The following is a 1,101,986-nucleotide window of genomic DNA, read 5'->3' on the forward strand; positions in this document are numbered from 1 at the left end:
CCGAATTAAGCTATCTACACAGCAGGAAGTCTGAGTTAGAGCACTCTTCCTCTGCCTTCTCTTACTCCTTGTAAAATGAGGGATACAGGAGTGAGCAAGAAGTCGTCCAGCTTGCCACTATTTCAAAATTATGGCTTGCAGTATAGACATGCTCTTTGGGTATGTCTACACTACAAAGTTAATTCGAACTAACAGATGTTAGTTCGAATTAACTTTGATAGGCGCTACACATGCAAACTGCTAGTTTGAACTTAATTCGAACTAGCGGTGCGCTTAATTCGAACTAGGTAAACCTCATTCTACGAGGACTAACGCCTAGTTCGAATTAACTAGTTCAAATTAAGGGCTGTGTAGCCTCTTAATTCGAACCAGTGGGAGGCTAGCCCTCCCCAGCTTTCCCTGTTGGCCACTCTGGGCACCACCAGGGAAACTCTTCTGCCCCCCTCCCGGCCCCGGAGCACGCAGCCAGCAGACCCTGCAACTGGCATGGCTCGAGCCAGCCACCTGCTGCCACTCAGCCCTCCCCCTCTTCCTGGGACCAGGCTGGCGGCTCCTGGGAGCATGCCCAGGTCCGCAAGAGGCGGGCGCCCTCCTAGTCTAGTGCAGACATCGTGGACTTTATCCACGACCTCCGCACTAGGCACAGGAAAGTGGCCGTCTAGGGCAGGATAGCTGCCAGCCTGGCCACCCAGAAGCAGGTTGGCATGAAAATCAAAGTGGTCCACTGAGACCCCCGATCCTGAGCCCTGAGCTTAGAATGGCCGTACTGGGTCAGACCAAAGGTCCATCTAGCCCAGTAGCCTGCCTGCCGACAGCTGCCAACACTAGATACTCTGGAGGGGATGGACCGAAGACAATGATCAAGCCATTTGTCTCGTGCCAACCATCTCCAGCCTTCCACAAACAGAGGCCAGAGACACCATTCCTACCCCCTGGCTAATAGCACTCCATGGACCCAACCTCCATGACTTTATCTCACTTCTCTTTAAACTCTGTTCTAGTTGTAGCCTTCACAGCCTCCTGCAGCAAGGAGTTCCACAGGTTGACTATTTGCTTTGTGAAGAAGAACTTTCTGTTGTTAGTTTGAAGCCTGCTACCCATTCATTTCATTTGGTGTCCTCTAGTCCTTCTATTATGGGAACTAATGAAGAACTTTTCTTTATGCACCCTGTCCACACCACTCGTGCTTTTATAGACCTCTATCATATCTCCCCTCAGTCTCCTCTTTTCTAAGCTGAGAAGTCCCAGTCTCTTTAGCCTCTCTTCATATGGGACCTGTTCCAAACCCCTGATCATTTTAGTTGCTCTCCCCTCTCCCACCCTTTCTCTTAGTCTCCCCGAGTTTTGTTCAATAAAGAGAGTTTCTATTTTTGAATACACGTGTCCTTTATTTTGAACATCAGGAAGGGGGGTTAGGAAGGGGTAAGTGGAAGGAGGTGAGGGAGGAATGGGGTACGAGCCCCCGATGGGGAGGACTGGGCTGGCTCTGCGGGCTCCTCGGGGTGGAAACTCTCCTGAAGCCCCTTGATTGACCCCCCCTCCGGATGGTAGCCTGCGGCAAGTGCAGCCGGGCTGATGGCCAAGTGCTGTGATGTGCCGAGTGTGGGCACTCAGGGCACTCCAAGTCAGGACTGCTTTGCAAGTGGGGAACCCCTGAGAACTGTCTGTCCGGGGTGGGGGTCGGGTCCCTTTAAGCACAGCCCTCGGCTAGCCTGAGGCAGCAGCTCCACACTCTAAGTCCTAATCTGATGCCCTACCGGCACTGCTTCCGGCCATCCTTAACCTCAGTTTAGGGTCCACTCAGTGTGGACATGCTAGTTCGAATTAGCAAAACGCTAATTCGGACTAGTTTTTAAGTCTAGACGCACTAATTCGAATTAGCTTAGTTCGAATTAACTAATTCGAACTAAGTTAGTTCGAATTAGTGCTGTAGTGTAGACATACCCTTTGTTATTTTGGAATAACATCAGTTATTCTGAAATAATGCTGCTGTGTAGACATAGCCTGAGTGTCCATTTTGTTCAGTGTTTTGTTCTGTTTATTAGCTGCTATGTTTGTACCCACAGACTATGGGATAGGCTTGTAATTAGTGCCTAAATTAATAAGTATTTGGATGCCTTTTTTTACCCTGGCTAGATCATGACAGTTACAGTCCACGTCAAGGAGATGAGTAAACTGAACCTCTCCTTGGGGGGCAATGTGGCTCAGAAAAACTCTCCTGAGGCACCATTTATGTCTTGCCTCCTCCTTGATCTGGGAGTATATGTCTAATACAGTGTTTCTCAATCTGTGCTCTGCGGAGCCCCAGGGCTCTGTGAGACGTCTCCAGGGGCTCCGCGAGGTCGACAAACTGGAAACATAGATACGTACAACACATACAATCAGTGGATCACTGGGGCTCCGCATACATTTTTACGCATGTAAAGGGCTCCGGAGCCCAAAAAGTCTGAGAACTGCTGGTCTAATAATTTGCTGCTGGCCTCGGGCAACAGGGAATTAGAACACTCCTTACAGCACTTCTTTGCTGCACTGGCCAGCTCATGTAGAGGCAGGCTTGGGATGTAGCTAAGGCTTCCCCTAGCCCTCTTGCACTGCTTGTCCACTGGCTTAATGGGTCATGCATATTTACTGTTGCACACCTCGACCCAAGATATCAAAGGAATCCTTAATATCCCTGCATGACTGTTCTGTTTTTTGTACAATACTTACCAAAAGGGGATCCTGGTCCATGGCCAGGACTTCTCCTAGGCACCATCTCTATCAGTCATATAAATGACAAATATCCTTTGGACTTATTTATCTTCTCATATACACCACTTCTGAGTTTGATGCAGGTTTTCCATAAGTCTAGCCCTGCATAAAGTAGCCATATTACCTACTGTTTATTATTTAAACCAGACTTCTCACTCAGTTATACCCATATAGATCTGAAGTGTTCTAAATGAATCTCTTCTACTTCCTTGCAAATGACCCATTACTATTCTTGCCCAGCTCATCTCTCTTTGCCCAGCATAGAAGTTGCAATTTGTTTCAGGGACAGGAATTTACCTGCAATCATATGGCTAAAAATAGCAGTGTATATGCAGCAGCACAGGCTTTGCTTCAGCCAGGCCTGGCGACATGAGTGTGTATCCAAGATTCCCAGCATGCCTGTGCAGACAGATGCCCTCACCACCACATCTACCCTTTTGTCTTTAGCAATGCCAGCTCGGGAAAAGCTAATGTGTGTATCTACCCAAGCTGCAATCACATCTCACATAGCACATCTCATACAGCATTGGAAACATACCTGGAGGGTGAAAGATCACATCTGATCGGAACCTACCATACGATTGGGGCGTGAATAATATTTCAGCCCGGGAAAAACAGTCAAGGGGCAGACAAGGTGACTTCAGCCACCTCTATTGGACAAGAAACAGAAAAACTAGCAAGTGGAAAACATGTTTTTATTGCAAATATTTCAAACATCCTCTGTTTTTTTTAGAGAGATGAGGCCCATTTGTTTTTGACTTACTAATTTTTTGAGGGGGTGTTTTCACAACAATTTATAAATATGGACTCTCAAAGGAAAACAGGAAAACAGTTTTGGATTCGGAATGAGACTTTTAATTCCTCATTTTTACACCACTATTCTAAAATCCAATTTTGCTTACAGACAGAAGACAAGGCAAAACATGTTTTCCTTCACTGAGAACGGAAATTACACCTATTTTTTTTCTGACAGCTTTAAAAAAAATAAAACAAACAAAAACCTTAACCCTCTTCCACTCTAGAGATTGCCTTTATGACCTACATTACATCTGTAAATAACATTTTGCAATATGCTGGCACTTCTAGTACTGACAACTATAGAAGTGCTTGTGATGACTTGTAAATGCAAAAAAAAAAAAAAAAAAAAAAAAAAATCCTGTGTTAATATTACTTAATTTTACACACAAACAGAAATTCCCAGATTCTGCTTTCATTCACACCAGTCTATAGATGGAGTAAATCCACAGGCTACATTGGAATTATCTTGGATTAAATTGACAGAATTAGACAGACCCAAAACATCACCAGTACAGAAACTAAGATGCTTCTAGTAATGTTAGCTTATTTTACTGCACATGTTGTATATATTTAGATAAACTTTTAATAGCTTGAGGAGTAATCAAAACATTAAATAGTACATATTTGTGGGTAATAGATGTGTGGGTTACTTTATTTATGTACACAGTGATATGGGGTTGATTTTCCATTGTCCTGTACTTTTTGTAGTTATTTACACTAGTGCATACTGTTCTCAAATCAGAATGGTAGTATTTTACATGCATTTTGCATTGGTGTAAGATAATAGGGTATGTCTATACTACAGCACTAATTCGAACTAACTTAATTCGAATTAGTTAATTCGAACTAAGCTAATTCGAACTAATGCATCTAGACCTAAAAACTAGTTCGAATTAGCGTTTTGCTAATTCAAACTAGCATGTCCATATTGAGTGGACCCTGAACCAAAGTTAAGGCTGGCCGGAAGCAGTGCCGGCAGGGCAACAGGTTAGGACTTAGAGCGTGGAGCTGCTGTCTCAGGCTAGCCGAGGGCTGTGCTTAAAGGGACCCAACCCCCACCTCGGACAGACAGTTCTCAGGGTTCCCTGCTTGCTTGTCTACCTCGATGAGGGACAGCAAAGCAGTCCTGTCTTGGAGTGCCCTGAGTGCCTACACTTGGCACAGCACTCGGCCATCAGCCTGGCTGCACTTGCCGCAGGCTGCCATCCGGTGGGGCTCAATCGGGGGGCTGCAGGAGAGCTTCCACCCCGAGGAGCCCGCAGAGCCACCCCAGTCCACCCCATCGGGGGCTCGTACCCCATTCCTCCCTCACCTCCTTCCACTTACCCCTCCCTAGCCCCCCTTCCTGATGTTCAAAATAAAGGACACGTGTATTCAAAAATAGAAACTCTCTTTATTGAACAAAACTCGGGGAGACTGGGAAAAGGAGGTGGGAGAGGGGAAGAGAGAAGGTGGGAGGGGGGAGGAGGAAACCTGGGAGGAGGGAGCTGGAAGGGGGAAGCCAGGGGAAGAAGGAGGAGGGGAAGTATCAAACTATGGTACTCCATATCTTCAGTACTGTGTACAGATGTGATCTCCTCACCCCAGAAAAGATGTTTTGGCCTTGGAAAGGGTTCCGAAAAGGTCAACTAAAATGATCAGGGGTTTGGAACAGGTCCCATATGAAGAGAGGCTAAAAAGACTGGGACTTTTCAGCTTAGAAAAGAGGAGACTGAGGGGGGATATGATAGAGGTCCATAAAATCATGAGTGGTGTGGAGAAGGTGCATAAAGAAAAGTTCTTCATTAGTTCCCATAATATAAGTACTAGAGGACACCAAATGAAATGAATAGGTAGCAGGCTTCAAACTAATAAAAGAAAGTTCTTCTTCACAAAGCACATAGTCAACCTGTGGAACTCTTTGCCACAAGAAGCTGTGAAGGCTAGAACTATAACAGAGTTTAAAGAGAAGTGAGATAAAGTCATGGAGGTTGGGTCCATGGAGTGGTATTAGCCAGGGGGTAGAAATGGTGTCCCTGGCCTCTGTTTGTAGAAGGCTGGAGATGGATGGCACGAGACAAATGGCTTGGTCATTGTCTTCGGTCCATCCCCTCCGGGGTACCATGTGTTGGCTGCTGTTGGCAGACAGGCTACTGGGCTAGATGGACCTTTGGTCTGACCCAGTACAGCCGTTCTTATGTTCTTATGTTCTAAGCTCAGGGCTCAGGGTCGGGGGTCTCACTGGACCATCTTGATTTTCATGCCAACCTGCTTCTGGGTGGCCAGGCTGGCAGCTATCCTGCCCTAGATGGCCACTTTCCTGTGCCTAGTGCGAAGATCATGGATGTTGGACGCCTCCCCCCAAACCTGGATGAGGTCCAGTATCTCCGCACTAGACCGCACTAGCTGCCAGCCTGGTCCCGGGAAGAGGCGGAGGGCTGGTTGGCAGTGGGTGGCTGGCTCGTGCCGTGCCAGGTGCAGGGTCTTTTGCTGGGTGCTGGCAGGCTTGCACCTGGCACGGGCACCGTAGCCAGACCGTGCCCCTTTAAGAGCTCCGGGCCTGGGAGGGGGGCAGAGTGGCCACCATGGCAAGCTGGAAAGGGCTAGCCTCCCACTAGTTCGAATTAAGTGGCTACACAGCCCTTAGTCTGAACTACTTAATTCGAACTAGGCATTAGTCCTGGTAGAATGAGGTTTACCTAGTTCGAATTAAGCGCTCCGCTAGTTCGAATTAAGTTCGAACTAGCAGTTTGCCTGTGTAGCGCTTATGAAAGTTAATTCGAACTAACAGCTGTTAGTTCGAATTAACTTTGTAGTGTAGACATACTCATAGAGATTCAGGGCCATATATGTATTTATTATATACAGTTAATGTGAAGTTTCAAACAGTCACTTGTTATGGGTTCTTTCATTTTGTGGAATTCAACTCGAGGTTGATTGTGGTTGATTTTTGGAGGTGCTGAGCATTTGACATTCTAGCTGGAGACAGTGCGTCTGTGTAAGTTCAGCAGGCTCAAAACAGGCTCCCAGAAATGGAAGCTTTTGAAAATCTGTGTTCCTGATTTTTCAGGTTTGTTCCATCACTAACTGTTCGGTTAAAATTGGATCCCGATTCTGCACACTTAGTCTCATGAAATTACCCTTGCTAATGGAATTACATGTGTGAGTGTGATGTGGCCATATATTTGCTTGAAACTTCCATGCCCACTTTTGATGAGATATTCCAGCTAATGAGCATATTATATAGCCACATATAGGCTTCGTACTGGCAAACTAGTAATAATGTATAGGTACATTGTAACAATCCAAGAAGGCAAGTTTATTAATAATATAGCAATCAGATGGCTAAATAAAAAGATATGGGCCAGCTTGAAGTCCTGTCTGATGTAGAAGATCAATGGAGATAATAACATTTAGAGCTGATAAGTTAGAGTTAATATTGCAAATGTTGTGGCAAATGCAATTCCTAGTTCCCATCATTCACACAGTCTATAAAAATTAACATGCATTTCCTCTCTTCACCACTTGAGCTGTTGGCTTTCATTCCTGCTGCCATTAATAGACAGTATGAAGATATATCTCATTCAGCTGACTCTTTATTTATTGCAATAACTACAGTGTTTAAAGGTTGTTAGTAAAATAAAGCCAGCTGGAGTTTTATATGCCAAAGGAAGGCTGTCTTCTTAGATGGTTACTGGAAGAATTTACATTTGCAAGGAAACTGGATGGTTAGGAAGCTCTTGTTTTCTTGGCTACTACTTGCTCAGCAATGAACAAAAGTTTAATCTTTGCTAACTGTTCGGTGGTCTCAGTTTTGCTCTTAGTAGCAGATGTTAATATGATAAATCCTTGTATGAGTAGCACCATTGCAAATGGAATAATTGGGCCGGGCAATATAAATGCGGGAAGAAATGCTCAGTTTGGATAAATTACCATAGCTCCGTGGAAGTCAATTTACCCCAGGTAAGGATGTGGCCCATGTCTCATTGAACATGAATAGGATTTGGAATGAGAAATTTAATTTGATGGGCAAGCAAAACATTATTTTTTTCACTCTTACACTTATGGTCCAAGAAGATAAGTCAAAGCTGATCTAAGGGCTGGTGTGCAAGTCATATGAGCAATGGCTGAAGAGATCTTCCACCAAAACTTCTTGCACAAAAGGATGGCCACACCTCAAAAGCGCATTGCAAAAACAATGTACTTTTGCACAAGAGAGCGTCCACACTGCATGGACACTCTTGTGCAAGGCAATTCTGATTGACATTCACAGAAGGGCCATCAGAGTGCCTGTGCTTTTTGTGCAAGAAACCACTGTTAAGTATCCACACACACCTTTTGAAGCAAGAACTCTTGCACAAAAAGGAGTTATTCCTCGTAGAGAGAGGTATACCTACACCGCAAAACGCCCTCTGTTTCTGCCATTTTACTGTACATTTTCTTGCGCAAAAATGTGTGTGAGGTGTGGACCCTCTACAGGGTTTTGCACAGAAACGCGTGGTTTTGTGCAAAAACCCTGTAATGTAGACATAGCGGCTGTGTCTACACTGGCATGAATTTCCGGAACTGCTTAAAACGGAATACTATTCCGTTTTCAGTTTTTCCGGAAAAGGAGCGTCTACATTGGCAGGCTGTTTTTCAGGAAAAGCCCTTTTTCCGGAAAAGCATCTGTGGCCAATGTAGACGCACTTTTCCGGAAAAGAGCCCCGATCGCCATTTTCGCGATCGGGGCTTTTTTCCGGAAAAGGCTACTGGGCTGTCTACACTGGCCCTTTTCCGGAACAGTGTTCCGGAATAAGGACTTATGCCCAAGTGGGAGCAGAATAGTTTTTCCGGAATAGCGGCTGATTTTGTACAGTAGAGAATCGTTGCTTTTCTGGAAATTCAAGGGCCAGTGTAGACAGCTCGCAGCTTATTCCGGAAAAGCGGCTGATTTTCCGGAATAAGTGGCCCAGTGTAGACACAGCCACCCTCTTTAATAGTCTTTAATAGTTCTCTGAGGTAGCTTCTTTAGTAGCTGGCCTACTGTGGTTTGAACATGGCATTTCCTACATGAACATGTTAATATTCTTTTGTTATCTTTGTACCCATTGATTTATCTTCCACTTTGGCATCTTTTTTCCCCAATGATTCCCACTCGTGCTGACTAATGCTATGCCATTAACTGATCATTGCATCAGCTTTGCAGCATATGCTGGTCTAATTCTGAAGAGAGCCACCCTCATAAACCTGGCTATTTATTGTGCTGTTGGGTAAATGCAATGAGTCCTTATAAGGTGCCTTTCTAGTGAATACATGAAGCAAGCCAAGATCGTGCTGGGGTAGTAGCAGAGGCAGCAGGTCTATTTATTTGCTATGTACCAATAAACCCACTTTGTTCTTTTTTTCTCCTTTCCTTGTCTGAATTTTGATCTGAAAGGATTTCTATAAGCATTTGTCGCAAACAAGAATTGTAGCCACTGAGAATGCACTGCCAGCAGAATTCCAGCTCAAATTTGTATAAAATCAATATATTTTATTAAAAATGCAACTGTGTTAACTGTAGATGGAGGCCCTCATGCAGTCGGAGCAGTTCAGTAGAATATTAAACCTCTAAAATAAAACCAGCTATCCAGTCCAATCGCTAGTTGCACCGTTTGTGAAACAGGATTTTCTGAAGGACCAGAAATAAGGAGGCATGATAGAGACATCTAGCGATGTGGAACTAAGGAAGCTAGATATGGCTAGATGGAACGTGAAGGATAACAGCCCACATGCTACAGGGCATAAATGATCAAATGTGCAAAGAATTGCTCCCTTACCCAATAAAGCTTTACACAACTGTGCAATTGTGGGTGGGCCTGCCAACAGGAGGGTGGGGGGGGGGGGAGGAGGAGGAGGGCAAATGCTCCAGGGCCCAGCAATACAAAAGGAGCTGGAGCTCCTGGTCACCACTGCTGCTATTGTGGCAGCAGTGGCGGCCAGAGCTCGAGGCCCTTTAAATCGCTGCCAGAGCGCCGCACGGCACGCTCCAGGCAGCACTGAGAGCTGGAGGGGCGAGCAGTGGGATGCCGAGTCCCCACCCCACCCCTTCCAGGGGTATGAAGCAGCCCCCCCCTCACACTCCTTGCCCAGGGGCCCAGCAAGACTGTCGACCCCATTGATGGTGGGTTGTAGATTTAGCTTTCCTCTGAAATGTCAGGCACTGGCCACTCTGTAGGCAGGAAATGGAACAGCATTGAGCAGTGGTCTGCAGTTGTATGGTAGCGTCTGCAGTATAGGCTAGAAGCTCAGTCTGTCCACCCCTCGATGTGAAGAGCTTCTGATAGTTCCTTATAAAGAGCCAGAATCAGGTTTTTTAACACACACACATACACAGAGCACAAAAATAATATTTAGTCTTTACCCTCAAATGCAGGGTGGAATGGTTTTGAGGGAGAGAACTTGCAGAGAGTTCTCAATAGAATATTGACATCTCCTGTCTCAAGTCTGTCCAACTATCATGAAAGGTGTCTTTAAGGTGTTACTAGACTATTTGTTGTTTTTTAAGTCTTTCCTGTTACAGACTAACTCAGCTACCCCTCTGAAGCTTATCTACTCTCTGTCTCTTTTTAATTCCTCCTCTCAATTTTTTTCTCTTTCTCACCCCCTCCCCTCTTCCCTTATTTATTCTTGGATCTGGACTTTCAACACTCCAGTCATCTAAAGAAGTGGGTTGTGCCCACGAAAACTCATGATACCATACACATGTTTTGTTAGTCTTTAAGGTGCTACTAGACTATTTGTTGTTTTTTAAGTTTTTACTGTCATGTAATTAAGTTTGCATTAGTGACAGCAAAACAGCCAATGTTATTACTTCTCAAACCATGTATCTGTAACTGGATTTCCCATAGGAGAACATGGAATTAATAGGGAATGCATAATTAACCTTTGGAACACATTGCTGCTGGGAATTATTGATGTAAATATACTAGTATCAGAGGGGTAGCCGTGTTAGTCTGAATCTGCAAAAGCAGCGAGGAGTCCTGTGGCACCTTATAGACTAACTGAAGTGTAGGAGCATAAGCTTTCGTGGGCAAAGACCCACTTCGTCAGATGTATGCAAAGCTTATGCTCCTACACTTCAGTTAGTCTATAAGGTGCCACAGGACTCCTCGCTGCTTTTGCAAATATATTAGTAAGTTTAAGGACTAAACATAGCATATGCAGTGCCTTTGGGCAAAAATAATTGAATCTTCATTCTTATGGACATAGACTTAACATGATTTGGGGGGTTCAGGAAGAAATCCTTCTAGGCAAAATGAAATGCATCATGGGGTGGTGCTGGTATATCATACCCAAAAGCATCTGACACTCAACTGTAAGGCAAATGATTCTTCATCAAATGAACTATTGCTCTATTCCATTATGGCAATTTTCCTGTTTCTTATGTAGAGTCCTTTGGGTAAATATTATCATTTAGCTATAACTGCTTGTATGCATCAGAGGGAATTATTAAATAAGAGCCCCAAGCCCCCTTTCATACATTTATTTCCTAAGAAAATGAATTTCCTATTCTCAGAATCTCCCCATGAGAACTTCCTCCACACTGATAGATGCTTCCTCTTTGAGTATATGTCTTGTCTTGGAGTGGTTTGTTTCACTAGCTAACAAAGCAGTTGAACCCCCAAATTTCCTTCTTGAGCTATTGTAAAGAGAACTAGGGCTTTCTAAATCAGAAAAGGTTGTGGGCAAGCTCCCAGCTGGAACTGTTGCATACACAACAGACTCTGGATTACTACAGTGTTTTTCTTCACTTCCTGATTCAGAACATACACTCTCTCGTTCTCTCTCCTCCCTGCGCAAATCCCAAAGTGGGTCAGGTTTGCTAATGGGCAAGTGGAACAAAGGTTTACAAATATTTTTAGAGGTTGTAGTCAGATAAAGTCTACTCCTTCACATTTGTTGAGAGAGAAACTGTTCACTGTAAACTTAATATGTAAATACAGCTGCTGTTTACCTCCTTGTTTTTCAAGAATAGGCTTCAGTACATTCAGAGACTTAGGGAATTTCCACTATTTTTCTCAACCCTTTTTTCTTCTTGGCCTTCAGACATACACATTGTGTTGTTCTGACGTAATTTCAAGCAAATATTTTGCCACCAAGAGGCAGTGCAGGGTCATGGAGGTCCTGCAGGCTTGGGCTTCAGTCTTTCAGCCCACCCCAGTAAACAATGGCTCTATAACTCATTAAACTCCCCTTTGATTACTTTTTCCTGTTTCTGATTGTTTTAGAGCAACAGGGGTGGATTCTATACTCAACAAACTTTTTTCCTGCTACTAAATTTACATGGCTTTCAAAATCGCTCTGACAATAATTCAACCAACTAGAAATTACAAGTGTAAACAAAATCCTGGGAGATTTGTAAATGTTACAGGGAACTGATACTTTGACTATATAGAATAAGTTTTGCCTCCATGACTTTTCTAAGATCTGTCCTTTTCTTTCTGCCCAGGCAGCTAGAATTCTTCTCCAAACCCTCAGCATCTTCTTTCTTGATTTCTGTAACTACTTCCTCTCCACATTTACTGACACCCATATCCAGCACTTGGCTCCATACAAAACACAGCTGATAATCATCTTCCTTGCTTGTCATTCTGGCCACACTACCCCTCACCCTGTTGAATTTCTCCACATTTCCCCATTTCATCACATCAACCTTCTGATCCTTATCTTCATGATCCTTCACAGCTCTGCTCCTCTGTTACCACATAGCCCCCTGCCTGTCTCCAGCTGTAAGTCTCATCTCTCCTTCAGCTTCTTCTACAAACAGCTCCACATGTTCATGTTCATGTTCATCCTCATCCTCATCCTCATCCTCCTTATATGGAATGCTATCCTTGAACTGACCTACAAGGTCACTCTTTTCTTCTCCTTTGTAGTCCTCCACAAGACCCGCTTCTGCCATAGGCCTATAAGAAATCAGCCAGTAAATAATGGCTTGATGGGCAGATAGGACCAACATGTTGAGGGTCTGGAGAAGAATTTTGGCTGACTCTGAAGAAAGAAAAGGACAGATCTTAGAAAAGTCATGGAGGCAGAATTTATTCTGTATAGTCAAATTATCAGTTCCCCTGTAACATTTACAAATCTCCCAGGAACTTGTTTACACCTGTAATTTCTAGTTGATTGAGTTAATCTACTGATAATAATTAACCCTTTTCTTAATTTAATTGCCTAAACACAGAATGAAAATTTCAAGAATTTAGGGGGGAGGGATAGCTCAGTGGTTTGAGTATTGGCCTGTTAAACCCAGGGTTGTGAGTTCAATCCTTGCAGAGGCCATTTGGGGCAAAAATTTGTCAGGGATGGTACTTGGTCCTGCTGTGAAGGCTAGGGGACTGAACTCAATGACCTTCCAAGGTCCCTTCCAGTTCTAGCAGATAGGCAATCTCCATTAATTTATTTTATTTAAGAAACTGATTTGCAAGGATTATCTCCTTCAAGGAAAATGTCTAAATCCTGAATCATCTATGAATAATCTAGGCTAATTTAACAAATAATCTACTCTGTTACAAGTAGGCTGTGTCTAGATTGCACCCCTTTTCCATAAAAGGGATGCAAATTAAACACAGCGCAATTGCAAATGAAGCGGGGTTTTAAATCCCCCCCGCTTCATTTGCATAAACATAGCTGCCACTTTTTTCCGGCTCGGGGCTTTGCCAGCAAAAAGCGCCAGTCTAGACGGGGATCTTTCGGAAAATAAAGCCTTTTCCGAAAGATCCCTTATTCCTGATTTTAAGAGGAATAAGGGATCTTTCGGAAAAGGCTTTATTTTCCGAAAGATCCCCGTCTAGACTGGCGCTTTTTGCCGGCAAAGCCCCGAACCGGAAAAAAGCAGCAGTTATGTTTATGCAAATGAAGCGGGGAAGATTTAAATCCCTGCTTCATTTGCAATTGCGCTGTGTCTAATTTTCATCCCTTTTACGGAAAGGGGGTGTAATCTAGACACAGCCGTATAGTATAAAAAGCAGTATTGTTTTGTGTACAAGAAACCAAAGACAGTGTAATCAATGTTCCTTCTAAATTTTTCCATCCATGTGTGGAATAAGTTTTATTAGGTACACTGAGGCATGTGTGGATGTGCATCACCAGTAGAAACACATGCTGCCGGCAACTGGTGACTATGAGCACTCTTCAGATCAGCTGGGTGGCATTTGAATCTTTCCTGGGTGGCCACCCAAACACACAGTTTATAGGGAACACTGAGTGTAATCCATACTTACCAGTACAGGTTGGACCTCCCTGGTCCAGCACCCTTGAGACCTGAGCTATCCCGAACCAGGGAATTTGCCGGACCAGGGGAGGTCAGTGCTCCCCTGTTGGCTGCTCTGCTCCCAAGCTCCTCTCTCTTGGGCTCCCTAGCCCTGGCCTGGCATGGGCTCCTTATCCTGCTGCCCGCACACTGCCCCAAGGTCTCCTGGAGCTTCCAAATAGGACAGCCTTGCCACTGCCCAGCCTGGCCACTGCCCGCCACCAGCCCCACTGCCACCGGGGTTTCCATGGCCGGGATCACCCAGCTATACTGTGCTGCTGCTAGAGCCGGCCCCGCTGCTGCTGGGAACTCCCTGTGCTTCCCCAGCCAGGGCTGCCCGCCTCTGCCAGCCTTGCTTCAGATGTGGGTTCCACAGTCAGGGCTGCCCTGCTGCCATCAGGAGTATTCTGGGGTCCCAAGCCAGGGCCGCCTGGCTGCCACCGGTCCTGCTGCTGTGTGGGGGAGGGCAGCAAGGCCTCCTGCCTCTGGGGTTCCCCAGTTGGGGGCCAGGATTCTCCAGCTGCCTGGCTCAACTGATGCCAGGGGTTCCTTGGCCTGGGGTAGGGGAGCTCCCCTGACTGCTGTGTGGTCCAGCCGCTGCTTGCCCAGCCCGGGCTCCCCAGCCCCATGTTCTCTCAGCTGGCTCCTGCTACCACCTCCGGGGCTCTTTGTTCCAGCAACATCCATGGCCCTGCCAGACCACGGATGTTGCCAGACCAGAGAGTCCTGGATCTGGGAGATTCAAACTGTACTGTAAAGATTCATTTGGTGAAATTAGTCAGTGAGCTTTAGCCCCCAAAAGCCAAAATCAGAATCAAGATCCACCAGGACATTTTACAAGTACATGAGTAGATATGCTGTGTGCCCAAAAGAGCTCTTCCTTGGAGCTTCTGCTGGTGTTTGTTAAGCACTCACAATGTACTCAGCACTATATAGCATATGAAAACCAGACAGCTCCTGCCTCTACGTCTATACTGCAGGCTTTTTGCACAAGAATAGTTGTTCTTGTGCAAAAAATTGCAAAGCGTCTACACTGCATGCGTGTTCTTGCACAAGTAAATTTACAATAAAGCATCGGAACAGAGGACTTCTTGCACAGGAGTTATTCCTCTCCCCATGAGGAATAAGCCCTCTTGCGCAAGAGCTTTTCCACAAGTAGGCAGTGTAAATAGGCAACAGGGGGTTTCTTGCACAAGAAAGCCCTATGGCTAAAATGGCTATCAGAGCTTTCTTGCGCAAGAGAGCATCCACACTGCCATGGATCCTCTTGCACAAAAGCACATCTCTTCCACAAAAGCACATGGCAGTGTGAATGCACTCTTGTGGAAGACCTCTTGCACAAGAACTCTTGCGCAAAACAGTTCTTGCGCAAGAAGCCTGCAGTGTAGAAAATAGCCACAGAGTTTACAGTCTACATAAGACAGATGCAGAGCAGATAGGAGACAAGGGGAAGCCCAGAGGCAGCATTGACTTGGATGGTTAATTAATGTCGCTGATTATTGACTCATTCTTGTGGCCATTGTAGAAGAAGGGAGTATGGAGAAGGTGGTGTGTGTTGGTGGATCATAATGTGGAATGGATTCTGTGACTTAGAGACAGTGCAGAAAAGGACAGAGAGTGGCTCTGACTCGGATCACCTTCTGCATTAAGCTAGAGAGACAAGGAAAGATTTGCAGCACCATTCCCAGGGCTATGTAATGCTACTAGTATTCCTATGATAAAATGAGGCCCATGGTACCTGCCCTAAAGGTCTGTGGTTTCAAGAGTAATTGACATTGCTACATTGGGTAATAATATCAGCCTTGCTCTTTGCAGAAGTCCCCCATAAACCTCCCATCTCATTACTGAAATACAATAGAATGATTGTGAAGATAAACTCATTTTGCTACCCTGAGGGTCTGACTGACTTACCAGGTGACCCTCAGCCAAAGAAATGGCTCATCTGATATTACAGGACATATTTGTCCTTGGTGTAACTCCAATGACTTCAGTGAAGTTACACCAGGAATTAATTTGTTCCCCTGTCCGCTCTTGCCTCCCCTTTCAGCTCAGTGCTTTTATAATTGAATAATTTTGAGTGTCACATAGTTGACCTCAGTTCATTGAATTAAACTGAATTGGTCAATTGATTGTGTAATAGATTGATTATTGTATTACAGTCAATTGCTCTGCTAACACCAAGGTGATACTGTCTGCCAGCATGTGCTAGCTCTCACTGAGTTCCATTTGCTAGGCAAGGGCCTGATCCAGGGAGGTACTGGGTGCTTGCATTGGGGCCAATGAGACTTGCAAGTGCCATTGAGTTGCAGATCACCCAAATGCTACTGTGATCATTACTGAGAAATGTATGCAGCAATAAGCCTCTATTTAGCAAAGTGATGTCTGTAGGGGCACAAAAGCTATCAAACATCTTTAAAAATTACAAAAGAAAATTAATTCCAACCTAGAATTAAAATGGCTGTGTTTTGATCATTTGTATGTGCACATTCATTTGCACGCATTGTGTAAGAAATGAGTCATTTTGTAGAACACCATGTAAAAAAAATTTAAAAAGCTCCTAAGTGAGTTGAATGTTTACAACTAAGATTCAGAACTGCCTTTTCCACTCAACACCTTGGCAAGCAGGTCTAAATATAGGAGCCGGGCAGAAGCAGAAACAATTAAATGTTCCCGTTTGCTACAGTTCTCTCCATTGCATTTTCTATTTTGATGTGACCATTCTGGGTGCAGCTCGACCTTTTAAAGATAGCAGTGCCCTTCCGAAGCATCTTGCCAGCATCTCTGCACACAAGGTGACCTTGTCAGCTGCAAAATCCAGATGTGAAGGTCTGGAATGTATTTTTCCCAGCAACAGTGTTTGGGTCTCTCACCAGCTTCCTGGCTGCTCTGTTAGAAGCATTTCATGTTTATTGGCTGACTTGAGAGCTTGCTGTTGTGGCAGCTGTTGGATATATCGCAAGGGTGATCCATTGTAAGAAGGCTCCTGTTTCACACAGTTTAGTGAGGAGAAGGAATTTGCCCTTCAAACGTACTTCTCTCTAGAGGTTCCTGCAAGCTGGTTCTTTTTGAACAAGGGGAGCTTTTATGGGAGGGGATAATGGTTGGAGAGTGTAAGCCAGATTTTGCTTTTCATAATCATGTCACAAGGCCAGACTATGAGATAAGGGACATTGTCTGTTTGTGAAGACCCATTAGTTGCTAGGATCTTTCAACTTATTAGGATCCCAGTGCTGCAAGTGGCAGAGTGTTCTCATTCCTCACTAAAAGATCCTTCTTTTTGTCTCCTAACCTTTTCTGCAGTTTCCTCTTTTCTGCAGGAGTCTTGTGGCTCTGTATCTTTCTCCTCCAACAGCATAGGGAAAGCATGTGGATGGCTTTCAGAATCACATCTAGAGACTAATTATTCAGCCACTTTTTTGCTGCTGGCTTTTCATGGAATTGTCTGTGGGGTGGGGATGGGAGATCGTAAGTTTTACCACGAGTGGCGCACTTGGTGGGTTTGATGTCCCACAGAGAAATAAAAGATTATAGCAGTTGCCAGACCATTAGTCCATCTATGTCTAGTAGGGTCAGTTTTTATTTTTCAATTTCAACTCAAATTTTCTATTAAAACTGTATTTTTTTCCAGTGGAAAACTGGGACTTCAGCTGAGTACTCTCCTCCCACTTCTGACTGAACTATTGCAATCACCCCTGATCCCCTCAATTTTTTCACATGTTGAGGAATGTAGGTTGCATTCTCATGCCTTCTTCCTACTTTTCTCTACCCTTTCTTCTTGTGCATTCTGTTCCATTGGACATTGGTTGTTTGACGTCTCTTGCTTGAATTGCTCTGATGCTGCCAGGGTAAACTGGACTTTCTGGAAGTGAAATCCTTTCTCTTTCACTGAATGGGAGTAGGTGCTGCTGGTGCAGCAGAATTAAGACCTGGCTAGCAGGTTAATACCAGCAACAGCCATTGCAGTCAGAGACGGCCCAAGCTACGGGCTGACTGGGTTACTGCCCGGGGCTCCCCGTTGTAGGGGGCGCTGCACAGGGCTACCGGACTGGGCGGGGGTAGGGCCACGCATGCGCCAGGCACCCGGGGGCAGAGCCATGCATGTGCCAGGCGCCTGGGGCCCGGATACGCCGTGCTCCCGGGGGTGGCGCTGCGCTCCTGAGCCCTGAGGCGCACAAATGGCTCAGGCCGGCCCTGACTGCAGTTCAGAAGACTTCTGAAAATGGTGAAGTTCTAACCTTTCGGGAGGAAACATGGCTGGCTCACAGCATTCACAGGGCCATTCCCAGTTCTGCCCTTGACTTGTGGGACTTGAAGCAAGTAATTTAATCTCTCTGGGCCATGGAGCCATCTATAAACCAGAGATAATACTTCTGCCAGAGAGGTGCTTAGTAAATGTTAATAAAACATTTAGAACTCCTCAGGTAGAAAGAAGTAGAAACGTAATACGTTTATTATTAGGATATAGGTTTTTCCACAGGGCTTGTGGAAGTGTATGGGTTTTAAGGCCACATATCGGGTGTGTCTAGACTACAAGGATTTTTCAAAAAAAGTAGCCTTTTTTCAAAAAATCTTTACCTGCCTCTAGACTGCTGATGCGTTCTGTCGACAGTAAATTGAAAGAATGCGGTGGTTTTGTCGATGGTGATAAACCTCGTTTTACGAGGAGTAATGCTATTTTCAACAGAGATCTGTTGAAAAAAGGTATGTGTGGATGCAGGGAAGGTTTTTCTTTTTTTTTTTTTTTTTCAAAAATAAAGGCCTCCAGGAAGAAGCCCTGGTGGACACTCCTGCCAGACCTTTCACCTCTATTGTTCCTACCTGTAGCCATCTTTTAAAGGCACAGGCACCCAGGAGTAGCACTGTGGCAGCAAGCCAACTCCAACCAGGTCCCTGACTGCTCAGCACTTGTTGGAAGGCCCACTCGGAGCCATGTCCCAGGGACAAGTCCACCGAGGCCCCCCTAACCCCTCCAGGGACACATCCCTGCACCAAGCCAAGGACACCAAATGCTGGGCACCCTCCTGGTCTGCGCCTGAGATCAAAGTCCTCTTGGAGCTCTGGTCCGAGGAGGAGTCTCTTCAGGCCCCTCAGTCCAGGAGGAGGAATGTGAACAGCTTCATAAGCCAGGGCATAAGAGAGTACTCTACGTCGGCCATGATGCATGTCGGGCAGGAGGGTCCCTCAGTGACCCCTTGTATTACCCCCCTGGGGGGGGGTCACTATTGGTCTCACCGCCCTCTTAATGTAGCCCATAGAAGGGCCGCCTGTGGAACCGGCAAAACCAATTCCTCTAACCACAATGTTCCTCTACCCTGGGCGTATCCAATACCATCCTGGCTCTCCAGGCCTCCCCACCCAGGTGCTGTCACCTGCCTCAGGGACCACAGTTCACCCCCGGTCTCCCTTAGGTGCTCCCGGTTCCAGTCTGACACCCTCCAGGTGGCTGAGTAACAGGGTAGATCAATATCTACCACAGTTCTTGGAATATCGTTTGCTTCAGTTCAGGACTCTGCCCAACAGCTGCTGAGGGTGGGGTAGGAGGACCCGGACCTGCCCTCACTTCCAGGTCCCGACCCAGGGCCCTAAGGATCTATGCGTCTGACCCTCTATGGCTAGGGGGGGGGCGGTTCCTTGCTGCAACCTGCCAGCCACGCAGGCCGGTGCCCGCCCTGGGCCTCTTCCTACCGTGCCCCTGCTCACTCTTAGGCGCTCAAGTCAAGGGACTGTCACTGTGGCTGTGTCCACTCCACCCACCGAGGGGTCATCGGCAGATCCAGGGTCTGCTGCCGATTCCTCCTCCAGCCACTGGGTCCGGTCTTCTTCCCAACTGAGTGGCACGCCGGTTTCCCTCCTCTGTGAGGGGGGAGAAGCTTCCTTGCACCCCTGCACTGCTCCCGGGTTCTGGCCTGGGAGAGCTTCCTCCTCCCTGTCAGCCACGCTGCCAGCATTTAAAATGCCCGGCGTCTGGTGCGAGCATGCGCCGCAAGGGCGTGGGGGTGGGGCTATACTGCTATGACTCCCCACCCACAGTGCCCAACCAGTGATGGGGCCTCTGCACTCCATCCCTGACTGCAAAGTTTTGCTCCGGAAAGAATGTCCCAGCCTGCAGCAAAGGTATGAGTTCCGGAAGATGCAGGCATCGTGTGCCCAGCCTGACCACCTGACACAAATGTCTGTGACTTGTCCCAGGTGGTCCAACAGGGCCTGCAGCACCATGGAAAAATAGCCCTTTCTGTTAATATACTGGGCTGCTCGATGGGGGGGGGGGGGGGGGGGGCGGGGGCGCGGATCAGGATGTGAGTCCCATCGAGTGCTCCATTGCAGTTTGGAAATCCTAGCCCTGCAAATCCAGCCACGATGGTATCCTGGTTTCCAGGTATCCTGTGAAGCAGCTCAGAATTGATGGCCATCACCACCTGCAGAAAGGGACAAATAGAAACACACATAACAGGAAATTAGAGGAGTTGCCTGAGCTGATGAGAGGTACTCCCCCATCCGTCCCCTCCCAGACCCCAAGAGCCCCCCGTTCAGGCAACCCTCCTTTCCTCCCCCCCCACCTGCACTATGGCAGGGTGAGGCCAGGATGCCTTCTACCACTCCCACCCCAACCCCCAGACTCTCTGCCCAGTCCTGACCGTCCCCCTTATCCCTCCCTCCACCCCCATGGACTGTCCCCAGAGAGTGACTTAACTCCATCAAGACGGCCTCAACAGTAGACCTCCCCATGCCAAACTGGTGTCCCACTGAGCAGTAGCTGTCGGGGGTGGCCAGCTTCCAGAGGGCAATAGCGACCTGCTTCTCCAGGGGGTCCTAGCGTTTTAGGGTAGGGACAAGCCAGGCACACAGCTCCTGGAATGTGCACTTCTGCATACAGAAGTTTTGGTGCCAAGCCTCGTTGTCCACTGCTCCCTAACAAGACGGTCTCACAAGTCTGAACTGGTTTCCAGCCTCCAAACGTGCCTCTCAAGGAATAAGTTAGGTGGCAAGGGCAGTGGGGCTGCAGCTCGAGTGAGGGGCTCAAAGCTGGGCTCTGAATCCAGCTCTGCCACAAACATGCAGCAGAATTTCCACATCACAGTGTGGAGCCATTGCCTGCCCAGGAGCAGCTCTGGCTCCATGACAAAAAAACAATTGAAAGCACAAAAACCAACCAGGAAACAAAATGCTGTGATGTCCCACAAAGCAGGGCACTCAAAGCAAGCACTGCAGAAGCGTTGCTGTCCCTCTAGGACAGCGTTTCCTAAACTATGGGCTGCAGGAAAAAAATACCGGGCCTCAGCGTGGCTGCCAGTAAGGGAGCAGAGCAGGGCGGGCTGGGAGGAGGTGGCAGCGGGGGGAAGGGAGAACCGGCCACTGGGAAGAAGGGTTGGGGGTAGTGGGGCTGTCCCGCGAAGACCAGGGCAGGCCAGCGGAAGCAGGATTGGAGGTGGCGGGGCCGTCCCACGGAGATCTGGGAGGGCGGGCGGTGGAAGCAGGATTGGACGGGGAGCGGGCGGACTGGCTGGGGGAGATCAGGAGGAGGAGGATGAGAGAACCAGCTGCCGGAAGCAGGGCTGGATGGGGGCAGCGGGGCTGGTTAGGGGGATCGTTGGGGGACAGGGGCTGACCAGGGGAGATTGGTGAAAGGCAGGGGGAACCGGCCGCTGGAGGCAGGGCTGGATGGGGGCAGCAGGGTTGGAATGGGAAGATTGGGAGGAGAAGCGGCTGGGGGGAGGGGAGAGGGACTGACCCAGGCACATGCAGACCCTGCAGACCCTGGCAGATGAGTGAGTCTGGCCGGGGATTCCTTGCCCCCACCCCCCACATACCCTCCCTTGAGTAGTTGCGAACTGCCTGGCAGGTAGACACACTCAGGCAGCGTGAGCACATCTACCAGCCAGGCAGCTAAGGACTGATACACCTAATTATAATAAAACTTTCCTAATTAGAAAATACCAGACATTTTATATATCTGGTAATTTCTCAATTTGTTTCCCAGACAAAACCCTCAGATACCGGACTGTCCGATAGAAAACCGGACACCTGGCAACCCTACCCCTCCTTACACCCTCCTTCCTAGCCAGATATCCTACCCCCAATCTGCTCCTGCTCCTGCTCCCACTTCCTGGAGTGCCCATGCGGCGCTGTGTCCCCCAAGCCCTGGCCCAGGCTGGGCGGAGGATGTAGCCAGGTGAAACACTGAAAATTTATTCATTTTTCATTCTTTTTTTATATGTATTTATATTTTGGGGCTGCATAAAACAGTACTGAAAAAAAATGGGTTCAAACTAAAGTAAAAAGTTTGGGAAACCCTGATCTAGCCAGCTTTCTATCCATCTTACAGTCCATTTATCTAATCCATATTCCCTTAACTTGCTGGCAAGAATATTGTGGATGACTGTATCAAAAGTTTTGCTAACGCTGGCACTGGGGGCTTTGGGAAGACCAGGCACAACTTATTTGAATATTCATCATTTGCTTAATGATTATGCAAATGAATGTTACCAGTCCCCCTAAAGCTCGTGAATGGATTTACTGGTCCCCGTGGCACAAAGTCTGGGAACCCCTGACTTAGGGTTTTACTTGTATGTACAACTATTGAAGTGTGCTTGCTGCTACTGTCTGACAGACATTGGAGATGAGCACAAACTGAAACTTGAATACAAATGTCTTCATGTGTTGGATGTGAGCTTTGTAGCTTGGGCCTGTTTCCAGTTTTTGTAATTTACTCTCTTCCAGAGCTACATGGTGGAAAAAAACATTGAGAGAAGGTGTCCCCATGTGAAAGAAGGTACATGTATTATGTATCAATTAGCAATACAACAGCCTGATACCATTGCCAGGGGACACTCCAGGAAACTATCATCAGCCTATTGAACGGGGATTTGCTGGAGCTGATGGCATACTGTACCCTGCGAAGAAAGCTGCTGTCTGGAACAGAAATTGAATTTTTGAGAAGAGATGCTTTCTAGAAACTAGGGAAGAGAAATAGGAAATCCTCTGCCACTGAATGCCACACACTCTGGCTGTGTCTAGACTGGCAAGTTTTTCCGCAAAATCATCTGATTTTGCAGAAAAACTTGCCAGCTGTCTACATTGGCCATTTGAATTTCCGTAAGAACACTGACGATCTCATGGAAGATCGTCAGTGTTCTTGCGGAAATACTGTGCTGCTCCCGTTCGGGCAAAAGTCCTCTTGCGCAAATCATTTGTGCAAGAGGGCCAGTGTAAACAGCACAGTACTGTTTTCCGCAAAAAAGCCCCGATTGCGAAAATGGCGATCGGGGCTTTTTTGTGGAAAACTGCATCTAGATTGGCCACGGACGCTTTTTTGCAAAAAGTGCTTTTGCAGAAAAGCATCCTGCCAATCTAGACGTACTTTTCCAAAAATGCTTTTAACGGAAAACTTTTCCGTTAAAAGCATTTTCGGAAAATCATGCCAGTATAGACATAGCCTCTATGAATAATCTAAATCCTAAAGGATGAGCCTTGTGTTGTAAAGAGCTATCATCTTCCTGTTTGTGCAAGCAGATCGAATGCAGGAGTTTCTTGCTACAAATGTAAAGTAGCAATTTCTACCCTTCTATTGAAGAAAAAATAAGTATGGGGAAATCATATCTAGTCAGAAAAATGGGGTAACATTCTGAAAAAGCTTTTGAAATTTTCCTTTCCAACTTCCAATCTCCCCCCACCCCAAACTGAAATAGATATCTTATGATGGAAAACTCTGAACCACACTGAAAGTAAATAAGATTGTATTTATAATCTATCAAATCTATCACAGAGATGGACTAAAACTCTGGGTCTGAGCACATCTGAAAGAAGGGAGTTTTGAAATCTGATAGGAGATCTGCATTTGAATTGTGCAGGGGATTCTTCTCTCTATCACCAGCTGAAACAAAACCCTGTATCCAAACACACCTGAACTAGGAGATATTCAAAATTCAGATTCCAATTTTGCACCTTAGATGTATCTCCAGTATATAGGAACACTCATACACAATTCAAGTTTGTGCAGCCTGTGGGCATCTGTGAGTTTTGAATCTTGGATGTCCAGTGTCATAAAATGTTGGCTACGTTCAGCTAGAGGGGGTCTCTCTCTTTTCTCCAGTGCAGCATCAAGTATTTGTTTCTCACTGAACCTAGCAAAATAACAACATGATATGGAATGAAAAACAAAAATATCTCAAAATAAATATATAGGATCAGATCCATAGCTAGTAGTGGCATTAACATCTGTGAAAACACATTGATTTTTCCAACAGTAGATCAGGCCATAGGCCCCATCTTAGCAAAAATTGGCCTTGCAGATTCTGACACCTTCCAGTTGAACCTTTCTTTCCATCTCTCCAGGGGGTGATGTCCCTGTGGTGTGAGCCTCTTTCTCCTCTGTAATATTCTTTGGCTTCTCCCTCCTCAGTGCCCTTTCTTTTAAGTCCCCTTCTGTCTGTCAAGACATCTTTCTTTCTGCTCAAGGTCTTTCTCCTGGATCCAGTTATTCCTTCTGCCTCCATCACTTCCTCAACCTTGCTACTTGACTGAGCTCCTTTTAGATAATGGTATCTTAGCCTGGCCACTTCCCCCTGCCTGTTATCAGTGCATACAGCAGGAAAAGGAGCAGCTCATTTCAAAAGTGTTTCCTACTGTGAGAAGACTAGAATATGGGAGGAGCTGCAAGGATTTGAAATACTTCTATAAAAAGTGCCTTGTGGAAATTGATTTTTCTCCTCTATAATTAGTTCCCATTAACCTGAAATTGCTTTCTACACTGAGCTGTTGCCAGTCAAATATTGTGCACCCTCCTGGAGGTGAAAGATCGGTGGATCTTGCGCCTCAAATTTAATTGTGGATTACTCATGCCCAATAGAACATTATAAGAGCTAATCACTACAGCTGGAAGCTATTGCTATTCCAGGCCCCTTGTTGTAAGAGACCCCTGAGGAAATGTGGAGTACATTTTTGTGGTGAGGCAACAGGAGTCCATCAAAGTTGCCTTCAAGACAGACACAATTTGGGGGACACTAAAATGAGCTGGCATCTGTCTGGAATGAGACAATTGGTGTTTGTAATCAGCAGTGCCTTGTGAAATTGAGACTGATACATCTTTGTTGCCTTTCCAATGCAACTAGCAGCTATCTAGGAGCGAGCTCTTGCTTTCAGGTGCCAGAAGAGTGTGTATGTGCGGTTGCGCAGTTGGGAATTCTTTGGCATTGCTGTCTTCCGTGATCGGAGCCATTTATTCAAACTAGCACCTGAATGGAATTTTTGCTGCATTTTCAGCCTTAAAAACTGGCTCCTTGGAGCTAATTAAATCATATCCCAGGCAAAGCAGCTGTTGTGCTGCTTATATTTACTGACCTTAGCGAGCCAACAGGGGAAGCTCATCATTACAGTTACAGGGCAAAAGGAGTTTTATGGAGAGAGCCAATGGCTTTTAAAAACAAATATAATACACACTGTATTTTATTCAGAGTAAATAGGAAGATGAAATTGACATCACAGCCCTGAATCTAAATAAGTTTTCTCTTCCTTTTTCATTTCACAGTCCCAAATTTGAATACATGCTGTCCCTCAGAATCTTTTGCATTCGTTTCCAGGTGCATACTTCTGAGAGAGTAAGGAGGGAACTGTCTATATTCAAATATATGAAGGATATATAATGTATTTAATGATTTCTGAAAGGGACTTAGCCACTATTAGTAATGAGTATAGAGTGAATGCTTTACACAGATAAGCAGATATATTGTAAAACATCTGAACTGATCCATTTCAGCAAAAGGCCAGAGATTAAGGCACTGGGAGCACATTTTCAATCATACACCCTCCCACCCCCGCCAAAAAAAAAGCCAACTAAACAAAACCTCAGCAGCTGGCCATACAACTCAGAGGATCTAAAGCAAAAAACTTATACCCAGGAGTTTAAGAAAATAGGTGATGTGGTTGTGGTGTCTCTGAAATAGCTGATTAAAATTTACACGGTGTAGCGCACAGGATCTGTACAGCCTGGAAGATATACTATCAGATTATAACAGACTATTCTAAAAGAGGTGAAAATTCAGGCCCAACAATCCTGCAGTGGCTCACCATCAGTACTTCACCTGTGCTGCTGTAGTGTAGACATGGGCTAACTGTCTTAACCTCTCAGTAGCTGAGTGTGAGGGAAGGTGTGAAAAGGTATATCTACCTGGCTTCTGTGGCTCCCTATAGGAAGGCCCAAGGTCCTATTACACCCTCCTCCCCCAGAAACAACAAGATGGAAAGAAAAGAGCAGTGAATGTGGGTCCTCGCCAGCTTTCCCAGAGAGAGAACTTCAGAGCAGTTATTTTGGAAACCACAGAGACCTAGTCCTCCAAGGGGTAAAAGGGTTAGCAACAGCCAATCTGCTAGGCCAGATAAAAGGAGCTGCCTGGCCTAGCAGGTCAGTTCCTGGGTGGGACTAGAGGACTATGTCTACACTTGCGACTTCTTGCACCAGAAATATGCAAATGAGGCTAAGCGTGGAATATCGCCGAGCCTCATTTGCATACCTAATGAGCCACCATTTTTGCAGAAGAGGTTCTTGCACGAGAAGGAGCTGTCTACACTGTCCCTTCTTGTGCAAGAAAAACCCTCTTGTGCAATGCCGTTATACTGATTACTTTTCAGGAAGAATGATATGCAAATGAGGTATGCAAATGAGGCTCGGTGATAGTCCACTCTTAGCTTCATTTGCATATTTCTGGCGCAAGAAGCCGCGATTGTAGACATAGCCGAGGAGTGAAGAGGCGTGTGCTGCTTCTGTTAAAGAAGCCCAACAATCAACCAGAGTTTATGGCTGGAATTGCAGAGAGAACCTGAGGATGCTGGCCCTCAGATGGGGCCCGAAATAAAAGGGTTCAGCAGGAGTAGACTCAAGAAAAGAGCAGGGGAGCACGGAGGCTTGGGGCTTCCCTGTGCAGTAGGGAGAGTCGGTGCGCGTGGCTGCAGCCCTGCAGGGGTGTGTGGAAATTCCAGGTGGGGCCAGTGCAGGGTCCCAAATGACTACACTGTAATTTTCTAGCTTTTCAACCCACATCAGGTGACATAGGCCAGCCAGGGGTGTCTTACTGTAGAGTAGTTATATCATTAGTGTCTGTATTGGATCTTCAGGGAACAAGCTAATTTGCTGAGTAGCTTGTTTCTTGTCTTTATTTTCAGTGAGGCCTTATTAAGGTTCTCTTTGAAAATCAAGCATGGAACTATGGAACTTGCAGAGTCTTTTTAGTCTTTTCCAGATGATAGAACACTATCTTGACTTCTAAATATTTATATTAAAGGGCATTTGTTCAATTTTTTTCCTCTTATGCAATAGGCAAATTCTATTTGTCTTATCAAATTCTAATCTCTTCACGATTCAAATATAAAGTTCATGTCTTGTCCACACCTCATCTCTAGTGGTAATGAAAGTCACCATTACTTTTTTAGTAGAGGAGGGTGCTCACTAGAAGTGCTTTCATAATTCAACAACTGTTACACAAAAACTTTGTGAATCAAAGCACCAAACTTGGTTCACTGTGAGGATGTTCTTGGTTATTCATAGCTAGGGGATAGCTGTGAAAATGTTTGTGAATCCTGAAGCATCACAGATTTGAGCACTAATTGTTTGAAATGTTGTAACATAAGGTTCATTATTCATTGTTCTCATTTAAAAGAATCAATCATCCAATCAGAGAGCTGAAACAAAACCATGTGATTTAAATACCTCCCCTACTCCTGCCAAATAGACATCAGCACTGAACCGTGCAAGCAATCATTTTGCACATAACACATAATCTGAAATGTATTAATTGAAACTGCATTTAAGGGTAATGAAGACATTTAAAAAATCCAGCTCAACTGATGAATGATTTACTAACTCGAACATGAGCCTCGATTTGTAATAGATACTACTCAAAACAATAGTTCAGTCCACTATGGAATGTTAACCCCGAAACCCTGCTCAGACATCTCTCAAGGTATGTCTACACTACAGTGCTAAGTTGAACTAACTTATTTCGAATTAGTTAATTCAAAATAAGCTAATTCGAAATAACGCATCTAGACCCCAAAACTAATTCAAATTAGTGTTTTGCTACTTCGAAATAGCGCATCCACACTGATTGGACGCTGGGTCGCATTTAAGGACAGCTGAAACCAGTTCCAGCGGGGCATCAGGTCAGTAGTTGCTTTGTGTGGCTGCTGTCTAAGGCTATCTGAGGTTCGTGCTTAAAGGGACCCCCCCCGGACAGCTGGTTCTCAGCTTTTCCGCTTGCTTGCCTACCTCACCGAGGGACAACAAAGCGTCTTCCTCTCTGCCTGCCTGTGTCGGTGGTTCCCATTGAGGACACTGCCGCAGTTGGCACCATGGAGCCAGAGCTCGCCCTGGGTATGCTGCTCCAGTTTTTGGACTTGCTGCTGCAAACCTGCCAGCAATGGCTGGAGGCTGCCTGGCACCATCTGGTGCACTTCGGCCCCCTGCCTCTCCCCCTGCCCTCCCTGGGGACCATGGAGGAGCCGCAGCAGCACCCGGATGCCAGCGTGCCCTGCCGCATCTGACGTCTGGACATCAGCAGCAACTGGTGGGACCGCATCATCCTGGAGTGCTGGGGAGACAGAAAGTGGACCCAGAACTTCAGGATGAAGAAGGACACCTTCCTGGAGCTCTGCAAGTGGCTTGCCACTGTTCTGTGGTGATGGGACACTCGCATGAGGCCCGCCATCCCCCTCCAGAAGCGTGTGGCCATCACCCTCTGGAAGCTCTCCACGCTGGACAGCTATCGATCCGTCGGGAACCAGTTCGGCATGGGGAAATCCACTGTCGGAGCAGTGCTCATGCAGGTACGGCACTCACCAGCCACTGGGCTGGAGAGGAATGGGGCTGCAAGGAGAGGATGGGCTGCCCCAGGGAAAACAGGGGGGGAGGAGGCAAAAGTGCCCCGCACAGGAGGGTTCTGTTTGTCCCGGTCGTACTACACGCCGCCCACGGGGGTTGCTTCCAGGAGTGGGGTGTGGGGCAGTGCCAGAGAATGAACGCTTCCAGCCACCCGGGCACCCCAGTGATTTGCAGTTTGCTGTGTCTCTCTGCAGGTGGTCAAGGCCATCAACCAGATGCTGCTCCACAGGGTGGTCCACCTGCACTGACCCGGATGCATCCAAGAGTTCAGTGCCCTCGGCTTCCCCAACTGCGGGGGGGCCATCGAAGGGACGCACATCCCCATCCGTGCCCCAGAACACCAGGCCTCCCAGTACATCAACTGCAAGGGGCACTTCTCCGTCCTCCTGCAGATCGTGTCTGACCACCGGGGCCAGTTCATGGACATTAATGTGGACTGGTCTGGCAAGGCACACGACGCCAGGGTGTTCCGCAACTCCTCTGTGTGCCGGAGGCTGCATGCCGGGACCTTCTTCCCTGACCACCACATCAGGGTTGGGGACATGGACATGCCCTTCTGCCTGGTGGGGGATGCGGCCTATCCCCTACAGCCCTGGCTGATGAAGCCGTACATGGGGCACCTCAACCCCTCCCGGCAGGCCTTCAATGCCAGGCTCACCAGGGCCTGTATTGTGGTCGAGGGGGCCTTTGGACGCCTAAAAGCCCAATTTAGATGCCTCCTCACCCGCCTCAACCTCGCTGAACACAATATCCCTCCCGTGGTGGCAGCATGTTGTGTGCTGCACAATTTATGTGAGCGGAAGGGGGAGGCTTTCCTGCCAGCCTGGATGGCTGAGGCTGAGCGCATGGCTGGCCAGTACACGCAGGCTCGCACCGCTGCCGTCTGAGAGGCTCAGCGGGGGGCTGTCCAGATCCGGGAAGCCCTGTGGGAGAGCTTCCAGGTGGAGGAGGACTGAACTCTCCCTGTATGCCCCACTGGAGCCTTCTTCCACCCTCCCCTCCTTCCCCTTTCCCCTTCCTAACCCCCCTTCCTAATATAAAATAAAAACACCTGTTTTGCCTAAAAAACCCTCTCTTTATTGTACATAACTGGGGTCGGGGGAGTGAGGAATGAGGGTGGGAGAGGGGAGGGGGAAACCTGGGAGGAGGGAGCTAGAAGGGGAAGGAAGGGGAGGAAGGGAAGGGAAAGCTCAGGGTTGGGGGTCCTGCTGGCTCTCCTGTCTCGCAGCACTGTGGGTGTGAGGGGAGTGGGTGTGGAGGGTGGGGCCGGAGGGACAGGGGGTGCGAAGGAAGTGGGAGGGAGAGCAGGGGTGGGAGGAGGAGCGAGAGCTGGGGCGGCCGCAGGGGCTGGAGCAGGAGGAGGCAGGAACCTGTCCACCAAGGTCTGGAGGTGGCTGCGGAGGGAACAGCCCTGCTCCTCCAGCACCTCCAAGCTCTGCTGCTGCAGCCGCAGGTCCTCCCGGACCCAGTGGTCCTGGATGAGGAGCTCGTGCTCCAGTAGCTGCAGGTGCTGCCAATGGTAGTCCTCCAGGTTGCTGGTGCGCCTGCTGGCCCGGGTGCAGGTGGCTGTTGCAGGCGGGGTGGTACGCCCTGCAGTCCCAGGTACTGTGGCTGTGGTGAAACAAGAGCAGTGGTCAGTTCTCCCTGGGAACACAGTGGGTGAAGCCCAGCCCCCCTCTGCAAGGTGAGGTCCATATGTGGGGAATGGGCCAGGGCCCCTGCATGACACCCAGCTGCTGCTCCATAGTGGGCAAGGCCCAGGCGCACAGTCCCTGGGCTCCCTCTCCCCCCACCTCTTCCCATACACATAAGGGGAGCATGATGGCACTCACATGTGGAGCCCTCCCTGGCCTCGGACGACACAGCCGATGTGCTCTGTGGGGTGCCTTGGGGGTCCTGGGTAGGCTCCTGGCTCTCGGCATCCTCCTCTGTGTCAGGGACGGGTCCCTCTGCCCTAGGGTCGATCACCACCCGGGTGGCATGGACTGCATGAGCCCCCAGGATGCGGTCCAGGGCCTTATAATGAGGGCATGCCTCCGGGTCAGCCCCTGGATGGGAGGCCTTGGAGTAGGCCTGCCGCAGGTACTTAATCTTGCAGCGGACCTGCTCCCAGATCCGCATGTGGCCTCTGGTGGCCAGGCTGGCAGCCATGCGGCTGTAGATGGCTGCATTCCTGTGCCTAGTGTGGAGATCGTGGACGTTGGAGGCCTCCCCCAAACCTCGATGAGGTCCATGATTTCCGCACTAGACCAGGTGGGTGCCTGCCTTTTGCGGCCCCAGGCAGGCTCCTGGGAGCCACCAGCCTGGTCCTGGGAAGAGGCGGAGGGTTGGGTGGCAGTGGGTGGCTGCCTCATGCTGTGCCAGGTGCAGGGTCTGCTGGCTGGGTGCTGGAAGGCTTGCAACTGGTGCAAGCACTGTAGCCAGACCATGCCCCTTTAAGGGCTCCAGGTCCGGGAGGGCAGGTAGAAGAGTTTCCCTGGTTTGGCCCAGAGTGGCCACCAGGGCAACCTGCGAAGGGCTAGCCTCCAACTAGTTCGAATTAAGTGGCTACACAGCCCTTAATTCGAACTACTTAATTCGAACTAGGTGTTACTCCTCGTAGAATGAGGTTTACCTAGTTCGAATTAAGCGCTCTGCTATTTCAAATTAAATTCAAAATAGCAGTTTGCATGTGTAGCCCCTATGAAAGTTAATTTGAACTAATGGCTGTTAGTCTGAATTAACTTTGTAGTGTAGACATACCCTCAGGTAATTACTTTCAACACTGCAAACAGTGCCCCTGCACTTTTAATTGGCTCCAACAGCCTTATGCATTTGCCATCCTGAACGATAGCATGATGACGCTCTGTTAAAAAGCTGTATTTCAGTGGTGAATGATTTGATTCCTGTGTAGTGTACAAAATTAGTTTGCAAAGCACTTTGGAGAATCTTCAGATGCAAGGCACTAAATAAATGTGTCAAATATTATTATTGCCTGTTGTGGCATATTGTACAGTGTAGCGATATGGAAAAATAGCTAGAATAATGGCTCTCAGCATTTTGGGGAGTTAATTGTAAACCTGGATGGCGTGTCATGACTCAAGCAAAATAATCTGGCTTAGTATTTCTTAATTGAAATATATAATATACACATTAAAATAATAAGTACAACACGTGTGCCCTAGTACTGAACTACCTAGTCCGTGCCACGTATAGCCGGGCTTCATTTCCATGCCCCCCCGGCTTCATTTGCAACTCCGGTTGCCTACATTACCACCCTAGTTCGAACTAGGGTGGTAGTGTAGACATACCCTCCGTGTTAACAATAGTTTAGGGTTGTATTATAGTGTCCCATTTGGTAGATGCCTTTCTTGTGTGTTTAGCAGCTCTCTGCTGGAGAGGTCTGCCTGCAGAACAAAGTCGTTCTGTAGAAACTTAGCAGGAAAAATGGAATCCTTTGGAAAGCATTAAGATTCCACATCACTGGCCTAGCTCTTACACCATTAGTTCTCTATGCTCAAGTAAGCTGTGCTAGTGATCCTCAGGGAAGCTTCCTTCCCAAAAAGGCACATAAGAGAGGTTATTATTAAAGCATATTAGCAACCCCAAAGGATCAATTATTGCATTGTGAAGGCAGTGAGGTAGAACAAGCCATCTGCATTTCCACTGGGTACAAAACTGAAGGAATTCGTATTAGTTCCATCTGCTTACACCAGGGCTGAATTTTTCCATGTTGCATAAGGAGCTGCATTGGTAACACAGACCGAGCCATATCTTAGTCTTTTCTTATCTGTATCATCAGCTCGGCATAGCTGCACTAAGTGCTGTAAGAGCTTGACAATTACTGGTAGTAGGCTTGACATTTCTTCCAGTATCCCCATTCTAAGCACTGGGAATGCTGCAAATACCATGGTAAAATGTGATGATTTGATGGCTCTCAAAGGCAAATGCTCTGCCTTCTAGTTTCCCGCTGTGGGTATTATTGATATCCAAGGACCTCATTGCTGCCCCTCCCTCAGCAGTGACATCCAATTCCTTTTAACCATTCAAGCAACAAAGCACCATCTCCCCTCCCACACACACACTTTCTGCCCTTTTTTGAGGAATGAAAGAGGAAGCCTTTGCTCTTTGTCTGAAGGTGAAAGGGTTCCCCAGGTGACCACCAGCAAGTTTCTCTGAATGGCAACTTAAATGTCACCTTGACACAAATCCAGGTGGTCCCATGATGTTGCTCCCACACAGGCACAGTGCAACTCTTGCTCCTACACGCTTCGGTAGTCCCTAGCTGTGTAGGTGGGTCTCTTTGGGGAGCTAGATTTCTGTGTGCCTGTCATTGCCTGCTTCCTGACAAGGCATATTCCACCCTGGCCTGAGCTGTCAGAGACGGATTGCCTGATAAGCAGCACTTCATAAGTTTGTCTTTACAGATAGGACTGATAGCAGGTTACTAGTATAGATATAAAGCAGCTTATTGACTTTGTGCATAGGTGGAGGGCAGAAAGGGCCATGTTTTAGCCAATGTAGTGACCAACTATTAAGTTCAGAGCCAAAACTGAGCCTCCCTGAAATCTGTCGTCTCTAAAGGTACAGCTACACAGCAACGTTATTTAAAAACAAACAAACATTATTTAAAAAGACTTGGTGTGGCAGGGTGGTCCTTACTTCCTCCTCCCCAGGGAGAAAGCAAGGTCCCATGTCCCTGGGCTATCTGAGCCCGCGGCACACCCTGCACAACCAGTAAAACACCTGTAGTTTGGAAGGGCCGAATTGCCAGAATCGGTAGATCAAAGTTACTTGCCGGCCCTGTAAGGCAGGACTGGATGGCCCAATGACCAGAGTCAGTGAATCAACATCAGTTGCTGGCCCTATAAGTCCGGGCTAGATGGCCCAATGGCCAGAGTCATTAAACCAAAATCAATCACCGGCCCTTTAAGGCAGGGCTGGATGGCCCAATGGACAGAGTCAGTAAATCAAAGTCAATCACTGGCCCTTTAAGGGATAGCTGGGTGTACTAATGTGCCACGTCACAGGGGGGCAGGGCTGCACCCCGGTAGGAGGACCCGGGCCCACCCTACTCCACCGGGTCCCTGTCCAGGGCCCTGTGAGTGGCAGAATGGTCCATCACTCCCTTTCAGGGAATCCGACCGAAACACGCCGAGGCTCTCTGGGTGTGAGAGACCGCTCCTGTACCTTTCCTGGGCCACTTCCTACCTGATCCGATGGGCCGACTTCCCATGTGGTAGCTGGGACTTCTGACTCCTCGGGTGCTGCATTTCCCTGGTGGTCTGTGGTAGTTACATCTCAACTGGCATCAGAGCCTCCGCTGCTCTGCTCTCAGGCAGCGGGCAAGTGGGCAGCTGGCAAGTGGCTGGTGGTGGCTGCTGCTGCTCAGGAGCTCCAACCTGAGGTCCTCCTCTTCTGCCAGCCAGCCCAGACTGAGCCTCTCCCCAGGCTTTTATACTGGGCGACAGTCTGAGCATGCCCAGCAGGGCCGCAGGGGCAGAGCTCCTTCAGCCAGCGTAACCTGGCTAAACCCTGTTAGTTCAGAGTGGGGCTGGTACATCCCGTCACACTTGGACTTTTCAGCTTAGAAAAGAGGAGACTAAAGGGGGATATGATAGAGGTCTATAAAATCATGACTGGTTTCGAAAAAGTGAATAAGGAAAAGTTTTTTACTTATTCCCGCAATATAAGAACTAGGGGTTACCAAATGAGATTAATAGGCAGCAGGTTTAAAACAAACAGAAGGAAGTTTTTCTTCACTCAGTACACAGTCAACCTCTGGAACTCCTTGCCAGAGGATGTGGTGAAGATTAGGACTTTAACAGTGTTCAAAAAAGAGCTAGCTAGATAGGTCAATCAATGGCTATTAGCCAGGATGGGTAGGAATGGTGTCCCTAGGTTCTGTTTGTCTGGAAATGGGTGACGGGGGAATGATTACATAAAGATGACCTATTGTGTTCCCTCCCTCTGGGGCAGACAGGATACTGGGCTAGATGGTTCGTTGGCCTGACTCAGTATGGCCATTCTTACGTTCTTATGTTCTTGTGTTCAAAATAACTAATGTTATTTTGAAATACTGTCAAGCTGGAGGGCTGCTTTCTCTGAGACCTGTAACCCTCATTGTACGAGGAATAAGGGAAGTCAGATGTAGCTCAATTTGCGTAGTTTATTTTTAGTTAAGCTCTGCTGTGTAGATGCACCCTAAGATTCCAGGGTTTGGTTCAGACCCATCCACCATAAGAGGTGTATCTACACAACAGGGCTTAACTCGAAATAAGCTACACAAATTGAACTAAATCAATTTTGTAGCTTATTTCGAAATAGCTTATTTAGAAACTGGGAGCATCTACACAGCACTTATTTCAAAATAGAGTGCTCCTCCAACTTCCCTTACTCTTCGTACAATGAGCGCTACAGGAGTCAGAGTAACAAGTCCTCGCCTGACAATATTTCAACATTATTTTGGAATAACTGCCTGCTGTGTAGATGCGGATTAAGTTATTTTTTAATAACTCTAGTTATTTTGAAATAATGTGGCTGTGTAGACGTACCTAAAACGTGCTCAGGGCAGTGACCAGAGACTATTGAGCAGAGTTTCCCACAATGGCTGAAGAGACACCATTATTCCACTTGCACCAAGAGGTCCTAGTCAGTTACAGAAAGACAAAGTCTGCCAGAGAACACAGGTGCGTTGCTAGTGCTAGGCCAGCTTTCTCTAGGGAACCTGAAAGCTTCACATGAAAAGGAGGAACAGAAAGGGAAAGCCTGATTAGATCAAGCATATAAACCAGCTGCCGCCAATGGGAAGTGGAGGGGTAGGAAGGGCAAAAGGGGCAATTGCCCTGGGGCCCAGTTTGTTTCAAAGAGACCTGGAGTTTCCGGCCATGGCTGCCACTTTGAATTAACACCAGAGCACCATACTGGGTACTCTGCATGGCTTTGAGTGCTGGGGTAGAGGAGGGGCCAGTGCTGCACTTCTTCTGGGGGCACGGAGCTGGCCCTCCCACATGCAACTTGCCCCGGGTCTGTAGTGGCTGTTGGCCCCACTGGCCCTATCACTAAGCAGTCCTGCATTAGCAAGGCCAACAAATTGAAATTCAGCTACCATATGGATTGTTTATTTAATAAACAAATTCAAAGTACTTTTGGGGGGATGCCATCCATGGTACATAGGGCCAAGAACATAGTGTGCTAGTGAATCTATCTACCAGATGCCCCCCACATGGAGCAGCCTATTACAATAATTACAGAGCGGCAACATCATTCACCAAGGTCCAAATGCCCAGGTACCTTTGTTAAGAATGGCCCCTGTACAAATGATTTAATCGGCAGCTGTGGAAGTAAAGTCCACGCCAGAGGACCCTTGTTTTAGGCTAGACCAGGCACTGAGGTGATTACCAAGGCATAGGGTAAGTTGTTCTGTCCAATAAGGCTCCAACCACTGGGGTGTATTGCCAGGCTGAAATACCACATAGCCAGAAGTGATGGGACCATGTAATAATTTCACAATGAAGCAGAGTTTGTTCAACAGCACTCTGTGTAAATCACCAGCATTGGCAAGCTGCCATACTTAGCGTATCTCCCATCTGAACCTTAGTTTACGGGCAGCTGATCATTCCTGCACTGTCTATTGCCAGCAAAGAAATCCCCCGTTATTTGTACTAAATATTCCAACACCCTCTCTTGTTGACCGCATTGACTCTAATTTTCCCTGCGTCTGTTCCCAGCCGTCTCAGCACAATCTACCTGCCGGCATGCCAGCAGTTATGTTCACACCCCAGCGCTTACTCCTCAAAACAATTTCTACAGGCCACATGCTGAGGGCCTCACCAGGCAAAATTCACCTTCAAGTCAATGGGTCAGCGTGTGAGATTTGTAATTCTCAAAAGACTTCATGTGGTTGCAGGTGCTCAGCACCAGAAAGGAGCTGTGTAGATGGCTCCTTTTTTGCGCAAAAGCCCCCTCTTGCACAAAAACGGCTGCTAATTAACTATGCAAATGAAGCACGGCGATATTCTACTCCGCACTTCATTTGCATAAGCTTTTGCAGAAGAACGCAGCAGTATAGACGTATCCTCTGATTGTGTGTATTTATAATAAAAGTGAGGGATTACTAGCATGAAGAAGACCTGGGCTGAGACAACATACTGCACTTTGTTCTGCCAGCGCACCTCAACTCAGACCTGCAGCGTAGCTGTCCCTTGCAAACCCTCCCCACACCTAGCTTTGTCAGTGTAACTCCATTCCGCCATATAGCACCTGACAGCTCTAGTCTGGGGATTGTCCTGCGTAGAGACTTCAAACTGGCTCTGAACATGTAGGCTATGTTTACACTACGAGTTTTCTCTGTAAAAAATATGCAAATGATGGACTCATTTGCATAAGTCGTGACCTCATTTGCATAGTTTCTGCCAATCCATTTTTGCGCAAAAACAAGCAGTGTGAATGTTTTCTTTTTGTGCAAAACACCCTTTTCCCACAAGATCCTTATGCCCCAAAAAAGGAGGTATACCGATCTTGGTACCGATTTGTGCAAAAACCCCAGCGCAAAAATGGAGCGGCAGAAACTATGCAAGTGAGATTGTGACTCATACAAATGAGTCCCTCATTTGCATATTTTTTGCCGTGAAAACTCGTAATGTAGCCGTAGCCGTAGTGGTTTTGTGATATGCACAAACTTAGACCAATTATTGCCATTTGAGAGCTACCCTTGGAGCACAGCTTTCTAGATAGGCAGGAATTTCTATCTCTGATTTTCAAAACTGCATGTGCAGAAAAGTCAAAGCATGCCAGCACGGTCTCCACATGTGAAAATGGCCAGTGGCTCAGCTGCATACACATAAGTAGTGAGTGCACTTTTGAGCATGCAACTGTGCTCTTATCTTTCTGAATGTCGGGGCCATGCCGTATATAAACCAGCGGGTCCACTGGTATGTTATTTTCACAGATAACAAGCTTACACATCATTATCATGCCTGCCGAGGCCATGAGTATATTAGTAAGCTATCACCGTCAGCGAGGGAAGATGAATGTATGGTCATCTCAGCAGCAGTGATGTACTTTTCCAGCTCCCATACAGTCTTTTTGAGAGTGGCAATTCTATTCCTGGAAATCCAAAGTCAAATTAATCTTTTTCACTCTAAACCCACTGATGGTGGAAACAGCCCCGCAGGTAAATGTTACCAAAAGAGAGACATTTGGGTGTCCTAACATGAATTCTAGATGTTGATAGAAGAAATGTCCTGCACAGCTAAACTAGACACTCACACAAAATACATACACACATCAGGATGGGGAGTCAGATGGAATCAGTATCTAATATAATAATGTTGGGGATACCAGCAGGGTTTTCTCAAATGAGAAAAAGTGTGACGATCATTTTAGATTCTGGTTTCATCATGCATTGACCGGGAGGCTCAGAAATGGAGCAGAGTGATTAATTGTGTCTGTGTGGGCGTGTATGTGTGTGTGCACGCGATGCTGGAGATTCAGCATGTTTGGCTCCTATGGGTGTGCTCTGGTGAGGTGAATAGTTCGGAAGTAAGGATTTGTGGTCCCTGAGTCAGATGTTCAGGTTGTGACCGGATGGAGACAGCATACAGAGGAATGCAAATAAGATGATTTATCAGGGAAATGCACCAGCAACTCACATCCTGATAAAAATCTCTTTCCTAATGGCTATACCTGCCCAAACATGAAGGGCTAAATTGTGTTTAAGCCTGCATGGATGGGAGAGGAAGTTTGGGTCTTCCCAACTTTGTGCTCCTGGGGAGGCACTAGTCACAATCTCAGCTTTTGAAGCCCTTGCAGAGGAGGCTGCAGCTATGGCTGTGCTAAGCTGTGCAGGGTAAGGAACTATACACTGCACCTTCTCAAAGTGAGTAGCAGGGCTGCTTTGGCCCATGCTTCCTCTCAGACACCCCCAAGTCAGGCCCAATGACTCTGGGAGCTTCCACTAAGGTGGATAGCATACCTTCTCTGGCACAGGGGCTATGACTTTGCAGCTACAGTTTACCCCTTAGTTGTCTCTAGAGCTCTATATTTTCTACTGTACTTTCTGTGGAGTCTCCTCTGTGTTCCAGTTGTTGGATGACCTGTACCAGGGAATGGCTCATCTGAACTGGTGATACATTTTTTTAACCATTATGGGGTTTTCTAACAGCACTGAGTAGCATCTGCTTGGATTTAAGGGTCCATCAGCATTTTCACTATAAACTCTGATTTGCAAGAATTTATAATTTAGATGTTCTAGGCTGGAACTTGGAACGTACACTAACAGTTCAGCAGCCAAGACCTGTTAAAACATTTTGTAATGGCACCCATCTGTCCCTACAAGACAAAAGGAAAGAAGGAAGGGAAGATGGCTTAGCTAGCCCTCTGCCCCAACCTACTCCTGGGAATTCCATGAGAAATTCTTGAATCTCAGGGTACGTCTAGACTACATGCCTCTGTTGCCAGAGGCATGTAGATTAGGCTACCAGACATAGTAAAATGAAGCGGCGATTTAAATAATTGCCGCTTCATTTAAATTTACATGGCTGCCGTGCTGAGCCGACAAACGGCTGTTCAGCTGTTTGTCGGCTCAGCGCGATAGTCTGGACATGCAGGTGGTGACATCAAAGGTATTTGTCGACCACCCAGGTAAACCTCACCCCAGGAGGCTTACCTGGGTGGTCGACAAATACCTTTGATGTCAACACCCGCATGTCCAGACTATCGCGCTGAGCCGACAAACAGCTGAACAGCCGTTTGTCGGCTCAGCGCGGCAGCCATGTAAATTTAAATGAAGCGGCGATTATTTAAATCGCTGCTTCATTTTACTATGTCTAGTAGCCTAATCTACATGCCTCTAACGACAGAGGCATGTAGTCTAGACGTACCCTCAGATCTGGTTGAACTGAGCTGTGGATCCACTGTTCCACATGTTAAGGAACCTTGGTTCTGAGTGGGTCATTGGTAGCAGAGCTAGAACTTGGGGCTTTCAGATCTCAGCACATGAGCTTTTACTGCTTCAAGTGTCTGTCATCCCAGGTGCTAGCAGGTTCATTGAACTCTCTGAGGCCCATCCACCACTAGAGAGAGATAGAGTGCCACACCTCAGCATGGCTTACACCAAGAGGGGTTGACAATGTTCCCTTAGCTCTCCCTATCCCTGTCATAGTCTCTCTCTTCCCAATTCCTGGATCCTCCTACTTATCCTGGAGATCACTTGAATGCTTGTGACTTGGATTGAGAACTGGTTAAAAGACAGGAAACAAAGGGTAGGAATAAATGGTAAATTTTCAGATTGGAGAGGGGTAACTAGTGGTGTACCCCAAGGGTCAGTCCTGGGACCAATCCTTTTCAACTTATTCATAAATGATCTGGAGAAAGGGGTAAGCAGTGAGGTAGTAAAGTTTGCAGATGATACAAAACTGTTTAGGATAGTCAAGACAGAAGCAGACTGTGAGGGACTCCAAGAAGATCTCACCAAACTGAGTGATTGGGCAACAAAATGGCAAATGAAATTTAATGTGGATAATTGTAAAGTAATGCACATCGGGAAAAATAACCCCAACTATACGTACAGTATGACGGGGGCTAATTTAGCTACGACAAATCAGGAAAGAGATCTTGGAGTTATTGTGGACAGTTCTCTGAAAACTTCCACACAGTGTGCAGCGGCGGTTAAAAAGGCAAATAGGATGCTAGGAATTATTAAGAAAGGGATAGAAAATAAGACCCAGAATATCTTACTGCCCCTGTATAAAACTATGGTACGCCCACATCTTGAATACTGTGTACAGATGTGGTCTCCTCACCTCAAAAAAGATATTTTGGCCTTGGAAAGGGTTCAGAAAAGGGCAACTAAAATGATTAGAGGTTTGGAACGGGTCCCATATGAGGAGAGGTTAAAGCGACTGGGACTTTTCAGTTTAGAAAAGAGGAGACTGAGGGGGGATATGATAGAGGTCTATAAAATCATGAGTGGTGTGGAGAGGGCTGATAAAGAAAAGTTATGTATTAGTTCCCATAATAGAAGAACTAGAGGACACCAAATGAAATTAATGGGTAGCAGGTTTAAAACTAATAAAAGAAAGTTCTTCTTCACACAGTGTGTAGTCAACCTGTGGAACTCCTTGCCAGAGGAGGCTGTGAAGGCTAGGACTATAATAGAGTTTGAAGAGAAGCTAGATAATTTCATGGAGGTTAGGTCCATAAAAGGCTATTAACCAGGGGATAAAATGGTGTTCTTGGCCTCTGTTTGTCAGAGGCTGGAGAGGGATGGCAGGAGACAAATCGCTTGATCATTGACTTTGGTCTACCCTCTCTGGGGCACCTGGTGCTGGCCACTGTTGGTAGACAGGATACTGGGCTAGATGGACCTTTGATCTGACCCAGTACGGCCGTTCTTATGTTCTGACTTTCTACTTGCTCCCACTCTGCCTTAGGACTGGGTGGGAAGTAAGCTAGTTTGCATTCCTGCTTGTCTACATGGGTAGAAAGGAATAGCTGAAAAAGACAATTAATTAGTCTTTGCTGTATGCTTCAGTGGCTGCTGCATCCATTGCTTTTTCTTGAGAACAAAAGGTGCTATGGAGACTTCTGTCATTGACAGTGCTCCCACCTAACTTAAATATTGCATCCATCCCTATTTCTCCATGCTGTTTTCAATACAAAGGTAATTTGGTCAGCTTCCCAGACACCATATTGCCCCTCATGGCCAGCCCTTGTGATGTTAACCGAGTTTGCCTGACTCCATAAAGATCTCTCCAGGCAACCACTGAAGGGGTGAGTCCATCTACATAATCTGCAGCCTAAGCCCTAAAGCTATACAAACCATCCAATGGCTTTGACATGGGGAAGACAAACATTTCTGGGGATTTGTGTTAGACCATCTAGGAAAGCCAAGTATCTAAGGCAATCAGAACCTAGTTCATTTATGGCAGGAGCCATCAGTCTCCCTCCAAATGAGACTTATACTGGCAACTTGCTATGGAATCTGAGGGCTATATGTAATTTCTATAAAATAGAACAGACGGCATCAGCCTTGCTCTTTTATATCTCTGTGTGCAGTGTTTTATGGTGGGACTTGTAGTATCTGGGGCCATAGCTTTTTTTTGGAGATGGGAACTACTGAAACCTACTCTATTACACAAATAAGGAGTCCCATGGCACCTTATAGTCTAATAGATTTTGTTAGGCATAAGCTTTCACAGGTAAAACCCACTTTGTCATATGTATGGAGTGGAAATGACAGAACTAGGGATATATATATATGCACTAGCATATCAAAAAGAGGGTGTTACTTATGAAGGGTAGGACCAGTGATAATGAGACCAATTCAGTCAAGATGGATGTGACTCACTCCCAGCAGTAGACGGGGAGGTGTAAATACCAAGAGAGGGAAAATTGCCTTTGTAAAGAGATAACCATTCTAAATCCTTTTTCAGTCCTAATTTTATTGTGTTAAATTTGCAAATGAATTGTAGGTCTGCGGTTTCTCTTTGTTGTCTGGTTTTGAAGGTTTTTTCTGTAAAAGGATGGCTACTTTTAAATGTGTTATTGAGTGTCCAGGGAGGTTAAAGTTTTCCTACTGATTTTTGTAGGTTATTTTTCTTGATGTCTGATTTATGTCCATTTATCCTTTGGCACAGAGACTGTCTGATTTGGCTAGTATAGATGGCCGAGGGGCATTGCTGGCACATGTAATACATATGCAAAAGTTTAAGCCTAAATCAATCTGTTAACCTATTAGGCTCCATAGGAATCCTTGTAGTTTTTGCAAAAACAGGCTAACATGGCTACCCCTCTGAAAACTGACACAAGTAAAGAGGCATTCTTCAGGGATCCTGGCTCACCTGAAGTTTGGCGCCCTCACCTAAATAAAACAGGCTTCCAACTAACCTAAGCCAACATATGCCGAACTGCTTGGATAACAATGGAAGCTTGTGTGGGAGGACCTGTAGCCACTGTGAGTTACAAGTTGGCATCTATACCAAAGGCAGCTGCAGCCTGCCTTCTGGAATGACATAGTTTGAAGGATGCCCTCTGGCTACCTTTGTTCTATAAGAATTCCTTCACTGTTCATGAGAATTCATGTGCCCTGCCCACCAACCCTATGAGGAAAGAACAAACACACATGACAATTACAGGGGGAAGAGGAGCCAAAGAGTCCAAGCAACAATAACTATGATGGGTTTTCTCATTTTGCAGATCTGAATCTATCTGCATTTGGTCTCATTCCTAACTGCTTTATGAGGCATCTCAAGCTGTGTAAACAGTAATGCAATAATGCCAGCTCACAATGCACTTATCACAGCCGATGAAAAATGGCCTACCAACCAAGCAATATGCTCCCTCTAAACGATATAATGCTTCTTGCAGACAGGAATATTAATCACCCTGGGAACTGACAGGATCTGATGGAACAGACTGTTATTAATACTATCTCCCCTGGAAGCATTTGCAATGGTAATAGCAATTTTAATAATGCCTGGACAAAATAAGCTGGGTTGGGCTGTTTCACAGCAAATGGGAATTATGAAAGCGTGAGCACGGCAATACATAAACACAATGACTAATTCATGAAGGGGCTGGACCAGATGTCCCTGCTTGACAGTTCAAACATGGCTAGGAGGAGGGAAACCTTATATTTTTTGAAGGCGGTATTTGTTTCATCAATCGTTGAAATCTCGTTAAAAGTATAATTCAGTTATCATGTTCTTGTTGCTGTCCAGAGACCGAATGTATTAGAGAGACTTTATATACAAATTCTGCCGAGGGCAATTTACTATTATTTTATTATTCTAATCTGGCCGGTTCCCATGGAGCCTCTGAAACCAAATCATATCATAGGAAGATTAATATTAACGATGCTTCTAAACTCTACTGCTCTCCCAGGAGGCCTAATAAAGGAATGATAGCAAGTGTCTTTGGTCAGCACAGAGCACTAGGAAGTGGCCTCTTATGGTGATAACATTGGTTAGCGTGATTACTCTTTTATTTATTTAGTGTCATTGCTGAGCATGGGGCTTTCACCCAACCCAAAGAGACTACAGTGTAAATCATGAATGTATGATCTAGATAATGAGGTACGCCATGGGAGGGAAAGATACATGGTCTCTTACTTAAACCAAAGATTGTGGCCAATAAAACGGGGTTCAGTTCCTGTTTCTTTCTCATAATCCCTAGGTTTTATGGTTAGTAGTTTTACATCCCTGACTATATGAACATAATCAGCAATTGGGCCTTTGACTCTCTCAGGAGAAGGGGGAAGATAAACAGGATTGTGGATAATTATACATTTTAAAAACTTTTCCTTTCTCTGCCACATGCTACTTTTGCCCAAAGAGACATCATTGCTAGAAAAATTCAGCTAGTGAAAAATGCATTAGAGGTGCAGGAAATAATTGCACATCTATGTGCTATCTGGCAGCCAATGGTAAGATCCTTATTTAACTGCCTCTGTGCCACAGCTCTAGAAGAATATTCTAAAAACCCACTTTCTCCCCTTATTTGTTAATCAGCATCACAGCCCAGATATGTCACTGTCTCCTCACATTTGCCCCACACAAAGCCAACTGCATGTTACTGTCTGAACCTAGTGCTATGATCCTTGTCAGACTCATCTAATTCTTTCTGTACCAGAAATTCTGTTGTAGGGTTTCTCCTCGTGCCTTGTTAACCAGAGTTCTATTTACAAGGAGAGCTGGCAGGAAAAAAATTGGAGTTTTTTTTTTAATTGGAAAATACCATTCAACAAAACTGAATGTTTTCTGTGAAATCATTGGGGCTACGTCTAGATTGCATCCCTTTTTCATAAAATGGATGCAAATTAGACGTATCGCAATTGCTAATGAAGCGGGGATTTAAATCTCCCCCGCTTCATTAGCATAAAAATGGCTGCCGCTTTTTTTCGGCAAAGCTCCGTGCCGAAAAAAGCAGCAGCCATTTTTATGCTAATGAAGCGGGGGAGATTTAAATCCCCGCTTCATTAGCAATTGCGATACATCTAATTTGCATCCCGTTTACGAAAAAGGGATGCAGTCTAGACGTAGCCATAGAGTTTGACAATACTTTGTTGAGAAAAGTATCAGGGAAGAAGTTTAATATTCCATTTTGACAAATTTCTGAACCAGGACATTTTTTATTTTATTTTATTTCCATTTTGAAACAACTTTTCATCTTGAAATGTATCTTATATAAAATATTTTAAAACCAAAAAAGTCAAAATAAAAAACTGTTTTGATTGACCTAAAATTAATTTATTGTATATGGAAAAATGTCAAAAATGTTTTGTTTTTTTTCCCACATGAAGATATATTTTTTTCAAAAAAACCAACATTTTTCATGTGATGCCAAAGTCTACTGGGTAAGTCATTTGGCAACTCTCCACCATTGCTCTGAGTACTACAGACCTGCTCAGTCAAAGCTGATCACCTTGTAGACAGACACCTACTCACGTGATGAGTTCTGAAATCAATATCAACAAGCTGTCTTCTCCAATAGACTAACATAGAGTGATCACATTGATCAAAAAATAAAATGGATAATGGATTGTGCTGGCTCTGTGTACTCAAAATACTTTTCAGTCGATACATTAAAGATGCAGACTAAATGTAGTAAGTTCTTGCCATTCACACAGCCATTTCAATATTTTACCACATCTTTCATCAGCCTTCATCACTATGAATAGCAAAGTGCGGGCACAAGAGGTGCTGTTCTCAGCACTCAATAGCTGAGTTTTTTTCCTTCTCTCCTTTAGTATACAAGGCTAGTATTATTAATGGATCCAAGTTAAGGTGACATTGCAAAGTGGAAGGTGAGGAATTAAAGAAAAGGCCAAGTTCAAGCTTATATGTCAAATGGCCCTTTCCCAGTCCCAGCTATTGTTACCTTCAGCACATATGGTTTCTCATCAGACATAAAGAACCATTAAGCTGAGGATCAAGGGGCGTTATCCACACAAATGATAGGAAACGCATTGTACTGTAAGTTTACTGCATCAGGTTCTTTTTTTAATGTCTGCTTTTGGGGGTTTTTGTACATTGCACCATATAATTGGGCCTTAGCAGGGTTAGAGGCAAGTACCAAGATAGGAAAAAAAAGTAGTAAGTAAAGAAAAATACTTGATCAGCAGCATGTTACATATCAGGCCAGATCTACACTAGGGGAAAAATCGAACTAAGAGGCAACTCCAGCTACATGAATAGTGTAGCAGGAGTTGACATACCTTTGTTCAAATTTCAGCAGCATCTCCAGTGCAGGAAGTCAATGGGAGAAATTCTCCCATCGACTTCCCTTACTCCTCACAACCTGCTGGAGTACTGGAGTTGACAGGGGTGTGATCAGCAGTCAATTTCACAGGTCCTTACTAGATCTGCTAAATTGAACCTGGGGAGATCGATTTCTGCAATATCAATCTCGCTGTAAATGCAATCAAAGTTTAAGGATGCCATTCAAGTATCATTACATCTTTTTCAGGTCTAAAAATACCCATATGTTCTTGAATGATATTCATCATTTCGTTTGGTACTACTTCAGTTTTGCCACTCCTGAAGCTTTCCCAAGTTTCAGTATGAAAATGGATTTTCATAGGCATTGAATGTTGAAGTTTTCTTTCAAAACCAGTATGATTTTTGTATGAGACAAGGCTTGTTTTCACTTGAAAAGGGTTGTATTTTGGACTGAAAAAATCTCAGCTTTTTGCACTTTTCCCTGAGGTCATCAATTTCATAATATTGAAAAAAACACAAAATCCCAAATGTCAAGGTTTTCAAATGCCATTGCAAATATTTTATTCAGTCCTCATCTCATGCTGCCTATTGTCCAAGACCACATTTATAAGCAACAAAGAGGAAGTTTTAGGAGGTCTCATCTATGCTGGGCTTGGTCCTGTTCTAAGTAGGGGATTTGACTAGATGACCTACTGAGGTTTCTTCCAACCTTAGTATTCTATGATTCAATGAGGGGCATCATCTCTGATAGATTCTCCCCATCTCTAAACATGAAGGAAAAAGCAGCATAAGCTATGGCAGATTCAGAGCCTGATTCTCAGCTTATAACAGCTTTACATTAGTGTCAATCTGCTGAGCTACCTTGGACTTTCCTTGACCTACGTGAACACAGAAAGAGCGAGAGAGCATCAAGTCACCTCAGGACGAGATACAGAGACAAAATTTTTTGATACCTTAAACGACTGCTTCTTGGAGCAGCTGGTACAGGAACCCACAAGGGGAAAGGCAATTCTCGATTTAGTCCTGAGTAGCGCGCAGGATCTGGTCCAAGAGGTAACTATAACAGGACCACTTGGAAATAGTGACTGTGACGGGTTTTACGGGTGCGAGCACCTCGCTCCCCCCCCCCAGCCGATCACGGCCCAGTCCGGGGCAGGGACGGGGCCCAGCGAACCCACTGTCTGGACTTGGCTCTTCGGCCTCCCCAGCCGGGGTCCTAGTAGTGGCTTCTGGTTGCGGGGGCGATCACCCCTCAGCCCCCAAGGGATTGAGGGGGCTCGGCGGCCCCTTCGTCGGCCTCTCCCCCTCCTCGGTTTGGATGGGGAGAAGAGGGTTGCTGCGGGGGGAGGGGAGTGGGGGACCCGGGCCCTCCCTCACCTCCGGGTCCCAGCCCGAGGCCCTAAGCAGAGGTCGGCGACCTGTTGTCGCCCTCCACGGCGGACGGGGCTGTGGCCCTCAACTCGTCCGCCCACGGGTGCCAAAAGGGTCTCGTCTCGGGCTCCTTCCACTCCCCGCTGACTTGCCCCGCTGGCGGAACAAGGTTGGGATCACTCACCCCGCCGGAGTCGTCGACCGTGTCCCAGGGTGAGCCGCCAGCTGCCGAGCCCGTCTCTCTGGGTTGCCCCAAGGGCTGGGGGTTTGGTGCTCCTGGACGCCAGGGCGCCTGCCGCTGCACTCTTCCCACTCTTGCCAGGACGCTCCCGGCCTTTATGGTCCCCGAGGGATGACGTCGGGGCGGTAAGCTCCGCCCCCCCTGCGCCTCTCCCTTCGCGGCTGCCCCAGCGTGCTCCCGGGTCCTCCGCTGGAGCGTCAGCCGGGGCGGCCACTTCCTGGCCGCTCGTGTTCGGCCCCGCTTCCCACTCCCGGCTCCTGCCGGCACTGTGGGGCGTCCGGACCCCAGCGCCGCCGCGCCGGTGTGTTCACCCGCCGCGGCAGCCACTTTTCCCGCTGCGGGGGGGGGGGTTCCCCCGTGGGTTCGAGTGCGGACCCCGCCGGGTCCATCACAGTGACCATAATATAATAACATTTAACATTCCTGTGGTGGGAAGAACACCTCAGCTGCCCACCACTGTGGCATTTAATTTAAAAAAGGGGAACTATGCAAAAATGAGGAGGTTAGTTAAACAGAAATTAAAAGGTACAGTGACTAAAGTAAAATCCCTGCAAGCTGCATGGACACTTTTCAAAGACACCATAGTAGAGGCCCAACTTACATGTATGCCTCAAATTAAAAAACATAGAAGAACTAAAAAAGAGCCATTGTGGCTTAACAACCATGTAAAAGAAGCAGAGAGAGATAAAAAGACATCTTTTAAAAAGTGGAAGTCAAATCCTAGTGAGGTAAATAGAAAGGAGAATAAACACTGCCAAAAAATTAGTGTAAAAATGTAAAAAGAAAAGCCAAAAAGGAGTTTTAGGAACAGCTAGCCAAAAACTCAAAAGGTAATAACAAAATGTTTTTTAAGTACACGAGAAGCAGAAAGCCTGCTAAACAACCAGTGGGGCCCCTGGATGATCGAGATACAAAAGGAGCACTTAAAGATGATAAAGTCATTGCAGAGAAACTAAATGAATTCTTTCCTTCAGTCTTCACAGCTGAGGATGTTAGGGAGATTCCCAAACCTGACCTGTCCTTTGTAGGTGACAAATCTGAGGACTTGTCACAGACTGAGGTGTCATTAGAGGAGGTTTTGATAAACTTAACAGTAACAAGTCACCGGGACCAGATGGCATTCATTCAAGATTTCTGAAAGAACTAAAATGTGAAATTGCGGAACTATTAAGTATGGTTGGTAACCTATCCTTTAAATCAGATTCTGTATCCAATGACTGGAAGATAGCTAATGTAAAGCCAATATTTAAAAAGGGTTCTAGAGACGATCCCGGCAATTACAGACCGGTAAGTCTAATGTCAGTACCGGATAAATTAGTTGAAACCATAGTAAAGAATAAAATTGTCAGACACATAGAAGAACATCATTTGATAGTCAAAAGTCAACATGGTTTCCGTAAAGGGAAATCATGTCTTACTAATCTATTAGGGTATGCCTACACTTGCAGCCTAATTCGAACTAGGGCTGCAAGTGTAGGCATTCGGAATTGCAAATCAAGCCCGGGATTTAAATATCCCGAGCTTGATTTGCATCTTCCTGGCCGGGCGCCATTTTTTGAAATTTACAAGCCCTAGTTCGAACTGCATGTTAAACCTCATTGCAGGAGGAATAACAGGTAGTTCGAACTAGTGATTTATTTTGAATGCCTGTTTCACTGCCATGAGTAGATGCGGGCAGTTACTTCGGGCTTGTAAATTTTAAAAAATGGCGCCCGACCAGGAAGATGCAAATCAAGCGCGGGATATTTAAATCCCGGGCTTGATTTGCAATTCCAAATGCCTACATTTGCAGCCCTAGTTCGAATTAGGCTGCAAGTGTAGACATACCCTTATTGTTCTTTGAAGGGGTCAACAAACATGTGGACAAGGAGGAGCCAATAGATATAGTGTACTTAGACTTCCAGAAAGCCTTTGACAAGGTCCCTCACCAAAGGCTCTTACATAAATTAAGTTGTCATGGGATATGAGGGACTGAGAAATGGTTAAAAGACAGGAAACAAAGGGTAGGAATAAATGGTAAATTTTCAGAATGGAGAGAGGTAACTAGTGGTGTTCCCCAAGGGTCAATCGTAGGACCAATCCTATTCAGCTTATTTATAAATGATCTGGAGAAAGGGGTAAACAGCGAGGTGGCAAAGTTTGCAGACGACACTAAACTGCTCAGGTAGTTAAGACCAAAGCAGAACTTCAAAAAGATCTCAGCAAACTAAGTGATTGGGCAACAAAATGGCAAATAAAATTTAATGTGGCTAAATGTAAAGTAATGCACATTGGAAAAAATAACCCCAACTATACATATAATATGATGGGGGCTAATTTAGCTACAACTAATCAGGAAAGAGATATTGGAGTCATCGTGGATAGTTTTCTGACGACGTCCACGCAGTGTGCAGCGGTAGTCAAAAAAGCAAACAGGTTGTTAGGAATCATTAAAAAAGGGATAGAGAATAAGACGGAGAATATCTTATTGCCCATATATATATATCCATGGTATGCCCAAATCTTGAATACTGCGTACAGATGTGGTCTCCTCATCTCAAAAAAGAAATAATGGCATTAGAAAAGGTTGAGAGAAGGGCAACTAAAATGATTAGGGGTTTGGAACGGGTCCCATATGAGAAGAGATGAAAGAGACTAGGACTTTTCAGCATGAAAAAGAGGAGACTATGGGGGGTGTGACGGTTTTGCTACTGTCCTGGGCCCCAAGCCCGCATTCAGGCGGTGGGTCCGGCCACTCCACCGTCTTTTACAGTACTGTATGGGCTACGCCTGTGCGTTGAAGCCACTGGTCTCTGAAGTTCCTTAGCGATGGGCCTTCTCGGCACCGGCCTCACTGTCCGGATACATTCTTGCAAAGGGGGGGGAAGGGGACCCAGGCCCTCCCTCTCCACCAGGTCCCAGCCCAGGGCCCTTAGGTGCAGGGGTCCGTTCCCACTACACGGCTGACAGGGTGACTCCCCGAAACTCATCAGCCCACGGGTGCCAATACCCCCCTGCCTTGGGCTGCTTCCTACTCCCCTCCCCATGTCTCGCTTCTGTTTCCCCAACCCTGGGTCCTACTGGGTCCGAAGCGGCTCCTCCTTCCTCTGGCTCCGGGGGTCCTCTGCCAGGTTCATGGTGGCCTGCAATGGCTCTGGGGTTTAGCAACCCTGGGTTGCCACCTCTGCTGTCCCGGTCCGCGTCCCTCCCCCTCCTCTGTGGCAGGCGACCCTTTTGAATGGACCCACTGCTGCCGGGAACATCCTGGCACACAGCATTAGGGATGGCATGGCATTCCATCCCGCAGCACTTTCTCCTCTTTTCCCTGCCCCCTCCTAAAGTGACAGTATGCTGGCGGCCTTGCTCTGGCCGCTTGTGTGCCACGTCCTGTATCGGACGGCCTCCCCTACCTTCCAGGAACCTGGCAGCGGTGGGCTCAGCCTGAATGCGGGTCACCCCGGACCCGTCACAGGTGGACGTGATAGAGGTATATAAAATCATGAGTGGTGTGGAGAAAGTGAATAAGGAAAAGTTATTTACTTGTTCCCATAATATAAGAACTGGGGGCCACCAAATGAAACTAATGGGCAGCAGGTTTAAAACAAATAAAAGGAGTTCTTCTTCACACAGCACGTAGTCAATCTGTGGAACTCCTTGCCTGAGGAGGTTGTGAAGGCTAGGACTGTAACAGGGTTTAAAAGAGAACTAGATACATTCATGAAGTATCCATTAATGGCTATTAGCCAGTATGGGTAAGGAATGGTGTCCCTAGCCTCTGTTTGTCAGAGGGTGGAAATGGATGGCAGGAGAGAGATCGCTTTTGGATTTACTCCCTCTGGGACACCTGGCATTGGCCACTGTCAGCAGACAGGGTACTGGGCTGGAAGGGCATTGGTGTGACCCAGTATGGCCATTCTTATGTTCTTAAGTCTCAGCTGTTTACTAACTTACATGGCTCTTCCCCTTCAACCTCTGTCCCCAATGGCAGGGGCTGTCCTGAAGCCCCAGGAGCCAGGCAGCAATGTAGAGGAAGGCTGCCTCCATGCCGATACCTCTTGCTCATAGCAGGTCTCCTGAGATCTGCAAGTCAGTGAGGGAAGCTGACTCCTTAAGCTCTGGGGCGAAGTGAAGGGAAGAGAAGATGACCTCTCCTTTCCTCATCCATGGAAGAATGAAAAGCAAATCCCTGGAGGAAGGAATGGGTTTGTAGATTGTAAACTGCAAGACAGTATTAATGAGATGTTACTAAAAAAATGAGCTGTGTATCTGCTGTACTTGCACACTGTGCGCTCCCTTCATCTTCCAGCCAGTCCCACGCTGGTGCTGGAGCCAGACTGTTCTCAAACATTTGTCTTCTCAAGCATCCCTCTTCTGAAATTTACATATTCCTTCTGAATAATACATGTGAATGCCTGCAATCGGAGTCAGTGGCTCCCCCACCCCACTGGTGAATGAGTAGCAGATAATTTCCTGGCCATTAGAGCCACTGAGGACTAGGGGGTGCTGGAAATATGTCAGAAATTAATCCCCAGCCCATGTTCATTGTGCTCACCTCCAAGTAAACTTGTAGAGGCCTCATAGTCCCAATGCGGAGTATCTAGATGAGATGGATGGGAACCTACCCTGCCGCCTTCACCATCTTATCAGAGCACCACAATCATTAATGCATTTATATTCACTCCACCTCTCCAAGAGGTTGGGACATTTTATTGATGGGAAAGTAAGGGGCGCAGAGCTTCTAAGTGACACATTTTCTTATGGGTCTTATAGGAAAGGCTCCTGAATACTGCTCCAATGTCTTCACCATAAGTCTGTCTTGCACCTCTCTAAAGGCTGCAAGCAAAGTCCCTACCTCTCTCACATTCTTTATCCCAGGGTAATAGAAAGTGACAAGTTTAAACAGGGATTGGAAAAGCAGCAAACTTGGCAGAAAAAGGAGAACATTTTCCTTATTGATCTGCCATAATGTATTTTTCCCCCTGCCTGTTAAGCACAATTGCCTCACAGGGAGTTTCTGTCTTCTAAATGAGAGAGGCAGTTTAATTAGTAATTCTGGCCTACCACAGCCCTTCTGCTGGCACCAGGAGGAATAAGAGGAAGTGTGTTGAACTGAAATTAATTGAAACACATAACCCATGCCCCAACCTCAGGAAGGTGCATTTGCTTAGCGTCCTGCTCCACTGGGTTCACTTATACTCTACCTGAAAGAAGCAAGAAAGAGAGAAACTCCCACAGACTGTGAACTTGCTGAGGAATTTCAAATGGTGGCCACCTTGATACACGTGTCAAGGGATGTGGCTAGGTCATGTATGCAAGAATGTATCTGCTACTTGACTTACTCCAGTTCCTACTCTGATCAAATACAGGATAATCACCTAGGCTAGTAGACACAAGACAATTATGTAACCCCCAAGGAGATTGCTTGGATTCCCGGGGCCTTGTCTGCTGGCAGCTCAGGGAGAGGCTCTGAGTTTGCCTTGGCTCCCCCTCCCTACCAGGGCCAGAGTCTGCCCAGCAACCCATGGGGAGTGAGATGCCCCTCCCAGGGGGAAGGAGAGACCATTGTTGAGGGGAGTCTGGAGCCAGCCAGGAAAAGGGGAGGGCTGGCTGTGTGGGAGCTAGGAAGCCCCAGGCCTGCATGCAGGGTTCCCCCTGAGAGCTAGCCTCTAGGGACCTGAAGGCAGGATCCCTCAGCTGGGTTTATGTCTCCACTGTTGATTCCCAGTTGTGGAGTTTGCTGGGAGGCTTCCCCAGCCAGGCTGAGTTGGCTCCAGCTCCCTGGGTGAGACAGTCACTGTATGGTCAGCTGGCTCTAGCAGCAAGTTCAGGGCTGCTGCCTGCTGTGTGGGTCTGAATGCTGGGCTGGGAGGCTGTAGTTTTGAATTTTGGTGCAGTTGTGTGGTCTGCATCTTGAGCCCTGCAGCCCTTCGCGGTGAGGGGAAATTCTGGGACCGAAGCAGCCTGGTTCCTGCTTGAAGAGGACCCCTGTGAGAAGAGAGCGGCCCTTTGCAGAGACTGAGTCATCTCTCAACCTGAGGCTCATTCATGGAGTGTGTGAGTGCACCAATTTTTAGTTAGTAAGTCAGGGAATTTGTTTGGGGATTTTATTACCTGCAGCATATTAAACTGTGGAGGGATTTGCTGCCTTCTCCCATTTGTGAGTCCTTTGGGCTGTACTGGACCTAGTCAGCTCCACTGCTAAACCACTGTAGAGAAGGATTGTGTGGTCAACAGTCATCAAGGGCCCCAACAAAGTACGCGTACCAACGGGACACTAACCTCACAGTTGCTGGGTACCGGTGACCCTAAAAATAGTGTTTTACCCTGTTCCGTTATAATTGTCTCCTGTTTAATATAATTGTGTTTATTATAGTGTATGTGTTTGTGTTATTTTCTGGGAGTCTCCAACTATCTGGCAAATACGTGGGGATTATCCTGGGCTAGAATTTTCCTCCCAAGCTGCCCTGGTGACCCTGCTAGGAAGGAGTGAGGGGGGTGGAGGCACCGCCAAGTACATCAATCAGAAAGAATAAAATTGAGTGGGTGGCGGGATCCAGAAGAACCCAGACCTATCCATCCAAATCTGAAAGGAGATTAGCTTTAAAAGAAGGTAACCAGGTGGAGAGGGGGCGCTACAATTATAAGAAAAGAAGTCACAGCTGGCCAGATTTAGTACCATCAAAGGTCACTGTGACACCTCACCATGTACCTGTTTTGCAAAATTTTGTTGATATAAAAGCACAAAGTCATAAAATCTACAGGGACCAAGTCCGTGAAGTAATGTCTTTTATTGGAACAAATTCTGTTGGTAGAAGAGAAAAAAATTGGAGTCCTTCTCCCCAGAGCTCTTCTTCAGGTCCTGAAGGTTAACATGGTTGTAGATGTGATGTTTGTAGTAGGACTGTAGCTGTGTTGGTCCCAGGACAATAGTGTGACAAGGTGGGTGAGGTCATATCTTTTATTGGATCAAGTTCTGCACGTTAAAGAGCAACCAGCAGAAGCTGATCCAGTAAAAGACATGACTTCACCCACCTTATCACTCTTTCTTGTGGGCAATACCAGCTACAACAGCTTTGCAAACATAGAAGCTACAACCATTTTAACCTCTATTGAGCAGTGGGTTTTTAATAGAAGTGAATTTGATCATACGTTTGTCATATGATGATGAGCAGTGGTACAGTCCCACAAAGGAAGATATTTTAGAGGGGGGGTGCAGTGATTACTCAGCAGTCTAAGTGTTTGCAAGACCTTTGCTTTATCCTGTGTCTGGTTCCAACTGCCTGGACATAGAATCGTAGAGTTGGAAGAGACTTCAGGACGTCATTGAGTCCAACCCCCTGCTAAAAGCAGGACCAACCCCAAGTAAATCATCCCAGCCAGGGCTTTGTCAAGCCAGGACTTAAAACCTCTAGGGATAGAGATTCCACCACCTCCCTAGGTAACCCATTCCAATGCTTCACTATCCTCCAGGTGAAATAATTTTTCTTAATATCCAATCTAGACCTCTCTCATTGCAACTTGAGACCATTGCTCCTTGTTCTGCCATCCATCACTACTGAGAACAGTCTCTCTCCATCCCCTTGGGAATCCCCTGTAAGGTAGTTGAAGGCTGCTATCAAATCCCCTCTCACTCTTCTGAAGACTAAATAAGTCCAAATCCCTCAGCCTCTCCTTGTAGGTCATGTGCCCCAGCCCCCTAATCATTTTTGTTGCCCTCTGCTGGACTTTCTGCAATGCTTCCACTTTCTGTCTGTAATGGGGCCTCCAGAATTGGACACAGTACTCCAGATATGACCTCACATAACCATGACTAGAGCTTCATATCCTTCCATCCTTTCCAAGTTTCCACGTCTAGGAAACTTGGCCCTTAAAAGCAAAATTACCCCATGCTGATGTGCACCCAATAGTGTAATACTGCAGGATCCTGCTCCCACTTGATGGGAGGGCTCCATTAACTTCAGTAGGAACTGGATTTGGACCTTGAGGAGAGAAGGCAAAAATCTTCAGGCTGCAATACGATCACTCGTATGTTGAGCAAAGCTGAACCATGCTCCAAAATTCCTTCAGATCTGCTCTTGCTTGGAGTTCAAGAGTGTTTGGATTTGGGACTCTGGTTAGGGAACATTATTGGGACAGGCTGTATAAACACTCTATGTTACTGTGGCGGGCCCCTCCTGCCTGGGTCCCCGACACCCTTGTGATACAGTCTATCCCTGGTCCTTTAAGCCAGGCCGAAGGCCCTCTGGCCTGAGTCCCCAAAACAGTTTATAGCTGGCCCCTTAAGCAGGGCTAAGGCCCCCTGGCCTGCGTCCACACAGTTTATGGCTGGCCCTTTAAGCAGGGCTAAGGCCCCCTGGCCTGAGTCCACACAGTTTACAACTGGCCCTTTAAACGGGGCTAATGCCCCCTGGCCTGAGTCCACAAAACAGTTTATACTTGCCCTTTAAGCAAGACCGAGTCCACAAAGCAGTCTATCATAGCAGGGATGCACCCCAGGTAGGGGGACCCAGGCCCACCCTACTCCACCGGGTCCCAGCCCAGGGCCCTGTGAGCGACCAGGTACCGGGTCACTCCCTTGGCGGGGCCACCCAGCCAAAACGCGCCAAGGTTCTCGGGCCAGGAGAGGCGGCTCCCGCTCCTGCCCTGGGCCACTTCCTACCTGGATCCCCGGGCTTCCTTCCCCTGGCCTTGCCCAGCTGGCTGCGATCTCCAGGCCGGCGTCCCCTCGGCAGGCAGTCTCCGGGTTGCACCAACTTGCTTCCGCCTTCCTTCCGGCCTCTCCCAGAGTCCCTGGTAACCGCCAAGGGAGAGCTCCCTTCGGCTGTCCTCCCAGACTGAGTCCTGGCCCAGGCTTTTATAGCCCTACTGCAGCCCGGGCATGCTCGGTAGGGCTGTGGGGGAGGGACCTCTGCAGCCAGGTATCCCTGGCTGAGCCCTGTAGGTTCAGTGCGGGGCTGCCTCGCCCCGTCACAGTTACACAGAAAGTCAACTGATTAGACAGATAGAAGCGAGGTAAGAATATCTTTCTCCAAATCTAATGAGTTCAGATTCAGGGCTCTGCACACTCCTCTTAAGTGCAAACCCTTCAGACGGGGATGAACATCTTTCAGACTTGATGTCACAAGTGATAGGCTGTCTTGTCCTCATCCAGTGAAACCTTCCCAGAGTCCCCTCTGCCAGTCTCGAAAGCTCTGGAACTGCATCCTTGAACTTCAGTCTGGATTCCCCACTCAGCCTTTATCATCAAATGAGGGCTCAGAGGACTAGAAAACAGGAACACCACAATCATGTTGATTGGAACAAACACAAACCCCATCTCTTAAGCACAAGGCGGAGCGTTCTCTATCTATGCATATCTCAGCACCAGCCAGGCATGGTTGACAACTTATTACACAGAGTATTAAGATATTGTTGCTTCATAAATAAGAGCGATAAGTCTAAGGAGTTGAGAGTTTCTTTACCTTGCAGTAATTTATTATCCTATTATCACTCCTTGCAAACTGTCTGCACTCAGCACTTCCTTCCTTGTAGCTCTGAAATACTGCAGTGCTTTTGCAAAGCTTAACGGTTGGCCATAAACTCGATAAACTGCTGCGTGCACTAACGTGGAATTAAAGCCTTTATATGGGTGATTTATTTTAGCCACAGATGTGACAGAGGAGGCCATAAAAATTAGCATCAGCTTGTTTTTATTTTCTTCTCATATTGTAACACTTGCAATGATTAGTTGGCATATTACATGGAGGAGGTTTATGATTTTTGACCCACAGCTAAACACAGGTGACCCAATAAAATTGATAAACTAAATAGTGACTGTGGTACTTTTTACAGCCAGCATTTAAGCCACTGTTGTTTAACTGGCCAGCTGCCTCTCTACCAAAAACTCGATATAATGAGGATAAATGTGTAGACCCATATGTCTCTGTGGAAGAGGTTAGCAAAGGGGTGGGAAGAAATAGAGGAGTAGTAGGTGGTTTGGGTTGGCAGGCTTAGAGCACGAAGTACAGCATAGGAAACCAAGGAGCAATGATGCAAGTTAGTATTCTTCAGGCTAAGATTGCAGTTCAAATCCAGTAGCTATCAGCAATGAGCAAAGGTTGCTGTTTGGGAAGGAAAGCAGGAGGGGAGAAGTCAGTATACCCCCAGAACTATTCAGTGAATGACCTGGAAGTGCCCTGTTAGTTTGGGAGGGCTGGAAGAGAGATGTTTCCTTTGGCTTTAGTGCCAATCGTTACCCATCGTGGCAAGAATTAAACAGTGTTCCAGGTCTTCAAAATATCAGAGCTCAATTTTACTCTGTTACACCAATGTAACCCTGTTAGTAGCAATGGGCTAGTGAATACACAAACTAGCTAACACAGAATTTGACTTCTTTTGTGTTCCATTGTATCTCAGGTTACTGAGAATTGTTAGTTAATATTTGAGTTGGGTTCAAACAATCTAATGTGGACCTTGATCCAGTTTTTACAGACCTTACAAGTGTGTGGCCCTATGTTCTGGTCCTTTATTATTATTAATATAGCTCAGTATTAGAGATCAAAGCTGTTTACTGGTCACAGTCAGTATGGCTGGCCACCTACCTGTAACTAACCACATTCGCCCACACACGCACTCGTTCTCATTTTACTCATGGGGTGAATTATATGAGGGCTCTTCTTCAGTCAGTCCAATGTGCTGATCCTGAACATAGGCATGGATCTGTCCTTGCTATACATAACAAACAGCAATTTTTATTTGTCATTCTGTGCAAGGGAAAAGTCGCATAGCCAACTGTCAGAGTATAAAATATAAACTTTCCCTGAACATTCTCTAATGAAGGAAATACCTTTAATAGTCAGGGCCAGTAGCAGTTTGTTCCTTGTGAGCTGACCTCAGTTTTCATCATGTAATGAGTTAGCATTGATATATTAATGTATTTATGCTTTGAAATAATGCCTGAAAGCCTTGGAAGACAACAATAATATAACTAAGCATTATAAATAATAAAAGGGCATTGTAAATAAATCTAAAAAGTTTTAATGAAATTCCCAGAAATCGGCAAGATTCAAGAGGCTACCACGTAATGCTCCCAAAGGTCAAAACGAGTATGAATTAAGAATGCAAAGCTGTGCACATGGATGCAGGCAAAGCTGAAAATTCTAGCTCCAAATCTGCATTGTGAAGTCCTGAGTTTATGGGTGTGTATCAAAGGTTTTAGCTTGACTTATTATGAAGAGGGGAACCAGCTGAAAAATTAGATTTGGAAGCAGATTTGATTCCCAAAAGTTCTCAAAATTCAGTTGTTCAGATTTGGAGGTGTTGAGTGAATGGTGACGGCTCATCTGATACTTCGGGGCAAAGACTTGTTACTTTGGTGATGCAACCTACTTTCTATGGGCTTGCACAGATGAGTGACATATTCACCTTGCAACCAACGTTCAGTGCTTCAGTTCAAATAAGCACCCAAAAATCTGGATGCCATTATGAATGAGTGTATAAAATTAAAATCGCTTTCTCACAAGCCTAACTGGTGGAGAAGTGGTCATTATGATACACAACTTTTTTCAAATGCAGGACCAAAACATTTTGCCTATTTAAAGAAATCCTGCATAAGGAAAAAAAGGACTGAAATAAAATGAAGAACCTCCAAATTCCTAAGACTTGGATTTTTCATACAGCCCAAGTGGTTCCATGGGTAGGCTATTTCTGGGTCAATGCCCAAGAATGCAGTGCTAGGGGGTGCTGTGGTGCTGGGGGTGGGGGAGAGCATTAGATACAGGTTATAGACAACCTGCTAACAGCCTGGGGCCATTAAAGATCTCCCTGAAGGTTCTGCAAAGATAGTCATGTTAATGCCACTCTCTTCGCCAAAATTTCACCTAACTGTGCCTAACTCCCTTCCCCTTGCTATTTCCATTGGATATAGTATTCTTCTTCACTTCCTGTCCTAAACTGCTGTGTAGTGTTAAACTGCTTTGGTGCTCCATCATGGGAGCCCTTGCATTTCAATGCTGGATGATCTTTCCTTACATCATTACTTTTCTTGGTTCTCAATATTTCCTCCATTATCCCCAATTATTTTTCTTAAACTAATCTCCTTCCTCAGTGCCCCTTCTTGAACAGACAATTTTTCTTAGCTCATAACAGCCAAGCTATTCCTCCTCCAATGCCAGCTTCTACAATAAGGCACATTTAATAAAGGCACTTTGTAGGAGGACTGTCTGATATGCCGTGTATCGTCAATAAATTTGAACATAACTCAGACTGTAAAGGTTGCTTAGTGTTTCTGGGAAGGCTGGTAGTGCACCAGACAGTAACATAAATCCTGCTATCATTTTGAATAGCAGGCCAAATGAATTCCTTTTGCTTTGCAAATTAGCCAAGGACGGTATATCCTGGTAATTGATATTTATTTAGTAAGCCCTTCCAGAACATCTATTGTTTAATCACTATGCAAATCTCACCCTTAGAATTGACAATTACATTTCCTACTCCTCATTTGTCCCATCTGTTTACATAAAGATCTTTTATAGTCTCATTCCTACCTACTGGTAACAGAGAGTCAGCATATGTCGCCGGTGGCAAGCCATACATTTCTGGGTTTGCTATCTAAGCCCTTTCAGTTTGCATTGGTCAAGGGATCAAAGCAACCACTGGGTATTATGATGGTGATGATGATTATTGCACTGCAGGTATGGACAGGAATTGGCAAACTTATGGAAAATGATAGGTCCTTGCCTAGAAGAATTGCTGAGGTGTCCAATCACCACTGAAGCAGTAGCCACTGCTATAGTGAACTAGCCACACTCAACCGTCCAAATAGCCACATTGTTCTAGCCAACTAGCCACACTCAACTGGCCAAATAGCCACATGAGGCTTGTGACTAGTGTATTGGACACCACAGGTTTACAGGCTTGATCCAGTGCCTGCCGAAGTCAACAGAAAGATGCTTACGGATGTCAGTGGGCATTGGCTCAGGACCAAATAATGACAGGATATGGGGAGAGGATTGTATCATTTACATCTGGACTCAGAAAGAAACTTCCACATGCTGGTCTCATCCCTTCCATGTGCAGCAGGAGTTTGTCCTAAAGGCATTGTCCCTGACTGCCATATTCTGGTTAGGACCCTCCAGCCGTCTGGGGGTATGTCTACACTACAAAGTTAATTCGAACTAATGGATGTTAGTTCGAATTAACTTTGATAGGCGCTACACTAGCGCTCCGCTAGTTCGAACTTGCACTTATGTAAATAACTGCAGAAGGTGAAAGGCAATGGAGATTCAGGCTCAATGGTCTAGGACTGATTCAGAAGAACAGCTAAGCCCCTCTCTCAGGATATGTCTACACTACAAAGTTAATTCGAACTAACGGATGTTAGTTTGAATTAACTTTGAGAGGCGCTACACAAGTGCTCCGCTAGTTTGAACTTAATTCGAACTAGCGGAGCGCTTAGTTCGAACTAGGTAAACCTCATTGTACGAGGACTAAGCCTAGTTCGAACTTACTAGTTCGAATTAAGGGGTGTGTAGCCCCTTAATTCGAACCAGTGGGAGGCTAGCCCTCTCCAGCTTTCCCTCGTGGCCAATCTGGCCAACACCAGGGAAACTCTATTGCCCCCCTCCCGGCCCCGGACCCCTTAAAGGGGCACGGGCTGGCTACGGTGCCCGTGCCACGTGCAAGCCTGCCAGCACCCAGCCAGCAGACCCTGCACCTGGCACGGCTCGAGCCAGCCACCCGATGCCCCCCAGCCCTCCCCTTCTTCCCGGGACCAGGCTGGCGGCTACCGGGAGCTTGCCCAGGACCACAAGAGGCGGGCACCCGCCTGGTCCAGTGCAGACATCGTGGACCTCATCCACGACCTCCGCACTAGGCACAGGAAAGCGGCCGTCTAGGGCAGGAGAGCTGCCAGCCTGGCCACCCAGGAGCAGGTGTGCATGAAAATCAAGGTGGTCCACTGAGACCCCCGACCCTGAGCCCTGAGCTTAGAATGGCCGTACTGGGTCAGACCAAAGGTCCATCTAGCCCAGTAGCCTGTCTGCCAACAACGGCCAACCCTAGGGACCCTGGAGGGGATGGACCAAAGACAGTGACCAAGCCATTTGTCTCGTGCCATCCATCTCCAGCCTTCCACAAACTTCGGGCAGGGACACCACTCCTACTCCCTGGGTAATACCACTCCATGGACCCAACCTCCATGAATTGATCTCACTTCTCTTTAAACTCTGTTCTAGTTGTAGCCTTCACAGCCTCCTGCAGCAAGGAGTTCCACAGGTTGACTATTTGCTTTGTGAAGAAGAACTTTCTGTTATTAGTTTGAAGCCTGCTACCCATTCCTTTCCTTTGGTGTCCTCTAGTCCTTCTATTACGGGAACTAATGAAGAACTTTTCTGTATGCACCCTCTCCACCCCACTCATGCTTTTATGGACCTCTATCATATCCCCCCTGCATCTCCTCTTTTCTAAGCTGGGAAATGCCAGTCACTTTAGCCTCTCTTCATATGGGACCTGTTCCAAACCCCTGATCATTTTAGTTGCCCTCCCCTCTCCCACTCTCTCTCTTCCCCTCTCCCACCTCCTTTTCCCAGTCTCCCCCAGTTTTGTTCAATTAAGAGAGATTCTATTTTTGAACACAATTGTCCTTTATTTTGTACATCAGGAAGGGGGGCTAGGGAGGGGTAAGTGGAAGGAGGTGAGGGAGGAATGGGGTACGAGCCCCTGATGGGGAGGACTGGGCTGGCTCTGTGGGCTTCTGGGGGTGGAACCTCTCCTGCAGCCCCCCAATTACCCCCTCTCCCCAGATGGCAGCCTGCGGCAAGTGCAGCCGGTCTGATGGCCGAGTGCTGTGATGTGCCCCATGTGGGCACTCCGGGCAATCCAAGCCAGGACTGCTTTGCAAGTGGGGCACCCCTGAGAACTGTCTGTCCGGGGTGGGGGTCGGGTCCCTTTAAGCACAGCCCTCGGCTAGCCTGAGACAGCAGCTCCACGCTCTAAGTCCTCATCTGATGCCCTGCCGGCACTGCTTCCGGCCATCCTTAACCCAGGTTCAGGGTCCACTCTGTGTGGACATGCTAGTTCAAATTAGCAAAACGCTACTTTTAACTATTTTTTTAGTCTGGATGCGTTAATTCGAACTAAGCTAATTCGAACTAACTAATTCGAACTAAGTTAGTTCGAATTAGCGCTGTAGTGTAGATATACCCTGGGACTCCACATGTCGGGAGAGGCTCGGGGTGGGCTAGTTGCAGTGGTGCAGGAACATTTTTAAAAAGTGGGGGCGTCCCTACCCATAGCGGAGGCCAGAAGCAAAGCCCCTGCACATGGGGCCAGCAGCCGGGAACCCAGCATGTGGGGCAGCAGCAGAGACTCCCAGAATGAGGAGCTCAAACAAGGACCCCAGCATGCAGGGCCAACAGCGGAGAACCTGCCACATAGGGTGGCAGTCAGGACCCCAGGCACAAGGCTCAAACCGAGACTCCAACATGCAGGGCTGGCAGCATGGCCTGAAATATGAACCTGTGGCAGCTTAGTAACTGCTATCCCAATGAAAAGTGGATTGCAAATATGATAGACTGATATATAGATGGACAGATAATATTTGAAACTGTGCCATTCTGTCTCTAAATGGGAGAGCCTCTACCGCTATGTTTCGTTCTCTGAATGCCAAGTAAACAGCATGTACCATCAGGCAGGTCTGGTCACCTTTTGGAAATTGCTCGAGTTCTTTAAGAAATAGGTAGGTGCCTCCTAAAGGTTCTGCAAAGCAACACTGGTGCCAGGACTTCCAAGTGTGTGAAGGCACCTGAGCAAAGCTTTTGTCCTTCCAGCAACTACATGGTGGTGAAAAAGGAATGTAATGAGAGTGTCTGCACAGTGCTGCTGGGGACAACTCTTCCCTTTATTTGCCTTTTACTAGCTGATAGTCAGCAAATTGCATAGAATGAGGATGTAAAGTCTACAAATTTCAGAAGGAGCAAAAGATCCAAATATTCAAGGAAAGCAAAAACTAGATACAAGTTCCCACAGAGTCCATTAAATCTAATTATTTTTATCAATGATTTGAAAGTGACAGTACTTCCAGGCCATGGATTCCTACAATTATTGCACCTCAGTTGGTCAGAACAGAAGTCTACCATACACTAACAAGGCAAGACAAAAGCTCTTTTGAGTTGTGGTATCATATTTCCCCTGGAGAAATGTGATTCTTTATTATTTCATGACAATTTCTGTTATAAGGAAAACTCTCTTTAGTATTTCTATATTAAGTGTTGTTGGCACACAGGATCATAGTCTAGGAATTACTTGTTTTAATCTCAGTCTGGTGGGCTGTTCAGATGCTGGGTCTTTGGTCAATTATAATGATAAAGGGCCATTTGCAAAATATAAATACTGATTCTGCCTTTTATTTTGAACATTCTTGAGTATAGGAGTGTTTGGGTCTGCCATTTGTGCCTTAGTGTTGGAATCACAGCTCATTGCCAGCATATGGAATACGCGTAGTATAACTATTCACTTATTAAGGGTTTGTTCCCTCTTAGGGTTATTACACCATATTCCAATTCACTTTGATCACATGTAAAATTACACTTTACAAAGAGCAACTGCCAGCACTGTATGGTTCCTACTTGCTTAGCCAGAGAGAGGGTTCTTTCTTGCTCACTTGGCAAAATAGCTTCTGTAAGGACCACTGTGTGAGTATGAGGCCAGGTCTACAGTAAGGGAGAGAGTCAACCTAAACTATGCAATTGCAGCTATGTGAACAGCATAGTTGGAGTCAATGTACCTTAGATTGGATTTCCTTGGAATCCCCACTGCGGGAAGTCGACACAAGAAACTCTCCCATCAACTTCCCTTAGTCCTCGCAACCCAATAGAGTACCACTGTTGATGGAGGCACGATCAGCTGTCAGTTTAGCAGGTCCTTACTAGACCTTCTCAATCAAACCCTGGGAGATTGATCTCCACAACCTTGATCTGCTGGTAAGTGGAGGCAAGCTCTGAGTTGATGAGCCCGGATGAGATCACAGCTTGAGCTGGTGAACTGCAGCTCCTTTTTTTTTTTTTTTAAAGAAATATAGCTTAGCAGGCAGCAACTGGGGCTGGATTCAATATCTAGGGGTTCCAACAATATAACAAAGAACTGGCTCGAGCCCCCACCTGGTAACCTGGGAAAATTACCCATCAACCTGGGGTGCCTCTGAGACACAATACTTCACCCCTCACAAGAAATGTCCAGTGAAAGGAGGGAAGTCAGTGGCTACCCAGCATTAATTAGAGAAAATTCCACAAGTGAGATTGTGGGATTCCTAATCGTAAAACTGTGAGCGGGACACCCACACCAGAGTGTATGGAGCAGTCTGCTGCCTCGTGGTCTTGAGTTTACAACCAAAAGTTCCTTTCTATAGAGTATTGTGCGGATACAAATGCCCACTCATAGATATCTGCTCTTCTCTCAAGAAACACTGAGGCCAGTGGAGAGGAATGTGGTCCTGCCACTCCCAGGAGCCAGCTCCTCCTGACAGTGCAGCTGCACCACCCCCAGCCTTGCCACTAGTGGGACCCTACAATCCCAGACAGGAGATGTGGCTGGGCACAGGGTTGGGGGTGGTACAGCCACACTTCTGGGGAGAGCTGTCAGTGAGGACCACTGCCTCCTGGGAATGGCAGGACCATGTTCATCTCCACTGACTGCAATGTCTTTTGGAAGGGCAGCCCTGCAGATCTGCAGATACCAATGTTTATCAGCAGATATATGCCCCCGTGAGTAGACATTTGTGTCTGCATGGCTCTGCTCCTCTGCTCCTTCACCATACCACACTCTCAGAGGTTGTCCTTGGCCAGTGAGGTCCCTACATTCAAAAGTGCACCTGTGTGAGTTCACCTCTCACCTGGGGAAGAAGGCACCTTGCTTTCTCCATCACCTAAACACTCGCTCTGTCTGGCCACCCCATCTGCTGCTGTTCCTCTCTTCTGGCTGCCTTGCCAGCCTCTGTTCCTCATCACCACTCCTACTGGCCAACTGCTCATCACCTCCAGCTGGCCAGTCCTAGACTGTTTGCCGCCGCCTCTTGACTTCTCCTCCTCTCTGCTGGCTGTCTTGCCAGCCACTGTTCCTTGCCATCTGGCCACCCTGGGTGTTACCCATCCTGCAAGAACAAGTTTATCCCATAGTAACATCATTCAGAGGCTTTACATTGGTAGTATATTTCTTCATAAACCTGCGATAGTAGCCACTAAATCCGAGAGTACTCTCTGAAAATTACTTGGGCGTGGTCATATTGTGAGTGGTTTTATCTGGATCAGTACTCACACCTTCTTGGGACACAATATAACCTATGTACTTCGCTGACTTTCTGCAGAACTGGCATTTATCAATGAAAAGCTCCAGTGCATGGACCTCCAACTTGTCAAGCACTTTAAAAAGTCTTTCTTCAGGCTCCTCCAAGGGCCTCCCAAATACAATCGGGTCGGCCAAATAAACTGAGACTTACAGTAAATTCATGTCTCCCACAACTCAGACAATAAAGATAACCTTGATCATAGCATTTCACTACTCCTGCATTCAGCACTGAAGTGATTTGTAACTCGATGCCAGCCAAAGTTGATCACTTGGAGCTACACGGCTCCTACCTGTGAGATACGCAAAGTAGGTATGTTCCTGTAAATATAGTTTGCTTCTGAAGTCTCTCCCCTTCCCCAACTAATGATCAGGGGAGAGTTCATGCAGATCTTGCTTAAAGCAAGAATCACAGGGTTCAAAAGAACTGCAACACTCATCTAATCTTAACTCCCTTGCTAAGATTTCAGAGCCTTTTGCAAACAAATCAAAGGATTGGAAGGAACGCAACTAACTCCCCCCTTGTGCCCAGAACAACATTGGAAATTTGGAAAATCTGTATGTCCCCAAATTACAGAGGCCCGGATAATTGCCTTCTCACAAAAACTGCCTAGCAATTTTTAAAATTAATTCCCTCTTCTTCTTCCAAAATACATCAAAGCTCCTGACTCCGGCCTAGTTCACAGTGAGGTATGTAGTATTGGCTTTCCTCCCTGTCCTGGACCAAGCAAAAGCTGACACTGTAAATATCATTTACAGTTGATATTTCATGCATCAGCAAAGCCATTTTTTCACAGCCTTGACTCTCTGTCCGGGTGGATTTATGACGTGCTTTAAGTTATGAGTGTCTGCATTTTTTTAAGTACCACATCTGAGCGATAAAAAGGCAAACACAGCTGTAATTAGTTTGTCCAAATGCACCATGTACATGGAGGGGCTAACTGTGTAAACAGCAACCTTTGGCAAACAGCCTTTAATTTATCTTTAAATATTGACTGGGCTCTTGCAAGGTTGGTGTCATCCCAGAAACAATGGCCCCATGTGCAGCATCTTGTGGACTGGGGGGCTACTTCAGAGATTGTAAGGCTGGGACAGGGCAGGTGGGAGCATGAAGGAGCGAGCCAGAGGCACCTCTGAGCTTTTAATTGAGCTCTGCTGTCGGGTTTCTTTGTAATCGTTTTGCCCTGTGCACAAGGCATTAAAAATTCAGTAGCTGCATAGTTAACTTCCTTCTGAGCTGTCCCTGGAAAAGTCATTCATTGCATAACTGCTTATCCACTGGATCTGCTGCTTGGTCGCCAGCCTTCTTGCACCTCTGCTATCACACATGTTGGTCAGAGGCTGTCTTCAAGCAGAACACACACAGCCTCCTCTGAAATTTGAATGAGCACAAACCACAGTCACGTCAAGGTGGTGGTACAGAAATAAACCTGGATTCTCCCTTGCTAGTAGTTTTCTTTCTTTATGCTTTCTTCTGCCCTTGCAGATTGGAGACACCAAGAAACCCATCTACGCTGGGTATGATGGGATGTATGCATAGAGAGAGCACTGTGTAGATACAAAAAATTAATATTTGCATCTGCAAAAATGATCTGTAGGCATCTGCAGATATAAAGTAGATATCCACACATTTGCACGGTTTGAGACACAAAATTTGTATCTGCATCCACATCCATATCTGCAAGAATGAGCTGCAGATATCTGCATCCACATTTGTGGATGCGGATACCTGCAGAATTAATAATGCATCCTCTATTTACAGAGCACCTGCTATCACTAAATTTCCCATGGTACTTCACCAGCTGTATATCATATATACATCCCCACGACATGCTGCCAGCTTTGGGTTGGAGGGCAGCCACTGAATGGCTAATCAGTGAACAGCACACTGTTGGAGTGGAGAAGAGGGAGGAAATAATATAGTGGCACAGTACATCAGCTTTTCATGCTCCAGGGACTTGCTCAGATGTTCTCTTTCTGCTGTTCCAATGTTGCCATTTTGCATGGCGATGAGATCACTTGCTTCTCTCTGCGATGCTCAAGAATCTTGCCTCAAAGCTGGAGCCCTAGGCAGAGTTCACTTTGTGCAGGGAATGTGAGCTTATTGATTCTCAGCTGTGTAGAAGACATCCTCGAAGGTCTGACTGCGTGGAAATTAAGCCTTGTTGGCTAAAGCTCAGTAAGGAACAGGACAAGAAAATTCACTCAGAGCTTCCCTAGTGGGGAAGGAAATACCATAACTCTAAATGGGCGTTACAGATTTCTACTCTTCCCATTGATGAATAGGGAGTGTTGTGTTCAGCAGCAATGAATCCTGGCTACTCACATCATATATACCGGTTCTCCCCCCCCCGTAGGTAAGGCACCGGAAGAGACATAGACAATCAACAGCCCTACCTCTGGTGACAACACTTTACCTTGTGCACATCTAAAAGGTTACTGCTGCTGAGACTTGAACCAGGATCTTCACAAACTAGGGAAAGCAACTCTACCAGATGGACAAGCCACATGTGAGCTCTGCTTGGCTGAGATAGTAGCAGCTGTACTTAGTGGCTGAGATAGTAACAGCTGTGCTGAGTATGTCTGAATTGGATGTTGCTGTGAGTCTTATACCTGTCTTTGTCCAGGAAACCAAACTCACTGATGAGTTGATTTACATTGTGAATTTCCTGCCACACAGGTGATATCTAGGGTATGTAGCTGGTTCCCAATCAGGGATAGCACAGGGCACATGCAAGAATAATAGAGTAAAATAGATGGGATTTTTGGCATCTTTCTCCCCTGAGTAGAACCCTAAGTGGAATGAAAGCTTTCCCCCACCTCCTCAAGAAGAAGGTTGTCAATAAGAATGAATAGCAAATCTAGCTTTAAGGATTATAGATTTCTATTTCCTGCATAAGACTTATGAGTCAGAGTTCTTGTGGAGCTTATCATCAGCTATGCCAGTGATACCCAAAGCAGGTTTTGTAGAAATTAAATCAGTTCTGCTTACTTCTTTTGATAGCATCTTTGTGAAGAAGTTATCCTATTCCTGGAAACCCACGCACCACTGACCAGCAAAGTGAGGGAGGGGGGGAGTGGAGGGACTAAAGGCTACATCTCCAGCAGGGGCACGCTGACATGGCTCCAGTGGAGCAACATCATCAACATCAGCTGCTGCACTTGCCCTGCTTTGTGTTTTGACTGAAATGAATGAGCAGTCAACAAAAGTAAACTGGATTCTTCATTGAGGTAAACTCACAAATGTGTTTCTCTGTAGCAGCTTGCTAGTCCCTTATCTTCTCTCATTCAGTCCATCTGCCTGCTACCCCATGACTCCTGAGTTCTAACCCATGGCCATCTCTTGTGCTTTTGGGCTGCTTTCCACAGTGGAATCTAAATTCCCTCCCTAGGCTCCACATGTGGTTCACAGAAATGCATCACATTTACTTTTGCAATTATTCAGCTACCATTAGACACAAGTCCACAACACTATGGCATGCACAGTGGCACACAATGCTAATTACATAAGAATGTGCCAAGGATGCTTTACCAGGCTTCAGGAGAGACAAGGGGAAAGTGACATGCCTACGAGTCAGCTGCAATACCACAAGGTCCCTGCGGATGTCCTGATAACTGGGACAGAAAGGTCAGCAGTAGGAGACCAGACTTAGCCACATAGGAAAGACAGAACAGGGACAAGAAGGAGACAGAGGAGAAGCAACAGGGTGAAAAGTCAGGGAATGACAACTGAACACCAAGCAATGTTCACACTTGGCACTACTCTTCCTTACAGATTTTTCTATTCTTTCAGGTCCCTCCTCATGAATACATTCCAAAGGAAGATTCAGGATGCTGCTGTTTGGTGACTGGCATAATAATGTGGTTACAACAAATACATGTGTAGAATGAGAATTTTTTGGAGGACAGCTTGTTTGTTGCAAAGTTGATCTTCCTAGGGCATGTCAAAGGTGCATCTGCTTTTGCCTGGGCTGGAGGCATCCATCTTTCAGAAAATAAATCTCAAATCAATAGTCTTCTAACCTTGGAGGATGATCCATGGATGTTGATGAATTTGGAACCATTGTCAATGCATATTATAGCTCTAATTACACCGCTCTATCAGTGCAACTAATGTGGAAATGTTTGCATAATGAAGCCTGCTTCTTGTGACTCCTCACCCAGCAATGTGAAGGTCCCACCCCAATGTGGAACTTCTTATTCATAAGCATGGCGTTAGGCCAAGGAATTCAATATGCCTGTCAAGAGCTGTGATTCTAGGCCTGTTCCCATCCTGATGGTGTTTATCCTTTCAAGGAATGTGCCTTCATGTGGACATTGTCTTTATCTCTCTCAGATGGTTTATATGTCTCTCTGAGCACAGGGCGGATCACACATTAATAACACTCTGCATGTAAGTCTGAAAATGCTAAAGCAATTTAAAATAATTGATTAAGCCTCATCACATACTTGTGAGTTTGTTGTTACATCTGTTTTGCAGATAGACAAACTGAGGCACAGAGATGCTAAACACCAAAGTTTCCCAAATGCCAATTGATCTGTGGTATCTCCATTTTTGGATGCCCAATTTAGGACTCTTTGGTGTCTCAGCAGGGGTGCCCCAAAGTACTGCCAGCTTTTGAGATTTTTGGTCCATGTGACTTACCCAGTATCATAGGGTACGTCTACACAGCAGCGTTATTTCATAAGAACTGAGGTTATTTCAAAATAACAAAATGCATATCTACATAGCAAGCCATTATTTCGAAATAATGTCGAGATGAAAGTATTCTTACTCCAATTCCTGTAAACCTCATTTCACGAGGAGTAAGGGAAATCGAAGGGACAGTATTCTTCCTTCCACTTCCTGCTGTGTAGACAGCGCCAAAGGCTAAATTAAGCCATTTTGACTACAGCTACACAATTGACATAGCTGAAGTTGTGTATCTTAATTTGACTTTTGCCCTGCAGTGTGGTTGTGCCCATAGAGTGAATCAGTTTCAGCAGCAGGGGTAGAAATCAGGAGTTTTACCAGGCAGGATTTTGTGGGGCTCCATTAAGTTGGGGCCAGATTGATAGACTTGAGTGAAAGGTGCTACAGAAATTGCCAAACTTTCTTATTTATTACAGAAAATGACAGGAAAAGTGTAAGTATACTGTATTTCTGTGGGATGCAAGTAAACTTAGCCCTTTAAAGAGGTGACTTGACAGGTATAACTTCAAGAACACATGATTGGTTCCGCTGAGTGCTCCTGAGGCAATGTGTCAAAAGTCCCTGATGATATAGTCTAATATCTACAGAATCTCCAGTTCTAATCTCTACAGAATTTTCACCACACCCTCCGCCTTTGTAACCCAACATTGGTCAGGGTCTTAGTGAACAAAATGAAAGGAGAGAATTGAGTCACGTATGAAAGTTTGGACCCTCTGGCTCAGAAATACACATATGACATCAGTTTAAAGGGAATTCCTGCCACTGTCCTGAGAATTATTATAGCATCTTAAATATTTCACTGATTTGTTGCTGTTTTATTTGGCTTCCAGCAGGAACAGGTCAGTGTTGATTTTGCCCCTGCAATGTGCTGCAGCATGTGCAAGACATCCTGAGACTTTCATTTCTGATCTGATATTTATGAGGAGATAATGCAGCGGCTTTGGGCACTGAGGAAAGATTCATCGCATTAAGAATTCACAAAGGAGATTATTGAACAAGAAAAAACGTATTACCAAAAAACCTGGCAGGAGGAGAGAATTATATCGTTTGCTACTTAACTATCCCCATCCTCACTGAAGACTTCTCCCTGCCCCCATCAAAAAATTCCCTGTGATTTTTTTATCTTGCTTTGTGGAAGCAGCTATGGACATAAGTATTTTACTCTTCTTGAAACTATTGCCTAATCCCTCTAGTACATTCGATTTGACAGCTATCGTTAACCAACTAAACTGGCTTAGCTGCAAAATTGTCCTCCACCCAGATGCACTTGACAATGATCTGCCAATATGGCCCTCCAAATAAGATCTAGGGAAAGAACTAGCCATTGTGGAATGAAAGGGTGAAGGACCAGGAGTCATTAAAATTCACAGACACCTCACAACCAATTTCATGTGGCCTTCATCATCATTACATATATACTGCAGCTGTTGGGGCTGTTTCATTTCCTACCGCCTGATCTACTGGGAGATGAAGTGATTATCAACAGATAGAGAAACATGCTGACACATTGGTTGTTTTAAATGCTCCATATGAAGTGTAGCCAGGGCTGAGCACTTTAACCCTTGCTGAGGATTGCAAGAGCTAGGAAAACATACCGGGACAACAACCATAAAAATAGCTAGTGTTCACAAGGTGCTTTTCATCCATTGATCTCAAAGCACTTTTCAAAGGAGGGAGAAACTGAGGCAAAGAGGCGAAGTGACTTGCTCCAGGTCATCCAGCAATCCAGTGGCAGAGCTGCGAATAAGTTCCTAGCACTTTTGAGCTCTAGATCTGTGCCCTACCCACTGGAGATGGAGACACCCCTTGGGTCTGGCAGAAGCAGAGAAAAGGTGTTTTTTATTTTCTCAGTGAATGGTGTATTGTTTTCCAGTGACGTGCAGTTCCATCATGCATTGTAATTAATAGAGAGGGTGAACTGAAGTGGGTCATTGTGGAAAGACAATGTGGCACCAGAAGCTAAACCTCCGTGCTGTTATCTAGTTATCAAAGGCAAAACTTTTGTTTATAACCCTGACCATTGTATGTTCCAGAGATAGCTGAAGATTGAGACACAAAGTCCCTATGCAGTTTCAAGCATAATTTTCAATATCTTGGACATCTTAATTTCTGTGTCACAAGATGGGACTAGGTTTGCATTTATCGAGCACTGGAACGTCTCAAAGTGCCTTGTGAAGGTTGCATTATTATCTGCATTTTACTGATGGAGAAATGGAGGTACAAAAAGTTGTGACCTACTTAGCTTCACACAGTGGGTATGTCTAGACTGCATCCCTCTGTCGGCAGAGGGATGCAGATTAGGCAGGTCGACATTGCAAATGAGGCAGGGATTTAAATATCCCGCACTTAATTTGCATAAAAATGGCCACTGCATTTTGCCGACTCAGCTCTTTGTCGTCAAAAAGCAGCAGTATAGAGGGGGATCTGTCGAGAAAGAAAGCCTTTTTCGACAGATCCCTTATGCCTCCTGCAAGGAGGTTTACAGGATCTGTCGAAAAAGGGTTTCTTTCTCGACAGATCCCCCTCTAGACTGCTGCTTTTTGCCAACAAAGTGCTGAGTCGGCAAAACGCGGTGGCCATTTTTATGCAAATTAGGCGTGGGCTATTTAAATCCCTGACTCATTTACAATGTCAAACTGCCTAATCTGCATCCCTCTGCCGACAGAGGGATGCAGTCTAGACATACCCAGTGAGTCAGTGGGGCTGGATCCAGATTCAGGATTTGCCTGAACAAGAAAGTCAGTGTAACAAAGCAGTTTGAAAACAGATTTAGTTAAACTGGTGTAAACCCTCTGTAGACCTCTTTTTAGATTGAAACTTGATTATTTTGATTAAGCTTAAGCCACTAAGGAGTCCATTAAGCCAAACTGATATGAGCCATTCTTAAACCAGAATAAGAGTGTCTACTCACAAACTGTTTTAATTGATTGAGTTAAAAACACACCTTTCTTTAAACTGGTGCATGTTTTATGTAGGCTGCATGACATATCTCCTGACTCCTACTCTGCCCACAAAATATGTTGCCTCGGACCCACACAGCACTTCAGAATTATGCTGCTTTCATGTCGATGTAATGTCTTGAGTTAACCTTTGTGACTGGAACTAATAAGGGGGTTATGCTTATTTCTAAAAGACATGGAATGAATATCTGATGACTTTTATTGGGATCTTAACCCTCCCCTAGGAAGGGGACACAAGCTATGATCTAATAGGTTTTATCCATCTCTAATGTCTATAACCTTAAAATACAGGTAATTTTCCAGAGTATAATGATTAGATAGGATGAGGTGTTAGCTTCAGCACCTAAGAAAATGCCATTTAGTAGTGCCTGGGAGAAGCAGTGCATAATCAAGAGCTTATGCATGAGAGAATGGAAAAGCAAGATTGTAGTTACACTTGGGACCATAAAAGACACCCTAGTTTCAGGATCTGTATATAAGAATTAGATGAAAGTGAGCAGACGGGAATGGCTCTGCCCTCAGATGTGAAGTCTCATTATGGCATAAGCATTATCATCTGCAAAGAGAAAACATTCCCATGAATTGGGTTTTAATGGATGTCTCCTGGATAAGGCATTTCCATTTCTTGTGGAGTTCTCGCAGTAAAAATGGCAACATGAATACAAATTGACAATGCAGCATGGAAACGTTTTGCTTCTGGTTTAGAGGCTCTTCATCAAGTTATCAATCAAGTTAGTTATCACCACACAGGAGTGGTGGACAGCCACAAATCAACAGGGCGTGCCTCAAATAGCTACTATCTACATGACAGGCACACGGGCGTTGAAGAGAATAGCTGCATTGGTTATGCATGTGATTGACCTGGCTATGTCCCCATATAGTGATGCAAATATCACAGTACAAATTCTTAATGGAGGACGTTGAATGCAGTGTTTCATATCTCTAAGTATTGGGCATGATATGGAAAGGGTCAGTATTTTTATAATAAAACTGCCCACTAGAGAGAGAATTGAAATTCACCAGACTTACGAACTGCAAGAATATTTTTTCTTTAAAGTGTATTACTAACAAATTCTCCTCTGTTACAACAATGCAACATTTAAAAAATCCATGGGTTTATACCAGTGGCTTGAAGGCAAGAATTTAGACCTCCATTGTTTACATTCTATGAGAGAAGAGACTCTTTTTTACTATTTCTTTGCTATTATTCATAGATTAGAAAAAGCAACACATGGAAAATCCATCACGTTTCTTGCTTCTTATTGGCAAGCTTACTACAAATGTGGGCTGGAAGATTTCCTCACAAGCCTGGCTTCTGTCTATTGCTGCCCTAGTAAATGGAGGAAGGATGGTTCAATAGTTAAGATATTCATCTAAGGCTCAGGATACCTAGGTTCAATTTCCTATACTGCTAGAGTTCTTGTATGACCTTGGCCAAGTTACTTAGTTTGTCTGGGTCTTAGTTCCCCAACTGTCAAATGGGGATAATAGCACTGCTCTATGTCAGAGGGATTTGGGGAGAATAAATAGTAATGACTGCAAAGTGCTTGGATACTAGTGTTTCTACTCAGAAGGCAGAAGAGATTGTGACTCTCTTGTGTCCGTGTACAGAGTAGAGATAAGGAGGACTTGCAGGGAACAGTGCCTGACCTATGCTTTGGGTGGCAGGGCAGTTTCAGTCTCCAGAACAGCCTGAATCTTGATGGCAAAATTGTGCAAAGCTACCTTTGTGCTTCCTCCTCCAAAGATGCAGCCCAGAAGGAGCAGATGTTCTTTAAAGAAAAAAAATCTCATTCATTTGACAGCAATATTTTTTCCCAGATTGCCTCCTGCCATAATAAATAAAAAGCAAAGAAAGTACCTAAAGAGGAGACAGACAAGAAATACAGACAATCTCAAGATTCAAGTGTCCGTACCTAGTGCTTGATGGAACTAGCCTAAAAAAGAAAATTGCCTTTTCTTAGGCTACACTAGAAACAAGTCAGGTAGTTTTAACCTCAAAGGACTTTATGCCTCATTCCCAAACTCTTCACCTAGAGCTGGACATGAGTGGGCAGCTGTTTAGGATCTGAGTATCATGGGGTATGTCTACACTACCCTCCTATTTTGAAATAGGAGGGTAATGTAGGCATACCGCAATTGCAAATGAAGCCCGATATTTGAATTTCCCAGGCTTCATTTGCATAAGCGGGGCGCCGCCATTTTTAAATCCCCGCTCGTTCGAAGCCCGTGCCGTGCGGCTACACGCGGCACGAACTAGGTAGTTCGAACTAGGCTTCCTAGTTCGAACTACCGTTACTCCTCATTCCACGAGGAAGCCTAGTTTGAACTACCTAGTTCGTGCCGCGTGTAGCCGCGCGGCATGGGGTTCGAACGAGCGGGGATTTAAAAATGGCGGCGCCCCGCTTATGCAAATGAAGCCCGGGAAATTCAAATCCTGGGCTTCATTTGCAATTGCGGTATGCCTACATTACCCTGCTAGTTCGAACTAGCGGGGTAGTGTAGACATACCCATGGTGAATTGCAGGGGACCAGAGGAACATTACAGAGTTATGTGAGAGTCCTTTGCCTGGCATAGCAAGGAGCTGTAGGCCAGAGGATGCATGAGCAGTGCTGTGCAGGGAAGCTTTGCCCATTTCCAGCCTGTACTCACTGATTCCAGTCATCTTATTGGTATCATGAACCTCTTAATGTCTTCAGATTTGCTTCAGGAATTAGAATAGAAAAGAAAACTAAACCCAGGCCACTTTCCTTGAGCTCATAGACAAAATCCTCAATGTGCTAGTTTTTGGAACACCCGGTCACTCCTGGATGAAATAGACAGTCACCCTGGGAGATCCTTAGCCACTATAATTACATTATTGTTGTAATCCATTTTCTTATTCTGAAATAGAAGGGAGACTTGGTCTAATGTCTAATAATTCATCCTTCAAACCATTTCCTCCTGTATATAATTAGTCAATTTGCTGGCCATATGACTCCTGACTATTGGCTCAAATCATTGGATCAGATTGGTCAAATCAGAAAATGGCACTTCATAAAGCAAAATGCTTTCCTGCCTCCTGAGTGCTGAGAGCCCCTGACATGCACTTAGCGTGGACTTGGTGCATCACTAGTGAGAAAATGCGCGTGTGTTTGTTATCAGTGGATGCAACGTGCAACCGTAACTCAGAACTGGCCAATCAGATGAGTCACATTCATAAATGTACAAAGTAGATGCCTGTGATATCCAGGGAAGATGCCCTAGAGCCTTCTCCTTCAAGAATCTCACCCAGGTTTCACACCAGATCCATTGTGAGTGGGTAGGGATGGGCTGTTTGCAAGAGTTTAGTCAGTTTGATAGTAATGTGCAGCTCTATTTCTGGTACTTGGCAAACCTGCAACGTCTTTCCCTAAATTAGTGTATTCACCCAAAGCTCCCAATGACTGAGGAGCAACCCTATCTGTGAACCAGGATGGTTTCCCACCGTTGTGTTATTCTCTCTTTTTAAGCAAATCCAGATATAGAGGGCTAATTAACAATGGAAAGCAGGGTGGTCTGGTTAAAGTGTAGGTCTGGGCTTCAGGACCCTGTGATACCCAGTTCTGCAGCCCTTATTCACACTTACTTAAGGGCTATGTCTACACTGCAGACTTTTTGCGCAAGAACATTTGTTCTTGCGCAAAAACTTGCAGAGCGTCTACACTGCACGCGTGTTCTTGTGCAAGTAAATTTACAATAACGCGTCAGAAAAGAGGGCTTCTTGCTCAAGAGTTATTCCTCTCCCCACGAGGAATAAGCCATCTTGCGCAAGAGCTCTTGCACAAGAAGGCAGTGTGGAAGGGCAACAGGGGTTTCTTGCACAAGAAACCCCTATGGCTAAAATGGCCATCAGAGCTTTCTGCCATGCTTTCTGCTTTTGCACAAAAGCACATGGCAGTGTGGATGTGCTCTTGCGCAAGACCTTTTACGCAAGAACTCTTGCGCAAAACAGTTCTTGCGCAAGAAGCATTCAGTGTAGACGTAGCCAAGGTGTTTAGTTCCACTGAACAATCAATAGGCTTATTCAAGTGGATAATGTGGATGTGATCAGGCCCCTGGCTCTGCCATAGATGTCCTGTGTGATCATTGGCAGGATCTCTGTCCCTCAACTTTCCTATCTGTGAAATGGAAATCTCTCTTATCCTAGAAGTAGCGGGAGTTGTAAGACTTAATTTAATTTAGTCCTGTTTGCAAAATACTGTGAGATCTGGAATGAAGGACACTCTGAAATTGGCCAGTAATATTATCTATAAACCCAGAAGAGGATGGACTTTTCATCTTGTATCTCCGTGATGGCCTTCAGTGGACACCCTGTAACATTGTAGAATGGCATCTCTACATGTAAACACAATCAAACCTAGCAGTGAACTGTGGGGAAGGTACCCAGCTTCAGCTAGAGGAAGAGGAGCCAGGAGATGATCTCAACGTTTATTCTCACATATGGAGATGAGCTGGGTTAGAGGGGCTTTGTTTCCTCTAGCAAGCATCATAACATTGCTGGGGGAAGGAGAGAAAAAATACTCCAAATGCCGATCAAAAGATCTGAGCTTGGAGATTATTTCCTGCAAAACAATCAGATAACGTGCATTTTGCTCAGATGGTTATGAATATTAACCATTGCTTTTGTCAGATATGAGGAATTCTACCCCTGCTTCACATTCCCCATATGATCGGAAGAACCACTGTGGCTCATAAACCAAAGACGTGTCACTGATTAATTTCCCCTCTTGTCGTATACACTGTATGAATTTTTGAAATGTGCAATAAGATGTCACTGGGCATGAAGTGTGGCTGAGGTCTGGAAGGATCTCATGCCCTTTGTTACAACATTTATGGGTGATGAAAAATAGAAGAGCCTTGATGTGATTATCGTTAGACAGAGAGAGCAATTAATTGTTTCATCCATTAGTGCAAACCTGACTTCAGAATTAATGTTGTTTTTGTTATGGTTTGAGATGGAATATTTGTTTGTTTTTGTAATTGTGCTATAATAAGAAAATTTGCTACAATTTATATTATGAGATTTGCATAACTGCTTCCAGCTCTTTGTTTTCATGTTAGAAAAACACCTTTCCCTTCTACATCAGAAATAGAACTATTAATCCTTCAAATCTGGGAGATGAGATAAAATTGGATTCAGATCTGTACTACCTAGGGTTTTGCAAAAATTGAAGCACCATTGAATTCTCCCTTTTCTGTTGCCCACATAACCAACAAATTAATTAGGAGGCTGTGTTTTCATTTTGCTAGAGAATGCAAGGTACATCTAGATGGCAGGTGTAGGTGTGATTGCAGCACACATTTAGGTATCAGAGGGATAGCTGTGTTAGTCTGTGACTTTAAAAATGAGTAGTCCTGTGGCATCTTAGAGACTCACAAAAATATATAACGTCATGAGCTTTCATGGGAAAAACCCACTTCATTATCATATCTGCGTTGGGTTTAATATAGCTAGGATGAGTACCAATAGCACCAAAAACACGGTAGAGTGTGGGCTTCTGTGCAGAATATATATTCCTTAGTTAGTTTTTAAATTCCCAGGCCACACAGGGATGTGTGTAGCAGAAGTGTCTTTTTGCTAGTCGCCTACATGAGCTATACTCACCTTTCTAAATGCAGTGCAATCATACCGTCCATGGTGGTGAAGGGTCCTGAGGCTGACAGCATGGGATACTGAATATTTTGGCAACTACAGTAGTCAAATGTTTTCTCCACCATCCTGCCCATGGGCCTGTCCCCTGTCCTGAAATGACACTGTCTGAGCTTGGTGAGGGTTCATCTCCACTCAGTCCCTGATTTCTCTGTTGTTCAACTGAAAGGGAGCTAGTGAGATAGGAGTTTTGTAAAGTGTACACTTGTTTACAGGAACTGGACTACAATCACTCATGTATTGTATGTATGTTGCCAAACAGCCCTCAGATGATAATGACATTTGCTCATTGCTGACGTGGCTGGATTTCAACCTAAAGGTGAAAAGCTCTGTATGCCATTACCAACCCCCTGAGCTATCCAGTCTCATGTTAATTTCTGTGCTCGGTTCAAGTTTACACTCAGCAGCATAGCCTATTTCACTGGGCAATGTTCATTTCCACCATCTATTGGTATATGCAGTTAAATGCAGTTGGCTGGATATGGGAAGACTTTGTGGGTTGAAGCGGTTGCAAACAAAGGTTAATTGTATCTGGGACCTAGACATTAATCTCCACTAGGCTATAAAAATGGGATACAATGGACACTGTTTCAATCTTTCCTGTTCCTGTTGGTATGGGGAGCACTGAGACAATACAGTGTAATGTGGGTTCTATTGATTTGTGGCCAAGAACAGTAACAAGAAACTTTGAATGAACTGTAAGTTTAATGGACTTGTTTTCATGCTGGACAAAAGACCATAACAAAATTTAAATCCTGTAGTATTTACATAAGGTATTGTGAGTTTCATGTATTGCTTACAGATGATCAATTAGGCAGACTATGAAACCTCATGAAGTTTATTACTATAGTCTATGGATATACCAGAACTAGCCAACAAGATTAGTAACATTCATTCATGTAATAAATGAAGATGGATGTGAACTAAAATCCCAATTCCAGACATCCTGGAACTTTGGGGATATTCTAAATCCAGAACCAAACCATCCAGATCCAGCAGAAATACGGTTGCTTGAAGACAGCTCTAATAAAATACATTGAGAATAATAATTACATTGTTATATTTAGACTGTGGTTGATCCTGCAAGAGCCCAGAATTAATGGTGAGCCCAGTTTTCAGAATTTGGGTGTCAACTGGAAATACAAATCATTCAGATAGATTAAGCAAATCAACACTCAGGCATGGAAAATACAAATTTAGGTACCTAACACCTGGGTGTGAGCATCAGAATGTGGGACCTGGATGCCCCAAAAGAATATATTTGAAAATATACAAGCTTTCCACATACAAGGTAGGGATCGTCCACTCCTCAGTGAAACTGTGGCCAACAGCTTTCTGTACATCATGCAGCAACCTTTATGGTTTTAAATGGGGAGAGTAGAATAACTTCTCAAACTGAAAGTACAGAGGCTGTTCAATTTTTACATAAGTGGAGGACATAAAAGGTTAACTTCTTTTGCATTCTTAGCACTGTCCTGGGGGGTAGAAAAAAACAGTAGAGAGTTCAAGCAGAAGGGGAAGCCAACAGTTTGCAGTTTGATGAGCAGCACACAGTGTCCTGTTTTTAATACTTTACGTTCCCAACACCTCAAAAGCACTAAATTCAACCCTATAAATTAAGAGAACATGTTGCAGCAGGATTCATTGCTGTGCTACTCAGTGGCAATTGTATTTAACTGTGTAACTAGAAGCAAAAATCCTGTCCTGGCACAGCCTACCAGAATCATGGTCCCTGGACATGCTTTCTAGTAATTTTTGTAAGAACTCATCTCAGATGCCAAATTCACCCCTCATGTAACCAAGAGGAGCATTTGGCCCTAGATATCCATTACTTTTCAGGCTGCTTTTAAATCAGGATAGCTTGAAAATCATTAGTGCATTGGTTCATTATATAATACAGCTAGGGTGGAAGAAAAACTTTTCTCCTTGATGCTGGCAAGAGATCTTTTCAAACCAACCCCCTGATCCAAACATCCATGAATTAAGGGAAATTTTACCATCAGATGGGAATTTGTCCCCCTCTCTCCTGAACAATAGCAAAACAGAAAAACAACCAAAATTAAACATCTCAGAATTCTGTGGATGTTCAAATTTGGGCCAGGAGACCCAAACTAGATCCACACACACACCATGTTGAATACTGAGAGAGAGAAAGAGAGAGAGAGGGCAGGCCCACTAATGGGGGGGTGGGGTGGGAAGTGTGGAATTGCCCCAGACCCCAGTAATTCAATAGGGTCCAGAGCTCCTGGCTGCAACTGCTGCTACCATGGCAGTGACCGTAGCCAGAGCCATGAACCCTTTAAATAGCCAGCAGGGTGCCAGGTAACATGGTCTGGGTGACATTAAGGGCTGGCAAGGGGGGCATGGCACAGTCTGGGCAGTTCTGAGGACTGGCTGCCTGTGGCCCAGCCTCTTCCAGGAGCTCAGAGCCAGACTCCCTTCCCTTGTCCAGCGGCTCAGCTATTCTATTGACCTTCCTCCCCATTCCCCCACCCCCCACGCACGTTTATTGTTCTATCAGCCTAAAGTTCTCTGGATCTGTTCCGTGTCCAGGCACGTAGACTCCAACCTGCAAAGTTGAAATCTCAACTACTTTTTATATCCTGCACTCTTTAGTAAAGGAATCTCTGCTCAGCTGTAAATTCTGCAAGCAATTGGCATGTGGGTCATCTGAAACTGTTATCAATGAATTCCCTCGACTGCACTGACTAAGGAAGCTCCATATAGTAGATTTCCACTTGGTACTAGGGTAAATGCCAGGAACTGTCATTCAACTTTAAATGGTGTGATCTTAATCTTTATGGACTGAGTGACAGTAAAGTATAACAGTGTATATTTCTGGTATCTTTGTTTAATGGAAAAGGGAAACTGCACGGTCCCAGTCACATGTCAGGAAAGTAGACACCGGCGAGTTATATAATCAGACAACGTGAAAATTAATTGTCATTCTTTCCCACCCTAAGCCTCCTACCCCCATTTTATCCTTATCCACATAAACTGCCATCACTTGTGTGTAAAAACCAAAAGCAACAGAAAAGCCATCATAATCCATGTCTAATAGGTATCATACCTTTCCTTAACCAAGCAAATGCAGTTATTAACCTGCCCTTTAACGATAACTGGTGTCTATTGGAGAGACTGCCCTGTAGTCATTATGGCTCTAGGGTATTAATAAAATATTATGTCTGTTATTCCAATCTCCTGGTTTTCATACACTGTAATTTTCACTTTATATTGAACTCCTCCCCAGAGCAGTAAAATTTCACATTGCTTTAAATGTTGCCATTCTCTGATCAGTGTGAAAGAAGTGAAGCCTGTAATAAAAATCAAGATATATTAGCTTTTCTCTGCTGTCCCCAAAGGCTTGAAGGAGAAGCTTATTGGAGTTACCACGTCAGATAGTCCAATGTTCGTGCAACAGTCATAAAACTTCGATTAGATACAGGGAGCTTGAAGGGGGCAGGTCTAGCTATTTTCTTCTGATGCAGCAGCAACCGCTGTCAAGACCTGCAGTAAAACCCAGATATTGGTTTCCTTCACAGAGCTTTGAGTCTGACTGTCTGTAAAATAAATAATGTAGAATTAAAGAGAATCACAATTAAAAAAGGAGGATATTAATGACCCTGTTTCTTAAATGGCAGGTTACGGAACATGAACAGTCAAACACACACAGAGAAAAAGCCTTTGGATTTTTGGGGGGGGAGCCTTTGGGTTTTTTCAGGCAGAAAAGAATGTAATCACTTATTTGTTTGGTTTATTATCTAAACAGTGGGGTCCTCATGCCTGCTTGGTCACCCTAAGATAAATTTGTGCATTGTAGTGCCCACTCCCACTCCTATGGTCATCAGAGAGAGCTTTGCCATTGATATTAATGAAGTGGAATTTGCCCTCCAATATGCACAAGCTGCTAAATAAATAATAAATAATAATAATTAATACATCATCCCAATTCAAAATTGCTCTACACAGGTGCAACACCTTTAACTTGAATGGAATTGCAGCTGCGGAGTCCAGATTGAAGTTTGACTGAAGGAGAAAAGTCTACCACGCAGCGGCTTTTCCAGGTAAGTTTCCCTGTGGGTGCTATGCTGCAAGATATTGTGCTTGACCCTCTTTGATTCCAGGTGGAGTGTGACGGGGTGAAGCAACCCCGTTACTCACAAACACCCGGGACCGCAAGCGCCGACGGAGAGTCGGTGGGGTTAGCCCCAGCTGCGTCGCCGTGCGTGGGAGGTGGGGCCATGGCGCGTCATCGGGACACGCCCAGGGAACCCGGGGAGGCCACTGACGCTGCTGGGGGGAGCACCCGGAAATGGCGAAGGACGCGCCGGCCAGGGCAGGGCGGATAAGAGCGCCCGAGCAGAGAGACACAGGGGAGGGCAGCAGGGGAGTGGAGGAGTGGAGCAGGGGCGAACGGAAGGAGGGAAGGACAAAGCGGGAGGCCCCAGGGAGAAAGGGCTAGCTGCCGTACCGACGCTGAAGGCTACGGGCAGGAGGTAAGCGCCCGACTACGGGGTGGTATCAGCCCAGGGAGGGGTCATGGTGCCCACGAGCAAGTGCGTTTAGGGGTAAACCTCCGCTTGCTACCATGGGGAGCTGTGCTCCTGGTGTTAGGGCCCTGGGCCGGCGTCTGGAGTGAGGGTGGGCCCTGATGCCCACCCCGCCCTCGACAGGGCAATAGCCGTGCGACTGCCTTCAGGTAGCGTTACAGATAATGTACCTTGTGACATGGGGCTATGGCAAAGAAGGGAACTAGTATAGGTTTGTTTGAGCCACTGCACCAGGATCTGGGATTGGATGGAACACCCCAATGCGGGGCTGAGAGTCAGGCCTATCTAGAGAGATGATCTTGCTGCAGAATGTTGCTGGGGATCAGGATTCCAATTCTATCCTCCTTCCACCATGACATTGGTGGGGATAGCTCTTTTTGAGCTCATTTGTAGCAAGTGAGAGCAACTGTGCACTCATACACCCATCCCTTTCTTTCACAGAGACGAGCAGACAGACATAGCCACTGCCATGCTGTTTGGAGTGACTCAATCACAGGGCAGAGTATCAAAAAGCAGGGCAGACACCCAAACTAGCAATGTGTTCTTTAATTAGATTTCATCAACCCAGGAACAAGTGTGAACCCCTAAAACACAATAGGCTATGTCTACACTCGCGGCTTCTTGCGCAAGAAATATTCAGATGAGGCTAAGAGTGGAATATCGCAAGAAGCCGCGAGTGTAGACATAGCCTAGCAGTCTTATCATGGAGTCACAGACAGTTCTCTTGGGCAACCCAGACTAGCTTATCACCTAGGAAAACTGGACTATGTCATAGATGGTCCCTTTCACCAATGTTCCCTATAAGCTGAGTGTTTGACTGGCCACCTGGGAGAGATTCAGATGCTGCGCAGAGCATCCACAGCAGGTAGCATGTGTTTTGATTGGTGGTGCACATCTGCACATGCCTCAGTGCATATAACAAAATTTATTCCAGACATGGATGGAAAAAGTTAGAGGGAACATTGCCTTACACCAAAGAGCACACCAATATTCAGGTTGCTCCTAGTCCCAAAGAACCAGTCACATATCCCAGGTCAATTGTACTCAGATCTCAGACGGTGTCTGTAAGCCAATTCTGTAATAAATGAACTAAAGATTTATTAACTAGGAAAAAAGACATTTTAATTTGTTACAAGATTAAAATAGGAAATATACACCCAAAAATGAATTGAGGTTTAATAAATAAAAAGGTAATAAATGCTTCTACAATAAGCACCTCTAAATATCCTGTAGGGCTCACCCATGCGAAGCAACATGGGGCTCTCCTGCTTATGTTTAGGAATCTTTGTCTCTCAGGCTATGTCTAGAGTGCAGGCTTCTTTCAGAAGATTTTTTTGGAAGAGATCTTCTGAAAAAACTTCTTTCAAAAGAGAGTGTCTGCACTGCAAAAATGCATCGAAAAAGCGATCTGCTTTTTCGAAAGAGAGTGTTGACACTAAATGGACGCTATCTCGCATGTAAGCTGTGATTGCTATGGACAGAATGGCCACCAGGGCACCTGTGCTTTGCCCTCTTTCTTCTCCTTCCAAAAGAACTCCCTCTTCCCCGCTCATACACACCTTTTTGTGAAAGAGCTCTTTCGCAAAAAGACTTCTTCCTCATAGAATGAGAATTACCAATGCTGGAAAAAACTCTCTGTTCTTTCGATTTCCTTGCGGAAGAATGCAATTGCAGTGTGGTCATTTCTCAAGTTTTGTCGGAAAAATGGCAGTTTTTCCAACAAAACTCTGTAGTGTAAACATACCCTCAGAGTCCATACAGCATAGACACACCCATTTCTCTGTCAGCAACTTTTATTCTCTTCTCACCCCAGAATCCAAACTGGTGGGTGAGTTCACCTGTGGGTTTTTCCTTCCTAGAGGGAGCTAGGAATTCAAATGAGGTCTCTGTCCTTTGATGGTGCACAAAGCCTCATTTGCTTTCAACAGGCCATCTTCTGTGCAGGACCAAACACTTTATTTCAGTTAATGCTGCTTTTTCTGTTTGATGACTTACCCCATTACAGAGGTTTACCATGCAAACACGCCACATAACTTCATGCCATGGGGGACAGCTGTTATAAATAGGATTAATACATGCAGCCTCCTAGAAGCATTCCATTAAGTCTAAACACTGACTATACACTTACAACCCTAATATCTATTTTAACCATAGTAAGACACAGGTAAGCCAGACCAGTTTGCATCTATGCACTTGTCAGTGTTCTGTGAAGCCCTTCGCCTTGCATGAGGTCTGCCAGTGTCACAGCCACCTTGACTGCCTTGGAGAATGAAAAATATTGTTTATCCACAGCTCAGACAGTGACAGTTCCCTTCTCTGAACCTCCCAACATTCCCTTGTCTCTCTGGATGGGACTGCCTTTATGGGACAGGGTATATCAACCCTGCACTGAATCTCAGGGCGTGGCCTGGGGCCAGCTGGCTGAGTGGACTCCACCCCACAGCCCTGCTGGGCATGCACCAAGTGGAGGCACACTATAAAAGCCCCTGGAGCAGCTCAGTTTGGGCTAACTGTGGAAGGGGAAGGAGGCACGGGGAAAGCTCTGAAGCCATAGGAGCAGATGCAGCCAGACCACATATTGTTGATGAGTTTCTAGCCTATTGACAGACTAGGATATTTAGAACAAGGGCTATTGCAGGGGTAGGCCAGATGTGGCCTATGGGCCAAATTCAGCCTGCCAGATGTAGCCTGAAGGCTGCCCTTCTGGTACCCTGAGCCACAGAGCAGCCCCACGCCTCTTTCAGTGGCTGGCTGTTCCCTGTGGCTCTCTGCTCTGGGCATCAGGGGTAGGGGGAGGCTTTTCACGCTGCCCCTGGAAGCTGAGAGGATATACTGGGTGAGGCGGGGTGAGAAGCATGTGAAGCCTCCCAACCCTGGGGTACAGTGATCTGGGGTTGCTGGCAGGCAGGGAGCCTCCCTTGGGGTCCCTCAGAGCTGCTGGCTGGGAGTGGTTTAGGTAAATGTTTCCTGGCCAGGGATTGCCTCTGGCACCTCACCCCCTCTTGCACCCCAGCTCCTTCCCCAGGTCACCACCCAAGCCCTCTGCCCTCCCCTAGGTTACAATGCTCTCCTAAAGCCTGCACCCCTCTTACACCCTGTCCCCAGGCACCTATACCCCCTCCCCAAACCCTGCACCCCAATCCTCTGCCCCAGATCATAATTCCCTCCTTCACTCAAACTCCCTCTCAGACTCCACACCCTTTCCTGCACCCCACTTCTCAGACCCAAGTACCCTTTTGCACCCCACTCTCCCTCCATAGAAAACTGAGGCCCTTGACCACTTACCAAAATCTTGGCATGCCCCTTCTTCTCTCTTCTCTTCCTCCCCCCTCCCCCCCCGGCCATAAATTATTGCCAACCCTGGGGCTATGGGGAGGAAATTTTACCTTGCTGACTTTGTTTCAAGGTTAGCCCCCAAACTCTATGAATCTCCATTAATGGAGAGACCTTCACGTGCCTAGTGGTCAGTGGCCCACATGGAAAACGCTACCCCTTCCCCCACGTTCTCTTGTGTACAGACTGCTCTAGGAGAGGCCTGAGTGAATGTGGTTGCACTAGACCAAGAAAGCTGGTGGCAGAGACATATAAATGCTGATAAACAGAGTCCTATAAAGGGGTCATATTAGAGATATAGGACTAGATTAATCAGAAGGCTCTGGTTGTTTTGTGCCTTTCCAGTGATGCAGAGCACCTGTAAACTCAGCTTAATTTGCCAATTAAGTTGATTTTACAGTTGCTTTATAGTATCAGAAGAGCACAAAGCAGTGGGAATTTCACAATGAATGTAGACCACAGATTATTGATAGAAAGGCTAGAATTGGACCATGCTGTGGTTTTGCGGGACACCTCACTATAATGACATGGCATTGAGATGCCATACTCCCTACTCATCTGAGCTTTGATTAAACCAGCAATCTCAATCAAAACTAGTGAGTGGGCTGTATGATAAGTGGTAGGTAATCTTCAGTCCACAGCCCACTGGGGCTTCACCTGCTGCATGTATACCCCCTGACTGCCTCCCTCACCCATGTGCACCCCCTCTCCTACACTTGGGCACTGGAGCCCTGCACTTTCTACTCTCCTCTTCTCACACCCCCCTCCCTCCAGCACTTTCAGAGCAACACAAATTGCCTGATTGGTGCTTCATCCCTGCTCTTCGCTTACCCTCCTGGAGCTTGAACAACTGTTAACAGCTGACTTGCAGCATTCCAGGGAAGGGGAGGAGCAGAGCTGGAGTGTGAATCAGTGGACTCCTGAGGTGTGTCTAAACTACATGGCTCCATCGACAGAGCCGTGAAGATTAGGCTGATCGGCAGAGGGAAATGAAGCTGTAATTTAAATCGCGCCTTCGTTTAAATTTAAATGGCTGCCGCGCTCTGCCGACCAGCTGATGATCAGCTGTTTGTCGGCAGATCGGGGCAGTCTGGACGCGTTGCGGTCGACAAGGAAGCCTTTGTCGACTAGCGCAGGTAAACCTGGTTTCACGAGGCATAGGACAAGGGCTTAAACTGCAACAAGAGAGGTTTTGGTTGGACATTAGGAAAAACTTCCTAACTGTCAGGGTGGTTAAACACTAGAATAAATGCCTAGGGAGGTTGTGGAATTGCCGTCTCTGTAGATACTTAAGAGCAGGTTAGATGGTGCTTGGTCCTGCCATGAGGGCAGGGGACTAGACTCGATGACCTCTCGAGGTCCCTTCCAGTTCTACTGTTCTATGATTCTAAGTTGCCCAGCAATGGTCTAATCCTTTACATTGCAACTGGCTATAACTGAGTTATAATTATTTTACTGACTTCTAGCTTGATGTATGTGGAGATGAGAATAAATGCAAAGCCAAAGGACAATCTAAAAGTTACAATAAAATAACCTTGAGACCTTTACCTGAGACCATCAAACAGCTTAAAAATTCAGGTCAACTGACCACCTAAAAAGTTGGATGTTTATCCTGTCTCCTGCTTTTGCAAAAGTAGGCTAAAAATCTCTGGAGATCAGACCTGAGAGAGTCACTTTTCTCCAACCAACATTGCACTTTGAATTCAGAAGAGTGATTGCATAATTGGGATTGGTTAACTAATTAAAAACTTTTTCGGGAATTGGCCCTCACACTTTTTTTTCTATTTGAAATTTGAGGTTTGAGCAACATTAGAATTGTTTTACCATTTCTAGCTGGGATTTGGAGATGGCAAGTGCGAGGGAAAGGACTTGCCCATTCAGTATTGCAGGGATGTAGTGAGATTGCTAATAACTTTCAGTGCCTATCAGCACAACAGAATTCGGCAGTGACTTCAAATCAATTTTGCTCATTTTGGAAGTCAAAGCACTATTTTTTTTGTAGTTGCTACCGTAGCCTTCTCCACCAGTGATCAGATAACCAAGCTGGGTTCTTTCTGTTTCTCATACTGTTAGTAAGTAATATTCCTCAGTCTGGTATTTAAATGGTGTTCTTGACAAGGCAGAATGGAATCTGACTTGCTCTCACAAATCTGTATTGGCTCCAGGAGAAGAGAATAAACTGCTTTTCTCCCACTAAGCAGATGTGACTTTAAGAGAACTAGGGAAGGATGTATGTAAATTGAGTAGGAAGGTGCCATTTTTACACCATCACTGTTCTGACCATAACACGCTTTAATTCTTAATATTAGTCCATGTGTTTGCAGCATGTATTGGTAAAGTTAGTAGCATTTCCTCTGCAGAATGCTTATCTTTTGTATATATTTAAATTTTCAGCACTTGAATATCAAAGTTATTGGTGCTTTGTAAATGACAGATATTGAAGTAAAAAAAAATCACTGATGGTAGTTTTTCTGCAGAGCAATAATGTCCCTCACTGGACTATCTGACAGAAATATACCTGAGCCACCATGTTCAGTTCTTGGGTTTTTGCTTCAGGACTATGACTGTCCTCTGACTTGTTGACATTCCAGCTATGGTTATAAGAAGCTGAAAGGGTGAGAAAAGATGGAGGTTTCCAGTAATTTTGCTTAAGATTGTCATTGATCCTGATACAGGCCCTAAGAAGAAAGTGGGGACTTTTTCTGCCTGCTGCATTGGTAAGCATTGTGCACATGAAAATTAGAATTCTTGGTGGGTACATTAATCTGTCTGTGAGGGACAGAACTCATTAATAACCCAGTTACCCAGACAGTGAAACCTTCCCTGCAGAAGTCTATAACTGGAGGATGCTGTGCTCCTGCCCAGATCAAGAACACCAGTCCCACCAAGCATCCATTCATTTAATGGATTTTCAGAGAAGCAACAAGAATCACCTGAGGAAGTGTCTGTCTCCTTACCCCTTGGACTCATCTGGCCTCACATAATGAGGCTCCTGTACTCAACCCCTCGCAAGGATATTCCTGCTCATCCATCTTGCTATTTAAAAGAGAAACACATTTTCACAGCTGCTACTTCTGGCTGCTACTTCTAGTCACTGAGGGGAAGAGGCTCTCTGTCTGAGGATGCCATTTTCATACATCCCCTGCACTAGCTCTGAACATGTTCATTTATGAAGTTGTAGGCACTGGGGTAATTTTATAGGAGTTTCCTCTGAGCTGGACTGGGAAGCAAGAGACACCCTGTTTATAGCAGACTTCTGCTTTCTGTGACAGCTACAGGTAAGCCTGAGCTCCTTGGATTCCCCCAAAAACTGGGGTGTTTAGATCCTCAACTTCAGTTCAGACCCATCTTTTTGGTGACCATTTAGCTCCCACTAGGAGGGTGTCTTTGTCCCCCTCTGGTGGCTGGACCACAGAAGAGTTTGAGTCTCATGCACCTTGTAGCAACTAAACCTGTCGGTCCAAGTTTGGGCTGGCCAGAACAAAATGGGGTGAGGATCAGCTCGGGCATCAGACAAGCATCTCAGTTGATCTCCTATTACATCCGTGCCTTCAAAGCGTCACCAGGCTTAGTTAGTGGAACACTGTTTTGTCAAACAAAGATAGCTCTATACAGTGACCGTTCTCCGCTATAGCAGTAGCGGACTGTTCAGTTGATTAATTTTTTTAAATTGTGGCGTACTTAGGCTGCTGAGTCTGAAAACTCCTTAAATATGTCAGTATAGATTCCTGAGGACACCTGTCATATATTAGCCTAAAGACCCCCTCTCAAATAATTTAGGTTCCTTTGGGTTGCCTGCACCCCTCTAAGAGCAGATAGTGTTGGATCTGTACATTGATACACTTACAACAGTATATAGATGCGGTTAAATGATCCTTTCACCTTTAGGTCTCCACTTTAAATCTATGCCAGGAAACCAGTCACTGAGTCATAACTCGTGCCTTGGCCATTACATGGTAATGTCACATGGGCTCCAAGCCCTGTTCCGAGTGTGGAGAGGCATCCTGAAGAATAACTGGACCTGGAGAAACCAAACTACTTTCTAACCCACTAAGCTGATACTTCTAGGGGGATGCTGAGACACATGAATGCATCAGAGTAGGGGAGGCTTTCCTGCCTCTCTCTGCTGCCCCTGTTCTGTGGATGAGTAAAAGACATCACTGTCAACCTGGCACTAATTATATAAATTAAATAGAAAAAATATGAAGATAAGTTGAAAAATGCAGCAGTAAAGTTAAATGCACACAAAAACAACCCAAAAGCCTCAGGAACTAGTTGTTTGTTCATTGTGAGATTAATATACTGTATTCCTTTGTTCTAACACAACGACAATAGCACTTTTATCAGAATACCCAAGGAAACAGTTACCACTGATCTACTAAACAATTTTGTATAAAGGCAAACAAGCACTCTTATAGCGTGTGCTTTGTTGGGAGAGCAAATGAAACTAATGTTTCCTTAATAGAGAAAAATAGGTAATATTTTAATATAATGAACTAATCATTATTCGTTCCTATAGTATATTCATTATGCCTTATGAAGTCCTGTCATTATAATCTAGGTGCCAGGAATCCTGCTATTGGATTTCCACTGTAATTCAGGATTAATTAGTGTCACCATTATTTTGAAGTGTTACATTTGGAGTCACTTGTCTATGTGCTTTTTGCCTTTTTTTTTTAAAGGGACACTGGATTTTTAAAATTCTTGCAGTTGGCTACATAAGTAAAATCATTTTTATATGACTTAAACTGACAATTTACTTTGTGCTGTTTATGCCTGTTTGCTTCGTATACTTCTCTCGGTGCAGCAAGGAAAAGCAGTGAAGACAGCAGGGGCGCTGGAACAGTTTTTATAGTGAGGGTGCTAAGAGCCATTGAATCTAATTATTAACCCTGTATATAATGGAAACCACTGTTAGCCAGGGGGTGCTGCAGCACACTTTCCATCCCCCTGCACTCCTTGTTCCAGCACTTGTCAGCTTCACTTTAGTATATTGTCACTGTCACGTACAGGTTCTCAGTGTGGAAAAAAGTTATGCTCCTGCTCTGTGCACAACAAAGTGGTTATTAAAATCAGTTATTGGTGTGTTTAAATATTAACAAACAGCTCACTGGAGTTAGGGTTAAGTGGTTATTTATTGGGAATTATTAGAGGGACGTGGTATGGCTGTGATTGGAGGTCTTACTGCCTTCCATTCAGAATTCTTAGTTTGTTTGACATGAAAAAATAGAATTCTATGTCACCAATTTTGTCCTCTGGTTGATTTTTTTTTCCCCACCAATAAACTGTCAGGAAATGATGTAGGTGCTCTTCCAAGAAAGCAGCTACAGTAGACTGCTCTGTGCTTGTATTGCGCCTGGCTCAAGGGGGGGGGAGGGGTCCCAGTCCATAACTAGCACACACCTAGGAATTACCATATTACAAATAACAATAATTAAATAATGTGCTTAACTCTAGCCCTATTCAAAAGACATTTAAGCCCAATGATTTCAATGGGGCAGAAACACACTTTTCAAGTTAAGCAAGTGCCTAGTTAAGCAGGTGTCAGTTGACGACCCTGGAGACTGAAGTCCTGCAGTCATAACCTAAGCAGCAGCAATAAAAAACATCCCCACAGCACCTCAGCACTGTCTCCCTCAACCCCCAGACTTGGAGGGACAACTTATTGGGGTGAAATGATAATTGAGTCTGTGTCTGATTGAGCTTTGGCCTCTCTACTCAGGCACACTTGGTGTCAGGTGCAGTGGTGGCCTTTAGGATAACATCACAATCTATAAATTCTAACAGTTTCCTCCAGAGTGGCTAAGAGCCATGTGACTGTGATGAATGAATCTTCTTTAACTGTCCACTATTAATTGGGGTTTTTTTAGCTTTATCATGGCCAGTAAATCTATTGGGGGTTTAGCCTGTTATTTCTTCTACACATCTCCCCCATGCCACCACCTTCTCCATCCTGCCTTATTGCATCCAGTAAATCTGCCTGAGGTTTTTTTAAATTCATTACATGGTTTTACATACACAGATGAGATTTCCTTGTGCACCAAACCTCTTCTATTGGATTAGTGACCTGAACCTCTCTGGGAACATCCAGTAATTGGGTGTTATTGCCCTTGAACCACCACTTTCTTTGCTTTTTCATACATGTATGAATAAATAGCTTTGGTCAGTCATCTGCAAGGTACTACTTTACACTGCACAGCAAGAATCAGGCAATTCTAGTGCCACGGTATGGGAAGCCATAATTCTTAATAGAGCATGTTCACCGGGGTCCCTTTAGCAGCAGTGCTCTAGCTGTGCTGTATCTTTCACTGTAGGAACTCCATTAGTCTGACCGTGGTTTTTTCACTTCTTCAAATTATTATTCATGGCCTCCCAAAGTTGCTGTTATAATGCAGTGGTGGCAGCTTTAGTCACAGCTGTGACTGGGAACTCCATATTGCAATGGGGTGTCTGTATGGCATGGGGAGATGGCCTATAGCATCATGCACAGCTATGGGCAAAAGGAATGCAAACCTGGATTCATTTGGGCATCTATATGGTGGACTAGAAGAGCTGTTCCTACCCAGGAAGGAATACGGAAAAGAGTGCAATTCACTGTCTGAGTTGGTCAGATTTTTTTCTTCAGTCTTTATAATCTTCCACTTTCTATTTAAAAGTGATTGGAAAGCCAGTTCTTTATTGCCTTTTAATCAGGAGAGTGGGTGGACAGCAGGGGTTGGCAATTAGTGGCCCACTGGCCAGATGTGCCATGGCAGGGTTAGCATCTGGTAGCCCTGTCAAGTGCTTCATTTACCTGCACATCCACAGGTAGAGCTGCTTGTCGCTCCTGTTGGCCACGTTTCACTGTTCATGATCAATGAGAGCTGTAGGAAGCAGTATCCTGGCCCACGCTGCTTCCCACAGCTCCCAGTGACAGGGAATAGTGAATTGCAGCCAATGGGAGCTGTGAGTGGCCATACTTGCAAATGTGCAAGTAATTGAAGTGTCTTGTGGCCTGATGGGGGCTAATCCTAGGAAACAGGGTGTGGCCCATAGGCCATTTATTGCCCACCCCTGGTGTAGCACATAGCTCTTGTTTCTCTGCCTTTCAGCTGAGGATATTGAAAGGCTTCAAAGGCATTAAGTGGTAAATCTTGCAACATCCTGTGAAATGGGTTCTTACGATCCTGTTCTATAGATTGGGAAGCTGAAGGTGGTTAAGTGACTTGCCCAAGTTCACATGGTGTGAATGCAGGGCTATGGTTTTTTAGTGCATTATTTAAACCTGCAATTACATAGCTAATTATGTCTCTGTATAACTCTAAAAATCTGGGCTGAACTCTCTTGGTCTCTGGCGGTGTGCTTTAATTAGCAGACCTCACTCCTGCAAATATCCACAATACTTGGAGAACATATCTGTTGTCTGTGATTGTGGCAGATCATCTGTGCATTAGTGCCAGGGCTTCAGGCCTCAGCTGCGCACTGACAAACTCATTACTGGAAAATGGGCTATTTCACTGTTTGTAAGTATCTAAGATGGGCATTGAATTTATAAAAATGTGTTTGGACTTTATGAAATGCTTGTAAGTTGCTGCATGAACTAATCTCACTCACCTATAATATCATTGACATGTTTTGTCTTTAAGCCTCTAAAAATGTTAGCTCTGAAACTGTCAACCCAGTCAGAAGTGATTGCCTTGTAACCATCAAGAAGGCCTATCAAAACTAGCTGGGCCATTGTGGGACATCACAAAACAAAGACTTTGTTAATTGCCTCTTCTCTGTAACGAAGAGGGTGGTGCAATAGGGCAAGGGTGGTCAACCCACTCACGAAGAAAAAAATTGCCGCTCCTGACAGAACTGAGATGGAACCCAGAACCGCTCAGGTCATGGCTGGGCTGCTGCGAGCTGCATGCGTGCTCATGGCCCGCTCCGTGCCACTCACAATCCCCAGCGCACTGCTTCTTATTCTGCATGTGCAGGCCAGGTCACACACAGCATCCCAGCCTGCGCGTGCTAGCAGCTGGCTGCTGAGCACAGGCAACAGCAATGGCTCCAGGTGCGGCGGCGGCAGTGCCAGCGGTGGCTCCGGGACCTGAGCATAAGATTAGTGGGGGAGAGGGATTGGGTTAGAGCAGGGAGGGGAGGTGCCTGGCTCTGTGGAAGGGGAGGGGGATTGGGATAGAGGGGGAGGGGGTGTGTGTGTGCCTGGCTCTGGGGAAGGGGAGAAGGATTGGGCTAAAGCGGAGAAGAGGGACCTGGGGGAGAGGAGGGGAAGAACAGCCAGCGTGCTTCCTGAGACCCGGGATCCCCAGGTACTGGCCCCAGCTGTCTGTCCCCTCCTCCTGGCCAGATGCCCCCCACGAGCACTCTGCCCTACCACCCTGTCCCCTGCCCCACCAGCACAGCTGGGAGCACATTAGTGAGGGTTGGGGGATTTTTGGAGCTCTTGTTTTTTGACATCTCACTTGTGTGGCCCTGACTGACTTTTCTGTGGGGCAGTGACCCTTGACTCAAAACAGGTTCCCTGCCCCTCTCATAAAGACAACGCTGAAACATTTTGTGTTTGACATATTTTATTTAAAAATGAAGCCTGGCCGACAAGCCCCAAATTGGGGCCAAGCCCCCCCTTTGGCTGCAGCATCATAACACTCCTGCACCACCACCCCCAACCCCAAACCTGAGCCTATCGTACACTGGAACCTCCTGTCCTGAGCCTCTCTCATTCCCAAACTCCTGCACCCCCACATCCCCAGTCTTCTGCCACAATATTCCTGCACCATCCACACACTGCAAATCTATGTCCTGAGCCCATCATACTCCCAGCCTCCCTGCCCTGAGCCCCTCATACATCCCAGTCCCAACTCCTGCATCTTAACAGCCACAAGTCTGCGGCTTGCTCAGCACCCCAACCCTCCACCTGACCCCAACACTCTCCATCCTGGAGCCCCCTCCCTGAGTCAGCATCCTCTTCTCTACTTCCTCCTGCACTCAAATTCCCTCCCAGAGCTTGCATCTCTTACCTCTTCCCAGTGCTTTTTTTGTGAGTCACAATAGCAGTGGAGATAGTGTGAAGAGCTGGGGCAAAATTGTTGAGCCCTGCCCCCATCCCAAAAAAAGGGCAGGGCCGCGAAGACCTGGGGAAAAGTTAACCCCTCCCCCCCCCCGAAAAAAGCTGTGCCCTGGGACTGATGTACAACACCTATTTTTCCCCCAGAATGGTGCTGCATTTTTTTTTTCTGTTCAACAGCTTTGCCCCAGCTCTTCACGCTGTCTCCACTGCTATTGTGGCTCTTCATCTGGAACAGGTTGGCCACCCCTGCAGTAGGGTTTGTCACATTATCTTGAATGCTGGGCAAAGGAAATAAAGCCATTTCAAAAGAAAAAAAAAATCATCTCTACTGTTTGGATTGTCACAAGGCCCAAGCTGCAAAACCGAATCAGAGATTCTCCAGGGTCAACCTGTCTTAGCACTAAAAGCCATTCAAGGCTGATAGATTACTAGATCTGTCACCTTCTAAAACCCTAGGCTGTAAATCATTTGTGTATAAATGTTTGCTTGCTTTAACTTTGTAAGAACCCACTCATTTATTTTTCCTAATTAATAAATCTTCAGTTACTATAGAGAACTTTCTGGGTGTCTGGCTGATGAGTCTTGCCCACATGCTCAGGGTTTAGCTGATCGCCATATTTGGGGTCAGGAAGGAATTTTCCTCCAGGGTAGATTGGCAGAGGCCCTGGAGGTTTTTCGCCTTCCTCTGTAGCATGGGGTACAGATCACAGCTGGAGGATTCTCTGCATCTTGGGGTCTTCGAAGTATTTGAAGGCTTCAATATCTGAGATATAGGTGAGAGGATTATTCTAGGAAGGGTGGGTGAGATTCTGTGGCCTGCACTGTGCAGGGGGTCAGACTAGATGATCATAATGGTCCCTTCTGACCTTTGAGTCTATGAGTTAGTTTATTATAGGATTGGCTATAAGCGTCATCTTTGGTGAGAGATCTAAGGTACAAATTGACTCAGAGTATGTGACTGGTCCCTTGAGTCAGGGAGCAACCTGAATCTTTTAGATCATCAGTATATCACAACCAATTCTAAAAAGTCCAGCTTGCTTTGGGGGCAAGGTAGACCAACATGTCCAAAAGGACCGGCTGTGATAAAACTGAGATGGTGCATCAAGAGTTCACATTTGTTGTTGGGCTGGTGGAAATCTAATTATAGAACATACAACCAGTGTGGGAGTCTCTGCCCTGCTTCTTAACAGCCTGCCCTGAGATTTGCACTTACGGGTGAGTGCATGCCACTCACTAAATAAATACATTTTTATGCTATTGTTCTAAACCGAGGCTTAAATTTGTTACACACCAAAGATTTTCAGGAGAAAAAAAATCCGGGCTGTCTATAGAACATATGGCCGGGAGATATTCCACATGGGTTTGAGCTGCTGAGATAAGTTAGTTTCCCAGCTGGCATTGGGTTCCTTTACCAGAGCGCATCGTTGAGTTGCACTGATTGCAAACATCTCTGGTAGGGAGATGCAGTGCAGCATGTCTTCTTCATGGCTCACAACATCCCTTTCTCAGGGCAGCAGACGGAAAGCTCTGTTTCAGTCATTGGGATTCAGAAATTACTACAGAACTGTACAACAAAATCCACTTAAAATCACCAGGGTGAGATGACTCTATGGAAATTGCATGGCTTCAGCTTAAAGGCTAAGCCAGGAGGTGTGGGTGAGGGGGCTTCATTTTTACTTCTGGATTCACAGCCTCAGCCCCAGCTGTGGCTCCGTTGTCTGCTTCTAGCTGGAGCGTGAAGCCTGGAGATAACAATCCAGACAGCTGTTGGTCCTACTGAAGCTGGGTGTATATTGAGGAATTACCCACATACACTGTACACCAGAGCAGGACTCTGGATAAACAGGAACCAGAGGTTGCCACAAACTGAGAGGAATGAGAGGATCTGTCTCTCTATAGAGCCAGTGGCCAAAACCTCCTATTCCACCCCATGAGCTTGCAGAGGGGTTGTGCTGTATTGGGGGAATTTCATTCCATCTGTCTGTCTAGTTCCTTGCCTGAAGTCTGATTCCCTGGGCTTTGAGGGGAAGGCATTAATTTCAATCTCTGTGAGTGTAGTTCCTTGATAAAAAATTGGGCTATTGTTTCTAAAGGGCTTGGGGTGCTGGAGTTTCTTCTCATACCAGTTTTACCTCTGTATAACACTACTGAGTTAAAGTGGTTTTACATCACTGCAAGTGAGACATGAATCAGGCCTAATATCTTCCTGCCCAAAAATTAAATCTTCAGGCAGAGTTTAGTAGCAGCAATCCAATATTTTATGTTGTCCAAGAGCATGGTAGAGCAGAATTTTTCTTTTGTTTATTGTGATTGCATTATCTAGATACCATGGTGAGTGACTCAAAAATATCATCGGTGCATAGATGCTAAAGAAAAGATAATTATTTCCTTTTGATCTTAACTATTCATCTGGATTCCTTTCTGTCCTGTCCTGCCCCCAAAGGATTTATACAGGCATCAGTTGTATAAAATCACGCAGCATCTCTTAGATAATGTAGGCAAGAAACAGACAGCTACGGCAATAAAATGTTTTAATAATGGCAATTTTCCGGACCATATTAATTTATCACATGCTCCAGAGGGCACTTTGTTACAAAGCTATTGCATCTCACATTTGCCTGCTTTCTTGAAAGGTGAAGAACAAAAAAGCTCAGAGTGGCAGAAAAATATTATTACTGTTCTCACAATCTTGGTAACTTGCTGTCTTATTGAATGGATACTCAGTGGCTGCGTCTAGACTGGCAAGTTTTTCCGCAAAAGCACGTGCTTTTGCGGAAAAACTTGTCAGCTGTCTACACTGGCTGCTTGAATTTCCGCAAGAACACTGACGATCTCATGTAAGACTGTCAGTGTTCTTGCGGAAATACTATGCTGCTCCCGTTTGGGCAAAAGCCCTCTTGCGCAAATGCTTTTGCGCAAGAGGGCCAGTGTAGATAACGTGTTATTGTTTTGCGCAAAAAAGTCCTGATCGCGAAAATGGCGACTGGGGCTTTCTTGCGCAAAACCGCGTCTAGATTGGCACGGATGCTTTTCAGCAAAAAGTGCTTTTGAGGAAAAGCGTCTGTATCAATCTAGACGCTCTTTTCCACAAATGCTTTTAACGGAAAATTTTTCCATTAAAAGCATTTGCAGAAAATCATGCCAGTCTAGATGTAGCCAGTAGGAATAACTCCAGTCCATTCTAAAAACAAGGAAAGGGCTCAAACTTCTACTCCCTGAAAGGGCCCAGGAGCTGAGATAGCTGAAGAGGGGACCTGAGCCTCTTGCTCCCAGCTGCTTCTCCCCAGCACCAGCTTGTCCAGTTCAGCAATGTAGGTCCCCTTCCAGTACCTTTTCCCTCCCAAGGGTGTTCAATTGGTTCCCAGAATCCTTACTTACCTATGCCTAAAGCCATCTGAGGTGTCTTCTCCTCAGCAGTGCTTCACCTGGGCACTCATGTCCAGTTTTCAGAAACTATAGTCAGTTACAGGTATAATCTTTCCCACTGGTACCCACTACCATCTATAGGAGACCCACATAGCATTTGTTCAAACCATTATGCCTCATTCACTCCTTAAAAGCAATGCTGGCTCATTTGGTACATCAACAGAACAGAATCAAATGCTGTTCCACTCAAGTCTGCCTCCTGGCCTTGGCTCTGGTGGGAGGAAAAAAAAAAAAAAAAAAAAAGAAAGCTCAGCTCACTCTATACTGTTAGGTCACATTTACATATCTGACTTCTGGAAACTATTCATTGACCCTTGGAAAATCCTGAGCGATCTGTAGGGTTGGAGTAACAATTCAAAGGGCAAATTTCACATAACAATTGTTCTGAATCATAAAACTACAACACAGTATCAGGGGAGACTAAAACACTTAGCACATATAAAACGAAAGATCACTCACCACAGCATGTCTGTTTATGGTCAGTACCTCCTCCATCTGGGAATGCACTGAAACAGAAGGGCCAGTACTTCTCAAGGTTCCATTTGGCAACCTTATGAGTAGGGGTGGGGGAAAAAATCCAGATGTCTGCACTATTATTGTCATCTATTGCTGAGGTCAAAATTAAGAGACAGAGGAAAGTGACAGAGGAAATGTTCACATTTGCTTTATCTGCTTTTCCAAATGTAAATGTTTTTACAAGCAAACCTGTCACCTTGTGGGGGTGAGCGATGGTACAAAAGGAGCCATCAAGGTGTATCCTGAATGGGAAAGGCAGGCGAGACCCTCTTCTAGAGACTGAGGAACAGAAGAGGGGCCAAGAGACACTGTTTGGGATGGAGTGAGGACATAACTTTTGCTGCTTATCTGAAATACCAAAGCTGTTGAAACTCAACTCTCTTCTCCTGTGAACCAGAGACTCAGCATTGCCATGTAATTTGAGCAAATGGCTTGGAATCACGCTTCAAATCTTGCTGTGTTTTGATAGGTGTGTCTATAGCATGTAATGTCCCGGCACTGAATCAGGCTTGAGCAACCCCCCCCCCTGCTTCTGTCCACACACATCAGTTTGACTCAGGTGTTCAAATGCCCAGGACCAATGTTCTAGGACCCTGCTGGGGAGTGGATATTCGCTTGAGTCCTGCTGTAACTCAGGTCCAAGCCTTATTATTTTGCAATGTGGATGCAGATCAAGCTGCTGATCCACACCAGAAGGTTTGCGGGGTGCAGTATGGCCATATTCACATGTCTGACACCTTAGTCCAGCAATTGAGCCCAGGTTTACTGTGCAGTGTGGACATACCCTGAGCGATTTTTATGCAGAGCATTTTAATCTCTGCTTATTTAATTTTCTCTCTGGAAAATGGGGATAATTTCTAAATTGCTTTGAGATCCTTGGATGTGAGGTGCTATATTGGCATAACACATTATTATATACAACATAAGTAACAACAATGGTAATGCAGCCCCAACGTCCTAGCTGCATAGCATACTATGCTGATAGAACATTATCCTTAAAAGGTCAGCCCTCGTATGATCCATGATTGCAATGTGCGCTCTTCACATGAGCTCTCTTAGCAAACACACTTCTCATGGCCAAGGCTTTTTATTTGCACCCTTTGTTCTATTTTTAAAGACCCATGTTTTGTTCCAGACGTAGCTTTATTTCTAGAAAAGAACAAAAAAAATTAACAAAGGAATAAAGGTCACAGCACATTTCAGACAATGGCTTAGTACATCTCACTCTCATGTCCATCTGCACTGTCAATCCACACAGGATACATCTAGCAGCTGGATAATAATTAGGAATTATGGCTTGGAGGGCAACTTGTAAGTCTGATGGATAGTTTGTGGCACTGATTGGCTTCCCTGCTGACACTAACAAAACATGACAGGGAAATAATCCAATAAAGTCAAGAACAAAAATCAACACAAAAAGCAGCCAGTAGGAGAGACTCATCAGCCTTGCACTCCCCTTCATTTGCTGAAACACAGAGGTGTCTCCCAGACATTCTAGATTGGGTCCCCACCCTGTGAGGAGCTATGTATTCTTAACGCCCCGTGGCAGTTTGGTACCTTTCAGGGGGTACTCAGCACTGGTAAGGATGGGGCTCTTTCTGGGAAGCACATAACCCTCTCACTGTCCCCACCACCAACATTGGCACTTTAGAAATGTATTCACACCCAGGTCTAGTCATTTGCTTTTTTTTTTTTTCAGTGACCTTTAAGTGAACAAATTAAAGGCACATGGTGAAAACAGAAATTACAGTGTTGTGGGGTATAAATCAGGGAAAATTCTTGACCTATAAGTGCAATAGGAAAAGCCTTATCTGTGACAGCAATAACAGAAAGATGAAATAATTTTTTAAATATTATTTTCGTCCTGTATCCCTCCCCCCTTACACTTTATATAATGTGCACAGTCAAACTAAGTGCATCAATTTCATTTCCCAATCATAATCCGTTTCACTTTCTGGTTTTCCAGCAGCCCTAACACAATTCTCAGACTCTTCTGAGTTGCAAATGATCCGAGGGGATGTTTAAACAGAAATGTTATATTAGATTTTGGCATGCGACATTAGATAGTACTTAGTTTTTCAGAGATAGCCAAATTGCTAGATACTAAACCAGTTTGTATAAAACACTTTTTTTAAAATTGTATCCAAAATTTAAATTGTGGTCATGTCCCTTTAAATGTGATGACGTGTTCTTAATAGCCTACAGAAAAAAAACGATCACATTAAAAAATGATGAAACAAAACTATTGTTATACTCTGAGGCTACATCTACATTGGCATGATCTTGTGCAAATACTCTTTAAAGCAAGAGTTCTTGCGTTAAAGTATTTGCGCAAGAGAGCGTCTACACTGGCATGTGCCGTTGCGCAAGAGATGTGCTTTTGCCCAAGAGCATCCATGCCAGTGTAGATGCTCTCTTGTGCAAGAAAGCTCCGATGGCCATGTTAGCCATTGGGCTTTCTTGTGCAAGAAATTCATGTTGCCTGTCTACACTGGCCTCTTGTGCAAGAACAGTTGCGTAAGAGGGCTTATTCCTGAGCAGCAGCATCATAGTTCTTGTGCAAGAAGCACTGATTTCACATATTAGAATGTCAGTGTTCTTGCACAAGAACTCCCTGCCAGTGTAGACAGGCAGCATGTTTTTGCGCAAAAGCAGTCACTTTGGCGCAAGATCGCGCCAATGTACATGTAGCCTGAGTGAGCAATGTTGCCCTCTAGTGTCTACCAAAGAGAGCAGATCAAAGTTCTATTACTACTACAGGCAGTCCCCGAGTTACGTGGATCCGACTTATGTCGGATCCGCAGTTACAAACGGGGCCGTCTCCCTGGTCTCCAGCAGACCAGGGAGAGGAAGCAAAGCGGCGGAGCACGCAGTCAGCGGACAGCCCAGACCCCTCTGGGCTGTCCGCTGCCCGCGTGCTCCGCCGCTTTGCTCTGCTATGCTCCCCGTCCCCCTGGTCTGCAAAGCAGAGCAAAGCTGCGGAGCATGAGGGCAGCAGGACAGCCACGGCGTGTCTGGGCTGTCCCGCTGCCCCCGTGCTCCGCGGCTTTGCTCCGGACGCCTGTGGTACAGCAGATGGGGCGCTGCCGGTTGGTCCTGTAGCGCCGCTGTGGGCGCTACTGGACCAACCCGGCAGCACCCCAGCTGCTCTGCCCCAGGCGTCCTGATTCAGCCACTGCTGGTCAGTTTCAGCAGCGGCTGAATCAGGATGCCTGGGGCAGAGCAGCTTGGGTGCTGCTGGGTTGGTGCAGTAGCGCCGAGGAGCGGCGGCGCTACTGGACCAACCCAGCAGCACCCCAGCTGCTCTGCCCCAGGTGTCCCCAAGTCAGCCGCTGCTGAAACTGACCAGTGGCTGACTACAGAAAGCCCCTGCCCCGGGCTTCCTGGAATCAGCCGCTGATCAGTTTCAGCAGCGGCTGAATTTGGATGCCAGTTCCGACTTACATACAGATTCAACTTAAGAACAAACCTACAGTCCCTATCTTGTACGTAACCCGGGGACTGCCTGTACTAGCTAAATGAGATCTCAAGTGGTAGAGGGCTGTGGTTTTGGCATTTAGGCCAATGTTCTGGCATCAGTCCCCAACATGAGTGGGTGAGCATTTTATACAGTAATTGTATCTTTTGTCTGAAGCACATGTATTCATTGCATGATGATTTTCAATATTTGCTATTCAGTGAGGTTAGTTAATCAGGCTGACTCAAAGTAACAATATCTGACAATTTCTGAAATTTAAATCCCTTAGCTTTTGAAAGTCTTAACCCCTTTTATTTTTCTTATTATTTGAGTGATCATGTCCATTTTGTTTCACCCATTCCTGCTTTTAAAATAGATGCACCTCCCACTGCTTGAAGATACCTTCTTAATCCTTTCACTCCTAGACAAATGGGCAATACTAGGAGACTGTGAAAGGACACTTTAATACAAGAGAGAAATTCAGATCTGTTTAATTCGTGGTGATCTACTAGGCAATTCAAATCCAATAAGACAAGCATTCATGCGATAGCAAAAATGATGGACTCCCATAAAAGAAATCATCTCAACAGGATGACGGTATTTTTTTTATATGTATACAAAGCTAATCGTTGAAGTGCCACACCAGATTGTGTGCCTAAATGAAAGCACCAAGATTTTTCTATTACCCATTATCTGGACAGATGTTCATAACAAATCATATACATAGTAGCCCAATGTCTCTGACTCTGTAATGCTGAAATGCTGGCTGTTCCCCTCTGGGCGGTGCTGTTGCCTGAGTCATATCCTTCACCTCCTGCCGTGGTGCTCAGCTGATTTCTGTGCTGCTCAGCTGGGCCGCCACAGGGGAGCAAGTGGCACAAGTGGCCGTTTGGGCGCTGCGGTCCCCATGAAGCACAGGGGTGCTGCATGGGGACCATGGAGCCCAAACGTCCGTTTGCACCGCTTGCTCCCACACGACGGCCTAGCTGAGTGGCGCAGAAATCAGCCGAGCGTCACGGTGGGAGGCAAAGGGGGGCAGGGTGGTGATGTACATGGCTGGGGGCGGGGCCTGGATGAGCGTGCATCCCCAACGGAGACAGAGAGGATGGCGGAGGAGAGTGGAGGAGACCGAGAGGAGAATGGAGGAGAGCGGAGAGAGAGTGAGAAGCAGGAGGGGGAGAAGAGAAAGAGGGAGGCAGAGGAAAGCTGAGAGGGAGGGGAGGCAGTAGGAGGAGGAGAAAAAGGGTGAGACGGAACGAGAGACAGGAGGCTCAGGAGAGAAGATCGAGATAGAAAGGGAATAGGATGTGGAGGAGAGACCTGAAAATCCCATCTTATGATGGGCTAATTGGCTAGTGTATGAATAAAAACCAAACAACAAATAGTGCTCAAGAAATATTGGCATGTGCAGACATTTCAGTGGTTTGCTAGCTGTGACCGACTCTGAGCTTGCTGCTTCAAGGCTGCTGTGTCCCTTGAAGCCCATGAGTTTGTCAAAATGTGCTGGAGAAAAACCTGTCTGTAGGTTTTGATGAGGAAAGAAGTCTGCCTTAAATGCCACTACAGTTTTGTTGTAGGATATTAGAGAGACAAGGTGGGTGATATAATATCTTTCATTGGACCAGTTTCTATTGGTGAGAGAGACAAGCTTTCATGCTACACAGAGCTCTTTTTCAGCTCTGTGTAAGCTTAAAAGTTTGTCTCCCTCACCAACAGAAGCTGGTCCAATGAAAGATATGACATCGTCCACCTTGCCTCTCTAAGTATCTTACAACATTAAGTCCCCATACATATTTAAACATCAAGGCAGTACATCAGTGCAGTTTTGTTTTTGTTTTTAACTGTAGATAAACACTCCCCTGGGTGCTTTTCCCTGATGTCCTTCTTTTATCTGCAGACATTGGAGCAGATTCACTCCTGCAGCTTTAAATTCTGTCCACAATGCTCCATAGCAGAAGCCCACTGGTTGGAGCTGCCTGGAGATACATTGAAGTGTCTCTGCTAGGGTTGCCAGATGGTTTAACCAAGCATACCGAACACTCCCCCTCCCGCTTAGTGTGTTATAGAGTTGCCAGGTGTCTGTTATTTTCGCCTCCTGGCAGGGAAAAAAACCCAGAAAATACCAGACATCTCAGGTCTGACATTTTCTGAATTTTTTTACCGGACAGGAGGCAAAAATACTGGACTGTCCGGGTCAATACTGGACTGTCCGGGTCAATACTGAACACCTGGCAACCCGACTCTCTGCCAATATCCTGTAAGCAGGATCTAAAAGAATGGATCCCTTACAGCTATCTGGAAGTGGGGAGAAACCCTGGTTATGTCCATGTAAATATGGTTTGCTCCTGCTTTGCTTAAATGTGTTAGATATTCAGCAGATAAAGTGGTATTTTGCTCATTGTAATCAACTTAATTTGTGACCTGATACCAGCTATGTTTGTATCAAGTGCAGCTAAAATATGGTTACCAATGTTTGCAATTTTGTTGGAATACAGAAAAGTAGGACTGAGCTAAATTGTTCCAAATAAACGAGCACAGTTACCTGAAAGAACCTTTCTAATGTGGGGCTTGACTTTTAGCAGTCAGAGAAGGGGGATGGAAGGTTGTTCTGGTCAGGAGGGTAGATATCAACCTAGTCCAGGAAGGGGCGTCTCTATTCCCCCCTGTTGTTCGAAGAACAGAGCTATATAGGCATCATTAGGTGCCTCTTTCTTATGTTGTTGGTGTTGGAGTTTTTTCTTCTGCCCAGCTTGCTAAGAGTTGAAATCACTGGGAGCTAAAATCACTTGAGACTGATAGGCAGAAATCACAGCCAGAAAGTGGATGGCAGCCGCTGGTGACTGAGAGCCAGAAGGGCAGCAATGGATGTGATGACTGGTCAGCAGAACAGCCATGGCACAATGAGAGGCCAGCAGGGTGATGACAAAGAGGTGAGATTAATGGCCAGCAGGATGGCAGAAAGGAGCAGGAGGATTGCAAGTGATAGCAGAGTGAGTAAGACACCTCTTTACCTCCCCCCAAGCAGGATGGGAGGTGAACTCTGCGGATGCACCTCTGAACTCTGGATCTGCCCTGACCAAGGACAGTGACTGTCAGCAGGGCACAGAGAAGGGTTGGGCATGTAAAGGGGACGTTCTGGGTATGTCTACACATCACAGTTGTTTCGAGATACCAGCGGTATCCCAAAATAGCTACTTTGTGTCTTCACAGGCCACCTGTTATTTCAAAATATTTTTCGAAATAACGGGAGCACTATTTTAGCATCGCGGTAACCCTCATTCCAAGAGGGTTAAGGGATGTCTTCAAATAGCACTTCATTTTGAAATTTGGTGCTGTGTAGACAGCACCAAATTTCGAAATAGCCTATAAGAACTGGAGAGGAAAAGGACATTGCCCAACCTACTTGGGTGGTTAGTGGGTGGAGGCTCAAACCGGTTCTGTTTTGAATGGATGGAGAGGAACTCCTAGATATTGAGCCCAGGCCTGGCAGCTCCTGGCTTCACCTGGCAGAAGGGTTTGCAGTATTTCCTGACCTGTATCTTACTCAGTTCTTTTTCAGTTGGGAGCACCTCTGTCAAAATCTCTCAGTCCGGACCTGATTTATTCCTATTTCTTTTGGCGATCCCACAGCTCTGCCAAGTGCACCTCAGTCTTTTTCAGCACCACTTGTTTATCCCAATCCTGGGCCTCTCCAGTCATGTAGAATTTAGTGTACGATCAAGCTGGTTGCCAGAGCATTATCTTAACAGGCTGTTATCCTCTCCTTTTTGCTTCTTGCACCTTTACTGTAAGCCTCCAGAAACTCAGATACTCGAACTTACCACAGAGATTTCTCCATCTTCCTGGCTCACCTGGGCTTGTTCAATTTCAGCTCATTCTCCTACCTCCATTGCAAAGACATTCTAGAATGTCTTTGGACACTGGCTAAAGCAGACACTCAATTATTTGGTTTCTTTATTGTTCTTTTGGGATTCTCCAGGAGTTATGCTGTCATCAGGACCATTGTATATGGGGTAAACTTTTTTTAATTGAAGAAAACAGGACTAAGCAAACAAAGACGCACTTGCTGACTGCAATTTTATATTCAGATTTGAAAAGTAAATATTTCTGGTTATTAGCAATCAAAATATAACAGATTGGAAAAAATGGCAGAGTAAGTTTAAATAGTTTTGGCCATGTCTCTGTCGGTGTGAAATTGATCCGTGAGGTGTCTATTTACTGGTCTCACTGTTCTTTCTGTTCCCTTTTGCTTGTGCTATCTGAGATTTTTGGTTTTTCTTCTGCTTCTGTTCTTGCATTGAACGGATGCACTTAATGGCTGTCAAAGTCCTTAGTCTAATAAGGAAAATAGAGAGAGGAAAAGGAAGAGGGTAAGGTGTATTGTAACTTGAGGGCAGGTTACCACAAGTACCTGTAAATCAGATCCTAAATATTTCACATGGGAAAAATAAAGGTGTCTTAGAAAAGCACAGTTCAGCCATGTATAAAGATAATATACATATTTTAAAAGACCCCTTAGAAATGGGCTAACCCATTTAAATGCCCAAGACAGTCATAATTATGTCTTATTTCACTTGACCCAACACATCTAAGACTAATATATACACCCAATGGAGCACCGATTAGAAGATAGGAGGGTAATAGATTAGTCTTAACTGGAAGGATTGGTGCAAAGTATACACAAACCAAAGCAGAAACATAAGGTTGAATTTAGCTCTCCATTATACCAGAGAATTGCCTATTAAATCAACTAGTCCTATTTGAGGAGGATTACATTAGCATGAATTAAGGATATGCACATTTGGGCCCACAGCAGCTACAGGAGGAGTTACATTTTGGTACATGCTGCTATTCATATTGTAATCCAAACTTGTAGGGCAGTGTAGACATGCCCTTTTAGCAGAATTCAGCCTCTGAAACCTCATTTTAGGCTTTGATAGGCTTGTGGGCTAAAATTCTGGCCTGATGTATATACATGAGCAGATTCCAGTTGTGTCCAATTAGAGATTCACTGGCAAATGTCAGTGGAATTTAGCCCACAGAAATTTAGAGTTGGGTAAGGTCCATTGTATGACCATGTTCACCTATTCACCCAGAGCTGTTCTCTGGTACACACAGTCAATTGCTTTGCCTAGGCTAGTTCTAAATTACTCAAGGGATAGAGTTTCTATCCCAGGCAGATTATCCTACAATCTGAGACCTCACTGGGAGGACTTTTTTTTTACTAATAATCACCCTACATGCTATCTTTTTCACTTTCATCCCATTGTTCCTCATTAAATCCCATGGGCCACTGTAAAGAATTTCTTATCCTTCTTCAGGACCTTAATGGTGTTTGACTGAAAAGGTTCTACATATTTAGGGTGCCTACAATTTAGACAAAACCCCTCTAAATCTAAGATAAGCCATCTTGCATTTTCCAGATGAGGTGGATATTTCTCCAGACACATCACTTATTAAGGGCTTCACAGGTAAAAATTCAGATTCCCTTTGCCTCCTTATTGTGAAAACACTAAGAAAACTGCATCATAATTTAAACAGAATTAATTTGCAAGTGGCTTTCCACAAGACAGTTCTATTTTTCTCCTTTCAGGAAAGCATGTTTTTTAAAATTTCCCAGGAATGACTATCCAGTCTGTTTTACGTCAGTCAGGTTTTAATATGGCCTACTGTGGCATGACAGATGTAATCAATCAGAATAAGAAATATAAGGGTCCAATATCTAAAAGATGATGTACTGGTCAGCTGAACTACAGGAGCATGGGCCCTCTCCACTTCTCTGCGGGCTTTCCTCACCCACTCATAGCTCCATAAATCTACCAGAGTGCCCCTCAGGCATGTCTTCACTAGAATTGGCATGTCTTCACTAGACCTGCTAATTTGAACCCTGGAAGATTGACAATTGCAGCTTTGATCTTCTCAAAGACTTCCTAAAGTGTGGACAGCACCAAAAGTTGAGTTAAGGTACAATTAGTGTAGCTGAAATTGCGTATCTTAATTCGACCTTATTCCATAGTGTAGATAAACCCTCAGTGTGCCGTACACCTGACCTGTTTTACCCTTTATTAACTCTGTTGATGGACCTCTCCTAAGCAGATCATATATTTATGCTGAATGCTGAGTCAATTGAGTGATGGACAGGCATGGAAATTATGTTAAGACGTCAAATAAACTTTTTTTCATTTATTTGAATTTGGGCAATCACAGTTATGGAAGCCACTGATGGTAAATTAATCTGAAACACCAAGATAACTCATCAGACCATCCAGCACTTCTGAAATATTAGGAAAACATTCATCATTCCTAACTGATCCCCACAATCATCCTGCCATCAGTACCAGCCATCATATTTCTAAAATGCCCATCGCCATAATATCTCAGCATATTGCACTAGTCTAATGCATGAGATGTCTTCTTCCACTGGCTAGTTCAGTGATTATGGAGTCTCCTAATATTTCACGACTACAAGGGTTCTCTTTCAGCTAACATGTTTGAAATCCATGCTTATGTGCTGAAGGTGCCAGATTCATTTCCAGTTCATGACAACAGCGTCTGTTGATCTATGTGGCCACGGTTCATTATGGCTCAGAGAACAACCCATGAAATCAATGAACCCACATTCAGTGTTTCCTGTAAGCTCTGTGCTTGTGTAGCTATTCAGGAGAGAGTCAGCTACCACCCAGCTGATTAGCAGCTAGGTTTGTGCACCATCATTAGAGAAAGTCACACATGCCTCAGTGCACATAAAAAAAATTATTCCATGCATAGCTGAGAAAAAAATTCTGCATATGAGTGGAAATAATTAGAGAGAGGATTGAAGCCAATTCTTGCTATGATGCAAGCCCATTGACTTCAGTGGGAACAACTGAGGGCAGAACTGGGCCCAATGACAGAATACTGCTCTGGGCTTCCAAAGCTCCATTACGTTGCCTCCCACGAGTAAAGCATCTGATCCTAGCTCAGTTCCATGGTCACTGTTCTAAAGTCAGCAACTGCTGAGACGTACCAAACGATATCATGAAATCCAAATGGAATCAGTGGGTGAAGAGGACGCAAAGGAGAGACCCCTCCCCCCCGCCCTGATCTAGTCCCTCTTCAGTCCAAACAAGGAGTGTTTAAAAGTTCAACTTCACTAACATAGCGGTACAGGCACCAAGAACAGAGGGCAAGTCTTCCTGAGGATCTCTGTGCATCACCACATTCCCTTGAGCACTTTTAAGGAAGGTTTGAATTACAGAGTTGCTCTTTCCATTAAACTTGCCACTCCTGCTATAGCAAGTTATCGCCTAAGTGGAGGAAGAGAGATGCATCTTAATCTAAAAAGACATCAATCCTTTCCGTAGCTTCTCCCTGCACCAATTTTTAAAAAATGTAGTTTTATGATCAGGATTAGAGAAGAACTAGCAGAAACCCCAGGAGGCCTGCAAAACAAATCACACCCATGGCCTTTCTCTAAAGACCAAGCCCTTTGTGTAAAAAAAAAAGTGTTCAATAGAGAGCAGCTAACAGGGACTTTACTGAATGCATCTGCAGATGCTTCAGCTGATTCCTGGTTTTGTAGTGAGCAGCCTTCCCTGGGACAGCTACTTACAGCTTTAGCTTTGAGCGAGAAGCATTTTCCCCCTTGGGCACTGAGAGAGGCTCTTCACTACTTTTCTCCACTGAATCTTCTTCATTCTTCAATTTGTCCTGGTCAGGGTCCTCTACAGGGATAGCACTGCCGAGACAAAAAGAATTGCATTTGGCACTATCTGCTACCATCCCAAGGCCTCTGTTCTGAATTGTCAGAGGAGGGCCAAAACCACACATCCAGACATGAACACTGTACATCTAGACTGCTCCCTCTTGTGCAAGAGAATATGCAAATGAGACAAAGCAGTGAATATCGGTACGCCTCATTTGTATATTTAATGAGCCGCCACTTTTGCACAAGGGGCTTTTGTGCAAAAAGGAGCCATCTACATTGCTCCTTTTTGTGCAAAACCCCACTCTTGTGCAAGAGCCGTTCTTCCTGAAAAAAAAGTGGCAGAACGGCTATTGCGCAAGAGGGGGGTTTTGTGCAAAAAGGACCCGTATAGATGGCTCCTTTTTGCGCAAAAGCCCCGTGTGCAAAAATGGCAGCTCATTAAGTATGCAAATGAGGTGTGGTGATATTCAAAGCCAGGAACCGGAATCTGGTGCCTTGACTGCAAGATCATCATCTTACATCTTGAAGAATGAGATTTTGTAACACTTATTACTTAAGCCTAAACAGCTGCTAAAATATTGGGTCCAAACTTACCCAGACCTTTTTAGGAATTTCATCAGTAGCCAAATGGATGGGGGCCACATGGTCTGGTAGACAGGGCACTGGACTGGGAGTCAGGAGAGCTGTATTTTATTCCCAGCTCTATCATTGACTAGGCTTGTGATCTCAGGTAAATCGCCTCTCTGAGGGTATGTCTACACTGCCCCCCTAGTTCGAACTAGGGGGGGTAATGTAGTCATATGGAGTTGCAAATGAAGCCCGGGATTTGAATTTCCCGGGCTTCATTTGCATAAAGCTGGCCGGCGCCATTTTTAAATGCCGGCTAGGTCGGACCCCGTGCCGCGCGGCTACACACGGCATGGACTAGCTAGTTCGGATTAGGCTTCTTAATCCAAAATAGCTGTACACATTCCACAAGGCATACAGCTAGTTCGGATAGGAAGCCTAATCTGAACTAGCTAGTCCATGCCGCGTGTAGCCGCGTGGCACGGGGTCCGACTTAGCTGGTATTTAAAAATGGCACCGGCCGGCTTTATGCAAATGAAGCCCGGGAAATTCAAATCCCGGGCTTCATTTGCAACTCCGTATGACTACATTACCCCCCCCTAGTTCAAACCAGGGGGGTAGTGTAGACATACCCTGAGTCTGGTAAGGTGTTAGGGATGGGTTCCCTCCAGAAGATCTCAATTTCTAGCTCCCTCCAGAAGGTCACAGTGACTCATGAGGGAGATACCATAGACCCATAGATAGCACCCCGTGCCTGAAGATTTGGATACTGTTTCCAGTTGCACCATTGCCTCACTTATGAGAAAAGGTGAACCCTGAACACCAGTTTCCTCACGTGAAAGGGAGACAATTCTATTTATCCATCCTTGTAAAGCACTTTCAGATTATCCTGTTAAGGAGGGCTGGCTATGAGCCCCTGTTTGTTTTTGCAGAGTGATTCATGAAAATTAAACCAGAGCCAGTAGTGTGGTGTAGATTTTAGGGGTGCTTTGCTTCAGTAATGGGAAGTTGGCACTGTTTGCAGAACAGAGGCAGGGGGGAAATCACATGTAAGAATAGAAAAGAACAAGATGAGACAAAAGTCGAGTTTGGGGCTTATTGACCGTAACAATTTCCTTTTAAAATGCATTTTTCCTAACTAGTTCTCTGTACCCTTTTTAGCTCCCAGATAAAGCAGCAGAGCTTTACAAGAAACCTAATTTCCAGAAGGCTTCTAAAGGGTGAAGTGAATAGTGAAACTTCATTACACTGAATGGGGATGATAGCTTTTGTGTAATGAAGTGATGAGCAGAGCCCATTATGAAATCCACCTGTGATCACATTCTCTTGTTAAGGGAGAATGCATACCTTGTAATAGCATCTTATCTTGTGCCATTTTTTTTCCTGGCTAAATTAATTCATAAGCCTTATTACTTGCGATCCCAGCAGGTTTCAGAGGCACTAGTGCTAAATCGTACTTGAAACAGGCCATCTGGATCAACATTATCATATTTTGTCCAAGTAAAGACTGCACTGGCCACACCTCTAAACATCTTTAAAACTCTAAAGTATCATGCATTCAATATTCGCCTCCCACAACCCTTACACCCAGTACAAGCCATCAGTGAGTTGGCTGAATATACATACCAGGCCCTATGATTGCCATTGGGCTGAGAAATGAGGATCCATCTCTTCTGCAGCTTTGCTGTGCTTTAATCGGGGGGGGGGGGGGGTTACTCAGTTTTTCAGGATAGGGTTCACAGAGGAATAATTTTTGTATCCCTACAGAAGACTTACATGCTTGGTGGGGTCTCCCTCGGCTATAAGTAGCTGTCTGCACACTGTAATGCAGGGCTACTCAACTTTGGAAGCCCTGGGGGCCACAATGATACTCACAGCACATGCTGAGGGCCCAGAGGCATAGCGAGGGTGCTATGCGCCCGGGGGCAAAGGCAAAATTTGCGCCCCACTGCTGCGCAGTGTGTCCCCGAACCTGGCACATGGCTGAGCCTGACCCTGGGGGTGGAGGGAAGCTTGTGCCGCATCTTCCCCCACCTACTCCAGTTTGGAGCCGGGCCCCCACATGCACGCACTAACCTGCGGAGATGAAGGAGAGTCAGGCTGGGGGTGGAGAGGAAGGGAGGAGGCTCCAGAAAGTGGTGGCAGGCGGAGGAGGAGCAGGCAAGCTGAGAGATGATAGGGAGGGGGGACTAAATTGGCAGCCCCTCCCAGCGTGGCACCCGGGGGCAACTGCCCCCCCCAACATCCCCTCGCTACACCACTGCGAGAGCTGCAACTTAAGTGTGGTTGTATATACATGCAAATATATATGCACATAGCTCCTTTCACACTGATAGGCATAAATACAACGATTAAGCCTTAAGCCAGGGTGCTGGACCCAAAGCTTTGCCAGTGTAAGCCAATCAGCACATCTCAGGCTCTGCCCACCAGGCTAAGCAGCCAGCACTTCCCACAATGTCCCAGTGCTCATGGCACCTCCTCCCTGTACCCATATGTTCCAGCCAGCCCATCCTCTTGTGTCTTTCAATGCTCCCCCGCCTGGGAGACACCTTGCCGTTGTGGAGCATGCTCCCCATGGAGGCCATGTTCAAAAGATCCCACCCACGGGCCACATGTTGAGCCCCGCATATACCCAAACTGAACTACGGGCTGCAAACAAATGGGCCACGGGCCACGTGTTGAGAAGCCCTGCTGTAATGCATTGAAATTAGTCAGATCTTTCATTCTCCTTCACTACAACTGGAGTTTTGCTATATCCAGGGTCACGAAGTCACAGTGACCCACCTAGCTGAGGTTTTTCTAAGGCACCTGTTATGGTTGTAGCATCTCTGTGCGCATATCAACAGATTCTATAGGAGGACGAGAGAGGGACACTAAAGTTAGAAGTGAAACTGATGAGCAATACATGTCCAGAGGGACTCTACACACTGAATAGAGGAGTGCAGAGTGACTACACATCACTGGCATCCCATAAGTGGATGCACCTCTTTGAGAGATACCCCAATCAGCCTGCTTTATGAGATCCTTGTGAGGAAGATATTAAAACTTTATTCCCATTTTGTAGCAACCTGATTGTTACTAGAGTGTGGAAAATCACAGTTTGGTGGAGGATCTCTGAATTAAGAGGGGAAATGCTTTGGGCTTTATTTTTCACTGCTTGCCTCATTTTATCTTAGATTGTTCCTGATAAAACAAAATGAGATTTCTTGCTGAAGTGCCCGTAAACAGACTTGCAGCTCAAGTCACAAATTGCTGCTGTCCAAGGGCAGCCAACCACTCACAGGTGAGACTGTGCCTTGGAGCTGCTACTCTTTCCAATCAAAAGCTAACAGCTTCAATTTCCAGTGCTCCAGCTGCCGTGGCCTGTTACAGTACTTAGATACTGATGAAGTCTTGGGCATAATGTAAGGAGATGCTTAACCATGTTAACAGGAATTGCCATGGCTAAACTGATCCCCAGGCTGGAGAAAATGTGTTCAGAGGGGCTTCAGGGTTTTGTCATCTTCCTGGGCAGCATGGGTGTAGGTGGATGTACACCCCCATCAAATAAAACCTTTAATTTCCAAGAAGCAATAGTCTGTATTGCAACTGGCAAGTTTTTTCATTATTTTTGTCAGAATAATGGACAGACTTAGATCACATTTATATAATTAACAGGTCTTTCCAGTTAACGGCACCAAATGCGTGTCACTGATCATATTGTGTGCAAGGGTGACTTTACCTGAGGAGACTTCTGGGCCTGCTACAAAGAAGAGGCCAATGGAACAGCAAGTCTGATATATATTTTACATGGCCAGCTATACCCCTGTGCTCAGAGCACTAAAGGGAGGCTGCCTATTAGGCTCAAACAAACTCATCCTAGATGACCTGTTCATTACCCAGGCTAGAGTGCGTAGGGCAATTAGTAGTCTCTTTTTTTCTGTTCCTTCTAACAATGCCCACTTTATTCCGAAGTTGGAGGCACCGTGATTGAGCGGCAAAGATGAAGGACTGGGAGACAAGAGAGCTGGACTTTGTTCAGAGATTTGCAAGGAAGACCCATGGCCACAGTGCATTGCAGGAGATGAAGTTTAGCTGAAGAACCCAGCCCAGGCAGGAGAATGGAGCCTGCAACCAAACGCTCATTCATGCCAAGGCAACATATCCAAACTGAAATAATTTAGTTTACAGCCAAAAACAAACAAACAAAAAAAACCTTTTCAATTTTGGGGCATCTGATGGGGGAAAGGGGAAAAAACCCAAAACGTTTCCAGAGAAAGATGACACTTCTTCAAAAGGTTCATTCTGTCAAAAACTAAAGTTTCCATTGAAAACCAGTTTTGACAGAATTTTTTTTTTGACCAGCTGTACTTGTACTGACTTGACACATGATTTTCCCTAAAGAATGGATGCAATGACACTTTTCCACTGTAGTAAAGTGCTCTGAGAGCCATGAATGAAAAGCATCCTATAAAGTGTTATAAAGCCAAGGAAATCCTTCATGCCAGCATAGACTCTTGCCATCTGGTACATGAGCAAGAAATTGCTCTGTGGTTGCATTCGATGGGAGAGGATTTCCTGTGGTTTTAAGCACAAAGATCAATGAGAACTCAAGTTCTCTAAAGAACTGGACTCTGTTTTCAGTGAGTTGTGCTTTTCGGGGACTATTTCCACAAAATTAATGCTTAAAGTAACATTCTCAAGATTCTCCCATATGGTTCTTCGACCGTTTCCTCCAGAACACAGAAAAATGGAAGCACCAACAAGGAAATGAAATACAAAAATGAATGTCCAAAGGGAAGAAAAACTGGGATCAAATCAACATGGGCTTATCCAAGAGCCTTTAAAAAGCAGAAGTTGTTTTGGGTTGATATGGGGAGATGTTAGTAAGTTTCACTCCCCTATGCATATGAAGGGCTATTGAAACTTCCAACAACAGTAACAAAGCTCCAAATGACCCACCTATGGACATGATTTGCAGACAGTCTCCTTTGTTCCCTCCATTACTTGCTTTAATTTGAAAGCATTTTAACTATTAGCTAAGTCCCAGTCTGTGTCACCGCACTCAATTATTCACAGCAATGGACAGAGACATTGACAGACTGCGCTGGCATTAATGCAGTTTAGGACCGGGGGCGGCTAGCTCTTTGATAATTTATTACAGCCGATTATGCAGACCAGCAGAAACTCGGGGACTTTACTTACAATAAATGTGCACTGCATAATCCATCACTACCTGAAACATTAACTGGATAACCCAGTTCCTTAGTCTCAGTGGGATTTAAGGCGCCAGTGACTGCATGAGTCACAGTCTTGTACTGTTTTCTGCATAGCCTTTCCTGGGATAAATTTCACTGTAGGGCATTCAGTGCAATAGCAAAACTATTGCAATATTATTTGTGTTCATAAAAATAATAGCAATAGCATTGAGAAGAAACAGGGAACTCAGACTCAAGAGCTGAGCAAATCTCATGACTTCTGCATATTTTGCTGCTGTCATGTTGAGCCTTTAAAATATACACTACTAAATGGGCAGTACTCTAGGAAGCTCAATTGCATCTATTTGTTTTATGCCAAAACCATTGTGTAGTCACTTTCCTCTCAGTCCCCCTCTCTGACTTATTTCAAAAAGAAAAATATGAAATGCTTGTTATGAATTCTTAGGAATCCACGTGGGTGGAGTGAGATATGGATCTGTCTTTAAATGTTTCATAAACAGTTCAGCTACCTTTGACTTTCCCTGAAAACTCAGTGCCAGAGATTTGTCTCACCGACCTTCACACTGACAGACTTTCCTTTTTTTTTGCCACTTTCTAGCATTCCTTTTCTATGTTGAATACATCCTATTACACAAGCCAATCATCTTATTTTCCTGTCCACACCCCATGCAGTTCACAATGGCATGCACAGAAGAGAACACAGAGGTGGTGCTTTTCCATTACTGACTTACTGGCTGAATGAGGCAGCCTGGTTTTGTTTTCGTCTGTTTGTTTTTTAAAAGACACCACCACCAGCCTGCATTAAATCTTTGGGAGACTCCAGCCAGTGACTGCAGCCCTTGTTCTCTTCTTGTTTAGGGCAAGCTTTCTTGCAATTATTATGTTCATTGTAAAACTAGGTGGCCTGACCTCTCCTTCTGTATAGCCTCACATCTCCAACCCACTCTCAAGTCAACTTCAGCACAACTAAACGCCTCATCGCCTCTCCTTTCTCCATCACCAGATATGCCATCCTCCCCTCACCTGTGTTTGGAAACAGACTTAGCCCTGTTCATCTGCCTCACCACTCTGGGTTGTTGCCAATCCCTGTTTGTTCTTCCACTGCAGCATCTAGCCCATCTGTGCCTTTTTCTCCAGCCTGACAGCTAAAAGACTTGCCATTTAGTGAGCCATCCTCCCTGACTCACTTGCACCTGCAGTAGCCTCTGCACCAGGCTGCTGATCAGGGTTCCACAGCTGAGGCAGGAGGGAAGAATGTTGCCTTACATACATGTATGCTTTTTCCACACTTCATGTTTCAGCAGAAGGGAAAGCAGAAGCCCTTGGGAACAAACAGCTATACCTCACTCCCATTGTTGCGAGCAAATATATTTGTGACTGTAGGAGGGGTTGGTGGAGAAGAGACACATTCCTCCTCATTTCTCCCACCCGTCTTCCCTCAACCCCCAAATTCGACATGTTCTGCAGGGAGAACAAATGCTATGCAGCCACAATGCAATGTTTCTCTGCTTCCTCCCTTATCTCAGCCTCATCCGTCAGGCCGAGTGTAAGATCACGGACAAGCCCCAGTGACGTAAAATGGCTTCCTGATTCTTACAGCTCTGCACTGAGACCTCTTGTTATCAGCATGCTACCGCCCCACTCTGATGGGATGCACGCTGAAACATGGGGCTGTCTGGGGCTCTTCAGCGTTCTGCCCCTGGGGTTCATGAAATGCTGCACAATCTGAAATCCAGCACACATCACTCGGCGGGTACTCCCTGCAACACAACACCCCCGAGCTATACCTGAGTCTTGTGCCATCACTGGCCTTCTTCACAGACCCTGGCCCCTACAGACCTCTGAATGTCATCACATTTGGTTAGCGCTTGGCTGTGATCTAAGTCTCTCCAGATGAGATTCTTCTGCCATCATTTCGATCCAGTTTATCTATTCTATGCCTTTATTTTAAGGCTACCAGGTTGTCCCTATTCTCCTGCACAGTGCACTCACCCTTACGTGTAGGCTCCCAAATCCATTCCAAATGCACTGAGGCCGGGAGCACACTCGGACTGGGGTCAAATCTATCCCAAGTTTAGGCCTTTTGATGTCAATGGAAACAGAGCGGGGAGGTATGTGGACCAGTGTGCTTTGCATTTACTCCTGCCTAACCATTACCCGCACCCCACAGCTTATATAGCAAAGTAGCGCGGACTGTCTCCCACGCTGGATGCACGGACCTCGCCTCCCCTAGGGAAGCGGTGTGTGGAATGGGCATGCTCTGAGTCAGCAGGTTTCCTCAGTGCTCTGAGAATGCATTTTATTAAACCTTTATATCCAAACACACCACGAGGAGCCCCTGAAAGTATGACTGTCCCCAGATAAACTTGCGCTGTGTACCTTGAGGCCATGCTAAGCAGTGCCACTTTGAGGTGACATGTACTACATGTAAGTGTAACATAGGCAGATCCCGATTGAGCTTAGAACATGAGTCTCTACCACCTGAGCTAAAAGCCAGTTGGCTGGCTGGTAGCTGAGGTTGTAGAACAGACTCATTATTCTCTCAGGGTATGTCTACACTACCCCGCTAGTTCGAACTAGCGGGGTAATGTAGGCATACCGCACTTGCAAATGAAGCCCGGGATTTCAATTTCCCGGGCTTCATTTGCATAAGACGGGTGCCGCCATTTTTAAATCCCGGCTAGTTCGAACCCCGTGCCGCGCAGCTACATGCGGCATGGAGTAGCTAGTTCGGATTAGAAGCCTAATCCGAACTAGCTACTCCGTGCCGCGTGTAGCCGCGCGGCACGGGGTTCGAACTAGCCGGGATTTAAAAATGGCAGCGCCCGGCTTATGCAAATGAAGCCCGGGAAATTCAAATCCCGGGCTTCATTTGCAATTGCGGTATGCCTACATTACCCTCCTAGTTCGAATTAGGAGGGTAGTGTAGACATTCCCTCAGTAAGTGGTCTCAGTGCCACAAGATGGGACAGCTCACCATACCCAGAATGTGTATTAGTTAGATAAGTAGTCTGGAAAATATCGATGGTCCTGTGTTGAAAAGGGCTGTCCGGTTTAATACTATACAGGGCTGGCCCACAACATTTTGGCACCTGAGGCAGGGAGCTCAAATGATGTTCCCCCTCACTTGGGTCAAAATTTTGAAAGGTCTTAATTCTGCCTTCTTCCTGTTCTACTCCTCTCATGGTACTGCAGAGAGAATACATATGCACCAGCAGCAGACACAATTTTCTACACTCTGGGTCCTAGTGGCGTCCCCCCACAGTCTGGCACCTGAGGCAGTTGCCTCGGTTCACCTCATGGTAAGGCCAGCCCTGATACTGTACCATACAGAACCTGCAGGATTTTCAATGTTGTAGTCACAGTAACATACAAACTACCATATCACATCAGCCTGTGCTCCATCAATATTATGTCTCCAACAAGGAGCAACATCAGGTGATTTGGAGGAAGGTGAAGGAAATCTCACAGAAAAGAGCAATGGAATAACCTGACCAAAGAGAAAGTTTCTTCCTAAAGATGATGTCCTCACTCAGGCTGTGTCTAGACTCAGGGTTTTTTTCGGAAAAAGTAGCCTTTTTCTGAAAAAACTTCACCTGCGTCTAGACTGCAGCCACGGTCTTTCGAAATTAAATCGAAAGAACGCGGCTTTTCTTTCGACAGTGGTAAACCTCATTGTACGAGGAAGAACGCCTTTTTTCGAAAGTGCTCTTTCGAAAAAAGGCGTTCTTGAATGCAAACAGGGGTTTTTCAAAAGAGAGCATCCAGACTGCCTTTCGAAAAAGCAGCTTGCTTTTTTGAAAGTTCCGCTTGCAGTCTAGACGCTCTTTTTCGAAAGAGGCTTTTTCGAAAGTATCTTTCGAAAAAGCCTCTTTCGAAAGAGGCTTGCAGTCTAGACATAGCCTCAGGCAAAAGTACATTGAAGTCAATGGGTATTTTGCTTGCAGCAAGGACTGAGTAAAGAATTTGGCCCTAAAACTTTAGTACAAATTAGAAATAGATGAGACTAAGAAAGAAGATGAGTGAGAGAGAACGAGCCTGTGCACTGACCTTCTCAGTGTCTTACAGGGAACCTGCAGTTATAGAGATTTCAGTTATCTTAGCTCTTCAAAGGCACAACAACTCCTGCAAGCAAAACCACTACTGCCCAGCAGTGAAAGGGTCAATCGCTCATGCTGTATCCATCCACTAGACGGAGACAGGGTCCAGTACACAGTGGAGTGTGTGTTTCCTGCCCAACAGCAGCAAGTTTAAAGTGAAAAAGAAAACAAGTAACACAGTTCCTGGATATTTTTGTTGCCCATTTTACAGCCACATTAAAAGTAACTTCAGCCTCCATGAACATGACAGTAGAGAACATTACATACCACAAGAACGAATAGGCGTTAGTCAGCAGAGGGGAAGGGTTACTGTAAGAGACTGCAAGTGATTTCATAGCCTTCCTATAGAATACGTGCAGCTAAGGATTTTCTCCTCTGGCCTCAAACTGCCAACACCCAGCACCAATTAACCCTTTGAATGCTAGATGTGCTCTTTTGGGGCAAAAAGCTTTAGCACAGTGCAGCAAACATGGTTGGAATCTGGGCACATACCTTTCACTGCTAGTCTACAGACCAATGCAAGCTGCATGCCCAGCATGAGATATTTCCTTAAAGCAGGGGGAAAATTTATTTGGAGGTTCCTGTTTTAAATAACAGCTAAAGCTTTTCCTCTGGGATCTGTACAAAGGTGATTCAGCATGATTGTCATCATTTTATGCATGGGGAGATCCTAGGGGATTTTATGGAGCAGAAGTCTCACCAAAATTGGGCTCCAAAATCCCATAGGTGCTTTTGAAAATATTCCTGAGGGACTTGCCCAGAGTCATACATCAAGATAGCGGCAGAGCAGGAAATAATACTGTGATCTCTGCCCTGCCAGCATAGGGTCCTATCCGTTGGGCCATGCTGCTTCCCAGTTCAAGTAGGCTGCTACCTTTTGATTATTGCATTTGTTTTGGTCATTTGCATATTTCTTTCTTTCTTTCTTTCTTTCTTTCTTTCTTTCTTTCTTTCTTTCTTTCTTTCTTTCTTTCTTTCTTTCTTTCTTTCTTTCTTTCTTGTAACTTTCATTTATTTTATTTGAATTAGAGCAGAGCTGTGGTTTTGATTTGCTTTTTGTGCATTTATTTAATTGGATTTGGAATGGGATTTTCAAAAGGATATGACTGCAGCATGTGTAGACATTCACTTTGGAAGTAAATTAAGATTAAACTGAATTAAGGCAACTTTAAGGCTGAATAAGAGCATCTGCATGAGAATATAATGGGGTTTAACTAACCCACTTCAAATTTACACTGTTGATGATTTAGCTTAACTTTCTTGGGCATCCCTCTGTGGACAAGCCCTCGGGAACACACATCTCATTTAAAATCAAATAGAAAGCTGCTGGAGTATATAGCCAGGGTCATGGGCAGGTGTGTACAGCCCATGGAGCCCTGGCTTCACTGCTATTGTGTGAGCTAGCTGGATCAACATCACCTGGATTTTTTAATAGGGTGGGAGAAGGGGAGTAGAATTTGCCTCTCAAATCAAAGGGGCACGTAGGGTATGTCTACACTACCACCCTAGTTCGAACTAGGGTGGTTAATATAGTCAATCGAAGTTGCAAATGAAGCCTGGGATTTAAATATCCCGGGCTTCATTTGCATCTTGCCAGGCGCCGCCATTTTTAAATCCCTGGTAGTTCGGACTCTGTGCCCACGGCTACACGTGGCACGGAGTAGGTAGTTCGAATTAGGCTTTCTAATTCGAACTACTGTTCCACGAGGAGTAAGAGGGCCTTATTCCAAATCAGTTTAATTCAGAATAATTCTGGAATGAAAGTCAACACGGAGTTAATCAGAAATAATTATTTTGCTTTCAGTTCACATCCTACTTTAATGTGAATTCAATTCTCTTTGTAGACATGCCCTAACTGTGGTACAATTCATCTATGTCTCTGAACTGCATGTGGGATGGATCTCAGTTAAGATGTAGCTCCCGGAGGATTAACAGAGAGGGGCATTAAAACCTGCAATTTGACTCCCCAGAAGTAACTAAATTGAACAGATCCCTGGTCGTGAGGGTAAGGAAGCCCAAATAAAGGCAAACACCTCAGTGTGGCAAGATATCCATGTCTCAATGACATGCGAGCAGAGTAAGGGGCTGTTGAAATCTCAGGCAGTCTAGATGGAGATGTTCAATTATGCTTAAAACCTCAAAGTGGTTTAAAAAATTCTCAGACTTGTAAGGCAGCCCACTGAGTTTAGTTAACTGAAATGTAATAGCATGGCTGCATCTCCTCCACATCCCTCACCACTGTCCTGCCTAGTATACGCTCAGCCAGATCTTAGTATTCAGTCAGCTCTCTGGGCATGCCCATGCAGTAGGAGTGATCAACACAACTCTTAGTTTTACCTCTGTCTGTCAAGTTAAATTAATCAAATTGCTTCTAGGAACACATGAGGGAAGAACATCCCACTTGATCCTACTTGTTTTCCTTCCATTCTTTTTTCCATTTACACTGTTTATTAACTGGAAGGGCTGACAATGACTTTATCAATGTGCCCACACTCCTTATCGCTCCCCTCGATTTCTCTGAGTTAGCCAGCTTTATGTTACAAACAGACTTCGATGTGACATGGGGCCCACTTCCTTGCATTTCCTGTTTTACCTAAATTTGAAACTCTCTGGCAGGAAGTGACCCATCTTGCAGTCGAGGCGAGCTTGGCTGATCTGCTTCAGCAGGTCCTTCTTGCTGCAGCCATATCCGTTGAAAACAGAGCCCCCGAAGAGCAGCTTCCCTCCAGCGTACATCTGTTGACAAACAGGCAGGAAGAAGAAAGAGAAAAAAATGCTTTGCTATTAAAAAAAAATAATAAAACCAAGTGTTAAAGCTTGGGCCAAATGGCTTCCCTTTCCTGTTTTGCACAGGACTCTTAGATGTTTTCACCCTCTGGTTAGGGGCTCTGAGTGCTACAAACACACACACTGCCTTCAGAGCAGTTAACACCATCAGTTCTGACTGGAATTTAACTTACTTTTTTGCGTAGAAAGCACTTTTGCCAGCATTGTTTCTATGAAACCACTGGACATTAGTGGTACCTAGATATTATGCTCTACTTTAGCACTAAGATAGGGTAGATTGGATGAAGTTGTAACACAAACATGGCCGCATGAATTTTTGAACTATTCGAGGTCCTAGAGTTGTGCAGAGTTTGGTGTTTCCCCTTCTCCTGAGTTTTACTGGGGAAAATATTGTTGGTTCTGATTAGTGGTAGGCTTATACCCAGTGAGTTTTGTTGGAGCCACCCTCAAACTTCATAGCATTGTCCCTCCCCTCCCCCGGAACAGTGGCTGTAAACACCACAGAGACTGGAGGAGAAGATGTCTGAGCTTTTAATTGATGTGTTCATGGGACTAATGTGAGACTGGTGATGTCAGTGTTTCAGTACAGGACAACTTGTTTCCATTTCCATGCCTCCCTCTACTTATAAGTGCAGGTTAGGAATATAAACTCAAAACTCAATATTGAAAATTCAAGAGGGATGCTGTTTATGTGGTGATAGCTTTCTCCTGAACCCTGTTTTCTTGAAACCTCAAGCCTAATATTACTGATCAGAGAATCAAGCAAGCTCTAAAATTGTGCAAACATTAAGGGTTTCTTACACTTTCTTTTGATTATTTGTTTCAATTGGTTTAATCGGTGCAGGTTTAATTAATCTTGTCCCCTAGAATTTAAGGCCATGTGAACCCAAATTGATACCTTCTGGAAACAGCTGTATTTTTCCTGGGTTTGGATGAAAATTGCAGCCAGCTGAAAAATAGAAGGATTTTTCTGGGCTCTCTGGGCAACATTTTTAGTACTGTGTACTCCTGCTTATGTTCGATGGTCTGATTCTGAATTAAAAGCCATGTGAATCCAGAGCTGCACGTGTCAGGTTTTTTTTTCTACTCTAGCCCAGAAATCAATCCATACCTGGGCTCAGATTTGCAACTTTCTGAAAATCTGGGCTCTTACTTCTTGGGTACAAACCTAAGCTGAATCTGAGTCTGCTGATGTTCATCATTCTCTACTATTGTTTACAGGATGCTTGCAGGGAGTCGTATGACCCTTTCTGAAGTGTCTTCATGCCAGTTCAGTGATGTAGATGTCAAAAAGGGGTGAACTGATCTTCTGGAGAATTCCCCCAGGAAAGAGGTGGCATAGGTAATCTAGAGCACCACCTGAGCATCTAACAGCACAAGGGGCTGGCTGGCAGCAGGGGGAGAGGAATGTCTCTAGAGTGTGGAGTACTTCCTTGGTTGTGGAATACAGAACAGCCTAATGGTGGCTGTTGGCAACTGCCATCAGTTAGAGCAGCCTTAGCAGCTGCTCTAACTTACACTGGGAGCCAAATCCTTGTCCTCAAATTAACTCGGCATCTCAGAGGTCCAAAGGTATCACAAAGCTTCTTGCTAGGCACAGCAAGATTCCAGGCCCTTCAACTTCCACCTAGAGCAGGATACATTCCACAGCAGCTTTTGTGAGGTTCAGGACTTTCAATGGATATATATGGGATTCATGTGAAATCTTAATATAGGCTTTACAGCCTCACAGTCTTTGTTTTCTGATGGGGGCAATGCGGGAGGAGAAACATTACACTTCAGTCCTGTGCATTTTTTTTCCATAGAGTTCTTTGTACATAACATCATAAGGGAAAGGGAAGATTTCAAGACGAGACTTAACAGAGGAGAAGTGATTCAGTGGAACATTACTGGGGGGCAGCACAAATGAAGAAGCCACCCTGCTCCAACTATAGACTGCCCTAGGGAAGAGATCTGGAATGAAGGTGGCGAAGAGGGGTGGAGAAGTGAGTGGCAAGTGGATGGGGAAGACGACACAGGGTGTGGAGATCTATGGAGTAGAGTGCATTGGTGGATATGCGATCAGAGCAGTAGGGTGGAGACTGAAGGAGCACAGTGCATAGGAAGGGGGAAGGGGCGAGGTAGGAAGATGTGAGGTCAGAACAATAGGGTGAAGACAGGGAATAGGTAGCTCTGTGCAAGGTGGGACAAAAGGAAGGGAGTGAATGGGTGGCAGGTGCATAGAGGGAATAGGACGAGAGCTCAGAATGGTGGGGCACAGATTGCAGGGAGCTATGGAAAGTGCCTGGGTGGTTGTGAGTGGTGGGTTGCTGGGGGCCAAATCCCCATTACACATACTCACTCTGTTGCTATATCTGTGTGAGGAAGAAAAGGGCTGTTTCAAAGCTGAAGCTCGTTGATGGCCTCACAAATTAATCTCCCTTCCGTTCAAAGTGTCTGGTATGGGCAACTGGCCTGAGTTCTGAGTGCCGGCAGCTCCCTCTGGTGTTAGCAGGCAGAGCTCTCTGAACTGTGAGGAGGAGTAGCAGCAGAGGCTGTGGAAAGGCAATGGAAGCCAGCACTGATCTTTTACCAAGTGGAAAGCCAGAGGGGCTGTGTGTTTAAACAACCAAAGATCTCAGGCATCTAACTACAGAAACTGGAAAAGGAGAGGGTGTGTCTGTAACAAAGGTGCAATAGAGCCACTTATTGGAAAAACTTCCAAGCTGCATTACTGTGTTTCTGTTCTGCCTATCCATACTTCACAAAATTAGGTAGATGTGGCCATGTCCATTTGAACATAGGTAATGTAACACACAAGGTCTCCTGAGATAGTTAGAGGTACATATCCTGATTTCTTCTTATGGATCTATCTTTCATGTGAAAGGGAGGAGGAAACAAGTGGGAGACCTTGCGGGGGGGAGGAGGGGTGCAGAGTTGAAATATATTCCTCATTTCAAGGAGGTCTTTCTAAATGGGAATGAGTCTCAATGCACTTAAGTATTTTGCATCTCTGGCAGCTGTATTCATCCACCCTCAAAGAAGAGGGGACTCGGAGTACAGTTGTGTTGAATGAATTAGCTTATTACCTTGAGGTTGGAGAAGCTCTGTCTAATTTAGCATATCCCACATGGCAGCCTGCAAGCTACAGATGGGTGGACATGCAGCAGCATGACTGCTAAAAGGAGCAAGCCAACACGAGTGCTTAATGTTCCCAATGTAAGATTTACATTGGTTGTCCATCAGACCATGTACAATGTTGAAGGGCCTGTTGCTTATCTTCCAAGCCATGGAAAGGAGAAGGACCATGTTATCCAAGGCACCTCCTTTTCCACTTTTAATTGCAACAATTGCATTCCATAAAAATGTTCCAGGTGACAGAATCCAGGTTCGCCATCAAAGGAGGCAATGACAGGGCCTCGTTGGAGGGCCCATAGCTAACAATGACATTTTCACCAGCTATCGGGTTAAGTCCAATTCTCTGCATCTACAGATCCTGCAGCAGAACTCAGCCTCTTTGGCAGACATTCTATTAACTGCTGTGTTGAACCATTCCCACCAGGGAATGGAGGACCAGGACTTCTGGGTTTTATTGCTCACTCACTGTGTGTACTTCTACCAGAAGGGACTCAGCAAGAAAAACAACTAACAGGGATGTGTGGGGGGGGGGGGGGGGGGGGAGAGAGGGGAGGGGAGGAGGAAATCAAGATTCCTTGACTTATTTTACAGATTCCCTTACTTGTTCCTCAGCGGGTGTAAATCAGGTTGTCTCTAGGCTACAGGTTGTTTTTTTTTTTTTAAAGTGGCCTTTTTTCGAAAAATCTTCCCCTGTGTCTAGACTGCTGCTGCATTCTTTCGAAAGTACATCAAAAGAACTCAGCAGTTTTTTGACCACGGAAAACCTCATTTTATGAGGAATAACGCCTTTTTTTAAAAGTGCTCTTTCGAAAATTAGGCATTATGTAATGCTAACTCTGCTTTTTCACAAGAGAGCATCCAAACTGCTTGGGTACTCTCTTTCAAAAAAGCGGCTCATTTTTTTGAAAGTACTGGCTGTAGTCTAGACGCTCTTTTTTGAAAGAGGCTTGTAGTTTAGACGTACTCTCAGTGTGGCTCCATTTAGGTCAAAGAAGGCAATAAAGCTACACCAATATGTACCTGCTGAGAAACTGATCCTTTCCTATTTACTCATAAGCCCCTTTCAGGGAGATAGTTAATTTCCCAGCTCACCTGCAGGCAAAACAAAGTTCAGTAAAATGACTGCAACTATTAGGCTTTTTAAAGCCCTTTCCACTTCTGTTGAGACATCACAATTTGAGGAGGGTTTGTCAGGTCTTTTGGAGTGGCCCCATACTTATTGTCCAGCCAGGGCTATAGAAATGCATTGGCTAGTCACAAACAAAATCCCAGCACGATGTGTTCAGAAAGTCTTCAGTGTAAGAATTCTTCTAAGTGCAGTAGAGGTGGGGAGCTGCTGGGAAAAAAAAATCCTCATACACCAGAGCATATGGGGGCCCAAGCTTGTAGATTTTGTGTGCTCCAGCCCCGTGATGGAGTAGCAGGGTGCTGGAGCACCAGTGCAGGCTCCCCAATGCTGTGGGGAGAGCCCTGAGCCTCAAGGACCAGATTCAGACAAGCCAGGGGGCCACAGGTTCCCCTCCCCCGAAGTACAGGATAGTCACAATCTGTTAGTCACACTGTAGAACTGATCACCGAAGTTGCACAGGCCTGTTTCTACCCCCAATAGATATTTCAAGTTGGCCACCTGAGCACTCCTTCAGTGAACCTTCAAGCAAGCACTCGGTCACACAGGTGTCCACAGGTAGCCCCCTCTCCCGCCTCTGAATGTGTCCGTGGGGCATTATCTGCTGGCTTTTGCTTTGCATAAACATTCTTGCAAACAGGAAAAGAAGTGGCTTTGCAGGAGTGTTTGTGGGAAAGGGCTGTACAGGATATGAAAGGGAACTTGACTGATTGAGATGTCACCCACTTATTTACAAAAAGCTTCAGAGCAGTGTTTGGCTGTGTGCCAACTGATATTTTGTTGCTGTGGGACTAGACTGAAGAATTTACCAAGTGCTTAGGGAACTATGAAGCTCAGTGCTAATTACACTGGGGGTACAAACGGTGTTTAATTTGTGCCAAGGATTTCCAGAGCTGAGCCCCAGCACCCTTAGCCTTGGTAGTTCATAGCCCCAGCACATCTGGGCTTGTTAAATTGCTTGAGCCTTGGCACCTAATTACTTGAGTCCTGACACTGCTCTCATTACAAATTAAGTGCCTGCCCTCCAAGAGAAAGAAGCAGCTGCCAGGCAACAGCTGCATCTCAGGACCGAACACTCTTCTGCTTCTAATAATGCAGCAGAAAGATTAAAACTGCAAACTTCACAAGAGACAATTGGGTGGCTCCCATCCCGTTAGCTACAGAGAGACTGACTCTTACTGATTGATAATGGCACTTTACCTTACCCATTGCACAGGGCAGCTTATTGACATGTGCTCTAATAGGTACTATCATGGAAGAGGAGGGGAATCAGGAAGAGCCATTTAGAGTGGAATGACCATCAACTTCATCTATTCAAATACTCCTAGATAAAGAACTCCTCCTTGGGTGAGAGAAGCATAACTTTGCTTTCTATTCTAGCTCTCTGCATTAGCTCAGCTCAGTTATTCTACTCAGCACATGATACCCACCAATGCAATTGCTGTCGAGGCATTTACACATTTTCAAACAATGGCTTCTGTCCAGGAAGAAATCACAACACACAGCTCAGCAGAGCATACCCGCTGACCTTTCCTCCTAGACACTCCTTTCCCCTCTCCTGCCACCGCCCACACAGGGCTTTCTAAATCTTCTCTAGGGACTTGGTCCATTTCATAGGGTCAGACATGGGCATGTTGTGGGTGGGATCTGTTTACCACTGGCAGCAAAGATTAAAAAAAAAATCCAGGGCAGGGACAGGGGTGTGGGAGCTAGATTTAGGGGCATGATGAGAATTGATGCAATGTATCACATGGCTGGGAGATTAAATAGACATAACAAGAGCTATTGTACATCTGCCCACTACAGCACAATTGGTATCACTGGTACTTATTCAGCAGGGCTACGTCTACACTGGCCCCTTTTCCGGAAGGGGCATGTAAATTTCACTAGTCGTCGTAGGGAAATCCGCGGGGGATTTAAATATCCCCCGCGGCATTTAAATAAAAATGTCCGCCGCTTTTTTCCGGCTTTTAAAAAAGCCGGAAAAGAGCGTCTAGACTGGCTCCGATCCTCCGGAAAAAGTGCCCTTTTCCGGAGGCTCTTATTCTTACTTTGAAGAATAGAATCCACTTTGAAGAAGTAAGAATAAGAGCCTCCGGAAAAGGGCACTTTTTCCGGAGGATCGGGGCCAGTCTAGACGCTCTTTTCCGGCTTTTTTAAAAGCCGGAAAAAAGCGGCGGACATTTTTATTTAAATGCCGCGGGGGATATTTAAATCCCCCGCGGATTTCCCTACGACGACTAGTGAAATTTACATGCCCCTTCCGGAAAAGGGGCCAGTGTAGACATAGCCCAGCTGTCATTCCAAGTGGTCAAAGCACTTTACACAATAGCAAACTAATATGATCATGTATTCATGTCCATGTTACAGATGGAGAAACTGAGGCATGGAGTGGTAAATAACCTGCCCAAAGACACACATTAAGTCAGTAGCAAAAGAAGACTCCAGGTACCCTAACTTTCATGCTGCTTTTTTGAGTTGGCTCCATTTTTCTATCTTTCTGCCTCCCGCAGCTATTGCTAGTTTTCAAAACTGTAATCTTCCCCCTTCCATGGTGCTTTAAAGTTACTCATGCCAGACAATGACTAACATCTTATTTGAAAAACTACCTTTAAACAAATTTGTTATTAAAATTTCATCCCTTCATCCAAGTCCTTTCTCTGGAAAAACTTTAGAAATAAATTCTTGGCTACACAAGTCAAAGTCCTTTCAAGCATTAAGTTCACCAAGCATTAAATGCATCTGCAATGACCTCTGTTTTGACTATAAAATCTTATTCGCCTGTACATCAAGGCTGTATGTTAACAATAAGTTTAACTGTGTTGAGGAGGTCAGGTCTGGTTACTAAAAGGAATGAATAATAACCATATAACCACTCTAATCCCTGATCTTGTCAGTCCAATGAGACACGAGAGTGTTACACCTTCCCAGTCAGAGATTTACAAGGTTGTCAAAGAGCCATTCTAGAACACAGGAAGGCATTCATTAATAGGCTCTGCTTCATGCACAGCCTTCTCTGACTTGGCACCTTTTTCAATGAACCCAGATAAAGACATCTCATGCTAAAGCGGCGAGGAGTCCTGTGGCACTTTATAGAATAACCGAAGTGTTAGAGCATAAGCTTTCATGGGCAAGGACCCACTTCATCAGATGCAGCACGTCTTTGCCCACGAAAGCTTATGTTCCAACACTTCGGTTAGTCTATAAGGTGCCACAGGACTCCTCACCGCTTTTGCAGATTCAGACTAACATGGCTACCCCTCTGATACTTGACATCTCATGCTGTGAGCCAGAACTCCCAAGAGGAGAACTGCACTTCCTTGTCATTGGCCCTTCTGAGAGGAGTGGAATTTCTAGCCATTCAGTATCACGGTATTTCTTCTGTACGAAACATGGGAAGTGGATTCTAGTCTGAGCTCTGTCACTGATTCCATGTGCAATATGGGTAAAGCCCTTAATTTCTCCTTGCCTCCATTCCCCAATCTTCAGAATTGAGCTGGTGCTTGTTTCCCAGGACAGCTTGAGTGCCTAGATTCATTGTAAATTGTGTTATCTTATTCTTTGGATAGATGGTGCCATGTAGCAACAGAGACTGAGTGAGGGCAGGGTTTTGGTTGGATATTAGAGAGGGGCTGGTAAATTATTCACATTCATCAGCTGATTAGGAATAGCCAACATACTAACACTGACTGACAGTGAATTTCTGTTGGTATAGATTCTTCAGCTCTTCTACTCCAAAAATGTGAGGGCTTAAATACTAAAAGGCAAAACCCTGAGGTCCTTATTTGGTTACAACTCTCATTGAAGCAAACAAGTGATTTGATCCACTTGGATTATCTAGACTATCTGATGAATATTTATTTATTTGGTGAGGTGGCTGTTACTATCAGGCTACATCTACACTGGCAAGTAGATTCTTATGCAAGAATTGTTTTGCAGAAGAGTTCTTGTGTAAAAAGTCTTCCACAAGAGCGCGTCTACACTGGCATGTGCTTTTGCACAAGATATGTGCTTTTGTGCAAGAGCATCTATGGCAGTGTGGACGCTCTCTTGTGCAAGAGCTCTTATTCCTCGCAGGGAGAAGAATAACTCTTCTGAAAGAAGCCCTGTTTTCCGACACTAGACTGTAAATTTACTTGCGCAAGAACGCACGTGCAGTGTAGACACCCGTCAAGTTTTTGCGCAAGAAGCCGCCAGTGTAGATGTAGCCTCAGTGTTGAGATGGCCATGTCTATTATTTGTCGGGCATTTTAGGATGCTTCAGAATTAATGGTACAATCACGAGTGCTCTTTAGGGTTACTTATTTAACTTTAAAAATGTGCTTAAATGTTAGGCTAGATGAAGGCTGTATAATCACATTACCTCACAGACAGTTTAACCCTGCGACACTGAAGTGGATGGAAGTTTTGCCTTTAAGTTCAGTAGGAGTAGAATCAGAACGAGTATTTCGCAATACAATCATTACTCAGGTGAGACAGGCAAGGGCTCCATTTTGGGATGGTACAGGGGGCAGCAGCCATGCGCTCCATGACCCAGCTTGCTTTTCATCCTGTTCCCCGGTTGCTAATGGAGTGAGGGGAAAGTGCTTGTATTCCATGCCTGCCTCTCATACTTGGCTAGTGAAAGGTGCTCACCTGCCAGGTGTGAGAGGCATGCATGGAATGCAAACACTTTTCCCTCCCTTGGCACCTGGGGAATGGGATGAAAAGCAAGCTGGGTCCCAGAGTGCCTAGCTGCTGCCCACCCTACCATCCTAAAATCAAGTCCATGAAGACAGGACCATTTGTGGTCCTTAAAAGCCCTTCAGGAACTTTTTCATGATATGAAGTTGCCAACCCCAGTTTCTGCACCAAATTCCAGCACAGGCAACATTCTGCTGCCCTGAACTGCTATGGTAGTTTCATTCAGATATATTCTTCAGTTTGTTCTAATCCTAAAAGGTTCAGTCATCTTGCTGGGCTGTGTAGACTTGCTCTGACCCATACCACCCCAAAAGTGGTTTCATTTCAGGGAGAGGTAGAGTGAGTACTGACATAGACTGTCTGTCACTGTTGGTTTGTGCTCAGACAGTCTAGGACAAAAGGTGTTGGGTGAAGCTGAATAGCTATTGGATTGGTAAATAAAGATGGTGTCTACAATCAAACAGGAATGTGACTGGTGACCAAACAAAAGTTCTTGCTGTTCTTCAGTTGTAGACTCTCTGCTGCTACACATTCATCTCCTCATTTGGCAATGCAAATAGGTAATGAAAGAAGAGAAGATGTACACTGGAGGAACGCATATAGCAAGGTGACCTTGGGTTCCTTGAAGAGGCATTTGGGATTCAGCCTTCTTCAAATGTGTGTGTGTGGGGGGGGGGGAGAATTCTTGGCTTGGCCCTTCTTTGTAAGATGGATTTGAACTGTATAATGTGAGACTTGAATCCATCCAAATGTGGAAAGTTTGGATCAGGATCCATATCAAAATATTGCAGCTTTGTCCCATTGCTGTTTAAATGAACTTCTCTCCTACCTCAAAACTACCATCCTTCCTAGGGTTAATGTGATTCATAGCCAGCAAATAGATGTTTTAATGAGTCAGTGACTCTTTCTCCTTCAGCTCATGCTGGTACTATTCAGCCTCATTTACAATGGAGCTGGCTGGCAGGCAGCACTATGTATAATGCAGTCACCCCTGAGTACCATACATCATAAAGACATAGCATGCTGACTGAGTCACTGAGCCAAAGGTTCAGGGTCCTTCCAAGCAGCAAAACTTCCAGACTTACCAGCACCATTCCCGGAGTGACAGCATGCTTCCGCACGAGGAGAGGAGGCAGGGGTGGCTTTTGTCTTATGACCCTGTCCATGTCATACCTCAGTAAGCGGTAAGGGTCATGTCTGCACTAGAAATGAACGAACACGGTCATTCTTTCTGGGTGACAGATGTGTAGACACTTTGCATAGTGCACTAAGGGAAGGGGCTAATACTACAGAGATGAGCACAGCATAAAACCCTGAATAGAATAAAAGAGGTCTTTGGGAATTCCAGTGGGGTTTCAGCTAAAAAATAAAGCCTTTACCTTTGCCCGTTTTTAAATGACAACCAGTGTCAGAATTACTGAAAGGAAGGATGGAGAACATAAGTGATTTTGTCAATACCTCCCAGTCCCACCAAGGCAAAGGTATGGTTCCTGACTGGTATTTGTGAGGGACATATCCAGTCTAGTTTTAGATGATGAAGTGATATAACACTATTTAACAGGTCTCACCAAAATATTTTATCTGTGAAGGCTTAGAGAGAAAAGAGCTGCTGCACTGCATTTGTTGAAGCAGAAGAGGTTGCCATCTGCTTTTTTTAGGGTTTTCTACTGCTGCCCATCACCATAATACCTGAACACTTTCCATATGAAATCAATAGCAACAATCAAAGTCCCTACTGGACTTCACAGAGCTTCTGGCATTTTTCCCTTTTTCAAGATTGGGGGAGGGTTTGGAGTTTTGATTTTTTGGAGGGAGCGGTGTCAGGGTTTCTGAGTCCACTGTTATAAAATTACAATATAATTACTCTGCTACCTTTGGGCCAGATGCAAGATTGTTTTGGATTGGACCCTTGAAGCACTGCCGCAAAAGAGGTGTCAGTTACGTAGCCATGGCAGAATGCAAAATGCTTTTGATTGGGTTATTTATTTCTTCTCACTGAATGTAACACTTTGCCAGATAAACTAAAGCATGCTGGGAGTTGCCAATTTGACACAGTTGTGTATATACAGTATTATAACGCCACGTGTCACCACGCCTGGAATTCAGGCCAGCATTTAATGACTCCCTTTAAATTGTAAGGCTGTGTGTAAAAATGGTTGGAAATACTGAACTCCCCCTCGGCATCACTAGTAATGGTTCCCCCAACCCCACCATACATCGGGATTGGAGCACAGGAGTGGACAGCATGAGAAAATTGGAACTGCTGCTGCTGTGTGATATAGCTGCTCCATGAGGAGTTTTTTCATCTCAGAATCATAGATCCCAAGATCAGAAGGGACCACTGTGACCATCTTGTTTGACCTCCCAGACAATGTTCCCTCTAACTTCTATCCATGTGCAGAATAAGTTTTATGTGCTCAGAGAGTGGTGCACATCCACACATACAATAGAAACACATGCTGCCAGCAGTGAAAGGCTGGAAGTGCTCTTCCAATCAGCTGGGAGGTATTTGAGTCTCTCCTGGGCAGCTACACAAGCACTCAGCTTACAGGAACACTACTGTCAGTCCAACACCATTCACTGGTGTCACTCACTCTGCATGTTATGTTTTTTGAAAAGCACTAAGCAGCCCACCTTTGCTGTGGGTCTCCTATGAACATTTCCTTTCCTGCAATCTTAATCCAAACCACAATTTACCTGAATGCAAGGGGACGGGCGGCCATGCTGTTCTTCCATGTATAGACTCTGTAACATCCACTCCAAGAAGGGAGAATAGGAAGGATTTTGGGATGACAGGACAAAGATCACCAGGATCTGATCAGACTTTCTGGGGGCTGAGATAAACTTGTCAAACTCCAAGTCGGTAACAAATGGAATTTTCACGACACATTTGCAGCCCAAACCAGAATCCTGTTTGGACAGCAGCCTCCGGAGCACAATTGGGCAGTCAGCAGTAGAGGATGCCCAGGTCCTGGGAGGGTGGGCATCCGCAGCTGAAACAGTTTTAACTCTGCAAGGTGAATGAAGTTTAGTTTAGAGACAAACGTATCAAAAGTACATAATATACAGTAGACAGTTATGCAATTTACTATAACCCAAGAAAGTAATAAATATCAGCCAATCTATTACCATGATTTAAGGCAAAAGTCTCTAGTATGTCTAAGACATGGAAATCTGACTTTTTAAAAAGTCAAGATTGGGCTTATATGTAAAACAGAGATAGTCTTTAAAAAAACAACAAAACCAACTTTCAATTGAAACTTTCACATTTTGCAGAAGATTTCAACTTCCATCTAGACCCTGATTTTGCAACTTAAAAAGCATCATATTCTTTACCATCAGAGGAGTATGGCCCTTTAAGAGGGAGAAGGTTCACTACTTTTTTCCCACTCACAGTTGATTTCACTCAGGAATGTGTGACAGAGGGGAAAAATCCTCCAACAGGTGCAGAGAAACCCTCAGAAACTAATACTAGGGCATCAGGTCAGATTGAGCTGGTTCACTAAGGTTTGATCCTATGCTCTTTGAAGTCAACAGAAAAGCTCCCCTTGACTCTACTGATAAAGGATCAGGGCCTATAACAGCATTCTTTTGATGGCCCTTCATCAGGTCTTGCAGAACAGAAATATTTATTTTACAGGAATATTCAATCTCTTGTGCTTATGGTGGTGAAAATATCCTGACAAACAAACTGTGCAACTGCTACTAAATGTTCTCTGTGCAATGTGATCGTATAACTCTCAGTAGTTCTGTGTGTGGAGGTTTATTGTGACTTGAGGGATTTCACCTTCCCAGTGAGGAAGAAATGCATGATGTATCTAGGATCTCATGAAGAAACCGCAGTAGGAATAGCAGAGCAGATTGAAAAAGAAGGCAAGATGTTGCCATTGCATTATGTCAGGGGTGGGGTACCTCAGGTCTGGGGGCCACATGTGGTCCCCTGCTTGCCTGGATGCGGCCCCTGAGGCTCAGGGCCCACCCCAGCATTGGGGAGCCCCTGCTGGAGCTCCAGCCCCCCCTGTTGCCCCACTGTGGGCTGAGGCACACAAAATCTACTAACCTGGCCCCCCAGGCTCTGGTGTGCTAGGGGGAATGTGGGGAATGTCTTTCTCCTCAGTTGGGGGCTACATCAGTGAGGGGTGTTTTGTTTGTTTTGTTTTGTGCTTGTCGCTTGTGTATGGCCCCTATCTGATTTTTTTCTGTGGGTCAGCAGCCTCCAACCCAAAAAAGGTTCCCCTCCCCCCGCATTATGTAAAGGCACAGCTCCTAAGCTAGCGTGTGTCAGCAGAGTTCCCATTGAACCTATTAGAGCTATGTTGATTAATGCTAATTAAGGAGTTGGTTCAAAGAATCCAGTTTAATCCTTCCAGCTGCCTGTTTACCTCATTTGCCACACAACCATTTCCTGTGACCCTAACATTTGTAGATAAATCTATGTATTAAGTATCTTCACATAATTTCATATGACTTTACATTGTGCTATTTTGTATTTCATATGACTTGGCATTGTGCCTCTCCATATAACCTTGTAGTAGACCCCTATTTGATATGGGAACTTTGTATTAGAACCCTATATAGAAAACTTGTAGAAAACTGGGAATATAGTTAAAGTGGAAGAAGAATGTCTTTTTTCTAGGAGTAGAATAAGATCTCCCCCCTACTCTGTAATCAATTGCCCTGTTGAATGAATGAGGTGTGAATGAGTAAGACTTGGAAGCCAAGCACCTCCAGACAGTTACAACAGTTGAAGAAGGGGTGGAAGCCAGACCCAAGGACAATAAAACTTGTCAAGTGGGCTCAATAAAGAAGAGCAGACATATTGAGGGCCTTGGGGATTAGAAGCAAGCACCTTCTTTGGAAAACACCCTCTCTGAACAGCATCGGGACAACACCCAGAGAGAAGCAGCACAACGAACCAATGAACACAGACCCAGATTTTGAATCTGAGATAGATTTGCATGAGAGGGAAGCTGCTATAAAAGTGAGATGTCTTGCAGAGGACCCCAGGTCTCGTCATGTCACATCGGAGCATCGATCCGGATCAGCAGAAGCCTGGCTCCACCCTTCCCTCATCTAACTCACCTGACCAGTGAAGTGAAGAGGAGCAACTAGTTGGTAACAACAAGATGGAGTGTGCTTGTGTGCGTGTTAGTGCATGAGTGATATATATATCATATGCAAATAAGTCTTGATTGAGCTATGTATGTTCAATAATGTGGCATGTTGCCTTATCCCTCTGAAAAAGATCCTGGGTGCTTCTTTTAAGCACAACAGATTTCAAGGATGCAGTGTCCTCTTCCCCAGCAGGGAGAGTGCACACATCTCCAACAAACCTGGGTGCTGGCTTTGGTTGAGTCACTGTATCCAAGTAACTGGAAGGTCTCCTTTGGTCCACAAGTCGGCTAGAAGGCTTAGAAGGAACCCTTCTATCAGCAGGCCTTCTAGGAGGTTTTTGAGGCCTTTTTCTTTCTGATGCTATTGGAAAACATTCTTCTTTCGCTCTTTTAGCCCAGGTCTGAGATGGTGGTGGTTTCATTTTAAATTTGACATGCTTTGCTTCTGCTAGGACTGGATATTCTATAGGAATTATACCTGCAAATAATAAATAATAATAATTGATAATAAACCCTAACACTTAAGGATGTGGTTAGGTTTACAAAAATGAGGTTTACAGGATCTTTCAAAAAAGTGCCCCATTTTGGAAAGAACCACGTCTAGACTGCAGTTTCAATTTCAAAAGAGCGCTTTTTCGAAAGAGCGCCATTACATGATTATGCAAATGAAGCATGGGATATTTAAATCCCTGTTTCATTTGCATTTTTGAAGTGCTTCATTTACATCCCTCTGCCAACAGAGGGATGTAGTATAGACGTAGCCCCCAAAGCTAAATGGGACACTGAGTAACTTGTGACTTGTGTATCTTCCCAAGTGTATGTAGGTATTTTGGAGTTACTCAGAAAATGTAAATAAAACCATCCAAGTTAGAGGTGGACTTTTAGATGTTCTAGTTCACCCCCTTGAGTTCTGTTGTTCAATAAATCTATTAATATTTCAATATTAAATTATTTCAAATATTTTAATAAAAGTAACTTTAGTTCTAGTGCTGGGTGAAATATTTTGGATGAAAAAAAATCATTCAGTGAAAAATTCAGTGTCAGTTAAATGTATTCATGAATTCAGGTCAAATTTAGATAATAGTTTTGCTTCCAAAAAAAAGAAAAGATGCTCAAAAAGTCACAACGTTTTGATACATTACATTCTGAAAATGTAACTTTTAGATTTGAAACATTTTGTTTAGAAATGTAGCAAATTTAAAAAAGGATAAAAAAAGACCCAAAACAAAGCAAAAAATTGGGGGAAAATCATTTGAGATCAAACAAAACATTTCATTTGAACCAAACCAAGATTTTTTTTAAGTTTTTGTATTTCAGAGGGAAAAACCCAAAACATTTCTATTTTGGGGCAATCTAAGATAGGACTTTTTTCTGATTTTTTTTTTTGTTCAGCCACTGAAACAGAAATTAATTATTTGCTCAGCTCTATTCAGTACCCACATTGTTTTTTCTCTTCAACTCATTCCTTTGAGTCTGCCTCTTCCAGAAAGCCTTTCTGCAATTCTCTCTCCCAGCTGCTCCAGTACTTTGACTTTGCATCATCATCTTTGCATTAATATGTGTTGCGACTAAAGTGTAAATCCCTTGGGGAGACACCAGACCTTATTTTACATATCTACAAGACTGATCACTTTGTTGGCACTCAGCAAAAAATACTTATACCTGATGCTATCAAAATGGCATTTATAAATTGTTTCACTGTTTTCTGAAATCGCTTCTTAATCTCTTCTAAGGCTCTCTTCAGTTGTTGCTCCTTCTCCTCACTGTCATTTGCTTTTGCAAATTCCTTTAAAGAGTGAATGGAGAAATCCAGATTAGAATCATGTTTCCATCCCTGCAAACTTTGAATGACACCATGACTAAGGGGAGGCTGGTACAGCTCTGTTAGAGACCGTTTGAGTTAATAACAGTCTTGCTTCCTAGTCATGATCCAAGATCCTGTGTAAGCCAGAAGATTATATATACAGGCAGTCCCCGGGTTACGTACAAGATAGGGACTGTAGGTTTGTTCTTAAGTTGAATTTGTATGTAAGTCGGAACTGGTACATATTCTAGGGGAAACTCTAGACAAACATTTCTCCAGAGCTCAGTTTTATTCTCCCACACCTCACTTCCCTCAGTCCTTTATTCTCAAGCTGAGATGTCTGCTGAGAAAAGCTGCTCCGTGTCTCCCTGGTCTGCTGGGGGGAAGCAGCTAGTGCGGGGTTGCCTCACCCCGTTTGTAAGTAGGGATCCATGTAACCCGGGGACTGCCTGTATATAAAAAAGAACCCCAGCCATAAATGACACCCCTGCAAGTCAAAGTTGAGGGAAATTGTATTGTTATAGATGCCATCTTTCGGATGAGACTGTCAAATCAGAGTTTTTCTGAATGTCCTGGACGAAGTGAAAGATCTCCCAGTACTGATATTTGAAAAATAGAAGAGGGTAACTCTGGTATTGCAGCAAAAATTCCGTGTCTACTGAAACAGATTCTCATGTCTAGTGCTACGTTTATATGGAGCTTTTTATCTTATGGCACTCCAAAGCCCTTTAGGACCTAAATATACAACAAATGCAGTGAAATTTGCTATGAAATAAGTTAGTCTTCTAACAACATTCAGTGATATCGCATAACAGGCTAGGTTAGAAAGCACAGAAGAATAACATCTCTAATTAAAACTGCAGGGGGGAGTTTAGGAAGACAAAGTTGAATACGGTTGAGTGCAAGGGCACCATTTCGGTGGGGCAGAGGGCTGCAGCCTCACGTACCTGGATGCTGCTTACTCTTCTTCCCATTTTCTTAGCGGGGAGCCAGGGGAAAGTACACAGCTTGTATGCATTCCTTTCACTCTCAGCTGGGAAGGGGAGGGGGCAGAGCAACAAGTGACACAAGTGACTTTCCCCTCGCTCTCTGATAGAGGAAAAAGAAGAAGAGCAAGCGGTATGCATGGCTGTAGGTGTCTCCCCTCCCCCCCAAAAAATGATGCCCTTGGCTGAGTGACCTGGGCTAATAAACCCGTTGATTTTACTTTTATCTGAAAGATGATGACCTCAACCTCCAAAAGAGAGACATGCAGAAATTGGAAACTAGCTCAAATTACAAAGGATGACTATAACAAGGATAACAAGGAAACATTTCACAAATACATGAAAAGCAAGAGGAAGAGCAAAGACAGGCACTGGAAAAGTTCAGAACAGGGCAACAAAAATGATTAGGGGTTTGGAATGGCTGCCCTATGAGGAAGGATTTAGACTTGGACTCTATCATATCCCTCAATCTTCTCTTTTCTAAAATGAAGAAGGCTATAAAATCATGACTGGCTTGTGCTTGCTCACATGCTCAGGGTTGAATGGTTGTCATGTGTGTGTTTGGAAAGGGATTTCTCCACAGCTCAGATTGGCAGTGACATGGGGGTTCACCTTCCCCTGCAGTGTGTGGATGCTGGTCACATGTCAGGATCCTTTGGGTACATCTCATTTAATCAATGTTCTGGGGCCTGAGGTATTGGTGCACCTGTCCCTCCCATTCTCTGCCCGTGACACTAATTTTCTAATTTTCTCAGGGCTATAACATTTTGGTCTAATTTAAGTTGTTGGGTTTAGTGTGCAGGTGGGTGGTATGTTGGTGGCTTATGATAGACAGAAGGTCAGAATAGATGACTTTTGGTCTCTTCTGGCCTTAAATTCTATGACCTACAGCATAACAGCTCCATATTAATTCAGCACTGACCTATGAAAAATGTTTCCTTCTGAATGCAAACTCTCCTTGACAATAGCGAGAATGTATTTTTAAATATTTAATAGATATTAATATGTCAGTGAAACTTGCATTTTCAAACATGGAGAGCAACACATTTTGAAATCTACCCAGAATGTCTAGCATCTACTTACATGTGATTTACATTGGCCAGATCTTGCACCTAGCACCACTACAAAATGCTTCCAAGATTTTACCCCCTCTTAATTCAGTCAGAGAATTTATTTTTTCGTCAAATAAACATTCCCTGAGAGGGAAATGCAAAAAGTAAAGATTTTAAAAGTAAATTGGATTTCAAACATTCTTTTAGCTTAAATTGTCTAAGATGTTAGAGGCAAGTATTTATTTGCCACATGCTGTTTGGTTTTGAAGTTGACAGATTTCCTCTCTTTATGACAAATAAACCTTTTTATTTTATTTGTCTTCTAAAAGTAAAAACAGTAAAAACAAAAATGCCAGCTGGGATGATGATGAATTCTAGATATAAAAGCTGGCCCAATTAACACCAAATGGTGGAGAAATATGTCATTCAGGCAGCCTACAAAGGCAGCTTTTGGGCTAATAAAGCATTTTAATTGAAAGACTGTCTTTCTATAAAAGTGCATCCACAATATAAATATTTAGGGAAGAACCTTGGAATTATTCTTGAAAGAGAGGGTTGTCTTTAAGTTAGGTTTCAATGTAGTTCCTAGGGGCTACTTTTCAAATGTCAATGGGAACCTTGGGAAGCAATTTGAAAACAGCTAGTCTTAAAACAAGGGGCTGTATTGTTTATCTATTTTCCTTAAATGTAATGTTGGCTTTTGCTGATAAGTCAAAACCTGGGGTAAAAGCATCTGCAAACCAAACAGCTCTGTGCTTAATACCTGGGGCTCAGGGAGCAATTCATTCCAGCACAGAGGCCCCCATGCAAGGTTTATTCCTGCTGACTATCTACTTATGTACCATAAATGCTCCACTGAGACGGACCTTAACACAGGATTTCAAGTACACAAGCCCCCTTGTCATGGGGTAAATGTCACCACTATAAGTTGAACCTCTCTAGTCCAGCATTCTCTGATGCAGCAACATCTGTAGCCCAGCATGATTTTAGTTAGCTGGATGTCCACTTATCATGGGTGTGGCCAGGTTTCCTGTGGTCCCATAAAATTTGTTTACAGCCACCAGTCCTGGTGCTCAGTGTTCTGTGCTGTTATTTATCTCTAATTTAGCCTTAAATGTCTTCTAAGAGCCCAGTAAGCAGTGGAAGCGTTGGTAATGCTGTTAGACAATACTGCCCTCCCATGGTTTGGCAAATTCTCTAGTTCAGCACCAGTCAGGTCCCAAGGGTGCCAGATTAGAGAGGTTCAACTGGTAGTGCATTGGAAGAGAAGCATAGCCCACAGTTTAGCTACCCAACTCAGATCAAGAAACCAGGATGGAAATTGGAAGAGCCCTTTCATATGAATTCTAGCATTTCTGTTTGCAAGTTAGTGAGACATACAGCAGATTAGTAGTGGTAGTATTTGTTTTGCAGTAATACCCACAGCTAAGTAAGTACCTTTCATGCCATCCTTTGCCTGAAGAGCTCACAGTTTAAGAATTATGACTGCAAAAAATGTCTGCGTCTATCATAACAGCACCCTGTAGTTTAGAAATAGTTCATTCCTGCCTCTCTGTGGGCCTGATCCTATGTTTTTTGCATACTGTGATGGAGCCGCCGGGCTCCGCACTTCCATGGAAAACTCCGCCCCAGGGAAGGCAGGGGTGCCACCGGCAGATCATAAAGCCGCTGACGGGCCAAAGGCGTGTGGTGAAGAAGCCATCTGCTCCCTAACCATGTGACCGGTACTGGACCGGGAGAGAGAGGGGCGGCAGCGGGACAGACGCGCAGGCACAGTCGAGCAGGGGAACTGCAACTTGGCGGTGCCCACTCCACGCTGCCGGTGTGTTGACACACGGTGCTCAGGCATAGGTGGAAGGCGACCAACGTGGTGCTGTGGTGCCATCTTTAAAAACAGCCTGCCGCAACCCAGAGGGGAAGAGAGGAAGGCTGGAAGGCAGTGGAGGAAGGAACAGGGAGGTTCCGGAGAGGGACGGTGAGGAGAGCGTATCCCTGACGGTGAGTGCACTGTGATGGGCTAGGGTGCGGAGGCATAGGCCGACAGGAGGTAACTGGAGGGGAAGGACTAGGTGGGGGTTTGAGGCCCGTGGGTCAGCGTGTTTTGAGTGGCGTCCCCGTCGACCAAAGGGAAGTTTAGGGCAAGGATTTAATCGCCCCTCCCTTAGGGCCCTGGGCTGGGACCTGGAGGTGTGGGTGGGCCCGGGTCCCCCTACCTGCCATCCTGTCAGTGTTGGGCGAGAAGTTCTGAGTGGTGGGTCTTGTAGCATGCTGTGAAATAGTAATGGCATTTAAAGGCACTAAACCCAATTCAAAGTGACTGAGAGACTAAAAGCACAGAGGGACAGTGGGGTTGGTCAAGGGCACCAGACTCTGGTGGCGATTGCGGGCGACCCACCGCCTAGGGCAAGGGCGTGTGCCCTTACACACACCCAAGGCCAGATCTTCAATTCCCTCATGCAGCCCCTCCCTCTTCGCCTCTGCACTGCTTCAGGAGCACACTGTAACCAGAAAGCCAGGTATAGTAAACCTGTGGCTGGAATGGAACTGGCACAATGACTTTATACCAGGCTGCACAGGGCTTGTCAGGGAAAGCTGTTCGGAGGGGAGAGAGCGGAGGGGTAAGCTTGTCAGAGTAAGCTGTCCCTTTACTTTGTGTCTGCAGGTAAAGCCACCTGCAGTTCCCATTATCGGGGAATAGCGAACCCTGAGAAGCAGTGTGTTGCCCACCACTCTGTACCATCCTCCTCATAATCCCTCAGTAGGAAGCAGCAAGGTCAGGGAGAGATGGTGGCCAGAGCACTGTTGTGCTCCAGCCAACCCAGGCTGCAAGAACCACCCTGGGGGGCATGGTTGTAGTTCACCACAACTCAGTGGGTATGTCTAGACTACATGACTCTGTCGACAGAGCCGTGTAGATGAGTTTACTAGACACAGGAAAATGAAGCGGCGATTTAAATAATTGCCGCTTCATTTACATCAAAATGGCCGCTGCGCTGTGCCGATCAGCTGTTTGGCAGCACAGCGGGGCAGTCTGGACGTGCCGCAGTCGACAAGGGAAGCCTTTGTCGACCGCTCCGGCATGCCTCGTGAAATGAGGAGTCATGTAGTCTAGACATACCCAGTGTGACCATGACGTATCAGATACAAGGTCAGTCACTGTATTGGGAGGCAGGGAGACAGAGGTAGCAACAAGTTAATTTTGTCCTGTCTCAGTTGTGCCAGGTGTAGCACCACTGCCGCCTGACTGTTCATGGGTGTTTGGGGTGTATAAGGAATGTAGTATCAGGCCCAGTACCGAAACATTTCTGCTTCTGGTCCACTTCAAAATCAAGACATACAAAATCATGTGCAAAACAGTCATTCAGAATATTAACTGAAGTTAAATGAGAGTAGACACACTATTAAAAACTCGACAGTTGCCCCTTCCCTGCAATAACTGTGGCACCTTCTTATTCTTAGAAGAGGAGATAGCTTTAGTAATTGTATTATGTCCCATGGTGGCATGTACCATTGAAAAGCCTGAGGGCGAGATGAACAAACATTAAGGCTACATTTACACTGCAGCGTTTTTGCACAAAATCTTGTGGAGTGTCCATACTACAAGCACATTTTTGTGCAAGAAAAAGTACTGTTGATCGTCAGAAGACAGGGCTTTTTTCACAAGAGTTATACCTCTTTCATATTCCACATAATAAAAATGTTTAATGCTGCATTTCTCAAACTGTAGGTCCCGACCCCCCCAGGGGGTCGTAAGCAACTTAAAGGGGCATCACAAGCTACTTAGAGGGGGGTTGCATCAACTTAGAGGGGGGTCGCGGTATCACAAAGTTTGAGAACCTCTGGGTTAATGGATTTGAAACTGGTTAGCAGTTAGTAGGGCACCCATCAGTCATCCTACCCGATGCAATTCATACATGACTGCTGCTTACCCGTTTGTCAGCTTTGGGAGGGTGTGTACATGGAGCTCTTGACAAAGACATATTGATGGTCTCATTCAAACAGGAAAAAGAAAGCGTAATGGAATTTTCACCAAGTACCTTCAGTTTTAGCTCTTCATTTATCTGAGGAAGATAATGGACAGGGTAAATTCTGACTTCGTTTTTACTGGCACTGTTTTCCTAACACATGCTATTCTGGGAGATTTCTACCCATTCCTTCATCTGACAGCTTCCCAGGCCTGTGAAAGACCCCTAACACATTTTGTCAGGGTTTATGTCTCCTTGGAGCAAAACTGAGGGTGCATCTAGACTACATTTCTCTTTCAAAAGAGGAATGTAAATGAAAGAAATCAAAAATGCAAATGAAATGCGAGATTTACAAATCTCACACTTCATTTGCATAATCACGTCCGATCACTTTTTCGAAAGGTTTTTTTTTAAACAATCCCTTTGAAAGAACCCTTATTGAAGAAAAATGAAGTTTACAGGGTTCTTTCAAAAAAGGGTTTGTTTTTTTGAAAGAACTGCGTCTAGACTGCCTTTTTTCTCGAAAAAACCTATTTCGAAAAAGCGATTGAATGTGATTATGCAAATGAAGTGCAAGATTTGTAAATCTGCGCTTCATTTTCATTTTCAATTTCCTTCATGTACATTCCTCTTTCAAAAAAGGAATGTAGTCTAGATGCACCCTGGGTTCTTTTGTTAATGAAAGGCAGGTGTGTAAATTCAAATAATTTGATGGAAAAATCTCACTTCAGTCTAAACTGAGACTGAGGGGGAAAGGAGGAGGTCCTGTAAAACAAAAGGAAGTATGAGCCACTCCTCAACGTTAGATTTGTCACAGCACCACAGAGTGGTGATTTCCAACATGTACAGTTGCTTCATTCAGACCAGCAGTTGAAGGTGCTCAAAACAACATTTCATAGGATTTGCTCTTCAGTCTGCGGTGTTCCAGGACATCCTCAAAGAGAAACAAATTAGCCGCATGGGATCATTAACTCTTGGCGGTTTACAACTCTTCAGTCCAGTCAATCTGTGTTAACTGAGTTAACGTGAAACAATTCAGCTGAGATTTTTCGAGCCATCTAGCTGATTTGGATGCCAAGTTTCCTTTAACAGTAATCAGCATTAGGCACCCCTATCAGGCCTTGAAAATTTCAGCCTTCAGTTATGAAGTTCTCCCCAGACTGGTGGCACCAAGGGGGCTGACAGACTTGCCAGTGTTGTGTTGGAATTGAAAGTTTTATTCTTTTTATATTGGTATTTTAGATTTAGTAATGTAGTAATGTAAGGTAACATATATATAATTATATTTAAGATTGTAGTAAGTCAAATCCTTTAGTAAAGTATATATCTCCTATATTTCCTTGTTCTAAAGTTTAGGCCTAAGTAAAGAGACAGAGTTTTGGGTATTGTGGCTGGATTAATGAGATTAGAGGAATTCTTCTAATGTTGAAGGCTGAGGCCTTAATTGCTTGATTTACAATGCCTCTCTTTGCTGTGCCAATGCAGATGTTGATGTTGTGCTGCATAACCTTGAGAGCCCTTGTAACATTGCTTATGTATGTGAAAAGGACGGTATGAATGTGTCGAGATAACTGTGCAAAAAGTTATTGCTCAGGACCAGAGGGCCAAAAAGGAGGTTGAGCGTGGGCGAAAACTAGAAGGCCTGGCATAAAAAATGCGTACCCCTACTCACAAGATGATTGGATATTGGCAGCAAAGCGAGCACCCGGGAAAGACGATTGATTACAAAATGAGCCTTGGAAAATGTTTTGGGAACACTGACATCAAAAAGATAACGTTCCGGTCACAGAGTGACACAGCGGAATACATTGATTTCAACAGAGAAAAGAATTATAAAAGCAGGGTGCTTGGCTATGGAACTTTGGGTTTGTCTTGCCAGCCGCCAATTCCAGAGGAGCATCGGATCGATCGACCGACAAAGGTCCTGCTCCCCCCTATGTTCAATCTAGCTGGCCACTAGATTGATACAGAATCTGGACTGGTAACTATGACATCGTCTGGCAGGACTGTGCATGCATGATGTTTTGTGTGTGTGTGTGATTGAAAAGCATATGCAACTGTTGTATTCTCAATAAATGCCGTGTACTGCCTTTTCCCCTATAAAAGATCTCGTGTGCTTCGTTTAAGCATAACACCACGCCCCTGGGCAAAGGAGGGGCCAGCATGGCTCTGTGCTCCCAGAAGCACCACCCAGAACACGCTGCAACCCTCTCCCCTCTAGCCAGCCATCAGAGCTGCCCACAGTGCGCTGCACAGGGCTCTGATGGTGATTTCAAGGGCCTGGGGCTTCAGCTGCAGCCGTTCCAGTGATAGTAGCAGTAGTCAGGAGTCCCAGGCCCTTTTGAATTACCAGGCCCCAGGGCAACTTCTCCCTTTGCCCCCTCCCTCAGCAGGCCTGGTTGGTACAGGGCTTCTTTTTGAACTAATAATGCTGCAGCCCTGTCTTTTTCAAGAAGCTACAGCTGGAAACTGAGATGACATGTTGCATCTTTCCAAGACCATATGAGTTCAAATTTGATAAATTAGAAATAATCTGCAGATTAAGACTGGTGCAAAAGTGGAATCAAAGCAGGCACAACAAAACTACCCACACTGCATCGAACAGAAGAACCCAGGCAGTAAGGTGTTGCTGTTGCAAAACCACATGACACAGGCAGCTATTCTGTAGTCTAGGGATGTTCATAATTATTGACTCTAATTATTCTGTTTTGAATATTAGCACTTAGCAATAACTCATTTTTGTACCTGAAATTCTAAAGACTGTAAAATTTGGGTCTTTGAAGACCAACTCCACTTATGTGTTAAATATCCATCTCTGTCCCAAACTGCTCCACCTTCAAGATCCATCATTAATGCAAGTGAACACCTGGGCAGGGCAGAAGAGAAAATACTAGTTAGACTTTGTGTTGAAAATAAAATAAAATAATCAATAGCAAACAAACAGTGACACTGGAACAATTTTTAGTGTGAGGGTGCTGAGTTATGCCCCCTCCTTAGACTGTTTCTCACCCTATGATGGTTGCCAGCTCTTCTGGATCAGACCAACTGGACACCATTCGTAGCAATGGTGTCCAGTCCATACATTCCAGGACAGTTGGCAATCCTAGTCCCTCACTCGCTCCAGGCTGGTGCCACAGCTGGGGGCAACTACTGAGCCCTAAGCCAGTGTAGGGAGGGACTCTGGGTGGCAGCTGAACCTTCAGGGCCAATGGCCTGGACCCCGGGGCTAGCAGGTGATGGAACTCTTGGCGGTGGATCTGGACATCAATAGGATCCTGGAGCCTGTTAGGCTGGCAGGTAGTTGCAAAGCCAGTGGGGCTGGGAGGATCCTGGAGGCCCAGTGGGATCCCACAGGAGCTGCTCAGAGGTCAGGACCTGGGGCTAGCGAGGTTGGCAGCAGAGCTGGCCCCTGGGAGTGGGGAAGTTGGGTGCAAATCCAGAGGGTGCTGCAGCAATGCCCTGTACCTCTAATTCCCACATCTATGATTATAAATATCTAGCACCAAAGAAAGAACTCGCAGCAAAGGTCTTTATGCTCTCTCAGAGAAACACACAATCCTTGACTTTCCTTCTTAACAGCTTTGCTCTGTTCTGCTCCCTTCCCCTTTCATACACATTGCTCAGCTCTCTGGTGACCTTCTCCACCTGAGTTATGGCATGCACTGTAACCATCAGTCACCCACTGGGATTTGACTCTTCCATGCACCATTAATAAGCACCAATACAATTCTGTGCAATGTTTAAGGGTCAGGAGACTTAATTATCTATCTTACAGGCAGACTGATGGGGATGATAATCATAAACACTAAGTAATAGGTAAGGTTAAGAATGTGTCACAGGCATTTTCAGTAAAAGGCAGGGCAGGTTGCGAGCAATAAACAAAATTGCAAGGAAGGCCATGACTTGTCCTTGACTTCTACTAAAAATACACTGTGGGGACAAACAGAGCACTGCCAGGGTGTGCAGCTGCTCCAGGTCCCTCACTGCTCCTGCAGGAGGGGCTGATCGCTGCTGCTTCAGTCCCACATGGGATGACCCAACCCCAGCCGCTGGTCCCCAGGCTGGGAACTCCTGCTCTGGCAGTCCCAGGACTGACTGCTTTCACTGTTCTGGCAACAGCTATTCAATGGCCCTGGTCCTGACCTCCAGCCAGCTGTTTGGCAGCCCAGCCCCAGGATTCAATGGGAGTGACTGAGCAGCTCTGGAAAATGGGCCTCATTGTTCCTCTTCCACATCTCCCAGCATCCATATTAGCTACACTACAGAAGGTTAAAATTCACTCACCTGGCTTTGAAGGAGTAACACACACATGCCTGGTGGTCCACTATAAAAGAGGCAAGCAGAGCTAGGCTTGGAGCATTATTAAAGAGAAGGGTGATTGTTTTTCCCATGCAGCACATGGGGAACTGGCAAGCAGCAATACTTCCTGTTGGATAACTTATACATACTGTCAAGTACTGTCAACGCTTACATATTAGAGACCTTCCTGAGATGCTCTGTCCAACTGCATCTTGCAACATTATAAGTAGCACTAGCTCCAGCTCTTGCATTTGGATCTTGCCGTGCCCAAGTCATTTTTGGCATCCCAAGGCAGCCATATTTGTTACCCTCTTCCCCAGCATCAGACTAGCCTCCTGTCCTGAAGCTGTGCTAACTACTTTCTGAATGGTATCCTTCCTGCCTTATCCATCCACTGACTTTGATCTTTATCTACTCAGGTTTAGCACCCTTTCTCCTGATACTTTATGCACAGAGGTAGGGAGGTGGGTGACAGAACATCTTTCTTCTCCCCGCCCCCCCTCCCTTCCTTCTCCTATTTATTTCGAGTTTCTTTATCCTCTAATCATAACTCCGGTCATCTGAAGAAGTTGGCTGTGCCCACGAAAGCTCATGATACCATCTACATGTTTTGTTAGTCTATAAAGTGCTACCAGACCATTTGCTTGCTGTATTTTTTTCTGTAACAGACTAACTTGGCTACCCCCTGAAGCTCCTACAGTATCTAACAGTTATTGTACCTATTTACTTAGAATAGACTCTCAGTGAATACCTCTGTTCTACATCTCTGGAACAAGCTCCATCTACATGTCCACCTGAACCAGAGTTTGACAATATTCAGGGCACAGTATGAGAGCTATGATTTTTGGTTATACATTTGATCAAACTATTGTACAGGCAGTCCCCGAGTTACGCGGATCCGACTTATGTCGGATCCGCACTTACGAACGGGGCTTTCTCGCCCCGGAGCTCATAGGCAGCGGGACCGCCCAGAGCGCAGCGGTCCCGCCACCTCGACCTCCAGGGCGAGAAAAGCTGCTCCGGGTGCCCCATGTCTGCTGGGGACCGTCTCCAGCAGACCAGGGACACCGGGAGCAAAGCCGCAGCGGCGGCGGAGTCCTGCGCCTCTGAGGCTTTGCCAGAGCAAAGCCTCAGAGGCGCAGGACCCCGCCGCCACTGCGGCTTTGCTCCCCGTGTCCCTGGTCTGCTGGGGGGGGGGCGGCGCAGCTAGTGCGCCCCCCGCCCCCCCCCAGCAGACCAGGCTTTTGTTGTGGACCCTGGGGTAGAGCAGCTGGGGTGCTGCCGGGTTGGTCCTGCAGGGACCTACCTGGCAGCCCAGCTGTTCTGTCCCAGGCTCGAGATTCAGCCGCTGTTGAAACTGATCAGTGGCTGATTCCAGGAAGCTGGGGGCAGAGCAATTCTGCCTCCAGCTTCCTGTAGTCAGCCCCTGGTCAGTTTCAGCAGCAGCGGCTGAATCTGGAGCCAGTTCCGACTTACATACAAATTCAACTTAAGAACAAACCTACAGTCCCTATCTTGTACGTAACCCGGGGACTGCCTGTAATATAAAGGAATAAGGGAATGTTTCTTAGTTACAAAAGACATTTTAACAAACTCCCTGCTAACTGACAGCTTTACGGATGAACAGCACCAATATACATTATTAATGTAAATAATAATTGTGGTTCCCATAGTTAGGAAACTGTAGTGCCCTTTCTCGTTTCTGTTTATGTGTAGAAATAGGAGCCATTGTGTTCTTACAGTTGAGGCAGATGAGAGTTTGATGAAAAACTTTGGTCAAAAGTATTTTTCAACAGAAAATTTGCCCAAATAATAATTTTTGTGGAAAGTGTCTGCTTTCCTCAAAAACTGTTGATTTTTTCCTCAGAGAACAAAATACTTGAAAATTTTTAGTCAAAAACTCTATATTTCTGGATGTTCTACAGTGTATTTGCTAAAGAATTGAGGAGTTTTAATTTTTGAAAAGAGTCAACATTTTGAAATGACAATTTTAACAAGAATGATTTTTTAAATATTAATGAAAATTGTGTATGTTTAAAAAATCATTTTCCAACCAATTCTGCTGCAGACTGTCACAAAGAGTGTAACATATAATGCCATGGTCTCTCATTGCAACTTTGCTTTTGTTCTTTCTTGCTGTTTTTCTGATGATACCATAAGTGACTCAGCCTGAAAGGTTATTGGGTGGGTCATTGTGTGTAGAAAAATCATAAGAGCAATTCCTGCATCTTGAAATAACAATCAGCTCCAAAGTTACTGCCATGCTACCAATTACTCCCATTGTATAGCACCACGGCGTAGTGGCAAACACCCAGTCATGTCAGGTAGTACTTCCAAAGTTCCTTTCCATCAGTATTGATGATGGTTGTAGGCAATTTGCTAAATTATTAGAGATTAGTCTGAATTACAGGCAGATGACTAATGATTGTCTGACTGAGTACAGGACTGGTCTCTCTTGAGCAGCCAGATCTTGAAGGGCTTAATTCACTGACATCTTCACAACCAACTCTGCAGACACTGATTCTATTAACCAAAGTGAGGAGTAAGAAACAGAATAAAAGAAGGAAAGATGTTGGCAAATGAGCCCTTTGTGTCTTATACCTGGTAAAAAAGCAGAGACTGGATAAAGTGTGGTGAATGGATTAATTTAAACTAGAGAAATTATATGAAAATTTTAAGTAGGCTCTTTAAATTCTTAATCCCCAGTGCAGTCAAAAGGTCAAATAGAACATGAGGACTTGCAAAACCACCACAAATTGAACTGCCGTGGAGCACCTTTTGAGAAAGTGAGTGGGCAGAAATTCCCTGAGAGATGGTGTGAAGGATCCAGTAGTAGTTCAGACAGCGCTTTCATCCCTCCTTGCCTCTTAACAGTCAGTGACCTCCCTCTCTCAAGGACTGGAACAGAAAGTTTAATTTATGAAAATTAAATAATGCTAGGGAAGAAACTGCATTTCTCCCCAACTATTTAAGGGTCTTTTAGAGATGGATGGAAAACTTTGGGGAAACTTACTTGGGTAGCACAAAGAATTGATCCAAAACTTGGTGTGTTCTTTGAACTTGGGGTTATCTTGGGATACAAAGTAGGGATGTTACATTTAGATTAACTGGCTAATCGAATAGTCAGTGCAATTTGCATAGACTATTAGATTAGTCAATAAGTGAGCCTCCACCTTTGAAGTGTAGCAACAATCTGCACAGGGCCAGTGGGGAACTCAAGCAGTCCCCTGCTTGGCCCCATGCTCCCCGCAGTGTTTCAGAGCAGCAGCACTGCGTGGAGCCTGAGGTCAGCTAGGAATCCCCAGCTGAATCCAAGCTGCATGAGGCATTACTGATTTGAAACGCTGTGGGGAGCCCGGTGTCAGGCTCCATGTGTTGTTTTAAAGCAGCAGCGCCACATGGAGCCCAGGGTCCCCAGCTGACCCTGGGCTCCATAAGGTGCTACCACTTTGAAATGCCGCGTGCAGACTGGGGCCAGCTGGGAGTCGAGTCCCTAGCTGACCCTGGGCTGCACGCAGTGTTTCAAAACTGCAGCACCGTGTGGAGGCCAGGGTCTGTCACCATGCTCCACGTGGTGCTGCTGCTTTGAAGCACCCTCTTTTCTTTCCCCCACCCCCTTGCTGCCTCTTTCTGATAGAGGCAGCAAGTGGGGGGGAAGCGACTAGTCGACTAGTTATTCACATTCCTAATTCAAAACAGCTTGTTTACATTTCTAAAAGTACACTTGAACCTCTTTCATCCAGCAACCCTGGGAAACCGGGTATGCCACATTAAAGAATTTTCCAGGCTAGGGAGGGTGCTGTGGAAGTAGGGTGCCCCACTACCGGGTGCATACCTGACTCTGTGCCCCCTCACCGCTCCCAGGCACCGCCTCCTGGTGTTCCCGAAAAGCCTCAGGAGAAGCATATCGTTGTGCTACCATTTCCCCAGTTCAGAGCAAGGGGGAAAAGCAGCACACAGAGCTGCTTCCTCCTCCTCCTCCTGCCAGGGTCCATACCACAGGTGTTCCCAGATCAGGGACATCTGGGCTACTTTCAGATTCATTATCCCCATATTCATCTGGCTACATCTACACTGGCCCCTTTTCCGGAAGGGGCATGTTAATTTCACCTATCGTAGTAGGGAAATCCGCGGGGGATTTAAATATCCCCCGCGGCATTTAAATAAAAATGTCCGCCGCTTTTTTCCGGCTTTTAAAAAAGCCAGAAAAGAGCGTCTACACTGGCCCCGATCCTCCGGAAAAAGCACCCTTTTTCGGAGGCTCTTATTCCTACAACTTTGAAGTAGGAATAAGAGCCTCCGAAAAAGGGTGCTTTTTCCGGAGGATCGGGGCCAGTGTAGACGCTCTTTTCCGGCTTTTTTAAAAGCCGGAAAAAAGCGGCGGACATTTTTATTTAAATGCTGCGGGGGATATTTAAATCCCCCGCGGATTTCCCTACTACGATAGGTGAAATTAACATGCCCCTTCCGGAAAAGGGGCCAGTGTAGACGAGCCCCTGGAGTATGGAGGTTCAATTGTACTGACACGCACGCTTAGATTGTAAGCTCTTTTGGGCAGAGACCATCTTTTTGTTCTGTGTTTGTACACATATAGTACAGTGGGCTCCTATGCCATGCCCTGGGCTCCTAGGCACTTCTATAGTACGTATAACAAAAACTGAAAGGCCTTTGAGCTTCCTGATCATAGTTAGGACCAGTAGCAAAAGGGACAAAATCTAACTTAATCCAGTCCATCTGTCTAAGTTAGATGTTTATATCACCCCAGTCACCACGGCATGTGAGCTCCAACAGTGGTTGCACTTTCTACTGGTTTGAAAGGCTGCCAGTTATAACAGGAAATCTCTCTCTGACCAGTACATCTTTCAAATGAATAGAATCATTTAAAGTGGGCCCCCCGATAAATGTCCAAAAGGAACATTTCTTCTGGTCTTTCCAGCCCAGGAGAATGTCCTAGAAATCATCTGTTCCCATGAGATTCACAACATAGTTTGGCAGGACAATGATATCTGGAGGCCTTAGGAGAGGTTTGGCTGAGAATTGGAGCTTCTTAGTGCTTGGTAAAGCAAACCTTTGAGTTTTCTGACATTCACCCATCCCTAACTCTTAGCAATGGTTCTTAAGGGCCAGATGTGTGATAGGGGATGGATCACTTGATGGTTACCTGGTCTGTTCATTCCCTTTGAAGTACCAAGCATTGCCCACTGTCAGACCTTTAGTCTGACCCAGTGTGGCCATTCTTATGTTCAGATGGCAAAAGCAAATGACCTTTTCCAATTCCCACTCACTTCAATCAGCGTGAGATTAGATCCTAAATGAGGGACTTCATCCAGCAGTCAGGAGAGATCAAAAGCAAATGCTATTCAACGCATTTATAGATGAAGTTTCCACTTTCGTTAGAATCCACCGGATGGCTCACTGATCTCTTGGATCAAATGCAGTAGGTGGTACTGGAAGTGGGGAATAATTTAATTTCAAATGAGGGAATAGGAAAGATTAATTTGTCATTTAAGTGTACACAGGAATCAGATCAAAGCAATCCCCGGGAATGCACTGAGCCCCATAGCACCTGGAGAACTCATCTTCTCTCTGGACTGTGTATATTACCTGGGTTGTTCTGTAGTACAAAGTTACATTATCATCAGGAATGTGTGTGCGTGTATCTGAATAAATCTAATCACTTTCCAGTCTGAATGTTCTCTTAGACCCATGAAAAAAGCACAGTTCTCCTTTCACTTCAAGGCAGGTTGGAAGGTAGTTGTCCTTAGCTTCTATTAATCTTTCCACTATATATTCTCCCCTCCTACATCCTTACCAAAAAATATCTAAACTACACACGACCACTGCTTTCCTCTAGGATATACAAAGGATTGATTTCTCCATGCGTATTCAGTAACTATCTACAATATATTATGTTCCACTTTGGGTAGAGAACTAACCCAAAAATCTGGCTCCCTCAGCAACTCTGTCTTTGTACTGAGTACTAATCATGTTGATACTTCCCTGAGGAAAGGCCACAGTACTCATGTTGCTACGATGTGATTGGGGAGGTTAGTATTGGAAGAGCCTCTGTTAACCTAGAGCATTTCCCTGTAAATCCTTCTCCCACCCTTCTCCCTTGGTTTCAACAGAAGGATACAAAATAAACGTTGTGCCATCAGGAAAGGCAAAATAGAGCTTTGGTGGTTTAAGCTTGTGTTCTGTTGGCTGTGGAACCATCTGCCCACCTTTCTTAGGAGAGACGGACAGTGACCCGAGCACAGAGGCATAGTTTCGCACTGTGAGGGGCCTTGTGTGACCTTTTGCTTTCATTGCAGCCTTCTCTTCCTCTCTAAAGTGAATAGGAATAAAAGAGTTGTCTGGTTCTGAAATATTCCGAATTCATGAGGCCAGGGCCCAGCTCCTCTGCTGGCATAAACAGATGTGGCTCTATTGATTGCATTCATTTATACCAGCTGGAGGGGCTGGCCTTCTGCCTTTAATTTAAGGTTACTATCATCAGGGGCAGCCCGTCCATATCAGCAAACTAGGCGGTCGCCTAGGACGCCACGTTAAATGGGGCGCCAAACGGTGGTGCAATATCATTGAGGGGTTTGGAGGTGGGGGCGCCAATTGCATAATTCGCCTAGGGCGCCAGTTGCTGGCAGCTAGTCTAGGGCCGCCCCTGACTATCATACAAGCCAGTCCTTTTTGACACCTTTGTTAAGAAAGGGCCCTGCCCGCTTGTCCTTTTAGAGAATCTTACTGATTTTTCGTGCTCTCTCTCTCAGTTTTAAAGTGGTGAGTGTACTATTTCTGAAAGGTATTGGATGAAAAGAAATGCATCCAAAAAACAAGTAACACACAAGAGAAGCATAAGCTACTGCCAAGCTTCTCCACTCACTAATGTGCTTCACTCCTAACATGGGGGAGGGGGGTTATCTCTAGAGGTGAGAGGGACATTCAGTCACAAGGGCTCCCCCAGTCAGTTCTTGGCCTCTCTGTTGGGATTACCACAGAGGGCATCCTTCAGTGTCAATTTTCTGTCCTGGCCTAGCCAATGGGAACCAGAGGGATAGTATGGTCACCAAATACTATCTGATGGAAACAGCAGTATAGACATAAAAAATGTATACCCCGCTAGCAATTCTCCGAACCAACCATTCCTCTTCTTTCTATAGCACTCTATTTGCTACAGTTTTGATTTCCCTTTTCACCCTCAGTGTTGTGATACTCTGTGCATCTGGAAGATAATATTCTATTCCCCTACTGAGTTTAGCCCCTTCCATTTACTAATGCTGATCATTTCCCCCTCTCCTTCACATTTCTAATGGTGTCTAAAAACAACTATTTTCTCATGGTGAAGAAAGATCAAATTGAACTTTTTCTCACAAATAGGAGTCTTCACCATACCATCTGCACTGAATTCTTCTAACTTGGGAATTACAGGTTATGTCAGCATAAATTCCTTTTGCACTTTTAATTTCAAATGCTTCCCCTCTCCTCTGACATTGTTGTGGAACCAGGTTGGATATTATATTTAATTCCATATCTATCTATAAATTTTGCTGGCACTCTAGTCTTTCAACTCAAGTCAGCGACCTGTGAGAGAGGGCCTATAGCTCCATGGTAAATACAGGTTTGCTCAGAGCATTTGTTTCTATGCCACATAAACAAACAAATCTTTTAAATTTATATTTCCTTGCAACCTGAAGTTAATCAAACTAGAGAAACCTATCAGCCAAAACCAGTTTAGAAATATGAGGCCTCATACTTCAATGTAAACCGTACACTTACTGAAAGCGATTAGGAAGAAACTCTTCCCGTGGGTAAATTATTCCATAATTGTCCATTCTGGGGTTGCCCTCCTATCAAAACTCTATTGCTGGCCACTGCTGGGGGCTACGTCTAGACTGGAGGCTTCTTTTGGAAGAAGCTTTTCCGGAAGAGATCTTCCGGAAAAACTTCTTTGAAAGAGAGCGTCTACACAGCAAAAGTGCAATGAGAAAGCAATCTGCTTTTTCGAAAGATAGTGTCCACATTTATTGGACACTATTTTGCATTTCAGCTGTGATTACTCTGGACAGAGTGGCCACCAAGGCACCTGTGCTTTTTCCTGGAAGCCCCTTCTTTCAAAAAAACACTCTCTTCCACGTCCACACACACCTTTTTCCGAAAACGCTTTTTCGGAAAAAGGCTTCTTCCTCATAGAAAGAGGTTTACTGCTGTCAGGAAAACCCCTCTGTTCTTTCGACTTTCTGTGGAAAGAACACAATAGCAGTGTGGACGTAAGTATAGTTTTTCCAGAAAAATGGCCATTTTCCCAGAAAAACTCTGCAGTGTAGACATACCTGGAAACATGCCATAGAGCAAGACTGACCATAGATCTGATCTGGCATGGATCTATGTACCTATCCCACAACTTTAGTCCTTTTCACACTCACGCCATGCCTTAGGCTTTAGTGTTGGCCATTGGAGATACTTACATAAATCGACACATTTCTCTGAGCTTCTGCCTGGCTTCTGGGCATGGGTCATGCTGATGGTCAAAATTTATCACCTCCTGTACAGGTTTGAATTTAGAGGAACCTGCAAAAGTAAATGTTGAGAAAAAGACTAATAGTAGCCAGTCTCCTAAACAGTCAGTCTCCTTGCCCTGAGAATCTGTGCAACAGAACGGGAAGCTGAGATTATATTAATCCCCTTTTCACCATGGACAAGTGATACCTATCTCAAAGCTATATTAATTTCCCCAATAAAATAAATAAATACATAAATGTAATAACAATAAAAATTAATTAGCAGTTTTTTTCTGAATAGCGATAGTCCTCTTTTCATTCTTTGCTCCATCACATCTACAAGCTATTTTAGTTAAAACCATCTGAACAATGGGAATACGTTTCATGTAAATATTCTTTCCTTTTTCATCAGAACATTTCTGAGCAGTTGTCACTGTTGTGGAATAAATCAGAAATCAGTATATACAATACACACATGGGAACACTGGAAGGGCTTCAGGGTAGGAGCTTGGAAAGGAAAAAAAGTTGAGAACCAAAATGGAACATGGTTCTAAATTCATTTGCTTTCAAAATTGATTTCAAATTGTTTAGATGGAGCGGGAGAGAGAATCCAGGAGTGAGGATGCTAGCCGGGAACTCTGAGTGCAGGGACTGGATGTAAGGATCTCTCGAAGTTCCCTCCAGTTCTATAATTCTAGGTGGAATCAGTTCCTTGCTCTGCTACAGAGCTCCTGTATGAGGTTGAACAAGTCACATAAGTCTCCTTTTGTCCTATATCTCCGTCCGTAAAATGGAGAGAATAGCACGAACGTATATCACGGGGCCCTGAGAGGTATATCTACACGGCAGTGATATTTTGGGATACTGGAGTATTATTTTGGGATACTGGAGTATCCCAAAATAGCTATCCCACGCCTTTAGAGCAAGCCCGTTATTTTGGGCTCGCTATTCCTATGTCTCTGTAAACCTCATTCTATGAGAGAAGTTTCGGAATAGTGCTTGATTTCGAAATAAGCTATTTTGAAATAGCATTGAAATAAGATAAGCAATTTGTGTGGCTCAAATTGTGTATCTTTTTTTGAGTTATAGTGCAGTGTAGACACACCCTGAGTGGATAAATTTATTTTAAAAGATTGCAAAGCACTATTAAAATACTATAGTATTGGGAGCCCTACAAGTACTTAAAATAGATAGTTCAGTCAAATCTTCACCAACACTGCCTGGCAGCTCCCTTCTTTTGCTGTTGCATTTGTCTGTGTAGTTGGCAGTGAAGCTGATATGAAAAATGCAGATGGGGGATCTCCCACCCTCATATATGGGCCTTTCTTTTGGCTGAGTGTAAAACACTTGCTATTCAAGGTGAGGGTGAGACATTCTCTAGGAATAGCGCTTACCTGGGGCCTTTGGCGGTTTGTTTTCCTTTGATGCGAGTGAGAAGGAGAGGCAGGACACAGAGACTTGGTGTATTAGTTGGATGGTGGAGGAAATAGGAATGGTCTTGAGGTGCGACACTGGGATTAAGCAGAAACCTGGGTTTAGAAGTTAAAATCAAAACGACCAACCAAGAACTTTCAAATTAAAAAAGCTCCGGAAATAAAGACAGTTGCCTTGATTGTGTTACAATTCTTGTCAGCCTGATTCATAAACCTGGGGTTGGAGGAATACAGGAAAGATTTTCATGGAGTTAAAGCACTGGTGCTGGACTCAGGAGGTCTTGGCTCAATTCCCCACTTTTCATAGCTTTTTGTATTACCTCAGGGAAGTCATTCAGTCTCTCTTTGCCTCATCTTTAAAATGGGGCTATAATTACATGTTCTTCTCCCACACCCATTGTCTGTCTTGTCTATGTAGTCTGGGAGTTTTTCAGGGTGGGGGCTGTCTCTTACTGTCTTTGTTCACATCTTAGCAAAGTAGTGTCCCATACTTGGTTGGAACCCTTAATAAAAAATGAATTTACAACAGTGAATAGTGCTAAAGAGGTGGAAAATCTATTTATTGTGGGCAGAGGAAGGCAGTAGAACTGAGGAATCTTGCCTTCTTTTTCTAGCTGTGTCATGAATTTTCTGTCAGTTAATATCTCAGTGCCTCAGTCTCTCTGTAAAATGAATACCTTCATGGAGCATTATGAGACTTCATTAGCACCCTTTTGAAATCCTTGTAAGAAAAGGCATGCTATTTAGGTGAACTATTATGCTATTTATTGTCCCATGAGAAGAATACAATTACACCAGAGCCTTCAAAAACAGGCATACCATCTTCTATCCCCACCTTTTTTTTTGGGTGCCATTAATTCTGCAGCCTCTTCCTGGTTCTTGGGACATAGCAGCTGACCTGCCTCCAAAAACTTTCTGGTGACCTCCTCGGAGCTACGTCCTGAGGAGAAAAAAAGTCACGTAGAAAAAAAAAATTAAAGGGCTCTCCCTGTTAATGCCATCGTCTATCAATAATTCAGAGTTTCTCCTAAGATGATAAGTGTGTAGAAGTGTTACTATGCTGTCTCCTCTAGAACTGATCAAGATGGGATTCAAAGTTTGACATATCAGATTAGTTTAACTGAAGTAGCACAGACAATTTTCTCTTTCCAAAGCTTACCTGCTCAGGGTCATCCTTTACGGAGTGGGAATGAGGTTTTTCCTATATCAGATTGGCAGGGATCTTGGAAAGGGAGGTTTCACCTTCCTCTGGCATGGGGACGGAGAAGGGTTGCTGGCTAGGATCATCTGGGCACATGCACCAGAATGATTCTCTGTACTGCTCTCTAGTGAGCTGTAAGACTTCAGTCTAATCCAGGTGATTGGGCTCAGTGCAAGAGTAAGTTGGAGTGGCAGCAATCTGATGTGCTGGAGGTCAGCTTAGATGATCTGTGGGTCCCTTCTGGCCTCAGACTCAAAGGCATTGAACAGACATAGAGGTAACAGGGGTGAATGAACACATAAGGTCCTCTCCATATTAGTGCCACCAACACACTTGCTACAATCATATTCAGGGCCATCCCTAAGGAGATGCAGGGTCTTGGGGAACCCACCCCCAAGTCCCAGGTATGGGGCACAGGGCAACTTCCCTGTTGTAGGCCTCACCCTCACCCTCCCTCTGCTCTACCCCTCCCTGCCCACACTCCACTTCTTCCCTAAACCCCATCCCTGCTCTGCCTGCACTCTGTTCCTGCTCTGCACCCTTGTCACCTCCCCTATTCAATACAGCTTGGGGTTTAACGGGGCCTGGCGTGTGGCAGCAACAGATGTCATCCCTCACTATGGTGGCGGGATCCAGAGTGGCCTGGCAGCCTGCTCCGCCCTGTCCTGCTGTGCCCCACTTCTCCATGCCAGCAGAAAGCAGCTTTTGGGGTGAGGCTCTCTATTTTCTGCTGATGCGGAAAAGTGGAGTATAGTGGATCCAGCCACTGTAGTGAGTGTGGGGGGTAGAGAGGACCCCTGCTGCCACCTTGTGCCTGGCCCTGTAATCCCCCAAGTTCCTCCCATCCATAAGATGGTTGAGGCAGCAACTGTGGGGGCGGGGCGGGGGGGAGCACAGGGCCTGGGGCAAAGCACAGGGCCTGGGGCAGCTCTGATCATATTTCAACATGACTGATGGAAACAAGGGGTTTCCACAAAGGATCTAGCACAGTTTCCTAAACCAGGCGTAGGCTCCATTGTGCTGACTTCTGGGTTCTATCGGTCAAAACGAACAAAAAAAGAAAAAGCTAAAGTAATCACATTATTGAGGCGTCCTTACCAGTAACAGAATCAATCATGGCCTTCATCTTCAGCTTGAGAAGTTCACTCAACAGGTGGACTGACCTTCGCTGGAACTTGAGGAGTATTTGTTGATTTTCTGCTGAAGGAGACATGTAGCAGGGCTCTGACAATGTGCCTCTTGTGATAGATTTCCTGACTGCATGGCTCTTGTAGGTTGTGCTAGAGAAAGATGATTCCATGGTGGGAACAAAGTGAACCACAGGATAGTACTCTCCAGTTACGGCTTTCCTCTGTGTCGTTACTGTTAGCTCCTCCCATGTGAACTCAAAGAGGTTCTTGACCCCTCGTGGCACATGGATGCCCAGTTTACGGCAGAATGCAAGCAGCTGGATGATTTGGGCCAGCATTTCTGGTGCTCCCACTTTAAACTTTTCATACAACTTGGCATCACTCCTTTTGGCACTCATTCCACCTGTGTAGTGATTTGACTTATGGGTATTTCATTTGAGGTAGCCTATCAGAAAACAGATGATGAAACAATATCTATCTTCCATCATTGGCCTATGCTACAGACAAGGTGACCAACACAAATATGTTCCACTGGAATAATAGTAACGAGTGTATAATGGTTAAATTTCAATAATATTAATAGTTTACATTGATATAGTATAAGGCCGTGGTCACCAACCAGTAGATCGCGATCTACCGGTAGATCTCAGGGGCTCCAAGAATAGCTCTTGAGCCCTCTCTGAACTGCGCACCTGTGCAGTGCATTTACATTAGATTTCCTCATGTAATGTAGGCGGGGCAGTAGATCTTCACCTGTTCTGAGACTTAAAAAGTGATCTTGGGTGTAAAAAGGTTGGAGAGCACTGGTATAAGGTATTAATTGATTTTGGTGGACTGCCATGTGCTTTGCTAACTAATTAAACTGATATACAAATGAACCACTTCATCCAGGACTGAATTGAAGCCACTAGTGTTGGAATATGGCAGTTGTTTAACAGCACACAGCCACACCACACAGGAATTTCAGACTGTTTTCTTGTGTCAAGCATTCTTCAGGTGTACATGAGGTTACAATTTAAGTTGAACACATTGAAACAAGGGATGGGAGAAAGTGAAAAAGGATAGCAAGGTGAAAGATAATAAAAGATATTCATAATTGCCATGTACTGTACTTCTCTCATTTTGACTTTTTAAAATTAGTGTATCCAAATGTATGGACAGCAAGCCAAATCCTGATACACTGGAGCTACTCTGGATTTGGTATCTAAAAACTAGTGTTTTACATGCTACAAGTGTCTTAGATAAATCAACTTGACTTACATTAGTATTAATGAGAACAGAATCTAGTGCAATGTCTAACTTGAAGGACAAATAGTGAATGGGATTATCCTATGAAGCTAAATCAGCAAAGGGAATTTGTGTATATATGAGATATAAAAACCATTCTTTGAATATGTCTCTCTTGTGGTATCATGTCTCAGAGGCTGTCAAACTACAATGCTTGTCATAAATATACGGGCTATTTTTACATGATTTTGACAACCCCTGTTCTGTAAAATGAGGCTACACCAGATTCTCTTAATTGAGTATATGCTTATTTATTTTACCAGTACTATGTATTTGATGCCTAATCTAACTCTGTGTGCATATTTAGATAAACTGAAAAATTGGATTTGATTTTCATACAGTTGAGTATGTAACTGTAGGTTTCAAATGCCTGCATAACCGTATTCCTAATTTACATATAGTTGCTATATCTGTATGAACAAATCATAGTAGTTGCAGGTGTAATGTTATTGAATTAGCTAATACTTGTGTGTATTCATGCTAATGAAATTTGAAATACTGGATTCACAATTGTATGCTACATTATCTCATGCACTGAGTATCATTTATTTTTAGGCCTGTTTTTCAAACCACCTTTCTGGCAGTTTTTTGGTGGTATAGGAAGTCAATTGGCTGCCACAGTTCCTGCTATACAGATATGCACCTCACAGAACCAGTTCCCCCCATTAACTATGCTTGTTGACAGAGGAGCTGACAACTGTGTGGGGCCTGGAGACTGAATTACAGATACAAATGTGGGCAAGGAGAGACAGAATAATGACAGAGGAAGAGATAAGGACTTGAGGGCCTTAGGAAGCAAGGAGGTGAGCACACCTCTTCAACGTGAACATGCCTGCCTTACCACTGTGGAGTCCAGGGCAAAGACTAGGTTACAAAAGATTAAAATGCAGCTGTTTATAAGGCCACCAATACCTTGCACTATCATGTTAATTAGAGAATTTATAAAGCTAGCTATTGCAATGCTGTGCCACCAGTTAAATCACTGTGTGCGCTAGGGATGGAGCACAAGTCTAGTCTCCTATCCAGACCACAATAGAGGTTGGACCTTGCTGGTTTGGCACCTTCTGTAACTGACTGGTCCCCCATGAGGGAATTTACTGGACCAGGGAAGCTCCTCCCCTCCTGGCCTGTGCTGCTACTGGGTTAGGGTGCCAGCCTGCCCCTGCTGCTGCCCCAGGGCTCTCTAGATGCTGGCTGCCTCGCTGCAGTTGGGGACAGAGCGCTGCAGTCTGGGGCAGACCTCTGCAGCCACCTGGTTCCATCATTGGGGCCAGAGCTGCACAGCCAAGGCTGGGGTGGAAGGCTGGGGCTGGAGCTCCACAGCTGCTGCTGGGGCCAGAACTCCCTGCCATGGCACCCCACTCCAGCACTGGACTCCTGGCTGAATTGCTGATGCCCCAGCACTCCTGCCCCTCCGCCAGGTCTCCCTGTTCCTGGGCTCTGTGGTCTAGGAACTTCCGTGACCTTGTGGGACCAGGGAGTCCCACTTCACGGAGGTACAACTTCTTCTGTCATGGAACTAAATATTTTAAACTTTCCAGAGTGGCATTGGTTACTGTGCTTTGATTCCAATACAGTTGCAGGTGCCTCAGTGTGGAAGATAATTAACCCAAATGTAATTAAGAAAATTTGCTACTTTTCCCTAAATTACAAAGTAAACTGTCATCTGGAACAAAAAACATCAGTCTGATTTTTATGAAAGTTCAGATTTCTATGGCTGGCAAGGAGCTAGATGATAATCCAGACATCAGCATTCAAATCGACTCCTGATGAATTTTTGCATTCATTTTCATTTCTGCTCTGCCTTTTTTACTATATAAGATGGGAAATCTGAACACTTTGCTTTGCTTAATGTTAGTGATTGAAACTGGAGGCAAAATAGGAACATGGAACAGATGTGAATGTATTCAAAGGAAACAATAATGAACAACTTGTTACTCAAGTTGAACCTAAAATTTAAAACATGCTGCCTGCAGTTTTGTAGAACTCCACTCAGATCCAGTTAAATCTCTACTTCTCCAAACAATGAGGATTACATTTACTGTTAACATAAGAACGGCCATACTGAGTCAGACCAACGTCCATCCAGCTCAGTATTCCATCTGCCGACATTGGCCAATACCAAATGCCCCAGAGGGAGGGAACACAACAGGTAGTCCTCACGTGATCCCTCCCCTGTCACCCACCTCCAAAGAAACAGAGGTTAGAGACACTGTTCCTACCCATTTTGGCTAATAGATGGGTTCATGGAGGTTAGGTCCATCAATGGCTATCTAGCTCTTTTTTAACCCTGTTGAAGTCCTAGTCTTCACCACGTCCTCTGGCAAGGAGTTCCACAGGATGCACTGAGTGAAGAGAAATTTCCTTTTGTTTTAAACCTGCTGCCTATTAATTTCATTTGGTGACCTCTAGTTCTTATATTGTAGGAATAAGTAAATAACTTTTCCTTATTCACTTTTTCCACACCAGTCATGATTTTATAGACCTCTATCCCATCGTCCCTTAGTCTCCTCTTTTCTAAACTGAAAAATCCAAGTCTTTTTAATCTCTCTTCATATGGGGCCCGTTCCAAACCCCTGATCATTTTTGTTGCCCTTTTCTGAACCTTTTCCAATGCCAATATATCTTTGAGATGAGGTGACCACCAGTATTCAAGATGTGGGTACACCATGGTTTTATATAGCAGCATTAAGGTATTTTCTGTCTTATTCTCTATGCCTTTCTTAACGATTCCTAACATTCCAGTTGCTTTTTCAATTGCTACGGCAGACTGAGTGAATTTTTTAAGAGAACTATCCACAATGACTCCAAGATATCTCTTGAGTAGTTGTAGTCAAATTAGTCCCCCTCATATTGTATGTATAGTTGGGATTTTTTCCAATGTGCATTACTTTACATTGATCGACATTACATTTCATTTGCCATTTTGTTGCCTAATCACTTTGTTGGGCAACATTGTGCCTATTAAGGAAGCGTTGTCTAGTTAGTACACAAAGCTCAATCCTGGGCTACGTCTACACTGGCCCCAAATTCCAGAAAAGGCATGCAAAGCAGGTAAGTCAGAATAGGGAAATCCACGGGGGATTTAAATATCCCCCGCAGATTTAAATAAACATGTCCGCCGCTTTTTTTCTGGCTTGGGGGAAAAGCCAGAAAAAAGCATCTAGACTGGCGCGATCCTCCGGAATAAAGCCCTTTTCTGGAGGATCTCTTATATAAATACAAGTGTGGCATTTAAATGATGTATGCAGGGTCCTGCTGGACTTTGATTCATTCAGATATTAATCACGGAAACTTACTCACATTACTTGGGTTATTTAAAAGTGAATTAGACAAAGCACTGAAGTCTGGAGGAAACATTCCTATGCTGGAAGATAAATGAATGAGATGTCCTACTTCTACTTTCCCCTTTGAAAAGAATGTTAAGTGTCACACACACCCAAGGCATTTTGCTACTTTCTAGCTGCCATATCTTTACATGGCTCACCTTATGCCCTTAGGCTACGATTTTCAAAGTGGCACAAGGGAGCAAGGTACCCAAATCCCACTGAAATTTAGCAAGAGTTAGGTACCTGGCATCTAAGCTCCTTTAAAAGCCCACCTTACTTCCCTAATTGCACAAGATATTTAGGATCAGATTGTGATAGATGTGCAGCTGCATAATGCTTTATGTTGTGCATGTGAGCTCACCAATGGATTTTGCTTAAGTCCGATAGCAAATTATTCAAGACATTCAAACAAGGAAACTTTTTTTTTTTTTTTTTTTTTTTGGTACTCTGGCTGCATTTTTTATCCAGTTTTGATCTGAACACAAGATTATTATAAATACTAAATACAATATTTAGCATCTAGCTAATGAACACCAGAGATATTTTTCAGTAAAGCAATGACAAAACACAGCTCCAAAATGGGAACTATCAATAAATTAGAACTTTTTGCAGTAAAGTACCTTGAATGTCTTACCTTGATCATTTAAAGACGCACCAACTCCACAGCTTTAAATGCTATTTATTTATTTTTAAAGAAAACAATACCCACTTAAAGATACTCCAAACACAAATGTTGCTATTAACCTACATTAGCTGTGGAAAAAGAACAGAACAGGCTATTTGCTCCAAGTTCTACATTCTAAAACATGAACATTTACATGTCATAATAGGTCAGAATCCTACATTATAAAACATTTGGTATAGAGCATTGCTCACTTACATTTCAAACTGCTCTGGCCTAAAATTTTACAGATTAAGAATGAACAATGGGCTTAGGTTCTGATCGATTCTGTGAGGGTGGAAGAGTTCTCCCTATTTCTTGATTGTCACATTGACAAGCAGTAAATTAGGAAAAACAGTATCCTCAGAATTATAAAGGGGTATAGTGTTAGCATGGCTTAATGGCATGAACATAGCACTGGGAACCAGGAACTCTCAAATTCTCTTCCTCCTCTGTTAGTGGTTTGAGACAGGGTATGTGACTTGCTCAAGGTCAATTTCCCTTCTCATAAAATGTAGACGATATTTATTTCCTTACCCCTTGGTGGTGTTATTAGTTAATATTTATAAAGGGCTTTGAGACTTGTAAAATAAATTCCAATTTCAGCTCTTCCTTAAATTTCCTTCAGGCAGGAAACTGCTCATTCAGCCACAACTGATGTTATCAAACTAATCAGAGAATAAAGAAAACAGACGACAACAACAATACAAAAAACATTTTACTACATTTAAGAGTAGCTCAGCAAAGACTCTAATCAAAAGCCAATAGTGTTTTTCAACAGATTCCATTACCATACAGTCTAGCTACCATTGCATTTTTAACTGGACACATTGTAAAGCTGAGCTATTTGCTAAAGGAGTTCAACCTTGCATCAGTTTCTCACGTTCGCAAGATTAAACCTCATCCCCAATGCCTGCAAATTCCATAAACTAATTACAAGGAGGCCACTCTGCCAGTTTCACATTCAGCTCTGAGTTCCTATCTGCAGGTGTCTGTGTTAAATGCAGCTGCCTAAATATAGACAGCTGCATGCTAGCCAAAAGATCCTGACCTACACATTGCTACATCAGCTTGCCAAGGCTCTCAAGATGCATATAGGTAATTCCTCAATGCTACTGGGAAGGGAATGGTACATAAATTGCCTGCACATGGATGAAAGCAATTGCAGTGAGGAGTTACAGTACTAGCAAGTAAGTACTAGGTTGCCATCTGGTGGGCATTAACTTGGACACAGAACTGGAGACAGATTCTGGAGCTGAAAAACATCCATTTTTGTTGTGCCAAGTATCACTATTAAAAAGGTTAAAGTTTGACTGTCGGTGGCTAAATTTAGAACATGTTCCTGTCATTTTATTTCAGTGTAAAGTGGCTAATTGTTTTGAGTTCTTTAAAAAGAAATCCATGATTATTTGTTTTGCGGGAGGGAGAAGTGGTAAGATGGCTCAAATAATTATCAGAGAACTATTTGCTGCTTCAAATTCATTCACATTGAAAGAAACTCAGAGGATGAAAGGAAAATGGGGATGGATGTCTCCTCTGAGCACTTAAAAATTGGTCCAGACCTGAGTTGAAACATCAGTAAGAAAGGTATAGAAGTTTGTTGTTAGTTAAGGTGAACATAGTGGGTAAATTAAACTTTACCAGCACTAAAACTATTGAACAGACATATGAAACCAAAGTTACTTAGGTGTTCCTGAACTTACTGGTAAAAAAGCTTCAGAGGGGTAGCCAAGTTAGTGCGTAACAGGAAAAACTTAAACAATGAATAGTCTGGTAGCACCTTAAAGACTAACAAAACATGTAGATGGTATCATGAACTTCAAAAGTGGGTTGTGCCCATGAAAGCTAATGATACCATCTACATGTTTTGTTAGTCTTTAAGGTGCTACTAGACTATTCATTTTTTAAGTTTTTCCTACTGGCAAAATGAGGATACAATTATTTACCAACCTTTGCAAAGCACTCCAACATCCGAGGATGAAAGGTACTATATAACAAGAGTATACTATTGACAGCTTCCATGCCCACTTCAGTGTTTGCTGCCATGCTTATCATTTTGCCACTGTCACTTAACCTTAGAAAGACTATCAATCTGGGAAATTTCATAGTTAGATATACTCTTCTGTTGTGGTTTCCTTGTATAAGCTTTCAAAATGCAAACTCCGATGATCCAAATTGCTCTCTGAAACCAGAATTTATTTGTTCTAAATATCTGATACCACCCACTATTTATTTAGCTAATTGAGGTTCAGATGTAGTAGTGTGCATCTCAATTTGGTTATACTATTATTGCAACAGCATATAAAAATAATCCCAGTATGTTGGTAAATGGGTGAAACAAAATAAAGGCATGTACACCTAGGAAGGAAAACTGCATTTTGGAAATACATCTGAGATCTTTTAAAGCTATTAAGATGGTAGTATCAAGTGTCAAGGTTTGTGCTTGAACTATGTGTTTATGATTGGTCTACCCTTCATGTGGATATTATATATTGATTTATGCAGTGCCTCTCAAGATTGGAAGTGCTTCACAGGATTACATATTATGTATACTCATTTCTGGAATGTAGCGGGCACAACACCACTAGGAGGAACCTCACACAACTACTGAGGGATAGGAAGTGAACTACCATAGCCAGGAATGTCAATAGGCAGCTTTAGGTAGGCAAATACATTTCTCATAAAAAAATAAAGGGGTTTTATTTAACACCAGACAATTTAATTAGTAAATAAACTTAACTGCCTGTTTCTCTAGAAGTATGTGATTATATTATCATTGAATTTGATTTTCAGTTTGTAAGAATATTTTCAATTTAACACTTCTTAGAAGTTAACGCTACAACAATTTTCTTCTTGGGGATGGGGGGAGTCTCACTGAAAAAAGACCCAAACAAGCTTTATCTAGTTAAAATAGTATCTCTATTCACAAATTTCAAAACAGGTCAAAATGCAAGATAATGACAAAGAATAGGATTAAAGAATAAGTGTTAAACATTACAATCAAAACTTAGCCTTTTAATACAATACAGGACTGAAGGAGTGAATGTGTGGCTGTTGTGTGACACACTTCAGGCAGCCTTACTTCACGTGACAGATTTGTTTGATAAGATATCTACTTACAGGTTCCCCAAAATCAGGGAAAAACCAATATTTACAATAGGTAAATGTTAAGAACATGATTCCATTTCAGTTATTTAATTAAAGATTCTTGCTTATGCTTCTGATAAGTTCAAGTCATTTGTTTGTAGTAAGACAACATGTCATCCAAACTTTGGTAAGCTGGTTGCTGATCCTGTGAGCTGTTGTGGGAATTCTGCATCGGTGGAAACTGATTTTTCTGTGTTGATTCTTGTCTCAGTTTCTCGTGAGACAATTGAACCTTTTCCCAATTCTGGCTTTGGTAGTTATTGGCTTTCTTTTGACAAGCATAGTAATTGGAAGGGGGTGCAAATTCTGGATCTCGCTCATCCCTAGCAGCTGCACATTTCTTTGACCATTGTCCAAAAGTAAATTCTATTAGATAAAAAAAAAAAAACACAGTAACAAAAACCAAATATTACTATACAAAGATCACTTATTTCCTTTCTATGAAGGAATTTCTCCAATGTTTAACAGAAATAGAAAACTGAATTGCTTGAAGTAATTGACAACAGAGTCTTTCAGTTTAATTTCATCTGTACTAAGCTGATACTCAAACCTCAGGAACCAAATCATGTAACATTTTTTTAAAAGGACAAATCTTTTACCTGTATCTTAAAATAATTTTAGTTATTTTAAAAAGAAAGTTGCTAACTATAAGGGGAAGCCCATGATCTAAAGAAGATCAAAGCTGAAACAACCCAAGGATGATAAAATCAACTATGTCAGAAAATGCTATGCTCCCCAATAGTCTTGGGGGAACAAATCAGCTACTTATTTCAATTACAACAGTAGGCATTTTAACGTCTTTACTATCAATCATTTCCCATTACAAATCTTTAAAAATAACTATAAAATGATGTGATATGGAAACAGTTCAAATTCATGATAAATACAATGTTTTACTTTGAAGAGGACCTGAACAGCTTTTTACCCCATGTACAATGGTGCAGCAACCATTATAAGCTCATGGGGGCAGGTGCTGTGAGTCTGTATAACATATAGCAAAAAGGAGCTCCAGTCATGAAGAAGGTTATTTTTCCACTACTCCAAAACAAATATTAAGTATGTAGCTGTAGCAAACAAGTATCTAAATGGAATCAGGAACTGCACGTTACATTGCTTTTTGGTGCTACAAATTAGTTTACAAATTGCTGACTTGTAAGTACATTTTCAAATTTTATTGGTAACTACATTTTCCCTAATGTCTAACCTAAATCTCCTTACTGCAATTTAAACCCATTAACTCTTGCATCTAGAAGTTCCAGTCCTGGCTCATGCCCCCATTGTGTTACCTGCAGTATAAACACAGACTAAAAAAAGATGACCTCTACAAGTCTGAGTGCAGGGGGCTTAAATTACATTTGTTTGTTTTTCAAGTTATAAAGTGTAAGAAAGTTTGTGTCAGTGCGCCAAAGGACCTTACAATCTAATCATAAAGATAGCACAAAGAATAATGACAAGAGACCATGCTGGGTAAGGGCAAGAAGATAGGAAGGTGGGAGATGCACAAGTAATCAATATGAGGGGAATACTCTAGACTGTACATTTATAAGATTGATACAGAGGCAGCAGCACTGAGTGGCAGGGGGCTTCTCAGGAGTAGGGCCAGAATGCACTGGATTCTGGCCCCTCCCTGGGGTACTATAGAACAGTCGAATAACAGATAAGAATTCATCAGGTTAATCGACTATACAATTAACCGATATTTAACATCCCTAGTATAAATGCTGAACCGGTAATGAGGGGTTTAAAGTGTGGAAAAGGCTGGCCCCACTCCTCCGACCCTATCAAATTTACTACTTCCTATCACACACACCTCACAAGGATCTGCCCAAATCTTTCTTGCTGTTTTCTCTCTTCTTCCCCCTTTCCTGTCTTCTTACGTGCCCCTCCTTTCACGACGATCATGGAACAGTCTCCATTTGCTGTGTGCCAACAACTTTTCTGCTTCTCTCAAATCCTTCCCTCAAAACTCCCATCTACCATAAAGCATTTTAGCAAAAGTAACCTTGCATCACTCCATTTGCCTCCATGTCATTTTTGTGAACTGGTGCAGTACTTGTTATCTACTAATGCTTTTAGAGCTTAGGCTCTTATGTGCAACAGGGATGTAAAATCCTGTTTAATCAGTTAAGTGGTTAAACATTATGGGGCAGGCAAGGGGCTGCTCCAGCCCAGCCGGACGGAGCAGCCACCCTGCCCATGATGTGATGCAGCAGGCCCAGATGGGCTGCTGGTTAACCATTCACACCCCTACTGTGCAACAGCCCCTGCCCACCCATACTAGTTGATTAATCAGCTAATTGAGTAGTGGATGGAGTTTTAGCGACTACTCGATTAGCTGATGGGGGGAAAGGGAAAATGGTGCTCACTATCCCACTGTGCCTCTCCCTTTGAAAAGGAGACCTGCTCGTGTGGGTTCCCCGCTGCATCTCTTCCCTTGAAATTTACAAGAATCATGGGTGGTTTTTGTATGTTTCAAAGGGAGAGGCATAGCAGTTTTGCTTCCATCTCCACTCATGCCATTTCCCTGCTGTGCCTCTGCCTCTCCTGTAGAGATGGTGCTGGGGGGGAACCAGCTTTTAAGCCAGCTCCCCTGAATCACCAGCTCCTGCTCCCCCTGCTTGGTGCCTCTGATACAGAGGCGGGGGGAGGAGAGAAGAGTGACAAGTTGAGTAGTGACTTGACTACCCAATAAGCCTAGGTCAATGGTCACCAACCACTAGATCAGGATCTATTGGTAGATCTTGGAGCTTCTGACAGGTGATCTTGACTGGTTTGGCCAAGAGGCTATCAAGTGCAGCACTTTAGCTGCCCCTCCCCCCACTGCTGCGCAACTCCTGTTCTTTGCCTTGGAGCTGTTCCCCTCTCCCACCTTGTATTTTATCTCCACAGAGTGAGAGTGGGGAGCACAACAGGGCTTGGCATGGAGGGAGTTTGCTGGCTTCTTCTGAGAATGGTACAGGAGCCACCTGTAGTAAGCAGGATCCAGCTAGAGCCTTCATCCTGAATCCCTGTCCCAGTCATGTACCCCTTCTTGCATCCCAAGCTCCTGCCCTAGCTCTGAGCCCCCCTAGACCCAAACTCCCTTACAGAGCCTGAACCCCCTTCTCTATCCCAACTCCTGCCCCAGGCTGAGCTCAGAGCCCTTCTCACACTAACTCCCTTAGCCCAAGAACAAAGCCTGTGCCCCAACCCTCTGGCCCTGCCTGATGAAAGGAAGGAAGGATGGGGGAGGGAAGAAAGATGCAGTGAGGGTTTGAGGTGGATCCTGGATTGCACTTAAATTTAAAAAGGGATCTCATACTTTAAAAGGTTGGAGACCACTGGCCTAGGCTTACCAGGTAGTCGACTAGTTGCTTACATCCCTAACACATACTGCACTGTGTAAAGTTACAGCAAGTATTTTTCCACATCATGATAGGTTATAAAATAAAAACAATTCACACTTCAACCTTCCTCCCTTGGCATCTTTATATGTAGGGTATGTTAACAGCAGCTGCTCATGTCATGGTCAAGGCTGTCAATCACTTTCTAGGACTCACAATAAAGTAATAGCATTCTAAATTTAAAAAGAGGAAAGTATATTTCTTAAACTTCTCTGCTTCAATATGTATCATCTATAAAAATTGCCCCATTAATAAACAGCATTTTTTACTATATCATGCTACATTTACAGTTCAATTTTCTTACCTTTGCCTTTGTCCCATTCTCTAACATAGGGCACACCAGCCTTAGTATCTTTTCTCTCCTGAATGACAACCTCTACTTTTCTACTTTCTGAAACTCTGGGAGCCAGCGGGGCTTCTGGTTCAGCAGGTAGTGGTCCAATAACTTTTTCCTCTTCTTTAAAAAAACCAAACAAGTCAATGTGTTATTAACAAGATACAGTTTTGGTTTTTTTGAAACAGTAAAGGATGAATACATGACAACAGCTACTCCATATTCACACTGATAATACCCACAGCAGCTTTTTAAATCTATGATATGTTAGTTCAGACCCCATAACCCAGACAATCAAGAAATGAATCTACATCCCTTCATTAGCTTTTCAATGTAAAAGGAGAGACTGGTGAAAATGTATTGCATAACAATACACTAGGAATAGGCTAAGTGTTCTACTCGTGATGGAAAATTAGGAAAGAGTGAAAACATTACCTGCATGTATCTCCACTTCAGTGATCTTACAAAAAAGTTTTGTTTTTATTCTGCTCTGTGAGAATACTTAACACTGATACACTACTGTTGCACTTCCAGAGCACTTTACCCTTAATTACTGGAAGGTGGAAAGTACTAATTCTATTTTACAGATGAGGAAGCAGCATAAGTAACTCACTCTACTACAGGTGAAAAAGATGAGATTAGAATTCAAAAATCCATGGCTTCAAATTGTGAAATGAGCCCACATTCCCCTTTCTATGATTTCTGACATTCACCTTTTTCAGGGTTTGTAACGTGAGAGTACTGTCCCTAACTGGAGTTTCATCCTCAGGAAAACCCTTAACTTGAAGGTGGTGACTGACCAATCAGAGTCTGAGGCTAAAGCGTGAGTTGAGTTTAAAACCAGATTCAGGCCTTAAATTACAATCAGCAATCATTTTAACGTGTGAATATATAGTATCTGATGTTCTGTACAAGATAGCACTACACAAATTTCTTGTGTTTCTTTATGCCATAATTAGCTCCAATTTTTTATCTTCACTCACCTTAAAATCACCATTAAAATATCTGCAATTCTAGCTTAGAATGACCTGTATAATTCTTCATAGCAGGTATGAACATAAAAGGCAGAGTACAATGCAAGCAACCCAAAACTTTCCCCTGATGGTAAGAACTATTTTTAGTACAGGTTGGACCTATCTGGTCCAGCACCCTCAGGATCTGAGTGGTCCCGAACCAGAGAGTTTGCCAGACTAGGGGAGATCAAATCTGTGGGCTTTGCCCCATTTGGCCGGACTCCCAGCCATTGCCTCCCCCCACCTCCACTGGGATTGCATCTGGCTGGGGCTCCCAAGTGCAGCTTCCAAGCACCCGCCCCCCAGCTACTGGCCTAATCAGGGCTCCCCTGCAGTTGATCTGGCTGCCATTCCCTCCGCAGCTGATTCAGGCAGGGGCTTCCTGGCCACCACTAACTCCGCTGCCAGCCCTCCTGCTGCTGGGTTCCTAGCGGGCCCCTTTCCCAGCTCCCAGGACTCTCTAGCCAGCAACTTCTTTGGTCCTTGCCAGATCACAGATGTTGTCAGACCAGAGTTTCCCAGATTTTGCAGATGCAAACTGTATATATGATTTTATACCTATGTGCAATTAATTTAAACTGTTATTTTTTTCAAAACCACCTAATTTAATATACTCAAAATATACAGGGCTCGACAAATGCACTAGTCCGCTCGCCCGTGGCAAGTAGATTTTATTGGCTGGCGAGTGCAGGGGCAGACTGGCCCAGTGGGCGGTTGTGACGGGCTGGCCAAAGGCCGCACTACAGGCGGCACGGCCCCATCTGATCAGTCGGCCGGGCAGAGGAGTGGAGCGCCGCCAGGAAGAGGGAAGCACAGTGATTCTCAGCGCTGGGCTGCCTCCACGCAGCTCCAGCGTAAGGAGGTGGGGCACAAGCCAGAGGGCGCAATGGCGGCAGACGCCAGGACACTGGTGTGACATGGCCCCACTGATTTTAAAGGGCTGCGGCAGCTCAGCTCTGGCTGCGTGGACCCAGAAGCTGGCTGCGGTGCAGCCAGGCCCCACCCTGCCAGCTCCAATCCTGCCATGGCCCCAACTCCCTCGCCAGTGAGAGAATGCTCCCGGCCAACCACCCAGCTCGCTGCACCTGCCCCGCGCCGCTTTGTCTTCGCACCGCCCATTCCCCACGCCACCCCTGCTCCCTGCTCTCCCTCTTCCCTGCGACTCTCTGGCTCTGTGCCGCCCTTGCACCCTGCTCCCCTCCGATCCCTGCCCCCCAACTCTGTGCTGCCCATTCCCAGCACTGCCCCTAGACCCCGATCCCTCTGCCCCTCCCATTCCCTGCGTCCCATTACCCGTGCCTCCACCACACCCCGCATCCTTCTGGCTCTGTGCCTCCCGTTCCCCGCGCCACCCCTGTACCCTCCCCCCGCAACCATCTGGCTCTGTGCTGTCCCTGCACCCTGTTTCCCCTGTGGGTCGGGAGTGCAGGGTGCTTGTCCATAGGGAGGGGCTGGACAGGCCAGGGAAAAGGCTGCTGTGACCCAGCAGCGAGTGAAAGGGGGAGTTCACCTGAAGCGCCTTTGCCTTTATGGAAAAAAACGAATGAAAATGCTATTTGTTATTTATAGGGCTAAAATGCCGGGACAAAAATGAAAATAAACAAAAAAAACCCATTGCAAAATGCAAACGTGTAAAAGACAACAAAAGGGGGGGGGGGGGTGTCAGCCAAAAATGTTTTGCTCGGGGCAGCAAAAAACCTAGAGCTGGCTCTGGGGGAGGGGAAGGGGCTGGGCTGGACTAGACTGTGGGAAGGGGAAGGGAAAAATATGGGGAAGGGGCTTGTGGGGAGGAGGTCAGGAGAAGAAGAAGAAAGGGGAAGGCACCAAGGGACAGGGGTGCAGGAGAGACAAATACCAGGGGGCCAAGTGCAGACAATGAGGTAAAGGGCAGGAGGGGAGGTGTCAGTGGGAGGGGGGGGGAACAGGATGATGCTGGGAGAGGAGAGAGTAAGGGCACTGGAAGCTAGAGGGGAGAAGGGGAGGTGCTGGGAGAAGGCAAGAAAGAAGGGACGGGCATGAGGAAGGGGGGGATGGAGCAAGTCGTGTGAGGGCACAGGGGCATGAGGGGAACGGGGGCAGACGGTGGTGAGGGGGTGGGCATCAGGGAAAAAGAGAGCAAAGGGGGCAGAGGCAGTGAGGGAAGGGGGAGGCACCAGGAGGGTGCAGGTGTCAAGGGATTCTGGGGGTGAAGCAGAAGGGCAGACACCTGCAGGGGAGGGACCAGCACCAGAGGAGAGAGGCAGGGCAGGTGTGTGGAGGGAGGTGTTAGGAGAAGGGATAAGGATCAGATCAGAGTAGGGCTACTGGAGGAGTGGGCACAGGGGGGACAGAAGGGCTGGTGGAGGGGGGCAGGTCTCAGGAAGGCTGAGGGCAGTGAGAAGGGCAGGTATCAGGACAGCAGGGAAGGGTGAGGGGTTTGGGGGCAGCAGGCACCAGGGGAGCTGATGGAGCAACGGGAGGAGATATGGCAGCAGAGGGAAAAGGTAGAGGTTTATAAGATACTTATTAATAACTTGGGTGATATTTATTAATAATTTATTAGTAATTACTGTTCTTATTCTTATTAGGAATTTATGCTATTAAAAAAACCACTTTTTGGGGGGGGGGGGGGGAGAGTCCCTTTTTTGTCTGGCGAGTAGGGTTTTCCAGAATTTGTTGAGCCCTGAAAATATATAATGTTGATATTCTAACTGAGCAGAATATTTTTTTCACAATAGTGAATATTTAAAAATAAAACTGTATTATAAACCATACCTCCATTCTCCAGTTTGTTTGCCTCTTCCTCTAGTCCATCTTCTTTTAATCTCTTTATCTTTCGTGCTCTTAGTTTAGAAAGCCTTGCTTCCAGAACTGCCTTTCGTTTTTCCTTTAAATGTTCCCGCTTGGCTCTTTGGTCTGTGGTCTTAACAGTGACAGAGGACATTCATTAGTTAATCCTGCATTTGGTTATAATCAAATGTGTATCAACTTCCATTATACCCAGAAGTGAACAGATTATCAGCTGCAATGTCTCGGGGGAGAAGGGAGAACATGCCCATTCTTTGAATCTAAACTTATACACACTACCAGGAATATTACTTACTATCATTATTTTAAGCTGTGACCATGGTACGGTAAAATTTGGTTAAGTATACCAAACCAAACAGGTCTCTGTCCTAAGTAACTTACCATGGAAAGGCACGAGGAAGAGATATAAAGATACTTATTTCACATACAAGGTGAAAAGTTCCAGAGAAAGTAGAAGAAACAGGCTTTTCATAGAAGCTACACCTAACCCCAAGTCAAAAGAAATCCATGAATGAAAAGCCATAATGAGGGACAGGGATGTTAGAACAGTTAACTAGTTAAATGATAGCACTTAGCCAGTTAATTGTTTTTACCCAGGTCCCCACCATGGCTGTGGGATCCTGCCACTGATCTGCCAGGGCTGCTCTGGCTCAGCCGGCTGCCACCATAGTTAAGATCCCTAACGGGGGAAAGGGTTTATTTTAGGATTTCAATATTTGTTTTATACATATAACTTTGTCCCTGCTCCCATAACCCTTTCCCTATACAGATGGAATAAAATCCCCCTTAATATTTTATTATACTCAGAAATTAATACAAAATGTAACAATTGAAAAATAGTTCATCAAATTTAAAGACCAAATTCCCATGGTAGGAGCCATTGTTGTGTATTTATCAAGGCTATACATGTGCAATTATTGCAACCGTGCATGCAAGGGGCTATTCTGAAATGTAAATATCTATTCATTGACATAACTACAGTAAATACATGTATAAGAGAATACTTTTTTTACATGCAGACTTCAGGTTACCTCCAATGAAAATTTATTTCTAAATATTTTGCCTTTCTGTAATCAAAAATAATGACTGGACAATTACAGGTATCCATGCTCTGCAGGTCAACATCTTTCACAGATAGTTTTGGTTTCGCTACTCTTTTCCAACATATTTACTACACAGTATTCACTGCAAAGTTCCAGAATTATATATAAAAATGGAGCCTCAAGACTGTTTCTGCACAAGCTCAGATCTACTTTTAGCAACATACCTGATCTCTCAGCATTTCCAAAGTCTCCATTTGCTTATTTCTCTGCGCTTTGTCACGAGCAAAAGCGAAGTAACCAACACCAAGTTGTCTGGCCTCTGAAAGGAACAATTTTCAATAGTTAGGTTTCATCAGATTTACAAGGTGCAGCAACCAATGATTTTTTTGTTGAGGGGAAAAATAAGATTTGGGGGGGGGGGGAGTTATTGAGAAGGAAAAAAGGGTTGGGGGAAGTTATTGAGGGGAGGAAAAAGGTTGAAAAGGTCGCCTGCCCCTTTAAGGGCAGCCATTTGGAAATCTGTTCTCCGCAGCACACCGGTGTGCAACGGAACACAGTTTAAAAAACACTGCATTAGGTCATCTCACTCATTGACCTGTCTGACAATAGCATTAGTGTTTTGTCCAGACTAGGAGATGAAGTTTTTTTTCCCCGGATTTATTTTTTCTGTCACTTATGAAGGAGTAGACTATATTTCATCTAATTAGCTGGCTATTTCTAACACAATTTAACAAGGTAATATATTTATACTGGAGTAGTTTTTCTATTTAGAGGTAAATTATACTTTCTTCCTCTAAAAAGAATCTTGAAGTGAAAGCAATAAAATGAATGAATATACACCATTTTCTCTAATGTCCTCATAGTGTATTGGTCCCAAAGGCTTCTTTAGGGCCTCTTCCTCCTCTCTTTCCCATTGCTGCCGCTGAAGTTCTCTTCTCATATCTTCAGATAAGAGAGTCTTCTCCTCAGTGACTTGTCTAGTAAAAAACAAAACCCCAACAACAAAGTGTAATGGAGCTCTCATACTGAACAAAGAAAGCATAACAATGGCTAATCCATTTTAAACTACTCATCAGAAGTGTGGATTTGATTACAAGAACACTAATGGAAGGCACTGAGATTTTACTGTCATGAGCACAGTATGAGAATTTATAGTAATTCTGGAATAGAGGCGAGAGGAAATACCACAATCTGGGGCAGCACACTAAAATAATTCAAAGAAAAGATCTTTAAGAAGTTGATACCATTTTCACAGGCACTGTGAAGTCATTAATAACTAAAAGAGAGGTGGGAGATGAACAGTGCTCAATACAATGATCACCAAAAGTAGAATACCGCCACACTTTTCCCCAATTTGAAATGGATACAAAATGCAAACAGTAGCTTTTACATTTAATGTAAAAAACAAAACAAAAACCCAACAACATTTAAATGAGCAATGGCAGCAGCTATAGGGAAACACTTATGTTTTCCCTTGGGACGCAGAAACACTTCTCTTCTCTCACAATCTAGCAATTGCATATGCTTTTGTTTTGAAGTATAAAAGTACAGGCTGCAGAATTTTCAAGGAGAAAAGTAAAAACTGACAACACAATAATATAAGTGCTCAATTATGGCACAGTTCTTTCAGCCTTAGTTTTACTGGAATAGCTGGAATTAACTATACAAATAGAATTCTAACACACACTGATTCAGAAAATCATGTATTTGATTTTATTAAAGCCTTGAAATCAGATCATCCAGGACAAAAGACAAACAAACTGGGATTCTTTAGGGTTAGGGCACATTGTATTTTAATTTCTGTAGGAAGGGCCGTAGTTTTTAAATAGGTCAAATACCTGAAATATTGTTAAATTAATGTAATGGGCCTTTGTTTGCAAGGCAAATAAGAGCCGATACTCTGTAAAGATTTTGGATTGCATTAGCAATTTCCTGTGCAATCTGAGCTTTAATAGTGTCATGATTGTGAGGGTTAGCCAGCACCCTGGGGACTAAGAGGTTAACTATATCCTTTACCTAAACCAGATGGCAAGCAGCCAATAGAAATGTAGGTAGGAATTTCAAACTGGGACAAAGGAATTTTTGGGTTTTTTCCCTCCTTTGTCTCTGGGGCAGTTTTCTCTACAGCTATTGAAGGGGACAGGATGTCTCCCTCTAAGAAAATTTTCTTCACAGTCTGTAAGTAAAATAAAGTTTAGATAAATCCATTAGGTTTTATGGTTTGGGATATGGGATCTGGTCTGTGCATTTATAAATGGGTTTTGCTCTCCTTTGTAACTAAGTTCCTAGCCCATGGTAAATTTCTCCTTCATGAGTATATTATTTTGTTACTGTTCCATCTAGTCATTATGCTTGCAACAGGAATATTGTGGTGATAATAAAAGTTCTTTCTCTTTTCTTTTTATTAACCTGGTATTGGTTAATTTGTGTGTCCTGGTTTGTACTTTAGGGATGAGATTTCCCAAGTAGTCTCTCCCTGGTTGCTTTATTAATATTTGGGTGGTGGCAACGGCATTTTATTCCCAAAATCTAGGTTGTTAAGATTTTGGAGGGAAGTTTTACACCAAAGCCTGGTAGATAAGGATTTGGGGTACTTTTGCTGGCCCCCACTTCTGCATTTATCGTGCTAGAGTGGGGAAAGAGCCATGACAAATAGTTTATAAAAAGTCTTTCTATTTAAATTTTGTATACATGGCCTCAAATCAGATACCATTAAAACATGAATATTACACACACTTTTTGGAAGACAATTTCAAGTGAAATAAAAAAAGCTAAGGACAAATGCATGTGTTCACAGAGGAAGGTTTTGACAACACCACCACTACACAAAAGGTTATGATCATCTAAACAGAGGCTTATTTTTAACATTTTGCTCAACTCCTAAACCTCTTTTTTACATCCATATAATTTTCTGCAGATGCAGAGAGCTTTTTTATTTTTTTTTCAACCAGTTCAGTACAACGACTAGTTAATTCAAAAGGTAAGACACCAACTGAAGTTAAAAAAAAAGCAGGAAAGCTTGTTTTTCCTTTTCCAATCTATAGGAAAAAAAAAACTTGATATGAGGATGAGATCTGCTAGTTCAAAAATACTGAAGGAGATAGAGACTAGAAACAATTAGCTTAATACATTAACTACAGATAATACTTTGTTTACTGAAGCAATTAGTTTTAAATATGAAACATGTTTGAAGAAGTTTACTTTTTGTTTCTTATGTATCCAAAATATTTAAGGTAATTTTAGTCAACTAATACATTTTGAAAATGCTGTTTTTGTACATTAATTCAAATTTCCATCCAAAGCACCTGACACAAATCATATGTAGAAAGTATAGTAATTAAGAAATGCATTATTCATCATTTTCTTACATTATAAAAATTAAAAATAAGTTTGGCTAGATAATTGCTTAAATAAATGTGTACAGATAGTGTATGTTCCTGGTTACCAAACAGCATCAAGATTAAAATTGGTGATTTAAAACCAATCCAGTCTGCACTGAATGTTCTCTTTTTTAATACATTGGACCAATTCTGCAGTTACAGCAATGCCAATCCAGAAAGTTTGATGACTTCAATGAAGTTAACCTGGTTATACTACTCTATCAAGTGTGCATACAAACACTTTTCCTCCTATACATGAAACATGTGAAATCCTAGGGGGAGAAAAATGCTTTCTTTAGAGAAGTCATACCTTTTCCCCTGCAGTTCGTTATCCATTTTAAGCAGATTTGGCAAATCCTTCTTCATACAACGCCTAGATCGGCCTAAGGAATCCACATAATCAACCCTGTAATGAAAATAAAAAGAATTTCACACAGTTTAAATTCTCAGATTTATAGAATTCTTAGAAAAATTGAATAACTTTCAATAGAAAATATTCACAGAGTATTAGTTGCTTCCATCCTAACAGTTAAAAGGCCTCATTTAACAATTAAAAGGCACATTTTAACAGTGTTTGACAGACTCATGACATTGATATGGTTTACTCAATACCATTGAGCCAGCTGCCTTCCTTCAAAAGAAAATTTGAAAATTGTTTACAAGTTACAATGTCAATTAGCTTCCAAGTCAAAATAAAATTGCGTAACATTTGCTTCCTATGGTGAAAATAATGATGCAGCACTGACTTCTCACACAAATATTAAATTGCTATAGTATAACATAATTATTAATCTATGGCTCATTTACTAAGAGCTTCAGTGATCATTCAACTGGTTTATCAAAGGCCTAGTACATCAAGCAGAACGTTGTTCTTTTAAGCTCCCTTTATCTAGAGTGCTTTACGTAAACTTATTTATCCTAATGAATGTTCCACTTAAAACTGGGGAGAATAAGAAACAGAAGTACTTCTTGTCCACCAACGCTACAAAGAGTTCTTAGCATTAAGCAGTCCTAGTCATACCATTTTAGAACAATCAAGACAAACAGACAAAATATCACTGACTAAGAATACAAAATAGTCCCAAATTACTGAACTTTTAGAGATTTATTCTTTCATTATGCTTTAAATAACTGTTAAGGGCACTGTTGGTATGTCTACACTGCAAGTAGACACGCACATCTGGCACATGCTAGCTGACATGGGTTTGCAAGGCTAGGACTGAGGGGTGGTTTAACTGCAGTGCAGACATTAAAGCTTGGGCAAAAGCATGCACTCCAGGAGCCTGCAAGTCAAGAGGGTCCAGCTTGAGCCCAACCTTCTGCACTACAAATAAACAGCCTCTACGCCCAAGTAAGTTGCCATGGAACACTTGTAGATCTAATCAAAGTGTAGACTTACCCCTGGAGCTTAGTACTAATGCCATTTATTTTTACCAAGTGAACAATTCAATCACTGTGACCTCTAATCCAAGAGTATACCTATGGCTGAGGAATAATTAGCAGTCTGTACTAATCCTATGACAGTGCCGAAAGCCCTCCAATGAGATTGGAGCCCCATTATGCTGGGAGCTGAGACAATGTTCCTGGGGGCTTATTAAATAATTAGAACTGTCTGTTATTTTACTGAGGTGAGGTGTAGACAAATATTGAAAAGTATATGCAAGGCGAAGACACTGGTTTACTTTTTCTGCTATTTAAACTTGATAAGGGCACAGAATAACTTGACAGTTTCTCCTTGACCTAACAGTACACCAGTACCATATGCACATAAACCTCCATACACTGTGTCCCCCTAATCTGGAAACATCCATGGTACAGAGGAGGAAGTAGCTCTGTGTGCTACTGCTTCCCCTACTCTCCAGCTGAGGGAACAACAGCATGCAGAGCTGCTTCCCAGTGGCTTTTCCCTGTTGCTCCCATAGCAGCGAGGGGTGGTGGCTGGGAGTGGTGGAGAGCACAGAGTCACGTGTGCTCCCGCATGCGGGGTGGCAGGTAAGCATCTCACCCCTGCATGCCTAGACCCCGCAGCACCCTCTCTGGCCCGGCAAAATATTTATCTGACATCTTGTTTGCAACGGCTGCTAGATTAAAGAGGCTCAAGTGTATTTCTATCTGCTCATGTTTACAACTTTCTGATTCTTCTCTATGGGCACATTCCCCGATTTGCTGTAAGAAACAATATGACATTATCTCTTCTCAAACTGACACACTGGAATCCTTTTTTACAGACTTTTTATTGCTGTTCAAAGCTGCTTACCAGGAGTAAAATCTCCATTTGCATGCCTTGTTTTCTTTATGAACAGGCAGAAAAAAAATACCTACCTAGCTTAAGTTTCATAATTATTTATAGAATCGAATCTTTGCTGAAAGATTATTGGCTACCTGGAAGTTAACTTGAGAAGATTTTTATGGGTAGCTTAAAATTCTGGAGTTTAAATTTGGTAAAGCTCTTCTTTCTCCATATGGAAGAAATTGTTCATTCAGCAGTGCCAGACACCCAAAATTACTGCGGACTTTGAACATCATGTATAGGGCCCTACCAAATTCATGGCCCATTTTGGTCAATGTCACAGTCAGAGGATTTTAAAAAAAAAATCATACATTTCATGGTTTCAGTTATTTAAATCTGAAATTTCACAGTGTTGTCATTTTAGGGATTCTGACCCAAAAAGATGTGTGTGTCTGTCTCATGTTATTGCTATCTTTACTTCTGCCACAGAGTTGGAGCCACCACTCTCCAGACACCCAGCTCAGAAGGCAGCAGCATAGAAGTGAGGGTAGCATAGCATGGTATTGCCACCCTTACTCTGCATTGCTGGTGGTGGGACACTGCTTTCAAAGTTGGGCGCCCAGCCAACAGCCGCTGTTCTCTGGCCACTCAGCTCTGAAGGCAGTGCAGAAGTGCAGGTGGCAATATCACAATCCTCAAATAATCTTGTAACCCTCCTGTAATTCTCTTTTGGGTCAGGACTCCCAATTCGAAAAACTCTGGTCTCCCTCCATGTGTAGTACAGGCAGTCCCCGGGTTACGTACAGGATACGGACTGTAGGTTTGTTCTTAAGTTGAATCTGTATGTAAGTCGGAACTGGCGTCCAGATTCAGCCGCTGCTGAAACTGATCAGCGGCTGATTCCAGGAAGCCTGGGGCAGAGCAACTCTGCCTCGGGCTTCCTGTAGTCAGCCACTGGTCAGTTTCAGTAGCGGCTGACTTGGGGACGCCTGGGGCAGAGCAGCTGGGGTGCTGCCGGGTTGGTTCAGTAGTGCCCAGAGCGGCGCTGCAGGACCAACCGACAGCGCCCCAGCTGCTCTGCCCCAGGGTCCACAAGCCTGGTCTGCTGCGGGGGGGGGAGGGGAACACTAGCTGTGCCCCCCCCCAGCAGACCAGAGACACCGGGAGCAAAGCCGCAGCGGCAGTGGGGTGCCGCGCCTCTGAGGCTTTGCTCTGGCAAAGCCTCAGAGGTGCGGGACCCCGCCACGGCTGCGGCTTCGCTCCCGGTGTCCCTGGTCTGCTGGAGACGGTCTCCAGCAGACCAGGGGCACCGGGAGCAGCTTTTCTCGCCCCGGAGGTTGAGGTGGCGGATCACTACCTGTATAGGGTAAAAGTCGGATCCGTGTAAGTCGGGGACTGCATGTATAGGGTAAAAGCACACAAAAGATCAGATTTCATGGTGGAGGGAGGGAGAGAACACATTTCATGATCTGACTCACCAGATTTCATGGCCATGAAAAACATAAGGCCCTAGTCATGTGATCAGAGGAATTAATTTCTTGAAAGGGGGCAGGATTGCTTCAATGAAGATTAACCTCATTAAGTAATGCTTTCATGAAGAACACACCAGACATGCAGTCTGCAGCAATAAGGGATCAGAAATCCCATTCCTTCAGAAGGAAAATGTATGAAATACTTTAATATACGAGTAATTCTCATTTATAGCACATTTTCTTTATCAATCCATCTCAAAACACTGAGTATTTAAAAGAGCATGTGGTGGAAGAAAATGTTAGTTGCAAATTTTTTAGAAGTTTGAGAAACTTTGAACTTCTGGGTCTCTTTCTGGAAGAGTAAAGGCTTCCCCTTTTCAATCTAAGAAGGCTAAATTTAAATTCGTTACCTTATGCACTAGATAAGAATGATTTAGCTCCCATATATCTAAGTCTCTCCCAAACACAAACTCCTCGAATTCTCAACCTCAGCTGCACTAAGCAAGTCAATGTCATTGAGACATGAGACAAAATAAGGGAAAATAATGTGTTCTGAAAGGCGTAATGGATGTATTTTAATACTATTGCATTCACCTTTTAAGAAAAAAACTGATTAACTATTTTAACATTTCATTCACTCAAGTAATCTCAGTATATAAAAAAAACCTCACTGTGAAACTAAATGTTAACTTTTTGATTTTTAAACAGATGCATAGATACCAGAGCTTAAAATCCTGTTTGTAATCCATTCCTGCTCTTGAAAAATGTAACCCTATTTTAGAAAGGAGACCAATCTATATATCTAGTCCATTTAATGGAAATCTTCCCTAGAACTAGTTCATAAAAATCAATGCCCGTGTGGTTATCTATTCCAAAGGAAAAAGTAGAATTTGAGAAATTACAATTACATGCTATTAGTTCTGACATAAGAAGAGAGATTATAATCATTTTTAGAATAAAACCAGACATTTTATAGAGATTTAAAAAACAAAAATTAATTTTGAACTATACACAAATAACTATTCTACCTGGGGTCTTTCTGCCAAGGTTAGAAGACTAATATGAAAAAATGCTTCTTAAAGGGAAAGCCTGTTATGATCACAAATGATGGCATGCTATCAGCCAGAATGATTCTTCTTCAACATGTTTTATAAACTAGACTAATCCACATGAGATTATCAAAAAATTAAAACAGATGTGTCAGAATTGTTCTGCCTATGCAGTATTACCAACCATTCTTCACTGGGGTCCTGTGGGGGTGGTATTTCTATTTCAGGTAGTGTCTTCTCTTCATCTTCCTCATGTTCTGATGCCTTTCTAGTAGCTTCACCCCCACACAGTTCTTGTACTTCTCTGCGTTTGTCTATGATCTTCTGAGTGAAATCCACAAGATACAAATCTTCAGTTTCTTCATCTAGGGCAGAAAAATCAATTCTTAGATAACAGGCATCAAAAGAACAGAACTGCGCAAAAAATCAATATGGAATAGCCACAATCAGTTTTGCAGCTGCCAACAATACCCTTGACTATAAAGGTGATTCTTTAATCTCATCTAGTGTCAAGAAAATTCAGCTATATGGGATAAATCATATTTCTGTATATAAACTTCATATATAATTGCTTTAAAAAAATACCACAGAAAAAAGTTCACAGAAACGGTGTTGATACCATCTTGAAAAAACTAGATTTATGCTGATTAATAGTTATAATACTAATTGTAACATGAAAATGAAACTAGCAGTAATAGGAAAGTATTAGAATAAATTTCTGACATTTGGAGAAACAGATATAAACTGATAGTAAAACTGCTCATTTTATTTTAGAGAGAGAATGAAATAGTTCTTTGACAAGTAAACCATGAATATGAAAAAGATGAATGGGTACAGCAGGCTACTACATTCAATAGTTCAGTTTTCATTGTGGTGTTTAATAGAGGAAAATTACTTGAGACTGATTTTAATATAAGGACTAATTTTGCATGTTGAATGCACCTAAGCAGTCATTTGAGTTCTTTTTCCAAAAGAGAGAAAAAAAGTGATGAGACTACATTTTTCAAAGAAATTTCTGAAGTGGTTCCAGGTCACCCAGAAGGGGTGGGGCCCCACGCGGAAGGGGCAGGGCCAGGAGACTTCTCATGCTCGCTCCCCCCCCCCCCCAGACTCTGACTGGCCTAGGGGTGGAGAAGAATATGAAGTCCTCACCTCCTTCTGAGAGAATCACCAGCTATTTTAAAACACCTGGCAGTTCCCTCTAGGCACTGCAACAGCAGGAGACCTTGTGCACTCTCCCCGCCTCCAGGCCAATCAGGGCCTGGAAGTGGGAGGCGGGAGTAGTGCATGCAAAGTCTCTTGCCTCCCTGCCCCCACTCTGCCAGAGGTGAGTGGCAGCTAGAGAGCCACTGGCTGTTTTAAAACAGCTGGCATTTCTCTCTGCCGCCCATCCTTGGTAGGGGGGAGGAGACATTTGAGTGCTCCCCCATCCCCAGATCTTGATTAACCTGGGGTTAGGGGAGCAGCAGGGTGGTCGCTAGCCAGATCCACCAGTTTGGTGGGCCAAATCCAGCCCACAGAGGTCCCTTTGCCTACCCCTATTTTATATGATTGATCTTACACATAGAAACTAGTGAAAGAGATAGCACTGAAGGATTAAATTGAATTTGAGTATTTCTACTATTAGTTGTCACATCACACAAAGGACCGGTTGTGTGCAAAGAGGAAAATGGAAGTATGTATATGGATTAGAGATGGTAGAAGCTGAGAGGTGAGAAGTCGGACTTTACTAGCTACTGGCATTCAACACAAGGTACGTCTACATAGCACAGTTATTTTGAAATAACAATGCGAGCGTCTACACAGCTATTCCGTTATTTCAAAATAATTTTGAAATAACGGATGGCTTATTAGTTATGAGGACTAACGCTTATTCCAAAATAGCTATTTCGGAATAGGAGTAGTGTGAACACTCCACTGCTGCTATTTCGAAATAACTCCTCTCTAGGGCCATTCAAAGTAATTACTCCCCACTGCCTCCTGGGGCTCTAAATCGAGACAGCACGTTCCCATTAGGGAAGCCTGTCTTGGACTCCAAAATAGCTTATTTCGAAATAAGCATGCTGTGTAGATGTACCTAAATTGACCAGCCAGCCATCTCCTCTCTTTCCCCTAGTTACTCTTCATATAATGAAACAGAAACATGCAGAAACAGATGAAAACTAAGGATGTCAAAATGACAAAGTAACTTTACTTTTCCAGGGTTCTACACCAACAAACCAGAATGTGTGTGTCTCACTTTATGATCAAGCCAAATGATTCCCACATTTCTTTCCTAGGACAGACTGTCCTTCAAAAAGTAATATTCTTTTCTTAGCACTCTCTTCTCTCACAGCAAAAATAACCTTTATCAATCAGTCTGTACACTGCCTCAAAAAAGCTTATTTTGTGTAAAAGCTACATTTATTGATTAACAGAAGTACTGTATTTTATAGCATAACAACTGTCATCTATGAGACCGTTAAGGTGGTCAGCTTCTAGAACAACAAAATAAAAGTAAGGTTTTTAAAATATATACTGGTTTTATGCAGGGTTTTTTTTTTGTTTTTTTTTTAACCTGGAAAGTCGCCTTTTGACATCTTCTCATACAGCTTTGCTTTCTCTTCCAGTTTCTGCCTAAAGAAAAATCAGGTTACATTTACAGTATGACTAATTCCAAGTACAGTACAAACAAGATAGTCTTTCATTATTTACACTGCAATGGAATAAATGACAAGAATGTTTTATATTTTCCCTTAGAGATGAATTACAAGAGTTTTTAACCAAGTGCTCCTCGGCGCTGCGGGACCAACCCAGCGGTACCCCAGCTGCTCTGCCCCAGGAGTCCCCGATTAAGCCGCTGCTGAAACTGACCAGTGGCTAATTCCAGGAAGCCCGGGGCAGAGCAGCCCTGGGGCTTCCTGGAGTCAGCCGCTTTTCAGTTTCAGCAGCGGCTGACTTGGGAACGCCTGGGACAGAGCAGCTGGGGTGCTGCCAGGTTGGTCCTGCAGTGCTGAGGAGCGGTGCTACGGGACCAACCCGGCAGCACCCCAGCTGCTCTGCCCCAGGCGTCCCCAAGTCAGCCGCTGCTGAAACTGACCAGTGGCTGATTCTGGTCAGCCACTGGTCAGTTTCAGCAGCGGCTGAATCAGGGATGCCTGGAGCAGAGCATATGGAGCGCTGCAGGGTTTATCCCGTAGCGCCCACCCCTCGGCACTGCAGGACCAACCTGGCAGCACCCCAGCTGCTCTGCCCCTGGCTTCCCCGATTCAGCTGCTGGTCAGTTTCAGCAGCGGCTGAATCGGGGAAGCGGGGCGCAGGGCAGCTCCAATTGTCCGGCAGCTGGAGCACTTCCGGGTTCCTGATGGTGACAGACCATCAGGAGTGCCGGAGCATTGGATGCTGGTCCAATGGAGTTTTACTGTATGAGGGTCTAAGCCTCAGAAAACACCATCTAAATCAGGGGTGAGGAACCTTTTTTGAGTTGGGGGGCTGCTGACCCCCATACAAATAGATTTTGTGTGCTCCAGCCCTATGGTGGGAGAACGGGGATGTGGGAGACTGGAGTGCCACACAGGCTCCCCAATGCTGGGGGGGGAGCCCCGAGCCTCAAGGGCTGGATCCAGGCAAGCAGGGGGGCTACAGGTTCCCCACCCCGATCTAGATGGACACAAAAAAGCAGAGAAAATACCTTAAAACTAGCAACTGAAATTGTTCATGACTATGTATTGTATTCATAAGAGACAGGGAAGTTATTGAAGAGAACCAGCAGATGTCACCTTTTCAATTAATATTCTAATTGTACAACTAACCCACTTTGGCCACTGACCTGTAATTTTCTTTAAACATGTTATAGTAGGTAAGAAACAGTTTTCTGCAAAAATTTTAAAGTGCATCCTTTCGAACACAAAAGACTGATTAAGGTGTTTGGTTCATGCTTTTTACGGAGATGAAAGTTAATGCTTTTTTAAAAAAATCCGTCAAATACTCTGTCAAATTTCAGAGGATACAATAATTTAAGTATAGAGGTCTGACACTGCAGGGCATAGAGATGTTAATAAGCAATGAACTACAGTAAAACTCCATTGGTCTGGCATCCAATGCTCCGGCAAGCCTGATGGTCCGGCACTATCAGGAACCAGGAAGTCTTCTGGCTGCCAGACAATTGGAGCTGCTCTGCACTCGGCTTCCCCAATTCACCCACTGCTGAAACTGACCAGCAGCTGAATCGGGGAAGCCGGGGTCAGAGAAGCTGGGGTGCTGCCGGGTTGGTCCCGTAGTGCTGCCCCTCGGGGCTCCGGGACCAACCCGACAGAACCCCAGCTGCTCTGCCCCAGGCGTCTCAGATTCAGCTGCTGCTGAAACTGACCAGCAGTGGCTGAATTGGGGACGCCTGGGGAAGAGCCAGACTATTGGAAGGGGGGGCTATGAGGGGTCTGAGGTGGCATCCCCCCTACCCCACCCCACACCCCTCATAGCCCCCCCTTCCGATAGTCTGGCATATTTGATAATCCGGCACCCCCTGGGTCCTAAAGGTGCCGGATTATCAGAAGTTTACTGTAGTTACATCCCAGTAAAAAATAAATAGCTTCCATTCTGCTATTTGCATGATTTCTTGTATACAATTTCTTGGAAGTGTAAAGAAATTCTACAAATTATTTGTTCTTATTTGTATTACTGTAACTTAATTACCTTGCTTTATCTAATGTTTTATCTTCTTCTATCTTCTGCTCAACATCTTTCTCAGCTCGACTTGAAACCCCCGTGTTCTGCTTATTCCAAATGCTTGGTTTCTGTGGAACAGTTTTTTTAAAAACACAGGATTTCAACCTTATTTGACCAGTAACAGAATATAAATAAATAAAGAGAAAGGCTCTGCAGATATTTATTTGCTAAAACATTCTTTGAATAATCCAGCTGCTGTCATATGGAAAGTAGCAGGTGTGTTGTAAATTTAGGATAGCACAGGAAGGAGAACCAAATGGGTTTACACAGATTTAGAGGTTTTCTTATTTACAAATTTGCAACACATTTTATTCTTTAGCCTCTGTAAATAAAGACAATGGTAGTTTACTGGATAATATTATTAAAGGAAAAAAACAAACAAAAGAGTAAGTCTTAGAAGTGAAGTAATTGTTCTTAGAAGTGAAGATTATCAGGAAGAATGATGTCAGAGACAGTGTAAGGCAGGGCTACTCAACTCTGGAAGCCCCGGGGGCCACAATGATACTCACAGCACATTCCAAGGTCTGCAACTTAAGTGTGGTTGCATAAACATACAAATATATATGCAAGTATATGTAAATAGCTTCTTTTGCACTGACGGGCATGAATACAAAGGTTAAAGCAAGACTACACAACATGCAGGTCCCATTTAAGTTAGTTCTGCTGATATTAATAAAATGGAATATTTACCCGATTTTCACCCATACGTCAGCACTTTTGATGAGCAATGACAGCCCAGGAATTTAACTACTAAAACATATATGAACAGAACACCATTATATTGACTTGCCGTTGTGGAGCATGTTCCCAGTGGAGGCCATGTTCCAAGGATCCCACCCGCAGGCCTGCGTGTTAAGCCCTGCGTATACCCAAACCATACCACGGGCCGCAAACAAATGGGCTGTGGGCCGCATGCAGCCCACGGCCGCATGTTGAGTAGTCCTAGTGTAAAGAGTACCAATACAGGTATAGTGTATAGTACTCTTAGTGTATAGGAAAAATACTTGTGTTTCTAATTAGATAAGGTTAACAAATATCAATCTGATAAAGCTTCATATACCTTAGTCATTGAACTTTACATATAGAATTAATAATGATGTCAAATGAGTAACTAGTACACAGCCTGTGATAGGACTTGATTATTAATTTCTTCAAAATTACACCTAGTTCTCATCTGTTTGCATATTTCTTCCAGATGTCTATTTTCAGAAAAATAAACACCGGTTTTAATGCAGTAGAGACTGAAGTGTGACACTGCAGTGTATCTGAAGTTATCTTCCCCAATATAAATGAAAGGGAGCTCATGGCAAGGCATTTTTCAAGAAGATTCACAGACTCTGAAAAGTGCTTTCCTACTTCAACCAATCATGGATTTGTTAAAAATCAGAGCTCATTTTTTCTTGCAGGAGACATTTAAGGAGGTTGGGGCTCACAGGCGGGAAGAGTGATGTAGATTAAGAGATTTAAATGCAGCTTTGCAATATAATTGAATGCTGAGTTTTGAATTTTGAGAGAGAGGCTCAAATGGAAATGAGTCAACAGAAATTTGTTAAATACAGCCTTTGTCTGAAACCTGGAAATGAAACGCTATGATTTAGGGATGTAAAATCTCATTTAGTTGGTTAACTGATTACACATTATTTAACGGGTTAACCGATTAAAAGGAGGGGAGACGTAGAAGGAGGGAGGGCCAGAATAGCCTCTACCTTGGAGGTTCCTGGGGCCACTACAGACAGAGGCTGCTCCAGATCCTGGAGTAGTCCCTACCTGCAGGGCACCCACCATAGACAGAGGCCGCTCTGGACAAATGGAGCAGCCACAGCCTGCAGCAGCTCCCTGAAGGGCTGGAGAAGTGCTCTGCCCATGGCAGGTGGGGAGCTGCTCCAGCCCCCACCAGTTAAACATTCACATCCCTACACTGTATTGATAATTTTTTAGAATTTCTAATGGCTTGTTCTTTGATTCTGGGAGATGCCTAAAAAAAAAAAAAAAAAAACAGAAAAATAACAAGAAATGATATTTTATTTCTACCTTGTTTGTTGTTTGGGGTTTTATAGAGACTCCAGCATCTTTCAGAAGTTTTTCCTTCTTGAATTCTTCTTGCTTTCGGAAAAGTTCAGCCTTTAAGTCTACCAACTATAGTAGCCACAATAAAAAAACAACAGAAGTCATTTTAACAAAACAATTAGGGGATTTTTAGAGTCTTAAATGAGAAATAAATAAAGAGTTTACACCTTGCAATAAAATAAACTGATTGCATTTCTGATGTAGAAAATTGGACCAATGATGTGAGGAGGAACTTTGTGATATTTTAAGCAATATGTAATCCAAAATAATGCCAGAACACAAGTTATGATTAGGTGGTTAAATACGTAAAGTAAAAGCTTCTGTTATGGACCCTTCATGACATAATGGAAAAACTGCAGGTACAAAATGGACATAATCCCATACAAAGTTTTCAGCAGCCACCTTGAGCAAAGTAACAATTTAGTTTTAATTTAAAAAGTAACCTCTAAGAAGATTTGCTGACAAACAAAACTTTTTTTTTTTCATTTAAAAGAGCTAGCTGGTAGTTTTTACAAAAAAATGTAATGTCTATCTCCTTCCCTGCTGCTTTTAGTCTCTTTTTTTTATATAAACATACATACATAACCCCAATTGGTATTAATCATCACCACACATGTTTATCACAGCACAGATTCTTAAAGGTTTTTTATCTACCTACCACCCATACACTTAAATGGGAATTAGATGTCTAAATACCTTTGAGAATATGGGCCCAACAACTACGGTGGTTAAAATGGCTATTCATTTAACCCAGGGGTTCCCAAACTTTTTGACACGGGGACCAGTAAATCCATTCACGAGCTTTTGGAGGACCGGTAACATTCATTTGCATATTTGCATATTCAATAAGAAAATGATTTGAATATTCAGATAAGTTGCTTCTGGTCCTCTCAAAGCCCCCAGTGTCAGCGTTAGCAAAGCTTTTGATCCAGTCACCCACAATATTCTTGCCAGCAAGTTAAGGGAATATGGATTGGATAAATGGACTGTAAGATGGATAGAAAGCTGGCCAGATCAGGGTTTCCCAAACTTTTTACTTTAGTTGGAACCTGGTTTCTTTCAGTACTGTCTTTTGCAGCCCTAAAATATAAACGCATATAAAAAAAGAATGAAAAATGAATAAATTTTCAGTGTTTCATCCGGCTGCATCCTCCACCCAACCTGGGCCAGGGCTTGGAGGACCCAGCACCACATGAGCACTTCAGGAGGCAGCAGCAGGAGCAGATTGGGGGTAGGGTATCTGGCTAGGAAGGAGGGTGCAAGGAAGGGTAGGGTTGCCAGGTGTCAGGTTTTGTACTGGACAGTCTGGTATTTGAAGGTTGTGTCTGGGAAAGAAATTGAGAAATTACCAGGCATATAAAGTGCCTGGTATTTTCTAATTAGGTACATTTTATTATAATTAGGTGTATTAGTCCTTAGCTGCCTGGCTGGTAGATGTACTCACACTGGCAGTTTGCAATTTCTTCAGGGAAGGTATGTGGTGGGGGAGGGGGCAAAATGGAATCCCTGGCCAGACTCACTCGTCTGCCAGGGTCTGCATGTGCCCAGGTCAGTCCTGCTCCCCCGCCTCTCTCTTCCCGATCTCCCCAGTCCAGCCCTGCTGCCCCTGTCCAGCCCTGCTTCCAGCGGCCAGTTCCCTCCGCCACCCACCAATCTCCCCCGGTCAGTCCTGCTCCCCCAATGACCTCCCCCCACCACCAGCCCTGCTGCCCCCATCCAGCCCTGCTTCCGGCAGCTGATTCTCCCATCCTGATCTCCCCCCAGCCAGCTCACCTTCCCCACGTGCAGCCCTGGTTCCGCCGCCTGCCCTCTCCAATCTCTGCTGCCCGACAGCCCCGCTGCCCCCAACCCCGCTTCCGCCGCCCGCCCGCCCACATGCCCCATATCTCTACAGGACAGCCCCACTACCCCAGTCTTGCTTTCGCCGCCCGCATCTCCGCGAGACAGCCCCGCTGCCCCCAGCCCTGCTTTCGCCGCCCGCCCTTCCGGAACTCTGCAGGACAGACCTGCCGTTCCCAGCCCGGCTTTGGCCGCCCTCCTGCCCGGATCTCCACCGGGACAGCCCCGCTGCCCCCAGCCCTGCTTTCGCCGCCCGCCCTTCCGGAACTCTGCAGGACAGACCTGCCGTTCCCAGCCCTGCTTTGGCCGCCCTCCTGCCCGGATCTCCACCGGGACAGCCCCGCTGCCCCCAGCACTGCTTTCCCGCGGCTGGTTCCTCTCCCCCTCCTCCCAGCCCGCCCCTCTCTGCTCTCCTCCCAGCAGCCATTCTGAGGCCCGGGCCGCAGCCCATAGTTTGGGAAACGCGGATTTAACCCTTTTAACTCCGGGCTCACCACCCAGCCTGCTAATCTGCTTCACCGTGACTGCCATGTCCCACTTCTGGTCCCACCACAGCCATGGGATCCCGCCTCTGATCCCACTGACAGTGACACCTCTGTAGCCAGGCTTGCCCCAATCTGGCATGGATGGCTGCACACCAGATGTCACCAGTTGGGGCCAATTAATGGGTTAACAGGTAAGCATACCGATAAGCGATCTGCTTAGTTGTTCACCCCATCAAGAACATTCACTCAACTGGTGCATTGCTTTTGCCCTCAGGAATCTGGAAGTCTTTTTTTTTTTTTTTTTTAAGAGCTCCCAACACACAAAACCAACTAATCAAAAAACCATTTAGGATCTGCTGGCTTCTTCAGCTAGTCCTACAGTAAACAGATTCTTACTGGAGATTTAATCAGGCTGTTGGTACTCCTTGCTATCAAAATGTGCCAGAAACACAACAGATTTTAGTTTCCCATCAAGATGATCTACACAGGTGTTAAGCAACCAAGCTTTTTTGAACTGTCAAAAGTGATGATGCAAAAGTTCACAACCCTATTTATTTTAATTGTTGTGTTTCAATTAAGTTGTTAGATTATTCTGAGTCATGATGATGGACCATTAATAATAAAAAATAACTGATGCTACTGAAGTCTTTAGCAAATCAATTAAAGATACTTTGATTAAAACAGAAGTACACAGAAAATAAATATCAAAATGACATGTTATTTCAGAAGCTTCAGAGGGGTAACTGAGTTAGTCTAGCAGCAGTCTTTAAAGTGCTGCTAGACTATTTGTTGTTTATTAAGTTTTTCCAGTTACAGACTATTTGTTTTTTGTTTGTTTGGTTTTTTTTTACATTTTTCTATGTTAGTTCAGGTTATGTTTAAATCCTGACATCCTTTTAGGTATGAATTAAGTCATCTACTACTTTCATAGATGAAACTTAACCTCCTCCCCTGAAGGATGTTCCATAAACCAAATCATAATGTTTGTTAGAAATGTCTCATTAAACCAAACTTAATTCCATTTAAACATACTCTTAACAGCAAGGGAATATATTATACTATGGGAAACCACTTAAATGTACCCCCTGCCCACAGAGGAAATTTCCAATGATAGAGATTATGTATCTTCATAAAACCTCTTTCTGCCTCCAAAAAACAGGAAATACTTTCACGTTAATCTCCTTCACAATAAAATACAAACTCTAATTAGAGACTAGGGATGTAAGCAACTAGTCAAGTCAACTACTCACTTCCCCTCTCCTGCTGCCTCTGTACCAGAGGCAGCAAGGTGGGGGGAACAGGAGCTGGTGCTGGGGGGAGCCATCTTAAAAGCCGGTAACATCACCATGTGTGGGGTAGGGAAGGCAGAGGCAGAGCAGAAAACGGCGCAAGTGGGGACTCAAGCAGTCCCTACTCACCCCAGGTTCCACGCTATGCCTCTGCCTTTTAAATATAATAAGAGGCGCAGGTGGCTTGGCGCAGCCAGGATAGTGAGCACTCCACCCCTTATCAACTAATCAAAATTTAACATCCCTATTATAGACTGAGAAACATTAGTAAATTCAGCACTGATATAAATGCCCAAGATAAATGTTCAGTGTGCTGTGTCTGAAGGGGAAAGTGCACAGTCACACGATACAACTGCCATGCCAACACACAGCAGCATCTCACAGAAAGTCACACTTGAGATATTTGGATAAAAAGTATTAAATCTAAAGCGCTTTTTTTTATATTAGGACTTTTTTTTAACAACAGGGTTGTGGAATTGGGTGTGAGGTAGGAGTCAGTACCCATATGTTCACTCCACAATACAGCAGACTTCCGATAATCCGGCACTTTTGGTACCCCGGTAGTGCCGGATTATCAGATATGCCGGACTATCAGGAGGCACTCCAGAGGGGCCTGTGACGGGTCTGCCAGGACCTGCACTGCCTCTGGCAGGGGCAGGAGGGCAGGGGCTCGGCGAGGAACGGTGCGGCAAGGGCCGAACCCTCCACCATTTTGCAGGGAGGCAAAGCATGTGAGCAGCGGCGGCAGAGAGGAGGGCGAGAGGTAGGCAGCTGCTTCAAGAAGTTGTTAGTCAATTACACTACCTCCAGGTGGATCAGCAAGTGACAGGCTTGCAATTTATCTTTCCTCTACTGCCTCCGGTGGGAGGGTGAGGGAGAGCAGGCGGGGGGGAGGGGAGGAACGGGTGGATCCACAGGTGACAGGCTGCTGCTGAAACTGACAAGAGATCTTCTCCCCTCCCTGTCCCTGCTGCTCTTACCAGTAGACTCTCCATAGTCCAGGATCAAAAGAGCAAGTGAATGAGCTTGCATCTGTATCAGTTGTCAGTTTCAGCAGTAGCCTGTCACCTGCGGATCCACCCGTTCCCCACCAACAACCCCTCCCACCAGAGGCAGTAGAGGAAAGATAAATTGCGAGCCTGTCACCTGTGGATCCACCCAGCCTTAGCGTAATTGACTAACAACTTCTTGAAGTAGCTGTCAGAGCACTTCCGGGTTCCAGTTGGTGCTGGACTATCGGGAGTGCCAGACCACTGGATGCCAGACAATTCGAGTTTTACTGTATTTTGTTTTCTCACAAAGGCTGAAGAAAGGCTACTCTTAGAAGCCGTTGAACCTTCTGTACACAGACCAACACAAAAATTATAAAACTTCGTGGGTATGTAACAGGGTGCAGAGACTATTTTACAACTTTTAAGGGAACCCTCACTTGTCCAGAAGAATGTCATTCCTGTTTCAAACAATAAACACACTCAATAGGAAGAGGAAAAGATTACCAGCTGGGATATACAAGGCACAGCTGTTTCCCCAAACCTACTCCACATGGGGTATAAAGTAGCTATATTCTTACCAGAACCCAATCAAGGTGGAAAGGTAAATACTAGGATTCTAACATGTGTCCTCTAAGAGTGACTACATGCACAGGAGCAAAGAATTCCCAGAGGGCTAATTAAAAATGGGTAAGTACAAGTTTTGCTTAATTTAATTTGTGGGGCATGTAAGTATGATTACCAACTACAATAAAAGAGCTCAGAGATCCAAGGCCTCTTAATTTATCTGCAACAAGCTACAAACCAACTGAATAAAACCCACTGTAGCCATGAGGAACTAAAACTGATGTGAATTGCCTGTTGTTCTTACATGAACTTGGAGTATCTTATACATTATTCTAAAATCCTTTAGTGTTGGGGTAGTACAGCAGAAAAGTGGAGCTTTTAAGAGTTGTCCTACTGGAAAACCCTTCCCCACTAATATATGCATTTTGGTAGCATCCTGTGTCGTTTTTATGATACCATGATGATGCACTAGACCAGTGTTTCTCCCTTAGGGTTACTTGTGTTGCTGATCCCTCCCCCCCCCCCCCCGACTTATCTTAACTGAAATTTGGAGAAAACTGAATTTGTTAAGTTCTACAGAGCTTTATTATTTTTGTATTTTTACACCCACAAATTTAATCGCCTGCCTGACTACAATTAAGTTGTTTAAACAAATGTGTTGCAATAGTAGAAAAAATGGTGTGCATCTGAAAACTGTAGGTAGTGGGGGTATTTATAATTTTTTTTAAATTGAGAAATTTAAATTGAGAATTTTTTTTAAGGTTGAGAAACACTGCCACTTCTGTGTCTTCCCCTAGAACAGTGGTTCCCAAACTTTTTGACATCACGCCCCTTTTTGATTTGAGAAACCCTCTCCCCCCCCCAAAAAAATAGCAGCAAAGCTTGAGCGGATGCCCGAGTGGACCGACGGACCGAGCTCCTTCTTGGGAGGGGAGTCACTTTACACCCGCTGGAATTTCTTCACGCCCCGCCCCCCAGCTTGGGAACCCATGCCCCCTAGAATTACTGCAAGTCCTGACTCCGGCCAGGTGGCGGGTTGCCCCCCCCCCCCCAGCCTGGCCAAGAAGGGATGAGCTGGTGCTGCGCGCAGTCACAGGTTCAGAACGCGGCTCTGAGGGGCTCGCACCACTGGGAGGAGCAAGGCTCGTAGCGCGAGGAGCAGCTGGAACAAACGAACCTGCTCGCCCCACGGGGGGGGCGCCGCTTGGGAGAGGAAAACGAAACGTTCCTAGATTCTGTCCGCGGTTCCTCCCGCGTGAGGGGAACGAAGCCGGGGGAGGGGGAGAGACCAATCCCGACACAGGGGTAAACTCAGGCGCGTCCACTCATCGCACCCCCGCCCGCTCCGCGTGACGAGGCCATGCAGCACTCACCGAGGAGACCGTAACCTCCAGGGGCTTCTTCCTACGGTCCATGGCGCCTCTGCGCTGAGAAAAGGGGAGCAGCTTAGGGCACCCACACCCGGCCCGTAAACAACACACAGCCCAGCCGCCCGTTCGCCGCCATCTTGCCGTCAAGTGCAGCCGAACTGCCTCATGTTTGCGACCATGCCGTAAAGCAAGACCGTGGTGCGCGTGTGGTCCCCGGCGCCATCTTGGGAAGGTCACCCTGGTAGAACGTGTGGCCTAAACTCGCAGTGTGAGGGAACAGCCTTGCCCTGGGCCTGGTCACTCTGTCCATCAGCCTCCGCACGCACTGGCAGCCCCTGGAGCTGCCTCCACCCCCGCTCCGAACGCACTGGCCGGGGCCGGCTCTGGCCGCCGAGGCCCAGCGCTAGGTTTGTAAGTGGGGCCGGGCTCTGCCCCCCCCCCCCGTGTGTGAGAAACAAGGGGGGTGAGAAATGTTCCACTGAGCCAGACTTCAGCTCTTTTAACACCCGCCAACCAATGGGCGCTGAGAGATTGGCCTGAGCGACTGGGGCAGCCTGAGTTAAGAGCCACCTGGAGGGAGCAGCCTTTGTTTTCAAGGGGGCTGGGATTGGGGTTGCAGCAGGTAGGGAGCCCAGCCTGCCTTGGGTGTGTTGCAGCCTGGAGACACTGAGGTAAACTTCTCCCAGCCAGCACCTGCATCCCAGCTTCTTCCCCATATCGTCACCCAAACCCTCTGCACCCCCTGTTCCCGGTGACAACTCCCTCCTTCCTACACCCCTCTCCCAGGTCAGAATCCTCTCCTGCACCCACACTCCCTCCCTGACCCTACACCCCAATCACCTGAACCAGGTCACAATCCCTTCCTCCACCCAAACGCCCTCTCAGACACCACACCGTCTCCTGCATCCCAGTCCCTTACTCCATATGTCCTTCTGCACCTAACCTAGACCCTGCACTCCCTCCACAGAAAAGTGCAGCCCTTAACCACTTACCAAAATCTTGGAGTGCCCCCCCTCCTCCCACCAAAAATTATTGCTCACCTCTGTTTAACACCATTGTTCTCCGCCAGGGATGTGTACCGCTGGGAGCACATCCACTCATCGAAATGTGTGCCTAGTTTTAATGGGCTACTTAAAAGCACTTGCAAAGTCAGTACCCGCTATGTTTCATACAGACAATGAATGACTTAGACTGGTCTGCATGGGCGGTTGGTGTGGCTGAGGGAGGCAGGCCCCTAGCCCTGCCTCCCACAGGGAGATCCAGCTCCAGGTGTGGGCCCCTGGAGCACTGAGGGAGGGTGGTGGCCATGCAGTTCTAGCCTCCCTGGCCAGGAGCACAGGGAAGGCGGGTGCTGAGGGCAGCAACACTCCACCTCCAAAATGCCTACGGCAGGTGTTCTGTGGGTGGAGTGTGGGCAGGGCGGTGCCTGGTGGCTTGAGAAGATGCCTGTGCTGGCCTGTATAATATACACTGACATTCAGTACAATATCTATATTCTAATTGATTTATATGGCAAAAATGAGAAAGTAAGCAATTTTTCAGTAGTGTGCTGTGATGTTTTTGTATTTTTATGTAAGCAAGTAATTTTTAAGTGAAGTGAAACTTAGGGGTAGACAAGACAAATTAGACTTCTGAAAAGGGGACAATAGTTTGGAAAGATGGAGAGCCATTGTTTTAACACAGTGTCTAAAATCTGCCTATAAAGTAATACAAAATGGGAGTACAGTAATTCCTTATTTAACACTATAGATATATTTCAGAAAATGATCTTGTTAAGTGAAAACGTGTTATGCGGGGTCAATTTTCCCATTGACAATAATGGAAAAGGTGGGGGTTGCATTTCAAGCGGTGGTGTCTATTGGGACTGGGACATAAGGTTGGGGGAGAAAGGGGACTGGGTTACAGCAGGGAGGGGAGGTGTTTGACTCTGGGGAAGGGGAGGAGAGGGGAGGGGGATTGGGTTGGGAATATGCCCCTGTGATGGGTCTGCCGGGACCCGCACTGCGTCCAGCTGGGGGGAGTCCCCGGGGAACGGCGCGGCAAGCGGCGAACCCTCCGCCACTTTGCAGGGAGGCGGGGGAAGCCCCATGCAGCTGCAGGCAACAGGTTGGCTGGGGAAATCATGTTATTTCGGGGATGGTCATGTAATTAAAAAATGTTCCCTAAAAAAATAATCGTGCTATCGCGAAAATGTCTTAAGCGGGCACGTGTTAAATGAGGAATTACTGTATCTCTATCCCTAACAGGGAGTTTGAATAGCCACAGGTCTACCTCTGCCCTTGATCTTGTTCGAACAGATAAATCAAGTTACATTTTGGTCTGTGTCTCCGTTGGAAGGAGAGAAAGTGTGTGTGAGAGAGAAAACAGAGGTCCAATTTGTTTAACCATTAAGGATGCTATAGCTTTTTGTGTAAGAGTGGGAGTTGCCCACTGGTACTTATGGATGCTCAACATCTACCAGGAATGTGGCTGTTTTTAAAGGTTGTCAATATAGTAAAATCTGAATTAGTGGAATATCATGAAAAGGCTGGAGTGGGGGTGGATGGGCAGTAGATGGAGAATAAATTTGAATAATCAAGGTTTTTAGATAATTGGAGGAATTTTCAATTGGTGATTTTGAGAGACAAAGATGCTTGATGACAAGGCATTTTGGGTAATCTAGGTTCTGCTGTATATAAAGGTAAGGGTATTGCTGCAATATTTTATGATGAATTATTTCCAAAGAGCCCAGGTGTCATGAGAGTGGGGAATATAAATATTTCCCCCCTGTTTTGAGCCTGTTATGGGTATCTGTGTGGCAAACACTAAAAAAGCAGGAGTTTCCAAGCCAAGCTCTATGGCCAGCAGCTGTAACAAAACTCGTATCTTCTGCAAATCACCATACCTGTAATGCACATTCATCCATGGATCACAGTCTCTGAGCTGTGGTGAGTACAAGCTCTAATATCTAAGAAAGGGTGTATTTAGGGTTCCAGATATAACTCATGGAAGTCAAATGGGTTCTTTCCATTAACTTAGCAGACTTTGGATCAGGCCCAGAGAATATTGACCTAAAAATGGACATGATAGGAGGAAAGGAAGAACTCTGATAGTTCTTTGTTGGCTAGATTCTTATTTCCTTTCTTGTGCTGAATAGTTCCTTCCTTCCCTCCTGTTCCCGCTGAAGAAATGGAACCATTTGTGGCAATATGTTTTTCAGTGTAAGTAAAGGAATCTGTCCCAATATTAGAAAAAGGCAAGTGTAAAACTCATTACAGAAAAAGAACAAAAAAGATACTAGAACAGGCCTGGATAAAATATGGCCCGTGGGCTGGATCCAGCCTTCCAAACCACTGGATGCAGCCTGCGGAGGCGATGGGGAGCCCCAGGCAGGCTCCATTTCTGTTTTAAAACTGGAGGGGAGGGGAGAAGTTTTAGGAGTTGCCCCACCCCGCCCTCAGCACATTCCCATTGGCCGGTTTCTGACAGAAACCGGCCAATGGGAGCTGCTTGTTCGAATAACAGGCAGCGAAGAATCATGCCCCCTCTCCTGGGCTCAGTTATTCATAAAGCACATGGCCAGGTAAGCAGGCTGGCTGGGAAACATTTTAAGCTCTGCAGGTAGGCAGGCTAGTTTGGCAGCTGACAAGTAAGTCTCCTGGCCACAGCCTCCTTCTGGCACACCAACTCTCTTGCCCCCCCCACCACTCAACATACCTAAACCCTCTATCCCCCTCTTACACCCACACTCCCTCCCAGATCTGGCACCCCAATCTCCTGCCCCAGATCACATTCCCCTCCTAACCTATGTTACTTCACAAACCCCTGCACTCCAGTCCCCTGCCCTAAGTCACAACCTCCTGCTTCAGCCCAACTCCCTCCCAGACTCCAGTCTCCCTCCTGCACCCCAGTCCCTTACCCCAAGCTCCTTTCTGCACCCAACTTCCATTTCAGACCCCGCACCTCCATTAATATCCTGGAAGAGTGTGGCCCTCGACCATTTTCCAAAATCTTGGAGTGGTCCCCCATCAAAAATTATTGCCCACCCCTGTTCTAGAATGTTGTGGCCTTATGTGTGACAGTTGTCATTAAAAATTATGTTTAGAATATAATTTTGACATCTCCAACATTGGTGTTTGGAGCTGAGAATTTGGTTCAAGCCCATATATCTATTTAAGTGTATGACAGAAATCACAAATCATCCCATTTTAGATACATTTAATGCAGTATGTCTGTGTTCTAAGAGATAAGTGAATAAATACATAGTTCTGAAAGAGCAAATACTGGGGGAATGTAAAATAATTTGAATAAAATAACTATAAACTATAAAGCTTATTAGGGGAGAAGAAAAACAGAAGATTGAAGATGGCCATAAATTTGGCCATCCTTCAGGCTGTGGGGGAGGAAATACTGGAAAGTAGTGGAGAGGGAAAGCACAATTCCCGCCCCCCCCAACCTCCTGTCTCATTTCAGTAAAATGTCACTGCTACAAATCACACCAGGATGTGCATATACATGCACCCCACCCACAGCCACTTGGGATGTTAGATAACATGTAATTGAATAGTCATGTAACTGCTAAAATTTGAGCTATAACATGACTATTCAGTAGTTCCCAGGGCAGGGCCGACAGCCAGTGCGCTCCAGTCCCACTCTCGGGTAGTCCCCTGCCACCTCACACTGCTGCTTCTCTATCAGCGGGAACTTGTCTGTGAGGGGAAACGCTTTAAAAAGAGGCAGTAGTGCAGAACAGCACCAGCCCCTATTTGTGGGGCACCCAAGCAGCTTCTGTCTGTGGCGGGCTCAAGCTTGCCACAGACACACGATGCTCGGTGGGATGAGGAGAATCCTCTGTCTATGGGGAGCTTTGATCACCCACAGACAGGGGCTGCTACCGCAGAACAGCCTCGGTCTGTGGCAAATCTTGTTCCATCGCGGACAGAGGCTGCTCCACAGCAGCAGAGCGGGAGAGGGGAGGGGGAGCTGGTGCTCAAGAGGAGCTGGCTTTTAAACTGGCTTCACCCAAGCATGGACTCTTGCCAGCCCCTTATGTCTCTATAGGAGGCAGATTTGGGGGTCGGTCCGAGGAGTCAGCACGTGTGCAGAGCCAGTTTGAAAGCTGGCTTCTCACATGTATCGGCTCCCACTTGTCCCCCTCAGCCTCTGTGCTGCTGCCTTTTTATTAGGGAGGGGCAAGCGGATCCAGTGCTTTTAAGCCAGGTCCCCACGGTCACCAGCTCCCGCCTCCCTACCCTTGCTGCCTCTGATACAGAGGAAGCGGGAGGGAGTTGCATGAAGTCAACAGGATTAACAGTCACAATGTCAAAGATTAAATCACCCGAAATGTGAACCCAGCGCATTTTCTGACTTTTTAGTAACCTATCCATTTCTGCACATCTTTTCTGGGAAAGGGAATTCTCCACTTGGGATCCCCTAATTTTTCTTGCATAGTGATGCGTGACTTACGTAGAAGTCCTCATCTGGTCTGCTTGCAGGTGCCAGTATCATATAAATGATGAAGCCTTACACAACTATTTTAGGAAAGACACTACAGAAGAACTGTTATCCAGGTGAAACTGCAGGACAAATTTAGGTATCATCATGGTGCCCTGGCACTAGGAATGTTCTTGGCCTGGGACCAGGCTTCACTGAAGTGCAAGGCTGGGTCTTGATGTTGGCCCCACCTACTCTCCCTGTATGCTTTCCCTGGCTTGCCTGACTCCCTGTGTGCTCCTCCAGCCCTGCCTGGCCAGGACTTTAGTGCTCCTGCTCTTGCAAAAAAGTGAGTAGAATCTTCTATTCTGGGAGTGGGAAAGGTGTTGGTTTGACATCTCAGTAATATTTTGTGGAACAAGTCAGTCATTTTCACTCTTTGATACTGTATAATTTATGAAATCAAGCTATGAGAACCATTAGCCAACATTCCCTTCCTCAATTAACATCAGAAAAATCAACAGGCAGTAATGAAAACTTACACAGACATGTGATTGAGCACACAATGGCTGTAGGATTGATCTACACACAAGCACTCTCTTCCAGGTGTGTGATTCATTGCTTTCAAGTGTGCAGTCAGACAGATGATTTAAAAAGCACTCTATAAATGTCAATTCAATAGCCTCATTCTTATTGTCTAAGAATTGACAAGCTTTTACACATGGTTTCATCAAGAAGTTTTGATAACTCTAACCTATTGGGGACTATCTTAGTTTAGTTTCTGGTAAACAAGCAATTTTATAAAGGGTCTTCACATGCATATGGGGGGGGGGGGAAGGAGCAGGCTAAGATAAGAATAAGTTTTTGAAGCAAAACTAGATGAACCAGATTAATTTTTTTAAATGAAGATTAATTGTTCAGATTCAATTTAGTGGTCTTCTGCTTAACATAGAATTGCTTATCAGAAATGTGAAGTCTAAATAAACTGGCTTTTATCATTTAAAACTGTTGAAAGCCATGAATCCCTTAGGAATAATTGATTCCGCATGTCTCATTAATATGCTGTTCATTTTAGCATAAAAGAGGCCTAATTATGTTTACTTCCACATAGCTGCATTAACACAGGAGCTTATTATTTTTGGTAAAGATAATGCTCATACTGATCATATTAAAGGAAATTTTAAAATTTCTCCATACAACCAAACACAACCACAATTCATTTTAAAGAAGACTTTGTGGTAATTCCATATATTAAAGAAAAATTAGAGCACAAATAGAATTCTAACTCTTATACCTCATGGTTTCATACTAGTCCTACAACATAACAGTCACTTGAATATTAGGAAATTGCCAAATTGTTACATGTTGCCAATATGCACTGCCCATTACACTCCATTTGACCTAGATGTGGACTTATGAATGTGGAACAAAACTGCACTGAACACATCTGGGGATGCATTGGGGTAGTCTTTAAAGATTGGAAGTTTTTCAGATAAGATGGATTCTTGAAACTTGATCCTGCTGCTGTGGAAGTCCTTGTGAGTTTACCACTGGGAGCAGAACTGGATATATCTGCTTGTATTTGGATATATTGTGATCCACATAGTGAAGAGAGGGAAGGAGGAGGATCAATTGGATTACAAAAATGAAGAATGAGGTTGACAGCACATCAAAGGAAGTCACTACACTTGAGTCCCCCAAACCTACACATCTCAGTGGTTCACCTGAAGTAGAATCTGGAACTCTTGATTGTAGATTTATGGTGGTGTCAAGAATGTCTCCAGTAAAAATTTAAGCTGACCCCTTCATTGGTCAAAACTGCATCTAATGATTAGAAGTTAGGAGGGATGGATGTTCATTTCATAAAAAATGTCTCTTTTTAAAGAAGAGTGTATTAAACTGAAAATGCCGCATCCAGCCCACGGAGGCCCTTTTGCACACCTCTGTACTATCTGCTTGTAGATGATTTGGCAATTGTACAAGACAAGTATATTATTGTTCACAGGTTGTTTAATGCTAAATTGAAATGGGCTGTCTTATTTCACTAGGAACTGCATTTTACATACAAGTTTTTAATGCACTTATTAAAATCACCAAAAAAAATCATTGATTTAAATCAAGTTTCCAAAAAGCTTAAGACTGACAGTGCTTAGAGTGCACTTTATTTTGGAGTAAGCCCCATTGAACTCACTGGCATTTCTGTTTTTTGAGAAGTATAAAATGGGGTTCCCTTGGAAATGCTTTTGGCATCACCATTATATTCTAAAATAAGGGGCATGTATTATGTAGTACAAAATAAGAAAATGCCAGTCAGTGGCAACTGGCAACTCTAGATTTCTCTTGCTGGAACTTTCTGTATTGTATATTTTGGTGTAGCTAAGCTAAACTTTTTTTTTCCCTAGCAATATCCAACACAGCAAACAAATTAGGAATTTGTCAAATCACACTTATAGTAAAAGACAGAGAGCGTCTTGAAGAATGATTAATTGCAAAGTGAATTATTTAAATTACTAACCAGTGGATCCATTCAGCCATATCCACTTTTTCATCCACATCATTTTCTCCCAACAAGCAGTTTTTCTTATGGCACGATTTTCCGGAAATGCTTTTAACCGAAAAGTTTTCTGTTAAAAGCATTTTCGGAACAGAGCGTCTAGATTGGCACGGACGCTTTTCCACAAATAGCACTTTTTGCGGAAAAGTGTCCGGGCCAATCTAGACACGCTTTTCTGCAAAAAAGCTCCGATCGCCATTTTTGCGATCGGGATTTTTTTGCGGAAAACAAATCTCAGCTGTCTACACTGGCCCTTTTGCACAAAAGCTTTGCGCAAAAGGGACTTTTGCCTAAATGGGAGCAGAATAGTATTTCTGCAAGAAGCACTGATTTCTTACAGTAGGAAGTCAGTGCTTTTGCGGAAATTCAAGCGGCCAGTGTAGACAGCTGGCAAGTTTTTCCGGAAAAGCAGCTGATTTTCCGGAAAAACTGGCCAGTCTAGACATAGCCATGATGTTTCAGTCTTGTAACTGGCCCTGCATCATTTTCTTGCACTGCTTACACTTGACACGTTGTTTTCCTTTTTTACCCAGGGAACACAGTTCTTTAAAATAGTCCCAGATAGGACCACTCGTATGCCCCAAAGCAATTATAGATTTTCTGGGACAAAACTGGAGGGGAATACTGAAAGCTGTGTGTGTGCTGAATAAGGTCTTCCCTTTTTCTATCCAATCCACTCACTGTTTCCTTTCTATGCTGCCTCCATCCTTTCCTATATAGTGTCTCTCTGTCTTTAAGACAGTGCCTTAACTAATTCCTCTGCTGTGCTTGGCCAAGGTCCACCACCGTATAAGCACAGAGCAAAAACAATCTTAGCCAGCCATTGTCTGTCTTTGCACATGTAACATTTTAGTTTGCTGAGAAACAGAAGTTGCCAGAACTTTCAAGAAGCAAGAACTAGTAGTTAGGCTGGACAGACTAGAGCCAATAATTTTTTTAATACTATAAGTATATATGTAGCATGTTTGTGATAAGATTTAATTGTTACTGTTGTTTTTAAATGGGAAATGTAATATTTTGATGAATTAAAGTCCAATTTAAATAAAAATAGATTTAAATCTGATTTTAAATTAAAAAAAATCTTTTTGTCCACTTGGCACTTAGTTAAGATATACTTATTATACACTGTGGTTATGCCTTGTGATTCTGTCTCTCTCTCTGTCTCAGAGTTGGTGAACTTTTATCCAGAAGAATCCTGAAGAACTTTATAAAAATAAAATACAGGACTATGTAGCACTTTAAAGAATAACAAGATGGTTTATTAGATGATCAGCTTTCGTGGGCCAGACCCACTTCCTCAGATCAAATAATGGAAGAAAATAGTCACAACCATATATACCAAAGGATACAATTTAAAAAAAATGAACACACATGAAAAGGACAAATCACATTACAGAACAGAAGGGGGATGTAGGGGGGGGGGAAGGAAGGTGAATGCCAGTGAGTTAATGATATTAACACGGCTACATCTCTATCACTATTTATAAAAATAGTATTTCTCTATCATTGCAACGCAGCTAGAAATCAACAGTTTAACAGTGTGCTTATGACCATGCTCAAATGTTTTCCTGAACTGGGCCTGAAGAAGCAGGGGGGAAAATCACAATGAGTAGCAATGCATTTTGTTTAAAAATTAGATTAAAAATATTTTACTCCATTGATGGAAACACTCTAAGCCATTACAATAAATAATACTTTATATCATGTACCTCTTTATTCTGTCACCAGTGACTTTTGTGCCACAGCTTCAGGGGCTAGCCAAGTTAGTCTGTACAGGAAAAAACAACAGATGGTGTGGTAGCACTAACAAAACATGTAGATGGTATCATGAGCTTTTGTGGACACAGATGACTCAAACTCCAGTCATCTGAAGAAGTGGGCTGTGCCCACAAAAGCTTATGATACCATCTACATGTTTTGTTAGTCTATAAAGTGCTACCCAGACCATTTGTTGGGGTTTTTTTTTTGTACCACAGGAAGTAAAGGTTTGCCTGCTGTTAACTTCTTTACACTTGCTCATCCACCCTTCTTCTCTCCAGGCATCTGTATCTTTGCTTTGGACAGGCAAAGTTGCTCCATCCCCCCAGCAGACTTGGTCTGGATGCACCCCAATCAGGTTTCCACATACATCAGATAATTTTCATGCCTTCTCAATCACTGCTGGAGCTGCCTGCACATCAGTGTCTAGTCCTATAAATGAAGCTGGATTTCCAATTCCACCTGCACATCTACAGTCCCTTTACAGACTTGCAGTTCCCTCTCCCCTCTGTGCTGGGATGCCAGGTTGGAGGGAAAGTTTCCAGTTTTGTTTACAGAGAATTCAGGATAGAAGTAAGGCCAGAGAGGAATACTATTGATTAAATGGAGATTCTAATGCTTTATAATCTTGGGGCAGCAATGAGAAAAGAGGATCCAGTGCTCTCTTTTCTATCCATGGATGATTCAGCCAACTCCAAATCTCTCTTCCAAAGCCTTTGCCTATTGAGTGTTAGAAATATAATTCTGATGGAGCTCTCATAAAAAAGAGTAGGGGTGGCAGTGGCACACAATTTCTTCCAATCAAATTTATCTTTTCAAAAGAAATACGTAGTGAAGCCCAATTACATTCTCCATTACACCAGTGTGAACCCCCAAAAAAACTTTATGAAAACTCCTGTTAGAACAGACTCCCTAAAATCAGAATCTGGCCTAAAAATGTTGCTTTACACTGCTGAAGTGTACACATCAGGAGGCAGTCAGAGGCTGATATCTAATGGCTGGAAACTTTAAGATCAGTACTGGTTGTGGCAGGCAGAGAAGCACATATTGCTTTTCATCGTGGCTGTTACTTCCCAAAGATGCTATTTTTTAACCTCAGAGTTTAAACCTTGTTAAGTTATATTTCTCCAGTGACATCCAAAGGGTGATGTTATAAGTTGTAACTATTTCACTGGCATGCCGGTGACATGATTCTGTTTATATCCCACAGTGTTTGATAGAATTATTTTTATACCACCATTTTCATGGCAGCATCCCATAAGGTGACAGAAAACTGTGTCCTAGATTGTTTCTTGGCGTCTTTCAATGGAAGACTATTGGGATTTTACTAACTCTTCTATAATGTCTTTGATTTTCTTATAGGGCATTATAGATATAAGTAGCTGAGGCGTGTTAAATATATATTGAACTTAAAATGAGTATATGGGAAAGATTGCAGATCAGCCCAAATTACCAGATTCTATTCTGGGAATCTGAACAAACTAGCCTGAGATCTTTAATTGCTGTTGAGGCTGGAAATGCCTTTTAAAATACATGAAATGCACTTTAAAATCCCTAATTAAAATAAATGTGTTTGTCTGTTGTCTTGCCAATTTAATCAACAATTGTTGACGGGCTTTGATGGCTAGAGCAATAAGACAAATATTCTGCACAATTTCTGCTTACTATGATATATGTGCTCAAGTGCTAGCAATACCCCTGTGCCATGTATATTGGTCAGACTGGACAATCTCTATGACAAAGGATTAATGGCCACAAATTAGATATTCAAAATGGTAACACACAAAAACCTGTTGCCCAACGTATTAACCTGCCTGGGCACTCATTAATGGATTTAAAAGTACAGGCCTGGGGGAGAGGGAGCCCCTTTGCCCCCCCTTTCCACTAGGCACCCATGCCCCTGATCGGCCTGGGAGTCGGTGAGCATGTGAATCCGCCTCCTTCCCTACCCCCACCCTGTGAGGAGCAAGCAGTACTTCAAAGTACATGCGCTGCTCGCAGGGTGGGAAGAGACTTCACACGCTCTCCCGCCCCCAAGTCCTGATTGGCCTGGGGACGGGGGAGTGTCTGATGTCTTCTCCTGCCCTGTGGGACGCGTGTGGCCCTTCAAAGCACTGCATGCTGTTCGCAGGGTGGGGAGGAAGCTTTGAGTGCTCCCCTGTCCCCAAGCCCTAATTGTCCTGGGGGCGGGGAAGCAGCAGGGCCTCCACAGGCAGGATCAACCCACTTGGCGAGCCGGCCCACGGAGTTCCTTTTGCCCACCTCTGGTGTAGATAATACTTAGTCTTACAATGAGTGCTGGGGACTGGACTAGATGACCTCTTGAACTCCCTTCCAGTCCTGTGATTTAAAGTGTGACATGATTCCTTGTTACATAGAATGGATTAAATGAGGGTATTTGGCCACAGGGTTTCCTCTAAGGTAGGCGCCTGTGAAGGCGTGCATCAAAAATTTCAGTTCCATGCACCTCCTCAGCAGAGCTGTGCAGCCATGCCCCAGCTGCCCCATCTCAGGAACAGCTGGGCAGCCACCACACAGCCCACATAGGAAGTGCAGACTGTGCCCAGCTGAAGGGAGCTGAGCCCTGTACCTGGCTCCGGTTCCCTGCAATGATCCTGCAGCTCCCACCTCCTTCCCCTCCGAGGAACGGAGCGGCCACTGCACTGTGGTGGATTGAAACTTCCTCTGGAGGGAAACATGCTAAGCAGGGAGGTGGGGAGTGGGTTTTGGTACTACATGGCCGGGCCAGTGCACTGTGCCCCAGAGCACCCTGAGCAGGGCAGGAGCCGCGGTTCTCTGGGCTGCCCCCAGAGGCACCACTGCTAACTGCGAGTTAAACTTTGGTGGTCGTGAGAAGGCAGCCACCCCCCACGAGGGGAGGGGAGGGGCGTGTGCAGACCTCAGTCATTGATTGGTGGTATGGGAGGTTCAGTGCAAGAAGGAAGTGGTGTTTCAAATTTCAGTGGTGGAAAGCTTGTGTTGCTGAGCTCGATTCCCAACGACCATAACGGCCACCTAGCTCGGGGGAAGGGGTGTGCTCTGCCTCTGCCAGAGGCAGGAGCCGGGGAGTCCAGGGCTTGGGGATGAGAGTGGGGATCCTGAGAGAGATCACACATGCTCCTGGTCCCCTGTCACCTTTCCCTTCTGCTCCTGTGGTGAGTGGGTAAATGAACTCACCCCACCTCCCTCTCTCTGGCCCCACTCCTGTTTTCCATCTGTTCAGGGAAGGATTCTGTAGAACAAATGCTTTTGTTTGCACTCACATGAAGACCCCTGCTCAGATATAAAATTTGACTCCGCATCTGTATCCACAAAAATGAGCTGCAGATATCTGCATCCACTGATGTGGAAACCCGCGGCTATCTGCAAATATGCAGAGCTCTAAATATATTTGTATGCACATTCATAGCTGCAAAAATGAGCCATGGATATCCGCATCCATATCTGCAGATACCCACAGAGGGAAGCTAATGCAAGGTGGATAGCCGAGGATTTGCAGAGCTCTACCCATGTGCTATCCATACAGTTGCATTTCCCAGCTGCTCTGGATGGGGATCCCATGCAGAGACTCCTCTCATATCCACCTGTCCTAAGCCACTTGTTCTGTCACAGGTGCCTAATGTGATTGTATACTGAGCCGATAAGAGTTTTTCTATGTCACCAGCACAGAGACCATTAGCAGGTGTTCCCGAGAATATCTCCGTGGAATCTCTGCTTGAAGGTAGCAGCGGAGCATGATGTATGGTGCATTTGATCTGGCTATTGGTTCTTGACTTCACTCTCTGTGTAGTGTCTGCACAGTTGAGATATAGGTATCTGAGTAAGCAGCTGACATGGATCTGTTGTTTGGTGCTTTCATAAAGGTCATGAGATTCCAACCCTTGAAGCTTTGATCAGCCTATTTTAAATTCTGACTGGTTAATTGCTCCCTGGTGATGTGGGGCCGAGTAGGGAGACTAGGTAACTTTCTAGACAAACTCAAGAGCCCTGAACAGAGGGCAGCTAATGCAAGAGTTTTAGAGGAAGTTGAGAGAAAGATTGAGAGAGGTTTTCCTTCCAGATTTGTTTCTACACGCTAGTTCAAGATGGCCAGCAATGAATAGTGATGGTAGTGGAAAAGGGTGCACAGGATGAGGGTGCAGGGACTAGGGAGCAAGGCTGTGTGGGAGTGAGACTTGGTGCCAAGAAAGGTGGTTTTCTGGGTGTGTTTGTGAATTATCCCTTGTTTTGTTTTTTTTCCCCCATAACTATATATTTGTTAGTAACTGGTGAGTGCCATGGTGACACACATCTGAACAAGTGTACATGACATCACTATTGGCGCACAAAACAAAATTCACTCCATTCTAGGGTTGCCAGGTGTCCGGTATTGACCCAGACAGTCTGGAATTTTCGGCTCCTGTCCGGTAAAAAATTCAGAAAATACTGGACACCTGGCAACCCTATGACACACTCAGCAACCAGGCCAACCCTGACCCTCCACCAGGCCCCCCAGACATCTCACCAGCCCCCCCCCAAACATCCCCCCACCTCCCTGCTTACCTGGTTCCGCAGGGCCTTGTATTGTTGCTGGAACAGAAAAATAAACTGGCTGCAGGCAAAAAAAAAGCCTCTTCTTAAAGGGGCCATTCTTTTTTTTTTTTTTTTTTTTTAATTCCCCTCCACAACCTTGGTCTCCCCCACCCTTTTTTCCTCAACAGAATTTTTCCCCAGTATTTTTTTGGGGGGGGGGGGGGGGGTTCGGTATTTTTGGTTAAAAAAGCTAGCAACCATCTAGCAACCCTACTCCACTCACAGATGGAAAATCTTAGAAAACAGATGGAAAACTGTTTGAGCATGGTATTTTCTCTGAGATAGGGTTACTTAACAGTCATCCTGCACATGCTGGCAAGAATGGCTAACTATCAACTACTATTTGGTTCAAGAACTTACTGTTAACCTGTAAACGTTTTTACATTGGAAAACATCCTAAAAGTGTAGGACTTCTCATAGTGGATCAAAGCTTTGATTGGTCTGGTTTGGGTTCATTTCTGCATCAGTGGTAAATATCTGATTGCTTGGAAGAACTTGTACCTTTTTAATTTCCCCTTCCTTTCCAACATGTGTGTACTCTGAAACTTAAAATGGCTAGGTGTATTGATTGAATTGTGATCTGCTCATTTATTGTCCCTGTGTAAAAACTTGCTCAATTAGACATTTTATAGCACATTTTTGGGGGAAGGGGAGGAATTATGCTTTGAGACAGTCATTGAAGCTGATAATCTCAATGGTAGGTGTTTAAAAAAAAGACTATCATGCCAATAAAGTAAAACTTAACTAAGAAAAGAGGTACACTTGTTGGGAATACAACTGGCCAGCTATGGGTGGTCAAAGGCACATTCCTGGTTTTCCTTTGCAGTGACATCATGAAGGTTAATCATTCCCTTTGATAATTTGTGCTGTCTCACTACAGTAGATGGCAGTACCGTCTGGTTATTAGAGCTGCACATAACAGCAGTGTTTGTGATCGCTCTCAGCAGAATTTACTCTACATAAATGAGAACCTCTCTACCTTCCTATAGGCTATCCTCTCTCAAACTGCTAAATTAGGAGAAATGGCTTTGATCTTTTATTTCTGTATTACCATAGACATAAATGCTGGAAGTATGGCAAATGAAGAGCCCAAAAATCTGAGGGACTCACTGATTCAGCAGATGGGTGATGAGCTATAGTACCTTTACTTTTAGGTTGCCACTGCCAATCCAACATGGGTCAGAAGGGGCTCAAAGTCATTTACTCTCACATGAGTGTTTGGCAGCCAATGTAACATGAGCGTGTGATCAGGAAATAAGTGCTTATATCTCCATTCCCCCCCCCCCCCCAAATTGGCAGCAATTGACACCCTTGTTACCTTCACAACTGACACTGGTGGTCTCTGCAGCAAGGCTAAGGACAGGGATACCGGGACTTTCCCAGTGGGCCGTCGTCTGAATGGCCGGCTGCTGGAGGAGGGGAGGGCACAGGGGAGAGAAGGGCTGGTGCAGGGGGGGCAGGTCCCAGGTGGGCTGAGGGCAGTGAGAAGGGGAGGAGTCAGGACAGCAGAGGAGAGTGAGCGGTTGGGGGGGGGCAGCAGGCACCAAGGGAGCTGATGGAGCAAGGGGAGGAGACATGGCAGCAGAGGGAAAACGTAGAGGCTTATAAGATATTTATTAATAACTTGGGTGCCACAGTGGCATATCCAAACAAGCCACATGAACTCAGTACTGGTTCACAACACAAAATTCATTCTGCTCATGGGAGGAAACTCTTAGAGGGAACACTTCTCTCAGCCTCTCCACCCCGCCCCTCCACCCCTGAGTTAATGTGACACACATTGGGTTAATGCAATTGCAGGATAGTTGCATGAGGGGGATTTGGTGGGGGCCAAACTCATCCCTATTGGTAGGAGGATGGTGGGAAGTCCTTAGAGGGGGGGTCACATGACACCTTTTACTTCTGGTCATGTGTCTATCTGATCCCGAGAGTGTTACCTCCAGAGGCCTGGCTAATGGGAGTCAGGGTGTGTGGCTAATGTGACCCTAATTTTGCTTCAGAAAATATGGTCACCATAATTGTAATGTCCACCTTAAAGCTTCTAAGAGTACATAGTGATTGGTTGAGTAAGTGCCGATGTGTGTGCGTATTGTAGTTGTTGCTGTCCGTACATTCCGCGAGTCTTGCGGTGTGGTGCAGTATGTGACGTCACTGTACACGGTTGTTGTTGACAATATTTATTGGTGCTTGTATATTGTTCCAGTTCCCGTTGTGGGTCTGTCGACATCCTTTGCAGCCACCACAGACATCACCGCCATTCCTGTCGACCTGGTGTTATTTACAAGAAGAATTATAGCAGTATATAAGTACAACAAAAGTAATTTAAAATATGTCAAAAAGAAAAGTGCAAGGTGGTTGGGAGAAGTTAAAAAAGAAGAAACAGGCTATCTTACAAGCCAAAGTGAAAACATGTCAGAAATTAACGGACATTTTCTAAAACTACTTCTCAATCAGATGATTCTTCCATTGTGACCAGTCAGTCTTCCCTGTCGCCGTCACTGAATATAAATGTTGCTACACACATCGTTGATACTCGTACTTCTCAGTTTGATGGAACACAAACATTCGATTCTACAACTATATCTGCACAATCTTCACATTCTGCTTTGCCGTCATCAGCATCACTGATAAATAAGAATTCAGACTCTACTCTCAAAGTCATTCCCGCCATTCCATTGACTTCACAATTTCCTGATAATTCCGTTCTCGAACTTGAACAATTGTTGAACTTGCAGTCCTTTACTGGTAACCCTCATGATTTTGTTTCTGTCGCGCTGTTGACCTCTTCCTCAGGGCTACGTCTACACTGGCCCCTTTTCCGGAAGGGGCATGTTAATTTCAGAAGCCGTAATAGGGAAATCGGCGGGGGATTTAAATATCCCCCGCGGCATTTAAATAAAAATGTCCGCCGCTTTTTCCCGGCTTTTAAAAAAGCCGGAAAAGAGCGTCTACACTGGCCCCGATCCTCCGGAAAAAAAGCCCTTTTCCGGAGGATCTTATTCCTACTTCCTTTGAAGTAGGAATAAGATCCTCCGGAAAAGGGCTTTTTTTCCGGAGGATCGGGGCCAGTGTAGACGCTCTTTTCCGGCTTTTTTAAAAGCCGGGAAAAAGCGGCGGACATTTTTATTTAAATGCCGCGGGGGATATTTAAATCCCCCGCCGATTTCCCTATTACGGCTTCTGAAATTAACATGCCCCTTCCGGAAAAGGGGCCAGTGTAGATGTAGCCAGATGAATATGGGGATAATGAATCTGAAAGTATTTATTTCTTAAGACTAAAACAAGAAAATCTAAATCATTTTCTCAAGTTTCATCCAAAACAGCCCAATTTTAATGAAAAATTAAATTACAAAAAGATTTGTTTTCAACTAGATGGTTTACGTCGTTATAGGTTGATGTATAATACTGAAATAGAACATTTATTTTGCTTTTTTTGCATTGCATTTAGCAACGATTCGGATAATTCTACATTTATCACTGGATTCTATGTCAATCACACTAAACACACTCACCAAAGAATCTTAGAACATGAAATGTCCGCACTTCATGCAAATTCTAATGAAGCATATATTTTAAAAACTAACAAAAAAGATCTGTTAAGTTTATTTACAAGAAAGAAACTTGAAAACTCACAGCACAATCATCAAATCATGCAAAGGATAATTGAAGTGATAAAACTAATTGGAAAGGGAGGGCTCAGCTACAGAGGAAGTGCAAATACATTATTCAACAAAAATGTTGATCACAGTAACTTCTTGGAGTTACTTTTACTTAGTAAATTTGATCCAATATTAAAAGTACATATTGATGAGGCAGTAGAAAAAAGCAAACAACGTCATGAGATCAATGTGAATAAAAAGAGGCGAGGAAATCTGCAGACATTGTCCAAAACAACTGCAAATGCAGTTATTGATTCCATCACACTCACCTTAAAGAAAATGCTAGGTGATTAAATTAGAGATGCAGAAATGTTCAGCATACAGATACAACGCAGGATATCAACGTTCATGATCAATGTTCGATTGTTATAAGCTATGTGACAAATACTATCCATGAACGGTTAGTGATGGCACTCAACTACTCGTCAACAACTGGAAACGCATTGTGTGATTTAGTTTGCAATGCTTAAAAAAACCCTGAATATCGATGTAAAAAAAAGTATCAGTAACTCTACTGATGGAGCAGCCAATATGAAAGCTGAATATAATGGGTTTTCTGTGGGGCTTGACTATGATGCACCTGGCCAAATGCATATGTGGTGCTATGCACATGTTTTGAACTTAATTGTAAGTGAAATAACACAGATTACGGTGGAAACTATTTCTCTCTTCAGGATTATTAACACCTGTGCAGTTTCTCAGAGAATCATACCTACGCATGAATGTGTGGTGCGAATTTAGTAAGATGTATTATATTTCAGTTCTTGGAGATACTCGCTGGTGGGTGAAAGACAGAGATTTAAGAAAAATTTTTGGCCTTTTTAATACTACAGATGTTACATTTTATTGTGATATGTTACAAACATTTTACGAAATGTCATACACCATTAAATTTAACAAAGATGCGCATCACAAAGCCAAAACTATTTTGGATTCTCTGACTTGTTTTGAAACAATAGTAACTGCACAACTATTTTTACAGATTTTTGAGCACACTTCTCCTTTATCAGAGTATTTGCAGTCGAATAACATGTTCATTATAAAAGCGTATCAGATGATTGAAAGTAAATCTGAAGAACTGTCTAAAATATTGAGAAATTTTGAACAAGTCCTTATTTGTAACATCGGCAAATGAAGAATTAGAAATCAGAAATGTGGATATCCTTGTTGAAACAGATTTTAAAGAAAAATGGACTAGAATACAGAAAAAGTTACCTTGGGAATTTGGTTCGAATGAAACACTACAAAATGCAAAAGAAATTTATCACATAAATGTGTATAATGTTACAATGGATAGAGTAGTTAGCAGTTTCAATACGAGGTATCTAAAACACCACAATCTTTACACAGAATTTTCTTATTTGGATCCAAAGAAGTTTGAAAATATTCTAAACAATCTCCCCGAAAATGCATTTGAAAAATTAAATGAGTTGTTAAAAATATTTAGCAATACTATCTCAAAAGAAATATTGAATGCAGAGATGATGGATTTCGCAAGGAAATGGAGCAAATTCAGGTCAACTCTTACCGAAGATGTCTTAAATGACACTATTGAGAATAGTGAGGATTGTGTCGAAGCTGCTCTAGAGAAATGTAAATCCTGCGAAAACTGCATAACATGTTACCATTTTTTTGGCCAAGTTTAGGCCAAGTTTAATTTGCACCCGCTGGCGTATAGGCACATCTTTCTAGTGTACAAATATGTATTAACCTTGTCTGCAACCCAGGTATCCTGTGAGAGGTCTTTTTCAAAGCTGAAGTATTTTCTGAACAAATTGAGAAATTCTTTCACAGTCACATCTTGAATCCTTCATGTTAATGTCATGCAAGAAGGACCTACTGTCCAAAATAAATAATGCGGACATTATGAACGACTTAGCGTTAAAGAGTAAATTTTTAAAAAATTCTTTGATGTGAAAAAGTGGGCAGTTCTCAACCCATTTCCCAGGCCTATTTTGATTGCCAGTCTGCCCTTGGCTAAGGACCATGGAAATTCAACTTCTCTCTCCTCCATGGGGGCAACTGTTCTAAATCAGAGTTAGGGCACCTCAGTGAGACAGTCTGTGGGAAGCTTGCACTGCTCCGGCCTGACCTATTCCTTTTCTGTCGTTGGGAGTTCTCCATCCAATCTCCAGGATTGTCACTCTAGCACTAAATTGACTTAAAGTAAAAACCCTGAAGGCATAAAAATGTGTCTGAGTAACTAGGTAGCAAAGGAAATTCCAAGTAGGATTATTAATACCCTCTTAGAAAGTGAGGAAAGAAAAGTGACCTAGGCTCTATCCCCCAGGGAGATTACAAGTGTATGATGCATGCTATCACTGGCCAAATACAGAGGAGCCGAATGAAAAAGAACTGGCATATTTCAGAGGGGATTAAAATTACAGTGGGTTAAGGTCAATGCCGGATCAATGCCAAGAAATCCCGCTATTAAACTAAAGGCCCACAAAGATTTTAAAGTACAATATTTTGTAGACCATCAGAGCAGGGTATTACTCTGTGTCAGTAGAAGGCTGGGAGGTAACCTCAGTTTGGTCACTTTGTCTAATTTTACAGGGAGCTTTACAGGTGTGAAACACATTTTTAGTTACATGTTTTATAGTGGATATAATTGCACCTACCAACAAGAGCCAAATTTAGATTGGTGTAAACAGGTGCGATGACTTTCCTGTCACCATGTCTGAATTTGAGGAATGGGGGCGAGAGAGAAGGAGACAGGAATAGTTAATGGAGAAGAAGGATGGAATGAAAAGAAAAGAGGCATGATTTGAATACACTGCTGTTTGAACTCACACTGGTTTAGCAACATCAAAAGGTATGCAGTAACTCTGCCATGAGTAAAGTGTCAACTGGCAACATTGTAAAGACTGTTGCAAATGGTGGAAAACAACTCTATCAATTGCTGTTGTCCCCTATATTCTACCATTACAAGCAAATGTTAATGGTGTTAAGCAATTGCATCAGTGACTAGTGCTTCAAGTGCTTTGCTGACTACTTGGAATAGGAAACTTTATAGACTAATATGGTCAGTCACCTCAATGTATTGAATTTCTAGAATCTACCTCTGCAGACCTGAAATCAATACACAACAGCTGCAATGGAGCAGTATACACAACAATATGGTGTTAGGGAAAAAAAGACAGTCCTCTCTGGCTTCCTTAAACACAAGTTTTTGAGTAAGCATTGACCAAGACTCAGAATCCTCTGGCTCTGCCTTGCTTTCTACTATAGTCCTACAGGCCCATAACCTTTTGCGTCAGTGGATAATTGGAAGTAAGATGTGTGAAACTTCTGCAATGCTGTACTGCAGTCGTCAGCTATCAGGGGACAAGATTGCACTGCAGTGGGAAACAGCACTGCAGAACAAATCCTGTTAGACTCTAATAGATCCCAGGGTGTATCCTAATGGAATGGTTCAGCAGAATCAAAACACCAGTGCAGACAGCTGTGTCTCTGTAAGGTCTGTAGTGTAGACATTGCATGTCTGTGGACATGTTTGAAGATACCATCAGCCCTAGCAACAAATGTTGATCAAACCTACAGACAAACTGTGTGATGAGAGGAGGTTGAGCTGACAGTGTCTTTCAGAAATAAGCAAAGGCATCTGGTAAAAAAAGAAAAATCAACCCACTCTGACTTACATTCCGTTTTGACCCTGGCTGGCAAGCTGCCTTGTTGCTTTAACAGGTCCTTATCTTGCAAGATCTTTATGGCATGAAGGACACACTGGAGTACTCATGAACTGATCTTAGCCCTTTGCAGCTCACACTGTAACTTCCATACACAACGGGGATGATGCTCTGTGTGTATGTGTACGTGTGTGAAATAACTTACCTCTTGCTGAAGGCAATTTAACTGTTTCTGTGCCCTCTTGAAACCCAGCAGGCAAATGGGTATGTTTCCATTTCTATCCTGAGGGAACAGAGGGTGGTGATTATTATAACTTGATTCAATAGCTTGGGGACCAATTGCTTGAACCCATAGTGTTTCCTGGGGTTTTTTTGTGGGTTCGTAACAGAATTTGCATTTCTACATATACTCTCAGAAATGTTAAGTGATTGTGTAGTTTGCACAGGTATCTCCCTACAGTTGAAAAGGACAGTGGCTGACTACTTTTAGGCCTAAATTATAGAATTTTTTAAAGCTTTAATAGGAATGCCTTCATTAGCCTTCTCTTTAAAATTCCAGCGATCTTTGTATGCATTCTACAGCAGTGTTTACAATCCAAGCATTGCTGCTCTGTGATTGTGCATGAGAACCTAACAATGAAATATAGACTTGATCTACACTTAAAACTTACACCAGCATAGCTCTGTTGGTCCAGAGTGTGAAAAATCCTCAGCCCCTAGCAACACAGCTACACCAGCAAAACCTCCAGCACAGATGCACCTTAGTTGACAGAAGATTCAAGGAGGTGTTGTTTTTACGCTAGCAGCAAAGCTCCCTCACTCAGGGTATATCTACATTGCATTCCTCCTTCGAGAGAGGAATGCAAATGCAGACAAACGAAATTGCAAATGAAGCGCAGATTTGAATTTCCCACACTTCATTTGCATAATGGTGGCTGGCCGCTTTTCCAAAATAACCCCATTTTTTTTTCTTGAAATACGCTATTTCGAAAAGAAACCCTTCCTTTGAAATAATCCTTAAAACTCATTTTTAAGGAGTCAGGGTAAACTGCATTTGTACTGTGAGGCTCTATTGAAACAGGGTATACAGCATAAACCTAGCCCCACTCTACAGAAATGTGAAACTGACAAGTGCGTTACTATTGTCCACCCCGAGTGAAGTGCAAAATGTAAGTAAGCGGCACCAGTAAGTAAACTTCGTATAAGTCTCACATGTGGTCAAATTAACAATTTAAGGTGATTTGATATGTACAGTGATCTTTAACCTGACACTTTTACTTTAAAGGTATGTGATTTATTCAGCAAATATGAATCACTGCTTTCAGTGAGCCAGTTGGTATTTTCAAGGCACAACCTCCCCCCCCCCCCCCCCCCGTAGGGTTTTGTAACAGTAGCCACTGAAATAACTTTATTCTGCCCATTCTGTAACATTGCTATTAACTTTTTGAAACCATGACTCTTTAATATATTCACAAGCCTTAGAAGGTTTTGAAAAAAATAGGAGGAGTTGGGAATTCCATTGTGATGCCTCTTTACTGACCTTATATATGCTAATGAAATGAAACAAGACTCTTTTTTTCTACCATCACTCATGCAATGCAAGAAATATTGTAGCCTTTTGGAAACAGTGAAGAATATAGACTATTTCTGAATGCAACAAAGCAAAATGGATGTGCATTGATACAACTAACAAACATACGATGCATGCAGACATCATGATTAATGGACAAGCTGTAGAGGCAGTAGATGAATTTAATTATCTGGATCATGTATATCCAATCAAGGAGGCTGTTCCAAAGAAAGCAGCAGAAGAAATAGAGATGACTCACTCAGCTATGGTCTCCTTTACAAAGTCGGGAGAGGGGGTGACATGTGGCATCTTGAAATGTATGAAGGTGCAATCAGTGAAAATCTTATTTTTTTTCTATAGTGATTTATGGATTTGAATCATGGGAAGTTAATTCTTCTGATAAGAAGAAAATTGAAGCTTTTGAAATGTGGCAGTGGTGAAGACTCCATGCTTCTCTCCTGGACAGAAAAATACATGAATGCTAATGTTTGAATTATTGTTGGAGAGAAGCAGACACTGACGTTGGACATCAACAGATGCAAACTTACATACTTTGGTCACATTATGTGTAGAGATGGAAATAATCTTGTGAAAGTTTATCATCAAAGGAAAGAGTCATTGTAGTAGAGAATGTCCAGTAATCTTCTGCAAATCATCCATCCATCTCCTTGCTGGTCATCAGCTGCTAAGTGCTCAAAGTCAGCAAAGGATCATGAAAGTTTCTGAAAATTCTGCTGTGATGTTACCAGTATTCAGATATACTTAAATGGACTTATTCACTTTTAACAGTGACTCATTTCCAGTGGTTGGAGCCTAGAAATAAACATTTACTTAAAACAGCAGAGTGGAGGCAGATTGCTGCATGACAAACTTCTGGGGACATCCTACTTTGCTCAGACTCAAAGCTTCCTGGAGGTCTGGGAAATATGACTCTTCCACAACTCTGCAAAGATACAGGGTGCACTTCCTCTGCAGCCCTACTCAGGGTCAATTGAGTTAGCCAATGAAGGAGGGGAACCTGATGGCTCTTAAATTCATTAAGTTCAAAGACCAGATTTTATCCAGTCAGTCCCTTATGCAAGGACCCAAGGCAGAAATGGTTGTTCTCATTCTCTTCTTTCTATACAGATCTGGATACAAAGTAAATAACATTTTGTAAACTACTACTAAATGTCTATATTATCAGCTTAGATGCTTTTGATTCTCATTACCATAGTATCCGAGCACCTTACAATCTTCAGTGCTTTTATCCTCATAACACTCTGTGAGGCTGGACACTTATCCCCATTATACAGAGCCTCTCTATACCTCAGTTCCCTAAGGGTACGTCTACATAGCAACATTATTTTGCTATAACTAGCATTATTTCAAAATAACGTAGTCCGCATCTACACAGCAGGCAGTTATTTTGAAATAATGTCGAAATAGGGCTCGTCTAGACTATGCGGAAGATTCGAAAGGATATGCAAATTCTGTGGGAATTTGCATATTTTCTTCTGATCTCACTTTCGAAAGTAGTTGGGACGCAGCTTTCTCGGCAACCCCCCCTTTTTCGAAAAGCCGCTTAAACCTAATTTTTTTGAGGAAAAGCGGCTTTCCGAAAAAGGGAGGGGTCTGCCAAAAAAGCTGTGTCCCGACTACTTTCACTTTTGAAAGCGGAGCTCCGCTTTCAAAAGTGAGATTGGAAGAAGATATGCAAATTCCATGGGAATTTGCATATCCTCTTTTGAATCTTTTGCGTAGTCTAGACATAGCCATACTGTCAAGCTGGAGGACTTCTTACTCAGATTCCTGTAACCTTCTTTGTAACAGGAGTAAGGGAAGTCAAAGGAAGAGTGCTCTATTTAGAAATAAGTGCTGTGTAGACACTCCCAATTTTGAAATAAGCTATTTTGAAATAAGCTACACAATTGATGTAGCTCAATTTGCATAGCTTATTGAGTTAAGCCCTGCTGTGTAGATGCATCCTAAGTGAGTTGTCCATAGCTATGCAGGAAGTCTGTAGAGTATAGAAAGTGAATCCAGATCTCAGACTAATGCCCTAGCCACTTGACCGGTCTTCCTTTTCTTTACAATGGTGCCCCAACCAGGACTGGGTCTCTATTACACTAGTCACTGTGCAATCAGAGTTAGGGAAGGCCCTTCCCCCAAAATCTAGTTTGTATTAGTGTGACACTGGGGCCCTGTATTTTTAGGAAAAGTGTTTTGAATGTGAATATACATAACTTGAATATACTTTATGCAAAATCAGGTAAGTAACCTATCGTTCAAGTTCTTGTAATCCCCTTAATGTGTATATTCCATTTGTGTGCATGTATCTTTCTTGTATGTGTTGTTAGAAGTATAAACTGTAAACCTGTGTTTTAATCTAGATCTTTTAGTGAAAGCCAAAAGTGGTACTTAAGGAACTTAATGGCCTGGTGCTCAAAACAATGATCTGTGAATAGGCTTTTTTTCCTGTAAGCCTGGATTGTGGTTGGTCCTACAAAGACAGGTGACCATGCCATCTGGTGCTGGAATCCATCTTGCATTTTGTACTTTTTCCACGGGGAGGAGACGAGGGGGAACAGGAGAAGAATTGATCAAACAGTTCCCTGGGGAAATTCTATTTGAAGGATGGGAAGCAAACAATGATTATCTTCAGCTGGCTTCACAGTCTGCTCCCCACCTCAAGAGAACATATGAAAGGATGTGAAAAGAAAAGAAATCTAAAGAGATCAGGAAAAAGATCAGCTGTGGCTTGAGGAATTTTACCTGAAATAAGGAGTAGGAAGAGAAATTATGATTTGTAATAGCTTATCTTAGTGTATTAGTCTCATCTGGCAAGTTTTATGTTACTCTAATTTACTTTGATCTGTGCATCACTTGCAACCCCTTTGTATACTTAAAAAAATCACTTTTGTTATCAAACCCAGTGTAAATAATTACCTGGGGAGGTATAGCTCAGTGGCTTGTGCATTGGCCTGCTATATCCAGGGTAGTGAGTTTAATCCTTGAGGGGGGTCATTTGGGGCAAATCTATTGGGGTGGTACTTGGTCCTGCTATCAGGGCAGGGGACTGGACTTAATGACCTCTCAAGGTCCTTTCCAGCTCTGAGAGAGGTTTATCTCCATATAAAAGCTGTGCATAGCTCTCTTTTATTGACGAAGGGGGCAAACTTTATGTGCCTTTTTTGTGTAAAACTTTTATACAGGGTAAGATGGAGTTACTTTGAGGTTTTATTCCACATGGGGCTCTGCTCCTGGATACTGACAAGTTCTTGTAACTGAACCCTCTGAGAGCTGAGCTGTTATCAGTGTCTGTATTACTCTGCTGGGAGTCTGTTATCCCAATTCTGTGCCTTTGCTGGGGGAGCCCAGAACTTCTAGATCATCAGAAGAGGGAGATAGGCAGAATTATAGTGCTGTGATCAGACCATCAGCTGACCGTCTCAAGGGGATCTTTGTGTTCCAACCTGTTACAACCGAAAAAGTAATGTAAATGCCATTTGTAACATACAGTATGTAAATTCACATTAAAATCTGAGGTTTTTTATAGTAACAGGGTAACTGTTTAACTGCTGAAAATCTTAGCTTTATACTGCAGAGTCCACAGCAAAGCCACCCCTGCCTGCCCAGCTCCTGCTGCAGTGAAGCCTCTACCCTGGGAGGAGAGCGGAGCCAGCTGCCAGCTCCACACCTGGGGAGATGGCTTTGCTGCTGCAGCAAAGTTTGCTCCCTGTCCCTCAGCTCTTGCCCGCCCGGCTCTGGAGGAGGTGGCTTTGCTGCCCTACTGCAGCTGGCTGAGTAACAGAGACCATAAGCTAATGCTTATCAGTTAATCGGTTAAATAGTTAATCAGTTATACTCTAACATCCACAGTGTTTACAAACAAGTTATACTTGAATTATCTGTGAATCCACGCAAATACCCATTTATAGGGCTGGCATAATTCACATGCTGTACCTTGCTATCACTTTGGCTGTGTCTACATTGGCATGATCTTGCGCAAATACTCTTTAACACAAGAGTTCTTGCGTTAAAGTATTTGCTCACGAGAGCATCTACACTGGCATGTGCCTTTGCGCAATAGATGTGCTTTTGCACAAGAGCATCTGTGCCAGTGTGGACGCTCTCTTGCGCAAGAAAGCTCCGATGGCCATTTTAGCCATCAGGCTTTCTTGCGCAAGAAATTCATGTTGCCTGTCGACACTGGTCTCTTGCTCAAGAACAGGGCTTATTCCTGAGCGGGAGCATCATAGTTCTTGCTCAAGAAGCACTGATTTCACACATTAGAACGTTAGTGTTCTTGCGCAAGAACTCCCCGCCAGTGTAGCCAGGCAGCATGTTTTTGCGCAAAAGTGGCCGCTTTAGCGCAAGATCATGCCAATGTAGACACAGTGTTTGTGTGCAGGACTCTCACTAAGAGTCAATGGGAAGTTTGCCTCAAAACAATAACAAGAGATGGCCCTACATACACGTTATTTTCCCTTGAAGTATTTATAGTACATTCTTTGACATGCAAGACACTTAGTGAAAGATTAAAAGAAGTAAACGGAATGAAAGCAATTAAGCCCAGTAGTGCAAGTGGCAGAAAGTCTGGAAATAATTATCCAAACATGTTTCCTTTCTGCAGAATTAAACAAAACAAAGATTGTTAGTTAGAAACAAAGCCAGCACAATATTAGCATCTATTGTATGGCAGCAACAGCAGCTCACTTGGCATATGTTTACACTACAGTCCCGATCCATACTCTGAGATCACTCCACCAGTGGTCAATTTAGCAAGTCTAATTAAGTCCTGCCAAATTGACCACAGATTACTCTGCAGTCAACCCCTACTCTACACTAGATGAAAAGAGTAAGGGAAGTCAATGGAAGAGTTTCTCCCATCAACTCCCTGCAGAGTAGACTGCGAAAATGGGATCTAAGGTACATTGACTCCAGCTACTTATTCACATAGCTGGAGTTGCATAGCTTAGCGGTAGCATCAATCTTCCATTTGGTGAAGGCATGGCCAAGGAATGCAACACTGACTTATTTTGAGAGACCATTTGGGCAGAATGCCACTCAGACATATACAATCAGTATATGCATTTCCATTGGTCTGGAAAAAAATCCCTCTTTAGCTAGTTAGTGGTGGTTGCTAGCGAAAGAATAGGGCCTTCAAACTCCAGTCTGGGGCACTGATTCAGTATTGACTCAGGAGGGAAGATGGTGGCCTACTGAGCCACTAATATATTTGCTCAGAGTGATAGTGTGTTAGTCTGTATCTGCAAAAACGAGTCCTGTGGCACCTTAAAGACTAACACATTTATTTGGGCATAAGCTTTTATGGCAAAGTGGTTTTACCCACAAAACCTTATGTCCAAATAAATCTGTTTGTCTTTAAGGTGCCAAAGGAATCCTTGTTGTATTAACATTTTTTCTGCATTCTCGCTTTTCCTCTGCGGTTTCCTATTCAAGCACTGGATCCATTGATTTCAGGGGAGCAGTGTTAGGCTCACATTAGATTGTTTTGCAAATCCCAGCCTAGTAACATTGGTACTTAATCGTAATGACTGTGGCACATGCAATTGTCAAATTCATGTAAGCAGGGTCTGACTGAATGCTTCCCGGACAGCTAGCTGGGAGGGGGAAGAGTGTTGGAAGTGTTTATGTAAATATAGTTTGTTCCTGCTTTGTATCCAACACCAACCAAAGTTGATCTCTTTGACACCACTGCATCTGTTGAATATGTAAGCAAATCACCTTTGTAGTGAATTCAGGGGTAGTGAAATATGGTTACAATTATAACGTTTGTAATTATTGTATGAACACAGAAAAGCAGAACTGTACTTAACCATATGAGGGAGGCCACCCTCCGTGGAAAGAGCCCTGTTAAGCTAGAGCCTTGAATGTTAGAAACTCAGAGCTCTGTGAAAGTAAGAGGGGTGGATACAAGTACCTCAGTGAGAAGGCTGCACACCCTCCCTAGACTGTTTCCACCTATTTTCCCTCATGCCCTTTGAAGAATACAGCTAAGTAAGCTTCACTGCAAGCCTCTTCGTTATTTTAATTGTTTAGCTGTGGTAGAACTGTGTTCTGCCCTGCCTGCCCACAGCTGGAAATCACAGGTAGCTGAAATTGCATGAGCTAAATGAATGGCTGGTGAGGTGCATCAAGCAGCTAGCAAGGCATCTGATGGAAAGGCATGGTGAGAGCCCTGAGTAAGCAGGCAGCAGAGATATGTGATGAGTGGTCAGGAGGCTGGTGGTGGAGAGGCATGAAGTGAGCTGTGAGTAGGTGGTTGGCAGGTGCAATCAGGTGGCCAGCAGGGTGGTTAGGAGAGAGGGTCAGTCCGTGAGTGAGTGCTCAAGCAGCACAGCCAGTAAGGTGCCTCTTTACTTCCCTTCTCCACCCAGGGTGGGAGTGAAGTTTGGCTCTGCACTTATCAAGGATAGCAATGGTGAGTGGGGTGCAGTGAAGGGTTGGGCACATGAAGGTGTCTGGGCTTAAGAACCTGAGAGGAAAAATGACATTGCCCAACCTACTTAAGTGTGGGTCTTTTAGTCATGGTTTATGATTGTGAATCCCGTTTGCAGTGTTTTCCCAAATTAATGCCTCGCTACTTCCCTCCTTTTAATAAAAGTTTCTTTTCTACACTCAAACTCTGTCCTTGCAAGTGGGGAAATATTGCCTTGGAGGCACCCAGGGTGGCGGGTAAATTTCTTAAGTTACTGGGTAAGGGCTTGAGCTGGTTCTGTGTTGTAGAGATGGAAAGAAACCCCTAGGTACTGAACCCAGCCCGGGTTGCTGCTGGCTCTCCTGGAAGAAGGGTTATATTCATAAGACAATGTTTTCAACTAATACTCTGCCTATTGTACATATATGGATTTATATCCTAGGCACTCATATGCTTTAAAAGGTTGACACTTATCTTCATGTTTGCTCTTTTGGACAGCACATTTTCTGAAAACTCTCATTGACTTGAGCAAAGTTAGGCCAACATGGAGCATTTTTAAAAGTCCTTTCCTAATAATATTGCATGTCTTGTGAATATTTTTGAACAACCCATAAATGCTTAACCCTCACAACAGCCCTGTTAGATAAGTAAGTATTGAACCCCATTAACAGATGGAAAGACTAAAGTACCAAAAGATTAAAGGACTTACCATGGTCAGTTGTGGAGCCAGAATATAATACCAGAATCCAGACATCCACTTCCATATTTTAACTTATTTTTTCCTTTCATTAGTATTTATTTTGGCTTATATTGGGTCTTGCTAACCTTTTTGTTGTGTTCTCAGCTAGAAAATTTGGCTTGCATCACAAACTTTCTGTAAGTTAGCATGACATTCACTAATCAAATTAATTTCTGCAACCCCTCTCCCCCCAGGTTATAATGTACTTTTGCATCCGAACAACAGAAGGTTGTTTCCCTTTAAAAGCAAAACTATTGCATACTGTAACATTTAATGTAAAGAAGCCAAGAGATGTCAGAACTCCAGCTGGTGATGGGAAGGAGGATCATCACTACAGTACAACTCCAGTTATGTGAATTTCCTTTATCCTCAAATCCTAGTTATCTGTACAGCCCTCAGATATGGATACCCATAGATTGTGTTTTGTGGTTGAATGTGGATCCAAATTTTATACCTAAAGCATTGCAAATCTGCAGATATATGCAGTTTATTGCTGAAGATTAGATACAGAAACAGAATTTGCAGGGCTCTAATTATCTATCTGAATCCAATGTGTTGCCTTTCAGCATTATGAGTGCTAAATGCCTGGTTATGTTTCCACTTTCTCACCAGTATATTTGGATAAACAGAAATTTACTGTATTAGGATTGCAGTCTAGCGCTCCTCCAGCAACAGGCCAGACTGGCAGGCCTCTCTACCACTTGTGATTCAACATAACCACCCATCATCTGTTATCTTTGCTGCTGTGCTGCCACTAGTAGATGTGCCAGAATTTGAGAGAGAGAGAGTGCTATTGCTGCCAGTTGATGTTCATCATGAAATGTCCCTTAGAACTGGCTGCAATGAAAAAGAGAGGCAAGCTGCCCACCTTTGCCTACAGCCTTCACTAGCTGATTTTCTAGAATATATCTCCAGTTGCCAGCAACTCAATCTTTTTCCCATCTCGGGATGATGGATAGCTCCAGGAGTCAGAAGTCACTCGCAGAGGGGAGCAAGCTTTGTAGTAAATCACTGCATCACCATGATGGGAACTTGGGTTCAGTTCCTGGGCTTCACTGCTTACTTCCTAAGGCCTACATCCTGCAATCATTTACACATGTGCTTAACTTTCAGCAAATGAGTAGGCCTACTGAATTTGATAACTTTACTCACAAGAGTAATTCTAAGCATGTGCTTAAATGTTTGCAGGATCAAGGCCTACGTCTGCAGGAACTGATGATGTCACTCTTCTTTGAAACAAGAAAGACAGTCTTGTATTAACCACCACTAACTCCTCTGGACAATACAGGAGTGACATTCAAAATGAATCCTCTTCAGCCAGGGGATGGCAGCTTGCAGAGCTGCTTCTTGAAGGGGTGACATGATTAAAGTGTCTGTTTAAGGTTTCACAAGGAGATAGAGGAAGCCTTTGTTGTGTTGCTAATCAGTTTGATTGTGGGCTCTACTATTCATCTACTTATGTTGCCCCTAAAACAATTAGCCTCTACTCTATACATTATAAACATTACCCAGCTCAGAGATAGAACCCAGAAACATAGGTAAAGTCACTGTAGTGAAGTCACTACTTCAGCAGCAATCTTGGGAATCTTACTTGCAGACTTGAAACCTAGATGGTCACCTGTTCTATCCTTTCCCTCTGAAGCACCTGGCACCAGCCACTGTTGGAAGACAGGATACAGGAATAGATGAACCTTTGGTCAGACACAGAATGGCTGTGCTTACATTCTGTTTCCCTTTCTTATCCAAGGGGAAAATAAAATTGCAATTCCTTTTTCCTGCCTCCTCCCAGCTAAGCTGGATCAGACAACCTAACTTAGTGTCCTCATAGCCCTGCAGCTGTCCTAACCATCCAGCTCTCTGCAACAGTCTGGCTGATCTACAGCACACTATCCACTGAGTGAGAATTTGGTCCATAATCTAATAAGATTACACCTGACATTACACACAGTAAAATAGCTACCCCTGTGGCAGCAGAGATATGCACTGAGAACTACTGCTGCTAGTGAAAGGCCTGACAAAGAACCAAAAAGTCTGCCACTGACCACTAAAAATGTTGCTTTAAGGAAATTAAAAACATGAACATTGTGGCAAACACAATAAATGTCTTCTTTGTAACTGGCACCCTTAAAAAAAAACCAAATGAGTTTTCAATCATCTGCAGATGTAACTACTTGTGAATAGTTACAACAATTGAAAAAAATACACTTCGGTCCAAGTCATGCAATTTTATTTATGTGAATGGTTTCAAATATTTAGTAATACTCACAAGGGCAAAAAGTTACACACAGACATGTTAGCTGACAGGTTGCAGAATCAGGACTTTAGAGACAATTTCTGGATAGGTCTCCGCTGCAAAGTTAAGGTGTTATTCTATCAAAGGTAATTCTGGGCTGACTTTAAACTAGCACAGGTAACAATAAGAGAGGGTCGAGTGGAGGGCAACCAAAATGATTAGGGGGCTGAAGCACATGACCTACAAGGAGAGGCTGAGGGATTTGGGTTTATTTAATCTGCAGAAGAGAAGAGTGTGGAGGTATTTGATAGCAGACTTCAGTTTCCTGAAGGGAGATTCTAAAGTGGATGAAGAGAGGCTGTTCTCAGTGACTGGATGGCAGAACAAGGAGCAGTGATCTCAAGTTACAGTAGGTGAGGTCGAGGTTGGATATTAGGAAAATCTATTTCACTAGCAGGGTGGTGAAGTACTGGAACGGATTACTTAGGGAGGTGGTGGAATCTCCATCCCTAGAAGTTAAGTCTCAGCTTGACAAAGCCCTGGCTGCGATGATTTAGTTGGGATTGGTCCTGCTTTGGGCAGGGGGCTGGATTCAATGACCTCCTGAGGTCTCTTCAAGCCCTGGGGTTCTATAAGAGTATAGACATGGTGACACAAGCTGGCAGCCATAGTGAGCATCCAGGGTATCTAGCGAGCTCATGCTTGGATTGCTAGCCTGTGTCACTTCATCTTTGCTACTATTGTTTCCTGTGGTAACTGGTTTAAAGCTAGCATGAGTGTGCCTACCTGTGCTACAATTACACCTTTGTGGTAAAGACATACACAACAAGTGTCCCCTGTAAGCTGTGTGCTCAGGTGGCCACCCAGGAGAGATTCAAATGTCACCCAGCTGATTAGCAGAGTGACACAGCATGTATTTCCATTGGTGGTACACATCTGCATATGCCTCAGTATACATAACAAAATTTATTCCATGCAAATGAAAACACTTAGCGGGAACATTGCACATAACATGCCAGAATATAGGGAGACATTCAATTTAGTTCTATGTCCAACTTCTATCCCTCCGTTACTAATAACTTCTTAGTTTAGGAGGTGAAAGAATTTTTAGAGTCCTATTTACTGGTCAGTCTTTGTGCTCCTTGTTTACTCTTTGCATTTCATTCAGTTTGAATAATAATGAAATAACTTTTGTTTATAGACAGTTTCTCTTTTGGGTTTTGTGTTAATGTTCCAGGGAAATACTTCTGTTCAAAAACAATTAATCAGTCATGCAACTATTTCTCTTGTTCTTAGATTTCATTTCAATACATAATTGGTGTTTCTTTAAATATTATTCAACCTCAACTTAAAATCACAGATTTGTGAACGCACTATTGTTACAGATAATGTCTCAGAGAAAAACAGAAAAATACTTTCCTTGAAAAGATCTGTTTACACTATACATTTGATAACCCCATGGCAAATAGACAGCCCCCCCTGCTTTAGGTGCGTTTTCACACTGCAGCAGGGGAAAGAAAATAATGGGAAAAATAAGGAAACGTGGAGGGCAAGTCAGGAAAATGAGCAGGAGCAAACTAAGAAGCAGGTGAAATTCACAGAACTACTTTTAATTCACTTTATTCAAATAGATTAGGTGTTAGGTTGACACGGTCCATTGAAATGGTTTGATCAGAAAGAAAATAGTGTGGGACAAGGTTTAGGTCAGAGCCCTCTGGAGTTAGGCAGGGGCTGAGAGAGATGCAATGTGCTAGGACCTAATGGCACACACCTGCTAGGGGCTGTGGCGGCAGCAGCCTCATTTGTGCTGAGCTGCTCTTGCGTGTGGTTCCCCCCCCTCTCAGTTGGCGAACAAGCCATGCGAGGATACAGTAACCGAAGGCGAAACTCACGGGCCTGGCTGGCTCCCTCTCATCTCGCAAGCTGCGCCTGCTGCAGCCGGCCTGACTAGAGCCCCGGAGACGGCGCTTTCAGGCCCTCCGGCGCAGCTCCAGTTCAGACACCAATGGGACGTGGGCTTCCCACAGAGCCTAAGGCGCCTGGTCTCCTCCCCTCGCCCCCTGTGGAAGGCGGGGGGCGCCTCCCTCGAGCTAGGGGCAGAATAAAATCACGCCCAACGCCGGGGGAAAAGCTCCTCCGGCTGCTCTTACCTGCTCGGACGTGGGAAGTGACTCTCAGAGCCCGGAGCCGGACTGTGCTACCTCGGCCCCCTCCTGCCGGGCGCCGCAGCCCCGGGGCGCGCCGCCCAGCTCTCTCCCTGCAGGGCAGCCGCCGTGGCCCCGTGGCAGGGGGCAGCTAGCGCGCTCCGAGCCAAAGGCTTCGCTGAAGGGGGCGGGGAAATCGGCTCTCGCGCCGCTCCCCTGCCAGCCCCTGCCACTTAGTACGCTCTCCCCGCCCCAGGCAGGAGGGAGACTCGGCAGAGCCGCGGTCCCGTGCAATGGGCAGGGGGAGGGTCGCTTGAAGCAGCACGAGCCAGCGGCACGGCTCGCTGTTTTGTTCGCTCCCCGTGTTGGTCCAGCTCCCCCTCCCCCCCCGCCGCACCACCCCCGCGTTGTTCCTGCCCAAGCTCTGATGGAGCACACGGCACATCCATGTCTAGCCTCGTAAAGCTGGTCGCCGCACTCTCCCCACAGCGCTTCTGGAGTGGCGGTGGGGGGACGCTACAGACTTGCAGGAGGAGGAAAAAAAAGGGCCCCTCGCCTCACCAGCAAGTCGCTCCTGTGCCGGGATGCCGGGCTGGAGGAAGAATCTGACCCTGTGTCTGCAGAGGATGCAGGAGGACGGTAAGGGCTGGCTCCGGAACCCGTGCGGCGGGCAGGCAGCTATTGCACTGGGCTGGGAAACTGCCCTGGAGCTTTGCAAGGGGGTGCGCAGAGGGGTGGGTGTTTCTGTCTCCGGAGGAATGCTTGGAACCGCAGCCTCTCTTCTGAGGCCCCTGTTTAAACAGCCCGGTTACAGACAGTTGTTCTGGTAGGGATTCCTGCGCCCAGAGAATACAAATCGCTTTGAACCCTGTTTGATTCGCTGTTCGCAAAGAACAGCGGCATAAATCAAACGGCGGAGGCTGGAGGGGGTGTGTACCGAATGCAAATAAACTTTAAAGCAGCACATCTGTCCCCCATCGCCAGTCTGGGTGTAAGATTGTTGGAGGTGCAAATTTGTTATTTTTTCTAGTGTGGGAAGAAAATATGAGAAAACGGGAAACTTGGGAGTATTTTTGGCAGTAGAATAGCATGCAGCATCTCGGATGTAACTTTCCAAAGCTGCTGCTGCCAAATGACAATTGTTCTCCGTGCTTAACTTCCAACATGGATTTGAGCCTTGTGAATTTCACTGTGGTCCTGTAGGCTTTCTACAACCCATATCTTTTGTTCTGTGGTAGCATCTTGGAATTATGTATACGTGTTCTTCAGTGTGATGTTAAATTAATGTTGGAGCTATAGCTCATAAAAGTTGGAAGGAAACTCCCACAAGGTGGCAGAGCCCAAAGAATGTTTAAAATCTTGCACACTAGTTTATTTTGGTTCATAGGGAGTATGTATGGCTGAGGATAGTAGTGGTGAGGATAGTACCTGTGTCAGAAATAAGAGTATAATTCTGTCTTGATCCCATGACTGGTTTTAGTGAGTTAACCTGAGACAAGCTTTTAGGATCATAAATAAGCAGGAATTCCTTTTCTGGTTGCCTTTCAGCTTCTCCTTTCATTGCAGTCTCACAGCTTCTTTGCTACAGTTGGTTAGCAGTGAGTTGTGTTGCAATGCCCTGCAGGGCTTGATTTAAAGCATTACAGTTGCACCAAATGAGTAATCAAAGACTTTTGAACCTTGTTGGTTACCAGAGAAACAAATTTCACTGTTGTTTGTTTTATGAAGTGTCAATGTGAGTAATTATACTGATATATTTAGAGTGTCTTTTTTCTGTTGTAAGGTATCTCATTCTTGCACTCTGTTTCAAGGTAACAGCATGTTGTTTTTAATCACTTGGTTCCACTGCTTCCACTTGGACTCCAGGCTCATTCAACTGAGAACTTAAATTCTGTTGAAAATCAGATTTTATTCTATTTAAAAACATCTTTTTCAACAAATGTATAGTGTCTTCAAACTAATCCTTTAAGGCAGTCATTCTGGGGTGCAATGCTATGTAATGCTTGCCTGCATATGGGTGACTTTGCACCAGGGAAGGGTTGGAGTCTTATAATTCTTAAACAGTATTTACAGTACTAAGCTTCTGAAATATTTGCTGTATTGTTTAAACATGACTGGGTTTTTTACTTTCTATGACTTTAATAGGTATTTAATGGTCTTTCCCTCTTGTGCCTTCCGAATTGATTACCCCCTCAATTTGCACCTCCGCCCCCCCCCCTTGACATACAGCACTGCAGTAGTTTTCTTACTTTAAGTATGCTGGTATATTACATACATTCGTGTACAGTCTGTTTACCAAATTCTCTTGTAACCATGTCCTTATTTCCTTGCACTGCTCAAGATCCGTTTGCCTTTGGAAGTTACCACATAACTACTGCCTGATGAACCATCTGAAGAAAGAAAATCTTGCAGCATAGGCTGGTTTAATATTTAGAGGACAAGTCATGTGTATAGCAATGGGCACATAGAGAAAAGCTTTTCTTTTTTCTTTCTTTTCTTTTTTTTCTTTTCATTTTTCTTTTCCTTTCAGTTGGAGACTCTCTGTTTTCCCTCTGTTGGGAAACAGATATAAGCCTTGTTAATATTTTGTAGTACTAATATTTTAAGACACACTACAATGTATAATGAGCTCCAAAGAAAGTTTCACATTTTGTCTTGTATATCAGCACCCAGAAATCTCAACAGGATTTTTTCAGATGGGAGTTTGGCTTGACAAAAACCAATCATTCTATTAATATTCTTTTCCAGTTATCTTTTTTAAAACAAATTATCTCTGCCTGTTGTCTAATAATAGCTCAATTGTTTCAGTTCAGCCATCCAACAGCTAGGAGTGACAGCATTGCAGAAGAAACATACTCTTAGCATGCAGTGTGTAAATCTTGTATATAGACTGTAACTCTGAGTTTCCAAAGTAAATGTTCTGTTAGTTATCTGAAGGAGTATAATTAAGCCTATGAAAGTGAATGATATGTTTTGGGTTACTCCATGTTCCTGCAATGGGCATTACTTGCTTTTTGCAGCCATTCTACCTAACAGTGGGAGTGTCATTAATTGAGGACAGTCTTCAAAAGGTCAAGTGCACTAAGTAACATGGTTAAAATACATAACATTCATATGGCCTGTACTGAAATATGGCATGTATTCATTTGTTTTAAAGTAAAAGCCAACTAAGAGTATGTTCTTTAGACTTTTTACAGCAGAACAAGAGTATATAGTTTGGCATGTATGAGCCCATGAGACAGCACAAAACTACAATGATCATGAGAAAATTCTCATTCATTCTCCATCTCAAAAAGGAATTTGGTTTGTACAGTTGGTGATTTACTTTAATTCTGAGGAAGAATTGACATTAAAGACTTAAACAAAAGTTAAATATTTCCAGTAACAGTCCATGTTACCCCCTACCTGTCCCTCCCACCCCTGCACCACACTGTGTAAACAGCCTTGTTCAGTCTAAGTAAAGGGCCAGTTCCTGTAAGTAGGTCCTTATACACATGAATAGGTTAATCCGTACTGTTAGGGACCATATCCACAGTACACTGAAGTCCAGTGGAAAGACTCCTATTAAATTCAGTGGCTTTGGGTTAGCTTGCATATGAACTGCTCAGCTGACTGTTTGCTGGATTTGGCTTGAAGACTGGAAATTCCCTGATAAGGCAGGCAGACAAACAAATGTACCTTGCTGGCATGCTTTATAATCATGTCCTTAATTACATGCTTTGTTCTTACTTAATAATCATGTCCTTAATTACACTATCAAACAGCAAGATACAGTTCCCTTATTATAGTTTATTATGTTGGATTATTTGCAAAAGAGTACCACATAAATTATGAATTAATAAAGGTTGGAGCAATGTCGTGGGTCACTGAGTTCCTAATCAAAATTTCTCAAGAACAACAGAATGAAATATATTGTTTCATTTTACTTATCACTGGTTAGTTTTCAGGCATCTTTTCCAGTCCAGTTGGAGAGTGGCTTGTGAATGAAGCCCGTGTGAAGACATCAGGTTATGGTTCACAATGCCTGTAAGCAGGATTTAATGCCCTGATGCTGCAGTTCATAATGGGATTTTAATTTATGTACTGTAGAGCTGAGCCCTCATTGATGGTTTTCTCAGGATGTCAGCAGTGGAAAAACTAAAAACCAAATTCTGCTTTCAGGGTTGTGCATTTACATGGGTGGGTGAGAGAGTTCCCATTTATTTTAGTATATGTAAGTAAGCAAGGGCAGAGTGTGGCCATGAAGACATAGGACTAAGTCTTATCTAATGAACAAGAGAATAAGACATAAAGGGGTCGCCGTGTTAGTCTACATCTACAAAAAGAACAAGGATCCCTGTGGCACCTTAGACAAACAGATTTATTAGGGCATAAGCTTTTGTGGGTAAAATACACTTCATCAGATGAATTGGAGTCCCTCCCACCCCCAATTCATCCAATTAAGTGAGTTTATGCCCTAATGAATCTGTTTATCTAAGGTGCCACAGGACTCATTTTTTTTTAAGAGAATAAGTTTTTTTTTGTTATAGAATCATAGAACACTAGAACTGGAAAGGACCTCGAGAGGTCATCAAGTCCAGTCCCCTTCAGGACCCTCATGGCAGGACCCAGTACTGTCTAGACCATCCCTGATAGATGTTTATCTAACTTCCTCTTAAATATCTCCAGAGATGGAGATTCCACAATCTCCCTAGGCAATTTATTCCAGTGTTTAACCACCTGACAGTTAGCAAGTTTTCCCAATGTCCAGCCTAAACCTCCCTTGCTGCAATTTAAGCCCGTTGCTTCTTGTCCTATCTTCAGAGGCCATGAAGAACAATTTTTCTTCCTCCTCCTTGTGACCTACTTTTAGATACCTGAAAACCACTATCATGTCCCCTCTCACTCTTCTCCTTTCCAAGCTAAACAAGCTCCATTCTTTCAGTCTTCCTTCATAGGTCATTTTCTCTAAACCTTTAATCATTCTTGTTGCTCTTCTCTGGACCTTCTCTAATTTCTCCACATCTTTCTTGAAATGTGGTGCTCAGAATTGGACACGCATCTGACGAAGTGGGTCTTTGCCCATGAAAGCTTATGCTCCTACACTTCAGTTAGTCTATAAGGTGCCACAGGACTCCTCGTCGCTTTTGCAGATTCAGACTAACACGGCTACCCCTCTGAGAATTGAACACAATACTCCAACTGAGGCCTGATCAGAGTAGAGCAGGAGAATGACTTCTTGTGTCTTGCTTACAACACTCCTATTAATGTTGTAGCAAGTATGAGTAGTATAACATCTATATCTATCTATGTAGCCACTTTTATATCTAGACGCCATTACATCATACTTAGATGTTATTCATACACAAATGGGGGCAAGTATAGCATTTGATTATAAAGGTAGAGATCACTAATATAGGCCAAATCATTAAATCTTTACAGTGGAAAAGCTCTCACTGACTTCAGTATTTGGCCTATAATTTTGTATGTCACAAAGCCCAGCTTAGTGACCCCCCTTCCCTTGGAATAGTACATGACGATTGACTCGGGAGATTCTAAAGTGAGTTACTGGCACCTCATGTGTGAATCAAGTGGAGAAGACAGAAGAATAAATTTGTAACAAGTTAAAGCTGTTCTTGAAAAGTCAAAATATTACAGGAGTATGTCGCTGCTGTTTATTTCCTTCCACTGCATCTAACCAGTTTGTGGCTCCATGTGGTTACCTAGGAAACAGATGTAGCAGAGTACATTGTAATTTTATTGGCTGTATGGTCACTCTGATTGTCAGGGTTGTGGGCAGAGGTTTCCCATGGTATATCCGTGCATGTGTAGCCCAGGAAGACGAAATGCTGGATGATGTCTTTTTTGATTTGTAAAATGAAAGGAATAATTTGGAAATTGTGGGATAAAATTTTATTTACATAACTTGTTGTGGGATAACCCATGCTAAGTATCAACCTGTTAAATGTGACATAGTAAGTGGGAATCTGGAAGTGGTTTTCAGCTGTTTACAGTGTGTGTCATTATTTTGATTCAAGTGTTTAAATTTACATTTGAAATGAAACAGTATCTGTGTTTTGAAGGTCTCTGCTGCTGTGCTATAAACATCTAGTCCAGGTTTTGCCTTCCGTTACATCTATAAAGCATTTTTTTTCAGAGCTGTGAAACTATATGATTCCTGCTAGAACTGGGGTTCTATCTGTGTAAGCTAACATCTCAAAGTGAAGTGCCCAGTCAGTTAAGGATGGGGAATTGATGAATCTCACACTAACTTATCATAATATATACACATTTTTAGGGACTTCAAAAGAGGTAGCATTTGTGTATATAAATATGTAGTTTGTGAGAATGTAAAAGAGAATAAAATACAAGGAAAAGAACATGCATTATTTTTAATATGCTTGTTCACTTTACCCGGAATGCTTCAGTGCTCCTTTTCACATGTTTAACTTGTAATCAGTTGTACATACTATTCACCTGCTTATATTAGTGCGGGTAAAATCAGGGCCTTCCACAATAATTCACAATATGTCTGCTATTTATTAATGAGAATTAGCAAAACTATAATTGCATATAAAGAGCAGGCTGATGATGTATAGTTTTGCCATGGTGTCTTGCATTCAAGAATCTCCTTGCTTGAACCTTTTGCAATTTGTTTTAAAGTTTCATCAGCAACTTTTAGTAAAGATCTTCTGGATTGCAATAGCTACAAATAGTAAGTACAGTGCGTCTGCTAATATATTACTAGATATCAATAGCTAACTTTACAGTGCATCTAAGCTTTGCAAGAGATGAGGAGCTTCACACAGGGTGCTTAGGAATTTATGGGCCGCAGTTTGTTGGCAATACTAATTATACAGGCCACTGCTTTTAAACAAAATGTTAAAATAGAGGTTCTGACCTCCAACAATATGCAGCAGGGAATTAGAATGGCTTTAGGTCTACTGGTAGCAATGCTTATAGGAAAGTGTTCATTCATCAAACTGATAGGACAGCCAGAGCAAATCCTACTAGACCTTGATGGGTTCTTTTTCTTTCATTAAAATGTTGATGTAGATTTGGCATCACTTAAAGTAAGGGACAAACAGCTCTGACATCAATGTGCCTTGGGTAAGCGCTTCCTGGGACTGTTCCCATCTCTTCCCTCAAAATCTCTGTCATGCTCTGCCTGTTTCAGATATTATGTTTGGTCTCTGACTTTGGTTGCCATAATAGTAAACCCTTAAGGCAGGGGAAGGGAGCCCCAGGCCTGGGGGCTGGATGTGGCCATGGCTTGCCTGGATCTGGCCCCTGAGGCTCAGAGGCCCCCCGAAATCTACTAGGCTAGACACACCCCCCCCCCACCCCCAGGCTTCTCAGACGGGCACCACATCAGTGAGGGTTTTGTTTTGTTTCATTTTTTTGCTTCTCGCTTGTGTGCGGCCCCTGACTGATTTTTCTATGGGTCAGTGGCCCCCAACCAAAAAAAAATGATTCCTCACTCCTGCCTTAGGGGAAAACCCACCACACAAAATGAAATTCTCACTGAGAAGGAGAAAGACACTCCCCACGTTCTCCTCGCATTCCAGAGCCTACTGAGGCCCAGACTCCCAATGCTGGTGGGGAGCCCTGATCCTCGGGGCGGATCCAGGTAAGCCATGGTCTGCATCCAGTGCCCTGGCCTTAAGTTCCTCACTCCTGCCTTATAGAATGTAATATAGATGAAACATCAGATCCTGAAAATATATCTAAAAACCTATAGAATTTGATTAAAAACGAGATAATTTATGTCTTTTTAAACATTACTACAGAATTCTCCCACATGGCTACAATTCTGTATTCATTTGCACAGGCTATTATATAGGTCTTTCTAAAAAAAGAGGCTTTTCAGGAGCAGTGATAAAATGTTAATGCTGGCACAATACTGTGTGCATCAGTGGCATTGTACTGGCTGCAATGACTTGGCACTATCTGACTTCAGAGACCACTCTGCTTGTGCCACACTGCAGCAGTTGCAATCAGTGGAGACGCTCAATCTGGTTCACCCTTGATTTCAAAGAGTGGAATGGGGGGGGGGGCAAGGAGTACTTTACAGGAAGGTCTTTCAACTTTGGATGAATCTCTCCCAGGTCTCGGGTTCTGAAATAGCCTGGGTTAGAGGCTCAGAGCATGCTACAGGAAGGTTAAAACTCTGAAAACACCTATGAGAAGCAAGGGGCTTCTTGAGTAGGGCTGAGAATTCTGTAGGATTGGGGAATTTTTTTAGTGGGAAAGGATGAGGGGTGTGTGTGGACTAAACGTGGTTTATATAACTTGTATCAGAGTTTTCAGTAGTTTTGTTTTTTATAAGAAATTAATAACAAAAATTTGTACAGTAGTGGATACTCTGCAAATACACCCCACTTCTAGGTGGGGATACCCTGCCTTTTCCATTCCTGGGCTTGTTCTGAAATGCTGTTGCTGATCATGCTAAATTGTCACAGAGATGTGGGCAGCTTCTATGATGTGACCCAATATCCAAATGAGCCTGAGAGGAGATTCAATGCTAATATTCTCTGGCAAGCTAGTGATTTCTATACATGCTCTTGGAGGGAAGGATGTCTCATGGGACAGATTCCTGCCCCTAGTGTCATTCACTTGTAACTCAGCGTTTCAAATTCAGACCAGAGAGTTAGTGACAAAGCCACTGTGATGTGTTGAGATCCCCTTCAGGACTGTTGCCCAATGTGCTGAGAGCCCACTGTGTCTGCTTTCCTTGAAAGCCTGTGCACCCAGTAACCCTGTCTTGTTGAGCCCAACTCTCCAGCCTGCTTCAGCAGACACCTGGGGGCCAGGTTATATCCCTAAAGCTGCAGACTTACATTATAAACAGTGTAGTGTGAGACCTTTTCCCAGCACTCAGGTACATAGCACTTCTGGGAGCTGAACCTTAGATTAAATTCATCTGATGCTGGGTAAAGATCTGCACAGACTAAGCTCATGAAACTTGTTCTCTTTCTCAATGTAAAGAGAGAGATGCACAGATACCTTGTCCCTTCCGGCCCCCAGAAACAATTATTCACACTGGATTCATTAACAAAAAGTGTTTTTATTAAACATAAAAAAGATTTAAGTGGTCATAAGAGAACACACAAAATGAAGTAGGTTACTAAGCAAAATAAAGCAGAATGCAAACTAAGCTTAATACATTAGGGGAACTGGTTACATACAAGTTCTCATACTAGCTGTGGTTCCAATAGTTTCTGCACAAACTGACGTCTTTCCAGTTTGGGTCTAGTCTTTCCCCCCATTCAGTCTTAGTAGTTTCCAGCGGTCATCTTGGGTGGATCCCAGGGGAGAACTGACCAACCTGGATTTACTCACTTCTCATGCTTAAATAGGATTTGCCTAATGCCTTTGTTTCAGTTTGCTCTTCTCCCAGCTTCTCATGGAAAAGTACAGGGTTGAAGATGGATTCTGATATCAAGTGACATTAGCAAATGCCTCTGCAAGGTTCCCTTTCTCCATACTTCATGAGCTGATCCACATGTGCGTAGGAAGGGTAAGCTCTATTGTCTCTTGCTAATAGGCCACCACAGCCCTGAAATGTAACCAGTGGGAGTGACTCAAAGCAGCAAGTATGCAATTACAGATAAATGGTCCAATATTCCTAACTTGGTCTACAAAAATGATACATGCATACAAATGGGATAATTGTATTCAATAAATTGTGGTATAGATATCACTGGAAGTTGATCTAATTTGTATTGACTTCAGGTATGTAACTTAGCTTGATTTAAAGAGTTCATCTGGGTGTGGGCCCCCCACTGGCAGTGCTTAAACCATCTAAAGTTTGATGAGTCTGCTCCAGCGGTGGCTAAGAGGCCCCTGGTTTTTTAGCTCATACAGTACAAGCTCATGCAACTCCATAGTTGTGAGGTTCAGTCCTGTCCACCAGCAACAAACATCTATTGATTTTTCTGAAGTGCTAATGTAGCATCAAGCCTTGATTGTCTATGGATATGTCTATATACTATGCTTTTCTCCCAACAGAAGCTGTTCAAATAAAAGATAGTACCTCACTCACCCTAATATCCTGGGACCAACACTACTATGCTTCCTAGACCCATATACTGGGGGGAAATACAGGGCCTGAAATTAATATAGCTCTTGTCAATTTACACCAGTATATCTGAGATCAGAGTGAAACTTCAGTCAAGGCTGGACTATGATGGGAAATATGACAAAGTAAGGTCATAGAAGACCCCTGGGGGGGGTGCTTCCTGGGGTGCTGACAAGGCATCACTCATCTTACTGCTCTCTGGGACTTCTCACTGGCCTGTCCAGCTGAACCAGCTCCCTGATCTTCCCCCTGCCAAGGCACAGAGCTAAGATAACTGCCCCTTCCCCCCCCCCCCCCCCCCCCCCCCGGGAAAGCAGTACAGACACTGAAACTATTCAGGCTCAAGGAAAATGCAGTTTGGGGCCCAGTTTCTTGGGATGCTACTTCCCAAATGGTATCAGAACCCCAAATGAATTATTTAGGTAAGCCCCCTTTAACAATGAAAGGTGGATGTGCATATTGATTGCTCCCCCAAGTAGCAATTATTTACACTGGGCTTGATAGTAAATGTGATTTTACTAAGTACAAGCCGCAGGATTTAAGTGGTTATTCATGAGAACAGGCAAAACAAAGTAGACTACAGACTTAATAGAACAGAAAACGGTTAGCTAATTCTATCATTAAAACCTTGGTACAAACTTATTACAAACTCACCCTCAAACTCTTCTTGTTCCAGCTAAGCCTTCAAACCAGGGAAATTCCTTCACCCTGGGGTCTTTGGATCATCCTCTGGGTCTGTCATGCCAGCTAAAGACAAAGAAACTGCTATGCTTCCCATTGATTTATAGATTCCATTTTGGGCAGGAATTCTGTTTCCACATTCCACCCTTAGATGGGAATTTACCTGCCCAGCCTCTACTGGGTAAGGAGGTTACATGACTTCCTAGGACCAACCACTGCTAACATTTAAAGGACAAAAGGCAGTTTACCTATGATTGCCCAGACATTGAGGTTTCCCAGCATTGCAAACGCCCTTGATAGCTTTCCTTTGCACATTAAAACCATAAAGCATTCTATACTCCATATGTCTAATTTTACACACAAGAATGATGCATACACCAAAATGAGATGTACAGACCCAGCGGATTGTGACATGAAGATTGATAGGTTACATGAGGCAATTTGTCCCAAGCATCTTTGAGCTATGCATATTCATGCCCATAAGTCCATTTTGTAAAGCATGAGGGAGGGGGGTCCATCACAGGAAACATCCTAAGTGAACAGATGCCATAGGATGGTGATAGGTTCTCTTAGATGGTGATAGGTTCTCTTCTTCCTGGTGTTTAAGTCTGCTGAATAACATGCTGTGATAACACGTTTTCTATTCAGAGGGTTTGCATTTTGTCCAATTATTTTTGATGTTCCTGTGGAATTGTTCCATAGAAAGAAAGAGTAATGAAGCTTTTTGTTTCAGAATTCAAGTTTAATAATTTTTCCAGTCATCTTGCTTTGCCATAGGAATGAGCTACAGCCCCCGCCTTTTTATTTCTGGAATATGAAGTAGTTTGTATAGAACAAAAGAAATATATACAGTTTGTAAGTTTATAATTATTTCAATTCTTATCTATTTCCCCCCTTTACATTAATGTTAGATATTCTTGGCATACAATAACTACTGGCTCTGATTTTCCATCCAGAGCTGTCTTAGGCTCAAACTAAATTCCCTGATTCCAATGACAGTGTTGAAAACGTTGCCTTCCAGCAGTGAATTCATTCAGTCGAACGTGCTTTCTGCTGACATGTTGAGCATCAGGTGAGTCTGGATTGCATTTAAACAGAAAAGGTTACTTGTGCCGTTTGAGTTCAAGAGAATGTTAGTGATCAGGATGCAGTTAAATCCATGCATTATGTGGGAGATATCATTGACCCTGCCAGCTTCATTAATCCCTTCCAGTGAGCAGAGGGCAAAGATAATGCAGCTGAAAATACTCTCTGGATCTTCAAAGTAAATTCAGTTGCACAGGCTTCAAGTTGTTGCGTTGTCCTTTTATATAGTGGACTTTTTTTTGTCAAACTATTCTATTGCTATAGTGACCAAAGTATTACAGAGTTTCATTTTAGCAGTTATATTAACCTTGGTGTGTTCTTGGTTGCAGACATTAGAAGATACTCTATATGTTTATTTGGATTATAGATGCTGTCACCTTCTCTGCTAATGTGATGCTTTTAGTCATCTCAGTGACACTTCATTTAATCTGCACAAGGAAATAAGGGTCCCAGCTAATGTATGGCCATTGCTTGTGTAATGAAAAGGGGAGGAACTGCTCTTTACATGGAATAATGAATTAGAATTGTAGGGCAAGAAGGGACCTCAAGAGCTCATCTAGTCCAGTCTCTTGCACTCAAGGCGGGACTAGGCTATTATCTAGACCATCCCTTACAGGTGTTTGTCTAACCTGCTCTTAAAAATCTCCAACGATGGAGATTCCACAACCTCCTGGGAAATTTATTCCATTGCTTAACTACCCTGACAGGTAGGAAGTTTTTTCATAAAGCCCAACTGTAATATAGTGGGGATGGGGCATTGTTGAGAGGCTCAAATCAGGGCAAACTGCTTAGAGACAGAGCTACTTATGGCCCATGGCTTGGGGTCCTCCACTGTAAGGCACCAGTCACAAAGAACACTTCTGTGTGCGACACTGGATAGCAAAAAGTCATACTCCAATCCCTTTAGACATTCCAGCTTCCACTAGTAACACTCTGTATACTAGTAACACTCTGTTATGAAAAACAGTCTCAGCAAATCCAAACAAGCTGGCTCATCACAAGGGAATAGCCACATTTATGGTTCAGATTTTACCCAAAAGAGTATGCTGTGCCAGTCCTTTAGAATCTAAAATTTAAAGGTTTATTAATAAAAAGAAAGAATAGCTGGAGAGTAAACTTGTTAAAGGAATTAAATTATGTGCACCAATTGGAGCAGGCTTGTGGCAGATTATTCTATCTCTGCTATTTTAGATTAATATCTGGAATACATCCTCTGATAGAATGGATAATCAGTCAAATACTGCTATGCACTTGACTAGCAACCCTTTCAAAACAGGTTGGCCAAGTCTGTGGATGTCTCTCAGAAGCAAACATTTGAAATACAAGTACATAACCAGTACTCAAATACAAAAATGATACATGCATATGAATAGTGTAAACAGAATCAGTGAATCATCAGTTTTCGATAGACACCTCACTCAGCCCATTTTGTACAACATTTGGCGCAAACATATAACAGTGGTTGCAACAATGTTTTTTAGGTTTCTATTACAATCCAACAACACCACACCAAGCTAAAGCACCTTGTTGCAGTTTAAGCCCATTGCTTCTTGTGCTTTATGCTTCACAATGGGATGCCAAATTTCAAAGAACTTCAATACAATAAAATGAATAAAGTATAAAGTAGTGTACAGGCACTCACCAATCCAACAGTTGTACTGCACTGTAGAGTGGTTGGTTTCTTGATGCTCTTAGGTGTATAAAGGTAAGTTTTATATATAATTAGGTTATTTTATTACACTACATATCATGGGCAGTGCATGGCATACTTCCAGATGACTAAAAATACACTAAACACTAAAACGAAACTGAAAATAATGTAATCTTTCTTTGAGTCAGAAGGCATTTCAGGATCTGGCAGTGCTGTAGAGTCATCATTATCAACATCAGTTATCACTGTAGATGTAGAAAGTGTAGGAAATTGGGCTGAATCTTTAATGACAAATGACACACTCTAGAAGCTGTTTTTTTTTTTTGAATAAATCCGTGATTTCAGCTTGCTTACTTGTCTTCTGCCTCTTTTGCATAAGAGTGCAGAATATGCAGTTGCATAACATGTTGGAAAGTATACTCATCCTGCTCACTAGATTGAAGATTTGTGTTGTGAGGTATAAAAAATGGTATTTAATTGAACTTTCTGGCTAATTGAGTGCTGGATAGCACAGCTTTTATTGTAGATGGCTATATTAGTGCTAGAGATTTGCACCTTCATAGGGTTCACTGCTAGGTTTTTTTATGTTAAGACTAAAATTTGCTTTGCCTAATTTAATCTCATAAAATGAAAGTATTCATCCTTCTTGCATGCCCATCTGTGCTCCTGAGATTCACGGGGACCCCCCCAGTGTTTCTTTGTGCAGGGGATGGGTATTGACTATAGGACCCATCATCCTTGTGTCAGAGCAGTGGAGCTCTCCTCCCTTCAAGGGTCCTTTTTTTGGCTTTTACTTTAAGAAACTATTCTCCCCCACCTCCTTCCAGCAGGCCTAGTTAGCTGCCTGTCTTGAGTAGCGGCATGAGGACACATTCTCAGACCAGATGTCATGAGTTCTTGCAGCAGCAAGATGCTCTATAGCAGGGGTCTCCAACCTTTTAAAGCACAAGATCACTTTTTGAATTTAAGTGCAACCCAGGATCTACCTCAAACTCAAATAACCTTGCCCTACTTCCTTCATGCCTCTTTTCCAAGGTCTTGCCCATGCTCACTCCATCCTCCTCCTTTTCACAAGGCCAGGGGCAAAGGGTTGGGCACAGGTTCTGGTTTTGGGCTAATAGGTTTGGAATGTGAGAGGGGCTCTGAGCTAATCCTGGGGCAGGGAGTTGGGATGCAGCAGGGGGTTCAGGGTACAGGCTCTGTGAGAGACTTTGGATCCAGGGGGCTCAGGACTAGGACAGGGCCTGGGGTGCAGAAGGAGGTTCATGATTGCAGCAGGGGTTTGGAGCTGGCTCCATCTGGACATTGCTTACCTCTTGTGGCTCCTGGTTGATGGTGCAATGGTGCTGAGGCAGGCTGCCCTGGCCCTGCACCACTTTCAAAAGCGGCCAGCAAATTCCCTCCATCTCAAGCCCTGTTGTGCTCCTCCCATTCTGTGACGATAAAATATAGGGTGGGAGAGGGGCACTCTGACATCAGCACCCCCTCCTCTCCCTTCCCTGCTCTGAACTGCAAGCAGGATGCTCCCCATGGTGGGGGAAGGCAGTTCCAAAGGAAAGGACAGGAGATGCACTGCAGTGGGGGAGAGGCAGCTGAAGTACCAGCTCTTGATAGCCTTTTGGCCAACCAGTCAGGATCACCTGTCAGAGGCTCCAAGATCTACAAGTAGATCCCGATCTACTGGTTGGTGACCGCTGCTCTATAGCCTGCTAACGAACTGCTCACATGATCCTGATGTCCATAGAGAAAGAGCTTGTCAGTGTGCAGGAGAGCTCACCACTGTTGTGGAATTAATCCATGACACAGTACTATGCGCTGAAGGGCCAAGATGGTGAGTAGGAACCTGTCGTACATTAGCATGGCCCTAGCCTAGTCACTAGTGTAAGGAGGGTCTGAATCAATGATTCCATTACAGCCAGCTGGAATGGGAAAGGAATCCTGGGTGTGGTTACGTTCACTCAGTTGCTAGGTATTCAACAGTTATGTAAATACAGTTCACTCAGTTGCTTAGGTCTGCTAGATATTCAATTGTTAGAATGGTATTTTGCTTATTGTAACCAATTTGGCTGTTGTGGAGTCACAAATGAAATAAAAATATTAAGTGAATCAACATGTTCAATAGAATCGCTATGGGTAGTAATTCCATGCTCCAATAATAAGAAATTAGCAGTAGGGATATATTACCAACCACCTGACCAGGACAGCGATACTGACATTGAAATGCTAAGAGAGATTAGAGAGGCTACCAAAATAAAGAACTCTATAATAATGGGGGATTTTAATTACCCCCATATTGACTGGATACATGTCACCTCAGGAAGAGAAGCGGAGATAAAATTTCTCAATGGCTTAAATGATTGCTTCTTGGAGCAGCTGGTGCAGGAACCCACAAGGGGAGAGGCAATTCTCAATTTAGTCCTGAGTGGAGTGCAGGATCAGGTCCAGGATATAACCGATACACGACCGCTTGGGAATAGTGACCATAATATAGTAATATTCAACATTCCTGTGGTGAGAAGAACACCTCAGCAGTCCAGCACCCTGGCATTTAATTTCAAAAAGGGGAATTACACAAAAATGAGGAGGTTAGTTAAACAGAAATTAAAAGGCACACTGACTAGAGCCAAATCCCTGAAAGCTGCATGGAAACTTTTTAAAGACACCATTATAGAGGCCCAACTTAAATGTATACCCCAAATTAAAAAACATAGCAAGAGACGTAAAAAATTGTGGCTTAACCACCATGTAAAAGAAGCAGTGAGGGACAAAAAGGTATCTTTTAAGAAGTGGAAGTCCAATCCTAGTGAGATAAATAGAAAGGAATATAAACATTGTCAAATCAAGTGTAAAAATGTAATAAGAAAAGCAAAAAAAGATTTTGAGGAACAGCTAGCCAAAAACTCAAAAAGAAATAACAAAATGTTTTTTAAGTACATTAGAAGCAGGAAGCCTGCTAAAAAAACAGTGGGTCCCCTAGATGATCGAGCTATAAAAGGAGCAATCAAGCACGATAAAGCCATTGCAGAGAAACTAAATGACTTCTTTGCTTCAGTCTTCACGGCTGAGGTCATTGGGGAGATTCCCAAATCTGCACCGTCCTTTGTGGGTGATGAATCTGAAGAACTGTCCCGGATTGAAGTGTCATTAGAGGAGGTTTTGGAACAAATAGAAAAACTTAATGTTAACAAATCTCCGGGACCGGATGGCATTCATCCAAGGGTTCTAAAAGAACTCAAATGGGAAATTGCTGAGCTATTATCTGTGGTTTGTAACCTATCCTTTAAATCAGCTTCCGTACCTAATGACTGGAAGGTAGCCAACGTGACACCAATATTTAAAAAGGGCTGTAGAGGCGATCCTGGAAATTACAGACCGGTAAGTCGAACTTCAGTACCGGGCAAATTAGTCGAAACAATAGTAAAGAATAAAATTGTGAAGCATGTAGAAGAACGTAATTTGTTGGACAAAAGTCAACATGGTTTCTGTAAAGGGAAATCCTGTCTTACTAATCTGTTAGAGTTCTTCGAAGGGGTTAACAAACATGCGGACAAGGGGGATCCAGTAGATACAGTATACTTGGATTTTCAGAAAGCCTTTGACAAGGTCCCTCACCAAAAGCTCTTTTGTAAATTACATGGCCATGGAATAAGAGGGAAGGTTCTTTCATGGATTGAGAACTGGTTAAAAGACAGGAAACAAAGGGTAGGAATAAATGGTAAATTTTCAGATTGGAGAGGGGTAACTAGTGGTGTACCCCAAGGGTCAGTCCTGGGACCAATCCTTTTCAACTTATTCATAAATGATCTGGAGAAAGGGGTGAGGTAGTAAAGTTTGCAGATGATACAAAACTGTTTAGGATAGTCAAGGCAGAAGCAGAGTGTGAGGGACTCCAAGAAGATCTCACCAAACTGAGTGATTGGGCAACAAAATGGCAAATGAAATTTAATGTGGATAAATGTAAAGTAATGCACATCGGAAAAAATAACCCCAACTATACGTACAGTATGATGGGGGCTAATTTGGCTACGACAAATCAGGAAAGAGATCTTGGAGTTATCGTGGACAGTTCTCTGAAAACTTCCACGCAGTGTGCAGCGGCGGTCAAAAAGGCAAATAGGATGCTAGGAATTATTAGGAAAGGAATAGAAAATAAGACCCAGAATATCTTACTGCCCCTGTATAAAACTATGGTACGCCCACATCTTGAGTACTGTGTACAGATGTAGTCTCCTTACCTCAAAAAAGATATTTTGGCCTTGGAAAGGGTTCAGAAAAGGGCAACTAAAATGATTAGGGGTTTGGAACGGGTCCCATATGGGGAGAGGCTAAAGAGACTGGGACTTTTCAGTTTAGAAAAGAGGAGACTGAGGGGGGATATGATAGAGGTATATAAAATCATGAGTGGTGTGGAGACGGCCGATAAAGAAAAGTTATTTATTAGTTCCCTAAATAGAAGAACTAGAGGACACCAAATGAAATTAATGGGTAGCAGGTTTAAAACTAATAAAAGAAAGTTCTTCTTCACACAGCGTGTAGTCAGCCTGTGGAACTCCTTGCCAGAGGAGGCTGTGAAGGCTAGGACTATAATAGAGTTTAAAGAGAAGCTAGATAATTTCATGGAGGTTAGGTCCATAAAAGGCTATTAGCCAGGGGATAAAATAGTGTCCTTGGCCTCTGTTTGTCAGAGGCTGGAGAGGGATGGCAGGAGACAAATCGCTTGATCATTGTCTTTGGTCCACCCTCTCTGGGGCACCTGGTGCTGGCCACTGTTGGTAGACAGGATACTGGGCTGGATGGGCCTTTGGTCTAACCCAGTACGGCCGTTCTTATGTTCTTATGTACAAACCGTGTTAACCCTGAATGTAGGAGTTGTAATATATGACCACCAATGCTTCCAGATATTGGGAATGCAGAAAAGCAGACTGTGTCAGCTCAAAGAAGAGAAATTGTCAGTGGAAAGCAGGGCTACTCAACATGCGGCCCGTGGGCCACATGCGACCCACAGCCCATTTATTTGCAGCCCACGGTGCGGTTTGGGATTACTCAGGGCTCAACACGTGGCCTGCGGGTGGGAGCCAAAATAAAAAAGTAGTCAATATAATGCTTTTCTTTTTATGTGCATTTTAGCTGTTAAATTCCTGGACTGTCATTCCTCATTAAAAGTGCTGTCATATGGGTAGAAATCAGGTAAATATTGCATTTTATTAATATCAGCCAAACTGACTTAAATGGAGCCTGTGTGTTGTGTAGTCGTGCCTTAATCTTTGTATTCATGCCCATCAATGTGAAAAAAGCTATTTGAATATATTTGCATATATATTTGCATGTATATGAAACCACACTTAAGTTGCAGCCCTCAGCATGTGCTATATCATTGTGACCCCGGGGGCTTCCAAAGTTGAGTAGCCCTGATGTGAAGAATCTCAGATGAACAAGGCTTGTTCTTCCAAACTCTGTGAAGTCAACTTGCGGAGGGAGGGCAGAGCTCTGAACCAGCAGGCTACATGCCCTCCAGGCTTGAGTTGTAAGGACTGGTTCAACTTGTTTCCGTTCTCTCCCTTCCCCTGCCCCCATTCTAATGATAGAACTAAAACAGACTCCAAAAGGAGTCTCTTTATTATTTTAAAGTGTTGTTCCAGTAGATGCTGGAATCTTTTGGTTGGATTGTGCTGTGGGCTAAGAGCTGAAATCACTGCCGAATTGAAATCACTAGGTTTCGCCCAGAGCCAAATCCATCACAAGGACAGCAGCAGCGGCTGGGGGGTCAGCCACTGGGAGTAGCAAGCGTCCGGAAGGCAGCTGATGGCTGGCAGGAGCAGGAGGTAGGTGGCATTGCCACATGTTCAACGAGGAGAGATGTCATGATGATATACCTATGGGCCCTGGGTCTGCACTGATTGGACATAGCTGCGAGTGGGGTGTTTGAAATGGTGGTGGCAAAGGGAAACCGCACTATGGCTGTGTCCAGACTCAGGGGTTTTTTCGAAAAAAGTAGCCTTTTTTCAAAAAAACCTCACCTGCGTCTAGACTGCAGCCACGTTCTTTCGAAATTAAATCGAAAGAACGCGGCTTTTCTTTCGATGGCGGTAAACCTCATTTCACGAGGAAGAACTCCTTCTTTCGAAAGTTCCTCTTTCGAAAGAAGGCGTTCTTCAATGTAAATAGGGCTTCTTCGAAAGAGAGCATCCAGACTCACTGGATGCTTTCTTTCGAAAAAGCAAGCCGCTTTTTCGAAAGTTCAACGTGCAGTCTAGACGCTCTCTTTCGAAAGAGGCTCTTTCGAAAGTATCTTTTGAAAGAGCCTCGCAGTCTAGACATAGCCTAAATGAGTTGAGGGTTGGACTAAAGATCTTTAAGCAAAAGACTCTTTCCTGTGTACTCCAGAGATGGTACCTTGCTTTATGGGCTTTCTTTGTTAATGTTATGGGTTTTCATTGTTTATGTGTGTTCCTGCAGGGTGATGCTAGATTACTGTTATTAAAAGTTTCTTCTCTACACTTAGATTCTGCTTGCAAGTGGGAAAGCATTGCTGCCCAGAGGTATGATGTGAATTTCCCAGGTTATTGGGCAGGGGCTTGAGCCAGTTCTGTGTTGGATGGATGAAAAGGAACCCGTAGATATTGAACCCGGCTCTGCCTACTGCCGGTGCTACCTGGCACAAGGGTTACACTAGCTTTGCTTCGACACTTGGATTACCTGGAAGGTTAAAGAGCTCTGTCTTGCTCATTAGGCTCTGTGGTTTGGAGACAGTAATGAAAGCAACATTCTTCTCTTTCCTTTTCCTCAATTAGACCCAAACTTGTAAGTTTCTTTTTTGTTGCGTTTTTTTTTTTAAAACTCTCCATTGCATCTTGCAGTCACTCACAGCAATGCTTCCATCCTTCACTTGGCTTCTGATTTCTATTGATGGCTGGGCTCCTTGTCAGCCTACCGGATGATTTTAAATAAGGAACAGTCTTCAGATCAATAGAAAGATCCAGGCTCAGGAGAGCAAATCTCATAGCTAATGCACAGACCCAAGAAATATGAGTGAATTTCCAACAGAGCTGTTTGCACAAAGAGAAGATGAAAGACAAAAGCCGTTTTAACACTGTAATGTGGAAATCAATAGCAGTTGCTGGAAAGTGAATGGGGATTGAAGAGAAATATTTTGGCATTTCTGCCCTTTATTAAAACAGCATTTGCAGCCAGCTTTTGGCTAAGTGAATAGTTTAAACTGGTGACGAACACGGGAGTCATGCGCACCTCAGACTTCTTTTGAGTGAGTTGGAGGCTGCATTTTGTCCCTCAGTGTGAGGAAGGAGACCACTGTGCTGCTTAGTTGCCATCATTCAAATGAAACTTAAATTCAGGCTCATTGCAAATCCTGTGACATTGTTTAGATATTAATCCCGGTGGTTTGGTCCAATTCCATTGTGGGTAATTCTATTCTATCTCCCCTGTGATGTCAGTTAAATATGGTGCCCTTCTTCATTTCCCATCCTAACTTGTAAAGTGTTGCCAGGATCTGTTAAATAGCTTCTGTGTTCCACCCCAGAACTGGCTGCATTTCAGCAGTAGATAAAGTGATCATGAAGTAGTAGGGACATTGTAGTTAGTAGCTTAGTGCAGGGGATTGAGAGTCAGGTCTCATGGGTTCCATTCTGGCTCTGCCTCTGGCTGGCATGGAAGGAAGGTAACTATGAGCACGGAAGGAAGGTAGCTATGAACTAAGGGTATTAAGAGGTGGGTAATTGGCTAATCGTGTAGTCGATAAAAATTCTATTGACTACATGATTAATCGATAAGGGAAGGCGCTCAGTTCCGGCTTTCTCTGGGTCCAAGACCTACCCCTCCTGCGCCTCTGCAGTTCACATGTAGTAGGAACTGGACTGCCTGCTCACCCGGTTTTTAGTATGTTTAAAGTGCAGAGCTGCAGTGGGGATAGGTCCCGGACCTGGCACTAGCCAGGACTGAGCCAGGCTGCCTGCGTGGCCAGAGCAGCTCTCGTCCTTGAGGGGTTGGGACCCCCCGTGGACAGAGGCTGCTACTGGAGCAGCTTCTGCCTGTGCCTGCTGTAGGTACCTCCCTGGTCCGTGCTGCTGCCTCTATTAGAGGCAGCAGCACGGGGCAGGAAGAGAGGCAGGAGGCACCGTGAAGATGGTGCTGGAATGAATCAGCTTTTAAGCTGGCTTCCCCCAACACTGGCTCCTGGAAAGGCAGCAAGGGGGTGGGAAATGTGAGTAGTCAACTACTCACTTACATCCCTACTATGAACAAAAAATATACAGTTTGATTTTTTTTCTGAGTTATGTAGAACCCACATCATTCATCAATGAGAACTGTTGGCAACACTGAAAATCAGGTTACTAACCTTTTATCTGCCACAATTTTCTCACCTGTATAAAAGGGATAATGGCCCCTTTAGAAAAGTGTTCTGAACAAAGCATCTGTATAAGTACAGTGTATTATTAAGGGTATAATCTCAATGCTGCTTTTTCATTGCTGTATATCTCTGTGCACAAAACACTTGTAGCTGCATTTCACCTTAGCAGCCAGAGAGCAGTAGATGGTTTGTTACTGTTGCTGGATTAACAAATATGTTAGGACTACCCAGAGTTGCTTAGGTCCTGTAACTCAAAGAGGTTTTTATTTTTTTAAGGGAAATGCCCATACTTTATTTAAATGATTGGATTTTTCAAAAATACAGTGTTGTTTTATTAAGTTAATTTTCATTATGGATTTCTTGAAAAAGGAATTATTTTTTTTCAATTTAATGTTTTAATATTTTTAATGGAAATTCCATCAAGTGTATTTTTTCTTAATCCTCATAAACTTTTATCAAGTTTTAACAAAAAAGAACTATTGTCAGTTTGGTTTTCAATAACATTTTCTTCTAGTTTTCAAATATTATGCATTGATTTAATTGTGCCAAAACAGAACACTATTCTAGATATCTCCATTTTCTCTTTTCTGTAAGGTTTATTGAGAAGTAATCCTATTTCAGGTTCATCTTATTTTTCTGGCTCATCGTGGTTCAGTCTCTTTCAACATTTGTTCAGTTATATTAATTTTGAGGGTTGTACTTGATTTGGTGATATTGTCTCTTTTGTGTGTGGATTTACGCATATCCCATTCCAGGCACATCCCGTTTTCCTAGCACAACACAACCCTTATCTTGTTTTAAGTTATAAGAGGAAACAGACAGACAAACTCTCTAAAATATGTAGTAGATTACTAGAGAGGTTGCAGGAGAGGGAGCAGGAAAGTCCTTCTCCAGGTGTTCAGCAATTTTGATGCTATCTTTATTAAATCAATAAAATACTTTTAGAACCCATTGAATAAAAAGAGCAGAGTTTGACCCTACCACATGGCTACGTTTTGTCAATACATTCACACAGTTTTCATTGTCGTTGGTGGAAGTGATGCATGGGGCTGTGAAGGGCAGGAGTTGGCTTATAGAATTGAAGAGAACGATTAGACCAGTGTCTCTCTCTTTCTCCAACTCACTTCCCTATGTAGGATTCTGTCCAGGGTTGGCCATTGTGTATTTTTCTTTTTCAGAAGGTACTCAGAATAAAGCTTTGTCTATTGTTATACTGAGCAAACATTTTTTCTTAATGCCCTAAAAGTTGCAACCGATGCCAGCAATTTACCTTCTAGAATAAGGGTATTTTGGGCACCTGATACACATATCCCATTTCCAATGATTATGCCAAGCAATCAACTCCTGGCAAATCAAGGGCTGTTAACAACTCTTATGACCAAACCATAGCTCTCGTTGCACAACCGCCTTGGGGTTTAAGGTTGTCATCTGCATTGCTTTCTCTCAACCTGTACTAGGAGTTTCAAACATCCAATGCAAGGATGTTCCGTTTTTTCTTATTTATGTTTCTTTCCTCCCCTGCTTCTGTGTGCTGTCATGATGCTCAGTATTTGAGGAGATGTTTTTGAATGTCCATTATAATTTTGCTTTCAACACTCCCTGTCCTACTTTAAGTATATTCTCTTTCATTCTTCCAACATCACCATATTTATGAGGAGAGTTGGCAGGGAGCCAAGCCTAGACTAGAAGATAAGACTTATGCTGTGGAAATTTGGCAGTAGCTGGAACTCTCCTTGCTCCCTAGGACTCCCTAGTGAATTGTAGTTCAAAGGTTTTTCCACAGAAACGTTTCCTTGCAGCCTTCACCAGGAGCATAGCTGCTGTAGGCATACCACAGCCTCTTAAATAAAATCTGGACATGCTCTATGGACTTACATATAAATCTTCCTTGCTCTGCCACTCCAGATGCCACCCTAACAGAGAAAGCAGTTTGCAGTGGGGCAGTGAGCACTGCCCGTCTGTGTTGGGCTCTTGCCAAGGCACATTCACTGCACTGTAATAATTCAAGGCAGACAAAAGTACAGCAAATGGCATCCACTTTATGGCTTTAAATAATTAAAAGGAGAAATTCTGCGTTCAGCAAGGGAGCAATTTGTGCCTTTCATTGCCATCCATCTGGTCTCCCAAATGCTAGCTCCCATACAACACTGTTGTCCAGAGCAGCTGTGGCCTGTCATGTATGGGGACTGGGAGAAGAGGCTGGCAGAAGTAAGAAGAACAATAAAAAGGAGCATTGCCTAGTGGTTTGATTGTGAGTGAGACAGTTTGAGTTCAGTTTCCTGTTCTGCCGCTGTCACCAGGCCCACTGACGGAAGTGGCAATGAGGACTGCTGTCCCGTAACCCAGCAATTCAGAAGGGCCCAGAGCTTGTGTCAGCCACTGCCTCTAGTGCAGTGGCACCGGCCAGGGTCCATGCCCTTTAAATTGCCACTGGAGCACTGCACAGACTGCTCTGAGGACTGCAGTGAGCTGTGGTGCTGAGGGCTGGCTGCCCAAACCCCACCCTCCTGCCTTAGACCCTGCCCCTTCTGGGAGTGCGAAGCCCTTCCCCCTCACCTTGCCCAGGGGCTTGGCAAGCGTGCGAGCTCTGCAGCCTCTCGTGGAGGTGGGGTTATTAAGTCAGCATGGTGTGGGGTGACCCACGTCAGTGGGAGTAACAATGTAGCGTAGACACTTACAAGTTCCGACAGACATAAGCTGCCTTACATGGCCTAACTCTGTTGTGTAGACCAAGCCTTAAAAAAAAATACTCTGCGTCCCATTGTCAATCTGCCAAACCCTTCCCCCTCTTCCCCCCACCGGACAGGAATTTCCCTTGTTAAAGGTTTACCATGTGAGTTCTGCAGATTATCTTGTGATGAATGACTCCACAGAGCTGATCTGACAATTTATGAAGCTTGCTTTCTAGCTACCTGTCACCTTGTAAACCTGCTGCTGGCCAACTTCATTAGTGAAGGGCAAGATGTTAAAATATTAGATAGTTCTGACATACTGTGTTAGCCCAGGCTGTGTGCTGGATATAAACGAGCTCCTATCGTGAAGCATGAATTCTTTGATCTGTGGTGCGTGATGGTGTCATAGCCATGTTGGTCCAGGTCCAGGATAATAGAGAGAGAAGCGGGTGAGACATAATAGCTTTATTTTGGATCAACTTCTGTTGGTGAGAGAGACATATTGTAGAGCTTCACACAGCTCATCGTTAGGTCTGGGGAATTCCCTCACAATGTCAGAGCTAAACACAAGGTGAAACATTGCTTAGAGCAGAGGTGGGGAACCTAAGGCCCGAGGGCCACATTTGGCCCACAACTTGCTGGGATCTAGTCCCCGAGGCTCAGGGCTCCACCCCCAACATTGGAGAGCCTGCGCTGGCACTCCAGCCTACCTCCCACTGCCCCAAAATGGGGCTGGAGCACACCAAATCTACTAGCCTGGACCCTCCAAGGGGTGAGGAACCTATGGCCTGGGGGCTAGATCTGGCGCCCAGCTTGTCTGGCTCCCGAAGCTCAGGGCTTCTCTCCCCAGCATCATAAAAATGGCCATACTGGGTAAGACCAAAGGTCCACCTAGCCCAATATCCTGTCTTCTGACAGTGGCTAATGACAGATGCCCCAGAGGGAGTGAACAGAACAGAGAATCATCAAGTGATCCCTCTCCTGTCATCCATTTCCAGCCGCTGACAAACAGGCTAGGGACACCATTCCTAACTATCTTGGCTAGTAGCCATTGACGGACCTAACCTCCATGAATGTATCTAGGTTTTTTTACTCTGTTAAAGTCTTGGTCTTCACAACATCCTCTGGCAAGGAGTTCCACAGGTTGACTGTGCGCGGCATGAAGAAAAACGTTCTTTTGTTTGTTTTAAACTGGCTACCTATTAATTTCATTTGGCGACCTCTAGATCTTATATTGTGGGAACAAGTAAGTAAATTTTCCTAATTCACTTTTTCCACACCAGTCATGATTTTATAGACCTCTATCATATCCCTCCTTACTTTCCTCTTTTCTACGATGAAAAGTCCAAGTCTTATTAATCTCTCTTCATATAGAACCCATTCCAAACCCCTAATCATTTTTGTTGCCCTTTTCTGAACCTTCTCCAATGCCAATATATCTTTTTTGAGATGAGGCAACTACATCTGTATGCAGTATTCAAGATGTGGTTATACCATGGTTTCATAGGGTATGTCTACACTACCCCGCTAGTTCGAACTAGCGGGGTAATGTAGGCATACCGCAATTGCAAATGAAGCCCGGGATTTGAATTTCCTGGGCTTCATTTGCATAAGCGGGGCGCCGCCATTTTTAAATCCCCGCTCGTTCGAACCCCGTGCCGCGCGGCTACACGCGGCACGAACTAGGTAGTTCGGACTAGGCTTCCTAGTTCGACCTACCGTTACTCCTCGTGGAACCTAGTTCGAACTACCTAGTTCGTGCCACGTGTAGCCGCGCGGCACGGGGTTCGAACGAGCGGGGATTTAAAAATGGCGGCGCCCCGCTTATGCAAATGAAGCCCGGGAAATTCAAATCCCGGGCTTCATTTGTAATTGCGGTATGCCTACATTACCCCGCTAGTTTGAACTAGCGGGGTAGTGTAGACATACCCATATAGAGGCAAGAAGATATTCTCTGTCTTATTCTTTATCACTTTTTAAATGATTCCTAACATCCTGTTTGCTTTTTGACTGCCGCTATTAGTTTTCAGAGAACTACCCACAATAACTCCAAGATTTTTCTCTTGAGTACTTGTAGCTAAATTAGTCCCCATCATATTGTATGTATAGATTTTTTTTTTTTCCAATGTGCATTACTTTACATTTATCAACATTAAATTTCACTTGCCATTTTGTTGCTCAATCACTTAGTTTGGTGAGATCCTTTTGAAGCTCTTCACGGTCTGCTTTGGTCTTAACTATCTTGAGCAGTTCAGTATCATCTGCAAATTTTGCCACCTCACTGTTTACCCCTTTCTCCAGATTATTTGTAAATAGGTTGAATAGAATTATTTCCAGTACAGACCCTTGGGGGACACCACTAGTTACCTTTCTCCATTCTGAAAATTTACCATTTATTCCTACCCTTTGTTTCCAGTCTTTTAACCAGTTCTCAGTCCATTAGAGGACCTTTCCCCTCATCCCATGACAACTTACTTTACTTAAGAGCCTTTGTGAGGGACCTTCTCAAAGGCTTTCTGGAAATTGGAGTACACTATATCCACTGGATTCCCCTTGTCCACATGTTTGTTGACCCCCTCAAAAAAACCTCCAGCAGATTAGTAAGGCGCATGATTTCTCTTTACAAAAACTATATTGACTTTTCCACAATAAATTATTTTAATCTTTACCATGGTTTCAACTAATTTGCCCCATACTGATATTAGACTTACTGGTCTATAATTGCCAGGATCATCTCTAGAGCCCTTTTTAAATATTGGCCTCACATTAGCTATCTTCCGGTCATGGGATACAGAAGCAGATTTAAAGGATAGGTTACAAACCACAGTTAATAGTTCTGCAATTTTAGATTTGAGTTCTTTCAGAACTCTTGGGTGAATGCCATCTGGTTCAGGTGACATGTTACTATTAAGTTTATCAATTTGCTCCAAAACCTCCTCTAATGACACCTCAATCTGGGGCAATTCCTCAGATATGTCACTTAGTTTTTGTAAAGAGAAATCATGCCTTACTAATCTGCTAGAGTTGTTGCTTGGGTCCTCATCTCAAATAACTTTTGGGTTTTTTTTTTTTCATTTCAAGCATTGACTCATAGACTCATAGACTCATAGACTTTAAGGTCAGAAGGGACCATTATGATCATCTAGTCTGACCCCCTGCACAGTGCAGGCCACAGAATCTCGCCCACCCCTCTTAGAATAATCCTCTCACCTATGTCTCAGATATTGAAGCCTTCCAATACTTTGAAGGCCCCAACATGCAGAGAGTCCTTCAGCTGTGATCTGTGCCCAATGCTACAGAGGAAGGCGAAAAACCTCCAGGGCCTCTGCCAATCTACCCTGGAGGAAAATTCCTTCCTGACCCCAAATATGGCGATCAGCTAAACCCTGAGCATGTGGGCAAGACTCACCAGCCAGACACCCAGAAAGTTCCCTATAGCAACTCCTATCATCCCTCCATTGACCTATTTCCAACTGGAAATGAATGGTCAATTAGTTACCAAGATCATGTTATTTCATCCAACCATCCCCTTATCATAGAATCAGAACTGGAAGAGACCTCAGAAGGTCGTCAAGTCCAGCCCTCCACTCTAGGCAGGACCAATCCCATCTAAATCAACCCGGCCAGGGCTTTGTCAAGCCGAGACTTAAACACCTCTAGGGATGGAGACTCCACTACTTCCCTAGGTAACCCATTCCAATGCTTCACTACCCTCCTAGTAAAATAGTTTTTCCTAATATCCAATCTGGACCTCTCCCACCACAACTTGAGACCATTGCTCCTTGTTCTGCCATCTGTCACTACTGAGAACAGCCTCTCTCCATCCTCTTTGGAACCTCCCTTCAGGAAGTTGAAGGCTGCTATCAAGTCCCCCCTCACTCTTCGCTTCTGCAGACTAAACAGACCCAAGTCCCTCAGCCTCTCCTCGTAGGTCATATGCTCCAGACCCCTAATCATTTTGGTATTGCTCTGGGATGGGGCTGGGGATAAGGGGTCCAGTATGTAGACTGCCCCAGAGTGAGAGGTCAACCTCTGGCCTCTCTCTCTGCAACATCTTGGGGTGAGAAGTGCTTCTCCATGTCTGCTCCAGTGAGCTCAGCCTGGGGAGGAGTGCATGTCCCCCTTTTGGGGGATAGACAGACACACACAGGAAAACTCTCTCAAAGTTATAGTAGATAGCTGTCCATTTCTCTACCCCATCCTCTCCTGCGTCAATGGGGTTATAGCTGTGCTAGTCCCCATCTCTGGCCCCTTGTTGCCCCCCTGTGGTGGTTATATAGTACAAATGTCCCTGCTACCAGAGCCCTCCCTTTCTGTGTTATGAGAAGCAATCCCATTCCAGGTACATCCCATTCTCCTGGCACCAAAAAATTTTACCTTGGTTTAAGCTATTATAAGAGGAAGCTGCATACCAAATTTGGTGATCCTAGCTCTTGCAGGTTAGGAGGAGTTCTTGAACAAAAAGACAGATGCACAGGCAGACACGCTCTCTGAAATATATGCTAGGCTGAGTGAGTGCTGTGTGAAAAGCATTCACCCACAAGTGATGTGGGATTCTTGTCCTCTATCATTTTTCTGAGCAAGTTCATTTGAGTGTTGTGATTTCTCTTGATCTCTCACACATAAGGAATTAGTTCGTGGGAGCATGTGGGTAAGAATTAAGTGAGTGTAAGAGCAGAAATACTGGTGGAAGGTGGGGGGGGGGGGAAGAGGACGGAGATTTGTGGGTTTTAAAAAATGTTTTCCCTGTCTTTTTGTTAGCTGGACTTCTGGCTGTGTTGGAGATGAGCTGAGTTGTTGAGTTCAGAGGTGTGACTCAAAACATTTTTGCAGCTAAATAAGCAAAAAGGGACAGAATGATTTGTCCAAATGCAATATTACCAAATATATTTAAAAATAGTCTCTGCTCCATTGTTGTTCCCATTTTGCGGTGGTGGGAGGGGATGAGATGAGAAGCTGAGAGGCAAAGCGACTTGCACAAGGCCACAAAATAAGTTAATGGTAGAGTCTGGGAAAGAGTCAGGTGTCCTGAATCCCAGCCCTTTGCATAACTCACAGCTGTTTCCCACTGGAGCTTATGCCCACTCCTGTGTCTGAGCAAGCACTGCAGTAGAGGAACCTAACACTGACATGTGATTTCAGTGTCAGGAAGAGGGTAAAACACCTGCCTGCTGGGATAATGTTCTATCAGAGGCTCCTTGATTTGTTTTAGTAGGGGAAAGTGGGTCAAAATAAGGAGCTCTTGGAAAAAGGAATAACCCCCTCATGCTGTCATTAAAAGCTGGTATTGGGCTCTCCTGAATGAGGACTGCTGAAGGGGAATTGGAGATGCTTCTTCATGCCAGCCATTGCTCTTGATGTGCACGCTGCTTCCGCTTACTGTACCGTGGGCAGAAGCAGTCAGCTTCATGAGTCATCAGCATCAAGGAAAGAAATCCCTTTGCTGCTCTCTGGCTGGGAGGCAAAACTGAGGATACATGCTCTATATTTAGGGCTCATCGCAGCTTGGCTCTGGGACAGCTGGCTTCCCACGCTATACTTTTCTGTCCTGTCTTTGTAATGAAGACAGGTAGCCAGGGCAAAACACTGGCCCTGGGAAGGTCCCACCCATGAGCCATTTGTCTAGGAATGTTTGTTACCCAAAGGCCGTGGTTTTAATTTGACAAATCCCTCTGTGTGTCTGCCTTAAATTTATCCCCTTGCCCTTCTCCACCATGGCATTGGTGCTATGTGCCAGACTGCATTCAGAGCATGGCGAGAGCACGAAGAGTGCCCAAGAGAATGGGGAGCATAGAGGTGGAGGGATGCTGGTGTGGAAGCGCTTACCAGCAGCACGAAGCATGAGAGGAGCAGTCCTTGAAAGCTGAGCAAAAGGTTCATGTCAGAGTTTATTAATAAAAATGAGGATGAGGCAGATTCCTAATGGGCAAAGGCCCTTCAAGTGACAATGCAAATAGGACTCAGTTGTAAGGCTCCTATCCTGTGGAAGATGCTGACATCCAAGGAACGTGCAGACTGGCTTGTTGCACAGAAAACGACGTTCTTACTTCTCCTCAGAGCTGTTTTTTTTCCAAGCTAATTCAGAGAGATTTGCCCCAGCTTTCTTTTCAGGACATAGGGTGTTTAGTGTCCTGGTTTCAGATAAGTTGATGACATTGGGTCCTGTCATCTCCTTCACTTCCACTTCTGAACCATGGGAACTAGTTGGACCATGGTGATACTGGGGGGCAGGGATAGAAGTGTAGGAGTTTGATTGCTGTCTTTACACCCTTGTCCCCTTCTTCCCCCAGATACGTCCTCCTGAGGGGGCATCATGGTTAGGGAGGAATGAGGGAAAAGGGGGCAGGTGGTAGGGATGTTAACCGGTAAGCATGAGGCTCACTTATATGTTGCCAGTCAACTGGTTATCTGACCCTTGCCAGTGAACTCTGGCTGTGGCCAGCCGCACTAGGCTGGAGCAGTCCTGGCCATGGAGAAGCTCGCAGGCCAGGTGGTGGGATCCTACAGCAGCAGTTCGGCCAGCAGTGGGACCTCACAGATGTGGCAGGGCTATGAGGTGGACCAGGCAGCAGGACCTAAGTTAAAATGGTTAACTGGATAAATGCTATTCTTTAACCTGTTAACCATTTTAACAGGTTGACATTTGTCTTGTGGCTTCTTACCCCATCAAGCTAATCCTGATAATGTGGGGGAACTTTAGCAGAAGTTACTGCATGACATTCCCTGCTTTCCCCAGATAGGGTAAAAAGCCAGTACAGACGCACTAAGGATTTATAGATCTCAGGGGATCCACTGATTTGGTGTCACTAAATGCATGCTATGGCTTCAGGGTGACCAGGGAAGTGGCAGAGGACCCAGCGTGTAACACCCCAGACCAGGATACGTTATATAGTGGAAAATGAAGTGCTCTGCATACTCCACGGAAGTGCTATCTAGTGGATAGGACAGGAGTCTGTGAGGCTGAATCAATATTTGAGCAGCTTCTTGTGATATTTATTTGAAGGGAAACCACTCTGTAAATATGAAACATTATTAATAATCAGTTTGTAAAATGCTCTGGGATCTTTTTGAATAAAAGTGCTAAATAAATGTATATCCGTATGAGATAAAACTTAGTACACTTAAATAATTCAGACCAGTTCTCATGGTTTAGGATTCAACCTGTGCTTAGTTGCCGCTGTGCTCTGTTTTATCTCCCTGTTAAAATCTTAAACCATCTTGCACCTTCATCACTGTGACCTTCGCCTGTCTCTGGATTCCTGATCTTGATAACCAAGGAGTTTGCTACGGGAGAACTCTTCACAGCTTCTCCACACGTTGCACAGTGCACGTTGAGGCATGTCTTTGAGAGATCAGTCAGAGCTGGAGTCTGTGTACATGCCCATGAAGTGTAGGTATGATCAATAAAGCTTACAGTTTATTTACTTCCCTACTGAGTCTCAATGCCTTGATTGCAGGAGTTCCCCAATAAACTAGGAAAATAATGGGATTAATTGAGTTAATTAGACTGCAAGCTCTTTGAAAAGGGGACTGTGTCTTCCTGAGTGTGTTCTCTAGCAGCTAGCCCTTCTTTGCTCACAATAAAATAAGAATGCTCCTTTCTCATACATATCATCTCTTTTATTTCCATTTTTAATATAAATGCTTAGTTGCTTTACAGCCAATGTGTGTCAATTTCTAGACCGAGGCTATGGGAGCATGACGTTCCCAGGAGTTTTAAAACTGTAGGTGATGGAAATGAAATGAACATTTTTAGTATTTCAAGATCAGCTTAGCTGGCTGATCCTGCTGTATTTGAGATGCCTATGTTGTTTTCTTACTAAACAGTTATTGTACACTTAGCAAAAAGTCTGTGCTGGCCTAAGAGTTTAGTTAATAGTAATTACACTTCCACTTGCCATCCAGCAAGGTACTCTAGGAAATAATATAGTGTACTCTCAATAGATCCATTTCATGGCATCCATTTTTCAGCAAAATAAGTAAACAGCACTTCCCCAGTCTACAGTGGTAATTTATTCTGGATGTAGAATGTGAAATCTAGCAAGGAGGTATTCCTCTGGAGCATGTATTTCTTCTAATTTATGGCTTCACTTCTGTTCCAAGTGAACTGGAGACTTAAACCTCCCATTATGGGTCTTTAATTTATGTTTTCAGAATTTTACAAATGTTGTCTTTCAGTGTTTTTATGAAGCCCTGCCATGGAGGTGCTTGCATAAGGTTGTATTTTAAATGTTGGCCAGCTCACTGGGAATAAAATTGAGATTATAAATCACCAGAAATGTGCAATCTCCACATGTGGCTCATTGGCATATTAACTACATGCGCCTGTTTCAGAGAAATTAAAAGGAACGTGTAGATGAAATCTGAGCACTTGAGGCTTGGTTTGCAACTGGTGCAGGCTGTTGAATACACCGGTGCTACCAGCTTCCCAATTTTCTTCCTAATTGTAATGGTTAGTTTCATAAAAATTGACATATCACTTCTCCTGCTCAGCTTTTTCTGGATGGGAGATGTGCATAGCACCTATTGCTGTGTGTGCGGGGATTGTTTTAGAAGAGAATCCCAAATATAATGTAGGTTTTGGACCAAAGGATTGGTAATGTTCCCTTATTGAAACACTGAGATTTCCATATGGTGGTTCTGGCCTGATTGCTAGCTATGAAATCCTTTTGATTTTTCTCTCCCCTTCATGGAAATGATGGTCAGCTACAAGGAAGCACTCACTCTTTCTCAGCCTCGTGATGAATGGTAAACAGTGTCTACTGGGGCCCCCTAATTTTCTTTACCAAGGATGCCTAGTTTGATCCACTTTTCACTTCAGCTGACCCTATAAACCCTCATGCTCATTCTGGACCAAAACACCAACAGATCCTTCCTCCCAGATGCCAGCAATCCTCTCCAATTAATAAGTCCTTCTCAACTCTTTCCTCTGCCACCATGACCAAAACACTCCCTTTAGCGCTCTCTTTCAATAATGGTTTTAATTAACATTTTGTGAAAACAAAAAGGAACAAGTTTTCAAAAGGACACTTTTCCCCCTCCAAAGATGAGGGGAAGCATGTGTAGTAGTTGAGAGAACTTTTCACTGGAAAATTTTGGACCAAATCTGTTCATTAAAGTGTAGCACACACAGGCTGCCCTTCATGATAGGTATGAAATCTGAAGCATTCCAGAGCTGCCTAACTGGACTGTAACCAAACTCCATGAAGCCAAGTAAGGGCCAGGTGTCCTGAACCTGGCTTAGAGCATCATGTTATAACAAAGAATCTAGGTGTTGGCCGTGCTGACACATTTGTGTGATTCACCCTTAATGTTTGCATTTACAGGCACCAGCTGTCACTTAAAGGCTTTTTCACAACACCTACCCTGCAGGATGTGTTAGTAATCTTACCATCCACAGTGGCACACATGGCACTTGAGGTTAGACTGTGCAGTGGAGTTTGTGTAGGTACTGTGGCCTGATCATAGTGCTGTGTAACAGTCTCCTTGAATGGACACAGAATCCATGTGATCTCATAAAAGAGGGAGAGAGAAGAGGTGGGGGAGAATGGGGTTGCACTCATTGATTGACAGAACTTGCCAGCCTATGTTGTTAATTTTTTCACCAGCAGCACTCCCGAGGCAAATACTCACCACCAACTTTACATGCCACAACAAAAACACTAATCCAGGAACCTATCCATACAACAAACTCTATCCACACATCTACCCCAGCGACACCGTCACAGGACCCAGCTACATTAGTTGTACTATCAAAGCCTCATTCTTGTGCACATTATTCCATAATGTGCCAATAATGCCCCGCTGCCATGTACACTGGACAAACAGGACAGTCTCTCTGCAAAAGAATAAATGGACACAGATTAGACATTAGAACGGCAACAAACAAAAACCGGTGAGGGAGCGCTTTAACTTGCCTGGACATAGGCTCTGACTTGCAAGTTGCCATTCTCACGCAAAAAAGCTTCAAAACCAGACTGCAATAAGAAACTCCTGAGCTGGAATTCATATGCAAATTGGTACCCAGAAACAAGATTTATATAGAAACACTAAGTGGTACTCACCTTACCAGTGATGGGAAAAGTACCCAAAAAAGTTACTTGAGTAAAAGTACTGCTACTTTGGAAAAAAATGTAATTAAATAAAAGTCAAAGTATCTTTCTGGAAAATTACTTGAGTAAAAGTACAAAAATATAGCATCTTAATTGTACTCAAGTATCCAGAAGTAAAAAGTAGCCTTCTATGAAAATCTATGGTTAACCTGCAAATTATCATAGGGCACCATTATTTGGGTCTGGGGCCACTGATCTACAGAAAAATCAGTTGGAGGCCACACAAGTGAGAAGCAACTCCCCCCCAAAGAAAAACCCCAGCCCTCACTGATGTAGCCCCCAACTGAGAGAGCTCACTCGCCTAGTGCTTCAGCCCCATGGCAGGGGATGGAGGGGAGAGGAGGCAGTGAGGACCAAGCTTCGGGGCTTCTCACAGGCCAGATGAACTCATTTGGGGTCCCAGCGTTAGATTTTGTGACGATCTCCGCCCCACAAGCTCTGGGGTGAGGTCAAAATGAGGGACTCAATGTGTGGGAGGGAGTTGCCAGGGAGTGGGATAGGAGTGAGGGTGAGGATTTGGGTAGGAGGTAGGATGCTGGAGTGGAGATCTGGCTGGGAGGGAGGTGCAGGAACAGGCGGCTGGTGGGTGCTTGGAAGGGTGAGAGGATGCAGGGGCTGGATGGAGGGATGAAGGGAGTGGGGGGGGGGGGGAACAAGGGGCGCTTCCCTAACTCTGCATTCCCTGCTGCTCCCATGGGCTGAAATCTGGCCAATGGGAGCAAGGGAGGGGAACCCTCCCATGAGCTTTTCTAGCACCACATTCCCCCAGCCAGGAGGAGGGTGAGCGGCAGCACATGGCACCACACTTCTTCTCCCCAACATGCCAGTTCTGGCCCGTGAGGCTCGGAACTTCCCACCCCTGCACAGATATTGTTTTGAATGAAAAAGTGTTAATGCAGCTATTAAAGGCTTCTTCGTCGGCACGGTCGTTGTGCTTGTTGAACAGTTATTTACAAAAAATCATCACAGCATGATGCATGGATGCTTTGCACATGCAGCTGTGTTTTAGCAAATCAGAATGCTGGCTTGTGCAACTGTCAGTGGGGTGCTGAAAGTAGTGAGTAACTAAGCACTTCCGGAAATGGTGGTGGAGTAAAAAAGTACAAATTGTCTAAAAATACTACTTGAGTAAAAGTCGAAGTATCACAAAAATCCTGATTGGATCCACCTTGTTATCTCCAGACTGATTCTGGCCTGCATATTTATACCTGCCTCTGGAAATTTCCACTACGTGCATCTGACGAAGTGGGTCTTTGCCCACGAAAGCTTATGCTCCAACACTTCAGTTAGTCTATAAGGTGCCACAGGACTCCTTGCCGCTTTCACAAAAATAAATTACTTGAGTAAAGTACAAATACTGAAAAAATGTACTTGAGTGTAACAAGGTATTTCTACTTAGTTACTTTCCAGCTCTGCACATTACAAGAGGCAATTTCCCATTCAGGAACTCTCACCTTCTCATCATTGCTGGAGATAAGCTACATCCACTCTGATTTTAATTAGCGCTGATGTCACACTCCTATCTCTGTGTTCTTTTTTCTTCAGCACCTGAAGTGAGTTGTATCTCATGAAAGCTTATGCCCTAATACATTTGTTGGTCTTTAAAGTGCCACCAGACTTCTTGTTATTTTTTCACCTGTTTCCTGAATAGCCAGTGCTAGTAGGCTTCCAGTGGGGAACCAACTGCATGTCTATTTTATGAGGAAGCGGAATGTTTTTGGTTCTTTTCCTTCTCCCATCTTATAAAGGCTGTAGAGGGTGAGGGGGATAGAGATAAGAGTACAGAACCAAGTATATACATTTCAGGCTCCAATTTAGAATGACCCTTCTTGGTATTTATCTCTTTCCATGGACGTGCTCTAGCTAGAGCTCTGTGTAGATACAAAATTTTGCCCCTGAATCCACGTTAGGGATGTAAAATCCTGTTTAATTAGTTAACCAGTTCAACATTGTTTAAACAGTTAACTGATTTAAATGCAAGCAGGCAGAAGGGGGGATATTCCTTCACAGCTATGGTATGGCTGGGTGTGTTGCAGGTGAGGTCTGGAACAGCTCCCTGCCCGCAGTGGACTGCTCCAGCACCTACCGGTTAACCATAACCGGTAAGCATCACCCAGTAAGGGCAATGCTTACCAATTAACTGGTTAACCAGTTAACCATTCACATCCCTAATCTGCATCTGTATCTGTGGATGCGGATACCTGTGGATATTTGCAAATTTGCAGGGTTCTAGATACAAATTTTGTATCCACATCCGTATCCAAAAAAATGAGCCATGGTTGCGGGGACTCACAGATATAAAGCAAACACCCTCCACTTTGCAAGGCTCTACCTGTAATAAAAGCCATTGAGCAGTATGTTAATTGGCTTCAGACTAATACAAAGAAGGTTTGGGGAAAGGGAGTCTTCCCCGAGAGAGGTAAATCATGTGGGAAGTCACAGTGTCTGGAGGAAAGTGCACCCCTGGCTGAGTTCTAAGAGCTTTGGGGCTTGCTAAAAGAATGTAAGTTGGGAGGAGCACTCTGGCCCTGTGATTGGAGAGGGAAGTCTGTCTAATGTAGCCTAAGATTAGATGAGACTAAATATGTAGGGGAATGGTCCATTTTGAACTCACTTTTCTCTAATCCTTTGTTCCTAATAAACATACCTGTTCTAAGAAGGCCAATGGTCACATCTCTGTCACTGATCAAAGGCTCCCAATAGGAAGACAAGCAGGTGTCCAATTTGAACCTGCATAGTGATAAATGATTGGCATACATGGGAAGTTATAACCAGACTCCAGTCTAGGAGTAGAGGAGTTGCACCAAGACAAGTAAGGGTCATTCTAACAGCAGAGGGGGTGCGTTCAGAGAGACCAAACAAAAGGGAGAGGTTCAATCTGGACACCTCCTTATTAGTTGTCAACCAGTAAAATTGGTCAGAATTCAAAAGGAGTAGAACTTCTCAGTTCTGCGCTGAGTGGTACAGACACAAAAACTAGCATATTAAACTAGGCTGAATTTACCAAGCTTTTGGCAAGGTAATCTCAGAAGCCACGTACCTCTGAAAGTGACTAGGTCAGAGAGAAAATGAAGGAGGCTGATTTAGCAGCTCAAATTGGAATAGTATTTGGATTTACCAGTGGCATGCTGCCACTTTTTTTTTTTTTTCATACCCACACGGCCAACTGTACCATCTAAATCCCTCCTCCCGCCTCACCGCCTCCTTCCAAAAGATCAAAAGGCACTGTGGTCTCTTCTGCCCATAATTCCTCTAGTATAGTGCAGGCATCCGTTTAATTAGAAATAAAAATTGATTAGTGTGATCCCCAGTGAATCTTTTAGTGTTTTGGCAGCAGCTGCATATCATATGCATGCAGCTGTTTACTAAAAGGGGGAGCAAGTATTCTTCCCTTTAAAGATAGATCAGCACCATTCTTGGCTATTGATGTATTCAACCTTAACAGGAGGCCATTGTATTAAAAAAAAAAAAAAAAGACCCCTGCACCAAGAAGCAAAATTGGATGGCAGCCTCCCAACACTGCAGAGGTAGATGGTTGGTGCAGCTCATTTGCATAATGTGGGAGCGGAGTTAAGAGTTTCGAGTTCCCCCCCTTTATTGCCCCCTGTCTCTTGCATGATATGTATGTTATTTGACATTTATATGTGGTAGCACTGAAAGACCTTGTGTGGGTCAGGGTCTTATTGGACAGTCACATAGTAAATGATATAGTTCCCATTCCCTGCCTTAAAGTTCTTATGTGTATAGATTAATATATAAAGAGTGCTATTTTTAATTATTTATATTTATGAAAATATATATTGCACCTTCCTGGCCCAATGCCCCACTGGTCTAGGCAAGTGCAGTACCCTCACACACGGTTGGTGTCACTTGCATTGGTGTCATTTGCATTTGGCTCGTTAGAGACATGGGAAATAGGTTAATCTAAATCCATAATGGAGCAATGTGAATTCAGGAAGACTCAGGAGGTGTCCACCCTCCTCTAATGGATTTTATTCTAGGATCTCAAAATGCTATTGAGCCTTCACCCATAATATCTCCAGACAGTTGGTAAGTATTTTAATCCCCATTTTACCCATGAGAAAACTGAAGGTATGGAAGTGAAGTGACTTGCCTAGGAAAGGGTATCTAGAGACTGTATGCCAGATGCTTCCCTCTGGATGGAATGCGATAATGTATAGCATGCAATCTCCACAGTGTAGCCCATTTCATTTGCCAGCATGTGGCTAGGAATGACATAATGATTAATCACCCTCCCTATTTCACATTTTCTTCTCTCTCTTACCCTCCTCCCATTCCTCTAGGCTGAATCTGAGTTTGCCTCTTCTTCTCTAATTAAAGCTTGTTTGTGAGTCAGAGACCTAGCAGGGATTCAACCCAAATCTTTCACTTTAGAGCTGTGTAACCTAGAGGGTATGGCATGTCCCCTTTCTGTGCCCAGTCCAAAGAGGATTCAAGTACATTACAGCCCCAATTAAAAAGCTGGAGCAGCTTATGCTTTCAGCTCTGGAGCTGTCTGGTGTTGGTCAAGATGGTAGCCAATGCCATTACAGCACCATGTACAGTGATGCATTTACTTCTTCATGTGGGTGATTGAAACAAACATGACCAGTGCTGGAGATAAGTGGGTGCTTTGGTTCAGCATCCATGGCTTTAACCCACCTGCAATTGGGGGACAATGCATTTCTGTTCCCCAATGTGACCCTGGGACAGCTCTGTCTTGTTTCTGCTTAGTGGGGAAGGGTGGACAAAGAGGGCAATGGGTATCATCTCAGGAGGAAGCACTTGGGTTTTCCCCAGCAGGTGGAGTGAAACACACAATTTTGTTGGGGAAATTGATTGCCTGGTTCGACTTTTTTTTCTTACAGATTCATTACAAGGTCTGTAGATAACAATGCAAAATATGTGTGCTGCACTAAATCCCAATAACACAGTAGAGCAGACGCATGGTACCTTCCTCTTGTTAATGACATTTGATGCCCTGATCCACACAAGACCGCTCAGTGCTACTACATATAAATGTCAAATAACATACATATCAAGTGTATGATGGCGCTTTCATGTTGGCATGCCACTATAAGAGGCTAGATCACCCCTTGTTCACTGTCCATTTTCTTGATTGCTTGTCAGATGTCTGACTGGCTTAGTGCTGCTCCTGCATCCCTGAAAATACCATCATAAAATGGATTTGCCAGTAATGTCGCTGAGGTGAGCAACCACCTCCTCCCCTGGGATAGCTAGTGGAGATGTTTGATGCTTGTGTTGCAAATGTATATCACTCCTTGAGTGACACGTGATTCATTAACACAGAGCTGCCACTGGTTTCATAGCCTTAGACTTCTCTCTTTGGCCTGCCATCATGCATCTGGGTTCAGGAGCATGCTCATCAGACTTTTGACAGCTGCAGGGCCAGTTCCAAGCTTTGGTGTTGGCTCATTCTGAGGCAGGAGTGCATGGTGCTGATGACTGGATTTTAGCTTAAGCCACAGGAACAGCAAACAGTGGCCAACAGGAGCTGAGAGTGGCCGCACCTGCCGACATTCAGGTAAACAGAGCATCTGTTTGCCTGCCAGGGGCTATCCCTGACAAACTGCAAGTGGCCCACGGGCTGCTTATTACCCACCCTGGGTTAAAACAATCTCAAACTATTAGAGACCAGGGCAAGACCTTTAGGGGGGCAGATTATCCTACATCTTTCCTACTGCAGGGTAATAGCACCTTTCCCTAAAATATCTGGTGTTGGCAGATACAGAACAGTGGACAAGGCAGAGCATGGGTCTGATCCAATATGACAACTCATCTGATGCTTCAAAGGAAGTCAATTCCTTCTGGCCTGAGAAAGGACCATAGCAGATTATGTAATGTTGTGATCAGCAGCCATGGTAAAAATTCCTCTGGGATTCTATCAGGTGATTGGCTTACATCCTGAAGCATGAGATTTGATTTGCCCTAATCACCATAACTAAAACTGTTGTCAGCAATCATAAAATTATCTGTCCAAAGTTACATGATCTCTCTCGGAGGCACTTAGGGAGCTGCACAAGAGAAGTCATTTTCAGCGCATGACAATAATGAATTTTATTGGTGGTACCAATCCCAAAACAAGGCTGCCACCTGCTACGTTTTCTATTAAATACTAACACGGCATCAGACACAACACTCTTGTGGCAGTAGGGACTCTACAGGTTGACTACCCAGTGAATAAATTAATGCAGGAGCCTTCTAGATTTTGTTTCTAGCCAAGAGGCCACATGGCCTTGTGTTCTTTTCAGAAGTCAGATACTAGTAAGCTTCATATCTTTCATCCCAGTTTCTTCTTCCCATGAATTGACGTATGACACTAGATCGAACAGTTACTAGCAGTTCTGATTCTTCACATTGTCCTATCCTACTCCTGGGCTGGAGCCATTTGCAATAACATAGATAGGATTGAAAAACCAGAGTTGCTAAATGTGGCAACAAAGCAATCCTGCCCATTGCATTTTTTTCTGTCCAATACCCCTAATGATAAAGGAGATTGAGATCTCTTTTTTTTGTGTTTTGTTTTGTTTGTCTGCCTTTCTTTTTAAAGAGGAGAGATGAGATGGCTCAAGAGACTAGTAGTGGGAAACACTTCTTTCCACCTCTTGGAGCCTGAATAAACTCCCCTTAAAGTCAGTAAAAAGACTCCCATGGATCTCAATAGGAATTGGTGCTGGGCTTAGGACACCTCTTCTCCCCGGCACAAGATTAGAAGTACAGGCAGTCCCCGGGTTACGTACAAGATAGGGACTGTAGGTTTGTTCTTAAGTTGAATTTGTATGTAAGTTGGAACTGGCTCCAGATTCAGCCACTGCTAAAACTGATCAGCGGCTGACTACAGGAAGCCCTAGGCAGAGTTGCTCTGCCCCCGGCTTCCTGGAATCAGCCGCTGATCAGTTTCAACAGCGGCTGAATCTGGACTCCTGGGACAGAACAGCTGGGGCACTGCCGGGTAGGTCCCCGCAGGACCAACCCGGCAGCACCCCAGCTGCTCTACCCCAGGCGTCCCGCAACAAAAGCCTGGTCTGCTGGGGGGGGGCGCACTAGCTGTGCTCCCTTCCCCCGCAGCAGACCAGGGAGACCCGAGCAAAGCCCGGAGGCGCAGAGGTCCCGCCGCCTCTGCGGCTTTGCTCCTGTCTCCCTGCTGTGCTGTGGGAGACAGGAGCAAAGCCGCAGAGGCGGGGGATCCTGCCGCCTTTGCGGCTTTGCTCCGGGGCAAAGGAGCAAAGCCGCACGGGCAGCGGGGTCCCGCTGCCTGTGCGGCTTTGCTCGGGTCTCCCTGCTGTGCTGGGGAGTCCCCCGCAGCACACCAGGGAGACCCGGAGCAGCTTTTCTCGCCCCAGAGGACGCGGTGGCGGGACTGCTGCGCTCTGGGCGGTCCCGCCGCCCGCGAGCTCCGGGGTGAGAAAAGCCCCATTCGTAAGTGCGGATCCGACATAAGTCGGATCCGTGTAAGTCGGGGACTGTCTGTACTACAGATAGGTTTATCATCTGACAGCTGATCCCTGTTTAGTTCCAAATGGGCAGGTGATCACTTCTCCAAGCCTCCTTTGCGTTATCACAATGGCAGTGAAAAGTCAGTGGGCCTGTTCTCACTCTCCCACTCAGCTGCAGCTATTTTTCCTTCCACTTGGCAATAAATCCAATTCTGATGAGGAGAAAGTGACAGGATTGTATGAGGCAGTGGTAGTGGTGGGAATTACAATGATCTCAGTTATGTGGCTAATATTGGAGGAGGAATGTCTCAGTCACACACAGAAAATGATGAACCAGCCAGTTGCTGAGTCCTTTATAGAAAATGATTCAAGCAATATGTCCAGATTTTAGAAAATGAGAGATTATTTTTAGGCAGAAGTAAAGGAGGGTCATGGAATGTTTTAAGTCCAAAAGCCTTCGTTATAAGAGAGAATTTGGAAATTTGTTTAAAGACAAAAAAACCCAAACAGACATACCCTTTTATACAAGTACATAAATCAGAGTTAAGATTATTTACAGTATGTGATTTTAGAGAGAGAGAGAGAGAGAGAGAGAGAGAGAGAGAGCGCCCCTCTAGATAACATACACTATTCACTGATATGGCGCTCTTGTATTGCACTTTGCATCAAATCCCTGAAGAATGGTTGGGATGCTGAGACATGAAGTGACTTACTCAGGATCGTCGAGCAAGTCAATGATGGATTGGGACTAGAATCTCAATATTCTGTCTTCCATTCTGAAGCCCTATCCACTTGGCCACACGGTAAGCTCTCTAGATAGAATGGTGACCCTCTGCAAGCGAAAACTTCGCAAAGAAGGATCTGTGGGTTTTCCTACCAAGTGGTGGTTCTTCCTGCGTAGAAGAATCTCTGAGGCTCTGTGGAGAATGTCCAGCAGGAGGCAGTGTCCTGTAGGGGAAGGGGAGAATTAAGTGTAGAATCTCTCCCACTTGGTTTGTACCCATCTGACATGGGGTTTACACACCCCATGGTGCTTTGGCAACCAAAGGGTTAATGAAACAAGTGCCTGATTCCTTGGCCAGAGCTGATTGTGGGTCTCAAAGCAGCTATGAGGTTAAGAGGACTGCAAGGCAGAAAGTGGGGCAGCTGTCAGAGTGGCCAGGATATAGCAGAGACAGGATCCGTCTGGCAAAATAATGAGAAGATGCCAGACAAACCAACCCTCCAGGGCTGGAGAAGCTGGGCAAGAGATTGGCAGAGCCTACAGAGGAGGAGAGGTAGAAAGTAGCTCGGGGAACGGTAAGGCATGGTGACAAGGAGTGGCTCTGGTAGTTCAACACAAGAGACCTAAAATGAGACCCACTGGAGTAGGTGGGCTGGGTTCCCCTTCTTAGTCCAACCAGGGCTTTTGGAGATAATCCTAAACTCAAGAGACCTACACCTAATTAGCCCTTGCCAGAGCCAGAGAACTTTTGACTCCTCACTATCTTGAAGGAGATGGAAGCTATTGGAGACCCAGCCAGGATGGCTCTGGTTCTAACAAGGATTAACAAATGCAGAGTTGGGCATGGTGACATAAGGGGATGGAGCTTGATTGGTGTTACTCCCCCTCTCACCACAATGGCCACTAACTGACAAGGGCCCCATATCATAGTATCCCATAATGGCCACTCTCGACATCCTCACATTCCCCAGTGGTCAGCCTTGAAATGCCTCTTCCCTGGAGGACAAGGTGTTACTGAGGCTCATCCACGTCCATGCTTAGAAAGTTGTGGCCAACATTGCATCATCCTAGTTTTACCTTTGCTAGACATAAGCCTGTAAACCTAGTTTATAGCAATATAAAGGGGATCCATAAATCAGTTTGGTTTCTCTGTCAGAGCCAGAAAAAAATAGCCATTGACTTTGTAATATTCCAGTTTTGTGACTAAGTCACCAGGGTCAATCCCAGCCTCTTGGCATTTAAATACAAGGGAGGGAATTCATTTTCACAGGGTGAGAGTGTGAGGTTGGAGTTAAAGCCCAATGGATCAGTTCCAGGCTGACAAACCCAATAAGAGCTGAGTTGCACTGTACATAGTGTATTTATAAATCTGTACTGGCAATATCTGGCTTTTATGGCCTTTACATTGAGTGTTTTTGCTGCCTTCTGCCACAGGAGGGAGAATGTGGAAGTAACTTGTACGGATGGCAAGTATTGAGAGTGGATAATCTAGGGCTGTTAGCCCAGAACCTCTCTATGACCCCTCTTTTATCAGAGTGGACAGGCCTTTAGTGCCAGGTGGGCTCCACCCAACTTTCCAGGATTCACCTCTCGCTGTGGGCCCTCTCTTATCTGAAGGGGATGAGCCTTTATTTGTTTTAATGGTCTTTGCCCACTACCCCAGAATTGAAATTGGCCAGCATCTCTCACCAGCATGAAATTCACCTGGCATGACTAAAAATGCAATAGCCCTTATCCACCTGCAGAATGCACAGGGGTGGGGGCGCCTTAAGTTGTTCCTAGCACATAGTTATGATACAATATATTTAAAAGAGACTACTTTGACTATGTGCTGTGATGTCCATATAAATGCAGCACATATTAATAACCTACCCGAATTAAAATTTTCCTTGCTCTCCACTGTTCATGCAATATGAGATGTTTCTAATACATGTGAAGATAAATATTAAAGTCATTGCCTCCACTGGAATTGCTGCTGTCTGGAAGATATGCAGTAGCCGCTTGCAACAATTGCCCGTGGAAGGCTTGTGTCTCATTATCTGCAGGCTGTGTGTGTTTCCTCTTGTACTAAAAATTTCAGAGTACTAAAAGCTTCCAATTAGAATTACACATGCATTCAGAGCAGCAAGTTAATTTGAGGTTGATTATTTAATGCTCACAAAACTACAGCACTTTTAATCATCCCAACAAATATCAACATTTTCCCAGTCTGGTTTGCAGCTGTGTGGAGCATGTTTTCTGAAATCATGATCTCCAGCTAGCATGCCTCATACCGCTTAACATAAGAAATGTCAATAGTTTTATCTGTTCTGTTTGGCAAGTATTTTTTTAAAATCATGGATAAAACTAGTTGTATTTGAACAAAAATAAAATAAAACCCAAACCAAGGTGGTAAATGACCGAGATGATTTCTTGTTTTTGCAAATGAAATTTGAAAAAGTGGATCTTAAAAAGTCCAAATGTTCATCATCTTTTCCTCGGATGCGTTTATGCACATAGACAGTTTCACTACTAGTTTATTGAAAAATGCGATTTAAAAAAAAATGATTTAGTGGAATTGGTGCAAGATGAAGGTGTGTAGACGCTGTTTAAATCAATTTAGCCCTGGCTTATGTCACGTTAGTTTATGTTAATTACTTGCCAACTTAAGTTAAAATGATATAAACTAGAGTTAAATTGGCTTCTGAATGTCCAGGCAGGAGTTGATTCCAGTTTAATTAAATTAATCCATTTGTAGCTGAACTGATTGTAGTTAAATGCCTGACACTTGGTGAAGATAACCTCTAAAAGTTTGGAGGCAATCCCCTCCTATGTTCCTGTTGATGTGTAAAAGAGACTCTGGTACAAATTTATTGTTGCCTTCTTTGATTCTTGTCCACAAAGCAGAGCTCATTCTGTGCCTTGTAGTGGACTTGGTAGACCAGGACTGTGGTGCATTAGCACAACTTGGTGTCAGACACCTCTCTAGAGTAGTCACCCATAGGGCCAATTGTAACACATTCAGTCAATCTATCACTTTTCTGGGCATCCAAATCTATCTCACTATAACCCTGATTCCAAAAAACAACCCATTGGGGACACAGGGAAGCAAAAGCAACAGCAGGCATTAGAACTCAGTGCTTCAAAACCTAAGATCCTATGCATGTAGAATAGTGGTAGAGATGTAGCCGTGTTAGTCTGGGGTAGCTGAAGCAAAATGCAGGACAATGTAGCACTTTAAAGACTAACAAGATGGTTTATTAGATGATGAGCTTTCGTGGGGTTTTTGATCTGAGGAAGTGGGTCTGGCCCACGAAAGCTCATCATCTAATAAACCATCTTGTTAGTCTTTAAAGTGCTACATTGTCCTGCATTTTGCTTAAGATCCTATGGGTTGCTGCTACCTCCTTGTTTCGCATTGACACTAGTAGAATATAAGTATATACATTTTACCCATCCTTTCCTATCTCTGCCACTCCTCAAAGGGCTGATAATCCCAGCGAGCAACTAAGCTATAAAAAGAGCACCTCCTTACAGACTCAGCATCTCTTAAAAAATAGGGAAATATGTCATGTAGACACCATTTTGCCCCCTATATCAGATATTTTCAGTGTTTTTAATTTCTTTCTGTAGTATCCCATTCCAAGGACATTTGCTTTTAGAATAGCTCCCTTGCTTAAGAGCTCATTTGCTCCTTTCATTCTGAAATTCCCTGTTTCAAATTAATCCAAGGTCTGTGGTGACTAGGGCCAGCCTGCCTACACTACAAATGCTTTGCCAGTATAGCTATGCCAGCAAAGCCCCTAGTGTAGGCACAGCTTTGGCTGGCAGAAGGAGTTTGTCTGCCAGCATAGCTAATGTCATTTGGGGAGGTGGTTTAGTTATGCAGCCAAAAGCGCTCTTTTGTCAGCACAGTCGTGTCTACACAGGGTTTTTGCTGGTATAGTTGTGTTGGCCAGGAGTGTGCTTTCCCACTCCCTACCATTGTAGCTATGCAAACAAAACTTTGTTGTGTAGACTAAGCCATAATCCTTGCTATGAAACATTCCTGAAATGGCACAAGATGAGTCAATAACTGCACAGGGAAAACTCAGTAGAACACCACAATGGCAATCTGGAGACATGTTTCAGCCAATGTGTGTGACTTGCCCCCAAGACAGAACAATCAATTGGTCCCTGCCCCCCTTCTTTGGCTGGAACCATAAGCTCCTCTTTTCCACCTGGTCTGTCACAGGTTACCTTTTGGGGGTCCTTTCCCCCAACATACCCGGGTTATCGGCTAGCACCGTCCGGAATATCGCTTGCTCTGGTGGCGGGGTGGGGGGTCCGGGCCCACCCTCTCTCCGGACCCCGACCCAAGGCCATAACACCAAGAACTCAATGCTCCTGATGGTAGCAGGTGGGGGCTTGCCCCTAAACTCGCCTGCTCTCGGGTTTCACGGCCCGCCCTGGGTCGCCGCCAACCCCGCCAGCGGGTCTAGCCCCCGTCCCACCTCCACCTTCTCACCGAGATCCCTCGCGCTTCCTCGGTGTCTCTCTCCCTCCGTGCTGTTACTCCCCCTCCGTGCTGTCCCCCCCCCCCCGTGTCGCTTCCTCTCCTTTTGTATCCCCCGCGGCCTCTGCCGGCCCTGGCGCACTTCCGGGTCCCCGCCTCCCTCTGGCGTCACGTTGCCAACGTCATCGGGTATCTTGGTCACACCCGGATGACGATCGGCCTCTCGGCTGGCCTTCCACTCCTGCTCCCTCTGGCTAGCGTCCTCCGCCCCATTATCGGCGCCCGCGTCCCCTGGCGTGAAGGAGTGACGGGGTTGCCTCACCCCGTCACACACCTCCCCCCTTTGTATGACTTTCCCTTCGCCCCTGCCGTTTTCCCTCACGGATGCTCCCTCGGGTGGTTGTTGGTGGAGGGGTTGCTCCACCCCTCGCCCTTCTTCACCCCCGTCATTGTCTCTTATACTTGCCGACCTTTCTTGCTCTGTCTCTGGCACTCGGGATAAGCAATCTGCATTCTGATTGTCCCTTCCTGGCTTGTGCCTTATTTCAAAAGAGTAGGATTGTAGGCTTAGGTACCAGCGTAATATCCGTGCGTTGGTGTCTTTCATATTCTGGATCCACTTCAGGGGTGCGTGGTCGGTCACCAACGTGAAGTGGTTGCCTAGAAGGAAATAACGTAGAGAGTCGACAGCCCACTTAATCGCCAGTGCCTCCTTTTCTATGGTGGCATAGTGTTTTTCCTGGGGCAATAGCTTTCTGCTTAGGTAGGCCATGGGGTGTTCAACCCCTTTTTTTTCCTGCGCTAATACCGCCCCAAGCCCCACCTCTGATGCATCAGTCTGTACTACAAATGGCTTTTCAAAGTCCGGTTGTCGCAGCACCGGCTCAGTTATCAAGGCTCTGCGTAGCGTCTCAAAAGCTTGCGCTTCTCGAGGCCCCCACACCACCCGTTGCGGTTTACTGTTTCTAGTCATGTCTGTCAAGGGGGCGGCCACCGAGGCAAAATGCTCTATGAACTGTCGGTAGTAGCCCGCAAGACCCAAAAATTGCCATACCTGTCTTTTAGTATTGGGTCGTGGATAGTCTCTGATTGCCCTTACCTTATCCAGTATTGGACGTAGCTGCCCATTCCCCACTGTGTACCCCAAATACGACACTTCCCGCTTGCCGAACTGACATTTTCTAGGATTGGCGGTCAGTCCTGCTTGCCGGAGCGCCTGTAAGACCTTGTCCACATGCTGCAGGTGGTCTCCCCAAGAATTGCTGAAAATGATGATGTCGTCAATACATGCGACCGCATAGTCTTTGTGTGTGCTGAGGACCCGGTCCATTAGCCACTGAAACGTGGCCGCTGCCCCGGGGAGACCGAAGGGCATTGTGACGAACTGGTATAAGCCAAATGGGGTCGCGAATGCCGTTTTCTCCTTTGTCTCTGGGGATAACGGGATTTGTCAATAACCCTTCGTTAAATCGAGGGTGGATAAGTATCTCGCTTGCCCCAGGCACTCCAAAATCCCGTCGATCCGCGGCATTGGGTATGCATCGAACTTAGATATTGCATTGACCTTACGAAAGTCGATGCAGAACCTGACTGAACCGTCTTTTTTCGGGACCAACACAATTGGGCTATGCCACTCACTCCGGGACTCCTCTCGTACGGCGAAGAGCAGGGGAGGGAGTAGTTTATCCCATTCGCGGGGGTCATCTTGCGCCAACCTCCGCATCATGGCCTTTAACGTTTGATTGAATCTCTCCACCAGGCCGTCCGTCTGCGGGTGGTATATGGACATCCGAATTTTTCTGACCTGTAGCCACTTGCATAGTTCCTTCATCAGTCTCGACACCAAATTTGGGCCTTGATCGGTCAGGATCTCCTTTGGTAGGCCAACTCGGGAAAACATTCTCATTAGTTCATCAGCTATCACCGGGGCGGTGGTCTTACGGAGGGGCACCGCCTCGGGGTAGCGGGTGGCGTAGTCCACTACCACCAGAATGTATTGATGGCCCCTCCAGGTTCGCTCCAGGGGGCCCACGAGGTCTAATCCTACCCGTTCGAACGGCTCTTCTACCAGGGGCCTAGGCGGCCCGGGGAACCTTTGTTTTAGCTGTTAGCTGACATTACGGGCATGAGGCGCAGAAGTTCTTAATATCTTGGTATATACCTGGCCAAAAAAACCATTGGAGCACCCGCTGCTGGGTCTTTTCCCCTCCCAGGTGGCCCGCCCATGGGTTGTCATGCGCCAGTTCCATTACTTTCCATCGATAGGCGCGGGCACCACTAATTGGGCCTGTTCTCCTTGCGGCCCGTCCCCTTTATGAATCCGGTACAGCCTAGCACCTTGAACCTTAAAACGTGGGCCTTCTGGGACAATCCCACTCCCCTCTCCCTCTTCCTCTGTCCTTACCCGCGCATTCTCCCACGCGTGTTGTAGCGTGGGGTCTTCCCTCTGCATGATCATGAAGTCTCCCGTATCCGGTTCTAGTGCCGTGGGGTCCCTCCGTCGGCCCGTCTCTCTGGTCTTGCATTGGGGGGAGTGCCCACGCCCCTCCCGTTGTGCGGCCCATACGGGCCTGACGTCTCTTCCCACAGAATCGATCCCTCTCTGCAAGAGCTGGTGAAATCCGAGCCAATCTCACCCTAGCAACACGGGATAGGGTAGCCGGCTGGCGACCGCCACCCTCATAACTCCCCCTTGTTGCCCATCGTATAGGTTGGCCCCAGCAGTCAGATAGGCCCGCGCATCCCCATGAATGCACCGGATCCATGAATGCACCTGCCCCCACTGCGTCAGCCCGGACCAAAGTCTGGCCACATCCCGAATCCAGTATAGCCTCGACCCACCTCCCGTTTAAACGGATCTTCCGTGTTATCCGGGCGGGGCTTACCTCAGGCCGTGCGGCTCGTCGGGGCCCAGGTTGCCCGTACGTACAATCCATCATCGGGCAGTCTCTTTTAAAATGTCCTTCTTGTCCGCATTGGAAACACGTCTGTTTTGGAGCCGGTGGGGGTCTGGCGTCCAGTCTCCTCTCCTCGCTGCTCCGTCTCTCTTCGCTTTCCCCTTTTTCTGGGCTGCGCCACACTGGCGCTAATCTTCCTCCCATGCCCCGTGTCGGCGGGAACTTAGGCCCTGGTCCTCCATCGTTTCGAAGATCTTTCGCCTGGGGGTTAGTGCCGCCCTTCGCTAGGGTCCCCGCCCCAGGCCCAGCCTTCCCCTTTTCTTCCATATCCTCGGCGGCCATAAAATGCTCCATAAGAGTGACCGCTTCCTCTAAGGTCCCAGGGAGGTGGCGGCGTACCCATCGTTGACCCTCCAGGGGTAATATTTGGAGGTACTGCTCTAAAATTACCAGGTCTGCCACCTGAGCTGCCGTCTTGGTGGAGGGTTCCAACCAACGCAGGCCGGCTTCCTTAACCCTTTGGGCCACCGCCCTGGGCCGTTCCCCCACCCCGTACTTCGCGTTCCGGAACTTCTGTCTATAGGTCTCAGGTGAAATACCCAATTGATCCAATATTGCCTCTTTTACCTTGTAGTAACACAGGGGTTCTCGATCTGACATGCCCCGGTATGCCAACTGCGCTGGTCCCGAGAGATAAGGGGCTAGAATGGTGGCCCACTGTTCCTGGGGCCACTGGGCCACTACGGCCACGCGTTCAAATGTTATCAAGCATACTTCCGTGTCATCCTCGGGCCCCAATTTGGTTAGCCTAATCGGAAGGCGGGTACTTATCGTCCCCTCGTCCTCTCTGTCCGCGGGTCCCGGTCCGGCCCCTCTGTCCCTCAGCTCGCGGACCAGTTGTCGCTGCTGCTCCTGGAATTCCGAGGTGAGCTGCTGCAAGGCTTCTGTTTGCTGCTGCTGCTGCTGGCGCTGGCTCTCCACCAGCCATTCCATGACCTTATTTGCCTCCATCGCGCCTGTCCCTTTAAACGACAAATATGTTCGTCCCCTTGTTTCCGGCCCTTATTGCAGGACCCCGATCGTTGCCCACATTCTCCACCACGTGTCACAGATTACCCCCTTTTGGGGGTCCCCATTCCCCCAACGTACCCGGGTTATCGGCTAGCACCGGCGGAATATCGCTTGCTCTGGTGGCGGGGTGGGGGGTCCAGGCCCACCCTCTCTCCGGACCCCGACCCAGGGCCCTAACACCAGGAACTCAATGCTCCTGATGGTAGTAGGTGGGGGCTTGCCCCTAAACTCGCCTGCTCTCGGGTTTCACTGCCCGCCCTGGGTCGCCGCCAACCCCGCCAGCGGGTCTAGCCCCCGTCCCACCTCCACCTTCTCACCGAGATCCCTCGCGCTTCCTCGGTGTCTCTCTCCCTCCATGCTGTTACTCCCCCTCCGTGCTGTTCCTCCCCCCCCGTGTCGCTTCCTCTCCCTTTGTATCCCCCACGGCCTCTGCCGGCCCTGGCGCACTTCCGGGTCCCCACCTCCCCCTGGCGTCGCATTGCCGACGTCATCGGGTATCTTGGTCGCACCCGGCTGACGATCGGCCTCTCAGCTGGCCTTCCGCTCCTGCTCCCTCCGGCTAGCATCCTCCGCCCCATTATTGGCGCCCGTGTCCCCTGGCATGAAGGAGTGACGGGGTTGCCTCACCCCGTCACATGGTCAGAGAAAATTCAAGCACTCCCTCTCTCCACCAGAGGACTCCTTGGCTGGTTAGAGTCCTGTCCCCCACCTGCCCAGAGGAGCCTCTCTCCCCACACACCTGCTTGGAGGATCCAGGCCAGCTGAAGCCCCATCTCCCACCTGACTGGAGGGAGTTGTGGGCCAGCTGCAGCCACACCTCCCCTCTTTCTCAGACTCGACCCAGTGCTATTAGCTACTCAGCCACCCTGAAACCTGCATAGGACATATCAAAAGCATTTTTGAAGAGACATTTTCCCCCAGAGCAGGATGGGTCCAGGGAAGGGAGGGGAGGTACAGCTGAGGCTGACCTAGAGTTCCTTTGGCTAGGGGGGGGGGGTGTACACTCTGGGCTTCTATGTGCAGGGCAGAGAGTGGCTTGTGTCTCCAGCCAAGGGACGGGGCAAGGGTGAGTCTCACAGCTCTGGCTGCAAGGGGAGGGTGTGAGTGGAAGGAATGGAGCCAGGGGCTACCATCCCCCAATAGGGACTCCACCTTCTGGTCACGTGCAACAGGAGTGGCAATTTAAAATGACCCAGGAGGGTTTCTGGCTGCTGATACTGCAGTAGTGGCTGGAGTCCCTTGGCCCTTATAAATTGTCCAGGTTCCTGGGCGATTGCTCCCTTCCCTTGGTACACGTCACTTCACCTCTCAAGTGTCCCAGTTTTCACTGGAGTGATAAGGGTGCTTGGGACGAGGTGGTTCACAGTATTATTTAAAGGAGCAAAGATTCTGCCTTAGCATGAATGTTTCTTGCTCTGAATAACTGAGGAAGGAAGTACATCTGTCGGAGCTATACAAACCAGAATAGTCCTTAACCAGCCACTTTTGTTTTTCATGGTGTTCCATGAAGCCTCAGTGACAGTAAGGGAAAGAAGAATGCAAAGTTTGTCTGATGTAAACGTTCCCTGAATGTGCAAGAAGGGAGGATAGAAGGGAGATGCAGCCCAAGTCTGCACAAGCTTTTTGTTTTCTCTCTTTCCAGCTCAGTTCACACATTAAGAAAACATTAATAGCCTCTGATGACAGTTTCATGCTCTGTTTGCATTCTTTCTAACGAGCACCATTCGCTTTTTATGGAAACGTTTTCTCCAGGATCCAAGGTGCCATCTGCAGACGAGCTGCTAAATTACTGCTCAATAAATTAAAATGGAAACGCAGCAATTCCTGCACAGCCAGCCAAACTCGGTGGATCTGATTCTATATTCCTAGTGCACCTGAAAGCTCCCCAGGTTGGCCCCAAGGGTGATCTTCTAACAGTACAGTGTTTGGGGATGATTGGCAGCTCAGCAGGTCACAGTTTCTGCTACCCTGGCTGCACAACTCTTCCTAGTGCTCTTACTTGATAAGCGCTAATGTATGTCTCCTCCCTAAGGTTGCTGATTTTGGTTGGACGTATTCCTGGAGGTTTCCTTACATGACAAAGCTTTTAATTAAAGATTAAATTTTTAATTCCTGGAGGCTCCAGGACCAGCCTGGACGGTGGACAACCTGAGCTGGGAATCACACGCCAGCCTTACCCTGAGAGCACATACCAAGAGCAGAGTTTAGGGTTAAGAGAACTGTACAAAGCTCTTAATTGAAGAGAGCATAAAATGATACTAAAAGAAAAAGTAGGGAAAAAGATGACTGTCCAAGCAGCTATCCAGGTACCAAAGAACACAGGTCCTCCAAGACCAAGAAGTGAGGCAGCCAAAAGAGCCTTTGAGATACAACAAGAGAGGGTCTATCCACAGATCAGAGAGATGTTGAATAACAAAAGAAATAAAAGCAACGGCTTCTTTGCTTTAATGTTTCTCCAAGAGAATGAGGAACAGATGCCAGAACAGATTTTCCAGGGTACGATGAAGTTACTGTAGGAAATTAGGGTCATGCTAAAACAGCTGATCACAAAATCCAAATGTCTAAAGGTTGCAAAACCTCAACTCTCAGAATAACGTGTCAACAGAGACAACGGAACCTTCAGCAGATGTCTTTTAAAACAGTTTTGGAAAAGGACCAGTCCTGCAAAGGCTGAGTGGAGCTGATGTCTTGCAGCATAGACAAGGATAGCTGAGTGAAGGCAAGGAACTAAAAACCTGCTAGCATCACTTAGCAGTTGAGCAGAGATGGAGGGAAACACTTAGCAAAATAGGAAGAGGAGAGGACTATTGGAATCCCTGTGAAGATAGAAAACAGGAAAAGAAATACCACTGATTATGTCCTCTCCTTTGGAGGAAATTACAGGAAAACCCCCACAAAAGGACATAATTCATCTGGGCATTTGACAGAGCTGGTTGAAATACTTTTGCCAAGAAGGGCTTTTTTTTGTGGGGTGTGTTGAAAAAAATTCAAAATCATTTTGCTTATCGTGACAATAAAAATGATCTGCAACATTTCTTGTAAAACAAAAGGAAAATTTTTGATACACTAACAATATTTGGTGGAAGTTTTGAGGATTTTTTAAAGCCATTTTTCATTTCTCACTTTTAGATGTTCAATAAATTGAGAACAACTTTGATCTAATCTTTTTTGTGCAATAAAATAAGAAATCATGGCTAAGTTAACAAAGAACAGAAAATGGTCCATTTTTAACCCTGATAAATGGAAACAACTTAAAATGTTTTGTGCAAAATCATTTCCCCATATTTCAACCAGCTATTGTGTCTGGGCACTTTTGGGGCAGCCATTATCACCTAAATCTTACTCTCTCATATAGTCTATGACACGGAGGCATCTTCAGTGGAGGAAGAAAATCAAAGACAGGTGCTGCAGTTGTGAGTGGACATGACAGGGAGGTACCTATGGTATATGTACCACAAGGGCCAATGCAGAGAATTTCATAGTGTTTCTGAGCTATTGAAAATAATGGAAAGTGCTGCAAATAGGAAAGGAGCACTGTGGTCAGGGGTGCAAGGAAAGTCCATACAGAATGGCTAAGTTAAGAGCCTGTGGAGCTAGATGGACACAGGGAAACACTGCAGGGGCTCAACTACTGGCTGACTGTAGTGAATTAGAGCTGGTCCAACTATTATTCCCCATAGAAATATTTGACAAAAAAGAGTTTGTGTAAAAGTTTTCCACTGAAATGTTCATGGTTTGGACTGAAATCTCAAAAACGGAAAGATTTTGGCTGACAAACAAATATTTTCTTTCTTTTTTGGGCCCAACCCTGAAATTTGTAGCTGAAATCAGTTTTGGTGAAAAACGTTTGACCAGCCCTAGTAATGAAGCTCTCTGATTGATGGAACTACGCCTTTAAGCAGCCAAGAATGAGAGATACTGGCTTGCAAAGGAAAGGCCCAGAGAAGTGAGAGGATGAAATAGATGCTCCCTCCTCATGTTGTCAAGTATCAGAGGGGTAGCCGTGTTAGTCTGAATCTGCAAAAGCGACGAGGAGTCCTGTGGCACCTTATAGACTAACTGAAGTGTAGGAGCATAAGCTTTCGTGGGCAAAGACCCACTTCGTCAGATGCATGTCATGTTGTGTAGGAAGGGGGAGAGGCAGGGCAAGTGAGAGGAAGAAGTAAAGGAAGGGAAGTAGAAGGAAAAAACCTCCAAGGAAGTACACAAAGGCCCAAACAGATTTTAGGTTGGTGAACTGTATTTATGCTCCCTTAGATTGCTGTACTTCCCAGGCAGGTATCCTCTATTTCTGTATCTTTTGGGGAAAGGGGCGTGTTGGCAGGTTTGAGCACTGCTGTTAACACTGCTGGCCACACTGGAGTTAATTAATAATCAAATGGGGAAAACCAGTGTAAATTGACCTGGATGTGCATGCAGCTCCTTTGTGGTCAGGGCCTGTCAGACAACCAGGTCTCCAGCTTATTTGGAAAATAGATCATGGGTCACATTTTCAGATGGTGGTAATTCAGTGTTTGGGCTCCACCTCTCTTGTGGCAGAAGAGGTTGGTGGAAACTTGAGGATTTCTCTCTACCCTGCCTCACCTCTTTTTTACCCCGTCCTTGTCCCTTTTTTTACAAAGGTCAAGAGAGAACAGAGGATCTTGGGTGAGGGGCCCATAAATTCACCCTGCCATCCTAACCCCAAACCATAACCTCACCTCTATACTGCAATATTCTTCTTGCACAGAATGAGTTCATGTGCCCTAATAAATCTGCTAGTCTCTAAGGTGCCACGGGACATCTCACTGTTTTTGGAGATACAGACTAACACGGCAGGGACACAACTTCTGAGACTTTTCATGGTTAAGAGTGAGGGGAAGTTTCAAGTGTTAGAAAATTATCGTATGCTGCCAGAATTCAGGGATCAGCAAAGCAATACAAAAGAGTCTCGAATGAGTAGAAGATTGTCATTCTGCAAATTAAGTACATGCGCACGTACACACACACACAAACCCAACAACACACACACTGTCAAGTAAGGAAGCAAGCAAGCGTGCAAGAGCAATTGAGCAGCGAGGCTTTTGATGAAATGTTATTCCATTAAATCTAAAGGATTTCTACTGTGTCCTCCTCTGCCACAGAGAGCCTGTGTAGCAAACATTTTTGTATTTTGATGCTTGGTAGACTATGAAATGTACTTAGTCACAGTGCTCTGTCCTGGATCACAGAATCATTACAATCTCCCGCTAATAATATATTTTAACCCAACATCTTTATTTGCTCCAGAATATGCACATCCTCGCTCTCTCCTCCACAAATCCCGACAGCTCCTGGACACATTCTGCCTTACCCTCTCTGTATTCCCAGACCCAGAAACTTGGCTTGAGGTACGCGGCTCCCGCTACATAGAATGCGTAGCTGGAGTTGACCTATCCTAAGGTGAACTTGGCGGCGTCCCTGCAGCAGGAGACTGACCGAAGCAAATGCTCCCATCCTCTTCTCTTACTTCTCACAGAAGCAGGAGTACTAGACACCAGAAGGGGTGCCCTCTGAGTTCAATTTAGCAAGTCTTAACTAGACTCACTAAATCAAACTCTAGAAGATTGATCATGGTAGTGTTGATCTTCTGTGGAGAGAAGACATGGTCATAGATCACTGAAGGTTGTTAATTTAAGGGATTAAGGCAGGCCTGGGCAAACATGGCCTGTGGGTTGTATCCGGCCTGCCAAAGCACCAGATCCGGCCCACAGACACTGCAGGGAGCCTCAGGCAGGCTCCCCACTTGCCCCACCCCACCAGCATGCTGCTCAGAAATGCAGCTGTGGGGCGTTTTTTCTTTAAAAATGGTGAGTCTGGAGGTGAGAGGGGAAGCTTTAGGAGCTGCTCCCACCCCTAGCACAATCCCATTGGCCAGTTTCTGGCCAGAAAAGGGCCAATGGGATCTGCCTGTTTCAATAAAAGGAGCCACGAAGCACGAGGGGCTCCAGAGCACATGGCTGCTGCCTGTCTGGGGGTGGTGCAGGCAGACGTGTTCTCTCTAAGCTGTGTGGCAGCACAGCTTCACAGGTGATTTATCAGCCCCACCAGTCCAAGGCTCAGGGCTCGGTGCACCGAGCTGACTGACTGGGCGAGGCTGATTAATCACCTTTGAAATTGTGCTGCCATGCAGCTTAGAAGGAACACAGGCAGGAAGGAAGGCTGATTCAGGAAAGGGATGTTGGCTGGTAAGTCTCCTGGCCAGAGACTGTCTCTGACACCCCAGCCCCTCCCTTCTCCAATCCTATGCCCCCCCACTCCTGCCCCCTACTCCACATACCCAAATCCTCTGCCCCCATCCTGTATCCACATCCCCTCCCAGATGCAGCTCCTCTGTCCCAAATCACAGTCCCCTCCTGTCCTAGTTCACAACCCAAATCCCTGCACTCCGTCCTGTACCCCAATTCCCTGCTCTAGGTCACAATCCAACTCCCTACACCCTAGTCCAGTGACTAAGTTTGTCCAGTGCCTCCTTTACCCAAACTCCCTCCCTTACCCTAAGATCTTCTGCACCCAACCGCCATCCCAGACCCCCACACCTCCTCCATTAATATCATGGAAGAGTGCGGCCCTCAACTACTTTCCCAATTCTTGGAGTGCCCCCCCATCAAAAATGATTGCCCACCCCTGGGTTAAGGGATGATGAGCACATTAGACCCCTGTGTAGAAAGTCCTGCCCTTTCTGTGCAGCCTGGGCTAGACAGTGATACTGAAATGTGGGGGATTGAGCACATCCTATGATGATGCAGACAAATTGGGGAAACAAGAAGTCATTCTCTCCTCCCCCCGCCCCCTCCGAGTCAAGCAACCACCATGTGTCCTTTTCCAAAATGCAAGTAGAAAATGGGGCTCGGATAAGAGGTTGGCACAGTCTAACTGTCCTCCCCCCCTTTTCTTGCTTTGGCAGCTCCAGCAGTTGTGGAATTCAAGTCTGTTTGTTTCACATGCACATGGCTCCACCCTCTCCTTTAGGGTTGCCAGGTGTCTGGTATCCTACCGGACAGTCCGGTATTTGAGCCCTCTGCCTGGTAAAAAAAAATCAGACAATACCAGACACGTGCAGTGACTGGTATTCTCTGATTTTTCCAGCTGGGCGCCAGATGGGAGCCTGATGTGGGTGGCCCCGCCCCTGCCAGACTCCTGTGCAATCACAGGCTCCCAGCTGGGAGGCGGAGCTGCAATTGCTGCTGGTTGCCTTTGGTCGTGTCAGAAGCCTGACGGGGAATAGGGGGAGTGGCTGGGAGTCCGCCACTGCAAGGCTTCTGCATAATCACAGGCTCCTAATGCTGCTTGTGGCCTTGCCTCTCAGCCTGGGAGTCCCAGCTGGGAGGTGGGGTTGCAATCGCCACTTATCCCATGTTCCTTATTTTTCGGGAGACCATCTGGCAAAACACTACCTTTAAAAGAGTTTCTGTCATCTTCAATGCTGACCTGCTTTGCCACTGAATTAGTATGGCAATACCCTTCCAGATTCCCAGCCAAGAGTAGCTTCTTCCAAACAATCCTTTGCAAGTGTGACTGAGAGCACAGTGCAAGCCAGGACAAGAGTTTTAGTGGTACAGTCAGTGCCATGTGAATAGCTGGGTAGAGCAGACATGGTCAATAACGTTCACAGTCTCAGTACTTTGATGGAAGAAGCTCCCGGTCCCTAGTAATTCACGACACTGTGAAGATTCTGTGGTGGACTTGTCTGTTGCCCAAGCCAACCTGAGTTAATCTGCAGCATCTGGTACAAAGAGAGTAATCTCTGCTAAAAGAGTAGTGATAAGCTAACATCAGAACGTGCATGAGTTCTGTTTGCATCAGTGCCCCACGGTTAGTGCATGAAAGAGATGAAACTCCTTTAAAAAGGTATTTCTGGCTAGTTGGGAAAAAGGAAATCCCCGTGAATCTTGTGAGAGAGACTGCTTCTGTTAGGCTTTGTAGACTGAAGAGAATCTATGGGGTTCAGCTAAAGAATTGTTTTCTGTTATCTGAACCAAACCTCCAAACTGTTATCCATAAAGGCATGTGCTTATTATTCCAAACCATGGGGGGGCTGGGCACCCTGGCCTAATGGGCTGCAGGGTCTACATATTAATGGTGTGTGGAGTCCCGTGGCCTAGAGCAAGCGACTGTGATACTACAGTCATTTGCATTAACAGCTGTCCTCTGCCTCATACATCCTGGGAGGGCGGAAACAGAAAGACAGGAGACCTTGCGGCAGATTTCCCAATCTCAAAATTGACTTAAGAACAGCCAGCAGCAGCAGCAACAGCCATTTAACCTTCAGGACAGAAACTTAGCCAGGAAGGATGTTTCCCCCCTATTGTGGTTGATCTCCCTGTTTTTTAATTTCACTCCCCACAGAGATTGTGGAACTGATCAAATAGCATCTGCCAGTTGTTCCCGGGAATGTAATTACTTTGGAAGAACAGGTGACAGGCAGAGGAGATGAGGCAGAGGAGAGCACCAGATAAAGGTGCAGTCTTAGAGGGGCTAGTATCTTATTCCTGACTAATTTATCTATTTACCTCAATCACTGAGCGTGTCCCCTTTTTTCTATCCCAAGGCTGACAGCAAAGGATGGAGGGGAAAAATAAGTTTGTTAGGAATTTCCAGTTCAGGGCAGCTTTATGCTGTCTGGTTTCCTAAGGGTTTCTTATTATGCAAAACTGACAGGAGCTTCTATGTAAGTTTCCATCCACTACTGCATGAGCTTGGAGAGTAGAAAGTAGTATTAGGGTTGACAGGTTTGGGCTATCACACTAAAAATAGCTGTATATACATTGTTTTAAAGTTGTGATCAGACTGCAGATCTGACTCTAAAGCCCACCTCCTGTCTCTATGCTTCTAGAGCTGCAGTGTCTACAGTTACTTTCAGCATGGTAGCAGGAGCCCCACAAACCTGAGTCTGTAGACCAGAGCTGTGAAGTTTGCTGCTGCAGGCTGGGTAGACATACTCTCAAAACTGAATTCAGAAGTTATAGACAAAGAGGAGTAAGCTACATATTGGTAGGTGGGGGAGAGTCTAAGATGTAGGTATGTCTACAGTACCAACAGGATTGATCTGGTGGGGTTTGATTTATTGGATCTAGTATAGACATGATAAATTGATCACTAATCACTCTCAGCATTGGCACCAGTGTCTTGCTTGCATATCAGCAGCCTCTGAGATGTTTGCAGGGAATGTGAATGATTGAGGAGAGATGGTGGTTTGACTGTGAAAAATTCTCCCTTATTCTTTGTGGTCTTCAGAAAGTCAGTGTCTGAGAACCACTCTTTTTTTTTTAATGGCTCTATGACTCCTGTAAATCATATCAGTTAACAGCCTGAGCATGAGGACAGGTCCAGCTGCAATAATTCCATGTGTTTTTCCTAGTTTAAAAAAAAAAATCCTCTCTGCATGGGGAAACAATACTTTAATCTTATTATTCACTATTTTGCCCTTTCCTTCTCCCTCCCCCCCTTTAGTAGTAACAAAACTGTTTAATCTTACTACTGGATTAATTACCTAATCCTTAGCAGTTCAGCAAAACCAGATTGTTCACATGTGTTTCCTTCATTCATCTCCTCTCTCTACCTAGACAAAATATGTACATTCAGATTTCTTCTAATGGAGAAGCTGTGTTATTCCATGAATTAATCTCTAATATAAATCAAGTTAGAACCCACATTATGCTTTGCTATAGGTCTGTTTGCAGAATTGCTAGATCACATTCTTTGGGATGAGTTAGATTTGATATGGAGTCAGTCTCAGAGCTCAGTCATTTGGCAGAAGTCAGATCAAATGCTTTTGTGGATGGCTTCTTTTCTTTACTCCTTAGGTTCTGCCTGATTTGGAGGCCAGCATAAATCAGCGAAACAGTTCTGCACATGCGGGTGCTTGTGCATACGCAAAATTGCAAAGGTACATATGCCCACACTCGGCGCATCAAACCACTGCACATGCAGTGTAAATTGTAACATGTGAGCAGACACATGCAGATGTTAGAATTTACAAAGCAAAACTCATAGTGGCAAATGGAATGCAAATTCCATCACTGTGTGCACAGGTATTGAAAGTATGCATACATATTGTTGCTCCTTGCCACGTGCCAGTGTGTATAGGAGAATGTTCATTTCTGCATTCACCCAGGAACCTTATACTCAAAAGTCTATAAGACTCTTCCAATTTCATATAAAACATTTTTCCCCCTCAAACCAGGAAAAGAGGAGACAATCCACAGATTGGAGCAAACCCATCCATCTCTGGAGCTAGTTCACTGGGGGGAAATGGTGGCATAAATTATATCCTCCCATTTCCCAGCAGCAAAGGACTGTTCCTTTTGGGAATCACAAGCTTTTTCCTGTCATGCTCCTGGGGTAGTATAGCTGTGCACTGCCCCATTTTGAGTTACTTGGTGACATGTTATCCCGTGTTACATGAGGAGGAAGCTTATGCTATCACCATTGCAGCGAATGTGAATGATTCTGCCCTCAAGTAGTGACCGCAAAGGTCTTTTCCCCATCTAGTCCTATTGACAGTGACATTTGGAATGGTGATGTTTGTCTATGTGGCAATAAACAATCAAATAAACAAAAAACCACCCCTTGTCCTGCAGCTTATTGTTGGAAAATGTTTTCCTATTGGCAAAGAATTAAGTGTTAATTGGAAATGAGCACAGACCAAAGCTGCACACAGACTTCCCTGAGCTTTGGGAAACCATGGATTCAGGCTTAAAATTGTGCACTTCTTTGAAGTCAACAATAAGATTCCAAGTAAAGAGCCGTGCATATCGGTGCACTGTAAGCTTTAAAAAGTATTCCTGTTGGAGAGGGTTGTGCTGATGCATTGTTTTGTTTTTACCTTCTCTTGGTCATTACTTACTGAGCACTGACAATGCACGTGCCCATGTGCAGACATACAAGGTAAAGGATATGGTGCCTTTCAAGAAGTTGTATTAAGGATGTTTACAGGATCCTCTGAACTGTCATTCATGCTTAAATTCTACACTTTACATCTAAGCTTAAACAAAGACATCAATTATCTTACCCATTACAAAGATAGCTTCCCCAATTATCACCTCTAATATCATTAGCTCACAGACATTTACCTTCCCGCCCCACCCCCTTCTGTTCTGAAATTTGATTTGTCTTTTTCATATGTGTTCATTTTTTTAATTGTATCCTTTGGTATATATGGTTGTGACAATTTTCTTCCACTATTTGATCTGAGGAAGTGGGTCTGGCCCAGGAAAGCTCATCACCTAATAAATCATCTTGTTAGTCTTTAAAGTGCTACATAGTCCTGTTTTTTGTTTTAGCTACACCAGACTAACACGGCTACATTTCTATCACTATTCTGCTGCTTAGAATTCCTTCTGCTCCTGCTGCTTATTGCCCACCAGAGGGCCTCGCTCCTCCTTATTCCATCAGACTAACTCCTCTCAAATTTGAGGTCACAGTTAGAGGATATGACTTCAGTGGAGGAATAGGCAGTGAATTCCTAGGGCTTGTTATATACATATGAAATTGTTAGTTTTTGGGGTGGGGGATATGTTTGTAAGGAAAGATGGACACATTGAGGTTTGCCAATAACAATACACCACATTTTTTTTTCTCTTCATGCATAGACTTGCTCCACTTCTTGTTGGAGGATTCTGGCTAATGTAGGCTAACAGGTATTTCCTATACCAAGTCTATAATTTGTACTGCCAGAAGGGAGCATTAAAGATATTTAGACTATTTAGATTTTACAGTTCTTTCATGCTGGACGATCTTTGTTCTTTGTTTGTACAGTGCCTGGCACAGCAGGGCATTATCATGATAAAGCTTAATGGTATAATAATAATGAACAAGATATAAATCAGTGCAATTCTCAAGAACTTAATGGAGATATTATTGCTGAGAGTCTGGCATAGATCTGCTCCTGTTGATGTATTGCAAGTCTAAGCATTAGAGATCCTGGGTCTGATTCTCCAGTACTTTGCACTGGGTAGTCTTTTGTACCTTCTTTGCACAGATATAAATACTACACCTGGCATAAGATAGTGGTGAAAGCAGGTGTCTAGTTTTCATGCAGATAGTCTCTAGTAATGACACGGGAGAGAAAAGAGAAGGAAAAGTGTGATTCTAAATCATTGGAATAATTTCTAGAATGTGATGACTATAAAGACTTCTTTGGCACTTCAAGCAATGCCAGGAGCATTCAGAGTTGCTTATTAGCTTAGTTTAGTTTGGAAGAATAAAATATTTAAAGAAGCAACTGAAGCTAACCTACCAGTTTCGCTAAAGGAGGCATTTGCTGGGCAAACCTTTTACAAGATACATAGTGTAGCAAGACTACAGAAATCCTTCCGGCTTCAGCCAGATCTGACTCTAAGAAGCTTGCTCCAAATAAATAAGTGTATCCCTCACACCCCCCCCCCCCCAACATCTCCACCCCCACAAAACTACAAAACCTTTGGTGTCCAACCTTCTTGCCTGGAGTCAAAGCTAATGCCAAACCTGTTCCAGAATGATAAATGGGGAAGACAGATAAACTGCTGCTGTAATTGTTCCCTGTCTTAACTTCAGCTACACTGTATTAATTAGGGAGACAGAGGAAGCTGGAGATTTGAGTTGAAGGCTGCTGGGCATTTGTAACGGCAGCTTTATTAGGTGAATTTGAACAGCAGCAGCATCAACGTAGTAAGGGGAATAAAATGCTCAACCCAATTAGTTCTATGGGTACAATGCCAAGTCATTTTCATGGGATCTACCTGTAACAGACAAGCTTTTCCAGCTGTTCTTGCTCAGCGAACGAAGTCTGTTATTTGGGTGTTACCCTGAGAAGCACAGAAGCCACCAAACTTGTTCTTATTCTTCTAATTTAAAAGGGTGGGGCCATATTCATCTTTAGTATAATTCTACTGATGCCAACAATGTTACACAAGAGGTAAATTTGGCCCAAGCTGTTGTTAAAATATATTTTGTTCTCTAGGAATAAATCCTCGAGACCTCTTGTTCCCTGGGGGAGTGTCACTTTTTCCACTGAATACTATTTGATCAACTTAAGGTGCTAAAAACAACAGTATATTTACCCCATGTGTAGGGGTTATTGCTGTATGATATGGAAATGTTTATTGTTCAGTGTGTTGAGAGCAGTTTTCTATCTTGGAAGCATCTGCATCAAGCATGATTCAGAGAAAGGCATTTGATCTACAACTCTCAGAATACTACAGAATATCTACAACTCCCAGAATATTCTCTTTCAGAATATGATCTGAGGAAATGGGTCTGTCCCACGAAAGCTCATCACCTATTAAACCATCTTGTTAGTCTTTAAAGTGTTACATAGTCTGATCTTGCTAAAACAAAAGGAAAAACTAACATGCCTACCTCTCTACTACTATGCTGCAAGAAGACACATTCCTAAAATAAAAAGGAAAGATTGCAGCCAAAGGCTAGTAACAATCACCTGCATTACATGTAAGCTGTGCCTCAGGAAAGATTCAGGTGCCACCCAGCTGATTAGCAGAGAGTCCACAGCCAATGTTCCCTCTATCTGTTCTGTCCATGTGCGTATTTTTCCACCTATATGCACTTTTATGTGCACCGAGGCATGTTTGTATGTGCACCTCCAATAGAAACAAAAATACTAGGGTACAGCTTACAGGGAACATAGCCCACAGCTAAGTTTTTTTGTTTTTTGTTCAGAGGCTGGAGAGGGATGGCAGGAGACAAATTGCTTGATCGTTGTCTTCGGTCCACCCTTTCAGTGTCCTGGTGCTGGCCACTGTCGGCAGACAGGATACTGGGCTGGATGGACCATTGGTCTGACCCAGTACGGCTGTTCTTATGTTTTTACTGGTGGTGTGCATCTGTACATACCTCAGTACACATAAAAATTAATCCACACATAGAAGGAAAAAATTAGAGGGAACGTTTATAATCACTGTTGGCATTTCATAGTTTAATACTTCTACAGTAGCAGCTTGATCAATAATTCAAGTTGCAGGAGAAGCATAACCCTTGAAATTCACACAGTTAATCTTATGCTTGCAATTTGAAGATAATTCTGCAATCAATAGCAATACGACTTAGTCATGGAATATGAATGATTTGAGTTTGTCCTGCTGTATTTGCATTTATAGTGAAATGTGTTCCACTCTGCCATGGGGGAATTTATTAATAAATCCGAAAGAAGGCTGCATTTACAACCATAAATGGGATCAGCCTCATCACCATCAGGGTATCCTCTGTGTCTTTGGGATTGCCCCAATTCACCCCTTTAATGTCCCACTTCCCTATCCAGCATACGGTGTCCAGTTCTGGTGGCCATAGTTAGCAAGGATAATGATAAGTTGGAGAGAGTTCAGAGAAAATCCATGAGAATGATGAAAGGATTAGAAAGCATACCAGACAGTGATAGACTCGAGGAGCTCCATCTGTTTAGTTTAACCGAGAAGATTGTGGGATGACTTGGTTACAGTCCGTAAGTACCTAAATGGGGAACAGACCTTTGGTAAGGGGCTCTTCAGTCTCGCAGACAAAGTTGTATTGAGAGCCAATGGCAGGAAGCTGAAACTAGACGAATTCAGAGTAGAAACAAGGTACCATTTTTAACAGCAATGGTTGGAATTATTGGAACAGCTTGCTAAGGATTACAGCAGAGTCTCTGTCGTTGGCAATTTAAAAATTAACATGAGATGCTTTTCCTAAATGATTCACTCTAGTTCAAACCAAGTTAATTCAGGGCAGTCCTATGGCCTATGTCATACGGTGTGTGTGTGTGGGGGGGGAGGTCCATTAGATTATTATTATGGTTCCCTCTGGCCTTTTGCTCTTTTAATTTCTCAAGGGCTTCTTTGGATCTGACTGAAATCACCCCTTTTGCTGAAGCCAGTGATGAGCACTGTGACGCTAAGTCTAAACTACAGAGTTTTTGTGCAAAAACTTGCAGAGCGTTCACACCTCAAGCGTGTTTTTGTGCAAGTAAAACGAAAGAACAGAGGGGGTTTTCCGGTGTATGTATCCCTCCTCCTGTGAGTAATATCTCCTTTTTGTGCAAGAGTTCTTGCACAAAAAGTTGTGTGTGGATGGGGATCAGGGGGTTTTTGCACAAAAAGAGGCAATCGAAAAAAGCACAGGTGCCCTGGTGGCCATTCTGTAACTGGCAATCAGAGTTTCCTTTTGAGAAAGCGTCCGTGCAGTCTGGATGTTCTCTTTCACAAAATCGCATCGCTGTTTGATGCGCTTTTGCAGTGTGGACGTGCTCTTGCGCAAAAAGTTTTTACGGAAGATCTCTTCTGCAAAAGCTTTTTGAGCAAGAAGCTTGCAGTGTAGACATAGCCTGGGTGAGTATAAGGTGAGGATGCTTGCAGCTGCCACGAGGCTATTCCTCCTCTTCATCAGCTAAGTACACAGCTTGTGCAGATCTTTCAGGCCTTGTCTACACTACTGCAGGCCAATGACCTTAAGTTACTCAACTTCAGCTACATGAATAATGACTTCACAGCAGTAAGTCGACAGCTGAGGCTCTCCTGTCGACTCTGCTTACTCTTCTCATTTTGGTGAAGTACCCGAGTTGATAGGAGAGTGTACAGTAGTCGATTAATTATCGTGTCGTTACTAGACACAATAAATTGACCCATTCTGGATCGATTGCTGCCCATGAATCCAGCCTGTAGTGAAGACATGTCCTCAGACACTGCTCTTTCGCCACACTGCTGCCTCATGGAGAGAAGTATAGAGCTCTCAGTGTCAGTGTGATGATGTGATTCAGGCCTTTCAGACAGATTATTTCAGTGTGCTCCGCCTGGGTTATGCTTGGTGGCTACAGCTAGGACAGTATGGGGCAGGTTGCTTGCCTGGTGGCAAAGGGCATAGGGAATGTATTGATGCAGCTCTCGGGGCAGCAGCAGGCATGCAGTGAATTCTAGATCTGAGTGTTTCATTGGAAATAGAGCGTGTGCTTCAAGAGCTGCACCTGTCTGGCTGTTAAGGAGGTTGTATGGGATCCAACTCTCTCCTGTGTGGAAGGAGGCTCGCAGTGAAGCCAGCGTCAGTGGACATTGATTATGGCTGAACCAGGCTGTGAAGCTCTTTGGTGCTTCCACGTAATCAGGCTAACTACTGCTTCTTAGCAAAGGGCCAAAAGTTTTGTCATCCCTACTCACTTCCAGGTGTAAGACGAGCTGTTGACTTTGTTTATAAAGTCTTGGGCTGGGTGCTGGCTGTCTGAAGAGCTTCACTGCTCTCCTCAAGTATCGCACCCAGACGAAGTCAGTTGGAGCTCTCAAGCAAACAGTCCCTATATTGAAAGGTCTGTGGATTGACGGTCTTCAGAAAAGCATGGTCCATGCAGCGTCGTCAAACTAGACCTAAGTGAGGCTGCAAAGAAGCGGCCTTTAGAGCAGAGGAAGTGTCTAGGATTCAGCAAAACAGTTAAAATGATCTTTGCCATTAGCCGTTCAGTAATCAGCAAGCAAACTGCCAGGATGGAGCACAAGGTCCCTGACTGCTCATCACTAGCATGGTGACAGCCTGTGCTGGTGGGAGACCATGCAATAGTGGAGAGATTTATTAGGGATGGCAGGCTACCAGAACCTTGCTGGGTCTTGTTGCGCTGACTAATGGTCTGTGGTGCATGGCTGTTGTTAATCTTCCAGCGGATAGAACAATCGTGAGGGGTCGTTGCATCATCCTGCTTGTGGGGGATGACAAAAGCTGCCTCTTTATTTACTTGCAGCACAGACAGGGTGAGTGAATAGATTTGTGTTTCAGATCCGTTTTGCCTACTGCAAAACAGAAAGATGCAGAACTGGAGTGTGCGCTACCCAGAAACATGAAACAAGCGTTTCTTCTTCTGTGGGAGTGGGTTTCTTGAAATCAGGAAAAGGAATGGCTTCCTCCAACTAGCTTCTGCTCTCGTCGAAGTCAGAAGCAGAACACCCAATAACACTGGTACACGATCAAGCATTCAAAAAGCACTGTAGAATATGCCAAGGTTGTAGTGGGCTATCAAATGTGAATTCCTGCTGAAGTCCTAGAGATGCTGTCTGTCAACAAGGGCCCAGTGGTATGTTTGCCCTCGAAGCTATCCTTAGAACTCCATTCTTTGCCTCCACCCTCTTTGCTTAAGCAGAGGGTTTCTGTTTCTAGCACTGTCAACCTGCCACTTTTCACACGTACTAAATTCACTTAATTTCCAGTGGAATAGCACACAGGTTTATTCAGCATCACTGGAGCTGGCTGACAGTAGAAAAGCTTTTGAGAAGCTATTAAGCTTGTGTGTAGAATTTAGCATCATTCCCTTTCATTTTTTTAATTATTTTTTTTTTTATAGCCCAGATTCTGCCCTGCTGGACCACCACAAATACCTGTACCCATCACTAGTTATCTTATTTCCACTGTGGTTTGGGTTTGCAATGTTTGATTCTCTGCACTGCACTCTCCCTGCTAATACCATAGCAAGAAAGTCTTGTTTAAACCAAAAGTATCTTCGACAAACGTAGCTGTTGGTCCATATCTGTGCCAGGCTCTAAAAGAATTTTTCTGTTGTTTGTTTTCTTGTCACAACTTTGCCTCTGGTGGCACCTGCTGGTAAACGGAGGCCCTGGAGCAACAGCAATATCCCTCATTGATGCTTTCTTTTCTTGGGTTTCCAGCATTGAAATATTTGTATTCTTGCCACTGTGGACGTATGTGGTGCGTCATTCCCTCCCTCCCCCCCCCCCACATACATTCCCTTGCTAAGGCCAGCGCCTCAGTGCTGCAAACACGATTGTATTATCGCTGGCTATAGCTTGCTGCTGGGACTAGAAACTGTTATTCATATTTGAGCGTTCTTTCCTTTCTTAATACACTTTTCTTTGCAGCAGCAAATCCCATTGCCAGTGAGATAATTGTTTTCATTGCTTCACTGGGAATAGTGAGGTTAACATCTTGAGCAGAGGCTAAAACAGGCAAAAGCAAATGGCACAATAGCTTAATCCCGTGGAAATTACATTTTTAGGTTTGGAGTTAAGCTTTCTTTGTGTTCCCCCCCCCCCCTTCCATTTTTTTCAGGGCAGAATTACATTTTATTTACAGTTCAGATCTGATCTCTCCTGTTCCATAATATATGGACTCACTGAATATTGCTCTGTCCAGCCGTAGGTTAGGAGAAATCCAGTGTTTCAATTGTGTAAATTCACATAACTCACAAGCAAGCCATGAATATATGGCGTGAGTTCCAAGTTTTAATCATAAAGATTAGTTAGCGGAGACCTGTCCATCTGTCCTGCTCTCTCCCTAGTGTATGCAGGGAGCGTATGGAATGCCTATCTTAAGGTTGCCATTACAAAAAGGTCTTTTACTGTTGCTAATAACTTTCTCAAAATTTTACCCACCTGGCTGAAATTTGGTATTCCTACTCTGAGCCTGGGGCCAATTTTCTTCAGAAAATTCAACTGAAAACAGCCGAGCCACACTCAAACACTGAAGGAATAGTGGGAGGGGGGGGGGGGGGGGGGGCAAATCCCTTTTCCTGATAAGAAAAAACGTTCACTTTTGAACCATTCTGATGGCTCAGAGGAAGGACATGACCTGTGATGGGGTGTACAAACACACTCCACAGACCAAAGAGTTAAGGAACAGATTTGGGTCCGGGCACACCTGCTAAGCCTGTGCACAGTGCCGGCAGGGCTTTAAAAGGGGTAATGGAGCAGTTCAGAGGTAGGCAGTGGAAGGGAACAATGCTCTGAGGTTGGTGGGGAAAGACCTGCTCCAGGGCTCATTGCCTGGGACCTGACCTGTGCAAATCTACAAAGGAGGACCAGAAAGATGGAATGTGTAAGTCAGAGCCTGGATCAGAGTGGTTTTCTCTGGGAAGCAGAAAGAGTGGGTAGAAAGTGGTTGAGGAGGGCAGCGGTTTAGCATCCAACATGCTGGGTACAGCTGCCTGTCATGGGGCCTTGGACTGGAGCCTGGTGGAGAGGATGGGCCTGAGCTTACCTACCCACTCTGAGCGGACAAGAGCCATCAAATCTAGTGAGAGGCCAGATGGAAAAGACAGGGACTATTGAAGAGCCCAGTCCTCAGAGCCTCTGTGCTAAAAAGGGAGGACTGGGAACCCTTTAGGTAGGGGTGATGGACAGTCTTCAATGGGGAGACACTCTGTCAACCCCACCTGACCACAAAGCAGCACTGTCAGAAGTTGTGCGCCATCTGCGGGCCCTGACTTTATTGATTTGGCTTTCATCAGTCCAATCAAAATCTGATTTAACTTTGTCAGAGTTGCAAGCACAAGTGAGCAGGATTATGTCACAGCACCTGCGCTATACATGTGCGCGTGTATGAAAATGTTCACCTGGTTGATGATGTCTCAGGGTCCCACATGCATGACTGTGTGGGTAGAATTTCAGTTTCCATAGGGCGGAGACTGCAGACTATGATTCATTAAGGTACATCTAGATCTGGGTTTATGTAGCTAAAGGGTGCATTATAATGCGGATGCAGAAGGAACAGAGTTAAGGTTACTCAGGATGCCTTCACTTTGACATTTTCTGGATATTTAGCACTTCACTTTACAACCTGAAAGATGCTCTAGTGTGGCTTTCTTATATCAAATGCATATATGATATACTTAGCTACATTCTGTCTAGGTTGTGTTCCAATTTGGCAGCAGAAAATTCCTAAGAGGACCAGGCATGGTATTGAAAACCCATAGGAAGCCAATGATGTCCCAAAGATCTATGAAGTTGATCTGCAAGCATCACATAATCCTCTTGCCACACCTGCTCCTATCCACAGATCCTGCATAGCTCCTTAGCAGAAATTGCAGTTGCCCTGGTCTGGTGGAAGCACGGAGGAAGGGTGGACGAGCAAACTCCCTTTACCCCTCACTCAAGGCAAATTTTCCATCCTGAGGATTGAGAAATCTTGCTGGTTCAGGGAGACAGTTTACCCTACTCTGCACAAACATTACTGAACCTGGCCCATTGTATACAGCCAACTGGTTCCGTAAACAAGGGGAAGGCATTTTCCCTAGTGCCAACTCAGCTGGGAATGAAATCAAGTCACCAATATTTTTGGAAACTCCTCCAATCCAAACTCTCTGTTGTCTCTCTCTTTTTCCTTGTAAACGTACACACAATCATTTTAAGAGCCAGCCATCTGGGCTTGACAGCTGTCTGAGGCTTTTTCTAGGCCTATTGTTAAAGGGGAGAAAGGGAGGGAATACTGTGAATTGGAGGAAATAGTTTCTGATGGCAGTCTGCAATTTCATGGGCTAGATGAACTGCCCTTCTTTCAGTCAATTGCCATCAATTCCATTCATCACAATCTGCATTTGCCGGATGGGAAGCCTTTTTTTTTTTTTTTTTTTTTTGCTTGAAATGATGGAGTTGTCATTTTTTTCGAGGGAGCGCTGGTATGATTTTACACTTAGTACAGAGCTGTTGAAAGATTTACACTTCTCACTGTTTATACAGCAAATGTAAAGGAAGATGCAAAATGAGATTCCAAAAAGCCATAGTAACAATTCATGATTGCCACATCTTGGGTGCTCTTTAGCTACCCATATTGCGAAGGCTTGATTCCTCCGAAGTACATTGCTGTGTAAATCCCCTTCCTTGGTTAGAAAGGAATGTTGCTTTCTTTTTCTTTTTTAAATCCATGCCCTCCTTAATAACCTATTTTTAAGTTTTAGCTTGTATTTTTTATGTGTGAAAAGATTCCTGTGTCAGATCATCACAGCCAAATGGTGAAGTTAGTGAAGTTGACATTAAGGCTAAATACCAACATCAAATGTCAATGTTGTGTTTGTCTGTTTTCTAAGTTTTTTTTTTTTTTTAATCAGTGAACTTGAAATAGAGCAGCTGCCTGAAAGGGATGATATTCAAAAACAGAAGGGGGGAGGGCTGTGGCATTTAAGGAACTAATTCCAAGTTCATTTCCAAGAAAATATTCAGATGAAGGGATGTGAGGAGACTCAATTGTAGATGGATGTCAGCCCCAACTCTACCTTCTTGGACAAAAACTCTATTTTGGTCCAAACCTTCCGCATGCCTCAGCTGGCTTTCGTTAGTAGTTTTAAGTCACCTTGCTTGGAAATCTTGATTTTCAAAATTCCAGGGCTGCAAATTTAAGCATGCAGATTACCACGATGCTTCAATGTGAGCAAGGTCCAATGGGCACATTTAGGACAACTGCTAAAAGCACAGATTTTGATGTTTACGTTTAGAATCTGTGGAATTAATTGGCAAGAGGAGGAGAGACCCAGGGGGATCATTCAAGTAATTTCTCAAGCACTCCACTGATGGCGTCACTTGGAATTGGGAGCATGTCAAAAATAGCAGCTTGGATAGATATGTGTTTATACTGAAAGCCACTTTGAGTTCTTTGTTTTGTCCTCTGAAGTGGGTGGGAGGGGGAGGACACTAGAGAATAATATCACAAAACTTCTATATTGTCTTGATTTAAAGAAAAATTATGTGCACAAAGAAGGCTTATCTCAGCTGAGAGAACTGTCAGGTCTACTTGTAAACTGCAATCACTGGGCCATCAGAACTGTTTAACTTTTCTGTTCACTCCGTATGAGTCATACAGCCTTCTGACACCCCGGCTGTCCTGGCAGATGGGTGACTAAATCAACAGATCGGATTTTATCCCTTTTAAGATGGGGTTTGAAGATTACACGTTGCAGTAAAGAGTCCTGTCCCCACATTGATGAGAGACCCTCCCTCTTTCCTAGCACAATGATCTTAATGGCTTTAAAAAAAAAATCACCAAATAAACCAGTCTGTGCAGGTTGCCCCCAGTTTCCTAAGAGTTCAGTGAGTCAATGCCATTTTAATTTAGCCAGCAAGATCATGTGTCTCTTACCCTTAGAGCCACTTTGCCAATACAGTATGTCTAGACTACCTAGTTTTGTCGACAAAAGTGGACTTTTGTCGACAAAACTATACCAGCGTCTACACTACCACTGAGTTCTGTTGACATAACGTCGACAGAACTCAGCAGTTTTGTCGACGCTGGTAAACCTCATTTTACGAGGCATAACACCTTCTGTCGACAGAATTCTGTCGACAGAAGGTGTTATTGCCTGTAACATTGCGTCCAGACTATGGAGTTCTGTCGACAAAGCAGCTTGCTTTGTCGACAGAACTCAGTGTGTCTGGACGCTCTTTGTCGACGGAAGTTTTGTCGACAGTATCTGTCGACAAAACTTCCGTCAACAAAACGCGGTAGTCTAGACGTACCCTAAGAGAGAACCACAGAGAAGAACTAAATTTGGAAGGTGCTGACCCAGCTGAGTTGGATGCAGAGAACAGTCTTCCAGATTTCCACCCCACTGCAGCCAAGTAAATGGGATTCTCAGGAAAAGTGTAACTCAGGGTTCTCAACCTGGGGGTTGTGACCCCCTGGGCCAGGGTGACATGGATGCTGCCAGCAAGAACAGATACCTAGTTTGCTTCAAACATACGGGCTATGTTAAAGCAATGTGAGTACTCTTTAGTGCACCCAGCAGCCTCCATATGTGACAATTAGATCATAACATTTGCAGCTCACCCATGCAGACTGCCCATCTAGAGGGCAGAGCAGTGACAACAATCCTTTAGCCTTCTTCGTCCCTTTTGGAAATAGGATTTAAGCCAGGTCTACAAAAAGTGAATGATAAATCCACACCCTTGAGTGATGTAGTTTAGCTGAATTACTCCTGGACATGAACTGTGCTAGGTGAATGGAATTCTTCCATTGACCTGCTACAGCTTCTCGGGGAGGTGGATTAACTACAGTAATAGTTCACATTGCTATAGTGGTGCAGTTGAGCATTGCTGCTGTGCCATTGTAGTGGTTTCAGTGTCACCGTAGGCTCTTAAGATACTTACTGCTTTTGAATATGTTCCCTGCCAACTATACTGCATTAAAAACCCAGCACTTCCATTTTGCCTAGTCACAATTTTCTTTGCCATCTTTTCTGTGGACTTTCCCATGCAGTTGCCTCTTCTTTGTGTTATGCCAGATTCTCATCTCTTCTGTGCTGATCTGAATCTATAGTAATGGCACTGAAGCCAATGGATCTATGCCAGATTTACATCCGTGTACGTGGAACCACACTCTGGGCAGGTTTACACTAGAAACGTGTCGGCGCAGATGCAGCTGCACTACTGTAGCACTTCTGGTGAAGATGCTCTAAGCTGGGGTGTCAAACTCCTGGACTGGGAGCCATCTGTGGCCAAAGCACTTCCCCAGTCTGGTCCATGAAATATTTTAAAAAAGTTATTTAATCAGGTGCACGCGGTCTCAGAGTGATCACAGTTGATAGTGGTGCATGAGTTATTAGGTAGGGAAGTTCCCAGATCTGGTTAAATTATAACAATGTGGATGGAGCTTTCCAGAATGTCCCCTCCCCCCTTATCAGGAGGCTTGTTATCAAATCAGGAGAACTGGCATCACTGATATCCAGTCAGTTTCACAATATGAGTTAACATTTTCACAGTTTACACCTATGCACCGGCTGGCTCTGCCCACACATTCCCTGGGCTACAGAACATGCCGGCAGCAGCAGGAGTCCCTGAGGGGGATTTAAATCATCTGGGGGGTAACAGGGAGGGCCCATGGATGTGCACAAAGGGCGAGGGGAGAAACATGTGGAGACCACACCCCTCCTGGAGCTCTGCCAAAGGGGGTGCCCACTGGCCTGCTAGGGGGGATTTGAGAACTGGCACTGGCTGGTCCTAAGGTAAATTGAGTTTGAGGCCCCTGCTGTAAGCCAACAGAAGAGAGTTCTCCTGTCAGCTTAATAACTCCACCCCTATGAGGAGTGATTGCTATGTTGTTGGGAAAAACTCCCCCACTGACGTAGTGCTGTCTGTACAAGGGGTTAAGCTCCCTATAACTAAGTTGTTGAGAGGTGTGAATTTTCCACATCCCCAAGCATCATGGTTATGCTGAAATAAGTATGTAATGTAGACCTGACCGCTGACTCTTGTCGTCTTTTCTCTGTGGATATAAAGTATTTAATCACTCCCCCCCTTTGATCCATCCTAACAGCAAACACTCTCTTCACCTTGTTCAATTTCCCAGTTGTATGTTCTTTGCTTTACTATACCTGTGGTATTTTGAGCATATAGAAGAAATGTCATATTTCAGGGCTTCTTATTTTCTATCTGCTCTCCAAATATTATTCTTGGGTTTAAAGTGTGACCTGATGTTCCTGGACAAGACTGCTGTTTGCTCAACTCCAATTGCAGCCACCTTCTTGCTCATTCTGCATCTTGCTTGCATGGGAAATGAGCAAGATAATAGCTCTGTAATTCTTGTCTTATGTGATTTCCATTGTGTGTACAGTGGAAATGAATTTCTGCTTTGCATCAATAGTGTGGCCACTGGCCAGATTTTCCAAGGGGCCTCACTCACGCCATGCAAGGTGTCGCGAGAATCACAGGTCTGATGATGCATATCCAAGGTAGGGAAAGACAGAACCAGGTGGACAGTTTTAGCAAATAAAAGATATTTATTTATGACAGTGATGAATTTATAGTATTTATTCTAAGATTTTTAATAGATCGTGTTAATAATGAATTTACAGTATTTATTATATTTATTCTACGATTCCTAGTTAAATGTGTCAGAGATATAAGGATGGGAATGGCAAGGGGAATAGTCGCTATTCTAAAAATATCCAGCTACACTAATTAAATAACAGTGATAACTACAAACTCTATGTACTACCCAAAACAATTACAACACTAAGCTTATACAACGAAGAAAATCAAATCATACATACAACTTACACAGCACATGGAACATTTCAAAGATATCAGTTCGGTTGCGAAGGCCTTGGTTACGCCCGAGAGTCGGGGGAGGTGGCTGGTCGGTTGATCAGGCCGGCAGCGCTTTGGAGTATACGGGAAGGCACACACACAGTGGTATGTGTGTTGCGAAGACCTCCTCGAGCAAACTGTGTGATGGGTATTTATCCCCAAATCTGCACATCACTTTCCCGCACTTGCATATTACCATATATGGCCCAATGGTCACCAAGCGGGGGTCTGTGTCCCAGGAGATCGGCCGAAACTGTGCAGGTTTCATGTGACCAGGTAAGCCCCGCAGTTTTCACGCCAAGGTGACGGGTGAGAGAGTCTGAGGCTATTTTCCCCTTTTCACACCTTCCCTTCTTCTAAAGGCAATGGTATGCAGGAAGGGTGTGGCCGGTTTCTCCCAAGGAATACTGCAGCCCACTATAGCAAGAGTGGCCAGGCCACACTTTTTTACTGGGGGAGCAGTTTTTTTTCTAACCCAAGGTATTGTTGATACCCTTATGTCACCAGCACCATTTTGATCAATCCCAAAAAACACTAAAGGCAATGGGAGTCTTTCCAGGTACTGTAAGGCACTTTAAGTCAGGCTCTCAGGCCCTAATTCAATAAGATACTTAAAAACATATCTAACTTTCTGTACGAGAGGAGACCCAGACTTAGCCGCAACCCCCTAATCCTGGCAAAAGGTACTCTGGACTTGCAGACTTTATCTTTGATGTCACTATTTGTCATCCTTAATTTATAGAGCCCCTCCCCCTCAGTTGTGAATTAATCAAACAAACATTAATATTCTGTGACTGCTATGGATAATTGCTACTTTCCCCGCCTACTGTTGTTTTAAAATATGCCTTTAATGCAAAGGAGCCTGCCCCATGTTATAAACCTTAATGAGGCAATTTCGTTCCTGTTGCATGTTACATATTTAATGTTCTGTAGTCTCTTGCAAACTGCTCAGCAACAGAACTTGGGTTCATGTTTTTAGGTGACTCTTGGGAAATAGCGAGTTGTACAGAAAGATCTGACTCTGCAGTAATTGCGAGGGATGCACGGGCAAAAGAGAAACCAAATAGAAATAAAAAGGTCAGTATTTTGCATCAGCAGATGTCTTCTCATGTTCAGGTCTATTTAAACTCCATTTGTATGTAAGGTGTAAGTCAAGGCATGTGCACATCTCCCTCAAGCGTCTTCTCTTCTAGCGATCTGTCAAATCTTTCTCAGCCAGCACTTGCAGCCACTCCTGCAGGTACCAAAGAGGGCACTAGCCTCCCTGGTTATTCCCTCCCCAAGATTCTGCAATGATTCTCTTAGAAGCCAGGGAACACCAGACAGTCCAGTACTCCTCTGCCCCTACCAGCCTGTGTTTTCAATCTGTGACATCATTGGCATCTAGTTCCAGTTTCTGCACTATCCTTACTCTTTTCCCCATTTTCCTTCCCCCCACAGTTTTGATTTTCTTTTATGACTCTCCATGATGTATATTATCTTTATACAGGGCTGCTTCTTGACTGAGCACACTAATCTAGGAAATGATCTGTAATTGGGTCACCCATTCAAATGTCACATTTGCAGTTCTGTGAAGAGCCAAAGTTACTGGACCGGTAAATTTGTAAGAGTTGAATGCTGATCAAGGAAGGGATTTTGAGGGGCTTAAACACTGACCCTGATATAGGCCTAGATCAAAAGCTCATTTTTCCTCCTCTGGTAATTTTAGTAGGTGACAGGGTAAAACATGCAAAAAAACATTGGACAATACTGGAATGGGGCTGGGGAGGAAATCAGAAATCACAAGTGCTATTTGGTATCTGGAATGGAATCTATGATTTCCAGGTCAAAATTAAAGTGAGCTGCAATACTGATAAATGTTGATAAATACAAAGTAATGCATAGTGGAAAACATAATCCCAACTGTACCTATAAAATGATGGGGACTAGATTAGCTGTTACCACTTGAGAGAGATCTTGGAGTCATTGCGAATAGTTCTCTGAAAACATCCATTCAATGTGCAACAGCAGTCCAAAAAGCAAATTGAATATCGGAAATCGTTAAGAAAGGGATAAAGAATTAGAGAATATTTTATTGCCTCTGTATAAAGCATTGGTATACCCATATCTTGAATACTGCATGCAGATGTGGTCACCTCACCTCAAAAAAGATATCTTGGCATTGGAAAGAGTTCAGAAAAGGGTGACAAAATGATTCGGGGTGTTGAATGGCTTCCACATGAAGAGAGATTAATAAGACTGGGACGTTTCAGCTTGGAAAAGAGACAACTAAGGGGGGATATGATAGAGGTCTATGAAATCATGACTAGTGTGAAGAAAGGGAAGAAAGAAGAGTCATTTACTCCTTTCCATAGCACAAGAACTGGGGGTTACCAAATTAATTTATTAGGTAGCAGGTTTAAAACAAATAAAGATTTCTTTACACAATGCACAGTCAATCTGTGGAACTCCTTGCCAGAGGAAGTTGTGAAGGCCAAGGCTATCACAGGGTTAAAAAAAAGAGCTAGATAAATTCATGGAGGATAGGTCCATCAATGGTTATCTGTCAAGATGGGAGGGATGGTGTCCCAACTCTGTTTGGTTGAAGTTGGGAATGGGTGACAGGGGAGGGATCACTTGATGATTACCTGTTCTGCTGATTCTCTCTGGGGCACCTGGCATTGGTCACTGTCAACAGACAGAATACTGGGCTAGATGGATGGTGACAGGGTATTGGTTTGACCCAATATGGCAATTTTTATGCAATCTATTGCTTGATATGTCTGTCTAAGCTAATCTGTCTGACTATCATCATCACTGTCTAAATGCCAATTGCTCTAAAGCAGTGTTTCTCAACCAGTGGTACGAGTACCCTTAGGGTACTTGAGAGAAGTCTGGGGGGGGGGGGTATGTCAACACAACTGAAATTTGGGGAAAACTGAATTTTTGTGTTAAGTTTTACAGCGCTTCATATTTTTGTACTTTTTACACCCAAAAATTTCATTGCCCATCCGGCTACGATTACGTTGTTTAAACAAATGTGTTGCAATGGTAGAAAAAAAATTGTGTGTCTGAAAATTGTGGGTAGTGGGGGTACTTATAATGTATTTATTTTTTAAAAAGGGGTACTTTATAAAAAAAAAAGGTTGAGAAACACTGCTCTAAAGAAGTGGGCACTGACATTAAGTTTGGGATTTTCAAAGGCTCCCATGGGAGTTAGGCACCCAAATACCTTTGAAACTCAGTAGTAGCTGACTGCGTAAATCCCTTAGGTTTCTTTAAATATCCACCCCTAAACACACGTCAGATGTGTTATTCTGAAGATAAGTAGCAGTTTTAAATTCCTAGACAGTCATAGAGGGAGAGAGTCTAAAGACCTCACACCACCAGGAACCTTACACACTATTGATACTGGGTGCTGAAGTGCTGTCTGAATCAGCAATGAGAGGAGTTAAGTTTATTTCAGGAGTCAGTGCCCAAGTAAATATTTGCAATGAGATGTTCACCAGCCTTTAATAAAGTTAGAGCTAAATGAGCCTGTACTCCCTGAGGAGGCTTAGGAGCAAGAGATGAGAGAAAATGCTTGCATTATAATTTATAGTGAGATCTGGGCAGTGCTATGCTTTGCAGGTTAAATGGTAGATGGGACCAGCCACTTGTGAGATTACACAAGAATATGGGGATGTATTTTTCTTGTGTATGGCTGAGCAAATTTCCAAAACATCTGTGTCTGTGAGAACTTGCCACAAATAAAATCACATGAAGCTCAGAATTTATAGGAAGGGCAGAGGTAGCAGGCTGTAAACAAACACTGTTATAAATGCATCCCCATTAGAGGTTTGTACAAATACTGTATAATGATTTCAGTAATCATCCCCCTCATACGCACATCATTAATACAAATATAAAACCCATATGTAGAGCAGCCCTTTGCTGTAGTGAGTGTATATGCAATGAGAGATAAACCACAGCAATAGAAGGGAGTTATTATAAACATATAACAAATATTTAATGGAGTGTCTTTGCAAAGGAAGCATTTTGCGAGGGCGGAGGGAGTGTTGGTAGTAGCTGCATGTACCAGGATGTTGCTTGTTCTTCTTCTCCTTCTGGTCTGTGTCAAGAGCACCATTTCGGGAATGGTGGCTCTAGCCACGTGTACCAGGACATTGCTTGCTCTTCTTCCCGTTCCCCTGACTATCAGGGAGTGAGGGGAAAGTACACAGCTTGCGTGAATTACTCTTCTGCTCCCTCTCCTCACAAGCCTGGAGTGAGAGTAATGCGCATATGCTGTGTACTCTTTCCTCTGGCTCCCTGATAGTCAGAGGGATGGGTAGAAGAGCAAGCAGAGTCCCATCATCAAATGGCGCCCTTGACACAGACAGCTTCTTACTTGGCCATTTTTCTTTAATAATGGCTAAGGCTTCCATTTACTCATGGGTATTTTTAGTAAAATTCCATAGACACGTCACAGGCAATAAACAAAAATTCACCATCCAGTGACCATGGTTTATGCCATAAATATTCCTGATTATATCGGGAGGAGGGGAACACGAGGGTAGGGATGTAAAAGAATAGTCGAGTCAACTACTCGCATCTTCCCCTCCCTCTACTGTCTCTATATCAGAGCCAGTAATGGTGGGGGGAAACAGGAGCCGGTGTTGGGGGGAGCCAGCTTAAATGCTGGTTCCCCCTAGCACTGTCGCCGTGGTGCTACTTGCTCCCCCCTCTGGCAGCAGCCCCGGTCCATGGGTGGGGGGGTCTGCCAGAGCAGCCTTTGTTCATGGCCAGCCCCAGCCACTGGAAACAGAGGCTGCTCTGGCAGCAGTCCCTGTCCTCAGCGGCCTGGGCTGGCCGCGAACAGAGACTGCTCCGCAGCAGCTCCTGTCCGCAGGGGATCCCAGCTCCCTGCTGGGACCACCCCCCACGGACAGGGGTTACTGCACCTGAGCAAGCCTGGTTTAGTCCCAGCTCATGCCGGGTCCTGGAGCTACTTCGCTACGGCTCTGCAGTTTAAATGTAGGAGCTGGGTTGCATGCGTACCCGGCTCTTACTACATTTAAACTGCAGAGCCGCAGTGGGGGTAGCTCCTTCTGAGCACCTTCTCTTATCGACTAATTGTCGAGTCGATACAATTTGTATTGACTACACAATTACCCAATTACCCGCCTCTTAACATCGTTACACCAGGGAGGGAGAGAAGCTATTTAAGTTAAGTGCAGTATTGGCACAAGATCAAAAGGGTATACATTGACCAGCAATAAGTTTAGGCTTCAAATTAGATGAGGATTTTAACCATCAGAAGAATGAAATTCTAAAACAGCCTTTTGAGGGGAATAAGAGGAGCAAAAAAATCGTAACTTGTTTCAAGATTTAGCTTGATAAGTTTGTGGAGGAGGGGGGTATGAAGATAATGTGTACAATGGCATATGGCCCATCTACAACTTCTAGTGGCAAATATCTCCAATATCTTTAGAGACAGGGCAATAGAGAGGGAGCTCTGTTTGAGCCATTGGATAATTTACTCCATCTGGTGTTACTTTTGATTGACTACAGTATAAATGAGGGCAGTCATTAAGCCAAACTATCAAAGGCAAGATTCTGATCTTGGATATACATCATGGATCTTGTTTTTCCCCCCCCCATGTTAAAAAAAAAAAAAAAAAAAAAAAGAGAGAGAGAGTTAGAGGAAGGGGTAAGAATTCTACATTTCTTGCATCTTGTCACTGACACACACACATTCTCTCCCTCCCTCCTCCCCCCCCCCCAGAAGAGGACTTTGAGCATTGGAAGCTGAGGTCCCTTTGAAGATTTTGTACTTCTGTTTAGCTCTTATTTGATTGGACACATTTACATAACTTAGTATTCCTAAGGTTGCCCGTGTAGTTCATGTGTTACCGTGCTGCATTTTAGCACAATCTATTATTCCGTTTGCTTCTCTCTGTCTGCTTTCTGACCTTTTAACTCCACGTGATGGCCTGGGAATAGGTGCCTTTTGCTGGCTGTGTAATTATTAATGTGACCATATCCTTTTCTGTCTCTTGGTAGCCTCTGAAATCTGAGTGAATCCACTCAGTGTCTAATCATTGGAAGGGTCCGGCATCAAACTGAAGGACACCCTGAATGCTATTGAATCCAGAATGATTTTCTTCTTACTGTCCAATGTTCTGTTCTACTTAAATTCTTTCCACCTCTGGCTGTGGTCTCATCAAATCTACCAAGCAAGTAGTGTTGGGCTGGGTCCATACATGTAGGAAGGGCTCTTCAAAGAAAATTCAGTGTGTACCAGGAAAAATATGTGATTCAGTAGGTTGTGGTTTACTTTTTGAGTTAGTAAGGAGCCCATCTTTGCTGCTGGAACTCCTATCTTTTAGGTAATACAGAAAACGGAGGAGGTGGCCATGTGCAGAATTAACATGGCCCACATGGCACACTTCTTAGGTGTAGGGGCCATGCTAATCCTGGCATCCTTGTTAATTTTGGGATATTCCTTGTACCTAAAATTCTTCCTGCAGTTTTAGTAGGACTCAGTATTTTTCTCCACACTCTGCCCTAAATAGTTGTGAAGCTTTTTCTATGCAGTAGTCAGAGATGCTGCATTTCAATATTGGGGTGTTGGGGAAATCAATTAAGTGAATCATTTGGAAACTCCAGGGGATGAATGGTGCAAAATAAATATCATTTATTGTATTCTTCTTCCAGAAGAGGTTTACAGATTGATCCATTCACATGAATGCACCTGACTAGTCAGAGTGCTAAGGTTTTTTTAAGCATACACTTTGGCATTTTAATGGTATGCATACATCCCAGAGCCATCTGCATTTACTGTTGCAAATAAGAAAGACAGATGGCTGCCATACAGAGAAACACAGGCTATTTCAGTGAATAGTTTTCATTGCATGCTTTCATAGACACTAGACAGATAGAATGTGTGACCCATCTAAAACTGTATGCCACTCAGAATGTTACTGTTTTTCTTGGTGCTTAGATTGTTAAAGTGGTAGGGCTCCTACTTGCTGTCTATTTGCTATTAATGCACTTCATGAATTTCTTTAGTGAGAAGATTAGTATGGGGGCAGTGAGTGGTTTTTGTGAGTACGTAGAAACTCGTTGGCTCTTTGGAATGTATCCTTACTCTTATTTATTTCTCACATACCTTCCTTTCACTTGTATCTTACTGATTTCTTTTAGGGGATTTTTTTTTGAGAATTTTTACCCAATTTGGTGGATTCTGACAACTCTGGAGTAAGAATCCCAAAATGTAGACGTCTACTAGAAAGGAAAGAACCTCTTAGCATTTCTAGTCCAAACCTATCACAGGCAGCCCTATCATATAGATCCATTCATATATTTATCAAAATTAACCTGGGTTTTTGATTGCCCCACACGCTTAAGATAACTGCAAATTTAAACTCTTTTACTAAACAAGTCTGTAAAATGTAAGGACTCCTGGATACTTGACTGAAGACTTTTCCTCAGTTACTGTCTTTCATTGAAATATTGTAACAAATTTAAGAAAGGGTAAAGTTAATAAAGGAAATTCAGTCTTCCACGAACTAAGTTCATGAATTAATAAATACAGGAAAAGACCCTTTACTTATTTAGACACCTAAAAGTAGCCATGTTATACAGGGACTGATCACATATTTGTTCTTGTCCAGTGACACACCCCAAGTGCTCCAGAAGAAGGCATTTAACAGTATTTTGTTTATATGTGAGTAACACAAGGAACAAGAAGGATTGCAATCTACTTTTTTTATATGTTGTCTAGCACTAGACATAATCAAATCTACACTCCTCTGGAAAATGTCACAGAAATGTCCCTTTTTTTCCCTCAAGCTTTTTTGGTTTTAAATCAGGGGTAGGGAACCCTTTTTCTATTATGGGCCACTGACCCACAGAGAAAAAAATGAATTGCAGGCCAAGCACAAGTAAAAAGCAAGGGTCTGATCCAGCTCATGCCGTTGGCTATCCCCATCTGTGGGTCAGATGCTGTGATGCAGTTCTTGTCGTAAATCAGTCTACCAATCCCTGGTGCTGTTGTATGGCTCTTTTCTGAATCCACTCTGGTTTGTTAGTATATTTCTGAGCATCCCAGAGCTGAGTGTAGAATACCAGAAAGGATGGGAGGAAGAGGGGCTCTATAGAACTGGACCAAGAGGGGCCGTCCTTTCCCTGCTCCAGGGTGGGTGGCCCAAGGGTGTAGATATAACAGGACTCTTGGGTGGGTTATGACTGAGATGGGGCAGGAGGGATTGGGGCCACCTCCTCCCACACCTTCCAGCCAGTCTTGTGGGGGGATGATGGACACTTTAGCCAGGAACCCCCCAGTGCAAGGCTCCAGGCGCACACCCACCTCTGAGTGGAGACACTGGTCTCCTCCAATGGCAACAGCTCCTCTCCCCCCACCACACTGTCTGCATCCACAAACGACAGGCCTTTTCTTTCTGAGCATTCTTATGCTGCCACTGGCTTGCCTGCCCGTTCTCTGTCCTCCCAGTGGCAGATTAGTCACCAGGCCAAGGAGGTGTGCCCAGGAGCCCCTGCCGGTTGGAGGGCCCTGGAACAATGGGCACCCTCTCTACGTCTGGAGCTTCTGCCCGGGAACAGAGTCAGGGCGCAGAGGCGTACCCTGATCCTCCTCCCCCAGCTGGAGCACCAAGCGGGTGGCAGAGCAGGGTGAGTCCTTGTGACCCTCCATTTCCCAGTGGATGTGCCAGGCAGGCAGAGCGGGGTAAGCCCGTGACCCTGTTCTCTGTCTGGAGCACCTGGAGGGCGGGCTGGATGAAAGTAAGCAATGTGCCAGATCCAACCCACATGCCATCGGTTCCCAACCCCCATTTTAAAGGAACAACTCTCAAAAATCTAAATTCAGGCATCAAAAATCAAGCATTTTACTCAGGGTCTTACAGGTAGATGAGGCCTAACTAACCTCCAGCTCTGGAGACAAAAAGAGTGATGGTTCCTGTGAAGTCTAATTAAATGCGGTTTAGAAGGGGGAGTTGAGAACAGCGTGCCTTCTTTTAAATCCATCATGCAGCCACAATATATAAACTGGCAGGCACTGAGCGCAAGTTACTCCCAATGTACACTGTGAGATTGGAAATCAGACCATTTGGCTTCAGCGTGTCATCTGATATGCAAATACATTCTTCATCTACAATTCCTGGGAATGTACAGAGACCACAAAGTGGAAAGTTTCCCGGAAAGGTCTCTGAAGAACCATTATCTGTTCAGGTTGATTTGTCATTTTCACAGCTGTTGTTGTGTTCTAGGCCAACTGTGAAGCTCACTAAGGGGAAGGCAGAATGAATGGATCAGCTAACAACTTTTTGTTCTTTAAGGCATATGTGCTGGTGTTCAAGTTCTTTCAATGGTATTACAATGGGAGGATGGAACAAGTTAGTTTAGTTGTTTCCCAGATTCTTTTAACAAGGATTTTGTCATTTGCACCTAAATCTCTGCTTGCTGTTCTTTGGAACAGCATATTTAGTTTCTGTGTGCAATGGTCACACTCTTGGTCAACACACCGGACATTGACCCAGTGATCTCCAGAGTTAAAAGTGTGAGCTGCCACTGTTTAAATAAGAGAACTAATGCTGTAGTGCCAGGGATTGTAGCATGTTCTGTAGATATCAGCAGAGGAAGAGCTGAACACCAGTCACCAGTGGATTTCATGTGCATTTTTGCTGAGTTCGGAAATTCAGTCAACCTATGGAACTCCTTGCCCGAGGATGTTATGAAGACCAAAACTTTAATAGGTAGTGGAAATTTCCAGAGGCAGGTATAAATATGTCTATAAATATGCAGGTAAAAATGTTTCTGGCCTGCATATTTATATCTGCCTCTGGAAATTTCCACTACATGCATTTGACGAAGTGGGTCTTTGCCCACGAAAGCGAATGCTCCAATACATCTGTTAGTCTATAAGGTGCCACAGGACTCCTTGTTGCATCTACTCAGAAGACATCCTGTATTCGTACAGTTTTTTAAAGGATTCTTGGTGATGCCTTCATGTGGATCTCCCAGTGTGCTGTATTGTTCAATGGCAATCCTCTAGATTTCAGCCTCACCCAGATGCAGTTTAATAATGAGTATAGTAATGTAGACAGTGGCAGATACCTGTGCAGTACCATTAGCTAAGCCCATTTTTAAGAGTATGTTTTTCTTTGATCTGACACAAACACAATCCCATGAGCCAAAGCCGTTAGCATGTGTGTTTTCCTCTCACGCTGTGCAAGAATAATTACCTTCTATCTCAGCAGTGAAAGTGTTTCTGTTTCCTCTGATTTATGGAGGCAAAGAACTCATTTGGGAGGATGAGTCAGAAGTAATTGAACTCCAGGGGGGCTGTATTTCATTGCCCTTCTTTTCCTCCCAGTTATTATGGCTTGGGATTTTTGGTTAGCATACATTATTAACTTATAGCAAGCTTGCCCTATGCCCTGTCTAAGTCTCTTTTTAATATGGGCCTCATTCTGTAACTCCACAGCCTGACATGGACATAAGCTGTGAAGGTACTTTTAAATGTTTGTAATAATATCACATGTGTATGATAATTTTCATACTAGGATATCCCAAAACATGTGATGTGCTTTAAACAATACCGTATATATGCAAGAATTACTTCATTCGACTAAAATGCAGCCATCTTTGGGCTAAAATTCAGCCTCTCTTATTACTTGCAGAAATCCTGGGAAATAGTTTTGAATAGACAGTGAAAGAGATTGTTGTAGGCAATTGACGCATGAATGAGAATTTTAGGCATGTCAATAGGAATTTGGTCACGATGTTAGGGCTATTATTTCTAGCTTGGTATGTGTTGTCCCCAGGAGTAAAAAGGACCTTGGCCTTGTATTTCCCTGAAACACAGCACTTTCTAGCTCTTTGTTAGGCTACTGGATCAGTTCTGTCTCATTTACTGAACCATCAATACTACTTCCAGCAACAGCTAGATTTGACTTATTGCTTGGTGATTTATCATCCAACTCATAACCAGGCCTCTGTCTGCCTAGCTTGTGAGATCTGATCAGTGGCTGAATGCTCTGGTCCTGATCTAGCAGTACCCCATAGCATATGTTTATCTTTAAGAGTGTGAATAATCCCACTGAAGTCAACTACCTGATCAAGGTGGCATGGCTTGGGCTGCAACGGCCTTTCTCTAAGTCCAGGGGGATGTCTTCCACTTTCAGCTAGCTACGTGGCCCAGCTCCCACTCTGTCAGACACAACATCTAATGGCTGTGATTACTCCCTTCTGTTGCTCAGAGCAAATTTTCTCATAGCAAGAAATACATGCAGTTGCAAGTTCACATTAACATTATTACGTGCCTCTCCTCACCCTCACCTCCTTGAGGCCTACTTTGAACCATTTTGCATCTCAGGAAGCAGCAAAATAAATCGGGCCATTATCATGATTGGGCTCCTTTGCATGTCAAAGCATTTTGATGGGGTTCTGCATCTTGCCTCCATGTACCAGTGCTGCCATCAATAAGCTGACCTCTACCGCCTGCCTCCCACCCCTTCTCTCTTCCTACTTTCCCCTTCTTCTTTAACACTGCTGTTTATCAAAGTAGCTGCTTGGCAGTTCTTGATGCCTGTGATGCTAGAACAGGAATTCAGTGGTGTATTTTCTAAGCTAAAATTCCACAGTCACAAACAAGAAACTCACCTGTTCAAATTCATATTTCCGTTAACCGAGCTAAGGTTGTGTCTCTTTGCACTGGGTAACATGGGGACTGGAAGGCAGAACTGGACAGTCCTTCTTGGTTATCACCATTGGCAAAGATAATGCAAAGATAGAACTGGGTCTTGCTCCCATTGAATTCCATGAAAGTCTTCCCAGGGATCTCAGCAGAAGCAAGATCATACTCATTGTTCGGAGTATAAATATACAGCCTTGAGGAGCTGATGGTCCATCACCCTACACTATGTGTAGTCATTTACACTAGTGTCAAATAAAATACTGTCAGTCTGATTGGGTAGTTTTGACTTGTATTTTGTGCTCACTTTGCACTGGTATAAACACCGTATAAAAAGCCCTGGGGAATCAGCTTTCTGCTCACTGAGTACCGAATCTAGAGAGGGACATCTTACGGGATCATAAACTGTCAGAATGAGTGACCCATTTTGACCACTTATAAATCCCAAAAGAGGAAAGAACATCTCAGAAGGTCAGTATGTAGGTTTTCCACTGTTGTTTACAACTTAATTTCTTTCTCCCCTCTTTTCCCCTGCTGTGTGTTTCTTAAGATGATTTTGGTGGCTTTTCCCTTCAAGTGTAACAAAACAAGACAAAAGAATGCCTGCTGTCAAGAAGGCAAGCTGGTATTTCTTTGTTGTGGTAAATAGCCTACTGTTATGACTGATTATCATTGAACTGGTTTATAAGTCAACTAAATGGTGATGTACTGCAAAAAACAAAACCAGAAACCAAATGACAAGGCTTGTACAAATCTCATCACTTTGAAAAGTGTCTGTATGACCAGTTGAGAGAATACAGATAAGTGGAAGCCTTAACACTTACGGTTTTAAAATTAGGATGGACACCACAACACTACTAAATGTGCTGAAGGGAACAGCTTTCATCTTGCGGGAAATGGAGGAGGTAGTAGGATGAACTAGAAGTTTAATGGCTTACTCTTGATGGATCAGGGAAATGAGGACAAATTCTTGGTATCGTATATGCTTATAACTAGAGTTTAGTTCTAGTAATCTATTTTTCCATCTATTTGGCTACGTCTACATTGGCATCCCTTTCTGGAAAAGGGATGCTAATGTGACGAGTCGGAATTGCAAATCCGCGGGGGATTTAAATATCCCCCGCGGCATTTGCATTTACACGGCTGCCGCTCTTTTCCGGCTTGGGGATAAGCCGGAGAAACGCGCCAGTCTAGACGCGATTCTCCGGAAAATAAGCCTTTTTCCGGAGGATTTCTTATTTCTACTTTCAAGTAGGAATAAGAAATCCTCCGGAAAAGGGCTTATTTTCCGGAGAATCCCGTCAAGACTGGCGCGTTTCTCCGGCTTATCCCCAAGCCGGAAAAGAGCGGCAGCCGTGTAAATGCAAATGCCGCGGGGGATATTTAAATCCCCCGCGGATTTGCAATTCCGACTCGTCACATTAGCATCCCTTTTCCGGAAAGGGATGCCAATGTAGACATAGCCTTTCTGTTTAAGGAATATCAGCAAAAGTTTTGCAAATAATTTGTATGATCAGTTTTGAGATGATTGCAATCTCCAATTATCTCTGGGTTATGTTAATTACAGAGCTGTGTGGCTTACTTATGATTGGTCTCATACATGGTATTGTATTGTTCTGGCTCTGGCTGGATCGAGTTTCTGCTCTGAATGCTCATGGAAAGAAAACAGAACATTCTGTTTTTGTGAGGACTTGGGCAAGCTTAAACTCTATTTCCTTCAGTGCATCTGTTCATGCCATGCCACTGCAAGAATCTGGAATGCAAAAGTGGTTCAGATGTGGTTGAATCCAATTCCTTACGATTAAAACAGATCGATATGGCACATTTTCTGCTGTATCTGCTCAGCTTTTTAATCCATTTTGTACAAAGAATTTACCCTCAGAGCCACCCATCTTACATGATATACACGAATGTGTAGAGCGAATCTATATTTCAGAAGGATTATTAATATTTTGGGGCCCACTGTCTTGGAAGCTGCCCCTCTTGGGTGGAGCTAGTGCCCCTGTCATTCTCCAAGACCTGCCTCTCTTAGGACTCATCTACATGGGAAGTTGGTTGAAATAACTAGGATGAGTTCAAAGCACAGTAGCTACTTTGTGAACTGAGGGCATGGCTACACTCCGGGCATTACAGCTTCACAGCTACAGAACATCAGCTGTAATGCAGAGCAGTGGAATCCTGGAATATGGGGCAGATGCAGGCAGCACAGTGGGTCCTTACTTAAGCAAGTGGTGGACAGAACTCAATGGGCAGGCAGAGCTGGGGTGATGCCCTGGCACAGGGGGACAGGTACAAAGTACGGGCAGTGGCGGCCTGGCTGAAAACATACTTTTGAAACCATCCCATTAGCCCTCCAAAACATCAGCAATACATATGGCTGCTAAAACTTGTGTCCTGGGAGAAAATATGGTATGCGAGTTTCTTGCACCAAGGTGAAACAATGCTATCCGACATCTCTGTGACATACCTCAAGTGATTTTGTCTGACGGCTCTTAGTGCATTGTAAGCGAAATAAAATATCCGTTTCTTATTGCAGGGGCAGCAGGCTGGTCCCAAGTCAGCGTGAGCTCCAGAGGAGTATAAGGAATTAGAGGATAAGTGTAGAGAGAGGTGCCTGCTGCCTCCCAGATGGGAAAGCACTTCGCTAAGTTAGACCCAGGACCGAATGATGATGAACACCTCTGATCATGTTTTGCATCCTTGTGTGTCAAGACTTTGAGGCTTCCCAATGGGCTTGGTTCTGCAGAAAAGGACCTGGGGGTTACAGTGGATGAGAAGCTGGATATGAGTCAACAGTGTGCCCTTGTAGCCAAGAAGGCTAATGGCATATTAGGGTGCATTAAGAGGAGCATTGCCAGCAGATCCAGAGATGTCATTATTCCCCTTTATTCGGCTCTGGTGAGGCCACATCTGGAGTATTGTGTCCAGTTCTGGGCCCTCCACTACAAAAAGGATGTGGACGCATTGGAGAGGGTCCAGCGGAAGGCAACCAAAATGATTAGGGGGTTGAAGCATATGACTTAAGAGGAGAGGCTGAGGGAGTTGGGTCTGTTTAGTCTGCAGAAGCGAAGAGTGAGGGGGGATTTGATAGCAGCCTTCAACTTCCTGAAGGGAGGTTCCAAAGAGGATGGAGAAAGGCTGTTCTCAGTAGTGGCAGATGGCAGAACAAGGAGCCAATGGTCTCAAATTGTGGTGGGAGAGGTCCAGGTTGGATATTAGGAAAAAATTTCACTAGGAGGTACTGAAGCACTGGAATGGATTACCTAGGGAAGTAGTGGAGTCTCCATCCCTAGAGGTATTTAAGTCTCGGCTTAACAAAGCCCTGGCTGGGTTGATTTAGTTGGGATTGGTCCTGCCTAGAGCAGGGGGCTGGACTTGATGGCATTCTGAGGTCTCTTCCAGCTCTATGGTTCTATGATTCTATGGTGAAAAACTGCTCCCTCTTCATGCAAAGACTAGAAACAGTAGATCCTCAGATGTCCCTCTTGCTCACAAATCCCTGAAGAGCCAGTAGAACAGAATATTCCTGGCTTTTAGGGAAGGTGTGGAAGTGGTGGTACGATTACGCTAGAAGGAGGCGTTCTAGCTACCTCCTCCCTCACCTCGACCCATCAATATTTCATAGCTCTCTCCATCCCTTCTCCTCCCTCTCCCTCCCAGCATTTCTGGAGCACCATGAATTGGCTGATGAGCACCTCATCCCCACTTCTCCCCCTCCCTCCTAGAGCCTGAAGTTATGCCTTGAATCAGCCAGTTCAAGCTTTGGGAGGCAAGGGAAGGAGTAGGGACAAGGCGTGAAACATCTGATTCAGAGCACTCCAGAAGTTCTAGGAGGGAGGGAGAGGAGTAGGAAAGTGCAGAGCCCCCCAGCGTGTGAGAGGCCTGGAGCAAGGGGGATTGTGTGTGCCACAAGGAGGGAATACATGGGTAGTTGGACTCAGGCCTGCATCATGCAGTGTATATGCTGGAACCCAGGGTCCAAGAATTCCTAGTTTGGGTTTACAAATGACTATAGACGTTTAATCTATAGGTTAACAAGCCCAGGGTCTGCCAACTCGAGTTCTGCTAATCCATGGCATATGTTGCCAGATAGGCACACCCTCAGTGTCTCTGAGCCCAATCTGTTCTCCAAGCCCAAAGTCTACAATTATTAGGCCATGAGCCTAGGTCAGCTGATATGGGCCAGCCATGGGGGTTTAATTGCATTGTAGACACACCTGGCTTGGATCAACGATAAAGAGAATGCCTCCAGGAAATCAGCATATATTCAAGCTAAGCAGGAGGCACAAGTCAAATTACGGCAAATGAAAGAGGACTGGTGGAAACATAGAGCAGTTAAACTCCAAGATGCAGCTGATAGACATGACTTCAAAGCATTCTAGGATGGGCTGAAGGCAGTCTATGGGCCATGCATTGCTGGCTGTACACCAGTGTGCTCTGCTGATGGCCTCACTTTGATCCTGGATAGTGCTAAAATCCTTGACCACTGGGCTGAACATTTCTACAACGTATTGAACCAGACCTCAACTTTTGACAACAGCGTTCTTGAAGAGATTCCTCAGTGGGCTTATGATTTACAGCTGGATATACCACCAACTCTAGACAAGGTACAAAAAGCTGTTAAACAGATGAAATCTGGAAGGGCACCTGGCAGTGATGCAATTCCATCCGAAATTTATAAAACTGCTGGTGGCCAGCTGATGTACCGTCTCACCCATTTATTTAGCACCATTTGGGAGAAGGAACTAGTCCCCCAGGACTTCAAAGATGCCTTGATTGTACATATATATATGAGGAAAGCTGACCATGCGTGTTGCAATGACCTTCGGGGCAGCTCTCTGCTCTCTACAGCTGGTAAGATCCTGGCCTGTATTCTTTACAATTGGCTGTCACTACATGTGTTTAAAAATGGTATTATTCTTGAAAGCCAGCATGGATTTTGTGCTGGTTGAGGCACTGCCGATATGATATTTACAGCCAGACAGATACAAGAGAAATGTAGAGAGCAACATCAGGACCTCTATGTGATTTTCATCAATTTGATCAAAGCATTCAACACAGTCAACAGAAATGGGCTCTGGAAAATACTTGGACGAATTGGTTGTCCTGAAAAATTTATCAGCATTGTTCAGTCTCTCCATGATGGCATGCTTGGTCGTGTCCTTGACAGTGGAGACACATCTGCACCTTTTGAAATATCAAACGGTATGAAGCAAGGATGTGTCTTTGGTCCCCTCCTGTTGAACATCTAGTTTTCAATGATGCTGTGAGTTGCTTTTAAGGACTGCACGTTGGGCATACCTCTTCAGTTCCGAACAGATGGCAGTATTTTCAATCTCTGGAGACTCTAGGCTTGCACTAAAGTGGTTCCTACAACTATATGTGACCTGTTTGCCGATGACTGTGCATCACTGGCTTATTCAGTGAAGGATGCACAGGAGCTTTTTGATCACTTTGTTACTTCTGCTCACCGTTTTGGACTCACAGTGAGCCTTAAGAAGACAGAAGTTATGCCACAGCCTGTCTGGAAAGAGCCCAGCACACCAGTGATTACTGCTGCTGGTACAGTCCTTAAGGCTATTGACAAGTTCCGCTACCTGGGAAGTGTACTGTCCTCTAGCATAAACATGGATCATGATGTATTTGTTCGACTAGCCAAAGCCAGCGCTGCCACTTGAAAACTGACCAAACGCCTATGGCAGGGGTTCCCAAACTTTTTGACACGGGGACCAGTAAATCCATTCACGAGCTTTTGGAGGACTGGTAACATTCATTTGCATATTTGCATATTCAATAATAAAATGATTTGAATATTCAAATAAGTTGCTTCTGGTCCTCCCAAAGCACCCAGTGCCAGCGTTAGCAAAGCTTTTGATAGTCACCCACAATATTCTTGCCAGCAAGTTAAGGGAATATGGATTGGATAAATGGTCTGTAAGATGGATAGAAAGCTGGCCAGATCAGGGTTTCCCAAACTTCTTACTTTAGTTGGAACCCGGTTTTTTTTTTTCAGTACTTTCTTTTGCAGCCCAAAAATATAAACGCATATTCAAAAAAAGAATGAAAAATGAATAAATTTTCAGTGTTTCAGCCAGCTGCATCCTCCACGCAGCCTGGGCCAGGGCTTGGGGGACCCAGCACCACATGAGCACTTCAGGAGGCGGGAGCAGGAGCAGATTGGGGGTAGGATATCTGGCTAAGATGGAGGGTGCAAGGAAGAGTAGGGTTGCCAGGTGTCCGGTTTTGTACTGGACAGTCCGGTATTTGAAGGTTTTGTCTGGAAAAGAAATTGAGAAATTACCAGACATCTAAAATGCCTGGTATTTTCTAATTAGGTACATTTTATTATAATTAGGTGTATTAGTCCTTAGCTGCCTGGCTGGTAGATGTGCTCACGCTGTCTGAGTGTGTCTACCTGCCAGGCAGTTCGCAACTACTCCAGGGAGAGTATGTGTGGGGGGGGAGATGGCAAAATGGAATGCCTGGCCAGACTCACTCGTCTGCTAGGGCCTGCAGGGTCTGCATGTGCCCAGGTCAGTCCCGCTCCCCCACCTTTCTCTTCCCGATCTCCCCAGTCCAGCCCTGCTGCCCCTATCCAGCCCTGCTTCCAGCAGCCGGTTCCCCCCACCGCCCACCAATCTCCCCCGACGACTGCCCCCCCTACCAGCCTTGCTGCCCCCATCCAGCCCTGCTTCCGGCAGCTGATTCTCCTGTCCTCCTCCTCCTGATCTCCCCCGGCCAGCTCCCCCTCCCCTCGTGCAGCCCTGGTTCTGCCGCCTGCCCTCTCTGATCTCCACCGCCAGACAGCCCCGCTACCCCCAACCCTGCTTCCGCCACCCGCTCACATGCCCAGATCTCCATGGGACAGCCCCACTGCCCCCAGCCCTGCTTTCGCTGCCTGCCTGCCCGGATCTCTGTGGGACAACCCTGCCACTCCCGGCCCTGCTTTTGCCGCCTGCCTGGATCTCTGCGGGAGAGCCGCGCCGCTCCCAGCCCTGCTTTGGCCTCCCGCCCGCCTGCCCGGATCTCTGCAGGAGAGCTGCGCTGCCCCCAGCACTGCTTCCCGGTGGCCGGTTCCTCCCCCACTCCTCCCAGCCCGCCCTGCTCTGCTTCCCTCCCAGTAGCCATGCTGAGGCCCGGTATTTTTTTCCGACGGCCTGGTACCGGGCCACGGCCCATAGTTTTGGAAACGCTGGTCTATGGAATGACCATGGTATTAAACTCCATACCAAGATAGTGGTTTATCAGGCAGTTGTCCTGAATGTCCTGCGGTATGGCTCAGAGTCATCGACAATATATCGTCACCATGTTTTGAAGCTCGATCAGTTCCATACGTGTTGTCCGAGGAAGATTGCCCATGTGACCTGGTGGGACAAAATTCCTAATATGGAGGTTCTTAATCTGTGTGGTGTCATGGGAATGGAAGCAATGCTTATGAACAAACATTTTCGCTGGATTGGTCATGTTATGAGGATGGATGATACACGGATACCAAAGATGGTCTTCTATGGCCAGCTTCCTCATGGAAAGTGCTCTCTCGGTAGTCAATACAAAGACATCTTAAAGGCCAATATGAAGTCATGGAAACTCTAGTTCAGGACGGATTGTCCTGGCGACAAACCATTGTACAGGCTCTTAATTGCTTTGAGAGTCAACGTATCCAGGCATCGCAGGAAAAGCGGAGGATCCGAAAAGAACATACAGCACCTGCAGTTGGTGGCTTTTTATGTGGCATCTGTAATCAGCTCTGCCGATCAAGGATTGGTTTAGTTGCTGCAGCACCTCCAGGTTTTATACCCAGCTACCCTGCTCCGGTGGCCAATCCTCACTGCTGATCAGATGCCTCCTTTGGGTAGCCCCCATGAGGTCCTGCAGGTCCCCCCAGCTCCACTGGCTTCACCACCAGCCTCACAGGCATTGCTAGACCTCAGGGTCCCTTTGTCTGCTGGCCCCGCTCCCATGGGCTCTGCAGCTTGCCAGTGCTGCCGGCCATGGGGTCCAGACCACCAGCCCTGAAGGCTCTGCTGCCACTGGCCATGAATGAAGGCTTTGCCGTGAATGACGTCTGGTTGGGCCAGTCTGGGGGAGTTGGCACCTGTCGGAGGGCACGAAACAACACCTCCACCCTAAAAATTCTTTCAGCACCACTGCTCCTGATTTCTAGTTCCTTGTTTCTAACCACTAGATCACACTGCCCCCCTCAAAGTAATAATACAAATGGAGAAATAGGTTCAAATTTAATTTCTATATTTCTGGAAACAATGAGGGGTTTTTTCTTCATTGAGTGAATTACGTGTAGCATGAAAGGGCAGGGCAATCTCCTAGAGTCAGTAGGTAGCACTGTTTTACAGCTGTCAAACCAGAGTGCCTTCTATTGGAAACTAAGCTCCTGCTTCATTTAGGAGAAAAAGATCAGGTGTTTAAAGAACTGGATGACAAATCAGGACTCTTGGCTTTTTTCCTGACTCTGCAACTGACTCGCTATTGAGCAAGTCAGGTTTAACTTTGTTGTGCCTCTTTCCCATGCTGTGAAATGGGGCTATACTTCCCTTTGTTAATATTGGTGAGATGCTCAGGTACTCCAGTGAAGCGTGCCTCAGTAATGCCTATGAGTAAGCCAAGTGGGAACCTTTGGAAACTGAAAGCAGCTCAGTACAATCACCTCAGAGGTTTTTTTCCCCCTGCTGTAGAAAAGCTTTTCTAGGCTCCTCAAAATCAAAACTGCTCTGCTGCTAACATACGCAGGGAATACATCAAACAGCTCATAAAATAGTGTGATTTTTTTTTTTAGCAGCTTACACAGCAGAGGTGGGGGTGGGGAACTCTTTAATTTGATTTTTAAAACCATTTGTTGGTAAGGATCCAAAATATGCATTCAAACATGCCTGCTGATGACATTTGGAAATCAGTCCAACTTCTTTAGATTTTTGCCCAGAGGGTTCATTGCTGTGTGTTTTGATTAGGTATGCTAAGCAAACACAAAATCCTTTTGCATTGGGCAAAGGTTTGATTCAATTCCTCTGCACGCATGATGAGTTTCTATCTTTCCTCTCCCCCTCCCCCTGCCTTCTTTTTTTATTATTGTCCAAACAAAATGAATTTAAATGGGCAAATCAGCAGACATTAAACCCAGAAGGCTCAGCATGTTTTTCTTCCTAGGAAGGATTTGATGATAATGATTGTGCTTTTATTGTCCTGGATTACAGTCAGCATGAGCCGTCAAGCCAAGTGGATAGAATTGCTGTAGCCATGGGATGAAAAACACAAAGTTTTTACAGGGACAAGGAATGCCACAACTGTTCTTCAGAGCTGTCCCATCACTTGGCTTGAACTGTTAAAAAGACAGTCATAATGCTTCCCGCTCTGATCAAAGAATTTGAGGATCAGCACTTCCTGTCATCTACAAGAATTCTGGTATTTATGGACAAAAAGTTAAAAGGGAGACCGCAATCAGGGCTTTCTTCTTCTTCATCCCCAGAGCGCTGTAGTGGGGCTATTCAAAGATGTCAGTTCTGGTAATGATGTTTTGCAGCTATTTTGAACCACTAAGCCTGGTTCTCACATGTCCCAGTGATGTGACCTGGCAAATCCCAAGGATTAGATATTTCTGGTTCTGTCTAATAGATCAGTGGTTCCCACTTTTTATATACCACAGACCAGCAAACCTATTCACAAATCTTTGGTGGCCCAGGAACATTTTATTTGCATATTCATCATTTTATTTGCATATTCATTATGAACATGGAAACATGCAAATAAAATGTTACTGGGTATGCCCTGGTCCTCTGAACTCCCTAGTGCCAGCCCTAACCCCTAGAGCCCCTCACCTCTCCACTACCCCCCAGAGCCAGCCACTGATCCCAGAGGCCCCTGCATCCAATCCCCCCAGTGCTAACCTCCTGCCCTCAGAACCTCCCAGTGCCAGCCCCCATCCCAAATGCCTGTCAGCCCGATCCCTTAGAGCCCCCCACCAATCCCCCCCAAGTATCAGCCTCCTGTTTCAAGAGCCCTAATGCACCCAACCTCCCCAGAGCCCCCCAGTACCTGCCTTCAGTCCCCAGAGTCCCCCCCAGTGCCAGCCCTGCCACTATAGCCCCCCCAGAGCCTCCCAGTGCCCTCCAGTGTCAGCCCCTACCCCTTAGCCTTGTGCTGCTTCCCAGCTGCCAGCTGAGCACTGCTGCCCAGGTTGCAGTTGCTCTAAGGCTGCCATGCCAGATTCTGCGCAGCCCTTCTGCCGTGCAGCAAACTGCTCTTCTGTGTCTGGGACTGATTGGCTGAGAGGAGGGGCAGGACACTCTTCTCCCAATAGTTGTGGTGGGAGGAGAGATGCTGGGGGTGTACCCAGGGGTGGCCCGTGAGCATAGGCAGACACGGCAGTCGCCTAGGGCACCGCCAGCCGGGGCGCCCGATGATGACGTCATGGGGTGCCCAGGTGCCTGATGATTATTTCATGGCCATTGATGGCCATGCAGGCAGGGGCGCCGATTGTGCCTTCTGCCTGGGGCGCCAGCTGCCGCAGCTGGCCTCTGACCACTCCTGGGTGTACCCCATCCTGGTCTCCAAAGCCACCGCAGCCCAGGCAGCCAGCGGTTCATGGCCCAGCACCAGTCTGCAGACCAGCAGTTGGGAACAGCTGTAATAGATTCTCAGTGTGAATTGGTGCAGTTCCCTTGACAGCAGAGTAGCTATGATGACTTATACCAGCTGAGATCCTGGCCCTATGGATTCATGCCGATGAAAAGTTCTAGACAGACAGCCCTAGAGATAGTATTCCCCGTAAGCTTTGTGCTTGTGTGGCCACTCAGGAGAGATTCCAGTGCCACCCAGCAGATTAGCAGAGTGCCCACAGCTAGGATTGTGTTTCTCCTGGTGGTGCACGTTCACACATACCTTGGTGCACATAACATTTATTCCACACATGAATAGAAAACATTAGAGGGGACATTGCTGGAGACTGAAATCCCTTGTTTAACCCCAGAATGACTGCAGCATAGTAAGCTAGGTACATACAACCCCACAGTGTATCTGTCGTTACCTGGAGGAAATACCTGGTGGAGTTGAAATGGGGGCTTCATTTCCCTGGGCCATCCGAACATCAACTTCTCCATTGATACCGCCAATAAAGCAGCAATTATTGCCAAGTTTAGTGATACATGCACCTTTCCATTACAGATCCTTTCTGTATAAAATCTGCAACCCATGGCCTTTCCTGGCCATCCACACATCTAAAACTCATTTAGGCTGTCATCTCAATGGAGCATACATCTCTCTAGCCTTGACAAATGCAATTATACCCTGCTCATAACCATTCAGAATGCTGCTGCAGAGCATTCTGCTCGCCTCGTGCTCCCCTCTTCGCGTCCCTCCACTGACACCCCGTTCTCCAACATAGCAAACGTAAGCTGCTGCTTTTCAACTTGAAGACGCTGCACAGCTTATCCCCAGCCTAGCAATCAGCTTTTATTCCCTGTCAACATGTTGATGCCGGCCTCCATTGCTCACTTGTTAAATTTTCAAATACTCACCTTCCTGCTTTCTCCCATGTTGGCCCCCATCCATAGAAGGCGCTCCCCCCTAAATGACAGCAAAGCTATCTCATTATCCTCTTCAGATGCCTCCTTGAAACTCTACTTTGTTGTGATGCTCACAGTAAACTCAAGCACAAGCAATTGGTGTGGTGAAACCACTGATTAGTTTGCTGACCAATATTTTCTCAGTGTTTTCTTGTACTCTACTGTCTTGTCTTATACTGAAATTGTAAGGTCTTTGGGGCTGGAACATTTTTTGTTTCCTGTTTCTACAGGACCTAGCATAATGGAGCCCTGATTCAGGACTAAGTTTCCTATGTTGTTCTAGAAATACCAATAGGAACTAGGTGAAAGCCCGTGCTGTTGACAAGTGTAAAAGAGCTCTCCACCATGTTTGTAGCTGTTGTGCCACTTCACACAGACATGGTAGGCTTCTGAATAATGCACAGAGTCAGTGGAATCTTGTTATGTAGACAATAATAACCAAACGAATTTTACCAAGACTCTGAACATCCCTCACTTGGTAACAAGTTTGCTTGTGAATGATCTGTGTTGGAGCTGAGTTAGCCACCTAGCTCTGTATCAGTGCTCTGAGCTTCACTTTTATTGTGAACTTGTGGGGTTGTTACATTAAAAATTGTGAGGTTCTCAGACCTCTATGGTGATGGAGGCCATATAAGTATCTAAATAGATAGATGAGTCCTATCATCTCTCCCACATGAGGATTATTATGGCCTTCCCAGTGAGTACTGTGCATCGTGATACATTTCATTATTAAAAAATGTTTTAAGGGGAAATTCAATACTACACTTAAAACATTTTTCATCATAACACCCACACGCCACCCTGAAAAAGGCCTTCAAAAATGCAGTTCATCTGCCTGTGCCTAAAACAGATTATCTGCCAATGTACTGGTTTGACAGGAAATCTAAGGAGGAGAAAGAGAAAGGAAAGATAAAGAACAGAAGAACATCTGCACGGCTGTGGTCAAAATGCTGATGGATCTCAAAAAATACTGCCTGTGATCTTATCTGGTAATGAACCAGAGGATTATATTGTGTATTTTCTGCATCAAGGACATTTGACAAAACATAGTACCCTGACGCCTCTTTGGTGCCAATGAAAATGGGAAAAGAATCGGCTGTGTCTGATGAGCCAGTGGCAAGCAGCTCTATCAACAGCTTTTGAAATTCCACATATAAACTGTAATGGAGGCTTTCTGAGACTGAAGAATCTGAATTGTCTTCATACTGATTTCTCATCCAATCTTTTAGTGTCAGCATGAATAACAGGGCAGCTTTGTCAAGACCTTGATTGTTCTGGAGTTGATGGTATTTTAAATGTTTAAATAATCCTAATAGGTCCTTTAGATAGAGAAGAGAATGCCTCCCTCCCCATTTCTAAAAGAATACTACTTATCTTTCTTTCCCTGAGGCAGCAACATCTCAGATTAGAATATTAGTAAAAGGAGGAGGCAGACAACTGCCCAGGGCTGTCCTTCGAATGTATGGGGCCATACACTGTATTATAAAACTGGTGCCCCTATGCCACACAGCAGCCCAGGAGTGAGAGAGATGATGAATTTTTAGAGATGATTTTATAATCTTCAGCAGCACGCTAATGAAATGTTTTAAAATCAGATTTTAAACTTAGGTTCTGTCAAGTAACACAGTAAATTCAGAAACTGATAGGCTATACCTGGGGTTGGCAAATGAATTCATTACCACTTGAATGGCTCTTTCGCAGGTTCAATGATCTGCTAATAGGTCTGGCAGACTTTTTCACTTATAAGTTAACTAGACTCTCTCTGGAGGAAAGCAGAGCCACAGAACAGGGATAGGAAGAAGTGGGCAAGTGGACATTAACACACAAGTGGTGCCCCAGATTTTCAGGTGCCCTATGCAGCTGTGTATTCTGTATATGGATAAGGATGGGCCTGCATCTGCCAGCTCTACAAGTGACTCTGGGTAATCTAGGCTTGAATGAAAGACCTGTGGAATGAAAGACCTGTGGCATGGCCACAGTCGGCCCAGGTTCACTGATTGAGGCTTGCAAGGCTTGAGCTGTGGGGCCAAAAATTGCCATGTAGACATGGAACCCAGGCTCAGGGCTTTCCTCCTACACTAGAATTTAACAGCCCCACAGCCTGAGCCCCACGAGCCTGAATCATCTGACCCAGGGCAGTCACAGGTGTTGAATAGCTGTGTAGACATTCCCTCTGGGGCCAGGTTGCCAGTGTGAGGCAGGCTACTGCTTCATTGTTTTTCCTAGCCCTGCTAGGGGAGAGGGTGGTCAATAGGCCAGGTAGTGTCACAGGTCCTTCAGTGGGCCTGCAAGATGGGCTGTTATGGGCACCCCCCAGTGGTGGGTGTCTAAAGAGAATATGACCACTGCCAGGGCTCTTCTTTGTATGAGAGGGATGGGGGTGCTTACCTGGCTTCGCACTCCGCTGCTGCTCCTAAGCATGGTATCACAGGCACCACCTCCTGCTGCTCCCATTGACTGCAATTTGGCCAATTGGAGCAGCAAGTCTGTGTGTAGGTCTTTGGGGCAGAAAACAACCATCTCGTGTCCCCCCTCAAGCAGTGCTTTAGTTTGGCCTGTGCCACAAATGCGGGCTGCTTTGAGACAGACTTTAGGATGCATTTTCAGAATAGACACGACGCTCTACATAGTATCTCTACAGAATTCTATGGCTATATTGATGACGAGGTGACCGTGGCTTTTATTAAATGGTACTCATGACATTCTTTGGTGAACCAGAACACATGTAGCAAGATCAGGATGCACGTCTATCCCCTTGCTAGTTGGGACTGAGGGGTTTATGGGCCCTTGGACTGTCAAATTTTCAAGATTATTTTTCTTGCCTATAAACGAATGACTGGTGGCACAGGAGGCATTGTGGGTGATTCTCTGAATGCTTTGGAGAATCACCCACAAGCCCAGGCCACTGTTGACATAGCAAAAAAAATGGTTACTCACCTTCTTGTCGTTGTTCTTTGAGATGTGGTGTTCACATCCATTCCAATCAGGTGCCACATCCAATCAGATGGAAGGGCGGCTTCCATCAGGAACTGCTATTGACAGAAACCTCTTTCCTTCTTTGTGCAAAGCTAAAAAGCCTTGCAAATTTTGCAACGCTCTGATTTATGGGTGCTGCAAAATTCGCTCTGCCACCTCAAGCCCCAGTTATGGTGGGGGGCACTTTGGCATGGGCTTACAGTAAGCTGAGGGCTTGCAGCATGCCCTGCAGCCCAGGCAAGTGACAGGACAGAAAAATCTGTCACCATCTAAAGTAACAACTAAAATAATATAACATTTAAACTAGAACTGAGAACTATCATAGGCTAAGGGAGTACTTGCAAGCAATCGAACTCTGTTCCAACACTGCCACTGATGGTAAGAAGGAACTGAAGGAGGAGTTGAGTCATCAGAGTCATATATTAAGCACCAAGGCACTACTCTAGGGGGCTCCCCACTTGACCTGACAGGAGCTGCTAAGGGAATGTTCCCAACCTTTATGCACATAGTGCATGCACACCTGATTGGAATTGACGTGAACAAGCACTCGATGAATAAGAGCTAGTTTCCCATAAAAATATTAAGAGGTGGGTAATTCACTAACTGTGTCATCGAGAACATTTTTATTAACTACACAATTAGTAGATAAGGGAAGGCTTGCTCAGTCCTGGCTTACGCTGGGGCCAGGAGCTACTCCTGCTGCGGCTCTGCTGTTTAAATATAGTAGACTATGTTTAGTCAAGTACAACACACATAATTTTTATGTGCTGTTGATAGTAAAAAAAAAAAAAAAAAAAAAAATCGGAGCTTGGATATTTAGATTAGCAAGCACACATACAGGTAATTCGCATGTCCCATTGTTGTGACTACATGCATGTTCGTGATGATTGCACACATATTATGCACTTGCAGTTTTGCACCTGGAAATCCGTGTCACAGCTTGCCCTCTTTGGATCGTTATTCAAGCAGCAATACTGAGACACTGCTCCCAAAACATTGTCCCAGTTTGATTTGTGTGCAGGGTAGAGCTGGTGTGATCTGGAGAAGAAGTGTTTTGTTTAAACTCTCTATCTTTTAAGTGCTAAAATATTTAATTAATTGTTGGGTTTTTTGGGGCAACTTTTTTTGTTAAATTAGCCACCCGAGGGAGTTCTGGGAATGTAACAGCTAAAAGTCTGTTTTGTCTCTTGGGCTATGTCTAGACTGCAGGCTTCTTTCGAAAGATGCTCTTTTGAAAGCATCTTTCGAAAGAGCATCTTTCGAAAGATCACATCTAGACTGCACGCGGATCTTTCGAAAGAAAAATCCGCTTTTTCGAAAGAGAGCACCCAGCGAGTCTGGATGCTCTCTTTCGAAGACGGCCTCTTTACATTGAAGAACGCCTTCCTTCGAAAGAGGAACTTTCGAAGGAAGGCGTTCTTCCTCGTGAAACGAGGTTTACCGCCATCGAAAGAAAAGCCGCGTTCTTTCGAAATAATTTCGAAAGAACGCGGCTTGAGTCTGGACGCAGGGGAAGTTTTTTCGGGAAAAGGCTACTTTTCCCGAAAAAACCCCTGAGTCTGGACACGGCCTTGATGTATATAAAAAAGTGTTTTCCCGTGGGATGACAGAGTGACATCATCACATTACTCTGCATCCCACAAGAACAAGCCTTACCCACCCTCATCCTGGCCCTTCTCAGGGCCCATGTGGAGGGCTGAGGTTGTCTATGGCCCCAGTCCTCCCCTCCCCTTTACAGTGGCTAGGAAGAAACCAGGCCCGGCATGGCTTGGACGTGACCTCTCCCGGGGGAGGGGGGGCAGAGGGAAAACTGGGCTCAGCACAGCTCAAGCTCAGCCCCTGCTGGTGGGCAGAGGGAAAAGCTGGGCCAGGTGTGGCTTGGGCCCAGCCCTCTCTGGCAGCCACGTGGAGAGCCAGTGCACAGTCTGCCCTAGCCCATGGGGTTAGGGTTAGGCCCTGCTGGGGTGTGGGGAGGTAGAGAAGAGCCCCAGGCTGGTGCAGCAGGGGGTGGGAGTTAGGGTTGCCAGGTGTCTGGTTTTCACTCCAGTATTTGCAGGCTCCATCCGGTAAAAAAAACCAGCAAATACCAGACATGTGAAATGTCCTGTATTTCCTGTTTCCCTGGGATGGAAGCCTGGCAGGGACAATTTTCCCCTGCTGCATCTGGCGAGGGCGGGGGAGTGAGGATATGGCAGAGTCTAGCGAAGGGGAGACAGTTACTGGGCGCCACACCTGGGGGGTGCCTGGCTGGGGTGGGAGCAGAGTGCAGGGTGCTCTGGCCCACGTGATCAGAAGAGACCGGGAGCTGGCCACATGATGCCTCCCTCTCTCTACAATGCGAGCCCAGGCAGCCGGGCTGGGCAGCAAGGAGCAGCCACTTTAAAAGTCAGATTGTTCCTCTGTGCCTGGCTCTGTGGGGGGAGGGGGAGATTTGATTGGAGCGGGGGCTCCTGATGCTGGGGATGCCTGCCTCAGGGGGATGGGGAGTGCACCTGGATGGGAGACACTGCGGGGGGCTTGGGTCTGAGGCCGAGGTAAGTGCATTGGGATGGGACGACGGGGGGGGGGGGGGGGTAGGTACATTGGTAGTTAGTGTGTGGTCCCAAACTGGAGGCAGTGGTGCAACTTTTGCTTAACAACTTTGCCCCCCTCCCCTTTTATTTGCTTAACAACTTTGGTCTCCCCCCCTTTTTTTTCTCAACAGAATTTTTTCCCAGTGCTTTTTGGGGAGTGGGGGTTGGTTCGGCACTTTTTGTTGAACCATCTGGCAACCCTAGGTGGGAGAGAGAAGGGGCCCAGTATGGTGGGGTGGGGGTGAGGAAGGGAGAAGGGGCCCTGGCTGGCAGAGGGGGACGGAGAAGGGACCCTGGCTGGTGGCAGGGAGGGAGGGAGAAGGTCTTGGGCTGGCATGGAGGAGAGAAGGAGAGAAGGGGCGGGCTGGCTGGCAGTGGGGGGGAGGAGGGAGAAGAGGAGGCCTGAGTTGGCGCAGCGAGGGAGGGAAGAGGGACCTGGGAGGGCTGATGGTGGGGGGACGGAAAAGAGGATCTGGGCTGATATGGCAGGGATGGGGAAAAAAGCCTGGGCTGGCGTGGCAGGGGGTGTGGGGAGGAGGGAAAAAGTAGGGGGGCCTGGGCTGGCGCGGCAGGGGAGAAGAAAGGATAAGGGGGTCCTGGGCTGGTGTAGCGGGGGGCATGGAGAGGAGGGAGAAAGGGGCACTTGCTGGCATGGCGGCAGGGCGAGGAGGGAGAAGGGGCCCTTGCCAGCTAGGGGTAGGGAAGAGGAAGGAGGGAGAAGGGGCCTGGGCTGGTGCAGTTGGAGCCCAGCCCTCCCCAGTGGCTGGAGATAGGGGGAGGGGGAATCAGGGTTGCCTACCCCCCACAAGAGAGGGGCTGGTGAGTGTAGCGAGCAGGGGGCACAGCAAAACTCAGTGTAGCCTTGTTGAGGAGGCTGACTTCGGTATAGGCGGCTATGGTTTCAGTCCTGCTGGGGTTAAGTATTCATTACATACTCTGCTTCTTAAATTTGCTCTTCACTCTATGGATGAGTGAACTCTCATTCCTTGATTAATTGCTCCGTGCCCTCAAGTGTTTGTCTGTATCTACTGCAATTCCCAGTTAAAATGCCTTTTTTGTTTTGAGTTGAGTGCTGATTCTGCAGTTGGTGTAAATCAGCATAGCTGCATATGACCTTAGTGGAGCTATAACCATTTACACCTATTGAGGATCTGGCCCAAGGCTTCTAAATTGTTCCCCTCGCACTGAACAGAGCTCTGAATGGGAACTAGCATTACAGAACCTAAGTGCACCAAAGTTTGAAAGCTATTATTTGAGAGGTGGATATGAATTCTAATTTGGGTACCAAGCTACGCAACCTAAACCTTTCCATGTTTTTTGAGAGCAGTTTTTCATTTCTGTAGATACAATTCAATGCACTTTCTGTTCTGCTCATTGAGGGCCTCACATCTTTTTGCCACTAAACACTGTTTTCTGAGGTATATTGTGATCTTTACAAAGCAGGCAACTGGTGTCTGTAAAGTGTCCTGCTCTACTGATGCACTGCCCTGCATTGATACAATGTACACTAGGGATTTTAAATATCGGTTAATTGAATAGTTGATTAACCTCATGAATTCTTATTTAATCAATTGTTCTGTAGTCCCGGGTGTAGGGTCGGCAGCCAGTGTGCTCCAGCCCCACTCCCGTGGAGCCCCCTGCCACTTTACAGAGGCAGCAGTTTGGGGTGCCAGGTGGGTGCTAGTCTGCAAGGGGAGCCAGTTTAGAAACCAGCTCCCTTCATGAATGAGCTGCCTGTCACCCCGTGCTGCTGCCTCTGATACACAGACAGCAGCGTGGGGTGGCAGCAGCCCCTGTCTGCGGGTGGGTCAAAGCTCCGGGACCCAGTGCAAGCCAGAACTGAGCTGGGCTGCCTGCCTGCCTGGCTCCTAATACACTTGAATGCAGAACCAAAGCAAGGGTAGATCCCAGACCCAGGCAAGCCAGGACTGAGCCAGGCTACTGACCAGCCTGCTAAAAAATGTACTGGCAAGTGCGGGAGGGATGCACATAGTCTATCGCATTAACTGATAAGCTTTTGCTTATCAGTTCATCGACTATACTATTACATCCCTAATGCACAATATTCTTAATGTAATTGAATTTGGCAAAAAATTACAGTCACTAATGATTTTAGGCCAACATTTTGAAAATAGGCACGTATACTTATGTAGTTACATTCATTCATTAATTATGTAGATGCCAGATTTATGCTTGCAAAGTCCTGTTTGAACCCATTTCTTTATTAATGTAGGATTTTTCCTTACAATACATTTCCTAATGTTCCACCCAATTTAATTTTAAACCTAAAAAAATAAAGAGATTTTACCACTTCCTTTTAGTGTCCCCTCCACAGACTACTAGAGCTCATTGTTTGGAACAGTGCATAAGTAGAGCATGGCATTTTACAGACACCAGTTGCCTACCTTAAAAAGATGACAGCAGGGGCGGCCCGTGAGGCTAGGCAAACTAGGCAGTTGCCTAGGGCGCCGCCGGCCCGGGCGCCCGATGATGACGTCACGGGGTGCCAGGGCGCCCCATGATTGTCATGGCCATTGATGGCCGTGCAGGCAGGGACGCCGATCACACCTTCTGCCTGGAGCGCCAGCTGCCGCAACCGGCCTCGGGTGCTCCTGGATTACAGTATTTTCCTGATATTCAGCTTGTTTGCTCCCCTTTCTTAATTCCTTGTCATAACCCAGGGAGGGCAATAATTTTTGGTGGGGGGGGGCACTCCAAGATTTTGGAAAGTGGTCAAGGTCCACACTTCTGTGGAGGATGTGCAGGGTCTAGGAGTGTAGTGTCAGGGAGGGGTGCAGGAGAGGATTCTGGCTTGGGAAAGAGACACTAGGAGGAGGTGCAAAGTCTGGGAGGGAGCTGTGACCTGAGAGAAGGGGAAAACGGGGTGCAGACTACAGAGAGTGTGGGTGGTGACTTGGGGCAAGGGATAGGGGTGCAGAGTCTAGGAGGGCGTTTGGCTGCAGGAGAGGATTCTGGCCTGGGGAGAGGGGTTTAGGAGAGGCTACAAGGTCCGGGAGGGAGTTGTGCCCCGACCAGGAGGGTGCAGAAGGTTTGGATGGTGACCTGGGGAGGGAGTTGGGGTGCAGGAGGGAAAGGGGTGCCAGAGGCAGGTTCTGGCTGGGAGGTGCAGCACTACGCCTGCAGCACTTCAAAGGCAGGCTGGGCTCCCTGCCTGCTGCAGCTCCAAACCACTTAACTGCAAGCTGCAAACCCTACCTGGCGCTCAGCTCTAGGAGGGGAAAGACTGCTTCCATCCTCCAGGCCAATCTCTCAGCTCTTATTGGCTGGTTGTTTCCAGCCAGTAGGAGCTGAGAGATTGGCTGGGGTCAGTTCCTATTGGCTTGTTGTTTCTGGCCATTAGGAGCTAAGGATTGGGCTGGAGGCAGGGAGATCGCAGGAAGCTTCCCCCCTGGCTGCAGAACAGAGAGATGCATGGACTGAGCTTTAAAGTGCGCAGCTGTGAGCCTGAGAGTCCGGGCAGGGTGGTGCATCGGCTGGATCTGGTGGTTTGCCGGGCCAGCCCCCAGGCTGTATTTTGCCCAGCCTTGCCATAACTCCTAGTTCTACATCCCCATTTATTGCCCTAAATAATCCTCACTTCCTTAGCATTTTGTTCTTCAAATTTGTACAGATAGTCAATATGTTTCTTCAAGTCTTCTCTATTTCCCCACTTGGTTGTTTTAAGCCAAACTATTCATATTTAGCTCTTGTAATCTTGTGCTTTTAGTTACAGATAAGAAATATGCCAGCAAGCCATTGTTAGAAAATCCACCACATTTCCCTGTACGCCTATTTGCTCAGAGGCCGCATCAGATTTTAGTAGATGCATTTGTCACATCTATATTCCTATAAAGTATTAGTGATTTTACTTGCTGCCTTTTTGTACTTCTCTCTCTGTTATCCCTGTAAGCCTCTGCCCTCTAGCAGAATGGGTAATGTGAACTGGCTCCCTGTCAAATTAGCCAGAGGTGAAATAGTTCTTTGTCTCTTTCACAAAGTCCAAATGCCCTAAGCTACAAGGCATGGGAAATCATTGGCACCTCTGTGTCTGTTTGGAACAGAAAGCAGGTTGAATCTGTCTAGTCTGGCACTCTTCGGCCATGACTGGTGCTGAACCAGAGAATTTGCCAAACCAGGGGAGGTCAGTGTTGTCTATCAGCATTACCAACACTTCCACTGCTTACTGGGCTCTTAAAAGACATTTATGGGTAAATCAGACCTAGCTAACAGCACAGAACACTGAGAACCAGGACTGGTGGCTGTAAACCAAAGGTGGCCCTCGGCTTGCCTGGATCTGGCCCCCAAGGCTCAGGGCCCCTGCTCAGCCTTGGGGAGCCTGTGCTGGTGCTTCAGTCCCCCCTGCTCCCTTCCTAGGGGCTGGAGCACACAATCTACTAGGCTGGGCCCCCTAGACTCTGGTGTGCAAGAGGAATGCGGGGGGAGTGTCTTTTTTCTTCTCAGTTGGGAGCCACAGTGAGGGTATTTTTTTTCCACTTCTCACTTGTGTGTGGCCCCAAACTGATTTTTCTGTGAGTCAGTGGTTCCTGACCAAAAAAAGGTTCCCCACCCCTGCTGTAAACAAACTTTATGGGACTGTGGGAAATTTGGCCACACCCATGATAAGTGGTCATCCGCATAACTAAAATCATGGCAGACCACGGATGCTGTCAGATCAGAGAGTGCTGGATTAGAGACGTTCAAACTGTATAAGCCTTCTTTACTTGTAGGACACACATCATAGAGAATTAGTGGAGTGGTTCTCAGCCAGGGATACATGAACCCCAGGAGTATGCAGAGGTCTTCCAAGTGATTACATCAATTTATCCAGGTATTTGTCTAGCTTTACAACAGGCTATATATAGAAGGCAATAGGAAAGTCACTGTAAATTAAAATTTCACACAATTACTTCTTTGTAGTGTTCTATGTACTATACACTGAAAAGAAAGTACAATATTTATATTCTAATTGATTTATTTTATAATTAAAATGAGAATGCAAGCAATCTTTCAGTAATAGCAAGGTGTGATATTTTTTGTATTTTTATGTCGGATTTTGTAAAGTAAGGAGATTTTCAATAAGGTGAAACTTGGAGTATGCAAGACAAATCAGATTCCTGGAAACAGTGCAGTAGTCTGGAAAAGTTGAGAGCCACTCACTCAGTAAATATCAAGTATAAAGTAAATGCCACATTCCTACAGCAGATTCAATCATTAGGTTTTGAGCACTATACAAATAATAAATAATGAGTTATCTACACTCCTACTTTGAAAAGAGAATTAGACACACATTTATCTTTTCATTATCTGCTACCTGAGTTTTTGGTTTGGTCTGATATTTAAGAGGCAGTTGCTTGATAATGGTTTATTTAATTAAACTCCTGACATTTACCCTGTATATAAAGTTGGTAAAACTGTAGGTCCATATAAAATGTACTGTAGGAAATATCCCTGCTTGGTTGAGGTGATCTGATAGGCCTTTCCCATCCCTAGCTTATGTGGTCTAGGTTTGGATGCAAGAGCACTTATGTACTAATGTGACAGGTGCCTAACAATCAGCACAGGGAAAGAGAAAGAAACGATAGATTATATGAATATGATCTGAGCCACATCCTGAAATATTTTGCATGATTAAAAAAATGAAAATCCTAGGCTGTGTCCAGACTCCATGCCTCCGTCGACGGAGGCATGTAGATTAGCCAGCTCGGAAGAGGGAAATGAAGCCGCGATTAAAATAATCGCGGCTTCATTTAAATTTAAATGGCTGCCCCGATCTGCCGATCAGCTGTTTGTCGGCAGATCGGGAGAGTCTGGACGCGATGCCCCGACAAAGAAGCCTTTCTTCATCGACACAGGTAAACCTGGTTTCACGAGGCTTACCTGTGTCGATGAAGAAAGGCTTCTTTGTCGGGGCATCGCGTCCAGACTCTCCCGATCTGCCGACAAACAGCTGATCGGCAGATCGGGGCAGCCATTTAAATTTAAATGAAGCCGCGATTATTTTAATCGCGGCTTCATTTCCCTCTTCCGAGCTGGCTAATCTACATGCCTCCGTCGACGGAGGCATGGAGTCTGGACACAGCCCTAGAGCCTGATTCTTCTCTCTTCTTTACACTGGTGTAACACTTTTGACTTTAGTGGCATTACATCAGCGTTAAGCTTGTGTTAATGATTGGAAAACTCAGCTTTTTTCCTTCAATGGAGTTACTCCTATTTACATTAGTGTGGTAAAAGGCATGGCACTAGACATGCCAGTTTAAATTGAGTATTCACTGTTGGTGTCTGCAGTTTCACAAATGTAACTAAGAGAATAATTTGTTTCATGGTCTACCAAAAAAAATATTCCAACATACAACACACAGCCCTTATATTTAGCAAGCTAGTATGATGCCATGACATATCGCAATTAGAAGTGGACCCAAGCTGCAAAATTTGAAACAAAGTGATGTGCCCCAGGGACTAGTAGTCTTTGGATTCAGGGTTGTGGTGCTGATCCCATCTCTGGTTATACATGGTGATGCAATGGTTATTACTTGCCACATGAAGGACAAGCATTAAACAGTGAGGGAAGGGGAGAGGTGCCACATGACTGTTTCAGCTATGGATAGGGAAACCTCCCTGAAAAACCAGACAGGCACCATATGTAGGATACCTGGGCCGTGCTGTAGGAGATAACACATGCTAATGTGCTGACTATGGCCGCAGTGTATTTCATTACCACCTACATTCTGAGAGCTCTCTTCTTCTTGCCTGTTCAGGCCCACTGCAGCAGGGCTTATGAGGGGGCCTGTGGAGAGCAGCCGGTTGTCCTACACAGTGCCTACACAGAGTGATTCTGACCCGTAAAGGTTTTTGCAGGTGTGATCTAGAAGATAGAGGATCCAGCTGGGACTCAGGAGACATGGGTTCTAGTCCTTGCTCTACTTCTGGCTTGGTGTTTGACTTAGAGCAAATTACTTCACGTCTCTGTGCCTCAGTTTACCCATCTGTAAAATGAGGTAATAATACCGACTTTCCTATGTGAAGCACTTTGAGATCTGCTGATGGAAAGCACTGTATAAGAGTTAAGAATATGTACTATTGCAATCCTGATAGGGATGTTAAAAATTCAAATTAGGGCCTGCCTCCCTGTCAGCTGCAGCTGCATAGTCTCCTTCTCTCCCTGCCACTGAAGTTCACTGGCAAGGGCTGCCTAACCGGTAAGCATACCAGTAAGCCTCATGCTTACCTGTATGCTTATCAGTTAATTTATTTAACATCCCTAAATCCTGTATGGCAGTGTGGTGGCCTCAGATTGTTACACAGAGACCCGCTGATATGTAGGATAAAATCCCACAAGCAACATTAGACAAAATCAGGTCCGGTAATTCTCCAACATTCTTTCACACACATATTGGATCAAATACAATGGTGCACACATGAAAGAGAAATATATTTGTAGGAAGCTGCCTGGAGTCGTCCCTCAGAAACCTTACTGTGCATCTTCCTGGTGGAAAAGAAAATATTGAACCAGCAGAAAAGGAGAGTACATTGTAATAATTAACTGCAGCATGAAGTGACGGACATCCTTAGCAGCGAGGAAATTAAACGGAAAGCAGTATTGAGCTTCATGGTGGATGAAATTATAAGGAGCTATTTCTGTAGGCTGGAAATTAATTATTGAATTTTTTGTGCAAAACCAACCTGCATGACAGAGGCATGTAACCTATGTCTGGCTCTGCCAAAATGACTTTTCAGATATGACTCTTTGTTTCCTCTAATGTAAAGAAGTTGTGGGTAATATTCCACTACTAATGGCTGGTCTATAAGCCAACTTTCACTGATTTAACTAAATCAGCTTTCCAAAATGGATGTTATTACTGTGGTACAGGTCTATGTGTGGACGCTTTTATTATAGAATAAGAGTTGACTTAACTGAGACCAGTGTAGCTAACGACGTTAGTCATTCCCGTTCTGAAGAACAGTGATAGAAATGTAGCCGGGTTAGTCTGGTGTAGCTGAGAGTGCCTTCAAACAGGGTTGCAGTGAAATAACTAATGGTATTTTAATTCACAACTTTGGGTGTTGTGGTGTGAGTTTATGCATACAATTTGTAACATTCTGAAGAATACAGATTCAGAGGTGTGTTAAGATGACCACTAGATGTCAAGGTTGCTTCACTGACACACACTTGGCAATGCCTTTTTCTGGCAGCTAAGAATAGCAGACACCATTAGCCAACATTCCTCACATACTAGTTTCTGTGATGTGATATAGTTATTCTCTGTGCTCAGGATAGGAAATAAATGTGGTAATCCTGGGATGTCTACAGGCAGTCCCTGAGTTACGCGGATCCGACTTATGTCGGATCCGCAGTTACGAACGGGGATTTTCTCGCCCCGGAGGACTGGAGCGGCGGGATGCCTGGTCCCGCCGCCCGCCTTCTCCAGGGCGAGAAAAGCTGCTCCCCATCTCCTTGGTCTGCTGGGGGAGCCAGCAGACCAGGGAGACGGGGAGCAAAGCGGCGGAGGACCCGGGCCGGACCCGCGGCACTGATCTGGAAGCGCCGCGGGTCTGGCCCGGTGTCCTCCGCGGCTTTGCTCAGTGTCACCCTGGTCTGCTGGGGGGGGGACGCAGCTAGTGCCCCTCCCCCCAGCAGACTAGGGAGCAAAGCCCGGGGCCTGTAGTAGAGCAGGTGGGGCGCTGCCGGTTGGTCCCGCAGCACTGCTCCTTGGCGCTACTGGACCAACCCGGCAGCACCCCAGCTGCTCTGTCCCAGGAGTCCTGATTCAGCCGCTGCTGATCAGTTTCAGCAGCGGCTGAATCAGGACACCTGGGGCAGAGCAGCTGGGGTGCTGCTGGGTTGGTCCAGTAGCGCCGAGGAGCGGCTGCACTACTGGACCAACCCAGCAGCACCCGAGCTGCTCTGCCCCAGGCGTCCCCAAGTTAGCCGCTGCTGAAACTGACCAGCGGCTGACTACAGGAAGCCCAAGGCAGAGTTGCTCTGCCCTGGGCTTCCTGGAATCAGCTGCTGATCAGTTTCAGCAGCAGCTGACTTGGGGACGCCTGGGGTTCTTAAGTTGAATCTGTATGTTAGTCGGAACTGGCGTCCAGATTCAGCTGCTGTTGAAACTGATCAGTTTCAGCAGCGGCTGAATCTGGATGCCAGTTCCGACTTACATACAGATTCAACTTAAGAACAAACCTTCAGTCCCTATCTTGTACGTAACCCGGGGACTGCCTGTATTGGCAAAATTGTTGCTTTGTAATGGGTCATTATGCAACTGCCAAAAACAGAAGTTCAGAAAAGTGAGATTTGGATTACTACCCTAGCGGCTGCTATAGTAACAAGACTTATTATTACTTATTTGAATTACAGTAGCACCTCACAGCAGTCAAGGATGAGGGCTCAGTTATGCTAGAAGCTGTACAAGCAGAACTAAAAAGACAGTTCCTACCCCAAAGCGTTTAAATAACTTAATTTGTTGTTTATTTTGCAGAACCGTGACAGTAGCTATCTTAAGCCACAAAGAGCAGCTACAGAATTTAATTTACATTGATTTTTATTTGAAATGAAGGCAAAACAAAATAAAATTAAAGTGTCCGTGGCAAGAGAGCCTAAATATGTCTCTTCCTTAACATGCCACATCATTCCTGTCTCTCAAAATGGCAACTGAGTAGCAGATCTCTAGAAACGTAAAGGGTCAGTACTAGAATTGCTTGAAACATTTTAATTAGAATTTCATTCACAGTATAAATTGATTTTCAAAGAGAATAAAATACTGAGTAAATCTATTTTCATTCACAATTTTTAAATTTTTGATTAACTGAATCAAAACAAAATAAATGTTTGCCCTTGATTCATTTAGCCACAACAAAAAATCTTTTAAAATGTCAAACAAAAAGATGTAACTTTGCTTGATTTTTTTCATAGAAAATACTTACCATTTTTGACCTGCTCATGTTAGAACACGCACACAAAATCCTAAACATTTGCCTATCTACATCTGCATATGCTATAAAGCTGAGATGGTAAAAATGGGGTTGGAAAATGAGAGGTTTTCCACAGAAAATTGGATGAATAGGAACAAAAATCTTGGAGAGGAAAGGTGGTGCAACATGGGTGTCTTTGGCTGTAGAGCATCGTGGAAGAAGAAATCTGGCCAGATAGCCTAGCCCACAGAGAGGAATAGGAAGGAACAAGAGACACCCAAACTACTACTTACAGCAGGCTCTGCAAGAGCATATTCAAATCAAAATAATTCAGTTTTCAACCAAAAAACTTTGATTTTTGTGTGTTCAATTTTTGAACAACCACCAACCATGGAAAGCAGACTGTTAAACATTTCATGTGGATGAAATTCCTATTTGCTCTCAGAAACAGTTTTGGTGGAAATATTTTGACCAGCTGTACTACAAAAGAAACTTACTAATATCACGATGAATGGTGTCAGGTGAAGAAATGTTGTCAGTGGATCTAGGCCTCATGAAGGAAGATTCTATGTATGAATCTGGTGCAATTGTTAACGGATCTCAGTTTGGAGCCTCAGTTTACCAGTGTTCCCTCTAATTTTTCTCACTCCAGAGTGGAATGAATTTTTTTGTTGTCATATAGGTGCACATAACAACATTCATGTGACAGGAGTGAGACCAACGGTTTCTGAGTGTGATAGCGAGCTTAGGGTTGCCAGATACCTTCACAAAAAATCCCAAACATGGTGGGGGATAAAATTGGTTGAGGAGAGGAGGAGGAGAAAAAAAAAAGGTAGCTGTGCTTTTAAATTCCTGTGCTCACCGCTACTCCCGCTCCTGCCAGACATGGCAGGGGAAAAATGTCCCTGCCAGCCTTCCGTCCGAGAAAAAAGGGAAAATACTTGATATTTTACATGTCCTGTATTTTCTGGTTTCTTTTTTACCAGACATAAGACGCAATTACCGGACTGTCCGGGTGAAAACCAGACACCTGGCAACCCTAAGCGAGCTCAGGGCTGGGGCAGAGGGTTGGGGTTCAAAGGGTCTGGCTGGGGGTGCAGGCACTGGGGTGGGGCTGGAGATGAGGGCTTTGAGGTACAGAAGGGTGCTCAGGGCTAGTGTGGTTCAAGGATTTTGGGGTCAGGCTTATCTGGGTGTCTCCTTGCTGCGGATGGTGAAGAGGGCTGCTGTTACACTGCCCAACAGTTCTCTTGCCAGCTGCGGCAGCGCAGTGCTGGGGCGCATGGGGAGCAGCTCTGCTTGCCAGCTGCAGCAGCTTCAGTGCTTGTGGGGAGAGAGATGTTCCCCACTGCGGCCTTGAGGTCTTGTGCCGGGCTTAATGAGTAGCTTTATGGCCATGCAACTTAGGGGGAACTTAACTGCTAATTCCAGTCCAATTCACTTCCCCTGCCTGTACTGAAGCCACTCTTCCTGGAGCTGTGTAACAATATCCTTTGCTGCAATCTCCTGGGCAGAGAAGTGGAATTAGATAATTTTATGTCTTAGTCTGAGGCCATCAAACTTATTTTCATGTAAGCTACTTAGTATTTGAACCAAGGCCTCCAAAGTTACCCTAACCCCTGCCCCATGTCTCCTGTGCAGCACGCCTATGAAACCCAGTGCTCTCTTCAAATAGGAGAAGAGGCACCTAAAATAGGATCCACATAGGGTTGCCAGGTGTCCAATTTTGAACCGGACAGTCCAGTAGTTGAGCCTTCTGTTCATGAAATAAATTGAGAAAATATAAATGTCCGGTGTTTTCTAAATAAGATGTAAAGTAGATTGTGATGTAATGTCAAGTGTGTCTGGTATTTTTATTGAAACCATCTGGTAACCCTAGATCCACATATCTGACCGTAGGACTTCTAAAGGTCAGACACGAAAGATGGCCCATGTATTTAACCTTGTACAGTAAAACTCCAGTTGTCTGGCATCCAGTGGTCCGGCACTCCTGCTAGTCCGGCACCACCTGGAACCTGGAAGTGCTCCAGGCAGCCAGACAATTGGAGCTGCTCTGCCCCGGGCTTCGCCGAGTCAGCCTCTGGTCAGTTTCAGCAGCGGCTGACTTGGGGATGCTTGGGGCAGAGCAGCTGGGATGCTGCCGGGTTGGTCCTGCAGCACTGCCCCCCCAATCCCCTCACCCCACCCCAGATCCCTCTTAGCTCCCCCTTCCGATAGTCCGTCATATCTGATAATCTGGTACCCCCGGGGTCCTAAAGTTGCCATATTATCGGAAGTTTACTGTACTGGGTATTCTCATGCGATTAACACAGCTTGAAAGAATTGTTCCTGGAAACAGTGTCCAGATCATCAACTAAACTCAAAGCCAGTCACTCTGCACAAAGAGCAGTGCTTTAACACAGACTGCTTTTATGGTAAAGAAATCTAGTGTCATAGAAGCTATTATGGACAAATAATGGCAGTTTCCAGCATCTTTCAGGAGCTTGATCAATCAAAGGGCTCTGCATTTCCAACTGCTTGAATGTAATATGTGAGGGTGGCAAATAACTCTGCAAGTGATAAAGATCCACAGAGATGGATTCCAAATCAACCATAATTTACATACATAAGGGTCCAATTTACGTATTTCTGGGGAGGAGAAAATTGGAGTAATAAAATTTAGGAACATCTTAATAGAATTTGTGGAATCCTTTGAGGCATATGCTCTTCATCTACTAATCCACTCTGTCCTGCCCTATGTACAATTATTTCTACCCTGGTCTGCAGTAGGTTAACAGGCTTGCTGAGTATACTAACAAATCCCCCTGGGTTTGCTGCTATTGTTTGCTTTAGAATACTCCACTAGTCAACTATCCCACTCTACCAAAGCTGCAATACTGCTGGAGACTTCCAAAAGGGGAGGTCTAGCAGAGCTGACCAGATTCCATTACGTCAATTTCTTTACAGACTATTGTTTTGTTTAAAGCAGGGGTGGGGAAACTCCACCATGCTGGCTGGACACAGGTCATCAGAGTTAGCCACTGGCAGCAATGTTCCCTCTAGTCTTTTCCATCCATGTGTGGATTTTTTTCATCCATATGCAGAATACACTTTGTTGAATATACTGGGGCATGTATGAATGTGCACCACCAGGAGAAACACAAACCCAGCTGTGGGCACTCTGCTAATCTGTTGTGTGGCATTTGAATCTCTTGGCAGCCTCACAAGCACACACAGCTACAGGGAACACTGGCTGTCTGGCTGGCTGCCAAACGCTCTGTTTACCTGCAGGGATGGAGCCCTGTAGCTCCAAGTAGCAGAGTTTTTGCCATTCCCGGCCAGTAGGAACAGCGAGAAGTAGCGTGGGCTGGGCCGCCACTTCCATGAATCTGACGAAAACTTATGCCCAAGGAAATCTGTTAGGCTATGTCTACACTGCACATTGTTGCACAAGAAGATATGCAAATGAGGTGTGGCGATGAATATCGCTGTGCCTCATTTGCATACCTAATAAGCTGACATTTTTGAGGAAGGGGCTTTTGCACAAGAAGGAACTGTCTACACTGCCCCTTCTTGTGCAAAAACCCCCTCTTGCACAAGAGCTGTTCTTCCTCAAAATAAGCAGCAGGACGGCTCCTGTGCAAGAGGGGTTTTTTGCGCAAGAAGGAGCAGTGTAGACAGTTCCTTCTTGCGCTAAAGCCCCTTCTGCAAAAATGGAGGCTCATTAGGTATGTAAATGAGGTGTGGCGATATTCATCACTTCACCTCATTTGCATATCTTCTTGCGCAACGATGCACAGTGTATACGTGACCTAACTGTAGACAGAGTGCTGGAGGAAATGGATAGTAGGTTAAAAAAGGGGGTGAAATGTTTGTTCCTTTCCCCCTTTATAATATAGAACATACCTGAAGAGGGTTTTATTTTCTTAATTTTTTCTTTCTTGTTTTATTTGATCTTTAGGACATAATTCATATTTCTACCCGATCTCCTCTGATATTATCTGAGAACTCATTAGAGAGCTCAAACCAGTGTATTGTGAGCTTTATCAAGACTATTTAAAGAGAAAGTGTGTATGTGTGTTTGTGCACTGAATTTTTTTAAAAAAAGAACGTATTGTTAGTAGAACATTTGGGTTAAAAGTTTGTTAATTTAAAAAAGAGGAAAAAGTGGAAACTCAGTTCTGTTCTCTGCTACACCAGTGTTAGACTTGTGTAAATCCATGGTTTTAAAATGAGTTTCCCTTGATTTACACCAGAGTAACTGAGAGCAGTCAGTCCCAGAGTTGTTTTTTAAAGCAATCCACATTTATATCACTTCACTTCCCTGTAATCTGTGATGTGATAAGAAGCTGACTGGCCTAAACAGTGCTCCATAGTGTTTCCAGGACATTCAAAATCTACATTTCTCTTGTTGAAAATAAATTGAAAAAATAGTCAGGGCTGCATCATGAAGAAACAAACAGGGCACACATCCCCCTCTCCCTCTTTTTTTAACTGTTAAAAGTGACCACTCTGGATATGACTGTGGCGATTCTTACATATGCCTTAATCTACATGGTGTATGGATGTAATTTTCAAGCAGTATTTTGGTCATATGGAACCCCACTGAGTGTGCAGTTCAATACTCCTAAGTGTGTGTGCTGGATTTTTGATTTTGGTTTTGTGTTGAGAGAAGCTGCACAAACATATACAGATCAGTAAAAATGTTCAGTACAAATAGGTATATCCCTGTGCATTTCTTTGCCTTTTGTGGTTCACACTGATCCTTTGCTGCTGTCTCATCACTGCAGTTGTCTCTACAGGTTGAATCTCCTAAATCCAGGACTCTCTGGTCCGGCAACATCCGTGCTCTAGCAGGATCATAGATGTTGCTGGACCAGAGAGCCCTGGTGCCCAGGAGTGTGAGCTGGTTGGGAGTCCAGCAGCAGGGAGCCCCACCTTCAGGACTAGTGAGCTCTGTCCCGGGGACCCCTGACCCGGCGTGGTGCAGCAAGGCATCTGCAGAGCCCCATCCATGGGAAGCCCCTACCAGATGCGGCAACAGCGGGCATTCATGAATCCCGACCCAGCGGGGCAGCCATGGAGCCCCATCCCTGGAAAGCCCCAGCCAGGTGGGACAGAAGTCCCAGCCAGATGGGACAGAAGTGGCAGCTGGGGAACTCCATACCTAGAGAGCTCCAGCCAGCTGGTAGAAGAGGGCCAGAGCCAAACCTAAGCCCTGCATCAGCAGGGACTGGAGAGGAGCCAAGCCAGAGGGAGGGGCAGTATCCTGGGAGGCCAGTGGGAAGGGGACATCCCCTGATCCGACAAATTTCCTCATTCGGGACTGGTCAGGTCTCGAGGGTGCCGGACCAGGGAGGTCCAACCTGTCCTTTTTTTTCCCTGTTTGTTGGCTATCATGGTTCTTAGTTCCTGGGTGTTTTATGCTGATTGTCTCCCCTGTTTTGATCTTTTTTATTATTATTATTATTTGTTATTTTATTCTTGCTCCTTAAATCAAGACTGTTGAGACTCATCAGTAAGGAAATCCATGGCTCCATTGTCCACGGATACCATCTGTGCTGCCTAGGCAGGGGTGCTGAAAGCCAATGAATCAAGTTGTAAATCTTGTATATAATGGAATCCACTTTAAGCCCAAGTGTACGGCCGCACCCAGATACCCCTAGTTCTAGCACCTATGGTTAAAAACTGGAATAAATTGCCTAGGAGGATTGTAGAATCTCCATCAGTGGAGATATTTAAGAGCAGGTTAGACAGACACTTGTTAGGGATGATCTAGACAGTGCTTGATCCTGCCATGAGGGCAGGGGACTGGACTTGATGACCTCTTGAGGTCCCTTCCATTCCTATGATTCTATGTACATAGGTACCATATAGCAACTTCCGAGGTCCTCTCCCAGCATACTGTTGGCTCAGAATAAAGCCAGGGATGGATTTTATGGTGATCAGTGAGGTCTTTAGCTGGTCCACAATCCTGGCAGGAATATGGTGACTTTGATCACTCCAAAAATCAGAGAATGTTTGGAACTAGCGTGTTGGTTCAGCTCATTGTGAAGAAGGGACATTTACAAAATTTGGATCCAAGTTCAGATTTCAAACAGCTTCAGAGTGTGAGGCACAGGGTCTCAGGTTTCAATTCAGGCCATCTCAAGAACTAATCTACATGGGTGCCCTGTAATTCAATCAAACTGAACTTCTGTTGTATGTATATATTTGATTTTTGAGAAAGATCCAGAGCTTTTGGCCAAAGTTCTGCACAAACAGGACAAAGAATGGTACGAGAAGGCAACACTGAGGTGACCTACAGATCAGGGCTCGAATACCATAATGTATTGTTTGTGTCTCTGTCACGTTACTGGATTTTAGGGGAAACAGCCAGATCACTGCTGCACCCATGGGGGGGGGGGAGGTATTTGCCCCAAAGTGTATACAAAGGGGGCCATGTGAGGTGTCGCATGAAAGCTGATGTTCTAGTGATTCTATATATGCTATTCATGTACTTGTATAATATCTGTATGTGGAGTTATAAGCACGTACTCTGTATGGGTGCTGGAAAATTCTCTGTCTGTGGCTGAGCAAAGGGGCAAGGAAAGCTCAGCCTATAGCTATGCTAATTAGCAAGGAGACAATAGATCTCTAAGTGCCAGAGACACACCTGAAGGAATGCCTGGATATCTGCAAGCCAGCCAGAATAATGGTTGCTGACTTGGGACACAAGGATAGGTCGATGGACTGTGTGACCTTCTATGGCCAGGAGGATACCAGGATGGATATAAAATGACATGTGGCAGACTCCATTTTGTTCTTCAGTTTTGCTCCTGATCCCAGATGCAGCCTTGCAGGGACCAATGAGTCGGAAAGAACCGTGGACCCATCCTGACATAGGATGTACACCAGAGACTTTTAAGACAGCAGTTTATAACATCTCTGCTAAGAGCCTGCATCGAGAACTGGGTGATTTGATGCATATAATGTATTATCCTTTAACAACCTCACTCTCATGCTTTTCTTTCTTTTAGTAATAAATCTTTAGATTTTAGATTCTAAAGGACTGGCTCAGCGTGATCTTGTGGGTAAGATCCAGAGTGTAATTTGACCTGGGAACTGTGGCTGGTTTCTTGGGACCGGAAGAACCCGTTCAGGGTAGGTGGGATTGGGTTCTATAACCCCTCACCTGTGTGCAGGCCTGGGACTGATTGGGGCACAGGAAGAGCTGTGGTGTCAGAGGGTTTTTGCTCGTGAGGCTTCTGGCTGTCCAGGTAGGCAGCTGAAGTGCTCTGTACGACTGGTTTGTGACCTTTTTGGGAAGGTCTCCAGTCAGGGGTTGTAAAGATCCCCAAATTTGAGCGATTCGCCCTAAGTGGATGCCTCAGCCGTGCCCAGACCCGGCCCGGTCTGTCACAGTCTATAATAAATATGCATGTTATGCGTGTGGAAGAGAGAAGTAACCACCAATAAATAACTGGTCTTTTGCACACGTAGGACAAGAGATTGCTGTTGCCTCCAGACTTTTGATTGCAGGCAGACCCTGTCGTACACACAGCAATTCACATTCTGAGTTCGTTCTTGTCACCCTGCAACTCAAAAAGCCATCTCCTGCTTTTTAAAAAACATTTGGGTGTGTAATTTATCTTATCTTCTTTCAAAACCCCTGGTTGGATTCAGTTCTTTTTTTTTTTCTGTTGAACAAGGAAAAGGTGACTGAGAACAAATTTCTTTGAGGGGGCAATTTAACTTAAAGAGAGGAACAAACAAGAATTCAGAGGTGCCAACACATGTGCTGGAGGGAGTGTGAAAAAGTAATGAGAAGTGGATTTATGTTGCTCTATAAAAGATTTAAATCTGTGTTTAAACTGTGCAGATCCAATTGAATTAACATCAGCAGCACTTGAGTTATCGACACCCTCCCTGGCCCTGCGTCCCTCAGAGGAAGATACAAACTCCTTGGTATACGAATATTATTAGCACAGCACCCCACCTCTGCCCCTCTGGCATAATCACACACTTCAAACTGGACTCTTTCCTATGAAAATGTGAAGATGATTGGCCTGTTAGTGGAGCATCTCCACTGATATACAGAAGATGGTTCTGGAGGTAATTGCCTTCTCCTCCTTGCCCTGCAAAGGAGCTGGATTGCAGGATGAGCACTGGGCTTGAGATCAATGATTTACTCTGTGAGTGGGAGACTTGCTTTGATTCCTGTAGTTATTATGGTATTGGTGATTGAGGTGTTTTTTTTTTTTTTTTTTTTGAAGCAATTACCTGTAATGCCTTTTTAAGGGTTTCTCCCTGCAGAGAGGATTCACATCTTTTCAGAGTAGTTTTATTTGCCTCCCCTCTCTCTCTTCATTCTTTTCATTTTAAACGACAGTAATTTCTGGTATTGAACAGCAGTGGTGTTCTTGCGGTAGTGATTGTGGATGGTGATGATAGGGCTGTCGATAGAGGCAAGTAGGATGAGAGGCTGCGAGGAAGCTGAGTTTGGCTACGTAGCTGGAGCTTGTCTAAAAGCAGATAAGAATTGTGGAGTCCTCTTGGTTCTCCTTTCCCCTCTGGTCTGTGGTTCTCCGAGTCGGTTGATGCATGACTGCTTTCCTAATGTTTGGGTAAGGGGACTTTGGAAAGGGTGGTGTCTGGCTTCTGACAGGCAGGACAGCTGGGGAGGCACAGAGCACACAGAGGGACTTCACTCTGAGCTGCCTCTCCCCCACCTTGGCAGGGAACACCTTGTTCTCAGTATGAGGATCCTCATCCTACTGCTACTCCTTGAGCTCTCCCTTAGTATAGGAACCAGCAAGAGGGAGAGTAGGAGGGTCCAATTATGACATCAAGCTCAGGATGGAGAGCAAGAGGCATGAATATGGGATGGCACTAGAGATGGCAAGAGGCATGGATATGAGATGGTACGGCCAGCCTCTAGTGAAAGGATGTGGCTACAGGTTTATATACTTACCGCTCCACGGGAAATGGGAGGAGTGGAAACTTAACTGTTTTAGTCACATTCCAGCTTGGGCAAACGACATACCGCTAAGCTAAATTTCCCATGCAGTTTTAACTGGAGGAAGGAGCTCCTTTCCTGCCCTAATCAAGGGATGTGAGGAGTTAACCAATTAACTTGTAAGCACGTCCTTACCAAGTGATGCTTATTGGTTTGGGTTAACCAGTGCGGGTTGGAGCAGCTCCCTGCCCGCTTGGCTATGGCCAGGGGGCTGCTCCAGCCCCACGGGGCCCACTGTGGTCAGGGGCACTCCAGCGTGGCTGCAGTAAACAGTCTGGCCTCCTACCTCCCCTTTAATCAATTAACACTGTTTAACCAGGTAACCAATTAAATGGGATTTTACATCCCTACCCTAAATTGTGGGTTAGGATTGCTCTGGGCAGATGAACACTCACTACATCCTGCCCCAGAGCTATGGTTAGGCAAATACCAAAATAATTGTTAGTGGGGAGGAGAAAGTGCTGTCTGTTACAGCCAAAAAACTGTATTGAAAGAAATGGAAGGTTGAAAGGTCCATAAATAAAATGTTAAGAATTTCCAGAATTAAGTTTGCTCTTGGCTCTAGCAGGTACAACTTTGAGGCACTGGATGATCAGACAGTCTCCTTACTCTGAAGTCCAGTGCCCTCATCAGCAAAGAGGAGCATGCTCAGAGCAGATGGAATAGAATTTAGCTGCCAAACTCTAATTTTCTATTAAGTATGTGTGAATGGAAACTTTGCAAGGTTTCTACTTTGACCCAATTGGGATAGACTTTCACAGGAGCAGCAGAAGACTCATCCCTGACACCAAGGTGACACTAAACTCCTGCCAAATGTTAAGCCCTTGATCCAAAGCTTGGTGTGAGTTTCTCAATGAAATGCTTATAAGAATTTGTTTGAATGTTTGAAACAACATATTTTCCTTTGCCTTATTCTGAGACTCAATAGAACCACTTAAACCAAAACTTTTTTTAAAAAAGTCAGCCTGACGCAGATACCTGGCATGCAAAATTTCAGCATGATCAGCTAAAATTTGGCAAAGTGATAAGCAATATAAAGTAAGGTCTTATAAAGGAAAGTGCTGAGAAATCTTAACTACAGGTGATAACATTGCCTATAACATTCAGTGAATTGAGATCCTTCAGGAAGTATGACTGTAGGGAACGGTTCACGCTGAGAGTAGCTCTCACAAATGACGAGTTTTAGTGGCAGAGAGTGAGCTTTTGATACGTGTTCCATGTTGATAGTGTGTAGTTAAAGCTCAGTGCTTGCTGACTCATGAGGCCAGATCTTAGCTGGTGCAAATTAGTTTAGTTATTTTGACTTCAGGGGAGCTCTTAATACAGTGATGGGCAACCTAGGCTAGTGAGTGGGCCACGTGAGTGTCCCTCTTTCCTCTCAGTGGGCCACAAGATTGTCACAACCCAGATGGCCTCCCGGGAGAAGGTAGTTTTGCTAACTCATCCCTAGAATTTGTGCGGTATGCCAAGTGAACCATAGCAGCACTTTGATTGGATGCAGAGGGTATGCACGGCTCTCATAATCAATGCTATGTACCGTCAGCAGGCACCTCACTTCACCTGCCTTTACTTTATGTGTGTGTCACTTTAGTAACACCAATAGGAGAAAAACAATGCAGATTGAAACCAGAATCCTGGAACTCTGTGTATGGGCAACAGTGAAATAAATGTCTTGTGGGCCACATATAGAACCACGTTGGGCCGCAGGTTACCTATCACTGTCTTAATGACACCCACTGATGATTGAGCCATGCTCAGAGAGTTAGTGGGAAATGCCAAGTTTTCCTGAACTAAGAAGATGTTGATGGTTTTGAAAGTCAGTTTCCAGTTTGCTCCATACTTAGCTTTGTTCCTTGCCCGCAAATTGCAGCTATTTGCCACTGCTGTGTCTGTATCTTGTCCATTTAGGCTGTGATGACTAATTACCAATGCTGAAAGCCCCACACACTCAGAGTCATGACCCAGGTGTTAAAAAATTATGGCTTTTGAGCTAGCACAACTCATGTGGTCATGTTTCCAAGATCTTCTCTGCAATGACGGAAATTGGGCACTTACTTGTATAAAATGAAAGTTGAAATTCTCTTGCAGTCACATGATTGCAGGGTCTGGGGCTTTAAGACAAAACTAAACATCGTCAGTCTCGAAACCTGAATTGGTAACACTGAATTGCTAAATCCAGAAAACTGAAATTATTGTGATCAGGATTTTCTGGAACCTCAGAATAAGTTTGGTTCAAGTTTTGGGAAAAGGTTGCGGTCAGCTTCTGCTTTATTAATTGCTATTAAATTAACATGAATTGATTGCTGTATTAGCCTAGAATTTAAAGCCTATTTGAGATCCTTAATTAAAAGCTTTATGATGGTTTCCTTTGTGAAGCCTACTTTAATTAACCAAATAAAACCTTTCTATGTTTCTTTCCCGTTAGCCCAGCACGGGTGGGATTGCCAGCTCTAAGCTGTGACAGCCAGGCACATCCCATTGAGGTTTTTATCTGCTCTCCAGTCCAGTGACATTCATAAGCCATAATAAAGTGAACAATAGTGTATCCTCTTAAAAAGGAGGCATGCAGGGCATTAATGTCCCAGTAGCAGAGAGTAGTCACTGCTATATCACTGGCTACATAAAGGGTTTTTAGCAGCAGGTAGGTTCTTTGCTGTAATGATGATTGCTGTATTGTTGGCCTCTTAGGACCATTCAGGAAGGCCATGTCTTCACTCTGTGGAAGATCAACGCTGCTGTGATCAGTCTTCTAAAGTTCAATTTAGCAGCTCTAGTAAAGACAATTAAACCAAATTCAGAGGGCGTCCCTGTCTGTGGCCAGTATTCCTGCTGCTTCAAGAAGTAAGAGAAGCCAACAGGAGCATTTGCTCCCATTGGCCTCCCACTGTGGGGATGGTGGGGAAACACTAATCAAGTACATCGACTTCAGGTACGTAATTAGCATAGCTGGAGTTGCATATCTTGATTTGACCTTCTCTTTTAGTGTAGTCCTCAGTTGAGTGTAATGAGTTTTGGTCATAATTGCATAGCACAAGTAGAGGTGTGCTGGTTAATCACTGAAAAATGCATCCTCTGATTTATATTACTAGTAATCTCTCTCATACACATGCACACAAATTAGGAACAAGTAGTTCTGTGGCACCTTACAAAAACAGATGAGCTTGAGTGGAGGAAAAAAAAGGGGACTCACAGAATTATAACAGAAAAAGAAGGGGTGGAGGAAGTACCTGTCAATTGTTGTGCTGGTGCTAATGAGGCTAACTGAGTGGGCTGGAAATGTCTCATACTTAGCTTTTCATGTCAATGAAGTGTTAAATATAAGGGACACTGGTTTTATAATGGGCCATCCAGTTCATGTCTTTGTTCAAGCTAAGGGAAAACGTGTCAGATTTGCATATGAAGGTCAATTCTACACTCTCTTGTAGTTGGCTTGTGAAATTCCTTTGTAGAGTTTTAAATCCATTAGTGAATGCCCAGGAAGGTTAAAATGTTCCCCTACAGGTTTCTCTGTGTTACTGTTTCTAATATCTGATTTGTGTCCATTTATCCTTTATTATGGACACTAGAATTGACAGGTACTTCCCCCTTCCCTTCTTCTTCTGTTATAATTCTGAGTGTCTCCCCCCCCCCCCCCCCCCATTTTTTTATTCACTCAAGCTCATCCGAAGAAGAGAGTTTTCCCCAGGAAAGCTCATGATACTATATATTTTTGTTAGTCTCTAAAGGCTGTGTTTAGCACTTTTGTCGGTCAATTGTAGGGGGAGAAAAAGAAACCAATTATTAGGGGTGGTTTAATTATGCGGACAGGAGAGCTCTCTCCTGTTGCCATCGAGTAGCTACACAAGAGATCTTACAGTGGCGCAACTTTGGTGCTGCAAAGTCTGTAGTGTAGATGTAGTGGTGCTACAGGACTACTTGTTTTTAAAGTTATAGACTAACTACCCCTCTGAGACACAAATTGGGATTTGATTTAGTGAGGAGGATCTACCTAGAGCTGGGTGATGTTTCTGAGACAAAATATGTTTTCAACAAAAAATGTAGATTTGGTTTGACCAAAAGTTTTGTGAATATAAATTGAAATTGCCAAACTGTTTCTGTAAAAGAAATCTGAAATATAAAACCATTTAATTTTGACCTTTTCATAATGAAAGGTTTATTAATTTAAGATGACATTTCATTTAGAATTGCACTTCAATTTTTTTAAAGAGCTCAAGAGACCTCAAAAGTGGAATCAATACATTTTGTTTGACCTGGAAAAAAACATTATCAGCTTTTTCAGTTTGGCCAGAAAACAGAAAAACTAGGTATTTGCCCAACTCTAGTTATAGCATGACAGGATGTTGTGTCACTGTGATCGATCATGACATAAAATTCAGGGTGCTATGGGTCCTGTGTTTTGCCCTATGGAACAAACCTGAAAGATGATTATCCTACCATCTCTGTGCTGTCGGCAAAGTTGTGTTCATTGCCCCTCTGTCACCCCTGTGTCCAGATGCTGGAAGAGAGGCGTAAGCACCAGATGAATGATATTACCAGTGTGGAAACATCACTCACTGCCATAGGGCATGGGGATGGCTTAATGTAGGCAGATAGATGCAGACAACAAGTAATTTATTTCTCCCCATTGTCTAATAAATATTCATGTTAGTATAAATAATATATCACATGCAACCTGATACCTAAATAAATAATGAGCAAGGTGCAGCATGATCAAGCACATGAGTTGCTTTGCTGCTTTTTGCTGCTTTGAATAGCAACGGAGTTAACCAGCTCATTATTCAGGCATTAATGGAGGTTGCTCCTAAACACTGTGTGATGGGAAGCCATCCCATCACTATTCAGTGCTTACAATGAAGGTAAGAACAGCCACGCTGGAGCAGACCAACAGTCCATCTTGCCCAGTGTCTCGCCTTCCACCAATCACTATTCCACTGGAGTGATGAAAAAGCTGAGTGCATTCTTTACAGTGCTGAGTACTCTTAATCCCCATTGACAGGGATGTAGAGTGCTCCACACATGGCAGAAGGTGGCCTATAGTTGTGCAGTGCCATGTTTTAGGGAGATATGTAAGAGAGGACTTCTTCCTAGCTCCAGGCTATGATCAGCTTTTCCTCTAGAGCAAGAGGATCAATAGGATTTGCCATTTTTTTTAGTCCAACTCCTATCACTGCAAGTTTTACAATTATTCATATGTCTGGTCTAATTTTTTAAGCATTGTACTAATTCGTTTGCGCCAATAAAATCCGGTGGCAGAGAGTGCCATATGTTAATTATAGATATATGAAAGTTTGATTCAGTACCGGTGTCTGATATTCATGCAGCTAGATGTGATGAAAAGTTCCTTGGTCCCTAGGAACACTGAAGAGAAATTGTCAGTGGGTTCTAAAAGTTTAAATATGAATACTGTACCTTTTTACTAATCATATTTGTGATATAGTCATGGCTGCTTAAGAGTGAAAGCTGGAGTGGAATGAACTACATTAAATACTATTCCCCCGTGGGAAGCTGTAATTCTTGAAAGTACCATGGGCAGCATGTTGTGCCTGTTTGGTATGTCTTAGAGAACATTTTCTGCCGATGACTATGCTTTAGGAAATTGGCATAACATTTCCCCAGGAAATACAAAGTGACCGTCTATTAGAGATGTATAGAGGATTTGTCAGGCTTGTGAGAAATGTACTAGAAAGAGAAATTAGTTGGGGGCGGGGGAGGAGGGAGAGGGAGGAAGCCTTGAAAAAAGGAAGACACAAGCTTTTCCAAGGTGGATACTTTTGAGTTCTATTTAGGCTTGGAGTTTTGGAGCTATTTGTGTGGAATTACATGAGCTCATAATTTAATATAGCAATAGGCTGGCTGGGTTGGTCTGAAACACTCACATTCTCTTGGCAAGTGTTCATCCTGCTAGGATAAGATTAAGAGGGTTCTGCTGGATCACTGGGGAGGTGAATGGCTTACCCTACCAGGGACTAAGACAGGACAGAGTGCCTAGAAAGAGGGGACTGAAATTATTAGCTGAGCAGTCCTGAGGATTAAGATCAATTCAGCCTGTGGAGGTGGTGTGAGCTGCTTTTTATGATAGGGTAATCTTGTCCTCTTTGTTCATTGAACCAAACCTTGGGAAGCTGTTGAATTTGGACTCTACATCGTGTGACGATTGGGTCTGTAGAATAGGCTGGGTCAGATGCATGAGCTAAACATCAAATTACGATTTCTAAACCCTAATTCTAAACCTGGCTTTCTATAAGGGAGGGAAGATGGAGACAGTGGGGGCAGTGAGGGAGTGCATAAGAGATGGGTGGTGGTAGAGCATAAGAATCAGGACAGACCAATGATGAAATCTTTAGTAGAGTCTAGGCTGTGCAATTATGCATCAAGGCCCCTGCAGGGCAGGATATGCTGAGACTAGGGAGGTTTTTGTGAGCTTTGGCTTGGATTGTATATTAAGATTTGTGCTTCTAAAGTTACAATGTGCTTAGAGCAAGCTATCATCAGTGCCATAAAAGGGAGTCAGCGGACAAAGGAGAAAAAGTACCATCATGTTTCAAGTGTTGTAGCTAAGTTGGTCCCAGCATACTCAAGAGAAAAGGTGTGTGAGGTAATATATTTTGTTGGACCAGCTTCTGCTGGTAAGAGAGACAAGCTTTTGTGCTTACACAGAACTCTTCCTGGTCTGAACAAGAGCTCTGTGCAACTTCAAAATGGTGTTTCTTTCACCAATTGAAGTAAGTTCAATGAAATATATTGCCTCCCCCACCTTGTCTTTCTAAAAGTTCTCTGAGGGCGTCTCTATACTGTAGAACTTAGCTCAATTTGTATAGTTTAGTTTGAGATATGTCAATTGCGTATATTCTTTCGAAATAGCTTATTTAGAAATAGAGAGCATCTACACAGCACTTATTTCAGAATAGAACGCTCTTCCTGTGACTACCCTTATTCCTTAATCCAATAAGGATTACAGGAGTTGGAGTAAGAAGTCCTTCTGCTTGACAGTATTTTGACAGTTTTTCGAAATACCTGCCTGAGGTGTAGGCCTGAAGTAAGTTGTTTTGGAATAGTGCTAGTTATTTCAAAATTGTGTTGCAGTATAGACGTGTGGGCTACGTCTAGACTACATCCCTTTTTCGGAAAAGGGATGTAAATTAGACGTATCGCAATTGCTAATGAAGCGGGGATTTAAGTCTTCTGTGCTTCATTAGCATAAAAATGGCTGCCGCTTTTTTTCAGCACGGAGCTTTGCCTGAGAAAAGCGCCAGTCTTGATGCTGATCTTTTGGAAAATAAAGCCTTTTCTGAAAGATCCCTTATCCCTCTTGAAATAAGTGATCTTTTGGAAAAGGCTTTATTTTCCGAAAGATCAGTGTCTAGACAGGCGCTTTTCTCTGGCAAAGCTCCGTGCTGAAAAAAAGTGGCAGCCATTTTTATGCTAATGAAGCATGGGAGATTTAAATCCCCGCTTCATTAGCAATTGCGATACGTCTAATTTACATCCCTTTTCCGAAAAAGGGATGTCGTCTAGACGTAGCCATCCTGAGTGAGGCCTGCCCAGTGGGAGAACTTGATCCTAATCTTGGCGCTTTACTCCTTGAATGGCGTGGTGGGTAGAGGTAGCACATTCAGTTTCATTAAAGGATCCCCTTACTCAGTGAAAAAATTATTAGTGCATTGATGAGTGCATCCGTGGCAGTAAACAGGGCCGACTTATCCATTAGGCAGAGTAGGCACAGTGCCTAGGGCCCACGATACTTTTAGGGGCCCACGAAAATGTTCTAATTTCTTTTAAAATCAGAAGAAAAAAAATGAACTTTTAGGGCTGAAGAAAATGTTTTAATTTTTTTCTCACATCAGAAAAAAATGAAACTTTTAGGGCCCACAAAAATCTATTAAATTTTGCTTAAAACAGAAAAAAAATAAAATGTTGAAGTATTTCAAGTTATATCAAAAATAATGTTTAATATATTTTTTTTTAATGGAGGAGAGGGCCCACGAAGGCAAAAGTGCCTAGGGCTCATGAAAGTCATAATGCGGCCCTGGCAGTAAGGATTGTAGCTCTGGCTTGTGATGATGATGGAACACAAGGGTTAAAAATCTGGGTATGGGAAAATTCTAGCGCCACCTGGAATGTGGCAGAATCCCCTACCCAACTCCCGCATCCCTGGGAGAGAATAGAGAGTGATGAGCAATGGAAAGAGCTATTATATCTAAATTGAACCTTGTCTGTGATTGCCTGTAGTGTGGTTTATACCTGTGGGGTTTTTCTCTCCTGTCTTAAAGAGTTTCATTAAAGTCTAATTGATGCTTGTTTTCTTCATTCATAGCATCCAGGTGTTGTGCCGGGTTTTAAATCAATAGTGCGAAAAGACCATTTAAAGCGATAGCTCGCATTCTCATAGAAATGTTTTGGATGTTTTCACGTACTGCTATCTTTACCTGTCTGGAGAGAAACAACACTGCCAAAGAAGGTCTTGAACTTAACCAAGGTCTTGGCTTGTTCTTAACAGCTGTCATCTCTGCCAACAAAGGAATTGAAATGTGCTAGCACAGCACAACATTCCTATTCGTTGGGGGAGCTGGGGCATCTAGCTATAATAAGCACATGCACTTCAGCATCAGCAGAATGAATGGTGGGCTTGGGAACTTCTAGGATAGGGCTGGGCATAATATGGCTCATAGACTGTATCCAGCCCACCGAGCCACTGGATCTGGCCCCGGTACCCAGCAGGAGCCTCTGTCAGGCTCCCTGTCTGCCCTGCCCCTGCACACCGCTCAGAAAAGCTGGCTGCAGGGCCCTGTTTTTCTGAGAGCAGCTGCAAGTCTGGGGGGAGGGGAGGAGAGGCTTTGTGCACTGCTCCTGCCTCCAGCACAATTTTGCAACTCCCCTTGGCCAGTTTCTGGCCAATGGGAGCTGCCTGTTTGAAGAATAGGCAGTGTGTGAAGTATCCCTCCCTCCCTCTGTCTTGCAGCTGTTCACAGATGCACATGGCCTCACAGCTGGCTGCTCTGAGTGTCCTGCCAGGGCATGGATGGTAGGGAACCTGCTGGCCAGGAGTCCCTCAGGTAAGCATCATCCTGGCAAGAGTCTGCCTCTGGCACCCCAGTCCCTTCCTCCCCCCAACCCTCTCTCCCCTCACTTTTACCCCACTACTCCACATAATCCAAACCCTCCTGAACCCATACCCTGTCCCAGACCTTGCACCCCAGTCACCTGCTCCAGTCACAACCCGCTCCTGTCCTACATCACAACCCAAACCCTGCATCCCTTCCTGAACCCCAGTCCCCTGCCCCAGGTCACGACCCTCTCCTTCACCCAAACTCCCTCCCAGACCCCACACTCTCTCCTGCACAACAGTCTCCTACTCCAAGATTCCTTCTGCAACCAGTCTCCACCCCAGACCTCATATCTCCTCCTCACTCTTAATATCATGGAAGAGTTCAGCCCTTGACCAAATTCTTGTAATGACTTCCCCCTCCCCCATCAAAAAGTATTGTCCACCTCTCTTCTAGGACAAGCCGTTTGCTGAGATCGGGGGACCAGACAGAGGAGTAACATGAAATGTTAATAGGACCCTGAAATCATTACACTGCTTTATTGGGAGCCAGTGTGGAGAATATAAAATTGTGAATAGATGTCCTGTGGGTGTAAATGAGAAGAGCTGAGATTTGGATTCATGGTAGTCTCAGTATCTCCTAAATATAATTTTTAGTGAGAAGGGATAATCATAGAACACTAGAACTGGAAGGGACCATGAGAGGTCATCGAGTCCAATCCCCATCCCTCACAGCAGGACCCAGCACTGTCTAGATCATCCCTGATAAATGTCTATCTAACCTGCTCTTAAATATCTCCAGAGATGGGGATTCCACAACCTCCCTAGGCAATTTATTCCAGTGTTTAACCACCCTGGCCGTTAGGAAGTTTTTCCTAATGTCCAACCTAAACCTCCCTTGCTGCAATTTAAGCCCATTGCTTCTTGTCTTATCCTCAGAGGCCAAGGAGAACAATTTTTCTCCCTCTTTCTTGTAACATACTTTTAGATACTTGAAAACCTCTATCATGTCCCCTCTTGTTCTTCTCTTTTCTAAACTAAACAAGCCCGATTCTTTCAGTCTTCCCTCATAGCTCATGTTTTCTAGGCCTTTAAACATGTTTGTTGCTCTTCTCTGGACCTTCTCCAATTTCTCCACATCTTTCTTGAAATGTGGTGTCCAGAAGTGGACACAGTACTCCAATTGAGGCATAATCAGTGTACCCATGCTGGTGAAATGTCTGAGCCATGCTCCTGAAATCAGCTAGGCTCCTTGTGCAGTATCGAGAGCATAGCAAGTTCTATGCTTCTCATCAAGATGGTTTATCTAGAATGCAGCAACTGCAAAGTTATTGAGCTCTCAGTACCTTGCCAGTGTGGCCACCTTGGGAGTTACAGCACTGGGAGCTGATTTACTGTGCAGTAATTTAACATTGCAAACTTGGCCTGAGACTTTCAATGTGCTCAGTGTCATTAGAGAGGAATGAGCTCTTAGACTTGTATATCTTTTCCCTTTCAACCTTGACAGTGAGATGATAGAACAGTAATTAGTCTGGAAGCCTGGTGAGCCATCATGTCTAGCTACTATAGGACCAGGTCCAAAGTCCTTTAAAGATTCTCATTGGTTGCATGAGCCTTTGACCTATATTTCCCAGCTAGAGAAGTGCTGGAGTTGTTGCACTGGGATCTGCTCAGCAGTGTATGGAATTAGCATCAGTTGTAGAATGTTATGCCCCAAGTCAAAGTACTGGGTGATGGATAAGTTTTCCCTCTCGCTTGAAGCTCTATTAGCATCATAAAGGTTGTATAGCAGTTGTATAGAAAAACCAAAGGAACCCCAATAGCTGTGGTAGGGTTATGAAAATACTGCTATTTGTGCACAGTCTCCCCAGTCTGCTTGAAAGTGACTATATAAAACTCAAGGACAGATTTTTGGATCAGCCATATAGAGTAAATAAGGCAACAGCAGAGACAAACAATCAAGCAAATACAGTGCTAAAAAATAAAAGGAAAAGTTTAAAAAAATGGACAAGGTAAGGAAATGGTTTCTACACTTATTTAATTGACATTAAGATGGTTAAAAGCAGCATTGTTCTTCTGCATAATAAAGATTCAAAGCTATATTAAATAAAAAATGGTCAGTAGTAAACTTCTGAAAGAACAGCCATAATGTTTTGTTCAGAGTTACAAACATTTTAGAGTTATGAGCAGCCTCCATTCCTGCAGTACTTGTAACTGTGAGGTTTCACTGTATATATTTGTCTCTATCTGAAGATAGATAGATACAAGATCCGTCCCAGTGGAAATCAGATCAGCAAAGTATGAGTCAGTATCCCAGGTTCTGCTGATGGCAAATCTAGAGGAGAACAGCTGGAATGGGCTTGCTAAGTACCAGCAGGACCAAATAGTCAATCTGGGACCATAAACTAAATGGTTATTTTCCTATTTAAAATTAAGACTTTCATTTATTTGAGCCAAAATAGGCATTTTGCTTAGTGCCTGGGGAAGGTAATGATGAGGTTTAATATATGTGTGTGCGTGATTGAATGAGAGAGAAGGCACCAGGGAAGCTGAAGGAAGATTGCAGTGCCTCTGACACATGAAGTGAAGGATTACACCCCCCGTGTGTTTGATGTAGGAGGGCAAGGATTATAGCTTGTGTGTGACATTGCATGAGAGAGCTTAAAGTCATCCTAGGCAGTCAAGAATTAGAGAGTGGAGCTGAAAAAAAAGAGGATTTTCCAATAGGAGGGGTTTGATATAGGCAACCAGAGTGAGTTCATGTGTGTAAAACATAGGCAGGGTAGGGTGACAGCTGGTTGAATTTAGAAAGTACAGACAGTCGGTGAGTTTGAGGCAGGAGTACAGCAAATCAAGTGAATGTAGAAGAGGGAACAAATACTAGAATTAGGTGATACAGGCTGTCAAAGTTTAGTTGCATTGGGTAAAAGAGAAATTACAAGGTGCTGAATTGGAGAGAAGATATTAGAGAAGGAGAACTATGTATTGTACCTCCCTCAGGAGCAGTGACCACAGACCTTTAGTATCAAATGGACCTATCAGCTAACGAGAATGTTGCCTGCTAGTTAGAGCAGAGGATGGCAAGTCAAGCATCCTCTCCGATATTAGAGTGTCTTCATCATCAACCACCATGGGCTCAGCACCCATTGGTGTCCAATGCCTCTCTCACTATTTCCTTCCATTTTTCCCTGTCCAGTGCAGAGTGGCTTAGTTTCTGTAGACGAGCTCCACACCAATCTACTATATCATCTACCCATTCTCTGTGGGGTCTACCTCTCCTATCATGCTGAATACCAGAGTCTTAACTTTTCGCTCGTCGTTCATTCTGCAGATATGCCCCAATAGCTGTAACTTCCGTTCTATAACTTTCTGCAGTAGGTTCTTTCGTCAGTATCTTCCTACATAATTCCTTACTGGTGACCTTCTGCGTCCATCCTAGTCTCAGGATCTTTCTATAACAACTCCTCTAGAACACCAATATCCTTCTCTTCGAAGGCATTTCTCTTGTGATATGCAGTATCTCATGGTTATTTGCATCACAGGGGTTTTACAACTTTCTGTGGCACATGCAGCACTGGCCCTCGTTGGAAATAGGATACTAGATTAGGTGGACCACTAATACAGGGCACACTGTGCTATGTCAGCTCCTATGTTATTGTGATGTAAAACTGTGTGCTCCCGGCATTAAATACACAAACACATTTCCTAACCTAATGCGACTTCCAAAGGCCGAACTGCATGCTATTTCAGGAAACATGCCTTGAGCAACACTTTCATTAATCTACAGCTGTTCGAGTAAATTATTAAGGGTAGAAAGTGACAGATTTCTCCCTCCTTTAAAGCCAACATAATTGCAAGTGAATATTTCTCATGGGTTTTGAGAGTCTGCTCTCAGAACAGGAAATATGTAACAGTCACTCCAAGTGCAATGTTATGCTCAGATTTTAAACATGAGTAAATGAAGCAGACACAGTACATGCAATGCAACATGATAGTATCTCCAGCACACAATAAATATTCATCGCAAAAATCTCATGGCTAGTCTAGTTTTACCGATCTATGCTGTAGAGTCCTCTCTATGCATCAGACCCACAACTGTTTGCTTCCATCATATGGTACACCAACAAACTTCTCAAACTTCACAGCAGGCCCTCTGCTCTATGGGGTTTCCTTCATAATCCACCTTGTTTCTTCCTTTCTGAGTGTGGCAGAGAACCATCACTCTTTGGGGAAAGAACTGTTAGTACAGAGCCTAGCATAAAAGGGATCCAAGCTGGTAGGCACAATCAAAATATAAATGATTTATTATAAGGTAGGAAAAAGCAAGATCATCCATCTTGTGTTTGAAACTCAAGCTGATAAGTAGTGCCTCAAAACCATAAGCTTTGCGGGAGACTGGATCTTCTAGATTGTCAGTATGGATGCAGTGAAGCCCAAGAACCTGTTCTTAAAAATGTAATCCCCTAACATCTGAGCTCAAGGTGAATCTCTATTAGCTGTTGTGATAACAGGGTTTTAATGTCTGTGGCTCTCATGCCAATAAAGGGTAACATGACCACATATATGAGTAGGTCTGACATTCCAGCTTACTAGAGGGCAGTCATGACACGTGCTTTGGACAATACATTGCAGGCATCATAGCAACTACAACCAGAGCCTCTCAAAACAATTTCTTACAACATCCCTCTTGAGTTGAGTAACATTATTGCCATTTTATGGCTCAGGAAACTGAGGAACAGAGCAGTGACTTGCCCAAGGTGGCACAGAAAGCTAGAAGAAAAATTTCGACTTTCCCATCTTTCCCACCACACACCAGATGAAAAGGGAGGACCCTATTCTTTCTCACAGTAGCATCTCTTTCGTAATGTGGGTTGCAGCCTCTGAAGATTTATAAGCCTAAAAGAAGCTTCAGTCTGGCAGGCCGTGCATTGTGGGGAGTGAAAAATCTTCCAGGGGTCAGTCCCAAGATATCTACCCAGGCACTTTATATAGCTCTGTTGATACTGCAAGAGAGCCTAGAGGCCCTTGATCAGGTCTATGTTATGCTAGGAACTGTATAAGAACATAAGAATGGCCGTACTGGGTCAGACCAAAGGTCCATCCAGCCCAGTATCCTGTCTGACAACAGTGGCCAATGCCAGGTGCCCCAAAGGGAGTGAATCCAACAGGTAATGATCAAGCGATCTCTCTCCTGCCATCCATCTCCACCCTCTGACAAACAGAGGCTAGGGACACCATTCCTTACCCATACTGGCTAATAGCCATTTATGGACTTAACCTCCATGAATTTATCTAGTTCTCTTTTAAACCCTGTTATAGTCCTAGCCTTCACAACCTCCTCAGGCAAGGAGTTCCACAGATTGACTATGCACTGTTGAAGAAGAACTTCCTTTTATTTGTATTAAAGCTGCTGCCCATTAGTTTCATTTGGTGGCCCCTAGTTCTTATATTATGGGAACATTTTTCCTTATTCACTTTCTCCATACCACTCATGATTTTATAGACCTCTATCATATCCTCCCTTAGTCTTCTCTTTCCAAGCTGAAAAGTCCCAGTCTCTTTAATCTCTCCTCATATGGGACCCGTTCTAAATCCCTAATCATTTTAGTTGCCCTTCTCTCAACCTTTTCTAATGCTAGTATATCTTTTTTTGAGATGAAGAGACCACATCTGTATGCAATATTCCAGATGTGGGCGTACTATGGATTTATATAAGGGCAATAAAATCTTCTCCGTCTTATTCTCTATCCCTTTTTTAATGATTCCTAACATCCTGTTCGCTTTTTTGACTGCCGCTGCACACTGCGTGGACATCTTCAGAGAACTATCCACAATGACTCCAAGATCGCTTTCCTGATTAGTTGTAGCTAAATTAGCCCCCATCATACTATATGTATAGTTGGGGTTATTTTTTCCAATGTGCATTACTTTACATTTAGCCACATTAAATTTCATTTGCCATTTTGTTGCCCAGTCACTTAGTTTGGGGAGATCTTTTTGAAGTTCTTCACAGTCTGCTTTGGTCTTCTAAACTACCTTGATCAGTTTAGTATCGTCAACAAACTTTGCCACCTCACTGTTCACCCCTTTCTCCAGATCATTTATGAATATGTTGAATGGATTGGTCTTAGAACTGACCCTTGGGGAACATTACTTGTTACCCCTCTCCATTCTGAAAATTTACTATTTATTCCTACCCTTTGTTTCCTGTCTCTTAACCATTTCTCAATCCATGAAAGGATCTTCCCTCTTATCTCATGACAACTTAATTTACGTAAGAGCGTTTGGTGAGGGACCTTGTCAAAGGCTTTCAGGAAATCTGAGTACACTATATCTACTGGATCCCCCTTGTCCACATGTTTGTTGACTCCTTCAAAGAACTCTAATAGATTAATAAGACATGATTTCCCTTTACAGAAACCATGTTGACTTTTGCCCAACAAATTATGTTCTTCTATGTGTCTGACAATTTTATTCTTTACTATGGTTTCAACTAATTTATCCGGTACTGACATTAGACTTGCCGGTCTGTAATTACCAGGATCTCCTTTAGAGCCCTTTTTAAATATTGGTGTTACATTAGCTATCTTCCAGTCATTGGGTACTGAAGCTGATTTAAAGGATAGGTTACAAACCATAGTTAATAGTTCTGCAATTTCACATTTGAGTTCTTTCAGAACTCTTGGGTGAATGCTATCTGGTCCCAGTGACTTGTTTCTGTTAAGTTTATCAATTAATTCCAAAACCTCCTCTAATGATACTTCAATCTTTGACAAGTCCTCAGATTTGCCACCTACAAAGGACAGGTCAGATTTGGGAATCTCCCTAACATCCTCAGCCGTGAAGACCGAAGCAAATAATTCATTTAGTTTCTCTGCAATGACTTTATCGTCTTTAAGTGCTCCTTTTGTATCTTGATCGTCCAGGGGCCCCACTGATTCTTTAGCAGGCTTCCTGCTTCTCATGTACTTAAAAAACATTGTGTTGTTACCTTTTGAGTTTTTGGCTGTCTGTTCTTCAAACTCCTTTTTGGCTTTTCTTATTACATTTTTACACTTAATTTGGCAGTGTTTATGCTCCTTTCTATTTACCTCACTAGGATTTGACTTCCACTCTTTAAAAGATGTCTTTTTATCTCTCACTGCTTCTTTTACATGGTTGTTAAGCCATGATGGCTCTTTTTAAATTTTTTCTACTATGTTTTTTAAGTTGGGGTATACATTTAAGTTGGGCCTCTATTACGGTGTCTTTGAAAAGTGTCCATGCAGCTTTCAGGGATTTTACTTTAGTCACTGTACCTTTTAATTTCTGTTTAACTAACCTCCTCATTTTTGCATAGTTCCCCTTTTTTAAATTAAATGCCACAGTATTGGGCTGCTGAGGTGTTCTTCCCACCACAGGAATGTTAAATGTTATTATATTATGATCACTATTTCCAAGCAGTCCTGTTATAGTTACATCTTGGATCAGATCCTGCGCGCCATTTAGGACTAAGTCAAGAATTGCCTCTCCCCTTGTGGGTTCCTGTACCAGCTGCTCCAAGAAGCAGTCGTTTAAGGTATCAAGAAATTTTGTCTCTGCATCTCATCCTGAGGTGACATGTACCCAGTCAATATGGGGATAGTTGAAATACCCCACTATTATTGAGTTCTTTATTTTGATAGACTCTCTAATCTACCTTAGCATTTCATAGTCACTATTATTGTCCTGGTCCGTATAATCATAAAGATATGTTTTTCTATCATGAAGAGCTGTAGCCTATAAGACTAATCTTGCCCACTTGCCTGCAAACTGTTATATTAATCTATACACTTTTCACTGTCTTCATTCTATTCTAGCAGTGACACAAGAACCTACAGGGATCTTATCCTCTAAGAAGTCAGCTTTGGCAGTAGGGTAGATTAGTTAGAAGTAAGATATAGTATTATATACAGATATAATGGTTTTGAAGTATGGTAGTATAGAGTTAAATATTATATATATCAAATATAGTCTAAATGGTGGAATGTGCTGGATCAAGCACAAGCAGACATAAGTAGAAATTCTGTGTCCTGAAAATAGAATTATTGTACATGGCATCTGATACCAATCTCACAGGTGCTATGACATAATTGTCTGAGTTTAAGAGCAATACATCCCAAAAATACCCTTACTTGAAAGGGCAAACATCCTACTTTTTTGCAGAAAAGTAGGAAGGATGCACGATTTGCGTAATTTCTCTGAATGTTAGTCAAAACCTCCCTTGTTCATGAGAGCACAATATCTTAATTTAAGTCGCCAATCAAACATGAGCACCCACAAATATCTTAGGGTGCATAAATCTGTTTTTGGCTTTGAGAGTTGGATCCGAACCCTCATTGTCATTGTCATTCTTTCTTGACTTTCCTTCTAAACTTTCATTACAAGTACTGTCTGAAGACTTAGATAGTCTTCAGTTTCTTATGCTATCGCTGAGACTCCTGTTGTACCAATGGAGTAGAGTGGTCTTCTAACTCCTCAAGGTCATCAGGAGGTATTTTGTTAGATAATCACAATTGTATACTTAAGCTATATTCATGTTATCATCTGGGTTGATTGAATCAATTGATGTAGTCATTGCCTTAAGCATTTTACTGTGTATTTTTAATACCTATTGCAATAAAGTTTGTCATAAGTTTGTATCAGACACATTGTGAGCATGGCTGTTGTGGGGCCTGAAACTCCCCGATCAATGTAGAACTTATTTTGTGATTGGGGGTGGGGACAAACCTAGGGAATTTTCTAGTCAGATTTGGAGAGCCAAAAATCCAAATTATATTCCAAAACTCCTCGGTTTACAAAATTAAAAGCTTCCGAGTTCTACATCAATTGGCGAGTTTCAGAACCCACAGAGTTTACAATTGAAGAGTTCTATCTGAGCACCTCACATCACCCCCATGGGGTACATGTTAGCCTGTTTTCTGGTAGCAATCTGAGACACAGAGATTAAGCAGTTAGCTTCATGTCACATTGGAAGTCAGTGGTAAATCCTGAACTCTGGAGTGTTCCAATCTTGTCTTTTAATCACAAAGACCATCCTTCCTCTTGAAAACAAGCCAGATCTCCTGAGGGATCCAGACATCTCTGCTGCAGATGCTAGCATGTTTTAGAATATCTACCTTGACTCTGATTTTGTGTTGCTAATCTGCATACACAAACCCTTCCTCCACAGGGAGGGCTTACAATTGGGGTTGTACTTCTAACCTTGCCGGTACAGTTTGAGTCTCATGGTCCAATCCAGAGCTAGTGGTTTGTGACTAGTGGTAGCAGCATTCTTCCACCACCCAGATCTATCTAACTGAACACATTTACCCCCGGGGTCAGATGTGTACAGTGCCTGTTGCTGGCATATGTAAATGAAGGCTAGAATTCATTTCTGCATCCTATCAGCTGTATCCCATGAGATCATTTCCAACTCTGAGCACGGGTGGGGTAGCATTAATGAACGTGGGGCAGCAAGAAGCTTTGAGATTACTTTGATTGCCGTGCTCTGAGAAGGAACAGTGTCATGCTAGTCATTCTCAGAGGGGTAGGGCCAAACTTGATCTTTGTTCTGACCGGAGTTAGTGAGCTTCCTGGTGCCAACTGAGATTCAGAAGTAGGATCCCTAATCAGAAGTGGTGTAAGTGTAACCTAGAGGTGCTGAGACCACTGACAAGAGACAGTGAAGTGTGCTCTACAGCCTTAGCTGAGAGCCAGCTGGCTTTTAGCTCACACGGAAGAGGCTCATGGCTTTAGCCTCTAAGGTTCCAGGTTCTATCCCACCTGCCAACGACCCAGGTCCGTCAGCATTACATAAGGATAAGTCTAAAAATTCTCCTTGACCTGTGATGTGCATGTGTGTGCCTAGCAAAGAGGCTGACTAACCAATCCACAAGTTTTTGCTGCCAATCATTTCCACTATGTAGAACAAAGATCTGCTCCCGCTTCTCGCAGATAAGAAACCCTGCTGGTCCACCTTCAGGGTGGAAGCTTCCACGGTATTCAGGGTATGCCTTTGAATTTTGAATAATGAGAAACCAGCTAATCTATTCAAATGCTGCTGCCCTGCAGTAACAACACACTTTTCTCCCTAGAAGCTCACTTGATTGAGTCAGGGAAATCAGGCTAGACATCTGTCATGTTACTGGATTTTGAGGGGAGCAGCCAGATCACTGCTGCACCCATGGGGGGTGTTGGCCCCAAAAGTGGCACAAAGGGGGCCATGTGAGGTGTCAAATACAAGCCTACTTTCTTCTGATTCCATATATGCTATTCATGTGATTGTATAATGTCGGTATGTGAAGTTATAAGCATGTATTTTGTGTGGATACCAAATGTTTCTCTATATGTGGTTGAACTATGGGCAAAGCAGCTCAGCCTATGGACATGCTAACGAGCAAAGCTCTGGAACAATAGCCCTCTATAGGCCAAGGACACACCTCAAGAGTGGTGACTCATATCTAGGGGCTACCAGCAGGGAACACAGGGATAGGCCACGGGCCAGATGACCTGCTGTAGCCACGGGCCAGATGACCAGCTGTAGCCAAGAAGAGACCAGGAAGGAGGGATAAATAGGCCATGTGGCTGACTCCATCTTGGTACTCAGCTCAGCACTTCATCCCAGAGACAGCAGTGCAGGGATTGAAGGGATGGAAAGAACTGTGGACCCATCCTGATCTAGAATGCGCAACAAGGACTTTTAAGCCAGCAGCTGTAACACCTCTGCTAGAGCCTGCATCAAGAACTGGGAGATTCAATGCATGTAATGTTTGATTCTTTAGCAACCTTACTCTCATTTATTGTAGTAATAAACCTTTAGATGTTAGATGCTAAAGGGTTGGCTCAGCGTGATTTGTGGGTAAGAGCCAGAGGGTAAATTGACTGGGGATCTGTGACTGGTTTCTTGGAACCGGACAGAACTTGTTCGGGGTAGATGGGATTGGGTTCTAAGACTCCCCACCTGTATATGAGGCCCGAGGCCATCTGGGGCACGGATATTGCTGGGATGCCAGAGGGGTTTTGCTTGTGAGGCTTCAGGCAGGCAGCTGAAGCGCTCTGTGGGACTGGTTTGTGGCCTGTTTGGGAAGGTCTCCAGTCTGGGGCTGTAAAGAGCCCCGAATTTGAGCAATTTGCCCTGAGCGGACACCCTCAGCTGTGCCCAGACCCGGCCTGGTCTGTCGCAACATCAGTGGAAATATCTCAGACAGGAGTGTAAATAAAAGAGCCATTCATGGAGCTGCTATTGTCAAGATCCAGAATGACATGGCAGATGAAAAAGCTAGAGCTGGTCAGAAAACATCAGTTTTTGCCTATGGAACATGACAGCTAGTATGGAGTGAGGGAGTATATTTTGTCAATGTTTTTCCCACAGCAATCTCCCACTTTTTGTTGAAAAACCAAAAATCAAAAAAGCTGAAAAGAGATTTTGGCTGGATTTTTTTCAGTTTTTGGTCTGCTAAGGTTTCATTTGTTGGGGGTGAAACATGAGATTTTCTGTGGGCAGCAAACATTTTGAAAAATTCCACTTTGTTGAACCGCCTCTCCCCACCAACTATTTTCCATTCAAAAACAAAAACAATATTGATAGAAAATTTCAACCTGCACTAAAAAGACCTACCTGTGTGGGGGTATTTCCGTGCTACCTGATTGAAGCAGCTCTCAGCTGTGCAGTTCATTCCCTTGAATGAAGCAGCAGGCTTCGTTCAGCAAATGTGATTGCCTTAGTGGTTCAGGAAGGTCATCACATTCTAATGCCTGGATCCAAATATGAAATAACAATGGTCTGTTTTGGAGGAGTTTTTAACTCATGCATGCAGTAAAAAAACAAAACTGGTTCTTCCCTCTGAATAGAGACAAAGTAATACCTTCAGACTCTCTGAGGGAACTAAGGATAGACTGGTTTAGGGACACTCCATTGGGATAATCAACAGAATATACTGTAGTTCAGAATGGTGAAGGAGGGGGGGATATCTTTGTACTGTGCTATATAAAAATGGGGGAAATCTAATTAATTTCTCTAGACATCTCCATTTCATTGGGTTTTATTTGTATGAAAACTTCAGCATTTCTCATTAGCAAACTTCTTATCAATATGACGTCCAGCGATGATTAACCCCTTCGGGGATGCTCGACTCTGCAGATGTTCTGGGAGCTATTTCCTCTGTAATGAATGTAATGTTATGCTAAGAACTGTATAATATGAATATTCAGATGCAACAGACAGGGTCTTTAAAATCCCACAACTTGCAAAGGGTAGCCTATTGGGTATGCTGAGTTCCTGGGGAAAAAAAACTTCCCTTCCTGCAGGAGAAATGGAATGACTATTAGCCAAGATGGTCAGGGATATAACCCTAAATGTGGGGTGACCTTAAACCTGGCTGCCAGAAACCAGAAGGGAAGAGAGGTGTGGATGTCTCCAAAATTGCTCTGTTCTATACATTTTCTCTGAAACTCTTCTACTCGCCACTCTTGGAGACAGGACACTGAACTAGATGGCAGTAGTTAATTTGAAAGATATAGAATGGGTCTATTTGCCTGAGAGGTGCACGTTTCTGGACGTCATGTTATTGAGTACTGAATAAGTGAGATGACTGACCGACTTTAGTCTATTTGATTGGAATCACCTTCCTCACTGCATGTCTGAATGATGAAATGGTGCAGCTTTTCATAGGGCTGAAAATGTTTGTTTTTAATAATTAAAAGAATTTTCCTTAACTGCTAATACAAAAACATTACAAAGCATATATGTGACACAGTGAGGGTACGTCTAGACTACAGACTTCTGTCGACAGAAGTTTTGTCGACAGATACTGTCGACAAAACTTCTGTCAACAAAGCGCGTCCAGACTACATTGAGTTCTGTCGACAAAGCAAGCTGCTTTTGTCGACATGGTAGTCTGGACGCAAAGGACAGTTTCCATTCAATAACACCTTCTGTCGACAGAAACTCTGTCGACAGAAGGTGTTATGCCTCGTAAAATGAGGTTTACCAGCGTCGACAAAACTGCTGAGTTCTGTCAACGTTATGTCGACAGAACTCAGCGGTAGTGTGGACGCAGGTATAGTTTTGTCGACAAAAGTCCACTTTTGTCGACAAAACTCTGTAGTCTAGACACACCCTGAGTGTGGTGTGGATAAGAAACGCTGTGTGTAATGTATGTGGGAGAGCAAAGGCAGCTGAACATATTTTGTGAGAACATTTTTTTCTAACTAAAATAAAAATTTTCCATGAAAAAACAGAAGACAAAAGTTCACTGATTTTTTTTGGTACATTACTTTTTTCAGTTGTTAGTGAAAATGTTTCAGTTTTTTAAAAAAACAGAAGTGGAACATTTTTTTTAAAAGTAAAGAATTTACAAAACAATATATCAACAGTTAGCTAAATTTTGTTAATTTTTTGTTTTTTCATTGATCCCTGCTTCCCCCATCCCTCCGACTCCCTCCAAAATAGCAGGAAACTTGTGCCTTAATCTTCCTGTCTGTAAAATCTCCCTGTCTGTAAAATAAGATGCAGCCCTATCAGTGTTCCCTGTAAGGTGTGTGCTTGTGTGGCCACATAGGAGAGATTCAAATTCTGCCCAGTAGATTAGCATAGCACCCAGAGTTAGGTTTTTCGTTTCTACTCGTGGTGCACATTTGCACATGCCTGGGAGCACATATAATGCATTCCACACATGGATGGAAAAAATCTGCACATGGACGGGAAAGATTAGAGGGAACATTGATCCCTATGCCTCCGAATGCTATATCCTGAGACTTTGCAGCGATGAACACCAGAGTAAAGCCTACAAGCAAGCAACCCAACAGAAATCAGGGGACACGTTAGTTGTTTAATTCACTAGGTAATATTGTGGCAGAGTGTTGCATCTCAGGGTATGTCTAGACTAAAGGCTTTTGTCGTCAGAAGTTTTGTCAACAGATACTATCGACAAAGAACATCTAGACTACATCCAGTTCCGTCGACAAAGTAAGCCACTTTGTCAATGTGAAAGTGTAGACGCAAAGGACAGTGTAGATGCAGTAACGCCTTTTGTCAACAGAACTCTGTCGACAAAAGGCATTATTCCTCGTAGAATGAAGTTTATAGCCATCGACAAAACTGCTGAGTTCTGTCGATGTTATGTCAACAGAACTCAGTGGCAGTGTAGATGCAGGTATAGATTTGTCAACAAAAGTCCACTTTTGTCGACAAAACCCTGTAGTCTAGACACACCCTCGGTGATATTAGCTTGTCTTTTAGAGCCTGGTCTTGCCCATCATCACCCATGAAATCAAGTGAGAGCTACATGTGCCCAACGCCTTTCAAAACAAGGCCATAAATCTTTAATACCTGGTTGTCTTGAGTTAATGCTTGCTTGAGCTTCTGTTCTAACAGGAATAATTCCTGCACAAAATGATGGTAAAAAAAAAACCACCAGGGAATTTATTCAGAGCTATACACAAATCAGACTGTCTCCTTCTTTGAGGCAGCAGCAGCATAATTTCCCATCTCCAGTTTACAAAAAAAGCCCATTAGTTCTTATGTTGCTCAGCTTCTGTGGACAGCATGTAGAATGGCAGCTTTTTCTTTGAAACACCGATCCATCACCAACCCTCGGAAGAGTTCCTGCACCGTACTGCTTTGATAATTGCCATTCATTGACACTAACTCTTCTGTCTTGGGCCTCTTCTTTACAGCCCCATCTACAGTTTGGAAGCAAACCTGAAATCCTCACTCCTACATGTCAGGCACAAATATCAGAAAAATATCTGCAGTTGTCAGATCCCTGACTTGTAATCTCCCAACTTGAGCAGACTTTGAAAACATAGTAGAAAGGCTGTATCACTTATCCCTTCAAGAGTCGATTGACATTGTGCATCAATGCAATTGAAAGTTGTGGCTTTTATGACACAAATTCTGAGTTCTCTTGGACTGGCACCATTCCATCACACGAGGAGTAAGGGAAGCCAATGGGAGCTGATTACTCTTCCAGAATTGCAATGTGATGGGCATGGATTTCACAGGTCAAAAGCAATCCTGAGTGATCACTTTACATTTTCAAGACCAGAAATCCCTAGAAACTTTGGTTTTCATTGCTTGAAAACAGGCCAAAAGACTTTCTTTACATGTATCAACTGTCTGAATCTAGGGATAGGTCTATACTGCGGGACTATTTCAGGATACCAGAAGTATCCTAAAATAGCTACCCCGTGTCTTTTGAATGTGCCCACTATTTCAAGATAGGTCTTGAAATAGAGGATGCACTATTTCAGCATCCCTGCAACCTTCATTCCACGAGAGTTAAGGGATGTATCAAAATAGCACATTATTTCAAAATTTGGTGCTGTGTAGATGTGCCTAATTTTGAAATATGTTATTTCAAAATTAAATCCAGATAAGATATGCAATTTGCATAGCACAAATTGTGTATCTTATTGTGAGTTTAGGGTGCTATATGGATGCACTCTAGAAGAAGAGACAATTCCTGATATGCATGTACCTGTGTTTGAATTCTTGCTCTTGATGGAAATTGGCCAAGATTGCTCATTTGCTTTTTAACCAGAGTGGTGTCTTAACTCCAAAGATCTCTTGCCTGGCTCTCATTGGCATGGAGCAGAAAAAAATTATTCCCTAAAAAAAACATGTGCTCATTGCCTTGATTTTCAATTTCCTCATCCCTAGGCAGACAAAATGAGATAGATGTCATGTTGCTGACTGCTCAATCTGTACACACTGCTGAAAAGAGTAAAAAAATTACTTCTATGGTGTAGTTAACATGTTAAATTTAAAAGGTAGAAAAAATTAAGTAGGCCTGAAGCTAGAGCAATAAGTGTATTTTCTTTTAAGAATTGTCTGTAAAGGTTGATTTGCTTTAAGGAGTGGAATTTGTACAGCCTCTTAGTTGTATCCACTGCCATAGCCATTGCCTCCACCTCTCTGATCCAGTGCGCTCTTCTGAATTAGCACCTACCCTCCTGATCCTTCTCCCACTGAAATCAAAGGCAAGGCTCCCTTCTCTACCCTCCTGCAAGGGTCTGTTACTAATTAATCCATCCAATCCTGCACTTCAGAATGTGGGAGTTTGCACTTCTCCTTCATCTCATACTTCTCTTCCCCAGGGAATCTAATCAGGTGACACCTTCACTATTTTTAAATATAAATTCAAGGCACTACTGGCTGTAATTTGCGATTTGTGGTTTGTTTCAGTAGCTTTCTGCTGCACTAAGATTTTTGAATAACAGGGAGGGAAGCGTGGGCTAAGACAAAAGACTGGAAATAAAAGACACCTGGTTTCTGTGACCGTAGTCACTTAAACTCTGTTCCCCACTTTCTTCATCTGAAAAACAGGAACTGGAGGACTTCATTACTTGCCTTGTGAGGCTAAATTTGTTAATGTTTCCAATGTGCTTGGAGATCCATCAGCAGACGGTACTTTGGAAGCAAATGAGTAATGATAATACTAGAAAGATGCGGTTTGATGGGTGGGGGGTAGGGTGTACATCAGATTAGAACAGGGAGGAGAACAGTCTCAGAGGATACTGTGCTTACTCAAGGCCGAGAGTAGACTGGAAGGTCTACCTTTGCTTTCAGCAGAGGAGAGGGAATGAATTGATTACCATTCACTTCTCTGCAAGTGTCATGCTGAGGAACCTGCTTATTGTTTTATTTTGTTTACTACTCTTAGTTTTGCTGTGACGACTCCTTAATTCAGTTCATTCCCCCCTCATTTCTTCCCCCCTCCCTTTCTCTCTTTCTCTCTCTCTCTCTCCCCCCCCAGTTGTGCAGAGTTACTCTCATTAATATTAAACCTGTCCTTCTGCAATCTAGTATCAATATCAGTGCCTTTGATCTGCATGCTGTGTGTATGGCGGCAAAGGGAAATGTGAATTGCCCAGATAACGTGGCTTTGGCATCCTTTCATTAGAGTGTATACAATATATAAAGCTATAAAGAGATCATCAGGGCAGGTTTAATGGCCTAAAAGCTTTTGTGCTGCCACTGTAATAGTATCAAATCTGAATATATGTTTTTTTATATTTGTTCTGGCTTTGGAACACTGAAGCCATAATTGCAAGGAATACAAATAAGTTTGAGAACAATCTGATCAGAGTGAACATCAGTAATATCTTTTATGATGCATGGCCTCTTTATAAAGGACAAAAAACTTTTGGGGGCTGTAGTGGCAAAGGTGTTTAATCCATAGCTGACAATGAAATAGTGACCTGCATCTTGGTTATCTAATGACTTGGCTGTCGCAATGGGCTGTTTCTTAGATTAACCTGGAAATCCATCATGATCGCCACATATACCTGTGTTCTCGCCCCTGCACTTGCTGTGTAAAGACCTCTAGCTGAAATTCCAAATGCCAATGGATATTTAGTTAGCAAGATCATTGGATCAGACACTCTTTCCCCCTGCTGGTCTACCCTTTGGGTCTGTCAGTGAGCTAACTTAAGACATGTCAAATGTGCACAGATACTTAGATTGTAAGCTCTTTAAGGGGGGACCATCTTCTTATTCTGTTCATACAGCTCCAAGTACCATGGCGTTCTACTCTATGGGTATGTCTACACTAGCTCCCTAGTTCAAACTAGGGGGCTAGTGTAGACATACCCTATGACTGGGGCTCCTAGGCATTATGATAATACAACTAAAATATCATCATCATAGTAATATAGTGGCAGAAGCCCTATTTATGCATGCAGTAATAATAATTGCAACATGGGCATTACCGACTTGAACCTCCATACCTAATGAGGTTATGTTCAGAACAGTTCCCAGCATTTTGGCTGCATTTTCAAACTGTCTCCATCTTTGCTTTGGCAAATCTGGGTGAGACAGTCATGACAATGAGCTTTCTGGGAAGATTTCTGATACTCCTTGCTTCCAGTCCAGTTATAAGGACCATGAAAAAATCCAGTTGCTGGCTATTTTATGTGAGGGAGAGGGCCGACATCTGTCGTTAGTACCATTGTACTAAAAGCAAGAAAATGTTTATTTTGCCAGTCACCATCAAGGCATTCTTTGTGCCTGTGTGATGGGGCGGACAAAGCCCTACCTCCTCTCTGGAGGCCTTTTAGCACCCTGACCAGCAGCAGGAGCAGTGGAGCGCTCCTCCAAGCAGGATAGAGGGGCAGCCTTCACTGCAGCCAATCAGGATATGGCAGGCTGCTATATAAGGAGCTGCTAGCTCAAGCCTGTCAGTTCCTTCCTGGAGCTCAACCCAGTCAGACCTCTGGTCTGACTGGGGAAACACTGGAACCTTGGACAGCTCTGAGTGGGAGCTGGGGCTCGTAACTGATTGAATCTAGATCCTGCAGCTAAAGGCTAGCCAACGAGAACCCTGGACTAGGGGAATTCAGCAACAAGGCCCTAGCCTAGAGAACTGTTGGATGAAACAGCATCCTGGGGAAGTGGCCCAGGGACGTGACCACAATTACAGACCTTGAAACTTGGCAGGTAATTGCTACATATAGGGCCCCTGGGCCAGGACTCAGAGTGGGCAGGCCTGGGTGTCCCCCCAAATCCTCTGCAAACCACACCCAAGTGAGGGGGGCAAAAGAAGAGGCCTGAACCCCGGCCATGGACTGGATGTTGACTTGCCCACAGACAGGTGAGTAAATATTGTGAGACCCCCTTCAGCCACCAAAGAGTGCTCGCACAAAGGACTGAACCTGTTACAGCCTCTGATATGCATTGGAATCTGTAAATGGAAAGGGGGGGGGGGAGAAGTACTATTAAGCCAAAAGAAGTTAAACTGTCATGAACTTCCCAAAATGTTCTGTTTTGTTTGATCCAAGAGTGGAATAGATCTCTTGGGTCATCAGGTCCTGTTTCCTGCTACCACAGGCTACCCCGACACATAATCCCATTCATAAACCTGTCAAGTGCTATGTTAAAACTAATTAGGTGTTTGCCCTCCTTACTGGCATTGAAGACTATTTGTGAAATTCATATGAATGATCAACCGCCAATCATTCACTCAGCTCTTCATAATATACATTGAGATATGAAGGGTGAAAGTGTACAGGTGTATTAATGGGAATAACTAAAGATGAATAGTAATAGGTAGGTTGTCTTCTCCACTATGGTTTCCATGTCTCTACAGTCTGATTAGAGCTAGGCTGAAATTCAGGTCATAAATTCAGATGGGATTAAATCTGGCAGTTGTGAAATTTGGATAGGAATTTGAAAAATTGAATCTGTCTAGCTCGGGAGGGGAGAAGAGAGGGGAGGAGAGGGGAATTACAAGCGTCCCACAGGCTGAACATGGTTGACTTGGGTTAGTCCCTAGTGGGTTGCCAGACATTCTGTTTACTTGCACATCCACAGGTATGACCACTTGTGGTTCACTGTTCCTGGCCAATGGGAGCTGTGAGAAGTGGTGGCCCATCCTGCTCTGTTTTCTGCAGCTCCCATTGGCCAGGAACAGTGAACTGTGGCCAACTGGAGCTGCAAGTGGTTGTATCTGTAGATGCTCAGGTAGAAACAAGTGACAATGAAAACTTAGAGGAGCTTTATATCTGTAGTGAAATTTTTCCTTGTTTGTTTCCACCACTGACTCTTACAGCTTCCTAAGCTGGAGTTTTAGCATAATGCTGTCCAGAGAGCTCACTTTTAATAGTTTCAGGTACTATCACCAAAAATCAGCCTGCCAGGCCTCTCATCAAAGCTAGATACAAAGAATACCTATTAAGTTAGCGAGTCCTGCCCCCATCCAAGCAGAGCAAAGTTGTTTTCTGACATGATCTTAGTCTAATGCTTTGTCAAGCCTCAGCCTTTTCGGCAGCTTTTCTGCCTTCAGTCAGGAGGAATTTGGCTGCTCAAGGTGGCATTTTCATTGACCAGTCAAGAAGGTAAGATGTGTACTGCTGTCTAGGAGATATTAAGAAGTAGTCTGGTTGAGGCTTGTGCTCAGTATTGATAGGAAGCTTTCTAAAGCTTAAACCACTGAGTGATGGCTTGGCCTCTCACCTCATATATAAGACACTCTTTTAAATCTTCTTTCTTTTACATTTCCATGTGAATTTATTACTGATCTATATTCTGGCACCTTTTATATCTTATTAGCAGCTGTGATTAAACATTTCCTTCAGTGCTGGAAAGATTGCTCTCGTCTCTGGGTAGATCTCTGATCAGTAGGTCTGTCCTGAGTTTGTATGTGTTTGAGAAAATAAATACCATCAAATAGGAAGCATTTGGGTATGTTTCTTAATACAGTAGCTGGAATGTTTCCATTAATTTTATTAGCACTCTATAAATATTCACATACATTAGCTCTTGACAAACTACACTATAAATGTCAAGAATATTTTTCTAATGTTAGTGTTTATGCAGAAGTTTGCATGTTTGCATTTTATTAATATTCGATAAAGCATGTGAACTGAAGGAGCTGGATCAAGAGCCCTTGAGAGGGGCATTCTATACTTCTCTACTGAGCAGGGACCACATGGGCCATGGAAGTATAAATTCTCCCAATGCTGCCTGATAATGGTGCCTCACCTTTTATATTACCCTTTGTAATAATAATTTGCACTTATAACCCCAGATGAAAGGCTTTATGTAAGTGTTTTCAAACAGATGCCATTGTTTTCAGTGAATGAAGGCAGGTGGCATTTAAGCAATTAGCCAAAATTCAGACAGTGCAGTTCGGAATAGAATCTGGGCTCTTGACCCCCAGCACCACGTGCTAACTTCTGGTGAAGGAGGAGAACAACAATCTTGTAATTAAGGCACCCGTCTGAGACTCTGGTGATCTGATTTCCGTTCCTGTGGACAAGTCATTTAATCTCTCTTTTTCTTATCTGTGAAATAGGAGTAATGCTTTCCTCTTTTACAGGTGTGTTGTGAAGATAATCCCTTTCAAATTTGTGAGGGACTCATACTCTGGTGAGGGGCTCTAAGAACCAAACTCTACAAATACATCTGCTTCTTCCTTTTCGGATAATTGGCTAGTTAATTATCTGATTAATTCATTTGCTGATTTCTCTGCTGAGATTGCCAATATGGGGGAGCTGCTAATGCTCACATCGATTTTGGCATTTTTGATGTGGACACTCATTGTCTAATAAGTAGGGAGCACATCTCCTTCTGATACTCAAGTCAGTATAAGTTGAAGGCTAAATTATCTGCCTCTTGGACAATGTCCCCCATGCAGTATTCATTTGATGTGGTGGAAAGCCGCTTTTTGAACCATACAGGGCTACAGGTTTGTTTCTGATGGCCCCCACTGGTGTCATAGTTACTGTAGTGTGAGTCACTCTGTCCCAGGAAGTCAGCAGAAGTTTATGAGGAGCAGATTTATAGAGACTGAGTTTTGCTCTTGAGAACCTGGAAATGGCTTTGCACTATTTCAATAGATAATTAGCTTGACAGTCTGGTTGGGGTTCTGCTTATTCTTCCGTGAATACAGGAAAGATCAATGTATGACTGCATAGAGACACATTGAGGGAGTAGCTGAGTCAGCCAGTCAATCTAACAGAAAGATCTTGACTGCATCAGAATTTGCAAATGTCTGAGCATATATAGCAAAGGGGAGGCAAGACATTTAAAAGCAGTTTTTATTTTAAAGTATTTAGTTACAAATAGTTTTACCTACATACAACACAATGAAAATGAACAGTTCCATTTAACATTTAATGTTACTGACTTTCTTCTCTTCTGATGATAAAGTTTGCCTATTTCGGTTTGTATTTGAATTGGGTAAAAACTAATGACCTGAAGTTAACATTGATGAGCACTGACTTATTACTCTAGCTCACTGCAGACTCGGACCCAACCTCTTGCTGGTAGTACAGAGCCTGCCCCGTGGCAAGGTACACAAGTAAAAGATGCAGATGATATATATTTATATATTGCTTCTCTGTATGGTACATTACACATGCACATAACTGACTAGTTCTTCTGATTCATACTATTCAGAAACTTCTGTAAAAATACAGCCTTCTCCTTAATACATACATTACTATTGACTATATTTATGATGATACTATGTATTTTGTTTCACTTAAAAATGTTGGACACAAATGATTTACAAATGCCTATGTAGCTTATTTCATTGAGTTTACTTCATTGAGTTTATGGTGTAACTAATACTGATTGCAGAAAAAAGGAACTGCACTAACCAGAACATAGTAATTACTATCCATTTGTCATTCAGAGTAAACAAAGCATGAATTGAACTGTGTGAGCTTGATAGCTTGGGAGAACTTTTTTAAAATATGGATTTAATACAATTGTTCAAGATATTTAGAGTTTTTAAAAAATATTTCCCCATCTTTGATATTTCCCAAATTTTACTATACTGACATGTTGCTTGTGGATTTGTTTTCTTCCAGTGATTTGCAGTAGAACCAGTAACAGCTACTAAAGTGGGAGTTTGGTTTTCTGTTTCAAATACTGTTGATTCACCCCCACCCCCATATCTCCCAAAAATTTAGCTTTCTGTCGTACAGTTGTGTGTCAATTGCTAGGCTAGATACCAATTTCATTTACACACATGGCTATCCAGAGTTAATATAGATTTGCAGTGATACAAATGTAATCAGAATCTGTCTGTGTGTTTGTGTGAGAGAGTATATATATTGTACATTTTTGCTCTTTGTGACTCACAAAGATGTTTGTGCTACCCTCCAAGAGCTTGAAAATCTCTCCCAGAGGCTTTAGTTTATAAGGCTGCAGCAGAACTGTCTGCTTGTTTTATTCCAATAGAGTTAGTTGTTGTTTGTAATTTGTTACTGATCCACAGACTGTTTGAGGGAATCACTTAGTAAAGCTGAAGCAAAATGCAGGACAATGTAGCACTTTAAAGACTAACAAGATGGTTTATTAGATGATGAGCTTTCGTGGGCCAGACCCACTTCCTCAGATCAAATAGTGGAAGAAAATAGTCACAACCATATATACCAAAGGATACAATTAAAAAAATGAACACATATGAAAAGGACAAATCACATTTCAGAACAAGAGGGAGATGGGGGGAAGGAAGGGGGGGGGGGGAAGGAAGGTAAGTGTCTGTGAATTGATGATATTAGAGGTGGGGAGAGTGGGATGTTTGTGAGTTAATGGTATTAGAGGTGATAATTGGGGAAGCTATCTTGGTAATGGGTAAGATAGCCTGAGTGTTTGTTCATTCCTTTTTGGAGAGTGTCACTCAGGCTATCTTACCCATTACCAAGATAGCTTCCCCAATTATCACCTCTAATACCATTAACTCACAAACATCCCGCTCTCCCCACCTCTAATATCATCAATTCACGGACACCTACCTTCCTTCCTCCCCCCCCCCCCTGCATACCCCTCCTGTTCTGAAATGTGATTTGTCCTTTTCATATGTGTTCATTTTTTTTAATTGTATCCTTTGGTATATATGGTTGTGACTATTTTCTTCCACTATTTGATCTGAGGAAGTGGGTCTGGCCCACGAAAGCTCATCATCTAATAAACCATCTTGTTAGTCTTTAAAGTGCTACATTGTCCTGCATTTTGCTTCAGCTACCCCAGACTAACACGGCTACATTTCTATCACTATTCTACATCTTAGTAAAGCTGGTAACTGGCCTGCTTTGTTCTCTGCAGACCCTTTTTCCTCTCTTGCTCTTTCTTTCAGATAATGAACTGGGGCTTCTCCTTTTTTTCAGCCTGACTTTTCAGGCGATGCATGACCGTAAAATCCACGAGTGCGGGAAATCTGGGGCCTTGCAGACTGGCCTGCAGGGGAGGGTTCTGTTACCATTGCATTCTGCTCATGAAGAGAAAGGGCATTTTGAGAGGAGTTGCTGGCATGAATGAAATGGTGCTCCGATTCTCCTTGACAGGTCAGATCACATCCAGAAGGGGTTTTGAACAGGAGTCTAGCCATTCACTCATGTTCGCAGGAGCTGACAGACTTGCCAGGCCTTTGGGCAAGGTTGGGGAGAGGGGGACTGCTGCTTCACGCTGCACCCCCCACAAGCCCTTGGAGCTGCCCGGAGCATATGGCACTCCAGTGATGATTTAAAGGGCCTGGGAATCAAATTGCTGCTGCAGTAGCAGTGGCCAGGGGCCCCAGACCTTTCTGAATAGGCAGGCCCTGGGGCAATTGCCTCTATTGCCCTCCCCAGGTGGAGAGGCCTGCTCACGTTGGCTTCCTGTGTTGCAACAAATGAAGCTTTCCAAGACCCAAAATAGCCATTTGAAAAAAAGCACCATCTTACAGCTATCGGTCTGTCTGTTCTGAAGTCTGTGCCAAGTCATTTGCTAAGGACAAGAGTCTGTATTTGGTTGATGGCAAATGAGGGGTCAGGAATGTTTGGTGCTGGGATGGAAGACCTCTCAAGAAAAGGGGAAGTGGTACCTAGTGGGTGGAGCTCTGTTCTGTGCTAAGAGTGAGTTAAGGCCCTGGTATACTGCTGGGGAGCAGTGTCTTGCTGGTGATGTCTTCTTCTAGGTTAGTCTTAGACCAAGGACTTCCTGACAGTGGGTAATGATGAAAGGTCATGGGGTACTTTTCGCAGGAATAGAGCTGTTAGCTGTGGTGCCTTGGCTCGATTCAAAGCTTGTGTTTGGCCTGCCTAAAACGTCTCTTTGCCTCTGGAGGCAATATTCTTCATCACTTCCTGTCCTAAAGCAGAATTTAACACTCGTGTACATAGTTACGCACCTGCCACTTACTGCCCCAGAGGCAGCACTGGCCAAGAGCAATAACTGACAATGTTAGCCCTGGGACATTCTCAGTCTTGCCTCCCCAGGGGGGACGGGACAGTGTTAGATGATGAGTCATTCCTGTACTGGGCTCCAGGCCATCTGCAAGCCGGAACTGGTCTGGTGATGCCTAGGGCAGGTGTATATCACCCCACAGAAAGAACCGCAGTTAGCTGTGGACAGTCTGCTCAACATCGTTCCAGGGCTTGGAACTCTCTCCTGCTTGATGGTGGCAAGAGACTCTCCAAGCTTTTGCTTGCTGCAGCCTTTCTCCAACCCAGCAAATTCCAGCTCTGAACCCTGACTCTGACCATTCAGTCCAACCACCCCCCATGAAGATTTCTGACAGAAAGTAGCGAATGAATAAAACAGACTGTTGCAATGCAAAAAACGAGAAGTCCCATATTTCCTGAGAGTTCCCATATTCCCTCAGGAAACTGCCCCCTTTGAAACCATGACAGACTCCTCTGTGAGAGCTGAATTATCTCCCAAAGAAAATAGAGGAGATGAATATATTCTCATTGTGTTGCACATGGATAGCAAGTATGTGTGGGAATCGAGGGCAGGACTGGCCTGGTTTCCTTGTAAATGTGGGACATGGTGCTCCCAAGCACAGTTGCCTGATAAGATCCTAGTGATTCCAAAAGTACCATAGATCTATATCCCTTAGGGTGCATCTACACTGTACCGTTATTTCGAGATAACTAGCATTATTTTGAAATAACAATGTGAGTGTCTACACAGCCATTCTGTTATTTTGAAATAATTTTGAAATAACGGACGGCTTATTCTGAAATCTGTAAACCTCATTCTACGAGGAATAACGCTTATTCTGAAATAGCTATTTCGAAATAAGGTGTGTGTAGACACTCCACTGCTGCTATTTTGAAATAACCCCTCACCAGGGCCCTTCTCAGTTATTCCTCCCCACTGCCTCCTGGGGCTCTAAATCGAGATAGCACATCTACATTAGGGAAGCCTGCCTTGGACTAATTTTGAGGCTTCCCTGCAGTGTAGATGTGCTATTTCGAAATAGCACATTTCAGAATAACTGTTCCGGAATAGCTTATTTTGAAATAAGTGTGCAGTATAGCCATACCCTGAGATATATACTGCTATTTTTGTAGAAGTAATGCCCAAGATAGTGGCCTACAACCAAACTCAGATCCACCAAGAGGAATTGCCAAGCACCCTAAGGGACCCGACTTGAATAACCACACACAGCAGATTGTGCCATATTAGCACATAGACTTCTGCCATTGTGCATGGAGTGACAGTAGCTGTGTATGTGCAATTGGACCATGATGTTACACACCTGAAGTTATGTAACATCTGGCCCTGACTGCTTTTGCACAAGCAGATTGTGAACAGGATTGCTGTATGGAACCGCAGCCAGTTGGTCTACATAAAAGGAAGAAAAAAATCGTTCAGCATGTAGAATTTATTGTTGAATGGGCGCCACAGACCAAACGTGCATCTGGGTCTGTCTTTCCTTCCAGATGAGCTACTCTGCCAGGATTTCTCAATATACACAAAGTCAACGTTGTAGGAATGTGGCTCATACTGAAATTTGCAGCTGGATTTAGATTGTTTCATGTATTTATTTTTAAATAGCAGTTTGTTAATTATCTCAAAAGTGAATCTAAGTTTGTTCTCCTAAAAATACCAAATCTATAAATGCTTTTGTGATTGAATAATCTCAGTTCCGTGACCAGCAATCTAGAAAAGAAATAATTTTCTCTTTCCTATAGGAACCAGATAGCTTTATACAATCATTTTGCAGAGGTTTGGGGGAAAAAATCTCCTATCAGGAGTTTGGCTATGGACAGACTGACAGAGATTGAGCTATGATTCTGAGCAGGGTGCAGGAGAAAAGGGGTAGCAGTGGGAGAAGCATAATTTGAATCAAGTTACTTTATTTCATGAATTTGACTTCTTTCCACTGTAGAAAAAAATGCAAAATTCCTATATTTTTTCAGCACTCAAAGCTAGTAGCAAACTTTTTCAGCCTATAATTCTTGATCTGCACCTTGTTACTGAACTGTTCCTTGCAACTATTCAGGGTGGAATGATTTAAATCAGGATTTAAATCCCCAAAATTATTGATTTAAATCAAGTTTCCCACTGATACTTCACGTATTTCTTCAAAACAGTGGTGCAAATCTGATCACTAAAACGTGTTAATTTACAGCTCAGTGCAGCATTTTACAACATCTAAGAGGGTATACTTTGTGTAACTTTTTTAGATAAATTGATTTTTAGTAATGTAGAAAATAGTACATAATACTCATTACCTGTGTCAACTGCAGATGCTGCAGCAGTACTTTAGGAATGGTAAGAACTAATTCATACAAACACAATAGCACTTATATTTTATTAAACCAAATCTTAAATGTTACATAAATGTTTCACATTTGCAATTGAAGCAGTCTCCTGAGTTGCTGGCTGACAGCTGTCCTTAAAACTCTTTTTTCTTCAAACTTTATTAACCCTACCAGACAAGTCCTCAGAACGCTAAATGTAAGGGTCCTTTAAACTTCTACAGCTAGCTGTCATCTTTCCCACTCTCACTGTCACTTTGTCTCAGATCTGATTCCAAGTTACCAAAAAAGCTGAGGCTGGCTGTGTTTAGAGTGCACTTAATTTTGGAGTAAGCCCCATTAAAAATAAGTATAGGATGGGATTCCCTTGGAAAAGCTGAATTATGCTGAAGTGAAAAACGGAATAGACTTATGATATCACCATTTTGGTCTGTGACCATGATGTTCCAAAATAAGAGTCCTGTATTACATAATATAAAATAAGAAAATGACACTCAGTGACAAATGACAGTGTTATGGTTAAAAGAAGCACATGGGATATTTATAGAGGGAAAAGGCAATACACTGCAATTCTTGAGAATGTAATAGCATAGCAGCTAGCACACGTACCCCCTCCTCCCCCCACACTTTCCCACCATTCAGTGTTATATTTACCAGTACATGGTCCTTGTGTTGATCATGGACGGTGGGTTTTGTATTGTCATGATGTTTTCCTGACAGGTGTTTGTTAACTCCATTTGTTTCTCTTGCTCCTTATCATCTTTGTTCTGCCATGCTAAGCTGGTTTTGATCACAAATATTTTGTCCCAAATGATAAATGTTTGCCTTCTTTCAGAGACATCGATTTGCCCACTGCTTACATTTCAATGGGCATATACAGCAATCTTCAGCATCTTTATGTCTGTTCTGGGCTTCTTCCTAGAACATTTGGTCCAGTGGCCTTCACACTTACCTCTCATACATTCCTCACTCTCTCTCTCACACTAACAAGGCTGATTTCTTTGTTACAGAGAAGCAATATGCACATTTGAACAAGGACATCAAATTACAATAAAAACCCAGTCATCACCCAATTATTTCACAATTTTAAACTTACTAATTTTAAAACTTAAAACAAAATTATAAAACTCTATCCCTGCCTTAGAATCAGCTTTAAATACAAAATTCTAGCTGGTGCACCGTAACTAATGGTAAGGTAAAGAGGTCCTTTCTGCTTTCAGAAAGAGTGACTGTCAAAGTACACTGAGGCATGTTCCTTTGCATAAAGCTACATTTTAGCTATACAACAGCTCTAGATTTCTCTTACTGCAGCTTTCTGTACTGTACATTTGAGTGATAGATCCAAAACCTAGTTCACTAATTAAACAAGCCGTAAGGATTAGCTAAACTAAACTTTTTCTAGCAACATCTAACATAGCAAACAGTTTGGGAATCTACTTGTCAAATCACATGTATTTGCAAAGAGAAGAGTCTTGAAGAATGATGCATTGCCAAGCTGATCCACATTTTTCTTCAGACACATCTTCATCCACATAATTTTCTCCCAATAAGCAGTTTTCCTTATGATGTTTCATTCTTGCAGCTGGGCCCTGCATCATCTTCTTGCACTGCTTGCACTTGACATATTTTCCCTTTTTATGCAGGAAATGAATTTCTTCAAAATATTCCCAGATAATTTACACCCAGAAGCTATGACAGTTTTTCTATGGCAAAATTGTAGGGGAATATAAGAAGATGTGTATGTGCTGAGTAGTGTTGTTCCTTTTTCTTTCCAGTCTACTCCACTGTTCCTTTCTATGCTGCCTCCATCTTTTCCTATATCCTCTTTCTGTCTTTAGTCAATGTCCTAACTAACACTGCTGTGCTTGGCGCAGGTCCACTACCATCCCAAAAACACAGAACAAAAACAATCTCATTCTGCCCGTCTCTCTTTGCAAGTGTTGGGAAACAGATATTAAAGACCCAGAACTTTCAAGAAGCAAAAGCTACAGATTGCACTTCTGAAGTACCTGCATACTGTCATCCGGCAACATCTGTGGTTCGGCAGGACTATGGATGCTCCTGGACCAGAGAGCCCGGGAACCTAATGGCAGGAGGTCCAGCATCCTCGCTGGAGTCAGGGTCAGCAGGCTAGAGACCCACAGCAGTGCTAGGGCCAGGCCATAGAACCGCAGCAGCACAGGGCCAAGGAACTTTGGCCGCCTGCAGCAGTACAGGGCTAGGGGCAGGAGAACCACGGCAGTGCAAGGCCAGAGAAGCCCAGCCACCCACGGCAGTACAGGACTGGGGGCTGGAAAGCCCAGGTTGCACATGGCAATGCCAAGCCAGGGAAATCTGGCCACCCACTGCAGCACGGGGTCAGGGTCGGAGGCAGGAGAACCCTGATCTCCTATGGCAGCCTGGGGCTGTGGTGCTGGTGGCAGCAGTATGGACAGCCTGGCTGGGGAAGGTGGTAGAGGGGAGCAGCTGAGTTGGGGACGGTGGCAGGGGACCCTTCCCCTGGTCCTGCAAATACTCTTGTTCAGGACCAGTCAGGTCCCAGCAGTGCCAAACCAAGGAGGTCTAGTAGTTAGGCTAGACCGACTAGAGCCATTAATTAATTTATGATACTGTAAGTATAGGTGTAGCATGTTTGTGATAAGTTTTAAATGAAACTTATTTTTAAATGAGAAATAGTATTATTATTTAAAAAAAATAAATTCAGTGTAAACAAATAATCTGATTTGTTTTTTAAATCAGTGATTTTTTTTTCTACCCTATAGCCATTTGCAATTCATGCTGTGTTGGCTAGTTATATTAGTCACATGGCATGGGTGCAGTTCCCTGTGTGGACCATTTACATAACGACTATCCACGGCACACATTTTTAATACTCTATGTAATGTTTTGGAAATTGTAACCTGCAAATATTTGCACATTTGAGTGTCAAATTTGCTTTTCCTCAATATTTACACTTGAATACTTGAGGAAAAGATGCACAAACATATGGTATAATATGAAAGCACTGGAAGAGGCTTCCCAGTAAAGGTAGTTGAACTCTCGTCATTGCAGGTTTTTAAGCACAAACCAGTCAGGGATGGTCTGATTTCTTTTGATCCTGCTTCAACATAAGAGTGAGGACTAGATAGCTTTTTGAAGTCTTTTTCCATTCCTAGGTTTTTTAAGATTCAATGAGAGGGGTGCCAATGGACTCTCATAAAACATAGGCCACAGTGTCTGGCTGCACCTGGTTCATTACATAAGAACGGCCATAGTGGGTCAGACCAAAGGTACATCTAGCCCAATATGCTGTCTTCTGACAGTGGCCAATGCCAGATGCCCTAGAGGGAGGGAACAGACCAGGTCATCATCAAGTGATCCCTCTCCTGTCACCCATTTCCAGGCTCTGACAAACAGAGGCTAGGGACACCATCGTTGCTTAAAAAAAAAAGGTTGAGGTTTTGGAAGAGATTGAAAGAAGTGGCCTCTAGGACAGTAATTGGATGTCCCAGGCATACAGAATAGTGAGGAAGGCAAGTGAGAGAATGATGAGGAGAGAGGCTTGTGAAGACTAGGGGCTTGTCTTCACACACAGCACTAGAGAAACACCGGTGCACAGCTTTAGTGGAGATGCTCCTGCACTAACAGGGTATGTCTACACTTGCCCCCTAGTTCGGACTAGGGAGGCAAGTGAAGCATACCAAAGTTGCTAATGAAGCGTGAGATTTAAATATCTCGCACTTGATTAGCATAATCGTGGCCAGTCACCATTTTAAAATGCCAGTCGCCCGATTTAACTTGCTGCCTGTAGGCGCGATAGTCCGATTTAAAACCCTTCCCTCGAATTAACTGTTACTCCTCATTTTGTCAAATGCTGGTACAGAGGCAGCAGTGCAGGGGAGTGGGAGGGACAGGCAGGAGCTGGTATGTGCAGGCAGCTGGTTGTTAAGTTTGCCCCAATTGCTGAGTAGGTTGTCCCCCAGGGGGAGGCAAAATGAAAGAAGAACACTGTGTCCTCTTGTTTTTGATCATCATATGCGAAGATCTGGCATAGCCACAGGGAAATCTGTTGTTGGCCAGCACTCCCCTGCCTTGACATTAGGGATGTAAAGGGGTAACCTGTTACCCAGTAAGCATTGCCTTACCAGTGAGCTTACCAGGTAACTGGCTAACTGGCTGGGGGACTGCTCCAGCTCCGCTGGGCCCACTATGCTGTGCCACGGGCAGGGAGCTGCTCCAGCGGCCCCCAGCCCACTGCATGATGTGGCAGGCCAATTAACCAGTTAAACATATCAATTAACTGGTTAATATTTTAACATGATTTTACATCCCTAATCGACACTAGTTATTACTGCAACACTGGGAAAATAACAAGAATTCTCAGGAAGAGAAGATAAATAAAAACATCTGTCGAACCTGAATGACCTGTTCTGCTCTGTAGTTGTCTGACTAGCATAAAAACCCCTCTGCCTTTGTACCCAAATACACCAGTGCTTCCAGACCTGCCAAAGGGCCTGCCAAACACGTCTGGGACTTTTGCTCATGTAGGACCTGCCACAAGCCAGGGGCTGGTGTAATGCTACAGAGGCGTGTTTATTCCATTAGCAATCTGGGTGTAAAGCAAGTTGAGTCAGTGCAATATGCTGTGATATGAAGAGTGAAGCTGTACGTCACTGCTCTCAGCTTTGTCCAGAACATGACTCCAGCATGTGGTCTGGCAGTATGTGCTGAGGGCTAGGATAGGAAAGGGTGCTGCGAGGCAGGGTGAAGGTGCTTGGGGGGGGAGTGCAGAGAGATTATTGAGCACCTCCCACTCCCAGCACAACAGCTAGCTTCTTATGAGGTTCCTGCCACTGTAGTATCATAGAACCATAGAGCTGGAAGAGACCTTAGAAGGCTATCAAGTCCAGCCCCCTGTCCAAGACAGGACCAATCCCAATTAAATCAACCCAGCTAGGGCTTTGTCAAGCCGAGACTTAAACACCTCTAGAGATGGAAACTCCACTACTTCCCTAGGTAACCCATTCCAGTGCTTCACCATCCTCCTAGTGAAATAGTTTTTCCTGATATCCAACCTGGACCTCTCCCACCGCAACTTGAGACCAATGCTCCTTGTTCTGCCATCCATTACTACTGTGAACAGCCTTTCTCCAGCTTCTTTGGAACCTCCCTTAAGGAAGTTGAAGGCTGCTATCAAATCCCCTCTCACTCTTCTCTTCTGCAAACTAAATAGACCGAACTCCCTCAGCCTCTCCTCGTAGGTCATATGCTCCACCCCCCTAATCATTTTGGTCACCCTCCACTGGACCCCCTCCAATGCATCCACATCCTTCCTGTAATTGGGGGCCCAGAACTGTAGACAGTACTCCAGATGTGGCCTCACCAGAGCTGAATAAATAGGAATAATCACACCTCTGGATCTACTGGCAATGCTCCTCTTAATGCACCCTAATATGCCATTATCCTTCTTGGCTACAAGGGCACACTGTTGACTCATATCCAGCTTCTCATCCAATGTAATCCCCAGATCCTTTTCTGCAGAACTGCTACTTAGCCATTCGGTCCCCAACCTGTAACAATGCTTGGGATTCTTCCATCCCAAGTGCAAGACTCTGCACTTGTCCTTGTTGAACCTCATCAGATTTCTTGTGGCCCAATCCTCCAATTTGTCTAGGTCACTCTGGACTCTATCCCTGCCCTCCAGCATATCTACCTCTCCCCCTAGCTTAGTGTCATCTGCAAACTAGCTGAGGGTGTAATCCATCCCCTCATCCAGGTCATTAATATAGATGTTGAACAAAACCAGTCCCAGAACCGAACCTTGGGGCACCCCGCTAGAAACGGACCGCCATCCTAACATCAAGCCATTGATCACTACCCACTGGGCCTGACCTTCCAGCCAGCTTTCTATTAATGCACTTTCTGTGCACTTGAATTATTTCCATGGAACAGCTGTGAGGGAGGAAAACATTTTCACTCCCATTTTACACATTGGAGAGATATCAAATAACTGCTGTGCTTGGTGTCCCTTGCTGTGAATAGTACCAGATTCAATCAAGGGCTTCAACCAAAAAAGGGGAGAAATTTAGCAGCTTTGGTTTTCAAGAAACTTGAGTATGAATCACCATCCTCCAGCTAATTTGTGTTCATGACACTGACAAGAACCCTGCTTTGCAGCATGGTTAGAATCAGGAAAGTAGGTTGGAGTGAAACTAGCTCTGGGTATTGCCTTTGGAAATCAGAAGGGATTTTTTTTCCTGACAACCAGAGGATAACTTTATTACTCTATGGAATTGGTGACCCCACAATGGGGTCACAGGGCAACAGAATGGATAAGTGTTTAAGGAATGACCATATCATAGGATATACTTATCTGAAAGGCAGAGGATGGAGTGAATAGATTTTTGGGGACAGATTTTTTTGAGGTATTTAGGTGCCTAAAGATGCAGATAGGCACTTAGCTACTTTTTTAATCCCCCTATTTCCCATTGCTCCTTTCCACTAGCCAGTGATGGATTTTCATCCCATTGGTGTGGATAATATTTATAAGAAATGCAGGTTTTGATAAGCACCAGTGCTGTCTTGTAGTGCAAGCACTAAAGTGGGAGTTGAGAGATATGGGTTCTATTTATTCCCAAATCCAACCTTGACATTCTGTGTCTTTGGACAAGTCTCTTCACCTCTCTAGCTCCATTTCCCAATATATAAAATGGGGTTAATGAGTATTTACTCTTGTTCTGTGATGTGCCTTGAGATTCTCTGATGAACAGCGCTGTATAACCTTAGGGAACTTGTGGAGTTAATGTGAATGGTTCTGCTGGGATGGGATGGCTATATGAAAAAGTATCCATGTAGTGGGCCACCTCGGTGCAGGAATCTGTTTTGTCTCAGGTTAATCCGAAGACAATAGGATAGAGACTTACGGGAGGGGGGAAAAAAAAGAAAGTGAAAGCGAGTTCCTGTTTATGTTCCAAACGAAGTGTGCTCTGGTTCCAAAGGCAAAATAAGGTACAATTAAAGTAATAAAATCTGACACATTAACAGAGAGGTGCAAAGGTTTGTGAAGTGTGGAAGTAATTGCTTTGACTCTGGTACTGAAGGGCCGGAATAGATGAAATGCTGAATGATATTTTTCCGCCCCCATCCTTGCCTCCTCACTCCAGCACATTGCATTACACAGCACATCACCCTTCCAACCACAAACACGGCTTGAGAATTGAGGCGTGTGCTGCCTCCTGACCATTGCTGATTATTCCTGGAATAATCAGTTAGTATTGACTTCACCATGGGGTTTTTACAGAACCTTTTGTCCATCTTGCTTCCGAAGAATCCCCAGTTAGTTCCTATTTTTAACCCCTCTTCTTCCTGACTCATGTCCCTGCACCACATTTGCCATCCATCCAAACAAGCACAAAGGGCTCCCGCCTAATCTAGGGGTTAGCAGAGGGGGAAGGGAGGGTTTCCAGCCACTGAGAGGAAGGCCAACTCGAGAATTGCTTTCCCCAGGACTCCACTCATCAGCCTGCCACCAGAACCCCCAGAGGTGACCTGATTTTTTTCTTCCTACTGGTTCCTGCGCTGATCCTTAAGGTGGGTGTCAGCAGGAGAGCATGGGTCTCATAGGTAGTTGAGACCATGGCAAAGCCACTCTGACAGTCAAGGAAGCGGACAGAAAACATGGGCTGAGTGTAGGGGTGTGCGTGCATTGGAAGTTCTTAGAGGGGACCATGTGAGAAAGATGAGACAGGCTGGACACACACTCTTTGAATTAGGATCTGTATTCACACCAATACTGTCCCTACTCAGACTAGATCTGGGCTTCTGTTTCCGAGCTAGCTCTATGGGAGAGGAAAGGCCCATGATGGAGTGATGAGTGGCACTGGAGAAAACGGTACATGTTTTTAATACCTCATCGCATAGCTCTGCAGATAATGGAGAACATTTAGACAACAGCCAAATTCACTGGTCTCTAGCAGAAAGCTATAGTGCTGCCAAAACCTGCGTAAAGTTGGAAGGTTATATTTACATCTCTGTGCTATAATGAAAGCAATGGAGGAATATTCATATCCAGGTCTGCATTGTTTAATCTACAGCAACTTCTTCACTGGGTGAGGAGTACAGGGAAGCAATTAATTTTCACAGGTGTGGGCTTCTGTCTCTTTCTCTATCTGGATTCTCAGATTTCCAGCAGGAGAGCACAAAAGGTCACCTATTTCCCATTCCTCCCTCCACCCTTCCACAAGTCAGAAAGGTCTTATGAGAAACATGCGTATGGTTCAATTATACATTGCTTTGCTTGTGAACTTAAAAAGAATAGGGGAAAAGGCCATTAATCTGAATAGTAATAGTAAATCCATATCCTTGAATTTGAGGATCTCAAAGCACTTTTCCAACATTAGGTCTCACATCCTCCCACTAAGGTAGCCAAGTCTGATTAGCCTCATTTCACAGAAGGGGAAAATAAAATGAGAGATTTAGCAGAGGCCATATGGAGTCTCTTGTAGAACTAGGAATACACTTCACGTCTTCCAAAACTCAGTCCTGTGTCCTAGGCACTAGATTGTCCTTATCTTTCCCTTTCCTGCCATCCCAAATAATTAAAATGCAGCAAGGATTTAGACCTCTTCTATTTAAAAAAATGAGGTTAATTTAGGGCTAGTGAAGGAAGTTATACTGACAACTAGTGTCCTTTTGCCACAGAATAGGTATGGCGAGCATAGTAGCAATGTTTGGTTCCCTTACGTTCATTGGGGGATTGTTTCGAGATGAGAAGGTCATGCCCATTAAGTCTTCTCTGTTGAAAGTGTCTGGAAGAGCTAGGCTGCGGATTCAGTGTTCAGACCCAGAGTAGCCTTAGGCTAGGACTTATAGTTAATGGCATCAACATTTGGCAAGCTCCTCTTACAAATTCTCTGCCCTCAGCAGTGGAAATTCCATAGGATCCGCTGCTCTCATGAGAGTTCCAGCACTTTGGAGATGAAATATCCTGAGAATTGGTGTGACTCTAATCCTTAGTAGGAAAAGAGGATCATACTGGATTTGGAGCAGACCTGGAACTAAAACCACAGAGGTGGATTCAGAATAGATCTGGAGATTTTAAATCTGACCCTCCCCTGTTCATGCCCCAAACTGGGAATTGTTTAGATCCAAGGTTACTCTTATCTCGGCAAGTATGTCAGTAGGTATGGTAATGGGCTTTGCAACGTAAACCCCAGACCACTAGGAAACAGAGAGAGAAGCAGCCAAATGTATAGCATATTAGACCACACAAGCATCCTATATGGAAATGGTGGCTTTTGGCCACTACTGATCTGGGCTGGATTTTAACTGATGAATATCCAATGTAGAGATGAGCCATCAATTCACAGGGAAAAGGGGACTGGGACTTTTTTTTGAGAGGGGGGGAGAAGGGCTCTGGGTTTTGTTTTGGATTTTTTTGGGACTAATACTGTGTATATGGAAAGAGAGCTCCGCTGTTCTAATCTGTTGTTTTATTAGCCTTGCCAGCAGGATTGGGTTGCTTCTGTTCAGCAGTATTGATTGGTTTGGGTAGTAAATCCACAGCAGTAGAAAACAATTCATTGCTGACCTTTCAGATTAGCTCTGCTGTGCTCTCGGGGAGACAGGCAAGTCTGGAGAGGGAACAACCTTGGTGTGCGGTTTAGGTTCAGGAAAAAGATGATACAAATTGCACCATAATGTGATATGTAACTGACAAGTCAATGTATTCTGGGCCTCTGTGAATTGTCCTTGCTCCTCTTGTGGTTATCTTATCTCCTGCCATCTCTGTGACTCCCCATCTCTGATGTTGCCTCTTGGATGTCCAGCTTCCATATCAGACTCAATCTTTTAAACGGAATTTCTTCACTCTCCCCATTCTCTCTCCCCTGCTTCCCTTTTCTGTCTCTGCTGCGATGTTCATTATTGGTCCTGACTCTGACCCATATTTTCAGTGGCCTCTTTGGCTCTTCTCTCTTTCCTCTCCCCCATATACAGATTCTTCCTGAATGCTGTCATGTCTTCCTCCTAATATCTTTACAAGCTGTCCTTTCCTCACTGTTTCCAGAGCTGAGAACTCAGTCATCATGTAAAAGGGTATCAAACTTTTCTCACTGTTTTTGTTTGGTTGTTTTGGGTTTTTTTACAATGTGTTTTGTAGGCAATAGTGCTCTGTTTAGGACTCAGCTGTTCCTTTTGGGGGCGGCAAAGCAAATTTATATCTGAAAAGGGCTAATGCAAGGAAAAATGCAATTTGTTGGCCTTTCAGTTCTCCAAACTTGAAGTGGAATTCAAACTCCCTGTCCTGATTGCTATCAGGAAGTGTAGAGGAGACATGAGCTTGAAAAATAACTAAGAAAAGTATCTGCTACTTTTTAAAATCTTTGAGTCAGTTTGTGTTTGAGGCAAAGATTCAGGTCTTGTTATCAAACCCATTCATGGTGCAGAACCCATGAGATATAGCTGTTGAAGAGTGAGTGATGACAGTCTTGCTCATGCATCTTTAATGCCATTGCCGAACTGGTTCTGATTTCTTACACTTAATGGTCAGCAGGGAAGTGTGAAACATAAAGTTGCTTGATTTTTTTTCTGATTCCAACGTGCGCTTGCTCAGTGCTGTCTGTTCAGGAAAAATCATGTTCGGATTTCTAACCGGAGCAAGGAGGACATGAAAATCATTAGGAGGGAAATAAATAGGGAACCCTAGAGTTGTTTTTAGAGCCATGTAGCAGCAGCATCTGTGTTGGACTGGAGACCTAGGAAAGAACAGGTGCTGCTAGGGTTGCCAGGTGTCCGGTATTCACCCGGACAGTCCGGTATTTTCACTTCCTGCCCGGGTAAAAAATTTCAGAGAATACCGGACACCTGAGATGTCCGGTATTTTCTGAATTTTTCCCCGACCAGGAGACAAAAATGCCAGGCACCTGGCAACCCTACAAACACTGAGCCAGAAAACAGCCAATATGGCTATCTGCAGCACCTAGGGTTGCCAGATGGTTGAAATAAAAATACCGAACACCCCCCGACTCCCCGAGCCCTCCTTGGCCCCCAACACCCCCAGCTCCCTGACCCCAGTCCCCATGCTTACCTGGTTCCCCAAGGCTGCTGGCACAATATGGCTGCCAGCTAAAAGACCTAGGGGAACAACTTTGGTCTCCCCCCCCCCCTTTTCTCTCCTGGTGGTTTGTTTTTTTGGCGGGGGGTCGGGGGGTGTTCGGTATTTTTGTTTCAACCATCTGGCAACCCTAGGTGCTGCAGATAGCCATATTGGCTGTTTTCTGGCTTGCCCTCATTACTCTGGGTTACTCAAAACCAGTGCCTGGGGAAACAGACAGGCTTTGCAATGTGGCCTGCAAATCAGTGAAATCCAGGCCTTGGGGAAATTGCATTTCAGAGCCCCTCCCTGAAAATATCCTGTCTACTGGGCCCTCCTGGTTAGATCAGAGAGCTGTTACCTCAGGAGCCTTGGCTAATCTCTATGGGTATGTCTACACTACCACCCTAGTTCGAAGTAGGGTGGTAATGTAGGCAACCGGAGTTGCAAATGAAGCCCGGGATTTGAATTTCCCGGGCTTCATTTGCATAAAGCCGGGCGCCACCATTTTTAAATGTCCGCTAGTGCGGACTCCGGCTACACGCGGCACAGACTAGGTAGTTCGGACTAGGCTTCCTTTCACGAGGAGTAACGGTAGTTCGGACTAGGAACTGTCGCACTAGCAGACATTTAAAAAGGGCGGCGCCCGGCTTTATGCAAATGAAGCCCGGGAAATTCAAATCCCGGGCTTCATTTGCAACTCCGGTTGCCTACATTACCACCCTAGTTCGAACTAGGGTGGTAGTGTAGACATACTCTACTGCTTTATTACAGGAAGGAAAGGCAGTCTCAGAGGTCATGAGGACCCAGCTCATGTTCTGAAAGGGCTTGTACATTCAATTCCACACCTACAGTTGGAGAAACAGTGCAGATCAAGGGTGCAATATGATCCCGGTAGGAAATGCCCCTCGATGACTAGATTGCTGTGTTCCACACAGGCTGAAGACTTTGTGCAGGTGGAAGGCACTCTCCCAGATAGCGTGCACTGCAGCCGTCCAGCCTCAAGTGACAAAGGCATGGATTGCTCTGGTTAGTCCCCATGTCTAGACTAGTTCACAACTTGCTAGTCACATGATCAGGAGCACTGCTGCTCCTGAAACATCCCGATACAGACTGGATCAGGAAGACGCCTCAGACTGCAAACTGAAGGGACAGATATTGGAGACATCCCAACCTATGTCACTTCATCCAGGGCCTGGGGGGGGGGGCACTGCACATGCGTCGTGTGCCCGGGGTGGCACTGTGCATGCGTAGCGTGCCCAGGAGTGGGGCCCCCTTAAGCACGGGGCCCCATTCCGGAAAAACCGCCTAAAGCCGGCCTTGTCTTCATTATATCCTCTATTGGCTTCATATCTCTGTGCAGTAGGAGCCCCAGAATAGAACCCCGACTTTAGGGCAGAAAACAATCTCTCAGAACTAACCTCAGAGTCTTTGGCACTAGAAACCAGTTTCTCCTTAATGCTAATGTCTCTTTGCCAGGAGATACTTGTGTAGACAACACAGTCGGGTCGATACAGCATTGCTGAGATGGCACAAAACTAAAGGAATCAGTGAAGACATCTGATTTTCATCCCTCTCGAGTAGCAGATCATTGATCAATGAAACTACCACAATCTCTTTACCCGGGGCTGGTGACAGACTTCACCAGGCCCTGGGCAGTGTGTGTGTGTGGGGGGGGGGGGATAGGGCTTGGCACCGCTCCTCCCCAGAATGGGGGGGGGCTCAGAAGGAAGGGGCAGGTTTAGGGGCAGCCAGCCCTCAGTGCTGCCAGACTGTGCTGCACCTCTACCCAGCCAGCCCTCAGCCTTGCCCCAGAGCAACTGCCCCTTTTGCCACCACCCTCCATGGACAGTCCTGTCTTTACTGTTCCCTGTAAAGCCACCTGTCAGAAGTATGGCCACTAAAAATCCAAAGGGATGGTGGTTTCGTTTGAGGGGGGCCAAGATGCTGGGTTTTGGTGGTGGTTTTGTGAGTCTATGCACAAGGGATAGTGTCCCTTCCAGATCTAAACTGCCCTAAGTTTGAGCCTGATCTAAAACCTATTGAAGTCACTGGAAAGATTCCTATTTACTTTGATGGGCTGTGAATTTAGCCCTAATTTGCTAACATTCCCATTTCTTTTGTGTGGTATTTCCCACTTCTTTTCCTAATAAATATTAATCCCTTTTGTCAGTGGTTCTTAAAGTGCTTTACAAAGGAGGTCAGTACTGCTATCTCCATTTTATAAATGGTGAAACTGAGGCACATAAATGTAAAATGACTTGCCCTATGGTCACCCATCAGGCCAATGGCAGATCCATTATTTGCACTGCCTCTCAACTGATGGATGGTGTTGCTGCTACTGTAGAATAGTAGTTCTCTTTCCATCCCAGAGGTGGATGCTTTGTAGTGCTAGGCAAAGTGATCTCTCCTTGAAAGTCTTCTGGGACCCCTCTGGCTACAAGGGGCTGATTGTTATACAGTGTCAGACAATAATATTTTTGAATGATGACAATAAATATTTAAGCTTTGGTAGGTTTTCTGTTTGGATTAATTATATCCTCTTCTGTTTCAAATACAAAATACTGCAGGCAGCAGACGGTTAAGTTCATTCATCTACAAGTTGGTTTAATTTGCTAACATTATTTGGCAGCTAAAATGATAACCCACTGGAGCAGTCCTGCATGCCCCTCGCCTCCATCGATTGTCCTTTTGACCTTGTTGCTGGGAAAGGGGGAGGCTGGGTAATGCCACCTGAAATGTCAAGCATGCAGATGCTCTATTAGTTTGTACATGCAAAGGGCAGCTTGCATAGAGCACCTTCACTTAAAGGCTAGGCTGAAAGCGAAATCCACAATGAAATAACACGGAGGTTGTGGCGTTAGCCTACACACTTCAGGAAATTTAAAGTGAAGGTGGCGGCTGCAGCTGTGTCTTCTGAAGAGCAGGTTTTGTTCAGCAGATAAACATCCAAGTGCTTTTTCACTTGGTTGCTTAGAGCGGTAGTGACTTCAGGTTTCTTCTGTGTATTTATTTTTAAATACTGGGGAGTGGCATAATCTCTGTTTGAAAGAAGGTGTCTTTTCCCTTTCAGTCTATCTGCTTTTCAATCCAGATCCATCATTGACTGTGGTTGATTCTCCATGCCTGGTTCAGAGGGTGGGTCAACTGGCATTAGTGCACGAACAAGGAAATCATGTACGTTTAAAACACCCCTTGGCGACATTTCTCCACAGAGAGTTTAAGGAAGCTTTTCTTCAAACTCAACAATGTAGGGTATGGAAGGCCTCTTGCACTCACCAGCGTTCATTCCATTCCCTGCCTGATCCACAATGATTCATTGGCTATGTCTACACTATGGGCTGGGGTATAATTCCCATTTTCGTGTAAACTAGGGATGTTAAAAATCAAGCATTTGTGAAAACATGTAACTGCTGAAATTTTTTAACGATTACACGTATAAACGCAAGGGGGCAGATGGGAGCAGGTGCATGCAGGGAGCCGGTGCATGGGGGGAACCAGCTCCCCCCAAGCACCAGCTCCTGCCTGCCTCCCCACACTGCTGCCTCTGTGGCTGGCAGCAAGGGTAGGTAGAGGCGGCTCCCCAAGAGCTGGAAAACATGGGGAACAGCTTGAAAGTCAGCTTCCCATGTGTACTAGCTCCCAACAGAGGCAGCAGCGCAGGAGGGCAGGCGGCTCTGTGGATTCTTTTAAGTCGGCTCCCCCTGAACCTCTCCCTACCACGTTCCCCCACCCTGCTGCCTCTGTGGGAGGCGGGGAGGGAGGCAGTTCCAGGAACAGGCTCCCCATGGACACCAGCTCCTGCCTTCCACCCAGTTCTGGCTTTCTGTTCTATGCTGTTATTTAGCTCTACTATACCCCTAAATGTCTTCTAGGGACGCAGTAAGCAGTGGAAGTGCTGGTAATGCTGCTAGACAATATTGAGCTGTGGAGTCTGACAGATTCTCTGTTTTGGTACTAGTCAGGTCACAAAGGAACTGGACAAGAGAGGTTGAAACTGCATAGTTACTGGACTTAGGAAACTTGAAAATTACCATAAAAATAAAATACTTAAAAATAAAACAGGGAGTGGCTTTGCGGAGAAGAGTGGGGCTGACTAGTCCATTGCATTGGTAATGACACGTGGAACTTTTCCTTTCTCGGGTGCCAGCTTGACTCTAGCCCTGCTGTAATAAAGCACCTCCAAGTAATAGATCACGTGCTTTCTCATCCCCACCTGCAGCCATAATAAATCCTCTGTTGTAAATGTAACTATTGTTCTGGCAATAATCATGATGCAATGCACAGAGAAGGAAGATTTAAAGAGAAGAATAAGCAGTAGGAGAGTAGCAGATGAACTGATCTGCAGTGGAGACCCCATTTCTGTATAAACACGCATACGTAATAACAGGTAAAGCAGAAGAGGAGCAAACATGATATGCTAGCAAAATAGACCTGATACTTCAAATTTTGCATAACAAGTTGGGAAATCCCTGTGATCTTTAGAGGCAGAACACTTCAGTGGGCATAAAAACAGGTTTCTTTGCTGCAGACTCATCCTAAGATGCCAGGGTTTAGACCTCCTGTATCCACACATAGGACCCATGCATTTACTCATTGTGATAGAGCCCCAGAGAAGTTTATGCAGCAGCACCTAATTTATACAGACATTGCCTAAGGCCAGACCCATTTTTAACACCAGCCAGACTGCTCTCTTGGAACCTTTTGCTAGGATTCTTGCATGATTTTGCTGAGTGTGAGTGTGTGTTTGTATGAAATACTTTTTCTAGCCTATCTCCAATCTGCATTTGAAACTAACCACTCTTTTTGCCAGAACTTAAATGTATTATGAAATCAAATTTAATTATTCCTTGGGCCCTTCAAAAATAAATTAGAATTCAGAATATATGGAATTTTGGGGTCAAATCTGAAAAGTGATTAAATATTAGACTGTTTAGTGGAAGTTTCTTTGAACTAGCTGATCGTTTGTGCTCAGCAGAAATGAGCAAGGATTCCTAAGAGAACAGCCTATTATGTGAGATTTCTGATTTTGATTGGGACAGAGGCACAGCATCAGAACTGAAGCAGAACCTCTGCTGGAGTATTTTGGCATTGTGCTTTGATCCGTGGAAGGAAGCAGACACAGAGACCCCAGGAAAATGGCAAAGAGCAAGGGACAAAATAGTTAGATGAACATTTCTGAGCCTTCCAAAAGGTCACATTGCAGTTCAAATCTAGAGGTGCACAAAGATTTTTTGGTTTTGTTCAAATCAGCTTTGGTCAGTTAGAACTAAGTTTAAGAGATTTGTTTACATTGGCAGCATTTTTTCCCCACTGTATAATTATCAAGGTTACTTACTTAATTGATTATAAGAGTGATTTTTTTAAAATTCTGAAATATTGCCAGTTTTGTCAGATCATAGAATAATAGCGTGAGTGAAAAGACCCATTAAGTCATCCTACCCACTTTTGTTCCCACCTCTGGCCACGTAAGATATGCTCCCCACAACCTCTTTTTCCAGGGTTGTATCAAACCCTGATTCGGGGACATGTTAACCTGAAGCCTCTTTGAGCCAACATTTCTAATATTAAACTAGTCAGAGCGGCTTAACCTCACCCTGCGTCCCACCTGCTCCTCTGCTCCCGGATACACATGCATGCACACACTCTGGAAAGCATGTGTGTCAAACCATGATAAAGGACAGAAGTGTGATTGCTACTGTTGACACTGTATCCTGCAGAACAGGCTCTGAAATGAAATCTGCGCTAGGTCTAGTTGACACAGGGATTTGTCTGGGCCAGGGTTCTCAGTTCCACTTGCTCATGGTGGGCAAGATGCTTGCTCACGCTCTTTCAGCAAGGTGCCTGCATTAGGACCTTAGCCACTGTACTATAAATTTATGATGGAGCTCTTCCTCTGCCTCCATTTTGTGTCAGCCCATCTAGAGAGGCCCTGCAGAGGAGTCCAGTGGAAGAACGCTTGTGTTCTCCTGGTTTGTGCAGCAAGCTGGGTCTTAGGCTTCTGGACTCCTGATGAGGGGCCATGATGTCTTACTCCAGATGTGGAAACATAGGTGCCTAGGGAACTTCTACTAAAACAATGTAAACACCAAGCGGGGTGAAGCACCTACATGGTTTTTCAGCAGCTGAGCAGGAGTTCTTGAATGCCAGTGGGGCCTGCCTCTGGGATTGAAGAGCCTAATGTGGCAGTTAGGTACCAATGTCCTTTTGTGAATCTAGCCCTAAGCATTAGGTGGACAGCCGTCATGATTGATAGATCTTGTCTGCATTATGTGAGTGCATGGCCACCTCCCTTCCATTCACAACTGCAAAGCTCTCCGCTCTCATTGATGGGCACACAACAAATCTGTGGCAACGATAAACATTTCTCAATGTTACGTTGCCATGTAAAGTTTGTTTAATGTATTTATAACACCATGTAATCAGGCATTTCTATATAGGCCATCAGCTCATGCTCTGAAGAGTAACAGTTTGAGGACTACTGGTATAAACACTCCCAAATGTCTCGTCCTAGCAGGCACTGGGTGTCTTACGTAAAGTCTCTTGCGGAGGAGGGGTCTCTCTCTCCCTCCCATTGATCCTGGTCAGGAACATGGGGGAGTTCTTCCTGCACACTTATATCATGAATCCATTTGGACATCTCTGCCCATCCCAACTAGACAACTCCAGTTACAATATTGCCTCAGGGTATGTCTACACTACCACCCTAGTTCGAACTAGGGTGGGAATGTAGGCAACCGGAGTTGCAAATGAAGCCCGGGATTTGAATTTCCCGGGCTTCATTTGCATATAGCCGGGCGCCGCCATTTTTATATGTCCGCTAGTGCGGACTCCGTGCCGCGCGGCTACACGCGGCATGGACTAGGTAGTTCGGACTAGGCTTCCTATTCCAAACTACCGTTACTCCTCGTTTGTCTGCAAAGGACAAAACGGCGCCAATAGGAGCCGTGAGACTCCGTAGCTGCAGCACCAGTAAATAAACAAACCGGAGCGGCCAGTTACTGTGTTCCTCAAAATGATTTCGCAGAGCACATTCTGAAACACTGATCTAGTCCAGTCTCTTCCAGATATGGTGGGGCTAAGTATTATCAGAATTAGGATAATGTTTACTTACCTCCAGGGGAAGTTGTGAGGTGCAATTAATTAAATGACTATGAAGTTTTTGGAGTGCCTCATAAGAAAGATGCTACGTCTGCATGAGATATTATCATTATTACAATACATAAACCCCAGGGGAAACATTTAAAAGGCAGTTTAGATAAAACAGGCCTTTTCAGTTTGATTGAAATTGTGTGTCAGGTTTAGATGCCTTTGATATAAGCAGTCAAACATGGATAATGCTGTGTGTGAAATAAGACCTACTGTATATCCTAGAGATCCTGGTCTGCTATTTCCAGAAGGAATAATGACAGACTACAAGGCTTTGAGCCTGTCATGCATGGGTCAAGGGGCAGGGGTTACCTGGAGTTGGAACATGGATGAGATTGCAGCTTGTGTGACCTTTCCCAGTCTGTGTGAAAGTCCTACCAATTTCACATACATGCCACATGTGCAAAGACCATTCCCCCCATTTAACACATGAGTACATAAGCTTTCCTCCTTATTGCTATTTTTGCTGGACACAGGTTATTAAAAACCTCCTGTGCTGGACACAGGTTATTCCTGACCTTCAATAGGCTGAAAGCCAGCCTCTGAGCACTTACCAGTGGATCCAGATAACCTAGGAATAATCAGGCCCTTCTGAACTGCCTTGTGATTAAGTCACAGAACTGGGATGTGAGAGACTTAGCCATGCTTGTGCCTTTCCAGATGACAGTGGGCAAATTCATGTTACCACTTTGAGACTCAGTTTCCTCATCGATACAAGGCAGGTGCTTCCTTATTTCACTGCCATGTGTGTGGTTGAATTCCCTGGTATTTGTAAAGCACTTTGGTATCCTCAGATGAAAGGCATTCTATTAGTGCAAAGTATTATGTGGTATTGGCTCTCGTATCATTTAGTCCCTCTGTGCCTTCCTCTTGAATCCCTTTCCTCTTTAAACATTTTCATTTGATTGCACTGTTGATGTGGGTACACAAACCTGTTCAGTTGCATCACCTCCAGCACCTGTGATAAGCGTAAGGTTGCTGTCAGCCAGTTTGACTTGCTGTTAATGGGTACTGCATTAACCTTCCTTTGCTTTACAGAAATCTATGAATTTTATTTCTCTCGTCTCGCATCCCCTGGAATAATGTCATAGCTGACATGCTCCTTTATACACTTGCCTTGATTTTAAATTAAGATGAAGTGATATTACAAAATGAGAATAATTGATGAAAACTATTTTCCTTTTCATTTGTTTTATATTCTTTCCTTCCCTCCATACTAAATACCAAGTAGAAGGGTCACATACAGGGTTGGGAATCTGGAGACTGATGTTCTGTTCCCTACTCTGGCTTTGAAGTTTCCCATCTCTATTTACAGCTGTGGGACAAAGTGAAGAGCCCCCTTAAATCCATTGGTGGGTTTTAAAGTAGGTGGTTTTCAGAACCCTGGTTCCAGATCTTCAGATTTCTGGATGCAAATTCTGCATAGACATAGATGCCAGCACCCTGGACAGCTCTTCCAGTCTGCAGCAATTTCACAGATGTTGTCTGAGCCTTGGGAACTGATTCAAAGATTTTGTGTGTGCTCTGCCCTTCATTAGAGCATAATTTTCTCTTCTCATCTCATGGTGCATTCAGTGTTTCCTCTCTAGATCATTGGTGCAAATCCATCCTAGATTAATAGTGTCTTTAAGGCATCTCCTGATAATCGCTTTTCAGCCTTGTGTGTGAAATTAATTGGAGAGTCTTAGTTTAGTTCCTAGTGCGATAGGTACAGATAAGGGACGCAAGAGTGTAGCCATTTAAACAGGTAACTGATAAGCATGAGCATTATTGATTATCAAAAAGGTTACACATGGCTTCCTGGGAGCCGACTGCCACCCCACCATGCTGCCTCTGTGGCAGTCGGGAGTTGGCAGCAGTGCGTGGCTGCAGTCAAAAGTCAATACACACTGGGAGCTGACTTAAAAACTGGCTTCCAGAATGCACTGGCTCCTGGGGAGTCAACTGCTGCCCTGCACTTCTGTCTTTGTACCAGAGAAAGCAGCACAAGCTGGCTCCTAATGCACACTGGCTCCTGGGGAGCTGGTTGCCACCCTGTGCATATAACTGTAACTGCTGACAATTTTCAGCGGTTACCTGGTTAGCCAGTTACCCGCATTTTAACATCCCTAATGTAGACAGCCCCAAAAACACAAGCACTGCTTGATGTTCTTGTTGAGTATCTAATTAGAGAGGCTGAGGATTAATTGAACAGTGGAGGCTGTTCCTCCACTCTCAACCTTAGAAGTGATCCCAAACATAAGGTGTGTCGGCAGGACATTGGCGGGGCTTAGTTTGATTTGCTGGAGCTGAGGTGGTGTCTCATCTGTGGAAAGACTGCATTCCCTAGGGCTGTAAATATGGAACCTTTCCCCACCAATACAGTGTGTGTGTGTGTGTGTGTGTGTGTGTGTGTGTGTGTCTGAGAGAGAGAGAGAGAGAGAGAAATATAAATGCCAGATGACAAGATCTTAAAATCAGTAAATTATAAGAAAATCCCCATTTAATTTAAATGCTCAAGGAACCTCCAGGAAATAGACAGCTTGACTCCCTGCATTGAAACATTCATGAGTGACTTGAATAAAATCAAAATGCAAGCCTGTCTCTCTCGCTAGTTCTAGTTTTAGCAGGCTTTTATTTGTCTGCCTCATTTTCATGCCCACTTCGCACTTCGAATCACTTTAGAAAAGCATACACGTTTAATCTGACTCCCAGTGCCATGTGTATCTCATTGATTACAGACCCTTTTTAAGAAGCCATTATGACTGACTCTTTGCATGCCCTGCTGTCAGCGGCTTTTTGCTTCTTTAAGCCTCCTGAATGTCTTGGTTTGCCAGATTATAAACCTTCCAACAAATACAGTATGATTACTGAATTATGGTAAACTTTGCTCTGGAAGTGTCAGTCATTTAGCACGGGCAAGGCAAAAGCAATAAAAGGCAGTTGTAATTTGTCATGTGCATCCCTGAAAGAGGGGCTATCTAGGGGAAAGGAAATAGTGCCGAGGAATCGATTTCCTTATAAATCGTTTGAGGAGTTGGTGTCAAGAGAGAGTTTTCCTGGCCAATGCACATTTTCATGGTCCAAATGCATTCACAAATACACTGAATAGCAAACACTCCTCTCTGAAGACGGATCATTCTTTTTCCACAGCACAGGCCATAGCCAAGGGATGGGGAAAGGGGCCAGAGCAAGTGGGGAATGGAAGTTGACTGGCTGAAGCATATGAATAATTAAGTTTCTTGCATGTCTTGTCATGAGGCACAATGCCAAATCTTAGACCACACTTCCACCATTAGACATTGGGGTGTACCCAAGTGCTATGTGATAGGAGTGATTTTTTTTTAAAAGAAAAAGATAGGGCTGGGGAAAACTATGAATGCTTTTGTATTAGTGTAATCTGTGTTCACTTCCAGCCTCTGTCACAAACACCTTGTGTGACTTGAGTAATCAGTGCCTCAGTTTCCTTTAGTGTAAAGTGTGTGGGGACTGGAACATAAATCCTTTCAGTAAGATCTATGTTCCTAAATCATTTAGGTGCTTTGCAAAATCCCACCCACAAATCCTATATAAATCACACAGACAGTTGGGAAACTGTGATTATTACCTTGCTTCTTCATCTCCACAAATATTAGACCTTCACTTTTTGAGCTAACGGAGCTCAAACTTGATACAGTACACCCTCACTGATACAAACACCAGAGTTACAAGCTCACCTGTCAACCAACACCTCATATGGAACCGTAAGTATACAATCAGGCAGCAGCAGTAGAGACAAAAGAAAAAGGCAAATACAGTACCATCTTTAAATGTAAACTACTACAAATAAGAAAGTTTTAAAAAATTTGACAAGGTAAGGAAACTTTCTATACTTGTTCCATTTAAATGAGGATGGTTAAAAGCAACATTTTTCTCCTACACAGTAAGGTTGCAGAACTGCATTAAGTCAATGTTCAATTGTAAGCTTTTGAAAGAACAACTATCCTGTTTTGTTCAGAGTTATGAACATTTCAGAGGTATGAACTTCCATTCCTGAGATGTTCATAACTTGAGGGTTGTACTGCTATATGTTTCTACATTTTTATCTGTGGACCACCACTAGAGGGCATCATACTCATTCATACTTTACATTATACATGTTGGGCAGTACTTTCAAAAGCACCTAAGTGGTTTTAGACCACAAGTCTCATTGACTTTCAGTGAGACCACTACGCCTAAATCACGGACCTGATTTTGAAAATCCCATCCATTCTGCTTAGCAGCAGGACTATGGAGTAAAAAGGAACATTGACAGTGAATTCAATGAAAATATGTTCTAGGCCACTGAACATTCATTCTTCAATTGTCTGCTATAACAACCATTCCTGACAGCTTATGTTTTTGGGGGTGCTGGTTTTCCCAGTATGAATCAAAAGCAGCCCTCCAGCTAGAAGAAATGTTTTTTAAATAGTATTTTATTGAGGGCTGTTTAAAGGCTGATTCAAATTCTAGGGGGAAAATATTCATGAACTCAGATTAGCTCTGTGCACCTCTGGAAATAGAACTGCAAGATCACACTGCCTGAGGTTTGACCAGGCTAGTGTTCAAATATGTGTTTGCATTCACTGTCACCCAATTTACACGTGCAAGTGTGGGGAGGCTGAGGGGTTGCACAAACCCTCTGTGAGCTTGTGTTTATCCCTAGTGGCTGAGTGAGATGGATTAATTTTATTAGTTTTGCCAGCAAAGTCCCTGTAGAAGATTTCCTCATCTCCTAACACACACGCACAAATTCCAGTGCCTCCTTGGAGCACTAGCATTCACATCTGTTCTGGTTTGAACATTTGTGTATGGACGGCAGTCTTCAGCAGGTGGCGTAAAATCCCAGAGAAGATGTACAGAGACTGAAATATTCCAGGGTTGCTACGTGAAGCAATTTAGATTAGTAGGTAAAATAATGGATAACTAATATTCACAGAAACAAAAAACAGGACTGTGTAGCACTTTAAAGACTAACAAGATGGTTTAATAGGTGATGAGCTTTCATGGGCCAGACCCACTTCCTCAGATCAAATAGTGGAAGAAAATTGTCACAACCATATATACCAAAGGATACAATTAAAAAAATGAACACATGTGAAAAGGACAAATCAAATTTCAGAACAGAAGGGGGAGGTAAAGGTCTGTGAGCTAATGATATTAGAGGTGATAATTGGGGAAGCTATCTTTGTAATGGGTAAGATAATTAGCATCTTTATTCAAATTTGCATGTAAAGTGTCAAATTTAAGCATGAATGACAGTTCAGAGGATTCTCTTTGAAATGAAGTCTTAAAAGGTCTTTGAAGCAGGATGCAGGTAATCAAGTCGTTGAGACAATGTCCTTTCTGGTTGAAATGGCAAGAAACTGTTTTTTCTTTGTGATCCTGTCTGATATCTGTTTTGTGGGCATTGATCCTTTGGCGAAGTGTCTGAGACGTTTGTCCAATGTACATAGCAGACGGACACTTTCGGCACATGATAGCATAAATTATATTTCTGGATGCACAGGAATATGTGTTCTTGATCTTATAACTCACTTGGTTGGGTCCAATAATGGTGTCAGCAGAGTGAATATGTGGACAAAGCTGGCAACGGGGTTTGTTGCAAGGGAAGGTACCAGGGTTGGTATTAGTGTGGTATGTCCTGTGGTTGTTGGTAAGAATCATCTTGAGGTTAGGTGGTTGTCTACCACTAATATTTCTACCACTAATATTCACAGAGGAACTGCAGGTGGAATTATTAGCATGTGAACTTACCCTCATGTCAGAAGATGCCAGTGCGGGCAGTAAAAACAACAAGGAGTCCTGTGGCATCTTAAACACCAAGGCTACGTCTACACTGGCCCCTTTTCCGGAAGGGGCATGTAAATTTCATGAGTCGTAGTAGGGAAATGCGCGGGGGATTTAAATATCCCCCGCGGCATTTAAATAAAAATGTCCGCCGCTTTTTCCTACTGAAGTAGGAATAAGACCCTCCGGAAAAGGGCACTTTTTCCGGAGGATCGGGGCCAGTGTAGACGCTCTTTTCCGGCTTTTTTAAAAGCCGGAAAAAAGCGGCGGACATTTTTATTTAAATGCCGCGGGGGATATTTAAATCCCCCGCGCATTTCCCTACTATGACTCATGAAATTTACATGCCCCTTCCGGAAAAGGGGCCAGTGTAGACGAGCCCCAACAGATTTATTTGGGCATAAGCTTTTGTAGGTCAAAAGCACTTGATCAGATGTTGGCAATCGTTCACTTTTCTGACACTACAGTTTCTTGCAGATTCAGTGGCATTGTTCTTAGTGCTCATGTGAAGAAGTGCTCCTTTGGGGACAAGAGAGGTTGTTATGTGCAACAAGTTGCTGAGCTGCAACTAGAGTTGTAATTTCTGATGGAGGGTGTGTCTGTTGGAAAATGCAGATTTTCAAAAATGAGATGTTTTGGAGAAACACATCAGGTTCCACTAACTTTATTTTGACTGAAGAAAAAATGTAATAAGGTTGCCAGTGGTTCTTTTGAACCTTTTCAGAACAGATTACTTGGAGTTTTCTTTTTTTGATACAACTTTAATGTTAATGTTTTATATTTTGGGTTTCAATTGGAACAGAATGTTTTAGACCAGAAATGTTTTTTTCCCCCAAATTTCATTTTATGGGGAATTTTGAATTTTTTCTTTTTTTGATCCAGAATACAAGAAAACATTCAGATATGCAAAATTACCTGCAATCCAGCCCTGACCCACCTCTAGCTATAGCAAAGAAATGAGCTATGAGGCATGGCTGCCAACCAACCACTCCTTCTAATTTAAGAATAGATCCTGATTTTGAGTAGGTTATTTATCATTTCTTCACTCGGCCATTACACAGAGCTTGATTTCAGTGCCGTTAAACTTGGCCTCTACTCTTTTCCTTTCAAATATCCCAGAAGTTCAATGTCTAGGACTTGACCCTTTTCTTCATTATGTGTGTCTCATGTGTTACTACATAAATAAGCCCATCAGCTGTTGCTGAGGGCTGAGCCCAGACAATGGGGAATCCCTGTGGAGGAGAATGAGCAAGTATTTGAGCACGGAGATTTCAATGCATTGTTCTCTGCAGCGCGAGCAAGGGGGGTCTGCTACATTCCATACAAAAGTACTAACCCTTTTCAGAGGCAGTAACTGCATACGTTTGGCACATGTCTGATCAAATGTGTTGCACATCATGTGTGTAGGGAGAGTATGTAATACAGTTGCCCTGGGTTTGTGTGTGTGTGTAATGTGTGTGCAAATAAATACCCTGACTTCACCTCTCAGAAATGCAGGCTATGAATTTTGCAGTTTGATTATTTTAAGGTAGCAAATACTAACTAATACACTAAATACCAGTGGAGGGAACATTAACACTTATTAAACAGTGTTCTGTACTTCTCGTCATAAATTGTGTTGTGTGTTCCATTGTGCCGCTAAACTGCTGCCTGCAGTGGCTGCATGTCCATTGTGAGTGAGCTGATTCCCACTGTATGTTTCCCAAAGTGCACAGGGAGCTGTTGAGATGAGAAGTGTTCTGTAATCATCTAACCCCGTTCATTGTCTGCTCTTGAAATAGCAGGAACTGATTCACTCTGGCCGGGCTAGCAAGCGGTAATTGTCACCTCTATGCGCTTGGCTGGCACCTTGCAGTATAGGGCAGAATCAGCGTGAGGAAGAGCAGGGGATAGTACTGCCACTTTCACCCTCAGGAGTTTCATTGGGTCAGTAGGAAAAGCAGCTTAGTCTGTGTCCAGAGAAGCTTTGCTGGTAGCAGATGTACAAACCCAGCATACCCAGGCCTGTCAACAGAAGGGAACAAAGAGCGCAGTTACCTCAGGGCTTAGCAATTCAAAGGGGTCTGGAGCTCTCAACTGCTGCCACTGGTACTCTGGCAGTGGTAGCAGCTGAAACCTCGGGTCCTTTAAATCACTGTTAGAGTGCCATGTGGTGCACTCTGGGTGGCTCTAAGGGCTGCGGGGAGCATGCAGTGCTCTGTGCAGTGGAGAAGGCTGGCTGTCCCTGACCCCACCCCATCTGCCCGACGCCCTGCCCCTTCTGGGAGCATGGAGCCCCCTTCCACATCTTGCCAAGACAACCATGGAGACTGTTGCTCCCTTGACCATACCCCTGGCTATGCCCTATTCCCAGCAGATCTGCCCACTTTTGGGGATGGCATGTGCCTTGTATTTCCATAAAGTCCATCTACCCTCATTTTTCTAGGGCCTCTAATGGCTTCAACATGGACTATCTACTGGTAAAGGCATTTCTTGTTAAAGGAGAATGGCAGCATGTCTGCAGACTAAAAGCAATTGTGCCCTGGCAGTACGAGGATATGTGAGAGAGCTCCTCTATCCCTAGTCCCTTATGTATAGCATTTACAAGCCTCCTGACAAAGCACGTGTAGCTGTATCAGATCCCAGTTTGTACAAACACACAGCACAGATCCAAAGGTACATCTGAGTGTTAATTATTTAGTGCTGACAGTGATATCAAATAATTCAGAGAGTAATTGGGCTTGATGTGAAGGAACTCAGAGGTAGTATTTATAGGACTGATTTATAGAGCATCCACAGCACCAGTTGATTTGCATGGCAGCTAAGCTCTGAGTGCTTAGCACCCTTACAAATTAAGTCCCACTTATGTAATTTTTTCAGGGCTGACCCGTTTTTTCATTGCCAGATGAGATAGAACCCAACTGGAAAGCTGTAGGAGTGAGTCCAACCTGAACTGAAGCACAGAGCGCTCCCAGGCAAGTTCTTTTCCCCCATGCCTCAATTTTTCGGTGATCACGGCCATTGGATATAAAATAATAGAGCCTTTGGAGAGACTTGCACACCCCATATTCCCTTTATAACGTGTAATATGTTTGTTTGCTTTAGTGGTAACAAATTAATTGGAAGAACCAGGTGCCCTACAGGCAAAGCCTGGCTTATGAGCATCCAGACCCTTCTCATTGTGCTAACCCAATATGTCAGTGTTGATTTTTAGATAATTGTTGCTCATGATAAATGAGGCAGAAACAATAGTAGTTAAGCCAGTAATACGAGGACTGATCAATTTTACTGGGGGCTGTGAGTGGTGAAAGTATTGATTTTTTTTTGGTTTGTTTGTTTCTTTTGTTGATGTTGTTCAAAAACTGATTCTTTGTAACATAAAACCTATCCACTCTTATTCTGACATGGTGCCTATTTTCAGTGTCAAAGGAATGTCACACACACTTTCCTATCTGTAGCACATAAGAATGGCCATACTGTGTCATACCAAAGGTCCATCTAGCCCAGTATCCTGTCTTCTGACAGTGGCCAATGCCAGATTCCCCAGAGAGAGTGAACAGAACAGAGAAGAATAAAGCAATACCTCTCCTGTCACCCATTCCCAGCCTCTGACAGAGGCTAGGGGCACCATTCATACCCATGCTGGCTAATAGCCATTGATGGACCTAACCTCCACGAATCTATCTAGTTCTTTCTTGAACCCTGTTAATGTCCTGGTCTTCACAACCTCCTTTGGCAAGGGGTTCCGCAGGCTGACTGTGCATTGTGCAAAGAAAAACATCCTTTTGTTTGTTTAAAACCTGCTACCTATTAATTTTATTTGGTGACCAGCGGATCTTATATTGTGGGAACAAGTAAATCACTGTTCCTTATTCACTTTTTCCACATCAGTCATGATTTTATAGACCTCTATCATATCCCCCCTTAGTCTCTTCTTTTCTAAGTTGAAAGGGGTATGCAGTCAAAAGGATAGTTTAAATCCACCACTACTTTTGAGTATTTTATTTTGATAGCCTTTCTAATCTCCCTTAGCATATCACAGTCACTATCACTGTCCTGGTCAAGTGTTCAATAATACATACTGCTATATTCTTATTATTAGAGCATAGAATTACTATCCATCGAGATTCTATCAAACATTTTGGTTCATTTAAAATGTTTACTTCATTTGATTCTACATTTTCTTTCCACTTCCCCACCAGTATGACCTGTTCTATCCTTCAGATATATTTTGTACCCTGGCATGATTGTATCCCATTGGTTGTCCTCATTCCACCAAGTTTCTGTGATGCCTATTATATCAATATCCTCTTTTAATACAAGGATTTAATCTAGTTCACCCATTTTATTATTTAGACTTCTAGTGTTTGTGTATAAGCACTTAAAAAAATTGTCAATGGTTATCTGTCTGCCGTTTCCTGATGTGTTAGACTCTTTTTCATTCGAGTATTTCTCATCTGATCTTACCCATACTTTATCATCTTCCAGCCACTCCTCCTGACTAGAACATAGAAAATCTCTATTAATACACCTTCTCCTAAGAGATGTCTCTGTCTGATCCATGTGCTCCTCCACACGCATGGGCTTTCCCCTAGCCCTTAGTTTGAAAACTTCTCTACGACGTTTTTAATGTTAAGTGCTAGCAATTTGGTGTCATTTTGATTTAGGTGGAGCCTATTCTTCCTGTATAGGCTTCCCCTTTCCCAAAAGTTTCCCCAGTTCCTAATAAATCTAAACCCTTCCTCTCTACACCATCATCTCATCTACACACTGAGACTCTAAAGTTCGCCTGCCTATCTGGCCCTGTGCATGGAACAGGAATTACAAATAATCCCCCGCTAGTTGGGGACTGATTCCCATTTTGCTCAACCACTCTGGCTTGTGATGAACTGACACAATACAGCATTGGAATGCAATGGTGAATTATGTTTGGCTGTGTCTATACTGGGAAGGTTTAGTGACAAAAATGCTGTTGACGTGCAAAAGTCAATAAAAAGTGAAAACCAGTCAAACTGATTTTTTTGCCTCCCATTGTCAACATTTCATGACCACATTGCTAGCACCCTCAAACAGAGGAAAGCAATGTGGGTGAGCATCCCACAGTGCAGTGCTGTGGGAAGGCAGAGCTGATCCTTGCACTTCTTGGGATTCCCTTGTAGCTCTGAGCCCTCCATGTGGAGGAATGTCACAACAGCATAGCACTCTCTCCAGCCCTTCCCCTGTAGCAGCAGTCTGCCTGCTGCTGGGTTCCTATTGCAGGGCAAATAGGAATATTCCAATTATTTGTTCTTTGTTCGTTCCCCAATTGGAGCTCACTCAGCTGTCAGATACTTCCAGAGCTTTGAAATGGGAGGGTGTATGCCTGCAGAACAGCAGAGATCACAAGACACTGAGCACAGCCATTTGGTGTTTTTCCCCACAAAAGTCACATTTCAGTATAAAAGCTCTCTGTTTTGTCGCCAAAAGGCAGTTTTTAGTGACAAAACATGCCAATGTAGACAAGGCCTTAGTTTTAATTTATAGAATGGGAGTTTCTGACAGGAATTGATTAGTTAACTTCTACATGTTCTTGGAATCCTTTGCCTCTCTGTTCATTTTAGGGATGACTTATTTGTATGGATTCCCATTTCAGTTTGCAAAGTCACCTTAATGTTACATATCATAATCATCACTGGAATTAGAGGTGAAAAGTAGGCTGGGTTCAAGGAAGGACACAGACAGCAGCCTTGCTGAGCTGAGAGACTGTTAGTTTTCAGTGTAGTTTACTGCAGGAACTGCAGCATAACAATGACAGATGTTTTCCAGTTGGAGGGGGGGTGAGAGTAGGAGGAGACATTCATTGCATTAGCAGCTGGTGTATATTTGGACTTTGATCCATGCCATCCAGCATCACTCCAGTTGTTGAAATGAGTGGATCAGGTTGGGAACAATTAAAAAGAAAAGTCAACCAGACTTTTTATACAAAATTCGGGTAAAACTTAACCAAACTCTTTGCTCTGAGAAAATTTAGTTAACTATTTTCTTAAACATATAGCTGTTTTCTTTTCATTGTTGTGATTTTTCCCCATCTTTTGGTTCCATCGGACATGCTGAAGTGCTTTGGGAAGGACTGTTAAGACGTTCCAAGCTGCACAAGCAAGCTTGAGAGATCCCATCTGGGAGATTATCCTCATGGGACAGATCACGTGAGAGAACATGTTCTGGGGCCTAATCCTGAAAAATGCTGAATGAGAAATGGAGATGCTCGGTATCATCCACTCCACTGACTACCTGCGGGAGGTGCTCAGCATTGTGTAGGACTGAGCCCTTTACAGGGTTTCCAGGCAGATCCTGCTGAGTTGAGGCATTTGGATGAGACTTGAACCAGTGGACCAACAATTTGGAGCGCTGCCTTTCCTTAGTTTGCTGGGTTTTGACAATGAAAAAGAAAGACCTGTCAGTGGTTAGTAAGAAATGTCAGGACCACTTTTTGGCCGGCATTTGGAAATCAGAAATACAGGTTGGACTTCTCTGGTCTGGCACCCTTGGGTCCTGACTGGTCCTGAACAAGGGAATTTACTGGACCAGAGGAGATCCCCAGCTACCAGCTCCCCAGACCACCTTCCCTCCCCGCTGCTGGTCCCAGACGCCCTTGGCAGAGCAAGCCATGGCCCCAGCCCCGCTAACTGGGCTGCCACATCCCTGGCTCCAGCCCACTATTGGGGCTGCCATGGATGCCGCATCTCTGGACCTCGTCCCACTGCTGCAACTGCTATGTCTCTAGCCCTGCTACTAGGGCTGCCACTGCCGGGCTCTGAGCAGCCAGCCCTCTTGCCACTGGGACTCCCAGTCAGGGCTTCCTGGTCCAAGAACACCCATGGGCCTGCCGGACCACAGATGTTGCCGGATGAGGGAGTCCCACTTTTGGGAGGTCCAGCCTGTATTGTAGCTGATTTTAATTTAGGACCTAATTTGGAATATCTGGTTATCTAATAAAGATGAAATAATAAGGTATTAAAATTCCCATCTACACATTTCCACCACTATTTTTGCAGTATGCTACAGGTGAGCAGATGGATGAACAATTTTGGTTCTGTAGCAATAAGTCACTACTGCTTTGCAATTCCAGGCAGGAAAGAGGGTCAGTCCTTTGGGCATCATTTCTCTCCCTCCAGCTAGGAATCGGACAGAAGGGTCTGATAGAGTAAGAAATTATGTATGTCTGACTAAACAATGGCAGCAGCAAAAAGCAGAACCATTATGGGAATGAAGGTGCTTAGCTCCCCTCGACACTGCCAATATGTCCATAATAACAATGGAGTAAATGAAAAACTCCTTGTTTCATTCTGTCTTGAGTTGTGGTCTATGTCCTAGTGTTCAGAATGCTTCTTTAGTGAGTTTCCTGTTAACTAGGGAGGTAAATCACATATTCCCACCAGCTTTTAGCTTCAGGGACATAGGGGGTCCATACTGCGCAGTGCCAAAGAACTCCGAGTATGAAATTCTGGGTGGTCACTTATCATTTTAATTAAGCAACTGGCTAATTAAAACTGTACCCTAAAGGACTGAATTTTAATGAGATGTTCAGTGTCTAGGGGTTGAAAACAAAATAAATTCCAACAATAGACACACAGAACTAAGCACTGTTTTTCTACCAGTTTTAGTACACTTATAAGGCTTTGTCTTCACTGCCAGTTCTTCCGGCAGAAAATATACTAATGAGGGACTCATTAGCATATTTTCTGCCATTTGTTTTTGCGCAAAAAGAATCAGTGTAGACTTTTTTTGCACAAAAAAACCCCATTTTGCGCAAGAACCTTATGCCTGTCCCAGACGAAACGGGGGTTTTGCGCAAAAAAAAAAAGTCCACACTGCTTCTTTTTGCTCAAAAACTCCTTGCGCAAAACGAAACAGCAGAAAATATGCTAATGAGATTGACTTATGCTAATGAATTCCTCTAGCATATTTTTTGCCAGAAGAATTCGCAGTGAAGATGGAGTCTTACAGTAAAAGCAGAGAGCAATGAGGATCACCTCCTTCAGAGCTAGAGCTTGGAAGTAAGTTATCTCTGAGGCTACGTCTATACTGCAAGGCTTTTCCACAAGAGGAAGTGCAAATGGAGTGCTCATTTGCATATGTCGTGCTTGCATTTGCATTTCGTCTTCGGATCCCTTTTGCTCAAGAGGTTTTTGTACAAAAGAGAGCTGAGTAGATGGCTCCTTTTTGTGCAACCCCCCCCCTTTTCTGGGGGGGTGGGCACTGCACAGTGAGGATAGCCCATCATTTTCAGAGCACGCTGAGACCTAGAAGTGAAAGGCACTGTGTGGATATATAACACATTGTTATTTTTACGTCATTCACAAAAGTCTCTCGAATGTGAAATCCAAACTGTTCCATTTTCTTGGAGAGTATGTCCAAGTGAAAGAGAGTGTCAGTCCTCCAGCCACTGCAGTGCATGGGAGAGCAACTGGAACAGCAAGAGCTCTGCTTGGGGGGCTTGGGCAACTTTTTAAACCCTGCCGTCGGTCCTGTTTGTTTCCTCTAGCTCTGACCACAGCAGAGGCAACATTGGCGTCCATAAAAGGGGTTTTACTATCCATGGCCTAATTCGGTGTCTCATTCAGGAGCTTCTAATTGATGACTCCTCCCTGCAGTCAGTAGAGTTGCACTGATTTATACTAGATGAAGATCTGTCCCTCAGGCACCTGTAAATAGATGGGCTGTGGAGCAGCAATGCTTCTGACAGTAAACTATCTGGAATTCTTCTGTCACCAGACACAGAAGTCGCTTTCTCCTTTGAACCTTTCCCCCGCAAAGATCTTTCTCTGCTCTGTATATTGCATTGTGTTTATGGGTTACAGTTGCGTGAAGGAATGTGAGTTAAACCCTTGTGAGTCTCAGTCCAAGAGGTATTGGGGGAAATGCAAGTTATTCTGCCTCCTTTCTCTAATCCTTACCTCTTGCTTCCTCCGCCCACCTTGCATCTGAGCAAACCCATAATCATATGCTGCTGAGTAAACCATGCAGCTTAATGTTCTGAACACTGTGTAATGACATGTCAGAATGGTAATGGCAACTAGCACAGATTTTCATTACTTTGCTAAACACGTGTGATAACAGGGCTGTCTCCATTTGTGAAGCGTGATGTTGTGGCATCCCTACTGCTCTTCTATCTTGGCAGTGTTTCCATTGCAAGGCAGGTGAGCTTGTCAGGGTATGGCCGGTGAACTCCAAAAGGAAAAGGGGTTCAGTTTGGCCTAGACCTCAAAAGGTCGGATGGATCTCAAACTTTGAAGGCCTTTCTCTGTTTTCCCACACAGATCCTTCTCCTCTTCCTGCCTAACTATTGTCAGCCCTAGCATGGGAACAGAAGAGTTGCCTTAGCTCTGGCATATTTTGTCTCTAGTGCTTTGGTCAGTTTCTCTAGAGAAGTTTTGCACCTTCAAAGTTTCTCCAGCATTAAGGAACCTCAGATCATATTGACTTTCCCATGCCACACCTAGAACAACCCCTGAGTTTGCAAGATTTGAAGGCAGCTGCTGACTTCAGATTGATTTCAGCAAAGGTTGGAAGGGAGAGTAAGTAGGGTGTTTTTACCATGCCCCTTAGTTCTGCACAACAGGGATAGAAATTTTTGGGCTTTTATGTGACAGTGGGGGATTTGAACCCAACACTATGCTTCAGAAGAGAGCACTACTGAGTAAGTCAGGGTGATGCCTAAGTTTCTGTTTTGGAGTATCATCTTAGATGCAAATCTCAGTTTTGAAAAGAGACATTTTCCCAGGTATACATGGAATCAGAATATTAGAACTGAAAGAGACCTTGAGAAGTCATCAAGTTCAGTCCACTGCCTTCACGGCAGGACCAAGCACCATCTAAATCATCCCTGGTAGATGTTTGTCTAACCTGCTCTTAAATGTCTCCAATGATGGAGATTCCACAAACTCCCTAGGCTATTTATTTCAGTGCTTAACCACCTTGACAGGAAATTTGTGCTAGATTTTGTGTGTCTGGTATAAGATGCTGTCAGACTTCAATGAAATCCCTTTTGTAGCTGACACAAGTAGAAGTGAATTTCAAAACATTTGGAGTTCATGTTCAGTTCAGAAAAGTTTTTAAAAGTTTGGTGGTAAGCCTTCTCCAGGGGTTAATGGGAACAGGAGCCTGGGATGGGAGGGGAACAGCTTTTCCATCTTTGCTAAAAGTAGCTGGGAATTCCCCTGCTTACCTCATCCTCCTTGGTTAGCTTGGCTTCCCCCCTCCTGTTTTGAATCTGGTTTCACCACTGCCCAGCTGCATACTATCCAGAGCTGTTCTTGAGTCTGTAACATGTGACTCCTCCCAGGTTTTGGGCTACAGATTCCATGAGGACCAGTCTTTCTTGCAGTTTGTTTTGCCCTTCTGCTTTTGGTTCCAGCTCAAACCCAGAAGTCAAGTGCAGAGGTGGGGCAAGGATTTGGGCATTGGGGATTTGAAGAGTGCGTGGGTAGCATCTGGCGGGGAGGGACAAGGTCTATACGCTGTTTCAGCAGTGACAAAACAGTCCTTCAGATTTCAAGTGGGAACTCCCCCCTGAAAACTCTGAACCTGAGTTATAACTAGGGTACCTTACCAAATTCATGGTTCATTTTGGTCAATTTCACAGTCGTAGATTTTTAAAAATAAAAAATGTCATGACTTCAGCTATTTAAGTCTGACATGTCACAGTGTTCTATATGTAGGGATTCTAACCCAAGAAAAAGTTGAGGGGGATTGCAAGGTTATTGTGTGTGTGTGGGGGGGGGGGGAGGTTGAGGTATTACTACCCATAATTCTATGTTGTTGGTGATAGCGGTGCTGCCTTCAGAGTTGGGCAGCAGGTGTTGGTGGAGAGCCCAGCACTGAAGGTAGAGCCACTGCCAGCAGTAACACAGAAATAAGGGTGGCTGTACCATACCATGCCACCCTTATTTCTGTGCTGCTGCCTGCAGAATGGGGCCCTCAGACAGCAGCCACTGCTCTCCGGCCACCCAGCTCTGAAGGCAGCAGCAAAAAAGTAAGGGTGGCATGCAATGCTTCCTCTAATTTTTTCCATTCATGTGTGAAATACACTTTATGTGCACTGAGGCTTGTGCAGATGTGCACCACCAATAGAAACACAGGCTGCTGGTTGTGGGAGACTGTGGGCTTCTACTAATCAGCTGGGCAGCATTGAAATCTCTCCCTGGTGACCGACCAAGTACTCAGCTTACAGGGAACACTTGTGGCATGCTATGGTGTTGCCATGCTTACATCTCTGCTGCTGCTGGGGGGGGGGCATTGCCTTCAGAGCTGGGCACCTGCTCAACAGCCACTCAGCTCTGCCATCCACCTCTGAAGGCAGCACAGAAATAAGGGTGGCAGTACCACAACCCCCCTAAAATAACTTTTGAACACCCTGCAACTCCATTTGTAGATGCGTTTTTTTCGGCATCCCTATAACCCTCATTTTACGAGGAAAAAGGGATGTTCCGAAAACGGGTTTTTTTTTTCTGACATTTGGCCCGGTGTAGAGGGGCCAAATGTCAGAAAAGCTTCTTCAAAAAAAAGAATCAAAAAAAGATACGATAGAACTGTGTAGCCTAGACACAGCCTCAGAGCTGTAATAATGGCTCTCAGGTTTGGTCACTGACTCTGACTGAGCTCCATCCAATGTTGTCACGTTGGGCCCCTGTGTATACAAATGGAATCTCTGAGTCTTCCACAGCTCTACAGGCCTCTGTGGAAAAAGCAGAAGAGCGAAGCATTTACTATGCCTCACTTTGTGTCAAACTTACTGGAAGTCTGTAAAACAAAGGGCCTGCCTAATAACTAAATGGTTCTGTGTTGAATAAGCAATAAAGACAGAGAGAGAATTTGGCTAAACTTATACAACTATAAATGCTTTAATAATCAACTGTAAAATTGCTATGAATTGTTCAGGTCCTTTCATGCATTGTGTGTGATGGTAAATCCATACATTATGCAATCAGAGTGAGTGATACTTTGTTTTGCTAGCAACAGCAGGCATCATACATTACTTCTAGGGCTGTTTTCAGGTGGCAGCTTGCCGTTGCAATAGGTTTTTTTTTTTTAAAGCCAGAAATGTCATCCCCATGTTACCAGGCAAGATTATTCACTAGAAATATGGGACCTTTGCTCAAAAGGATTTTGGACCAGAGCAACTCCAATGAGTTCAATGGCCCTAGCTTTTGATTCACATCTGTGTCAATGAGGTCAGAATCATGCCCAAATAATTTTAGGATGATTGGTTCTAAGATTTTGTGCTCTTGCAGTTCATGTTGAGAGAGTTGGTTTCAAATCCTGATTTAGCGTAAAATTTTCAAAGGGACCTAAGAGACTTGGGATCCTTTGAAAGTCTAGGGTCTTCTAAGTCACTTAGGTGCTTTTGAAAATTTTACCTTCTGGCTGTAAATGCAAATGTGCTTGGGGAGCTCAGCCTAATCACTATGCTTAATATTCACAACAATGGCTGGGGATTTTGGATATCCCAGCTTGATCCAACTGGATCAACTGGTTTTCAAAAGTACCCGGGCACCCCCTGATACTAATGACTTCAAATCAGAATTGCAGATGCTTTGCACTTTTGAAAACCACATTCAAGGTGTGCCAGGTTGGGCACCCAAAAACAGAGGCACTTGCAATCAATGGACATGTCTGAAAACACCAGCCTTGCTGTGCACATCTTCGCATCACACCACCAACTCAGAATGTCATCCAACTGCCCCTGCACGTGGTGCATGGCACAAGGGCAGTTTCAGATGGAGGTGCTGGGGGAGCTGTGTAGTGCAATAGGAAGGCACACTGAGAACAAGTATAGCAAAGGTGGTGATGGCTGAAATGCAGTGGTTTGGCTGTGTGCCAAGTCGTGGTGCATGGAAAAGCCTTGCATGAGAGACTGAGTCATTAGTGCTAATTAGTCCATTGCTTTCAATAGCATCAAAGAAAGTTCAGTAAATAATTAATTAACTTTAAATCAACATTCTGGATATATAGTTGCTAAGGCCCTGCGAACTGCTGTTTCTGTGTATGTGGCACTGGTATCGATTCACTAGTGTCCTACTGACTTCCTTGTTTTAGGTGGGGGTCTTAGCATAGAAATGCCCATCATGCATTGTAGTGCTCTATGAAAACAACTGCTTCTCACCTGTTTGGACTCAGCACTTGTTTTGAAGGCACCTCCCATTTCCACACACTCCCTTCATACGCTGATAAATACGCTGCCTTTTTGTTACCAGAGTGTTCTCAATGTCCCATTGTTATCACTAGAGCTGCATAAATACCTCAGCATGAGTTTCTGAGGGCATTTGCTTAAGTACCATATTGAATTGACTTTGGCTGTTTGCACCCTTTTTATGTTCAGGAATATTCTACTTTTACAGTATAGCAAATACCACCTGCTCATAAAATGTTTGGCTCCAAAAAACATGAACATTTTTTAAAAATAAAAACACTGGGGATTTTTAAAAATTTGGCTTTGGGGGGTTTTAAGCCTTTAGGGCACAAGTTTGTTCACAAATTTTATCTTTTTTCTCTCTCCATGAAGACTAGAAACTTACTGTTTTCTTAAAGGAAAATTGAGTCTCGCAATCACTTGACTCCAGGAGCTGAGGATTTAAGGGAAAATCTAATATTGTGAGACTTGTGATAAAATTGCAAGAGTTTACAACACTGGGGTTATCCATAAATGAGCCAGAACAAATCTCTAATTTGATAGTTTACATGGTGCATTGGCCTCTGCTAACTGCTCTCTAAATGTGGCAATTTCACCCAGAAAGAGGGACTGTTAAGAGATAATTAGAGAATAATTTCCCAACTCTAATTTTGAACTTGCTATGAACATTAACACAGGAAAGATTATTCCAAACTTTATACAATGAAGGAACAGAAAGTGCCATGTAACCTATGAGTTAAATCCAAGCAAGCCAGCCCATTTGAACAGTTACACTAAGGCTGTGTCTATACTGGCATGAATTTCCGGAAATGCTTAAAACGGAATATTATTCTGTTTTCAGTTTTTCCAGAAAAGGAGCATCTAAATTGGAAGGCTGCTTTTCCGGAAAAGCCCTTTTTCCGGAAAAGCGTCTGTGGCCAATGTAGTCGCACTTTTCTGGAAAAGAGCCCCGATCGCCATTTTCGCGATCGGGGCTTTTTTCCGGAAAAGACTACTGGGCTGTCTACACTGGCCCTTTTCCGGAACAGTGTTCCAGAATAAGGACTTATGCCCGAGCGGGAGCAGAATAGTTTTTCCGGAATAGCGGCTGATTTTGTACAGTAGAGCGTCGTTGCTATTCCAGAAATTCAAGGACCAGTATAGACAGCTCGCAGCTTATTCTGGAAAAGCGGCTAATTTTCCGGAATAAGTGGCCCAGTGTAGACACAGCCTAAGTGTGTGTTAACTATCTACAGACATATTCTTCTTCAATGAAATCTTAATTCCATTCAGTTCAATGGCAAAATTCCCACTAAATCCGATGGGGTCTAGATTTCATGCATTTATTATTAAGTGCTCATTTACATTATAATAGTATGTAGGCATCAGGTTTGTGGTATCATTATATGAAGAGTTGTCCAAACACAGATGAAAAAACATCCCTGCCCCCGTTGGTAAGAATTATTCACTAAAATAAATTTCCAAATAATTTGAATAATAAATATACCCCCAAATCATAAATTGTTAATGGACAGTTTTAAAAATGGAGAAAAAGACTACACTTTTAATACAATGGTAATTCCAATTATTTGTTCAGTGCTAATCATCCTGCATGGTGTTGCATATTAACTTTGTGTACCATTTGTCACGTGACTTTATGGTTGTGACACTGACGTGTATTATTATATGTGACAATGAAATGGCTGTGCTAAGAGCAAATTAGTTGTTTTAATGCATGGAAGTTTCTTAGGTGTAATGTCTTTGTAGTGGTAAAAAGCTACTGTGGTTATAGTGAGCCAATATTAGAGCTTTCCTGGAAATTTGTGGTTTTTAACATTTGCAATGGACTTCCTCCAGCATGTCTTACAAAAGGCTTTTGTGTCACAATGCATGCCCAACCCTGGGGTTAAATAATTTGTTTACAGGTTTTGAAGCCTGTTAGATGTCCAGCAACTTCATTTTAAGTGCACTCATTTAAATGCAAGATGGTCCTTTCTTTCTGGAATCCTCTTTGAATCTCTCTGTCCCTAATTTTTAGAATATTTTTTTCTTTTGTATCAAGGATGCTATGTAGAAAATAAATTGTATTGTGTTGGGTTCCTGATCATTAGCTTCACTGCCTGAAGCACTGAACCATCTGGCATTCTGAGAGCGTTGGGTCATTTTTCCAGACATTTGGATGTAAAGCTTGCCAGTGAAGACAAATGAGAAATCTCTTCACAGGTCTGGGTATGTAGAGACTGTCTCCAGATTTCAAGCCAGACCATTGAATAAATGGAAAGCTCAGAGAAAAACCTTTTATGACTTCACATTCATCTGCATTTGCCCTAGAGGACTCAGTTGAAATGATAGATTATGAAAAGAAATCATGTAAAATGATTGCTGCTTTCATAGGTACAGTATGCTACCTGCCTTAGTGATAGCTCTACAATTTGGCTCATATTTTTGAGAATCTCAACATCAGAGAACAATGGGTAAAATTTTCAAAAGTGCCTAAGTGACTTAGGAAACTAAATACAAGTTTATTCTAGAATGTTTTGCTTGCATGACTATGTCAGTTAGGCACGTCGTTTTTTGCCAACATAAGTATTCCAGTGATAGTCCTAATGTAGACATAGTTATATCTATATAAAGGTGGGTTTACTGGTATAATGTATGTTGCTTTTGGAACCAACATAAGCTATACCAGTGCATGCATTTTTATATTGATCTGTGTCTGCACTAGGTGGGTTTTGCTAATTTAAATTTATTGTTATAGTAAAATGGGCAAAATCCCCTTAGGGTTAAGTAGCTCTAGACCGTTTCTAAAACACTTAGGCACTAGGGAACCTAAATGCCAAAACTACTTTTGAAAATAGGCCTTAGGTGCTTTTGAAAATGTTACCAATATAAATAATCCTTCCTCTGTCTCAGCATGTAGCCTGAATGAGCCTTATCATATAGACATTCACAGCTGACACTGTACACATTAGACAGACCTGTTCCCCAAGATTAATTTCCTACAACTGCAGAGATGATGGGCGGGCACTGGTGGATACCTATATCTGGTCTCTCTCTCCAACCTACTTATGCCTTCCTAGGGTACCCATTACTGGAGTAGCATAATCCTTCTTGTAGCCTTATGTGTCTCTTTGTAATGCTATATATTACTCCTTTAAAGATAGGTTTGTCTCATTCCAAGACTGGGCTTCTGTTTCTTGTAGGAAGAGCTAGAGCTGCAAAAATGACTCTGATTAGCGACTCTGCTCCAGGTGCTCTGGTTTTCTATTTCTGTGTGTCTCATGTTGGCACAGATTGGGATTGCTTTACATCCCACTTTTAAATTGAACAATGCTTTGATTGAACCTCTTTTGCACTACCTTGGAGCTGGACGGCTATTTCTTCTGCCATGTGCCATGAATAATTCTGCCTCTCCATGATTTAGGAGGCCACTCTCCTTCTCTGCTGATGACATAAAAATCAGTCTGCAGGAAGATGGTGCGGCAGGGGTTTTACGTCACCGTGTTTTCTTTCTGCAGCTCACATGGAACCTGTTTGTCGGCAGAGTGATAGATGGTTGACTTTCTATTATGACACTTTAGCTGGGTTACTGATGTTTGCAAGTTGCAGACAGGTTTTGGGTGGGGTAGGGGGGTTATGAGATGGAGAGGGGAATAAAGCAGTGGCCATGATTAATAAATCTCATGAACATACAGGACTGGAAGGGACCTCAAGAGGCCCTCTACTCTACCTTCCACATTGAGGCAAGATTAATATACCTAGACTATCCCTGACAGATTATTGATAGACACAGGGACAGTCTGCTCACACATGGAACGTTTTGCTTCTTATCTAGGGAGAAATCTAGGCTGAGAAGACTGACAAAGTGTTTTGCTCATCCAGGATATATCAGAGGGGCTGAAGCAAGTAGTGCTTGGATCTAGATTAGGTTTAGTGTTCATGTAAAATGGCACCAAAATCTTATGAGCAATTTTCACAAGATTTCAGCCCCAAATGAGAGATTTCATTACATCAATTTACCTCATGTCTTAAGAGATTTTTTTTCTCCTCCAGAGAGCCATTCTCTTGAGATTTCAGCCACTTCTCAACTTGAATGGACAAGGAACCAAACCTGCTTTGAATTCAGGAATTTGATATTGAAATTTCCAGTACAATTTAAAGAGATTCAGACTGAAATGACCAGTTTTAGCTCATTTGGAGCATAGACAAGAGAGAAAATATCAGTGCAAATTAATTCTTATTAGCATCAGACCAGTATACAAGTTATTTTTTTGTTTGTGTGTGTTTCTGTGCAAACAGCCATTGCACATGAAGAGCAGAGTGAAATTGTGGTAATTGTCATACACAAGAAGATCTGGCAGACCAGGGTAGGAGATAACTGTAAAACCAGTTTTCATAATGGCCTGGCCCTACCTTTTTACTTGTATATGTTTACATTTTGAAACAGGGCCATCTAGAATTACGCCAAACTGGAGAGATCACTGTGAACAAGAGAACAGAAAGGGGGGGAAAGGAGATAGGAAATGAGAGGAAAAAATGGAACAGAGATGAGTATGATCAAGTAGGAGATTGGATAAGCCACGAAAAGAAAATTCAGAGGCATGTACAGCAATATCAAACGTAAAAAAGATGATTTAGGAAAGTCTGGTTTGAACACCTCTTGCGGAGCTTGGTGATGAAAGCTGCTTTTTGGTTTGTGTCAGCACCAGAAAGATCACAGTAATATTACAGACTTGTAATTCCTAGTTCCCTATTTAAGGTGTTTCTTTTTTGTGTAAGCCCTTTGCTCACCTATAGTGCTGTGTAATTTTCCAGAAATGGATTTTCCAAAATGACTGCCTGAAGTTAGGTTCTGAAGTCTATATGTAGTTATGCAGGACTGTCACAGGGTGCGCTTTCCTAGTCCTGGGGAGGGACATCCCCCCCCCCCCCGATATCAACCTCACTGTTTAGTGTCCCTTGCTCAGGGAAATACGGCCTACTGGCCTAGTCCCAACGTTCAGTGCTCCACCTTAGGGGAAATACAGCCCACCAGCCTGGTCCAAAAGTTCAGTGGTCTCCCTCTGGAAGGCTTTCTGGCCTGCAGGCCTATGCCTCTGATGAGTCTCCCCTGGCTATCAGGGAAGTGAGAGTTGTGGGGCAGGGAGGTAGGGGGACCCAGGCCCTCCTGCTCCTCCGGGTCCCAACCCTGTTGGCAGTGGATGCTTCTACTACCTGCTTAGTGTGGCATCCTGCCGAAACGTGCTGAACTCCTGGAGGGACAAACCTCTGCCCTGGACCATTTCCTACTGTCCCTGGTGTCGGGGCTGTCCCTGAGGCTGCGGTGGCTTCTGCCTGGGCTGCGGCTCCTGGGGCTGCTCAGGAGCGCTGGCCTGAGCTCCTGCCCTGCTGGCAGTCTGCCCAAAGTGAGCTGCTCCCCTGCCTTTTATACAGCTTCAGCAGTTGGAGCATGCCCAGTCTGAGAAGAAGGGCGGGACTTCCTCTACCCACAGAGACTTAGCCCCCTCCCCTTCAGTGCAGGGCATATCCGCCCCATCACAAGGACCAAAAGAAATGGCTTGTTTTTTTTCAAAAGTTCTGAGGAATCTGTGAAAGTCAAAACTGACCTTAACTGACAAGCACGAGGGCTTTTTTCTTCCATCTGGGTTTATGCTAAGGATGTTAAAGACTAGTGGACTAGTAGATTATCCGATAAGCATTTGCTTATTGGATAGTAGTGTCGACTAGTCAATCTCCCCCCCCCCCCCCTTGCTGCCTCTATAAAAAAGAAGCAGCAAAAGGGGGGGGTACTTCTCAGCTAAAAATTTGCCTAAAACTACCGCCTTACTTAAACAGGCCACCAAAAAAGCAATCCGATAGTAGTAGCTTTTCCCATCAGGCTGGCCTGTATTTGACCTGGTGATTTAAAGGTGATAAGGGCAGAACACAGCTTTCTGCTTTAACAGGAAAATAGGTCTTGCCAGACTTACCATCACAATTATCTACTCTGATAATTCAACTTGTGATTTTTCATGTGGATAATCTCTAGTCACATTTATTTCCTGGATAAACTGAGTAAACTGGAAAGGAAAATCTTTCCCTCTCGCATCTGAAGTGTCTCTTTTTAGTAATTTGAAACAACATAGCTGTTTAGATAGTGGACTGGAAATGGAGGCAGCAGGTATTCACATTTTTTTAACATACAGGTTTCTGTGTCTCCAGTCTTGTAAACATTTAAGCACATGTGTAACTTTGACCATGTGCATATAGTGATGTGTGCATGCTTTTGCTGGATTTGGACCTCCATTTGAAAGTGTGATTTCAAGTAAAGTATGGTATCAAGGACAAATATTTGTGATGGGCATTTTTGGGCAAAGACTGTTGAACAGCTTGATTCTGAAAAACCAAGAAATGCATCCTACACATCATAGATCAGACTGGTGTTTATTGGACAGGTTCTGGTCAGGTATGGTGTTCCTCTGAGAAGGTCATGGTCTGGTGATTCTTCAGATATCTAAGAGTGATGGCCCCTAACAATTATATGGCACTGCAGAGAATAGAGCTTTTTGGAAAATGGCTGTTCTGATCTCTAGCTTATCCTTCTAGACATATGGGCTTTTTTTTCTGATTAAAGAATTTTAATAAAACACACAGATACCAAGAGGACAAGCCAAATGTTCGCATAAGTATCACTAACATGATCTGTAGGCATAAAATCATTTCTCTGGACTATAGATCTGTGGGGAGGATATGATTTAACACACCAAGACAACAGCTAGTTTGTATCCAAGGGTATTAGTCTAATAGGACCTTTGATAGGAAACAAAGTCATACATTGCTATGTGGAAAGAAAGGAAAGGTCGCTTAGAATCTGAGGACTGTCTCTTTGTTCACTCAAATAGAGATAAATCTTTCATCTGGGCATCTGTCATGAACTTTTGGGATAAAGGGAGAATTTCTATTTTTGTAAGGTATTTGTGTTAGCTAACAGCTTAGCCTGTGGCAGATGTCTCCCTCTCTCTCTCTCTGCTGAGTACAAGAGAAGTCCATTTTGGATACTGATGTGAACTTCAAAGTTTCAGATGACAAGGGCAGCTAACCACCCTGATGTCCAGATACTTATCCAAACATTTATCTGAGCCTTTTGGACAAGCTTATAAAAAAAAAAAAAGACTGAAAGGTGATTTGGTTACAATGTAGAATTACCTTCATGCAGGGATGCGGAGAGGAGTGAGCAAGGAACAGGGTTTTTGGGGGGTAAAAGGCAACATGGGGTGGGGCTTTAGGAGAAGGAGCTATGCCAGGGAATGAGGAGCATGAGGGAAAGGGCCATGGTTCAGGTGCGGTGCCTCCTCACTTTTAGTGAACTTCTATGCTCCTGCCTCCATGAGATAAAATTCTAGGTGATAATGGGCTTTGGTACCTAGCAGAGAATGGCATAACAAGAACCAGTGAGTGGACACTGAAGTGAGACAAATTTGAATTAAAAGGACACACATTGATAACACTGAGGATGATTAACCACACCAACAAACTACACCAAGGGGAGTGCTTGAATCTTCCTCTCTTGATGTCTTCAGATCAAGACAGGATTTTTTTTGGAAAGTATGCTTTAGCTAAACAAATTATTGGGTTCAATGTAAGGGTGGTAAAGTGAAATTTAATGGCTTGTGACATGCAGAAGATCAGACTAGACCATCTAATGGTCCCATCTGGTCTTAAAATCTATTAATTTAAGCAATCAAGTTCAGAATTTGATACATGTTGGATTCAGCTAAGTAAAAAATTATGAGATGGTAACTTTGGGTACTTTCTTTGTGGTTTTTCAGAGCCTAATGCTCATGGCCAAAACCATGCATTTAAAAGAGGCTCTTGAAAATGAAAGGAGAGAAAATGTGAACTTGGTTTGAACCCCAAAGAAATGGTTTGGTTTCAGGTTTCAATCACTTACTGCTTCTTTCACTCCCTATCCTCTCAAGCCAGGACAAACAATCCTTGCAGGACGATGGAGGGAGACACACACAGCACTGTGGACAGAGAGGAAAACTCCAGTTCTTTTAAAGTTATGTGTATCCTTGTTGATAATATAGGATGTCTATGATTGCTCACGTAAGGAATTAGAAGCAGAGAGAAGAAAGTTTTAATCCCAGCTTGCCATGTAACCCTGGGCAAGTCACTTAACATCTTGGGTCTCATTTTACAGAGCTGTAAAATAGATATAATACTTGCCTACCTCACAGGGGTTTGTGAATCCTCCAATTCAAGGGACAATATATGCAGAAAGCATTAAAAGGGATTAACCCACATGCAAAAATAGCTTCAGTCTTTGAATTCCCACAGTATCTGTACTGAACGGGCTCACTTGAGTGCTGTACATGAATGTGGAAAGGAGGTAGTGGATGTTTGGTTAAAGCCTGAATGTGAACGGCATGTGATTGCGGCCCTAGTGCCACAAGAACGGAAAAGCGTGAAGAAATGTGAAAGATGTAAAGTGGCTGGGCAGCCACCTGAGGGAATACGTTTCATCTCTCGCTCATTGCTAAGTAATGTATTTATACAAGAAAGGTGCCAAGATCTCTATCAGCAGATTATTTCCAGAGGTTCATGTCTTGTTTCTTTTAATGATGCTTACAGAAAAACTCCAGCTGGCTTTTATTGATCTAAAACATGATGGAGGTGCTGATCTTGGTGTATGAGGTGCTACCCATGGTCTATGTTGCCAAAAATCATGACAAAAATAACCAGATGAAGCTAGGAGAGTCAATAAGGACGTCTAAGTACCCTCTTCTTCTTTTTCAGGAGCTTATAAAGCATTTCATTTTACTTCTGTAACTGAGAAGCGGCTTCCAAATGGCTTTATGCATAACCACCAGCCGGGATTATCAAGGGCTTTGCCTCATCTGCGGCCCATTACATTTTTTCTTGAACTCGTGCTGTTTTCTTTGAATCAAACCTCCAAAGAGACTCCCCGTCCCACCACTAATGCTCCATAAATATCCATTGGCTTTACTCACTGTTTCTTCTAACTCCGTAGGGACTTGAATACTTCCAGACTGGGCAGTGAGCAGAGCTGGTTAACACTGCTGCTGACAGACCAGCAAGTGTCACTATAGAATAGTGGTGGGCAGCTTGCAGGCCACGTGCAGCCCATCAGGGTTCTATGTGTGGCTTGTGCAGCCCTGTTCTGCCCCCTCTCCCCCATACCTCTCTGGTATTGGGAGCCCTGCACTTACTTACTCCTCCCCCTCCCTCCCTCTCTCCCTCCCAGCACTTCTGTAGCGTTGTGAATTGGCTGGTTTGCTCCCCATCCCCACTCCTCTCCCTCCCAGAGCTTGAATGCTGCAAATCAGCTCTGGAAGGAGGGGGAGGAGCAGGATGGGGCATGAATCAGACAACTCAGGGAGCTCTGGAAATGCTGGGAGGGAGGAAGAGGAGAAAGGGATGAGGCGCCAGAAGTGAAAGTAAGTGGATGTGTCCCAGTGTGCAGCTCTGGTAAGAGCTAGCTGAGACCCCACAAAAGTTAGCGGGGAGCTATTTAAAGAGCTGGCTGGGACCTGGGCTGCAATAGGACAGGACCTGTAAGAAATGTTGTTAATTTCAATGCTGTGGGATGCGTTTGGGGGAGGAGGCAGGGAAGAGGCCTGCAGCAGAGGGGGAGGGTTAAAGCAGCCCCTGGAAAAATGAGAAGTGACCTGCATGTAAAGCAAGGGCATGTGTGAGGTGCATGCTGACTGCACACAACACTGTGAGAGCGGTGTGCTCTCTCAGCTTCCTTATGTTACTTTTGCCGGCAATTTAATTTTCCCCTAATAAGGGATCACTTCATGTTGAAAAGGCATGAAACAGAAGGAGAGTCAAGTGCAATGTATTTCATGTTATTCCGGGCCATCATGATGAGTGCACGTGCCTGATTTCAATCTTGCAGCCCACTGAGATGAAGGGCCACTCGTGTAGCCCACTCACTAGCCTAGGTTGCCCATCATTGCTATCAAGCAATGCCAAGATAGCTTTCTCACTGGAAGCTGATCAGGGAAACACAGGCCTTTGCAGTACAGGCAGTCCCCGGGTTACGTACAAGATAGGGACTGTAGGTTTGTTATTAAGTTGAATCTGTATGTAAGTCGGAACTGGCATCCAGATTCAGCCGCTGCTGAAACTGACCAGCGGCTGACTACAGGAAGCCCGAGGCAGAGTTGCTCTGCCCCGGGCTTCCTGGAATCAGCCTCTGATCAGTTTCAACAGGCTGAATCTGGACGCCAGTTCCATACAGATTCAACTTAAGAACCCCAGGCGTCCCCAAGTCAGCTGCTGCTGAAACTGATCAGCGGCTGATTCCAGGAAGCCCGGTGCAGAGCAACTCTGCCTCGGGCTTCCTGTAGTCAGCGCTGGTCAGTTTCAGCAGCGGCTGACTTGGGGATGCCTGAGGCAGAGCAGCTGGGGTGCTGCTGGGTTGGTCCAGTAGCGCCGAGGAGCGGCGCTACTGGACCAACCCAGCAGCACCCCAGCTGCTCTGCCCCAGGCGTTCTGATTCAGCCGCTGCTGAAACTGACCAGCAGCGGCTGAATCAGGATGCCTGTGGCAGAGCAGCTGGGGTGCTGCCGGGTTGGTCCAGTAGCGCCCAGAGCGGCGCTGCGGGACCAACCGGCAGCGCCCCAGCTGCTCTACCACAGGCGTCCGGAGAAAAGCCTGGTCTGCCTGGGGGGTGAGGGGGCGTACTAGCCGCGCCTCCCCCCCCCCCCCCCAGCAGACCAGGGAGACGCGGGCGGCGGACCGAGACACACCGTGGTCCCGCTGCCTGGGTCCTCCGCGGCTTTGTTCCGCGTCTCCCTGGTCTGCTGGAGACCAGCAGACCAGTGAGACGGGGAGCAAAGCCTCTGAGGACGCCAGCAGCAGGACAGCCGCGGCGCGTCTGGGCTGTCCGCTGCCCTCGTGTTCCCCGGCTTTGCTCCCCGTCTCCCTGGTCTGTGTCAGCCGACGGTCAGGGCTCCCTATATCTGTCCCTTAAGACCGGCTGAAGTTCTTTTAAATTGTGCTTGGTTCTGTTACAGCAACTGAAGGAGTCAGGTTAAAACTTAAACAGTTACAGGTTTATTAAAGAAGCTTATAAATCATATGGTTACAATGGCTATTGCTCTATTTCTTAACTACTAGCAAAATATAGATACTGCTAGCAAAATATAGATCTTAAAAATGGTTACAAAGAAGATAAAGATAGAAAAATAGAAATAATGGTACCAAGTAACAGCTTACTCTTTCTATGTGTACACTTAAGACAGAGGACCACATCCAGGTACAATTTTTACCCCCTTCTGTGCCTCTCGACTCTAGCATGTCAGGCCAGGGCCGGTCCCTCAATTCCTAGGAAAGACGAAAATACGAGGTGGGCGTCCCCATAGAACCTCGGGAGGTCAAACACCTAACCCGACCAGCAGGTAGAGGGTAGAATGACACTCAAAGTGAGTGTGTGCTGGGCCCATCTTTTATACTCATGGGGTCACGTATTTCTCTTTCTTATCTGTCATGCCAAATGGGGCTGGTCTGTCTTTTGTGAGACCAGTTCTTACAAGGGAGTTGTGAACTTAATTTACACTTGTAAGAGAGATAACTAAATAGGAATTACTGGGGATACTTTTCTCAGTGGGAAATTCCTCTCCCAGGGACTGTGTGTGTGTTCGAATCAACATAGGTGCCAGCCGGTGGCAGTCTCGCATATCCTGATCTCTCCTCATATCTATGTTTCAGCTTCTCAGGATCAGATGAGCCAGCATAGACTATGCTGATTTTATTGCTCCTTCTCTGCCCTGTGCTTCAGAGAGGCAAATAAGATGGATGTGATGGAGGTGGGCTGTCTGGCCACAGTCTGCTGGTCTCCAGCAGACCAGGGAGACGCGGAGCAAACCCCGTTCGTAACTGCGGATCCGACATAAGTCGGATCCGCGTAACTCGGGGACTGCCTGTATTCCCCAACTCACTGGCACTGGAGGTCAACTTAGATTCTATTCTCTTGTCCCAAGCATGTGATACATAAACATGGCAGGTAATAAAGTGGAAGGCTGATTCAGTGGTTAAGGCTCTAGCCTAGGACTTGGGTGAGCTATGTGGTTCTTACTGTCCTGCAGATTTCCTTTGTGTCCATGTGTCACTTTGTCTCTCCGTGTGTCAGTTTCCCATCTGTAAAGTGAAGCTATGTGCACTTTTCTACTTCATAGGGATGTTGTGAAGACAAATGCATTCAATACAGCGAAGGCATTCCAATACTACAATAATGAGGGTCCTACAAGTAACAAAGAGAGACATTTTATGAAATGTATAAACCTGTGACTGTCTTATAGACCATAGAAGGAGCGTATTGCATGTGCTTCATGGCTGCTCTCAGTATGTTCAGGCCAGGTAGAACTGTTGCTGTTGTTACCAGTACATTCAGTGTAGTTGCTGTGACTCTTAGTGTACCTTTCCCAAACCTAAAGAGCTCTGTGTGAGTGTGTCTACACTGCCGGGCTTAACTCAAAATAAGCTAAGCAAACTGAGCTACATCAATTGCATCTCTTATTTTGAAATAGCTTATTTCAAAATAGGGAGCATCTACACAGCACTTGTTTCAAAATAGAGCACTCTTCTTCTGACTTCCTTTTCTTCTCGTGCAGTGAGGGTTACAGGAGTCGGAGTAAGAAGTCCTCCAGCTTGACAGTATTTTGACACAATTTTGAAATTGTGTAGTGCCTACTGTGTAGATGTGGACTAAGTTATTTCAGATTAGCGCTAGTTATTTCAAAATAGTGTTGCAGTGTAGATGTACCCCGTGACTTGAAAGCTTGTCTCTCTCATCAATAGAGTTGGTCCAATGAAAGATATTGCCTTACTCATCTTATCTCTCTATTATCTGTGTAGATAGTGATGTCTTGAAAGTCCACTGTTTTCAATAGCCAAATAATCTTGCCATAGCTATTATTTTCCAATGATTTTTTTAAAGCATATTCCTAACTTCTGGAAACATATTCTATTCAAATGAGAGAGATTCTTTCCCATAAATCTTGTTCTGGTTCTAAGATTACCTGGAAGTAGTCTTGTTTGGTTTAAATGTACTTGGCTTTAGAGGCGGAAGGCTACAAGAAAAAGTCCACACAGGCACCCCCACCCCATAGCTCTTCAAAGTATCTTGCCAGTAAGATAATTCTATCCCACTACACCAACATGTTTTATATATTTCCATATTATCACAGATGTTAACTGTCAGTATAATAGTTAAGTTTGCTGTCCTTGGAAGAAATAACCTCTTCAATTTTCCATGTTCCTTTCAGTCTGCAGTGTTAACCAATATATTTCACCAGACCCTAAGAACTATGTTATTTTTCACTGAAGGCCATGTTTCATTGATTTTTATCCTTACAGCCACTCAGTATTTGACAGCTATGTATTATAATGATGAGTGCCTTGGAAATACTTTAGATAGATGAACACAGTTTTTGACCCCATGAAGTAAAACTTGTCCTTATGATATTGAATTTATTAGGGTGAGTTGGAGATTTATCTATTTGTCAAATTAACTATCACAGTTAGGTGATTTCAGTGCCATAAGTTAAATTACACTCTCCACCTCGTACCACTTTTACATTGGGAATTACACTGATGTAAAAACACATTCGAGAACCAAGCTGATTGTATTTATTTATAAAAAGAGCAAAGCAACTCCCATGACTTGCTCTTGGAGTCAGACATTTGTATCAGTGGGAGGCTAGTACTATGTGACTAATAGTAATAGGGCAACCACTGCATGCTGACAGCATGGTATAACCACAGTATTTAGATAAAGCCAGCAGTGTAACCATAGCCGTGGAAGACAATCTAATATGGCCAGCAATGTAACTCTATTCTTTGATAATAGTAGCAAGGTAACTATAGCCACAGGAAAGCGAAAGCATGCAAGTAATACCCACGATGTAAATCAGAGGACCTCAGTGTTGATGCAATAGTAGTAGTGTAACTTTGCTGAGTCTAGAGGGCAGTAATTACCCTGATGGCCACTATGGGGTAATTGCACCAATGGGAGAGTACAACTCTATGAATTATACTAGTGCATATAACTCTTCCAGTAACAGGTGAGTCACCTGACAGTGGGTCAGAGCAGCATCTCTAGGTGTCAGGACATGAAATACCGAAGAGATGAGACTCTAAAGCATTGCTGATTTCTTGGAGCGTGACTATGAAAAGGAAATAGAGCCTATTGAAGACGAGTTTCACAATCTGTGTCTAGAAGATAAATGAGCTAAACAGAGCAAGGTGTAGACTTTCTGTTTGTTTGCTGTAAACCCCTCAGAAATTGCTTAAATATATTTATGAGCATAGCTTTCTTCCTCAGGCATCACCACACAGAGACAAGAATAAAAATGCAATAGATGTGTCCCTCTCAGGAACAGAAACCACACAGGGATAGATTGCAAAAAGCACTGAAACAAGTGGTTAGGCTTCACTCCACTCTCTGAATTGAAGAAAAGGACAGAGTGACACATAGTAAGGGATAAAAGTAGCTACAACAGCCCTTTCCGGAGGACTAGAGAATAGGGCTCACAGTCTGAATTCTTCTCCCCATGTTAACACCCTGGCACATTCAAGTATGTTACAATCTGGGAAGGTTGAATAAGCCCCCAGCTGATATGCTCCACAAGATTTTATTATTTGTCTAGGTGCACTGAGTGCCTAATCAGCAGATGTTACAGCTTTGCCATCACTGGCACCTTTGCACTGTCAGAAAAGAGCCTTGGGGCTGAATGGCCATGAAGTCTGATCTCTTCATCTACCTCTAGAGGAGAGATCTCTAGATTGGCAGGGCTATGTAGTGCTGCACATGTGACCTATGATACCAAGCACTCTTCAGGGCAATCCACCTGGCACCTTTCACAAGCAGTACATTCACTAAACACTTCAAAGGGGAAAAATGGGGCTGTCCATAGGCTCTCCAACCCTTTTCTCAGATTCAGAATCCATATTTGGCAACTATATATACTGAGTTCCTGCAGCAGAGCAAAACACTGTGGGGAGGCAAAGCCTCTCCAGAAACAAACAATACTACCAGCTCCTTCAGATATTCCACCTTCACTAGTGTAGCCCTTGTAACACAGTGCTGCAGACCACGTGCTGCCCTTGCATGGCTCTTACAGAATTTTGTCATGTGACTATCAAGGTTCAGTGCTAGTGGGTTTTTAGCTAGCTTTTGCTTTGTTTGCTTGTTTTTTCTTCTATTATTAACCTCCTATCTACAGGAAGGAACAAGATAGACTCCTAAGCAACAATTGATCCACACTCGGATTCCTCAGACATAACATAAAGGTAAACTATCAAAGATAATAATTCCCACCACTTTGTTCTTATTTTTCTTTTTTCCCTCGAGATTTTTAAAAGGAAAAAAAATCCTTCCTGCTACATCGTTTTAGGAAATGCTGCAATATAAAGGTTTGACAACTTGATTTTATTTCCCTTTGCTCCTGCTACAATGTATCAATACCAGAAGCCTTCCTTAGGAATTGCTGTCCTGGAACAGCCAATGGTCTGGCATGGCAAATCTGTATCTTCTAAATGGCTCCCTGAAAATGTAGGAATAACCCCATTGCAAAGGAGTGAGCAACTTCTGGTCCCTTTACCGTAATGCACCAAGAAATACCCCCTGTGCTGCAATGGTGATAGTTATGAAGCCTTTGAGGCTTACTGTTCAACCCCTACAAAGATTAGGGCTATGGATGGAAAATGCACAGGCCAAATGAAATTCAAGAGGCTGATTTTCTGCTTGAAGCCTTCCACTTAAGGGAAAGAGGAAGTATGTTATCACCAAGGAAAATTTCTATAGGAAGACCTCTCATTAGCAGCATACTTTCTCCTTTTTAAAGTTCAAGTCTGGAGCATTTCCTGATTCAACATGACTTAAATGTAATGTGGTAGTATGCTGGTGAAGTAGGCCTAAATAGCAAAAGGCCCTTCAGGTAGAATAAAATGCCACTAAGAAGAGGCAAGTCTAGCTGAGTGCAGCAGAGATGTCAGATACATTATTCACCAATTTCCTTCAGGGCAGCTGGAAGATTTGCGTTCCGCTCTGATGCGTTCAGAAATCACAGTGGTGAATGTTCTGCACAATCCTCTGGCTGATTTAACAAAGCCAATAGATAGGTTTACCAGATGGCATTAGACATCAGTAAGAATGTCTGACAGGCCCAGATAATCACAGTTTATATGATTGAAACCTGTTTATATTGATTGTGTCTGGAATGACACAATGTGCTTATATGTTTGCTACACGACTGGCTTAGATCCAGTCTTAATCACACTTTGGGACAGATCAGTAGCTGCATAGATGGACCAGTCAGGGCAGGGACACATCTGTTTTAATAGATAAAAGAGGACATTTTTGATGTCTTCTTCCTGGGTCAGTGATGCAGGCATCACTCATTTTTGCCTCAGAGGAAGAATATTCTTTTACCCTCTCCAGGACTAGCTTTGTCCTCTTGTTGCTTATGGCAAAGTAGATCTTTGAGAGATGAGGGAACCAGTTTGAGAAAAACATAAGAGGTCTAAACCCTTGTTTGAATCAGACACCTGAAAATTATAGATGGTTTAGACTACCTCGTTCTCCTCCCACTTCAGCATTTCTGTTTCCATGATATGCCTCCTTCCCTTTTGCTAAAAGAATAACTGGGGTCAGTACCTGTGTTACAGACTAAAGAACACTAGAGGGAGATAGGAAGAAGAGCAAAGAGAACAGTGTGGTGGAGAATGGTTACCTGTGCAGGATTTGCTTACCTTATTAATCCAGTTTAGTCCAAGAGGCCTCTTACTTTCTTCAGCCAAAATACATCACCTTTACGGATGCTTCTCATCATGTTGCAGTGCCTTTCAAAGTCTGAGAGCTCCTGATTTTTCAGTCAGACACGCATGACACATTGCATTAAATATGTTCATTCAGGAGATTTGTGACAAGTTGCGGGGCCTCAACTCTAGTTCACTGGTTGAAATCCAAGGTTGTTTGTTTGTGATTACTCATTGTTATGATCTGATGACTGCTTGGTAGCCTTTATAAAAATGTGTTAATACTAGTCTCAACTCAGTTCCAAGTGGATGGGGGGAAACACCGCTCAGCCCCCGATCCTCACTGAACTCTTTTTGGCAGGTTCAGCACAGATAAAAAATTTGATTGTGCTTATGGAGTATAAACTCCTTTCTAGCACTTACAGATGGCTCCTCCAAGTCAGGATAGAGGCAGAATGTCAGTGCACATTATATTGGGAAGATCACATCAGCACTGACTGTGCTGTACCTGATCTACATATAAACAATGAGTAGTTCTGCAGCACCTTAGAAACTAACAAAAATATATGGCATTGTGAGCTTTTGTGGGAAAACCTGCTTCATCAGATGAGTGGGTTTTGCCCACGAAAGCTTATGATACTACTTATATTTTTTTGTTAGTCTCTAAGGTGCCATAGGAGGGTGAACACACTGTAAAATATATATAACCTGTTGTTCTCTGAAGGTTTTGCACTGATAAGCTGCACTGTCTTTAGTGTTAGTTGCTGCTTCAAGATGGTGAGGTGTAGTTACACACCAAGCCATTGGTGCTCAAGATGTCCACATTAACCTTATTCAGCACTGTGGGGCCACCCAGGCATTTCAGAATCCGCTTTTATGGCACATCCATTCAGTGGGACGAAAGGAGTTATTTACTTAGCATTGATTTGAAAAGCTATTCTAACAATCTTCAACTGCTGCCGAGACTCAGCATTGGCCTGGAAGCATTCTGGGGGGTGAAATACCATTTTCCCTTTTCTTCTCCAGTGATCCTGCTGCCCTTCATTCATTTGCCCGTGAAATCTGTAGCATGCAAGGGCACAACAGTGCAGAGCATAGAAACTGTATTGCTCCTGGAGGTGCATTGTAAATGGAATGTTAATCAGCAAGCAGGTGCACTGAGCCTAGAGCTATCTGGAGTGTTTGGTGGCAATTTGGAGTGCTTGGTTAAGGATAATGTAAAGTACGAAAATAGAATATGGAACTCTTGCCACTGCTTTTGTACGATTGATTACAATCCCTGCTAAGGGCTTGTCTACACTGCCACTTTACTGCGCTGTAACTTTCTCGCTCAAGGAGTGAAAAAATACCCTGCTCCCCTGAACACAGTCAGGTAGTGCTGTAAAGTGCTATAAACAGGCTTCTGGTGCTGTTAGCTGCTCCTCTCGAGGAGGTGATTTACCTACAGCGCTGGGAGAGCTCTCTTCCAGCACTGGTGCCATGACCACACTGCTGCCTTCACTGCTGCAGCTGTGCTTTAAATTTAGATGTATAGACAAAGCCTTAGAAAGTTAGAGAGGCCGTCATGTTAGTCTGTATCTGCAAAAACAACGTGGAGTCCTGTGGCACCTTAGAGACCGACAGATTTATTAGAGCATAAAGTTTCATGGGGAAAACCCATTTCATTAGATGAATTGAAGTGCAAATTACAGAAACAGGGACGTATAAAAGGAAGAAGTTGCTTGTGTTACTGAAGGTAATCACATCAGGGTGGAAGTGGGTCATTCACAGCATATGTATGACTGAGCCATGTAGATGAGTTTACTAGACATAGGAAAATGAAACCTCATTTCACGAGGCATACCGGAGCGATCGACAAAGGCTCCCTTGTCGACCGCGGCATGTGCAGACTGCCCAGCTGTGCCGCCAAACAGCTGATCGACACAGCGCAGTGGCCATTTTGATGTAAATGAAGCGGCGATTATTTAAATCATCGCTTCATTTTCCTATGTGTAGTAAACTCATCTACATGGCTTCGTTGACAGAGCCATGTAGTCTAGACATATCCTTGGTGTGGAGATGTGAACTAGGGATGTTCTATATTGGGTAATTGAATAGTCAAGTAACCACATGAGTAATGAGTTGAGAAATTCTTATTGGTTACTCAACTATTCTATAGTCCCTGGGGGTGGGTCTGGCGGACAGTGCAATCTTAGCCCCACTCCTAGGGAGCCCCCTGCAACCGCTCACTACTGCTTCTGCATCAGTGACAGCAGTGTGGGATGCCAGGCGGGAGTCAGTCTGCGAGGGGAGCCAGATTAAAAACCAGCTCCCCATGCAAACCTGCAGCCTGCTACCCTGTTCTGCTGCCTCTGTCTCAGCAGCCCCTGTCCCTGGAGGGTCCGAACTCCTCATGGACAGCGGCTGCTGTGGGGGGAGAGGGAGGAGGCTGCCATGAAAGAGCCTCTGTCCACAGCTCCAGCCTCTGTCCACGGGGAGCTGAGACCTCTCACAAACAGGGACTGCTGCTGGGGCCAGTGTTGCCTGCAGCAGACATACGGAGCAGCCTCTGTCTGCAGGGAGTTCGGACCCCCCGTGGATAGGGGCTGCTGCCGCAAGGCAGCCTATGCCCATGGTGGGCCCCCAGCACCAGTTTCAAGGCAGCCTCCCCGGACCTCCTCCCCTGCACTGCTGCCTCTGATAGAGGTAGCTGTGCGGGGGGACAGGCGGCACCACAGAGCCAGTGCTGGGGGAGAACTGGCTTTTAAGTCAGATCCTTCTAGTACTGGCTCCTGCTCCCCACAACCTTACAGCGAGCGGGGGAGGGGGAGAATGCGAGTAGTCAACAAGATTAACCGATAAGCCTAGGCTTATCAGTTAATCATATCTTCAACTACTCATTTACATCCCTTAAGTGAATATCCAGAGAGGGGAAATTGCCTTTGTAATGCGTTAACTAGTTGAGATCCTTATTGAATTCTAAATTGATAGTGTTGAATTTGCAAATGAATTCCAGGTCATCTGTTTTTGTTTGTAATCAGGTTTTGATAGTCTTTTGTAGAAGGATGGCTACATTCATATACATTACTGAATGTCCAGGGGATGTTCCCCTACAGGTTTATGTGTGTTACCATTTCTGATGTCTGATTTGTGTCCATTTATCCTGCAGAGGAGAAACTGTCCTGTGTGGCCAATACACATGGCAGAGAGGCAATGCTGGTACGTGATGGCATATATATTATTAGTGGATGTGCAGGTGGATGAGCCCCTGATGGTGTGGCTTATGTGCTTAGGCCCTGTGATGGTGTCTCTTGTATAGCTCTGTGGACAGAGTTAGTTAGAAATTCTCAGTGTGGCTAGTGACCCTGCAAGCCTCTCTGTTCCCATTCTGCTTGCTTAGTCACCATGATGGGTGCTTTGCCCGTTTAGATTTATTTTGTCTTCCTTCTGAACAACTAACAGAATGTCTTTTGAAGTTTGTATTTATTCTTGCTGATTAAGAATCAGACTTCATCATCTGGTACTTTACAATACTAAAGAATAAAATTGTGAGGCATGTAGAAGAACATAATTTGTTGGACAAAAGTCAACATGGTTTCTGTAAAGGGAAATCCTGTCTTACTAATCTATTAGAGTTCTTTGAAGGGGTTAACAAACATGTAGAGAAGGGTGATCCAGTAGATATAGTATACTTAGATTTTCAGAAAGCTTTTGACAAGGTCCCTCACCAAAGGCTCTTGTGTAAATTACATGGCCATGGGATAAGAGGGAAGATCCTTTCTTGGACTGAGAACTGGTTAAAAGACAGAAAACAAAGGGTAGGAATAAATGGTAAATTTTCAGAATGGAGAGGGGTAACTAGTGGTGTCCCCCAAGGGTCAGTCCTGGGACCAATCCTTTGCAACTTATTCATAAATGTTCTGGAGAAAGGGGTAAGCAGTGAGGTGGTAAAGTTTGTGGATGATACCAAACTGTTTAGGATAGTCGAGACAGAAAGCAGACTATGAGGGACTCCAAAAAGATCTCACTAAACTGAGTGATTGAGCAACAAAATGGCAAATGAAATTTAATGTGGATAAGTGTAAAGTAATGCACATCGGGAAAAATAATCCCAGCTATAGGTACAGTATGATGGGAGCTAATTTGGCTATGACAAATCAGGAAAGAGATCTTGGAGTTATCATGGACAGTTCTCTGAAAACTTCCATGCAGTGTGCAGCGGCGGTCAAAAAGGCAAATAGGATGCTAGGAATTATTAGAAAAGGAATAGAAAATAAGACCCAGAATATCTACACAATGTGCTGTGGCGGTCAAAAAGGCAAATAGAATGTTAGGATTTATTAAGAAAGGGATAGAAAATAAGACACAGAATATCTTACTGCCCCTGTATAAAACTATGGTACGCCCACATCTTGAATACTGTGTACAGATGTGGTCTCCTCACCTCAAAAAAGATATTTTGGCCTTGGAAAGGGTTCAGAAAAGGGCAACTAAAATGATTAGGGGTTTGGAACGGGTCCCATATGAGGAGAGGTTAAAGTGACTGGGACTTTTCAGTTTAGAAAAGAGGAGAGTGAGGGGGGATATGATAGAGGTATATAAAATCATGAGTGGTGTGGAGAGGGCGGATAAAGAAAAGTGATTTATTAGTTCCCATAATAGAAGAACTAGAGGACACCAAATGAAATTAATGGGTAGCAGGTTTAAAACTAATAAAAGAAAGTTCTTCTTCACACAGCGTGTAGTCAACCTGTGAAACTCCTTGCCAGAGGAGGCTGTGAAGGCTAGGACTATAATAGAGTTTAAAGAGAAGCTAGATAATTTCATGGAGGTTAGGTCCATAAAAGGCTATTAGCCAGGGGATAGAATTGGTGTCCCTGGCCTCTGTTTGTCAGAGGCTGGAGAGAGATGGCAGGAGACAAATCGCTTGATCGTTGTCTTTGGTCCACCCTCTCTGGGGCACCTGGTGCTGGCCACCGTCAGCAGAGAGGATACTGGGCTAGATGGACCTTTGCTCTGACCCAGTACGGCCGTTCTTATGTTCTTATGTACTTTTTTCATCATCAGTTTCAGCTTCACCTAATCCTATCTTTAAAGAAACTATAATGGTGGTTTAATGGTAACAATAAAATAGTTGTACCTCATTAAATTGAATCTTCATTTCATTTGTAATTTCAGCGTACCACTTTTACTCATCTGTGACCAGAGCTTCAGAACCTCCTTGGGGTGCTGTTATTTCATAATATCCCATTATATGTTATGTGCATTTAGTGAATGGAATGGGACAAAGCCTGCTCAGTCCTTGCTTCAGGAAAACTCCGATTGGCTTTAAACCATGTATTTAAAGCTGCGTTTAGAGCAAGGGGATGGGATTTGGAACACCTTTGTTCTCTTGCAGTCTGCCACTGAGTTGCTATTCTATACCTCAGTTTACCCATCTGGTAAATGGGCATCATAATAATAATAATTATTATTAATACTTGTGTCACTGAAAGTATGAGGTAGTGGTGAAGTTTAATTAACTTAAAAGTCCTTAAGATTCCCGGATGAAAATACTGCAGATGAATGGTTGTTGTAGACTCATCATCTGTACACTCTTGCATATCAGTACCATTACTGTGACTGTTACTATGTAGAACAGGCAGCAAACACAGTTTAGTGTCAGAGTTAATATCAGTACTTGTCGGTCAGTGTCCAGGTCCGACTGGAGGTGGCATAGAAATCATTTTACGTGAAATCCATTCATACACTCTCAGAATCTTCTTTCTATTATCAATTCAGTTTGTATTAAAGAGAATAAGTGGATGGTGCCAAAACACCCAATCTCACTAGTGCTGGATAAGCATGCCGTGCTATGGACAGGGATACAGAGTAATGTGCACTCTGCCAGCTTTTTTAAAGTGTGGCCTTTTGGTGTTAGTCTCATATATGCATTTTTTTTCATTGGTTATGCTGCTGCTACTATGCAGAATTGCTCTAACCATTATCCGGTGGCTCAGAGGTTGTTCTTTGAAACTGAAATGATAAAAATGTATCTTCTGGGGACAGCAAATTCACATTCTAAATGGTATAGTGCCAACCCAGAGGCAGGCAAAATATGGCCCGCAGGCTGGATTGGGTCCACCAAATAGTAAGATCCGGCCCATCACAATACTCTGAACCTTCAGTGTCTTGCAGCCCCGTGGGTCCTGACTCCTACACACCGCTCAAAGTGGCTGGCTCCTGGGGCCATCCATGTGGCTATATGCAGCACACCCCAGCACAATCCTCATAGATCCCATTGGCTGGAAACAGGCCAAGGGAAGCTGCCTGGGCCATGCTTGCAGGAGCATGCTGTGCAAATACACATGCTGGCCCCAGCAGCTGTCTGATTTGAGTGGCAGTGTGGGGGCGCAGCAAGCAGGGGGCCTGCCTGAGAGTTCTGCTGGGTTACTGGCCAGGAGTTGCCTATAGTAAGTGCGTCCTAGCCAGAGCCTGCACCTGGCACCTCACCCTCTCCTGCAGTCCAACTCTCTGCCCCAGGTCACAACTACCTCCCAGATCCTACACCCTCTCCTGCACTCCTCACATAGGTCAGAATCTTCTCCTTCACCCCCCCCCCTTCCAGACCCTGTACCCCCTCTTACTCCCCAATCCCTTACCCAGAGCTCCCTCCTGTATTCAACTTCTGTCCTGGACCCCACACTCCTCCATTATTGTAATGAAAAAGTATGGCCCTGTCGGCTTACCAAATCCTTGGAGTCCCTCCCCCACCATCAAAAATCATTGCTCACCCTGTGGCAACCTGTATAATTGTCTTCTGGCATTCAGTGATGAATTGCAGCCTTATCAGTCTAGTTCACTTACTCATTTCCAGATAAAAGTTTTTACCATGAGTGACTTGATGGCTTCTATTAAAGCCCTATAGTCAGGTGGCTATGTAACAAAACTGGCACCTTTGTTGGACAGCCACATCAGAGAAGCAAAGGATTGAATGGGAATAAAAATTAGTCCCTCAGGACCAGACATGAATATTAGTGAGGTAGGAAGGGCTTGCATTGCTCCTGCCTCTCCTGCACCTGTTTGCTGGGTAAATATGAATGGGACTCTGAGTTTCCAGCAAACACAGGGGACTGGACTCCATGACCTAAGACCCTCCCCCCCCCCCCCCCCCTTCCAGTCCTGTGTTCCTACATGGTTTCCAGGGCTGTGGATCCAGAAACATTTTTGTGCACTAACATTTAACTGAATATTAAAAGAGAGGAAAAAATGCTATTAGGGAAGACTGATTCTTGGATGAACTTGGATGAATTTAATGCTGTAGCCCCCTGTGGGTTAAAAAAAGTCAGTGTTTTTGTTCTTTTACTGTAACAGAAGTAGAGGTGACACTTGGTTAACCTGGAGAGCACAACCTTATTAGACTAGCAGTGAACAAATCATTTGCATGCTCTTGGTAAATGAAAGAGATTGTATTTAATTCACAATTTGTTCCCCTTTCTCATTTTGTTTCTGAGCTTTTAAATTATTCGTTTGTGGGCTCTCTGCCTGGCCACAGGTAGAAGGCTGACCTGAAAGCCAGCAGAGATGCCATCTCTAAAAGACGTGAGGAAAAAAAGCTCAACAAGCTGCTGAGAGTAAGGTGCCACCTCAGTAAATCTACCACTAGAGTGAAGCAGTTGTCTCCTCATAACTGAGTCTGATGATCCTATATCCTAAAGTACAGCCTAAGGAAAATGGATGGCTCACCTGTTTGAAGTGATGGTATGTTTTACTGCCCTCTTTTTTCTCTCTGTGCGTGTGTGCGTGCACACATGTTTGTATGCAATTAACAGCCTATACTCCAATGCACTTTTCCAGCAATGTTAATTGGTTCATGAATCTGAAAGGTCTTTGCTAACTTTCCCTTGAGGTTCAAACTGTAATGTATTAGTAATTGAATTAGCTGGATACATGTTAAGAGAATCACACTCTTATCAGAAACCCAAATGAAATCCTTTAAGCAGCACTAAGATTAGACTTGGTGTTCTCAGAATTGAACTTTAATTTTCTCTTCCATCTTTCTCATACCCTCATTTTATCCATGGTACAAATCTTTGTTGTGAGAGAGATATCCTGCTATGTCAGTTTCTCATGAGGGTTATCTGCATCTGCAGTTCACTGTCCTGTGTTTACGCTGCAAGATGTCTTGGAATAAATGTTTTCTAGATAATTTTAGCGTGCTTCCATTCAAGGATCACCTCATCTGTACAAATGGGTAGCAAAATTTGTAGCTGTTGTGGATTAAGAAATAAAGGTTCTTTAATTAGCTGTGTCCCATTCTTCAGATTGGGTATTGCCAGTTAGTGGATGGAGAAAGCAGATCTCTAAGTGCACAAAAAATCGTGTCCTACTGTTAGCTAAAGCGTTGGCCTCCAGGCCACATGCTTGGATGGGACCAGTTATCCCAATATTAGTGTTCTCTAAAAGTTGGGTGCTTATGTGGCTGCACAGGAGAGATTTCAATGCTGTCCAGCTAATTAGCAGGGCACCCATAGCTAGGTTTTGTTTCTATTAATGGTGCACATTCCTACATGCCTTGGTGCACATAACAAAATGTATTCTGCACATGGCTGGGAACACTGCCTAGTATCCACGGTCCACAGGAGCCAGCCTCTAGTGCCACACTTGGCTGGACTTTTGTGAAGCTGCTGGGAAGGATAACTTATTTGGAGCCTGGAGCGACCTCTGTGTCTTATTCAAGGTGCTGCAATTATATCACTAAATTTGGACCCTGGCACTTGTCCTTGATCCACTTACCAAGTGAGATCTTTACATTGTGCTGTCACTGTTTTTGCAAATAAAATAACCATTTTTCTTGCAGTAAAGAGCCTTGATCTTTGCAGAAGTAGCTGCCTATTACGGATTTTCACCTGTCAAGATCGAAAATCTTGGCACGCCCAGCCCGGTGGCTCTGTAGTGAGCATCATGTACTGCTAACAACTCCAAATCCAAAATGCTGGATTTCTCACTCCCCGGGCTTGCAGGACTAGGAGCACAGAAACGTCATTGAGTAACCTGGGTAGAAGGGGAAGCATGTGCCCCCATAGTGACAACTCTGACTGAAGCAGCCCTTCTCAAGCAAAGAAGGTTGCAGAAAACAAGGGTATGGAGTGGGTAGAGGAGGTGGCCTGTGCAGAGGTCCTTGATTTAAAATTTTCCTTGGAGGAAGGCTAGATGTGGAAAGGTGGGTACATTTGATTTAGTGGAGCTTAGCTGTATACGTGAGAAGAGCATGAGACTATTCCTGTGAGCTGATGAACACAACGTGAGTAGAGTCCTGTGCAGATACAAAATGTATGTCCTTTAGCCACATCTGTATTTGCAAAATGAGCTGCGGATAGCCGCACTGACATCCGCGGACATGGATATCCGCAGATATAAAGCGGATATCTGTGAATTTGCAGGGTTCTAGCTACAAAATTTCTATTCACCTACATATCTGCAAAAATGAGCTGTGGATATCCGCATCTACATCTGCACATGCAGATTCCCAACAGATAACCACAGATTTGCAGGGCTCTAAACGTTGTCTTTTTCTGGCCCTCCTTTGTCTGGTGTCATCTCTATCAACCTAAGCTTGCTACGTTTGAAGTGTTCTCTATTTCCATACCTGAGTGAAATGCAGCAGAAGGAAAGGGAGAGCAGAGAGAGGTCAATGGATTAGTTGTCTGAAAGGGTTATTCTCTCCTTCCTCCTTGTTAAATGCACGAGCGAGTTAATAATTTTAGCAGAAAAGGGAGAAGACGGTGTTAATTTAAAAGTAAAGCCAAAAAAGTCTTTCCCTGTTTCTTTTATCCCCAGAAATGGATTTTGTACGCTGTGAGCAACTTGGCTAAAGGCTAAATCATATTGTGTTGTACGTATTAACTGGAAACAAAGCAAGTCTCAACAGACGCTTGAGCAGATGCCAAATGTCAAATTTGATGGGAAATACTTAATTGCTTCTTGCAAACCTTTTGTTTCTCTGAAAGTGAATCCCTCGCAATGTAAAATGCCTTCTTTCTTTCAAACACCAGTTCAGAGCCTCAACCGTGGGACTCCCGGTCCAGCGGAACAAGACAGCAGATTCCAATGAGGTAGTTTGGCGAAAGAACTGGATTGTATTGTGTAAAATCCATAGGGATCTTATTTAATTCTCTTTTGGTTTGTTTTTGTTTTGGCTGTTTGGTTGGTTTGTTTTTGCAGAGCTGAGATTCACTTTTACACCTTTGTTAGGGCTATTTCTGCTCAGTTTTCCTCCAGGGATCCTCTTCATCATTTATTTTTATTTTATATTCGCCAATCTGTATTCTCCAAGGAGGACCAACTGCCCATTGTACAGAATATTAAAAACTCGCTGCGTTCCAAGAACACTCATTGCAATTTTGAATACAGCCGTAATACAATAATAACAATGCTTACTGCCTTTCTGAGTTGAACCATTTGTAAATTACAGTGACTAGTCCACCTAACATATATAGAGAGGCGGAGGCCAGAACTTTCCTATGTGGTCTATGATTTTTGCATGCCTTTGGTTTTGAAACCTTCCCTTGAGCACTTCTAAAGAACTGATATTTGGAGGTGCTGGGAACCCAGAAATTCAACTAAAGCTCAGCCCCTTTCAGGAAAAACAAAAACCAAGAGACCCCTTTCAGAAACTGTTACTATGGCCCACTTGCCGCTCTTTAGTTCCCAAAGAGGACCAGAAGCTGGAACTGGAGTAAGAGCCATGCAGGCAGCTGTGGGGAGCTGCAGACTCTCCACCTGCTCTAGGCAGAGGGCACAGGGGATAAGGGAAAAGGAGAGCCAGGACCATGGAAGGGACAGTGCTTTATAGCCCCCTCACATTTAGGGAGACTCCATTGCCCTTTGGCCCAAGCCCAGTTATCTATTATGCTACTTTTAGCCCTGTAGCACAAACACAAGTCAAGGGACTAGGCTGTGAGACACGTTACTGCAGGTCTTTTAGCTTTTGAGATGTACCCATATCCTGTACTGAGCGAGAGGAAAGAGAGTGCATTGTGGATTTCTGAAGTGCATGAAGACATTGTAAACACCTCAGTGCAGAATGCAATTGCTCACTTACTTAGTGGTACTTCTCATGGGGCACATTCCAGTGGTGCTCTTGACCTATGGAGTTTTGATACCTAAGAGCCTTCCTCTCTCAATTTATTCATCACTGAGATAAGGGGTGCCAAGGCTGACATGCCCCAGCTTTCTCCTGAGCTGGAGTTTGCTAATCTGCTGGGCAAGTGGCAAAGTTGATGGACTCTTCAGCCAGATCTACACTAGATCCAGCAGTTTGGCTTAAAGTACACAACTCCAGCTACACAGAGTACATAGCTGGAGTTGAGTTACCTTAAGCCAAGCTTGGCAGAATCCCCACAGTAGGTAGTTGATGGGGGACAAACGCTCCCATTGGCTTCCCTTACTCCTGGCAAGAGCAGGAGTATCAGACACTGGCAGGGGTGCCCTCTGAGTTATATTTAGTGAGTCTTAACTAGACTCGCTAAATCAAACTCTGAAGATTGATTGTGGGAGCTGCATGAGGAAGTACTTGAGTAGGATTCGTTGCTGGTGTTGGCTTTTTCTCTCTTTTTGTGTGTGTATTTTTGGACACGCTTATTGTGGGGTTGTGTTAGGGACAATGTGAGAAATATGTGCATGAGAGAGAGGGAGAGAAAGGTGGTTTTTACACATGGAGTGGCTCTGGGAACATCTATGCTGCTATTTTTAGCCCTACAGATAGAAGGTTCCCAAAATTTTCTTATTGTGCATCTCCTTAGAGACCTACCAGCTGCCTGCATATCCCTGTCCTTCTCATCACTGATCGATATAGTGTGACAAACATTCTGAGATCAGTTAGACTGGACAGTTGCTGAGCAACTGAACCCACGCTGTATAGTGATTGGAGCTGAGAGCTCTATACGTCAGCATCTCTGTGTATCTGTGTTCTCATGGGTATTTCTTGAAGTAAATTAAGCACCATATTTTATGTAACAAATTCCCATGGAGTTTTAAATTCCCATGGAGTTGTCTGAGGAGCCTATTATGAAAATGCAAGAAATAAAATAATAAATAAAATCCACCATTGCACAATTTTTCCTGCATCCCCACCAGAGACGTCTCACATACATGCAGGAGCACACTTATCACTGTTCAGGAATTTCTGCTTTAGAGAAATGGCTCTCAATCTTTTCAGACTTCTGTGTGTGATTTCAGGAGTCTGATTTGTCTTGCATGTCCCCCCCCCCCCCCCCACAAGTTTTATTTGACTTAAAGGCTACTTTTTTTTAGAAAATCAGACATGAAAACACAAAAGTGTCACAGCATAATCACAGAAAAAAGCAGAAAAATTGCTTACTGCTTCATTTGATTATATAATTATTTATATTCCAATCAATTTCTTTTATATTGTACTTACATGTCAGTGTATAGTATATAGAGAAATATAAATAAGTCATTGTATGAAAATTTAGTCGGTACTGACTTCACTGGTACTTTTTATGTAGCCTGTTGTGAAACTAGGCAAATATCTAGAGGAGTTAGATATGTGCCGCCTGGAAGACTTCTGTGTTCATCAGCAGTAGCAGATCAGCCCAGCAGCCCCCGTCTATGTCCTCAGCAATGAAAGCTCATTGTGCCCTAACCACATCCCCACAAAAGCTGTCAAGTGGCGGGGAAGCCCCCCACACCTCTACCTCTGCAGTAGTCTTAGGACTAAAGGAACTCTCATTCTCCTGTGACCCCAGGGCCATGGCATGGGGACAGAACTTCTTTGGCCTTGGAGCTCTGGGGGACCAGAAAGGAGCTAATGAATTATGGGATGGGTGGAATGGGGTGGGGTATCCTGGGTGGAACAGGAGTACGATCATGGGAAGGGGCAGGAAAGGGGTGTGGTCATGAGCGGTCACAGGCAGGCAACTCTTCATTGCTTGTCTGTTGCTCATCGGCCCAGTCGGTATTTATTCAGTATGCTCCTCTTTTTCTATTGCCACCTACATGTTAATGTTCAAATCATACTCACACAAGCCTTTCTCTCCCCCCACCCTTTCCTGCATAAACCCTGCATTGCTTGAGGTCTGAAAGCTTGAGATGCAGGGTGCTCTGAGTCACTCCTGAAACTGGAATTAAAGTGCTGCTAGAAAGGGAAAACAAATGACTCCTCATTTCATCCGTCTAACAAAGCTCTGGAGCCGCAGTCATGATTGTCACTTCTGTATTGTCTTCCTCCGCTCATAGCAAGAAATGTCAGAGCCAGGTCCTTGCTGTCTGCTTTCTTGAATCAGTTTTAAAAGTCTCATGTTTTCCCATGAAAACTGAAAACCCTAGCGCTATTAGCTGTTCATATTCCAGGGATCCCATCTACGCAGCCAGATCAACCACACTGAGGAAACATTGATATGGGTTATGCTTTTGGTGTTTACACTATGTAGCACTGTACGGCTCTTAGTTGAGCAAGAGGTCTCTCATCAGGGTTTTGTGGGACTTTTGAGGTTTTTTTGAGGTGGCATGGCCCAAAAGGGTAAATCAGAATATCACACAGGTGATTGTTTTTATAGGAGCACATGTCTTGGGGAGTGTCCGTGATAATAAAACAGCATGTTGGCCACAGAGGGAGCAACAGCCATGCCAGGCCCCTGGGCAAGATGCACGGAGGGGCCCAGAGCATACCAGGCCGACCCCCACCCAGTAGGGTTGCCAGGTGTCCGGTTTTCTACCGGACAGTCCAGTATTTGCGCCCTCTGTCCGGTAGAAAAATTCAGAAAATACGGGACATGTGCAATTTCCGGTATTTTCTGAATTTCCGGCTGGGCACCGGACGGAAGCCTGGCAGGGGCAGGGGAGTGACCGGGAGGCGGGGCCGCGATTGGCGCTGAGAGCCCTGTGGTCGTGTGCAAAAGCCGGGTGGGGTGGGGGCAGTGGCTGGGACTCCCAGTCACTCCCCCGCCAGGCTTCTGCACATTACCAGACGCTCCCAGCGCCAATCGTGGTCCTGCCTCCCAGCTGGGAGCCTCTGGTTGCATGCAGAAGCCAAGCAGGGAGAGTGGCTCTCAGCCACTCCCGCCACCCCTGCCCGGCTTCTACTAGCAACTAGACGGAGTGCCTGCTGGGGGCACGGCCTGTTGGACTCTGGCTGCGGCCAGTGGCTGCACCGCCCCCCCCGCCAGCTCTGCTTCCCACCCCCCTTTCTCCGGCCCCCACTCCTCCCGTCCAGCCCCTCTGACCCCCGATCTCCTCCCAACTCTGCTTCCCGCCCCCCTTCCTCCCAGCCAACCTCATGGCCCCTGACTCTTCCCCCCCCCCCGCCAACCCTGCCTCCCGCCCCCCTTCCTCCCGGCCAGACCCGCGGCCCCAACCTCCCTCGCCCCTTCTTCCCAGCCAGCCCCGCCCCCCTCCTGGCCGGTCCCTCTCCCACTGCCCACGATCAAGTGTGTCCAGTATTTTTTGGGGGGGGGTCTACCTGGTAACCCTTACCACCCAGCCGTTAGAGCTGGGGTAGAGAACCTAAGGCTCTGTGGTCAGATGCTGCCCCCACTTGCCTGGATCCAGCCCCTGAGGCTCGGGGCTCCCCTCAGCATTGGTAAGCCTGGGCTTGATCTGCAGCCCCCCTCCCATGGGACTGGAGCACACAAAATCTACTAGCCTGGGCCCCCCTAGGCTCTGGTGTGTGAGGGGAATGTGGGGAGTGTCTTTCTCCTTTTCAGTCAGGGGCCATCAGTCAGGGGCCACGTCAGTGAGGGGTTGGGGTTTTTTTTTTTTTTTTTTGCTTCTCACTTACGTGCCCAACCCCTGCCTTAGAGCTACCCACAGTGTGCCTCATGGTGTTCCAGCAGTGATTTAAAGGACTCAGGACTCTGGACACCAGTGGCTGGGAGCCCCAGGCCCATTTGAATCGCTGGGTATTGGGACAGTTGCCCCCTTCCTCCCAATCAGCAGGCCTGGCTGGCCATGGCTGTATTATTGGCTCTTCTGCTTTGATACCTCCTGGGAGTTGTAGTTCAGGTTCCTTATATCCCCTTTCTTCCTTATAAGCCAGTCTTCCCAACTGGACTACATTTCCCATGATGTATCTCAGCCAGCGACTCCCTTGATGCAACTGCCTGCCTTCACAACGACGGGAGAACGTGACGTACCAGGAAAGATATAGTCTGAACAGGGCATCCTCCCTATAGAAAACCATGCAAGCATAAGGTATGTGATCTCCAATCTTTGTGGGGCACCACAACAACATTTCCAAATTGAATTATTTCCGTTACAGCCAAAATGTTACAGTTTTTTATTTTTTTTCCATAAAGTCAAACTTTTCAGTGGAAAAATAACTTTTCCCCTCCTTTTTGTGAAAATGTAGGTCAGTGCCAACATGCACAAATAATGCTGTTAGATTAGGGGGCTGGACTAAAAAAATGTCACACTGCAAGTCAGGATGGTAGTACATTGCCGCTGCAAATGGAGGTGCATAGCAGAGCAGCATGGTACAAGACTGATACAGGAGGGGACATGCAAGTCAATATTTATTTGTAATTTTGGGGCTGTCTCATAAAGCTTGCCCAGTGTTGGGCAAGTAGTTTCAGTCTCTAACTTCACAAGCAGCAACAACAAAATCTGAACTATTCAGTGCTGTGGCAGGTAACTCCCCTAATCAGTCGAGAAGGGACTAGACCACCATAGTGTCCAACCAGTTCAGAATTAGCCACACTCAAACAGCCACCTAGTCGCATTGTTCAAGCCAATTAACCACACTCAACTGGCCAAATAGCCACATGTGGCTAATGGCTAGCGTGTTGGACACCAGAGAACTAGAGGGAGGAATCCAGCCTGGTTGGGGCAGCACCTTGAAACAAACAAAACTGGAGTACAGGGCTCCCAGCCTGGAACTCTGAGTTACTCACTGCCTGTCTGAGCCCTTTGACAAAGATGGGTTGGTTTCCTTTTCTTGGAACGACTATACTTTGGCTTTAGCCATGCAGAAGTTTAGGTGCTGAGACTCCCTTCCGGAGTCTGAAAGACTGCTTCCTCTTTGCATGAAACTCCAGAGAAATGGGGGGAGGTGTTAAGCTGGAAAGCCATACCTCAGACTCCAGAGGCAACGATGTATGAGATAAAACAGATGCCCATCGTCACCCCATGGGGTTATCCAGGAGACTTAACTCTCAATACTTTCTCTTAGCAAATAACTTGCAGCAGCTATTAAAAAAGTTCTATGGGGTAAACTAGTGTGCACGGAGGGGAACTTTGAAACAAGCAATTTACTGAGGGATCTGATGGGATAGAGGGTTCAGTCTCTTCTTCTGAACTGCCCCTTTCTTGTCTCCCTCTTTACAAATATTTCTCATCCATCCGTTTATTGCTAGTTGCACACTGTGGGTGTGTCTAGACTACAGGGTTTTGTCGACAAAAGTGGACTTTTGTCGATAAAACTATACCAGTGTCTACACTGCCGCCAAGTTCCGTCGACAGTAAGTTGACAGAACGCGACAGTATTGTCGATGGCGGTAAACCTCATTCTACAAGGAATAATGCCTTTTGTCAACAGAATTCTGTTGACAAAAGGTGCTATTGCATCCACACTGTGCTTTTTCAAAAGAGAGCATCTAGACTCTGTCGAAAAAGAGGCTTGCTTTGTTGACAGGAGTGGCTGTAGTCTAGATGTACCCTGTGTGTTGAATATACAGGGATGATAAATGAGGTCCTTGCTTTCATAGTCTCACTCTTTATTTTGACAAATGATTTTCCTGGGTTTCAGAGTCACTGTGTTTTTCCAGATTTCCCCAGATGTTTTCCTAATTCTTCACTTGCAAGTGTCACACCCCAGCCGCCAAAGGGCAGCTGGTGCATTGATTCCTTACACATGTAAGGTGACACCACTCTTGAAGAGAGGAAAGGATATAGGTATGTTCACACATTTTGGGGGATTTCAACAGGCATGCAAAGCTATGCAGTACCACAGACATTTACAAAACTTGACAGTATCCTTCCCCTTCAGTGTGTGTCCATAGCACAGTGGTCCCCAACGTGGTCCCCAACCCACCGGGCCATTTCTGTGCGCCCGCGGAGTGATCGGGGTCAGCCCTGCCCCCGGGCACGTGGTGCATGGGCGGTGCCAGCCCCTGGGCGCGCAGCGTATAGGTGGCCCTGCCCCTAGGTGCATGGCACAAGGGCTGTGCCGGCCCCGGGCGTGCGGCGTATGGGCAGTGCCAGCCCCATGGCACATGGCACAGGAGTGGCGCCAGTCCCAGGCGTGCAGCGCATGGGCGCTGCTGGCTCCTGGGCATGTGGCACAGGAGCGGCGCCGGCCCCAAGAGTGCGGCGCATGGACAGCCCCGGCCCCTGGGCGTGCAGCATATGGGTGGCCCCGCCCCCGGGTGCCCGGTGCATGAGTGGCCCCGCCCCCGGGCGCCCGGCAGCCCCAAAAGGTTGGGGACCACTGCCATAGCAGGATATCAGTAGCCTACAGCATTGCATTTTCTGGAATAACATCATCATAGAGAAAATATATTCACCTATATAGTATGGTACAGGATAAAATGAACTTGTATTTGCTCTCTGGAAATGGGCTGTTTTTTCTAACTGGTCCCCCTCTCTTTAGAACACTAACTAGCTTACCCTCTTACATGGGAGCATCCCATGTAACTTTCAGATCTTGTTACCCATATTTGGATGCTCAGATTTACACTGTGGCTCAGATGTTGTCTCCCAGTGGACCTTAATATTTAGAGCGAATTCTGTCTCATCCAGAAATAGACCCTGAGCATTCTCTTTGATGTGTAAAGTCTGTACTAATTAAATGACTGAATTAACATTTGGAGCCTCTTGGGGAGGAGAGCAAGGGGAACCTGTTGGCCTACATTTGATCAAATTAATAAACCCTCTCAGTTTGCACATGCTGAGCAGAGAGGTGGTAGAATTTGGCTTTTAAATTCTCTGAATATTCAGTCTGGGTTGGTCACAGTTGCTATGTGCTGAAGAGGCTACACATGTGCCACCTCTGCAGAGTATTTGAACACACTTCTCCTATGAATGCAGGGGCAGAGCAGAACTGTGTCTAATGTTGAGCCTTTTGGAAGCCAGGTATTGCTGGGCACAGGAACTGAGAGCAGAGAAATGGTCTCTCTTGTGTTCTCATCGCAGATATTCAGGCAGTGAGCTAGAAAAGGGGAACACTGCAGTGGAGTGAAGAGCCAGGACTGAAGGAGGTGGTGAGGAAGGAGATTGGAATGAAGAGCTGAGTGGGGGTGGAAGAGGAGAGTGCAGACAAGTTGATGGGGATGGAGTAGAAGGAATCAGGCTTGAGAGATGGGCACAAGAGAGTGTAACGACTACATTTGATTTCCTCAGAATCTGGGGAAAAAATCAGGACTCCTGAGTCTCACCATTCCTATGCTATCAGCAAGTAGTTGTGAGATTCATTGGTAAAATGTGTGCCTCATCTCTTTGTAAAGTCTAGCCCATATAAAGAATGATAACAACTGTAGCTATCGATTACTCCATTAGCTGGCATGTATTTTGCATCCAAGGGTCCAGCCCTGTTGATGAACAATGTGGGAGTCAATTTTCAGTTTCCTTTTTTTAAAATTCAGGGAATTACATGCAAAAATGATATTAAATTATTGTTAAAGTTGCAAAGTCAAGGATTCAGAAGTACAGAAATGCATAGTTAAGGTTGCCTGTGTAACCTTAATTTGTTCCATTTGTGCATATGCATTATGATAGTCTTTAATTACTTGATTATATACTGCTTTCCCTCAGGACATCTGTTTTATTTAGTGCATAGGAATACATTGCAGCATGAGAGGTTTAGGTTGACATTAGGAAAAACTTCCTGTCAGGGTGGTTAAGCACTGGAATAAATTGACTGAGGAGGTTGTGGAACCTCCATCACTGGAGATATTTAAGAGCAGGTTAGATAGACATCTTTCAGAGAAGATCTAGACAGTGCTTGGTCCTGCTGTGAGGGCAGGAGCCTGGACTTGATGACCTCTTGAGGTCCCTTCCAGTTCTAGTATTCTATGATTCACAGCAGACTTTGAATAGCATGCAGTAAAGAAGGCACAGAATCATGGGTGAAGAATATGATTAAAACAAAACCACTGAATAACTGCTCACCATCTAGTATGTGCATGGAATGATGTGGAGTCCTATGGGAAAATGTCCATATGATTATGTAATGAAAGATTGTAAACCACAAAAGGTCCAAATTAAGGTTGCAGAGACAACCTTAACTCTGCCATTTCCTAACATTTGATTGGTTAGTATGTCATGCTTAATGTTCTTTTAATGTGTTTCTGTCATAAGAACCTAAGAACATAAGACTGGACATACTGGGTCAGAGCAAAGGCCTATCAAGCCCTGTATCCTGTCTGCCGACAGTGGCCAATGCCAGATGCCCCTGAGCGAGGGAACACAACAGGGAATCCTCACATGATGCCGCTCTCCAGGGGCTCCCACAGCCAGGCCATGCCTGCCCCAGCCGTGCTAGCAACGCTTGCTTGGGGGTGACACATGCAGCCTCGGCCCTGCCGCGGATTGGTGCAGCCTTGTTCCGTGGCCGCCCGGCCTTCACTTCCTGCTCCTGCTCTTCCCTTTGCGCGGTGGGGACTAGGCCGGGCAGCAGCGGAGGGGACCGGTGCGTGAGATCTAGCCGCGGGGCACATACGGGGCCAAGGGGCACGGGATGGTGCTGCCGCTGGGAGGCAGCGAAGAGGCCGAGCCACGGCCATTGTTGGCTGCTTTGACTCAGAGCTGTTCAGGGGCGCAGGCACTGGCAGCCTGCAGCTGGGTGGGAGCCCCGTTGGCCTCTCACAGGGCACAGCTGGTACAGGGAGTGATTAAGGGGAGGGCTGGCTAAAGCGGTCTGAACCCCCCTCACAATACAGCGAAGAATTTGTTCACATCCCGGGCCATTTCCTTATTATCCAACATTTTCATTAATCTGACCGCCTGTTGGTCCCGTTTAGGTCGGATAATTGAGATTCTACTGTAATTTCATTTGGTGACCCCTAGTTCTTATATTGTGGGAATAATTAAATAACTTTTCCTTATACACTTTTTCTACACCAGTCATGATTTTATAGCCCTCTGTCATACATCCTCTTAATCTCCTCTTTCCTAAGCCGAAAAGTCCCGGTCTCTTTAATCTCTCTTCATATGGGCCCTGTTCCAAACCCCTAATCATTTTTGTTGCCCTTTTCTGAACCTTCTCCAATGCCAATATATCTTTTTTCAGATGAAGCAACCACATCTGTACACAGTATACAAGATGTGAGCGTACCAAGGTTTTATATAGAGGCAATAAGATATTCTCTGTCTTATTCTCTATCCCTTTTTTAATGATTCCTAACATTCTATTTGCTTTTTTGACTGCCACTGCACACGGAGTGGATGTTTTCAGAGAGCTATCCACAGTGACTCCAAAATCTCTCTCTTGAGTAGTTACAGCTACAGACAAACCCTCACTGATGTGGCCCCAACTGAGGAGAAAGACACTCCCCACATTTCCCTTACACACCAGAGCCTGATGGGCGGGGGGGGGGGGAGCAGGCTAGTAGATTTTGTGTGCTCTAGCCCTGTGGTGGGGCAGTGGGCAGGGGGCTGGAGAGTCAGCGTGGACTCTCCAATGCTGGGAGTGAGCCCTGAGTCTCAGGGCCTGGATCCAGGCAAGCCGAGGATCTAGCCCCCAAGCCTTAAGTTCCCCACTCCTGCTCTAAGACTTGCTACTGTGTGGGAAGGGGGATTGCCATGCAGATGTACACTTGCACATGCTATATTATTTTCCTGGTCATCTAGGAAAATGAGTTCCCTGGTTGTTCCCTTCAAATTCACACAATGTTCTTCCTTTTAAAAAAAACTATGGACCACATCCTGCAGGATACTGAGCACACTGTTGTCCTGATGCATTGTCGGCAGGGAGTTACTCAGCATTTCGAAGTTCCTCAATACCATACAGGATCAGGCCCTACGTTATTGGTAAAACTGTAGCAACTAGAAATTGCAGGAAAAGAATAGAGGGAGCTAGACTTTTTCTTCTTCTGAAAGACTGGATCTTTGTTATTCTCCTACCATACAAAATTGCTATAAGAGCTGTAACATTTTTCTCAGATAACATTGATTACTTTCCATGACACTCTTTGTGAGCCTCATTGCTAGGAGAATATATATTGTATTGGCTCAGTTATTTTTTCCTGTTTTTTTACACACAAAAAGCTCTTGGGAATTGATCCTGAGGCAATGGTAATCTAAAGTAACAGAACAGGCTTGAAATGAGTGGAAGAGTAAGTAGATACTGTCCCTATGCAGGATTTCCTGACTTCTACCTGGTCCCCTTCATTATCTTTATTTATTCAGTTAGAAGCTTATTGAGATTATAATATTTTCTTCCAGGGACACTTGTCCATATCTAGCAGTTTTGTATAACAATACTTCAGTTTTGAAACTGTCTCAAGGGTAATACTCAGACTGTTTCCTTTTGACTGTTGGCAATCAGTTTTGCTGCTCCGGGGAGCGATAAATGGTTTCTGTGTTTGTTCTACACAGCTCAGTAAATCTTTCCTCCTCTCATGCTCACGTTAACTATTTCAAAAAGTTTTGTGAAAGTTGCCCAGATGGGGATGGCAGTGGGAAGTGCCAAACAGCCAGTAATCACTCATTCAAGGAACTTCAAGGAGCGCAATTTGAAATTATGGTCAGGCTCCTTTTGCTCCTTGCCAAGCCACCGTCAGAGCTTATGTGATACTCTCTCTTTTCTTTCATTGTGCTCCTCTGACTCTGCATTGTGTCTACTGATCTTCTGACCTGAGTACGAGTGGACAGCAGGTTCTTTCTGGGGCTATTCAACAGCATAGATGGCAGCCCGACTTTCGTTCCCTTTCCATATGGACCTGAATATTAGCCGTGATAGATTCATCCTGCCAGCCAATGTTCCCACTATTCTTTTCCATCAATGTGCAGGTTTTTTCCATCCATGTCCAGAATATATTTTTCTATGCACTGAGGCATGTGCAAATATGAACTACCAGTGGGGGCAGAGGGACCAAAACCTAGCTGTGGCCACTCTGCTAAATAGCTGGGAGGCATTTTAATCTCCTCTGAGCGGCTGTACAAGTGCACAGCTTACATGGAACACTCCTGCCATTCTTCTGTCCCTTCGATGCTCCAGCTAGATAAAACTTGACCATAAGGACTTGGCAAAAAACCCCAAAACAAAACAAAAAACAGACAAAAAATCCCACCAAAAAACAAAATCCTGTATTTGAATAGCTGAGTTGGTGTTTCCTCCTTGCTTAAAATAAGTCTCTTTTTTTTTCCAGGTTAGCTAGATGACGATATTGAGGAGATAGATGAAAATGGAAATTAATCAACAAGTAGCAAAACATTAACATCAGGGAAGAAGAGATGTTCCATGTGATACAAGGGACTGGTGCTAAGATAAAGCAAAGGAATATTCAGTCTGGATTTCAGGAAGCACTTCCTAATATGAAAATCTTTTAAGCAATGAAAGAGTATTCCAAAAGAAGCCCTCCTTATTGTTTGCTTCCTTTAATACTGGGCTGGACTCATCTATAGTGGGAAGTGCTGAAGGTAACTTTAGTTGGGGTCCAGCTTTAAATGGCTTCGTTTGCATTCTGCATGGTGTTGCTCTACAGATTTGTTGTAGTTAACACCTGGCATTTATGATTTTCTGAAACAGTTTCCTTGTTTCTAAAGTACATCTCTTCAGACATGCATATTTTAGGTGATGAGTCAGATGTTTAAAAAATATAGTGATTTTGAGCTGTCTCAGAAAGGGCTAAATTCTGTTCTTGACCATATTGATGCCAATCTGGAGGTAGTTCTGTGGATAGCAATTGAGTTGACTCTGGAAAAATATAATGACAACCAAAAAGCCATTTTGGAACTATTCAGTGAGGGAACCCCATGAAGAATACGGGGCATTCATGAAAACTTGGATCCTGGTTTTAGTCTGAAGACCTGAATCCATGGGAGAAAATCTACTTTATTAAATAGAATATGTACCATTGATAAGATCTGAGATTGTGTTTTATGTTTTGTTTAATATGTGTAACCATTTGTATTTCTACTCATGCTAACTCACTATCTCTTAAAACTTAACCTTTGGTAATAAACTTATCATTGGTTAACAATAAATATAGTTCAGTGTTGAAATGTTATGATGGGCCCAATCCTGAGTTGTACCTATTAAGCTCTGTATCCACTGCATCCGTTATTGGGAAATTTCTGTGTGCATCCAGTGATGGGCTAACTACTGTCCAGAGCACTTGAAGGACTTGGGGGGTTGGTGTGTGTCTATCACTGGCTTGTCACAAAACGTGTGGAGAGCTGGAAGTCGGTGCTTGTGCTGCCTAGTGTGTCCAGATGTCTCAGTTTTCTAGTAACAATCCTGATATTCGGAGCTGTGTCTTATATAGGTACCTTTTATCTCCCACCTCCATCCCAACTTTTCACAGTTGCGATCTGGTCACTGCTAGTGCTGCCAAAGACTATTGGTTTCAGGGAGTTATAACAGGCACAGATAAGACTGCTTCACGCTAAGAACAGGGAATTCCCTGTAAGCTGAGCACTTGGGCAGCCACCCAGGAGAGATTCAGATGTTACCCAGCTAATTAGCAGAGTGCCCACAGCACCCACAGCCAGCAGCATGTGTTTCTACTCGCACATCTGCATATGCCTCAATGCATATAACAAAATTTATTCTGCACATGGATTGAAAAATTAAAGAAAACATTGCTCACAACCCTAGAAAATGTTAATACCCAGGAATTAACCACCTGTTAAAGTTAAGCACCTTCTTTAGTATTTTAGATGACATGAGGCCTCTGTGAGTAGAACACTTTTAAAAACTCAGATACAGCAGAAAAGGCTGAATGGTACTTTTCCAAAGTTCCCAAAATTGCCTCTGCAATTAGGAATAAACACGAGAAACTCCCATCCCAAAGGCTATATTTTTTGGAACATTATCTGCAAATAGTGCCTTGTCAGTAATAACAATTGCACTGCTAGTACCATGCTATCACTGTATCTCTATTTGCTAGTGAAAGAGCATGCTATTAGCTTGTTCCTAAGTCAAGAAATCAATGAAGCAGGCATGGTATAGAGAGCCTTCTTAGTGGCAATAACCTAATTCCACAGGATGTTATAATCATGACCTAATCATATGCTTGAGATATTACGGACAGTTGTCTGCTCCATGTGCATTCAAATACCCCAGAGATGTACCTATCTCATGGCTAGCACACTCCCCAATAAGACTTCTTGCTTAAATATTGCAAGCCAGGAACAGAGATATATCCAGAAAACATTAAATATTCATTGGGTTGTTCTCGTATCTATAAAACTATAATTTCTCTATTAAATAAATAATATCGTTGGTCACTCAATTTAGTTGCTGTGGAGATGTTTGATTGGAGGATTAAAGGATGGCATGCTCATGTAAAGCCCTGTCTTCCATTCATCTTGAGAGAAAGGAAGTGAATAGCTTAATGGATAATACACTGAGTTGTCGCTGCTGTGGAGAGACAGAGAAATACCGAGTAGCTGGAAGTCGGCACATATGCCCCTCAGCCTAATCCACGTACATGAGGCAGCCATCAGAATTGCAGTTCTCTGTGTCCTCTTTAGGATCATAACTTCTTGCCAGTGTAGCTAAGAGCTGAGGATAGAGGTCACTGAAAGGCCATGAGGAATGAGGTAAGCAAGGCTTCCATTTTGCTGCTATCCAGCTCCTTACCATTATGAATTAATTCACATTTTTCTATTTTGCAAACATATTTATAGTTTACTGAATGTGACAGAACCTTTGAATACTCCCCTCCCACTGAGGCCCCATCACTGACATACCAAGAGAACATTGTGTTCTTAGATCCTCTGCCTTTCAGAATCCCCTTCCACTAGCTTGAGGCTTCTATTGGAAGACCACAGAAAAGTCATATTTCTATTACCAGCTGATTTCTTACTATTGTATCCATCTGCAGAGAATATCAGTGACTACTCAGCATTGAACACATGGCTTAGCCAACACAAGGAAAAATGACTCTGTGCTGTTACAAGTGTCAGGAGTACCTGTAGCTGAATGAATGCAGAGCATTGCTTGGCCTGGATCAGCACCTAAAATAATTCTCTGGTTCAGCTTCACCTACTACTAATACTATAGCAAGGAATGGGTAATTTTTCTAGCATAGGCCTGTATGTATGTTGTAGAAACTGTGTCCCAAGCAGGGCTGACTAACAGGTTTTGTCAGACAAAGGGATGTAGATTCAACCGTTTGCCCCTCCTTATATTTAATATAATGTGCTCTGTGTGCACGTGTGTGTACATGCATGTGCAACATAAGAACATAAGAAAAGCCATACTGGGTCAGACCAAAGGTCCATCTAGCCCAGTATCCTGTGGGCCAATACCAGATGCCCCAGAGGGAGGGAACACAACAGGTAATCCTCACATGATCCCTCTCCTGTCACCCATTTCCAGACAAACAGAAGCTAGGGACACCATTCCTACCCATCCTGGCTAACAGCCATTGATGGACCTAACCTCCATGAATTTATCTAGCTCTCTTTTGATCTCTGTTAAAGGCCTAGTCTTCACCACATCCTCTGGCAAGGAGTTCTACAGGTTGACTGTGTGCTGAATGAAGAAAAACTTCCTTTTGTTTGTTTTAAACCTGCTGCCTATTAATTTCATGTGGTGACTGCTAGTTCTCATGTTGTGGGAATAAGTAAATGTGCGAGAGAGAGAGAGAGAACAAACTTTCATGCTCATGTTGGGCAGAAGCAGACTCTAGTACTTGTACTCAGTTCCAGATGTTGCAGCAGATGGCTCTGCTTTGTGTCTTTCGAGGTACCCCTGATGTGAGCAGCTGCACCATTAATGGGACCAAAGAGGGAATTGGGTGTATCTTGGGTGAATTGTGATCTTGAGTTTCATCAATTATACCCTTGTGGTATTATCGAAGGGACCTAGAAGAAGAAAAGGCCAGCAAGCACAAGAGTTAGCATGGCTGATTGTGCAGTGATTTGGGAATTGCTAATGAAGCTATAAGGGGGGAAAGGTGTACTCCTGGATGCTGCCTCTGGTTCAATACTCCAGTGAAAGGGATGAATAATGCTGGAAGCCTTCACTTTCCTAAACAACAAATTAAATCTTTCTCTATATAAATTTCTTCTGCTGAAATCTGCCAGCTGAGCAACTGAACTTGTGCTTCACCAAAGAGCCCAAGGCTAGAGGGAGGCAGGCAAACCCGATTAAATGAATGCTATGAAGGAAAGCTGGCTCATCTGTTGATTGCAGCCACTTCCCAACACATGAATGACCAACCTGCTGAGATCCAGTTTTTATAAAACACAGGTACATACAATGTGTGATATTCTACCAGACCATTGGCTCATCTGGGCTGTTACCTGGTCTCCAGCAGTGGCCAATAAGGTGCTTTATAGAAAAGTGAAATGCTTCCACGATACACCAGGCCATTTGTATGGGGAAGCAATTCTTCAGGACTCCAGCAGACAATCGGGTTCTGGCCTGAAGATTCCTGGTATTATAAAAAGCGCAATGGGATCCCTCAAGAGCAAGTGGGAAACAAGCCCTTGGTGCTACACTTGCTGAAGAAGCACACCCCTGTGTTTTTAGACACTGCGTGGGCTTGAGCTAGGGGGATCTTTTTAATTTGAAAAGGAACCACACGACTCTCTTACTATGCCAGGCACTGAAGTTGTTTTTCTCTCTTCCTGCAGCATTTTGTTGTTGTCATGATTTAATTTTACAGATCAAAAAGAAAAAAAAGAGATCCCTTGAGTCAAATAGCTTCTTGTTTTGCTCTTGGTGATTTTGTTCTGTACTAAAGGGGCTCTTCCATCGGACTAAGCTTTATGGCTGAAGTGTATAGATACTTATCTGTTGTTTGCAGGAGAATGGCCTTTTAATATATGCCCTCTTGGATTTTTTTATTCCAAGGGAAATTAAATAAACAGTTCCTTTTAGTCTTTTAAACTCTTCACCCCTAAAAGAATGTGAAGCCAAGTGGAACCAAGAAAAGGATCTATCTAGCAATTTGCCCATGACATGCATTTGTTTTTAATTGCCTCATTAAGTCAAGTTATGATGGATTGTATGACCTAACCTCATGCAATTTGACATAATGGGATGCTTTCAGAATTTGTAGAAAAAATGAGAGCTATTCATTTTTTTCCTTCAATTTGCAAATAGCTGCACAACTCACATGCAGTAGTTACATGCATTAGAAGCACCCTTGTCATGGAAAAAGGTAACATGTTTTGTCATGCCCAGACCATTCAGTTGGTCTGTTATTCCAATGGGACTAATGACTTGTTGGTAGATCAGGATGAGGAGGGCAGGACTGTTATGCTGAGATGGGACTGTGGCATCAGACTTTTGGCCCGCGTGCTCTGTGTCCTCAGGCAAGTATAGTGACTTGTAATTGCACCAATGTGAAACTATTTTGGTACTGTCGGGGACCAGCCTGTGGGCCAGTCTGATTGCAGCTGTCATTGACATTGTCATATACGTAGACTTTAGTAAGGCATTTGACATGGCCTCGCATGACCTTGCAACTTAAATGGGGCTACTATAAGGTGGGTGCATAACTGGCTAGACAACCATTCCCAGAGAGTAGTTATTAATGATTCACAATCATGCTGGAGGGGCATAACAAGTGGGGTTCCGGAGGGGTCTGTTTTGGGACTGGTTCCGTTCAATATCTTCATCAATGATTTAAATGATGGCATAGAGAGTGTGATTATTAACTCTGCAGATGATACCAAGCACGGAGGAGTTGCAAGAGCTTTGGAGGATAGGGTTATAATTCAAAATTATCTGGAAAAACTAGAGAAATGGTCTGAGGTAAACAGGATGAAGTTTAATAAGGACAAATGCAAAATACTCCACTTAGAAAGGAACAATCAGTTTCACGCATACAGAATGGGAAGGTATTGTCTAGGACGGAGTACTGCAGAAAGGGATTTAGGGGTTATAGTGGACCACAAGTTAAACATGAGTCAACAGTGTGACACTGTTGCAAAAAAAGCAAACATGATTCTGAGATGCATTAAAAGAAGTGTTGAGCAAGACATGAGAAGTCATTCTTCTGCTCTACTCTGCACTCATTAGGCCTTTATTGAAGTATTGTGTCCAGTTCTGGGCACCACATTTCAAGAAAGATGTGGAGAAATTGGAGAAAATCCAGAGAAGAGCAACAAAAATGATAAAAGGTCTAGAGAACATGAGTTATGAGGGAAGACTGAAAGAATTGGGCTTGTTTCGTTTAGAAAAGAGAAGACTAAGAGGGGATATGATAGCAGTTTTCAGGTATCTAAAAGGGCGTTTACAAGGAAGAGACGGAGAAATTGTGCTCGTTGGCCTTTGAGGCTAGGACAAGAAGCAATGGGCTTAAATTGCAGCAAGGGAGGTTTAGGTTGGAAAAAATTTCCTAACTGTGAGGGTGGTTAAACACTGGAATAAGTTGTCTAGGGAAGTCGTGGAATCTCCGTAACTGGAGATATTTAAGAGCAGGTTAGACAGACACCTGTCAGGGATGATCTAGACAGTGCTTGACCATGAGGGTAGGGGACTGGACTCGATGACCTCTCGAGGTCCCTTCCAGTTCTATGATTCTATGTTCAACAAGGGAGATTTGAGAAAGCTGAGATGGCTTTTCATGGCCAGAAGAAAGAGCATTATTTAAGTTCTCCCCAGAGACCAGTGGCATGTTTCCCCAAGGCTCCCAAGTTTTTGTGATTAGACAGTGAGACAGTTTATGAGCATTTTGGAATTTGGTCACAGCTGCCCTAGCATTTCATCTGTGGCACTTCTAATGTGTGTGTCTATCACAGTAGTATCCAGGTATCAAAGAGTGCCCTAGCGAGCCAAATAGAACAGCCCCTTTTCTCAGCACTAGGCCTTGCAGTAGAAACTTTCCCATATGAGGACTGCTCTGCAGCCAGTCATACAGTCTGCCCCATCACCTGCTCTCCATAGCCAGGAGTTAAGCAGGATGGAGGCAGAAGACAGGCCCAATGCAAAGTGCCAAAGGGAAATGTGGTAATAAATCGGCATGGGATTGGGCAGCCCCTGTGTTCTGCAGAAAGTAGAAGCACAGCTGCTCTGGGCCAGCTGCAACCTGGAGGTTCCGTCTCTAATGGCTGTGCAGTTCCTGTGCCAACAGGTTTGGCCTCCTTTCCTGCATTTTCCTTGTTGATGGTGTTTCTGTGACACAGTTACCCGGAGTGTCTCCTAGTTCACACTTTGCCATAGAATGGTCTGTGACCAGTAGTTAGAAGGACTCGTTTGTCTCCTCCTGAGTAGCAGCTGCTGGTTAGTCATGTGTGTCACACACCTACCTGGCACTGTTCATTATAGCTCTGCGTGGATACAAAGTTGGTATCTGCATCAGCAAAAATGAGCTGTGGGTATCCGCATCCACATCCATGGATATAAAGCAGATACCTGGGGATTCACAGGGCTCTGCTGTTCTTCCAGAAGTATTGCAAATTGCTTCTCAGGCAATGGGCTGCTCAATTCTGCTCTAACACCTCCTGCCAGCCTGCTGAAGTGACTTGAATGGTTGGAGCCGAAGTTAGTCCTGTTTATGTGTAATGACGACATCAACTGTCACTGAAATGCAGCCACCACTGGCGTGTCCAAGAACATGAAGCAACACTGTGTGGCAGCACAAGGCAAGAATAAAGAAAAATATCTAGCTGAAACTATGAAGGGATGATTTGGTTGGGGGAAAGTGCCATTGAATTGCAATGCTCACAAATGGTCAGAGGGTTAGTGGTTTTGCCCTTCCTGAAGCACAGAGACCCTTTGCTCGGACCGTTCCCCTCCATCTTATTGCTCAGTTTTCCTGAGAGAATTATGGCCGTTTTACACTTTCATCTGAACCCATCAGTACAGTGCAGGCCACTAGATGGGTCATTGGTCTTTCTGGCAAGGGAGTTCCCATATTCCTTGCCATTTTGAGGCTTAATGGCCATGTCTGTACTGTAATGACAAAGATGCAGAAATCTAAAAAACCTGGAAAATGTGTGTGGAGAAGTTTTACTTGGCAGCTGTTTACCCTCAGGTGGTTTGCTGATGCAGTCAGCACATCTGCTTTCAAGACATGCTAGAGCTGAGTTGGTGTTTGGGGGAGGGACCCTGAAATTCAGCTTGGTCTAAAATCTCACTGTTGTCTACCCTCCCTCTTAACCTTCCTGCCAGTCCTCTTGCTACTTATCACTCTTTATCCTCACTCTCAATCCCACTTTTCTTTTCCCCTTTGCTTTGTTTGCCTACATCATCCTTTCAACTGCTACCCCAGTCTATGCTCTATATTCTGCCTGATTTCCTCTTGCTCACAAATTCCCCTGCTATTTCTCTTGATCTGTCCTCCCTTCCCACTCTCCTCTTCACCCTTTCACCCCTCATTCCCACCTTTCCCTGAGGGCAGGAGTATCTAGGTCCCATTAGGGTGGCCAGATGGTTTCACAAAAAATATCGAAGCCCCCCCCAAAAAAACCGCCAGGGGAAAAAAAAAAGCCACAGGAAAATTTGTTGAGCAAAAGAACAACAACAAAAGGGACCAGAGCCGAAATGCCTCTTTAATTCCTGGGCCACTCCCTCCTCCCTCGGGCCTCAGGAAAAACAGAAAATACTGGACATTTTAGCTGTCTGGTATTTTCTGAATTTTTTTACTGGATGGAAGGCACAAATACTGGGCTGTCCAGTTCAATACTGGACACCTAGCAAGCCAAGGTCCCACACCAATGCCTCTCCTTGTTTTCTGCTACTAAAAGTTGCTATGGTAGAGAATGCAGAATGATGCTCCAAACAAAAAGGGAGAGGGTTCCAAAAGGCGTCTGCTGCATGTCTGGTCCTGCTGGTAGGGGATGATATTGGACTAGCAACACACTGAAAACATGACACGGGGGTCAGGCACGTTTCTAGAGCACTTACACACGCACCCCGATCACTATCACCTGCTGGCCAAAATGATACCGCAAATAATTCAAAAACAGCAAGGACTCCTGTGGAATCTTAAATGAGGTTTAGAGGATCTTTTGAAAAAGGCTTCTATTTTCGAAAGAACCGCACCTAGACTGCAGTTTTACTTTCAAAATAGCGCTTTTTTTGAAAGAGCGCCATGATGCGAATATGCAAATGAAGCACGGGAAATTCAAATCCCGGCTTCATTTGCAATTTTGAAGTGTCTAATTTACATCCCTCTGTTGAAAGAGGTATGTAGTCTAGAGACACTCTTAAAGACTAACAGATTTGTTAGGGCATAAGCTTTCATGGATAAAACCTGCTTCAGTATTGCAGAGTGAGCCATTGAGCCAAATCCTAACCCTGACAAAGTCAATAGGGCTTTTATTGCTCTTGCAGCAAAGCTTTATCATGATTATCTTCTGCTTTGGACTGCAGTGTAATGATGAGTTGTCATAACAGCTTCAGCTTTGAATTTAGCTTGATATTTCTCTGGTGTTTATGGAAGTTATGTGTGGGTGTCCAGGGGAAAATACACCAGTCAGTGTCTTGGATAAAGCACTTTAATAATGTCTCCCTCTCCAGTTGTGAATGAGATAGGGCAAGGTAGGTCTCTTTGGGACAGCTGCAAACTGCAACCTGAAGTATATTATAAAGTGAAACACTAAATACTTGTGGGAGAAGGATAGGAAATGTCAGAGAGCTGGGCAAGGAATGGCAAGCATACCAAAGGCAATTTCAAGATGATTGAGACTACACCGGGGTTTTGACCCCACCCGTAGAATGGTTTTGCATTTGGGACATGGAGGCCTCTGGGATCACACACAACTAGGAATGGAATCAATGGATGCAACTCCAATGAGATGTATATGGGCCAAATTGCACGGCAATGTAAACGGTGATGTAACTAACATGAGTGACGCAAATAGGCCAGGAAATAGGTGTAAGTGGCATTCAGTGGGTAGGCAAAACAAATATAAATGATGTACTGATGTGGATAAAGGAGGATCATGAAAAGCAACCAAGAAAGTTTGTTAGAGAAAGCACACCCTCCTCCACGTGTTAGCTTATGTGCATCATTGCTGGTGCTGCCAGGGCCAAATCTGGGTGTAAGACAGTGCAAATTGGAGTCACTTCCACTTATTGCAAATGCAGCAGAATTTGGCCTGGAGATTTTTATCCTTTCCAGCCCCCTTGGTTAAGAAGGAAGCTGCTCTACTGAGAGTCCTTAAAGTTAAAAAAAGCTGGTGAAATAATTTGAGTCCCTTCATCTGAAAGCATTAAAGTGCCTTTCTTTGTATTGTGGTGGTATCTTTCCGGAGTATTAACATTAAAAAAAAAATCTGCTCAGCACTGAACCCAGAGAGCTTCTGATCAGCTGCAATAAAGCTGCTGAATTCATTTCCTAACGATCTCTCGAACTGAGAACATTAATAGCAACACTGAGTTTTACAGCTGAGAGCTGGCTGCATCTCAGCTGCAAAATAGGGGCTGCAGGGTTTGGACAGCATGGTAATTAATAAAGAGGAGAGAACCAGCTGGAAAACACTGGCACTGCAATTCTCACATTCTTGACTCCCTTCTCTACGAAAGCAGGTGGGAGCAGGCAAGGGCAGAGAGAAATTCAGGAACAGCCCCTTTTGACACAGTAACTTTATCTAGAGCTGAGTCATAAAGTCCTGCAATGTTGAATTCTATGGAATAAATGGCATCTTGGGTGTTGTTTTCAATCCTGAGCTACATAGGGTACTTGTATGGTTCCCATTACCATAGTATCTGAGTGGCTCACAGTCTTTAATGCAATTATTCTCAGAACACACTTGTGTTGTAGGAAAGTGCTGTTGTCTCCATTTTATAGATGGGGAACTGAGACACAGAGTCTCTTGCTCAGGTCCCACAGAAAATCTCAAAGAGCACTAGGGAACTCTAACCCAAGTCCTAAGCAACCACTCCTAATCACTGGCACCCTATCCTTCCTTCCTCCTATGGTGTTTTTTCACTATTGTTCTTTTTAGTTTTAGATCAGTGCTTGTCAGGCTTACTTTCTCCTAACCTATCACCTGGAGCCCTTTAGCCCCTCTCATTCGGGGCTCCTGGCTTAAGCTGCAGGTTGGAGGGGTCTTGGGATTTCAGCCCTGCTAGGTGCACTGAGGCTCTGGGCCAGTGTTTCCCAACCAGGGTTCCGCGGAACCCTGGGGTTCCGCAGACCATTGTCAGGGGTTCCGTGAGAAATCGTGAAATAAATACATATTTTTTTTCTTACAATGTAATCTGATATATATAACAGCTCTACAAATACATTTTCTTGACAATAATTTAGCAGTAATTGAATTGCGCTCCCCACTGTCAACTTTTTCTGGCCAAGCAAACGTTTTCATAAGTAGGGGTTCCTCAGGATATGAAAAATTATTTTAGGGGTTCCTCCATGGGAAAAAGGTTGGGAATCACTCCTCTGGGCTGAAGAGGTGCCAGGGCTTCTGCCTCACAGATATGCTGGGGTTACTCTGCAAGTTTGCAAATATTTATTGGAACTCTACTCTGGAGAGCTATGGCTGAATTTAAGCCCTAGTATTGGGTTTCCATTATAGTTTAAGGATGTTTTTATTACAGGTAATATTAAAAATAATACTGCTGTATAAGGAGGATAGGCCATGATAAATAACAAACCAAAAATGCCTCATGCACCCTCCCCACAACCTTGACTATTCTCAGAAATTACAATGAAAGCTCCGAAAGGACTGTGTCCCATTTCCTAAAGTCCTCAAATTGTGCAATACCAGTCTATGTTTAGCCATAAAGATGGCAATCTGCCTTTCCCATTGGTCAAGAATATGCCTCCTTGTTGTACAAAAAGGGAAGAATGGTTTGGTGCCAGACTTGGATTCAGGAGAGCTGAATTCTATTCCTCACTCTGCCATAGTTTCTTAAAACCCGATCCTAATTTGATTCATACCAGTACAATAGTGGAGTTGCTTCTATTTGACACCAGCATGGGGGCATCCATAGATTCAGCTTTCCGTAAAACCACTGGAGTCTCAGTTTCCAGAAGGGAACACCATTATTGGATGTCCAGCGTGAGGCATTTGAAATGGAAACTTGGAGAATTTCGGCTTTAACAGCTGTATGCTTCCACTTCCACATCTGTGGACAAAACACTGCCTTGCCTCAAGTGAGGCTTGGGTCACGTTGCAAAAGTGCTCAAGAGCCTCAAGTGGCGGTGTACAGTTTGCTTTCAGAAGAGATATGGCTTGGGATGCAGTACACCAATCTTTTCCTATTCGCTGCCCCATTGGTTGCTGCACGTTGCCAATGTACCACAGCGCTATTATGGAGCAGACACTCTCTGGATCTTCCCCAGCAGAAATAATGAGACTCAGGTCTGTGTTCAGTTAAGCCTTGGCCTCTCTGAACTGCCAACAGGAATATCTGCGAGGGTCTGGGTTGAGTCCAGTGACTCATTACCACAAACCACCCACGGATAACACCTGCTCTGCACCATAGGCTAGAGCCAAATTTGACCTGGCAAGGAAGCTCAGAAGAGAACAGCTCCCTATTCCACTGTCAGTTTCCCAAGCCAATCTGTTTTAAAAGCCATGTCCATCTCTACTGCCTTGCTTTGGGATTGCTGCTTTCTCAGTACAATATAGCCCATACACCATTTGTTTCTTCAGCTGGTGCCTGATAACCCATCCTGGGTTTATGTATGTCCCAGGCAAGGAGCCACAAGTAACAGAAACATTCTGGGGCGCTCAGAAGGCAAGCGCTGACATCTCTGCCTTGTGTGAATACAACCCAGAACCTGACACACAGTTCTTCTTTTACCCAGAGTGATTTGGCCAACCCTAGTGGTAAATGCTACTCAGGTGACTGTTCCCTCCTGCAGTCTAAGCATTGCTCTTATTCTTCTGGTAATGGCAGTCGAGCTGTTGGCATTGTTTGCGTTCTGTCCATCAGTGTTCTCTGGAAGCTGTGCGCTTGTGTGGCCACTCGGGAAAAATTCAAATGCCACCCAGCTGATTAACAAAGTGCGCACAGCTAGGTTTTGTGTTTCTGTTTATGGTGCACATTCACACTAGGGATGTGACTGGTTAACTGGTAAGCCTCATCCTTAATGGATGAGGCTTACTGGTTACTGTTAACCAGTGGTGGCTGGAGCAGCTGTTTTGGGACTGGTTCTGTTCAGTATTTTATCAATAATTTAGATGATAGCATAGAGAGTACACTTATAAAGTTTGCAGATGATACTAAGCTGGGAGGGGTTGCAAGTGCTTTGAAGGTTAGGGGTATAATCCAAAATGATCTGGACAAACTGGACAAAGGTCTGTATTAAATTAGATGAAATTCAATAAGGACAAATGCAAAGTACTCCTTAGAAAGGAAGAATCAGTTTCAAACCTACAAAATGACTGTCTTGGAAGGAAAACAGCAGAAAGGGATCTAAAGGGTCATAGTGTACTACAAGCTAAATATCCCGAGTATACGTAAAAAATGATGGGGACTAAGTTGGTTATTACCACTCAAGAGAGAGATTTTGGAGTCACCATGGATAGTTCTTGGAAAACATCCACTCGACGTGCAGCAGCAGTCAAAAAAGCCAACAGAATGTTAGGAATCCTTAAAAAAGGGATAGAGAATAAGACACAGAAGGTCTTATTGCCTCTGTAGAAATCCATGGTACACCCACATCTTGAATACTGCCTACAAATGTGGTCAGCTCATCTCAAAAAAGTTCCATATTGGCACTGGAAAAAGTTCAGAAAAAGGCAACAAAAATTATTAGGGGTTTGGAATGGCTTCCTTGTGAAGAGAGATTAAAAGACTGGGACTTCTTAACTTAGAAAAGAGGAGACTAAGGGGGGGATATGACGGAGGTCTATAAAATCAAGACTGGTGCAGAGAAAGTGAATAAGGAAAATACTTGTCCCCACAGAAACTGAGAATGGGAGACGGGTGGGATCACTTGATGATTACCTGTTGTATGAATTCTCTCTGGGGCCACTTAGCATTGGCCACTGTTGGCAGACAGGATACTGGGCTGGATGGACCTTTGGTCTGACCCAGTATGGCCATTCTTATGTTCTTTTGAGTCAACAGTGTCTCACTGTTGCAAAACAAGCAAACATTGTTCTGGAATGTATTAACAAGCAAGACACTAGAAGTGATTCTTCTGCTCTACTCTGCACTGATTAGGCTTCAAATGGAATATTGTGTCCAGTTCTGAGCACCCACCTTTCAGGAAAGATGTGGACAAATTAGAAAGGTCCCAGGGAGAGCAACAAAAATGATTAAAGGTCTCGAAAACATGATCTATGAGGGAATGCTGAAAACTGTGTGTATTTAGTCTGGAAAAGAGGAGACTGAGAAGGGACATAACAGTTCTCAAGTATTACATTAAGAAGGGAGAAAATTATTCTCCTTAACCTCTGAGGATAGGACAAGAAGCAATGGGCTTCAATTTCAGAAAGGGAGGTTTAGACTGGACATTAGGGAAAACTTCCTAATTTTCTGGGTGGTTAAGCACAGGAATAAATTGCCTAGGGAGGTTGTGGAATCTCCATCTTTGGAGATTTTTAAGAGCAGGTTAGACAAACACCTGCCAGGTATGGTCTAGTTAGTGCTTGGTCCCACCATGAGTGCAGGAGACTGGACTTGACCTCTCAAAGTCCCTTCCAGTTCTAGTGTTCTATGATTCTATATTTTCTATACTTAACGTATCCACATTTTTAAAAGGATACTGAAAAATTGAAGAGGGTGCAGAAAAGAGCCACAAAAATGGTTTCCAGCCTGGAGAAAATATAGTGAGAGACTTAAACCCCTCATTTATTTTATCAGGAAGAAAATGGAGCAGTGACTTGATTATGGCTTAGAAATCTTTCACAGAGAGAAAATACTGGGACTAAAAGATTCTTCGATCAAGCAGAAACAAGCATAAAATGAACAAATGACAGTAAGTTAAAGACAGAATCAAATTAGAAATAAGACCTAGAAATAAGACACAGTGAAAGTGATGAACTGCTGGAACAAAATCCCAAGGGAAGTGGTGGGCTCATGTCTTTCAATATTCAGATGAAGACTGGATGCCTTTCTGGAGATTATGCTTTAACCCCGTGCCATATGGTAGCATTTCTACCGGGTCTTTCGTCCTGAAGGATCAATGGCCAACAAATAAGCCTGACCCCAGTATGGAAAGCATAGTTTCTTTGGCTTACCGGGAAGACTAACTCTCCGGCTGTGTCTAGACTACATGCCTCTGTCGGCAGAGGCATGTAGATTAGACAGATCAGCAAAGGCAAATGAAGCCACGATTTAAATGATCGCGGCTTCATTTACATTTACATGGCTGCCGTGCTGAGCCGACAAACAGCTGATCAGCTGTTTGTCGGCTCGCTGCTAGTCTGGACGTTCCCCCTGTCGACATCAAAGCCCTTTGTCGGCAGCCCCGTTATTCCTCGTGGAATGAGGTTTACCAGGGCTGCCGACAAAGGGCTTTAATGTCTACAGGGGGAACGTCCAGACTAGCGGCGAGCCGACAAACAGCTGATCAGCTGTTTGTCGGCTCAGCGCGGCAGCCATGTAAATGTAAATGAAGCCGCGATCATTTAAATCGCAGCTTCATTTACCTTTGCTGAACAAACAAATCTACATGACTCTGCCGACAGAGGCATGTAGTTTAGACGTACCCTCCTTGGCCCATTCTATCCCCAGTTTCCTTTTTCAAGATCACTGACAAGGTTGTTCATTGCTGGTGAGTTTTATGGCACATATCCCTCCATCACTAGCAATTGGACTGAGACAGACAGTTTGCTTCACATAGATTGCTGAACAACCCCCATTATTATATACATTTTCAATTTCTTACCGATCATCTAAGCTGGATCTACAATTGCCAGTGTAAAAGGTTCTGTCTCTCATTTCCATCTCCCAGGGTATGTCTAAACTACATCCCTCTGTCGAAAGAGGGATGTAAATTATGCAAATCGAAAGTGCAAATGAAGCAGGAATTTAAATATCCTGCTGTCATGCTACAGTGCCCCAAGATGGAACCAGTGCTCCTCTTGAGGCCCCCTCTGTGTCCTAGCACACTGCAAAGTCTGCAAATTAGCTTTGCACCTCCTGGAAGGTTCCATAATTGACGCGTTGCCCTCTCGGTCGGTATGAGAATTGTGAGGGGGTAAGAGGGCTCAGGCCCCCTTCACTCCGAGCCCCGGCCCAGGGCCTTAAAGATGGAGTCAACTGTCCTCCGTCTTGGCTGATGGGGACTCTGCCCGCAACTCGTCAGCCTGCAGGTGCTTGACTGGTCCTGCCCTGGGCCACTTCCTTCTCCCTCCCCACTCCTTGGTGGGTGTGTCATGGGACTGCTGTCAGTGCTCCCCCCTTTTACCTTCTTTCCTTTCGCCACCCTTACCTCCCTGCCACTGCAGCCCCAGGGTCCTCCCGAGCTCTACCCTGCCCCTTGCCCTTCTTATCCCATCTCCATCTCCCCGGTGTCAGGTCAGCATCTGGGGGGACGTCGCCTGATGCCCGGCCCAGCCCTCCTCACATTTGGTAAAGTCCGGTGTCACCTCACCTGTGGCACAGGCTGCACCCCATGTAGGCATCTGCGAGGATGCCGCCTGCCCCCACCCCCCTCACTCCTGGGCCTGTCCAGCATGTCTACGCCTGTAGCACAGGCCACCCGCGGGTCCATGCAGCTCGTAGCACTGGCTCCAAACGCCAGGCAGCCAAAGTGCAGGGTCCAACTGCCCCGTCACACCTGCCCTTCATTTGTATAATGGTGTCCGAGCACTTTTTTGAAAAAGGGTTTTTCGAAAGTGAAAGCGCCGTCTAGAGGCGGTTCTTTAAAAAAACCCACCCCTTTTTCAAAAGATCCCGTACTCCTCAAAAAATGCAAATGAAGCATGGGATATTTACGAGTGATTTTAACCACACAGTGTCTTCTTACAGCCCATCTAGGGCTGTAGTCTGTCTAAGGGGTCTAGTTACTGGGTAAATATTCTGTGCTTTCTCATCAGCTATGGGGCATTGGTATAGATCAGGGTTGGCAACCTTTTCAAACCAAAGAGCCAAACTACATCAAAATTCAGAACAAGTGGTCAACAAGGAGCCATATAAGAATGCCCATTTGCATGACTGAAAATATAGAACTTGATATTATTGATGATTGATATGATGACTAATAGCATAAATGAATTGTACTCACAGACTTTATTTAATGGCACTTCTGCTGTTGCTGGGGGTGCAGTTTGTGGATGTGGGGGTGCAGGAGTCAGGGTTGGAGTGTATGAGGCGTTCAGGGCAGGCGGGGTGTCTGGGAGGTGCAGGAGGCAGGGCAGGGTGCTGTACTGGGAAATAGAGGATTCGGAGGGAGGGGGAAGGAGGCGCCTGGGGCTGGATTACTTTACCTACCTGGGACTAACCTGCTGCACCCGGGCAGCAGTGGCTGGAAGAGCGGTTTGGTCAGGATTGCCACAGCCAGATCGTGGCCTCCCTTCTTATCCGTGCTGCAGCAGGACGGGGGCTGCCACCAGTCTTCCCTGTGGCCAGATGGATGCTGCGGCTAGATGGGGATTGGGCTCTGATTGGGGCCTTGTTGGCCAAGCTTCATTTTCAATAAAGTAAAATACTACGTCTAACACAAAACATTGCCTTTATTTATGGCAGGGGTGGGGAACCTTTCTTGGGTTGGGGGTCACTGACCCACAGATAAATTAGTCAGGGGCCACACAAGTGAGAAGCAAAAAACACCCTCCACATCCCCCATCCCTCACTGATGTGTCCCCCAGTTGAAACACCTCACTCCCCTGGTGCTCCAGCCCCTTGGTGAGGGGGAGGGGAGGTTTGAGGTTCTAGACTTCAGGCCATATTAACTCTTCTGAGGTTCCAAGGTTAGTGGAGTTTGTGGCCCCCAGGGTGGGGCCATAATTGAGGGGTTCAGTGTGCGGGACAGGGTTGCCAGTGAATGGGATAGAGATTGGGGTGCAGGATCTGGGCAGGAGGTGGAAGCAGCGTGTGAGGTATGGTGCAGGAACAGGCTGGGGTAGGATGTCTGGCCAGAGGTGGGTGCAGGTGCAGGAGCAAGGAAGGATGGAGGAGCAGGTTGAGGGTAAGTGTCTGGCTGGGGAAGGGTGTGGGAGTGGGCTGGGGTGCAGAGTCTTAGCAGGGCCCTGAGTGAGGTGGCTAGAGTTGTGGGGTCTCCGTGGAGGTAGTGTGTGAGCAGCTGGAAGTGCAGGGTCTCAGCAGGATGGTGAGTGAGGGAGTTGGGGGTGTGGTTTCTCGGCTGCGGGGGGGGGGGGGGGGGGCACTTGCTTTTGTGCTGCTGCCAGCACTACGTCCCAGGCATAGCTTCCCGCTGCTCCCATTGGCAAGATTCTGGCCAATGGGAGCAGCAGGGAAAAACTCCAGGAAGTGCATCCATGTGCTGCTGTAACACAGCTGAGGGAGGGGGCAGGTAAGTGGCAGTATGTGGTGCCCTTCTAGCTCTGCTTCTTCCCTGAAAGCCGGATCCATTGGGGAGCCTCGGGGCTTCTCCCTTCCCCCCACAGGAAGCTGGTGCTGGGGCTCCAATTTTGCAGGGAGGCACAAGGCTGGAGTGCCAGCCTGGGCTCCCTGCTGCAGGGGGAGCAAGGGGCAGCTGAGCTTGAGCTGCAAAAGAGCCATATTTGGCTCCCTACTGAGCCATAGGTTGCTGACCTCTGGTATAGATCATTTCTTCCAGCCTACGAGGGAGGAGATCTCAGACAGGATCCTTCACCCACATTGTCCTTTTGGTGAGGACAGGGTAACCTTGCAGATCCCCAGAGACTCACAGAGAGATTAGAGCCGCCAGGAAGTGCCTCCTCATTGCAGCACTCTGAAACCAAGACGCCACTGCAGCTGTAAAGCCAGGGACAAAGTAATGCTGCAGGAGCTGTATTATTTTTTCTGACTCCTATCTGTCTGCCAGATGATGTGCATTAGTCCCCCCTGCTCTGGCCAGTCTCCAAACATCTCTCCCAACGAGGACCATTCATCACCTGGACCTCATCCTAGCAGTGGTCACCAGCCAGTAGATTGAGATCTACTGGTAGATCTTGGAGCCTTTGACAGATGAACCTGACAGGTTTGGCCGGGAGGCTGTCAAGTGCTGGCACTTCATATGCCCCTCTCAGCACTGCCATGCTGCTTCTGCCCTTTGCCTTGTAGCTGCCTTCTACCTCCCGGCAGCCTCCTGCTTGCTGTGCAAGGCATGGGAAGAAGAGGAGGGGGTGCTGTTATCTGGGTGCCTTCTGACACGCCTCTTCCCCCCACCCCCCGTCCCGGTGCCTCATCTCCACAGAGCAGAGAGAGTACAGGGATGAAGACAGTTTGCTGGCTGCTTTTGGGAGTGGTGCAGGGCCAGGATAGGGGTGAGCCTGACTTAGCACCACTGTACACTACCCAGCAGCCGCCTGTGGCAAGTGATGCCCAGCTGCAGCCAGCATTCCAAATCTTGGCCCCGGCCCTGAACCACTCCTGCACCCCAAGCCCCTGTCCTAGTCTTGAGTCCCCCCTGCACCCAAACTCCCTCCCAGAGCCTGCACCCTGAACCCCCTCCTGCACCTCAACTCCCTGCCCCAGGCTCAGCTCAGAGCCCCTCCCGCACTCCAAATCCTTTTGCCCAATCAGAGCCTGTATTCCCCTCCCCTGCATCCTAGCCCCCTGCCCGCTGCCTGATAAAAGTGAATGGGGATGGAGTGAGCAGGACCTTGGCGAAGAAGGTGTGGCAAGGGTGTTGGGTTTGAGTACATCCCGGATTGCACTTAAATTCAAAAAGTGATCTTATGCTTCAAAAGGTTGGAGACCACTGACCTAGAGGAAGCAGAGCTCTTCCACAAGGCTCCAACCATCCTGGCATCAGTGCAGGATGATTTGTGTCCATGAGGATATGTCTGCATTGCCACCCTCATTCGAACTAGGGTGGCTAACATAGGCGTGCGCAGCACATTTCATTAGGGTGTGCACCCAAAGAATTGTTTTAAAATGCACTTTGACCCCCCCATTAGCCACACCCCTGACCCCTGTTAACCATGCCCCTGGCCCCCATTAGCCATGCCCCTGGAGGTAACCCTCTCCGGGCAAGATGGGCACATGACCAAAAGTAATAAGTGTTATGTGACCCCTGACCCAAGGACTTTTCCCACCATCCTTCTACCAGTAGGGATTAGTTTGGCCTCCCCAACCCCCGCCCTCCATGCAACTATCCTGAAATTGCATTAATCCAATGTGTGTGACATTAATGCGGGGGTGGAGAGGCTGGGGGAGCAGGGGAGTGTTCCCTCTAAGAGTTTCCTCCCATGAACAGAATGAATTTTGTGTTGTGCATCAGTACCGAATTCATGTGGCTTGTTTGGATGTGCCACTGTGGCACCCAAGTTATCAATAAATATCTACCTTTCCCCTCTGCTTCCATGTCTTCTCCCCTTGCTCCATCAACTCCCCTGGTGCCTGCTGCCCCCCAACCCCTCACCCTCCTCTGCTGTCCTGACTCGGACTCCTGCCCTTCTCACTGCCCTCAGCCCTCCTGAGACCTGCCCCCTTTCCACCAGCCCTTCTCTCCTCCCTGTGCCCACTCCTCCAGTAGCCCCACTCTGATCATGTGAACTACCCCTCCTCATCCCTTTGTCTAACACCTGCCTTGCCTCTCTCCTCTGGTGCTGGTCCCTCCCCTGCAGGTGTCTGCCCTTCTGCTTCACCCCCAGAATCCCCTGGCACCTGCACCCTCCCTTAGCCCTGCACCCTCCTGGTGCCTCCCCCTTCTCTCACTGCCCCTGCCCCCTTTGCCCTTTTTTCCCTGATGCCCATCTCCTCACCACCCTCTGCCCCTGTTTCCTCATGCCCCTGTGCCCTTCCTCATGCCTACCCCTTCTGTCAAGGCTTCTCCCAGCACCTCCCCCTCCAATCCCCAATGCCCTTACCCTCTCCTCTTCCAGCATCACCCTGTCCCCCCTCTCACTGACACCTCCCCTCCTGCCCTTTTCCTCATTGTCTCCACTTCCCCCCTAGCATTTGTGTCTCCTCAACCCTGTCCCTTTGGTGCCTTCCCCTTTCTTCTCCCTCTCCCCTCCTTCTTCGTACAAGCCTCTTCCACCCCTTCCCCTTTCTTCCTCCTCCACCCTCCACCACTGCAAAAGCCCCTTACTCTCCCACCCCTTCCTCTTATTCCCCTTCCTCTTATTCCCCCCCTCCCTTACCTTCAGCTTCTGCCTTACAGCTCTGGAGTCAGAGTCAGCCCAAGCTGCACAGCCGAGGAGGGGCATCCCCGGGGCACTGCGCAGTGCTGCAGGGCGGGGTGCCGCGCGGTGCTGTTGGGACAGGCGGGGGCACCCCCGGGGTGCTGGGCGGTGCTGCAGGGCCGGGCGCCACGCAGTGCTATCAGGTCGGGCGGGGGCTTTCCCAGGTGCCTCAAGGGTGCCGCGCCATACTGCTGTGCTGGGTGGCGGCACTTCCGGGTCCCGCATGGTGCTGCCATGCTGGGTGGGAGTGCTCCCAGGTGCCTCAAGGGCACCGCGCCATGCTGCCATGCTGGGCGGGGGCATTCCCGGGCACCTCAGGGGTGCCGCACCGTGCTGCCAGGCCGGGTGGGGCCCAGGGCGCAAAAATGGCTCGGGCTAGCCATCCCAAGACATTAGGGTGTGCCTGGTCACACCTGGCACACCCCATGCGCACGCCTATGGTGGCTAATGTAGGCATTCGAACTTGCAAATAAAGCCCAGGATTTAAATATCCCGGGCTTCATTTGCATGTTCCCGGGCGCCGCCATTTTTAAATGCCCCGTAGTTCGAACTACCTGCCCGCGGCTACAAGCAGCACGGACTAGGTAGTTCGAATTAAAGCTCCTAATTCGAACTACCATTACTCCTCCTGCAATGAGGTTTAACGGTAGTTCGAATTAGGAGGTTTAATTCGAACTATCTAGTCTGTGCCACGTGTAGCCATGGGCAGGTAGTTCGAACTACGGGGCATTTAAAAATGGCGGCACCTGGGAACATGCAAATGAAGCCCGGGATATTTAAATCCTGGGCTTCATTTGCAAGTTCGAATGCCTACATTAGCCACCCTAGTTCGAACTAGGGTGGCAGAGTAGACATACCCTGACAGATATAAAGCAAGGAGAGCCGAGCAGTTCAGTGTCAGCTTTGTCATCCTAGAGTGCATGGGCCTGCTAACATCTGAGAAGTAACAATATTGCTCGTTAGAAAACAGCATCCTTCCTGGTGTATATGTCAGCTCATCTTGCAAGGGTGTGATTAATGTGGGCTTGGGGAGGGAAGAACAATCCAGGTTCAAACAGTGTACAAGGGCATGATTTCCCCTGCAATGACAGTAATCAGTTTTCTGCATTGTCAGGTAAGACACATGCTGCTGACTCACATAATGTCCCTTGTGTTAACACTTTTGCCATTTCATGTAAAGCAAAAATAAGACTACTATTTGGAGACCTGTTTGGATCTTCTATAATTTTTCCTTTGAAAAAATTAGAGATGCTGTAGTTTACTGCATGATTTTTTGTTGTCAGAGGAGGGAAGGAAACAAATATTGTATCATAACTACTGATAATAAGAAAGCTTGTTTTATTTTTCTAAATATTAATGAATCCAGTTACCCAAATCCAAATGCTTTGAATTAGAAACAGAAAGTAAAAACTAGCCAAGAACAGGCAATGAAATGGAGTCAGAATAGCATCACTGGTCAAGTAAAAAATGCAAATGCAGTGTTGCCAGCTCATGCTATTTTATTTTGAGGCTTGCAATATTTCGTGTCTCTCCTTGAAGACCAAGTTCCTGGAAGCAAGCAATTACACAAGAACCTCGGCTTTCATATTAAAAAAAAAAGTTTTTAGCCTTCATGGTCGGAGAGAAAATCTTGAAAACGTGATGTGTGTACAACTTAAAGGCTTGGAAATTCAGATGCACATATAGAGAATTCAAGGCTTATTATTTTAAAATCTCTTGATTTAATGTGCATCCTGACTCATGGTGGTTGACTGTCAGGGTAGGCAGTAATGCAAACGTACAACATAAAGGCAATAAGCTGAATAAATGTGAGTGTTGTTTTAAATCAGGGATGGCGCCTGCTATTTTGTTGCGTTTCTTAGCCACACATCAACACAGGCATCTTAAGGCTATAATACTGTGGCAGGAAAGTGCCTTTTCTGTCATTTCCCAGACTAAGGAAAAGGGACTGTGTCCCTTCCTCCATTCTTTTGGTGAGGCTGTCATTATAGCTGTGTGACGTTATTATCTTAATATCAGTGGAGTTAGCAGCAGCAAGCTGAATATGAATCATGCTGCTAAATGAGGAATGCTGCAATTCCTAATCACATTGAGGGAGTCAACTCCGAGGAGCTAGGCAGACCTCCAAAGCACCCAGGATAATAATCTACACTGTGGATTAATAGTCTACAAAAGATCACTGTAGAAAACCAAAGCTATTTTGGAGTTAGGGAAGGAAAGGGCGCGGAAATGACTAAATTCCCATGGGGGAAGGGAGGCATTTCCCGTTCTTCAAACCACCAAACAGAGACTCTCCTTGATTTTTATTTTTATTGTTTTTTTGCTTAAATCATTGGTACACATTTTGTTTTGGGATGAGATTTTGCTTGTGATGAGCTCCAGTTTAGGATATCGCAGACCATAGAGAAGGTTTCATCACTACGTGTATGCGTACGATATCCACCCACTATATATTATGTCACCTGTGGTGTGTTCAGTTCTGTCTGTAATGCTCCTTTAACTACCTGGCCAACATTTTTTTCTTTCCTGGGAGCACTTCTAGGATTCCAAATCTCTGAGCAGCTTCAAATGGGCTGGTTATTTCAAAATCTGTACTCCTGCTTTCCTCAAGGAATAATGCATATTTCAAAGTTATTTCCAAATAGTCAGTGTAGACTTTCTGGTGCTGCATTGGTAGCTGCTCTGGCCACACCTGGCATCTCCACTGCTCCTCTTCTCCTCTGGAGCTTTTAAAGCACCAGGTTGCAGGAAAAGGGCTTGTGGCACGAGGAGATCTTTGCCAGCCCTGTGTCACACCGCACCATGCAAGGAGCCACGGCAGACCTCAGTGCTCCCTCTGAGCCCCTCGCAGCTGCCAACACTCATGCAACACCCTCAGCTGCCACTATCCCAGAACGCAAGAGTGCACCAGCCTGGACTGTTGTGAAAATCCTGGACCTCATTGAGGTCTGGGGCGAAGAGACCAACCTTCAGGATCTCCGCACCAGAAAAGGAATGGCGATGTCTACAGCTGGATGGCTGCCAGACTGGCTGGAAAAGGACACACACGGACCTTCCACCAGGTCCACACAAAAATAAAGGATCTACAGCAGGCCTATAAGAAGGCAAGAGAGCAGAGTGGATGCTCTGGGGCAGCACCTCACATGTGTTGCTACTACGACCAGCTCGATGCCATCCTGGGAGAGGGGACCGGTCACCTTCCCCCCCACCATCATTGCATAACAACCTGTGAACATGGGTGCTCATAGAGTGCCAGTCCAGAGCACTCATCCCTGTGACGCTTTTACTCAGGAACTCCTCAGTCCTTCTCATAAGGTTCCCGGAGACGTCTGCCTTATTCTGGCTCCCAACCCCCATGCCTTGAACTATATAAACAAGAAGGGGTACTTCTCGATGGTCCTGCAGGCTCTGGTGCACCATAAGGGATGCTTCATGAACATCAGAGTTGCTTGTTTGGGGAAAGCACACAACACCCGCATCTTCTGGAACTTATGCCTGTTCCAGAAGATGCACTCTGGCACTTCTTTCCTCAACTGCACCATCGGAGTCGGAGACGTGGACATACCCATTTGCATCCTGGGCAATGCAGCTGACCCCTTGCTCCCCTGACTCATGAACCCCTACACAGCAGCCTGGACCCCACCAAGGAGAACTTCAGCACCAGGCTGAGCAGGTGCCGCATGGTGGTGGAGTGTCTGTTTGGCTGCTTAAAGCCAGCTACCCAAGAGGAGGTTCAGGAGTCTTCTCACCCACCTGGACTTCAGCGATTGCAACATCCCCTTCATGGTAGCAGCCAGCTATATACTTCACAACCTATGTGAAAGCAATGGGCATCCTTGCTGTCGTGCACTCAACCCTGCTACCCTACTGACCTGCAGGTCCTCCCAGCTGCCAGCCCTCGACTGGGACTTCCTGGTCTGCCAGACCATAGAGTCCCAATTAGGCTAGGGTTGTTAGATATCGGTTAATTGAATAGTTGAGTAACTGCATGAAATCTTAGAGGTTACACAACTATTCAGTAGTCCCCCAGGGTGGAGCCAGCAGCCAGGGCACTCCGGTACCACTTCCGGAGAGCCCCTTGCCACCTCATGCTGCTGTCCCTGTATCAGAGGCAGCAGCGCAGCGTGGCAGGGGGAATTGGTCTGTGAGGGGAGCCAGTTTAAAAACCTGCCATGAGCAGAGTTGATGTGGGCATCCTCATCCCACGAAGCAGTCTCTGTCTGTGCGGAGCTCGGATTGCCTGCAGACAAGGGCTGCTGTCGCAAAGCAGCCTCTGTCCACAGCAGGCCCATGCTTGCCGCAGACAGAGATTGCTTTGGGGCAGTTCTCCCATCCACCCCATCTTCCTGCTGATGCCTCTGACAGAGGTAGCAACGGGGGGGGGGAGGGGCAGGTGGAACCACAGAGCTGGTGCTGGAGGAATCCAGCACCGGCTCCTGCTTCCCCCCACTCCCGCCCGCCCCAACCTTGTTGCCGCTGATACAAAGACAGATAGCAGGGGAAAGGCGTATCGTCGACAAGATTAACCAATAAGCCTAGGTTTATTGGTTAATCATATAGTCGACTACTCATTGACATTGCTATTTAGAGAAGTTCAACGTGTATTAATTATAGTATCATAAGAGGTCTGACCATCACATGATAATCCCTTATATTACTTCAGGTGTGAGAATCCCAGTTCCCATGCAGTCCTGAGTCCAATTAAAGAGAAAAGTGCTATTGCTGGCTTAGCTCAGTGAGTGAAAATATAAATTGATTATGTCAGCTGGCCTCTAACTAATGATGCTGGAGGCTGATAAAATGACTATTAGACTAGTTGGGCGTTATTAGTCTTGTTACTAATTATGTAGACGTGACAGCAGTATTAGTGCTGTTATTAACCATCAAAATAAAATGGCATTGTACTTATACATCTAAAGCGATGAGGAATTTATGAAGGATTATAACCATCATCCAAAGGAAAAACAAAAGAAAAGAATAGAGAAAATTGGGGGGAGAGGGTTGAGAATGGAAATAGAGGGACAGTTATTGGAGGACTTTGGAGAATACTTTGTTCTCAATCCTGCAAGGTTGGGGTTAAGTTTGGCTGATTTCCAGACCAGATGTTTTAAGATGATCCTTTCACATTTTTTGGACTTTAATATTCTCTCAGGATATAGGATAGTATCTGAGGGTATGTCTACACTACCCCGCTAGTTCGAACTAGTGGGGGTAATGTAGTCATCCACACTTGCAAATGAAGCCCGGGATTTGAACTAGCCAGCCGGCGCCATTTTTAGATGCCGGCTAGTTTGAACCCCGTGCCACGCGGCTACACGCAGCACCGAGTAGCTAGTTCGGATTAGGCTTCCTAATCCGAACTAGCTGTACACCTCATTCCACGGGGTTCGAACTAGACGGCATTTAAAAATGGCGCCGGCCGGCTTCATGCAAATGAAGCCCGGGAAATTCAAATCCCGGGCTTCATTTGCAACTGCGGATGACTACATTACCCCCGCTAGTTCGAACTAGCGGGGTAGTGTAGACATACCCTGACTCTTTCCTAGCAGTATACAAAATAGTCCTTCCTCCTCCTCATGTATTAAAGTCACTGCTCGGAATGAACATCATCTACCTGTTAGAGAAATGGTGGTGTATGTTTTGCATTTCATCAGCTTTTAAGCTGGCTCCTCACAAGCACCAGATCTCATGGAGTCACCTGCTCCCCCCCCCCCACTGCAAGCCTTGCACTGCTGCCTCTGTTAGGGTATGTCTACACTAGACCCCTAGATCGATCTAGGGAGGCTAATGAGGACGACCGAAATTGCAAATGAAGCGCGGGATTTAAATACCCTGCACTTGATTTGCATGTTCCCGGCCAATTGCCATTTTAGAAATTGACTAGCCCGAAGTAACTGCCCGTGTCTACATGTGGCAGTGAAACGGGATTCCGAAATAAAGCCCTAACTCAAATTAGCTGCTAAACCTCATTGCAGGAGGAATACCAGCTAATTCGAGTTAGGGCTTTAATCGGAATCCCGTTTCACTGCCGCGTGTAGACGCGGGCAGTTACTTCAGGCTAGTCAATTTCTAAAATGGCGACCAGATGGGAACATGCAAATCAAGCGTGGGATATTGAAATCCCGCGCTTCATTTGCAACTTTGGTCGACCTCATTAGCCTCCCTTGATCGATCTAGAGGGCTAGTGTAGACATACCCTTAGAAAGGCAGCAGCATGGAGAGTGAGGAGAGCAGGAGGGAGCTGGTACATGTGGAAGCCAGATTTTAAGCCGGCTTCCCATGGATACTGTCTCCTGTGGAGCCACTTGTGTCCTCTCCCTCCATCCCATGCTGCTGCCTCTCTGTCAGAGGCACCAGTGTGGTGGGGGGCAGGCAGGAGCCAATAAGTGGGAATCTGGATTTTAAGCCAGCTCTTCATGCATGCCAGCTCTTCAGAACCACTTGCCCCCACCCCTTGCTGCCTCCCACTGATGCAGCAGGGGAGAAGGGACAGGAGCTGGTGCTCAGGGGGAGCTGGCTTAAAATTTGATGCGATTGCATGGTTATTCAGTTAATCAACATCTAGCATCCCTGCCCCTAAATAGTAAGAGCTAGGACCCCCCCACATTTAATATGCAGCTTCCTCTGACCCTAACTTAAAGCAAGAGAAGGGTTTGGATGTGCCAGGAAAACAGGATGTGTCTGGAATGGGATTGTTTTTCATAACAAGGAAAGGGAGAGGGTTGATAGAAGGGACAGTGCACAGCAGAATGACCACTAGGGACAACAACCATGGGTGACAGCTGTACTGCAGAGTGACAACCGGGGAGAGAGTGGACTGCTGAGGCCAGCGCTTTCCATCTTGCCAGCCATTGACCCAGGTAAGTGGCCTCTCTGCCCCAAACCCCTCCTCCAATCAGTAGCCTTGCCAGCCAGCAGCCCTGTCACGCTGGAGGAGCTTGCTGTGGGTTGGGGCCGGTCGCTCAGTCTCCTCCCCCAACGAGCACCGCCTGGAAGAGCCACTGCCTGAGTCCCCCAGCTGCTTCCCCCACAGAGGAGCCAGCAGCCAGGGCCAGGCACCACAACCCCAGGGGGTTGGCAGATGCAGCACCATCCTCACTGCCATGGGTGGCTGCAGTGAGCCTCCCAGTCCCCTACCCTGAGCACTCTACCCTGACTCCTGCACCTCTGCCCTGAGCCCTTCCCCCACTTTCCACCCTTAGCCATGCCTTCTGCACCCCTGCTACCTGCCCTGACCCCCCCAACCCTGCATCCTCCCCGCTGCCAGCATCTTCACTTAAAGGATCCAAGCAATGCTGTGTGGATCTTCTAATATTGCTATAGTTTGAGATGTATTTATGGGCTTTAAATCCTGCTTCTTGGCAGACCTATATAAATGTAACTTTTGTTTATGTTCTTACTTGGGAGAAAAACTGTTTTGTTCGGTAAACCTCTTCCCTCCTGGATGTGAAAGACGCTCCTTCTATTTATTAGTTTGCTGGCCAGAATACAGTTTCTGCATTTTTCCCCTAAGAAACAATCATTCCTCCCTTCTGTCCCAAAAATCAATGGGAGACATTTCCTGGAAATTGCCCATGGATCAGTTTGATGGCCTTTTAAAAACAGATGTTTATGATGTTTCCAGTGTCTTGCTGGGGATGGAGAAGGGATGATGCATCTCCTGGTGCCTCTGATGAATACAGCCACTCCTCGAGTTACGACTACCTCCATTTATGACCATCCGCACTTACAACCAAAGTGTTCATAAATGAGGATCCAAGTTACGACTGGCGATCCGCGCTTACGAACAGCACGGTCGCCATGTAACTCTATGGGATCCGAGTTACGAACACTTCGAGTTACCGACCAAGTGTTGGTCCGAAACTTGTTCGTAACTCGGGGAGCGGCTGTACACTAATAATCTGATTTTCTTGGTGGATGACCACCGACAGCTCCTGTGGGTTTCCCCAGAAGTTGTGGTTATACAGCACCTCTAAAAATCAGACCACAGGACTTGATATTAGAGTAAGGAATAGCAGCTCTAATGAATGGGACCAGCATTGCTTGTGATCCAAATGAAAATCCTAACTTCCCAACAGCATGCAGGGCTATTTCCTCAATCTCCCTGCACCACAATTAAAAATCATGTTTCTTTTAGAGCAGAGGTCAGCAACCTTTTCAAACCAAAGAGCCAAACTACGTCAAAATTCAGAACAAGCGGTCAGCAAAGAGCCACATAAAAATATCCATTTGCATGACTGAAAATATAGAACTTAATATTATTGATGATTGATATGATGACTAATAGCATAAATGAATTGTACTCACAGACTTTATGTAATGGGACTTCTGCTGCTGCTAGGGTTGCAGTTTGTGGATGTAGGGGGTCCAGGAGTCAGGGTTGGGGTGTATGATGGAAGTTTACATCATAACTGGTCAAATTCAGGTTCATGCACGCTTTCCAGCTACATGAGTAATTACGCATTATTACAATTTTGAATGTTTCATTTTAATTTATAAAGTTGCACGTGTTTTGGGAATGGCTAAAAAGACATATTTGGTTCCATACTGAGCCATATTTGACTCGAGAGCCATAGCTTGCAGACAACTGGCAGCACGCTTGTTTTATTGTGCTTAGATAATGTTAAAAATAGTAGTGGAAGGAATATAAAAAGCCATCAAACTGACCCATGGGCAAGAACCATGCATCGGAGCTTAAGCCACCCCTAACAAAGGGAGAGTAGGCTGAGACTTTCATGTGCCAGGAACAGATTGTGCCACATCTGCCAACCTTAAGGGTTTTGCACCTTCCTCTGAGGCTTCTGTGATAGGCCACTGTCATGATCATGAGGGTTAGCTAGCATCCTGGGGACTAAGGGGTTAAATATGTGCCTTACCTAAACCAGGTGGCAGGCAGCCAATAGAAATGTAGGTAGGAATTTCAAACTGAGACAAAGGAATTTTGGGGGGTTTTCCTCCTTTGTCCCTGAGTAGTTTCTCTCCAGCTATTGAAGGGGACAGGATGTCTCCCTCTAAGAAAAAACTCTTCACAGTCTGTAAGAAGGATAAAGTTTAGATAAATCAGTTAGGTTTTATTGTTTTATGGTTTGGGAAATGGGATCTGGTCTGTGCATTAAAAATGGGTTTTGCTCTCCTTTGTAACTAAGTTCCTGGCCCATGGTAAATTTCTCCTCCATGAATATATTATTTTGTTGCTGATCCATCTAGTCATATGCTTGCAACAGAAATGTTGTGGTGATAATAAAAGTTCTTTCTCTTTTCTTTTTATTAACCTGGTATTGGTTAATGGTTGTGTTCTGGTTTGTACTTTCGGGGTGAGATTTCCCAAGTAGTCTCTCCCTGGTTGCTTTATTAATATTTGGGTGGTGACAGCGGCATTTATTCCCAAAATCTAGGTTGAAAAGATTTTGGGGGGATGTTTTATTCCAAAGCCTGGTAGATAAGGTTTTGGGGTACTTTTGCTGGCCCCCACTTCTGCATTTATCGTGCCAAAGTGGGGAAGGAGCCATGACAGCCACTGTAAGAGACTCACTACTGGACTAGATGAACCATGGGTATGATATCAGCCTGGTGATTCCTATGATTCTGGGGGTGAGTGGATGAGATGATGGGGATACCTTCACCTCCAGTTTATAGTAAGGGAGACTCTTCTCGGGGGCCTATTGTGTATGATTTTGAATAAGTCATTTTACTGGGGGGGGGGAAGGGGATGAAAGAATTGCTGGGTCCCTGGGCAAGGTGTGTGGGGGCGTGGCTTTGTGCTCCCGGAAGGGGCAGAGCATCAGGCAGAAGGGGTGTGTCCGGGGCAGCTAACCCACAATGCTGCATCCTTCCCCTCAGCCAGCCCTCAGAGCTGCCAGGAGCGTGTGGCACAGCACTCCGGGGGAGCTTTAAAGGGCCTAGGGCTATAGTTGCAGCAGTAGCAGCAGTGATGGCATTTGGGAGGTCTTTTTGAACTGCCAGGCTCTGGGACAGTTGCCTCCTTTGCTCCCCCCCCCCCATCAATGGGTCTGACTTCACCACTCTCCACTTCAGTTTCTACCTCTGAAAATGGGGATAGTTCGACTTGTCTGCTTCCACAGGGTCAACTGTGACCCTTTGGGAAGCAGGTAAAAAAAACTGGAACTTTTCAGCTTAGAAAAGAGGAGGCGAAGGGGGGATATAATAGAGGACAGATATGAAGAAAGTGAATAAGGAAAAGTTATTTACTTGAACCCATAACATAAAAACTAGGAGTCACCAAATGAAATTAATAGATAGCAGGTTTAAAACAAACAAAAGGAAGTACCTGTGGAACTCCTTGTCAGAGGATGTTGTGAAGACCAGAACTATGGGTTGAGAAAAATACATTCATGGAGGTTAGGTCCATCGATGGCTATTGTCCAGGATGAGTAGGAATGGTTTGTCAGAGGCTGGGAATAGATGACAGGGGAGGGATCACTTGATGATTACCTCTGTTCACTCTCTCTGGGGCATCTGGCATTGGCTACTGTCAGAAGACAGGATACCGGCTAGAGGGACCTTTGATCTGACCTGATGTGAAATCTAATGCATTAATGCTTAGATGAGAAGTGTGCATGCAGGTGTGTATCAACATGAGGGATGCAAGGACTCTTTCCCATGGAATGGACAGAGAGTCTTCGTTTCCTAAAGACGTTATGTTTATTCTGCATTAGTGATGCCAGACTGTGTGTGTGCCTGTGTGCGTGTGTGTTTTGAGGAGTCACTGCTTCTTCTGAGCTGATGCTGACTCTTTTGCCCGAGGAGCATTTGAAAGCTGCCAGAATGTATGTATTGTTGAAAACAGAAATTGAAAACCTTATAAAGGAGCTGCTGCCCCTATGAGTTAGTAGCTTTCATAAGTCATTGGAGAGGAGAAATGTTTGCCCACACTTTCCCAGAGAACCATGGACTGGATATGGCTACAGAAATCATTCTCCCTTGTCCCCCCAAACCCACCCCTGGGGTGGGAAGAAGCTTTGGGACACACACCAGTGCTTTCATGCCTTCAAGTGACTTGGCTGCTTTATAGCTGTCCCTACTTCAAGAGAAGCTGGAGCTGCTGAGACATAGGCGTGAGGAAGATTTGTGTTCCTCTCTGTGGCTGTGAGAACAAATGCATAAAATTAACAAGTTCCTGAAGATTGTTAAAAAGTCCTCAAGAAGGAGACGATGGAAAGAGGACCTCAGGGTAGAGGAGGAGGTGGAAAGCCAAAGATCATATGAGCCAAGTGGCTTATGTAGTCTACGCCTCTGTGTTGGTGGTAAGGAAAAAATGTTTCCGATCTTACTGTTTAACGGGAGATATGTATCGATATTAAAAGTCAATTCCTGATACTACAGGAAGACACTCCTAAAATCAGATGACATTGTTGACATCTGGAGTTAAAAGCTTTGGAGGGAATAGTGTTTAGAGCAGAAGATAGGGAGCTAGGAATGCTCAGTCATGTTGTCATTTTGTCCCTCAACTCTTTGTGATTGTGAGCATGTCACTTTGCACATGTGTCAAATTGGTGTAATAATTCTTGTCTCTAACGGGATGCATTCTGCAAAGTAAAACAGGCTTGTAAAGCCCCTTGAAAGTTTTGGTTGAAAAGTATTGGAGTTATAAAGAGTATCTAAGTGCTGGTGCTTCTATAGTCAGATAAATGTGTAGGAAACAATGTGGAATGAGCAAAATAGGGTGGGGGGTTCTCCTTGGTGAATTCTCCTTGGTCAGTTTATTTACAAAGCACCAAGTGGAGTTGGACTCCTGTGCCATTTCATCTATCCCTCTTCCCTTGCATAAATGTTGATAGCAGGGTGTTTTTAAGAAAAATGGTTCTGGTTTTGTTCCACTATTTAAAAAAAAGGGGCAACTGGAACAATGATGCATAGAAAATATGGAATTCACCTTGTGAGTGTATCTGTCTTTCCATCTATTTACCTTGCATGTATTATGTACCCAACCTTGTACTGGCTAAAGTGCAGGAGAGGATGATCCCAGAAGCTGGTGGACTTGGTAATCAAAGGCAGCTTTTCTTTGTTCCATCTAGAAAGCTTCAAAGGGATCTTAACTACCTCTATGGCACAGATGAAACTGTAGTGGTATTTGATTTATGTCAATAGTCTTTTCATATTTAATAGTATATTTACTATAGTACAACTGCAATTTTTCACTTTTTATGGACTCTTTCCCCCTCTAATCTATTTCTTTATCTCTTTAATGCTAGCCAGCTACTTTTATGGTCCTGTCGTCACAGTATCTGAGCACCTCATGACCATGATTTTCAGTATCCCTGTGAGGTTGGACAGTATTTCTAGTCTTGTTTTCCAGATGGAAAAGTGAGGTACAGCAGAGTTATGTGATTTGCCCAAGGTCTCACACACACAGTTTGGCAGAGATATGAACTGAGCCCAGTGTCTTGATGTGAACCCCTTGAGTCCAGTCCAGTGTCTTGATGTGAACCCCTGGCATTTCTCTCACTTCCTCTCTTGCTTTGCATGTGTGTACAAATATTTCATACTAACAGGCATGAAGAGAATAGGGCACTTGGCTAACTCATTGAAAGTCAGCAAATGGCAAAGGGCTAAGGCTGCATGCACAACAACGACTCTGTTACCTTGTCTTTCTGTTGGGTGATGCCATCTTTAATTCTACCGTATGAAGTCTCAAACAATACATTACAATCACATTATCCTGTAACACTCTAGAAGCCTGGGTCAGACCCACCATGCTTTGCCATGTTTCCCCCAACTCTTCTTTACCCCTTTTGTCTGGAAAAGGACTGTGCCAACCAAGAGTTCTGTCCTGTTCAAGTTTTACCTCTGTCCCACTGCAACTTCATTGTATCTCTCCATATGCAGCCACCCAGATGTGTGCACTATTCTCAACTGGGCACTGTGCAAATTTTGCAAAACAATCAAAGAGAACCAAGGCTAAAATATGCTGCGTAGCTGCAAACTGTGATTTTTTTTAAAGGCTCAGAGTACAGTCAAATCAAAACCGGGAGCTCACCAGGATGCACAAAAGTTTGTGGCATGTTTCCAAAAGTCTGATTCCTCCTGCCCCCACACACACGCTCTTTGCTCAGTAGTTGAACCATTTAATTGGAAACTGGTGAGCAACAGAAAACAGAGAGGTTCATGGAAAATCTCATCCAAACCTAGCTTCAGCGGTAGCTGTAGCTAACCTTAGCTACCACTTCCACTTTAACATGAATTTTGTTTTATAAGAAATAAGCTTCAGATAAAAAAAATCACATACAAACTTATTAAATGATTGAGAGTCACTAGATCTCAGTTTGTTTATTCCCATATTTAATATACATCCTCTAAACATTCACTTGGTTATTGGGTTGGGGGCTTATAAGGTTCCATCATTTTGAGGGCTAGGGTTATTTTTTGTTCTTCAAATGACTCACAGTGCATTTAAATTGAGCTATAAAACCTGGAAGTACAGGCAGTCCCCGAGTTACGCGGATCCGACTTATGATGCCTGCCTCCTCCGGGGCGAGAAAAGCTGCTCCCCATCTACCTGGTCTGCTGGGGGAGCCAGCAGACCAGGGAGACACGGAGGAAAGCAGCGGAGGACCCGGGCCGGACCTGCGGCGCCGCTGTGGAAGCGCCGCGGGTCCGGCCCCGGGTCCTCCGCCGCTTTGCTCAGCGTCTCCCTGGTCTGCAGACCAGGGAGATGCTGAGCAAAGCCGCGGAGGACCCGGGGCCGGACCCGCAGTGCTTCCAGCTGATCTGGAAGCGCCGTGGGTCCGGCCCCAGGTCCTCCGCTGCTTTGCTCCGCGTCTCCCTGGTCTACTGGGGGAGGGGGGAAACGCAGCTAGTGCCCCCCCCAGCAGACCAGGGAGACGTGGAGCAAAGCCCGGGGCCTGTGGTAGAGCAGGTGGGGCGCTACCGGTTGGTCCCGCAGCACCGCTCCTTTGCGCTACTGGACCAACCCGGCAGCACCACAGCTGCTCTGCCCCAGGAGTCCTGATTCAGCCGCTGCTGATCAGTTTCAGCAGTGGCTGAATCAGGACGCCTGGGGCAGAGCAGCTGGGGTGCTGCTGGGTTGGTCCAGTAGTGCCGAGGAGCGGCCGCGCTACTGGACCAACCCAGAGGCACCCGAGCTGCTCTGCCCCAGGCATCCCCAAGTTAGCCGCTGCTGAAACTGACCAGCGGCTGACTACAGGAAGCCGGAGGCAGAGTTGCTCTGCCCCGGGCTTCCTGGAATCAGCTGCTGATCAGTTTCAGCAGCAGCTGACTTGGGGACGCCTGGGGTTCTTAAGTTGAATCTGTATGTAAGTCAGAACTGGTGTCCAGATTCAGCTGCTGTTGAAACTGATCAGTTTCAGCAGCGGCTGAATCTGGATGCCAGTTCCGACTTACGTACAGATTCAACTTAAGAACAAACCTACAGTCCCTATCTTGTACGTAACCCGGGGACTGCCTGTAATGGGTCACTTTGATGGTAACCCTTTACATTGTATGTGTAGGTGGTGTATGGGCTATGTATGTGCAGTGGGTGTCTAGAGACATTTACTTTGATGCTTTGAGCTGGTCCTTTATGGAACACTATTGTCCATCATTAGGTAATTTCAAAACAGGCTATGCTGGTGGGTTTTGTTTTGCTTTGTTTTAATGGGAGCTAGGCACCATTCAGAGCAACCTGTCACTGGAGCATGGAAATGATAGAGGTGAATTGCTGCAAAGGCATCTGTTAAAGCAAAAGCTGAGACAATTTGAGCATTCTTGCAGTCACGTTGTCTGGAGATGGTTATTTTAAGCAATTGTATCTCAAAACTAAAATAAAAAAGAATGCAATAAATTATCTTGCAGCCCAGAGTGAAAAGATAAGACAGCATTTCCTATTGTTTGTATAATGGAAGTGCCTCTTTTGCTTCTGCTTTTGTCTCTCTGATACCTTGCCAGTATTTAAATATTGCCTCTGATATTAAAAAAAGACACATATGATAGTGTAATGTCTTAAACAGATTAGAATGTCATTTACATACCTGTCACTCCCCAGGGTGCTCTGCATTCATATAGATTCTTTAGGAGCAATGCACAACAAGCAGAAATGTCATAAACTGGCCCCAGACTGGCAAGAAATATTTCAGCAGACAGGAAAGACAAGTTGCAATGAGATGGTAATTTGTTCAGTTGAATCAGGTCTGAAGGAAGCGCAGGGGACTCTTGGAAGTCTGAGAGCTGCTCTTTGATAGGCTGAGGGGAGGGGGTTAGAAAGAATAGAAATTAGCAGTAAGACATGGCAGTGGCACTTGGATAATCTGTGATGTTACTTTTTGTTTTTTAATTGGCCTGTCATTTTTTCCTTGTCTTATACGTTTTCATAAGATTTCTCCCTGCTTCCCATTTCTTTCTACAGTTCTTCTGATTTCCCCATTGACATTCCCTTTTCGGTTTTGATTTTTCTTTGAAAGAAATACAAGTTGAACAGTTTGCCACTTGGAAGATTCCAACTGATTCTTTCTGGAGTGGTGCCTGATCTATTGATTGTGTGTTACTTATATTGAATACCTGAGAATTCCCAAAGAGCACTCTGAGATTTGGTCTGGTCTGCTCCACAGATTTGGCCCAGAGTTATTGAAATTATTAATTTGGGAACCCCAATGTCCATAGTTTTTCACACTTAGGAAAAAGCTGCTGAGTTTGCAATGCCGGCTGTACATCTCTAAACTGGGACTCTCTGGTCCCACAGCACCATGGATACTGCTGGACCACAGAGCCTGGGGTAGGGAAATCTGGCGGTGAGGCTGGGCATGCAGCAGAGGAGCTGGATATTAGTCAGGAGCCTTGTGAGCAGGGGGGAGGGGCAGGTGGCATAGCAGAGAGCTCAGGCTCCAGCAGCTGTGGATCTCCAACCAGGGAGCTCCGGCTTTGGAAAGCCCTGGCCCAGCTGGTGGCGGGGGGCTGGTGTTGGAGCCCAGTGGCAGTGGGGCTGGGAATGGACCACAGCCTGATCCAGGGGCAGCGGGGCCAGGAGGAGACCAGAAGCAGCCAGCAGTAGTGAGTGGTTGGGAGGCTAATGGCATGGGACCTGCCCTGGTCTGGCAAATCCATTCATTCGGGATCAGTCCGGTCCCAAGGGTGTTGGAAAATGGAAATCCAACCTGTAGTTTGATGAACACAATGACAAGTGCTCCAACCCATACAACTGGGTAGCAGTAATGGAACATTAACTTAACATCCATCATCATGTCATACACTCAGGGTATGTCTACACTACCCCCCTAATTCGAACTGGGGGGGTAATGTAGTCATACGGAGTTGCAAATGAAGCCCGGGATTTGAATTTCCCGGGTTTCATTTGCATGAAGCCGGCCGGCGCCATTTTTAAATGCCGGCTAGTTCGGGCTCTGTGCTGCGCAGCTACACGCGGCACGGACTAGCTAGTTCGGATTAGGCTTCCTATCCGAACTAGCTGTACGCCTCGTGGAACTAGTAGCCGCGCGGCACGGAGTCTGAACTAGCCAGCATTTAAAAATGGTGCCGGCCGGCTTCATGCAAATGAAGCCCGGGAAATTCAAATCCCGGGCTTCATTTGCAACTCCGTATGACTACATTACCCCCCCCTAGTTCGAACTAGGGGGGTAGTGTAGACATACCCATACTCACACCCTCCTTGTGGACACCTAGAGGTCATGAAAAAGGTGGTGGTCCATGAGAATCATATTCTAAACCTGAGATGCCAAAGGATCCAGTGATCCAGGTCTTGAGGGCCTAGGCCATGATAAGCCCCCTAAAGGTGAGTCTACACTGCAATCTTAGCTCGAAATAAGCTACGCAATTTGTGCTACGCAAATTGCATAGCTTATTTCAATACTATTTTGAAATAGCTTATTTCGTAATTTGGCATTGTCTACACAGTGCCAGATTTCGAAATAACTTGCTATTCTGAAATTCCCCTTAACCCTCATGGAAGGAGGGTTACGCGATGTTGGAATAAGCTGCCCATTATTTTGAAACCTATTTCAAAATAAGGGGCTTCTTTAATAGACGTGGAATAGCTATTTCAGGATGCTTCCGGTATCCTGAAATAGCTCTGTACTGTAGATGTACCCTAACACAGTCTAGTGACTGCCATGAACATTTGTAAGACTATCTGACCTCCTTTATTCATAACTAACTTCCTCGGCCTAACAATGGTAGGTTAGTATGCTAAGTATGGGTTAGTATATTAATGATCTCATGCATATTAATGTGTACATCAATTAGTTGCTGCAGCAATCTTGCAGTTGAACATCTGCTGATGTTCCTGTCCAGAAATACCACACTGGCATCAATTAATTTCATGCAGTTACCTGTCAGCATATTCATTCATTACAGTAATTCATCTTATGTTTTCTTGCGACTTACGGTCACTGCGGGTTAACTTATGCTAAGACTTGTAGGATTCACATCCTTACACTGAATGCTTAAGCTAATATCTTACAGGCTTGGACCTGTAAGTCCTTTGCATTACTGCCTTATACCTTATACAGGCTAAAGAGGGAGGGGAAATCTACTGTGTAGGGACTGTCCCTCACACAAAGTTATTTATATTTTACTATGGTTTTCTTTATACTAAATTTGGGGTCTAAACCAAATCCTTGCATCCACACAGCCCTTTTTCAAGGGAGTTCAGATTCTGATCTGAAATCTGTTGCTCAGACCTCTCTCTGCATTGAAATGCTTTGAATTTCTATCACTTTTCATTAGAATATCAGGTGTCTTAGAAGTGTCAGAGATGGGAAGCTAGATCTTCACCTTCCATGTTGTAAATATTGTCTTTAGGTTCAGAGGGATATTGCACAGCCTTTCAGAGCATCCCAGGAAATATTCCTGTGCTCCCATAGCTAAGTAAAATCATGCCATCAGTAGTCAGTCACTTAGGCCTTACAAAATAAATCCCCTAGAGATATAATTAAAACTGTGCTCTCTTCAAAAATCCACGCACACTGCTCCTAATATTTGCTCTCCTGTGGCTTTGAAGTTGGTGTGTTCACTATTTGAAAATATGTGAGGACTCTGCTGAGATGTTCTGCCTTTGTCAGGTAGGAAAGTATGATGATTGTGGTAATTTCTTGTGTTTTCATAGAGGAACTCACCTTTAGTCCTGACCATTCCCAAAGAGTTTTATAAACTATGGGCAGAATTTTCAGAGGGGTTCAGCAACCACAAATGGGGACAGATATTCAAAAGATCTCAGTTCCCATTTAGGCACCTAAAATAAATGATCTTCAACAGAGCTCAGTTCACTGGGTGCATGTTGATTGCTGAGCTCTCTCAAATCCGTCCAAAAGTGTTCCAATGGCGTTGGCTGGGTGCTTCTGCTTCTTTGAAAAGAAAATCCCAGTTGTGTGTGCAGATCCAAACCAGCCCTTTGAATTGCATCTAGAAATGAACGGGGAGCCAGTGCAGACTGAGCCCAGGGGTCATATTCCCTGTGAAGAGACTGTTCAAAAAGGAGGTGGACCCGTCCTCTGCACCAACTGAACTTTCCATGTGGTCTGAGGAGTAGCTGCATACAGAGCAGGCAGCAATAATCCAATGGAAGAGGGGGATGAAGATATGGATCATTGTTGTGAGACCTGGATTTGATGGAAAAGAATTGATCTCTTTTTCAAATGATGGTCAGTTTTGGCTACTTGTGTTTTCATCTCCGTCTAGCAGCTGGTTGAAAAAACTTCCTAACTGTCAGGGTGGTTAAACACTGGACTGAATTGCCTAGGGAATTGTGGGAGTTGTGGAATCTCCGTCTCTGGAGATATTTAAGAGCAGGTTAGATAGACGTCTATCAGGGATGATCTAGGTGGTGCTTGGTCCTGCCATGAGGGAAGGGGACTGGACTTGATGACCTCTCGAGGTCCCTTCCAGTTCTAGTGTTCTATGATTCTCTCCCCCAAGGTAGCGTGCTCTCTACTGAGGGGCAGACATCAGCTATGACATCTCTTCCAGATGCTTGCCCTCCCTTCCTCCCCCCTCCCCCCGCCCGCCAGCCTCTGCTTTGACTGGGTTGAGCTTCAGCCAATAAACTCTCAGCCAAGCCTAGTCTTAGCTGGATGATAGGAAAGGGAAGAGATTGCACCCTCTGGATCCAATGAAATCAAAATATACAGCAGACTGCTGTCAGCACATTGATGGCAGCACAGCCCAGACACCTACCATAGCTCATCCAGCGCTGACCAAGAGAAGTGATAGACACAAATCTTGCAGTTCACCACACTAGAGAACCAGTGGGGCAGAAGAGCAGTTGCTTTACAGGATCTCTGGTCCCCACAAAGGGTACGTCTACACTACAGCACTAATTCGAACTAACTTCATTCGAATTAGTTAATTCGAACTAAGCTAATTCGAATTAGTGCATCTAGACTTAAAAACTAGTTCGAATTAGTGTTTTGCTAATTCGAACTAGCTTGTCCACACTGAGTGGACCCTGAACCGAGGTTAAGGATGGCCAGAAGCAGTGCCGGCCGGGCATCAGGTTAGGACTTAGAGCGTGGAGCTGCTGTCTCAGGCTAGCCGAGGGCTGTGCTTAAAGGGACCCGACCCCCACCCCGGACAGACAGTTCTCAGGGGTTCCCCGCTTGCAAAGCAGTCCTGGCTTGGAGTGCCCTGAGTGCCCACACTCGGCACATCACAGCACTCGGCCATCAGACCGGCTGCACTTGCCGCAGGCTGCCATCTGGAGGGGGGGGTCAATTGAGGGGCTTCAGGAGAGCTTCCACCCCAAGGAGCCCGCAGAGCCAACCCAGTCCTCCCCATCGGGGGCTCGTACCCCATTCCTCCCTCACCTCCTTCCACTTACCCCTCCCTAGCCCCCTTCCTGATGTAAAAAATAAAGGACACGTGTTCAAAAATAGAAACTCTCTTTATTTCACAAAACTGGGGGGGGGGGGGGGGGGAATAAAACTGTGGGAAGACGGGGGAGAGGAGGCGGGAAAGGGCAGGAGAGAGTGTGGGAGAGGGGAGGGGGAAAACTGGGAGGAGGGAGCTGGAAGGGGGAGGCAAGGGAAAGGAGGGGGAGGGGAAACTCAGGGATTGGGGTGGGGGTCTCGCCGGGCCAACCGCCTCCCAGCACGGCGAGGGAGGGGGCCTCGGCGTCCCCGGGGGGATAGGGTGGAGGGTGCAGAGGTTGAGGTGGGGGGTGTGAACATTGAGGAAGAGGGTGTGGGGGTTGAGGAGGAAGAGGTGGGAGGGGGGGCAGGAGTGGGAGGAGGGACATAGTTGGGGGGGTAGCAGGCGCAGGACCAGCATGGGGCACCATGCTCTGCAGCAGGGCCTGCAGGTTTGAGTTCAGCCCTCGGACCTCAGCCAGCTACTCCTGGCGGAACTGGAGGTCTGCCCGCATCCAGGCCTCCACTGTGCAGTGCACGGCTCGCAAGGACCCCAGGTGCTGGTCCCAGTACTCCTGCTCCATGGTGGTGGTCCGGAGCAGGCCGCGGGTGCGGGAGCATGTCCCGGGCGGGGTGGTGCGCCCTGCATGAGCAGCTGGTGCAGCTGTAGAGAAAGAAGAGAAGTGGTCAGTTCTCCCTGGGGACACAGCGGATGATGCCCAGCCCCCTCCAACCCCCCGTGACGTGAGGGCGACCATGCCCTGCACCGTCAGAACCGTTGTGCTTGTACAGAGGGCATGGTCAGGATGTCTGGCTCTCCCTGGGACTGGGAGCTGCCCCAAGACCGCACCCATGCCCCTGTGCCGTGTATAGTGTGGCCGGGGTGGCGGGGGGGGGGGGGGAAGGGGAGATGTCCCCTGCCTCCGTGTAGAGGGGACATGTGAAGGGAAAACATTCTGCTGGGTCCTGCCCCGGGGTCGGGAGCATGTCAGGTCTCTTCACACATGCATGTGCCTATTGGGCCATGGCCCCTGGGTGTCATGCAGCTGGAGCCACCTGCCCAAGGGTGGCATGGCACATGCTCGCACATGCACAGGTGTCTGCATGATCCGTGGAAGGCATGGCCCACGCGCGTGGTCTCTGGTCTCCCTCTCGCCTCCCCCCCCCCCCCCGAACTACTTAATTCGAACTACTTACCTGGTACGGTCTCCCTGGACGACCCTGCTGACTCTGGTGCTGAAACTGCTTGCGATGGCACCTCCGGTGTGCCCGGGTCAGGGCCCTCTGGTCCCGGCTCGCTGTCCCCCGGGCTGGCACGGACCACCCTGCCCCCCAAGAGTCGGTAGAGGGCGGGGAAGTAGGGACAGGTTGCAGCCCCTGCTGTGGCACCGCCCCTGGTGGCCCTGGCATACGCCTGCCGCAGCTGCTTTACTTTCAGGCGCACCTGCTCCTGGGTGCGCCTGTGTCCCTTTCGGGCCATGGCGGCTGCTATGCGGCCATAGACAGCCGCGTTCCTCCTCCTAGTGTGGAGATCATGGACGTTGGGGGCCTGCCCCCAAATCTCAATGAGGTCCATGACCTCCGCACTTGTCCAGGAGGGTGCGCGCTGTCTACGGCCCCTGGATGGCCCCTGGGTGCGGGGACTGGGCAGGGGATGGCTCGCTGGCACTGGCTCCCTGGGTCATCCTTGGGCCACTGGTTCGGGGCACAGACTGCTGGCAGGGCTGGCTGTGTCAAGTGCCGTCTGGCCACAGTCTACCCCTTTAAGGGCCCGGGGCTGGGGGAGAGGAGAGGAGTTCTCCTGGTTGTGCCCAGAGTGGCCACCAGGGGAACCTGGGAAGGGCTAGCCTCCCACTAGTTCGAATTAAGTGGCTACACAGCCCTTAATTCGAACTAGTTAATTCGAACTAGGCATTAGTCCTCGTAGAATGAGGTTTACCTAGTTCGAATTAAGCGCTCCGCTAGTTCGAATTAAGTTCGAACTAGCGGATCGCGTGTGTAGCACCTATCAAAGTTAATTCGAATTAACGGCCGTTAGTTCGAATTAACTTTGTAGTGTAGACATACCCAAAGAGAAGAAGGGAGCTGCTCAGAAAAGTTAGCATTCACCTGGCTTTTGTTTTTATTATAGCAGTTTGGCTTCTGACAGACAATTTACTGTCCTGCCTGGTTCTCGCTTCTGTTTATATGATTATAGCTTATATGTCTCTTTGTGCTGCAGTAGATCACTAGGAAGCTGTTGGTTTTGTATTAAGGAATAAATCAAGTCTTTGGGAAAGGCAATTTGTTCTTTCCTACATCTCTCTTATCTGAACATTATCATTCCTTCTATGGCTTGTCTCCCCTACCCCCAGTAAGGAAAGAAGTTGTTGTTTGGATAAAATGGAAGTAATAGTAATATGTGTATAGATAGTGTCTTTTGATTGGAGAATCTTGAAATGTTTGCCAATTATGTATGTTATTGGTTTTCCAATGTTATGGTTTCCCTGTCTGTAAAAGAGGCTGCACAAGGGGTTAAGTAACATGACTAACACCACACAACAAGTAAGTGTCAGAACTAGGAGTGGAAAGGAGCTTTCTCTAATGCCCTGCCTGCTTTGTTTCTTATACCCCAGCCCCCAACTTCATCCCCTCCCACAAGGGTTGTCCTAGAAGTTTGCCAGGAGAATTACACATGTTAGGGATGAGTTTGAATGGTGCGGGAAGCACTGGACTTACTCAGATGCCACGTGTTTGCAAATTTTCAGATAGAGCCAAACTCTGAAGATAAAATTCCATTTCACTGTTCTGTTTCTTTGAGGCCAGCTTGGAGACAGGGATGGGAGGAAGTTTCAGTGACAAGCCATTATGGCCTCCTGTAGAGTCTAGGAACCCCATGCTGAGCATAGACAGAAGGGGGATGCAGAGCCTCCCCAGTTTCCAGAGGAGTAGTTTGACTACACTCCCTCTCGGCTGATAACTGCTTCATAGAGGCAGGCAACCAGAGCTGCAGTCAGAGGAAACTAAGCCTGCTATAAAGGAGAGAAAGCCCAGAGAAGAGGGGAGGGGGGAAGAAAGGCTTGGGACACCAAAAGCACAATGTTCTAGCACCAGGCTGCCTCCACACTCCCAGCCATGTGACTGAACTCATGGACTCGTGCTAAGAGAGGGGTCCCAGAACTGCTCGGAGTATGGGCAAACGAAGGGGCGGGGCAGTCAGGAGTAGCAGTCACCCCTTGAAAGATTCCCCCAGGAGCTGATGACCCCTCACTAGCCCTTCAAACGGTGGCTGTTGAGCAGTGCAACAGGGCAGAAAGGAGAATGTGAGAGGGATTTGGAGGGCATCATTGAGACTGGAATGCGGAAGGGGTGCAGCCTGCAGATATTGCGGTGACAGGAAAAGAGATCTCTTAGGCCTTGTCTACTCTACCAAGTTTTGTCTCCCAGCACTGCCCTTTGAGCACAAACCAGCGAGAGCGTCCACACTTTGTCGGGGAAAAATGCCCAGTTTCAGCAAAAAAACATTCCACCCCTGCAACAGATTTCTTTCTTTTCCCTCCTTTTATAGCAACAAAGGGCCAGTGTAGACACAGCTGTTTGTGTTGTCCATAGCACTGGCTTCTGCCAGTATCCCACAATGCCTGCCCGGATGACTCTGCTGCCGCACAGGCATGCAGCTCTCTCCTTTCGAAGTTCTAGGAAGTAGATGACAGCTGAGTGTGCTGCTCCATTTGGAGAACCAAGAGCAAATGACCAGAATGGTCCTGTTCTGCCCTGCCCTAGGAACACAATGTCAGGCAGACAGTAGTAGTTGGTGGGTGGGGGGAGAGGGGAAGCAGACAATGCTGTGCTGCTTTGACATTCCTCAGCATGGAAGGCTCACAGAGCTACTCAAGATGCTGCTCCTGGCAGCTGAGGAGTGAGGGAACCCCAAGATGTAAAGTGATCAGACCTGTCTTCCCACAACACGGCATTGTGGGATACGCACCCACAATGCATTGCTCACACCGTCGATGATGGTGCCCCCTCATGTGGACATGACCTGTCCACAGAGGGAGCAAGTGTAAATACCCTTTGGTGATTTTTGTTTTGCCGACTTTGGGGTGTCAATATAAGTTTTGTCGACAACACTTAGTAGTGTAGATGTAACCTGGTAACAGTGGGTGTGTCTAGACTACAGGGTTTTTTCCAAAAAAGTGGTCTTTTTTGGAAAAAACTTCCCCTGTATCTAGACTGCTGCCGCATTCTTTCGAAAGTAAATCAAAAGAACGCGGCAGTTTTTTTGACCACGGAAAACCTCGTTTTATGAGGAATAACGCCTTTCTTTAAAGTGCTCTTTCGAAAACAGGCGCTATGTAATGCAAACTGTGCTTTTTTGAAAGAGAGCATCCAGACTTCCTGGGTGCTCTCTTTTGAAAAAGCGGCTTGATTTTTCGAAAGTACTGGTTGTAGTCTAGATGCTCTTTTTTGAAAGAGGCTTTTTTGAAAGTATCTTTCGAAAAAGCCTCTTTCAAAAGAGGCCTGCAGTCTAGACATAGCCAGAGAGTGGTCCCGAGAGTGGCAGATGTGATACCCTTTGTGAAGTGCAAGAAAGCCCAGGGAAGAGAGGGTTGATTTGTGGATCAGAAAAGGAGAATCAGTTCGATTGAAGCAGAGGAGACAGAATGGGGTGGTGATGGGGTTCTTAGGAAGATAAAGCCCGACAAGGAGCCAAATAGCCTCTCCTCACGTGTCCTGCATTGGAAGGTATACAATCAGCTAGAGGATTTTTCACTGTGAGGCCCACCAACAAGTGTGGGGAACAGGGGCAACTGTAATTCAGAGAGGGACCTGGGACTCCAGCCGTCGCTTGCTTTGGGTGGCTCTTAGGGCTCCCTGGGGAGGTGGTAAGCTCCAGGCAGGGATGGGGGAGGACGGGGAGCTGCAATGCAGCTGGTGCCCAGGACTAGCTGCCCTTGGCCCTACCTTCAGCCCTACCTTCAGCCCTGCTTCTTCTAGGGTTTTTGGGGGGAGCTGCCCCTTCCTTGCCCAGGAGCCTAATGTGTCTGTCAGCTCCCGTTTACAGTTATATTTACGTGCGTATGTCATAAGATGTTCTATAGAGCTAGAAAGAGTTGCCGTTTTTCTATCTTTCAGAATGATTTCCCTTGTGGGGGCTGGTTGAAAGAGAAAACTATATTTTCTGTACAAATCCTGAAGCTCTTTCAAAGCCCCAAACATCTCTGATCTCTCTCCTGTCTAACAGGGTCCAAGAGTTAGGTTATTAACAGCTCCTCCCAAGGGACCACTTCTCCTTTGTTTGTAACAGTGATTGTCTCAAAAAGACAATTGCTAGCATATACTGGAGATTTGAAAGCTGAAAACAAACAGCTGGCTGTGATCTCTGCAGCCTTTAAGAAAGAAGAGATACAGTTGTACAGCTGGCTTTTGATCAAATAAAATCAGCCTGTTCTAAACAGAGGACAAATTTCACTGTGAAAATATTCTCTGGTTTTGAGTACTACCAGTGATTAAAATCCTCTTCAGCTGGAATCCTGTATGGTGCTAGAAATTAATTAGCTGATAACGGCCTACTTCGAATAAAGACAAGTGTTTTCATGGCTTTGCTGAAGGCTAATATTTGCCAGAAAAAAAAAGCAGGCTCATCCTTTAAATTGCACTGTTTTAAATTTGATAAATACGCTTCTCACACTATATTAATTTTTCCAAAAATTTTCTGCATTCATCTTTTCTACCCAAACCGAAACTGGAGCTCTGAACATCTCTGAATTGGGGAATTGTTTGGATCAGTGGCTAGCTCTGTATCCAGCCTCCTCATCTGGATACATACCCAGCTCTGTATCCAGCCAACAAAGCAAAGGGTGTCGAAGGGTATGCATGCCCCATCCCCTTTGGGGTGGGGCAAGGTTGTGATATCACCACAGTTGCTGTCTTCCTGATTATCTTTAAGCTGAAAACAGAATAGCCCAGAGGCCAGAGCCCAGATGGCAGCCCTTGGGGTAAGGGCAATGTGGCCCAATGGCTAGAGTGCAATATAGTGCCCCCTGCATTCAGAGAGGCATAGCCTAGTGGTCAGAGTCCACAACAGTGGTCCTCATGTTCAGGGTGGTGCAGTTTACTGGCTATAATTGGGATTATGTTTTCTAATATGCATTACTTTGCATTTATCAACATCAAAATTTATCTGCCATTTTGTTGCTCAATCACCTAGTTTTGAGTGATCCTTGTAAAGCTCTTCACAGTCTGCTTTGGACTTAATTAGAATCATCTGCAAATTTTGCCACCTCATGGTTTACCTCATTCTCCAGATCATTTATGAATACATTGAATAGGACTGGTCCCAGTACAGACTCCTGTGGGACATCACTAGTTACCTCTCTCCATACTGAAAACCTAATATTTATTCCTACCTTTTGTTTCCTGTCTTTTAACCAGTCATCAGTCCATGAAAGGACCTTCCCTCTTATCTCATGACAGCTTACTTTACTTAATAGCCTTTGGTAAGGAACCTTGTCAACGGCTTTCTGGAAATCTAAGTACACCATATTCACCGGATCCCCTTTGCCCACATGCTTGTTGTCCCCCCCTCAAAGAATTCTAGTAGATTGGTGAGGCATGATTTCCTGGTCTTCATCCAGTGCCCTTTGCAGCTGGGACTTATTGTACCCTGTGTTAGTCCCAACCAAGGCAAATGACCAAACAGGCATAGAGAGTAAACTGATTGAATGCCTCTCTTTCTCTGCTATTGATTTGTATCCTTACTCCATTCATCTGAAGAAGTGGGTTGTACCCACGAAAACTCATGATACCATCTACATGTTTTGTTAGTCTCTAAGGTGCTGCAGAACTATTCATTGTTTTTTAAGTTGCTCCAGTTACAGACTAACATGGATTTGTTGCATTTTATGCATTTGTAATCCTACAACAATATAACCCTATTCAGAAGAGCCTTTAATTTTGCAGGCATGGTTATAAGCCCACAGTTAATTGTGGGCACAATTAATATTTCTTAGATGACCAACAACCTAAGCGCTCCCAGAATTAAGCACCCTTGCTATTAAAAATTGTAAATTAGTCTCTCTCTAACTCAGACCCCCCGTTGTAGAAAGGAGGTAGTAATACTTCATTTTGCCCACTCTCGGTTTGTTGAGATGTTAAGCTCTTTGGGATAGGCCATTGCTTACTGTGTTTGTACAAAGTCCAGCAAAATGAGCCTTTGATCTAAGTGATACCATAAAACTACCAAAACGTGGGCCTCAATTTTATATCTACAGTTAATTGTGACAGGCAAATCAGACCCTGTATGTACAGGAAAACATTTACAATAAGGCGGAGAGATCATTTCATTTTAGACATGAAGGATGATCTCATGATTAAGGTGATGATCTGGAACTGATTTTTACTCCTGGCAGTGTTAAAGATTATCTCTGTGAACTACAGGCAACTCTCTGAAGGCCAGATTCTCTGCCAGAATACAATGTCACAACTCCACTGGAGACAAATGTCAGTATTATCATTAGAGAATGTAGGTCTGAGATGCAGCTATAGATTTTAAGGCCAGGAGGGGATATAAAATCTTCTAGTCTGACTTTCTGGTTATTTCATCTGGCTGTCCTTTGACTGGGCCCAATAACTTCAGTTCAGCTACAGTATCTCTCCCAGAAGGAATCTGGTCTTGATTTAGAGACATCCAATCACTTCCATCATAGGTGCTGACTCCATGGGTGCTCCAGGGCTGTAACACCCATGGAAAAAAATAGTGAGTGCTTAACACACACCAGACACCCAGCTCCCTTGCTCCCCTCAGAACCTCCCCACACTGGTCGCCCTGCTGAACAACTTCTTTCAGTCCCCCTGAGTGCCACCCGCCCCCTGTGGATCAGCTGTTCTAGGGCATGTAGGAGGTCCTGGAATGGGGCCCGCTCGGGGAGGGAATGGAAAGTTGCTGGGGTGGGGTATGGCCTTGAGGGAAGGAATGGAATGGGGGTGAGGCCTGGGGTAGATGGGGGAGTTGAGCCCTTCCAGGGTAGTGAGGAAGCTGGCTCGTATGACTCCCATCATAACCCACCACTTACACTGGCAGTTTGTTCCAATGATTAATCACCCTCGCTGTTAAAAAATTGTAAGTTAGTCTCTCTCTGACTCAATCCTCCATCTGTAAAATGGGGATAGTAGTAAGAACATAAGAATGGCCGTACTGGCCCAGTAGCCTGTCTGCCAACAATGGCCAGCGCCAGGTGCCCCAGAGGGGAAGGACCGAAGACAATAATCAAACAATTTGCCTCGTGCCATACATCTCCAGCCTCTGACAGACAGAGGCCAGGGACACCATTCCTACTCCCTGGCTAATAGCCTTTTATGGACCTAACCTCCATGAATTTATCTAGCTTCTCTTTAAACTCTGTTATAGTTCTAGCCTTCACAGCCTCCTCTGACAAGGAGTTCCACAGGTTGACTATGTGCTATGTGAAGAAGAACTTTTGCTTATAAGTTTTAAACCTGCTACCCATTAATTTCATTTGGTGTCCTCTAGTTCTTATATTATGGGAACTAATGAATAACTTTTATTTATTCACCCTCTCCACACCACTCATGATTGTATATACCTCTATCATATCCCCCCTCAGTCTCCTCTTTTCTAAACTGAGAAGTCCCAGTCGCTTTAGCCTCTCCTTATATGGGACCTGTTCCAAACCCCTGATAATTTTAGTTGCCCTTTTCTGAACCCTTTCCAAGGCCAAAATATCTTTTTTGAGGTGAGGAGACCACATCTGTACACAGTACTCAAGATGTGGGCGTACCATAGTTTTATACAGGGGCAGTAAGATATTCTGGGTCTTATTTTCTATCCCTTTCTTAATAATTCCTAACATTCTATTTGCCTTTTTGACCGCCACAGCGCATTGTGTAGATGTTTTCAGAGAACCATCTATGATAATTCCAAGATCTCTTTCCTGATTTGTTGTAGTCAAATTAGCCCCCATCATATGATATGTATAGTTGGGGTTATTTTTTCCAGTGTGCATTACAGTACTTTACATTTATCCACATACATTTCATTTGCCATTTTGTTGCCCAGTCACTTAGTTTGGTGAGACCTTTTTGAAGTTCTTCAGTCTGCTTTGGTCTTCTAAACTACCTGGAGCAGTTTAGTATCATCTACAAACTTTGCCACCTCACTGTTTACCCCTTTCTCCAGATCATTTATGAATATGTTGAATAGCATTGGTCCTAGGACTGACCCTTGGGAGACACCACTAGTTACCCCTCTCCATTCTGAAAATTTACCATTTATTCCTACCCTTTGTTTCCTGTCTTTTAACCAGTTCTCAGTCCATGACAGGACCTTCCCTTTTATCTCATGACAATGTAATTTACACAAGAGCCTTTGGTGTGGGACTTTATCAATGGCTTTCTGAAAATCTAAGTATACTATATCTACTGGATCCCCCTTGTCCACATGTTTGTTAACCCCTTCAAAGAACTCTAATAGATTAGTAAGACATGATTTCCCTTTACAGAAACCATGTTGACTTTTGCCCAACAAATTTTGTTCTTCCATATGCCTAACAATTTTATTCTTAACTATTGTTTCGACTAATTTGCCCAGTACTGACGTTAGTACTTCCTTTCTCTCATCACTGTCTAGTTTAGTGCTAAGCTCTTTGGGGCAGACCTTTGCTTACCGCGTGTTTGTACAAACTTCAGCAAAATGAACATTTGATCTAAGTGATACCATAATCCTACCTGCTTTGACTAGTCACCAAGATTTCCTGATGCTATTGATATGGGTTCAGAACAATACCAATCGGATCCTTTGTCTTTTGCCTAAAAATGAAATAAGTAATAAAACCAAGCCTACCGGTACTAACCTGCCAATTAAATAAATACCTAATAAAAATGGGCGTGGACTGCTTGCTACAGCCATCTGTGTATATCCCACTGAATCAATTCCCTGCTGTGGCAGGGGCCTTGGATACCAGTGCAGCTTGGTACCTCCTCTTCTCTGCCTGTGCCTGTCCAGTCTCCTGAAGGCTGCACATACTTTAGTTTAATTCAAATTATTGGGCTGAACAGGGTGGTAACTGAGTGGGGGTTAGTGTCCTGTGATGTGCAGGAGGTCAGATTACATGATGTGGCAGCTCCTTGTGACTGTAAACTTTCTGATCCCACAATATGGGCATTGCTTGGTCTGAACTGAAGCTGTCTTATTCAGAAGGCGAGCTTCTTGTGGCAGTGACCATGGCTTTTCAGTTGTCCTGTATGAGGCTGAATGGATGAAGTTCCTTTAATAAGTTACACTATGCATTATCATTTAACTTCTAATCATCACAATAAGACACCGCAGCGTGTGATTGTACTGAGTACAGGCAGTCCCCGGGTTACATGGATCCGACTTACATCGGATCCCTACTTACAAACGGGGTGAGGCAACCCCGCACTAGCTGCTTCCCGCCAGCAGACCAGGGAGATGCAAAGCTAGTGCCCCCCCCAGCAGACCAGGGAGACGCGGAGCTAGCGCCCTCCCTCCCCCAGCAGACCAGAGAGATGCGGAGCGGATTTCTCAGCAGACACCTCAGCTTGAGAATAAAGGACTGAGGGAAGTGAGGTGTGGGAGAATAACACTGAGCTCTGGAGAAATGTTTGGCTAAAGTTTCCCCTACAAAATGTACCAGTTCCGACTTACATACAAATTCAACTTAAGAACAAACCTACAGTCCCTATCTTGTACGTAACCCGGGGATTGCCTGTAATGAGGATCTGCTTATGCGATAAACAACCTTTGCCCTACTAATTTATCTAGATATGGTGTTGCTAAGTAATTGCTTAATTGAGGTAACACTAAAATGAAACACAAGAAGAAGGCTATTGGGAGTAATACATGAAGAGGCAGTGCCAGCCACAAACTGGGGAAGCATCCATGCTCAGGCTTGGCAATAGAAAACTATGTCAGAAGTAAATAGACAGTGGATATTAGACTATTGATTAAATGTTGAGGATAAAAATATTTCAATTGCTTGCTTCAGGAGGTTCAGCTGCCTACTGGGAAAGTACAAGGCCTTGTCCATGAATTCATAGATTGAAGAAACAGACTGTACCATTTAATTATTAATGGAGAAGAACTTCAGCATTTCATACTCACAGCAAAATAAAGTCTGTTCTTTGACTCAATGCAGACAACAAGATAATGTGCACAAGGCCATGTTCCTTGCATTGCAGAATACATGCAAACAACTCCTGGCTTACTACCCCCTTATAAAGAATATCTCTTTGTGGCTCAGTTATATGTTTTCCTGCTATTGGGGACTGTGATTATTATTTGTATTCTTTTTGTTTTGTGGTAGCAGCTATCAGTTATGGACCAGGATTCCATTGTGCTAGGACCCGTGGAAACACAAAACAAAAAGATGGCCCATGTTCCAAAGAAAACACAAACTAAGTTTGGCTAATGACATGACTGCAGTGCTGCACTGGAGTGATGCAAGGAAAGAAATTGATGTATAAGCATAGAGTGTAAATATTTGCATGAGTCGTGGCGCTTTGCCAATTGTCTGAAGAATTATTATTAAACTTGTAGCTGAAAGCCTGTGCTGCCACATCTTGCAGTTCAGCCAAGTAATCCACCATCTGTGCAGTCTCCCGCATACAACCAATGAAATTATTGCATGCAAATTAGTTACAGAGTATGAGTAGTGGTTGAGTAAACTCTAGTATTACAAAGGTCTAGGACTATTCGCATGGCCTAGATATGCCTGACAGTTGCTGTACACAGGAGTACTTCATAGTCAAAATTGCTGAGAACTTAAAAATTGGACAGTAAGAGACTGGGAGACCCAGTCATAATTCAGCCAGGTGAGATTCTGAACACAACAAGCACTCTGCTGTGTTTGTAGCTGTTTCCCTCACTTCACATTGACTCAGCAGAGATTCTAGGCTTCAGAGTGATACACAGTGTGCCGACCCTGGACTCTTTTATTATATCCTGCAACCAAATTCTAACTCCAGGTCATTCCTGGGCCTTAACCTTAACAGTCAGCTCCTGTGTAAAGTTTATCTGCAGCTGACTGATTCCTTCATTCCCCCAACCCCTCCAATATTTTGTTATTGAAGTTTCAGACTGTGTGCAAATCATGTTAATCATTTTTAAATTGTGAGAGTGCTCCTCATAAAGGGATTCTGGATTGATAACCTGAACAAGGCATCGTATTCCCAGTGAAATCTACAGAATGACTAGACATGTTACCAAGGGGTATTTTGCTGAAGTGTTGATTGCTTCTACCTGTTCCGTACTTCAGCGGGGGAACATTACGTGAAAACTTTTTTCTGAAAACTCAGGGAGAGGACTGTGTATACCAAGCAGCACGAAGCCTGCTGCAAAACATGACTTTTGCCCTTCCAAAAATGTTTGGGAAGCCTGTGAATATGCACAGCTGTGAAAAGCAGGTGAGGTGTTAATTGGGTACGCCCTGAGTGAATGAGAACAAGAGTGGCTTATAAGGTAATGAGGGTAAAGGTTAAATAAAACATGTTCGTCTAGTTAGTTTAACACTGTCCATGGCAGAGATTCTCTGTCATAAATTATTAGCAGTAATATTAAACTTGGTAACACTTCATCCTTGGTGTTACGCCAGTGAAGACTGCGTAGTACTCCTGGGAATTAGGTCACTCCATGCTAATCAGAAATGGACAATCCATTTGTGAAGGACCATTAAGTCCATTTTTCTTTTTTGGGAACTGTCTGATAAGAGAACATGGTTTCCTTTAATATGTCCATTGTTCATTCCATCAACAAGAGTTTCAATCCATTCAAACGCATTGATGTCAAAGATGTTGCACAGGTACAGCTGCATGCGAGGAAAGAGCCTGGTAGCTTGAAAATAAAATAAAACTGTGGGCTACACACATATTTGTTATGACAGTTACTGAGAGCCTATTCATGTTGGCTGTGTCTAGACTGGCAAGTTTTTCCGGAAAATCATCTGATTTTCCGGAAAAACTTGCCGGCTATCTACACTGGCTGCTTGAATTTCCAGAAAAGCACTGACGATCTCATGTAAAATCATCAGTGCTTTTCCGGAAAAACTATGCTGCTCCCGTTTGGGCAAAAGTCTTTTTCTGAAAGACTTTTGCGCAAAAGGGCCAGTGTAGACAGCATAGTAGCCCCGATCGTGAAAAAGGCGATCGGGGCTTTTTTGCGGAAAACCGCGTCTAGATTGGCCACGGACGCTTTTCCGCAAAAAGCATCCTGCCAATCTAGACGCACTTTTCTGAAAATGCTTTTAACGGAAAACTTTTCCGTTAAAAGCATTTTCGGAAATTCATGCCAGTGTAGACATAGCCGTTATGTTTAAACAATCCCATCTCAGAGTAGTTACACAATGTAAATTGTAAACCCAGTGACTGGCCTTGTGTCACTCATTTTTAATTTGCAGTAGGAATACTTGCAGCGTGGACATAGACAGCAGAAAGGATTACGTGCCAAAGTGCTGTTCAGTAATTTCCATCAATCTACATAATACCTGGACTTTATAATCCAGGTCATCCTGAGTTGGTATCGAGGCATTATTTGGATTTGTTGTTTCTTCATTGAACTAAGATGCTTATCCAAGGCAATTCCTAATAGCAATTTTGACAAATTTCTTGTCTGATTTTGGATTGGCAAAATTCTTCTGTGCACAATGGTTTTCTCCTTACCTTACTACTTGGCTACCTTTACTTAAGAGTCACTGTTAGATGAAAACTTTTGAAAGATGTCTTCAGTTTATCATTTGTTAATCCATAAATTATATAATTAATTAACTGGATTATACAACAAAGTCTGTTGAACTAAATAACTGTAACTGCTTTGAAGACAAAGACTGATGTATTGTTCATGAAAGAGGCCCAAACAGGTTAAAAGTCTTACATTAAAGTCTCATAGATTTTCTGTTATACCAGAAATTATTCATACTAAATGAGTTTTTTAAATATTATTGGTTGATAATCGCTTTGTTGCCACCTTTTTATTTACTCTTCTATTTCTTCCAGCTTGAAAATGAACAACTGATTAGTCAGTTTCATTCTATTAATCCAATGTTTGGTATTTACAAATTGCCTGTTACCTTGGAATCTAAGCAAATCTATTTTATTACCCATTTTACTTTTTATAAACACGGCATGAGAATGTTTAAATGCAAACAAAACCTGTTTTCATTCAAAATTATTAATCATTTTGAAAATGCAATTTGTAGTTTTGTATTCAGTAACTGTATCCAATATTCAAAATAGAATTAAAGAAGCATATGTGCATTAAAATGTGTTATTTTTAAATTTATAAAGAATAAATTTAAAAAATATAATCTGAATATGTTCACAAAGGAGATATTATCAGCTTCACCCAAGTAATTAAATATACTGTGTATTGCACACATTTTGAAGAGTAATACTACTTTCTGTAATACTTTTTACTAGCATATATAATTTTGTTAAAGTACGTGAAATGTACATATACTATGCAATATTTTATACTGTTATGGGGGGGAGATTGCAAACAGTGATCAGGCTCAAGAAATGCATGAAATAAGTCTTTGCATAAATGAAGTATCTAACACACACCAGTGTCTTTTTATTTTGTTCAGATATGTTTTACAGGTAGAATATATGCATAGTGAAAAATTATTTTCTTGCAAGCCATTGTTTTGCAGCTTATTGTTGAATCACTGTAATCATATCCTAATAACCATGTGCAACCTTGCTTATATGTTTCTGAATATTGACTATGCATTAACTACATTGGATTTCACAGTATTTCTGTCACACTCTTTGTATACATCTTTTCATCATTCCTTTGTGTTATTGGAGATTAATTCTGTTGCTTGGCAGAGATGTTTCAGAGACCAACTATGATAAATGGTAATAGATTTTTCCCCATAAAAATGTTCCTTTATCCTCTTTGTTCAATTGCTTCATTCCTCTCTCCATGCCTTGTGCACTTTCAATGGCCAATGCCCCTGCAACCATTATGAGATGAATGAGCTTGAGAGCTGGAAATACATTGATTTCAGCATCTAGGGAAGCAACTCTCCTTCCTTTGTGGCTATAATTGCACCTGTTGGTGTAAGGAAGGTGGGGGAAGACAAAACAACAGCATGGGGGAAACTGGTAGTACTGCAGAATGAAGACGTTTTCTCAGTCTCCAGGTGGAGGAGGGTAAATATTAATGAAACACTCTGATGATACTTTTTTGGGAGCAACTGTAAACTTCATTCAGAACAGAGAAATAAGACATGGGGGAGAGAAAGACATTAATATGGGCAGAAAGGAACAAAGGCCATTTTCTATCACAATCTTATTTGTAGAGAATGGTGCAACTCAGTATGAGTAAGAGCGAGGTAGAAACTGTTTTAAAGCATCATTCCCTTTTTGGGGAAAATGTAAATGAATGTAAAACAACTAGGGAAAAGTAATCTGAAAGGCGGCTATTCAATGGGAAGGAGAAAGCAAAAGCTACTGAATTAGTGTACATTTGACAGTGGGTAGCAAAATGGACATTGGCAATGTGGGATGCATGCAGAAGGATCCCGTTTGGAGCTCTGTGTGACATAACAATAGTATCTTGGGGTATGTCTACACTACCCCCCCAGATCGAACTAGGGGGGTAATGTAGTCATTCGGAGTTGCAAATGAAGCCCGGGATTTGAATTTCCCGGGCTTCATTTGCATGATGCCGGCCGGCGCCATTTTTAAATGCCGGCTAGTTCGGACCCCGTGCCGCGCGGCTACACGCGGCACGGACTAGCTAATTCGGATTAGGCTTCCTATTCCGAACTAGCTGTACGCCTCATGGAACGAGGTGTACAGCTAGTTCGGAATAGGAAGCCTAATCCGAACTAGCTAGTCCGTGCCGCATGTAGCCGCGCGGCCCCGGGTCCGAACTAGCCGGCATTTAAAAATGGCGCCGGCCGGCATCATGCAAATGAAGCCCGGGAAATTCAAATCTCGGGCTTCATTTGCAACTCTGAATGACTATATTACCCCCCTCGTTCGAACTAGGGGGGTAGTGTAGACATACCCTTGCTGTAGTTAGTTAATTATTAGAGTTGCCCAACATTTTCTATTAGGAGACCATCTTTTTCAGGCATTACAATCTTGCTACTGTAATTGTCCATCTGAAAATTTCCATGCCATCTGTCTTCCAAAGTGTTTTGGAGAATGTTGTCTGAAACCCTTCAGCTGAATGAGGATAGAGGAAAATATGTTGCTTTCCCTACATTAAATTTTGGTTTACAACCTTTCTGGTTGAAAAGCTATAACACATCCATGCTTTGGCTCCAGAACTGGAAACTTGGAGGGGGAACATCACTTTACACTCAGGTTGTGCTGTTGCTATGTCTGTGAATATTTGCCCAGATTTGAACAAGTAATTAGCCTCTAAAAAAAAATCTCAATTTGCACAGAGTCAGAAGAGACTTGGTAGAGTTTGGCAGCTAAATTTCCTGAAGATTCCTTTTGCATGGAGCATGCATCATCCCCTCACAGTTCCCATTTGCCAGTCAGACTGCTCCTGCACCATCTCCACAAAATGACTGAGCATGCCCAGTGCAAGAACAGTGTGTCTCCTGGGCTCTCAGTGGCACCAAGGCAGCGTAGAGACAGAGGAGGAAGCAGCCTGACTCAAATGCAGAGGGGTGAGGAACCAGGCAGGGGGAGAGGGAAGAGAGGCATGGCAAGACATAGGGGCAGAAAACTGGAGGTGGGAGGTAGGAACCAGGAGATAAAAGTAGAAGGGAGGGGCCTGGAGCAGGAAAGAGTGACAAATAATGACAAGGATCAGAGTGGAGTTTGGGAGGAACGATCTGTGGAGGATAGTCACAGTTGTTTCCTGTTGTGCGTGCACTGTAGAAATCTTCACTCAGCTAGATCCAGGACTTTAAAGACCTCTTTATACCAATTTAGCCATAAAAAACAGTCATGTTGCACTTTAAAGACTAACAAGATGATTTATTTGGTAATGAGCTTTCATGGGGCAGACCCACTTCTTCAGATCCTATTCTGAAAGTGAATTGGCATGACCATTATATAACAGAGGGTTACAATGAAGAAGTAAACAAATTATACAGTATACTTCTTCGTTGTATGAGCAAAAAAAAAAAAAAAAAAAGAATGGAACTGACTGGGGCAGCAAAACTTGATGGGGGAGGGGGAGGGAGTGGGGCAGAAGGAAGGCTGGGTCGCCTCGCGTCCCCCATGTCTTAGATAAACATCCAGTCTTGATTTACTAACGGTCTGCAATGGAGAATCCACCCAAGCCTTGGTAAATTGTTCCAATGGTCAGTTACCCTCACTGTTAAAAAGTATCCCTTATATCAACTAAACAGAGGCATAATAAACGTCTATAGATGTTTGCAGATTGAATGCCATGTAGGAAGTGGAATTTTTAGGGGCGTTCAATGGGTAGAAGTAATGGGATGGTAATAGGGAAAGGAAAATAACATTTAGACCAAATAATAAGATAGTGAGATCTAGGAGGCTATAGAAAAGTCTCCCAAGGAAAATCTGTGTCACCTGCAACTAGAAACTAGACTGGACAAAGTTCTAGAAAATTATCTGTAAGGAACAATCTTGCATTAGCAGCATGAAGTGGTGACTGAATGAACTAGTAAGTTATTTCCATTTCTCTCCAGGCTGGTTTGTTTTGGGCTGAAGGTAAAGCCAGATACCTGAAGTTGTGAAAGACTCAGGAAAATACTATAGAGCCCTAAAGGAAACAGGATGAATTTGGATCCTACTGTGGGTACCCCTGTAATAATGACAAACTCTGCTCACCTGGAACATCATGTTATACAGACTGTTGTCCCTTGAGCAAGTGGAGCAGCTGCACTTGTAACCGCTAACTGTGGGGAAATAGCAGAATGAGTTTTGCCAAACATGAAGTACAGTGTGTTTTTGCTCCTTCTTACTGAAAAGATTTTTGAATCAGTCTGTGTAAGGCAGTGGTGGGCAACCTGTAGCCTGCAAACCCCGGGGCCCTAAAGCCTTTCACTTCCTGCTCCCCCTCCTCACAGCACTTTCGGAGGAGCAGATAATCAACTGATTCACACTCTGTCCCTGCTCCGTCCCCACTCCTCCCCCTCTCTCCCAAAACCGGAAGGCAGTAAATCAGCAGTTTGCAGTGTTCCAACTCTACGAGGGATGAGGAGGAACAGAGACAGAGCATGAATCAGGCGATTTGTGGGCTCCAAAAGTGCTCAGAGGGTGAGGGAGGAACAAGTAAATGCTTGGTCTTGTACCCCGGTACGCATTAGGTGCATGGGATGGGGGAGGGGAAGACAGGGGGCCACGGAGCTACAGGTGAAACCACAATGGACTGCAGGCTGCTGCGACCCATACATCTGGCCCACCCATCCTTCCTGGTTGCCCATCCCGGTGTGAGGTTTTGCTTTGGAACCAAATTGACACCAGGCTTTTAGGTGTTCTAGGCCCTGCCCTTGATTTATATATCTCTCTTTTCCCCATGTGAAATGTATTGAGCGTAGTCATTTCAGTGTATGCTATTGAAGAGGCTCAGTTAGCGTATGTCTACACAGCAGTGTTATTTTGGAATAATTGACATTAGTCCAAAATAACATAATCCACATCTGTACTACCAGCATTTATTTCAACATAATGTCAAAATAATGTCGAGCTGGAGGACTTCTTATTCCAACTCATGAAACCCTCATTTTACGAGGAATAAAGGAAATCGGAGGAAGAGTGCTCTTCCTTGGGCTTCCTGTGGTGTAGACAGCGCCAAAAGCCGAAATAAGCTATTTCGACTTCAGCTACGCAATTGATGTAGCTGAAGTTGTGTAGCTTAATTCGGCATTAGCGCTGCTGTGTAGATGTGCCCTTAGAGGCTATGGCTAAAAATCTGGCATTAAATTATAATAGTTTTCTGTCAAATAATTAGTGAGGAAGCTTGTGAAGTCAATAAAAATAGCACCAGAATTCACTCATTGTTGCCTGCTGCAGTCAGTTCATGGAACCAAGTTGAAATCCTCCAAATCATCTCTTGGAGGGATGAACTAGTTTGGATAAGAAAATGATCCTGATGTTTTCTGATCGGTCAAATTGAATCTGAACTTCCAGCATGTGTTTTTTCCTTCAATTGTATCTTTGGATGTTAGGGTGCTTATCTGAACCGCAACTTTGAAAGTTCCCCCTTCATCCCCTGGAATAAACCCTAGAGAGTCCCCTAGCATTAGCTGGGAATACTCTGAGATGTCACCCAGAACCTTTGCTGTCATTGTGTGAATGCAGGCTCCAGAGAAGAGGTCAGGACAGTGCAGCTTTATTCAACAGTGAAATTTTGCCTTGTGAAAAGGGCAAGGTCTACAGACCGCTCAAGTCCCATCTAGAAATGGGACTTAAGTAGGATTTAAGTAGTGCATAGGCATTGTGCTGGTTCTCTGCACGGAGGTGCATTTCACCCACGCAACACCATGAATGTTCAAAGCTAAGCTAATGCAGAAGCAGAGATCTCTGTGTGTTGGATTGCCAACTTACCTCATTCTCACACCTCCAGCAATTGAGAGAGGAAAAGGGCTGCACTTCAGGTAAAGGACTGCAGTGCTCTGACACTGTCATTGACTTGTGTAATGGGAGGGAGAGTTAGAAGTAGCTAGTACTGGGAAGAAAGATGCAGGAGTAGAAGGAGACCATTGGGAATCTGGTACATTCACTAATAATAAACACTGAAAAGTGCCTGGTATTACACTGAGAATATATTTTGTGGCTATGCAGATCATGTAAGGCTGTAAGGCAAAGAAAACCCATGTCTAATGATAATGCAACCCATAGCCCCCTGTTACTTTTACACTGTATTAAAATTGTGCCTACTGAGTCTGTGTAACCCCCAGCTTGTAGGAATTGTTCAGTCTGGGGTATTATGTGTGTGTCTACATTTGCCATGGCATAAACCCTTTTTCTTCCCATGGACCGTCAGAAATCTGGTCATGTTCACTGGCTGTCTGATGTTCAATGCAGGAAGGAGTGAAATAGCTTAGTACCAGGAAAAGAGTAAATTTAATATAAGAACGGGTAACAGTATAACTTGCTTTGATGTTAAGTGGGTCTCTCTGTATCCCAAATGAATATAGCTTGTGTGTGTATATCTGTGTGTGTGTGTGAGAGTGGGGGGGGTGTTATCCGTTGAACACAGAATGCCTGATTCTGCACGCTGGTGCTCCAGTTTGATGCATGTATAACGCCTTTGAATTTAATCTCTAGCGTGTTGTGTTCAGTGGAGTTCTGCCGGAGTAAAATAGTGTAACCCATCTGAGCAACATGATCAATATTCCATTTCTCTTTCCAGACCACATAGGCTATCTTCACAAAGTAAAGGAATGGAACTTTCCCAGAAACCTACTGACCATTACCCTCACCTACACTCACAGTTACACTCAATCTGGCTTTCATCTAGGACACATCATCTGATCCATTGTTTACATCAGACCCTAAAATTCAACCAGATTTGCTCCAATCCCACAGACAGAGACAAAACAGCTACAGGATCTCTATCAGGTGTTCTTAAAACTTAAATACCCACTCAAAGAAGTGAAAAAAAAATAGATTGACAGAGCCAGATGAGTACCTAGGCATCAGCTTCTTCAAGATAGGCCCGACAAACAATAGTATATTGGCCAAACTAGACAGTCTCTACGACACAGGATTAATGGACACAAATCAGATACAGGCAGTCCCCAAGTTACGCGGATCCGACTTATGTCGGATCCGCAGTTACGAACGGGGCCCTCTCCCTGGTCTTCAGCAGACCAGGGAGAGGAAGCAAAGCAGGGGGACGGGGAGCAAAGCAGAGCAAAGCCGCGGAGCCCGAGGGCAGCTCTGCCCCAGGCATCCCCAAGTCAGCCGCTGCTGAAACTGACCAGTGGCTGACTACAGGAAGCCCCTGCCCCGGGCTTCCTGGAATCAGCTGCTGATCAGTTTCAGCAGCAGCTGACTTGGGGATGCCTGGGGTTCTTAAGTTGAATCTGTATGTAAGTCAGAACTGGCGTCCAGATTCAGCCGCTGCTGAAACTGATCAGTTTCAGCAGCAGCTGAATCTGGACACCAGTTCCGACTTACATACAGATTCAACTTAAGAACCCAAGTCAGAACTGGCGTCCAGATTCAGCCGCTGTTGAAACTGATCAGTTTCAGCAGCGGCTGAATCTGGACACCAGTTCCGACTTACATACAGATTCAACTTAAAAACAAACCTACAGTCCCTACGTAACCCGGGGACTACCTGTATTCGAAATGGTGATAACATTTTAACTTGCCTGGGCGCTCATGAATGGATTTAAAGGTGGCTATTCTCTTACAAAACAATTTCAGGAATCTGCAGAATCAGCCTTCATATGTAAATTTGATACTATATCACACAACTTGAACAAAGACATGAACTTTATGGGCCAATATATTAAACACCCAAATGACATCAATAGCTAAGTACTACGTATTTACAGCCCACTCTATTAGCCTCGTTTAGCACAGACACTTTAATTGACCTCTTTTCTTTTTTTCTTTGTGTTTCTCTTCCCTCTCGCCCCTCTTTTTCTGCTTTATATTTCAAAATTTGTGCCCCTGGATCCAAAATATTTGTCACCTGAAGAAGTGGGTTGTGCCCACGAAAGCTCATGATACTATTTATATATTTGTATTAGTCTCTAAGGTGCTACAGGAACATTATTGGTTTTTTTTAGCTACCCCTCTGAGACCTTTCTTTGAGGTGTTTGTTTATTTACTTTTTTGCATCCTAGATCAACCCTTTAGTTTATCTTAAGAAAGATGAAAACCCTCTTTCCTAAATCTTCCTATGTGGTTCAATATTAGTGGTTAGTATTGAATAAAGGTACCAAAAAGTTCATCTTCAGTACTTTATTGAACACAGAAGGCTATCCCCATCTTCAGGGCCTTGCTTAGCCTTGCTAATCTGGGAGGCACCATTGGCTCTGGAAAGGCACACTGCTGCTCACTGACCATGCCACACCTAAGTGGGGTATAGTGTCATTTACTGAGCCACCGTAAACAAACGTGCTGGTAGTTTTCCTCCTGCCTCATGCTTAGAACCCTTGCCAGTGCAATGGGCTGTAGTAAGACAAACTGGTGAATCAAGGATTGTTATCCCCATTTTACAGACTGGGAAACTGGGGCACGGTGAGCTTAATAGTGACATTGTGAAAACGTTCACAGATTTATTAGGATTATTATATACAGTGAACCACTGAAATCCCTGGAGTCACTATCCATAATTGACTCTGTATTTTCCAATCCTCTACAGTCCCTGGGAATTCTTCATAAAACAAACCCTGTATTTTCTATTACCATGAAATCCCTCAGAGTCCTTCCCCGTACCAGCCATGGGTTTTCTGTTATACTGAAGTCTTGGGGCTCCTGCTGAGAATCTGCCCTAAATTCTCTATAAGATGCAGTGACCTAAAAATAAGCAAACACAAACAAGCCAAAAAACAACAACAAAAAACCCAACCTCTAGACTCTGCACTAGTGACAAGACACAGGGCCTGATTCCACACTGCACTGCTGTAATTTAATCCCAGTGTCACTCTGTTGGGGCTAATGTCTGTATTTGCTTTCATATCTGGCTGTGGAACTGTGTTGCTCTTTTCCAACAAGCAAGTCAAATTCTGGGGATATCAGACATGTACACTGAACTCTAGCTCTAATGCAGGCCACCCGAGAGCTAAGTGTATGGCTGGTGGACAAGAGGCAGCAGAGCAGGTGCTGTTCTGAGAAGAAAGGTTAAAGCTCTCCCACCAGCCACTGTAAAATGGGAATCCATCCATTCCCTAGGCTCCGCCCTCAGGCAGCTGGGATTCCAATCCAGCCTTTCCAAGGGGGATCCTCAGTAATTTTATGGGCCAGATTCACTGGAAATGTCAAGAGAACTGGCTCCTCGGCCCCACCTGGAACTGACTCCAAAGAAGGGCAAGTAGCTGTACTGCTGCCATGTTCTGCTAGGGGCTCCCCACAATGAAGGTAAGGAGCAGCTTTCCGTGATGCTCAGCATCCCGCTGGAGTCCTGTCAACCCCTCAGCTGTTGAGCCAGTTGATCCTTTACTTGTCCCAGCTGCACCACCAGGCCAGCTGGTGCCACTTAAATCTCAAACCACGCTAGCCCCCCTAAGCAAGGGGAGGTCATGGATGCTTTTCATTGACATGGCTTTCCGTTGGTAGACTTTCTGCTATTGGGGGCTTTTGGTGATACCAACTCAGGGCTGAACCTGACCCTTGCTACATGGGGGTTATTTATTTGCTGACAACTTCTTGAGTTCCCACAACATTAAGGGCTCTGAATTATCTTTGCTGTAGCAAGCATGTAAGGATTACCTTTATGGGGAAGTATGAATGTGCATGCACTCGCACAGAGGAAGCAATAATGCTGCTTTGCAAAGTAGTATGGCCATATACAAGAGGATTCCCAGCCCTTAAGAACAAGAGAACTGGATATAGATTTATAAATATTGATGGGTGATTTCTTGTTCATTTGGACAAAATGATAGTGAAAAACCATGCTGAAAACCATGCCCCCTCTCTTTCTGTGTCTCTTTCCTTTCCCCTCTCACCCTGGTCTCCTCTGGCTCACTCCCTCTGCCACAACTTGAAGCACGACACTATTTCACAGTAATCATAAATTAATTTAGAGCCAGCAGCCCTTCGCAGAGTCAGGCAGAGGTGTTGAGGGAGATGCTGCACAGAGCCATGTGAGTGGAGCACTGGAGGCTGTGATGCGGGAAGATGTTTGCTGTTTCGCTGAAGTGCCGGCTAGGGGTGATGAGACGGAAGAATAAAGGTACAGTGGGATGGCGGGGGCAGCTTGCTCTTGTCTGAAAGAGGGACTCAGTGGGGATCAGTTTGTCTAAGAAAAAGTAAATAGAAAAAATAATGGATAGTCTATGACTGATCTGCACCATTGTTGTGAGTTGGGGGGTTATTTTTCTATGTATGTTATCAGGGGGAAATAATTTGACTTGGGGATTTTTATTTTATCCATCTCTTGTGGTTATTGTTGCAATAAAGTAGATTTAGATGTGCCTCAGATCATGACAAGAATCCCTCACATGTCCATCAGGGAGTTATTCGTTTGCAGAGACATGCAGTTTTGAGTTTTGCTGGACTCCACAGCATTACTTGCCAGTTCTGATGTCTGACCCACCCGTGAGCTGCTTCTGGAGAGTGGGTTGGGAATACGGGACTCAAGGAAAGGTAGGACAGAGATATGTCAATAGAGTACAGAGGGAATCTACTCTGGGGAAAAAATTCCATTGTGAAATGAGTTGCTAGTAATATTATAAGTAGAACTCAGGTGAAATCTATTTCCAGGAATGGAAATTTCTCTTCTTACTGTATACAATATCATGATAGACAAATTTAATGAATGCATCTGCTGGGAGAGAACACCCTAGTGCTAGCTGCAAGCCTTGTGGTTTTAATAGTGTTACATTGATTTCAGAACTTTGCTGGAGTGACACAGTTTTTCTGTCATCCTAAAGTCCTGCACTTGCTCTTGTGCTCAGCAGCTGGAGTTCAGTTCAGTTTTGTCTTGTTTTTTAAAATATCTTCTATATTAATAGACTGAAAGGTTTTCTTATACAGTGGAGACTATACTCTACCTTATGGGCTCTTAAGGTGGTCAGAAATGCCAGGAATACCTCCTGTGGATCAAAGCCTGCCTCACATAAAAGAAAAATTACATGCATTTTTACAAGGCCCTTTAAAGAACAGTATTTTGGGGGGACTCTGTAACTTGGGTACAGTAGTATTGATTTCAGCCATCCTGGCAAGTACAGACTCTCTCATTTACAGAGAGCCTTATTGCCTAGTGCAGAGAGCTGGTGCATTGTAGGCATTTGGAAATTTGTCAGGACATCTGCAGGATTAATCTGGGTTAGCAATTTTCTCGGTATGTCCATGAACTAGAGTCTAGTGCAGAACTTCTGTGCACGCCTTGTCCCTTTAGCAAAAGGGACTTGTCCAGATAAAGTCCCCAGTAATGTGGCTGCTGTATTCTGGCCCATACTGTACATGGGAGCAGCCTATGTGCCCAATCAGGAGAGTGACACAGAGCTATTAAGCCATCTCTGGATCACTCTCTACTGGGGCCATCTTTCCAAGGCCAGCTATGTAAGCTTTACAGTCACCTTACTCCAATGAAGCAGCCTCAGTGTGACCCAGAAACAGCCCAAATCCTATATCACAAAGGAAAGAGTTTCCTTAGCTGATAACCCCTTAGATGTCTGACCTCATGGGTACTGAGCGTCCACGACTACAGTGGAAGTCAAAGAAGATAAGTATCTTGCAACATCCAGCTAGTCTCAAATGATTAAGAATGGAGATTTTATTTTAAGCCATTTGCTTTTTAGAAGGAATGCTTATGTTTGTTTGTTGCACTTCTTTTTGAGCTAAGCTCCTCAGTTGGTCCGTTTCAGTTTCTGTGCATAGTTTGTTTCATATACCTATTTGTCCTGCCATGAGGGCAGGGGACTGGAGGGATCTCTCAAGGTCCCTTTCAGTCCTAGTATTCTATGATTCTATCCCATTTATTATTAGTAGTCCAGCTCTGTTGTATTCAAGATTCTAATACTGCAGGAAGACATTTAAAAATCCCTGGATCCCATACACATACGTAGTGTTCTGTTTAGTGCAGTGATTCCAGGGAAGAATTTGGCCTCACGATATTGCAATTCTCCCCTCCTTTTTCTTATAAAGCTAGTGCTTGGGTCTTAAAATATTTGAAAATGACAGTTGAATGAAACCTGCTCGAGCAGTTTCCTCTTACATGGATTATGCGGAATACCAGAAAACACTGCCCCTTTCCGAGGGAGGTGTAACAGTGTGCTGTATGGTAGGGCCAGATAAAATTGTAGTTGAGCCAACAAGGGTTAGGAAAAAGCTACTCCAACACTGCCTTATAAATAGAACCCTACCAAATTCATGTCCAAGAAAAAGGCAACATAGACCGTGAAATCCCATAAAATCTGGTCCTTTCTGTACTTTTACGTTATACTATACAAATTTCACAGGGGAGACCAGGGTATGTTAAACTGGGGGTCCATACCCAAAAGGGGAAGGAAGGTATTGTGGTATTACCACCTTAGCCAACTGCCTACCTTTGAAGGCAGTGCCACCACCAGTAACAGTGCACAAATAAGATAACAATACTGTGACTATCCAAAGAGATTCAGATGCCACCCAGCTGATTAACAGAGCACCCAAAGCTGGCAGCATATGTTTGTATTGGTGGTGCACATCCACACCTGCTTCGGTGCCCATAATGAAATTCATTCTGCACCTGAATGGAAAAAAGTTAAAGGGAACATTGACTGTGACCCCTCCCTATAATAAACTTGGAATTCCCCCACATACATACACACCCCGCACTCGACTCCATTTTTGGTGAGCAGGACCTCCACAGCTAGAACATTGTGAAATTTCAGATTTCAGTATCTGAAATCATGAAACTTATGCTTTTTAAAATCCTGTGACTGTGAAATTGAGCAAAATAGACTGTGAAATTGGTAGAGCCCTGCTTATAAAGTTCCCCCAGCTTTGGTTAAACTGGACTTGACTTAGATCCCCTACATTTCTTAGTGATAGCTTTAAATAAGGGAATCACTAATCTGGTGCTGATTTGTTCTGCTTTGATCATGGATTAAACAGAGCTGGAATTGGCTTTCAGGGCTAGAGCTTTCAAATTAACACACACACTCAGAGTTTGTTATCCAGTTTCTGTAAACGGAGCTATCTGATATTTAATGTTAAAATAATCCCCCCAAAATAAATATAAAAAACCCAAGCATTAGCTCAGTCCCACCAAATTAACAGATCAGTGATGTTGCTAATGTGTGGTAGGTAACCAAGAGCTAGTAATTGATATGAACTGTGCCAACAAAGAATGAACTTTGCAGTTTGCCTCTCCATACATGCTCTAGTCTTTGCCTACATTCTAACTGTCCATTGAATCCCTGGGGATGCTCAAGCCTGGAAGAAACATTTGTGAATCCCAAGCCCCACACCCCTAACCAGTAAATCAATCAGTTTATACTTGAAAGAACAAAGCTTGTGCAGAGGCGAGAAATAGCCAATGTAGCCAGAGAAGGATGTGTACATAAAAGTAGCAAATAACGCCCCCATCCCATCACATCTACTTATCATCTAGCCAAGGTGTTTATGTAACCCACTGTTCCAGATGTGTTATGTGTTCCTCTCTAGTGGCAGGCCCATACTGGATACAAGCCTACTATATGTACCAGCTGGAGGAATTATTCCTTCAGCTCAAGGGACACAGGCAGATGTTATCAGCAGTATCCTCCCTGGGTTCACTCCTCAGCAATGGCCTGTGATAGTGAATGCCAAATATAAAATGCATGATATTGAGGATGGCTTGTTGGGCATATAATGCCAACAGATGGTATCGAACCTGGGATCTGTGGAGCTTAGTGCTTGAGCCTCTACCACAAGAGGCAAAGGGCAGCAGGCTAGTAACAAAGGCTATAGAACAGGCTCATTCTCTTTAAGTGGTGTTAGTACTACTAGATGAGACAGTACACCATACCCAACAGGTATGTGGGTAACAGCCACATCAGCTTCCCCTAAACTAACTGTAATTCTCTTCATCCAGACAGACTCTTCCTCCCAGGCTAGCCCTCCCCTCTCCCTTTTCCTGGTCACTTTCCCTGAGACACTCTTATTCCAGGTTTAGCTCATCTTCACTCCCCAGGCAAACTCAGGCTCTTCTTCCCAAACCAATCCTCTGGTACTGTGACCTTGGAGAAATTATTCCCCCTACGACATGTGGATGCCTGTCTTCCTTCCGTTCCTGAGCTCTTGATATTCCCTGGTAAGGGAAGCATCCCAGCTTAACCCATCAGGCACATGGCTGGCACCACTAATTACTGCCTATGCTTTTTCCCTGACTCGCTGCTTCAGCCAGTCATTGTCCAGCAGTGGAGCCCAAATCCAGGGCTCCACTCGACTCTCTACAGAAGGTGCTACTTAAAGTGATCTTTTGCCATCTGCCTTCATGTATCTCAACTTAGCATTGGTGGCATTTTCCATTCCTAGAATAGCAAAGACTGTAGATGCCATGTGGCAAGCATTTCTTTTAAGGGTGCCCCCTTTCAACAGTGAATACTATATCAGTGCTATACGCGGAGGTCTATCTTGCAGGCATTTCTACAAGACCTTGGCAGATGTTCAGCCAGTCGCCAAATCTCTCCTCAACTCTGCACTGTCTTGGTTTCTCTTTGTTGCTCTTGAGTTACTAAAGTGAACTGTCCTGATTTTCTCCGTGTGTGTGTGTGTGTGTGTGTGTGTGTGTGTGTGTAAATTTCCCACGGGATGACAGAATGACGTCATCTGCATCCTCATGCCGGCACCCGCCTCCACTTCCATTCTCAGCTGCTTGCTGTGGCCAGCCTCAGCGCCTTTCCATCCGGGCAAGGGCTACTCCAGGTCCGACTCCTGCTTCATGCATGTGCTGCATGACCAAGGAGGAGCTGCTGGCCAATAGGAGCTGAGAAATTTTGCTGAAGGCAGGGGCAGCAAATGAAGCCTCCTCACTCCCCCACCCCCCATTTCTCTCCCTCCCTGTGCTGGAGCAGAGCCTCATGGAACAGCCAGCCTAGCACACAGGCAGGGTTCCTGCAGAGCTGCTGGCTGAAGCTGCCTAGGTAAGTGCCTCCCAGCCAGAGCCTGCCTCTGGCACCCCATCCCGTTTCTCTCCACAACTAACTACCTGCCCCATGCCACCACCCAATCCTTCTGTATCCCCTCCCCCCACCTCCTCCAGGTTACAATTCCCTTCCAGACCCTGCACCCCCTCCACAGAACTGCAGCACTTGACCACTTACCAAAATCTTGGAGTGCCCCCCCAATTAAAAATTAGTGCCCACCCATCTCTATAGGATCACTACTAAATATACAATCACTGTATTTAGAATGAGGTACACAGCAGATGGTTTTTTCTCATATCAAGACTGGTATTTTTACACAATAAGAATTGCTCACTGCAGAGGAATTGGAAATATCCCATGATAAGGGACATGTCCCAATAGGACTAATATCCACTTTCATGTGCACCATGGTATTGAATGAAAGTTTTCATTGAAAAAATGTGAATGAATAGAGCTATCTTTCCAAAGTGCTAACAGAGCCTCCATTACTATAGCACCTGAGCAACTCACAATCTGGAATGCATTTGTCTTTGCAATGCTCCGGTGAGTCAGAGAAGCTCTTATTTTACACCTGGGAAACTGAGGCACAAAGAAGTTACATGTCCCATAGGTTTTCTGTAGCAAAATAGGGACTCCCAAGGTCTCAGGCTGGGGCCCTAGTCAATCTTTCCTTTCTTACATACCTTTTCTTTAAGGGGATCAGGACCTTGCAGGATTTGGCTTCAGATGAATATTTAAGGCTGTGTCTAGACTACATGCCTCTGTCGTCAGAGGCATGTAGATTAGACACATAGACAAAGGCAAATGAAGCCGCGATTTAAATGATCGTGGCTTCATTTAAATTTACATGGCTGCCGCGCTGAGCCGACAAACAGCTGATTAGCTGTTTGTCCGCTCAGCGTGCTAGTCTGGACGCTCCCCTGCCTACATCAAAGCCCTTTGTCGGCAGCCCCGTTATTCCTCATGGGATGAGGTTTACCGGGGCTGCCGACAAAGGGTTTTGACGTCGGCAGGGGAGCGTCCAGACTAGTGCGCTGAGCGGACAAACAGCTGATCAGCTGTTTGTCGGCTCAGCGCGGCAGCCATGTAAATGTAAATGAAGCCGCGATCATTTAAATCGCGTCTTCATTTGCCTTTGCCAAAACAACAAATCTACATGGCTCCGTCGATGGAGCCATGTAGTTTAGACGTACCCTAATAGTGGGTGACATCTCTGAAGCTGCAACTGTTGATATTTATTCATTCCTCCTTCAGCAGCAAAAGCAAGACAGCCTTAAATGTGGGACCAGGGAAAGTAATCAGAATCCAAGGCAGCAATTGGCGAGGATGTTAGCTGTCCTTTCTTGATTCTACTCTTGTAAGCATAGCTGTGCTTCAGCACTTTCGATAATGCTTTAATAACTAATGGGCCAGGCATATTTTATTTATATCTACAAATGAAACCATTCTTTCGGACTGGTGGAGAGGCCTCCCAGGTTATCACCTATGCTGGGGTGGGGAACCTTTTCGGGATTGGAGGCCGCTGACTCACAGAAAAAATCAGTCAGGGGCCACACACAAGTGAGAAGCAAAAAACAAAACAAACAAAAAACCCCTCACTGACGTAGCCCCCAATGGAGGAGAAAGACACTCCCCACATTTCCCTTGCACATCAGAGCCTAAGGAGGCCAGGTTAGTAGATTTTGTGTGCTTCAGCCCCGCAGTGGGGCAGCAAGGGAGCTAGAATGCCAGCACTGGCTCCCCAATACTGGGGGGATGGAGGGGCTGAGCCTCAGGGGCCACATCCTGCTCCTGGACCTAAGGTTCCCCACCCCAGACCTATTCTATGCATTCCACAGCTCCCTTTGCCCCATACTCATCCCTACTCTTCCTCTGGGCTGTGTTGGCAAAGCATACACTGATAATCAAATTAAAAGCAATAAGACTTTGCAGCACAGAGGGTGAAAGATTAAATCCTTCTTGGAGTTAGATGGACAGACAACTCTAGGATGTAGGATTCTGTATGAAAATCTCTTTGGGCCAAATTGCGGCAGTGCCTATTTGCCCAGATCAGGGGGTGATATCCCTCCAGAGCCAAAACACCCCAGCACAGACTGGATTTTGGGTCAAGGGTACAGGAATAAGAAGGTGGGTTCTCTCTATGTTCACAACATGGGGGTGGGTAGTGGGTGTAACCGTGGCTCCACCCCCTCCAATGTGCCGGTAAGTACAGCTGAGCCAGCATCATACTTTAGTTTTGACCAATGCTTGCAAGAGGCAAAAAAGAAGGACATTATGCCTACGGTGTGTCTGTGAGACCCAGTGATTCTCAGGGGTATTCCTGCCATGGTGCAGCTCACACAGCACCCACTGCTCAGGGCTATGCCTAACGGCCTAAGCTAGCCCCTGTGATTTCTGTTGCACTTGGAAATCAGAAGGCCACATTTCTAAGGGAGTGCTAAATAAGGGCATGCAATCTTGTGGAAGTGTTGCATGAAAAAAGGTGTGGAGTAGCGCGCCATGCACGCTTCATTTGCACATGCAAATAGGCTGGATCAGTTAAGTGTCCCCAATGCATAAATGTAGCTTTCAAGTGCACACAATTTACTTGTGGAAAATGGTGCATGCAAAAAGGTAAAGTAAAAACCTGCCCATGTAATGTTAGTCTGCTTTTGCAGAATGGTAGTTCAGTGTCCCCACAGTAATTCATCATAGACATGCATGAGGCTTTCTTTGTAGGATCAGCTTACAGGGGTCGGCATCCTTTCCGAAGTGGCGCGCCAAGATTTAAGTTATTCACTTCTATTTACGATCTGCGTGCCATTGATACTTTTTAAAGTCAATAATAGTCCTACTTACATTTTAGCAGCTTCATTAATCTCTCTCAGTAGCCTCAAGTGTGCACTGCTTCCTCCTTCTCCCCCTCCTGTCCCCACAGCCCTGTGCTCCCAGTGCACACACTGGCAGGGCAGCAGCGTTGGAGGGTGAGGGGGAAGAGGGAGAGCAGGAGGTGTCTGTGTGCCACTCAAAATGATCTTGCATGCCATTGATGGCACGTGTGCCATACATTGCCGACCCCTGAACTAATACATTTGTGGAAAACATTTTTTAAAGCATTTAAAAAGTGGGCATAAGGAACTATTGGATTAATGCACTAGCTACTTACTTTGGGAGTTCTGGATTCAGAGTTTTGTGGCCACAACTGAGGCTATTTAATGGACCTTTATTTTCTATGTAAATCAACTACCTAACTGATAATTTCTGTTCAGGAAAGGCCCAGGACTGAAAAAGCGAGAGATATTGCATGTCAGGACTAATATACATTGGTAGAGCTTTTGAGAATCCCAGGACTGGACTAACAAGGGGCCTGCGGCAGGTCAGCCTTTGAGATATATTGGCAGAGCTGTGTAGGGAGAACTGCAGAGTGCTTGCTTCATGCTGTCAGTCCCTTCTACCATTACTTAACAAATTCTCCATCCAAAGCTAGGATGACCCGCTTGATTTCTGGCACAGTGGCAGCTGCATTCCATATTGGAGGACTCATGCAATGGCATTGGCAGTAGGAGACTACAGAATCTGCACTGTTGTGTGGAGTGAAAGTGCGGTTATTAAGAACAGTGTTTTCTTTAAATGCTGTATGTGGAAGGCCACCGAGACACAAAAGACCCCTAAGCAAAGCTAACAATGCTTCATGTTTCATGCAGATGATGTTTATATGTAGGCATGGCAGAAATAATTTTTTATTTTTTAATAATTTGGATGGATACTATTAATATTTGCTTTTAAATGTTTTTTAAATGTTTTAATTGACTAAAATGTTTACAGTTGTGCAAAATTATTAGTTTTAATAATTGTTTAAAATTTTTCCTCATCTAAATTTTCACTTGTTTTCTTACTTCATCTCACTGTACATTTTTATCATAAATGATGGAAATATTTTTTCATTGTTTTGTGTGTGTGCAGTGAAATCAAATAAAAATCTAAATCAATAAAAATCTAAACCTTCCAAGCCTATTTATAGAGGAGATCTGGGATAACATTTTCAAAAGGTTCATTAAGGTCCTACGGACCAATTCCTAGATACTCATACACATCTTAGTTATATGCCCATCTATGTCTTTAAGGTGCCTAAATACCTATGAAAATCTGTTCCAAAGTGATTTAGGATCCTTGTCCTCTTTTCACAAGTGAGTCAGTCTCTCAGAAGCTTTGGGGTTCTACTGTAGTTATAAGAAGCCATTAAGATCCTTTATGTAACCAGGTAGCTGATGCAGTAGGAGCACCCCCCAAAACTCAGGCACATGGTAAGACTTGGATAGAATCTTAACCCTATGGCCCAATGGGTTTCCCTGATATAGCAAACACAAGGGGCTAGGACAGGGATGAGGAACATTTTTTCAGTCGGGGGCCACTGACCCACGGAAAAAACAGTCAGGGACCACACACAAGTGAGAAGCGAAAATAAAAATAAAAGCCTCTGAGGGTTGCCAAGTGTCCAGTATTGACCTGGACAGTCCGATATTTTCACCTCCTGTCCAGTAAAAAATGCAAAAAATACCAAACACCTAAGTGTTTTCTGTTTTTTTTTTCCCTGCCAGGAGGCAAAAATACTAGACACCTGGCAACCCAATGACACACTCAGCAACTGGGCCCGGCTCGCCCGCCCCTGGACATCCGCTTACCTAAAGACCTGAAGGAAGAGGAAGCAATGCCTTTCCTGGGTCTTAGTGCTCAACCGCTCTCCCCTTCCTCTCCCTATTCTGACTGCAGGCACTTCAAGGGGCCATGCTGTTTTGTTTTATTTTTTTGCTTAATAACTCTTGGGGTCCTTTTTTTTTCTCAACAACTTTGGTCTCCCCCTTTTTTCCTCCCTCTACAGAACTTTTCCCCCATTTTTTGGGAGGTGGGTGGGGGGTGTTCGGTATTTTTGGTTAAATCATCTGGCAACCCTATTCACTGATATGGCCCCTGACTGAGAAGGAGAAAGACACTCCCCACATTCCCCTCGCACACCAGAGCCTAGGGGGACCCAGGCTAGTAGATTTTGTGTGCTCTAGACCCATGGAGGGTTGGGGGGGGGGGGAGCTGGAGCTCCAGCACAGTCTCTCCAGTGCTGTGAGGGAGCATCAAGCCTTAGGGGCTGGATCCAGACAAGCCAGGGGCCACATCTAGCTCTGGGCCTTAGGTTACACACTTCTGAGCTAGGGTATTGATTGGATTGTAGCTGTATTTTGTCTTAGTATCTTTGCACGACCCTGCGAAAATAGCTGAGGGAGGGAGAGCTTTGGGCTGAGTGTTGGCAGAAGGAGGCTTGGATTGGAGAGTAAAGAAACAATCTCCAGTTCCTTGATCCTCCTGCGTACAGGTGCATTCTTTGTAAATAAACAGGATTGCACCAAAGATACCTGACTTCACCATAAATTTCTCCTAACAGAAATATCTCATGGGGGAAACAAGCCTTTCATTAGCTGTTTCAATTGAAAAGGGGTAACACACATAAATATGGCTCCTATGTCCCTTTGAAAATTTTAACCCAAGACAAACTTGTTTCATTGAAATATTTTTTCCACAAAAAATACTTTTTCTAGCAAAATGACAAATTTAATCAAAAACAGTTTTCAGAAATTATATAAAAATGAAGAAATACAAAAAATGAAGCAGAACCATTGTAGGATATGGAGACTGTGAGGGTATTGTGACTGTGTTCTTAGTTGTGGTGGGGCAAGTGAAAGGACCTCCTTGTTGTGTTTGTGCGGAGGGCAACATACCTGTCCTGTGTGAAGTGAAAAGCCCTTAGTTGGTTTAGTAGGAAACATCCGTGTGATGAAAACTGACATCCAGTTAACCAGCTGTAATTAAGAAGTACAGAACCTGTCTGGGAGTTGAGAGACATATATTAGTGAGGCTGATAAATGAAGAGAAATGAGCTATTGGCTGAAAGGAGCAATATAGGGACTGTGCTAGAAAGGGGGATTGATGAGATGAAACACACACATGGTTTATGACGAGAGAAGAACTATCTATGTATGCCCTTGTTGAGTGAGAGCAGTTCCCTGACTAGCATTACCTGGGAATTTTCTGTATTGCCCTCTCTTGCTATTTTAGCATGACTCTGTTGAGATATGGGGTTTTTCTTAAAGTCCCATCTGCTGGATTCAGGGATTAGATGAGAATTTCAGTTTTCATTTAAAAGAAAAATATTTCTAAACCTCATAATTATAGAGAAAGTTTGTAGACATGACTCCTAAAGGCAGAGGGATACATGCCTTTTTTCAGAGTCTCGTGATTCTGAAGATAATCTTTTGATTTGGTTGGGGGTGGGAATGACCTTGACTTCTGATTTTTGAACAGTGATGATTGACAATACTACCACTCTACCACCTGCACTGTTTCAGGCTTCTGTGTTTTAGTTTCCCTGTTCACTTTAAATGTAATAGACCCATTTTTACCTTTCAAAATATATTTATTGATCTTGTATCATGCTCCACTGGCAGTTTTTCCAAAACAATCATAAACACTTTAAGTGGAGATGTTTAGGAATTTTTAAAGGGGGCCATATTTACTTGTAATGTAAATGGGTGTAATTCTTGTCAGTGCAACTGCTGTTGCTTATCCAGACTGTTGGCTCAGGGACAAGGACTGTCTTATTTGTCTGTACAATGCCTAGCGTACTGGGACTCTGATCTTTGATCTAACCAGGTGCTATTGTCATACAAATACTGCTAGTAATAGTCACTCCATCCATGAATTTGATACAGTGGCTTCAGGTTTTTCATTCTGGAAATGTTAACTGAGCTTACGACAGAGAAATCAATTTTCAGGGTTTATTTTAACAGGCAAGGGCTCCCATCGAAATGTCACATCAAAAAGAGGAAAGTGTGTCAGAATGTAGAAAGGATCTGGGGAGTCTGATAGGGCATCACAGTAACATCTGATGTCCCTCACAGAGCAAGAGTAATGTGATCATAGTCGGGGAACTGAGAACTCCCAAGTTCTAATTCCTGCTCGGATTGCTTCTGTAACCTTGCACAAGTCAATCAGTCTGTCTTGCTAGATCTGAAAAGCAGGAGTAATAACTACTGCCTCACAGGAGTGTTGGGAGGACTAATTAATTATTATAAAGCAGTTCTCAAATGAAAGTTGCTGTTTGATGGCTAAACTACATTATCATGATCTATCTTCAGAATGTAAATCCAAAATATTTCTCACCTCCGGCAAGGGATCTTTGTTTATTGATAAAATTTGTTAAGTGTTTTAAAGTAACACTTACTTGGTGGAGAGTGGTCTGTTAGCATATGTCATGCTCTGGGGTGCAGTTCACATCTCAAGCCTGGGTCATGTTCAGGGATTGAACCTGGGGCTCTTGCACCAAAAACATGAACTTCTAGGTTATGTCTATACTGCAGTGTTTTGCGCAAGAAATATGCAAATGAGGCAAAATGTGGAATATCGCAGCACCTCATTTGCATAATTAATGAGTGGCTGCTTTTTGCGCAAGAGGCTTTTGCCTGAAAAACAGCGGAAGAACAGATCTTGCTTAAGAGGTGGTTTTTGCGCAAAAAGGAACATGTAGCCCTAGTGTGTGAGCTCAAGAAGTAGGGCCCTTGATAGCAGAGTCATAAACCTCTTATTAGACCAATAGCCAGTGCTAGGGTAACTTGGGTTATCTTAGGCAAAGGAAAAATTAGCCCACATGTTTCATACAGGGATCCTATGTGGATTTCAAAGATGTGATTTTAAGAGCTGAACACTGCATTAGTTGCCCTCTATATTGTTTCCATTTGCCTGCTCAGGGGGTTCCTTGCATCCCTCCCGTGCTGAGTGAAGAAAAACTTCCTTTTGTTTGTTTTAAACCTGCTGCTTATTAATATCATTTGGTGACCCCTAGTTCTTATATTGTGGGAATAAGTAAATAACTTTTCCTTACTCACTTTTTCTATACCAGTCATGATTTTATATACCTCTATCATATCCCCCCTTGGTCTCCTCTTTTCTAAGCTGAAATGTCCAAGTCTTTTTAATCTCTCTTCATATGGAACCCGTTCCAAATCCTTAATCATTTTTGTTGCCCTTTTCTGAACTTTTTCCAATAAGATATACAGGGATACATGCAAATATAGAACTTTATTATTTCTATTTTCATTTCCTTTCTGTTAGAATAACACACACATTTTTGGTAATGCTATGGGGCCTCTTAAACTTGACATAATTTAGCACCTTAGCATGTCTGAATCCAGCCCTGTTTGTGCCCTTTACCTCCATCAGTAGCCCTGCTCACAAGCATTTCCTAAAGTCTGAATAATAAACACATTTTTATGAATCTATTCCCTGTGTAACAATACTAAAACACAGGCAATGCAGACAGATTTCCAGATATGCATTAGTGTTTAGGGATGCCAAAGGGGCATTGGCATGAGCTGGGTCCTAGTCAGCCAGCATCCCCAGGGTGTCAACATTTTAAGCTATATTGGGATAATAGGCAGTGCTGCAGTAAAAGCAGATGCCAGAGGCACTGTGTTTCTTTTCATTTCCCCCTTTTTGTTTTCTGATTTTCACCAAGATCAATAAAGTTCTGCCCCTTGATGCCAAGAACATTCCCTGAAGTTTTGGAACTGATCAGATGTGGCACTCAAAAGCTGTTGTGTTACGGACAGACCGACAAACTGAGCAGTGCCCTCAAGTTTAGTGTAGGGTCGGCCAGTCATCTTTTGTATGCTGGAAAAAGTGACATAGGCCATCCCAAATTAGAACAAAACAAAAAATAACAGATCTAGAATGTGGGTCATTGCAGAAAGTCAGTGAGATCACTGCCAGCCAATGTGTAGTCTATGAAAAATATACAAAATATCATTGTGAGAGGGAAATAATATACTTGGCTGATAATATTGTTTGACAGGAGCCATTTAAGTACAAAAACCAAAGTTTCCAAGAAGCCAGGAGACCAAGGGTCAACACAGACAATACATTCTGTATATTATTTAAATACATGACAGCTCTTTGTTTATAATCCCAAGCCAAACTTGTGTCAGATGACTGACTTTCTTCATTGTGTATAGCCAAGAACTTGAGCATGTGCTGCACATTAAAACAATCGACCTGCAGACAGGGTTACAGACTTTTCTTCATAACACAGATTTTTGTTTAGTGTTTAATGACAGCTGTACTGTGTCACTGCCTAGACGCCTTACATCCTGTTCGGCAAGGCGTTTCTAGGTCTGTGAACAATAGGCAGACTGGGTGCTGTTGCTCAAAGAAAGCAAGGAAATATATTACCCTGTCATTTGTAGAACTTATTTCAGCATCTCTTTCTTTCCTATGTGCATGCAAATGATTTAAAGCAGTATTCCAAAGTCACACTTTTGCAGAGATGAGCAAAAATGGTTCATTAAAATATGAGTTCAATGAGTTGTGAGTTCAATCCTTGCGGAGGCCATTTAGGGATTTGGGGCAAAAATTTGTCAGGGATGGTACTTGGTCCTGCTGTGAAGGCAGGGGGCTAGACTCAATGATCTTTCAAGGTCCCTTCCAGTTCTAGGAGATAGGCAATCTCCATTATTAAAAAGAACCTCCATTCATAAGAGGCTAACCAAAAGATGTGCATCTTGAAGCTGGTGCAGGGGATCCAGACTACCTCAAAATCCAGTCTGCCTAGATGGCCTGATACTTTCCATATTAGGAAGATGTGTTAAAAATACAGATACTGAACGCCCTCAATTCCCAGAGCAAACAGGGTGCTCAGAACTACCAGGACCATTTGGGGACAGGACCTTTCCACTAATTTTAAGGGTGGTTATGAAGTTCTTTATGTATTTTTCCTGAAAGAAGTGCTTCAGTGCTCAACCTTATTCTAAAGGTTGTCTAACACGTTGTTATTACCTTGTCTGTTTTCAGTTGCTTATGTCAGACTTAACAACCTGGCAGGCCCATACTCATGGGGCGTTTGAGGGGTGCGAAAGCACCCCCTATGGTGCCCCAAGTAAACATGCTCTGACTGGCCAGGGGAAGACAGGTGTAATGCGCTGTCTGAGTCTCCCTCCCCCATGCTCTTACCAGCCGGCGGAAGGCTGGGGCTGTTTTTCCGCTTACTTGGGGGACTATCAGGGGTGCATTCACATCCTTGTGTTCCACATTTACAAAAAAACACACACATACACACCCAAAATTCCTGAGTACAGGCCTGTCTGGTCTGAAATATTTCAGATATTTCTGAAAATGAATGAAATGTGTGGCAAAAATGGGTACTTTTGACAATGTAAAAACATTCCCCGCCTTTAAAAAAAAAAAGAAGACTGCCATAGCATCCCTGTCATTTAGATTAGGGCCTTGAGGTTTAGCAAGGGGACAATCCTGTAGATATTAACAAGCATTTTGCTGTTCCCATGAAATCCATCCAAATTTGGCTGCTTTAAAAGCAAAAATCACTATTTGTACATCCTCGGCAGACTTGTACAATGCTTACTCATTCTGTCCAGGTCTGACATCTTACCATGGTATATTACCATTCTCCTGTGCCCCTCTAACCCTCCAGTATGATTGTGAAGCAGCTGTACAAAATACATCCCCAGACACAGCTAAAATGAATCCTCTTCTTTAGCTTCTTATTGCTACTATCCTATAACAAAAGACCATTTGGTCTAGAAGCCAGAGCATTGACTTGGGAGCCAAAAGCTCTAGTTCTAGTCTTCCTCTGGCTGGCATTAATAATTCTGTGAAATTAATAATTTTGCTGCCTTTTTGATAGATGTAGGCCTCCTTCCCTTGTTGCAGTGGAAAATGTCTGACAAGTAAGCCAGTTTCTGTTTCATGCTTTCCATGAGTTGTTATGAACCCAAGTGAATATTATAGACATTTTAATTACAAAAAAATTCTCCTGACAGTGTTTCTATAAAAAGTTGGGGACAGGATATGTCAATAGCATTAGATTTGTGCTCCCAGAAAGATATTTAAGCTGATGGAGACCTGAATTTAATAATAAAGCTTAGGATAAGCACTGAAGTCTGCATTTTGTCTTTTCATAATCTGGCAAGGGAGATGTTACTGCAAATTACAGGAACAAGCACAAAGCTGAACAAGATTAGCTAGCTGTAGGCTAAATTTAGGTATATTTTCTAATGAGTGCAACAATTATGGTGGTGACTGGTAGCATTACCATTGCAGGAATTTCTGATAACAATAGACACTCCCCTGACTTCTGTTCCTTCCCAGATACATAACACGGAACTTTCTGTTTTAACAAGGAGAGCTCTGTTCCCTTGCTGTGTGTCCTGAGGTGAAATCTGGGAAAAGGCAAACAGATTGATGTGCATAAAAGATGACTAAGGATTGGCAGTGGGATGTGAAAACTAGGATTTGACCATGTTTCAGCTGAAATCAATGGCTAATCTCCCATTGTCTTCATCAAAAACTGAATCAGGCTTTGGATCATTGATACAAATTCAGTCCAGGATAGAAGAGATTTAGGGGTAAATTGTGGGCACAGAAGGCCCAAGAAGCAGTGGAACCAATGCGGTTCTTCTGTTTAGGGCTGAAGGAAGTCCAGACCCTTGGCACTCCACAGAGCTGAGTTTTGCTGGAGTTCCTCCAACCTCGTATGCATTATGGGCTAAGGGAAGGGACTGTTTTGGAATGGGAATATGGTAAGTGGGTCTGCAACTACAGTATATTGATCCACCAGCCAAAACCTGTTTTCCCAAGATTTACAAGGCTGGGAGGGGAGTGAGGTACAGGTTGAACCTCTCTAGTCTGGCACTCTTGGGACTGGTGTTGAGCTAGAGAATTTGCCAGACCACAGGAGGTGAATATTGTCTAGCAGCATTACCAACACTTTCATTGTTTGTTGAATTCTTAGAAGACATTTAGGTGTACACTAGAACAAAATAACAGCACAAAACACTGAGAGCCAGGACTGGTGGCTGTAAACAAACTGTATAGGGGAAACATGACCACACCCATGATAAGTGGACATCCAGCTAACTAAAATCATGCTGGACCACAGATATTGCCAGGCCAGAGAGTGCCAGATGAGAGAGTCAACTTATATTTGTTTTCAGTTTCAGTTATTTGCCAGAGGGAGAATGCTGCCCTGAAATAGACATTTTTCCGTGGGAAAAGATTGTTTCCATCAGGAAAATCTAAATGAAACATTTTGTTTCAGATCAGTATTAATCTCTGTTTCTCTGTGAGCTGCCATGTTGGTGTCCTCATGCCCAATTCTCTAATATGGACTTAGCTCACAGGCTAGACTATGTCTCTCAGGGTGCATCGTGACCAGTTTGGTTGTGCTGTTGTGATGTGTCCTGTGAGACTTTTCATTTTGCAAAAGTTTTGCTATCTTGACTTTGCATCTGATTTGGAACAGAAACAAATGTCTAACCATTGGCATTTCCTATTGGACAGAAATTCTGTTTTCCATCCACTCTAACAGGGTTATAGTCTCTGGGTTTTTCAACAATGGAGGTGAATTAAAACAAAAAAAACCCCTATTCTTAGTTATTCCCTCCCTATTAGGTTTTGTAAAACTTTTTCTCTAACAAAGTACAAATAATATAAATTAATTGATGCTGTCCCTTTAAATCAGTGACTCCTCGTGTCATGTCATGATTCCTCGGCTGTGCCTGTCATTTTGTGTCACTGTCACTTTTTAAAATCCTGTGTCACGTATTTGAGCTTCAGCAGGCTAAGTGTTCTGGATTTTGGGTTGCATCTCAGGCCAGAGCTGATGCCTCATGCTGAACTTTTTTCCTCTTCCTGATTCAGACCCAGAAGGCCATACAGATTCATTAAACCATCTCCTACAGATCTACCAATACAACAAAAAACAGTTACAAGTTATGGGTCCAATATAGCAAAGGTCTTTTTCATCAGAGAAGCCCATCCTCACCCATGCAAGTATACAGTATGCATATCTATACAGTGATCCTAGTTAGAAAACACAATAATGGGCACTTAGCAAGCCTATTACTATTGTCTTTCTGTATCAAACAGTCCTCATCTTCTTATGCCCCACAACTATTGGTAGGATCTGCTGGTTGGTTGGGGTTTTTCTTTTTTTGTTTGTTTTTTTGACAAATTTTTCCCAGAATGAAAAAGCCAGGGGAAAATCATTTCTTTTTTTTTTTCCTTCTTGTGACCTAAAACTGATCATTCGAAGCAGCAATAAAAATGAGAAAAATGCAGAATGCAAGTAATTTAAATATCAATGTTATATTCATGTTCCCTCTGCACAGCCAGAGTCGCTTCTCAAAACAGCTGATCTCTTATGCATTTTCATTCTTTGAATTTCCTCTCATGTTTTCTGATGAACTCCTTAATACCCTGAAAACGGCCACTGCTTATACTTGTCCTCAAGTAATAGTTATATAAAAATATTATAAAAAAAACAAATCTAAGGTACGTGTGCACTCAGAATTCTTGTTCTTTTCTGGCAGCACTAAAAACATTATAACTAGAAGAGGAGGATAAAGCCCTTTCTATGTTGAATATTAAATAGTAGTGAAATGTATAGCCTGGTTTGAAGAAAAAGAAGCAATTCCAGCATATCTACTCTGATTATAGAGAATTAAAATGATTAGATTATTATTTGCGTAGTTTTATGAAACGTTTCATTGGGAAATAATGAAGAATCTGGGCTTTTGCCAGGTCAAATAATTTCAGATTTTGTGCGTGTGTGCCTGCAGGTCATAAGCACTCTAGGAAATGCATTGACAGTTAAAACTGCTGAAGTTCACAATGGGATTGAGAACCTTTTAGCTCGATCAACAGACTAAAACTGGCCTAGAGTGATCGTGTACCACCACCAACTGAAGCCTGATTGGTGCTGCATATGAAATGAGTCGGCAGCATCAGTCCAATTTCACTGGGAAACAGGGCTAGTGTCTGCATTGCACAAAGCTTTGTGCTATACTACAGCTCAGTGAAAAATGTTGGGCTTGATGCAGGAACAAGTGGTTGAGGTTTTCTGGCCCATGCTATACTGGTCCCTTGGAAGCTATGAGTCTGTGAACAAACAAGTACAATTAATACGAGACCGACTTCATGGGCCACAGAACCTGAAATCCCCTCAAACCACTGCATCCATCCAAGGTAGGATCCAGTGTGTGTGAGAGAGAGAGATGCTTGACTGCTGCTATGCTATAGTTCTTCTGTGGAGAAACAAAGGGCTTGAAGCCACCATTTTCAAAGTTGATTTTTAAAGTTAGGCTCCTAAATACAAACTGAGGCATCTACCTCCATTGTGAGTGGCCTAATTTTTAGAAAAACTGCACATCACCCAATCAGTTGGCAGATCCTTCATTGTTATAAATTGTTATGGTAAGTCAACAGAGCTATGAGAGTTTCCAGGAGCTGAGGATCTGCATCACGGTCGCTTTTATGTCAGTGCCTAAATGTTGTTTTAGCAGCCCAGCTTTAGACACTGAGGGGCTGTGTCTACACTGGCCTCCCTTTCGGAAAAGGGATGCTAATGTAGCATTTTGGAATAGGCAAATCCGTGGGGGATTTAAATATCCCCCGCGGTATTTGCATTAACATGGCTGCTGCTTTTTTCCGGCTTGGAGATAAGCCGGAGAAAAGCGCCAGTCTAGACGTGATTCTCCGGAAAATAAAGCCTTTTCCGGAGGATCTCTTATTCCTACTTTCAAGTCTACTTTCAATTCCTACTTTCATGATTGTCTGCCTACTAAGCCACTGACCTAACTACAAGATCATCCTTCCTACGAGCAACTTGAAGAGATTTGGTCACATTCTGACAGGTAGAAATAACCCTTTCAGATGCTGATCAGATACCAGTGTAGATTGTCCAACAGCTTATTCCCCACCAGAAATGGTCTTTATTCTTTCTGTGTCCTCTGGGACTAGTTTCCACGCTTGGGCAGCTTAGTGTAGTGGTTTTCAAACTACGGTCGTGGAATGTCGAGCACTGGGTCTCTTTGCTGCAAGTTGATCAGGTGACCGAAGGGGTGTTAAGGCAGCCACCTGTCTGTCCTGGCACTGCAGACTGCACTGCGCCCCAGAAGCGGCCGGCAGCAAGCTCAGCTCTTAGGTGGAGGAGGGGAGAGCACACAGGGCTCCACACACTGCTCCGCCCTGAGCACTAGATCTGTACGCCCATTGGCTGGGAACCTGCTGCTGGCTGCTTCCGTGGCACAACATGGTTTGTGGTGCCAAGAGAGGCAGGAATCTGCCTTAGCCCCCCGTGCTGCACCACTGGCAGGGAACCACTCCAGGTAAGCCCCTCCTCCCCCAGCCTTGACCCGCTGCCAAAGCCGGAGCCCCTTCTACATGCCAAAGCTCTCATCCTCAGCCCCATCCTGGAGCCAAGACTCAAGACAAATTATGTTGGTCGTGGGCATCAACCGTTTTCTTCAACTTGGTTATGAGAAAAAAAGTTTGACAACTACTGGCTTAATATTCAAAATATAACTACTTTTCTCATGTAATTTTGTGGGAGATACAAAGAGAGATGAGGAGTCTTCCATTTTCCTGGTGCTATATCAAGTTGAAAGTAAGTTACAGTCTAAGTGCGTTAGTGTGCTTGAGTAGTATGAGAGTATGAAAATAATGCTTGGAGACTGAGATTTGTGTTAGATGACAATGTTGTCATCGTTTATGATTTCTCTGCTATTTAGTGCTTACACTGCTTTGAAGAAATATACTTGAGCTGCCTCAAGTTAACAGAGGCTTTTTTCAATGTGTGGAAGAATCAGCTAAGCCTCACAGCATCCTTGTGTGGCAGGTGTACTTATCTCCATTTAACAAATGGGGAAATTGAGGCACATGTTGGTGAATCAAACTTCCCCGCTTATGAAATTGCCCTGGGTTCTTTACCACTAAAACAGAGCAAACAGGGCTCTGAGTTTTAAGGACAGAATTGTCAAAGACTCTGCATGACTTTGGAGCACAAGTCACATCAAAAGCCATTGACTTGCAGTAAGATTTGTAATTATACTTGCACCCCAAAGTCATTTAGATGCTTTTGACAATCCCACTCTAAGATATTTTTTGAACATCATCATGCACACAACTGCATGGAAATCCTCCAAAAGGATAGAAATGCTAAAGTCAAAACAAACCAAAATACCACATCAAGAATCTGTTTAAGTAGTGCATGTATACAAAGTTACACAGCTTTTTACCAGTTCCCCTGTGCTGTTCCACAGGCGACCCTTCCATTTGTGGCTACATTTTAGTGATGGATAAAGTTATCTCCATCTGTCAATCAGTTTAACTTTGCAAAGCCCTTAGGAATCTTTTGAGCAAAAAAGCTGCCGCATAAATAGATCTCAATAGTTAGACTATTTCTATAACTAACTACTGGCATGATGGAGCCCTTCACTACTATCTGTACAACTGATCTTATTCTCCCTGGCAGGCACAACTATATTATTGTTGGGCTGGAAAAACCTGACAGAAATTGAGCAAATAAATTCAGTGAGAATGTCTCTACTTAAGAGATCATCACTCCAAAGTGAAAAGGAAGGACTGGACAAGATATCAGGTCTCTTCCCCCACTTTGCTGATCAGAGTCATGTCTTATCAGGAGGGATTGTTACAATCTTGTATTGTGACCTAATGATGTTTAAGTTGTAGTAATGGCATGGTGTAGCATCGTTGTGATGCCAATGGTACCCACAAATACCAGGGAGGGTCAAGAATGGGCACTGGCAGCAGTGTAAAATAATAATGAGAGAAACTCACCATTTTTATTATGGATTGAGTTGGTGAGTGTCTATCTGTTTGTTGATCTATCTAATCATACCCTACCCTCACCATGGCATCAACCTCCAGTCCTTGCAACTAAACCTGAACTTCCAACCCCTTCTAGCTAGAGATGGAACGGAGTCAGCAGATCTCCCATTTCTTCCATCCAACTGAAACCGTTATAATACAATGGGTTCCAGTAATAACCTCTGATGCAGGAGATTGTTGCCTGCCACCCCTCTTTGCTTTGTCTCCCCCTAATGCTGATGTGAGCAGATGCTGGTCCAGTTCACGGGAGCAAGAGATTTCAGTTACTCTATTAGAATTCCTTCTCCAATAGGTGTAATCAAGCTGGTATTTATTTATTTACAGCATATCCTCCGGATTCCTGATAGAAAAGTTATTAAAATTAGACTTGTCAGCAAATTGAAGAGGGTTGTGGGGCTTTTGCATCTTTCATGCAGTTTGATCTGACTCGGCTTGTTAACACTCGGTTACTTTTGTGATTAATTATTTAATCCTCTCCCTCGGTACCAGGGTATAATAGCAGCCCCCATTTCTGCTGAGATTCACAGTTCTTTGGTTTTCCTGCGAGCGCTTTGTGCAATGTTGAAATGCAAAATGATGAGCTCTGAATTCAGGCTCTTAAAGGAACAGTGCATTGTTTTCCTCTTCTCTCTCCCTGTACTTTGTCAGCTTCATTGCTTTGCTCAGCCTTGTGATGCTGTTGGCTTTTGTAGCCTTTTTTTTCTCCCAGGCAGTTGAAGGTGTCAATCAGTTCCAACTAATGCACATAATAAAGTGTGTGGCGAGCGCTAGAGACTGCTGTCCCTGAGTTCTCTGTCAGTAGCAATGTCATCATTTCCACCCATTCATTACTCGGTGGAGTTGCATGCCGCAGAGACATTCCATAGTGTCTGTTCTAACTCCAAATGTAGTCAGACATGTGAATCACAAACCAGAGGATACGTTGTTATGGAAGTGACTTTATTCCAAAAGCCAGACATGTCAAACCCTTTCCTTTTTTCCTATTTCAAATGCATTTGGAATGGCTTTCAGATTTAGTGTGTGTCATCTTTTCCTTGTAGCATTTTCAGGATTTTTTTTCAGATTTTTTTTCTTGTTTTGCTTCACAACTGTACAAGTGATCTTTATCATTGACTCTGTGTAGACATGGTGTGTCCTCATGTGAGTCCATGTTACTGTCTGGAACTATGAGAATATATGTGAGTTTCTGTTCTCGTCCGTGGATTTGTGTCAGCCTAGGGGTGCTGAGGTGTCAAACAGCAACAGATGAATGTAGATGCTGTAGTCATGTATTAAAGCATATGAATTTTGTACATTACATGTGAGACTCTGTGTGTGAGTGAGTGTGTGTGTGTATACATGCACGTGCTTGCACGTGTGTCAAATAGAGCCATAGTACAGTTGGACACAACTCTATTGACTTCTGTGGAGTTGCACTTACTCCGTCAGTGATGAATTTGACTTACTGTCTGTATGCAACGTAACACTTCCACATCTATGCAACTTTTGCATCTTAGTAATATACTCCAATAATTAGCAATAAATTAGCTATATTTTCTTAAAGGATTGGTTGACCCTCACCCCCTTTCCACTCCAGGCTTTTTATCTGTTATCTTGATTGCAACTTTCTGCTACAGCACTGATGGGGACCCTACAGCCTGGCGAGGTGCTGTGAGAGGGAAGAATCAGGGAGATGGCACTAAAGCCTCTGTGTGGTCCGCTCTGCCTTGTGGTGGGAGGAAATGACTCTGCATGCTGCCATTCCTCCTCCCCTCCCCCCCCCCCCGCAGCTGGGGGAATGGCAGTGCAGAGGCCTACAGGCTCCACCCCTGACACTCCTATTGGCTGGGAATTGCAGCCAGTGGGAGCAGCAAGGGGTGGTGCCTGCAAGTGCAGGGCCATGTAAAGCCATGTGTTCGCTTGCTAGGAGCTGCACCAAGTAAGTACCCCAATCTCCTGCTCTCTCCTTCACTCTTCCTCCCAGATCCTGCACCCCACCCTCAGCTTGCACCCCACTTCTGACCCAGACCCCATCTCCAGCCTGCTCCTGCACCCTAACTCCCATCCAGACCCTGTACCTCCATTCTAGAGCTCTCTCCCTATGGGGCTGGAGTGTGGCACCCTTAGTTGTGTGAGTGAAGACTTTTTTTTTCTCCATCTCATTTGCGGGCCAGATCAGTAAGGAGTTTGGGTTTTTTGTGCTTCTTACTTGCATGTGGCCCTGAACTGATTTTTCTGCTGGTCAATGGCCCCCAACCCAAGAAAGGTTCCTCATCCTTGCACTACAGCCCTGTTAGTAATGCTTTGGGATGGTGCAAGAGGGCAGCAGAAAATCAGCACATCCTACTTGAAAATGAATCTTTTTAGAAGTGTAAGTGTGGTCTAGCGGTTACAACACAGTACTGGGAGTCATGATAGCTGAGTTCTATTCCTGGCTCTACTCCCTTGAGCATGTAACTTTTGTCTATGTGGGTGAAATTGAGATAAGAATGCTTACTCTCCCCCCGCCCTTTCTTTTTCCTCTGTAGACTTGCAACATCCAGTAGGTAGCTGAAAAATCTGTACTATCATTTGATTAGAAAAACTGTTGAAATGTTTATGAGTCCCCAGGCATTTAAACATTAATTTTCATATTGCAAAGTCTCTCGATGTAACAATAATTTCATTGATGAAGTCAAAGTGCTCAGGGCACCATATAACATACAAAAGCAAATTAAAATGCAATAAAATATTTATGCAGACAATAATATGAGAACTTTAACAGTTTTCTAAGTAGGACTTTATCAAGCTGTTGCACAGAATGTGTATTTTAAACCAGGCCTTAGCCTAGATGCACTCTTGTTAAAGTGCTTTGTTTTTGTCTCCAATTTTCCTAATGAAAAAAAGACGAGAGGATGAAGGGATTCACATCCATATCATATTTTGAGTCTTAAGGTCCCAGTCTTGCAAAAATTCATACATGGGAGGCACCTGTCTGCAGTTAAGCACACTTGAAAGAGCCCAATTCTTCAAATATTTACACATGTGCTTACCCTTAGAACCAGGCCTAATCCCATTCAGTGCACTTCAAAGTGTTTGCAGGATTGGAAATTTAAAGGGCAGTTCTGCTCTGAAAAGAAAATGAAGAAAATGGGGGCTTCAAGTTCGTGATCTCTCAAGGATTTGTCTGTTCTGACAGTAAAAAGATTTGATAATGAAATCTAACTGCCAATGCTACATGCCCAGCTTGAAATCTGGAAGTCAGGTTGGATTCTTTGTGACTTGTGTGTTATCACTATCAACTGTGACCCAACTGAATAATTTAGGGCATAGTTCGTGACCTCTTCCTGGGGACACTGTGCATGAAAACAAATACAAATTCTGTGCACAATATTTTAAAATTCTGCAAATTGTATTTGTCAAATAAATGCAGAGGCTCCAGCATGAAATTGGGGAGCACAGGCCCCTGGTTGCACAGAGATGGGAAATCACTGTGCAGCTCCCCTGGGGATACAGACACAAAGTTGAGGCTGAAACCAACCCTAATACAGCGGGGGGAGAGTGGGGCTCATTGGGGTGGGATGTGGGTGGCTCATCATGGTGGTTCAGGTGAAAGGGGAGTGGAGCACATCAGTATGATTCTGAGTGTGTGTGTGTGTGTGGCGGGGGGTGAGATGTGGTGGGAGAGTCTGGATATGAGGGCGTCTGGATGCTTGGGGGTTAAACAGATGAAGAAGCAACTTCCTGTACAGGGATCCCTCCCCCTACCACAGTGGAGTGATTGATGCAGGAATCATGGGGTGGGGAGTTTGAAGATCTCCTTTCACAGCTGGAGACGAAATTTGGGGATGGGTCTGACTTGTCTCCAGATGCTTTGCAGGGAAAGAGGAAGTCTCATTCTCCCCAGTCTAGCCATTAGCAGGTGAGCCTGCCACATCTTCCCTAATCCTTCCCTGGCCCCACAGTGATTTACTTTTCTGCTGGCTGCCTTGAGTGCCCAAAACATACTACTGGGGTGGGTCACATGATCCGTCTTGTCACTTTCCTTTGCTTCCTCATCAAAAAGACACTTTTCTGCAGGGAAGTAAAGAAATCCGTGGGGACATTCATTCTGCACATGTGCAGTGGTGCAAAATTTCCCCAGGAGTAAATTACACACTTGAGGTGCACGCTTCTGTGTGTCATGGTACTGCTTCTGCAGTTGGGCCTGAAGCCCTCATCCTGCACGCTCTTCTGCTTGGGTAGATGAATGGACCACTGTGGCACTCCCGTCACTTCAGCGGAATTCTACTCAACTTTAGGGATTTGCCTATGCAAGCTAGCTCCCATGATACGAACTATTGGTGGGAATGATCATAGAAGTGAAGGACTGAAAGAGACCTCAAGAAGTCATTTAGTCCAGTCCCCTGCACTCAGGACTGTCCTTTGGAGTTGCAGGGCCTGAGGCAACTCACCCCAGTGCCCCAAGAGTGGGACCCAGGGCAACCCCCTTGCCATAGGCCCTGTCCCCAACTTGGGTCCACCACCACCCCACCCCTAACCCACTCCTTTCCACCCCTGCTCCTCCCACTTGCCCAAAGCTCTCTTCTCCGAATGACACAAGCTGAGGTAGAGGGGTGGGCCTGGAGCGCCCTGAGGCTAAGAATGTAAAATTGCAGTTATCTGGCTAATCGTATAGTCCAGGGGTCGGCAACCTATGGCACATGGGCCACAAGTGGTGTGCGAGCCGATTTTCATTGGCAAGTGAGGCGGGAGCTCAGTCCCGCCCCTCCTCCCCGGTGCAGCTGGGAGCCTGTGCCTGTGTTCCCTTAGCGTGCGTGCCTATGCGGCGCCACACAAAAAAGTCTAATCTAAGCATGCCCACCTCTGCAGTAGCCCTCACTTTCCTCCTGCTCCTGGAAGGTGAGGAACATGGCTGCTCCTGCTGGCGGGGAATGGGGACGGAGACAGCCCTGGGCTGTAGGTTGCCAAACACTGACTCAGGCTTGTGAGCTGATTAAAGTATCAAGCTACGAGCCTGAGATCGGAGAACTCAGCAAGGCCAAGAATCACACTAAACGGTAAGATCTGCATCGCATCTTAATTTATTTATTAATGAAGCTGCTGGAAGTAGGACTATTATTGACTTTAAATTAAAGTGTCACTGGCATGCTGACCCATAAATAGAAATTAATATGTTAAATCTCAGCATGCCACTTGTGAAAGGTTGCAGACCCCAGTGTAGTCGATACAATTGTATTAATTACATGATTAGTCGATAAGGGGCACTCTGCAGAGCTGCAGCAGGGTAGCTCCAGAAGCCAGCTTGAACTGGGACCGAGCTGGGACCAGCTCATGATGGCTCTGGCAGCCACCCATACTGCAGCTCTGTGTTTTAAATGTAGTAAAGCCACGCACCAGGCACTCCAGTAATCTCCCGAGCCGCCCTGTGGGTCCCATCCATAGGATGGTTGAGGCAGCTGCCATCAGGCCCCCAAAGTGCGGGTCCCCTACAATCCGGCGCTCCCTCCCTCCCCCCGGCATTTCTTTGTACGCATTTTTATCCATTTGGAAAGAACAGTTTTGGACAGCAAACTTTGCCCTCAGAGTGAAACTATAAACACACGCCAGGCACATTTCTCTCTGGATTCTGTGCCTGCTTAAACGCCCCCAGAGATTAATATTTTACAGATTCACACCAAAGCATAAGCCTAGAGGTCAAACAATGTATCCAAAATGGAGCTGTCAGGAATGAGCCATTGGAAGAAAAGTATAACCCCTGGGGAAGTCACAGTGCTCACAAGCTTTCAACAGAGCAGACAGGTTTAGGAGTAGGAGGTAAAATGCAAGATTTACTGAAGATTCAGGCCCCATGACACAGTAATCTGGATCGAGGTCCAAATGGTGCCATTTACTTTACAGTTACTTGTTACTGCTGAATTTCTCCACGCATGATCTCGGGAGCGCAGAAGCCTTGAGTATTTTGCTCTTTATTCTCAGTCCAAGTGCCTTCAGTTATTCTTCCTCTTGTGGTCTTCCAACATAAGGGTCCAGACCACTTCTGTACTCAGCAATTCCAGACCGCTGGCCCAGGTCTGCGGGCAGCCGCCTGCCAATTAGAATAGCCTTCGAGCTGCTCTTCTTATGTTCAGCTCCCCAGCCATTCCCGGGCCCAGGAACCATACTGTCACTTTCCCCCCTGCTCCCAGGAGCAGTGTTGACTGCAACTCAAGTGCAGCTCAGAGTCTGTGTTGCGAAGTCAGCTAGGGATGGGATTTTTCCTACTGGCAGTTCTCTAAAGGGGAGACTGTCAGATACACTGTGCAATCGAGACACCTGAAAATGAGGCAAAGGGAAGGGTCATGAAGGAGATGCCACAAGTTCTTAATTTTGTGATGTAGCACAGAACATTGTAGAGAACTGGCTAGTATGGGCACAGATGTATGAATGTGTGTGTATGCACCACTGCTCTCTGCTGCACGGGATAGGAACTGCTCTGAAGTGTGTCATGCTGCCTGTGCTACTTCCAGCACTTCTCTTTCTGGTGGTCACATGGGAGGTGCTTCTGAAGTAGCAGGATCTGCATGTAATTCTAAATGGTCAACAATGTGTCACCTGGTGTTGTTGGCAGCCTCTTCCTATGTGAGGGGCTTGAAATATATGAAGCAGTAGCCCATCCATTCCTTGTTCCAGATCCTACCAACTAACTGCACAGGGAGAAAACTAAAGTAGTGCCTTTCCTCTGAGTAAGCCTGTGCTTCTAATGTAGGGTTGTCAGATGCTTTAACAAAAAATCCTGAAAAAATCCCCCCCCCCCCCCCACCTCGGCTGCTTGCCCCTGACAGATGTGATAGAGGAAAGATGTCCCCGCCGGCCTTCCATCTGAGAAAAACAGAAAATACCAGAAATTTTACATGTTCGGTATTTTCTGGTTTTTTTTTTTACCAGACAGAAGACTCAATTACCGGACTGTCTGGGCGAAAACTAGACACCTGGCAACCCTACTCTAATGCAGTGATGGACAACCTAGAATAGTGAGTGGGCTGGGTGAGTGGCCCTCCTTCGACTCAGTGAGCCGCAAGATTGTCGTAACCAAGATGGTCTCCCAGGATAGGGTCGTTTTGCTAACTGCACTTGTGTACTTAGAATTGGTGGGATGTGCTGATGGAATCGAAGCAATGCTTTGATTGGATGCAGAGGGCTCTTGCAGTTGTGGAAGAACACACACCTCACTTCACATGCCCTTGATTAATATGCATGTCACTTTACTAATACCAGTAGGGAAAAAACGACCTGGAAGGAAACCTGCGGAATCTGAAAACCCTGCACGTGAACAACAATAAACAACATGTCTCATGGGTGACATGTTGAACCCTGATGTGCTGAATAGGGCCCTTGGACCGCAGGTTACCCACTACTGCTCTGATGCCAGGTTTGTAAGTGACACATGAAATTCAGCTCAACAGATTTTCAACTGACTGTGGCCTGACCTTTCATACCCATCTTCTTTGCAAACCCTCTTGGCAAGTGGGAGGCATCCCCAGAAATAGCTGAACAGGCCTGTGCTATTTCAACTTCGTTACTGATCCCCAAGAAAGAGTTAATTACAGTCTTTTCCCTCTTGCTCAAAGGTGGCTGGGTATTATCATCAGAGCTGTAATTATTCATGCTAATTGCTTATTTGGAAAGGGAGAGAGAATGCCAGAGAGAGAAGCCCCAGCCTCCACATCAGTGATTAGCAGATCAGACCAGGTGCACTTCATTAAGACTGGCCTGAGCAGCCTGGAAGGGGTGGTGGTGAAAAGAGGCTGGGGACTCACCAGCGGTGGTGAGTAACTGAGTGAAGCGGCTCACATCTGGCTAAATGCTGTTACTTCCTCTGGGACGGAAAAAAAAGAACATGCACTTCTTGCAGACCTTCCTCCGATGGAGGGCACTACGAGGTAATTGTGCTCTTGGTTGGACTCTTCATTCATCTTATGGCTTCATTAATCCCATTTCATGGGGGACCTGGCTGGGCTGTCATGCTTGTCCAAGGCTTGTGTTTGGGTTGTGCCGCTGATTCCTTCTAGAGATGCATATGTCACATATTGCATTAGATATTAGTGCTTTATTAACCTAGGGTGACCTTTGTGTTTTCTTGGCTCCCTGGAAACTGACATGGTGGTTGAGATGGGGGGTGCAAACATATTCTCTCTATTTTAGGGTGTATATTTTGTTGACTTTGTAATATCAAAAGAGCATTTTCTGTGGATGATCCTTTTGTGTATGAATGGCAGTGGACTTAAATTGTGTTTATTAATGACTCATGGCTTTTGAAAAGCTGCCAATTAGCAGTTCAAAGGTAGCAGTGTGGCAAAAGTTTATTAACCTGGAGAGAACTGATTGAAAGTGATTTTTCCGATAGGGAGAAGTTCCTCAAGGCTGCTGCATGTAGAAACGGTCTCCTAAATTAGCCTGTACCTGCTGTTGGGACCGTGACAGGGATGTATTGTTTGTAGTAATGAACCTAAGGGCAGAGGGTGGTTGACTTTGAAATGCCCCTTCTTAATAGTCAAAAGGGGTTGAACCAGAACTAAAGTGCCAGCCTCTGTGATTTTAGCTGAAGCACTGATCCCTATCCTGCAGCTCTAGCAGTCTGCTGTGCTGTGTGGCTCAGGCACAGTGTACTCTATGCTTGCAAGTTGAGCGTAGTGCTACTAAAATATTTGGCACTTTCCTTATTTTATTTGCTGTAATGCTACAGAACAGTCACTAAAAAACTTCGTGTTCTACTCCCACCAGCATTGATATGGTGACTCTTTTCGTTTGTTCATGGTGCGGTGAAAAGTATGGCTTTCAGAATCAGTCCTCCGAGTTGGTCAGACCTAAACTTGCAGACTGAAGTGAGCAACTATAATCCCCCAAAATACTTACAAAAGGCACTCATGACTTCTCTCCGAAGGCCTATCTGCCTTTCATGACGGTAGCCGCATGCTGCAAGAGCCATCCGCTTAAAAAATAAAAATGAAGGACTGCTTTCCTTTCTGGAGGCTTAAAGTATTACCCTTATCACGTTAACAACCAAGCTCTGGAGTGACTTGCTGTAATTGTTTTTTTAATGTCCTGTATGTTTTCATCTGGGTGTTTTACTGCTTAGATGACACAGGCTTTCAACACTTGCACTTTAGCTGAGCTACCAATTCATTTCCTGCAAGATGTGGGGGGAGCGGAGTGCAGAGCTAATCCAGGGATCCCCATCGATCAGCCACTCTGCTAAAAGGGGGTGTGGAGAGAGAAAGTCACCTCTCTCTATCTAAACCCAGCAAGGTCTGGTGGTGTAAGGATGTTGCACAGGTTTGGGTCAATTGTGTGGCAGCACACACACTCTGGTAGGCCTCCAGCCCAGCTACTGATTGACATTTAGGTTACAACAGCTTAGATACTACAGCTTACTAGAGTTGCTTGGCTCTCCAAAGCATGGGTATCCAGTTTCGAGAGGGGCTGTAACCTCACCACTGTGGTTGCTGCTGCCTGAATCTGGGGACCTCCCATGGATGGCTCTAGAACACTGTCTCTAGCATTCACTTTGCACAGCAGCCATTCATGCCATATGAACCCTGCTAGACAAGCTCAGTGCTATCTGTTGGCAGAAAAGCAAAAAGTGGTAAGGAGAGGGCAGGTCTCTTGTGGCTGGCAGCTGAATTCCGTGGCCATGCATGTTAATAAAGGAGACTTGGCTTTTGTCTTGGCCATGCCAAACCAATGGCTTTTGGTAAAGTAGCTGCACCTGTGCAAACAGGAAAGGCACAGGGTTCCTCACATCCCTCACCCAGCCCTTCATGTCGCTTCTCTGATGCAATCTTGATGCCATAGTTATAGCTTCTCTGCAGCTCTGCCCCCAGCCAAAGCTGAATGTTTGGCTGATGAGGAAAGTTTCTGGGGTGAGTCAGTGGGCAAGCATAACTGCTAACCTTCTACAGAACTTTATAACCAGCTGAGACCTACTGGGCAGCTCCTGGATCAGGCACTGCTAGACAAGGAATGTTGGACTTGTCTACATGCCGATGCAGTGAGCTTCCATGGTGTTGCTGCTACCAATGCCCAATTCCCTCATTCTAACCACTGTTGCTTGTGTAAGCGGGGAAATCGTCCCGCTATTGTGGGGAACTTTCCTGGCTTCTATACCACCCCGGTGAAATGGACCAGCAAAAGGATCTGAGTCCCCGCTCCCACTTCCTTTACCCCACTGCTTCCCTGATCCTGTGGGCTCCCCCTCCACTCTCCTGAGTAGCAGAGTCCTTGAAACTCCAACAAGGCTGGGTCCAGGTTTCCTGGGGCTTAATCACCGATCTTGTAGTCACTAGGGGCAGGAGTTAAGGTGTCCCCACTTCGAGGTGCTCTCTTCACACTGCATGTTTTCTTGGCCTAGTGATCGTTTCATAAGGTTCGAAGCAAATACAATTTATTAAACATCAACTGATTAAAGAGAAAAGAATAAGAAAAAATGAGAACACACAGTCCTGCTCTGTAACACAGCAGAGTATAAGGACAGTTCACAGTCTCTTCCTTAGAGGCCCTGGATGTGCTGCAGGGGGAGCTGCAGGCTGGACACGGTTGCTCTGGCAGTGGCCACATAGCCTCAAGCTCTAAGTGGCCAGACCCCTCTCCCAGTCTGGCCTGCTGGGCCTCTTGGCTGGTGATATCTCCCTGCCCAGAGCCTCTCCCCGCACTTTGCTGGTCCCAGCTGCTCACCACACCCAGCTGCAGACTATGCTGCTTTGCCAGTCTCCAGCTCCTTGTGTTGCTTCTCTGTCCCTTTTAGCTCTCTGAGCACTGCCAGCCTGCTGCTCAACACAGGGTCTGCGCTCCTTGGGCTGTGTGTGCCTGGCTCTGTTGCTGCAAAACTGCCCCTCAGCACAGCTTGCACTCCTTGGGCTGTCTGTGCCTGGCTCTGTTGCTGCAGGACTGCCTCGCCACACAGCTTGCTCCTCTTAGCTGTCTCTCAGCTCTCTCCTTGCTCAGAGAGACCCAGAAAAATCCCAGATCACAGGGAGGACGGGGCCTGGCCACTTACTTTCCTCACTGGCCTGTTCAACCTGTCAATCAGGCCGAGCTGGAGTGTTGGCTGCTTTCCACTGTCTCTGGGGTCTGTCAGTCTCAGGGCCCTGATTTCTCTTGGACCCTTCTCCTTTTGATACTGGGAGCTGGCAAACCAGAAACTCCCACAGAGTTTTAGTAAAGGGCTAACAGTCCCCTTACACTTGTCTGTGGGATTAGGGCAAGGCTTCTGCTAAGGGCCAGTGAGTCAACTTCTGCTCTTCATTACCTCCTAGCAAGCTCCTGTAGGAGTCATCGGTGGCCATGAGGGTATAAACGGGTACAGAATTTAGTCTTTGTTTCTGCTTTGTAATCAGTGTCTCACTTCAGTGTGTAGCTAATCGTCTAGTAGGGAAAGGAGTTCTCTCCCAAATCCCAGTACTTCCTTATTCCATTAGCTAAGGCTTTATTGGAAGCATCAGGTACTGGACATTGTCAAGAGAATATTGGTCTAATTGCAACAATATGGAAAGAACAGAATGTACCAGACCAGTGGTCTAGCTCCTCTAATCTTGAATTTTCCGTGGATGAACCACAAACACCCTTGGGGTGCAAAAATCAAGTTGTGGTCTGCACAGATGAAATTGAAATGCCTTAGCCCCATGACCCTGAGGGTAAGGGCATGAGAGAACACTTCACTCTCAACTCAGCCGTGGTCAGTTCCGTGCCTCAAAAAGTGGCTGCACCTACAGTCTCTGAAAGCACTGCAGGAGGGTTCCATGGCACTTCCTTTGGCTGAAGTTGTATGAGAGAAGACACACACCCAAGCTAGGGTAATCTGGAGGAAGAGGAGGCAGATTTTGTGTTTTATTTTTAAGGGTATAAGTAAAATCCAAGCTGCAGCTCGTGATAGTGTAAAATGTTGGCAGCAGCTGGGTGTTAAGTGTTTGCTCAGTGCTTTTTGACCATTCATCATGCTAGGATTGGGGTGTGTATGTGTTTAAGGACTCCATTTCTATGGCCATGCCCGATGTGATTGTAATGCAATGGTACCTTAATGCAATGGTGCCTTTCTGGTACCTCTCTGGGCTTATGTACAGAGAATATGGGTGGTCCTAGCCCTAGATTCCAGCTCTCCATCTCAAGCTCTGCTTTTGTAGCTCCAGAGGTCCCTGGTGTCACCCCAGACCAGCAGTGGTCTCCAACCTTTTTACACCCAAGATCACTTTTTAAATGACAGACCAAGCCAAGATCTACTGCCCTGACCCTGTCTTGAAGCCCCGCCCCTTTCTATTCTCCTCCTCTCCATCACTTGCTATCCCCAATGCTTATACTGCTGCTTTTTTTTTTCTTCCAATTCTTCTGTTGGAAGAGGTTTTTCCAACATTTGGCCTGTCTAGACTGGACCAAATGTCAGAAAATTCCCTTCTTTTGGAAGCCCCCTTATTCCTTGTGGAAAGAGGAATATAGGGGTGACCAAAAGAGCATGTTTGCTCTTCCACTAAAAAAAGCGGAAGAACAAACATATCCCTGGATGCAGAAGAGTTTTTCTGAGCTCTCCAGAATCCTGAAAAACTCCTGCAGTTTAGCCGTACCCTCACTGGGTTGGGACAGGATGTGTAGGCTCTGGGGTGGGAATGAGGGATTTGGGTGTGGGAAGGGGTGAGAGGTGCAAGCTCTGGGAGGAAATCTGGATGCAGGAGGTGGTGGAGAAGGGGACGCTGGCTGGGCAGTGTTGGGGGTAGGATTAGGGTTAAGCTTGTGGATGTGAGGGTCTCAGGACAGGTGGTTCCAGTGTGTGATAAGCTCAGATCTAGGGTCTGGGGGAAGGGGGAGTGCAGGAGTGGCTTTGGCCAGATGGGGGCTTGGCCCCAATTGGGGGTTTGTTGGCCAGGCTTCATTTTTTAAATAAAATACTGTGTCAAACACACAGTTTCTGTTGTCTTTATTTATAAGAAGGGCAGTGAACCTGTCTTGAGTCAGGGGTCACTGACCCACAGAAAAGTCAGCCGGGAGCAAGGGACATGGTACTGGGGAAGGGTGCTAGTGGGTTCTGGGGCAATGAACAGGGTGCCAGTGGGGGCAGGGTTCTGTAGCTGGGGGAAGGGGCGAGGGAGCTGGGTGCTGGAAGGGCAGGGGACAGGTTTCTGCAGCAGGGGAGAGGGTGCCAGTGGGGACAGAGTTCTGTGGCTGAGGGCAGGGGAGAGTAAACAGGGTGCCAGGAGGACAGGTTTCTGCAGCAGGGGACAGGATTCTGCAGACGGATGGGGCAGGGGGACAGTTCTGTGGTGGGGGGCAGGGAAAAGGGAATGGGGGGCAGGAAGGTGGGGGACAAGGTTCTGCAGCAGGGGGCAGGAACAGGGTTCGGCGGCAGGGTGCCAGTGGGGGCAGAGAGTCCCCTACACCAGCCTCGGAGGGAAGCTTCCATTGCATGCTCCTTCTGGGGCCGACCCCCCGTGGAGCAGGCAAGTCCACGCACATGACCCCTCGGGGCCGACCGCAGAGCAGGCAAGCCCGTGCATGTGACCCCTCGGGGCTGACCCACCCCAGGAAGCTGGTGCTCACGCTGTCTCTGGGCCCGACTCCCGCCTCCTACAGAGAAGGGAAAGCCTCTGGGGACTTACCCGGTAAGTTCCCGGAAAGCCAGGGAGGTGGGGCAAGGAAACAGCTAGCGTATTTCCAGAACCCCCAGAAGTGACGCGCAGCTGTAGGACTTCTGTCCAACCCGCGGGAAGCTGCCACTAACTCCATTGTTGCTCGAGGTAGGTAGGGGGGCTTCTTGGGGTTGGGGAGAAATAGGGGGCCCAAAACGCCTTGCGATCGACTGGTTGGTGACCACAGCCCCAGAGGGTGATTGTCTCATTATCTCATTGGCAAATTATTTGTGTCACGTGAGGCTACAGAAAAGCTTCGTGCTCCAGAAATGAAATTCCCAACCCACATCAGGGGATTACTCTTGATTTATTGCTGTTTGAGGTCAGAATTGGAGCAGTCAAAGGGCTCTGGACTCCTCACATTTCCTATTAACCAGTTCTGCCTGTTCCATTCAGAGAAACCATTACTAAGATTATCAAGCATTCCTCCTTCATTAATGGTTCTAAATATTTCTTAGTAAGGGTCATTGAAAGGCTGTAGGATGGATTGCTGAATGAAGCAAAGGATGCCATCTATTTATCCACAGGACCAGTACAGCATGGGTAGCTGTAGAGAGAGCTTCCATCATGCTGGCATAATGCTTGTCAACCATGCTGTGACGGGTCAAAGCATGGGGTGAGAAGGTGGCATTGATTCTACGGCCCTATCAGGATGTGAATAGTCTAAAGCCAAGAGGGTGTCATTGGACATAGGCAATGGAAGGTAACCAATGCCCATTCTAGAATGATCAGCTGTTGGATAATACCCTCAATGCATCACACTTCAGTAACACCTCTCGTTAAAGTTTGCTTGTAAACGTTAAGGGACAGAGGCTGTCTCTCTTGATGTGGTCATGGGTGTCTAGTGCAAAGGAGCCCCCACTGGTATGGATGTTGCCACAGTGCTCATAATAATACTCTAATCTCTTGATATCCCATTTCAGGGATGAGTAAACAGAGGGGCAGAGCACAACGTTTGCAAGTCACATAGAGAACCATGTAAAGGAACTCAGGAGTGCTGACTTCCAGCACCTAGGTCTAGCCCTTGATCATTTATTACTCACCTGGGGTGCTTGGAGTATTAATTGAGCAAGAAATACAAAAAACAAATGTAGAGGCATAGATTGGACTGAAGAGCCCTGGGGGTAGGATAGGGGACACTGAGCTCAGCCTCTTCCAGAAGCATCAGCAAGCCTTTCAGCTGATTGCTGTGGGAGAGATGTTTTGATAGAACTAGATGACGGGCTTGGTTTTATTGTGTGTGTGTGTGTGTTTACTTCCTTACATCATGGAGTTGATGTGATGAGATGTGGGAATAAGGTACCAAGATCTGTGATGAGAATGGAGCAGAAGCTTTGGGGAAGCTTGCATCTCCAGGCTATACTGTCTGTTTGGGCAATCCTGTTATTTTCCTCCTTTTTCCTGACAAAATACATTAATTGGAAGTAGGGTTGCCAGGTGTCTGGTATTGTACAGGACAGTCCGGTATTTGCGTGCTATGTCTGGTAAAAAAATCAGAAAATACTGGACATGTGCAGTGTCCGGTATTTTCTGATTTTTTTTCGAGCTGTGCACCGAACGGAAGCCTAGCAAAGCCGGGGGGAGCAGCTGGGAGTCCCAGCTGGGAGGTGGGGCTGCGATTACTGCCGGGAGCCCTCAGTTGGTTGAGCGTGCAGAGGAGGGGAAGCCTCCTCCTTACTCGTGCGTCACCGGGAGCCTGTGCGGGACAGGCAGCAAGTGGCCAGGTCAGTCCTGCCCCCCGTCAGCCAATTTGCTCACCCCCCCGCTTTCCCAGCCGGCCAGTTCTCCCTCACTTCCCCTGCACCTCCCCAGCTCTGCTTCCCGCCGGCCTGTTCCTCCTCTTTGTCTCCCCCAGCCAGCGCTGCTGCAGCTCTCCCTGTCCCCCCTTTCTCCTGGCCCCTCCCCCATTCCACCTCTCCCAACAACTGTGCTTCCCGCTCCCCCTTCCTCCTGGCCAGCGCCGCTGCACCCCCTCCTGCCAATTCTGCTTCCCGCTCCCCCTTCCTCCCAGCCACCCTTGCAGCCCTCAATCCTCCCCAGCTGTGCTTCTCGCCCCCCCTTACTCCCAGCCAACTCTGCCCCCTTCCAGCCGGTCCCCCCTCCCCAGATATCCCACGGCCAGCCCTGTTTCACCCGACCCCCCCCCATGACCAGCCCTGCTTCCCGTTGGCCCCCCCCACCTCTCCAGCCCCATTGCTGTCCCTCCCCCCCTCCCCCCCGCTTCCTGGCCAGCATGATTACCAGCAGTGATCCAGGTTGGTGTGGGTTTTTTTGGGTTTTTTTTTGGTTTTTTTTGCTCAATAAAGGTGGTCTCTTCCCCCGCCCCTTTTTTTTTCTTTTTTCCTTCAACAAAATTTTTTCCCAGCGTGTGGGGTTTTTTTTTTTGGGGGGGGGGGGGGGGGGGAATGTTCGGTATTTTTCTTTCAGCCATCTGACAACCCTCATTGGAAGGCAACATCAGTCAGTGCTTATTAAGTTTGACCGACCTGGGACTATGGTAATTTATAAAGCTGCTCTGTGTGTGTGTTTTCCTTTCTTTCCTTCCTTCTTCCCTCGATGGCTGGCAGGCAGCAATTTCTGAGAGAGAAATCAAACTGATATATATCGGGAAAAGCTGACTTGCAAATTAAGGGCTTTAAAATAGGCAAGTTCTAGGCAAAATTAGCCAACTTCCCAGGAAAATGTCCATGCGCTAGCTGCCTGATAAAAGTTGAGAGAAGTAGTGTATTGGTCGATAGCCAAATGTATCTTGCAGAGGAGCAAATCAGAGCTAGAAACAAATGTTGCTCACTTGCTAGTAAAAAAAAAAAAAAAAAAAAAGAGCCTGATCCAAACTCTGCTGAGATCAGTGGAAGGACTCCTATTGATTTAAAAAAACCTTTGTTTGAGACTTGACTTTGGCTGTGAAATTTTAGGGGAGCTAATTTGTGGAACCGACTGAATGCTGCTGAGTCAGTATGTGTCCTGGAGAAGAACTGTCTCAGCAGTTTCCCGTGTGGATGTGTTCCCATGGCATGGCCCTATCTTGAGAATGCCTCTTGTCCCACAAGAAAAAGGGAAATGCCAATAACCAGCAGATGCAATTATGTGAGAGTGGCATTAATCTCCTCCCATCATAGCTCATGGGATTTGGTCAGCTGGGCCTGTTTAGCAGAGTATAATTCCGATTTTATAGAGAAGGTATGGGGACTTGTCCAATGGTATATGGAAAGATTTGTGGCAGAATAAGGAATTGAACCCGATACCTTCCATGTCTTAGGCTAGTGCTCTAACCACTAATCCAAGGTGGTAGCTGCTGACTTACAGAAACATCAGTTAGGGGCCACACACAAGTGAGCAGCCACCAAAAAAAAACCCACCCCACCCTCACTGATGTGGCTGCTGACAGCGAGAAAAGGACACTCCGCACATTTCCCTTCATACATGGGGGGGCTGTGTCTAGACTAGCCACTTTTTCCGGAAAAGCAGTCGCTTTTCCGGAAAAACTTACCAGGTGTCTACACTGGCCGCTTGAATTTCCGCAAAAGCACTGACTATCTCATGTAAGATTGTCAGTGCTTTTGCGGACATACTATGATGCTCCCATTCGGGCAAAAGTCTTTTTCCAAAAAACTTTTGCGCAAAAGGGCCAGTGTAGAAAGCAGAGATTTGTTTTGCGCAAAAAAGCCCCGATCACGAAAATGGCAATCGGGGCTTTTTTGCGGAAAAGCGCGTCTAGATTGGCAGGATGCCTTTTCGCAAAAAGTGCTTTTAAAAGCATTTCCGGAAAATCATGCCAGTGTAGACGTAGCCCAGAGCTAGTAGGGCCCAGTAGGCGCAGATTCCCCTGTGCTGGGGTAGAGCCATGAGCTTCAGAGGCCAGATCCAGGCAAGCTGGAGACTGCATGCGATTCCCAGGCCTGAGGTAGTCCTCCTCCCCCACCGCACTAGTCCATCTTCCCTTTCATGAAAAGTCCCTGAATCAGTGTGGTTTTCATAAGGCTCCCAATATTTGAATTTTTTACCTTCAATACTCATTTTTTTGGGTTGCATGAGGAGAAGAGTGAGTAAATTTCTAGCCCTCCTGGTTGTGAAAACAGGCTTAACAATGTAATTCCAATGCATCCTAAAGGCTTGGAAGATAAATAAAAGGAACTCAATTTTTTTTAATCTCTTAAACATCTCATAATATTGACGACAATCTCATGACCTTTTTGAGGGCTTGACTCGTGATGTTTTTTGGGGGAACCAGTGTTGTATATCTGTCTTTCAAACATTGTTCTCCCTATCATCTGGCTTTTTCCCCTGAATTATTTCTTTTAGAAAATTGTCCAGCAGCTTGTTTGAACTGGTAGAAAATGGTTTTTACTTCATGTACATGTCTAAAATATATGCTTGTGGGTTTCCTCCTTCCCCTTGCTCTTTGAGTAGCTCCTGTCTTTCTCCAGAACAGCTAAATGATACTGCAGCCTGACTCTGGATGGGAGGGAGGCATTTAAAACAAAAAAATGAATGAATCCTAATCCCCACTATAATAGTGTTAGCCATTTAAAAAGGAATGCTGTAGGTTAAGGCTCTCTAAAATGAAGGCACACGCTGCTCCCTAGTGGATCTTTGAGTACTGCAAGTGAGGCAGGCTTCTGGGAGAAATACCACTCCACTTGCTTTTGTACACTACCAGACGCGGGTCTTTAGTATCAAACTGATTTGCCTAGAGATGTAACTAAAGGAAGAAAGGTGAAGTTTTTCTTAGTGTTGGGTGTGGAGGGGAAATACCTTGTAAATAGGACATGCAGGGAGTTTTATTTCTTTATTCTTCAACCAGTTCTTCTTGTCCTTGACTAGACAAGTATCAATTTAAAATAGTGAGGTTTTTAAGTGATTGTGATTTAGTTTCCTGTAACCCAAGAAGAGATGATATTGCTCATGGGGAAAATGTCCTTCAGAGAAGACAGGGGAAGTTGATGGACAGAGGTTAATTTGTCATTGGTTTGTAGAGCAGGTAAGGAGCTTAAAGCTGCAAAACCTGCCGTGGATGCTTCAGAAAAACAGTGAGATGCTGCTCGTTCTAAGTAACAGTTACATTTTCCTTGTTAGCCTTGGATTACTCCCTGACTCTTAGGGGTGTATGCACTTGCAGGGGCCTAAAGGGACTAGGAGGATCTCCCTTAGCAGGGATTCCCATTGCAACAAAAATTCTTTCCGGGAGCCGTATTTCAAGAGGAACAAGAATCATGTCATCCCCACTGTTGGTGAAGTACCTTGCACGAGAGAAACTGGGGACCCCAGGTTTCAGCATTTGCACTTCAGACCTGCTGTGTGTGTGAGACTTCTCGAAGAGAATTAGAGAAGTATCCTCCCCTGGGAATTTTCCATACCAGGCACGTGGACTCAATCTGCATGCCAAAATGAAAAATAAAAGCTCCTGACTAATGACCCGTGATCACCTTTCTGGGGAATTGTAAGTGAATCTGGGGGGGGGGACAAATGCCCCAGTCTTTTGTTTGGGATGGAGCTCAAGCTAAGTGGATTGGTGGCCAATGTTCCCTCTAATATTTTCCATTTGTGTGTGGAATAAATGTTTTGTACACTGAGGCATGTGCAAATGTGCACCACCAGTAGAAACAAACCTAGCGGTGTGGGTGCTCTACTAATCAGCTGAATAGCATTTGAATTTCTCCTTAGTTAGAGCTAAGTGCACAGCTTACAGGGAACACAGTTGGGTGGCATGAGCCTCCTAACACAACACTGCTGCAAAGCAAGAACATAGTAACTGTCTCTCACCTGTCCTGCAAAGAAAAATGAGTTGGGGGGAAGAAAGCTTCTCTTGTGGAAAAAGTGGCATCTCCAACCTGGAACGGAGCTGTGCATACGATTCTGCAGCCAGCTTTGCTGCTAGAGAGAAGGTACAGGCTGGGTAGAGAGTAACAATTACCTTGCTAATCTTTTTCACACTCATGGAAATGCATTAACTCCCTCTCTCCTCCCCCCCCCCCCCCCTTTTTATAGTAGGATAATTAGACCAATAACATTTCCCAGCCTGGTGAGTAGCCTGCTGTGTGGTGCAGAATAGATTATAGCTGACCTTCATAATGCACTTTTGAGGGAAAAGGCCATCCTTCCGCTATGATTTTCTTCTTTAAGGGTTTCTGATAGGTCAGGGAGTTCAGACAATAGATAGGGTCTGCCTAGTGTTTGGATTGCTCCCTTTCTCCAGTTCAGTGACAGTGATTTCATTTTAAGGCCTATTGTATCACAAGAGGGCAGAGTTGTCATATAGCTTCCAAATTCCCTCATGCCCTGGACCTGCTGGCTGTTAATTGGAGCAGGCCTCTGCCATGGCATTGATCACAGCAGGACCAGCCACCACCATCACTGTGTGTTGACAGAAACATGATTGTCTCCTTGTGACTGGCCTTCAGCATGGATATCATCAGTGGGTAACATAAATAAATAAAAATGGTTATATGACCAAAGTTACTAAGGACATTCTTTGAAAGGTCAACTGTGTATCCGCGTAGTTCTCCTGGGCATTTGACTATAGGAACACTGCAAGCAGCATTGTATGAATAGTGATGTTGGACTTGAAAATATAAATTGGTACCTAATTAACAGCTGAATGATAACTTGAATGGCACTGTTAATATTATGCACTGGTAGGCTCACCATTACAATGTGTGTCCTTGACCACATAAGTGGGATAAATAAAACCGACAGTCTGTACTTTGATTTAAAATAGCAGAGGTGTCATACCTAATTAACGTTTCTCATTAGTAGATGCTTGTTGGATTAGCAGCAATAGGACATTTGGAATAGTTCCTTGTCTAAGATATCATGTGATCTACTGCATACAAATTGTTAGGGTGAGTGCTATGGGTATACCTTGGTCATTACAACTTGGTAAATAACTTTAATTGCCTCTCAACTCTGTATTGTTACATTAGCTGGATGGTGTTTATTTTAATATGACTTTGGGAGGTTGTCAGCAAGTGGGGGGGGGGGTATTTTTTCCAGGGTAGGGAGACAGTCCATGGCCTGCATTTAATTAATAATTATGCTCCCAAACTAGACATTTTAAAAGTATTTTTAAAATACACATTTTCATTTAAAGGCTGTTCTCAGAGGAAGGCAAGCACCAGAAGGATGTCTTCAACCAAGGGATTGGGTTTTTGTCTTTGCAAAAGGGAGGCTGTGTAGTCTAGTGGATAAGCTGCAGGATGGGGATTTGGGAAACCTAAGTCTTAAGCCTGACACTGCTATTGGCTCTGACGTGTGGATGTGGACAACTCACCGCACTGGTTTCTTCCTCAGTTTTTCCTCACGTTTGGATTTGTCTAGTTAGATTGCAAACTTTTTGGCTGTGTCTACACTGGGCCACTTATTCCGGAAAATCAGCCGCTTTTCCGGAATAAGCTGCGAGCTGTCTATACTGGCCCTTGAATTTCCGGAAAAGCAATGACACTGTACTGTACAAAATCAGCCGCTATTCCGGAAAAACTATTCTGCTCCCGCTCGGGCATAAGTCCTTATTCCGGAACACTGTTCCGGAAAAGGGCCAGTGTAGACAGCCCGGTAGTCTTTTCCGGAAAAAAGCCCCGATCGCGAAAATGACAATCGGGGCTCTTTTCCGGAAAAGCGCGTCTACATTGGCCACAGATGCTTTTCCGGAAAAAGGGCTTTTCCGGAAAAGCAGCCTGCCAATGTAGACGCTCCTTTTCCAGAAAAACTTAAAACGGAATAGTATTCCGTTTTAAGCAGTTCCGGAAATTCATGCCAGTGTAGACACAGCCTTTGGGAGGGAGACAGTCTCACTGTGTTTGTACAATGACTAGCTAACACAGTGGGAGAATTTTGGCTCCTAAGTGCCTAAATCCTTTTGAAATGAGAGATAATCTCCTAAACCTGTTAGGTAGTGCAATGTTGAGTGGTGCCATCCTTAAATACCTTTAAAATTGGGGACTTGGACTGCACACAACTTATAGAAGTATCATTAAAGCAGTACAACCTCCTACTATGGGTACAGTGATAGCTTATTTCTGTATGGGAAGGGGAATAAGGTTATAAGGTACCTCTATATATTGAAACAATGGATTGTGGCTGCAGTTATATCATAGCTATTCTAGCTTTAAAATACCTCTAACAAGATTATGGAGTATACGAATCTGTGCATGGACCACAATTTCTTTAATATTACGCAATAAAACCTGGCAATGGTTCTATATATCTATGTGACTTCCCCCATCACCACTATCACTACCATAGGATGTGGGTTGGCTGTAGACACCTCGATAAGCAGAAAGATCTCAACAGGCAGTGCTGATAATGTACATTGTGCTTAATTAGGCTTCAGCATGTGCAAATTAGACAGTGCTGGATTCCATGAGCCTTGCAGAATACATTATTACTATATGGGAATAAGGAAGGCAGAATCTGTCCCTCTGTAAAGGGGGCTAAAAAGGTGCACGCTTCTTTTCCTTTCTGTTTTACACCATGGATTTCAGGACAGATTTGGTCATATTATACCTTTGGGCTGTGTCTAGACTGGCCAGTTTTTCCGGAAAATCAGCTGCTATTCCGGAAAAACTTGCCAGCTGTCTACACTGGCCGCTTGAATTTCCGCAAAAGCACTGACTTCCTACTGTAAGAAATCAGCGCTTTTTGTGGAAATACTATGCTGCTCCCGTTCAGGCAAAAGTCCCTTTTGCGCAAAACTTTTGCGCAAAAGGGCCAGTGTAGACAGCTGAGATTTGTTTTCCGCAAAAAAACCCCGATTGCGAAAATGACGATCGGGGCTTTTTTGCGGAAAAGTGCGTCTAGATTGGCCACGGACGCTTTTCCGCAAAAAGTGCTTTGGCGGAAAAGCATCCATGCCAATCTAGACGCTCTGTTCCGAAAATGCTTTTAACAGAAAACTTTTCCGTTAAAACCATTTCTGGAAAATCATGCCAGTCTAGACGTAGCCATGGTGTCATAAGAGCTAAATGATTGGAAAAAAGAGTACTCTTCCCCCAGAGAATGGTAGTGATCAACCCTGCATGGAATCTAAGGGTTGCTCAGGTATAATGTGAAAATGACCCAGAAAGGATATGATATGGGATCTACTACCGTGCCAGCTAAAGGGCATGGTGGAGGGTAGGAATATCGTTTAACTTAAGTGGTATCACTTAACTCAAGGTTTGTTTGTTTTTTTCTTTACAGCTAAAGCACTTGGATCTAGCCCTAACTTTCCAAGAGTACTTTGGTCTGCAGAGTATTGATTTTTGAATAGCCAGAGAACACACTGACTTTCTTATGGGTATGCTGTAGGAGCAGGTTCAATGCAGTGCCATGTAGAAGGAAAAAAATGTAGTGGGAATGGAGGCATGAGGCACGCAGAGCAAATGTGTGGTCCCTATAGCTGAACTTCCAAATACGCACCTGTGCTTAGGTTAAGTTTCTTGAAAGCTTCTTGCAGGATCTTATGCACTGTCTTTTGTAAGAACTTATCAGTAATGTAGTCCCCTCTCTATAACGGTGTTGGGATTGTAACCATTTGCCTAGGCTTTCAAATACAATGAGCTGTCAACAGAAATTCCAGCAGTCTGGGGTCACCATTTGCCCAACTGAAGGGTGAGGGTGCTGGTGGTAGGGCAACTCCATGGTGCATAACCTTTTCCCTGTTGCTCACTGAGTCATGTGCTCCTGTGGGAGGAGCCTGGAACTTTCTCAACAGACCAGCCCTGATGTTAGGCTCAGGGTTACCCACCCTCCAGGATTGACCTGGAGAGTTCAGGAAGTAACAATGATGTCGTGTGATGAAATCTCCAGGAATACAGCCAACCAAAACAAGTCTTGGTAGGCCACGAGGCTTGTAAAGCTGCTGATCGTACAGTGACTCTGAATAATTTGTATAGTGAAGCAAACCCTACATCAATTAGCACAATATCAAACCTACTGCTACTGCGAGCAAACCAGCATGGAAAGTGTAATGGGATATCTTCTTACTGTTCATTAGCCTTCACCTGGGCTGGCCTTAGGGCCACCAGGGTGACTGCTGTGGGCATCCTGATTGGGGGGGAGGGTGCCATGTGACAGCACAACTGCATGCTACCGGCTGGCAGGGGAGCACTGCAAATTCACGGAGGTGGTGCATGAGGGAGGGGCACATTTCTTCCTGCTTTCTCCTGGAGGAAGAAGGCAAAGGGAGGGGCAAGTGGTGACACAGACACTGCTTGATCTCCCCCCTCCTATGTTCCCTTTCGCCCCCTAGGAGGCTGTGTGTGGTGGGGAGAGAGGAGCAACACCAAGCATTCCCTGCATCCTCATCATTTTCCCCACCTGACTGCTGCTCTGGTGCCCTCCCCCTAGGCAGTCCAGGTGGGGAAAGTGACCTGGATGTAGGGAACCCTGATGATCACTCTTTGCTGCGTCCTAAGGGTGAACGGAACGGAGGAGTGAACAGCAGTGCCAGCCGCATCATGTGTCCAAGTGAGTTCCCCAATGTGGTTGCAGAAAGGAGCACAGTGCATGAGTCAGGGTGAAGGGGGTACTGGGCAGGCCAAAGGGTGGTAAGCTATGTATAACACACAAGCTAAACATAATATGCTAAAGAAACTGGTTACATGTAATATCTCAAGCTAAAAGTTGTTCTAATAATCTTCACAGACCAGAAAACTTTCTAGCCTGGGCCCAGTTCCTTCCCCCAGTTCAGTCGTAGGGTTACCATCTCTGAACTTAAAAAAAAAAAAAAAAAAAAAAAAAACACTCCTTCTCAGGAGTGTATCTGTATCAGTATCTACCAACTCACGTTGTATTAATGTATATACTAGAACACACATCAATACAATGTGAGCTGGTAGATATAGATACACTCCCTCTCAAGAATCTACCAGCTCACATTGTATTAATGTGTATTCTAGTATATATGTAACCCTTCTACCAGGACAAGTTAATTGCAGCAAGGGCAATATCTAGGGGTCTCCTCCCAACAACATAATACAACACCAGCTCGAGCCCCCACCCAGTGACCTGGGAAATCTTACACACACCCCTAGGTGCCTCAAAGAGGCAACTCTTCCCATCTCGCAAGCACAGAGCCTTGGTATAGCAGCAAATCTTTAATAACACAAGGTAACCAACATCAGCATTGAAGTGGGAAAACACCACAACTCAGATTCATAAACCAGACATGAGCAAAGACCCAGACACAAAGTCCAAGGTCCCCAAAAGTCTCTGCCCCGGGTCAGTGCCACCCCAGGGTTCAAAAGTTCACCTGGCAGGGTTTTACCATCCCAACCTGGGTGCAATGGAAGGGGCAGGGATTGATACACCTTACGTGGTCCACCGGCGGCTCTGCCTCTCCATAGGTTTCTGCTGCCGCCGTTGACGCAAATCACTCTGCCACACTCCACCTGCTGTCCTGTGAGCTGCTCCAGCCATCCCATGGAGCAATGTCTGCTCCGCCAGACCGCCTCAGTCCACGCTCCCCAGCCACCAGCTGGTAGGTCCTACAGCTGCTCCACCGGCCATCTGTCAGTCATCCCCACCAGCTGCTCACCTACATCCACCAGTTGCCCCCACAAACTGCTCTGCTAGCCGTCCACGATCTGCTCTGCTAGTAGCTCAGCAACAGTGATTTCAGCTCACAGTAGAAGAGCCTCAATGCAAGTGCACCGTTGGCCCACAGTGAAGCCAGCAAGAGAGGAAGAGGTGCAATTGGTGTGTTTTAGGCCCTCAAACAGGGCCCCCACCACCAGTTACAAAGACCTATCCCCAGCCTCCCTGTCTGACTAGGTTTGGAACCTATGCCCCTTGTCTAGCAAGAGCTACTTAGTTTATGGCGAAACAGTTCCACTATTTGATTCATATAATCAGGGTAACAACACTTTATCCTCCCTGCCTCAATAACAGAGAAACTTGAGATCCCACAGTGGCCAAAGTGACCATTTGGCTGCTGAGAGCACATACATAGGGTGGGCGTGCCTATGCAAATGGATCAGCCCCTGAAGTCTTTTTGCATCACTTGTCACAGTTCACCCCAGATGTCAGGGTAGGGGTTATCCTGACCCTGCTTACGTATACATTAATACAACGTGAGCTGGTAGATACTGATACAGATACACTCCCTCTCAGGCCTCATCCTCCCTGACTGGACTGACCTCGTTATCTCTAGCCTTACTCTTGATTGGAACTCTTTTCTTATGCCTGTGTATTTATACCTGCCTCTGGAATTTCCACTACATGCATCTGACAAAGTGGGTCTTTGCCCACGAAAGCTTATGCTCCAATAACTCTGTTAGTTTATAAGGTGCCACAGGACTTCTCGTTGCTCTTGCAGGGGAGAACTGATGACCTGATAGGGCTGAGGAGAGTCTTTGCCAGGCCCTGGAGGCAGCTGGTTCTGCGCTTTATAGAAGGGGCAGGGCCTCGGATGGAAGGGACAAGGCTGGGGGTTAACTTCCCCCAGTCACCCTTTTAGTACCACCAAACCCACAGGGGGTGTGGTGCTGGGAGCTCTGGCAGTGATTTTTAAAGGGCCCAGGGCCCTAGATGCTGCTGAGATGGCAGCAGCCAAGAACCCCAGGGCCTTTTAAATCATCCATCCCTGGGGCAGATTTCCTCTTTGCTTCCCCCACGTTTAGTTGGCCGCCCTGCACCCTGGATTACCTCTCTCTCTACCCTTATCTAGGTTTTACAAAGGTGGGAATCCTTTGTGTTCAATCTGAACTTCTCTTTCCCCCTGGTCTTGCGGGAAAATACAGCATATAAAATGGATCCTGGCATTGGGTGATGCAGTCTCATGCTTTCACAAGGCCCCTGTATCCATACTTCATGGGCTGATCCACACATCCGCATGAAAGTTAAGCTTTGTTGTCGCTTGCCAATGAGTGTGATCAGTGGAAGTGACCAAAAGCAGCAAATATGCAATTGCAGATACAAAGTTCAATATTCTGAACTGTATCTACAAAAAAGATACATGCATACAAATGGGATAATCCTATTCAGTAAATTACAACCTTTCCAAAGATGTTACAAGAGCCATCTTGAACAAAGTGTGTCAAAGCTATGACATTCAAATAATAAACATTCTCATAAAACATAGACTATTATGGAACAATTCAATCTCATTCTTCAAACTTGGAATTTAAACCTTTATTGAAGCTGCTTGCTAAACTTCAAATGTAGCTATTTGGGTTTTCTTTGCTGAGACTTTTTTCTGTTTCTTCTGTTGGCTTTTCTCTGACCCATCACACTTATGTATCCGATTCTCCAATTGTGATAATATTGAGTCTGAGATGAGGTTGAAAACCTTGCATTCAAAAAATTTGTCAGGGTCTGGTGATCTTTAGTCCTCTATACGTTCACCTAATACCACTTTCTTCTTTTGACATCTTTTATCTTTCAGTTGTGCTTGGATATTCCTCCTCTTGAGTCCTGTGACACCAAGCTTTCTTACATGTCAGAAGACTATAATTCCATTAATGTATCTCAAGGGCCACCACATAAACTGGCAGCCATTTGAATGTCAAGATATGACTGTTGCAACTCTTTGCTCACAATGTTAATTTTTGAGTCCTGACTTATTTCTGTTGCAAAAGTGTACTGAGTAATCTAACCTCAGCAACAAATTTGTAAGCAACTGATATGATTTGGGTAACCTCATGTAATTTTAACAGGACTCCTTTTTAGTTCCAGGCCAATGGCATGAAATCCAGTCAGTGAAAAATGGATTCATTTTACAAAAGTCAACCTGATTGAAGTTAACAATACTGTTTGCAATAAATATCCTCTAACAATATAAAGACTGTATATATAAATACCACAGTCCAAATAACAGCGGTAATTATGATTCTGCTGTGGAAAGGGACTAAAATTAGTTATTCTGTATGGTTTTAGTAAGATTTTCAGATAACCATGCTAAAACTAATCTAGCTGTCAATCTGCCAAAACAGGTCTCTAGTGTGTCTCTGCTAATCAGGCATAATGCATGCACTAACATTCAGATTCTTCTTCTAATGAGGTGACAGTGGCTGTATCTTGCCATTAACCTTCTTGCCTTGTAGTAATTATTCAGTTTCTGATCAATCAGCTGCTCACATATTAGAGTGAGAGCTATATTTGCCACTGAATCAGTGGGAAAGGAGGAATATATGATTGGTTGTGTTTGTGGTGGTGTGTGTTTTGTTTTATAAAGCTGAAGTTTAAACCCATGTTGGCAAATGTATGGGGAAGGTAAAATTTTCAAGGGTGGAGGGTAAAATTTTCAAGAGCACCAGTGTCCCACTGAAAGCCATTGGGATGTAGACTCTGTTGTGAAAATTGGGTCTGCTCATTTATCTGCCGGATGAAATTGCACTGACTTGTCTCTGCTGAACTCACAAAGTGTCGCAGTCTACAACAATCAGTTCAATCTACAACTGCTCCTCTGGCTACCCCAGGCTCTCTGCTCATGGCTGCATCCAGCATTGAGCTTTGCACCCAGAGTCCAGTCAGATGCCATGTTCCTGCCCGGGCACCAGAGCTAGTCTTAGAGGCCTGACATCCTGAATACTCCCCCCAGGTTTCCCTGGTTATTCCGACTCCTTTTTTTTTTTCCTCGACAAATTTTACCCAGTGGTTGGTTTGTTGGTTTTTTGTTTTTTTGTTTTTTTTTTTGTTTGGTTGGTTGGTTTTTTTGCTTGACACATTTTTGTCTGGTATTTTTTTTTTTGAAACCATCTGGCAACCCTATGGGCGAGCCAGGCAGTTGCCTGGGGCTGCCAATGGGTTAGGACTGGCCCTGCTGGCCAGTCAGACTTCCAGCAGTAATAACTGCACCCACTGACAGAATAAGGGCAGTGTGGATGTAAACCACTGCAGAAATTACTGTGGTGGCCTTAAGTTGACCTAACAAAGGCCCTCTTACATTTATAGGGTCTCCCCGACTTGCCAGTCTAATCTTCACTTTATTTCTTCTTTCCTATCTCTTTTTTTGCCTTCTTTCTAATAAGATTCTGGTTTAACTAACCAAGTGCTGCCAGCTTGTGACTAGAGAGACCGCTACAGGTAATCCCCAAACAGCCTGCTGCTGGTACAAGTTTGTAAAGTTTTGGATTGTCTGCTAAGACTGTGCGCTGCATCTGTATTTTTCCAGCAGTGAGGTTGCAAACGAAAAACACCAGAGGTAAAAAGCTGCATTTTCATTCTCTTGATGGTTTTGTCTTACCTCTTTAGTACGGGTCTGTCTCTTTCCCCCCCCCCCCCCCCCCCCGGCCAATAGTTTTAACCCATTTTAACTAACACTTTCTATCTCTTCCCTTCTCCCCCCCCTCCCCCACACACACACAAAGGACAGCTATTACCGTCTTTAATACCAGCTAAGAGACTGTCAAACAAGGGTTTCTTCCTTCTAAAGCCTCTCTCCCAGCTAAAGGGCACAAGTGAGGTTAAAGGCAAATTTTACTTAATACTTCAATTGTTTTTCTCCTTTTTCTGTATGCTTAATAAAAGGTTAAAAGAATTTTAATGGAGTGTTTGCCATGGTACTAAGCAGTCTGTGGTCTCTGTATACCAAACCCCAAATGTTAACACTGTTTAATGTTAGACAGCAACAGGGTCATGGCTCACACTTACCATGCTGATCCCATGTATTCATGTCAATGGCTTCTGAGTCACCTACACATTCTAGGCAAAAAGGATTCAGAGTAAGATTTTCTAAAGGTGCTGCAGATGCAATGTGAAACCTCTCTAATTAAAGTTAACATACTGCAATTTGCAGTATGGGAAATTCAAGAAACTGTAGCAGTTATCTGGGGAGTGTGTTTACATGTCGGCAACAAACATGCTTTAAGCCTCTCCCTAGACCTTGCAATTTCACGAACATAGGTGTTAGAGACATCTACCCCATATAGCAGTTGCTCTTGTATTATCTAGCCCTCTGCCTGTGAGATCTGGTGACTTAATCTTCCTCAATTGGCACAACTAGAAATCAATTGATGAATAAATCATTTAAAGCAGTACCTTGTTCTGTACCTTGTTGGCTCTAAACTCCCGTTGTCCACAATAACTGATAGGCCCTGCAGCCATGGAGGGAGGGAGAGAGAGGCAAAACGTGGTGTTGACTTTAGATGTTGAGAGCAAGGGATGGCAAAATTGCCCCCTTATCAGGTGGGCCTGGAAACTAGGCCTCCATTTTTTTTTGTCACCAGTGAAAATAATTAGTAGTTTTTTGCCAAGTGGTATGTATTTGTGCTGAGAGAAACCCTATCAGATCATCACAGGAGGCCATAATTCCATATATTGTTTGGTTTTGTTAAAAACCCATCCTAGAAAAAGATTTGAGGTACTTCAGAGGCCTGCAAGGGGTGTTACATTGCAGCCATGTCCTGTTGAATGTAGTGTATTTGCAGTCCTTAGCATGACTGAAGGGAGGTCCTGACTTGTCCCTTTCATAGGATGACTTAGGGAGACAGTTCAGTAACACTAGCCACAACAGTTCAGTTAATCAGAGAAATGAGGGCAATTTTGAGGAGCTAAAAGTGTGTGTGTCTGTGTGTGAGACAACACTGTGATAGCACAAACAAGTTAGCTTAGCAACACAATTGAAAAGCCCCATCAAGATACAGGTTCATCTGAAGCTGCTTCAGCCTAAATGTCCCCTGAAGCAAAAGCAACATCCTCAAGAAATGAATATGTGAGAATATTCTAATAATAGAATTCTGCTTTTCTATAGCATGGGTCCTGATGAAATCATGTGACATTTATTGCTGGGATAGACAAAGCACCAGTAAATATAAAAGGGGGCTCAATTCTGCCTTAGTGTCACAGGATGACTGGCCCTTTGGTGAGAGATGAGTCTCAATCCATTGATGATGAGCTTAATTTATCTCCCCAGATGTCATATCCCTGTACCAGATTAGGAATGGGCACAGAACTTGTTTATATACATCAGATGTGTTTGTGGTAAGAGTCTTCTGTGCTCTGTCCGGTTTAGCTAGGGTTCATTTAAACAAGTGACTGAACGCTATAACTCTGCTCAGCATTTCATTACATCTCTCCGTTTAAGTTCTACATTCTTACAATTTATATTATTTACACTATCACGCGGTCTTTGAAGTTTGGTACTTATCAATCTGTTAAGTGTCTATGGCTGGTCTGCTAATTACATGACCGGACTATATAACAACTTGCTCATCTGGCTGTACGTTCGTTGCCATGACTGGCTGTGGTCAGTTCGGAGTCCTTGTTTTGTTCATCTGTGATCAGTGTAAATCAGGGGTGGCCAACCCGTTCCAGACAAAGAGTCACAATAACGGTGGAGACAGTGTGAAGAGCCGGGACAAAGATGTTGAGCAAAAAAAAAAAAAACACCCCCGTGCTGGGGGAAAATAGGTGCTGGTATACCATCCCACGGCTGCTTGTTAACTTTTCCCCAGGTTTTCGCAGCCCTGCCCCCTTTTTCCCTCAACAACTTTGCTCCGGGTCTTCATGCTGTCTCCACTGCTATTGTGGCTCTCAAAAAAAGCACTGGGAAGGGGTGAGAAGTGCAAGCTCTGGGAGGGAATTTGGGTGCAGGAGGAAGTAGAGAAGAGGATGCTGGCTCAGGGAGGGGGCTCCAGGCAGGAGAGTGTTGGGGTCAGGTGGAGGGTTGGGGTGTTGAGCAAGCCCCAGGCTTCTGGCTGTGAGGGTGCAGGAGTTTGGGCTGGAGTATATGGGGGCAGGGAGGCTGGGAGTATGATGGGCTCAGGACACAGATTTGCAGTATGTGGATGGTGCAGGAGTGTTGTGGCAGAAGACAGGGGATGTTGGGGTGCAGGAGTTTGGGGATGTGAGAGGCTCAGGACAGGGGGTTCCAGTGTACGATAGGCTCAGATTTAGGGTCGGCGGAGGGGGGGGTGTGTGTGTGTGTGTGTGTGTGTGTGCAGGAGTGTTATGATGCTGCTGCCAGATGGGGCCCTGGCCCCAATTGGGGGCTTATTGGCCAGGCTTCACTTTTAAATATTGTCAAACATGCAATGTTTCAGTGTTGTCTTTATTTATGAGGGGTGGGAAACCTGTTTTGAATCAGGAGTCTCTGACCCACGGAAAAGTCAATTGGGACCACACAAGTCAGATGCAAAAAACCAACCACTCCAAAACCCCCCCAAGCCTCACTAATGTGGCCCCAACAGTGCTGGTGGGGGAAGTGGACAGGGCGCTGGGGTAGGGTGCTGGAGCAGGGTGCTCGTGGGGGGGATCTGGCCAGGAGAAGGGGACCGAGAGAGCTGAGACAGCTGGAGCCAGTACCTGGGGATCCTGGGTTTCAGGAAGCACGCAGGCTGCTCTTCCCCTTCCCTAAACAGCTGGTGCGCTTTCTGAAATGCCCGGTCTGTCGCTCCGCCAGGGACTTCCTTCCCCCCTGGTGGGTGGGTGGGTGGGTGTGTGTGTGTGTGTGTGTGTGTGTGTGTGTGTGTGTGAGAGAGAGAGAGAGAGAGTGTCCCAGGACTGCATGCCAGCTCCAACTTCGCTTCCTGAGAAGTTGGAGCTGGCATGCAGTCCTAGGATTCCTACTCCCTCCCCTCCTGCGCAGGCAGGCAGCAGGGGGAAAAGTCCCCAGTGGTGTGACAAACCCGGCATTTCAGGAAATGTGTCAGCTGTTTGGGTTAAAGCAGGTTTCTTTTCCCTTCCCCTAGTCCCCCTCCCCTTCCCCAAAGCCAGGCACACACCTTCCCCCAACCCAATCCCCCCCCCCCCCCCAACCTAATTCTCAGGTCTGGGAGCCGCTGCCGCTACAGCCACACGTCTCCCTCTAGGCGCTGGGGCATGTGTGCTGAGCGGCCGACTTTGAGCATGAGCTGGCTCCCCTCCCCTTCTCCAGAGCCAGGCATCTTCCCTTCCCTCCCCACCACCCCCACCCCGCGCCAACCTTATGCCTGGGTCCTGGGTAGCCGCAGCCAGCTGCTAGCATGTGCAGGCTGGGACACTGTGTGTGACCTGGCCTGCACATGCAGGATATGAAGCAGTATACTGAGGGCTGTGAGCAGAACGGCGTGGGCCGTGAGTGTGCATGTGGCCATGAGAGCAGCTGACTTCAGCGGTTCCGGGTTCTGTCCCGGTTCCATCAGGAGCGCAATTTTTTTCTTTGCGAGCCGCATGAGGCTTGCGAGCCTCGGGTTGGCTATGCCTAGTGTAAATGAATCCAGTCTATACACCTATTCTCACATCCCTCCACACTTTCCCGGCACACTCTTCTTTTTCAATCTGTGTATTGTTTTTCAGCTTCTTGTAAATGAGAGAACAAAATGCAATGGCATTTCACCCTACACCACCTAAGCCATAAGAACGGCCACAGTGGATCAGACCAGGACCGGCCCGAGCCATTCGTGTGACCCAGGAGCGCGGCGCATGCACGGGCACCCGGCACATGCGTGGCCCTGCCCCGGGGCACCGGTGTATGTGCAGCCCCATCCCCGCCCAGTCCTGCAGCCTTGCTTGGCATCCCCTACAATGGGGCACCCCAGGCAGTAGCCCAGTCGGCCCATAGCTTGGGCTGGCTCTGGGTCAGACTAAGGGTCCGTCTAGCCCAGTGTCCTGTCTGCCGACAGCGGCCAATACCAGATGCCCCAGAGGGAGGGAACACAAACAGGGAATTATCACGTAATCCCTCTCCTGTCATCCATTTCCAGACAAATAGAGTCTAGGGACACCATTCCTTCCCATCTTGGCTAATAGCCATTGATAGACCTAACCTCCATGAATCTATCTAGCTCTTTTTTGAACCCTGTTGAAGTCCTAGCCTTCACCATATCCTCTGGCAAGGAGTTCCACAGGGTTGACTGTGCTGAGTGAAGGAAAAACTTCCTTTTGTTTGTTTTAAACCTGCTGCCCAGAGCTGTTTGCATCCCTGTTGTGAGTTTATGCATATCATAGTACTTAAGAACTGGAGTTGTTGAGATTAATATATATATATATTTTTTAAGGCAATTATTAGTTTGCCTCTGTAGGGAGGTGGAGTGGCCACCCACTGACCTGGAGGGGGAATTGCCCCTCTGTCAGCCTTCTTGGGGCAGAACCTGGGCCCAGCCAATCACCTGACCAGAAGCCAATGCTCATGCACACTGCTGTGCCTGCTCCTGCTTTGCATCTACCATTATCCCTGCCTTTAACCCCTTCTTGATTGCTATCCTGCTTGCTCCCATTCCGGTCCTCCAGTGTGACCCTTGGTTCTGGCTCCTGACTGCAGACTCAGACTTGACTCTGCTGTCCCCAGTGTGGCTCTGGGCTACTGACACCCACTCTGACCACTTGGCTAGACTGTCTCATTCCAGTTGGGTAGCAGTAGCTGTGGGTAGGACAAAATCTTTCTTCAATTGTAGCTGCTGTGGAAGGGTTTTTAATCTGCTAACCCAAAAACCAGCCTGTCTCTGGTATTTTCATGCTTTGCATTTCTAAATTCACAGTTGCCAGCAAGTCTATACAGAGCTGCTATAAAACATTCAGTGCTTTCCCCTGGTTCTTGAATTCACTCGTGAAAACATGCTCTTTCATAAATCACATTTCCCTGGGGTATAAAGTATGCATCAAATATAGTCAGAACCTTTTCGTAGTCATTTTTGACTGTCTTCAGTAAAGTCAAAGGATTTAAAGAGATAGTATGCTATGGGGAAGACAGCAGACATTACAGAAGATACCTGGAGATCATCTGTTTTTTGGAGTTTGTTTGCAATGTTGAGATCTTGCAAAATATTGCTTGGAGTCTGTCCGTTGCCCATTGGTCAAAGCTGAAGGTCTCCGAGGCATTGAAGAATGGCATGTTGATAAGATGCTGCACCTTTTGTTCCTTCTGTTTCCAGCCTTTGTTGCTATTTTCCTTCTATTTCTGTATAGTTTATTCATGAACTGGTCATAAAGCTTGCTGATACACACACTAATGCTCTGTCATATATGACTGAGGTTTGCTTAAATAAGGTATTTTATACATAGTGCTACTTAATGGATGCACAGTATAATACCGTTCCATTGCACAGAGCGGAGAGAATGAAGATTCTATGACCAGTGAGTCAAATGACCTGAACAGGCTCCAAGGTGAGTGGTGGACCATGCCTGCAGACACAGCAAAGTGTATTAAGGTTCCTGTGCTACAGGACCTGAACTCAGTGTCATGGAGAGATGTTAGTGAAAGGGCATGTAGAGCAGTTCAAACTTCTAACAACAAGTTCTGGGAGGGCAGGAAGACAGATCTCAGGGAGAAGGATTTATGCCTAGCCTGAGATTGGAGTGGTAAAGATTTAATTTTTGGGGGTTTTTATGTTAATAAACCAGGCCCTAAAAAGGCAGTGGTGAACACAAGCCTTTGTGGAATTACTGGGGAGTTTGAGAAGGGGAAACTGAGGCAGGGTGCTGCAGAGTCATGCTTGTCCAGTAGAATGTGCTACTCAGCAGGGATCCCGTTACAAGATAAGAACATAATGTGTCCATTCCATCTCCTAGTTTGATCCACTAGAATCATAGCACCTGCAGAGCTCTGGTCTCAGCTTCCCAACAGTTAAGATGGGCATGGTTAGATCTGGACTGATTTTGGCCTATCCCTTCTGAAAGGAGAAGGTGGCAATGACTGATATTTCTCTTACAGCACTGTGATCCACATGTTTGCCAGTACCTTCTGCCAGCAATGATCTGGCACTGCACTGAACAGAATATGTGATCAAAACTACATGTGGTGTGTTAGATTGTTTTAGAATTCCACCTACAACTAATCCTGTAAGTGGGGATTTCCCACACACAGCAGAGAGGCATGAAAATGCAAATGTGCTGTGGTCCACAAATGCCATTTGTGTAGCGTATTTGGGTGGGGGAGGGAGATGCTAAGAGACATTGGCTCATAAGGGGATGCCAGCCCGTGTTACTTGGTTAAATAAATATAGTAATTCTGTTGAGGTAGTGCCTAAAGGCCACAGAGTGCCCCATCACTGATGTACTGTAAACTCCAAACCTCGGTTTGTGTTGTAAGCGAGATTCCCTTAATGGAAAGGAGTTACTTTAACTCCCTCATCTATTAAATGGGCTTGGTTTTTTCCTTTTAAACTGAGCTGAGAGAACTCTTTGATCTTATAATTGGATATACCACAGTTTTCTGTGTGCCCCTGACTGAGGTATGAGCCTACATTTTATGTTCTACCCTTAAAACAATACTTCAGTCAGACGCACTATGCTGTTACTTGACTTTGTATATGCTAACAAATCCATGGCCACAGAGGACTTCACAGTCATTGCATACAGAAGACTACAGAGCCTCCACACTGCATAGCAACAGCAAAGGTAGAACTCTGATCCTCCTCCTCCAGAGATCCAGGGTCTTACAGCGTTAGCTGAAAAAGATTGAACAAAGTGGGCCTTAAGATGCCAATGATTCCATCCAGGAGGAGAGAGTCTTGTAAAAATACCCATTTAGTAATTTGGTGGCTTGTCTGTCATAAATAGTCACCTCCTCCACTGCCACAGTGACTAATCTGAAAGACACTGAGTTAGATACCTTTCCCCAGGGGCAGCACTTGCACGTTAAGGTGTGAATGGCCTGTGTGAGATTTCCAACCGGCCTGCCAAGCGGGTGGATCCGGCCCTTGGAGGCCTTGCTGCTCCACAGGCCAATTAAGGCCTGGGGGTGGGGGAGCGCCTGAAGCCTTCTCCGCTCTGCCCCCACTCTGTGAGCAGCGTGCGGCGCTTCAAAGCACTTCACGCCCTGCCAGGAGCATGTGGCTCTTCGAAGCATTGTGCACTGCTCACAGGGCAGGGGGCAGGGAGAGCGGAGGAGGCTTTGTGCACTCCCCAGGCCAATCGGGGTCTGGAGGCAGGGGTGCTACATGAAGTTTCCTTCGCCCTGCCCCAGCCCTCCGAGGAGCCTGTGGCACTTCAAAGTGCCTTCCCATGCTCCCCCGCCCCCAGGCTCTGATTGGCCTGGGGATGGGGGAGCGTGCCAAGCCTCTTCCAGGGTATGGGTGCCTAGGAGGGTCTAGGGGTAGGGTAGCTACACTCCCTTCCCATTTGGACCCCGCCCCTTCTGGGGTGGCCCTGGGCTACTTAAACAATTTTTGAACTGGCCCCCAGGCAAAAATGATTGCCCACTCCTGTTAATGTATGGTGTATGCTTCATACCAGGGAAGGGTGGAGCTCCAAATGGGGAACCGATCAAATTCTCAAAAGTCCTGAAGGTTTTTCTCTCACTGGTGACAAGATGTTTTATGTTCTTGCATCTGTAAGCACAGAAAAGTGTTTGCTATCTCAGGGTTTCATTTTTGGTGTTGGTAACATTGGTTTCAAATAACTTCTTCTTGTTCTTTCTTCCAGAACCCTAGTTGGATTTGAAATGCCAAGGGTCCTGTTGTAAATCTTTTGGGTGCTGGTAGTTCAACCAAGGTTGCTGATCAATCCACAGAAGTCCTAGAGCAAGCTGGACTCCATAAACTCAGTGGGAATTGTAGGTGCTTGGCATCTCCTAGAAAAAACAGGCACCAGTTCTGTTGCTCTATTTCAGGGGGGCCTGAGGGAGAGGAGGGTTTTCTAGGAGATATAGTATGAAAACTATTTCTCTTCAATAGACATCTTGTCTTTTCTTGGTGCCTGACAAGCTCACACAAGCTGTGTGTGTGCTCAGATGAAAGGGGCTAATAATATATGATGTTTTTGTTTTCTGATGAGAACAAGCATGAATTATGTACTTAGCTTTCTTTTTTAAGATAGCCAGTTAAAGACAAACCAATCTGTTTTTTAAAGTGGATTCTGCTCTCCATCTCTGGGAGAACTCCTTGTCTTTTTTGGCTGTCTATAGGGGTAGTATCTACTCTGCTTCCAGTCTCCCTACAGCCATGCTCAGTGAGTGACCTTGTGGACTCTTGTTGCTGTTCCCAGAATTCTTACTGATTAAGAGAGATCTTAATTCTAGGAGCAGCAGCAGTTCAAAAGACTAGACCCGGTGAGTCATCTCTCAACCTGGATGGAAATTCCTCCTTTGAAAGACTTGCAAAATTGCCCTGAGTTCAGTGCCTAAAACCAGCTGAATTTCTCGTGTGTGTTGGCCTTTAAAATGAAAGTTTAATGCTTTTCTCTGTCTATCCTGGTAATTTGGCTCCTTGGAGCACGTAGAAAGGTGAAGGCCTTCTCCTTGCTGTCCTTATGTACTCTCTCCTCTGTAATCAGACTCAATTGTTTCCTAAATTTAGCTGAATAAGAGAAGTGAGAGTTGTCTCCCTCCCCCTTTTTAAGTGGGGGAGGGGGTCTAGAAAGAGCTGCATAGCATTCGTAAATGGCAGCATGATGGGGACCCAGGAGAAAACGACTCTGCAATTAGTAAATCTCTCCTATTGTGACAGCTCTATTATTAAACTGTCATAAATGTGAGGCTATTAATCTGCTCTCGCCTCAATCCCCACATGTTCTTTCCTTGCCCACTCCTGATTTTAACATAGAAACTACTTTCGCACCATACTTCCGGAGGTAGGGGAGGGGGAAGGATTGTACAGGGGGATTTTTTCAGAAGCTGAGATACATGAATACAAGGGGAACGGAGGGAGGGAAACCCCAGGAGCTGTCAAAACCTGCTCACTTTGAGGCTTTTGCTAGCTCTTTAAAACTGGAGGAAGCACAATGCAGGTGCCTGATCTCTGAAAGCCAAATCAAGCTTTGCCCTTGAGGAGGTTGTTTGGTATTAGGGAGGGTTGTGGATGGGGGCCCACTAACAAATGGGTGGTCTTGTTGCCTTAAGCCTTTGGGAGAGGCTGAATGGGGAGAATGTGAGTCCCTGACAAGGCTTGGAGAGTTTAGAGGCTGGACTTCTGTTGGCTTAATGCCAAGTGCTACCACCCTCCTCCACTCCCAGGGCTCTGAATCGGGTGGTACTAACTGAGCTGGAATGGGAGCATGTAGAACCACATTCAGGAATGGAAATAAAGCTTCTGTTTCACGCCATGAGGCCCCTCCTGAGCACAGGTCTGGTAGCTAGCAGTCCTGAGTCAGATGGGCTAATTCCACTTGTATTAGCAGGCTGTTGTACATGGCCCAAGGGAAGGAGGTGCATGGGATGTGAAGGGTGCGGAGGTGTAAGGAGGAACAAGAATTTTAAAAAGCATATCTGGGTGAGAGGGAAGCTTCCTATATAGGTCAGGTATTTAGCTGGCATCCTGTAACAGAGATCCCGTAGGGATGTGAATGACTAGTCGACTATCTGATAAGCAAATGCTTATCGGATAGTTGACAGGCTAGTCGACTAGTCGCTTCCCCCACTTCAAAGTAGCAGCTCTGCATGGAGCCTAGAGGCAGCGTGGGAGTCCCCAGCTGCCTCCAGGCTCCACATGGCACTGCTGCTTTGAAATGCCATGAGGAGCCTGACGCTGGGCTCCCAACAGTGTTTCAAAGCAGCAGCACCACATGGAGCACCCACATGGGTCAGTGGGGGAGTCCTCAGCTGACCCCAGGCTCCACACCGCGCTTTCGCCTTTGAAGTGTAGCAATAGCCATAGGGCTATTGCTACACTTCAAAGGCAGAGGCACTCTGTCGACTAATCGAATAGTCGATGCAAAATGCCTCTACTATTCAATTAGTCAATTACAGTACTTGATATTTAATCCTGCTAGATCCTGGAAGTCACACTTTTCAATACTAATCCCCCGTCCTTTCAGAAAAGAGATGTTAATTTCATGCCTAAATAGATACAGGGCTTGACAAATGCCGGCGAAACCTACTCACCAGCCCTGAACTGCACATGCGCAAGACCCACATTGCGCATGGACGCACCGCTGGTGAACAGGGTGACCGGCTGAAATCTACTTGCCACGGGCGAGTAGATTCAGTGATTTGTCAAGCCCTGGAAATTAACATACCATAAAATGGTATGTGCATGCCTCTGGTATTGTGGAGAAATTCTCTGGCCTCCTAACTGTGTTATGGACGAGATAGATGGTCGCAGTGGGGGCCCCTTTTGACCTTAAAAACTCTGACTTGGGGTGAATTAGTGAGTCTGTTGCCTTCAATGTAAAATCACAATTTGTGCACTTCAAAATTTTTCAATAGTAATGTCTGGAGAAGTTTCATGATGGTTGTAGAGCTCTCTTTGTTCAGGAAATCCTATTGGAAGTAAAGTGACCTGCAAATATTTTCATGACCTGCTGACTGTTCAGCAAATGATCATAATATGAGCTTTTCTTTGTATTACGCTTGCAGTTCTGCCTTTGGACTTGAATGAGAGAGAGATTTAGCAGCACATATAAGTTAAAAACCAAACTGTTAACAAAATTCTTCCTAGACATTAGCATTTTTGGTTCAGTTCCATTATTTGCTCCAAATCCACTTGCTCAATACTAGCTCACATTTTAAATTCTGCAAAAAAAATTTCTTCTCTTTTCACTACTGGCAAAACAGTTGAACCACCACTTAACATTTCCAGACAAAAAAAAGAATAAATACCTGAGAAGCAACACCGGCTCAGCATGCTTGAAGTCAGCTCACTGGGTACAAATGGGCCTGAACCAAAACTTGAGCTATGAATCTTATAAAAGTTTTGGGGACGTTTTTGTCTGGATCTAGTTCAATGCAGAGTTCAGTCCATCTCTACCCTTTAACTATTCTGAACCTCCCTGATTGTGGAGGTGCTTCCTCATGAATCTTGAACAGAATAGTATGTGAGAGAATTAGAACATGCTAGCCAGACCAATGTAACATCTTACCTGTTGAAAGAAATGGACAAAACAGTAATGTGGAGAAATCCATGAATATGAGAGACTGCATAGATTTATTCTATCACTGGTGACCAACTTTGTCAGCAATGGCTGAGTTCATCTTTCCTAGTCTACAGAGAAATTTAAGGGAGATGTAAAAACTACTGATCCGTGTGCATTATGTCTCCCTCTTTGCCATAGATGATAGGAGTGGTTTGCTACCCCAGCTACAGAGCTTATTACTTAAGCAGTAGAGATTCATGCTACAGGTTGAACCTCTATAAACTGGGACTCGGGTCCAGCAACATCTGTGGTCCAATAGAACCATGGATGTGCCAGGACCAGACAGTCCTGGTGGAGCTCTGGTGCCTAGGAGCCCTGCAGACTGGCAGAGCTGCAGGTAGCAAGCTGCCAGTGGGGCCACAAGCCTAGATCCTCACAGTTGGGCAGCTGGGCGTGACCCAGTAGGCTGCTCAGCAGGGCTTGGAGCCCTGCATGGTGCAAACTGGGCTGCCAGCATAGCAGACAAGGGGTGGGCAGGGAGAGGGCAGCGGAGCTAGTGGCCTGTCCAGCACTGGGGACATTGGTAGCGGGGGGGGCCAGATATGACCTTCCCTGGTCTAGCAAAACCCCTTATCGGGACTGGTCAGGTCCCAAGGGCTCTGGACCGGAGAGCTCCAACCTGTGTTAGTTTTGGAAGTCCCTGGTTCAGTCCCTCGTATCCTTCAAGATAATAGTCATCACAAGACCTCAGCCTCATAGAGAGAGACTTCTACATTAAGGAACGGAATATTTGAATGGAATATTCGTTGCTTCTGTGTGATTATGTGGGTGTGTAGACAGATGTCCATACTGGAAATGATCAAAGAGCATTCATGCAATGGTTATTGCAACAGTGACCTGCAGGATAATGAAGGGGGAAATCTCGCTCCCCTGGGGTACAGAGCCCCCAGAAGGGTCCGAGGCTGGAGGTCAAATCAGTGAGACAGGAGAGAAACCTAGAAGGGAAAACTTTATGATGCATGCATGCAGGCTGTCACTTCCAAGAGTGAAGCAGCAGCCCTGACAGACAGATTCAGGTATCCTATATACAGAATGCTTAGACAGTTCAGTTGTGGATTGTTCTTCTTTAACATATCAAAGTCTCAGCAGAAGTACTCTGAGACTTCTGTTCACCCCAGGAGTGCTAGAAGTAAGTTTTACAGTATACAAAGCCACATGAGAACTTGAGTGGAGGAGTCTACAAGGCAAACTGTGACAAAGATAAGGGTTTACATGACAAATTGTGACAGACTAGGAGTATCCATGAACTTGAGATAGGAGGCATTGTAAGGGTCTTGATTAGAGCTAATTTGATTTCACTCTGATACAGGGAGAGAGGCCTGGAAAACTTTTTAACCCTTACAGCAGTTTTCTTTTAGAGAGTTTTGATTTCCTGCACAGTCCCCCCCTTTGACACAATTGGAGTTATTTGATTTTCCCCACAATAACCACACTGGCAGCAAGATATTCATGACCTTTGTCTGCTGGTAGAGAGAGGAAACAGTTTCTGGAGAGCTTGTTAGATGCCTTAATAAAATGAAGTTATTTTTGTGCTCATCTGCCGCATAAACTAAATATAGCCACTAAGGACCTGTAGGCAATTCCTTGCCTTAGGCAGCTACAGGATTCTATTGGTATGTCTACACCGCAACATTATTTTGAAATAACTTAGTCTGAGTCTACACAGCAGGCAGTTATTTCAAAATAATGTCAACATGCTGTCAAGCTGGAAGACTTCATATTCCAACTCCTGTAATCCTCATTGTTTGAGGAGTAAGGGAAGTCAGAGGAAGAGTATTTCAAAATAAGTGCTGTGTAGACACTCCCAACTTTGAAATCAGTTTTCAAAATAAGCTATGCAATTGACAGCTCTATTTGTGTAGGTTATTTCGAGTTAAGCCCTCCTGTATAGACGCACCCTAAAGCATTGTATGAGCAAGACACAGCTTACCACTAGTTTAAATGATAATTGTGTCTGCAAGTGTTTTTGTCTCTTTGGGACAGAGGGATGTTGGCTTGTGTAGTAACGCACCCTATTTGCAGCTAGCCGCTCCTTTAGGTTTTGACCAAGACAAGCTCAGTGGAGAACTCATTGTCCACAAACACGGTAGATTCCTTTACTGCACAATGAAGTCTTCAGCAGAGCTACAGAATGGGGGGAGGGATAGCTCAGTGGTTTGAGCATTGTCTTGCTGAACCCAGGGTTGTGAGTTCAATCCTTGTGGAGGCCATTTGGGGCAAAAATTTGTCAGGTATGGTACTTGGTCCTGCTGTGAAGGCAGTGGACTGGACTCAATGACCTTTCAAGGTCCCTTCCAGTGCTAGGAGATAGGCAATCTCCATTATAAAAAAACTTGATGGTCACATAAGTAATAAAGATTTTGATACTTCATGAGGATTTTCAAAGAGTTCTGAGTGGATATTTAGAAGCTGTCCTGTTTTAATGTCCTTATGCAGGTTTATCCACTTTTCAAAGTGTTTACCCCCTTCTTAGGATAAAGGGCAGCTAAGCATGTAGGTGCTGTCTGGCATAGATGTTTCCAGAAGCTTAAGTAGCCAAGAAGATTTGATAGAATTTTTTTTTAATGCTTCAAATCTGCCCAAGCTTATGCAAAGCAGGCAACCCACTCACTGATCTATAGACAGGGGAGTACATATGATCTAAAAGCTCTCTGGCTGGTGGAGAGTGAGAGACAGAGCAGCATTGTCAGGTGGGGGAAGACAAAACTGTCCTGATAAATCACTAAGATTGTTCTAAAGCACCCAGGTAGCGTCATCACCACCACCCACTTCAGCTACTTACCAATGCTGGGCTGGCATAAATCATCTGAACCATGTAAACACTTAGATTACATTTGCATTGCGTTGCTATGGTAACTTAACTGGAAGCCTGGGATAAACACACACAAGCCATCTTGCTGCTTTGAGAATGTCTGATGCCTCCAAGCCGGAGAGAATTTGACCAAGAAAATCTTCTACGTGTTTCTTTTTTTCTAACCTTGGTGAATTGCACAGGATTTGCGGGCTCCTGCTTTTGTATGTACAGAAGACACCAAGGTCTTTAAAAAGCAAATAAAGCGGAGCCTCTAGCTAATGCAACCACAACAGCGCAGTTGTATCGATGTAGCTCTGTGTAGCTGCCCTCTGCTGACAGGAGAGTTCTCCTGCCAACGTAACACTCTGTCCACACCAGAGATTGGTTTAAATTACATTTTTTTCACGCCCCAGGGCACCATAGGTTGTACCACAAAAGTGCTATGGTACACACAGTCTGACTCTCCTGCACTAAGAAAACAGCCGGTGACGTCATGTACACTGCTCTTCAGTGAGCTAGGGCCATGGTTCTCCCCTGGTGTACACAGAGGTCTTCCATTCCTCTAGATATTTGCCTCATTTTAACAGGCTACATAAAAAGCACTAGCAAAATCAGTATAACCCAAAATTTCATAGAATCACTAGTTTATACTCCTCTATGTACCCTGTAGCATTATTGTATTAGCACCATAATGCAAGTACAATATTTATATTCCAATTGATTTTTACAATGATGTGGTAAAAATGAAAAAGGCAGCAATTTTTCAGTACTAGAGTGCTGTGACACTTTTTTATTTTTATGTCTTATTTTGTAAGCAAGTAGTTTTTAAGGGAGGTAAAACTTGGGAATAGGCAAGACAAATCAGATTCTTGAAAGGGATACAGTAGTCTGGAAAGGCTGAGCACCGCAGAGCTAGGATACTTTGAGCCTTTTTGCTCTTAATCATGCAGACATCCTTTGATCTGGCTGGTTTCATCCTGAATTATGTTCTTTCTCTTCTTGCTTATCTGTAAAATCCTGCCAAATACCCTCTTGTTTGGGAAAGAGAATGAAGCTGGTGAACCCAGCCTGCACTCTGGAGAGAGATCCTACAAGCCCCTTTCAGACCACTATGCTGTTTGCTCTCCTTTGATTACATGACTGCTGATTGTAAGATCATGTATGATTGGCTCCTTCTGCCTACCAGCCCCTGGGTGCTTTGTGTAATCATTCTCCCCACTTTGATGATGCATCAGGAAGGAGGAATGGCTCTACAATCACAGTTCCACCCAGTGATGAGTGTCCGGTAGCAAGTTCTTTGGATTCATTTCAAATACACAGAAATTTGGCTGCTTCTCAGAACTTCAGGATTCTGCACAATCATGGCAGTTTGCTTCCTGTGGGGTTTCTTCCCCTGGAGACTTAGAGACAAACAGTGGCATGTTGATGTGTAGACATGTATTAAAGAGAGGGCAAAGGCAATGTCTGAGATCCATACATATGTGATTCTTAAAAGGAGTGAAGTTTTGGGGGGTCATGATTCTCCTGTCATAACTAGTTTGGCAGCTTCCTAAATTTGACTTCCTTTTTTCCAGGATTAGGACAAAAACTTCTTGCATACATTCAAAATAGTTCATGGCCAAATCCATTGACTACATTCCACAATTAATATAATGCAACACTGCTTTGAATAAAAGGTGTATCCTAACACACTTTATAGATGAGAAAATTCATGTTCCAACCTACACGTGCTAAGGTAATTGTGTAAAGACCATTCACTTTTTTAAAGGTGTGTGGCCAATTTATCCACTGTCAACCCCCATCCTGCAATGTCTGGACCTGATGGGGAGGGGCGGGGGAGAGGGGACTGCATAACACGTCCTCACATGGACATGCAAAATCCAGATGCCCATGCAATGGTGGTTGCATGTGACTAATTTTGGGGCACTTTTAGAACCATCTTTCTGAGAATATGGGACAGAGTGACCACTGTAATGCATTTCTCAGAAAACCAATGAGAGGGCAGCAGAAAGGCATGGGTAAAAGAGAATACATGGGTCTTTAAGATGTGATTATGAAGGAATGGAGAGTTGGGGAGGCAATGAACTAAAAGATTTCAGGGGGGTATTCTTTCGATGGGAATTTCAGAGGGAGGCTCTGGCTCCAAATGTTCTGAGATTATGTCAAGGGACAGGAAAAAAAGCCAGTGCTGAATGAGATGACAGGAAAGATGCTACACCTAATGGATAAGCTGGAGCAAGACCATGGTAAGCTTTTAAAACAAACTTCCTGTATGGGGTCATCAACATGTGAGTTCCCATCTTGTGAAAGCGCTCTCATCAAAGGGTTGAAGTTGAGTTCAATTGCTCATCTAAACCACTTCCATCTGTAAAAGCTGGCCAACAATCTTGCAACCAGGGTGCTTTCCCCAGATTTCTGGTACTCTTTGCACCAGCGCAGATTCAAAACACTAAACAGTCAGTCTGCTTTGTGGAGAGTCCAAAGAGTTTTCACCAGAGCTAGTTGAGGCATCCCTCCACCCCCATGAAAATGGTTTTTTTGATTAAATGGACAAGATAGGTGAGAGAAGATTTTATTGGACCAACTTCTAAGTTGTTTGTTCCTTTTGCTGAATGCTGCAAACATTTCATCAGCCGGCACTTTGCATTATGGGAAAATGTGTTTTGGATAGAAAATTTCAACCCATTCACAGAAACTTCTCTCAAGTGATGCCAGGAATCCCTTCCAATGGATGGGCATCTCTCAATGAGGTATTCTCAGAGCACTGAAGATGGGTTTTTATGCAGTTTTAATCCAGCTGCAATTTAAATATCAATATTGATTTGCAAAAGAGCAATTATTGCTCCCAAAAAGAAACCCTTACAGACCCAAGAGAAAAATAATAGTGTTTCTAAATAAACTAGTAGCTACTAATTTTAATTGAAAATTATAGGGAAAAGATACTGTAATTTCTACAGGCAATTATGTCTGCTTCTCCATCTGTTTGGTGTGCAGTCCTCTCCAGAGGAGTGTGCTAATAATGTCAATGTGCACCTGAAATCTTGTAAGGGAGCATTAATATTCCCACCGTGGCTTAGTGGCTGCTTGTTAGTTCAGCACATCTGTAAGCTTTTCTTTTTTTATTGTTTAGTTTTTTTCTTATTTTTGATCAAGACAGCGTCAACCATCCCTCATCTAGATATGGAGGAACCTTGCTGTTCTCTCTCCTCAAACCCCTCAAACCGAGCAATTCTCATATGTAGCTGAGAAGTTTCACACCATGTCTTTGCAACTAATTAATAGCAGAGTGCTGTCTTTTGTCATTGAAAATGCTACAAAGCTGTCACTTATTGGCTTTATGTATCCTGAAACAAAAAAAATCTCTCAACTATCCTTTTCAGAATGACCAAAAAGTATTCCGTGATTCTCACAGGTGTAGGATATTGATATTTTGGGCTTAAAACTGGTAGATATGAGTTCTGTGTCCTACTATTGCCTTTTCCAGCATGTTAGGCAAGTCCTATCCTCCTGTGTGCCTGGTATCCCACTTTTATAGACAGGGAAAATGCCAATTGCCTTTTCTCTGTAAAATGCTTGGAGATTTTATTTGACTGTCAATCTATTACTCTGTGTGGGATTTTTTTCCCCATAGCAATGCACTGATGTTAGAATAGCAGAATTGGCTTTGCTGGGGATAGGAGCTGTTTCTTAAATACTGGAAGTGCTGGCAAAAGGAACACAGGAAATGAGATGCCAAGGAGGGGGCTCTTATATAAATATTGCCCTAATGTTTAGAAGCAAGTGCACAAGTGGAAGTTCATTCATGTGCCTAACTGGCTCATGAAGCTGGCCAGTTAGAGGACTGTTTGAGTGCATGTGCAAATAATTTCATGGGTGGCGGGAGGGAGGGAAAGACATCACAATCGAGGTGCACACATGCCAGGCATTTTTCTGAAAAAGCAAACCACTAGGATAATAGTGTATTTTGAAAATCTCTTTTCTTCTCCCTTTGAAGCTACAAAACCTAGATAGATAGCTAATAAGATCATGTATCAGTGTGGTGCTGGAGTACCTTCCATCTCTGTTTATTGTAAGGGTCTTTTGTACTTGGAATAAAAAATATTTATTGCAAAGCCCAGGGATGATGTTCACTATGGTTACCATGATAGACATTCTAATAGACATGGCGACAGAAGCCCTTTGTCAGTTGAATACTCTCTCCATTCCATCTTTCTTACAGTTGAAATGCCTGATCCGCCGCAGCTGCAATCTGGGGCCAGTGCTTGTTCATCTTTGTTTAATTGCGGCACGGAAGAATCAGTGGAACTTTTCAAGTTACTTTTTCTTTCTAGAATCAAAACTGTTTTTAATGTGAACTGCTGATATTTGTGTCTGTAGAAGTCAGGGCCAGCTCTAGACCAAATGTCACAGTACATACCCCCTCTAATTTGTTAAAGGAAACATTTTGCATTTATCACACATTTGCATGATTTTTCCCTGTCTTATGAGAGAATACATTTGCCTAGTAGGATCTGTAAATCTGTATTTATTTATTTATGCCATAGATAAGTGTAACCACCACCAGGCAGATCTGAACCTGGGATCTCTGAAGTGGAGTATAGGCGCTTCTACCCTCTGAACTAAAAACTAGCTGGCTACCAGCTCATGCTGTAGAGGTCTCTTGATCTTAACTGTTGCTACTTAACTAGGTGCCACTTGCATTGCTCAGTAACCACACTAGGTGTGTGGGTTACATATGCAAATAGAGGCAATGTGGAGTAGGAACATGGGGGGGGGGGGGTCAAGTGCACTTCTGATTGGTGTGCCAGGGATGAGGCAGGAGAGGGAATCTGTCCTTCTCTCCCTGCACCTCTCCTCCAGTATGTTTTGTCATTGTCCCTGGGTGCTGGGTGCGTAATGGGATAAAGCCGCTCTTGCCTGAGAGCCTAGTGCCTCCAAACCTGTCACTACAGGTGGTCACCAACCCCCAAATCCATCTATGTGAAGTAGACACCCAGAAGGTCATGGGTTTTCTGAAACTACTAGTTTGATCCAGGACTCTTCTGAGACCTTTCTCTTTGGCAGAAGTTGTGCCTTTCTCTTGTGCTTTAACCTTTTCCCACTGACTTTTTGGCATATTTCAGAAGTCTCCATTCAACTGGATAGTTCAACAGGGGTGTGTGTGTGGGAGGGGGGGATTATTTTGTGTGTGAAAAGTGCTTTAACTGGGGTCTCTCAAATCATGAATTCTTTCACTTATTATCTCATAGTATCTCCTGTCAGGCGCTGTTGATGTTCAATATTTGGAATTTGGCATAATCAGGCCTATGGGCTGTGTATAGACTGGCCAGTTTTTCCGGAAATCAGCCGCTTTTCCGGAAAAACTTGCCAGCTGTCTACACTGGCCGCTTGAATTTCCGCAAAAGCACTGGCTTCCTACTGTAAGAAATCAGTGCTTTTTGCGGAAATACTATGCTGCTCCCATTCAGGCAAAAGTCCCTTTTGCGCAAAACTTTTGTGCAAAAGGGCCAGTGTAGACAGCTGAGATTTGTTTTCCGCAAAAAAGCCCCGATCGCGAAAATGGCAATCGGGGCTTTTTTGCGCAGAAGTGCATCTAGATTGGCACGAACACTTTTCCGCAAAAAGTGCTTTTATGGAAAAGCGTCCATGCCAATCTAGATGCTCTGTTCCGAAAATGCTTTAATGGAAAACTTTTCCGTTAAAAGCATTTCCAGAAAATCATGCCAGTCTAGACATAGCCATGGTGTAATGAGGCCTGTGGGATGTAGGGGAAACCTCTCTGCACAACAGTCAGATCTCAACGTCATTGAAATCTATGGGAGTTTTGCCTCTGATTTCATTGGGATAATTTCCTATTGTGTCTATTTCCAAATGACACAAATTACATATCAGGAGAAGAAAGGAAAGGGGGAAGTTTGTCTGTTCCTTACTTTTCTTCTCTCTTCTTATCCACTTGCTCTCTCCATACAAGGGAATTTTATTTTTATTTTCCTATTGCAGTTATAATTTCATTTCAGAACACCTACTTCATCTGTGTGAGAGAGATTCTATTATGTCACTGTATGGCTCTGGGAGCAGCTGTGGCAGTACATGCATTTGAATTAGAAAAGAGGCTACACATCTGCTGCCCCTCCATTCACACAACGTAGTATTAATCCCAAAGACACTCCCCCACACACACACACCCAAAAAATAACAATTATCTTGAACACCCTTCATGAACACATTGGAAGTTTAATCTCTTTCAACTACAGCTTTTCAGCTGGAAAGATAATGGCCTAAAATTTCCAGATTTAAAAAAAAATACTGTTGTTGACTGTGGGTTTCTTCCCTAGCCATTTATAACGATGTTCTTATAACTTGCTGTCCTCAGATAACAGGATTGCATTGGTCTTCACACTAGGGATGTCAGATTAACCGTTTAAACGGTTAACCAATATGTATGAGTGCATCTGTTTCTGTTTCAGTTAAACTCTTACCTCCTGGCATGCGCTGGCTCTTGGCTGTCAGTCCCACTCCCAAGGACCTAGCTGCCACCCTGCTCTGAGGACTCTGCAGAGGCTTATACTGCACACCCGCAGCACAGCTGGCTCCCTGGGAGTGGTCCAGCAGCAAGGAGCCTGTGCCCACAGGGAGCCAGTTTACACTATAAGTGGCCTGCCATGACCCCGGCCTTGGCCGCATGGGGCCGTCCAGCATGACGCTGACCCCAGCCATGCAGGGCAGGTAGGTGGGGGTCCTGACTGTGACCCAATCCCGGCCAGTCCGATTTGGCTCAAGCAAGTTGGCAGGACCCTCCCTCCCCCCCAGCCATGTTGGTACAACCCAGGCCAGGCAGGGTTAAATGTTAAAATTTTAATTGTTTAACCAGTTAACTAATTAAATGATTATTTATATCCCTACTTTACACGACTTCTCTTTACACCCTTTCCCCTGTAAACCTAACTGACTCACTGGGCCATATTCTAGCCTCTTCTAATTAATGCTACCTCATTGCCATCTGTGGCATTACACATTTTGGTACCTCAGTCAAAATCTGCCTTCACTGGTTCTATTTTCCCCTCATGCTATAACTAACTAGCCAGACGAGGATTCATTTATATGGATTTATTTGCTGTCTAGCCTCAATACTGCTCCACCCATTTGGGTTCCAAGCTTGAGCCTGGGTTCCAAGCTTGAGCCTTGTGCTCATCTGACTGACTTTCATGGATATTTACACACATGGTTTGGTATATGTGCCTGTGAGCTTTCAAGGAGCTGCTCTGTGAGACTAGAGATTCCGAGACAGAAATATATTTTGATATTTAACATTTTGATATCTCCAAGAACCACAGTTTCATTTCATATAGTTGCACAAATCTGATCCAATAACAATTTAACACAAAATATGAAATGGAATTGGAAATTTCAGACTCTGAAACATTTTTTTTTCCACTTAAATTTAGCACACAGGAAAGGTGTTCAGTGGACAGCCTTGGAGAGTGAAGGCAAATGTGCTTTCAGCCCTTACACAGCTTTAACCCAAGCAGCTTTCCTATAGAGCCCTGTATATGTATACTGTCTCACCAATGGCCCCTGAACTGGGAGGGCAAGGGGAGGGACAAATTAGCAGCGATAGGGGAGTTTAGTTTCCATGGCCTCTTTGTGTGGAGGTGCCATTTTGGTGGTGAATTCTGTAGTGATGTGTACCTGCATATTGCAAATCTTGTGTCCTAAATGGAGAGTAACAACAGTGAGCTCCTCTGACAGCACCTTTGCGTGAAGTCTGTTTTATTCTAGCTCTTACACCAGGGATAGCCAAGTTCTTTTACTTCTCATGGTTCAAAGGTTCTTGATGGATCTGGTTACTCTTATTAGATTCTAATTTTGAGGGAAGGAAAGAGGGCAGGTTTTTTTACTAGACCTGTTAAAACTTGCAAACTCCCAATGCCATTTACACATTTTATTTTTTGACAGTAAAAGGATCATGATGATAAAATTTAGCACAAAGATGCCTCTGTGCTTGATGCTTCAAAAGCTAAATAATTTGGATCACTTTTTTTGCACAGCTTGGTGCTGATTCTTTCGGCTCTCCAACTTTAAGACTTCAGTTCTGCTTTCTCTTAGCCAGCTGCAGGAATTTATGCATATACAATTCTTCAGTTCCTTCAGTGCTTTCTTACAGAAATCCTTGCACCTGGTACTGAAACACCACTTTGCCTGTGGTGGAATGTGACAGCTGTTTTAATAAAGCTAATGAATTGAAATAAAAATTCATATGATACATAGGTTAAGAGGAAAAGCACTGTACATCTGGGTGTCATGCTTGGATTATCTAAGATTAAAAGTTTTGCTTCAGAAGTCACATGGTACATACAGTACATAATCAGCAATGACCCAGATTTAGGTGTGCAAGGTTAGCAGTGCAGTTTAGTTATCTTGTTGCTTGCTTTACCATAATGCAGGTTTTAGTTTCTACTACTTGCTGCTCTGCTGTGAAACTTCGCCATCAGTCCTCCTTTTTTTCCCCCTCTGTTGAAATGCTCATTAGAATAAACCCTGCAAAATATTTTACATCTGCACTAGTTAATATAGCACCTTGGAGAGAAGGTGTCTGATGCACCAGTGTACAAAGGAAGCTTTATTCAGCAGAATCATTGAGTTTCTGCTTAATACCCTAGCAATTAAATTTAATTTTGATTCATATGCCAGTCAGGAAGATTTGGAAGGAGAATAAGAAAGCAAAGCATCCTGATTTAATATTATGCAAATTAGCGTTAACATGGTGTTTCATTTCTCGTTAATGCATTGTTACGCTACTACTCATTGAAAAGAAACTACGTGACACCTATTAAGAGTGGTGACCCACTCACTTATTTTTCCATTTGATTTGGCACTGTATCCCTGTGAAGATAGTGGTGCCAAGGTAAATCTTGGAAGTGGAAAACAGAGTTCTTACGTAAGTTGGAGAAGGGGGTGCATTTGAATTCTGCCTAATTATTGTACTTGCCCTTGAAACTGTAATGAACTGTGTTATCAGTTCATCTGATATGTTCTCTATCTGAGAACTTTATATTAAATGGGTTTATGCATGTGTTTGCACTATTGCCTTCCACTGGATGGAATTGGGATGTGAAGTTGAGATATCTTAGGCCCTACATGGCTAATAGCTAAAGGAGATTCTATTTTAGCTTCAGTGGTAAGAACATAAGTTCCTTCAGCAGGAGGATTTTGAGTGTTGCTCTTGTGAAGTCTTGAATTCTCATTAAACATAGCACGGTCACCTTTGCATTTTTAGGGGCCACAGATCTGTTAAAAGTAGAGTGGAGTGAAAATTGGAATTTCCATCCATCCAGAAATTCTGACACATCAACTATTTTGTTTTGTCCCACTCCAAAAGTAGGATGGAAAACTGAAAAAATTGGAAAACTTCTGTTCCCTGGGGGAGGGGGGTTCAATTAATAAATGTTGATCTATTTTCTTTGGGGAAGTTTTGATCAGAACAAAACTCATGAATATTCCAAAATCAATATGTTTCATTCTGATTTATTGGACTGTTCTGAAATGCTTCCTTTAAAATTAATTTAATATGAAACTGCTTTTTTCCATTGTGGCCATTAAACTACATGATTTGTACTTTAAGAGCCTGATGTCCTGATTCTCCATATGGTCCAAGTTCCCTAGCTGGACTATAACTGCAATAACGTGGGATGGAGAGTGAAGGCTTGGTGGAAGAAGCTGGCTGGGGATGAGGGCCCCTTTCCTGGGGCTGGAGGAAGCCTTTACCTATGCCTTTTGGGCTAACCTAGGTAAGGATCCCTTGCTTACCCTCTCCCTGAAGTCTGGTAGTAAAGGGATAGCAATTTCTTCCTGACAGAGATTTATATTTGCTTCACCCAGAGCTCACGCTTATGGGGTAAGTATCTGTGCATGCCTCCTCTTCATGTAAGTGAGGGGAACAATCAACAAATCTTTTGTCCCCTGATTGCTCCACAGTGTTTTGTCTGGTGTCTGTACCTTCTCTTGTTGGATAGGAGAGGACATCTCTTGCAGTATACTACTGCATTTCACATTTGGCAATGCTTCTCTCCCAACCTGGTGTGTGTGTATGTTATAGTTTTCGAGCAAATACTTGAATTATACAAGGGCAAACACTTAAATATTACCTTTATAACAAGGGGTACAGCTGTAAGTAAGATAAATACATGCAGCATCCTACAAGCATTTAATATCATTCTACTATCTATTTTAACAATACTAACCCATAGGCCAGCCAGACTGGGTTCTAGCTATTCTGTAGTCAGTGAGGCATAGGGAATTCGGCATGATCTGGCACCTGGTCTGCCACCCTCACTCTGTTTACTAGGTAGCTGAGGCTGAAGTTTATTTTTACTCATGATGTCTCAAGCAGGACCCAGATAGACACTCAGGTAGGCTGACAGACTTAGCTGGGCCCTGAGTAAGATTGGAGAGGACCTGGCTCTGGGCCCCCAGAAGGGGAGTGGCTAGGGGCTAGTGTCCCCCAGCCAGCCTTTCAGCAGATTATCCATTAGGCACTGTAGGACCTAAAACAAATTCATAATTGATTAAAAAATAAGAAAAGAATACTGCTAAATCACACTTAATGATTTGCTAATTTTTTATTTGGATACATGTGCAAATGTTGAAGATGAATTAAATGCAGGTGTATTAAATCTTTAGTCAACAAACATACAGGTATAACATACAATTAACACACACAATTAATACAGGTTCCATGTAAGCTGGGCAGCAGTGCGGCCTTGCAGCTGTTTCATGAGCCCCGTTCAGGGGCTACTTAGAAGGGAGCTGCCTTACTGGGAGTGGATACTTCTCCCTCAGCAGCAGAAGTTCCATGCTGGAGATGCAATTTGCCTTTTCCGGCTGGTAGGGAGGGAATATGAGGAGGAGGGAGGAGCTTAGGGTGTCCTGGCTGGACTGGGAGAGGAGAGGTGTGATTACAGTAGCTGAGTTTGGCTGCAATTTCATGTGAGAAATCCAGCAAACTTCAGCCTGCTGGGTTGGGAAGGCAGAAGAGGGGGAGCAGACTACATGGGAGAAGTAGGTTGGGAAAGAGGGGTGGGTGGGTGCTAGCATCTGTGTGGTGAGGTAGACAGAGTTTGCTGGGTGTTCTCACTCCTGTCTGGGCTGCAACTGCTGGTACAAGGAGGGGTGAGGCAGGACTTTCTCTTTTAGATGAGGTGAATGCAAGTTGAGACTGAAAAGAGAGATTTACTGAGGGGTTAAGAACTAATTTAAATTAGAAGTTTAAGATCAAGTTAGAGTTTTAAATAATCCCTGGATTTGGACCCTTAGAGTCCAAAACAACTAGTGGGCTCACCAGTAGGAATATCTGTGGATGAGAGAGATTATGCACATTCAGCTTCCAGTGAGTTGTATGTTTGCACTGAGTCCTGCCTACATACCATCCCTAATTAGCACCCTTGACCTTGTGAAGTGGAAGCACATGGCTTGCTTTGACTGGGGACCTCTTGCTATAAAAGTTGGCCGGGGTGGTCCCTGAGTAGATGGCTTATAAACATTCAGAGTCACTAGAAGAGATTCCTGAACCCAACTATCTCTTGGGGTAGATGGCTGTTAGTCAAGCTTTTGGGCAAAGCTTGGACTAGGTTGCTATCTCACCAACAGAGGTTGGTCTAACACAGGGGTTCCCAAACTTTTTGACACAGGGGCCAGTAAATCCATTCATGAGCTTTTGGAGGACCGGTAACATTAATTTGCAAATTTGCATATTCATTAAGCAAATGATTATTCAAATAAGTTGTTTCTGGTCCTCCCAAAGCCTCCAGTGCCAGCATTAGCAAAGCTTTTTATACAGTCACCCATGATATTCTTGCCTGCAAGTTAAGGGAATATGGATTGGATAAATGGACTGTAAGATGGTTAGAAAGCTGGCCAGATCAGGGTTTCCCAAACTTTTTACTTTAGTGGAAACCTGGGTTTTTTTCAGTACTGTCTTTTGCAGCCCAAAAATATAAAAACATATAAAAAATGAATAAATTTTCAGTGTTTCACCCGGCTGTAGCTTCTACCCAGCCTGGGCCAGGGCTTGGGGTCCCGGCGCCGCACGAGCACTTCAGGAGGCAGGAGCAGAAGCAGATTGGGGGTAGGGTATCTGGCTAAGAGGGAGGGTGCAAGGAAGGGTAGGATTGTCAGGTGTCCAGTTTTGTACCAGACAGTCTGGTATTTGCAGGTTTTGTCCGGGAAAGAAATTGAGAAATTACCAGACATAAAATGTCTGGTATTTTCTAATTAGGTAAGTTTTATTATAATTAGGTGTATTAGTCCTTAGCTGCGAACTGCCTGGCTGGTAGATGTGCTCACGCTGCCTGAGTGTGTCTACCTGCCAGGCAGTTTGCATCTACTCCAGGGAGGGTATGTGGAGAGGGAGGAGGCAAAATGGAATCTCCAGCCAGACTCACTCATCTGGCAGGGTCTGCATGTGCCCAGGTCAGTCCCACTCCCCCCCCCCCTTCTCTTCCCAGTCTCCCCAGTCCAGCCCTGCTTCCAGCAGCTTGATTCTCCCGTGTCCTCCTCCTCCTCCTAATCTCCCCCGGCCAGTCCCCTTCCTCTCCCCCCCCCCCCCCCCCCCGGGCTCCTGTCCAGCCCTGGTTCTGCTGCCTGCCCTCCCCTATCCCTGCCGGACAGCCCTGCTAGCCCCAACCCTGCTTCTGCCGCCCGCCCCCTTCCCATCTTCACGGGACAGCCCCACCACCTGCCCGCCTGCCCGGATCTCTACAGGACAGGCCCACTGCCCCAGCCCTGCTTTTGACGCCTGCCCGCCTCTCCGTGGGACAACCCCGCTGTCCCAACCCTGCTTCCCAGCAGCCGGTTCCCTCCTCCCCCACCTCCTCCCATCCTGCCTATGAAATTTGTCCTGGGGATTAATTTTGTCCTGTTTTTGTTTAAATGCATCTTTACACACTGGTTTCCCATGGTAAAGTTAGGCATGTGAAAAAGGAAAGAAACTTCTACCTCATTTTATTAGTGCAGCACAAGTCTGTGTTGGCATTCACCAGGAACACTGTAACCCTGAATGGCCTATGGCTTGAGCATGTGAGGGTTTTTTTTGTTAAAATCTGATTTTCCACTTATTGTAATGGGGTGGTGGTGGCAAGAGTAAATTATCTTAATGTGCATTCCAGCCTAGTTAGGGGTCGCAAGCAGCATACATGAGAAGTGCATAATCCTAGAATTTCAAAGAGCTGGTGTCAGAGGTAGGGGTCAATGCAACGCTCCATTTCTTCCCATTAATCACAGTCCTGGGAGGCACTCCCCATTCAATTCCCCTTGTGCTCCCACTCACAGATATGACCGTTGCTATTGGGCAACAACAGATGTGAATGTTATTTAAGGAGATACATGTACAGTTGTTTTTATTTCCCTTTAATAAGAGAAATAGATTGGGGTTCTAGGAAGAAGCCCCTTAAAATACTCACCCTCTTGATGCTCTAACAGCCTATTGGTCTGTGTGCGGCAAGGGCCTATTAGACAGGTCAATTTATCTTGTAGTATCCATTTATTGATAATAAATTAGCTTTTAAGACTAGCAGGTGCAAATGGCTCTTAATGGATGGAGCAATTCAGAAATTCATGTTCTCTGGCTCTGTGTCTAGGTTATTTGAGTACCAGGCATCTTTAAAGATCAACAGTTTTTTGCTCCTGGGAAGAAAATTAGTGGTTGTGTGTTAGAGGTGCAGAGCCAAATTGCATCTGCTTTCCCCATTAACAGGTCTGAATCTGACCCATAGGTGTTCAGCTATTTTAAATAAGTACAGCTCGTTCTCTGTGGCAATAGACTGGCATAATTACAGTAGGTGGTGGCTGCTTAGGTAACTAGCTGTTAATGGGAGAGAGAAGCAAACCTGTGAAAATGGGTGAGGTTGGGATTCCTTATCTAAACTCTATGATGCAAAATTAGGTTGGAAAGCTTGCAGATAGCTGGCTTTTTTTCTTAGATTTCCAGGATTACCTACTCTTCTAGGGTATGTCTACACTACCCCGCTAGTTCGAACTAGCGGGGTAATGTATGCATACCACACTTGCTAATGAAGCCCGGGATTTGAATTTCCCGGGCTTCATTAGCATAAGCGGGGAGCCGCCATTTTTAAATCCCCGCTGCTTCGAACCCCGTGCAGCGCGGCTACACGGGGCTCGAACTAGGTAGTTCGGACTAGGTTCCTATTCCGAACTACCGTTACTCCTCGTGAAATGAGGAGTAACGGTAGTTCGGAATAGGCACCCTAGTCCCAACTACCTAGTTCAAGCCCCGTGTAGCCGCGCTGCACGGGGTTCGAAGCAGCAGGGATTTAAAAATGGCGGCTCTCCGCTTATGCTAATGAAGCCCGGGAAATTCAAATCCCGGGCTTCATTAGCAAGTGCGGTATGCATACATTACCCCGCTAGTTCGAACTAGCTGGGTAGTGTAGACATACCCCTAGAGTGGTGCTTTTGGATCTCCAGTTTTGGGTGAAACCATAGAGCTACATTATGTAAATGACAATACTAGGTTGAGGGAAGAGGTCATCCAAACTTCCTTGAACCTCAAATTTGGAGCTGAATTTTTCTGGATCACTTTATGAACCACCCCTAACCCAAAGCCATTTCATTTGCTGCCAATATGAGTTTGTGTGTGGTTAGACTCTGTGTTTCCTCAGGCCCTCCACTAAGGGAAGAAAGGAAAGGGGGCAGTTGCCTTGGGGCTCCTTGATTCAAAGGGACAAGGGGATCCAGCTGCCACTATTACCAGAGTAGCGGTGGTAGCAGCTGGAGCCTCTGGCCCTTTAAATAGCCGCCAGAGCACTGTGCTATGCGCGCTCTGGGCAGTGCTAAGGACTGCCTGGGACAGGCACAGTGTGTGCCATGCGGCTCTGAGGGCTGATGGGGGCACAGTATGCTCTGTGGGGCACTGGAGGCTGGCTGCCCTGGCTCTGCCCCTTCTGCCTGAGGGAGCTGCTCCCTCACACCTTGCCTGGAAGCCCATGGAGGCTGTTTGCAATAAGCATTTGTTTCTCTTTGCCATTTTCAGCAGCTTGCTATTTATTGCACAGTGGTGATATAGCTGTCTTTGGAGAATCTCCTGGGATACATGACTATAAAGTGACATACGGATATTTTAATGTGGTGTTTCCTTGATCAGTCATTACAACATTCTACTGTAATATCACACAGGGTTTGGATCTTTGCTATAATGTGATGCTGCGCCCCTAAATGTTTATGGAAATATCTTTTGGAATATGAACATGCAGGACCCGAGTAGCCACTGCCACTCGCAATGAGCTGGGTCTGGAGCAGCCCCCTTCGCCCACAACACGGCAGGGCTGGACTGAGCAGTCCCTATGGCTCATTGTGAGCCTGGTCCAGAGCAGCCCCTATTACCTGTGAAATGGCAGGGCCAGGCTGGAGCAGCCCCCGCTGCCCACAGCTGATGGTTAACTATTTATATAAATAGTTTAATTGGTTAACAATTCTGGGCATTTTTTTACAACCTTAGATCATATCAATGTTTTGAAGAAACTTTTTCTCTTCCCGCTTCTACCCCCAACTCTGTTGTTTGTGTATAGATGTATTCTGTGAATACAGTGTGCCCATGCAGACCAGATGGAACACACTCTTTGTGAGCTTTACATTGGATTTGATGATGCTCCATGATTGGCTGAAAAATGTCAAAGGTAGGGAGATGGGAAGATTTTCTGTGTAAATATATGCAAATCTAGATATTCCTGGTTGCTGTTGACTAGTTGTTAGTGCAAACTAAATTTTAAACAGATGGCTGGTGAATGATTTCTTTTGGGACCACCTCTTTCGGAGAAGAAAATCTCCCTTTCATTTAGACTTAATGGCCTTTCAACTGACTTTCATCCAGGTATAGTAGTGTGTCATTCTCAAGTAGCTAGACTTTGGGAAATACGTTTACTAAAGACCATGGAATTAGGTTTTGTGATGAAGCTGTCTTGGAAGTTTGTGCTGTCTTCAGTTTAGTATTTGAGATCAGATGTGGGGCCTGATCTTGCATTATTTGCATGTTCAAAATTTCCACAAAAGTTGGTGAAAGTTTTGGGAGCACCAAGAATGCAGAATTTCCTGTGAGGTGGTTTTTTTTTTTTTTTTTTTGGCATTTCATTTACTTTTCAATTGACTTTTACTTCTATGTAGCTGAAAGATCTCAATTGGCATCCAGTTTTAGTAAGAACCATTTTATTAAAGCTAGGCCTTTCAATATATACATCAGTGTAGGAGTATCATTGGATAGCTATTAATTCAGGACACTTCAATCTTAAAGTTAAGTTCAAGAGGTAGAGGATGTGTAGATTAGCACAAGTCAAAGCTCTGGTTACTGTTGCTTTGGGTCAACCATAGATATAGATATATTTTGACTGCATAATTGGTCTCCACACATGTGAAGTACTTTTAAAGAAAATATTATTTGGAAGAGATTCAAGTTGTTCACTTCAACTATAAAATACTGCCATCAGAAATTTCACAGAGACATAGTGTTTATATACATTGGCCAGAATCCATAAAGCAAACATCTTCATTCTTTCATCTACCCGCCTCCCACATCCTCTAAATAGTCTTTTTTCAATAGCTGATCATTTTGATGCTAGCAGTAAACATACAGGGTATTAATACTCATTGCAACCAGCATAGTGCATATTCCTCAAATTAGCAGCTTCTAATTATATTTGTTTCTTAAAAATAAATCTTCAGAACACAATGTAACTTTTCAAGACACAGTTTCTCTACTGCAAAAACATTAATAGCAGTGTGAAAAGATTAATTACAAACTTCAACTCAGTTACTAACTGCATCTATTATCAAACAGAACTTTTAAAAAAACACAAATTGTGCACCAAAATATCATGTGTGCGTTTTATTTTTACTAATTTTCTCTCTCTTTGTATAAGGCATCTGAACACAAAACAGCTGCCTTCATACCAAGATAAAGATGTTGTTGTAACTTCAATCCTAGCAAAAAGTTTAGGCTTCCCTCTGTGAAGTCCAATTTTCTGCACTCCGCTGCTTAAACCTACAAGGATCTTGAATATTTAGGCCAGATATAAACTAAAAACTTATTTGCCAGTACATTGGTTAGGACAAGAGCCCTACCAAATTCACGACTATGAAAATAGCTCCCCGTGCCCCCAAGTGTGTGAGTGCGCGCATGCGCGCACATACTTTTACCCTATATTATATATATTTCACGAGGAAGAGAAGCATTTCTCAAATTGGGGGTCCAGGGCTGCCAACTGTCCGATATTCACCTGGACAGTCTGGTATTTTTGCCTCCTGTCCGGTAAAAAATTCAGAGAATACCGGACACCTAAAATGTTCAGTATTTTCTGGGTCCCCCCGCCCCCCCGGCCAGGAGGCAAAAATGCTGGGCACCTGGCAACCCTACAGACACTCAGCGCCTGGCCTCTCCCGAGGCCCTCCCAACACCCCCAGCCTCGCAACCCCAAACCCCATGCTTCCTTGGTTCCGCAAGGCTGCCGGAATAAAATGGCTTCCGACCAAGGGGAAGCCTGGGTCTTAGTGCTCAACCGCTCCCCTGTTCCTATTCCGGCACTCACTTTTAAAGGGGACATGATGTTTTAATGCTGGGTTTTTTTTGGTTTTTTTTTGCTTAATAAGTCTTGGAGTCCTTCTAAGGGTGTAAAAAATGCCCAGAATTGTTAACCAATTAAACTATTTGTATAAATAGTTAACCATCAGCTGTGGGTGGCAGGAGCTACTCCAGCCTGGCCTTGCCGTTTCACAAGGAATAGAGGCTGCTCGACAACTTTGGTCTCCCCTCCCACCCCCTTTTTTTCCCTTCAACAACATTTTTTCCTGGTGTTTTTTTTTGCGGGGGGAGGGAGGGGGTCGGAATTTTTCTTTCAACCATTTGGCAACCCTAGGTCCTCCTGATCCAAAAGGGAGTTACAGGAGGGTCACAATGTTATTTTAGAAGGTCATGATAATGCCACCCTTACTTCTGTGCTGACTTCAGAGCTGGGAAGCCTACCAGACTGTGCTTTCCTTATTTCTTTGCTGCTGCTAGCAACAGCTCTGCCTTCTGGGCTCCTGGCTAGAAGTCACCATTCCCTGCCTGCCCAGCAGTGAAGGCAGTGCCACCACCAGCAGCAGTGCAAAATTAAAGGTAGCAGCACAGAGCTGACAGCCACCGCAGGAGCGAGATGGGGAAGGGAAGGCTCCTCTGCCCCAGAAGAGTCAGGGACTCCAGTGGAAGGGGTGGGGCCTCAGGCAGTCAGTCCTTTGTGCAGACTGAGAATGGCCTTGCTCCCTCCCTACCCATGCAGCCCTCAAAGCTTTGCAGAGTGAGTTGTTCAAAGGGCCCCAGCTCTGGACACAACAGCTCTGCCAGCAACTGTGACCGGGAGCTATGGACCCCTCTGAAACACTAGTCCCCAGGGCAATTGCCCCCTTTGCCCCTGCCCTATCATCAGGCCTAGGTAGCAGTACCGCAACCTGTCCTACAACAACCTTGCAACCACCCCACAACTCTTTTTTGGGTCAGGATCACCAAGGTTCCCTCTAAGCCGCATGGCAGCACAGCCCTGCAGCTGCTTAATCAGCCCTGCCCAGTCAGGCAACTCCGTATGTGGAGTCCTGAGCCCTTGGCAGGGTGGGGCTGATTAAACAGTGGCAGGGCTATGCTGCTATGCAGCTTACCAGGAACCTTTGTCAGGATACCGACATGAAATTTCAGACTTAAATAGCAGAAATAATGAAATTTACCACTTAAAAAATCCTCTTGTTAAGTTGTCCAAAATTTCATGAATTTGGTAGGGCCCTAGTTATGGCAATGTTGTACTTCCAAAAACCCCAGTGTAGATGCACTTATATAAGGAGGAAAAAAAAACCTATCTCCACCACAAGAAATCTTTTGCAGATATGACTTACCTTCTTTGGAGAACTGGCATAAATCACGAGCTATACTGCCTGAAGCATGCTTAAGTCGTCTCTGCCAAGAAAGCTATCCCAGCGAGAACTCTTATAGTGTAGTTGGGATCTCAGGTGTGGAGCACAAAATGGGAGAAGTTTAGCTTTACAGACCAATCTCTGTTCAGAGTTAGAAGAAAGTGGTGAAAGATCAGAATCATTTTCCCAGGACAATGTGTGTGGCTTTTGTTTCAATAATGGAAGGAAACAGTTTTCAGGACTATTGGTCTGTTATGACAATTTCTTGTCTGATGCTTCAGTGTAACACATCTAGCATCTATAGCTGCGGGTAAAATTCCCCGCTGTTGATCAGTTTATATCCTAAAGCCTGAGACTTGATCACCATTATATCTTTTTTCTTGTCTATTTAAATTGCAGACAATACATTTCTTCTGTTAAGTATCTGAAAATCTATGGTTTTTTTCCCCCTCTTTCTCCCTTTCCGGAACGTATATGGGGTTTGTACAAAATACAGATCTTTCAGATACGTTCTGTCCCTTGGTGCACTTGTGACCAAAGCATGACCAAAAAAATCCTTTTTCCTTTCCAGAGAGAGTTAAATTGAACAATGGAAACAGGGAGAGGTTGCCAGTCTGCCCTTCCAAGAACGGGTTAAACTGAGTTTTCAGAAAATGCTGTAGGCAGGGCATAGAATTGCAGCTTCATTCTCTCTTGCACTCTGTTTTGGGGAGGGAGTAGAATGCTTTGACAGCAGCTTGACATTGCCTTGAAAGGTGCTGGAAGCTCTACAAGCATTTGCCAAAGGGGGTGGGGGAGAGGAAAGCCTGTCAAGCAGTACTGCAGTCTCAGCCTATTCCCCTGCTCGGAAATGCTGCTGCAACTTAGAGCTTTCTATCCGGTTTAGCTGCCATCCAACTTCTGCAGCTGGGCTTGTGCACAGAAAGGTCCTGGAGGCACAGAAGGGAACCTCTACCGGGGCAGGAGCGTCACCATCTCCAGGCTTTTTGTGAATTCCCCTGCTGAGGGACAAAAGGTTTTGTGCAGAGGGCAAGGACACGGCCCATGTGGAATGATGGCTGCTCTCAACCAACATGGTACAAGTTGGAATATTGCTAGGAATGAAGTGCCTGCTTCATATTTGCTGCATCTGCCAGTGTGCCCATACTCAGCTGTCACTGCTCCTTCAACCAGCTGTTCATTTTAATCATTGCATTTATAACCTGTACTCTACAAATGTCGAACGGCCAGTCTGACAGTTCCATTGCTGGATTTCTAAGAAAAGCTAAAGATCCTTTAGCCTCTGGTTTTTGGCTTGGTCTTGTCAAACCAGACTGGATCTTGAGGGTCTCATTCTAACGAGCCCAGTTTAGAATCGATTAAAGAGTGCAACATTTGCATGGAGTCCTCATAAAGTGGAGTCAACAGGACTTTATTCCCTTTAAGTGGAGCAGAGTGTGCATTGTAACCCTGCTCTGTGGTGGGAGACAGACTGAAAGTGAGCTCGCTGTAAAGTGATTCCAATACAGCCAGGGAGAGACAGAAAGGAGCTGGTGTTGCAATTAGCTGAATGCTTTGATAGATAATAGCAGACATGCTTTGTGGACTGAAAAAGGATTTGCAGTCAGATTTCGGTGAGTGTGCCTGTATTTCTCCCCCCCCCCCCCCCCACCAGTTTACTTTGATTTCACTTGATTTCTTTTAACTACTATTAAATCCAATAACCAATGTATGGTCTCCTTACTAGAGTATTTCAAAAGAACTTGGTTTTTACTCTGACTTAATTGCTTTGATTTGTAAAAATGTGCCTCTGATCCTGTGAAACAGAATTCCTCTGTAACAATTGGAGGGCACCGTACATATGTTTTTTCCCTCTCCTCTTATCCCTTAACTAAAAGCTGGTTTATATAGGGTCTGCTCTTGAGACACCCAAAATGCTACAGATGCTCTTCTGTGAACATTTTTACGGCAAGTATATTTTATGGGCACATCATGTAACTCTGTACTGTTCTTTTAAAAAAAATATTTTAACGATCAACATGTATAAAAGCTGAGGGTGCAAAGCAGGGTGTGTGTGTTAGTAAAGGACCTTGCTGAATACAATTGGATCCCTAACACTATTCTGTGTCACAGGTCTAATCTGTTACAATGCCTGCTATAATGATCTTGGCTCATACTGATAAACTGCCAGTCTTGGATGAGAACCCTCTATTTGGGCATATAAGGCTGTAAACTACCAATATGGATCAAACAGGCCTCCTTTATCCCTTATATTCCTGTGCAGAAATGAAGACTTAAGGGCATCTTTTAAATGATTGATTGAGGGGGAAGCTATGGATACAGAAGCATAGCACCCGGGCACTTCTGAATGGGGTGGTCGTGCAAAAGTGGCTGGGGTTAAAATGTTGGAGCACTTTGGACATTCCAGGTTAGATCACTGCTTCATGAAATTTGCTTTCCCCCTTGTGGCTGTGGCTGAGAGGGGGGGAAGGTTTGGTAATCAAAAGTGCTGTCCACGTGCAAAATCACCAAAAGTGAAAACTGGTCAAACCAGTTTTTCTGCCTCCCATTGTGGACATTTTATGGCCACATTGCTAGCACCCTGATGATGGAGCAAAACGATGTGGGTAAACATCCCACAGTGCAGTTTTGTGGGAAGATGGAGCTAATCCTAGTGCTTCTTGGGATTCCCTCATAGCTCTATGAGTCTCCATGTTGAGGAATGTCAAAGACATCAAAACCTGAAGAAAGAGGCTCTTTGGCATTCTAATAATAAATCTGCATTTCTTGAAGCAATCTAATGGGGGATTCTCTCTTCCCCACTCCCTGAACTAACTGACTGAATTAACCCAGGTCAATCGATCTGAAAAAATATGCTACTTTCTTCCTCCCCACAACACAAAATCTATAACATGCACTTGCTAGATCTTCATAAAAGGATGAAATGAAGCTGGCATAAGCCAATTTACCTGCTTAAGTGATGCTTAATAACATTAATGGTGGTTAGATGCGGATATCCACTTACGGCCTCTCAGTAAGTTAAGATGTACATTTTTCAAACTGACTGGGCTTAGAGAGAGATACCTCAGGGGTTAAGAGAGGCTGTTCTAACAGGTCGTGGATTCAGGCACTACATAAAGAGACTTCAGAACACTTTGTGGTAGGATCCCGATTGGCTCTGGGAGTTAGTGGTGGGATACAGGACTTTTCACCTCTGCTGATTGATATCTAGTGATGCAAAGTGGTTATCAGTAGACAGGCCCACTGACGGAGAGCTGTGGTGGGAGAGGGGGAGCAGATAATTGCACAGGGGTCTGGCATTTCAAAGATGCCCAGAGTCTCAGCTGCTACACAACTCTGAGGGCTTAGGGGATCCAGTGCCAAGGGCTGACTGCCATTGGCTCCGCCCCTTCTACCCAAGGCTCCGCCCCTTCCAGGAGTACAGAGCTGGGTCCCTCCACACCTTGCCCTTCGTCTGCAGGGGCTGTCGGCCTTGCTGCCAGTAGGTGAATGTCCCCGTAGAAATATTGGTAAGTCTCACTCTGGTTCCTAAGACTGTGCCTAAGGTCCCATCAAATTCATGGTATTAAAAAATGCATCACGGACCATGAACTGTGGTCTCCTCCATGAACTTTTTTTTTTTGTGCGCTTTTACAAAAGTATACAGCATTTCTCAAACTAGGAGTCCTGACTGAAAAGGGGGTCACAAGTCTATTGTGGGGCGGGGAGTTTTGCCATCCTTACCTCTGTGCTGTCTTCACAGCTGGATGGCCAGAGAGCAGTAGCTATTGGCAGGGCAACCACTGTGAAGGCAGTATAGGCTTGTCATCTCAGCCTAAAATATTTTGAAAGGATATCCTGGCCAAAAAAACCCAAACAAACAACGAACACCTTTGAGAATCCTTAGTCAGGATAACTTATGTAACAGTGATACAGTGCAATATTTGTGTGTGTGTGTGTGTGTGTGTGTGTGTGTGTGAACATATCTACAGATTTTGCTATTTATGCTGTGACCAACCTGCGAAAAATGTGATTTTTTTTTTTTTCTTCCCTATGGTTTAAGTAGATCCCCTACCTGAGAGTTGGTACAATGTGACACTTCTAGGTGGATCATGGGTAGTGGAGATCAAACCTCTGGATCTGAACCCATGAGCCTCCGCTGTGTGAGCAAAGGTCCAACAATCTTGTATAAGGCTGCTGTGGGCTTATCAACCTCAGAATTGGAGACAGAGCACCATGATGAGTGTGTTACAGTAGCTAAAATTGCAACTTTGCTCTGTGCTAGAAGTGGCCCTTTCAGATTGCAGGTGGGGCACTTCGTGTACATTTCTGTTGCACAGGAATTCACTGCTCTGTGAATGTATAATAGAGCTGTGACCTTATTTACCAGGACCGGAGTCCCTGTATCACAAAGGAGGAGGGACAGGCAAGTGACTGTTTTTTGTTTTTGTTTTTATTTTTATTTTTTTGTTTTTCTTCTTCTATTCTCTTCAGCCCCCTATTTTAGGCTGATCTACACTACTGAGCTACAGAGTGGTACTCAATGTCCAGTCAATATTTTAATTGCAGGGATTTTTTTAAGTAGCTAGCTCTTCCTTGGCAATGTGAAACAAAATGTTTCTTTTTTGTGGGGGTTTTTTAATTTAAAATATTTAATCTGTCTCTCTCTTGCTTGAAATCCTCTTGGTGGCTGGAGAATGAGATGAATGCATAAAATCATTGTTTCCATATTTTTAGAGTGATTTCACTGTACTTCCCATTTAAAATGATGGGAAGCTATCAAAGTCCAATATTTTATTCTGGAGAAACACCCAAAAGTTCAGGTATGTTTCCAGACTCCTGGGGCCAACCACTCCTGATTTTTTTTTTTTTTTTTTTTTTGTGGCTCCTCATTATGGTAGGAAGTTTGAATAGGCCAATGTCATGATATTTTCTTGGAACTTTTAGTCATAGTCAGTCCAAAGAAACGCAACCATTTTTAAACGTAATCTGACTTGTAAAATGGGGATAGTTTAAGATTTAGGGGAAAGTTTGAGTCATTTTTCATTTATTTGAATGAGCGTGTCTCTGCCCGCTCACAGTAGATGCCTTGATGGAGAATTTTCAGAGTTTTATTATATTTGGCAAGTAATATATGAACAGGGTTTGTTTGCAGTATCAAGCATCCAGCTACTACGTAATTTTTTTTTAAAGATGTGTAAGGTAGGATTGAAAAATTTTTGCCTATTTTTCTCTGTACACAGTGGCCAGAAATGACTGAGCCTTACCAATTGAGGAACTGGCATATCAGATTTGCAACGTACTGAGATGATTTGGTCTTTGGCTTGTAGTAGAGGACATCATTTTATCTTGTTTGGATTTTTAGGGTGATAGTGTGAAATGTGGCTTTTATTCTTGAGGGATGGTAACTCAATTTACCTGCTCATTGGCTTCTGCATAATTAATAAAGAAGAGGAAACCAAGATACAAATCTAAATTTGATTTAACAGATTAAACATCTCTTTGCTGATAACTGAGTGATGCCCAATAGACAGTCCATCATGCTTTGCAGCATTTGCTGGGCCTGCAAGCAGACATTCTGCTTTGCCCAGCATCATTAAGTCATTCTTTGCTAAATCTGAATGACTTGGTCTACAAAGTGCAAATGATCTCTAGATTTCTTGCAAAAATAGCCCATCTCTACAGAAACTGGTTCTTTCTCTACAGAAGAAAACGTGCAAAGGAATGAAATTACAGGAGTGTGCAAAGTAGCAAAAGGACAAAACGTGTGCATGTTTAGGGGAGGAGAGAAATGTGAGGAAAATGTTCCCATCAGGTTGCACACGACTACAAAAGAAAAAAAAAAAAAGGTGGCCAGTGGCCTCAACCACTACTTTTTTGCTCTTGGTGTGCCCAGTGCCTCTGTTATTCGTAGAACCCTGTGCGGGTACAAAATGAGTATATGCATCTGTATCTGCAAAAATGAGCTGCAGATATCTGAATCTGTGGATGCAGATATCTGTGGCTAGCTATGGATTTGCAGGGCTCTTGTTGTTGGACTGTCTCTGGGTTCCTCTGAGTTCCATTGCTATGTAAGCTCAGCATCACAATGATGGTGTTCCACTGCAGGGTCATTGTCATTAACCCCATTGACTCTAATTAGCATTACTAATGGAATCATTATTTTGCAAGGTCAACGGTTCAATAAATGCCAAAGTCCAATTTCTAAATTTGTATTCACCTGTTGTCCAACTAGTAAAAGTATATCTTTTGTATGGAATAGGTGCGCTCTGGCTTCCTTTTGACCAAGACATGACAGGAGATGCTATTCCAGCCAGGATATCACACATTGAATGTGGCTTTTGCTTTTATATCTAACTGCTTTTTGGGGGGGAAATGAGGGGACGGTAGACTGAAAAGAGCCAGTTTTCCCTGTTAGTAAAGAAACCATCAATAGCTGCACTGCAAGAGAGTAGTTAAAATATTTAAAGTTTCTTTCAGCAAGTGTAACCACCTTCAGGTGGAACTGAACTTGGGAGCTCTGGAGCTTAGTGTATAGACCTCTACCGCTTAGTTACAGCAGTAGGGCAAACTCAGACCATTTACAGAGAGAGCGCGAGAATAAGTGCCACTCCATGGGACAGAGAACCGTACCCAACAGGTGTGTGGGTTACACAAGCGCTTTGTGCTTAACTATATGTAACCCTTCTGCCAGATCGCACCGGCTGCAGCCAGGGCCATGTTCAACATCTAGGAGTACCCCTCTATCCATCCAACACAGAACTGGCTCAAGCCCCCACCCAGTAACCTGGGAAATTCTCAACACCCGAGGGTGCCTCTGGGAGGCAATGCTTCCTCACTTACAAGCTGAGCTCTAGTGGGGATTTTGTCCACTCTTGTAGTCCACTGCGTTCACTCTCTTTTTTGCATTCACTGTTTGCCTTGTGGGTTCGTATGTGATTCTGCTGTCCTGTACTAGTCTGTTGTGTGTATGTGCATGTGCACGCCTCAGTTTTCCTGGGAACTGCAGCATTATCTAGACGTGGAGAGGCTGGGCACAACTCAGTGGGGAAGAATGTGCAACCTCTCAGGTCCTGAGGGCCAGGTGACAGTAGATAACACATTGGGCACAAAGAGGTATGTGACACTGACTCCAGGCTGAGGACTAGGGCCTGGGGGAAGGGTCAGTCTTGGCTGGTTTAGGATGAGAAAAGGGGCTTGGAGAAGGGCCTGGGACTCCTTCTCCCCAAGAGGGATGATACTGGCTGCTCTTGGTTCCTGTGTTAACATCGATCCTGTGCTACGCTGTGCCACTGCGAATCAATAAACCTTCTGTTCTACCTGCTGGCTGTGAGTCACGTCTGGCTGCGGATGGGGATGGAGGGCCCGGTGACTCCCACACACTCCGTGACACAAGCACAGACTCTGAGTGTAGAAAAGAAACTTTTAATAAAAGGGGAGAGAAGTAACATGGCATTAATTTGGGAAAACACCACAACAAAGTTTATAACCAAAACCACAAGTACACATCCCAGCTCAAGCAGATTGGGCAATGTCCTTTTCCTCTCAAACTCTCAAGTCCAGTACTGTAAATGTCCCCTTCGCCTGCCCAACCCTTCTCTGCCCCCTATTGACGGTCGCTGCCTTTGGTCAGGGCAGACCAGAGTTCACCTCCCATCCTGAGTGGGGAAGGGAAGTAGGCGGCGTCTCACCTATTCCGCTGGTCACTCACCATCCACCTGCTCTCTGGAGCTGCTCTGCTGGTCATTTGTTCCTCCATCGCCACCCTGTTGGCTGTTCATGCTGCTTGTTGCATCTTCCACTGGCTTGTGGTAGATTTGGCTCTGGGCCAAATGTAATAATTTCAGCTCTTGGCCCAAAGCACAATCTAGCCCAAAAATTCCAGTATTCACTGGAATACATTTTAAAATAATAAAGAGACTTCTTATGGGATCTGTTCTAGCTCTATCATTAGAACAGGAGGGAGAAGCAGGTTGAACCAGTCATATAGCTCGTGCCTGGAAGGCACCCAGCCTGCTGAGTCAGAGTTCTGCCCCCTCTCCCCCCAGTTGACTTCCCAGAGTTTTAGCAGAGGAAGCCTTATCCATCTGAGATTCTTTACATTGACAGTTCCTCTCCTTTGAACTGAGTTAAACACAGTCTGACTATTGTGCATTCCCCCAAAATAACTGCAAGCATTGGCGGTCATATCTTTCAATTCCCGCATTTAGGATTAACACAGTTTGTGACCCCATAGCAGCCAAACTGGTTACAATGGGCAAAACACCATTCTAACAGTTGGATATCCAGAAGGTCTAAGCAAACTGAGTGACTGTATTTACATGATCACACCCAGGATTTCTTTCCCATTCCAGCTGGCTGTAATAGAAACATTGATTCAGACCCTGCTTACATTTATAAATGCAAATAGTCCCACTGGATGATGCATGAGCCTCTGTCTTTACAGGATGGGGGCTCCACATTTTCGTTACTATATGCTCACGTCTCCTAGAGGTGGTTCAGTTGCTTAATAGCAGGTGGCCTATCTGGTATGTACGGAAATCCTGCTTCTAGCCTGAGTCTCTCTTCCCAACTACAGACAACCTGCTTATGAATGATTTGTCCTATAGGCATGTGACAGTTTTATTTTTCACTTCTTAATAAATTAGTATTTGTATTACCATTATTATTAACTTACAAATGTTCTCAGTTTCCAGCCTGGTAACTTTTCTCAGCTTTCCTTTCAACTTCTGATTTGGAAACTTACTTGTATAATTTTACATGTAAAATATCATAGGAGTCAGTGTAATAGCTTTCCTCTTCATCCCTACCAACAGCCACCCCCAATTTTTTTTATTTTAATAAGAATTTTTTTTTCTTGTTGGCCATGTGGTTTTGTTCGAGGACCTGGTAATTATATGCTTGGAGATGAAGGCTTTTCAAAGGCATCTTTCCCAGTAATTTTCAGCTGGAGATGTGGATAAAAATATCTCTCCAGTTTTTATCAGAAATGTTTGCAGTAATGTGCAATTATGAGCTCTGCCTTCACTCAATTCATCCTGGAAGAATTTGCTTCACGGAGAAATTTGTTTCCTCACTGCAGTAGATGCCAGCATAGTTGGCAGATGCAGGGTTTTGGAAAAAGAGACCAGAAATGAAAATTACTATGAAGCAAATTGGTCCCTACACCTGGAAACCATGAAAGGATGGAAAATAACTTTTTTCTTAAATCATGCTGATTTGCTTTGCATATCAGTTCCCAAAATGGCCATGTGAAACTATTTAGCCTCATCAAGATGTGAAGATGATCCTACCTAATCATGGTTTGCAACTGATCCAATTCTTGGTGTCAAGTTCATGAAATGGCACCAGAAAGAGCAGAGGATTTGTCCATTTTCTTCACAGCAGGTACCCGGTCTGAAAATATGCATATAATTACCACCATTTCTGAATATTGAAATGAGACCACATTAAGAGCCAGGTCAGTCTGGAGAAAGGAATACTGGAACTGGAGTTGGAGGCATTAGAGTATTAGAATGTGAGTTATAAATGCCTAGTCGTGAGAGGCAGTACCTTGTACCATTAAAACGTTGTGTGTGCCTGTATATGCTCTTCCTGTACAGATTATTCATTCCAGAACCCCTCTGGTCGATATCCTTCTTGTCAAAACTGCTGAATATTCCTGAGCCTTCCTGGGAAAGAACGTTTTGTGATTAATAGAACAATCTAACCTTTACAAACCTCCCCTTACCTGTTAAAAATCATCATTTAAAACTACGGTGGTAGTATACTTCCTTCAAGTTCCTGCTCTATTTCTCTTAACTTTCTTCCTTCCCCTTGTTTCATCACTTAAATCATCTTGCTGGTATAATGTACACCACCCACAACCTCTTTCTGGAATGTTGCAAGTTTTGTAGCACCACAAATCCTGACAAATATGCAGTTCTATAATAACACCAATCAAGTGCTACTCCTAACCAAACGTCCTTCTTCAAGCTGCTGGCCCCTGGCATTTCCTGGCCTCTTCAGAACACACATTCCTTCTTGCAATATATTGTTCTTCCCTATTCATATTGCAGTAGTGTAACCCACATACTTACTAGCTGTGCTTCACTGTTCCATGTAGTGGCCCTTAGTCCACTTACAGAGAGAATGAGTGCGCTCTACCGCAAGGGTGGCGAGCCTTTTTTGGGTTGTGGGCTGCTGCCCTGGAAAAAAAATCAGCCAGTTCCCCACCCCAGCCTTAAGATGCCCATGGGATTATGTAGAAAACCATGCAGCCAGCCTATACTATATAGTTTCTTTCAGACAACTTCTGTAAAAGAATGAAAAATTATTTACAATTTCCTGTGACTCGTTCAATCTCTGTCCTCTCCTCCAGACTGCATGGCAAAGGCTTGCCAGATTTGGGGACAGGAAGAAGATGGTTTCATGACTCTTTCCATATGTGTACGATCCACTTTCTCCATAAAGTAGATCTCAGGAAATGGGAATATTCGAACCCTGGTTTAGAGGAAAAGAGCTCTATCTCACAAATTGTGCTCTTGTAAAGCTATGATGCGAGAGACCTCAGCTAGTGTCTCGTCTGGGAAACCTTTTTCTTCAGTTATGCTGATTGCTATTTCATAGCATCCCATGTTTAGCGTGTGTGGTGTTCCATCCATAGCCAGCCATTCTGGCCAATTAGAAAAAATAAAAAATAAATTGCATAATGTACTGACTGACACCAGCCAATTCTCACGTCCTTCCCTGAAATTCCCCTGGTTCGGCACTGAAGTTAAAATATTGAGCCTGTCAGTCTCTGCCATCATCATGTTACTCAATCCAACGTTGTGACTCTGTCACAGGAAAATAGCTGCCGTAATGGCATGAAGAAAGTAAGTGATTTTAAAAAAATAATAAAATCCCCCTCTTCCATTTTGTCCCTATGATACTGCCTTAAAATTGAAGGGAGTGAGGCAAAGATGGATCCTGACTATTAATTGGAAGGATAATAGAAGCACTTAGCTTGGTCAAAACTGGAGAACAAAGCTTGTCCAGCCCCTCAAGCTTTGGCTAATAGTAGTTGCTCTGCTAGATTTCTCTCCTCCTTTTAAAAAGTCACTTTGTCATTCTGTGCTGACTCTAGAAGTGCCATGAGATATAATAGGCAATTAGCTCCTAGCAGATTTATGTGACGTTGCATTTTCTAAGCAATCGTGTGTTTAATGATTAAACAGGTCTGTTGTATCTAATGTTCATGGGGCCTGATTGTGCTCCTCTGTCACTGATGTAAATGGAGAACAGATACACTGAAGTGAGTGGTGTATGTGGCACCCGATTTAGGTGCAGTCTAGATGGTGAACACAGAGGAGTAAAGCAAGAAAAGCTTGTTAGCAGTGTCTGCTTTCTGATGCACTGGGGTGATGTTATCAGAGGAAATCTGGATTGCACAAGAAATAGGGGTCTCCCACTGTAAGGATGATGAAATAGGCAGTAAGGCTGGTTGATTTAAATCATGGCAATTTAAATCAGAGATGCTCTAAATCATGATTTATATAGTAAGCGGAAAGCCCAATTTTAATTTTGTATTCAACTTTCCCATTTGTATTTCAGTACTTTTCCAAAGACAGTCATGCATTCTCCTTGGCTGATTATAAAAGTAAAACATGTTGATTTAGTATGAAATAGAGCCTTTTCACTAGATTTGGTACATATTTTTTGCTATCAAGGAGGGCATCCAGAAATACATGCATTTATATACCCAATTATATAGCTTAATTCAAATTTAAATTATACATTTTTAGTAATCTTTAGAAAATGATGAATGATATATTGCTTATTTGCCAGATAATTAATTTTGCACATAGCTTGTTTCAAGCTGCAGTGGGATGATAACCAGAAGTTAATTAAAACACAAAACAGTATATAACATTCAAGGTGGCTTTGGTTAATAAAATAAAATATTTTGGCTAAATAAATTTGTTTAGGGAAGTTTCAAATATATCTCTGTGAAAATGACTAGAATTTAAGTTCTTATTCACCCGAGTCTCTTGAATAGGAGACTGCAGTCACTTAAGCTGTTCTTCAGACTTTTAAAACTAGTAGATCTCATCTGCCTCCCTCCTGGTTTTTATTCATAGACTGGAAGAGAGAGACAAATGTTCCTGCTTTAACTCAGTTACTGTTAACAGCTATGTCCACTCAATTCTCCAACCTGGTATGCCTTTTACACTACTTTGCTGTGAAAGCAACTACTACTGGCCTCTTCACATTCAGCTTCTAGCATGTCAGTTACTCCCAGATGAGTTATAGTAGTGCACTTAGCTGGCCACTTCTGAATTAAATTGCAGACTGATACCAGCACATTGCTTGTCTCAGATTTGTCCCCAGAAATATGCATCTTGCATTGCCCAGCTCTTTCCTCCTGGACAAGCTTATAGAGTCCATCATTTCATTAATAGAAAAAAATATACACAAACCCTGTTCTTTCAAATGGGTTTTCCCAATCACTTCAATCCAAACAATTAAAACAAATGTATTAACTAGATAAACTGACTATAAGTAATTAGTAAAGCTAAAATTTTGCCACCGGTATTTTTAGCAAAAGTCATGGGTGGGTCGCAGGCAGTAAAGAACAATTCCTGGATGCCCCATGACCTGTTGGTGGCTTTTACTAAAAATATTCATGATAAAATGGGGAGCTCAGTTGCAGGGTACTACCACCACCTGTGGTGGCCGGGAGCTACTTGGAGCTCTGGGGGGACATAGTGGTGGCCAGAAGCTGCTTGGAGCTCTGACAGAATCCCACAGCGCAGCGTTTCTTAAAGTGTGTTCCACGTGTGCCGCGAGGCAGTTGGAGGTGTGCCACGGAGAACAGAGTTCAAAATGGCCGCCCTTAAAAGGCCAATGTCTGCTCTCCTGATAAAAGGGCAAACTGGGTTTATTTATTTATTTATTTATTGCACAACTCGCAGTGGCTGGGAGTTGATTGACGCTCTAGGGGACCCCCTGGTGGCAGGCTGCAATGGGCTGGAAGTCATAGATTCTGTGTCTTCTGTGACTTCTGTTTATAATATATTGTAGCCTCCATAATGAGGCATGAAAGTCAGAATTGGTTACAAACAAAGGAAAGCTAAAAGGCAAACTGATTACTAACTTAACAAGCTAAGTGAATTGGAAGCAAAAATGTTTCTCTCCATATCCTTATATCAGCCTGACTGGATTTTTTTCACATCCAGGAACCCTCCCCACACTGCAATGATGCTTTTGCCTTTACTCTTGGCATCACTGCATTTGAGAAATGAGGGAGGAAGTGATTGGGGGAGGGGGGGCTCTGTTCCTCATTTTTATATCTTTTCCTCCACTTTGAGACACATCTCTAGCTTGAGTTCAGGCAACAAGTCCATTTACATGTGAACCCCCAGGTGTTCCACTACCAAGTTGTACATTTTCCGCTCACACCCTTCATTCTGCCAAGGCTTAATCAGGTGATAGTCCATTTGCTTTTGTTGACATCTGAACAAGGCACCTTGTTTCTCTAAGGAACAGGTTTGTGCCTGTTTTTCTAACCTTGGAGCAGTAAAGCCCTACAGTAGGGTCTTATAACTTTACATGCAGTGTTACCATGAACATTTCACCAGGACAATAATGGTCAGCAAATTGAGTTTTCAAAATATTTCACAGGGCATACTTTGTACTAAATTTATTGTAGTCTTATAAACCTGAACATAAAGGTGCAGACTGTCACGAACTCACAATAAGTTTTTCAACTTTGAATGAATCAGTCCAACGAGGCTATTGCTGTCAAAAGCTGATCTAGGACTTCAAACTATGATTCAGGGTGCTCAGCTGGTGACTTCCATCATGTCAGTGGTGTGACTTCTTTAAAACATCATCAGCAAATATGTGCTGTTTGATTCACTTCCAGGCCTAAAATTTATTATGGTTATCATGACAGAATGCTTTATTTGATGCCCATGTCATAGCAGCAATAGGGCATCTTTTCTGGTACTTTGGGTTGAGAATATTTGCAAGAAAATTAGGTGCATTAGGTGTTTAATCTATCCATTTCTACACTGTTTGCAATCTAACTTTATTGTTGGGTATTTCTTTCTTTGATGTATCTTGAAATTCTTTCCAAATTTCAACACCATCAGCAATTGAACATCAATCTTTCTGCGGTTTCTCAGAATCTAGGGCAATAGATTTCAGGATATTTGGCATATTGTCTGTATTTCTCTTTAGTGCAACATTTGCTGCTTTGGCTGTGATGTTTCCATCTACTTTGTCATAATTTTCTTCACAAACTGTCACCTGGATATGGTGGTTCTCATTAAAGAGTTCAATACAGTCAACCACTACATTCTATAGTACATCTTGAGGGAGAATTCATTTGGTTCCTCCTGCTCTCTTCTGTGAAGCTGAAGCAAAGTGATTGCTTTGGAAGTATTTTGCAATTTCAACATTTTCCTTTATTCATGAAGCTAAACCTAAATCGTTGGCTAAAAGAAGTATTACATGAGCTCTGTATCCTGTGAGTTTATGATTGCTTCATTATCTTCCTCTAGAATTCTTCTCGTTGCTACATTTGCAGCATTTTCTGCCAAAGCTATGCACTTGTTGCTTGAATATTTGTTCAGTTTGTTACAGCTGTTATTGCTGTATGGGCATTACCTGATTGTATTGTCTTGTTAAGAGAGACCAACCTCATCTTCTGTTGTTGCACAAGCATATATTATTGGATCATTGTGTACATTGCTTCACCCATCAAGCCCCAGATAAATGAATTTAACAAATTTTTTTTCATGCTGTTCAATTTTTCCTTATGCAGTATATCCAGCACTGTCTCCTTTCCAATAGGTGCAATGTAAGCCAATGTTCCACCTAATCTTTTTCATCCATGTGTGGATTTTTTTCTGTCCGTGTGCATAATCAATTTTTACGTGCACCGAGGCATGTATGAATATGCAGCACCCATAGAAACAAAAACCTAGATGTGGGCGCTCTGCTAATCAGCTAGGTGGCATTTGAATGTCTCCTAAGCAGATACACAAGTGCACAGCTTACAGGAAAAATTGGTGGCTGGTTGCAATATTTTAAACTATGTCCATGAACTATTTGTTCCGAATAAGACAAAAGGGAGACTTTACAAAAAAATGTTTTCATCTTTGGAGTCTTGCTGGAACGAGATGGTCCTAATGTATGAATTCATCCATGGTTTTACTGGAGGATGGTCTTTTTTGATACAAGTAATTTACTATCTAACGCATGCTTATTTAGTCGCTACACTGCTGATGGTACCAGCTGATGAGTTTAATGTTATAAAACTTCCAGATGAAGGCCATTCATAACCCCTTGTGTTTAAACTGGACCTGGAAACAAAAGGGTAAAAATGCTACTCGCTATGACTCAGTGCACTGCTTGATAAAAAGATAATAAATGAAAGATTCCTCTTATTGCAGCTGTTTGTACCCCTCTTCAAATGCCATAATTTATTCTTAACCCAGTTTTGTAGGAAATATCATAAATCATCTAAATATATTTTAAACACTTATCTCTAGCAACATGCCACCCAAATTTGGGGAGGAAGGGAACATTTAAAAATATTTAAACTCATAAATCCCTAATAAAATATAAGTAATCTGCCCCAAATACCAAGGTATTACAATGTTCAGTTATTTACTAGCATAGGCAGTCTATAAGAATTGTGCAAACTAACTCTACTAACCAATTCATCCAGACTGTTTAGACAAGTCTACATCATCTTCAACATGATTACCTTCTGAGGAGCATTTTTCTTAAATACTATTTCAGTCTGACAGCCAGATTTTATGTATTTTTCCCACTGTAATACATTTAGGCACATATTCCCTTTTCATTCAGAGGTACTGTACAGGAAATTCTTGAAAATTGTCCCAAACAGGGTCATACAACTGACCTGCAGTCACAGCAGGGTTTTTTTTTTTATTCTGAGGTGCCTAGGTGTAGGAAATCAACTCTAGATTTTGCACTGCAAAGAATGTTGCCTCTTCCCTCAGTGTTCTGTTTTTTTTTTTTCTTTTCTTTGCTCCTTTCCGCCCCATCCCACCACTAGGAAAAACAAGAAAACTAACAACAATCCAAGAAGACAGATCGCGTAACCCTTGTGTCTTTTGTCCTGCAACATTTTATACTAGAAGATTTACTCAGTGTTGCTTGGGTCCTTAACTCAAAAATGTTTGTTTTTCTTCTTTTAAATCACTGTTCTGGGGTGGGGCTGGAGATGCGGGGTTCACTATACAAGCTACCCCAGGGAGAGAAGACTACACCAGCCGTCTCTCAGAGCAGCAGCTTGGGGTCAGGTGAGAAGTACCTGTCTATGGTTGCTACAATCCAGCGAGCAGAGCCAAGGGAGGGGTGCATGTCCCCAGGCTGGGCCAGGCCCGGTTCATCTGCCCCCTGTGCTCCCCTGCCAGAATGAGGAATGCAGCAAATGATATCCTGAAATAGCTACCCTGCATCTTTTCAAAGCATCCACTATTTCGAAATATAGTGGACACGCTATTTCACCATCCCTGTAAACCTCATTGTATGAAGAGTAAGGGATGGCTTGAAATAGACTGTATTTTGAAATTTGGCACTGTGTACACTGCGCCAAATGATGAAATAAGCTATTTTGAAGTAGACTTGAAATAAGCTATGCAATTTGCATAGCACAAATTGCATATCTTATTTTGAGTTTCGGATGCTGTGTAGACGTACCCATAAATATTCAATGTTTTGAGAACTGAGCCAGTGAGAGCTCCTGTAGGGAGAAGCTATCAAATAGGAGTATGAGACCATACAGGTGAGCTCAGTGGATGATCCTGAGGAGATGCATAATGTTGTATTAGTAGACATGTTGGTAAAGAATCAACACAGCTTTTGTAAAGGACATTCATGCCTCACTAATGTATTAGAATTTTTGAGTGAGGTCAACCGATGTGAACAAGGGTGAGTCCATAGATATAGTGAATTTGACTTTTGGGAAGCCTTTGAATTTAACAGGCCCCTTATCAAAGACTGTTAAGCAAGGTAGGCAGTTATGGGATAAGAGCGACAGTCCTGTCATGGATTAGCAACTGGTTAAAAGATAGGAAACAGAGTGTAGGAATAAATGATCAGCTCTGAGTTGAGGGGTAAATAGCATTGTCTCCCAAGGATCTATACTGTGATCAATGCTGTTCAATTTATTCATAAATGATCTGGAAAAATGGGTGAACAGTGAGGTGGCAAAATTTGCAGCTGATACAAAGTTACTCAAGATTGTTAAGTCCAAGGCTGAATGCAAAATTTACCAAGGGATCTCACAAAACTGGGTGACTGGGCAACAAGGGTATGGCTAGACTACATGCCTCTGTTGTCAGAGGCATGTAAATTAGACTACCCGACATAGTCAATGAAGCCGTGATTTAAATATCCCCGGCTTCATTAAAATAAAAATGGCCGCCACGCTATGCCGGCTCAGCTGATCGTCGGCACAGCGTGCGGATTGGTCGACAAGGGAAGCCTTTGTCGACTGCTCCCTTATGCCTCGTGAAATGAGGTTTACAGGAGCGGTCGACAAAGACTTCCCTTGTCGACCGATCCATGTCTTGACTCGCACGCTGTGCCGACGATCAGCAGAGCCGGCATAACGTGGTGGCCATTTTTATTTTAATGAAGCCGGGGATATTTAAATCCCGGCTTCATTGACTATGTCGGGTAGTCTAATTTACATGTCTCTGACAACAGAGGCATGTAGTCTAGACATAGTGAATTTCATTTGTTATTTTGGGTTATGTCTAGACTACATGCCTCTGTTGTCAGAGGCATGTAAATTAGACTACCTGACATAGTCAATGAAGCCGGGATTTAAATATCCCCGGCTTCATTAAAATAAAAATGGCTACCACGTTATGCCGGCTCTGCTGAGTCAAGACACGGATCGGTCGACAAGGGAAGTCTTTGTCGACCGCTCCTGTACACCTCATTTCATGAGGCATAAGGGAGCAGTCGACAAAGGCTTCCCTTGTCGACCAATCCGCACGCTGTGCCGACGATCAGCTGAGCTGGCATAGCGTGGCGGCCATTTTTATTTTAATGAAGCCGGGGATATTTAAATCACGGCTTCATTGACTATGTCAGGTAGTCTAATTTACATGCCTCTGACAACAGAGGCATGTAGTCTAGACATACCCCAAAATAACAAATGAAATTCACTGTCAATAAATACAAAATAATGCACACTGGAAAACAATCCAAACTATAAATGCCAAGTGATGAGGTCTATATTAGCTGTTACTACGCAAGAAAGAAATCTTCTTGTCATTGTGGATAGTTCTCTGAAATATTGATCCATTTGCAGTGGTAGTTAAAGCTAAAGATATTAAAAATTGTTAAGAAAGGGGTAGATAAGACAGTATATATCATAATACCACTGTATAAATCCAAAGTAGGCCCACACCTTGAGTGGTATGTGCATTTATAGTACTGTAATCTCATTTTAAAACAGATGTATTTGAATTGGAATAAATACAGAGAAGGGGTGGAATAGTTTCTATATGACAAAATGCTTAAAAGACTGCAACTGCTCATCTTAGAAAAGAGACAAATAAGAGGAATATGGTAGAGATTTAGAAGATTGTGAATGATGTGAAGAAAGTGAAGAAAAGGTGTTTACTCCTTTACATAACACAAGAACCAGGAGTTACTTGATGAAATTAATAGCAAGTTTGAAACAAACATAAGGAAATACTCGTGGCACAAAGCAAAGTTAAGATGTAGATCCCCATTCTACAGGGGCTGTTGTGAAGGCAAAATTATGACTGGGCTCAAAAAGTAATTTAAGTTCATGGGGAATAGATCCATCAGTGGCTGTTAACCAGGATGGCCAGGTACACAGCTCCATGCACTGAATGTCCCTAAACTGCCTGCAAGAAGCTCGAGTTGCACAAAAGGTAGATCACTCCATAAATTATCTTGTTCTGTTCATTCCCTCTGAAGCTTCTCACACCACTCACTGTCTGAAGATAGAATATTTGGCTAGCTGGACCATTGGTCTCACCCTCTATTATCACTTGGAATGAGAAACTGGGTTCAAATGCCTGTGATGTCTTTGCTGGTCTCTGGTATGCAGAAGCATAGCTCCTGGATCCCCGCAGTAACAAGTCTCAATACAATGCATGACCTGTTTTGTTGTGTATGTGTGTGTATGTAATGGCCTGATCCTGAGGGGAACAAGGAACTGTGCTCTTGAGTGCATGTGTGTAAAAATGAGTAAGTTTGATCTCAAAAGTTTATTTTCCCTTAGAGTCTCTTTTTTTATACATAGAAAAGTAGCATTTAACACTCAGTTTTTGAGAGAGGCTCATGGATTCCTTTTACTTTAGTTAAATATTGTAAGGGATTACAGTTCTAGGCCTTAATCTATTTTGTATAAATTGAAATTTCAATTTAAACAGACTCTTTTAAAAAAAAAAAGTAAATAAAAAACCTGATTATTTTACAAATAAATGATCTATTGTTACCCACACTATAAACAATCAGATACTACACACAGATACCTGGATAGTTATGCGTGATTCTACCCAATATGTGTACTGGGTTGATGTGTTTCTGTGATGTTCTATAGAACACTTAGGGTGCGTCTACACTGCACCCTTGGCTCGAAATAAGTTACACAATTTGAATTACACAAATTGTGTAGCTTACTTTGAGTTAATTTCAAAATCCATATTTTGAAATTTAGCGCTGTCTACACAGTGCCATATTTCAAAATAGAGCACTATTCCGAAACATCCCTTAATCCTTGTGGAATGAGGTTTACAGCGACGTCAGAATAGCATGCCTGTTATTTCAAAAGCTATTTTGAAATAACTGGTGCACTGTCAAGACACGGAAAATGCTATTACAGGGTACCGGAAGTATCTCGAAATAGCACCGCTGTCTAGACGCACCCTTTAGAGTTATGGATGTAATAGCGGAGCTTTAGTACTAGTAGTTAGTTATATGATTACTTCATACACTGCGAGAGAGACATGCATCTATTCAACACTCAATGGAACTCACTTTTTTTAAAATTTTTATTAACATGTAAGTGTCTTAATTTAGATTCAACAAGTGCATCTTTGGGAGCCATAATCTGAAGTAGCATTCTTTATGGTGTGTGTTGTAGAATTGTAAAAGTATATCAACTGTATCCTCTGCTCAAAAAATTGGAGTCTTCAATTGTAGCTGAGTTTTCCTTGAATTTGTTACTACTCATAAACTAGTCTAAGCATATAAAGCCCTAAACTGGATGTATCATAAAAAACTGATTTATTTTTTTAAAGAGTCAGAGTGAAGCAGGATACAAAGAGAGAGAGTGGTGGGGGGGAGAAAAGAAGAAAAAACTTGGGCTAGGTCTCTTTTTCCAGAAGTTGGGAAGTACAGTAGAACTTCAGTGTTACAAACTGACCAGAAGTATACAGTCAGGCAGCAGAGATGACAAAAAAGGAAATACTGTACAATAATGTGTTTAAATATAAACTCCTAAAAAGAGTTAAAAAAACATGATTTCACAAGGTAAGGAAATTTTCTTGCCTTGCTTAATTTAAATGAATATTGTTCAGTAGCGTTTTTCTTCTGCATAGCAAAGTTTCAAAGTTGTATTAAGTCAGTGTTCATATGTAAATCTCTGAAAGAACAATTGTAATGTTTTGATCAGAGTTACGAACATTTCAGTTTCAGACAATCTCTATTCCTGAGGTGCTCACAACTCTGCTCTGTACTGTAGTTGGTGCTGGTGAGTGAAGATGCTGTTTACTCCTGGGGAATTCTGTGCCACTGTGCATGTGCAGAATTTATGTCCTAGGGTGCATCTACACTGCAGCGCTAGCTCGAGATGAGCTACACAATTTGAGCTACGCAAAATTGTGTACCTTATTTCGAGAGAAATGATTTTGAAATAGACTGCTATTCCAACAAGTCCCTTAATCCTCATGAAATGAGGTTCACTGGGATGTCAGAATAGCATGTCCATTATTTTGATTACATTTTGAAATAATGGGTGTGCTGTCAAGACATAGAAAGTGCTATTTTGGGATACCAGAAGTATCCCGAAATAGCACCTCAGAGTAGATGTAACCTCACAGGTTGTAACCTCTTTGCTTTCCTGCAGAAAAAATGATTTTCCAATGGGGAAGCAAAGGGAAGCCACAAAAGTGGTCATGTGATCCTCCCCAGTAGTATGTTTCAGGTGCTCAGGGCAGCTGGCAAAGAGGTAAATCGCAGGGGGCAGGACTAGGGAACACTAGCTGGTGGCTTCTACCCTGCCCTGGGCTTACCTGCTACTCCTGGTTGGATTGGGGAGGATGAGACTTCTTTCCCTGCACAGCATCCAGGGCTGGTTCAGACCCACCTTCTGATTTCTCCCCTACCTGCAGGAAGCTTTGAAAACATCCTTTTCTGTTTCCATGGATTCCTGCACCCATTGCTCCTCAACTGAAGAGGGAGGGATTCCTATACCATCCATCCCACCCATGTGTATTCAGTCCCCCCTTAATTAGACCTCCTGCTGAGTCCCACTCCCCCTACACCTGGAGCACTCCAACAAACCATCTGTACCTTGGATCCCCACCCAGCTGAGCCCCACTCCCTCAGCATCTGAACCTCCCACATCCAGATCCCCCTCTGTTGAGCCTCAACCACCTTCACCTGTACCCCCTGCAGAATCCCATTACCACTGCACCCAATCCCTCCCCCCCCCCACAAGCCTCTGAACATTCAGATTTCCCTTACTGAGACATTCACACACAGAACCCTGTCAGCTAACACTAACCTCCCACCCCCCCCACACACACTAAGCTCCTTACATTTGGATCCTGCCTGCCCATACCTGGTGGACCTGTCATGGAGGGGCAGGTCCCTGAGGTGTTTCTGAGGCAGGCCCCATCCTTGTTCTCTCTCTGGGTTGTGTGTAGCCTTAGCACTGAATCCATGTCCTGGGAGGCAGGGACGGCTCCATTGTGACCTGTGTGCAGCCAGTGGCCTGTGCTTCCCAATGCCATTCTGGAGTCCTTTCATTTATTTGACAAATAACATTTGCCAAAATTGGCAGAATTTTAAAATATTGTATGCAGAATTTTGGAGGTGCTCCCAATTTTGAACTTTTTGGTGCAGAATGCCTTCAGGAGTAGCTGTCGTGTGAGAGGTGGTTGGGTCAGATGATGCTGCGTACTTTCCAGACCCCTGTAGCTCTTTGGAGCTATTAATGCCTGAGGCATTCTGGTAACACCTTTTGCACTTTTTTGAGTACGCTTTCATGTATTTTGTAAGCTTTAATAGGAGGGACTGCACCAAACAGCCCAATCAGTACTATCCCAGCTACCATGAGATGCTAAAAGGAAGAAGCCCTATTTCTATGGGGACGGTAGTGTAATGAGACATGAGTGCAGGTGAGCTTGTGGATTGTTGCCTTTGTTCCCTAGAAGATTACTTTGTTTTTGTTCGTGGCCTCTTTTTTTCCCAGCTGCTATTGGCAGGTTGGTCTTTTTCCAGGCTTCCTAGTACACTGCTTACTCCATTTCCACTCCGTGGTCCCCAGTCTAGCTACCACTGAACCCTAGTCTCAGATGCCCCCTTCATTCCCATAGCATCTCAGCCTCCTCTGTTGCAGCTTCTCTCTGGTGCTGCACACCATGGTCTCACTCCGGATGGCACCATTCAGCATGTGCTCCAGCAATGTCACCCCTCTCCCAGCCCTCAAATATCTCGCTTCAGTGACATCAATCAGGCCTCTTATTACCCGACTCTTAAATCCCCCCTCTCACGGCTGAATCTCCCGAGTTGCTCTGGTCTATATAGCAGGCTACTGGTGCTATAAACAAGATATTGTATTGCTAGCAGGTTTGTCTGATTTATTGGAGCTTTTGATTTTATGACTAGCAATGCAGGGGCAGTGCTGGAAGTAACGTGTTTAAATAAAGGGGCTCTTTCATGGGTTTTGAGCTTCATTTAAATCACTAGGTTTTGATATCCCCCCCCCCACACACACACACACCTCCCTGAATTGTAGAGTACATACAGTAACCTTTGAACCAGCAATATTATTCATTGGGAAGCTAATGGGTGCTCCATGTCTCTGAAGATCGGTTCAAGTAGGTTAGGTCTACACTGTACGCTACCCCTGGGCTCTAATTCAAGTTTGAGCCGAAGCCCTACTTCTATCCACACACAAATCAATCTAACCTGGGTCAACAAACATTCAGGACATGGGTTCTTGGATCCTTCTGGGGATGGGTTAGAGTCCAAGTCCCACTGTACCTTGGGTCAAATCCATGTTGCTTTGCTGTGTAGGTATAGATCAAGTGATAGACCTGAGTCAGAAGGCTTGTTGTGCAGTATGGACACATTATCATGACTCTGAAACCCAGGTCCAGCCACTGTAAGTCCAGATTAACAATGTAGTATAGATACCCAAGCACAAGCTTGGAAGCACATGGTGCTTTTGCTGAAATAAGACCCGTGACACAATTATGACTGGCATGGGCTATTGTGCTAAAAACAACAGTACAGATATTTGGACTTAGGCTGGAGCTCAGGGCCTGAAACCTCATGAGTTTGAATGTCTATCAATGTTCCCTCTGACTTTTTATCTCCATATGCGGAATGAATTGTATGTGCATCAATATGGAGGTGATGTGTGGTAGGGATAGGTGCAAGAGGTTTGACGTGTGAGAGGGGACTGAGGGCTGGAGTAGAGGTTTTTGGGGGGTGTATGTGGGAGGAGTGAGGGCTCTAGGGTGGGGCTGAGGATGAGTGGCTTGGGGTGAGGCTACTGTAGGGCTGGAGCCAGAGGACTCTTCAACCCTCTCTCCATTGGCAGCAGCCTTGGGGCTGGGGCCAGAGGACTCCCCCCAGCCCTCTCCCCATTGGCAGCACCTCACAAATTGCTCCCCTCCCTTCAGCTACACACCTGGGTGGTCCTAGAGAAAGAAATGTGAATTTTCTGTAAGTAGGATACTGCTTCTTTGATTAGTCAGCTAGCCAGCCCTCCAAAAGAGTGATCTCCGGAGCCGACTGATACATATTAACCTTTACCGCTTTGGCATACAAAACCTGTCTGACTCTTGGTAGCCTAGAACTCTGACTCTGTGCTCTACCTCCACAAGTGAGTCACCATCTGTCTCAGCAAACTGCAGGAGACAGGAAATTGCCTTTGACGAAACCCAAATCACAATTGCTGCAGTCTGCACCTGTGTTCAGAAGGAAGGTTCACCAAACCAGAGGGTCTTCGTAAGCAACATGTTCTGACCGTGTTTCACTTGGTTTTGTTTGCAGTATTTTGTACAGGCAATACTTGGGGCTGGATTCATGGAGGTTAGGTTCATCAATGGCTGTTAGCCAGGATGGGCAGGGATGGGGTCCCTAGCCTCTGTTTGTCAGAAGCTGGGAATGGGCAACAGGGGATGGATCACTTGATGATTCCCTGTTCTGTTCATTCCCTTTGGGGCACCTGGCATTGGCCACTGTTAGAAAACGGGATACTGGGCTAGATGGACCTTTGGTCTGACCCCGTATGGCTGTTCTTATGTTTATTCACCAGTCAGTTCCTTTGCATAAAGCAGTCATAAGCCCAGTATAAAGGGTCAGTTGTGTCCTGCTTTCCAGCTGCTTTGCACCATTGCTGTAGCACAACACAATCAGATGATATTGGGGAATCGTATCCCAGTGTGGTAAACTCTGGGAGGGACCATGTGCTGAGCAGAATCTTGGCATTCATCTAACAACATCTAGCTTCAAAAAAATCAAATTGTGTTAACTGGCATGTTGCTATGCAGCACAATCTGCCATCCCCCCTTCAATTTCCCCCCTCTCCCTTTCATTGTAAGGGGTCCTTGAGCATAAAGCATGTGACTGTTTCTTGTCTAACTTATAAGCTTATTTAAACTATTCAGCAACCTCTGTGAATCTTCCTCATGAAGGATTCCAGCTATGGATTTGGGCCATTGCATAGTGGATGGTTTATGTAACAAAGTCTAAAACGGGCCTATGTTTAGATTAGTTGTGAAGTGGTAACATCTCTTGATATAAATACACTTGAAGGTTTAACTGGTGTTGGTTGGGTCCTTAACTCAAATACGTTTTTAGTTTTTCTTCATTTAAATCATTGCTCTGGGGTGGAGCTGGGGATGAGGGGTTCAGTAGGCAGGCTGCCCCCAGGAAAGGGGGCAGCTCCAGTCCTCTCTCACCAGAGCAGCTTGGGGCCAGGTGAGAAGCACCTGGTTATGGTTACTGCAGCAGGCACAGCCAGGGGAGGGATGCATGTCCCCAGCTGGGGGACAGGCAGACACACAGACAGACAAACTCTGAAATATGTAGTAAATAGCTGTTCTTTTATCCACCCCTGCCCTGTGCTGGCCCAATGGCTTATAGCTATCCTAGGCCCCTTGCTGCTTCCCTGTGGTCATAACTGTCCCCCCTACCAGATCCTTCCCTTTCCATTTTATGAGAAACAGTTGAATTCCAGGTACCTCCCTTTGTCCTGGCACAACTGAACCCTGACCTTGCTTTCAGTTATGATAAGAGGAAGCTGCATACCAAATTTGGTGGTCCTAGCTCTTACTGTTTAGGAGGAGTTCTTGAACAAATGGACTCTCAGACAGATGGACAGACACACATTTCTGAAATGTATAGTAAGTTAATGGCTTTTACCACCTATATGAATATTCCAGCAATTCAGTATTAACTATTTGCAATATCACTACCTAGCTGAATGCTGGTGGGAGAGTCTCATTTGGGGCATTAAATTTTAGTGAGGATTTAGTGGCACCTCACAGAGACACTAAAAAGCTAGAAATGGTCCTAAATAGAGCACAGGAACTGTTGTGGTTAATGCCGTTCTGAAGCCTGTCCCCATTCCCACTCTCACTGTTTTAAGCTCATAGCATCAAAATCCAGTCCAAATCCTATTAAAGGAATTGATGTGCAATCTGCATTGAACATCTTCCCACACAAGTCCAGCTTGCAGCATTAGCTGTCTGCCTAATCATGGGTAGGTAATCTCAAAATAATTCAAACCATTTTTTGACTGTAAAGTGGAGTGAGTTGGAGGCTAAACCTGGGGATTGTTCTAGTCTAGTGTATCTTGATAACAAAATTCTAATCTGGTTTATTGCAGACCAAACTGGTAGGGGGCGGAGAGTTGTTTTTGAAGCCAGAGGGCACCTCATCTCAAAAGACTGGTGGTGAATTCCCAGATCTAACCGCTTGTGTTGCAGTGATGCATTTTAACTCCTAAACAGCCTTTGCTTTCTGATCTTTTTGTGCTCTTGTTTTTTTCCTTACATTCTCCCCCGCCCATCCCCCCATACACCACACCCCCTCCCTGGTGCAAAATGCCACTGTGCCAGCTTCCCTGAGTGACCCCCCTCCCATAACAAATCATTGAATGGTGTTACGTACATTATGTATCTGATGTTAGGTTATTGTTGGGCAGGACTGTCTTGAATCTCCTAAATGCCCAGTTTTCATTACTCCTGCTGGAGACGTAGCATAGCAATGATAAGATCAGCACAATAACAAACAGTATCTCAGACAGCCTTGATAGCTGCTTTCTCATAATTGATTTGAGGTTGTTTTTTTTTCATCTTAGGGTTGACGACATCAACTTTTTGCTTGTTTTAATATGTATCTATTCTCTTCTTCCCCCAATCTCACCTATGTGTCTCATCTGCACTTTTATTAAATATCATTGCAAGTGTGTGTCATCTGTTTCATTTTATCTTGTGTAATCTTTCTCTCCTCACACACTTTACTATCAAGATTGATTCACAGTACACCTGGTCTAGCATAAATTTCAGCTATAGACATGGTGCAACCTAATCTCTCATACTGGTTCTTCTTTTCATTCTCTGGGCTTGTCCTGTTTTTCTAACTAGTCTTTTAGCTTGGGGGTGAACCTGGTGCTTGTACAAGTGCCACAGGGCTGTGTTGAGCTAATTGCAGTGTAAGCTTCCTTACTGTGGCTTGTTACTCGGTTGCTGGGTCTTTCTGGAACAGAACCTGCCAGTTGTACCAAACTATGTATTGATCTGGGTATGTATATAGGAGTGGAGTGAGGATAGCAGGAGAACTAGGATGAGACTGACTACACTCAGGGATTTGTTTTCTGTACTAGCCCATTGTTACTATCTTCTGTGCTACATGTGAATTAAAGAATTTAGGTTTCCTTGAGACTGTTTCACCATGCTTGGTTAAATCCCACATAACACTCTGTAACTTTTAGCACAGGAGCTAAAACTTTGTGTACTCTCAGGAGCACTTATATTATGCAGGTAGCACAATCTTTCTCAGAAGTATTGTATGTGTAAAAAAAGCTCTGCAGTAGGATTTTAATGCCCTCTCTTTAATTACCAATCTTAAATTCACACTGTTTCCTGGAATTGTTTCAGCTTTCATTTCCCCAGAATTCAGTAGGTTGTGTGTGTTTATGCTTTGAGGAGCCAGGGAGGGAGGGAGAGAGCCTATGTCCCATCCTGGGCTGGGCCAAGTGGGCGGAAAACAAACCCTTTTGGCCCTCAGGACAAGCCAGCAGGTGGGATGTGCAGTCTCTGCTGCCCTGGACCATCCTTGGGGAGAAGCCAGATGCCACTCCCACCCCCTGCCCTAACCCCTCCTTATGCCAAGTAAGTCTTCTAGTACTAATATATTTTAAGGCCAGAAGGGATCATTGTGATTGTGTAGTCTTATCTCTAATATGACACAGACCAAAAACACATCATCCATTAATTTCTGGTTGAGCAGTAGCATAGCTTTGAAATCAAGCATGCATGGCTGAGACTTCAAATAATGGAGCATATATCAACGTTCCAAAGGCTAATTATCCTCACAGTGAAACTAACTAGCTGAATAAATCCATCTTGTTTCTCATCTAAATTTGTGTAGCTTTAGCTTCCGACCATTAGCTTTTATACTTTTCTTTACTAGATTAAAGAACTGTGTACAGAAAGAAAGTACGAACTTTCCTCCCTGTGTAAGTACTTGTGGAGCATGCACAAGTCACCTCTTGACTTTCTTCTCAAACAAAATAAGCTACGTTGAGACTCTGTCTATGAGATGAGTTTTCCAGACCTGTAATATATGGATCAGAATGGAGCACTTTCTTGAAAATCAGAGGAAGTTATTTCTCCTAGATGGCAAGCTAATAACCCTTATTCTTTGATTGGGCCTGGAAGGACATCACAAGTTAACAGGTAATTCCTGGTACTGACTTACCAAAACACTTAAGGACCTAAAGCGAGTTCACAAAAGGTCAAATAGACCACAGACGGTATCTGTATTTCATCAGGATTGCTGTTTAACTAAGGCACGGGTTTTAAGATCCACAACCCTCTCATCATCCTCAGCACCACAAACACAGAGCTTTGCCCTTTCGCTCTCTTCCTGCCACCCAAAATGTTATGTGTATGTTTACATTTTGCAGACGTATTGTAACAACCTGACTGTGCTTGATGATAGAGCCAACACAGTGGTAGGGAGAGCTGGTCAAAAATTTTCAAATTGCGTGTGTGTGGGAGGGTGTTAAAAGGATGTTTTCAGATCTAAATTAATATTATTGATACTTTTTGCATTAAAATGTTAAAACAAATAGTTACTTAAATGATTTTTTTTTTCATTTACCAAAAGTTTTGGGTGTGTTTGTGGAGCTGGTTTGTTGGGACACATTTTTTTTATTTGTTTGGATGACAAATTTTTGAAAACAATTTTTATTTTTTTAAATCGGTTGGGGGTGGGGAACAGAGAAATTGTTTTCATTTCACAAGTAACAATTTCCCTTTTCTGACCAACTCCACTAGAAAGCATTTTAGACAGACAAGAAGAAAAGGCACCATAACAGACATTCCCAGTAACCTGAGGGATCTAGTTTCCAATAAAGTTAGAAGCTATATCTCAAGACTGTCATTAATTTGACTTATTTCTTCGAGAAATGTTGTGGCTTTATCAAGGTCAGAAATATTAAGAGCATTTCTTCCACTCCCACTTTTCAGAGCATGTATTTGGTGATTTTCCCACTGGAAGTCCAAGAGGACAATCCAGTCCCTGTTCTTGACCAATTCCCAAATACAAGAGAAAATTAAGATCAGTGGTTGAATCTAATAGAAAGAAATGTATTTCAGATTTATTGCTGTCTATTTCACTGATTAACAGACCTGTTCTATCTAGAGAGGCATTCTTTCTGTTAAATGGCTTCAGATTTTATTGGTCATTCCTCACTGTCTTAGTCACTCACTTGGATAACTTTCAAAAGACCAACCGGGAAATATAACTTTTATTTCTTTTTAATTTTTTACTTTGAAAGGTAATTTCTTCAGGAACAGTGGCTGACTGTATTATCACTATTTCAATTTCCTATCCTGTTGTTCAGCAATGCAGACTGTATTGGGGGAGAATCCAACAAGAGAAATTTCCCAAATGTAGCTATTTTATAACATCAGTCTTCTAATTGTTAAATAGATTTAAATATCTTGGCACAGAACTATTTCAGTGTTCCTGTGCACAGCATTGCAATGCCTAACTGATTAAGGAACCAGAAGGGTTTTAGACACTTGGGGTCTAAAATCCATTGACCATTTATGGAAATTTGGCTCTGATGTGTCTAAATCCATTTTAAAAATGACATTTGGGGTCCTGATTCAGTTAGACATTGCAGCACTGAGCTTAGCAACATGTAAACACCTTTAAAATCTGGCCCCTATTATATACTATTAGTTGGGAGGCTTACATTGTAAACTTTTGTGTGTGTGTCATTCAAATAGGAACTCTTCTGTATATATGTAAAGATGTCCTGCAAATGGGAAGGAAGGATTCCCTTCCTTTCCCCTTTAAAATAATACTACGTCATAGAATCATAGAATATTAGGACTGGAAGGGACCTCGAGAGGTCATAAAGTCCAGTCCCGTGCCCTCGTGGCAGGACCCAGTACTGTCTAGACCATCCCTGATAGACATTTATCTCACCTACTCTTAAATATCTCCAGAGATGGAGATTCCACAACCATGCTAGGCAATTTATTCCAGTGTTTAACCACCCCGACAGTTAGGAAGTTTTCTCTAATATCCAACCTAAACCTCCCTTGCAGCAGTTTAAGCCCATTGCTTCTTGTTCTATCCTCAGAGGTCAGGAAGAACAAGTTTTCTCCCTCCTCTTTGTGACACCCTTTTAGATACCTGAAGTCCGCTATCATGTCACCTCTCAATCTTCTCTTTTACAAACTAAACAAGCCCAATTCTTTCAGCCTTCCTTCATAGGTCATGTTGTCTAGACCTTTCATCATTCTTGTTGCTCTTCTCTGAACCTTCTCCAATTTCTCCACATCTTTCTTGAAATGTGGTGCCCAGAACTGGACACAATACTCCAACTGAGGCCTAATTAGTGCAGAGTAGAGCAGAAGAATGACTTCTCGTGTCTTGCTCACAACACACCTGTTAATGCATCCTAGAATCATGTTGGCTTTTTTTGCAACGGTATCACACTGTTGACGCATATTTAGTTTGTGGTCTACTATAACTCCTAGATCCCTTTCTGTTGTACTTATGATGGAGAATGGTTTTAAAAAGGTTTGTGGGGAGGAGGAATAGTTTTAAAAAAATGTTGTTTGGTTTTAGCACTAAGGTAAGGTCCTGTTTCTGGGGAACTAGTGTGGGAGTTTTCAACTTTTTTTTTTCTTTCTGATCCTCCTCTCCTCCCCTGCCCCTACAACATTCCATAAAAACTCAATAGCCCACCTGTGCTACAGTCACTGGCTTTCTGCATATAAAATCCAGGGCCAGCATTAGGGAGTGGCAAGCAGAGCAATTGCCTGGAGCCCCATGCCACAGGGGCTGCCACGAAACCACATTGTTCAGGCTTTGCCTTTAGCCCCAGGTGGTGGGGATACAGGACCCTGGGTTTTAGCCTCATTCAGTAGGTCTTTAGCTTTCTACCCTACTCTTCAGCAAGTCTAATGTTGGCCCCACTTGGCAGCACCTCTGAAACCTACTTCCAGCCCTGTAGAAGACCTCCTTGGTTGAGAATTGAACTAGAGCAACAGTAACGTTGTAAGATATTAGACTAGAGTGAAAGCCAAGCAGGGAAGGGAAGGTATAGTTAGGTGGAACCTTGGGGTGTGTCTAGACTACAGAGTTTTGTCGACAAAAGTGGACTTTTGTCGACAAAACTATACCTCCGTCTACACTACCGCTGAGTTCTGTCGACATAACGTCGACAGAACTCAGCAGTTTTGTCGACGCTGGTAAACCTCATTTTACGAGGCATAACGCCTTCTGTCGACAGAGTTCTGTCGACAGAAGGTGTTATTGCATGTAGGGTTGTGTCTAGACTACAGGGTTTTGTCGACAAAGCAGCTTGCTTTGTCGACAGAACTGAATGTAGTCTAGACGCTCTTTGTCGACAGAAGCTTTGTCGACAGTATCTGTCGACAAAGCTTCTGTCGACAAAATCCTGTAGTCTAGACATACCCTTGGTGGGGAAAGGGTGTGTGTTTGTTATTAATATCTGTTTAACTTCAATGACCAATTAATAGTCATCCCATCTCCAAAATGTAAATGTCAGCCTCCTCCTTCAGTTGGGTGGGAGGGTTCTTAATCAACATGATTTGACACACCCAGCAGGTCCTCTAGCAGAAGCAGGAAACACATCCAGACATTCCTGAATTTTTTTGAGTTAAAAGAACCAAAACAGGCAGGAAAAAAACCACAATCTCTTTTTTAAGAAAAGCATTAAAGGATTGAAAACCTCATCAGAAGAGCAAAATAGATAACAAGCTCAATTTAATAAAATCTTTTGCAGTCCCCTTTTGATGTATTTCTTCTTCTTTTTTTTTAATGCACTGAGTGGAAATTAATGAGTGTGTTTAGAAACTATGTATTATGCTTTCCCCTGTACGCTGATTAGATACATGATGTAGTCTGAACTCCAAAGCAATACGAGATGACAAGGGAATGCATTTCTAGATGGCTATAATTCTTAGAAGTGTCTGGTGGTATAGGCTGATGACAGAGTGACTGCAAATACTCCAAAAGATGACATGTCTTCTGGTTCTTTCCTTTATGTATAAGTTGCTTTCCATAAAAGCATAAAGAGAAGGGTAATATCAAACCTACATCTTTACAGCCAGATTTGGCACCCATTCATTTCAGTGGGCTTTGGATCAGATCTTTGGGGGGGCGTCTGATTAAAATCCTATTGAATTCAAGGAGCATTAAATCCAACCCTTATTAGTTAAGCATTGAGCCAGAGTGAATGGGCTCTGCGCACACAAGCACAGAAAAAACTAAATTGCCCCTCCTACTTTTCCCTGAATAGCAAAAATGCTCTGCGTGGAGTGGTTATAGAGTTTCTAGTTCTGGTACTTTTGTTCCCCTTGCTTTATATTCCTGTGGAAGGCATGTGGTAGAGAGTAATTGCCCTTCTGATTTCTCAACGATGTCTTATCCTTCAGAATCCCACTTCTTTTGATAGGAACCCTTGTTGTGGACTATTGTGCTAAGTGCTACACAATACAAATAATAATTTCCGAAGTCATTACATCAGTCATTTCAAATGGCCGCTTAATATGGTATTGAATGAAATATGCCTTTAAAAGTCAATTTTTTTAGAAAAAGGAGCAAATTCACAACACGTATATGTCGCTTTTTAGTTGAACAATACCTGTTTGTCTTTTATAGACCTACTTGCTGTGAATAAAGCAGCAAGCGATTGTGAAACTGACATGCCTCACTAGGGTTCGTAGGAGAATGGATAAAGACGTGGGAAGAAAGATGGGTGGAAACAGAATGTGTGCTGTGTGTATAGTGGAAAGGGAACTAATAAGAAACATAACCCGCTTCTGGAGTGTACTGGGACCCCTGGAAATCTGTGGCTCAGGTGTCAAAAGAATTGATTGCACAAATAGGTGAAGTAGATGCCTTTAAAAATCTCTAAACCTGCTGCTATAGGTAATTGCAATAATGGGGACATTTTCCTATACTCATAATAGGAGCTGCCATCATACAGCATGTGACAGCAATCCACGTGATGGGCTGATCATGCTACTGAGTCCATCTACCTGCCATTTGGGGTGCCTCTACCACCCTGTCCTGCTGAACCAGAACCTCTTGTCTCTCTCAGAGCATGTCTACACTAGGAAATAATTTGGAAATAACTATTCCAAAATAACATGCCCACGCTACAGGGAAGCCTTTAAATTAGTCTGAGGCAGGCCCCCTTAAGGCTGACATGCTACCTCGACTTAGAGCCCCAGAAATCACTGGGGAGTAATTACTTTGAATGACTCTGCAGAGTGATTATTTCAAAATAGCAGCAGTGGAGCATCCACACTATCGCGGTTTCAAAATAAGCATTATTTGTCATGGAAAGCAGGAGTTGTAATTCTGAAACAACCAGACCCTTATTTTGAAACAAGCCAATTAGCCCGTCATAAGACGGGATTTTCAGGTCTTCTCTCCTGAGCGCGCGCTCTCTCTCCCTACTGCCTCCCCCCTTCTCTCTCAGCTCTCCTCCGCCTCCTTCCTCTCTCTCCGTCTCTTTCTTTCTCTTCTCCTCCTGCCTCTCACTCTTCCTATCTCTTCTCCTCCTCCTCCTGTCTCTCCCCTTCCCCTTCCCTCCCGCTGTGGCGCTTGGCTGAGTGCTGCCTGCTCAGCTGGGCTGCTGCGAGGGAGGAGGGCGGGGCGGTGACGTACATGGCCAGGGGGCAGGGTCGTGTACGTCACCACCCTCCCTCCCCCTCCCACCCCGGGGGAGCCCAAACAGCCCCTTGCGCTGCTGGCTCCCCTGGCAGCCTGGCTAAGGGGCGCAGCACTTCAGCTGAGTGCCACAGCGGGAGAGGAAGGGGGGCGGTGACATACACGGCCCCACCCCCTGGCTGTGTACGTCACTGCCCCGCCCCCTTCCCCTCCCTCTGTGGCGGCTCAGCTGAGTGTTGCGCGCTCAGCCAGGCTGCCGCGGGGGAGGAGGGGTGAGGCAGTGATGTACACGGCCGGGGGCGGGGCTGTGTACATCACCGCCCCCCCCTCCCCTCTCCTGCGGCGGCCTGGCTGAGGGGCGCACCGCTCAATGCCACAGTGGGAGGAGGAAGGGAGGGCAGTGACGTACACGGCCCCGTCCCCCTTCCTGTCCCACCGGACCCACCTGAGCGGCGCTCAGCTGGGCCCCAGCGGGGGAGCAAGCGGCCCTTTGGAGTCCGGCTGCGGCCAGTGGTTGCAACCCCCTCCCTCACCAGGTCTGCTTCCTACCCCCCTCCTCCCGTCCAGCCCCACGGCCCCCGATTTCCCCCCCCAGCTCTGCTTCCCACCCCCTTTTCCTGCCGGCCAGCCCCACAGCCCCCTGGAAACTCCCCCCATCCTCCCCTACAGCCCCTGATCTCCCCCCAGCTCTGCTTCCCACCCCCCTTCTGGCCAGCCCCGCCTCCTTCCCCTCCTTGCATGGCACTCCGCCCCCCTCTCCCTCCCTCCAGGCCCCAGCAGGGGAGAAAGTGGCGGCAAGAGGCCCTTTGGGGTCCGGCTGTGGCCAGTGGCTGCACCCCTTCCCTCCCCCCTCGCCAAAGGGCTGCTTGCTGCCGCTTGCTCCCCCGCTGGGGTCCAGCGGGAGCGCTGCTCAGGTGGGAGTGCCGCAGCGTGCCACGCAGGGAGGTGAAGGGGACGGGGCAGGCCGGAATGGGGGTGGAAAGCAGAGCTTGGGGGGATTGGGGTCTGTGGGGCTGGAGGGGAAGATGAGGGGGGCCAGAGGAAGTGGGAGGGAAGCAGTGTTGGCGGGGGGGGGGTGGTCTGGCGCGCCGTAGGGCTGGCCGAACGGCCACGGAGGGAGAGGAAGGGGGGCAGGGCGCTGACGTACAGGGCCAGGGGACGTGGCAGACACTGGGCTACTATATATATGGTAATGGGCTTGATAGTGTGGAAGCTCTGCTTGATTTTTTTGAAATAAGGGGAGTTATTTCAAAATAACTCGTTAGTGTAGACTAGGGCCCAGAGAGTTAGATCACAGCCCACAGCAGAGCAACACAGACAGGGCATGTCTACAATAGGAAATTATTTCAAAATAAGTTATTTTGAAATAACTCCTGAAATAGCTATTTCAAAATAAGCTTATTCCTCAAAGAAAGCAGGCGTGGTTATTTTGAAATAACCAGCCCCTTATATCGAAATGGTAGTGTGGACACGCCACTTGTTTCAAAATGGACTAGGGCTTACATCTAGAAATAGGTTTATCTTCTGTTTCTAATTTCAAATATAGGAATGATACCTGCATATAAATGGGATATGCACATTGGGGGGACTACAAGTTTTATGAAGGGAGGTTGCATGCCACATTTTGCATAAAGCATATTCAAGTTAGGCATATTCATATTTAAAAACCTATTTCTGTAAAGAATATGGTGATGCAGCATCACACAGCAGTCATGACAAAGTGGAAATTTGAGGCTTTACTGGTTGTCTGTGATGAGGTTACTTACTGAGCAACAAAAGCAAGTATACAGACCTGTAAGATCAGGGCTGGGCAAGATGCAGCCCGGGGCTAGAATCGACCCACCTAACACTTTGACCCAGTCCACTGGCTGCATCTGGCCACTTTCTATTTATATCCTGCTGCCTGTGCCACTGAATTTCCAAGTGGTGACTCAAGCAGCAGGATCCTAGTTAAATGGCTCATGGCTCACAATCTCTGGCAGGTACTGGAGCCCTTTAAATAGCCACAGGAACCCTGGGCTGCTGCCAGGCAACATGGTAGCAGCAGGGCTTGGAGCTGTGAGCCCTTTGCCGTGTGTTTAATTCAAAGCCTCTGGCCTGCTCATTCTGTTCAAAATGATCTTTTCTGGAGCATTAAGTCAGGTGCTCGGGGGTCTCTAGGAAGCTTTAGATTTAGTTGGGGTTGGTCCTATTTTGAGCAGAGAGTTGGACTAGGTGACCTCCTGAGGTCTCTTGCAACCCTGATCTTCCACGATTGTATGATTAAGCTGGCATTTTGTCACGAAATGACTCAGTCTCCTTTTTGAGAAGATAATTAGGGCCTGTTAAGCCTTTTGGAAGAAGAATGTTTTCGAGAGAGATTAAAGGGAGGGTAGTTTTGGAGGCACAGCATACAGAGGGCTGAGTGGTCTCCACACGAAGGAAAAACAATGAGGGGTCCTGTGGCACCTTAAAGACTAAGAATTTTATGTGGGCTCAAGCTTTTGTGGTAACTTCAGTTTGGCAGAGATTACTCATCCACAGCCCTCAAAAATGCTGACAGAGTAAAACTCTGGAATTTACCAAATGCCAGGTATTATCAAGACTCCAGATATTCCTGGAGTTTGGGAAAACCATCCCACTGCAAATTCTACAAATTGAACATTCTGTTGCTATATTCATATCTTTGGTCTATTTCCTAAGAACAAAGTAGAAGCCTTTGCACTCAATATATCATATTGCTTTCTTCTTCAGTTATGCTGTCACGAGAAAACAATTGTTTGTGTTTTTTGGTTTGTTGTTCTCTTTTGGCTTCCTTGTTTAAAAAAAAATACAGATGCTCTGCCCACGCACCCAGTCCCTCCTCTCTTTCCCATTTCTTGAATACCTGCTACATGAGAGTTTATCACAGGCTAAGTGGAAAATTTTAAGGCCTTGTTAAAATATTGTCAGTCTGTCACTGGCTGGCCCATGAATTGGTCAATAAATGTAGTATTCATTTAACATAGAAATAACTTTGAAATGGCTCAGGCTGAAATGCACAGTTGCTAGGATGGCAAATTAAAAAAAAAAACCTCTAATGCAAAAGAGTGAAAGAAGAGCACTTTCAAAGCCCCATTCAGGTCTGAGTAGCTCCCAATGGGAGAATCATGCTGATAACCACCTGCACACCGCTTTTGAAAAGTGTCGGCACTTCCTTGATGTAAATGTATGAGAGTTTTGTGAAGTTTATCTGTGTGGAGGCTGAGATAGCCCTGTGCAATTCTAAATGCTTCCAGCCACTTTCCTAGAGAATAAAAATGCAAAACACATTTTAACAAGTTTTTTTGGGAGGTGCAATGAGCAAAATATTGAGAATAACGAAAAGAAATTATGCTGCAGTAGCCCAAAGCCAAAGTGAATCTTCCATTTAAAACCTCAACAGGAGCCTGGATGCCTTGATATATTCATTGCTGTAGACTTGTGCTACAGCAAAAATATCAACTTTGGTTTGACTTTGCATTTGATCAGGAACAGGAAGCTGGAGTAACGATAACAAAACTCGGAATTTATACAGGAAGTTAGGCACAGAGTACTGGGGAAAGCTTCCGGACAGTGGAAATCTGTTCAGCTTTAGAGTTAGGGGTCTGATCCAAAGCTGACTGAAGTCTGAAAAGATTCCTGCTGATGAAGACTTTTTATATGTGCTGCAGTCCTCAGATTGTGGTGTGAGCTTGTATGTTTGTGGGCTCTTTGATGTCTCTTTAGTGGAGAGATCTGTTTTGAATGGAAAATGTTTGAATGAAAAATGACATTTATTCAAAATATGAGTGTGGATTCTTTTGGACATTTCATCCTCCTCCCCTACAAGATTTTTATGATGTGATTTATTTTTGTTTATTGTTCATTTCTATATTATTTGAGAGAATTTGTCTCTGTTTGTCTGTTTGTGCAGGAACTCATCATACATGGTAAGAGTTAAGACTACCAAATTCAGTATACAGCTTCCCCTTACCTTAATTTAAAGCAAGGTAAGGGTTTTGACAGCCTGAAATGGGATTGCGTCTCAGAAACTTCCCCACCCCTTTCTGGAACTGCCCCAGCCCTGAGCCTCGCACCCTCAAAGCACCCTTTAGGGAGGATGGACAGAGAGGAAGCTCTGTGATGGGGTGCCGAGACCTCGTACCCAAACCCCGGGACTTTGTGCCCTTACAGAGGGGCAACAGACCCCTTACCGCCGGTGCGCCGGTTGCTCTTGCACCGCGGCTCAGCTGAGCGCCAACGCGGCTCAGCTGGAGGGACGTCTCCGCACAGCTGAGTTAAACTCAGCCCCTCCAGCGAGAGGGAGAAGAAGGAACGCGCCGCGTCGGACGGGAAGGGGGCGTGGCGCGTGAACTCCTCCGAGGTCGGCGGGGCTTTTAAAAGCTTGCCGACCACCGGAGAAGGGGGGGGAGACGAGGAGAACACGAGGGCTCCATGACGGGGGAAGAGACCCGGATGCACTCACGGCAGTCTCCGCCGAACGAGACGCGAAGGCGTCAGTACTGACACCCCGAGGACGGGGATAGGGGGAAGAAGGAAGTAGCCCAGGGCAGGGTGGCGAAATAGCCCGTGGGCTGGTGTGTTTAGGGGCTCACCCCTGCCAGTCGGACAGAGACTCAAAGGTAGTCTCCTTCCCTAGGGCCCTGGGCTGGGGCCCGTGAGTGAGGGCGGGCCCGGGCCCCCCTCCCTTCCCCCTTCCGAGGAAGAGACTGACCTAGCCAGAATTGGCTCCCGGAGCGAGCTTATTGTACTACAAGGACGGGTGACCGCGCCTCGGGACAGATCGAGGACGGAGAACCCGGTCACAAGCTCCCACCTAGCAACATGTAGGTATGGACCTTTTGCACAGGAGTTAGCAGCAGTACATTCTGAATATGAAAAGGGAAGGCAAGGGAAGAAGCATCTTTGTGCTTCACAGTCATGGAACCTGTATTCCTAGCTAATACATTTTGTGGTAGGATGTAAAACAGCAGAATATCCCTTATCGGGGATTGGAAAAGACTCCAGTAAAGAATGAGAAGACAGTGGCCAATTTAACTGTGTATCTCTCTCTGACTCATTGCTGCATCAGACTCTGCCATTCACAGCTGCTCTCCGCAGGGTTCTTTTAAAAACAGGTGGCTTTCCAACAAACAATTCAGAGATAACTGCTCTCAGATACTCCATGTGACGTGCCATTTGTTCTTTCAGTTATAGTCTTACAGTTTGGATACGTGATTATCTATTGGCATAATGCTGTGTTGTAGCCATGTTGGGCCCAATATATTAGAGAAACAAGATGAGTGAAGTATAGTTCATAGATTAAAAGGCTGGCCTTGGGTTTCAGTGTTTGCATACTTTTGTCTTGGGCCTGTAATGTGGAATCTAAGGATCAGTTCATAGGCATAAACCATGGGTTAGTCTGCCAGCAACAAGAAAATTATTTTCCAGTATCTACTTTAATATTGAGATAGAGCTGGAAGGGACCTTGAGAGGTCACTGAGGGTACGTCTAGACTACAGGGTTTTGTCGACAGAAGTTTTGTCGACAGATACTGTCGACAAAGCTTCTGTCGACAAAGAGCGTCTACACTACATTCAGTTCTGTCGACAAAGCAAGCTGCTTTGTCGACAAAACCCTGTAGTCTAGACATAACCCTACATGCACTGTCGACATGGCAGTGTAGACGCAAGGACAGTTTACATGCAATAACACCTTCTGTTGACAGAACTCTGTCGACAGAAGGCGTTATGCCTCGTGAAATGAGGTTTACCAGCGTCGACAAAACTGCTGAGTTCTGTCGACGTTATGTCGACAGAACTCAGCGGTAGTGTGGACGCAGGTATAGTTTTGTCGACAAAAGTGGACTTTTGTCGACAAAACCCTGTAGTCTAGACAGTTTGGACACCCTGAGTGCAGTCCCCTGCCTCACAGTAAGACCAAGTACCATCCCTGACAGATTTGCCCCAGATCCCTAATTGGTTCCCTCAAGGATTGAACTTATAACTCTGGGTTTAACAGGCCAATGCTCAAACCACTGACCTATCCTTTTCCTGTTCTGTTATGTGCCAGTCGTTTACTTGGGATCTGGCAACCAGCTGCCTATACTGGTAATAGGGCTTCTATTGTTAACACTGAGCATGAATTTAATAATCATTTAAGCCAACAGCCTGGCAGCTCTGGGGACTAAAGTCAAAGGAACTGAAAACAGCACAACAGGCTGCCTGAATGACATACCCCACCTCTGAACTGAAGGAAACCCCTTTAGTGGGATGAGATTACTCTAGCTCAGCCACTCCTTTGGACTGTCTGCCATCCATAGAGGCCAGCTAGTCACAACTGTGGCAGAGCTCTGAGAGCAGGGAGTGAGGTTACCAGTAATATTTAACTAATAGTCTTTAGTAACTTGGATCAAGATAGCTGATTTCTTTCATTATATCATTGAGCAGCTGTACATAAGAACAAGATTTGAACTAGTGATGTAAGGCTAGTTTCAGCAGGGTACTTAAGCAGGTGCCCAACTTTGTGTGACTAGTCCTATTAAAGGTAATAGAACACCCATGCTGAAAGAGTCAGAAACCTCCTCTTATAGCTTGCAAAATTGCTGCCTTAAAGTGTGAAAAGCTCCCTATCCTGTTACCAGCCCCAGAACTATCTCCTCCCTCTGTTTAAGCTGTAATGTTAATAAATGCATTGCAGGTCTTCGATCTCAAGGCAACTCTGCTTGTGAAGATGACTCAATTTTATTGCAGCCACACTGATGTTCATCGTTTTGAGTAGATGTCCAATTGTTGAATTACCATTGAAAACCTACAGTGGTTCCATTGGGTTTCCTTGCACCTTTGTTAAGCGTGCTACAATGACGTCTCCATTTTTGGTTACCCTGTGATAGATTTCCTGGTATTGGAGAGACTGCATCCAATGGTTATTCACTCATGGAGTGAAACCGAACTCCTCTGGTGATACATTATGGGAGCGTGTACAAAAGGTACATGTTTAAAGGGATGCTGCTGAATTTTTTTTTTTTTAATAGTGTTTTCACCATGAAAAGATGCATAATTAAAAAGACCTTTGTATGTTTAAAAATAAACAAAGTTAAGCTAATTTTAGGTTGAATTTAGGATTCTCAGGCCTCATTCAAATTCTCAATATTCAGTCTGGTTGGGCAGCTCCTATCTGCAAGTTATCTTTGCCCGTGGGAAGTTTTAGCATCATTCTTATACCTCTCCTCTATGATGCCATCCCAAGGAGCAGAATCCAGGGACTGTGGAGAGAATCCTGCTGAGAAGAGCACTACAGGTTCTAAGGAGAAGAGGGAAAGCACCTTGGGCTTGTCCGTATAAGCACAACTGTGGCCTCCATTCTTGTCTGGGCGACGTATAATGATCTGTTCTTGCGCTGTGCACTGCTGCAGCTTTCTGCTGACATGATATGTATCCACATATATTCTGCTTAACCATGTTTGCACCTGTGCATTCTGGGAAAACTTCAGCAGCTGTCCCATACTGTGCCCAAAGGAGAGTGCCAGCTGTAGTATGTGTGTAACTCATACACCTTCTGTGTGGTTCACTGTCCCATGCAGTGGCACTTAGAACACACACACACACAGAGAGAGAGAGAAAGGAGAGAGGGAGAGAAGAGGGAGGGAGAGAGAGAGATCTACAGTCTTAGCTGAGAGTCGGATGTCTTTATAGCTGAAACTTTAGCAGCTCATGCACTAAGTGCAAGATGTCCCAGGTTCAGTGCCACCTGTCAGTGTTACATGTGTAGCTGTGATGTCCTATGTGCAGGTCTAGTAAGTAGGAACACCAGCTAAGATGGCTAGATAGGTGTGGTCTAAAATAGTGTATAGATACCATTTGCCAGCCTGGACAAAATGCTGTATGTAAGTGCTAGTGAGCATGTATAGTGTCTGGGCATGTCTACACATTGTTATAAGCACTGTGGCCTTCCCGGGACCTTTAGAGTTGAAACTTATCTACTCACTGTCTCTTTTTTTCTTCCTCCCCTCTTTCTCTTTTTTTTCCTTCTCTTCCCCCCCCCCCCCCCCCATTTATTGCTGGATCTGGACTTCTAACACTCCTGTCATCTGAAGAAGTGGGCTGTGCCCATGAAAGCTCATGATACCATTTACATGTTTTGTTAGTCTTTAAGGTTACTAGTCTACTTGTTTTTAAAGTTTTTCCCGTTACAGACTAACTCGGCTACCCCTCTGAAGCGCTGGTACTTCTGTTTCCTAAGGATCCTGCTCCTGCCTCCTTTTTCATCTCCCTAGTGGTGACTTTCATGTGGTTTTGTCACTATTCTTGTTTCCCTAGTAGGGACATGAAGGACAAGTCAACTATCCGATAAACTTCAGCTATAAAGCCAGCTTGCTCTCAGCTAAGACTGTAGAGCTAACGTATTCTTATCAGATAGTTGACAAGCTAGTCGACTAGTCACTTCCCCTCACCCCCTTGCTGCCTCTATCAGAAAGAACCAGATCCTGGGCTCCACATGGTGCTGTTGCTTTGAAATGCAACATGCAGTCTGGGGCCAGTGGGGGAGTGGTCCCTGTGCTCCATACTTTGCTGCCGCTTTGAAACACCTCAGGGAACACGGGGCTGGGGGGACTTCCCTGCAGCACTTTCGCCTTTGAAGTGCTACACTTCAAAGGCGGAAGCGCCCTTATCAACTACAGGCAGTCCCCGGGTTACGTAAAAGATAGGGACTGTAGGTTTGTTCTTAAGTTGAATTTGTATGTAAGTCGGAACTGGTACATATTGTAGGGGAAACTCTAGCCAAACATTTGTCCAGAGCTCAGTTTTATTCTCCCACACCTCACTTCCCTTAGTCCTTTATTCTCAAGCTGAGGTGTCTGCTGAGAAAAGCCGCTCCGCGTCTCCCTGGTCTGCTGGGGGGGTGGGGGGGGGCCGCTAGCTTCGCGTCTCCCTGGTCTGCTGGGGGGAAGCAGCTAGTGCGGGGTTGCCTCACCCCTTTGGAAGTAGGGATCCGATGTAAGTCGGATCCATGTAACCCGGGGACTGCCTGTAATTGAATAGTCGATGCATATTGCGTAGATTATTCAATTAGTCAATTAATTGAAATTTCACAACTCCTCCCACCTGGTGCTTATTTCTGCATGTGTGCTCCTGTTATAAAAAGAAAAGTCTCACTGTAGCACAATGTCAATGCCATGCTGTGGAGAGAAGAGTATGTCGGAGATTGTTCTGTGTAAATATTGGGACTAAAATTGGAAAAGGCACCTGAGACTTTAGTAGAATCTTTTTAAATGGCATAGATCTTAGTAGAAAAATGTATAGTTTTGCTCATGATTTTTTCTCCAGGCTTGTGATATCTGGTGTTTTGGCGGGGGCGGGATTTAAAGCCTCAGAACTTGGATTCATGTGACTACTTTAGAATCTCAGCTTGTTCGTGGTTTTTTTTTTTTTTTTTTTTTTTTTTAAATGAGAGTTTCTAGTGTCTTGGTTATGAGAGAAGTCATGGATCCAAAGGGCGGCACCATCAGAAAGTAGTACATTTTGGGTTATTTTCATTGGCTAATATTCACACCTCATTTGTATGTCAATTTCATTATTTGTGTGGGGAGCGGAGCATGGACTCATGAATTTTGAACACTTGGGGTTGGCAATATAACGTGCCAATGAAGTGAATGTATTATCATGCTTACCAGAGCCTCTTCAGAATATGTTTTGTGTAAGGGAATAGAGATAAAAAAGTGAAGATTCCTGAGCACAGAACATTAAAACTTTAACAAAATTAACAGCTCTGTTAATGCCAGTTTGAGTGGCAGAGCAGGAAATCAGCCGAAAATGAACAAAGGGCTGCACAGTGGGGAATCTAACACAAGCAAAAGCCAATTCACACTTTGACAGGCCTCCTGTGGCAGCTTCCTTGACTGCTCAAACATTTTAGCCAGATAATGAACAAAAACAAACATTTTAGCATAATCAACTGTGTTGGAGGAAAGAATATGGAGAGAGGGGAATCTTGGTGCTAATTCTTTGCCAGCTGATCCAACTGTTGATGAAATACTGGAGGATTTTGTTGACCAGCGTCCTTTTCGCATGTCTAATCATGAATAGAGAATGCAACTTCATTACTAGTGCTAGCTGCTTCGATGTTGATGGTGGCTGCCATAAATATGAGGGCAATTACAGTACTGTGATTATACGGTTCGCCAACAGCTATAGCGATTTTGGATGGGAGAGAATTGCAGCTACTGACACGAGACTTCACATTAAATGCTTGTTTGGGCTACTGCAGGGAAATTAAGCATAGAAGCATTCTGGTGGTTAACTAGTCTGGGGTGGTGTGTTTATGTGAAGCAGATGGTTGGTAGCCTCATTTTGCCATCATATTACTAAGCTGGCTTCAACCCCTCTTTTGTGGTTTCCGGGTAATGCTGGCTTCGCATTGCTATAGAGCACTTTGCCTCAAGTGTAGCACCTTCTCTGTGTCTTTCATAGCAGTTAAACTATCTTTCATGTGTTTAAAAAATGTTTTCCTCTTGATAAGTTCATAATTGGTGTCATTTGGAAGTAATTGTTGGCCTGAGAACCAAAGATGCCATTTCCTAACGGAATGATTTTGATCTCTTGTGCTCCAAGCATAGCAGAGTTCTGAGCTGCTCTGAGTTCTAACTACAGAAATCCAGTTGCTAAAGCAGAAGTCCAGTCTCAGGCCAGGTCTACAATAGGGGAGAAAGCAGACCTAAAATATGCAACTCCAGCTACATCAATAGTGTAGCTCGAGTCGATGTACCTTAGGTCAAATTTCCATAGTGTCCCCACTGCGGATGTTGGATGAGAGAAACTCTTTGGTTGACTTTATTTAGTCATGACCTGCCGGAGTACAGGAGTCAACAGGGGTGCCATCAGCAGTTGATTTAGCAGGTCCTTACTAGACCCACTAAATCGAACCCTGAGAGAGCGCTCTCCCGGCATGTGGAGACAAGCCCTGAAACTTGGAGGCTGTTTGCTTGCTTACTGTATGGTCGAGGATATGGTGATAAAGGGAAATGAGCCATGTCGTGTGCTTTGCCATCACAGGATATTGCATTAAGAAGGCAGGGAGCTCACATGGTCAAAGCAGTATTCCCCTGCTTTTGGATTCATTTAATTTTGGCTACAACATCAACTGCTGAATGAGCCTCTGCCTCTGTCCCTTGCACTCCATATGGCTTGTCATCAGTGCTAAAAAACATGGTTGTTTACAGAAAGGCGGTGGCACTGAGGTGCTATTCCAGAAATCTTTCTTCTGTTACTAGACATCTACACACACACCCTGACCTCTAGGGAGATGGAGAAGACACAGAGTTTCATGCCTGTTTGTAGTACAGAGCACCACTCTACATGAGGGTGGCAGTGCTGTGAAGACTAGGGATGTTAGATGCCAATTAATTGAATAATGGTATAACTGCATCGTATTTTAGCAGTTACACAACTATTTGATGGCCCTGGGGGGCAGGACTGGCAGCCAGTGTGCTCCAGCCCCCACTCCCAGGAAACCCCCTGTTACTCTGCGCTGCTGCCTCTCCATCAATGGCAGCAGCCCCGGCACATGGGGGGCACAAGCTCCCCACAGACAGGGGCTATGCTGGCATCCCACGGAGCAGCCTCTGTCTATGGTGAGCCCGGGCCCGCCGCAGACAGATGCTGCTCTGTGGCAGCCTCCCCTGCCCTCACACCCTGCTGCTGCCTCTGGTACAGGCAGCAGTGTGTGGGGAGGGGAAGGCAGCTCCGTGGAGCTGGTACACATCAGGAGCTGGCTTTTAAGCCCGCTCCCCCTGAGCACTGGCTCCTTCTCCCCTCCCCCCCCCCCCATTGCCTTTGTGGAGGCAGCAAAAGCGGCGGGGTAGGGAGGGGAAAGGCAGGTTGCTAGAGTCTGTGATCAGGGCTGGTAGATGTGCCTGGCAGGGAGCAGCCTGGGTATATGACCAATACAGGTTTGCACGGCATGCGAGGACCTGCCCCTGCCCTAGGGAAAATGGTGCCTTGATCAGCGACTGAGTGATGGGGAGCAGAGGGCAGGAGGATGATTTCATATTTTTTTTAAACTAGGTGCTGCAGCTAAACTGTCCCTTCAGGTTGGACTCCCTGGTCCGGCACCTTCGGGACATGACGGGTCCCGGGTTCGGGATTTTACCTGACCAAGGGAGGTCCATTCTGGCCCTCCTGCTACCAACTCCTCCAGCCAGAGCCTGCCACTGGCCCCACTTCTCTGCCCACAGGACCAGGTTTCCTGACCATGACAGGCAGCCCAGCTGCTGCCTGCCAGCCTCCCAGCCCCAGGGGCAGCTTGCTGCTACCAGTCTACTGCCCTTCCAGCCCACAGGGCTCCCAGGCTCCACCAGGACTCCTCTGGTCCTGGAACTTCTGTGGTTCTGCTGGACCGGAGAGTCCCGGTTTAGAGACGGTTCAACCTTACAACTACATCTAGAGTATTACGCCCAGGTGTATAGCTTGCATAGCCTGCCTCCCACTTCTGCATCACCCAAGGGATTGTTTTCATTATAAATGCAACTTAACTTTCATGCCTTTTTTGATCCTAGAACTGGGGCCAAACTATACAAGCTCCTATCAGCAATCAGTGGCTTGGCCCGATGATTGCTTTAATTATCTGCACAAGTGCAGCCTGTTTTAATGCTGGTATAAACTGCTTGCCTTGTGCTGTCAGATCTTGGAAGGGGGGTGGATTTCACACAGTATGGTTTCATTCTGAAGAGGCCTTACCTGCTACACTCATTTTTTTTTAAAAAAAGCAGCGCCTGGCCCTCCATGTTAAAGATCATCACTTCATGTTGCACTAACAGCAAACACGTAGACTGGGAGGGCAATTGACCGCTGTCTGTCTAGCTCCAAGACCACTTGGGCTGAAAATCTTGAATGCCTATACTTTCAGGGTTCCTGGTACTTGCTGATATTGTCAAGCAGGAAGTGCATATATCTCAATAATAATAATAGGATGGCAGCAGCTAGCTAACTAAGCATTTTTCTTTGCTCATGTGGGTCCAAAATCGGCCCTGATTTATACACCACAGAAGCCCACAGCTTTAGCGAGTGACAAATAATTGTCAGATGGAGTTAAATGGAGTGTATACTGGGTCTTTGCCTAAGTAGAGTGGCAAAACTCCTTCTGTCTCTGACTCGTACATAAATTTACTTGGGAAGTGGGAGGGCAAACAGGGGAGAGTGTTCTCCAGATTTTTTCAGCTAAATTTTGTAATCTTGAAGATAAAGAGTTTCAGAGCACCCCAGAAATGCAGTGAATGGGATCAGAGTGATCTGATCCAGCCTAGCATTAGTCTCTCTAACTTTCTAAACCAAGAAGCTTCAGGGGGTAGCCCAGTTAGTCTGTACAGGATAAACTTAAACAACAACAAATGGTCTGCTAGCACTTTATAGACTAAATAAACATGCAGATGGTATCATGAGCTTTCGTGGGCACAGCCCACTTCGGTCATCTGAAGGAGTGGGCTGTGCCCACGAAAGCTCATGATACCATCTACATGTTTTGTTAGTCTATAAAGTGCTACCAGACCATTTGTTGTTTAAGTTTCTCTAAACCAAGTTTTACTGAAAATGTATTGATCTGCAATGTTCAGCATTTTATAAAGTGACATGTTACTAAAGGCAAGTAATATATGTGTGGTGGTGGAATGAGCAGGAGTGTTTATTCAGTTAAAACTAAGCAAGAACCTTACCATTTTTAGCCTTTAATTTTTGAGTGATAGTTCAGCTTCATTCTTTATCTAATTAATTTGTCCATCCTAAATGATTGGAAATTGATCCCCAGTGGCTATGGCTATGATTAGAAACTTCATACATAGCCATGTTATACAGAGAACTGTCTTAAAGTCTTTAGTATTATAGAAAGAATTACCTTTGTCTTTGTGTGTTATAGATTATAGAAACCAGATTATAGAAACCAGGTACTGTGGAATATCAGTACTTGCATTCCTAAATTCCTTGAAATTCATTTTGCTTTAACCTATCCTAAAGACTTAGTGACTGGAGTACAGGCAGTCCCCGGGTTACGTACAAGATAGGGACTGTAGGTTTGTTCTTAAGTTGAATCTGTATGTAAGTCGGAACTGGCGTCCAGATTCAGCCGCTGCTGAAACTGATCAGTTTCAACAGCGGCTGAATCTGGAGGCCAGTTCTGACTTACATACAGATTCAACTTAAGAACCACAGGCATCCCCAAGTCAGCGTGCTCCGCGGCTTTGCTCTGCTCTGCTCCCCGTCCCCCTGGTCTGCAGACCAGGGGGACGGGGAGCAGAGGAGAGCAGAGCAAAGCCGTGGAACACGCGGCCAGCTGACAGCCCAGATGCGTCTGGGCTGTCTGCTGCCCGCGTGTTCCGCCGCTTTGCTTCCTCTCCCTGGTCTGCTGGAGACCAGGGAGAGGGAGGGCCCCGTTCGTAACTGCGGATCCGACGTAAGTTGGGTCCGCGTAACTCGGGGACTGCCTGTATTTGGTTCGGTTGATTAAAAACTACTTCCACACTTTTTTCAGTATCCTGATTTCCCTATGAATAAACTATATGCATCTTCTAGTAGCACTAGATAAGTCATACTTAATACTTACATTTGGATTTAAACTGTCAGACAATTCTTTCTAATACCATTTCCTTCTATTCTAAGCCTTTTTTTTTTTTTTAAAGAAAAGGTGGTTTCTCCACTACACAGTCACTGAAGCTGTAGCAAGGATGTGTGACTTTGAAAGAACAGGATTTCTAAGAATAGGCAATTTAATTCAAGTATGGTGATTTAGTGCCCTGTTTGTATCCTGATGTATTACTCCATTTCCAAAGACCATGAGTTTCTTCACAAGCATAATGACAGGCTTAAAACTTGTGAGACTGATGTTACAGCTTTTCCTCATCTCTGCTGTTCCACATGATTACAGGAGTAAGGGAATTTGGGCTCTCCTAAAGGATTAGCTCCCAGAGAAATAAATCAAGAGTGTGTTATCATCCCACTTGTCTCTTCTTTCCCTCCCGCCTCAAAAGGCTGCAGAACCAACCTAGATTGTGAAGTGGTCCTGGGCTTAATAAAACCTTTTCTCACCTGAAGCCAGGAACTGGAACGAAACACTATCTATACAAATGGTCACAAATGAACTTTTTAAACGTAGCGGTTGCTTTCAGTGTAAATATAATCTTAGCTTCTGTTTATTTTTCTTCCCTGGAAGATGATGGCCCTTACTCAAAGGGGAGCAAAGACTCAGGTGGACTGGACACAGCCCTGGTCTCCAGAAGGCAAAGCATTCCAGGTAAAAGAAATGGCTACTACTCCCCTCCCCCCCCTTGGTGTAGTAGTAACAGAACAGTGGCGAGCAGGAAGGAGGAGGTATGGTTGGTCTCGTTGTGGGTGGAATGTAACCAGCACTAAGCTATGCACGTTTATTCTGAGTTTTTATTGCAACTGTAGAGAAGGAGAGAGAATCTGTTCTCTGAAGAGCTTACAATTTAAAAGAAATGGGGGGTGAAGGGAAAGGCAGGAGGAAAGAAGTGGGCAAGGGTGATTGGCACATGTCTTGCTATTGTACTATATTTGGTAAATAGATATAACAACCCCACGTGTATGTCTCCCTAGCAATTTTTGTCATGTTGGCTGCCACTTTCTGTTGCTTGGGCCCTTCTCCTTGTGTCTTTTCATTTGTAACTGTTTTTACCCCTTGCTTATTAATTTAAACTTATGGAAGTTTCCCTTCCACTCCTCCCTCTTCCTGATCAAGGAGCCTTCCTCTGTCAGTTCCCACATTACTGCCACATGAAAAGTATGGCCACCCTGCAGTCTGCTGATCACTCCAGAGGTTCTGGCTCCATGGAGAAGTCTACTCTGCAATCTGGAGGTGTGATTGCACTACATGTAGAAACACTCAAGCTAGCTCACCAAAAATAACAGTGATGCTACAGTGGCATAGCCTCTTATGAGTCCATCTAGGATCCTGAGTACAGGCTCAGGCAAATGACTTATGCTGCCATGGCTTTCCTGCTATTTCTAAAGAGCTAGCGTGGTCATATCTACACAGATTCCAGTCATATCTACTGATAGCAATGCAGACATATGCAGTGAGAAGACAAAAACCAGTCAATGGCTCAGTCTGTGCATGATGATTGGAACTTGGTGAAATGTGTGTGTGATCTAGATTTAGTTTTGCATGGGCAGGTGTTTGCAGCACAACTGGCATTCTATCTGGGAGGTTCAGCTTGAAGCTGGAGATATGAATAAATTTGGAACTTGAGATTCTGTTTCCCTCTTACATTTGGGCTCTTGTTAGGGCCTGTGAGCACTACCAATACACTGAAGTAGTCTGATAAATGGAAAGAAATTTTTTTTAAATATCAAAGCTTTTACTGTTTCACAGGATTCAAAGCAGACTTATTTTTGTGATTTTGGGGACTTCGTTTACATGGAATTTTTAATCAGAATCCCTATCAAAACGCTGTTTGATGTTTTCCATTTGCGAAACCCAGGTTTTTCAGTAATTGGTTTAACAAATTCCTGTTTTTTCAGTAAATGAAAAACTTCTATAACCATCATAGATTTTTTTTAAACCAAAAAAAAAAGGCTATGGAAACATTCTGGCATTAATTAAACATTTTCAAGAAAAATCTGGTATGGGGAGGATGGTTCCTGTAAAATTCTACATTTTTTAAAAACTCTAGTTTTTTTGTCTTGACAAGCTTGGGCAAACTTTTAGTAGGTTTAAACATTTAATTGAGGCATCATGGGAGTAAACACAATGTGAAACACTTGGCATAGATTGGGACTGAGATGTTTAGCCGCATGTCATATCTCTGTGATCCATACAGAGTTCACACTGTAGTTAGTTGTGCCCATTGGGGTTAAACAGTGGTGCAGGTACATCATAGGTGACTGATGGGAGACACACAAGGGCGGGGGCACCAGCTAAAGGGGAAGCATGTGACCTCCACACTGTGACCCTTTCCTATCTTACTCCAGCCCTTGTGGCACCATCTGTGTTGATCTGTAGTCTCTTTAGTCGAGAGCAAATCCACACGATAGTGCCGGATGGCATTCTGTTTTGAACAGCAGGGACCAGTGGGAAAGTTTCTTGCAGTTATGGAAATCCTAGATTGGTGAATTGAAAACTGTTACTGTACTTGGCGGTGGATCAAAATTGAGTTTGAAAAACAGGAACATCATGGACATAAAGTCTGAGAATGAGTCAACTCTACCATGTTAAATGGGGGCACAGCTGAGATTGAATACTTTCCAAACAGTGCTGGATCACAAAGAGATTCTTACATTAATCACTTTTAAGTACATTCTCCCCCACTCACATTTATGCCCGTGTGGAGGGATGCGCTTTATAAAACAGCAACATGCACAATGATTTAAACTAAGGTGCAATTTCTTTTGTTACTGTGGCATCACACGAAGAGCAAAGTGCCAGCCAGACCTGATAGACTGATTATCATTTGGCACGACACAGTATTAAAACAATGTATACTCCAAAGAAAAGGGGGAAGACTAACTCTGCAGTTGCAGAGAACTAAAGTAGTGATAAATGATTTAAGAGATTTGCAGGGCCTGAAAGTGCAAACTGTACAGATTTTTAAATGTTCCCTCTCACTATAGCAAATCTCATTTGAGCCTGATGCATTATTTCATCCTGACAAAGTTATTTTTGACCATTCTCGGTAAAGATGCAAGATTTTACTTTGCAGCCTCCAAAGCCATGGTCTGGAACTGGGCTACAATGCATTGAAGAGGCCAGCGTACCCTTTTTGTGTGCCTTTTCTGTATTTTAATGCCCATGAAAAATGGATACGAATAGCTCAAAGTGTAGGCAGATTCTGTTCAAGTTTCTGGCAATGAACTCTGCCAAGGCACCTGATTTTTTATTTTTTAATTTTGCAGTGTCTTTTGCAGTTCTTAATCTTCTGCCTAAGCAAAGAAAAGTCATAATATGTGTTGTTTTGGTCAGGCAGACAAATAGCCACTAGTCTGAGACTACCAAACTCACTTGCAACCCTTGTGAGATTTGCATACCAGTGTCGAGAGAAATGTTCCCTCTAATCATTTCCATGCATGGGCAGAATAAATGTTTATGTGCATCGAAGCATGTGCGGATGTGCACCACAGGTAGAAACAAACAGACTTAGCTGTGGGTGCTCTGCTAATCAGCTAGGTGGCATTCAAATCGCTCCTGATCAGCCACATGGGGAACAGTGGTCCATATCTCCCTCTGCAGCATTGCAGAGCTCTTTGAAAATTCCTCCAACATTTGTTTTCCAGCTGTTGAGTGTAAATCATTAGGGAGGCTTTAAACCACTCAAACACTGGATGTAAGATGCTGAAAACTGGCACCAATTGAATGGTGTATTCATTTGTTGTGTGTGCAAGGGCAATATTGTTCCCTAGTTGCAAACAAACAAAAATTCACTCAAAATAATTGAATGGGTAGGGGAATTAAAAATGTTTACCCACAGGGAGAAGAGAACTGAAGTTAACACAGGAGACAAAGGGATTAAATATCACATAATTGACCCTGTTATAAATATTTATAGCTCTTATGTCTTGTAAAACATGCCCTGAGTATATCCATTTACAATACTTTTGGCTCCAGCTTGGTATGGAAAATGTCCTAGTACCTGTGACCAGTCAGGCAAGCTGAGGACAGTGGAGTACAGTTGTAACTAAAAACTATCCTCAATGAATTGGTTTCATCAATCCTCCTCATCTCCCTAGCAGCCTGCTCATATGTCAACACAATCTACCTCTTTCCCATCTCAGATGCGGCAAATCCGAAACTCACCAGTTCTTTAACCTCAACATTTCTAAGATCCATCCTGTTTTGTCTGTCCCCTTCAGGCTCACAACAGCCTGAAAAGACAGCCTTCCCAATATAAGCCAATGTAATGATGCGCTGAGGGGCAGATTAGCTGAGCTGGCACTTTATCATTTATTTTTTTAAAGTTACCTACAAAATCAGTTGCGTGCATCTTTGATTGCATCCCACTACCTGCCTTAGCTTTTGTATGTCCCTTGTCTAGAATGTAAGCTGTACAAGGGGGAGTTGTTTTTTTTTTTTTTTGTTTGTTTTTTGGTCAAGGTACACATTTCTTGGTCAAGGTATAGTCAAGGGCCAGATTCCAAAGAAACATTTTTCACACTACGATGATGATGATAAGCAAATAAAAAGAATGTGCGATCCATTCCAAAACACTGAGTTCCAGATTTGGCCCTTGCTGTGCTTATTGGCTACCTTTAAAAGTGCGATTTGAGACCATGCACAATACCGCTGGCTTCTGATTCTGTTTGTAGCCTCTGAGTGCTAGAGTAATAGAAACATTTAGTAGTGGTAATCATAGGCACTGACTCTGGGGGTGCTGTAGGGTTGGGGCACCCACCAAGAAAAAATAGCAGGTGCTCAGTAGCCACCAGCAGCCACGCTTCCTGCTTTGCCCCCCTCCCTCCCAGCACCTGTCAGAGGCCCTGCTGATCTACTCCTGTACCTCCTGCCTGCTGCGAATAGCTGTTTTATGGCATTTAGAGACTCCAGGAGAAAAGGAAGGAGCAGGGATGGGATGTGCTTGGGAGAGGGTGTGGGGAAAAAATGAGGTGGTGGAGAGCAGGGCGAGATGGTGAAGAGGCGGGGCAGGGACTTGGAAGAAGGGGTGGAATGGGGTGGGGGTGGAATGTGGGGAGGGGGGTGAGAATCCTCCAGCCAGAGTATGGTACTGATGGTTTATGAAGTGGTTCATGTTACTTCCAAGCATCAAATATCTAAACAAATACTGATATTTTTGTCATGATCCATGACCTGGGAAGCACATAACTTTCTGCCTAAGTTTCAGTAAAGGGGGGTGTTGCTTCAGAAGTGAAAAGGGAGAAATGAGATGAATCAGTTGATAGGAAGGAAAACTTTCCTGTCATCCACATTCTCTTTGACCCCTTCTCCTTTTCTCCTGCTCGTTTCCTGCTGATACCCCAGCCTAATTTTTTTTCTGTTTTTTCCCCCCAAATAAATTAATTAGTTTTATGCTTAGTCCCACTACACACTGCAATATAGTGCTCCCAGGGCTTTCCACTGAGATGGACACTGTCACGGTTTGATTTGTTTCTGATATTTATCTTTAGAGGAATTCAGAGGTGTCACCATTGTGGAGCTGATTAAGAAGGAGGGAAGTACCCTTGGCTTAACTATATCCGGTGGCACAGACAAAGATGGAAAGCCAAGGGTCTCAAACCTGAGGCCAGGAGGCCTTGCTGCAAGGTGAGAAAATCTGTGTGAAAAATGTGGCATATTGAATACCTGATGGAATATCTATAAAGACAAGTGAGTTGGCTTTGGATTTTTTTTAATGGCCACGTGAGATGTAAAGTTATTCATCTCATAGGAAAAAGCCTGTTATTCCATTCAGAGTTATTTCCTATGATCCATGCAATGATCATGAAACATTTTAGAATAGGTTTTAGAATGGTTAAACAAAAACAATTTCAATCCCACCAGTTACAAACATAAGTGGTTCTACAAAATGAGGCAATTTCATTTTTAATGCATCTAAATGGTAGATTACATGCTATCTGGGGTGAGCGAGTGCATTTGGCCTAATACTAAACCATCTCAAACACCATGGGCTTAAATGTTTAACTTCGGCTCTTACATTGGCATTATACAATTCATGATCAAGTAGACCGTGGAGAAGAGTGGGGGAGCAGAAACAGTGAAGGAGAGGGGAAAAGATTGGAAAAGAATAGCATACTATGCAGAGAGCAAGCAGAAAGGGGCGAAAAACTTGTCTTGCCTGCTGGAACTTTTGCTTGATATTGGTGTCTGACTTTCTTATGATAACCTGTCACAAGGGGAGATGGACAGGTTATCATAAGATGGGATGGAAGGAAATTGGGAGCACATATTTATTACTATTCATCTGAATCTGAAGGTTTGCCCCCAGAAAAATATAGCAGATGGACACATTTTTCCAGCCACATAGAAATACTTCATATGCCAGCTAAAATGATTAGGGCAACTAAAATGATTAGGGGTTTGGAATGGGTCCCATATGAGGAGAGGCTAAAGAGACTGGGACTTTTCAGTTTAGAAAAGAGGAGACTGAGGGGGGATATGATAGAGGTCTATAAAATCATGAGTGGTGTGGAGAGGGCTGATAAAGAAAAGTTATTTATTAGTTCCCATAATAGAAGAACTAGAGGACACCAAATGAAATTAATGGGTAGCAGGTTTAAAACTAATAAAAGGAAGTTCTTCTTCACACAGCGTGTTGTCAACCTGTGAAACTCCTTGCCAGAGGAGGCGGTGAAGGCTAGGACTATAATAGAGTTTAAAGAGAAGCTGGATAAATTCATGGAGGTTAGGTCCATAAAAGGCTATTAGCCAGGGGATAAAATGGTGTCCTTGGCCTCTGTTTGTCAGAGGCTGGAGAGGGATGGCAGGAGACAAATCACTTGATCATTGTCTTCGGTCAACCCTCTCTGGGGTACCTGGTGCTGGCCACTGTCGGTAGACAGGATACTGGGCTAGATGGACCTTTGGTCTGACCCAGTACGGCCGTTCTTATGTTCTTATGTTCTTATGCCTTTTGATTAATACAGCTAAAATTGGTTACTATTTGACATTTTTTATAACATTTTCCAGCAGAAAAGATGTCCCACATATGTCCAGGCAGAACATAACAGAATATTATTTTTGCTGTCTCTTTACAGAAGTGACCAGTTGAACGTTGGAGACTACATCAAGTCAGTGAATGGGATTAACCTGACTAAACTGCGGCATGATGAAATTATAAGCCTTTTGAAGAATGTAGGGGAAAGGGTGGTATTGGAAGTGGAGTATGAACTGCCCCCAGCCGGTGCGTGTTGCTAAGATAATGTTCCTTACATTGCTTAACTGTCTCATTCTGTGATACGGAGGGGATTTGTTCGTGTTATGCCCTCTACCACAAAGAATGTTTAATGGGGCAGCATTATATTCTGTCTTCATCTGTCTGTGAAACATTGGTAGAGGTTGCAGAGCCACTCTTCAAGTGCAGTTAGTTCTCTCTCTATTTCCAGCATAATGGGTGCCTGCTCATGCACACTGGCTGGAGATGGCTGATTAGATTTCTGTTGCCTTGCTGTGACTTGGCAGCAAATCCCCGATCTGCATCCCTAACCATCTCTCTCTCTCTCTTTTTAAGATTACTGTTGCTATAACTGATCGGAAAGTATTCAGAATCCTAACAACCCATTGGCTAAAGCCTCTCTTCTTTGTTTAACTGTATTAAATGTTGCTTCTTCTGAACATTACATGTCTTCAACAGGCTGAAACTCTGTGTTCTTTAGCAGAGGATCTTAAACCCAGAAGCAGATGAACCAGTTCAGATAAAGGGAGGAATCTGTTCTGAGGTTGAAAAATTGTTTGATTTAACTTTTATTATAAGAACAAAGAAATAGTTTAAAAAAAAAAACCCACCCTTCCCTTAAACTCATTTCCACCAGTAGCAACACACCATTTGACCCACCTACCAAAAAAAAAAAAAAAAAATCTTGAAGCCAATCAATCTAACCCAGAAAGGAAAAGTAAATTAATCTATCCCTCCATACTTGTTCCACTGAGCATGCTCACTTAGGGTACAGCTACACAATGGCACTATTTTGGGATACTTCTGGTATCCTGAAATAGCTATTCTGCATCTCGACAGTGCGCCTGTTATTTGGAAATATCTTTTGAAATAATGGGCATGCTCTTCCAACATCCCTGTAAACCTCATTCCACGAGGATTAAGGAACGTTTCAGAATTGTGGTTTATTTTGAAATTTGGCACTGTGTATACAGTGCCAAGTTACGAAATAAGCTATTTTGAAATACAGGCAGTCCCCGGGTTACATGGATCCGACTTACATCAGGGTGAGGCAACCCCGTACTAGCTGCTTCCCCCCAGCAGACCAGGGAGACGTGAAGCTAGCGCCCCCTCCTCCCCCCCAGCAGACCAGGGAGACGCGGAGTGGCTTTTCTCAGCAGACACCTCAGCTTGAGAATAAAGGACTAAGGGAAGTGAGGTGTGGGAGAATAAAACTGAGCTCTGGAGAAATGTTTGGCTAGAGTTTCCCCTACAATATGTACCAGTTCCGACTTACATACAAATTCAACTTAAGAACAAACCTACAGTCCCTATCTTGTACGTAACCCGGGGACTGCCTGTACATTTGAAATAAGCTACACAATTTGCGCTACGCAAGTTGCATCGCTTATTTTGAGCTAAGGATGCTGTGTAGACACACCCTTAGTGTACCTGAGATACCGTGACTCTATCTCTCTCTAAGCTATTGGATACAAAGGAGAGAGAGTGGCAGGTTATTCTTCAGTTTCAGGGAACACCACTATGATAAAATAAATATGCTCCTTAATGGCTGCATATCCGAGAATGGGCATTTTTTTCATCCTCTATGATTGTATATCCTTCACGTTAAAAGGAGCAGTATATTCAGCATAAAGTTACAGTTTTTCCCCTAGGATCAGTTTGAAACATTCACTTCCTTTTTTTCTTTTCCTCAAAAAGTCAAAACATGAGGGGGAAAATGAATCTTTTAGCAGTGAGGCTTGGGGGGAGGGGTTAGGTCAACAATTGCCTGTTTTTAATTTAAAACATCAAGAACTTAGCATCTCCATGACATGAAGCAGCTGGCTTTTGAATGACACTGAACGCAGTGAAACTGGTTGAGAAATGGCAAGATTTTACTTCAATGTCAAAGTATTTGTCTAGGCAGATTTGGGGAAATCTGGAATATAAATGAAGCGGTATTTTCCAGTTATTTCCTAATCTTAAGAGGAAAAGCATCTTATGCTTCAGATACAGGCAACTTTCTCCTTTTTATTCCCATCCATATAGCACCGGAGAGCAGCTCTGGCATTATTCCAAAGACCATAGAGGTGTGTCTATACAAAGAGGGCAACAGTTTTGGCTTTGTGCTAAGAGGTTAGTGACTTCTCTGAGGAGGGTGATAAAGACTGCATGTGCAAAATGCTGGTTGTAGTGCTCTAAGAATGGGGGAAGGAAAGGGACGAGAGAAAGTCAGTGTTGAAAATCTTGTTTCGGAAATAAAACTGTGCCTTAAAGCGGGGGAGCCGCCAGCCATGCCAGGCCTGTTAGCGAAGTGGGATAGCTGGCTACATGCTCCCAGAAGGGGGAGGGGCCTTGGATGGAAGGGGTGGGGCCAGAGCAGCCAACCTTCAGTGTTGCCCAGAGCACACCATAACTCCCCCAGCTCTAAGTGCCGCCCGCAGCACATTGGGCCATGTGGCTCTCCCACAGTGATTTGAAGGGCTTGGGACTCCAGGCGTTGCCCCATTGCAGTAGTGGCTATGGTTGGGAGCCCCAGACCTTTACAGTCACCAGGCATTGGGGCACTTGCCCCATTTACCCCCGGCTTCCCCCTTGGCAGGCCTTCCTTGAAGTGTGTACTGACCAACCTCCTAGGACTGCTGACTGGCTATCCAGAACTATCTTTGCTGGCAAGCTTTGTCAACTATTAAATGAAAAATATCTTCAGTCTCTCAACACCTCTGTTAAAACAACAAGGGCGTTCAGCTCCAGAGATTAGTTATTTATGGCTTTTCTGGTTTTGCTCTAGGGGGAGCCCATGAAGACTGGCACAAATCCAGACCATTAGTACTCACCTACGTGAGGCCAGGTGGCCCCGCAGACAGGTAATGTTCATGTTTTACCTCCTTTAGCAATGGAGTTTAACAAAATGCATGCCCAGCTCTTACCAGACTTCAGCATATAACATCCTGTGGCCCATCACACCAGTGTCTCCGGGGCATTACGGCTTTCAATGAAAAGATCTTGTGAAGTTGTAAGTCCTTTCCAGGTGTGTTCAGAGGATGGCTATCTTGATTTAACTTATCTCCTGTAAGGATGTGTCTGTTATGCCTAGAAGTACCTCTTCCAAAATGATCACTTAATTAGCTGACTGTAGATCTCTCCAGGGCCACTATTGCTATGATACAAGGTAATGTAGGAAGGGGTCTGAGGCAGTCTCTTTAGTCTCATATTGCTAATTAAATGTGATGGGCATCAGACTATAAATACCCTAAACTAAACAGAAGGCAATTGTCCAGGGGCGTGTTCAGATCCTGCTGGATCAAGATTTGTACTGAATTCTGCTTCTGGCTCCCTGCAGGGAAGGGTCCTTGAAAATCGGAGACAGGCTGCTGAGTGTTGATGGGATTCCCCTTCACAGTGTGACTCATGCTGACGCGCTGAACATTCTGCGGCAGTGCAGCCAGGAGGCGCTGTTCCAGATCGAGTATGATGTCACCATCATGGGTAAGGAGGTGGGGCAAGCTGAAAAAAGCTGCTCTAAAGTGGATTTTTCAGTGGGAGCTGGAAGATTGAATCCTTCTAACTGCACTGGGTGATTTCAGTGGGAAATCACTAAGTAAAGTACTTCTCACCATAGGAAAGGCAAGAGACTGGTCCATGGTTGATAGAGCTCTGAGTAGGCTTACATGATAAAAGGGTTAAAATACCTGGCAAAGCTGGTACTCTCTCCATCAGTGATGTCAGCAGAAGTTCATTTTGTGAGAGGAAGTTCATTCTGTGAGAGGAAATGATTAGTGTAGACAAGGCCACAGAGACAGGATGTTGTTAGGGCAGAGTGGGTACGTAATGGAGGGCTATGTGCTGTCTGAGAAGACAGCAAATGCCTGTAGTAAATCTGGGCAGGAGACAGACTAGTTGACTAATGAATCTTCTATATGGAAAAATTTTGGTTTGGGAGCATGAACAGGTCTCAGTTTGGGGATGTTCCATTTTCAGAGGTTTTAGTTCAGATTTGCTTCTCACAGAAACGAGATGATTAATAGGAACTCTCAATTAAAGAACAGCTGCTAGAAAGGTGACAGGATGAGGCGGTATTTCTAAACAACTTCCTAATGTTTTTCAGTTTCACGCTCTGGGGAAGGGTTGCTTAGCTGCAATATAGCAAGTTAGAGCTACACATATGTTACGTCAGGGACCATAGTTAAAGTACCAGAGTCGAAAGCTATGTTGGCTATGCAATCTCAGTGCACTGTGTTACATTTTGATCTGGAGGGATTTCTGCCACAACCAGACCCACAAGATGGGCCAACTATTTCTGGAACCTCTTCTGCCAACCTCATGTACCAGGCCAGTATGTCTAAGCTAATGAGCCAGCAAGAGAAGGGGCTAATTAGGTCAGATTGTTTTTTGATTTGCTAGCAAGGTGGGAAATCAAAGGTGGCTGCAATCCAGAGAGCACTGATGAGTTTCTCAAGGAGAAAAGGATTGGAGGGCTATAGAGCTGTTTTCCAAGTTGAAATCTTTTGAGAGCTTTGCACTCTGTGTTTGGTGTTCTATGAAAATGTCTCCAGCATTAGTCATTCGTTAGATAGAAAAGCAAAATGTCAGTAAAAGTTCTGAGGGTTTTGTCTTCCCCCATGTACACTTTCTTAAAATGTATTCTCTCATAAAATCTTTTCTCCTCCTTTAATCAAAAACTCACAAATAAATACAGACCACAATCTGTCCTCAAGAGAGACTCAGGACTGGAATAGAAAGGAGTGTTGGAAGGCATCTGTATTCTGAATTGCATTGGCAGTGATGTGTGAAGGAAAGTAGCACTGCAGCTACCTGCCCTCTACTGGCCTTTGTCCATGTTTCAAATATAATTTCAATTTCAGAGTATTGTATTAGTGCTGCAACGTTTTTGAGTCCTGTGACAGGGTGGCATGCCCCTCTAAGGGCCAGAGACCAGGGCCAGCCAGCCCAGGTCACTAATCAGATATGGGTAAGAACAAGCCCTTTCCATTGTCTGTCATATTATTTATGGCTCCAGTTTATTTGTAGCTTTCTGGATACTAGCAGCTTCAGAAATCTGAACAGGGAAGATCCACTCTCTTCATTAGTTGTTGCTGTTTTTCTGCATTCTGTTGGATACCCAGGTGGATGGACTTAAGAAATCTGCTCCAAAATGGAATGCTTGTGTAGAGCTTCATGACTCTAAGAAACTGGGCAAATGCAAACAGCTCGTGGTGCATGAGAAGCAGGCTTTTAAGACATCCCTGGTTCATAGTTTGTATGAAGTTGATGGTTTTAAAACCTGACTTCGTCACCTTACATGAGATCAGTTTAAGTCTCTTGCATTTTTTTCATAACTTTACACCTAAGTATTAGGGTTGAAGGAGCATAGAATAGTGGTCTGACTTTGGCTGTACAACCTTAGCTGAGCCTATATTCCTGTATAGTGGCCAAGACCAGATGTATCAGAAGAAGACTCTGTCTGTCTGTCTGTCTGTCCATCCACCCATCCATTCACAGAGAGAGAGTTTCTTCCTAACTCCATAGAAGTGGAATCATGACGTACTTGCCTTGTTTTCCTTGTCTGAGGCTGGAAGGAGAGAGCCTTTATTTTTGATGGAAAAAGCAAAAATATGACTTATTATTTTTAAATGCTGCAGTCTATCAAGAACTATTTGCTAGCCTTCCACAAGTGGGGAATAGGAGAAAGGTGTGGGACACCAAAATATCAGCAGATATGTGAGTGAGCTCCCCCTGTCACTAATCCTGCTGATAATAACCTGTTCCTCCTTTTTTTTTTTTTTGCTTCTCAGCATGATTGAACATTTTAAAATAATTTCACATTAAGCTCTCTCTCTTTATTGCCATAATACAAATACAGGTAGGGAGATTATCTTATTTCAAAGCTTCTGTCCATTGGGGAAATTCATTTCTCATTAGGCTAGTGTTTATGTTTTTAGGTGGGGCAAAGAAGCTATTAGAAGTCCCCTTTCCTCTGCTTTCCGTGAAGGCAATAGTCTCCTCACGGGATGTTTATAAATGCGCAACCAATGTTCTGTGATGAACTTCTGTCTACGGAGCTGGCAAGGCTGCCCATGGCTTGGCAGATGCTGACTTCTCCCCCTGAAGCAGGATGGAGCATTTTTACAGTTATACTGTTTTAAAGTGAATTAAAAATGAGTCTTTAATTGTCCCTCCATGGTTTTTCCTTAATTTAGTTTTTACAGTTGCTTCCTTTATTGCATGTTCCTCTCTCACTAGCTAACTGAGATTGTTTTGGTCTGTAAGAAGAAATAATTGTAGTTCTTTCAGGCAGTAATAAAAGGAACGTAAATGTTGGGCGTGTGGATTTCCTCCCTACCCCAGGGGCGGATATAGGGCAGGGCGAGCGGGGCAACCACCCCGGGCCCCGCGCTTCAAGAAGCCCCGCGCATGCGCCATGTCAAAGGGGGGACCCCGCGAAATTGTGCTTCCCTGGGCCCCGCAAAATCGTCATCTGCCCCTGCCCTACCCCATCAAGAGTTAGTGCCTAGTTTGCTTCTGAAATAGGGTACATGGACATCCAAGGAGTCAGGATGAATGTTGGCAATTCAATAATTTGTCCAGATCATATCCTCCAGCTGAAGAGGTCAAAACACCTTACATACATTCAATTAGAAAGTCCCCATTTTACAGCTGGGAAATTTAAGGCACAGAGCAGCTGAGTGACTTGCTGGAGGCCCTACAAAATATTGGTGGCAGAGCTGGGAATAGACCCCAGAGTTCCCCACGCATGGGGATTGGTCTGACCACTAGGCTTTGTTCCTTCCTGTGGAGATGGCAGGAAGAAGGCTAAAATGCCTCTCATGGTTCATCGGAACCATGGCGACCCATTTGCCTGGAGTAGTGATGCGCATTAACTTGGACACTGATATCTGTGAAAATGTAAAATATGAAACCTGCACCAGGGGAGCATCACAGTGTCAGGGCCCCTTGCACCACAAGTGGGGAGGACCGAGCCCTGTGGAGAGCAAGTATTGTTTTGACGGCTGTCCTTCATAGGAGCCCAGTCAGCAAAAAGCACTGAGAGGATTTGCTGCATCATGGCATTTCCTAGATGCACTTGCAGTGTGAGTTCCTGGTCAGCCCTGCCCACTCTGGAGAGCAGCTGAGCTCCATACAGCTCATCCACAGGCAAAGGAAATTGCAGTAGAGTCCCTCTGCTTCAGGATTGTCCCACCTTGGGGGATGCCACATGGAGGAAGAAAAAGGGGAGGAGACTGTGCTTCAAGGTTTTTCATCAGCCACGTGGCTTTTAACTGGTGCTTTCATAGCCAAATTGCTCTCTTGGCAGATCTCCTCGGCTGAGATTTTAGCCACATAAGGAGTTAAATTGAACTCCCATTAAAGTGAATAGGAATTTAGTGTCCAAATCCCAAAGGCTGCTTTGAAAGTCTTTGCCTTGGTATTTACTGTAGCATTTATCTAGCAGCAGCAGTAGCGCACATTTTCCTGTGTCAACACTGTATTTCATGGGCTCTCCTAAAGCAATATGCAGCATTTAAATAGTGACACTGTAAATAAGCCGTATCTGCTGCTGCACAGAGCCGTGGGCTGAAGGCTTTTAGGATTGACTCAGTTTGGGAAAGCTACCTTCCGTGCTGGAGAAGGTGAGTGCTGTCTTCTCCATCCTCTCTCCCTTCCCAGCTGCCTTCCACTAACCTTAGCTGGAGACTACAGTTCTCTGTGGCTCTCCTGATGAGAAAGCAGAGAGAGGCGAATGTCCTGCAGCATTAAATGAACTATTTATTGCTCTGCATGAGCTGAGTGGTGGCAGACTGTCTATCTAGCCTTCAGGCGTGACCCACAGAACTGTGTAAACCTACATGAACTCTGAGATCTGAATAAATTTGCAGCTGACTTCATGTCAGTAAGCTTTGCATGGAGGTGCATTTGCATAGTGGGACATGCTTCCCTCCGTTTTCTTCAGGGTGCATGCTTGGCTGCTCAAGCAGCTATCCAGAGGGAGTTTTTACAAAACCAGGAGGAGATCGAAAGCCACAGACAAAAGAAAAGAAACGCTGCAGTGATTGCTGTATATGTGATTGAGGATAAAGCTTAAAAAAGCAGCCACAAATCCACCCTTGTGAGCTGACAAGCTCTTCCTGACCTTGTGAAATGTTTATGTTGGCAGACTGAACTCCGCGACGAGGACACTTGTTCCATAGCATCCATGAACTCATCCATGAATAGCACTTCCGCTGGCAGGCAACTAGTAAACCCACTGGCTGTGTAGATGTACATGGGACCTGGCCAGCCTGCTGAGGTCTGATCTGGGATGCTTCTCCTCTGGGTTGACAGGGAGGTGGATGTTTTGTACCTAAACAACCCGCATGGTGTTTAACACTTTCTTTTTGAGGAAGAAAATTAGGATTTATGAGATTGTCGTGAACAACCTAAACGTTCAGGCAGCTCTGAGAAGCTAGTACTGGTCAGCTCTCCAAAGGGTCAGGGGCTGGGTTTAGTATGGACAAGCATGGGAAGGATTTGGCAGCATTTGTGAACTGCTAACAACTCTTTGAATCAGCTTAAAGCCTCATCCAGGGTGCCTTTTGCTTGGTATATTTGCACCAGTGCTGAATTTCATGAGGCCCTGATGCAATTCCTACTGAAGTCAATGGGAGCAATTACCGTACATTTGTTACAGTAGCGGTTGTATCAGTACCTGAGCACTGATGTATATGACAAAGGTCAAGGAGTTAGGGATTCATTTGTGTGCTATGTGTGGGTGTTACCCAGACCAGTAAAGGTGCTCTGTCATTCCCTGTATCTCTGGATGGTCCTGTGCTGTGGAATTTTGCCTCAGTGCTCTGACACCAGCAACCTGATAATAGTATGATGGCCTATCCCAGGCTTCCCCCAATCTGGTTACTTCTTGCAGGGTAACCTTAACTCTTCCAGCCCAGTCACCCCTAAACCATCTCCCCTGCATTGTTCAGTCCCTCTAGCTGGACTGCCACGCAAGTTATTAAGCTTGTTGCTTCCAAAGACACAGAGCAGACACCCGGCACTTAGTTTAGTTAACTTCAGCCTTCAGCTGAACACACAGCATTGAGGTGGTTTTGTAATAGTTATTAACAAAGAACAAAGAGTTAAGTGATAAGTGAACAGACGAGGTACTAGTAAAGTAGAGCAAAACATGCATTCTTCTGACTAAAATTTAACTTCAGTAACTTGCAATCTTTGTCTAAGCAGATTTTTCGCCTATAGTTAGGTCTGAGGTTTCAACCCCTTTGGTTGAAGGAGCTGCCTTTCTCAAAATGAGAACGCTGGTGTCCCACAGGTTATGGATGCCAAAATGTCTTTCTGATTCTGCTTATATTTCCTCAAGTTTACTGTCTCTGTTTCAAGAGCAAGGAAGGTTTCCTAGGGGTAAAGGCTTCGTTCCCCATCATGATAGTTAAGCGCCCAGGAACACATCCCCAGTGGGACCAGAACCCCAGAAAAATCCATCTTATTCTCCATAAAAGTTTCATACAGAGCAAGCTCATAAGCTTTCTCTGCCCACCCACTGCTCATTTAGTTTGATGGCCCTGTTTGCCCTATATGTAGATGTACTTCTGATTGTCCTCTGTGGCTCAGTTTACATTGGAGATCCAGGAAGACAGGCTAGGGGAGGCTGGGCTTAGGCACTCTCTGCCAAACACTTGTCATACCGCCTTCCAGAGGACACAGGTGCGGAACCACTTCAGTTCTGAGAGGGTTTAGCTATAAGGCAATTAACAGCACCCACGTCTCATTCTGCTTAAAAATTGTATGCAGAGAAAGCTCATACGTTGTTCACTCCCTTTATCAATGAAAGAGAGATGCACAGCTGTTGTCCTCCCACTCTGTAACAGTTATTTACACTGAGTTTATTAATACAAAAAAGTGATTTTTAGTGATTGCAAGTGAAAACAGACAGATCACACTAAGTTCCGAAGCCAAATAAAACATGCCAGCCAATCCTAATACATTAAGAAACTTGTCACATGCAAATTTGTGCCCTAACAGTTGTTCTAATGATCTCTTTCACAACGTAGGCAGCCTCCTAGTGCGGACCTAATCCGTACCCTGTTCAGTCTTAGATGTTTCCAGCAGGCATCTTTGGCAGTAAGTGGGAGTCTCCTGGCATCTGGCAACCATTTCTGTTGTTTGATTCCCCACCTTTATGATCCCCTTGTCCAAGGAGGATATTTTTTGTGTTCAGTTAAAACTTTTCTTTACCTTGAGCGGAAAAGAACAAGATCCAAAAGTACAGCATCAGGTGGTCTTGCCACTTATCCTGGCCGAACCTACCAATATCCAGGCTTACAGGACAAAAAACCATCACAGATTGTTACCTTGAGCACCAGCCCATTAAGTTCTTAAGTACCACTATTTGCTCTCACTACAAATTCTTGATTTCTAAATGGAGTCATACTTCAAATCTCTAACTTTATATATAAGAATTATACATGCCCAGAAAGAGAATACATACATACAGCAGGCTGTAACTTTAAAAATACGTCACATGATGCATTTTACCTAAATCATCTTTGAGTTATGCATATTCATATTCCTAAGCCAATTTTCATAAAGCATTGGAGGGCATGACACCTAGGTGACTTAAGTTTTAGGTTGTCTTTACTATCTCTCTCTGCTGCTACCCTCAGTACCCTCTTTTCATGCCTGAACCATAGTGCCCGATGCTATAATAACAGCTCCCTAGTGCCAAATGGATGCATAGAAATCGCTTCACTAATGTGAGCATTCACTTTGCCTGCTGTCTTCTCTCAACAATTCTTTTAAATTAGTTTGGACTTAATAGCCCTGTGCTAATTGCTTCATACTAATTTTGCTAAATTACAGGTGTCTGATCCTAATTTGAGAGAAGAGTAAGTTGTCTTTTCATAGCACAATGACATAAATTTGAATGGCTGATCTCTCATCAACTATGGCTTTTTAAAAATGAACCAAGGGCAATTCCTGCTGCTCTTCTGGAGTTCAGCAGCATGTGGTGATGGTTACTAACAATGTGCATTTAAACTGATTTAGTTAACTCTGTGAGATGTTGTAAAAACTCTGTATACTGTAGCAATGGCCAAAGATCAGAGGGGTAACTGTGTTAGTCTGAATCTGCAAGAACAACTAGACGTCTGTGGCACCTTATAGACTATCAGATTTATTGGATCATAAGCTTTTGTGGGCAAAGACCCACTTCGTCAGATGCATGTAGTGGAAATTCCAGAGGCAGGTATAAATATACAGGCATAAGAAAAGAGTTCCAATCAAGAGTAAGGCTAGAGATAACGAGGTCAATTCAGTAAGGGAGGATGAGGCCCACTTCTAGCAGCTGATGTGGCAGTGTGAACACCCAGAGTACGTCTAAACTACACCCTTCTGCCGGCAGAGGGATGTAAATTAGACGTATTGAAAGTGGAAATGAAGCCGGGATTTTAATATCCTGCATTTCATTTGCATAATGGCGGCCCCCGCTTTTTTCGAAATGGGACTTTTCGGAAAAAAAGGCAGCTTAGATGGGGCATTTTCAACAGAAATGAGGAGTAGAGGGTCTTTTGAAACTGGGCATTTCTGTTGAAAATGCCCCATCTAAACTGCCGTTTCTTTCTGAAAAGCCCTATTTCAAAAAAAAAAAAAAAGCGGCAACCGCCATTATACAAATGAAGCACAGGATATTTAAATCCCGGCTTCATTTGCACTTTCGATACGTCTAATTTACATCCCTCTGCCGGCATAGGGGTGTAGTTTAGACACACTCCAAGGGTATGTCTAAACTACATGGCTCCGTTGACGGAGTCATGCAGATTTGTTGTTTTGGCAAAGGCAAATGAAGCCGCGATTTAAATGATCGCGGCTTCATTTACATTTACAGGGCTGCCGCGCTGAGCCGACAAACAGCTAATCAGCTGTTTGTCCGCTCAGCGCGCTAGTCTGGACGCTCCGCTGCCGACATCAAAGCCCTTTGTCGGCAGCCCCGGTAAACCTCGTCCCACGATGACAGAGGCATGTAGTCTAGACACAGCCCAAGAGAGGAGAAACTGCTTTTGTATTTGGCTAGCCATTCACAATCTTTGTTTAATCCTAAACTGATAGTATCAAATTTGCAGATGAATTGTAGTTCTGCAGTTTCTCTTTGAAATCTGTTCTTGAAGTTTTTTTGGTGCAGGATGGCTACTTTTAAATCTGCTACTGTGTGTCCAGGGAGATTGAAGTGTTCTTCTACAGGTTTTTGTGTGTTGCCATTCATGATATCTGATTTGTGTCCATTTATTATTGTGGGAGAACTCAGGGGCAATCCAGTCTGCCTTCCTACAACACTGCACAGTAGGAAATATTCCCATAGTGCATTGCTCACACTGATGATGGTGCTTCCAATGTGGACATGATCTAGGATCATTTCACGAGGAGTAACGGTAGTTGGAACTAGGAAGCCTAGTCCAAACTACCTAGTTCGTGCCCCGTGTAGCCGCGCTGCACGGGGTTCGAACCAGCGGGGTTTTAAAAATGGCGGCTCCCCGCTTATGCAAATGAAGCCCGGGAAATTCAAATCCCGGGCTTCATTTGCAAGTGCGGTATGCCTACATTACCCCGCTAGTTCGAACTAGGAGGGTAGTGTAGACATACCCTTACTGTTTAGGAGTTCTTGAACAAACGGTGTAACTGACAGATGGCTAGACAGATGAACATTTCTAAAATAGATTATATGGTTATAGAGTGCTGCCTGGCCTAATCTTATTTCACCAATATGTAGTAAAAGGTAGTCGTGTGGAAAATGGTGAAACTTAGTAATAACTCTAATTCCGTTACCACATCTTGGTTTAGCGTTTATGCACTGACACAGGAGGAAGTAAAGGCTCAGCAGTGAGCTGGTACAGGGAACTGGTGTCTGTACTGGTGAACATGCAAATTAACAAGCCATTATCTTCCTTGATATTTTATAGCTGGAAAAACTGAAATAATTGGTCATAAACCACCCTGACACTTTTTTTTTCCAGATACTGTAGCCAATGCTTCCGGTCCATTATTAGTGGAAATAGCTAAGACTCCTGGATCTACACTAGGAATCACTTTGACAACAGGCACACATCGGAATAAACAGGTCATAGTTATTGACAAGATCAAGTCAGCCAGTGTGGTGGACAGGTATGAACTAGAGTAAAGTGGCAGTGTTGCATTTGTCTTCTCTGCTGCTCAGTTGGTTCCCTTTTAGTTACATTCCACTTCTCCCCATTGCAATGCACTAGTTTATAGAAAAAAATGGAAAAAATAATATATTTTTAGAGATGTCCAAGGATTCTGTGCAAAATTGTGTGATTAAAAAAATTCATTGGATTCTGTTCATCAGGGAGGAATTTGATCCAATGCATATATGAGAACAGAGCCCAAGAATAAAGCTTACATTTGAATATATTCAAGCCTTGAAATGTTCAAAAATCTAGAGTGATCATTTTTGGCTTAAGCCCATTTGTGATATACAATTTATGCCAGAGTATAAAGCCATGCTTAACGCAGTGGTCTTGTCACTGACTTCATTCACTGACTGCCAGGATTTAATATTCACCTGAAACTTGGCCTGTATTTGTAAAAGAAGCTGGCTGGGTTTTCAGCCAACTTTACTTGTGGGTGCAAAATATGAGAAACTCACAGCTGAACCTGTCCAAATGTGATTGTCTCTCTTTGAATTTTTGACTTCATAAGCTTGAGGCTGGAAATCTAAGGGGATATCAGAAAATGGAGTCAAAAACAGGTTCACATGAAAGTAGGGTTGCCAGATGGCTGCAACAAAAATACTGAACACCCCCCCCCCAAAAAAAACACCAGGAAAAAAATTTGTTGAAGGAAAAAAAAGGGGGGGGGGGACCAAAGTTGCTGAGTGGAAAAAAAAAAAACTGCAAGAACCTGGATCACTGCTAGGGGTTACCAGGTAGTCATTTAAAAAAAAAAAAAAAAAAAAAAACCCCGGACACGCTTCACCGGGGGGGGGGGAGGGAAGGGGGAGAACCGGCCAGGAAGGGAGCGATGCTGGCCGGGAAGGGCGGGGGGCGGGGGCCTGGAAACAGCTAACGGGGGGAGGGACAACGGGGCTGGCTGGGGGAGATGGGAGGGCCAACAGGAAGCAGGGCTGGTCGGGGGAGGAGGGGGTCGGGTGGAACGGGCTGGCCGCGGGATATCAGGGGAGGGGGGACCAGCCAGGAGGGGGTCGGGCTGACCAGAGTAAGGGGGAGCGAGAAGCACAACTGGTTGGGGGGGGATTCAGCGGCACTAGCCAAGGGGGGTGGCGGGAAGCAGAGCTGGCGGGGGCGTGCAGCGGCACTGGCCGGGGAAGATCAGGAAGAGGAACGGGTCGGCGGGAAGCAGGGGTGGGGGTGCAGGGGCCTGGCTGGGGAAGATCAGCAGGGGAAGTGAGGGAGAACTGGCTGGCCGGGAAGAGGGTGGGGTGAGCAAATTGGCTGGCGAGGAGCGGGACTGACCTGGGCACTTGCTACCTATCCCGCGCAGGCTCCCGGTGAGGCACGAGCAAGGAGGAGGCTTCCCCTCCTCCTCACACTCAAGCGACAGAGGGCTCCCAGCAGCAATCCCGGCCCTGCCTCCCAGCTGGGACTCCCAGCCGCTCCTCCCACCCACACCAGGCTTCCGTCCGGTCCACAGCTGGAAAAATCAGAAAATACTGGACATTACACATGTCCGGTATTTTCTGTTTTTTTTACCGAACGGAGCACCCAAATACTGGACTGTCCGGTACAATACCGGACACCTGGCAACCCTACATGAAAGCCCTGCTGAAAAACTGCTGAATTTTGCCCAACCAGAAAGTCCTAGTCTGAACCACATGACACAAATCTATGCGCTTGCATGATGGGCTGCATGTCTTCTCTGTAGATGTGGGGCCTTGCACATTGGTGATCACATCCTCTCCATCGATGGCACCAGCACAGAGCACTGTTCCTTGTTAGAGGCCACTCAGCTCTTAGCCTCCACTTCGGAAAACGTCAAGTTGGAAATACTCCCCGCTCACCAGAGCAGGCTCCCCCTGAAAGCTCCCGACACAGGTGCGTACTTGTAGTAAGAAGCTAAACAACGTATTATTGTTTTGTGTGCTTATGTAATATCTCTACCGTGGGTCTCATGACCTGTTACTTGCTTTGGATAGCTCCAGGGAGAGGCCTCTGGGGAGAGGAATAGACATTCTGCTGAAAAAACATTAGATGAGTTGAAGTTTGTCAAGTAAATGAATAGAAATAAGTGACTAGAAGCTAGGCTTGTATGGGCACATTAGATTTGGGAATCCATTGTTCTCTAGCATTATAAGGTATGCTAAGGTTACATCCCTAGTACTATTGTGTTAATGGAATAAATGAGCTAAAGCTTTTAACATAACCCATTTATTGGTTTGACATTAAACATTGCTTTGGTTTGCAGGGACTTTAGCTTGCTTAGTATTGTGGCAATATACTATTACCATCCATATTAACTTTTTTATTAAAAATACAGGAAAATCTGTTAAAGGATTTGAAATGTGAAGTATTGAGTGTGATTTTTATTTGTTTTCAGATGGAGAGACTTTTAGAAGGAAAAAAGCCTTGTGTTTGTCACTGTTTTAGATGGTGCCAACTGGTTTATTAGATAAAAGGCGAAAAGTTAGTTGAGATGCTGCTGCTGTTGCCGCTGCTGCTATAGTTTGATTTCATTTTATTTTAGGTAGTGTTTGAGATTTACAGGAGCCAATGTTTTTTGAGTTCCTTTTGTCCTATTGGGTCAGGATGTCATATAGGATTAGGGTGCTGAAGGCCTGGGTTCTTTGTAGATGATGGGAGTGACAGTTATGGCAAAAATGGCTTTAGTTGTGTTTGGGGGTTTTTAAGGACTTATACAGGCAGTAGTGTGCGGAATAACCTCTTTTTGTCATTTTGTTATTAATTAGGATTAATATTTGAGATGGATTTTGATTTCTTAAGTTTTCATGTTACTTTTTTTGGTTTTTGCTAAGTATGAATAACAGTTTTTAACTATGTTGGGGGGCTGTTTAGATGAATTTAGAGATTTGGGGGTATACTTTTTAACAATTGTAGGATATTGTTTTATCTTACTGAACTTGAGCTTACAATTAAAGTAAACATGTAAGCCAATTATTACAGCGGTGCCCAAAATTGAGACTTTGTTTTGTATTGAACAATCCCTACATAAGCATCCAACTTTCAGCATGCATCTTTAATTATGCAGGGCCTGATGCAAGTAGCTAGAGAACTAGACCACAGGTTGGCCTAGTTAGGCACAAAATGCTGAAACATGAGTGCTGGTCTTCTAGCTCAGCATTGTTTGTGATTGCTGCTTGATCAGATGCCCACTGTGTCTGAACAGAAGGAGGTGGTTGAGTAGGAGTATCAATCAGAGGAAATGTTTGTAAAGAACTCCATGACAAAACCCCGTTGATGTCAATGGAACCAGGATTTCACCCTAGCAAGCCTCATCATTATCCTCTTAGGGTAAGTCTCTTCTGCAGCCCAAGGTGTGATTTAATCATGGGCAGAGTTATCCACACTAGCTTCACTAAAAATAGCGTGTCAGGAGCTTCAGTGAAGACTGGACAAGCATGCCGGGGACTCTGGACATGCATTTGAATTAGTAGCCCAGGCTGCCGTGTCTGCGCTGATACAAGCAGTTGTGATAGCATGGTTGTATCTACCAGTGCAGCAGTCACATCTCCGATTGCAGTGTAGCTGTGTCTTTGGGTTACTATGAGCTGGGGGAGTAATTCTGTCTTGTGAGGGCGCACAGGTGCCGGCTTTCATCTGAACTCACATGCTAAAAATGGTAGTGTAGGTGGACAGCAGTGGCACAAGCTAGCAGCCCTACTCACAGGGTCCAGGTGGCTTATACTCATCGGCTGTTTCCCTTGTTCCTGTAGCTGCTCGGATGGCTAACACAAATATGTCCATGTGAGCTGAGAATCTCACCCTAGCTTCAGGAGTGGACCTTGACTTTAATCTCTCCTTCTCTAAAACAAGAGTTGGGGGCAGGTTCAATTGTCCTCTAAACCTTTGTGCCAATACCATAATATTTGATGCAATCCCAGACTGATTTGTTATGGGGTAAATGTCACATTCTGCACAGCAAGCCTGTTCTTTCTGGGGTTTGGATAAATCCAGATTGATTGTTAGTGTTTCATGGTTCCCGGAAACCGAGAGCAGAACCTCCAGTTCCAATCACCTCTGCTGTCTTTCTCAGTCATCTGGTCGCTGGGCACTTGGTGCATACATTTAGTCACTGATGACCGATAGTAGCCCAAAGCAAAGCTCACATTTCATTACCCCTTCAGAATAACTTTGGAAAAGGAGAATTTGTAAGGTCCTTTAGCATAATCGAGTGGAACATAAAAACCTAATAGCTGCTCCATTCCTAGAAGTTTAAAGCTCTAAGATGCCCTGTTTAATTTGTACCGAATTAGAGCGGTTGAACAGGAGGGCTAATGACTTGACCCAGGTGCCCAAGAAAAAATGGGAAACTAATCCTTTTTCGACAGCTGTTAAAATGAGCCATTCTCCTGCCTGCTTTAATGTCCAGCTCCTAATCCCCTTTCAAAATACATGCATCAGGAGGGTACCTTTAATGGAGGAACGGCTTTGTGTGTGGCTGGTCATTTCTCCCCACCCCAAATTAGGAGATCAGCCAGCTGTGGTAGCAATCCAGAACGCAAAATTCTAAGCATGATTATGGAGCTCCAAGGCAAAGGGCATGAACGTGACAACTGTCCCCACGTTATTTAAACTCTTGAACAAACAAAGAGCTAAAACAAACAGATGCCCTTGAGCAACCACTGATATGAAGTGAAGAGCAGAGTGTGCTGTGGATCAAGATCAGTGTTTGTCCTTAAATATTTCACCCTCCTATAGATCAAGGAAGGCATTTCCTAGCTGCACAGAGCTAAACCAAGAAGAGTTGGCCATACAGCTGGGCACTTAGTAAAGTCATCAGCTACCATCCAGAGAGTCCTGGAGCTAGAGAACTGCTGAAGAAATGCTGCCTTACAGTCATCTGCAGCTTTCATGTGGTGGCTGGTCCTGCAAGAAGCTGCCTATGTTGTTCTGTTCCCACTGACTTAGGTGGGAATGGGGGTTTAAGTGCACCTCACCTCAGGTGTGGGCAATAATTTTTGAACTGGGCCCACTTTTTGAAGTGGTCGTGAGCCGCCCTGGAAGAATGGCCCCTTTAAATAGCAGGAGTGGAAAGGGCTCACGCCTCCCCTGCAGCTCCCAGGCATCAGATTAGCCGGGAACTGTGAGCCCTTTCAATTCCTGCTATTTAAAAGGCTCACTGCTCCCAGCCTTGCTGCTAGTGCATTGCCTGGGAGCCAAGGACACACGAGCCCTTTTAACTGCTTCTGGTGATAGGGCTCATGGCTTCCCTGGGGCTGTTGACCCTTTCAAGGCAGGGCCATGGTGTGGATTCTGGAATGGCCTAGGCAATAGGGTGTTTTCCTGGGGAGTGCAGGGTGGTTGGGTTCAAGTCCTGTTCACTCCTCTGCCCACCCAGGTAACTGCTGGGGGGCCACCATGCTTTGCCCTAGAGATGGAGCTGGTTCCTGCATTAATAAAGCAGCATGCAGGCTGGATCAAAGCCCTAGGTGGGCCAGATTCAGCCTGTTGAGTGGCTTTTGCCCACCCCTGCCTTACATGGTCAACTGCAGCCTCTTCGTGCTATCTAGGTTAGTGCAAAAGGGCTGTAGGCAGACATAAATATCCACCCCACCCCCAGGGAATAATCCCCGCAGAGGGCCCTATTACCCTCTCCATAAGAGCCTCTGCCCCATGGCAGGGGTAGGCTGTAGGATGGTGGGAGGAGGGGCCTCTGCTGTCCATAATAAGGGAAGCCCAGTCCTCCCTCACATCAGCACAAAGATGGATTTTCCCCATAGTCTCATTCACCCCCAGGACCACATACTAAGCTTTAGGTGGTTCATCTTGTAAGGATGCGTGGTGCTGTATACGGAGCAGGGTCTGCGTATCCTGTTGCCTCCATCTTTGAACGTTTATGCCAAAGCCTGTTAAATATAAATGTGGGAGCAAATGAGGGTGCTAAGAGAAATGGGCCACGCAACGCAGGACTGGTAAACTTCAGTGGTTGGCAGGTGTGTAAGGCCTAGAGTAAAGTCTCTGGACACAACAGAGGGTAGGTGGATAAACACCATTAAAATCTCACAAACATTCACAAGAATGTGAATTATTTTTCATTAATTAAATATATTTAATTTTATAAGACTCAAACTCCTGTGTTTTTGGTCTGAGCTAGGGTTGCCCATTTTGGTGGACATATTCCTTGAGGTTTCAACACATGAGTTAATCCTTAATTTCCTGGAGACTCCAGGACAGTCCTGGAGGGTTGACAACCCTAATCTGAACTGCTGAGCCATGTCTCCAGAAGTCACAAAATGGAAACATTCTAGCTGGAGCTAGGTCTTTTAAAAACCGGGTGGGTGGCAAACTGCTCAGTTCACTAAATAAATCACAAGGGCAGCAGAGAAACAAGCACCCAGAGTTGCAGAGGAAATGCCTGACCTGAACAATGTAATGGTTGTAAAATGCCCATGGATATAACATATGCAGAATTTATTTCCAGTGCTTAAATCGCAAGGGAAGACGACTTTTGAGATCAAATCGGTGTGGCAAAGTCACTAGTTGAGCGGGTGTCCTTGTCAGAGATCTGTTCCTCGGTAAGATCTGGTACTGCTTGTGCTGCCAGCAATTACACTTGGAGAGAGAGAGAGTTCAATACACAGAGAATATCTCATCCGTGAAGGATGGTTATCAGTCTGTGCAAGGTTAAAAACACTCCACTATAAGTCATGGCTGCAGTGACTGTCTGCTGTGGGATGTGGTTTGTATGCTTCTGGAAAGAGAGACTGTGGAAAATTTACTTTCCCCCCCCCCCCCCCCCAAACATTGCCACAGGACAAAAAATAAATATAGAGAGATAGCATGGTGCACGTAGCCAGGGAGATAGATCGCAGTGCTCTGGGCATGGGAAATCAAAGCAAGTCAGTTCTGCTGACTAGCTCGAGTCGAGGCCTTGGCAAGAAAACATTCAAATGTTGCTTCAAACAGAACTGAAAATATGCATGCATCTTGGTATTCATGTACATGTTTACCTTGAAGAGTATGTGGAACTGTACATAGATATCAGGAAACAAACAACCCTGCTGCATGGAGACTAGGTTCTTAGGGCCTAATCTGACAATCCGAGCTACACAGGCAAACTGTTGGGCTGGCATGGAACCCCCTGAAGTGCTGGGCTGGAGAAAAGGGATAAAAAGCAAAGTCATCGAGTGGCTTCCTGTGACAAGTGTCATGTTAGCACAATGACTTTTAAAGCTTTTTTTTTTTTTTTTAAATGTTGCACTTGCTGCACTGTAATCTCTCCTTTCCTGGTTGGGTGGCAGTGTATGGGGTTTGTGTGTGTAACGAGATTTACAAAAAACAGAAGAGCCTTTCCCTCTTTCTGTGGCCTCAGTGAGCACTCTGGAACCTACAACTCAACACAAGAATTCCTCCTGCCACCATTGGCCTTGGCCTAGGTGTGACGTTGTTTGTTGGTGAATGTAATGCACATACAGTGTTCAGCATTGGCAGGAATCCTCCTGTTACTAAGGTTCATCTCTTCTCTGGTAAGAGGATGGTTTTGCCACCAAGCCCCCTCAATCTTGACATTTTCTGGTAGTTGTTTTTTATGTGACTGTCTGACCAGAGGTGAGCAAAGAGAGACCACAGACTCATTTTGCATTGGCCCTATTTATGCTACAGGAGCTTTATTTTAAAAAAATCCCATCAGGGCTACCAGTCTGTAATGTGGGTGTCAGCACTGGAGAAGATTAAGACTCCCTTTCCAAACCTCGTGCAGCCTCTGAAACCTTGTCTACACTAGGGCTCCCAGTGCCTAGTGCTGCTGAAGTAAGGTTAGCACCAGTAGGAGCCCCAGTGTAGATAAGGCTTCAGAGGCTTTTGGGATTTTCTTGCTAAAATGAAAGCAACACCTGTGATTATATAACAACTTTCAGATAGTAGTGAGTCTTGGGCACTACTCACCTGGGTTACTTTCCGGCTAGCAGCCTGGAAGCGGATGGAAGCCTCATTCTTGGAAAGCAAATTTCTGACATCCACATCATCCAGTTGTTGTTGTTCTGTGACGTTATTCAGTGACACATCCCTGCCACTGGTGCCCTGCACTGCACCCTGACTCCACTTTCCTACCCACACAAAATTATGGATGTTTCTACCAATAGGACATGGGTGGGAGATGTGGATTGAGATATGTTGCAACCCTTGTCGACACCAGCAGAACTGAGTGCATGAGGAGCCTGCATGATACCTGGCCTTATGCTGAATGAGGCTACTATGACTTGACCCTAAGTCCCCAGAGGGGAAAAGCTAGTGCATTGCTCACTGATCTACAAACAGCTCTCCCAATGGCTGAGGCCTCAAAGACTTTCTGCTCCTTGTTGCTTATCTTTATTTTCTTGTCCCTATCTTTGTGTTCTTGTCTTATGTGTGCTGATCACAGTCAAGGTGCAGAAGAGTGACCATCACCATTGCTGGGATCCTTGTGTCAACTACTGCCACACCCACCATCCAGGGCACTGCAAGACACCCACATGGAACCAGACCTCCAGCCAAGATTATTGCAAATGTAACCCATCCGCTTACTAATTCTCTTTCTCTCTCTCTCTGCCAGAGCTAGTAACTGCTGTCATGCTTACTGACAACTCCCCTCCCACAATAAGCTCACAGAACACTCTCAGGGTTATTGGTCCAGAATGTGACTCACCACTTCTTTGGTCTCCAAATTTGTGCCCAAAAATCAGTACTGAGTTTTTTTCCCCTGTTGAGTGTGTGCAGTGTTTCAAGTCGGGGCAGGGAAAAGCCAACCCTACAGTGAAGCTGGTGTGCTGAGCAGCCCACTGAGAACACACCAGTGTACCCAGTTTGGTGTGCTCTTGGGCAGCTCTACACAGGTGATGTGCTGCAAAGAAAGCAACCTAGACTAATGATGTCAGCATATTTGGTGAAGGAGGAGACAGCCCCTTCAGTAACATACCAGTGTGCCCAGCATATTCACAGGAAACCCTACAGTAAACACACCAGTGTGTGCAACCTGGTTAGGCAATGGAAGTTTCTGGCAGGAAGCATGTCCTGTTTAAATCTGCTGAAGTAGTTGCTGACTTGATGTATAATTGGTGTGTTAAACCTTTGCATTTAAATATGCTGGCGACAGGATTTTTTTGCTCTTACTGCTGAGCTGCTGTTCTCTGTGTGGATATGTAACGTGTTCTGTGTTTGCATAGCTCTTGTTGCTGCCAACTTCTCATCCCCCACCATGAACACGCAAGGTTTCCCCTGCCAGAATTCGAACACGCTACCTCGCAGCTCCCACCCCATGAGCCCACGCACCACCATGATGAGGAGGAGACAGAGGAAGAAGGACCACAAGAGTTCGTGTAAGTGGAAGGCCTGGCTACAGGGATGTGGTGTTCTTAGGGCCACCAACACCTCCCGTTCTCCTGTTCAGGTGCCCTCACTAGAGCCAGCCTTGGACACAAACTGTGAAAGTGTCAGGGGTGGCCCTGTGCTTTAATGAATGCTGGGCTGACTCAGCATCTTGGAAGCTGCTGCAGTCCCCTTTCCCTTCCCAATTTTTGCCAGTGGAGATCAGAGTTTGGCGAAACTTGCCATGAATTTAGCTTCTCGCTCTTAACTTGTATGGCTCCTCCTAGTCTGACCTTTCCTTCAGTGTGGCTGGAGTCCTGGCCCAAATTAATGAAGCCTGCTCTCCACCCAACCCATCTCTCCTGCCTGCATCTTTTAGATCTTGCTCTTGACTTTGCAAATCAGAAGCTTGCCCCCTCTTGCCTTCATGTCCCTCTTGATAAGTGTTGCTCCTGCAACATACTGCATCCACCTCTGTGTTTGTTCACTCTACGCTCCCTTCACCCGGCAGCGTACCTTCGCCATGCAACTATGTAGGACTGGCCAGTTGGGAATGGCTTGTGTGCACTTGCAGCAATGAGGCAACATGCAAGCCACGTTTCTGCAGATCTTGGACAAAGTTTACTGCTAACCGGAGTCTCTAATGCTTTTTCTCGTTTCAGTGTCACTGGCTTCTAGTACAGTGGGTCCCGGTGGGCAGATTGTTCATACAGAAACAACAGAGGTGATCCTAAGGGGAGACCCCTTGAATGGCTTTGGCCTTCAGCTCCAGGGGGGCATCTTTGCTACTGAAACCCTGTCTTCCCCACCCCTCGTCCGATTTATTGAGCCCGACAGCCCAGCAGAGAGGTTAGAGGCCTTGCCATTGATCACTGCATGATATTGCTGGCGGTTCCCTTTTTCAAGCCGTATCTCTCACCCTTACTCTTCTTTTTATTTATTATCTTTTTATCCTCAGCTTTTCCTCACTGGGTTAGTGCTTGTGCATTCAGTGTGGGAGAAGCAAGTCCACATTGGATTGTAAGGCCTGCTTGCTGGTGATTTGTTTCATATGGGACACTGCATTTCCTTAATTCCAGCATGGAGCTTAATTTTAATTTCCTTATGATCTAGGCAAGTGTGAAATATTTATTTGTATGCACTGGCCACTGCAACAACATTTGGGTTTTCACAACAATTAAAGCCAATGTACCACGGAATGGTCACAGGTCATTAACATTAAATGTAATTGGCTCAGCAGGCCTGGAGTTTGACTAATCAAAGACCTGTATAAAGAAGCACATTTTGCTCTGTGCCCTAAATCAAACTGTGTCTGGGCTCTAGTGATGCACCAAAAGCGGCAAATTCCACAGGATCTCTTGGCGATGCACAGGTGCACCCAGAAAAGCACCATGCTCCTTCTCTGGGGTGGCTCCTGAATCTCCTAGAGGAATTGTTCTGCTGACTGATCCCTCTCAACAGAAGGTAATACCCAATTTGTGTGGGAATTCTCTGAAGGGCCTGTTTTGGTGGTAGCTGGATGCTGGTGTTTGTCACTCTCTCTGCCTGCCATGTGCTTTACAACATAGGTTTTTGTAATGCATTTGGAGCAGAAGTGACTATGGCACTATTGGTTTCACGTGTACATCACTGACACTCCATGGTAGGGTTGCCTCACTGCTCCGAAGAGAATCTTCCATAGTACACTTATCCCACTCTCCAGCTCAGAGCCTCAGAGCTCTTCCAAAAAGTGCCTGTTTGTTGTTATCTCCATTTTACAGCCATCGAAACTGTGGGACAGTATGGTTAAATGACTTGCCAAGGAGGTGTAACAAGCCAGTTACAGAGCTGGGACTAAAAATCCAGGTGTCATGAACTCAAATTCCATATCCAGCCAAAGGACCACACAGATGGCTTTTTCTCCCAACATCACTCTCAAACTCTAAAAATCAATGTTTCTCCTCCCTCCTGCATCCTTGCTGGTAAAAAGACCCTCACCATCCAAATTTAGCTGACAGTGTTGAATGTGAGGCAGAATAGTTAGCAACGATTGTTCATGGTGCAGAATAGAATCCAGATTGTACTGCCAGAGTTGCACTAGCTTCTGTGGGATAACAGGACCAAATATTGTCTTTAGACATGGCTATTAAAGTCACCAGTGCAGACTCAAACAAGAAGACCAATGTTTTGAATAGGAGGCCATTTTTATACAGCATTCTCTGCCTGCAGACTCACTTCTAATTCCCGCTGAAGAAGGTACATTAGCTTCCAAACTAGCCACATGCACCCACCCCTATGGACAATTTTTTCCTTAAACTGCCTGTGATTTACACTGATGATGTGTCCTGCCTAATGCTGTGATGGAAGTAACAAATAGCTCTTGGTGCCTGCTGTGGATCTCTCCCTAGCACAACAAATCTCTGCAGGCATGATTAATGTTTAGGTGCCTGGCATGGCTTCAGCTGCCACAAACCACATCTCACCAATGAAACATTGATCACAACCACAGGGAGGGCTGAGTGGCATTTTATGTGGCTGGGAAAGCATCCCAAGCAGAAAAAAATCTGCATCTTTTGCATTGTGGTATCCATATTGTGGGGCAGCCTGTAGTGTACTTAGAACAAAAAACAGGACTATGTAGCACTTTAAAGACTAACAAGATGGTTTATTAGGTGATGAGCTTTCGTGGGCCAGACCCACTTCCTTAGATCAAATAGTGGAAGAAAATGGTCACAACCATATATACCAAAGGATACAATTAAAAAAAATGAACACATATGAAAAGGACAAATCAAATTTCAGAACAGAAGGGGGATGTGAGGGAGGGGAGGTAAATGTATGTGAGCTAATGATATTAGCCCACAGACATTTACTAATGATATTAGCTCACATACATTTACCTCCCCCCCCCCCCCCACATCCCCCTTCTGTTCTGAAATTTGATTTGTCCTTTTCATATGTGTTCATTTTCTTAAATTGTATCCTTTGGTATATATGGCTGTGACAATTTTCTTCCACTATTTGATCTGAGGAAGTGGGTCTGGCCCACGTAAGCTCATCACCTAATAAACCATCTTGTTAGTCTTTAAAGTGCTACATAGTCCTGTTTTTTGTTCCAGCTAGACCAGACTAACACGGCTACATTTCTATCACTATTGTAGTGTACTGAATGAGAGCAGATAGAATTTATGTGTCTGGGTCAAACTTTGTGAGTCGGGTGGTGGTGGTAGCGAGGGGTTGAATCTTCTGTTCTCCAACGACTCTCTGAAAATATCGTCCTGCTGTGACACCAGGTGGGGGGCTGCTAAAGCCTTCTGTGCCTTCGTTGTTTGGATTTAAAATCCAATTTGTCAAAGCGGCAGTGGTTTTATTTCCCATTAATGTGGTGGAGTTGGGCCATGTTGTGAAATCCCAAACTGTTTTTGTTAAGGCCCGATTTATAAAAAGCCTTCTCTCCCAGAGGGCTTTGGACTCAGCTCTGCTTCTCTTATCCTCTTGCCAAGTCCCAAGCGAGAGTGGAGGCTGGCTGCATGGTCTTGCCTGGATCTAATGTATTGAAGGCAGCTTTTCTTGTTAGCTGCCCACCCAGCAGGATTCTCACTCTACCACCCACCTGCTGCTTCCTCTCAGATTGCAAGGAACTATCTGCCCTGCTTTGCAGCATGGATTATTTTGATTTTGCAAATTACTTTCTGCAATGTATGCTATGTTCAGCATGGCAGGCCACCTCTCCTAGCCTCTTCGCTAGAGAAAAATGCCTTTGTGATTGTTGTTGCCTTCCTGATGGAATAGAACGATGTGGGTGTTTGGAGAGGGAGAGGAACAGGAAATTTGTAGGGAGACCAAAACAAAATTGTACTAACCTCCATTCAGCTAGTAAGTTTATTCTCTCCCCCTTGGCAGGTACTGTTCTAACTGCTATTCCAGGTATCACAGGCATTTTCTTCGGCTTTCAGGGCCAAATTGTCCTGTGCGGCTGACCTCCTTTTCCACATGCTCACCCATGTGCGTGCAGTCACTGTGCTGTGGCAAACATTGGGTGGCTCCCTATGCAAACAAATTAGGGTCCCCAGCTTGCATGTGAGAGGACATGTGTTTGCATAGTCAGCTGTACCTGTGGCACAAGAGGCCTGGTGGAGGCTGGCTGAGAATTTGCAACAGGAGTACGGAGCAAATTTGTATTCTAGAGTGGGGAAGGAAGCTCTTTGAGTGTGAGTATGGGCACTAGGCCCCGGGAATTAACTTTTTCTTCATTAGTTTTGCCTTGTTGTTTCTTTTCTCACCTTGCTGTCCCCCAAGCTATGATGCTGTCACAACACAGGCAGACTGCCTCCCCCAAGTGGTGTTGTGATAGCCTCATAAGTCTCTCTCTGGCTGGTCTAACCTACTCACCTCCTCTGGGTTTTTTCTATGTGTATGGGGTGGGACACAGCGATATTCAGGTAAGCTGAGTCAATTCCCAGCATAGCTGCTATTCTCTTGAAAGTAACCAGCTAGTTCCCAATAGCTGCTGAGTGAGAGAAACATCTGGCAGTGGAAACTTGCTCGACAGCACTGACAGTCCTGTGTGTACTGCTGTAGACTGATCTGTATGAATCCAAGCGAAGGGGAGAGGATTTGATTCCTATCCCCTCCAGAGCTCTTTGTTTCAGGTCAGTGCCTCACACTAGGCAGCAGTACCAAGCTGTGTTTAGAAAGATAATTTACTGCAGCTTTCAATTAGTGCAGGAAGAGACTAAGTTCTCCTTGGTGACAAGTGAACATATCACCTGACTAGTGTTTGATTCCACTTCCCACGTACCGACATTTCACTTCCCACGTGACCGACATTTCAAGTGAAAGACACCCCTGCGAACAGTTTTACAGCTGCTGGCAGCTACTGGTCCTCCTGTCCCATCAGTCATTCTGCTTAGCGGGGTCAGGTTGAGCCCTGTAGGCTTGAAATTAGACTGTGACGCAGCTCTCTGCATCAGCAGCTGGAGTGTTAAAAGCCGGGGGTCTGTCATTTCCTCTTGGTTGCCTCTCAGTGTGTCTGTTTCCCTCTCCCTCATGTAACTAAACATGCTGCTGGAAGAAGGGAAGTAACCCTTCCTTACAAAAGTGACTTTGGGGGCCTATCTTTGGGAGAGAGAGTCTGCAGGATCAAGGTTTTGGAGAGTCCATTTTTGCCAGGAGAATGGGCAAGGCTTTTGTGTCTGCATCTGGGTGCCAAAAATCTTAACTCTGGTAGGTTGAGTTCTCTAGCTCAGGTGTTGTCATTTGATTAAAGCCCCTGAAAGCCAGTGTCACTCAGAGCTCATGAGAGAAAAATGTGTGACCAGTGAAAGTTGCCAAAGATTTTTTTAATCGGGTTAGGATGTGACCTGTGCATAGGCCTAGCTGTAACAAAACATAACGCTCATTTGAGCAGAGGTTAAACCCAAGTGAACACATCCGGTGTTTCAAGAAGTGTGTCCTTTGTGGAAGTAGACACCAGCATCCTCATTCTTTTAATCTGCAGCACTTTTCTTCCAAGGATCTCACAGCACTGTAGAAATGCCGATGAAAGCCATGTAGCCCACCCATGCGGTGGGTGACATTTCGGTGGGGAAAATGATTGAGAGGTTTTAGTCTGTATAAGGTCAGTGGTAAAGCCAGAAAAAATAACCCCAGACTCTTGATTCTCAGTCTCTTTCTCTCACCGCTAGATAATGCTGTAGAGTTAACAAGGCACTTCTGGTTTCATCCCCATCCTCAAGGGGGAAGTGAGGTTAACAGCTTTGCTTCACAACATTACCTAGGGAGGTGGTGGAATCTGCATCCCTAGAGATTTTAAGTTCCGGCTTGACAAAGCCCTGGCTGGGAAGATTTAGTTGGGGTTGCTCCTGCTATGGGCAGGGGTTTTGACTCGGTGATCTCCTGAGGTCTCTTCCAACCCTATGATTTTTTTTTTCTAAACCTGCAAGGTCAGTATGTAAGACATCAACATAATCTCAGCCTTGTCTTAAAAAAAATAGGACACTTTTGACCGCACAAGGCTATTTGATAGCTTTTCCTTTAAATATGGCTAACTTGACCAAAGGGACATAAGAACCTACATTTCCTGTCAAAGCAGCTGGAGCAGGGAAAATGGGCACTTCTCATCCTTGGAGTTGGTTGGAGGCACCCAATGACCTCCTGTCCCATGATGAAAACAATGGTGTGTCACAGCTGGTTAGACCTTTATCTCACTTTGTGATAATAGCGTAATACCATTTTGCCATGCAACTGTTGGTTCTTTCTAAGTAAGACATACTACCACAGAGGTAGAGTTCACAGTTCTGAAGGAAATATTTCTGTCAGTCATTGGAAGTTGATCCATAAGCCAAAATTTGCACATCCAGCCACATAAAATCATAGTAACTGCACATTCAGAGGACTAGTTAAACATCTAATTGATTATGCAGCCAATTAATGCTGGATTTATTCATAATTATAGCACATAGAAAAATGCCTGGTATCATCTCTCAGTCTCCTTAACAAGCTCTTAAAAAATACATCTCACAGACTCCTGCCTTTTTCTGGGGATAATGTAACCAAGGCAGCACCACAATATTACACAGACTTAGTCAATCTCCCACCCTCCAGCAAAATCACCTCTCCAACCTCTAGATAGAAAAGATGTTGAGCTCATGCATTTTTTCACTATCAAAACGTAAGTGTGCTCTCATGACAACTTGGCCACTAGTGCACATTTGAAGTTATAGTTACTTCCAAGTTGTCTTTCTCCATGATGCAGTGACTTAATATAGTGACAAATTTTGATACCACAGATTACATGCTCTCTTAAAATCTAGCCATGCTTGGAGTGAGGTATGGGATTATTAAGGTATGGTTGCTCTGTGAAACGTGAACAAAGTCTGACGATATTTGAAATTGGGCAGGTAAAAGTTTTGCACGGTGACAGATAATGATCCTTTTGAGCTGGGCAACCTGAGCTCTGAGACATGGTTTTAAATGTACAGGTAGGGGGGGGGAAAAAACCTCTTCCCAAACCCTTAGAGATTTTGGAGATCATTGTAACTCCTGGAATTCTTTGCCAGTGCTTGGCTGTAGTACCTGAAGAGGAATGCAAGAGAAGAACATTTTGGAAAGAGTTCTTGGATTTAATTCCCTCTAGCCATAACTCAAGAGTTAAGTGTGTGTGTGTATGTGAGAGATACAACTGCTCAGTGGACAATAGAAAAACCCAGTTATGCTTCATTCATACCTTTGTAGAATAATGTGGCAGGCCAGATGAGCTATGATGGGTGGTGCAGAAGAGTTAAGGTTTCCTTCTGAAATTAAGGCAAATTAGAGTGAGGCTTGTTTGAAAAGATATTGCTTAGTGTTTGCAAAATCTCTGCTCAGCTCATAGGCACCAGTGAAATCCACAATATGTGGCATATATGCCACAGTTGTACAACTCCATCCCCACTTTACAGTCCTTTGTTTCTTCCAGATTGAAAGGCTGTTACATAGTTGTGTTAAAATGTCGGTTGCGGTTATATTGGAAGAGTATAAAACAATAATAATATTGACCTTTCAAGGCCATTAAACAGTATCAATGAGCATTTGGCTTGAGGAAATGCAATTACAAGGGATAAATGATTATCCAATTTGCTGAGACATTTTGGTGAGTTCATTCAATTGTAACTTTGATGTTAGTCATATATTAATCAAAGGACTCTAATTTTCTTTGTCATAATTTTGGGTTCCAGGAAACTCAGGCGTGCACACACAGGAAACTGTGCACCATTAGACATGGTTAGAGAGAAAAGGCAACTAGTTTTTATTCAATTTCACAGCTGTGAGTTTGGTTTCTAGGGGTTGCAGGGAGATTTCTTTATGTACAGTTCAGGAAACCTGAAGAAATGCTACTTGTTAACAGAACATGACTGAGCAAAGAATTGGTTAAACCCTGAAAATATCCACGCTTTTGAGTATGTTTCTGATGATTTTAGTAGGTTCCCTGCATAAGGTAGTGTATTCTAGAGCTTTGTATCTTGCTTTTGAGGCCTAATATTAACATTTCTCAGCTGTCAAAGATGACCCATTCCTGCCCATAATGAGGGGAGGGGGATAGGGCGAAGGCTGCTGGCTTCAGCAGTGTTACTGAGCATGCTCACTACAAGCCAACCAAGGGAAAGAGGGCACATGACCCTGCATAGCTCCTCCATGTGTCACTTCTCTCAGCTCTTGTCTTCAATACATAGATTTAGAAGCATCAGATTTGTACCCAGAAATATCTATTTTACTCTCTCTCTCTCTCTCTCTCTCTCTCTCTCTCTCTCTCTCTCTCTCTCTCTATATATATATATATATATATATATATATATATATATATATATATATATATATATATATATACACACACACACACACACACACACACACACACACACACACACACACACACACACACACCAAAAAAAAAAATTCATTGACAATAACAAATTTGCAGGTAGGCAAAGTAAAGAGAATGCTGCTTGAGAATTTCTTCATAGACTTTGATTTAAGGCTGTTTACCTTGCATATTTTGACATGTGAAGTCGGTTATTTGTATTCTAACCGTATACATAAAGCTATAATTTTTTAATCTGAGCAACTGCTATCATAATAATTATGACAATGGGAGGGCAAGCAATATTTCCTGTAACTGTGAACATTTAAATTGATAAAAATAGAGGGAAATGCTTAAAAATAAACATTGATCACATCCTCTAAGTGACTGGGAAAATAAAAATTGAATTCTTCCATGTTGATCTGTAGATTGTGACTGAGTTGTCTGGCAGAGGTGGCTTGTAGTTCTCTTTGAGCTTTTTTTCTCCTTTTCTGATCTGGAGTATAGGTGTGGGCTGCTACAAGTTGGAGACAGAGTCCTTTCAATCAATGGCATCGCAACTGAAGATGGGACCATGGAGGAAGCCAATCAGCTCTTGCGTGATGCAGCACTTACCAATAAAGTTGTCCTGGAATTAGAATTTGACGTGGCGGGTATGTAATTAATGCATTTACCTCTCTCACAACATCTCCCGAAAGGGTCTATTAGATCTTCATTAGCCCGAGTGTAGGGAAAGCCTCCTCCATAAACATTTTATAGCTTTGGTAAGAGTTGGTGATTGATGCAAGCTAGTGTACGTTAGATTCCTCTTGAAAATCTATTTTATGTACAAATTGCCTCTGTTAGGGGGCATGTGTGCTTAGTAAGTGAAGAGGTCATCTTCACATAGTTTATGAATACATGGACTGAAGAGAGGAATAAGGGAGCTAATGACAATGGAAAGTGCTAACGTGATCGTTGGATTTTCAGTATGAATACTGGGGGGGGGGGGGGGAGAGGGGAACAGAACCTCCACTGACTTCTGCCTTTCCTGATTATTCTCTCTGTACAGGTATCATATATATAGTAAATGTCTTTTAAGAACAAACATGATTTTTCTAAAAATCTCGACTGCCATTTTTAACTGACTACTTGAATGGACTTAAATAGTATTCTGTATTACACTTACCAACACCTTTAATATATGCCTTAAGATTTTTCTGAGCCGCAGAGAAAATCAGTTTGTCAACACAATTGAAAATCTGCCCTTCCACACTTTTATTCTTCTCTCTGTTTTGGTTTTAGAATCTGTCATACCCAGCAGTGGTACTTTCCATGTTAAACTGCCCAAGAAAAGAGGGGTGGAGCTCGGAATTACCATCAGCTGTAAGTATTGCTTATGCTATAGCTACAACAGCTGGCAGTAGCAGCAGCCACTGGTTTCCAATCTAGCCTGCTTGAAGAGCACAATAAAGACAGAAAATATTGGGTTTTGATAATGTGCTAGACTTATCCTAAACAGAAAATAAGGCATGGTCCCTGCCTCAAGTAGTTTACAGTTGAAAAGACACAATGCTTCTCCCTAAGAATAGGAGAAGGGCAATAAAATGTAAGCATATAGTGGTTAAGATGAGACTTGGCCTTGTCCAGGAAATAAGTTTTGATAACTGTATAAATTAGTTTTAATGAAGTATAGAGTCTAGTCAGAATTCTCCTCAATATTTTTATGATCAGTCAGCTAGTTAACTGATGGTATCATGGTAGAAGTGGATTTTCAGGAACAGTTTGAATGGAAACAGTATAGTTGCATTGTACCATATTTAATTTTGTTTCCTGCCTCCTCACAGGCGGGGGTTACTATTATTAACCTAAGATGATTTGTTCTGAAATAGTAAACAATACATAGCATTTTTATTAGTACTTTTCACTTGAGGATCTCAAAGTGCTTTCAAACATGCAGAAAGTATCAAAAACCTATTTCACAGGTGGGGAAACTGAGGTAAGGAGGCCAAAGTACAGGAGTATATGGAATTTAGGGGTCCTGATTACCTGTCTGGTTCCTTATTTGTTAGACCAGCATTTAAAAGCTTAAGTGAAATCCTGGCTGCATTGGAGTCAACAGCAAAACTCCCATTGACTTCAGTAGGATCAAGATTTAACTCCTTACCTACTTCACATCATTTAATATTTTCCTTATTGCATTTAACTCAGGTAGGACAGTGAAGCTAAGCTGAAACTTGTTAGAAGCAATCTGAAAGCTGATCTGTTTTTAACCTCTTTTGGGCTCTCATGTGTTAGATGGGTTTGTGGTGCATATTTACATTTAATTTTTAAATGAGATACTAATAAATATTTTAAATGTCACAGAAATAGTTCTGTGCATATGTTTTCTAAAACTTGTATTGAATGTAAGGATCCTAAATTTGGAGCCTAAAATATGTAAGTATCTCTAAGGGTACATCTACACAGCAGTGTTATTTTGGAATAACTGAGGTTATTCCAAAATAAAATAGTCCATGTCTCTACTACAAGCAGTTATTTCGACAGAATGTCAAAATAATGTCGAGCTGGAGGACTTCTTACTCTTACTCCTGTAACCCTCATTTTACGAGGAGTAAAGGAAGTTGGAGGAAGAGTGCTCTTCCTTGGACGTTTTGCTGCATAGACAGAGCCAAAAGCCGAAATAAGCTATTTCTATTTAAGCTACGTAATTGATGTAGCTGAAGTTGCATAGATTTTTCCAGCTTTAGCCCTGCTGTTAGGTGTGCCCTTATAGTGACTATAAATCAGTAGTACAAAAAGTATGAGTTTTTCATAAAATGCTCAGCAGACACTTGGGTGCTGATGAAGCAAAGGATTTTAGCACATGCTAAGCTCTATTCTTACTTGGGAGAGCACTTAAGCATGTTTTTAAGTCTCATGGAAATCAGTGGGGCTTAAGCATACGATTAAAGATAAGCATAGTAAGCTTTTTTGAATTAAGGATCAGGACCAACTTACTTCCTACTGAAGTATCTGACCATAATGAACAAGGGATGTAATAGTGTAGTCAATTAACTTATAAGTAAAAGCTTATAGGTTAATGCTATAGACTATATGCATTTCCCTCTCCCCCTCTCCCTGCCAGTAAAATTTTTAGGCAGGGTGGCCAGCAACCTGGCTCAGTCCTGGCTTGCAAAGGGTCCGAGATCTACCCCTGCTATGGCTCTGCATTTAAAGTGTCTTAGGAGCTGGGCAGGCAGGCAGCCCGGCTCAGGTCTGGCCATGCTGGGTCCGGGACCTATCCCCGTTGCAGCTCAGCACTTCGTGCATTAAGAGCCAGCCAGGCAGGCAGGCAGCCCAGCTCAGTTCTGGCTCATGCCACGTCTGGGAGCTAAAACACCCCTGCCTCCCCCCCCCTCTCCCCAGCAGGGACTGCTGCCACCCCACACTGCTGCCTCTTTCTTAGAAGCAGCAGCACTGGGTTACAGGTGGATGGTCCTCAAGGGGAGCTGGTTTTTAAACTGGCTTACCTCACGGACCAGCTTTACATGGCACCCCATGCTGCTGCCTCTGATACAGTGGCTGCTCTCCCCGTCTTCGGGGACTATAGACTAGTCAACTAACCGATAAAATTTCATGGTTACTTGACTATTCAATGAACCGATATGTAACATCCCTACAATGAACTAAACACATGAACTGAACACAGTGGTTGCAAATCTTTAGCCATAGAAAAGATGCACATTCTAGATGTAAGCAGCATTAAAGAGAAAAATAAAACAAAAACCCCACTGTGTCTTGATCAGTTTCCATCACTGCTATAGATTCAGATGCAAAAATAAGGTTTAGCCATTTCTTTACACATTCCTACCCTGAAGAAAAAAGGCTTTGTTTAGTAATAGAGCTAATGGACTGGACATCTAGTTTCCTGGGTTTTAATTCCCATTTCTTCCACTCACCCACTCTATGAATTTGGGATGAGATATCTGGGCAGGAATCTGGATACAGATTTTTTTTCTGATCATATGGGAACATTGTGGTCATCTAATCTGACCATTTTAAGAAGTGGGCTGTGCCCATGAAAGCTCATGATACCATTTACATATTTTGTTAGTCTTTAAAGTGCTACCAGACTGTTTGTTGTTTTTTAATTTTTATCTGCTTAGCACACAGAATATAGAATTTCGCCCAGTAATTCCTGTGTCACGGCTAATAATGTGCACTAGTCTAATGAACTAAAGGCATGGTGGAAGAGTAAGGGGCACTCTGGAAAATGTGTCTGAATTAGCTATAATTGTGAATTTTAAAGTGGATTAGTTAAACTGCATTAATTCAGCCCTTGTGTGCACACATACATTCAGAATTAATGTGATCTAAATTCAGTTTAGTTTGATTCAGGAGTTAATGCAGTTTAACTAATCCATGTTAAATTAATAACATTAATTTGGATTAATTTTTCTGGGTGTTTATGTAGACAAATCTTTAAGTGATGTGTTCAAGAATGTTTATTTAGGGTGTGTCTGCTAAAAAATCTGTAAATCTGCTTGAAAGATACAAAAAGGAACTCAAAATTTGAATGGTTTTAACCAAATGAACAGGAGCTTACACTAGTTACAATATGAATGCACACACATATGTTCTACTTTTGCTTCCAATAACACACTCAACAAATAACTAACCATAACCTAGCTGCCTCTAGTAATCCATCCCAGATTTAATAAAAATAGAATCTTTGGCACTGAGTCAGCCCTATGTTGCCTTTTATAGATGAAAGCTTTGGGTAACAAGAGGAGATGAAAGTGTTCCTTAATGTATTTAAACTAAGTGTAGTAAAAGGACACAGTCGAGTTAAGAGATGCTGCTTACAAGGGATTTTCTTATAATATTTTAAAGACCAAGATCATTCTGCCGCAAAAAAGGGAACCTAAAAGAATGAATGCAAGTTCTAGGATGTTCAGCACTTTTTTATATCAGGCCCTTTGTTACAGGCCTAAACATGAGCTTAATTCTAGTCTCTTATCTCTGAAAGTGTTGGCTTGTTGTTCAAGGAAAAAAATAAAATGATACTATTTTGTTCATTACTTACATTTCATTCAGGTGAGGCCCCCAAAGTCTCAGTGCAAGGGAATGGGCATTTGTTTTAGAACAACTGTTTTCATGGAATACTTTATTTCTCCTTGGTTCAAAACAGCATGTAAGTTGTGAGGCTTAAGTTCTTAAAAATGTCTCTGAGATACTTTCAACTGTACCACCTGGAGTAAGTGCAACATGTTATGGTAGACCAAATAATATAAAAATAGGCTCATAATAACTGTCTACTCATACGGACTGGTGGAAAGCACAGTCTTCTATTTCTGGGTGCATTCTGTTAAAATCACACACTTCTGTTTCTTTCACCTTTGTTCTAAATCTTCTACAGCTTAAATTTTGTGGCACTAAGAATTCGTGGAAGGTTATGAGTGGTGGGTTCTACATGCAAATGTGGTTGTGCATACACACCATGGAAACTAGTGGTTGCCTTTATTTTTTTTCTTTTTCTTTTTTTGTATAGTCTGTATCAGAGCTTAAAGTAAATTATGCATTTGCTTTTCCCTGAGGCTAAAAACTGATTGATTAGATGAAGGAATGTTTTTTATCCATATAAAATGTTTTCCCCATTGGCTAGTTGAGTCTTACTGAAGAGTGCATTCTTGTTGTTGTTGTTATTAAATAGGTATTTAAACTGTCCTTCTGATCAATATAGTAACACTGTATAAAGCACATAAGATAATCTGAAAATTAAATAATAAATCCATCCTGGTGCTCCTGGTAAATGCCATAGGTAAATCTGTAGGATTTCTGTTTGCAGATGGAGGCAGAATTTTGAGATGAAGAGTAAGTGACTTGATCAATATTACTATGGGAGTTAGTATTAGAACTCAGCAATGTGCTCAGATAACAGTGCTCATACATACTGGGACCACTTTGGGGTTCTGTGGAGGTGCCTTTCGACAGAAATAGCCTATGCCATCCTGCAATTTACAATCGTCTTTTCTGCTAATGTTACAACTTCAGCTAATATGTAGAATGGTTCCACTTTGGCATGTTTACAGAAACAGCATATTCTACCTTAGCCCAGTATGTAAAGATTTTGAAAATAAATAGGTGTATGGTGATGTAAACATCCTGCAGGAAGCACTTCTAATTATGAACCTGTCGTTAAAGTTAATTGATGATATAAGAAAAAGCTAGTAGTGGGGATTGTATTTTGACTGCTACTTTATTGTAATTGATTCAGGTTCACTTTTTTTTTTCCCTGTTCCTTTTGCTATATCCCTGGACGGTAGTTGGTATTTCCCTTCTCCTACCCCTACGTTTTTCGTCTTAAATACAGTTTTATGATATTAGTACCATTTCTTTAATTACCCATTGACAAAATGCTGCTTCATCTCGGTCAATAAAAGGTGTTTATAACTATTGGAAGCACTGGTCATGAGAGTTATGTGCTCAGACTCTTCGGAAGGTAACAATTTACCAGTATGAGTCGTCATGCATCCTATTAAAAACACCAAAAGGACATCTGTTTTGAGCCTCCATATCCATCATATCGTAAACACTGAGATCACCAGAAGATGTGGCAAGGGACTGAAATCAGATGATAAAAAAGAGTATTGACCATCTCGCATTTTTCTACTGGCCACTCGCCACAGCCAAACAGCATTGTCATTTTTACCTGGCTCTTCCTTTTGGGTCACTAGCTGTTGACTTCTAGAGTCTGTTCTTGCCTCCCAGAGGAGCTTTTATGTTGACCCTGTGTGCTGTACACTGAAAAGTATACGGTGCTTTAAAACCTCCGTGGTCCTACTCCACGTGAGAATATTATATTGTTTTAATTAAATTGCTTCAGAGGGGTAGTCGAGTTAGTCTGTACAGGAGAAACTTAAAAAACAACAAATAGTCTGGTAGCACTTTAAAGACTAACAAAGCATGAAGATGGTATCGTGAGCTTTCGTGGGTACTGAAGAAGTGGGCTGTGCCCACAAAACTCATGATACCATCTACGTGTTTTCTTAGTCTTTAAAGTACTACCAGACTATTTGCTGTTTTTTAATTAAATTGGTTTGCCTTGGCATTCATGAACTATAACAAAAGTTGCCCACATGAGGGGCCTGCTCTGATTGCAGTCATTGTATTTGGGGTATTTCCACAGTATTTCACTCTTTTAATGTATTTATCCTCTCAAGATTCCTGTGAGGTGGGCAGTGCTATTATCTCTATTGTACAGATGAGGTACTTAGAGCTTGTCTTCACATACAGTGCTATAGTGGGGCAATTGCACTAGTGCACCTTAGTGAAGACCCTACTATGCCAATTTAAGAGCTTTCAGGGAGGGGGATTATGTTGACAAGAGAAGCTCTTCCATTGAGGCAGAACTGTCTATACAGGGGGGTGAAGTAATCAGTGTAAGTAGTCCATCTCTCCAAGAGGCAGAAGAATTCTTCCATTGACTTGGGGCTTTGATCTATCTAGCTACATTGTTCAGGGCACACAATGTAGATCGTGCCTGAGTCCATGCATTGTGTCCTTGCCACTAAGCCACCTTTGGTCTATCAATTGACTTGGGGAAATCAACCTAATTTTCTTATGCAGACAAGGCCTGAGTTATAGAGAAGACCTTTGATGCCACTGTAGCCATGTAAAGAGGTTTCAAAGTGAATTTGAAGTGAAGTTTAAAGGAGGCTTAGACTAACTGAGAATCAGGCAAGTCTGTGTTTGGAGGTAACAAGAGCCTAGCTCTTCTGTGGACTGCAGTGAATGGGAAGGGCATTGGAGACTTAATTTAGTTAATAAGAGATATTCTGTGTTAATTAACTACTAAGTGGCTGTTAAACACCTTGAGGGTTTGCGCTGATATAATAGGCTTGTATTTCATGTATCATTGGGGTGAAGTGATTATGGCATGTTAGATTATATTTAACAAACCTTTCATTTCTATAGCTGTTGCATCTTGTTTAGCCTTAATAAGGTTGGTTTTTGTAAAGATTGCTAATTATATGCCATACTGATTATTTATTTAAAATGAATGGGAAGGCTACCACTTTAACATTTAATTTGGATCCTCTTTAATTATCATTATGTGAAATAACGTACAAGACTTGTTTGGTTACATCTAAATTAAATATCAGTCAGCCTATTTGAAAAGTGTAATTTAAATTGTTAGTATATATCAGTTCCCTTTTAGGAAACAATACATGGCAGTAGGCAGATAGAACTATTCCATTGAGCTACATACTCGGTTCTGGGAGTGGGGAGTGTTTTTCTTGCTTCACTCAACAATGACATCTATTGTTCAAAAGCTTCAGAGGGGTAGCCGAGTTAGTCTGTAACAGGAAAAACTTTAAAAACAACAAATAGTCTAATAGCATCTTAAAGACTAATAAAACATGTAGACGGTATCATGAGCTTTTGTGGGCACAGCCCACTTCATCAGATGACAGGAATGTTAGAAGTCCAGATCCAAGAATAAATAAGGGAAGAGGGGGAAAGGGGAAGAAAAAGAAAGAAAAGTAGAAAGGAAAAAGCAAGGAGGGGAGGAAGAAAGAGACAGTAAATAGATAAGCCGCAGAGGGGAGCCAAGTTAGAATGTAACAAGAAAAACTTAAACAACAAATAGTCTAGAAGCACCTTAAGACTAAATAGTTACAAGAGGCTGATTAAAAAACATTAGCACCTCCATTGTTTGGTTGGTAGGTTAAGTCATAGGATGTGGAAGGTAATGTACGGTTCTTGTTCATACCATATGCATGAGAATTAAACTTGTGACTGAAGTTAAGTTCCCATCTTTCTCTATGTATGTTGCTTGTGGAATTTGCCTGAAACAAAAGGGTGACTTGGAGATCCATTAATGAGTGTCCAGGTAGTTCTCCCACAACTTTTGGAGTATTGCCTTTTCGGATATCTGATTTGTGTCCATTAATTCTTTCCTGTAGAGACTGTCCAGTTTGGCCAATTCACGTGACAGTGGGGCATTGTTGGCATTTGATGGCATAGATCACATCAGTGGATGTGCAGTTAAAGGAGCCTCTGATTTGGTGGTTGATGTGGTTGGGTCCAGTGATGAAATTGCTGGTGTAGATACGTGGGCAGAGTGGCACTGGGGCTGATTGTAGGGGTTGATCCTGGATGATTATGATAGAGGTGTGTGTGGTTATTGGAAAGAATTTGTTTGAGGCTCGGAGGTTGTCTGTAAGCAAGGATTGACCTTTCCTCCAAGGCCTCTGAGAGTGAGGGGTCATTTTCCAGGATAGGTTGTAGATTGTTGATAATACATTGGAAGAGTTTAAGTTGTGGACTGTAGGTGATGACAAGTGGAATTCTGTTTTCTCTTTTGGGCCTGACTTGAAAGTAGTTCATGTCTGGGTACTTTTTTTACTCTATTGATCTGTCTTTTCACTTCTCCAGGTGGGTATTTCAGTTTTATGAATGCTCTATAATATAGAGTCTATATAGATCCTGTAGGTGTTTGTCTCTGTCTGTGGTATTGGAGCAAATCTGGTTATATCTTAGGGCTTGGCAGTATACAGTAGATTGAGAAATGTGTCTGAGATGGAAGCTAGAGGCATGAAGGTGAGTGTAGCGATCGGTATGTTTCTGGTATAGGGTGGTGGAAATGTGTCCATTATTTAATTGTACTGCAGTGTCAAGGAAGTGGATCTCTCGTGTGGACTGATCCAGGTGGAAGTTGGTAGTGGGTGGAAGTTGTTGAAATCCCTGTGAAGTCTTCAAGGGTCTCTTTCCCGTGGGTCCATATGATGAAGATGTCATCGATGTAAGTAGAGTAAAGGAGCTAGGGGGCAAGAGCTGAGGAAGTGTTGTTCAAGGTCAGCCATAAGGATGTTGGCATGCGGGTGCCCATGGCTGTGCCACTGACTTGAAGATACAGATTGTCTCTGAATCGGAAGTAGTTGTGGGTGAGGACAAAGTTGCAGAGCTCTGTAACCAGGTGTGCAGTGTTGTTATCGGGGATGGTATTCCTGAGAGCCTGTAATCCGTCTTCATGTGGAATGTTGGTGTAAAGAGCTTCTATGTCCGTGGTGGTTAGGATAGTGTAGTGCAGGCTTTTTGAAGACAGCTGCTATGACAAAATGGTGCAGGATCATAAGGCAGGAGGATGGGGCAAAAGGGGAGATACTGAAGGGTCAGTGTGAAGAGGCTTCTATAAGGATCTGAGAATTCAGCTGGAAAATGCTTTGATAGCACCAGATAGCTATGGGGTCAATCATATCAAATAATTTTAAAGGTATTTCTAAAGGAAAATATAATTGATTAAACTTACCCTCATTTTAGTTAGCTATGCATCTATCTAGATTATGAAGTCTCTCCCTGATCTCACTTTTGGTCATATTACATTGCTTCTCTTCCCCCTGAGTTACTATTTCTTATGATCACATGCAACCAGACACACGGTATGTGGGGAAAATTAGATTTATAAAAGTCACGTGAGGATTATTAAAAACAATAATAGTTATCTAGATATTGTGGCAGGAGGAGAAGCACATGGTATGCCCCAGAAAACACTACAAGTACGAAAGAATGTCTTCACCTAACATCACCAGCGCCTCAGTCCTTCACCAATGTGTTCTGTGCTGTATAAATACAATATAAGATGTGATCACTGTCTCCAAGAGACTGAAGTTTAAGTATAAGATAAGAAATAACAGATGGTTTAGATGGGAACAGTGAAACAAAATTAGTTAGCCTGACAGGCAGAGGTCTCAGAATACCAGTCACCACTGGCAAGCTTGTTTTGGCTGTGTTTATGTAGGCATTGTGGCAGAGGAAAGCATTAAGGAGGGATTTGAAGAACAATGAGGTGGCTTTGTGTGAGCTTAGAGGGGATTTCTCCCAGGCTTGTGAAGCAGCACGGATCTGAGCTTCTTTGTCAACAGAATCTCCCAAAGACTAGGATCACACAGGACTGTGTCTGTTTACACAATGATGGGGATCTTTCAGTGTTACCTCTACTCTCTCAACTGTTAGGTTGCCATTGGACGGAGAGCTTAGACTCAAGGTTTCAGCCTCTTGAGCTCTGTCTCTGCTATAAAAAACATTTCTGTTGGGAAGCCTACATACAGCACACTTGTCTCCATTCATTCCACCCTTACGGTTATGGTCAATACACAATGGTGTTTTGTTAGACTGGTTTGAGGATCGTGCTAGAATTCCCTTAGATCCAGTCTGCATAATACGATGGAACCAAGCGTAACAATGGGGAAGAACAACCACGTTGTAATTTGGTTCCGTTCATGTTGGGTTCATAATGGAGATGAATCTTTACACTAGTCAAGATATAAGTTTGTTTTTCCTTCTTGACAATTTTTAGCACTCAGGGAGTTGGTGCAACCAAGCAGCCTCTTAATTCAGCTTCCAATTCTAAATGGAACTTGAGAGCACTCAGTCTGCACATAGCAGATGCATGCAATGTGCATCAGTGGGCTGTCAAAGAGGCTTTGAGGACATCTCTCTCAGGTTCTGTAGCGCTCAGCAGAAGCACTCCTGCAGCAGCACCGTCCAGTCAATTGTGTTTAGTCCTCTGTTGTGCTTGAGCGTGGACTGGTGACATTATACACTGTTAAAACAGGCGCCTGTTCAATCAGACAGAATATATCATTAACGGTGACCTATAAAGCTTTTCTCTAGCAACCTTCTAATAGCATATAGGTTTTTAAAACCCACTAATAAATGAAGGCCAAAATAAAAAAGACCAGTATTTTTTTTTCTGTCTTTGGATTCTGCTGGAATTTCTTTTTTGGCTCCTTCCCTCCTCCCCCAGGCAGCTTATGTAAACTCCTGCTCTATAAAATAGTGACATTACAAAGCCTGTGAACATGTTCATGGCTGGCTTTTAACTGATATTCATAGGCTTTGAGGGTTTTTCCGTCCCCCACTCTCTGTGTTGGGAGACAATAGCATCTGTAACCAAGGCAATGTAACAATGTATAAGTGCAGAGAGTGTGAAAGAAAAAGGAGTATGCTATTTGCATATGTTTTTGGCATGTGAATAACAGAGAGGTCCGCAGTGGGCAAATCTCTTACATCGGTTTTTCTGAGGATACTATCTTTACTGTAAATACAGGCAGTCCCCGATTTACGCGGATCCGACTTATGTCAGATCCGCCCTTACGAACGGGGCTTTCTCGCCCCGGAGGTCGAGGTGGCGGATTGCTGCCTGCGAGCTCCGGGGCGAGAGAGCCCCGTTCGTAAGCTGCTCCCGGTGCCCCTGGTCGGCTGGCGACCGTCTCCAGCAGACCAGGGGCACCGGGACTGAAGCCGCAGCAGCTGCGGGTTCCCGCGCTTCTGAGGCTTTGCCAGAGCGCCAGTTCTGACTTACATACAGATTCAACTTAAGAACCCCAGCAGACCACAGGTACCGGGACTGAAGCCGCAGGCGCGGCGGGGTCCCTCGCCTCTGAGACTTTGCCAGAGCAAAGCCTCAGAGGCGCGGCACCCCGCTGCCGCTCTGCTCCCTGTGTCCCTGGTCTGCTGGGGAGGGGGCGCAGCTAGTGTGCCCCCCCCCAGCAGACCAGGCTTTTGTTGTGGACCCTGGGGCAGAGCAGCTGGGGCGCTGCCGATTGGTCCTGCAGCGCCGCTCTGGGCACTACTGGACCAACCCGGCAGCACCCCAGCTGCTCTGCCCCAGGTCCTGATTCAGCCGCTGCTGGTCAGTTTCAGCAGTGGCTGAATCAGGATGCCTGGGGCAGAGCAGCTGGGGTGCTGCTGGGTTGGTCCAGTAGCGCCAAGGAGCGAGGAGCGGTGCTACTGGAGCAACCCAGCAGCACCCCAGCTGCTCTGCCCCAGGTGTCCCCAAGTCAGCCGCTGCTGAAACTGACCAGCGCTGACTACAGGAAGCCCGAGGCAGAGTTGCTCTGCCCCAGGCTTCCTGGAATCAGCCGCTGATCAGTTTCAGCAGCAGCTGACTTGGGGTTCTTAAGTTGAATCTGTATGTAAGTCAGAACTGGCGGTCAGTTTCAGCAGCAGCTGAATCTGGACGCCAGTTCCGACTTACATACAGATTCAACTTAAGAACAAACCTACAGTCCCTATCTTGTACGTAACCCGGGGACTGCCTGTAATTAAGAAAACGAAGGTTTTGTGTAAAACAAAGCAGAAGTGGTTTTCCTGGGCTACAAGTCTCATGAGCTGAAAGTTCTCAAACTTGAAAAAGCTTTGCAGACCACCTTTTATAACAATGTCAGGAGGCAAGACAGGTCATATCAAGGTATGCGGTAGGCTTTCTTCATGTTTCATTAAATGTTTGCATTTTGGAGCTCAGTTTCTTAGGCTCCCCTAAGGAAAGCATCCTCATGCATTTAGTGACCCCACACAGTTTATAAAAAACACCTGGGTTGTGGAGTACCAGTTTAATTTCTCCTTTAGAGATATCCATTTGTGCAGCACAGTAGGTAGAATCCTGGTCCCTGTAGCTTCACCATTGACACCAGTGGGGTCAGTATTTCATCCCTCTTACATTCAAGGTGCTGTAAAATGCAGAACATACAGAGAGACGTTAGGCAAATGTCTCCATCATATTTAATGAAGCTGAATCATAAAGAAACCAAAGGGTCAGGGAATTTATGCAGCCACAACACTGCCTGAGCACGACAAAGGATTTGCTGCTCTTTAATGGTTAAAGGCTTAACTATTAAATTCATAGAATCTTATGACTGGAACGGATCTTGCGAAGTCATCAAGTCCAATCCTCTGCACTTGTGATAGACCAAGCTCCACCTAGACCAGCGTTTCACAACCTTTTTTTATAAAGTACCCCTTTACAAAAATTATAAGTACCCCCAGTACCTACAGTTCTTAGACACACAATTTTTTTCTACCACTGCAACACATTTGTTTAAATAACTTAATCGTAGCCAAGCAGGCAATGAAATTTGTGGGTGTAAAAAGTACAAAAATAAAGCGCTGTAAAATTTACAACAAAAATTCAGTTTTCTCCTAATTTCAGTTGCATTGACGTACCCTTTCCTCCCCCCAGACTTCTCTCGAATACCCCTAAGGGTACTCGTACCTCTGGTTGAGAAACACTGACCTAGACTATCCCTGACAGGTGTTTGTCTAAGCTGCTCTTAAAAATCTTCAGTTATGGAGATTCCACAGCCTTTACTCTTGTTTAACAATGCCATGTTAAAGGCAAAAGACAGGAGTATGCAGCACTTAAAAGACTAACAAGATGGTTTATTAGGTGATGAGCTTTCGTGGGCCAGACCAAAGGCAGTGGGCAAATACTCTCTGCTAGATCCAATTTAGGTCCAGTGGTCCAAAGGTTTTATGGTTCATCAATTTGAGTCAAATATGACCATGTGCATCACTGGCTTTACCTCTGATGTGGTAGAGCGACTCATGACCACGTTATGCATTATGCTTGATGTACAATGCTCATCCTTGCTATGAGCAGCTCATGAGCTAGGTGGGATTCAGTGTCTCCGCAAAGAGATTGATTCATGGTGGTCACATGCTTTTGTCTCATCATACAGCTCACTGGGCAAATCCTCCATTGTGTCAGACCAATGGGGTTAAATCTGCATCAAGCTAGTGTAACATAGAGACAAACTAGGCCTAGGCTCAATCTAGTGTCTGAAACACTGAACTCTGAAACCACACGTTACAGAACTTTCTGTATTGGAGGGCTTCAGCTCCATAGAAAGGTATATTAAGTAAGGCCTTCACGTTTTGTGGAAAGTGAGGACATCCGTATTAGACCTGGACAGATGAAGCAACCTTGGGTATGTCTACACTACCCCGCTAGTTCGAACTAGTGGGGTAATGTAGGCATACCACACTTGCAAATGAAGCCCGGAATTTGAATTTCCCACGAGGAGTAACGGTAGTTCGAACTAGGAAGCCTAGTTCGAACTACCTAGTTCATGCCCCGTGTAGCCGCGCTGCACGGGGTTCGAACCAGCGGGGTTTTAAAAATGGCGGCGCCCCGCTTATGCAAATGAAGCCCAGGAAATTCAAATCCCGGGCTTCATTTGCAAGTGCGGTATGCCTACATTACCCTCCTAGTTCGAACTAGGAGGGTAGTGTAGACATACCCCTTGTGATCAGAAACTCTGGCTTTGCGTCACTTAATTCCACAGTTTCATCACGTTGTTCTATAACAGTCTGCAAGGAACTAGCTGACTAGTTTAGACAGGATGCAAAAATTGGCTGGGCCCAGGCTCTGTTGTTGCAGATCTGTCTTTTATAAATTCCAAGTGTGACTTGCATCAAATTAATGTAAATTTCCCCTCCCTGACTCCTATTTCTCCCCTTGGCAGTCACCCTGATAGATTCCTGAGCCTGAAGTGTGTTTTATAGGCGTGCATCTCTTTTGCAGCTGCAAGTAGAAAGCCTGGTGAGCCTTTAATTATCTCTGATATCAAGAAGGGGAGCGTAGCTCACAGGTGAGTGCAGCATTTTACTGTCTGACAACATGCAATGCAAATCAGTAATTCAGTGCAGAGACGCCCAAGCCATAGTGTTTGGTTCTGGAATGCATCCAAGTTCAAGGGAAGTTTGGTTACAGAGGTTTAATTCAGTCTGTTATAAGGTTTCAGGTTTGAGTTTTCTGCTGGGATAGCTCCACTGCAGTCAAAGGAATTAAGACAACAGAAAATTTAGCTGTGGACCTGGAACCAAAGCTTCGGTTGGCCCCTCTGTCTGTGGATGTTTGCCTCCCCTTCTCTCTATTTAAGGGCAACATATTCAGTAAAGGTGGCTCGTGCATGAAGTGTCATGCCTTGTCAGCCACCTGTCCCAGCATGCAGGTGACCAGAATGCAGTGTTCCCTTCCGGAGAGTAAGTGGTTTATGAGGACATGGACAGAGTTTTATATATAAATCTGCAGTGGAGCCAACAGTCTCGTCGGGCCCCTGGGCAAGGTGGGGAGGAGACCAGCTCCATGCTGCTGGAAGGGGTGGGGCTAGTTTCCTCCAGGCAGCACGCAGCACTCAGCACCACGCAGGGCATGCCACGCCTACTCCAGGCAGCCTCCGCATGACCTGGAGTGTTTCACATGGGCCTCCAGTGACAATTTGAAGGGCCTGGGGCTCACAGCTGCCAGGGCAACTGCCCTCTTTGTTCCCCTCCCCCATTGGTGGGCTTGTAAATCTGGGTGTGGCCTGTTTCTAGAGAAGACTAGCTGGTTCCCACTCCCTTCCCAACCTGTGCTGGAAGTGCTCTTGCTGGAGAAGTTTTCACTGTGGATTACTTGCTCTAGGCAAACTGTGCAGGTTTTAGTCCCTTATAGGAGTTTGCATGCTGACTTCTGCTGCAGCAAATTACTGAAGCTTCAGTGGAGCACGAATGAAGTAAATCCCAGTCGCTCAAATGGGATTTTTTTCCATTCCTCCACACAGCCAGTCACTGTTTACCATCTGCTGTCCAATAAACCCCAGGGCCCTACTCCTTACCTTGGATGTCTTCTGGAGGGGGGTGGGGTGACAAAGGAGGCCACTAAATTAGAGGGGTAACTATTGTAGCGTTAGAGAAGCTGGCATGTAACCAGACCCTTATTAACTATGCTTTCGTGAATCTGGGCCTGAACACAGCTGAGCCAGGGCTACCTAAAGGACTGGTGCTCTTGGAATGCAGCATCTGTGATCCTTTTAAAGAGGACTGCTTTCCAGAGAGCACTGAACAGCGGGCACCTACGCTGTGTTGCAAGGTGAGCACAAATAGTCTTCTCCAAGGGCTTATGGGGGCTGCGTGTGAATATTTTTGCAGAAGCACTAAATTGGCCCAGGTATTGCACCCACACACTTATTGCCCCCGATGGGCATTTCTAGGAAGCCTTGGAGGACAAAAGGCATTAATATTATTGCCTTCATTCCTGAAATGAAATAACAGTCAGAAGATCTGAAAGGTTAACCGAAATGCCAATTTTTGTTGTTGTTCTTCCTTTGCCTACAGAACAGGCACCTTGGAGCCGGGGGATAAGCTGTTAGCCATCGATAACATCCGCCTGGACAACTGCTCAATGGAGGATGCAGTGCAGATCTTAAGGCAGTGTGAAGACCTAGTCAAATTGAAGATTAGGAAGGATGAAGATAACTCTGGTATAGAAATCCTGACGCAAAGCACTGTCTGACCGTGCTAATAGCATTTGCCCAGGCATAATGCAAATGAACAAAGATGAGGCCGGCAGTTGGTCTGCTGAGTACTTTCCAGTTGATTATGGTGCTTCTTTTCCCCCTCCCCCCTTCTTCTCAATGTGGCATGGAAGGTTTAAATTCTATTCATTGTGTGCACAGCAGGAGACCTCAGGATTTCACCGCTAAGTGTTCTGAGCTTTCCTCATGCCTTATTTAGTTTTAAAACACGCTCCCGCCTACCTGTTTCCCATTTCAGATGAGCAGGAGACGAGCGGGGCGATTATCTACACAGTAGAACTGAAGAGGTACGGTGGCCCTCTGGGAATAACAATCTCTGGGACAGAGGAACCATTTGATCCAATCGTCATTTCAGGCCTGACCAAACGAGGGCTGGCGGAAAGGTGAGGTGCAAAGCAGAGACCACCCTTGCCTGCTGATAGTAGGGAAGCACAATTCCAGATGAGTTGAATGAAGTGCCTCTCTCAGGCACAGTTAAAGCAGCTGCTGCACCCTGCCCATCACAGCTCAGCTGCTCCACAGGGAGGGGGCCTGGCCACACCATGTAACTGAGCATTCGTGGTTGGGGAATCATGTGCCCTCCCCAACCCTCACACACTTCCCCTCCCTCCTGTGTTGTCTCTGGTGCAAAGGAAATCCCAACAGGGTGGAAATTTAAGGTGACACTGGAGGGGGTTGTGATGTATTGCAAAATTTAGAAAGAAACAAAGGAAGGAATGTTTCTTTGGTCTAATGTGCTCTGAATGTGTCCCTTGAGTCACAAGGTCTAGCTCTGCAGATGAAAGGTGCTGGAGATACCCAAAGTATTAGCGTACCTACATGCATGCAGTGCTCTTCCCACACCTGCAGTAACGGCATGTGAGAGACCATAGGCTTCTGAGTCCCTTACAGTGTCCATCCGATGAACAGTAGGAGGCCCATTCCTGAAATCTCCAGTGGTTCCATTTTTGTTCCACCTCCACTTCTATTAGGAGACCACCCTGTCAGCTCGGGCTACCACCACCTCCCCTAATCCAGGTACTGGAGAGTGTGCCTAATAGGAAAGTACTCAAGTAGTCAAATACCCAACAAGCTTAGGCTTATCGGGTAGTCCAGTCACTACTCAACTACACACTTTCCCTCCCCTCAGTTCCTGCCTCTGTATCAGAGGCAGCAAGGGGGGGAGCTGGTGCTGGGGGAGGGGGACTTGCCTAAAAGCCAGTCCCCCCCCCCCCGCGGTACCATCTCTGAGGGGTGGGGGTAGGAGAGGCAGAGCCGCAGCGGTCCCAGTGTGAACTGCTCAGTCCCAGCTTGCGTCTCCCCCAAGGGCTAATCCTGCTGCGGCTCTGCAGTTTAAATGTAGTAAGAGCCAGGCTGCCTGTGCACCCAACTCCTGCTACATTTAAACTGCAAAGCCGCAGTGGGGGTAGAGAGCACCCCAACTTATCGACTAATCCAGTAGTCAAAGAAAATTCCATCAACTGCTTGATTAGCTAGTTAACCGCTACTTAACATCCCTAGTGCCTTAACACACGTGAGTGTGGCCATAGCACTTCCTGCTGAAGGTACAAATCCCAGAAGCCTTTATCACTAACTAGATTTTCATTATTTTGGTTGAAAAGCTGAATCCAGATGTGGATTGGTCTGCTCGTTTTCTTGTCCCCTCGATCTGGATTTGGGCAGCGTTGCCTCAGGTACCCTCTGTGAAAATGAAAATATGGCTGCTCTTTTGGTTCTTACAACCAACAAGATGTAGGGGAGGAGGATGACTTAAATGATTGGGAAAGTTTCTAGCCTGCTTTAAAAAATAAACTGTTCCTTATGTAATTTAAGGTGCAGTTGAATTGCATTTTGTATCTTAATAAATTTCTTCTTCTTACGTACAATATTCAAGTTTCAGAGAAGTAGCCATGTTAGTCTGTTTCAGCAAAAACAACGTGTCTTTAAGCTATTCGTTTTGAAGGTACCACAGCACTCCCAGTTGTTAGATATTCAGTCTCTCTGTTTGCTTGCTGATTTAGTTTCTGTGGGATTGCAGCACCCTCTACTGCTCAAGGAGTACAGCTATGGAAAGCATCCAAGCATGAGTAAAGGGAGGGTTCAGGTTCTTGAGGAAGGCATAAATCATAACCCTGCACTCCAGATCTGAACTTTGTTTGTCTTCCTTTCGGTGCTGACTTCTCTCCTGCAGCTGGGTTTTTAGAGAAATTCTGCAGTTAAATTCTCTGCTTTCCTCTAACATTCACTTTCACTTTGCAGGGACCAGCTAAATGTTTCCAACAACTGCCTTTATTTTGTACAGCAGGCAAATTAACTCTGTGCTTTGGGATAGAAGGAGAGAGAGATGCCTCACTTAAGTGGCTATATCCAAAGGCTTTGTCTACCTCCTGATTTTAATTCGTTGACTTTAGGATTTTATGCTTCAGCCCATCATTGTAGGAGCAGTGTGTCTTCCATGTAAAATAACATAGCGTGGGTATGAGCAGCTGGAATACGGTTGGGATTAGCGCACAGTGGTCTTATACCTTTAGTGCTTCCTGTTCCCTTATACACCAATCCTGGTGTTCCCCTCGTTCCTCAGAGATGTACACATCTGACTGATAAAGAACTGTATGTCACATGGGGCAGGCAAGGGCTGCAGTGATAGTGAATTCTGATATTGGTTCTGGCACAAAACAAGAAATAAAGCCTGAGAGAAGGGAAATGAAGTCATTTAGCGTCTAACAAAAAATGCCTGTCCATCGCAGCAGCAGAGAGCTAGAATAAGAAATGTCACAGCAGGGGCTTCTCTGTGTAACATTGGCTTCCTTGATTGGGATGAAGCCTGCTAGGAGGGTAGGGCAAATATTGTTGTTCTAAGTTACCTTTCCCAAAACAATAGAGAAGCTAGGAAGTCAGGAGGGGAGGCATTGCCCCAGCAGGGAGAATCAGCCTGGGAATAGCTAATTTCAAGCATCCTCATCTGCCCTCTCTCTCAGCAGCCAGCAATTCTCATTCTATTCCTCCTTAGCAGGTTGCCTCTTGGAAACAAGCCAGGACTACCATAGGTTTATAGAGAATTCCGAGTTAAACCCACTGCCAGACCTGTGTGTCGTTTCTGCAGGAGCACAGCATGCCGCTCAGTGGACACAGCATGCGGTGGATGTGTTTCCCATTTGCACAATGGAAATGTTCTGGCTGATTTGCCCCATGGTTGGGCTGCTGCTGCTACTGGTTTCTGGATTACGGGGAGGGCAGATTGTCTTGTAGGATGTGCTGTGTGTATGGCATAATGGGTGACCAGCTGACTAGCTGGGCTTAGAAAGCCCCAGATTCATGAGACTAGTTGTATTTCAACATTGAGCATTTTTATGTTGCGAGCCTCTGTTCTAGTATAAACCTACGGAGGAGGATTCAGGATAATGGGGTCATTGTGAACCAACAGCTTTCTCCCACCGTTAATCCTTATGCTTGTTAGCACAGTTGCACTATCCAAGCGCAGCCACAATCTGTGGGAATGCAACGCCTCCCTTCACATGCAGAGGTGAGCTGTCAGGTCAGCACTGCTTGCGTGCGCTCCTCGCAAGGGTCTAAATTGGTCACCAGAAGTGTCATGTCTCTCACTGCCAGAATTTTCAAATTTTGGATGGGCTCTTTGAATACCCTGCACACCTGCCTTACGTCAGACCCGCCTCGCACCACTGCGGGAGCCAGGCCCCTATCACTACGAACTAGTCCTCTGTGTCATTTGGTTCTGGCAGCAGATGTGTCCATCAGAAACACTTAAAACCGGTTTGCACTTGAGCAACATTAAAGGAAAAGATAGCATGATTCATCATAAATAGGGAGGTGTGAGACCGTGTACAGGGATCTACATGCTCTCTGGTTAACAAGGGGTTAACTCTAGCTCAGCTTCCCTCTCCCTTGCACAATTACTTATGGGAAAGGGAATGGCTAGGTTAGTGGCTGCTTGAGAAGAAAGCCTTTGGTTAGGCCACTCTCCGCATCCTGGGTGATCTCTGAGGGTACATCTACACAGCAGCGCTATTTTGGAATAACTGATGTTCAGTGTTCCCTCTAAGCTGTGCCACAGCACAGCTTCACAAGTGATTCATCAGCCCCGCCCAGTCAGTCAGCTCTGTGCACGGAGCCCTGAGCCTCTGACTGGGCCGAGCAGGTTAATCACCTGTGAAGCTGTGCTGCCCCGCAGCTGAGGGAACATTGCTGACGTTATTCCGAAATAACATAGTGCATGTCTACGCTACAAGCCTGCATTTCAAAGTAATGTCAAGCTCGAGGACTTCTTACTTTGACTCATGGTAACTCTCATTTCACAAGGTGTAAGGAAAGTCAAAGGAAGATTGCTCTTCCTTCAACTTCCTGCTGTATAGACCGCACCAAAAGCCAAATTAAGCTATTTTGATTTCAGCTGCACAATTGACATAGCTGAGGTTACGTAGCTTAATTTGACTTTAGCCCTGCTGTGTAGATATACCCTGAGTGGCTTGATTTCCTGTTACTTGAGGGAAAGACTTTGCTAAAGGTGCCCCTCTTTCTTCCTCCTGCTGAGTCATTGAACCCATTTATCCATTCTGAACAATAGTTACATTGCTCAGAGTGCTTCTACTTAGGCAGGTTTATAGTGAGGGAGGTGGGAATTTGTTCCCATTCGTGGTTCACTTTCGGTGATAGATTTCATTGCTAGGAATAGGGGTGTCAGTGGTTAACTGGTTAACCCGTGGCCCGGCCAGGCTGGAGCAGCCCCTTGCTACGGCAGGCCCAGCCTCTAGTCGACGGCGGGAGGCCACTCTAGCCTGGCCAGCACCCCACCTGCCTTTATTTAAGCAATTAACATAACATTTAACCGGTTAACTGATTAAATGGGATTTTACACCCCTATCTAGGAGAGGTTGTTTCTAAGTGTTTGACAGTGTTTCTATATCCTAGGAAATTTCCCAAATTCTGGGAATTTTTGAGTAAAATGTGTCAAAATGGGAAAGTGGGACTTTTCTTGAAAATCTGTTAAATCCTGGGAAATTTTCAATGAAATTAAAATTTCTGTTCGTTTTGTCATTCCTTTGGAATAAAAATTTGCGGACGATTCAGATTTATCAAAAACTGCTCTCAGTTGGTCAATGAGGATGCCTGTCAATTATTCGAACTCATTGAACTTGATGCTAAAAATTGTACAGTGGAAGGCATTTATACTAAATTCAAGGAGTCAGTGTTAAAAAAAAAATATCCCACTGAATAATATTTTGTGTGTTACTTGTGATGGTGCAAATTTGATGATAGGAGCAAAGAATTCCTTTTTCTCTAAACATAAAGAGGATGTTCCAAATGTTGTTTTGCTGAGATGTATGTGCCATACATCAGCCCTGATATCAAGTTCAGCTTCTACAGTTGTGTCTGATTTCATAGAGGAGATTATAACAAATATCACTAACTATCCAGCACATAGTGTTTAAAAGAAAGAAGAAATTGAGGAGATGGTTGAATATTTTCTCCATTTAAAGTTATCTATGTTAAAACCAAGTCAAACAAGCTGTACACCCTTGTGTAAACAGAATATTAGTGTTGTGGGGTGCCCTGTTTAACTATACACAACTTGAGTGTGTCGATCAAAAAAGTCCAAAAGCAAAAGAAATACATGATGCAATGTGCAATCCAGAACTTAAAGCCTACCTACTATTTTTGAAGTATGTTTTGGGCTACATGAACAAATTCAATGCTGTCTTTCAAAACAAATCTCCACTCATTCATTGCATTAAATCAGAGTCAGTGAACCTTTTTAAAGTAATTGCAACAAATTACTTAAAACCATACTTCCTAAAAGGTGAATTAACGAAAGTTAATGTGTCACATACCTCTAATTTTATCAAAATTAATGAAATGTATACTGGTCCAGAGTGTGAGGAGTACTTAAAATGTATTGATCCTAGTGTACCTATGAATGTAAGAGAAGTGATTCAGCATTATTACATCACTTGTCAAGAAATGCAGCGCAGGCTGCCACTTCACTCAGTTGTTTTCTCAGAGGCTGGATTTATAGATCCTAAAATTTGTCTTAATGTCGATGTAGATAAAGAAAAAAAGATATCTCAAAACTTTGTGCAATATTTAAGATAGATGTGAGCTCAGAGCCTTGCCATATTCTTTAGAATCAAATCATAACATAAGAATGGCCGTAATGGCCCAAAGGTCCATCTAGCCCAGTAGCCTGTCTGCCAACAGTGGCCAGCACCAGGTGCCTCAGAGGGAGTGGACCTAAGACAATGATCAAGTGATTTGTCTTGTGCCATCCATCTCCAGCCTCTGACAAACAGAGGCCAGGGACACCATTTCTATCCCCTGGCTAATAGCCTTTTATAGACCTAACCGCCATGAAATTATCTAGCTTCTCTTTAAACTCTGTTATAGTCCTAGCCTTCACAGCCTCCTCTGGCAAGGAGTTCCACAGGTTGACTATGCGCATGTGAAGAAGAACTTTCTTTTATTAGTTTTAAACCTGCTACCCATTAATTTCATTTCGTGTCCTCTAGTTCTACTATTATTATTAAATTGAATGTGTAAAGAATAAGTCTATTGACGAAATGTGGCATGACACTTCTAAAATGAAACACTTTTCTGGAAAATGTATTTTTTCAAACATTTGTAAATTAGCTCAAAAGCTTTTAGCATTGCCACATTCAAATGCAGAATATGAGAGAATTTTTTCAATGGTTACAGACATTAAAACTAAGAAAAGGAGTAATATGAAAACTAAAACACTCAATTCTAGTGTAATTGTCAGATCAGTTTTTAAAGCAAAAAAAAAGAAATGTTCTAGTTTTGTAATTACAAAGAAGCATTTAAGTTTACATAATAAAAATATGTACGAATATGGATATGCTAGAAAAACTGGCGGTCAGACTGATAAAAATATTAGTGATGGTGATATTTCTAGTGAGGAGTCAAATCATGACTCATCTGATGAGTAAAACTTATCGTGATAGTTAAGTATTATGTAGTGAATTTTCTATTCATTTTATATGACACAAATGTTTTATATTTGAGTTCCTTTATTTATCATATATTACTGAAGTGTATACTGTACAGATTTTTATCTTGCAGGAGTAAAATAATTAAAATGTTTTATTATTCTTTCATTTTATGAAATACCATCCATGAAATAATTAAGGATATCTGGATATATAAAAAAAAATTTTTGGATGAAAAGTTCAGCTTTAATAAAATTATATTTTTAATTATAGGGAGCATCATAAAATCATCAAAATTATTATATATAATAATAATAAAACCAATGAATTAACTATACATAAAATAGGCTTTATAACATATAAAAATAGTCTGGGAATTTTTCATCAGATTTGGGAAATTTTTAGCGCTGGCCTGGGAAAAGTTGGCAACACGATATAGAAACACTGGTGTTTAAGCTACTCTAGCAAATTAAGTCTCTGTAAAATGTGCCAACATTTTAATTTTTTAGAATTTGGCTGTATGGATAAAACTTTAAAGCAGATACTCCAGATCTCGTTTGAATCAGTAATTTACTTAAATGATATCAATTTCCTCCCTCCCCTGTGAAATTTCAGTGGAAATTGAGTGGAATGATAGTGACGTCTAGTGGCCAGTCAGAGAAATAGTGTACTATACTTCAATTAAAAATTACCTGCATTAAAACACAGGCATTAATTTTGCACCTTTGCAACTGTAAAATAGATTTGTAAAACTGATAAGTGGTAGTTTTCAACTTCCGTTTGTCTTCACTCCAACACCATGTGATTTTAAAGGAGGAGATAAGTATCTGCTCTTGTCAGTGGCTGGTGACGTGCAAAAAGCTTGTGTTTAGAGGACTTGCAGTCAAATGTAATTTACTAAATGAATGGAAGTGACCTAGCTGAGAATTCCAGCTCTGGAAGAAAGGTGTGATGTTACAGACTTGCTCTCTTACTGACGTTATGAGGTTCCCATAACAGCAAAAAAAAAATTGTGGAACTGCTGGGGGAAGAAGATCCTCCTTTTGATTCTTTTAGTTAGTGAGCATTAGCATGGTACCATTAGTAAGATCCAGCATCTAGATCTTCCCTCCCAGTTGCTAGCTCTTGGGGTGAGTATATTCTCAGCACAACAGCCTGTGGCAGTGTGAAGTGAATGTGTCACTGTTGTAGATAAGTAATGGAATATAATTGGGCAATAAAGAGTGAGACTTGGTATTCGTCATTATTGTTCCCACATTGTATACCCAATATGCTGAACCAACTGTAGCCATTCCTCAAGTCTGAAAATTTAAATTGCTGAAGTTAACAGGGGGAAAAACTTTTAGGGCTGTAACAGTGTGGTCCTCATTCATCTGAGTACATGTGCATAAGTCCTTTTTGCTTAGGACTGGACTTAAAATCAAGTCACTTGCTTTGCTGAATCAAGATCAGTAACTCAGCAAGCCAAAGAAAGTAATTTGCGCATGTGTCGGTTCGACTTTTTTAATTAATATTCTTTGTCTTTGGTTTTCCCTGCTTCTGTGTTCTTATGAATGTGGAAACAAATGTTAAAGTTCTTCTTTGAGGAGTATCCCTGTGGGTGCTCCACCTTTAGGTGCATCAGTGCCGCTGCACCTTTGATCAGAGATTTGTGACAGCACTGCCTGTAGCCAGCATGGAGTGCCGGCATGAGTTCTCAAGAGGCTTCAGCGCATGCGCAGCCGGCCACCTCCTCAGTTCCTTCTCAACCGTCACCGCCTTCAGTCGCAGCTCAGCAGTCGCCCTTTACCTCATTGACAAGTTACATAGTTCCCCACGTTTTTTAGATGGTTCTTACCTCAGGAATCCTTTCCTAGATGATACTTGTTAAACTTGCTCTTATATTTTAGCGATAGTTTAAAAAAATCCCGTTTCTGTAGACAAAGATGTTAAGGGGATATACCAGTTCTGCACAAACAGCACTGCTGTCTAAGACATGCCTGGTGTGCCCGGATTAAAAAAGTGTACGGGCTGCAGGCTATCCATTTCAGTCTGACAGATACGAACAGTGTGTCCACTTCAGGGAACAGCACCCCACGGAGCATTGTCCTCAGTGTCAGAAACTTACAGTCTGCTCCAGAAGATCGAGAGAACTACAATTAAAAATAATCCAGCTGGAGAAAAAGGTGTGGTTGGCTTCTGACCCTGAGCAATCTACTCCTCCCAGACAGAACATAAGAACGGCCGTACTGGGTCAGACCAAAGGTCCATCTAGCCCAGTATCCTGTCTACCGACAGTGGCCAGCACCAGCTGCCCCAGAGAGGGTGGACCGAAGACAATGATCAAGCGATTTGTCTCCTGCCATCCCTCTCCAACCTCTGACAAACAGAGGCCAAGGACACCATTTTATCCCCTGGCTAATAGACCTAACCTCCATGAAATTATCTAGCTTCTCTTTAAACTTTATTATAGTCCTAGCCTTCACAGCCTCCTCTGGCAAGGAGTTCCACAGGTTGACTACACGCTGTGTGAAGAAGAACTTTCTTTTATTAGTTTTAAACCTGCTACCCATTAATTTCATTTGGTGTCCTCTAGTTCTTCTATTTAGGGAACTAATAAATAACTTTTCTTTATTGGCCCTCTCCACGCTACTCATGATTTTATATACCTCTGTCATATCCCCCCTCAGTCTCCTCTTTTCTAAACTGAAAAGTCCCAGTCGCTTTAACCTCTCCTCATATGGGACCCGTTCCAAACCCTTAATCATTTTAGTTGCCCTTTTCTGAACCCTTTCCAAGGCCAAAATATCTTTTTTGAGGTGAGGAGACCACATCTGTACACAGTATTCAAGATGTGGGCGTACCATAGTTTTATACAGGGGCAGTAAGATATTCTGGGTCTTATTTTCTATCCCTTTCTTAATAATTCCTAGCATCCTATTTGCCTTTTTGACTGCCGCTGCACACTGTGTGGAAGTTCTCAGAGAACTGTCCACAATAACTCCAAGATCTCTTTCCTGATTTATCATAGCCAAATTAGCCCCCATCATACTGTACGTATAGTTGGGGTTATTTTTCCCGATGTGCATTACTTTACACTTATCCACATTACATTTCATTTGCCATTTTGTTTCCCAATCACTCAGTTTGGTGAGATCTTCTTGGAGTCCCTCACACTCTGCTTCTGTCTTGACTATCCTAAACAGTTTTGTATCATCTGCAAACTTTACTACCTCACTGCTTACCCCTTTCTCCAGATCATTTATGAATAAGTTGAAAAGGATTGGTCCCAGGACTGACCCTTGGGGTACATCACTAGTTACCCCTCTCCAATCTGAAAATTTACCATTTATTCCTACCCTTTGTTTCCTGTCTTTTAACCAGTTCTCAATCCATGAAAGGACCTTCCCTCTTATCCCATGTCCATGTAATTTACACAAGAGCCTTTGGTGAGGGACCTTGTCAAAGGCTTTCTGAAAATCCAAGTATACTATATCTACTGGATCCCCCTTGTCCGCATGTTTGTTAACCCCTTCAAAGAACTCTAACAGATTAGTAAGACGTGATTTCCCTTTACAGAAACCATGTTGACTTTTGTCCAATAAATTATGTTCTTCTACATGCTTCACAATTTTATTCTTTACTATTGTTTCGACTAATTTACCCAGTACTGAAGTTAGACTTACCGGTCTGTAATTGCCAGGATCGCCTCTAGAGTCACCTGGGACGGGGTCGGAGAGAGCAGCTCCTATTGGGTTGAGCCCAAAGGACTGGGTTATTCACCTGAAGAAAAGGTCCCATTTTCCTGAGGAAGCACCCTCTCCATAACAATGCTGCACCCCAGCACAAAAGGGGTCAGACAAGCAGCCTACAAGTGGGGCTGGTAATGAAAGTCGTCACCCCAAGCACAGAATGCACCTCAGCTAAGGTACCAACAGAGACAAAGCACAAAGCCTCCTTGTCGTCACTGAGTAAAATGCCCTCGGCATCCAGCCGCAGCTTGAAATAAACAGCACTGAGCCTGAGCACTTTGTTTGAGGCGGCGGCGGCAGCACCGCCAAAGCAGTCAGCACCGCTCCACCTCAGACAAAGCGCTCCGGCTCGGTGCCACTTGTGAGCCTCGCACAGAAAGCAGCCAGCATTCCAGTTAACACTGCTGCACACGCCTCTCAGCCTCCACTACTACTCCCTCCCCAGCTGATACCACACTTTACAACAGCAGCGGCGCTCTCCGTAAACTCGGTGCCAGGGACTCCTCTATTCGGCACTTACAATACCCCGAACACCTCAAGGTGTACGTTTTCATCCACTCCAGCCACTTCAGCTGCCCCAATGTTTAGAGATGATGAGGACAAGGTGTCCAATCGAACACACTTAACGCGACGCTCCTTCCCTAAGCCTCAACAACAATGGCAGCCCCAACAGTGGTTTCCACTACCTATTCTGCCTAACTGGACATACTAGGACTCCTGGGCAGCTTATAAACCACACCAGGTAAAACAGTCACAACATCCATCCTTGGCACTGTGGTCCCGTGCACCAATGGGGCAGTCTCCAGAGTGCTACAGATCAGATGCAGAGGAGCGGGATGGGGGATGAACAGATATCATGCTCTCCCCCACCCACACATACCTCATCTTCACCTCCTAATGATACGATCATGTCCCCACCGCCAACTATGGGGGATGATTTTAAATCATTCCAGGAACTTTCCAAAAGAGTTGCAGACACCTTAGAATTTCCCTGTCAGATATGCTGCAGATGCAACGTAACCTGACGAGCATTTTGCACACCTCTCTCTGCAAAACTGGCTATTCCCATGAATGAGGCACTTATGGATCCCGCCAGGAATATCTGGCATATGCCTGCCACAATCCCACCAACATCCAAATGAGCAGACAGAAAATCTTATATTGCCCCCAAAGGAGCAAAATTCAAGTTCTCTCACCCAACACCAAACTCCCTTGTAGTGGAAGCTGTGAATCAATGAGGGAAGCAACAAGTCACACGTACCATCCCCTACTACAGAGATTGGAAAAGGCTGAATGCAATGGGGAAAAAGGCATATTCACCAGCAAGCCTCCAGATTAGAATAGCCAACTACATTGCGTTTGTAGCAAAATATGCACACCACATTTTTGATCAATTAACACCTTTTATTGAGTCCCTCCCAGACAACAAAAAAGAACAGTTTAAATCAGACATTGAGGGCACACTAATATCTCAAACAGTCCTACAAGCCACGTTGGACTCAGCAGACACAGCAGCCAGATCCATGGCCTCAGCTGTGGTAATGAAGCAAACTTCTTGGCTTTAGCTTTCAGGATTTCCGAGAGAGGTCCAATCAACTGTAGAGGATCTCCCATTCGAGGGTACAAAGCTCTTTGCAGAGTCCACAAACACTTCTCTGCATACCTTGAAAGATTCAAGGGCCACATTGAAGACTGTAGGCATTCACATACCTGTCACAAAAAGAAAACAAAGTAGATCATTCACCCAAAGGTACAGACCTACACCATTCAACCAACAGCAACAACACGATGACAACAGATGCCGACAACACCAAAACAGGTATCCGATCAGTCATCAACTCAACAACCCTCAATATTCAGGCAACAGTTTTGAAGTTCTGGTCAAGGGTCTGACAACCTCAAAATTTCTGAGGCAGCAATCCAAACCATCCACAACAGTAGACTTATTCACTAAACACACAAATGCTCATAGCTAACAATACTGCTCCAGAGCAGGCATAGGCCCCCGCTCCCTGGGGGATGTCTTCAGCATACAGTGAAAGTCACCCCATAGCATATGCATTTCCACCATTTTCCCTGATACAACGGGTGATCCTCAAGATCAGACAGGAGAGGGCCAGAGTAATCTTAGTAGCTCCCAGCTGGCCCAGACAAACGTGGTATCCATATCTCTTACAGATGAGCGACTGACCACCACATCAATTCCCACGAGTCACATTTCTGCTCACGCAGTGAAATGGACAGATTCCCCATCCTGCCATCCACAAGTTACATCTCCAGGCATGGATGCTGTCTGGTTAAACACCATGAAAAAGACCTTCCCAGAATCAGTGCAGCTCATCCTCACAAATTCCGGAAGACGTACAACAAGAAAGACATAGACATATACTCAGAAATGGAAACAATTCATGGCCTGGTGCACAGCCCATACCTATGAACCTGCCTGCATGGGAGTATCATAGATTCTACAATAACTATTAGACCTGCACAATGCAGGTCCTTCCCTGAGCACATCTCACCTCCATCTCCGCTCTCCATGCTGCCATACAAGGACACTTGGTCTTTATGCATCCTTCTGTTGAACACTTTATAAGGCGGCTACACAACATGTTTCCACCACTTAAGGACCTAATTCCAGCATGGGACCTGAACCTAGTATTAAAAGTTCTCATGAGTAAAGCTTTCGAGCCTTTAGCCATGCTCATTAGTACATCTATCCATGAAGATGGCCTTCCTGTTAGACCTCTGCCAGAAAAATTGAAGAAATGGGAGTCCTAATGGCTGATCCCCCATACACAATATTTCACAAAGACATGCATATTGTGTGATTCTGCGGACACATGCCAAATTCCTCCGAAAGTACTTACCTCATTCCATTGCCATGAACCCATATACTTACCTGTCTTCTTGTGGAAGCCACATAAGGACAACTAGGAAGTGGCTCGCCATACTCTGGATGTCTGCAGGACATTCGCCTTCTACCTACAGCAGACAAAGCCCTTTCACAAAATTCCATGACTGTTCGTTTCATCTACAGAGAGATGGCAGGGATTGCCCATATCAAAACAAAGTATCAAAATGGGTATCCGGTTGCATACAACTAGCCTATACCCTAGTACAAAGAGAACCCCCACCCACCGTATGGGCTCAGTCTACAAGAGCCATGGCGGCCACAATGGCATTCCTACAGAACACATCTGCAGGGCTGCCACATGGGCATCAAAGCATACCTTCAAACAACACTATGCTATCCGGACATTCACAGATTGAGAAACAAGATTTGGCCAAACAATACTTTAGGTCACAGACTCTCACCTGCTGAATCTCCCACCTCCTTTTATGACTACTGCTTCATAATCACCTAAAGATGGAGCATCCATGGGGACGCTCCTTGAAGAAGGGAAGGTTACTCACCCTGCGCAGTAACTGGAGTTCTTCAAGATGGTTGTCCCCATGAGTGCTCCACCACCCATCCACATCCCCTCTGCTTCGGACTCAAACACATCCTGGTCAGAGAAGGAATTGAGGAGGCAGCCGGCTGCACATGCATAGTAGCCTCTTCAGAATGCATGCCAGCACTCCACATATGTGGCCAGCCACAGGTACTGCTGTCACAAATCTCCAGTCAGAGGTGCGGCGGTGCTGATGCACCTAAAGGTGGACCTATGGGGACAACCATCTCGAAGAACTCCAGTTACTGCACAGGTGAGTAACCTTCCCTTGCATGCACAAGTATTCACAGAAATCACACACTGAGAGTGCTTGTCTGCTTTTTCATATAGATTTGACTTGGTTACAGAAATTGCCAACTTCATTTGCACACTTACAGATCGACAGCTGTTATGGTGACTGGGATATTGTATAGTGAGATTCCTAGTGATGTTTGTTTGTTTTAGTATTCTGCTGCAAATCGTAATGTGGTATGCACTCTCCACACATACAGGAAGACACTGTCCCTAATCTTATGAGGCATTGAAGGCTAGTTTCCCATTATTTAAATCAATCTATTAACGGCCCTTATATTAGGGAAAACAATGGTCTTCCTTAAAGTTTCTGACTTTGTGTCTTTCCTCTCTAGGACTGGAGCAATCCATGTGGGCGACCGGATATTAGCTATTAATAACGTAAGTCTCAAGGGAAAACCACTCAGTGAAGCGATCCACCTACTCCAAATGGCTGGAGAAACTGTAACGTTGAAGATCAAGAAACAAACTGAAAGTAAGTTTAAGAGCTTTTGCCACCTTTTTGTCCAAAGTCTACAGCAGAAGTAGAAATGAAGTTGGCTTCATGGTATAGCAAGTAGTGTTTAGCAGTGCCATAGGAGAATCTGGATTTAATTCCACAACCTGGTGCTCGGCTATCTGGCAGTGTAGGGACAAAACGTGCTGCAAAGCCCATATACTCAGATCTGAAAAAGGAAAGGCTGGGAGGAAATGTTGGGGAAAATAATTACTAAAATTTAAAAAAATATTTAAAATTATAAAGGGACACGATCAGCATAATAATTGTATCTCAGTCTGCAAATGTTAACTTGTTGCTGTACCAGTAACACCTAAATTGACTAGAGGTGAAAAGAGATTAGATGGAAAATATATAAAATGTACTTTTCAAGACAGCACTTTCTGTGTCAGTGGTTTTACAGTTTCCCCATCTGTGTGGGTGTTCCACAGAGCAAAAGGAGGGCAGAAAGAAATCTGTTTAAAATTAAAAATGTGATGTTTATAAAGCTACAGAATTAGCATGTGCACTTGTAGTTCCCAGAAAAATTACCTTTAACTCTGCCTTTTTTGAAACTGACTAGTTTTCACACAGGCTGTTATCTTTAAAAGCCTCTCCTAGCTTGTGTTCCTAAGATCTTCAAAGCTACCTGCTTTTTATATTAAAATCCCCTCTACCTCATTACCTCTATGTAGCTTTGAAGTCATTCCACTCTGATGTAGCATCAAAGAAGGAGGCAGCATATCTAGGACTGACAGACAGTAAGGACAAGTTAACCATCTGGATAAATTTTAAAAAGAAAAATCTCTTCCAGGACTTCAGCCAAATTTCAGTCAAATGCAACTATTGTAGCTAAACTCGGCTGTCAATTTACAAAAATATTGTGATATGTTTCTAATCCCTCCTTTTCCTTCCCATGTTATAAATCACCTTTTTGTCATGTCTTTGTGCTCCCCAGGTTTGGCTGAGGCCAGATATGGAAAAGCTGTGAGAGAGACAGTTTTTTCCTGTTCTCCTTAATAGCAGGAAACACCAGAAACCCTTCCAAGGAAGCCTATTCCAGACTAGAATTGCAAGTCCAAGAGATTTGAAATAATAATAATAATAATAATAGCACCTAACTCTTACTTAGCTCTTTTCCATACATTTCAAAGTGCGTTCCAAAGGAGAGCAATATAATCATTCCCATTTGGGGAAACTGAGGCACGGGGAGACCTGTCCATGGTTATTTTGCAAAGCAGTGGCACATCTGGGAATTAAACCCAGGTGTCCTCAGACCCAGTCCAGCACCAGTCTGCTACCCCAAATATCTAGGGCCTTCTCCAAAAATAACCTTCCCCCTGTGTTCTGTGGGTGCTTTCTCTGTAGGTCACTGAAATGATTGAAGAAGTGCCAAAGTGACTTCATGGTGATCATTTTCAGTATAAAGACTGTGTAATTAAAATCTCAAGTTACTCTCAGATTAATCATAGCAAGTTACCCTTTTCATGCTTGGGATGCAGAGACTTTTTTAAGGCTACTTAACTTTGTTTGGCAAAATAATCATCTGTCCTCAGTCATTATTGCTGATGCGCTGAGGGTAAAATGTTGGGCATGGATGGCAGAGGTAGGTGAGTCCTAACAAGCTGTTTAGTAAAGTTGAATTATAACAAAGAAACTGATCCCATCACTAGCTTCCCCTAAAAAGGGGATGTAAGATAATGGCAACAGGACCTGTTTGCTCCAAGTTTGAATTTTCTCAAGCTCTGTCCTCTGAGGGAGAATGGTTCATTTGTATGGCAGTAAACTCATATTCACCTTCCAGGATTTTATTACTTTAACCAGGTGGTTTAGCTCCCTGTCCATGTGACAAGCCCATTGGGACAACCTTGTGAAAATGGCTTCAAACACAGCAAAGCCATCCAGTGTGTCCAGAATACTAATTCTATGCCTAGAACACTGTTTGGACACTGTTTGGGTCCCTGTCCATATTGATAAACCATGTTGGAAATGGTTTTCACTAAAGCCCTATCGAATCTAAGTAACATGAGGGTGGGAAGGAAGTCCATGAGCCCTCCCACCTATAGAAATAGTATCTCAGGTGAATGGGTGTGGAGGGCCTCCAGAAGACAAAAGAGATGGATTTGGGATTTGTAACGTTCAAGTCTCTGCATTCTGGAATTAAAAAAAAAATCCCAGTGATAAATGTCTTATATACAACATGTATATAAGAACATGAAAAGATGGCCAGTTTTTATGGCTTTTAGAGTAGCCATTGCAAGGCCATGCGTATGGGAATATCCTAACTGTTAGCTAGGACAGTCTCCTTTCTTGGATAATCTAGATGCTCCAGTGAGCTTCCTCAGAAGATTTGCCAGTCCAAAAATCAGCTCTTTAAACTTCTCTACCAAGTCATCAGCTGGTAGAGTGTTTTAGCTGAACATGAAGGTTGCAGTTAAGAGTGATGATCCTTTTCATAGGAGACTTGCTTTTCCAAGAAGCAGAAAGTGGATTTTTCAGCTCTGGCTTGCTCAGATACCTGAGCATAAACCCCTCTCTGATGCTCACCTATCACCTTTGTAAACATGATGTTTATCAGGTCTTCAGTTTTTGGTCATCTTTGTCAAGTAACATGCAACCCAGCTATGTTCAATAAAATGCATTTGAACAAGCAACCTATTTTTATTCCAGGGCCCTACCCCAAAAAAGCAGGGAGTGTGAATGAAGTGAGCGACCCAGAAGATGAACTAACTGATTCTCAGAAAACTAGCAAACTCTCAGAGATTTATTCCACCACCATCCCCAGCGTGGATAGCGCTCTTGAATCCTGGGATGGTTCGGGTATCGACATGGGCTACGGAAGCCAAGGTGAGTCTCGGTGTCTTTATTACAGATGTGTGAGCTGGCTATGACAAACTGGCTATAATAAGAGCCAAGCTTCACTCTCTTGCATGATTTCTTGGTTTTGGAGGGGCACTGAATTGCGGAAATACCATGGACTGGATTGTTCTTGTGGTATTTTCAGCCCAGTGTGAAGCAAGATTTCCCGAACAGTTCTATGCAGAGTTTCGAGACATATCAACATTTGGCTGCTTAACTGAGCAACCCTAGTTCCTCTGTTGTTTTGCACTCGTGGTGCTTTTGGCCTCAGAATCTCAAAGTCCATTGGCAAAGGTAAATAAATATTATGCCTGTGTTATAGATGGGGGAAATTGAGGCCAATAGAGATTGTGACTTGCTCAGGGTCACATAGTGGGTCAAAGACAAAGTTGGGATGGAGCCCAAGTCAGCTGACCCCCAATCACTGTTTAGCTTCTGGATTGTGCCACGTCAGAGAACTTTTGCACCTGATGCTTGATTATTTTTTTCATCCATTTGAAATATCTGTCTTAGCCAGCAGAAAGGAAGGTTGCTTGAAATCCTTCATATGTTTGTGTCAATGGTAGCACTTGGTCTCAACACGCACTGAAAACTTCATTCATTGAAGTATGAATATCACTTTGGATCTTTCTAACCTCTGCAAATATATCACTTTGTAGCTGCATTAGGAATAATGAAATCAGTAGGTTAGACCAATGTTTCTCAACCAGTGGTACGAGTACCCTTAGGGGTACTCGAGAGAAGTCTGGGAGGTATGTCAACACAACTGAAATTTGAAGAAAACTGAAGTTTTGTTTTAAGTTTTACAGCCTATTATTATGTTTGTACTTTGTAAGCCCAAAAGTTTCATCACTTGCCCAGCTTTGATTAAGTTGTTTAAACAAATGTGTTGTAATGGTAGAAAAAAAATGTGTGTATCTAAAAACTGTAGGTACTGGGGGTACTTATAATTTTTTTAAACGGGTACTTTATAAAAAAAAAAGGTTGAAAAACACTGGGTTAGACTCTCCCCTGAATTACTGAGGGAAAGGGCTTAATGAAACCATTGCTTTACTGCAAAGAAAAATAACACAGCTGGCTCTCGCAAACATGAAAGGAGGGACTTGCTACCTAAAGGAGGATGGGGTCATAGGCAAAAAACAGCCTGGCTAAAAGGGACTTTCTTATATTTTCTATTTGTTGCATTACGTAGCACTGCATTATACGGACTCTGGCTGAGTGAGTGTGGAATGTACAGAGGGATACTAAGACACAGATTCTGGCTAAACTGCAAGGCAGGCAGGAGCATTGAGCAGTAAGACTGGAGAATCTGTACTCACACACTGCAGGTCCAGGCAGTGTTGCTGTTGCCATGGTGTGTATGGGTAGTGTTAATAGGACTGGTTGCAAAAGAACAAATTAAATACACTTACCATTTATCATGAGCTTTTGTGGACACAACCCACTTCTTCAAATGAACCTACCATCAGGGGGCCCTAGTGCAGTAGGATTTTGTGTTATTTCCCAGGAGAGAAACACTTGTCATTATGGGACTGAATGGAGGGAGAGCGCTCAGGAGCACCCAGGTGACAACCAGATTTATTGCTGTATTGAGGCCTTACTACACTCAAAGGGAATTTGATTCACAGCACTGCAAGGGTTTTGGGCAAAGAGACCATGGTATTCTCCTGACCCAGGAAATGGCTTATGCTCTTGGCTTTTGCAAACTGCTGGCAAAGATTTTCTGGGACACTTTCTCCAGAACACTCCAACCTTCAAGCACAGAATGAACACTCAGCTACGAAAAAGAATGGCCCTTGGCATGTCCTAGGAATTGCTCGCATTGTCCCTTGGCATTTCCATTCCTCTTGGCGGTCCAGGAGGTCAAGTCTGCTTTAATTATGTGTTGCTTCGCTGCCTCTTCCTGTTGATTTAGCAAAGCATGTATGGCAGCGTTCTACTTTTCTCGGAAAGGCTGCTGGAATTTCTCTGAAAAACTCACTGAAGAGACTGGGGTTTGGGGAAGGTGGGTAGGAGATGCAAGTGAGACTATTTCCTTTGCTAACAGCACTTAAATTACCAGTGAAAACTCTGTTTTCAAAAAATTGCTGTCTGTGCCGCTTCATTTCCCTCCCCACATTGGGACCTACAGTTGTTCGGCTGCTCTGTGCCCCTCTAATCTTTGTATTTCAAATCATGTGATATGTGAAGGACTGTTAACATAAGGTGTGTATCTTCACCTTTACTAGGTGGAGGGGAAGGGGATGCTAACTTTATACAGGATGAGTGGGGCTTTAATGTCTGTATATGAGAGTCTACTGCTTTTGTAGTAGCTATGAAGCAGCTTCTTTTGTTGCTTGTTGGACATGTAAGTTTATCTGAGTTAGAAACACTTTTTCATGTCTCCTCCAGATAAATTACAGTGCCTGAGCCTACAGTGACTCTTCACAGGTGCAGGAGTGTGGACTGGAGGTTTCCTTGCAGGATCAGGGTTTAAGTCCGGGATAGGGAATAATTTGTGTGTCACGGGCCATTGACCCACAGAAAAATCAGGCAGGGGCCACACACAAGTAAGAAAAAACTCTTCACTGACTTGGTCCCTAACTGAGAAGCAGACAAAAAGACACTCACCGCATTAATGGAACTCAGGGCACCAGGTTTCCACTTGTGGTCTAGCTCTGTAGGGAAGCCAAGACTCAAGGCTATCCCTAGGGCCAGATTAACTCTTCTGGGAGCCCAGGGCTAATAGATTTTGTGGTACCCCCAGGCTCTGGAGTGGGGCCAAAAATGAAGAATCTGTGTTTGGGACAGGGCCTCCCAGGAGCAAGGTGGGGGTGTGGGATCTGTGCAGAAGGTAGGGTACAGGAGTGGGCAAAGGGGAGGTGCAGGGTCTGGACAGGAGGTTAGGGGGTGGGAGCAGGCTGGGAGGAGTTGTCTGGGAGAGAGGGTGTGGGAGGAGTGTGGGGGTTCAGGTGTGGGGTCTGGGATGGAGGAAAGGTACAGGAAGGAGGTGGGAGTGCGGGGTCTGGGAGGGGGCAGAGAATTGGGGAGAGCTCCCTGCGGGGCCACAGATGGCTCTGCATCACCCTGTGCCTGCAGGCACTAACCCCTGCCACTCCCATTGGCTGCAATTCCTCTCCAATGGGAGCGACAGGGGAAAAGCCTGAAGGTGAATGCTTCCCTGGGCTGCCATTCCCCCAGCCGGGGGAGGGGAGAACGGAGAACCTCTATGCACAGATCCACTTCCTTCCTCTTACTAATGGGCATAGCTACTGCTTCCTCCTACTCTGAAGTGGGGAAGATGGAAACAGCAGAGGATCATGAAATATTTTGCAAGGTTTATTTTAATCTCACTTGCATTGCAGTAGCACGCAGAGGGCCTGGTCAAGGTGACACCTAGTAAAATATGGTCAACTGCCTCCCCCGCCCTTCAAAGAGTCTACAGTGAAGACCGATAAGAGCAGGAGGAAAGAAGTATAATTAATGCCCATTTTACAGATGAAGGGAAACAGTACAGAGAGATTATGTGATTTCTCCCAAATCATGCAGGAAGTCTGTAGCAGAGCCTGGAATGGAACTCAGATCTTTGAAAGAACAAAGCCATTGCCTTCAGCAGAAGACTGTCCTTCCCCCAGATCTAATGTTTCATCTTGAATATCTAACCAGGTAGTTGTTTTTTCCTCTCTTCCTCTCCCTACCTTCCCTAGGTACATATATACCTCAGGCTGTTGGCATTGCCCTGCATCCACATGAATGGAGATCTAGCAGGCAGAAGAACAGCACTCCTCCTGGGGATCCCAGGAAGAACTATCCCTATATGGATGGAAGCTTCAGTGAAGATGACTGGGACAAACCCACCAGGTATGTAGGAGCTACAAGAAGTAGGGAGGAGGCTTGGTGGGTGGGTGTACGTGTTCATACTGACTATTTTGTCAATCATATGTGCAACACAGAGGGCATGTTTGTGTGGTGGAGCTGTTGAATCAGGGATGGAGAGTGGACAGATAGTTCCTATTAATCTCTTCCCAACAACAATATAATAGTTGCCCAGTTCATTTAAAGTCTTCAGCTGCATTGTCTTTACTGAGAATTCAGCCATTATCCATGATATTTACCACCACCTGTGTGGGGTTTGATGACATGTTTTCTCCTGGGTACCGTGGTGACAATCTACAGTATTCAGCTGTCTTTGACACATCACCTTAGGTTCACATCTCAGAGCATGCACTGTTGTTGGGGCGGAGGGTATGCATGTTAAGGGTAGGATGTGAATGGGGAGATCTCCGGTGCATGAAGTACTGTGGAGTGCTACCAAATCTCAAATTTAAATTAGTTAATCTTTTTTTTTAATTTGCCCTGTAGTTTGTTGCTAACTTAAGCAACAGGCTTTGATAAAGAACATGCACCACAAATTCTCCACTTCAGTCTGGCATTGGCAAAACACTTCTTATTAACACGGCAATTTCTCAGGGGCATTATACGGTGAAACAATGGTTAAGGACCAGCAGAATATCTCTTCCTAAAGCAGGCCAGCCTTTAGTAGTTATAACAAAATTGCATCACAGACCCTTTGGGATTATGTTCATGGTTGCCTGAAACAATGGGCTACCTGCCAGAGGCAGCCCCTACTGCTGGTTTCACTGCACTTTCCTCTGAAAGAATAACATGATAGTGCTGTCTCTGGAAGCTGTGACCAGTTGCTCCCCGTTTGGTTCACCTTGAATTGTACCTTCTTCTTCCACCAGTTAGTCCAGCTGAAGAAGTCAAGGTGAACAAGTGGAGCAGAATCAAGCCCTTGGCTCAGGCTACTGCACGTTCTGCAGAAATGCCTGCAAATAACTCTGTTGGGGTGCAAGGGAAGGAGGCTGCTCTTCACTTTCCCGTGGATCTTCTATTGTTGATCCACTCCTTTGTTCCCCATCCCACCCTACTCTACATAGGGCTTCCTTGAGGAGTGGGGGAAAAGGTTGAGCCCTCACTCAATTACACATAGGTTGACCAATCCTACCCTTGACGTTCTCCAGACTCCCCATAGTTGTGTGCGCGGTGTGGTGTGTTTTTTTTGTTTTTGTTAAAAACAAGACAAAACGTGAGACATCTCATGGACATTTCCACCTGTTTAAAAGAAGGAAAGCTGAAAGGAAAGCTATTAGCAGCTGGTCTTTTGTGTGTATTTTGGTCCTTCAATGCAGTTTGCCTCACAGAGGCTATTAACCTTTAAGGGTTCCTGTAGGATGGCTGCTTGACAGCTGAAGCTAACATATTTGAGCCATTGTAATGGCTCTTGAAGCCTAATACATTCTGACTCAGAGCACTGGAAAACCAACACTCAAAAGTCAGATTGCCAGTTCTATTGTGCTGTCCTCTTAGGGAGAAAACAACCTATCTAACCCCAGCTATTGCCAACCTAGAAAAAAGCTTTGGTGCCAGTGATGTCAGATCCCCAATCTAGAGACCTAAATGCATTTTTATAACGATATATTTGACTTGATTCAAGATTAGGGATGTTAAATTTCGATTAATTAACTAATTGAATAGTCAGTGGGATTTCCATTGAGTATTTCATTGGTCGATAAAGACTAGTGTGGCGTTTTGCCTTTGAAATGTACATTTCAAAGACTGAAATTTTGCATGGAGTCCCCTGATAATCCCGGGCTCCACCTGGTGTTTCAGTGTTTGAAATGCACAAAAGCTCCCGCTGGGGCTTTTGTACATTTCAAAGCAGAAATGCCTGCATGGACCCTGGGGTCAGCGAGGGTCTCAGAGTCCCCCGCAGGCCCGGGCTCCATGCGATGCTTCTGCTTTGAAATAGGCAAGAGCTCCAGCGGGAACTCTTGTACATATCAAAGGTGGAATGCCTCCGCTGTGCCCCTGTCCTCTCCCATGGAGCTGGAGCTGTGGGGGGGAACCAGCTTTTAAGATGGTTCCCCCGCAGCATTCCTTCCTCTTCCCCCTCCCCTTCTGCCTCTTTCTGATAGAGGCAGCAAGGGGCAGGGGGAGTGACTAGTTGAGAAGTGTGTGGATTATCCAATAAGATTTAGCTTATCAGATAATCGACTAGTTGCTTACATCCCTATTCAAGATGCAAGGGACTCTAATTGTAGGGAGCATCTGTCTCACTGGAAAATTCCCAGCAAAGAAAGGGACTGAGTAAGGGAAGGGATATGAAGTTTGAGTCTTAGGCATTATAACAGAAGTTTTTAGCCTTAGTCTAAAGGGGGTTTTGTTTATTGTTATAAAATCTGTCACTGGGTAATTTTTGGTCTCTCTAAACTAATAAACCAAGTTCCTGATCCTGCAAAGACTGATTTGTGTGCTTAAGCTTATACAGTGTAAATATTCCCTTTGAAATCAGTGGGGCTACACATAGTGCATAAAGTTAAGCATGTACTTAAAACCTTGCAAGATCTGTGCCTAAATTAATATGGATTTGGAAGTGGGACTTTTAAAATTGGACAAAAGATAAACTGTTTTTTCACTGGTATTCAAATAATAGAGTATTTGATCTTTGTTAAAATACACTGACTGAGAATCTTCCTTTATTTGAAAAGTTAATAGCTCAAATTGGGCTATGTAAATTGTCACCTGATAGGACGGAGATAGAGTCTTGTACATGCTACTAATAATATTGGTATAAGATAACATTGCTGAGGATAGATACGGTACAGCCGAGTGTCTCTAATTGCTGGGTTTATAATGAGTTACTGTTTCACAGCATGGTCTATATAGAGGACTTCCTTGGAGACCTTGAAGTATTAAATCAGGAGTTCCTTTTCTCAAGGGTTGTCTTGAACAGTGCCTGGCATAATATAGGTACTTCCATAATCCACACAACAATGCTAATAATACCCTTGCCACAAATCTCTCAAGACACATCAGTGCATTCAATTACCATTTGCTTTAGAGGTCAAAATACTCCCATATTTTGTCTAGTCCCTTTTTAATAGAGATGCAGACACTGCAGTGATGGGGAAGAATGCCCAGTATTTCATGGCAAATATTTCTCCCAGTTTGAAAGAGATTTCCTCCACCTTTAATGGAACACTGGCACATCTGGTGAAAATTTTTAAACAGGTAGAAATGTTGTAAGTGCAGACACTGTTTCATAGACATAAGACATTTAAGTTTGACTATATTGTTCAGTTCCCCTCACTACTATCAATATGATAAATACATAATAATTATGTCTTAAAGCATATTCAGGGTCATACTGGTTTTATTACGATGTTCCTTGTGTTGCTAGCTGTGGTGTTATGTACTTGTCTAAGTTAGGGCAAATCATTTTATATACATCTCTCTATTTTATTTACTCTCATAGAGACCTAATGTATTTATCATTTTCTCACCATGTCTGTTACCCTCTGTGTTTTTCTCTCTTCTCAGGTGTTCTGTGTCTCAGATCTGAACTCTGTCCCATCAGCCTTTGTACTAACAGTCTCTGAGGCTCCTGGTTTACCCATAATGCATCCTTTTTTCTTTCACTTCTCTGTTTCACCAAATCGTCTTCCTAAACCTACAGTCTTCCTACAGGCACTTTTTATTTACCCTTTTGAACTTGACATTGCTACACCAACTTAATTCTTCCTTTGAAGGACTTTTGCCCTGTTAGTAAGTGCATGGAGGTTTTGTATTTGGACTCTCTTGCCTGAAAAGTTCATATTGTTTGCTTTTGTATATGAAGACTCTTCAAGTCTCTGCTTTTACTGGTGAGCCACTTGTTCTAGCCTTGGGGCTTTCATCCCGCTGCAGAAGAGTGCTGACAATTTTTGGTTCCTACGTTACAACAGATATCCCAACCGCCAAAACGGCCTTGAGACTGCTCACGAGGATAGTTTTTGGCGTGTTTTTGGAGAAGCTTTGGAGGACTTGGAAACATGCGGCCAGTCTGAACTTTTGAGGGAGATCGAGGTAAATCAACTTGGAATTGTTCTAACCGGTCTGTTCTCACCGCTTGTAGTAAGTGATTCCCCTTATGTTAAATGTTGACAATATCTGTGGGTGGGGCGGGGGGAGGATTCTGTCCCAGTTTAATTTGGAGTTTGATCCCTTGGAATATTTGTACTTTCAGATTAGCTGTTCTCATCTGTCAATAGTCTCTTCGATTTTCCCCATTAACCAACAAAATATACACAAACAACTTTTCTTGTTTTGACCAGCTTTGCAGCTGACCAAACAACAGTCATAAATATCTATATCTTCCTATCAAATGGCAAATGCTCTGCTGAAGAAGTATTTCTACTTGATAAACTCTGCAGATTGGCCAAAATGGTCCAAAAAACATGGGTGCTGACCAGCTGAGTTATTTTAGATACTTGTGAGTCCAGCATGCATTGTGTATTGAGATGTTTCTGCATCCACTGTTGATTAGTAAGATGGATAAAATGGTGGGTTTTCATCCCCTCTCCCTCCATCCCATAAATGTATAAGAAGGCAACAGCTTCTTATAGGCATAGTGTTTCCTTTCTTCAGGAGCTGCTCCTGTGTCTTTATCCACAACACTTTGGTTGTCTCTGGCTGTGCAATGGGTAAGCTGGAATTTAAAACCTTGTGATGAAAGCAAAGCTGGAAAGCCGTCTTCAGAAACCACTTTAAAATCATGAGAAAGTTCTGTAAGGAGCTACCGTGCATTAGCAGGACTGGCTGAATATCAACCTTCTAATCTAGGAGCAGGTACTTCCAGAAGACTAGAGTGTAGCCTAGCCTTTGCACTGATACACAGGAGTGTGGGGTGTAAGGTCAACTACCTGTGGCACATTTTGCAGCACAGGAATGGAAGCAGGTGTTCCACAGCTGTTACTCCATCTGATGCAGACACATAGCCAGTGCAGGAGAGTGAGGACTGCATGGATTCTTGGTTTCACTTTGCTTGCCTCTTTGTCCCACCCCCCTCCAAAGAGAGCTTGACCAGCCAAACTGCATTGGCATGCAAGGTGATGTATGCTGGGTATAGATCTGGAGCAGCAGGGAGATCAGAAGGAACATTGTGACTTTGCATCCTAAGCTGTTCTTGCACTACTCCCTACTCAGAGCACATCCTAAAGTAACTTTCTAGACTTTAAGATCTCAACCCATTGAAGTCCATGGAACAATTCCCATTTTCTCCAGGGAGGTTTGGGTGTTTGAGTTTGCCAGTGCACACAAGGCAATGACAATGGTAGAGAATTTAAAAAGCAAAAGGTTTCCATTCACCATCCTCTTTAGGAAAATGAGCTTATTGCAAATATATTTCACCCAGCCACAAGATTCTGCTTGGTTATTCTTTATTCCAAGCCAAAGCAGACTGATCTCCATGTGACACGAACATGGGCAAATTAAATCCTGCAATGTGGGGAGGGATTTGTTTAAATCCTTAATCACATGATGGGTCATTGACTTTCCATAGTTATGTACCCAGAGGCATTGAGACCACTGATAAGGGAAAGTAAAGTCTTCTCTACAGCCTTAGCAAGAGTCAGTTTCATAAGAACATAAGAATGGCTATACTGGGTCAGACCAAAGGTCCATCTAGCCCAGTATCCTGTCTGCTGACTGGCCAATACCAGATGTCCCAGAGGGAGGGATCACAACAGGTAATCATCATGTGATCCCTCTCTTGTCATAAATTTCCAGATAAATAGAGGCTAGGGACACCATTCCTACCCATCCTGGATAATAGCCATTGATGGACCTCACCTCCATGAATTTATCTTTTTTTAGCCTTGTTAAAGTCCTAGTCTTCACAACATCCTCTGGCAAGGAGTTCCACAGATTGATTGTGCGCTGAGTGAAGAAAAACTTTCTTTTGTTTGTTTTAAACCTGCTGCCTATTAATTTAATCTGGTGACCCCTAGTTCTTATAATGTGGAAATAAGTAAATAACTTTTGCTTACTCACCTTTTCCATACCAGTTATGATTTTATAGATCTCTATCATATCCCCCAGAGGTGTGGTGAAGGAAAAGTTCCCTTTTCCCCCCGCCGCTGCCATCGCTGTGCAGCTGGGCCCCAAACCTGGAGCACGTGTGATCCCAACCTGGGGAGGGGGAGAGCTTGTAGCACATCTTCCCCTGCCCCCTCCAGTTTGGGGCCGAGCCCCCACATGCACTAACCCTCTGGCAGAGATGGAGGAGGGTTGGGCTGGGGGTGGGGAGAAGGCTCCAGTCAGCGGCGGCGGGTGGAGGAGGAGCAGGCGAGCCGAGGGATGACAGGGAAGTGGAGGGGGACTAAATTGACGCCCCTCCCAGCCTGGCACCTGGCGGCAACTGCCCCTGACCCCCCTCTCTATGCCACTGATATCCCCTCTTAGGGTATTTCTACACAGCAAAGTAATTTCGAAATAACAGCCGTTATTTCGAAATAACTTTACTAGTGTCTACACAGCCAAACTGCTATTTCAAAATTAATTTGAAATAGCGGAGCGCTTATTTCAAATTTGGTAAACGTCATTCCACGAGGAATAACGCCAAATTCAAAATAGCTATTTTGAAATAAGTGCTGTGTTGACACTTATATCGAAATAGGGGGCCTCCAGCCTTCCCAGGGTGCCCTGGTGGCCACTCCAGCCTCAACCAAGAACAGTCTTCTCCCTTCCCCCTCGCCAGAGCCCTTAGAGGGGTTGACTCTGGCCATAGTGCCTGTGCCAGCTCCAAGCCTGCCAGCCCAGAGCCAGCAGTCACTGCCCCGACCCAGTGGCCCCAAAACAGGAGCCAGCAAAGCACTGGCAGTCAGCCCTCCACCGCTTCCCAGGAGCAGTCTGCCAGCTCCCAGGAGCCTCCCAGGGCCCGAAGAAGGTGGGCGCCTTCCTGGTCCAGGGTGGAGATCATGGACCTTATTCAGGTTTGGGGGGGATGCCCCCAACATCCATGATCTCCGCACTAGACAGAGGAACGCAGCCATCTGTGGCAGGATAGCTGCCAGCCTGGCCACCAAAGGCCACATGTGAACACAGGAGCAGGTCTGCATGACAATCAAATTGGTCCAGTGAGACCCCCCAACTCTGAGCCCTGAGCTTCCTCTCCCCCTTCTTCCCCTTGCTTCCCCCTTCCAGCTCCCTCCTCCCAGGCTTCCCCCTCCCCTCTCCCACCCTTTCTTCTCCCCTCTCCTGCCTCCTTTCCCCAGTCTCACCAGAGTTTCATTCCCTCCCCCCCAGTTTTGTTAAATAAAGAGAGTTTGTGTTCATGAAAATACATGTATTTTATTTGACATCAGGAAGGGGGATTAGTGAGAGGTAAGTGGAAGGATGTGAGGGAGGAATGAGGCACAAGCTGAGAGTGGGGCAGACCAGGGAGGCTCTTAGTGCTCCTCAGGGTGGAAGCTCTCCTGCAGGGCCTCCTGGATACTGACAACCCTCCGACGGACCTCCCGGGTGGCAGCCTGCAGCAAGTGCAGCCAGGCTCGGAGCAATGTGTCCGAGAGAAGCACCCGAGTGCCCGGGGCAGCTCTGGCTCCATGTTGCAGAGTGCTGTGGTGTCCCGAGTGAGGGCACCCAGAGCACGCAGAGACAAAATGCTTTGCTGCCCCTCATTGAGGTAGGCAAGCAAGCAGGGAAACCTGAGAACCAGCTGTCTGGCCTCAGATTGTGTGGCTGCTGCCTGAGGTTAAGTAACTCCTGACCTGATGCCCTGCCGGACCTGGTTCTGGCAGTCTTAAATGTGATTCAGCATCCACTCAGTATGGACACGCTATTTCAAAATAGCAAAACGCTATTTTGAAATGCATTTTGTATGTAGACGCGTTATTTCAAAATAAGTTATTTTGAATTAACTATTTCAAAATAAGAAATTTTGAAATAACGCTGTAGTGTACCCTTAGTCTCCTCTTTTCCAAGCTGAAAAGTCCAAGTTTTTTTACATCTCTCTTCATATGGGACCCGTTCCAAACCCCCTAATCATTTCTGTTGCCCTTTTCTGAACTTTTTAGCTCATGTGGTAGAGCAGGGGTGGGCAATCATTTTTAAAAGGGGGCCACCTGACAAATTTCTGAAGTGGTCCCAGGCTGCCCTGGAAGAGGCGGGGCCTCAGGTAGAAGGGGCAGGGCCAAGAGACTTCTTGTGCTCCACCATCCACAGACCCTGATTGGTCTGTGAGTAAGGGAGTGCATGAAGTCTTTGCCCCACCACCAGTGCCTAGAGAGAATTGCCAGCTGTTGGATCTGGGGCCAGGGGGAGCATGCCCCCTGCCCCCTCCTTGCCAGGGGTACATGGCAGCTAGAGGGAACCGCCAGCTGTTTTAAAAAACCTGGTGGTTCCCTCTGAGGCTGTGCACCCTTGGCAGGGGAGGAGACTTCATGCGCTCCCCCATTTCCAAGTCTTGATTGGCCTGGGATGGGGAGCAGCAGGGCAGCTGCGGGTTGGATCCATCAGTTTGGTGGCTGAATTGGGCCTGCAGAGGTTATCTTGACCATTCCTGTGGTAGAGGCTCATGGCTTTCACATCTAAGGTCCCAGGTTCAATCCCACCTGTCAGTGACCCAGCTCCGTCTGCTTTAGAGTTACAACTCCTGAGCTTTGCTATTTGCTGCCTCTCATTTTCTTTCTTGTGTCTGTTGACATTTTAAGTGAACTTCTGCCCTTCTGAGCATGAACCTTGGAGTTAAAATTGTCATTAATAATTGAAATAGTGTGTGTGACCTGGAGCTAGTCAAGGTTCCACACACGAATTTCTGGACTCAATCCTTAGCTTTGATCCATATATTGAACATTACCAAATAGAGACTTTTCTGCTTACAGTGGCCTTTAAAGGCATGGTATGAGGATGACTGGTCCTCAATGCTATCTAATTTCATAGCATTCACTTTTGTTAAAAGGCTTGATCAATTTTTCAAAATGAAGGCTTCCATCTCTTGACATAAAATCCATAGGTGCTGAATTTCAGGTTAATGGGGGAGCTGATGCACCTCCTGGCTTGAAGTGATTTCCATGATATGCAGAGTTTACAGTTCAGTTCAATGGCTGTCAGTGCTCCCACTATACAAATTGTTCCAGCGCAGCTGATAAAACCTTGATTTCTTGCTGGAAAACCTGCTGTGGAACTTACGGTATTGACTTGCTTGGCCATTGCATGCAAATGCACATGCAACATGCTGCAACTCTGGAAGCAGGTATAGGGTCAAAACCAGAGTTTGATCTCTTTCAGTTCTCCTCCTGCTCGTAAGAACAGAGCAGGCTAGCAAACTAGACCGATGGTAACAAGCCAAGAAACTACCCTTCCATCCTTTTGTAGCATGTGTTCCACCATGTCTGCCTCCTGCTGCTGGCTATCACCCATCTTCACATTTCCTTGGGTAGGTTGACACACCATCTCTGAGGTATTTAGCTCTGCCTGCAGTGCTAGTGGTTCTCACTTCCTCACATTCAAAGAGTGCTGTCTTGAAGCCTTCTGAGCTCTTTCTGCACAGGGATGCTGAAGAGGAAGGAATTTCCAGTGTGCCTCCATAGCGAAGAAGCCATAATATGCCCCATAATCATAGAAATGCAGGACCGAAAGGGATCTCAATAAGTCGTCCAGTCCAGTCCCCTGCACAGAGGGAGACCTAAGTATTATCTGACTGTTCCTGACAGATGTTTGTCTAATCTGTTATTATAAACCTTCAGTGGTGGAGATTCCATAACCTCCTTAGATAATTAGTTCCAGTGCTTAACTATTCTTGAAGTCAGAAATTTTTCCCTAATGTATATTTTAAATCTGTCTTGCTGCATTTCAAGCCCATTACTACTTGTCCTCTCTTCAGTTGCTAAGGAGAATAATTTATCACCTTTCTATTTATAACAACCTTTTATGGACTTGAAAACTGTTATCATGTTCCCCCATCAGTTTTCTGTTCTCCATTCTAAACAAACCCAGTATTTTTAGTCTTCCCTTTATAGGCAATGTTTTCTAGACTTGGAATAATTTCTGTTGCTCTCATCTGAGCTTTCTCCAGTTTGTCCACATCTTCCCCAATAATGTATGTGCCAGTATTGTTCTCCTAGTGCTTCCCCATTCTGCTATTTGTCCATGGATTACAATGGTCAGTTGTTCAGACCCTTTACTGTCCTTTCCAAGACGCCCATAGAATGACATTGAGTTTCTGTAAAGCAAAAGCGAAACTTGTCATTTAAGAGGAAAACCAGTTTCAGAAGCTAAAAGTTCACTTCTCCAAAATCAGAACCTTTTCTCTGTCTGGAAAGCCCAACCTCACTCTAAATAACCTATAGCTGACAGTATAACTTGAATGTTTTGATGTATTGAAAACTTACAGGACTTTGATTCTACCTTTCTGTATAATAGCTTGTTCCACTAACTAGTGTTATGAATGTATGAAAAGGTAGCCTTGAACTCCTCCTAGGAAGTTGATGGTTGTGTCAAGGGAATGTGAACTAGATATGCACTAATTTCAGCTTTCCTTTTATATTATATTGGTCCTTGAGTGTGTATGTGTAAAATATGTATGTGTGTAAAATATACATTTTATGTGTGTATGTAATGTAAATATATATGTACACGTGATTTTTATAAAAAATGTGCTCTCCATTTTTTCATGGGCAAAAAATTGACTAAAGATTTTTGACAAGAAACAATGAGCATTTGTAGAGATACCTGCCCTTTCTCTATGTGGCTCCTATAGCATTTGGGTCAGGATTGTGTTTCCTCTTGTTGGTGCTGAACATTGTGTGTCATCTGTTTCTCTCTCAGTTGCTTTTGTTCTTCTAGGGTTCATCAGTCTCTTACCACTCAAACTTCTATTTAGCCCATTTGAATTAACTTACCCCCTTATCTGCAGGCATCCATCATGACAGGGAGTGTGCACAGTCTGGGCCTGGAAGGGAGCAAGCTGCTCGTGGACTCTGTTAGCGAGTCAGGATTGAGCCCACTGAGGAAAGGAAACTCTACCTGCTGCAGTGAAGAGCAGAGTGACAGCAGCATCACTCCCACTAAGAAGAATGAGCGGAATCTGGAGATGAAAAAGATTAAGGAGGAAGTGCAGGAAATAATGTCTCCGACCCCTCTTGAGTTGCACAAGGTCTGTGTTTAGAAAGTTCACTGTAGTGTTACTCCAGGGATACCTCAGTTAGAAATAACATTGTTGTAGTTACAATGGAGACTGTGAAGAAACACCTGCACTGAGAGACTGTCAGGGGCTGTGCCCTTATACTGTGTGTTCCCTGCAAAAGGGGGCAGCAGGAGAAATATTCTGCTGGGAAATGGGTTTTCTATGATTCGTTCCCTACATAAGAGACGTCATGTCTACATCTGAGCCAATAGTTCATTTATATTTTTCCTAGATCAGCCACCAAACTGAAAAATGAAAAGAAAAATTGGTTAGTTTTTAACAGAAACTGGAGGGGACAGGATGTTCCCCTTCCCTACCACTACCAACATGGAATATATTCCATTTGGGTCAAGCAAACCATTTCAAATGTCAGTTTAAATGAATGCATCATGTATCTCTTTGGTAAATGTCCCCAGGGGGTCAGCTTAATGGGAAGGTGGCCTCTCAGTAGAACACAGCCACAGAGGCCTTTGCTCCCCTAGAGAGATGGATTTAGACATATTGACCCTATGTCTCTACTGCAGTCACCAACTTTGGGAGAATTCCAGTGCAAGCTTTGTGGCTTGCACCCTCCTCTGTGAGTTTGAAGTGCAGACTAGGCCAAAGTCTAATGAAGAGCCAGAGCACAGCTACTGCTCACCAAGGCTATGTCTACACAAGGAAGTTATTTCAAAATAATAACTCCCAAAATAACTATTTTGAAATAAGCTCATTCCTCTGCACGAGCTGGAGTTGTTGTTTTTGAAATAACAGGCCCCTTATTTCAAAATAATGGGCTTGGTAGTGTGGACACTCGCCGCCTTGTTTTTGAACATGCCCCAGTGTAGACATGCCCCAAGTTCCTAGGGGCAAAGGGAAACTGCAATGGTATTCATCCGAGGTATCTAATGATAGTGGTGGCAGCACCTTACAGTTTTAATCTTGGTGGACATGCTGCACTGACAACCCCACAATTCCCAACTGTGTTTCCAAAAGAGCACTCCAACTAAAGTGCGCTGGCTTAGCTGCTGGCTGAGTTGGCTCTCTGGCTGGGGGCATTGAAAAGAATTGCCTTGGTCTGTCTCCTGTCAGGCAGAAATATTGCTTTCACTGGTGAATGAGCTGCCTTTACTGCTGGAATGGAGGGAAGAGGAGAGGAGAAAGGATTAAAGTGGGTTCATCACAGTACAGCATCTCTTCTCTGATCTGACCCCAGGCAGCTGGCTTAATGTCTGCTGTCTGAATCCCTGGCGGAGCATGTGTTCTGGTCCTTGAGAAGCAGGAATGAGGCAATAGCTGTTGCCTGAACTTTTGTCGTAGGCAGCACTCTTATGAATCTGGTGTTACTGACTCAGCGATTGGCTATGGTGCCGATAACACCACAGTCTGGCAATTCCTAATATTGGTGCTTCCAGGAAAGAGCAGGGCAGGTTGCGGTGGTAATTGGGCAAAGCTAAAAACAGTACTAGTTTGCAGCTCAGTCACACCCAATCCACCATCACGAATCATGAACATCAACCAAATATTGAGGGGAGTGTGGCTTTATAATTGTGTAACATTTTATTCATGATGTTAAAGCTCATCAGTGTGGTGTCTCTGAAGCAAGCTATTGAATAAGCCACCAAAATTAAAAGTCTGTTAGAGTTGTCATCATTCAGCTATTTGCTTGGAAACACTCATGTTTGGTTATTAATTTTGTTCACATTTTCAGTGCCATAAACGTGCCTGCTGGGCACACAGGATGCCCGTAGTAGCAAATATGACTTGCACCACTGATGAAAAATTCCATTAGTTGATGGGCACTGTCCACCCCTTTGTGACTTAATATAGAAGCTGTAGGTGATCCAAAATGTTGCAATTTATTACTCTACTTAAACTTTCTTATTCTCCCCCAAGCAAGGGCAGATTTGTTTGTGATTTATGTGCTCATTGCAAAGCATCAGAACACGTGGCCTGTATCAACAGCTGGCAGCATGTGCGTACGTTTAATTTATACTCCTCCCAATATTAATTGATGAGCAATATTCACGACCGAGACCAAGCAAAACGCCACCGGGAGACCCAAAGCAGAATCACAAGACTGTACTACACCTGTTACCTGAGGAGTTCTGCCATGCTTCTTTCATGTATCTACTACTCATGCTGCATTGAAATTTCTTGTTCGATGCCTTTCTATTCAGATGACACTCCACAAGGACCCAGAGAGTGACGACTTTGGATTCAGCGTCTCTGATGGCCTGTTGGAGAAGGGTGTCTATGTAAATATGATCCGTCCCAATGGGCCAGCTGATCAATGTGGCCTCAAACCTTACGACAGAGTTCTTCAGGTAATGAATGAAAAGCACAGCTCTGGATATCGGAAATGAGTGAGTGAGTGATTGAGCAGGAGAGAGAAGTTTGTAAGAATCCATTAACGTGACACTCACTTTATAAAAGTTAGTAGGTAGGCAGCTAGATACTCAGCACTTAACATAATAGTGCATCTGAAGCTAGCTAGAGTTTTACCCTGAGAGATGCATTTGATCTGCCGATCAGAATCTCACATTATTTTGAGGAAACTGGCACCCAGAACCAAACTGCACGGCCTAGATTTCTCTCTACTGCTAGGCGGAAAGTCTTTTTCATCCTTTTCCTCATGGGTTAGGGGGAAGTTTCAGGTAGACAGAGTTTCAAGCATCAGTCAAAGGAAGACAGTCTGTGGTCCAAAGTGGATTTAAATGGTATGCTTGAAGTTCAGAACATAACCATTTTGTGTATGCACAGTGAATTCTAGAAAACATATTCTTCCAGTGAAGAGTTGTTTCTAGACTCTCTTCCCTAATGACTCCTGATCCACTGAATATTTGCTGCAGACACTAAATACATTATGCAGTAAACAACCTATGCAGATATATTTGATCACCAAGGAGAGAGTAACAAGGGGGTATGGGTGAGCTGGGCTTTAAATATTTCCAAGAGACTTAAGTATATAGCTATTATGCAGCAAGCCCAACTCTGATAACAGTATGGAGAGCACAGTCAGCTTAGACATGGCATTGCCACATGGCAGTGTAGGTTTGTAACCAGACCGGGAATCCTGAAACTCTCATAAGGAAGTCTTGAAACTCTCATACATTTTTTATTTTTACTAATTTTAAGTGCAAAGCAGGATCAGTGCCCAAATTAACTCAAATATATTATTTACATCAGGTAATTGAAACACTGGCAGCACCACAGTGAATCTTCTTTGTGCTTGTGATGGTCCATAGCTAGCTGGTTGTTATATCACTGCTCTTTCTCAGCTTCAAAGAGACGCTTGGTGCAAGAATATACACGAAGCCAAAAAGCATTCTGCATGTGGGTGAAATCTTAAAGGGAGCAGAGACTTTGAGAATCCCCAACTTCAGTGTCTTGGTCTGTTGTAGACCTACAAGTAGACACAGTTGTTTTCTGTAGTCCTCGTGTTGAGTGTTTTACTGGATGAGGACTTTGCAGAAATACTGATATTGTTGAAGCCAAAGGGAAGACGCACAGAGAAGGGGGCAATGAAGATGCTTGAACATGAAGATGATCTAGAGCAGCGATGGGCAACCAAGACTAGTGAGTGGGCCACATGATTGTCAGTGGTGGGCAACCTGTGGCCCGCAGCCCACTGGGGTCCCACCTGTGGCTCACCTCCCCTACTCTGTCCCTTCCCTCCCACACATACACCTCTCGCACACTAGGGCACTGAAGCCCCAAGCTTCCTACTCCCCCCAAGCACTTTTGGAGCACCATAAATCTGCTGATTTGCACTCTGGCCCCACTCCTCTCCCTCCCTGCCAAAGCTTGAACAGCTGATTCATGGCATTCAAGCTCTGGAGAGAGGGAGGAGGAGCAGGGATGGAGCATGAATCATGGTGGTCCAAAAGTGCTGGGAGGGAGAAGAGTAGCAAGTGCAGAGCTCTAGTATGTGAGAAGTGTGTGGAGAAGGGGGACAAACCGGGGGTCCGCAGGCTGCAGGTGGAACCACAGTGGACCACAGGCTGCAGGTTGCCCACTGCTGAGATAGTCTAAAGGTCTTCATAGGTCACTTCTCAGTAAGGAGTAAATGCTGCCACTCTTTCCTCCATAGTTATGAAGGGGTCTTTTACCTTGGAACTATTGCTATTTCACAGAAAGGTACCAACTGACAATTGGGGAGCCTATCCCATGTCCTTGAGCACAGCTCCATGGGCACTTACTGAGCCACAGGAGCCTATGGAAGGGAGCTGCATGGATCCACCTTCCACTGCCCTGTAAAGGAGGTCCAGTCTTGCTACAGATGCCATTTCAGCTGTAGGGAACGGGGGCTGAGGTGGAAGGGAAATTCCATTCTCTAACCCTGAAGACCTCCTTACATCAAGCTCATCTACTAATCCCAGGAGGGAGAGGTTTGCCTATAGGTAATTTATATTGAGGTTGATTTCACCATGAAGCATGTTTGAACTTCCATTGAAGACTGCTGGAAAAGCTAGTTCTTTCCTCTGAGTCCTTCAGGGAGGGGTTGCAGTCTCCAAAGAATGCTTTAAAAACCTTCTCTGCACATATGTTGTGCTCTGCAGACCTCTGGAAGAAAATTGTTTCTAGAAGTGTCAACAATGCATGTGTATTTTTTTAAATTGTGAATGTGTGTAATATAATCTGAGAGGTGCCTACAAACCAAATGCCCATCTGCAGAAAGATGATGTTCATCTAACTGCAGAGAGACTGACTGGAACACATGAAAGACTAGAAATATGATTTTTTTTTTTCCTCTCTCTCACCCCAGAGTTGCTTGAGCACTCTTTGCACTCTCATCTACAGATAAAGTCAGTGGGAACTACAGGGGCTCAGAATCTCTGTGAATCAGGACAAGACTTTAACTGGGTATAAAATGAAAATTTAGACTTGCTGCTGCTTGTGCGGATAGGAGGAATATCTGTTGTGGTCTTTAGAGCAGCATGATGATAATAGGGAGCAGGAAAGCATTTCAAAGCCAGCAAAGGTTCTGTTTTGGTCCCTGATCTAAGATCTGCTGAAACAAGCTGAAGTAGGTGGTGCATTAAATCTGACTGGTGCTCCAATCCTACAACCCTGGTAAATTTTATGCATCCTGAAGGAATTTCAGGGCCTGATGTCAAATTGTTTTTTCTTTGAGCAATTGCTCATGTGCATTCCAGTATGTGTGCATACATGCTGCATGCACAATCATTGGAAGACCTTTCCCTAGAGGTGCCCTTCGTGTCAGCTGTAGCGCCCCCTGTGGTGTTCATATATACCCCTGCTGACCCGCCTCAGTTCCTTCTTTCTGCCAATGACAGTCATTGGAGCTTTTGACTTCTTGCTCTGCAAGTAGTTCTTCCCTAGTGTTCTGTTCCCCACACAGCCCCATACAAACCGTTGGTTAGTCACATGTTGGAATGGACGAGAGCAATCACTCGAAGAAGAACGAATGGTTACTTAGCTTTGTAACTGTTGTTCTTTGAGATGTGTTGCTCATATCCATCCCAGACCCACCTGCCTCTCCTTTGTGGGACTGTTCCAGGAACAAGGAACTGAAGCGAGAGTTGGGTCAGCTGGGTTTATAAATGTGACACCATGAGATGTCACCTTGGGGGGTACTACAGCTGACCCACAGGTACTACTGAGGAAAAGTCTCCTGACGATCATGCACATGCCACGCACACACATGAGAAACACATCTCGAAGAACAATAGTGACAAAGTTAAGTAACTATTTTATTTCTAGGAACTCCACTCCAGGGCCAGGTCTCAGTTCTAGTGGCCTACTTGGGATTTGCTATTAACAAATGTGTTTTTTGTTCTTTCTCACTACAATCCCCGACCTCCGCTGGCAGGTAAATCGCATTCGAACAAGAGACTTTGACTGCTGTCTGGCTGTTCCACTGATTTCTGAGGCAGGAGACAAACTGGACCTAGTCATTAGTCGGAACCCTCTGGCACTCGCTGCCAATGCCCAACTGGAGACTGACGGGGAGTTGTTAGACCCGCAGTCCTTGGGTGTGGAGGTCAAAACGAGCATGCAGACACTTTGAGGAGGGAGGATTTGAATGGAAGGTACCTTTGGGCCCTGCCATCATGGAAAAGCTGATGAGTATCCATTGTGGTTTTCTGTTTTTGCACTGGTAACTGTAATGCTGTATGTTATATAACTTCCAATGACACCATGGGTCTGCAGTTAGCTGTGATTGATAGACCACCAGGCATTGCTTTGAAGGTGCAAGCTAAACCAGAGGAGCAGCTTGGACTTTGGTTAATGCAAATGGTAAAATAGGCTGCTGACAGCAGAAAAATAGCATCCAGGGTAATTCACCTTTGGCAGGGCATTCTTCAGTCATCGTTCAACTCCAGTAGGCCTGAGCTTTCACTGTGCGTGGGTTCATGGAGAGTGGGTCAACTCCTTGCCCCTCCTACACCCTCCTCCCAAAGGACTTGGCCATCTTTTAAACACACATGTGGTGCTATTTTATTTTATTTTGCTTTGTTGTTCGCTTTATTAATCACGTACAGTAAGAGTGAAACAAATTGTGGTTTCTTTGAAAGGAAACCCTACTTCATCCCAGGCCTCTTTAAAAAATTACCACTAAATTTGACATTTAAAAATCCCCTTTTCATTGGAACAGTCAGCCACACTGGGATGTCCCGATTTAAAACACATCTTAATACTCACTTGCTAGTGGCTAAGTGACCTTTCTTTTGGAAGCTAAATCTGTTTGATGGATCAGCATCTCTGTCTCTAGCTAGAAATCCCACCATCCTCGCCCACCCCTTTGTAAATACAAGGAAGCACTTTGCCCCTTAGACAACCAAATTGTGTCTTGGAGTTAACTTTCTTCATTCATTTTTACAGAGCACTTAGTAGAACAGAGTCCAGGGAAGCCACTGAATGGCTCTCCCGAATCACTAGCCCTCTTATTCTCATAGACCGTCACAGAGATTCCTCTCATTGAAAACCTGGGCTGTTCCTCCAAGTAAATAGCTGAACAACATTCATCTCAGGCCAACTTTGGGGTTATTTTTTTCAGTGTTTTGAATAAATAAATCCTTGTTGTCTCCTGCCAAATGCTGGCACAAAAAGCTCTCTGCTAGATTGATGTTGTGTTTCCAGTTCCCAAGTGTGCCCCAGATTGGGTCACCTTAGTGCAAGTACAAGTGTGTACACTTTTTTTCAATGTCTCTGATGGGTTTGGGACACTTCCCTTTAGTCTGCCATAGCTGTCCTCCTTTGCCTATCGTTAACCTTTCTGTGGTTTGTAAGCACGATGCCTTTTTTGATAGCTTTTCCTCACCCTGTGTCTCCCTGCACCCAGCCTGACTCCTTGTAGAAGATATGGGTGTGATATTTGAATTGGTTTAAAAATCTGCCTGCAGCACACTAGTTGCAATGCAACCAAGGACGTGATCTCTTCCTTTCTCGTCTCCAAACACAAAAATGCTGGTACGTGTCAGTTTCTTCACACAGCAAATGTGATCGCCTGCTCCATGTTTCATGTATTTGCACTTTATTATGGTTTATTTTTTGAACTAATGTCGTAAGAGCCTGGCTTTTTATAGGGGGAGGCAATGTCCTTTAAAAATCTCTTCTTAACGGACCCGGCCTCTCCTCCTGTATGTTCTCACTTGACTTATTTTTTTTGTTGCTTATGTATTCAGTAAGCCATGTAGTTTTGACATGTTCATTGTCCTATTAATGCTGAGCCAGGACTATTTCCCATAACCGTACTCTAGCCAAACTACAAATGTGTGTCTCATCCAGCTCTGTGTAGGTGCAACCATTGTCGTCTCAAGTATGCAATACCCCATACCATTGCTGCCATAACTAGATAACGTGCCATAACTGATACTGCAGAGCATTGACAGTACAGCTGAAAGTGTTTTTATATGCAATATTCTAAAAGGCAGAAGCTCAGTGTGGGCTTCTAATGGGTTTTTAATGAAGACTTTTATTAAAGGCTTTAAAAAAAACAACTTGGTCCTTGTATCCCTTCCTATGCATTTTGAATGATACTAAACTGAAATGCATTACTTAAATGTGTATTTTTATCCATATATTAGAGTGTATTCCTTGTAAAGTATTTTTATATGCTAATTTTCTTATGTATCTATGAAAGCACAATATTTAAAGGTAAAGCATTTCAAAGAATATTTTAGTCCTGTTTTGGACCTATTTGTAAATCTCTGTATTTAACTGGGATTGCAATGACTTTGATTTTTTTAAATTAAATAAAAGCAAATGAAATGCATCTGACTTTGTTCCTGAGTCCATTTCTGCTAAAGATTGGAACCCACATTATACTGGCTGGTTGGACAGTCCAGCCTGCTCCCTCACGTGCGAGTGAGTTCATACACTCAGAGCAGCCCACTTCAGAGGTGATGAGGGCCCTGGCCTTCACTTCTCCCTTCCTTTTTGTGAAAATTTCAATTTCCTGGGCTGCTAAGGTGGAGCATTCACTTCCCCTCCTCCACCTCCGGACAGGGTCGTCTTTTGTCCTTGAACCTTCTCTACACACCCATGTTTGGACTAGGCACCATCTGGATGTAAGTTTGAGTGAAAAGTTTTATGAGTATGGATCTGACCTTACTTAGAGGCTTTGTCTACACTGCAGGGATTTTGCACAAGAAGCTTTTTGCAGAAGAGATCTTCCGCAAAAACGTCTTACGCAAAAGCGCATCCACACCTCGAAAGCGCATTGCAAAAGGGATGTGCTTTTGCACAAGAAAGCAGCCACGCTGCATGGACACTCTTGCACAAGAAGTTCTAATTGCCATTCACACAAGGGCCATCAGAGCACCTGTGCTTTTTGTGATAGGCTCTTTTTGCACAAGAAACCCCTGTGGAGCGTCCACACACACCTTTTTGTGCAAGAAAAAAAGGAGTTATGCCTCATAGAAGGAGGTATTCCTACACCACAAAAAGCCCTCTGTTCTGTTGATTGACTGTAGATTTTCTTGTGCAAAAATGTGCTTGATGTGTGGACGATCCATGGGTTTTTACGCAAAAACCCTATAGTGTGACATAGACCAATAGTATTCCAATTGGAGAAATAGGAGTGTTTATAGAGAATCCTAGAGTTCAGTATTTTTCAACATCCATAGGCTCCAACTCCAGATCTAGCCCATCTCTAATGGTCACCCGTGGTGCTCCATGTGCTACTACCCCTAGAAGCAGCCTGTGATCTATAGTCTAATTTGGCACAGCAAGCTTAAGCAGATGACTCTTCTGTACCTAAGTAAAACCCTCAGAAGTTAAAACCTTGAGACAAGGGGAACCACCAATCCAGAACTGAGCAGGAGAGTCCTGAAAAGCAGCATTCAAGTTCTAGTTCCAGGCTGAATGATTCCAGGACATCATTTGTCACAGATGCCCTGCAATACCATGGTGTGCCTGCCTGTAGCTCAAGGATGGTGCCAGCCTCTTCTTGATGGGGGGAGGGAAGCAAGCTGAGGTGGGCCATTGTGCCCCCCCATACAAGGCCCTGCTCTCTTCTGACCCTGAGGCCCTACCCCCTTGCAAGGCCAGAAGCCAGAGTTAGGCAGTAGTAAGAGCTATCTGGGAGGCCCTGAACCCACCACCCGCCCTGGATGCTTGCCCTGGGAGGGGATCACAGGCCAGGGCCTCCTCTCAGGCATGCAGTCCCCCACCCATGACAAGTGGAGGATCTGGGGTTCCCCACAGCAGCCTGGAGTCCCTGCATGGTTCTTACCACAGCTCCTGGCCAGAAGCCATTGCCTCAGGGAAGGCAGAGCAAAGGCAAGGCCGCTGAGTGGGGCAAGGCTTCTGCATGTCTCCAGCTTTTATCTTTTGAGAATACGGTCACCCTACAGCATGTTAAGTGCATACCAAATGTGGCTGTAAAATTATGCTACCTGAGCTACTAAGTGTATGTCTCCACTGTGGTTAGGTGCCAACCGACTCAGTTGTCAAAATTTGGGCTGGGGGATGCAGTCTGGGCTCTAGGACCTGCAGGGTTTGAGGGTCCCAGAGGTCAAACTACAGTCCTAGCCCAAACATCTGAGCCACAATTAAACAGCCCCACAGCCCAAGCCAGTTGGTAGACATACCCTAATGCTTATTCAGTTTGCTGACTTGGGCAGTATAACTGTACAGCCATATTAAGTGTCTCAAGGTTTAAATATGTGTCATTCTGTTGAGTCAGTAGGAGCACTTGGGTGCTTAAATGCTGTGTTAGATCAGGCCCAAAATGCCTTACAGGCTCAAGCCTTTGATTGACCTGTGATAATTCCTCCTAATTTACCTAATCTTTGTATGGAAATATTTGTGGTCAGGACCTTGCCAGAGTAAACAGCTCGTATCTGTGATCTTTGCCGGTCTTTCTAAGTAGCAAATGCTTTAGAGCAAAGACCTCTAGTTCTTTGACACCCGATACTAGGAATCCACTGCCAGAGTAACGAAGGGCAAATCAGAGGGCACTGGATGCACATAATATCCTGCTGCATGTAATGGGGCAAATGTGGTTTCAGCAGTTCAGCAGCCTCTTAACTTTGCCTTCCTATTACACAAGGTAAAAGTTGCCACTTATGACAGTTCATCTGGCATGCCTGTGATTCTCTGAATGTCTGAGGCACCTACCTTGTCATCCTAAAATACACCTTGCCAAACAAAGCTATTATTGACAGAGCTGACCGCCCTGATGTGGCAGTAGTTTTACAAAGTCTTGAGAGGAATCTCCTGGGATTGGGGGATTTTTTCATTGAAGAGGAATAAATATTCTGCTTTCTGGGTGCCTCACAACTGTGCACAGCCTGCTCCTTGACAGGAGCTGCTTTGTGGCAGGGGCGCTGAATGTTGGCAGGGGAAGCTGTGTAGGGTTCTTGTCCTGGAGGTGGGCAGCATCTTAGAAGCATGCTGAGCATTGGTGAGTTAAATTCAGCCCTGGTCAGACTCCTTTGGCTCACATGGAAGTTATGACAGTGCTGTCACTAGGAATTCTTGCACCCTCTCTCCTTAAGTTACCATCCATCATGCTCTTTCCTTTTGCAGCTTAATATTTTTACTTACTGGCTACGTCTACACTGGCACGATTTAGCGCAAATACTCTGTAACGCAAGAGTTTTTGCGTTAGAGTATTTGAGTAAGAGAGCGTCTACACTGGCATTTGCCTTTGCGCAAAAGATGTGCTTTTGCGCAAGAGCATCTGTGCAAGTGTAGACGCTCTCTTGCGCAAGAAAGCTCTGATGGCCATTTTAAACATCAGGCTTTCTTGCGCAAGAAATTGATGTTGCCTGTCTACACTGGCCTCTTGCGGAAGAACAGTTGCGCAAGAGGGCTTATCCCTGAGCGGAAGTGTCATAGTTCTTGCACAAGAAGCCCTGATTTCTTACATTAGAACGTCAGTGTTCTTGCGCAGGAACTTGCGACCAGTGTAGACAGGCAGCAAATTTTTGCGGAAAAGCAGTTGCTTTTGTGCAAAATCTTGCCAATGTAGACACAGCCACTGTGTCTTTGTGCCCGATTATGATGCGCCTGGGCCGAGTGCCTCGCTTGCCCCATCCTTGTTACAGCTCTGACTTTGAGGATAAATTTGGCCAAATGGGCTCAGTGTTTGAGGGAGGAGGGGATATTGGTTCATAAGAATTACCATTCTTTAGCAACCCTTGCTTGTGGAAAGAGTATGGAGAACACCGAGACAGAGAAAACTGAGAACACGTTTCAGGTGAAAGGTCAGAAGAGGGAAGCTTAATGCCCAGATTGAGATGCCTGGCTGGGTGATAGGCAGGTAATAAACCTGATTAACCAAGCCTTTAAGGGGGGAGGGACTTTAAAGGCATTGAGCCTTCTAGGCATAAGAACGGCCATAGTGGGTCAGAACAATGGTCCATCTAGCCTAGTATCCTGTCTTCCGACAGTGGCCAATGCCAGATTCCCTAGAGGGAGTGAACATAACAGGTAATCATCACGTGATCCCTCTCCTATCATTCATTTCCAGACAAACAGAGGCTAGGGACATCATTCCTACCCATCCTGGCCAATAGCTATTGATGGACCTAACCTCCATGAATTTATCTAGCTCTTTTTTGAACCCTGTTCAAGTCCTAGTCTTTGCTGCTGAAGACCATAATGGAGGACAGTTGTTTTTCTCCAATAGTTCAGTGAGCTGAGCTCTGTGAAATAAACTCCCAGGGTCCGTTGCTTAGAATGTGTGGAGACTTGTCTGTCACTTCCTTGTCCATCTCAGCTCAGAGGACTAGAACTGAGTAGTCTGGGGCAACTGAACTCCAGCCTCACAGAAGGAGGTGCTGCCTCCAATCTCCAGATGAGTGGAGAATCAGTGATGAGGCAGAGAGCTTGCCCTTAGGTTGCTCATGCTGTACTATTCTGGGAATAAACAGAATGGTGGTTCCCATCATTGGCTCTCTGTTCATTTAATGTTATGGCCTGCAGTGTAGTCGCCAGTAGAACTGTGTTCTCAGAGTGACTGTCTGTATCTGAAGCACAGTTTCCATGCCAAACAAGTCCAATAACTCTTTTTGGAATATAGACACGTATTCCATATTTTTAGCTCGCATACTTGACTTGAAAACAGCAATACAGTACATGCTAGTTCAGCAATTCCACGGTCCAAAGAGAACACTACAATCACCTCGTCTGACCTCGGTAATAGGCCATAGGCCTTCTCTGAATTGCTTTTCTTCTGTTTGAACTGCAACATATCTCGGAAGCTAATCTCTTTCTTAGAAAGAGTAAACAGCAGTTGATCTGATTACAGACTTTTGTGATATAACCGACACTGCAATTCCCCTCCACTTGTTACTGAATTCACCATGAACCAGACATGTTCACTTTCAAACCAGGGCATGTATTCAATTCTGTATCTTAGGCTATATATAGACTGCAGGCTTCTTTTGGAAGAAGCTTTTTTCGGAAGACATCTTCTGTAAAAATGTCTTCTGAAAGAGAGCATCCACATTGCAAAAGCGTGTCAAAAAAGCAATCTGCTTTTTCGAAAGACAGCGTCCAGACTGAATGGACGTGCACTTGCATGTAAGCTGTGATTGCTATGGATGGAAGGGCCACCAGGGCACCTGGGCTTTTTCCTCTTTCCTCGTCTTCTGAACGAACTCCCTCTTCTCTGTCTACACACGCCTTTTTCCGAAAGTGCTCTTTCACAAAAAGGCTGCTTCCTTATAGAATGATTACTAATGCCAGAGAAACCCCTCTGTTCTTTCAGTGTTCTTGCGGAGGAACGCAATTGCAGTGTGGACGTTCACGTTTTGTCGGAAAAATGACTGTTTTTCCGATAAAACTCTGTAGTGTAGACATATTCTTAAAGAAATGAAATGGGGTGAGAGGGGGAAATGCCAATTGAAGAGCATGGCGTTTAATTCTTCATATATCTATGACTAAACCCATTTGCAGAAGTCTAGTCTCATAGTTTATATAGCCTGAAGGGAACATTATAATGATTTAGTCCAGGGGTAGGCAAGATCCCACAAAGTCTTTTGATCCAGCCCATGGCCCAACCCGCCAAGACTGTGAGGCAGGCTCTTTGCCTGCTGCAACCCCAGGCTGCTCAAAATGGCTGGTGGCTCCCTCTAGGCACTGCCCACTGCTGGTGGGGTGGGAGACTTCACACACTGCCTCTGGTCCCAGCCCAGTCACCCCCTCTATAGAAAAGTGCAGCCCTTGACCACCGACCAAAATCTTGAAGTACCCCCCCCCATCAAAAATTATTGCCCACCCCAGATCTTGTCTGACCACCACTACAACGCAGGCTACAAAACCATGGCAACCCACTCTTGTAATAGATCCCGAACCTCTGGTAATGCTGTTATGAGCACTAGAGTGACTCCTAGTTTACACAGGTGTGCAGCAATGTTCCCTCTCTTTTTTTCCATCCATGAGCAGAATGGATTTTAGTATGTGCACTGTCGCAAGAATCACAGGTCCGATGATGCATACCCAAGGGGGGAAGGACAGAACCAGGTGGACAGTTTTATCAAATCAAAAATATTTATTTACGACAGTGGTGAATTTATAGTATTTATTCTAAGATGTTTAATAGACCATGTTAATAATGAATTTACAGTATTTATTATATTTATTCTATTATTTCTAGTTAAACATGTCAGAGATAAGGATGGGAATGGCAAGGGGAATAGTCTCTAGTCTAAAAATATCCAGCTCCACTAATTAAATAACAGTGATAACTACAAACTCTATGTACTACCCAAAACAACTACAACAATAAGCTTATACAACAAGAAAAAATCAAATCATACATACCAACTTACACAGCACAAAGAACATTTCAAAGATATCAGTTCGGTTGTGAAGGCCTTGGTTACACCCGAGAGTCAGGGGAGGTGGCTGGTCGGTTGATCAGGCCAGCAGCACTTTGAAGTATATGAACAGGCACACGCACGGTGGTACGTGTGTTGCGTAGATCTCCTAGAGCGAACTGTGTGATGGGTATTTATCCCCAAACCTGCACATCACTTTCCCGCGCTTGCATATTACTATACAGTATATGGCCCAATGGTCACCAAGTTGGGGGGGAGGGGAGTGTCTGTGTCCCAGGGGTTGGGCTGAAACTGTGCAGGTTTCATGCGACCAGGTAAGCCCCGCAGTTCTCACGCCAAGGTGACGGGTGGGAGAGTCTGAGGCTATTTTCCCCTTTTCACACCTTCCCTTTTTCTAAAGGCAATGGTATGCAGGAAGGGTGCGGCCGGTTTCTCCCAAGGAGTACTGCAGCCCACTATAGCAAGAGCGGCCTGGCCAAACTTTTTTACTGGGGGGGGGCAGTTTCTTTTCTCTGACATGCACCAAGGCATATACGGCTGTGCACCATCTGTAGAAACACATGCTGCCCGCTGTGGGTGCTCTGCTAATCAGCTGGGCGGCATTTGAATCTCTCTTGGACGGCCACCCGAGCACTCAAATTATAGGAAACACTGGTGTGGCGTCAAACTCAGATCTTTTCTCCATTTGCCCAAATGTTTAAATCTGGAGCCTTAATCAAATCTCTGCCGCTCAGGTGGTGTGGCAATAGAATGGGTCAGAATTGCTAATGCGCCCAGAGTGACATAAAACTAACAGATGAACACCGTGAAGAGCAGTTCGATAGGAACTGGATTTCCTACACAGACAAAGGAAATGCATCCATATGCATACTGCTGGACTTCTCTGCAGCTAGCGTTTGATACTGAACACAAGTATGCCTGTCCTGCCTGTCTCAGGCTGGTAGGAATTAATGGGATGCCTTGAGTCCCATCAGACCAACCCAAGGTTTTTTCGAGAGGAAACTTGGTCCAAACCCTTACCTGTAGCGTCTCCCACAGCTCAGTTCTCTCTCCTGTTATCTTCAACATCTACAGAGAAGCTGGCCAATGCTGAACTTAAGTGAAGTACTGGGGCAAGGGAGGCCAAAGCAGGGAAGCTGAGGAAAACTATAGCAAAGCTGAAATGAACCAGGTTGGGGGAAATCCCCTCAAAATGTGGGTGAGTATGAATAACCAGCCACTGCTTTTTGAAATTAAATGTTTAGCAGTGAGTTGTGCATATTTTGCAACAAGCAGAGCATAACATGTTGTGTCTCCTGAGGATCAGTTGAAACTTAAAAATAACAGAGCGATGCATTTGATTTATAAAGGAAAGATTTATTTTGTTATAAGGTGATTACAAACGCCATCTAAAAAAGCAAAGATGACCTAAAAATATCAATATCCATTTTTATCTAAAAACCAAAACATACTGGAAAATACAAACATTTACTGAGTACACAAAGACTAGTTTTAAGATTGATTTACACTCCAATATCTTGTTAAAATACAAACAGTCCTGCTCAGAATAAAACCGGAAAAAAGTTTTAACAATTATTGTTGAAGTTTTAAAAAAGTTCAGGTGACTTATTCAAGAGGACGCTGAAACATCCTCACTTTTCCGTGTGCGACTTATCACATACCGTAATTACAGTTATTAGGAATTTAAATTTTTAAAAAAATCACCACCACCACTGTTTTTAGCTAACTACATCAAACAAGATGGACCACCTCTTATAATGTGAAGTCATATCAGGTAACAATCACAACATCACACTGAAAAAAAATCCTATCAAAACAATGAGCATTTCAGAGCAGTACTTGGATTAAACCAATGCTAAGAGAACATCCTTGAGGTCTTGAATAGGAGCAAATGATGACCCTCAATTTTCCACCTTCCAACAAAATCTCAATCCTGTTGTTCTGCCACTTTTTCCACTGTAAAAACATTTTCACACCTCAACTGCAGAAAATTTACAGACAAGAAGTTACAGGATAAAGAAATACAGTTTCTATTCCTAGTTGTTGCGTATCCTCTCATTGGACCTAACATTCTGATTTTAATGGGAAAAATGGTAGGCTAATTTAAGAGAAATTTTATGAGTCCCCCACTCCTGCACACATTTTTCATCCTGCTCTTGCAGACTTTGATCCTTGCTTTTTTTTCCCCCCAGGTTTAAAAACAACACTAAAGTTGTATTTTGGTTAAGCTTTTTCAGATCTTGCTTTAGTCTCATTAGAATTGGTTGAAAAATGCTACCTATTTTTTTTTTAATGGAACGTTTGAAGATTTTTTTTTTTTTCAAAATTTCAACTTTAAAAAAAAAAAGTATGGGGAAAAACTGAAAATATGTTGGCATTGTTTGCTTTTGGAAAAACTATAAATTTTTAAATAAAACATTTTAGCTGTAAATTTTCAGTTTGCTGCAGAGGGGCCAAATTGACCAGCTCAATTCTGACTGAGTACTGGCTTGGGCAAAAATTCTCCTGAAATTAAAATGTCCACTGAAATCAATGAGATTTTTAACCTGACAATGGCATGCAGGATCAAGGTCTTATTTTGTGTACTTGGCTTCCTCTCTTATGTACAGTGTCACCAGATGCTTGCATCATATTTGCTTTGTAACTAGGGATTTGATTTGTTGCTTTGACATCCTTCTTACAGTAGCTCAGAATAAACTAAAGAGGGATACATCACAAAGCTGTAAACCCCACATGTCCTATTTAACATTAATTCCTCTGTAAACAAATTAGTACAATTAAGTGTTCATCCTAGATTTAAAATGAATAAATATCACAGATTAAAGGTTGTGTCCTAATAGTTCCTGAATGCTTCAGTAGTGAGGGTTAATAATAAACTTTAATTTTAAAAGCAAAGCTTTGGCATCTAACTCGGGAAGAAATGGGCCCAAGTTGTGATGTTCAGATCCATATCTGAACGCTTGTACAATGTACAAGTATTTTGGATCTAGGATTTCAGTTCAGCTTATGGCAGAGGCAGCCATAAATCTAAACCTTGGGCTCCCCAAAGTTCAGGGGCATTGGTTCTGAGCTTTGATTTCACCCTATCACTATTTAAGAGGTGATCTTGGCTTCTTGAGGTTTCAGTTTCTCACCTATGAATACTGGCTAACCTGTCCCACTTGACTTCAGTGCACTCCTATGACTCACCAAATGATGTTGGCTGGCTTTGGTGTTACAGTGCACACAAAAAGAGTTTTTTCTTTATAAAGTTTTCTTGGCCAGCAATACCTGATCAGATCATCTCCAAAGAAGGACATGAAGAACTTGAAGACTGGAAATAGAAGCATGACACCCTTCCCCGCCCTGCCATCCTGACTATTTTTAGCTGTGGTGGGGGGTCTCATTTAATATGCTAATTGGAAATAGTTGTTTTCTACAGGATATGTGTCAAATGCCTGGATGTGAGGAAAAGGCCATCTTTCCTGCCACTGGGCCTGAAATGCTTTAGTAGCCTATGCTGTCCACTCAATACATGTCTTATTTAACCCTTTATTTACACGGTCTCCCCACTTGATCCCACAGTGACCAGAACCCACAGATTCATAATCAATTACATAACACAGTGTTCAGTCCTTCTTCCAATGAGAACAAATGGCATTTAAGCTATTGTTATCAATGGGTACAGGTTTGAATCCAATTATGGCAAAGATGGACACTACCAAATTGTCAATTCTGATCAACAACATTCTCTTGATGGAGGCTTATCAGCTGGACATTTTCACTTACTTCAGATCTAGAGATATTTGGGACTGAGACTGACTCACCATATCCCTCTGCAGGTGAGCTGGTAGAGTGCACACTCCATTAAAAATAAACTAGATTCTGATCAGTCACGGATCATGTGATTATAGAGATTATATAAAATGTTCTAAAGTTTTATTCCTAAAACAGTTAGAAGATTGCACTTAGTCGGCACTGGTATAGCTCAGTGTTTCTGATCTTCCCCCCACTACTACCTGAACCCACATTCAAAAGCTGACTTTCCACTGCAACTTGGATACTGGTACATAGAACTACTGTGCTTTTTTATTTTTGTATAATGTATAAAAATAGATCCATGTTGGATCTCATATTTCAATGAGAACACCTGTAAACTCATAGATTTGTTTGGACCGGAGTCATCAATAGGTGAAAAAGGAAAATTAATAAGAACCAAAACAAATTCTGATCATGAAATAATGTACCGATACAGACTACTGGTTGTCATTCTACTACATGACCTTGATGAGACCATGACTAGTAAAAGGTGAACTACAAGAGTTTGGAAGGTTTGGTTTAGATAAGAATCCTAAGTTTTGATTAACTGATGCTTATCTGAACTGTTTTGCTTATCTGATTCTTATTTGAACCATGAAATTTTCAGTACTTCTTGATTTTAGCAACACTGGAAATACTTTCCATTTCCAAACCAAAAAGAAACCAAAAATTATAAAGGTGAATGAAATGTAAAAAGTGAGACTTGTTTTTTAAATGTAAATATTTGGTTTACAAGTTTTTGGACCAATGTCTGGGATATTTTTCCCCTTAAATGAAATCAGTTCACCTATGATTAGTTACGATATCTAGTGCCTCAGTGATATAGGACAGGTAAAATAAGTCACGTTACAAAGTAAACTAGAAAATTAGTTATCATTTGCAATCATAAATATGTACAAAATATAAATTGAAATAATCGTTTACAGTTTGTTTTGTTTTTGTTTTAATTTGGCAGCATATAATGGTGAAATGTAAGTTTACCAGCAGGTAAAATTTAGCAAGCTGATAGAGCATTAGGAAACTTTCTAAAATGTGAATATGCTCACTGGAGTGCAAAATTGTGGGTTGGTGAATAGCATCTGGCTCTTTCTTGCAGTCAGGATGAATAGCACAGTCTGAGCTGGAGAAATTTACACCAACACAACTTCAGTGAGGTCATTGCATATGTATGTGACACTTTCACTTGGAATATGGAAGCGACTGATTTGAATGGCACAGTTTGATTCAAAATGGAGCTGGACTCTCATTCTTGTTTATTTGTAGTTTTAAAGGTATAGTATTAACCCTCTGGTTCCTAATGCAAAAACCACCCTCCATCATGCGTGAAGCATGATTGAATATTCATCTCATGCACACCACCTACTTTTGCAAGCTGAACCTTCAAACTATTTTTCTAAGTAGTGTTTCTTTTAGCTATGCACCTTCTGATGCTCTAATGTGAGCATATAACAAAATACCATGTAATTTACACTAACGGATGCAAGGCATTGAATTATTGGGTTGCTATTCTGACTTAACTCATGCCATATATATCACTCAAGTATAAAGTGATTGGGGAAAGATAAAGAGCCTGGTCCAAAGCCGGATCAGGCCTACTCTGTTTCCACAAAAGTTGGAATATATAACAACATGTATTACAGAGTTTTAGCTTTATTTTAGTTGCTCACTTTGGATAGTTAAAGGTAAAACAAACAAAAAAAGAGGTGTTGATTTTAATTTTTTTTCCTCAAGTAAAATTCCCAAAATCCAATTGCAATCATGTTGACTTAGAAAATTCTTCTGTAAAGATGGTCAAGACACCTAAAATAGCTTTAGGTGGCTATTACTATCAGCATGTGAAAGGTGGTATTTGCCATCACAAATTATAAAAGTGTTTCATCTACAACTTTCACAGTATAGGAATTGGAAAAGGAAACAAAAGCAATATGATGTTGGCTGTTTTTGTTGCTGGAATTCAGCCCTGCTGACTTAAAAACTATAGCTATAATGACTCTCCAACTACACAAAAAAAAAGCTATAATGACTCTCCAACTACACAAGACAGTCTTTTGGTCCCTTTCTTACTTATAAATTGTCACTTCCATTTTACATTATTATCAATGCAACATAATTCACACGTGTTGGTGCTGCAATGATCAATGAGTGCATGCCCTGAAGAAGAACTCTCTGTATCTCTTGTCTCCCTCACCAACAGAAGTTGGTCCCATAAAAGATATTACCTCACCCAGCTTGTGTGTCTAATATTCTGGGACCGACATTGCTGTAACAACACTGAATACAGTTAATACACGGGACACCTTTTTTTTTTCTAAATGTCCCACATAGGAATGTTAAGAACTGGCTATATTCCCATTTAAACTCCAAAATCTACCATTGAGAAACTGAACTGGCAATAGTATAAGCAGGTACAGGATCTGCTGCTGAATCTCCCCCGATCCCTTTGACTAGCCTAACTGTAGTGCTATGATTATTTCCAAGTACAATAGCCAAGTGGAACAGGCTGGATTTCTTGAGGGAGCCTCTTCTCAATTTATGTTGAGGTTTATTGGGAAGGGAAAAATCTATCCAGATTTTGTAAATTTTTCAGGGAGCAAAACTCTACTAGAATTCTTGACCCAGCCTTTGTGACCAACAGTCAGTTTCTCTACAGCCATGCAGCTTTAAAAATGGTTTTGGAGCTTTGTACTGCATTGAGTGCTTGCTTTCTTTCTTTCTCTAAATTGGAATGCCATGTACTGTTTTTAAACCAAATAAGCTATGTACTTTCTTCTCTTCATTTACATAAGACCCTAGTTTACAGTAGGTTGAATTCTCCCTTTTGTCCCCCATAAATGGATTAACCAAAAAATCAAAATGGCGGTAGCATGGTCCTAGGGCAAGACAGTCAGGAAATCAGAGTTCTAGTCCTAGCTCTGCCACTGAGTTGCTGTAACCTAGGACAAGTTGCTTCCCTTCCCTGTGTCTGCTTCCCCAGTGGCAACCAGAATAGTAAAAATAAATAAATTAATAGGGATACCAGTTTGAGGTATTTGGTTGAAAAGCGCATATGGCTGCAGTAAGCATCATTATCCGCTTCCTCTAATTACTGTTATTAAATGTGTGCTTGCTGGAAATGCCTGGTATATACATGGGCTACTTTTTTCCTATTGTTATGAATATTGGCTGTTGGCTATTAAGCTAGGGGCTATCAATGGCCTCATGATATTTTTATTTTTATACCAAAGCTCAAGAGTTTAATATATTCCATTAAACATAAATGCTGCCTTTCCATAATGAAAGTCTTAGCACTCACACATGCTGCTCATACTGTTCTATTCTTACAAAGTGCAAGTTTAAACCAGTAACACCTCCACTAACCTATGGCATGCAGGAAAACTAACTTGAACACAATACACCTTCCTCGGGCAAATGTCTTCTGCAGCCAATAGGTATTTTGTCTTCTGCTGTGTCAGAGTTTATTACTCTGTGCTCAGGAAGCAAAGGTAACAGGATGACACAGAAATCTGTCAGTCACACTGGCTGAACCAGAGGAAGAAAGCACTACACCTTTGCAAACTAATTCCTTGAAGCTACATCCATCTTGTTGCAATTTCTCTTCATAGAGCTCACTCATGAGTTCTAGGGTTTACCCTGTTCCCAAGCACACCAGCACCTAAAACATTGCTTTCTGAGATTTGACTATATTGCTGGCAAGAAAATCAATTCAAGTGATAAGATATATAATATTCTGAGAGCTATTATACATCTTTTTAATCCCAGTGGTAGTATATTCCTATAATAGGTCTAGTCTAAATATGAAATATCTGCCGCCTCCTGCAAGAGGCTTCTGCTGTGATTACCTTACAAAATATGTAAAAAACAAAAACAAAAAGAAACACCACAAAATAACTTTCTCTGTGAGAAATAAAAATAAATCCTAGTGCAAATAGAAAACTCTGTAAACCCAGTCCTATGAGAATCTATGGTTAGTAAACGGCAATTAAAGCAGGATTATCCTCTCACAGAGAGAGCTCACATCATAGTCTCCACAATGACATGAGTTGGCTTAATCAATCCACCGTTGGGAGTTCCGTTGGGGCAGAACGAGGAGGTGCTTTCTGTTTCTTTGGCCCACCGATTCACCTCTCTAGGGGCAGCCACTGCTTTTATCCTCTGAAAGGAGAGAGCGCAACAGCCAAGAGTTAGACAAATGACCACATAGATCCTGAAAGTCTAGAAAAGTGTGTTATTAAAATACCGTTCTCTCCAAATGATCTTGAATGTCTTATGAAGGGATCAGTCTTGCAGCTGCTTATCTGCAAGTACTGTGCTTACTGCCCTGAGCGGTTCCAACCATGCTACCAATAGTATGGGCTCACTATAGACTAGCCAGCTAGGAAATAGCATACTAGCTCAGCTCAATAGTCCACTTAATCCAGTATTCTGATTCCAAGAATGGCTAACCCAACGCTAGCAAACTTACCCAACAAGGGTCTTTCTTCCATATCCCCTTCAGGTTGCAGTTGTTGCATTATCGGAGGTATAAGAATATATATTGCCCTAAAGCTATTTTTATTCTGTCTAATGTAACTATGGATCCTCTTATTATCCTTGTAAAAAGTCCAGTCTATTTTTGAACCCTTGGCTTCAATTACACACTAAAACCCAATATCTTTAAGAGCTGGAGATCAGAGATCAGTCCTAGTAATTCGAGAGGTTGTGGAATTACCATCGTTAGAGAGAGATATTTGAGGCTAAACTTGACCATCAAATATTCAGGGATACTAGAAGAAGAATAGAAACTGTACTATTACCATGCAGCTGAGAGGCCTACATGACCCAGAAGGCTAATAGTTTATTTAAGAAGCAACGCCAGGGCCTTGTTGGCTGGGAAGTCAGACTGACTAAACACAAGCTAAATTTCAGTTTTGTAGTATCGCCTTCCATTTATGTGTTCTCTCCTCATTGTATTGTAGACAATCCTGCCTTTAAACAGGGTAGTTCAATTGGCAGGCTGCAAGCTTTCTTCTAATTCTCAGTTCACAAAGACGGGAACTAGATGGCATTTGACAAGTAGTTACTTCCTCCCTTCCCTAAGACGATCTTAGAAGGCAGCTTTCGCCACTTCTAGACCTCTTTCTGAATAGATGGTGAGCATGCAGGCAGGAAAATAAGAGCCCAACAAAATGTCCTAGCCAGTGCTAAAAAGACCTTTAAAACAGAGAAAACAAAAATTCAAGTGTATTACTGAGTTCTTGGAAAAGCTACTTTCTTTCTGTCTTGAAAAAAGCAGTCTGAAGTGAATTTAAGAAACACTGTGAAGGGCAAATAGAAAAATGTGTTTGACGTTTGTCTTTTGAGGTACATTAAGAGCGTATCTGCCAGAGCACGGCTGGGCAAAATATGGCCTCCCTGCCTGCCCCTCCCCACATGCCTCTCAGAGCAGCTGGCTGCAGGGAGCCTTGTGCCTCTGAGCAGCGCTACAAAGGGGGAATCTGGACAATGGGAATTGCTTGCTTGCTTGCAGGGCAGATATTGCATTAAACCTTGCCCATGCTTACAGTGGTGCTCAGAGAGTTACAGGCCTCCTGCAGCCAGTTGTTCTGAGCGGCATGTGGTTGTGGGGCAGTCCAGAAGTCTGCCAGAGGGACCTGCTGGACTGACGGCTGGGAACCACCTAAGTAAGCACCTCTTGGCCAGAGCTTGCCTCTGGCACCTCAGCACCTCCCTTCCTCTAACTTGCTGCTATCTCTCCTGCCTCCTTTGCCACATCACCCAAATCCTCTTCACCCCCTTCTGCATCCCTACCCCAAGTAACCCAACCCTTCTGCCCTCCCCTTCTGTACCCATACCTCTTCCCATGCCCTGCTCCCCAATTCCCTACCTCCAGGTCACAACCCTCTCCCAGACCCAGTCCCCCGCCTGCACCTCAATCCCCTACCTCAAGCTCCCTTCTTCACCCAAATTCCAACCAAAAGCCTGCATCTCCTCCATTAATATCATAGAAGAATGTGGCTCTTGACCACTTACCAAATTCTTGGCATAGTCCCCCATCAAAAGTTACTGCCCACTCCTGTGCTAGAGGTAGGACGAAGCTGTAAAGTTTAGAACTGAATCCAAGTTTCCCCAAAGTTTGGGAGCATTTGGCTCCAGTGTTTCATTTGGTTCATTTTAGAGAAAGGGAGAGAAAGAAGCCAAAAGGTACGGAAAAGAGTTTTCCTGAAGTTTGGTAGTTGTGTTCTGGAGTAGAGATGAGCTCATTTACATGTGGTAATAAATATCTTCAAAATTCCATGGGTTCTTGGGTGCAGCATTTAGGGCTGGCCATCTCTTAACTTTTCTATTTCTAATCTTTTCTCTCCTATTTTACCTATTGGTCTGTGTGTTGATCCTCCTCTGACTTGTGAACTGAGATCTAGGGCATGTAGGTATATTTCAGTTTCTGTGTCAAAATAGATTAAGAAAGCAACTCTGCTCAGAGGGAACATTTTGTTCATTTCTGTGGCACTTTCCTTGCTTACAAAAACAACACAGATATGGAAGGCAAGTAAAGTCAGCTGATGGTTTTTGGAGGCCAGCAGGTTTAGGTTTTAATCTAGTTAGATAGGATTGATAATTGCTGAAACAACTGGTGATCTGAAAAGGGCTCATTTATATTTGTTAAAACGGAGGTGTTCAACTTTGCCCAACCAGGATCTACAATGGCAGCTTCCCAAGGGTTGAGATTATTTTGCACAAAGTGGATCAGGTTGTAGTTGGCCTCTTCTTTGTACAGAAGGCAATTTCACAATGCCTTTGTCACAGCATGCCATGCTCCATCTTTATCAAGATGGAGAAGGAGGAGGCCAGTAGTCTGAGGCCAGTGTTCTCCCTCCTGTATTAAAGACACAAGTGTGGCATATTGTATTTCTCCAAGGTGCCGCCCATGCAAGCCACCATTTATCCTTAAATGTTGAACTTTTCTCTCTCTCTGTTATAAACCCACACACTCACAAAAGTAACCATGCACCCACCATTCGCGTGGTCATTCTTACCTCAATAAGTGAGCCATCTGACTGTACAATGCGGATGACCATCACCATTGGGATGCAGACCATGGAAGAAAGAGCGAGAACCCATCCCAGACCAATTGCCCAATCAGGATATGTGTAGACTTTGTTATAGGTGAGCGGTGTATACTTGACCAGAGAAAAGATAAAGCACCCCTGTGAGGAAGAGAAAACAAAACAAGAGGAAGGGTTATAAAATAGGCAGTAGCATCATGGATCCACTGCAGTTTACATTGGGACCTAGAAAAGGAAGGCAGTACAATACCACACAGGCCAACTTTGCTAAGCATTTTAAACCATAGGGAAGACATTCTACAGTTAAATTGTTAAAAGAGAGCTCTTATATGTGTATATATGTAAATTGCTAGTTAATAGGTGTGGCCCTGGTAGATAGCACTCAAACATGTAACACAGTTCCTGAATTTTGTAGAAACAATAACACTTGCAAGGCATTGCAAACAGAGTTCTCTGTGCAGTTCTTTAGCTCATTTCCTAACATGGACCAACTTGTCCTCCAACATAAAGTTGCTTTATTTCAGCACTGCTTACTTTGCAAGGGAAGGATATAGCGCTATTGGCCCTTGTAAAATGAGGGCAACTACTTATTTCTGCAACCAAACCAGGTAGGTTTTGGGCTACAGTTTGTATGATGTCCCAGGTTCTTGGATGCTCTTTAAATGAAACACACAATTAATCTTGAGGTAGATCACTATACACGCAGTGAGATTACATTGCCGAGGCATCTATACAGCACTGGCTAACCTCCAGTGACCTATGCCCTCATTCAGTAAACCCAATGATGGGTTTCTCAGGGAACAAGCTTTTTGTTTAGCTGTTCCAACATCCTGGTCAGAATATTACTACACTAGTCTTAACAGTAGCTCCTCTCTCCTGAGCTCTCTTCATCGGTGTTCACCTTGAGCAATTAGCATACTGTTAGCCAATATATGTGGTATGCATGACACCTGACATATATTATATCGGGCATATGCAGTTATTTTAACCAAATTATATTATGTGTTTCCCACTGTGCTGTTCACTCATGGCAAGCTATAGCTTCCACAATATCCAGCAAAGCTGAAGTCAAAGTCAAATTACAAAACCTATCAAAGTCAAGAAACATGAAAGTTCTACCTTGGTACAAGCTTGGGAGATACTTTCATGGCCAACTAGTTTGGAATGTAGTATTTAAAACAGTAGTACACAATGGTACCCCAAAAAACAAGGAGTGAAGATGATTGGTAAATTTTTGTTTTGAGTGACCTATTGTAGCTTGTAAAAAGCTATGATACAACTACAAGTAATTAGGGGAGAGGTCCTTTGATCTCCTCACCCTTTTTTTGTATTGCAAGCTGCAAGAAACAAGCTTCCAGAAGGCTCAATAGAGTATTAACTCTTTTATTTCTGTGTTCTACTGTTTTGACGTTAGACAATACATTTGGCTGAGACTGGCTGTTCAGTCTCTTTAGTCTTCCTACTATATATTTTAGAAATGTATGCCTGTCTGTCTGAAATATATATTAGATAGCTGTCCTTTTCTCCATCCCTGCCTCTTGCTGACCCAATGGACTTACAAACAGTTTGTTTGTGTGTCTGTCTGTCCTCCACCTGAGGGATGTGCATCCCCTCCCCCAGCTGTGCCCTTTGCAGCTGCAGTGGCCTTGGACAGGTGCTTTCACTGGCACCAAATTGCTGCGGTGAGAGATGACTGGAGATGAATCTGGTCAAGCTACAAGCTACAAGTCTTTGAAAAATCATAGCTCATTCATGTGCAGTAGAGGTTTGCTAGAGCTCAACAGCTAAAATCTCCAACAATTCCATCTTCAATGAAGCTTGCTTAAGCCTCCCCCAGTCTTACTGCTGACCAGTGTGTGCATGTCCCATCCACACTGAGAAACTGAGCACAGGGTCAGGCACTGGAAATTAGAATAGGGAGCCTATTTCTCAGTCACCACCACCCTCCCTTCCATTGGGTCTCAGGCAATGTGAATGATGAAGCTGTCTATTCCTTATACCAAGGAAACAGAGCTGGGTGGGGAGCAGATTGAGATAGAAACACTAGTGAGACTGGAAGTGGGGAGAGAGACTGTAACTAGGAGACTGAGACTGTGGAGCTGTGGGGAGAATAGGATTGACTGAGCCAGGAGCATAGGACAGGGGAGGCTGGGCACGGTTGGGTGGGAAGGCTGGTACTGAAAATCAAGAAGGAAAACAGGGTGGAGTAGCACTGGAAGCTAGTTGGCTTAGTGAGAACACTGAGACTGGACAAGGAGCTATGGAGGAGGACCAAATGGACAGGGCAGTTTTGCCCAGGCAAACTTCATTCTGGGATTTCCTAACTTCTGAATGCTTGACTTTGCAATGTAGCTTTCTGTGTCATATGTATAATACTGGATGAGAAGATGGAGCAATTACAACATGTGTGTACCCTTTTCAGTTTGGTACCTGAACACAATGGCCCTTTGGGAAGGTCTCCCTCACAAGAAAAAAATCAGGACAAAGGTTGGAAGTAGAAACATGTACAAGGGAAGAGCTAGTGTGTTTCAGTACTTACCACACACAGAAGTGGTGTGATTACAAGCCAGCTCCATTTCATCCAGGGACCAGGTCTGTATCCAATCATATCTTCAATGGCATCGTAAATATTATCAGCGCCTGAAATACACAGTCAGTTGGTTATTTCATGAAGAAAAGAACATTATCAGAAAGCCATAGAGAGTAGGACATCCCTAACCAAGTGGTATTGCACTAATTTGGGGCTCAGAAGGAGAAGGGAGGAAAACAGTGACTTTTTTGAGTTTATGTAAGTTGTTTTGTTTCTAGAAAGGAGGGCCTGTAGCTAAGCACATCAGATACACTGTTCTTATTTTCTTGGATACTAATTTCCACACTAGAGGAAATGATACATTAAAGGGCTGTGTACAACATTGTTCAAGAAGGGTGATGCACAGGACTATAAAGCTGGGGAAGATTTTCAAAAACACCTTGCATGGTTGTACTTCAAGGTTGAGGAAAGGCTCTCTTATGACACTGTTGTGTTAAAATATTGTGTTAATACAGCCAGATGCTAATACCGGAACTACCACTGAAGTTGGCAGCAGTTTTGCCTAAAATAGGACTCATTATGGCCCATTTCAAACTACATTTGACTGTATTCAATAATGAAGGAATAATAATAATATTTATAATTAATAGTATAATATTAATAGTTCATGAAGAACTATGGAAATGACCAGTCCTAACTAGTCAAAACAGCAACATAGGTTATTGTCAGACTTAGGAAATTAGCATAATCTAACAATAACCAAACACAATATATTTTGTGTAGGCTTTCTTTTATCAGTTTTCCATTTGGCTGGCTTGACCCATGTAGAGATCACAGTTTTGGAAGACAGATCATTGAGACAGTAGGTCTTTCAGAGCTTTTTACTATCAGCTGAAATTTCAGTGCTGGATGCTTAAATGTACACATGCAAGTGCATCTAACTACCAAGAGGCATGCAAAAACCATTCATTTCTGTGTGAAAAAATTGGAGGCTGGCTTAAGCCCAGCATAAAATGTGGCCCTCAGAATGAAGTGCAAAATGACATTAATGGCATAATATTAGTGCATCCACAGAATGTTCAGAAATAGATGGTTCTGTCAGCAAAATGGAGTCTCGCAAGCTTTGACCAGCAAATAGATAAAAATCATTATTGACTCATGATAAGATTCATATTAAAGCTAAAATTCCTTACTTACCATAAACCCAGGCTACAGCAACACATTCAAAGAATGCAACCCACAAAAGGCATACACCACTAGCTGCATAGTAGTCAAAGAGTTGAAACACATACATGCCACCCTGTAAAAAAAGAGATGCAAAAGAGATTAGATCAGTCACTAAAACTATGAATGCTTGAGACTCAATTCAAAATAAGTTATCTGTATGAACAGAAAACCATGTTGTACCAAATTTTATTCTGTTTATAAAAACAAAAAAAAGTAAAATTCTACCAGAATATCTTATTGCTTTTGAGCAAGTACAAATATCAATCGAATATTGAATGTAAGTTCTTTGCATTAAGCTCCCTAGAAAAGATGCTTGTTTATCACTGAAAGCATTTTAAAGCAGAAGATTATTGATCAAAATTAAGCCACTTAATATAATCTACTGAGACACCTAAGTCTTTCCTTCTTAACGATATTTTTGTATTGGCATTTATAGAAACATACGTTGGAAAGAACTAATTAACCTTCAACATAAACTCCTCTAATGAGACTGAAGTCAGCACACTAGGAGGTATTCCATTAAAGAGTCTAATGGAATGATATTTTCTCAGCATGCCCGCTCTATTACTTTTAAAAATTACATAACTGTGTCCAGTCTCATTGCCACATATTGCTTTAAATATGCTGAATTATATTTCAATATGGATGTGATTTTCTTCACACCTTATGTTAATTTCACATAAACATTACTGGACAAATTGTCAGGGTATTCAAAACATCAGTTACTTCAAACCTACAGAGGTTTTTTTTTCAAGTCTGATCTTCAAAAGAGGTCTTGTGTTCCTTCTAAGGACATGTCTACACTAGGAAAGTATTTTGAAGTGATTAAATTTGGCTTAAAAACTCCCGATTTAACACATTCAAACTAGCATGTCCACACTATGGGGTAACCTCTAAATTAGTCTGAGGCAGGCGCCAAATATGTGGACAGGCTACCTTGGATTTAGAACCCCAGGAAGCACGGGGGAGGGGGAGGGGATTTGCTCAAATTACTCTGATGAGTAATTATTTTGAAATAGCGGCACTAGAGCGTCCAAACTTCCATTATTTCAAAATAACGATTTCATAATTAGCTTTTCTCCTAATGAAAAGCAGGAGTACAGATTTTGAATTCTGCGGCCAATTACTTTGAAATAAGGGGCTTGACAGTGGGGGCACATCACTTATAAATTCAAACTTGGTGGGTTATTTCAAAATAAAGTCCTAGTGTAGACCTGGGCCCAGAGAAATGTCAAAATAGTGCACTTTCTGAAATCGATTGCAGGCTTGTTTATACCAATCTACATCCCAAGTAACTTCATCTGATTCAAAATCATAATCTGGTTCACTGAATGTATTCAATGGAAACTGTTTATCCCAACTCACCATGCTAGATTTGCATTTAATACCTGCTTTACAGTAATCATTAAAGATTTCTGCCACCTTTTTAATGACTGCTCCCAATTTCTAACATATTTATTCATGTTGTATGGTACCTTAGACCGCAAATGAAATGATTGTGACTCCTTGTGGAGGAAGTTGAGAAATGGTATTAGAATCTGCCCTCCCCCCCCAGTAAAAATAGTTATATCTTACACTAATAAAGAATATTTAATTTTAAAAGATTTCAGAGTACTGAAAACTTGACTCAAATTTTCACTTGGACACACACTGTAATGTTCACGTGCTTTGCAGATATAGGATTTATATATTCAAATCCCATTACTGATGTGCAGTTACCCTGTGGTGAAAGTCAGATGCAGTTCAACTTGGGAGAACAGCACTAGTCAACAGGTTAGATGAAGAAGTGAAGAACTATACCATATTCAATTAATTGTAGAGGGAATTTAGGTAGGGAAAATATAATTGTGCAGACAAATTACTACACCATTGAAGAGAAGTATGCAGCATAATAAACAAATTTCAGAAGAAAAAAGATTCACAGCTCTTGAAAGTAATCTGTGGTTTAAATCTCTTTCTGTCATTTTTGATGTATTATGAATGGCATGATTCATTTTTAAGCTTTTGTTTTGACATTCCCAAGTCCTTAGCTGTTCTTTTACAACTTTCTGATTAGGAAGCAGTATAAAATAGACTATACAGAACATGACAGTTCTGATTTTCCATCTTTTTATTTTTTATGTTCATAATAGTTATGTCATGTGCTGAGTAGATGATTCTGGAACTTCCATATGCTTTGGGATTTTTTCCCTCTGTTTCTCAATCTGTGGAATGGGCATAAAGATATCTATCTCCTTTTCAAAGCACTTTGCATAGATCTATTCTAGATATACGTCCGGTGTCCCGAAGTAGCATTTTCCACATCTTAATAGCATACCCGTTATTTCAAAATGCAATCGAAATAATGGTCTTGCTAGTCCAACATCCCAGTAAATCTCATTCCATGAAGATTAAGGGACTTGTTGGAATTGCGCCAAATTGTGTAAACAGCATCAAATTTCAAAATAGACTATCTCGAAATAAATTCAAAATAAGCTAGCATTTTGTGTAGCTCAAATTGTGTAGCTTATTTCGAGCTAGTGCTGCTGTGTAGACACACCCTTTGAGACCTAGGGATTAAAAGGGCTATTTAGTGACTAAGCAGTGATATTCTTCCAAGTGGCTTGCTTTGTTTCATCTGATTCACAAAATATCACAGTTTATACATACTGATTTTAAATAAATAAATTAATGAGTTAAATAAAGCTTTCCATCACCAATGTTACTTACTTCGGTCACCATAGTTAGTCCCAGAAGATAGCTAATGAAACACACTATAGCAATGAAGATTTCCCGTCGGTAACCCTTCCTTAGGAAGGATGGGTACAGATCAACTAATGACGTGATCTGTCCTTCAACTTCAACAAACTAAAGGAGGAAAAAAAACAAACTGAAATATACATAGTATACATTTCATTTGTCTCTGTCTTAATTAAACACTGCCCTAGAATCCCTGTATTTGCACTCCATGAAACTATACAATACTTTGAATAATCACATAACAATCCTTTTCCTTATAGTTCAAGGTTAATGTGCATGGCATGTGGTGGGTTTGGGATTGTTGTTTTTTAAGTTTGGAACAAGCTTTCAGAATTGATGTCAGTTTCCTAGCATACTTATAAGAGACTAATGTTGGTTTTTCTTTATAAACAAAAGCTACAAGGTTAAAGGAAATGAACGTGATAAGAGGGAAATATTCACACTATTTTTATGTAGTAGATGTTTCAGATGAACAAAAAGTGCATGTTAGAAAAAAGGTAGAGAAAAATTAAGCATTCTGAACTACAGCAGCATCTCTCAATCTCTGTCTTTACTTGACATGTTAGTGAAATGTATATACATTGCATAGTTAAAGTATATAATTAGGGCCAAATTCGATTCTCAGCTATACTGGTAAAAAATCATACAATGAAATACTGCCCTGCATCATTCCTGCAAAAATTCATGCAGATACTTTTCATACTGGAAGTAGACAAATTATTCAATAAAAGCACATGAGAAAGGTTAAAATTCTGTCATGGGTTTTTTAATAAAATCAGGGACAGACCAGGGTCAACAAACAAAAGAAGCCCGTGATCTGCCCTGCTAAAAATACTCTGAGGGTGAAGTGGACAAACAGAGCACTGCTAGGGTTGCAACTGCTTCAGCTCTGCCATTGCTCCTATGCTAGGAGCTGACCGCTGCTGTTCCAGATCCAGAGGGCTGACCTAACCCTGGCCGCTGCTTTGGCAAGTTGGGGACTGCTGTTCCAGCAGTGGCCACTGGTGAGCTGTTCGACAGCTCCAGGGCTGACTCCTGATCAGCTGTTCGGCAGCCGCAGGGCTGGCCATCAGTCAGCTGTTCTGATGGCATCGGGGCTGACTTTGGCTGCTATATAAAGAGAATACTTAGGGCTTGTCTCCGCTGCACAGTGGATCAATGTTGCAGTGATCAATCCACTGGGGTTGATTTATCGCATCTGCTTAGATACAATAAATCGACCTCTTAGCACACTCCGTTAACTTGGGAACTCCAACACAACAAGAAGAGTAGGCAGCAGCTGATATTACTGCATGGAAGACACAGCAGTAAACAGGCCTAAGTACGTAGCCTTCAGCTCTGCTGTTTATGTAGCTGAGGTGATGTATCTTAGATTGGCAGGGGGATGTACTGTATACTTAGGCCTGCTTTGAGTGATAGGTGCTGGAGTAAAAGAAGACTTCTTGAAGTTCCTTCCAGACCTACAATTCACATATGTTTGTGTAACCTATACACCTATGGGATGTAATGTACTGTCCCATCTACGGGATGTAATGTACTGTCCCATCTAGTGGCACTGAGACCACTTACAGAGAGAATAATGAATCTGCTCCACAGCCTTCACTAAAAGCCAGCTAGCTTTTAGCTCATATGGTAGAGGCTCATGTACGGAATGCTAGAGGTCCCAGGCTTGATTCTGCCTGTCAGCATTACATTTGTACAGCACCAAGCCTAATAGGGCCATCTGATTTGTGACTGAGACCCTTAGCTACTTCTCTAATAACTGAAATGATACAATTACTTTACAAGGATTAGGTAAAACTTTCTCACTTGGAATGTAAGATGAAATCCCAAGCAGATCAACCAAAATCTTACATTGACTGTTTTGGTATCTTGGAAATTTTTTTAAAAAATATTTGTACATAAAAAATTGTTTGCTATTGAAAAATGAATGTAAGACAAATATAATTAGAGTTGGCCAAATTAAATTGAACCAGACTAAATAAGTCTAAACCAGAATAACTTCATGTATAGGAAAAAGGGCCATTTAATGGTGCACAAACTGATCTAATAAAAACAAAGAAATCTTTGTTCATGCAAAGCAAAACCTGCTCTCTTCTCTGGCACAATCCAAAGCCCACTGAAGTCACTTCCACTGACTTCCACGAGCTTTAGATCAGATCTAACAATAGTGACTTCATTGAACTGATTGTTGTAACTAAACATGGTTTAGCCTCATTAAGTTATCCATCACCCTAAAAGATAAATGGTTCATTCCATAGTCAGTGATATATCACAGCTAGTTCATAAATTAGCAATATTCTAGCATATATAAATCATCATCTCCTTTTGATTAATATACTTACTATATCCAGACACTTCCTTTAGACACATTTTACTCTGTAACCTTCCCTGATAAGAGATAGTAGCTATTACTAGACCACGTAGCTTTCAGCGGTTGATACTGAATGCTTGGGTGAATTCCTATTTTAATGCCTTATGTAAAACAGCTTTTCTTTTAAAATGTAACATTTCCCATTGGTTGGATTTGATCTTAAGATGCTCTGGCATTTCAAACCCTGCTTGACTACACTCCAAAATGGGGGCGCAGGAGAGGCAATTAAGCGCTCCAATTAGTTTGAATTATGCCACACAGTGAGGAGCTATTTAAAATTACTAGCCAGCTTAAAATTTTTATAAGCACTTTGTTGCAGAGCCACAGCACTGGGCATTGTAACATTCAGTGTGAAAGTGACTGAAAGTCACTTAGCAGAGTTGAATGATTAAGCAATAAAGAGCGATTTAGAACAAATGCCACAGAACTTTACAAATTTAAGAGATTAAGCAAGTAACCGCTGGGAAAATCCACTTATGAAACTCTCCTCATATAAGAGAAGATTTGAGTTCAATAAACATGTTACCTTTGTCTAGTGAATTTTTAGAACTGTAGTGTTACTTTACCATTGTAGTATAAATAGTTCTGAAACCTTGGGAAACCTCAATTTATAGTTACTGTGTAAACCTTGGTTGCCTGTGTTTCTTTGTGACTTTCTAGAAATGATTAATCAAGTCTTTAGTGATATTTATGTGAAAAACCTCCTCTCTGAACAAAACTACACTAGGACAAGCTAGATACCTGGTAGGTCATACCACCAGTGTCCAGTTACAATGCCACATTGTGGTGCATTCTGCAATTCACTCCCTCAGGCCTTGTCTACACCAACCCCTGCTGTCGAGCAAATCTATGTGACTTCAGCTACACAAATAGCATAGCTGAAATCACCATACTTAGCACAGTATTTTGCGTGCAGCAGGGTCAGTGGGAGCTGCTCTCCTATCGATGCTGGCTAGTCTTCTTCTCCTAGCGGAGTACCAGCACCAACGGGCGAGCACTTGGAGATCGATTTATCATGTCTAAACAGAGGTGATAAATCGACAACCAGTGGCTTGATCACTACAGCGTCGATCCTTGGTCTAGTGGAGACAAGCCCACATTTCCACGGCCCTGGCCAATGGGAACTGCGATGAGACAGTGCTAGCAGGCAGGAGCAGCGCATTAAGACTTGTGTTCCCCTTCCCCTTCATACACATGGGGATGTGAGGCTTCTCTGGCCACTCCCAGGAATGGGCTAGCAGCCTGGGGCCAAGACAAGCAAAGAGCCTGCCAATTGTGATGGACCGGGAGACTCCCCATGATCGACCGGTTGGTGACCACTGCTCCACCCCTTGGACTCCTCTGGGTTCTGACAGCACAACCTCAATGTACAAAGTCATGCTGACCCTGCCTATGTACGGACTAAAGCAATTTCTTCATTCAGATGAATGGGTTTTGTAGCATTGACAACTTCATTTAAGCATTATTAATTAATAATAATAATTAGTATTATTAACTAATAATTCACCCATTTATTATTGGGTTGCCATTCCTGGCATCATGGCAATAAAAAAGACATATGTCTTATTGGGACTGGAGGTTCCTACCAGTCCTATGATTTCTATGTAAAACAGTCCCATAGTTACTAACCTGGCTATCCAGTCCAATCAACAGAAGCATAACAAAGAAAAGGATAGCCCAAACTGTAGGCACTGGCATCATGGTCACAGCTTTTGGATAGGCAATGAAAGCCAGGCCTGGACCTAGAGGAGGAAAAAGAGAAAATAGGGAGGGGGGAAGGGAATGGAGATAGTAAGCTCTCAGTTCATGCCTTGTGGTAGCTACAACCCATGCAGGGATGCCTGGTTCCTTTCAGATAAACCCAAACCCAGCTGGAAATACCAGAAGTGAAATTGTTTGGATCTTTCATCTGACAAAGAAGCACGCATGACTACAACACAAACCCCAAGCAACCCCAAAGGCTACGGCTAGCCAACCACCAGTTTTAACATCTGTCTCAAACATGCCAGCACTGGATCAGTTCCTGCACCAGTCACTCAGGCGGTGTAACAGGAATGAAGGCAACTGCCCCCGTAGAATGAAGGAACCCTGATGCTAGCATACCTGGGATCTAGTTATATGGAGGGGGAAGAGGTGGGGACAAGAGGGAATCTGCTCCAAATATGCTGCTTCAATGCTGCAGCCAACTCAACCTAGCTAGCCGTCTGAAAATGCAAATATCTCATGAGCCTCCCTTCCAGGTTTTGGTTTCTGCTCCAAGAGCCATGCTGCTTACCTGCTGTAAACCATCACTAAACTAAATAGAGCTGCCCCTATTTACACCAGCTGTGGATTTGGCCCTGTGAGTTCCAAAAATGTTCCCTGCTGTTTGGAAATTATGTAATAACAATAAAAGAAACAATGGGAAAAAATAACTCCCACTTTCTGATCCTACTAGCATACCAATTTAATCAGAGTCTCCTATATCACAAGGCTTCCTAATCATGCCATAACAAATGAGTGGTGTATTGCCACCATCATGCACAACTATTAGACCAATTACACGTGCTGTACACACCAAAAGACCTGGGACTAAAACCTTGGTCCTTCTGCTCTAAAATCACAGACTTCTAAAACTTATGAAAAGGATCTCCCCAGTGGCTAGCCATAATAGACTTTGCCTGATCTTCTTTGTGGCTCAGCTAATAAAGGGCTCACTCACGCCTAATCACACGCAGAGCCTCAGTGCACTGCACTTCCATGTTGGATTTCACAGAAGTTCTCACCTAATGTCACACAGGTTTCAAGTAACAGTAATACATCATGAGAACTTTTGTAAAGTGAGTATGCCATCTCTGATTGGGCAGTAGGAGCATAGAGGCCAATAGGCACCTGAAATTTGCTACTGGTTTAAAAATGGTTTTATAATTTTTACAGAATGGGGATTCTCTTGCATGGACAGATTTACGTGCACATTAAAATCTGCATGTAAGAAGGTGGCTTGGCATGTTGACATCTTTTTTTCTTTCATAAGAAGGTGGATTGGCATGTTGACATCTTCCAGGTTTGGTGACTGGATTCAAATTAAACTTGTTTTTCAGTAGGAAAGATAAAGTCTGATAAATCACAGGCAAAAAATCACTTTAATTTGCACAGAGAATGTCTACTGATACTCCTTCTAATTCCCACTTTTCCTTCCCAAGAAGAAAGATGGAGACAGGAGTAAGGGAGAGAAAATACGACAGTGGAAGGATGACTTTTTTTAAATTAAAAGAAAAAAAAGTAATTTAAATATAAATAAATACAAATTAGCCAGTAACTGAAGAATTAATTTTATTTCATTAATTGTTAAAAAGAAACATGTCTGTGGCTTTACGTGACAGAAAGCATGCACACACAAAATTGGCTGAGTAATTAAAATTTCCAGGGTTCTGCTTTCCCCTCAACTCCTAGCCATGGGAAATCTTCTCTCAGTAAAAATTAAATTTCCACCTATAACTGCTATTAGATGACATTTGTAGCCAATCTGTGCAAATGATGAGACAGATGTAAAACTGCTGCTATTTCTCTCTCAAACTCACTGAAAATGTGTGTATGTTCTTGAATTGTGAAAGCATTTGTGTATGTTAAGTCCTACTGACAAGTGATCTATGCTCTGTGTGTATTTTTCTATGAAAGCAAATGCGGAACTATAAAGAGAAAGGACTGTGTAAAATAACAACCTTTCTGGCAGCTTTTTCAGTTGAATGTAAATCATTGAAAAAGGCATTTAATATGGCGCGCTGTTCCACTGAATAATTATCTTGTTCAAATGCCCTGTGCTTCTGGTTGGTGTTAAAAGCTTATTAGAACAGTAATAACCACAGTTAGTTGCTTGCTGATTAAATGAAATATTATGGCTGGAATTGCACCCAGTCAGCAGAAGGAACTGTGGACAGTAGACAGATTGAAACAATACAAAATATGGAGGCCAAACTTTCTACATCAGCTGAGAGACATGATAGTCAGACCTGATTAATCTGAATCACTTGGCAAATGGCATTAAAACAAAGGAAGTCTGGTATATCGCTGGTACATACTGTACATGCACTATATCTTTCATCCAGGCAGGCACGCAGACAAATGCAGCACAGATTAGCCAGGCCTCACTGTGCTTCTTTTGTTCCCCCATTGCGTTTCTTAGGGTAAAAAAAATAAATGCAACAATACTTTGAGACTTTTTTTTATGTGATGTAATTGGAAAATTAAGGACAAAAAATCAGGCAGTTTGCCAATCTAATGGGGGATGAAGCAGAGGCATACCAAATTCAAACCTTGTGTAACTCCAGTGCTAGGGATGTAACATCTCTTTTAAATGGTTAACTGGTCAAATGTAATGTTTAATCAGTTACCCGATTAAAGGGGCAGAGGGGAGCAACTTCCTCCTCCTGGCTGAAGCAGCTCCTATCTGCAGGCTGCCCACTGTGGACAGGAGTTGCTCCAGCCCTCACTGGTTAACTAGAACTGGTAAGCCACCCACTAAGGGTGAGGCTTGCCAGTTTAACTGGTTACACTTTCACATCCCTAAACTCCACTGAAATCAATAAGCCCATTTCACCCAAGGTAGCAATAACTGCCTTTGTCTTTATATCTTCACTACTCATATCCTACCAAGGGAGAATTCAGCTCATTTGGGTTTCATAAGGAATGAATTTGGCACAGGGTGTTACCACGCCACAGTGTGATGTTGGGGGTTCTGCTGTCAGTGAACTAGATTGTGCCTAAAATCACAAGAATAATCCACTGAAGTCAATGGAACCCCATGTGTGAGTAAGGCAAGTGTGAGGATACAGTGGGAGGAACGAGTTGGTTGCCCAATACATAACTTCCTATGCCAAGCCGAAAAATCAAATTGCAAATGTTCATTGCTCCCTCTTTCCTTTTCCTACATGGAAGAATACTCCTGGATTTGCATACTGGCAAAAGTATGGTTTAAAAAAAGATGGTGAAGGGAGCAGTGAAGTATATCTGGGAAAAATACAGATCTATTGAAATTTCTCTTTGCTGGTAAATAGTTTCAGGTTGCCCTCACCGGAAAGTGAAGTCACCTGTTTGACCCAGAACTGGTATAGTACAGGCAGCCAGCACTATGTTTCCATCACACCACCTGTCAATGTAACTCTACTATGAACTGAAACAACCACCTCTTAGGAAAGAGAGGGGTGGAGCACTCGCCCAGGCTCAGCTTAGAATGGCAACACGAATGCCAACTGGTACCAGTTTCGATGGCACTTATTGTGCTTTGGGTACCTTTCCCTTAGGAATTAGCCTAACACCACCACATACATTTAGGCTGTGTCTACATTGGCACCCTTTTTCGGAAAAGGGATGCTAATGAGACACTTCGGAATTGCAAATGCCGCGGGGGATTTAAATATCCCCCGCGGCATTTGCATGAACATGGCTGCTGCTTTTTTCCGGCTCCGGGTTTTGCCGGAGAAAAGCGCCAGTCTAGACGGGATCTTGCGGAAAATAAGCCCTTTTCCGCAAGATCCCTTGAAAGTAGGAATAAGGGATCTTCTGGAAAAGGGCTTATCTTATTTTCTGCAAGATCCCTTCTAGACTGGCGCTTTTCTCCGGCAAAACCCCGAGCCGGAAAAAAGCGGCAGCCATGTTCATGCAAATGCCGCGGGGGATATTTAAATCCCCCGTGACATTTGCAATTCCGACTGGTCTCATTAGCATCTCTTTTCTGGAAAAGGGTGCCAATGAAGACACAGCCGTACTGTCTAATGCACTGAAAAGTCATGTATGGCCATCCCCAACCTGGGCTGAAATCAACAAACTAAAATATGCACGAAAATAAAGTTCCAGTGTGTGAAACTGATCAGTAGTGCCACTTGAAAAATATCAGCTCTTAGGGGGAAAAGGTGCCCATTTAGCAATGGATTGTGTTTTTTATTTGCGGTCAATTAGAGTAAAATTTGAACAAGTTTTTTGATTTTTAAAAAATATGAATAAAAATTCCCAAATATGCAAAATTTCTTAGTATTCATCTTAAACGAGTTAGAGTGTATATTCACTGGAATTATTCCCTTAGCTTGTTCCTGTGTAAAACAATCAGAGTATGAGCAAAATTATCCTTATGGGCCAGATGTTCAGCTGGTATAAAGTGGCATTTGCTCCATTGACTTCAATAGAGCTATGCCAATTTACACCAACTGAGAATCAAGCAGCAGCATCTGTGATTTCATCATGAGTCTCTGTGATTCTTAATGCTCTAGCTCCAGGACTTAAGGTAATTACAAGAGAATCTCAGCTTTTATTTTTTAAATATAAGTTTCTAGTCTTCTTGGTGACAAAAATAGCAGGAAAACATGACCCTACAGTTAAAAAGTGAATCTTAACGGCTCAAAAATCAGAAGGAAAAGCTAAAGCACCCAAAATACAGTGTTATTGTTTCGAATCTCATTATTTTTAAGCTAATCTCACAATTTTAGAGGGCTTGACTATGATTTTTGAAAACTTTGGGTTGGCAATCTAGCCTGGAATAACTGTTTGCTATCACTGTGACATCCTAAAAGTATCACTATTGCTCACAGGTCCTATAAAGAATGTCCAAGGGAAAATTATAGTCTACCTTGTTCAGTGTATATTCACAAGCTGCATGTACCCTCTCTCTGAGACGTGTACAGGTGAATGGTAATGGGAATCTACATATGCATATCCAGGAAAATATGTCGGTGTAATCAGTTCCGAAATGGACTTGGCACAAATAGTATCAGCTTTACCTTGGAGCTAGACTAAAATGTATAGTTGCAACAATTGGTGTCATGGTGGAAGAGATTTTCCAAAGAAGCCCATGGGGTTTAGGTGTCCAACTTCCTTTGCCTTTCAATGAGATCTGGGCATCCAGTTCCCTTATGTCCCATTGAAAGTGCCAGACTTTATTCCTACAGCAGCTCTCACTAGTGGGCAATCATAGCTTTCCAAAATGGATTAACAAGTCTAGATTCCACACATGTGTGATCTCTTTACCTAATCTGAGCTAAACTTTATTAACGCGCTTTGGAAAAAAATGTTCCAACTGCTACTCTAATCAAGGTAAAGTCAGTCCTATGTTAATCAGCAACCTACTGCTGTCCTAAAAGAAAACCAGACTAACACGTGCACATTTAGTCTTTTTTTTCTGATGCTTGTGGGAATTCTTTTTCCTTTCTTTTTATTTTAGTTTGGCTGATTTAGTCCGTAGTACTTTGCTCACACACTAGGTGGCAGCACCCACCACCACTGCCACCAATACCATCGTACCTGACTCTGCCACATCAGCAATGTTCACCCCTTGCTCTTGTGCCATGAAGCCCAGGACGGAAAAAATTGCGAAGCCAGACACAAAACTGGTACCACTGTTCAGGCATCCCAGCAGCAAACAGTCCCTAAGTCACACATATGTCATGGAGCAAGTTAATTAAAAAAAAAAGGTTTGAACCCATTGTCCCTACTTATTTACATCATTTAGCTAAGACACTAAACCCCCTTGGTTCAAAACTTGCCTGTAGCAGTTGTATTTGTATTTGTTGTAGCTTCCCAGGGATGTCATTGCTCCTAAGCAGATTGCATATGAGAAGAAGATTTGTGTCCCGGCATCTATCCAGACCTAAAAGAAAAGATGGAAGGATGCATTACTAATGTAGGCAAACCCTATAGCACATGCATCACAATCAAGTGTGTCATTTAGGTTATGCAACAACAAAAATAGCTGCCACTGAGACAGATATTGCGATGAAGGGGGAGAAAAAAAGCATCTCATTGAGGAGAAAAAAAGAGAGCATATCATTTTTCAATGACCACATGGTAGGGAAAAAATCAGCATCAGAAACAATAAGTAGTCCTGTGGCACCTTATAGTCTAATAAATATATAGAGAGAGTATCATGAGCTTTCATGGGCAAAACCCACTTTGTCAGATGAGATGACCTGATTAACATCAGAATCCAGATTAGCATCAGAGTCCAGTTGAAAATGTCACAGCTTCGTCAACAATTCTAACATTCCTGATGGTCCATAATTCTAGTTTGTGGGCCATTCCCTTGTTCATTTCCTTACTGCATAACAATCAATGCTTTCCCAAGAGAAGGGACAACATCGAGGCAGCTGTTGCAGTGCAGTTAGAACCCACCCACAGAGTCACTGGACTGCAAACACAAATGTCTTGACTGATGCTTATTCAGATGACCCCAGGCAGCTGCCCCAATCATAACTTTCAACCATATGTGACACAAAGACAAACACGACAGGTGCAGAGGGGACACAAGTATAACACAATACATCGCTTTAACATAAGTAACACCGTTACTAACCTCCGTCCTTGACTCATCATCCTGATGGTGTTAGTACAATAACATACAACATACAGTATCATTACAGTGAGAAACTCCAGCTTAATATATCTGAAGTAACCCCTCCTTCTATTGCTGACCATCCACAGCTATGTACTTCTCTCCAGAGAAATGTAATGGGAATCATGGGGGGGAGGGGGGAGAGAGAGAGGAGGAGAAGGGTATGAATAGAGGGAAAGCAGCAACTTTGCAGCATATCTCTCCTACCATTGTCAGCATCATCCACATGACAATACACAGGGATCTTCTGGGGAAAGAAGACAAGTCTTTTCAAAGGGGAATCCATGATAGCTTAACCCTGGAGGGAGCTATGCTGTCAGGGGGCCTGGGAATTAAACAGAAGCTGAACCCTTCCTGTGTTGTCAGTCATCATGTTTTAGGGCATGAAACTTACACCTAAAAACTCATAATAATCACATGCTACCAGATAAGGGAACAAATGCATGTCTGATTGGCCAATGTCAGGGAGGCAAGATCACAGAGACTGCCACATTCGGCTAAGCTTCTTTCAACCACACGTTACCTGCTTACTTACATAGCATCTTGATGTTTTAACAGCTAATTATTAGAAAAGAAATAACAAACAAAAAAAGTCATTTTTCACCCTACAATACCTGTTGCCATCACATTAAAAAGATCACTCTTATCATTTGCATTTGTTTTTTGCTATTGGTTAGAGAGTTTTGCATGTTCCATGTGATCACGGTTGGGCTTTCACATGTTGCTACACCAGTAAGAAATAGTCTTTTCCTTTTCTAGTGTAGCTTGTAGAGAAAAAAGATCCAACTCCTCCTATCCAGTGCTAAGCAGTTGTTTTCCAGGCACTCTCCCACGTTTGCATGAGAAAACAGATTTCTCCCATGTTTTCTATGGTTTTGATTTTTCCACTGTATTCACTTCGTTCCCCAATGTCCTGCTCCTGAGTGGTGGTGGCTGAGTGAAACAAATACTCACAATTGTTCTTTGGGGTGCCATCGACTACGCTCATATTTCTCTCCCTTCTTCCGATTCCCTTCAAAACTAAAGACTATCCTCCTAAAAACAATGCATCTCCCTTACCTGGTCCACAGCCTAATACCAACAAGAAAGCTGAGATTCTATAACTGGACAGAGTCCTTTGATGCAAAAATACACACATGGAAAGATACATTAGCACATGTTAAAAGGACCTTTCAACCCGATACAATAGAAATAATGCAACCCAGTTTTAATGCCATGCTGTATTTGGATTGATAAAGAACATGTAATAAAATCTACTCTTGGTGCACTCCCACCCACCTCCATTTGTCTCTCTTGTTTCAGAGCACGGGAAGTCTCCCTGCTCCTTCTTCCTGGTTTCATACCTGTGGATCTGCTAACCGTGATACATCAGGATAAAGGTAAAATTTGATGCCCTCTGCAGCTCCAGGCAGGGTGACACCTCGGATTAACAGCACAAATAGCATGACGAATGGGAATGTAGCGGTGACGTACACAACCTGCCAAAACAAAGTGACAATATGTATAGTACTTGACAATTAATTTAGAAACAAAATATAGAACTGGTGTCCTTTCAACACAGAACCAAAACTGACAGAGCTCCAGGGACTTGAATGCAAATTCCCTGTCATGTCATTAGGCCCTTTAACTGTTCTTGTGGCTTGTAGTGTTCAGCTGGTGCCTTAAGTTTCTCCAGTCTTTGATATATGCAAAGAAAACAGTCTGGTCTGCTTTGTGTGAAGGAAGTAGTGCTCTGCATCTCCAGGTGAAGATGATTCTGGAACAAGGTGGACTGCCCCTTTAAGAACCTTTGAGGCCAGCATATACTGTTTGGAGACAGTGCTTGTCTTTAGAGGAAAAATTTGTGCCTAGGAGAGGGGCTTCTCAGACCCAGCTGGGAAGGGGAAGGGGGGGCAAGTGATTACTATAAAAGGGCTGAATAAGTACAGTTGAGGGAAGCAGAGTAGATCCTGCCTGGGGCCCTGGAGCAAGATCTAGAAATGTAGGGGAAAAGACCTCTGAATCCTGTGAGCAGGCTTTAGTCAGAGGAATAGTTTTGTTTTGCTGTCAATGAGTTATTTGTCTGAAGGCTAAGCCCTGAAGGAAGGACACGTTCCTTGTGGGGATGCCGGCCAGAAGCCTATAGCTGCCAAGGCCTTTTCTTCTGACTCTTCACACAAGTCACAATTTTCTGTTTCCCTCCCCGCTGCCTTCTCCTGTCATATGTTCACCTTTGGCAATGAAGAGTAACAGCCTCCACTGCAAAGGGTCATTAATGAGTTACCTCATGTTTCTTTTTAACCTTCCCTTTGCGGATCTCCAAGGGCTTTACAAATATGAATGAATTTAGCCCTCTTGTAAGACAGGTAAGAATTATTTTTCCGATAGGGAAGCTGTGGCATAGAGAGACTTAGGGTACGTCTAGATTACAGGGTTTTGTCGACAGAAGTTTTGTCGACAGATACTGTCGACAAAGCTTCTGTCGACAAAGAGCATCTAGACTACATTCAGTTCTGTCGACAAAGCAAGCTGCTTTGTCGACAAAACCCTGTAGTCTAGACCCAACCCTACATGCAGTAACACCTTCTGTTGACAGAACTCTGTCGACTGAATGCGTTATGCCTCGTAAAATGAGGTTTACCAGCGTCGACAAAACTGCTGAGTTCTGTCGACGTTATGTCAACAGAACTCAGCGGTAGTGTAGATGCAGGTATAGTTTTGTCGACAAAAGTCAACTTTTGTCGACAAAACTCTGTAGTCTAGACACACCCTTAGAGACCCAAGGTCTCTCAGTTAGCAGCAAAATCAGGAAATGAACTTCCAAGACAACTGCTCCATTTACTCCCTTAGCCCATTGTCTCCACCAGTTTCTTAAGAGCAATTAGAGCATCTTCCATCTATTCCAATTACTGGGAGCCTGAAAGGTTGGCATGCCAGCCTTCTGTGAGTTTGTGGAACAAGGGGCTTTGTCAGTCATAGTAGGAACTGGATCTCCTACAATGCTATTCACTGTGCTACTGTTAATCTAGCAGGCCAACATACACGTCTCACTCATGATAGAGAAGTTGCCTTGTACCTTGCTAACAGGGAGGCAGTTTAGACATGCACAAGGTTACATGTAGCGATCAGTGAAGTCTATGAGCACTGAAGGCTTTGCAGGCTTGTTCTCTTGTCCAAGAATACTGCCGTTATCCATGTGGATTCTAAAGGCACTTTTTAGCAATAGAAAGGTATCAAGTGGAAAGGCTTTGGCAATGCTTCAGGTCAATGAAAGGGCTGTTCACCTCTGGAGACTTGAGTTGTATCCCTGATCCAGACCACAGTGCAAATGAATTTGGTCGGCTCACCCCATGAGAAACCAGTCCTTGTTTTAGCACAAATAGCAGTATCTGCTCAAGATAGTTTCTGGGCAAGAACAGAAGAGGTTGCTGCAGGCTGGGAGGTCTATTTTCTGACACAAAGGATACTGCTAGACTACAAGTATTTGTCGGAAAAAGGTACGCAAAATGCACTATGTATTTTGTGTATCTTTTTCCAATTTTTTTGTTGAAAGAGGCTTTTCCGACATTTGGCCCGTCTAGACTGGGCCAAATGTCGGAAAAAAACACTCTTTCAGAAACCCCTTTCTTCCTCATAGAACAAGGAATACAGGGGCTTCAGAAAGAACGGAGACAAAGTATCATACAAGAGTTGAGCACTAAAGACTGAATCACCCAAACCTTGCAGGCACAATCTTCACAACAAAAGGCTGAGGGCTTGCCTAAAGAGGGGAAGATGACTGGCATAGCTTTGCTATACTAACACCCACATGTTTGGCCACCCTGTTCTAAAATAAAAGGGACTTTGTTCCATAATAAATCTTCTGTTTTGTGAAAGGAGTAATTCTTTCAGAATAAAATCACTGTTATGCTAAAATAGCATGTTCACATGAGGAAGAATAGCTATTACAGAGTAGTTATTTCAGAATAGCTGTGCTGATCAATTTCCCCAGACAACACTCTATTCCCAGGCGATTTCTGCCTTCCAAAAAGGATTGGTTTGGTTTCTTCCTTTTTAAAAAATAGAATCAGATATTTCTGCCAGGTAATGACAGCACTATTGCCTTATTTTAAAGTACATTTTTGTTTTTCAAAATTTAGTTTAATCAGTGTAAAACTCCTGAGGTACATGCACTTGTCTTTTAAATGTGTCCTAGGAAAGTAACCCAGAGAAATCAAAGTTGGCATTGCTATATAACTCAGGGAGTCAGATGGATTGCGTAAAACTCAAATAAACCCTTTTTTATGTATACGGGAGTTTTTCCTGTTTCTTCTTGGAACTCAGTAATATTTTTATTGATCAATAACATGGATTATGCATCAGCACAGTTTCATCTAAAAACTTTGGAAAAGTTGTCCTGTGTGATCCTTTTGTGCATAATCTTGGCCCATAAAAATCCCCGCTCTCCAATAACAAGGGTGTGTCCCCCATTCACAGGAACTCAGTGTTATACAATGGACTTCCCCCTGCAGGGCAGGAAATCCCCAGTATAACTGAAGGAATTTTTAGGCTCCAGCCCTCTATACAAAAAAGTCCCCAAAACACGGGGCTGTTATTTTTCATGATTGTTTCTTTTGTTCAATACATTGCTTCAAGATTTTTTTTAAAAGATTATTTTTTCCTCCTCAGGAAGCTATTAGTACATTGGAAAGCACTTATGTATGTAAACAACAGTCTATAAAATTAAACTATTGGCTAATCACTCATCCAATAACTCCAAACCTACATTCGAGTTCTGCAGTTTGCTTTGGACTGATACATAGCCAATGAAGTCAACTGGAATCTTTTCACTCACTTAAATGGGAATCTTTTCATAGTCTTCAATGGATGTTTGACCAGCCCTGTGTGCTCAACACACAATAGATGGACAGACAGTAAATTCAGATTACGTTCTGAGACACTTTCCAGCTAGGTTGCCAGGTGTCCGGTATTGACCCGGACAGTCTGGTAGTTTCGCCTCCTGTCTGATAAAAAAATTCAGAAAATTCCGGACACCTAAAAGGTCCGGTATTTTCTGATTTTTTTCCCAGCCAGGAGGCGAAAATACCAGATGCTTACCTGGTTCTGCAGGGGAGCTGTCTGGCCTGGAGCAGGAAGATAAGATGGCAGATGGCCATTGGCAGCCTGTTAGGGACAAAAAGCCTCCAAGGCATTTCTTAAAGGGGTCATGCTGATTTTATTTTTTATTTTTTATTTTTTATTTTTTTATTTTTTTATTATTTTATTTTATTTTTTTTTTGCATAACAACTTTGGTCTCCCCCTTTTTTTCTCAACAGAATTTTTTACCCAGTGTTTTTTTTTGGGGGAGGGAAGGGGGCGGGGGATGTTCGGTATTTTGCGTTAAACCATCTGGCAACCCTATTTCCAGAAAAAATGTGTTGGTTCTTTGATATTTTAACTGTTCATTTTGCTTTTTTTTAATTCCACAGTTCAGTGTTAATTCACTGGCATTGAAATACAAGGTCAGCAAGAACATTTCAGAGCCCAATCTTCAATTCTTTGTGCTCTGTATACACCATCTCAAGTCTACGGAAGTTTGGAATGCACAAGAAAACATACCAGCCCAAGAGAGATTCAGTTGCTGAGTTATGCATTGAAAAAAATCTGTGAAATTTCCCTGCAAACCTCTAAATTTTTCAAGTCTCTGCAACCCTTTCACTTTCTCAGACAAGCATATGCCCTCACTGATTTATACTGGTGCACTATATCAGGGATTTGCCTTTTGTACATAATAATCAGCTTTGAAACTCTTTTTGTGCTATCTTAACCTTGGTATGAATCAAACAGACCTCACAGAATTACAAAAGAAACTCAGGAAGTATTTGTTTCCATTCTGCTATTGCTGGGGAGGTTACTATGCACTCTTTAATTATTGCCCTTGACAAGCCAACTCAACAGATCATGCCAGTGAGAATAAGGAATACTACCACCTTCGGTTAGAATAGATTTAGAGATGTGGAAACTGCTCTTTGAGTCTAAAACTGGCAGGACACCAGAAAAATAAGTCATCATATTTTTATTTAGACCCTCTCCCATGATAAAGTCAAAGGGAGAAATATATGATGCTATAAAACCACTATTCTGTACTTAAAGAGGCAATAAATACCACACATCATCTCATTAATCAACAGAGTGTATTCTTGTGTACTTTGTTCCTTGCATACTACTGGAATAGAATGAGGTTCCTGTGCTGTCTAATTATTACCATATGGAATGGCGTGATTTTGGAGAGTTTGATGGGAAAGACGTCCCCTTTAACAAAAACCTTGGTGCACCCAAGGGTGTGGAGTCTATGAATGTTTAACAACTGTGGCCTTCAGCAGGCATCTAAAACATAGAGGGTACAAATCAATGTTTTGTGAACTTAGCCCTGAGCTCAATAGGCCTAATAGAAAACTTCAGAAAGGAATGCAGTGAGAAGCACACTAGAAATGATGAAATAAACAGGGAAAAACTTGCCAGTCTAGACATAGCCCAAGGGTTAAGGGATTTGTTGAAGTAGTGCTTTATTTTAAAGTAACTTTGAAATAAGCTACGCAATTTACGTAGCACAAATTGCGTAGCTTATTCCGAGGTAAGGGTGCTGTGTAGACACATCCTAAGGTGCCACAGGACCACTCATTATTTATGAAGGCAAGACACTGCTTATTATTCATTATACTCCTGACTTTTTAAGGTGGTGACCATAAAGGGCAGACAGACACTTACTTTCCCAGTAGACTTGACGCCTTTCCAAATGCAGAAGAAACATATCACCCAGACAAAGAGAAGACACAGTGCCAGATCCCACTTGACGATACCGATCTCTTCAATTCCCCCAGACAAACTCAGTACGTTGTGCCTTAAGGAAGGAAGGGGGGGGGGGTGTAAACAAAACAAAGATGCAACAAAATAGTTAGTCAGGAGTCTTATTGAGCTCTGCGCATATAAAGACACTCTTTATGGTAATGATTGGACTGATTGCACTATAAAGTTCCAAGTCTCTGAATATGTACTTGCCTAACTCATAATTATCCATGAGTTAAGGGTTTTCAAGATTAAGTTCCAGGTCTGTCTGATGTCTGTAGGATCCCTCTAGCCACATGCATCTTGACCAACCTCTTTTTGGAAGCTAATGATCATATAAGTATGTTGTAAGTGTTGAAGTTATTTGCTATTATTATATTCCATGGAGATGGAAGCCAGACTGCTAGTGGAAGTTCTATCAAATCAACCTTGAAGCCATTGCGTACTTATATGTCATTATCACCTATAATGTCTGACATTCAAAAAGCCACAGTACATCAGTGTTTTCTTTTCAGCCTGTTACCATGACTATCATTATGGGGATTAGAGACAACAGTGGGTGTCAAATTAGCACATTGAGGAGTTTGGATTGCAGTGCAGAGCCTGGATTTGTTACAATTTTTGTTACCCTTTTCATTAATCTTGGCTTAGATGCATGCAAACATTACTAATGAATGCCAGGGGTAGTCAGTGTCATCTCAAGTATGGCCTTGTTTAGTTGACCAAGGAGATTGGGAAAACTTCATTTGGTTATTCAAGTTAGAAAATAAACACAGATTCCTATTTGGTAGGTAAAAAAACATGAGCATCACATGAACAAGTTTTTACTAACTTCTTTCTTTTGTCATTGTCAATGGGTGAGGACAAATATTGAAATAAAACTGCTGCCTTTCTTACTCTGGCAATGTACAGACTCCAAGCGGCATATTATTAACTTTTTCTAATATGAGCAGGTTATAGCTCACTTTACACTTGCAATAAAGGACAAAATCCTGAAGTCCTAATTCAGTTTTTACTATTTTCTTACTTAGGCAAAACTTTGCTGAAATCAGTGGGCCAAATTCTGAACTCATCATGCAACATTTTTCACTATCGTCAGTGAAAAGTTTGGCTGTGATGGAACTGTAGGACATTGCCCATAAACTAATTTGTTCAGTGAAAGAATGCCACAGAGCTTTGGTTTTTGCCTAACTATGGGTATGTCTACACTACAACGTTAATTCGAACTAACTTAGTTCGAATTAGTTAATTCAAACTAAGCTAATTCGAACTAACGGATCCAGACTAAAAAACTAGTTCGAATTAGCGTTTTGCTAATTCGAACTAGCATGTCCACATTAAGTGGACCCTGAACCGGGCTTAAGGATGGCCGGAAGCAGTGCCGGCAGGGCATCAGAGAAGAACTTAGAGCATGGAGATGCTTTCTCAGGCTAGCCGAGGGCTGTGCTTAAAGGGTCCTGGCCCCCACCCCGGACAGACAGTTCTCAGGGGTGCCCCGCTTGCAAAGCAGTCCTGGCTTGGATTGCCCGGACTACCCACACTGGGCACATCACACCACTCGGCCATCAGCCAGGCTGCACTTGCCACAGGCTGCCATCTGGGGAGAGGGAGCAATTGGGGGGCTGCAGGAGAGCTTCCACCCCCAGAAGCCCGCAGAGCCAGCCCAGTCCTCCCCATCGAGGGCTCTTGCCCCATTCCTCCCTCACCTCCTTCCACTTACCCTTCCCTAGCCCCTCTTCTTGATGTACAAAATAAAGATAACTTGTCTTCCAAAATGGAATCTGTCTTTATTGAACAAAACTGGGGGAGACTGGGAAAAGGAGGTGGAAGAGGGGAAGAGAGAGGCTGGGAGAGGGGAGGGCAACTAAAATGATCAGGGGTTGGGAACAGGTCCCATATGAAGAGAGGCTAAAGAGACTGGGACTTTTCAGCTTAGAAAAGAGGAGATGGAGGGAGGACAGGATAGAGGTCTCTAAAAGCATGAGTGGGGTGGAGAGGGTGCATACAGAAAAGTTCTTCATTAGTTCCCATAAAGAAGGACTAGAGGACACCAAAGGAAAGGAATGGGTAGCAGGCTTCAAACTAGTAACAGAAAGTTGTTCTTCACAAAGCAAAGAGTCAACCTGTGGAACTCCTTGCTGCAGGAGGCTGTGAAGGCTACAACTAGAACAGAGTTTAAAGGGAAGTGAGATCAAGTCATGGAGGCTGGGTCCATGGAGTGGTATTAGCCAGGGGGTAGGAGTTGTGTCCGTGCTCAATGTTTGTGGAAGGCTGGAGAGGGATGGCACGAGACAAATGGCTTGGTCACTGTCTTCGGTCTATCCCCTCCAGGGTCCCTAGTGTTGGCCGCTCTCAGGAGACAGGCTACTGGGCTAGATGGACCTTTGGTCTGACCCAATACGGCCATTGTAAGATCAGGGCTCAGGGTCGGAGGTCTCACTGGACACCCTTGATTCTCTTGCACACCTGCTCCTGGGTGGCCAGGCTGGCACCTCTCCTGCCCTAGACGGCCACTTTCCTGTGGCTAGTGCGGAGATCGTGGACAAGGTCCACAATGACTGCACTAGCCCAGGCGGGTGCCCGCCTCTTGCGCTCCCGGGCAAGCTCCTGGGAGCCGCCAGCCTGGTCCCGGGAAGAGGGGGAGGGCTGGGGGGCATCGGGTGGGTGGCTCGATCCGTGCCAGGTGCAGGGTCTGCTGGCTGGGTGCTGGCAGGCTTGCACCTGGCACGGGCACCGTAGCCAGCCCGTGCCCCTTTAAGGGGTCCAGGGGCGGGAGGGGGGCAGAAGAGTTTCCCTGGTGTTGGCCAGAGTGGCCACCAGGGAAACCTGGGGAGGGCTAGCCTCCCACTAGTTCAAATTAAGGGGCTACACACCCCTTAATTCGAACTAGCTAATTCGAACTAGGCTTAATCCTCGTAAAATGAGGTTTTCCTAGTTCGAACTAAGCGCTCCGTTAGTTCGATTTAAATTCGAACTAACGGAGCGCTAGTGTAGCGCCTATGAAAGTTAGTTCGAACTAACGTCCGTTAGTTCAAACTAACTTTGTAGTGTAGACATGCCCTATGAAAGTCATCAGGCATCCTGTACCTACTATGAGGAGTGCAAGGCACATTGCCTGTCCGGTGTGTCTGCACGTGCAGTTGAAATACACAAGGGTAATATAAACAGATTAGGATAAAAACATTTATAAAACTGAGAGAGATCATAGCAATCCACATGCACTAAGTGTCCCTTCCCACTGTGAGTATCAAACTTACTGTTTTTTGTTCCAGTGAGATAAATAAATAAATAAATCCATGGCCTAAAAGTGCTATACTTTTTTGATAATAAAGAGAAACTGACCAGCTGAGTCACCCCCAAAAGGTTATCTTTTTAAAAAATATTAACTTGCAAAATTGTTACGATAATTTAAGCAAGTGTCTGTGTATGTTCTCAGAACTAAATGCTTTACATTTTTTAAACATTTCGGTGTGTGTTTGGTGCTATGGAAAAAGAGTAGCAGAACTCAATAGACCAGACTCTCCCCAATCAGTGTAGCTACTCAGTAATTAGGAGCAACCCTACAGTAACCAACAATTGAACAATTCTGTAGTCGTTGATCATATGAGTGAGTCCTTACTCACTGGAGTCAACAGGCTCTGGTCCAGTGTGTGTATGTGGAAAGAGAAAATGAAGAATTTGGGAGGAGACAAAGTTCAGTTTTATGCTCCTACTTCAAAGTAGGAATAAGAGCCTCCGGAAAAGGGCACTTTTTCCGGAGGATCGGGGCCAGTCTAGACGCTCTTTTCCGGCTTTTTTAAAAGCCGGAAAAAAGCGGCGGACATTTTTATTTAAATGCCTCGGGGGATATTTAAATCCCCCGCGGATTTCCCTACGACGACTAGTGAAATTTACATGCCCCTTCCGGAAAAGGGGCCAGTGTAGACGTAGCCATAGTGTTTGGGGTTTTTTGCGGAGCGGGGGGTAGTATGGGTGGTTGGATAAAGCACAGATTTTCTAAGCTTAAAGGCAGTTTGGAATGAACTACTACTAATAAGCCAACATGGCTTGAAGGAAGAAAACATAGGCTAGTCTTTTTCCTTTTGGAAAATGGAGATCTCTGAATGTATGTAGCTAAGACTGTATCTGCAGGACCGGCCTGAGCCCTTTTGGCGTCCCGGGCCTGGGCGCACAGCGCCGCTCCCAGTGCGCACGGCGCATGTGCTGCCCAGCCCGGCCCGGCCATCGCTGCTGGCGTGCGCGCCAGGCCATGCAGAGCCCCATGGCTATGGGGGGAAGGGCGCTGCTGGCCAGCGCCATGGGGCCGGCGCTGCAGGAGCTGGGCGCGCGGCGCCTGATAGCAGCTATATGGAACGCCGCACACCTCTTACAGCTGCCATCAGGATCCCTCCATATGTTGGCGCCATGGGCAGCTGCCCGGCTCGCCCATACCTCAGGCCTGCCTTGTGTATCTGGCATGTTTCTTGAACTACTCTTTGTTTTTCTAATATAGATACAAAAGCAGACAGCCATCTTACCTAGAATGTGACCCAGGATTCTGGGCCACCCACAGTCTATGGCGGAGATGAGAATCTCCTGTTAGGAGTCAGGTAGCTTTTTCCCAGGTATAGACTGGGAAAGTGTATAGTCTGATGTGCACCCTGGCTGTCTTCAGCCATCCTGCAAAGGTATAATACCTCAAAGAGTGAGTTCAGCACACACCACTACAGTGTCTACAACAGGTTATGTCAGGCAATCAAAACCCACCTATTTCTGAAACTGAAGCATACCAGTCTGCATCAGTAACACCCTTGTAATTGTATTCCCGGGTTGAGTACAGACAGTTGGTGATATGGACAAACCTGCATTATTCCTTTGGCTACCTAGCCCCATGATCACTCCAAACTTAAGCCAACTAAACTCTCTGAGCTAACGGAATGGCACTTCTGCATGATGTATTCTATCCCCAATATACATGCATTCTAATATCAAACCGTTTGGGGAATCTGATCCTGCGTTTCACATGGATCGTTGAGCTTTTATTCACAGAGCCCAAACAGATTAATACAGGCAGTCCCCGGGTTACGTACAAGATAGGGACTGACTGTAGGTTTGTTCTTAAGTTGAATTTGTATGTAAGTTGGAACTGGTACATATTGTAGGGGAAACTCTAGCCAAACATTTCTCCAGAGCTCAGTTTTATTCTCCCACACCTCACTTCCCTCAGTCCTTTATTCTCAAGCTGAGGTGTCTGCTGAGAAAAGCTGCTCCGCGTATCCCTGGTTTGCTGGGGGGGGGGGGCGCTAGCTTCACGTCTCCCTGGTCTGCTGGGGGGGGAGGGCGCTAGCTTCGCGTCTCCCTGGTCTGCTGGGGGGAAGCAGCTGGGGGGGGGTTGCCTCACCCCGTTTGTAAGTAGGGATCCGATGTAAGTCGGATCCATGTAATCCGGGGACTGCCTGTACCACAAAGAATGTAATAATAAGAGCTGTAACTGGTTGCAGAATGTACTCCAAAATAGAATGAGAGGAGTTAGGTTGTCTTTGAAGGGTGTCCCATAACAATTAATCACATGAATGCAATCAGGACCTCTCATACTAAGACAGTGAAAGTAGTTTTCACATAGAACAAGCAATAACAACTATTCCTGTAATCAGGTGTGCAAGGAACTCACTACAGGGAACGCAATTTCATAAATCTTGTTTGCCTCTAAGGACACGTAAGACTAAGTCAGATTTTGTTTAGTTTTGTTTTGCTTTCCTCAGCATTACATGCTAGGAACATGTGACAGGCTTTCTTGGAATTGGATGAACAAGGTCTGCTGATTATCAGCCATTTATAAATAGTTGGTCAGTATAAGCCAATCAGAGCTCTTGTTTAATGGGAGTTATCCCATAATACTCACCCTTTTCACATTACTGCATTTGTAAGACTTTAATATTCAGAATGTTACAATAAAATCTGAAGAAATAAGACCTAAAGCATGTGATAGCAAGATGTAAGTCTCCTGAGATAAAGCCAGATTTGCTAAACCCCTTTTGCTGCTGCTCAAGCAAGCATGTGATTTCCACCGAATGTTAATTCAGATGAACTGAAAAGTCAGGCTCCACTGTAGGTCCAGCAGCATAGGGAAGAGGACATGCCATTCAGCATGAAGAGGCTAATGTATCAGTGGGATCATTTATATCAGTGTCGTGTCAGCTTGAGCACACACTAGTGATGAAGGTAACCACATCCATTTACCATATTGAAAAGGGCATTTAGTTTCAGAAACAATAGGTATTAACTGTACCGCAGAGCAGTGTGGATTCCTTCAGTTATGCGATAATAGCCTGTTTTCCACCATTGTGGGCTTTCTATATGACTATTAATGCTTGAGCACTCAGTGGCAAATATAAATGTACTGTAGGTGACATACTACCTAGCTGACTGGCTCCTAAGGAAAAAAGCCTTATTTTCATTCTTATGTATTGCATATACAACTAGCATTTGCACAAACTTTTAGGCCACATAAATGCTAGCATCTGCATGTGTAAAATACATCCCTGTATATGTTAGGGCTCAAAAAGTGTGAATGGGCAGGGCAGGGAGGGAGTGAAGGTGCTCAGGGGAAAACCTTGTTGAAATCTATTGTAGAAATCCCTCTAAAATTCAGGCTCAAAAAGTCTAACAAGACTAGTAAGACTGACAATGCAACTTATTGTTAATTGATCACAAATTATGTTATTGTATGTCTTGAGAGAAGTCTGTGTCTACCTTCCTTAATTCACCCATGATAAATTCATTCTTAGGCTACATTTTCACTTGCCGCACCAGAGATTGATCTTCTGGCATTCGATTTAGCAGGTCTAGTTAAGACCTGCTAAATCAAACACTGAGGGCAGCTCTGGTTGCCAAGTCAACGGGAGCATTTGTTCCCATTGGCCTCCCTCTGTGAAGAGTGCTCCAAGCTTGACTTATGGTAAACTGAATCCAGCTATGCATTTTGTGTATCTTAATCTGACCTTCCAGGTCTAGTGTAGACCTGACCTGACCTTGGCATATATGATCAAGACAGTTACACGAGCTTTTAAAAATAAACATAAGGGCCAATGATCTCATTCCCAAGGCTGAGTGAACTTTGGCAAGCAGAATAAGAAGATGGTATTCCTCTGACTTCCCAGGGTAAAGCACTTCCTGGGAATTGGGCTTTTCCCATCCTATATTGATAGCTGACCTGCAGTGATGGCATTGCCTCTGAAGGCAGAGCATCCGGCAGCAGGTCTATTTTTACCTAAGAAACCTGACTGATTTGTAACATTGCCTTTTATCAAAGAAGGATTAGGGCACTGGGGGGAAATAGAGAGTAAAATAATGTGTTGAACAAAGTCTGGCCTGGCCTTAAAAATGATATATTGAAAGTTCTCCATTAATACTTTAAGTCTTTAATATGAGCATTCTTGTATAGAAAGGGAACAAAGTCTTAGTATTTTTTACTGCTCCTGTAAGTGTGGTCAGTTCTAAATACAGCTTGTTTAGTGATGGTATGGGTTAACACATGAAGGAATAACAGTGCACAAACTAACAGTATTCTGGAGCCAAACACTTCCTTAGCATAACTCCATTCAAATCAGAGAAATATTTGACCTATGATGTTTAACATGGCTGTTTGAGTGTGACTACCAAGTCTATCAGTCTTAAGAAGGCTACCAAGTGCAGAAAGAATTGCCCATAGGGATATAGCTGCACTTTGGGGTAGGGAGTGTGATTCCCTGCTCAAGGAAATGTACTCACAACTAGCTCTCCTCCAATGAGAGAGCTAAAAATAGAATGAATCTGCAGCAGCATGGGTAGTAGGACAGGTAAGCCGCATTGCATACAGACCCATCCAAGGGCATAGGTATGCACTCAAGGCAGGTAGCCTGCCCAGCTGTCTGTGCAGCCATGGCTACACTCTATTTTTAGTGCAGTAGCTCAATCAGAGCTGGTATGAGTATGTCCTGATCAACAGCTCGTTGTCAGGATGGCGGTCAGTTTCAAGTGGAGTGCCCCAAGGATCTGTTCTTGGACTGGTTTTGTTCAACGTCTTTATTAATGACCTGGATGAGGGGATGGATTGCACCCTTAGCAAGTTTACAGATGACACTAAGCTAGGGGGAGAGATAAATACGCTGGCGGGAAGGGATAGGGTCCAGAGTGACCTGGACAGATCAGAGGATTGGGCCAAAATAAATCTGATGAGGTTCAACAAGGACAAGTGTATTGTCCTGAACTTGGTATGGAAGAATCCCAAATATTGTTACAGGCTGGGGACCGAATGGATAAGTAGCAGTTCCGCAGAAAAGGACCTGGGGATTACAGTGGATAAGAAGTGGGATATGAGTCAACAGTGTGCCCTTGTAGCCAAGAAGGCTATTGACATGTTAGGGTGCATTAGGAGGAGCATTGCCAGCAGATCCAGAGAAGTGATTATTCCCCTTTATTCGGCTCTGGTGAGGCCACATCTGTAATATTGTGTCCAGTTCTGGGCCCCCCACTATAGAAAAGATGTGGACACATTAGAGAGGGTCCAGCGTAGGGTGACCAAAATGATTAGGGGGCTGGAGCACATTACCTATAAGGAGAGACTGAGGGATTTGGGTTTGTTTAGTCTTCAAAAGAGAAGAGTGAGAGGGGATTTGATAGCAGCCTTCAACTTCCTGAAGGAAGGTTCCAAAGAGGATGGAGAAAGGCTGTTCTCAGTAGTGATGGATGGCAGAACAAGGAGCATTGGTCTCAAGTTACAGGTGGGGAGGTCTAGGTTGGATATTAGGAAAAACTATTTCACTAGGAGGGTAGTGAAACACTGGAATGGGTTACCTACAGAGGTGGTGGAATCTCCATCCCTAGAGGCATTTAAGTCTCAGCTCGACAAAGCCCTGGCTGGGTTGATTTATTTGGGACTGGTCCTGCACTGGGCAGGGGGCTGGACTTGATGACCGCCTGAGGTCTCTTCCAGATCTATGATTTTATAATTCTATGGCTACGTCTACACTGGCCCCAAATTCCGGAAAAGGCATGCAAAGCAGGTAAGTCAGAATAGGGAAATCCGCGGGGGATTTAAATATCCCCCGCGGATTTAAATAAACATGTCCGCCGCTTTTTTTCCGGCTTGGGGAAAAGCCGGAAAAAAGCGTCTAGACTGGCGCGATCCTCCGAAATAAAGCCCTTTTCTGGAGGATCTCTTATTCCTACTTTCAGGTTTGGATCTTTTCCGGAGGATCTCTTATTCCTACTTTGGGGCCTACTTTCAGGTAGGAATAAGAGATCCTCCGGAAAAGGGCTTTATTTTGGAGGATCGCGCCAGTCTAGACGCTTTTTTCCGGCTTTTCCCCAAGCCGGAAAAAAAGCGGCGGACATGTTTATTTAAATCCGCGGGGGATATTTAAATCCCCCGCGGATTTCCCTATTCTGACTTACCTGCTTTGCATGCCTTCTCCGGAATTTGGGGCCAGTGTAGACGTAGCCTATGATTCTTGGGCTTCCAGCTGCCCAGCTTCAAGTACAGATATACTCTATGGCTACGTCTACACTGCAGGCTTCTTGTGCAAGAAGCTTCTTGTGCAAGAAGCTTTTTGCGGAAGAGCTCTTCCAAAAAAACTTCTTGCGTAAGAGCATATCCACACTACAAAAGCGCATTGCAAAAGTGATGTGCTTTTGCACTAGAGAGCATCCAGACTGCATGGATGCTCTCTTGAAAGAAAGCTCTGATAGCTATTCACAGAATACGTGCTTGAGATGTGGATGATCCGCAGGTTTTTGCGCAAAAAAAGGCAATTTTTGCACAAAAAACCTGCAGTGTGGACATAGCGTATGAGTGCCAAGTAGTCCTGTGGCACCTTAGAGGCTAAGCAAAATATACAGGATCATGAGTGTTTCGTGGGGCAAAACTCACTTGTTTTGCCCACCAAAGCTTATGATTCTATATATTTTGATTAGTCTCTGAGGTGCTAAAGGACTACTTGTTTTTTTAAAGTTACAGATTAATGTGGCTACCCCTCTGAGACAAGTCATCCTTGTTCTACATGTGCAGAAAAGTATAACTAGGTTCAAAAAAAGAATTAGATTCACGGAGGATGGGTCCATCAATGGCTACCCACCAAGATAGTCAGAGACAGAACCCAATGCTTGGGCTGTCCCTATACTTTTGATTACCAATAGCTGGGACTGGATAAGAGGTGATGGATCACTTGATAATTGCCCTGTTCTGTTCATTCCCTCTAAAACACCTGGCACTGGCCAATGTCAGAAGATGGGATACAGGGCTAGCTGCACCATTGCTCTGGCTCAGTGTAGCTATTTTCATGTTCTTGTCAGGGGTTAAAGTAACTTACATTTCTTATAGGTACTGTTGTATTCCCTCCCCCTCTCTCAGGGGTCACTCTGAGAAGGGGTTTGGGGACTGCAATATGACAGTACCTTTAAAGAATTTCAGGGCAGGGTGCAATGCAGGGGGTCTAGGCAGGGTGTTGCGAAGTAGGGGACATAGGGAGGGTTCAGGGCAGGGGCTGGGGATGTGTAGAGGGTGCAGGAATCTGGGCTGGGGGGGGTGAGGAGGGGCTTAGGACAGAGGGTTGTGGTGTGTGTGGTGGGCTGAAGGAATCAGGGCAGGGGGGCTGAAGGTATGAGGGTGTTCAGGGAAGGGGTCTGATATCTGTAGAAGGGAGTATGGGGGCAAGGGCATCCTTTAGGGAGGGCAAAGGGCGGGGGCTGAAGCGCTGCTTGCTGTGCCCCTGTCAGGGGACAAGAGGAAAGCGCACTGCATGGGTCACAGATTCCTCTGCCCCCTCCCCACACCAGCCAGGAGGGAGAGGAAGGCAGGCGAGCTGTGGCAGTGATGGAAGAGGAACAGCAAGCAACAAGCAGTGTAGGAATGGGTGCCCTCTGGGAGCTCGGACAGTCCTTGGCCTGATGTGGGATTCCCCAGCCAGCCCATTGCACCTGCCTGCTGCTTAGTGCAGCAGCCTGCAAAAGAGCCCCAGGCACCTGGCTAGGAGAACGCCCACCTCCTTCTGGAGCCAAGTGCCCCAACCAGCTCTTACCAAAGCGGAGCACCAGAGAGCACTGCCTTTCCTTCACCTCGGCTACGTCTACACTGGCCCCTTTTCCGGAAGGGGCATGTAAATTTCACTAGTCGTCGTAGGGAAATTCGCGGGGGATTTAAATATCCCCCGCGGCATTTAAATAAAAATGTCCGCCGCTTTTTTCCGGCTTTTAAAAAAGCCGGAAAAGAGCGTCTAGACTGGCCCCGATCCTCCGGAAAAAGCGCCCTTTTCCGGAGGCTCTTATTCTGTAAACTTCAAAGTAAGAATAAGAGCCTCCGGAAAAGGGCGCTTTTTCCGGAGGATCGGGGCCAGTCTAGACGCTCTTTTCCGGCTTTTTTAAAAGCCGGAAAAAAGCAGCGGACATTTTTATTTAAATGCCGCGGGGGATATTTAAATCCCCCGCGGATTTCCCTACGACGACTGCTGAAATTTACATGCCCCTTCCGGAAAAGGGGCCAGTGTAGACGTAGCCCTCTTGTTCTTGTATAACCTTGCCAGAGGAGAAGAAGCTAGATGTCAGGAGAAGGCAATGCACACGACACAAAAACTCCTTCTTCATGCTTAGGTGTTTGCACGACCCCTTTAGTCTGATTTGTTAGGAACATTAGAAGATTGCTGTTTGTCCCGTTTCAGTTGGTCTTTGACTTCTTGGTGTGGAATGTCTGTCTAGCAAATCACTTCAATCCACCTCCTCTTTAGAGGGACAAGTCCACTCTCCAGGAAATCCAAGCTGGGAACGCATCTGTCACTTAGCACAGAAACTCAGTGCTAATGGCACACAGAAACTTGGTAATACAGGATGCACTCTATCAGTTACACTGATCACCTGATGGTCCAAGACCTACTCTACATTACCGTCATCTTCAGCTCTTGGGTTACAAGTTTAAGCCCAGTTCCTAAGGTTATTTTTCCAAACATAAACCTGCCAAATATTTGCAACGTGGATAGCATTTCTGATGTGGTGACTGGCTTCCATTTATTTATAAAATATAGAAGTAGGTTCAGGCTGATTCAAGGAGCTAAACTGGAATTTAAGTGGCTTGAAGAAGCCAAGCTGGGATAGAAGCAAATGCTACATTTACTATTAAATTTATCAGGGCAAGCCACACAAGTAAAGAATCTCCTCTGAAACAGCTCATGAAGGTCAAACATTATAAAGATCTTCTTTGCATTCCCTTTTATTCTGCAACTTGTTGATGCCTATGCAAATATATTGTTTGCAGAAGTGCCTCTCCATTCAGATTGTGCAAATACAATTAATAATGTGAAATGCAGGAGAAATTGTGGCAAGACGCTTAAGCCTGATAAACTCCAGTCATCTGGCAAAACACTGTCTCTTCTCTGAGCTTGCAAACTGCAAGGTGAGTGCAAGACAAATGATCACTAAAACCTACAACAAGGGACAGTGTTTCACATCACTGCCATTTTTCTTTGCCAGGTTAGTAAGTGATTGGTTTTGCATTTAGAAAGTGTATTTACAAGGAAGAGAGGGTATGTCTACACTACCCCGCTAGTTCGAACTAGCGGGGTAATGTATGCATACCGCACTTGCTAATGAAGCCCGGGATTTGAATTTCCCGGGCTTCATTAGCATAAGCGGGGAGCCGCCATTTTTAAATCCCCGCTGCTTCGAACCCCGTGTAGCGCGGCTACACGGGGCTCGAACTAGGTAGTTCGGACTAGGGTGCCTATTCCGAACTACCGGTACACCTCGTTTCACGAGGAGTACCGGTAGTTCGGAATAGGACCCTAGTCCGAACTACCTAGTTCGAGCCCCGTGTAGCCGCGCTACACGGGGTTCGAAGCAGCGGGGATTTAAAAATGGCGGCTCCCCGCTTATGCTAATGAAGCCCGGGAAATTCAAATCCCGGGCTTCATTAGCAAGTGCGGTATGCATACATTACCCCGCTAGTTCGAACTAGCGGGGTAGTGTAGACATACCCGAAGTGAGAAAGGCAACAACAGCTGTGCTTACAAAACCATAATTAATAGTCTGTGATAGTTTCTATCGTAAACCCCTATTCTCAAGGGCTATGTCTACACTGGCATGATTTTCCAGAAATGCTTTTAACGGAAAAGTTTTCCGTTAAAAGCATTTTCGGAAAAGAGCATCTAGATTGCCACGGACGCTTTTCCGCAAAAGCACTTTTTGCGGAAAAGCGTCCGTGCCAATCTAGACGAACTTTTGTGCAAAAAAGCCCCGATCGCCATTTTAGCCATCGGGACTTTTTTGTGCAAAACAGTACTGTGCTATCTACACTGGCCCTCTTGCGCAAATAATTTGCACAAGAGGATTTTTGCCCGAATGGGAGCAGCATAGTATTTCCGCAAGAACACTGACAATCTTACATGAGATCGTCAGTGTTCTTGCAGAAATTCAAGCGGCCAGTGTAGACAGCTGGCAAGTTTTTCCGCAAAAGCAGATGATTTTGCGGAAAAACTTGCCAGTCTAGACACACCCAAGGTGCTTGTAAATGAAACGTTCCAAACTGATGTTTGACACAGAGAATCCCACCCCAGAGATGAATAGGTATTTTTCATAATAGAAAACAAAACCAAAATCCTTTCAACCCAGGTCAGGTTTATGGGGACTGACTGTAGTCCATTGGGTGAACCTACGCATTTACATACACTACATACAATTATCTTTTGGCCCAGATTCTCACCAGTATTTAGGCATCTAATTCCTAAATCAGGTGCCTAAATACCTTTGCAAATCTGGGCCTTTGGGGTGTGCCTACTTGCCTATTCCCATCCCTTCAAGAAGTTTCATGTAAGATTTAGAAGTTCACTTCTTTCCAGAAACAAAAAAAGTCACGATTAATTGTATGATGGAAAACCCAGGCTGATTGTCATGTATTAACACTGATCATTGTCCTTTGTTTTTCAAGGATCTGAGACGTCTGAGCTATTTCAGATACCACAGGTCAAAATCAGTAGGTTTACGAAAATCTATGGAGTGGCAGCCCTTACAATAGGTCTCAATTTATCCTCGTGTGCAGCAATACTCAGGTGTCACAAGAATTAAGACATTACTGTTAGTACAAGTTTTCACTTGCTTTTGTGGGTTCAAGTTAGATCCTTAATGTTACTTCGAAAGTAATCTTCTGAGGCTGGTTTGTTTTTGTGGTGGAATTTTTACAGCTGTACCACGTCAGATTAAGATTTCAGAAGCTAGAACAGTTGGGTCTTGTTTGTTCTTGGATAGGACACCCTAAGGACTGACCAGGATTAATGTTTCACAAAGAGTTGGCCATTAAAAAATGACTATGGCCTAGACCTGATTCAGCATGCTGGCTTGCTGTTATCTCACACTGAGGTCAGCACCAGTGTACCTTCTCTAACAGCAGGCCACCAATTACACAGTCAGGATAATGGCCAGGCCTCCAAGCTAGGTCTATTCATTTCCCCTTATCTAAAATTCCCCATGGAGTTTCAAGAGAAGAGGCTATTTTCCTTTATCATTCTGTCCTTTCAATAAAGTGCTATAAAATAATAATGTATGTTCTTACTCCCAAAACTCTGTGACAGGAGAAGTGAAGTTTGTAACGTTCAGTGACATCCAGAGTGTTTTGTTCTTCCTGAGAGTGTCTTCCACGCAAGTAGGTGTGTTCCACTTCTGATCACAAAGTGACCAAGGTAGGATGCTCTGAAATGACTGGAACAGATAGTACACTCCCCAAGCCAGGATGACAATGTAGTACACGTTCAGAAGGGACACAATCACTATGGAAGCATAACCAATTCCTAAAAATAAATAAAAAAGACACATACATCATGGTCACTTATTGTTCAAACACAATGAAATCTCAGGCCTTTGCAGCTATTTTTAATACTCTATGGCCGTGGTCCCCAACCCGGTGCCCGCGCACGCCATGGCGCCCGCTGGGCCCTTTACATGCACCCGTGGAGCAATCTGGGCTGGCCCCGCCCCCAGGCGTGCGGCAGGTTCCAGCCCCGGGCGCATGGCCGGCCCCGGCCCCGGGTGCGCTGCGCGTGCTGGTGCCGACCCTGAACCCCGCTCCCGGGTGCGCCGCGAATGCCCTTGCCGGCCCTGGCGCTGGCCCTGGCTTTGGCCCTGCCCCCAGGGGCGCCGCGCGTGCCCTTGTCGGCCCTGGCGCTGGCCTTGGCCCCGCCCCCGGGGGCGCCGCGCCGAACCTGGGCAGCCCCTGCCCGGGATCGCAACACATGCCGGTGCCGACCTCAGGCGTGCGGTGCATGCTTGGCCCCGCCCCCAGTCACGTGGCCTGTGAGCGGCCCCGCCCCCGTACGCGCAGCGCGTGAGCGGCTCCGCCCCCAGGCGCCTGGCAGCCCCAAAACGTTGGGGACCACTGCTCTATGGATATAAATCCTACTACAGATTATATCATTATTGGAAACTGACTCCCATTAAATAGCACACACATAACTAAAGCATAATCTTGCTACCATCATTGATTTTTTTTTACAAAGAAAATATTCTCTTTGTGCTTGTTATTGCTAATAACATCAATGTTTAACTCTGCTATCAAAACGTGACAATAAAAAATGTACCATGTTTGTTCTTGAACACAGGGTCATGGGCAGATAAGGCCATGTCCTCCACAACTTAAAATGGCAATCAAGGAGGTGATGGAATGCAGTTCTGGCAGAATTAAATACTGAAACTATTGTATGGGTCTGATTCCTTTCACACCACTGTAATCTCATTGGCATGACTTCAGATGTATACTTCTGTGTCAGAGAAGAACCAGTCTCCTTATTTAACCTAAGGCACAAAAGGCTTGCATATAGACCCTTCTTCTGAGACCTTTTGGCCACCAGTGTTTAGATTCTTGGTTGGCTTTCAGCAGTTAATGTTTAATTTAGGAAAGGGAACAAGAGAAACTGTTTTCCTGACAAAACTTATAATCATCTGTAAAATATATGGAGGGGAGGTATGTGTGTGCATGTGCTTTCAGGATATCATTGTGTAGATGACTACACAATTAGCCTGGGCTTATTGGTTAATTTTATTGACTACATGCATTCTCCCCTGCTGCCTCTGTAGGAAGCAAGAGGGGGGGCAGCGAAGCTTTTCCCCCGCACGCATTGGCTCCAGCTTACCTCTCTCACCCTCCATGCTGCTGCCTATCAGAGGCAGCAAGAGGCGGAGAGGGAGCTGGTGTCTGTGAGGAGCTGGCTTAAAAGCCAGCTCACTACAAGGACTGGATCTGCCTCCCTTCCCCCTGAGCTGCTACCTCTGATAGGCAGCAGCGTGGAGAGTGAGAGGAGTAGGCTGGAACCGATGCATGAGGGTAGAAAGCTTTCATGCTCCCGTGGACCCACCTGCGCCCCCCTTGGCTGCCTCCTACAGAGGGAGCAGAAGCGGGGCAGGCAGGAGCTGATGCTGGGGGTAGGGTTGCCAGATGGTTTAACCAAAAATACCGAACATCCCCCCCCCCCAAAAAAAAACCTGGGGAAAAAAATGTTGTTGAAAAAAAGGGGGGAGGACCAAAGTTGTTGAGCAAAAAAAGAAAAAGGACCTAGAGAGTTATTAAGCAAAAAAAATTAAAAAATTAAAAAAAAAGGATGGCCCCATTAAGGACAGGAGGGGCTGGGCTCTGCCTCTCTTAACAGGCAGCCAGTGGCCATCTTGCCTCCGTCCCTGCTCTGGGCCAGACAGCTCCCCTGTAGAACCAGGTAAGCGGCTGGGGGTGGGGAAGGGACGGTCCCGGGCCCAATTGCTGACTGTGTGTAGGGTTGTCTGGTGTCCGGTATTTTCTCCCTCTGGCTGGGAAAAAAATCAGAAAATACCAGACATTTTAAGTGTCCAGTATTTTCTGAATTTTTTTTTTTTACCAGATAGGAGGTGAAAATACTGGATTTTTCCGGGTCAATTCCGGACACCTGGCAACCCTAGCTTGGGCGAGCTGGTTTAAAAGCTGGATCCCCCAACACCAGCTTCCCAGTGCCACCTGCTCTCCCCCACAGCAGCACAGTGAGGGGGAGGGAAGGTTGTGAAAATGCAGCTTCTATCCACAGTGAACCCAAGCTCCCCATGGACAGAAGCTGCTCCATGCCAGCAACCTCTGTCCATAGGGAGCTCAGAACCCACACGGACAAGGGCTGCTGCCATGGACCAGCCTCTGTCTGTGGGGGAGCTCAGACACCTCCTTGGCCACACACCCTACCCCCAGCCTGCACCTGCACCCTCCCTCGCTCCTGACACCCTCCCTTGGCCAGACACTTTACTCCCAGCCTGCTCCTGCATTCTACCTCCCACCTAGACCTCACACCCTCACTCTCTGTTGTACCCCACCTCTTGCCCAGATCCTGCACCCCCTAGGGTTGCCAAGTGTCCGGTTGTGAACCGGACAGTCCAGTATTTGAGCTTTCTGTCCGGGAAACATACTGAAAAAATATAAATGAGAAAATAGCAATGTCCAGTATTTTCTAAATAAGATGTAATGTAGATTGTGATGTAATGTCAAGTGTGTCTGGTATTTTTGTTGAAGCCATCTGGCAACCCTAACATCCCCATCCCTGTCCCACTCACTGGCAGCCCTGTCCTCATTTTTGGCCCCACTCCAGAGACTCGGGGGGCCCACAAAAGCGATAATCCTGGAACCCCAGAAGAGTAAATCTGGCCCGAGGTCTTAAAGAAGCTCAGTTCTCTCTGCCCTTCTGCCCCCGCCCTACCCCATGGGGCTGGAGTACCAGAGGAGTGAGGTGTTTCATTTGGGGGCCACATCAGTGAGGGTTGGGAGTTCTTTTTGGGGGGGGGGGTTCTGTTTGCTTCTCACTTGTCCTCAACTGATTTTTCTGTTGGTCAGTGGCCTATGTCCCAAAAAAGGTTCTCTACACCCACCATAAATAAAGACAATGTTGAAACCATTTGTGCTGGACACAATATTTTACTTTATTTAAAAATGAAGCCTGGCCAACAAGTCCCCAGTTGGGGCCCAGCATCATAACACTCCTGCTCCTCCTCCCCCCCCACACCACCCCTGAGAACATCATACACCTGAACCTCCTGCCCTGAGCCCCCCATACATCCACATTCCCAGACTCCTTCACCCCCATATCCCCAAACTTCTGCACCATCACATCTCCAGCCCACTGTCATAACACTCCTGCACCCCCACACACCCCAATCTTGTGCCCTGAGACCATCATTCACCCAAACCCCCTGTCCTGAGCCCTTCATATACCCCAACCCAGACTCCTGTACTCCCACATCCTCAGCCTCCTGCCATAAGATTGACTGAAGACAGCCTGAATGCCTGCATGAAGCTAGATTTGACCAGTTATGGTTTAAACTTCAAAGAAATGTGTGAAAATATGCAGCAGCAAAAGTCCCATTAAATTAAGTCTGAGTGCAATGCTTCATGTATGCTATTACTCATCATTATGACAATTATCAATACTATTAAGTAGTATATTTTCAGTCATGCAAATGGGCATTCTTAAGTGGCTCTTTGTTGATCACATATTCTGAATTTTAACGTAGCTTGGCTCTTTGGTTTGAAAAGGTTGCCGACCCTGTGCTAAGAGAGCATGCAGTTACACGACTATTCATTTACACGCTATCTAACATCCCAAACGTGCTTATATGACAGATGCTTCCTGATATACTGCCTCAACACTTGGCAGATCTGCCTTATATTGCACAACTTTAAGCCATATTGCAATATGATTCTCCACAGCCAAGAATGAATTTTGAACTGAGTTCAAAACCCCCCATTAGTGTGTACAATCTATTCTACATTTCAGTCCAAACTGTACAGTTCACTTAGCTGTATTATTAGAAACACAGATTTCATTTCCAAGGATACCAAGGATATTTTTCATTTAAAGTAAGAACATTCCCTTCTTCCCCAACCCTATGGCTTAATGAAAGAAGGGGAAGAAAAGAAAGGGATGTAAATCAGGGTAATTCCACTTCAGTATAAGAGCTAAGAATTTGACCCATTGTATACTATCTTACTTAGTTACTTGTATACTATCTTAGGGTGTGTCTAGACTACCTAGTTTTGTCGACAAAAGTGGACTTTTGTCGACAAAACTATACCAGCGTTTACACTACCGTTGAGTTCTGTCGACATAACGTCGACAGAACTCAGCAGTTTTGTCGACGCTGGTAAACCTCATTTTACGAGGCATAACACCTTCTGTCGACAGAACTCTGTCGACAGAAGGTGTTATTGCCTGTAACATTGCGTCCAGACTACGGAGTTCTGTCGACAAAGTAGCTTGCTTTGTCGACAGAACTCAATGTGTCTGGACGCTCTTTGTCGACGGAAGTTTTGTCGACAGTATCTGTCGACAAAACTTCCGTCGACAAAACGCGGTAGTCTAGACGTACCCTTACTTCCATTCATTTCAAATAGTAAGATACTGCTCACTGTAACTGTAACAAATTGAAGCCTAAGTCAATTTCCCACTCACATTTTGAAAGGGAGAGTAGTGCATCTCTGTTCAGCGTAATCACTCATCATTAACAGGAGCTAATTCTTGCAAGTCTGTTAATTTCCCAGAGTCACTCTGCAGACAGTCAATGTGCTTTTAATTTTATATTCCCATTAAATTTCAAAGTGGCGTTAGCACAATTCTTGTGAATGGCAAGTGTTTCTTCATTTGTTGGCTAAGGTCCTTTAAATAATAACAGCCAGAGTTCTTTTCCACAGTCTGAAATCACTCCCACAAAAGCTATATGCCTGAATCTTTCCACAGAAAGCCATTCAAATTCCAGCTATGCATGCAATATAGCTATGATGCTAATGGCAAGGTTTTGCATGGCAAAGAGAGCTTGTTTTTCAGTCCAGGATAACATTAGGAAAGACACTTTCGCAGAAGGGTATGAGACTATGGAAAATACTTTGGTCACCTAGTATTTCAATGGAACACTACCTTCTCCAGCTCTTGTCAACACAGTGTGAAATCACCTCTCTCTTACTCACAGGTTGCACAGCCTCATGCTGTGAGCCTGTTTAGTGCACAACATGCAATTTCTTTCTTATTTATTGGCACTTCTGTCAGGTAATAGGAACAAAAATCAATTCTTTGATTTCTCCTTTTTACTCTCAGATTTCTACTTTTACAAGAACCAATATCATATAGTCAGCTACTATAACTAACAGCGGTGCTGGAGGACATGAAGGGAATATACTTACTCCCTGCTTTTAAGCACAAAACAAAACAAAACAAAACAAAAACACTTCAAGGGCATACCTAAAAGACCTAGTCCAAGACCACTGAAATCATTGAGAGTCCCTTTCTAGAATCAGGCCCTGATATCTAAAGATTTAAGTGCAGTTTAACTGGTGCATAAGCCTTGTGCTGGCCGGGGGCGAATTTCCCCCACAGTGCATTTGGTCTCAACTCAGCAAAGCACTTAAAGACATTCACAATGGCAGGCCTACCAACAGGCAATTGCTTCGGGGCCCAGAGTTTCAAGGGGGGTCAGTGCACCCTGTTCCCATCACTGCTACTGCAGCAGTGGCCAGAGCCTCAGACCCCTTTGAATTGCCACTGGCGCACCACAGCACTGCTCCACCATTCCACCTGTCTCTGAGGGCTGGTAGGGGGAGTGCGCCACAGTTTGGGATGGCACTAAAGGCTGATTGCCCTCCGTCCTGCCCCTTCCACTCTCAGCCCTGCCCCTTCCAGGGGTGCGAAGCCAGTCTCCCCCCCCCCCCACACACACACGTTGCTTCAGGTCCTGCACTGACTGTCAGTCCCTGCTACGCGATGGGAAGCATTTGAATAATCTCATCCTTATTTGGCAAGGCATTTGCACTCATGCATAAATCACACAGTAGCAATGTTAGGCAAATGTTTAAGGCGGGGTGGGGAACCTTTTTTGGGTCTCACAGAAAAAATCAGTCAAGGGCCACACACAAGTGAGAAGCAAAAAAACAAAACAAAAAAGCCCTCACTGACATGGCCCATGAGAAGGAGAAAGACATTTCCCTCCCACACCAGAGTCTAGGGGGCCCTGCCTTGTGTGCCAGCTGCACTAGAGAGACAACAGGGGAGGAGAGAGGCTGGAGTGCCAATGCGGACTCCCCAGTACTGGGAGGGGAGGCTGACCCTCATGGGCCAAGTCCAGGGGCTGCATCTGGCTTCCTGGGCCTGAGGTTCCCCACCTCTGCTTTAAGGTTGTGATGAACCAGGGCACCGGTGTTGAAAAAATGGGAGTCAAAGGCATTCTGCACTTTGCAGGGTTGGGTGTTGAAATGGAAATTACCCATTAATAACACCTTCTGCCATCAGTGCAGCTAGCACAGCAGTTTTGAACATTTCCAGCGAGCACTTCCATATCATTGCATTCGTTAACTGTGCGTCTTGCATCATGAGATGGGAGGAAAATAACTAACCAGTGAAAATAGGGCAGATCTTTTCCCAGCATGTAATTCCTCCTTCAGAAGTAAACTGTCCTAGTGCCACCTCCAGGAAAAACACTGGAAGACCTCCCCCGAACAGGAAAATGAAATAAGGTATAAGAAAAGCACCTGTAGAGAAAACACAATGATGTACAATAGAGATTAAGAGCATGGCTCTATTCAAAATGTAGAATAATACAGATGTGCTACAATAGATCTATGTAACAAGGAAACAAATGTGATAGCTTTATGTACCCATATAACAATACTACTATTGCTCCTATTCAAAGATTAAAAATAGAATTGTTACAAATCAAAGTGGGCATATTTACACTAGGAAATTATTTCAAAATAATTTATTTTGAAATAATACCTCCTGAAATTACTATTTTGAAATAAGTTTATTCCCTGAGGAAAGCAGGAGTTATTATTTCGAAATAACCAGCTCCTTATTTTGAAATAACTGGCTTGGTAGTGTGGATGCTCTCCTTGTTATTTCTAAATAAGGGGAGTGTAGAGCAGGGCAGTGAAAGGATATTTTCATTCCTTTTGAAGTGAACACCTATGATTTTGAGGATTAGAAATACTCTGATTTCATTTAAGCTAAAGTACTATTTTTAATTAAGAAATGTTAAGTTTTGTCTCAGTTGCACTGATATGAATTTGGAGTAGCACCATTCATTGGAGTTATTCTACGTTTACACTCAGAATATTGATTCATATAATGAATGTATATATATATATTTAAGTTAATATCAAGACTGTTGGGTAATTTCATAACAGAGTTGGATATTAACTATGAAGTAATCAAGCTGATTTCTTCTTGGGTTGGGAAAGAGAAAAGAGATTGTTATGCTTAGTTCAGTGTTTAGATATGTGGGAGGCACTTTAATGCTAGTGTTGGAAGGATGGATGGTTGGGAAAATGTATAGATGAACGAGCAGGAATTCGAGAGAGAGAAAGATACTCACCTCCGCCATTTTTATAGCAGAGATATGGAAACCGCCAGACATTGCCTAAACCAATAAATCCACCAGCCACAGACAGCAGAAAGTCAATCTTACTCGCCCACTTCTCCCGTTGAGGTGGCTTCCCCTCTGCCTCATCCTCAGGACGTGTGCCAGGGCTCTTGCCAGGGGAAGGTTTGAGGATGTCCTTGTGGAAATCTTTCAAACACTGCAGCTTCTCCTTTGTTGCCATTTTTCTGGTTTCTAAAGAGAAACACATGATATGGATTTATTATTGGGAGAATGGGAGTAGTAGAAAACATGTTTAATCAAGCTAAGTTCCTTAAAGTTCACCCATTACCAACAAACACATTTCCTTTACTGACCAGGATACAAAGAGCCCTCAATTCTGGTTAGTCCTGCGCTAGGGGACAAGAAGTACACAGCATGACCTCATCTTAATGCGATACCAACACTTCCCGAGTCCGGTCCAACATTCCACTAACGTCACTGGGCATGAGATCTGGCCAATGAGCACGGAGAGGCGGCGTGCATTGGCACTGCACATCACTGCTCTAACAGGGTGTGAGCTGCCAGATTTACGTGATATCAAAGATGACAAGTGATCGTACTGAGCCTCAGCACCCCCTGGAGATTCTGCCTGCGAAAGGGGCAGAGCTTCTCCAGTTGCCCACTCAAAGGACAAATACATCTTTGAATCCCCTTCACTCCTCCCAATGGGAAAGTTGTAACCTAGACCGAATGAAATACAAAGTGTATTTGGATGTCTATTGCTGGAGTGTCCATTACTCTCATTTTTAAAGTAACATCCATTGCTCTTTCCAATGGCCTGAATGTTTTCCAGAATCCTGTCTCATTTACAGCCTGCCATATTCTGGCCGTGACTACAGTATTATGAGGGTTTAACTTTAACAAGTTGGAATGGGAAGCCATTTCTCATAATCATATCTGAAAAAGCTGCATCAATTTATTCTACTTTCACAATGAAACTGCTTTCACTTGGCATCAGTAAAAACAAATAAACTTTTATATTCAGTTAACTTATATGCACCCATAAAATTACACATTTTCCTAGTGTGATGGTTGGTTAGTTAATTAAAAAGCCAATGGCATGACTGACCTGATATGAAACCAAAATCAAATTTATAGTGGGCAAATGATTAACTGCCATGTTAAAATAATAAAACATGGTACTGTATTATTTTACATACCAATGCCTTTTTTATCCAGGAATTTTTAACTAAGACAGTTTACGGATAACAACATGTATTTTTTTAACAGCTATCCTAATTGAAATTATGTATTCATCATAATGTGTTAGCAAGTAAATGGTAAACCCACATTCAGGCATTAGATCAAATTTCTACTGCGTGCAACTCAAATGATTTCAGCTGACTCTCGCTTGTTGCTTTTACACAGTGTTATGATGCTGAAAATAAACAACTTCATCAGACCCACATAAACCAGAAAATTTATGCCAGGCCACAGCCATTCCCAGCTTGGTGCATATTACAATGTGCACACCGTCATAAAAATCATGCTTCAGATTATTCCATTTGATAGCTATAAGTCTAGTGCTTGCTCCTTTCTGATTTGTAAACAGATGTAGAAGTCCGGGTTGACATTAGCTCTACAGTAAGTTTTTAATCAGAACATGCTTCTGAGAGAGAGATGCACCCGTGTGCCTACCTACAGAGATGAAAACCTTTCTGTACACCATATATGTCTGAGCCAGCCAAACCTGGGGCAAAACAGAGAAGGCTTGCATTAGCCCCAGTGCCTTAAATATCTGAAAGGCCAGTGTTGTTGTAAGATGGTCCTTTGCAATAACTCCCTACTCCGCTGACAGTTAAAAAAATCCCAAACCATTTGTTTATCAGTGCTAATAATTATGGTATTCTCCTGCACTAAGCAAAAGTTACATTATTACAGCTAATGCAGCTTGGATAAATGTGGTGAGTACATGCAATACATACTAGTGAACAGTATGGGGAGTTTGGGGAAGGAGAAAGAGATTAACAAAATGGTTCCGCTATGTAGTTTGGGGGCTTTATTTTGTGAAGGGGAAGGTTATTTGTTTTCTGATACCTTCCTCTGAAGCATGTGAGAGACTAGATATCTGACTAAACTGATCAATGAACTGCAACGAGATAATGCTTCTGTTCTTTTTTTAGTGATTTGCTAATCTAGTCTAATCTTGCTTCAACCAAAGTGCAAGTTAATTTCATTTAGAATTTACAAAGCTAACCAACTGTTTGCATGCTGTGTTCTGTAAATTCTCTCTATGAGATGGTTGACCATCCTGTCATTAGAGCTAATGGTTTACAGGCTACGTGCTAACTGCTGTCTTTTGGGATTCTAATTTCATATACAGGCAGTCCCCGACTTACGCGGATCCGACTTATGTCGGATCCGCAGTTACGAACAGGGCTGCCCCGGAGTACATGGACTGCGGGACCTCGCGGTCCCGCCGCCCGTGTACTCCGGGCGAGAAAAGCTGCTCCGCGTCTCCCTGGTCTGCAGACCAGGAAGACGCGGAGCAAAGCCGCTGCCCGAGCCCCCCCCCCCCCCCCCCCCCCCCCCGCGGCTTTGCAAAGCCTCGGGGAAGCCGGCAGCGAGGCAGCCCAGGCCGCCTGGGCTGCTCCGCTGCCGGCTTCCCCGAGGCTTTGCAAAGCCGCGGGGGAAGCCGGCAGCAGGACAGCCCAGACGCCCGGCGGCTGTCCCACTGCCGGAGTCCTCAGAGGCTTTGCTGACACCGCCCGCGTCTTCCTGGTCTGCTGGGGTGGGGGGGGGCGCAGCTAGTACGCCCCCCCCCCCCCAGCAGACTAGACTTTTCTCTGGACGCCTGTGGCAGAGCAGCTGGGGCGCTGCCAGTTGGTCCCGCAGCGCCGCTCTGGGCGCTACTGGACCAACCCAGCAGCACCCCAGCTGCTCTGGTCCTGATTCAGCCGCTGCTGGTCAGTTTCAGCAGCGGCTGAATCAGGATGCCTGGGGCGGAGCAGATGGGGTGCTGCTGGGTTGGTCCAGTAGCGCCGAGGAGCGGCGCTACTGGAGCAACCCAGCAGCACCTCAGCTGCTCTGCCCCAGGCGTCCTGATTTAGCCGCTGCTGAAACTGACCAGCGCTGACTACAGGAAGCCCGAGGCAGAGTTGCTCTGCCTCGGGCTTCCTGGAATCAGCTGCTGATCAGTTTCAGCAGCAGCTGACTTGGGGACGCTTGGGGTTCTTAAGTTGATTCTGTATGTAAGTCAGAACTGGCGGTCAGTTTCAGCAGTGGCTGAATCTGGACGCCAGTTCCGACTTACATACAGATACAACTTAAGAACAAACCTACAGTCCCTATCTTGTACGTAACTCGGGGACTGCCTGTATAACATGGCACTACACTTTCAAAAGGACACCCTTATTTGGAGTGCTCTGTTTGTCCACTCATTTTGGGTGTCTCGTTTTTGAAAAGGTAAGTCTTGAGGGTTTTTTTTTTTAACCAAAACAGCTTGGAATGTGATAATGTATCCTGGCTTCCCTGCTATCTTTCAGTGTCAAACCCTTAGTTCTACACTTAGTTTTTAATCTATCCACAGGAATTTCAATGAGTGAAGACCACAGGGTTTGAAACTATTTATAAAGGCCTTTATAGCATTTATCCAGCTGTATAATGAGATACAGTACATTGTTTCCCTGATAGCTGTGCATTGCACACCTCGGCTGTGTCTACACTGGCATCCCTTTCTGGAAAAGGGATGCTAATGAGACACTTCGGAATTGCAAATCCGCAGGGGATTTAAATATCCCCCGCGGCATTTGCATTTACATGGCTGCCGCTTTTTTCTGGCTCGGGGTTTTTGCCGGAGAAAAGCACCAGTCTAGACGCGATTTTCCGGAAAATAAGCCCTTTTCCGGAAGATCCCTTATTCCTACTTTCAGGTAGGAATTCCAAAGTGTCTCATTAGCATCCCTTTTCCGGAAAGGGATGCCAATGTAGACACAGCCCTCTGGAACTTTTATTTACCTTAATGTAACATTTCATTTTTGCTACAAACCTATTCATCTAGTCTTGACAAGATCTCTATTATCCATTAAGATACAGCGTCTGTTTATGGCTTGCAGACATGTAGGCTATGTCTACATTACAGAGTTTTTGCGCAAAAACAAGTCTGTTTTTGCGCAAGAAAATTAACAGTAGAATGGCAGAACAGAGGGCTTGTTGCGGCATTTCTTAGGAGTTCTTGCGCAAAAAGAGCCTATCGGAAAAAGCACAGGTACTCTGATGGCCATTCTGTGAATGGCCATCAGAGCTTTCTTGCACAAGAGTGTCCATGTAGTGTGGCCGCTCTCCTGCAGTGCGCTTTTGAGGTGTGGACACGCTTTTATGCAAGAAGTTTTTGTGGAAGATCTCTGCAGAATAGACAAAGTCATACTGTGCTTTGGTGCCACTGGAATTAACATCACACTGCCACTTGTAACTACAATTCCAGCCCATATCATGTTACATTCCGAGGGACTGTGGGACCTTATCCCATCAGCTGCCAACTACTGGTGGCTACACAGCCACTCCCAGGTACAGGAAGTGCCTACAAAGTCTATAAGGAGACAGGGGCAAAGGCCATTCTGTTTGCCAAGGAAAAGCCAAGAAAGCTGAGTTTGTTTAGCACAAGGCATTGTCTATATCACTGAGGGGCCTGCAGTTTCATTTCCTTCAGTTATATTCCACTGGGTAAGGTTCTTAAGCGATAACAATTAAATAGATGATGGAGATGTTGAAACAATTGTTCACTGCTCTAATCAGAGCAAGAGAATAATAAGGTTATATTTTACAGAATCAATTAGTGGGTGTACTTTCTTGAGCTTCAAGTCCCTCTAATTCCCCCAAGGAAAACATGGTAAGAAACTACTTTAGCAGTGTGGAGTCCAACATGAGTGATCCAACTCCAAGGTACGTATCTGCCTTCCAAAGCAGCTCCTTCTATGAAGCTTTGGCTATCTCCAGGAAGACTTGGCTTGATCTGTTAAAGTTAAGATGGATAAACACTGAGAAGTAGTCAAGCCTCAGCCAAATATGTAGAACCTCGCTGGAAAAGGGTTGGGGGGGGGGGGGCAGGAATCCAACTTATGCTGGGATTTTTCTGTTCTCATTTATACTGGTGTAAACTCCACTCTGCTGTGACCAATATAGTTAATCTAGATTTATGTTGGTGCAATGTAGGAGAATAACATACATTAGGTAAATGTGGCCTTTTGCATTTTACTCTTTTTGGACTGTAGGCATAATCATTACATGCTCCACAAATTCTATGTAATTAGCATAATAGCTTCTTTATTCTCTGCAGAACTACTTAAGTCTTCACATGCATCAGCCTCACTCCCACCTGTCAGTCAGGTGCATGAAATGCTTCACTCAGTATCTCACCATCTGATTAACACAGACTTGGGTGCTGTTCTCTCACTCCTGGTGAGCTATTAGCACTCAGTAGAGAATGTCTACAGAGATCAGCCTTAGCAAGAGAATGCCCATAGCTAATGCCAAGTAACTCAATACAGTGTAGTTACACAACTGCTATCTCTGTCATTAAAATAACGGTCACTTTCCCACCCCAGATAAAGGCAAACACCACAATTGAGCATCTCTCTGTGGGGGTTGAAGGTCAAATTCATTTCTGGTTTATCTCCATTGAAGTGATCTTTAAGGGTCAAATCTGCAAAGGCATGTGCACCAAGTACAAACAGAATGATCACATATGTGCAAATCAAGGCTTTCCTGTGCATCTGGAGTTTTTTTGCACAACTATCTGTGCGTGCTACAATACAGGCATAATTTTGCATGTGTGACTTTGCAGATTGTAAAGATACGTGTACTTCTTTCATGATGCTCTTCAGGGCTTTATTTAAGTCCCTTAAAAATCCTAAGAAACCCAGTTAGGAATGACTTACAAAAATGCCAAAAATACACTCTAAAAACTCGTGTTAAGCAAAAGCTACAGTACATTCAGGGAATTAATTTGGTAGCTTCGGGAGTATAGGCAATTGATAGACTATAGCTATCCTGAAATGCACTTCACAAGCTACACACAGGCTAAATACTCTCTTCGCAGAACCAGAGAAGAGTGGCATACCATAAGAATGGTACACTAGTGTGTGTGCAATACTGGGGACCAAGATAATCTCAGCTCTGCTCCTGGCATTGTCAATAAGTTACTCTGCTGTTGTGGCCAAGTCATTTGTTTTCCATTCCTATATATTGAAATGTGAGCCTGCTAATTCCTTTCCTCACAAGGATATTGGCATGATGAGATAATTAATATTTGTTTAGGGCTCTGTAAATCCTAAGGATTGTCATTGGGCCAAATTCTAAGATTAAACTCAGTTTTTTACTCATGGAAATCTGCTGAAATTGACCAAAGTTTTGTCCAGTAGAGGACTGAATAAAAACTGAACAGGAGTGAGATCTGACTCTGCCCATTTCCTATTTGAGTATAGACTGAGTAATTGATCTGGGCCATTGTTTAGGCTCCTCTATTACCTCCTACACCCACAAGGAGTTGGAAGTGAAGCTGCTCCAAACTCAAAACTCCGATGGGGTTGGGATATTCTCTGCAGGTTGATGTTTAGTTGGTTTTGTTGCTATTTTGTTGCAGGGTCCCCTAACGTTAACTTCTTCAGGCTACTTCTTAACAGATTGTCATATTTAAAACCTTCTTTTTAACAAATTATAATTCATTTTATACCCCTACTTAAACAGATCACCCTTTGCCAGTTTAGTTTTTATCTAGAGTTGCCAACTCTGACTGAAGCTATTCCGGGAGATTTTTTCCCCCAACATAACATAATGTCATTTTCTTAAAATATCTTATTAAAATATCCAAGATGGCTTTCAAAGATCACTGGAAAGATCAATGTCAATTTTGGGGGACTCCAGGCCAATCCTGGAAGGCTGGCAACCCTGATTGTATCATATCTCCTATATGATCTCCATGCATTTGTGAAATTGAAGTAACATTTCCATCTTCAGTTCATATTTTCGTACAATCATCTATTTCTCAACTGCAAGCATGCACATGGCACCTTTCATATCTTTAGATTCACAAATATTTCAATATTGATACATCAGGATTCCAGCTCCTAGCTGTTCACAACCTTTGGTGTACCTGAGAGCAATGAGGGAAAACTCTGATTTCAATAAGAATAGAATCAGGCCTCAAATAAAATGTTTCCTACATTTGGCTCACCTCCTAGGAGACGAGAACTCTAAAGCTGGCAACTCTAGAAGTCTGTTGTGTTTCCACCTGAAAATATCAGAGTGAATTGCCTACTCAATAGAGTAGTAAAGCAAATAACCTCAGATAAACATTCTAGCTTTTAACAGGTCTTTCTCGAAAAATACTGATCCATTTCTTTGCCTGGCTGCTTGAGAGACAGTAAGGTAAGTACATGGGCGTTGATATTTTTTAGAGAATATGATGGGCATTTTGTCTGATAAAGCAGAAGAGTTGGGATAGGAGTTAAGGAGAGTAAGCACAGTCAAGAATTTTGTGGCTATTGTTACAGGTTTGAAGTTCTCTATTTCTTACCATCTGCCTCACTTTCTCCTCTTTGTATATTATGTCCACTTCAATCTTCTTTCCTTAATTTCTTCTCTCCCTCCCTCCATCTTCCTTTTCTTTCCTTTCTTTTCCCTTCCTCTACTCTCTCCTATTTCAAACTCGTCTCTCCACTGACTTCTCTTTTTGCCTTCTTCTTTCACTGTTACACTCCTTTTTCCCTTCCTTTGAAGGCTGACATCTGGAAAAGTTGCTACAGAAAATTCCAGGAGCAACAGATATTCCTTTATGTAGCCGGGGAGAGTTACAAAAGCCCTGGGCTTGTGGCAATTTCTTTTTAAATCAATTGTATCCTGGACAAAAGGCATCTATTTTTTCCAGCTGTCTTTTCTATGTGGTGCTTGTGTTCATATTAGTCAAACGCTGTAAATGGGCCCTGTGTCTCAGCTCAGAGCTATTATGAAACACTAGCTGCAACAGTAAATCCGCAATCATATAGTATTCTAAAATCTCATTCTTTTGTACTTCTTTATTTGAACCAATAAATCGATCATCATGAAACCTCAGAAGATTAGTTGACTGAGGAAAATAAAAATCCACTGCCTTTGTACCTTGGCCTTTCTAATGGGAGGATCACGGAAGGGAGGGAGAGTTAAAGCTACACTTTGTTTACAAAGAGAATACACTGGATTGTATTTTAATGCAGTGTTGTTCTACTCAAAGCAAATCATGAAGCCTAAAGAAAAAAAATCTCATCAATCAGTGGTCACCTTTTCATATGGGCCTTGAGGAAAGGGAGGGAAGTATTTGGATACAACTGACGAAGGGGAATGAAAGCTCTGTAGAGTTTCCCATGTGAGCAGATGAAAACCAGTTGGGTCTCTATTGAAGTCAATGCAAAACCCCATTTATTTCAATAGGGAAAGAATTAGCCCCCCTAGATTTTAGGGCTGAAAAAAAGGTTCACATGCAACTATTGCAAAGGTAGAGAGAGTCTTGCACCAACAGGCTTGTTCCATAAAGGTGCGTCTACACTGCACCCAGAGCTCAAATAAGCTTTTCAATTTGACCTAAGCAAATTGCATAGCTTATTTCGAGTTAATTTTAAAATAGCCTATTTTGAAATTTGGTGGTGTCTACACAGAACTTATTTTGAAATACATCGCTATTCTCAAACATCCCTTATTCCTCATGGAATGAGGTTTACCTCCGGTATTCCGAAATAGCATTGCAGTGTAGATGTAGCCTTACTGACCTCTAGTTGTTACTGGCACTGTGGAGCAGTAATGAATACAATCTAGAGACAGAGATGCACTTTCTGTTCTGTATGCTGTAGCTTTTGATTCGACCACTGTGAAACCAACAGACTGCAAACAGTGATCACAGACACACTTTTGTCTTGACCAGACTTGGTTATTGTTAGCATATGACCCCAACATACCCCCAGTCCTGTACTTCCTGAGTAGTCTGATTTGTCCAACCCATTCCCGCAACCTTCTGAGGTATAATAGGATCTGTAATATTCTTTAAAGGAACAAAACCCTCCAGTTTGCCACATTCACTGGAGATGGCATTCATTTGAGCACAAACACAGCCTTTTTAAATTAATAGTGAAACAAGTTGGTTGTCAAAAGACTATAGGATTTTATGTGAGCTCAAGAATAAAGATAAAGTGAGAAATAGTTACGAGCAAATAAAAGTGAAAATACTCATCTAAAAGCCTAAAACTTAATCTAGCAAGTTTTAACTCAAGCCTTTGTTCAAGAGGGCCTTGACCTGTTCCTGGGTCTGGATCTCTTCCAGAAGCCAAAAGGGGCTAGTGCCTGTGTTATCTTAGGTGAAAGAACTAACTTGGGGTCCTTTGGGCCTTTCTTTTATAGTGACCCTCTGAAGTGAATTCTTCCCAAGGATACCCCTCACAGTTAAGATCATTCAAGCTATGAGGAAGATGACAGATCTGGGTGGTGAAGAATGAAGGCATGCTCTTTTGTGCCCCACTTGTGTTTGCTGAAATGCAAATTCTTCTGTTTCCTGACATCTCCACCGGTTGCTTTGATTGTCCTGTTTTACTACTTATAGGTAAATTGAGGTAAACACGCTTGCCTTTAAAAACATTTTTATTAGGTGCTCTGAGGCATGTGCAAATGTGCACCAACACTAGCAACACATACCTAGCTGTGGGCGCTCTGCTAATCATCCTGAGCAGCAGCACAAGCACATGGCTTACAGGGATTAATACGTGAAGTCCCTAATCTGAGTGGTGCCTTGACTGAATCCACAAAATGTATGGATGCATGCAATGTACAAGGCACAGCAGATAGCCATACCAACAATGTTTGTGAATGTAAGGAGGACCCATCATGTAAATCTTTTTTTTTTCCTTTTTAACTGATTTGTTTGCATGAAATAATAATTCATCTTCCTACTAAACCTAGTCTTTTAATTTTGGTTTGGTTTGTGGGTTTTTTGCTTCTAAGAGGCTGTTATATAATGAAGTCATAGTTCATTAGTGTGCTCGGGCATTAACCTTTTCTATAACCTCTGATAAGCCACGAGCAAACATTTACATAGTATGGACAATGGAGAAATTTACTTTATCATGTAATAATGAAACCTCTCAGAACAAGAGAGCTTATAAACTTGAATATATGCAATGTTTTTTATTTTACTTATTGATATTTTGTATGTGGTTAATAATGTACTGAATATGTCCTATTTATGGCATTTACAGATATAAAGCAGGAATTTGATGAAGCAAAGAATACAACGAGATGTATAAATATATTATTTCATAGCTCTTCCTGCCGACTCCATGGGAATAATTTCATCTTGCACTAAAATGCTTTCCTTTAGACAATGCCATACCCAGTTAACCGGTTAAACATATAGTTTAACCGGTTAGCATTTTAAATGGGATTTTACATCCTTGCTTTCTTTTAGCAACAAATCCTCAATTTGTCACTACGTTAACCCACGTCTTTTACTCATAGGCCAGTTTCAAATGTTAGTTAAATTTTTTTATATAATGTTTTCCAAATACTCAATTCAAACAAATACATTAGAATAAATGCTTGAGAGAAATAGAAATTTGTCCAAAAATGGTATTATTTCACCTACCTTGTCTCTCTGGGGGGATATATACTTTCAGTTTTTAAATATTATTCAGGGGTTATTATTTTAATTTATTTTGACTACTTGTACCATAAATAATGCAACACTATGCAAAGATAAAAAAGGCAATGTCAGTAACATTCACATTTTTTTTGTAATATACCCAGTGATAAGCAGAAGAACAGCTGTTGTGATGCTCTAACAACTGCTACAAAAGTCACTCTACAGTTTGTGACAAATATATCACTAGACTGTAGCATAGATATCCTTATTATATGCATGGGACTTTATTTCCACATTATTTACTGGCCTTATATACCATAGATGGCTTAGAAAGTATGTAAAGACTTATTCCAACCCTGCTTGCGAATTATGATACCTGTGATACCTTGTGAGCTGTGATAACAGCCACCAATATGATACCTATGCACCAAAATTTTCCCAGAAAGCATTAATACCAACATCGGTGGATAACATGGCAGGCAGTATTGACACCAGACTGTACAGGAAAAACCACTGCTGAGTGTATACGCAAAGTACCCCTCCCATATGTCCTGGATTTTCTGGGACAGTCTGGAATTTAAATACTCTGTCCTGGTGTCCCCATCAAGTAGTTGAATGTCCCGGAAAGCCCTGCCAGATACGGCTTGCAGGGAAGAAGCAAGCCAGAAATGGCTCTGTGCACTGCCATTTCCCTTCACCTGTCTGAGGCAACCTTGCAGGGATGCATCTTAGCATGGTGCAGCAGTAACGGCCTCCTGTCCCCACCCCCAGCACATAGGCAGCTCCCTTGGTGCTTTGCCAGCGGGCAGCCGGTTGGCTTCCGATGGTGCACAGTTACTGGAGCCAATCAGAAACTGGAGTCCACAACATTCCCTGAGTGCAATGTGCACCACCACCCAGCAATTCCCCATCACCCCTCCACCCAGTGTGGCTGCCCCACCACTGCATGCTGTGTGGCCTCCTTCCTCTTCCCACAGAACTGCCTCTGCTGTGTGGGGCCCTGGTCTGGCCGCACCACAGCCACCTCCTCCTTCACACAGCAGGACTGCTTCTTCTGTGCGGGCTCCTGGTCTGGCTGCACCACAGCAGCCTCCTCCTTTATCTCCAGGCAGCCGCTAGTGCTTTGTTACAGGGGCTGCCACTGTTGCCAGGGAGAGGGGTGCTGGGTGGATCTGAGACAGCCGCAAAACCAGGTAGGACCACTCTTGGACCTCGGCGACTCTTGGAGCAGCCGCTTCAACCCAGGCAGGGACACATGGAACCCAGCTGGGGTGCCACAGGGTAGGGCGCACTCAAGCTCTCTCCCCCGCCCTCGCCCCCGTCCCTCCTCACACTGCTGGGGGAACGACAGTGCACAGAGCCACTCACTCTGCCACTCTCTGTAGCCAGGTCTGGTGGAATCGGGGCTTTCTGCCACTGAGCAGGAAACAGGGGCTGGTGCTGCAGGCTTGGGGCTGTGCAGGCTTCCTGATGCATGGGCAGCAGGGCTGAGCTCCCTTCCCACCCCACTGGGGGAATGGCAGTGCAGTGATATGTTGTTCAGAAGCTTTCCCCACTGCAAGGGGGTATGAAGCCAGGTAAGCATCTTTACCCAGACCCCTGCACCCAATACTCCTCACTCCCTCTCCTCCCCCTGCCAGGACCCTGCATCCCCAGTTTACACCGACACCCTCCATTGCTCCTCATCCTCCCTCCTGACCAGACTCTGTACCCTCCCTTGCTCCTGCACCCTGCCTCCTGGCCCAGACTGCCTACCTCCACCCTGTTTCTGCATCTACTGTTGCTCATGCACCCTCCCTCCTGGCCACACATTGCACCCTCTCTTGCTCCTACTCCCTCCACCTGGCCAGACACCCTACTCCCAGCCTACTTTTGCACCCTACCTCCCATCCAGACCTCACAACCTCTTCCCCTTCTACACACCACCTCCCTAACACGTCCGGCACCTATCCCTATCCCACTTACAGGCAGCTCTGTCCCACACTCTGTACCCCTCATTTTTGTCCCTACCCCAGAGCCTACGGGGGGGTCCATAAAATCCACTAACTCTGGAATCCCAGAAAAATAAATCTGGCCTATAGGAAGCCCTGAACCTCAGTCCTCCCAGACCCTTCCCTTCACCCCTTGGGACTGGAGCACCAGAGGAGTGAGGTGTGTCAGTTGGGGGATGCATCAGTGAGGTTGGGGAGTTTTTATGCTACTCACTTGTGTGGTCCTAAATGATTTTTCTGTGGGTCAGTGGCCCCCCACAGCCCAAAATATGTTCCTCGCCCCGGCCATAAATAAAGAAAACACTGAAACCTTTTGTGTTGGACATAAATTCATATTTTACTGTATTTAAAATGAAGTTTGATAAACTAACATTAAAAAGTTAAAACGCTTAATCTGTTTAATAATTTTAATTAAACTGTTCTTCCTAGCTGAAGCACTAGCAAAATGGCTTGGATGTAATTAACAGTGAGTTTCCATTAGCAACTGGTGGTACATGGAAAGGTTTACATTGAGCCAAGTGGTCCACATGCCAAAAAAGTTTGAGAACCACTGAAATTGAGGCACCCCTGGCCTCTCCCCCCAAAAGACCACCCCAGGCTCCCTGCTGCTCCACAAGAGCCCGCAGAGAGATCGGGTCTGTTACCATGGCAGTCAAATCACACCAATCCGGTGTGGATGATGGACAGACTCTTTGTGAGTCTTCCTCATCCAAGCAGTTGATGATTTAAACTGTATGTTAAGATGCCATGTGAAAATACTGGTGCATACACTGAGAGACAGGATCTATCTTCTCTCTAAAGAGAAGGTTGTCATGACTTGTGTGTCTGGGTAAACAAGCCCTTTATGAGCTCTGTAAAGAGGTGAGATGTTTTGACTTCCAGTTTCAAGGGATTTGTTTGTCTGTCTTTGGGCTGTACGTTGCCTAGACCTGAATGGAGTTAGCTGTGACAATGCATTTCTGAGTTATTCTGACTCACAAAGTGAAACCTGTGCTAAAGACCCCATGTCCAGTGAGAGAAAGCATTGCTGTCAGAAGTCGTCAATTCAAAGTATCTCCAATTTTCTTCAAAGATTGCCTCTACCAGGCAATAGGGCTTTTACTGAGTGGTACCTTATATTTTTAAAGGGTGACTAAATGTTAACTGCATCTTCTTGGGTAACATCAACAGATTCCTTTGGGCCCAATCCTAACTTAATGTTTAAATCAGATCAGGCCCTTTCTAAGCAAGTTGGGAAGTGATCTCATTTGGCAACTATTATTAGGTATTATTTACATAGTATAGGCATTGCCATCATGGTATTGATATATCCCGTAAACCTCGTTGCACGAGGCATAAGGGATCGGTCGGCAAAGGCTTTCCTTGCCGACCGATCCTTGTCTTGACTGTCACTTCGTGCCGACAAACATCTGAGCCAGCACAATGCGGCGGCCATTTTTATTCTAATGAAGCAGGGGATATTTAAATCCCCGCTTCATTGATTATGTCAGTATGTCTAATTTACATGCCTCGGTCAGCAGAGACATGTAGTCTAGACATATCCTTACTGAGGTAAACATGTTTCTAAGGCACTTTGTAAGACAATTTTAGTTCACAGCCTGTAAACTATAAGGGTATGTCTACACTACAAAGTTAGTTCGAACTAACGTCCGTTAGTTCGAACTAACTTTCATAGGCACTACACTAGCGCTCCATTAGTTCAAATTTAATTCGAACTAACGGAGCGCTTAGTTCGAACTAGGTAATCCTCATTCCACGAGGATTAAGCCTAGTTCGAACATAGGGCTGTGTAGACCCTTAATTCGAACTAGTGGGAGGCTAGCCCTCCCCAGGTTTCCCTGGTGGCCACTCTGGCCAACACCAGGGAAACTCTACTGCCCCCCTCCTGGCCCCGGACCCCTTAAAGGGGCACGGGCTGGCTACGGTGCCCGTGCCAGGTGCAAGCCTGCCAGCACCCAGCCAGCAGACCCTGCACCTGGCACAGCTTGAGCCACCCACCCGATGCCCCCCAGCCCTCCCCCTCTTCCCAGGACCAGGCTGGCGGCTCCCGGGAGCTTGCCTGGGACCACAAGAGGCGGGCACCTGCCTGGCTACTGCAGACATCGTGGACCTCGTCCACGATCTCTGCACTAGGCACAGGAAAGTGGCCAGCCAGAGCAGGAGAGCTGCCAGCCTGGCCACCCAGGCGCAGGTGTGCATGAAAATCAAGGGGGTCCACTGAGACCCCCGACCCTGAGCCCTGAGTTTACAATGGCCGTCCTGGGTCAGACCAAAGGTCCATCTAGCCCAGTAGCCTGTCTGCCGACAGTGGCCAACCCTAGGGACCCTGGAGGGGATGGACCGGAGACAGTGACCAAGCCATTTGTCTCGTGCCATCCCTCTCCAGCCTTCCACAAACCTTGGGTAGGGACACCACTCCTACCCCCTGGCTAATACCACTCCATGGACCCAGCCTCCATGACTTGATCTCACTTCCCTTTAAACTCTGTTCTAGTTGTAGCCTTCACAGCCTCCTGCAGCAAGGAGTTCCACAGGTTGACTCTTTGCTTTGTGAAGAACAACTTTCTGTTACTAGTTTGAAGCCTGCTACCCATTCCATTCCTTTGGTGTCCTCTAGTCCTTCTTTATGGGAACTAATGAAGAACTTTTCTGGATGCACCCTCTCCACCCAACTCCTGCTTTTAGAGACCTCTATCCTGTCCCCCCTCCGTCTCTTCTTTTCTAAGCTGAAAAGTCCCAGTTTCTTTAGCCTCTCTTCATATGGGACCTGTTCCCAACCCCTGATCATTTTAGTTGCCCTCCCCTCTCCCAGCCTCTCTCTTCCCCTCTCCCACCTCCTTTTCCCAGTCTCCCCCAGTTTTGTTCAATAAAGACAGATTCCATTTTTGAACCAATTGTCCTTTATTTTGTACATCAAGAAAAGGGGCTAGGGAAGGGTAAGTGGAAGGAGGTGAGGGAGGAATGGGGTACGAGCCCCCGATGGGGAGGACTGGGCTGGCTCTGCGGGCTTCTGGGGGTGGAAGCTCTCCTGCAGCCCCCCGATTGTCCCCTCTCCCCAGATGGCAGCCTGCGGCAAGTGCAGCCGGGCTGATGGCCGAGTGGTGTGATGTGCCCAGTGTGGGTACTCCGGGCACTCCAAGCCAGGACTGCTTTGCAAGCGGGGCACCCCTGAGAACTGTCAGTCCGGGGTGGGGGTCAGGACCCTTTAAGCGCAGCCCTCGGCTAGCCTGAGACAGCATCCCCACGCTCTAAGTCCTCCTCTGATGCCCTGCCGGCACTGCTTCCGGCCATCCTTAAGCCTGGTTCAGAGTCCACTTAATGTGGACATGCTAGTTCGAATTAGCAAAACGCTAATTCGAACTAGTTTTTAGTTCTAGACGCGTTAGTTCGAATTAGCTTAGTTCTAATTAACTAATTCGAACTAAGTTAGTTCGAATTAGTGCTGTAGTGTAGATGTACCCTAAGAGATTTTCATTTGGGTGGGATAGAAACTGGAGGAGGGGAGCATTGTTTATTTACTTCAGGAAAACAACAGCTGAACAGACGCTTTAAACTTTATCAAGATTCACACGGGAAATGAAATCTTACAGTGGTTATTGGTATACTGTGGGAAACAGAGACCAGGATGTTTCTATACCAAAAGAAGTTATAAAATAGCTGCATCAGCTGATGGAGACGGTAAACTTCACACAGTTTCAAACAAACATCTTCAAGAAGCAAAATCATGACAATTATATGATGTTTTCTCTCTGTGTTTCTGTGCACCTAGTGGAGGGTGTTGACCTGACAGGCTGGAATTTGAAGTTCTGTGTTTAGGTCAGTGTCCACTTTCCCTGTATTTCTCCCCATCTTCAATGTGCTTCCATTATATGACCCAGAGGGATGATAATATCCAGTCATAAAAAGATAGTTCACCTTCATGAGCCATCCACTGCTTGGATTATCATCTGAGACTCCCAAGAAAGGTGTCAGCTCTGAGATAGATCAGTAATACATTTTATACAGTGCCACTGAATAGCCTCCAACAGAAACTAACCTTGGTCACTAGTGACTGGATTTAATCTAATGATCTGAAAATGAAAGTCTTCCTATTTCATTACCAATCCCATGAAACATCTAATTCTCCAAAACATCATGTGATTTTCATTAATTTTTAAACCAGAAGTATATCTTCAGTTCAGGTTAGCCACACAGCTTTGACAGCTCTCATAGAAGGAAAGCCACACTGTTGGTTTTGTACCAAGAGATATGAAAATCAAGATAGCACCTAAGCCAAACATTTAACTTCTCTAAGGAAACTGAACACACAGAGCACTTTTGCATACCGCACATGCTCTGAAAGTGAAATAGTAGCTTCACATACAAACAAAAGGTCTTGGACCTGCACTTTAAATTCAGAGAAAGATTCCACAATAACGTTGATGCAACTGAAGAGTATAGGATCAACTCTGATATGAGCAAAGAATCCCAGCAGTGCCATTCCCTCTCCCCTCAGCTGTCCATGTTGTCACCCTGTTGTTGGTCTTCTGAGGGTGGCCATGTTTCTGGATATTACTTGACAAACAGAGCAACTCAACCATTTTCCTCATTTTTTTTGATCATGACTGACAGGCATCAACTGATGGCTTTAGTTGTATATTGCTTTTCTGTCCCTAGGGCTCTGTAAATTTCATTTACATAATCTATTGCTGGTTACCACTTTATGAAGGTATGGGTAATAAAACTAAACCAACAGGCCTAAATATATTTCCTAGAGTAACATTATGCTATTCTTCAAAGGTGAGGGGCAAGATTCGCTCTTAGTAGTTCTCAGTCTGCTTTACTCTCTGACATCCAGGAAAGCAGGGCAGGCTAGGGAATGTAGTCCATAATGGCAGCCATGTCTGTAGGTTTAGCTTCTGATAGACCCAATGGAAAATGAGTAGAACCCTGCCCAGACACAATTTTTTATCCACAGATGCGGATACCTGTGGATAGAAATCGGTATCCACAGATCTGCAGGGCTCTACTCCCAGGAAATGCAGTGGCCAAGAGAGAAAAACATGGTGCTGCGAGTCCCAGGAACCAGCACCCCACGCTGGCAACTCCTCCCAGCCATGCAATTGTACCGCCCCTAGTAGGGCTGTAAGACACCAGACAGGAGACTGTTCATAATTGTTTGGGGATTTTTGGTAATATCTTTGGAGTGGAGATCATAGCAAATTATCTAGAGTGACAAGTGAAGCTGTATGTAGTTCTGCATCTCTTAGAAGCAGGTTAAAATAAAATTACTCTGACAAAAGGAATTTTCTGTTAGCACATCCGACCAGTGAAAATGTGTTACTTCCTAAAGCTCCAAGAACCCCCTCTTCAAAACTCTAGGCTCTATGGCTGAACTGAATAACAGCTGAAGTGAGAAGCAGCAACTCTGAACAGCATTCACAACTTTGTGTGACCTCTGTCTGCTGCAGGGAAACATCACTTAGTGGCAGGGGCAATGGGAGATTGTATAGATCCTAAACAGCCAGAGGCTCTTTTTCAGAATTTTTTAAGATTGTGTCAATATGAAATGGGCATTTAGTATTGGAGGGGGGAGTTTAAATGGTATCTATCATTTAAACGTCCCAAATCGTTACAATTATTGTTACATAATTATTAAAACACTTTATATCACAGTAAAATATCTTGGCATTTTCCAGAGATTTAAAGAGCCATTGAGTGAAAAGCCAGTACTACTGAAATTAATGCTAAGATTCCTACTGATTTCAATGCCACCAAACTGTCAGTTAAGATCACTGCCCCAAAGAATATACAATTTAGATGTCTAAGAGAAAGATCCTACTTTTGATCTCAAATGATCTCAGTGCCATCATTCCCATGAAGGGGCAAATCCAGAAGAGGTTGAGACAAACAGTCTGCTCTTGTCTTCAGAAAACAACCAGCCTGCTGAAAGGGCACCGCTAACTGGCACTCCAAAGAGCCAGTGAGGTTCTTTTGCTTATGGCAAAGAGGTGCTATTGATGCTCATTCTCCTTGAAGAGCAGCCCTGCCTGTGAGAAACACAGTCATATTAAGGAGAAAGAGATAGATCATCTGTCTTTTAACAAGTCCACCATGGCCAGGAATAAATTGGCACCTCAGGAAGAAACTTTTAATAGCAGAGTGCAAGCAGCATAGGAAGAAATTTGTGTTTAAGGGAAAATCATGTTCTAATGCCTGAGTTCAATATACCAAAAAAGGAAATATTAGAATAGGAAGAGGTGCACATGACATCAAAATGATTAGGGATGCAGAACAGCTTCCATATGAGGAGAGATTGAGAAGACTGGGACTGCTCATGTTGGAAGAGTTGACGGAAGAAGAGGGGAGAATATGACAGAGGTCTACAAAACCATGCAGGATGTGGAGAAAATGAGAAGGGAAGTGTTATTTACCCCTACACACAACAAAAGAACCAAGGGGGCCCCAATAAAATTAATAGGCAGCAGGTTTAAAACAAACAAAAGAAAGCCCTTCTTCACAGAAAGCACTGTCAAACTGTGGAACTCTTTGCCATGGGATAGTGTGAAGATCAAAAGCATAACTGGCTTCAAGAACAACTAAATAAATTCATGGAGGAGTCCATCAATGGTTATTAGACAAGATGGTCAGGGACACAATCCCATGCCCTGAGTATCCCTAAACCAAGACAGAAGCTAGGGCTGGATGACTGCAAATGAATCACTTGAAATTGCCTGTTCTAGTCGTTCACTCTGAAACTTCTGTCACTAGCTACTGTCAGAAGTCAGTATTTGGGGTTAAATGGCTGATTGGTCTGAACTAGTATGGCCATTCATAGGTTCTTGATAAAGTCTAGATGAAGTCAGCACATAAACAGCTAACAACTGAAAGGATGTTAAACTATGTCTAAACAGGACGCAACTGCTGATTGTGGCTTTTAGCCATGACCTTACTATAACACAGAATGAAGAAATGACCTGCCCTGCTTGCTTTTTCACCTTGAGTCTACTAAATAATTTAATCATCACAAGAATGTGAGTCAAATGGAGTCTTTGCCTTTTTTCTTTTATTCTTCGTCTTTATCTTCTCTTATCACACATAAAATAGATTTCTTTTCAATACTCCCTACTTGCCACCTTTTCATCTACAGCCTTGATTTATTAACGTGTTTGTTGACATTTTGCTCCCCTAGCTTTCCATGGGAGCATATGTCATAAAAGTGCAAAAGCAAATCAAGAATAAGCAGCATCCCGGCCTCTTCTTAATCAAAAAGTCTTACCGAGGTAGGAAGAAATGCCAACATCTTCACCGCCTCACAAGGAGATGAGAATATTATTTTATCACCTCCCGTTCTTCAACTCAGAGAACCTATACAGTATTTCACTGGAATACATACTATTTCAGGCATGAGCACTTGCTAGTTCTTTTATTGGTAAATCTATTGTTTGTGATATTTCATGAGTGTGTAGGATTTGAAATTGTTCATTTCATGTGGCAACTGTAATGAACTGGATTTATTTTCACTATTATTGTTATTTAAAATCACCATAGTTAAATTTATTCTTTGCAAAATTGAATCTGCTGTGTAGGAAGTGTTACTGATTCCTTTTGCAAGTCTTTCGCATTACGTTTGCATTAAATATGTGAATTGCAAAGTGGGTTGGCATTCCAACTGGTGCTTGGAAGAAGCAAAACAAGATAATTTTAACAAGTAATTCAAATTATTTTCCAGAACAGGAAATAATCAGATTACTTCACACAATTACTTTTTGTCTTAACTAAGTAGTCACTACAATCAATTACATTGACAACTGTATCACTATGTACAGATTGTGTGTGTGTGTATGCGCGCACACGCGGGTATCAATTACTAACTTTTTTGACCTACCTAAACTTGTGGTGATTCCTCCATACAAGACTCCTTTCGATTTATAAGAAAGGACCCAAATGAAAACCTCAGACCTAAATAAGTACCACATTTCTGAAGGGGGACTATAATCAGAATCCAGAACCAGACACTGACTTCTAGCTCTACAGAATATAGTGAGCAGAGCTAAAATCCTAGCTTCAATTTTTTACAGTCAGACTCCATATTCTAACTTTTTAGTAGCTCACTCCTATCTCTCTCACCATCATTTACCTTTGCCACTTGTTTCCTCTTTCTGACAAGGTGTTATATACATAATACACTCATTTATTTTAAACTTTTAATGATCACCGTTGATCTGGTTTGACTTATATCTGGTTCAAGCTGGGTAGTCTGACAGCTATTTCTAGAGCTCAGTACACAGTCCAGGACATGCACTCCATGACAGCACTGAGCAAACTGTAAATGAAAAGCTTTCACTCCCACTTTTTTGTTTGTTTGATTTTCATGATTCACACCAAGTTTTAATTTCCTTTTTGGTGAAGATGCCACTGTCCTAGCAGTCCAGCCACCATCAAGGCAATGGAAGAGAGGTGGTAAAAATTGCCAGTGTATATGAGTTAAAACAATCAGTTCTAAATGAGTTGACTCATGTCAACTAGTTGCTCACTTGAGCAGAGCTCCAACACAGGCAAGGAAGAGATTATCTCTGCTACGTGACAGGCTACCTCCCCTCATGCATATGAGCCATATAGTGACAATATCTAGCTATACAGAGAGAAAAAGTACAATATGAAGAAAAGGAAAATGCTATACTTGTCAGTTTCTGTATTATTTACTATCCTTTAAAACAAGTATAAACCAAATGGAGGAAGAGATGGAGATAATATGGCAGATCTGGGAACAGGGTTTGCATTAGCTTACAGAGGACAAATGCAGCAGGGGTATTAAAACATAAATGTGAATTAAGTCTCTCAATGAATCCTTTCCGGGGCTCCAGGTCCTCGCAATGCGGGGTGGGAGGCTCAGCTCTGGACCTCTCTGGCTATATCTACACTACACTGATCTATCGAAAAAAGGTATGCAAATTGTGGTAGCTTTTTCGGAAGGGCCAAATTTCAGAAAAGCTTTCTCTTTTGGAAGAGCCCTTCTTCATTGTGAGAGGAGGAAGACAGGGCTTCTGAAAGAGCACATCTGCTGTTCCACAAAAAAAAGCAGAAGAGCAGAGGCTTTCCCTGAACTCGGTGGGGTTGGTATCCCGGAAAAACCCTGTAATCTAGACATAGCCTCAGAAGGGATGGAGCAGAAAGGACAGGGCTAGGGGTTGGCCAGTCCTCAGCACCACCCAGACAGCACCATGCAGTGCTCTGCCCGCTCCCCTGTTCCGTTGGTGGCCCTGATCCTCTGCCATGCAGCTGGCAAAACAATAACTACAATATGAAAGCCAGGATAAGTCTAGGTGCTTTAAAATAAACAGTCATACTGTTTTAAACCAAACCCTAGTGCAATAAGTAGAGTCATGGGAGGATAGAAAATCTGTAACTGCATCCAGGACTGGCGACATACTTTGCCGGGCCCTGGGCAATTGGGGGAGAGAGGGTCCAAGCCCCCCCAGAAGGGTGGGGGCCTTAGATGGAAAAGGGGGGGGGGCTAAGAGCTAGTCTCCACCAGCCAGCCCTCAGCACTGTTCCAGCAGCAATTGAAAGGGTCCAGGGTTCTAGTGGCACTAGTGATTGCCCAGAACCATGGGTACTTTTAAATTGCTGGGACCCAGGATAACTGCCCCTTTTGTCCCCCTGTCCTCAGTGGCCCTGTCTCCATCTGATCTGCAATCCACAAAAATGATCTGTGGACACCCATAGATATCAAGCGAATATCCACAGATTTGCAGGGGTCTAAATTACAAAATTTGCGTCCACATCCTATCTGCAATCCACAAAAGTGATCTGAGATAGCTGCCTCCACAGATGCAGATACCCGCAGATATTAAGCAGATATCTCTGGATTTGCAGGGCATCATGCAATAAGATGATATTCAGTACTAGTACATGTAAATTCCTGCATCGAGGGAGAGGAAATAAATAGAACAGCTATTAATTGAAGGGGAGCTAGCTGTGAATCTGAGAAAAATCTAAGGGTGGTCACAGACTGCAAATTAATACAGAGTCTCAGCCTGATGCTGCTGTGGACGAGAATGGGATGCCATGCTATTTTTGGATCTGTATATATAAAAAATCATATGGAAAGCTAAAGAGATAACAGTGTCATGTTAACAGAGACCTAGCACAACCATAGTGGGAATAGTATGTGCAGTGCTGGTCTCCACAGATTAGAACAGATATAGAAAATTAAAGGAAACAAAAATAAGTGCAGGAAAAGTGATCCAAGAACAGATGGAGAGATTGAAAGAACTAAATTAATACAGTCCAGAAGCTGTGAACCAAATCCAACTATAAATACTTTCAAAGTAACAATATATGTGAAAGTAAGTAATTAATCTAGCTCCCAAGATGGTAGAATGGGGAGCAGTTGGTTGAAATTAAGTAGGAGAAGTTCAGGATGGAATATAAAGGCACTGACCCCCAAAGGAGGTAGTTCTGGTACAGAAACTGCCCACATTCAAGAACAGATTAAACAAGAATCTAGGGGAAATGATTTAGACAATGACACTCTTAAAATCCAAAGGTGCACAGTAAGCAATCTTTTTGTTTTATTTTCTTTGGTTATCAAAAAGACTGGTACTCCTATGCAGATGTATATAATAGTATGAAGCTCAATGGATTTGGCCCACTCTGCTGCTGTATCATTGGTTAAAATCCAACCCAGGTCAGTTGGTTGCCCTTTGGCTTATGTAAAATGAGTTTGGTGAATTCCTGGAAGAACAAGTGTCCTCATTCCAAAAACCACCATCCCAATTAGCAGATTTATGGGCAGTTTCAGCATTGAGCACAAAGGTGGAAAGGGCATGGAGTCTGAATTACCATTATGTTTTTTAACACAAGGTGATCCTTCCAGCTCTGAGTTAAGAGACATTAGTAGAAAAATGAGAAGTGGAATTTTACATGATTGCTGCTTGTATTGTACCCTCTCTGTGGCTCCGCTGAGAACCAATAACGCCAATATATCAACTTTCAGGAACACTAAAATACACAATACTTTAAAAAAGGGGAGGGGCGGCCCACTGTTAACAAGTCCTAGAATTTTCAATGACAAATGGGAACACACACATGAGGCATATAAATCCATGTATCATCATGGCCCCCACCCTTTACAAATATCCCATCCCAACTGCACTCACCAGTCGGGACTTCTGTCCCCTCCTCACTGTAGATGGGCAGTGGTGATTCCTCCATAGGGTGAGGCACTGATGGAAAGTAATGAATTGTGGTAGAATTTGTCGCAAAGTGACAATCACAAGATGGTCCCTTTATTACCATTATAATACAAATGTCTGGCTACTCTCACAAGGAGTCCTTTTTCAAAAAGTCACATGGCAAGGATGTCCCCTGCAAATATTTCACGTGTCTGCAGACACAATCCTGATGAAGACTTCACATACATCCTCTGAGACTTCACATACATCAATGAGTTCCTCCATCTGAAGTCTGAAATCCCTGGTCTTAATTTCCACTCGAAAATTCACATTCAGGGAGGATTATTAGCTTCTGAAAGTTTAACATGACCAAAGAGGTCTCGTTTTGGTCATTCATAGTCGATGGGGTTAATCCCAAACTGGAAATTCCTATCCGTAGAAGTTTAGACCCTTCTGAAAATTTCATAGTTCCAACACTTGATAATATTCTGATTAGTCACATTCCGGGAGTTTAACTCTCTTTTGAGAATGCATACTACTGAAGAAGTCAAGGAGAGCCAAGACACTGAGGCACATACAGAGATAGGTCATAGACATCAAATCTGAGTCATGATATTTCGTGCAGAGAACCAGGAGAGAGATGCTCTGGTGCTCAAAGCTTAATGACACAGCAGGTGGTAAAACGCTGTACTGTATATGGGCTCTAGGCCATACATTTTGTATTACTGATCCATTTTATGGAATATATTCCAGTTACAAGGCTTTAAATTATCCAGATATTCAGCTTTATGGTACTAAATCTAGATCTTTGGATCTGCGTTCCAGTGGGCTCCAGATTCTAGTGTACATCAGGACACCATATCATGATGTCTTTAGGTTTCTTTTTCTATTTAAAGCGTCTTCCTTTAAAGATGTTTTTGGTTACCCTCTGGTGATTCATCTTTAAAAAACTGGAGGAGCTATGTCCTTTGAACTCTGTTTAAGAGGTTTGAATTTTCTATATTAGGTTCCCATGTTGAAAAATGTGAGTAATATGATTCCTGGAATTTTTCTATTCCTATTGTCTTTTTAAAAAATAGTGCCGTAGCTTCTCAAAGATGTAAGAGCTCCCTCAGTCTCAATTTTAGCAACCCAGTGTAAAGGACAATTCCTTTCAATTGCTGGTGTGTTTTTTTCATTTATTATACACGTGCTCTTCTCATTTAAAAAGCTTATCCTTAATTGATTGCCTTATATATTTCCATAAAACCAGCCAAATGACTGTTCTTTCATGATTCAAAATACAAAATAAAAGTATTATAACATATAGCCAGAGAGAGAGAGTTTTGACTAACAATGGACCACGTGATTGTGTCTTGCTAGGTTCAAAGAGGCTCCAATCTCTGCCTACACCTAAACCCTCTAATTTAAATGCAAAATAAAGGGTAGAGTAAGAGAGAAACACAGCTGAATACAGTTGACTACATAACTACCATACTAGGCAGGGAAATAATGGTTACAAGTGCGCACTGCACAAGCTCCTTTTATCTAGAAGCGGAACTAACATTCCAGCCCAATAACACCAAAAAAACCCTACACATTTGACACCACACAACGTTTTGCTACATATTAGCCAGTAGTTGCTATTTGAGTCTAATCTAGTGCCATAATTCAGAGATGTATGTTATTTCCTGGAGACAAAAAAGTTGATTTATGAGAAATGCATGCTTCAAAGTTATACAAAACAGGTTCTGCATTGCAATTAATGCAGTCATTTCCCTCATTAAGGATAATTTTGCACTAAGACAATAATGGCCTTAATCTATACTCTTTGAAATATTTTCTTGTCTTTACTTACTGGAAAAAGATACTGGAGCAGAACTTACTTGACTGCTCAAAATGTTAAAATCAGAGATCTGCAAGCAAAACCAGTTGCTCAGCGATGTGTAAAACTGTTGAATTCCATGATGTGTGGTTTATGTATTCTTTGCAGTCCTGTACAAGATTCATCAACCTAACCTAGACTGAGCATTTATTCTGGAGGCAAATGTATTCACAAAACATTTGCAACAATATTCATCAATGTTTGGTGTTATTTACTCTCATTTCAGAGGGTCTATAGGTTGTAGAAAAGGCCTAAAATATGTATTTGCTACAAAAGAGGCCACATGCATAAACAAACAAACAAAAAAACTTTACAGACACAACTTGGATTTTATAGAAGAATCCAAGAGAGAAAAGCTTTTTCTAGCATTCAACTGGGAGTTAGGACTCCTGAGTGCTAAGCTGAGCTCTGACACTGACTCCTTCTTTGACCTTGGCCAAGTCACTTAGGGCTTGATCCAAAGTCCATTGAAGTCAATGAAAGTGTTTCCAACAAGTTCAATGTGCTTTGGCAGAGACCTTCAGCCTGTATGTATCTGTTAGTCCTCTTATGTAAAGTGACACATCACAACATACTTCACAGGAGTGGTGTGCTCACCAATGTCTGTAAAGTGCTTTGTAATAGTGCCTACATACTATTGTGATGTGCACAACAGAACTCCATATGCAGATTTGAGATAACAGGCATTAGATATTGTTATTGTGTAACAGCCATTTATTTTTACATGCTCTTTGCTCAGTGGTTTCTATGACCAGATGGTAAGTGTTCAGTAATTGAACATTTTGATAATTTTTATAATCCTTTTGTAATTTCATAAATGAGCATAAACAACACTTACATGAAGAAGAGTCTCTCCTGAATGGATTGTCTCTTCCTTTTTCAAGAGGGGATAAAAAGAAACAGAAAAGAAAACAAAGAAAAAGCAAATAAATAAACATACATAAACAAAATAAAATAAAATGAGGAGGGGAGGAGTCCATAATGATACTAAGATACATTTGATTCAAACATCATCACACAGATGATGTCCAATAAGTAATAAAGATAACTATAGAAGTTTTTTGAAGTACATCATGACACTGAAAATAAAAACACAAAAATAGACCGTTTTTCATCTGTCACCTCACAACAATTTTTTAACATAAATTATTGCAGAAATTTTGACTGGATATGTCGTAAGAGCAAGTCAATTACACTATACTGTGTCTTAGGGATAATACAACTCCAAGGCCATTTTATGTGGATCAAAGTAAGAAGACTTTTTTAATTACTTCCTAAAATCTTCATAGATGGCCACATTCATCTGAATGTGATGACTTCCCCTGAAATGGCTAGGAACCCACAACAACAAACACAATGGAGCTGTTATGACAGAACAAGCCTTCATTCCAACAAATGATTTTGTATAACTCATGCCTCGGGTCATTCCCCTATCTGTCTCCAGTATAAACAAGGCTTGTGTATACCTGAAAGTTAATTTGGATTCACAAAGGATGTGAATTTAAAGCACAATAACTATTCTTAAACAACTTCAAGTGTGGACACTCTAATACTGGAATAAGTCCCATGTGTAGACAAGCTCTAAAAGCTTGTGTAGTGGTCACTAGGGCTGCACATGAGTGAAAAAGTGCACATTCTTCCTGCCAGCCCAGTTAGCAGTCATTTTGTATGCTCATTGGGTTGGGAAAACTAAGGAGATTCTCTTTTGGTCTACACTAGGGAGTTATTTCAAAACAAGGGAAACATCCACACTAACAAACCCGTTGTTATTTTTAAATCTGTACCACTGCTTCCCTTGGGGAATAAGCTTATTTTGAAATCATTATTTTGGGAGTTATTATTTTGAATTTAGCTCCTTCAAAATAATTTCCTAGTGTAGACATGCCCTTGCTAATATACATATAGTCCCTCTGAAAGACAAAATCCACATAAATGCAACGGTCGCTATAGAACAGGGCTGGGCAACATGCGACCAGGGGCCAGATCCGACCCACCAAACACTTTGATCTGGCCCATGAATTTCATCTGGCCACTTTCTATTTACATCCTGCTGCCTGTGCTACCAAATTTCCGGATGGTGGTTCAGGCAGCAGAATCCTATTTAATTGGCTCACAGCTCCCCGTTGTGGCATTATCCTGGCAGGGGCCGAAGCTGTGAGCCCTTTAAATAGCCCCAGCAACTCCAGGCAACTGCCAGGCAACACAGTAGCAGATCTGGGAGCCACAAACCCTTTACTGTGTTTTAATTCCAAGCCTTCGTCTCCAGACAACTCTGGGTGGGGGCTAGTCCCTGCCCTTCCACTCCTTTCGAGAGGTGGAGCTGGCCTGTGACCACATACCAAAATTCATTAAGTGACCTCCATGCCAAAATTATTGCTTACCTCTGCTACAGAAGAAGCCAAACCCCTTCTTCCCACCCTGCTTCTCTCTCTCAGAAGCTCAGATCTGAGGTAAATAACACTGGTAAATGTTGACCCTCCAATGGCAGTCATCATACTTATATTTGGAAATAAGTTAATGGATAACTTTATTACACTTTTACTATCAAACTTCTATTGGAGTAATTTACTCTTATATCAACCACAGTATAAGTTTAGCAATAATGGCCAGAGTTTAGCATGTACACTCTTGTCTTTGAATTGATAAAAATGCTTTGGCTCAGATACTTAGCAGGTGTAAAGTGCTACATAGTTCTGTCTTTTGTTTCAACTCAATCAGTGGAACTGATTTACACTAGACTAGCTTTTGGTTTACCTATCACAACCAAATCGCAACCTATTGCATTTGTGGGGGGAAATTCAGTTAACATAGAAATGACAACTTGATACTCTGACTTTCCTTCCAAACTACTGGGGAATCATTCCTGTAAACAGACTATTCTAACTGCCTCTGGAGTCAGTGGGAATTCTTTTTTTTCTTTTGAGTGCTTAAAAGAGGGGACCATGCGATTACTTTTTAAAAGCCTTTTATAGCATAAGTGTGGTTTAGTGCATTTGATTTTGTTCCACCACTATCTCCCAGTGTAATGTATTCAAAACTGCCATTCTAAAGCATCTACAGTTGATTAGGACAATGAATCAGATCAGACTACAGTACTTTTAAAAAGATGTAACTTCTCCAGTTTTCACATCCAGCTTTAGTTGTTGCATGTTTCTAACTGAACTGCTTGAATTTACAAGAAACAGGAGATTAGGGGTTGTCCACACTGCTACTTTACTGCAGTGTAACTTTCTGGCTCAAGGATGTGAAAAAATACCCCCCGCTCTGAGCAAGTTATAACTCTGTAATGCACCAGTATAAATAGGTTCCCTGTTAGCTATTCCCTCTTGGAGGTGGTTTACCTAATAGTGTTGAGAGAGCTCTCTCCCAGCACTGCTGCCAGGACCATACTGCGACATTAAAATATTAAGTGTTCTTAAGAAAGCAAAGTAATCTTTATAGAGTCATTTGTCTACATTTTAAAATCACCAAAGAACACGGCACAACTGTATAATGCCAGTTTGGTATTGGTTCATGTGTCTCATGTCAGGACAGAGGTGCACTGGCAGACTGGGAAGGGAACAGGCAGTGCTAAAAATGAGAACTTGAGGAGCATTGGTAGAGGGATGTAATAAGGAGTTTGAATTGACTAAAAGCAGGACCTGGCACTACACTGTTACAAATTCTTCATTTCGCCAAATCTACCCGGTTAGCAGAAACAGACAAAGGCTGTTCTGGTGCGCTTGTGGAAATCACAGACACAGGACAAGGCTCAGAGACTAATTATTTTATACATCTAAACTTAAAAATTAAATGATGGTGACTATGTAGTTTTTCCAAAAATGGGAAATCAACTAGGACCTTTAAGGAAAACAGTAGACCAAGGCATAGAGTAGATCCAAATGAGTAAAATATATGACATCAAAGTGTTTGTTACTGAATCTTCACTTCCTTGGGACAACAAAATCATGTGATACTCAACATGTGCACTTGTACTTCTCTTTTCTGATGGACATTGATTTATTTTAATATCTATATCTATATACTACAATATCTCAGTCAAAAGAGCCAATATTGAGAATCTACTATTAGTGCAGAATACTGTAGAGTATTTTAATACTGGAAATAGAGGGCTTTCCAAGGCAATATTAGGGCTGACAGCGTTATTATTTGCAATGGACAGAAAGAGCTTTAGCAATGAAATTGACTTTAACCTACATTCTGTATGCACAATTTCCTCTCAATAAATATAATCAGATATTCATTTCCTTTACCGCCCTCATTTTTTTAAAGAAGATATTGTCAGATCCAATAGAATGAGAAAATAATTCATCTTTTCTCCCCAAAAGATTATGGTACATGTAATAACACTGTAGGGTAAATATAGAGAAAGAAAGATTTAGAAGACTGAAGAATTATAGTGTTATGCTCTGAGGAGGGAAAGCTTAATAACATAAAATGTGATTGGGATTTAAACAGTCCTATTATTGTACTAAATTGAAAATTCAGGATGCTTCAGTAAAGTGAAAAGACATGTGGTTTACTTTAAATTCAGTTCAATGTGCAATGATGGCTTGGTTTTCCTTTAAGTTTTATACTTCTCTGCCCCGTAATCTATACTCTCAATTGGCTCTATTGGGGGATTTTGGGTGCAAAATGCAGATTAGACATTCAATGCAGAGTCAAGTAGGAACAGCCAAGTTACAAAGACACACAATGGAACAACTCCTACTAATGAAAGTGCAGGTAGCACAAAACAATTAGGCTATGAGGGAGTATAGCTTCAAAGTATTATATGGGGTTTTCTCACTGCATTATAATCCATGGAGCTTGTTCAGTTAAAAGCCTCTTTAGAAATGTATCCCCAAGTGGAAAGGCAGCTTTAAGTGTGAATCACAAGGACGTAAATCTGTACTGGTATTCAGATTACAAATCAAGCAATTAATCCTTGGAATTCTCCCCCGTTTTACTTATGAAACAAGTCACTCTGCAGAATCCTACTGAAGCAATCCAATTCTGGCAGACAAGACTTCTCAAACATCAGGTACAAATAGTAATCTATTCTAAGATTCCTTTGTATTTTTCAACAGCAGCATTGCTCCTCTTGTTCACGCATGATTTCAGACATCTTTGAGACCTGTTCTTACCTCAGCTCATGTGTTATGCCATTTAAAACAAAAACCAAAAAACCCTCAAACCACCCAAAAATAAAAATGCTGCCAACTAAACTTGAAGGGCCAAATTCTGCCCTTCATTTTTCTTAGTGTACATTAACATCGTCAGAATTATACTAGATTTACATCAGGATCTGGCTTGATATCCCTAAAACCAAAGATGGCAATTTTTAGAAAAGCATTTCTCCCCATCTGTCCATCTCCTTAATGCCCAGAGATTGATTTCTGCTGCCTGGGTTTACTGCTCTAGTCTTTACATAGTGCCACAGCAGGTAGCCAGAGGATTTTGAAATCAGTTGTCCAACACTACACACTGAAAAATGCAGATTGATAAATAGTAAACAGACATTTTAAGTTTTAAAAGGAAATCCCTTGCCTTTCCATTCTCTGCCCATCTTTATTACAGTGATACTCAGACGTCAGTGTTTCACTAGTCAAATTAGCAAACAATATACCTGAAAGTGCCACAAATAACAATTGGGTTATAAATAAAATCATATAGCGTTTTAATACCATGTGCTCGTAAGAAGCTAGGGGGAACACATAAAAGAGCCATTTGCAGCTTGTGAACCCCAGTCTGAATTTCACTCATACATTAAGTTTGTCTGCTCGCCATTCCCTGCCCTCTAATGGCTGGAATGTCATAGTGCAGTCGTCTTGCAAAGAGACTGAGAAACAATGTCACCCTCTGATGGCCGCAGCCTAAACCCATAAGAAAGAGAAGGTGGAAGAGAATGCAAGAAATGAAAAAAGTAGTTAAGGTGAGCTGGAGAGACAGGAGAAGAGAAAGGGAGGGGGAGGAAAGAGAACAAAAAGGTAGATAAAAGATGGAAGTGAGAGAGGGACTATCTCTGAATGATTCACAAGTACTAGCTAACATTTACTCACACTTGTTTACTAAAACAAAAAACAGGACTATGTAGCACTTTAAAGACTAACAAGATGGTTTATTAGGTGATGAGCTTTCGTGGGCCAGACCCACTTCCTCATCACCTAATAAACCATCTTGTTAGTCTTTAAAATGCTACATAGTCCTGTTTTTTGTTTCAGCTACACCAGACTAACACGGCTACATTTCTGTCACTTGTTTACTAAAGGTATTCTTCCTCCAGACACATACAATTCATCCTCAATTTGTGCTCTGATATAGAGGCAAATGGCATTATTAGTATGGTACTAAAATCTCCTTCTCTCACCACAACCATACTATACTTCTGTAAAAGGAAATGATCTTCAACCAACTTCAATGATCTTCCATAATACTTCTTTGGAAAAAAACAAGGCCAAAAAAAGTTGGATAATTTTGTTTGATTCCAAATCCATATGCCAAGACTGTAAAAGTTTTGTTCAAAGTCTCTCTCCTCAACTTTCCACACCACCAAGTTACATTGGGTTGATTTCCTTACAAATCTACATCCATCGAATTTAAACTGGTCATCCAAGTACCAAATTATCCATACAACTAACTCTGTGTCTCCTGAAAAATACCGCTACACTTCTTGTTGGTCGAACACTTGAAACATTTTGACATAGAAGTAAAAAGACACAGTGGTTACCAAAATAGCACTATAAACACAACCAGCTCTTCTTGGTACATTTTCTTAATGCCTTTCCCAATACGGTTAAAAAATGGGACCTAATAACAACAAAAAAACCCTCTCTCCACCTTGGAATGAATTGTACTGAAATACAAGAATCTTTTATATGTGTGGTTGTGTTTCTTCAAACTTGTTTCTTGGACCTCTGTTTCCCCACTCATATTTTCATTTGTTATTTAAAGAATCACAAAAAAGAGAGAAGAAACAAGAGATCAGCATGTGTAGGTGCAAGAATTATGTCATTTTGAAGAAAAAACATTATCAAAAGAAAAATACATTTTTCGGCTATACCAAATGAGGAAGTATAAAGCAGTGAATATATTCTGAATTCTCCATCTTTTTATGCATGTTTTATATTCTTGTATGAATGCACATTAACTCCCACATACACCCTCATGTTCTTTGAAAACTTAGAGCTGTCTCCAAAGTCTGTCTTTTGTTGCGTTGTTTGTTACATTATCATACACCACTGAATATTCATCACCTTAAACTCAGTAGGCTATATTCCCATCCAATTCACACGGATGTGAATCCGAAATTACTTTTTTGACACGAAGGTAACTGAAATCAGAATCGTGACCCACCGAGTTATGACATTTTTGGAAACTTTAATTGCCTCTGAAGAAAAGAATGTCAGATCCCAATCAGATCTACTGGTAAGTAGCAGCAGCAGCTGCAGCAGCCCTGCACTGTACTGGTCTTTCAATTGGACCAGGCTGGAGGTTTGCATACAACCTTCAAAAAAAGCTTGTATTTTAACAGCAGCAGAAGGAACGGAAAAAAGAAGAAATGTATTTTTAAAACACTGGAGAGCTGCCAAGCAAGTGGTTAATTTCTCTCTGCAAACTGTTATCTGAAAAAAAAAAGTTAACACAAGGTGGTGGAGCACGTACAGAGGACATGATGGAAATAACTGCTCGAGAAACCACACGGCAGCCTAGATAGCAATTTAAGTACAAGTAAGGGGGTGTTTTGTTTTTTAACTGGGACTTGCAAAGAAACAGTCCTACTGGTCTGAGCCCCCTAACTGCAACAAAACAACTCGCTGTAATAGACCTAACAAAGGCTACGGCAAAAATTAGGGGCTGGGGAGGGAAACAGACTCTGAACAGAGATGAAACATTTGCAGCGTTCATCCACCAATGCAACATCCCCCCCACGCACACACTTCCTTCCGAGCGTCCTTTCTTTGCCGACTCCATGAAGCAGCCCCAGAGAAGCAGCAACGCGTCCTCCCCTCAGCCCCTCTCGCGCCTAGCAGCGCTTCCTCGCTGCCTCCCCTCGGCCGCCTGACAGCTCCTTTGTTCCTTCGGCAGCGCCCAGAACGCGAAGCGTCTCCTTCTCCGGCAGACAATGGGGCGAGAGGGGCGCGCGCTCCCTTACCTGCGGCGGGCTCAGGTGGCTGGCCAGGGCGCTAGGGGCGTCCGTGCTGTGCGTCCTGGGGAAAGGGGCCGCCCGACTAGCCGGGCTGCGGGGGAAGAAAGGGTAATTTATAAGCGCTTTCTTCCTGACCTCTCGTCTCCGTTGTCTAATGAGGGAGCGTCGAGCATCACCCATCCTGCTGAGTGGAAAAACACCGGCTCTGCCTCTTCTTTGGTGGAGGGGCGGGGGTGCGCGAGGAAGGGGTGTGGGGAGGAGGGGCCACGCTTTCAGACATGCAGCCGGGGAGCCTGGGCTGGCAGGCAGCCTGCTCAGCTCCGGGGAGGGGCCGCCAGGCGGCCAGCGGGGCCGGGGGCAGGGAGGAGGAGGAAGGGGGGACAGCTGCGGCTGGGAGAGGCCAGCAGCTGAGCTCTGCGAAAGGGAAAGTGGAAGCTCCCCCCGCTGCTGGGACAGCCCGGTCCCTCGCGGCTCCACCGCTGGAGTCACTCTGGATTGACACCGATGTCGGGGAGAGCCGCGCGCGGCACAGACAGCAGCACCAGGTGCCCCGCGCAGGCCACCGAGGACAAGTGGCACAGCGTTCCTCATGCAAGCCCGCATCCCGCCTCCCGGGCCTGTGCGCATCCAGGCGAGGGGGGAGGTGGAGGGAGCGGGACCCTGGAACAACAGGATGGAAACGGGCCACAAAGGAGCAGGAAGCCGGATTGTTTGTGTCAAAACCCTCAAGACAGCTGGCTGTCCAGCCTCCTTTTGAAAACCTCCAGTGAAGGAGTTTCCAGGATCCACCTGGGCAGTCTGCTCCCTTGTCCTACTGGTCTTACAGTTAAGAAATTTGTCCTGGGATTTTTATCTAAATCTGCTGAGCTGTGGGCACTGCTTCACCTTCTTGCCCTGCATGGCATCATGTGTGGTGGTTCAGGGTGTTGCTTGTGAAATATATGACAAGAAGCGCTTTGTCTGCAGTTCTGAGCTGCCCTGGGTCCACAGTGCCTTCCCCTGTGTGTGTGTTGTCTCCTCTAGTGTGTGTGGAGGGGGGTTCTGGGGGGGGGGTGTCAAATGGTTGTCTTCTCTGTTTTGTATGTGTGTATGTTTTCAAACAGTTGTCTTCTCTGCTACTAAATGACTGTCCTGGGACCAGGACAACAGTAACTGGAAAAAAATCAAGTTCTACCTTTCACCTACCATAAACCCCAACACACCTGTACTCAAAGCCCTCACTTATTTGAAATTCTGACTGCATTTACTTAGTTTGGCCGAGGCTGAGGTTTTAGGGATGTTTACCTCTGAGAACTATCAGTGTAGTCTCCAAACAAAAATCTCACATCCGAAAGCTCCTTACTTTCATGGGATTTCAAACAAGATTACACCCCTAAAAAAAGAGGGTGTATGGTCAAGCAAATGGAACACAAGACTCCCACTCAGGAGACCAACCAGGGTTTGTGGCTTGGGCTCCCTAGAGATAACTCCAAACATTGAGCACTCAAGCACACTCAATGTACACAACAAACATGGTACCATTTCTACTTCTGGAAAATACGGCAGGCATGTTGTCTTTGGAACTGCCTGGACATCAAGGGCTTCTCTTCACTGGACTTGTTTACATTGGTTTTCATAAATTCCTAGATTCCAAGGCTAGAAAGGACCACTGTGATCATTGCATCTGACTTCTTGGTTAACACAAGTCATAGAGCTTCCTCAAAAAAAGTCCTGAGAACACAAGAATGGCTGTACTGGCTCCACTTAGCAGGAATCTGTCTTTCAACAGTGGTCAATGCCAGGTGCCCCAGAGGGAATGAACAGAACTGGTAATCATCAAGTGATCCCCTGTTGCCCATTCCCAACTTCTAGCAAACAGAGGCTGGGGATACCATCCCTGCCCATCCTGGCTAAGCCTGAACTCTGTTATAGTCTTGGCCTTTACAACATCCTCTGACAAGGAGTTCTACAGGTTGATTGTGCTTTTGTTGTTGTTGTTGTTGTTGTTGTTGTTTTAAATCTGCTGCCTATTCATTTCTTTTGGTGATCCCTAGTTCTTGTGTTATGATGGGGGTGGGTAAAATACAGTCTGCACGCCAGATCTGGACTTTTAAACATTTGGATCCAGCCCACTTATGACTGTTGCTGATGTCCCATAGCTCAGCAGTGCACTCAGGCAGGCTGCCTGCCTGCCTCTTCCCTACATGCCACTCAAAGCTGCTTGGGCAAGCCTGTCTCTGCATTTAGTCCCCTTGGGAGGGGTAAGTATGTCTCTACACACTGCCCACACCCCAGCACCATTCTCATAGCTCCCATTGGCTACTTTGAGCAGTGTGTGTGGCCACAAGTGCTCCACTGTACCACCAGCTGGGAGCTGTCTACCGTAAGCACCTCCCAGTCAGAGCCGGAACCTGGCTCCCCCTCCTACATCCCATCCCACTCCTGACCCAAACTCCCTCCCAGAACCACACCCCTTCCGGTACACCAGTCTCCTGTCTGGAGATTTCTCTTGCACCCAAACTTTGTCCTAGACCCTGCACCTCCTTCATTAATATAGTAGAAAAGTGTGGCCCGTGACAATTTACCAAATTTTTGCAGTGGCTTCCCTGAGAAAATTATTGCCCACCCCTGTGTAATGAGGAATAAATATTACTTCCTTATTTACTTTCTTCACTTTTCCACTTCTTCTTATTTGTTTTACTTTTTATTTTCTATTTTAGAGCAGATCTTTTAGAAAATTCAGAAAATAATGTAGTTTTGAAGTTGATTGTTTCCCTTTAAGATTAATGATAAATATGCATGTGTATTCAAGGGAGAATAGTCTCACTGGTACATAAAAAGATAAACAGAAAGATAATTTACTTACTTTAAAATATCCATATATGCGGTTGTTGTTAAGCACTGAAATGACGAATGATTCGCTGTCTTCTTTTGCAACCATGTTCTATGTGTTCAACACTGCAGTATTGTGCATTTTTCACAGAATCAAAGTAATTAAAGACTGAAAACATTGTTTGTTCCCTTTGACCATTCCCCTGCCAAAAAAAGAATTGTTCCCTCAGTACATTCCTTAGCGCTTGCTATACACTAACAATCAAATTGTTATTCATATCATTTATTTTATATGGCATAGGTAACAACAATTACATGACTTTCCCAGACAACTCTAGTTGCTAAAGTATTTACTAAATCAACTCACTTCATTCTGGCTTTTAAAAATACCTATTTTAAGCAATTTTCCACTAATTTTAGGTAACTACCACACAATAACCCTGGCTTGAATCCTGTGATGCTGACATAAAAGTCCCATTGATTTCAGTGGAGCTGCAAGATCAGCAATACATGAATTGTTTTTGTTTTCATGTTTTTAACTAAATCAAATCAAATAAAATGGGACATAAGTCTAGTGCTACTTTTGTGTTCATAACAATACTCGGAATGTCAGTTCCTTCCCAGAATTTGATATATTCTTAAATTCTTCTTCATCATATGAATCAAATGTTCCAGGCTTGTGAACTATTAATAGACAAGACACAAGACCCCCAAGGCCAAGAGTTTCTGTAGGCATTTGCTATACAAAAAAATGTAATCTTGATTGGATTAATTTGGATGTCATTATTTCAAACAATGAACAGCTCTTGGGAGTTTTGCACATGAAAGAACTGCAGGATTAAGGGTAACATTCACATTGGCTATGTGTACATGACAAGGTTTTTGCGCAAAAACCTGCAGAGCGTCCACACCTCAAGCACATTTTTGTGCAAGAAAATGTTCTTGCGCAAGAAGGTGTGTGTGGACGCTTAACAGGGGTTTCTTGCACAAAAAGAGCCTATCTGAAAAAGCACAGGTGCTCTAAATCAGAACTTTCTTGTGCCAGAGTGTCCATACAGTGTGGACGCTGTCTTGCGCAAAAGCACATCACTTTTGCAATGCACTTTTGAGGTATGGATGCGCTTTTGTGCAAGAAGTTTTTGTGGAAGATCTCGTCTGCAAACAGCTTCTTGTGCAAAAACCCTGCCGTATAGACAAAGCCCTCAATAAATGGCCCTGGTAACTCCCTTTCTGTATCCCTGAAGTCCTGCAGTGGCTCTGTTGGGGCAAGCTTGCAGATGTGCTTTGCAGGACACTCCACGCTCCACAGAACATGGGTCTCAGCACTGACCATGCATAATCTAGCACAGCAGACACTCAGGTACCCTCAGCATGGGTGGGAAACCTTCTAGCCATCAGGGACCACTGACCCACAGAAAAATCAATCAGGTGCCACACAGGGTACATCTAGAGTACAGAGCTCTTCTGGGACACCTGGAAAAGCTCTGCCGCGTCCAAAAACCGCATCCACTTTAACAAAAAAAGTTGGAAAAGCGGATGCATTTTGTCGGCATCCTTGTAAACCTCGTTTTACGAGGAAGAAGAGATGTTCTGAAAGAGGGTTTTTTTCTTGACATTTGGCCCCGTGTAGATGGGCCAAATGTCGGAAAAGCCTCTTTCGGAAGAAAAGCAGAAAAAGATACACAGGTTCGTAATTTGCATATCTTTTTCTGACTTTTCTTTGTAGTTTAGACATAGCCACGCAAGTAAAACAAAAGCAAAACAAAACCAGAAACACATTCACCTCACCTCACTCACACTAAACTCAGAATACTGGGGCTCCGCTTGTGCTCCAGCCACTCGGGGGAGGCGCAGCTTGGAAACTTTCCAGTGGGTTGGAGCGTGAGCTTCGGCTCACCTCACTGCAGGAGGAAAGCCCCAAGACTTGTTGCAGGCCAGATCAAAGTAAGGGGGTCAGAACCATTGTACTATGATGATAAGCACAGTATAAATGACTAAGTAGACATAAATAGAACAGGGTGGTAATCCCTGGGAGGGATTTCACCTAGTAGTTAGGACAATTTGCCTATACTATGATAAAAGACATGTGGCATCGTTGTAGCTGACACGGGCCCGCTGACTTGGGCTTGCAAGTAGATGTTTGGGCCTGGACTAGAACCTGGGCTGTGGGACTCTCTCCCTTGCGCAGTATCTCAGGCTTAAATTTGAAGTGAGAGCCAGGTCCCATTGAAATCCATGGCAACACTCCCACTGACATCAAGGGGCCCAGAATTTCATCCTCAGTGTTTATTTAATGACTTACACACCACTTAACAGATGCAAAACCACCTGTATTCCCCTAGTAGCACACGGATCTGAGTCCAAATCAGGTTTCTCCCATTTGCACCAGTATCAGAGATGTTTGCTTCTAACATTACAAAATTTTGCAAAGAGCAAAAGCATGAACGTTTCCAACCTTGCCCCAGGATGAGACATCAAGGCGCAGTGAGAGAGCTTGTTTCCACAACATAGTGGAAGCTTTTCTCATCTAGCAACTCTTTTTTATTTTCATGTAAACTAGAAAATCTCTAGTCTTTTTTTTTTTTTTTTTTTTTTTTAATGTGAGAATGCACCTGGAATGGAAACCTTTTTGCAAAGCTCTTTTATAAGCTGAGGTAGCTTTTTCCTTTCTTTTTTTCATAACTGGAAATTCAAATTAACAATTTTTTAAAAATCAAGTTTTAGAGATATACAATTACCCAACCAAAATATCTTTGCTATATTAGCAACATCCATGGCTCAAAATTTTACCTTCTGTGAAATGGCTTTTGAGTAGAACAGACCATAGCTTTGCAGATGTTTGCATTACATATTTGATAGAGCTCCATCCTGCTTTTGTCATTGGTACTTTATTTTCCGTGAGTAAGGTGATGACATTGGCATCACAAAAAAAAATATTGTTGCTGTGGAAGCAAATCAGCCATTCCCTCTGCGTTATCATGGCTCAGATGATAGGACAGGGCAACGTACTCACACTTTGGGAGGGAAGAAATCACAGGCATCAGAGGATGAAAAGACCTACGAAGCTCTTATAGTCCTCCAACATTTTTCTAGTCATGTGTCTCCCTGACTGTGTAGGGTTGTTGCTTTTAGCTTAGCCTCTAATATTCAATATATTAGATGCCTTCCTGACCTGCAAGTAATGGGGCTCTTGTTCTGATTTTAGCAAATTTTTTTCATAGTCTAAAAGATTTCACCATTGGAAAGTTATTTCCTGGTCTAATTTTTGCTTTTCTTAGTGTTGTCTAAATATTTTTATTCCTTGTGACAACTCTCACTGAATCAGCTGACATAGTGATGACAATTGGTTATGACCTGGCTAACATTTGTTATGTCGAGGGAATCTAACGGTGAGCCCATAACCACATTAAAACATTGGACGGGTCAGGATTTGAACCTGGTTACAGGCATGACTAGGTCCCATCTACATTACTTTAAGTCATTTTGTAACTGGATCAGAGAGCAAATATTATAGTGTAGATGAGGCCTTTGTCATACCTCTGTGTAAAAGTCCTCTGAAACTCTGTAATCATTGAACAGGTTTTAATAGCCTTTCATAGCCTTCCTATTCCTTGTATTTCGGTCCCACAAATGTTCTTATCTTTTTTGCTGTTTTCAGTCTGTCAGTCTTGCTAGTAAGGTAGTGCTCATAGGTGAATGTAATATTCCTGGTGCCACTGCCTTAAAACTGCTTGGATAGAGACTGTCACTTCCCCATGCTTGGTGTTATAATGGCTCTGCATTCTCAGCCCCAAAGATGGAATGTTCAGTAGGTGTTGGCAGGGATTTAGCTGAAATCACTTTGTTATTGTTACAGAGAAACAGTTTAAATAGTGAATGAACACCTGCAGATCTGTGGTATCAACAGTAATGATGATATTCTGCCTTGGTTGGCAGAATATAAGAGAAAGAATATTGGAAAAGAAACTCAAGATTAAGCAAGTCTAGAACCCTCCCTCCCCAACACATACATCTTTGCTACAGAGTAGAAAATCAAATTATCTAGAAATAATGGGTTTAGCAGGGTTATTATTAAGTATCCCAAACTTTGAATGCTTTGTTATTGTTATACAGATGGAAATCTCATTACCTCCAAAGGGAGTTTTGCCTGAAATAAGAACTGAGTAAACACTGAGTAAGAATGTCAGGATTTAACCTGATAATTATTAATAATAACCCTTGCATATATCAGTTTAACCAAACTCCTCTAAGGAGTGCAAATTAAATTGTTTGCAGACTTCTCTTGTAACAAATTTCAGTTTCCAGTTGCCTTAGGAATAAGTTAGCTGAAAAAGAACCATTTACTATAATGTCTCCATATCAGCGTAATTTCTAACACAGCAAATCTAGTCATTCACAGAAGTTGACAGGGAAGTCTCTAGTGAAAGATAAACTAAATGTGAACAAATTTAACAGGGTTTAAAGTAATCCCGCAAACTTGTTAGTACACACATTTGTCAATGTCCACAAAAGCAGTTTTGTTAACAAATAGTTTGGACTGATTGATGAATCAGTGCATCTTCTCTTTACAAGCTAGGGATTCCTTCTCTTTACAAGCTGAGGACACTTTCTACAGGGATGAACTTCAATGGACCATTCACTTTCTAAGCCCAATTGTTAACAGATTGGTAGTTGCCTTAAAAATTGAGCAATGTTTTGAAATGTTGTTTCATGTGGCCATCCAGGATCAGAAACATCTTTAGCTTTGACTAGCTGTTTGAGAAGGAGGAAAATAAATCTCCATTAAATGGTACACATGCAGCAGCCTAGCTACAACCCTTTGTGTTGTGTTTCCACATCAGATTTAACTTGTTGCACATTGTCAGTGTGCTTTGGGAGAAAGTTATAAGAAAAAGTGATGTTGGTGTTTCTGTCCAGGGCCCACTTTCCTTGAATCAGTGCTGTCCTAGCATTGTTAGAGGGACTGTGCTGTTCTCAGAAGAGATATCATACCAGAATGTTATCCATTTGTATTCTCTTACTGATTTTGGCTATTCATATGAGTATGGGTGGTAGAACTAGTGACCCAACCATATTCCATTCCGGTAGCTTACATTCTGCCTGCTTATTTCTTTGTTGTCATTTTAATGTGATAATATATTTTTCATTTCTGCCCCTAAGATGTTGTATAGCACTTCTGTGCACAGGTAAACATATGGAAGCAGATTCTTTGTTGCATCCATAGTGGAGGTGTCTCCTATAGGGGAGTTAAGGGTGATGACAACTTCTTTTGTGCCAGCAGGGTAGTGCAAAGGGGGCACAACTGGTCTGAGAGTCTGACACCTGTTTAGTTTTACCTCAGAAGTAGCTGCATTTAAAATATGGATGACATGGTTATTATAGATGCTTTCCTTACCGCAGATGCCTAATGTGTTAATTAATGTTTGTAAAGCGTTTAAGGATTACTGAGGAGTCGGGTTGCAAAAATAATGAGATATGCACAACCTTATGGGAGATGTAACAAAAGACAGGACTATGCAGCACTTTAAAGACTAACAAGGTGGTTTATTAGCTGATGAGCTTTCATGGGCCAGATGATCAGATCAATTTGTGGAAGAAAATTGGCACGACCATATATACCAAAGGGATACAATTAAAAAAAAAGTGAACACATATAAAATTGACAAATCTGATTTTTGAAGGGGGGGAGGGGGGAAGGTTAGTGTCTGTGAGGTAATGATATTAGGGGTGATAATTGTGTATGCTTAAAACAACAAGGTTTGTATAAAAGGTATGGAAATGCACCACACTAAACAATATATTTAACTCCTGGTGTTTACGCTCTTCTAATACTCATAGACAGCTACTTGATACATTTAGCTGTCACTTTGCCAAGCTATTCTCATTTAGCTTGTTTAATCTATTTATCCTCATAAACTAATCCCTCCTGCCCTTCAATCAGTTTTTCTTGTTGCTGTTGTTCATCTTTGAATCCCCTCCAATTTGTTGTCATCTTTCTAGTACTGAGATATTCAGAGCTGAACTTAGTATTCCAGGTACACTTGTCTCTGAGCAGGTCTAAAACCTCCCTTCTTTATGCAGACCGAGACCAGTTCATTTTAGAGCTCTCTTGAAGACAGCAAAATGAGGTTAAGGAAGATTTCTCCATTATTGCTTGTTTTCCCCCAGTGTTCTGGATGGACTTCAAGTAACTTCTTATCATAGATCTAGAAGACAATGAACAAATGCATAGAAACCTTCTCCAAGTATGTGGATGTAAGTGGTGTTATGCCAAGAACATCATTACCAGTTCCTAGCAACTAATCCAGAATTTATGCCATAACTTTTATACATACTGTGGATACTCTACCATAGGCTAATAATCTCCTCCCATTCACATATAGCCTGTTCTTAAATTAGGAAATATTCTATTGTGATGATAATGTTCACCAGAACTTTCCTGGGTTTTCAGCTAGGATCTGGAAGGGGAAGATTTGAGATGCCAGCTCTTGTCTCATGTTTTCCTGTCTCACACCATCGCTGAGCCCAACTAATTTCATATGAGAGCCAAATGTCCTAATGAGCTGCAACTAGTTCTTGGATGAGGTGCGTCTCACTCCTGCAAGTAAGCAATTCATGTATTTCTCAAATATGAGACACACACAACTCTTTGTTTTTAGTAATCCTCTTTCAGGGTCGAGATTAAAAAAAAAGCATTGAAGGACTGCACAGGGATAACTTCTTCACATGGAGTTTTAATACCTTGGTAGAATGGGTTTCTTTCCACTGACTACAAAGGAGAGAGCAATTATTCACAGAATCTCCCAATGTATAGTGGTGGTAAGGACAGTTGTAAAAAGGGTATGCTATGCTGAATGATTCAGCATGGGTTTAATCTATGAGGGTTTTTAATATATCACCGATCCCACCATTTTGCTGTTCATGGCCAAAACCAACATGAGGCCACTGATTTGTGGTCAATTAGCTCTTTACCATGCATAATCTTATTGACCACAAGCCAGCCAATTTAGTGTGCCTTGCAAAAATATGGCTAAGTGAGACCACAAACCTGTTAGGTCACCTGGCCCAACCAAGATAGTCTCTTGCACACAGAGCCAAGCTAGAGCAGACAGATCTGGAGAAGACTTAGTAGCCATTCTTGCCCTTTCTGGGCTGGAGTCCAGGAGGAGTTTACTCAACTGAAAATTCTTTGAGTGAGTCACCTTAATATGTGAACCAGGATAAGACTAATATCCTGCTCATCTATAAAGTACCTGATTCCAGAGCTTTTCCAGAGGCGATGACAGAAACACTGTCTAACACAGTGGTTAAATTCATGAGAGTCATCATTTTGGGAAACTTCAATAACCACATGAACAGAACCTCTATTGAGATAGCCCCAACCAACTTTTCTTCGATCCTGCCTTAAGTTCCTCATGGGCAATCTCGAGATACATATGCACAAAGAGCCAGCCATATTCTGGACTGGATTCTTGGTGAAGTGGACATAAGGAATGCAAGAAGCACTTCTGCTATGCCCTTGTCAGTCCACTTTCTCCTCCAGGCAGAAATAAGTCTTCTTATTGCACGTCAAGAAGAAACTATTTCTCTGCTCTGTCCCTGAGAACTTTTGCATCTTGCCACATTTCAAAAATTACAGAAAACTCTACCCAACCAGGATCAGAGGGAAAAGATTAGGGAAACATTCCAAACACTCTGACTACTGCAGTAGACAATAATACCAAAGTAACCTCCCTCACAGGCTGTGTCTAGACTGCAGGGATTTTTTGAAAAAAGTAGCCTTTTTTCGAAAAAACTTCACCTGCGTCTAGACTACAGACGCGTTCTTTTGAAATTAAATTGAAAGAACGCGGCTTTTCTTTTGATGGGGGTAATCCTCATTTCACGAGGAATAACGCCTTTTTTCGAAAGTGTTCTTTCAAAAAAAGGCTTTCTTGAATGCAAACAGGGCTTTTTTGAAACAGAGCGTCCAGACTGCCTGGGTGCTTTCTTTCGAAAAAGCAGCTCACTTTTTCGAAAGAAGAGGTTGCAGTCTAGACGCTCTTTCGAAACAGGCTTGTAGTCTAGACGTAACCACACTGTGTTCAAAAGTGAATGCTGAGCTCATTTCTTAAAAGTGCTTTCCCTTAAAGTTCTGTGTACATACACGTGTGTGCATGCACACAACCCCCATACACAAATAAAAAACCTCAAAACCCTATATTCAGAGTGTGAAGGAAGAAGAATGTTATTGTTCTCACTTAAGGGAACATATGATTACACAGACAAACTACATGCATAATTTGTAGATTTCATGGTTCGGGGTGTTTGTTTGTTTAAGGTAAATGAATAAGACAGTTTAAATAACTTCTGAAAAGGCCACATTCCTCCCTGATTGGAGAGATGAAAATTTTTTAGGCTTTCATTCAGGACATACTGATAGTCTTTCATTATTCACCAAAGGACTTAATGTGTATTTAACTTTTAGAGTAGAATAACCAATAGCACATTTTTCAATATGAATTTTTGGACCAATTATCATTTATGATAAAATTCATAAAATATTTAAGATTTGTAAACATTTCACAAATAAACAGGCAGTTGTCCAAACCTTCTTGAACAATTATTATAATGACTCTGTGATTACAGGAGGAGATAAGCAGAGGGGGTTATTTGCAAATCCCTCTTCATTGTTATGTGACTAGCTCTAACCAACAGCCCCATATGGGACCATATTGTTTTTAGCGTTCCATTTGGATGTAAAAGTTCTCACAATGCATCATTTTTAGAGCAGGTTTCTTTGTAAGCTGTTGACAGAAAATGTTTATAGCTCTATTGATACTCAAGGAAATAGTATGAACAGGGTCATTAATGTAATATCTTTTCTCTGAGTTCACTTGAACCTGTTCCCCTGTTTGGCAAAAATATATTAGGATTTTGAAACCAATTCACTTTGCCTGGGTTTATGCTCTTTTTATGTTCCATGAACAGTATGGCAAAGTTGGATTTAGGAAGATCTGTGAAGTGATTTTTTGTGTTTGTAAAATATTTGTAGAAAGTGAATTTTGAATTCTCAGTGCAACCAAGCATACTAGAAAACTTGTTTTAACACTACAGGTATGTCTACACAGCAGCATTATTTCAAAATAATGTCAAGACAGAGGGCTTCTTACTCTGACTCCTTCCTTCAACGTCCTGCTGTGTAGACAACGTCAAAAGCCAAGTTAAGCTATTTTGACTTCAGCTACGCAACTGACGTAGCTAAGCTGCATAGTTTAATTCAACTTTTGCCCTGCTGTGTTGACATACCCCATCAGTCCTCCAATTAGGGAACTAAAAGACAGACTGTGACTAATAACTAACCAACACAGCTTGAATATTGAATATCCACAATAAATTTACTATCTACAACCTGCAGGCTGCATGTCAGCTCTTTGTGAGCATTCACAATCAGAAAAAGAGACAAAAACTCTTTTAAGTTTTTGATTTGCGAGGATTTATTTGCCCAGTTCTCAGGACCTTATTCAACTAAATGTTTTTGTACATGCTTCAAGTTAAGCATATGCTGAAGCTAAGCATGGGCTTAAGTACTTTTCTGAAAACACATTGCCTTAAACTCATGCTTAAGTGTTTTACTTTCAGGGAAATAATTAACAGACTACAAGTTGTACAAACATCAACTGCAAGGAGTCTGAATGCCATGCCACTTTTGGCACAGTTGCATTGATTACCAATCAGCTTTTATGCCAGTCGCGACTTGCTTATTATGACTAAGCAAATGTAATTGTCTCTACAGTTCTTTGATGTGTTACCTTGACTTTTGGTTCTTGTAGCCACGCTACATCAGGACTGTTGATCTCATTGCATGCGGATGTGAGAAATGGATGAACCTTCCCTTTATGACTTAATATGAGGGTTATTACTTTCACATGTGTTTTATTTTTGACAATTACTAACTGCAGGGTAAATTAACGTTCAGTGTCATTGTAAAGACTCTTGACTGAGAGGTGTTTCTGAAGGTTAAGGTGCTATTAAAGTTTGTGTTGCTGTTAGCAGCTTCCTTCTACCAGAGGAAATTCTTCTCCATTCCCTCCTGTTGAATTACCAACACTGGCGATCAGGGCCGGTTCTAATCAATTGGAGGCCCCAGGCAAATTTCTTTTTGCAGCCCTTACAACAATATGCCATGTTAGCCCGAATAGTCTTTGATCCTTAAGTTTGCATATATGGTAATGAAATATTTTAAAGAAGCATTTTCAAAATTATTTGTATAGATATATTAATTATTAAAGGCAGTTAAGGTTTGGTCTTGTCCCGGGCAACAAAATTCCTTGCTATGGCATTGCATCTCATTTTTGTTTAAAAGAATTAGAGACACTCAATACACCTTTCCAATAGTTGGACAAGGCACACTGCTTATATCACTTCTGAAGAATGAGAACTTATCTAGTGTGGTCGATTGATTTGCTCTTTGAAGAAAGGTGATGAAAAATTGCCAGTGATTTTTATGCAATTAATAGGGTTCCTACCTTCCAGCCACACCTGCTGCCTCATGCCCTGGACCTGGCTGGGAAATACAGACACTAGGGGGAGCTGTCCAGAGATGTGATACTCTCCCGGGAGTGTCTGGTGGGGAAGGAGCTGCAGATGCGGAGAGCCAGAGGCAGGTTCCTGGCACCAGAGAGTGAGAAGCCAGTGGCAATTATCAGATAAAAGGTAAGATTATTATTAAGGCTGTTATTGCTACGCTGTCCCAGAGTTGAGCCAACACAAATAAGGAATGAAGGGCCAAATGATAAGCTCCTTATTTAAAAAGCGGTTTTGCAAATGCTTACTCACATGAGAAATCTACATGCACATGAGTAGTCCCACTGATATCAGGACTACTCACATGAGTAAGTGCCTGATCCTTTTCCTGTTGAAATCAATGGAAGAACTCAAAGGTGGAGGATCTCATTATAACTGAGGTCATAGAATAGAATAGAATAGAATAGAATAGAATAGAATAGAATAGGATTTTACTATTACCAACCACAGAATCATGTTCTTAGCTTTTCACTGAGTCCTTACATAGGCAAAACACCTACTGAAGTCAATGAGAATTTTGTTTTACTAAAGGAGTCAATGAAAACTGAGCGATGGCTCCAGGATTTAGCCCAAAGTGTATCTATGATGGAATAACCATTGGTAATGGGAGCTATAGTATACCTGTTCAGTAGATAAGTTGCACTTTTCCAAGTCTTTTATTCCACACACACATCCTTCTTGCTCTTTCCATCAAAAAACAAATTAAGGTTCAGCTACAGTATGACAATGACATTGTGACAACCTGCTGACACCTGAGAAAAAAAGTGTTTTTATGAACCAAAATACTAGAAATACTCTTATGAAATAACTTCCTCCCAATGCCATGCTGTTTTCTCATTACATCTGTTGACATTTTTAGAATGACCTCAGCTGGATATTTTGTTCCGGAGTCCCCATTTAGTGGAACATTTACACAATAGCACTGTGAAGCATGCTCATTCTCTCTTTTGAAGTCCATTCAGGCCTCTGCCCTAGGGTCAGCATGTGCATTCCAGCAATGATGCATGGACCATCTGTTGTACAAGTAGAAATCCCACTGGTCTTGTACCTCGAGGTACTAACACATTGCATAACTCCCACTGAAAAACAGCCTGTCAATTCAAATGCATTTTAGATTTGTTCCTATGGTTGTAGCATCATGCCACCGGAGGGCCTGTGCATGGAACTTTTGAGTGGGAATTACACACTAACAAGGTAAATAATAAGAATGGACATTACAATATTTTTATTAGAAATCTGTATTGTACCCTTTTCTCTACACTTTCACTTTGTGGTTTCCTGAAAGGAATTTTTGGCTTCTCATTCAGACATCTGCAAGTTCCAGAGTGCTCTTTATTTCCCTATTAGTGTAATATCTTGCTAATTCGCCCAGATGATTGTGTTTGCTTATTGTGAGGTAGTGGGTAAAAGAGCATACTCAAGAGCAAAGCAAGATGATGGCACACAAAAACTGATATTTTCAAAGTTATATATGGAATTTGGACATCAGAGGCAGCTTTAAAACTCTCAGCCAAAAAGTGCTTGGTTCAGATATTTTGTCTATTGTAGTTTAGTGTTAATCTACTCTATATTTGAGAGACTTTGTCTGTCTGTCTGTCTGTTCAAGAACTCCTCTTAAACTGTAAGAGCCAGGACCACCAAATTAGGTACACAATTTCCTCTTATCGTAACTTAAGCAACAGAATGTTTTGGTTGTGCTAGGAAAACGGGATGTGCCTGGAATAAGATTGCTTCTTATAAAACCATACAGAGAAGAGACAGAATCACCAGGCAGGTGAAAGGGGCTGGCTGGGGGCACTCTCCCCTCCCCCAGTTCAGGACTGCCACAGTCCCAAGACTCCCCCCCCCCCAGGAGCCCTTTGGGGAGAGTAGAGGGAGAGCTGAAGCTTCCTCCCTCCCCCCACCTCCCATTCATACATGGACATTTCTGAATGTCCATTTCTCTTAATCAGGGACTGAGGGGAAAGTGCAGTTTGCTGAATTCCTCTCTCTGGTTGGGGAGCACATGTCTGTCTGTCTGTTCAAGAACTCCTCTTAAACTGTAAGAGCCAGGACCACCAAATTAGATACACAATTTCCTCTTATCATAACTTAAAGCTGTACACTTTGCTCTCGCCCCATGACAGGGACAGGAAGGGGAAGAGCAAGTAGCGTCCTGGTATGAATCTCGACGGAGGGAGGGCATTCAGACTTCTGCTCTCCCCGTCCACCTCCTACACATACACATGCACACATATCTAGTCCCCTGGCCAGAACCACCCCCCATGCTCAAGCCTGACTCCCACACACCCCATTCCCTGAGCCCCTCCATGACAGCAGGTAACTGTGCTAGTTATTTATAATTTCTCTCTATATATAATTTTTTTTTCCTGTGGGATGACAGAATGATGTCCTCATGTCAGCATCAACAGACTGGGAGGAAGGGTAGGCGACAGTGAGAGAGATTTCCCCCAGTGGCGCTGCGATGCCAGGGGAGGAGGTGGCAGCAAGGCAAGGGGAAGCCGAGGGAGCGTGGAGCTCTGCAGAAAGGAGGGGAAAGCCCACCTAGCCACAACCTGCACTATCAGTGGGCGGAGCATGGGACAGCCCTGAGCGCAGGGCAGCAGCCACACCACAAAGGGCTCTTTGAGTGCTGCCTGCCTCCCTCACAGGCAAAGATGAAGCAGAGGGAGCCCTGCGGGCAGCATGGTCCTCACTCCTGCCCTTCCACCCATCCCCCTCATTCACCAGTTTCAGCTCAGCCCCCACCCCCCCCCCTCAATTCCCTGCAGCAGGGAGCCACTCTGGTGCTCCAGCCTCGCCCCCTCAAGCCGAGAGTCTGCATTCCCACCCCCCTCACTCACTGCCCTGCTGAGAAGCAGGAAAAGCCTCCTTGAAGCACATCTCTGCACTGCTGTTCCCCCAGCCAGGGAAGGGGCAAGGGAAGCAGCAGCATGTGGGGAGCCTTGGGTCTTTCTTCCTTCCCCCCACAGGAAGCCCGTGCTGGCACTTCAACCTCACGGGAGTAGGGGGGCGAGGCTGGGGGTGGTGAGACTGGAGTGCCAGCGCAGGCCCCCCGCACAGCCCCAGCCCATTCACTCACCACCCTGCCAAGACCCCGCACCTCATCCCCCTCACACACTGCCCTGTCGAGACCCCAAACCCCTAGCCTTCTGACTCACTGCCCTGCTGAGATCCTACACCCCCAGTCCCCTCACACACCCTTCTGCTGAGACCCTGCACCCCCAGTTCCCTTACACTCCTTTCTGCAGAGACCCTGCACCCCCAGTCCCCTCACACACCCTTCTGCTGAGTCCCTGCACCCCCAGTCCCCTCACACACCCTTCTGCTGAGACCCTGTACCCCCAGTCCCCTCACACACCCTTCTGCTGAGACCCTGCACCACCAGTCCCCTCACATTCCCTTCTGCTGAGACCCTGCACCCCCAGCCTGCTCCTGTGCCCTCCTCTGCTCTTTCACCCTTCCCCCGGTCAGACACCTAGCCCCAGCCTGCTTTTGCCCTCTCCCCACAGCCAGACACCTACCCACTGTGAGAGGGGGGTTGGCCAGTGTAGTGAGCAGGGGGTACAGCCCCCTAGTTACATTTAATAATAGACTAGCAAACATAGTGTAGCACAGTGACTATAATTTTGTGCCTCGGTAGGAAAAAATATACACCCTATGATATTTTGATTTGACTCATTTGCCTGTGATCAGCCTAAAAATATCTTTAAGTAATCACTACCAACACTATCAAACTGTAGCATTCTAAACAATGTTGGTCCAAATGTTTTGACTTTAGATGATATTTGGGGAAAAAACCAACCAGTAACTTCTATACAATTTTCCTTCTGTTTTTGGACAATTAAAAACTAATAAAAATACTCTTAAATGTTGAAATTTAGTAGTTAAAAACAGAAGTGAAGATTTCAAAAAGAATTTCACAATTTTTTCTCTTACCCTGTACCCCAATCAGATCTACTTTTGGTATTAGATTCATAGCTCAATTTTTAAAGTGCTTAAGAGACCTAGTTCTATATCAAAAGAGATTTAGGCATTTGGAGTCATATTTTAAAGATATTTAGGAACCTAAAGATACTGTGAGGTGCCATCCAGAATTTTCAGAACACCAAACAGTAGTTAGACGCCTTATGCTTTTTACTATCTCACCAGGTGCCTCTTTGTATCTTTAGGCACCTAAATACCTAAAAATCTGACCTTATGTGCCTACTTTTACCCCACATCTTATTCATTTTCTGGATTCAAAACAGCCAGAAAGAGTCTCCATTTTTAGAGGACAATGACCAATCTAATAATGATCTATGCTTGTTATGTTAATGTTATTTCAAGGTTTATCATACACTGGGAATCTTACCGACACTACATAAGCATAGAGGGATGCTCTCTGCCTCTGTTGGTTTACAATCTGACCTCAGAAAATATACTTCAAACACACCAGCCTGTAGGCTGTATCACCAAACTTCAACTGGTGTTTAACATATGCTCGGTCCTTGGTGACATGCTTGGAATGGAAAGGACTTGCAGCCAGAGGAAACAAGGGATGGACCAGAGAATTGCACTGTCACCAGGAAAAGGCAGGTCTATGTGATTGGGGACTCCCTATTGAGAAGAATAGACAGGCCTGTAACCAGAGCTGATCCAGAGAACAGAAGGGTGCGCTGTCTGCCAGGTGCTAAGATACGGGATGTGGAACTAAGGTTGAAGAGGATCCTAAAGGGAGCGGGAAAGAATCTATTGATCATCCTTCATGTAGGAACAAATGATACGGCTAGATTCTCGCTGGAATGAATCAAGGGAGACTATGCCAGGTTGGGGAGGACGCTTAAGGAAATCGAGGCTCAGGTGATCTTCAGTGGGATTCTGCCTGTTCCTAGAGAAGGGCAACAAAGGTGTGATAGGATTATGATGCTCAATAGGTGGCTCAGGCAGTGGTGCTATAAGGAGGGCTTTGGGATGTATGGCCACTGGGAGGCATTCATGGACAGAGGACTGTTCTCTCGGGATGGACTTCACCTAAGTAGGGAAGGAAACACACTTCTAGGATGGAGGTTGGCACAACTGATTAAGAGAGCTTTAAACTAGGAATTTGGGGGAGACGGTTGGGAGATGTCCAGGTAATCTCTACGCTAGATTTTAGCATTGAGAGGGAGGAAAACGAAGTAAGACAGGATATAGCCGGGGGTAGGAGAATGGACATAAGGAGGAAGGGCAGAGTGGATACTAGTCTAATAGGTCATATTGGAGGTACAATGTCCATGCCAAATGGGGTAAAGAATGTGAGTGAGGTGAAACAGCAAAAATTAAGATGTTTGTACACCAATGCGAGGAGCCTAGGTAACAAAATGGAGGAACTAGAGCTACTGGTCCAGGAAGTGAAACCAGATATTATAGGAATAACAGAAACATGGTGGAATACTAGGCATGACTGGAGTACAGGTATTGAAGGGTAAGTGCTGTTTAGGAAAAACAGAAGTAAAGATGGTGGAGTAGCATTGTATATCAATGATGAGGTAGATTGCAAAGAATTAAAAAGTGAAGTAATGTAGAAGACAGAGTCTGTTTGGGCAAAAATCACATTGGGGAAGAAAACTATTAGATCCTCCCCTGGGATAGTGCTTGGGGTGTGCAATAGACTACCAGGATCTAATCTGGATACGGATAGAGACCTCTTTAATGTTTTTAAAGAAGTAAATACTCATGGAAACTGTGTAATCATGGGAGATTTCAACTTTCTAGATATAGACTGGAGAACAAATACTGGTAATAATAATAGGGCTCAGATTTTCCTAGATGTGATTGTTAATGAATTTCTTCATCAAGTAGTTGTTGAACCAACAAGGGGGGAAGCCATTTTAGATTTGGTTTTGGTGAGTAGCGAGGACCTCATAGAAGAAATGGTTGTAGGGGACAACCTTGGCTCAAGTGATCATGAGATAATTCAGTTCAAACTAAATGGAAGGATAAACAAAAATAAATTTGAGACTAGGGTTTTTTATTCCAAAATGGCTAATTTTAATAAATTAAGGAAATTAGTTAGGGAAGTGGATTGGACTAAAGAATTTATGGATCTAAAAGTGGAGGAGGCCTGGGATTATTTTAAGTTAAAGTTGCAGAAGCTATCAGAAGCCTGTATCCCAAGAAAGAGGAAAAAATGTATAAGTAGGTGTTTTAGACCAAGTTGGATGAGCAAGAATCTCAGAGAGGTGATTCATAAAAAGCAGAAAGCATATAAGGAGTGGAAGATGGGAGGGATCAGCAAAGAAAGCTACCTTATTGAGGTTCGAGCATGTAGGGACAAAGTGAGAAAGGCTAAAAGTCATGTTGAGTTGGACCTTGCAAAGGGAATTAAAACCAATAGTAAAAGGTTTTATAGCCATATAAATAGGAAGAAAACAAAAAAAGAGGAAGTGGGACCGCTAATCACTGAGGATGGAATGGAGGTTACGGATAATCTAGGCATGGCCCAATATCTAAACAAATACTTTGCCTCAGTATTTAATGAGGCTAATGAAGAGCTTAGGGATAATGGCAACATAACAAATGGGAATAAGGATATAGAGGTAGATATTACCAAATCCGAGGTAGAAGCCAAACTCGAACATCTTAATGGGAGTAAATCAGGGGGCCCAGATAATCTTCATCCAATAATAGTTAAGGAACTGGCACATGAAATTGCAAGTCCATTAGCAAAAATTTTTAATGAATCTCTAAACTCAGGGGTTGTACCATTTGACTGGAGAATTGCTAATATAGTTCCTATTTTTAAGAAAGGGAAAAAAAGTGACCTATGTAACTACAGGCCTGTTAGTTTGACATCTGTAGTATGCAAAGTCTTGGAAAAAATTTTGAAGGAGAAAGTAGTTAGGGACATTAAGGTTAATGGCAACTGGGACAAATTACAACATGGTTTTACAAAAGGTAGATTGTGCCAAACCAACCCAATCTCCTTCTTTGAGAAAGTAACAGATTTTTTAGATAAAGGAAATGCAGTGGATCTAATTTACCTCGATTTCAGTACGGCATTTGATACAGTACCAGATGGAGAATTATTGGTTAAATTGGAAAAGATGGGGATCAATATGAAAATTGAAAGGTGGATAAGGAACTGGTTAAAGGGGAGACTACAGCGAATCATACTGGAAGGTGAACTGTCAGGTTGGAGGGAGGTTACTAGCGGAGTTCCTCAGGGATCAGTTCCGGGACCATTATTATTTAATCTTTTTATTACTGACCTCGGCACTAAAAGTGGGAGTGTACTAATAAAGTTTGCGGATGACACAAAGTTGGGAGGTATTGCCAATTCAGAAAAAGATCGGGATATCATACAGGAAGATCTGGATGATTTTGTAAATTGGAGTAATAGTAATAGGATGAAATTTAATAGTGAGAAGTGTAAGGTTATGCATTTAGGGATTAATAACAAGAATTTTAGTTATAAGCTGGGGACACATCAGTTGGAAGTAATGGAAGAGGAGAAGGACCTCGGAGTCCTGATTGATCACAGGATGACTATGAGCTACCATTGTGACATGGCTGTGAAAAAGGCTACTACGGTCTTGGGATGCATTAGGCAAGGTATTTCCAGTAGGGATAAGGAGGTGTTAGTGCCATTATTCAAGGCATTGGTGAGACCTCATTTGGAATACTGTGTGCAGTTCTGGTCTCCCATGTTTAAGAAGGATGAATTCAAACTGGAACAGGTACAAAGAAGGGCCACTAGGATGATCCGAGGAATGGAAAACCTGTTGTATGAAAGGAGACTCAAGGAACTTGGCTTGTTTACCTTAACCAAAAGAAGGCTGAGGGGAGATATGATTGCTCTGTTTAAATATATTCGAGGGATAAATGCCAGGGAGGGAGAGGAATTATTTAAGCTCAATACCAATGTGGACACAAGAACAAATGGATATAAGCTAGCTATTAGGAAGTTTAGACTCAAAATTAGGCGAAGGTTTCTAACCATCAGAGGAGTGAAGTTCTGGACCAACCTTCCAAGGGAAGTAGTGGGGGCAAAAGACCTATCTGGCTTCAAGATAAAGCTAGATGGGTTTATGAAGGGGATGGTTTGATGAGGTAACACGATCTTGGCAATTAACTAACCTTTCACTATCAGTGGTAAATAGGCCAATGGTGAGAAGATAGGAGTTGCTATAGAGAACTTTTTTCTGGGTGTCTGGCTTGTGAGTCTTGCCCACATGCTCAGGGTTCAGTTGATCGCCATATTTGGAGTCGGGAAGGAATTTTCCTCCAGGGTTGATTGGCAGAGGCCCTGGAGGTTTTTTGCCTTCCTCTGTAGCATGGGGCACAGGTCACTAGTGGGAGGATTCTCTGCATCTTGGGGTTTTTGAACCATCGTTTCAAGGACTTCAATATCTGAGATATAGGTGAGAGGATTATTCTAGCAGTGGGTGGGTGAGATTCTGTGGCCTGCATTATGCAGGGGGTCAGATTAGATGATCAAAATGGTCCCTTCTGACCTTAAAGTCTATGAGTCTATAAGAAGGGGTAGATTATTTCAAGTGTATGGGGTATCATGAAAAAAGGCATAAAAAGGGAGGTGGAAGGAGGACACGGATAGTGAGAGGTTGGGAACAACATAGGCTGCAGGAAGAGGAAAGCATGTGGTAGGCCAGATTTTCAAAGGAGCACAGGCCAAAATAATTACCCATATTTTCTCTTTTGATTATCTGTCCCTTATTTAGATGACTCAGAATCTGGCCCCAGTTGTGTGAGATGAGCACCAGGGAATCTTGCCCCATTGTCTATTGTTACAGAGGGGGCAATTTGGGTACAGGACCCCCATCAGCTGCTTTGGCCAGCCAGTCAGGCAAAGAATCCAGATTTTCTCATTTACTGTATATCTTCTCACATACTGCTGTTGATTACTATTGATTGCTGCTATCCTCCCTAGCCCGCGACCTTAGCATGTGAATTAAAGCAACTTAAAACTCACTAACCAAATTGGTGAGTGACGTACTTGGCAACAAGGAGAAGTGGGTTATTCCAATAACTCACTAACTGGTCCATGTCTCCCCAGAGTGCATCCCATTTGTCTGAACACACAAATAGCCGTGCTCTGTAGCAAACAGGCTGCAAGGCAAAACACGCCAAAAGTCAATGGATTTGCACTTAAATCGGATCTACTTGGAAGTTTCCCTCAACATGAATATCCCTCTTTAAAGCTAAGAGAAGCTGCCTAGTGACCCCTTAATTCCTGACTTCCAGCTCTGACATTAACTCTAAGGCAAGTGTAATCTTCTCATTTTGATGCTAAGGGCCCAATCCTCAGCCACTATAGGTCAGTGAAGCTGCATTGATATAAATGGTGCTAAATCAATCCCATCTGAGGATTTTTCCCTTGCGCCTTTTGCTCTGAGAAAGTGACTTCAACTGTGTACCCAATTATTATTTGTTGTTTATATGTCAGTAGCTCAAAAAATGAGTAACGTTAGTTCGAACCAAGGGGTTTGGTTCGAACTAACGCATTCCGGTGCACACTTTCACTTTCAAAACAGGTGTTGATTGGAGTAACGTGCTGGCGAGATCATGCTAATGAAGGATATTTAAATCCCCACTTCACTGACTATTTTGAATGCCTACATTTGCATCCCTACTTCGAACTAGGGTGCAAGTGTAGACATACCCTCGATGTCCTGGGCCTAATTATATTAGGTGCTATATAAACACAGAGGAAGATGTGGTGATCTCTCCTGAGACCCTAAAATTCTAGACAATATGGCCTGGATCTGGATTATGTTTCAAGTGAAGCTGAATGAGGGCAAGGTCTTGGGTTCTAATTCAACAGTACTGAAATGTGGCAAGCTGTTCTCATGACTTTTCAGCCCCAAATGACAGATATTTCATGAGATCAGATTTTCTGCTGCGGTCTGGGTATGAACATGGTGGCAATCTCACAAGAAGAACTGAGCTCACAAAGTTTCTGCCATCAGGAATGTTGGACATTTTGTAATGCCCATTGTATCAAGGAACTCCGTGGAGAAATGTTGGCTGCATATAACCCAACATAGTCCTTTTGGTTCTGGATCCTGCATGGACTCAAAACTACAGGAGCCAAGTTAGAGCCAGCTACTGGAGAATTACCCAATACTAAAGAGGGGTTGGGTTTAAGGTTCTAGTTTCTATGTACTCATTTCATTTGGCCTTCATTTCATAAAACAGCAAACGTTTTTGGAAACAGTCCCATTTAGTTACACAGATGGTAAAATAACCCCCAGTCTCTTTCATTGAATTACCTCCAAAATGTCTAAAGCCTGTTAATGATTCTGCAACTCCAAAAGGGTTTAATTTCCTTATCCCCCAAACTGTGCCTGCCGTTACTCTCCCTTTGACAATCTGGTGAGCTGGAAGTGGTTTGACATAACTAACTAAATACCATGGAAGGAGCTTGATAGTATGTCTCCAGTGCAGCGGAGAGGTGTGATTCCCAGTGTGGGAAGACAGACTTGTGCTAGCTCACCATCAGCAAGTGAACTAACAATAACAAAGTGGACTTTGCACAATGGCAGCAGTCCTGGCTAGCCTCCTGAGTCCAAGCCTGCCCAAACACTTGCGTTCAAACTCAGGTTGTAGCCGATGCCTCCAATTGTGCCACAAAGTCCAAACTACTGTTTTTAGTGTCTTACCTTGAGCTGACATACTGTGAATCTGTCAACCCATGCCGGCAATCACACCTCCCAGCTGCAGTGTAGACATATCCCAGGTGAGAAAAACTAACAGGGTTTCTAAATATTTTGCGTAAGGCCCAAAGTATTTAACTTGATGCTTAATTGACTGCACTTTACCAAGCAACAGTCTGATGATCTCTGTAGTGCTAGGAAATATGCAAATCTCAGAAGGGTGAGGGATAGGGAGGAAAAATGGACTCTGATACATTTGTCTTCATTTCTTTATGGATTTTATTGCAGTGTTGTAATTTATTTCCTCCCATTTATAGGCTTTAGCATTTTGTGTTACTTTTATCTTTGTTTTATCTCCCATCTCACAACCCGTTTCACCTCTGCACTTGTCCAGAGCCGCATCTGTGAGTATTTCTACACTGCACTTAAAAAAACACAGCTGGCCCACACCAGCTGACTTGGGCTAAAGGGCTTATGCTTAAGGGGCTGTTTAATTTTGATACTGGCATTTAGGCTTGATTACAGCCCTAGCTCTGAGACCTTCCCTCCTTGCAGGGTCCTAGGACACAGGCTGCAGCCTGAGTCTGAACATCTTCACGATAATTAAATAACTCCTTAGCCTGAGTCAACTGGCACAGGTCAGCCATGGTTTTAGGTGCAGTGTAGATATACCCTGTAAGGTCAAATCAATTTTGTGAATGACATATCATCTCTCCCAGGGCATTGCAAGTGAACTGCCCTTTTCCAAGACACTGTACAGCCTCAGATGGCTGACTTTAATAGTCATGGTTACTTTGCATGCTACAATGCAAAAGATGTTAACAGTTTGTTGCAGGGCTATTGTGTAACAAATAGTTACATTTTTTATGTTCCCAACTCTTTTAAGTCCTTTTTTTCCCATTCATTTTTAAATATTTTCTGAAAAACAAATACCCCTCAAGGCCAGGCTGGCTCATTAAGCACTACGTGAATGGCAGTTGTTATTAATGATTTTATAGCACCCACGCTTGTGCAACACACTGAACAGAATGTAAACAAGGATGGAGTCTCTTCCCATTTATGCTGGCTTTACACTGAGACAACTCTGTTGACTTTACATGAGAACTATGGAGTTAATCCTGATTTAAACCAGTGTGAATGAGAGGAAAACCAGACTCATACACTTCAGGTCTGTTCCCAGAGGAACTGGCTGTTTAAATGATAGATGTGACAGGCAAGTGGGGAAACAAAATGACCACCAACTAGTAGTGGGGCAATGTTTGGTACAGGTGCATGCTCATTGAAATCAATGATTTACATTAGTTATGGATCTGTCTCTTCTCATCTCACTCAATAGGCATGTGTAACTCCTATTAGCGTTGTTGTACCTTACCCTCCAATGCTAGTCATAAAAACCAGCAAGGTCACACAGTAAATGCAGGCGTCACGTGTACTAAGTGTCAAGATCAGCAGTAGTTGGGTTCATTAAACTGACGGTTTAATCCCAGCTATAACTCCCATTTGGGATGCAGTAGGAAGTCGCTGTTTCTTGTTGCTTAAGCACAGGTCAGCAAAACAAAGAAGCTGAAAGCAGTAGCAGCACTGCCCAGCCTTTAACCTAGACAGACAGCCCTCTCTCTCCCCCTTGCAGAGAGCCCTACTTTGGGTACCCTTCACAATAACTATCCATCCATGTTGCCTGTTGTTAGTTGGTGGAAAGTTCCAAAGCCAACATGAAATGTTTTCTTAGCAATTTATTACAGGGAATTTTAATTGGACTGTTGGCTGGAAGACTCATTTTAATTGGTTTTCACTTCCTCTATATCTTACTGCACTGGGGGTCTGTCTAAGGCCAAGTCCACACTGGTAAGTTATTGAGCAGCCCCCAGCTCTGTAACTTTCGCAGTGTCCACACTGGAAAGGCATTTAGTACACACTAGCTCTGCAGTTAACATGCTCTAGGTAAACCACCTCCGCAAGAAGTGTAGAGCTTGCTGTGCTCTGGATAGCACACTGGGTGACAGTGTGGACACTGTGGTGTAGTATTGAGTCATGTCTGGCCTCTGGCACCCTTTCCACAATGCATGGTCTGGCCTCTCTGGTCATCCATATGAACTCTACTGACCTGCTCAGGTGATCAGCATGGGCAGTGGGTGAAACTAGGGCTAGGGGGAGGCAATCCCTAAGCCCCGCCTCTTCTGCTTAAGCCCCTCCCTCCTTGCCATCCAGTGCCCTATGGGAGCCAAGGACTCCCTCCTTCTGTAGGGGCAGGCCACCCTTCCCCCGCAGGTGGTGTGCAGCCCCAGCTTTCCACCATAGCCCAAGAACATGTGGGAGGAGGGCAGATGGCATGTGGCCCCAGCCTTCCTTGGCTGGAGCACGGGGAGGAGAGTGGGAAGCTTGCAGCCCCAGTCGGAGCATGGCAGGAGAGTGCCCAGCACACAGCCCCAGCCTTCCCCGAGTCTGGCCTGAGCATGGGGATATAGCAGACAGCACAAATCCCCAGCTTTTCCTGAGTCTGGTCAGAGCATGAGATGAGTGTGGGCAGCATGTTGCTCAGGCCTTCCTCTGCTTCGACCAGAGCACTAGGGAGAGGGAGGAAGAGCAATGCCCAGCCCAAACCTCCCCAGCCCCTGGAGAGCTGGCAGCACAACTCCAGCCTTAGTGGGGCTGAATACCAGACAGCCCTGAGAGATACATACTGAAGGGGGGCTGGGGGCAAAGTGTGAGCGGGGCTGGGCTGGCAGTTTGGGAAGGCATTGACTTCTCCCATTTCTTGTACCCACTGCCCCTGCTGACCAACCAAGTTCTTCTTGAACTGTGAAAGTCACCTTCCTGTTTGCTTGGCAATTTGCTCAGTGCATCTCTCCAGCTGTCCATGACTGTTCCATATACCAGGAGAGCCTCTGCTTGGAGCAATGCTGAGGTGCTGGACCTCATCAGCATTTGGGGAGAGGAGGCTGTCCAGTCTCAGCTGCAGGAATTACAATATCTCCAGGCATATCTCTAGGTGCATGACTGAAAGGGGCCATGACTGGGATGCACTGCAGTGCAGGGTCAAAGTAAAGGAGATGTGAAATGCTTACCACAAGGCCTGGAAAGCAAAATGCCACTGGTGCTGCACCCACAACCTGCAGGTACCATAAAGAGCTGGATGACAGAGTTGGAAACAACCCCACCTCCACTCTGAAGACCCCATGAGGATACCTTAAAGGCTCAGGGGGCGTCTGACAGTGGACTGAGACAGGAAGAGGAAGTTGTGGCCGAGTATGCTAAGTGGGAGAAGGACCGTGAGCTGGAAGAGGACTTGGCATCCTTAGGGATTTGCAGTCAGGAGCTCTTTTGTACCCCGGAAGAGGTGAACCTCTCACAACCCTTGGAGACTGTGGATGATGCAACCAGTAAGTGGGTTTAGAAGAATTCAAGCAGCTTGCTGGGAGCAGGAGGGTTATAAAAAGGAGGCTAGGTTCCCACCACTCAGTGCTTGTTTCCCAAGCCCAAAAGTGGCATTCCACTGTGGTCAGCACCTCTGTGAATGCCACAAGAAAACTCATGTTATATATATGATACATGGACTCCTACTCATCCCTTTGCAGCTTCAGGAACAACTCGACTGCCGCTCATGACGTGTTAGTGAGACCTATCAGCATTTTTGTCAACAGATAGAGATCCATTCCTGCAACATGATGGAGGCAAGGAAACATATAGGATGCCATAGTCCAGTAAGAAATCGTAAGAGATGATGCTAGGACAGAAAAAGTTCACTTGAATGCTCATATTACTTGAATCCTTTATTTCTTTTAAGACACTGAATTTTAATTCAGGAGAAATGCTAATCTAAGTGCCTTGCTCATCCTGCCCCTGACCATGCATGACGTTGTTCACATAGGGAGCCTGGGGTGAGCTAATTAGTTTTTATTGGGGGAGGGGTACATTTGCAAAAAAGGACTGAAATTTTAATCTAATTAATTAGAAATTGAAAAACAAGAGCCATTCCGGAGGCAGCAGAGCTGGAGGGATCATGTTATCAATTGTTTGCTTGAAAACAAGCCTCTTTTCCAGTGAAAACTAGCCCATCTGAGAGTGAAAATAGTCCACATTGAGAGTACAGCTGGATTTTCATATGTTGAAATTTGACATTTAAAAGTCTCCCATGCACTCCAGGCAAAACTAACCCTTTTGCCACATGTGATCTGTGGATAAAAATGTGGGGTTGCTGGAGTCATCTTGGTGCCAGCATATTGGAGGGACAATCATAGAATCATAGAATAATAGGACTGGAAGGGACCTCGAGAGGTCATCGAGTCCAGCCCCCCGCCCTCAAGGGAGGACCAAGCTCCGTCTACACCATCCCTGACAGATGTCTATCTAACCTGTTCTTAAATATCTCCAGAGAGGGAGATTCCACCACCTCCCTTGGCAATTTATTCCAATATTTGACCACCCTGACAGTTAGGAATTTTTTCCTAATGTCCAATCTAAACCTCCCTGGCTGCACTTTAAGCCCATTACTCCTTGTCCTGTCCTCAGAAACAAAGAGGAACAAATTTTCTCCTTCCTCCTTGTGACACCCTTTTAGATATTTGAAAACCGCTATCATGTCCCCCCTTAATTTTCTTTTTTCCAAACTAAACAAGCCCAGTTCATGAAGCCTGGCTTCATAGGTCATGTTCTCTAAACCTTTAATCATTCTTGTCGCTCTTCTCTGTACCCTTTCCAATTTCTCCACATCTTTCTTGAATGTTGGTGAGGTAATACTTTTTAACAGATCAATTTCTGTTGGCTAGAGAAAGGAACTTTTGAGCTTTATATAGAAGAACAACAATTCAAGATAGCTTGTAAGCTCGTCTCTCTCACCAACCACAGTTGGTTCAATAAAATACAGTATCTCACCCATCTTATCTCTGTGAAAATGTGGCAATTTATTTCTAAATTAGAAAAAGTGTCCTTTTTCCAATCCAAAATGGTGGAAGAGATTTTGCTCCTAAGTGAAAGAGGGACCAATCATGAATCTAAGAAGTGATTATCTGGGAAACACGAAGGCATAGAAACAGGTGCTCAGAATGGAAATTGTTTTGCAGCCTTACCTGACATATTTGGTGTCAAGCAACTGCTATAAGAATGTTGGACCTGACCCTGTGCAATGCAGAGTATCTCCTGAGAGGTCCTGAGTGTCCTTGGTAATCATTGAGATGAATGGGAACCAAGGGTGCTCATCACAGAGTTTGGGCCTATCCTTGAGTTCATTTTCTATCCATGGTTTCTTCTGATTAAAAAAGACTGTTTTCTCTCTGTTGTTTACGAGTTTGGTGGTCCTCGTGACCCCTGTTCTGTCTTCTGAGAACCACTTTGACCACATCATCAGAGTTTCTCCTGTTACCGTTTAAGGAGCAGCGGCAAGTTGTGGTAATTTTCCAGTGAGACACTGAAATAGTTATTCATGCTTTTATCACAGCCAGATTAGATTATTTTAATTCTTTATTGGCCGGCTTCCCTCATGGGACTTTGTACAAGCTCCAGCTGCTGTGATATAAGCCCACTAGTATGTTTGTCTATTCTGCTCTGACCTCTGCCATGAAAACTGGAGAGATCACACTGATTTCAAAACACCTTTTTTATGTGCATAGCCAAAGTCAGATGCCTTTTCACTCATTGCAGGCCTGAATCTGTTACCATACTCACATTAATTTAATACCCAGTCTTTGAATAGCAGTTCCAGCAAAGCTGCTAGGAGCAAACTTTAGCTCTGTGGACATTCCGCCCTGAGATCTGTGCAAAGGCTGTGCAGTGTACAGCACATTAGGTCCCCACATGGTTTTACAGACTTTCACACTTAAAAAATGGGAAATGAGTGCCTAGAAAGAAGTACTGCTAAAAGGGGACTAGGGATCATAGTAGACCAAAGTTAATAGGAGTCAACACTGGGAGGTTGTGGAATCTCCATCACTGGAGATTTTTAAGAGCAGATTAAACAGACACCTGCCAGGGATGGTGCTTGGACCTCAAGGGATAGCCTCTCGAGGTCCATTCTAGTTCAAATATTTTATGAGCCTATGTTTTTCTAAATCAAGTGGCCCTACTGAGCCCAGAGTTTAGAATGCAGGCCTCCCATTTAGCTTTTAGTCAGTAAATCCCTACTGGGATTAAAGGGAAAAACTCTCAGGAAGGCCTGTATGACTTAAATGAGCTTTAATAAAAATCCAGTAGAAAATTACTGCATTGTCTGGTTTTATTAACTGTTATGTGCCCAATGATTTTTGATTTGTTGCGTGAAAGCTGCTAGACTCAGTACAGAGCTACTAGAGTCAGTACAGATAGGGCATGAAATGGCGTGCCATGGTAAATACAGCATGCTCTCCTGTTGTTTACCTCCTATGCAACTTTGATAGGGAATCTGTGCCTTGCACACAAAGAAGCAGATATAAGGAAGGGGACAGAAGGGGAGAGAGAGAGAGATTTAACATTGACTTTTTGTTTTAGCAAAAGACACAAACTTTTTGGTTTAAAGGGGAGGAATTAAAAATATAGAGAGAGTTACATTGACTTTACAAACTTCTACTATATAAAGAAGAAGAAAGGAGAAGTCAGAGTTGGGATGATGGCTGTCGTCCTTTTAAACACAAAGCATCTTGTTCATTTCAATTCTTTTCAGGAGCCTGAGGCAGAAGATGAAGATATGAAATTGTTTGCCATGTGGATTAAAAAGAAAACAGTATCTCCACAGACTGGACAAATCAGGATCATTTTTTTTTAGATCTCATCAGCTTTAGATTGCAGGTAAAATGAGATCCGCTGGAGCCCTGCAGGAGACTATTTTTTAAAATCCTATTCCCATCCCATTCCACAATACTGCTCCCACATTGTTTCTTGCATTGTTATCCCTCTCCCACCCGCAAAAACATTAGATCCCACAAATCCCATGAGGGACAGATTCCCCCATGCTACTAAAAAGAAAAAAAAGGTCAGTTAATATATTAAATCTATAAATGGCATTCAGACACAATTTTTACCACAAAAAGAATAAAGCAAGTCTTGTTTAAAGCAAGTAAAAAAAATACTTTAACTGCTGTTGTAATAGATATCAAATCTCTTTCTCTCCCTGACTTTAAGTATTAAACATTTTAAAATGTTTTCCTACAAATTGCCATAGTCTGGCCACAATACAGTACATTTTACTAGATCCCAGTCCTGCTGCATGGCTCTGATCCAGATCATATCCAATCCTGGACCCTGATCCTTGGGACCAGATGTTCTGAAGGATCCAAAGGACAGTATAGGTGTCTTTTTATGTTATCTTTATACACTCCCCATGGGGACATGGAACTGGCCTGAGGCTAGTTTGACATGAAGGCTATGTCTACACTACAGAGTTTTTTTCGGAAAAAACTATGTCTACACTGCAATCACATTCTTTCGGGAAAAAAATGGAAAGAACAGAGCGGTTCTTCCGACATTGGTAAGCCTCTTTCTACGAGGAAGAAGCCTTTTTCTAAAAGAGCTCTTTTGGAAAAAGGCATGTGTGGACAGGGAAGAGGGAGTTCTTTCGGAAGAAGAGGAAAAAGCACAGGTGCCCCGGTGGCCACTCCATCCATAGTAATAACAGCTTACATGTGAGAGAGCATCCATAAAAGCAGATCGCTTTTTTTGATACGCTTTGGCAGTGTGGACGCTCTCTTTCGGAAGAAGCTTTTTTGGAAGATCTCTTCCTTAAAAGCTTCTTCTGAAAGAAGCCTGTGGTCTAGACATAACCCCAGTGACAAGTTAGATCTAGGAAGAAAACATGAATCAGAAAGCAGTGCCCATTTATCACTATACACATGGCCTTAAAGTTCAGGGAAGAAAACATGACCTGTAAGGGAAGATTGAAAGAACTGTGATTGTTTAGTCTGGGAAAGAAAAGACCGAGAGGGGACCTCATCACACCTCTCGGCTGCGTCTAGACTGGCAAGGTTTTCCGCAAAAGCACTGACGTTCTACTGTCCGAAATCAGTGCTTCTTGCAGAAATGCTTTGACATTCCCATTCGGGCACAAGCCCTTTTCTGGAAATGTTTTTGCACAAGAGGGCCAGTGTAGACAGCTAAAAACTGTTTTGCACAAAAAAAAACCGATGGCAAAAATGGCGATCGGGGCTTTCTTGCACAAAACCGTGTCTAGACTGGCATGGACGCTTTTCCGCAAAAAGTGCTTTTGTGGAAAAGCATCTGTGCCAATCTAGACACACTTTTCCACAAATGCTTTTAACGAAAAAACTTTTCCATTAAAAGCATTTGCAGAAAATCATGCCAGTCTGGACATAGCCCTCAAGTATCTAAAAGGAGGAGGAAGAAAGATTATTCTTCTTAACCTCTAGGGCTACAAGAAGAAGCAACGAGCTTAAATTTCAGCGAGTGGTTTAGGTTAGACATTAGGAACAATCTCAAGTCAGGATGTTTAAATACTGGAATAAATTGCCTACGGAGGTTGTGGAATCTCCATCATCGGAAATTTTTAAGTGCAGGTTAGACAAACACTTGAGAGGGATGGTCTGCTCTAGATGATGCTTGGTCCCGCCATGAATGCAGGACGAAATGAAACCTGTATTATGTTATTAAATGACATTTTGGACTTGTGAAAGGACAAGATGCATAATAACCTTGATGGAAATTAGCAAGGACACCAGATCTCTATCTTGTGTTCTAGATCAGATTGTAAGTACGTGTAAACAAACTGCACTCTGCTTTTCCATGTTGACTAAAATTGTCTCATGTTTTATAGAAATAGAAAACTATGTCAAAAGCACAACACACTAATTCCTGAGGAGGTGGTGCAGCTTAAATATGAAAGTGGGGTCATGTTTTTATTTTACACCCTGAAGCTCTAACAGAATTGGTGCATTCTTGGGTAAATAATATTTGAACTCAGAACATGCATGGCAATGTCTAGTTTAGAGAAATGAAACCCGCATTATGTTATTAAATGACATTTTGCACTTGTGAAAGGAACTCAACTGAGAGAGCCCCGGAGAGTGAAGTTCTCTCTCCACGGAAAAGTACAACATAGGCAGTGGCTTGTGAAGCTTTTCCAGCACCTTAGTCCAGCCAATGTGCTTCAGTCATTACTTGAGCAATTACTTTCAAGGGTGAGAGGGAGTTCAGTTCCCATCTTTATTCATTCCTTGGCATCTCTGTTGAGACTGTCAACAAATGCTGATTGTGGGGGAGCTTGTGTGATGTCCAAACAGAGATACAGGACTCAGGCCACTGTCTCATTCCTAATAAGCCACAAAACACCTATTATGGAAATGCAAGTTTCCAGCATTACTGATACAAGCTGAACTGATCCAGTGACACAAGGTCTCTTTGGAACATCACAAATCCTCTAAGACATCCTGTTCCCTATCTTCTTGCAGGTTGTCATCAGCATTCAGATGGATGCCACAAACACATCACCTCTTTCCAGTCATGCCCAATGACAACAGCAAATGTCCCATGAATAATATGGGTAATTACAGTGTTATGACTTTGGCAAAGAACAACTGTAAGCCACATCTGAACTCCCAGGAAATGGACTGCTCATATGTTTCCATTCACAATTGTGTTCTCAATAGGATGTTCAAGTCGACAGCTAAGAATGTTAATGGAACATGTCAGTTGAAGGAAATGTGTTAGAGTTGTTAGATCTATTTTTACGATTATTAATTGCAAACGTAGGCCCCAATTAGCCAATAATTTGCAAATCAAATATTAAATATTTATCAAATTAACAAATATTCACCACACAGGGTGAGCAGCTTTCCAACTTGTGGAGTGTTCTCTAACTCTGCTTCAAATGTTCGGCAGGCTAGTCATTTAAGTCAGATGGTTTTGTTTCTGCTCTGATTGGATGACTGGAACCTTCTAAAAGAGGAGAGTAGTGAACAGCAAATAAGAAATATCATCTGGCAGGAATCATCATTCCTGCTAAAATTCATAAAATTGTTGTAATTTGGAGCATTTTCATTAAACCCCGTTAAGCCAGAAATAGTGTGTGGGGGGGGGAGGGGGAGGCGAAGAGGCAGATTTGCAGATATGATCAACAGCTAGTTCTTTGTACTTGCATAGCTTCTTCCACAGGATGGTCGGAAAGCACTTCATACACTTTCATCAATTAATCAGCACAACACCCCTGTGAAAAGGGCGCTAGCAGTTTACATGCAAGGAAGCTGAGGCACTGAGTGATGACACTGTCTTCCCCCAGATCCTAAGTCAGTGGCAGAGCTGAGGCTACAATTCAAAGCTCCCACAACCCACTCCTCTAATCCAGTGGTCCCCAACCTTTCGTGGCTGCTGGGTGTCCAGGGGCGGGTCCGCTCACGCACCGCGCTTCCGGGGGTGGGGCCACGCATGCGCCGCACGCCCGGGGGTGGGGGCCGCCCACGCGCCCTGAGCCAGCACCACACATGTGCCGCGCACCAGGGGTAGAGGCCACCCACGCTCTCTGAGCCCATGGCCGGCACCGTGCATGTGCAGCGTGCCCGGGGCAGAGGCCGCCCATGTGCCATGCGCCCAGGGCCGGCACCACGCATGTGCTGCGCGCCGGGGACGGGGCCAGCCCAGATGTTTCGGCGGGAGCACATAAATGCCCCAGCAGGCGCCATGGCACCCGCGGGCACCGTGTTGGGGACCACTTCTCTAATCTAACCCGCACAGCGTCCAACTCTGACATACATTTGAAGATGCTGGCTTCCTGTGATAACACTGAATTAATTGTAAGGAATCTTGTGCCCATTACTGTGATCTGCCCCTTCTTCCCCCGTGCTGGAAAAGTTATCTTTATGTCCTGTGTGAATATTGTGGCACATGGCAGACTGCGTGTACATTTCCCCACCATTTGAAGGGTCTTGCAACATTTAAGCATTGCCAGAGGTTCACAGGATGCCATTTCTGTCATAACACTGCAGACTCTTCTATTCTGTGCAGACCATTTGGGTTATGTCATGTGCACACATTGGTGTGTGAAAGTGAACGAGATGTTTCTGAGCTGATTGCTTCCTCCTCTAGATCAGGGGTTTTCAAAATTGGGTCATAGGCCCACACAAGTAAGTTGCTGGCGGGCTAGGAGATGCTCTGTTTATCTAAGCATCCATATGCATGGAGCTTTGCAGCTCCCATTGGTTGGGGTTTGCTGTTTCCAGCCAAGGGAAGCTATGGGAAATGGTGACCCACTGGGAAGCCCATGCCGCTTCCCACAGCTCCCCTTGGCTGGAAACTGCAAACGTCAGCCAATGGGAGCTGCAGGGCCTTGTGCCTATGGAGGCTTAGATAAACAAAGTGTCTTGCAGACTGCCAGTGGCTTAGCTGGGCAGGCCCACAACCCATCTTTGAAAAGCCCTGCTCTCAGCTGTGCCCTGATTCTTCAGCCCAAATCACTAGGAATTAAATATTTCTAACTCCCCCCCAAAAAACAACAACCAACCTCCCTACTAAAATAGAATTATACAAATTACCAAAAAGGAAGAATTTTGAACTCAAATTCTCCTCATAACCAAGCTGAGATGTAGACTACCCCAAAACAGACAAGGTAGGAGAGTCATTCGACGACCTTTGAAACACTCACTTGTAGCTAGGAGTTCAGCCATTCCCTGTTTATCTGCATTGCCACGAAAACCCTCTGCTCCACAGCCAGTAGCTGGAACTCCTACATTCTGCCGGTAACATCATAGCCACTATGGTATTGAACCGCAATGGAGCTGCAAGCTGTCTATGGGAATGAGGAAGTGGGCTGTAGCTTTGAACAGAACATTACAGCAGTAAATGTGCTAACTAAGGAGGTAAAGACTTAATTAAAAAACACATCAAAAATTACCTTTAACTCAATAATTTTTTGTTTTTCTTCATTTAAATAATTGCTCTGGGATGGGTCTGGAAATGAGGGATTCAGTACGCAGGCTGTCCTGGGGAGAGAAGACTACCCTGGCCCTCTCACACCACAGTAGCTTAGGGCCAAGTGGGAATCACCTCTCCATGGCTGTTGCAGCTCCAGTGGGCACAGCAAGGGAGAGGTGCATGTCCCCAGCTGGCACAGGTCTAGGTTCATCTGCCCCCTGCACTCCCCAGACACAGTGAGGAATGCAGCAAACTGTGAACTTCCCTGGTTCCCTGATGAATGGGAAAAGCCAGCAATGTTCCCCTATGAATCAGGTGTGTATGTGTGAATCAGAAGTCTCTCCCGTCCTCCCTAAAGAGCGCCTGAAGGTGGGAGGCTTGGGGCTGGGGAAGTCCCAGAAGGGCCCCTATCACCAGCCTGGGGATTCTGTCTTTTTTCTGTATGGGTATGTCTACACTACAGTGTTATTTCAAAATATCTTATGTCAAAATAGTTAATTCGAAATAGGTTATTTTGAAATAACACGTCTACACCCAAAATGCATTTCAAAATAGCGTTTTGCTATTTTGAAATAGCGTGTCCACACTGAGTAGACGCTGAATCGCATTTTAAGGGCGGCTGAAACCGGCTCTAGCCGGGCATCAGGTCAGTAGTTGCTTTGTGTGGCTGCTGCCTGAGGCTTGTGCTTAAAGGGACCCCCTCGGACAGCTGGCTCTCAGCTTTCCCTACTTGTTTGCCTACCTTGCTGAGGGACAGCAAAGCACTTTTGTCTCTGTTTGCTTTGGTTGCCCTGACTCAGGACACCACAGCACTTGGCACCATGGAGCCAGAGCTGCCCCTGGGCACACTGGTCCTCATTTTGGATGTCTTGCTGCAAGCCTGTCTGCAATTGCAGGAGACTGCCTGGCAGCATTTGCTGCAGCTCAACCCCCAGGCCCTCTTCCGGACCCTCCTGAGGGCTGGGGAGGAGCAGCAGCAGCGCCCGGATGCCAGAGTGCCCCGCCGCATCTGGAGGCTGGATACCAGCAGCGACTGGTGGGACCACATCATCCTGGAGCGCTGGGGAGACCAACAATGGACCCAGAACTTCAGGATAAAGAAGGACACCTTCGTGGAGCTCTGTGAGTGGCTTTCCCCTGTTCTGCAGTGACGGGACACGCATATGAGGCCTGCCATTCCCCTCCACAAGCGTGTGGCCATCACCCTCTGGAATAGCACACTGGATAGCTACTGATCCGTGGCAAGCCAGTTTGGCACGAGGAGATTCATTGTTGGAGCGGTGCTCATGCAGATATGGCAGTCTCTGGCCACTGTGCTTGGGGGGGAGGGGGGAGGAAGGAGGGGATGGGCTGCCCCAGGGAAAAGTGGGGGAGGTGGTGCAAGTCCCCTCCCCGGGAGGGTTTGTTCTGTCCCAGGTGCACTACAGACTGCCCACAGTGGCCAGGATTGCAGGGGGGGTTGCTCCTGGAGAGTGGGGGTGCGGGGCAGTGGTGGGGAAGATGCACTCTCAGTTAGTTATCCCTGGCCCAGCCCCCCTGTGCTAGGCGAGGACGGCAGGTCTCCGCACGATCATGTCCTGCTATCCCCAGAGTGTGGGCTGGCCCCTGTGCTGTATATAGTGTGGGTGTGGAGGGGCGGAAAGGAAGATGTGCCCTGCCTCTGCGTAGACGGGGCTTCTGGAGGGAGGGCATCGTGCAGTGTCCCTCCCGGGGTCAGGAGCATGTCACGTGCCTTCATACATACATACATATGGGTAACAGGCAAGGGCCCCTATGTGGCAGCCAGCTGGGGCCACATGCTCAGGGTGTCATGGCACATGCACAGGTTGCTGCGTGCTCCATGGTCAGCAAGGCCTACATGCACGGGCCCTGGGTTCCCTCTCGCTCCCCCCCTCTGCATAAGGGACAGTGATGGCACTCACATGTCGAGGGCTCCCTGGCCTCGGATGACACTGGCAACAGGCTTGCTGGGACAGCTTGGAGGTCCTGGGTGCGGGGCATGCTCCCTCCAGGCTCCTGAGGCTCCTGGCCATCCTCCTCCTTCTCCGCCTCCTCGGTGTCATGGGCAGGTCCCTCTGCCCCAGGATCGATGACCACCTGGGTGGCATGGACCATCTGACCCCCAGGATATGGTCCAGGGCATCATAATAGGGGTAGGGGTCTGGGTCATCCCATGGTTGGGAGCTGCCCCATAAGGCCCTGGCATAGGCCTGCCACAGCTCTTTTATTTTCATGCGCACTTGCTCCTGGGTGCACATGTGGCCTTTGGTGTAGACGGCCGCATTCCTGCATCTAGTGCAGAGATCGTGGACATTGGAGGCCTCCCCACAAACCTTAATGAGGTCCACGATCTCCACACTAGACCAGGAAGGCACCCACCTTTTGTGGCCCTTGGCAGGCTCCTGGGAGCTGCCAGCCTGCTCCTGGGAAGCGGTGGAGGGCTGGGTGCCACTAGTTTGCTGGCTCATGCTGGGCAAGGTGTACGGACTGCTGTCTCTGTGCTGCCAGGCTTGCAGCTCGCATAGGCTCTGAGGCAAGAGTCTACTGCTTTAAGGAATCCAGGGCTGGCCGGGGGAGCAGAAGAGTTTTCCTGGTTGTGCCCAGAGGGGTCACCAGGGCACCCTGGGAAAGGCTGGAGGCCCCCTATTTCAAAATAAGCATCTACACAGCGCTTATTTCTATTTAGCTATTTCGAATTTGGCGTTATTCCTCGTGGAATGAGGTTTACCAAATTCAAAATAAGCGCTTCGCTATTTTGAATTAATTTTGAAATAGCGGGTTTGGCCGTGTAGACGCTAAAAAAGTTAATTCGAAATAACGGCTGTTATTTTGAAATAACTTTGCTGTGTAGACATACCCTATGGTTTTATGCATCCCTGTAGGAACTGGGAGGGGAGTGGAGGAGGAGGGGGAAGCTTCAGTCTTTTTCCCTCCTGCACAATCAAATCCTTACTTTGCTTTAAGTCATGATAAGAGGAAGCTGTATACTGAATTTGGTGATTCTAGGAGTTGTGTAGGAGGAGTTCTTGAACAAACAGTTGGATGGGCAGATAGACAGACTTGCTCACTCATTCACAGACGGACAAACTCTCTCAAATATACAGTAGACTTTTAGAAAAGGAATCAAGGAGTTGAGAACCCAGTGCAGTGAGAGGCTGAGAGCCCGTTAGCCTTTTGTTCAACAGAGGCTCTCTCTGTCTTAGTGCAAGAACACTGCAGCCTTGCTTTTATCAGGCATGGATACAAAGTGACATTGAGACTTAGGCTGGTGGACGCTTAAAGATTGTGCTGGCCCAGCTGTGTCAATTAAGAGAATGAAAAATCAAATCCCTAACAGGTGTTGCCATGCTGGCAAAGGCCCTAGTGTAGACATGGTTACAGAGGCAAAAAAATGTCATTGTGGCTCTAAGGCCTCTTGCGTTCAGGGAGCTTGTTTAGGCTGCATTGGCAGAGAACTCTTGCCAGCAGGAGCTGGGTCGCTACTCAAGCAATTTGCGGGTATAGCTCTCCCAGCATAACTATGCTGTCAACCCTTTTTAGGTACAGATGAGGCCTTATACTAATATGCAGAGACAGGACAAACCCAGATCTTTTAATTTCAAGGTGAGTTCGATCTTTGAATCCATGGATCCAGAGGTGAATGTACGCAGGTGTGCCCTGGTGTGCAGCTCTGGCAAGAGCTGGCTGAGCTGCGGCAAAAGCCAGCAAGGAGCTATTTAAAGAGCTGGCAGGGACCCGTTGGGAGAAGCCTGGTTTAGATAGGGCTGGAACTTCATCAAAATCATCCACTTTGAAAAGATTCCGGTCTCAGATGTTGGAGATCTTTGAAGAGTGACATCATTTTGAACAAGATTTTAGATGCCCGTGAGATTTAAGCACCACAAATCTCAAATCAGTTCCATGGCTTGGTCGCAAACCTAATCGATAACTGGATCCAAACCATCTCCTTAGCCTGTCTCTGCAGCACAGCAGTTGTTTTGCTTTACTGTTTTCTCTGTGGTTAGAAGAAAAACTCCATACAGCAATTCAGTGGTAGATCCAAAACTAGAATTCACATTTACTTTATCCCAGAGTTTGCTTTAGCCACAAAGGCATCCTACCCATCCCATAAATAGACAATACATTGGAGTGTTTATATATAACAACAGGTGCTTGCTTTCCCCTACATACCAGAGAGTTCTCTGTAAAAGGTTCTTTATAACTTTATAAGAGATCCTTAACTTAGTCTCATTTTAAAGGAATAAAAGACGCCAGACAAAAATGTAAGCACCGAGAGAGATTTCAGGAGCAAATACTTACCTAAAGTTTCATTAAATTGTCCCACTCCCTTAGTTTTAACTTTGGAATGGCACATTTTTGAAAATTCCAAGATCATAATAAATTCCATTTTGCTGAAATAAACAGTGAAGTGCCAAAAGAGTGAGAAATTATCACTGATTGTAGGGTAGAATAGGATGATGGGAGGAGAGTGGTTAAAATGTCTCCAACTTGCCACTTCTGTACGCTACTATTTGTCTTTTGCTGCAGAAGTGCAACTTGTATACTAATACCCTAGTGAAAAATGAGCTCACGTAATTCTAGCTAAGAGCATGCATTCAATCCTGCTGGCACAAATGTTTTCCCTTCAGTTCCATAGCTCAATCACACACAGGCTTACTCATCCCATGACCACACACATCATTACAGCATCAGCCTGTGATTTGTTTTCTGCTGAAACTGGATGTTCCATAGCAGGCCCAACTCCCACTCAGTTGGCTGTGCAATTATAGTACTCTCACATACATGCCTCTTGTTCTTGAGCAGCAAGGATGTGAACGATGCTTACCAGTGTTCAAAGTGTGTCCGACTTCTGTGGGGCAAGGTGGAAGTTTGCCCAAACTGCAACCACAAAACAGACTTCCTCCATGTTCTCAAACTCTATCTACAATCCCAGAATGGGATCTATCTTCTAATATGACTAATACAAGATAGTTCTCAATAGTCTCCAAAGTTAGCACCCCATTGAGATGAATGGAACAGGAGACTGGCTATTCCCCGTGAAATGAGGAGTACCGCTGTCGAAAGAAAAGCCGCGTTCTTTCGATTTAATTTTGAAAGAACGCGGCTGTAGTCTAGACGCAGGTGAAGTTTTTTCGAAAAAAAGCTACTTTTTTCGAAAAAACCCTGCAGTCTAGACACAGCCTATGTGCTTATAGTGGCAAGAATAGCTAATGGAAGCTATATAGAATCCTAGAAATGTAGGTCTGGAAGGGACTTTGAGAAGCCATCATGTACTGCCCCCTGCACTATGGCAAGTTTAAATAAACAGACTATCTTTGGCAGGTGTTTATTAACCTGCTTTTAAAAATTGCCTGTGATGGAGATTCTGCAGTCTCCCTTGGAAGCCCATTCCAGAGCTTAACTTCCTTAAAGCTTCCCCTAATATCTGACCTAAATCTCCATGACTGCAGAGTAAGCCCATTGCTTCTTGTCCTACCTTCACTGGCCTTAGAGAACAAATGATCACCAACTTTTTTTGACAGCGCATAATATATTTAAAGGCTGTTATCAGGTCCCTCCTCCCAGCCTCAGTGTTCTTTCCTCATGACTAAACAAACCTATCTTTAAAGGTCAGGTTTTCCAAATCTTTCATCACCTTTGTTGGTCTTTTGTGGAGTCTCTCCAATTTGTCCGCATCTTTCCTGAAGGAAGGTGCCTGGAATTGGACGCAGTGGTTCACCAGTGCTGAGTAGAGCAGGACAATTACCTTCCATGCATTACATATGATACTCCTGTTAATATATAACAACCTCATTTTAGCCTTTTTTCACAGCTGTATCACATTGTTGACTTATATTCAATTTTGGGATCCACTATAACCCCCAGATCCTTGTCAGCAATGCTACCACCTAAACAGTTATTCCACACTTTCTAGCTATTCATTTAAATTTCTTTCCTAAGTGAAGCATTTTGCATCTGTCTTTATTGACTTCCATCTTGTTGAATTCAGGTCAATTCCCCAGTTTGTCAGGGATCATTTTGATGTCTAATTTTGCCCTCCTATGTGCTTGCATCTTCTCCCAACTTGGTGTCATATCCAAATTTGATAAGCATACTCTCCATTCTGAGTCATTAATGAAAATATTGACTAGCACCAAGGACTGACCCCAGTGATATCCCACTAGATCAGGGCTACTCAACTTTGGAAGCCCTGGGGGCCACAATGATACTCACAGCACATGCCGAGGGCTGCAACTTAAGTGTGGTTGCATATATATGCAAATATATGCAATTAGCTTCTTTCACACTGACAGACATGAATACAAAGATTAAGGCAAGACTACACAACACACAGGCCCCATTTAAGTCAGTTCTGGTGATATTAATAAAATGCAATATTTACTCAATTTCCACCCATGTGACAGCACTTTTAATGAGCAATGACAGTCCAGGAATTTAACTACTAAAACACATATCAACAGAAGACTATTATATTGACTACATTTTTGTTTTGACTCCCACCCGCAGGCCATGTGTTGAGTAGCCCTGTACTAGATACCCTTTACTAGTTTGGTAGGAAGTCATTGATAACTATTCTTCAAGTATGATTTATCAGCCAGTTGGGCACCCATTTCATTATAATTACATCTATATTATATTTCCCTAATTTACTTATGAGCAGGGCTTGCCAAGCCACGGCCGGCTGCTCTGTCTGGCATTCTGCGTATGCGCAGATCGTTCTGCCCGAACCCAGCTCTTCCGGGATGTAATCTACTCGCCACAGGTGAGTAGATTACATAGACTGTTGAGCCCCGCTTATGAGAATATCATGTAGAAATGTGTCAAGCGCCTTACAAAAATCAAGCTTTATCAAATTTACTGCTTCCACCCTTCCACCCTGTCCACTAGGCCAGTAACTCTGCCAGGGAAGGAAATTAGGGTGATGTGGCATGATTTGTTTTTGATAAATCTTTGCTTGCTATTCCTTACAACCCTATTATTCTGCAGATGCTTACAAACAGGTTTCCTTTCAAGCTTTGCAGTTGCACAGCTGCCTAAGAAGCCCTGCACTGAGGCTCGGGGATGCTGAGCATGGAGCTGCCACAGTGTGGGGACACGGGCTTTTCTCCCAGCCATGGTAGCTCCCTGTTGAAGCCAAAGGAGCGTTTTTCCCTGGCTGTGTCAGCTCCCTGACTGTAGCTTCTCCAGGTGCAGCCACTTCCCCTTCCCCATCCTCCCCCCTCCTCCAGTCCTATCACAAAGCTGCTGTGGCTAGGGAGAGGCACCCTCCTCCAGCCCCAGCAGGGAGCTGATGCAGCCAGACATTGCTTTCTCAAAGATCTTCCCCTGCCATCCCCAGCAGCACGAACCTACCATAGCCAGGAGAAAGGCAGCCCTCCGCTAGCCCCCTCACCAGAGCTGCTATGTCCAACAGAGAGGTGCCTCTCACCTGGCCCAAAGCTCAATAAAACACAACTTGTGAGCCTGACCCTAGCTCCCAGAGCTAATGATCTGCTCTGGGTCAGACTTGGCAGTATGATTAGTGCCCATGTGAATAACCAGAATATAGACTTATAGACAGAGTCACAACGTGGGGGCAGTGCTGTTTTTCTTCTCCGGGGGTCTAGTGAGCTCCCTTTATAATACTACGTACAATTACAGAAAGATCTTGGCAAACTGAAGAGAATTCAGAGAAAAAGAAAAACAACATATGGACTAAATTACGAAGACAGATTAAAACAATTGAATAGTATGGTCAAATTAGCTCTCATTAGTGCTCACTAATTGCTCTACCTCACCACTGAAGTCAATGGGGATGTATGCATGCGAGTGGAAACTGGCCCTGTCAGTTGTTTGAGAGAAAAACAGCAAAGAGTCATGAGCCCAGTCTTTACATATTTCAAAAGGTTAAGTGCCATAAAGGGAGAAGCACTGTTTGGGTAGTTCTTGGGGATCTAACTTGGAATAATGCAATACAAGAGAGAAGAAGAAAACTCAGCTTGAATATTAAGAGCCATTTCCTAACAGCAAACTTCATTACATTGTGAAATAGGCTCTAAGGCAAGTGGAGGAAGCTCCATCACTTGAGCCATTAAAATTTTTGTGCGACAAAGCTCTGGCAGACCTGCCAGCACAGCATCAGCAGACGAGATAGATGGACTAGGTCATCTCAGAGGCCATTACTGATTTATGTGAGTTTATGAATATCTGGGCTTCAAGTTTTGAGCTTGTCAGAAATACAGTAGAAAATGTAACTGCTGTTTGCAATCTCTTAGCTTCTTTTCATTCTCCTTTTCTCCAGCCTTCTGGCATGCCCCAGTTCTATCGGCACATAAACCATAAGAGCATGGGCAGGATATCAAAATGGGATCATTCCCATCAACTACTTCGGTGTCAGCTTGGCTTCAGTATACTACGACAGGCAAATTCATCCCTAGTGAAACTTCATTGACTTCAATACAGATACTTAGGATGAATTTGTCCCATGACTGCATATTTTTTGCCTTAGAATCCTATGTGTGGTCAGAAGACTTTGCAAAATGGAAAGCTGAAGGCCTGACAGCACCAATGTGTAATCAGCCCATGCCACAAACAACGAATAAACAAACAGTCTGTTGACCTTGGATTGGCCCTCTGCGGCAGATTGGTTTCATCCATATTGGACAGCTCTTTGATGACAAGGATCTTTGAGAGTCCTGGCCAACCCAGACAATTTCTATGCTTAAGGATAATGGACACAAATCAGACATCAGGAATGATAACACACATAAACCTATAGGGGAACATTTTAAACTCCCTGGACATTCAGGCTACATCTAGACTGCAGGCTTCTCGCACAAGAAGCTTTTATCAGAAGAGATCTTCCGCAAAAACTTCTTGTGCAAGAGTGATGTGAAAAAGTGATGTGCTTTTGGGAAAGAGAGCGTCCAGACTGCATGGACGGTCTCTTGAAAGTAAGCTCTGATTGCTATGCACAGAATGGCCACCAGAGCTCCTGCGCTTTTTTCCTCTGTCATGGCTCCTTCCCCACTCTGGCATGATAAATGCAGAAGTGGGGGCCAGCAAGTGTACCCCAAAGCCTTATCTACCAGGCTTTGGTATAAACTTCCCCCAAAATCTTAAAAACCTAGATCTTGGGAATAAAACTTCCGCTGCCACCACCAAAATGTTGATAAAGAAATTCGGGGGAAGATCATTTGGGAAATCTCACCCCTAAGATAAAAATCAAGGCACACAATTAACCACTGCCAGGTTAATAAAAAGAAATGAAAGAACTTTTATTATTACAACAATATTCCTGTTGCAAACATAATGACTAGATAGGGAGGTACAAAATATACTCATGGAGAAACTCCATGGGCCTAGAACTTAGTTACAAAGAAAAGCCAAAACATCTTTTAAACAGTGCCAGATCTCAGACCCCATACCCAATCCATAAAACAATAAAACCTAACGAAACTACCTAAACTTTACCCTACTTACAGAAAATGAAGAATGGTGTCTTGGAGAGAGAGAGACATGCTTGTCCCTCTCTGTAGCTGCAGAGAACTCTCCCCCTCAGAGACAAAAGGGAGAGAAAAAAAAAGCAAATTCCTTTGTCCCAGTTTGAAAAAATCCCACCTACATTCCTATTGGTCACTCCACCTGGCTAGGTGTAGTTAACCCCTTAATCCCCATGCTGCTGGCTAACCCTTATAATCATGACATCCTCTTTCCTCTTTTTGCACAAAACCCCCTTCTTCCCCATCCACACTTTTGCAAAAAGGCATTCTTCCTCATAAAATGAGGAATACTAACACTGGAAAACCCTTCTGTTCTTTCATTTTTTTGCGCAAAAACGCACTTGAGGTGTGGATGAGCTGCAAGTTTTTTTGAAAAAAAAACAGCTGTTTTTCAAAAAAAACTCTGTAGTGTAGACATAGCCTCAGTAATGGATTTAAAAGTAGACATCCTTCTATAAAAGAATTTCAAAACCTGATTACAAAGGGAGACCACTGAACTGATGTTCATTTGCAAATTCAATACTATCAATTTAGGATTGAATAAAGATCTTAATTGGTTAGTGCCTTAAAAAGGCAATTCATCTGAAGAAGTGGGTTGTGCCCACAAATGCTCATGATACCACCTACATGAGGTGAGAAAGGCACTTTATAGCTGCAAAATTCATTTTTAATAATATCGGCATTACCTGCCTACCAGCTGGATCTTTTCTAGCAAATCCAGACATCTGAGGTTATCTTGGCAACAAGCATTGCCATCGGAGGTATGAGAAAAACAGGACAACAAAAGGCAAAGCTACTCGTGTTTATTTCAGTTCATCACACACTCAAACCTGTGTTCTTGTGGCTAGAACAAAAAATTCACCACAACTGATTAATTTTTGTCTTAAAAACAGGCCTTCCTTCACAGAAAATGAAGCTGTCTCTGAACAACCTGGATTCCACTGCATAAGAAAGGTGGCATTGAGGTGAAAGTTCTATTTGGCAGGATGTCTGAGATTTCAAAATAGCTGTTACATTTTTGCAGAAGAGGCTCACTTGAGTAGATACAAAATCACCAAAACTGAAACAGCAAACAATCATCATGTGGAGCAAAACAATGAGCTGTATCAGTTACCTCTATTGTCATCTTTCCAAACCCAAGATTTCGGACCTACAAACTGCTTCATCTGGGAATACCCCTGCATTTGTATGAAACCCTTTGAAACTGTGCAGCTTTGTATGTGTTCAGTAGCCTCTCCATTTGGAACCCCTTCCACAACTGAGACCAGCTTTTAAAGATTTAGCCAGCGATAGGCATTAAACTCCTAGGCATTTTTGAAAATTCCATTTGGCCCCTATCTGCATCGTTAGGGAAATACTTCAAAATTCTGACTGTGGGGGATTCTGATCTCTAGTGTACATGAGGAGGAAGTTATTTGAAGGCAACAGAGTTGAAAGTTTAGCTCAGTGATAGGCAACTTGTGGTTGGTGAGCCACATACAGCCCATTGAGGATCTATATGATGCTGCCCAAGAGACATTTTTTTTAACCATTGCAGAGTGCTGTGGTGTCCTGAGTGAGGGCAACCAGAGCACGCAGAGACAAAGTGCTTTGCTGTCCCTCAGTGAGGTAGGCAAGCAAGCAGGGAAACCTAAGAACTGGCTGTCCGGGGGGGGGGGGGGGGGCTCCCTTTAAGCACAGGGCTCAGATAGCCTCAGGCAGCAGCCACACAAAGTAACTCCTGACCCGATGCCCTGCCGTACCTGGTTCCGGCCGGCCTTAAATACGATTCAGCATCCACTCAGTGTGGATGCGCTATTTCGAAATAGCAAAACGTTATTTCGAAATGCACTTTGTGTGTAGACGCATTATTTCAAAATAACTTATTTCGAATTAACTATTTCAAAATAAGATATTTCGAAATAATGCTGTAGCGTAGACATACCCTCAGGTTCAGGGGCTATTCTCGGAAAATGCAAAAGCATCCACAAAACCAATATGAGATTATTCATATAGTTTGCCTTTATTTTTACTTATTGAAAACTTTAAATGAAATCAATTCATCAATCCAGACCACTGCTCAGCTCCCCTAGTTTTTCATGGAATATGAACATAACCAGCTGTGTCAGTAAAATGTTAGCTGGGTGCCATCCTTCAGGCAAACTTAATATCAAGTCTATAATATTATTATGAGATTTATTTTATCACAGAATCATAGAACACTAGAACTGGAAGGGACCTTGAGAGATCATCAAGTCTAGTCCCCTGCCCTCACAGTGGGGGCACCATCTAGATCTTCCCTGATAGATGTTTATCCAACCTGCTCTTAAATATTCCACAACCTCCCTAGGCAACTTATTCCAGTGTTTAACCACCCTAACAGTTAGGAATTTTTTCCTAATGCCCAACCTAAACATCCCTTGTTGCAATTTAAACCCATTGCTACTTGACCTATCGTTAAAGGCCAAGGTGAACAATTTTTCTTCTTCCTCCTTGCAACACTTTTTTAGATACTTGAAAACTGCTATCATGTCCCCTATTAGTCTTCTCTTTTCCAAACTAAACAAGCCCAATTCTTTCAGCCTTCCCTCGTAGCTCATGTTCTCTAGGCCTTTAATTATTTTTGTTGCTCTTTTCTGCACCTTCTCCAATTTTTCCACATCTTTCTTGAAATGTGGATCCCAGAACTGGACACAATATTCCAACAGAGGCCTAAGCAATGCAGAGTAGAGAGGAAGAATGACTTCTCGTGTATTGCTCACAACACTCCTGTTAATGAATCCCAGAATCATGTTTGCTTTTTTTGCAACAGTGTTGCGCTGTTGACTCATTTTTAGCTTGTGGTCCACTATGACTCCTTTCTGCAGTACTCCTTCCTAGACAACCACTCCCATTCTGTATGTTTGAAACTGATTGTTCCATCCTAAGTGGAGTACTTTGCATTTGTGCTTATTAAACTTCATCTTATTTACCTTAGACCATTTCTCTAGCTTGTGCAGATCATTTTGAATTATGACCTTATCCTCCAAAGCACTTGCAACCCCTCCTAGCTTGGTATCATCTGCAAACTTAATAATCATACTCTCTAGAGTATATGCCATCACCTAATCATTTTTTAAGATATTGAACAGAACTGGTCCCAAAAGGGACCCCTGCTGAACCCCACTTGCTATGCCCTTCCAGCATGAATGTGAACCATTAATAATTACTCTCTGAGAACGGTTATCCAACCAATTATGCACCCACCTTATAGTAGTCCCATCTAGGTTGTATGTCCCTAGTTTATTGATAAGAAGGTCATGTGAGGCTATATCAAATGCCTTACTAAAGTCTAGGTACACCACATCCACTGCTTCTCCCTTATCCACAAGACTTGTTATCTTATCAAAAAAAGCTGTCAGATTGGTTTGATACCATTTGTTCTTTTACATTTGCATTTCTCTTACATTGCTTTGTTGCTGTTTTTGAACAGATACTCTCCATTTTTTTCTTGTTTGCATTTATTCTGTCCTCTTACCTACATGTTTTGTGCAATATATTCTTGCTTGACTATAACATTTCCTGAACAGCAGTCAGTGGTGAAAATCAACCTCGTGCAGAGACCCCCCCCAAAAATTCTATGCATATATTTTGAGAATTTCTGTGGGACTTAAGTGATGCCTAAACTTTATCCTACCCCAATGCACATGGTATAATTTTACAAGTTGAACCCATTTTGTGATGAATAATCATTCCCAAACCAATCCTGATGGCTGAGGAATTGTTCATAGTTCATACACATTTGCTGAATAATTTGGCCAAATAATTTTCAGACAATGCATTGTTCACAAGGTGCAGAATTTGAGTAGTTAGCATTCCTTGTATGTACTGTACAACCGGTCACCTAACTAGTATAGTATTGTTTCACTTCTTTGGCAGAATCTTCTTGAACATGAGGATAATGATTGAAAAGTGAAGTTCCGTAATCAGTACTCAAATGTGTGAAACATTTGGGATTTGTTAACAGAGAGACAGATGCTTGGCCTGTGTAAATCACAAGTTCATTGAGGTTGTTGGTGCTATACAGATTTATTCCAGCTTTGTCACTTTTTTTAAACAAAAATTACTGGTGGAAATAAGTATCCAAGGTATGTTAGTGATTCCAGCTATTTAGGCTTTGTCTATACTTAACAGTTTAAAGCACAACTGGGGCAGCACTTTAAACTGAAAGTATGGCCACGGCACAAGTGCTGAGAGACAGCTCTCCCAGTGCTTGATGTAAACCACCTCCACATGGGGAGCAGCTAGTGCTGTAGCCTGGTTCACACTGGCACTTTACAGCATTGTAACTTTCTGTGCTCAGGGGCAGGGGGTGTTTTTTCAAACCCTTGAGCCAGAAAGTTACAATGCTGTAAAGTGCCAGTGTAGACTTGGTTTTATACAAAATCCCTCCATTGGCTTCCCCCTCTGATAGGGTTTCATATTTTGGCTTCTTATCACCGCCTTTAAAGCCATTTAAAACTTGCTCCTCCCCTTTTTGTCCTCCTGGGTCAAACTTCATGTTGCTCACAATGGCCCCTCTGCTCCCAGCTTATTCCATCTGGTAGTCATATTCTCTTATTTACCTGCATCCCTTCTTCCATGTGTCCGTCTATGATTGGTACATCTTCCTTGCAGTTATTTGCAAAGTTACACGTAATCCTTCTTAGAGGACCACTTCTGTTGAATGGTCTCTATAGTGACCTTTGTTGATTTGTATCAGAATGCCTGCCTATTATTATTCCTCTTCTCCCCGACCTCTGTGCTTATACTATGAGGTACTTAGAGCAGAGACTGTTCTCCTGAAGTGTTAGGAAAGTACCTTGACATAGTGAGTGCTGCTGCTACTAATTTTACAAACATAGCTCCCACTACTCCTGCAATAGTTCTCCAGTGGGAGTAAAGCACATTCATAAGTAACTGTAGGACTCGAGTCAAGCGGAGTGTCATGAAGAGACTGGTCTAATTTATACCATTATGTTTTGCTGCATATTCAACTTTTTAAAAAATCTTAGTACTTTTCATTGTAGGCTTCCATTGAAATGACTAAAAGCCAGTTATGTACTGTTGGAATCTCTTCTCATTTCTAGTACCTTGTGATACATAAAATTGCTCAAGTGAAAAAGAATGGACTGTGTGAAAGTGGCTTGCTCCTTTATGGGCTAGCAACCTGGGGCCTATCAATCCTGCTTACTAAATAGGCACAGCTGAGCAGGGTGCAGGTGATTCCCCTAGAAGTCAGTGGGAAGTTGCAGAAGAGGGAGATGATCAGGGAGATCAGAGACCCTCCCTCCCCAGATCCTGGTTAGGACAGACTGCTGGAAGGTGAGGCCTGGAAAGAGCTCTGATAAGAGGGTGAACGCATAGACTAAAGGAGGCTTTATTTTGAACTGTTTTTAATGAAACACAGAAGACTCCACAATGAATGGACTTGGAGGAGAACAGAAGCCCCAGAACTGAGTTTTTTTTCTGATTTGTGTCAATATGTTAGATCCCTAGGAGAAGAGCAGGCTACTCATTGACATGCAGCATCTCTTTGTGACAAGAATAATGTTTCTGCAGGAAACCCAACAGAACTTGTGGAGGGTTTTCTTTCTTTCTTTCCCCAGATTTGAATGACCATTTATTGTCTATTTTCCCAGTATTTTTGTAGGATTACACATTTCCACAGAATATTTATGACGTCACTTTTATTTCAAATCCAACATGACATATTGATTTGATGTCTAATAGAGATCATGAATCAGAACTAATGTAATACCATAAATTGTGTATTTGTTTATTGTGTTAGGGTAAAATTCATCTGAATCCAGACAGACAGCTTTAGGTATATGCAAAAGTTTAGTGAGACCTGAGTCCTATTAGATGGCTTACAGTGTGCATAGACCTCATGCTTGCCCTATAGGCAGAGATTAGTTTCATCCTTAGAGCACAAGAATGATCCCATTCATGCAGTGGAAAAGGAAGACCCCAGATATGTTTCCCATTCATGTTTTCATGATGAATATAAGCTCATGTGTATGTGCTTTCCTGAATCAAGGCCAATATGAATTCCTTCATGTATACTGACTTTCAGTTGATACCTCCCAAACCAAACTCAGCAAAACCTGGGGTACCATGTCAGATATTGGTTGGGGGAGGGGCAACTTTAACCATGACTCTGGGGGCTACCCTGGAACTTGAAACCAGTTGTTTGGCAGATAATTTAGCAGTTAGGTGATAGAGCCCTGTATCTACTTCCATATAAAAGAAAAAGACCAATAAATATTATACCTAGTCAGCTCTATTGATAACATGTTCTGAGATTTTGTAATCAAGTCAGTAAAGGAACACTTAGGTTTAAAAAATTAATGTATATTTTAACTTTGTGACTAACTCTGCAGAGAGAGACCCCCATCATAACTCCTGGGTGTTATCTTCACTCTGGGAGGAGAGGGAGTCTAGTGAGTTATGACGATGGGAAGGGGCAGATACATCAGGTTCTGTGAAGAACATCAGAATGGCTAAACTGGGTCAGACCAAAGGTCCATATAGCCCAGTAAACTGTCTTCCAGTGGTAGTCAATATCAAGTGTTTCAGAGGGAATGAACACAAGCAATCACTGAGTGATTCATTCCATCACCCATTCCCAGCTTCTGGCAAACTCAGGTGAGGGACATGCATAACATGGTGTTGGATCCCTGCTCACCCTTGCTAATAGCCATTGAAGGACATAGTCTCCATGATATTATCTAATTCTTTTTTGAACCCTCTTATAGTCTTGGCCTTCTGGCACCGAGTTCCTCAGATTTACCATGAGGAAATACTTTCTTTTGTTTCTTTTAAAGCTGCTGCCCATTAATTTCATTCGATGACTCCTAGTTCTTGTGTTATATGAAAGAGTAAAAAACACTTATTCCATTTTCCACACCATTTGTGATTTTACAGATCTCTGTCATATCTCTTCCCCTTACTCATCTCTTTTCCATACTGAAAAGTCCCAGTCTTTTTAATCTCTCCTCATATGGAATGCGTACAATAGGCCTAATAATTTCTGTTCCCCTTCTCTGTACCTTTTGCCAAATCTAATAAATCTTTTTTGAGATAGGGTGGCCAAATCTGCACACAGTATTCAATAAGTGGACATACCATCAACTTACATAGAGCCAATATGATCTTTTCTGTCTTATCTATCCCTTTCCTAATGATTCCCAATATTCTGTTAGCATTTCTGACTGCCACTTACACGTGGAGCAGATATTTTCAGACAGCTATCCACAATGATTCCAAGATCTCTTTATTGATGAGTTCAACCATTTAGACACCATCATTTTGTATGCAGTGCTCTTTTTTTTTTTTTTTGGAAAAAAATTAATAAAACAGGTGCCGGTTCTAGGGTTGTTGGAGCAAAAAAAAAAAAAAGGCCAAAATGCAGTCATGGCCTCTTTAATTGCTGTGTATCCAGCACAGCACGAATGCTCCCAGGACTGGCTGGGGGCTATGCTGGGGGAAAGAGGTGAGTGCGCCCCCAAAAAAGTGACAGTACGCACACAAAAAACATTGTTTGTATGTATATGTGGAATATATTTTGCCATGTGCATTACTTTTCATATATCAGCAATGTGTTGCCCAGTCACCCAGTTTTGTGAAAGCCCTTTGTAAGTCTTTGCAGTCAGCTTTGGATTTAACAATCTTGAATGAATTGTGTATCATCTGCAAATTTTGCTACTTTGCTGTTTACTCTTTTTTCCAGATCATTTATGAATATGTTGAATGAACAGCACTGGTCCCAATACAGACCTCTAGGGGACACCATTATTTGTTTCAATCCATTCTCACCTGTTATTCCTATCTTTTAACTGGAGTGCCTGATAGTGCTTTCAGGAGCATCTAATGAACCTTAATTTACTTTAATGATGAGCTTTTTGTTATCATCCTACTTGTTTATAAACAAACTCCTTGCCTCAAAGGCTCTGCTGCTCCCAGCTTCCGAATTCATCACAGGCTACAGTCTGTACTATCAAGTTTGTCGACAAAACTTATGTCTACACTCAAAAGTCACCAAAACAAAAATTGCTAGGTGTTCATGCTTGCTCCCTCTGTCAACAGATCATGCCCACATAGGGGGAGGAGGATACCATTGTCAGCAGTATGAGCAGTGCACTGTGGGAATGTATCCCACAGAGCTTATCCCTGCACATCTTGGGATTCCCTCTGAGTTCTCTCTCAGCCTTCAGCTCCTGGGAGTAGCATCAAGTGTAGCTCTGTGAGCTCTCCATGCTCAGAAATGTCAAAGCAGCACAGCAGCTTGTTCTCCTCCTCCCACAGCAGCAAGTCTGCCTGCCACTGTGTTCTTAGGCAGGGCAGAACAGGAGATTTTCAATGATTTTCTCTTTGTTTATTCCTCAAACAGAGCAGCACACTCAATTGTCAGATACTTCCAGGAGCTTTGAAAGGGGAGGAAAGCACATGCTCACAGGGCAGCAAAGATCCCAAAACACTGAACAGAGGGATCAGGGCAGGCATTGTGGGATACTGGCAGAAACCAGTTCTGTGGACAAGGCAACAAAACTTGGTAGTATACATGAAGACACACTCAGGCTCTGTTGCAGTTAAGAGCTCTGTCTGGGGATACTGTGAAAGGAGACCCCCAGTACAAAATTTGAAGCGGGGGGAGGGGAGGGGAGCTAGAGATCCCTTCTGCCCCTTCTTCTTCGATGGTGCCTTTGGCAAAACCATGTAAACAGGACTAGTGGAAAGGACAAGCTTACAAAGTAGATATTTCATTCAATGAGTTGGGTTAAGATAGTGGATCTCTAGTTGTGGCCTGGAAGTCATCAGTGATCCCTGATGACTCTCTTATGGTCTGTGAGACTGTGGAATGAAACATTTTTAATCCACATGAACAAAAAAGTATGTCTGGGTCACAAGCCTAGTTTCACTGTTAAGAAAAAAAGAGGAAAGGGGTGTGTGTGGGAGGGGAGAAATTAGGAACACAATCGCTAAGAATGGGAAGGGAATTAAGGAAACAAAACAAGACATGAAGACATAGAAGCCAGAGCTACATAGATGGTTGATTTTGAAATAGCACAATTGTTTATACAAATTAAGGCACATTACAATTTTTGTTTTGAGATAGCAAAGAATACTTATGGGTTACACAAAAATTGCTTTAGTACTTATTTCAGTTTTAATATTTGTATTTTAAAAACAGTAAAAGTGTAATCCTGCAGCCCCTGCTCATGCAAATACTTGCTCAAAAAGTCCTACTGGTTTCGATGGGACCATTTCTAGAAGTATAGACCAAACACATGAGTATGGCTTACAAGATCAGGCTCTAAGTCTTGTCCTAGAATCTCCTTCTCTCCTCAGCACAGTTATAATATGGCAACTACAGTTTATTATATAATAAATGAGCAGACTGGCATAAAGTGCAAGTGGGCTATTATTTCTTAAGTTTATATTAGTTCATTTTCATATATCTCTTGGTATTATAAGATGCCCTGGTACACAACAATACCACCTGACTTGCTCCACCGAACCCCAATTAACCTTGAGGCACAACATCAGACAGATAGTTTGTAGTTATCCAACCACAACAAAAACAAAACCCCCCTAAACCAACACTCTGAGGGAGTGTTTGCAGCTACATAAAATGCCTGCTTGCTCACGAATGGAGGTCAGATTCAAATCATAGCTAATTTCAAGTGCACCAGAGTTGAACCTTTCACACAGTTCTAATCAGACAGTTATTGTAAAAAAAAGAACATATTTTAGTGATAAATACAGGAACCACATGATTGTCACTCTTGGGTTCTCTAAAGTAGAAGTTTCCTACATTACCCACAGAGTCCAGGTATTTCAAACAGCTCCAATTCTCCCACAAAGATTACAAGCTGGCCAGCAAAAGAGCATTTCCCTTCATTTAGCTTAACATTCTTATAATAATAATTGGGAGACTATCACAGCAGGTCCCTAATTGCCAACAAGAGTGCCTGGAAACCGCAGTGATGGGTACACCAGAAATACACAGGGAGATAGAACAGAATGGACTCTAATCACATCGCTGTTAAAAGTAGACGTTTTGGGCTCTGCCATCTGGTGTGATCTGCAGGAAAACATGGATTCTTGCTGCCAATTTGTATTGCAGTTTCTAAAACCAGGAATACAGTAGTGGTTCACTAGCACAAGTTCCTCACATTCCAACTGCCTCTGACAAACAGAAGTCCCTCAGGGGAAACAGAAGAAAACACAAGTGTATTTCATGGGCATTAATGAGCCCTCTGGAGCTGGGAACTTATTCTGCCAACTGCACAGATAGCAGTCAATGGCATCTCAGAGCTGGCTGTGAATCCAAGCTTCCCCTGTCTGCAGTTCTTCCAATCCAGGTAATATATTGGGGTCACTTTCTACTTTAAAAAAGGCTGAAAAGAAAATGATAGGGAATCCAGCTAGCAAATGCAAACACCTAAAGTGCGCTAAACAATAATGTTTAAGTCTCCAGAATGTCTCTCCCAGCCTCACGAGAGCTATATATCTCACACACGTCATGCTTTGGAAAGCATGACAGATATTTTGATTAATTTTAGGGTGAATCTGTAACTTCCCAGTCCTTCCTCTATTTCCTATGCTGAGTGTGAGGCTTGGAAACACCTGCTAGTGACACACGACTCACATCAGACAGCAAACAAGGTCTCAGTAGAGGCCACTCTGGGCCACAGCACCAAATAAGGGCATTTATTGTAATCTATTACTATCTGTAGTCTACATGATAACATGTGATGCTGAATAGATTTTATTAGCAAGAGACTGAGGTGACTACAATTCCAGGAGCGGTGGAACCAGACGGGAGATAGATATACCCCTCATGAACGGCCAATACCAATTTTTAAATATGTCAATGCTGCCATTTAATTTGTATTTACACCCTAGATTTGTCTTATCCTGTTAAACTTTTTACGCTTTTGTGACTCACCTTCTGTTTCCCCTCCCCACACTGAAGGGCATTGGTTACTGTGGAAACAAAGATGTCAGTGACGTAGGCAGAACTTTGACATTCACAACAGCAGAACAAGTGCAATTTATGTAACCATTTTGCAATGGATAGAATGATTTGAGAAGGTGATGGGGTGACTATGCTGTCCACATGTGTGTTCCCTACAAACTGCAAATTGCTGGGCCATGTTCTGCACTGATGCACACCCATGCAACTCCACTGGCTTCAGTGGGAAACACAGGCATAAGACACTGCAGAATTTTGCCCATCACATTCTGTTGTAGTATAACTGAAAATTGCCTTGACAGCTAAATATGCTTCCTTGTTTATAACTAGCTTTTAACTGACTCAGCTGCATTAGGAAGCTTTGCAAAGCGATTATGGTGTCAAGGACATAGTGTATAAGCTCTGAGCGTGAACAATTCAGAAGGATTGAGCTGCACTCATTTTACATGATGCACAGAACTGTGCAGTCTTCCAGCCTTTAATGTGTCTGCTTTTCTTCAAGGTGTATGTATTCTGGTTTTCAGTATCTTTTAAAATCTTTGTTGTATCTCTTGGATTAGTCACTCAACCCTTTCCCTTATGGCCTTGGGAGAATTTTCAATCAAATTTGTGTTGTGTGAAAAGCAGTAAATGTAAAATAGACAATCCATTAAAAATAGCTTGAGTGTGGGTGTCTAGGAATTATCTATCTTATCCTTGCCCTAAATTATTAATTAGTATTTGAATTATTACTGTCATACCAAGATACCCTTATAATTATAAGGATTAGAGCTTGTTGCTTTACATAAGTGATTATTGTTCTTATCCGGACAAATGATCATCATTTAGTCCATGATCCTGCAAACAGACTCAGGGGGATGAACTCTTGGTCATACCCCATGGCTTTGCAGAGTCCAATATGTCCATGTCAATACAAGAAACTGCTTACAAGATCAGGACCTTTTACTGGAATTTGAGCAAGTTATGTAAGTCATGTTGACTGTCTTCTTCAAAGAAGCTGGTCTCGGAATGGTTTCTTCTCTCTAGATGAGCTGGCCCTGGCTGGTTCCGTGCTTCTAGCTGCAGCTCGTTTACAAGTTAAATTAATTCAGTCACATAATGCGTTCTATCTTCTGACATAGCACAAACTTAAAGCACTTTCCTTTGTTGTTAAACTTTGCTTCCTTTTCCCTAGCTTTACAAAGATACAATTCATTCTGCTATATATACTAAAAGGTTCAACATAAAGATGACTGAGGGCATGAGCCTGAGTCAGCTGAAGTCAACAACAATATTCCTATGGACTTTGCTGAGCACAGGACTGGGCATTTCATTTTCCTGCACTGGGCTGAAAAGCACACCATGAAGGATTGTGCTTGAGTGTAATGACTCCAGAATTTGGCCTTCATGTGTCTTCTGTGCCATCAACTTTTACTCAGTTCATACTCTCATAAAATGTTAATTTGCAGTGAATCCTGCATTTGCATTGATCATTAATTTTAATAGTTCTGGAATCTGGAGAGATGAGCCTTCTTCTCACACATAGATTTGACATTTGTCAGACAAATGTTTCTCTTATCCCCCAAGTCAAAATCATAGACTCATAGACTTTAAGGTCAGAAGGGACCATTATGATCATCTAGTCTGACCCCCTGCACAATGCAGGCCACAGAATCTCACCCACTCACTCCTGGAATAATCCTCTCACCTATATCTCAGATATTGAAGCCTTCAAATAGTTTAAAGACCCCAAGATGCAGAGAATCCTCCAGCTGTGACCTGTACCCTATGCTACAGAGGAAGGCGAAAAACCTCCAGGGCCTCATTTCAGATCATTTGAAAAACACTGTACTTTCTTACAAATAAATAAATAAAGTAAATAAAAGGGAAAGACTGCTTAGTAGGCCAGCATTTGAAAACATACCATTCTATTTATTCCCACTCATATGCCTAATAGACACATATTTCACAAAAGCTCTCATATTGTGCGCTAATTTGTTGAACACATTTTTAACCACCCACCATGTGCCTGTATTTTGTTTGTACTTGAAGCCCTTTTCTCTCTTTCATCCTTTCAGATAACCATGGATTGTTACCCACTACCAACACTGTTGCGAACATTTATACGAAGGTCTGGCTGATAGCCAGAGAAATGGGGAAAGTTAGAGCAAAAGTTCTCAAACTGACACAACATTGTGTTGTTCTGCAAAACTGGCTTAGAGGGGAAGTACTGGGATTTTGAAAGTTCAACTGGGGAAGTTCATGAGATGCTAGAAATTCTGTAAATTTCCATTGCAAGTTCTTGCTCCAACCCTTGCAAACTTGGCTGATTCATCAAATGTGCATCTGAATCACTGTGCAACCCACACGGCTTCATGATCAGTAGGAAAACTACGGCGCAGCTGAGAACAATTCTGTGCAACTCAAAGACAGAGCAAAGGGGACATTTTTTGTATGCATCATTACTGGACATTGAAATTAACAACATAGTTTTGCAACGAGCTAGAAAAAAAAAGATAGCTGAGGTTACAAAAAGGAAGTAACTTGGGGGTTTGGTGTCCAGAAAAGAGATATTGAACAGTAATGGAAAGGAAATGAGATAGCTGCATAAGTGAAGTTGAATACGTAAATAAAAAAATAAACAGTTTTGTGCATTATGATGCTCCTCTGCCCCCCGCTTTCCCTTTCCGGTAAGGAGACAATAAGCTCATCCACTCTGTGAACAGAAACAGTACCATGTGTCCTGGGAACCAAACAAAGCTAACCAATGCAGCTGGAAGGAGGAGGACAATTTAAGAGGAAGAAATGGTTGATGGATAAGGCAATGGACTGGCCTTGAAGAGACTGTACAGTATACAATTATTGGCTCTGTCATTGACCTTCTCTGTGAACTTGGACAAGTTGCTTAATCACTAGCTATCACATGAGGATAGTAATCTTTCCCCACCTCATAGGGAAGTTGTAAGGATAGATCACTGAGGATTGGCAGACCATATAAATAGATTATTAGCTTGAATACTGAATATCAGCAATGAACTGCTCATAAATGATCTACAAACCAAGAGTTATTGGGCAAAGCCCTTTCTTTATATCATTTTACATAAGGAATAAATTTGAGAAAGTTGGTAAATGCCCCTTGGAATAAGGAAAGAGACAAAAATAATTGAGTAACAATCTATTTATTTGCTAGGATCTCCATGACATCTTATGGGCTTGTCTCTGTTACTCCCTGTTGTTACTCATCTGAGTAAAGGCTTTTAAACTGGGCCTGTGGCTTCTCATAGTATACTCTGTTGGCCTGCACTGAACTCTTGATTGACAGGAGGAGAATATTACTGCAAAGAGGCATCTTATATTTCTTAATTTAAATAAAAATGTCCAAAAATTTAATGCTTATGCTACTAACAATCTCCTACGCACGTGCTTTTGAGTATCTTTATTTTTACAGTTTGCTCTGCTAGCAGAAAGTTTGTTGATGGGGTATAGTTCTTAGGCTATTTCTTGAAAAGAAAAAAGGGCACATTAGAAGCAGAATTACCAGCCCAGTTTTAGATTAATTTATACTAATTAATTCAGTGGTGTTGCACCAGTGAACCTGTAAGTAGAATCCGGACTTTCTTCGGCATACTCAGCAACAGGGTGTGCAGGGGTATATCCAATGTGCTACCCAGCAAAATCGAGCAACTACAAAAGAGGAAGAGAGTTCAGAGATTATTTTAATGGGTTTTTTTAGGTTGGATGGCAAATGCCTCCAAGGACTGATGAACTTACTCTGGATTCTACAAGTGGCTGCAGTGAAAACTACCTAATTAGTTTAACTTTGGAAATCCCAGGGTTTAAGAATCTGTGTGTCATCCCAACTCTCCAACTAGCCTGCAGAGACTCTGACTTGACTACAAAGTGACCTCTGATAGGATTAATGTTTTAGAAAAGCATGAGTGCATGGATTTCGTGGTATTACTATGATATATTTGGTGCATGTGTGGGTTGTCCTCTGCTTGGAAATAGCAATGACAACACCATACAGATTTTTGGTTTTCATTCTTATTGATCTGGTCATTTTTGTAGCTATTCCTCAATTGCTACAGGTGTCTCATCTATCAATTCTAGTGCTTTTGGTAACTCAAATAATCTGTAAAATCTTCCCCATTGTTGTTGCTGCAGTAAAACACAGGGTGCCAGATCCACCACTATGTGTGTCAATGTAGCTCCATTGACTCTGATGGAGCAACATCAGTTTACAGCAGTTGAGGATCTAGACCAGTGATGTGCAACCTAGGCTAGTGCTTGGGATGCATGAGTGGACCTTCTTAATCTCAGTGGGCTGTAAGATTGTTGTAACCAAGATGGTGTCCCGAAACAGGTTAGTTTTGCTAACTGCACTAATGTGTGGGGTTTGCCAGGTGAACCATAGCACTTTGATTGGATGCAGAGGGAGCACACAGCTCTCACAGTCAATACTGCGTGCAGTCAACACGCACCTCCCTTCATGTGCCCTTGCTTTATGTGTGGGTTACTTTAGTAACACCAGTAGGAAAAAACTTACATCAGTGGAAACCAGCAGAATCTGTGAACCTGGTGCATGGGCAACAGTAAACAAAATGTCTCATAGGCCACACACAGAACCCAAATGGGCTGTATGCTGCCCATGGGCCACAGGTTGCCCCAAGGCCATCCTTAGGTGTGTGCACTAAATGCAGCTGTGTAGGTGTAACCTTGAATGGGCTGGACTTCACTGCCCTTCTCCAGTGTCTAAAGAAACCCCCACTTCCACAGCAGTACTGGAGACCCAGAGTTTAATCTGTAAGGAATTTCAGCAAGGATTACACAGTGTCAACCTCCCTACATTCAAGTTCCAAAAGAATGAATTTAATTAAATAACTTTATAAAATTTTATAAAGAGACAAATAATCTAATTCTTACAGCAGAACACAGCTATTTTATATCCCACAAATAATATCTATAATTACAATAAACATAAGTAAAGAGAAAACTAAAAGTGAAATTTGAACAGTTCAGTCCACACAAACACAGTAAGAAAAGATTGAAAGGTCCCAAGAGCTTAGATTTGGTTCACCAAAGTCTCAGTTTGTACCTCTGATATCAAATCTGCACCATATGCTGAGTCTGAAGTCTCTCTCCACTTGCTTGTAGGGAACCCTCAGTTGGAGTCCAGGCAGACTCTTCCTCTGCTAGGGTCACTGCTAGGCAGCCAGCTCACTGATTAACTAGTCCAGGGGTGTCCAAACTTTTTTCAAAGAGGGCCAGATTTGATGAAGTGAACATGCGTGAGGGCCGACCATTTTGCCTGACATTCTTTGAACCATTAAAATTAAATGCAAATTAACTATTTTATGCAAAGTTTATTGCAAACGGCAAACGACATAACACCAACTATACATGTTGTGTCCAAATATATTTATAACTGATTTAGACCAACTGACATTAACTGAGATTTTACAATGTATTCATCTCAATTGAAAAAAAAACTTGCCTACACTAATGTGAAGGGTGAAACTGAGATCTGGACTGCAGTACATAGGCTAGGTCTGGTTCAAAGGCAGTGGTTTTGATGCGCAAAATGTCACGCAGGTGAGAGTCACTTAGTCTTGTCCTCACGCGGTTCTTGTTAAAGTTCACAGCAGAGAATGTCTTCTCACACATATATGTTGAGCCAAACAAGCTCAGCATTTTCTTAGCCAATGTTCGAATCTCTTGAAACCGGCTCTTATCCAGTTGGCGGTAAAAGTTCACAAGAGAGAGCTGTTGGTGACGACTGCGTAACTCGCTGTCACAATGCAGCTCAATGAGCTCGAGCTGCAGCTGATCTGGAGCATCCTCGGGGTCAACAGAGAATGGAGAGGAGAAAAGGCTGATCTCCTTTTCAATAGCTGCAAAATCCTGAAAGTGCCGTTTAAACTCCCCAGCCAGAGATGCAATGTCTGCTGCATACCTGCTCGTTTGCGCACTGATATTGTCCTGTGGAAAACTGTTCATTATTTCCTGCAACGCTGAAAAATGTATGGTATTGGGCTGTGTTTGTGACAACTGCCTTATGAAAAGTTGCAGCTTTGTCCCAAAGGCTTTGAGGTGTGAATAAAGCTGGTTCACCGCTGCATCTTTCCCCTGAAGACTCGTGTTCAGTACATTCAGATGCTTTGTTATGTCAACTAGAAACCCCAAATCAGCCAGCCAAATAGGATCAGATAGTTCTCGCATTGGTTGTCCCTTTGTTTCCAAGAATTCTCCGATTTCCTTTCTGAGAGAGTAGAAACGCTGCAGTGCAGACCCCCGACTGAGCCATCTTACATCGTTGTGATATAAAACATCTTTGTATTCAGTCTGGATGTCCAGTAGAAACTGTTTAAATTGGCGGTGGCACAGGGCTTTAGAGCGAATAAAATTAATTGTCTTTAGCACCGGTTTCATAACATGATCATATTTGAGATGTTTAGCACAGAGAACTTGTTGATGAATGATACAATGGAGTTTAATAGCTTTGCCTCCTTCTTCGATCACCTTGTTACAGATTAGGGTTGATAATCCACTTCGTTCACCAACCATGGCAGGTGCCCCATCAGTAATAATCCCAGTAACTTTGTTCCAAGGCAGTTTCATGTTATCTATGGCGGAACTAACAGAAACAAATACATCTTTTCCTCTTGTTTGGTCCGTAAGGCTCTGGAGGTCAAGTAGCTCTTCAGTCACATTCATTTCATCGTCCACCCCTCTCATAAAAATCAGCAACTGAGCTGTGTCAGATAGGTCCGTGCTTTCATCACAGGCTATTGAAAAGAAGTCAAAATCCACTCCTTTGGATGTCAACTGTCTCTTAATATCTGATGAAATCTCTTCAATTCTCCGTGCTACAGTGTTACGAGCCAGGCAAATGTTGGCAAACTCTTGCTTCTTCTCAGGACAGATATTCTCAACCATTTTCATAACGCATTCTTTGATAAAGTCACCCTCAGCAAAAGATTTACAATTTTTAGCAATTAACGTTGCCACCTCATAGCTCACCCTTGTGGCATTTTCATTTGACTCATGGGCTCTTATGAAAAATTTCTGTTGTGACATTAAAACAGCTTCAAGTTGCTTCAACTTTTCACTGCGGTCGTGCCCTGTAAGCTTGTCGTACGTGCTATGTCTCGACTGGTAGTGTCTCTTGACATTAAATTCCTTATAAACAGCCACAGTCTCTTGGCATATCAGACAAACACAGTGATTCTCTATTTCAGTGAAGAAATATTCCACTTTCCACCTGTCCTGGAAGCGGCGGCCCTCACTGTCAACTTTCCTTCTCTTATTTACAGTCGCCATTTTTTTAAATTGACCAGAAGGGGAAGGGATCATGTGAGCGCAGTGCCAGAGGTTTAATACACTGCCCAAGTAATACACTGCACTAATACACTGCCCAACAAGAATTCTCTTGCCTTTGTGGCTGTTTGTGGCGAAGTCTCTAATGATGAGCTCCATGTGCCTGAGCCCGTTTGTGGCGAAGTCTCTAATGTTCGCAGCTCCACGTGCCTGAGCCCGCCAGGAAGCTGACAGTGCGCAGGGCCAATCGCAGATACTGAGCTTGAGCAGCTGCGGAGTCCGTCCCTGATCTCAGCAGCTGCGGAGTCCGTCCCTGCACTCTCAGCCCCAAGGTAGAGGGCTTGCAGGGTCAGAGGCGGGCGGAGAGCGCAGGGCAAGCTGGCCTCACGGCGGCCCGGGGGCAGGGTGAACCCGTAGCCAAGCGGGGGAGCGGGGCTGCGGACGTGCCCTACATGGAGGACTTTAGGACCGCAGCGGCCGCCATGGACGGCGGCGGCGCGGCCGGAAGCGGCGCCAGTCAGAGGAGCGCCGGGGAGCCAGGAGAGGGGGAGGAAGTGGGGGCTGTCCCCGCACTCTCAGCCCCAAAGCGGAGTGCAGGGGCAGGGTTTGGGACCGCAGCGGCGGCCCGAAGCGGCGCGCTGAGCGCGCCAGTTAAAAAAAGCACCGGGGAGCCGGGAGAAGCGGGGGGCCGTATTAAATCCGACCGCGGGCCGCATTTGGCCCGCGGGCCGGACTTTGGACATGCCTGAACTAGTCAGTTAGCTCACAAGTGAACAGACTTACAGAAACCCTACAACAAGAACATACAAAAAACACTTGAGAATAACAAAACAGAAAGGACTTTTGCTACAGTTACAGAGGAGCTGAAGAATCCCACAGACTGAGAAAGTGAACTAGAACAGTTTGACTAAAATCCAAACAGCATTTAAAGCAGACAATTAACACAGAAGTTACTTTCCCTCCCAGGTTCTCCTAGCTCTAAGTAGCATTGCGGTAACAACATCACTACCTGCTGCAGAGTGAGGAACAGCAGCCAGTTTTCTGCTCCTGGACAGGAGCGGCCTGAGGCTGGCTGCAGCAGCCGGCGCCCTAGGCAGAGGCGCTACCAGCGCCCCCACCTGCACGGCCATCAAGGGCCATGATGTATTCACGGGGCGCCCCGGCGCCCCGTGACGTCATCATCGGGCGCCCAGGCCAGCAGCGCCCTAGGCAATTGCCTAGTTTGCCTAGGCTCACAGAGGCCCCTGCTCCTGGATTAGCTTCTTCCAGCTCACACAGGCCTTAGAAAAGCATCTGCCCTGCTGCTTGCTCATGAAGTCTGACCCCAAACTACTGGACCCAACTCCAGATGCTTCTGGGTGGAGTGCTGAATCTACACAGCAACAGTAACACTCAGCTCACTCCTACCTCTCTTAAAGAGAGAGCTCCCTATTAAGTGCATGGGTTACATAGGGCTCTATGCTACATATGCCTATGAACAGGATGTTAAACAGCTGCAGGCTCAGCACCAGGGCTCCAGTAGCCCCCAACCCTATCACTTGGATGGGCCCCTCCCCCTGTGGGCTGCACCCAGCATGGGTCGGAGGACTTAGGAGGAGCAGGTGGCGGCTGCCTAGCCCTCAGCTGGACACAAGTAGCAGTTTTCCCTTCAAAGTGCTGGTTCTCTCTGGCTGGCAGCACAGCCACCCACTACTCCTCCAGCCTGCACTCATGTCCTCCACCACTACCCACACCTCCCACTTGCTGCCTTGAGGGTGCCGTGAGTCTCCCTCCCTGCCCTGCTGCAGGGTTGCCAACTCTCCCAAACTGGAGAGACTGGACTCCATTGCCACGAATGGCATCTGTTCCAGAAGAGTTGGCAACCCCCTGCCCTCTACAGCTTCTGCCCCTGCAACCACTCTGCCCATGCAAACTGGCCATTCCACCTGCAGGGGGGCGCGTTGTACAGGGCACCAGCACTGGTAGGGATGGCTCTGGGTGATCTAGACTGGGGCGGCCAACCAGTTAGGCTGTGTCCAGACTCCATGCCTCCGTCGACGGAGGCATGTAGATTAGCCAGATCGGAAGAGGGAAATGAAGCCGCGATTAAAATAATCGCGGCTTCATTTAAATTTAAATGGCTGCCCCGATCTGCCGATCAGCTGTTTGTCGGCAGATCGGGAGAGTCTGGACGCGATGCCCCAACAAAGAAGCCTTTCTTCATCGACACAGGTAAGCCTCGTGAAACCAGGTTTACCTGTGTCGATGAAGAAAGGCTTCTTTGTCGGGGCATTGCGTCCAGACTCTCCCGATCTGCCGACAAACAGCTGATCGGCAGATCGGGGCAGCCATTTAAATTTAAATGAAGCCGCGATTATTTTAATCGCGGCTTCATTTCCCTCTTCCGATCTGGCTAATCTACATGCCTCCGTCGAAGGAGGCATGGAGTCTGGACACAGCCTTAGAGACGAAGAGCCAAAATAGCTATGGATGGAGTACAAAGAGCCAAGTGTTATATATTTATTTATATATATATAATTATCTAGATAGATAGATAGCTATAGTACACAAAATGTAGTGATAAAAATGACATTATAGGACAGTTTGGACAAAAAACAATAAAAAAGTCTCTAGTCACTTAAAAAATTCATGGCCAGTCCATAGATCTTCAGAGAACTTGACAAGGAATAAACATCAAATTAAAAAAAAAAACTTTAAAAATTCAGTAATATTCTCACCCTAAAAATTAGCATCCCACCATGTATTTTAAATTTAACACTACTGCCCTATTATGTCCTGTGAGTTTTTAAAAATTAAACTGAACTGAGAAATAAATTAGCACAGTTTGAAGTGCCTGTTTCACTCCAGTTTGTTGATCTTTAGTATGGTTTCCTTTTTTTTTTTTTTTTTTTTTTTTTTAACTTATGAAGATTATGGCTTTTTAAAATTCTAAAAATTCAGGTCTTTCCCAGCCTGCAAATATGAGAGGTTCAAAAACAATAGAGAAGAGACTCAGATCTCAGAATAATTGCTTCAGCCTGGCAAACAATAGCCTTTCAATTTTCTTTAAAGAAACAGTGTAAAGCAGATACGAGCCAATTCTTTTTTTGTCCTAAAATTTAAATATGACATCTGTGTTGACTGCCTTATTCTGCATCCACGAAGGCTTTGAATTTAAGGTGCTTCATCCCCCCCCCCCTCTCTAACCCAATTCCCCACCCCTATACCACAGCCAGGGATCCTCCCCCCCATCCCAATCCCCTTCTCCTCCCCCAGAGCCCGGCACCCCCAGTCCCTCCCCCTGCTCTAATCCAATCTCCTCCCCCCCCCCCACTGAGCCAGGCACACCCCTCTCCCCCCTACTCTAACCCAATACCTGGGTCCTGGAGCTGCTGCCCCCATGCACTTCTCCCTGCAGGTGCTGGGGTGCATGCGCAGACCAGCCAGCCATGAGCAGGCACTAGGGCACATCCGCAGAGCAGCCGGCTGTGAGCAGGTGCTGGGGCATGTGCTGCCAGCCATGAGCAGTCCAGGCATGTGACTAAGAACTGGAAAGAACCGCATTTCTTTATGCAGAGAGCTGCATGTGGCTCAAGAGCCGCAGGTTGGCCACCCCTGATCTAGACCATGATGTCAATAGGAGTGCAGGGGAGTAACTGGCAGCAAAGATTGGGTTACTCTGTGATGAGGACTGGATACATTTTATTTTGTAGTGCACCTAGCACACCAGGTGAGCCGGCTCAGTTTGGCCAAACACTGAGCTGTGAACTGAGTATTGATGGGTGATGCTAGAATATTGGTAGAATTCTGGTCTGGACCAAGAAACACACAGTCTGTGATCAGTGAAATCCACTTTAGTAGAAGAAACAGGAGATAACAATGAAGTCAGTGAATTGAGACAGCCAAATGGCCATCCTTTATCTTCTGGGAATGTAAAATCTAAAGAATGGGCATAGGATTATAGTAATTTTTACTGTGGGTGAGTGGGGGGAGGTTTAGGTTTTTGGTTGTGGGGTTTGTTATTTTCTTCATCCTTGTCATCTGTCTATAACCTGAGAAAGATTCTCAGATTAGGAATCAGCTGCCTATTATTAAGACAGATCTGTACTTGTATGGAATACTATCAAGAAATGCTGAAGACTAGTATTTTGGGATCTGATCCTACAAACATTTGTTAACCTGAATCATGCGATTGTCTGCAATGGGCTTGCTCATTACAGGCAGTCCCCGGGTTACGTACAAGATAGGGACTGTAGGTTTGTTCTTAAGTTGAATCTGTATGTAAGTCGGAACTGGCGTCCAGATTCAGCCGCTGCTGAAACTGATCAGTTTCAACAGCGGCTGAATCTGGACGCCAGTTCTGACTTACATACAGATTCAACTTAAGAACCCCAGGCATCCCCAAGTCAGCTGCTGCTGAAACTGATCAGCGGCTGATTCCAGGAAGCCCGGGGCAGGGGCTTCCTGTAGTCAGCCACTGGTCAGTTTCAGCAGCGGCTGACTTGGGGACGCCTGGGGCAGAGCAGCTGGGGTGCTGCTGGGTTGGTCCAGTAGCGCCGCCGCTCCTCGGCGCTACTGGACCAACCCAGCAGCACCCAAGCTGCTCTGCCCCAGGCGTCCTGATTCAGCCGCTGCTGAAACTGACCAGCAGTGGCTGAATCAGGACGCCTGGGGCAGAGCAGCTGGGATGCTGCCCGGTTGGTCCAGTAGCGCCCAGAGCGGCGCTGTGGGACCAACCGGCAGCGCCCCACCTGCTGTACCACAGGTGTCCGGAGCAAAGCCGCGGAGCACGGGGGCAGCGGGACAGCCCAGACGTGCCGTGGCTGTCCTGCTGCCCTCGGGCTCCGCGGCTTTGCTCTGCTTTGCTCCCCGTCCCCCTGGTCTGCAGACCAGGGGGACGGGGAGCAAAGCGGCGGAACACACGGGCAGCGGGCAGCCCAGACGCGTCTGGGCTGTCCGCTGGCCGCGCGCTCCGCGGCTTGGCTCTGCTTTGCCCCCCCTGGGCCTCCAAAGTGCCCGGCACTGAACTAACTGTACCCTCATTAAAGTCAGTGGCAGCAACATAAGACAATGTTGTCTTTATGAAAATCCCATATGTCAAGCACAAATGGCTCCAAAGTCTGCTTGTTAAAGTCATTTTGGGGTGGCAGATTAGGGGTCGATGTATGTGGGGAGACAGAGCCATAACCCTGCCTCCTCCTCTCCCCTTCAAGTCACCTTTGTGGGATTAAATGCTCTCAGGGAGAGAGGAGGTGTGAGGAGCTGCAATTCTGCCTGCCCCTTGCACAGGCAGTGCAAATGGAAAAGAAGTTTCTTATTTCTCCCCATCCTCCAGTATGCAACCATATATAGACCAGAAGAATCTAGCCCTCACAAGGAAGCAGTTTGACACCATTTCTTATTTGAACATGATGGGAGAAACCAAAGGTGTCTCATGGGTAAAGGCAAAGTAATTACAAACTCCCCATTCTCTAGTTTCAAACACACACAATGCAATTTTGCTCAGCAAACTGCCACAGCTCAAGGCTTCTCTTCCAGCATCAGCACACAGATGTCTTGAACCCTTCCTGAGCAGGACAGAAGTCCACCTAATAAAGAAGTGATTGGAAAGGAATCCCCGTGGTCCCGTGACAGGACAGCACTGGCTTTATTGTTATTGGGCTATTTCAGCTCAGCACACCTGCAATGCTGCAAGCAGAAATTGCCTCTGGATATTTAGGACAAGGTGTGGTACTTAGTTACGGAATGGTGCTAATCTCTCCATAGTGAAGGTCAAAGTAAGCTTTCTATTATAAGCCCTGTTTAAAATACACGTGCATCCCAGCCTCTAACTGCAATAGAACAAAATCCCCTGATGTGCTCTCCATGTGAGGTACGATGTCAGAAGAGGAGGGTAGGCAAACTTGACAGGGCTATTCTGAGCTAGGTGAGTTCAGAGCTAGGGCGTCACTTTCAACTCATCCCCTGAGCAAGGATGGCGTGGAGGCAGCATCACCCACAAGTAACCCGACCAGGAAGTGGGTCCCGACACACATGTCTGCAGGGCCAAATTAACTCTTCTGGGGAACTGGGGCTATTAGATTTTGTGAGGCTGTCTAGAATCCAGGGCACTATGCAGCAGGCACCAAGGCAGGTTAAGGAGGTTGGTTGGGGGCGCACCCCATGCTGATCTCACCCAAAGTACTTTAAACACAAACTTTGTGGCATTACCTTGCCACTTGAGGCCATTCCATTGCTCACTCTGCATGTTTCATCCATTCTCCACCAGTCTGGGACTGCCCCAGTCCTACCCCCCCTCCCCTTCACTCCAGGGTGCCATTTAGGGAGGGTAGGGAGTGGGGCTGAAGCTCCCCGTCCCCCCCAAATTTGTACTAAGATTATGCTTGCTGCTGTTCCCCTTCCCATCACTGTCAGGGAGCCGGGGGAAGTGCATAGTTTGCAGCAGAGTGAGGGGCTCACTCTGGCTGGGCAGGGCAGGGGGCAGACCAGCTGTGTGTGTGGGGGGGGGGGGTTTGCAGGAGTGACAGTGACTTCCTGACAGTGACAGGGATAGTGCAGAATTCCTGTATGAATCTCAGCCTCCCCTCACTGCTCCCCAGCTCCCGCTTCAGCCCCCCCACTTTTCCCGCACCAAATTCCTGCCTTGAGCTGTGGGGGCAAGGCCTGCAGGTGAGGGCAGTGTAGGGACCAAGCTTCCCCCAGTGCTCATGACAATGCAGCACCAACCTAGCGAGGGGTTAATGGTAGTGTGTGGAGCCACCTCCCTGCCTCCCCAGCCAGCAAGACCAGATAATGCACAGGGGCTTATGGGGCTGCAACCCAGGATCCGGGGCTAAGGGGGCCCCACAGAAAGATGTAGACTTTTGGTGGCCCAGAGATCTTTTTGTGCCTCCCCCCAGCTTATCCTGGGGCCCTGAGATGCTGCTCCTAAATACCCTTTCTTAATCCAACCCTGTCTGTCTGAGGGCTGCTTCCCTTTTCAGGGAAATGATTTGCTCCTGGCCTATTCCAATAAGAAGCCACACCAGCTTCCCCTGCACCCCATGCCGACCTCACCGAAAATACTTTTAAGACAAAAATTGTGGCATTTCCATGTCACATGAGACAATCACATTGCTCACTCTGTGGCTACGTCTACACTGGCCCCTTTTCCGGAAGGGGCATGTAAATTTCAGGAGTCGTCGTAGGGAAATCCGCGGGGGATTTAAATATCCCCCGCGGCATTTAAATAAAAATGTCCGCCGCTTTTTTCCGGCTTTTAAAAAAGCCGGAAAAGAGCGTCTAGACTGGCCCCGATCCTCCGGAAAAAGTGCCCTTTTCCGGAGGCTCTTATTCTTACTTCAAAGTAAGAATAAGAGCCTCCGGAAAAGGGCACTTTTTCCGGAGGATCGGGGCCAGTCTAGACGCTCTTTTCCGGCTTTTTTAAAAGCCGGAAAAAAGCGGCGGACATTTTTATTTAAATGCCGCGGGGGATATTTAAATCCCCCGCGGATTTCCCTACGACGACTCCTGAAATTTACATGCCCCTTCCGGAAAAGGGGCCAGTGTAGACGTAGCCTGTATGTTTCATCCCTTCCCCCACCCTTTTTCTCTGTGACCGAGTGAGCTTACCAGCCCATGTGCTGAATACATTTTGGTATATGTACTGAAGCATGTGTAAATGTGCACCACCAGTAGAAACACAAAAACACCAGTGGACACTCTGTTGATCAGATGGAATCTCTGCTGGGTGGCCACACAAGCATACAGTTTACAGGGAACACTGGTCCCAACTCTCCCCTACATCCATTGTTCACTGTGGGACATCACTCAGGGTATGTCTACACTACCCCGCTAGTTCGAACTAGCGGGGTAATGTAGGCATACCGCACTTGCTAATGAAGCCCGGGATTTGAATTTCCCGGGCTTCATTAGCATAAGCGGGGAGCCGCCATTTTTAAATCCCCGCTGCTTCGAACGCCGTGCAGCGCGGCTACACGGGGCTCGAACTAGGTAGTTCGGACTAGGGTGCCTATTCCGAACTACCGGTACACCTCGTTTCACGAGGAGTAACGGTAGTTCGGAATAGGAACCTAGTCCGAACTACCTAGTTCGAGCCCCGTGTAGCCGCGCTGCACGGGGTTCGAAGCAGCGGGGATTTAAAAATGGCGGCTCCCCGCTTATGCTAATGAAGCCCGGGAAATTCAAATCCCGGACTTCATTAGCAAGTGCGGTATGCATACATTACCCCGCTAGTTCGAACTAGCGGGGTAGTGTAGACATACCCTTAGATTGCTTTGTCATGTACCCTTTCCACTGGGTAGTAATTCAGCCCTCCAGCCAGGTCATAAGCTGAGTCCACCCTCATTATAGGATAACAACATTCCACTAAAAAAAACCTTTACAAATATATGGTCCCATAGCACCTTAGAGACTAACAAAAATATAGATAGTATAATGAGTTTCTGTGGGCATGTCAAGGCTCCTCCCCCACTCTGGCATGATAAATGCAGAAGTGGAGGCCCACAAAAGTACCCCAATACCTTATCTTCCCAGGCTTTGGTAAAAAACTTCCCCCCCAAAATCTTAACAACCAAGATTTGGGGGATAAAAACTCCGCTGCCACCACCCAACTAATAAAAAAATCAGGGGAGAGATCACTTGGGAAATCTCACCCTTAAAGTACAAACCAGGACACAAAAATTAACCAATACCAGGTTAATAAAAGGAAAGAGAAAGAACTTTTATTATCACCACAATATTCCTGTTGCAAGCATAATGACTAGATGGTAAAGTCACAAAGTAATATACTCATGGGGAATTCCACTATGGGCCCAAACTTAGTTGCAAAAGAGAGAAAACCCCATTTTAAATGCACAGACATCAGATCCCATTTCCCAAACCATAAAACAATAAAACCTAATGGATTTATCTAAACTTTACCCTACCTATAGAAGAGTGAAGAGTCTAGTCTTGGAGGGAGACATTCTGTTTAACTCCCTTAGTAGCTGGTGAGAATCTGCCCCAGAAACAAAGGAAGGAAAACCTAAAAATTCCTTTGTTCCAGTTTGAAATTCCTACCTACATTCCTATTGGCCAATTTTACATGGGTTAGGTATAGTTAACCCCTTAGTCCCCAGGCTGCTGGCCATCTCTCACGATCATGACAGGGCACAACCCACTTCTTCAGATGAATGGAGCAAGAGGCACAGCGGGAAAAATATAAAGCAGAAAAAGAGGGGAGCGGGGGAGAAGAAATAAACCTGTCAATTAAAGTGTCTGTACTAAATGAGTCTAATAGAGTGGGCTGTAAGTGTCCAATACTTAGCTTTTGATGCATTTGGGTGTTGAATATAACGGCACATCCAGGAAATATCTTTGTTCAGTCCCTGGGTAAAGGGGTCAAATTTGCATATGAAGGCCAGTTCTGCAGTTTCTCTGGTTGGTTTGTGAAATTATTCTGGCAACGGAGTTTATTGCTGGGGTAGGTACTGGGTGAGTATGTTTGAGGTGTGATGCATGGTTGCTGGAAGGAATTTGTTCTTGAGTGATCTAAAAATAAAAAAGGAGTCTATAAAAAGTGGAAATTAGGCAAATTACAAAGGATGAATATAAACAAATAACACACGTATCTAGGGGCAAAATTAGAAAGGCAAAGGCACAAAACAAGCTAGTGACATAAAGGGTAACGAGAAAACATTCTACAAATATATTAGAAGCAAGAGGAAGACCAAGGACAGGGTAGAACCGTTACTCAATGAAAAGGGAAAAACAATAAGGGTGCATCTACACTCCACTCATAGCTCAAAATAAGGTACGCAATTTGAGCAATGCACATTACGAAGCTTTTTTCAAGAGTATTTCAAAATACCTTATTTCGAAATTTGGTGCTGTCTACACAGTGCTAAATTTCAAAAAAAGACAAGTATTCCAACTCTTAATCCTCGTGGAACAAAGTGTACCAAGACGTTAGAATAGCAAGCCCATTATTTCGATTGTTTCAAAATAATGGGCGTGCTGTTAAGATGCGGAAAATGATGTCTAGACATACCCTAACAGAAAATGTGGAAATGGCAGAGGTTCTTAATGACGACTTTGTTTTGGTTTTCACCAAGAAGGTTGGTGGTCTGTCCCACCAGGACATGGTGGTGGGGTGTCCGAGAGGGTAGGTTGGTGGACTCAGTATTTCTATACATCAAATGAGAGTCTTAAGGAGATCTCTGACTGAACCCACCACACTTACAACCTCAGAGCACATCTATACTGCAGGACAAAGTCAAATTAAGGTACATAACTTCAGCTACATAAATTGTGTAGCTAAAGTCAAAATAGCTTAATTCAACTTTTGGCACTGTCTACACAGCAGGAAGACGAAGGAAGAACACTCTTCCTTTGACTTCCTTTACTCCTTGTGAAATGAGTGTTACAGGAGTTGGAGTAAGAAGTCCTCCAGCTTGACATTATTTCAAAATATTGGCTTGCTGTGTAGACACGCTCTATGTTATTCCAAAATAACATTGCTGTGTAGACATAGCATCAGGTTTCATAGGATAATATCATTAGCCAGGTGGTTGCCTAGAGAAGCACAATAGTCATTCAGTGTCTGTTTAATATATGAATTGGCTACAGGGCTCAGATGGTGCCTAAGGTTTAAGACACTCTAAGGGTATCTCTACACTTGCTCCCTAGTTCGGACTAGGGATGCAAATGGAGCATACCAAAATTCTAATGAAGCGTGAGATTTAAATATCCCTCACTTAATTAGCATATTCGCTGCTGGCCGCCATTTTGGATTCAGGGTATTGCGAAATAAGTTGCCCCGTGTAGATGCGTTATTCTGAGAGAAAACCTTCTCGGAATAACTGTTAAACATCTATAACAGTTATTCTGAGAGAAGGGTTTTCTCTTGGAATAACGCGTCTACACGGGGCACCTTATTTCGCAATACCCAGAATCCAAAATGGCGGCCGGCCATGAATATGCTAATTAAGTGCAGGATATTTAAATCCTACGCTTCTTTAGCAATTTCGGTATGCTCCATTTGCATCCCTAGTCTGAACTAGGGAGCAAGTGTAGACATACCCAAACTGTGTGAAGCTAGTAGCATTAAGCTCTCCTACTGCCCTTTTGAAAAGACAATGCTCCTTTCTTACAGTTTTGACACAACTCACTGACTATTATGGAGTGAAATGAACAGTCATGGATGGGCATGTCTCCTCAAATGGTAATGACCTTAGGACACATGTGGTCTTTAGATATTCTTGCATGGTTCCCATTAATGCATGCATGCATTTGTCTAATGGCACCATTTGACCTCTTATATTAGCCACAGGGATTCCAGGCCACTTTGCAAACTGTTTGGGCAAACTACTAAATAGCTTTTGGGCTCAGGGATCAGCAGGAAACATATGACTGATCCACCAGTGCCAGAGAGATTTCTGATTTGCAGTAGGGCCTAAGGAAATACTAGGGAGAAGGAAATAACTGCTCTAAATAAGCTAGCAAAGTGCCTTGCAGAAAAGTTCCTTACTTCAAGGGTACCATGACATTGTAAGCAGTAGCAGCAGGACAATTACAGGGAGAAAAGAAATGGGTGGAATTTAAAACTGGTATCTTCCTTACAACTAAATCATGTTGGCTTGGAAAACTTACTAGACATTCTTAGCCACTAATGTGTCTTTATTTTGACAGCCGAGGAGCTAAATCACGGTGGAAAACCCCACTGGCCTACTATGCGTCATTTAATTATTATTTATTTGTTATAGTCCTGTATTACCTAGGATGCACAGGAGCCTACTGAGTTCCATGCATCCAATACAAACGTAAATGCATTATTCCCATTGACATACTTTGTTTCACACTGAAGAAAGATGTCTCTCTCATTTATTTCGATCCTCTAACTCTAGAATTTGCACCAGTCTTTCAATTGGAAGGTCCCTTTCCCCCCTCTGGTATAAAATACTTGGTTTCTGCTGTTCCTAGCCAGCTCATTATCTGAGGGGTTTTGCCCATGAAAACTCATGATACCATATTTGTGTGTGTGTATTAGTCTCCAGGGGTGCATCTATACAGCACTCTAAAGTCAAAATAAGATAGACAATTGGTGCTACGGAAATTGCTTATCTTATTTCAATACTATTTTGAAATTTGGTGTGTCTTCACAGTGCCAAATTTTGAAATAACACACTATTTTGAAACACCCCTTAACTGATACAGGGATGCTGAAATAACTTTCCCGTTATTTCGAAAAATATTTTGAAATAACAGGTGGCTTGTTAAGATGCAGAGTAGCTATTTCGGTATACCTCCAGCATTCCAAAACAGCCGCACTATGTAGATGTACCCTAAGGTGCCCTAGGACTACCCGTTGTTTTTAAAGTTACCAACTAATATGGCTGCCCCCTGAGACTTTCTAGGATTAATGCTTTGAGTAGAACTGTCCTTACAATTTGTGGGGACCTACACAACTGAGGCTGCTCCTACCCTTTCACAGTTTCTGCTAGGGGTGGGGGCTGGGGTTTCCCTCTCCTCTCACTGTGTAGTCTCTGCTGGGTGCCAGGGGCTTCCCACCACCCATGCAGCTTCTCCCTGGGGCTGCCATCCCCTCCTCCCCTACTATGTAGCTTCTGCTCGAGGTCTTGTCCTCAGGGTTTCCCTCCCATTCTGCGCGACTTCCCTCCTCCCACGGCTTCTACCAGAGCTTGGGTGCTTCCCGGGGGCTAGAGCAGAGCCACAGAGGTTGAGGGCTCCTTTCCACTCCCAGTCTGGCAGAAGGGAGCCCTCAGTTAGTGGTTGGCTGCTGAACAAAAGTATGTGGATGGAGCAGGGAGAAGCTCTGCTGCTGGCAGGAAAGAATAGCTGGGAGGAGGGGCCAATGTGGAACCAGCAGGTAGTGGGGGTGACAGAGAGCCAGGACTAGCAACAGACTTGCTGGTGCCTTGGGAAAGTGGGGGCAGCTCAACTCCAGATCCTCAGAAGGGGGCGGTGCCTCAGGTGGAAGGGCTGGGGACTAGCCTTCCCCAGCCAGCTCTCAATGCCACCCAGACCGTGCCGCATGAGGCTCCAGAGGTGATTTATAAGGCCTGCGGCTCTGGTCACTGCTGCTACCCAGCAGTAGCGGCTGGGAGTCCTGGACCCTTTTAAATTGCTGGGCCTCAGGGCAACGGCCCCTTTTATCACCCCCCCATCAGCGGCCCTGCACAGGGCTGTCCTTAAGCATACACAGTTGCGTAGGGACACCCAAAAACTTCGTGCCCCAAATTTTCAGGTGCTCTACACCGCATATTTCATGTATGTCTAGAGACAGCTCTGGATTTGAGGTTTATGTGCTATAATCTATTTTTCCTGAGAGACAGTGTAGCCAGACAGACCAACACCCCATCTCATCAATCTTATTTGCCTTTCTGAAGCATACAGGACAGAGAAGGAGCAATAATATCAGCATAGTCTATGCTGGCTCATCTGATCCTGAGAAGCTGAAAAAAACAAATATGTGGAGAGAGAGCGATTAAGTCAACAAGCTGGCCTCGAGGCTGCGAGAACTGCCCCGGCTGGCACCTATGTTGATTCGAACACACACACAGTCCCTGGGAGAGGAATTTCCCACTGAGAAAAGAATCCCCAGTAATTCCAATTTAGTTATCTCTCTTACAAGTGTAAATTAAGTTCACAACTCCCTTGTAAGAACTGGTCTCACAAAAGACAGACCAGCCCCATTTGGCATGACAGACAAGAAAGAGAAATACGTGACCCCATGAGTATATAAGATAGGTCCAACACACACTCACTTTGAGTGTCATTCTACCCTCTACCTGCTGGTCAGGTTAGGTGTTTGACCTCCCGAGGGTCTATGGGGACGCCCACCTCGTATTTTCGTCTTTCCTAGGAATTGAGGGACTGGCCCTGGCCTGACATGCTGGAGTCGAGAGGCACAGAAGGGGGTAAAAATTGTACCTGGATGTGGTCCTCTGTCTTAAGTGTACACATAGAAAGAGTAAGCTGTTACTTGGTACCATTATTTCTATTTTCCTATCTTTATCTTCCTTGTAACCATTTTTAAGATCTATATTTTGCTAGTAGTTGAGAAATAGAACAATAGCCATTGCAACCATATGATTTATAAGCTTCCTCAAATAAACCTGTAACTGTTTAAGTTTTAACCTGACTCCTTCAGTTGCTGTAACAGAACCAAGCACAATTTAAAAGAACTTCAGCCGGTCTTAGGGACAGATATAGGGAGAGCTTGGGAGTTTGGATTTGTGTCACACCCAGGTGGCACAATCCATTGGGGCACTCGTCAACCTCCTCCAGGTTGCCCGCTGCAAGGGACCCCGGTCTCAGCAGTTGAAGTCTCGGGTGTATAGCACACACACACACACACACACACTGCCCTGACTGTCGGCTGACAGACAGTCTTTCAATATACCATCTGTTCAATAATACTAATGCTTCCACTCAAGACATCTTCCACATAACCGTTAATTCAGCTCTACAATATTCATAAGAACAGCCATACTGGGTCAGACCAAAGGTCCATCTGGCCCAGTATCTTCCAACAATGATCCCTCTCCTGTCATCCATTTCCAGCGTCTGACAAACTGAGGGTAGGGACACCATTCCTACCCATGCTGGCTAATAAGTATTGATGGACCTAACCTCCATGAATTTATCTCGTTCTTTTGTGAACCCTTTTAAAGTCCTGGTCTTCACAACATCCTCTGGCAAGGAGTTTCACAGGTTGACTGTATGCTGAAAGAAGAAGATATTGTTATACCCATTTCATAAATGATTATGCTGAGACCCATAAGAAAGTAAGTGACTGATCAAGGTCATAACACAAATTAGAGGCAGAATTGGGAACAGAACTCATGTGTCTGGAGTATGACTCTAACATGACTGCACTATCCACTGGACAAATACTCTTTCCAATGTGTAAACACTGAAATAGTGCTGTTGATCTGAATGCTCCATCTGTATTTGACATGACCCATGCTAGTGACATCTGCCCTTTCTATGATGGCTTCATGACAGAATTTCTAAAGAGCTAATTTATCTTGAGCTGAAAGTCTGTGAGCCTGTAATGTTCATCCTAACTCACCATCTTATGAAGGACAAACTGAAGAGTATGTTAAAGGAACATAACCTCACATTGTGAATACTAGAGTTGATTGACCCTGAATCATAACTTTGGATCTGAAGACTTAGGAGCTTTGGATCTAGTTCAGACCCATCTCTAAAGAGTGATACTCTTTATATCAAGACTGACCAAATTATTGTGGAACAATCCTGATCCATTCCTGCAGCTGGGCTGCCTTGGAAAGTCAAGGTAACACAATGGTGTGTAGTGTGGTGTCCCCTCCCACTTTCTGCTTCTGTTCCTCACTCCAAGAAGAATACAAGAAGATAACGTAAGAACAGCCAAACTGGGTCAGACCAATGGTCCACCTAGCCCAGTAACCTGTCTTTTGTCAGTTGCCAGTGCCAAATGCTTCCGAGGGGGTGAACAAAAAAGGACAATGTGATTGGCCAGTCCCAGCTTCTAGCAATTGGAGGTTTATGGACATCCAAGGTTGTGTCCCTGACCATCTTGGCAAATAGCCATTGATGGGGCCATCCTTCATCTATTTTTTTAACCTAGCTATATTTTTGGCTTTCCGCTGCTATGAGCTACTTTAGTTCAAGTGGTAGCAACACATGCTTTTAGTGCTAATGGTATGATGATGCTTTTAATCCCCCAATCTCCTGACCAGAGGTATTTCAAGTGGAGAGGATTCTCCTGCTCCCACTGGTGGGTGGAATTTGGTAGCTTGAGTGGGGAAATCTCTTGTCCTTTGATTGGAGACAGGACCAAAGCAGTAGATAAGGCTGGCCCAGGAGTTCACTGGGTCATGGGCCCCTACGTGGCCTCTTGTTTTGCTTGTTCTTGAGATTAGCCCTAAAAAATAGTTTCTAAAGAAGCTTTTAGAATAGTTGTCTGTGCTCATTTCCTCCCATTCAGTATTGAATTCTGTCTGCTTCTTACTTCTCTTGGCCTCGTTTCTTCTTTGCTACCATCAGGTAGGCTTGGAGATCTGTGCTCTATGACTTCCATTTGCTCTTCACTGCATTTGTGAATAGCATTGTGCTCTACCCAAATAGACATGAGAAGTACTGAGCCCTTTGTAGGGTTGACACCATAAGGAGGGAAAGTGACTTAATTTTTTATTTGGATAAAGAATAATAACTGGTTCTTTTTTTCCTCTCACTCTCTCTCTTGTACTATTAATAAGATGCATGAGAGGAATAAACAAATATATAACATGTGTGGAGCTCATCAACATAACTGATCTCCAGTTAGAATAGTTTCCACGCTGTGTGTCTCCATATAGCCCATCTTTCATGAACATGTGACCCAGAAGAATGTGTCATCATGACACAAGTAGTCACCTCCCCAGACTGATGAAAAGAATTTAATGGAAACTGAAGCTACATTGCCCCTTCTTTCAACTTCTAGGGCACTTACTGCAAATTCTCTGTAAGTTAATGTAACATTAAAGGGACATTGGCAGCTTAGACTTACTCTAATTTTATATTTTGTAAAATAGGCTTTTATGACATCTAAGATCCTGCCATTGCTTACAAAAATGAATATGAAAAAGAAATAATCATTCCTTTGCCATGGCTGAAAGCCAGAGGTGAGTCGTTAAGGCGTTCTAAACTAAAATGTCTATTCTTGTAAAACTATCGTTGATTTGATTTTTTTTTTCATTTCCAATCAGGAAAAAGAAAAGTATGCTTGACTTTAAATTTTCCTCCACTATTCATGATCAAGTGTGTTGTCAGAAACACGGGGTATCAAAGATATTTGGTTATGAGGTGTGCTTCTGATGTAAATGTTTCAAATAAGGAACATTCAGACTGAAAAATGAAACTCCATGAATGAACTGCTTTGTCTAGAACAGTAGATTCAAGAAAGAAAGAGTTCAAGAAGGCCATTTAAGTGATCCAAGCCATCCTCTTGCCAATACAATATTATTCCCTACAGTATATTTGCTTGATTTTTACCCAGTCTAGTTTTATAAATGGCTGAAATGATAAAGCTAGCTATAGCATTTCAGGACAGAGATCCTGTTATGTGTTTTCACATGTTCTATAAAGCACCCCACAGCCCCACACGTTCACTCTATAACCATAATAATATGAACAGAACAAGAGGAAAGGTAGAGAAGAGCAAATCATTCTGAAGGTCCTGATCCTGCATTTCTTGATATCAATGACAAAATTCCCATTGAGGTCCATGGTGCAGAATCAGATGCAAAGGGGGAGACCCTGTTAAGTGACATTGAGCAACTCCTGAACAGGGCCAAGTATCCCCAGTAGCTACCGACTTCAATAGGAGTGTGGTGTGCATAGCGCATTGTAGGTTTCATCCCTAAAGCCACAAAACAATTATCACAAGAACCATAGAACACCTCAAGCCATGTGTAATTTTCCATCATGCAAAGCACTAAGGCAGTGGCAGGAAACCTTTTTTGGATTGGGGACTGCTGACCCACGAAAAAATCAATCAGGGGCTACACACAAGTGAGAAGCAAAGTGAGAAGCCCCTGACTGAGAAGGAAAAAGACACTCCTCACATTTCCCTCGCACACCAGAGCCTTGTGGGGGCCCAGGCTAGTAGATTTTGTGTGCTCCAGCCCTGTGCAAGGGTGGCAGGGGGGCTGGGGCACAAGCGCAGACTCCCCAATATGTGGGATCCCTGAGCTTCGGGGGCCAGATCCAGGAAAGCTGGATGGCCAGATGTGGGTCCTGGGCATGAGGTACTCCACTCCTGCACTTAGGGATCTTGGTGTTACTGTAGGATTTACCTACTATATATTAGGGAGAGTTTGTGTGTTTGTCTGTCTGTCTTTGTGTCTGCCTGTTTGTTTAAGAACTCCTCCTAAACAGCAAGAACTGGGATCACCAAATTTGGTATACAGCTTTCTCATAACTTAAAGCAAGGTAAGAGTTTGGTTGTGCCAGGAAAATGGGATGTGCCTGGAATGGGATTGCTTCTCATAAAACCATACAGAAAAGGGACAGAACCACCAGGCAGATGAAAAGGGCTAGCTGGGGGTCACACCTCCCTCCCCCGTCCAGGACTGCTCCATCCCCCAACACTCGAGGCACCCTTTAGGGTGGGCAGGAGAAAGGGGGTTGAAGCTCCCCCATCCAATTTGTACATTGCTGGCTGTTCCCCTTGGTCAGGGAGTGAGGGTAATATGCAGAGATTGGTGCATTCCTCACTCTGGTGGGGAGTGCAAGGGGACAGATGAACCTGGACCTACTCCAGCCAGGGGACATACACCTCTCCCATGGCTGTGCCTGCTGGAGCTGCAGCAGTCATGGAGAGGCGCTTCTCATTTGGCCCCAAGCTGCTGCCATGACAGAGGCCTGGGGTTGTCCCCAGGACAGCCCGCATATTGAACCCAGCCCTATACCACAGAGCAATGGTTGAAATGAAGCATGTACATTTTAATTTTATTTTCCAAAAAAATAAAACAATAAAAAAGTAGACATCCATTTTGTTTAATGGGTCTACTTGATACAGTAATCTTTAGATTGGGGTTTGACCTATATGCTAAATTACAAACTCTCTTAGGGTACGTCTACACTACAGCGCTAATTCAAACTAACTTAGTTCGAATTAGTTAATTCGAACTAAGCTAATTCGAACTAACGCGTCTAGAACTAAAAACTAGTTCGAATTAGCATTTTGCTAATTCGAACTAGCATGTCCACATTAAGAGGACCCTGAACAGGGCTTAAGGATGGCCGGAAGCAGTGCCGGCAGGGCATCAGAGGAGGACTTAGAGCGTGGAGCTGCTGCCTCAGGCTAGCCGAGGGCTGTGCTTAAAGGGACCCGACCCCCACCCCGGACAAACAGTTCTCAGGGGTGCCCCGCTTGAAAACCAGTCCTGGCTTGGAGTGCCCGGAGTGCCCACACTGGGCACATCACACCACTCGGCCATCAGCCCGGCTGCACTTGCCGCAGGCTGCCATCTGGGGAGAGGGGGCAATTGGGGGGCTGCAGGAGAGCTTCCACCCCCAGAAGCCCACAGAGCCAGCCCAGTCCTCCCCATCGGGGGCTCGTGCCCCATTCCTCCCTCACCTCCTTCCACTTACCCTTCCCTAGCCCCTTTTCTTGATGTACAAAATAAAGGACAATTGTGTTCAAAAATGGAATCTGTCTTTATTGAACAAAACTGGGGGAGACTGGGAAAAGGAGGTCGGAGAGGGGAAGAGAGAGGCTGGGAGAGGGGAGGGCAACTAAAATGATCAGGGGTTGGGAACAGGTCCCATATGAAGAGAGGCTAAAGAGACTGGGACTTCTCAGCTTAGAAAAGAGGAGACGGAGGGGGGACAGGATAGAGGTCTCTAAAAGCAGGAGTTGGGTGGAGAGGGTGCATACAGAAAAGTTCTTCATTAGTTCCCATAAAGAAGGACTAGAGGACACCAAAGGAAAGGAATGGGTAGCAGGCTTCAAACTAGTAACAGAAAGTTGTTCTTCACAAAGCAAAGAGTCAACCTGTGGAACTCCTTGCTGCAGGAGGCTGTGAAGGCTAGAACTAGAACAGAGTTTAAAGGGAAGTGAGATCAAGTGATGGAGGTTGGGTCCATGGAGTGGTATTACCCAGGGGGTAGGAGTGGTGTCCCTGCCCAAAGTTTGTGGAAGGCTGGAGAGGGATGGCATGAGACAAATGGCTTGGTCACTGTCTCCGGTCCATCCCCTCCAGGGTCCCTAGGGTTGGCCGCTGTCGGCAGACAGGCTACTGGGCTAGATGGACCTTTGGTCTGACCCAGGATGGCCATTGTAAGCTCAGGGCTCAGGGTCGGGGGTCTCGGTGGACCACCTTGATTTTCATGCACACCTGCTCCTGGGTGGCCAGGCTGGCAGCTCTCGTGCCCTAGATGGCCACTTTCCTGTGCCTAGTGCGGAGGTCATGGACGAGGTCCACGATGTCCGCACTAGACCAAACGGGTGCCTGCCTCTTGCGGTCCCGGGCAAGCTCCCGGGAGCCGCCAGCCTGGTCCTGGGAAGAGGGGGAGGGCTTGGGGGCATTGGGTGGCTGGCTCGAGCCGTGCCAGGTGCAGGGTCTGCTGGCTGGGTGCTGGCAGGCTTGCACCTGGCACGGGCACCGTAGCCAGCCCGTGCCCCTTTAAGGGGTCCGGGGCCGGGAGGGGGGCAATAGAGTTTCCCTGGTGTTGGCCAGAGTGGCCACCAGGGAAAGCTGGGGAGGACTAGCCTCCCACTAGTTCGAATTAAGGGGCTACACACCCCTTAATTCGAACTAGTAAGTTCGAACTAGGCTTAGTCCTCGTACAATGAGGTTTACCTAGTTCGAACTAAGTGCTCCGCTAGTTCGAATTAAGTTCGAACTAGCGGAGTGCTAGTGTAGCGCCTATCAAAGTTAATTCGAACTAACGTCCGTTAGTTCGAATTAACTTTGTAGTGTAGACATACCCTTATAGACTGAGGAATCATTTTGTAGCAAGGGTTCAACACCTAGTGGAAAGACTATGTCTAACAAGGCTGAGAGGGGTAGCCGTGTTACTCTGTACCTTATCATCACCTAGGGCATGTCTACTCTAGGAAATAATTTTTAAATAACTAACTTTTATATAATAATCCCCAAAATAACTCTCTCGAAATAAGCTTATTCCCTGAAGAAAGCAGGAGTACAGATTTTGATATAACCAGCCCGTTATTTCAAAATAATGGGCTTGGTAGTGTGGACACTCCACTTATAGTATAGTGTATAGGGCCTCCGCTAGTATAGACCAGGGCCCACAGACCCCAGCTTAAACCCCATCAATGCATCATTGACAAACTATAACATATCCTGGAAAACAATCCCTTACTCTCAAGGGTATGTCTACACAGCAAAGTTATTTCGAAATAACAGCCATTATTTTGAAATAACTTTCCTAGCATCTACACAAGCCACTATTAATTAATACATTAATTTGAAATAGCAGAGGGCTTATTTCGAAATTGGAAAACCTCATTTCACAAGGAATAGAGCCAATTTCGAAATTGCTATTTTGAAATAAGCACTGTGTAGATGCTTATTTCGAAATAGGGGGGCTCCAGCCCTTCCCATGGTGCCCTGCTGGTCGTCCTGGCCACAAGGTAATTTCTGACCTGATGCCCTGCCGGAACCAGTTCTGGCCAGCCTTAAAAGCGATTTTGCGTCCAATCAGTGTGGATGCGCTGTTTCGAAATAGCAAAAGCTATTTCGAAATGCATTTTGTGTGTAGACGCATTATTTCGAAATAAGATTTCGAAATGTAGTATAGACATACCCTCACAGACCTTGGGAGACAGGCCAGTCCTCGCCTATAGACAACTCGCCAACCTGAAGCAAATACTTACCAGCAGCCACACACAATACCTTAGACACACTCATCCAGGAACCTTCCCCTGCAAGAAACCCCTTCGCTAACTTTGTCCACATATCTATACAAGTGACACCATCACAGGACCTAACCACAGCAGCTACAATATCAGGTGCTCATACAACTGTACATCCTCTAATGTGATATATGCCGTCAAGTGCCAGCAATGCCCCGCTACTATGTATGTTGGCCAAACCAGACAGTCTCTGCAACAAAAGATAAATGGACACAAATCAGAAATCAGGAATGGTAACACACATAAGCCTGGAGGGAAACATTTTAACCCATCTGGATCATGCAAGACAACTAGGAAGACATGAAAGGTGTCCTAGTCTGAGAACACTGACTAGACCAAACCCTTGACTGAAAGGAAGGGTGAGATCAGACTCCAGGGAATCACATTAAGGATTTTATTGTTTTTCATAGAACTGTAACTCTTTAATGCTTTCAAGATTAAAGTTGCTGTGGTTTGGAAATTCCTCTGAGGAAGCATGCATAAGTATTTGCGGGAGGACCAAGGCACTAGTTTTGGGGAGGGGGTCCTCAGGTAGGCTGACTGAATGGTCCCTCTGCCCAAGAAAGGCATCAGATACAGAGATGCTAGGAGCTAGGAATTCTCTTGATCCAGCAGGCTTGCAAGCACATAGAATTTAGTGTTTGGGTCCACCACTCCCAACAGCCTGGTGCCCAACCAGATAGGGGTCAGGGACAGGTTGTGACTGCAACAACTAAAGATTTTGCGGTGAATGATAATACTAGATACCATACTCCTAGCAAAGACTCTTTCCTTTTTATGTTATCTTTTAGGATATTCCCGCTATGTCCTCAGTTACTGAGGGACCCTTCAATCCAAGTTTTGACACTCAGTAATTAAATTCATGAGCGTCACAAGTTCAGCTGATTGTGTTTACAGGCATAAACTATTGCTTTATCCATTACCATGAAAAACCATCTGGCAATATTGGTCTATTACTTAGGTTTATGCCTTTAGTGAAAGGCTGCTCTTGATTAAGTTATTTGCCTGCCAGTTTCCTGGTTTCTTTCATGCATGGAGTGTACATGTTTTTAAGGAAGAGAAAAAGGACTTGATTGCACAGCAAACTGGTGTTTTCCAGGGGTATGTCTACACAGCAACATTATTTCAAAATAACTTAGTCCATGTCTACACAGCAGGCAGTTATTTCAAAATAATGTCAAAATACTGTCAAGCTGGAGAACTTCTTACTCCGATTCCTGTAACCCTCATTGTATGAAGAGTAAAGAAAGTCAGAGGAAGAGTGCTCTATTTCGCAATAAGTGCTGTATAGATACTCCAATTTTGAAATAAGCTATGCAATTGATGTAGCTCAATTTGCGTAGCTTATTTTTTTAGTTAAGCCCTGTTGTGTAGATGCACCCCAGATGTCTAATAAATTGTGCACTAATTTCCAAGCTGAAATATTAAAATGAGGAATCCCACTTTAAAATGAGGAATCTATTAGAGGTAATGGGGGTACATATCTTTGTTAGAACAAGTGCTCTAAATATCCTGAAGAAAGATTAAATGCAATAGGATGGACAGTGGAAAGGAAATAAAAATGGATTTTTTAATGGAACCCACTCAAACCCTGTTGGAAGTGTCTACTACCATAGAACCACAGAGGAATGAACACCAGAGTTATGAAATGACCAATCAACCACATACCTTATTTGTAATGGCAAGAATGCAATTTGGCAGCCAGTGAGAGAGAGATGCTCAGCCTACGCTGCTTCCCTCTTCTGCAAAAGCCTATGCAAATGAAGTGTGGATTAGCATATTGCCAAACATCGTTTGCATAATTAGTTAAGAACTGGTTTTGTGCAAGATGTTTTTGCACAAAAAGGCCCCATCTATACAGCATCTTTTTGCACAAAGAAACCCCTCTTGCACAAGAGCCGTTCTCCCATTTTTTCAATGCAAAAACGGCTCCTAATTATGCAAATGAAGTGCAGCAATATGCTAATCCATGCTTCATTTGCATAGGCTTTTGGAGAAGAGGGAAGCTGTGTAGACATAATGAGACAGAAAGGAAGGAAATACAAAAGTGTACTGGGTTAAACGTAAACTACTAAAAATAAAGGGAAGATTTAAAAAATAAAAGATTTTACAACAGTTTCTGTGCTTGTTTCATTTAAATGAAAATGGTTCATATAGCATTTTTATTCTTCATAGTAAAGTTTTACATCTGTATTAGTCAATGTTCAGTTGTAAACTTTAAAAGGACGACCATAATGTTCTGTTCAGAGTTGCAAACATTTCAGGGTTATGACGTACAACTTTATTCCTGAGGGGTTCACAGCTCTGAGGTTCTATTGTATCGGGCAATCAAACTGAAAAAAGAAAAACACTGTGACTTCACTAGTAGTGTCATAATTTATTTTAGCAACTTTATAGTTCATTCAGACTATACTAAGTATTAATAGATCATAATTGACTCCCTATTGGGAATTGCTATAAGATGGATAAGAACAAGATGAAGCATGGAGAGAATTATTGTCTCCTACCTATAGTTGTTGGGTACACTTCTGTTCTCAGTTATTCAAATATAGAAAAAGTCCAATAAAGTCAATAAAGGAAAATACCAGTGTGAAAACAAAAGTCCACCCTACTAGTTACGTTAGTGGGGAAGTAGAGAAGAGCATATCAGCTCACATTACACGTTCCAGAGGGGTGTAATTTTTTCATTGACATCTCTTTGGACTGTAATACAGGACCTCACTCTGCAAGATGGTTGAATTGGTACCTTTTACTAAGAAAATAAAAGTGTAAAAACCTTTACTGGTTTAAAGTGAGACTAAGTCTACACAGGCATCTGGTACTTTACAGCGCTGTAACTTTCTGGCTCAGGGGTATAACCACTCCCCTCTTGCAGCAAATTGCAGGCTAAAAAGCTGGGAGTTACTCTCCTGGTGGAGGGGGTTTACATAGAGCACTGGGATATCACTCTCTCAGTGCTCCTGCTGTGGCAAGACTTTTAGTTTCAAGTACTGCCCTGGCTGCCCATTAAATTTTTAAGTGTAGACAAAGCCATAGACTGATGTTCCTAATGATCATTTGTATTTACAAGCTCAATGCAGTTAATGTCTGGGGAATGTTTGCTATTCATTTGACTTCTCTTTTTACATTTCAGCAAATGAATACAATGAGGAAGGAAGAAATGTGAGCTATTTAAGTAATATATCTTGCACATAACAGATGTTTTATCTTGATTTATCTACTACCTAGAAGTCTGTCATTGGTCACTCACTGCAAACCACATGATTTTGTTGATAACAGCTTTCTCCTGTAAACATCTGTAAGTGGCAATTTCACTTTCTAATTCTCAGGCTCTAATTGCACTGTGCAGCTGTTGTGTGTTGCTTTTCAGCTCTATCATGCAATTATTATGGACTGACTCCCATTGATATACACAGGAATTTTGCCACTGACTTCAGAAGTCACAGGATCAGACCCCATATTCATACATCCATACATTTTTCAGAAGTGATTTCTTCCCTCGCGCCCCCCCCCCCCCCAACGTTTTTAAAAAACATGAAAACATTTCTATTAGTTGTTAAATATCTAGAAACTACCCTTCTGGGCCTAACACATTTGCCCTTAAAATGCTGGGCTCACCTATCATGGACTGAAATCTCATTAATTGAATAATTCATGGTGACATTATTGACAAAGAGTCTAATTAAAAGGAATAATAATTAATTGCACTGATAATGCCTTCTATGTGATGATTTGATTGTACTTTCAATATGAAAGCATGGATTAATTTTAATTTTCTCCAAGAAGAACATAATAGTATTATTGGCTATTTGTATTGAGGAAGGTATATCATTTAGGATGCTCTAGTACAGATTGGACCTCCTCTGTTCCAGCACCCTTGGAACCTGAGTGGTCCTGAACAAGGGAGTTTGCCAGACCAGGGGAGGTCAGTGTGCTGCCCCAGACAGCTGGTGAGGCTCCAATCCAGGTCTCCCGCCCCACTATGGCCAGCGGTCATCCCTGCCCCCCAGCAGCTGTTCCTGCACTGGCCAGCGGAGCTCCGCTCCCTGCCAGCAGAGTTTCCTGCCCCCAGGAGCCTGCCTGCTATGGCTGGTGGAGCTCAGCTCCTGACCAGCAGGGCTTCCTGCTCCTGGCCCCTCTCCAGCTGGCAGAGCTCAGCTCCTGTCTGATGGGGCTGCTGCTGGCCCACTGCGGGTCACAGGGATCTGCACCCCCAGTTGCTGGCTCCACTCTGGCTGCCAGCCCGCTGGCCAGGTTCACTGCCCTCTGGCTCTGCAGGCTGATAGACTGGCTGATCTCCTAGCTGCTGGCAACCTTTGTGGCTCAGGCTCGCTGGTCTGGGAACACAGTCCCAGACCACAGAGTTCAACCTGTATTTTGTCACTAATTTAGTAGCTGGGTATGCTACAAGCTTTCTGCAACATCTTCAGTAACTCCTGCTTCGAATCACATTAGATCTATCTGAAATACGGTTACTCTCACTATATTTTGGCATTCCATGTTCCAATCCTGGCCCCTAGTCAATAGAAAACACCCCATGGCCCCAGTGTTCCAGAGATCAGACCTCTGGTCCGAGTGGGAATTCAGAAATAAACCTTGTAGAACAGAGAAAGTTTTTTGTGTTTTCTCAGTATCTCTCATCATTCTATAGGGACCTTGGAAAGGGCCAATATCTGACAGGAAGTTATTTACTAACAATAATTAATTATTATATATGTGTACAATTCCATATATATGAATGACATTTTAAAGAAACCAAACCCCCTGTGGTGAAATCCTGGCACAATTGAAAAATTCCCCTTGAGTTCAGTGGGGCCAGGGTATCACAGATGGTCTCTACCTTAAGGGCTTGACAAACTATGGGCTCAAGACTTACTGTCATGGCTATTCCTAGTGCCATCAGTGGGACTACTCACACTAGTCTGAGTGCTATATTTGGCAGTACGTAGTTTGCAGAATCGGACCCTAAGTTAGCCCTGCACTGAGGAAATTATGACAACAGACAAGTAAGGGGAGGGATGAGGGCAGCAACCAACAAATTATATCTATGCAGTTAGTTATATGCAACATGTGCAGTATAGTAGTAGCTGTGCCTGTCCCAGGATATTAAATAGACAAGGTGGGTGAGGGAATATCTTTTTTGGGGGGGCAACTTTTGTTACTGAGAGGAGAAACAAGCTCCCGAGCCACACAGAGCTTTTCTTCTGTTTATGTTTATTCACATACATAGCATGTGCTATGTATGTTAAATATGAAGCTTGAAAGAAGATGGTGAGAATTTACCTTGTTCTAGTTCAACCTGTGGATTCATTTGGATTTAAATTTTTACAGATCCCGATCTCTATAATAAGCTCAACTGGCTCCCCTTTAACTTCAGAAAAGTTTTCATCCAGATCTGAAATGCCTGTCACTGGACCATCCCTATGATAGTCATTGTGAAACTAATTGAAGGAGTCTGATAGCACTGGTTAGATAAGATAGCTAATGTTCTCTTGATGGTCTAAAATGCCTTTAAAATGTGAAAATATTCTGTAAAGGGATGACTCAGAAACTATCATCCTTGCCAACTTGGAAAGCCCTCGGATGTTTGCTTCAAATGATATCCTGGTAACAAATGTATAGGTCACATTTACATACACAGCTCCGTACATAATGAGATTAAAGGTCACAGCGCCTTAGAAAAAAGCCTGGTTAATACTGAGCTATATAAAAACTGTCTGTGGTCCACAAATAGAGAACTCACATTCCAGAGGGGTTTCATTAAATGAATTGAGCTGTGTATATCCATCACTCTATGTTGTAAATGCCTGTAGCAAGAAGAGCTACATGTATTTATTAGAAATTTTTACCAGGCCTAACTGTTGCAGCTGGGTGCCTTCAACTCCAGTGTTTCTCAACCAGTGGTATGAGTACCCTTAGGGGTACTCAAGAGAAGTCTGGGGGATAGGTCAACACAACTGAAATTTTGAGAAAACTGAATTTTTGTTTTAAGTTTTACAGTGCTTTATTATTTTTGTACTTTTTACACCCCAAAATTTAATCGCCTCCCCCGGCTACAATTAAGTTGTTTAAACAAATGTATTGCAATGGTAGAAAAAAAAGTGTGTGTGTCTGAAAACTGTAGGTACTGGGGATACTTACAATTTTTTTAAGGGGTACTTTATAAAAAAAAGGTTGAGAAACACTGTTCTATTCCATAGGGCTGGAAGTTGAAACTACACAAATTGAAACCAAAAATGAGGCATTTTTTTCAGAGTGGGGGAAGTAGTTAACTGTTAGATGAGTTTACCAAGGGTTACTGTGTCTCCATCACTGCCAATTTTTAGATCACGAGTGGATGTTTTGCTAACAGATCTGCCCTAAGAATTACCTGGGGAAGTTCCATGGCTAGTGTTATACAATGGGTCAGGCTAGATTATTACAATAGTCCCATGGCCTTGAAATCTCTGAATCACAGAGGACTGAGGAAGGGGTTGGCTTAAAGTAGCCACTTTATATAGCGCAACCCCACCCTGGACAACATAAGCCTGCTCTTGCTTGCATTAGCCCCACCTTGTGTGTGCCCTCTCCCGCCTGCATCAGTCCATTTACATGAACCTACTTGAGCTTACCTCCAGCTGCACAGGCCTATTTTCACCTGTCTGATTCTATATAGTCTGCGGTTTCCCCCCACCCCCATCCATACTGGTGTCCTCCTATGGCCACAGCCTCCTCCAGTCTTCTCTCATTTTCCCTGGACAAAGTCACCTCTGGTGCTAAGTCCTACCTAATAGACACAGCGCTCCACAAAATTAGGAATAGCCTCCCTAGATAGAATTATAAGGGCTGATTAAGTCCTCCAAAGCCTATAACGGTGTTTCTTAAACTTTTTAAGACTGAAGAACACCAAACAATTTTTTTTGTGAGGAACACCAAAATCAGGGACAAAGTTATTGAGCAAAAAGAAAAAAAAGTTGCCTGCCCCTGTAAAAGCAGCCATTTTGAACTCTGTAGTTCTCCGCGGCACACCTCTGACTGTCTCGTGGTATACCAGTGTGCCATGGAACGCAGTTTAAGAAGCACTGGCCTATAGGAATCTTTCTGTTGCTTTCAACAGACCTTTGACCAGCCCCTAAAAATGTCAGACCTGACCCTGCATTCCTTATCCAGGGGAAACATGCACTGACTTCTAGGAGATTCATAAGGAGTGGAGAGAAGGTCTTCAAATATGTGCAATATGACTTGGCTAAGAAGGAAACATGATAAGAGTCTCTCTGTTTTAAGGGTGTCAACACCAAAGATGTGGAAGATTTACAGGCCCTATAGTTAGTAATAATAGAAAGACCCTAAGAGTATGTCTACACTACGGAGCTTTTAGCGACAAGGCTGTCGTCGTCACAGCTCTGTTGCTAAAAGTCAACTCATGTCAATGCTTTTTGTCAGCACTTCTGCTGACATAATACTTCTACCGCCAATGAGCGCGTTTTGCTTTGTCAGCAGGAGAGTGCTCCTGCCGATAAAGCAGCTTTCACATGGCCACTTGCTGAGGCAATATCTTGTCATTCACAGTATGCATGTTGGGGACTTAAGCTCCAGTAACTAACAAAAGTTTTGTGGAGAAAATGCAGGTATAGTCACAGCCAAAGAAAGGGAAAATTTAACCTGAATGTCAGTTTTAACTTCTTGACTGTGGGCTCTATTGGTCTGTGGAACAGTCTGCCCAGAGAAGAGTGGTACTGTATTGAGACATTTGAAAGTAGGCTGGAAAGCTTACTAATAAAGTTACAATAGAGATCAAGTCTACATTTACAGGGAGATGGACTAGAAGAGCTAATAGGATTCTTCTGTCTTTAGATTATGTTACTCCAAATTCAGTAACCCCAAAAAATGGATGTCAGCAAAATGTACACAACCTCATTTACTCTGGATGGAAGCTAGTCATGTGTGAAAATGAGGAATTTATCACCAAATTTCACAACAAAACGTGTTTTTTTTCTGGGCAATTTTGGTAATAAATCATATTTCCATACCTATTTAAGTATGAAAGTAAAATATACCAACATGAAATGTTGCATGTTTTAATGTGAAAATTGATTTTTGTCCAGCTGAAATCTCATATACAGTATTTATATTCAGCTTTTAAAAAACACCAGATTATTTTATTTAAATTTTAAAAAATAAGACTTTGTGGGAAATGAAAACTCACAAGCCTATACTACTATGCGGGGGTGGAGGGGAATGAAAGAAAATCAGATCATTTTGTAAATTTGAAATGAAATACTGACGTTTCTGATTTAAAGAGCTACAAATTGAATTCTGCATGGCCTGAAGAGCAACTACCAAAAGGAAAGGTAATTAACTAGTTAAAAGTCCAGTTAAACCAAACAAAAGGCTTGAACTGATCCCTGAAGACCACCAGTTTTAGGTTTTGCTGCCCATCAGATCAAAGCACAAGAACGGGTTTTGCCCTGAATTAGGTCCCAATCCTGCTAAGTCTCAAACACACCTGTAACTTTATGCATGAGCAGTCTCTTTGAGTTCAGTGAGACTACTCATGTGCTTAAGGCTTTCATATGCTTATGTCTGAAGGATTAGGCCATAGGCTATGTCTACCACTACATCCTATATCAAACTAATTTATGTTAGCTGAGAGGAGTGAATAAATAATACCTGTGAGCATTTCAGAGAAGTAGCTGTGTTAGTCTGTTTCAGCAATAACAAGGAGTCCGGTGGCATTTTAAAGACTAACAAATTTATTAGTGCATAAGCTTTTGTGAGATGATATCAAGCTGGAAGGGGTTGCGACTAATCTGAAGGATAGGGTCATAATTCAAAATAATCTGGACAAATTGGAGAAATGGTCTGAGGTAAATAGGATGAAGTTTAATAAAGACAAATGTAAAGTGCTCCACTTAGGAAGGAACAATCAGTTTCACACATACAGAATGGGAAGCGACTGTCTAGGAAGGAGTACGGCAGAAAGAGATCTAGGGTTATAGTGGACCACAAGCTGAATATGAGTCAGCAGTGTGATGCTGCTGCAAAAAAAGCAAACATGATTCTGGGATGCATTAACAGGTGTGTTGTGAGCAAGACACGAGAAGTCATTCTTCCGCTCTACTCTGCGCTAGTTAGGCCTCAGTTGGAGTATTGTGTCCAATTCTGGGCATCGCATTTCAAGAAGGATGTGGAGAAATTGGAGAGGGTCCAGAGAAGAGCAACAAGAATGATTAAAGGTCTGGAGAACATGACTTATGAAGGAAGGCTGAAAGAATTGGGTTTGTTTAGTTTAGAAAAGAGAATATTGAGGGGGGACATGATAGCAGTTTTCAGGTAACTAAAAGGGTGTCATAAGGAGGAAGGAGAAAACTTGTTCATCTTGGCCTCTGAGGATAGAAGAAGCAGCAATGGGCTTAAACTGCAGCAAGGGAGGTTTAGGTTGGACATTAGGAAAAAGTTCCTAACTGTCAGGGTAGTCAAACACTGGAATAAATTGCCCAGGTCAGTTATCAGAGATTACAATTTGTTTTCTCTTTTTATTCAAGCTCTCTTGTTTTAGAAGAGCTTGGGGGTACCCCTCTGAAGAAGTTTCAGGGGATTCTTCCCGGATTCAAGAAGAAAGGGGTTTTTCATTTGGTGGTGGCCACCTATCTCCCAAGGCCAGGAAATCTGTGATCGTAGGAAGCTTTTAAGCAGAAGCCTATAGAGGTAAGGTATTTTTAGGTCTCTTGCAGGCCCCCACATTCTGCACTCAGAGTGCCACAGTGGGGAACAGCCTTGACAACATCAGTTATAGAGAAATCTAGATTATTTTCTATCACTTTTCACTAAACTTGGAGTGGATAATTTCACTAACTTGTGGAAACACTCTTGTAGGTCAAGGGCCGTCGAGATTATACTGCCCCTGCCTGAGGATCTAGGGGTGTTACCTAACTACAAATAATAAATTAGAAACTGAGTGTAGACAGGAGGGAAACTGATACTTTCAAATTCCTTTCACAATATTGCCAACTCAAATGCTTAAAAATCATGAATCAGGCTCACCAAAAACACTGAGATTTATTTTAAAATCATGGGATTGAGTAAAAATGATAGCTTTGATGTTCTTTTTCTTTGCCTTCTGATTTTTGAGCCTTTAGATGCTCTGTGATGATATTTAAAAGCTTTCTCCACAACCACAAGAGCTAGCTGCTTCAGTTTTCTTTAAGAATGACAGCTGAAATCATCACATAGCCACATGGGTGGGTATCAGAGGCCGGCAGTAAAGTTGTAAATGTTTTAATTGCACATAAGCAAACACCTCTGCCCTGCTTCTTCCCTAAGGCCATGCCCCTACCCCTCCCATCTATAGGGATCAACACCTGTCTAGCCCTTCTCTGAGGCCCCGCCCTACCTGCCACTTCTCCAAGGACACACCCCCTCACTCCATCCACCCCCCACTCACTTTCCCTTCACTGGGGCAGAGGGTTGTGATGCAGGAGGGACAGTGGGCTCTGGTTGGTAGTGTGACCTTGGGATGTGGCAAGGGATGTGGGGTTTGGGGCTTAGGGTGGGGGCAGAGGGGTTTGGGTATGTGGGAGGGTGTTGGCCTTGGGAGTGAGTTTTCAGGATGCAGGCTCTGAGAGGGTGTTCTGACCTGGGGCAAGGGAGTGGGGTATGGGAGTAGGATTGGGGATCAGGCTCCACCCAGGCAGCGCTCACCTCAAGCAGCTCCCAGTTGACAGTGCAGCAGGGCTAAAGCTGGCTCCCTGCCTGATCTGGCTCCCCACTGCTCCTGGCAGTGGCTGGCATGGGGCTCAGCACACTGCCCACATCCACAGATGCAGCTCCCACTGGCCATGGTTCCTGGCCAACCAGAGCTATGGAGCCAACGCTGGGTGCAGAGGCAGTACTTGGTGTTCCCCTGATAACCCCTCCACGTAGGGGCCCCAGGGACATGCTGACTGCTTCCAGGGCAGGTAGAGAGTTTATCTTAACCCACTGCACTGCTGCTCAGACTTTAACAGCCTGGTCAGTGGTGCTGACCAGAGCCACAAGGGTCCCTTTTCAAGTGGGCATTCTGGTTGAAAACTGGACACTTGTCACAAACAACCCTCTATGGCCCCACCCACATTCCATTCCCAGGTCTTCCGTCTGCCGACAGACTGTGGCTCTTCTTCCCCTGTGGCCAGGGCCCCAGGCTGGGGCAACTGGGGCCTGGCCTGTGGCTAGGGATTCCAGGTGGTTGGGACCAATGCTAATGTCCCCAAGTGCTCTGGGGCTGCGGGGCAGGGATGCGCTTACCCACTCTTTGGGCTGGGGATACTCAGGCAGTGCAAGGCGGTTCTGGCCTCCAGTGGAGGAAGTAGAGTGAGAGGAGTGAGGCACCAGGCAGAAGGAGTGGGGCAGGTCAGGACAGGGTCAGGCTGGGGATAGTTTCCTCAAACTTGCAGTTTGCCTGCTGCCTGTACATAGCCACTTGACTCCACTTGAGCTGAGGCTTTACAGAAAGCAGTAATTATCATGAGACTCGTGACAGTCATCAGAGTCAGTAACGCTGCTTTCACTTCTCTTTAAAGGCTAGTCACTTTCCAGAAGGCTCTTAAACAACACTGCCGGGATGGGGTTGCAGTTCTCACAAGAGACTATTTCAAACCAAACAAAGAAAATTCCACATTTTAAATTTTTCAAAAAAAAGGCCACTGCAGGCAAGAAAGGAAAATAAGCAGACCCAGGAGCTCTGGGCAGCTCTTCCTCTTGAAAGAACGTTGGAAGGTCAAACCTTCTAGTCCTTAATCAAGTAAAGCTTCATGCCAGCAGTGCTCCCACTCATACCTATTAAACTTGTGCTCAATACTATATTCTTACACTTAAATATCTGAGTCATCTTACCTAAGGCTACGTTTTGTGGCATATCTGGAACAGTGCTGAGAACATAGATGTTACCCAGTGCATAATACAAATCATGACAATAATCGTCTCGGTGGATGAAGTTTTTGTGCTTTGTTCTGGAGTTGTCCTGGATACAGCTGAATCCCTAAGAATCTGAGGCATAAACACATCTAATACTCATGACGCTTTTTTTTTCAAACTCACAACAAAAAAATGACAGAACAAAGTGGCTTTCAGTTAAACTTGCACAGCAGCCATTGCTCTACCACATAAGTACCACAGGTAGAATGGAAACTTCTCTATCTCACTGCCATCACTTTCCAATGCCATCACTTTCCCCATCACTTTCATGTGTTTTGGTCCCTTTTTTCACCCATACCTCTCAAAACTCCCTCTTTTCTGAATGTAACCTTGGCTCAGAGGGCTTGGTGGTATTTCTTGTCAGTCTCCTGTGTTCTCTCTTCAACAGCTCCCCCCACTTGCAAAGGGATTCCTTTCTTGTCTTCATCACCCTGCCTCCTTCTATAAACAAAATACTGACTCCCTGACCCAGGGGCATCTCTCCTCTGCAGCATTTACATTCCACACTAATGCTGTGTTGCAGCTAAGAGCTCCACCAGGGACCACACCTCCTGTATGAAACTTTCAGGGGGAGGTGACAGGAGCCTTATGGACAATGTTATATCTGCAGGGAGCTTTTCCTGCTCACAGAGGGCGGTGTAGTTAAACTGAGGTTGGTTCAGAGAGGCTACATTGGAGAGCTTACATCAGTATAGCTGCATCAGTGCTGCTGTGTTGCTGTAAACGCTCTAGTACAACCGTATCCTTAATTAAAATTCAGTGTCCCCGGCAAAAATCAGGTACTTTGACAAATAAATCTACCTGGGACCCACTAGACTATTCACTTTGGGTGTGACTCTTGTCCTTATTGCCCATATGGCCCAAGTCAAGGCCTTTCAGGGATGTTTCCATTAGGATGAGAAATTGGTGTTCTGTTATTGATCTAATGACCTCGTGTCTTGCTCACAACACACCTGTTAATGCATCCCATATGTGTTGTGAGCAAGACATGAGAGAAGTCATTCTTCCACTCTACTCTGCACTGATTAGCCTCAGTTGGAGTATTGTGTCCAGTTTTGGGCACCACATTTCAAGAAAGATGTGGAGAAATTGGAGAAGGTCCAGAGAACAACAAGAATTATTAAAGGTCTAGAGAACATGACCTGTGAAGGAAGACTGAAAGAATTGGGCTTGTGTAGTTTGGAAAAGAGAAGACTGAGAGGGGACATGATAGTAGTTTTCAGGTATCTAAGGGTATGTGTACACTTGCCCCCTTGTTAGGACTAGAGAGGCAAATGAAGCATACCGAAGTTGCCAATGAAGTGTGGGATTTAAATATCCCATGCAATGAGGAGTAACAATTAATTAGAGGGAAGGGTTTTGGATCAGACTACCCACGGTGAGTTAATTCGGGCTACCAGCTTTTTAAAATAGCGACCAGCCATGAATATGCTAATCAAGCACGGGATATTTAAATCTCACACTTCATTAGCAACTTTGGTATGCTTCATTTGCCTCCCTAGTCCGAATTAGGGGGCAAGTGTACACATACCCTAAAAGGGTGTCACAAGGAGGAGGAAGAAATTGTTCTCTTTGGCCTCTGATGATAGGACAGGCAGCAATGGGCTTAAACTGCAACAAGGGATGTTTACGTTGGACATTAGAAAAAGCTTCCTAACTTCAGAGTGGTTAAACACTGGTATAAGCTGCCTAGGGAGGTTGTGGAATCTCCATCTGTGGAGATATTTAAGAGCAGGTTAGATAGACATCTATCAGGGATGGTCTAGATGGTACTGGGTCCTGCCATGAGGGCAGGGAACTGGACTTGATGACCTCTCAAGGTCCCTTCCAGTTCTAGAGTTCTATGATGCTAAGCTTGTTTACTTACAAAAATGTCCATGAAGTCCTGTTCCCCTGAACACGGTAAGAACAGCAGGCACTTTCCTTACTCAGAAATCTGTCAGTCTAGGAAGTTCTATGACTAAGAATCTCTGAGTTTCTGCTTTACCTTGAAGTCACACTGACAGCTGCTTCTGCTGGCTTCTTGTCCCCTCACCCCCCCCCCCCAGTCTGCAATCAGTAGAAACCCACTGTCCACACAATTTTATCTCTGTACTGCCAAGCAGTTTAGTGTCTCAGGCAGAAGCTTCAGACAGCCCTCCATTTTTACTACAGAAAGGGAACTGATTGCTCTTTTTGTTGAGCCAGAAAAAAAGAGTTCTTGGCATACCCATTGGCTCTAATGAGAGCTGAGAATAGATTTGGATCTGAGATACACCTGCTGGCATTCATTAACACCTTTCAGCAGAACACTATTAAACAGTAAGCAAATATTGTACCATGGTATTGACTTTTCCTCAATGATTACTATCATTAGCACATAGACAGCAACAATAATATTTATACCATTTTGAAGTAGATGGTTGCTTTTTAATGGTGCTCTAGGTTACTGTGTTAATATTTGGGGCTAATTTCCTCCACTGACAAATTCTATTGCCCCCATGACTTTCCTTCCTGATCCTGAACTTCTCTTTCTTCCTCCCTTCGTGCATCAAGTGAAGTGATTGCTGCTTTCCATTAAATTTAGCAAGCTAGGCTCTGTGAACATTGAGACACAGTCAGACCCTTTATAGTGAAGCTAATTTCGCATCATAAAAACGGCATGATTTAAAAACCTGCTAGGTTTGTTTTTCAGATTGACTTGGAAGCAAACAGCAGCCTCAACTCCCAGAAGGGGTTAGTGGCTCTAGGGGGCATCAGTTTTGAGGAGCTTAATTTGAGACATCTTAAAGCAGCCAGATTGTTGGGGAGGGAGGATGCTGTCTTCCGCTCTTTCTGAAAATCAGGCCCCTATTAGGTGCCCCAAATTATAGGCCACCCAATAACTGAGGACCTCAAATCATAGCATGCTGCTGAAAATTTGGGACAGAAAGACTTACCACTGTGTTCTCTTGAAAAATCCCCAGTACAGTACTCGGAATTGAGACTTGAATCCAAACTCTATTAAAATTTGAAATGATCACCCAATGGTGATTGAGTAGGAGAGGGTACAAACCCCAAATATGCCCCCCCTCATTATATATTTATTTTAAATCCTCATGTGTCTTTTGTTCTCTATACAACATTTATAAATTTAAAGAAGCCACATTGGCAAAGTGTTTACTAGACATATTTAATGGACAAGGCCTAGCTACAGTGGTCCTGAAACATGGAAGTCAGTGGGAGCCTTTAAAGGACTCACAAACTGTTCAAAGGGTTACTACTATATTCCTGTACACTACAGGACCATATATTAATCCTGTCAAAATCTTGCAGATCTTGCATACGTCAGGATTTGGGAGGGTATTAGCAGGAGACATTTCGGCTACTCCCATGCAACACTAAGGTAGATTATGGCCCTTAGGCTTTACCATTTAACTTTATAGGTACATGAGTGCATTTACCTGGCATTGCTCAAAACATTAAGGAGGGGCTCTGGGAAAGGGGTGGGGAGTGCAGGAGTCAGGGCAGGAGGTTGGGAGGCTCAGAGGAGAGGATGTGAGGCTCAGGGTGGGAAAGGCTAAAGGAAGAAGGTGGGGGTGGTCAGCAGCTGCTCCCTGGGACAAATCCAGGGTAGTGGGGGCTGCACAGCCCACCTGCCATGTTCTCTCTGGGGTGGCAGGGGCCATGCTGCTGGCCAACAGCTGTTTCCTGGGGTTGGAATACTTGCTATCCCTTCTGTGGTCATTTTGGGGCATAGCTGTCCCTGCTATTGCACCCTCCCTTTCCATTTGATGCAAAACAATCGCATTTCATGCACATCCCATTGTCCTGGAACAACTAAATCCTGACCTTGCTTTAAGTTATGGTAAGCAGAAGCTGCATATCAAATCTGATGATCCTAGCTCTTAGCATGTAAGAGGAGTTCTTGAACAAACAGACTCACAGATAGATAGATAGATAGATAGATAGATAGATAGATAGATAGATAGATAGATAGATAGATAGATAGATAGATAGATAGATAGATAGATAGATAGATAGATAGATAGGCACACAAACTCTCTAAAATATATAGCAGATTAGAAAGTGTTTTTCCTCTCTCATTTTTTACCACCATTACTATTATTTTAGATCAGTAGCAGCAGTTTCCCTTGGATCTCTCTCTCTCCACCCCCTTTCCTTGCCCCTATCTTTCTCCTCTCATCTCTTCTTTCTGTTACCTTTCTTCTCTCATCTCCCTAACTTTCATAGAAATAAGCTTGCCAGTTTTATAAGGCTCTTTTTAATAAAACATAGCATCCACCTATAAATAGTATTTTTCACCTTCTTTAAAAGTCTCAGTTGTTACTGTTTTACCAGCAGAGTAAAGGAAAAGAATATTCCAGTGGGTCTTCTCTTAATTGATCCTCCCTTTATCTAGCTATTTTCTAATTGCTACACTGTGTTTACTTATGCTCATTCATGGAGCATGTGGACTAAGGTTCAGGTTGGAACTGAATTCTTTGTTGTTTTGCAAGGTAGGAAAGATTTTTTGGGTGCCACTCAGTTGCAGGTAATAAACTTTATGACCTATGCTATGGCAAAGTAGCAGTTATAGACCATTAAAACCCAACTGATCTGGCATGTCAGTAAAATGCTTACCTGCAAAATTCACTCTGAGAAGGGATTTTCCTTCTCTGAACATATGGTTTAGAAAGGCTTTTGTTGTCTTGGTAATATAGTAATCATTCAGGTATAAAAGTAGTTACCCAAATCATTCCTTATATAGCAACAGAGTTTTACTTTATACAATGCAACCCTGTCACCTCACACATATGCACCACTGAGTGTACTGTAATAGCTTTTTCCTCCCTTGTCTGTTAGGCTTTCTTCCTGGTTATGGTCATGTGGAATTTGTGGTTAGTGCTCCATTTAAGTTTCATTTCTTTAGCTGTATGTGTCTCATAAGGGCTCAGAGATATGTAGCTAGAAAAAAAAAGACAAAATAATCTTCAAAACATCAACAAAACTATTAACTATTGAGAGCATTAGTTGCTTGGATGTGTGGTAGCTAATGATGGTTTGGTACCTCTGTGAACTTTGAATTCTGGGAAAGTTTTAAACTAACTGCTTTAAAGCTGTCATGAGGTAAATCACTAAACACTCTTTGTAGCTGAACTACAGACAAACAACTCAAAGGAACTGCAGGCTAGATTTGCTGATATGCTTTCTGATCTGATGGTCAGATTTTCAGATACAGTACTATCTTTTTTTTTTTAAATGGTCTGCCTTTCTTTAAGGTTGGTTCCATGGCTGCAGAACAACAGAGGAAGCCAATTCCTCTAATCTTTCCCCTCCATAGAACAGATCTGACTGGGTCTATGACTATTGTCCTATATAGTACAGGTTGTACCTCTCTCATCTGGCACCCTTGAGACCTGACTGGTCCCGAACAAGGAGATTTGCCGAACGAGGGGAGGTCTCTCCCAAGATGGCCCATGCAGCCATGCTGTCCCCAGCTAGGACTCTAGCCAAGCCCCGCTGCTGCCTGCCCCGCCATGGCTCCTCAGGCTGGAGCTCCATTGCTGCTGGGGCTCTGTGGCTGCTGTGGTTTCTGGGACTGCTAGGGCTCCGCGCCTGCCACAGCGCTGGGGCTGCCAGGACTCCACATCTTTTGAGGCTCCTGGGACTTTGTGGCCACTGCTGCCCCCTGCTACCACTCCTTCCCTGCTCCTGCCCTGCAGCCTGACCTCTTTTATACCTGGACTCTGGAAGGTCCATGGTCCTACCAGACTAGAGTCCTGATTAAGGGAGGTACAACCTGCATCATTGCCGTTGGTTGTTTAACTTTGCAGCGGACTCCAGTATATTCCAATAAACTGTTTTCAATGAAAAGTATCTCAGCTTGGAGGCAGCACATTGGAATTTGGCAAATGCAGGGGAGACACAAAGCAGTACTTGCCGCCCCTTGGAACATCCCAACCTTTGTACCTGTCTCTGGTAAACACAGAACATTACTCTGTTATCAGGGCAGAACATGAGGTTCACCAATTATTTAGTACGTGCTACAAAAGTCAACACCCTTTGTGCAATTAAAGGAATCAAGGCAGGAGAGGACTTTGCAGAAGGTGAAAGGATTCCCCTCCCCCTTTGTCTTTACTTTGCCTGTGCTACCCTGGCTTGTGTGAGCACATGAGCCAGTCAATCCCATATTAGAAGGACTCAGCCTCCATGTGAGGTTTAAGCATCTGACTCCGGCTGTTGCCAACAAGAGAGATTAGGCTGAAAACGCTGCCACATGAAAGACAACCACTGAAGCCAGTAAGGACATTCTCCCCACCCCCACGCACAAAGAGGGGCAAAACAAAGCCCAGGAGCCTGGCACGGCAGATCAGCAAATAAAGAGAAAACCAGTTAAAGCTCTTTGGAATGAAATGTTACAAACCAGATAACAACAAAAGGCAGATTTTATTCAGAGCCAGGGGGCAAAGTGCTTCCTGTAGCCTTTCGAATGGGGCCATCAGACCTCTTGAAATGCACAATGGTTTATAAGGCTTGCTGATCTTCCTGTAACTGGTCTTCCACCACTTGGGTTTGGCTGATAGACACCACAAGATCCAAGTTTATTCTAGGCAGATTGTTATCTGACAAAAGTCAGCTCCCTCCACAGGCCGTAAAAAAAGGAAAATCTTTCTATCTGAGAGATCCTGGACGTAGGGGTTTCTTAATCTACAGAATAAATAAAGACTTTAATGTACATTTCAGTTGTATGAACAAAATCTCTGAAAATCCATCACTAGGGGCTTGATTCTAAGTTATTCCGTTCCTGCCTTTCTGACAGGAACAAGAAGCAAGTTTGAAATTGGCTTTAAAGCCACCTTTTGTGCTCCCTGTATTCTGAGCTTGTGTAGAGGACCTGATCTATGGCTGGTGTAAATTAGAACATCTTTAAGGCTTTTCTAAAATACTCTCTGATTGTTAGGGGCCCACTATAGGCCTGAGGAAGCAGAAAACTGCCCTAGTGCACTGCACTCTAGGCATGGCCCCCATGGTGGGGGTTTGATACCAGTTCTGTTCCAGTTAGGAAGGATCCCTTCACAGGGAGTATCCAGAGGTGGCTGTTTCCATCCTCTTTAAGTCCTCTTATGCTGCTCTGGCCTTAACTCCATTCATCTGAAGAAGTAGGTTGTATCCACAAAAGCTCATGATACCATCTACATGTTTTGTTAGTCTTTAAGGTGCTGCTAGATTATTTGGAAAAACTTAAAAAACAACAGTTACAGACTTAGGGTATGTCTACACTGCAACACTATTTCGAAATAACTAGCACTATTCTGAAATAACTTAGTCTGCATCTACACAGGAGGCAGTTATTTTGAAATAATGTCAAAATACTGCCAAGCTGGAGGACTTCTTACTTCAACTCCTGTAGCCCTCATTGTCTGAGGAATAAGGGAAATCGGAGGATGAGTGCTCTATTTTGAAATAGGGAGCGTCTACACAGCACCTATTTAGAAATAAGATACGCAATTGACATAAGCTATGCAAATTGAGCTATTTTGAGTTAAGCCCTGCAGTGTAGACATACCCTGACTCGTCTACCCCTCTGAAGCTTTTGGCCTTGTAAAGGTACATGGTAAGCAAAAAACCTTCCCTTTAAATATGGTGTAAATCTTACTATAGGACAGATCATCCTGAGAAGACGACCACATGTCCTCAGTTGTGCCTCCGGTCACTATGATCTTTCAATTAATACAGTATGAGACAGTAAGTATCAGCTTTATTGAAGTGCTTCACAAAATGTCCTGTCTCCGCATCTCTAAAACCTGTAGCAGAATTGACCAACATTACACCTGCCCACACGTCTTGCCTCTAAGTCTATTTCTTTGTAACCAAAAGGTGATGTGTGTGTGTGGGGGAGGGGGGGGAGGGTCACCTTGCCCCGATTTACAAAACATGCTCACATGGATTGAGCATGCTCAATAACACTGCTGAAGCCAACTGCCCTCACTCTGAACCCCTACTCTGGGCAAGTATAGGTGACCTCTCATTACAGGGAGATAACTTACCTGCAATAACTTAAAAAACAACAAATGGTCTTGCAGTACCTTAGAGACTAACAAAACATGTGGATTGTATCATGAACTTTCGTGGGCACACCACACTTCTTCAGATGTAGGGGTTTACGATGAGAACTCCATTCTAGAGGCAAAATGCTGTCAGTTTACTACAAGGAAAACTAGGTGATGTCAGCACTATCCTTCCTCTCTTGCCAATTACAGCCTCTCCTAATTTATCTCATGGAAAATGCTGGTAGCTTATCTTCCTCTGGACTTTCCGGCGGGATAGTTAACACTATTAGTTGTGCTGTAAAAACATACCTTTTCATTATTAGTGAAGACCACCTGAAGCATTGCCTCTCCTAGAGAATATGTTTCTGACACCAGCTCATAATCAGCTCATGTCCCAAATGGAGGGTTGATTGCCATTGTGATTTTTATCCAACCTGCAGAACAGCAGGCGTCCATAAGAATCACTGTAAATCATTCACACTGCAGGAAATCATTAATAGATTATGTTATCTTCTGAGGTTACTATAATGATTAGAATAGCAACCATTTTAAAAATCCTTATCTAGATCTATTAAAACAAGCTGGGCTGCATGATTGTAGAGTTTAGTTTGACAACTAAAATGACAACAAAGCAATTTCCCATTTAGCTCTGAATTTCCCATTCATTCACTTGTATGCTGATCCTGAATAATGGTGCTTAACTGTCCCTTGTCATGCAAGCAATGCTCATCTGGGCCTGAGACTGAGCTGAGACCACGGACACATTTAAAGTCTCTGGGACAGAATCTAGTCTCAGCTATGCCAGTGTAAATCTAAAATAACTCCATCGAAGTTGTAAGACTTTGATTTTAATGATGTTACTTTGGATTTTGCACTGGTGTAACTGAGAGTGCTTAGTTTCCCTGAGCCATGGGAGCTGTGCAGAGATAGATTTATACCTCAAATATTTAATTGTTGCTTTCTGCTAGGATTTTTTTTTAAATCTTTTGAAGCACATTGTTTTCTAAAATGTAGCTCAAGACTTGATTTTGTTAAAATATGTTCAAACCTTTTATGTGAAAAAGAGGCCCCATTTGCCAATCAGATAATAAGCTTAATTCTTACATCACACTTTATTTGTAGCTCACAATATAGTTAATGATTGCAGCTTATCTAACAGAAGAAACATGAAACCAGAGTTTTGGAACAATAAAAATCTGCTTGGCATCAATATCTTGCCTATGAATCATATTCTTTCAATCAAGTCCCCTCTCTACCCTATCCACATCCTAGCTGCGAAAATGCTGGTCTAATAAAACATCAAGAAGATCAATTACCTGTACAATTTCACCTCATAGTATTTTAAGTTCTGATGATCACTAGTTTTATTGGTAAAGGCTATTGACCTAGCAGGCATGGATCTGTTTGTTTCTGTTACTGTGATTCTACAGGTTTTTAAGGCACTCTTATGTTAAATTTGGCCCTATGTGATTTCTAAAAAAAAGCTTTTACAAAACTGAACATCAATAGAAATGGATTAATGTTGTTTTTTAAATTTCCAGCAAAAATTTAACAAAGTAAACCTTTCCGGCAGCATTTGCAACCAAATATTGAAACAAGTTGTTAACACATGAGAGAGAAATTGAGTAGAAACAGAAAGTGAAATCACTTAGTCTATTTTCATTGCCCAAGTGAGAAGAGATGCAGAAAGTAAACAAAGAGCATAAACAGTTAAAAATAATTTAGGTTTTTTGTAACATATGTAAAGACATTGATTTTACTAATAGGTAACTTTTCATGTTAACATATTGTCCCTATAAACTGCACCAACTGCTGTTTAAAGAGGAAACCTTCACTATTACAAAAAGCATTAGGCTTTCTATATAGAGTGAAGGATGGGAAACGAAATACTGAACTAGTCTCAGAAAGGGGAATGTCACAGGCACATAGGGCTGACTGTTGGTGATTATATATATATATATATATATATATATATATATATATATATATATATATATATATATATATATATAACCCCTCCTGTTGGCTAGCCCAGTGTGAGGTTATTCAGCATAGGGGAAGCTTGTGACTTCTTACACCACTGTGGGGGGAGGGCTAGGCCTGAGGCTGCTTGGTGTGCTCTGCGTTGTGTATGTGTAAGTGCACCTCAGACCAGACCCACTCCGACAAATCACCAGGAACAGGCTTTATTCTGTAAAAAACATAGAACAGGAAAACAGTTCAGCAGCCCCTTCTCTCAGCATGCAGCCTGTGTGCTGCTTCTAGCACAGTCCTTGCTGAGACCCTGCTGGGGGCAGAGGGCACATCCTGGCAGGAACCAGGAAGTTCTCCCAACATGCCGCAGTTTGTAGTCCACAACTTGTAGTTCCCAGGGCTGCTGCTACTGAGACATACTCTCTCTCTCTCTCTCTCTCTCTCTCTCTCTCTCTCTGTTTCTTAATTGATAAGAAAATGACATCTTATCTGCAACTTGAATGAGAATCCCAAGAGACTCTGAAACTACAATAGTCACTGGCCATTGTTCTTATCCCATTAGAGACATCTGTGACTGTGTGTATGAATTTACAATAAAAATACATCCAATCTGCAGCTTCAGAATGAGACAGAGGATTGCAAAGAAATCATCTCTCTCTCCCCCCACACACACACACTCCCGAGGAAAGTGGAATGGAATATTCCATTTTCTCTGGCTGGGGTGAGGGGAGAACCTTGGACATGCCAAGATTTTAAATCATCCCTTTTTTAGTAACCCAATCCCATCCTAGAACAGGCTTCTTCACGAGGGCCTGCTATCTCATATAAAGAGCACACTGGCATCCGAGCATATGACTCCCACCTCATTCCAAGTTATAGAATATACATTAATCCCTTTCCTTGCAGTTTTGGCCAGGAAAATATCAACGAACTGGAATAAAGGGGACGTAAGGTGAGCCAGAGTTGGAGGAGGACTAGTAATAGAACACGGTTTGAGACAGATTTTGCACAGTGAGCCAGAAGGGACTTCATTTTCAGGGCAGAGGAGCTTAAACTGACAATTGGATGGTACCACTTGAAGGGAAGAGAGGTTGTGTCATTATCACCCTAAGCTAAAGAAAAAAGTCAGGAGGGTTAAAAGTGCTATGGAGGCCGTAGAGTTCCCTTATGCATCCCTATGCACTTGATGGAGTCACATCAGGGATACATTTTTAATTTAAGGATTTGTAAAATAGGACATTTGCCCCCGATATTGTTCCTTATGGGTGTGCCTAAAAAAATACTCCTGTGAATATAAGAATATCTTTTCTCTGAGCTCCTGCATCCTGAGAAATGAATGGAGTACTTTTATAATCCTAGAAGCAGGGGGTTGGGCTAAACCAATACTCTGTGTTACACTGCATGAACATTTTCCTGGCTGCATGCATCTCTTTCTGCTGTATTTCAGATTTCTTCTATTTAAAAAAAAAAAAAAAAAAAAAAAGCAGCAAGCTTTTGCAGCTGCAAAGAAACACCTCTGAACATGAACTGAGGCATGCATGATGAGAAACTGCTAACGGAGAGCCTGAACAACGGAACAACAATAGGGGTATGAAACACTCAATTCATCTCAATTGACATTAACTCTGGTGCCTAATGACGAACCTCTCATTGGGTTACATTAACTATTTCACTGCTGTTCATTTTAGTGGGCACATTTGGGGATTGTGAGTTGGATTTGATTATTTCCTGGATCTAAGAGTGTTAGTACTAAACACACCTTTAAAAAAACCCAGGAATAATATAGGGGTTTTATACTATGTCTAATAAATATACATATGATCTGAAGTACATCTAGAAGCAGAAATGTCACACAGACATCATACCAAAAGTATAGTGACATACACCTAGACCTCTCATATGAAGAGACTGTAAAAAACTAACCCCACTCTTGATTCCTTGATTTTAAGACAAATGAGGCACAAGACAAATTATTTATGGAGGGCAAATAAAGAAAGGCTCATTATTGCATTTAGAACAGGAATTTTTAATGGTCACCAAAAGGAATGAAGATAACTAAGTAAACCTTGTAAATATGAACTGATAAGGGAAAACAATACTCCCAACAACAGGAAGCCTGATGAGACATTGGATTTTGCTATCAGTTGATAGTCTCAGTTTGGGAGTCTCTTTAATTTATTTAAAGTATGTCGGGAAAGGGACCAGGCAGGGGAACATGTGCTATCATTTGAGGAAGTCAATTCATGTTACTAATATAACTGATGTGGGAGAGGGGAAACATTAGTTGGTATTGGTTTTTTTATCATTATTATTTGCTAATGACTGGAAGAACTGGAGCCAAATATAAAGTCTCGTGTTTTTAAAGAAAACAGTTAGGGTATGTCTACACAACACAGCTTTTAGGGACAAGGTGCTGGAAGGCTGGAGTCCTATGTCACCTCCTCTCCTCATCTTCTGGGGCTGGGGAGGTTGGAGCCATACTGCCTGCTCCCTCCCCAGTGCTCCGGGGCTGGGGAAACTTGGGCCATGCAGCCTCCTCCCTCCCCCAAGATCCAGGGATGGGGAAGCTGTGGTGCATGCGCTTGCCTTCTCCCCTACCTGTGGTTGGAAGGGGGGGGCTAGTCACGCTGCCACTTCCTCCTCGCCCCATGGTGGGGGATGGGGCCTCAGCAGAGAGGTGAGGCTTGCGGCCTGCCTCCCCCCACCTAGCTGCACCGACTGCCCATGAGTGTAGACATACCTGTGGTTACAGCAAGGATTGAAATAGCAGCTTAAGCTTCTCCATATTGTCCTGCCTGCCAACCAGAGGAACCGACTGCCTCTGCAAGCCCTTGGGCAAAGTAGGGGGCGGAGGGCAACTCTTCACTCCCAGAAAGGGCAGGACCCCAGTCGGAAGGGGCAGGGTTGGTGGAGCCAGCCCTCTACATCACACAGAATGTGATGCTCCCCCCACAACCCTCGGAGCTGAACAGAGCATGCTGTGCAGCATTCCTGCGGCAAGGGCAGTCAGTGAAGGTGGGGATGGGGGAGGGAAGCCCCTAGCCCACCCCTTCTGCTGAGGCCCCACCCACACAGGAGCTAAGCCGCCTCCCTGCCCCCCCATGGGTAGGCAGGGCAGCATGCTTAGCATGCCCCCCACACTATGGGGAGGGCTGGAGAGTGGACTGGAGAAGGTGCCCCCCCCACTCTATGGAGAGGACAGGAGGGAGGATGGGCACGTGTGCCCCAGCCACCCGCCCCCAGTCTACAGGGAGGGAGGATGTGCGGCTCCAGCCTCCCTGGCAAGGAGCACTGGGGGCAGCAACACTCTGCCCCAGAATATCTACAGCAGGCGTTCTAGGGGCAGAGTATGGGCAGGGCCAGGCTCGTAGTTTGGGAAGTCTGTGCCTTCTCCCACCTAGGATACTGGACACCCACGTCCTGTGGCAATTTATAGGGCCCAAGGCTCCAGCCACTGCCCCTGCAGCAATTGCAGTAGTGTTGCTGGGAGCCTCAAGCTTTTTTGAGCTGCTGGATACTGGGACAACTGCCCCCTTCTCCCTCACCCTCCCCTGGTCGGCAGGCCTGCTGCCAACACAAAGTGACTCTGGAGGGACTGTTTCTAAAACAGAGAGAGCGCTCTGCTGGCCTCTCTGCCAATTAGGATTTCAGTTTCAGCCCTGGAGGTGGGTTTTATTATGTGACAGAAGGAACTGGCCTGAGACCCTGCCACTATGGATATTTCACTAAGGCTACGTCTAGACTGTAGGCTTCTTTTGGAAGAAGCTTTTTCGGGAGTGGTCTTCTGAAAAAACTTCCGAAAGAGAGCGTCCACACAGCAAAAGTGCATCGAAAAAGCGATCTGCTTTTCCACACTGAATAGACTCTATCTCGCATTTAAGCTGTGATTACTATGGACGGAGTGGCACCAGAGCAGCTGTGCTTTTTCCTCTTCTCTCAAAAAAGCTCCCTCTTCCCCGTCCACACATGCCTTTTTCCAAAAGAGCTCTTTCGGAAAAAGGCTTCTTCTTCATAGAAAGAGGTTTACCAATGTTAGAAAAAACCCTCTGTTCTTTCGATTTTTTTGTCGAAAGAACGTGATTGCAGTGTGGACGCAAGTGATGTTTTTTCAGGAAAAAAAGGCCATTTAAAAAAAACAAAACAAAAAAAACCCACAACACTGTAGTGTAGACATAGCCTCAATTAGCTTAAGATGACAGGGCCATACACATCCACCATTAAGCAGTAGAATCTTTCTCTAACGGATGATGACTTGCCTACACTTGGAGCAGGGGCCATGAAGACATACTTGTACTAGCTCTCATTGACCTTGCATGCTAAAAATAGTAGCATAACCACAGTAGCATGGGCAGCCTCAAAACCACCTGGAGAAGAAACCCACCTAGAACTAGCACAAATATGTCTCCTGGAGCTGGGAATTAGCCCCCTAGAGCCATTTATTGATGTTGCCTTAGTTACTGTTCTGCTGGGGCTGCTTTTGAACTAGGAAGCTGGAGGTCAATCCAATCTCCCGGGCCTTGTAGTTCCCCTGTTACACAGTTCCCCTGTGAGAAGGAGAATCAGCAATGAATTTATATGCAGTGAATGAACTCTAGTGAGATAAAGCTGGATTCTTTATTCAAGGACATATATAAATGGAACAGCTCCCAGCAGCCTCTGCAATCTCCTTCCTCCATCTCCCTTTTCTGTCCTCACATGTCTGTTCTATTTACCTACTTTTGCTCCATTTAATTAGCATGAGTACTTACAATGCTATGCTCTAAGTGAGCAAATCCTGTGAACTAAGAAAGTGATAAGTGTATTCATGCTCCTGGGCATATGTAATTGCTTGATTGAGAGAAGATGGAGATATCCCTTCCCTTTAAGTATTACACATAAAATTAAAGTTAACATTTGGCCATTGTCCTTTAGAAGGCATTAAATATCATTTAAAATGAATGAGTTTAAACACAAAATCCTTTTTCTAAAGAAAGCTATAAGAACTGCAGCAAGGGCCCCTTTTTCCCTGGCCAACATTGCCAAGGGTTGGGCTTGCTGCTGGTTTCTGGGGTAAGGCAACCAGTCACACCTTCTGGGATTCCCTGCCCTGCTGTCTCTAACTCTTGCTCACTCTGTGGGAGAAAAATCAAATAACCCCAATTGTGTCTAAAGGGGGGACTGTGCAGGAAATCAAAACTCTAAAAGAAAACTGCTATAAGGGTTAAAAAGTTTTCCAGGCCTCTCTCCCGGTAACAGAGAGAAATCAAAATCAAGACCCTTACAATGCCTCCTATCTCAAGTTCATGGATACTCCTAGTCTGTCACAATTTGTCATGTAAACCCTTATCTTTGTCACAGTTTGCCTTGTAGACTCCTCCACTCAAGTTCTCATGTGGCTTTGTGTACTGTAAAAACTTACTTCTAGCACTCCTGGGGTGAACAGAAGTCTCAGAGTACTTCTGCTGAGACTCTGATATGTTAAAGAAGAACAATCAACAACTGAACTGTCTAAGCATTCTGTATAAAGGATACCTGAATCTGTCTGTCAGGGCTGCTGCTTTCACTCTTGGAAGTGACAGCCTGCATGCATGCATCATAAAGGTTTCCCTTCTAGGTTTCTCTCCTGCCTCACTGATTTGACCTCCGGCCTCGGACCCTTCTGGGGGCTCTGTACCCCAGGAGAGCGAGATTTCCCCCTCAACTCCCACTTCTCTACTCTCCCCCTTCTAACTGGAAAGGCTTTTAAAGGCCTCCAGGGCTATGTCTACATTGGCGGGTTCTTGCGCAAGAACAGCCGTTCTTCTGCATAGTGTCTACACTGCCCGCCCGCTCTTGTGCAAGAATATTTACAGTAAAGCGTGGTAAGAGAGGGCTACTTGCGCAAGAGCTACGCTCTTTTCTAACAAGTATAAGCTCTCTTGCGCAAGAGGGCAGTGTAGACGCGCGGCAGGGGTTTCTTGTGCAAGAAAGACCTATGGTTAAAATGGCCATTAGAGCTTTCTTGCGCAAGAGAGCGTCTACACTGGCATGGATGCTCTTGTGCAAAAGCACATGGCAGTGTGGACGTGTTCTTGTGCAAGAGTTCTTGCACAAGAACCTTTGCGCAAGATATTCTTGCACAAGAACCTGTCAGTGTAGACATAGCTCAGCAGGCCTGACATGGAGTCAGTTGGTCCCAATCTGCCTGGATCAGCTCCCTGCCAGCTGCTCCTAATTGTCCTGCAGTCCTTCAGCTCTAATTAGCAGGCCTTGAAGGGCTGCCTTCTCCCCGCTCCCCCCGCCATAGTAGCCCTCTGGCCTGACCTTGTTGAAGTACACTTTTAAGAAGAAGTATTCTTTACTGTTGGTGGTATTACTATAGAGGTGTTGACCCCATATCACTAGAGAAACAAGGTAGGTGAGGTTAAATCTTTTATTGGACCAACTTCTACTGGTGAGGGACAGAGACTAGCTCTTGAGTTTACAGACTTGAAGAGGAGTTCAATGTAACCTCCAAAGCTTGTCTCTTTCGTGAACAGTCAGTCCAATAAGAAGTATTACCTCACCCAGCTTGTCTGTGTAGTAAAGTGTGTCTTAAAAGGCTTGTCATTAAATATATATTTTTGGAAGGTTATTGGAGATTTTATTTTTAAAATAACTCAGCACCAGTCAGGCAGGTCATGAAGGTCACGAGAAGCCGAGAGACATATCTCAACACAATTATTGCAAGTCCTTTTAAACCCTTCAGGACAAGGGAGAGATAAAACATCTATTCTAAAGCCAGGTGGTTTTTAACATCTGCTTGCTTTCAATATTTCCATGTTTATGGACTTTTGAAATATCCATTGAAGTGTAAATATTTATAAACATTACTAACCGTATAAGAGAAGGCTGGATTAAATTCTGAGCCTCAAAGGGAAGTATATCTTCTCTTGATATCTTACATGAGGATATTCAAGAACCAACATGGTACAAATGAAAGGGGCTAGATACTCAACTCAGCTGGTGGAAACTCACAATGGAAGTGTCAGGGAAGCCTTCTGCGGATCTAATGCAAGGTATTTGAATCTGTCAAGCCAAACATTTCAATGACTGAGATCCAGGTGCTACCTAGAGAAAATGTCAGTTGATGTGTGTATCCTCATAGCTTTCACTACTGCTGTAGCTTCCAGCCTTTGGAATCAAGAAATTAGTAACAGGAGCCTTTTGGAACAGATCACCAGCTGCGGAAAGGGCCCAATCAAATTGTGTGTGATTCTGTACAGAAAAAATCTATCTATGGTACTTATAGCATCTGAGCATCTCACAATTTTTAAAATATATTTATCCTTACAACTCCCATATGAGGTACCTTTATCCCCATTATATGTGTGGTAAACCAAGGCACAAAGAGGCTAAGTGACTCACTTAATTGCACATGGGGAGGCTCTAGTGAAGGGAAGTGAACTCTGATCTCTCACATTCAAGATGAGTGTTCTAATCACTGAGCCCTCCTTCTTTTCATCCTGAAACAGTCCCTGCGAGTTGATTGAAGAGAATTTGGATGTCTCCCTTTCATAAAGCTTTTGAGTTTTGAACAAAGGAACAGTTTGCTCAAGCTAAAAAATGCCAGTTTACCAGAACATCCATATACCATTCATTAGGCCCAATCCTGAAGTCTGAACTCAGTTTTTAATCACTCCTTGTTCAGGCAAAACATCCAACCTGAAAACCTCAGTTTGGGATTTAGCCTCTTAACTGTACTGTATCTGGTTTTAGATTAAGTTTTAGGCAAATTAGCCCTGAATTTTGCTTTTATTTAATACCTTTTATCTATGAGTCTGTAACATTTGTAGTCATGATGCTCTATAAATAATAATTAAAATACAATAATTAACATCAGAAATTTTGATTCCTTTGAACACTATTATAGAACATGAAACCTTTTACCTTAAGGACACCATCTGGAAACCAGGTAATGTCTGTAATGGCTAGAAGCTGTTAGCACCTATTAGCTTTTTGGGGTGATCTATGTGAAATGAGCTGGCAAGCCTCTGTCTACTCCAGCATCTAACAGTTGGCAATATTAGATGAAGACAATCTCTACCCTACAATGCTCACAGCTTAAAAGGCACACAAAAGTTCCTATTTTGCAATCATCAACTACAGGGGTCATGCTTACTTAATTGGACACTACCCACAGTAGGAAACAATATATCCTAGTCAAATTGTCTTCATGGCAGTTGTTTCCAAAAGATGACCCAATGCACTGGGAAACCCAGGGAAAGGTTTTACCTTGGCTGTGACATTGTGTTCTTGTTCATTATTGTTGTACTTCTTGTGAGCATCATGGAAGAAGTAATTAGGAGTGGTCTGAACAATAACTTTTATTAATATAGGGCTAGATTATGACTCAGCCCATATGCAAAGGTATGAGGAAGTGAAAAGCTCCCATGTACATGTTTCTTGGACCTTGGATTTAGGTGTGTAGGAGTAAACAATGCCCAGCTGCTTCCCCTCCACCAGAGAAGATTATTGAGGAATTGGTAGACTTGGGTCCACTGCCCCTACGCCCATACACACATAGCCCTGGTCTACAAGAGGCTTTTATTTTGAAGACACACACACACACACACACACACACACACACACACACGTGTGATTTTATAAGCTGCCTGGTTGAATTTATAAGCAGAGCATCCACACTACCAAGCCCATTATTTCAAAGTAATGGGCTGCAGAATTCAAAATCTGTACTCCTGCTTTTCATTAGGAGTAATGCTAATTCCAAAATAGTTATTTAGAAATAACAGTAGCGTGGATGCTCCAGGGTTGTTATTTTGAAATAATGACTCCCCAGAGTAATTTGAACTAAATACTCCCAGTGCTTCCTCGGGCTTTAAGTCTGAGGTAGCACGTCCACATTAACGGAGCCTGCCTTGGACTAATTTTGAGGCTTTCCTGTAGCGTGGACACACTAGTTTGAATTTGTTAAATACAGAGTTAAGTCAACTTCACCAATTTTGAAATAGTTTCCTAGTACAGATATGGCCTTACTAGCCAGAGTAGCAGAGCCAGTGTAGCGGTGGTGGGGGAAAGTGGTAGAAGCTCCTTTGGAGTGGGAGTGGCCAAAGAAATAGGAAGGGGGGGGGGGGGGAGTGAGATTCAGTCTTGAGGAGGAAGGGGGGAAGAGAGGAAATGAGTCCAGGCTAGGATGGAGGGTGCTGAGGGTTCCTACCTGCTCCTGGGCCCTACAGCCCATGGGGGAGCTCACAGAAGGCGTCCTCCCACTCCGGGTCAGTGGGCAGCCACTCCGCCAATGTCCGTGGAGCCCCTTTTAGTTCATGGTCTCAGGCCAATAGTCAGTTCAGTTCAATATCGTCGTGGCCCTACGCCTGAGTTCAGGGTGGGGCAGCAAACACACACAGTCTTAAGCCCCAGCCCTGGTTCAGAGCAGGGCGACAGGCAAACACACAGTTTATGGCCGGGCCCTAGGGCAGGGCAGCAGGCAAACACACAGTGGTAAACAGGTAAGCACTAGAAACTAGAATGTCTCTTTGTGCAGAAGGGGTTCAGGCAATTTGTCTGTGGTGGCCAAGAGGGAGAGACTGCCACCCAGTAGGTGGCTGGCGGGGGAAGGGGGAATGCAGGCCCACCCACTCCACTGCATCCCATCCCAGGGCCCTACTAGCAGCAGAGCAGTCTGCTGCTGGGTCCACGGAGATCCTCACCATTACACGCTGACCACTGCTGAGCCCCCACTAAACTGGGCCAGGTCTCCATGGACCACTTCCATCTCCCTCTCCGTGAATACCTGGGTCTCCAACAGGTCTACTGGGCGATTGGAGTCTGTCAATGCTGGCAGGTCCACTGATCCTGGCCCCTCTTCAGTTCCTAACAGGCACAAGGGTACAGGCCAGTCCCTCCATTAAAGTAAATGGTGATACACTAATTGAGGACCACCCTGGGCTACTCCTGGGTGGTGCAGCTCACACTTCACCCCTTGCCCAAGCTTCTGCCTAAAGGCAAAATCTATCCCATAATTTAAGTGTCAAGGATATGCTTGTCACTGCACAGGGCTAAAATTGAGGATACTCTCTGCCTTAAGGCACTGCAGAGCATTAAGTCCCCTTTCTCCTCCAGATCACAGCTAAAAACATGGAGCTAAATTCTACTTTCACTTGTGCCTCTCACACTGATGTCACCAGCTGTTTCCTGAGGACAGCGCCCCCCTCAATTTTAAATGATTCCTGACTGCCTGGATCAAATTGTTTCAAAACTCAATCATGTTTTTAGCAATGACTTCTATTGCAGAGAGTCATAACAGTGAATTGCTTATGACGCACCAGCCTCTTTTCTATGGATTACTTCCTTATTGAACCCATGAGGGCCGCAACTCAGACCTACTGTAGTATTCGTTTCCTCTGCTAAGGCGATAGCTTCCTGTAAAAAAAAAAAATGTGCACGTGTTTCATGGATTAGACTCAGTCACATGGAAATGAAGGCAGAATCCACCCCATCAAATTCTGCTCTTTTATTGTGTTCTGATTTCAAAACGTTTGGTCATAAGATTTGCAGATGTCCATTTGATTAAGTCATGATGGGCTTCCCCTTTCCTTCTAACTAGCTTATAGGTGCCATAAATCTCCCTCTTCTCTTTGCTGCACTAGGATTAGCGCTGGTAAATCATAAGATCCTGCACCCAGATAGATAAAACCATATTTATGGCCTTACTTGATCTTCCAGCTATGTTGCATGATGCTTTTCAGTTGTAGCTGATTCAGACAGCTTTCAAAATAGCCAATTATGGACCAATACAAGCAGTGAATATGGGCCATTCTCAGAGACAGGATCCTAAACTAGATGGACCATTGGTCTGTTCTAGTCTGGTAATTTCCATGCTCCCCAATGTGTTTAAATATAATTCAATCACCACTAACTAGAAGTAGGCTTGAGGTACCACGTTCAAATCCAAACTTCTCCCAACTCTGAGGGATTTGGATCCCAGGTTTATGTTTGGGTTCCTCTCTAACACAAATACAGGTGGGTAGCAGAAGGATTGGGAATACCAACATCAGCTTAGTTGGCATGAGTGACTGGAACAGTTTCGGTCCTTTGTGCAAGTGCCCTTTGGTGGCTGAAGGGGGGGGTTCACAATATTTACTCGCCTGTCTGTGGGCAAGTCAATGTTCAGTCCATGGCTGGGGTTCAGGCTTCTTCTTTAGCCCCCTTGCCAGATTTGAGTTGCAGAAGGGTTGGAGGGACCCAGGCCTGCCCACTCCTCTGGGTCCCAGCCCAGGGACCCTATACGTAGCAGTTACCTGCAAAGTTTCAAAGTCCATAATTGCGGTCACATCCCTGGGCCACTTCCCCAGGATGCTGCTTCATCCAGCCCTTCTTTAGGATCTTGTTGCTGAATTCCCCTTGTCTGGGATTCTACAGGGTGTCATTGGCTAGCCTTTAGCCACAGGATCTAGCTCTGATCAGTTACAAGGCCCAGCTCCTACTCAGAACTATCCAAGGTTCCAGTGTTTCCCAGTCAGCCCAGAGGTCTGCCTGCTTTGAGCTCCAGGAAGGAACTGACAGGCCTTAGCTAGCAGCTCCTTTTATAGCATCCTGCCGCATCCTGATTGGCTGCTGTGAAGGCTGTCCCTCTACCCTGCTTGGAGGACCTCTCCACTGCTCCTGCTGCTAGTCAGGGTTCTGAAAGGCCTTCAGTGGGGAGGTTAGGCTTTGTCCACCCCATCACAGGGAACTTCCATGTTAAAGGCATGAAGCTCTACCACTTGACCTAAAGGGATAAATCTCCAAGTTGGTAGTTGTCAGCTACTAACATCTATCAGGGATGGTCTGGATGGTGCTTGGTCCTGCCATGAGGGCAGGGACTGGACTCGATGATCTCCCAGGCTTTGTCCACACTTGCGGCTTCTTGCGCAAGTATGGCCGTTCTTGCGCAAGAATCTGCAGAGCGTCCACACTGCCCGCCTGCTCTTGCGCAAGGAAATTTACAGTACGGCGTGGTAAGAGAGGGTTTTTTGCACAAGAGATATGCTCTTTTTTAACAGGTGTAAGACCTCTTGCACAGGAGCTCCTGTGCAAGTGGGCAGTGCGGACGCTCGGCAGGGATTTTTTGCTCAAGGAAGCCCTATGGCTAAAATGGCCATCAGAGCTTTCTTGTGCAAGAGAGTGTCCACACTGCCATGGGCGCTCTTGTGCAAAAGCACAGCTTGCACATGGCAGTGTGGACATTTTATTGCGCAAGACTTCTTGCACGAGAACCCTTGCGCAAGATGTTCTTGCACAAGAAGCTGCGAGTATAGACATAGCCCCAGGGTCCCTTCCAGTTCTATTATTCTATGATTCTAGGGGTAAAATTAACTTAATTTTCTTACAGGTACTGTCATATCACACCTCTTGAGGGGCAGGAGGACTCGAGGCAGGGAGTTGGGGGGTTGCGATAAGATAGTACCTGTAAGAAATTTAAGTGTGGGGTGGAGTGCAGGGGGGTCTGGTGAGGCCACATCTGGAATATTGTGTCCAGTTCTGGACTCCCCACTACAAAAAGGATGCGGACGCATTGGAGAGGGTCCAACAGAGGGCAAACAAAATGATTAGGGAGCTGGAGCATATGACGTATGAGGAGAGGCTGAGGGAGTTGGGTCTGTTTAGTCCATCCGCAGAAGTGAAGAGTGAGGGGGGATTTGATAGCAGCCTTCAACTTCCTGAAGGGAGGTTCCAAAGAGTTGTGGTGGGAGAGGTCCAGGTTGGATATTAGGAAAAATTATTTCACTAGGAGAGCGGTGAAGCACTGGAAGGGGTTACCTAGGGAAGTAGTAGAGTCTCCATCCCTAGAGGTGTTTAAGTCTTGGCTTGACAAAGCCCTGGCTGGGTTGATTTAGTTAGGATTGGTTCTTCCTAGAGCAGGGGGCTGGACTTGATGACCTTCTGAGGTCTCTTCCAGCTCTATGGTTCTATGATTCTGTGGCTCAGAAATAACACATACACAATCTTCTCTGGTGGAGAGGAAGCAACTGGGCATTGCTTACTCCTACACACCTGAATCCATGGTCCAAGAAATGCGTGCCTGGAACTTTTCACTTCCTCACTCCCTTGCGCATGAGCTTAGGATGATTGGGAGGAAGAGGAAGGGTGGTATGGTCAGAGCAGCGAGAGAGGAAGATCACTTTAACTGCAGTACTTTGGATCGAGAGGAGACAGAGAAAGCTGCAGTACTCAAAACGTGATCTGACCAAGGACTGGACTGGGATATACAAGACAAGAGACTGTAGCGCCATATGGAAACAGAAGTGACAAGACTTTCCCAGAGTCCTGAGATGAGAGTCTGGATTTAAGTTACCTCTCCAGCTGATGGGGCAAGCAGTGAGTGTGCATTCACCAATGCTCCCAGAAGTCCTGTGCTCAAGGCAGGCAGGAATGCTGTCAAGTGGAGGCCTGAGATGACCCTGGTACTTGGCCTCACAGGTGTAGTTCTGCTCACCAGGCTCCTCCTTGTCCCTTTCACTGAATCCACCATCATGACTGTACGTACTAGCTTCGCCTAGATGAGGAATGAAGGACTGGGATTATGCCTGATCCCCGTACTGGAGCATAAAGGGGGGGGAAGTGCTCTACTCCCACCTCCTACTTTCCAGAGTGCTCCCATGCAAGGCCAGCTGCAATGTGACCCAGACGGAGGGAGAGAAGGGAGCTGTTAGTATGAAGATTTAACACATTGAACTTATGAACAACACAGCCTGTACAGCGCAGAGCTGCGGCCAGTGGTATGGCAGATTTAGGGTCAGACTGACCTCAATGAAAATCGGGAACAGCTCCACTAAAAACAGTCAAAGCTCCCGCCTCCCACATACACACATGAGATCAGAATCAAGCGCACAGCATATCTAAGGAATCACAAATCATGTGGCACTGATTCTGAACACAGCCATAATGTCACTGCCTCCAAAGAAGTAACCTGAACCTTGCCCATGCTCCACAGCAATATGGTTCATTAGGAATGTAGCCAGCATGGTGTCAGTCTCACAGGGAAGGGACAGAAAATCCATTCACTGAGCAATGTACATGTATTTCCTGTCTCGAATTGAAAGGGCTCTCCCCTCCTCAGCTGTTTATAGCTGCCTGCCAACATCTCTCAAGCATAGGACAGTTGTTTCTCTCAGCTCCATTTTAGTACGTGTGTGAAAAGATGGATTCTCCCTTGCATTTCAGAGGCAATGCTGACTGATACAATCAGTTCAGTAGTGTGGTTCCAGCCATAAGCAGCTTTTTGCAGTCAAGTACAGAGAGAACAAAACCACTTACTCAGATGGGCTTGGTTTTTACACAGTTCCATGTATCCTCTTGGTTGTGGTACATGCTAGGACTCTGGTGCGCTAGAGATGGTGTCCAAGTGGCCTGTTAATGAATACAATTTAATGGGACTAAACTGAAAGTGTCTCAAACTTCAACGTTATGAGCCTCTACAATTCATTTCACATTTTGTTTAGGAAAAGGGGGAAGAGGTGAAGGAAGGAGGTAGGCTAGTACTGCACTCTTTTTGAATTCAAGGACACTGCTCTGAAGCTTGTCAGATTTACACTCCAGACTTTTAATTCAACTTGACAATATCAGGTCTTCATTCTCAGTGAGAGCAACATTGAATAGACGCATGTACTTCATGAAGTGTAGTGCTAATCTCACCTTACAGATGCCTGTGTCAACATGGCTCAGATCTGCAAACAAAAGCCTGGACATCCATATCCCAAAACATTATCTCTGCATCTTGATGTAATGTCATATAAAATGGATGATATATTCAGGCTATAGAAATTCCCTGAGAATGGGGGAGGAAGGGAAAGACTAATTTGTTTCTGCATCAAAGAATTATCTAACAATAATAGATAATATTTAGCACTTACACAGCATGTTTCAAATCAAATGCTTACTAGAAGTCAGTACAGGTTGTTGGTCTCATTGACTGACTGAGAAACTGAAGTAGAGAGAGATTAAGTGATTTGGCCAAGGTCATTTGTGCCCAGCATCTCAGACGCGCGCCAAATCCATAGGACCATACTGCCATGGAAAAAAGTGTTCACGTGAACTTTTGTTTTATTGGCTTTACATCACTGTGAAACTGGATTAAATACTGAGTTGGGCACTATTCCTGACTGCCACTCAGTCACAAATGACTTGGGCAAATCACTTAATCTCTCTCTACTTCAGTTTCTCCCGAAAGGAGAGTGGAGGAAAGACGATACACAAAACATTTCTTCTCAGGAATCTAGGGGATGAAGAAGTGGAAAGGAGATATTAAAGGGAGATGCAGTAACCACAATGATTTTTGTGGTCCCTGTCATACCATCTGCTGACTCCCATGGGAGCTAGGTAGGGTAATCGGGTCCTTTCTGCTATGTTACAATGTAATAACCTTGAGTCACCATAACCCAGTGATATGTTGTAGTATCCCTCCACAGTTGCTTTGTGGCGCTCTGCAACCTCAGATTCTATTACCACTACTATTAGCAGATGGAATGACCATCTCAGATACAAAAATGTTAACACAAGTAAGGATTTTTTTAAAGTTTGTTTTAACCAGACAGAGTCCTTTTGATATAGAAAGGTGGCTTCACAACTCTTCAATGGCTCATGATGTGAATGTTTGCTTAAATAAAATTACATACATTTTCACCACAGGCCAGTTCCACCAATCCCTGTATTCCAGCCATTTTTACTTGCAAAAAGGAAAGGTTCTTTTTGAAAATCCACACCACTCCAACTAATATCAAAGTTGGTTCACTCATCTCATAAAATTAGAGTCCTACAGTTGTTGCTAGAATCATTTCAGCTCTAGGTAAAACAACAAAAGAATGTTAAGGATAATTTATAATCCCATAACTCCTTGAGAAAGAAAAAGGCACATGCAGTTTGATATCATACCCTATGAAATGCCTTCTGGACCCAGCAATTTGTACACAATATTCTGGATTAATGAAAGGATATTGAAACTCATACTTGTCCTCTACTATTAAACCCTTTATCACATCTGCAGGGCAAGATTATCTCCTCTAACCAATCCTGCTTTGTTGTCTGAATCCCTACAAGACACATCTGGGTAGCAGTGATGCTTTGACAAAACAGTTTGAACAACTTATTTCAACCAGAATACGCGATCCAGAAATATTTTGCTGTAATCCAGTTACACTCATTAAAATAATTTTTCCACTAACTTGTTGCTGAATTACCTGGCACATCTAGCATTGGCACACACAAAGGTCAAGTACAGCCTTTACAAAAGCGACGAGAAAAAAGGGTTGTCTGATGCAAGTCTCTAGGTTTCATAATATTTTCCCCCCATCAGAGTTGAGGTTAGCAATGGCAGGTGACAGACTAATATTGGTTCTGTCAACTCTACCCACCATCTCACTGCTACAAACTATTTTTCCAGGCTAGAATGTTTTCTGAAAGTGATACTTTAGAGGTTGGGCAATAAGCATAGGTGAGTAGAGGGGCGGGACACAAAGGGGGCACCAGCCAAAGGGGGCCATGTGTGACTTCTCCATCCCCCACAACTCCTCATGGTGCCAGGCAGCATGGCCAGAGGATCCCTAGGACTCACACGAGTGCTGCTGTGCCACCCCATCCCCTTGCCTTCCCTCCCTCACCCCATTACCTGGTGGGGAAAGGGGGCTCTGTCTCTCTGTTGCTGCACCAAGCCGGGCAGGATCTCCTCTCCCAAGCACCATGGCCAGAGGCTGCCAGGGAGAGTGCAGTGGCTGAACAGGATAGCCAGAAGAGGAGAGACTCTGGCCCCACTGGTGGTTGGCCCTTTGCCCCTCCTCCCTAGCCATGGTGGTGGTGGGGGCTTGACCCTTCTTTGCCCCTTATAATACATGCAGAAGCCCTATATTGCCAAGTTCTTAATCCAAACAAAGAGCCATCCAATAGTGCTCAGTCTGTGGCAGAGGCAAGGTGTGTTGCTTCTCCTGATGAGCACTAGGACGGGTCCTCAGATGTTTAGAAGCACCCAGAGATCCTCACAGCATAAGCCAGCAGCAATCTAGCTCTGCCATCCCACCAATGTGTAACTAAATCCCTTGGGAGCTCTTAGTAAGGGAAGAATAATTGATTGGTGGGGGTGGGGGAGGAGTGGTTACAATCCTGCTCCACCTCCTCCACATTCAATCCAGTCCTTATACCACCCCCAACACTGAAAACTTCCTTCAGATAACCTCCACCCCCCAATTGCCAATATTCCCAACTCCTCCATTCAATGACCCTTTACTACACGCCCTCCCCCACCCAGCTCCCTGCATTGCCTTCTCAATACACACCCCTAGAATCAAACCATTCGCATCTCACATTTGACCTCCAACAAGCTACAATCACCTGCTGACTGTTACCAAGAGCCTTCCACCAATAGACTACCAGGAACACCAGCTCCGTCTTCCAAACTTCACAACCCTGTGATACATTCCCTCATTGCATTACCACTGCAGGCCCTTTCAATGAGCTACCATTACTCTCTCTGGGTATGTCTACACTACCCTCCTAGTTCGAACTAGGAGGGTAATGTAGGCATACCGCACTTGCAAATGAAGCCCGGGATTTGAATTTCCCGGGCTTCATTTGCATAAGCGGGGAGCCGCCATTTTTAAATCCCCGCTTGTTTGAACCCCGTGTAGCGCAGCTACACGGGGCTCGAACTAGGTAGTTCGGACTAGGATTCCTATTCCGAACTACCTAGTTCGAGCCCCGTGGAGCCGCGCTACACGGGGTTCGAACAAGCGGGGATTTAAAAATGGCGGCTCCCCGCTTATGCAAATGAAGCCCGGGAAATTCAAATCCCGGGCTTCATTTGCAAGTGCGGTATGCCTACATTACCCCACTAGTTCGAACTAGGAGGGTAGTGTAGACATACCCTCTCATAGGTGCCATCTCATTTGAGAGGTGAAAAGTTTCACAGAGAAACTTTTCTGCTTTTAGAGGTGTTATTCTGGATCAGAGCTACTCAATTTTGGAAGCCCCAGGGGCCACAATAATATTCACAACACATGACGAGGGTAACAACTTAAGTGTGACTGCATATACATGCAAATATATATTCAAATATATGCAAAAAGCTTCTTTCGCACTGACGGGCATGAATACAAAATTTAAGGCAAGACTACACAACACACAAGCTCCTTTTAAATCAGTTCTGCTGATATTAATAAAATGCAATATTTATCCGATTTCCACCCATATGACAGCACTTTTAATGAGCAATGACAGTTCAGGAATTTAACTACTAGAACACATATCAACAGAAGACCATTATATAGGCCACATATTGAGCACCGTGTAAACCCAAACCACACTGTAGGCTGCAAACAAATGGGCCGCATGTTGAGTAGCCCTGTTCTAGAGGGAAGGGGAGAAAACATTAATAGTTTCATACTATGCAAAGAGCAACCCTGGATAGCCAGGGCTGGCAGAACCTTGTTCATGTCGTAAGCAACATTTGGTGATGCGGGAAGGATTCATCCTAGGTTATAATTATGATCATCCACATTTAAAGCTGTAGCCCCATGAAAACAAGATTATTCCCTTGTCATGTAGATTCAAGTAGATTGAAAACAGGAGGGAAGGTCTCATTTTGCTAGTCATTAGGGACAGGGCCTGTGAGGGAGGGTACTGGTTTCCTAAGCTGCAGGGGAGTGGGAACTGCCCCCTTTGTTTTAACTTCTAGGCATCCAAATTCTTTTGCAGTGCACTAATACTCTCACTCTCTGAGATGACCTAAACCAAAGGACACTGGCAGAATGTCTGGCCCACGTAGGTGGTTGCTCTTATCACCATAGCACTGCCTAGCATGAGACCATGGAGTTGCTGAGGATTTCCTTTCTAGACCGCACAACCACAGCCACTTCCCCACAACAGACTCTTTAGCCTGTTCCATAGCCTGGCCCTCCAACCAGATCACATTAAGTTCAAGCCCTTTTTGCAATAATGGAAGAACCAACGATAGCTTCAAACTAATAACTCTTCTGCTTAGAGCCGGATTAAGACCTTTAGGGTATGTCTACACTACAGCACTAATTCGAACTAACTTAATTTGAATTAGTTAATTCGAACTAAGCCAATTCGAATTAGTGCATCTAAACTTAAAAACTAATTTGAATTAGCGTTTTGCTAATTCGAACTAGTGCGTCCACATTGAGTGGACCCTGAACCGAAGTTAAGGCTGGCCGGAACCAGTGCTGGCAGGGCATCAGGTTAGGGTTTAGAGTATGGAGCTGCTGCCTCAGGCTAGCCGAGGGCTGTGCTTAAAGGGACCTGACCCCCCACCCCGGAAAGACAATTCTCAGGGTTCCCCACTTGCTTGTCTACCTCGATGAGGGTCAGCAAAGCAGTCCTGTCTTAGAGTGCCCTGAGTGCCCTCACTTGGCACATCACAGCACTCGGCCATCAGCCCGGCTGCACTTGCCGCAGGCTGCCATCCAGGGGGGGTCAATCGGGGGACTATCAGAATCCAGGAGGCCCTGCAGGAGAGCTTGCACCCCGAGGAGTCCGCAGAGCCACCCCAGTCCTCCCCACTGGGGGCTCGTGCCCCGTTCCTCCCTCACCTCCTTCCATTTACCCCTCCCTAGTCCCCCTTCCTGATGTAAAAAAATAAAGGACAAAATACAAACTCTCTTTATTTAACAAAACTGGGGGAAGGGGAATAAAACTGTGGGGAGACAGGGGAAAGGAGGCGGGAGAGGGCAGGAGAGAGGGTGGGAGAGGGGAGGGAAAAACTGGGAGGAGGGAGCTGCAAGGGGGAAGCAAGGGGAAGGAGGGGGAGGGAAAACTCAGGGGTCAGGAGTGGGGGTCTCACTGGGCCAACCGCCTCCCAGCACTGTGAGGGAGGGGGCATTGGCGTCCCCAGGGGGATGGGGTGGATGGTGCGGAGGTTGAGGTGGATGATGTGGACATTGAGGAGGAGGGTGTGGAGGAAGAGGTGGGAGGGGGGCAGGAGTGGGAGGAGGGACAGTTGTTGGGGGGGGCAGCAGGCGCAGGACCAGCACAGGGCACCATGCTCTGCAGCAGGGCCTGCAGGTTTGCATTTCTGGCTTGGTCCTCAGCCAGCTGCTCCTGGCGGAGCTGCAGGTCTGCCTGCATCCAGGCCTCCACTGTGCAGTGCAGGGCTCGCAACAACCCCAGATGTTGGTCCCAGTACTCCTTTTCCATGGTGGTGGTCCGGAGCAGGCCGCGGGTGCGGGAGCATGTCCCGGGCGGGATGGTGCGCCTGCACGAGCAGCTGGTGCAGCTGTAAAGAAAGAAGAGAAGTGGTCAGTTCTCCCTGGGGACACAGTGAATGATGCCCAGCCCCCCCCTCCCCCCCGCCCCCCGCGCGACCTGAGGGTGACTGTGCCCTGCACCGTCAGAACTGCTGTGCTTGTACAGAGGCCATGGTCGGCATGTCTGGCTCTCCCCGGGACTGGGAGCTGCCCCAAGACCGCACCCATGTCCCTGTGCTGTGTATAGTATGGCCGGGGGACGGGGGAAAGATGTCCCCTGCCTCCATGTAGAGGGGACGTGTGAAGGGAAAGCATCCTGCTGGGTCCCGCCCTGGAGTCGGGAGCATGTCAGGTCTCTTCACACACGCATGTGGGCCACGGCCCCTGCAGCTGAAGCCACCTGCCCAAGGGTGGCATGGCACATGCTCGCACGTGCACAGGTGTCTGCATAATCTGTGGGAGGCATGGCCCATGTGCGTGGTCCCTGGTCTCCCTCCCCGCTTTCCCCCCCCCCCGCCACGAACTACTTAATTCAAACTACTTACCCGGTATGGTCTCCCTGGACGACCCTGCCTACTCCAGTGCAGGAACTCCTTGTGGTGGTCACTCCGGTACGCCTGGGTCAGAGCCCTCCGGTCCCGGCTCGCTGCCTCCCGGGCTGACGTTGACCACCCCGCCCCACAAGAGTCGGTCAAGGACGGGGAAGTAGGAGCATGTGGCAGCCCCTGCTGCGGCGCCGCCCCTGCTGCGGTGGCCCTGGCGTACACCTGCCGCAACTGTTTTATTTTCAGGCGCACCTGCTCTTGCATGCACCTGTGTCCCTTTCGGGCCATGGTGGCCGCTACGCAGCCAAACCTCAATGAGGTCCATGACCTCTGCACTAGTCCAGGAGGGCACGCCACCTATGGCCCCTGGGTGCTGGGGGACTGGGTGGGGGACGGCTCGCTGGCACTGGCTGCCTGGCTCATCCTGTGGCCACTGGGTCGGGGCAGAGACTGATGGCAGGGCTGGCTGTGGCAAGTGCCATCTGGCCAGAATCTACCCCCTTTAAGGGCCCGGGGCTGGGGGAGAGGAGAGAAGTTTTCCTGGTTTGGCCCAGAGTGGCCACCAAGGGCAACCTGGGAAGGACTAGCCTCCAGCTAGTTCGAATTAAGTGGCCACACAGCCCTTAATTCGAACTACTCAATTTGAACTAGACATTAGTCCTTGTAGAATGAGGTTTACCTAGTTTGAATTAAGCGCTCCGCTAGTTCAAATTAAGCTTGAACTAGTGGTTTGTATGTATAGACGCTCTGAAAGTTAATTCGAACTAATGGCTGTTAGTTCGAATTAACTTTGTAGTGTAGACATACCCTTAGAGGCCCTAAGCACTGAAAAGATTATGGTGCCCCCCATATGTAATTCAAAATAAAAACAATAATATACCGTAAAATAACATTTTATTTTTCGTAATGACACAAAACTTACATGTATGTTGAAATTAAAATAGCTTCTTTCTAGATTTTCTGATTGCAAAATTCTGGATAAGTCCATCGAAGCTGACTCGAGAAAGCAGGTCTGCTTCCATACACAATAGGGAAAGTGAATCAAGTCTGTCCTGACACATGGTTGTTCTCGGAGGGCTTTTTACTCTTTTCAGCTGAGAAAAAGAGCATTCTGCTGAGTTCTGATTTTTCCCGTGACGACTACTTCGATGCTTTTTTTTGAAAAATCAAATAAAATGTTTTCAAAAAAAAATATCTTTTTTTTTGTGCCCCTGTTTTGCTGGTGCCCTAAGCACATGCTTAGTCTGCCTATTGGATAATCCAGCCGTGCTTCTGCCCCTCTCAAGCCACTCTAAATTTTTCTGCTTTGCCTCCTGCAGCAATCCTCCTCTTCTCATTCTTGTTCAGAAGGTTTTCATTACCGCCTCCCTTCCCCTGGGATCCTTGCCGTTTACCTCTGTGATCTCCCATACTCCGTATGGCCCTATCTCAGGGCTTCACCCACAGATGCCTAAGCTGCTACTCGGGGGTCTCTGACAATCCAAGTTCTTTCTCATCTTATGACTGTTTTCTGATTCTCTGCTCTCTGTCCGCATTGTCCACCCAGTTTATATAGTCTTCTTGTCCTGACACTTTCATGGCTGCGGACACTTATCATTAAACTGCCACATCACTGAGGGATAGCTGACAGTCATAGTCAAGGCTCAGCCCAGCTTGCCAGTTAGATGTGCCTGTTCTCAGGATTTTGATGTCTGTACGTACCAGCCATTTAAATTTCTGCTCAGATCAGAGTGCTTCTCCTGAATTGTGTGAATTAACCTTTTCTCTCTCTTAGGGTACGTCTAAACTACATGCCTCCGTCGACGGAGGCATGTAGATTAGCCAGATCGGCAGAGGGAAATGAAGCCGCGATTAAAATAATCGCGGCTTCATTTAAATTTAAATGGCTGCCCCGCTCTGCCGATCAGCTGTTTGTCGGCAGATCGGGGCAGTCTGGACGCGCCGCGCCGACAAAGAAGCCTTTCTTGATCGGCACAGGTAAACCTGGTTTCACGAGGCATACCTGTGCCGATCAAGAAAGGCTTCTTTGTCGGCACGGCGCGTCCAGACTGCCCCGATCTGCCGACAAACAGCTGATCGGCAGAGCGGGGCAGCCATTTAAATTTAAATGAAGCCGCGATTATTTTAATCGCGGCTTCATTTCCCTCTGCCGATCTGGCTAATCTACATGCCTCCGTCGACGGAGGCATGTAGTCTAGACACACCCCTAGTGTCTGGCCAAGTCCCATATACTTGAGAGTTTCTTCAACACTTTTCATTTGTTACTGAGTGGTCCAGTTATATCCAGCAAGTATCCAGATGCGGTGCTAGGCTGAGCTGGCTCATTTTTCAGGAATAATATAGACTGGTCTATACAAACCCAGAAAGGTCGGCTAAGAATACGCTACTCCAGCTACACAAAATTCATAGCTGGAGTCAGCTTACCTTAAGCCGAGCTGTGGCTGCATCCACACTCCTCGCAGCTTCCCTTACTCCTCACAGAAGGAGGAGTACTGGATGCTGGCGGGAGCTGCCTGCAGCACTCAATTTATGGATCTATACTAGATCCGCTAAATCAAACACTAGAAGATCAGCCTCCAGTGTATTGTGTCCTTAGTACATTGTGAATTTGTAGACTGTCCCACTTAGGCACTCAGGTCTCTCTTAAGCATTGTATTACTACGGTTGTACACAAGTGTAAAATCAGTGGATTTACAAGTGTAAAACTAGAGGAACACAGTGGTAAACATAAGAACAGCCATACTGGGTCAGACCAAAGGTCCATCTAGCCCAGTATCCTGTCTGCCGACAGTGACCAATACCAAATGCCCCAGAGGGAGGGAACACAACAGGGAATCCTCACGTGATCCCTCTCCTGTCACCCATTTACAGACAAACAGAAGCTAGGGACATCATTCCTACCCGTCTTGGCTCATAGCCATTGATGGACCTAACCTCCATTAATCTATTTATCCCTTTTTTGAAACCTGTTAAAGTCCTAGCCTTCACCACTTCCTCTGGCAAGGAGTTCCACAGGTTGACTATGCACAGAGTGAAGGAAAACTTCCTTTTGTTTGTTTTAAACCTGCTGCCTATTAATTTTATTTGGTGATCCCTAGTTCTTATATTGTGGGAATAAGTAAATAACTTTTCCTTATTCACTTTTTCCACACTAGTCATGATTTTATAGACCTCTATCATATCCCCCCTCAGTCTCCTCTTTTCTAAGCTTAAAAGTCCAAGTCTTTTTAACTACTTCATATGGGACCGGTTCCAAACCCCTAATAATTTTTGTTGCCCTTTTCTGTACCCTTTCCAATGCCAATATATCTTTTTTGACATGAGGTGACTACATCTGTATGCATTATTCAAGATGTGGGCATACCATGGTTTTATATAGAGGCAATAAGATATTTTTGTCTTATTCTCTATCTTTTTAAAAATTATTCCTAATATTTTATTTGCCTTTTTGACTGCTGCTGCACACTAAGTGGACGTTTTCAGAGAACTATTCACAATGACTCCAAGATCTCTCTCTTGAGTAGTTGTAGACAAATTAGCCCCCATCATATTGCATGTATAGTTGGGATTATTTTTTTCCAATGTGCATTACTTTACATTTATTAACATTAAATTTCATTTGCCATTTTGTTGCCCAATCACTTAGTTTGTCGAGATCTTTTTGAAGCTCTTCACAGTCTGCTTTGGTCTTAACTATCTTGAGCAGTTTGGTATCATTGCAAATTTTGCCACCTCACAGTTTACCCCTTTCTATAGATCATCTATAAATAAGTTAAATGGTATGGGTCCCAGGGCACACCCTTGGGGGACCCCCACTAGTTACCTCTCTCCACTCTGAAAACTTACCATTTATTCCTACCCTTTGTTTCCTGTCTTTTAACTAGTTCTCAATCCATGAAAGGACCTTTCCTCTGTGGCGGGGTCCCCAGGCCCCGCCCTCTTCTCCCCAAGGTTAAAGCCGGCCCTGAGGCCTAGTTCAGCACAATTGCAGGCCCTGAGGCCTAGTCCATGCCCTGAGGGGATGGGGTAGGAGGGTCCAGGCACTCCCTCTTCACCAGACCCCAACCCAGGGCTCTATTAGTGGTGGGTAGTTCCCACCACTGGCTCAGCAGGGAGTTCTCCCCGAAATGCGTCGAGCCCACTGGGGGGTTCCCTGCCCCTTGCCCTGGGTTGCTTCCTACCCCAGCCCTGTGGCCGACGGAGACCCCACCTGGCGAAGCTGGGCTGGCGGTGGCCGCAGTGTTGGCAGGTCCCGTGTCTGGGGCAGCAGCGAAGGGGTTGTCCACCGTGGTGGGGCGGGCAGCCCCCCGGAGTCGGCGTTGTGGGCAGTAGGGCTGTGGGGGAGGGGCATATTCTACCTAATAGACAGGCTCTCCGTCCCCCTGTTCAGTGCGGGGCAGGCCAGCCCCATCACACCTCTTATCCCATGACACCTTAATTTACTTAAAAGCCTTTGGAGAGGGACCCTGTCAAAGACTTTCTGGAAATGTAAGTATACTATATCCCCTGTATCCCCCTTGTCCACATGTTTTTTTGACCCCCTCAAAGAACTCTTGCAGATTAGTACGGCATGATTTCCCTTTATAGAAACCATGTTGACATTCCCCCAACAAATTATGTTCATCCACGTGTCTGACAATTTTATTCTTTACTATAGTTTCAACTAATTTGCCCAGTATTGACATTAGATTTACCGGTCTGTAATTGTCAGGATCACCTCTAAAGCCCTTTTTAAATACTGGAGTCACGTTAGCTATCTTCTGGTTATTAGGTAGAGAAGCTGATTTAAAGGATACATTACAAGCTATAGTTAATAGTTCCACAATTTCCCATTTGAGTTCTTTCGGAACTCTTGGCTGCATGCCATCTGGTCCCAGTGACTTGTTACTGTTAAATTTATCAATTTCTTCTAAAACCTCCTGTAATGTCACTTCAGTCTGGGACAGTTCCTCAGATTTGCCACCTAAAAAGAATGGCTGGGTTTTGGGAATCTCTCCAATATCCTCAGCCATGAAGACCAAAGCAAAGAATTAATTTAGCTTCTCCGCTATGACTTTATAATCTTTGAGTGCTCTTTTAGCATCTTGTTCGTCCAAGAACCATACTGGTTGTTTAGCCAGTTTCCTGCTTCTGATATATTTAAACAATATTTTGGCTTTGTCTATACTACATGCTTTGCTGAAAGAGGCAATGCAAATGAAATGAAGCACGGATTAGCATTTTCTCACACTTTATTTACATACTTTTTTCGTTCTGTTTTTGCGCAAGTGGTTTTTGAAAAAAAAAACAGTGTGGACATTTTCTTTTTTGCACAAAACCCCCTTTTTGTGCAAAAAGGAAATGTCCACACTGTTTGGTTTTGTGCAAAAATCCCTTGCGCAAAAACGGAACTAAAGAGAGTTTGCAAATGAAGGGCGAGAAAATGCTAATCCGTACCTCATTTGCATTGCCTCTTTCTGCAAAGCATGTAGTGTACCCATAGCCTTTACTATTACTTTTTGAGTTGTCAGGCATGTAGAAGAACATAATTTGTTGGACAAAAGTCAACATGGTTTCTGTAAAGGGAAATCATGTTTTACTAATCTATTAGGGTATGTCTACACTACCCCGCTAGTTCGAACTAGCGGGGTAATGTAGGCATACCGCAATTGCAAATGAAGCCCGGGATTTGAATTTCCCGGGCTTCATTTGCATAAGCGGGGCGCCGCCATTTTTAAATCCCCGCTGTTCGAACTACCTAGTTCGTGCCGCGTGTAGCCGCGCGGCACGGGGTTCGAACGAGCGGGGATTTAAAAATGGCGGCGCTCCGCTTATGCTAATGAAGCCCGGGAAATTCAAATCCCGGGCTTCATTAGCAAGTGCGGTATGCATACATTACCCTCCTAGTTCGAACTAGGAAGGTAGTGTAGACATACCCCCAGGAATGCAACTAGATTATAGTTTTTCCTTTTCCAGCGAAATGATGTGAGAGGTTGGTTCATTCTCAAGTTACATCTTGGCTGCATTCCTCACACTCTCTGCTGACAGCTTCAACAGGCAGGGCCACAAATACATTGTAGTTTAATCCAAACTCATCTGCAAAACTGCCATCTCAGACTACCATCATGTCTAAATTTTGCCTGCCTTTAAATCCCATCAGCACTGCTGCTGCACTAAGGCAGTGTATTGATTTTAACAGTTTCTCTGTTAACACTTAATGCTGTTCATTTGTCAGAGCCTTCCCATGAGTACATTTCTGAGGGCTCAGTCTTTCAGTTTACTGCCGGCAGACGGTATTTAATGACCTGAGTTGTTGCAAAGAGCAAGCTAATTAAATTAATAGATGATCAGTCTAACCTGGGAGTTTGGCTACAAACACCAGAACAGAGAAATAATACAAAGAGTGTCATAAATACAAGCATGAAAGAAACAAAGTTTCGCCTGGGAAAAATCAAGGTATTATATCTGTGGGAAAATAATACAAAACACAGCTATTTCATAGGAGAATCATTAGTAAGTATTAATGCCAAAAGAGACTTCAGGATGATAGTAGACAGTAAATTAAATAGAAGCTTGAAATGCAACATAGTTTTAATAAAAACAACATATAGCTAAAATGATTTGGAACTCTATTGATCAAGAGCACTACTATAGTCTGTTTGTATTTCATTGAGAGCTGGGCATATCAGTGCCAGCAATATGCCAAAAATTGAGAAGAGAAGGATAAAAATGAGAGATTGATTTAGGAGGAAATATTAAACAAGTTAAGTATGAGTGGCATGCCAAATAGATGAGGGGAAGAATATAATAACTAGCCAGGGTTTGGAAGGTGAAAACACCCAGAAAGGAGAAGCAGCATTGAAGGAGGTCCAAGAAGTTCAACTGGGGGGAAAAAATGGAATGTGGTTTTAAAACTTCAAGACTTCAAGTTTTAAGACTATCCAGAAAATCTCCTAATGGGTAAACCTGTTCAATTAGACTATGGAATAGGCTCCCAAGGAAAGTAGCAGATGATTCCTTATTTGGATCATTTATGGGCCAAACGAGATTAACTATTTTTTAAAAATGGTAACTTTTATAAAAATAAATGGGCCAGATTCTAAACTAGGCTCAATCATCATAGCTCCATTAAAGCCAATGGTGAGTTGCATCAGCAGATTATCTGGCCCCTATGCATACCTACTGTAACTCATAGGCTGAAAATTATGAATTGTCATTTACACCACCTTAATTCTGCAGTATTGACTTATCTTTTCCATTTGTTCCTTAATAGTTGTTTTAATACATGTCAGAAAATTGAATGTGATTGTGAAATCCTCACAAGGCCACAAAATGAGAAAACCTAACAATAACGTGGGATTTCAACTACAGGCAGTCCCCGGGTTACGTACAAGATAGGGACTGTAGGTTTGTTCTTAAGTTGAATCTGTATGTAAGTCAGAACTGGCGTCCAGATTCAGCCGCTGCTGAAACTGACCGCCAGTTCTGACTTACATACAGATTCAACTTAAGAACCCCAAGTCAGCTGCTGCTGAAACTGATCAGCAGCTGATTCCAGGGAGCCCGGGGCAGAGCAACTGTGCCTCGGGCTTCCTGTAGTCAGCGCTCGTCAGTTTCAGCAACGGCTGACTTGGGGACGTCTGGGGCAGTGCAGCTGAGGTGCTGCTGGGTTGCTCCAGTAGCACCGCTCCTCGGCGCTACTGGACCAACCCAGCAGCACCCCAGCTGCTCTGCCCCAGAAGTCCTGATTCAGCCGCTGCTGAAACTGACCAGCAGCAGCTGAATCAGGACACCTGGGGCAGAGCAGTTGGGGTGCTGCTGGGTTGGTCCAGTAGTGCCCAGAGCGGCGCTGCGGGACCAACCGGCAGTGCCCCAGCTGCTCTGCCCCAGGGTCCACAACAAAAGCCTGGTCTGCTGGGGGGGGGCACACTAGCTGCACCCCCCCCCCCAGCAGACCAGAGACACAGGGAGCAAAGCGGTGGGGGGGAGGGGTGCCTCGCCTCTGAGGCTTTGCTCTGGCGCCAGACTGCTTTGCTCCTGGTGCCCCTGGTTTGCTGGAGACGGTCCCCAGGGGCACCGCGAGCGAACCCGCAGCAGCAGCGGGTTCCCGCGCTTCTGAGGCTTTGCCGGAGCTCACAGGCAGCGGTCAGCCACCTCGAGTTCCTGGGCAAGAAAAGCTGCTCCCGGTGCCCCTGGTCTGCTAGGGACCGTCTCCAGCAGACCAGGGGCATCGGGAGCAAACCCGCAGCAGCGGCGGGTTCCCGCGCTTCTGAGGCTTTGCCAGAGCAAAGCCTCAGAAGCGGGGGACCCCCGCCACTGCTGCGGGTTCGCTCGCGGTGTCCCTGCTCTGCTGGAGACGGTCCCTAGCAGACCAGGGGCACCGGGAGCAGCTTTTCTCGCTCCGGAGCTCGAGGTGGCTGACCGCTGCCTGTGAGCTCCAGGGCGAGAAAGCCCCGTTCGTAAGTGCGGATCCGAAGTCGGATCCGCGTAAGTCGGGGACTGCCTGTATCCCCATATGGACAGATACTTATATCCTCAGAAAAGAACACAGAGGTAAAATTTCTAGACACCACTAATGGCTGCTTCTTGGAGCAGCTAGTCCAGGAACTCTCAAGGGAAGAGGCTGTTCTTGATATAGTCCTAAGTGGTGCACCGGATCTAGTCCAAGAAGTTAAATGTCTCAGTAAAAACAACCATAATATAATTAAATGTAGCATCTCTGTAGGAGGCAGAATACCACAGAAACCTACTGTAGTTGTATTAACTTCAAAAAGGGGAACTACCCAAAAATGAGAAAGCTAATTAAATGGAAATTAAAAGGAGCAGTCACAAGAATGAAATACCTCGAAACTATTTAAAAACACCCCTGCTCTGCCCCTGCCCCTGCCCCACCCCTGCTCTGTCCCATCCCAACTCCACACCTGCCCTACCTCTTCCCTACTCTGGCTCTGCCCCCACCATGCCCCCAACCCCACCCTGCATCTTCCCCTCTCTGGCTCCGTCCCCACGCCACCCAAGCTTTGCCCTACCCCTGCCCTGCCTCTTCCCCCAAATCCCCTCACCCGGGGAAATAGCAAGAGCCTAGCATTGGCAGCAAGGGTCAGGCTTCCCCGCACTCACTGGGGGTGGCGAGGAGCAGCAGAGCAATGCGGCCTTAGCTTGCTCTGCTCCCCAACTCCCAACTGTATCCTTACACTTCCTGCCACCCCTCCCCCAAGTGAAGTGACCAGGAGCCAAGGGAGTGGATCTGCATTGCTCTACTTCCCCCACCACTGCTGGTAAATGTGGGAACCAAGGCCTGGTATCTGCTGTGGGCAGCTCTGCTAGTCCCCCCAGGCTGCTCAGAGGCTCTGGACCCTTGCCCCTCCTGCCAACTGTGTTTTTTTGGAAAGGGGAGTCACATGCCCCTTCATTCCCCCCCTCCCCATGTGTTCCCTTGGAGTAGGGAAACAAAAATGACGGAATATGGAAAGATCATACAGACTGGGACTGTTCAGCATAGAAAAGAGGTGACTAAGGATGATGCAGTAGAGGTCTATAAAATCATGAGTGCTGTGGTGTGGAGAAAGTGAATAGGGAAGTGTCATTTATCCCTTCCCATAACACAAGAATTAGGGATCACCCAATGAATACTCCTTCATGCAACACAGTCAGCCTGTGGGACTTGTTGTGAGTGTGCAGTTGTGAAGTACGACTGGGTTCAAATGAGAATTTGATAAGTTCATGGAGGATGGGTCCACCAATGACTAATAGCCAAGATTGTCATGGACACAACCCTATGTCCTAGGTGCCCCTAAGCCTTTGATTGCCAGAAGCTCAGACTGGATGATTGAGGATGGATCACTTAATCAATTACCCTTTTCTGTTCATGCCCTCTGAAGCATCTGACACCATAGGATACTGGGCTGGACGGCGGATGGGCCACTCTTAGGTTCTTAAAATAATTTGTGTTTTCTAACAATTTTATCCCTAAAAAAACAATCAGTAACTCAACCTTCTCTGGGCATAACCCTGGAGAATGCACTGTTGATTACAACATGGTACTGGCTGGAAAATGATCTAACAGTTTTTTTCCACCTCTAATTTCTGGTGGCAAAATGAAGGCAATATGCGCTTTGCTTGAAAATAAGGAGATAAGGATTTAACGTTAGGACTCTATCAATACCGTTCCCCTAACAGACTCTCCAGACTGGAATTATCTTCCTTATCTCCCTATCTACTTATATGTCCCTTGTCACTGTAATATCTGAGAACAAATACTATGCAAGCAGGATCACTTTGTTATTTTAATTCAGGAAATCCTTAAAACTTTCTTTGCTTCCCTTTCCTGAGCAATAAAGATAGGTTGGGTGTAGGATAACCAAAGCCTGAGGGAAAAATCCTGGCGCCATTGAAGTTGATAGGAGTTTTACCATTGACTTAATGTAGTCAGGATTTCACTCAGGGGCATCCACTAAGCATCTGGTTCATTCATATTTGCTTCTCTCAATCTGTGTGTCCTTCTCAGAAGTCCTACCACCAGGGGGACCAACAACTTGGCTCACTAGTAATATCTAACCCTGTTTTCTATGATTGGATGGATATTTTTCTTCTAATATAATGAAAAGTAAAATGTTGCTGTTATTAAAAACACATTTGCCTATCTGAAAGAAGAAACTGTTGAGCTGAATTCAAGTATTGGCATTTCCCCTGCACCAGCTGAAGATACCAGAGATATCTAAAGATGTGAAAATTGCTGCATTATGACAATGTTGTAGGTTTCAGCTGAAACACAGAATTCTTTACTCAACTCATGCAATGTGAGTTGCAAGGAACTGGCGCATAAACTTTACATATTGACCTTTTATTTGTATTTTACAAATATTAGGTTATCCTCAGAAACCCCTTGTATGAGAAATGTTAATATAAACCAGTTGGAGAGATAGAGAACAACACCGCCTGCACATATGCCTTGGGAATGATTCAGGATTTTAAACAGATTTTCATTGCTTGCTTTCGTAAAGATGCCAGTTCATCTTGTTGAGTTTCATAAAAAAATCTTGAACAAAGTCATCTGAAAGATTCATCGAGACTGATGAATCTCTCAGACTGCTTAGATTTGCATTAAAATCCACTAACTTCTTGACCTGTGCTGGAATAATGTAAAATAGGTGGCTTTCTTACTCTGATATGCAATTCTGTCCATCTCAATTCAGATTGGCTTTGAAATTATGGGGTTAAAGTGTGTGATTCAGATGGAATTTTGGAGTCATATGTGTTTGAATTCACATAGAAAGAAACCAAAGAAATCCCCAAAGTTCAGATACCTGCTTCCCCCTTTGAATGGATGGACATGTTACTGGACTGAAAGGCAATGTCATATGAAGGATATGTCCTTCTTGTACACGTAATCCAGGAATTTAACAGAGACTTTTAAAATAACTATATTTAAAAGTGTATGTTCTGCAGCCTCAGTTTTATTTAATTTTCCTGATTACTGAGGAATTAATTCCACTCCTTATATGAAATGTTGTACATAGATCAATTGTCTGTTTCTTCAAAGGGGTAGGGTATTTTTATTGTTGTTGTTTGTTTTTTAGTAGTTGTGTGGGGAGTGAATTTAGACTTGGTGAGGGGTTCTGGCTTGACAGCCTTGCCTGAAATTTTATGATTATTCATAAATCTGGTTCACTAGTGGCAGTAGCAATGTGAACTTGGCCCCTGTTTTGTTTTTCAGTATACCTGGACCACCAGCTGGAGTGATTATAAGGGAACAAGAGAAGAATTCACCTCTTTGACCCATTTGTCTTTGGCTTTCCTGCTGTGGTTGCCAACAAAAGAGGCAAATATAACAGAGGGTTTTGTGGAACTGAGCCAAGAGGACTTCAACTCCATTAATGTAGGCCCCTAATAGCTAATTGATAGCATCTTGGATTCTTCAAACTTTGGTAAATCAGTAGGTTTGTTCTATGCATGTTTTACTTTTATTGATCTATTTTAAAAAATATATCATTCCATAGCTTATGGGTACTTGATGCAGAAGGTCAAATATTTTACTGGGCAAGGAATTGAGTGGTTAGTATAGGACAATGGAACCAAAATTTCTAAGGTTCTAATCCCAGTTCTGCCACTGACCTGCTGTGTAATCTTGGGCAAATGACTTAAACTTCTCTGTGCCTCAGTTTATCCATCTGCAGAAGATGGGTACTACCTACCCATTGGCTCTCAGAGTTATGTTGTGACTCTTCTAGGCTCTGATCCTGTAATTCATTGCATATCCGGTGTAGCAATGCATCCTTGTGCAATGAATTTCAGGGATTGGGGTTTTAGGACTCTTTTTTGTAAAAGGTCTGGAGGATCTCAGAAAGATAGTGCTTTACTATTATTATTGGTTAGTTGATACACAAGGAAAGGAAGTGGATGTGAGGCACTCTACAAAGACCATATTAAACATAAATTGTAAGATTTGCCAGCTGAGTCTCAAACAACTGTCAGGAGACTTTTACTAGCCCAACATTGAGATAAAGGAAGTAAGAGAGAAATGACAGTTGATAAACTGAGCAAGTTCTCATTAAAACTTTTTTGTTCTTAAGTAATCAGCGAGGGAATTGGAGAGAACCAGTTTTCCTGTCCTGCAAAAATTATATCGTTATCAGAAAAAGATCCCGTCCGGATTCCGGCTGAGAAGTTGAAATCTTGAATATTATCATGAACCGAATAGCCATCCACTGCCTTCCTCCTCCAAAAAAATAGCTGGTTCAGGTCAAACGAAACATTTTACTTTGATTCTGAGCAATTGGAAATTCTTTTAAAAACCTACAATTCACTTACATTTCTAAATGAAGGCTGTTTTAACTCAAAAACAAGTTTCTCATTTCAAACACATTGAAATGTTTTGAAAAGTTGAATATTTATCCAAACCTACTAAACGTGATTTTTTTGGTTCTGATAAACTGTCATTTTCCATAAAAATATTATTGAAAATTGCCAACCAGCCCTCATCTGTAGCTTTTTTGAACACACATTTTCCAGTGAGGCTGCTACTGTGGTAACATTTAAGTTTCATGAAAAACAGAGGTGTCTACTGATTAAAGCAGAGGACTGGGACAGGACTGTTTTGCAATCCTGTCTTTGACACCAGCTTGCTGCTTGACATGAGGCAAGTTACTTAATTTCTTTGAGTCAGGGCATGTCTAGATAGAGAGCTAACATGCAGCAAGCTGGCGTGGAATTCTAGCCTGCTGCACACAAAGGACATGTCTATAGTATAGCTGGGAGGGAGCACTGCTTCCACTCAAGCTCACTCTAAAATAGCATTGTAGTTGTTGTGGCACCTGCAGCTTCTCAGGTTGGCTGCTTGAGCTCAGACTCCGGGTGATGGACAGGTGCTGGAAGGAGCAGGGGCGAAGACAGACAGCTCTCAGCACCATGCGGAGTGGCCCCCCCCCCCATAGCCTTCAGTGCTGTCTGGAGCACAGTGTGCACCCTCCCCACCCCCCACCCCCCAATCCCCTAGCACTGCCCAGAGTGTGCAGCATGGCATTCCATCAGTGATTTAAAGGGCCCAGGCTCCAGCCACTGCCGCTGCTGGTGCGGCAGCAGTAGCCCCAGGTCCTTTGAATTGCTGAGCTTTGAGGCCAGGAGCAGATGATGATTTTGCAGGACCCAGGGCAGCGCCGCGAGGTCCAGGGCAACACAATTTCGTGCATGTGCCTTGGCAGCAGCCGACCATAAGAAGCATTTTGCGCATGCGCCTCGGCAGCAGCTGACCAGAAGTAGCGTGTGTGGGTTGCGTGTGCGGGGCCTATTGAAGCGCAGGGCCCGGGGCAGCCGCCCTGCTTGCCCTGCCCTGTATCCACCACTGTCCAAGGCAATTGTCCCCCCATCAGCAGGCCTGGACTTATTTGGCTAACCCGAACCACCTGTGCCATGATATGCAGGCTATTTTTAATGCACTAGCTTGAGCAGAGCTAGTGCAAGTCTGCCTGGGAGGCACACTTCCAGCTCTCTGTAGGAACTGGAATTTGCAGACAGCCTTACATTTAACCTTTCCCTCAGTTAGATGCAAATACTTCAGTATCATATTTTTATCCCACAGCTAAATACAAGTTAATTGCCAAGTCTTAAGCCAATAACAGTACTGTCCAATAAAAGCCTTATCTGCCCCCAAAACATGCATTTGCTTACAGTATCTTTTGTTAGTTAAACAAAACAGAATTACTGTTGCTAAGAAGTTAATGTTGTTTAAGATTTGCTGGCTAACACACACAGCCCTTTTCCTGCGTTCTCCCTACTGAATTCACATTCTGTTTTCTCTTGGGCTTTTTGCTTTGTTTTGTTTTGTTTTGTTTTGGGGGGTTTGATTTGTTTTATTCTTTCTGACTCCACTGGGTCTGGCGATTTTTATTTGTAAAATTTTCGTGTTAGTCTATGTGAACTTCTGGAAGAATGTATGAATTTTGGACAATGTGGTGATCAGCTAAGTCACTCAGGTTGAGGAAGGGGGAGGAGCAGAGCAGAGGGCTAGGTTCAAGAAAAGTGGTTAGACAGAATGGGTGGGGGTGATGTCCCTAGCCGCTGTTTGCCAGAAGTTGGGAATGAGCAACAGGGGAGCCAGAATGGATCAGGGAGATGGGGTGTGTGCTGGGTGGGTGGCCTGAGGACAGAGAGGGTTGATGAGATAGAAAGCTGAACTGATGGGGTGGTGATGATGGGCCCTAGGGGATTGAATTGAGGGGATTGGGTCACAGGCTGAGGCTCTGGTGCACAGGATTAATTGCTGGTTATGAGACAGGCACATGTGGGGGTGAGGGGTTCTGTAGCAGGGTCCAAAATCATCTTACCCAGCACATATGGGAGTGTTAGTATGAATCCTCACACATCCAGCTGCTGGGGCTGGGTTCAAAGCTTAAGGGTATGTCTACACTACCACCCTAGTTCGAACTAGGGTGGTTAATGTAGTCATACGAACTTGCAAATGAAGCCCGGGATTTGAATTTTCTGGGCTTCATTTGCATGTTGCCGGGCGCCGCCATTTTTAAATGCCGGCTAGTTCGGACTCCATGCCCGCGGCTACACGAGGCACGGACTAGGTAGTTCAGATTAGGCTTCCTATTCCACGAGGTGTACAGGTAGTTCAGAATAGGAAGCCTAATCTGAACTACCTAGTCCGTGCCGCGTGTAGCCGCGGGCATGGAGTCCGAACTAGCCGGCATTTAAAAATGGCGGCGCCCGGCAACATGCAAATGAAGCCCGGAAAATTCAAATCCCGGGCTTCATTTGCAAGTTCGTATGACTACATTAACCACCCTAGTTCGAACTAGGGTGGTAGTGTAGACATACCCTTTGAGACTGACCTAAAAACTGATATAAGCTTTTATTAAAAAATGTCATTATTTTGAAGACCAATCTCATGACTTTCTGACTTATGATTTTTGATCTCTTGAAGTTGACAGTACTGCTCATACCATCATTGCATACATAAAGAGGAGAATCTTGAACAGAGTAGAGAGAGCTTATAGTACCTCTGTATTAGTTACTAGAAGACTGTATCCACTTCGGGTGTCCACAGTTCAAGAGGGATGTTGGAAAGAAGTCAGAGAAAATCCATGAGAACGATGAAGGGACTGAAAGACATGCCTGAGGCCTTGTCTACCTTGGCACGTTTTGTTGCCAAAAACTGCCTTTTGATGACGACACAGTTTATAGTTGGAGCCATAAAAAGCTCAGTCTGTTTAGTTTATCAAAAGGACGTTTAAGTGGTGACTAGATCATGTTCCTCCCTGGGGCACAGAAATCTGATAACAGAGATCTCTTCAATCTAGATAACAAGGCTATACCAAGATCCAGTGGCTGAAAGTTAAAGATAGATAATGGCTGACCAGAAATAAGTCACACATTTTTAACAGTGAAAGTAACTGCTCCAGTGGTTAATTTACCAAGGATGTTGATGGAGTCTCCATCACTAGATATTTTAAAATTAAGATTGAGATTTACTATTGTTTTTTGAATATATGTTTGGCTATGAAGCAGATATTAATACAGGAAAATCCTAGGTTCTGTTATGCAGGTGTTCCCACTAACCAATTGCAATGATCCCTTCTAGCTTTAATATCTATTAATCTAAAATCTGTCATATAAAGAGCATTAATATTCACTGTCAATTTTGGATGTGCCTATGTAAGCCACTATCTACTTTCCATCCATGTAGCCAGGCCCCATGGCTGGAAAAACAGAAACAAAAGGGGTTATTTATTTATTTATTTGTTTTGTTTTGTTTAGTTTATTGGAATAGTTGGTCCAACTCATTTGTAAACGTTGCCTAGAATCACATTCCAAGTTCCAAGAGCAAACACTAAACTAGGTAATATATATAGAAGTGTCTCTGCTCTTCCATGTTTCTAGGCAACCTTGCAACACAAAGTTACGAAGCGTGGCTATTTGTTCAAAACATTCTCAGCTATTTCCTCCGATTTCTCTTCATGACATTTTCCTCTGGGCTCTATTTGTATTTCAAATCAGGAAGAAGGAAGCCAAGGGAAGTGAAGGTGAATGTTCTGTTTCTACACAGAAAAAGCAAAACCTTTACTTTCAGAATTTTAGTTTAAGGGTAATAACAAAAAAAAAAAACAACAACAACAAAAATCTCCAGAATAGAGCACAGCCTGTGTGACTCCTCTATAACACGCTGCAGCAATTCTGGAAACAAAATACCTTCCTCACTTGACAGCAGAGTTTGATAGAAAGATTTAACAGTTATCTAGCCATGTACATTGCAGTGAGAATCTCAAAAGCACTTTGTTCTTTTGGCGGATAGTCCCTCTGTTAGTGATATGGTTCTAATTAGAGCTTATTTAAACTTTTCATAAGAAAAATTTGTGAAATGCTGTTTCATGTAAATATATATTTTTTCAAATGGAAATATACATTTCAATTTTTTTCCAGTCAGGAGAACTTTGTCTACCATTGACATTTCAAAATGAAATATTCTTTCATTTAAAAAATTCCATTCAGAATGAAAACTAATTTTGAAATAAGGTCTTTGGAGCAGAGATTGTCTTTGTTCTGTTTGTAAATCCTGTTACAAAATGGGGTCCTTGTGTGATCTATGTTCCTAAGTATTCAGTTAATAATAGGACTGGGAAGTTTCATTTTGATAAAGTTGACACATTTTGCTTTGATACTAGATTTTAAAGTTTCTGAACTTTTTGTTCTATTAAATTTTTCCAATATTTTTACTTTTTGTTTCTATTCAGAATAGAAATTAATTTCCCATTATTGAAATTTCCCAGGATGCAAATTCTGTTTTTGGAACAGCTCTCATTGCAATTTCCATTCAAGTTGGGGTTTTTTTTTTAATCTGGAGATATATTTTTGATGAAGTAAGGCCTATATTCAAAACAAACATGTTAATGGAGAAAAATCAGTTCTTTTGAATGTTTTTCTTAATTACAATGATTTTCGCAGGATTTCATTTTTAAAACATCACATTTCCACAAAAAACTTTGAATAAAACACAGATGAATTCCTTTTCATCTAACTTTTTCACAAAAACAGTCACCATCATATTCAGCTGTTTACTAGGCTATAGGATGAAAAAAGCGGCTGATGACTTCAAAACTGTAAAGTCAATGCCTTCTTTCCTTACACAAGCAATGAGCATTGTGCCTGGGAAAGACCCATGATTTTGGCTAATGGGTCTTTGTGATTTGGAGTTATGATATTTCATTCATGGCCCTAATAATCTGCAGGTGAAGCAGGAAAAAATAACAACTGAGGCTATGTCTATGATGGGAAGGTTTGGCAACGAAAGTGCTGTCGACATGCAAAAGTCGCCAAAAGTGAAAACCGGTCAAACTGGTGTTTGTCGCCCATTGTCAACATTTCATGGCCACATTGCTAGCACCCTCTTGACAGACAGAGCAAAGCAACATGGATAAGCATCCCACAGTCCAGTGTTGTAGGAAGGCAAAGCTGCTCTGTAATCCCTCTGTGTTGAGGAATGTCAAAGCAGCACAGCAGTTTCTCCAGCCCTCTCCCTGCAGCAGTAGTCTGCCCGCTGCTAGGTTCCTAACAGAGCAGAACAGGAGCAATTCCAATTATTTGTTCTTTGTTTGTTCCCCAAACGGAGCACCTCACCTAGCTGTTACATACTTCTCAAAGTTTTGAAAGGGGAAGGGGCTTGTTCCCGCAGGGTAGCAGAGATCGCAAAACACTGAGCACAGTCATCAAGGAGGGCATTGTGGGAAACTGGCAGAAGTCAGTTCTCTTAACAAAACAAACAGCAGAGTCCACACTGGCTCTTTGTGGACAATAGAGGGGACAAGCAAAAAGTCTCTTGCACGACTGGAAGTTCTTTGTCACCAAAACTGGGTGTTTTTCCCCAGAAAAGTCACATTTCAGCGTAAATGCTCTGTTTTGTTGCCAAAATATGCCAGTGTAGACAAGGCCTGACATTAAGAAGAGTCAGAGATTAATCTGACAAGTTTCACTAAAGGTTCATGAGTCTACCACATCACAAGGATCTCCAGCACAATCTTTCATTGGCTGATCAGAACATGGGCCTGAGGCCGTTGCTAGCTGCTTTGTGAAAACAGTAATCTTATGTAAATTAATCCTATTATGAGTGTCTAATACACCACAAGTTCTTCCATTACTAATGAGTAAGTTGTGGGTGCAAAGGGAAAATGTTGACTAGCATAGTGCATAACCTCCCTGCATGAGTTGTTTCCCTGAAGTTGTTTATGCTGAGAGCTGAGTTTGAGAAACTGGAACACTGAGGTCAGGATTGGATTTCTTTGGTGTTATGTTTACTATTTAGTTCCAGAATTACTATCTATGATTAATTTTGCCATCTAGTGACAACAGGTTAAGATTTCAGTCTTAAAGGGAAAGCTTAGGCTGACACTCAAGAGTTTTTATCTATATCAGTGACCAATTCTGGCATTTATTAGGCTCATAGAAAAATCTCTTTCATGAACCTAATGAATTCAAAGGTACTGACGTAAACTCCTATGTGATCACATCACCACTTAACTCCTCAAAATGACACCAATAAGGGGGATAGGTGGGACCATATGGGAATTTCTTCCCACCCCTCAGGAACCCACTTCAACCTGTTCAGCCTTTCACTAACACAGTCCCCATCTGATTGCTGAGGGTTTTTTGTTTTGTTTTTCTCTTATGCTGATCCTGATCTGTGTCTTCCCGTTGTCTCTGTCTGGGCTCTTGGATGCAGAGGGAGACAGAATCAACTTCCATGTGCTGTTTTGTCAACAGCAAGAGTTCAAAACTCATGAATCAGCCTCCCCCACTCTGAAAAAAGAGAATGGCTTCTTGATAGGGATGTTAGATATCGATTAATTAAATAATTGTGTGACCACATCAAAGCTTAGCAGTTACACGATTATTTGATAGTCTCTGAGGGCAAGGCCAGCAGCAATGTGCTTCCAGCCCAGCCTCCTGCCATTCCACATTGCTGCCTATCAGAGGCAGCAGCAGCCCTTGTCTGCAGAGGGCCCAAGCTCTACGTGGACAGAGTCTGCACCATCCCACGAAATAGCCTCTGTCTGCGGTGAGCCTGCTGCCTGGCAGCCTCCCTTGTCCCCACTGTGTTCCCCCGCAGGGAGAGGGGAACTAGGTGGCTCCATGGAGCCAGTACTCCTGGGACCCAGCATTTAAGCTGGCTCCCCATGTGTATTGGCTCCAACTGACCCCCTCACCCTCTATCAGAGTGGTCGTGAACGTTTTTAACCACAAGATCCCTTTTTCAATTTAAGTGCACTGTAAGATCTACCTCAAATCCAAATATCCTTGCCCCGCTTCCTTCTCACCTCTTCTCTGAGGCCTCGTCCCTGCTCCACCTCTTCTCTGAGGCCTCACCATGCTCCCTCCCCCCACCCAGATTCCTCCCTGAACCTCATTCACGTTCACCGGACTGGGCTAGAGGTTTGGGGTGCAGGCTCTAGTCTTGGGCTAAGGGGGTTAGACTGTAGGTGGGGCTCTGGTCTTAACCCAGGGTGGGGGATTGGGGTCCAGGAAGGGGTTCAGGGTGCAAGCACTAGGAAGGAGTTTGGATGCAGGGGGACTCACATCTGGGGCAAGAAGTTGGATTCAAGAGGGGGTTCAGGATGGACAAAGATTTAGGATGCAGGCTTTGTCCGGGCACCACTTAACTGAGATGGCTTCTGGATGGTGGAGCAGTGGGGTTAAGGCAGGCTTACTCCTCCCCTGGCCCTGCACCACTCTGAAAGCAGCTGGCATGTACAGCAAAGGCTCCATGGTGCCACATGCTGCCCCTTAGCTACAGGCACTAAGCCCACAGCTTCTCCTGGCCACAGTTCCCCATTACTGATCAATGGGAGCTGCAGGAGTGGTGTCTGCAGGCAAGGACAGCATGTGGAGACCCCCTGCTCTGCCTTTCTCAGGGGCTGCAGGGATATACCAATCACTTTCAGGAGCAGCAGTTACCACAGGAATAATGACTCCAGCCACAAGACAGGTTAGGCATTTTAGAACTCACTACTCAAACAATTAAATTTAAGCATAAGAGAGAAATGAAAATTATTAAATGCACAGATCAGTCAAAAACCCAAACTATCACATTTTTCAAGCAGCAAAAGAAGTAACAACAACTTCCCCCCATGTGTGGGCTGGGTCAGGAGATGAGAGTAAAGGACGGTGTGTGTTTGTGAGAGTGACAGACACACACACAGTGGGTAAGAGTGACAGAGATCGCATTTCTAAGCTCCCTCCATCACTTTCTTTGTGTGGAAATAGGATACAGGAATGGGGGGGGGGAAGGAGGGACACCCTGACATCAGTGCTCACCCTCTTCTCCCTCCCACACCCTGCACAGCAAGCAGGAGGCTCCCAGGAGGACAGTCCCAAGGCAGAGGGCAGGAACAGCATGACAGTGGGTGGTGGGGCAACTGAAGTGCCAGCGTCCTGGTAGCTCCCTGGACAAACCAGTCAGGATCCACTGTCAGAGGATCCAAGATCTACCTGTAGATCCCAACCTATTAGTTGGTGACCACTGCTCTATCAGAGGTAGCACTCTTGGGAGTGAGAGAAGGGAGGAGGCGGCTTCGCGGGATCTGATGCTCGTGTGGGGAGCCGGCTTAAAAGCAGGCTCCCCATGGGCAACAGTTCCCACCTCTCCACCCTTGCTGCATCTGATACAGAGGCAGTGGCGGGTGGGGGCGGGGGGGATGTGTGTAGTCAACAGGATTCACCAATAAGCCCAGGCTTACCGGTTAATTGTGCAGTCAACTACATGTTGACATCCCTTCTTGAAATCACGAATAGAAATACACCTGGGGATCATTTTATGTGGCACTGGGTGTTTGAAGTCTTTGGCTGAACTCAGGGCATGTTTTCTAACTCTTCTCCACAAACTAGAGGAGACACGACCTTAATTCAATCCTGTGCACTGCTCCGTCTCTGGGTCTGAGCTTGCTTCCAAGCCAGCTCCTCACATTGGCTGGTTTTGTGGTGTACCATCAATAATAGCCCCTCTGGAGAACATGGGTTCATTGACACTAGTTCCACTGATACAGAAAGCAGCAAATCCAGGGTTCCTGGTAATGCAAAAGCATAGGAAGCAGCTGTCATTAGATAGCTAGACTGAAAAATAACGATTCTCGAAAATCTGTGTGATATTTATTTTAATCCAGTTCGTAAATCTCAAGCAGGAAAACACAACAAATTGAATCCAGTTAAAAGAGACAGACCAGATCCTCGTTTAGTTTCTGTGGGCATAGCTCCATTGACTTCAACAGGGGTATGCTGATTTATACCAGTTCACAACAAGCTCACATATCATGCTTGATTTTTTAAAGCAATAGCAAGAAGCTCTCCTGGATTTTTTCCCCTAGCAAAACACTGGGCTAAATTCTGCTGGCTGCAATCCAGCAAATCTGCCCTCTTGGGGGTAGTTGCTGTCCCAAGGGGAATTAATAGAATACAGTCCTTGCTCTCAGGAGAATACGGGGCCACGATTATGCAGTGATAGCTCCTAGACAAGGGTCACAAAGTGGAGGAAGAAGAGGGAAGAGTCCTTGCTAGCCAGAATTAGGGATGTAAAAACCACCCAGACTAGTTAATTTGTTTAATTAGTTAACCACCGACTGCGGGCACCCCTGCTCACCAGAGCCACAGGCAAAAAGGACTGCTCCTTCCTCACTGCAGCCCTGGGTGGCAGGAGCTGCTCCTTTCCCACCCACAGCTGCAGGTAGCAGAGGCTGCTCCTTGTCTGCTCCAGCCCCTTCAGCGGCTCGGAGGGCAGCTCTGGGCCCACTGCAGTCCTGCTGGCTGGGCTGCCCTGGGGTGGGGAGAAGGCTCTGGTTAACTGGTTAGCTGGTAAGGAATATGTTTACTACTTAACCATTATACTAGCCAGAATACGGTTTTAGAAGCAAAAGGAAGGTTTCGTGAATGATCTCCCTGCTGAAGCTACAGTAGATGGATTGGTGTCACCTGCCATTGTTGGGAGGAAGGAAGTTACGGAGAGGATGAGAGATCCTAGCAACTGAAACATTGGGCTAGTTGCTGTCTTCACATCTATGGCTGACAACCTGGCAGTATCTTACATACCAAAAATAAATAAATATAATGCATGGCATCAGCACCCGTCATTATTCACTTCAGCAGCCCAGAACTATCAGGTAATTACATCTCCTTTTGCTCTCTCTCTGTTGTGTTCCCTTCACACTGAGTAACTTACAGGTATTCGCCTACCATTGCCGTCCCCGTGGGAAGTGCCTATGTGACTCCTCCACAGACATGCTAAGAAACAAGAGCTGAGTCGCTACGGAAATCATGAGGCAGAAAAAGAAAGAGGTAAAGCCTGGTCAAACAAGTGGCCACACTTGTGCAATCTTCAGTCTTCCCTTTCAGATCTGTATATCTGCAAGGATGCGGCAGGACATGCCCAGGAAAACCTAAGTAAATATAAAACACCCCATCAGTGACAGAGTGATCCAGCTCCAGAGGTCAAATTCATACCTGGCATGATTGACAATGTCAGTGGAATTCCTCCAAGATTGAATTTGGCCCAGAGAACCCATATGGGTAAAGGCCTAGCCTAGGAATTCCAGAGTTGGTCTCAGCTGCTACACCTACGGGCACTTGTCTGGGTTCCGTTCTTTCCAACAGTCATGTCCAATCCACCATTGTGTCAGCGAGAAGGAACAAAGAAATCAGGCTCTTACCATGAATCAGTGGACTGCTATGTTCTATTCTGCGAACCTACAGCAGACATTAGGGATGTGAAAGATTAACATCACCCTTAAAGAGTGGTGCTTACTGGTTCTGATTATGCAGTGGGGGCAGAAGCATCTCCCCACCCACTGTGGTCAGGGAGCTGCTCCAGTCCGGCCAGAGCAGCCCCATCCTCAGCGGAGGGTGGGGGGAAGATGCAGGCAGTGTCTGCTATGGCTGGCTGGACTATGGCAGGGGGGGCCACTTCAGTCTGGTTATGTTGGGAAGGGCAGTTACTCCAGCCCAACTGGGCTGGACCGGCCCCCTACATTCCTAGCAGCATCCCTAACAGCAATGAAATGGGATTTTACATCCCTAGCAGCAATGGGCAGTGAAAATGATAAGAGGTGCAATGAGTGGTCAGGTTGAAAAAGAGGGACCTACTGAGTTTAGAGAGGAGACATGATAGAATGAGGTAAAGTCATGGATGGCATAGAAAAGCAGGCACTCTTAGGGTATGTCTACACTACCACCCTAGTTCGAACTAGAGTGGTTAATGTAGGCCTGGTTATTTCAGCCTCTGCTTGTGCTTAGCACTGCATTTGGAGAACTTAAGAAAATTGCTGCCAGAGTCATGCGGATTACACAAACATTGCTTATTCCACCTCATTCTTCCCAGTATAGCCTGATCCAGGCTTCTGTGAAAGCAAATCTACACTTTTGCATCCTTGGCCCTTCCTGCGAGCCAGATCTATTTATAAAAGCTTCCAAAATCATAAAATTTCCAGGAAAAGAGACTGCTTGTGGGAGTTTAAAGACTTGAGAGAAAGCATAAGTTAGTTTAAAAGAGAGGATACAGGCAAGGAAAACTCTGCAAAGGAAGATTAAAACAGTCTCTCCACAGGCAAAGTTGTTCCTTCTGGTGCATATTGTACTGGAAATGGAACAGGCTTATTTACAGATTGAACCTCTCTAGTCTGGCACTCTGTGGTCCAGCATGACTTTAGTTAGCTGGATGTACACTAATCATGGGTGTGAGCAAGTTTCCCGTGATCCCAGAAAATTTGTTTACAGCCACCACTTCTGGTGTTCAATGTTCTGTGCTGTTATTTAGCTCTAGTTTACCCCTAAATGTCCTCTAAGAACTCAGTGAGCAGTGGACGTGTTGGTAATGCTACCAGACAATACTGTCCTCCCAGGGTTTGGCAAATTCTCTGATTCGGCATCAGTCAGGTCCCGAAGGTGCTGGACTAGAGAGGTTCAACCTGTACTTACAAACACCACTCAGAATGGCTCATCTCAAATAAGAGAGATGTCATGTGCTCAGCCCACACAGTGATGGGTACTGAGCATGATGTGCCAGGTAGGCTGCCCATCGCTGTTCCATATTAGTGCAGGGTGGCTCAGCCAGGTGAGCTCCTCATGAGCTGTGGTTTGTAACTGCTGTTTATTGGGTATCAGAAGTTGTTTAGAAGGTTGCCTTGCAGTAATTTTGTGTCTCATCCTGTACTAACTTGGCAAATAATTCCATTGTCTAAGGCAGGCATGTCAAACTCAGAGCCTATGGAGGGCCACACAAACAAAAACAGATAGCTTTCAGGGCCACCAATGTACTTCTATTGGAAAGTCGTAATTATTTATTATTATAGATTATGTTTCAGGTATATTGTATAATATTTTTTCAGCTCTTGTTTCAATATAATACAATAGTTTGATGTGTAAAAATTGTTGTTGTTTGCTCATATATAATAATTTTTATAATTTTTAAATATAAATGGAAGGTATTTTTTAATTATTTTTATATGATACATAACTTGTTTTGTTGAAATAAAAACAAGTATAGACCAAAACAATAAGGGAGAGACTCATATTTCAGAATAATTGCTTCAGCCTGGCAAACAATAGCCTTTGAATTTTTTTTAAAGAAACAGTGTAAACCAGGTACATGCTGATTCTGTTTTTGCCCTGGAATTTAAATATGACATCTGTGTTGGCTGCCTTATTCTGCATCCATACCCTCCTCCTCTGCCTGCTCTAAGTGTCTATTTGTCCCCAGAAGGATTACCAAAACAAATCGAGTGGCTTGCAAAGCTGGTCTTTATGTTATCCTTAGGATTTCTTAAACTTTGCACTTTCAAAGGTACATGTAATATTCTTACACAGATAATCCATATAAGACCAACAAATTAAGTGCTCTTTAGCTGACTGATGTACAAATGCATATTTATTAGCAATATTGGTATGCCCCAGTTAGCCTTGATTGGCTGGTACTTCTTAGATATAAAACTAGATAATTTCCTTTTCCTTTTTTATCTTTAAAGCAGATGTTATTTGAGCCAAATGGGTATCCTTCAGAAATTGGAAATCCATCCTAAGTTAAGACTAGAGAGCAGAAAATGAAATAAGGATAGGTAAAATGTAAGATAGATATCAGATGTGCAAAGTAGGAATTGATGAGCAAACAGTCAAAACATGACAAAAAATTGATAAAAGGAAACTTTTTTTACCCAATTCATCTGTGAACTCACTGCCATTAAATTGCAGTGAGGTCAAAAGTTTGTAAGATTTTTAAAAGAATGAAGGCTTATTGATAATTAAAACATCTAACATACCATAGGTAGGATAAAAAAACAGATTAAAACCCACTCATGTTTCAGGTCATAAGCCAGCCACAAACTGATGAGAGTGAAGAAGAAACATTCCCTATCCAGAGATAACCGTCCACTGTAGTTTCTTGTGGACATGTGCAAGCACATGCACATCCCATCCTATGACACAACTTGTATTGGCCACTTTTGTAGCTACAATACTGGACTAGACTAGGGGGTCCCATTGGCTGATTTGGCAATGCCTACATTCCAAGAAAATCATATGACAAATATTAACACAGTATAGTTAAGTACTTAAAACTCAGGACATATGAAAATTAAATGGGGAACCACAAATCAGCCCCTTGTGTGTGTATATATTATAGTATTCTTGACTCCATTCCATTCCATTCGGTGGAAAAACACTGTATGCTATCATATTATTTGAGAAACAGTATGTGACACCATACAATTAACACTGAATTGTATGCTTGTACAAGGGGAAGAGCTAAAGGGCTGTGGTCTCCCCTCCCCCAGAGCCAGGCCCCCCCATACCCTGCTAACTTAATGCCTCACTCCTCCCCCAGAGCCAGATACCCCCAAGCTAATGCCTCCCCCAGAACCAGGCACTCCCAGCCCCCCCGATCTAATGCCTGGGTCCCAGAGCTGCTGTCACGTTGCCACCACATACTTCTTCCTCAGGCACTGGGGCGGCTTGAGCACGCGCTTGATGCCTGTGCACAGTGGCCTGGCCGGCCGTGAGCATGTGGCCGAGCGCCATGCACAGAGTGGCCCATCCAGCTGTGAGCATGTTCTGGGCGCCGTGTGCAGAACGTGAGCATGTGCTAGGCGCTGGGCACAGAGTGGCCCGGCTGGCCATGAGCAGTTGCTGTGGCACAGTGCGCAGAGTGAGTGGCTGGCTGTGATCTGCACTTGACCACGTGCTCCTAGTGGCCAGTGGGCTGCACTTTATTCTTTTATAAAATGTAGTGGTGGGCTGCAAAAAACTTCGATTGAGCCGCATGCAGCCCTCCAGACGCCTGTTTGACATGCCTGGTCTAAGAGTTGTACCGGCTTCCACTTCACTTCCCAGGAAGGCTCATGCTCACTTTTGGCTAAATTGTTGGGCACTGATGTACAAGGGTCCTTTGCCTCCCTTTACAGGTAGCATCAGTTTTGCACCTGCTCAGACCCCATCTCCTATCCCCAGCAAGCTTGGTGCTGAGTTATAAGGGGAACATTCTCACTAATACCCTTTCCAGGAGCTGTCAAAGATGAAGTGATTTTATGGAAGTCTTGGCACCTCTCTTCATCCTTATTAGAATGTTGAGTGACCTGAGTACTGCCAATTTGGGTCAGCTAAGTTCATTAAGGGGCATCAGCAGTCTGGGATGCTGGCATTAAGCTGTCCATTAGTATTACATTCACCGGGTGTTTTTTTATAGCACTGGCTTGAAGAGACTGACAGTGGATTTCAGATGTATGAGGGGACATTTCTGAACCCTGGGGCTTTTGTTCACTAAATGCTTTAGGCTCAGCCCTTAAAACTCATTTGGAAATACTATTTCCACTGATGTAGTATAAATATATCTACCATGCCACATATACCATTCAACTTGTGAGCAACAGCGAGAGCCCAAACTCAGGACAATCCCAGCATGCCTGGCCTATTTCACGCAGAATATATTCAGTAACGTTTTAAACAATGCACATCAAGGACTTACATTTAGTAATTAGAGCCTTAAATAATTTAGGGCCTGAATTCCGGCGAGACCCCTTCTAACTTCCTGACAAAATAGAAGTGAAGTTTGGGAGAACTAGAACAGAGGCCCATCCCAGGGCATGGTCTGGAGAGGATGGGAATCGGGTCCTTCTGTAGGGTGGGTTCAGGCCCACTGATGGGGAGGGAGGCAAAGGGCAGTGGCTGAACAGCATGAGGGCTCGTGGTGGGAGTGATGTCCCCAGCCTTGCCCCTTCCACTTTAGGACCTGCCTCGTCTGGGAGTGTAGAGCCACCTCCCCCACCTTGCCCAGGGATCACTGGACTGGTCAACATAGCTAATGTACATTGGGGGTATCAGCCTAGGCTACTGTTGTGGTTATGTGTTGGGTTTTGTGCATGTTGTGGAGGTGGGATGGAGAGGTATGGAAGGCTCATCTTCTGCTTTAATTCATGCACATTGTTTCATAGTCTTATTCCTGTGCTCAGTTCATTTTTTGTGGATGTGCCCATCGGGGTGTTTTCACCACATAGAAACTTGCACATTGATAGTCCGAATCTAGAGTAGAATGAGAAGAATCCATTCTAACTAGGTGGGTAGAATCACCACATCTGTGTGAGATCTACATACATTCCTGAATCTGAGAAACTAACCAGGACACTAATGGTCAGAAGGCCATGGTTTAAGGGACCCTAACTGTTAGATGCCACACTAAACTCAGAGCTTTGCTAAATTGATGAAAAGTGTGGTGAATACTAGCAGGTATATGGAATCATGCTCATGTGTAAATGGGGGAAAAAATACAACTTTAACTAATTCATCCAGACTCAATGCAGGATCATTCTGCTCTCCATTACAATCTTTAGTTTGCTTTCAATGCCTTCTGTAACAGGGCTCCCACCATAGATCTTGGAGGATTATTGCATAGTCTAGTAAATCTAGTGATTAAAAATATTTCCTGAGATTCAGCTTACTCTTTTTGCCCATGTTCATCCCTTTACTCCTATTGTTCAAGTCATCCCCTTTCTTGGAGCTTACAGTCATCCTCCTTTCTCCTGGCAGGCTGGGACTGTTTATCTCAGCTCTTAGATCTGCAACTGGAGAACCCAAGAAAGTCATTCCAAGAACCATACTGCTTGGGGTTATATTTCTTCACAATTTTTCCTGATATAAGCTTCTAAAACTGGATCATCCCAGTTGAGTCTGACAGCCAAATCCATCCACACATGATCACAAAATCATACTATTTCCAGGAAAAGACAGAAATAGGTTTGACTTAGTAATTGGCTACCAGGGTTGGCAAATCTACATCTGTTTCTGCCAGAGGTCCAAAGCCAACTGGAACTCCCTGAGCCCAGTGAGTTTTGGCTTATTCATGTCATGTTATGTTTTCTAAAAATAGAAAGGAACAATATTTCCATAACAGAGAAACTGAAGAGTTTCACTATAAGGCCTTTTAAGCCAAGGCGGTACTGGGGAGCCAAGCAGGAAAAAGTTAAGGACATTCAAAAATTCAGTCTGTGTTTCTTCATCCCATGAATAAGTTGCTGCTGCAGAATCCTTGTTTCTTATGCTTTGGTCTCATGGTGCTGTCTTTGAGGAGAGTCTCCCAACAAATGATAAGCTGACAAATGAGAAGTTCAGTAGCTCACTTGTTATCCAGTGGATTTATACAGTGCTGAGGAGAATAACTCAGGGTTCCTGCATATTCATTTGTCCTTTGAACCACATCCTGGCCTCCAGTCTTCTCAGTTTGGGCTGTGCTGGTAGGTCTCTGCTGCTGGGGACACCTGGGCCTAGGGTTCTCAAAAGAGGTAAAGCCAGTGAAGATAACTCTTCTATCTCCACCACTGCAGCTTCCTCATCAGAGCTGACCCCTCTGAAGGTTGGTTTGGGATGGCCACCACAGGCACTGCCCTTTGGAGGGCCCAACAGCAGCTGCCTCAACCATCCTATGGACAAGACCCATGGTGCTCATAGCAGCCTGAGGAATCACCAGCAGGGTCTGGCACAGGACGGCAGCAGGGGTCACCCCCCAATGTTTACCACACTGGAGTGACCTGGCAGCCTCCTCTGCCCCCCTGCCCTCTCCCAGCTTGTTGTGCTCCACTTCACTGTGGTGGCAGCGGGGGGGGGGGGGGGGGGGGGGGAGAAGAGGTGCTCTGGGCCCCGTGACCCCCTAGGGAATCCCTATCCCTCATCATTCCAAGAACCATACTGCTTGGGGTTATATTTCTTCACAATTTTTCCTGATACAAGCTTCTAAAACTGGATCATCCCAGTTGAGTCTGACAGCCAAATCCATCCACACATGATCACAAAATCATACTATTTCCAGGAAAAGACAGAAATAGGTTTGACTTAGTAATTGGCTAACAGGGTTGGGAGGGGAGACAGCATGGCTGAACCATCCCCAACTGACAGACATCTCGTTGGGAGCGGTTATCAGTTCGTGGAGTTGAGAGTAGTCCCCAAGTTTCTCTACGTTCTGCTAGGGCCAAGAGACACCTGGCTCTAGGGCTAGAGAGCTGGAATCAGCTCTTTACTGAAGCCCTTTCTCCTGCTGCGCATAGCAGAGTATATGGTATTAAGTTTGTTTTCAATCTAACCAGAACCAAGTGCTTGTGCCTCACTACTGCATTATAATATACTATTGCAATTATAATGTGCCCCCATCCCCTCACGCCTTCATTAAAAACACCGATTCAACGCTCTGAGGCAAAGCAAGTGACTATTACCACCGCCTCCATCGTAATGCGGGAGTAGAGGTTCATTTGCCCAAGATCTAACAATAAGTTTGTGGCAGAGCTAGGAATAGACACAAGGAGCTCAGTCTATTTAGCTTACCAAAAAGAATAATAAAGGGTGACTGTTTAATGTCCGTAAATACTCCTGTAACCCACACACTACTGGGTGTGGTTTACTGTCCCATATAATGCCATATAGACCACTTACAGAGGAGAGAAAAAGTTTCCTCTACAGCCTTAGTTGACGGCCACCTGGCTTTTAGCTCAAGCAATAGTAGAGGCTCATGCACTAAATTCCAGAGGTACCAGATTTGGTTCTGCCTGTTGGCGTTATACTTCTGCAAATTATAAATATGTAACAATAGGCTCCTTAATCTGACAGAGAACGGTATAACATGATCCAATGCCTGGAAGTTGAAGGTAGACAAATTCAGACAAAAAACAAGATGTCATTTTTCACAGTGAGAGTAATTTAGCATCAGAGCAATTTATCAAAGTTTGTGATGGATTCTCTATCACTGACAAATTTTAAATCAAGTTTGGATTTTTTTTCTTAAAAGATCTGCTCTAGAAATTATTTGTGGGGTGAGGGTGGGTATTATAGAGGAGATCAGGTTTGATCCCTGCAGTCAGTGCATTATGTGAGAAGCTGCATGTAGCCTAATTCAAAGGACAACATTCTCCTCCCTGAAGATCTTTTATCTGCACTATGAATCTCCACTCTGCTTTCATTCTGTCCACAGGACTCCCATTGATGTGCAAGGGAATGTGCAAACCTAGAGCTGTTCATGACATAGAAAAGGCCTTGGCTGTAAGACAGGACTGCTGTACTCCTTTGTGAGTGGGAAAGACTCCCTTTCCTCCTATCTCCTCCTCCCTTGGTTAGTTCCTCCACCCTTCCATCATACAGGCTCTCTCTCCAGACTCAGGGTTTTTTTCGAAAAAAGTATCCTTTTTTCGAAAAAACTTCACCTGCATCTAGACTGCAGCCGCGTTCTTTCGAAATTAAATCGAAAGAACGCGGCTTTTCTTTCGACGGCGGTAAACCTCATTGCACGAGGAAGAACGCCTTTTTTCGAAAGTGCTCTTTTGAAAAAAGGCGTTCTTGAATGCAAACAGGGGTTTTTCAAAAGAGAGCATCCAGATTGTCTGGGTGCTCTCTTTCGAAAAAGCGGCTTGCTTTTTTGAAAGTTCCGCTTGCAGTCTAGACGCGCTTTTTCGAAAGAGGCTTGCAGTCTAGACATAGCCACAGAAACAGGCCCGAATGCAGGGATGTCTATGGGGAGTGCTTTTTTGTAAACATGGACCGCAATTTTAAAAATATATATTTCGCGCTGCTCTTTTCTCCCGTTATCTGTTCTGAATAAAAAACAGCACAACTGGAATATAAGGGACCATCTTTTTTATAAAGGGTTTTATTTTTAAATAATTTTCATTTACATTTAAAATGATCCCTTTTTTCCAGTTAAATTCCAGTTGTGCCTAAAAAACAAATTTCAAGAATAAATACTAATTTAAACTAGAATAAAATTAATACAAGGAATCAGCCCAGTTGTAGTGAAATTGCACGTATATGGCCATTTCAAAATAAACTGTGATCACTGGAAAGCTAACGCGTAAGTTTCAACAGTTCGTCTACTGTTGCTTTATATTGGCATCCTAGCTGGAAGCCATCTTTGCAATGAAATGAAGAACAGTCTGCTACCAAGCAGCACTAATCACCTGATGCCAATGGGATGCCCAGCAAGGCCAAACTATAGCCCAATTATATCTTAAGTCTGGGGTGCCCAAGACGTCGATCATGGTCGACTGGTCAATTGCAAGTAGTCAACTGGTGAATCACGAAACAGACCAGCAGCCTGCTTCCCTGGCCACCTGGGAGGGCTGGGGCAAACTCAGCTCCTATCTGGCTGGTCCATGGCTTTGGCAGCCCAGCCCAACCCATGGAAAGGGCTGGTGCCTGCCCTGGTCCTGCCACAGTGGCCCAGCCCTGCTCTGGGGGAGGAGGAGAAATCAGCCCCAGATTTCCCCTGGCAGCCCAAGTATAGGGGAAGAAGGCTCAGGCAGTGCACCATCTCAGCCTTTCCCCAGCTGGCCAGAGCATGGTGAGGGAGGCTGGAACAACTTGGGAGAACACAGGGGGAATGAATTCCCATCCTTCACACACACACCCTGCATACAGGCCTGAGAAAGACCTCTGGGATACCAAACAAGTGTATGAGGTAGGTGGAGGGCTCTGGCATGAAACAAGAGTGACAAACAAAGCAACAGGTGTAATGAGAACAATTGCCAGGCAACAATAGAGACCCTTTTTTGTCCCTTGGTGAAATACTTTCCTACTGCCAGCAGCAATCACATACACGCAGTTCAGCTTCTAGATATGGATCTGCTGCCACTTTCCTCCCTCATTCAGTGCATCTTCCCTCCCTGGCACCCAGCAGGTTTTACAAGAGGAAAGTTACTGTGCTTGGGAAGAACTTGGCACCATGCTAAATGATACATTGACAGCATACTTTGTTCCCTGGCTCCTGTCCACGCACAAATCTCTCACTGAATCACTCCTAGTGAGAAAACTAACACCAGCATTCTGCTCTGTCGGAATCGTAAGCCCGAGAGAGCAAATATAAAAAGAGCTGGCTATCGGAAAGGGATGAGCCAATGTCTGAAATATTTAGAGGTAGATTAAAAAACAAACAGTGATAGGAAAAAGTAAAAGGATCCTGGGATAATAACCATTAATGGGAGGTTGATTGGTGAACCATTCCATATCCAACCTAGCCTCTCTGCACCCCCATGCTCTGTACACAGAGGGCCAGCTCCTAGAGTCCTTATACCAGGCTTCATTTTCCTTTTTGTTAGTATATGTATTTGTACTATTGTAGCACCTATTACAGGCCTCAGCCAGCATCAAGGCCCTGTTTTACAAGGCTCTTTTCAAATGTGTCAGCCATCTTGGCAAATCCCAGATTTGAATCATGTACCTCCAGATCCAAAGACAGGAATCACTGTGGCTTGAGGTAAAGAGCCAGCCTGTCTACCTAGAAGTTAAACAGGCCAATATCCTCTGTGGATTATGAACAGATGGTGATATGCGATATACTGGCCTGTGGTTACACAAGCACATAGAATGAGCCAGACCATGCCATGAATAACTTGCAATTTAAACAGACAAGACAAAGGGCTGGGAAAAGGGTCACACAGAAAGTTGGCACCTGAGGCATTGAAAGATTACTGAATTGCCCAAGGGCACACAGAAAGCTGGCAGTCAGTACAGCCCCAGAATTAATTCCGGTCTTCTGAAAACCAACCAAGTGCATTAACTACAACATTCTCCTTCTTCTGTCAGTGGAGTTTCTCCTGAACTCACCAGTATATAAGGTCTAGACATACTTCTCTTCAGAGACAATGAGACTTGGTCTGGAGAAAGTAACAACAACAAGGGTAGTTCTAGTTCCCTGTGGGTACTCTACAGTGCTATGAAGCCCACCTCATTTCAGAAAAATAGGCAATCTCTGGCAGTCCTGGAAGAGTTGTATCCCTGCAGGCATGCCTGGCTCATTCTCCAGTTTCTTGAGCCCTCCATGTAAGTGCATTCTTCTGCCGTTAAAAAGAAACTAAGGGTACATCTAGACTGTGGGGTTTTTTGGGGGGGGGATACCAGAGGTATCCCCAAAAAAAACTCCACCACGTCCTGGAAATGCATTTGCTCTTCCCCCCTTTTTTTTGTGGAAGAACAGACGTGCTCTTTCGGAAGCTCTGTCTTCCTCGTTCCATGAGGAAGAAGGGCTCTTCCAAAAGAGGGGTTTTTCCGAAATTTGGCCCTGTGTAGACGGGCCAAATTTCGGAAAATCTTCTTCCGAAAAAAAAGTGGAAAAAAGTGTAGTCTAGACATACCCTAAAAGTTCTCTCTCAGCATTTAACAGTAAAATCAGACAGGAGAATTTTAACCATGGCCTTGAGTATTGTGTTTCATATACCCCAAAACTGGTAACACGAATGATCAGCTAATCACGTTTAGTTTCCATCCTGTATGATATGGGGGTATTGTCATTTAGAAATTATAAACAAAAGATCATCAGGTTTTGTTTAAACACAGCTCACAGAATCATTGTTTTATTATCCCTCCAGGCCATTTGTACTTATTATACACTTGAAAACAACTTTGCTTTTTCAGCTGCAAATGTTTTAAAATTCAAATAATTGTTAAAGAGATAGGTCTCTATTTGAAAAGCCTTCCTTTAACAATTATCTACTTAAAAGAAAAAAACTCCCAGAGATTGGTGAAGACAATATCTTATTCTGTCTCTTTGCCCCTGTATAGTTCAACTTCTTTACTCAACTTCTCAATCATGCTACAAATGGGCTCAGCAGTGACCTACATTCCAGACACAGACATGATGGCTCAATTTTCAGACTTATAAGTCTTATAGCAAAATTAAAAGTAACAGATCTACTCATACGAGTAGCACTTTTTGTGCATGATCATGCCCTCTTAGCACACACAGAGGAAGGTATGCCAATATACCGTAGATCACTTTGCCAATTGTTTGGCCTTACAATCAGCCTGCAAAACACTGGAGTGTTACATCAGTCATCTTCACCACTCCGTGTCATGTCCCATTGTGGAACCCAAATAAAGCAAGTTTGACAGTTTTACCTTTTTTGGCAGCACCGTCTCCAATGTGGGATCTCTTGGCAAAGAGATCACAAACAGGATACAGAAAGCTTCTCAGTCACTAGGAAAGCTATGTAACAAAGTCCTGAAAACCCACTAGGTAACCCTCTCAGCTTCATGATGCTTTTGTGCTCACATCTCTCTACTATGGCTGACATATCAAACAGCTAGAGACCTTCCATACGTGGTCTCTGCGTGTCATTATGGGGATCCACTGTCAGGACAAAGGTACTAATCTTAAGGTTCTCCAACAGTCAAATGCCATAAACATCGAGGCCATGATGATCAAAGCCTAACTACGCAGGTTTGGACATTTCATTAGGATGCCTGAACATCGACTCCCCAGAAACATTTTCTGAGGAGAAAATTTGGCAGAAGGAGAATTGGCACAAGGACATCATACTCAAAGCCACCCCAGAAAGTGCTACAAGCAGGAACAACTGGTGAAGAGGGACAAGGAAGGCACTGGCCATGGGACCTCTCCCAGTTCAGGGAGGGGCTGAGACAACCCTTCTTCATCTCAGGTCTTGCCTCTTCCTCCCCTACTCCGCCCCTCCCTATCACTGCTATGGTCTCTCCCCCACCCTTGCTTGGCCCCTGCCCCATTCCTTCCTTCCTTCCCTCTTTGGCAGCAGTGGGGAAAGTGGAGCTACATGGCTCCAGCTTGCTCTGGTCTTCTGGCTGCATCACTCTGCTTCCTACCGATGAACACAGGTGGGCTGGACACCTGCTGCGGGTTCCACCCCTCTCCGAGCAATGTGGCCAGAGGAGCAGAGACAGCTGGGGCCATTGCTCTACTTTCTCTGCCACTGCCAAGGCTGGGCAAACTAGGCGCATGCCTAGGCCACCGTAGCCAGAGGGTGAGGGGCAATTGGACATGCTGAGCAAAGGGGGTGGAGGGTACTGGGCAGGGGAGCAGTGTGGCAGGGTATGCTGGAAGTGCAGGGCTGGGGTTGGAGGTGTAAGTGGGGAGGAAAGTGCAGGGGTTGGGGAAAGGGGGCACAATGCAGAGGTTAATGGTAGAGAGAGCACAGGATGGGGGTGCAGGGGTCAGGGAGTCCATGGGTGCCAAGGGAAATAGGTGGCGCTATGCCCACCAGAATCAGGGACACCAAAACACAAGTTTGCCCAGGGTACCATTTTCCTTAAGGCAGGCGCTTCCAGTGATGGTGGGGAGGGGATCTGCTGTGGGCACTGGATTCCCCCCCCATGCAGCTAGTCCTCCTGCCAGCCCCTTACCCTTGTCCAGCCTCTTTTCCATGGTGTTTTGGGGGTCACATGCCCCTCCACATGTCACCTATGGCTATGAGGACAGCATAAAAAACAGCACACATTTTGGTGCAATAAAACTGGATGATCTTGAGAAGGCTATGTTAGACAGATCAGTATGGCAACACCCAACACACCCCAGTTTCCAAGCCTTTGAAGATAATAGAAAAAAATCAATTGTTGGCCGCAAGGGAAAAGTATCATCGTATTGCTATAGGTACCAAGATGCTTACCAATGACTTTGTCTGCCCGATCTGCTCATGAGCATGCACATCATGCATTGGACTTCAATGTCATTCTGAATTTAAAACATGCATGAAAACATCATTGACAGAAGACACTCACTACCAAGTGTACTGTCTACGTTCTCCACTAGGACAAAAAAGAGATAGCTAACATGACGGGGGTTTGACTGGACTAGATAGCAGTGTTTTCTCTAATCTTTTGCATCCATGTGTGGAATAATTTCATGTGCACTGACATGTGTAAATGTGCACCACCAGTAGAAACACAAAACCTAGCTGTGGGCACTCTGCTAATCAGCGATGCGGCATTTGAATTTCTCCTGAATGTCCACACAACTTACAGAGAACATGAGTATTCAGTGTATATAAGCAGATACTTCAGGCAATGCATTTCTGAGCAATTATGGCCCAGGTTAGGTGATGAAATAGCTAAAACATTAAACATATAGGTTGAGGGACTTGAAACACCCAACTATAATCCCTTATTACCTGAAATAATTGTGGAATGGGATGAATGAATAAAACTAAATGAAAATCAGGCTCATACACATTAAAGGTCTAGAAGGTGCTCAGCATCTCTCAGGATAGGTCCTTTAAGTGGGCATTGTTGAGACAGCCAGAATCAGCAGCAGCTACTCACAAAGGTTCCAATTTTGTCCCATCTTCTAAAGTTATTTCATTATAAGAGCGTTCCCTGCTCCCCATCAGTCTGTTTAAATGCTTCTTTGTTGTGCTGATGTGCATGACTCGGTCAGTCAGGCACATACTGTACATTCAGTTTTTTTGCTCCTGCCACATAGTAGCACGAAGGCCAGAGGTTTCATCCACATGGCCTGTACCATACTATTTTTAGGCGAGAGAATTTTTTTAACCCCCCCACAAAAAAGGTAAAAACAAATTGTACCCACAAACATTGTGTCATGTAGAACTCCTGCACTATTAAAGGAGTAATTTGAATCCTCCTGCCCCTATGCCCAAACTGTGAAGTGGAGAAGAAGTCAGTTCTGCTGCTAGCAATGTGAGTGAGGAATTAGAGCTGGCTTTGTCCCCAAGATTCACTACTAGGGTTCATAACTATGAACTCTGCACAAGTACCTTCTCAGCTTTCCCTAAACTCAGCACATGGACTGGATTAACCAAGATGGTTTATCTGAGGAGTTTTTTCTTTGGTTGTTCCAAAGTCTTGGCTCAAAATCTGGGAGATGACGTGCCCAGGGGACGTTTTCTTAAGTGATCAGTAGCACTGACCTGCCTCTGTTCCTAATAAATGAGGGGTGGGCAATAATTTTTGCATGAGGCCACTTCACGAACATTGATTTGTGGTCGTGGGTCAGCTCTGCCCCCCAAAAGGGGACAGCTTAGGTGGAAGGGGCAGGGAAGGAGACTTTGTGTGCTCTCCTGCCCCCAGGCAAACTGGGACCTGGCAGCAGGGGAGAAAGCAAAGTCATTCACTGTTCAAAGAGGGTGATGGCTCCCTCAGGGTTCCATGCACCCAGCGTCAGGCAGTGGGCAGGAACAAACAGCTTGTCAGGCTGGATCCGGCCCATGGGCAATATCTTGCCCATCCCTGTATTAAATCAATGGAAAAAAACGCCATTGCCAGAGTTGGGACAGTGCTAAGAGCTTGAGAAAAATCCCAGCCTACAGGTTCTGAGCAGATCCTCCATGGGTGTAAATCAAAACACTGATTTCCCAGGACCTACATGGATTTACAGCCACAGAGGGTCTTGCCCTAACAGGTGAGATTATTAATTTAAGCAAATTTTAAAAAGCCACGTTACCGAGCCTTGAAACTGGTGTGTTTATTGAAGAAACAGCAACAACCACTCAACTCCAGCAGCACTATCAGGCACTGGAATGGTATTTGTACCCTTTCAGTCATCAGTGCATGAATCATCTTTTGATATTTCTAAAGGCTGACAGGTTGCTTGAAATCACTGCCCATGGATTATGTTCATATGGAGCTTTAAAACATTTTCTAATTATTTTTCCTTCCACCCCACTGAACACTGTTAATCAAGAGTTATTATTTCCAAAACACATTGTATTATAGCGATGGCACATGGCACACTCGGCAGGAGAAGTACCCAGTGGGTTGGACTCCTTCCAACCTTCGTTTTCAGATGACCAAGATGTTCTTGTTTTTATAAGAAGGCGTTCTTGGGGTGTGGAATTCACAATTTCTATTTATTCAGGGAGAAAAACAAAGTCTCTGTCTGAAGCTATTTGATTTGCAAGGGGTACCTGAGGGCAGCACATAACTGGAGAGAATTCAAACCATCTAGCTTGGTTTTGCTTTTGCTGTTCATTCACTAAAACGATGCTGAGTGGGTCTGTATTTCTACACCTTATTTCTCACTTTGCGCTTGTCTACCCTACCACTAAACTTGATTTAACTTACATCACTCATGGCTGTGAAAAGCAAGGGAAGTTACATTGACTTAAAGCGCTCTGCACGCTGCACTATGTTGGTAGAAGATTCTCTCCCATCGACACAGTGTGTCTTCACCAGGCTACATCAGCACAGCTGCAGGGTAGCAAAGACGGGAGGTGAAAGTGTGTGGGGGTGCTGCTCGGTTTTAAAAAGGGCTGGCACGGCTGGGGGTGCTCCATGCAAATGGAGGCTTAGAGCTTGCTTTCATCTGGGCTCCCAGGGTTCCCACTGTCCTGAGGCTGGCCCTGAAGGGGCCAGCTAGGGGTGTTCCCTAGGTGGAGGCGTGCATGTCCCAGCCGGGCTCCTGGTGGGGGATCCACCTCCCATCCCGTCCTGCTTCCTCTCTCACCATGCTGGCTGGATGGTAGGCAGGTACATGCCTGCTGTGGGGGGAAGGGGAAGGGAGTGGCAGGCCATGGGGTCTACGCACTACCGCTGCTCATTTACCTGCATGCAGTGGAAACCCAAACAGCTTTGGCAGGAACTGGAGCAGCATGGAGTAGGAACCATTGGGTAACTGGTGACTGGGATGGCAGCAGGCCAGTCCTGAGCCCCTCAACCAGGACTTCTCCAGTCCCAAGCCCCCCCGCTCTCCCCTCTACACACATGCCCCAGCCCTCTGACCTGAGCCCCCCCAACCCTGACTCTTGCACCCCCCCCACCAAAATCCCCTGCTTTGAGCTTCCCCACACTCACCCAACCACCTGCCCTGAGCCTCCCAACCCACACTCATCCCAGCCCCCTTTTCTGAGCCCCCTCTACTCCACCCTACACTTACATTTCTTACAGGTGTGGTCATATCGCAACCCACCCTACCCCAGGCCCTAGGGCCCCCTGCACTCCAGGACAGCTTGTGATATAACAGCTGTAAGAAACTGTCAAGCCCTTTGGCTCCTGTAGTGTTGTTTCTCAAGTCTTCTCTGAAGACCTGCCTGTAGATATTCCATTTTGAAGCAATAATATACAACAAACTAAGTCTCATGCCGTGTTTGGACTAGAGTAAGTTTGATCCCAATCCATGGCTCAGAACTTTGGGTTATTTGAAACCTGGATCTGATTTTTGGAGGGTTGAGTCCATCTGTGGGTTTGGCTAACATTGTGCAAAACATAACAGCTTCTGTTTGCAGATGACCGTGTTTTCTGTGTTTGCTTTGTCTGGGCTTCAGGCCCTTAATTGCACTCTTGAGTTTGAGCTCAAGAGAATCTTGCAGCCAAAAGCAGCCAAAACAAGGGATGTTAAATTGCAAATTATCAACTAATTGAGTAGTCATGGAATTTCCATCGACTACTCAACTAGTTGACAACAGCCCAGCTCCTACTGCATTTAAACTGCAGAGCCGCAGCAAGGTTAGCTCCCTGGGGTGGCTTGAGCTGGTACTAAGTCCCAGATTGTGCTGCTTCCAGGAATTAAACCTTCTGTGACTCTGCCTTTTAAATGTATTAAGAGCCATAGTGATCTGGGATCAGGTGCGAGCTGGGGCAACTGACTCCTGGCTCGCACCAGGTCCTCCACTGCACCTCTCTCTCCTGCGCCCCTATGGAGATGGTGCTGTGGGAAACCGACTTTTAAGCTGGCTCCCACCAGCACCAGCTCCTGCTCCCCACCCCCCTTGCTGCCTCTAATACAGAGGCAGGAAGGGCAGGAAGCGACTAGTCAAGCAGTGAGTTGACTACTGGATAAGCCTAGGCTTATCAGGTAGTCAACTACTCAACTAGTTGCTTACATCCCTATCTAAAACCACCAAACCATCCATAGAAGCAGCCCTAGTTCACCCTAAAACTTGAACTCAAGTTCACTGGAAGCTCAGCCCTTTGTTCAGTGTTGGACAAAGCAACCATGGTCCACTCTGTAGCCTTGACAAGATCTTTCATGGTGCATGATTTGTCCAGGAGCTGGCAGGCCACTAGATGTTCTATGGTTTGTATTTCACCACACACACATTGGAACAGCCCTGCTTCCATTCATTTACTTTTTTTCTGCCAACTCCTCTTTGAGAGGGGATCTGTCAGCTAATCTTTCCTCATCTATCAACTCCTGGGCCGTCTTAAGTATATTCATGACAGGATCAAGACAAAGTTTTGTCACAGATCTGAATTTCTCCCATGTTCAGGAGTGTTCTCTCTTCCAAGGGATTAACATCATGCTTAGCACTATAGTGGCAGAGCAGATCCACTGGGAAATAGGGGGGGGGGGGGGGGAAGAGAGGGGAAGGGAGAGAAAAAAATTCCCAGATATCTCAGGGTCACTTGCAGTGCAGCAGAGCTGAGTCAGGCTTCCTACCTGCCCTCCCTCTGCACTGCTCCCAGAAGCAGGGGTGGGGGGCCTCCACACGCTGCCTTTAATCCAAGCATCGACTCTGCAGCTCCTATTGGCTGGGAACTGTGGCTAATGGGAGATGCAGGGGTGGTGACTGTGGGCAACGCTGTGAGGAAACGCTGCTGCCAGAGGGGTGTGCCTGTCACTTTCGAGAGCTCTCTGAGGTGAGTGTGAACCACTTGACCCCCTTCTATACTCTCATCTCCTGCTGCAAATTCAAGGCACCCAAACCACCTCTCAGTGCCTGACCCCTCATTCCCTCACACATCCAAGCCTCCTCCCTGCGCCTGTTCCCCGCAACCCCATGCCCCAGCCTAATGAAAGTGAGTGAGGGTAGAAGAGAGAAAGCGACGAATGGAGGGAGAATGGAGGGAGCAAAGGGAGTTCTCAGAGAAGGGGCAAGACCTCAGAGCAAGGCGGAGCCAGGATCTTAGGGCGTGTGCAGTTAGACAGTTGGGAACCCTCCTGAGCAGGCATGTGGAAATTCTGGCCATGCTGGAAGAGCATGATCAGCCGTGCAGTTGGCAACTTGTTGGGCATGAGCCAGCATAGGCGCAGCACCACACAAATGCCAGGCCGACAATGTCTGTGCGGAAGCATTGACTGTTCTGGCCTGGGGCCAGGAATGACTGCTGTGTATTGGTTGAAACGCTCCCGTTAACATATCCCAGAATGATTTTGTTTTGTTTAATGCTCTTGCTGGCCTCTATGCATAGCATTGGCCAGATGAGATAGGTGGAGTGGATTCCTGAGGCGTCACTGTAAAGTTCAGAATGCATTAGGGTCAGAACTTGACTTGACAATACTCCAGCCAGGAGGGAGGATAAACAGATCTGTCTCAGAGCCAGGGCCAGGTCTTTTCCATAGAACTGTTGGTAGCGGCATGAAATCACAACACATCACTTCCTCTTTCTGAGGACACGGAGCCAGCTTTCAGGGAGCAAACATGTCTACTTCAAGAAAGGATAACTGGCCACTTCCACCATGTTGGTCCATCTCAGTGAAGTTCCAACAGCAAATGGCCTGTTCTGTGAGGCAGGCGGGAGCAGGGAGCACAGGGACAGCCCCATGTGGCTGCAACATACCTTTATTAAAGAGAACCCAGAAACAGCCAGATTGCCCTGGACTGACACCATCAACTCTGAAAGGCTTTACAGAGTATCTCCCCCCTCGGCTTCAGAAATATCCTTCTCCAAACATGTATTAATACTGAAAGCCCAACAGAATCAAATATTTCATGAAGAGCAGAGCAGGGTAGTCTACCTCTGCCAGTGCTCCTGCTCAAAGGATGTTCTGCCTCATATGATGTTCTGCCACACTGTAGGGGAGGTAGGTGCATTCCCAGCTGGGCTCCTGGTGCATCTGTCCTACTGCCCCTCTCAGTGGATGCCAGGCAGTGCTCGTACAGTCTATGGCACACATTGCTGCTGGTGAACCCTAGGGAGAAGCCAAGGGAAGGATGCAGCATGCCAGAAGGGGTCTCGCACTGCTGCTGGTTTCCCTGCAGCAGTGCTGGTCCATAGCTCCCTTGTGGCAGTGCAGTGAACAGGAGTGTCATGGTAGGGATATGTCCATTAGCCAGGTAAATGTAACCTAACAGTAAGCAGGACTTGCTTTCCCCTCCACTGCTCCCTACACACTCCCAGCCACGACCCCTGCAGCCCCAGACCTCTGGCCCTCGAACCTCCTCTCACACTCTGAGCCTCTGACCCTGACTCCAGCACCCTCCCACCCCAACCCTCTCCCTGAGCCCCCTGCATTCCACCCCTCACTTCAATTTCTGACAGGTATTGGCGAATCACAACCCCCCTTCACCCGCTGTCCTGACTCCCCCAAGGGGCGGGAGCTGTGCTAGGACAGTACCAGTAAGAAATGTAAGTTACTTTCACTCCAACAGGAAGTCATGTGGCCATTCTCCCCTGCTCTGCCCAGTTAATGTGCTTTAATCTTCAGCTTGCACAACGACTTCTAGGCATAAGAGGAAAGTTCAGCCTCCTGGGCTTATTTAGTCCTTGGCCTCTTCATTGAGATTGCAACAAGTAGCAGTTGTGATGGGGATTGTGTGATGCTGACACCTGACCAATGAGGAACTGGACTCAGCCCAACATCTCTTTTTCCATGAGCCTCCAACCAGCTGTCACAGAGTAACCTTCAGTTAATCCTGACATACACTAGTTCTGAACCACTGACCTAGTGGTGAAAGGCTCCCTATGCTCTGAATGACGCAGTCCTATAGAACAGTGTTTCTCAACCTTTTTTTTTTTTATATAAAGTACCCCTTTTTCAAAAAAAAAAAATTATAAAGACCTACAGTTTTCAGACACACAAAATTGTTTTTCTGCCACACGTGTTTAAACAACTTAATCATAGCCGGGTGGGCGATGAAATTTTTGGGTGTAAAAAGTACAAAAATCATAAAGTGCTGTAAAACTTAAAACAAAAATTCAGTTTTCTCCAGACTTCAGTTGTGTTGACGTACCCCTCAGACTTCTCTCAAGTACCCGTAAGGGTACTCATACCACTGGTTGAGAAACACTGCTATAGAATAAATAATAAACTACTTAATGACACCCTGTTCCATGACTGGGCCCACTCAGACTATAACCTTAAGTGTCAAAGACAGACATAGACTAGCACTGCGTCTACACTGCCTCTTTTTTGCAGAAGAGGCACTGCAAATGAAGCGCTCGCTAGCAACTTCTTGTGCTTCGTTTTCATATTCTTTTCCAGTGCTTTTTGTGGAAGAGGTTTTTGTGCAAAAAAAGCAGTGTAGACCCTTTTGTGCAAGAACCTGTAAACCTCATTTTCTGAGAAATAATAGTTCTTGTGCAAAAGGACTTTTTTGCGCAAAACGGACCTGTCTACACTGCATCTTTTTGTGCAAAAACCTCTTCTGCAAAAAGCGCTGGAAGAGAATATGCAAATGAAGCATGAGAAATTGCTAATGAATGCTTCATTTGCATTGCCTCTTCCGCAAAAAAGAGGCAGTGTAGACGTAGTATGAGAGGGAACATGAGAATAGCTTTCAAGTACCTTAAAAGGCTGTTATAAGGAGGAGGGAGAAAAATTATTCTCCAAAGCTCTGAGGATAGGACAAGAAGCAATGGGCTTACATTGCAGCAAGGGAAGTTTAGGAAAAGCTTCCTACCTGTCAGGGTGGTTAAACACTGTAATAAATTGCCAAGGGAGGTTGTGGAATCTCCATCATTGGAGATGCTTAAGAGACAGACACCTGTCAGGAATGGTCTAAGATGGTGCTTGGTCCTGCCATGAGGGCAGGGGAATGGACTTGATGACCTCTCGAGATCCCTTCCAGTTCTGTAGTTCTATGACCTATGTCTCCGTAATTCCAGTGTTCAGCAGGCTGCCTGTTTCCTACAAGGAGGGAGGAGACAGCTCTTTCTGGATAGCCCTAGGAGTGCTATCCAGCAGTGCCACATTGCTGCTGGTGGACCCTGGGGAGAAGCCAAGGGAAGGGTGCAGCATACCAGGTGTCTCGTACTGCCGCTGGTTTCCCTGCAGCAGTGCTGGTCCACAGCTCCCTTGTGGCAGTGCAGGGAGTGCTATCCAGCAGTGCCAACCCATACAAATGGATTTGAGAGCATTGATCTAGGCCTGGGACAGTCCCCATCAGTAGGGGCTGTGGGCACATCCATGCTACTTGCCCTCTCTTATCAGATTGCTTTTGCTGAATTTTTTTCAAACTAAGTAGCAGCTCAATTTTCCGGTCAGTATTTATAAAGCTATTGGGAAAATGTTGCAGTCCTTGCTCAGGCAAAGCTGCCATTGACTTCGATGGGAAGTTTGCCTGAGTAAGGCCCAAGAGGGATTGCAGGATTTGGGCTTAACTGTTTTAGTTTTAAAGTAGCCAGCACTATATTTCCTAGTATCTCTTTTCCCCTCTCCTCCCATTTTTTCCCCCTGACTCCCTGTTCCTCTCCTTTTCTCCTTGTCTCCAGTCCCTTCATTTTTAATTTCCTTCCCTTCTTTTCTAGCCAATCCTCAACAAATCTACCCTAAAGAGGTTCCCAAACTCGAATCACTTACCCAGTTGCATCCAACCCACAATCCAAAACAGGATCCGATTCCATAGTTCACTTTGTTTGAGTTTGGTTTTGCAAAACCAAACTCATCAAACATTTTGCCCCTTTGCTTTCAGTATATTGTCCCCTTGTCCATTTTCCCTTTAGCTCTTCTGTCCCTACTTTAGCTAACAATAGCAGATGCTCTGCAGGCCAGTGTATTTTGCAATTCCTGGTACTAAGTTTCAAGCCGAGTTAAGAGATGAAAGCACATTTGTGTTTTCGATGTGCAGGCAGGCTGCTAAGTGACATTACATCTAGGAGACCCTGTAAACAAAGAAGGGCTTGTGGCTTTATAGAGCATGGAAAGTTTTCACTTCTTGGAATGGAAATGTCAGTATGGAAGAAGTTCAACTTCAAGGTCTTTTTCCTTGTTTGGGTCTTGTCTGAAACATGTGGGCCAGCTTGGCCAAATATTGGTGCTCCCAAAAAGCCTCCTGATCCACGTACAGGACGGCTTCAGCTGTGCGCCTATGTTTCTGCATCTTGACAGGCAAGGCAAAAAGAGGCGGGGCAGTGATGTCAATGTTCTAGTATTTCCTCATCGGGTCAAGTCAGCAGACAGGAGATTCCAGTTAATGAGAAGCGCAGCTGTGGCTGGCAAGGAGTCAGTCATCCCAGTGTTAGTGTGTCCAAGTGCTTCTCTCTAAGAAACTTCCAATCTAGGAGACACTTCTAAAACATTTCAGATATAGATCAGATGGAGCTGACATTACTGCCCCACTCCCTTTCCTCAGCCAGATGCAAGCATCCCTGAGTTTTTGCAAGGTTCAAATGAGCACAAACTGCAAAGTTAAAAGGCATAATTTCAACCCATGTAAATCTAAGCTTTAATTTGTTCCTCCTGATTTTTCCTGTTATACTGGTGACTAGTAGTTAAACCAGGGGATCAGTCCTTTCTTCCTCAATCCCAGCACCAATTTTCTTTCTACTAAACACAGAAGCCATAATGGGGGTAGTTCAGCCCTTTGTGTTTCATTGGTTTGCGTGATTGGTCTTTTTACCATCAGGGATGCTGTGACCTTATCTGCCATGGTTGTTGGTTTCCCTTATTTACATCACTTCAAGGTTATATTCAATGATCGCGGAGAAAGCCACTTGCCAGCCCCGCACCACGCATGCATGAGACCCGCACTGCGCATGCGCGGGCCGCTGGTGAACGGGGTGACCAGCTGAAATCTACTCACCACGGGCGAGTAGATAAGCGTATTTGTCGACCCCTGGTTATATTCCTGTTCTTCTCTCAAAGTGGGAGATACTCCTAAACACTACTCAGAAGTCTTAGCTACTTCTGTTCTGCTGTGGAGGCTGATGAGGGATTTGGTGCTGGATCGAGGTGTCCAGTTCACTTTGATCTTTTCCAGACAGGTGTTTCAGAGCTAAGGTCCTGCCTCTGCCTTTTGCACCTGAACATTGCTGTGCTACACCATTGGTCTCTAGCCATTGGTCTTGCCTGTCTTCATTTTTTGTACTTGTCCTGGGTGAGGAATAAAGTTTGACTAGAACGCCACAGGAGGATCTAATGTAAGAAAGAAGCTAGCATGGGAAAGAATAAGCCCCTACACCAGTGCAAATGTCTTTAGTAACTGCAATGACAGAAATGCCACTGATGCTATATTGGCATGCACCACCACCTTGTCTTCTCTCCAGCTTCACATGCCTCCCTTTGACTCAGGCCTCGAAGAAGGAATAAAGCCGCAGCAGAATTTACTGCATCTTGGCTAAATACTTGAGCAAATGTAAGCTGCTAAGAAGTACAACAGCAGCAAGAAAAGCATTACTACTATTTCCAGGAAATGCTAAGTGAGAGACGGCTTAGTTTAGAGAATCCTCCAGGACCATGAAATGAACAGGAATGGAGAATCTGAAAAAAACCAAACCCCTAATCTCTCATTCAGAGCATCACCCTTCCACTCCAGAGACAGTGGCAAGTAAGAAGTCTTGAGACACTGCCTTTGTGTTATGAAGTTAGCCTGAAACCTGTATCTTGGAGATTTCAAATATGCTCAGCAGTGGCCTCTCTCTGCTCCCACTGAACTCAATGGTAAAACTCACGTTGACTTCAAGGGGAATAGATATTGATTTCAATGAGAGCCAGAGCCAGGCCAAAGCTGAGCACTTTTTTAAACTCCCATTCTACAGGTCTGTCATCAACTCCAGACGCATGTTATGCTTAACTCCCTCTTCCTGCTGTGCTGCTATTATCCACCAACATCCTACTGAAATCAATGACATGCTGATAACAGAGAGAAGATAAAATCTGGAATCTAGAATTTAAATTTGCGGGAGAAGGGGGGTGTATTTGGATTTGCATCTCCACTCTACTATGTTTTTTGGTTCCTAATCAGAGTCAAAATTTGCTGCTTCCAGTTTGGACATGGATGAAATCTGTTGGGAAACTATAGGCACTTTTCAATGCAACCCCCCAGCCACTAGCCTAAACTTAAGCTGGATTCAGGGATGTATCACAACTCCTGGGCCCTTTTCTAATTAATATTAATACATGCCTGCTATCCTCAAGGACTGCAGAATCCTAGAACTGTAAGGGGCTGTGAGAGGTCACAGAATCCAGACCCCTGCACTCATGGCAAGACCAAGCACCATCTAGATCGTCCCTGACAGATGTTTGTCTAACCTGCTCTTCAAAATCTCCAATGATGGAGATTCCATGATCTTCCTAGGCAATTTATTCCAGTGCTTAAACACTAACAGTTAGGGAGTTTTTCCTAATGTCCAACCTAAACTTCCCTTGATGTAATTTGAGACCATTGCTTCTTGTCCTATCACCTGAGGTTAAAGATAATTTTTCCTCCCTCCTCCTTGTAACATGCTTGAAAACTATTATCATATCCCTTCTCAGTCTTCTCTTCTCCAGACTAAGGTGCATTCTAGCACCCAAAATGTTCCAGAGTTTATAATTAGAACACATTAGTCAGGTGGTATAAAAGTTAGGAGGACTTCCATCTTTTAAAGAGGCAGTGGAGTCTTTTAAGCACAGGGCTGGGATACAGGTATTACTGAGCTCTGCACCACACAGCTCTGCCCTTACCTCACTGTGGGGCCTTTGGGAAAGTCATTTCATGTCTCAACCCCGTGGCTTTCCCATCTTGAAAATGGAGACATGATATTTAGTGACCTGATGAGGTAAAAGAGATGGGCAATACCAAAGTTTGTTACATTGCTTTGCAAATGGGCACTTCTGAGTATTGTCTGCTGCCTCCTAGGTCACAAGCTCAAAATCACATGCTAACTTCTGTCTAGACAAAGTCCACTAACATCCGTGGGATTTCTCTATATACCTTGAGACCCATATTAATTGTGTAGCATCGTATTGTAAGTGTGGCTTGGAGCCAATATTATTTACATGGCATGGAGAGTCTACAGGCATGATGCTATCGGAGTGCTGTGCCAAAATGAAAGAGAGCTCTCAGGTTCGAATGGTTCCCAGCTGGGAAGTTGGAACAACACAGGGTAAGATAGGTGTGAGCACTAAAGTGAGCCGTAGGTTGCTGCTGTCGCTGGAATATGTCACATAACAATGAGATCTGAGGTGGATTTTTTTCTGTATGATCCTTACACTGTCTTTGTGATAATGTGACTATGGGACTTCTATCAGCTCCACAATGCTAGGAATGCACTATGCCTTTCTAGAGGGTGTTTTAAAAGGAATTAGCCATACAGACTGGCGGAATTCCTATGGTTATGCATATGGAATCCACCCTTGCTGGGAGTGCAATGAACCTGCATCTCCTTAGTGAGGAAGGTGACTATAAGCATGTGTGCACTGCCTGAGCCCATGTTACCAAAAGCCTGACCAAGCCTACATTTGGCCCAGTGTACAATCGGGCAGAGTCTTGGATCTTTATAGTAGTTGAGATTGAAGCCAGTCCTATAGGAACACTTGGGACTGGTAACCCAAAGTGTGTCGAATGTGGCAGGCTGTACACCATGTAGGTAACTTTAGGAAGTACTTGCATCCTCCTGGGACCTAGACAGAGCCAGTCACAGATGATTCTTCCTGGTCAAATATCTCCATACAAGAGTAAAACAGGGAATGTAGCACACTTTTAATCCAATAAAATACAGGACTATGTAGCACTTTAAAGACTAACAAGATGGTTTATTAGATGATGAGCTTTCGTGGGCCAGACCCACTTCCTCAGATCAAATAGTGGAAGAAAATAGTCGCAACCATATATACCAAAGGATACAATTAAAAAAAAAAGTGAACACATATGAAAAGGACAAATCACATTTCAGAACAGAAGAGGGATGGGGGGGAAGGAAGGTAAATGTCTGTGAGCTAATGATATTAGAGGTGATAATTGGGGAAGCTATCTTTGTAATGGGTAAGATAGTTATTGTCTTTGTTGAGACCGACACGTAGAGTGTCAAATTTGAGCATGAATGACAATTCAGAGGATTCCCTTTCAAGTGCAGATTTAAAAGGCTTTTGGAGCAGGATGCAGGTAATTAAGTCATTGAGTCAGTGTCCTTTCTGGTTGAAATGGCAAGAAACTGTTTTTTCTTTGTGATCCTGTCTAATATCTGTTTTGTGGGCATTGATCCTTTGGCGAAGTGTCTGAGATGTTTGTCCAATGTACATAGCAGACGGACACTTTCGGCACATGATAGCATAAATTATATTTCTGGATGCGCAGGAATATGTATTCTTGATCCTATAACTCACTTGGTTAGGCCCAATAATGGTATCAGCAGAGTGAATATGTGGACATATTTTAATCCAATAGGCCCTCATGGAGCAGCATCTCAGTTTTCCTCTTCCTCCCTCAAGCCAAGCCTCCAACTTCCCCTTCCCTCTCAACTGAGGCCTAATCAGTGCAGAGTAGAGCGGAAGAATGACTTCTCGTGTCTTGCTCACAAGACTCCTGTTAATGCATCCCAGACTCATGTTTGCTTTTTTTGCAACAGCATCCCACGGTTGATTTATATTTAGTTTGTGGTCAACTATGACCCCTAGATCCCTTTCTGCAGTACTCCTTTCTGGACAGTCGCTCCCCATTCTGTATGTGTGAAATGGATTGTTCCTTCCTAAGTGGAGCACTTTGCATTTGTCCTTATTAAACTTAGTTCATGGTGTTCAGTTCTTATAGTTGCTGATTACTCAAGAAAGCAAAGGGAGAAGAGGAGTAAGAACAACTAGAGCAGGGGTGATACCAGCCTTGTGTGCCTGGGGCTGTCGCCAGAGGAATTTGCCCTGAAGTTAACTATTTAAGTGAAAGTGCTCCGCTGGAGCGCGCTACTGTCTGGCTCCACTCTTCAAACCACAGAGAATTAGTTTTCTTCTGATTTCCTCCTACCACGCAACTCAGGACTGAGGATTATGATTGTTTATATTGCAGCGGTGCCTAAAACATGCTGGGCGCTTTCCAAACACAGAGGAAGACACAGACCCTGCCCTGAAGGGCCATGTCCAATCTAAAGAAGAATCAGTGTATTATATAAAGTTTCCACTTCTGCAAACAAGCATTCCCTTTTCTTCAGAGACATTCCTCTGGGGCGGAGAGAGGGTCACAGAGGCCGTCTCATCTCCTGCCATATAGCAGGGTTGATTTCATCATCCTGGAGTGATGGCTGGAGGTTGGAAATGGATACATGACCGGACAGCTTGTTCCAGTTGCTGAGACTCTTTTTGGAACTGTAAAGCTTTTTCCTAATATTTATCCCAAACATTTCCTGCTGACACTTAAGCTCACAACAGCCCTTTCTGTCCTCTTGCTACTGAGAATATTTGATCTGAATCCTCTTTAGAATGTCCCACTATGTATTTGTAAACAGCCATCCTGTCTCCTCTGGTCTGAAAATGCCCAAGCCCTCTGGTATTTCCTCATGGGCCAGAACACTTGGGTGGGTCACCACTTGATTCTGGCTAATTTCTCTAGTTGTAGCCTAGTTAACACACAAGAAAAAAAAAATCAATAAAAACACACAGTTCTCTCATCTTTAACAATAATCAGTATGTTTAAGACATTAAGGCTGTGTTTACATTGCACGCTTCTTGTGCAAGAACAGCTGTTCTTGTGCAAAAACTTGCCAGCTGTCTACACTGCACGCATGTTCTTGTGCAAGTAAATTTACAGTATAGCATTGGAAAACAGGGCTTCTTCCAGAAGTTATTGCTCTCCCCATGAGGAATAAGCCTTCTTGCGCAAGAGCTCTTTCAGAAGAGGGCAGTGTAAACAGGCAACATGAATTTCTTGCACAAGAAGCCCCTATGGTTAAAATGGCCACCAGAGCTTTCTTGCGCAAGGGAGAGTCCACACTGCCATGGATGCTCTTGTGCAAAAGCACATCTTTTGTGCAGAAGCACATGGCAGTGTGGACGTGCTCTTGTGGAAGACTTTTTACACAAGAACTCGTCCACAAAACAGTTCTTGTGCAAAAAGCCTGCAGTGTAGACGTAGCCTAAGGCTATGTCTAGACCACAGGGTTTTTTCGAAAAAACTTCACCTGTGTCTAACTGCCACCACATTCTTCTGAAATTAAATCAAAAGAACGTGGTGGTTTTTTCGACAGCGGTAAGCCTCATTTTATGAGGAAGAACGCCTTTTTTCGAAAGAGCTCTTTCAAAAAAAAAAAGATATTCTTGACTCCTAATAAGTGAAGCAGGGCTGCAAACAGGGCTTTTTCGAAAGAGAGCATCCAGATTGCCTGGGTGCTCTTTTTCAAAAAAGTGGATCGTTTTTTCGAAAAAAGTTGTGGCTGTCTAGACGATCGAAAGATTCTTTTGAAAAAGCTTCTTTTGAAAGAAGTGTGTAGTCTAGCTGTACCCTAAATGGGTGCAGCATCAAGGACCTCAAAGCTCTTTGCAAACCATAATGAAGACTCAGAATGTTGTTATGAGATAATACCCCTCTCAGATTTACCTAAAAATGAAAATAATAAACTGAGGCACAGACGTTAAGTGGCTTGCCTAAGATAACAAAGAGTCGGTGTCAGAGCTGGGAGTAGAATACAGAAGCTATGACTCTCAGTCCTATGCTCTAACCACTGGGTAGTACTCCTTCCATCACTTTTTCAGATGTGTCTATATAAATATATTTAGTGCAGTTCCTCTGTTAGGACCAATCTTGGAATCAGTGCTCATGTATATATTCAAAGCCATATCACCAACCTTGCAAATGAAATTCTTAGAGTGAGATTCAAAGGCCAATAGCTTCTGAAGCTCATTCACCAGTGACTCTCCCCTACTGGAAGAGGCTGACTCTTTGTGGGATGGCTGTCAAGACCATTTTTTCCTAGTATTAGCCTTAAGGACTCACTAAAAGCACAAGACACATTGTTGTAAAAGATCCTGATCAAAATTTATGAAAGCACACACGAATTCCTGATGCTTCCAACCCGAGTACTCAAACTAAGAATGATGAAAGGGACCCTGATTTTCTGAAGAATTGAATATCCACCATTAGAAATCAAAACCCTTGACAGCAGTGGTTCTCAAACTTTTTGGTCCGTGGCTGTGGCCCACTTGGCTCAATTCAAACCTTTTTGTGGACCACCAGTTGCTAATGGAAACTCGCCGTTAATTACATAATTACACTTGAGCCATTTTGCTTGTGCTGCAGCTAAGGAGAATGGTTTAATTTAATCACTAGGAAAGAAAATATTAATTTAAATTAAACAGAATAAGTGCTTTAACTTTCTCATGTTTATTTAAAATGAAGTTTGATAAATTAAGTAAAATATTAATTTATTTCCGACACAAAAGGTTTCCATGCTTTATTTATGGCAGGGTTAGAGAACCTTTTTTAGTCATGGGCCACTGACCCACAAAAAAAATTAAGTTGGGGACCACACAAGTGAGAAGCAAAATAAAAAACAACAACAACAAAACAAAACAAATCCCAACCACTCCACTCCAGCCTTACTGAAGGAGGGGGGTGCAGGGAGGTGTAGGATCTGGGCAGGAGGCGGGGTGCAGGAGACGGTGAGTGGGAGCAAGGGTGCAGGAGCAAGGGTAGGTGCAGGAGCAGGCTGGGGTAGTGTTTCTGGCTAGTGGGGAGGGTGCAGCAGCAGGTTGGGGGGTGTAGGGTCTCAGTGGGGGCACAAGTGTGTGAAGGGGCTGGGAGTGCAATGTCTGGCCATGAGAGGATAGGGGGACATTTACTTGCCTTCATGCCCCTCTCTTCCAGGCACCGCCTCTCACTGCTCCCATTGGCCGGATTCTGGTCAATGGGAGCAGCAGGGAAAGCCTTCAAGCAGCACGCCCACACACTGCTGTTCCCCCAGCTGAGGGAGGAGGAGGAGGGGGAGAGGGAGAGGACCACCTGAAAGGTGGCCACAGACCACAGTTTGAGAACCACTGCTTTAGAGTGGCCCAAGTAAGGTCTTCAATATCACTGGCCACTTTTGCAAACCTTGGCTATAATTAGCAAGCAATTGAAAATATGGGCTTGTATCTAGGGGCAACTCCACGGCAAGCAGAGAAGTGAGAGAAATATTTGCATTCAGACCCCAGAAATAGAGTGACTAGTCCAAGGACGATCACTCAAGTTTAAAGGGGATTCTATGGTGACATCAAGTCAATATAGCTGTTATACCATTCATGCTACTGCAGCAGGGAACAGGTGTTGTGGCAGGAGGAAAGGTGTAACCAGAATGCTACTGTGCTATGCTAATTCTTGCCTGCATTTTTGAACCAATGGTCATGGGGCTGCTCTAGTCAAGGGCAGGGGTATTGGTTCTGCACAGAGCAGAGCCCGCATCAGGAGGGAGCAAAGGTGAGGAGTCTACACATATCCACTCTGTGAATTTAAACCACAGCCTACCACCATCTGTTTCATCTGCTTACCCCCGAAGTCTCTTGTCACCACCAGGAGTCCCTGCCCTTTGTGACATAACAGTGATTATTGAGATTTCACCAACAGAAAGGTGTGATTCTGGTTGGGAATATTCAGGGGAGCCATCAAAGAAATAACTGCCTCCTTTCTGTTTTTCAGAGATGGGCAGAGGAAGGTAATACTATTCCGTGGGGGACTTTAATTATTTCAGAATATGGGTTTGAGCCATTGAACTTCATCGAATCATCTCTGGGAAGTGTTTCAATTTCAACATCATCATCAATTCTCATGAAAAAATGTTTTGTCCAAATTTTTTCCAACTAGCTCTAATTTCTGTGTTTCCCAGCGTCCTATTGAGAGTCCTTTCTCTCTGTTCTCTTACCATGGCTTCAACTACCACCTTTGTGTCAATGGGGCACTTTTTCATCCTCTCATCCACCAGGTGCCCAGACACACTTCTTCAAATCCACCTCTTGAAAGTTATCCCTCCTTACTTCTGCTCCTCTTAATAATCCCCACACCCTCCTTCTTCTGCACTGGAGCCCGATATCTGCTCTGATGTTTATACAAGGTTGACCAGATGTCCCAATTTTACAGGGAGAGTCCTGATATCTGGGGCTTTATCTTATATAGTCGCCTATTATCCTTACCTCTGCCTTGATTGTTTATACCTGCTGTCTGTCACTCTACATTTACATCTACAATTGGAATTAGGGATGTGAGTCCTGTTAGCTCTTACTGAGCTAGCATGTTAAAATATTAGCATAGCTTTGGTAACACAGGCAGAGGCAAGCAGCAGCACTGGCTAGCTGTCCCAAATACATGTACCCAGGGTCCGAGAAGGATTGTACTTGGTGCGGCTAGCCCATGCTGCCTCTCACCACTGCCCAAGCTTTTATTTTTTAGTTTGAAGAGAGCTAGTGCGAGTATGTCTACATCAGCTGAGAATCAAGCCTCCAACTCAAAGAGGAGATGTAGCCTGAGATCAACGTAAGTACATTTCTTTATTAAACTGTCAGCATCACACTAACCACTAAATACATCCACATATAATATTAATTCTATAAGAAAAGAAGAGGAAGGGCTGGGGGAAATTAAAATCTACCCATAGAGTTTAAGATTATTTTTTCCTAGGATTGCTACCAATAAAAATATAAATACCACATTGCATTCTGGTATTACATTCATAGTCCCAGTATATTTATCTTCAGTAAGATGAGTGAAAAATAATAGCAATAGATTCTATGTCATATTAAGCAGAATGTTCATGATTGCTGAAGCCAGGCCAGGACTGAGGCAATCCTCGGGGTGAAACTAGGGAGCCCATGCGAAAAAGAATCAGACTCTGTGCCCAGCAGCCTCCCTAAATGGCCCTGTTTATATTAACATTACTTGGATTGTTTGCTCTCTGAAATGAGAGGTACAAGTACCAGTTTCAGGTGTGTAGGAAGTTTGCCACTGGCCAGCATATGTTCTTCTAGATCTAGACCAATTCTATTTAACAGACATGGAGTCTATCTTAGTGCATGACAGAAACTCTTACTAGAATCTCTGAATAAACCTTCTTCCCCTAAGGGTTTGTCTACACTGCGAGTTTTTGTGGCAGAAAATATGCTAATGAGGGACTCCTTAGCATGAGTCGTGACCTCATTAGCATGTTTTCTGCCTATGCTTTTTGCACAAGGGGTTTTTGCACAAAAAGAAGCAGTGTAGCCTCTTCCGTTTTGCGCAAAAAACCCTTTTTGCGCAAGAACCTTATACCTCCCAGAAGCGGCTACACTGCTTCTTTTTGCGCAAAAACCCCTTGCGCAAAAAGCATTGGCAGAAAACATGCTAATGATGTTGCAACTCGTGCTAAGGAATCCCTCATTAGCATACTCTCTGCTGCAAAAACTTTGTAGGGTAGAGAAAGCCCTAGTCAGAGATGGGGCCAAACCAAAATCCTCAATGCAAACATGTCCCGAGCATGATGGCAGTTCAGATCCAGCCCTGAACTTAGCAATGGGACTCTTTTTCTAACTTGGGACAAACCAAAACCTCCAATCTGGATCCTCTGAACTACACTCCTAAACATAGGAGACATTTTTTTCTATCTCAGGATCTTATGTAATGCCTGTGTCTGTACTATCTAAGGCCAGGTCTACACTACAGGGGAAGGTTGTGTTAAGACATGGAACTCAAGCTACATTAATTATGGAGGTGACGTACCTTTATTCGAGTTTCCATGCCATCTCCACAGCTGAAGGTTGACAGGAGTAAACACTCCTTACTTTTCGCGAGGAGCAGGAATACTGGTGCCAGCATGGGTGCCCTCTGTGTTTGATTTAGTGGGTCTTTACTAGACCCACTAAATCGAACTTTGGAAGATTGATCATGGCAGCCTCAATCTTCCGCATAGTGAAGATGTGGTCTTAGTCTTTCCTAGGTAAATTGGGTCCCTAGTGACTTTCATGGACTCTTCTGTTCTTTTTAATGCTTTCAGTAAAAGATTTTTCCAAGAAGAGGGCATTGTAGCATGCCTCCAGGGGCAGTCAGACTTCAGATCACTAATCCCCTCTGCAAGCTCCTTCCATAGCTGAACTCCTTTACCCAATTACAGACCACCTCCAGTTTCAGTAGCTTCTTAAGCAGTGTTGTTTCAGGGAGATACTGTTGCGTTGATGGAATGTGGAGGGAGATATAGTAGCTGCGGTACCTGGACCTTAACCCATTCATGGCTTTGATGATGAGGACAAGGGAAAAGAAAAGGGAATGAGAACTAGTGGAGGGCTGGAAGCCCAGGGATCATGTGCTGTTAGCCCATCCTCCAGAGGAGGTGGGTGGCTGCATTTCACAGGAGCTGGGATGTCTGTTTCAGTCCCATCTCTCCCCTTAATAGGATGTTGTATTCTTCATGAGCTTTACATGGGAAATATGTACCCAAAAAATCATCCAACTCATGACAATGAAAAATCTTTAAAGCTCCCAAATCCCTCTAAATCCCCTGACAAGATTTAGGATTTCTCACATTAAGATCCTTTGGTTAATTATGCTACTGACTTAGAGTGCACAGAGAAAAATAATACTCCTTGAAAAACATTTCTCTTGGAGTGCCAGCTCAGCAGGACCTGAATAACAGAGACAAGTGTCCCACATGAAGGAATCAAGAATAGCCATATAAACTTCCCAAGCACAAGAAATTAAAAATAATGATGTTTTTTGGAAAAATGTTAGTTAAAAAAAAGAAAATGGTTGTTTCCCAGAATTGTTCCCTTTTGGCAGGACTCTTGATTGCTTAGCAAAAAGCGTTTATCAGTGAGTTTTGTGTAACCTCTACCTTTAAAATGTGGGGAACGTCTTGAATAGAAAATACAGAATGCACTAAAATTGAAACATTCCAGCCTTTCACATTCATTGGCACCAGTATCCTACCCTCCCGTTAAACAATTCACTCTTGGGAGCAGGTAGGAGTATATTAGGATTGCTTCCAGGGCAGCTTTTGGCTAGCTCAGCTCATTCTGAATGCTGGATGAAATTGGATGGAGCTAAGCAGATTGCTCTTGTAGAAAAACAAAAAAAATTATTACTGCTTTTCAGTTATGTAAAGTGGTGAACTTCACATCTGTAGTATACAGACACCCCTCCACACACACACACACACACACACACACACACACACACACACACACACACAACTGGACTATGGTTTCGGATACCCCTGTGTATCTAGTTCTTGAAAGCCATTTATTGCTATTATTTCATAGTTATATTGCAGGAACATTTAAAAGCACTTTGTGGGGAAGTTTGCCCTCCTGCTGCCCAGGCTGCTCTTCTGTGGATAAAAGCAGGCATGCTACCCCCTAATAGCAGGGCTTGTGTTCACACCAGATGCCTGCATGATGTTGATCTCTATTCCTTAATTAGCAGGAGCAAATGAAACAAAAAATTAGCCTAATGGTTAAATTGCTTTCTACTATTAGATCATGTAAAAGATATAATAAATACAGAATTCTCTTGTAATTCTCTTCTACACTAACTACACATTTTGGTAACAGTTTACCTGTTAAAAACTTCAAAATAAACTGTGAAAGAGAGGAGAGGGGAAATGTTAAGCCCAAACTGCAACTCAGCCACACAATTAACTTTATTCAAGCAAATAATCCTATTGAAATGATTGTGTCAAATCCCGCAGTTCTTACTCAGTTTTACTAAGTCCTTATTCAAACATATGCCCCAATTACTTGCATATTCAGAGGGCCAGACTTGGATTTCTGTTACACCAGTGTAGATCCAGACTAACTCCATTGCCTTTAAAGACGTTGCTCTTGATCTATAATCCATCTTAACTGAAATGAGAATTTGACTACAGGCCAAAGCTGCCTAAGAAAGAGCTGATAACAGCAAAATGAGGAACCTAGGTTTTTACTTAGTGGAAGTTCTGCCAAGTTTACTTGTGTGTGATTACCTCTTTTTTGTTTCCCTGGAACTAGTTTAATAATCTGCTGTTGAAAAAGCAGCAGAAAACAAACCTTTTCAGTTAAATTGGCCTGGGGTCAGTTATATTCTTTTAACCAAAATTGTATCCAATTGTCCTGGGCTGTGAACAGTTATATGAAAGCTGATGCAAGAGATTTGCTTTAATCCAAAGAAAATCCAAACATCGCACCTCTCTGCAGACAAGTGCAGAGACAACCTTGAACATTCTGGCTCAAACAGCAGAAGAAAGGCCAATACTGTTCAGTGATTCCTCCAAGCTTTATAAACCAAACTTCACCACCCTTTTGTGCATTGAGTCTGATGGGTCCTAGCATGCAAACACAATTCCCATGTGCTTCAGAACTCTGAATGACAAGTGCTACTACACCAAGCAGCCTCTGATCAGGAATGAAGTTATCCTAGTTTTACATACGCCATCTTCTATTTCTACAAAGTGTGTTACATTTCCTCCTCTACTGAAATGGAGCCATCTCCAAAATGGAACTAAGTAACTCTTTCAATCAGACAACTACACAGCAGAGAAGTCTAGGCCAGAAGGTGAAAGATACTGCACTCAACAGAATGAGAGGGGGAGTTTAGGTAATTAACCACTTGTGATTAGCTCAACACACAGTAATTTGATTCAAATTTGTAACTAGTAATAGACGTCCAACCCTTTGATCCCACTGAAATCAATGGCAAAACTCCCATTGACTTCAGTGGGTGGAGAATTTTATGTATCTGTTGCAATACATAACATCTAAAAGGAGTCCATCTGCTCTTCTAGCATGATACGATTTAAAACAACAATACATTAAAACCATCAGAAACTCACCCAGGCAAATTCCAATGAAACTTTGACCCAGACAACCCAGTATGCAGAACTTTGCCTTCCAAACCCTCAGGTCCAGTACAATCAGCCTGTATTAGACTCTCTAACCTCTTCAATCACCTGGCCTAGATGAGTTTAGCAGCACATCCTGAAGGTCAATAGTTCCTGGTTATTTTGCATAAAGTAGGTTCAGTGAGGCTAATAAGAATATCAGGTACACATTTGTAAATGCCTGGCAGTGGACAAAACAAAGGAGAAATCACCAAAATTAGATTGGGGCAATAACAGGTGAATCTTAAGTTTGCAAGTTCAATTCAGAGAACACCTAAAATTCTTGGGGCCTGCTTCTCAGCTGTCTTAAATAGATATAATATCACAGCTCTGGATGTTGATCTGAAAGTCACTGGAACTGGTTTGTGCAGAACCCCACAAGTTTATAGAACAGTTATTGATTAGATTGATAGAAAGATTAGCTAGAGCCAATCAGCTGAGGCTTTTTGGGGGCAAGGCACTACATAAGTGTCTGTCATTATTATTTACTACTTGCCAAACACAGTAGGATATACAAGGACATGACAGGAGGCATACCCGTGCCCCTGGTGTGAGCAAACTAAGATAACAGGCTATAAATACACAGATGCATATTTACAGTTGTTATTGCAAAGCCTGGGTGGTCGTTGGGATGCAGCAATGTTGCTGAGATTGTTTTCAGGTTATAGTTAGACTCTGTTACTGTCCTAATGTAATAGCTGGTGATGCAGTCATGTGTATTTGGTTTAAAATTACACAGACGTGTACTTGGGCCTAAATCCTGTCCCAAACCCAAATAATTAATCAGACTTTGGAGCAACAGTGGAGCCCTACTCTGTTTACTGTTACTACACTCTAATGGCTGGAGCAGCCTTCATGGTTCATGCCTTCACCCTTTCCTTGGGAAGATGCTTCTTGTCAGGGATCCTCCAGTCCCACCTATATCCTGGCACCACATGCCTCCCCAGAGTTATTCCCTGTAGTGTGTAAAGGAAGGCTCTTGCCCTACAGAGCTCTTGGCTTGCTGACTCATTACCTCTACACCCTGCTTCTATCATGTCAAGGTTTTCTGCAGCTGAGGAGACTGGGGCAGGACTTACGCAAGACCTGAGACCAAATGTGGTGGGAACACTTTCACAATCTAATAATAAATTAAACCTGTCATTAGAAATGAATAGAAGAATCTTCTAAGCTTAAACCTTGACTGAGTATGGAAATTTTTAAAGGTTTCTTTGCTGGCACTAACCTCACTCTACATTCCATGAGTGCCAGCACAGGAACCACCCCAAGCAAACTGCTGAGTGCTTTTCCCAGGAGAACAGTGACACTGATCTCTGGATGTGAAGCTGACAGGCACAAATATACAAGGGGACTTCCCGAAGCAGTTCCTAGCTACAAATCCACAAGAAAGGGGAATTAAATGATTGGAAGTGACAGCTAGGAAGATTCATGCCGATCTCTGTTTAATCTTCCTCCAAGGAAAATGTAACCAAGACAAGGACAGGGACCTGCTTATTCTTCTCACTACCTTGCTACAGTTCTTTGGGCAGTTTTTAGGGGCATGAGAAGTCTTGCACCATGCCAAAGACATTGCTGATGTTAAATAATCAGCTCAGTACACATACCTCTCGCATTTTGTGGTTTTACTTGTAGCCGTTTCTTCAGGCAACATATGCCATGATTAGAAAGGTGAACTCTCGCGGAGAAAGTTGCATGGCAGAGAAACATGGCTGCCAAGGGAGACAGAGGAACAACAGTCTGTCATGGATAGGGTGATGAGAAAAAGAATCCTGGGGATTTCAATCCACAACTGAATCCCCAATGAAGTGATCTGACAGCAGAGTAGAGCACAAGGTGTTGCTGTTGAAAGCAAGTACAGCAACATGAGATGGGCAGGCATATAGCTAGGCCAGGGCTGGCCTTACCATGAGGCAAACTGAGGCGAATGCCAGACTGTGGGGGGCACCACAAGGATCCCGAGTGTAGAAAATTGTGTCTGCTGCTGGTGCATAGGTAGGTAGCACAGCAGTACCATGAGAGGAGTAGAACAGGAAGAAGGCAGAATTGAGACCTTTCAAAGTTTTGGCTCAAGCAAGGGGGATGGGGGCGTCATTTGAGCTCCCCGCCTCAGGTGCCAAAATGTTGTGGGCCAGCCCTGAGCTAGGTTCACTGACAATCTGGAACTGAAACAGCCGCTTCGTCAACTTTTAAAGAGATAGGAAGATTTGATCATGGAAAAGGCATGGCCACACATGGAGAAGGAAAGCAAGGATAAGAGAAGAACAGAAGATGAGCTGTGATTGGTACAATCTATAGGAGGGCTGAAGGACTGACTGAGTAAGGAGATCAAGGTGACCTCTCTTATGCACAGAGAAAGCCTGATTTCTTTTTGTGTGTGTGTGTGCGATCCCCATGTTTCACCAATGCTTGTGCAATTTTGCTCTTACACACACATACACACACATGGCTATGGAGAGACTTGCTGGAATCTTGGGCAGGGCCAATCAGAGACGGGGCAGATGGGCCGTTTGGTCTAGGTCTCAAGCTCAAAGGAGGCCTCAAATTTACACACTTGTTAATTTTTTGGCATTTGATACGTTTCACAACTTATTTTTATTCACATCCCTATTGGACACGCTCCCCAAGCTGCAAATTTAAGCAAATAAGAGACCTGAAAAAGTCTAGAAAACATTTGTTAAATAAAAAAATTCAAAACATGTTTCTCTTTTTTTGGGGTGCCATATTTTGTTTTTATGTGTGGTCATTTTTAATTTTCATTATCATGGGGGACCTCCAAAGCTGGAAGTGGCCAACGGTGTCTTAATTACAGTCTATAAGTGCCTGCACACAGTATCAATCTGTAATAATGGCTCATCAACATAGTAGAGAAAGGTGTAACTTTCACTTTAATGGCTGAAAGTTGAAGCCAGAGAAATTCAGACTGGAAATTAAAAAATGGAAATAATAAGAGTAATTAACCATTGGAACAATTTACTACAGGTCATGGTGAATTCTCCATCATTGTCAATTTTGAAATCAAGATTAGAGGTTTTTCTAAAGATCTGCTCTAGGAACAATTTGGCGGAAATCTTTTCGCCTGTATTATAGATGAGATCAGATTTGGTGATCACAATAATCCCTTCTGGCCTCAGAATCTAATAATCTATGAATCAGAATCTTGAGTTCAGTTTTGGTCTGAACAGATCACTCTACTGAATCATAGATTGATAAGGCTTTTTGGATCCTATCCAGTGTTCCCTCTAATTTTTTCTATCTATATGCAGAATACATTGTGTTATGTGCACCAAGGCATGTATGGATGTGCACCACCAGTAGAAACACATGCTGCCAGATGTGGGTGCTCTGCTAATCAGTTGGATGGCATTTGAATCTCTCCTGCGCAACCACCCAAGTACTCAGCTTACAGGGAACACTGATCCAATCCCTTCCCAACCACAGATAATTTCTGACTGTAAGATGTTGAGCTAGTTGACCAAACTCTTTTGTTCACTCTGTTATAGAAGAACTCAAGGAACGTGGTGAAAGCCCAATCCCTGAGCTAACTGTAGAATTCCACAGTTAAACTGATTTTACTGCTAGGAAATAACATTTTCAATGGCTAGTGCAGGTTTTTCTTTGCTCAGCATCATGCTCTGACTTCTAGTTTCCTTCTCCCAACAATTCTTTCCCTTCTTGAAGGAGGATACCATTCAGATATTTGTACACTGTTTTCAGATCACTTTGTAATCATCTTTAGGGCAGGAAGTATATATTTAGCTTTGTTAAATGTACTTTCTTTAGCTGCTTCTCTGCAAATTTACAATCTCCCATCATCACCCTCCATCCTGTCTCCATGGTATCTGAACATAAAATTACCATACAACCTAGAAGGCACTGGGTAATCCCCAAGGGCACTTCATGCATGCTGACACCAGGATGAGTCTGGCCCATTCTGATGAAGTCCACGGTAATCCACTCCTCTTTGTACTGAAGCACAATGGGGGCAACTTGCCTAAAGATTTATATTTGTTCTCAGAGAATGAATATCACCAGCTGTAGTCAGTTTGCTGTGCTGCCAGTATTTTCCCTTGGAAACAATTTCTGTAATGGTATCCTATAATCATGGCTTTTTCATTCTGATACCCCAAAAGATTCCTCTCAGTTAATTTTTGTAGAATGAAAAGAGTTTTTTCCACCCTCAATCTCTACTGATACACACAGAAGTTTTCTTTCTATATTGTGCTTTTGAACAGTGTTTTCTTTCAAAGGTTAAAAAAAATGGACTGCAGGAGAATGCCACCCACTTATCAGGGAAATCTACTACCTATGTCCCTTCAGAGCTATCATCAGTTCAACCCCACCAGTGTTAACACTGAGAAAGTGTCCCTGGTGTTGATAGAACCGAAGCCAAAATTGCAGGGTGAGGTTCTTTGGCCTGTGTTATGTAGACGATCAGACTAGATCAGGGGTCTGCAACCTATGGCTCTTTTGTCATTCCCAAAATGCATGCAACTTTTAAAATTTTAAATGAAAAATTAAAAATTTAAAAAAATGCTTAATTACTCATGTAGCTTGAATACGTGCATGAACCTGAATTTGACCAGTTATGATGTAAACTTCAAAGAAATGCACAAAAAGATGCAACAAGAGACATCCCATTAAATAAAGCCTGTGAGTACAATGTTTCATTTATGCTATTATTAATCATCATGTCAATTATCAATAATACTAATTGTATAATTTCAGTCATGCAAATGGGCATTCTTATATAACTCTTTGTATAGACACTTGTTCTGAATTTTGATGTGGTTTGGCTCTTTGGTTTGAAAAGGTTGCCGACCCCTGGACTAGATGGTTGTAATGAACCTTCCTGACCTTAAAGGTATGACTATGAAGGCCACTTTGACTCCATGGAAACTATTTTTACCTTCCATCTGTCTCCCTGGTGTTTGCCTAGCCCTCCTTTTTAACCCAACACTTTGCTGTAACCAAAAAGAAGTAAAAGCACATTGTAACAGGGCACACTTGTCCTCCCAAATGAGTCTAAGGAGACTATACTGTGGTATCACACCTGTGTTCTTTGGTCCTTCACAGTTTTCCCATCACCAGGGTCTAGCTATTTATTAATTTTACGTGTTTTTCCCTTCTTCCATTTTACCTCCTTCCCCCTCTTTTGGCTAGTTCCTGGCATCTCAGGCTCACATTTGTTGCTAATCCTCCTGCAAGCATCAAGCTTCTTCACCAGCCTCAATCTATTCTCCCCACATGCAGTTGGAGGGACAAGGCTAATTAGGTGCTTGTAGCAATACCCTGCCCCCCACATACACAGATGATAGCAGAAGTTATTTTCTACAGCTGGAAGAGCACAGACAGGTGTGTGTTCAGTTTCTCTTCCTGGGATCAATGTCACTTACAAATTCTATTTGCTTCTCTTGTGAATACGCAAATTCAAATAATTGAGTCTCTCCTTTGTACTTCTATTTTTATTTCAGCTCAGACCAAAGGCCATGTATGGGTGTTACTTGAACTCAGTCTCCCTTAATAAATAGCTTTCTATACCATTTCCATGAGGAATTTAAGACATCAGCTGTTAATACTGCTGTGGCCTGACTGCTTCCTTCCTGGTGTTAAAAAAAGAATTCAGAAAACCTGATTAATACTTGCAGCTCTATCCAATTTAAGCAGAGGATTTCAGGGCCCAATTACATTACTTATTGGCTGATTCTGAGCTGGGACTGTAAACTGTGTCAGAACCTTCGGAGGCAGATGGGAATAAAATGATACACACCAGAACATTTATAGAAAAACTCTTATTTACCATTCTTGTAATTTTCTGTATTCTCTGTGTTGTCATTGTATAGGAATTTGCTTCCTAACAACGCAGCTTCTTCTAGCTGATCCTATGGTAAGGGTGTAATAGTACTCTGTAGTTCTATAGCTCCTTTCCTCTAAGGATCTTAAAGCCATTCTCAAGGTGTAACAATGAATCCATTTTAATCAGACACAGAACCTAAGCATGCTGATTGCCAGCCTACTGATGTAAACATAGACCATTCTCATCCCTCAGCTGAGAATAGAATGGAGGAGCCCTGATTCCCAATCCCCTGCTCTAACCAGTAAACAAATTTCTCCCTAATGGCTTTGTGTTTCTTAGGGTGCAACTACACAGCAGAGCTGAACTCAAAATAAGCTACACAAATTGAGCTACGTCAATTATGTAGCTTATTTCAAGTTTTGGTGCTGTCTACACAGCACTTATTTCAAAATAGATCACTCTTCCTCCAACTTCCCTTACTCCTCATAAAATGAGTGCTACAGGAATCCCAGTAAGAAGTCCTCCAGCTTGACAGTGTTTTGACATTATGTCAAAATACTGCCGGCTGTGTAGATGCAGATTATGCTGTGTAGACATAGCCTTATAGTGCAGTCACTTACCAAGGGAATTGCTTTTTCAGCACTGTGGACCACATTCATCTCTCAGCTATGACAATGCACACCCCGAGTAAATTGATTGAAGGGAATCCAGATTTGCACAAGTGCAACTGAAGACAAAATGTATTCTTCTGGATTTAGTGAGGAATCATGCAAGAAAAGAAGAGAAAACGTGAATCTTGACAAAAAAAAGGGACAAGGGAAATCACAGGCAAGGCACAAAAGAAAAATTAAAGCATTTCACTTTTTCCTAAGTGGATAAAGAATTGTGAGACTTGATTCTGATCATTATTATTCCTATCATACTAGCTCCTAGACTTAGGGTATGTCTACACTAGCCCCCTAGATCGATCTAGGGAGGCTAATGAGGGCGACCGGAATTGAAAATCAGGCCTGGGATTTAAATATCCTTCACTTGATTTGCATGTTCCCGGCCGGTCGCCATTTTAGAAATTGACTAGCCCCAAGTAACTGCCCGCGTCTACACACGACAGTGAAACAGGATTCCGATTTAAAGCCCCTAATTTGAATTAGCTGGTAAACCTCATTGCAGGAGGAATACCAGCTAATTCGAGTTAGGGCTTTAAATCAGAATCCCGTTTCATTGCCACGTGTAGGCGTGGGCAGTTACTTCGGGCTAATCAATTTCTAAAATGGTGACCGGCCGGGAACATGCAAATCAAGCGCAGGATATTTAAATCCCAGGCTTGATTTGCAATTCCGGTAGTCCTCATTAGCCTCCCTAGATCGATCTAGGGGGCTAGTGTAGACGTACCCAGAGACTCCAACTAAGGTCATTGCTTCAGGATGCTGGGCTGTATGCAAACACACCATGAGGCACTTCCTGCCCCCAAAGACCTTATATCCTAATAGAGAAGGGGTGTGAGAAAGGGAGTTTATTTTACAGATGGGGAACTGAGGCTCAGAGGAACTAAATGATTTGCTCCCATATGGCAGAATGAGAAATTGACCCTCCACCACGTAAGTGCCTGATTCCAGCCTAAATCACAAGACTATCCTTCCTCTCACATGGGTGTCATGTGTGAATAATCCCTTGATGTCAGTGGAATGCCACAGGTAATACCATGGAAGTGAGAGCAGAGTCGGGCCCATATACTTCAGAAATGGAAAGTACAAAAGACCAGTTTGGGGATCTCCTGCATCCCCCTGCCAGTGCAGGATTGTCCTTGTTAGTATATTTGCTAGGGCTTTACTCACGCTAGTTTGATATGGATCTTTCATGTGATGTGACACTGAAACCCACTTTGGATGCATGGAATGGTCATTCCCTAAGAGATAGCTTGCTGGTTACACCTTTGCATATGTCTGAGGATGGAGAAAGGACTCATGCTGATTTCACAGTTGTCATTCAGGATCTGGTTTTCAGCGGGGTGTATGCAAGAAAAGAAATGCACAATTACGCACCTAGTGGACATGCAATTGTGTGGTGAAGTGTTGGACAATGCTGATGTGATACAGTTAAGGAACAGCTTTGGACAAGTGGCTCCGCACCTGCAGACCCTCCTTCACCTAGAGGAGAAGCTTAAAAGGAATTGGGACAACTCAGAAGTGGGTAGACAGAGGAGAGAGAGATACTAATCCTGAGAACTTCCCAAAGAAGGGTATTGCAGAAGCCTTTTGCTGGGAGGAAGCGGCAGCTTGGGAATGTTATAAAGAGTGGGGGTGCTGACACCCCCTTTTGGCTCCTTCCTTCCTGCCTCCCAGCTGCCTACCCTGAGAGAAGGGGATATTGTCTGGGCCATAGGGCCGGACTGCCCCTGAGGCTGGGCCTGGAAGGCAGACTAAGTTGCCAGGGACTACTGGTGAGGGGTCAGTTTGTGGGGTGTCACTCCTCGGAAGAGGCACGGGGCAGGAGGCCTGGCACAGTCTTCAACAGAGATTTCAATTCAGATGGAGAATGGACAAGGAAGAAGTGAAGATTCTGAATCATCTTTAGAGAGAAGGGGTGAAGACCCAGAGGAGAGGTCAGTACTGGATACGTGCAGAGAGAAGCCATGGGAGCAGAGAGAGCAAGAAGGTCGTCTGGAGCAAAGCTATGGAGGACATTGAGAAGGTGAGTAACTATATCCAATTCAATCCCTGCATGGCTCTGTGTGGCCAGACTCTGTCTACCTATCTCAAAACAGACCCCAAAACATGAACTCAGCCATCAGGTCAGACATCTCCTTTCTGCCTCAGAACACATACCCTGCCTTCTGCTCCTAGCCTCCAACTACACAAACACCCTGTGCTCATGGCTTAGCCAATTCACGTGTCCTCCTTTCTGGGGTATCAAAGTCTCCTCTTATGAAAGGGCTCAGGAAATCTTCCCATTCACTATTTAGCCAGTGCCACTTCCCCGGCTGGCAGGTAGGGGAACCAGGGCCCACCATCTACTCCAAGTTCCAGCTCAGGGACCCTCAATCAGGGTCTGTTCCATTCTGGACTTTACTGCTTTTCCTCATCCTTTCTTAACCTTCTAGTTCAGTGTTTGCCATTCCCAAAACTCCCTCTTTCTAGGGAGAAACTACTTTGACACTGGAGCCCTCAAATATATCACCCTTCCCTGCAGCTACTTCCTGTCTTTATAACCCACCTCAGCTTGTTCCTCTTCAGCTGAGCTCCCTCAGACGGAATTATTAAGTTTTCTGATTCCCCTCATCTGTGTCTGGTTTGGTCCCCTTCCAAGCCTACTTCAACCCCTTCAGGGCAAGCATGGGGGGTGAGGGGGAACATGCCATCACACCATGATTTCCAGTCATTTTCTCTGACTTTTTGGGAAAATGAAGTTTGATAGAGGTGGGCCCAAGGTTTCCCATAAAGAGCAACAAGTTCTATGTGCTGTTGTGAGCTCACATAGGGTATAAATATAGATATCGAGATCAACACACTGCTGCATAGCTTTTTAAGAGAATGTAGTTCAGTAGTGAATGGATCAGAAGTTATGGGTTCTAGATTATAGAACCAACATAGAATCAGACAACTGTAAGACTAGAAAGGACCTAGGAAGGTCATCTTGTCCAGTCCCCTGAACTCCCATTAGGACTAAATATTATCTAGAGCAGGGGTGGCCAACCCATTTAACAAAGAGAGCCAAAACAGAGGTGGAAAAAATGCAAAGAGCCACACCAGAATTCTCAAGGGAAAAAAAAGCCCTCCAGAACAGAATTTAATTTATTTTTAAAGGAGGCTGCCCCTTTAAGATGGCCGCCATCTTGGGTGCCATTTTTAAAACCCCACAGCTCTGACCCGGTAAGCACAGAGAAGCCAGGGGCTATTTAGGGAGGGCAGGAGCAGCTTTGTGAGCTGCACTTTTGGGGGGGCAAGAGCCACATGTGGCTCGTGAGCCCCGGGTTGGCCATGGCTGATCTAGAGCATCCTTGATATGCATTTGTCTAATCTGCTTTTCAAAATCTACAGTGATGGAGATTCTATAACCTCCCCAGGCAATTTATTCCCATGCTTAGCTGTCCTGGCAGGAAGTTTTTCCTAATGACCAACCTAACCCACCCTTTCTGCCATTTAAGCCCATTGCTTCTTGTCATATCCTCAGAGGTTAACAAAACCTATTTTTCTCCTTATAATAACATGTTATGTACTTGTAAACTATTAGCATCACATCCCCTCTCTGTCTTCTCTTCTCAAGATTAAACAACCCATTTTTTCAATCTTCCCCATAGGTCACATTTTCTAGATTTTTAATTATTTTTGTTGCTCTTCTTTGGACTTTTTCCATTTGACCACATATTTTCTGAAATGTGGTGCCCAGAACTGAACATAAGCCTTCATCTGAGGCCTAATCCGAACAGAGGAAAATGTAAGAATTACTACTCACATCTTGCTTACAACACCCCTGCTAATATAACCTAGAATGAAATTGTCTTTTTTTTGGGGGGGGGGGCAAGTTTTTTACTGACTCATTCAGCTTGTGATCTGTTATAATCTTCAGATCCCTTTCTGCAGTACTCCTTCCTAGACAGTAATTTCCCATTTTGTATGTGGGGCAGGTTGTTCCTTCATAACTAAAGTGTTTACATGTATTTTATGTATTTAATTATTTAATGTCATGGGTTGATGGACTAATGCAGTTTGGCAATTCCTAAGACCAACACTAAACATCCTTTGGATCTTTTTACTATAATTATCTTTTTGAAACATCATGATACATAGGATTTCTAAATTTCTAGTTTTCCTGGTCTTCTCCCTATCTCAACCATGCCTAAGCACAAGCAAGGCCTGTCGTTCATTGAGGTTCAAAATGTACTGTAAGGCATTATCCCACTGTTTGTTGCCATCCATGGAATTTAGAAATTGACTTTAGAAACAGCTGAAATAGGAACTGAAGTTAAAGAAAGCTTGGTAAATGCAGATGGTATGACAAGACGCAACTGTAATCATCTGTGGAAAGCACTCACTCCAGTAGTTCTAGAGATGTGAACTAGCAGCCCATAAGCTATACTGGACATGCCATTGTTGGCACTCTCAGATCCTGCTGGTGTAATTTACAATTCTTCCGGCAACATATTTGCTTCCTTTTTTCTGTCTATCCCATAGCAGAGCATATTAGAGATAAAACTCTGAAGACAGGTTTGGAGTTAAAAATTCCATGCCAACTAGGAAGCATATACAAATGAAGTTCACTTCTTAAAGTCACAAATGCATGGCATATTATGACATGAGTTCCCATTTACATCTCCGAGTCACAAAATAGACAAAAGAAAAACAAGCACAGATTAACCAGGTCCTAACTACCTCCATTTCAGCTAAAACTGGCAAATCCTAAAAAGCATATGTTCAATTACCATATTTCATCTTTATTCAAATTAACCTGACCTAGTCAGTTCCATGCAGAACCACCAACAGGGAGGCAGAGAGGGGCAATAGAGGCATTGCTTTGAGACCCAGCTACGCAAAGGAACTTGGGGCGCCAGAGCCCTGGATCCTTTAAATCACTGCTGGAAAGCCATACCCTGCATGCTAGGTGACTCTAACAGCTGGGGTGGGAGCAGCATAGCACACTCCAGGCAGCACTGAGGACTAGCTGCCCCCAGCCCTGCTCCTTCTGCTTGAGGCCCTGCCCCTTTTGGGAGCACAGAGCTGCCCCCACCTGACCATGCCCAGGAACTGCACAGGCTGTCAGTTCCCCTGGTCCCATGCTTGATCTTTCTCAAACAAAAAAGGGACATGTTGTTTGGATAAAAATGGACGCATGCTGGTGTCGCTGTGGCACTAGCCTTTTGTGGCTGAGAATCTTAATTCACATCTCATCATAGTTTATGGGAAATGAATTTCTTAGGGGAGACAGTGTGGCCTAGAAGGCAGAACTCTGCTCTAAAACTCAGCAAACCTGCACCATATTCCTGGGTCCACCACTAGCCTGCTCTATGACTTTGGGCCAGTCACTTTCACTGTCTGTGATTTTGTTTCCCAGTCAGTAAACTGGGGGTAATGATACTTACTTCTACGGTAGAGCACTTGGAGAGTTACCAATTGAAAGCACTGGAAAAGAACCAGATTTTATTCTTTGTCTCAGCTTAGGCCGAAGTGGACCATCTTTCACACTACAAAAATCACTAACTAGTTTGCCTCCTTATGACTGCTGCCCATTGCAGAAACTGGCTGACTTAGGCAACAGATTCAAAAGGCAACATCATGCACATCCCAAGGGCATCTCCTTGCAAGATAGGGGCAACATTTCTTGTTCCTGGGTGGCAAATGTGAACCAGTGTCTAGGAGGCTACCTTGTGGAGGCACTCCATCAATGTGCTTGACAGCAATACTGATGAGACACTCTCTCATCTCTGCCTCTGAAAGGGGGAGTTGAACTAGAGGGCAAGTGAAGGTATTTGGAGAACCTCCTAGTAATTTAAGCTCTAAAGTTGCCGCCTAGTTTTAATCCATGTCCTTGCCTTCTTCCATGCGATGAACACACCAGTTTGGCAAGAACCGTAGTCAGACTCTGCCAGAAAAGGCCTCGGACAGGCATACAAGGGTGTGGTGCAATTCAGGCCTGAAGTGCATTGATAGAGTTGTGTGTGATGTCCAAGATTTGAGTAGCAGGTGGCATTGTGGGTCTAGGTTGAGCTGCATTGGTAGAGCTGTGGAAGAAGAAACCATAGAGTTGGACTATGAAGGAATATTACAAGTCATGGCTGAGGTGCATTTGTTACAGCGGCAGCATGGAGTGGGGTGGGGGAGCTTTACAGGACAGAACCCCAAAATTGCCTTAGCCCTCCCATAGCATCCACCTAGCTCTGAAAGCAGTGTGGACATACCTGCAGTTGCTAGCCAAGTGCTCAGCTCTGAAGTCAGTGCCACTGCTGGCAGAAGTGCAGGAGAAAACTCAGGTTGTTGCCCCAAAACTACCCCCAGTCTGTGTCCACACCCACCGGGGTGTGCCCCCCAGGGCAGCTGTCAGGTCCAAGGTTCCCTACAGAAATCCAAACTGATCTGTTATGGCCCCCTGCTGTTGCTGATCCTGATGGCTCTGCTGACCCCCAAACTGGGTCCTCAGTTGTTCCTGGCTGTGAGGAGTCGAAGGGTGGTAGGGAATTCAGGAGCAGCTGCAACACTGGGGCTCTGGGCAGCAGCAGCAGACCAGGGAGCACTGTGGCTACAGGCACCATGGTGCCACCCAGTGCAGCAGCTGCCCTGCACTATCTAGCTCCAGCTTCCAGCTTCTGACCTGGTGAAGGGGTAGGATCTCTGGGTGGGGGAGGAGGAGGCAGGGCCATGGAGAGGGAGGGGCTTTGTGGCAAAGAGGGAATAGCCCTCCCAAAATTCTGTCCAATCCACCTCAGGCTCCCCACCAGAAAGAGGCTGATAATGCCCTGGGTTGGTTGTTTGGATTTAATGAAGCTGGCACTGGGCCAGGCCACCGTCAGCCTCACTCTAATTTTCAGGCACCTCCAGAGAGGGAAGTTGTTTTTGTAGTAAAAGAACTAGACTGGAGCTCTGGCTCTGCCACAGGGTTCCTGGGTAAACCACTTAATCTCTTTGTGCCTCAGTTCCCCACCCAGGAACCAGGATATTTATACTCCCCTGTCTCACAGGAGTCTTGCAAGGATAAATCCATGTCTGTAAGGCTGTCAGACTCTACAGCAATAGGACCCCTGTATTGTAAGTATCTAAGTAGATCAGAAACATGAAGTGCTTGTCACGAGCACTCCAGTTTACAAGCAGCACGCAAAGAATGAAGCAAAGAGACGAATGACAGAAAAAAGCAGGAGCTAAAAACAGAATAATCAAAACAGCACAAGAACTGCATTAAAACCCAAACCTAGAGATGAAATGACAAACCACCACAACATGCAGCATCCTCTCCCCTGCGTTATTCTGCCTCTTGTGCGTAGTCTGACCTACTTGGTATATTTTTCCACACTACGGCCCAACCACTAAGTATCTTAGAAGGCTCAAATCGCATTCCAGATTTATAATTGCAAAGCAGCTGTCAGCTTTGAGTCCTGCCATGGTATCCCTCCCATCTGTTCATCTAGATAGCATTACTGCAAAGGAGAGCAGGAAGGCTGAAACTGTATCACGTGTGAGGAAAGCAGCAAGTTGTTGCATAGGGCCAGATGGGATCACTTGCATTTCCAGGGCCTCAGAATCTTCCATGTTCTTAAAGAATAGTGAGGGAGAGCCCAGTCAGGAGACGGGACAAAGGCAAACGGATCAAGTTCAGTGGTGTGACTGGCAGCTGAGTCAAACAACAGACATCCCTCGTTTTGTTGGGAAGTGGACGTTTGACTCCCAGGCTGGGCTCAGGATCACTTGAGACCTCCTTATGGAGGTAAACCTGATACTGTAACTTTCCCAGAACACTCCCTCCCCCTCCAACCTTGATGTGCTCTGACTATTAGGTATCACAGCCATATCAGTCAACCCTGACAGCTTTAAATCCATAGAGTGAAATCAACTCAGCTGAAACACAAAGCTGAAACACTGGCTCCTTCTGAGTCCATTTGTCTGTTACTGTTTGTACGGTGTTTTGAAGATGAAAAGGGCTCTCAGAGTTAAGTGCTAGCTGTGGGCACAACCTTGAAGCTTTTACTCAGTATTTACACTGGCAAAACTCCAAATGGAAGTTAAGGGCTCATTTGCCTAAGTAAGGTTGGAGTGAGTTCAGCGTGGGGGCTTCAGGGTTTGGCTCTAAATAAAATACTGCTACCTTCCACTTAGAGAGTACCCAAGATAGGTGCCTCCTTTCACCAATAATCTGAAATCACTTAAAGATGGGGAAGCAGGTCGGGAGAGGTAACTTTCCCACGGTCACAGAGTCTGTAGCTCAGCTGCAAATAGAGTCCAGATTTCCTGATCCCTAGCACCAACCCTTTGATTCCCACTGTCCCCTTCTCATTTTGAAGCCACTGTCAAGCAAGGAGAAAAATTAAGAAAATTATAGTTGGCAAAGTTGGCAGCATCACAGGCAGGTCAGGGTCATGACTGGAGTGTGGGAAGAAACCCTGGGACACCCTCTTCTTGGAACCATGGACATCAGATAAGGAGGCAGATGCATTCAGTGTCTGCGTGGGTGTCTCTGGCTAGTTCATTCATGATACCAGTGGAGGAGGATGCTGCAGATGGGAAAATGACAAGCAGCTGACAGTTGCTAAGGGAGTTGAAAGGAGCAGCAGAGGCTCGCATTCTCTACTCCAATGAAACTAAAGAAGTGGGAGATGGCCTCATCTCCTTTCAGCTTTGGTGCAGCCAGATCTGAGTTCCAGTAGTCATCTTGCCAGCAGACTCTCTCCCTAGCAAATAGATGTTTGGTGTTATCTGGGTCACTTCTCCTTCATTCTCCTTCCTCTCCCTCCCCTCCCCCCATTATACCAACTGGACTGATCCTCCTGTACCCTGCTGCTTCTGCAGAAATGACCAAAGAATCTGAAAACTTCCAGGGGTGAGAGGATGAAGTCTGGTAGGAAACACTCCTCAGCCTTTATGATTAATCCTTCTGATACACAACCAAAGCCCACCCTGAACTCAGTTCCCCAACCCATGCTCAGTATTTTGATTCTCTGTAATATGCATTTCCAGCAGTTCCTTCTTGTCTTGGATGGTATGAAAACTCCTAGTGCCAGGGTAACATGTTCTCACAAAGTCTTTTTCTGGAAGAACATGGCCAGTGGAAGGCACACTGAGCACTGGTCCATCTTAAAGGCACACAGCATGTGCATCACAAGCAGCTGCTCTTTCAACTCCCTGGGGCAGAGGGAACCATGGTGCTATTTCTGGATCATTGCTTTATAATTGTATATTGAACCCCAAGACCTTTGTTTTCTGTAGGCCAAAATCCTTCCTTGGGAAAAACAATCACTGAGGTCAATGAGCCAAATAACATGGCCATTGCTCACTCAATTTCCCTTTAACTTCAGTGGCAGCTTTATCTGAGGGCTTGTCTATGCTGAAGGTATGTCTACACAGCAAAGAAAACCCCAGAGCTGAATAGCACTCCACTTTCCCAACAGGAGGTAGCTAGGTCGATGGGAGAATTTGCCTATTGGCTTCGTGCTGTCTACACCAGGGATAGGTTAGTTTAACTGGATTGCTCAGGGGTTTAGTTTTGAACAGGAATTACAGTTATACCAACCTAAGTTCCTAATGATGACCAGCCCACAGACAAAGGAATGTGTATTTGCTTCTCTGCCCGTCCCAATAGTCAAGCAAAAGCAATGAAGGTCCAAATTCATATGCAAAGCTCTGTTCCCTCCAATCAGGGGAGTGGAGGGGAATTTGAACTCTCTGGAGTGGAATATAGTCAAGAAACCTCCACAAGTAAAGAAGATGTGAAAAACCTTGTACTTTTGTGAATCATCCTGGATGAGGAAGAGAGAGCCATGGCTAGTAAGAATGATTGGTCAGAGAAGCTATCTTGAACAAAGTCTGTAACTTGCCTAGATTAAGTTTTAGACTTTTAAATGCAATTTGTTTTATTTACTTGCATGTCTTTCAATAGTCATTCCTGACACTTGAACCCACTTAATTTTATGTATTTATTAGTTAAATTTATTTGATTTTCACCTGAAATCAACTCAGTGCTGTGTTTAAAAGGAAGGGTGTATTTATTCCCAGTTAAATTAATAAGCTGTGATGTGTTTTGTGCCTTTAGGAACAAACAGGTGAGAGCTGGAGAGTGCAGAGAACATGATTTGGGGGAAATTTGGGATTGGGGTTTACTGAGGGCTGTGGCTAGTAGATTTTGTGGGGCCCCTGTAGGCTTTAGGATGGGGACAAAATGAGAGGCTCAGTGTGCAAGAGGAAACTGCCGGGAGTTGCGGGGGGGGAGAGAGAGCAGAATCTGAGCCGGAAGTAGGGGCAGGAGTAGGCTGGGTGTGTGTATGTGGGGTTTGGGACTGCAACCCAGAATGTAACAATGTCATCTGAAAATGTTACAGTATTCTCTCCACCCTGTTATCCAGGTCACAAATGAAAACGTTGAATAACTCTACACTCAGGATTGACGCTATAGGCTTTCACTAGATAATTTCTTTTGGTTTGACAGTGAACCATTGAGAACTACTCTCTTTCAACCAGTTATGAGCCTACCTTAAAGTAATTCCCTCTAGACCATATTTTCTGAGTTTGCTTATGACAAGAGAACTCTCTGAAAAGCCTTCCTAAAATCAAGAAATATCATATCTGAAGCTTTCCCCTTTTCCCCTTATCCACTAGAATGTAACCATGTGAGACAGGGAAGTTAGGTGGGCTTGCCATGATTTGTTCTTGATACATCTTTTCTTGCTGCCTTTCTTTTATAACCCTGTTATGCTCCAGATGCTTACAAATTGATTGTTTAATTTGTTCCAGCAACTTTCCTTGTATTGAAGTTAGGCTCACAGATCTATAATTCCCCAGGTCTTCTTTCTTCCCATTTTTAAAGCTAAATATTACCCTGGCCCTTTTTGAGTCCTCTGGGACATCACTAAGCCTGCACAAGTTCCTGAAGATAATTACTAATGGTTACAAGATCGCTCCAGCTTGTTCCTTAAGTACCCTAGGATGAATTTGATCAGGCCCTGCTGACGTGAATACATCTACTCTATCTAAATATTCTTTCATCTGTTCTGTCCCTATTTTGACTTGCAACTCCTTGTTGTAATATTGATTACCCATAACACACTCAGTTCTGGGAAGGAGTCACTCTTCCTTTCCTCATATACCTGAAAAGTCTGTGCACATGAATATTTTGCTGCACAGTGTTGCAAGGACTTGTTCTGGGCATGACTGAGTCACAAGATTCTTTGCTAGAATAGAAAATACTCCTAGCCTCCTTAGCCTTTGACACAAAAAGCTTGTTATGCTCCTGGCACATACAATAGATAACAGAGAAAACACTCAATGTAGTTGGAGTTTATTGCAAGAGGAATGGTTGAGGGCATCAGTGCACAGTGAAACAAAGATCGCTTGCAGCTTTTCCTTCTGCATTGCTTGGTATGTGCTATTTCTCAGCCGGAGTAGATGGAAATCATGTGATTAATCAGGCCATTATTGGTGTTTAGTGCACAGGGCAAAACCCACCTCTGGTGCCCAGACATGCAGGAAGTAGGTTAAAATCCAACTTCATTTCCTTCCAGCTGAACCCCAGCTGCATACTACTAATGAAAGAGGATGACAGCCTTTCCCCCAGACACCTGTACAGGCACACACCCACAAAGGTAAACCCACTCGTACAATCACACGATCAGTCATCGGCATCCTGCTTGTAGGCACAGGATCCCACAGGAAGACAGATTTCCCTGAGATATTGTGAAATTCAACCAAAAACGGTAAGCACAGAGCGCAGACCAAATGTAGTTGTACTGCAGGTATTAATGGTGACAAATGTCAAACACGAGGGACCTAACTTTGTTCTGGTGAAATCCTTACCAGAATCAATGAAAGCTACGCTTTTGTATTTGAAGGTAGAGCAGGGCTACTGGAGTTAAACCTGCATTTCTAAGGGCACATTTATGCCCAATACTCTGAAGCCCGTGCTAGAGAATTTAGGCTCAATAGTTGCATCACTTTCAGAGTGTCATTTTCTAGGAGACGTTGTAGGTTCTCTGTTCCTACAGACTCTGCACATCTCCATGAAAATGCCAATGTCTAGTGACTCCTTGATGAATCTCAGTGATGGCCAAATCTCCCATCCTTTGTGAATCACAAAATGTCCATTCACTGCAAAGGGGACTTGTGCTGAGCAGACTGGCGCAGTCTGTGCCTGCTTAATGCACATGCATTCAGATAACGCTCAGAGGCCTGCACACACACATACATACCCTTCAATAGCATCTTCACTGAATAATGCCGACCACAGCTTTTGTGATGCTTACAGTAATTCTCTTTTCTCTATGTGCAGCAAGGGCCTTATCCTGCAGGCTCAATTCATTTAAGTGGTCCCATTGACTTTACTGGGGCTACTTTTATATAAGTCAGGGCTGCAGGCCTGGGCTCTCCCTGGGAACGTGCTGTGGGTTTCTTGATAGAGGAAGACTGTACTCATTCCAAATACTAATTGCAACCTTGTGGTTCCAAAAAGAACAGCCTGACTGCAGTTCCTCTGTGCTTGCAACTTTTCATTCCTTTTTTCCCCTGTTGCTCCAAACAGTCAATTTAATCTGCCTGAGGGAACCTTTTGAGAATGTATCTGTCTGTGGCAGGCTCCTGCTAGGAGCAGCTGGACTGGTACACGAAGATTGGCAAGGCAGACCTCTCCCTTCAGAGAAAGCCAGGAAATGGAAAGTTACCAGCTCTGGACAGAGAATTCAGGCTGAACCTGGCATGGGTCTATGCAGCCACATCTCTCCATCCTACTCTCAGATTTGCCCCCTGTGCCCTTCAGACATTGTGGACTGCTGCTCACCACCTGAGCTATCATCATGAATGAGTATAACCCTCAGAGCTTGTGCAATTAAATTGCTCCCCTCACTTTACTATGACACACATTCTATGCATATAAAAAGCAGGTTAGGGAATCTATCCAAGAAAGAAATCTAGACGAGTTGCTTCACATGCCAAACCAACTGTGGGGCTATACGAGTAAACGGCACCTGGCCTGTGTGGATAGAGGAGGAAGAGGAGAAGGGAAATGGATGACGGGACACACAGGCATCCTTCCCCATCAGTGTACACATAAGGCAGTTGTAATTTGGCCCATAGAACTCCAGTACATAAGGAGAATGGTAGGTTAGAGCTGATCAGACTAGAGGGGAAGTATCTGCATGTGTCCAGGCATAGCTAGACGCCCACACCCGAAGCACTGAGCAGCACTGTAAGGGTATGTCTACACTGCAAAGTTAATTAGAAATAACAGCCGTTATTTCGAATTAACTTTAATAGCGTCTATACATGCAAACCGCTATTTTGAATTTAATTCAAAATAGTGGAGCGCTTAATTCGAATTTGGTAAACCTCATTCTACGAGGAGTAAGGCCAAATTCGAAATGCTAATTTGAAATAAGTGCTGTGTAGACACTTAATTCGAATTAGCTGGCCTCCAGCCCTTCCCAGTTTCCCCTGGTGGCCACTCTGGGCCAAACCAGGAAAACTCCTCTCCTCTCCCCCAGCCCTGGAGCCCTAAAAGGGATAGACTCTGGCCAGATTACATGTGCCAGATCCAGGCCTGCCAGCAGTCTCTGCCCCGACCCAGTGGCTCCACGATGAGCCGGGCAGCCAGTGCCAGCGAGCCGTCCCCCGCCCAGTCCTCCAGCACTCAGGAGTCAGCCAGGGGTCGTAGACACCGCGCTCCCTCCTGGACTAGTGAGGAGATCATGGACCTCATTGAGGTTTGGGGGCAGGCCCCCAATGTCCATGGTCTCTGCACTAGATGGAGGAATGCGGCCGTCTACGGCCACATAGCTGCCATCATGGCCCAGAAAGGCCACAGGCGCATCCAGGAGCAGGTGTGCCTGAAAATAGAAGAGCTGTGGCAGGGGTATGCCAGGGCCACACAGGGCAGCTCCTCAGCAGGGGCAGACACCTGCCCCTATTTTGACACCTTGGACCGCATCCTGGGAGGTGATGTGGTCCGTGCCACCCCAGGGGGCAGTGAACTGGGACTGGAGGACCCTGACCAGGGCACGGAGGAGGAGCCGCCACGCCAGCAGGACCCCCGAGCAGCTCCAGTAGAGGAGTGAGCAGGGTCATCCGGAGAGGCCACATCATGTAAGTGCCATCACTGTCCCCTTCCCCCCGGGGGGGGGAGGGAGGGAGGGAGATCAGGGACCGCACGCATGGCCCTTGCTTACAACGCATCACGCAGCAACCTGTGCATGTGCGAGCACGTGCCGTGCCACCCCTGGGCATGAGCCCCCAGTGGGGAGGACTGGGGTGGCTCTGAGGGCTCCTCGGGGTGGACGCTCTCCCGCAGGGCCTCCTGGATCCTGACAGCCCCCGATGGATCCCCTGGATGGCAGCCTGCAGCAAGTGCAGCTGGGCTGATGGCAACGGCTCCACGAGACGCACCAGCGTGCCCAAGGGCAGCTCTGTCTCCATGTGGCTGAGTGCTGTGGTGTCCCAAGTGCGGGCACTCAGGGCACTTGAAGATAGGACTGCTTTGCTGTCACTCATCGAGGTAGACAAGCAAGCAGGGAACCCTGAGAACTCTCTGTGTGGGGTGGGGGTAGGGTCCCTTTAAGCACAGAGCTTAGTTAGCCTCAGGCAGCAGCACCACACACTAAGTCCTAACCTGATGCCCTGCCAGCACTGGTTCCGGCCAGCCTTAACTTCGGTTTAGGGTCCACTCGGTGTGGATGCACTATTTCAAAATAGTTTCTGTGTATAGATGCATTATTTTGAACTAGCTTAATTCAAATTAACTATTTCGGATTAAGTTAACTCAAATTAACACTGTAGTGTAGACATACCCTCAGTGTGGCAAGAGTTACCTCAGTCTCCCCAGCACCTAAAAGGCTTTACATAGGATTTCACTGCCTGGGCAGCTGTGCCAACTCCTGACCAGCCAAGCTCTGCTTCTTACATGACATAATTTATCCCAATGGTTCTCTTGCATCATCAGACATCCTCACAGCCTGACCTGGTAGTCATAGGATGAACCCAACCAGTGGGGAGATGGTGTGTTTGGGCGCAAATATAGGTGTAAGGGAAGGTTGTTCACACTATGAAAGAGCTGGGGGATATACTTTGAATTTGCAGACTTAACTGAATATAGCCCTGTGTATCATCAGTTTCAGCTCTAATGTCTGAGCCGTTTGTAGACTCCCTTCCAAACCCTTTCCTACCCACTATAGCAATTTGACCTCTTAGGATTCCTCTGATGCTGGCAACTGGGTTTTGTATGTCAGGTCTGCCACCTGGCTGTCAGAGGGATTAATTGAACTTGCACATTGGCTTTGACCCCCGGAAAAGAGCGAGGCTCCATATGCCCTTACTATGACCTTTAATGATTGGGCACCTGGCCCAAGTATTTTTGTTCTAGCTTCAAGTGGGTTTATTCATGGCTGATTAAATAATCAGGCAAAGGGTTGTTGGTTTAAATAAACATTTTTAGGACTCTGCTGAATGTGTTCACTCAGTAGATAATAATGGTCAGAATCCTTTATGCTAATCTTGCACCTTTCATCCAATGCCATCAAAATGCTTCACAGTTGTGGAACTCATTATTAATATCCCTGTGTTTAGAGAAGGGAAAATGAAAGCACGTAGAGGTGAAGTGAGTCAAGCTAAAGGCTCCTGAGTCATTGGCAGGGCAGAGAACAGAACCTGGCACTCCTGAATGCCCGTCCTCGGCTCTAATAAGTACATAACATCACATGCAGAAGCAACAATGGAGGCTCTCAGACCCAGATTCTGAACTTGGAGCTCCCTTCTAAGCAATTCCTTTCATTCTCTCCCATCCCTTTTTGTCCCACAAAGAGAGGCTTTGTGTTTGCCAAACTGATGGCTAGGGTGACCAGACACCCTGATAATATCAGGGTCTTTGACTTATATAGGCAACTGTGTCATCCCCTACAGAAAAAAAAAGTGTCCCAAATTTTCACACTGTAGAACCTTGCATGGATACAACATTTGCATCTATAGCCACATTAAAATCCACAAAAACGACCCAGGGATATCCACAAATTTTGTATTTAGAACCCTGCAAATTTCTATCTGCATGCTGGTAGGAGGGGGCATGACCTGGGGTGAAGTGTGGGCCACTCATCTCTGTTTGTATAGGCAATGCCTTCCCTTGCCTTCATTACCCACCACTCAGTTGGCTTCAACAAATGTTGATGGTGAAGGCACAACAGTTGGTAGATCTGAATTACATCCCTGGCTGTGGTGCAGAATAAGGAAGCTTTATGTTATGAAGCTATTAATTCAACAGGCCTTTGCTTAATTATCATTAGCTGTTGCTAAATCAATACAGGGCTCCCTAAAACCTATTTAAGCATCTCCACAAAGGATTGCATCAGTATAACTAAATCCACTTAGAAAAAATATTTCATTAAATCAGTGCAGTGTGTATGGGTAGATTGGGTCTTGGTGAAAATGAATTCTGAAGTCACGTTCTGTTAATTTGACCCATCCACTGGATGGAGACTTCCACCAGTTTGTGGACTAGCTTAAATATGCCGCTTAGGCTGGAAATATCATGCATCATTGTAAGCTGTGACTGGTATTTCTGGACACTAGTTTTCCACTGGTATTTAGCATGAAAGCCTTTGTGAAAGTACTTCTCTGTGAAATTATTTGTTCTTGTACAAAGCAGCTCAGTTTTCAAGATGCTCAGTCTTCTCCTGGCTTTCATTTCAATGTGTTTCTCAAATGAGTATCTTTATTTTTAAACATTGTGCAAGCATAGTACCCTACTGATTATGCTATCTTTGAAATCTCTGTGTGCCAGAATCTTTTTCAAAATTATTTTTCAGTTCCCTTTTTCCATGTTTGGTTCAACATGACTTTGTGAGTGTCATTTTCTGTCAGGGCATACATCAAGCTGAAGTATTGGTTACGGTTACTGGATGAAAATATGAAGGCAGAGTTGAGGTGTGCTGTCAGTAAAGAGTTTTTACCTGATTTCAGAAGTTCAGCACTGAAACAAAATTGTCAAGTGTCCCTTTGATTGAACTTCTGCAAAATGTGATGATTTTTATTGATTAAAACCAATGTTGAAGCATTCTGATGACATTAGAGAGACGAGACTTGGTATGTTGAGACAGACTCACAAAAATATTTATATTTTCAGAATGTGGCTAGTTTGCTGCAGTAGCCACTATAGTAGAACTGAAAAGGTGTTTTACTGCCAGGAATATCAATGGCGTGAGGGGAGCAAGGGGGCAACTACCCTTGGGCCTACTGATTCAAGAGGGCAGTGGTGACTGCCAGAGGCCCAGACCCTTTAAATTGCCACCGGAGCCCCACATGGTTCACTCCAAGCAGCACTGAGGGTAGGCACAGCACACTCTGGCTATGTCTACACTCACGGCTTCTTGCCCGAGAAATATGCAAATGAGGCTAAGCGTGGAATATCACCAAGCCTCATTTGCATACCTAATAAGCTGCCATTTTTGCAGAAGAGGCTCTTATGCCAGAAGTAGCTGTCTACACTGCCCCTTCTTGCACAAGAAAAACCCTCTTGAGCAATATTGTTATGCCAATTATTTTCCGGAATAACAGCATTGTGCAAGCGGATTTTTCTTGTGCAAGAAGGGGCAGTGGACAGCTCCTTCTGGCACAAGAGCCTCTTCTGCAAAAATGGCAGCTCATTCGGTATGCAAATGAGGCTCAATGATATTCCACGCTTAGCCTCATTTGCATATTTCTCACGCAAGAAACTGCAAGTGTAGACATAGCCTCTGGGCCCCCAATCCCTTCTGCCGGAGGCCCTACTCCTTCTAGGGGCACAGAGCCAGTTGCCTTGCTCAGCGGTTGGCAAAGTTGTCAGCCTCACTGCTTACAGCCAACCTCCCCGCTGGCTCTCTTCAGCTGTGCATTGAGAACTCAGTGCAGCTGAGGATCTGTTTTGAGACTATTCTTTGAGCTTTCTCTGCTCAAATAATTTTCTCCTCACTATCTAATGACCTTATTCAACCTCAATTCATTGGTATAGAAAGGATTTCCCTTGGAATCTCACACACAAATTGTATTGTCACAGGCCTCTGTGGACTGGCACTGAAATTATTTTTCCATTTCCATAAATGGAGACATTGCAATGCCATTATTACTTGGCCCTGTAGCTTTGCACTGAAATAATTTCTATATTATATTTCACATATTAATGCATTGGTCCCCATAGGTTGCACTGGAACAATTTCCTCATGTGCAATCTCACTTTTTAATACCGTTGTCAATGGTCTTTATAGACTAGCATTGAAATGGCTTTCCCATATAATTTCACACTCAAATAGAGCATCATTGCAAGTCCCCACAGACTGGCATTAAAATAACTTCCATTCCAACAATATTACATATGGGGCATTTTTTGTTGTTGCAGCTGCTGTATGTGTGTCAGAAGCAATTTACACTTTTCAGAGCATAGCAAGTCCCAGCCTTGATAAGACACTGTGTCACTTATAACAAGCACCAATGGTCAGAATACTGATATCCCCTCCCCTGAAAATAGTGCTATGCACCACTGGTTATAAACCTTAGTGCAAGCAGCCTATGTGAAATAACTCCACTAATAGTGCAAAGGTGTGAGGCACTATGTTCTCATATTTCCACCTCCCTCTACTCTTTTCTTCTCTTGCCACTTCTTTCTCTCTGAAAAGTCTTTGTTCTCTTTCTCTTCAGTAATTTCTTGTTCTCCACTTAGCTAGAGAAACACTATTCAAAAGACCTATTGCAGCATCTGCTAATTCATATGCCCATGTTGCTTCTTGTCCTCCAAGAGAAAAGTCGTGGTTAGCAGGATACATCACAACTTGCAACCAGCCCCAAGTGGTCAAAATTCTAGAGCCAGCCCTCAAAAATTTGTGAGGCTTGTTTAAAAAGAAACCCATAAAATTGTAAATAAAAATAAACCGAGTTTGAGTTCTTCTGGATTTGAGATATTGTGCGGTCATGTTTTCTACCTTTTCTCTGCTATCAAGGGGTTAGAAACTTTTCTTAAATGAAAGCAGAGAGTCTTACAAGATACTATGGCTCCAGGAACTGGGACATTAAGAAAGACACCAAATATCAGGCCCACCAACAGGGGAGGTGGAAGAGGGCAAAGAAAGCAACTGCACCGGGACCTGGTGATTCAAAAGGACTTGGAGCTCTTGGCTGCCATGCCTACTACTGACCAGAGCCCCCAACTTTCTAAATCGCCACATGAGCTCCGGCAACTCTTTGTGTGGCACAATGCCACGACCCCCTGCTTCCCAAGTGAGCGCTCTATCCCCTAGGCCAGGAGGGAAGTCGCCCCACTACTTTACCGTCAGGGTGCCCCTCATCCCTCCAGCTCCGGGGCCAGTCCCCTCCCCCATGTTGTGGGCCCTCCCCTCAGCCAAATATCAGGGAACTCATGGTAAAACTGCAAGAACTGATCACACAGAAACCATAACTGTCATTCAGATTGCCCCTCCTCCTCATTCCCTATTGTGTCACCTCATCTTATCTCTTTTGCGTGAACCAAGTGCAAGTGTTGGCTAGCTCTCTCTCATTCCCTCCCCAGGAAGCTCAAGAGGATTTGGCTAGCTCTTAGTTTGCTGTACAACTATAGAATTCCGTTACACACCCCACAGAATGAAGCCCTAAATAACCTGAAGGGAGGAACAATGGAACGGGCTTGCCTGTGGCTGGAAAGCTGAGTAACCTTTTGTGAATGTGATAAGACTGATAAAACCTGTATTTCCTTCCTCTGATCAGCCCTCAGCTCCACTGTGCCAAAATGAAGAAAACATCTGATTGCAACACCCAGAACCTATTTTGTTATGATACACGACAGCTACTGGGATTTTTCTCAAAGTGTTGTGAGGGAAAAGGTTCCTGCTGAGGCCCATAACAGTTGGTAGCTGCTAATACATTTTGCAGTACATGAAACAGACAAGGACCCAAAGCTACATAGCTCAGAGGCAGATCAAGATTTTAGATCCATGATTTCTCTCAATCCATTATAGTGAGAGGTCCAAGAGGGGAAGCTGGATCTGTATTTGAACATTCCTAAATTCCATTGAGGTTCTTGTCTGGTGCTATAGTTAGTCATTACAACACAAATAATAATAAAATTATCATCAGCATGGATCATCTGCAAGATGTTAACTCATGACCATAAAATCCACATTATAGTCCTCTGACACTTAAAACTACAGGAGTAACTATTAGCTAGTAGCAATCGTTGGCTATTATCCACTAGTGGACTAGCAACAACAGAGGGCACACACATATAATTTGCCTGGATGTTACAGTAGCACTCAAAGCTCTCCACTCAGAACAGGGTCCTATTGTGCTGAGCAAACACTTAGTGAGACATGCTCCATGTCTCAAAGAGCAAGTTAGAAAAACATTTATCAGTGATTGTCTAGATAATACTTAGTCTTGCCATGAGTGCAGGGGACTGGATTAGATCAATGGTTCTCAGCCAAGGTTATATCAACTCAGCTAGATAGTTTACATTAAAAGCACTAGTGAAGTCAGTACAAACTAAAATGTCATACAATGGCTTGTACACACAAGTACATTTAATGTATTTTATAATTATATGGTAAACATGGGTAAGCAAGCAATGTTTTCGGTAATAGCGTGCAGTGATACTTCTGTATTTTTACGTCTAATTCTACAAGCAAGTAGTTCTGAAATGAGGTGAAACTTGGGATACACAAGACAAATCAGACTCTCGAGGGGGGTTCAATAGGTTGAGAATGTCAGGGGACTATGTGACCATATAAGATCCTTCCCAGTCTTAGAATTTTCCAAAGGTTTCAACAATTCTTTTGATTCCAATGTGAAATGAAACCACGACTTTCTGAAAATGTTTCTGAAATAGAGAAAGCAAGAGACTATGCAATAGCATGGGAATTAGGGCACTCACCTGGCATGGGGAAGTCCCAGGTTCAAGTCCCTGAGAGAGAGAGAATAGCTAATAGATCTGTGGTTAGAACACTCATCTAGAAGGCCCATGTTCAACTCTAAGCCCCTGATCTGACTCAGGCCAAGCAGGGATGTGAATTTAGGTCTCCCACAGCCCTGCCTAGTCCCTAGCCACCTGGCTATTGGGGGGAAGGGGAGAGAGAGCTCTCTCTCCTACCAGATATTCCATTCTGCACCTGAAAAGCTCTCAACAAGTTGGCATTTTCCACTGAAAATGTGTTTCCATGGAAAAGTCTGCAGCCAGCTCTAGTAATGATAAGATCATGTAGTTTCACAAGTCAGCTATTGTTTAGTTTAAATATTCTGAATAATGTCACTTATCAGTAATTGCTGCTCTACCTAGGTTGGCTGATTTCATGTGGGCATCACAGCAGAAGTGGATATGGAGGATGAACTTTGGTCTGAAGCTTGGTCCTAGTTCTAATATCAAGGCAAATGAGGTGATGTATTTGCCAGGAGAGAAATTCTAAAAGAAAATTCATATTCCAACATTTTTCAAACCCAGTATCAGAGTTGTAAGCTACCACTGCACATGCAACCCTAGCCTGTGCTTTGTGTATCAGATGCTCCCCAGGATCTGGCCCGTCATTTTTGTGTTCACTCATTCTGTCCATTAGCACAAAGAGTGCCTTGGGCAGTTCTTGTGTTCCCTGGAATTACCACTGAGTTCTTCTAAATGCACACATGAATAGCCAGTCTCTTCATTAAGATCAGAGCTGTGATAATGACCTCCCAAGAATTCATGCTGATCACATACTTAATAGGGAGAAAATCTTAAAGATTAAACTATGCACATATTAGCTAATGATTTTTTAAATTATTCCATGAAGATACCTTGGTAATTCAAATTAACAGGAGAAGCAGAGCATGAGAAAAGAAATTTCTCAATGTCTGTTCATGTCAAGCATTCAGAAATAATAGATGGAAGCTACATATTAACATGGGAGATGCTAAAATGGGCACTATCAGCAAAAAGCTTATAACACTATGCAAAGTGGACTTTCAAAATCTAAAGTATTAATATGCTGGTGGTTTGCTTATTTCATTTCATTAAGCTGCAACTGTTAAGGTGGGTTTGAGAAACACTATTGAGAACATCCAGTTCAGGACAAACTTCTGAGAAACAGGGCAAATATGCTATTGATTGTTCTCCCATGAGATACATCAAATAAGCCTCTTAAGTAAACTTCTGTCTACCTAACTGGCTAACAAGTCAGAAGAGTAGTTTCCAGAGACATTCTAGTCTTATTATCACCACTAAAAATACTGGATTCAGAGATGAGTAGATCTTACAACCAGTCTCATCTAATAAAAGGTTCTTCTGATCCCAAAGGATCAGCCACACCCAGGTCAATATAACACTCATATCTTACCCCCAAAATCACACCATTGTGAATCCATTAGCATCTAAATATAAAGGTTTATTTACATAAAAAGTTAAGATTTGTTAAATGAATTAAATACAGACAATAATAGCAAAATTCTTAGTTCAGGCTTCCAGCAGTTGTGGAATAAACTGCTGGCTTCAGTCAAGTCTCTGGTTACTACCAAATCATTGGAAGGACCTCAATCCCTTTGTTAGAATGCTCCCATCAATATAAGTCCCTAGAGTCCAAACGTCTGAGTAGGAAAAAAGCTGGAACAAGAAAGAAGTAAAATTGAGATATTTCCAGGACCTTTGATGGCTTCTGCCATGAAGAGGGAATCCCATTGTTCTAATTATGGAAAAATTACAGGTGAAGATGGAGTATGGAGTCACATGTGCAAGTCATATGTCCATGCATGGTCTTGCTTAGTCACAGCAGTAGACACCATTACCTGCACTCTAGCTTGAATGTTCACAGGAAAGTCCATTTGCATCTTCCAAAGTCCATTTTGACCTATTTCTTGATGGGCCATTTAACTTGAATAGTCATTGTGCTGTCTAAATACCTCATGGGTCTTACCACAGGGGCCAATCATTTGAAATACAGACACACAGCTACTATTCATAACTTTAAATAAAAAAAATGATACATTCATACAAATAGCAGAGTCATATTCAGCAAATCATATCCTTTCCGTAGACGCCTCACGCAACAACCTTTGCTGCAAATGTATAGCACTGGTGGCAACCAAGTTTCCCTCTTAGCTTCATGGCAGTATGGCCCCACAGTTACTTAATCAGCCCCATCCAGTCAGGCAGTTCCATGCATGGAGCCCTGAGGGGTTGATTAACATTGTCGACATGGTCATATTTTAATCAGATAATGTCAGGGTACCTATGAACCTAGACTGGTTACGCTTCATTTATATTTATAGAAAGTGTGATCCAACATAAGGGCACCATGCATAGTTCTGTTCAGACCTAACTCATACGAGACTGCCCGGATATACATGGATTCACAGCCTGATTAGTGCACTTTAACCAGGTACACACTGGAAAATGTGAGCCTACATTGTCACAACACTTCACCACCCCCTGAAACTGCCCCTCCAATTTTAAAAATATTCACAAAGCTTTTCTTTTTACAGCAGGTTTTAAAAAACACTTGTTAGAGACTAAACCTCAGGCCCAGGCCCTAGCTGGTAGCATATTCCTTTAATCCTGGACAACACATACCATTGTGAACACACTAGGATTGAGTAAAAACAAATTAATAGAACTTGACGCATACAGCACAGTATCAGTGACTAATTGCAGCTCCTGTAGGCGATAGCTCTAGGATGCCATCGGAAAACATTAACATGACAAGCAATATGTTGAGAATGCATCACAATTTCCGGGTTGTTTGTGGTCAAAGAAGGGAAGATACAAAATGTCACACAGGATGGATTCTAGGCCTGACTCTAGATAATAAACAATCTTATGCTTAAAAGCAAACAAGAAGTTTATCATCTGTCTTTAGAACTGGAGCCTCTGACTAGTGCCGAATAGGTTGCTGAAAAGTAACATCTGTGACACCTGCTGGAGGGAAACTGAGACCGTCAGCCAGAGAAGTTGAGCAGTATGTCTTTTCTTTCTCTGAGTCTTGCAAGCTCTTAACAGGCACAGTGTCTGCTCCACTTCAAAGCTAGTTTAACTATAAGGATTTTACTGTTACTGCATAAGAGAAATTGCAGGTGACAGGTGTTAGCTTATCTAGCCCATACCCTTGCTGCTGCACAAAAGGTTTTGTTTAAATTAAACAGCAATTTTTTCTGATGTCAAACTAATATGGAAACTGGTTTATAAATACAGTCCTGTACATGAGCAGTTAACAGGGACCATATTATTGACTCTTTTACTAACCAAACCGAGCAGGAGTTGGTAAGCAGTAGGTGGGGATTAAGAAAGATGTTAAGAATGAAAAGAGAAAAAAAAATGGTGGAGAGTTGTTCCATGACACAAATATATATGTACAGTGGGGCAGTGTAACAAACATCCACATCCCGGTGCCTGCTGTAATAATTGGGGCATAGCAGGGCTATTTTAATTGCTAGCCTAACTGATGGAAAGTGGTTAAGGTTCACAAATTTTCACATAGTTTGTTATATAAAAGTGTTTTAAGAAAACATGTGAGAAGGAGACAAAGACGGAACTAATTTAAATAGAAAGGGACTGCTGATATCATTCAAGGACTTTGTTAAGGTTATGACTGGTAAACAAGAGGAGTGGAGGATTGAAAATTAATGAGCCAGAATTGGTGTGTTGGAAATTAGGGCCTAATTGGTGGATGAAATGGAGAGATGGAGCATTTCATCCCTTGCATGTTCAGGGCCCTGTAAAAGAGATTTTGTGGGAGAACAAAAGAACCACCTCTATTTTACCATCGCTGCAGCTGCAATGGAAGGACTGTTGCCATGACAACAGATCTTTATACTTCATTGAGCGTGCTAGACCATCGTTGCTGCACCAGTAAGGACTCCAATCTGATACATACGAGACTGTATTCTGCTTTCTCTTCTCTTGTATGTTCCTTTATGCCTCCTAGTTTTTTGCTGTCCTCTCCCTTGGCTTTTCAGCTGATCCTGAAATCAATTGTACTACATGACACTTAATGTAGCAGAATCTCACTCGTCTAGAGTTCCTAAAAAACTGACTCCGCCATCAGGAAACCAGGTGATGAAGAGAGGTGAGCTGGCCGAAAGCTCCAAGGCAAAATAACTACATGGAAGCACCTCTGCTGTCATGGACAATGAGCAGTGAAGGTTCACCCTTGAGGGGGTGAAATAGAGAAAGTGAAGATCATTTGAAAATTACATGGAAAGAAAACAAAGCTTTCATCCCTGTATATAAATAGCCTAAGGCATTATTTACTTACAGTACAGGTTGGACCTTCCTGGTCCGGCACCTTTGGGACCTGACTGGTCCCAGAGGAGAAAGTTGGCCAGACCAAGAGATGTTGGCCCCTCTGCTGACAAACTCCGGGCTCTCCTGGGATCCATCAGCAAATTGCCAGACTTCCCTGCCACTAGGCCACCAGGCTCCCAGCTTCTTGGCCAGCCACGGGGCCACCAGGGCTCTGCAGCCCTGAGTCAGGGCTCTCCGGTCTGGCAACATCTCCGGTCTGGGAGAGAGTCCCGGACCAGAGAGGTTCAGTCTATAGTTCTTTCATTGAATAGGGCTGTATTTTAATGGACTACAACCCACTCCCGTAATTCTGTTTTCCTTGCATTTTGTAGTTACATCTACATACCAATCTTAGAACTCATCGGCTTTAAGAATTAATCATCCTTTATGGATATGCACACATCCCAAAATTAGCACAGACACAGTTTTCAATTACATTTATCCACAGCTGCACAGTGTGCAACTTCACTGTTAATGTTTTAATCATCTGATTAACACTGAAAAAAGGTGCCAGACTGGAGAGTGCCTACATGAGGGACCGCATCAGTAGCAGGTGTGCAAACTTCCTCAGCATCCTACTGCGTTGACACCATCTCTAACTTGGTCATTGCCCTGACAGAGGCTGGCTGATCGTCCTAGGTTCTCAGGCAAATCCTTTGATTCTGGCACATAGTCACTGTACCTTGCTATTGCCAACAGCACAGCACACCGAAGTGGTGCTTTTATAGGTGCAAGGTAGTTGTGAATGACAACCATGAATTATGTAGGACATTCCTGAGTAATTAGAAATTGGCAATCAAAGCTGAATTTAGTAACAAAAGGTACGAAGCCTGCAAGAATTGGCAGTAAAATAGAGCTTGTTCTGAGGCAGAGGTGATTTTACTGAAACATTTCATAATTGTGCATAATATAGGTACGACAGCTAGTGCCGACTATTTTATTTTAAAGGGTGACCAATATTTCCCATTGTAAAATACTGTTTGCAATTGCTTGTAACCCACATTTTAACCATTCTACTTGAAGTTTCCCAGGCCAGGTATCTGCTTCTGGTTGAATTCATTGGGAAAACTTCAGCTAAAACATTTAATCAGAGAGTCTGCTCTCACTGAAGTCAATGTTAGTTTTACCATTAACGTTAATGGAGGCAGAGTTAGGCTAGCACTGAGCACTGTTTTAAAAAAACAACAACTATTAAATTGAAAAAAAAAACATTATAAAATGATGGAAAATGACTAGCTGATTAGACCACATCAAGGCATGATTTGGCAGAATTAGAGCAATATTGCCCCTCCCCCCAAAAAGAGGTCTTAAATAAACACCATTTTAAGTTGCAAAGTCAAGCACTCAAAAATCAGGAAATGCCTGTGCAATCTTAATTAATCCCCTTGTGCATGTGCATTTGTAATAGAAAGCCCCTCTGTATTCACAGCCTACACAATTGTAATAGTCTTTGTACAAAAATGCCTGCTCATGTATCATTTGAAAACTAAATAATCTGGTGATCGATAATATCATGGTGAAATAAATGTAGCAATGTTTTATATAAACATATGCAGTCCGGCTGTTATTAGCACATGTTCAAAACCAGATTATCCTGAAGAGACTAAAGTTGTTAATAGGTGTGTCCTAAACAAAGGAATGTGTATTTACCTCAATTTACATATAATGCCATCTGGTCCTTGTGACTTATTGTTAATTTATGAATTTATTCCAAAATGTCCTCGAATGACATTTCTTTTTAGCCGTTTTGAATTTGCCATCTTTCAATGTAATCAAATATCCTTTTGTTCTTACAGCATGAGTCAGGAAAAATAGACAATCCTAATATGTCTTCTCTATAATATTCATTGCCAAAAAAAATCTTCAAATTCTGTCCACAAGAACGGTCATAACGGGTCAGACTGAATGTCTGTCTAGTCCCATATCCTAGTCCAGTATCCTCTCTTCTGACAGTGGCCAATGCCAGGTGCTTCAGAGGTAATCAATGATCCAACCTGTGTTGTCCTTTCCTAAGTCCAGAAGAAGTGGATGCATTGAACTAAAGGGAAAGGGAATTGAGATGATGGGGAAAGCCAAAATTCATTAGTCTTGTCATCTCAATATTGGATTGGGTGCCAGGAATTTCTGTGTTCTAATTCTGGCCATCTGACACCCTTTTTATGTGCATGTATGTATGTACACCACTAATACCTGGAATGCCACACCTCAAGCAGTATTCATCATTTCCCACTCACACAGTGTAAAGCGTTATGTTTTTGGAACAGTAAATCATGACTTCCAACTTAAAGCCTGTGTAAGCAATTAAACAACAGTGTGGGTGTAAGTGTGACTGCGCATGGGGTGGGGGGTGGGGGAGGGAAGGCCATGGAACATTACACCAGCCATTATGCTAGAGTATCACATGTTGCCACAGCAGTTGTCATAGTGCTCTTTAAATCCCATTCCCCTTAACTGCCTGTGTAGAAATTTTCACCCATATGCCATGGAATCAAGTGAATCCCATGGCTATATTTGAATATCACACAGCTGACACAGTCCCAGTCTTTACCTGATGGCTGCCCCACAGATGCCCCGTTCAGTTATATAGCTGACCCACAGAAGCAGAGAGGCAGATGCACATCTGGATCCCTCTTCTGCTCCTATTAAAAATGGTAGCAAAATTCATTCATATCAGCGGGAGCACAATTTAAGACCTCTCTTTTGAACTTTGTGCAACATTGCCATCTAGTGAATGAAGGATTGAAAACCCAGGCATGCTTTCTAAATACATTCTTCCATGCACATTGTGCTATCTAGATAAGAATGGACAAAGACACTCACTTACAAGCTGCAAATAAGAAGTGAACAGGAATTCCCTGCCATTCATTCTCTACTATTTTCATCCGCCCATCAAGCTGTCTTTGAAAAGATTTGGTTTATTTCTGCCTGGAAGCAGATCTGTGCAGGGCTCTTCAGAATAACAGCTCAACTCTAAACAACATTTAAATACTTCCTGCCCTACAAAGGGATGTTCAGACATTAAAACCACCATGACCAAGGCTTTTGTGGGTATTCTATATAACTTATTTGTAATTTGTTGGATGGTTACTAAATTCTAGCTATATAGATCAAGGGAGCCTTGACATACTAATGTACATAATAATAATCTGTTTTTGTCTAGTGGCATTTCAGTTGAGGACCTCAAGGTGTTTTGAAACCATTTAAGAAAGGCTCACAACCTCAATGGGAACTAGGGAATTACTGGCCCCACTTTACAAAATAGTGAAACTTAAGACTCTGGGTCCTACTTTTGCTTCTCCCACTAATTAGTTGGGTGGCCTGCTTGAGAAACCTGATGTGCTGAGTTAGTTCTCAGAATTCCAACTAAAAACAATTGCAGCATCAGGTGCTCTGCACGTTTGAAAATCTGGCCCCAAGTGTCTTAAGTTGGCCTACCCAAATAGAAGCACCACAAATGAGTACCTGGGGAATGGCTAATAAATCTACCAATGCCCAGGGATGCTATTACAAGTTAAACCTCTCTAGTCTGGCACCCTTGGGACCTGACCAGTGCTAAACCAGAGAATTTGCCGAACCATTGAAGCTCAGTTTTGTCTAGCAGCATTACCAACACTTTCACTGCTTACTGGGCAGTAAATTAGAGTTACATAAAAGCCCAGAACACTGAGAGCCAGGACTGGTGGCTGTAAACAAACTTATGAGACTGCAGGAAAACTGGCCACACCCATGATAAGTGGACATCTGGCTTACTAAAATCATGGAGACCATAAATGTTGCCAGATCAGAGGTTCAACCTATAAGTGCATTTGCCCAAATACCACCCTGTCCACTGTGTTTGTTAATTGAGTGATAGATCAAATGGATTGGACCCATGAACCTCAAGATTACAGACAAAATTAATCCCCATCTGCCCAGGATTTAATCAGCTTGTTTACTTCCACTTGTTTGCCTCAAATTCTGGGAGAAGAACAAACTGAGAATCATCACATCCATCACTGGAGTTCTCTACCTAAACATCTCACTTGTATCCCAACCTCACAGCTTTTTTACAGCAGGGTGGCCCAGCTGACCAATAAATAATGAAAACCAGTGACTAGCATGTTCTTCAAAGCCAAGAGGAACTTACTGAAAATACCATGCTGCCAAAGTACAGCATGTTCTCAGAATTAAGGGCTCTCCGGTAGTATTTACATAGTTTGTTCCAAGAGTGGAAACTCAGGAAGATCTGTTCTTCCTTTCTCCCTCTCTCACCCTTCCCCTGGGAAACAAGGCATGGTTAATAAAACCACAAAGATCAGCCCTAAAAACAAACATGTGCTGTGGGTCTGGGCAGATTTGACTTTTGAAAGAATTTAATCTGAACAGTAATTGCATTTCATTTTTTTCAATCTGTACATGGATTTAGTGCTCAGGAGAAGCCCCAGACCATTTATTTTCTATCCCATCAGTGTTTATAAAACATTCACCATGATAGTGACAGTGCTACACCTTAAAGCCCTTTGTTTATTCACAGAGCAGAAACAGAGGTAACAGTAGTGTAAGTTTTTTTTATGAACAATGCTGCATTAGTATAGCTCCACCATTCCTGGAGAAAACACAGCTAAGGGCCTTATTCACTGGCCTCTGTTCTGAGGCTGCCCACTAGATTTTTTAGAAAGGGAGGGGGGCAGTGCTTGGTATGTGTATGTGAAAGACAGAATGCTAGCCTAGTCTTGCTACTCCTACCATACTTCAGCTGGTGAGATAACTCCCAAAACAAAATACCTCACATCCTATGGTTGTGTACTCTACCCACACCACCAGCCACTGGGGATTGACAAGCATGGAGACTGGCCAAAAAAAAAAACCCAAAAAAACCCCAACCTCCCCCCCACCCACCCAAACTGCAAGGAAATTCACAAGGGCATGGCAAATAGTGCAAAAATAACTCAGATCGCCAAAAGGGAAATGCTAACTAGACAGCTGAACAAGTGTATCTCCCAGTGAGATGTTTTGGCTAAAAGGTCTATCCTATGGATGGATAAATGTGGAAACCCTATAGAACCTCTGTATTTGGCACTGCTATGATCACTACTGGAATACTGTGTCCAGTTCAGATGCCCCCTGCTCAGGAAGGATGTTAAAAAATGCCACAAGCACGACTGAAGGATTTGAAAACATACTTCATGTGAAAGAATCAAGGAGCTTGATTTACTTAGCTTATCATCTAAGGCCAGGACTACCCTGGGGGAGAAATTTGATTTAAGAAATGCAACTCCAGCTATGAGTATCTGAAATCAAATTTCTCCAGTGGCCACGCTGTATGAGGTCAATAGAGGAAACTCTCCCATTGACTTCCCTTACTCCACAGGATTATGAGGAGCATCGGGGTCGATGAGGATGCCACCAGCATTCGATTTAGTGGTGCCCTGTTGATCTTGCAGTAAGTACAAACAAGGCCAGAGAAAGCATTAAGGGGTGAATTGAGCAAATTCTGTAATTCAGGGGCATGGCCTGCCCAATTAGCCCACTCCTATCTGAACCTGCATGAATACCAGCTCACTGAGAACGTACCATCCCAGCAGGGGAACCAGTCCTTCCTTGGCCCCACTAACGCTGAGTCCTGCTGGCCAAGTGTCCCTCTAAGCTGTGTAGTAGCAGGGCCATGCAGCTGCTTAATCAGCCCTGCCCAGTTAGGGGCTCAGGGCTCTGCGCATGGAGCTGCCTGATTGGGTGGGGCTGATTAAGCAATTGCGGGTCTGCGATGCCACACAGCTCAGAGTAGAGGTGGGGAACCTTTCTTGGGTTGGGGGCCACTGACCCACAGAAAAATCAGTTGGGGGGGGGCTGCACACAAGTGAGAAGTAAAGTGAGATGCCCCTGACTGAGAAGAAGAAAAACATTCCCCACATTCCCCTTTCACACCAGAGGCCGGGGGACCCAGGCTAGTAGATTTTATGTGCTCCAGCCCCACAGGTGAGTGACAGGGGGGCTGGAGAACCAGCATGGGCTCCCCAATGCTGAGCCTTGGGGGCTGGATCCAGGCAAGCCAGGGGGCCACATATGGCCCCCAGGCCTGAGGTTCCCCATACCCGGCTTAGAAGGAACCCTTGTTGCTGTCCCTTCCAGGCAAGTCTCCTGGGGCAGAGCACTGTGCATGCCCCAAACCCTGGGCTCTGCTGGCTCAGCCCAGCCCAGCCCACTGGCCTTGATGCTGAGGGAAGTAGGCTCTATCTGGACAATGAGACTTCCTAGTAAGCTGTGGTTTTGGGCTAGGCTATGGGGCTTCTGGGCCTGGTAACCTGCCATGGTCTGACTACATGCCTGGAGTGAGTAACAGCCCTGTGGGCCTCACCTTCCCTGCTAGCACCAAACTCAGCTTGGTGGCTTTTTTCAGACAGGAATCCAGCTTCTCTTGAAGCACAGAGAGGCAATGAGCCCAGAACTGGGGGAATTGGACAGGGTCCACATGCCCCTGATGTTGTCAGGGTCTTGCCCAGGTCTGGCTCAGCACTGGGGCTTTTTGCTCTCCACACTAGTACAGGCTCCATCACTCTCCTCCCTAGAACAACTTCCTTCCCTGGAAACTGGGGGCTCCTGCCATGCAGGTGACACCACCTCCAAGCCACACAAGCACTCCTAATTGTCAGGATGCACAGGTGAGGGGGGAGGCCTATCTCAAGGCAGTTCCCGCCAGCTGCCTGGCTGCTCTATGTCCCAGTTCTGAGTCAGGGCAAGGGATTCTTTGGGCTTCTTGAAGAGATACAAAGTTGTTCGGACCCTTGGGTTCCATTCCGTCCTCTGTTGCTAGCTGACTGCATGTGCTAAGGCTGGACCTTCTCTAGGCCTCGATTTCCTCTGGAGTCAGCGAGGCTGTGGGTGTGGAAGGAGCCAGCTGCCTCCCAAGACCTCTCAAGCTCCCATGGGGCCATGAGTATGCACTGGTTCCCAACAGCAAGTCCTATGGGAGTGGCGTGCAATGGGGAGACACCCCCATCCTATGTGTAGAGTAGGTTGCTGGGGTGCTCTGTAATCACCCCCTGACAGCCTGGCTCTTGACACACAACCACAGGGCTGCTCTTATTGGGCCTATTCCTTCCACTCTTCCCAGCAGGCAGCAGAGCCTAATGGAGTCACGTCAAACCAGCCTAGGCTTATGATCTCCCCCACCCCAGGGGCTGAAAGGCCTCAGTCTCCAACTCAGCATAGTCGTGACAATAACATGTCACCTCCACAGGTTTTCCGTTAAAAGCATTTGCAGAAAAGAGCGTCTAGATTGGCACGGACGCTTTTCTACAAAAGCACTTTTTGCAGAAAAGCGTCCATGCCAATCTAGATGCGGTTTTGCGCAAGAAAGCCCTGATCGCCATTTTCATGATTGAGGCTTTTTTGCGCAAAACAATACCGCGTTGTCTACACTGGCCCTCTTGCGCAAAAGAGGGCTTTTGCCCGAACGGGAGCAGCATAGCATTTCCACAAAAAGCACTGATTTCAGACAGTAGGAAGTCAGTGTTCTTGCAGAAATTCAAGCAGCCAATGTAGACAGCTGGCAAGTTTTTCCGCAAAAGCAGGTGCTTTTGCGGAAAAACTTGCCAGTCTAGATGCAGCCCCATGAGTTCATCTTACACTCTCTCTCTCTCCATTCCTTTCAATGATCAAACAGGTGATAAATCCGGATTCAAGGGATTCTTGCTGGATTTTGGCAGGGATCCTTTAATCATAATTTAATTGCCCACCCTCCTCCCCCCTACAGGAACACCAAGGCTACGTCTACACTGGCATGATTTTCCGGAAATGCTTTTAACGGAAAACTTTTCCGTTAAAAGCATTTTCAGAAAAGCGCGTCTAGATTGGCAGGACACTTTTCCAGAAAAGTACTTTTTGTGGAAAAGCGTCCGTGGCCAATCTAGACACGCTTTTCCGCAAAAAAGCCCCAATCATCATTTTCGCGATCGGGGCTTTTTTGCGGAAAACAGTACTGTGCTGTTTACACTGGCCCTTTTCCAGAATAGTTTTCCAGAAGAAGACTTTTGCCCGAACGGGAGCAGCATAGTTTTTCCGGAAAAGCACTGATGATTTTACATTAGATCGTCAGTGCTTTTCCAGAAATTCAAGCGGCCAGTGTAGACAGCTGGCAAGTTTTTCCCAGAAAAGCGGCTGATTTTCTGGAATAACTTGCCAGTGTAGACACAGCCCAAGTGCTTTTGTGGAGGGAACAGTCCCTGGGCTCCAGTACCAGGCACTATCATGGGGGGCATGCTATTGGCTACTTGATAGCACCTTGATTATCTGGGCAATTAGCTTCCCCTGCCCATGTCCTCTCTTGCAGGCCCTCAGTTCCTTGCCTCAGTCATTCATTTCCATGGCCGGCCTCCCTCTCCCTCTCTCTCTCTCTCTCTTTATGGTTTAGCCCTCAGGGTGAATCACTGTCTTCCTCCCCTTCCGAGGTCTTATCAGTCTTCTTCAAAGCATCAGGCCATCTCCATCACCACTGTGTTTGCTACACCGCTTACAATGGCAGATAAAGGAACTCTGGCCTGCCCTCTACACTGGGTTCCAATCCAGCCACCCTCAAACCATCTGCTCAGGTTTACCCCTTTCAGGCCTTACTACTACCTCCCCTGCTTCTTTCAGGCTTCTACTCTCCTACTTGCATTCTGGAGCATGACTACAGACTGACCTACCTGCAGCTCCTTCCTTAATAGATGCCCCATCTGTTCCTACCCAGGTGGACTGATTCATTCCCAATCAGTCTCATTGCCCCTTCGCTTCCCACCAGGTGCAGCCTAAGATTAACCATTCTTGCCACTTTAACCCCATCTGAGCTGGTGAGTTAGTGTGTTTCAGCATCACAGTGGTGTTAATGTCTGCCAAGCGCTGTGGTGGATTCTTCATTACTGGAACATTTAAAATCAGGATTGGATGTTTTTCTGAAAATATGCCCTATTTCAAACAGGAATTAATTCAGGGAAGTGCTCTGGTCTGTATTATGCCACTGACCAGATTAGATGATTACAGTAGTCCCTTCTGTGTCTATAATCTATGAATCTATTAAGAGAACCGCAACCCTTATGCAAGCAGGTCACTTTATCAGATGGTAATAACATTAGAATTTAGTGGGCACCCTGCCGGATAGCATTAAGGGGGGAAAGTTGTCTATAATCACTTACATCCTATATTATTTTGCAGTAATCTGAGTTGCTCATCTTCCTTCTCCGAAGATGCTAGTTCAACCATACAGGTAAATGGGTGTTATGCTTTCAACTAGTGGTCTTTGTTCAGCAAGATATACCTAAAAGTTTTTAGACCCCCTACACTAGACTAGGTAATAACAATTCTTTCAGTGAGAGGTGGGAGAAATGATTTAATAATTAGGATTTTCAATCTCAGGTCAGACCACCATCCAGTCTATTTTAGCCCTGAAGAATTGTGTTCACCCTCTTCTGATGATATTCCCTGCCCTATGTCAAGACTGAAGATACCCAGATAAGAACTCAAACCTTGATTATTACTCTGGAATTTGAGGACATTTTGAGTCTGCATGTCATTGCATTTATTGTAAGATGAAAACTATGATGAACTATTTGCAGATGGATGTAAACATAAAACTCCCTTCCCTCTCAGTGCACAATCGCCTCAATCCAAAGTCATAAGAGTTCTCTTGTTCTGTCAAACAAACAAGCCAAGCAAAGTGAAATGACTACAGCACAGTTTGTGTTAGCTACTGTAGCCACTTACTGTAGCTAACACTGAATTAACAGCTATTTCAGATGAAGGGAAAGAAAACCTAAGTGTACTGCTTTATTTTTTGTGATCATTTTAGGAAATTGCAAAATGTCATGGGAAGAAAAGCAGAGATTAATGCAAATGTATATGTCAACATCTGCATTACATATCACTCAAAAGGTATTTCACTGTCTTTGGAAGTGAAAATCTCTATACTCATCCATCAGGGGAGGTTATAAATAAGTAAATTGGGTCTGTTGTGGATGAGCCATGTAGAATCTGAAACATACACAAGCCATTGGACTTTTCTTCTTTTCAGAAATAAACTGTTCCTGTTATGGAAATAATTGTAATGTTATCTGGGACTACAGTTAAGAATTAAATCTGAAGACAAATGTGAACTTTGCTACAAACCAAATATCTTTTAACTGTACAAAATGAGACAGCGCAAAAAGATGTGCAGAGGTGGTAAAGGTAACTCACATTGTCTAACTGAAATTTCTTTAGTCATCTGTTATAGCAGAAGTATGGATATGACATGCAACAAGGTCAGGTATCAGTGGGACTACTCATATAACTAAAAACATCAAGACCAGGCCCTTGATCTGGGAATTACAGTATAAATCAATAATACATGCTTAGTAATGTATTATTATATTATATGATGTATTATATCATTAAATCTTCTTTTTTCCCTGGTACTTTCAATATTTGCTTCATTATTCTTGGTTCATATTTTCAAGTTCCTGCATAAAACATATAAGGGCATCTTTGCATCTTCACATTTTAAAATAAAGTTCCTAAACTTATTTTGCTAGAGAGTTGTTGTGTTTATTTCTTTAACCTACTAGTAAGACAAGGGATGAAATAAATCCTGATAGAGGCTCCACTGAATACAATGGAAAAAGTCCCAGAATGTTATAAATCCTGACATCTGAGAAGCTTCTTAAGAATCAGGATTGTTTTTATCGCCCTATCACATGGCTGTATGGACGATCTATTGATCAGACAACCAGAGAACCTGCGGAAAAGACTTATTGTTTCCTCACCTAGTCCATCCACCATCAAGCACAGCATATTCTCCACCTCTTTGTCCCATCTAACTTATCATGTGACCACACTGGTGGTCTGTTCATCCTGCAATTAAGCCGGTGGTTTTCTTTACACCAAAGGGAAGTTCAGGGAATGTAAATACTGGGTGAAATGAAAATTCCTTTAGCCTTGGCTCATGCATTGTAAATGACTCCCACTTAAGTCCATCTCACTTCAAGTTCCATTTTGTTGATCAATTAAAAACAAAACAAAATCTGTCTTAGGCTGGAAAGTTTTACATTCCAGTGCAAATGAGGGATGGCAATGTACAGCTTGTGAGCCAAATACTGCCCACACAGAGTTCCACAATGTGGCAGTTTTAGTCTTCAACACAGAGAAGAAGCCCACAGAGATTGTAAAACTGAACATGCAATGTTCCATCTTGCTCTGAGCTGAAACAGGACATGGCATAATGAGACCTGAAGTTAATAAGTAGTTTTGCAGTCTGCCACATTTGATTGCACTGAGGCCTGGTGTACACGTGGAGTTTAGGTTAAACTTAGCCACATTAGGTCAATTTTCTAAACAATGAGTCCACACTACAAAGCCCGATCCATCAACGTTGAGGGCAGTTAAAGTTGATTTCTGTACTCCTGCTTTCACAAGGAGTAACTGCTAAATTTGATCTTGCATGGTCGACTTCATGGTATTTCATATGCAGTGCTGTGAAAGTCCGTGTTCTTGTCCAGTGAGAGGTGTCCCACAGTGCCCACGGTGACTGCTCTGTTCACAACTTTCAACTCTACTATTCTTAGGTGAACAGAATAAGTCTCAGGAAAATTTGATTTATTTCGTGTGTGGCCAGCGTGGTGAGCAAGCTTCAGAGCAGGCAGCACATCTGGCCATGAGTTCCAGTTCCATGAGCTCAATGAGTTCCCAGGGTCACAGACAAGCACCATCATGAAACATGCAGGAGATCCTGGACCTCATTGCTGTGTGGGGAGAGGAATCTGTTCTCACAAAGCTAGGAACCAGCAAAAGAACCACAGATAACTATGCCAAGATTGCAAGGGGCCTGGAGGAGAAAGGATACACCAGGGATGTCCTAAAGTGCTGAATGAAAATAAAGGAGCTGAGGCAGTCATACCAAAAGACAAAGGAAGCAAATGGACAGTCTGGAGCATTGTCACAAACCCACCACTTCTATGAGCAGCTGCATGCGATCCTTGTGGGGGGACCTGACCAGCTTCCCTAGCCAGTCTGTGGATTTCTCCCAAAACACTCAGGCAGCCTCAGACAGCTGGACATACTCCAGCAATAGGCAAACCAAGGTTAATGTTAATATCATCATCATCATCATCATCATCCTTTGGTGCGCAACAGGATCCACTCTGCTATGGCTTCTGCACAGATAACCACCGAGAGAAAAAAGGGCGCAAAAAGACTGTTTGCCATTGTCTCTTAAGCAGGGTCGGGGGATGAAACAAGTGCTTTATGGGCTGCTGATGACATTACCCAGAACCACCTGCTACACAGTTTTATTCCCAGAGTGCACTGGGAGCATAATCCAGGATTCAAAGTGGTGCAGGCACTGTGGCAGAGCTATCTACAGTGCATCACTCTCAAAGTTGATGGTAGCAACCCTATTGGGGATGAGCTACTTTGAACTATGCCACATTCTTGCATTCAGTGGGGACATGTACCTTCGACATTATAAAACTACATGCTAAAAATCAGCCTTAATAAATTTGACCTCTTTCAGTGTAGATGTGGCCTATTCCTGACAGGTGTTTGTCTAACCTCTTACTAAAAACATAAAATGACAGGGATTCTCAAACCTCTTTAGATCACCTGTTCTAGTGATTAACTATCCTTAAGCTTGGTAGAATTGATTTTTTTTGTTCTTTGTTTTTGTTTACAAATTCAACAGATATCAATATTTATTTTTACATTTTTAAATCAATTGAAATATTCATGGCTTCACAAAGGCACTGAAGGGAGATCCTGGTGTGACTGTGGAACCAGTGACAGAGGGATTTTCAGGAGGCTTCCTGTGCAGCTGAAGGGCCCCATATACCATATCCCTAAAGGTGCTAGGTACATGGAAGGCTGCATTCTCTAGGGAAGCAGATATCACTCTTCGATTACTACTGAGGGATTTTTTTCATTAGTTCATTATCAATTATTGTGCGCGAAATTATTGTTGAAAGACAATTAATGGCATAAATAAAATCCTGCCAAGTCTAACTGTCCTTAAAGTTAGAAAGTTATAACAACTATAAAACTTCTATCTGCCTTGTTTGCAAACTAAGCTGAGTCGACATAGCAAACAATTGCTCACCACCCTTTTTATAACAACTTTTCATGTATTTGAAGACTTATATTCTACCTCAGTCATCTCTTGTTTAGATTAAACATCCCCTGTTCTTTCCACCTTTCTTCATAGGACACGTTGTCCAAACCTCTTATCATTTTTGTTGCTTTTCTCTGGTCTCTTTCCTATTGCTTCATTTCTTTCTTAAAGTTTGGTGCATAAAACTGAAAATAGTACTCCAGGTGAGGCCTCATCACTGCCGAGTAGAGCAGAAAATTACCTCCCATGTTTTACATACAGCACTCCAGCTAATACCTAACAGAATGACATTTGCCTTTTTCTGAATAGGATTGCACACTTGACATTCAAGATATGATCCACTGCAACCCCCAAAATATTGAATAATACCAGACCCAAGACAAACACCTGCAGGTCCCCACTTGTAATAACCTCAGCAGGACTCTTCTTGAGAAAAGTGTGGTGCCAATTATGTATACTGGATTTGGGCTCTACTTCTATCTCTGTCCCGACTCACTATGTGATCGTGGGCAGGGCTAGTCCTAACCAATTGGCAGCCCCAGGCAATCACACGGCACTCACCAATAGGGTTGCCAGATGGTTTTAAAAAAATATCGGACAAAAATTTGTCAAGGAAAAAAAATGGGTCGGGGAGTAACGAGGGAAACCTAGGAAGGGGGAAGATTTGGGAGGTCAGGCCGAAATGCAGTCGCAGCCTGCCCCTAAGACCAGCTCTGTCGGTGGCCCCTTGAAAATGGCGGCCCCAGGTGACTGCCTGGCTCGCCCGCTCCTAAGACCAGCTCTGATCGTGGGCAAGTCTTTAAATCTCTGCACCTCACATACCCCATCTATAATAACTGAGGCAAGGCTTACCGTTGTAAAGTGCTTTCATGTTTACTGATGAAGTGTGCTTAAGTCCTTATATTATTATTCACATGAGGGCCCTTCATCTCTGTAAACTGGCTGCAACTCTACTTTAGCATTCTTCTGAGCATCTAAGACTGAGAAGAAACCCTTTCAAGGTCAAAAAGGTGATGGCCAGAAATGGTCTCTGTCCCTAGGATGATTTAATGCCAAGAGGTAAGAGAATTTTATTGGGCTTGCAGTGTGGCAAAACACAAACCAGAGCATATTCCACTCTTATACAAGCTCACAAATAATAATCTTTATTTGCAGAAAACTTAGGCTCAGGCAAACTTAGGCAAACTCAATGAAGACGAGCCCCTACTACTCTATTGCCTGCTATTGCCTCAAACGCAAACCTCTCCAAATTCCCAAGGGCTTGCTGGTCCCTTAAAATGGAAAATGTTCTGATTAATTCCTCAGATATCCAGCTCATAAACACAAGAGCCAGACTAAAGCGGACAGTTATGCAACAAGGCCTTATGGAGGAGAAAAAGTGCTCAAGGCAAATTAGCTATTTACGTCATATATTTTCATGCTCTGTTTGTAATATTTAGCTGCAAGATTTTCACATTTCTGTTGCAACTAGAAATGGGTGAATAGGTTTGGGTGAAATAAACAAAAAATACCCCAACCTCCACCCCATATTTAATTTGAACAATATACTGTTAAAGCTCAAGCACATTTGGTTTCAGGTGCCACCAATATCATGGTTTCGAGTGGCAACATATGATTTAATTTCAAATTTCCCCCATATGCAGGATCACTCTGATCAGGTGTGAGTGGGCAGGAGGATTGGCCTCCTCTCTACCTAGAAGCTGAAGCTGCAAGAAAAGCTACTTCTGTACAGGATGAACCTCTGTGACCCGGGACTCTCTGGTCCAGCAACATCCATGGTCTGGCAAGACCACGGATTTTGAGGGACCTTAGAGAGCCTCAGCAGCAGAGGTTGCCTGTGGCTTGAACAGGGCCAGCTGGCAGGGCCAGCGGAGCAGCAGAACCTGTGGGACACAAGAGCTGGCAGGGCAGGGAAGCTGGCAGGGGGCCCAGAGCTTGCAGGGCAGTGGAGCCCACAGCTGGTGGGAATGCCAGGAGCTCCAGGGGTGTGGCAGGTCTGCTGTGTAGCTGGTGGGGCCACTGTGAGCTGCAGTGGGATGGTGAGGCTACCACGAGGCTGTCACAGCTTGCGGGGCTGGGAGGCTGGGAAGTGGAGTCCAACAGGGAAGCTGGCATCCCCTCTCCAGCTATGTCTGGAAATCTTCTGAAAAACCTTCTTCCGAAAGAGAGCATCCACACGCAAAAGCACATCAAAATAGTGACCTGCTTTTTTGAAATATAGTGTCCACACTGAATGGACGCTATTTCGCATGTAAGCTGTGATTACTATGGATGGAATGGCCACCAGGGCTATGTCTAGACTGCAAGCCTCTTTCGAAAGAGCGCGTCTAGACTACAATACGCGGATCGGAAAATTGATCCGCTTTTTCGAAAAAGAGCGTCCTGACTGCTGGACGCTCTTTCGAAATTCAAAGCCACCCGGAACTGCTTCTGCCAGGGCATGGGGGCAGCATTTCCTTCCGGGTGCTGCTGCCTGCCCTTTGCAGAGACGCGTGGTTAAAGGGACGCCCCTGAACACCCGTTGCTCTGCTTCTGCAGCTGTCTTTGCTGTCCCTCTAGGAGGTAAGCAAGGCATTGCAGTGCTGATTTGGAGTGCTCAGCTTCCTGGGACACCCCAGCAGGTTTTTTGTGTGGAGGTTTTTCTGTTTTAGACCCATTTTTTTGGCATGGAGCCAGAGCTGCCCCTGGGCAGGCGATGACCCCACGCCATCATACTGCAAGTGTTGCTGCATCTGCATGACACAGTCATGAGGCTACTTCCCCATCTGGACCCAGACCAGAGGTACGAAGGGATCGTCCGTCATGCAGCCCCATTGCCCTTGCCTCCAAACTTCTTTGTGGACAGGCGTTTTTGGAGGCTTGACACCAGCTCTGACTGGTGGGACCAGCTCGTGATGGAGCTCTGGGATGACCAAGAGTGGCTACGCAACTTCCGGATGCGAAAGACCACTTTCCGGGAGCTGTGTACCTGGCTCGCCCCTGCTCTGCAACAGCAAGACACCCACCTGCGGCCCGCTATCCCCGTGGAAAAGAGGGTCGCCATTGCCCTCTGGAAGCTGGCAACCCCCGACAGCTACTGCTCCGTGGGACACCAATTTGGAGTGGGCAGGTCTACTGTTGGATACATCCTGATGGAGGTAAGTCATTGTCTGGGGACAGTCACAGTTTGGGGTGGGGGGAAGGGAGACTGTCAGGAAGGGCAAAGTGGAGTGTGAGTGGGAGGGAGCTCCTCCACTCACCCTGAATTGTTGGGGGGGGGGAGTTCTGAGGAGGGGATTCCCGGGGTGTTTGAGAGGGAAGGTCTGTGGTGGGTTCTCCTCCTAAGAGATAAGGCACCCCTTCTAACATTTTGTTGTCTGTCTCGTTCTGCAGGTGGTGAGGGCCATCAATTCGGAGCTGCTCAACAGGCTCGTCTGTCTACCAGATCTGGACAGCGTCATGGCCGGCTTTGCTGCCCTTGGCTTCCCGAATTGTGGAGGAGCGCTCGACGGGACACACATTCCAATCCGTGCACCGCCCCATTGAGCAGCCCAATTCATTAACAGAAAGGGCTACTTTTCTATGGTCCTCCAGGCCCTGGTCGACCATCGTGGCCAGTTTTCTGACATTTGTGTTGGGTGGTCAGGGCGGGCACATGATGCCCGCATCTTCAGGAACTCGTACCTCTACCGGAGGCTTCAGGCAGGAACATTTTTCCCGCATCACAACTTTACGGTTGGGGATATGCACATGCCGGTGTGCATAGTGGCTGATGCGGCCTACCCCCTGATGCCGTGGCTGATGAAGCCCTACACCGGCCACCTGGATGCGAGCAAGGAGCAGTTTAATGCTCACCTTAACCGGGCTCGCAACCCGGTGGAATGTGCGTTCGGACGTTTAAAAGGCAGATTCCGGTGCTTGCTCACACGCCTAGACATGGGGGAGAGCAACATCCCTGAGGTGGTGGCCGCGTGTTGCGTTCTCCATAACCTGGTGGAGAGGAAAGGGGAGGCCTTCCTACCAGGGTGGGGTACAGGTGCTGATGGTCAGGAGAGGCACTTTGCCCAGCCCCGGACAGCTGCCATCCGCCAGGCTCACCGGTCTGCTGTTTGCATACGAGAGGCCCTACGGAAGCAATTCTCAAGTGGAGGCCACTGACTCTACTGAGGGGCTTCTGCCTGGGGACTGGGCCCTGGCCCAAAAGAAGCTTCCCTCCACAACCCATCTCCTGACCCTATTTGGAGAAATCATAAACACCAGGGTTTGTCTCAAAATAATAAGTTCTGTTTTATTTTTTTAAATATCACTCACTGGAAAATAGTATAACTGTTGCAAACATAAAAAAGCTTTTGTTCATTTTTGAGGTAGAAAATATAGTTTCATGCCAAACTATGTACAATAAACATTTTGTTGAACACTTTCCTTGTCATTTAACTGGGGTGATGGGGGTGCTTGAAACCTGGAGGGGGGAAGGGGACTTGAAACCTGGAGGGGGGAAGGGGATCAGGTTGCACGGTGCTTGCCTGATCTCAGTCTCCTGCTTGGGCCTCGTGTTCGGGGTCCACCATGGCCACGGGATCGGGTGGTGCACCTGTCGGTTGGCTGGATAGGGTGCTCTTGGGACGGGGAGGCCTGGGGGAGAGGAGGGCCAGGGGGAGAGAGGGGCTGGGGAACTGGGGGGCCTGGGGGAGAGGGAGGTCCAAGGGGGGAAAGGGATGCTGTTGTGGAAGGGAGGTTTGGTGGGGCAGGGTCATGGGGTGCTGGAGGAGCAGGACCAGGCACAGGAGCAGGCAAGCCGCAGACCTCCCTGAGAGTGGCAGTCAGGGACGTGCGCTGCTGGACCAGCTCCTTCATCAGCCGGTCATGCCACCGATCCTCTGCCTCTGCCCTCTCTCGCAGGATGGTGTTGAGCTCCTGCATGGCCTCTACATGCTGCCTCAGGATGTCCGCATACACACGGCTGTGTCTGCGGCTCCCATGTCCCCGAGATGGAGGTGGGGCTGGGGTGCTGCGGCCCTCTTGCACGGCTGGTCCGGCTGTGGAGGAAAAGAGGAAGACACAATCAGTCCTAAAAAACTGGACTCTGTAGCACTTAAAATACTAACAGGATGGTTTATTAGGGGGTGAGCTTTCGTGGGCCAGACCCACTTCCTCAGATCAGACTAACACGGCTACATTTCTATCACAATCAGTCATGTGTGCAACAGCTGTCCAAAAGGGCATGCCCTCACCCTGAGACAGGGGAATCAGACATTCTGAAGGTAACACTGTGTGTGACCTGGGCATCAGCCTGAGCATGACAGGTTTCCCTTGTGCATCACCCACTGTGCACCCACCTACCTCCCCCCCCCCCCCCCCCCGGGTGTTACACAACCTCACTGCACTCACCTGCTGCTTCATCTCCTGCGTCAGATGACACCTGGGAGGCCTCTGGGGTCTGTGTGACTGGCTCCAGGGTGAGGGTCGCCGTCTCCTCACTGTCCTCCTCTGGCACCATGTCCCCGTCTCCTGACTGCTCTGGGTCCTGCTCTGGCGCATCCACCACAGGGTCTGCCAAGCCTGACTGCACGAGACGCCGTGGTGTGCGTGCTTCACCACCACCACCCAGGATCTGGTCCAGCTCACTATAGTAAGGGCAGGAGTGGAGGGTTGCCCCAGAACGGGAGCTATGCTCCCTGGCCTTCACATACCCTTGGCGCAGCTCCTTCATTTTGGAGCGCACCTGGTCCTGGGTGCGGGGGTAGTGTCCTTTCTGGGCCAGGGCCTCTGCCATGCGGCCATAAATGTCTGCATTTCGCCGCCTGCTTTTTAGGGCTTGTAAGGCCTCCTCCTCTCCCCAGAGCTCGAGAAGGGTCTTGATCTCTGGGCCAGACCATGACGGTGCCCGGCGTTTGGAGCCCCTGGTTGGATCCCCAGAAGGCTCTCTGGAAGGGCCAGGAGGGTCTTGGGGCTGGGACATGCTGCACTTCACCAGCCATGTGCTCTGGCTGCTTTGCTGCCACAAGTGACTGTGAGGGTGCCTGTCCCTTTAAGAAATGGTTGCAGACAGGAACCAGAGACATGCAAGCCATGCCCCAGATTGTCCACCAGGACTTCTTCCTGGAGGCCATTATTTTCGAAAAAATGGCCTCCCCACGTCCACACTCACTTATTTTCGACGGATCTCCGTCGAAAAAGGCGTTCTTCCTCGTGCAATGAGGTTTACCGCCGTCGAAAGAAAAGCCGCGTTCTTTCGATTTAATTTCGAAAGAACACGGCTGCAGTCTAGACGCAGGTGAAGTTTTTTCGAAAAAAAGCTACTTTTTTCGAAAAAACCCCTGAGTCTGGACACAGCCCAGGAGACCTGTGCTTTTTCCTCTTTCCTCTTCTTGCGAAAGAACTCCCTCTTCCCCATCCACATACACCTTTTCTCGAAAGAGCTCTTTCGGAAAAAGGCTTCTTCCTCATAGAAAGAGGTTTACCAATGTCGGAAATCTCCTCCCCCCTTCCCTTCCCCGTTCTTTCGATTTTCTTTTGAAAGAATGCGATTGCAGTGTGGACATAAGCGAAGTTTTTTTGGAAAAATGGCCGTTTTTCCGAAAAAAAAACCTCTGTAGTGTAGACATCCTCCCAGAACTTCCCTGGATAGGCAAACTCCCTTTTCCAGGACCAGTGAGGTGAGGTCCCAAGGGTGCCTGACCAGGGAGGTCCAACCTGTAGTATCTCTAGCTCATGCAAGGGAGCCAGATTTCCAAGCTGAGGCTCAAAGAGACTTCCAAATATCTGGATACTCTTTGGATCTGAAATGCAATCATTAACTATAACCAGGATAAAAGTGTTAAGAATTTAATAGGCCTTCGTGAGATATGATGGCTACTTTAAGTACAATCCAAGCAATTGGAGAGCTGGTTCAAAGAATGTTCTGTCACACAGGGCATGCGTGGGGAACCCCCCACTCCGACCTCACTGACATAGCCCCTGACTGAAAAGCAGAGACTCCCCACATTCCCATAGCATGCCAAAGCTGGGGAGGGCCAGGTTAGGAGATTTTGTGGGGCCCCCTAGGCTCTGCGGTGGGCCCCAAAATGAGGGGTTCAATGTGTGGGAGGGGGCTGCTGGGAAGCAGGTGTGGGGTCTGGGGAGGAGGGAAGGCACAGGAGTGGGTTGGTGAGTCTGTGACAGTGGTAGGGTGCAGGAGCAGATTACGGGTGCAGGAGCAGATTACTGGGCTGGAGGGGGTGCAGGAACAGGCTGGAGATTGAGGTCGGGGTCAGGGTGAGAGGTAGAATGCAGGAGTCAAGTTGGGTGTGGAGGTCTGGGCAGGTGTGGACTGGGCATGGGAGGGAGTCCAGGAACAGGCTGGAGGAGTGAGGTCTGGGAAATGGGGGGCACTTGCCTGGCACAGCTCCTTAGGGACACACATGGCTCTGTATCGCTTGCCACTCCCAGGCACTGCCCCCTGCTGCTCCTATTGGCCATGATCACTGCCAATCGTAATGGCAGGGGAAAGCTTTTGCGGCATTGTTATTTCCCCAGCTGGGGGGATGGGGAGGGAACAGGGGAGATCTGGCCCCAGCTTGCCTGACTCCAGCCCACAAGACCAAGGGCTGTCCCTCCCTACAGTGGGGAGCCGGCACTGGTGCTCCAGCCCCACGAGAAGGATCTCTGGGAGGGAGAGGGACACAGGGCTGGAGTGCCAGGACTGGCTCCTTGATGCTGAGATGGGGGAGCCCCGAGCCTTAGGGGCCCGATCCGGTTCCTATGCCATAGGTTCCTAACCCCTGACTTAAGAACTGATCACATCTCCCATTGGAGCACTTAATAGGAATTTGACACCTCACTCCCTCATCTTCCCTTTCAATAGCAGAGAGAGACTGGGGAGGCAATCTACAGGCTGATCTCTTTTTTAACAGGATGGGAGAAGAAGCTGGCTTGTTACATAATTCCTGCCCTTCCCTACTATGGCAGATTAGAACTCTGCTTATGCTTGGGGCCCCTTGAACATCAGACCAGCATTTTGGTGCGTAAGAATTATGTTCAGACTGAGGAAATCTGCTGTGTCTTATGTATATTGTTTAAATAGAGCTTCAGAGATGTGATCAATGTGATAGATTTAGGCTGCCCACGATTTCCACTCCACCCAACATCACTTCTTTGAAATCAGTGCAGTGGCCATAGGAACTTGATCAAAATGCGGATGTTTGTCAAGTGCTCACTGATGCGTATGACTGCTCTCCCTTCTTGTTTGTGAGTCAGAAGAGTGAGAAGCATAACCAAATGACTACATCAGCTGCAATACAGAGTATACTACAGCAGACAACATGCTTACTAGCCTTTGGCTATAACAGAAACGTACAGATTGGTTCAATGTTTTTGTCTACTTTCTTAAAAAACTCCTCTATGATAATCAGACAAGAGACTCACAAGTATTGAATAGGGTGAATGATTTGCCTCCTTTTCCAACAAAAATTAGAGATTACAAGATCCTGCAGTACACTAAAGGAAGCAGCATAGCCCAGTGGATAAAGCAATGGATTAAGAATCAGCAGATCTTTGCTTTCTACATTGACTCTGACCCGTGGCAAGTCACTTCACCTCTTTGTGCTTCAGTTTTGTGTGAAGTCTCTCAGCCCCTGTCCCCGCTGTGCCATAGGCACATAGTGCCAAGAGGGAACCACCAGACATTTTGAACAGCTGGCGGTTCGCTCTGATGCCCATGCCCATGCCCCTGGCGGGGGAAGAGATTTTGCACACTTCCTCGCTCCCATGCCAATTGGAGCCTTGTGGGAAGGGAACACAAGAAGCCTCTCACTCCCCGCCCTGCCTGGGGCACACAGCACTTAAAGGGAACCGCCAGCTGTCCCCTGGCAAGGGGAGGGAACAATGCGCCCCTGGCAAGGGGAGGCGATTTCACACAGTCCCCCACCCTCAAACCCTGATTGGCCTGGGGGGTTGGGACACAGCAGATCCAGCTTGCCAGATCCAGCCCGCCAACCGTGTCTTGCTCATCCTTGCTCTAGAAGAACTACTACTATCTGGGTGAAATGAAACAATCACTCTCTCTTGAATGGATTCTCACAGAAAAATTACCTAATACCATTATATCACTTGTGGGTGCAAGATCACTCTGTCTGACCTCTCATCCTCATAGGAAACTTACAATCTTCATAAGATGAGTTTGGATGCTTAAATTCATAACTTGGCTAGATACTCGTGTGACAAAGTCAGGCCGGGTAAGCAGTTGTAAAAGGCTGGTCTTATTGGGTTCTGGACTAAAGGACCCTCCCCTAGCCGTTGGGGAGGATCCACAAGACCCAGCACTCATCTAATTTAAGAGGGGTTGCCAAGAATGTAACAGACAGACATGAAGGTCAACTGGTCAAAACAAGAGAACCTGAAAGAGAGACCAAGCAGAGAACCCTGGACAGC

General features: G+C 44.3%; 4 protein-coding genes and 2 long non-coding RNA genes across 16 annotated transcripts; 2 read left to right on the forward strand and 4 right to left on the reverse strand.

The window, feature by feature from the left end:
* Positions 1-107,496: 107,496 nt before the first annotated feature.
* On the reverse strand, positions 107,497-167,557 carry C11H3orf20 (chromosome 11 C3orf20 homolog). Of its 3 annotated transcripts, none has more exons than XM_025189546.2 (16): positions 167,431-167,557; positions 162,149-162,625; positions 160,685-160,789; positions 159,811-159,927; positions 158,384-158,486; positions 156,058-156,249; positions 149,907-150,059; positions 148,368-148,488; positions 145,587-145,718; positions 139,478-139,601; positions 138,035-138,293; positions 135,399-135,711; positions 133,787-133,903; positions 123,582-123,724; positions 111,028-111,153; positions 107,497-107,771 (listed from the first exon to the last, which is right to left on the reverse strand). In XM_025189546.2, exons 2-16 carry the CDS (start codon positions 162,576-162,578, stop codon positions 107,648-107,650), a joined length of 2,559 nt encoding a protein of 852 aa, XP_025045331.2. In that variant the 5' UTR covers positions 162,579-162,625; positions 167,431-167,557; the 3' UTR covers positions 107,497-107,647. The 3 variants fall into 3 exon arrangements, with proteins under 3 accessions (XP_025045331.2, XP_025045335.2, XP_075794876.1); XM_025189550.2 differs by having other exon boundaries at positions 162,149-162,330; positions 167,431-167,550; XM_075938761.1 differs by lacking the exon at positions 111,028-111,153.
* Positions 167,558-170,353: 2,796 nt separating this feature from the next.
* Positions 170,354-200,748, reverse strand: CCDC174 (coiled-coil domain containing 174). Its single transcript, XM_075938762.1, has 11 exons — positions 200,609-200,748; positions 194,031-194,135; positions 191,967-192,067; positions 189,853-189,911; positions 187,480-187,660; positions 182,855-182,950; positions 180,005-180,141; positions 179,389-179,483; positions 178,089-178,236; positions 174,292-174,444; positions 170,354-170,970 (listed from the first exon to the last, which is right to left on the reverse strand). The coding sequence occupies exons 1-11, from the start codon at positions 200,648-200,650 to the stop codon at positions 170,687-170,689; spliced, it is 1,401 nt and encodes a 466-aa protein (XP_075794877.1). The 5' UTR covers positions 200,651-200,748; the 3' UTR covers positions 170,354-170,686.
* A 14,309-nt stretch (positions 200,749-215,057) lies between these two features.
* On the reverse strand, positions 215,058-235,462 carry LOC112547414 (uncharacterized). The gene is made up of 3 exons (XR_003091156.2): positions 235,306-235,462; positions 222,395-222,472; positions 215,058-217,169 (listed from the first exon to the last, which is right to left on the reverse strand). It is a non-coding gene; the product is annotated as an uncharacterized LOC112547414 (long non-coding RNA).
* Positions 235,463-235,738: 276 nt separating this feature from the next.
* GRIP2 (glutamate receptor interacting protein 2) lies at positions 235,739-763,741 on the forward strand. 5 transcript variants are annotated; one of them, XM_075938764.1, is made up of 24 exons: positions 235,739-235,938; positions 668,261-668,341; positions 673,183-673,318; positions 674,770-674,915; positions 676,935-677,021; positions 677,677-677,752; positions 678,229-678,374; positions 687,884-688,031; positions 689,769-689,938; positions 696,441-696,566; positions 697,222-697,374; positions 698,026-698,212; positions 706,191-706,336; positions 706,968-707,048; positions 721,015-721,081; positions 722,589-722,734; positions 723,027-723,171; positions 737,536-737,675; positions 740,346-740,522; positions 744,221-744,374; positions 748,301-748,421; positions 755,251-755,490; positions 757,680-757,826; positions 761,336-763,741. In XM_075938764.1, the coding sequence occupies exons 1-24, from the start codon at positions 235,884-235,886 to the stop codon at positions 761,531-761,533; spliced, it is 3,273 nt and encodes a 1,090-aa protein (XP_075794879.1). In that variant the 5' UTR covers positions 235,739-235,883; the 3' UTR covers positions 761,534-763,741. The 5 variants fall into 5 exon arrangements, with proteins under 5 accessions (XP_075794879.1, XP_075794878.1, XP_075794883.1 ...); XM_075938763.1 differs by lacking the exon at positions 235,739-235,938 and adding an exon at positions 565,140-565,272; XM_075938766.1 differs by lacking the exon at positions 235,739-235,938 and adding an exon at positions 620,123-621,036.
* A 7,354-nt stretch (positions 763,742-771,095) lies between these two features.
* Positions 771,096-861,052, reverse strand: SLC6A6 (solute carrier family 6 member 6). 4 transcript variants are annotated; one of them, XM_006132856.4, is made up of 15 exons: positions 860,782-860,995; positions 853,486-853,521; positions 826,989-827,228; positions 826,012-826,146; positions 819,184-819,418; positions 804,555-804,687; positions 799,171-799,305; positions 796,983-797,086; positions 796,741-796,865; positions 791,101-791,213; positions 787,068-787,205; positions 784,329-784,431; positions 783,141-783,241; positions 780,572-780,742; positions 771,096-777,710 (listed from the first exon to the last, which is right to left on the reverse strand). In XM_006132856.4, exons 3-15 carry the CDS (start codon positions 827,215-827,217, stop codon positions 777,570-777,572), a joined length of 1,863 nt encoding a protein of 620 aa, XP_006132918.1. In that variant the 5' UTR covers positions 827,218-827,228; positions 853,486-853,521; positions 860,782-860,995; the 3' UTR covers positions 771,096-777,569. The 4 variants fall into 4 exon arrangements, with proteins under 4 accessions (XP_006132918.1, XP_075794884.1, XP_006132919.1 ...); XM_075938769.1 differs by lacking the exon at positions 860,782-860,995 and adding an exon at positions 855,029-856,733; XM_006132857.2 differs by lacking the exon at positions 853,486-853,521 and having other exon boundaries at positions 860,911-861,052.
* Positions 861,053-875,272: 14,220 nt separating this feature from the next.
* Positions 875,273-1,013,463, forward strand: LOC142830925 (uncharacterized). Of its 2 annotated transcripts, XR_012906474.1 has the most exons (4): positions 875,273-875,346; positions 948,896-949,060; positions 1,000,112-1,000,322; positions 1,011,100-1,013,463. It is a non-coding gene; the product is annotated as an uncharacterized LOC142830925 (long non-coding RNA). The 2 variants fall into 2 exon arrangements; XR_012906475.1 differs by lacking the exon at positions 948,896-949,060.
* The last annotated feature ends 88,523 nt before the right edge of the window (positions 1,013,464-1,101,986 follow it).

The sequence above is a fragment of the Pelodiscus sinensis genome, chromosome 11, assembly GCF_049634645.1.
Source record: "Pelodiscus sinensis isolate JC-2024 chromosome 11, ASM4963464v1, whole genome shotgun sequence".
NCBI classification, from domain to species: domain Eukaryota; kingdom Metazoa; phylum Chordata; order Testudines; family Trionychidae; genus Pelodiscus; species Pelodiscus sinensis.

Excerpts from the sequence above, each read along its gene's own strand:
- SLC6A6 (XM_006132857.2), bottom strand. The coding sequence starts at position 827,217 with ATGGCAACAAAGGAGAAGCTGCAGTGTTTGAAAGATTTCCACAAGGAC. Across the intron at positions 819,419-826,011 it reads GATCTGCCCTATTTTCACTG|GAATTGGTTATGCTTCCATA; the intron begins GTTAGTTATTTT and ends ATTTATTTTTAG. Across the intron at positions 804,688-819,183 it reads CCTGTCACAGAGTTTTGGGA|GCACAACGTACTGAGTTTGT; the intron begins GTAAGAACATAC and ends TCCTTCCTTAAG.
- CCDC174 (XM_075938762.1), bottom strand. The coding sequence starts at position 200,650 with ATGGACCGTAGGAAGAAGCCCCTGGAGGTTACGGTCTCCTCG. Across the intron at positions 187,661-189,852 it reads GTCAAAAGGCGACTTTCCAG|ATGAAGAAACTGAAGATTTG; the intron begins GTTAAAAAAAAA and ends TTTCTGCCCTAG. Across the intron at positions 179,484-180,004 it reads TGAGGACATTAGAGAAAATG|AGGCCAGACAACTTGGTGTT; the intron begins GTGTATATTCAT and ends TGTTCCTTTCAG.
- GRIP2 (XM_075938763.1), top strand. The coding sequence starts at position 565,194 with ATGCTGTTACTTCCTCTGGGACGGAAAAAAAAGAACATGCACTTCTTG. Across the intron at positions 696,567-697,221 it reads CAGCCAAGATTATTGCAAAT|CTCTTGTTGCTGCCAACTTC; the intron begins GTAACCCATCCG and ends GTGTTTGCATAG. Across the intron at positions 706,337-706,967 it reads ATTAGAATTTGACGTGGCGG|AATCTGTCATACCCAGCAGT; the intron begins GTATGTAATTAA and ends TTTTGGTTTTAG.
- C11H3orf20 (XM_025189546.2), bottom strand. The coding sequence starts at position 162,578 with ATGAGTGCCAAAAGGAGTGATGCCAAGTTGTATGAAAAGTTTAAAGTG. Across the intron at positions 158,487-159,810 it reads CAAACCGCCAAAGGCCCCAG|GTTCCTCTAAATTCAAACCT; the intron begins GTAAGCGCTATT and ends TTACTTTTGCAG. Across the intron at positions 139,602-145,586 it reads CTCCCAAAGCTGACAAACGG|GAATTTGCAAAAGCAAATGA; the intron begins GTAAGCAGCAGT and ends CACTCTTTAAAG.